At 40.9% G+C, this 1153433-nt stretch overlaps 5 protein-coding genes, 6 long non-coding RNA genes and 2 pseudogenes across 53 annotated transcripts; 6 read left to right on the forward strand and 7 right to left on the reverse strand.

Moving 5' to 3' along the window:
- Window positions 1–14674: 14674 nt before the first annotated feature.
- LOC309660789 (uncharacterized protein) lies at window positions 14675–19133 on the reverse strand (the record flags this gene model as incomplete). Of its 2 annotated transcripts, none has more annotated exons than XM_082461906.1 (3): window positions 14675–16816; window positions 17499–17599; window positions 18812–19133. In XM_082461906.1, 3 exons carry the CDS (start codon window positions 19131–19133, stop codon window positions 16790–16792), a joined length of 450 nt encoding a protein of 149 aa, XP_082318032.1. In that variant the 3' UTR covers window positions 14675–16789. The 2 variants fall into 2 exon arrangements, with proteins under 2 accessions (XP_082318032.1, XP_082318031.1); XM_082461905.1 differs by having other exon boundaries at window positions 14675–16926.
- On the forward strand, window positions 18333–134883 carry FNIP2 (folliculin interacting protein 2). Of its 11 annotated transcripts, XM_082461656.1 has the most exons (20): window positions 44011–44026; window positions 44859–44978; window positions 45595–45716; window positions 75603–75729; window positions 78918–79046; window positions 81713–81813; window positions 82792–82863; window positions 84557–84657; window positions 84825–84914; window positions 86531–86602; window positions 91462–91591; window positions 102725–102926; window positions 103225–103313; window positions 105798–105944; window positions 106063–106232; window positions 110611–111745; window positions 112413–112569; window positions 127647–127847; window positions 131422–131537; window positions 133212–134883. In XM_082461656.1, the coding sequence occupies exons 3-20, from the start codon at window positions 45670–45672 to the stop codon at window positions 133288–133290; spliced, it is 3165 nt and encodes a 1054-aa protein (XP_082317782.1). In that variant the 5' UTR covers window positions 44011–44026; window positions 44859–44978; window positions 45595–45669; the 3' UTR covers window positions 133291–134883. The 11 variants fall into 11 exon arrangements, with proteins under 11 accessions (XP_082317781.1, XP_082317773.1, XP_082317780.1 ...); XM_082461654.1 differs by lacking the exons at window positions 44011–44026; window positions 45595–45716 and adding an exon at window positions 41986–42398; XM_082461651.1 differs by lacking the exons at window positions 44011–44026; window positions 45595–45716 and adding an exon at window positions 44151–44615.
- LOC309660861 lies at window positions 108378–347535 on the reverse strand. Its single transcript, XR_014263689.1, has 2 exons — window positions 347337–347535; window positions 108378–108474 (listed from the first exon to the last, which is right to left on the reverse strand). It is a non-coding gene; the product is annotated as an uncharacterized lncRNA (long non-coding RNA).
- SPMIP2 (sperm microtubule inner protein 2) lies at window positions 127854–298066 on the reverse strand. Of its 13 annotated transcripts, XM_082461903.1 has the most exons (6): window positions 282517–284930; window positions 261243–261331; window positions 181292–181524; window positions 173257–173315; window positions 143461–143650; window positions 127854–129494 (listed from the first exon to the last, which is right to left on the reverse strand). In XM_082461903.1, the coding sequence occupies exons 1-6, from the start codon at window positions 282519–282521 to the stop codon at window positions 129447–129449; spliced, it is 624 nt and encodes a 207-aa protein (XP_082318029.1). In that variant the 5' UTR covers window positions 282522–284930; the 3' UTR covers window positions 127854–129446. The 13 variants fall into 13 exon arrangements, 2 of the variants coding, with proteins under 2 accessions (XP_082318029.1, XP_082318028.1); XM_082461902.1 differs by lacking the exon at window positions 127854–129494 and having other exon boundaries at window positions 142947–143650; XR_014263598.1 differs by lacking the exons at window positions 127854–129494; window positions 143461–143650; window positions 173257–173315; ... (1 more) ...; window positions 261243–261331; window positions 282517–284930 and adding exons at window positions 231914–232291; window positions 294047–294131; window positions 295982–296123; window positions 297969–298066.
- Window positions 147065–170705, forward strand: LOC309660841. Its single transcript, XR_014263669.1, has 2 exons — window positions 147065–148452; window positions 160883–170705. It is a non-coding gene; the product is annotated as an uncharacterized lncRNA (long non-coding RNA).
- On the reverse strand, window positions 189964–201086 carry LOC309660839. Its single transcript, XR_014263667.1, has 3 exons — window positions 194142–201086; window positions 191553–193817; window positions 189964–191515 (listed from the first exon to the last, which is right to left on the reverse strand). It is a non-coding gene; the product is annotated as an uncharacterized lncRNA (long non-coding RNA).
- Window positions 297476–544213, forward strand: RAPGEF2 (Rap guanine nucleotide exchange factor 2). 14 transcript variants are annotated; one of them, XM_082461640.1, is made up of 32 exons: window positions 297500–297606; window positions 307206–307263; window positions 329540–329761; window positions 376115–376185; window positions 383180–383236; window positions 397071–397154; window positions 425643–425718; window positions 427567–427734; window positions 430047–430064; window positions 488667–488798; window positions 498361–498538; window positions 504800–504936; window positions 505562–505720; window positions 511869–512021; window positions 512289–512453; window positions 514794–514901; window positions 514995–515198; window positions 515301–515409; window positions 515893–516139; window positions 520857–521014; window positions 521639–521879; window positions 523732–524115; window positions 526201–526412; window positions 526503–526626; window positions 527228–527251; window positions 528304–528527; window positions 529955–530149; window positions 533498–533650; window positions 535866–536091; window positions 537314–537873; window positions 540190–540462; window positions 542149–544213. In XM_082461640.1, exons 4-32 carry the CDS (start codon window positions 376148–376150, stop codon window positions 542172–542174), a joined length of 4833 nt encoding a protein of 1610 aa, XP_082317766.1. In that variant the 5' UTR covers window positions 297500–297606; window positions 307206–307263; window positions 329540–329761; window positions 376115–376147; the 3' UTR covers window positions 542175–544213. The 14 variants fall into 14 exon arrangements, with proteins under 14 accessions (XP_082317756.1, XP_082317757.1, XP_082317768.1 ...); XM_082461641.1 differs by lacking the exon at window positions 307206–307263 and having other exon boundaries at window positions 297492–297606; XM_082461638.1 differs by lacking the exon at window positions 329540–329761.
- Window positions 342523–348838, forward strand: LOC309660859. Its single transcript, XR_014263687.1, has 2 exons — window positions 342523–347216; window positions 347534–348838. It is a non-coding gene; the product is annotated as an uncharacterized lncRNA (long non-coding RNA).
- On the forward strand, window positions 419544–420796 carry LOC309661114 (S-adenosylmethionine decarboxylase proenzyme pseudogene; annotated as a pseudogene). The gene has a single exon. The product of its transcript is annotated as an S-adenosylmethionine decarboxylase proenzyme pseudogene (transcript).
- Window positions 544123–557617, reverse strand: LOC309660856. The gene is made up of 2 exons (XR_014263684.1): window positions 551678–557617; window positions 544123–551299 (listed from the first exon to the last, which is right to left on the reverse strand). It is a non-coding gene; the product is annotated as an uncharacterized lncRNA (long non-coding RNA).
- A 10575-nt stretch (window positions 557618–568192) lies between these two features.
- LOC309660798 (uncharacterized protein) lies at window positions 568193–904459 on the forward strand. Of its 5 annotated transcripts, XR_014263638.1 has the most exons (12): window positions 568193–568291; window positions 573590–573746; window positions 584244–584439; window positions 604011–604447; window positions 608394–608553; window positions 626952–627075; window positions 641853–644954; window positions 647056–647118; window positions 647716–648190; window positions 648350–649306; window positions 658076–664458; window positions 664777–665429. XR_014263638.1 is itself a non-coding variant. In XM_082461925.1 (11 exons), exons 4-7 carry the CDS (start codon window positions 604439–604441, stop codon window positions 647782–647784), a joined length of 267 nt encoding a protein of 88 aa, XP_082318051.1. In that variant the 5' UTR covers window positions 568193–568291; window positions 573590–573746; window positions 584244–584439; window positions 604011–604438; the 3' UTR covers window positions 647785–648190; window positions 648350–649306; window positions 658076–659199; window positions 869681–869828; window positions 898854–900858. The 5 variants fall into 5 exon arrangements, 3 of the variants coding, with proteins under 3 accessions (XP_082318051.1, XP_082318049.1, XP_082318050.1); XR_014263639.1 differs by lacking the exons at window positions 658076–664458; window positions 664777–665429 and adding an exon at window positions 650518–652087; XM_082461925.1 differs by lacking the exons at window positions 626952–627075; window positions 641853–644954; window positions 664777–665429 and adding exons at window positions 869681–869828; window positions 898854–900858 and having other exon boundaries at window positions 608428–608553; window positions 658076–659199.
- Window positions 633325–634906, reverse strand: LOC309661511 (lathosterol oxidase pseudogene; annotated as a pseudogene). Its single transcript has one exon. The product of its transcript is annotated as a lathosterol oxidase pseudogene (transcript).
- A 43248-nt stretch (window positions 904460–947707) lies between the features above and the next one.
- Window positions 947708–958083, reverse strand: LOC309660862. Its single transcript, XR_014263690.1, has 2 exons — window positions 957869–958083; window positions 947708–957793 (listed from the first exon to the last, which is right to left on the reverse strand). It is a non-coding gene; the product is annotated as an uncharacterized lncRNA (long non-coding RNA).
- Between the last annotated feature and the right edge of the window lie 195350 nt (window positions 958084–1153433).

Consider the following 1153433-nt stretch of genomic DNA (forward strand, 5'->3'; position numbering starts at 1 on the left):
AAAGGAGGGCTATAGCCTGAGAGACAGCATTTCAGAGAGCTCTGAGAAACTGCTCCAAAGAGGCGGCGGGCGGGGGAGAGGCCAGTACATACGTGACTCTAGTGAAGCGGGACGTGCAATCAAGCACACATTTTGGCACAAGGCTGCTGCTAGTCACGAGGAGCAGATGTCACCGTTGATGACTTTAGTGCTTTTCTAGATATGAGAAGATGCAAGAAACGGGGTTCATAAAATTAGCTCCTGAAAATATCTAACTATCTGAAGACCTGTTCTGCCAGTTTTTCCCAGAGCACAGAGGGCCTCCTTCCTGATCTCCAGCCTGAACTCCTTTCAGTGGGGGGTTGAAGGTCAGCAGCTGCCACGCCACATGATTTAATCCTTGTAGAGGTAGATGGCAAGTGCCAGTTTGTAGTTGGCAATTCCAACTATTATCACAGGCAAGTACTCATTTCTGTAATTCAAAAAGAGCTTCTACAAAGTAAATGAGAAGACCAACATCCTTAGAAAAGTGGATGAGGAATCTGAACTTACAGTTTTCAGAAATGGCTCTTTTTTTTTAATGTTGTAGTAGCATTTGTATTTTATTTTTATTTATTTTTAATATCTTTATTGGAGTATAACTGCTTTACAATGTTGTATTAGTTTCAGTTGTACAACAAAGTGAATCAGCTATAGGTATACATATATCCCCATATCTCCTCCCTCTTGCATCTCCCTCCCTCCCACCCTCCCTATCCCACCCCTCTAGGTGGTCACAAAGCACCAAGCTGATCTCCCTGTGCTATGCGGCTGGTTGCCACTATCTATCCATTTTACATTTGGTAGTGTATATATGTCCATGCCACTCTCTCACTTCGTCCCAGCTTCCCAGTCCCCCACTGTGTCCTCAAGTCCGTTCTCTACATGTGTGTCTTTATTCCTGCCCTGCCACTAGCTTCATCAGTACTGTTTTTTTAGATTCCATATATGTGCATTAGCATACAGTATTTGTTTTTCTCTTTCTGACTTACTTAACTCTGTATGACAGACTCTAGGTCCATCCACCTCACTACAAATAACTCAATTTTATTTCTTTTGATGGCTGAGTAATATTCCATTGTATATATGTGCCACATCTTCTTTATCCATTCATCTCTCGATGGACACTTAGGTTGCGTCCATGTCCTGGCAACTGTAAATAGTGCTGCAATGAACATTGTGGTATATGTAGCTTTTCGAATTACGGTTTTCTCAGGGTATATACCCAGTAGTGGGATTGCTGGGTCATATGGTAGTTCTATTTTTGGTTTTTTAAGAAACCTCCATACTGTTCTCCATAGTGGGTGTATCAATTTACATTCCCACCAACAGTGCAAGAGGGTTTCCTTTTCTCCACACCCTCTCCAGCATTTATTGTTTGTAGATTTTTTGATGATGGCCATTCTGACCAGTGTGAGGTGATAGGTACCTCACTGTGGTTTTGATTTGCATTTCTCTAATGATTAGTGATGTTGAGCATCTTTTCATGTGTAAGGCCAGACAGTATAAAACTCTTAGAGGAAAACATAGGCAGAACACTCTTTGACATAAATCACAGCAAGATCTTTTTTGACCCACCTCCTAGAGTAATGGAAATAAAATAAAAAATAAACAAATGGGACCTAATGAAACTTAAATGCTTTTGCATAGCAAAGGAAACCATAAACAAGACGAAAAGACAACCCTCAGAATGGGAGAAAATAATTGCAAATGAAGCAACTGACAAAGGATTAATCTCCAAAATTTACAAGCAGCTCATGTGGCTCAATATCAAAAAATCAACCCAATCCAAAAATGGGCAGAAGACCTAAATAGACATTTCTCCAAAGAAGACATACAGATTGCCAGATATGGCTCTTAAACTGATGTTCAAACTCTCACGTGAGAAAAGAAAGGCAAATTAAACTACACTGTGATAGTCAAGAATTCGAAAGCTGTTAACAGCCTCAGTTGGCCAGGCTCTAGGGGAAACCTGTAGGCTCATGCTGGTGACAGTAATTTGGTCAAATTCAGGATTTATGAAAACTCAAATGCTGATGCTCTTTGACCCACCAATTCCACTTCTCGGGGAACCTAATGTTGAAGAGGGTAGTCAGGAAAGGATTCGATGGAAAGGCAAAGTCTGAGAGAAGTGAGGGAGTGAGCTGAGCTGATGCAGCGTGAAGACCAGCCCAGGCAGAGCACCTAAAGCTGAGATGAGTGGAGCGGGGGGAGGGAGGAGGAAGAGGGACGGGGAGGCAGAGGCAGGCGGGTGGTGGGACAGCAGGAGGGCCAGTGTGGCCAGAGTGGGGAAAGCAAGGGGGAGACCATGCGGGAGACGGCAGAGAAGTTTTGGGGGAGCAGGACAGAAACACACATACACACATACATATACACATCTGAATATATACACATCTATTCTTTTTCAGATTCTTTTCCATTATAGGTTATTGCAAGGTATTGAGCGTAGTTCCCTGTGCTGTAGAGTAGGTCCTTGTTGTTTATTTATTTTATATATAGCGGTGTGTAGCTGTTAATCCTAAATTCCCAGTTTATCCCTCTCCCCCTTCCCCTTTGGTAACCATAAGATTGTTATCTATGTTTGTGGGTCTATTTCTGTTTTGTAAATAAGTTCATTTGTATCGTTTTTTTAGATTCCACATATAAGTGATATCATATGATATTTCTCTTTCTCCGTGTGACTTACTTCACTTAGTATGATAATCTCTAGGTCCATCCATATTGCTGCAAATGATATTATTTCATTCTTTTTTATGGCTGAGTAGTATTCCATTGTATATATGTACCACATCTTTTTTATCCATTCTTCTGTTGATGGACTCTTAGGTTGCTTCTATATCTCGGTGATTGCAAGTAGTGCTGCTGTGAACACTGGGGTACATGTATCATTTTGAATTACAGTTTTGTCCAGATATATGCCCAGGAGTGGGATTGCTGGATCATATGGTAACTCTATTTTTAGTTTTTTAAGGAACCTCCATACTGTTCTCCATAGTGGCTGCACCAATTTACATTCTCACCGGCGGTGCAGGAGGAAGGAGGTTCCCTTTTCTCCACACCCTCTCCTGCATCTACTGTTTGTAGACTTTGTGATGATGGCCATGCTTACCGGAGTGAGGTGGTGACCTGCACTTTTGAAAGCTCACCCTAACTGCTGTGCTAAGAACAGGGAGTGGGGCGGAGCAGTTAGGAGCGATGGGGTGAGGCACGAGATGACAAAGGGTGGCATCAAGATAACAGCAGTAGAGGTGGTGGGAAATATCCAGGCTGTGGGTGTGTTGTGAAAGTAGTCACTCGGATTTATGACAGATTCTATCTGGGGTTGAGAGAAAGAGTCTAGAATGACTCTGAGATTTCTGACCTGAAAAACTGGAAGGGTGACGTTCTATCAACTGTGATGAAGGAGTCTGAGGGGGAGCAGACTGGGAAGGAGCTCAGGTGTCCTGTCACAGACGGGACCATGCTGAGGGGCTCATTAGACACGCAGATGGAAATACCAGCTCAACCGCTGGCTATACGAATTTGGGGCTTGGGGGAGGGACCCGGGCCAAAGCTCTAAAACTAGGAAGTCAGCACATATGAAATGGTCATCAAAGCCTGAGAACTGGATGGATGAGGGCATCAAGTCAGTGCACGTAGAGAAGGGAAATGAAAGAGAATCCTCCAGTGCACCAACATGTAGAGGCAGAAGTGGTCACAGGAGCCGCAGAACAGGCTGAGAAGGAGCAACAAGAGAGGTTGAGAGCAGAACCCAAGGGTGGGGTCCTGTGAGCCAGACAAAGGGGGTCACCAAGGAGGCACCGTGAGAAGTCCCCACGCTGCCGGAGGAGCGGGAAGAGGGGCCTGAGAAGGGGCCATTCCGTCCGTCGTAGCGACGTGGGTCGTCAAGGAGCCTGACCACACACAGTCTTAGATGGTAGCAGGGTGAACGTGAGACCGAGGTGGGGTCCAGAAAGCAGAGAATCAAGCCTCAAGGTGTTACTACCGCTCAGCCAGAAAAAAGAATGAAATAATGCCATTTGCAGCAACATGGATGGACCTGGAGATGATCATACTAAGTGAAGTCAGCCAGACAGAGAAAGATAAATACCATGTGATATCACTTATATGTGAAATCTAGAATATGACACAAATGAGCTTATCTACGAAACAGAAACAGACTCAGAAACATAGAGAACAGACTTGTGGTTACCAAAGGGGAAAGGGGGGGAGGGATAAATTAGGAGTTTGGGATTAACAGATACACACTACTATATGTGAAACAGACAATCAACAAGGACCTACAGTATAGCACAGGGAACTATATTCAATATCCTGTAATAAACCATAATGGAAATGAATATGAAAAATATATATATGTATTCTATATGTATATAACTGAATCACTTCTCTGTACACCTGAAACTAACACATTGTAAATCAACTTCGATTTTTAAAAATGGAAAAAAAATAGCTATTACTATCAATTTACAGGAAATATAGGAGAGAAAGGAACATGCTGGACAAAGTCATGAGGATGCAGTAAGCCGAATCCAGAACGTGGGGACTTCCACGGGGAAAATGAGCTTTGTATAAAAAACCAGAAAACATAAATGGCATGAAAAGAGGGGAGGGGAGAAATTGTTAGAGTCGAAAAACCGCCTCTAAATACAATATGTTGAGTGCCTGAGTTGAGCCAATCTATTATAAAGCAAAGATGTTTTTGAGACAAACTAGGAAATTTAAACCCTGATCATGTATTTATTGTAGATTTGTTGTATGATATTGGTATTGTGATTGGCATTTTTTAGAGTCATTATCTGTTAGAGATGTACAGTGGATGATTTACAAGTGAATGATACGACATCTGGGATTTGGTTTAAGATACTCCAGATTTAGGGAAGGCGGGTGCATGAAATAAGATTGACAAAATGTTTACAGTCTTTGAAACTGGGTAATGATGTATGTCTTTCTACCTTTGTGTATGCTTGAATTTTTTCAAAATAATTTAAAATAAAAAGACAAAAGCTAAATTCAAGACATATAAAAAAGCAGCAGCAGAGAGCTGAAGGGATAGCCAGAAGGAAAGGGTGCTTGAAAGGCTTTTTAGATTTTTTTCAAGGTGGGAGAAATAAAGGAACATTTGTATGCTATGGGGAAGGTGAAGCAGAGAGAGAAAATGCGATGGTGCCGGAGAGAAGGGAGAATGTCTAGGGCAAAGTCTCTGCCTAGAGAAGAAGTTTTGAGATCTGGTGCAGACGTGGAAGAACGGACCAGTCACCCACAGGAACAGGAGGTGGGCACGGGCGCGAGAGGCTCGGGACATAGGAGACAGGCGCGCCTTGAAATCCTGGAGCTCTCAGTTCCCTCAGGGAAATAGAACGCAGGGTCACCAGCCGAGCGTGAGGCTGGGGATGCCCTGTGGGAGGTCTGGGCAAGGAGGATGGTTTGTCCCGGAGGGTGGGCGAGGAGGAGGGATGGTGTGATTACCAGGCAGCGTTCAAAGCCTACTGGGAGTTCAGTGGCCAGAAATTAAAGTGAGCCGGGTCAGCAAGAGTTTTTCTGTGGCCGGATACCGTGGATGAGCGCAGGGGAGGGAGAGGTGGAGTTTCAACCAGGCTTGTGGTCCTGCCAGGGGAGTATTCAGACGAGAGAGAACCAAGGGCGTTGAGAGCTGTATTCCTTAGAGTCAAGCTAGGCTGCTGTAACGAAGCAATGCAACGTTAATTCTGAGACTTAAAGCAGATTTTAGGTCTATTTCAAGCCACAGGCCGAAGGGACCGTTCCAGGTCACTGGGTCCCAGCTCCAGATGATCCTTTACGGGGCAGAGGGAGGGGCCTTCCCTCGTTTGTCTTCCGTGGTAGGGCTTTGTTCCCATCTGAGTCGTGGGTACTGGGAAGCAGGCACTCCTTTACCCGTTATCAGGAGGGGAAAGAACGCATGAGGAGAAAGCACTGCCCTTGCTTTAAGGGCCTAGCCTGCAGGGGTCGCACATCACTTAGGCTCATATTCCGTTGGTAGAAGGTTAGTCCTACGGCCACATTTAAGTCAAGGAAGCCCAGGAAATGTAGTGTATATGGCCAGCTGTGTGCTCAGCTATAATTCTAGCATTTTGGAAGGAAGGAGGATGGATAGGGCAGGTGGATAATTAGAACTCTGCAAGGGGGTGAAATAGTGATTGACCAAGGACAGTGTCCTAGGTAAGGAGGAGAGAGGGGTCCGGGGGGCTGAGGCATGACCGGGAGGTGGTGGGTCGAGGGACTGCAGACCTCAGCACAGGGAGAGGGTGGCAGGGGCCAGAGGCGGCAGGGGTGGCAGTGGTGGTACCAGAGGATGCTGGCCATTGAGAGTACGAGGTCAAGCTCTAGGGTGTGATCTCACAGTGCATGACTGACCCAGGCAAAAGCCTAGGAAGAAAGGAAGTCAAGGGGCTGAGGGCTGGAAAGCTGAAGCCTGAGCCAAACGGATATTGAAATGGCTTAGAATCATGACAGGACTTTTCCTGGAGACAAGGACCCGGAGCCAGCTGCTAAAATCTCTGAGAAATAAGGGCAAAGGGCAGTGAGGCACAGGGGGTGGTGTATCTGATGACCTGAGATTCAAAGCTGGGGTTGGGGGGAGGGGAGGAGTTTGAAACGGGCCTCGAGGAGGAAGGAGACCCCAACTCCACGCCACGCGGCTTACGGGACCTCAGCTCGCCGACCAGGGGTTGAACCCAGGGCCACGGCAGTGAAAGCACCGAATCCTCACCACTAGGCCCCCAAGGAACTCCCCAGACATCCTTCTTAAAAGAAAATTTTAAATGATCCTTAATGTTCAGTGAAAATAATGTTTCAGGAACCCTCTCAGGTGGAAAAACTTTAGCATTTTTCTCAAAGCCTTAGGAAATCAGAAGCAAATATTTATCTCCTCTGGATCTCTGAGTGAATCCACACTGGGAGAATTTGTCTAATATCCAGGTCATTTTGTCTCTTTAGTTACAAAAAAATATCAAACAGCTTGTCAAATCTGCCATGTGGTATAATCAAGCCGCACTATCATCCAGTTTTAAGGAACTATAATTCTTTTGAATCCTTTCCAAGAATCTCTCCCAGATTATTCCTGTCGCGTTTCTAGTTTATGAATCAGGACTTTCATTCATTTATTTCTTCAACAAGTATTTCTTTCCTTAGCAACCGTTCCAGCACAGCTTTGTCCTAGGCACTTAGGAGGTTATGAGGCAGTCCATTTCCAATCCTGCAAGGGTTTGCAATCTATTTGGGATGGCAAGAGGAAAAACAGAAAAAGGAAGGAAGGAAGGGAGGGAGGGAGAGATGGAGGAAGGAAGGAAGGAAGGAAGAATGCCTTTAAAGTGGTCAAAATACATGTATCTTAAATTCAGAAAAAAATATGCGAAACCCATGAAACAAAAACTATGAAACTTCATTGTGGGACAAGAAACAAGGCTTGCAGAGGTGGAGAGACTTGCTGAGTTCCTGAATGGGAAGACTCAGTATTGGAACAATATCAAATATGCCCAAATTCATCAAAAATGCAGTGCACTTCAGTAAACATCCCAACCCAGATTTTTACAAAATTGACAAATTGATCATAAAAATGATTGGGAAAGGTAAATCAGAGCCAAAAATTTCTTTTTATGAGAATGAGAGTAAGTGAGGGACTTAGCCCTTGACAGAAATCAAAATATCCTCTAAATCTATAATAATGAGAGTCTCACAATTGACTGGAAAGGAAAAAACAAATACGTAGAAGAGAATAGAAAGTCCATTAAAAACAGTTGGACGTTAATGCTAACTTCTAACAGTGAGTTTTTCATATGTTGGACACCAGTCTAATTTTTAATGTTTAGAACACAGTGGTTTTTTTAAAATTTGACTTGGAAAAAATTATAATGCTGTAACAAAATTCCTTCCATTCTCATCTACTTATTTATGTAAATACAGTTTCTCAGCGTTTACATCTATAACAACAAAGGAAAAGTATGAATTAATGTTGAACCTGTCTGATTCTTGCAATGAGTAATATTTATCCATAAGAGTGAATAAGGTGAATCTTAGCTTTATCTGTCATTGAGAAATGCATTTATAGAACAATTTTATTTTTTATGTTTAAGAATTATAAATTTTTGTTATATTGATAAATTTTGAACTAGAATGATAGACTATTTTTAGAGCTTCATTAGCCCAGAAAATTAAATTTATATACATATTTTGTTACAGAGTACAATTGAATAATCAAAGATTTTGAAGTATACTAATTGTTTTACATTAAGATAAAATTATGTGGGAGAAGTGAAATAGAAATATTAGTTCAAGGATATCAAAGAATGATGCAAAATCTTTGCCTGTTAAACAAGAGGTATCATGCAGATTTCATTTGATATTTTATTGTACAGTATATTGATATAATTGCTTATGTGATTGTTTTTCTGTACTAGTTTGTCTTGTGAGAGTAGTTAAAAGGATAAGATTCTAGTGCCAGACTGATGGTTTCTAATCATTGCTTGGCTGTTCATTAGCTGTGCACAGCTACTTAACTGCGTGTATCAGTTTTCTCATCTGTAAAATGGGAGTGGTAATACTACTTCCCTCATAGGGTTGTTGCCAGGGTTAAATGAACTAACAACAAGAAAATGCTTAGGACAAGGTCTTGGGACACAGTAAGTGTTACGGATGGGCTTGCTATTATTTTTAAGAAATAGTGTGCTACACCTAAGAATATCAGAGATGACTGATCTATTAATAAGAAACATTTGATATGCAAATTGGCATACAATCTGCTTAAATAACTAACAATTGCCATGCTATATGTTGTTATTCATTCAACAAATACTAGGGGCTTCCCTGGTGGCGCAGTAGTTGAGAATCTGCCTGCCCGTGCAGGGGACACGGGTTCGAGCCCTGGTCTGGGAAGATCCCACATGCCGCGGAGCAACTGGGCCCGTGAGCCACAACTACTGAGCCTGCGCGTCTGGAGCCTGTGCTCCGCAACAAGAGAGGCCGCGATAGTGAGAGGCCCGCACACCGCGATGAAGAGTGGCCCCCACTTGCCGCAACTGGAGAAAGCCCTCGCACAGAAACGAAGACCCAACACAGCCATAAACAAATAAATAAATAAAAATTAAAAAAAAAATACTAACTTGGCTACTGGTTTGTGCTGGTCTATGTGATGTATCTTTTAAAAATATTTTATACTTTTTATAGTCACTAAAATAAAAAAGTAACTGCTCTAACTTCTTAATGTATAGCAAGGTTTAAAGAAAACGTATGAATCCAAATTTAATTCCTTCCAGCAATTAATCTAAAATCATATTTTGCTGTCTAGTTTAATCCAAATCACAAATCATGAACTCCTCTCATGTTTTATAAAGACAAAAACGATTTTTAAAAGGTTGAAAGGTTGGGGCTTCCCTGGTGACGCAGTGGTTAAGAATCCACCTGCCAATGCAGGGGACATGGGTTCAAGCCCTGGTCCGGGAAGATCCCACATGCCACGGAGCAATTAAGCCTGTGCGCCACAAGTACTGAGCCTGCGCTCTAGAGCCCTCGAGCCACAACTACTGAGCCCGTGCGCCTAGAGCCCGTGCTCTGCAACGGGAGAAGCCACGGCAATGAGAAGCCCACGCACCGCAACGAAGAGTAGCCTCCACTCACTGCAACTAGAGGAAGCCCGCACACAGCAACAAAGACCCAACGCAGCCAAAAATAAATAAATAAATTAAAAAAAAAAAAACAGGTTGATAGGTTAAATAAATTTGAGAAAGGCTGGCTTACACCATAAAGTTACTAAAATGTTGAATAAAAGTACAAGGTTGTCAAAATACCTGCATTAACTTTTCTAGTTGGACTCCAGCACTATTTATGTGGCATTATTAGATAAAGATACTGAATGACGACATATGCACGTTTCTTTCAACTGAATAAGATTTAACTGTAGGCTTGGTCATCGTCACTGGTAGGTGCCAATGGGTCCACATTAACTTTTTCAAGCCACTAGAGTTTTTTTTTAATTGAAGTATAGTTGATTTACACTTGTGTTAGTGTATCAAGCCACTCGATTTATATTCAATGCACTGCAGTACTAATGCACTGCTATTCTCCTTGGTAATGTGCTAAGCAATGGGCTGAAAATTCAGCCAGTGCTTTCCAGTCTATAACATTAATGAGTTTTACAAAGTGTTTAACTCACTACAACAATAATTAGCTGTGCTTTTGACCTTAATTAATGAATGGAATCTCAATTATTCTTGGAAGGAAGGCAGACACAGAACAGCAATGTTTAAACTTTTTTGGGTTTGGGGCCATCAAAGAGAATCTTAAAAGTATGGTCTCTCTCCAAAAAACTGCACATTCTTGCAAGACCTTGTGTAGAATTCTAGGGGATCTGAGTGATGTTTCTCAAAGTATTGTCCACAAACCATCTGCATCCAATTTTCTTTTTTTTTAAATTAATTAATTAATTTATTTTTGGATGCGTTGGGTCTTCGTTGCTGCGCACGGGCTTTCTCTCTAGTTGCGGTGAGCAGGGGCTGCTCTTCGTTGTGGTGCGCGGGCTTCTCATTGCGGTGGCCTCTCTTGTTGCAGAGCACGGACTCTAGGCGTGTGGGCTTCAGTAGCTGTGGCATGTGGGCTCAGTAGTTGTGGCGCGCGAGCTTAGTTGCTCCGCAGCATGTGGGATCTTCCTGGACCAGGGCTCAAACCCATATCGCCTGCACTGGCAGGTGGATTCCTAACCACTGCACCACCGGAAAGTCCCTGCATTCGAATTTCTTGAGGTTCTATGTAAATTTCATTTCCTGAGTCCCACTCTCACTAGATTGGAATCTCACAGGATCGGGCCCAGAAATACGACTTGAACAATGTCCACAAGTGAGACTGTTTAAAAACAAACTTTACTTTTTATCAAAGGAAAACACACACACACAAGCACATACATATCTATCATTTAAAAAGTCAAATAGTCTCCAAAGAAGACATACAGATTGCCAACAATCACATGCAAGGATGCTCAACATCACTAATCATTAGAGAAATGCAAATCAAAACCACAATGAGGTATCACCTCACACGGTCAGAATGGCCATCATCAAAAAATCTACAAACAACAAATGCTGGAGAGGATGTGGAGAAAAGGGAGCCCTCTTGCACTGTTGGTGGGAATGTAAATTGATACAGCCACTATGGAGAACAGTATGGAGGTTCCTTAAAAAACTAAAAATAGAACTACCATATGACCCGGCAATCCCACTACTGGGCATATACCCTGAGAAAACCATAATTCAAAAAGCTACATATACCACAATGTTCATTGCAGCTCTATTTACAATAGCCAGGACCTGGAAGCAACCCAAGTGTCCATCGACAGATGAATGGATAAAGAAGATGTGGCACATACATACAATGGAATATTACTCAGCCATAAAAAGGAACAAAATTGAGTTATTTGTAGTGAGGTGGATGGAGTTAGAGTCTGTCATACAGAGTGAAGTAAGTCAGAAAGAGAAAAGCAAATACCATATGCTAACACATATATATGGAATCTAAAAAAACAAAAATGGTTCTGACGAACCTAGGGGCAGGACAGGAATAAAGACGCAGACGTAGAGAATGGACTTGAGGACATGGGGAGGGGGAAGGGTAAGCTGGGACGAAGTGAGAGAGTGGCATGGCCATATATACACTCCCAAATGTAAAATAGCTAGCTAGTGGGAAGCAGCCGCATAGCACAGGGAGATCAGCTCGGTGCTTTGTGACCACCTAGAGGGGTGGGATGGGGGGGTGGGATAGGGAGGGTGGGAGGGAGACGCAAGAGAGAGGGGATATGGGGATATATGTATATGTACAGTTGATTCATTTTGTTATACAGCAGAAAACAACACACCACTGTAAAGCAATTATACTCCAATAAAGATGTTTTAAAAATTAAATAAAATAAAAAGTCAAACAGTACTAAAAGGCTTTATAATAAAACTCAGCGATCTCCAGCTCCACCCTTCCCCACAGCCAGTCCCAGCCCTACAGGTTACCACCTTCAACTTTTCTAGCTAGCTTCACTGATATCTTCCTTCATATCTTTAAAAAATTATATGCTTCTGTCATTGTTTCTTGATTTGCCAATTTAAGTCCTTGTCTCTTGACTTCCCACGATTGTGAAAAAATACTAGACTATCCCTCCCTTACCCCGACCCCACTTTTCTTCTTCCCTCCCTCAGCACAGTTATGTATAATCTTTGTTAAATCAACAGCTGACGTTACATTAGTGAGACTATATAAATATCGGTCACTCAGTGACCAAGAGCCAAGTAATGCATTGCAACCACACTTTTTCTTTTCCTGCACACGCTTTTTTTCTGAAGTTAATAATTGCCTCATTTTATCATTTGTTTGGTTTTCCAGCTACCTATTGTTAATTTTTCCCCAATGCTCCAGCATCTCTGCCATATACTTATTAAGAATATACTTCTTACACTCCAATACTTACGTTCTGTTTTTCTTAGCTACCTCTGGAGCCCCTTCCCTTCTCCTGTCCCTAGCCTGTTGTTTTCTAGAGGTCCTGGGTCACCTTTCCTGCCACCTAGCTGCTTTTTTTTCCTAGTATCTTCTTGCCTGTATCTTCCCTTTTCTTGTTTTAATCCTCTATTTTGCTAATGTACATCTTCCAGCTGCCTGCAAAAGAATGGAAGTACAATGTTTGAGAACTCGTGTATCTAAAAGTGTGTGTATTCTACACTACTGATTTATGGTTTAGTTTAGTCAAGGATCCTAGGATGAAAACAGTCTTCCCTCTGAACGTTTAAGGTGGCGCTCTGTTGTCTGTCAGCATCAGGAGCGGCTAGAAACGGCTCTCATGCTGTTCTGAGTCCTATTCCAGTTTTTGATTAGCTTTTCTCCTTGAAAGGTTTTACAGTTTTTTTCCCTTATCCAAGATGTTCTGAAATTTAATGATGAAATGTCTTGAAGTTCAAGGACATGTCTTGCTCTGGGCAGGCCCTATCCATATGGGGACACCTTCCCTTCAGCTATGGGAAAATTTCTTTTATTATTTCTTTGGTGATTTGTTCCCCACTGTTTTCTCTGATCTCCTTTCTGAAGCTCCTATTAGTAAGTCTCTGGATGGATTCACCAACATTCTCATCTTTCCTCTTCTATTTTCCACCTTTCCCAACTTTACCCTTCAGTTCTTTTCATTGACTATTTTATTTACATCGTATATTTAATTTTCAAGAGAGCTTTCTTGTTGAGTGTTCTTCTTTCATCGCTTCCTGTTTTTGTGTTACAGGCATATCTTACTTTGTCCCTTTGATGCTATTAATCAATTACAGCTTTGAAGTCCCGTTCTCCTTGCACTGTCTGTTTGCTCCAGATCCCTTTCACTTCTGTGTGTATTTTCCTTACCATGTTGCAGGTGTTCATCACATGGTTACTGATTCCTGGACTGCCCTTCATACTGAAGAGTGAGATTCTAAACATTTTAGAAGAAATTCTCCGTGTGGAGTACTGATTTGTGAAATCCACAAGCAGGTGCTCTAGCAGAGAACCAGCCTTCCACTGGCTCCTGCCACGGCAGATGCCTGGAGAGCTTTTGTCTGCCGCCATCCTGTCTCTCTGGCCAGGCACTCACCTGATGCCCCTCTTTGGCCCACGGATGGATAGACAGTGCCTGGTAGTGCAGGGTGAGGACAGAAGGGCCCTGGGGTCTAACTAGTTCACGTGTAGACCTTCACCCGTCCTTCAGGGACCCTCACCTCCCAAGTGCGGAGGCTTCAGTGCCTCGGGGGGGCTGGCCCCCGTCTTCATTCTTGGGCTTGAACTCCTCCTCTCTGACCAACTAGTTGCTCCTCCTTCATCCACTTTCCACCTGCAAACACTTGTCCTTGGTCGAACGTTTGTGGAAACCTCTCCTGCCCTTTGTCCTCGTTCCTTGCAGGCCGACACTTTCTTATTCCTTTGCTGTCGTTTTAGTGGGCTTTGAGGAAGGGGAGGTGGGGCAGAATGCGGGTGGGCAAGTCCCAGTTTGAAGCAGAATTCCAAAGTAATTTTTGTGCAACAAACAGGGAAGGGCCAGTGGCTAGGGCGCAGGTGGCATTGGCACACCAGATGACCACTGGTTAAATACGAGAACTGGATGAATTCAGGTAGAATTCACGATTGAAGAGCAATGAAGTGTGATGTCTGTTGAACTACTGACTTAAGCTAAGCGGTCATCAGACCCCCAAATAAAATCCCTGTCAAATGAACAAGTGAACAAAAAAGAAAAAAAAGAAAGAAAAAGGAAGGAAGGAAGGAAGGTCACACACGTTATGCGTAGCTATTTCTACTTACCCAGCTTGCAGATGGACACATGACCATATCCATCTTTGTACCTCCCTGCATTCTCTAAATGTTACGCACTGTGTTTGTGTGTGAATGAGTGTGTGCGAGAGGGTTTCTGTATCGTTCCCAAGACCTCACCTATGGAGGTGAAATAAAGTCCACAGAATCTGAAATATGTGCATGAATTTAAGTGCCTGGACCAAAGTTACACACCTTAGAGGCATTAATAAATAGGTAAATATTACCTGAAAAGAAACTATTTTTTTTAAAGTTTGGAAGAAGGAAGTGTCTTGTGGGCAGTTTTTTAAACTGAGAAGTAACAGTATCAGATCAACATTTTTACATTTAATTTCTTCAAAAATCCCCACATCCCCGCTACCGGTTACCTCACAGAATCCACGTACGGAGCTGGAGATGCAAAAATCCATAATCCTCGGTCCTGTCAACAGTTGTATTCATGGCCAGTTAGGGTAATGCGCCTTCAAAGGCAGGAAAATATGCAATAAAAAATTGAGTTTGCTATGTTTAAATTCTTAATAAAATTTAAAAATTATTTTTCACACAACTATGTATAAAATAGACAACTAACGAGAACCTACTGTACAGCACAGGGAACTCTACTCAGTGCTCTGTGGTGACCTAAACGGGAGGGAAATCCGAAAAAGAGAGGATATATGTGTACGTGTGGCTGATTCACTTTGCTGTACGGCAGAAACTAACACAACATTGTAAAGCAACTATACTCCAATAAAAATTAATTCAAAAATTATTTTCACCGTTCCTTTATTCTTGCCTCTTATAAATGATTTGCAAAATGACATCAAAATATGAAAACAAGAGAGGAGGTCCACTGGTGATGACTGTTCCCCTGGTACACTGAGAGTTAAGCAGGTAGGGTTTATTTGCCTCGAATAACAAGCAGTTGAGGACAGAAAACAGGACCCTCTCTTATACACTGCTTTTGGCTTCAGATACTAGCAAATTATCTCACTGAATGGGGAAGGTCAGCCGGGGTACAGGGACCGTGGCTCAATAACGTTATCGAGGGACACTCCTCGCTGCTCTGGCTGGTTTCATGCTCAGGCTGCACCAAAAGAGCTATAGCGTTACATGTAGACATACAACCTCCAAAGGAAGGGAAAACCCCACCTCCCTCCTTATAGCTCTCTATGAAGAGTGCAGAAACTTCCAGAACGCCTCCTTCCCCTCCGGCTCCTTTCCCTCTTGCCTCCTGTTCCCCATTAGCTCATTCCTGAGCTACCACCTTGCAAAAGCAACGGAATTTCCCCGTAGATCTTTCAGACTCAGGCTGGGGACAGTGTCGGTCTGCCCTGAGGCACACAGGCCTGGGGGAGGAACGGACACCTGAACAAAACTGGGCTTCTGTTGGGAAGAAGGGGGTAAGAGGTATTGGGTAGGTTACAGGCTCCAGGACATACTAATTGTGGAAGCAAAACACCTAAAGCAATTTACAGAACTCACACTCAGGTCGGAGGGAACGCTCACCGGGACTCAGAATGGAATAGGACCAGGAAGTCAGCCTTCCCATCTGAGACCTATTCTGCATCTCCAGACCCTCAGGGTATTGCCTGAGTTCCTCCTCCTCCCCACGGCTGCCTGCAGGAGCAGCCAGCGGATTATTTTCCAAGACAGAGGTTGAGGTGGATGAGACTATGGAAGGACCAGTGCTGGAGTCCCGGACGACGCCAAGCCTCAGGCGTGAAGCAGTGACCAACGGATGCCAGGGGACACAAGGGGTTTCTGAAGAGGCCCGGAACAGCCAGGAGGAGAAACAATGAAGCTGGGGTGCAAGGGCTGTCTGGAGCTGTCTCCCAGAACTCGGCTGGTTAGGATTTTTGTAACACTTAAAATCCAAAGCAAGAGAGGTGAGGCCAGAACCAGGATGAGGAACAACGTGGAGTTGAGAGGAAGCAAAGTGGGAGAAGGGCACCATTTCAGTTCCTTTTTTCTCCCCTAACTGAAGTGTTGTCTTTAGTTGTAAATGCACACTTTTCCTTTAGAGTTGCCCAGTCAGGTCCAAAATTGAGAAAGACGGCGGGGCAGGCTGAATTTTTAATTGTCTCTTGTAGATGATCCCACAGACTTGGACAGGGGTGGGACAGAAACAGCCCTTGGAGGTGAGGAACAAAGGACACCACATCAAATTCCTCTTTGGTACGCTGTTGCAAGAGCTGCTAGGCACACCACGAGTATGCAGATTTTAGTTTTAAGAATAAAAGACATTTTCTGACCAAGGATGGGGTAAGGAACGGCGGTGTGTGGCCGGCCGTAATATGACCCGGGACCTTGTCTTAATAAAATCACAGCAGATGAGACCAATACCTGAAATACAAGATACTGACCAATACTGGCAGTCCTGTGAGGTAGATGCTTTCAATAAACAGAGAGAAACACCAGAGCTGCAAATCAGGGTTCTGTGCACACGCCATCGTGGGAAAGGATGAACCAGCATGAACATTTAATCCACCACTTTAATGGTAAAAATCTGAAGGAAAAAAAAAATGACTGCGTTTCAATTTCTACCACCTTTCCCATACTTTTGTGAAATTTCAGCACATCTTCACTCACAGCTAGTTTCCCACCAAGGCCAGAAACCTACGCAATAAAAAATGATAATGCAAATTAAATTGGGCCCAGAAGAGATATGTTGGATTATATTTCTATTCATGGAAATACATTTGCCTTTTTGAGTCTCCAGGAGTCCTCCTTCCAACAAGTCTAAGAGAATCCAGGTGAAGCGCTCAGTGACCGCGGCTCATGGTGTGGGTCGGGATCTCACCACCGTGGAAAAGCTGGGCAGCCAGCGCTGGAAGGCTGGTCCCTCACACCGCAGCCGGGAGTTCTCACAGACCCAGGGAGGGGCTGGCAGGTGAGTGAACTCAGGTACCACGGTAAGTCCTCCCTTCCCCACACCAAACACCGTCTGCCTGGTATCAGGTTAGGATGTGCTCTGTTACATGTGTATTAGGAAAGTAGTCCCTTGTTCTAAAATAGCTTAAGTTTCTAAATCTACGTAGTGAATTCCACGTGCAACTTTTTACGTAACTATGGGATGGTGGCCCAAGATGCCAAACAGCAAATTACTCGACCAAATATTTAAAAACCCCAAAACCTCACAAAAGCAAACTCGGAGAACTCTCACGTGGATCCGGCACAAGCGCCAGTACCTTGGGTGTCGCGAGATTCCGTCCAATCAGCCTCTGAGCGGCGACCTCGTGCAGGAAGCCCGCTCCCCGAGCGCACGCCTCCCGCGAACGAGCCCGCGCACCTGCACAGGCGACGGCTCAGGTTCAGCGGCTTTGTCTCAACGCGACAAAGACCCGCCCTGCAGCTCTCCGGGGCTCTGAGGGACGCAGCGCCCCGGGGACCCCCGCCGCCTTCGGAGCCGCGCCCCCCCGCCCCCTCCCACGGGTCCCGGCCCCAGTCCCAGCGCCGCCCCAGCCCCGCCCCAAGGGACCCCGGCCCCAGTCCCAGCGCCCCCCGCGCCCCGCCCCCCACGGGACCCCGCCCAGCGCCCCCCGCGCCCCGCCCCCCCAACGGGACCCCGCCCAGCGCCCCCCGCCCCGCCCCACGGGACCCCGGCCCCAGTTCCAGCACCACCCCCCGGCCCGCCCCACCAAGAGACCCCGCCCCGCGTCCTAGCGCCCTCCCGCCCCCCCGCCCCAACACCACCGGGCCCCGGCCCCCCGTCCCACCACCTCCACCCCCAACTCCAGCCCCCAGCCCTACCCCCCGGGTCCCCACCCCCTGCCCACCAGGGCCCCCACCCAGCTGGCCCCGCCCACAGCCCTCGGGGCCCCCGCTTTAAGCGCCGCCCCCCTCCGCCCCCCTCCGCCCCCCGCTCCCGCCCCCTTTAAGCGCCCTGCCCCCATCCACGAGGCCCCACCCCCGCCCCCCTTTAAGTGCCCAGCCCCCGTCTCCCCAGGCCCCCTTTAAGCGCCTCGCCCCGCCCCCTGCCCCCCGCCTCCTGCCCCCCGCGGCCCCCGCCCCCCGGATGCGGGGCCGGGCGGGGTCCCGGGGCCAATGGCGGCCGCGCTCCTCCCGCGCCGGCGGCGGCTCCTCCCGCAGGGAGAACTGTCAGCGCGCGGCGGCGGCGGCGGGCCAGCCCCGTCATATGACCGGCCGGCGGCCCCGGCGCCGAGCACAGCTGCCCGCGCCGCGATGGCCCCGCCGCCGCCCCCGGCCGCGCGCTGAGCCGGGCCGAGGCCGCGGAGCCGCAGCCGCAGCCGAGCCGCAGCGCCATGGCCCCGACCCTGCTGCAGAGGCTCTTCAACAGGAAGGGCGGCGGCGGCTCCGCGGCGGCGGCGGCGGCGGCGGCGGCCCCGGACCGGGCGCCCCGGGAGGGGCCGGCCTTCAGGTGAGGGGCCGCGGGACGGAGGGGCTCGGAGCGGGAAGGGACGAGGGGAGGGGTCCTCCCGGCACGCCGCCGCCGCCCCGGCACCGTGGGCCCCAGTCAGGTGCCGCGCGGCGCCCCCCCCACCCCGCTTGGAGGTGCCGGGGCTCCCGGGGTGCCCGCCGCGGGCCCGGGGGTCGCGGGTCGCGGGGGGCCTGGGGCGCCGCTGCAGCCTATTGTGTGGGAGACGCCGCGGCGCGAGCGCGGCACCGCCTCCTCCCTCGCCGTGGGACCGGCTCTCGGACGCGTGCCTGGCAGCGAGTCGCTTCCCCGCCGCGGGGCGCCGGCTGCGCGGGGCGTGTGCGGGGCCCGAGGTGCCCGCGCGGCGAAGCTGGTGCGTGTGCGCACGGACTGACCCCCGGTACGCGCCTCCGGAGACGCGCCGCGCGCGCGGGCGGCGCGCTGGCATCCTGGGTGCCTTCGGTTGCTTTCTCCCGCTTGCTCGCCCGGTAGCCTTGGGCGCCGGGTGTGATCCGATCCCCCTTTCACGGCCGAGGGAACGTGAAGTCGCAGAGAGCGCGACCCGCAGGTGGGGGCGGCAGACCCTGCATTTGACCTGCGCGCTTTGAGCGCACAGTCCGGCCTGAACGCTCTAGGCCCGTCCGCCCTCCCGGGCTAACTTTTACACGGGGCCTTGAAACGGCCTGTACTGCCTTTTCGGCACGCTTGTGTTGAGAAGTTCATTTACTTCCCTGTAACCGTTTTTTCCCAGCAGGTGTTTTACTGAGCATCTACTTCCAACTCGGACACTCTCCTGGGTGCTTTTTGGCTAAAATGTCTTGCAGAGGAGTTTATAATTGAAGTCTAGACCCAGGGTACTTAACCTTTCAAAAGTTTCAAGCGAAACTTTGACTGCGTTTTGGGCCAAGTTTTGTGTTCTAGATTTTGCTCCGCTTAAATCCCATTCGCTCGCTGAAAGCACCCAAAGCCCCTCACGGCAGTTACGTGAACGTTACCAGTCTTTTGTGACCGTGGGGTGTGTGTGGGTGTGTGTTGTTATTTGGAAGGTAGGTTGTGAAGACTTGACACACCTTCGTTAAATTCCCGGGTGTTCTGTAGGTGAACTGAATCCTTACAATTCAAGCAGGGAATTCTACTCCTTTCACTGCCTTGGGTACTAGTGATGCTGTGTTGCTTCTCAGAACTCGGTAGAATTACTTCTGGCCCAGGGTGTGTAATTTCTCCTCTTCCCTGCCGGTAACCCAGACTCGGTGGAGGGAACAAAGCCTGGAGAGGACAGGGCATGTGTTCCAGGTGTCTTTGCTTGGGCAGCCCTTGTCAAGGACACAGAGCCCTCTGAATGCACGGTCGTGGTTTCCTGTGCTCTATTGCTCACTTGCCCACCACCGTTTCCTCCATCTACAACTGTAAGGGAGTGTCTTTTGAACAAAAAAACTGTGGCTATATTTAGGGCCTGGCCATATTAGGGAAACTGATTCTAACTTTGTGGGAACATTCTCAGGGTAGTGTTCTGACTTCCTGTTGGTGTCTAGTGAAGAACACAAAACTGGGCCAGGGAGTGGTTTTGGAGGTTTGTTTTTGTTGACCTCATTAGGATTCTCTGCAAGTTTGGGAGGTAAATGCCCAGGAGAAAATTGGAGATCTCAGGGCCCTTCAGCAATGTGTCCCTGCTAAGGGTTCCCCTTGGAAAAAGAAATGCAGTAAAGACTCAGGAAGATGAGGGCCAAATCAACCATGACACACCACGTCGACCAGGGGCACCCGGGCGAGTCTTTCTTCCTGCTCTCCTCACCTGGCTGAACTCTCAGATGCTGTGCAGCCTTCCTGGGAGAGCCTCCTGGAAAATTTCCCTCTCTCGCCCTACAGAATGATGACCTCGCACTCCATTTCTATCCAGATTTAACCAAATAGGAGCTGGCACGTGCTTTGGGGGGAAGGGGGTACCTCAGACAGGCAATGAGCTGCCCTTGGGGGCCCACTTTGTAGTTGAACAGATTTTCAGAAGTTAAGGTGCAACCCTTAGGTTGAACCTCTAGCACGCCTAACGCGAATTTGTATTCTTTTAAATTGTGTCTGTGAAATTTGTCTTCTTTTTCCCCCCTTTGGCCACGCCACACGGCACGTGGGATCTTAGTTCCCTGACCAGGGATGGAACCTGTGGAAGTGCGGAGTCTTAACCACTGGACCGCCTGGGAAGTCCCTGATTTTGTATTCTTTAGTGCCTTTAAATACAGGCAGTAACTTGTAGGTCTAGAGAATGAAAGGAAGATTCGGGCTGGCTTTTGGGGCGGTTTTGTAGCATAGATTGCCATACATTTTGGGGAAAAGCCTAAGTAAAAATAAGATCTGGTTTGTATATACATCTTTTTGTTTAGAGCTCTTCTCTCTCTTTCCTCTCAGTGGTGGACTTCCACTAGTCATTTTAAGCCCTTCCCCACTTCTCTGCTGTCTCGCCCTGGACGGTGCTCTGCTCACCCTGTGCCCGGCCGTGTCACCTCCCCAACTTCCCCACCGTCCTCTCGCCCCTCCAGTTCGCACTCGCTGGACTTGATTAGAGAGGAACTTTGAGGTCTGGTGGAAGTAGCTTACCTCACAGGTCATTTTCAGATCTTCGTGCTTCCCAGCGTTCCACCTGCAAAGAGTCATCACAGTTGGGGTTCCTTCTTAAGTGTATTTTTTCAGGATTTCGACAAGAAGCCCTTTTCATAGCTTTGAGGAAAGAGCTTGCTAGGAAAACAGAAAAAGAATCAGAAGAGATTGAATTTACAAGTTTGGGAGAAGGAGTTGGGACACTCTGCGATTATGGTATTTGTGATGTGTAAGCTCTAAAGTTATAAAGTTAAATCGTGGTCTTGAAATTTGAGAGAATTCTCTATTTGCTGGTCTTTACAGTGCTTTCACTTCTAACTAATTGATGTATACCTACACATACACACACACATATATGTGTGTGTGATGTAACTCTTTTTTCCAGAAGGATAAATGAGAACAAAATGAGGCTATTTGTCTGGCGGCTCAAACAAGTAGAATTGGGTTCTTGGTTCCCTTGCATCTCAGGGCAGCATGTTCACTTAGGAACTTTTAAAAGCCAAGGTGTGCCCACTGACTTCTTGAACTGCATGTCTGGGTCAAGTTTGAAGTTTTATCTTAAGGTGTTTTTTTTAATGTCTCTGGTAAATTAGTGGACCAGTTTCCACCTCAAATGTGTATGCAAGAAGGAGGCAGAAGAGGTCACCAGTTAGGCAGTGTCTTATTTGGGACCAGTTAGACGAAGCAAGTAAGCATGCGTGTCGCTTGGGATGTGAGGAGTAAAGGAGAGCATCTCAGCCACTTGGTAGGTGTGGGAAGGAGAGACCTCACCCCTGCGCCTCTCCAGTCCTGAATATCTGAGGCCACATGGCCTAGTTAGTGCTAATCCACATGGTTCTGTTAGAACGACGTTAAGTCACCCGTTCCAGGGTTAGTGTTATATACGTATGATTTAATCCACTTACATTGTTATCCAGTAGCGTCTGATGCTCGTCTCCGGGGCTTGTGGGTTTGCACTCCACCCGTACAGACCGAGGTAGGACAGTCTGAGGACAGCAGGTCCTACGCCGAGATGCATGAACAGCAGAGAACACACTGGAAACTATAACAGGAAGGTATTTCAGACGCGGATGAGGAGTTCACCCCTGCGTTAAGTACCACATGCACGTTAAGATGCGCCGTTGTCACCCTTGCTGTGACCGAGGGTTTACTCTCCCTCCAGGAGGAGGGCTCCCTCTCCCCCCAGCCTCCACTGCCAGCTCCCACGACGCTAGCATTTCTACTGAGGTCGTCCTGGGGTCGGGGGGATATTCTGGAAGAAACACAGATTAGCCCCACTACGCTCGCGTTTTTACTGACTGTAACATAAGACACGTGACAGAAATTACAGGTTTGATTTCTTTTTTTGGCTTTGCTGTGGGGATGTGTGGTGAGAGCTCGTTTATTTAGTTGCAGTACACGTGATAACACAAAAGGTGGTCTGAATTGAATCTGGATTCGTGCCTGAGTTTTCCTTCCCTAGACAGTGAGAACGTGAGGAAAGGGATCATGGCTTACTATCTTAATTAATTTAATTTTTATTTTATACGGGACTACAGTTGATTTACAGTGTTGTGTTAGTTTCAGGTGTACAGCACAGTGACTCAGTTATCCATCTGTATATACATCTTCTTTTTCATGTTCTTTTCCATTATACGTTATTACAAGACACGGAATGTAGTTCCCTGTGCTGTGCGGAGGGCCCCTGTTGCTTTCTTTTTACTACTTCCTAAGTCTTCCTGCAGGCTTCCTTGCGCGCTGCTCTGGATCCGTGAGCACACCCACCCGCTCACGTCTCCTGGTCCTGACCCGTGCCCTGGGGCCCAGGGCGTATTAGGGGTTTCGGGCCGGTCCAGCTCACGTCGTGGCTTCTGTTCATCGCGGAGGCTGTCGATTTCGTCCCGTCTCGTGCACCATGTTGACATGGGACCCACATGTCTCTCCATTTCTCTGGGCCTCAGTTTTGGCGTTTGTAACACACCCGTCCTGTGTAATAAGGTTGTGGTGAGGAGGTAATATATTTGAAAATCTCGTGAAAAGAATAAAATGCGGTACAGAACGATTTTAAGTATTACGGAGAGCCTCTTAAGTCCTGGAATTCAGTATCATTCATATTGAGGCTTTATGGAAATTGAACTGTTTTCTCTTTCTATAGATGGGAGACTTGAGACAGAGCAGAAGCCACGTGATTTTACTTTTTTTTTTTTTTTTTCACCTGGATGGTGTCGGTAATGAAACAGACTGAGTTTTCAGGGGAGTGTTAAGGCCGGTCACTGAGACCTGGGTGGAGGGGCCTGGGTGGTCAGGGATAGTTTTAGGAGTACGGTGTATTTTTCAGAATTATTTGCAAGTTTTTCTTACCAAGAATAAAATCTTATTTAAGCAGCGGGGGGAAATGTGTTAAGTGAAGTGACACAGCTGCACAATGGCTGATACTCTGCAGCCACCAAATCTTTATTTTATGTCTGTTTATATATATATATTTATATATCACACGTACATGTGTATTTATGTATATACACACATGCATATACACATGCACACACGTGTACATGTGTGCCTGTGTATGTGCACGTGGAAAGGTGTTCTCTAGAAAAAGTAAAAACAAGATGTACGCTTGTGAGTGATGTTGAGGATAGGCGTGTGGGGTTGATTGTGTGCGTGTGTAAGAAGGTGAGCGGCCCTGCACACCAGCATTTTAACAGGGGTGGTCAACCGGCGGGCGAAGCTTTCATTCGACTCTTCTGTGTTTTATATTTTGTTGGTATTTTGGATTTTGCTCTAACAAATTCGTGCTGCCTCTGTGATTTAAGTTATTTTAAATGTTAAGTAGTCTTTGGAGTATTTTGCATCGTGAGGGAGGGACTGAGTGTAAGGTTGGCGGAGAGACCTGATTTGAGTAACAACTCTCTAGAGACTTCCTCCTCTTTGTGAAAATAAGTGGTAGTCCCTGTTACGGAGAGCGCTATGCTGTGAACTTTAAAGTACTTAACACCGAAGTCCATGATGACCCTCAGGAGGCCAGTGTAGCGGGGAGGCTGGTGAGCGTAGGCCGTATCTGTGGGCACAGTTCTCATCGGCGGGGCAGGGGCCCGGCCCTCCTCCAGCCTCAGGCAGCCTGGTCTCCAGCAGGGCTCAGGAGCTGCCCCCAGCTCTCCAGTCGGTGGTCGAGAGAGACCTCGGTAAGATGTATTTGAAATATACAGAAAAAGGTGACACGACCTTTGAGATTTGGGGTACCTTGGGTACGCTGAGGGGCTTGGACTGGATGCTTTGAAAACTGAGACAGGCGTTTTAATGTTCAGTTCTGAAATCCGAGTCGGTCATGTTCCACGTTGTCATTTGACTGAGTAGGTGGTCTTGAGAGATGGGCCGGCCCGTGGTCTTTCGATGCGCAGAGTGTAGATGTAGAGAGGTCGCTGGTTTCTGTCGCTGTGGCTTTGGGTTGTGTTTCTCGTGGTCTGCCTGTGAGGCCAGCCTAAGGAAGGCCCTGCAGTTGTGTTTCCTCGGCCAAGGGGGTTGTAAAAGGTCGCCCTCGCGCTCGTGAATTGCTCTGGCTGCCAGTGTGAGCTCCTGGCGGGCGAGTCTGATTCGGGACCTGGAACCGCGCCGATCTCCCCAGCCACTGCTTGTCTTGGTGTGGACGCAAAGGAGCAAAGGTTTCATCGAGTCCCTCGCGGGCGTGAACGGTTAGGCCCTCAGGGTGAGATCGTGTCCTTGGCTGTAAAAGTCAGTCTTTCCCCTTGCGGGTAAGAGTGCTGAAATATTTAGTGAGTTCCTACTTACCAAGCGTTCTTTTTATCTCTGGTCTGTGAGAAATGATTACTCTGGAGAAGAGGAAAAACAGGATGGGCTTTTCCAGCTTACTGGGCATGGAATGGTGATTTCCCTCAACCCCACCCCGTCTGTAAACGGAACATCCATGACTCATGGCTCAAACCACACAGGCACTCTTGTGAGGCATGCTCGGGGGGAGGCCGCGGGGGGGCGGGGATGGGAGCGGGTGGGCGGCCGACCCTCTGTGTTCAGCCAGAAGCTGTCCAGCTGCCTCTGCGATGGACTTCTGGAAAGGACAGTGCGCCTTCTCACACGTCACGTACACACTTTTTTCTTACTGCACACTTTCTGTTTGTGCCAAAATAGTATAATCTATTAAGCGCAATAAACGCAGCCATGAAATGCAGCCATTGATACTCTAATGTCGTGGGTACGTGTTGTATGGCAGGTGCTTTCTGTTACATAAGATTTCAGTATTAGCACGAGGCTGGGTCCCCGGCTGTCACGTTCCTCTCTCTTTAGCCATGTGCTTCTCATTCATGTGTACATTTGGAATATTTTTCTTGTTATTTGTCCCTGAATCTTGCTTAATTTGTACATCGCGCTCTAGAACTTGTGCCCAGTGTAGTGTTTTAAAGAGATAAGTGTCTGCTTTACGAAGATGATTTTATCACCACGCCTGAGACCTTTTAATCATAAATAAGAGCATTTCTGTGTTTGAAGTAACACATCTTTAAATCAGTGACCACTGGTGTCTGATTATTCACAGATGTCTACTTGAAAATGACCACCAGTTCATGCAGGGCGGTCACTGGGGCAGTAGAAATTAATCCCTCAAAGCCGACGGGGGCGGATGGGAAACCTGCATATCTGATGGGGACCTCACTCTAGTTTCCAGTGAGGATAATGTTGGACGTTAATAATGTAATCATGCAGCATGTGTGGACAACCTAAATATACTGTGTGTTTATGATAGAAGGATTTTTCTAGGAAAATTGATAGTCTGTTTATTTGAAAATACCCTAGGTGACATTGTGTAATGGATATCAGTAGAAATGAAACATGTGCCTGAATTTACCTGGCAATTTAACACCACCTAAGAAAGGTACTAACTTTAGAAGTATCTGGTTTTCCTTGATTTAAGTATGCTCGAGACCCTGTCATGTGAAAGGCCACATTGCCAAGATTGACTTGTCAAACAGTCATTGTTCAATTTTATTTATTTGTGGCTTACTCTGACAAAAAGGAGTGTGTGTTTTTAAACATTTTATCCATGAAACTTTTCACAGAACACATTATCATTTATTCTGATAATTTAACAAACAGAAAACTAGCCTTTGCTTACAAGTACACATATACCAGTTAAATGGAATTGAGTGGAATTTTGCATTTCATTGGTAAATTCTGCTCACTAAACTTTTCGTTCAGTTGTCATGGCAACTCTGTTCCTTCACAAGTTGGAGACAGGTTAGACGTTAACCTGCTTGTTCCTCCAGAGATGAAACAGGTGTTGATTTAGGATGTGTTAGGAAGAAGCAGCAGTCTAATACGTTCTGCCTTTAACACCTTATAAATACTTCAGATTGCCAACTGTGGTTCCCTGGTGTACCCAGAAAATTGGACATTTTCTTTTTTCTAACTTACAGTTGAAATCTTTGGGGTGATGGGGAACAAATGTAGTGTATTTGATTTCATTTAGCTCTTAATTAACTATTCTTATTTACTCAATTCTCTTATAAAACATGATTGAGAAATAGTAACAAGAATATCATTTAACTTTGCCGCTTTAAGCATACATTTGAGTAACTGAATGAAACAAGAAAATGTCTGTGTTATGGTTAGATATGGGAATTCTTCTAATCCTAGCCCTCTTCTCGTGGCTTAGTGCTTAGTGCAGGGCTTGGCAAGAGGTTGCACTTAATAAATACTTGTTCGATGAATGAATGAATGAATGAATGAATGAATACGTTTAAGAGTTTTGCAAACAGATGATCCTTAAAGATTCTCTGGTATTCCAGAATCTGACCTCTTGTTATATTATTCTTTTTCTTGATGTTTCTGGCATGCATATTGTCATTTTTCAAAGGAATCTTGTTATAGACAACACAGTTTCCTTCTTTCCATTAATATGAATGAATTGTTTTTTTGGTATCAAAATCATAAGGTAAATACTCTAAAGGGACTTGCCCTCTCCTCATAATAAAAAAAACAAACCTAAAAAAGACACTTAAGTAATATATCTGAGACTCAGTTATAAACTCCCACAGCTGCTGAAAGCAAGCAACCTATAGAAAAATATTTTATTTAAATAATCTCTGTGAACCTCTGAAATTACCAGCTGTGTGTTGATAACTGTAAAACTGCGTTCTATACCTTTTAGATGCCTTGAATTTTTGTGTGGCTTGTTGAACTGAAATACTTGATGGAATGAAATTAGCTAAGCGGTTGTTTCAAATAGAAGATGCAGCTCATTTAGTTCTGAAAACGATGTTGGTACTGCGAATCTCGCAGAGACGGCGTTTGCACGCTACCTGAAGTAAGCGCTTTAGAAAAAGGATGGAATTGTCGCTGCTTTGCAGCTGAGAAACTCACTTAAAGATGGGTTTGTAAATCTGACATGTTCTTTAGGAAGAGATGGCCCAGACCACATGTCATTGGTGATGGCCTCGGAGGCGAGGAGGGGAGCCACGGGCAAACATCTCCCTGGCGTATCAGCCGGTGACTGTTTGCTTTAGGTTGGCGCATTGAGTAAGGGAGTTGCCAGGGCCACAGCAGTGAGCAAAAGGCCAAGAAGGGCACTTGGTCCCTTCCGCGCATGCAGGGCTCCGTGGAGACCCTGAGAGCACGGGCACTGGCTAGTGCCACGTGGTCTTGAGAAACGGCTCACAAATTAAATTATGATTTTGTTCAAGATTATTAACTTTTCAGTGCACCTGATTAAAAATCAAACAGTATAAAATGATATACATTGAAATATAAGCCCCTCATTTCACACCCCTAATCTCTCTTCCCAAGGGCCACCCTTATTATACCAGTTTCTTTTAGTGTATCCTTCCAGCAATATTTGATGCACATACAAGAAAGAACATTCTCTTTCATTCACAGCAATGGTAGTTGCTGTACACATCGTCCAGCGTGTTGCTGATAGTTGCCTGGCTTCCACTGAGTGAATGTGTGTGGAAGACTAGCTCAGTGGCTGTCAGGTCTGGCTGGACATTGCAGGGACCCAGCAAGGTTTAAATGCCCAGACCATTCTCTGAGATCCTCATCTCATTGATCCGGGCTGCCTACAGGTCTGTCGTTACGAACACCTCCCTGCCACCCCCCAGGTAATTTTAGTGGGCAGACAACTACACGAAGTTTAACCGGTCCCCTGTTGACGGATGTTTAGATTGTTTTCAGGCTTTTTTGTTAGAGATGGTGAACTTCCTGGTCAGAAGATGCTTATTCAGAAGCTCAAGTATATTTCTAGGGTCAGGACCCAGGGTGGCATTGCTGCCTAATCGCTCTTCAGAGACGCTGTACCTCCTTACACGCCTGGCAGCATCGCGTGAGTGGCTGTTTAGTGGAGGTGACTTAAAGTGCCTGGAGGAAGCCGTGCTGGTGGGTGGTGGCGAAACCCGGACCCTGCCCCTCGCTTGGTAGCTGCTGACCCCTTGTCTAGCTTGTTCTAGATTTAAAAGGAAAAAGTTCTCTGCATGAAGATGTTAAAAAAAAAGCAAAAAAACTTTCATGCATGGAGATGTTCTTTAGACATTATTGTTATAATGATAAATATCTAAAAGGAATTATGATAGTTGTCTAACAGCAGGAAAGTAGCTAAACTGCGATGTTCGCTTCATAGGATACTGTATGATGGCTAAATGATTATGAAGACTGTATTAATATAGTCTCATTGTGTTTTAATATAATTTATAAAATATATTCATGTATGTTTAATATGTCAACAAGTACATTAAATACTGTATATTAAAATATATGTTAATTATAACATATATTATATAATATACATATATAATGTAATACATATATACTATGTTATAATTAATATATTCACATTTAATATAACATAATATAATCAAATGTTTGATATGGTAAATAAAAAACCCCAAATCAATTGGTACCTACAAGATGAGTATGTTAGTAAAATATATAAATGTATGACCAAGGACTAGAAAGGAAAACAGAAAAATACAAGAGTTGATTCGATGGGGTAATGAACTTGTGGATAAATATCCTTTAAAAAAAATTGTTTACTGTTATAAAATAGCGTGGGCAAAAAATAAAAAATGAGAAAAAATTCTTTTGTAATGCAAGTAGCCATTTGTGACTTTAAAGATGTATTTTCATGTTGTAAAGCTCATTAACTGGTGGACGTATTCTGGGCTGTGTAGGTAAACAGCGTCTCTGCAGTCTTTTAAGACGCCTGTAAGTAGCTGCTTCTCCGGAGTGTTTACAGATCCCCCCGCAGTGTTGGTGGAGGAGGGACCCGCACCGCGTGGCATTTGCTTACATCATCTCGAAGTTACCCTTTGAGGGTGGGTGTTTCATTAGCTAATTTATAGATATAAAGTTGTAATAATTTACAGATGAAAACTGAGGCTTGCTGGAGACCACTGTGTGGGTAACTAGTGGTGCCGGGAATTCTAACCCACGTCGGTCCGTGGTCTGTATTCCCTCTCTGCAGGTGAACATCTGAAGTTCCTAAGAGGCTGATGGTCTGTGGGGTTTACAAGGAAGTATGAAATCTAACTATTATTTCTCGGGGGCTTCCATTTTAACTGTGCAAACGATAGGTATTAAGTTTAAAAAACTAACCGACACTGCAAAGCAGTAAGGAGTTCAGGACCAAGTCTCTACGGCCCTGTTGAGATGTCAGGCAGGAGTGAGGGCTCTTTGGTCCGGCTGCTTCAGGGCAGGCTCTACCCAGGAGCTGGGATCTGATGGGTAGGACTGGGGTGGAGAGGATGAAGACGACGCTTACCTTGGAGGTGTTCCTGGGTCAGGGAATGGGCCGGATTCTTTGAAATAAGAGCGCTCCTGGGAGGCAGGGCCCACGGGGGCCGGACTGTGCAGGGCCTCGCAGGCATTATTCCTGCTCAGTTTTAAACTGAGGTGGCCCCGAAGAGTAGGTGAGCGTCCTCGGTCTACACTTTGAGGGTTAATAGAAAGAGTAGAGACTCCGGGAGGGTCTGTATTCTTGAGTCAAAGCCGGCTCTCCCACTTACCACGTAGGGCGCGTCGTCCCTGAGGGTTCTGTTCCGTAAGATGGGTGTAAGGCGGCTTTCCTTGCACGGTCCTGAGGGCTGGAGCTTACACACGTCAGTTACGCCTGGCGCACAGCGCTCGGCGCCCGCTGGGCCTGGGGTCCGCGGCAGCGCTCGTCACTCTCAGAGGCCAGCGTGGCGTGTCTCTGCCCGCAGGTGGCTTGTCCTCCTCAGGAGGTGGCGGTGCCTCTCGGCGGGCACGGGGGGCCCCGCAGGTGGCTTGTCCTCCTCAGGAGGTGGCGGTGCCTCTCGGCGGGCACGGGGGGCCCCCGCAGGTGTGAGCGCGGGCGGCTGTAGCAGCAGCGCAGCACAAATGCCTTCCCTTAACTAGGGGGCTGGGACCCAAGTTAGTGCAGTTTTACTGTGTGTGATATTCCTTAGTCTCCCCTCATCCGCAATCCCAGGACTCTCTTATCTCCAAAGGGAAGAGACCAAAACGGACACGAGCCAGCAGTGTCGCCTGTGGTTCCCCTCCCAGCCCGCGGCGGAATCCACACTTGGTAAGCCTAGCACACGCAGGGAGCGCGCTCTCTCTCTTTGTAAATAAAGACTTTCTTGAGGGCAGTTTCAGGCGTCCAGCAGGACTGAGAGGACGGCCCCGAGGTTTCCCCCGCACCCCGTGCCCCGCGCATGCGCAACCTCTCCGGCGATCGGCGTCACTCACCAGCGCGGTCCGTTTCTTAACCAATGACCGACTGCGTCCACGCACCGTAATCACACAAAGCCCCTAGCTTACCGCGGGGCTCCCTCTTGGTTCACTCTTGTTCTGTGAGTTTGGACGAATGTGTAATGACACGTGTCCATCATGATAACGTCATACGCAGAATTGTCATGGTCCTGAAAACCCTCTGTGCTCTGCCTCCTCATCTCTCCCCAACCCCCCGATATCTCTCTCTCTAGCTCAGGAGCTCCTTTTTTCCCCCAAAGCAGTTTCCCGGTAGTTCTGCTTCCTGTATTGATGAACGGTTTCCTAAAATGCAGGCCTGCGCCAAGGAGAGGAGATTGCGCTTGAACACGAGTCAGATTTTTACAAGCAGGAAGGGGGAGCAAGGGGAAAAGAGAGAGAGGCGTTTGTCTCAGAAGCTAGACGAGGGGAAACCTTGCAGTTGCCCCGTAATCTCATTGAACTGAAGCGCTAAGCCCTGGTCCTCACTGTAGCGGGCTTGGGGGCTTGCATTTCGGAAAGCCCGCGCCCTCCGCCTCCTCCCGCTGACGCTGTCAAAGGCCGCCTGGCTCCTGCAGATGCAGCCGCGTCCGCATTTCACAGTGCGTTCAGCATCGCGTCTTCCTTCCTCCAAGCCGCCTCCCTTCAGGCCAGGCGGCGCTGGACTTTGCTCTCGCGGCCGATGCCTGCCTGCTGCTCAGATCCCTGCATCGAGGCTGGAGTTTTACAGCCTGGACCATAAACGTCGGTATTGTGTTTCACACGGTGGTGGCCACGTGAGTTGCCCTGAGCTTGCCTTGACTGCTAGGACGTTCAGTAGCTGTTTAACAGGAAGGTTCTTTTCAGAATTACGTCAAAACGAGCACTTGATTGCTGTGGTCCAATCAGCAGACCGTAGTAGGTGACGTCCTGGGGGTGACAGTCTTGCTGTCCATCGTATGTTAGGCCCGAGCTCTCTCCCCGTGTTTTAGAAGCCTTTGTGCGCAGGGCCCGGGGCTTCCAGGACCCCAGAGACGTCGTTGGGGGGTGGAGACACGGTTATCCTCGAGGATAAAGTAACAGGATCGCTGCTCTCCTTCAGAACAAATCCCAAAGTATCGTTAAACTGTCAGGTATCACCTCTCTGCTCAGAAGACTGGCCTTTCCTTCCCATCCGAGAAGTATTCGGGCTGCAGGACTTTGACCACCTCTGCCCTGAGCATTGGGGCAGGCAGGCTTCACAGTTCTTTTTTTTGCCAGCTCACATTCTCAGGGAGGGTCCTTCCTCACCATCAGGTTAATTCCCTGTGGCCTTTAGGGGGGCAGAGGAAGAGGTCTTTGACCTACACTGGTTAGGCTCTGAGATCCTCACGGCTGGAATTCTCCATCCGTTCCGAGCCCGCTGCAGTCCAGCGTTCCAGGATGTAAGGCTGAGACCGGGAGTCAGAGCTCAGCAAGTGATTCTGGGTTTGTCTGTCCTCCCCTGCGTTCTCTGTAGGTAGCTTCCCCGGGGGACCTAACTGGCACGCATGGGGGACTGTGCGTCAGGCGTGTGTCAGAGGAAAAAGGGACGGAAAGTGGGACAGGGGATCGTAAACAAAAGGAGTAAAGAATTCTCAAAAAGGAGCGACATAATATATAAAGTAACTTCCAGGGTTACTCTTTCCAGCCAGAGTAACCTGGGCGAACGGTAGCATGGTTAATGCAAGTAGGGCAGTTATAAGGAGAAATGACTTGAAAAAAGGAATGCGTACGTTTGTTTCTGCGTGTGAATTTGAGGTGCAGCTGGACATCCCAGTAATGACGTTCAGGGGACAGCTTAGGCCAGTATTTGCCAGAGGGCCTAGGAAATCCACATCTCTCTCTTAAGACTGTTCTTCTTCTTTCCTTTTTTTTTTTTTTTGTAATTAAAAAAAATTGAGGGACTTCCCTGGTGGTCCAGTGGGTAAGACTCTGCACTTCCTATGCGTGGGGCGTGGGTTCTATCCCTGGTCAGGGAACTAAGATCCCGCAAGCCCCGCGGCCAAAAAATAAAAAATAAAAAAGATAAAATTGTGGGGAAAAAATTGAAGTATAATTGGTATGTAACATTATATTAGTTTCAGGTGTACAACATGATTCTCTATTGATATATATTGTGAAACAGTCACAGTAAGTCTAGTTACCATCCGTCACCTCATGTAGTTATAAAAAATTTTTTGTCACGAGAACTTTTAAGACCTGTTTTCTTAGCAACTTTCAAATATGCAATACAAGGTTAACTGTAGTCACCATGCTGTACATTACAAGACTTTTCTTTTTCTGTTCCCTCCCTCAGAGTTACTTTTGTCCAAATTCTGTTTGCTCTTCCCGACCCAGTTCGGATGCCCCCCAACTGTCTTGAGCCCTGAGAGGGCTCACCCTCCCAGCTCCTGCACTTCCTGTTTCTTTGTTTTGTCTTTATGGCACCGACAGCATTCTACCAGCTGGTGTTCTAATTATCCAAACACAACCAGATTCTACGGTAAGTGCAGGGAACAGAATATTATCGATATACGTCCCTGTAGTGCACTGCATAGCATTGAGAACACTGATTGGAGCTCAGTCATGTTTAAATATATATATTTGAGCCTGTTTTTTTTTTTTTTCTCTCAGCTAGTATCACTACTTAGAGGAATATAAATTGATTAGCCATTATATAAAGTTCCTTTTTGTGCATAAACTTACCTCTTTAAAGCTTTAAGGACGTCTCCCCGCGCTTACATTGCAGAATTTAACCAGTAAGTGTGTTTATACCGTCGTGCCTCTGACTGTGTTCACCCCCTTTTTCTTCTTTCTTTTCAGTTACAGGGTTACGTAATTTTTCTTCAACCTTAGAGACTCTTCTCTATAGACCGTTTTATCTTTTTCTATACTAGTTCCAGTTTAGATTTCTGAGGTTCACTGCCAAGAAACGTATGATGTATTCTCTTAAGGATATACTTTTTTGAGAGCCTGGGTTTGTCATAAGCATAGCTTGAATGCCATCATTCTCTAAACTGACCAGACCTTTGCTCAAACTAAAACTCGTGTACCATTTACTTATCTGTTTGTTTGTCCAAAGAACCTGAAAGGGCTTACTGTGTGTTCCCCTTTAGTTGGGCATTTTCCTGCTGGAAACGTTTAGTGCCGTAGATGCACGTGGCTCTACCCCTGGCCAGCCTCTCCCTCAGACCAGCCATGAAAATGTTGAGTTCGCTCTTTGCGCATCACTGAAAAGACCACTCTGTTTATACTGCTCCTTCCAGAGAAATGTTTGTTTACGCCTACTTCTGTTTTCTGGTCCTAATCCAGATCTCTGTCCGAGATAAATATCTTACTGGCTTCACACTGTTTTATCCTCGTAAAAACAAGTGACCAGATACCTGTGGTTCGTAGAGTGAAAATGTTAATGGCAGGTGAGTCTCGGATGAATAAAGGAACGCTTGTTCTGGATTCTCATGGCCACAGTTTAAAAACACAAGCCACCGAAGTTTACTAGTGCATGAATTATATACGCTTACAGCTTCAGGAACAGACGTCTGTTCCTCCCATTTGAATTTTGTGGATGTCAGTTTTGAAATGAGTGGGCCAACTAGGACTTGAGAGCATTTATTCTTTTTATTTTTGATTTTTAAAAAATATTTATTTAATTAATTAATTTTCCTTATTTTTTTGGCTGCGTCGGGTCTTAGTTGCGGCACACGGGATCTTCGCTGAGGCATGGGGATCTTTCATTGCAGCGCTCGGGCTTCTCGCTAGTTGTGGTGTGCGGGTTTTCTCTTCTCTAGTTGTGGCGTGCCAGCTGCAGGGCGCGTGGGCTCTAGTTGAGGTGCGTGAGCTCAGTAGTCGTGGCACGTGGGCTTAGTTGCCCTGTGGCATGTGGGATCTTAGTTCCCTGACCAGGGATTGCACTCGCGTCCCCTGCATTAGAAGGCAGATTCTTAACCACTGGACCACCAGGGAAGTCCTGAGAGCGTTTATTTCACCCATAAATTGTGGCTGTCTTCACACAGTGGTGAGAGTTGACAGTGATTTTTACTTCCCAGAGAACACAGCTTTGTTTGGGAAGAAGCTCCGATAGTCACCCTCTGTAGCCTTTATTCCTTGAGAGTCTTGTTCCATCTCCTAAAAAAGTAGTGACAAGTTCCCTGGTGTCAGAGGTATTGCAGGGTTTTTTTTTTAATTTATTTTTTATTTATTTATTTTTGGCTGCGTTGGGTCTTCGTTGCTGCACGTGGGCTTTCTCTAGTTGCAGCGAGCGGGGGCTGCTCTTCGTTGCGGTGCGCGGGCTTCTCATTGCGGTGGCTTCTCTTGTTGCGGAGCACGGGCTCTAGGCGTGCAGGCTTCAGTAGTTGTGGCTCGCGGGCTCCGTAGTTGTGGCTCGCGGGCTTAGTTGCTCCGCGGCATGTGGGATCTTCCCGGACCAGGGCTCGAACCCGTATCCCCTGCATTGGCAGGCAGATTCTTAACCCCTGCGCCACCAGGGAAGCCCCTGGTATTGCAGTTTTGATCTCTGGGGCTTTCCGTCTCCTTTTGACTTTTTGTGGTTTCCTCTTCATGATGCTATACCCTTAATTTGCCATGTTATCAACTCAGATGAGGTAACTTCTCAGTGGGGTGTGGGCACAGGAGACACGGGGGGGAGAGTTGATTTTCTTAGCACTGCTTCTCAAGGCCCGAAGGTTTCTTTTAATCCCCAAGTCTGTGATTTAACCTTTAGATCTGACACAGGAGCACCTGTGGCTCCAGAAACCTGGAGGTGGGGAGACCGTCGGGCATTGGAGCATCTTGTACTTCGACGTTGCTGAGAAAGCCCCACCCCGAGTGCAGCTGGCCCGAGGTCCTCTTACTCGAATCATTTCTTTTCCTTGGCAAAGACAAAGACAGGGCTTATTTAGCCCTGGAAATGTAGTGGTGATGGTTTCAGAGTAGAAACAAGCCGTGCTGGAGGTTTAGAGTGCTGCAGTTAGGAATCACATTGCCATGTAAACTGATTTCCCCCATGGGTTTCTTTTCTAAAAATTGGGGTGAGAGAGAGGTGTGTATTGGTTACGTGTGCTGCTGGGCGTTAAAGACCAGTGTTTCAGAGAGAGTACATTGATGAGACTGAATTAACTGTAATAGTTCACATTACGTGGATTTTGTTTTCCAAAGTGGTTACATTTATTTCACACAGCAGGTCACGGGCCCCCTGACCAGGGTGCTGGGTGCCCGTGCAGGGAGAGCCGGGTCGGGAACACAGACCTCTGGGCTCCTGCATTGCACTGTGGCCAGTTTCCGTCCCTACAGATTTGGCTGGTTCCCTTTTTTTTTTTTTTTTAATTTTTATTTTATAGTGGAGTATAGTTGATTTACAATGTTGTGTTAGTTTCAGGTGTACAGCAAAGTGATTCAGTTATACATATACACATGTCCATTCTTTTTCAGATTCTTTTCCCTTATAGGTTATTACAGAATATTGAGCAGAATTCCCTGTGCTCTACAGCAGGTCCTTGTTCATTATCTATTTAACACATAGTAGTGTGTACATGTTAATCCCAAACTCCTAATTTATCTCTCCCCCCCTTTCCCCTTTGGTAACCATAGTTTGTTTTCTATGTCTGTGAATCTGTTTCTGTTTTGTAAATAAGTTCATTTGTATCATTTTTTTAGATTCCACATATAAATGATATCATATAATATTTGTCTGTTTCTGATTTACTTCACTTTGTATGATAATCTCTAGGTCCATCCATGTTGCTGTAAATGGCATTATTTCATTCTATTTTATGGCTGAGTAGTATTCCATTGTATATATGTACCACATCGTCTTTATCCATTCCTCTGTCGATGGGCATTTAGGTTGCTTCCATGACCTGGCTATTGTAAACAGTGCTGCAGTGAACATTGGGGTGCATGTGTCTTTTCAAATTATGGTTTTCTTTGGATATATAAGCCCCGGAGTGGGATTGCTGGATCATGTGGTAGCTCTATTTTTAGTGGTTTAAGGACCCTCCATACTGCTCTCCACAGTGGCTGCACCAGTTTACCTTCCACCTACAGTGCAGGAGGGCTCCCTTTTCTCCACACCCTCTCCGGCGTGTATTGTTTCTAGCAGTTCCCGTGTTTTGCACTTGTTAAAAATTGTTATGAGTTTGTAACTAAAATGCATTTTATAGTTTTTAATCATCGTAAATATGCATGCTTTTGTGCGTCATTGAACGTGAGGTCTGTGCTCTTGTCCGGCGCTGAGGTGCTCAGTGCTGTAACCTGTGACCCTCAGGAGTCAGGCCTGGACTCCTCCACGTGGCTGGGCCGGTCTCGCTTCTCCGTGCTCTTCCCCCTCCTTCTTACCTGAGTCAGAGGGACCTGTCTCGGTTCCTCCAGCACTTCCAGGTGTTCCCTTGTGAAGCGCTCCTTGCCTGGGCCTGCCTCGTCCTCCTCCTCTAACCCACCGGCTCCTACGCAGTACGGGGCCGGAGCGGGCGTGGGCTCCACAGCCAGACCTCGGCTTTGCAGTCCTGCTGCCGTCACCGTCACGCAGCCTGCGTGCGATCCTGCGCGCGTTCCTGAGCCCCTCTGTGCTGGGCTGCTGCTTTCTCGTCGGTATAGTGGGAAGCATAGCGAGCGCTTGGTGACGCGGCCATGAGGTTGACGTGGGCTTGCCCCTGCAGAGTGAGAGCAGCGCCCGGCCCTTGGTAAGTGCTCCGGGGCTGGGGCACCCGCTCCCCAGGGGACAGGATAGCCCCGGCTGCCTTGTGCTCTTCACTGCGCTCCGCACCCCATCCTGCTGGGTCATCGTTGCCTGTGCCTGACTCTGCCACGGCCCCGCAGGGTCAGGGGGGACGTGCCGCGTCCGTGTGTCCATGGGGGGATACGGCGCACGGCACATATGTAGGCACATTTGAATAAATGAATAAGCGACGGCCCTGTAAGCAGAATGCCTTCGACTCAGCTTTTCTTCCCTTCTGTGAAGGGCTTCTTAGCTTTCGTTGGGGGCTTTGGATGAGGAGAGACATGATAGAAAAGACCGCCTCCTGGTTGGGCCTGGGGTTCTTTTGGGAGCTTCTGGGGTTGGGACTTTGCTGCTTTGGGCACTTCATCCCTGGGGAAGAGGTGGTGCATACGGACAGGCCCCTGGGAGAGGTGCCGTGTCCTCGGAGCCAGGGTTAAAGTGGGCTCCACTCACTGGGCTGGAGCAGGCTGGACTCGAGGGGAGCGCCAGGGCCGCGCTGGCCGGGTCTGGCATCCCCTCGTTGTGGTCACGGCCGTCCCACCCGGCTCTAAACACGTGCTCGGGGGGTTCTGTCGGCCGTCCGGCACGCTCTGGGCACCGTGTAGCCTGGAAGCCACTTGGCCTTAGTCAGGAATGAAGACAATGGAGAAGGAAAAGCTGACGCAAGAGGAGAAGAGTTTCTGGCCGTAAGTGGTGAGAGAGAAGCGTTTTCTGCTCCGGGGGCGGAGAAGGGGCTTCGCCCTGGCAGCCAGCCCGTGGTGGGGTGTTCTCGGTGAAAGTAATGCCTTTCTTAGGGGCAAGGGGGCGAGGAAGGGGCTCGCTGGGCCGCCGTGATCCCTTTGTTCAAAGCCCTTGGAGGTTCGGCCCACCAGGAAGAGTGATACCGGCGATCAATTGCTGTGAGATCTCTCGGATCTCAGGGGCGGTGGTGGAAAGCGAAGACCGGCTGCAGGCTGGGCTTTCCGGGCAGAGCCACCGGTAGGACAGGGTCCGCTTCTGAGTGTGTCCAGCCTTCCTCCACCTCCCCCGCCCTGGTGGTGACGGGCCGCGCACGCCCACTGCTCTGAGCACTGTCCGTGTGGCCCGCCGGGTGCGATGACGAGCGTGTGCGCGCGTGTGTGCCTGTGTGCCTGTGTGTGCGTGCGTGTGCGCACGCGCATGCGCGCCTGTCCCACCTCTTCTCATCCGCTGTGTGACTGTGGGTGGGTTGCTTTCTGTCTCTGCGTATCTGCAGGTGGAGATAGAATCCCTGCTGATGAGACGGTGGGAGCGCGGTACCGTGCCAGGCCGGGTTAGCGCAGCGAGCGGTCCCCACGTGCGGTGCTGCCCCCCGCTGGGCGTGACCCTCGGCTGGGACTGATGTCCCGGGAGGTGGCCGGAACCCCCCAGAGCCCCTGCCGGGAAGCTCATGAGGGGCGTTTACCTGCGCCTCTGCCAGTAGGGGCCGCGAGCGCTGTCCCTCTGCCTTCCCAAGCCCCTGGCCACCTTGTCACTGCTCCTGCGTCTCTGTGTGTGTCTCTCACACCTCGCTGAGCTGCCCCCAGAGCTCGAGGGACCGGACGCGCTCACGGCAGCCCAGCTGCGTTCATGCCTCTTCTGTAAGCCGCGCCGCCTTCCACAGGTGCTCCCAGCCCCGGGGTCTGAGAGTCTCTGCCACCCTGCCCGGCCCTCAGCCTCCAGAAGGGCAGGACTGGGGTGGGTGAGAGAGAGACGCAGCAGGCTCTTACCACGTGGACGTGACTTTCACATAGTTAAGATGGTAAAGATGCTGTTCTGTTACGGAGAGCAGCTAGTTCATGCGTTTTTAGAATAATGGGTATGTCACAGGGGGTTTGGCAGGATGGCCAGTACTCTGACTACCTCTTATAATGATGCCTCTGGCGTGCGTTCTGAGCTCTGAACATCATGGGTGAACTTACAGGACCCTGCACAGTAAATCTGCATTCAGAAGCATCTGTTGGACGTCTTCCATATTCCAGGTACAGCGACCTCTTCAGACACAGGGGTGAATGAGGCACAGCACTGCCCTGAGCAGTTCAGGCCACGAAGGTTCACTCCATACGGTTCCGTTGTAACAGGTGTAACAGGAGTTAACGGTGTGCCATGCGGCAGAGGCCGCGGGCCTTACAGAAGCGCCCAATAAATGTCTCTTATGTGACCAAGGTCTCTAAGCTTGGTAGACGCGTTCATTTTTGAGGGTTTTTTTTTTCCCCCAGCACTTTCTTAGATTTTTTTTTTTTTATCTTTCCGTTGGGAGAGTTAGATACTAAATATATGTATATAAGTCGTTTTGATATTTGAGCTCATAGTTTTTAAATCCTTGTTGTCCTTCCATCTCATCTGCAGATGATTTACTAAAAGTGAAAGCCAAGTTTGCGTGACTCAGATGTGTCCGCTAGCTCCCTGCAGACCTGACTCGGGGAGCTGGACAGTGTGGGGGGAGTGTTAGGTGGGAGGCAGTGGCAGTGGATGGGACGTGGCCTTTCCTGCAGGACTTGGCGGTTCCTCCCCAGACCCTCAGGCTGAGTTGCTTCCACTCCCCTCTCTGACCTCGCTTTCTGTTCGGGGTCCCCAGATACTCCAGGCTTCAGACGTTTCTTCTGCAGCGAGAGCCCGTAGGGAGTTCTGGTTGTTGGTGCGTTTGCAATACTAGGCGTTTTGCCAGTTGTTACCAGCCACGGTTCAGATGCAGGAAATGCTTTTGGAAAGTCACCGCCTCCCGTCGGCTCACAGGGCGCAGGGCCTCCCAGCCCTGCCCGTCACGCCAACCTCGGTGGTGACACTTTGTGCTCCGGCTCCGCATCCCACGCTCCCCCTGCGTTGTGTGGGGTGAACCGTGAGGGCCGCGCCCGTCTGCCATCTTCTGTGCTCCGCGGGCCTTACACGGAAGTGTTGCACGTGGGTGACAGGTGTGTGTGTGGGCATCTGTTGGGGCCTGAGCAGGTCACAGACACTGAGACCCAGGTAGCAGGGGCTGCTGGTCCGTCTCCTTCGCCAGAGGAGGCGCAGGGGACTGTAGGCAGGGCTCTGGTTAACTGGCACTCGCCCCGCACCTGGAGGGGAGGGTCTCTGGGACCCCCGGAGGACAGAGACACGAGCTGCGTCGCCGGAGCTTGCGGAGGGCAGAGGGAGTGGTCCTGGAAGCCGGCCCGGGTGCCAGGCGGTCGTCCCCCGTCACTCGTGGATTCCGTGTGCGCAAGCTCGCCTACTCCCTGAAGTTGGTTTGTGACCCTCAGATCAGCGCTCGGGCCGCTTTTATGGTGGGTCAGGGCCGCGGGCAGGCTGGCAGAATCCTGCCGCCGCCCGACGTGCACCTCCCAGCCGAGGGCAGGGGTAGCGCTTGCCTTCGCTGCAGACACACGCCCTCTTGGCAGTCTGTTTCCTGTCGAGGTGGGTTTCTCTTTGCATCGTTGTGCTCTTCGCTGGTGACGTGGCTGTGGAAACGGCCCCAAGCATGGTGCCGGCGCGCTGTCCAGTGGGCCCAGGCAGCACGGCCCGGCGGAGAAGGCGTGCGGATGCGCTGCGAGCCGGCCTGCGCTCTGGCGCTGTGGGCTGCGAGCTCAGTGTGAAGGAAGCAACGGCGCCTGTGCAGTGACAGCACCGCACGTGAAACAAGCCTAAGTGCTCATGGGCCGCTGAAAGGCCTGTGGCCAGAGCCTGTATTTCCCCCGAAGCAGCGGTTCCCGCTGGCGAAGTCCGTCCTCCTGGGGCGTGTAGAGCGCGCGTGCACCGCGGAGGACGCCGGCCGGCGCCGGGAGGCGGAGGGTGGGCCGCGGCTCCTGGAGGGAGCCGTGGGGTTGTTCCGGCTGAAGGACTGACGAGGTGGCGTCAGAGCCAAGCCTGGTAGGGCTTGGAGGCAAAGAAGCGAAGCCCGGAGGGACCGGCACGGGAGACCGCGGCGGATGCTGTCGACGGAGGGTGGGCCTGGACGGCTGCGGGGCAGACGGGGAGGCAGCGCCCGCGGCACAGCACGCCCGGCCCCGCCGGCTGCCCGCGGGTGCGGGGGCGATGCCAGGGCCCCCGCGTGCGGCCGTGGGCGCCTTCCCACAGGTTCCCCGCGCCCCGAGGCGAGATCGGGAACCGGGGAAGTCGCGGCGTAGACGCGGCTGCGCAGAGGCCGCTGCAGGCGTCGGAGGAGGGGCGGGGTCTCGCTGCACAGACGCGCGTGCTGCTCCGGCGTACGAGCCCCGCCCCCTCTGCCGGGGACCCAGCGTCAGCCAGGTGTGCGGGTTAGGCTGGGGGGGCGGGGCGGGGCGGGGCGGGGCTGAGGACCGGTCTTGAGATGCTCCGCCTTCCGCGGAGCGCGGGGAGCTCTCGCTTGCAGCTCCCTCGTCCTCTGCCGGCGCCCACGGCCCCTCCGTTCCCCGTTCCCCGGTCCTGCGGCTGCTGCTGGCCCGGCCCGAGGCTGGCGGCAGGCACCCTGTGGTTCGGTACGGAGGGAGCAGCCCCCCTGGGTTCTCCTGCGAGGGGTGGGGCTGAGCAGCTTCCTCTGATGCTCTGAGAGGTTCCTGCGCGAGCCCGGCCTTCCTCGCGTCCCCCCTGCCCTGCGCCGGGTTTCCTGCCAAACTTTGCCCCGGGCTGGAGGTGGAGGAGCCGCCGGTGGGACGCTTCCACGCCGCTGGCATTCTCCTTCGGGGATGTCTGGAGCCGCGGCCACCGGCCGCCTGGGGCCAGCGCGAACGGAGCTGTGCTCCGAGGGTGAAATTCACGTTTGGTCCATTTCGTCTTTGTGCTTTTTCAAATGTGAGTATTAGAAAATTTTAAATTGTACGTGTGGCTCCCCGTAAATTTCTGCGGGACAGTGTTTCATTGCCCCCTTTGAACTTCTAGGAATAATTTGAAAACGCAGTTCCATGGTACTACTTCTAAAGACCAAATTCTTAGGTCCGCTTGTGTTTGTAATTCCGTGGAAGTTGCCAGTGTACCCGAATGTAGCTCTTGTAAACAAAAGGAGTACTGTCGTGAAGACGAAAAATCTCTCTGCGGAGAAACAATTCTCCCTAAGAAGTTTGCTCTTTTCTTGTGGAAATTCTTGTGTAATTCGGTGTCACAGTCAACATTCACTTGTACTTGGGGGGACCGCAACTGAAATAAATGTTAGCGTTAGCTCATGTTTTGGACTAAGTCCAGTGGGATTTTTAAATGCGTAATTATTTTTCACAGGAGCATTTGACTCTATGCCGCCTTGAGCCATAATGAGGTTTCCTTGTCCCTGAGAGAGAGAGACTGTTTTCGGAACCCGGGGGAACAGCTGTGTGTGAGGCAGCCTTAGGGAGTATGACTGAAGAGGGGTTATTTCTAACTTCAGAACCGCTTCCCGAGTGCCTTCTCTCTGCTGGGCGTTAGCTTTTAGCCGCACAAGCGAAACACAAAAGAAATGAAAGCCGTGGTGCTCACGTCCTCAAGAAGCTCATCATCTGGTTCAGAAGCTCGTAGCGGACGTTCTAACATCCTGCTGGGGAGAGATTAATACCTGACGTGTAGCAGCTAAAGCACTGCAGTCTGACAGCTGTTTATTACCAGGTGCAGATTCAGGGTCACTCTGAGTAAGCACCACTTTCGCGTGCGTTCTCTCACGGGGGTTGTGCGTGGCCAGCAGCGGGACCATCGCCCCGTGTGAGACGCAGGGGCCGTGGCTCAAGGTGCGGCCGAGGGGAGGTTACAGCAAGGTCGTCGGAGGGATTCTGAGCTTCTGGAAACAGACAGCCTCCTTCGGGGCCTCTGTGTGTCTGTGAGTCCTGTCTTCCCGTTGTAGATGTTGGAGCATCTTCAGGAGAAGGATCCTTGTGGGGAGCGTTTACAGGATAGATGGCCCTGGGTTTGGGTCCTGGAAAAACCCGGAGGCTTTGACTCGGAGGGTTAGGCACACAGGGTGTTTTAGGGGGGGCAGTCGGAGTGGTGGAAGGGACCCAGGAGCTGGAAAAGGAACTGATCCGTGGAAGAAAGAGTGCCTTACGTTCGCTCGAAAGCTAATGATTTCATAGATTTCACTTCCCAGCTGTTGCACTAATTTGTTCTAGAGCTTATCGTTCCCGAGGGGCTCTGCAGTGAGTTTGCTTTGGAAGGCTTAATCGCCTGCAGCTTCCAGAGACTTGGCCCTGTTTGAGGAGGCGGGTGGGAGGCGACTGACTGTCTCGGATAAAATTATGATTTGCCAGATGTCATTGTGGCCGAAGTTATTTGTCTTGGCTTCGTGTTGTATAAATGCAGTGCAGTCCTCCGTGAGCTTAGCCGCTCAGACAGGACAGCGAGTGCTTTTGGACGGGTGTGCAGAACATAGGACGCACCACCTCTGCCTGAGCGGTACGGCTTCTCAGGGGGCTTTCGCACGCTCACAGCGAGCGGCCTTAGCCACCTTCCTGGCGGGCACGGTGAGTTTCATCATCACCATTTATTTCCCTTTGAGGAGACTGAGGCTCAGAGTCACACGGCCCCTGAGCGGTGGGGCCGGAGCCGGACACAGCCCCCTGCCGCACAGGCCGCGGTCCTTCCCCCCGTGTGACACCCACCGGCCGCGACGGGTGCTGGGCCTCCGGGTCCCCAGGCTCGTCGTGAGGAGCTGACTCAGAGGAGGGGCGCGTCTGCTGACTCAGAGCTCGTACCCTTTCCCAGCTCTCCCTGTCCGTAACTGACTGCTGTCGACTCCCAAGCAGCCCTCTCAGCCTCTGTGGCTGGGAGAGCTCTCAGAGCGCTTGGGGACCCTGGTGCGTTTAATTTGCCAGTGATGAACTTCACATGAGAAGCTTTTCATTTTAGCTCTGTTACGGTGGTATTGCTGTTGGGTCTCTGTTAAACCAGACCGAAGCAGAACAGGCGAGAAGCACCTTCTGTCACTAACTTTACTCTTAACCTAACCTCTGGTAGGGTTCCTTGAATTACTCTCATTACCTTTACTCTGCTGGGTACGTCGACTATGCCATTGACTGGATTTGTAGCTGGCCAAGAATGGGAGGGATGCCAGTAAGGAAGCTGTTGGAATAGTCCTGGCGGACCCGGGGCTTGGATGAGGTGTAGCCGGGGAGGTGACGCAGCTGCCCTGTTTTCATGGTTGGGGGGTGAGGGGGGAGCGTCAGGAGGGGGCCAGGAGCGCCATGTGCGGCTCCCTCCCTCCCTAGCTTCCGTATCACCAGTGGGGAGGGGAGAGCGGGCCTGGGTACTCCGGGTACTTCTAGGAAGACCCTCCCTCCCCCTCCCACCCCCCAGGACACGGACGGCCCCGTCACACCATCGCACACCTGCTTCGAGACTGTTCCCACACTCATTCCACTTTCCTCTGCGTCATCAGCATCCTGAACGGGGCCTGGCGCGTCCGCGTCTGGAAGGGTGAATGAATGGAGCCCTCGTCTTTAGATAGCATGTTTCCAAGGCAAGGTCACAAATTATTCTGCAAAACCAATGAGATTATCTTTATAAATTGTAGAAGAGCGTCAATTGCTTTTTATTTTTTTTAATCTCATTTGGTGGTTCATTTCATTACAGCACGGTTTAGTAATTCCAGAATTATCCCAATGGCTATAATAGTTAGAATAATAATAGTTGTTGGTGGTGTGATACCATCAACAGTAATTTGATTGAATTCTTTATTCCTCTGTGAGATAAATAGCTGTATCCCCATGTTATAAATGTTTAAAAAAATTATAAATGCTTCAAAGCGTTTTTAAAAATGTTATAAATGTAAGAGAGAGTGGGCGGGGGGAAAGTCCTCTTCACCACAGAATTCTTCTCCAGGGAGATCAGAGACCAGTCCAGTGTAGGACACAGGCGTGTAGTTTACCTGAATGGAACAAGGCCTGGGAGGAGCTCCAGAACGATGGGAGGGCTTACAGCAGGGGGTCTGTGTGCTCAGCCAAGGGGGCTGGAGCTTCGGCTGTGGCTTGGGGGTGTGAGCTGCCGTGTCTCAATACGGACAGCACCTTAGGACGTGCCTTTGCCCGTACAGCTCTGCGTTGTACCCTGAGCAATCCAGCATCTGTTTCAAAGCATCAATGGAAAAGTTTAACGATGTTATAGCTGTATGTTCAGCGGAAGAGAGACGGAGACAGACGGGGAGCCCCTTCCTAGGTATTTCCCGAAACTTACTTCTCGTGAGTTACACAGTTTGGGTGAGAATTAAGGCAGTTTTGAATGGAGAGATGGGACCCCTGAAAACTGGCCGTCCCGCAGAGCTGCTTGAGGTCTAATAAGTCGAGTGAGGCACTGTGCTGGACAGGAATTTCTGCAGCTGCTCTTCAGGGCGGTGTCACCGTGTGCCGCGGTGTCACCGTGTGCCCCAGTCACATGCTTTGCAGAGAGTGATTCCCGGGCCGACGCCCCAGCCCTGGAGCTCAGCCCCGAACCTGTTCCCCGACCCGGACCGCTGACACTTTGCTCAGGTCCACACGTTAGTGGCAGCCTGGCCCGAAGTCAGAGTTAAACTTTAAAAGTTGTGTAATCTGGTGTCGCCAGTATGTTTCTAACTTCTGGAAGTCTTAAAAGTAATCCTGTGTGTGGGTGTCGTGGTTGTCATTAATTTCTGAGAAACGGGGTGGCGGGGGGCGGGCCGGGCTGTAAAAGTCATAGGGAGGGAGGGTTGTAGATTGAGGTCTGATACTGGGCCTAAAAAAAGTGATGAAAGCGTTTATCTAAATTGCCGGTTATCTGGCTGACTCCAGAAAGAGTGAATCACTTCACTGGGATGGCAAAACAAGCAATGCTCCTTCTTGCGGGTGGATAGTATTACCCCAAAGAGCTTTCTGACCTGGCATTAGCGAGCCTGGCTGCCTTCTCTCTTCCTGTTAAAGTTTAGATACGAAGCAGTTAGAGCCGCAGTTTTACTGTGATCCCCTCCTCAGAGCCGCCTTTTCACTTAACAAGGTTGGGGATCTCCTGGAGTCTCACCTTTCCTTTCCTCGTGTGCAGCTTAAAAATCCTCTCATTGTTAATGCACGTTGTACTGCTGCTAGGTACTAAGCTGAGTCTCCAAATAAAGGGAAATTGGGGAGTTTTGTTTTTAGTTAGGTGTTTTAAAAGAGTCTATAGCTGCAGCTCTTTACTTTTGCTGGCTTATGTAAATATTAGCGGTAGCAGTCACACAGAAGGAAAAGCTGTGTGAGTAGTATAGCAGTCTCATGGTGCACGTGCTTTGCTTTTCCTTCCAGCCATCTGAAATTGTTTTGACTCTGACAATTTCCTTACAATAAAGCCTGCAGAATTGTTGTAGAACAGAGAAGTGAAGTGATCATTACTGGTTTGGCAGCAAGAGTTTAAAAACGTGAAGTCGTTTTCCCCATGGTTTGTGAATAATGCGTAGCTGTTGTTGAAAAATGGAAAATGGAGAATGGTAACAGGAAAAGCATTCTGAGTCTCGCTACGCACAGGCGTTCTGATGTTTCTTTTTAGTTCCTTCTTCTGCATTTGGTTTTCTGAACTCACGCTAGTTGCCAAAGTGCCTCCACCGTTTTGTGCTGTATCCTGTTCTTTTTATTCGGCTTTGTAAGATAAGAATTTTTCTGTGTTTCACAGATTTCATGAAGGCGTGACACATGCCTTCATTCTTTCCGTGGCTGAGAGCCTTTTCCATGCTGCGTGCTGCGTGCTCTGTCCTCAGAGTCCGGGGATGCGGGAGTGGGAATGATCCGGATCATGATCGGGACGGCACAGAACTGTGGACTTTCAAGTAACTTTTATCTGAATCCGAAAGCTCAGTTCTCTCTCAGCTGCTGCCTCATGTTAAATCAGAGCAGCCATATTGGTTGATTTTATTGCCCATTCCATCTAACTTGGTATGGACCAAAGTCCCCCTGTTCAGGAGTCCGAGCCCCAGCTCGTAGGTGGGGAGAGGAGGGCAGAGCAGTGCCCGGGAGGGGGGCTCCTGCGCGGGGGCTGCTCTGGGGCAGGGTTCATGGCCAGCAAGGCGTCCCACGAGAGACCTGGTGGCCGCAGCACACGGACCCGGACTGAGTCAGTGAGAATCCGGACGTGTCGGGGCCGGGGTCAGAGCTGGAGGAGAGACACTCGGACGTGACTGTCGAGCCGGGGACATCCAGCCCCCTCCTGGATGGAGGAGGGGGCGTCCGCCCCGGAGGACCGAGGACCGAGGCGGGGTGGGGGGAGGCATGGCACCCCCGTCACTGGCGAGGGTGCCCCGAGTCCCGGCTGGCCCGTCTGCTGCGGAAATCAGTGCCGCTCACTCCCTGTGACCGGAGACACGCGAGCCGGCGGGTTGTCGCTGCCCACGTGGCTGGCGGCGCGCCGCGGGCTGCCCGAGCGCGAGCTTGTCCGGTGGGCGTCCGCAGGCCCGGGGGGCGCCGCACCCCGACTGCCGTCCTGAGGGTGGCCCGAGGCTCAGGCAGCCAGGTCCTGGCGGACGTGGTCTTCGTGCCGCATCTGTCTGCGAGCCCGGTCCCCGGAAGCGTGCTGCCTCCCCCGGCCTGAGTCCGTAGCTCTAGCCCGGCAGGAGGCCTTCTTTTTTCCCATTTGATACTTTTATTTAATTTAATTAACTTACTGTTTCATTGAAGTGTCGGTGATTTACAGTGTTGTGTTAGTCTCAGGTGTACAGCAAAGTGATTCACTTGTACATACATATATGTATTCATTTTTAGATTCTTTTCCCTTTTAGGTCATTAGAAAATATTGACTGTAGTTCCCTCTGCTCTTCAGTAGGTCCTCATTGTTTATTTTATATGTAATAATGTGTATCTATTAATCCCAAACTCTTAATTTATCCCTCCCCCACCCTTTCTCCCTTGGCAACCACCAGTCTGTTCTCTATGTCTGTGAGTCTGTTTCTGTTTTGTAGACAAGTTCGTTTGTGTCATATTTTAGATTCCACATATAAGTGATATCGTATAATGTTTGTCTTTGTCTGATTTACTTCACTTTGTATGATCATCTCTAGGTCCATCCATGTCCCTGCAAATGGCATTATTTCATTCTTTTTTATGGCTGAGTAATATTCCATTGTATATATGTGCCACATCTTCTTTATCCATTCATCTGTCGATGGACACTTAGGTGGCTTCCATGTCCTGGCTCTTGTAAACAGTGCTGCAACGAACGTTGGGGCGCATGTATCTTTTCGAATTACGGGTTTCTCCGGATATATAAGCCCAGGAGTGGGATTGCTGGATCATATGGTAGTTCTATTTTTAGTTTTTTAAGGAACCTCCATACTGTTCTCCGTAGTGGCTGCACCTGTGTACAGTCCCACCAGCAGTGCAAGAGGGTTCCCTTTTCTCCACACCCTCTCCAGCATTTCTTGTTTGTAGACTTTCTGATGATGCCCGTTCTGACCGGTGCAAGGCGGTACCTCATGGTGGTTTTGATTTGCATCTCTCTGATGATTAGTGATGCTGAGCGTCCTTTCATGTGTTTGTTGGAGGCATGTTTTTAACTTCATACTGAACGAGAATATACAGACAGGAAATGTACGTATTCTGCTGGCTGCATGTTCACAGCAGCAGTGCCCAGATCAAGAAAGAGTTGACCAGCATCCTGTAATTTTCTTGGTGTCTCCTGCTGGGGACCGCGCTTCGAGAGCCACTGGTAGGAGGGCTTGCTGTCAGTCGTTCCTGGGTGTGGGAAAGGCATTAGGGAGGGAGGGGATGAGCCCATCAGAGGGTCCGCTGCCCCGGCTGTGGGTCCTGAACCCTGCCCGCCACCCCTCCTCTCCGTTTATTCTTCCCTTCTTTTCACCAAGGTAGTGTGAAGAGGCAGAGGGAGAGTCATTCGATAAGACTGATGAGACTGGACTTTTGGGGGCACTGTGTTAGGTCTTCATTTCTTCTCTCTGCAAACCCACGTCTCAGCTGTGGTTTCTGAGTTGATTTTTCTGTGGTTTCTGAGTTGATTTTTCTTTACACACAGTGATCACTTTTTTGTCACCTGAAAGGTGAAACTTTAATTCTCCCAACTCTAAGTCAGGGATGGGGGTGGAGTCGTCCTTATCCGCCACGTCTTGGGGACTGGAGGTGGCCCCGAAGCGCCGCGCTGGAAGGACTGGAGAGAGATCCTGGCTTGGACCAGGATCTTGAGTGCCAGGAACCTGCCTCGCGTGGTCTGAACGGCGCTTCTGCTCTTCTCCAGGACCATTCGGTCCAGTCCTGGGCTGTGAGGTTGGAAGCGGGGCAGATGGGCAGATGCAGCTCACAGACCTGAACCAGGAGCCTGCCTTCTGCACACCTGGCCCGTGGGTTCACACTGCCACGCTGCTCCATCCTCCCTTCCAGCCTGCGGCACCGCTCGCCCATCGTGGGGGGGTGTCCGTGAGGACGGCAGCTGCTCCAGCCAGCGTGCAGAGCTGCAGGTGGGCTGCCGGGGGCCAGCGGGTGACCGGGGACCCTTCTCCCAGCATGTGAGCCCGGCTGAGCCGCGTGGGGAGATGGAGAGCTTGACCATGAGGAGGGGCCGCGATAAATGGTCGCGTGCGTGTTACCCTCTGTTGACAAACAGGGGATCCAGCGTGGTAACGAGTGATGGAGCCCGTAGGAGAGGAGGATTCCGTTTCGGGAAAGAGAAGAAGGAGGTCACGGGAGGCGGGGTCAAGGTTGACCAGGACGTTACCTTTCTCTCACCTACTCCGTGCACTGCTCTCGTGTCTCAGAACAGTCGATGTGACAGTATCATTATTACTTGTTTCTTCATTTACTGAAGAAGTTTTAAAGCTCATTTAAATGTAAAGAAGTTTAGAGCCACATTGTGGCATCCCCTTTGAGTACAGTGGTAGTGGTTTTGATGTACATCTCTACTTTATTCCATACAATCAGGTTTTGGACTGTGGAATTAGGGTTCTTAAGGGGGAACATTAAACGGAAACTTTAAATGGTAAAATAGCACGCGCCATGTTGATTGGAGTGAACGCAAGATGTTAAAGCTTCTAAAGGAACTTTTGCTGCACTAAGTAAGAGAGAGACGGAGAGTTTGAGCGCAGGCGGCGCCCTCTGGTCAGAATACACTGTCAAGAGGCAGGCAGCTTTTTGTGGCTCGATTCATGCCCTAGTTTTAATGTAAATACTCAGTGGTGCTGACCCAATTAAAAGGTCACGTGTGAGACCTGCACAGAGGGAACGTCAAGAGTCAGTTTTTATCCTCAAAGAATGTATGATCTGGGTAGATCATAAGATGCATACACTTCTCTACTGCCAAGCAGTTATGTGTTAAGTGTTAGAAGTGTGTTTTTAGAAGGTCACGGCAGAATTCAAGCCCAGGACGTCTTCACGGAGAAGCTGGGATGTTCAGTGGGGAAGTGGTTCTTCAGCAGGTGCTTCCCAGGCCAGGAGCGGCAGCTCCTTGGAACTAGTTAGAATCACGTTCTCAGATTCCACCCGGGATCTGCTGAACTGGAAACCGGGGGTGGGGTTGGCCCAGCACTGGGCACTTAGAAACCTGTGAAGTTTGAGCACCACCTACGAGGGAAATGGAGGCGAAAGCTGTGCTGGCTGAAGTTAGGGAGAAACACTGATGAAGAAAGGAGAAGCACCGGTCACTAAAACACCGCTTAAGTCTCGACACAAAGACTCCAGGGGACCGTCCTGATTCCTTCCCTTGCTCATCCTTGCATGTTAGTTAAAGGCTGAGTTTGGGCTAGAGTTTCCCACGCCACTCAGCTCAGTTTCTCTTTAAGGGGATTCTTTCCCAATGCAGTTCCATCCTTATTTCATCCAAATGTCCTTTGTAACCACGTTGTCGTTTTCTTATTATTCTTGTCGTTTAAAAGTGTTCGCATCGTCTGGATAGGGGATACAATTGCGTTTTTATAACAGTGTTTGAAGCCTTGGGAAGATGTAAAACGTTGGAATGATTGAACAGCTTTGCGGCTAACTGCTAGGAAGGTGTATGTCCAGAGTACATATTTAGAAAGGGTTTATGTCCTTTCATCAGGGCCTGGATAAATAACTTTTAGAGACTGAAGTTTTAAAAGTGAATTTGTTTTTTTACACATAGAAAGTGGGATGTGTTCCCTCAGTGTTTCCTCTACAGATTTTATAGAATCTAGCTACTTGGGCATTTTTAAAGGCCCTGCCCCATCAGCGTGGAACGATGCTTTCATTTCTGCCGTGATTTTAGACAAGGCAAGCCGGGCCCTGGTGAGTGGGAGGCATCCGCCTGGGGCCTTGCTTGGGCCGCCTGTCAGGTGGGCGTGATGGTGCGGGGACTTCCTTCTGGCCTCTGCTTGCTGGGCTGCCTGGGCCGAGGTGGGCAGGTTAGAGCTGCTTAGGTGCTCTCTGGTGTGAAAAGGCGAAAGTGGTTTTCCAGACAGTTCAGAGGAAAGAAAGAGGAACCCGTGAGCTCACCGTGGCCGCTGAACTTAAACCTTGAGCTCCAAATGTGTTCCCTCCCTGGAGAAACGGATTCACTTTCTCCTAACCTGGTCCTGTCTGTCATTTGAGCCTGTGCCGCAGAGGAGCTGGTCACCATCATAGGTGCGTTGCAGTCTTTCTCTCTCCGAGGAGGGTGTAGTTAAGATCTTCTGTGGGTTTGTTACAGAGGAACTTCAGGGTCACATGTACAATAAAGTCTTCAGGTAACTGCGGCTTCTGCCACAAGGCCGTTAGACCTCGTCACACTTGCAGAGTGAAATATATGCGGCTGCCGTGTGTCGATGCACTTAAAAGCCCTCTGAAGCCTGTCGATGAAAAATTAATCAATAGTCGATCTAAGAAAGAAATAGAAAATTGTATTCAAGCCAACCTGAGGATTATAAGCTGGGAGACGGTCTCTCAGAAAGCTGTGAGGACCGCCCCGCCCGTTAGAGGTCACGGCACAGTTAGATACAGTTGTGAGACAAAGGGTTACACGTCAGATGAGGTATAGACAGTTTACACAACCCAGACCCGCACGCAGAGTTAGTAGTGCCTCATCCAGACCCCGCACAGGATTATGAAGGAATGTAGCCTCCTAAGGAGGTGTGGTCAGTGCAGACACACGGCGCACGCTGGCGGGGAGCAAGGAGCCCCACACGGGCAGAGGAACATTGGATGTTTAAATTCTTCTTGTCTTGCCATGAAGTATGGATTTTATTTCCTCAAACTAAAGACCCAGCCGAGGGTTCATCAGATTTTAGGGCTCTGTTAATATTTTCTTCGGCCAGATTCCAGGATGACAAGAGGAAAGCAAGTTGGGACAGTCCCTTGTAGTTTTTTGTATCAAGACTTGGCCTGTGTTTTAAGGACCAGTGCTTTTTATTTCTTCTAAAAGAAAAATTATTTTTTCCGTGAATTCACAATACTATGGAAAAATCATATTGGTATGTATGATATATCAATATGTGTCATATAAAATGTGTAAAATATAAGTGTATATCATATAAAATAGCATATATATCACAAAATATAACAAAAATGTAAAATATGTATGTATCATATAAAAATCATATGGAAATATGTAATATATCATAAATTCATAAAATATAAGTATATATCATATAAAATATATTTCTTAAAATATAACAAAAATGTAAAATATGTATCATATAAAATATTGAAGTATGTGATATATATCACAGATATATCATATTGATATATAATACCATAGTATTATTCTCATTTTACAGATGAAGTATATTCATGTCAGAAGTCAAAACTGAACTGCTTTTGTTCTTGGGTTTTGCTAGTTCAGGGCTCTCTCAGCTTGAATATGCTTAGGAATTAAGAATCCGGCGCAAGAGTTGTGAGGGTTTATGGCTTCTCAGCTTATTATTACTCTTCTTGCATAAATAAATTAAATTCTATACTGGTATTAAAGCCAGGATGCGTCCCTGCCCGCCCGCCCCCATGTCACCCCCTGTGCCTTAAGCCCTACATCCGTCTGCTGAGGGTAACCATCTCTGTCCCTTGCTCTGGGTCATTCTGCAAGGTTGCAGAGTAGGACCTGTCAGCTGACACTTGGTCACAGGAGAGCCATTCACAGGGTGGTGGCCAGTGTCAGAACAACCTTGCAGCTGAAGGCGAGTCACTGCATTTCGCTTACAGCCCTGTGAGCCATATTCAGAGGTCTTGTGATGAATTAATTGGCTACTACGTCATCCCCAGCAGGGCCACAGATGGAGTGAGTCAGTCCGAGCCGCTCAGCCGGTTGAGTGTTTTTGTCTTTTGTAACCGGAGCACAAACCCAGGAACAGAAGTAGGAAGTGGGACTTGGACTTGTCAGATTGTAATGGCTTTGCTGGGAGCGTGTTTTACAGTGTGAGGGATGCGTCTGACTTCCCAGATCGTCGGAGGGCTTAATTTACGTTACAAGCGAATGTTCCTGTTTTGTTTTTGTTTTTGTTTTTTTAACTCCTGGAAGAGGAAATTAGTAGGCTGCAGCCGAGGAGCTCGTGTCACCTCCCGCATCTGTACGGGGAGCGCAGGGATCATTTAGCACAGCTGGTCACCGAGGAGATCCTCCAGCAACGGGACCTTCCAGGTCCACGCGGAGAGTCAGGGCCACCCAGAAGAGGGCTGGCCTGCGGGGAGATGTGCGGCTGCTCGGCCAGGAGCACAGCCCGGCCGGGGGGCCGGCGGGACGCGGCCGGGGGTGTGAGCGATGGGCAGACGCACGGGGCACTTGCGCGCTCGAGGATTTGGAAGTGTGCCAGGGTGGGAAGGGACACCGATCCCCCGGAACGCGACCACAGGTTTGAAACTTCAGTTCTATCTCAGAATCTCAGAGAAGTTCTTCTGTAATTCACTGGGCACCCGGGAGATAAAAGCGTGCGGATGGGAAACTGGCGTTTGCAGACAGGCCCGGGGTGGCTGGTAGGTGTGCAGACACGTCCTCTCCTTTGTGGAAGAAGTGGAGGATGGGCACTTCCTAGCGGCTGTTTGGATTCTGCCGCCCCTGTGCTTCCTCCTGAGCCTTCCTCCGCCCCTCCCTGCTGGAGCCACCTGCAAGCAGTGGTGCCGCCCGCCCCGCGTGGAAGCTTGAGCGGCGCTCTCTCGGGGGCTGTCAGGAGAAGGAGATGCAGCCCCGCAGGGTCAGCGCGCTGGCAGATGGGGCGCGGGGCCAGGGGCCTCGCTTCTCAGTCTGGGCGGTGCGCGGAGGGCTGCGCGTCTCCAGCTGGAGGTGGGTGGTGACGGAGAGCCCGGGCTTCCTCTTCTGGAAAACCCTTTCCACGGGAAGGGAGGAAGGCGCTGGGATGAACCGGGGCTCCTGATGCAGCCCATCAAAGGAATAGCATTGTACCTGCTGTATTCTTTTTTTTTTTCTGATGTGCAAATAGTGGTTTATTCCAAACTCCTGCTAATTCTGTGGTACATATCTCTCAATTACTTCACTGTAAATTTAATAATACCTTCTTGGGGAAGAAAAACACGTTGTTTTTCATCGTTGGTAATTAATAATTGCATACTTTTTTTTTTTTGCCCATATAACTTATTTATTTAGTTTGGTTTTCATTCTGTACTTTTGTTGATTTTTTTTATTATTATTTTATACAGCAGGTTCTTATTAGTCATCCATTTTATACATATTTGTGTATACATGTCAATCCCAATCTCCCAGTTCATCCCACCACCACCACCCCCCGCCTCTTCCCCCTCTTGGTGTCCATACGTTTGTTCTCTACATCTGTGTCTCACTTTCTGCCCTGCAAACTCGTTCATCTGTACCATTTTTCTAGGTTCCACATATGTGAGTTAATTTACGATATTTGTTTTTCTCCTTCTGACTTACTTCACTCTGTGTGACAGTCTCTAGGTCCATCTACGTCTCTACAAATGACCCAATTTTGTTCCTTTTTTATGGCTGAGTAATATTCCATTGTGCATATCTACCACATCTTTATCCATTTGTCTGTCAATGGGCATTTAGGTTGCTTCCATGACTTGCTGTATTCTTTTAGGTTGATTATTTCATCCATTTTGGAAGAATTCATTCATTTTATTAGTAGTAGCTCTTAATTGAAACACTGCTTGTAAAGAATTTTAGTGCATATCAGTGAAACAGAAAAATCCTTTGGGAAGTGCATTTCATTCCAAAGTTTTAGTTAGATAGACAGTGAGGAGGGGCAAAGAGTAAGCTCTGATTCTCGTGATTAGTGTAAAAGTAAGTTTCTAAATTTGCTTAAATGTTTCTACTTTTTTCCTGGTAGAAGTTTTCTCAAAATTATTATGACTCATAAACTGTTTATCCCATAAAGGTAGTTCTTGGTTGACAGATAATCAGGATATGATTTCTGTCAGGTAAAAATTGTTGTGTTTCTTCAATGGAAACTTAGTAAAATGGTATATAGTCCCCTGCAGGGTAAGCGCTCATAGATTGAAAATCTCGTGCTGTCTGCTCAGTTGCAGTGATTCATGTGAGTGTTCAGATACGAGTTTCACTTTTATACTCTCTGCGTCTGTTTCTTATCTAGAAAGGACGGCTGAGTGGCAGGAGGAGCCGGTGGTGGGTTGACACTCAGTCATCTCGAGTCTTGATCTGGATCCAATCCTGATTCCAGCTCTGCTGCCCGGGAGCCATGTGACTGTGGCACGTCCCCTTCTTTCCTGGGTCTCACTCTCAACTGTTCCGCTGTGTAGCTTGTTCAGACTACTTTTGAAATTCTCTCCTTCTCTGAGATTGTACAGGGTAACATCAGGACCTTCTGAATTTCCTATTTCTGCTATTCAGGCAATTCTAGATTCCCCAAGTAGGTATTTGGGATGCCAGGGGTGGCACCCACATGAGCAGATGACATGCAGGGCCACACCGGTTCTTACAAAACTTCTAAAGTTTTCGGTATGAACTTCTGCTTCTCACTTTCAGTGAATTTGCTCTTTGGGGCAGGATTTTAATCATCTTTATTTAAACAGTACTTTAAACTTAACAAAAAGTTTCCACATCCATTAGCACCTTTCCTTAGTTTAATTTCCTTTAGATCTACTTCTCAGGAGCTGAGACGTTTGTAGACTTCTGTACAGTGGTGACGTGTGTGTCATTTAGTTGGAATTCATCTCTCGTCGGACCAGTTGTCTTGGTCCCTTTCCCACTTTCTCTTCCGCTTCATGCAGTCTTGAAAAGGTGTGTGTTGTGTGCAGTACTCTGGTTGGTTTCTGAGTTTCTCTAGGACTCGGGTCGGTCTCAGGGTGGAGTGAATTATCGTTCGGAGCTTGTGCCCTAAGGATCTGGCTCCAAGTGCTCACGAGTTGTCCGTGTGTCCAGGTCAGGTGGCAGCCAGCCAGGTGTGACTCCCAGCGCCTGCTCTGCTCTTGGGTTACCTTAAATCCACAGTTTCAGGTGGTCGTCTTAGCACACTGATAAGCAGTTTTTTCTTTTTGCTGTTTCTTTGTCTCCTCATGATTTTCCAGTTAGGCAAAGGTGAAGAGAAAGATTCCACAAACACAGTGGAGAGGTTCCAGGTACCTAACAGTGGCACGGTGTAGACCTGGCGCAGTGCAGGGCAGAGAGAGAAATGTTCGACCTTCCCACTGTGGTTCTTGTGGAATGAAACATTTCAGACCTCGGAACTCTGAACTATGATGCTAGGCTTCGAATGTAATTGCTTCCAATCTGCTTTCTTAAAGCTGCTAATAACTTGATTTTCCCAGCTTTCCCAGCAAGTTAGATACACCCATAGGGCTGCTTATATGCGGACTCTGGGAGGACTTGCCAAGTTTATCCGTGAACTGCTGCTTCTCTGATGGCAGGAGAAAATTCGACACAACTTGGCCCTGAAAAGTGTACCCCACACATGCCGAAGAGGAACTGAAACGGCCCTTCAGAGTCAGTGGTGCCTGGAGTTTCACATCTTGACATTTAGATTCGGAAGAGATCCGTTGTACCGCTTTACAGTCACCAGGACGGAGGGGGCAGAGGTAATGAGTGTAGATCTCTGATTTATCTACGATTTGGATGAACTGATTTTATTGAAAAAGGTAGAGCCTTCGCTTGTTTGTGGAAGGAGCTTAAGGAGAAGACAAGTACAGAAACCAGGGTGTGTTTTCCCCAGTGCACGCCTCACGGAGATAAGCTGGCCGTGATTGCACAGCCGTCTTGGTTTAGGGTACTTGGGGTTCTGAAGATTTTAGTAAAAGGCTGCTAAAGGGAGGGTCAGGCAGGCTGGAGTGGGGAGGGGCGGGAAGTGTTCATTGTGCTTTCAACCTGGAAACACCGTGAGAACCTTCCTGCTTAGGAGCTGGAGCTGCCGGACTGGTTGCCTGAGCCCCGCCCGGGCCAGCTGGCAGCCCCGTGCTGGTGACCTGCTCCACAGGGGGCTGCAGATGCAGGGGGGGGACTCTCCTAGATGCCTGGGCATTGCCCCACAAGTCCCCTGCCCTCCCTGCCTGCCTTCCCTTTTCGCCGACTTCCTGTGCCACGGGGAGTTTTCTCTGACTCGTTAAGAGAGTCTGTTTCCGCTGGTCGATGGATGGGATTTCGAGATGTCATCTGGGGATGAGTGAATGGTTGCAGGAATGCAGTATAACTTGGTGTTGCTGCGGAGTCCTGCTGCTTTAGGTTCAGAGAACATTCATCTTTTCCCTGAGGCCGCATCTCTCGGGGGTGAATCAGAGCAGCCTCGGTACGGGGGCTGCTGCGTCGAAGCGGCCAACTGGCTGCCACCCTGTCTGGCTCTTATTCTGATAAGTATGGACGACACGCAGGGTGAAGCCCTTGTTACTCGTCACCACAGAGAACTGTGTGAGGGTGACAGTGCCCCAGGCAGAAGGCAGGTCCCTGCAGCTCTGGGGGCCACAGCCAGGCGCTGGGCGGCAGCCGGAGGCTTCTCCCCAAGCTCCGCGCGGCCACGTGAACTGGCCACGGCTCCTGGGTCTCCGGGTGAGCGCTGTTGTGAGTCAGGCTGGGGCTCAGCCTTATCGCTTCCCTGTTACGGTAACAGAAGCTGAACAACCGCTGAACAAGGGGAAGCAGGCCTCGTGGGAGTTGGTGAGAGCGATAACCCGTGACCCGCCTGAGGTTGTAATTAGCCTCCCAGCCAGAGCTCACCAAGGGGGACCCGGCCGAGGGATTCCCGGCAGAGCTCCTCCCCTTTGTGGGGTCCCGGGTTTCTGTGGAATGTTGCGCATCAGGTGTACATCCATCCATCAGACGTTTACGTCTTGAAGGGTTTGCTCCTCCTCTTACTCTCTGACCTTTCTTAGTTTAGGAAGGTTTAAAAAAAAAACCCACTACTGTCAGGTCTTTACAGAACAGATGTGAATTGAAATGCGGTCTTTTTTTTTTTTTTTTCTCTCACTCTGACATTTTCTTTCACTTTCATGCCTCCCCCTCCCCAAAGGCAAACAAAAGAAAAAAATAAGAAACCAAAACCTTGGTAGAGCTAAGCTAGTTTCTCCACTTAGTGATTTTTTAAAAAAAAAGTCACCCCTAACACGGGAGAACGTAGAAGGTGGCACCAGATTTAGGGAAAGCTCCTCTGATGGGGGATCTTCTCTGCCTTGATCTCGTCTCCCCCTGGAGCTCGCTGTGTCTTCGGGGGGGGTCACCTCATCTCTCTGTATTTCTGTTTTCTCGTCTAAAATAAATTAAAGTGGTAGACCGGGTGGGTGATCCCCAAAGATGTGTTCTTAAAAATATAGATTCCTGAAGCCTCACTTCAGATCCACTGGACCAGATTTCTGGAAGGGGAGCCCGGGAAGCTTTGTTCATTACAAACACACACACAGAGCCTCTGGGGTTAGGCCTAGTGAAGAGTCAGGTCTGGGACCACCAGATGGGGTGTCTGAGCCCCTCCAGCTCCAACATGCCGACTGTCTGTCAGGAACCGACGGGGCCCAGGGATGTCAGACAGACGTGAGGACCTTGGCAACCGAGGGAGTCATCAGTGTCTCGTCTGGAGAGCAAGCCACGTGGGTGTTTGAGGAAGCATGTTCTCAGGAGAGGGCGGAGCGAGTGCAGAGCTCCTAAGGCAGGAACACGCTTGGCGTGCACCCTAAAAAGTGATGCCCGAGGGCCGCAGACAGTGAACGGTCCTCCGTGGGGCCGTGAATGGGCGGTCGGGCCCGCAGCTGTGCGCTGTGGCGTGAGCGGAAGGTGCAGGTTGCCGGGCCCCCCAGCCTCTCGCCCACTGGCCTTTGCTTGATAACAGACGTTCCCGCCGTTGAGCCTCTTTTCTTTGTACCTAACCCTTGTTCTCTCCAGGCGGCGACTACCGCCTCAGCGTGAACTGCTTTTACGAGAGCTGATGCAGGACCACCGGGAGGCTCTGCGCAACCCGGTGCGAGGCCCCCCTCCTCCCAGGTGGGCGCACGGGCCCCGGGGGAGGTGGCCTGCCCTTCTGCTGGACAGGGGCAGAGGCCTTTGGTGGCCGCATCCAAGCTCAAGTAACGTGTCCTTGGTTCTCGTCCTCACAGGGAATTCTCTAGCAGTCTAAACGACCTTCAGAGAACAATCCTATTGCAAACTTAAAACCAGTGCTTATTACTCAGAGTTCCTATATTTTAAAAGTCCCCTTGACCACTGAATTTTTTTAAAAAATAGACTCTTATGTTTTAGAGCAGTTTTAGGTGCCCTGAAAAGTTAAGCAGAAAGGACAGAGCCCCTGTCTCCTGCCTGCCCCTCACTCACCCCTCCCCTACTCTCAGCATGTGCTACAGCTGACGAACCTGCAATTGACACATCATCATCACCCCAAACCCTGGCTTACGTTTGAGGTTCACTCTTGGTGGTATTCATTCTCTGGGTCTGGACAAACGTGTAATGAAACGAACCCATCAATAGAGTGTCATACAGAGTAGTTTCACGGCCCTAAAAATGCTCAGTGTTCTGCCTGTTCGTGCGTCCCCTAACGCCCCGGCAGCCCTGATCTTTTCAACTGTCTCGATAGTTTCTGCCTTTCCTAGAATGTCATTTGGTTGGAATCATGCAGTACGTAGCCTTTTCACATTGGCTTCCCTCACTCAGTCACATGCGTTAAAGTCTTCTCCGTGTCTTTTCATGGCTCGATAGCTCACTTCTTTTCAGCACCGAATAATGTTCCATCATCTGGATGTACCAGTTTATTTATCCAGTCATCTACTGAAGGACGCCTTGGTTGCTTCCACATTTTGGCAGTTGTGACGAAAGCTGCTGTAAACATCCACGTGCAGGGTTTTGTGTGGACGTAAGTTTTATTCCTGTGGGTAGATATCAAGGAGTATGGCTCCTGAGTAGATATCAAGGAGTATGGCTCCTGAGTTGTAAGGTAAGAGCTTGTTTAGTTTCGTGAGAAACCACCGAACTTCAGGAGTGGCTGCACCATGTTGCATTCCCATTGGCAGTGAGCGAGTTCTTGTTGCTCCGCATCCTCTTAGCATTTGCTGTTGTCAGCGTTCTGGAGTTTGGCCACTCTAATGGGTATGTGGTAGTATCTCGTTGTTTTGGTGTGTATTTCTCTAATGACATACGATGTGGAGCACCTTTTTCATGTGCTTATTTGCCATCTGTATATATTTTGTGAGCTGTCCAGGTCTTTTGCCCATTTTTAAATTCGGTTGTTTGTTTTCTTATTGTTGAGTTTTACGAGTTTTTTGTATATTATGGATACCAGTCCTTCATCGGAATTGTCTTTTGCAAATATTTTCTCCCAGTCTGAGGCTTGTCGTCTTCTTCTCTTGATGTTGTCTTTCACGGACCAGAGTTTTTAATTGTAATGCGGTCCAGCATATCAGCTGTTTCTTTCATGGCACGTGCTTTTGTGTGGTCAGCACCATGCCCAAGGTCATCTACATTTTCTCCTAGGTTATTCGAGGAGTTTTATAGTTTTGCATTTGGGGTCTGTGATCTATTTTGAGTTAAAATTTTGTAAAGGATTTAAGGTCTGTGTCGAGATTCTTTGTTTTGAGTGTGGATGTCCACTTGTTTCAGCACTGCTTGTTGAAAGACTGTCTTTTCTACAACGTGTTGCCTTTGCTCCTTTGTCAAAGGTCAGCTGAGTGCGTGTAACTCTGGGTCTGCGTCCTCTACTTCTCTTTGTTGATCTATTTGTCTGTTCTTTCACCAGGACCACACTGTCTTGTTTACTGTAACTGTAGTAAGTCCTGAAGTTGGGTAGTGTCATGCCTCTGACTTTGTTCTTCTCCTTCAATGTCCCGTTGGCTGTTCTGGGTCCTGTGCCTCCTCTCCATGTGAACTTTAGAACCAGTTTGTCGATATCCACAAAATAGCTTGTTGGGATTTTGATTGGGATTTCATTGAATCTTTAGACCAACTTGGGAAGAACTGACGCCTTGAGTCTTCCACCCATGAACATGGAATATCTCTCCATTTATTTAGTTCTCCTTTGATTTTCTTTATCAGAGTTTTGTAGTTTTCTTCATATAGATCTCGTACATATTGTGTTAGATTTATACCTAACTATTTCTTTTTTGGGGGGGATGCTAGTGTAAGTAGTATTGTGTTTTTAATTTTAAACTCCACTTGTTAATTGCCAGTATATGAAATATTTTAAAAATATTTTAACAGGTATATTTTTCAGAGCATGGCTGCATTCATGTCAGGCTAGTTGCATTCTCCTTTTTAAATGCCTCCATCTTTTTCTATATAAAATTGTTACTAAACTTATTTTTAATATTTTTCTTAAATATTTTTTCTGATTATCAAAATGGTACAATTTTGTTACAAAGCATTTGGAAAATGCAAGCAAATATAAAAATGAAAACCTAAATTACTAGCAGTGCTATCACACAAATTTTGACTCCTATTAATACTTTGATTTATTTCCTTGCAGTCCTTTTTGGTACATGGATGTAAGCTGCACTGTATTAACTAAACCATATATTGATATATATGTATTTTACATGTATATATGTATTATATATATATAATACATATATATATATATATATATATATAAAATCTGCTTTCTCACTCACTATTATACCACGACATTTTCCCCATGTCATTAAAACGTTTTTAAGACAATTTTTAATGACTTTGTAGTATCTGAAATTGATGGCCTCAAAAATCTTGGGTATGTTCTGAATGGATATTAAGGTTTCCAGTTTTTGACGTTACAACCCTATTTGTGTTCAAACATCTGATGGTCTCCTTGGGAGGGCATTTTCCTTGGAGATTTTCCTTGGAGGAAATCTGAAGGAGACCCATTTTCCTTCCCCAACAGAATTTGAAAATTGAGACACAGAAATTGGTCAGGCAGGTGGGAAACAGGCAGCGCGTGTTGCAAGGGGCCGTGGCCTGTCGATGCTCAGAGTCAGCACCGCTTGCTTACCTGGCCCTCAGCATCCTCGGACGCCCCGGCCTTGCCACGCGGGACGCGCCCCGCACACCTGAGGCCACGAGTTGAGGACCAGGTCAGCATGTGTGCGCTCCGCAGGCAGGTAGATGCCGAAGAGTGAAGGAAAGTTGTCCATCAGAATTGATTCCTCTTCCCCGGGAGGCCAGTGGCCGGGCAGAGCAGTCAGGAGCCTGCCGCTCGTCAGAACTGGCCTCTACTGGGAACCTGGAGGCAAAGATAAGCAGGCCTCCAGCCCTAACATCTTCTGTAGGTTAAGTCACTTCTTAAAGGGTACGAACGTGAGGGGTTTTCCTTAACGTTTTGAGGAGCGTTTTATCTCTGTGTCTTCAGAGATAATACATTCACTTGGTTCAACAAAAAAAAATATACACCTGAATCTTGTTGTTCCTACCTCTTTTTTCTTCCCTATCCCATTCAGGTAATCAGTTTTATTAGTTTGCTATAAATTCTTTTTTTTTTTCTCATTTTAAAAGCCATGTAACGCTTTCATTTTATTATGAAATATTTGTCATACCGAAAGTGCAGACTATGCTATATTAACCATATGTGTAACCACAACCCAGTTTTCTTAAATCTTAACATTTTGCCACTTTTGCTTCACATGTATGATTTTTTAAAAAAAGAACTAAAACATTAGGGAAGTAGATGATGCTTCCTGTATCATCCTTCCTGGGCCCCATCTCCCTCCCTTCCTTCCAGAGGTAACCACGGTCTGAATACGGTACTTCGCATTCCTTTGCATATCTGTCATTTACTGGCTGGGATGTATCCATAAATCATACTGGGTTACACGTATTTAACATTTTAAAGTGGACATCATACTGTACGTATTATTTTGACGCTTACTTTTTTATACAGCTGTATGTTTTTGAGATTCGTTTGTATAACTCCATGTAGCTCTAGTGTGTCAATTCCAAATTCAGTATAGCATTCCATTGTGTGAATATGCTACAAATTATGTATCTGTTAGTCTATTAATGAACATTTCATTTTTTTTTTTTTTATAAATTTTACTATTATAAACAATGTTGCAGTGAATAGTAGTATCACATGTGTCCCTGTCTGCACATCTGCATGGATTTCATAGGGTGAAAGAAATGGAGTTTAAGTTTTAGGAAATGTGACCTTTGGCTTTACTCAATATTCTCCGAAGTGAGTGCCCGACTCCTTTCCCACCAGCAGTGCGTGGTCGCCCTCACTGCACACCACCCTTGGCACGGGGTCGGGGAAAGGGGAATGTAAGTGGAATCTTGTTTTCTTCTAAGGCAGCTTTATCGAGATGTCATTCATGCACCGTACAATCCACCCATTTGAAGTCTATCCACACTTAAGTGGATTTGCTCTGTCCTCAGGGTCATACACTCATCACCACATCAACTTCGGGACATTTTCATGACCCTTGAAAGAAACCGCCTCCCACAAAAGTTGGCTGTCATTCCCCAGTCTCCTCTCAGCTCTAGGCAGCCACTAATTTACTGTCTGTCTCTGTAGATTTGCCTGTTTCTGGACATTTCCTGTAAGCAGCAGCATACAGTTCATCATATCATATGTTCTTTCGTGGTTGACTTCTTACATTTACCATCATGTTTTCAAGGTTCACCCGTGTTCTGTGCATGTAACGGCACTTCATTCCTTTTTAGTGCTGAATCATATTCGATTGAATGGTTAGGCCGGATTTTATTTATCCAGTGAGGGACGTGTGGTTTTTCCCACGTTTTGGGTCTCGTGAACAGTGCTGTTATAAAGATTCCTGGACAAATTTTATATGGACTTTTTCTTTTGGATGAAGAGATGATAGTTTGGATGCCGGGAACAGCAGACATAGGTCCCAGGCGTCCCCCTGGTGCAGGCGGGCGGGTGGGTGAGAAGCGGCAGGGGGCCATTTCTCCAGCCCCCTTGGCCAGCGTGGCTCGGGGCCTCCCCACCGACGTCGTGGAGTCACGGAGACCTCGTGGCGGCCCGCGTGGAGCACAAGCCCTTCCTCCCCCTCCACCCGCCAGGCCTTTCCGCGGCGGTCACGCATGTTCCGGCCTCAGGTGCCACTGCTGGTCTCTGGAGGACGGTGACCTAGTGCTGTCTTTTGCAAGGCCTGTCTTCTCCACCCAGCCAGGGCGGGTATTTCCAGGCCAGCTCATCCACCGTCTTGGCCGTTTAGTTAAAAAGCCAAGCTTAGGAGGTGTGGGACCAGCTCGTGGCCTTGTTTTGTTGGCTTCATCCCACTCCTGGCCGTGGCTGGCCGTGGACCACAAGGTCTGGAACTCCCTCTCAGAACCAATGGAGCAAAAACCCACTCCTGATAAACTAAGGTCGCTTCTTACCTGGGGGGGCCGAATATTCTTGTGAGTTTTGCAATCAGAGGTCAGAACTCTTCTTCCTCTTCCTACTTTTTAAAAACTCAATTTGCTTAAACTGAATCTTTTTACATTTCTTTGGTGCGGAAGTAAGCGAATACAAATATGTATCCTTCCTTCTTCCACAGGAGGAGGAGAGCATGCCCCAGGGTCTGCTCCCGCTGTGTGGACCTGGCTGTGGGACCGGCTCTCCCCCCCCGGGTGTCCTGCTGGGTGCATCGAGCAGGAGGGATTGAATTTGCCCCGCCCGTGTTCTCTCCAGTTGTTTCTAGTTCTCTGCTTTTAGCACACATGCTACAGTCACACATTTGCGTCTGTTTAGTTCCAGAAGCGGGATCGGAGTTCCAAGGTTAGCGACACTGGTGACTCTAAGAGCTGTGACCGGTCACCCTCCGTCTGAACTTGCACCGATTTGCGCCTCTGCCTGCATTTCTCTCGTGTGGGCGGTCTTACCTTTTGGATCTTTGCCAGTCTGATAGGGGCATGACTTTAATTTGCTTTTCTCTTTGCAAGACTGAGAGCATCTTTTCCTGTGTTTAAAGACCATCTTATTTTTGTTTTTCTGTGAACTATCTGTATCCATTGCCCACCTTTCCATTGGTTTGCAAACCTTTATTGATTTCTGGTTGTTCTTTATCTATGAGGGAGATTAATCCTCTGTCTGTGATACGAGTTGCTGAGGTTTCTGTGAACTTTTCAAAAAGCGCTTGATCACATTTTTTCTACACAATTGAGGTCATACTGTGTACATAATCCCGTGTTCTGTTTCTCAGTCTTAACACTGTATCATCAGCATTTTTCTTTTTCAAATGTAGCGTTTCTTTAAACCCTGAGACGGAAACGCAGAGGGAGGTCTTGGGATGCAGAGCGTGTAACGCTGAGTGGTTTGCTCGTGATGATGGCCCAGCAGCGCGGGGAGAGCAGAGTTTGGGGTCAGGAGACATTGGTTCAAGTCCCGCCTTTGCCACTTACTGGTTCCAACCTTATTAAGGTCTCCTAACTTCTGCACAAAATAGGTGGTGTAGTGCCAGCTCTCACAGGGCATCTGTGGACGCCAGCTCAGGTACATTCTGGAAAGGAGTTAGGTGGGTATTTCTTGGGCGCCCTGTGGCTCTCACCACCAGCCTCCCTGCCTGCACCCGGACAGCAGGCCTTCTGGAACTAGTGTCTCTAGTCTCTGAGATGATGCACTAAAAATGGACAGTTATTTAATACGGTGGAAATCAATTCAGTACAGTCCTGGAATGGTAATCACAAACTGAAAGCTGTAAATAGGTTGGATAAATGAGAAAGGGCGTCACTTTCTTAGAAACTTTGTCCTGTCTTTGGGGGAAGCAAGGGGGTGAAAAGGGCAGGAGAATGTGGTGTATGGACGCTGAGAAGGAAGCTCAGAAAATGTCATAGTCTAAGGCCGAACTACGGGTTTGTAACCGAATCTGAAGGCCTTGAATTCATTAAGGTCGTTTCCCTGAGGGAGTTCACCCACTGCCTCAGGCTTCAGCTTCAGAAGCTTCTTGGAGCAAACTGTCATTGAGGTTGTTTGTCTTAAGACAATAGATAGCTAGTGGGAAGCAGTGGCTTAGCACAGGGAGATCAGCTCGGTGCTTTGTGACCACCTAGAGGGGTGGGATAGGGAGGGTGGGAGGGAGGGAGACGCAAGAGGGAGGAGATATAGGGATATATGTATAACTGATTCACTTTGTTATACAGCAGAAACTAACACACCATTGTGGAGCAATTATGCTCCAATAAAGATGTTAAAAAAAAATAAAAATAAATTTTAAAAAAAAGACAATACTTGAGTCTGATGGATTTAAAGAAAGAGTGTTCCTGCTGTATACCTCAGTTTCATTATTTATTTTTACTTTTTTGAGAGAGAGTACAGTCATATGGTTAAATATTCAAAAGCCACAGTGTCTTTTTTATTTTTAACTTTTTAATTTTTATTTTTTGGCTGTGCCGAGGGTAGGCGGGATCTTAGTTCCCCGACTAGGGATCGAACCCGCAGCCCCTGCAGTGGAAGCTCAGAGTCTTAACCACTGCACCGCCAGGGAAGCCCCCAAAGCCGCAGAGTCTCAGTGAATACCTGCAGCTCGCTCACCGGCTTCCTGGCTCTGCGATAAGCACTTTGCAGTTAACCCTCAAGTCAGCGCGCATGAGGAGGGTCCCACTGTCATCCCCATTCTGCAGGTGGGGATGCCGAGGAACACAGAGCGGGGTGCTTGCCAGGCCACACGGCTGGGAAGAGGCAGGGCTGGGGCGCCAACGCAGGCTGCCCGGCCCCGAGCCTGCAGCTCCCTTGCTCTGCGGCCCTGGCAGACGGGCATCAGGTGGTGTCAGGAAGCCCTCTCCCTGTGCCCTGGAACGAGGGGCCCACTTGCTTCTCTCTCCCAGCAACCCAGCCTCCTGCTCCAGATGCCCCCCGTCTTACAGCTGTGTGTCTTTCTAGACATACTCTGTGCAAATACAGTAACATCCAGAGTTTTTTCCTTGTGTCTCCTTTTCAAAAATACATATGGTAGCTTTCTATACACAGTGTTTTATACTTCTTTTTCCCAGTTAAAGTGATGTCCTAGCGCGAATTCTGTCATCACATGAGGAGAGCTCCCCATTCGGGGCTGTATCCTTGTAGCACCCCGTTGTAGGGACGTACCATCCCATGCTGACGCTTAGCTCCAGTCCTTTGCTGCTCCAGACGGTGCTGCAGGGGATGCCTTTTTGTGCGTAATCAACTTGGACCGATGTAAGTTGATCTGTCGGATTAATTCCTAAAGTGGAATTGCTGGGTCGAGGAGTATGTGAGTGTGTGTGTTTGTACCCATCTCTCTCTCTCTCTTTCCCACGCTCTTTTTTCCGTATTTTGGCCCCTGCCCTGCAGCACTGCGCTCCCACTCCTCCCCCACCCACTCGCCTGTACCCATCTCTTCTAGGGATAATATTTTACGACCAAAGACAGGTACAGCTTCTACTTATTTTGACGTTCCCGTTTAGCAAACAAAAGATCTTATGGAGAGAATCATGCTTTTAACCTCTGCAAACCTCTAGAAAAACTGACCTCTAGAAACCTCTAGGGAAAAAGAATTATTACCTTATCTGTGTGCAAGTTAAATGGATCTAGAATTAACTCATGTATAAGGCTATGTCTTGAATATTTACTTCGAAGTTCATTCACTTACCTGTTATGAGTAAGACAGTTTCCCTGGCTGGAGGGGAGGATGGGAAACCTTCCCTTCAGGAAAAGCTGTGGAATCATGTTGATGCAAGTTAACTTTGAGCAGGGGTGAAAATTACATCTCAGCCATCCTGGGATACAGGGATGCACGTTGGTGGTTTGGGTTATGCTGACAAGAGTGTGAAAGAATTAGCTCAGGGAATTAATGCATGCGTGGCGGTGGATCGCAAAGCTGCTGTTTAAAAAAGTAGTTTCTAGCTTCTAGATACAAGAAAAGAATTAGTAGTGCTCTTTTAAGAACTAAAGGAACCCTTTTGGAAAATATGAGCCGCATTTAGAAATTCTGTAAGTTTTTAAAGAGGAGAAAGGGAAGAACCTGTTGATAACTGTAACGGAACCTGGGAAGCCCGCGGGGGCGGCAGCCTGCCTGGTGCACTGCCCCCCAGGGACACCTGCCCACTCAGCGTCACCCTTGCCTCGAGAGAACTGGCGCTTTTCCCCTTCAGACTTCGCCAGCAGTCTCTGAACGCTCTGTCGATTCGAGGTGTGTTTGTGCTGCTTCTGTATCGCAGTGCAGACTCCCTCTAGGAAGGCGAGGGGTACCATTCAGGGATGGAAGTCAGTCCGCGAAGGTGGCTGTCCTCTTCGTACCTGGCTGGGGTCACCTGTTCTGAGTTGTTCTCTGCACACCTAGTAGATGGTTTGTGTCAGACTCGGAAGGCTGAGGCCTTGGAGGTCATTGTGGCCGCAGTCCGTCACTTACGGAGGAGGGGGCACTGGGGCCAGATGCTCGTCCAGGCAGGGGGCCGGGCGTCTGGCACGCGGCCTGGCCCCGGCCAGGGGCTGTGGGTACCGGGAGCGCCACACAGTCTCCACCTGCTTCCGAGTCCTACCCGACGTCACCCCGAGCTCAGGAAGGATGGACGGGACTTGCCTTTCCTCTTCGGTGTTTCACAGTTCCCTGTTCGTAGCTCCCAAACCTCAGGCCGGGTGGTGACTCATGCTGTTCTGTCTTTGCTGTGTGCACATATTACGTGAAGGCTGTGTGGTTTGAGCTTGTGACCGGCGTGGCCATTCATAGCGCTGTCTCGGCGGGAACCGCGCTCCCAGCCGCCGGCGGCCCCCCTACGCGTCTGCCTCCACCGCCAGCTCGTTAGGACCGCTCACATCTGGGGTGATGTGGACGGGACTTCTGGCCTTCCCTCAGACGTAGCAAGCAGGACACTGGGCAGGGCAGCAACCTCTTACCCTACAGTCCCCACATCCTAAAGCCTCTGGAAAAAGAGTTGAAACTGACCTGAACTATTTATAAGACTATTTATAGTCTCTTGATAATCGTTTAGCATAAATATTCATCACTTGGGCGGGTGAGATTCTAATTTGTTCGATGTTGGGGTTTGATTACACCTCAGGCCCTAAAGGAGCTGTTATATAATATGTGGTATAAGCTTCTTTCTAAAATTAAAAAAAAAAAAAAAATCTGAATTCTGAAACATTCGGACCCAGGGATCTCAGTTAAGGGACCACGTATCTGAGCTCACCCTTGCGGTCTGCGTTACAGTTACGAAAGTACTTTCATCCTTATTCTCTGTCTTTCCCAGCAGCCTGGTGAGGCAGGTAAGGGCTGCATTTGGGGAAAGCTGGGCTTTGGAGTCGGTGCCTTCCCAGAGTCACCTGGGGTGAAAGTGGCCACGCTGGAGTTGGGAGCTCAGTCTACCCGAGAGGGTCACCCGTTTTCCGGGTGTCACATCGTCTGTGACTTCGCCCCACGCTTCACCCCTGCTAGGCGGACTTGATCTCTCCTTCCTTCTGTAGATGTTTATCTCCATCCCCGTGACGGTGGCATTTACTGATTGGTCTGTGCGTTGGCCCTTCCGTGTCGGGTTGTAAGCATTTTGAGGTAGGCACCGATCTCGTTGATGTCGCTTCCTGGTGTCTTTCATGGCACCTGGTCAGGCCGGATGCAGGCGCGGTCACTGGGGCTCCGGTTACAGCGCTCTTGCCAAGCCAGGCTGCCAACAGTGGGGATTGATTCTTTCAGTCCACATTGCTTTTACAAAAGCAATAAAGCATTTACCTTTATTTATCACCTGCTTTCTTAAAGACAAAAAAAGTTGTAGCCAATATCCAATATAAATTTCTTCAGGGAAAATGATAGCGGGGTACGTTTAATTGGAATCGTTTAAAAACTGTACCTTTAGGTTCGTATTATGTATTAAAGCTCCTGATGAGAATCTGAACCTTTAAGTACCTTTTCACTATGCTCTTGACCCCAGGACAGCAATTCAGAGGTGAATTTTTATGTAGCTCTTCTGAAACTAAAAACCGGGCAATCTGGGGAGCTGAAGTTGTACCAGTGCAAAATAGAGGAAGAAAGACAAATCAGCTAATTTGCAAATTACTTTTCCTGTTAGTCGTCTTCCTGAGCTACTAACCTAGCAAAAAAGAAACAAAGAATTCCAAATATGTTACTGCCCTGTACTTACATAATTTTTTTTCTTGCAATAAATAGCTTGCTACTGGGCGGGAAGTAGCGCACGTTTGTGCTGGCACGTTTGTGCCGACGGGGTGAGCTCTGATCGCCATCTCAAGCACAACCTCCCTTTTTCCTCTACCCCGCTGATGCTTTATTTTCATGGCGGGAAAACGTCGCCATGAGCGCAGTGAGTTCACGGGAGCAGGGGCCGTGGTTTGCTCACGGCCGTACCCAGGGCCTGGAGCTGCTGGGCGGATGGGTGGTGTTTGCCAGTCTTTGCTGTGATCATTGTTGGTTTTGTTGATTCTGTGGTGTTCCATATTCCTTTTTTTTGGACCATTTAAAGTTCCCTATCATACCTGACTCTTTAAACATTCACATTCTCAGATCACAAGACCGTCTTTCAACTCCGCCCGTGAGCTTGACTTTGACGATTTTTGTTTCCTTGCATGAGAGCCAGAGGAAGAAAAATTTTGAGGTCTTCTTCTCTCATAGACCGTGGTTCCACCGGACGTACTGAGCCCACTTCCAGCCTGTTACCTGCAGATATTCAGGGGAGGAATCAGACGCCCACCCTGCAGGTCCCGGGGGACAAATCAGTGCAGCAAACCTGACACCTCCCGGCCTGGTCCTTGCCAGCTTGAGGCCTGGAGACCCTGGGTGCGCAGGTCAGGGCCCCTCTCCATTTCCCAGAAGATGGTTTCTCAGGCAGCTTCAGTCCTCTCCTAGCACAGGTCTGATGGCGTCAGTCGCTCCCTCAGGAGGCTGGAATGGCACACACCCCGTTGCTTGTGGAGCGGACACACGTTCCTTGACGTAGCAGTCAGGGTCCTGCTCCGGAAGTCCTGAACTTCCCAGTTCTGTGCGGTCCTGCTGCAAGAGCCCTAGCCTAGCCGCCCCAGCCCTGGGTGCCGTGCCACTCGGCCGTGGGCCTGTGCCCTGCCCTCGGCCTGCAGCGACTTCCCGCTCGCCAGCACGCCCGAGCCTGGCCACCCTTCACTCCTTCCAGCCCAGACGCTGCTTCTCCCGGGGACGTCTCCTGTTTCCTCTCCTGCTTGCTGCGCTCTGCCTTGTCCTCTTGTTTCCTCTGGTTACCCACGTGCCTGCCTCTTGAAGTTCCTTAGGAATAAGGACATTTCTTATTTGTAGTATCCACCGCCTACCCCCCGAGGGCCAGCATTCCTTGGCTTTCCTGGGCTTGTAGCCCACAGCTCTGATCTCTGCCCCTGACATCACACAGCCATCTTCCAGATGTGTCTGTGTCTGTGTCCAGATTTCCCTCCTCTTAGGAAGACACCAGTCCTTGGATCAGGGCCCAGCCTGATCTAGGATGGCCTCGCCTTGATGACATCTGCAGAGGCCCTGTTTCCAAACAAGGTCATATTCACAGGTACCAGGAATCAGGAACTGGACATCTCGCCTGGGGGGACACAATTCAGCCGCAACACATGGTTATATCTACCTTAAAGACAATTCTGTTTTCTCTACTTAAAATCATTTGAACTCTTATTGCTTGTCACCTTTCAGGTAAGTGATTGAGACTTTGGTCCCTCGCTTCCCGCTCTTGATGACCAGTTCCAGAAGTAAGATCTGGTTTAGTTCCAGCCGGGCAAATCTTCACATCATGGAATTTTAAAACTGGAAAGGGTCTATCTAAGTACTTCTGTTTAAATTTTACAGTAGGGAAAGGTAGACACACCATCTTCTTTTCCTGTGCCTCAGGTCGTACAGCTGTGACCATAAAGTAGACAAATAATGCCGTGTCCCCCGATGCCAGGGGCAGTGTTCTTCCCTCTCTTTCAACAAAAGCCAAGACACAGGGTGTTTCTGATGAGAGTAAGTGTCTTTACAGCTGTAGCGGGATATTTTACGGCAAAGGCCCCAGGCTTGTTCTTCAGCCTCTTGCAATCCTGCAGAGAATCGCCCTCAGCAGAGCTCCGGGAACCGTGGCTGGGGGTTGGGGTGAGCGTGGGCACGAAGGGAATGTGTATGGCTGTGGTCACGGGGGACTCGAGGGTGGCACGGAGGAGCCCGCAGCGTGCTGGGCGTCCGCACCTGAGCGCCTGTCGTCCTCGTGACGCGCGGCGGGACCAGAGCCCAGGTGGGGCCCAAGCTTGCTTACTGCAGAAGCATCGTTTAACCGCCTGCATGTCCTGTCCCGGGTGACTGACTGTGACTTCCTCTACTAAGGTCAGAGACGGGGGACGCCAGAATTACAGTTAGGTGTTAAGTCAGTGACGCTATTCATGTGCAAGAAGGGGAATAGAGTTTTCCTCGTATTTTAGAAAATGCTTTTTAAAGTATTCGGGTCAAAAAGTTGGACCATCTGACATACGTGGTTTTCCTTTCCCATGTCTTTTTTTTCATATTTTTAAATTGAAAAATAACATGAAATGTTTTATAGGCTGTTGTGATCATTATTAAATTTTAGCTCTTCCGGAGGGGCTGTCCTCAGTTTGACCGGCATTGAGTCACCGTTAGCCCTCAGAAGTAAGGACTGAGCAGGTGCTTTGTAAATGATAATGCTGTTTTGACAAAATGTCATCGTTGGGGCAAAACAGATCGAGCATGAAAACAAAAAGCCATTAAATCTTTGTCGATTTTTCGCTGTCAATGACTTCGACCTGTGTACTGTGTTTTAGTCATTGCAGAGGGTGTTTTTAATGACCTGGTGTAAAATGTCATGGTTCCGGGCACAGGCTTCGGGACTTGTCGGGTTGGGGTGGCAGAGAGCTGGCTCCGGGGCTGTGCTCCCCGGGAACGGCTGGCTGACGGCTCCCCTCGACTTCCTCTGGTGACCCGGTCCTCAGGTCAGCTCTCAGCTCGTGCTGGCAAAAAACAGGCCCCGGCTGCGCAGCCCAGGTGGGGTTAGGGGGACGTGTCCGACCGGACCGAGAGCAGGAGACAAAGAATTTCTGAAACAAACTTGCCGAGTTGTATCGAAACTAGCACCAAGGGTGCTGGGCCTGGCAGCTTAGAGCACAGGCTGTTGAGAAGGTGCAACCAGAACTTGATGTTTTGGGGGCTAGGATTTAAGACAACAGATCTGCTCCCCGAAAAGCATGTGTTCAGTGTTAACTACCACGGCCTGAAAAGGAAAGGACCAGTGATGTGCAATTCGTGGCTGGGGACCAGATGCTGTAGCGATGTTTCTAAAAAATCGTTAACAGGAACAGTTCTTTAGCTAATTATTAGCATTTTGGAGCACTTACCTGTGTCAACCGCTGTGTAAAGCACTTTCATTTAATTCCTGCGGCAGCTTTGTGAGCTTGGTGTTAATATTTCTGTCGCGCTGATGGAGAAACGGGATCTCAGAGGATCTGGGTCTGTATCCACATGTGTCTGACTTCACTCTGTTACACCATCTCTTAGTTGTACAGTGTGATGTTGTCTGTCCTCTGACTCTCCATCTGTCGCCACCTTCCTCTTCTGTGCTCGCAGCGCCTGGCACCCGCTGGCCTCCATCCGCACTGGACCTGCCGCCGGCACCTGCCCCCTCTCCTCCCCCTCGGTTGCTGTCACTCTAGCCTTGGTTTGAAGGGCCCAAACTCTTAAGAGTAAATTCTACTTGGCCTTCCCGCTCTAGTCTTAATCCGCCCCAGCCCTGTTTTCCTTAGAGCTGCAAATTGACCTCTGGAAAGCGCAGGCTGAGTTTACCCACCTGCTCGGCTGCCCTCAGGGATGAGCTGGCCCCGGCTGCCACCTGCCCACCGCCCTCTGCAGCTCCCCGTCTCCCTCTGCCCGTCTCTTCGAGCATCTCCCCCGTCCCTCCCTCTTCCTGCTGTGTTCTTCATTCCCACACTTTACCTCTCCTTAACTCCTGCTTCTTCAAGTCATGCTTAAATGTCGCTTCCTTAAATCCTAGGGACTTCCCTGCCCCTCCCCGCCACCGCTTAAACCTGAAAATATGAGTCTTACCACATCCTTTTCTTTCTTGCACTTGGACATCTGTAGTTACCCACGACGACTCGCCCAGTGTTCCGCACTGAACTGTGTCCTCCCTGAGGGCAGGGACCAAGTCTGCTTAGTTAAACAGCTGCTCAGTCTCTAGCTTCGAGCACAGTGACTGTTACACAGCAGGCGCTCAGATCTGTGCTGACCGGTTAACAGACACATAACTGAAGATGCCCAAAGCAGTGCATGTTGACGGTTGCCCTTTCTTAGTCCTCGCGTCCTGATTTCACTTGGTGCTCGAGAACGAACCTGTGTTCGGAGCAGTTTTGTCCCAGTGGCTTTGGGTTGGCTTTATTGCTGATGGTCATTGTCAGCAATTCAGACGCTGTACCGTGATGCACTTGGTTTTCCAAACTTCCGTGTCAGACCAACCATGATACAAGAAAAGACTAAGTTTCAGGAGATGTGATCCCCCTCTGTTTGTCCTGAGCCTGGGTGGGTGGGAGAGGAAAAGCGAGGGCTCTCCTGACTGGCTGCAGATTCCTGGCCCGATGGCGCAGAGACGTGAACGCTCCAGGGCCTCCGACCTCAGCTGTGACGCCCCCAGAACCCAGGCGCCGGGTTCAGCTCCCTGCACAGCCCTGGCCGCTCCTGCCTGACGTCTCTGCCCAAAGTTGCTTTGGAAGGAGGAGCTTTCTATCCAGTGGTTTATCATCTCAGGAGCCTTCCCAGCCTTGGTCATGGGCACTGGCCCATCGGAGTCCACGGACAGGGCCATGTGCCCAGGCCTGTGGGGATCGCGCCTTCCGCACACTGGGGCTTCCGTGTGCAGACGCACGCCGGCTGGGAGACTTGTCTCTCCACGACCATCCCGAGCGTCGCCGCTAACACGACTTCTTTCTCTCTTGTGAATCCACAGTTGGTCCTGTTCGGAGTTGGACCTGAACGAGATTCGCCTGATAGTTTACCAGGACTGTGAAAGGAGAGGCAGACAAGTCTTGTTTGATTCTAAAGCTGTTCACAAGATTGAGGAGGTGGCAACTCAGGTAGGAAACATGGATTTGCTTTCCTCCTTTGTGTTTGTTAGCGCATTGCCCGCTCTTTGGGCTGAATCGCATGGTGCCGTTAGTGGTTCAGAGGAACCACGGGCAGAGGTCCCTCCGCCCGCCCCATTTGCGTTCTTACTAATATACACAGGTGAGACTGTTAGCAAGTCATCGTGCACATGCTAAGCATCGTACTTTAGATGTCACCAGAAGCGAATGTGCTGGTAAGTTGCAATCCGGGAGGATTCTGACGCCAAGTGTGTGCCGTTAATGGGAAAACTGAGAATGCTGAGATTCATGAAGCGTTCGCCTGAAGGGAAGGTCTGGTATTACCCATAGGTAGTGAGAGGTGATACATATAGCACTGGGTTAGACAAAAGTGGAGAGCTTTCCTTGCCACGGGGCTGCAGGGTGCTAACATGCACTGTCGTCTGCAGAAGGGCCTGCAACCCAAGCCTGTTTGACCAGGGAAGTTTTATTTCCTTTTTATAGTGGAGGGTGGTGTGGGGGTAGTAGTGGTGGTGATGGTGGAGGTGATGATGATGGAAGTGATGGTGGTGGTGATGGTGATGGAGGTGGCGATGGTGATGGAGGTGATGGTGATGGAGGTGATGGTGATGGAGGTGATGGTGGCGGTGACAGAGGTGATGGTGGTGGTGATGGAGGTGATGGTGATGGAGGTGATGGTGGCGGTGACGGAGGTGATGGTGATGGAGGTGATGGTGATGGAGGTGATGGTGGCAGTGACGGAGGTGATGATGGAGGTGATGGTGATGGAGGTGATGGTGGCGGTGACGGTGATGGTGGTGATGGAGGTGATGGTGATGAAAGTGATGGTGGTGGTGATGGTGATGGACGTGATGGTGATGGAGGTGATGGTGGCAGTGGCGGAGGTGATGGTGGTGGTGACGGAGGTGATGGAGGTGGTGATGGAGGTGGTGATGGTGATGGAGGTGATGGAGGTGGTGATGGTGACGGAGGTGATGGTGGTGGTCGTAGTGCTGGTGGTGGTGGTATGGGGCGTGGGGGTCTGAGGGTGGGTAAAGTGGGGACAGAGCAGCTCTCGATCCCTCGGAGCCAGAATGGGAAAGGTAGAGTGATGTGTCCAGGCAGGAGCAGGGTCTGGTTGTCCCTGTGAGTCTTCAGGATGGCCATCGGGTGTACTTCTGACTTGTCGCCTTTCAACGGTTATTCAGATGTCTACGAATTAAATAAATCCCTTTGTGTTCCTTCTTTTCATGTTCAGTAACCCGATACCTGTACTGACCGAATCCTGGCAGTTTAGAGACTGTGCAGCTAAGTAGCTGAATGCTTTATGATAGGGTCTCCGTCTCGTCAGGGCTGAGATCTCGTCCTGCTTCTGATAAGGTTGTTTCTGCAGGAAGGAAGTGTGTGGTTAACGGCGGTTTAGCTGGGCGGATCCCGTGGTGCTTTCACGTGGAAGCTGGCCGGGTAGCTAATCATTACAGCCGTTGCTGGGCTTGTTAGGTGGGTGGCTGGAGCAGGGGGGATGAGAAGTCTCTCGGTGATCCCCGAAGGCTTCCACGGTAGATTGGTATTAGTTCAGGTGAGCCAGCACCCGGCCCTTTGTTTGGTGGACAGCACGCGGCTTCCCCCTGTTTTCCCACATCACTTCCTGTCTCCCCGAGGCCTTGCACATATGGTGTAGTTGCACACCCACGCTCCGTCTCTAGGGTTCCTGATGGTGATAGCAGGTGGAGGGAAAAAATTGTCACCGGTTTGCAAAAATAACCGGAATCCTGTCTGTAGGAGCAATGGTGACCCCGGAGTCTGGGACAGAAGCTTCCTGGGACGCACTCATTTCCTCACAGAGGCAGCGGGGCCCGGGGAGGCTTGGAAACTGCCCGAGGCTGCAGAGGGAGTGCAGCGGGGGCTCTGCTCACTGTACCGGGGGCTGTCGCCAGTCGTGGACGGCGCGGCGTGGGCCCAGCGGTGTGGGGCAGGTGTGGACCGCGTGTCACTCCAGGCCCTGCAGGGCCGTGGATCGCCATGCCACCCCGCGACCGCTGGGGACAGGCTTCCTGTTCCCCTTCTGTTCTTCCCCCATCTTCAGCCCCCCACCCCCCGGGCAGGCATGAAATGTCAGGAGTCAGCAGCAGGCACGTGACCGCAGGCATTTGCATTCGACCACCAGTGTGACTGTCACACTGGAGATTAGATAAGCTGCACTTGCATTCATGTTTTTCCAAGCAAAGCTGCACACAGAAAAAAAAAGCAAAGAAGACTCAGGATAGAAACAACCTATCACGGAGGGTACAGGCTGCTTCTGTAGGGAGTAGTGTATCTCGGCCTAGGAGGAAGGGAAACGTTAGTGAAGGTGTATCGTTATGCTTCTGTGTCACTGTCATAAAAATCTGCCGTGAACTCCATGGAGGGAACGTGTAGTAGCTAATCCTCTACGAGCCATGACCTCTGAAGGCCGTGTTGCCTCACATGTTGTGTAGTCACAGGAACCCCTGTTCCAGCATTTTGCCCTCATCTTTCACAAGCTTGACCTCGTGACTTTCCCTAAAGCCCTGCAGGGGGAGGTGTGTCATTAAAGCACATGCTGGTCTTTCCAAATGAATAAATACTTCTGCCTTCTCAATTCTGTTTGCTTGGGGAAAATTTACATTTGAGGCAATGTCTGTACCCTCATCAATTTTATAGATTATGACTCTACATAGTACTAGAAAACCCTCTAATAACCAAAACAGAGATCAGATCTCATCAATGATTTTAACATATGAACTGAAACGTCAATAATTGTTGAATTATTTAAAGAGAGTGTTCCTGGGGACTTCCCTGGCGGTCCAGTGGTTAGGACTCCGCACTTCCACTTCAGGGCGCCTGGTTTCAATTCCTGGTCAGGGAACTAAGATCCTGCAAGCCGTGCAGCCAAAAAATAATAATAATAATAATAATAAAATAAAGGGAATAGTCTTAATACATAACCCACCGCCTCTATCACCCTTCTCAGCATCTGCCTCTTCCAAATGTTATAGACGCTCAGGAACCACTCTTTTGTCCTCAATAAAAAGAAAAAAGCAACACTCCAGTGTTTCTGTGCAGCTGAGGCTCAACAGAACAGAACGATGGAAGAAAGGCGCCCCCAGTGAGCGTGTGCTGGGGAGCCTGGTACGCTCAGCGGTGGTAGTTTGTTTACCCGCCTCTCCCTCTTCACCCAGAAAACGGAGGACGTCCCCGCGAAAACGCCAGCCAGGTGCTGTCAAGGAGGTGGCAGCGGCAGCCTCTCTTCCCACGGCTCTTCCGGGGGATCTTTACCGCATGCCAAGGAGCAGCTTCCAAAGTACCAGGTACAACCACCCTTGCGTGCGGAATACCCCGTAGGCCGAAGCCACTTACTGTCATTTCTCCTCGGGGATAATGGCTGCTCGAGGGCCCCGTCCCTGGGATAGGAGACTAAGTGTCCAGAACCCTTCTCAGTGCTCTGTGATGGCCTCTATGGGAAAAGAATCTAAAAAAAGAGGGGATATGTGTATATGTGTAGCTGATTCACTTTGCCGTACAGCAGAAACTAACACAACATTGTGCCTCAACTCTACTCCAATAAAAATAAAACAAACAAACAAACAAAAACCCCCCAAAAATGTGCTCTTAGGCGTTTCAGGCCAGGGCTGTGCTGACACTTTGGCTTTGTCTCTTGATAAAAACTACAGTGGGGCAGCGGTGACCCAGTGTAACACACACCAAGTGAAGGGAAATCCTGCGAAGGGGGTAAATCCTCCTGTTTTGCTTCCTTGGTGGTCAGGACCAGAACCAGATTAACGCACGTGTGTTTTCCAGTTTTTTCTAAGAGCTCTGAGGGTTCTGGGGATGAATACCGTCATCCTGAGAAAATAGCACTTGCCAGTAGAAGGAAGGAAGCCTCGTATAGGAGCAGGTGGAAAGGCAAGACCTGACTTGAGTGTGAAGTGTGAAGGGCTGGTATATTGAGAAATATTGGCCAGCTGGGCACGAGGAAAGAGGTTTCATAAATATCGGATAGCAGAAGGGTACTACTTGATGGAGGATATACCAGTGTTTGTTTTTATTTTTGGAGCTATGAGGAATTTTGTCTACCGTGTTGCTGGCGCAGCAAAGCCAGGGAGGTTACCAGCAGCCACAGGTGTATAGCACGTTGTTCGTTGCACGGGATCTCTGCTGTGCGTCTGCCCTTATTCCACGGAGCTGCCGGCTCTCAAAGCAGTATGCGGTTACAACAGCATAGAGTGAAATCTTCAGCGAGCTGAGAATCACAGTTGGCACGTGGACCTTGTACCCCAAGAAAAAGCAGCTTCAGAAATGGAGGTGGTAGGTGGAAGTTATTCATAACGAACGTGAAAGCCTGTGAGTTTCTGTCTGCAGGAAGCGAGAAGAGGTTGGTGGGAGGCTCGCTAAATCAGGAGGATAGATGTCTGTTCCTCTTTCCCCCTTTGCAAGCAGGTGTAAGTAGGTGTGCATATGTGTGTCTGTGTGCGTGGATATATACGTGTATGTGTGTGGATTTGGAGTTGCAAGGCTGATTGCCATGGTTTTGCTTGGGTAGAAAGCGAGGCAGCAGAGAGTCTGCCTGGTGGCCTGGGTCACAGGAGATGGGGGTATGGTTTCGGTCAGGCCGTGTGGGTGTCGTGCGCACTGGTTTGGTTGACGCTCACATCCATCCTCAGCATGTGTCACCACCGCTTACAGTGGGAGCTGAGCATCCTGTATCCAAACGCACGCACCTGTGTGTCATCATGTGTTCATAATACGCACAGTGTTACGTCATGTGAGTGAGGGCGTTTGGCTTCCAGCCGCCTGAGCTCCAGGGGAGTCCGGGCCCCGAGATGAAGGTACGGGGGTTCCCGTCGGGAACAACCGGAATCACAGCAGCGGTTGAGAACGCAGACAGTGATAGGAGGGCCCTCTGAGGAACAACCCTGTCCAAGGGATGACTTGGGGAGGTAGAGATTTAAAAGGGAGAGCAGGATGTGAGGGCGATCTGGCTGCGACATCTGTCACCCCATTGATCGCCAGGGTTGATTCGGCCGATCGGGCTGGCTAGGCGGGTGTCCCCTTCCTCCCTCACCATTCCAGGTGCGTCCCTGCGCGCTCGGTCGGAGAGGATGTCCTTCCCCGATAGAGGAGGACCGTTCTTCGGTCAAGGGTATACGAGTAGCTGCGCTCCCCTGCTAGAAACTCCAGACAAGCTCTCAAGGTCCATTTGTAGGAGAACGTAGGGTAGTCGAGCTTCCAAGACTCCAGACACATCCAAAGGAGGCGCTGCACGTGGCAGTCTGCCTTTCTAAAAAAAGTAAAAAGTAATTTAAAAAATATAAAAAGGAGAGCAATTACGTGCATCAGATACTGTGAGACGTTTAATAAAGCAAACTGGGAAGCACCCATTGGCTGTGACAGGAGCCGTTTGAATAGAGGGGGATGGGGGAAGGTGCCGTCCCCCCTCTGCGGTGACAAAGGGGACGCCGAAGACTGGTCAGAAGCTAAGGGGTCAAAAAATTTTTAAATGTTTCAAACTTTGGGGTGACCAGACTGTCCGTTATCTTTTGGACCCACGAAACCCTGCCCACACCGATGGGCATTTTTGTTCCACACTGTTGATTTTGGTTGGATAACCCTGAGCTATATTTCATTTCAGGATGTGTTCTTAGTATCAAGAGGAGTTACTCTGCCTCTTCCATCACTTGATCTTTCTATTTAGACTTTGTAAATGGAGACGATGAAAGTCGTTGTTTCTCATAACCAGATTAAAAATGAACCCTGGTGAAGCGCTTGCATCCTGTACGAGGATATAGCGTATAAAGAAGAAATCGTGAACATCAGTGATAATTCGGGGAAAAAAGTAGGCAGTCACCATTGTAGATTAAGATTGTAAAATGCTCAGTTGCTGCTTTGAGAACTGGTTCTAATTACCAACAAAATTGCACATTGTTTTCTATCGTGTTGTACTCGACACGATTTTGGTTTCTTGCACGTCTGGTAGTACACGCGACCCGCCTCTGATGTCAACATGCTTGGGGAGATGATGTTCGGCTCGGTCGCCATGAGCTACAAAGGCTCCACCCTGAAGATTCACTACATACGGTGAGTTCGGGCCACTGCTTGTGAGACGTGGCTTGGGGAAGATGACTCCATTCAAACACGCGCAAAAAAATTACGCAGTAAAATAATAATCTAAGCTTTGTCATCTCATATTTGCTAGCACATAATATCTTTTATATATCTTTAACAGTTAAAATAGTCTGACATTTTCTACATCACTCTGACCTTGAATCAACTTAGCAGGACAAAATCCTAAGCTTTAACTAAGTACTGTAAGTGAAAAATGCATACCAAAGCATTTTGAATATCTGCTAGCTTAGTAATAGCAATACTTTTAATCAGAGTTATTCAGATATTTTAAGTTTAAAGTTTCAAAATTTCACAGATTTTCCATTTTCAGATTAAAATTTGTCATGATTTTTTTCCTTGTATTGAGATACATATTTTTTCTTATTTTTTTAAATCATTGACCGCCTGCCGAGTTTTATTTTTGTTTCTAGGGAATGGTGTCTAGAATGAAAGTTTCTGCAAAAAGCAGAATGTGACGACATTAAAGAACACGTTCCTTATCTGCATGTCAGAATAGAATTTAACTCGCTGGAGGCACAGGCTATACGATGTGTGAAAGGAAGCCTTTTCCCCATCCTGCGCTTATAACCTTCTATCTGTTCATCTGTGCCACGTGGCAGGTGAAAAATGTAACCTGAGAAAAAAACGAACTTCTGCTTTGCAATATTTCTGCTAAGCCAAGTTTGTTCATCTGAAATATTTCCTCCCAAGGAAAATGGCCCCGGCAATGTCTCCATAGCTCTCTCTCAGGGTTTTAACATTCTTGGGATTTTAAAATGATAAAATTAGAAAAAAATCTAGCCACCCCACTGATACAGTGATTTGGAAAATGCACGTCTCATTTTCTGTAAAATAAGATATAGAAACGAATAAAAGCTTCAGAAAAAGTTAAAAAAAAAAACAAAACCCCATGCATCGCTCCCTCTTCTGTCCCTTTGTTTTTTTCTCCAGTTCTCCGCCACAGCTGATGGTTAGTAAAGTCTTCTCCGCCAGAATGGGCAGCTTCTGTGGGAGCACCAATAAGTAAGTGCGGGGTTTTCCCCTCCCCTCCCCATCCCCCCAATTTTCCACGTGGTTGTTTCTGGATAGAGTCGTTCTTCGAGGGCCATAAGGCTTTTCGAGGTGAGAAGCAGGGTGAGTCCACGTTAACAAAGGGGTTTTCAAGGTGGCCTTTGTCCAATACATAGTGAGTATGAAAAGGCCTTGGACCTTATCAGGTGGCCTTAAAGACGAGGGATGGTCTACATACATATATTGGGGGTCTTCACCTGTTAACCCACTCTGTTCCTACTGCCCGTCACCTCGTTCTCATTCCCTGGAAAATGAAAAGTGAAGGGGAAAAGGATAGTATTTCATCTTATAAAAAAAAAAAATCTCGGGAATCCCCTGGCGGTCCGATGGTTGGGACTCCACGCTTCCACTGCCGAGGCCCGGGTTCGATCCCTGGTCGGGGAACTAAGATCCCACACGTGGCACGGCCAAAACCAAAACAAAACTAAACCAAAAAATCTCACCTGTCAGCCTGCTCGTTTATTTATTTCTGAAGGGATGAGGCACAGGGTGAGTTTCCCAAGCTGAGAGGCACCTGAATGGCAGGAGGGATCGTCTGTCTGAGCCATCCGTGTAACCCCTGTGGTCCGTGGGGACTCAGGCTAGGCAATATTTTGATTTTCACTCCCGAGTTTTTTTCCCCCTCTTAATTTTACACTTCTGTGTAGACTGAGAATACTTAAATGTCTAACTTAACTCTTACTCTGGCACAATTGCTCATATATTTTGAAATTTTCAAGCAGAAATATTTCATATACTTCTTTTTTGAATAAAACAACAGAACATTTATTACACTTGGGTAAGTTTGGAAGAAATGTTTATTGTAAATTAAAGGGGTATTCTTAGGGGTCAAATGAAGGCTGTTATTTTTTACAATCCTAGGAAATTAAAAGTACGTTCCTCTGCAAATTTGGGTACCTTTGAGTAAGTCTGCTTACTTTTCAACAGAATAATGAATTTACTTTTTTGAGCATTTAACGCTGGATTGTCATGACTTAAGCCAGTATAGGAATTGATATTTATTTCTTTGTGAGGTATTATTTTTCTGACCCTTGGTATTACCTGAACATTTATTAGACTAACTCTCTGTAATAAAATATCAAGCTCAGATTTAAGTAAAAATTATTTTGGCTTCATTATGCTATATTATCCTCGAAATCTTTATTTCATTTGTTAACACATACAATAAATTATTAAAAGCTGCTTCTCTCACGTGTGTTTATGAGTAATTCTAACGTTTAAGAAGTTGTGAAATCAAACTCCTGTAAGAATCATAATTTCTGTTATATGCTCCTCCTGAAAAAGGTTGCTGAATTGCTCATGAATGTTAACTAGGAGTTAAAATGAATTGCATTTTGAGGGTTTATGTAAAATTACCCTTGAAATGAATAACCATAGCCTAGGTGTCAGTCACCAGAGGAAGATTTCAGAATTCGGTGTCCCTCATTACATAATATTGTGAAATTGTTTGGAATGTGTCATTTAGTTTTCTAGGTTGAACTACCTCCCAAAGCCTCTCTTGTCTTTTCCCGCAACAAATTCCCCTAAAGTTTAAGTCTCTTCGGTAGATGTGAGACTTTATTAAAAGTTGTCTGTTAGCAAACAGCTTTGTTCGTCCCTTGATGTTTTTATCCTCTCTCTCCCTTCCTTCCCTCTCTGGACTTAGCTTGCAAGACAGCTTCGAATACATCAACCAAGATCCTAACCTGGGGAAACTGAACACAAGTCAGAATAACCTGGGTCCCTGTCGCACTGGAAGTAACCTAGGTAAACTCCGCCACGTAAGCGGGCTCTTGCTTTCCGGGTCCCGCCGTCCTGGGCGTGCGTTTTGCTTTCTTTGAGTTTGTGGTGTTGTTTTGTTTGGGCATTATCTTTAATCTGTGTTTATTTCTGTGTGTGTACTTTGTCCGCCCCTGTGTGTGTCTCCGCCCCAGGTGTGCTGCAGGGATGCGGCAGCAAACTGCCCCCGGGGGCGGCCGAAGGAGGACCGCTCCGGCTCAGCCGCAGTGCCTCTTTCTTTGCAGGTTTGTGTGGAATGCTGAGCACGGTGCGACCCCCACACATTAGTAAATCGCAGGCAGGTTCTTAGAAACAAATCTGTTGGGCGCCTCTCTAGAAATCCAAGGGGCTCGTGAGATGTTTCGTTCCAAATGCTGCCGAGCGCTTGGCGTTCTGAAACCTCCAGCCCAGAACCCCTGTTGGAAACGTCTTTGCTCATAGCCCCGCGGCGTAAGCCAATTTGGATCTGAAATGAGCCCTTCGTGTTTCTAAGAGGATAACATCTTCCGATTTTCCTCAGCCTCTTCCGCTGCCGTGAACTGTTTCTCTTTGCTGTGGTATCTTTGATCCATTTTTCACCTGCACCCTTACCTGCACTGTGTCTTCAAAAGTCACCCTAACAAGAGCATGGAAGACCGGCCTCTCCCTCTCTCTGTCCGTAGCATTTAAGTAGTTCAAATGTACTTTCCAGCTTCTTTACAGGTGTAGGCACCTCCATCTCTGGGTAGGTACATTCTGAGACCGGCCCGGCCTTCTAGCCCAGGCTGTCGAATGTCTGCCGCAGGCTGGCGTGATTAACTAGCGTGGGAGCCTTCATTGCGAACATTAGGGGTTGTGTTTACCGCAGACGGTGTTCTGCATTCTGTTTTTCACCGTAGCCGAAATATGCTAGGCACCCTAGTTAACTGACTGACGCCCTCCTGCCTACTTCCGGGTGAGGATAACATGTTTATATACTCTCCTTAAAATTGTGAAAATTAACACGCTTCACAAAATAGCAGGCAAGTGTAATAATCAGGCAGAGCAGCGGGCTTCTCGTGCACCGTAAAGCTTACGGTAGCGACGCGTGAGCTACCGTGTAGCTCAACAAGCACACAGTTGAGACCAACGTGAAGTCTGCAGTCCTTTACAGTTTTTCTTAGCAGCTCTACAGTAGCATTGTGTACGGGTGTGTATGGAAAAGAGGCGGAGGAAGAGATATTTGAAAGTGAATATAAGTGTTTCTATCTGCCAAGAGAGGGGTTATAAAACACAGAAGGGTTTTTTAAATTCCTGAAACGGTTTTCAAGCCTTTCTCTTCTCGAGGTTGCCTGTAGTTACTACTGAAACTGATTATAAAGCATTGTGAAAGCACTTAATATTTTGCAGTATTTCAGTGCATTGAAACCACTGAAAATACTTGAATGCTATTTAACCGCTACTCACGAGGGAAACGGCTGAAAGTCCTGAAAACACTTGAATGCTATTTAACCGCTACTCACGAGGGAAACGGCTGAAAGTCCTGAAAACACTTGAATGCTATTTAACCGCTACTCACGAGGGAAACGGCTGAAAGTATCTGCGCGAGGACGCCGGCTTGTCCGTCGCACGAAGTGTCCTCAGAGCTGCAGGCGCGGCTTCTTTTAGAGGCGAGCGTCCCTCGGAAGAGCCTCTGCAGAGCTGCCGGGGGCCAGGCACGGGCAGGGCGCCGCTGGCCTCTGCCCGCGCCTTCGCCCGTCTCTCCTGAACCGCATTCTGCTTTCCCAGCCCTCCCTGTGCGCGCTGGTGCGGTCACCGCAGCCGTCGCAAAGCGGGTGCAGGCGGTCGGAGCGGCCCGCCTCTGCGAGCCCCGTGCGTGACCCGGTCTCCTTGCTTCCTGCAGTGCACAGCACGCCGGTGGACATGCCAAGCAGAGGGCAGAGCGAAGACAGGGACAGCGGCATCGCCCGCTCAGGTACGTGCTTCCCTCTGGCCGGCGGCGCCCGTGGGGCGAGCCCTCGGAGGTGTGGGTGGGACGCGCACCGGGCCGGCTCCCGCGAGCCGAGCGTACGTCGAGCAGCGCCCCGCTGGAAAGAGGGGAGCCTCCCTGAGCCAGTGGCCCCGGGACCGGCTGAGTCCTGAGCATCCAACCCGGGGAAGGATAGTGTCCCCGGGAACCCCTCTGGCTGTGACCACGGGGGCTGCCCCGCCGACCTGCTCGCTCTTTCTTCTGTCCTGGAGTCGTGATGCGCCAGATTTTGTCTCCTGTACCCCTCCTCTCCTCATGTCAGGTTGTGACTGACCGAGGTTCTGGGCCTCTGTGATCAATAGAAATTGACTAGGGGCCAGACAAGAAATTGAGGCAAGGCTGTACTGGGACCCCTGCTGCAGCACGAGGGAAGGAGAACAAAGGACAGTCTCCCTTGCCGGCTCGCTCCCTGAGGCGGGTCGAGCTGGTCCCTTATAAGGGGTGAGGGCAGGGGTGTGTCCAGGGGTCCGGCTGGAGGGGTGGCTTAGGTGGTCTGCCCGCCCCTTAGGTGGTGCTGAGTGCAGGCGGCGTGTGCAGCTCCCTGCTTTTGCTCCTGAACCCCTGCTTTTGCTCCCGGCTCCTCAGAAGTGGCGGTTGGGTTTTTTGGTCTCTTTGTATCTTTTGTCCATAATGTGCCCCAACTGCGCCTGCACCCAGTTATTTTTAGTTCCTTATAGTTTCTTTGTATCTGTGGGTGGAGGAGAGGTGGGTCCAGGTGCAAGCCCTGCAGCAGAGGGTCCCAGGTCCCAGCCTGTTCATTCCAATTCTGAATTGCTCCCAAGACGAGTGTCCCTCGCCCTTTGAGAAGCGGGACAGTTGAGGGCCGCGTTTGCACTGAAGTGAAAGGTCAGTAGCAGCCGGATCTGAACGCCTTCTCGGGAGGAGGGTGCAGACGTGAACCTGATGCAGATGTGAGCTCTGGCTTCGTCGGCAGCCGGGCCCCTGAACCCGCCATCTCTCCTTGGAGGCTCCCGCCCCCCTGTTGGGGGTCCGGGCAGATGGGGGGCTGCTGCTCCCCTTCCGTCCTGCGAGCTGCTCTGAAATCCCCGCGGCAGCCCTGGGAGGGTCGCCCTCCACCAGAGGCCGCTCGTGCCGCCCCCGGGGTCGCTTCCTCCGGCCTGCGCTCCTCACGTCGCCCGCACTGTGTGGCCCAGGGTCCTCGTCCCGGAGCAGGGCAGCGACTCCGGCTGTTTGACCTGCATTAGCAGCGGAAGATGGAGAGAACTTACAGGCGTTGTTTATTCCTGTTTTCTGTAATTTGTAACTTCCCGTCTGAAGAGTTGAGAGCTGGGGAAATGTCTTGAATAGATTTATCTTTCAGAACAGTTGCAGGTTTGCAGAGCAGTCGACGCGGCAGTAGGGAACTCCGGTGTAGCCTCCCTGTTGCTAACAGCTCAGCCCGTAAGGCGGGGCGGTTAGTTGTCACGTCCGTTTGGCTCTGCTCGGCTCTGGTAGTTCCTCAGGCTTTGTGCGTTTTGTGATGACCTTGACGGTCTCCAGAAGTAGCAGCCGGGTACTGCATAGAATGCCAGCTGTTGGCATTTGTGTGATGCTTCGCCCGTGAGTGGACCGGGTTTTGGAAGAGAGGTCACGGAGGTTCGGTGACATTTTCATCGCCCCCAACCAAGGGCATGTGCTGTCAGCGTAAGTTATGACCGCTGGTGGCGGCCTTGGTCACCTGGCTGGCACAGGGTCTGTCTGGCTCTCCCCGTCTCCTGCGGGCAGGGCCCTGCGTCAGCTACTCGGAGCTCTGCTGCGTGGCCGGCTGTTCTCCTTCCTCATGCGTCCTGTCAGTCAGTCGTTCATATCAATATGGACTCAGAATGCTTACTTTACACTTCAGGTCACCCCACTACTGCTTTATTTTGTCACTCACATGGCTCCAGCTTTGGCCATGGAAGCCGTGGAGTGCTTTCCATTGGCTCCTGTGTTTGTTTAACCTGTCCCACTCTGTGTGTGTGTGTGTGTGTGTGTGTGTGTGTGTGTGTAGCGCTTCCTCACTTTCTGGCACTACAGGATGCTCTAGACGTGCCCCGTATATGTCCTGCCCCATCCCTAGAATCAGTTGTGTCTCCATGTTGCCCTGTCCTTTCACTGGAGACGGAATTAGATCCCAGGGTCTGGACACTAGATATGCTTGTTGCACCTGGAGGGCCGTTTCTCAACGGCCCTCTCGGCCAACAAGCAGGAGTGTGGGTTTGTGCCGGCTGTGTGTCTGCGTGTCTCTGTGCGTACTGCTGTCGGCAACGCCTGCACCTGCATTCAGTGATGCGTGATTTCTCCGTTGCCCGCTATCTGTGAGCCCGTGGACCGTCCCACCCTCCCGCCCGGCTTATCTGCAAACCACCTCCGATGGCGAGACACCGGCTCCCGGCCTGCCGTGCATTTAGTTAATGGCTTCATTGCAGGGCACACACGGCAGCGCCAGGGTGCTTATTACCCCAGTGCTCCTGTGGGAAACGCCTTTTTTAAACAGGAGTGCAGTGCTTGTGTGCAGTTCCTCTGACCTTCCGTCCCCCACACGTCACTCGTTGCCAAGGTTACCTAGGCCGGCACCTTTGGAGATGGGGAATGTTTGCAGCTGTCAGTACCAGGCCAGCAGAAGCTCTGAAGTCACAGCTGACTCCAGTTCATCTTCATGATGAACTGGCCGCATGACGGCTGCCCCCAAACTCTGAACACACAAGTCACATCTGAAGGGTGACTTTAAGTGTCTTTTTTTCCCCAGTAGTTCAGTAAAGAAGTAACTTTAGAAAAGCTTCTTTGTTTGTTTGGTTTTTGCTTTTTAAATCATCCTCTACAGAGAGGAGCTTGATCCGGATGAGAAGTCTGAGAGCACACAGTACGGTTCCCCGGCAGAGAGACAAGACACCGAGGGTCTCTGTCGCCCTCCGCCAGCCCCTTCCCCGCACCTGTCTTCCGCCCGCGTCAGGGAGGAACGTCGTGGGTGCTGACTGCGTGCCCCTCGTGCGCCGTGTGCCCCGGGGGTGCCACGCGCTGTCTTTGTTGGCACTCCCGAGGGCCCTCTGTCGTAGGAGAGCTCAGTTACCGTGGTGGCTTCCACAGTTGGGCCAGTTTGCTACAGTCGAGGTGAAGGGAAGGAGTCGGCCGGGTAGCCCTGAGTCAGTCTGTGAAGCCACATTTATTATATTTATTGAATAACAATCTTGTACCCCCGAGGCTGGCCAAGAAGAAGCTGATGTGCCCAGCATAAGAACTGGGCGAGAAACAGGGGACCCTGAAGATTTGGGACTAGGGAGTGAGGACCTTCTGGTCTTATAAGGGATTTTGAAAACTTGGGGGTGAGGCAGACATGTCTAATTAGGATTTTTTTTATTAAGTAGTATTGTGTGACTTTGAGGAAAAACTCTCTTCTATCTCCCTTCAAAATTCTCAGTAAAATTACCTACTCGCTGATATTTGAAATGGGGATTTGATTTTGGAGGTTTTAAGTCCAGCCTCAAGGCTGAAACCAAGCCAGCCTCACCTGGTAACACTTCGGTGCAGAAATGCCGTACGCTCAGCCAACATTTATTAATTGTCCGTTGTGTCTCAGGCGCTGTCCTGGGTACAAGGAATCACAGGTGAATAAGGGCTCCTGGACACGTTTCCTGTGCGTGTTGACGGGCTCAGAAGAAAAGCATCTTGTGGACGCTCGCAGCACCTCTGCGGCGGACAGAAGGAAGCCTGAGTTGTTAGCGTCTCACCTTGTGGCTGGGCGTTCCCTGGTCTCACAGCCGTTCAGCTGTGTGGCATCCCTGTGCGCTGCACAGCGCCTGGCACGTTGTAGACACTTGACTCGCAGCCAGGCAAGTCGAGGACTTCAGGCCTCATGTCGGGGACTCAGCTTATTTCCATCTGCCTGTGAAAGTGTGAATAAAAGCACGACGGTTCACGTGGAGAAGCTGCCGTCCGAGGGGTGCCCATGAGCATGGTATACTGCACTTCCTGAAGTCAGCCCGGTGCCCTGTGATCCGCCTGTGCAAGCGTCAGCCAGCCGACGGGCACATTCCACTCCCTTCTGCCCACGACTGAGTAACATTTCCGTGTCCTGATTCCTCAGCCCTGGGGGGTAAAGGGGAAAACATCTGTCTTCTCCCTCTGTTCTTCCAAACCCGTAGAGCTCCTCCAAGCAGCCGGGGTTTGAAAGAAGCCCTTTGCCTGCCTGACGGGGACCGGTGGGGCTGTGCGTCGGCCACACGCAGGGACGCGCCGTGACGGGGCAGGAGGCAGCAGAGAGGCTGAGGGCAGCCGAGTCACCCGGGCAGAAAACACGTCTAGGACCAGATGTGCCACCTGCAGAGCCGAGGGGGTGGCGAGGGGCGGGAGCGGGAAGTGCCGTGTATCTGGAGGTGGCGGCGGGAGAGGGTGCTTTGCGGGGCAAGTCCCCCTCTGGCTGGATTTCACCTCGAAACACGGGGGGGACGAAGCAGTCACGGGGGGACACGCGCGCGAGTCGGCTCCGTGTGCGGCACCGGTTCCCGGGCAGCAGTTAGCAGTACTTCCGTGGACTCTTCCTTGTATCCGAGGTCTGCAGGCTGCCCTCTGATTGGATGAGTAATGTTTGTTACGTTTGGAACGTGGGGCTGGTGCCTGGTCACCGATGCCCTTGCCGTGTGGGCGACCCCTGTTCGTTTTAAAGGGTGTTTTCTTGGCTGTACCGCAGCCTTCGAGCGGCTCCCCCTGCTGGCTGTGGCCGGTAGAGCCTGAACGGTTAGGTCCCTGGGCTTGTATGGATGTTTTTCACGTCGGTGCCCGTGGGCTCCTGGAGCCCAGCTCTCAACTTCCCAATCTTCTTCCCGCAGCCTCCCTGAGCAGCCTTCTCATCACACCCTTCCCGTCTCCAAGCTCCTCTACGTCCTCCTCCAGCAGTTACCAGCGCCGCTGGCTTCGGAGCCAGACCACGAGCTTGGAAAACGGCATCATTCCCAGGAGGTGAGCTGGGTTCCCCCGGCTGTGCAGGGCGCTGGGGCGGGCGGCCCGGGGATGCTGGCGGACAGCGCGCTCACCTGCTGTCGGCACAGACGGGCCAGAGCTTTCCGCTCGGCTTCAGCTCAGCCTGGAAGTTCACAGGTGAGAGGTTCCGGGAGAGACACTGGGACTACCTGGGTAGATTTGGCATTGATTTAAAGTGAGTGTGTGCTCTCTTTGCACTGGCTCCCTTCCAGGTGTAGCGTTTGTAAGTTAGAAGGCTGGAATAAATCTTTCCTTGGCTACGGTGACACCAGTGTGGTCTTTGAAAATATATGAACTCAAGGATGGTTTGTTTTTGGTGAAACAAATTCTTAAACAGTCAGCAGTCTGATTATGAATAGAGACAGCATCGAGATATTCTCTGCCTTCGTTTCAGTTGGTTTTCAGATCTAAAGTTTAGTTATGTTGCAAAACGCACATTTTTGGCTTATGATGATGTTACATCAGTACCTTCCTACCTCTTCTTCCTACAACCCAAAAACTTAAAAGGGAATTAAGATAGGTTGTAACTATTAAAAACCCACATGACAGTTGGTTGCCTCAGTAAGTGAATAGAGATCGGCATGTGTCAGCTCTGTGAAGGGGTAAAGAGTCGGCTGCAGGCCTGCACTTCAGGAGCTCGCAGAGACAATGCTCACATAAGCAGTGGTGTGAAGGAGCTAAGTTCTAAACGCTCAGAGAGGCTGGGGGTGTGCAGCTCGGGGGAGGGACGCAGCCTTGCGGGAGGTCTTGGGGTTTGGGCAGCCTTCGTGAAGGGGGGGTCCTGAAAGCACAGGCTGAGAAACTGGGGGGGCCAAGGGGTGTGCAGGGCATCAGGCTGCTGGCCCCCTTCCCCCAAAATTAACATCACGTGTTAGTTTTGTTCGTTTTTTAAAGAAACATTATGTTCCAGGGCTTCAGGCATTTTCGGAGTAATCTATAAAATGAATGTAAGGCTTTTCCATTAAAAATATTTTACTTACAAAATATAATAGAAATAATAGTGATACGTGACTATTATCACAAAGTTATAAATCACTAAAATGTTTTGGTGTAATAGTTTTATATAATATAATCAATAGTAATACTTCACGCACTATCTTCATTCATCATAAGGTTTTCCTGGCTCACTTTTCTGCACATTCATTTGTTTAGGTCATCAAAATGTGTACATCATTCGGCATCATTGAAAGCAGCATTAGTCACCCCTGGCAAATGCAAGATGACAAATAATTTTTCATAACTTTTTTATTTTGGGAAAGCTCTTTGTGTACATTGCAGCTGTTACTGGAGCTTTATAGGTTATAACGACATTGAGATAAATTTGTAATAAACCTTAAAAATATAAATTTCAGGTTGTTTGGCCTGAGGTGATCCAGCACTGGAGGCTACAGGCTCTTTCTTGGGGCTAATGGCGGACTCTGGGAGGGCTCACGCCGAGGAGTACTTCCCAGAACTTCTGCTGCCAGTGTCCTTGTCCCCACGGTGAGCCACAGCCACCCCCTGCCTCTGCAGGAGGCCCCCCAACACTAGCAGCCGTGGGGCTGACAGGGTCTCAGTGCTCTGGCCAAGTGTCAGGCCTGAGCCTCTGAGGTGGGAGAGCCGAGTTCAGGACATTGGTCCACAAGAGACCTCCCAGCCCCACGTAATATCAGTGGGTGAGAGCTCTCCCAGAGACCTCCATCTCAACGCTAAGACACAGCTCTACGAAACGACCAGCAAGCTCCAGTGCTGGACGCCCCATGCCAAACAACTAGCAAGACAGGAACACAGCCCCATCCATTAGCAGAGAGGTTGCCTAAAATCATAATAGGGCCACAGACACCCCAAAACACACCACCGGACACAGCCCTGCCCACCAGAAAGACAAGATCCAGCCTCATCCACCAGAACACAGGCACTAGTTCCCTCCACCAGGAAGCCTACACAACCCACTGAAACAACCTTAGCCACTGGGGGCAGACACCAAAAACTACAGGAACTGTGAACCTGCAGCCTGCGAAAAGGAGACCCCAAACACAGTAAGTTAAGCAAAATGAGAAGACAGAGAAACACACAGCAAATGAAGGAGCAAAGTAAAAACCCACCAGACCAAACAAATGAAGAGGAAATAGGCAGTCTACCTAAAAAAGAATTCAGAGTAATGATAGTAAAGATGATCTAAAATCTTGGAAATAGAATGGAGAAAATGCAAGAAACGTTTAACAACGTTAAGGACCTAGAATAACTAAAGAGCAAACAAACAGTGATGAACAACACAATAAATGAAATTAAAAATTCTCTAGAAGGAATCAATAGCAGAATAACTGAGGCAGAAGAACGGATAAGGGACCTGGAAGGTAAAATAGTGGAAATAACTACCACAGAGCAGAAAAAAGAAAAAAGAATGAGAAGAATTGAGGACAGTCTCAGAAACCTCTGCAGCAACATTAAACACCCCAACATTCGAATTATAGGGGTCCCAGAAGAGGAAGAGAAAAAGAAAGGGACTTAGAAAATGTTTGAAGAAATTATAGTTGAAAACTTCCCTAATATGGGAAAGGAAATAGTCAATCAAGTCCAGGAAGCACACAGAGTCCCATACAGAATAAATCCAAGGAGAAACATGCCAAGACACATATTAATCAAACTGTCAAAAATTAAGTACAAAGAAAAAATATTAAAAGCAGCAAGGGAAAAACAACAAATAACACACAAGGGAATCCCCATAAGGATAACGGCTGATCTTTTCAGCAGAAACTCTGCAAGCCAGAAGGGAGTGGCAGGACGTACTTAAAGTGATAAAAGGGAAAAACCTACAACCAAGATTGCTCTACCCAGCAAGGATCTCATTCAGATTTGACGGAGAAATTAAAACCCTTACAGACAAGCAAAAGCTAAGAGAATTCAGCACCACCAAACCAGCTTTACAACAAATGCTAAAGGAACTTCTCAAGGCAGGAAACACAAGAGAAGGAAAAGACCTACAATAACAAACCCAAAACAATTAAGAAAATGGTAATAGGAACATACATATCGATAACTACCTTAAACGTAAACGGATTAAATGCTCCAACCAAAACACATAGACAGGCTGAATGGATACAAAAACAAGACCTGTATACATGCTGTCTATGAGAGACCCACTTCAGACCTAGGGACACATGCAGACTGAAAGTGAGGGGATGGAAAAAGATATTCCATGCAAACGGAAATCAAAAGAAAGCTGGAGTAGCAATTCTCATATCAGACAAAGTAGACTTTAAAACAAAGAGTATTACAAGAGACAAAGAAGGGCACTACATAGTGATCAAGGGGTCAATCCAAGAAGAAGATATAACAATTGTAAATATGCGCCCAACATAGGAGCACCTCAGTACATAAGGCAAAGGCTAACAGCCATAAAAGGGGAAATCGACAGTAACACAATCATAGTAGGGGACATTAACACCCCACTTTCACCAATGGACTGATCATCCAAAATGAAAAATAAGGAAACACAACCTTTAAATGATACATTAAACAAGATGGACTTAATTGATATTTATAGGACATTCCATCCAAAAACAACAGAATACACTTTCTTCTCAAGTGCTCATGGAACATTCTCCAGGATAGATCATATCTTGGGTCACAAATCAAGCCTTCATAAACTTAAGAAAATCAAAATCGTATCAAGCATCTTTTCCAACCACAATGCTATGAGACTAGATACCAGTTTCAGGAAGAAAACTGTAAAAGAAAAACAAACACATGGAGCCTAAACAATGTGCTGCTAAATAACCAAGAGATCACTGAAGAAATCCAAGAGGAAATCAAAAAATACCTAGAAACAAATGACAATGAAAACACGACGACCCAAAACCTATGGGATGCAGGAGAAGCAGTTCTAAGAGGGAAGTTTATAGCAATACAGTCCTACCTCAAGAAACAAGAAAAATCTCAAATAAACAATCTAACATTACACCTAAAGCAATTAGAGAAAGAAGAACAAAACCCCTAAAGTTACCAGAAGGAAAGACGTCATAAAGATCAGATCAGAAATAAATGAAAAAGAAATGAAGGAAATGATATCAAAGATCAATAAAACTAAAAGCTGGTTCTTTGAGAAGGTAAACACAATTGATAAACCACTAGCCAGACTCATCACGAAAAAAAGGGAGAAGACTGAAATAGAATTAGAAATGAAATTAGAAATGAAAAAGGAGAAGTAACAACTGACACTGCAGAAATACAAAGGATCATGAGAGATTAATTACTACAAGCAACTATATGCCAATAAAATGGACAACCTGGAAGAAATGGACAAATTCTTAGAAAAGTACATCTTTCCAGACTGAACCAGGAAGAAATAAAAAATATAAACAGACCAATCACAAGCACTGAAATTGAAATTGTGATTAAAAATCTTCCAACAAACAAAAGCCCAGGACCAGATGGCTTCACAGGCGAATTCTATCAAACATTTACAGAAGAGCTAACACCTATCCCTCTCAAACTCTTCCAAAATATAGCAGAGGGAGGAACACTCCCAAACTCATTCTATGAGGCCACCATCACCCTGATGCCAAAACCAGAGAAAGATACTACAAAAAAAGAAAATTACACACCAATATCACTGATGAACATAGATGCAAAAAGCCTCAACAAAATACTAGCAAACAGAATCCACCACCACATTAAAAGGATCATACACCATGATCAAGTGGGGTTTATTCCAGGAATGCAAGGATTCTTCAATATACGCAAATCAATCAACATGATACACCATATTAACAAATTGAAGGAGAAAAACCATATGATCATCTCAATAGATGCAGAGAAAGCTTTCAACAAAATTCAACACCCATTTATGATAAAAGCCCTGCAGGAAGTAGGCACAGAGGGAACTTTCCTCAACATAATAAAGGCCATATATGACAAACCCACAGCCAACATTGTCCTCAATGGTGAAAAACTGAAACCATTTCCACTAAGATCAGGAACAAGACAAGGTTGCCCACTCTCACCACTATTATTCAACATAGTTTTGGAAGTTTTAGCCACAGCAATCACAGAAGAAAAGAAATAAAAGGAATCCAAATCAGAAAAGAAGAAGTAAAGCTGTCACTGTTTGCAGATGACATGATACTATACATAGAGAATCCTAAAGATGCTACCAGAAAACTACTGCAGCTAATCAATGAATTTGGTAAAGTAGCAGGATACAAAATTAGTGCACAGAAATCTCTTGCATTCCTATACACTAATGATGAAAAATCTGAAAGAGAAATTAAGGAAACACTCCCATTTACCACTGCAACAAAGAGAATAAAATACCTAGGAATAAACCTACCTAAGGAGACAAAAGACCTGTATGCAGGAAACTATAAGACACTGATGAAAGAAATTAGAGATGATACAAACAGATGGAGAGATATACCATGCTCTTGGATTGGAAGAATCAACATTGTGAAAATGACTCTACTACCCAAAGCAATCTACAGATTCAATGCAATCCGTATTAAACTACCAATGGCATTTTTCACAGAACTAGAGCAAAAAATTTCACAATATGTATGGAAAGACAAAAGACCCCAAAGAGCCAAAGCAATCTTGAGGAAGAAAAACGGAGCTGGAGGTTTCAGGCTCCCTGACTTCAGACACTACTACAAAGCTATAGTAATCAATACAGTATGGTACTGGCACAAAAACAGAAATATAGATCAATGGAACAGAATAGAAAGCCCAGAGATAAACCCACGCACATATGGTCACCTTATCTTTGATAAAGGGGGCAAGAATATACAATGGAAAAAGACAGCCTCTTCAATAAGTGGTGCTGGGAAAACTGGACAGCTACATGTAAAATAATGAAATTAGAACACTCCCTAACACCGTACACAAAAATAAACTCAATATGGATTAAAGACCTAAATGTAAGACCAGACACTATAAAACTCTTAGAGGAAAACATAAGCAGAACGCTATATGACATAAATCACAGCAAGATCCTTTTTGATCCACCTCCTAGAGAAATGGAAATAAAAAGAAAAATAAACAAGTGGGACCTAATGAAACTTAAAAGCTTTTGCACAGCAAAGGAAACCATAAACAAGACGAAAAGACAACCCTCAGAATGGGAGAAAATATTTGCAAACGAAGCAACTGACAAAGGATTAATCGTCAACATATACAAGCAGCTCATGCAGCTCAATATCAAAAAAACAAACAACCCAATCCAAAAATGGGCAGAAGACCTAAACAGACATTTCTCCAAAGAAGATACACAGATTGCCAACAAACACATGAAAGGATGCTCAACATCACTAATCATTAGAGAAATGCAAATCAAAACTACAATGAGGTATCACCTCACACCAGTCAGAATGGCCATCATCAAAAAATCTACAAACAATAAATGCTGGAGAGGGTGTGGAGAAAAGGGAACCCTCTTGCACTGTTGGTGGGAATGTAAATTGATACAGCCACTGTGGGGAACAGTATGGAGGTTCCTCAAAAAACTAAAAATAGAACTACCATATGACCTAGCAATCCCACTACTGGGCATATACCCGGAGAAAACCATAATTCAAAAACAGTCATGTACCACAATGTTCACTGCAGCTCTATTTACAATATCTAGGACATGGAAGCAACCTAAGTGTCCATCGACAGATGAATGGATAAAGAAGATGTGGCACATGTATACAATGGAATATTACTCAGCCATAAAAAGAAACGAAATTGAGTTATTTGTAGTGAGGTGGATGGACCTAGAGTCTGTCATACAGAGTGAAGTAAGTCAGAAAGAGAAAAACAAACACCGTATGCTAACACATATGTATGGAATCTTAAAAAAAAAAAAAAAGGTTCTGAAGAACCTGGGGGCAGGACAGGAATAAATACGCAGACGTAGAGAATGGACTTGAGGACACGGGGAGGGGGAAGGGTAAGCTGGGACGAAGTGGGAGAGTGGCATGGACATATATACACTACCAAATGTAAAATGGATAGCTAGTGGGAAGCAGCCGCATAGCACAGGGAGATCAGCTCATTGCTGTGTGACCACCTAGAGGGGTGGGATAGGGGAGGGTGGGAGGGAGACGCAAGAGGGAGGGGATATGGGGATATGTGTATACATACAGCTGATTCACTTTGTTATACAGCAGCATTGTAAAGCAATTAGACTGCAATAAAGATGTTTAAAAAAAAAGAACAAAAAAAACATAAATTTCAGTACATCTGGATCAGACGATTCTTATGGAACAGTTTTGCTAAAGATTCAGGTCTTCACACATCCATTTTAAGTCTGAATGGAATTTTAAATGTATCTTTATACACAGTTATTTTAATGTTTCCTCTGCCATTTCCTGTGACTTACGGAGTTCTTACAAGAAACTGGAAGTGTCTTCGTGGGCTGCATATAATTCAGAATGCCTGTTTACGCATTGTGTCACTACATCGTCAATTATACGGAAAGTTAATTTTAAAATGGGCTGCATTATTAATAATTTCTTCTTCTGAAGCTTCATATGAAAGTTGTGGGTATTTTCTATCCAATGCAGCAATCTCTACATTCAATTTCTGTTTCTGTGCCTGTGGATATTTGCTTTGCAATGTTGCTGCAGTTTTCAAAACGAGATATTAACAAACTCTGTAAAGAATTCTAATAAGTCCCTGATGCACTGTATTGCGTTGTGCACTGTCGGCTCTTACTCTGTGATAATTTACTGCCCTGGGCTCAGGACGAAGAGCTAAGTGTTGTGCGGCCTCCACAGGGGCGGGCTCTGATGATGGGCAGACGGGCTGCCTCCCCCTCGGCCCGGGCCTTGCCCCAGCCCTTCCCCCCTCCCATGGCCGTGCCCTTTGCCGCCGCCCATCTGGGCCCAGGTACCCGCCTTGGGGCCTTGTGGCACCCCCTTGGTTCTGGACTCGTGGGCGTGTGCCTGACCCCCCGACGTGCGCCCGGCCGCCTGGCGTCTGCACTGCCCACGCCCGTGCGTCATCACCCCATCAGACTTCACTTACAGAGCGCAAGTTAAAGGTGACACGGTTAAGAATCAAGGTAGCACCCGGAGAACGTCGCCGCGAGCCTGGGCCCTCCTGAGAGCAGCCCCGCAAGGCGGGGGGCGCAGGCTGTGAGCCGGTCCTGGACTCGCGCTTGCCTGACGCCCAGGACGGAAGAGCCGCGGGCGCTCAGCTTCGGTCACTGTGCCCGTGAAGACCCTTCAGCTACCGGGGTCGCCGCCCGTCTCCCTCGTGGCAGGTGCGTGGGCGGGGAGTAGTTTCTGACGCTGGACCGGAGAACGCTGGGTACCAGGGATGCGATTGCCTCCGGCTTTGAAGTCACAGCACTCGGAGACCTCGCTCCTGAGAGAGTGCAGGGTGGCCAGGGAGGCTCTTCACAGTCTTACGGTTGGTTGCTCGCTGACCCCCGTGCCACGTGGGGAGCGTTGGCGACCGGCGGGTGCGGGGAGTCGGCGGGGGCAGTTCACCCGCTGGCGCAGAGGTGCTGCCCGTGGAGGAGAGAAGCTGCGGATTCCCCCCTCAGTGGGGCTGGTGAAACCGTAAAGAAGCAGGTAGGACGTCCCAGAAAGGCTTCGGCCCGGAATTGTGAAACGAATAACCAGACAGAGTCGCTGACGAGATGTCCCTTGACCTGCAGACACGGTGATTTCATACGTTCCAACGTGACCCATAGATTCCGCCTAAATTCAGAGCTGACATAGCCAGTCAGACTGAGCAGTCCTGAGGCTAATTACAGGTCCCTGAGATGTACTTAAAGAGTCCCAATTTTTGCTTTATTTAGGATCTTGAAGTATTTACAATGTACGTAAATGCTCATTCACGTGTCAACAAAATTCTATTTGAAAAATCCAGTGTGTAGCGTGGTCTTCCCGTGACTTGAAGGCCTGTCGGCTGGTGTGGTCGCTCCCGGCCCGTCCCCCCAGTGGATGGGTCAGACGTGACGCCAGAGCCCCTGGTCATTCCCAGTGTCCGAGCAACGAGCCGGCGCTGGCAGACAGAACCCCTGGGCTCTGACTCCGGCGTGGTCACTGAAAAGCTTTCTGTTCTGAAGCAAGTTGGTTAGTCGCTCTGCCCCGGTTTTCACATTTGCAGAATGGTCTGTGTGTCTTACCTGTTGCCTTGAGGGGAAAGCTAGGATGAAGTATTTGTGCTCATACTTAAATTTTTTAAGACATTCTGAAACAGGCTTTCATTGTAGATTGATCTTAAAAGTATATTTACAAATACCGCATGACCTAATTTATTCCAGTTTGCCTGGTTGATCGAAGACGACAGATTGAATGAAGCTCAGTTGCTTTAGAATTCAGCAGAGAGACATAGGGAAGCGAGTAAGAGCCATGCACGCTATTAAAGCTGCGGGTGTTTTTCAGAAATTCAGCAGCCGGCACCGTCCGCTGTGCTAGGTGCAGTTGGTTACTGTTTCTAGGGTGGAGCTGAAGCTGACACACATCTGCAGAGGGCTCAGTGGTCACTGCAATCTGATCATTAAGGACCACACTGGCCAAAGATGAGTGGACTGATGTAGTCATTTTACTTTTGCCAAAGGGGGGAAATAGGAGATAACGAAGAAGAAAGGGTTGTAAGAAAGAATTACTGTAACATAAGCTCAGAATTTCCTCTACAGAATAGGAGTAAACTGGTGCAGAAAAACAAAGTTATAGGACGAGTACGCTTGAAAAGAAGAGGGAGCATTGTTTGAAATTAAGTAAAATGGTAAGAGCGCCTCGAGAATTTCTTTCTGACGAGCAGATGATTAGTATCTAGGGATTTCTCAGAGAAAGCAATTGCTGGTTTATTTTAATGGGCAGCATTTACAAGAGCATCTGGAAACCGTGTCCTTCCCGCGCCATGTCTGTCGGCGAGGACTTTTACTGATTTACCAGCCACACCTAAGTCTCCAGGATCTTTGCTTAAAGTCGAGCAAAACAATGACATCCCTCTGAGGTTAGAGCAAGGTGTCTTCTCCTTTCCTTTAAAAATAAGATAGCTTTCCTGACCATAAAACTTCTGATGTGTGTATGTTTTGAAAATGTGGGTATGTTGGAAATCACGGGAACATTACAGGCTGTGAGCAGAGCACAACAGAACAAGTTAAAGACCAAGAAGGAGGCTGGCTGCCTCAAGCCCCGTGAGCAGATGTGACCGTTAGGGTGTTGTTTGTAGTAAAGGAGGTGGAAGAGGTGGTGTCCCAAGCTTGGTGACAGACAAGGCTGAACGATGGAGCCCGTGAGAAAAAGAAGGCTCCCTGCATGCCCACCATGTGCCAGGCTAGGCGCTTTCATTTGCAGTGTGATGTCCTTTGCTTTGGTGTCTTTGTAGAAGAAAACCAAACTAATTAAAAAAATTTTTTTCACTCTTGCGGTTAGCAGCTATGTGGTCACATGCTGGTTTTTCAGACTAGTTAAAGTAGAGACATGGATTGGCCGTATTTGTGAGGCTTACCCCTTATGACAAATTGAATACATATTCAGAGTTTATTGCCTTCTCTTGTCCTAGAAGCAGTCTCTGCAGAGAATCTTAAGTTGGTCGAGGATCTGACTGTAGCAAAAGAGAGGTGGGTCTTTCTGCCCGGGGGGTTTCCCAGAGAGTGTCCTCAGTCGCATGGTTTAATCTCAGCATTTATAGGAGTAACTTCATCTAATGGTTTTAATAACCTTGGGAAAGTAAGCCTCAGCTACCAGTAAATGTCCACACGTGATGTCCGGGTCACACAGAATACCACAGAGGACCATCTCTCCTCAGGTGTTCTTATCCATCGGTATCTGTCAGCCAAAACAAAGGGCCTGTGTTTTGAGCCAGCGGATGCTTCACACCCCTTCCTAAACGCGGCCAACCTGCTGTAACATAGTCCAAGGGAAAAGGACTAAGAGTCTTACAAGAGGGCCTTTGAAATTACTTTCAGTTCTCACTTAAGGTTCTTTTTGTGTTAAGGCAACACTGAGCGTCAAGCGGAGGTTTTCATTTTCACGGCGGAGTCCGATGCGGGAGGACGGCCTGGCGGTAGACACGCTCTGAGTTAGGACCGTGTGCCCGGGTCGGCCGTCAGGGTGTCGCCCCGGCGTTACGGTCCGTCCTCGGTGTGGTTCACTGACGCAGGGTGTCTCCTCAAACCCCTCCTCCTTCCAGGTCAACGGATGAGACGTTCAGCTTGGCCGAAGAAACCTGCAGTTCGAACCCGGCCATGGTGCGGAGGAAGAAGATTGCCATAAGCCTCGTCTTTTCCCTGTGCGAGAAGGAGGAGGCCCAGGGGGACTTCCAGGACTTCTTTTTTTCTCATTTCCCCCTGTTTGAGTCTCACATGAACAGGCTGAAGAGTGCAATTGAAAAGGTACTGAGAATGCAGTCCGTTGTCACATGGGGCTGTAAGGATGGAGGGGTCTCTGTACCGGATCACTTTCCCAGGGCATGTAGATCGGCTGCAGCAGTGGTAGGAAGTTCCCTAGGCACACGGATGTCAGGTACCGCATCCTGATTGCTTTGGCAAAGGGAATTACTGCCCCCGACGACTTCGGTCATGACTAGCTCGAGTGTGGGCTATAACATCGTCTCTTATTAATGAAGCCCAGTAGATGGTTACGAAGGAATTTCTTCTCCGCATAATGTGGCTTGTTTTCTTCCCACCAAAGGCCATGATCTCCTGCAGGAAGATAGCGGAGTCAAGTCTCCGTGTCCAGTTTTATGTCAGCCGTCTGATGGAAGCTCTGGGGGAGTTCAGGTAAACTGGCAAGGTTTGGCAAACCCAACAGGGGAAGTTGGTGAGTAGCGGTAGCAGCGGCCGTGGATCTCGGGATGCGTGGCGACCACAGCTCGGGAATGTTGGCGGCTGGCAGTTATTAGTCATTTTAGCAGCTCCTTCCTTTGAAGCTAAGGCCCAGTGGACCAAAAAGTTTAAGCCACCAGCACTGAGTAATCCTCACGACTGCCAGATCTATGGTCCCTGATGTGATTGTTCCTAACAGAGTGAATGGAGAAAACTAATATTCATACATCTCATACCACCTCCCCAAAGCCCTAAGAGTAAGCACTCTTAGCCCATTTTACAGATGTGGAAACTGGAGGTTGAGATGCTTGTCCACAGCATAAGTGGGGAGAGTATGCACGTCAGGGAGGTTACACTCCAGTTTGCCAGGACAGTCCTGTGTACACCCGGTGTCCCCCCGTGGGTGTCCTGGTCAGGACATTAAACTGTATGGTCACCCTAGCGTGTCCTCCCTGTCAGTTCCTAACTGTTGATCTTTGTACCCCGGAGACCGGTTTTCTGGAGGTCTTGCCCCTCATGTCTGGGCTGTAGCTGGGATCCACGGTCACCATGCTGAGCGGGGCTGTTGCAGTGCTTCTTAGGGCCAGTTTCTGGGTGCGGAATGGAATCGCACTTCAAAGCTGTCACGAGCTAATTAAGAGTCCAACCGTTCCTCTCTAGCCCAGGGATAAAAATGTTTACGATTCTTAGAATGTTAGAACGTTTTTGTGATGCTTAAGGTAGAGGCTGGTGAACTCTACTGCCGCTTGGAGCCAAATCCCCAGCCAGCCTTAGTTGAACCCTGGGTTATGTGGAAAGTACTCAAGTAGCACGTTAGTCCTTATCTGGGGATCGTTCAGACCCAAGTCGCACATTTGAGAAATGGTGTGAAGCTGTGTGTTTCGATGGCAGTGTGGTGACTAGCGAACCTTCTGTGGTTTGTGTGGGCAGCGCCGGGCGGCCTGTGGTCAGGCTCGAAGCTGGCGTGTGCTGGGGGGTCTGGACACTCATTTAATAGAAGGTCCGGAATCTGAAAGGACAGGACCTGAGGCCTCACTCTGGATAGACAGGTCTCATCCTCACCTCAGCGACCTGCCGCTCCAGAAACAGCGACAGGATCACGTGTTAGCGTTTGGAAACCTTGGCGTCAGTAAGCGAAGCCCAGGTCCACGTAGCTGTCACTCGTCACTGCCGGCTGCTCAGCAGGTGCTCTGCCTTGTGCCAGGGCAGGATCCTGTGTGTCCCGGCTCTTTGATGCACACGGCCGGAAACTCAGGTCAGAACATGCCTCGTGTACCTCCATCCGGGAGGAGGCGGTGTCTCCTAGACGCAGAGGTGCCAGTGGAGACCCTAGGCTCGTTGGTGCGCTGCCTGGAAGGACCGCCGCGAGCCACGTGGCCTGGAGCAGAGTCCCCGGCACCAGGCGCGCTCACCCGGACCTTGTCATTCAGTGCGTGTGCGTCTCCCGCAAGGAACTCCTTTACGCCTCCGGTTTCCTAATCCGTAAAGTGACACGGCCAGACTCGTCACTTTCCCTGACAGCTTACAGTTCTAAGAATTTGATTCTATTAGCCCGTGTAACAATCTAGTATGTAATATGGTGAAGAAGAGCCATTTATGTTCTTCTTTCATCTAAAATGAATAGGGCGCTTTGGTTCAAAGAACGAAAGGACTAACCAGAAGTTGGGAGACTTGAGTTGCCTCTGGTCACATTTTCAGTCTAGCATGTTCATTCTTTCTTCCTTTATTTTTTTCCTATGAAAATTGGCATAAATTCTGACACAAGGCATCGTGCAAATAAGTTTTTTTAAGGATGACTATTTTATGTCAGTGGTTAGTATACCTTTCCTGTAAAGGGTCTCCGCCCCACGGCTGCTCAGCTTTGCTGTCGTGCAAACGCAGCGACAGATAACAGGGAGATGATTGAGCATGGCTGTGTGCCGATAAAACTTTATTTATAAAAAAAAAGGTCAGATTTGGCCTGTGCATCGTGTCCTAGTTTACCACCCCTGTTTTGTTTTGTTTTTTTTAATTTTTATTTATTTATTTATTTATTTATGGCTGTGTCGGGTCTTCGTTTCTGTGCTAGGTCTCTCTCCAGTTGTGGCGAGCGGGGGCCACTCTTCATCGCGGTGCGCGGGCCTCTCACTATCGCGGCCTCTCTTGTTGCGGAGCACAGGCTCCAGACGCGCAGGCTCAGTAGTTGTGGCTCACGGGCCCAGTCGCTCCGCGGCATGCGGGATCCTCCCAGACCAGGGCCCGAACCCATGTCCCCCGCATTAGCAGGCAGACTCTCAACCACTGTGCCACCAGGGAAGCCCCACCACCCCTGTTTTATATTCTGCTTTGGATGCCTTAGGGGCTACCTAGATCCAGATGACTGTTTTCTTCTGGATTCCTTTACACAAAGATCATCCGCCGTGACATCTGTGAGAGTTCCGTGTACCTTCTCTTCTGTAGAGGGACCATCTGGAGCTTGTACTCCGTCCCGAGGATAGCGGAGCCCGTGTGGCTGGCCATGATGTCCAGCACCTTGGAGAAGACGCAGCTGTGCCAGCGCTTCCTCAAGGAGTTTACGCTCCTGATAGAGCAGATCAACAAGAACCAGTAAGCAGCGGCGCTCTGGAGCCTTGAATGCCACTTCCGAGGCTGGTGTACGCGCCGTAGGCGACAGGCCTCTTCCTGCATTGACTCACCCCGTTGTGTCTTCTCCCGTTTCTCCAAGGTTTTTTGCTGCCTTGCTGACCGCAGTCTTAACCTACCACCTGGCCTGGGTGCCCACCGTCATGCCCGTTGACCACCCTCCCATCAGAGCCTTCTCCGAGAAACGCACCTCTCAGCTGGTCAACACGCTGGCCAAGACGCACCCGTACAACCCTCTCTGGGCGCAGCTGGGTCAGTACCGCGCGTGACCGTTCAGAGGCCATGTGGGACAGAATAGGAAAGACGGGGGCCTCTTCAGTTGCTATCCGCCATCCAGCCCGGCGATCCCCGGTTGTCCCTGGGCTGCAGGGAGCGGGGGACCGGCCCACGGATTCTGCCTGTAAAGCAGCCCCTGCCCTCCCCTCCCCCCGCCAGAGCCTTGCTCTGCTCTTGAAAGCCGTGTCGGTCCGCAGCTGCTCCTCCAGTGGGGCTCCTTGACTTCGGCACCGTTGGCCTCGGGGCCGGAAGACTCTTTGTTGGGTAGCGGGGAAGAGGGCCGTCCTGTGCCTGGTCGGATATTCAGCCGCGCCACTGGCCTCTGTTCACCAGCTGCCGGTGAAAACCCCTCTTCCAAAGCTGTGCGGATGACACATGCCTCCAGGCGATGCGGCATGTCCCCAGCGGGACAGGAGAGCCCCTGGCCGAGGACCACTGCCCTAGAGGGTGGACCGGATAGGAGGGAAGTCAGAGAGAAAAGGAGAGTAGCATACTCTAGGATTTGGCCGCCTTTTAAGGTTGAGCTGAGGTCAGAGCCCTTGTCTTTCTCTCCGTTGCCCCCTCAGCTGCTTCGTCCGAGCTTTGTGCTCAGGCCCGGCGCAGGGACCTGACGCGCCGCGTGGCAGCTCGTGCAGCGTGCGCTTGCGAGCCCGGGGCTCGGGGATGGGAGAGGCGCGCTCCAGGGCCTCTCACTTGGCCGAGTCTGCAGTGACCCGTCAGGCCTGCACGTCCGCTCTGTCCCAGGCCCCGTCCCTCTGCGGGACCCAGGGCCCGGGTGACACGCAGCTCAGCCTTGGGCAGCCTGCTGTCCGGTGGGGGAGAAGGGCCGTGTTCAGAACGCCCCGATCACTCCCTCGCTGGGGTGAGAAGCCCACGAGGGACGCAGTGCAGTGCAGAGGGTGAGGACGTGCGCAGGCGGCTGGACCAGACCCCAGCCTCCGGGGCAAGCGCCCTGACCCTCTGTGCCTCCGTTTCTCCATCTGTGAGACGGGTGGTGATGGCTCATGGCTGCCGTGGGAGTTCCACCGCTTGTACGTGAAGCCCCCTGTTACCGACACTGCTGTTGCAGATGTTGATACGGGGGAGGCACCAGGAGGGGGGGCATGGGGGGAGGGGGCCTTCAAGGAAGACACACTTGAGGAATCAGTAGAAGGGCAGCATTTTCCAGAAAATGACGGCAGACCGGGGAAAAGCACGGCAATCTCGGGAAACAGCGTGTTGTAACAGTAGTGAAAGCTGCCACCGTGAGCCAAGCACTGTTCTGGGCGCTTTCTGCACGTGTTAATTAATTAGACTCTCATTCTAACCCTGGTACTGCGTCCTCACCGTATCAGAGATTATAAAGCTGTCTTTCCCTGTGCCCGGGGTCATGAGATACGGGAGATTACGTGGTTAAAAAAAAGCCACAGACCCTAACATTTATCACCTCAGCCATTTCTAAGTGTGCAGTTCAGAGCGTTAGGTCTGTTCACATCATCGTGCAAGCTCGTCTTCATTTTGTAAAATTATACCCGTGCAAAACAAAGGCATCCACTCTAACATTAGTAGCTTCATCAGTCCTGGACTCCAAGGTTGCCTTCAAGGTCAAGGTCCAGTAAGTCTGTTACCTTAGTGATGCGTCCTGTGGAGTTCGGCTCTGAGGCAGCAGCGCCGCTTCCATACACAGCTCTCCACTTCGTACAGGTTAAACTGTTGTCAACTGTGTTTTAATAGCCTTCTTTGTTTTTACTTTTTCCCATTTATGACTTAGTTATTATAATGCACAACACCAAAAGTTAAATGCATTGCTAAAAACTGTCATTCTGAGTGGACTTTCCAAAGTGGTTTTTTTTGCCAGATTTTGGGTATGTAAATCTCTTCTTCTTGATTAACACTGGGGTTGATTTAACACGAGTGTGTCATGAATTCCTGATGTGACCGTGACACCCCACAGCCATGGTCAGATGTGATCACGGGAAGTAACAGTAACGCTCTTAGTCGAGAAAGTTTTCTCAAACAGAAGTGCTTGTGCTGACATCACACTACAGTTCTAAGTCGTTTTTCTGAACTCTCACATGGTTTCTCAGTCAGTTGCAAAAGTCTCAGAGATAAAGTTCTACTAGGCCTTTGCCTAGCCCCTTTTTTTTTTTTAATTAATTAATTTATTTATTTATTTATGGCTGTGTTGGGTCTTCGTTTCTGTGTGAGGGTTTTCTCTAGTTGTGGCGAGCGGGGGCCACTCTTCATCGCGGTGCACGGGCCTCTCATTGTCACGGCCTCTCTTGTTGCGGAGCACAGGCTCCAGACGCACAGGCTCAGTAGTTGTGGTTCACGGGCCCAGTTGCCCCGCGTCATGTGGGATCTTCCCAGACCAGGGCTCGAACCCGTGTCCCCTGCATTGGCAGGCAGATTCTCAACCACTGCGCCACCAGGGAAGCCCCACCTAGTCCTTTTATAGAGAGGATTGTGTGATATCACTCCTGTCGTGCCCTTCACCTGTTCTCAGGAGTCTTACCCTGGAAACCCTCTCCAGAGGGGGCACCTGTGATGCGTGCTGTCCCTTTTCCCTCGGTCTTAAACCGTAACAGTGTGATTAGTCCTATCTAACAAATGCCTCTCCTCCTCCCGCCGGATGGAGTCCAACTTCCTGAGTTCTTATTTATAGCTGCTAACCATGCCTCTCCTCTCCTTTATTTAGGACCTTTTCACATTTTGATGTATTCCAACATCCTGATTATTCCTGCAATGCTTTCTGACTTAGGGTTGCTTATACAGATATGTAAATGAGACAGATCCATGCAAAACACTCAGCACTGTGCTTGCACAGTCAGTCAGTGTTGGCTTTTTGTTGTAACTGTCAATAATACTATTAGCAACACATGGAAGGTGCGACTTACCCAGTGTCGCCGTCAGGTTTTATCACACGCGATAACTTTCATAGGCACTGGGCAGACCCTTGTGATGAGGAGGCTGACACGTCTGCCTTTCTGCTTCCACCTGTAAGCCAGATGCTCGTGCTGCATTCGCCGGCTTTTAATCAGCGTGTCAGGATATAAGTTATGGGGCATTTTTCTCCAGTAGGGTTTTCATGTGAAGTAATAGAAAAAAAATGAGATTCATTATTCATGAGCAAGTGATTTTCTTCTTGTTAATCAAATTGATTCTTCTTGGTGCCTGTGTGTATTGAGCGGACCATTTCATTAAGCGTTTTGAATTGATTCGCTTGCACTTTCTGTTCAGAGATCTCGGAATTTCACCCCAGGGCCTTTTGTCCTGGGATTCTTCAAAAAGATCTCACCATTCTAGTTTCCAAGATAAATTATTTGGTTTGGTCGCATATTCAGGGCTCTGGCTTTAGCCTTACCTTGGGAAGATGGGATCAGCCAGCCCACTGAGCTGCCTGGAAAGGCCCAGCAAGCACCTCGAGGGACTGTGTACACAGCACTGCACCCTCTGTGCGCTGGCACCGCACTGCCCCCAGTATACACCAGCACTGCACCCTCAGTACACTGGCACTGCACTGCCCCCAGTATACACCAGCACTGCACCCTCCGTACACTGGCACTGCACTGCCCCCAGTATACACCAGCACTGCACCCTCCGTACACTGGCACCGCACTGCCCCCAGTATACACCAGCACTGCACCCTCTGTACACTGGCACCGCACTGCCCCCAATATATACCCACACTGCACCCAGTATACACCAGCACTGCCCCCTCTGTGCACTGGCACCGCACTGCCCCCAGTATACGCCAGCACTGCACCCTCCGTACACTGGCACCGCACTGCCCCCAGTATACGCCAGCACTGCACCCTCCGTACACTGGCACCGCACTGCCCCCAGTATACACCAGCACTGCACCCTCCGTACACTGGCACCGCACTGCCCCCAGTATACGCCAGCACTGCACCCTCCGTACACTGGCACCGCACTGCCCCCAGTATACGCCAGCACTGCACCCTCAGTACACTGGCACTGCACTGCCCCCAGTATACACCAGCACTGCACCCTCCGTACACTGGCACTGCACTGCCCCCAGTATACACCAGCACTGCACCCTCCGTACACTGGCACCGCACTGCCCCCAGTATACGCCAGCACTGCCCCCTCTGTGCACTGCACCTGATACACAGGGGCACTGCATCTGAGCACCCAGAACAGGGCTGATCCTGGCAGGCCTTCCAGGCAGACGTTACGTTGCAGAGGAAAGCTGAAAGATGGTCCTTCTAGGAATTACCTTTGTGCCTTAGCCAGGCGTGTGAAGAAGCAATGCTGGCCTGGGAATAGGTCACCTGTATCCCTCCTGTTCGGGCTGACACAGCCTTGGCACGCTCACCCAGACGACTTGTCTCTCTGTCCACTTTGCCTCTAGGTGACCTTTACGGGGCCATCGGCTCTCCGGTGCGACTGACGCGCACGGTGGTGCTGGGGAAGCAGAAGGATCTGGTGCAGCGCATACTCTACGTGCTGACCTACTTCCTGCGGTGCTCGGAGCTGCAGGAGAACCAGCTGACGTGGGGCGGGAGCTGGGGGCCGGGCGAGCGGGCGCTGCCCGGCGGCAGCATCACCACCGCCCTGGAGAGGGGCGAGGTGGAGGAGTCCGAGTACGTGGTGGTCACGGTGAGGAGCGAGCCCGCCCTCCTGCCGCCCAGCCTGCCCGCGACGGCGGCCGAGGGGCCGCACGCTGACACCGGAGACCTCTGTCCCCAACTCGCCAGACAAGGAGGCCGGGGCCCGGAGCAGAGCGCCGCGGCCCACAGCATCCGGAGACCTCGGGGCGCGTCGTGCGGGGACGACGAGAGTACGAAGGAGGCGCCCCGCGGCGGCCCCGCCAGACTCCCCAGCGGCGCAGGTGCGTGCGTGGGGCCGGCCGGCGGGGAGGAGCCGGGAGGAGAGATGCCCAAGAAGCGGCCCGAGCGCTCGGCGGCCAGGCCGTGCCCTGAGGGGCGTCCCTGGGGCAGGCCACCCTGGGAGAAGGTCACCTTCCACATCGGGAGCTCCGTGTCTCCGGACTCGGACTTTGAAAGTCGCACCAAAGCGATGGAGGAGCGGCTGCGGGCCTGCAGGTGTGCGGAGCCAGCGCGCCGACCCCCGGCCGGGCCCGAGGCGACCCGGGAGGCCCGGGACCGGCGGGCTCCGAGGTGCTCCCGGGGCCCCGAGGCATCTGCGGGGGCCCGCGGCGTCAGGACCGGGGCCTCCCAGGAGGCTGCGCAGTCGCCCGGCGCACCTGCCGCCCGGTGCGCACCTGCCGACCCCGCGCGCGCGCCAGGGAAGCCGTGGGGTCGGGGCGGGGAGCACGCGGACGGGCCTGCGCGGAGCGGGTGCGCGGCCGCCGGCTTCAGGGCGGAAGGAGGCCTCCCCCGGAACGAGAGCTCGGACAGCGCCCTCGGCGACAGTGACGACGACGCGTGTGCGCCGGCCTCGCCGGACCTGGGCCCCGGCAGCGACGGTGACAGTGAGGCTGACCGGCCCGAAGGGGCGCCGGAGGTGGAGCTGCCGCTGCCCAGGTAAGGCCGGCGTGGCGGGGAGGGGACAGGCCGGGGAGGTGCTGTCGGTCCAGCCGGCACCCACCGGCACCGCTGCTGTGGGCTGCCGCGGGGCAGGGTTCTTCTCTCCGAGCGTTAGGGCCCCCAGACCGGCCTGCCCTTCCTCAGCGCAGCTCTGAGCCAGGAGCTGGCGGTGGCTTTGCAGTCCCGGGGACACGGGGACGCTGAGGGGCGCGGTGGCGGTGGGAGCGGGGGTGTCATCTTCCGTCGTCCCCGCGGCAGATCTGTGGCCGCGGACACGCAGCCTGCGAGGTGGTGGGTGACATCCTGCGGGTCTCTCCCGCCTGCCGGTCAGAGCAGCTTGACGCGCTCAGGACAAGCCCCTCTTCCTGAGGCTCCGTCCGTGGATGCTTGGTCCGTGAAGCAGTACCTAGAGATTCCTTCTGTCCTTCCGCTGTCCTGGCTGCGCTCTGAGCAGGTGTGCTGAGTTCCTCAAGCCAGGCTCCGCCAAGACCCCCTCACCACGCACACGGACTTCCCCTTTCCCGCAATCCACCTCCTGGAGGATTTGTGATTCGAACCGCCCCGAATCCGTTCTTCTCACCTGGGTCCCCGGGGCTTTGTTCCAGCGGCAGTGCCAGAAGGCAGCGCGTTTTCGCGTGGGTTCTGACGGCCGGTGTCACCTTAGGTCTCAGAGCATCAGCAGCCCGAACGTGAGAAACTTCGGCCGCTCCCTCCTGGCGGGTTACTGCCCCACGTACATGCCGGACCTGGTGCTTCACGGGACCAGCAGCGATGAGAAGCTGAAGCAGTGCCTGGCGGCCGACCTGGCCCACACAGTGCAGGCGAGTGATGCCAGCCGGCGCCTCGGGCTGCTGCCCGGGCCGGGGGGCGGCCAGGGGTGTGCTTGGCCACGGGTGCGATCGAGGGATTGTCGCTGGAGCTGCCGGCAGGGTTGCAGGGACCCGCGGGGCTGGTGAGCCAGCCGGGGCTTAGCGGCAGCTGGAGGCTGTGAGCGCACCGGACGGGCAGCAGTGGGGGAGGAACGGGGTTGCCTGGCTGCAGGAGCACGGCAGGGCCGGGGACCCCACCTCTCTCTCCTGCAGCCTCTGAGCTCTCGTGGTGGCCCCGCTGGCTGAGCCCAGCCGGAAGCCACAGAGCAAGGTCGCGGCTGATGCAGACGTGGTCCCAGGGCCCACGGAGGTCACCTCCCGAGCCCCCTGAGCAAAGGGTGGATCTGGGGGCGGGTGGGTGGGGCAGACAGAACAGTCAGCACAGATGGTGACAATGGTGTGCCTTCGCGGGGAGGACCAAAAAGATGTCACATATGGTTTGCCTTTAGGCCGCTCCTTGCAAGATCCTAGAAGTAATTTATTTTAACTGATTTGTCATTAAGTTCGCTTTGATGGCTGCATGAGAATGACTGTACAGAGATTAACAAGTCTTCCTGGAAGACTGCCTTGTGTCTGCTGCTAAGCGCTTCTCCGCTCTCTGCAGCGTGACAGGAGCTGAGCAGCGATGGAAATGATGTCGATCTGACAGGCCTGTTTTCAATTGAGCTGCTCTTGGACAGATGTGCAAAAATAGCTGTTTTGCGTTGGAAACATACTGTATCTTGGGCAATAGGGAAAGTCCTCATCGCATTAGGAAAATTGGAACTTGGCTAGTTACCTGTCTCTTCGCCCAACAAATCCTTTTGGAGGCTGGACAGAAGGCAGTGGGTACTGCCTTTGACCTTGAGCTTCTCCTCTGCGAAGACCAAACGTCCGGCAGGCACAGGCCAAGCAGGCTGGAGGTGTTGGTGTGAAATGGGAGGAAAAGCCCGGTGGTGAAGCAGATGCGCTCACCCCCCTGAACGGGGAGGGAGGGAGATGGGGAGAGGGCGGCCTGAGGCTGGGGGGGCGTTGGTACCACGATCCTGACCCGCCCTGCTTTGTGCTTGGCCGCCACCCTCCCCAGGCTGGTGCTGGAAGGAAGCAGTGCCGTTAATATTCTGTCTTCATAGTTGTCATGAGCACTGTGTCCTTGCCTGTCACCTCAGAGGCCCGCACGTCGGTGACCTCGGAGAAAGGAGATGCCCTCCTTGGACGACGCTCTTTCGGGGTTGGCTGAACCACATGTGGAGGCTCAGTGGTTCTAGGGCCATGCATGTGTTTAGTGCCCGCCCCGCTGTGGACACGCATCTATCGACTGGTAGCCCGTCTTGCCCTTATTATCTGCAAAACCATACGCGACGCTTTTTATGTCTTCCATAGGCTGACAAGTTCAGAGGTTTGTGTATTAGGTTTTCATGGTGACCATCTAGCTCTCTAATTCTCATATTTAGGAAAACAAAACCATGTTTCCTCTGTTTGTACTGTTAAAGACGTGTCGTCTCTCATTTTCTCTTCCTTGCAGAAGTAGTGTTTTCACACTGCAGCTGTTCTCACCTGTGTAGACTATGCAGTCAGCCTGAGAGATGGAAAGTTGCTGACCATAAAAACCTGTGTGGTGTCAGATTGTGGGGACACGCCCCGTGCAGCCGGCCTGGGTGTTAAGAGGAAACTGTGAAGGGGCATAAACGATGTTCAGAAGTGTACTGCATTCAGGATGTGTCTGATTAGCATTAGCGGAGTTCTTGGGTCACTTTGGCACGTTCTTCTGAATGGATTTGGCTTTTGAAGTAAGCGTTCCATTTAAACTGCTTCTCAGACGGGGGCCCTGCTCTGTGGCAGAGTTTAAATAAAAATTGCCATTGACGAATATTTGTGGAAAAAAAATTAGGAGGTTTGGGGGGGGGTGTGTTATATTGAATTTACTGCTCCTTAAAGCCTAGTCATTATTTAAATTCTTGAGTGTGTCATCAGAGGAAGACGCAAAGGCCCAAGAACAAGTACATGAGCAGAGTTAGGGCTGAAATAACAGCTTGCTGAGGAAGAGGGGCTTGGGATACATTGCTTTACCATAATTTGCTTCTGAAAACCTGTTTTTCGGACGTTAATAATTTCTAGTGTTCATGCCAGACTTCATCCAGCTTTGAGATTCATAATTGTTTGTAGAGAAGGATTTTTAGTAACTGTTTAAAAGCAATTGATTTACATTATTGATCTGTTCTCTAGGCCTGCGCACGATTGGATTGTAAAATCTGTCTTACGTAAATGCGTACTTTTGTAATCTTGGTGGACCAGCTTGTGGAGTGTCTTCTCTCACTGAGGCATTGCATCCGGAGCTTCCAATACTAAGAATTTCTTTTTGTGCATTTCCTTACCCTAGTCTCTTATGAAAGAAAGATGTATCGACTTTATTTCACTCATTTTGATTTTTATTACTGGCTTCCACGTGGTAAAATTCTGATGGTCTTCAAATATTTAAACACGTGTTCTTGTTTAATCCACATACCACCTCTGTTCTGTCATTGGAACTGTCTCTTTGCCTTCTAACATGTAGATTATACAGCTGCCTTCAATTAGGCTGAAGTCATATTTAGTTTCATTCTTTTCCTGCTGCATCTAAATGCGAATTCTTTCTTCTGTTTTCCTTTTGGCTTTAAATGGTGAGGTGGGAGAGAGAGGGTGAGAGAGCCAGCTTCACTCTGCACCTGTGACTGTCAAGGAGCTTTTTCTCTCTTCTTTTCTCATGTGTCTTGTCCGCCTGTGGGTACTGCTGACGGGGGCCGGGGCAGACATTAAGTTACGGGGCAGTGGAGGTGGTAGAGGAGACCGACTTGACACTGATGCCTTCGTGCTGCCACTTGTTCGCTGGTCGTCAGGTAAATCCATTGGCTTCGCTAAGCCTCAGAAAAATGTGTTTAGAGGAACAGATAAAACGTAACCCAGCAGTTAAGGAGTTTGGCTTCTAAAGGCAGACAAACCTGAGATTGACCCGTGGCTCACCCCTCGTGGCTTCGTGGCCTGGCGCAGGATTCTTTAATCGTCTAAGCATCAGTTTCGTTTTCTAGAAAATGACGGCAGTTAGAGGTCTGCTTGAAGACCGTGAGATAATGCACATCCAGTGCAGAACACAGCGTGCGGCACGTTACCGAACGCCCGACAGACGGTAGCTGTTACAGTGACACCCGTGCACGCGCTTTGTAAATGAGTTTCCCAAGACGCTCCCGCTGGGGGTGGTGGGACAGCAGCGGGACCCATTCACTGAGCGCTCACGGCGGCCGCTTTCCCTCCGCTGGTGGCTTCACGAGGCGTGGCCAGGCCGCTCCAGCCTCTGTAGGGTCGGGTCATCGAGACCAAAATTAACATCAGGTGTTAGTGTTTCTTTTAACAAAAACTGTGTTCCAGGCCTTCGGGCATCTTCAGAATACTCTGTGAAACGAGGTACCGGTTGGATATGGCAGCCTCTTCCGTTTCGTTTTAAGAGTAGCAACAGACTGACTGCAGACGTACGCGGAAATCCGCAGCGCAGCGCAGCAGCTTCGCCGGCGGCTTGGCTGGGACGCGCGCCGCGAGCGCCCGATTGCCCGTGCGGCACCGTCAGCCAGGGAGCCGACGCAACGACAGCGAGTCACAGCGACCGACGGGCATCGCTTTAGCGACGCGGGCAGCACGGGGGTGGCCCGGAGTCAGCAGCGGCCTGAGGTCCGTAGTGCTGAGGAGCAGACAGGCGCCCGTGCCGGGCAGACCTGCTGCTGGCGAGACGGAACCCGTCCCGGTGCGGGGGGGCGTGCGCAGCGGGGCGCGGGCCTTCGGCACCGTCTGGCTCTTGGGGGCTGTGCGTGTGGCTGCGCCTGTACCAGCGTGCACCCTGGGTTACGGCGTTAAAAGGCGTTTCTTACTGCAGATGGGGGTTTTAAAAATATCTGAAAAAACTACCCATCTCTGGGTATCGCCGACCCCAGTCTGAGATCTCGGTGACCCCTCCCCTCCTACGCTGCCCTCCGCCTTGCAGCCTTGCACACATGGCCACGGAGGGCTCCTTCTCAAACGTGGAGTCTGTCCGTTCCTCTTCTGCTCTCACAGGGGCCTGTCTCTTTGCAGAGTGAAATCTAGGCTCCTTGGCTGGAACTGCCCCCCGTATGTGTTTCAGATACACATGCACACACGCAGCCCTGCCCTCCCGTGCGGCTCGGTCACACCGTGTGCCAGCCTCTAACGGCCCGCCCTCTCTCTCACCTCCTTGCCACGTGCGTCGCTCCCTCTGCCTCAGGCGCTGTGGAAGCAGCCCCAGTGCCTTTTGCAGGCCCCGTCCCAACGTTGCCGCTTCTCTGAAACCGCCCCAGGCCCTTTGCACGCGGTGTTTGGATATGCCTCCAGTGTCTTCCTTCCACCAGGCCTGCGGGCGTCTCTCCGTCCAGCGCCTGGCCTGGTGCCCGGGGACGCTGCACGGTCCCCCTGCGCTGGGCGGAGGAGCGTGTGTTCCTGCAGGTGCAGCTGTGCCCCGAGTGTGACCCTCCTTCTAAAGGAGAGAGGCGTGGCAGAGAGTCTGCCTTGAAGGCATAAAGGGGAAGAGTTCTGTGTCGGGACATGCCGCCTGGGGCCCTTTGTGTTCTTTTTCTTCACCTAAAGGAGAATAAAATGCTTATTATACGTCTCAAAGGCATCATTGCTCTTGCATCTTGTAAATATCAGGCGCATGGCTAATTTTGATGTTTTCCCCAGTGTTTTTCATTACATGCAAAATATTTGGACGTCTGTGCCATTCTCTGCAGAAAAATCTGTGTACCAGCCTTCTTATGTTGTATTTTGGCGTCATGCACATCCTCCCATCACTTTGTTCTGATGACCCTTTTTGACCTTGAGCACCTCTCCTCGACTTTAAACTCTTTCCTTCCTCAGCACGTGGCCGTCCCGACATTTAAGGCGTCCCTGAGGCTGCGCCCTGTGTCCACAAGTCCGCAGGCACAGACACACAGAAGGTCAGGTGTTTCCTCTGGACCCCGCCCCCCAGCCGACCCTCCCCGCTCCCGCTGCCCCAGGTCCCGACGCCCTCACGATGCCTGTAGACTTCCCCAAGCCCTCACCTCCCAGGACCCCTCAACAGCGCCCGTGGTCCAGAATGATCGATTCGCTCTCCTCCACCTTATCACAACTCCGAAGTCTTTAGCGACTGACGTGGAGCCTGTTTCCGACAGACGCATAGAGCACATAAAACAAAACGACTCCAACACGGTGGGCTCGTGGTCAGGGTGAGGGAGAGTGGGCAGTACAGGCAGGGACGTTAGCCCTCCTCAGTCTAGAGCAACTGTTGGGTGGTACGTTTAAAATGCTTACGGTGATAAAAGAAGGAATTGGAATCTTTAAAAAGACTGACTGTTATGATACACGACTATTTAGATTTGTAAAAGAACCGAAGAGAGATGCTGAAATGGAAAAATGCAGTCATGGAAATTAAAACTCGGGGGTAGGTGAAAGAGCAGAGCAGATTACATACAGCCAGAGAGGATGAGAGTTTGTGAAAGTGACCAGATGCAGAACTACCGCTTTGACTGCAGCTCAGAGACAGAGGTACCTGGAAAAATACGGAAGAGCAAGTAAGAGACCTGGAGGCTTGAGTGAGGAGGTTCTATTGCGCCTACAGAAGGGGGGAAAGAGAAACAGCATTTGAAGGAAGAATGGCTGCGATCTTTCAGATGAAGTGAGCCCACTGACTCCCGAGTAGGGTAGATATAAACAAACCCGCGCTGAGCGGCAGGACATCAAAGACAAAGGATACTTGTCAGCAGCCAGAGAGGAGGCATGGCCCCTGTCCTTCAGGAGGTTGAACTCCAACAGGTGATTAAAGACATAAGCAGTGAAAGCAGAGCCCACAGCGGGGGGGAGGGGGGCAGGGAGGCACGGGACAGCCTGGGGGCTTCCTGGAGGAGGTGACGTCTGCAGTGGGCATGAGCGGAGAGAGGGCGAGGGGGCTGGGCTCCCCCAGGGGCTGCAGAGCAACCACAGGCAGAGCCGGCTGTGCCGCCACGGGAGCTTCTGTCTGTCTGTCTCTGTGACTGCTGTCAGTTGAGCCCGGGTGCTGAGCATTTAGTGTTTAGTATCCTGGATGACTTTGTAGGCTGAGGAAGTGTTGGAGGACGGCGAGTGGTAATCAGGTTCCTGTTCTCTGCGTGGATGTGAGACTGAAGGTTTTCAATAAAAACTGGCCAGCCATCCACATATGTCCGCGTCCTGAAGGCGCCCTCGGCCATCCAGAAGTGGGTGGACTGGCTCAGGTTGCTTAAATCCTCGGTTCCGAGGACGTGGAGGGGGCTTGGCTCCTAAGGAGGTAGAAGAATAAAAACGGGGTCCAAGGACATTTAATCCAGAGCAGGTGCTGAGACTGTGGCCCTCAGGGCACTGATCGTCCATTTTCTCTCTGTGACCAATTCAGGGATTTACTTGAAGCCATGTAAGGGCTGCTATTGTTAAGTCGTGGGGCTATAACATAACGGTGGGGGGGGGATTTCTTTGAAAGGTGTTTTGTCATGTCACATTCTCTGACTCAAGTTCAGTTTAATAAAGTTACAGAACTTGACAGAAATATATCTTCTTGGAAATGATGAAGAAATTGACACTCAGATAATACCCAAGAATCTTATGTTTTATAATTCAGAATGTTTCAGAGAAAAATAAAAGAAACAGAGAGGTTCTTCCCATTACCTGAGTCATACATCACCTGCTCCCTTTGTGTGTGAAAGAGGCCACCCAGTGGCTCGTCCTGGTCACTGAATCTGCACTGTTGTAATCAGTGAGCAGATTCTAGAGCTGGTTGTGAGTACCAGCGTCCGTCTGCACACCTGTTGCCTGCGATCCACATGTGGGCTGGCATCTTTGAGGATTCACGAAGGATCGGTTTATTTTTTTTAATTAATTTATTTTTATTTTTGGCTGTGTTGGGTCTTCGTTGTTGCGCGTGGGCTTTCTCTAGTTGCGGCAAGCGGGGGCTACTTCTCATTGCAGTGCACGGGCTTCTCATTGGGGTGGCTTCTCTTGTTGCGGAGCATGGGCTCTAGGCGCGCATGCGGGCTCAGTAGTTGTGGCACGTGGGCTCAGTAGTTGTGGCTCGTGGGCTCTAGAGCACAGGCTCAGTAGTTGTGGCGCACGGGCTTCGTTGCTCTTTGGCACGTGGGATCTTCCCGGACCAGGGATCAAACCCTTGTCCCCTGCATTGGCAGGTGGATTCTTAACCACTGCGCCACCAGGGAAGTCCCGAAGGGACTTTTAGAGTATGTATTGGGCAATACCAGCAGCTAAATATGGGAAGTTTCTTAGCAAAGTCATAATAGAGGTGACCGTGTTTTCTCCTCTTGTCATTATGTTGCAAGTGTCATTCCCACTTGTTGCAATCTTGTCTTCCGAGGGATTTCCACTCTGACAAGGTCCTAGGGTTTCAAAGTAGAGGGCTTGGCAGGCTCATTGAGCTATGAGTCAGAAGCACTTGAATGAGTTCCTAGATCCTCTTTCTGACGTGCCGGGATACTTCATGAGCTCTTGCACTTCTTGTCCTCGTGTTCCTCTCTGTAGAGCGGGACTGCATCCTGTGTACCCACGGCAAGAATGGCTTGATGAACTCATCAGTAGTTGAAGGAAGCATACATGGGAGCTGGTACTTTCCTACTCTTGAGTTAGAAATAGGTAACCACCACCCAGTCAAAAAATGGGCAGAAGACCTAAATAGACATCTCTTCAAAGAAGACATACGGATGGCCGAGAAGCACATGAAAAGATGCTCAACATCGCTAATTATTAGAGAAAGGCAAATCAAAATTACAATGAGGTATCACCTCACACTGGTCAGAATGGCCATCATCAAAAAGTCTACAAATAATAAATGCTGGAGAGGGTGTGGAGAAAAGGGAATCCTCCTACACTGGTGGTGGGAATGTAAATTGATGCAGCCACTATGCAGAACAGTATGGAGGTTCCTTAAAAAACTAAAAATAGAACTACCATATGATCCAGCAATCCCACTCCTGGGAATATATCCGGAGAAAAACATAATTTGAAAAGATACATGCACCCCAATGTTCACTGCAGCACCATTTACAATAGGCAAGACATAGAGCAACCTAAATGTCCATCAACAGAGGAATGGACAAAGAAGATGTGGTACATGTATACAGTGGAATATTACTCAGCCATAAAAAGGAATGAATTAGTGCCATTTGCAGCAACGTGGACGGACCTAGAGATTATCATACTAAGTGAAGTAAGTCAGACAGAGAAGGACAAATACCATATGATATCATATATGTGGAATCTAAAAAAATGATACAGATGAACTTATTTACAAAATAGAAATAGACTCACAGACATAAAAAACAAACTTATGGTTACCAAAGGGGAGGGGAGAGGGATAAGTTAGGAGTTTGGGGTTAAAATATACACACTACCGTATATAAAATAGATAGGCAACAGGGACCTACTGTATAGCACAGGGAACTATATTCAAGATCTTGTAATAACCTATAATGGGAGAGAAGGAAAAAATATATATATATATATGTATAAATGGGTCAATTTACTGTATACCTGACACTAGTACAACATTGTAAATCAACTATATTTCAATAAAAATTTTTAGAAAGGAAAAAGGTAACCATGTGAAATGTTAGTCATTTAAGTGCAATACATGGAAAAGAAGTATGTTAATAGTTGTGTGGATGACTTAATAGGAACTGGATTGAATCTAAAAATAAAGAAATAGAGAATTGTTCAACAGAGCCGGCACGCGTTAGACATTTAGCACATGCCTTGCCTTTTGTTATGCTCATTTCCGAGACTACGGAAGAAAAACGTGATTTCTCTCCTTGAGTTACTTATGAAATCACTGAGTAGACAAACAGATGTGAAATCCAGAGCAAGTTGAGGCAGTGTGATTCAATGCCAGACAGTGGACGCGGGGAGTCCTGTTGAGGGCTGCAGGGGCGTGGGGACCCAGGCTGGGCCCCTGAAGAACTGGAAGACATTCTGGGCCCAGCCCGAGTGACAGGTGGGCCACCTCCCTGCCCAGAGCAGGGAGTTCTCCTGAGGGCGCCCCGGAGGGGAGCGTGTGCACGTGACGGTGGGCCCCGACGGGAGCTTCCAGGGTGGAAGGAGACAAGTTTGAGCCTAAGCGTTGGGGTGTCCGTGCTGGAGTGGGATTCCGGGTTGGGGAGGGAAGTGGTGCTGCGAGGGTTTGGGGGACGTGGTCACGTGGAGGTGGTGGTGTAGGGAAGCAGCCGAAGGCCCCCGACAAGCGGTGGGTGCTGCACTTCGTGTTCCACGCTCATTTTTCTCACAGAAACTCTCAACCAAGTACGATCACACTTGGCAGACGTAGACCCTGAGGCCCAGGTGAACGGTCGCTGAGGCCCCAGGGCTAGTAAGTGATGGAGGTGACAGTTAAGCCCAGTCGCACCCAGCTTCGGAGCCCTGGCTCCTTGGTGAAATATCAGATCCAAGCCCTAAGGACGGAGCTGGAGGGATTGGGCTTCTAGTAGGTGTTTGGATCATTCAGTCTTAACGTTTTACAGCATTTGTTAAAGTACTTAATTCCTCAGAAGCACTGCACCATGTATGTTGTTGCTGATAAGCGTCTGTATTTGTGTGTACCCTGGTGTGTACGTGAAGTTGATAAAATCGTGAACTTAAGAGACCCCCCCGCCTGACAGATTTCACTATTAATTACTTCTACAGTTAAGATATGGCTCATAAGGAAAAGTAATAAGAAGAAGCATCATATAATTCAGTGTTTCCTTTGTTTATTGTGGTTCTCTGTATGCCTTGAAGAGCCTTTGGGCTTCCCTGGTGGCACAGTGGTTGAGAATCTGCCTGCCAATGCAGGGGACACGGGTTCGAGCCCTGGTCTGGGAAGATCCCACATGCCACGGAGCAACTAAGCCCGTGCGCCACAACTACTGAGCCTGCGCTCTAGAGCCCACGAGCCACAACTACTGAGCCCATGAGCCACAACTACTGAGCCCATGCGCCACAGCTACTGAGCCTGCGCTCTAGAGCCCACAGGCCACAACTACTGAGCCCACGTGCCACAACTACTGAAGCCCGTGCGCCTAGAGCCCGTGCTCCACAACAAGAGGAGCCACCACAATGAGTAGTCCGCGGACCACAACAAAGAGTAGCCCCCGCTCACCGCAACTAGAGAAAGCCTGTGTGCAGCAACAAAGACCCAATGCAGCCAAAAGTAAAAATAAAATAAAATAAATAAATTTTTAAAAAAAAAAAAAGTAGAGCCTTTTCTAAGAGGAATTTTCCATTGAATACCAGGCAGGGCGGAGGGCGTGTGTGGGTGAGTGTTCCTGTGATAATCCAGGCGTGGTCTTCTGGATCATGGAGTTCTTTAAATTCTAAAAGCTTAGACATTGACTAATAAGCCACACCATGATACGGTTAAACTGCCCTGTCTTTAGTGGGGTTGGGTTTCTTTGGGGAAGATATGTATCAGAAATCTCCAGAATCACCAGAACTTAAGCTTCAGTTCTCTGACCTTAGAGAAGTTTAAACCAGATCAGAGCTGGGCAGCCAGTCACCCTGGTGCCCCTTAGATTATAACTTAATCTAAGTTATAGACATTTTTTATCTCTCTCCAGGATTCATTTCTTTTTCTTGACTGTTTACATTTCCCTCTATTTCCATCTTCCTTTTAAAAGTGTTTATTCTTCAGGAAATAAGTGAGTAACTGCTAGATGGTGTACTTAGAGGCAGTTGGGTGTGTTCAGGGAATTACGTGTTAGATATTTAGGAGTCCGAGGATGTGTAATTCTTGTTTTTTCATTTCATTGAAGTAGAGTTGATTTACGGTGTTGTGTTCATTTCTTCTGTGCAGCACAGTGACCCAGCTGCACATGTATGTTCTTTTTCGTGCTCTTGTCCACTGTGGTTTGTCACAGGATGCTGAGTGTCGTGCCCTGTGTGATTCCTTTTTAAGGTGCTCCCCTGACAGCTCTCCGTGGTTCTCTGTGTCCCTGGATCCTGCACACGTGGTGGCACCGTGCTGTGTTGGGGCTGCACGTGCTTGCCTGCCCTGTCACCGCTGTGCTTGACCTGGGCCCCTTTCTCGAGGGCCCGGTCCTGGGCTAGGAGCTGAGAGTCCAGGGAGAGAAGAGTCGGCCCCTCCTTCAGGGGACGGGCTCTCGACCTCCTGTCCGTTTGTCCCAACCCTCGGACCTAGCCTTCTTCAGTCTGTGCTCAGGTTTCCGCCAGTGATTTAAAAATGGCTCACGCGCACTTTCTTTCTTTCACAGTTCTCTGACCCATTTCGTTCTTCCTCGTAAGATACCCGAGCCAACTCCTCCGTCGCTCCTCTGCTGTTACTGCCCCTGGGTCTGCAGCCTCCTGGGGTCACTGGGACCTGGGCAGCCTTCCATCCATCGCTTCCCCAGTGAGCCTCGCCGCCCTGGTGCCTGCGGCTCACGTGCGAAGGCGGAGCTCAGTGTGTGGTTATGGGGCCCCGTAACCTGCTGTCTGTGTGCCTTCCTCGGGCCCACACGCTGCTCCCTTCCCTGTCACGATGCTGGGGAAATCATTTCGGAAATTGAGCTGAGTTGGAAACTAGGGCCCACATTATCTACTGCAAACAATTAATCCAACAAAAGCTAGATTTTTACCCCAACCCTTCTCAGCCTCCTGGGCCCCTGCTCACAGGGAAATCTCAGGGGAGGAGCATCTGATTGGCCTGGCTTGGGTCCTGTTACCACACCTTGCTAGAGGGAGGTGATTGAAATCCAGGTGAAAGGGAACTGGCATGCATTCCACTCACTGTACGTACGTTGGCCTCTGGTCTTTAATGATTATATATATACTTTTGGAACATAAGTCCCTTGAAGAAAAGGTCTCAGTATAGATCTGTTTTGTGCTATACCCAGCAAACTGTGAATTTCTGATAAATGCAAAGCATTGAAGGAACTTGAGCTCAAAATACAAATCTTTTCAATTTCCAAATTTCCATTTCCTTTGCTCACAAGGACCAGGTACACTGATGGCAAGTCATCGTCCTCTTGCTGCGAGTTTATGACACACGGATTGAGCAAGAACTTGCAGGAACTTGTAAAGGGAAGTCATTGCAGCCCTGTCTTTACTTTCTGTTTTGGAGAGTGTGTGAGGAGGGTAGGACTGAGGGGTCACAAAAACCTGCAGGTGAGAGTGGGAATTTAGTCATTGTGTGTGTGAGCATTTCGACTGTTTGGTGAGCAAGTCTTAAAAAATGAGAGCCATCCTTGGGAAACTGGGCTTCATTAATTCAAGAATCTGCTTTGCCATGTTCTTTATTTCTCACGTTTAACCTGTGCTTAAATAAATGTTGGGCCGCTAGACTTAGCCTGATTTGCTATTCTTTTCAATGGGGAAAATATTCTAAAACGTGAAAGTTTCCGTCCTGGATACAGTTGAGGAAAAAAGTTCTCATTCAGCCCGCCAGTCACTTCCCCATCTGTGGGAAAGAGTGCAAATATTGAGTGGAAAAGCCACAAATGAGGGAGCCAGACCACCTGCTGAAAGTACAGCGTGACAGCAGACATTTGGGTTTCCATCATGGCCTTCCCACTACTAGTGTTAAGTCGTAAAAAGCTCAGGTCTCGGTCACCCGAGACAAGGTCGTGTACCTGTGTGGGTTCTTTGCTGCAAGTGGCAGAAACTGACTCTTGTTAATTTAACCGGAAGGGACTTTATTGGAGGGATATTAGGGATCCTTAGAAATGGTAAGGAGACCGAAGAACTAGGCTTGGGGTCGGCAGGAAACAAGGCCCCTGTGGAAGTGCAGGAACCAAGCATCGCTGTGGGTATTCGTGGTGGCTTTTGTCGAGCAGGAGCGCGGTGACCCCAGCGGCTCCTGGCCTCCTGGCTGCGTGCTCCGGGAAAGTGGCCAGGAGGGAGAGTCTGATTGGCCCAGCTTGGGCCCTGTTCCCACCCTGTGACGGAGGGAGGGGCCTCCAGGATTTACCCGGGAAAAGTCCTTCTCCAAAGGGGAATCAGGACGAACCTAGCGCGAGGGGCCACCACAGGGCAGCGGAAGGAACCGCGTGACAGGAGGAGGCCAGGCCCGCTTTGCCTTCAGTGACTGAGGGTCACAAAGGTGTGCTCGAGGACGCCGGCTTCGAGGTGCGTTCCGTCTGTCTCCGTCTCACTGCGTACCTGACCACCCGCTTCTCTCTCCTAGTTTGGGGCTGGAGGGCAGTCCTGTTGTGCCCTGATTTGCACGCCTGTGGGATCCTGAACACGTGTGTCAGAGCAGCTGGTGGTGAAGCAGTTATACTGTGATCAGTTTTGAGAAATTCAATTTTTTAGGCCGTTTTCCTTTTTTTAATTAATTTTTTGGGAGTATAGTTGATTTACAAAGTTGTGTTAGTTTCTGCTGTGCAGCAAAGTGAATCAGTTATACGTATACATAGATCCACTCCTTTTTAGATTCTTTTCCCATACAGGTCATTACAGAGCATTGAATAGAGTTCCCTATGCTGTACAGTAGGTACTTATTAGTTACCTATTTTATATATAGCAGTGTGTATATGTATCCCGATCTCCCAATGTATCCCTCCCCCTTTTTCCCCCCCAGTAGCCATAAGTTTGTTTTCTACATCTGTGACTCTATTTCTGTTTTGTAAATAAGTTCATTTGTACCATTTTTCTAGATTCCACATATATGCGTTAATATATGATATTTGTTTTTCTCTTTCTGACTTACTTCACTCTGTATGACAGTCTCTAGGTCCATCCACAGCTCTACAAATGACCCAATTTCATTCCTTTTTATGGCTGAGTAATATTCCATTGTATATATGTACCACAACTTCTTTATCCATTCCTCTGTCGATGGACACTTAGGTTGCTTCCATGTCCTGGCTATTGTAAATAGTGCTGCAGTGAACATTGGGTTGCATGCATCCTTTCGAATTATGGTTTTCTCTGGATATATGCCCAAGAGTGGGATTGCTGGGTCATATGGTAGCTCTGTTTTTAGTTTTTTAAGGAACCTCCACACTGTTCTCCATAGTGGTTGTACTAGTTTACATTCCCACCAACAGTGCAGCGGGGTTCCCTTTCCTCCACAGCTTCTCCAGTGTTTATCGTTTGTAGACTTTTTGATGATGGCCATTCTGACCAGTGCGAGGTGATACCTCATTGTAATCTTGATTTGCATTCTCTAATGATGAGTGATGTTGAGCGTCTTTTCACGTGCCTCTCATGGGCCGTGTTCCTGGACGGCGTCAGTGTTCACCCCGTTGGCCCCGTGGCACAGTTTCCTAGTTAACCTGCTCCGTCCATCACTGCCCAGTTACCGAGGATTTGGTATTTTAAGTACGTTCATCAGTAGCCGCACTTGTGCCTTTTGGCCTCATCTCGATACACAGCTCCCTGGCCAGTCTGAGTTTAGTTGTCCTGGAGTTGATTTATGCGTGTAGCACATGGTTTCTGAATAAATACTGCCTCGTGATTAAAGCCATACCTTTCAGGGGCTGTTGTTAAGTTACCCTGCCAAACCTTGTGATGGGAAAATGGCAGTAGACTCCTACACCTTATTCTGACCGTCTCCATTTTAAAAGGAGGGTGCAGAGACTTCCCTGGCGGCCCAGTGGTTAAGACTCCACGCTTCCATTGCAGGGGGCCCGGGTTCGATCCCAGTTCAGGGAACTAGGATCCCACAAGACTCGTGGGAAAAAAATAAATAAATGAAAATAAAAAGCATAAAAGGAGAGTGCAGTCTTCCAGAAGGAAACAGGCTTTAATGTCCTGGGATGGAGGGAGACCACAGGCCTTTTTGCTTACCTCTGAATGTTTGGTGACGTTTATAGTGTGCCCCCTGGGTGCAAGAAGGAAATAATGACGGGGTGCAGTTTTGTCAAGTTAACATTTAAATGACTATGGGATGACACCCCAGTTCGGGTCCCTGTAGGGCTCGGGGCTCCCGGGGCTCCCGCCACCACCTCTGCCCCTGAGTCTGACGCTGCACAGAAACTTCTGGACGTGCCGATGTCACCGGAAGCATGGTGAAGAGTTGACCCCGTGTGTCTGTCCCGCAGCACCCCGTGCTCGACGAGCCCATCGCCGAGGCCGTGTGCATCATTGCAGACACGGACAAGTGGAGCGTCCAGGTGGCCACGAGTCAGAGGAAGGCGGTGGACGGCACGAAACTCGGCCAGGACGTCCTGGTCTCAAGCCAGGTGTCCAGTTTACTTCAGTCCATCCTGCAGCTTTATAGGCTTCACCTCCCCGCCGACTTCGTAAGTATCGTTCTCAGACCATCAGAGAAGTGAGCTAAGAAAGCATTTTCCGCAGCATTGTGGTTATAAAGTCACGCATTCCCGTGTATTGATTTTAGTCTAACTGGATGTTAGCATCAGTGAAAACAGAGCATGTGACACAAAACCAGCACACGGGCTGGATTCAGTGACAGTAGTCCTTCTGGAGACAGCACAGAGTGACACAATCTTTTTGAACAAGTTACGTGGAGAAACAGGGAAGGTATGGGGGCAGGGATCGAGCATAAAGGGAAGTTTAACATCCTCCTTTGGGGGACTCATCGGTTTTCCCGTCATCGGGTCAAATGCAAGCCAGCCAGCTTCCGAAGGGACGAGTGCCATCAGTTCAGGGACCATCCTCCCAAAGTTGTTATGGATACATAGAATATTGTTCGTGTAAACGCTTAAAATGTTGAAGCACCATAGCCATAGGGGATGGTATCAATTGTTACTTTTCGAATGGGATTTTAAAATCACTTTGATAACGTTACATTATTAAATACGAACAGCAGACAGACCCCCTGAACTCCGAGAAAATGATCAGCAGCTCTCCCTGAGTCCCTGGAATAACATGCAAAACAAATTCCTGTGTGTCTGTGTGCAGAGAGATCAAGAGAAAATACATTTAGCCAGGAAGGGAGCAAGGTTTCCAGAGCACAAGCGCAGCTGAAGGGCACGTACAGGGCAGAGCCCCGCGAGCTGGCGGGGCTGCACCTGGGAGGAGCTCACCAGCCTTCTGGACTCCTCCTCCCTCAGCCCCAAACCAAACAGCGTCTCCCTTCCAGCCTCCGGCCTCCGCAAAAGATGCAGAGCTATTGACAAGCAAGTAGGAGGCTGAATGTGAGTCACCTCCCCGGTTGCTCGCGGCGGGTGTTCCCCTGACCTCTCGTGGCCGGGTCTGCAGGCGCACCGCACCCCTCGGAAGGTCGGGACTCCTCTGTCCTTGGAGGAGGTGCTTTGAAACACTGGCTGTCACCTCAGGTGGCAGCACAGCATCACGGGGCACCCCTGGACGTCACGGGGGCCACGCCCAGGCTTTGCCGTTGCTTCGTCGGGCATCTCAGGGCCGCAGCTTTCTCCTCTGCAAAGTGAAGACGGTACCTAGGCAGCAAGCGTGTGTGAGAGTCCTCCAAGGGGCTGCTTTCTACCTGTCCGAGCTCAGGCGAGATGAGATGCCCTGGCAGCCAGTGGACAGTAGTGGCCAGTCCGTGGGCTTTCAGTGGCCTGGACTGAGACCCAGGCGCCTGTGCTTCCGAGTCGGGTGCCTTGTCGAAGCTGGGGCACAGCAGCACCTGTCCTGTCTGGTGGTAAAAATTAAGTGAGATGATTCGGGTAGAGCACTAGAAGTCGTGCTGGATGTTACACACACTCAGGAAACAGCTACTATCAGTGTAACTGTTAGTAAGAACCAGTTGCGTGAAACAGTGTTCATGGCTTTGAAGACTGACACCACCTTCTCACTGAAACCTTTATTTGGGCTTTAAACTGTAGGACCCCTGTTCTCAGGGGTAACACAGAAGGCCCCACCTGTGGCGTATTACAACCTGATTCCTGTTCTACATTTGTAGGCAGTTTTTCCTTCTAGTAGCAACTCACATCATGCTGATTTAGAGGCCGAAGTCTACTTTTCTGTAAGGGAAGAGAGATATATTTGATTTTACAGTTTTTTACTGTTATATTTACCAAACTTTTATATTTTATTCTATAATCCATATCTCTTGCTACGTTTGAAATCTTAGTTATCCCAGCAGTAAATTACCACAGTTAATTCTTTTTACTTCATTGAGACATAAGTTACATATTACCACTTAATAATATGAATGACTTGACAAAATCAGGATCAAAGAACATTTCATCTGCAGTTTAAAATTCTCCTTAAAAGTCACTCGAATGAAACACGTGATTAAAGGCCTGTTAGTACCTTCAGTGTGAAAAGAGAAAGTAGCTATTTTAAATTTCAGAAGTTAAAGTTGAAGAAATCCATCTCAGAAAGGAGGGAGGGGAATCCTGAAACAGTTCGATTTCATAATCAGGCTTTTAAAAAAATTTCTAAGTGCTTTGATTGCAAGTTCCGTGCACATTCCATATGAACCAATGTTCTGTTTATTTCCGCACTGCAACACACAGTTTTCCTGGGGACCATGAAAACACAGTAAATTCACTATTTCAAAACATAAAGGATTCAACGTAATGTGAATGTTCTTTTTAATATTTTACAACACTCTTACTAAAACTTTGTATTTGCTCCACAAGGAACTGACACTGAACAGGAGACCTTTCCGCACTTAACTCTGTTTTCCTGGGGGAACATTCTCCCCCAAGAGAATTGGCGAAATCCTCCTTGCTTTGATTATTACTCTTACTCACTTACCAGTTGTGTTTCGTCCACACAATACGATGCACTTAAGGTTTTAAGCCAATGAAAAATGGAAAAGATTGCATCTCGAATGGATACTTTTTCCATGTCACTGATCAGCCCAGGTGGTCAGGATCAAAGTTTTCAAGTGCATCTGTTAATCTTTTTACCTTGAAAATACCAGGCCTAATGGTCTAGAAGAAAATCACGTCTGATGGAGTGACCCTTGCCAGAGCCATCAGGTGACTTACTGAGCTGCCTGGATTGGTCTCCCTGCCAAATGCAAAAGCATTTGCCTCTGGTGCAAGACACAGGTGACTGCTGCTCTCCAAAAACGAAGCTGGACACAGTTCCAAGGGTAGAGATGTTCTGAACAAAACTGCCCTTTCTTCATCGTTACTAGAGACCTAGTTAAAATACACTCTTGAGAGCAAAAAAAAAAAAAGGTTCAGAATAACCTTGTTCCAGTCATTCTTCTGGGAATGAATTGCACCAAAATAATCTGAGATACAGGAAAACAACAAGAAAGGTGCTCTTTACAAAATTATGTACAATAACAAAAATGCAGATGGCTATGTGATTTTAGTCATGGTAAATTCACATTCTGAAAAATCAGTCATAAAAATTATATTGATAAAGAATTTTTAATAACATGGGAAAAGGATTATTAGAAAGTTTTTTGAAAGCAGGAAATAAGTGTACTTATAGAATGATTTTAACTATGTAGAAACAAATGCTTTTTTAGAAAGACCAGAAAATATATATGAAGATCTTAACAGTCACTGGAAAAATTAAACTTTATTGTTTTACAAAAACCTATTCTTTTTTATTTTTTTATTTTTTTAAATTTTATACTGGAGTACAGTTGATTTACAATGTTGTGTTAATTTCAGGTGTACAGCAAAGTGATTCGGTTGTACACACACGTATCTATTCTTTTTCAGATTCTTTTCCATATAGGTTATCGCAGAGTAATGAGTAGAGTTCCCTGTGCTTTTCAGTAGGTCCTTGTTGATGACAAAAACCTATTCTTATCCCTGCTCATGGTAGGGTTTGAGCTGGGTTGTAATTCTTGAAGTATATTTTAAAGAGATGAGATTACAGTAGCATACTTAGAAATGGATTGAGGGAATTGCGGCTCTTAGACGTTGGCAGAGATCTGAGTTCTTGCCCTCATCGTGAGTGTGATTGGCTTTGCAGTGCATCATGCACCTGGAAGACAGACTACAGGAGATGTACCTGAAGAGTAAGATGCTGTCTGAGTATCTTCGTGGACACACGCGCGTGCATGTGAAAGAATTAAGTGTCGTTTTGGGGTGAGTTCTGGGGAGTGCTGGCGTCCCCCTGTGGGGGGCTGTCCCCTGCGCTCTATCCACTGACCTGTCCAGCCTCTGGGGCTCCCCAGTGAACGGCATGTTTCTTGTATCTGATACTGGAGTTTCACGCCCGGAAACACATGCAGACCTTGAAGCTAGTGGTACCTTGTTAGTCTTGCCCCTGGATTATTTTATCCTTGAAAGTGAAGAGTGTAATCCCCCTCCATCTGCCCATTTCTAGTCATTTCAGTAAGATGTGCGAGTCACAAGCTGTCACACACGCGGCAGCAGCTGTGCTTTCCGTGCTTTTTCTGGAGGAGGTGGGGAAGGCCATTCCCCTGGACTTGGGGGCCCGTCTGCACGTCCCGGGGTGACCGTACTCTCTTCCCTTTTATTATGAGCCCATCAGAAGAGGAGGCGTGCATGCTATCGATAACGTGTATCATTTTCCAGAGGCTCTTTGCCCTGACTTCTCTGGGGGAAGACTTGTGTTTTACTGACTTGTGTTTTACTCTCTGCTTAATTTTCCACAGAGAAGTAACAAAAAAACCTTGTGTAGATGAGGCATTGTCTCCCTTACCTGTGATGATGACCTCCCCCCCCCCGCCCCAGTTTGGGGCAAGGAAATACTGTGTATCAAACGTCAACCCTGAAATTCTCTGTTAAGCCTGCCAATCAAAGTATTATTTCAAGGCTCAGGCCTCTGCATTCTTGTCGGACTTTCCATCTTTCACACCCAGGATATGACTTATACTCTATTGTTTGGCTTTTAGCGTTTCCTGTCACTTTTTTTTTTTTTACATCATTTAAAAAATATTCTCCCCGTTTGAGGCATTTGCTTTTGCACTTTTTACTTAGATCTCTTCACCAGCCTCACTGTAGTCCTGCCCCATCCTGTTTCCGATGCAGAACGTGCAGCTTTTATTTCCAGGACGCTTGCCTGGCCCCTGACAGGTGCCCACCATCAGCACCCTCAGAAGGATGGGGAGGGTGGATTTACCTCCTCGTCGCCAGGCCCCTCAGCGCCTTGTTAGTGGGGGTCCCTCCAGCCCCTCAGCCCCTCCCACGCTCAGGCCAGCAGCACTAAGGTGCTGGGAGCTCCCCGTCTGCCCCGAAATGAGATCCGGAGGGAGCATTACTGGAGAAGGCGTGGAAAACTCCACGAGCTCATGCCAGCTGCCTTTTTAGGTTCTATTTTTAATTTTTGGTTTTGGGAATCAAGGGAGAGCATTAGGACGTATTTCAAGGACCGAGACCGGCCTGACTTTTCCAGGACGCGCGGCCTTCTGCCCATGCGCACCTGTGAGTGTCGGGCACGTGCTCAGTGGGGGTCTCGGTCACGTGCTCAGTGGGGGGGGTCTCGGTCGTGTCAGCCTTGAAGGAATCTCCGGGGTTCTGGAGACGCTGCCACCGTCATGCGTTCCCGGAGACGAGCGTGAAGCCGGTGCAGACCCGGGGTGCAGGCCGGGAGGGCTGGCCGGAGGGGGAGTCGCACAGAGGCCGCGCGGGGATGCGGGGAACGTGGGGTCCCAAGGACAGGCTCCCGTGTCCCCGCCTCGTTCACTCCGGCATCGGTTCTGGGCACTGACCGGGCAGCCCGGGGGTCCGGCGCCGGGGCCCCTCCCGTAAGTCCTGCAGCTTTAAAGCAACGTCCCCTCCTCTGTCCGCCCTCAGGATCGAGTCCAACGACCTGCCCCTGCTGACGGCCGTCGCCAGCACTCACTCTCCGTACGTCGCTCAGATACTCCTGTAAGCCGACGCTCCGGACAGCTGCCCCGTGGAAGGAGGGAGGACGGACGGCCGCTCCCCAGGACCGCGAGGCCCGAGCAGGGCAGACGGAGCCGGTGCTGCCGCGCTGGGCCCGGCCGGGCGGGGCCGGGCGCACGTCGGGGCGCAGCAGCGGGGCTCGGACGTCTCCGAGTTCCAGCGCGAGCTCCCCAAGCCGGGGAGAGGGGTCCCGCCGTCCTGACCCCGGCTCAGCGGCCGAGGGAAGCCCGCGCGTGCCGCCCTCCGCTCCGGCGTCACCGTCACCGTCACCGTCACCGTCCGGCGCACGGCGCGGGGGGCCGGGAGCTCCGGGGACCCGCTGCTCCCCGTCTTGTCCCAGTTTACCGCGTTCGAGGTGCAGCCGCGGGTGGGTCCGGGACGGGTCGCTGGTGCGATCACGGCAGGAGTCGGTGCGGCGTCCTCAGCCCGTCCCCGCGTGCTTCCGTGGCAGCGGCGACCTCGGCCCGAGCCCGCCCGGCTTCCCCGGACGCTTCGCAGCTCTCGGCAGCCTCTTAAGCGGGGCCGTTCACCAAAGTTGGTTCCGTAAGCCGGCGAGTGGTTCTGTGGCTGAACTCCTCCCGCGGAAGCCACCTTCTTCCTATCCTAGTTAATACCAAGGACTGTTCCTACTTTGAAAGGCCCAGCTGTCCTGGTGGGAAATGAACGCTGCAAGAGTGCAGGGTGACTCATGAATTAGTGTGAACGTTTATAAACAGTCCCGATAGGAGCTGAATTTTTACACTATCATCTCTGTGCCTTCCAATCCCTAGGTCCTTTTCAAAACAGCTTCCCAGAAATTCACTGCCCCGTAGTATAAAACCTGCCAAAATGAAGCATTGTTTATTTATGAGCATAGTTTGCTTTTTAAAAACCCTGAATTTTCTGTGGACGTTCACTTTAGTTTACTGACCGTGAAACAGACGATGTGCTGACATCCAGGGTAAAGGAAAAGCCTCTTGGGTAAGTGGATGGTTACAAGGCGGGGGGCTAACCCAGTACAGCAGAACTGTTCGTTCCTGCAGATCTTGAGGTCGGTTCGTTATAACCAGGCTCTGATTTCCTTCTCGTTTATGAATTGATGCCGGTCCTTTCCATGTAGCCTTTGCACCTGAGAATATGAAACGACTTCCCTTTCAGGAGTTAAAGTGACTTCATATTTTCTACTTGATAAAATCCTGATCCCAAACCCCAAGTTACGTACATCTGTGTCTTTACTGTTTGACAAATGCACGCGAGTTATTTGTTTGAAAGAGGAGAGCGGCAGGACCAATGGAGAAAAACAGGTGTGTGTTGTTTCTTTCTTAGGAATAGGTCAGGACTGCAGCCTTCCCCTCTCTTTTTTCATAAATCATCTTTCTTTCTTTTGGCTGCTCCAGGCGGCCTGCAGCATCTTCGTTCCCCGACCGGGGACTGAACTCGGGCCCTCCGCAGTGAGAGCGCCGAGCCCTAACCCCTGGACCCCAGGGAATTCCGCCCCCCCCTTTTTTTTACGATGTGAAATGCAGAGAGGCGTGTTGAGGCTCTTAATCTTGGATTTGTATTGTGTGTCTTTCTCTCATAAAAGTGACGTTGTCCATTCCTTCTACGTTTTCCGTTTCCTCTTGCCTGATGCCTGGCACGAGACGGGTGTCCCGAGTCCTCGGCGCCGTGGCATCGTGGCGGCTGTCGTGGACCTCGCCCGTGGCCACCCTCTCCCCGCCCGTGCGGAGTGAGGTCCCAGCGTCCCCTCTGCACCGGCTTCGAGCACCCGCCGTCTCGGTTTCCTTCTCCTCGTTGACACGTTCTGGGCGCTTCCCCTCCCTCCTCCCCGACCCCCGACCCTCCAGGGCTCACAGACCGTAACTAGAAACAAAATCAGTGCATGAAGCGGCCCGGGGGACGCTGAGCTTTAAACGGCCGATGCTGAACTCCACGCAGTACAGATGCGGCCCAGCCCCTGGAAGCTGAGGAAACTGGCTTTGCCTCCGCATCTCCTGCCCCCCGCCTCCCCCGGGAGAAGGTGACGGAGGGACAGCGCTCAGGACCCTGGGCGGCCCCGACCCTCAGGGCTGCCGCCCGCACAGCAGACCAGGGCTGTTGCTGCTCGTTCACAAACCCTCCCCTGGAGAACGTCCACCTGTGCTGTCTCCTAAACTCACCCTCCTCCCAAAAGCAGAAAAGAAGAGAATCTCATGGAACTGTGTTGACACACACAGCGGACCCCACCTGGTGGCTTGGGTCTGTCTTAGCCCAAGAGGGCAAGGAAGGGACCCGCCCTCGCCCAGGCCCACCTCAAGAAAAGAAACAAAAGTTAAAAAAAAAAAAAAAAAATGTACAAATAGAGAAAACTACCTCAGTTGACAGGATTCCACCTTTAGGGTTTCTTCAACTTTGACGTCTTACCTGTTGAGTGCACCTTTTGTAGCATCTTGCTTTTCCACGCAAGCTGGGAGGCAGGACAGAGCGGGTGTGCGCCCGCGTGACCGTGATGGGCCTCTCTCTAGCATGTCGCGGTTTCATTTTTCATAGACTGACGGGTGATATGAATGTAAAGATCATTGTGTACGTTTAAACATGACAATGAAAACTTAAAATGTAGCTTCCATACTTGTGCATAATTCCAAAGTATTTTATTTTTATCAGTGTTAAATAGCTTTTTGTACAGGCTTCAATCCGTTTTTCTGAAGTGTGCTGTTTTTTAATGAAAGTTAACTCCAAACTTTTCACATCCCATGGAACTGCCGTTTACACATCGCAACTTTTTAAACTTTCCATATTTTTCAAAGTTAACTTTTTTCGAGGGAGGAAAATCCCTGCCTGCTAAATGATACTAAACTGTTGTTCAGGCCCTTCTAATTAGGTCCTGAGATTTTATAAAATTCAGCCTGTAGCTTTTTAGCTTCCTCACTAGAGTTGGTTGTACATAAAAATAAAGAATACAGAGTGACCCCACGGTTCTTTTAAATATCTGGATTTTTCCACTAACAACACATACTTTTGAAAGTATTTTGTTCATGCATACTTTCACCAATAAACTGAAAAAGTCTTTAGCTTCTCGGTAAATGTGAACCATTTGTTTTCTCTCGTGCTTTGGGGGAGGGGACCTTTTAATATACTGTTTGCCTAAATCAAGCAGCCCCCTCTGAATGTTAATTTTTAAATGTCCATCTTTGGTGAACCGTATATCTTGAAAGCAAGATTGCAATGTGCTTAAATTTAAGTGGTGTTTGTTTAAAAAGGAGAAAATTCTGGGATTGATTTGTTACTACTGAAGTTCCATTAAGACAAATTGGTAGGACTTTATGTTTTTGATCAGTTAAATAGATATCAATGTCAACGTATGGAAATTTTTTTCTTCAAACTTGTTCACATATCATTTTGATCCATTTTTATGTGGCATTTGGTGCAATAAACCTTCTGAATTTATCTTGAACATTTTCCTGGTACTGCCTATGATTTGTTTGTTGCGTTTAATCAGACTTAGACGTCTCATTTCCAGTAATTCATGCTGAAACAAGCCCACTGTATATGTCAGTGACTCTCAGCAAGGCTGTTTGGGAAACGTAGGGCCTCTTCGGTGAGCAAGGTGATGGGCGAGGGCTCCTGGCACAGGATGGGCAGGGGCGGAGGGTGAGAGGAGAACATCTTGTCACGTGCAGGACACCCCGGAATGAGGAAGTTATCCCACCTCCCGTGTGACTCACAAATATCCTGCTGACGTTCAGGTGGGTGAAAGCCTTAGTTTATAATGATCTAAGCTGAGAATTTAATTTTGCGTTACTTACAAGCACAACGCATTTCTCTCACGAGCTTACTATACGCTGAATTTTCCAGGAATGCCACTGTTGTATATAAGCTGAGGCGAGGTTTAACTTTGCAAGGTTTAGGGTTTCAGCAAGAACTGACACACATTTGGAAAACCCTGTTACCAGTGGCCGTGCTCTTCATGAAGTCTGTCAGTCATCAGCGCGGTGTTCTCTATCATCTCTGCTTGTAGCTGTTGCCTTCGTGGAGATTCCATTCAGGAGCAAGTATCTGCTTCGTTCATTATATTTTCTAATCTACTAGTGCCCCCAATGTCTGTGTATTAAAGTATATATTACTGTAAGTTGTAAAATAGTACAACGAGGGCATTATAGTGGTTGGTTATGAGTTATGTGTGTAAGGTTATTCTGTGGATGAATCTTATGAATTTTATTTTAGGAAAAATAAAGGGCATTACAAAATATTTGCTATGAAATGTGTCCCTGATACACACGGCCTCAGGAAACATATGCTATGAAGTGTAATTTTCGTAGCTACGTAAGACCATATTGAATCCTGTTGTTTTCAGAGTACAGGAAGGAGTCATATTAGGTATTGCTAAATCCTTTTTGGATTAGAGGTAAATTTCAAGTGTTTTTCCTGTTCCCTTTAAAATCACGCCATTGAGAAAGCCCTGACACACACGTACACACCACGTTGCTTCTTGGTTCTGTCGGGTGCCTGATGCATGTCACCTCATTTGATTCTCACACCTGGATGAGGTGGGTACTGTGACAGCTAATCTTATGTGTCACCTTGGTTAGGCCACGGTACCCAGATACCTGGTCTAACACCGTGCGATGTTGCTGTGAAGGCTTTTGAGACGACAGCAGCACAGATGAGGCGGCTTTGAGTAAAGCAGGTCACCCTCCATACGGTGGGGCGTCTCCCCGGTCAGGTGAAGGACTTCAGAGAAAACAGACTGAGATCCCCTGAAGAAGAGGGAATTCGGCCTCCCCACGGCCTTCACACTCGTGCCTGGGTCTCCAGCCTGCTGGCCTGTGTGCAGATTTGGGATCTGCCAGCCTCCACAATCATGTGAGCCAATTCCTTAATTCCTTAAGAGAAAGCTATCTATCTGTCTGTCTCTGTGCATCTGTCCATCCATCCATCCACCACCCATCCATCCGTGCATTTGTCCCTTCATCCATTCATGTCTATCTCTCCATCCATCCACCCACCCATCCATCCATCCACCCACCCAGCCATCCATCCACCCACCCATTTGTCCCTTTATCCATTTCATCTATCTCTCCATCCATCCATCCATCCATCCACCACCCATCCATCCATGCATTTGTCCCTTCATCCATTCATGTCTATCTCTCCATCCATCCACCCACCCATCCATCCATCCATCTGTCCCTTTACCCATCCATTTGTCCCTTTATCCATTTCATCTATCTCTCCATCCATCCATCCATCCATCCACCACCCATCCATCCATGCATTTGTCCCTTCATCCATTCATGTCTATCTCTCCATCCATCCACCCACCCATCCATCCATCCATCTGTCCCTTTACCCATCCATTTGTCCCTTTATCCATTTCATCTATCTCTCCATCCATCCATCCATCTGTCCCTTTACCCATCCGTCTATCTATCTGTCTGTCTCTCCATCCTTCCATCCATCCATCCATCCATCCTGTTGGTTCTGTCTCCCTGGAAAACCCTGACTAACATAGGTACTTAAGATATCGGTCCAGTGACGCCCATGAGGACCCAGCAAACCCGCTGGGAGTCAGGACACTGTCACACCGGGTTACTGGAGGTTGACTTTGAAGCAAACATCTTCAACATAGTGAAGAGTACAGACTTCAGAGTTTCCCCTTAGATAAGTCACACAGTCTCTGAACATGGGATGCAAAGCGCGTGCTGGAGAACAGGAAGAGCCTAAATTAGGACAACCTCTGGGACAGCAGAGGAGGAGGCACCAGCTCATTCATGGTGGGAGAGAGGAGATCAATCCCCACGGCTGTGCCTCGCCCGCTGTGTTCCTGGGGACCTCAGGCCAGCAGTCGTCTTCCCTTTCTCTCACCTTCAAGCACTCAGTGTACCGACCTTTCTCCTAGGCCCCTGACTCCACCCCTCACCTCACAAGGTCAGGTCCGTCAGCCTCCACTGGCTCCTCCCGTGGTTACTGAGGTCTTTCCCCACGTCCAGTCAGTGCCCAGAGCTGCTGAACTTGCACTCTTTGGGTGCCAAGTGCATCACCTTTTCTCCTTGTTCTTTACCTTCTTTCAGTCCCTCCTCGTTCTCAGCCGAGTTACCAAAATGCCCTCCAAACTCACCTCCCTTTTGTAGCAACACTTCTCACCAATCTTCCTCCAGGCTGATGTCTAACTAACCTTTCCAAAATGAAAGTTTAATCCTGTCACTTTTGTTTAAAAGTTGGCCCAGGAAAATCCAAGCTCCTCAGCACCTGCGCCCCCTCCTCTGGCCTCACCACCAGACACCCACCTCTGCAGGCGGCTGGTTATCCAGCCATGTTAGACCACACTCCCTCACCTAAAGGCGCTAGCTGATCACTGCCTGTGCCCTGTCAATCCTTCGTCCCGGTTTCCCACTCCCGTTTGCTCCATCAAGGCCCCCCTGTTCTGGCTCAAAATGCAGCTCGGGGCGAATCCTCCAGCGCCTTGCTACTCAGCATCCCTGGATCAACCACAGCTGCCTCACCCGGGAGCTCGACGGACGTGCAGAATCTCAAGCCCTGTCCCAGACCGACGGAACCAGGATCTGCACCTTACTACGATCCCCAGATGACACATATGCACATTAAAATCTTGAGAATCGCTACTCCCACACCCAGTGTGAGTGAGTGGGTGAGGGAAAGAACGTATCAATTACTGAGATTATGTCCATGTTTTGGAAGCAAGGGGGGCAATGAAGATATTTGCAAGCAAAGAAATGAAACAGAAATGGATCACGATGTTGAAACTGTCTCACATACACATAAATTTCACAACACTTAAGTAGCTATTATTTACTTGGAGAAAAAAAGGTCAACCAAAATAAGGGAAAACAAATGTAATAGAAGATAGAACTTGAGAGACATTTTGTGACTTAAAAGAAGAAATTTGGGGAAATGTAGAAAAACAGTTTAGAAATTTGCCCAATTGATTTCCAAAAATATTTCTAAGAGCATTTTGGGTAATGTATACAAGAATGATACATACTGTTAAATACCATAAATTGCACTTCTAGAAAGTTTTAGAAACTTTTAGAAATTAATCTCTAAACTTAGGTTTATAAGAATAAATCCAAACTCAACAGCGTGAATATAAAATATCCCCATTTTCAACTATCTATCTTGATGAGAAAGCATTGTGATATTGTGGGTTGGTTTATGTGTTTAAAATTTTCCCCAAACCCCCCAATACCACTGGCAAAGTTTTGTTTTTCCAAGGCTGTTTCCAGTGCATGGTCCTGATTCTCGCAGCATGAGGATGGCAGATGGGCTGCATCTCAGGTGAGCACAGTAACAGGAGCCACGCGTAGCTGGCTGGCGTGAGGCTTATGCTGGAAGCTTGAATTTATCATTTGCTCCAAGTTATCTTCCCCGGAGAGAATTTATGTGAAGTGGGGGGGAGGGCTTGAGTACTTGGTGAAGTGTCAGCCCCAAGAACCCTGTGGGATGATCCAAAGGATGGATGGACTTGGGGAACAAGTTCCTAAGGTATCTCTGGAATTAAGAAGAAAGCCTGAGCTGATAAAAAAGATTATTTTGAATGATACAGTATTTTGTTTATCTCTGAAAGGGAAGAGGTGTAACCAAGTGATCAGTTACCCTCACCAATGATGAGTTAAACTCACGTCAAGTGCCTCTTTGATGTGATACCCTGAGGACGACACGGCATCACTCACCTTGGGATTCCTGCCCAAAACACATCACCCGAGGAAAGAGCAGGTAGACCTGAATTAAGAGGTATTCTACAGAACTGGTCTGAATTGTTCAAGAATGTCAGTGTCACGAAAGACCAAGACTGAGGAGCCATTCCTAATTGAAGGAGACTAGTGAGGTTTAGGACTAAACGTAATACCTGGTCCTGGATAGGATCCTGGATCAGGGAAAGTGACAAAGGACATCGTTGGGTCAATTAATAAAATTTGCTTATAAACTATAGATTAGGTAATATTGTATCAGTGCTAAATTTCCTGAATCTTATCATTGTACCATGGTTATGTGCGAGAACGTCCTTGTTCTTAGGAAATGCACCCTGAATACTTAGGGGTAAAGCAAAACCACGTCTGCAACTTACCTTCAAACGGTTCAGTAAATACCAATGTGTGGGCTTCCCTGGTGGCACAGTGGTTGGGAGTCTGCCTGCCAACGCAGGGGACACGGGTTCGAGCCCTGGTCTGGGAAGATCCCACATGCCGTGGAGCAACTAGGCCCATGAGCCACAATTACTGAGCCTGCGCATCTGGAGCCTGTGCTCTGCAACAAGACAGGCCGCGATGGTGAGAGGCCCGCGCACCGCGATGAAGAGTGGCCCCCGCTTGCCACAACTAGAGAAAGCCCGCGCACAGAAACGAAGACCCAACACAGCCATAAATAAATAAATAAATAAATAAAAATTAAAAAAAAAACCAATGTGTGTGTGTGTGCATGCACACGCACGTGTGTGTGTGTAGAAAGAACGCATTAGAACAAATAAAATGAACAACTGATGATCCTGAGTGAGGAGAGTATCAGTTCACCTAGTACTGTTCTTGTGCTCCTGTAAATTTGAAATCATTTCAAAATCAGCCTTTTAACAGATTCTTTTAATGCACAAAGACATCTCAATTGTATTTAGTGAATGATAGGTAGTAGGAGGAATTTGGGACGGTTTAATCCATGATCTCTCTAATCCTACACAAAATTAGTTCAATGGTAGAAAATAACTAATCCAAGACTCCTTCACACACACTGCAAAAATCTCACGTGGACCCAGCTCAAAATTCAGACCACATAGGAATGTCAGCAGCTGAACGCCACCTTCTTCAATACAGAGCATCCCTGGGGCAGGACCTACCAAGGAGGACTTCCACGGCTCCTCGCAGAGTGTCTCAGATGGATATACAATTAACTGTCAAACAGACATCTCCTGATGAACAGATCTCTGGTGACAGAGGGTAAGCAGTATTCTAGGGCAGTGGCAAGATTCTCCAGCGGAGCAAGGGGCCTCTCTCCATGTAGGGAACAGGCGTCTCTGAGTGTATTCCCTTTTCTGTCATGGAAGCTTGTTGTCACACTCAATATTGAAACGCTGGATGACTGCAGAGTGGATTCGCTGTGGTATTGTGCAGAAGGACCTCAGGAAATAGTTGTTCATTTGAATACATGCTTACACACTCTTTACTTGATTCTCATGATAACTCTACAAAATATTCAGGACACATACTAACATCCGCATTTTACTAATGAAAAAACCCACATCGGGAAATTATGCAACTTGTTCAAGATTCCATAGATAGTAATGGGGAAGAAAACCTTGAATTTGAACTGGTATATTCTTACTCTGTTAGGCAGTATGTGGGGTATTTTTTTTAATAAATTTATTTACTTATTTATTTATATTTTTGGCTGTGTTGGGTCTTCATTGTGGTGTGTGGGCTTTCTCTAGTTGCAGCGAGCGGGGGCTGCTCTTTGTTGAGGTGCGTGGGCTTCTCATTGCAGTGGCTTCTCTTATTGCAGAGCACGGGCTCTAGGTGCGTGGGCTTCAGTAGTTGTGGCTCATGGGCTCTAGAGTGCAGGCTCAGTAGTTGTGGCGCACAGGCTCAGTAGTTGTGGCTCGCGGGCTCTAGAATGCAGGCTCAGTAGCTGTGGCACGCGGGCTTCAGTAGTTGTGGCACGCAGGCTCAGTAGTTGTGGCTCACGGGCTCTAGAGCGCAGGCTCAATAGTTGTGGCTCACGGGCTTAGTTGCTCCGCAGCATGTGGGATCTTACCAGACCAGGGCTCGAACCCCTGTCCCCTGCATTGGCGGGCAGATTCTTAACCACTGCGCCACCAGGGAAGCCCAGTCTGTGGGGTTTTAGGAAGGGTTATAGATTTACCTCCATCTCACAGACTGACAGTTTTCTCAGGTTTTGGAAACTGAGCAGATGTCTGTGCTCTCCAGGTTAAACCATGTGATAAATACGTGGTTCTGAGGACTGATCCCCACACCTCCTGTTTTCTGCAGCTATAAAATGGGAATAGTACCCACCCAGTCACTATATGGACATCACTGTGGAAATCCAATATGAATTACAAAACGTTCTGATAGGTTGAAAGGAGCTATTAAACAGATTATTCATAGTATTGCTATTAAATAGCATTCTCTAATTCACACGTTAAAACAGGTTGACTTTTTCTATGATGATGCCGAAAAGCAAATGATTGTACCTCCTGCTCTTTTGGTAGCTTTGGCAGCTTAGGTGGTCTGGAAACTCTTGGCAATGCTGCCTGGCTCTGCCGAAGGAGGATGGCCCGTTTGGAGTTTCTTTGATTGGTGTCCTCATAATCACCCATATGCCAGGCAATAAAACCACGACTGAAGCTTCCTTCTGCGTCCGTAATAGAAGGATTTGGTTGCCTGAAATAGGAACAAATTGGTTGGTTCTCAAATTGGAAAATTGTTAGAAATAAGGCCACCAGTTTTCAGATAGTTGAGATTTGTCTGCGTCTGTTGTGATTGTGATGATTTCTAGCCATGGAGCTTGGGAAAACTAAGGCCCTGAGCCCTCAGCCAGTGTCCTGAGAAGCTTCCGGACTCTGCCCCTCCACTTCCCTGGACATCCAGCTGCTGGAGATGCAGGGAACTACCTGCGCAGGTGGACACTTATCCAAGAAGCTTGTTGATGACGTCACCCTGGTACCACGACTGCTCCTGGAATCCTTCAGAGCCGAGTAGGCAAGATGCTGGGAATTTGAGGGCAGGCCGAGGCCTTGAGTTCTCCTGCAGGACACACCTGTCAGGTTTGAGACTTCGGGGGATTCAGGGAAAAGCCAGCTTGGCAATGACAGACTCTGACTTTGGACAATGCATGGGAGGAAAGATCCAGGCTTCACTCTCTTTCCCCAGTAAAATCACGGTCTCCGTTCCAACGCCCCTTAATTAGAGTATTATCTGAGGACTGCTTCCCCATTGTAAAGGGCCAGGTCTGGGGGAAAGGACAAGAAGGACCGTAGGATGAGGGTGTGCCATCTCTTCTGGACGCTGCTGTCACCCGAGAGAGCTCGTGGGGCTCCTTACCTTCTTACCTACATGTAAGAAGCAGACCTTCATTCTGTTTTATGGCCAAGTAATATTCCATTTTGTTTATCTATTCACCAGTGGATGGATATTTGGGTTGTTTCCACCTTTTTTTCTACCTAGGACTAGAGTTGTGGGGTTGTATGGTAATTCTATGCTTAGCTTTTTGAGAAACCACTAAACTGTTTTCCATAACGGCTTCACCACTTTACACTAACACCAGCAACGGATGAGGGTTCTAATTTCTCCACATCCTCATCAACACTTGTTATTGCCTGTCTCTTTTTTTTTTTTTTAAGGAATTCCTTTATTTTTATTTTATTTATTTATTTTTGGCTGTGTTGGGTCTTCGTTTCTGTGCAAGGGCTTTCTCCAGTTGCGGCAAGTGGGGGCCACTCTTCATCGTGGTGTGCGGGCCTCTCACTATTGTGGCCTCTCTTGTTGTGGAGCACAGGCTCCAGACGTGCAGGCTCAGTAGTTGTGGCTCACGGGCCTAGTTGCTCCACAGCATGTGGGATCTTCCCGGACCAGGGCTCGAACCTGTGTCCCCTGCATTGGCAGGCAGATTCTCAACCACTGTGCCACCAGGGAAGCCCTTGCCTGTCTTTTTTATTTTACCATCCAAGTGTGAAGTAGTATTTCATGTGGTTTTTATGTGAAGTAGTATTTCATGTGGTTTTTATTTGCATTTCTCTAATAACTAATTATGTTAAACATCTTTTCATGGGTTTATTGATCACTTGTACATCTTCTTTGGAAAGCTGTCTGTTCATATCTTGTGCCCATATTTAATTGGGCCATTTGTCTTTTATTGTTAGAGTTGTTAGTGTTCTTTATGTATTCTGCAAACAAGTTCCTTATAAAATATACGATTTGAAAATATTTTCTCCCATTTAGTCAGCTGTCTCTTCACTTTCTTGATGGTATCCTTTGAAACATAAAAATGCTTTAATTTCAATTAAGTCTCATTTGTCTATTTTTTTCTTTTGACACTTGTTCTTTTGGTGTCATATCTAACAAACCATGGCCTATTCCAAAGTCATGAAGACTTACTCCTGTTTTTCTTCTAAGAGTTTTATAGTTTTAGCTCCTACACTTAGGTCTATGATCATATTGAGTTAGTTTTTATATATGGTATGAAGAAGGGGTCCAACTTCAATCTTTTGCATGTGGATATCCCAACACCAATTTTTGAAAAAACTATTTTTCCATATTGAATTGTCTCGGCACCCTTGTTAAAATCAGATTACCATAAATGTAAGGGTTTATTTCTGGACTTTCAGTTGATCTATATGTCTGTCTTTATACCTGTACCACACTGTCTTGATTACCCTAGCTTTGTAGTGTTTTGAAATTGAAAAGTGTGAGTCCTCCAACTTTATTCTTTTTCAAGATTGTTTTAGCTATTCTCAGTCCCTTGCATTTCCATATAGATTGTAGAATCAGCTTGTCAATTGTACCAAGACAGCTGATATCTTGATAGGGATTGCATGAATCTGTAGATCTATTTAGAAGGTATCGCCATTTTAACAGTATTAAGTCTTCCAATCCATGAACACGGTGTCTCTCCATTTATTTGGGTCTTCTTTTCTTTCTTTCAATGATGTTTTATAGTTTTCAGTTTATAAGTCTTACACGTCTTTTATTAAATTTATTCCTAAGTATTTTATTCTTTTTGATGCTATTGTGAGTGCAATTGTTTCTTAATTTCAGATTATTCATTGCTAGTATAGAGAAATACAATTGAGTTTTGTATATTTATCTTTTAGCTTGCAGTTTTACTGAATTCATTTGTTAGTTCTAATAGATTTTATGTAGATTCCTTAGAATTGTCCATATACAAGATCATGTCATCTATGCAGTTTTACTTCTTCTTTTCTAATCTGGATGTCTTTTATTCCTTTTCCTTACCTGAGTGCCCTGGCTAGAATCTCTACTATAATGTTGAATAGACATAGTGTGAGCAGATGTCTTTGTCTTGTTCCTCATCATGAAGCAAAAATCAACTAGTCTTTCACTATTAAAAACAATGTTAGCTGTGGGGGGTTTTTGTAGATGCCGTTTATTGGGTTAAAACTATTTTTTTCTATTCTTAATTTGTTGAGTGTTTTTATCATGAAATAGCGTTGGATTTTTAATCAAATGCCTTTCTGCATCTATTGAGATGATCATGTAGTTTTTAGCCTTCATTCTATAAATACAGTGCATTACATTGATAGATTTTCATATGTTGAACCAACCTTGCATTCCTGAGATAAATTCCACTTAGCCGTAGTGTATAATCCTTTTTATATGTTGCTGGATATAATTTGCTAGTATTTTGTTGAGGATTTTTGCATCTGAATTCATAACAGATATTGGTCTGTAGTCTGGATCATTCATTTGCTAATCTCTACCTTTTGATTGGAGTGGCTAGTCCATTTACACTTAATGTAATTACTGATAAGATAGGATTTATATCTGTTATTCTGTTATTTGCTTTCTATATGTCTAATGGTTTTTTTGTTCCTGTTTCTCCATTACTGTCTTCTTTTGAGGTGAATAGATATTTTCTAGTGTACTTTTTAAATTCCCTTGTTATGCCTTTTATTGTATGTTTCTGAGGGGTTTTTTAGTGGTTGGCATGGGGATTACAATTAATATCTTAATTTAAAATAATCTAATTTGGATTAATACCAACCTAATTTCAATCATATACAAGAACTTTGTTTCAATATAACTCCATTCTCTTCCTCGTTTGTGTTCTTATTGTCATAAAAATTACATATTTCTAAATTATAAGCCCATCAGTACAGTTTTATAATTATATAATTATATAATTTTATGCAGTTGTCTTTTAAATCATATAGGAAAAAAAGAGTTAAAAAGCAAAATACATTAATGCTGACTTTTAAATTTACCTATGCAGTTACCTTTACCACTGGCTTGTTAATTATTTTGTGTATTTGAGTTACTGTTTATTATCCTTTCGTTTCAACCTGAAGGACTCCCTTTAGCATTTAGTGTAGGGCAGGTCTGCTAGGGACAAAAATCTCTCAGTTTTTATCTGTAATGTCTTAATTTCTCCTTCATTTTTGAAGGATAGTTTTGCTGGATATAGAATTTTTTGGCTAACTTGTTTTTCTTTCAGCACATTGAATATATCATTCCACTGCTTTCTGGCTTTCATTATTTCTGCTGACAATTTAGCTGTTAATCTTGAAGATCCCTTGTATACAATGACTCATTTTTCTTCTGCTACTTTCAAGAGTCTCTCTTTGTCTTTGCCATTTGACAGTTTGATTATGATGTGTCTAAGTGTGGGTCTCTGGGTTTATCTTACTTGGAGTTTGTTGAGCTTCTTGAATGTGTCAGTTACTGTTTTTCATCAAATTTGGGATGCTTCTGGCCATTATTTCTTCAAATATTCCTTCTGCCCCTTCCTCTCTTCCTCTTTTCCTTCTGGGATTACCATTATGCTATGTTGGTACACAGTCTCAGAGCTCTGTTCCTTGTGCATTTTTTAAAAATTCTTTTTTCTTTCCATTTCTCGGAATGTATAATCTCAGTTGATCTATATTTAAGTACACTGATTCTTTTCTGATAGCTCAAACCTGCTATTAAGCTCCCATTGTGAATTTTTTATTTCAGTTATTGTACTTTTCAACTCCAGAATTTCTATTTTTTTATATGTATGATTTCTATCTCTTTATTGATATTCTGTTTGTCAAGACCTTGTTCTGATATTTCCTTTAATTTTTTAGACATGGTTTCAGTGAGGGGAGGGTCCAAGTTCAGTCCATCCCTTCCCTTCTGTTCCCAAGAAACTCTCTGTGCTCAGTACAGGACATGCTGGCAAGCTCACAAGTCGCACTGCATGAAAAGAGCTCAGAGCACAGTCAGTCCGTACCTGTTCCCTTTATCTTGAGCATGTGTAAGCTTTCTCAGAACTGCTTAGCTATGCATGCGTAAATGGCCCACAGGTACATCCCCAACTTTGTGTATTTCAGACTCTAAGGGGTAAGAGTTGGGGTCCTTCTACTATGGCACAAAGTGAGGTGAATGCAGCCACGCTGCCCACTGCAGCTGCCAAATGGACCCACGAGCCATGGGGGTCTGCCACACTGCAAGGAGATGGATCTTGTGTACTCTCTCCTCTTGAGGTAGGTAAACAATGTGCCATTTGAGCCTGGATGCCTGTTGTCTGCTCTCAGTGACCTTGAGTCATGCACTGGTCTCTTCCCTGGCTGGCACTTACCTGCCTGTTAACTTTGGCCACACTCATGTTCTATTCTATCCTCTGGCACAGCCTAACCACCTACGGAAGCAGTTTCCCTTAGTATTTTGAGCATATTTGAAATAGCTGACTTAAAGTCTCTGTCAGCTAAATATATCTGTGCTTCCTTGGAGACAGTTTCTACTGACTGCTTTCTTTCCCTGTGTATCAGCCATACTTTCCTGTTCCTTTGTTTGTCTCATAATTTTTCTGTTGATAAATTGACATTTGAAATAATATACTGTGCCAATTCTGGAAATGAGATTTTCTCCCTCTCCCCAGGGCTTGTTGTTGCTGCTTGTTTTTTTTTGTTGTTGTTGTTTTTTTGTTGCTTTTTGTTTGTTTGTTTTTGGTGGTGGTGGTGATGTTGCTGTTGTTTACTTTCCTGGACTAATTGTTTAAAGTCTGCCATGTGTGCCCCCTGAATTTTCTGCTTGGTTAGCTTAGTGGTCAGCTAATGATTGGATAGAAATTTCCTTAAATGCCTCAAATCCATGTGTTTTCTGGTCTTTGTTTGTGTCTAGGCATACCTTCAATGCCCCAGCAGACAGTTTACAACTCTGCCTTAGCCTTTGTTTCCTGCTTTCATGGAGCTTCAAGGTCAGCCAAAGGTCAGAGATCAGGACCTTTTGGGGCCTTGCCTGGGCATGTGCAGAGCACTGCACGTGTGCACAGCCTTCTATATTTCTAGGCATCTGTTAGAGCTTTTTGAAATCCTCTAGAGACATGTCATTTCCCAGTTTTTTCCTTAAAGATTTTTGGTCAGCTTCTTGTTTGCCCCTATTTGTATTGCCCTCCTCCCCCCAGGCAACTGTGATATTAAATGATTATTGTTTTTGACGGGTGCTTGTGAGATAGAGATGTTCACACAGAGTCAGGTCAAATAAAGCCCTGAGAATGGAGCTTTTCCAGGGGTTTTCAAGACAGACTGAATAATGAAACAAAACAAAAAGATAATCTACTGAATGGGAGAAAATATCTGCATATGATATGACCAATAAGGGATTAAAATCCATCATATATAAACAGCTCATACAACTCAACATCAAAAAACAAACAACCTGATTAAAAAATAGGCAGAAGACCTGAATAGACATTTTTCTAAAGAGGAAATGCAGATGGTCAAAGGGTATATGAAAAGATGGTCAACATCCCTAATCATCAGGGAAATGCAAATCAAAACCACAATGAAATATCACCTCACACCTGTCAGAATGGCCATGATTAAAAAGAACACACTAATAAAGATGTTAAAAAAAAAAAAAGAACACAAATAACAAATGTTGGCAAGGATGTGGAGCAAAGGGAACACTGGTACACTGTTGGTGGGAATGCAAATTGGTGCAGCCACTATGCAAAACACTACGGAGGTTCCTCAAAAAACTAAAAATGGAGCTACCATATGACTCAGCAATTCCACTCCTGGGCATATATCTGGAGAAAACTATGATTCAAAAAGATACAGGCACCCCAATGTTCACAGCAGCACTGTTTACAATAGTCAAGGTATGGAAGCAACCTAAGTGTCCACTGATAGATGAACGGATTAAGATGTGGTGTATATATACAATGGAATATTACTCAGCCATAAAAAAGAATGAAATTTTGCCATTTGTGACAACATGGATGGACTTGGAGGGCATTATGCTCAGTGAAATAAGTCAGACAAAGACAAATACTATCTGATATCACTTATATGTGGAATCTAAAAAAATACAAGAAATTAGTGAATCTAACAAAAAAGAAGGAGACTCACAGATATAGAGAAGAAACTAGTGGTTACCAGTGGGGAGAAAGGGAAGAGGCAATACAGGGGTGGGTGGGAGTGGGAGGTACAAACTATTAGGTGTAAGGTGGGCTCAAGGGTGTATGTACGATGCGGAGAATATGGCCAATATTTTGTAATAACTGTAAATGGAAATTAACTTTTTAAATTGTATAAAAAATTTTAAAATTAAAGTTAAAAATATAAAGAGCTTGAGTTGGGATTTGAACCCAGCCAGTTACACATACACAAGCACAAAATCAAATATAACATTTCTCTGAGTAGGAAGCTTTTCAAGGCGCTTCAAACTCGTGTTTCCCCTTCAGTGACTGGTCGGCTGCTAGTTTTCACAGCTACCATGGTTGTGAGGCTATTGGTTTTTTCAAGGCTACCTTGAAGCTGGAAAGAGAGGATGGGAATAGAGCAATTTCAATTTCAATTTAAAATGTCACAAAGATCGTGTTTCTTTCTAAGATTTAGCCATTTTTCTTCAATACATGCTCCATGGATTATTGAAAGCATTTGTTCATTCATTTCCAATGTTTTGAAAAAGGTGATTTTGACAATTTTTGCCACCGTTCTTATTTCTTTTATGGAGGAAATATATTTTTGGAGGTCCTTACTGCACCATTCCTGAAGTGGTTTCCAAACCGAATTATTTTAAAATGAAACAAAGACTCACTATTTAAGGAAAAATCGTCTGTGCCTTCTGTTTCCACTGCATTTGCCCTGCTCCAAATGCTGCTGGGTGTTGCTGTTACTTCATCGTGATGGTTCTGACCCCAGCCGACAGCAGAATAATCTTTTATTCTTTTGGCTCCTTTATCACTGGTATTCCCCAGGATTCCATCCTTGATTCTCATCTCCCAATATACAACCACCCATCTCCAAATCAGGAAATAGCCTTTATATCTGATGATCCAACCAACATCAATATACTGATGTGTAAATTTTTTACTTTCAGCTCTAAAAATCTAAGTACAAATTCCCAGCTTCTCACTGAACATAGTACCAGGAATCTCCTTACTAATAATGATAACTGTTTCTAGCATTGAGATACATGAGGTTCCAGACACTATGCTAGTTGCTTGATATGTATTACCTCTCTCTAATCTTTATTATAGTCCAACGTGATAGCGTCGTTTCCTGCTTTTTTACCTCTGAAGTTAGACTGACTAAGTAATTTATCCAAGATCAAACAGTTAAAAAGCAGTAGAGCTGGTATTTGCACTCAGAGTTGTCTGATTCTAAACGTATATAATTACCTCATCTGTAAAATGGGGATCATATTATAATACCTACTCTTTATAAGGACTAAATGAGTCAATACCTAGAAAGCACTTAGTATCTGGCCCATAGTAACAATTCAATAAAATGTTGGCCATTTGTATTTTTATTATAGGATGCTGCCTCTCCACTCATCTTCCCATCTCCCTGTTTTCTTTCTTCCCCCAAATAGACCCTCTTCTTCCTGCATTCCCTTTTTCGTTCAATGCCATAGCCGTTTCCCCAGCCACCCCAAGAGAGGCACATCAGAATTGCCTTGGACTTTCACATCTCCTCCATCCACCCACATTTGGTTGGTTGCCAAGCCTCGTGGAACCTTTCTCTAAACTACCTCACCATCCCCGTCTCTCACTCAGGCTCCCATCGGTGTGATTATTCCAATTTTACTTAACTTCCCTTTTTTCTTCGGGCTCTCCTTTCTCTGCTCTGCCCGCTCAGCGAACAGTTTTCAACAGCTATTACGTGCCATGTATTCTTTCTATCACAGAGATTTAATTATATCGCTTCCTTACTTAAAAATTTAAAACAACGCTTCGTCGCCTACAGAGCTAAGCACAAAACCTTCGTCGGGAATTCGAAACACGGCGCCATCCGGCCCCTGTACTGCACCCCAGTCTCAACTGTCACACCCCAAACCAGCGCCCTGTGCTCCAGCCACGCGACGGTCTTCCCTCTGCACACCAGAAAGGCTCACTCCTCCGGGCCTTTTTTTTTTTTTTATGGTATGATTGCTTTTATGTAAAGAATAAAAGATCCATGCATATAATAGGTTGGTATACTCATATTTTTTCACAAGTAGGATACATACAAAACTTAAAGGAAAGAAATTGATGGGGGTGGGGTGAAGAGAGATTCAGCTGTTCATTTTACTCCTTTGTGTACTGTCTGAATTTTCCTACCAAACACATCTATTAGTTCCATTTATATTTTTTTAACAGCTTTATTGGAGTGTAATTGTTTTACAATGGTGTGTTAGTTTCTGCTGTATAACAAAGTGAATCAGCTATATGTATACATACATCCCCATATCCCCTCCCACTTGTGCCTCCCTCCCACCCTCCCTGTCCCACCCCTCTAGGTGGTCACAAAGCACCGAGCTGATCTCCCTGTGCTATGCGGCTGCTTCCCACTAGCTATCTATTTTACATTTGGTAGTGTATATATGTCCATGCCACTCTCTCACTTTGTTCCAGCTTACCCTTCCCCCTCCCCATGTCCTCAGGTCCATTCTCTATGTCTGCATCTCTATTCCTGTCCTGCCCCTAGGTTCTTCAGAACCTTTTTTTGTTTGTTTTTTGATTCCATATGTATGTGTTAGCATGCGGTATTTGTTTCTTTCTTTCTGACTGACTTCACTCTGTAGGACAGACTCTTCCTGATGGATGGGATTCCTTCCCTGGCTCCACCTCCAGGTTCATCTTTTGATTTCCCACCCAGCCTTAAAAATGCAGCTCAGGCAACGCCTCCTACAGAACATTCCTGATTGGCTATCTGACCTTCAACACTGTTCACACATTGTTCACTCCTACTTTACTTGGCGTCTTCTGAAAGGGAAGGAATCCTGTCGTACTTTTTTGGGTCTTCAGTGTCTAGCAGAGTTCCTGACATAGAACACGTTTCCAGTCGAGTTTGCTTGCTTCTCTCAAGGTACCCAAAGATGGTCTGTTGTTACTTCAAGGCAGAGAGCCTGTGACTGCATGGGATGGAGGGTTTGCAGAGAGGTGGGATTGAGTTCAAGGTCACACTCTCTTTTGCTAGTTGAATTTTTTAAACTGTGAGCATGTAATTTTTTTTTTTTTTTATAATAAAAGATGTCTAAATGTTCCTTTAAAACTGTTGGTTGTTTGGAAAATGATCAAAATTTTCCTAGCAGGCTGGACAACACAGAAATAGGGTCAGAAGATAAAATAGACTCCAGCACCAAGTTAGGAAATGACTGGCTGGGACTTGCTTATACAACTGTCTAAAACCGATGGGACAAACTGAACGTTGATGTTGACACTTGTGCCAGAAAACACACTCTGGGTGTCTGAAGAGCAGCCCTTTGAGGGCAGTGCTCTGCTTGGTCTTCTGCTTCCCACCTTTTTGTGTGAGCTGGGCCCGCAGCAGACTCCACGGCCAGCCACCTGGATTTATGACCCGACCATTCAATGAACTCTCAGTCTGTTGGCGAAATAACCGGCTTGAATTAATATGTTTACTTAAATTGATCAGAGCAGCTGGTTCTTCTGAAGATTGACCTCCCGACAACAGTCTTGTCCAGAAGCAAAGCTTTTTCTACTGTTTGGACATCTGAGTTCCCTCTGGTTGAGTGAAAATTGTTCTAATAAGTGGTAAAATTACTGTCTTTTGGATTCCAAAGTTAAGGAAACAAATCACTAACTGTTTAAGCCCCAGTGAGTCAGTCTGGTTGCCTTACGCATACCTGGTGACAGTTATTCACGAGAATAGATTTAGTGAGATTTATCTAGTGAGATAAACTCACTAGAGTTTCAATAGAGAAAGATGTGGAAACTTCCCCGCTGGGCTCAGCATTTTCCTTGCAGCATCGTAAAGTGATGCAACCCTGTGCATTTCTAGCCTGTGAAGAGGCCTGGGGCTGTATCTGTATAGAGGCTTAAAAGCACCACTACTTATTTCCCCAGCAAGCCAGTTCCCCTAAATGTTTGCTTTCTTGCAGGGTCATTGATTTCTGCTCTTTCCATTTCCAGAAGTACTCAAAAGCCATTGATGGCACAATGGAAACTTTTGAGAAACACATTCCGAAACCATTTGGCAGGATCCCTGCTTTCTTGGAGAACAGGCCTTTTATAGAACATGTGCAGGAAAATAAGACCCCAGTTTTTTAAAGATCTCTGCATTTACAGTATAGTCTACGCCTAAAGTCAGAATCTGCCAAGAACACAGTTAGGGCTTTAATGATGTTTAAAATTGTGTTTTTCTCTTCTGAACTGGCCTGTTTTGGCACGGGACCAAAACATCAGTGCATGAATACACAATTGTTTATTTACCTCTGTACCTGTCAACAGCTACTAAGAAGTTATTGGATTGCAATAAACTTCCAACGTTAATCATTCATGATGAAATGCAGAAGAACATTTTTATGCCTGTTTGAATCTTTTACTCTTGTTTAGTAGTTCTCTCCTTACCCAAATAACAAAAATGCCTACGATCAGTTTTACATCATTAACAATTCGAAAACAAACTTATTAAATGGGTCTGCATATCTACGGGCACAAACTATTTTGCAAAGTAGATAGAATTATTTATATTTATAAACAAAACTGTGTGATTCACATTAGCATGAAACATACCACCTCAAGGATGAAAAGGAAATTGCTTCCCAAAGAAATGTTGGGGAAAACACAAGAGACGCATCCCCAAATTGCCAGTGTAACTATTTCAGACATGAGAACATTGCTTGAATGCTATTTTAAAAAGACAGAAAGAGATAACTAAATGGAAGAATATTTATTTTTCCTTTAAGTAGAAAAATGCCCACTCTCTTGGGCTCTCTTCAAGAAGGAGAGCATCTAAGGCTTGTGCAGTTCTGTAAAATTACACACACCATATGCTTCAGACCTCGAATTGTGATTATTTTGATTTGATTTATTGCTTTTATTCCATAGGAAACACAACCACTTTATCTGAAAGACTTGTTAAATATTCTACCAGTCGGCTGGAGTAAAGAATTTATTGGAACAAGAGAGGTCTTGCATGACCCTCAGTGGACAAACACTTCTTCATTGCTTTGCCAGACTGTCTTCTCCGAGCTCCAGAATGTGCAGCTCACGGCTGGTTGCCCTTACGGACGCCAGCTGGGCTTCCAGTCACCCGGGTCATGCCATCGAAATCAAACACGTTGTCTTCCTGTGCCTAATAACACACTCCACAAGGTTCTTGTCGCCAAGAGTTGGTCCACAACATGGACATACACAGAGGAGTTTACTGATTTTCGTTCAGTATTTTAAATGGTTTACATGAAGTGACTATCACTTGTGCTCACTCAGAGGCAGCTGTCCAAAAGCTTCCAGCAATGCAGCATGTTAGACTGTCTGGGGTCACCTGTGAGGAACGCTGAATGGAATTCCGGATGTTGCTGGAGATATGGGCAATTTTTTGTAGGACATCCAGGAAGTCCTGCCAGTTTCAGCAGCATGGGGCATCTCTCCATGCTGGTGCTTCCTGGGTGACACTTGCTTTTTTTGCATCTAGATCAGAAAACCACAAGGGGAAGAAAGGGCAGCAACATGTATTTCAGCTGTGTGGCAGCAATCCTGGGGAAGGCTGGTAGGGAGAATATAACAGTATTGACTCATTTTAGTTTTGGACATGCTCATCTATCCAGATGGTGAAGCCTGACCTTCATTAACTAAGGATAAAGTTGATACAATTTTGTCTTAGTTCTGGAATCTAAGGATATAGAAAATTAGACAAAATGGTTCAAAGAGCCTCAAGGACCCATCACCATCTTCAAACGCTATCAACTTATAGCCAGTCTTATTGAATCTCTATCTTACTTACTAATCCTCCCTCCGCCAAGACATCGACTCTCAAAGATGTAAAAACTCTTTTTGCTAACATCATCACAATGCCATTATTTCTCCTAAGATTTTAATACTTTCACCAAATATTCAGCAATCAAGATTCTGGCCAGCTCATCAATGTTACGACTTTTTTATCAGCCTGTTAGAAACAGAATCCATGTGAGCCTCACACCTGTAATTGCTTAAGGCTTTCAAGCTTCCTTTAATTCATAGGTTCTCTTCCTCTCTATTCTCCTCTACCTCCCCCTCCTCCTCTTCCTCCTCGTCCTTCTCCTTCTCACTATTTGTTGAAGAAACACAATTTCTATAAAAATGTTGTTTCCATTTGTCCTATGAAATTTCCCACATCTGACATCTCCAAGTCGTCATTTAACATTTTCTGCCGTCATCTTATTTCCTATACAGTGTTGGTTGGATTTAGAGGCTTGATCTAAGTGAGGCTGGGTTTTGGGGGCAAGACCACCACGTTAGTTTGCTAGGGTTGCCATCACACAGTGCTGCAGACAGGCGGCTGAAGAGCAGAAATGTACCGTCCACCATTACAGAGGCTGGAAGTCCGAGTTCTAGGAGTCGGCAGGGCTGGTTTCTCCAGAGGCCGCTCTCCTTGGTGTGTAGACGGCCGTCTTCTCCCTGTGTCTTCACATGGTCTTTTCTCTGTGTGTGTCTGTGTCCAAACCTCCTCTTCTTATAAAGACACCAGTCAGATTGGATTAGGGCCAACCTAATGACCTCATTTTAATTTAATCACCTCTTTGAAGACACTTTCTCCAAATGCAGTCACATTCTGAGGTACTGGGGTGTTAGGACTTCAACACAGGAATTTTGGGAGTGAACAAGTCAGTCCATAATAACTTTCCAGGTAGTTGTGTGCCCTTCCATCAAGACGTCTACAATATCGGATCGTTTGTCTTTCTGTGGGTTTGGCAGCCGCTCATGATCAATGTCTAGATTCATTCATTTGAGTTTGCAAAGTGGTGATATCCTAATTCTGTTGTTACTTCTTTATGTATTAGCTAGATTCCTTTTTTTTTTTCTTTTTTTTAAGTTGATTCATCTTCTCTTTGGTTTGCAGTGATACAGTTTGTATTAGAAAGGTGGAATTAATATTTGATTCTTTTCATTTATTTACTCGTTTTCAAAATAATAGGTTGGTTCATTGGAATCCTCCAATGTGATCAGTTTGTTGAGGCTTTTTAACTGACACTGTGAACTCATGGATGTTCACGTCTGTGTATATGAAGGTGTGATGTATGTTAATCCACTGCAGTTATTACCTTTCCCTCAAGTTGTCCTATGTTTGGCCAGTGGGAGTCTCTGCAAGCTTGGCTTCCAGGTCCCTCAGACAGGACTGCAGTGGTCTTGGAGAGCTTCCTTATCTGGGATGCATGGTGTGCCAGGCTCCTGTTTTCCATTTCCTCTCCAGATCCAAGAAGCTCCAGTTCCTTTTAGTGGAAAAGGTGTTTGAAGAGCAGAACCTGAGCACTAGGGGAGCTCACAGCTACTGAGCTGATTTCTACATCCAGGCCTTTATAGTGAGTAGAACTATGAACCAGATGTATGTAAACATCCACCATCATACATATATGTACATGCATTTATAATTCCAATCAAATTCAGGGTTTGTTTTATCTTAACATCTGTCTTTCCTCTTTCCCACTCCAAGAACCCTGGTCTCAACCACAGCAGGAATGATTAAATAAGAACCCCACGTTGCTGCCCATTTGCTTTCAGACACGACACATGCACAACAAAGTCAGACTCACACAGCTAACACGCCCACCAAGCTTTTTGCAGCTCTTTTTGTCCTTAGCTTTGTACTCAAATTACTGTGCTTTAAAATCCCTGGGAATATTTCCTCTCTGTGGGTTAAACCATCAACTGGGTACATATTTAGGGTTTTTTTTCATTTTATATTTAAATAACTTTATTTTATAAATAAGAACTAAGATATAAGGAACATGTCTTATATGTCTTACATAAGGTAAGACACGCACATGGTTTCAAAGCCAAACCAAGTGTGGCGCCAGCAGTACTTTCCTGTTTTTCTCGTCGCCCTATGTGTCTAAGCCAGAGAAAGGGTTGGGTTTGTGTGGTGGCGGATTTGGAGGAGGAGGTGATGCCTGAATCATGTCTTACTGAACAGCTGCAAAGAGTGACTCTGATTCTGGGAGAATCTGTCTCGAAGGCCTTAGGGAAGAAAACATTTGTTCTGCCACCCACCATGTAATTCTTCTTTGAATTTTAATGAGTTAGCCTTTAGGCTGCTAGACAGAAAACAGCCGCTGTGTTCTGTTTAAACTCTGCCATCTTTCTACTTTGTTGTAGAGGCTAGAAATGAGAAGTTTTTGTCAAATATATGGTTATGTGCTCCAAAGTACTTCGTCTGTATCTGTGAAGTTCCATCTCATGATAACATCTTGGAATCTAAATATAGCAGTATTATCTAAAATAGATAAGCAACAAGGATGTATTGTACAGCACAGGGAAATTCAGCCATTATCTTGTAATAACTTTAAATGGAGTATAATCAATAAAATTTTGAATTACTTTGCTATACACCTGAAACTAATGTAATACTGTATATCAACTATACTTCAATGAAACAATAAAGCATAGTGTAAAAAAAGAAAGATAAGCATATTTTTTAAAATAAAACAAATACAGGAGTTTTAATGGAAACAAAATTAATTAATTAATATAACTGTTCTAGAAGCCAACTGCCACCCATCCTTCAAGCTCAGGGGACCTTATGGAGCCTTCCTGATGTCTCCTCAAAGTTTAGATTCCCCGACATCTGTTTCCATGACACCCGCTAAAATACTCCTATTGTAATAGGCATCGCACTTAGTTGTTAACACTTTAAGTATCTAAAACACCAAGCATGGTGCCAGGCACAAACAGGTCATCCACAAATATTGGTTTATTTAATATTTCTATCACTGTATCCAAATATACTGTAGTATAATTATTCATTTAGGTGTCTCTTTCCCCCAACTATTCGATAAACTTTTTGAGGGCAGGAACTGTGTCTTCCTTCCTCGGTGCCACACTTGTCCATAGTTTGGATGGAATAAAGAACAGAAGTGATACTATTGAACATAGAATTAGAATACTAGAGGATAAACCCAGTATCCTCTTGAGGATCATATTATAAGGATGAGGCCACCTTTGAAAGTGATGAATAGCATCCTCATAAACTCTCAACTGCTGCTGAATGCTACAGTCTGACCTCTGTACCCTCAGACCATAAAACATAATGTGAACGCTTCACTATATTCTATACATATTTTATCTATCTATTTTTCTCTTTTGGCTGCATTGGGTATTAGTTGCAGCACGTGGGATCATCGTTGAGGCATGCGGGATCTGTCGTTGCAGCACGTGGGCTTCTCTCTAGGTGTGGCATGCAGGTTTTCTCTTCTCTAGTTGTGGCGCACGGGCTCCAGAGCGTGTGGGCTCTGTAGTTTGCGGCATGTGGGCTCTCTCATTGAGGTGTGTGAGCTCAGTAGTCGTGGCGCACGGGCTTAGTTGCTGTGTGGCATGTGGGATCTTAGTTCCCCGACCAGGGATCGAACCCGCGTCCCCTGCATTGGAAGGCAGATTCTTTACCACTGGACCACCAGGGAAGTCCCATATTCTATCCATATTTTATTATTTCACTTTTAAAGCAGTTAATTGTTTAGTCTACCTGGAATTTATTTTATTGTATGTTATGAGAAATAGATGTAATTTTACTTTTTTCTAACAAGTTAGCCAGTTGCCCCAAATCCAATTTTTCTGATCCAGGCAAATAACTCTTCTACGGAATGACCGGATAACCTTGCTGATATGAACATGTGGTTTCCAGCCCCAAGAGGGTCTTCTGTACTCAGAACAGCGATCTTCTCACATATCCTTGTGCACGTCCTTCTAACCCCTCCAGCAGCTACCCTACACCTTCCTTGCTTCCTCAAGACCTACTCACGTCTCACTCCCATAACTTTCATTTGTCCTCCTAGGACACAGCCTTGTACAATACTTCATGGACCACTGAATGGTACATTTAAAAGTGATTAAAATAGTCATTTTAATGTTACATATATTTTACCATCATAGAGAAAAACCCACAGAGAAAGACTTCCTGGAGAACACTGAGGCTGTCAGGCCTAAGCTCCTTCACTCACCACCACCAACGCAGACCACACACTTAGGTACAAGCACATCCCCAGCTGTGTAGACAAGGAAGTCCATCTCCTTCCTCCTGGCCTCTGGGAGTGAGGGAGTCTTCCTCCTCCTCCAGGGCCTCCCTCAGGCCCACTGCTGCATCAGCACTTACCTGAGGCCAGGGCCCCACAGCCCTCAGCCCTTCTCTGGATAATGTTTCTCACATCCTAAAAAAGCCTACCCTTGGCCCCTCATGCCACTAGTTACTATTCACATTTTCTTCATTTCTTAATCAAAAATTTTCAGAACTGAAACCGTGTACAAGCTCCTGTGTCCCCATCCTTTGAAGTAAAAGGCTTTTGCTTTAGTCTCCCAGGTCTCCCCTGAGTCTCTAAAGGCTGCTCCAGAGTTAATGATTAGGAATGTGAAGATGTAGAAACAAAGAATAGCTGTTGGGCCGGGGAACTAGCAAAAATTTAGACTGTAAATCCACCACATGGCAGAATCACCGAACTCCCAGTTCCTTGAAAGATACAGATAAAAGCCTGACACACAGTCCTCAGTTGTTTCTACAGGAAGCAGACCCACCAGATGAAAAGTGCTGACCGCAAGCACATAGACCCTAAGCCGTTTGAAACCAGAAGGTTGATGATACTTGAAACTTCACCTTGATGCCAACCAATCCGAGAACTGTGCGTGAACTGGCCACACACCCTGCAGGCCCCTCCCTTACACTGCCTTTAAAAACCCTCCCTGAAAGCCATTGGGGAGTTGGGGTCTTTTGAGCATGAGCTGCCCGTTCTCCTTGCTTGGTGCCCTGCAATAAATGCTGCACTTTCCTTCACCACAACCCGGTGTCAGTAGATTGGCTTTACTGCATGTGGGCGAGTGGACCCAAGTTTGGTTCTGTGACAAAACGATGGCTTGTACTTGTGACTCCACTCCCCCACCCACCCAATCACACCCCACCTGCCATATCTGAGCTTCTATCCCTCGTTTCCTTCTCCATCTCACAAATCGTTCTCATTGTCCTATTCTCACCTAGATCTCTGATGACTCCCGTCTACTCTCTTTGTGGATGTTTTTCAGGTCACATCTCCTTTCACTCAGCATGGTGCTCCTGGCTCTCCGCTGCTTCTGCCCGTCTTCTTTCACAGCCCTTCTCCTTCCTTCTAACAGTCAGAGTCCCAACGCCCTACAATTCTGCTCTTATTTCTCTGGTCTTCTCCCTTCTCATCCACACCTGTATTTTTGAATACAACCCAACTATGATGACAAACTCCCAGCACACATTTCACATGTTTGTCTCTCTGCTTGTTACTGTCCCATGGGGACTTCAGATCCACCTGAGCTCATCACCACATCACTGTTAAAGGGACATCTTGCTCATGTGTGGTCTCAGTCGGTCCACTATCCATCCAGTTATGCATGCAAACTGGAGATTGGGAATTTCCACTGCTTCCATCCTTAGGTTCATCCCCCACACCCAGTACCTAAGTCCTGCCAAATTTACACTCCTTGATAATTCTGTAACCTGTTTCCCCTGTCCATCATGCCTCCCATTCCCCGAGATCACCAACATTCTCCTCTAATAGACATCTGCCTGTCCCCCTGTCTCCACTGATCTCCCCGCTCATGCCCACCCTCTACCCAAAATGTAAACCCGACTTCATCACTTTGGGTACTGTGTAGAAGGGTGGGTGAGTAAACTGTAAGTCCCTTCTTGGGGCTCCCATACTCTGGAGGTCAGAACTCAAGAGTGAACTCTTCCTGGTCTGGCTCCTGATGACTACTCTGGTCTCACCTGTCCTTGGACCATCCACTACACTTTTGGATCCAGCAGCACTGCAACATTTACTGCATCAATCACAGCTATTTATCACTTCTGGACTTTGGTACTGATGCCTGCTCTTATTAAAACACTCCTTCCCTCCTCATCCTTTGTTACCTAACCTCACCTTTTCAGACCCCTCTACAGAGAGCCTCCCTGCCTCTTCTCCTCACCCCTGTGCTTGGTTATATGCATAATACCCGGCATGGCTCTATCATTCCTCTGTCCATGTGTCAGAATTATCGATGTGTCTGTTTTCCCCACTACACTAGGGGCTGCTTGATGGAAAAGGACAGCACTCCAAAAGGATTTATTGATTTACTGACTCAATAAACGAGTGGCCCAATTAAAGGCTATAAACCTAAGTGGTCAGAAAAGGGTATTTCCTCTTCTTAGAATATCAATGGGACTATTTAATCTGGAATAAAATGAATTTCAAGAAAAATGCCAATGCTGAAGAAAAACTTTCCTTCTGACTATTAATAATTTCAAAACACACATGCTACAGGGACTCCTGGATTTTTTTTTTTTCATAGTCTTCAAATATCTCACCTGAGCAGTGCACCTCTCTGCCCCATCTCCGTGCTCCATGAACGTTTGGGGAAATGCCCCAATCATGAAACTAATGGTAACACTGATGAGAAATGATGTGCCAGATGATAAATCCACCACCACTAAAAGCTAAAGTCTTTCCAAACTCAAATTGTTTGAAGTGGTTTGACCCTTACCAGGAAAACAGAAGGGAAAAAAGTTTTTAAATGATCATTTTTCTAAAGCAGAAAGCAAATAATATATCTCCAAAGAGTCCAGTGCCCTTAGACAGAATTTTATGGAAAAGGATAGAATTAGAAGTAATCTATTTTGAGGTGATAGTGTTAAAGAAGGAATAGAAAGCCTTAAGAAAGTGGCGAATCCTACGATCATTTTGAGACTTTCTTAAAATGGGGAAAGAAGCTACCCTCCTGTGTGTCAGATCCATGCTGGATGCCTTATACACTACACTCACACTTCATCCTCAAGACAGCCCCATGAGACAGGTGTTACTATTTCCCCTTTTACCGCGAACTGAGGTCCGAGAGCATCTATGTTTCACAAGATGGAGGAATTTTGCCCAACTCTGTCAGCTGCAGAAAACCTGGCATTATAAGCAGGCTTAAAAGAACAAATGAAAGAAATAGTGAAAAGCAGAGAGAATGGTAAATAGTGCACGTCAAATGGACTGTGTGATTATTGTTCTCTTGCTTCATCTGGTCATGTAGACAGATGGAAGCCACATGATGTCATTGATCTTTTGTAAACCACTTCCATAGATGTTGGTAATGAGGTAAGAGATACAGGGGCCTCGGGTTAACCTGCTGCAGCCAGTTTCATGCTGACCCTTTGAGATAAAACTATCAACAGGAACGACACGCCCTGATTGGGTGAAAGACAAAGCAGCCCACCGCAGCCTCCTCATTCTTGTGGTCGAGAGGACTTCCCAGCCTGACACATGCGCAAAGGGGGTCCCAAGTCATCCTCTAGTAATCTGGGCTGCGTTGTGATATCATTATAATACCACTAGCATTGCGGTTTTGACCCCCTCCCCACATGGGTTTCGCTTGGACGCTCACGGGAAAGATTCAAAATGGTGCCTTGTGGAAGCCCAAATAAGGAATTGCAGATGATGTGATCATAGGGGAGGGAAAGCGGCCATCCTCATCTAAACCCCATATTAACAACCTAAGCTGCCCCTATAAGGTGCACCTCACTCTGCAAGTCTGCCCCTGTGCTCTCCCACACGTACTGTGCTTCTAATAAATGCTGGGCCTGCTTTGCAATCTTTGTGTCTTTGTTGAACTCTTTCTTCAGAGAAGACAAGGACCGAGTTTCACCAAAAACAGTAATATAAGCATGTTTGAAATGACCACAGTTGGGGCATGTTTATGGCTTTGAAAAATTCAATCTAAAATAGCGAAATAAAACATTCCAAACACCTGTAACACACCTTGTCCTTGTTTTTCTGCAGTCTTTTCAGCACATAAACTGCCTTTGCCTGGGCCTAACATCTGTATTGGATTGCAGGCCGTGCTTGGATTTCAAGACCATAACCTATTCCTTTAGGACCAGCAGCTGTTCTTTCGGAGACCCTGTCTCCTGAAACAGGCCCTAAGAGCTACCGTTCTGACATCTGAAATGCTGAGAAAGGGAAGATCACAGGCCAGTGAATTGCGAATGCCTCTTTCTTACACACTTCAGGCTTCAGTAGTGTTCAGAAGTTCCATGGAGGGTACTTTGTCGCGAAGGGCCCCATTCTGACATGAACTGAATTTTCCCCACCTGGACATCAAGTGATCAACCAGGAAGTTTTCTTCTTAAAAATAACAGCACTGACTCTTTTTCCCCTGGCTTTCCTTTCAATAACAGCTGTATCGTATCCCTCTGCTATAAACGCTCCATCCTGGGATGAGGAGTATCTACTCAATCAACAAGAAACATTGACGCACAGCCTGTGTTTCTCCATATGGCACCTCCTACAATGAAATGATCAGTCAGACATTAGGCTGTTTCTGTCCTGTCTCTCCTGATGGAATATGAGGAAGGCAGGAATTATCTGTCTTGTTCACTCCTGAATCCCCAGGCCTAGCACGGTGCCTGGTATGGAGTTGGCAGTTGGATATTTACTGAAAGAATAAATGGGCCTCCGCTATCTGTGTGGCACCACAACAGTGACCAGCACAGGAGCTCTGCACTGACCCTACTGCACCTGAGCTTCCCGAGAGCCCTCCCCTGACACTAGAATGATGGAGAGGCGGCTGGGGAAGGAGGCTGGGGTTGGGTGGGTCCAGGGAAGGAAGTACAAAGGCAGTTTTTAGGTAACTAGCCAAAAGGAGGAACAGGTTCTGATGATCTCAAAAAATACAATGGAATACTACTCAGCCATTAAAAAGAGTGAAATAATGCCATTTGCAGCAATTATGCCAATTGCAGAAAGAGATTATCATACTAAGTGAAGTAAGTCAGACAGAGAAAGACAAATACCATATAATATCACTTATATGTGGAATCTAAAATATGACACAAACGAACTTATCTATGAAACATAAACAGACTCACAGACATAGAAAATGGACTTCTGTTTGCCAAGAGGGAGGTAGGTAGGGGAGGGATGGCCTGGGAGTTTGGGTTTAGCAGTTGTAAACTATTGTATAGAGAATGGATAAACAACAAGGTCCTACTCTACAGCACAGGGAACTATATTCAATACCCTGTGATAAAACATAATAGAAAAGGATATGAAAAAGAATGTATATATGTGTATAACTGAATCACTTTGCTGTACAGAAGAAACTACCACAACATTCTAAATCAACTATACTTCAATAAAATAAATTTCTGAAAAAATTGTAGCATTTTGCTCCTTAATGTTCACTGGAATCCCTCCAATGTGCCAGTCACCGACAGCCTTAAAAATAGAAAGTTGTCAAGATTTATGGATGTTTTGAGGAAAACAACTCCAAGAAAAAAGCAAGCATTTATGTACCAATATATTTTTAAATAGTGGCTGTCATTAAGTCTGTGCTAGTTCAACAACTGGCTTTGGCAGTATTTCATTATGAAATAAAACAGGCAATTTTCTACACAACCCTTAACTAATACCAAATACAGGCACACCTTCTACCTTTCTGAATAAACAGAAAGCCCAGTTTATTCAGGTCTGTGCATATTTCTTTAGTACTGAAAGTCCTAGTGTTAGAAATTTTTTAAACTTAGGACCCTAACTACTAAAACTCTAGTTGACTGAGTTTCTATTTCTCCCACTTTATAATTAATTTTCATTTTTATCAAGATAAAGTGCTTGTACATTTCACATAATGTAGTGCTAATTTTTTTCCATTTTAATGCAATCATTTAGGTACATGTACATAATACATATAAATAGTACTAAAGTGAATATTGTGAAGAGTACTCTATATAAGTACACCTGTAACTTATATAATATTGTACAGCAACTATACTTCAACAAAATATATAAATAATAAATAAATAAATAAATAGTACTAAAATGCTTATAATTAAAAATACTCCCTGTCTCTCCCTGCTCCCTGTCCCAATATTCTCTTCTCCAAAAGTACCCACTTTTAGCTCATTTGCTTCTTCTGGAACTTTACCCAATATCTGTACACAGTACATGCCCCCTGGAGAGATCCCACTTGCCCTTTTCCTCCTCTGGGCCCCTGTACAGCCACATTCCTGGTTCTCTCCATTACCATTTTGGGAATGCCCTTTTCCTGTCACCTTTGTTAGGTCTCTTGTTTCTTGGATCATATTCCTTTCTCTTTCCTGGATTTCCCCCTATTGTCTTGCTAGATAATATTCTCCAGTTGCTTCTTAGGGAAAAATGCATTTTTTTGAGTACATACATACATACATGAAAATGTCTCTTTTCAACCTTCCCACATGATAATTGGGCTGGGTATAGAATTCCGGGTTGAAAGTCACTTTCTTGCAGACAGGGAGGTCATTGACCAGTGTCTTCCAGAGCCCAGTATTGCTGTCAAGAAGTGTGATGCCTTATTGATTCTGGATCCTTTATATATGTCCTAGTTTTCCTCTGGAGGGCTTGACAGTAGTCTTCATCCCAGCAGTGAAGTTTCACAGTGACATGCCTTAACACAGTTGTTTTGTTGTTGTCATTTTGCTTTGGTGGAGACTTCCAATCTGGAAATTCATGTTATTCCCTTCTGAGAAATTTTCTTATTGATTTTCTTTTTTCTGTTTTCTCTGATCTCTTTTGAGGTCTCCTATTAGTCAGATATTTGACTAATTTAATTTTAATTGATTTCTTACTTTACTATTTTTCACTTTCTTCTTTTCTGTCTCTTGGACTTTTTGTTCTACTTTTGTGAGATTAACTCAACTATATAGCATGAAATTTCTCTCCTATACTGAATCTCTATACTGATTTTTTTTGCTAACAATATAATAGGAATTGTAATAAATGCATTTTGTTACATTATTTCAATGTACTTCATTTATTTAACTAATTGATAACATTTATTAACAGAGTGACCTGATTTGTTCAGGATACCTTCAGGTTAGTCTCTTGTCCAAGTGATAAGTTCCATTAGCTTCCTGTTTCACTCTCAAAAGTGTTCTATTCTGGGTGATAAAATATATGGTCACACTATTTACTGAGCACTTAGTATGTACCAAGTGCTGTTCTAAGTGCTGTATGTGTAACAACACATCTGTACAACAACCAGCGGAGTAGATTCTAATCATTTTACAGATTGGGAACCTGAGGCATAAATAGTTTAAGTAACTCATCCAAGGTGTCACAGCTACCAGGTGGTAAAGCGGGGACTTGAATGTGGGAAGTCTGCTTCAGAGCCTTGCACTTTTTTTCTTTATCAACTATATTTGTTTGTTTGTTTAATATTTGTATTTATTTATTATTGAGGTATAGTTGATTTATAATATCATGTTAGTTTCAGGTGTATAGCACAGTTTTATACATATATGTATGTATACATATATATTTATATTCTTTTCCAGATTCTTTTCCCTTATAGGTTATTACAAAATATTGAGTATAGTTCCCTGTGCTGTAGAGTCGGTTCTTGTTGGTTTTCTATTTTATATATAGTAGTGTGTATCTGTTAATCTTAACCTACTAATATATCCCTCCTCCACTTTCCCCTTTGGTAACCATAAGTTTGTTTTCTATGTTTGTGAGTCTATTTCTGTTTTGTATATAAGTTCGTTTGTATCATTTTTTTAATATTCCACATATAAGTGATATCATATGATATTTGTCTTTGTCTGGCTTACTTCACTTAGTATAATAATCTCTAGGTCCACCCATGTTGCTGCAAATGGCATTATTTCATTCTTTTTTTATGGCTGAGTTATATTCTATTGTATATATGTACCACATCTCTTAACCACTATAGATCCCACTTCATCACTGCTTACAATCCCTTATCTGGGGGATATTAGGTTATTTCTGAATTTGCATTACTGCAAACACTGTTGGACTCCTTTCTAGCTAAACCTTTCTGTACCTCCTTCATTATTTTCCTGGAGGATAAATTCCTAGTGAAACCAGCTGTCTTGATTCTCAATTCACACTCTTCAGACCATGCCATGCTGTGCACCTCCTGAGGATAGGAACTGGCTAACAAACCCCTTGATTGTGAAAAGGCAGAAAACAAGAAAGCAGACTAGGAGAGCCAACACTCAGAAAAGAGCTGTGATCCTCAAGTAAATGAAAAGTCAGGGGAGGTTGTAGTTCATTCTGATTTTTAAAACTCGTGGTGCTCTTCTCTGCATGGCTGACACCTAGTCTGATCACTCTCACCTTAGAATCTGCAGCCTCCTTGACTCCCACACCCTGACCCCCACTGTCTACTGACAATGGTTGTCCATGGGAACCTGAACCAGTCCTTGAGACATTAGTCCTAAGACAAATCTATACATCAGCAAATGAGTGGCAAAGAGGCAACTTTGTAGTGACATTAGGGCAGAGTCATATCAGCAGCTCCTTTCTGGAAGGAGGTTTGCCTGTGAATGATTGTTGATTTTATAATCTCAGCAAGACTTTCATTTGCATGGATAACAAGTTTACCCAGGTAGGCAGCCATAGATTTTCCTAAAATGCTCCTTCTAAAACCAGCTTAAATTTCATCTCTCTCAGGAAGTCCTCACGACTTGAAGTTCTCCAGCTTTTCCAGCCTGAGCTCTACCAATTTGTGCCATTCGGAGTACAAGAAGAACTAGAATTTGTCTTTTACACCGATTCAGCAAATATGTATTGAGTACCCATGTATGCCAAGCTCTGTGTTAAATGTAAGGAAGAGAAAAAGAAAGCAAGATATTTCCATACCCCACAATTTTCAATAATGTGTAGCTTCTACAGATTTCACTTACTCCTTAAACAAAACAAAAAGCCCTGCCCATTCACTATTTGCAGTGCCTTCTCTTATAATTTGACTCTTTTAATTCGACTGTAAACTGTTCTCCCATTTCCTATCTGTGCTTTTTATTCTTCTTATTGAAATTAAACATACTGTTTGTATATATTGGAAAACACCCAACTGCAAACAGAAGAGACCACATAAAAATGAGTTAATCATCAGGTCACATGTCTCGAGAAACTTCTGTATTTAAAGCAAGAGAATGTTTCCTTTAATTCAGAAGAAAAAAAATAGAGTCAACCCATACCCAGTTACTGCAATCGTTCTCCATCAATGGATATTGTATTGAAATCTGTTTACATCTATCTGTCTTGAGAGTCTGTCAGCTACTTGAGAGCAAGGACCCTGTTTATTAATTAAGGTCTTCATCTCAAGTCTGTTGAAGTATATCTTTACTGGTCTTTAAGATGCAATAAACAGGATAACACACCACTGATTTAATAACAGCTTTACATGGGAAGAGAAAAAGAGGCCCTACCTCTATAAACAATTATTATAAAACACATCCTGATTTCAAGAAAGTTAAATTTTAAAAGTATGCCCCAGAATGGAGGAAATCCTGTCATTGTCCTCGACTGGACTTCTGGTCTCGAAAACAAGGTGGACTCTTGCCTCGATTAAGTCAGTGGACAAAAATTCTTCAGTGTTGGTTGTATTGACTCAACTCATCCTCCTCTTCCTCCAGTGCTTTTTCTGAGACCGCTGATAACTTCCAAATATTTGTCTGTTATTGTTTTCTGGGATTTCCATTTCCTCATATGGAACCCTCCTCTTTGAATTCTTCACTGGCTCTTACAGCCTCCTACCATCCTCAGGGTCCTGCCTCTGAGGCTCTGTGGTCCCTCACTCACCTTGTCCTCTGTGTGGGCGCCCCGGCCCCCCAGGCTCTTCCCCTTCCTCTCTCAGTCCTCACGAGTGGCGCTCAGCCCTGGATGATCATCAGAATCGCTTGGAGAGCCCTTGGGAAAGGTCCAAGCCCAGATCCCCACCCAGATCCACAGCATCAGTCACCCTGGACTGATACATCAGCTCTGTGCCCTTGTGCATGTACCTTAGCCTCCAAAGCTCAATTCCTTCACCTGTAAAATTAAGATAATGCTGAAATCTGCTGCATCCCATCGCTGAGTACATTCTCGCCCCCCTTGGTCACAGCAAACATCATCTCCTCTTCTCTTTATTTAAAGCCTGCATGTCTTTGAAAGCTCAGCTCAAATCCTTCCCTTCTCACAGACTCCATCATCACAATTTATTTTGGATTGTTTACAGAGCACAGTGAAAACTCAAGAGGGACCTGTTGAAAATGAAACTGTCTCCTGGCTGAGCTTCCTACAACTGTCTTGTCACTTTTCAATTTTTTTCTCCACACAGCACTCCAACATTCCAGAGGGATCTTCAAAAAAAATTGGATTACGTTGCTTTCTATTTTAAATCTTCCAGTGAATTCTCTTTGTTCTTAGGTTAAAATTCAAATCTTCTAACCTGGCCACAAGGTTCTACAAAATCTGACCTTCATCTTGCTCCCCTCCCATTGCCACCCTGGTCCTAACTAGATACATTCTTTCCATCCTCTGAGCCCTGTTCAGGCCGTTCCCTGGGCCAGGAATGATCTTATACTCACCTTTCCAAGCCAACTTAATAATTACTTTTTGGGTGAGCACTTCTCTGACCTTCAGTCCAGGTCGATGTCCCTGGTAAAACCTTCTCTTTCCATCCCATAAGCACCCTTTGTAATGAAATGTTTTATCATGAACTGGACAGAATAGGGCAGGATATTAACTTTTCTTTAATATACCACTATATCATTTGATTTGTTGCCATAAGCATGCATTATATTTGTCATTAAAAAAAATTATTTAAAAGCATGAAAGACAGTATGACATAGTTGTTCAAATTCCAAGAATACAATGTTATTCCAAGAATACAAATTCCAAGAAGGGCATATACTGGGCTTGTCTTGTTCAGCACTGTGGCTGCAGGATCTAGCAGTGCTTTGAACACAGGAGGTGCTAGATTTATAGAGTGAATGCAGTTGACTGAGAGGACAGAACATGAAAACGGTCAGGGAGGCTAAGCACGAAACTTGCCCAGTATGGAGATGGCCCTTGGTCCAGCTGAGGGAATGCAAGCAGGTGGGCACACCTGGGCCTGTCAGAGTCAGCATTCTCTTCAAGAGCCTCTCCCCAGCCTGAAGGTGGGGCCTGGAAGTCTTTTAAGCAGCAGTTGTGCTTAGTCTCGAGAGGGCAGCGTTCAGGTTACTGGCACCTGACTAGTTAGAAACAGGACCTGAGCCAGAGGCTGCGGGCAAATCTAATTTTTAACTTTATATTTAAATTTTTTATATTTAAAAAATTTTAACTTTTCTAGTTATACTTTTCTAATTGTATTTAATTTTTTAAACTTTTCTACTTATAATTTTCTAATTACATTTAAATTTTTTAACTTTTCTAGTTATAATTTTCTAATTATAATTATCTTCATTAGGAATTTAGTACTCACCATATGCATCTTGGTTTCATAATTTTGATATATATATTTATCTACAATTTCCCAACTGAATCCACAATTCCCTAGGTACAAGGTCTTTCTCATAAACATATTGCATCCTCATGACTTGGTACAATCTATGTCATATCCCCTACAAGTAAATGTAGCCTACATTCTTTCATCCAAGGAAAATGCTCAAAGTGTCAATATTTCTCAGATTATTTCCAACAAGTTTTTTATGTTTAAATAAGTCGAGCAGATGTTCACACTTGTATCACCAATGCTTGCTGAAGTTACTGTGATTTTCAATGGCCTTTCATTATTTTTGTTGTTTTTGCTTAGAAATATTTGATAGGGTATTTGTAGATAGGTGCTTACAATGTTATTTGAACAAATGAAATGGAATATTTAAATGAGAACATGTGCTTTGCATGCAATAATTGTAACTATTTCTCCATGGCTTTAAACATAGGACATGCTTTGTAAGTTGTAGGAATTGTGCAATGATATCTTTTGTTGTCCTGGATCGTATTGTAGTAACTAATAGACATTTGACATGGGGTTTATGGTCTTGTCTCTTTTTGGTGCAGCTTATGCTGTGGTGATATAGCAGAAACAGACTAAAATCCACTAATTTTGTACACGCTAATAACGGGAATCTTCAATGTTTAAAAAGGAGGTGAAGTCGGCTCCAGAAACACTGACCTCCAAAAGTCTGAGGAGAACAAAGACATTATTGAATCTGCAGTCTTTAAGAGCAATGCTGATTGATCCCTTTCCCTCTTAGAAATCTGAATTATATGTTCCATCTAGATGACACGCCTAGGTTTTGCTTTTCCCGTAATTGAACATACCTTGCACTAGACATGTTTAATTTAGGTTACCAGCTGCCTTAAGAGAGTGTCAATTCAAGCCATGGTGTGACTTCAGTAGGACTATGTTTATTAACCAACATGACCCGTTATGATGGTTTCTAGGCCAACAGCATGAAATGAGGGTTTTTAAATTTTTATTTTTTTATTTACTTTTTAAATTATTTTTATTTATTTATTTTTGGCTGCATTGGGTCTTTGTTGCTGCACGTGGGCTTTCTTTAATTGTGGCGAGCGGGGGCTACTCTTCGTTGTGGCGCGTGGGCTTCTCATTGAGGTGGCTTCTCTTGTTGTGGAGCATGGGCTCTAGGTGCTCAGGTTTCAGTAGTTGTGGTACGTGGGCTCAGTAGTTATGGTACACGGGCTTAGTTGCTCCGTGGCATGTGGGATCTTCCCAGACCAGGGCTCGAACCCATGTCCCCTGCATTGGCAGGTGGATTCTTAACCACTGTGCCACCAGGGAAGTCCCATAAGGGTTCTTTTTAGCCAAAAAAACTATATTCTTGTTCTTCCACAAAAAGAATTATTTATACAGTTAAAGCTACCGGACCGGACCCGTCCAGTGGCTGTTCTTAACAGGCTGGTTCCTTTTTCTCCACTGTGCTCTCACCATGCTTGCCCCACCTCTTTCCTCCCTTTAATGAAAACCTAGTAGATAGTGAATATTTTGTTTATGAGGAATAAAAATTCATAATTATACAAAGAAACCTATAGGACATAAAAAGTTTTAAAATATTAACCCTGTTCCTAATTTAGAAAGGAAACACATTAATTAATTGATGTAAAATGTATTAGTATGTGCTTACCATGGGTTCTGGTATCTGTGGCTTAGTTTCTCAACAGCAGCTTGACTGAACTCTTCATACTGTAAAAGGAAGAACATGAATCAAGTCCAAGGTCACTGGGCACAAACACGTCTGAGAGTCTGGGTTCCTGGTCAAAAAGGAGGTCAGGTTGAGCAATTAAACAGGAAATGCTAAATTCAGTTGAAAGAAGATGGTCTTTTGATTTTTGAACTGAGAGGAAAAGGCATAAGAGGTAAAATAACTCTGAGCCTCTGTGCTTTCCCTTCCCTCTCTGTCAAAGGACAGGTGTTGGGTCCCAAGAAGAGTGTCATCCACAATCTCTAAGCTCCTATTTGGACAGTCATGCTCACTTTGCTATTAAATCTAATGAAATTCAGAATCAAAAAAATCTTTTTTTTTTTACTGGTCAGTTATTCATAAGAGTAAAGCAAAGACTGATTCAAAAACTAATTCAACATCTTCACAGAAACAGATAACAACTGATTAGTATATTCTCTATCTTAAGGAAGTCAGTGAGAATCTTTACAGTTATTTTGCATGTTTTCAACTAGCGAAAATAATCATAACTTGAAATTGGATATTCCCTATTAAGCAACCTTTAAATAAGTCTAGGTATTAATTTAAAAGGATATGTCTGGTAATTACATTCAGGTACTGTGAATTAGACACAATTTCTGAAATGAGCTGTTAAATTTGAGTTAAATTAATCACAGACATCGGGGCCCATTCTAGTTAACAATGAAAATCATTGCTTAAAAATTTCATTTTTAATCCCAAACCACCTCTAGTCTAGAACTGCCATCACTGAGGAATCCTCTTGCTTTCTTGCTATACTTAGCTCAGGATGTTTTTCCTATTAAATCCAATTTTGACTTTCCTTACTAGAAAGGACCGTTTTCCATCGCTGTAACTATGAGGTCTTTCTCGCCAGCAGAATGAGTACAATGGCAATGCGTTTCAAGAATGTGTGGACACTAGAGTTTCTCTTCATCATCCTCCTCCTTCTTAACGTGGAGCTCTTAGTACCAAACATTGGAGTGGAAAATCCCCTAAGGCTACCTTTTCTTATGCTAATGTAATTTTTTCTTCACTTGCTTCCATTTGCAAAATATTACTGTTAACCACTTAGGTGTCTTTCTTCCCACAGCCAGTGAGAAGCATTCTCATTGCTGGTGCTGGGTCACCAAATTGCATAATGCTGCCTATTCTAGACTGGAACTATTGAAGCGAGAAAGGGGGGCTTCAAGCCTTTGTGTACATGGAGCATTTGAAGCATTCATTTTATATTCAGAGCAGGAGTAGAAACAAAACAATTCTCTCTGAAAAATGTCAGTGTTCAAGGCATGGATTCCGTGATGCCTTTTTCTCACTAAAAAACAAAAATTGAACAATGCAGAGGCTCAAACTTCATTTTATGCCACATTATATGTGAGCTTGAGTTGAGTACCAACATGAATTATATCCTGGTCTCCCTTTTTTGTTTTTTTTACTGCACTGTTTATTTAATTTGAATTAGTACATCAACTTTCAGCAAACAGACTAAACATTAAGTTTCATGAGTTCCTTGACTCTGGCCCCAGTATGTGTTTTCTGTGGAGTATCCAAATAATGAGAAACATATTCCATTATGTTTCTCATGTGCTTATCATAATATAATTTAAAAATCCAGGACTTCCGTGGTGGCACAGTGGTTAAGAATCCGCCTGCCAATGTAGGGGACATGGGTTCAATCCCTGGTCCGGGAAGATCCCACATTCCGAGGAGCAACCAAGCCCATGCACCACAACTGCTGAGCCTGGGCTCTAGAGCTTGTGAGCCACAACTACTGAGCCCGCATGCTGCAACTACTGAAGCCCACGTGCCCAGAGCCTGTGCCCCGCAACAAGAGAAGCCACCAATGAGAAGCCTACGCACTGCAGTGAAGAGTCCGCCCACTCACTGCAGCTAGAGAGAAAGCCCGTGTGCAGCAATGAAGACCCAACACAGCCAAAAAATAAAAAAACAATAAAGTGAGCTAAGAAAAAATCCATGTAGGCAAGAAAATACAGTATATAGAGACATTAATAATACTAGATCCCATTTCTTGAGACTGTACTAGAGTCTGTACTAGATACTATGCTAAGTGCTTTACATACATCTCACCTAATCCATTTAACAACACTCTAAGTTATTGTTATTATCCCTGTGGAAGACAGAGTTCTAAAGACCCCCAAGATTCTCACTCCTTGGTATATACACCTTCTCCAGATATTCAACCAAATACTAGGTACTGCTGTGAAGGGATTTTGCAGATGTAATTAAGATCCCAAATCAGTTGACTGTAAGAAAGGGAGATTACCCTCAGTGGCCCAAACTTCATCAGGTGAGCTCTTGAAAGGATCTGAGCTCTTCCAGGCAAAGGGGATTTGAAGCGTGAGAGGGATTTGGACATGAGGGAGAGCGTCTGTTGCTGGCTTTAAAGATGGAGGGCACCACGGCTATGGTATGTGGGCAGCTTCTCGAGGCTGAGACTGGTCCCTGGCTGACAGCCAGCAGAGAAATGGGACCTCAGTCCTACAACCACAAGGAACTGAAAGCTGCCACAACCCCATGAACTCGGAAGAGCCTCCAAGCCTCAGGTGAGATCACAGCCACAGCCAACACCTTGCATCCAGCCTAGTGAGTGCAGAGCAGAGAACCCAGCCAGGCCTTCCCGGGACTTCTGACCTATAGAACTGTGAGCAAATAAATGGTGTTGCTTTAAGATGTTATGTGGTATGAGGTTATGCTCAATAGAAAACTAATGCAACGCCCGTTTTATAGGTGCAAAAACTGAGACGTTATAAAGAATAGTAAGCAGACTAGCATGCAAAGAGAGAAAGGGGGGAAAATGAAAATATCTTCAGCTGGCTACTTGTGCATATTCGGTTTTTCATTAAGGCATAGATTTGCCCTGAAAAGCACTATGAATCCTCGCTGCCTCGTTTACTCTCAGAGAGAAGGCACATTTCTATTATTTTTTCTGCACTTCCCCAGAGAGATTAATGTTTTCCTTATTCACGTGATAATTCAAGATACACTAGAATTTTATTTTAAAGCAAGACTAGAACTTATTCTGTTGGGAATTGTTAGGATTTGTGATGAGTAACCAATCATTCTGCTACCAGCCCTTTATCCAGAGTTAGCAGAAGGTCCCTACCAGGGTCTGAAATACGAGTGGATTCAACTATTCAACCTACAGAAAAGTGACATGGGAGCTTCCCGAGTCTCTGCTTGTGCCCAGTACACAGTTTCTGAAATATAATCAAGTGCCTGGTTGGTGACCGTTCTTACCCTTGGAGTTTCCTAATGTGTTGGCACTGTTGTCAGTTCAAAGGTTAGGAAGAGTGTTCCAAGTTAACTGTCCAATTAGCTCTACAACACAGAATTACACTGGGGGTGGTAGCTCAGGCATTGTGAACATAACAGTATAACTAAGTTTCAGTAAAAAAAAATATAGGCTAAGTAGTTCTCAAATGACTATTGAATAAGCTAGGAGGAAAATAATTCTCAATCTCACACACGCTTAAAGGCTCATCTCCCCCCTTCTGCAACTTGGTCTCTTAACAAAGACTCTGAATGAGAAAAGAATGGGATTTCAGTCTCCGTCTCCCATCATTTCTTGACGATCACGTACGCTGTGCTAAGCACTGCACGGAGGGCTGCGGATGCTGTCAGTACAAAGCCAGATAAGACACAGCTCTCAGACCTCAAGGTGCTTACAGCCGTTTGGGATGTGGTTGGCACTGTGGAGACCAACTGTCTCAACAAAAACTTCAACAACCATCACAGCACAAAGAAACTTCCTACGAATTCCTCCCCAGCTGCAGGAGTCCACAAGGCTTCCAAAGCACTTATTTTCAATGCCATTTTCTTTGTGCCCAGAGACAGTGGGACCACATACCAGGGGCCCCTCTATTGAATGGGTTGTTTTCAATTTGCTCAGTTAAGATTTCTTGGATCCTAGGTTCAGTCCTGGGAAGAGAATAGAGATCTCCCGATTGCTATGCATTCTATGCATTTTTGTCAAAGCGGAAGTACCCCGGAAGTGTTGTATATGAATAGTAGGGAAAAGTATAATCCTAAATTTATAATGATATTAGAATTTCTTCCAAAGATCTTAAAAAGCCAAGATTTAGAAAACATATGTCCAGGTATTTTAGCCACCTGTGCTTGGGATATTAGATCACGCAAAAGTTTCCAAATTCTTGGGCTTCCCTGGTGGTGCAGTGGTTGAGAATCTGCCTGCCAATGCAGGGGACACGGGTTCGAGCCCTGGTCTGGGAAGATCCCACATGCCGCAGAGCAACTGGGCCCGTGAGCCACAATTGCTGAGCCTGCGCGTCTGGAGCCTGTGCTCTGCAACAAGAGAGGCCGCTACAGTCAGAGGCCCGCGCACCGCGATGAAGAGTGGCCCCCACTTGCCACAACTGGAGAAAGCCCTCGCACAGAAACGAAGACCCAACACAGCCATAAATAAATAAATAAATAAATAAAATTAAAAAAAAAAAAAAGTTTCCAAATTCTTGACAGTAAATTTAAAGGACCCTGGCTGTGGAGCCAACGTCAGGTTTACTAGAATCCATTCTAATTTATACAACTTTTTCTTAGCTTTCTATCTCCCTATCATCATCAAATACTATTCGTTGAAAACCTATGGCATATGCTTAATACTAACTTTAAGAAGTGTAATTTTTTTAAGAAGGTGATGTTTACATTGAGATGCATACTCAAGATGAATGTCAAAACTTACAAAAGCTAGTAACCACCATGGTGTATTTTTAGCCTTCCTTAATTAAGAATAAAATCACCTGCTGGTCTTACTGGAACCTAGAACAGGAAATTAGGAAGAGCAGCTATTCTGGCTATAAAAATCCACTAGGTGAAGGTTTGTGCTTAAAATCAAAGTTCTGAGTTATCTCGGTGGGAGCCACCGAGGAATCTCTGCGGTTAGACAGAAACAAAGTGCCACCTTGGTGGGACTCTTACAGACACAGACGTCAGGGGGATGGGATCGAGGGTTACCAAGGACAAGGAGCCAGAGAGAGAACAGGACGCGGATGGAGACGTTGCCCTGGGTTACATCGCACTCAGGAATGGACCAGCTCCCTATCGAGGAGGCGTGAATTCATGGCACAGATGCTCACGTGTTATTTGTGATTAGGGGCTTGTTTCTAGGCATGGAGTGTCTGTGTATCTATCAGCTCAAATGTCACTTCCAGCCAAGTCTCATTGATTGGAAGGGGCTGCCTGGAGCTCTGCGTTGATAAGGTATCCAAGTCTGGGGCTTGACTCAGAAGCTGACCTTGGGGGGCAGGGGATGGAAGCAGGTCCTGGGTGCGGGGTTGGGGGAGGTTAGCAGTCTTGGTGACAAATCCTAGGCCTTAGCTGGGGGGTAAATCATATGTGGTTCTTGACCTGTATCTACAGTCATTCTCAGTGCATCTTTTTGTTCTCATGATAAAGTTCTAGGTCCAAGGAATCCTTTAAGACTTGTTTAAGATCGTTACCTGAGATAAGTACATCTTCGAAAACAATTACTGTCAAAATGCTGGGGCCAAGAGAATGCACGGATGACAAGTCCTCACAGCCTATGCCAAACAAGACCAGCTTCTGTGTGAGCCACGGGGTTGGGCGGCGGGGTGGAGATCTCTGTATGGCTCACACTCAGTCCCACCAGGGTTAAGAGGACCGTGCTATCACACAGAGCGGGGATTTAGAGCCGTCTGTGAAATTCCATCAAAAGAAACCGAATAAATCCCTTCCTGGAAGGCTAAGTCGAGGCTGACGTGAATCTTGCATTCACAGCTACACACACTCAAGATGGGCAACAGATCAAGGGCTGTGCACAAAAGCCAGGCGTCACTGGAGAGAAGCAACAAGGCAACAGATGTTCTGGACTCTGTTCAAACTGGCTGCCTTGCTTTGCGTTTGTCCTCTTCTCGCTGGTGGCCGCTTTTGATATCGAATCAAGTTTCTGATCTTCATCTTTATTGCCTGAGTGGAGTAAGACCCAGTTGAGGAACCTGAGCCCTCATTCTGTGTCACTGGCCCTGAGTGACATTAAGTACAAAACCACAGTCCCAGTCATTGAAATCGGGGTGTCAACCGCGTGCCGGGCACCGTGCAGAGCGCATTCCTCATGCCCTCGTATTTAGAAGTCGCGACATAACAAGAATCATACTAAGACACAGTCTTTTTTTTTTCAGAAAAAAAAATTGTGATTTTTATTGTAATTGCATGGGAATTATTTTTATCAATCTGATAGATTTGACATCTTTATGATATTGAATCTTCCAAGTCATAAACATGATATATCTTTCCATTTATTTAGATCTTGTTTCAATAGTTTTATCATTTTTCTCCATGTGTTGAACATCTTTTTTTTTTATTGAGGTATAGTTGATTTACAATGTTGTGCCAGAATATCCTTTTTTAAGATCTATTCCTACATACTTTGTATCTGTTGATGACACTGTAAGTAGTATCCTGTTTTATTGCATTTTCTGTCTGTTTCTCATATATAAAAATAAAATTGATTTTCGTACCTGGATTGTGTATCCTGTTGACTACCAAATTCTCTTATACTTTGAGGTATTCTATGTGGACAAGCATATTATAAGCAAATAATGATAGCTTTGCTTCTTCCATTTCAATCCTTACACATTTTATACTTTTTTTCCCCCTTATTGCCATGGTTAAGACCTCCAGTACAAAGTTGAATGAAAAAATCATGATTTTGGGGAATCTGTGTCTTGTTCCTGATCTTAAAGAGAAATGCTTTCAATGTTTTATCATTAAGTATTGCTATTGTTATAGGTTGTTTTTTGGGTTTTTTTTTTTTTTTTGTAGATTGTCAGATTAGGGAAGTTCTCTTTTATTCCTAACCTAACCTAAAAGGGTTTTCCCTTTTTGGGTTTTGTATGTAAGTAGGAAAACCTTATGCTGGGAAGCTAAGAAACATATATGACATAGAGCCTTGATGTGTTCCAGGCATGGTGCCCAGCACTTTACAAATGTTTCTTTACGACAGCCCGACAAAGCAAATGCTCAGAGTCATGATGAAGAGGCACAGAGATCAAGGAACTGGCCAAGGCCACTCATAGCTAGCAGGTGGCAGGAGTGGGATAGGAATTCAGGTGGTCTTAGGAAGTGGGCACTCTAACACTGCCACGGGGCAGAGGAGGCATGGAGACCCAGGGAGGTGAACTCAAGCCCAGGGTCGCAGAGTTGGACCTGACTCAGAGGCAGGAGTGGAACCCACGTTCCTGACCTCAAAGACTGAGCTCCCAGCTGCTCTCCTGTACTGGCCGAGGGTTGGCCAGAAAAAGGCTTTTTCCTTTGTTAACCTTTACTATATGAGGCTGTACTATATTGCCTTAAGAAATCCAGTTACTGTGTCGTTGATACATATTTTCAGGCAAAGTCTCGCCTGGGAAAAAAGTCTGAATTCTCAGATTTTGCTTCTAAAATCACCCGTGCTCTCTCCTGTTTCAGAGGAGAACATTTGGGGTCATGCCCGCATCCACATCGCCAAGCGGAGATAGACAAGTTTTCTGAGAGCCCTCTGACTACGTGCCCTGGACGGTCTGATCTAAAGGCATGATCCACACAGTGGGTTTTAAAGCTCTGGGGCTGGTTTCGAGGTTGGTGGATGAAGTCCAGCACAGGCTGCTGCTTTAACACCACCCACTCACCAAGCCTTGCAAGGACGGGGGAACGTGTGTGAATGTCACAGCATAGATGGGAATCTGGATGCATTCCAAAGCCAAGTGCAAATGCTCTCGGATTGCCCTCGGCTTCATTCCCTTCACACCTCTCCTTGCCGGTACTAAGGGACGAACGGAGTGATAGCAGCAAGTACATTTATTCACACACTCATTTTTCTGCAAAAACTCCAATGCCATTGCTTCTCAAGGACAGGTCGAGAACATGACGTTTCCTACGGAAGCAAACTCAGAAAGCATTCAAACCAGGAAACAATGTGCAAGGAGGAGCATAAATTTAAGAAAAATACCTTAACGTGAAAGCCAGTCTGAAGCCTTGTTTTGTTGATAAAATCATACGCTGGTATTCCCCAACCAATTTCACCAACATACTCAGGTTTATATTTGGCCGGCAAGCTTCTCTTTGAGGCAGGCCTCCATAAATATCTGAGATCTCCAGTTTTTTCTAATGCAGGACGCTTTTCTCCTATATAGGAAGTATGCTGAGCAACTTCAGGGAGATGATCCTTTACATAATCTGGGCCTTAAAACAGAAAGAAAAAAAACACTTTAAAAAAATCTCCACACTTTATTCTAAGATGCTTTATTCTAAATGGTGGAAATAATAATAGCTAATGCTTGTATGTCATTGACTATATTCTAGGTGCTCTCATAAGCCTTTTAGATATGTTAATTCAATTACTCCTTGTAATAACCAAATGAAGTTGGGAGTATTATTTCCCCCAGTTTATAGGTGGGGAAAACGAGGCCCAGGAGGATTGGTTACTTGTCCAGAGTCACAGCTAATGAGCCGACAGGCTGTCTCACGGTTTTCTTTATAACCAACTTAATACAGACACGTTCTTTTTTTAAAGTTTATTTTATTGAAGTATAGTTGATTTACAATGTTGTGTTAATTTCTGCAGTACAGCAAAATGATTCAGTTATACATACACATACATATATATATGCATTCTTTTTCAGATTCTTTTCCATTATGGTTTATCACAGGATATTGAATATAGTTCCCTGTGCTATACAGTCAGACTTGGTTGTTTATCCATTCTCTATATAATAGTTTGCACCTGCTAATCCCAAACTCCCAATCCATCCCCCCAACCCCTCCCCCTTGGCAACCACAAGTCTGTTCTCTATGTCTGTGAGTCTGTTTCTGTTTCGTAGATAAGTTCATTTGTGTCATACTTTAGATTCCACGTATAAGTGATATCATATGGTATTTGTCTTTCTCTGTCTGACTTACTTCACTTCGTATGATAATCTCTAAGTTCATCCATGTTGCTGCAAGTGGCATTATTTTGTTCTTTTTTATAGCTGAGTACTATTCCATTGTATATATGTACCACATCTTCTTTATGCATTCATTTGTCAATGGACATTTAGGTTGTTTCCATGTCTTGGCTGTTGAATAGCACACACAGTCTTTAAAACTCCTAATACCACATTTGCAGGATGTTGGTCTTTAGACATTGAGATGTTTTATCTAGAGAGATAAAATCCGGAAATGAGGATTAGAAAATCCCCCAAATGTATTAGAAGCCACGGGAAGATGGAGAAAATTGTCAGATGAGGAAGACAGCTCATAACAGATGATGCCCAAAGGCAGGGGCATCTAATAAACATTCGTATTTTAAATGTAAGACAATGAACAAAGGAATCAATGAATTGTGGAAGTGCGTGAAGCAAAATCAAGAGGAGGTCTGGGAAAAGGTGGCTTACATACACTTGGTGTTGAAAGTTGATGATGTGAACATGTAAAGAGGAGCCAGAATGGTCCTGATTAGAACAGACAATGATCTGCTAGCCCAGGAAGAGTTTCAGAAGTCCCGGAACCAAAGCGGCTGCAGGATTGTCTGGGCAGATTGGGGAACACAAAGAAGAAACGTCACTCCTCTTACCCAAGGTGAACCCCAGACCTCGGAAGCGGAGGCTGTGCTGTGGTCACGGTGTCACCTGGCCCTTCCTGACCCCGTGGCCCCTCTCGTTTTGTCTTGGGTCGTGGAGCTCAGGGTTTGCAGGGAGCACAGGTGGGCGGGCTTTGACCACATGCTCCGATGCAGTGGTCAGTGTGGTTACAAGTCTGTGCCTGGAAACACCATCCAAGCTTTCCAAGGGAGTTGAAAATGTGAGAAATCGCTCCCCAGACACAGGCTTTGGGCAGCTTTGGGCCCCAGCTTCCCAATCACCGCGGCTCCCGCAACGCCTGCGTGTTCACTGTGCCTCATTTCCCGTGATGGACCCATCGTGGCCCCAGGCTCTCACTCAGGTAACGTATAGGATGGCCCAAGCGTGAAAACCTGTTTTCTCTCCCAATTTGACGGGTGTGGAGGGCTCACCTACAAAACTCCTGCCATAAGGAAAAGTTTGCAATCTCCTGCAAACAGGATGAAAGTACAGCTCTATTAGTCTTGCTGGAATTTCAGGGCATTTTGAGGCTGGTGTTTTCCCAGATGTTCCCCTAATGCTGCTCCCGTGAGTGACCATGACAAAGCCTGGGCGTGAAGTGGGGTTCTCTATTGTCAAATACACTTGAGAACACTATCCGTTTGCCGTTGAGAGGGTCCCAGCATATGAAAGCGTGTTCATATGCAGGGGACAATGCAGGGGACACGGGTTCGAGCCCTGGTCCGAGAAGATCCCACATGCCGCAGAGCAGCTGGGCCCGTGCGCCACAACTACTGAGCCTATGTTGTAGAGCCCACGAGCCACAACTACTGAGCCCGTGCACCACAACTACTGAGTCCGCATGCCACAACTACTGAGCCCGCGTACCACAACTACTGAGCCCATGTGTCACAACTACCGTGCGCCTCGAACCCGTGCTCTGAAACAAAGAGAAGCCACGGCAATGAGAAGCCCATGCACCGCAACGAAGAGTAGCCTCCACTTGCCACAACTAGAGAAAGCCTGCACGCAGCACTGAAGACCTAACACAGCCAAAAATAAATAGATAAATTTATTAAAAAAAATAAGTTCTGAGAAATCCTGCGGTGAATTAACCTGTTTGCAATTATGTAACGGAGCGTTTCCCAAACTTATCTAAACGTGGATCCTTTTCCTCGTTGGGTCACCTGTGTGCGTCCTGCAGACACCAGCAGATCTGGGAAAATATTGATCCTCCATGTAATTTTCGGTTGTTGCTAAAATTTTGTCATCACCTCACAATATTGCAAAAGTGAGAGCAGATGTATATCTATAGTTTTTCCTTGTCACTCTGCAGACCACAATACATTTTTTAGAAGAGCAATTACTTGACAGCTGAGTCTAAACACTTCGTTTTAGACAGAATCGTACAAAGTGAGTGTGCTTTACAAGCCAAGTGTGGGGAGAGGAGCTTCCCAGAGAATCGAGCTTCTCTGTGGCATTTCAGTTGAGTCACTGGACTTTCCTGAAACCCCATGTCCTCATGTGTGCTTTAGAAATAGCGTGATGCAGCGTGAATGGCACAGGAAGTTCTGGGACATCCCTCCCTGGCTGCATAGCTGACGCAGGCACCCGCCTATACAGCAGAGGCAGCTGGGCGTCACCGTCCGCGGTGGGCCACGTTCACAGCCGTCCCCTGGAGCTGGCCCGATGCTCACCTAACCAAAAAATCCACTCTCACCACCAGCCAGCAACGCAGACATGGGGTTTCCCTGATGGGCAGTTCCACGGGTGTTTGGCTTTAAATGACCCATATTTTCCTCCCCTAACCCTCATCCTCCAGAGCCGAGACTCTCTGCTGGATCCGATTCCCTGCTTCAAGGTCAAACTTCCAACTCCTGTCCAATCCACGGTCGCTTTATTTTTCCTTTAACAGCTATCATCTCTGTTCGACAACTGTTGCTACGTCCCTTAGGGTGTTCCTAGTTGCTTTTCATCCTATGGCAAGTTTTCTTGGATCGTTCATTGTTTTCCCCAAAACCCCGGCCCTCATTTGCCAGCCATGAAGTTGACAGCTCCTGGGTTAATAAAAGTCTCATGTGCCCATCTGCTTTGGAGTTCTTGTCGACACCTGAAGACCAGCTCCAGGGGGACAACCCGCAGCTGTAATCCTGAAACAGAGCTGCCCAGCATTGGTCTACTGCCAGGAGAGCCACGTCATGGTGGGGGAAGGAGAGGTACTTCCATTTACACCTGTGCCAGGCTTCATGGGTCCACATTTCTGCATCTTCCTGCCCTGGAGAAACTGTGATCTCAAGGTCAGTGGGTAGATCCTGTCTCCCCTGTATGTGCCCAACGTGACTTGTTCATCAGTGTCTGAAATTCTCAAGTTACAGTCGAAGATGTGTTTTTGAAGCTAAACTACCGCAGGGTCAAATCCTGGCTTTGTCTTGTGCTTTGTGACCCAGGGAACATCATTCGGCCTCTGAGTTTAGGCTCCTCATCTCTAAAATGGAAAAAGATACACGCACCCCAGTGTTCACTGCAGCACTATTGACAATAGCCAGGACATGGAAGCAACCTAAATGTCCATCAACAGAGGAATGGATAAAGAAGATGTATTATATACATACAATGGAATGTTACTCAGCCATAAGGAAAACAAAATAATGACATTTGCTGCAACATGGACAGACCTAGAGATTATCATACTAAGTGAAGTAACTCAGACAGAGAAAGACAAATACCATATGATATCACTTATATGTGGAATCTTAAAAAATGGTACAAATGAACTTATTTACAAAACAGAAATAGACTCACAGACATAGAAAACAAACTTATGGTTACCAAATGGGAAAGGGGAGAGGGATAAATTAAGAGTATAGGATTGGGCTACCCTGGTGGCGCAGTGGTTGAGAGTCTGCCTGCCAATGCAGGGGACACGGGTTCGAGCCCTGGTCTGGGAAGATCCCACGTGCCGCGGAGCAGCTGGGCCCGTGAGCCACAATTACTGAGCCTGCGCGTCTGGAGCCTGTGCTCCGCAAGGAGAGGCCGCGATAGTGAGAGGCCTGCGCACCGCGATGAAGAGTGGTCCCCGCTTGCCACAACTAGAGAAAGCCCTCACACAGAAATGAAGACCCAACACAGCCATAAATAAATAAAAAAACAAATACTTAAAAAAAAAAGTAAAAGTCTATTAAAAAAAAAAAAAAGAGTATAGGATTAACAGATACACACCACTATATATAAAATAGATAACCAAAAATGACCTACTGTAGAGCACAGGGAACTACATTCAATATTTTGTAATAACCTATAATGGAAAAGAATCTGACAAAGAATATATATATGTGTGTGTGTATATGTATAACTGAATCACTTTGCTGTACACCTGAAAGTAATACAACATTGTAAATTACCTATACTTCAATTTTTTTAAATGGTTAAAAAAAAAAAGAATAGTGATGCCTGTCTGGTAGCCTTGCTGGAAGGAGAGGAAATAATTTTATTGAAAGAAGTGGTTATCTGAGGATATGGCACATAAGATACAGCAGTATTATTATTCGTGTCTCTTCCTCTTTCTTGTCTGTTCGCTTCTTGTTTTAATTTGATGCTTTGTCTTACCTGTTACATTTTAAAAAATATATTTTAGGAACTTTCACTGATAAGCAATTTCTTTTTTTAAAATATTTATTATTTATTTATTTATTTATTTATGGCTGTGTTGGGTCTTTGTTTCTGTGCTAGGGCTTTCTCTAGTTGTGGCAAGCGTGGGCCACTCTTCATCGCGGTGCGCGGGCCTCTCACTATCGCGGCCTCTCTTGTTGCGGAGCACAGGCTCCAGACACGCAGGCTCAGTAGTTGTGGCTCACGGGCCTAGTTGCTCCGCGGCATGTGGGATCTTCCCAGACCAGGGCTCGAACCCGTGTCCCCTGCATTAGCAGGCAGATTCTTAACCACTGCGCCACCAGGGAAGCCCCCGATTTATTTCTTATTGTGAATAAAATTCGAAGCCTTTCCTGAGAGCTCTTCTAGATCAGGGGTTGGCAAACTTTTCCTGTAAAAGACCAGAGAGGAAATATTTGTGGCTTTGCATGCAGGGCATACAGCCTCTGTCTCAACTACTCAGCTCTGCCCTTTAGGGCAAAAGCAGTCATGGACACTATGTAAACAAATGGGCGTGGCTGGGTTCCAATAAAAGTTTATTTATAGACATTGAAATTTTAATTTCATGTAATTTTCACATGTTACAAACCATTATCCTTCTTTTGCTTTTCCCCCCAACCATTTGAAAAAGTAAAAACCATTCTTTGCTCACAGGGGGCGGGACAAATTTGATCCAGGAGCCATAGTTTGCCAACCTCTGATGATGGTGGACAGAAAGGCAGCAGCAGATGCCACGGAGGCTGGGAAGAGCCCAGACCGGCGAATCCTGGCGGCTTTCCAACAAGCATCACCTGCTGCCAACACTCGCAAAGGCCCGGCCATGGCATGTGTCAATAGAGGAAGAAAGTTCCATCCTGAGGCAGATGTCTCTTTCTGACTTCTCTCCTCTGCATTTGCAGTGTTTCAATTAATTAATGAACTCATTCCTTTATTCTCTCACTGATTCATTCATTCCTTCAACAAACATTTATTGAACTGTACGCCAGGCACCGTTCCAAGTGCTGGGCATAGAGTAGCGAACAAAGCCAAGACCCTGCCTTCAAGGAGCTTCTCTTGTGTTTGAGGGGCAGGTGATACTTGTAAACAGTCCTTCAGCATCTTTCATCTGGCTTATCACAGTAACCTCCTAACTACTCTTGGCTCTAGCTTCTCTCCTATCCAATCCATCCTCCACACAGCTGCCAGGAGGAATCTAAAACGGAGGTAAAATAACGTATCTCTTCGCCTAAAAAATATGAAATGGTTTTCTATAATGGTGCCTATAATTTTTTTCATCCAGATTTCCTAGGATTTCTGACTCGTGTCTTCATAAACTGAGCCAAGCCTACTGATGGAGTCTTACCTTCCTTCACCTTTTCTCATTATCAAAACTCATCTTTCAAAGCTTATTGTGAGTGCTGCCTCTTCTGGAAAACATCCCTAATCTCACCAAGTCAAAATTAGACACTCAGCATGCTGCGTTCACAGGAGTTTCTTTATTTCATCTTTAAAAATATCATACCTATTGGATCTACTCCATTTGTAACCTCCTAGAGGGTAAAGGGTATATTTTATTTATCTCTGTGAACACTTAAAACATTTTTTTAATTGAAATAGATTTGACATATAACATTGTGTACATTTAAGGTATACAACATGTTGATTTGATACACTTATATATTCTAATATGATCGCCATTGTAGTGATAATTAGCACATCTATCATTTCTTTTTAGTGGTTGGACAAATTAAAACTAGTCTCTTAGCAAGTTTGATGATAATAATACCATACTGTTGTCCATACTCACTCTGTGGTGCATTAGATCTCTAGGCTTATTTGCTACTCTTTGCAAGTCTGTACCTTTAAACAACATTTGTCCTATCCCACCAATTCCCAGCCCCTGGTAACCACCATTCCACACTTTAAGTGTGTGGCTTTTTTAGATTCTACATATAACTGATATCATACAGTATTTGTCTTTCTCTGTCTGACTTATTTCACTAAGCATAATGTCCTCAAGGTCCATCCGTGTGGTCACAAATGGCAGATGTCCTCTTCCTCATGGTTGAATTATATATATATATATGATATATATATAATATATACACATATAATCTCTGTAAAGTCTTAATTGCCAGCACAGTGCTTGGAACATAGTAGGTCCTCAAGAAGCATGTGTTGAATGCTGAAGAGAATTGTTTGTTGAATAAGTGAATTACAGAATTCCATCATGGGGCTTCCCTGGTGGCGCAGTGGTTGAGAATCTGCCTGCCAATGCAGGGGACACGGGTGCGAGCCCTGGTCTGGGAAGATCCCACATGCTGCGGAGCAACTAGGCCCGTGAGCCACGGCTACTGAGCCTGCGTGTCTGGAGCCTGTGCTCCGCAACAACAGAGGCTGCGATAGTGAGAGGCCCACGCACCATGATGAAGAGTGGCCCCTGCTTGCCGCAACTAGAGAAAGCACAAAAACGAAGACCCAACATAGCAATCAATCAGTCAATCAATAAATCTTTAAAAAAAAAAAAAAAAAAGAATTCCATCATAAGATGGGAAGTATATAAAGTCATGCTGAGGGAGAAACAAGCAGTTCTTTAACTATCTATAAGCAATCTAATTTCCAGAACTGCCTTAGACCCTCCTAGTCTGGACTTCATGATTGGACAGTTCAGGGTAAGGTCAGAGAAAGAACTGCTTTTCACAACATTGATTGTGAATAGTTGGAGACACAGAGAAGGATGAATGCTCACAGCAATATCACTTCGTCCCCTAATATGGCCTCATGAGGCCAATTCTCCACTTCAGTGACCAAAATGAAACACACCAAGGAAATAAATCGAAAGGCATTGAGTGGAACACGGAAGTGAGTGTTTTAACACGTATATTTGAAAATATGTTGACAATACGGGTATAAATTGGCCATTACAGATGTGCCATGCAGAACAGCAGGGTTTGTCGGGGGAAGCAAGCCAAGGCAAAGGTCAGAGGGAGGGATGTGAAATATGAAACAAACTCTACGGGACACATCTGACATATGCACGTGGGGAAAGGAGAGGAGATGATAATTGTTATAACTGCTGATGTGCACAGGACTCTCCTTTTCTAACAACCGGCACACAGTGCGCTCATGGCCAGGAACAGTTTTAAACTCTGTATTTCAATGCAGTTCGTGCAAGTATTCAATAGGTCTAACCATCGGATGACCTGGAAGACTCAGTTTGTCGATATGCGTTTGGAAGATGGCGGATCAGGAAGGCCCTGATCTCATTCCCTTCCCCCCCCCACCGGCACGCCAAAATCACCACTATTTACAGAGCAACTATGGATGCAAAAGACCAGAAGACCAGCTGAAAAGATCGTCTACGACTAAAGATATAAAGAAGGACTCTCAATCAGACGGATAGGAAGGAAGGAGACACAGCATCCCCCGGAAGGAGACACATCTCATGCCCATAGATGAGAGGGCGATCCCAAATGGACAGGCACACCATACAGTCTAAAGAGACCTCGTTCTCCTCCTTCAGCAGCACTGTCTGCTCTCAGCACAGACATTATTATTCCCTGAAGCGGTAAAGTACAGCTTGGTCCGTGTTTCATGTGTGAGGTCAGGGTCCCCAGCTATTTTAGGAGCGTGTCTTGTCTCTCTGCTTGTCAAGCAGCCCCGGGTTAGTTCCCTTAGAGACTCAAACTGTCTTCTATTTGCTTCAAACTTCCAAAGCATCCTGGGCGGTGCAGTGCGCTAAGCAAATGCTTGGTAATATTTGTTGAAGGATTGACTACTTTAACATTAAGTTGCTGATGTAATCCAAAAGTATAAAATTCCGTACTTTTCCATGTGAGCACAGAAAAAAGGCAGGATCAAGAGTTCTGTAAACATCTCTGGACTCTTACTTGAAAAATAAAGCTGACAGACTCATCTTGACAAAACTGCAACCAAGTGATTCTCTACACGTTTATCTCCCTGAAGACAAAATCTAAGTAGATAATAATAAATAGGTTTCAGACTTCCCTGGTGGCGCAGAGGTTAAGAATCCACCTGCCAGGGCAGAAGTTGAGACACAGATGTAGAGAACGAACGTATGGACACCAAGGGGGGAAAACCGCGGTGGGGTGGGGATGCTGGTGTGCTGAATTGGGCGATTGGGATTGACATGTATACACTGATGTGTATAAAATTGATGACTAATAAGAACCTGCTGTATGAAAGAAACAAACAAACAAACAAAAACAACTAATACTAAACTTTCTTTGGGTTATTTGTATAGAAAAATGTTAATATAAATGTTTCAGACATTACATGAAATTTCTAAAAAAAAAAAAAAGAATGTGCCTGCCAATGCAGGGGACATAGGTTCAAGCCCTGGTCCGGAAAGATCCCACATGCCGCAGAGCAACTAAGCCCATGTGCCACAACTACTGAGCCTGCGCTCTAGAGCCCGCGAGCCACAACTACCGAGCCCGCATGCCACAACTACTGAAGCCCACATGCCTAGAGCCCATGCTCCGCAGCAAAAGAAGCCACCGCAATGAGAAGCCCGTGCACCGCAACAAAGAGTAGCCCCTGCTCACCACAACTAGAGAAAGCCCGCGCGCAGCAACAAGGACCCAATGCAGCCAAAAATAAATAAATAAATAAATTTACAAAAAAATAATAACAAATAGGTTTCATTGTTTTGGTTTGGTTTTGACTTGGAATTTTCCCGTATAAATGTGTGTAAAATAGTCAATTTATTATAAGGAACTCTTTACCATTCATGGAGACAGTCCTCAGACGTTCCCATGAAAAAAGATACTAAGATGTACGTATGTAAAACTAATAAAAACCCACCAGAGCACTGCAAGTAACAGGAAGTCATCACAAATGAATTAAATAATAAGAGAAATCAATGTGTCATATTGTAAGATCTGAGGTCTGAGGAATCTGGGCTTGCTTAATGCCCAGCGATGTCCTCAGAACAATACACTCTTCCCAGGTCTGTGCTTTGCATCCTCTGGGTACCAGGCTGCCTTCAGGTGTTCTGCATCCTCAGGGTACCAGGTTTACCTTCAGGTGTTCTGCATCCTCAGGGTACCAGGTCGCCTTCAGGCAAGCTCCCCTTGAGGCTCCAAGGAGGCTGTCACAGCTCCAGATATCATATGCAGGTACCATATGGTACCTGCATAATGTTATGCAGGTACCATAATGCCCCAGAAGGGGTGTGTGTGTTTCATCAGTGGAGAAGCCCTTCCTCGAAAACAGCAGGTGAATTCCTCTCTCATTTTATTGGTCAGAACTGAGTCATTTATCTCCTCCTAAAACCAAGCACTGGAAGAGGACTGGGGTTTCAGGGCCTGGCATGCATGAATCAGGGTTTAACCCTGAGTCATATGAGGCCAAATTATGCAATCAAACAAAACGGTGGAAAGAAGGAGGACGTGAGGCCCGTGACCTGTCTGCTACAGAGCACATAGGGGAACTCCTCACAGAAGAAAAGGAAAGCACACACCCAATGCGACTTTTTTTTCTACTGCTTTACAATCTACTTTTAATACCACATACAATGATTTGAACTCACTACCATCTGGTTCTCGATCACATGCTGAATTATAATTCATTTGGTGTTTATGCTCTCATGCATGAGGATATGACTTTACACGGAAACAGAGAAATGGAGGCCAGCCAGGGGCCCCGTCAGAACTCACCTTCACGAAATGCGGGGGAGAGAGGGCCGTGTCCCTCTCAAACCCTCTGAGCTAGAGCAGATGTGGGCAAACTGTGCTATGAAGGGCCAGCGAGTAAATGTTTCAGACTCTGGGGCCTTAGCATGCCTGTTACCACAACTCAGCTCTGTCTTTGCAGCACAAAAACGAGCCATAGGGACTTCCCTGGCGGTCCAGTGGTTAGGACTCTGCACTTCCACTGCAGGGGGCACGGGTTCGATCCCTGGTCGGGGAACTAAGACCCCGCAGGCCACAGGGCAGAGTTGACTATCCTCTGATCTGGAGTGTGTCTCATATTTGCCTTTTATTTGACACTTTCTCCATGCGTGTTTTAGACAGAAAGCTTCTCCATTTGTTAGAGTCAAATAGCTGAGTACATCACTGCAAAAATAAGTATTTCATTGAAATGCACTATTTTGCATCAAAGAGGCTACCTTTTACTTGTACAAAAGGTCCCAGAGAAAGTGTTGCTTTATTCTACTCTGCTGGTGTTAATTTGGCCCATCTCATTTCTGACTCTGTGATCATTGATTCTCTCATTATTAGAGTTGTGTAAGTGACCAGTGAGGAGATGCAAATATAGTTAACATGCCAGTGCAGATAAAAAATAGAAAAGTGGGTGAGATGATAAATGATACAGATACACCGGAAATAATAACACGAGGTAAGAATGGCACTGGTTTACCGCTAAACAGGTATGCGTTGCTCTGTTTGTGCTCTGAGTAATGATGGTAATTACCACCTAATCCAGAGAGAAGAGCTTAACTAACTCTGGGCTGGGTGGAAACAGCTGCTATGGATTATAAAATGTACCATCGACTTAATACTAGGTTTGCTTCAGAAAGAGAAAACAAAAGAAACTTACTACTTTAAATGTAGGCATTGATAGCAAGGCACATCACAATTACAGACAAGTTAAAATGTAATGTATGAAAATAACACTTCTTAGCCTTCATGAAATATGGCCATTTCCTGCTCTATCCCCTGGATAAACAGGACATCAGGAAAGGATTGTTTATTTCTAGATGGCAGTAAGTGACTTCAGTTTAGACCAGGGCAATTTAGACTAGTAAGTGCTGTTTCTCCACCTTGTAAATTATATAATAAATGAGTAAAAATGGCTTTAAAATGGCTGAAAGTGGGTTGTAAGAAAAACATGGGAACTCGCTATTGGGATTATTGAGAAATGTTTAATTGTAGAAAAGCAGGTAAGCAGTAATCAACAGATAGGTACTCTTTACACTTTTGTATCTTTTAAAAAAATTTGTATTGAAGTACAGTTGATTTACATGTGTTAATTTCTGCTGTACAGCAAAGCGACTCAGTTATACATATAAATAGATTCTTTTTTATATTCTTTTCCATATGGTTTTTCCCAGGATATTGAATATAATTCCCTGTGCTATACAGTAGGGCCTTGTTAATTACCCATTCTATACATTTTTGTATCTTTTTAATTATACCTTTACCCTTTTCTACTCAGCCAGCCAGGGAACTGGCTGTGATCCCAGATACTAGTTAAGGGGATTGAAATGAAACAAGTCCTCATTTATTCCAAGAACAGACTCACGACATCGTGGCACTTTGCTTTTAAAATGGGTCTGTGGGGCTTCCCTGGTGGCGCAGTGGTTGAGAATCTGCCTGCCAATGCAGGGGACACGGGTTCGAGCCCTGGTCTGGGAAGATCCCACATGCCACGGAGCAACTGGGCCCGTGAGCCACAATTACTGAGCCTGCGCGTCTGGAGCCTGTGCTCCGCAACAAGAGAGGCCGCGATGGTGAGAGGCCCGCGCACCACGATGAAGAGTGGTCCCCACTTGCCACAACTAGAGAAAGCCCTCGCACAGAAACGAAGACCCAACACAGTCATAAATAAATAAATAAATAAATAAAAGAACGTGAATTTCTTTAAAAAAAAAATGGGTCTGTGAACAGGTGAAATATTAGACTCACAAAGCCACGTGAGAGCAGAGATTATACATTAAAAACTAAGTTAAGTTTCCTTATCAGTCCATATCTGCATGTCCTTACTTTGGGGATCTACTCTCCCCTCCCTGTGAGCAAACGTTTTCTTCTCGAATCAACTTGGTGCAGCAGGAAGAGCCCTTGGGCAGGAGAAGAACGACATTGGGACTTTGGTCTTGGCATGGCTGCCACGCTGAGAGGAACTGGGAAAATCCTCACATCTTCCTTGGTTAATACAATTTCTTCTTCTTCTTTTAACAACTTTATTGAAGTGTAACTGACATGCAATAAACTGCATGTATTTAAAGTGTGCAATTTAGGTCTTACAAACATGTACACATATGAGCAGGGTGCCACATAAATACAGAACACCCAGTTAAGTTTGAATTTCAGATAAACACTAAGTATTTTTTTTTAGTATAAGTATGTTCCAAACATTGCATGGTACATACTTACACTAAAAATATTCTTTATCTGAAATTCAAATTTAGTTGGCGCCTTATATTTTCACTTGCTAAATCTGGCAACCCTATCCATGAAACATCACCACAGTCAAAATAAAAAGCAGATCCATCACCCCCAAATTTTCTCACCCGCCTTTGGAAATTCTACCTTTTCCCACTCCCTGCCCTTTCCTACACCCAGGCAGCCACTTATCTGTGTTCAGTTCCTATAAATTAACTTGGATTTTCTACAATTTTATATAAATGGCATCATATAGCATGCACTCTCTTTTTTAAAATTTTTTTAATTGAAATATAGTTGATTTACAACATTGTGCCAATCTCTGCTGTACAGCAAAGTGACTCAGTTATACACATATATACATTCTTTTTTTATATTCTTTTCCATTATGGTTTATCACAGGATATTGAATATAGGTCTCTGTGCTATACGGCAGGTCCTCGTTGTTTATCCATTCTATATGTAATAGTTTGCATATGCTAATCCCAAACTCCCAGTCATACCCTCCCCTGCCCTTGGTAACCACAAGTCTGTTCTCTATGTCTGAGTCTGTTTCTGTTTTGTACAATAGATAAGTCCATTTGTGCCATATTTTAGATTTCACATATAAGTGATATCATATGGTATTTATCTTTCTCTGTCTGACTTACTTCACTTAGTATGATTACCTCTAGTTGCAACCATGTTGCTGCAAATGGCATTATTTCATTCTTTTTTATGGCTGAGTAATATTCCATTGTATATATGTACCACATTTTCTTTATCCATTCCTCTGTTGATGGACGCTTAGGTTGTTTCCATGTCTTGGCTATTGTGAACAGTGCAGCTATGAACATAGGGGTGCATGTATCTTTTTGAATTATAGTTTTGTCTGAGTATATTCCCAGGAGTGGGATTGCTGGGTCATATGGTAATTCTATTTTTAGTTTTTTAAGGAACCTCCACACTGTTCTCCATAGTGGCTGCACCAACTTACATTCCCACCAACAGTGCAGGAGGGTTCTCTTTTCTCCACACCCTCTCCAGCATTTGTTATTTGTAGACTTTTTAGTGATGGCCATTCTGACCAGTGTGAGGTGGTACCTCATTGTAGTTTTGATTTGCATTTCTCTAATAATTAGTGATGTTAAGCATCTTTTCATGTGCCTACTGGCCATCTGTATGTCTTCTTTGGAGAAATGTCTATTAAGGTCTTCTGCCCATTTTTCTATTGGGTTCTTTTGTTGTTGTTGTTGAATTGTATGAACTGTTTGTATATTTTGGAGATTAATCCTTTGTCAGTTGCTTGGTTTGCAAATATTTTCTCCCATTCTATAGGTGGTCTTTTCGTTTTGTTTATGGTTTCCTTTGCTGTGCAAAAGTTTGTAAGTTTGATTAGGTCCCATTTGTTTATTTTCATTTTTATTTCTATTGCCTTGGGAGACGGACCTAAGAGAACATTGGTACGATTTATGTCAGAGAATGTTCTGCCTAACAGCATGCACTCTCTTTTGTCTGGCTACTGACGCTAAGCATAATTATTTTGAGATCATCCATATTATTATAACATGTACCAATAGTTTATTCTTTTTTACTGCTGAATAGTATCTTCTTGTATGGATATGTAGTAGTTAGTTTATTCATTTTCCTGGTGATGGACTTTTGGGTTGTTTTCAGTTTGGGGTGGTTACAAATAAAGCTGCTATAAACATCTGTGTGCAGATCTTTGTGTGGACATATGCTTTCACTTCTCTTAGGTAAATACCTAGGAGTGGAACAGCTGGATCACACAGTAGGTGTGTTAACCTAAGAAACTGCCAGACTGCTCCCCAAAGTGGTCATATCATTTTACATTCCCACCAGCAGTGTTCTACCGAGAGCTTTCTCCACACCCATGCCAAAACTTGATAGAGCTGGTCTTAATTTTTGCCCTTCTAATAAGTGGGTGGTGGTTATCGCATTGCAATTTTAATCTGCACTTCTCTTATGACTAATAATGTTGAGCATCTTGTGCTGATTTGCCATCTGTATATCTTCTCTGATGAAGGGTCCAACTCTTTTGCCCATTTTTTAATTGGGTTGTTTTCTTATGGAGAGTTTTGAGAGTTATTTACATATTCTGGATATAAGTCTTTTATCAATATGTACTTTGCAAATATTTTCTTCTAGTCTGTCATTGTATATTTATCCTCCTAACAATGTCATATGATATCACTTATATGTGGAATCTAAAAAAAAATGATACAAATGAACTTATTTACAAAACAGAAACAGACTCAGACATAGAAAACAAACTTATGGTTACCAAAGGGGAAAGGTGAGCAGGAGGGATAAATTGGGAGTTTGGGATTAACAGATACACACTACTATATATAAAATAGATAAACAACAAGGACCTACTGTATAGCACAGGGAACTCTGCTCAATGTTCTGTAATAACCTAAATAGGAAAAGAATTTGAAAAAGAATAGATACATGTATATGTATAACTGAACCACTTTGCTGTACACCTGAAACTAACACAACATTGTAAATCAACCATAGTCCAATATAAAATAAAAATTTTTTTTTAATATTTGAAATGGGGGACTTCCCTGGTGGTCCAGAGGTCAAGAATCTGCCTTCCGATGCAGGGGACGCAGGTTCCATCCTTGGTCGGGGAATTAAGATCCCACATGCTGCGGGGCAACTAAGCCCGCACACCACAACTACTGAGCTCGTGCTCCTCAACGAGAGAAACTGCGTGCCTCAAACTACAGAGCCTACATGCTCTGGACCCCGCACGCCACAACTAGAGAGAAGCCCGGCGCCTCAACGAAGACCCAGTGTGCCGCAACTAAGACCCGACGCAGCCAATAAAGTTAATTAAATAAATATTTTTAAAAAGAATGTAAAAACTTATTTTAAAAAAACAAAAAAACTTTAAAAAAATATTTGAAATGAAAAAATAAATAAAGACTGTCCTTTCTCCACTGAATTCCCTTTGCACCTGTGTTTTAGTGGTACACACACACACACACACACACACACACACACACACACACACAGTGTTAGTTAACTGGGTCCCTATGTAAAATATATTTCTTACTCTGGGCTGCAGTCAGAAAACTTTGAATGCCACTGATGTAATGATCACCCGAATTACTTTTTTCTCTCTGCTTTGGTCTCTTAATCATACTTCTCACTTGTACACATTCAGTCCTTCCTACTTCTTCCATTTTCACTGTTCCTCTGAAACTTCACTTTCTGTGGAAGCGTATTTGTCATCACCTCAGGACACCATTGCTTTCACTGCCTCTTCAATTGTTCCCTCGTCTCTGTCATTCAGGAAAGTGATGAAATGCTTTATTTCTCCCCACCAAGTTTATATCACGCTCTGTGTAATTCACACTCTGCCCTTTCATTCAATACGTCTTACGGTTTGCAGTTGGTTTACAGCAAACCATTTCCTTTTTCATTTGTTTTGCTTTATTGGGAGGCATCATGGTGTGGGGAAAAGAGAACGGGCCATACTTCATCTGAATTCTATTTCAGACTAGGTTTGTCACTTTCTTCAAAAGACTGTTTCTCAGGCTCAGTTTCTTTATCTGAAAAATGAAACTACATCTGACGACTTCGTGCAGTTGTTGTAAGAATTCGGAGCTATTGTACGTAGGCTATGTAAGCCGAGTCTATACATGAACCTGGCACATAGCAGATGTCTGGCGGTGGCTATTATCATATTATCCACCTTCTACCTATTTCTGCTATTTCCATCACCTTCTGCCCTGCCCTATCTTCCTCTCTGCTAACGCTAATATACAATATTAGGCCTGAGATAACTAAATGCGATGCCCTGAACTATTACAGTGAGAAATGTTTAATGATATTACACAGGAAGTATCATGGTGCCAAACAGATGGACATCAGATTTAATCTTACTCTAAAAAAGAAAAAAAACTCTTCTTCCACAAAGGAGACCTTACAATCTTCCTCCCATTGTCAAGGTGGACAGAAAAATACTCCTCTCTAAAGGGAACATGGGGGGAGGGAAAAATTAGGAGTTTGGGATCAACATATACACACTACTATATATAAAATAGATAATCAACAAGGACCTACTGTACAGCACAGGGGACTATACTCAATACTCTGTAATAACCTATACGGGAAAAGAACCTGAAAAAGAATATAACTATCTATCTGTATAGATAGATAGATAGATAGATCTGAATCACTTTGCTGTACACCTGAAACTAATACAACATTGTAAATCAACTATACTCCAATATAAAATAAAAATTAAATTAAAAAAATAAAGAGAATACAACTACTAGAAATGCTAACCATTCAGCTAAGAAAGCTGAAGCTATAGCTTAAACGACCATTCCCCAGAACCTAAAATCTCAAGAGCACTCTGTGATGGCTGATGGGGGCAAGAATATTCTAACTTATTCCGGATAAGAAAATGTGGACATGGAAAAGAGATTCAGACTGGACACTGTTTAAGAGCCATCACCCTTTCAGTCCTTTGTGAAGAGGAACAGGAAACCGGGAACCTACTCTCTATGTGTTACGTTTTCTGCATTAACTATAAAAATAATCAAGGAGCCACACCATGAATTTCTAGGTTCCTAGCCTCGGCAGACCCTACCTGATTATCAATAACTGAATTTCTGGCAGCCAGTATGGTGGTTCTATTTTTGCACTCTATCACCACTTTAATAAATTTATTCCTTTTCATTTATACACAGTAAGCGTCTAGCTGTTCTTCACCATAATTAATTTATTATTATTCATCCTAATTACAAATGGTGACCTGGTATAGAAGCTACAGGGCAAAAGTGTTTAGTCAATACCTCCTTGCAGAAACTTAGTTAAAAACCCATCAACTGGGTATTTGGATATTTGGATGTTCCAAGAACATATTCATCTGAGTTTCAGCAAATGTGGCGCGGCACTTTTCAGTAGTAACCACTAGCCCAAGTGGCTTTGGGAGCTTGTTAACGGTCCAGTCCAAAGTGAGACAGGCTGCGAGTTACAGACACATCTCAGATTTCAAAGACTTAGTACCAAAGAAAGAATGTAAAACATTCCATTCATAACTTCTGACATTGATTTCATATTGAAATGATAACCATGTGGATTGACTGGATTAAATAAAATTTGTTATTAAATTGATTTTGCCTGTTTTAACTTCTAAAACATGGCTGCTAGGGGAAACTATACTCAATATCTTGGAATAACCTATAAGGGAAAAGAATCTGAAAAAGAATAGATATATATGTGTGTGTAGAACTGAATCATGTTGCTGTACACCTGAAACTAACACAACATTGTGAATCAACTACACTCCAATTAAAAAAAACAAAAACAAAATTGTGGTTACTGGGACATTTTGAATTACATATGTGGTTTGCATTTGATTCCTATTGAACAGTGCTGGTGTGGCGTTTGGAAACCTGTGAAATTCTATGGTATGTAAGCTGGTGGATCATTATAAGCGTGGCTCGTGACGACTGGGGAAACTGTTGCAATGTTTGTTAGGGAGGGCGAGGTCTTCAGGGCACATAACTGGCTGAAGAGTCAGACGGACGTGGTCCAGAAGGGTCTATTCAGACGACCAAAAGGAAACTGCAGTGAGCAACCGTGTTTCTGCAGGGGAAGAGCTAGTGGCTTGGCTGCGCGGCTATGTGACCACGCCCTGTCCCTGCAACTACTGTTAAACTTGTTGCTCATCCCTCAAACCTGTCGCCCGGGTTTCTGTGTCTGACTGCTCACAGCTGGATCCTTTTAAAGCGGGATTACACTCCCGACAGGACATGTTGTACATGCTCACGGCCTGAGAGCATCTACGTTTTCACTCCATGTAATACTCATGTTAGGTCACATGATGCCTCTGAACGAAGCAGTGAGCACGACAGACGGATTGTAGGCAATCTAGGTGGTGACAAGCAGAAATCCCCAGGATCTGCAGTCGTTGGGATCAAACAGACACAAAAGGATCTTAAAGACAGAAGGTTTTGAAGTCAGACTGATATGGTAACATCAGTCTATTATCATAGGCTGATAATAACCTAAGAATGATGTAGAAATAAAAAATGTGTCAGGCATAGCAGGTCAACCTCCTGGAAGCACAGAGATACAGGAGTCAGAGTGGCAAACTTTGATGCTGCCCACGTGTCAGAGAAGAGGGCTGAGGGCTCTCCTCTTGGGAGGTACAGCTCTTAGGGGAGACGTAGGATGGTCAGGCTATTATGGCTTAATGCCATTTAGCCCACGTTTACATTGTTTTCCCTGGAATGCCAGGGTTCTAGGAGTGTGTTGTGGAAGCGTTGATGCTAGCAGTGATTTCTTCTAAAATGTATTAAAAATATATTTAAGAACATAGTGATTGGATGATAATAATATAGTTGTTGCCAGTAAACTGTATTTGATAGACTCACAGACATAGAGAACAGACCTGTGGTTGCCAAGGGGGAGGGGGGTGAGGAAGGGATGGATTAGGAGTTTGGGGTTAGCAGAGGCAAACTATTACGTATAGGATGGATGAACACCAAGGTCCTACTGCATAGCACAGGGAACTATATTCAATATCCTGTGATAAACCATCACGGAAAAGAATATGAAAAAGAGTATATATACATATACATATATATTATATATATATAACTGAATCACTTTGCCATACAGCAGAAATTAACACAACATTGTAAATCAACTATACCTCAATAAAATAAATTTTTAAAAATTTCATTAAGTCACACACACACACACAAAAGAAATGCTGTATTTGAGATTTCCAGGACTTTCCATGTGAGATCACCTGACACACGACTGCCTGATGCGCCACACACACTGGTACATAAGTATCATGGGCCCGTTGCTGTGACTCGGGTTTTCCTCTGTACAGCGGGTTTAACAGTATCTACATGACAGATTTTTATAAGAATTAAATGAATTAAATGAGATCATTGTAAACTTAGAGCAGTTTATGAGTCTGAGTCAGTAAGTGTTAGATGGTGATGATAATGGTGAATCGATATGTACATTTATTTAAGAATCACTAGTCTATGTTCACTTTCACTTATAATTTTAATACACATTTATGAAATGGATCAAATGTTGACTTTTTCTTACAGCAAGTAATTAATATATGAAACCATATTTCATTGTTTTAATCCAAGAGTACGCTTTATTCCATGAACTCCATTCTTGGTAAATCCTTTCAACACATTATAATTGAAACAATACTGCTTAAAAAAAATATTGCTCTGGTTACGTAGCCAGGGCTCAGGGAACCTTCATTAAATCCATGAATGAAGTGAATTGAGCGGTGTTGCGTTAGACATTCGATCATCCTATAATTTTTGTCTGCTCTGAGTCTACAGGGATGGTTTACTGGTAAATGTTGAACTACTGGCTCTCAGAATTTATACCAATTCCCGCGGTGTAAATGTTGCCACTATGGCCAATTTCAAGCTACCAATCTGATGTCACTGAATGCAGAGTTGGAAAGAATAGCAGCATCACCTGTGGACTTATTAAAAATGCAAAATCTCAGACCCCGCCTCACACGGTCTGAAACAGAAACTCCGAAGGTGGTACCAAGCTCTCCGTGTCCTAGCAACCCCTCCAAGCCCGTCTGACGCCTGCTGGGGTCTGAGAACCACTGCCTTACACCAGGCTGTTGTTTCTGAAGGGGCAGAGGAGCTCAGTAACTTCTAACATATATTAGCTAGTGTGCTGACACAAACGATGTTGGTGATTTGATTCTTTTTTTTTTTAATTTTAATTTTATTGGAGTGTAGCTGATTTACAATGTTGTGTTAGTTTCAGGTGTACAGCAAAGTGATTCAGTTATACATACGCATATATTCATTCTTTTTTTAAGAGTCTTTTCTCATATAGGCTATCACAGAATATTGAGTAGAGTTCCTTGTGCTATATAGTAGGCCCTTGTTGATTAATTATCTTATATATAGTAGTGTGTGTATGTTCATCCCAAGCTCCTGATTTATCCCTCCCCTCCAAGTTTCCCCTTTGGTAACCATAGGTTTGTTTTTGATATCTGTAAGTCTGTTTCTGTTTTGTAAATAAGTTCATTTGTATCGTTTTTTAAGATTAGATTCCACATACGAGTGATATCATATGATATTTGTCTTTCTCTGTCTGACTTACTTAGTATGATCATCTCTAGGTCCATTCACTTTGTTATAAAGCAGAAACTAACAATAACAACAACAAAAAGATGTGGTACATACATACAATGGAATATTACTCAGCCATAAAATAGAATGAAATGATGCCATTGCAGCAACATGGTGTTTTGATTCTTAGGGGCATCTAAGAGGCTTTGAGCTTGTAACGTGTATTCCTGGAATCAAGAAAGGACCCCAAGCTACTGCTCCCATGGGAAGATGGGAAAGGTAACCCATCTTCCAATATTTCCATGTTTCAGCTGCTGTTCAGAGGCTCTGAGAATGAATCGTTAAGTGCTCCTGTTTGTGATTTCTGGTGGCTTCTGCCGTGGAGACCAGGGCAAAATTCCCGTGTAAAATAAAGAGATGTCCTGTTGCACTAGTGCATATATCAATCCACTTGGGTTGCCCGTAGCTTTGGCAGTTCCATTACTACAGCCCTGAAGCCAGCTACTGCATCCACAGTACTGGCCGAGAGGCACACATTTCCAGAGAGTTCTGGGGCTTGGGACTGGTCAGCAGGTATATAACCTTGTACCCTTAGGTAGGGCTCCCTCCCACTGCTGGTGTTCATCCAAATGCCAGAATAGTCCCAGCAACAGAAGCACATTCTATTTTTGGACAGGTCTAATTATTCTTTCTTCTGTTGAGCTGAAATCTGCCTTTCTGTAACAGTCCCACATTGGTCTGAAATCTGAATCTCAGTTACGAATCCCTCTCTCAGGGGACCGACCATCTGTCAGACACGGGAAAAGGCTCATACCAGGTTCGTTTGCAAATCGGGCTCCCCAGTTCCTTCCGGTGTTGTTCGCGTGACACGATGCTCAGATGCCTCCCCACCCGTTCATTAACGTCTCCCTTAAGACGTGGTCCTCGTCACTGAAAACGATGCTGAGTGTGACCCCCTTGTCTGTGGAACAGAGCCCTCCGTGATTACGCCAGCTTTGTCGGCAACAAGGCTCACCTCTGGGCTCACCCTGAGTTTACAGTCAGCTACGAACTCCGCACCAACCAATCACACCACGATTTACCGAGTCTTTACCTGTGTTACTGAAGTTTTAACCCGAAGCGCAAGGTTCATATTTCTTCCTGTCAAATTACAGTCTTGTTCATTTCAGCCCTAATTCTAAAATATTATCGTTTACAACCCAAACTGTCATCTGATTTTCACTCTCTCTCTCTCTCCCCAGGTTGATGCCTTCTGCAAACCTAACAGTGTGCTTTTCCTCTATTCAAATCACTCAGAAGACTGTTGAACAGAGTGAGCTAACCCCTGCCCCCCTCCCTCAATCAATTATTAAACATCACAGCTTGAAACTAGAATAAAATGTCCAAGTGAAGAGCCAGTTAAATATTCACTCTCGCTCGCCAGTTTTACCTCAATGTGTTTCAGCTGAAGCAGCCTGAGAAATAAAGATGCTGCAGTCACTGTAAATAATTCCTAGGGAACATTCAGAATCCCTAGCAGCTATTAAATATTTGAAATACATATCCACATTCTTCAGTGTGTGCAGAAAAAGACAGTTTAGGAACAGCATAGAATACTTAAAAGCTTTAATCATGATCCCAGATTCATTGAAGGATTTACTGGGTATTGATACTATACTGGAAAACATGACTACAAAATTTTGGTTTTTTCAATTTCCTTCGAGTTGATTACTTTTGTGTTTGTGAAAATTACTCCTCAAGTGGCCCCTTAGATCTATGAAAATTGAAAATTATAAAGAAAGATTTGATAAAGACATTCTACTTAGCATAGAGTTTACAGGTTATATGAAGAAACATATTCCTAAATTCTATTTATGAGCTACATAATCATGTGAAATGTGAAGCTGAAAGCAAATAATATCAGGATCACAAATACCATCATTCAGTTCGGGGGATGGTTTCTGAAATGATATCTGATCTTTTTTTTTTTTTTGGCCACGCCATGCGGGATCTTAGTTCCCCCACCAGGGACTGAACCCACGCCCCCTCCAGTGGAAGTGCGGAGTCCTAACCACTGGACCGCCAGGGAAGTCCCAGATGGTATCTGATCTGATACCTTTAGACCACCCGGAGAGGAAAGATTAGAAAATAGGTTTCTGTTGACATGGGTGAAGCCACTGCTGGGGAAGGGGTGTGTGTGTGTGTGAATATTTCATTTCTAACATGAATGACCCTGGTGAATCTAGCACCGCAGAATTTTACAATAATTGTTGATGAAGCAGTGCTGACGTAACATGGCACCAAATGTCCCTGTTTATTTTGAACCCTCCCTCGAAAGTAATATTGTGTACTGTTGCATTACTTCTTCTAGGAAAGCAAATTAACTGACACATTTGAATAGGTGGTGAGTAGTCCCAAGTCTATGATTATTACTGAGTGGTCACAGGTTCTTCCCAGTAACCAAAATATCATACTTAAATGTTTTAAAAATGAGAGATATAGAGAAATTGGAACACCGTGTATTGCTAGTGGGAATGTAAAATGGTGAAGCTGCTGTAGGTAACAGTATGATGATTCTTCAAAAAATTCAACATAGGGCTTCCCTGGTGGCGCAGTGGTTAAGAATCTGCCTGCCAATGCAGGGGACACGGGTTCGAGCCCTGGTCTGGGAAGATCCCACATGCCGCGGAGCAACTAGGCCCGTGAGCCACAACTACTGAGCCTGCGCGTCTGGAGCCTGTGCTCCGCAACAGGAGAGGCCGCGATAGTGAGAGGCCCACGCACCGCAATGAAGAGTGGCCCACGCTCGCCGCAACTAGAGAAAGCCCTCGCACAGAAATGAAGACCCAACACAGCCAAAGATAAATAAATTAATTAACTAATTAAAAAAAAAATTCAACATAGCGATTCCACTTCTGGGTGTATACCAGAAGTGAAAGGAGGGACCATAACAGGTGTTTGTACACCCGTGTTCATAACAGCATTATTCACAACAGCCAAAAGGTAATGTAGCTTAAGTGTCCATCAGCGGCTGGACAGATGGACAAAATGTGGTGTGTATATGTGTGTGTGTGTGTGTGTGTGTGTGTGTGTGTGTGTGTGTGTTAGTCTGCCAGGGCTACCATAACAAAATACCACAGGCTAGGTGGCTTAACCAACAGAAGTGTGTTTTCTCACAGCTGTGGAGGCTGGAAGTCCAAGGTCAAGGTACCTTCAGGGTGGGTTTCTGGTGAGACCTCCCTCCTTGGTTTGCAAGGCCCCTTTCTCTGTGTGTCCTCACGTGGTCTTTCTTCTGCACACACACAGAGAGCTCTGGTGTCCCTCTTCTTATAAGGACACCACTTCTATGGGATTAGGGTCCCACCCTACAACTTCATTTAACCTTAGTTACCTTCATAAAGGACCTGTCTCCAAAGAAGGCTCATTGGGGATTGGGGCTTCAACAAATGAATTTGGTGGCGGAACAGTTCAGTCTATAATGACACACGAAAGATTATTATTCAGCCTTTTAAAAAGGGGAAATCCTGACGGAACCTACTATATGGATGAACCTTGAAGACATTATGCAAAGTGAAATAAGCCAGTCAGAAAAAGACAGATACTATCTCATTCCAGTTACATGCGATTACTAAAGTGGTCAAATTCATTGAAATAGAAAGTAGAATGGCAGTTGCCAGGGGCTGGGGAGGGGGAAACAGAGCGAGTGTTCCTTGGGTACAGAGTTTCAATTTTGCAAGATGAAAACAGTCTGAAAATGGATGAGGGTGACCATTGCACAACAGTGTAAATGTACTTACTGCTGCAGAACTGTACATTTAAAATATTTACCTTTTTTTTTTTAATTTTAAGGGTACCATTTTACGTTATGGTCATTTTATCACAATTTTTTAAAAATAAAAAAATGAGAAAAGTACTCAAACATTCATGCTTTAGCGTGTGACCCCAAATGGCAGTCACTCTTGGTGGGTCTCTTTGTCCTGAAACACACTGAAACACACACACTTACTATGTTGCCATGATGTGCCTTCAGTCTATCAGCTAGTGGTCTAATTATTTGTTTACGCTTTTTTTCCACATTGTCTTTTCAAATGTAGAGGACGGGCATTTCATCTCTATGTCGACCTCTCCATAAAATCTCTATATTTTTAGTATGAATTGTGACTTAGTTTTTCTCAAGTGTTGGCATCACAATGATGGTAATAAAATGATATATTTACTGAATTATGGGAAAATCAGTTTGGGGACTTCCAAGCCCTACAAGAATGTAAATAATTTAACAATATTCTTTGATGTTAGTTGACTGTAAACTAGAAGAATTGGAAAGTCCCAGGCTTGTTTTGCACTTGGTCTCTTTCCCTTCCTCAACCAATATACAAATGCAGAGAATGCCTGGTTCCTGACATACAGTAAATATTTGTGGGCTAAATGAATAGTGTGTGATATGCAGGTTACAGAAAGAATTCCCTTACTGAAGGAAGGGAGAAATCCAATGTCTCTTGCAAACCAGTGAGGTGCGGACTCCAGAGCAACACGTTTTGAAATAGTATCACACTCTTGCTGCAATAATGCAATTTTTATTGTAAAGTACAGCTGATAATTTTCCATTTAGAAAGAATTTTTTTTTCAAGTGTAGCAAAGCCTTTAGAAATGAAATTTAGTTCAGTATCACTTAGTCCCTTTCATAAAGCCAAAGCCAAGAACACTGGTGCCACTTCTGGGTATGTGTCTTAGAGTCTTTGCAGATACTGTAATACAAAATTTCCAAGTTTTGCTAGACTAAGGGAAGAGAAATAATCTATTAGAAAGAAAAGAATTGGAACAAAGAAACTTAGCTTTTTATAATGCTTTGCATTGTAATTTACATATAAATATGAATAATGTATATTAGAATGCTGACAAAAGGTAAAAACCTACAATTTTGTGTGATGAGACTGATTAATGTTTAAAAATTATATTGAGTGCTTACTACGTGTGCAATGTTATGTTGTCTGATGAGGAGAAGGCAAAAGGCTAAGGCTCAGCCCAGCCCTCAGAGAGCTTATAATCTAAGAAAGGAGTGGTACCCACTCAACAACCAGAGCGAAGCTGGGTGATACTGCCTTGCAGTGAAAGAGAAATTCAGAGACGGGCAGGAGCAGTGAGAAGTAGTCATGATAGGGATAAAGCAGGATAATTAGTTAGTTTAGAAATCCCTCTAAGGGATTAAAGACAGAAAGGGAATTTTAAGGGAGTTTGGGAGACTATTGTAAGCTAATGACCGCTCAAGGAAAGAATCCAGTAACCTAGCAACTCTACCTTGAAGGAAGACCAGGTGCATTCAAGTGCCAGGCACACTCAAGCCACAAACCCTGATAGTTAAAACACAAGACAATAGACATGGGGTCTGAATCTTGTTACATGAAGTCAGGAAGTTAACGGTCCTTGAAGAGTAGCATTTCTGCATGTAGCCAAGACAGGAATACAGGTGAAAGGGAAAAGAAACCAGGTGAAAGTGACATTACACCGAAACCTGAGGTGAATCACCATATTTTAGTCTATGTCACCATCCTTCTGCTAATATACATATGATTTAAACAGTGCCATGACAGTCCCAGTTAAACCATATAGGGCCAACGGAGGAACTAATGATGTAAGCCTTGACATCTACCCAAGAATGAGGAAGAAGGTGGTCTTCACCCCTCCCCACTTTTTCTTTGATTATGAAAATGTAGCCCCCTTTGTTCTCAGGGCTGCGATCTCTTGCCTGTCTGCTTGTATCTTTCACAAGCATCCTATGCTAATAAACTCACTCTTTACCTATCACTTTGCCTCACGCTGAATTCTTTCTGCATCGAGACAAAAGAATCTGAGCTTCAGTAAGTCCTGACACCAGGTGAGCGGTTTCAGTGAAAAGATACTGGGTTCGAGTCCCCTCCTAAGTCAGGGATCATGGGTTCAAGCCCCAATCTGAGTTTTGGTTGGGTTCAAGTCCCATCCAAGAAGGAGTGCGGTTTCAGTCAGGGGGAAATGTGGGTCTTGAGCAGGACTTGGACAGGTTGATAAAGTCGACATAAAAGTTTGAAAAGTTAGAATTTGTAACTTTTAAAAATATATGTATACAATCAAATACATGATGAATGTGGGGATGGGAATTCGTTCAATGTTCCTGCTGCCTGTGTAAGAGAAATGGGATAGAACGCAGATTTCCAGCATCACTGCCAATCACCTCCATTAACCAGACCACTACAGCATGAACAGGTTCATATAGAAGCACCTCGGAGTTTTCCACCCTCGGCAAACGCTGGCTGTTCCCCCAGCAGATGAAAAAATTACATCGATAGCCATGGACCAGTTAGCTGAACTCTCTTTAGCCCATGTGTTACTGCAGTGTTCAAATTACAAAATAACATTACTTTTGCACCATCAGGTGTTACTTTTTCATGTTAATTATTATTGGGGGAAATGCAATAATTTAAAAATGACAGCTCTTTTTGCTAGTTTCCAATTTTCTAGTTAACAGAAGAGGGGAGGGGATTCATTCTGTTATTCTTTCTTTTTTTTCTTTTCCTTTTTGTTTAGGGAGGCTTTCTAGATTGCCATCTTTTCTGGTTTATTTTCCTACCTTTTCTTTAGGAACCCCTTGCGGTTGCAGCCTAGCTACTTCATGCTTGTTTGTCCGTTTAAAAAGCTAAAGTAGGGAGTCCTGCTGGGCTCCCACTTTCTCACTTTTGTAACAGCCCGTTCCCCACAAGGAGACACTGGGTGAGAAGCAGCTGGGCCACTGGTAAGAAGAGGGGCTTAAACGTGTTTGCTGCCTTTGAAGTTGTGTGATTTCTTCCCGTTATGGCCACCGTGCATCTGCAGTACCTTAACTTCTCCATTTCCACTAAAAAGCCAATCTCTCTCTCCAAAGGCGCATGAACAGAAGTAACCACCACCCTGGAAAAGGTCTGGGGGTGGAGGTGATGGGTGACCAGCGTGTACGTTGACGGGAGCAGGTGGAAACTCTTTGTCTGAAATCTGATGTTGGTCTCAGCAGTGCTTGATTAGGGACCAAATCATATAAATCACGGAGGAAGGAGAGTTAGAGACACTCTGGATGAGAGACGTAGGAGATGCCGCGGAGGACTCCTGTGCTTTCTACAAACACACGTCTACTCCAGGCAGAGAAGGGAGCACAGAGAGGAGACAGCGACGTGTTCCCTCTGCTTCGTCCTTTAATGCTGACATCATTGTTGACCCCGGTTAGGGATTAAAAAGACATTCAGAATGACTCTCTAGATAGGAGAACGATTGGTCAAATGTGTAAGTTAGTGCCTGGGAATAATCTGATAAAGGAAAATGCCAGACTGTAAACTTCTCAAGGATCTGTCAGTTCATCGGTTCATTCACGCCTTCCTTCTAGAAGCTTTTCTGACAGCATACTCTGCACTGGGCTGCCCTTGGTGCTAAGACAATGTCCTGTCTGCTTATCCTCTGAAGCCAGAACCAGAAAGAAGGTGAGTCCCGGAAGTCCTGGTCCCCCAGCTCCACAAGAAAAAAATTCTGTGTGTGACCCACCCACAGTGGAGGGTCGGGAAAGTGATTCAGACGCTGGGAGACAAGCAGTAGATCAGAGGCTGTGGTCAAGCCAGTGTGGCTTTGGAAACGGTAACGAGGGAGTCTTGGGGCCAGAAGACACACCGGGAGGCCAGGCAGAGCGGGCCGCCGGGCACACACAGGAATGAGTCATGCAGATCCAGGATGCCGGCCGCCGTGTCCAGGGGCGCTTCGGGAATGCTCCCGACCGCTCAGAGTGGCCTTTCCTGTTGCAGGATAAACCGGAACCTGACAGAGCTGGCTGGACCCCCGCGGGTCTCTCACCTGGCCCAGGTCTACCTCACCTGGTCTACGTTATATCATCACACAAAAATGGCTGGAAAAACTCCCACCCACATTTGGAGATAATGTTTAAAGATAGACTTAAAATAAAGCCTGGTTGCTGTGTATGAATATCCGAGTCTTCCAAAGCCAACTTCCAAGGCCACTAAGACAAGAGTGTAACAAGAGGCATGTGACTCTCCGTTGAAGAAAGCCATACGAAGATGCTCAGACCCGAAATCACAAAGGCAGAGCCTGTCAATCTCCCGCATCCATTGTGGACGAGCTGCGTCCTCAGAGCCCTCTGGGTGGGGAGCAGCAGGAACTACTTATTTAACAATGATTAGGGCTTCCCTGGTGGCGCAGTGGTTAGGAATCCGCCTGCCAATGCAGGGGACACGGGTTCGAGCCCTGGTCCGGGAAGATCCCACATGCCGCGGAGCAACTAAGCCCGTGCGCCACAACTACTGAGCCTGTGTTCTAGAGCCCGCGAGCCACAACTACTGAAGCCCACGTGCCACAACTACTGAGCCTGCGCTCTAGAGCCCGCGAGCCACAACTACTGAGCCCACATGCAGCAACGAGGACCCAACGCAGCCAAAATATATATATATATATATATATAAATAAATAAATAAATTTATAAAAAATATTCTTAAAAAAAAAACAATGATTAGTGGGGTTCTTGACCAATATATAGACTAGTGTAAATAACTTCCTACTTTATAATTCTTACACCAGAAATCCATACAATCAGACGGTATTTCCATAGCACTTCTCCAACAGAGTTGGGGATTTACCGCAAACTATCATTTCAATCTTTTCTTCTGAGTAATTATATGCCAAGGTCAATGATAAGCTACCATTTTGGGGGGAGGGGGGCATTTCAAGGAAATCTAAGACATCGGAATTGAGAAAAGAAAAGAAGAAAGAAATCACTGTGATCTGGGACTGGTAACTTTTGTTTAATCCCTGCAGATAAGAGGGGCTGACACTCCTCGGGTGATGTCTGCTGAGAATGTGTGTGTGGCAGTCGGTGTGCACCCAGCCCCCACATGTTCCAGAGGAGGTGATGGGGGGGGGTGTGGTCCAGCAGTGCAGCCCACGTCCTAAGTGGCTGCACAATCCCCAGGAAAGGAAATGAACGAGATCTACCACGTCAGTTCCTAGGATTGCAGAATCAAAGGCGTGTGCTTTTTAACATCTTTATTTAGCCCACGTGACTGGCACGCCTACTTCATTCTGCTTCCACATTGTGAAAAGAGGGTGGCTACTCAGCTTTTGAATTGAAGTTTGAAAGAGTCTGGATATCTCTAAAAGGAAGAGACATGGGAGGTATTGTTTCCTTGCTGTGAACAAAGAATTCATCCAACCCGATTGCCATCAGCATTTATTCACTAATCTTGACCTCGGATAGCTTTGTTTGCATAAATTTTGACTACTCAGATTCCTAATTATCCTGTCAACAGTGCCATAATCCACTGGGCTGAAAGACATATTTTGTTTTATATGATCATTTACAGAATGATATAACACACACTAATTTGAATTATACAAATGTTCCCAACCTTTTTAAAAAAAATTACGAGCCTTTAAACTACATTTAAAAACTTTTAGATTACATTGTAAAAACATATATCTGAGAGTAGATATATGTATATGTGACTGAATCACTCTGCTGCTGTACACCTGAGACTAACACAACACTGTAAATCAACTAACTATACTCCAATAAAACAAGAAACAAAAAACAAAAAAACACAACAATGGGGCTTCTCTGGTGGCGCAGTGGTTGAGAGTCTGCCTGCTAGTGCAGGGGACACGGGTTCGAGCCCTGGTCCAGGAAGATCCCACATGCCGCGGAGCAACTGGGCCCGTGAGCCACAACTACTGAGCCTGCGCGTCTGGAGCCTGTGCTCCGCAACAAGAGAGGCCGCGATAGTGAGAGGCCCGCGCACCGCGATGAAGAGGGGCCCCCGCTTGCTGCAACTAGAGAAAGCCCTTGCACAGAAACAAAGACCCAACACAGCCATAAATAAATAATAAAATAAATAAAATAAATAAATAACTAACAAGTTTAAAGAAAAAACACAGCAATGTTCGTGAGCTGAGTCTTCTGTTCTGACTAGAGTCCAGTTAGACCTTCCAGCCTTGGAGGACCTGTGACCTTCCCGGGGTAGGACAGGAACAGTGCCTGCTGCCCAAGGGTCTACGTGTTTCCCACAAAGTGTCACGTGGACCACCTGCGTCATAGTCTCTCCACGTGCTTCTTTAAGTGCAAGTGCCAAGGCCCCAGAAAAACGATCTCAGAATTTGGGGCATTCCGCATCCTTAAACGTCTCCGTAAGCGGTTCTTCTGCACGTTACATTTTGAGAATCGGTGCCCTAGATTTGGGAATGGTTAGTTCACAGTCCTCAGCAGGGAGGTCTTTGTACTGCTGGCAGAGGGCGGATTTGCTTCCTATTTCCAGGCACACTGTTTCTCCCCGTTCCTCAGCAGCCCACTCCCTCCCCCAGTTACGGGCTGGTGAGTTTTGATCGTTGTTTAGTAAACCTGGGAGGTGCTGCACTCACTCCAGCCACTCAGGGTTCCCCACCTCCATCCTCAGTGCAGTTCCCTTGATTGACAAGAATAAGACTTGGAAATAAACCAGAGCTCGCCTTTCCTCCACCAGAAGCTTTCCTCAGGCTGCTCTAGGTCCTTGTCTGGGAAGGTCAGTCCTGCTCAGCCCCTGCTTGGAAGTGGGGTGCTGGGGCTCCTTGCCAGGTCTGTCGAGTTCAACCCCAGATACAGAACTTCCTCTTCTCAAATGACTGCCTCGCCTGCAATTCTGTAGCTTCCAGAAATTATTTCCTTTATTTTAGAAAGTGCTGCCCCAAAGAAATGATTTGCCCACATAAGCGTTTTGAGGTTTCTTTCAGTGCTATTATTCTTAAAAGCGTGGATAATCTTCACTCTGTCTCAGACTCCTCCCCTGGAGTGTACTTTTCTCAAAGATGGTATCCGTGGTCAGCAGGGCCGTTTAGTAGGTTTCACCGTTTCTGAGATAACTGCTGGCAGCTGGGGTCAGCTAGACAGCAGGCACTTTACCCTTTCTCACTGGCTGTGAGTGAAATCAACTAGGATCACACAGGGCAGGCGCCTCGAAGGTGCTTTTGCCTCTCCCGCAGCAGACAGGAAAGGGGAGGGGGACGGACACAAGGGAGACACACAAAGGTTAAGACTTCCCACCCAGGTCCCCGAAGGGGACCTTTCTATCCTTCCTGACGACAGGATGCTGGGTTGTTTTCCGAACCAAGATCTCGTGAATTCATGCGGTTTCAGGTAGTATTCCAAAATCTGCCATTCTATATTACACAGCATTGTAAATCAACTATGCTTCAGTAAAATTAATTAACTCATTCATTTTTTTAAAACCTGCCATTCTATCACAACATCGTTTTAATGGAACTTGTTTTCCTTGGTATTATTTAGATCAGGTTTATAGGAAAATCCAAAAGGCCAATAGATGGCAGCTTAAAAAATATATTTTGTGTTCTGGGCCCATAGCCAGCAGTTTACCAGTTTATATTGCTAATGATCTACGTCACATGATAATAGTTCATGCGGATATGGAGCATACCACGTGCCAGACACTGGTCTAAGTACTCTACGTGCACTGACTCACTTAAAACTCCCAGCAACCCTATGACCTAGATACGAATACTGCCATTTTACAGACTGTGTAAATGGTGCACAGAGTCCAAGGTCCTAGCCCAACACCTAGTCCAAAGTCACAACAGAAAGAGCCAGAAGAGCTCAGACCCTCACCTCTCAAGGTATGGTTCCCAGACCAGCAGCACAGGCATCACCTGAGAGCTTGGGAGAAGTGCAGACTCTCAGGCCCACCCAGATCTTTGGACTCGGAATCTGCATTTTAACAAGACTCCCCACGTGATTCGCATGCACATTGAAGTTTAGAAACCATGGGCTTAGACAGTCTTAGATTATTTCTCTCTGTGCCCATTAAAAACCCACCTATGGGGCTTCCCTGGTGGCGCAGTGGTTGAGAATCTGCCTGCCAATGCAGGGGACACGGGTTCGAGCCCTGGTCTGGGAAGCTCCCACATGCCACGGAGCAACTAAGCCCGTGGGCCACAACTACTGAGCCTGCGCGTCTGGAGCCTGTGCTCCGCAACAAGAGAGGCCACGATAGTGAGAGGCCCGCGCACCACGTGAAGAGTGGCCCCCGCTTGCCACAACTAGAGAAAGCCCTCGCACAGAAACGAAGACCCAACACAGCCAAAAATAAATAATAAATTAAAAAAAAAAAACAAAACCCACCCATGGCTTAAGACTTTAGGAGATAATGTGTCCTTGGCTGGTTTGTTATGAAAAAAACAGGATTCTAAGATGATTGCTGTGTCCTCCCCCTTCAGATAATCAGCTTCTCAAGAAAACAAATAGGATGAATTATTTTTTTAAAAACTTCAAAAAAGTTACTGAATTCTTATTATATGCGGGCACTTTCATTTCATTAAATCATCATAGAATATGCTGTGAAATAGGTACTACTAGCCTCAAGTTACAGATAAGAGGACCGCGGTCAGAAGGGTTAAGAGGAGAACACAACGCATGGACTGGGAGAAAGTTTTTGCAAACTATGCGACCAACAATACACAAAACAGCTCAGAAGAGTCAATATCAAAAAAAAAAAGAAAAAAAAGAAAAAAATGGGCAGAAGACCTAAATAGACATTTCTCCAAAGAAGAAATACAGATGGCCAACAAGCACATGAAAAGATGCTCAACATCACTAATTATTAGAGAAATGCAAATCAAAACTGCAATGAGGTATCACCTCACACCTGTCAGGACGGCCATCATCAGAAAGTCTACAGGGACTTCCCTGGTGGCGCAGTGCTTAAGAATCACCTGCCAATGCAGGGGACACGGGTTCGAGCCCTGCTCCGGGAAGATCCCACAGGCTGCGGAACAACTAAGCCCGTGCACCACAACTACTGAGCCTGCGCTCTAGAGCCCGCAAGCCACAACTACTGAGCCCATGTGCTGCAACTACTGAAGCCTGTGCACCTAGAGCCCGTGCTCTGCAACAAGAGAAGCCAATGCAATAAGCTCTAGCTCCGCAACAAAGAGTAGCCCCTGCTCGCTGCCAGTAGAGAAAGCCCACGCACAGCAACGAAAACCCAACACAGCCAAAAAAAAAAAAAAAAAGTCTACAAACATTAAATGCTGGAGAAGGTGTGGAGAAAAGGGAACCCTCCTACGCTGTTGGTGGGAATGTAAATTGGTGCAGCCACTATGGAGAACAGTATGGAGGTTCCTTAAAAAACTAAAAATAGAGTTACCATATGATCCATCAATCCTACTCTTGGGCATATATCTGGAAAAGACGAAACATCTAATTCAAAAAGATACATGCACCCCAATGTTCACTGCAGCACTATTTAGAATAGCCAAGATATGAAAGCCACCTAAATGTCCATCGACAGATGAATGGATAAAGAAGACGTGGTACATATATATGGTGGAATATTACTCAGCCATAAAAAAGAACGACATAATGCCATTTGCAGCAACATGGATGGACCTAGAGATTATCATACTAAGTGAAGTAAGTCAGACATAGAAAGACAAATATCATATGATAACACTTACATGTGGAGCCTAAAAATATGGTACAAATGAGCTTATTTACAAAACAGAAACAAGTTCACAGGCATAGAAAACAAACTTATGGTTACAAAAGGGAAAGTAGGGGGAGGAAAAATTTAGATACACACTACTATATATAAAATAGATAACCAACAAGGACCTACTGTATAGCACAGGGAACTCTACTCAATATCTTGTAATGACCTATATGGGAAAAGAATCTGAAAAGGAATATATATGTATGTATAACTGAATGACTTTGCTGTACAATTGAAACTAACACACCATTGTAAATCAACTACACTCCAATAAAAACAAAGAAAGAAAAAAGGTTAGGAGAAGCAGCTGAGATGACAGCTAACCTGACAGCCCTGCTTGCTTGCTTGCTTGCTTGCTTGCTTGCTTGCTTATTTATTTATTTATTTATTTATTTATTTATTTATTTATTTATTTATTTATTTATTTATTGCTGTGTTGGGTCTTCGTTTCTGTGCGAGGGCTTTCTCCAGTTGCGGCGAGCGGGGGCCACTCTTCATCGCGGTGCGCGGGCCTCTCACTATTGCGGCCTCTCTTGTTGTGGAGCACAGGCTCCAGACGCGCAGGCTCAGTAGTTGTGGCTCACGGGCCCAGTTGCTCCGCGGCATGTGGGATCTTCCCAGACCAGGGCTCGAACCCGTGTCCCCTGCATTGGCAGGCAGACTCTCAACCACTGCGCCACCAGGGAAGCCCCAGCCCTGCTTCTTGAAGCGGCTCCTCATGTTGATTTCCTCACAGGTGGCACATTAGCACACAGAACTATCCACTAATCTTCGACAAAATAATTTTTTCAAGCCCTGTCTCAGAAACAAAAAACATTTTTTGTTTAATCCTGAGCATTTCTTCCTGATTTAAGGAAGCGATACTAATGTAACCTACAAAGTGTCAACTTTGGAAAATCAAATCAAAGCCCAGAAAGGCTAATCAATTCTTCTCCTTTCCCTTAGTTCATGCAATAAAGGTGTATATTGTCTTAAAAAAAAAACAAAAAAAAACCCAAAAAACCGAAAACATAGAGTATGAGACAAGGCTTGTCCTTAGATGTCCTCTTCTAACGGCTTGGTTTAGATGCTTTTCAAAGTGATGCCAGCAACTAATGTCTTTTTCCTGCGAGTCACATTGGTGATGATTCACAACATCAGTAATTTAAGGTAGGATTGATTTGAAACTGCTTCACGCGTAGATAAACTTTGATTCAGGCAAATCACACACTATGACTACAGAGTAAAACGCAGATTAGCCAAATGTGTCAGGCCCATTAAAATGTGTAAGCTTTTGTCATGAATTAGTTTTTTAAAATGGGACATATTTGCTTCCTGAATTACAGTGATGAGACTTAAGCTGAATTCGCAGGAGGACTATTTAGTTCTTTCTTCAAATAGGAAACCACTGGCATTTCTGTGTGAAGTCATTTTCTATTTTTAAAATAACTGAATTTGAGACATGACTATGAGTGTGGCAGTTTCACAAGGCAAAAACCACGATGAATAAATGGGTCTGAAACCCAGGCTGTTCATAATCACATACATGTTTATGTACTTCTCCCATCACTAAAGCTTCATTCATCATACTGGTTTTTGGCCATTTCCTAGATAGTATTTCCAATTCTAATATATTTTTAACAGAAGTCCCATGGTGTGATCGCTCCTTCATAAGGTGGAATTCTGCAATATTCCTGGTTTACACATTCAGATATCCAGTAATCTGGATATAACACACATAATTACATCATATAAACAAGAAGCAGGCAGAGGCTTCCATCCTTCTGATCAAGGCTGTGTGACCTTGACATTAAAGCTGTGTGACCTTGAGCAGGTCACTTACCCCTCTGAACATCAGTATATTCTCATCTGAAAAATGATAGGTTAAATTAGATTATCTGTTATGGTGCCATTTTTTTAAACACCTTTATTGGAGTATAATTGCTTTACAATGGTGTGTTAGTTTCTGCTGTATAACAAAGTGAACCAGCTATACATATTACATATATCCCCATATCCCCTCCCTCTTGCGCCTCCCTCCCACACTCCCTATCCCACCCCTCTAGGAACGTGCCTTTTTAATTTAACATCCCATAGTAATTATCCCATCAATCTCTCAATTTGGACCAAGTGGGAATTCATTTAAAAATCTGAATGAAAAAATGTATGTTTTAAATGTAATTTTGTAACTTTAAAGCAGCATGGGGGGGCTTTCCTGGTGGCACAGTGGTTGAGAATCTGCCTGCCAATGCAGGGGACACGGGTTCGAGCCCTGGTCTGGGAAGATTCCACATGCCGCGGAGCGACTAGGCCTGTGAGCCACAACTACTGAGCCTGCGCGTCTGGAGCCTGTGCTCCGCAACAAGAGAGGCCGCGATAGTGAGAGACCCGCGCACCGCGATGAAGAGTGGCCCCTGCCTGCCGCAACTAGAGAAAGCCCTCGCCCAGAAACGAAGACCCAACACAGCCATAAATAAATAAATAAATAAATAGATAGATAGATAGATAAATAAATAAATAAATAAATGCAGCATGGGACCTGGAATTGGGTAAGCAGTATCATTTGTTTGCAAACAGATGTTGTAAAAATACATAACCATGCTCTAAAATACTTTAAAATCTCTTCAGAATTTTGTTTATGATATTAGTTTGCATAGTAAGACCTTTGTAATGCCAAAATAACATTATCTATAAAATCTCTTCACTATGTAGTAAAACTTAGCAAAGTGATAATAAAACTTACATGAAAGAATAAGCCAGCAAATAAAATGTTTTAAAAATACAGACAATAATTTACCTTATCAGATTAAACTCATAGTTACCAAAAACATATGGACTATAAAAACAAAAACAGTGTTTGACTTTGGTGGGATTGGCTGGGAAGTGACATAAAGGAACATTTTAGGATGATGAAAATATTCACGATCTTGATCTAAAAAGTAAATGCATCAGTGTGTTCACTTTGTAAAATATTATCCAGCTGAACACTAGACGAATATACTTACTAGAGTATATGTTACATATCAACTTTTTAAAAAGTTTTCAAAGTTGGACCCACTGACATTTGAATCTCTATCCCTTTATTAGTTGCAAAATAAATAAAATCTAAGATCCATCCATCATGCAGGAGACAATTTGTGCTCTAATTATGACAGTCAAAAGAAATGAGTAGGAGACAAAACAAAACAAAGCACAGGGCGTAGTTTGTGGAGTGTCCAATGAGGTAATGGGCCTCCATCCCCACTTCTCCTACTTGACTCCTCAAGGCCTTTGGAATTGGGTTTGTGTTTCCTTTCAATGTCACACTACACTCTGGGGACACCTGTGATGGATATTTAGATTAAATAAGATAACAGGATAACCTATAATGCTCTACATGCTTCTAGAAGACAGAAAACATCTTATTCCTGTTCATTTTTGTATCCTCCAAATCTCGTGGCCAACTTTTTAGTATTCAATAGGGATTCAATTTCTATTTGTTACACTGGATTTCAAATCTCTATGATAAAAATTTAGAATCAAATTTTTTTCTAAAATATGTTTTAAAGGGAAAAATATTAAAATGGGGTAGAAAAATAAAACTTGATGAGTGGTCAAATTAATTCGGTAGTCACAGTACACTAAGTAAATACACACTGTGAATGATCTCAGGGAATAATGGAATCTCACTAGAAATGAAAGAACTTGAAATTAAAACAATTATAGCTACCAATGATAAGTATGAGGAGTGTTACACTTATGGCAAAAAAGGGAAAATTTGATTTTAAAATTAAATTAGACATTAATAAAAACACTATAAAACTCTTTAAAGTGCTCTGAAATCATCCTCAAAGTTGCTGCAAAATTTCTCAGCTATTTTCTCATCCTCTTATAATCTGGTTAGTTTTTCCTTACGTATCAGCATTTGAGATAATTGCTTAAACGATTTCTCATGATATTTTATTGTTTTTACATTAGTTATTAATAGTGACAAAATATTTTCTATGTTTTTATTGCAACTATGAAATATTTGACGTAAAGTATGCAGCAAATCAACTTTTCATTTGCCTAACCAGGGTACATACCCACTTTTGCCAACACTTTTATAAGAACATGGACTTTCCATTGAGATCAGTTCCAAACTTGGAGGGAAAAGAGCTAAGTTCCAATAACTTAGAAAGGTCCTAAGTGATGGACCTTAGAGAAACTGACGTTGTAACGTCTGATCTGCGTAAAAGTTAACGTGTGATGTGTTGACCGCAGCAGCATTCAAGAAACAAGCTTCCCTAAAGAGTTGAACCTACTAAAATCAAGACTCAACAGCCAAATTCAATTTTCAGAAAATACAGAGGATAGAGGAACACATTAAATGACATGACAATAGCCAAATCCAGAATGTTGGGTATTTCTACTGGATGACTGACACAATTTCTGCAACAAGAAAAAAAAGAAGTCTATACCAGCTTACAAGACACCAAAAGAGACAACACAACCAAATGCAATGAATGTGTGGACCAAGCTCTAATCTGTATTTTCACGATCAATCATAAAAATGAATTTTAGAGGCAATGAGGGAAATTTTGCCATGGACTAGTTATTACATGATGTCAGAGGATAGCTGTTAATTTTGTTAGGTGTGATAATATCAATGTGGCTATGTAAGAATATGTTCTTTTTTTTTTTTAAGAGATGCACAGTGAAACATATAGGAGTGAGATAATATCAATAGAATATCTGGAATTCACTTCAAAATATTTCAGCAAATGAAAAAGAAAAAAGCTATGTGATCAAATGTGGAAACATTTTGATAAATTGTTGAATATAAGTAACAGGTAAGTGGGATATATTTTAAAATAGTCATAACAAACTTTTTAAAAGTTGAATCAAAAAAAGATTGATATATACCTCTCCATTATCAGAACAAAATAAAAATGGGTAACTTCCTTGGTGGTCCAGTGGTTAAGAATCCACCTTCCAATGCAGGAGACACGGGTTCGATCCCTGGTCGGGAAACTAAGATCCCACATGCTGCAACTAAGCCCGCGCGTCACAACTACTGATCCCACGCGCTCTGGAGCCTGCATGCCACAATTAGAGAGAAGCCCGCACACTGCAACTAAGACCCAATGCAGCCAAATAAATAAATATTTTAAAAATAAATAAATAAACAAAAGTGATTTTAAAAACTATTTGCAGGCTTTAAATACAAATACATTGTTCATAGTATTTTATACAATCCTCTGAAGTTCGTGGCCTCAATAAGAGTCTGTACCTTTCACCACCTAATTCCACTCTTTGTAAATATACCACAAGAAAATAACAGAAAGGGAAAAATAATTTACCCAAAAGTTTTCATGTAACTTTACTGTAACAGAGAAAATTTGGAGATTAAATATAAAATACAGGAGAATATGAAGTTAATTATTTTGTATCAATATAATGAAAAACCTTAAACCTATCAAAGGTGACAAGAATTTGAGCTACGTAAATACATGAAACTAAGTACACACTGACATAGATTAAAAGAAATTTCAAGTATCAATTAAGACTCTTTCACAGTTGGAAGTGACAGAAAAGCCAACCCAAACCAGCTTAAAGCAAAAAGGAAATCAATTGGCTGGCGGAAATGAAAAGTTTAAAAGACAAAGGTGACTTCCTTGGTGGCACAGTAGATAAAACTCCACACTCCCAATGCAGGGGGCCCAGGTTCGATCCCTGGTCAGGGAACTAGATCCCACATGCATGCCGCAACTAAGAGTTCGCATGCTATGACTCAGGAGCCCGCAAGCTGCAACTAAGGAGCCCACCTGCTCAAATAAGACCCAGAGCAACCAAATAAATAAATAAATAGTAAAAAAACAAAATAAAAGACACAAAAATCACCTTGATGGATCATAGATATAATGAAAACACAAAACAGTAGAAACTTTTAGAAGAAAACAAGGAGAAAAATCTAGGGGACCCTGGAATTGGTGATGAACTTTTTAGATACAACATCAAAAGCACAATCCATGAAAGAAAAAATTGATTACTTGTGCTTTATTAAGACTAAAAACTTGTGCTCTATCAAAGACTATGTTAAGAAAATGAAACAACAAGCAACAAACCAGGAGAAAATATTTGCAAAACACTTATCTGATAAAGGACTTGTATCTAAAATATATACAGAGGAGAGGAGGAGAAGTCGGCGTAAGAGTAAGACGCGGAGTTCACCTTCCTCGCCACAAATACATCAGAAATACATCTACACGTGGAACTGCTCCTACAGAACACCCACTGATCGCTGGCAGAAGACCTCAGACCTCCCAAAAGGCAAGAAACTCCCCACGTACCTGGGGAGGGCAAAAGAAAAAAGAAATAACAGAGACAAAGAATAGGGACGGGACCTGCACCAGCGGGAGGGAGCCGTGAAGGAGGAAAGGTGTCCACACACTAGGAGCCCCTTCGCGGGCGGAGACTGCGGGTGGCGGAGGGGGAAGCTTCGGAGCCGCGGAGGAGAGCGCAGCCACAGGGGTGCGGAGGGCAAAGCGGAGAGATTCCTGCACGGAGGCTCGGCGCCGAGCAGCACTCACCAGCCCGAGAGGCTTGTCTGCTCCCCCGCCGGGGCGGGCGGGGCTGGGAGCTGAGGCTCGGGCTGCGGTCGGATCGCAGGGAGAGGACTGGGGTTGGCGGCGTGAACACAGCCTGAAGGGGCTAGTGCGCCACGGCTAGCCGGGAGGGAGTCCGGGAAAAGTCTGGAGCTGCCGAAGAGGCAAGAGACTTTTTCTTACCTCTTTGTTTCCTGGTGCGCGAGGAGAGGGGATTCAGAGCGCCGCCTAAACGAGCTCCAGAGACGGGCGCGAGCCGCGGATGTCAGCACGGACCCCAGAGATGGGCATGAGACGCTAAGGCTGCTGCTGCCGCCACCAAGAAGCCTGTGTGCGAGCCCAGGTCACTGTCCACATCGCCCCTCCCGGGAGCCGGTGCAGCCCGCCACGGCCAGGCTCCCGTGATCCAGGGACAACTTCCCCGGGAGAACGCAGGCGCGTCTCACGTTACTGCAACGCCACGACGCCTCTGACGCCGCAGGCTCGCCCCGCCTCCTCCGTACCGCTCCCTCCCCCCGCCTGAGTGAGCCAGAGCCCGCGAAGCAGCTGCTCCTTTAACCCCGTCCTGTCTGAGCGAAGAACAAACGCCCTCAGGCGACCTACACGCAGAGGCGGGTCCAAATCCAAAGCTGAACCCCGGGAGCTGTGCGAACAAAGAAGAGAAAGGGAAATGTCTCCCAGCAGCCTCAGGAGCAGCGGATTAAATCTCCACAAATCAACCTGATGTACCTGCATATGTGGAATACCTGAATAGACAATGAATCCTCCCAAATTGAGGAGGTGGACTTTGGGAGCAGGATATATTAATTTTTCCCCTTTTTCTCTTTTTGTGAGTGTGTATGTGTAGGCTTCTGTGTGAGATTTTGTCTGTATAGCTTTGCTTTTACCATTTGTCCTAGGGTTCGGTCCATCCGGGGTTTTTTTGTTTTTTTCTTTTTTTTTTTACTTAAAAAATTTTTTTCCTAATAAATTTTTTCCTAATAATTTTTTTCTTATTTTTTATTTTAAAAAATTAAAAAAATTTTTCTTAATAATTTTTTATTTTTTTATTTTAAAAAATTTATTTTAAAAATTAAAAAAAAATTTTTCTTAAGAACTTTTTTCTTATTTTTATTTTAATAGCTTTATTTTATTTTATTTTTATTTTATCCTCTTTCTTTCTTTCTTTCTATTTTTTCCTCCCTTTTATTCTGAGCCGTGTGGATGACAGGCTCTTGGTGCTCCAGCCAGGCGTCAGGGCTGTGCCTCTGAGGTGGGAGAGCCAACTTCAGGACACTGGTCCACAAGAGACCTCCCAGCTCCACGTAACACAAAACGGCAAAAATCTCTCAGAGATCTCCATCTCAACATCAAGACCCAGCTTCACTCAACGACCAGCAAGCTACAGTGCTGGACACCCTATGCCAAACAACTAGCAAGACAGGAACACAGCCCCATCCATTAACAGAGAGGATGCCTGAAATCATAATAAGGCCACAAACACCCCAAAACACACCACCAGATGTGGACGTGCCCACCAGAAAGACATGATCCAGCCTTATCCACCAGAACACAGACACTAGTCCCCTCCACCAGGAAGTCTACACAACCCACTGAACCAACCTTAGACACTGGGGACAGATACCAAAAACAACGGGAACTACGAACCTGCAGCCTGTGAAAAGGAGACCCCAAATACAGTAAGATAAGCAAAATGAGACGACAGAAAAACACACAACAGATGAAGGAGCAGGGTCAAAACACACCAGACCTAACAAATGAAGAGGAAATAGGCAGTCTACCTGAAAAAGAATTCAGAGTAATGATAGTAAAGATGATCCAAAATCTTGGAAATAGAATGAGGAAATACAAGAAATGTTTAACAAGGACCTAGAAGAACTAAAGAGCAAACAAACAGTGATGAACAACGCAATAAATGAAATTAAAAATTCTCTAGAACGGATCAATAGCAGAATAACTGAGGCAGAAGAACAGAGAGGTGACCTGGAAGATAAAACAGTGGAAATAACTACTGCAGAGCAGAATAAAGAAAAAAGAATGAAAAGAACTGAGGACAGTCTCAGAGACCTCTGGGACAACATTAAACGCACCAACATTCGAATTATAGGGGTCCCAGAAGAAGAAAAGAAAAAGAAAGGGACTGAGAAAATATTTGAAGAGATTATAGTTGAAAACTTCCCTAATATGGGAAAGGAAGTAGTCAATCAAGTCCTGGAAGCACAGAGAGTCCCATACAGGATAAACCCAAGGAGAAACACGCCAAGACACATATTAATCAAACTATCAAAAATTAAATATAAAGAAAACATATTAAAAGCAGCAAGGGAAAGACAACAAATAACACACAAGGGAATCCCCATAAGGTTAACATCTGATCTTTCAGCAGAAACTCTGCAAGCCAGAAGGGAGTGGCAGGATATACTTAAAGTGATGAAGGAGAAAAACCTACAACCAAGATTACTCTACCCAGCAAGGATCTCATTCAGATTTGATGGAGAAATTAAAACCTTTACAGACAAGCAAAAGCTGAGAGAGTTCAGCACCACCAAATCAGCTTTACAACAAATGCTAAAGGAACTTCTCTAAGCAAGAAACACAAGACAAGGAAAACACCTACAATAACAAACACAAAACATTTAAGAAAATGGGAATAGGGACATACATATCGATAATTACCTTAAATGTAAATGGATTAAATGCTCCCACGAAAAGACACAGACTGGCTGAATGGATACAAAAACAAGACCTGTATATATGCTGTCTACAAGAGACCCACTTCAGACCTAGGGACACATACAGACTGAAAGTGAGGGGATGGAAAAAGATATTCCTTGTAAATGGAAATCAAAAGAAAGCTGGAGTAGCAATACTCATATCAGATAAAATAGACTTTAAAATAAAGAATGTTACAGGAGACAAGGAAGGACACTACGTAATGATCAAGGGATCAATCCAAGAAGATGATATAACAATTATAAATATATATGCACCCAACATACGAGCACCTCAATACATAAGGCAACTGCTAACAGCTCTAAAAGAGGAAATCGACAGCAACACAATCATAGTAGGGGACTTTAACACCCCACTTTCACCAATGGACAGATCATCCAAAATGAAAATAAATAAGGAAACACAAGCTTTAAATGATACATTAAACAAGATGGACTTAATTGATATTTATAGGACATTCCACCCCAAAACAACAGAATACACATTTTTCTCAAGTGCTCATGGAACATTCTCCAGGATAGATCATATCTTGGGTCACAAATCAAGCCTTGGTAAATTTAAGAAAATTGAAATCGTATCAAGTATCTTTTCCGACCACAACGCTATGAGACTAGATATCAATTACAGGAAAAGATCTGTAAAAAATACAAACACATGGAGGCTAAACAATACACTACTTAATTACGAAGTGATCACTGAAGAAATCAAAGGGGAAATCAAAAAATACCTAGAAACAAATGACAATGGAGACACGACGACCCAAAACCTATGGGATGCAGCAAAAAGCAGTCCTAAGAGGGAAGTTTATAGCAATACAAGCCTACCTCAAGAAACAGGAAACATCTCAAATAAACAAGCTAACCTTGCACCTAAAGCAATCAGAGAAAGAAGAACAAAGCAACCCCAAAGTTAGCAGAAGGAAAGAAATCATAAAGATCAGATCAGAAATAAATGAAAAAGAAATGAAAGAAATAATGATAGCTAAATTCAATAAAACTAAAAGCTGGTTCTTGGAGAAGATAAACAAAATTGATAAACCATTAGCCAGACTCATCAAGAAAAAAAGGGAGAAGACTCAAATCAATAGAATTAGAAATGAAAAAGGAGAAGTAACAACTGACACTGAAGAAATACAAAGGATCATGAGAGATTACTACAAGCAACTGAAGGCCAATAAAATGGACAACCTGGAAGAAATGGACAAATTCTTAGAAATGCACAGCCTGCCGAGACTGAACCAGGAAGAAATAGAAAATATGAACAGACCAATCACAAGCACTGAAATTGAAACTGTGATTAAAAATATTCCAACAAACAAAAGCCCAGGACCAGATGGCTTCACAGGCAAATTCTATCAAACATTTAGAGAAGAGCTAACACCTGTCCTTCGCAAACTCTTCCAAAATATTGCAGAGGGAGGAACACTCCCCAACTCATTCTACGAGGCCACCATCACCCTGATACCAAAACCAGACAAAGATGTCACAAAGAAAGAAAACTACAGGCCAATTTCACTGATGAACATAGATGCAAAAATCCTCAACAAATACTAGCAAACAGAATCCAACAGCACATTAAAAGGATCATACACCATGATCAAGTGGGGTTTATTCCAGGAATGCAAGGATTCTTCAATATATGCAAATCAATCAATGTGATACACCATATTAACAAATTGAAGGAGAAAAACCATATGATCATCTCAATAGATGCAGAGAAAGCTTTCGACAAAATTCAACACCCATTTATGATAAAAGCCTTCAGAAAGTAGGCATAGAGGGAACTTTCCTCAACATAATAAAGGCCATATATGACAAACCCACAGCCAACATTGTCCTCAATGGTGATAAACTGAAACCATTTCCACTAAGATCAGGAACAAGACAAGGTTGCCCACTCTCACCACTATTATTCAACATAGTTTTGGAAGTTTTAGCCACAGCAATCAGAGAAGAAAAAGAAATAAAAGGAATCCAAATCCGAAAAGAAGAAGTAAAGCTGTCACTGTTTGCAGATGACATGATACTATACATAGAGAATCCTAAAGATGCTACCAGAAAACTACTGCAGCTAATCAATGAATTTGGTAAAGTAGCAGGATACAAAATTAATGCACAGAAATCTCTTGCATTCCTATACACTAATAATGAAAAATCTGAAAGTGAAATTAAGGAAACACTCCCATTTACCACTGCAACAAAAAGAATAAAATATCTAGGAATAAACCTACCTAAGGGGACAAAAGACCTGTATGCAGAAAATTATAAGACAGTGATGAAAGAAATTAAAGATGATACAAATAGATGGAGAGATATACCATGTTCTTGGATTGGAAGAATCAACATTGTGAAAATGACTGTACTACCCAAAGCAATCTACAGATTCAATGCAATCCCTATCAAACTACCACTGGCATTTTTCACAGAACTAGAACAAAAAATTTCACAATTTGTATGGAAACACAAAAAACCCCGAATAGCCAAAGCAATCTTGAGAACGAAAAATGGAGCCAGAGGAATCAGGCTCCCTGACTTCAGACTATACTACAAAGCTACAGTCATCAAGACAGTTTGGTACTGGCACAAAAACAGAAACATAGATCAATGGAACAGGATAGAAAGCTCAGAGATAAACCCACGCACATATGGTCACCTTATCTTTGATAAAGGAGGCAAGCATATACAGTGGAGAAAAGACAGCCTCTTCAATAAGTGGTGCTGGGAAAACTGGACAGCTACATGTAAAAGTATGAAATTAGAACACTCCCTAACACCATACACAAAAATAAACTCAAAATGGATTAAAGACCTAAATGTAAGGCCAGACACTATCAAACTCTTAGAGGAAAACATAGGCAGAACACTCTATGACATAAATCACAGCAAGATCCTTTTTGACCCAGCTCCTAGAGAAATGGAAATAAAAACAAATATAAACAAATGGGACATAATGAAACTGAAAAGCTTTTGCACAGCAAAGGAAACCATAAACAAGACCAAAGACAACCCTCAGAATGGGAGAAAATATTTGCAAATGAAGCAACTGACAAAGGATTAGTCTCCAAAATTTACAAGCAGCTCATGAAGCTCAATACCAAAAAAACAAACAACCCAATCCAAAAATGGGCAGAAGACCTAAATAGACATTTCTCCAAAGAAGATATACAGATTGCCAACAGACACATGAAAGAATGCTCAACATCATTAATCATTAGAGAAATGCAAATCAAAACTACAATGAGATATCATCTCACACCGGTCAGAATGGCCATCATCAAAAAATCTACAAACAATAAATGCTGGAGAGGGTGTGGAGAAAAGGGAACACTCTTGCACTGTTGGTGGGAATGTAAATTGATACAGCCACTATGGAGAACAGTATGGAGTTTCCTTAAAAAACTACAAATAGAACTACCATACGACCCAGCAATCCCACTACTGGGCATATACCCTGAGAAAACCATAATTCAAAAAGAGTCATGTACCAAAATGTTCATCACAGCTCTATTTAAAATAGCGAGGACATGGAAGCAACCTAAGTGTCCATCATCGGATCAATGGATAAAGAAGACGTGGCACATATATACAATGGAATATTACTCAGCCATAAAAAGAAATGAAATGGAGGTATTTGTAATGAGGTGGATGGAGTTAGAGTCTGTCATACAGAGTGAAGTAAGTCAGAAAGAGAAAAACAAATACAGTATGCTAACACATATATATGAAATCTAAGGGAAAAAAAAAAAAGGTCATGAAGAACCTAGTGGCAAGATGGGAATAAAGATACAGACCTACTAGAGAATGGACTTGAGGATATGGGGAGGGGGAGGGGTGAGATGTGACAGGGTGAGAGAGTGTCATGGACATATATACACTACCAAATGTAAACTAGATAGCTAGTGGGAAGCAGCCGCATAGCACAGGGAGATCAGCTCGGTGCTTCGTGACCACCTAGAGGGGTGGGATAGGGAGGGTGAGAGGGAGGGAGATGCAAGAGGGAAGAGATATGGGAACATATGTATATGTATAACTGATTCACTTTGTTATAAAGCAGAAACTAACACACCATTGTAAAGCAATTATACTCCAATAAAGATGTTAAAAAAATAAATAAATTTTTAAAATGTAATCTAAAAACTGAAAAAAAATAAATAAAATATATACAGAACTGTTAAAATGCAATAATAAGAAAAAAAATTATAAAATAGGCAAACACTACAAACAGACATCTCATCAAGGAAGATATACAGATGGCACATAAGAATATGATCATTCGTCATTAGGGAATTAAAACAACAGTGAGATGTAATTACATCCAGTTAGACTGGCTACAGGTAAAAAATAAAAAACACCAAATGCTGACAAGGGTGCAAAGCAACAGGGATTCTCGCTCACTGCTTGCTGGTGGGAACGCAAAATGGTACAGCTGCATTGGAAGACAATTTGGCAGTTTCTTACAAAGCTAAACATAGTCTTACCATATGATCCAGCAATCACATTGCTAAGTAAGTGTTTACCAAATTGAGTTGAAAACATATCCATGCAAAAGCCTCATAGAAGTTTTGTTTTCAGAATTGCCAAAAACTGCAAGACACTAAGATGATTAGGTAAACAATTATGGTACAACCATACAATGGAAAGGCTATTCAGTGATAAAATAAATGAGAACTCCAAGCCATGAAACGACATGGAGGAACCCTCAGTGCCTACTGACAAGTTAAAGAAGCCAGTCTGCAAAGGCAACACACTGTGTGGTTCCAGCTCTAGGACATTCAGGAAAAGGCACAACTATGGAGACAGTAAGAGATCAGTGGTGCCAGGGTCTCAGGGAGAGAGAAGTGGGGAGTGTGTAGGTGAAGCACGGGGACATTTAGAGGGGTGAACCTGTTCTGTATGATACTGGCATGTGGGTACACGGCCTTACCAAGTTGTCGAAGCCTGGAGACGTCACAGCACAAAGAGCAAGCCTTGATGTATACAATTTAAAAAAATCATTTAGGGAACTTATCTAGGAAACGGAAACAGACTCACAGACGTAGAGAACAGACTCGTGGCTGCCAAGGGGGTGGAGGGATGGGGGAGGGAAGGACTGGCAGTGTGGGGTTAGCAGGTGCAAACTATTACATACAGCATGGGTAAACGACAAGGACCTGCCGTACCGCACAGGGAGCTATATTCACTATCCTGTGATGAACCATCATGAAAAAGAATATAAAAAAGAATATATACGCATATGTGTAACTGAATCACTTTGCTGTAAAGCAAAAATCAACGCAACATTGTAGATCAACTATACTTCAATAAAATAAATTTTAAAAAAATCATTTAGGAGTTTAGGGAATTCCAGGACAATTCAGACAGTAACAGGAGAATCTAACTGCATTACAGATGTATGAAACAGCCTCACTGGAGGGGCTGGGGAAAGGTCCTGACCCAAGTAACTTTGGAAATGAGCACAGCCTCTAAGCCCAAGGGCAAAAGAACGTCAAGGAAGCACCCTACTCTAGTTGATAAGGTTTTTTCCCCTGGAGAACTGGTGAACAATTCTGATACGTGTATATACATATACTGAAAATTAAACAATTAAGTAAACGGGTGCAAAGAGTGGGAGCCAGGCTTCTCATGACTGGGGGGGGGAATTTACAGATAAGCAAGCGATGTGCTTAAAAATAGGCTTGTGATTTTAAAATATAAAGGAAATAAGATAAAATGTGGTTTATTTCTTACAGACATCACAATTAGTCATATTCTATTTAACTACATTGTTTTAACTGAAGTATAGTTGATTTACAATGTCGTGTTAGTTTCAGGTATACAGTAAAGTGATTCAGTTATGCACATACATAATTGCACACACACACACCACCCAAATCACTTAAAGCAAGCTGAAGGAACAAAACGCCAGCCAACAGTTTTACTAAGCTTACTACACGTCTTGCTCAAATTTTTATCAACCAAATATGTCAAGTTTATAAAAATACAAGAAACTTAACTCAGTAATAATGAAAATTTGATCACAAGTATACTTTTTATCAACATCGAAGCAGCCCCCATTACACAGAACATAAACTTTATGATATAAAAATATTCCTTTGTGGAAGTTAGCTCAGATGTCGTGAGGACGGGGACGTCACAGAGCTGTTCACGGCAGCTTGGTGTCAATGCCCAGACTGAGTGCGTAAGAGTAGCAGAACCGTGTAAAATAAACCTGTGTTGTTCTTTCGTTCTCATGTCCATTGTCACGTGAGCATCATATAGGCGAGGGGTAAAGAAAGCTTAGCTCTCCTTGTGAAAGATACTCAAAAGCCCTTTACCTGTAAAAACCATCCGCTTCCCCACCGTGGTCGATACTGGCTCTCGAAAGGATACACACGCCATGGTTGTAGCTGTTGCTACTGGATTTTCTGTCTCAGCTTCCTCACACCAGTTTATCTGCACCAGAAAGAGCCAAAGACTCTGCTGTCTCTCCTCTCCCCGTCTGTGACCCGACCTAGGTGGTTGCTAGGGACTCTTTATGACAGGAAGGCAGGGTGTTGCTTCTAACAGTTCAGTGTTCCGGCCTCCAGGAACAGACCAGACACAGCTGCAGCATCCCCAGGAACGGCAACCAGTCTTTTCCTCACCTGTCAACATCAAGTCCAGAACAGACCTGTTCAGGTACTAGATCTAGAGCAGCCTTACGTCCCCGAAGACCTGGCAGCACCAGTCAACACTGTCTTCCAACATAGCCCAAGGAATGTTCTGCAGAGGGCTGTTACTGCACAAACCAAACAAACAGAAATCACAAACCATGGTTAGAGGCATTTGAGAAGCCCTGGCTAGATAACATACAATTAGAAATTATATTTTAAATGAATAAGATAATTGTTTATGTATTTTTCCCAGCCCCGTATTTCAATACTTCCTTAAACACAATCTGTGCCTTGGTCATATCAATCTATCTGTGGTTCCCATCACATGTGATGTTCTTTCATTCCTCTGAGCCGCTACCCATTCTTTTGCTCTTGCGATAATGTTCTTAGGTGAATATTTCTGTCCTCTGACAGTCAGAGCCCATGCCTCCTCTCCCAGGAGGATGCCTGCAGACCCAGCTGACCACTGGCTCCTTCCTGCCCCTTTAACTTCTGTGGCATCTTGTTTATACCTATCTGTTAAACTCCTACCACTCTGTTTCAGTTGTCTATTTTGTCCGCCTCCCTACTAGAATCCAACTCCCAGTTCAGGGGAAAAGCATCTTTATTCATATTTCAATTTCCAGAGACTGTCATGCAATAGATACTTAAGAAATGTTTGTGAGATGAATAAATGAACAAACAGCTAATTCCAGCCTGCCCAGAAACATAATATTGACCACCTGATAATCCATGGAATATAAATGCTAACAGCAATTTTGAATTCAACCTTAAATATATGGAGTTCTTTACTGAAAATGTAATGCCTTTTGTTTGTTGAGAGAAATGACAGTAAAAACACTCTACATTAACTGTGGAGAGGATTGCTAGCCTGGTGGCAAAGGGATACAACCCCCAAGTCCCCCTTCAAGGAAAGGCTTGTACCCCAGCTGCAGGAGATACCATCAGTAGACAGCCTGCAGCTGTCAGCTCCTTCCGGGGCTGCTTTAGCTGCAGCGGGCTGTGTCCCTCTCGTGGTGTCTGTCTCCGAGGAAAGCCCTCTCGGGGCAGCATGGTCAGAAGACTCAGTAAGGTGAGGGGATAAAGTCCAGATGTTTCCACCTGCCATGGGACCATTTTTCACCCGGTGAGCCGAGGCTTTGTTGAGCCCTCACCACAGTTCAGCGTCTTCCCCTGCCCAATCCTGCTTCAGCCTCTTTCTGTTCACAGGTATAGATCCCAAATAACCATCTTGCCCCCCACCAACTTCTGGAGGGCATGACTTGTGGCGACTAGACAGCACAGATGTGCAACAGGGAAGAACAAACCTGCTTCCGTATCACATCTATCCCTGTAGCTCTAAGCCTCGTGCGTTGTTGCCTGTGCTAAGTCCAGCTGGCTCTGCACCTTGTGAAATGTTGCCTCTAGCCTGAAATATACAGGAGAGCCTATTCTCAAGGCTCTGACCTTTAAGGGTAAAACACTTTTCCATTCATACAGAGATAAAATGTTGCAGAACAGAGAATAATATTTATGAACAAAGGATTCCCGGCACCAAGAAGTTTCCAACAACCGCCACGCCCACTCCCATTTTGGTATAAAAGCAGCCTGACTGCTAACTTGGGGCAGGTGGTTCTTGGGGACACTAGTACCCCATCTTCTCCCGTTTCCTGAACAAAATCTCTATTCCTTGCCCCAACACCTTGTGTCTCGATTTCTTGGCCTGTTGTGTGGCGAGCAGTACAAGCTTGGACTGGGTACCTGATGTACAGGCACAAACGTGTTATACTGGAAGGCTTCGTGTTTTAACTCCTCAACCTTGTAACCAGAAGCTGATTCTATTTCCCCAGCGTGGGCAAGTCTACTGGTCTTCTTTGATCTGCCCTGCATGGCCCTCTTCTTTACCTCTGCAGTGTCAGAAGCTTTCCTGCCCTTTCTGAGGTTAACCAGTTCTTGTTACTATGGTCGAGGGCTCTGCAGCCCCAGCCTTAGGCTTCTCTCTGAAAATTCCCTATTTGTGTCCTCAGAACTACCACTTTCCAAGTCAGCCAAGTTTGAAACCTCCTAGTGGAAGTCAGGAGCCCGCCCATTTGGTTTCTCACTGCAGGTTTTGTGATGCTGAGAGAGAAGGAAGGAGGAACCTGAGTGACAAAAATAAATTCTTTAGTAAAATAAGCAGGAAATAAAGGAGATCTCGCTTTTGGCCGAGGACCTCCCCTTAACCCATCCTGAGGAACGCAGGCTTCCACTTTGCCTCAGAGACTGTTACAAATTTTTCAATCTGTTGTGGGCTTAGGGTCAGTGATTCTGATGGCAAAAGGCTGGAGGGAAGGGAAAATAGAGGAGAAATAATCAGAGTTAGTTCTTTGTGAGATCTTTCCACCGACTCAGTACATATTTAGGTTCATTTGTTTAGTTTTTTTTCATTTTTTAGGGATTAAAAAATTCTTGTGTAATTAAGTAAAATATTTACATGGTTTCAAAGTAAAATTCTTAAAATAAGGGATATTTAGAGAAGTCTAGCTTTTATCTTTGTCATCTACATCTTGTTACTTCTTTTTCCTTATAGGAAAACTTGTAAAAACTAAAAGAAAAATATATTTATAATCACATCCTCCCCTTTCTCAGAAAAAGAGTAGCAAACTAAACACGTGTTTTTCCACCTCCCCTTTATTCAACGAGACCTCTATTAATGGTTATATGGGCTGTTTCCAATCTTTTGCTCTTATAAAATGTGCTATAAAATATAGGTTTCTGCAAACATGTTCTCATTTATTTTGCAGTACCTCTTTGGGATAGATTCCTAGAAGTGTCATTCCTGGACCAGAGGGTAAGGCATATATAAGTTAGCTTGATATTGCCAAGTTCCCCCCGCCATAGGGCTGTACCATTTTGTTTTCCAACCAGCAATGTCAGAGAATGCCTATTTCCACATGACCCCACCCACAGAGTATGTTGTCAAACTTCTGGATGTATGACAGGTAAGAATTGGTCAAAGAGTAATTGACATTCCTCTTCTATCAGCAAGACTGAACATCTTTTCGTATGTTTAGGAGCTATTTGCATGATTTTCTAAGACCCTTCTGGTCATCCCTCTTGTGTAATTTACTATCAGGCACTGAGCTTTTTCTACTTTTACAAGAATGAGCTAACATTCCAAAGAAGGACAACAGACACACCAACAGAGAATCACAGTAAAGTGTCAGAAGGGCAGTGATGGTTACGGGAATACATTTAACACCTAGTTTGTTCCTGGAGACATGGGGACAGAGGGGAGGGTCACCTGCCGTTCCTAGGACAGCGGGCAAGGCTCTCATCTGAACGTGTCTCAAAGAATGACGAGGAGCCAGGCAAGGGATGGGAGGCTGGGGGATGGCAGGGGCGGAAAGGGCATTTTGGACAAAGGGGACAGCTTGAGCAAACGCCCCAGAGGGGAGACGCAGCCCACAGAACTGTACCTGGCAGAAAGACAAGTTCAGCATTGCTGAAGGTCATGGCTAAGAGGGGAGAGGGGAGAGGAGGCCCGAGGGGCTCTGCCAGGCATGCCAGGAGCAGGGACTCTATTCTGTAGGCATCGGGGACCCCTGAAGGTTCAAACAGGCAGAGACTGGTCAGTCTTGGGTTTAAGTGGAAGATGCTTGGCTGGGTGGAGACCGAATTGAGGAGAAGAGCCTGGGGACGGGGGCCCAGCAGGCAGGGCCATAAGTGGTCCAGGCAAGTACATGTGAGGCTAAGGCAGAGGTGATGGGAGCGGAGAAGAGGTGCATTCGGGAAACGTGCTGAATCTAGGTGGTGAGGAATCAGGAGGACCCCGGTTATCTAGCCTGGGTGACCGTGAGTAGTAGGGTCACAAAATAAAACACTGAAAACAAGAGAAAGAGAAAAAACCAAAGCCAGTAGGTAAAGCGATGGTGTTAACTCGATGTGGACCCGACAGGCTAACCAAGCAGTTAAAATGAAGTCCACATTGTCATCAAAAGTTGCGACAAACACACCATTGTAAAGCAATTATACTCCAATAAAGATGTTAAAAAAAAAAAAGTTGCAACAGCTTCTGAACTCATTAGAGGGGATTAAAGACCATCTCCTGTGGCCACCAGATGCTCTTCTATTAGAGAAAATCCCTATTGTTTACGAATCAGCCGCAAACTCCTCTGACGAAGCTCAGGGTTTACTGCTCGGCACAAATGAAATGTTGGCTATTGTCTTGCTTTGCTAATGTAACAGTTACTTGAGAGTTGAAAACTGCTTCACGGTACAGCTGTGGAGGCCAGTGCCCGGTGCTGAGGCCCTGCAAAAACGCCTGTTCCAGTGTTTGGGAACGCATCCAGCTATACAGTTAATGATGGAAAGTGATACAAACTAGAAACTCCCAGCAATGGAACCTATCTCCAGGTGAATATAGGTCAGTACTTGCTAAAATTAATGCTCAAATACCCTATTACTAAGCACACTTTGCAAACTGGGGAGCTTTGCCACCCCTATACTGGTAAATCTTTCTTTATACTTTTAAGCGCCAAATAATTTTAGGTCCTTTCCCTACATTCCTGTTTTTAGGCAACGATCTGGAAAACTCACGGAATAGAGATACAGACCTGGCTTCAAATCCCAACAGTCTTCTGTGTAACACTGGCAAGTTGATTTTCCGTAAAATGAGAATAATTGTGCCTCCCTCCCTATAGGGCAAAGGGGATAATGTATATAAAATGCTTGTCACAATACCTGACACACTATGTAGTATGTATGCAGTAAATATTCGCTGTAATATTAGTCTCATCACCTCCCCCTTACCTTGGCCTCTCCCCTTTCTTCCCTTAGAAAATACATGTGACTAATATACATTTAAAGTGTGACCATCATGGACCTCAAGATTATCACATTAAGTGAAATAAGTCAGACAGAAAGACAAATATCATGTGATATCACTTATATGCAGAATCTTAAAAGATGATAAAATGAACTTATTTACAAAACAGAAAAAGACTCACAGACATAGAAAACAAACAAAAGGGGATAGTAGGGGTGGGGGGAAGGGAGGAGGGATAAATTAGCAGTTTGGAATTAACAGATACAAACTACTATATATAAAATAGGTAAACAATAAGGACCTATTGTATAGCACAGGGAACTCTACTCAATATCATGTAATAACCTATAATGGAAAAGAATCTGAAAAAGAATATTATATATATAAATGCATAACTCAATCACTTTGCTGTACACTTGAAACTAACACAACATTGTAGATGTATGTATATGTACAGCTGATTCACTTTGTTATACAGCAGAAAGTAACACACCATTGTAAAGCAATTATACTCCAATAAAGATGTTAAAAAAAAAAACTATACTTCAATAAAATAAATAAATAAATAATGAAAATAAGTAAATAAAACAATAAAGTGTGACCATCATAACCTTTCTTTTTATATTTGGGTTTTCAAGGCCAGCTCACGTAAGTGTCTGTATTCTTCGTCTTATTCATGTAGCTAGAATTCGGGTAAGTTGGCACCAGCGATGCTATTCCCTGCCCGTCTAATCAACCTGACCTCCCACGGTTGTAGTTAATATAATTAGGGATTATAGTATACATGCTTTTTCTATAAAAACACCGTTTAGAAAATTAAAACCACAGAACATTAGAATTGCCATCCCCTAATTGCTATACTCTACATGGAGAAACAATAAATAATTAAAGCAAGTGCTTTAGCAACCATAGGGTGATATCTTACAAATGTGTGAATTGTTATTGTGATAAGGGACCTTAGCTACTCCTGAGACAGAGCCCCTCGGCTTCCGCTCGAGCAATCTGATCGTGGGAGAGGTCAGCTGAGGAGATAACCCAAGGCACAGGGGAGCCGGAAGGAGAGCCAGGACAAATCCACCCTCCGGGGCCTCAGGTCAGGGTCCCTGTTCTCTCTTGTACAAGAATCTGTCGTCCCTTTTTCTCATGCGTGGTACTGTGGATGTCAAAAGCCCTTGGCGTTCTGCTCTAATGGTTTACGTGGTCTTCATTCTGCCACTAGTTGAACTTTCTGCTGAAGACTTTTTCACTGAGCAATGAACAAATATCACTGGACACTTACTACGTGCCAGATACTGTGCAAAACACTTTCTCCAAAGTTTTTTCACTGTCTGCACAACAGTGCTATGACACAAAATTAGTATCCCTGGTTTATTGTTGAGGTCGGTGTGTTCCAGAGAGTTTAGGGTCAAAGTCTGGTCTCATTGTGCATAACAGAGAATGTGGAGTTCCAAATCTGGTTAATTATTTCTGAGTTGTAGAAATGAAATCTAATTTTGATCTTCAATAGACATATTTGTCTCCCGTGATAAACCATAATGGAAAAGAATATGAAAAAGAATGTATATATAGGTACCACTGAATCACTTTGCTGTACAGCAGAAATTAACACAACATTGTAAATCACCTATACTTCAATAAAATAAATTTTTTTAAAAAGCACAATATAAGGATTTCAAATAAAAAATAAATAAACATATCAAAATTATGAATATGATTACTTTGAACTTTGAATATAAGTGAAATTCTCCCATCTGGGTGCTATTGCAGCTTCTCAGCCTGTCATAGTAGCATTACCTCCTAAATGTTCCTGGCAAATACCCTTCCCATCTTTGCCTTTAAGAAAATCAATCCCCTTCCAAATTTCTCTTCTTCCCCTTCCACCAGCACATATCTCCAGAGGTCTTCAAATGCCCACACTTCCTTCTCTGTGCTCCTACAGGCTTCACGTTTTACCTTGGCTGTTATGCAGATCATCTTAGTGTAAGCAGGCGTGCCTCTCCCTAGTATTTGCCAATCATTTGCCATGACATTTGCCATAAAAAAGAATGAAATAATGCCATTTGCAGCAACTTGGATGGACCTAGATATTATCATACTGAGTGAAGTAAGCCAGACAAAGACAAATATCCTATGATATCACTTATATGTGGAATCTAAAAAAAAAAAAAAAGATTCAATTGAACTTATTTACAAAACAGAAACAGACTCACAGACAAAGAAAACAAACTCATGGTTACCAAAGGGGAACCATGGGCGAAGTGATAAATTAGGAGATTGGGATTAACAGATACATGCTACTATATACAAAACAGATAAACAACAAGGACCTACAGTATAGCACAGAGAACGATATTTAATATCCTGTAATAAACCATAATGGAAAAGAATATAAAAAAGAACATATATATGTATAACTCAATCACTTTGCTGTACACTTGAAACATTGTATAAATCAACTATACTTCAATGAAAACGTTTTTTAATAAGAAAAATAGCTGTTATCTCTCACTTGAAATGGATTATACACTGGTTTATAGTACGAGTGTTTGGTATAGTCTTAAGAAAAAACCCTACTTCTCTGAAAAATTTCATTTTTTAGCAAATCCCAGTTAGATGTCAATGGGAAAATAACTTTTCTTCTTATATATTTTATTAGGATTTTTAGCTTAATCTTTTTATTAAACTCTAATGTAACATTTTAAAATGTTGTTTAAAATGTCTAGGAACAGTTTGAGCGGAGAAGGATGACAACATCTAGGGAAGGACACGTGGTGGGTCTGGGAACTCCTTGTGGTAGAAGCTGAACCCACCCCCAAACCCACCCCCACACAACCTAGATGGGAGAAGCTGAAACACAACCAAGCTAAAATGCCCTGTGTCAAGGAAAATTAAAGTTGTGGTGAGGAATGGGTCTGGGGGCTCTTGGGCTAGAGGAAAGAATAGCAAGCTGGAAGAGGAGGCTTTTTAGTCTGGGAGGCCAGTGAGGGCGGGGCGCACGGGCCCAGAAGGGCCCTGGTGATGCTTCCATACGCTTGGTTGTCCGAGAAACTGGCGAAGTCTGATTTCAGCAAATGACTCTTTTAATTTTAAGTTGTTTATTATCTTGTGCTTTGCCGTAGTTCCATTTGGCAGCCTGTGTTGGTGGCCTTTGGGGGAAGTTGAAGAAAGCAGGACAGGGCCCTTTGTAGAGCAAAACTCAGCAGGAAATGCACCTCCGGCTGCAGAGGAGGGGTAATTCCAGAGAGACGAGACAAATGGGAAAGTTAACCTTCAGGGTGTCCTCTGAAATCTTGAGAGAAGGATGTCCACAACCTGAGGGAAAGGGGTTTTATTGGGGCATTTTATTTAAATAAAGGCATTTTATTTTATTTAAATTTTTTATTGTATCAATTTAATTTATTTAATTTGTACTTTATAATTTTAATAAATTAATTTTAATACAAACTTATAACTTACGATAAATAACATTAATTTAATTTATTTAAATAAAGGTCTTTTATTTTATGTATTTAAAGACATTTTATTGGGGGTACCGAAGTAGCCGCTGAGCCCAGAAGGCTGACAAGCCTGAGGATTTTGGGTGCAGACGCCCCATAGTAACAGTAGCAATAACCCAAATCAAATGGCAGGCCAAAAATAACTAAAATATTTTAAAATAATTTGTTTTATTACTGTAAAAAGTTTAAGTAATCAGGGAATTGATTATTTAATCATCAGCTGTTTTAATCTCAACTTTATAAAATGTACCAAAGCGAGAGCATTTTTAAGTTGATGAAATCACAGATACATTATTTATTTTGCATGATTCACAGTTTCTTAATATAAGCTGAAATCAATTATACTTCAATAAAAAAATAAAGTAAAATAAAAATTTTTTTAAATGCATAAGCTGGGGACTTCCCTGGTGGTCCAGCGGTTAAAATTCTGTGCTTCCACCGCAGAGGGCGTGGGTTCGATCCCTGGTCACAGAACTAAGATCCTGCATGCCGTGTGGCATGGCCAAAAAAATTAATAAATAAGTAAATAATTTAAAAATTAAAAAAAAATACATAAGCTGAAAACTGTGCTTATAGCAGCCTGCACTAGAGTTTCTCGTACTTTATAATTTTGGGGCCATTTCAGGAGAGGAAGGGGAAGTCCTGAGGGTGAGGCCTGAAGGGGTCTGTGAAGCTGAGATGGTTTAAACTGTCCCACGGAAGAAGTAAAGAAATGTGTGAGGGGAGCCCAAAAAGGGACAGGGCGGGAGGTGGGGGGAGAGACGTGGGCTAGAGAAGGTGGAAGCTGGATAGGGACACACAGGCTATTAGCTCTGATGCTGTGTAACGAGCGACCCCAAAACTTAATGGCTTAAAGCAACAACTATTTAGCATCTTGCGGTTTCTGTGGTCAGGAACCTGGGAGCTGCCTGGCTGGGTGCCTCAGGTTCAAGGTCTCCCAGGAGGCTGCCATGAAGGTGTCAGCTGAGGCTGAGGTCTCAGGTGAAGACTTGGTGTTAAGAGTACGGTTGAGGGCAGGATTTGGTTCCTCAAGGGCTCCTGGGCCGTGTTTGTTGCCTCTTCACGTGGCAGGTGGCTCTTTCCAGATGGACCACAAGAGAGAGGGAGCAGGCAAGACAGGGACCACAGCCACTGTGCCACCTACTCTTATAGGTGACATCCCATCCCTCTGCCACATTCTATCTGCTAGAAACGGGTCACGAAGCCCAGCCACCCTGAAGGGTAGGGCACTCCACAAGGGCGCGAATACCATGACGCAGGGATCGCTGGGGCCATCGAGAAGCTGTCTGTGACAGGCAGCCAGTGAGAACCCCGCAGTGGTGATGTGGCTAAGGGTATTTTCAGAGCAAGGATGCTCACTATCAAACTTTCAGCTGCTTACAGAGCTGCTTCAGCCTCTTAGACATCAAAACCGACCCTTGCACCATCCATCAAGGGCTGGGAGACTGACTCACCACTGAAGAGGTGGGGTGAGGCGGGTGTGGGAGGGCAGGGGTTGGTGGGTAGAGAGTTGAAAGTTATCCAGACTTGGATATTTGCTTGTCTCACTCTTTCATTCCTGTATTTTCTGGGGCCTTTTGGAGCCTTCCACTTTTAGTGACCGGGATCCTATCAGTCCTGTCAGACCACTAGTATTCTGGAACCTGCCATTTAGAAACGCTAGCAATATCACTCATGTTTTTCTAAAGCAAGCATCAATTCTTGTACATTTTAAAGTAATTTAAAATTTTTTAATTTTATTGGAGTATAGTTGATTTACAACGTTGTGTTAGTTTCAGGTGTACAGCTAAAGTAATTTTTTAAGAGCTATAAAAAGTAGGTTGTTACTATTGACCAACTAAGTAATCAACTCCTAAATAACTCTAAATATACACTAAAAGTTATTTAATTCTAACAAGAAAGGAAAGCCCCCCAATACATAGATACATACATGCATGTATTTATGTCTAAAACCATTTGCTCATCTACTTAAGCAATATTTTTCTTCCTTAACTGTATATTTAAAAAATTCCTTCTGATCTTCTCCAATTTTGTTAAAAGCAAAATTTACACTAGACTTTAACATTGAAAAGCATTCTTCTGATTCCTGCCTTGTTCCAGGACTTGACTGACGGCATTTTTATCTGCCAAAGTTTATCATCCATTCCTAGAAAACGGCAGCCTCCATCAGCGGTCTATCTCGGTCTCTTTAACTGTCACGTCACAGAGTCACATTACGACAGACTCTCGGTAACCTGAAAAATACCAAGATGCTCCTAGATAACTAAAAATCCTGGTGAGTGAAAGTCGCTGCATCCACCAGACAAGCCCTGCAGGAAAAACCAGGATGGAGCCCACGTGGACAGGACAGGTGTTTAAAGCACAGCGTGCTCGCCCTGCTACGGGATGCTCTGTGATTTTTGTCCTCCTTTTTTTGCGGTTTTGCATGACCCGAAATAACTTAAAACGTACAAGAGAAGGTTTCACACATGAGAACCGTGACATGACAGCACGTCATAGAGAAGGGAACCAAGAGGAAAAGTAAAAGTGCCCCAACTCCCAACACGTGGGCAAGATGCTGCTTACCTGTTGATGTGCTCACCTTGCGGCACAGACGCTCGCTCTTCTTAAACTCATGTTTGCGGTCCAGAGAGGAACCGCTTTGCCTTCCCTACCACTCCCCCCCGCCCCCACCCCGACCCCGAACTGGCTCAGGTCACCCTCGGGCATCCTCCCCCATCCGCCAGAGCGTGGTGTTGGAGCACAGACCCGGCCTCTGTCTCAGATGGGAGAGATGCCCGTCCCATCTAAGCCCGAAGGGGCGGGAGGGACGCTCCCCGGTGAGCGCGGGGGGCAGGGGCGCGGGCGCCAGCAGATGCCCAAGTGCAAGGTCAGGGCGGCGCGTCCTTGCGCGGTCCTCCGGAGCGGGCTTCCCACGCAGGGCATCCCAAACGCCCCGTTCCCTGGAGAGGGTCCTCAAGGAGCTCCATCCGCAGTGTTGGGCTTTGTCTTCTCGTCTTTAACCACGCTCAGAGCCGGCTCCCCATCCGCAGGCATTTCTGAGGCACGTTCAGGTGGACAAGGGGAGGGGGCGCCCCCAACCTCCCCCCGCATTCAACCTGCAGAAGGACCCTCACTGAGAATGCCTTAGGTTTGCTTATGAGGATACTGTCAAAGAAGTTTGTTTTCAATGATAACTAATAGTTTTAGGAACTGAGACAATCCCACCCGAAACTAACACAACATTGTAAATCAACTATACTTCAATTAAAAAAAGGACTGAGGGGCTTCCCTGGGGGCGCAGTGGTTGAGAATCCACCTGCCAATGCAGGGGACACGGGTTCGATCCCTGGTCCGGGAAGATCCCACATGCCATGGAGCAACTATGCCCGTGCGCCACAACTACTGAGCCTGCGCTCTAGAGCCCGTGAGCCACAACTACTGAGCCCACGTGCCACAACTACTGAAGCCCACGCGCCTAGAGCCCTGTGCTCCACAACAAGAGAAGCCACCTCAACGAGAAGCCCGCTCACTGCAACAAAGAGTAGTCCCCGCTCGCCGCAACTAGAGAAAGCCTGCATGCAGCAACGAAGACCCAACACAACCAAAAATAAATAAATTAATTTTAAAAAAAAAGGACTGAGATAATTTACCAGATGATAAAGAGTTCAGGAAATTAACATCAGAATATAAAACACAAGCTTTTAGGTTGAAATACGAGATTCGAATTCCTTAAAATATAGATGTCAAAAGTTTACTTCTCATTATACTTATAAAAAATTATCCATCACTGATTTTCACAGAAAGAAAATACAAGAGTTTTCTAATGTAGCTTTTTTTTTTAAATGATAGGGATTTCTGAAAAAAATCACTGTCAAGAAAGATAAAGTAACATCAGTTTGTCATATCTCAATGGAGTCTACATTCAACACAGATTAGCTTTAGAAAAACAAAAAACAAAAAACAAGAAGGCACAGCTGGACCTGTTAAGCTTTTTGTTTCTGTGTTTTCTTTCACTACACACAAAAGTCTCAGGCATTTTTGATTTCCTGAAAGCACCACAATAAATAGTTTTGAAAATCGTTGAGATGATGTAAGAAAGAAGCTTGAAAATGTATAGATAATATCGAGATTCAGAGAGATTGATTAAAGAATGGAATGCAGACCATGTGATTTTAAACAGTCACTAAATTTGATCCCAACTTAGGATTTTCAGTCAACTTTCCTTGAAGGTATTTATTCTTTAGAATGTTTTGAATTTTTATGATTCTTTTGGAATATTGGTCACCTGTTCTCAATTTTTTATATTAGGTCAGGATCTACTTAAAAATGAGTTAAAAGCCACATGAATTTTGTGTCTGTCTGGAAAATAGGGTCTGACTTCCACAGATGCCCTAGAGATCGCAAATATATACTGCATTACAGCCCTGTTATTTTAGCTGTCACAGAAGAGACAAAAGTAGATTTAACGTTGGAGAAATCTTGGTAGGAAATGTGCACTGGGGTATAGGCTACTTTTGACTCCTAGGATTAAAGCTTCTTGGTGAAAGAAGACAGTCTTTTGATAACACATCAATTAACGTAGACATTATTTTAAAAATTGTGCCTTGCTGAAAGATGTCCCTTGGTATCAGCACATTAGCTTTTTTTGACCCAGCTGGGAAGGCAGTGAAAATAAAGTTAACAGTGGTGTTAATCGAGCCTCTCTATTTTTTTTTAAACCTCTCTTAATTTTGACAGCATCTGGATTTCATTCTTCTTACTGGGTAGCGCTACCATTGTTCTGTTTTATGTTTTGACCGTCTGTGCTTACTGGTAACCCCGGCAGGCTTGAGAAGTGGCAGACAGGTGTGACTACCTAACTTAAGTGTTGGCCTGGTGAGTGGGAGAGAGAAGTGATCGCATTTTTAATAGATAGAATATGTTTGCAATTCATGGTAGTGTGAGTACAATAATCAGAACAAAGACAGGTGGTGAAAAGAGACATGTGAGCTAGGAGCAAGGGGCATTGTGTATAAGTCATTGAAACCTCCAGCCTAGACTCAGCCTTAAGATCAGATAAGGATAAATTTACTGTTTAAAATCTTAAAGAGGCTTCCAAGAAAATGCTCTTCTTTGAATTTTCTTGCAGAAACATAAAAACAACTGGCTGTATAACAGGGTAACAGAGTTTTAGTAAATGTAGCTTGAAATATGTTCAGATGAATGCAAAGTGCTATGTTTTCTGGAAGAGGCTTTTTTTTTTTTTTTTTTGCTTGAAACTGTTAGATTTGAGATGGGCTTTTGGGGGGGAGCTTTGTCCTTGCACATCTAATACCACTAGACTATAAGCTGCTCAAAAAAAAAAAGATTACCTCTACCATTTCCCTGCTTCCCCCCCAGGGTACACAATAGGAGCTAAGAAATATTGTTGCCTGAATGACTAAAGTGTCACATTCAAAAGCACTTTCATTACCAAATGCAGAGCAGAGACCATTTACACCGTGGCTATTTCCAAAATCTATTGCTGCTAATTAATGAAATCTTATCTTCCATGAGATGTAACATCGATTTAGAATGACGGAAAGAGAATATCTTTCTTTTATTGTCATTTTTATTCCACCGTTTGTTTGTTTCCATAACAGCAAGAACATTGGCCTCGGATTCATTACTCAGGTTTCTCTCCCAGCCGAGCAAAGCCGCAGGCAGTGTCGGCAGAGGTGTGTGAAGCCCTAGCCCCCAGCTGTGTGCCAGAAGACGGCAGACCACCGAGCGCTCCTCGCCGCGTCTCTGTGGCCTGTTCCTCGCTATTTCACTGCTGTTTAGTATTTCCTGAGTGTGGCGGCGGCTCCATCCTTTCGTTTCCTGTCTTCAGGGGCAGCGCCTGGCCCGCAGCTTCCTCACCCTTCCCGCTCCTCCTGCCCTGCGCCACCCCCTCTAACCACCTGCCACGCAGCTCGCCCCCCAGTCAGGATGTTAAAGCCTCCCTGGCCACCACCTGACTTCCCAGCGTCCCCCCAAAGACTGGAAATGACTCAGGTGGAGGGAGACAGGCAAAAGAGAGGAGGAAGCCGGGGCAAACCTCCTGACTAGGTGAGTACACTGGAGAGAAAGGCGTACGCGGGGGGCGCAGACTCGGGCACCACCTTTACCCCCTTTGCCAGGAGGAACTCCGCGAGGGGCCAGGGACACAGACTGAAGGCAGACGCCTCCCAGGGGAGGCCGGGGTGCTCCGTTCGTACAGTGTTTTGGTCTCTCTTCCTTTTCAAATGCACCGACATTAAAATATCAGACTTGGTGGACAAATATAAGTGTTCAGCTTCTCTTGAAAAATCGTAAGACTTGGGCCCACATTCCTTCAGGGTAATAATCAGCTAGCGCTGAGCAGAGCTTCCCACGTGCCGTGACTTAGCATCGATCCCCAACCTTTTTGGCACCAGGGACCGGATTCATGGAAGACAATTTTTCCACGGGGGGCTGGGGGGCGAGGAGGGATGGTCGAGGCGGTAATGAGAGCCATGGGGAGCTACGCGGAGCGGCAGGTGAAGCTTTGCTCACTTGCCCCCAACTCACCTCCTGCTGTGCAGCCCGGTTCCTAACAGGCCATGGTCTAGTACCGGTCCTCGGCCCCGGGGGTTGGGGACCCCTGACTTAGGAAGACCCTGAACACACGTGTGTACATACACACACACATGCACACAAATACAGACACAGACATACACACATGTACACACATACACATACGCATACATACGTAAACACACGTGTACATACACATACGTATGCACACATACACAGGCATACACATACACACATGTACACGCATACGCACACACATGCACATACATACGTGCACACATGCAAACACATACAGGCACATATACAGACAAACATACACACACGCACACAAATACATTCACAGACATAACATATGCATACATGCATGCACACATAAACACACACATACACATACATATGCATGCAATACACATACATATGCACACACATGCAAACACATACAGGCACATATACAGACAAACATACATGCACACAAATACATTCACATACACATATGCATACATGCATGCACACATAAACACACACATACACATACATATGCACACAATACACATACATACGCACACACATGCAAACACATACAGGCACATATACAGACAAACATACACACACGCACACAAATACATTCACAGACATAACATATGCATACATGCATGCACACATAAACACACACATACACATACATATGCATGCAATACACACACATACGCACACACATGCAAACACATACAGGCACATATACAAACATACATACACATGCACACAAATACATTCACAGACATAACATATGCATACATGCATGCACACATAAACACACACATACACATACATGTGCACACATACACAGACATACACATGTACGCTCATGTACACACATGCACGCACATACACATACATACACACACATGCAAACACATACAGGCACACGTGCAGGCATAAACATACACACACACGTACACATATGCATACATATACGCACATAAACACACACACATAAACATACGCACACATGCATACACGCATGCACGCACACATGGGCACACATATACATGCACACACGTTTTGCACATAATAAAGGATCTATCTACCCAGTGGCACAGACTGTAACTACCCATTTGTGTGGGTAAAGCAGACTGAAAATGGTGAGAAGTTTGGGCCTTAGGACTGGGCTCTTCCACTTTCTAAACCTGTAACCTTGCCGATGTAAGCCTCGACCCTCCTTTGGTGTGGGTTGGGTGATGTTGCCGTCCGTCCCCACAGGGTTGCCATGAGGATCATTTGTTTTTTAACGATTGGAGTGAAGGTACCGAGTACACGTGGAACGGCAGAACTGCGCGGCTGCCCAAACGTTTTGTTGGTCATTCTGTGGCATTAAGTGTTATCTGCTGTATGTTCCCTCTTTTAAAAATACAAACAGACATGGATGGATCATTAATATATTGATTTCCGAGTTCGTAACAACACCTAGAAGAACATAAGGGTGGCCAGGACCCGGGACCCAGCACTTCGCATCCTTGGGTTCACCTGGCCACACCTCCTCCTTCAGGTCTCCTCCAGGGATCTAGCATGGTTCCCGAAAGCTCCAGGTGTGTTTTGTTTCTGAGTTCCTCTCCACTCCCCATCGCTTAGAGCCATTTCTGGGAGACCTGGACAGGCTCTCCCTGCCCCGGGATCGTTCTCAACAGACTAAAGCCGTGCATGGTACAGGAGAAAGCCAGCAGAGGTTTCCCTCCCTCCCTCCCTTCCTCCCTCCCTCCCTCCCTTCCTTCGCTCCTTCCTCTTTTCTTTCTTTTCTTTAATTTGAAACAGATTCATACTGTAGCCATTCTTATTCCAGCTTATCACCATGTCCGCTCAACTCTCTAAAATTCGTACAATAATGATCTTCCCTCTCACTCCCATCCCTCCCCCGTCTCACAGGGATGCAGAAATGCAGCCCTAACTGTGAACGATTCCGAGGCCCCAGGGATCCTGTTTCCAGGCTCCACAAGCCCGTCCGGCTGGCACTGTCCCCTCGCTCAGGACCACAAGCAGCCCGTTCCTCTTCTGCAGACACCCCTCCCACTGCCCCACACACAGACGCCTGCTTCCCTAACCTGCCTGCACGCACTGAGAACAGAAAGCAGCGTGTCTGACATCCTTTCCTGAAAGGCAGGCAGTTACCTAGGGACCCTACACACATCGGGGGAAACCACCTGAGACCTGGGTTCCGTAAACCTGGTATGTGGAGCACAGAGGCCGCCCACTTCTCAGCGCTGTGCCCGCCCACCTCTGTCCTTGTCCAGCTGAGTTGCTGAATCCCCAGACCCTCCTGCCTTCTCGCTGGAGGCCCTGGCATTTTTCCTGGTCTGGTTCCCTGGCCCCTCCCACCCTGCCCTCATCATTCCTCCAGAAAACGCTTCACGTCATAATAATCCCTAAAGCAACTGCTCTGCCAGCAATAGAGTCAGCATTTTTAATCATTCGAGAGGATACTGAACACCCTGGGCTGAGGCATCGCGACTTAACTTCTTCCCCAGGTCCAAGGCTTCCACGAGAAAATCTGCAGGACTGAAAAGGCCTATCGAAGCCTCTCCCACCCCTTAGAGTTTGAGTTTGCCGGATGGCCACATTTAAAGCCATCAGAAGCGTGGGGCTCTGGGGTCAAAGCGTCTGAATGCTTTCTTACTTCAGGAGCAATCCCCTTCGACCTCCTTAAGGAAGGGCGCATCACCAGGAGTTCGTGAAGGATTCAGGTGGGAGAAAAGCATTAAAGTCCCAAGGCACATGTGCTGGCAGGAGGAATGACAAGACGTGGGGTGTCTGTGATCCTTGCTGGCACCACCTGACCCCTTCCCTTCTTCCTTCTGAGGACTTCCAAATGCCACGGGAAACGGAACCACATGAAGAAAGCTCGGCATCCAGAAGCTTTCGTACTTGTAGTTTCTGTTGCCACAAGGAATAAAAAAAAAATTCTTGAAGGGTAAGGTTTATATGGTAAGCATCAGTATCAATTATGTTCTGACCAGATTCTGAAGTGCAGGTGGATACCCAGGAAGGAGGGTTCTCTCCCTTCCTGAGCACCGTGCATTTTTCAAGCCAAGGATAAAGAAAGCTTCCTCTGCAGAGGCTAGCTTCCAGCTCCCAATGTGAATTTATGCCACTGACCATGACCAATATACTGCTCACACCTGTGTCAGACAGGGAGGGCCCGCTCATGTCAGCTTAGATCTCTCCAGCTCACAAAGATAACCCATGTTCCAGCGCCTCCCCCTCCCCCTTCCTCATTTCCTTTTTCCCTCCCAGAGGTATGTTTTATTTCATTGTAAAGCACTTAGAGACTGCAGCAATATGCACCATATAAATAATAAATGGAACGCGATGGGACTGGAACAGTTGAGTTTCCACGGTGATCTGATGTCTGGCTTTTCTAGGGAATCCAATCAACAAGATTGAAGACTGGCTACAGGATTGTGGGGAATATAGTGATGAAATCTGAAGTAGAACATCGCCAGCACTCCAGAAGCTCCTTCTGTCCCCTTCCGTTCACTGCCCTGTTTCCAAGGGCAATCAATACCCTGACTTGTAGCATCAAAGATAAATTTTGGACCAGTCCCTCCCATCAGGAAACTTCCACAAGCCTCTTAGACAGCCTCATCCACCAGAGGGCAGACAGCAGAAGCAAGAAGAACTACAATCCTGCAACCTGTGGAACAAAAACCACATTCACAGAAAGATAGACAAGATGAAAGGCAGAGGGCTATGTACCAGATGAAGGAACAAGATAAAACCCCAGAAAAACAACTAAATGAAGTGGAGATAGGCAACCTTCCAGAAAAAGAATTCAGAATAATGACAGTGAAGATGATCCAGGACCTCGGAATAAGAATGGAGGCAAAAATCGAGAAGATGCAAGAAATGTTTAACAAAGACCTAGAAGAACTAAAGAACAAACACCTAGAAGAATTAAAGAACGAACAAACAGAGATGAACAATGCAATAACTGAAATGAAAAATACACTAGAAGGAATCAATAGCAGAATAACTGAGGCAGAAGAACGGATAAGTGACCTAGAAGACAAAATGGTGGAATTCACTGCTGCAGAACAGATAAAGAAAACAGAATGAAAAGAAATGAAGACAGCCTAAGAGACCTCTGGGACAGCATTAAATGCAACAACATTCGCATTGTAGGGGTCCCAGAAGGAGAAGAGAGAAAGGACCCGAGAAAATATTTGAAGAGATTAGAGTCAAAAACTTCCCTAACATGGGAAAGGAAATAGCCACCCAAGTCCAGGAAGCGCAGCAAGTCCCATACAGGATAAACCCAAGGAGAAACATGCCGAGACACATAGGAATCAAATTGGCAAAAATTAAAGACAAAGAAAAGTGATTGAAAGCAGCAAGGGAAAAACGACAAATAACATACATGGGAACTCCCATAAGGTGAACAGCTGATTTCTCAGAAGAAATTCTACAAGCCACAAGGGAGTGGCATGATATACTTAAAGTGATGAAAGGGAAGAACCTACAACCAAGATTACTCTACCCAGCAAAGATCTCATTCAGATTCGATGGAGAAATCAAAAGCTTTACAGGGCTTCCCTGAGGGCGCAGTGGTTGAGAATCTGCCTGCCAATGCAGGGGACATGGGTTCGAATCCTGGTCTGGGAAGTTCCCACATGCCGCGGAGCAACTAGGCCCGTGAGCCACAACTACTGAGCCTGCACATCTGGAGCCTGTGCTCTGCAAAAAGAGAGGCCGTGATAGTGAGAGGCCCATGCACCGCGATGAAGAGTGGCCCCTGCTTGCCGCAACTAGAGAAAGCCCTCGCACAGAAACAAAGACTGAACACAGCCAAAAATAAACAAATTAAAAAAAAAAAAAGAAGCTTTACAGACAAGCAAAAGCTAAGAGAATTTAGCACCACCAAACCAGCTCTACAACAAATGCTAAAGGCACTTCTCTAAGTGGGAAACACAAGAGAAGAAAAGGACCTACAAAAACAAACCCAAAACAATTAAGAAAATGGTCATAGGAACATACATATCGATAATTACCTTAAACGTGAATGGATTAAATGCTCCAACCAAAAGACACAGGCTTGCTGAATGGATACAAAAACAAGACCCATATATATGCTGTCTACAAGAGACCCACTTCAGACCTAGGGACACATACAGACTGAAAGTGAGGGGATGGAAAAAGATATTCCATGCAAATGGAAATCAAAAGAAAGCTGGAGTAGCAATACTCATATCAGATAAAATAGACTTTAAGATAAAGAATATTACAAGAGACAAGGAAGGACACTACGTAATGATCAAGGGATCAATCCAAGAAGAAGATATAACAATTATAAATATATATGCACCCAACATATGAGCACCTCAATACATAAGGCAACTGCTAACAGCTCTAAAAGAGGAAATCGACAGTAACACAATAATAGTGGGGGACTTTAACACCTCACTTACACCCATGGACAGATCATCCAAACAGAAAACTAATAAGGAAACACAAGCTTTAAATGACACAATAGACCTGATAGATTTAATTGATATTTATAGGACATTCCAACCAAAAACAGCATGTTACACTTTCTTCTCAAGTGCACACGGAACATTCTCCAGGATAGATCACATCTTGGGTCACAAATCAAGCCTCAGTAAATTTGAGAAAACTGAAATCATATCAAGCATCTTTTCTGACCACAACGCTATGAGATTAGAAATCAATTACAGGGGAAAAAAACGTAAAAATCACAAACACATGGAGGCTAAACAATACGTTACTAAATAACCAAGAGATCACTGAAGAAATCAAAGAGGAAATCAAAAAATACTTAGAGACAAACGACAATGAAAACATGACAATCCAAAAACCTATGGGATGCAGCAAAAGCAGTTCTAAGAGGGAAGTTTATAGCTATACAAGCCTACGTCAAGAAACAAGAAAAATCTCAAATAAACAATCTAACCTTACACCTAAAGGAACTAGAGAAAGAAGAACAAACAAAACCCAAAGTTAGCAGAAGGAAAGAAATCATAAAGATCAGAGCAGAAATAAATGAAATAGAAACAAAGAAAATAATAGCAAAGATCAATAAAACTAAAAGCTGGTTCTTTGAGAAGGTAAACAAAATTGATAAACCATTAGCCAGACTCATCAAGAAAAAGAGGGAGAGGACTCAAATCAATAAAATTAGAAATGAAAAAGAGAAGTTACAACAGACACTGCAGAAATACAAAGGATCATGGGAGATTACTACAAGCAACTGAAGGCCAATAAAATGGACAACCTGGAAGAAATGGACAGATTCTTAGAAATGCACAACCTTCTGAGACTGAACCAGGAAGAAATAGAAATTATGAATAGACCAATCACAAGTAATGAAGTTGAAACTGTGATTAAAAATCTTCCAACAAACAAAAGTCCAGGACCAGATGGCTTCACAGGTGAATACTATCAAACATTTAGAGAAGAGCTAACACCCATCCTTCTCAAACTCTTCCAAAAAATTGCAGAGGAAGGAAAACTCCCAAACTCATTCTACGAGGCCACCATCACCCTGATACCAAAACCAAACAAAGATACTGCAAAAAAGAAAACTACAGACCAATATCACTGATGAATATAGAGGCAAAAATTCTCAACAAAATACTAGCAAACAGAATCCAACAACACATTAAAAGGATCATACACCATGATCAACTGGGATTTATCCCAGAGATGCAAGGATTCTTCAATATACGCAAATCAATCAATGTGATACACCATATTAACAAATTGAAGAATAAAAACCATATGATCATCTCAACAGATGCAGAAAAAGCTTTAGACAAAATTCAACACCCATTTATGATAAAAACTCTCCAGAAAGTGGGCATAGAGGGAACTTATTTCAACATAATAAAGGCCATATACGACAAACCCACAGCAAACATCATTCTCAATGGTGAAAAACTGAAAGCATTTCCTCTAAGATCAGGAACAAGACAAGGTTGCCCACTCTCACCACTATTATTCAACATAGTTTTGGAAGTCCTAGCCACGGCAATCAAAGAAGAAAAAGAAATAAAAGGAATACAAATTGCAAAAGAAGAAGTAAAACTGTCACTGTTTGCAGATGACGTGATACTATACATAGAGAATCCTAAAGATGCTACCAGAAAACTACTAGAGCTAATCAAAGAATCTGGTAAAGTTGCAGGATACAAAATGAATGCACAGAAATCTCTTGCATTCCTATACACTAATGATGAAAAATCTGAAAGAGAAATTAAGGAAACACTCCCATTTACCACTGCAACAAAAAGAATAAAATACCTAGGAATAAACCTACTTAGGGAGACAAAAGACCTGTATGCAGAAAACTATAAGACACTGATGAAAGAAATTAAAGATGATACAAACAGATGGAGAGATATACCATGTTCTTGGATTGGAAGAATCAACATTGTGAAAATGACTATACTACCCAAAGCAGTCTACAGATTCAATGCAATCCCTATCATATTACCAATGGCATTTTTTACAGAACTAGAACAAAAAATCTTAAAATTTGTATGGAGACACAAAAGACCCCAAATAGCCAAAGAAGTCTTGAGGGAAAAAAACGGAGCTAGAGGAATCAGACTCCCTGACTTCAGACTATACTACAAAGCTACAGTAATCAAGACAATATGGTACTGGCACAAAAACAGAAATATAGATGAACGCAACAGGATAGAAAGCCCAGGTCAACTAATCTATGACAAAGGAGGAAAGGATATACAATGGAGAAAAGACAGTCTCTTCAATAAGTGGTGCTGGGAAAACTGGACAGCTACATGTAAAAGAATGAAATTAGAACACTCCCTAACACCATACACAAAAATAAACTCAAAATGGGTTAAAGACCTAAATGTAAGAAAGACCAGACACTATCAAACTCTTAGAGGAAAACATAGGAAGAACACTCTTTGACATAAATCACAGCAAGATCTTTTTTGATCCACCTCCTAGAGTAATGGAAATAAAAACAAAAATAAACAAATGGGACCTAATGAAACTTCAAAGCTTTTGCATAGCAAAGGAAACCACAAACAAGATGAAAAGACAACCCTCAGAATGGGAGAAAATATTTGCAAATGAATCATCAAAGGATTAATCTCCAAAATATATAAACAGCTCATGCAGCTCAATATTAAAATAACAAACAACCCAATCCAAAAATGGGCAGAAGACTAAACAGACATTTCTCCAAAGAAGACATACAGATGGCCAAGAAGCAATGAAAAGCTGCTCAACATCATTAATTATTAGAGAAATGCAAATCAAAACTACAATGAGGTATCACCTCACACCGGTTAGAATGGGCATCATCAGAAAATCTACAAACAACAAATGCTGGAGAGGGTGTGGAGAAAAGGGAACCCTCTTGCACTGTTGGTGGGAATGTAGATTGATACAGCCACTATGGAGAACAGTATGGAGGTTCGTTAAAGAACTAAAAATAGAATTACCATATGACCCAGCAATCCCACTCCTGGGCATATACCCAGAGAAAACCATAATTCAAAAAGACACATGCCCCCCAATGTTCATTGCGGTGCTATTTACAATAGCCAGGTCATGGAAGCAACCTAAATGCCCATCGACAGACAAATGGATAAAGAAGAAGTGGTACATATATACAATGGAATATTACTCAGCCATAAAAAGGAATGTAATTGGGTCATTTGTAGAGCCGTGGATGCATATAGAGACTGTCATACAGAGTGAAGTAAGTCAGAAAGAGAAAAACAAATATCGTATATTAACACATATATGTGGAACCTAGAAAATGTTACAGATGAACCGGTTTGCAGAGCAGAAATAGACACACAGATGTAGAGAACAAATGTGTGGAAACCAAGGGGGGAAAGCGGGGTGGGGATGGTGGTGGTGGGATGAACTGGGCGATTGGGATTGACATGGATACACTGGTGCGTATAAAATGGATGACTAATAAGAAATTAAATAAATAAATAAATAAAAAAGAAGTGGAACCGTCTTGGACACCCTGAGTTTGGCTCCCATCCCAAAGCAAGACAGGTTTAGGCGTGCAAAAGCTGCTTCTTTGACAAGGCTAGTATTTTTTCCCCCTCCCTTTCTTGAATCCGTCATTTCATTTGCTTATTGGGATGAATGTCCCTGCATGTGAAATATACGGAATAAAGGCAGAGACGGGAGGGCAGGGGAAAAAGGCATGGAGTATAACAGGATAGAAGTAAATAAAGCCAACAGTAAACAGGCACCTATTTACGAGGCATTGTGCAAGGTGATGAAGGGATACACAAGTATCGAGGTTTGAGACACAGGCTCCATTTCCAAGGGGCATGTGTAGCCCTGTATACAGTCATCACACAGCAACTTGATAAACGCTAGGAGGTAGATGCTGTTACAGGAGAGAAGTCCATTTCGGTTGGGGAGACAAGCCTGGAAAGACTTCCTACCTGGGTCTTAAGCAGGATTGTAGAGATCTGAGGAACAAGTATTGGATGGAGAAACTATGAGGAAAAGCAGACGTATAGAAACAGAAAGGGAACAGGTGAGCTCGGGGATCCACGGTGGGTGGGGTAAAGGCGGCTGAGCCCAGACTGGAGAGGAAAGAAAGAAAGGAATTCACGTCCGTCCAGGAGGCCCTTCATTCCAGGTCCTTCAAATGAATTCTCATCTAATCTTCTACAGAGCCTTGTAACTGTGCAGATGAGTAAATTGCAAAGTTAAGTGTTAGCACAGGGGTGGGACTTGGATCTGGGTCCTCTGAGTCTGTGATCTGTGCTCCTTTGGGGATTCCACGGTCCCGGTGTCCTTTCTGTTGCCTCAGAACCAGGTCTCAGGATTTGGAGTTTACCTGTGGACAGTTGGAGCCATTGAAGGTTTTTCCAACAAGGGAGAAATACAATAATCAGAAAAGAGAGAACACCCTTTAGGATGTCCAGTTCTTACGTTTATCAAAGGGCCTCCAGAGAAAAGGTTTCAGACGGGGCCGTTAGCAGGCAAGGAGTAGTGTTCTCCTTGCTTAACTGCCCTTTACCACATCTGATAACTGATAATCTCATAGAAGATTTTACATCATTCTCTAATAATCTGAAATTCATCTGAGTTTTAAAATAATCTGATGTGTACAGCAGCTGAGGTGACATCTTCCTCCCTCTTATTTGGTTTCCAAAAGATTAATCACATCAGAGACACCTATTCCAAACTTAGTGCAAATGAAAATCACTGAAACATTCAGTGCTGGAGCACTTGTGCTTGGCTGAGGGTAGAGAAACTAGGAGAATCATTTAGAAAAGCAATTTGAAATTACAGACCTAGTCCCGAAAATGTTCATTTTTGGAAACTCAGATTAAGATGCTACTTCAGGGACTTCCCTTGTGGTCCAGTGGTAAAGAATCTGCCTTCCAATGCAGGGGACGTGGGTTCGATCCCTGGTAAGGGAATGAAGATCCCGCATGCCGAGGGGCAACTCAACCCGTGCGCTGCAACTTAGAGAGAAGTCCACGCACCTCAACTAGAGAAGCCCACAACAAAGGGCCCACACACCACAAGGAAGACCTAGCACAGCCAAAATAATAATAAAACAGAAATAAATAAATAATAAATTTTAAAAAGATGCTACTTCAGTTGAAGCAAACTGTGTGTTAATATTAAAATGAAAGATACCAGTGCCATGTCAGAATATGGAAATATTTATGATGTAATGTTATATGGAAAAAGCTGAGTATATCATTATAATTTTTAAGATATCTGTATATCAATTAGTAACTATAGGAGACTAATATGGAAAGGGTCATTGTATTGCCTTGGGCTTTTTTTCTTTATAACTCTTGTTTTGTTGTTTTGCACATCTTCTAATGGTATTATTTTCTAAATGCCATGGTTGTAGGCACAGGCAACTAGGGTGAAAGGGGACAGAAAACCAGACTAGTTGCTAAGAGTGTCGTCAAACCACAATCAGCACTTCTTATGCTAAGAACAAGCAAAAGAAATACAGTTTCTGTCTGTTTTGTTTTGCCTTTGATCCTTGTTTATATTCTTAAACCAGAAATACCTGGTATTGAATGAAGGGAAGGTATAGAACTTCTTTTTATTTATTTTTATTTTTTATTTTTTAGAACTTCTTTTTAAAAATGTATGCCTCATATTTATAAGCAGGAAAACATGTACTTTACATTTTTTTTCAACGGTGTATATCTTCTTCTTTCTGAATAGGTTTAAGGGCAGCTCTGCCTAAACTTAGAGAAAAGGGTAAGAACTTTAAACTCTCTTTTAGGCATGTGATTCTGTGACTATCATTGCAGAACCAGAGCTATTGCAGGATAAAGAAAACAAACAGCTATAAAGAAAATACTGAAAACATGGCTAAGAGTGGCTTATTTCTGGTTAAAAGCATAATTATAACATAGAGGATAGTATACTTTTTCACTTTAACTGGCACATTTATGAAAAAACAATGGTATAGGAATGACTGAATAACTTGAACAGTATTTTACAAAGCACGCTCCTACCCATTATCTTTATAGTTTTATGTAAAGTAAAATACTGACCCACAAATGGCTAATAATACCTTTAATTGGCCTTCCCAATTTGATTTTAGGATAGTGATTATAATGAATATACAGTAGTTTAAAAAAATCTAAGTGTAAATGTCATTGTGATGGATACTCTATAGCTTAATACATCTTTTTAAAATTTATTTTATTGGAGTCTAGTTGATTTACAATGTTGTGTTAATTTCTTCCACACAGCAAAGTGATTCAATCATGTGTGTGTGTGTGTGTGTGTGTGTGTGTGTGTGTGTGTATACATACGTTCTTCTTCATATTCTTTCCATTATGGTTTATCACAGGATACTGAACATAGTTCCCTGTGCTCTACAGTAGGACCTTGTTGTTTATCCATTCTATATGTAATAGTTTGCATCTGCTAATCCCAGACTCCACTCCATCCCTCCCCCACCCTCCTCCCCCTTGGCAACCACAAGTCTGTTCTCTATGTCTGTGAGTCTGTTTCTGTTTTGTAGATAAGTTCATTTGTGTCATATTTTAGATTCCACATGTAAGTGATATCATATGGTATTTGTCTTTCTCTGTCTGACTTACTTCACTTACTATGATCATCTCTAGGTCTATCCATGTTGCTGCAAATGTATAGCCTAATACATCTGGAACATAGACCTAATCTGAGAGAGTTTATGATCTGAAAGGGGGTAACATGAATGTAGACATAGATCGTCGGACAGCTCAGAACAAGGAGAACAAAGAGAAAAGACAATGGCAGGGGTAGGAGAGCTGCCAGTAGATACACATACGAGTCTGCACAATACACAATACAGGGTGACACTTCCCTGGGCACTGGAATCCTCTAAGAGCCTGAGGGCCAAGTCTATTCTTTGCCACAGACCCCAGACAGCAAGCTTTCCTGAGGCTCCATATCCTAAAGAATGACTGTGAATCTAGGCGTGATAAAACATGGGGTCAAATCAAACGGTGAAGGTTGATAAGAGTTGATTTTAAAAGGCAGATGAGTTTTGTGAAGGCGTCCGTGGGGAGATAACGTCTGAGCTGGGAGGGGCAGCCGTCGCAGGGTTCACTGAGGAGACAGAGCTGACGGCCTGCAGAAGACGGGGTGGCGACCGGAGGGGCCGCGTCCCTCCCCACGGGAGGTGCGCAGGTGCCTGACCGTAGGGGCCGACCTCAGCCTCTGGCACGAGAGGCAGCACAGGGGCCCAGCGAGAGCATCCTCTGCAGTCGTTTCGAGGCCTGTGCAGAACTAAGGCGGGGTTCAGGGGCCCCCCAGGCGTGCAGGGCACGGCACAGTGAACCCTGCCAGGCCTGACTGTTGCACAGGGCGCCAGGCCCCAGGCGGGCCAGGCTAATTTCCAGGAGGAATCGAGTATGTTCCGAAGTTGCCATCAGAGGGATTGACACAGATTTCCAACGTTGCCAGCCAGGTCAGATAGGGAAATGGACTTGGGCTGGACCTTTAGGGAGAAGTCCAATGTCAGGGCGGGACAGAGAGGGACAGAGCCAGAACCAAAAGCCCAGGGTTTAGAGCCAGGCCCCAAACAGGGAAGGGATTATGCCCCAGACATTGGGGGAAAACAATGAACAACAATGGCAGCTTGAACAAGGAATAGCGGCTAAGAAAACATAGACCAGGAAGACAAGCATTTTCTGAATAGTTGTGTCTGGACGGGGCAGTTAACAGTTCCAAACCTGAGGGACTTTGGGGCGGCCAGAGAGCTGCAGGTTATCCTGCGGTTAAATCCCGCGCAAAGCAAACCAACTAACATAAGCCTTAGCTGTGAGATGCCTTGACCGGATGTCAATCCCGCTCCCAAAGTTCCTCTCGTGGAGTAGTATTAAGTACATGTAACGCATGAAATTTCTAAAAATCTTATATGTTCTGGTATAATGTTATAAGTAATAATCCTAGTTATTACTTTAAAATGTATATCTCAGAAATAACTAATTTTCTTGTCAACTGCATTACTGTGGTCATTTTTAAGTCTTTTGTCATTTACAGACAGTTCTGGGTGTATTCTCATGATTTTGCAAATATGTTCCTATAAAAGGGTTTCATCTTCAAGAAATTCATGGAAAAGACTCTGACAAGTACAGGTTTCTGGTAACTGACTGTACTGCTGAACTGAATGAATAAGCATTTTCAGAACTCTAATGAAAAACTGATGAACTCATAAAAGTGCTAACAAAAGATCAAGATGAAAAAAAACAATTAATTACATGGGACTGAGTGAACTGATGAGGATGAGTATAATTTTTGTGACTTTCTGTCTGAATTTAAAAAAAAAAAAAAATCCCACAAGGACTCAGAGGCAAAGAATATACAAATCAATTTTCACTGCAAAGTAAAGGAGCTGTTACAGTGGAGGATTACTGGACTGAATGTCAATATTATGACATAGTATGAGTGTGTTTCATGTTTGGTAATTGCAATCATTGTTGCTTTTGTTGTGGTCATCCATGTACAATGCTTGGTGTCAGTCTATTTATCTCTTGTAAAAATAAAATACAGTGTGTGTGTGTGAAAAAAAAAAAAAGTACATGTAACGCATCTGAGCACTGACAACACAGGACAAGCTGGGGGGAAAGGCATACCGCTGGAAAACCGCAGACCGAAGGCAGGGCCAGGGAGTTTGGCCTCTGCTGGGCGGATCCCACCACCGCCCAAGCCCCAGGGGCTCTGCCCCTTCCCCTCCAGACCCTCGGGCCCGACTTGCCTCACCCTGACACCGGGGACACGACTGGCCCGAGGCTGGATCCCGAGACGCTCGTTCGTGGTGGGCAGGGAGAGATGTGGGTCCTCCATGAATCCTTTGAACAGGATGACAGGCTTGTAAGAGAACTGAACGCTTAAAAGACTGAGCCCAAACACCAGGAGCCCCATGGAAACGGAGGCCTTCCCTCTGGGAAACGCTGGCTGTCTTATGACTGATGGGGGGAGCATGGCAGCACGGAGAGCAGGGGACCCATGCGGTGGGTCAGCAGACATGCGGTGGCACAGAGGCTGGCATGACCAGAGAGCCCAGCAACAGTGGGGACGTACAGCACCCATCAGCAGGGGCACCGGGGCGGCACCCACACAGGTGTATGTGCAGAGAGCAGGACCACAGCTGCCTGCCAAGGAGAGACGGGGCCACCCAGCGGTCCTGCCAGAGCAGAGAAACAGGCGCGGTGACCGCAATGCGAGGAGCGGCAAACAGGATGCTATTTTATTACCCTTTAAGTAGTTATCCCTTGATCGTCCCCTGCCAGGCTGCTCTGGCCTAGAAAGCATGGGTTACATGGATTTGAAACTAAGATAACTGGCTTTAGCTGCAAAAGCAATTTAAATTGTTATATTTTTTCTTATTAATAATATGTCACTGTTTTTTTAAAAATTGAAGTATAGTTGATTCACAATATTGTGTTAGTTTCAGGTGTACAGCAAAGTGATTCAGTTATACATACATATATATTTTTCTGATTCTTTTCCATTATAGGCTAAGATATTGAATACAGTTCCCTGTGCTACACAGTAGGTCCTTGTTAGTTATCTATTTTATACATTGCAGTGTGTATATGTTAATCCCAAACGTCTGTGAGTCTATTTCTATTTTGTAAATAAGTTCATTTGTATTTTTTTTTTTTAGATTCCACATATAAGTGATATCATATGATATTTGTCTTTGTCTGGCTTACTTCACTTAGTATGATAGTCTCCAGCTCCATCCATGTTGCCGCAAATGGCATTATTTCATTCTTTTTTATGTCTGAGTAATATTCCATCATGTGTATACATATCTATATACCATATCTTCTTTATCCATTCATCTGCCGATTGCTTCCATGTCCTGGCTATTGTAAATAGTGCTGCTATGACCATTGGGGTGCACGTATCTTTTCCAGTTAGAATTTTCCTCTCTTCTGGATGTATGTCCAGGAGTGGGATTGCTGGATCATATGGTAGCTCTATTTTTAATTTTTTAAGGAAACCCCATACTGTTTTCCATAGCGCATTAGCCACTATTTTAAAACACCTATTCCATGCTAGTCATTATGATACACAGGGTACTTATACACGCATAAAAGATTTAACTATCCCCCTTTTTAGGCAAGGAAATCGACATTCAGATGAACTGAGACTCAAACTCAGGTCTGGTGCCTTTTTCCCGAACCCCTTTCCCCCACTACCCTCTCCTTTAACTTCTCCCCGGTGAACTCTGGTACCTCAGGTCACTGTCTTGACTAGTCTTGAAAACTGATTCACCATCTGTAATTGATCCATTTATGTTCAGTTCATTCAGACCGACTGCATTTTAAATAGTCTGTTCCCCCAAAAGTTGATAAAAATGTAGGAAGAATTACCATTTGGTTTAAGTTTACCTATTTATGACTCAACCCCACAAAGATAATTGCAGCATAAGATGTGAGGGTAGCTTTGCAAAGCCAAGTTTCAATGCTTTTGTTTTAAAGATCAACGAAAGGGAAAGTACTGAGAAAAAATAAGAAGTTTACAGCCTGAAAGCTGGGCTGACTCAGTAGCTATTCAGCTTCATTGTACTCTAAAAATAAATAAACTTGTCTTTAGGAGGGTGGCATTTTCCTTGCCTTTTTTCATTGAAGTTGATTCCTTAAGCTTTAGCTATTATGTGTTTACTTAGGTGCTTACAGGGATAATGTCAAAAGACAGCCCTAAGAGTGTTAACTTGGATATTTGTCATTTATGACTGTGTATTATTAATAAGAGTTGGTGAATAAATAAGGAATACCAAGATGAACAATGAATATTTTCAAACCAACACAATTGGTTTGAGAAATGGTTAGAAGAGAGTGACTGATGCATAAGGTGTCAGGGGTTCGCATCCTTCAAATTTTGCCAAGGCAAAAAGACAATGTGGAAACAGAAAAATGTATTAGAACATTATAAAACATTTCAAGTAAATTGTCTCTAAAACTTCAAAAACAGAAACTCCTATGGACACAAAAGTAGCTTCACTGCTATTCTGTCTCAACGCTCATTTAGTGTTTAAAAGAAATTCCTCCATTACCTCTTCTATTTTAATCAGAAAAATGACAAAAGTAAGCTAGAAAATAATTACTAAGGAAAATTCTACTTCTGGTGTCAGCGATCTTCTTGAAATTCTTCACTGTTTCTTGTTTGAAACACAGATGAATAGATTCCCTCTTATCTTACTCAAAAATGGTTACTGGCAGGATTGTTTTAAAAACAACGTTAACCTTTTCTCTAACATTTATAATGTTTAGGGATTCCTCCCCCAAATTCTGTTATTTTAGTCATATTGAAAAAATTAAACTACCCCCAAGTTTATGAAGACTACATTAAATGTTTAGACATGTATATTGCTTTAAAGCTCTTTTCATTAAAATGTCTTAGTCTAATTCCATTGAGATAACTCTCTTTCATCTGTGAAGTTGTATAGATTTTTCAAATCAAGTTCTACACATGGAAGGGATACACATCTGTACCGAGGGTATAAAAGGAAGCATTGATTACCTCTCAAATAACATTAATGTAACACAACATGGTGTTTCCTATTTGGTTCTATATCTTTGCATTAATAATGCATGCAGTTATTTGCAATAAGAACTTTACCTTCTCGGGAAGGTGTATTTGGTCAGGGGCCCTTTGAGAGTGTTTCAGTTTACACCTGCTTACGTAAACGGAGGCCACCCCTGCACTTACCTGCTCTCCAGTACAGAGCGCTGAGCCATTTGACAAAGGTGTCTTGCTGCTTCCTCACTAAGCAGATTTTCTTTTAGAACTCTGTCTTAATCTTTTCAGGTCATTATAACAAAACACCATAGACTGCATGGCTTATCAACAATAGACACTTATTACTCACCATTCTGGAGGCCGGGAAGTCCAAGATCAGTTGGCAGATTGAGTTTCTGAGGAGGGCCTGCTTCCTGGTTCATAGATGGTCATCTTCTCTTATAAGGGTGCTAATCCCATTCTTGAGGGCTCCACCCTCAAGACCTAATCACCTCCCAAAGGCTCCTCCTCCTAACACTCTCGAATTGGGGGTTGGGTTTCAACATATGAATTGCGGTGAGGGTGCACAAGCATTCAGTCTGTAGCAAACAGAGCTGATTTTGAGTGTCTGACATTGAGTACAGACCCAGCTGCAGCACCTGTTTTAAAGAGGTGGGTGGCGTGGGTGGAATCTACTCTCTACCTCTGAGTAGATGTCTTGGATGTTTCTGGATAAGTTCATCATAACCTACATTTCCTACCATGAGGAAGAATATCTTTTCATAGTAAATAAAATTGATATTCTTAATGAATTTATTCATGTAGTCCATTTCTTGAAAGGCATTTTTCTCTACAGAACAAAAGCTTCATAATGATTGAGGGTACTTGTATTTTATAGACAAAGTATTCAAGCACTATATTGCCTTCCTGTTTCTCCTGGCATGGTTGGAAGTGAAATTATACCATGTTAATTATGTGTTTAGAAATGACAAAATATATAACCAAAGGGGATTTGTATCCTTGTATTCATTATAATTGAATAGGTCCTAACTGAAAACAAGTCTAAGGTTTAAAAAATAAAGCTATTGATTGATTAAATTACTGCAAGATAGAGAAAACTCATTTGGGAAAATGATTTGTGTTGTCTTCTGTGAGCTGCATCAGACCACGAAAAATCGTATCAGAAAAGATTGCCTGAAAACAAAGATGATCTAAAGATTTTATTGGAGAAATGAGTCACTGCTTTCTTTAGTGAGAGAAAAATGCTACATCTGGATAAATAAGATGCAAACAAGGCGTGCACACTGGCTCTACACCCCTCTTATGATCAGAATAGCACTGAACTGCATTGTGCACATGACAAAGGGTCTCCTCTTCTCCCTCCCCCCCATGCTGCTCCTTCTAGGCTAGACCACACTTCCCAACCACCACAGTCTGAACCAACACCCTGCCTTCCTTTCTCAAGCCCTAACATCTCCTCTGTCCTTACCCTGTATTTTCTGGCTAATTTTCCCCTTCCCGTTGCCTACCTAATGAGTAGACTCAGACAGATTACTTATACCAGTCTGAGACCCTTCTAAGACAGTTGCATAGGCATGATTAAAAAATGAGGCCAGGGACTTCCCTGGTGGCACAGTGGTTAAGAATCCACCTGCCAATGCAGGGGACACGGGTTCGAGCCCTGGTCCGGGAAGATCCCACATGCCGCGGAGCAACAAAGCCCGTGTGCCACAACTACTGAGCCTGTGCTCTAGGGCTTGCGAACCACAACTACTGAGCCCACGAGCCACAACTACTGAAGCCTGTGCGCCTAGAGCCCGTGCTCCACAACAAGAGAAACCACCGCAATGAGAAGCCCGTATGCTGCAACAAAGAGTAGCCCCCGCTCGCTGCAACTAGAGAAAGCCCATGCGCAGCAACGAAGATCCAACACAGCCAAAAATAAATAATTAAGTTTTAAAAAATGAGGCCAGATTGCTAAACAATTGGAAACTACTAAATAGCTTTCCAAGGGAAAGAATTGATAACTATAAGTTTTTATTACCACATGTTTGAGATAATGCCTTCCCTCAGAGCCCTGAGAATTATGAAGCTCACCCCAAATAAGTGACTATAAATCTTCGATAGCATTTTTATGTATTTTGCCCCTCTTCTCAGAGTAAGGTAGTTGCCATGGAAATGACAGTGGCTAAATTCAGCTCGAAATACTTGCTGTTATATATGCCACATGGTTCTTCCTTTCCTTTGAAGCCGGAGAGGGGTATTCTGAAGAGTGACTAATATTCTAAAGACTTTGTAATGCACTCACATAAATTGCAAGGGTCATAAATTGATATTTTGCTATATGTTAGACTTTATTATCCTGATTTTACAGTTAAAGAAAGTGAGGTTATGAGAAGTTAAATAATTTTTCTAAGGGTTACGTGGGTAGGATTCAAATTGGGGCAAGTCTGATATCAGGGTCCCCTCTGCCATGTGGCCTCCAATCATTGAGGCAAAGTGCATACCTCATTGCTCACTTCTTTCTCACTTTTCCTAAATGGCTTTCACCTTTATGATTCCATATAAATAGTTTTATTCAATATTCTACATTTTTTAGTAAAGTTTTAAATTTTTCAGTCCTCCAAGATTCCAGTTACATTTTACACAACTTTTATTTCTCAGAAATATGACCTGTTATATAACTTGAGAAATATCTTGCTATAAAACACCCATAACTGCTGAAAAAAAAAACCTAATACAGAGCTGAGCTATAAGTAATATCTGCAGGAGTCAAAGCTGAGCAGTTAGGATAGGAGTTGTGAGTGGAGCAGTGCTGTGGAGGGGTGTTGGTGTGGCAGAAAAATGTGCTGTCCCGGATCTAGGAATTTGGATTTAAATGTCCTCAGGATATGAGGCCTTAGGCTCTAGACTCATGCAAGATAGAGAGTTAGAATCAATAAATCTGCATGAGTTCAGGACCTTAAAAAGCTATGTTCTTAGTGAAAGTATGGACTGTAAAAACAAAAACAAAGGCAACCTCCCAGCTAGCACATGGAGTGAACAAAGAAACTCGTCAGCTTGGACTCTAAGTGGAAAAAATTAGTCTCTCCCCTGAGACTCTGTAACCTTCTACCTGCTCTCACTCTGGTTTAGGATATGAATTTATACCAGAGGTTGACAAACATTCTCTGTACAGGGCCAGATAGTAAATTATCAACTTGTGGGCCACACAGTCTCTGCTGCAGCTCTTCAACTCTGCCCTTGGAGAAGAAAAGCTGCTGTTGACAATATGTCAACAAATGGGCATGTGTGCATTTCAATAAAACTTTATTTACAAAAAGAGATGGTAGTTTGTTGAATGCCAATATACCATCTGCCTGGGTCGAGTATCTGTAAGTTGAAAAATTGATGTAAAAATTGGTCCTGTCCAGTGATAGGCTCCACTGGACAGGGCCACCTAAGGCTCCTGGAAGAAACAAACATAAAGCTGTTCGGAAGGGACAGCTTGTTCGCTCGGGATGTGAGGGATTCCCCTGCTGAAGGTGAACACAGGTTCCTGAATACAGTGCACACAAGGAAACAGCTCACCAAGTTTGAGAGTCAGCAGACACAACAAGTAGAAGGATTCAGTTTCCTAAGACCATCAGCTAACACAGAACTATTAAATAGGACAAAAAATAGACATAATGTGATTAAGAGCATAAAAGAAAGACTCTAAAAGAGGAGAAAATAATAAGAGTCTATGAAAATCCAACATATAGAAATAATTAAATACAGCCTCTATAAATATGAAAAACAAAAGGAATTGAAATGAAATACCAATGGGAAAGTTAAAAGAGCAGAACTGAGACTTGGTAAACTCTAAGTTAGGTCTGAGGAAATGACCCCCATTCTAATGTGCAGAGATGGAGAGACAGAAAGTGGGATGAAGAGGAAAATAATAAGGCCTAACTCACAACCACCCTTAGAAAACATTTGCATCTCTTAAAAGAGAGAATCAAGAGAATGGGAGACATGTAATATTTAAAGAGATAATATCTGAAAAACTTTTAGAATTGCTAAAGACATAATCCTCAGATTCACAATTCACAGTGAGTCCTAAGCAGTATAAGTAAAAATATATTTTAGTGAAGTTTCAGAATAAAAACAAAGAGAATAGTTTAAAAGAAGTCACTGAAAAAGACAAATTACCCACAAAGAAATAATGGATAGAATGACACAGGACTTCTTAACAGTAACAATGGAAGACAAAGACAGTGGAATAACTTCAAAGTACTAAGAGACCATCTGTCAGAATTCTATATTCCGGAGACAACCATTTTAGGGTGAGAAAAAAATTACTGTTTCAGATGAGCCTTTCATACCACTGATCGTCTTACCCTACTTAGAGCTCTTGCTCCCACTTTCCTTCCATCTCCCTGATTATCCATTTCCTCTCAGTTATGATAACTCAGTCCTTTCCCATGAACACTCCAAGGAAACTTGTCCTCGGCTCTCTGCTCTTCCTGGTCATTTACTCTCAAGCCTTCAAATCTCTGTGACTTGCAGATTCATGTTTCTTTTGCTCCATATCTCACTGAAAACTCAGTCCTGGGTCCTAAGGCAACAGGAAATGTCCAGCTGCTTATGTGACTAAAAGTGTTTAAAGTAACATTCGCCAGAAAAAGACAAATACTGCATGATCTCACTGATATGTGGAATCTAAAAAACGCAACAAGAAAACAACTGACTCACAGAAAAAGAGATGAGAAGTGTGGTTACCAGAGGTGGAGGGGAGAGGGAGGGGGAATTAGATGAAGGTGTCAAAAGGGACAAACTTCCCGTTATGAGATACATAAGTCCTGGGGATGTAACGTACAGCATGATTGCTGTAATTAACACTGCTGTGTGTTACATATGAAAGTTTTTAGGAGTAGATGCGAAGAGTTCCCATCACAGGGAAAGAACTTTTTTTTTTCTTTTTTCTTTTGTATCTATATGAGATGATGGATGTTAAGTAAAGTTATCGTGGGAATCACTTTACAATCTATGTAAATCAAGTCGTTATGCTGTATACCTTAAACTTATACAGTGCTGTATATCAATTACATCTCAACAAAAGTGGGAAAAAAAAGTAATTAGAAAGGAAGGTAACATCTCTCCATGCTGCCACCACTGACCAAATTAGGTGTCTCTTCCAGTGTCCTGTATCTTTCAACACCATCACCAGTTTACAGATACCTAACATTCAAACTTGGGAATCATTGCCCAAGAGGAAACCTCAATTCTCATATCCAATCTGTCCCTGCAGCATATTACATTTATTCAAAATTATTAATTTATTCTTATGATAACATCACTTAATTCAGGTATTTTTGTCTCTCTGTTCCTGAAGGAGTCAACAGCCCCCTCATTGACCTCTCTAATCCCAGTTTCCACCTCTTCTGACCCAGTCTCCACCCCTTCTGACCCAGTCTCCACCTCTTTTGATCCAGTCTCCGCCTCTTCTGATACAGTCTGAAGGTGACTGCCAGGTTATGAACACTCTCTTCTTGGTAATCGCCTCCTTTGCCTTTTCACCCTTCATAAGCCAAAGTCCAGCTTTATCACATTGGCACTGAAACGCCCCTGTATACTGGACCTGTAGTTTGAACTCACTTTATCAATCTCATAACTCCCCCTGGCGACTTCCCACATCTTATTCTGGACCATTCTGGTTTTCCTTCTTTACCTATATTTTTGTTTCACGTCTTGTGTCTCATTTCCTGAGAACCTTGTTTGGCATTATACCAAGACTGAGATGTTTGGAACTGTATGAGCCCCTGTAAGTAACATATTTATATTGTAAGAGGGGCTTTATAGGGATTCAGTGTGTGCGCGTGTGTGTGTGTTCCACATCTTTTCCTACATAGAAAGCCTGAGTAGGAACGATGGCTCTAACGGAGGACTTCAGAAAAATGGGCAGACTAAGGGAAGGGGATTTCTGGGAAAGAGAAAGGGAGCCTTGCGGTCCAGCAAAGCACATCACTAGGGGCTGAGACGGCTGTCCTGGGTTTCACGTCTGTTTCCCAACTTGTTTAAAGTTCCTTGACGACTAAACACAAAAGCAACAACATCCTCCATCCCTTTTGCATCTTCTTCCCCCTTCTCTATATCCAGTCCTGGTTGGATAAATGCTGGGTGAATTAGGAAACGGGCAGCGTTTCTGAGAATTTGTACCACAACTCAGTACTCTTCCGCTCGAACTGCAGTGGGAGCCACCTGTGCAGGGCTACTGATGCACCACCTCTGAGCAGACCTTTCTTTTCCTTGGTTCCCTCCCACATTGGTCCCTCCCGGAGTGCACTTCCTTCCACTAAAAATTAAATCCTGGCTCTGGCCCTTTTCTCTTTCTCTTCAGATGCTTTTGAAATTAAGCAACAACAGAGGTCTTTAGGAAACGTGGATTTGTGTTTTTAACTTAACTTCTACCAAACCTTGATATACCATGCTGCATTTCATATCAGCATTTTTCATCCTCTTTAGGAGCTCGTTTGTGTCAATGTGAACATGATATGTATATTACTTTCTTCAGTTGTTTTTTATTCCCTATGAGGCAGACACCCAAAATGCTTAATACAAAGTGGAACATTCTTGAGTAACGATTTCAATTTTGTCTCCATCTTGTTATTTTCTGATGTTACCAAGAGTGGTTTCCACCCGTCTCTCGTCTCTCTCAATCTACTGGAAGCCTTGGGAACCACGATAGCAGAGACTGGGTGTTTAAGGCCACAGGGAACAAAGCATGTCATATTTTAAGCTCCATTACTCTAAAGAGAGGCAGTGGCTGCAGCCTCTTGCAAAACTCCAGCAAAGAGGTGGTACTTTTTTTCGGTAACAACAATTAATCATGACAGAAGGACTCAGATGGGGGAGAAGGACAGATGGTTCTTGTTACAACCTGCCTCAAACCTGAATTACCATGCCCAACCATAAACAGAACATTTGTACCAAAACTGTGAGAGAGGAAGAAAATCAGAGATAAAAATCTACAGTGTGTTGCGCTATCGAACGGTTTAAAACCACAATGTAATGGTGACTACACTTATAATACAGTGAATATAGAGGAGTCAGGAAAACTTTGGGCATAATGAACATCGATAGTCATCAAGTATTTAACTGATTCTACAATAATATAGACACTGGCAAATGATAAAATGTAAATATGTCTTAAGTTATTTTTTTGAGATTCACTCTAATAGCCCCATCATATTGTCTGGTACAGTCTTGACAATTCCACCCTAAACTTATGTTTAAAAAAGCTTTAATAGTTCACTAAGCTTTGATCTATATGGAATAAACTTTTCTGAATGGGGATTACGTTTTAACGCCTGGACATGATTATTATCAACCAAACGACAGATGTGTGAGCATTTTGCTAACTCTGTAGACATTTCTTAGCTTCTTCACACGTAAGTCCGGTGAGATGGTCCTCAGTATGGCTGTATGTAATGCCGTACAGTGCACAGGGAAGGGCGCGCCATCATTTAAACGTGTCCACACCCATGTCATCAGGGTTTCCCGTATCCTGAGAGAGAAGGGCGATCCCTCTGTGTGTCAGAGAGCCCACGTTTACGTGGCCACGCTCCTGTTTATGGGCGTTCCGCAAGGGAGGGTCGCCAAGTGAGGACCCATGTCCGAACCACCGTGAATGATGAACCACAGCCATTCTCCGTGGACCGAGGCCACGCCTCCGTGGTCAGCGCTGGTCATGAGTACGCCTGGCCGGAAAGAACCACCAGAGCAGACCTCATCTGTTGCCCTGTGGGTCGGTTCCAGGGACCATTTTTGTCTCTGGATGAACAAAGCATGGCCTGGTAGGCTGAGAATGTAATAATGGGTATAATTAGCCAATAATTTTGCAGGGAAAAAGCTATTAGTGACTACTAGCTAACTCATTTGCATGCTAATGTTTTGAGGGGAAAAAGAGAAAAGCTTTTGAGGCTTCCTTTTTTTTTTGTTTAGCGTATGTCCGAGCTATTTCTGACTTCGGTTGTTGTTGGAATACTGTAAAGGAGGTTATTGTGCTAGGCTGTGTCATCAGAGAATCTTGTGAGGTGGCTGGTAGGACCTTTCTGTGGTTCCTGGCACCTCAGTTCAAGTGGTCCAGGGTGACCTTCCCCTTGAGGCTCTGCGGAGGACAGAGGGCGGGGCGGACGGGTAGCCTGGGATTTATAGATGCTATTATGTGCCCACCCCTCACGATCAACAAGCAACGCAGCTATTTCCATAAACTCAACCAAACATAGGGCAGCAATGACACGCTTATTGTAAAAGAAAATGAAGCAAGTCCCTGGTGTGGGCCTTTCCCAAGCCCTGAAAACAAACTTTGAACATCCCTAAAATGTCAGTCACTACCCCTTCCTGTTAACATTGGCTGCCTGAGAATTCTTTCTTCTTTTGTCATCATGAGGGAAAGAATTCTTTTTTTTAAAAAATGTGGTCACACCACGTGGCATGCAGGAGCTTAGTTCCCCGACCAGGGATCAAACCCGGGCCCCTGTAGTGAAAGCATCAAGTCCTAACCACTGGACCAACAGGCAATTTCCAAGACTTCTTCTTCTTTGTTGGCCCAGTAGGAGAGGAGACTGGAGGAAACTACTTTGGGGGGGTTATGGGGTTGGCAGCTTGGGAGATATTCCAGCATCCTGGTAGCAGGTTGGAATGTCACTATTTAGCCCTCAGCAACAGCAGGGAAGTAGTGTTCTTTGGTGCAGCTACATGGGGTTAGTGGTTTCACAAGGCCTGCTAGAGACCTAACCACCATTTTTAACGGTGGTTCCCTAGGAATATTTTCTTGTAAATTCCAAGTGAATTCACAAGTATCCATTTCAAGAGTAAAAACAGCAGATGGTAGATTGAGGACAACTTGGATTTGGATGTCTCCCTTGCCCATCCTCGCCTTGGGGAATATTTTCCCAATGTTCCCCAACCCTCCTTTGTAGTTATTTCTTGATCTTGTCTTTTCTGTTATGGTGTTTTAATGATGCTCATTGTTAATCTTATAAACTCCGTGTCCCAAGTTCTCCAGAGAACCACTTCATCAATAATGATATAAATGCTCTAAAACTACACTTAGAATTTTAGTGAAAAGTGGTCCTTTGATAATTGCAATGAAAAGTGGTGAGTTGTGTTGGCTTACTACTTCTAAATGGAGGAAGATAAACTGTTATTAATAGCTACACACCATTTCCTATCTTTTCAAGGGCTTTGTTAGTTAGCCTCACAAGGGTGCTGCCAGGGAAATACTATTAACACAGAGCAAAGGGGGCGGCGGGTGGGACGCACTTATGATGGAGCGAATGCCCCTTTTGTCTCTTGTGCTGCCTCTGTACTTTTCTGGAAGCCACACAATGTCACACCTGCAGAGGGACGGTACTATGTTTAGGAAAAATAAATTTTCTTCTATTATTCTACTTAACATTCGTTCAGGCTCTCTCAACCAAAAAATTAAATACGTGAAGTTCCACAGTGAGCATTAAAACCAAAACATCACTATTAGTCATTGATACCTAACCACACTTGCTAATTTAAAAATGAGAAGAAAGGAAAGCTCTCCCCTCTTTGCACACCCCATTGCCATACCCTGTCTCCCAATCCAATCATTTTCCCCTCCGGGAAATAATCTGGACTAAGAACTTGTCCAAAACACGTCCTAGGGCATATTGAATTTCAATAGAGGCTTTTCTGATGATGAAAAGTTCCATCGATTTTGACACATATATGGATGGATCGGGACTTTTCTAGTGCATTTCTTGCCAGCATCACTGAATTCTTCAAAACAACTGGATTCAAATGTTAGAAACATATCAGTTTGCCAAGCTTTGCCATTGTTTTAATCAGTACTTTATAAAAAAAATTGCATGTAATAGGAACTCCAACTAGTTCAAGCAAAATGAAAATACAATATGTTAGTTCACATAACGATGAAGGCAATTGTAGAGAGCGCTGCAGGGACCAGGGGCTCAGGGTTTGGAAGCGGACACAGTGACCCCAGGAGCCTCTGTGGAGAGTCATCTGTCTCTGATCCCTAGTTGTCTTTGCCGAGCCCCATCCTACAGCAGGCTCTACCTGAGGCTAGCGAAGATGGCCACAGAGAGCCCCGAGGTTACAGTCATCAGTTCTTGGTTCAAGAAGAGGGAAACCATGACCCTTAATGTGGGAAGTTCTGGTTGAAGAATCCCTATGGTCTGGCTTAGGGGCAGGGTAGTCATACAGCTGGCACCGTGGTCCTGGGGTGGTGGGTGCAGTGAGATAGTGTGGAAAAGGCATATATGCCAACAGAAAGAGGACGTTGACCTGAAGAAGGAGGATCTTCAAGCTGGGAGGCAGGTGACAAGATTAACTGCACAGTCCATTCCGTCATTTCTATTAAGGATCTGCATCAAGCGGAGAGTCAGGCGAGTAACACGAGACACTCATAGCGGGTAATTTGAAGAGACCTTAATAAGGCACTATTTACAGAGGTGTGAGGCGGATGCAGGGAAACACAGCAGTGCAGTTCCTAGGGGTGGTAAGAGCAAAGGCCTCACCAGTCCTCAGCCTGGTCGAGGCGTGTGGCCCCGCTGCCTCGCAAAGTGATCACGCCGGCGAGGGATACGGGGGACAGATACTTCACACTCCTGCTGTCCCCTCCCTCCCACCTCTTGCTGGTACACCCTACTGGCTGAACCTATTGAGAAGCCAGTGGCCAACCGGTCCACTGACGTTTTCCTTACAGGTCAGCCTACCGTGCAGAGACCAGAGTGGAAAAGGTGATGATCTGGAGGGACCGACAAAGTTTTCAACAGCCTTACATACATACACACACACACACACACACACACACACACACACACACACACACACAAACTTTTTAAAAAAATTTTATTTTATATGGGAGTAGAGTTGATTTACAATATTGTGTTAGTTTCAGGTGTACAGCATGGTGATTCACTTATACATATATATGTATCCACTCTTTTTTGGATTCTTTTCCCACATAGGTTATTACAGAATATTGAGTAGAGTTCCCTGTGCTCTACAGCAGGTCCTTGTTGATTACATACACACACAGTTAATATAATAGAAACAACCATGCGATTGAATATCCAGTAAATATTATTCTACATTACATACTACGTATATTGCCTAGAAGAAATTCAAAGGGACAGTGCGGCACAATGAAAGCTTTTGGAGGCAGGATAACTTGGATGTGAATCCCATGCTCTAATCTCAGTCACTCCCCTGTGCACATGCTTACCATGAGTAGGTCAAAGCAATTATATTTGCAGACTGGATGAATCACAGACCAATATTCTGCAACTTCCACTATATGTAAAACACGAACATTTGAATGAGTAGATCCAATTAAAATAGTGACATCATGACTATCAGCAGAATATAATTTAACTCATTTTTTTTTTAAAGTTCTGAAAGCTCTTTGGTATTTTGTAGTGAGTGCTTTGGGTTTGCAGTTATGAACATTCATGAGCACTGGATAATGTCAAAGATCTGCTTAACTGTTGATAGCAGGAAAAAATCTCTGGTGAGTGGGACTAATTTTTTTTTCCTGTAGTCAAGGAATTTCTGTCACTAACTAGGCCTTTAAGCCAACAGTTGGCTTCTAGTTTCTTTAATGGCAGCACATGACGATGATGGTGATGTTAACATCTGTGGGACACTATGTACTATGTGCTTCACACATATTAAGTCTAGAACTATGACTTAGGTACTATTGCCCCCATTTTACAGGTGAACAACCTGCAGCTCAGAGAGGATTATTAAAACAAGGTCACACTTCTAATAAGTGTTTAAGCCCATTTTCAAATTCCGGTCTGTCTGCTTCCTAACTTTGTCCTGATGGTTATAGGATATTGACTCCCAATAGATTGCTCTTCTGACCTACTGTTTTAATTCTGGATGAATATGCTTATGTTATTATTATACAGCTTACAGCAAGCTGTAATTGATTTCACAGTTATTTTGGATTATTTTTGTAATTGTTCTTATTTCTATTAGTTGAAATACGCATGTAATGTGTCATTGCTAGAATATTAATGGAACAACCATTATATTAAGAAAAAAGTTCCCTTTAAAATAAACAGTATTGGGCTTCCCTGGTGGCGCAGTGGTTAAGAATCTGCCTGCCAATGCAGGGGACACGGGTTCGAGCCCTGGTCTGGGAAGATCCCACATGCCGCGGAGCAACTGGGTCCGTGAGCCACAATTACTGAGCCTGCGCGTCTGGAGCCTATGCTCTGCAACAAAAGAGGCCGCGACAGTGAGAGGCCAGCGCACCGCGATGAAGAGTGGCCCCTGCTCGCCGCAACTGGAGAAAGCCTGCACACAGAAACGAAGACCTAACACAGCCAAAAATAAATTAATTGATTAATTAATTTAAAAAAAAAAAAAAAAAAAAAAAAACAGTATTGACCTTCCCTGGTGACACAGTGGTTAAGAATCCGCTTGCCAATTCAGGGGACACGGGTTTGAGCCCTGGTCCGGGAAGATCCCACATGTCACGGAGCAACTAAGCTCAGCACCACAACTACTGAGCCTGTGCTCCAGAGCCCGCGAGCTACAACTACTGAAGCCCGCGTGCCTAGAGCCCGTGCTCCACAACAAGAGAAGCCACAGCAATGAGAAGCGCGTGCGCCGCAACGAAGAGTAGCCCCCGCTCGCCGCAACTAGAGAAAGCCCACGCGCAGCAACGAAGACCCAACACAGCCAAATAAATAAATTAAATACATAAATAAATAAATTTTAAAAATAAAAATAAAATAAACATTATTTTCATCCACAAATTGAATACACTTCACTATTTAAAACAAAAAAATTGGGGTGAAATCCAGATGTTCTTTTTTTTTAGAAGATAACATATAAACGATAATAAATAAACAGTTTTCCTTTAATGAGTTTTTCTCTTAGGAGAGTGTTTCTAGGGGGATTCTTCTTTGTTTTTTAACCCGAACTTTGAGGTCTGTAATAGTTTTTATAAATTATTCTCATTACTTAATAAGCTTATATTCTATTTTAAGTGGCTATATTAGGAATGCATAATTGAACTTTTATTTTACAGTTTTAAAATTTATCAAAAAAATAATTTCCTTCATTAAAACTGACCTCATTAAACTCAAAAGACCCAAGTTCACTGCATGACTCATTTAGGACTTTATATTCAACCATGATGTGAAGAGATCTTTAATTACCTAGACAAAACCTCTTAAGTAACAGAGTGGTGGTTATTAACATCTGGGAGAAAGAAAAAAAAAAAAAACCCAGAGGCTCCAATTTAATGGAACAAAGCACCATCCTCTCAAATGCACGACTGAAACCGAGATATGCAAATGGTCTATTGTGGTGGCAAGCCGGTGGCACTTTCGTTTTCTTGTTCATTTTACAGAGGGGATGTGATCTGGAGTCTCAAGTCCACAGGTAAATGACAAGGCACAAAAGTATGTGAACGAAAGCAGAAGCCTGGTGAGATGGACCTTTCCAAGTTAAATCTAACCTTTGTTTTTAATTTTTGCTTCAAAAAATTAGAGAAAAAAAAAAAACTAGAATGAACAGCATATGAATCACTTCTGTTAAATGAAGTCTTCAGTGTCTTACGTGTTTTATTTCATGATTCCTGTGCAGGAATCGTGAGGACCAGAGGATGCCCTGAAATCCCAGAACGGTGTCTGGCCTGGAGTGGGTCCCCAGTACATATTCTTTAGACAAATGAACTCCTGAGCAATCAGCCAGTGTCCGGAATAGAACACGATGATCCTGGACCTACATGAACTTTGTGATTTTCAGGGTGATGGGGCGGGGCGTTCACACTGGCCCTCCAATAGCCCCGCCCCAAATGCAAATAGTGTCCCAGTGGAGAAACTTTGGGGGATTCAGGGCTCTTCCCCTACTAAATGCCAATACCTGCAGTGAAGGTACTTAAGCTGGTCAGCACTTTACCTTAGGCTGAATGAATTTTCGAGAACCTTTCCAAGCCTGGCAATTTTTAGCAGAGGATGGATGGGGATGAGGTGAAGAAAGTGTGAGGGATCCATGGGTAGGACACCACGGGAGAGGCTGGCGGTAAAAAGACAAACCCTTCACTTTCCCTGCGGGGACAGAGCCGGTCACAACACAACTCAAACAGGACCTTGTTACTAGATCAATATTTCCAATTGATAAACCAATTTGTCATCTAAAAGCCAAATGGATGCATTAAACATTGATTTTTCGTCAAGAAGACTTGGGATTTTTGTGGTTGCCCTTTGGTTGGTAAATTGGTTGGTTTTACCAGCCAGGGCTCTACCGTACATTTAAAGAACAAATTTGGGAATACTGAATTTCATTTTAGGCTCTGCTCTAATTTGATGTTCTATATAAGGAAGTGCCTGAAAATTGCCCCTGTTTCTATTTCTATGTCTCTATCTATCTATCCCTTTTTAAAAATTGGGAGATCATTGTAAATTTAGGTTTGGAGCCTACTTTTTTATTCTCGCTAAATACAATGTGAGCATATACTCATGTTAATAAACAACCTTGAAAATTTGATTTTAATAGCTGCATAGTATTCTATTGTATTGCTTTGGCATAATTTATTTAATAAGCCCTTTATTGCTGAATACTTAGATTGTTATCACTCTTTTTTTTTTTGGCCGTGCTGCACTACTTGTGGCATCTTAGTTCCCAGACCAGGAATTGAACCTGGGCACTCCACCTCCCCTTCCCCCACAGTGAGAGCCCGAATCCTAACCACTGGACCACCAGGGAATTCCCTGTTATCACTTTGGTATTACTATTGTAAACAGTGCTGCAAATAACTCTTGATTATTTCTTTTTTTTTGAATTTTTGAATTTTATTTTATTTATTTTTTTATACAGCAGGTCCTTATTAGTCATCCATTTTATACACATCAGTGTATACATGTCAATCCCAATCGCCGAATTCATCATGATTACTTCCTAATAATCAATTTGGAAATGAAATGATGAGTCAAGAAGAGCCTGAGATTCTAAGTGTATAGCATGCTAGAATCTTGATTTTCCCCATCTCCTCCCGTCCTGTCCCCATTGAGACACGACACAGACAAGTAATGCACCTGGCTTACACAAGCACACTTGAAAAATTGTTCTTCTACTCTAATTGAGGAGAAAAAACCCTAAAGAAAAAAATCGAGTAGAAGGAAGGAGAATGTAAATCTGACAATTCACCTTTCCTCTGTGTGTGTGTGTGTGTGTGTGTGTGTGTGTGTGTGTGTGTGTGTGTTGTTTTGTATTTGGACCTTATGGGGGGAGGGATGACCAAATACGAGTTCGGAAAAGATGAAGGGTCTCAAGACCGGGAGTGGGAAGTTAAGAACGGTATTTGAAAAAAATAATATATATATAAAGTATCAGGGAGGGTGTGCATAGGTTTTATGCAAATACCACACCCTTTTATATAAGGAACTTGAGCATCCTCGGATTCTAGTATCTGCAGCAAGACAGGGCAAATTTGGAAGGACGAACTAGATATGCTGTTGGTTGAAAATTTTTACAATTATTTTTAAGCTCTATGTGCTTTCTCCTCTTTGAATTATCTGTGCAATTACTTTCCAATTTATTTTATTTAATAATACATTTATATAATTCATGTATATTAATAAATAAAACAATTAACAGGTTAAAAAAAAAGAATGGTATTTGGTGAAGTGCTGAAATATTATCTTCAAATAAAATACATACAATTTTAGTAAAAAAAATTTCAACTACATTTTCATAAATGAAATTAATCTGCTCGTAAGGAAAACTAGGTTTCAGGAACAATTCTGGCTGTGAATTGGCAGGTAAATAACTGATGCAGTTTCAAAGTTGAAGCGCTTACCAGCTATGAAATGAAACTTGTGCATCTCCGTGACCCCACCCGCTTCCTGAAAGCATCATCAGAGCTGAATTTCTTGGCTCCTGGTATTTTAAGTTATATTCATATTTCTATTTAAATGTAGTCTTTTGATGCTTTTTAATCATCTGGGAGATGGATTCAAAATGGTACAATTTTCTCCTTTAAATTGTGTGCTTAACTCCTGTCAATGTTAATACATATTGTGTGTGCACATCAAAGTAAAACTATGAATAGGCCACGCCTTGGGAGATGAAATGCTACAGATTTCACAGATACTGTCAGAAATTGCCTTCTTTCTTTCATATTTCATTAATTCAGCGGAGACCCTCATGTATGCTAAGTATAAATGATGGTGTCATTTTTTTGAGGTAAAAATGCGATGTTCCCAGAGAAATCATCTTTTCTGAAGATTCATTAGACTTTGTTTAAAAGCATAGCTTTGAGAAGCAGTCATATTTTGAAAACATGTCAGTTTCCCATACTCATCATTCTTTTCAATTCTGGAAAAACGAATACTAGGACAAGTTGATTTTAATTAATATTCTCATCAATCTCTCCAGAGTGCATTGTAATTTCCATTACTTTTAAAGTGCTTCTGGAACCACAGGGGACAACATTCCCCAGTTTAACTACACAGTTACATACAAGTAAGTGCAGTATATGTTACTATGGTATTTTGATTCTTTTTAATTTTTTATTTTTTTGGCCACACCATGTGGGATCTTACTTTCCTGACCAGGGATTGAACTTGCACCCCCTGCAGTGGAAGGGCAGAGTCTTAACCACTGGACTGCAAGGGAAATCTGGTATTTTGATTTAAGGAACTCGTTGAAGTTACTCAGAGCTGCTTGGTCAAAAAACTAAGGATTAGGTCCTGTCAATATGCTGTGTTTTATGAACTAGCTAGCTATCTACAAATTTAAGAAAACAAGTGAGGATGAATTATCTTTTGGTGTGGAATGAAGAGGTATGCTTAGAGGAGAGGTTCGATTACAAAAGTTTGTGCACTTTTTTTTTTTAGAAGGTTATCTCCCTTTTTAATTTATTTTTTATTAATTAATTTATTTTTGGCTGTGTTGGGTCTTCGTTGCTGTGTGAGGGCTTTCTCTAGTTGCGGCGAGCGGGGGCTACTCTTCGTTGCGGTGCATGGGCTTCTCAGTGTGGTGGCTTCTCCCGTCGCGGAGCATGGGCTCTAGGAGCACAGGCTCAGTAGTTGCGGCACGTGAGCTCAGTAGTTGTGGCTTGCGGGCTCTAGAGCGCAGGCTCAGTAGTTGTGGCACACGGGCTTAGTTGCTCCGCGGCATGTGGGATCTTCCCGGACCAGGGCTCGAACCCATGTCCCCTGCACTGGCAGGCAGATTCTTAACCACTGCATCACCAGGGAAGCCCTGTGCACTATTTCTATAGGGGGGTGGAGCAATCTTATAGTTTGGATATATGCAGGGCAAAGCTATCAAATGGATTTTGTGTTACAAAACTTCCTCATAGAAACCAGAACAATGCTTGACACCTGAGGTTAAACAGGGTTGAACTCACCCTGCATCTACCTTAAGACAACCCACCACTCATCCTGTCGTATAAGAAATTATATTTAGTTTTTTTAAAAGCATATATTTGAACTTAGATACTTTTTTGGCTGATATCACCTTCCCATTGTGGTCACCACACATCATTGTTCCTGGTTAGGTCAGGTGCCCCCAGATCATGCTGGGCTGTCTTTTCACAGACCCCGGTCACAGACCCTTAGAAATCCTAAACACCAGGAATGGATAAACAAGATGTGGTATATATACACAATGGAATATTACTCAGCCATAAAAAAGAATGAAATAATGCCATTTGCAGCAACATGGATGGACCTAGAGATTATCATAGTAAATGAAGTAAGCCAGACAGAGAAAGACAAATATCATATGATATCACTTACATGCAGAATCTAAAAAGATGACACAAATGAACTTATTTACAAAACAGAAACAGACTCACAGACAGAGAAAACAAACTTATGATTACCAAAGGGGAAAGGTCGGGGGGAGGGATAAATTAGGAGTTTGGGATTAACAGATACACACTACTGTATATAAAATAGATAATCTTGTACAGCACAGGGGACTATATTCAATATCTTGTAATAACCCATAAGGGAAAAATCTGAAAAAGAATAGATATATGCACATGTATAACTGAATCACTTTGCTGTACACTTGAAACTAACACAATGTTGAAAATCAACTATACCCCAATAGCAAATAAAAATTAAATTAAAAAAAAAAAGAAATCCTAAACACTGAAAAAAACCCAGTGCCTCATCCCCATATGCGATTCTAAACAACAGTAACAATAAAAAAACACTAATTTATAGGATAGAGTCCAACAAATTCTGATTTTCCTTCTGACACTTCTTCCATTTTTGTTTCTTCTCTCCTGTCTCCCTCCCTCCCTTCCTTTTTTTTTCCCCTTTCTTTCTCTTGAATTCTTTCAAAATATATATTTTAAAATGTCCCTGCTATGCTGGTGCCCTAAATATGTACTTGTTTAGTCTGTCTATTCCATTACTCAACACTCCCTACTAATGGACACACCTCTAAATGTCCTCAGTTTGCTGGAGCCCCTACAAACCATCTCTAGTGTAAATACCAGTAACATGTCTAAATGTCTCTGCTCACTCACATCATGAAGATGAGTCCACTGCTGGCTCCTTTAGTCTCCCTTCAAAAGGAAAAGAAACCAAATGAAATGCACGACCCTGGTTGGAATCATTGGCAACAATAAAAAGGTATTTTAGGGGCAATCGAAAGACTTTGAATACAGACCAAATTTTAGATATAATCAAATTAAATTTCTTAGGAATTATACTGGTATTGTGATTGCATAGGAAATGTTCTCATCAATAGGAAGTGTATGCTGAAATATTTAGGGGTTTACTGTCATGATGTTTGTAACTTGCAAATTGTTCAGCAAAAAAAAAATGTGTGTGTTACGTGTGTGTATATATATATATATATAGAGAGAGAGAGAGAGAGAGAGACAGAGGAAGAGAAAGACAAAGACAGAGATAGAGATAGAGAGAAAATTCAAAATGTGACAAAAATGTGGTAAAATATGTACTGTTTTTTCAACTTTTCCGTACGGGAGAAACCACATAATCACTAAAACTAGAATGCCAAGAATCTAAAGAAACACAGTTGATATTATACGGAGCTAGTATTTGGGGTTTTTCCATAGTCTGTAAGATAGCTGGAGGACTATAGCTTTGATTCATTAGATTCATCAAAGAAATCTAAGCTTTAAAGATCATTTCAGTCATTTTAAGTCATTTAGAGAAACGGATTCAGGCACACACACACATAAAGACCTGAGTTCAGTCAGCCCTAGAAGTCACTGGCCAAATGCCCATTGCTTTCTGAGGAAGTCCAGCCCTTTAAAAGCCAGCTAACTGGTTTCTTTTGATGAATTTCTTCTACAACATCAGCTTTCTAGGAGCTCAGAAACTGCTAGGAATCAATAAAGCAATATTTCTTATTCTCTCCCAATCAATAAAATATAGTTTCTTCCTTTATTCATCCAATTACTAAAAATTTAGTGACGGCCCGCTCTGAGCCAGGGCCAGTGTTGTGCTCAGAACACACACAAAACACATGGAGTCTGTCCTCAAGGAGTTCAGGGTCACCCGCAGAGGCAGTTGTACAACACATGATTATAGAACAATGTAGGAAGTATCGTAAGTATGGTGCATACAAGCTGCTTTGGGAGCACAGAGTGAGAAGCCCTACACTACCTGCTGTGTGTGGGGAGGAGCGGTGAGGAATCAGGGGATACTGATACGATAATCAACAATGATGGTAACGGCAACAAGAACAATAATAGCGGTCCTAGACCAGGAGAGTCCTAACTGTAACAGCTATACTTAAGCAGGGGTAAAGGAGGGTGGGCTCGGCAGAAGTCAAACAAATTACCAGTAGGAAAGGTGCCTGGACATAGCAATACAAATCTCGGAGAAAATACTTTAACAGGTCTGCCCGGCTGAAACATTTTGCCAGTGGCCATAAACTCCCTTCCCCGGTGCTTCGCCCCTGTTATCTAGCTAATATTGTCTCCATTTAAATAGGCCCTGAAGCTCATGGGAGGCATGTGAGTTGCCTCTGGGCAAGCAGCTGGTATGTAGCGAGACAGAATCTAGGTTAGGACGCACGCGTCTTGGACACTTGTTTCATCTTGCTATGTAACATCACCTGCCTGCAGATCTGTGCTTAGGAAGGCCTTGAAGAGGAGTAAGAATTTTGCGGGTGAACCTTGAAGGGAAGAGACTTCTGGGCAAGAGGTGAATACACAAGGCATTGAGGAATTAAGAGAGTTTGGCAAATCCTTGTAGACCCTATTGTTAGGAACGATTGGAATAGAAGTTATGTGGGTGGAAAGTGGTGGAGGAGAAAACTTGACAGGGCTCTGGAGTAAGAAACAAGGGGCTTATATCTTATGGAGTAAGTGTTAGAAAGCCACTGAAGGAAGGGTTTTCAGCTTTGGGATTATACGATCGATTTGCCTTTTTCAAAGATCCTTCTGTGCAAAGGCCCAGGCAGTTTCTAACAGGAGGGGAGCCAGCCAGGGGGAAGAGCCAGGCACTGGCTAGGTACCCACCGAAAGATGGGGCCTGCACTTTGGAGGCAGCTGCAGGGTAAAGAGGTCCTACCCTTGCCTGCCTTCTCTATACAACTTATGGTCCTTCTTTCAACATGACTAATTGTAATGTCTTTTCATCATTCTCATAAATAGCATCACGGCAACATGTTCTTTTAAAAAATGTTGAACAGGTATCACTTTTGCAAATGGTGCTAGGGAAGCAATAGTTTCCTCTGCTAATTGCATGGGAATACTCTGAAATTCCCATGCTGCTCCTTCAGAGGCATTGTGTGTGCGTGTGTGTGTGTGTGTGTGTGTGTGTGTGTGTGTGTGTGCACGTGTGGGGGGAGGGATCGGAGACAGGAGATAAGGTTCGGGGGAAAGAGTGCCCAGACTAGGTCAATGGCAGTAGAGGGGTAGGGGGGATTGCACTGCGTTGCGATTCAACATAATTTAACGAGTGAGTCGACATTTTTTTTGGCTGCACCATGCGGCTTGTGGGATCTTAGTTCCCCGACCAGGGATAGAACCCACTGCTTAGCGGTGAAAGCATGGAGTCCTAACCACTGGACTGCCAGGGAATTCCCTGATTCAACATAATTTTAAGGATTGAACTCAGGGACTGAAAGTGAGAAAGTGAATCAAAGATGATGCCTGGTTTTGCCTGAGCAACTAGGTGTATGGTTATGTCATTCTCCAAGATATGGATACATCTGGAGAGAGATTTCAGAGGAAAGATACTGAGTTCGAATTTGAACGTGTCAATTTTGCACATGGATGCTCAGTTTGTTGAAAAGGCCCCTTTCTCCACGGAATTACCTTTGCCCCTTTGTCAAAAATCAGTTGATTATATTTTTGCAGGTCTATTTCTGGTTTTTCTATTGTGTTCCATTGGTCTATGTGTCTATCCTTTGCCTTGGTGAATGTTGCTTTGTAGTTAAGTCTTAAAATTGGGTAATGTGAGTCCTTCAACTTTGGTCTTTTTTTATCAGAAGTGTTTTGCTTTTCCATATGAATTTTGGAATCAGATTGTCAATAACTACAAAAAAGCTTGCTGAGATTTTGACTGGCATTGCACGGATTCAATAAAGTAAGTGGGGAAACACTGACATCTTAATATTGAGTCTTCTGATTTATGAACATGGTATTCCTCTCTATTTTACTTAGACATTTTCGATTTCTTGTATCAGAGTTTTTGCAGTTTTCTGCATACAGCTCTGGTATGTAGCCCTAAGTACTTCATTTGTTTTTATTGGCCATGCCTATACAAAAAGGTATCTGTGTACATCTTTATGCAGATGTCCTGTGGGCAAGCCTGGAGGTCTGGGGCATTGTCGGGGTTGGAATTCAGGTTTGGTATCATCACATTTGTCATGAATGTCACATTTCCCAGGGACAGAAGAAAATAGGGCTGAGGATTAAAAGCCATCTTAGTTACCATCAAATGGTTAATTCTGGTTCTTGTTCTAAGTTTAAGAAGTAAATCAGGGAAGATCTGAGAACCCCACAATGAGGGCTGAACACGTGTGCTTCGGCACCGGAGAGCGTGTGTTTAGCTCCTGGCTCTGGGACCTCAAGTCTCAGCTCCCACTAATTGTAAAGCATGTATGGTAACAGTGCCCACCTCATTGGGTCACTGGAAAATTGATTACGACGGTGCATCTGGAGGACACAGAACAGTGCTTGGCATGGCGAGCACTGAATACCTGTCAGCCACTGTTATTAGTTACATACGTGAATTGCCAGGAGCCCATCTGGGGAAATGCCTTGGAAAAAACGTAATGGTCTTTGAGAGTCCTGGCATTGTTAGGTAATGACTATTGATCTTCACAAGAAAAGATGGGATTCACTGCTTGTGTTAATTTTTCTTGCACAGTATACGCCCAGGACTCAGTGCCCCCCTCCCGACGGTGAACTGCACATGAGAAAGAATATATAGCATCTGAAATTTCCTGCTGAAAGCTCTTTGTTTAGAAACCAGGGCTGCCAGTGCCTTTTGATTTGTGTTTCCAACATTTCCCAAATTAAGTATGAGAGTTGTGACTGGATATTGCCATGGACTCACAATTTCTTTCTGAAAGAAAACAAGGAAAGTGGTCAGAACTCACATCCTGCTTCCTGTCCCTCCCTACCACCAGTGGTTGCCTAGCCTTGTTCACAGAGGTTACTGACCTGGTTTAGTCAGTCTCCAGATTTGCATGAGTTGGCCCAACCTTGGACCCAGAGTCCTTCAAAAGAATCCCACTTCTGGGCAAGGACAGAAATCATGTAGTGACAACTGGATGGTCTGGACATTGTTTGGCACTTTGTTTGACCAGGGGTAGGGGTGGGGAGAAAGAATTGAAACCCTTTCAGAAAGTCTTTATTTTCTCCAATTCCCATTTCATTGTGTTTAAAAGAAAGGTCAAAGGAATATCTTGGCCAGCGAAAGGAAGGCACTCTAATATTGACAGGTCCCAGGAAAGAGACCCACAGCTAAATTTGCATCTGACATAGTAGCATAGACTGCAGATGCTTTAATCACACAAAGAGCTAAACAGGTGCTCTGCTGAGATCTCTTGTAGTATTATTGTCGGGAGAAAAGCAATTGGCCTAGGACCCAGGGCCAGTGCTGCTGCTACTATTTGTTCTAAAAATTCTGCAGTGGTTTTGTGTTCACAAATTGCCATAGATCTTTTTTTTATTTTTTATTTTTTTTTAATGGCTAAGGGTTCCAAGCAGGGAGAGACCACATCAGGTTGAGTGAGGGAGTATTTATTACTATTATTATTATTTTTAAATTAATTAATTAATTTATTTTTGGCTGTGTTGGATCTTTGTTTCTGTGCGAGGGCTTCCTCTAGTTGCGGCAGGCGGGGGCCACTCTTCATCGCGGTGCGCGGGCCTCTCACTATCGTGGCCTGTCTTGTTGCGGAGCACAGGCTCCAGACGCGCAGGCTCAGTAGTTGCGGCTCACGGGCCCAGCTGCTCCACGGCATGTGGGATCTTCCCAGACCAGGGCTCGAACCCGTGTCCCCTGCATTGGCAGGTGGATTCTCAACCACTGCGCCACCAGGGAAGCCCTGCCGTAGATCTTGATGGAAGTTGTCTTAAACTGCAGAAAGCATGTCTTGAATGTGTGTGTGTGTGTTTAAAATCACCATAAAGATAAATGGGTGGAAGAAATGCTTCAAGTTAAGTTTGCACAGATTCTACTCGGTTACCAGCTTGTAACCCTGCCACTAACCTTGGGCGGAGACCATGGAGAGCTCCTGGAGCATCGTTCTTTGGCCCATGATGGGCCAGGTAAGGCACAGATTGATTTGATCTGAAAATTTGTTAAAAATATGCGAATTGCAACTGTCACAAACATACCACTTGGGAATGTAAATTGGTGGAGCCACTATGGAAAACAGTATGGAGGTTCCTTAAAAAACTAATAATAGGGGCTTCCCTGGTGGTGCAGTGGTTAAGAATCCGTCTGCCAATGCAGGGGACATGGGTTCAAGCCCTGGTCCGGGAAGATCCCACATGCTGCGGAGCGACTAAGCCCGTGTGCCACAACTACAGAGCCTGTGCTCTAGAGCCCGCGAGCCACAACTACTGAGCCCGCATGCCGCAACTACTGAAGCCCACGTGCCTAAAGCCCGTGCTCTGCAACAAGAGAAGACACCACAATGAGAAGCCCGCACACCGCAACGAAGAGTAGCCCCCACTCGCTGCAACTAGAGAAAGCCCGTGCACAGCAACGAAGACCCAACATAGCCAAAAATAAATAAATAAAATAAATAAATTTATATATTAAAAAAACTAATAATAGAGTTACCATATGATACTGCAATCCTACTCCTGGGAATATATCAGGAGAAAACTATAATTCAAAAAGAAACATGCACCCCAATGCTTATAGCCGCACTATTCACAATAGCCAAGAAATGGAAGCAACCTAAATGTCCTTCAACAGATGAATGCACAAAGAAGATGTGGTACATACATACAATGGGATATTTCTCAGCCACAAAAAGAATGAAATAATGCCATTTGCAGCAAGATGGACGGACCTAGAGATTATCATACTAAGTGAAGTAAGTCAGACAAAGACAAATACCATATGGTATCACTTATACGTGGAACCTAAAATAAGGCACAAATGAACTTATCTATGAAACAGACTCACAGACGTAGAGAACAGACTTGTGGTTGCCAAGGGGGAGGGGCTGGGGGACTTGGAGTTTGGGATTAGCAGATGCAAACTATTATATATAGAATGGATAAACAACAAGGTCCTACTGTATAGCACAGGGAACTATATTCAATATCCGGTGATAAACCATAGTGGAAAAGAATATGAAAAAGAATATGTATATGTATAACTGAATCACTTTGCTGTACAGCAGAAATTAACACATTGTAAATCAACTACACTTCAATAAAATACATTAAAAAAAAAATACCACTGTGAATTTTAGTCTGTAATTAAACTGGATCTCTGGTTCATTTGATTTGTTTATACATATTGTTTAGATTTAGTCGTTGGAGTGCTAGGTGCAGATTTACACATGTTCATATTTGGAATCAATAATTCTGACACAAAAAATGGGACAATAAAAAAATGGGACAATAACACACGGATTAGTAGATGGCAATCGTCCCTTGCTTTTTGAAATGGACATAAACCTGGCAATAGAGTCAATATGTGTAAGAGTCAATTCTGGTTTTTCATTTATTTGATAAAAGCAGAGATGCCATCAGACTTGGGTTTGATGCACCTGACAAGCAGCTCCTATTCTGCCCTGTGGAACACGGAAGGCTTTCTTTCTGGAGACAGCAGCCCTGCCTAGCTCTGCCAGCACTCTTAGCCTTGTGAAAATGCTGATCATCCCCAGCTAGGAACCACTGCCCCAGATAAAACATTATTTACCTTTGAGGCTCTGGGCTACTTGCTATAAGTAATTAAAGTTTATTTACTAAAATAGACTAAATAAAAGAACTATCTCTAAGTTCAAAATTCTGTATGTAAAGTCAATTAGGCCACTATATTTTTAACCTAAAATCTTTCTTTCCTAGAAATTTGAAGGGCCATATAAATATTCTTTGACTAAAGCTATTCCTTTAAGGGGAAGGGAGAGATGAGAAAGAGTATTTACTTTTTAAAGTAAAAAAAAATTTTTTTTGGCTGCACCGCACAGCTTGTACGTGGGGTCTCAGTTCCCCGACCGGGGATTGAACCCGGGCCCTCGGCAGTGAGAGCACAGAGTCCTAACCACTGGGCCGCTAGGGAATTCCTGAATATTTACTTTCATAAATCCTGTTTTGAGTCATTGTCATAGTAATCTAGCCAGGAAGATATTTTTAAACTACATTTTACAAAGGTAGAAACTAATGTTCAGAGAGGTTAAGCTCTTTCCTTAAGGTCACAGAGCTCATGTCTGTCAGCAAAGGCTTTCAAATTCAAGGTTGTGTGATAGTAGATTCTAAGGTTTTACCACTATATCATATATTCCACTCTGCCCTTATAAAGCTGCATTTTATTGACTCCACTGGGAAAAAGATGACATTTTTTCCCCCTGCAGCAATGTGATAAAGTTCTGTTAGTCCAATCACTTCTATGCTATCTTCTGTGTCAACAGCCCTGTCTCTGAGGCACCCAACGAGGTTTGGGTGGAGTACTGTGAGTTTACTCCGGTCTTTACCCTGATTTAATTACCTTTGGATTCCTACAGACAGCTATGATGCCACAAGCTCATTCCTCGTAGGTGAGGTAAGCATGAGACGGAACCAAACTCAGTTTTAAATGCCTTACCAGCACTTATCACTGGTCATACTTATGTGATAAGTAAAATGTTCATATAAGAAGAACACTGAGGATGGCCAGGACCATCGTGATGTGCCTCTCCAGGGCTTGGAAGGTTCTCTTCTGAGCTATATCTCACCTATTATCTTTACTGCTTCTTGTATCAGATCCCAGCCAATGGTCAGAGTTTTTTTGTTTTTAGTTTTGTCTTGTTTTTTGCCATTTACTGCTGCTTTCCTCTTTCAGGTCTCTAACTTGATATATCTTCATATTGAAGGTTTCCTCCTTCAACCCCCATAAAGGCAATGTGCTCCCGGCTCCCCCCCTCCCCACCCCGGACTTCCCTCCTTTAAATTTTTGTGTTGCGAAATAATGCACCTTCTGATAGTTAAAACTAACATACAATGCAACAAAATAGCCTCCTTTTCCAAACCGGCCCTTAGTGCATGTTTCCCACGCCCTTGTTTGCCCTTCACTTCCTTTGCCTAATTTAGATTTGCAAGCTCAACGCACAGACTCTCTGTCTTTGTTTATGTACATATGGTGTCTAGCACTAGTCTTGGGTTTAACAAATATTAAATAATCATGACTTCAGAATGATTGTTAGTATTGGTGTTTAAAAAAATCACAGCTGGTCAAGAATACTGCTTTTTTTTTTTCCCCCTCACATACCTTGTCTGATTTTTTAGCTCTTATAGCAGACAGCTGTATTACAGCACACTTGCTTTCCCCTTGAATACCACTTGGAGACCAGAGCTGGTGATAATTGTAGCTGCTTTTCTTCATTGGAACACATTTACAAATTCTGCACTGCATACCAGTGTGCTTGTGGATGTAATTTCAGTTGTATGTAACCACTTTAACATAACTGGAGAAACCCAGATACAATTTTATACAATGTTCCATTGTGCATGTTTGAAATGGAAGGTTTTTTTTCTCTCTGCATAATTAATTTAAGCATTCATGATATCCAGTATGGGCTTTTAAAATCTATGCATTAAACACTCATTGACTGTGTGGTGGCAATTACATTGTTAGGTTTTGAACTGAAGTCCTTAATTTTACCTATTTTCAGGCTTAAAACAAACAAACAAAACAAAAAAACCCCCCTGAATCTGCATACTTTACCTAAACCCTTTTAGAGGTCTCCTTAAAATTGGCAGACTGATTTTGCACTACACTTCCACAGGGTGATTCATAAAAATAAATGCCAAACACTAGGCAACAATAGAAGGAATTGACAGTGGATCAAAAGTTTAACAACGCATTTCCTTTAAGAAATGTCAGCATCAGCTTTCTCACAATCAGGAAATAAAGAAGGCTGTGCTTTCCCACTGGTCCAATAGTTCAAACGCAAACACATCAGCAGAAGAAAGTGGTTATGTCAGGGTGCGGGATGCAATCGCGTAACCGGATGAAACAGTTTTATTTGTTAGCTCGAATATATATTTCTGATTTATATTTTTATTTAATTTTGTGGCCAAGGCAGAACCAAGGTCATAATATTGATAAATTAGGAAAAAATGGTTTCTTCTTTTAAAATCAAGTCCAAAATATCTACACGTCGAGCTGACATCTACATTAGCATCGTTCTTACTCATGTGACAGCATCCTCAGCTCTGAATTTATTAGGATTCCTATAAAATCAAACCTAAGAGTCTGAGTCTAATTGTGTATTGGATACACTTCATCTAACTTGTTTCATGAGCTCTCTGCTATGTACACACTGTCTCTCCCTGGGCTCTGTAACTGTATTCTCCACCAGGGACTCTGGAATGCTATTTGCAGGTAGATACAGTATTTCCTACTGGAGTGTGCTCTGTTGAAAGCGATACAGTGTCTAAACTATAGCCTTCCACTCTCCTGAGGTTCAAGTAACTGCAAAACAATGTGAATAAAAATGGTCTGGGAGGAGTGGGATTCATGGGAGGAACACCTTTACTAGAATTCAACCCCTCTCAGCTCTAAACCTTGCTTTCAGACAGTTGTAACAGCTGGACTAGATGGTAACGAGAGGGAACTCTTGTCTTGGAACAGTGCAGCTTCCTGGATCCTAGCGCCCTGGCCATTCTCCTAGATGAGGTGAGTAAATTAGGCAAGTGCCTGGCACACAGAGTCAGCTCCCACGAGGCCAGGAAACGGAGCTCGCTTGTCTCATCCACCATTGGTACTCCAAACATAGAGATCAGTACCCAGTACGCAGCATGCAATAAATATCAATATTTATCGACTGAACAGTGAACGTTCAGGGTGGTTTTTTGAACAAAATGACTATAGATACATAGATGGAGATGTATCAATATTACTCTTATGTTGTAGCTGGACCCATAGGAATTTAAAAAAAATATCTACTCACTTTAAAAGATGACAGTAAACACCTAACCTATATAATATATTTAGAGATGTATTAATATGAGGTTTTACTGTTGGAATCATCAAGGCTTTTTGAAGTTACAAGTCGAATGGTATTAAGGCCAGAACTTGAAATGCATTTCTAGACTTAAAACCCAGTGTTCTGTCTCTCTATCCCCTAATGACTTTCTAGATAAAATGACGGCTGTAGAAACAGAACAAAGAAACTCTCATCTTTATACGTGCCATTATGAAGCAGCATAGTAAATGGCTTACTTTATGGTTATTGGAGCAGTTTGGTTTAGGCTAATTGGCAAACTGGCAGGTCTGTGTCTAATTCTGTCACCCATGGTGTACACAGCATACTGTTGGTGCTCAAATGTTTTTTTTTTTTAACATCTTTATTGGAGTATAATTGCTTTACAATGGTGTGTTAGTTTCTGCTTTATAACAAAGTGAATCAGTTATACATATACATATGTTCCCATATCTCTTCCCTCTTCAAATGTTAATAAAAAAATAAAAAATTTAAAAAAAAATCTACTCACTTTACAAGATGACTGTAAACACCTAACCTATATAATGTATTTTATTATATAAAATATATTATATAAAATATATAAAACAAAGCAATGCATGCCAAGTATCAGGTGTCCTAGATGCCGAATGGCATTATTAACGTACTTACATAAGTAGATTATAAATAGTGGGAAAATTAACTGAATTATTAATTGAAATTAAATGATAGCTTAGAGGTTGACAGCGAGTTAGTCGTTTTGTTGGTGGATATGACATACTATTAGGCCTCACCTGAGGTCACTGGGGCAATTCAGTATCACAGCAGAGCACTCAGAAGAAAAAGAGCTGGGTTTGCATCTGTAATTCACAGCTTTCCAGCTGTGCGGCCTGGGTGAGTTGAGTTCCTGCCCACTGCCTAGGCTTTGAGGGGCCCTGCTCCGGCTTCACCCTCCCCATGGGACAAGGAATTCCATGCTTTCTGAACACCTTGGGCCCTGGAACTGACTGCCCTGCCACTTCCAGGCCTGACTGTCCAAGGCTGGACTAACGCTGGAGGAATCACCAGGGGGTAGCTTTTGTGAGGGGTATGGTGTGCAGGCTAGGGTGTCCTCGCGTGGATAAGCCTTTTTGTAATACGTGATGGAGCAGAGATGGGAAGAAAATGGGCTGTGAGTTTCAGGCCAGAAGCCAGTAGTCACTGCCACACTGTGTTCCAGTTAATTTACAGCTTTAGGAATTTACTATGGGGTCTACATTAGCTGGCCCTGGGCGCTTCCAAACTTCCAGGCAGGCCTGGAACTAAGGCAAGTCACATAACCTATTTTAGTCTTAGTTGCCTCATCTGTAAACAGGATGATAGTAACTGTTCCACTGACCTCAAAGGGTTGGGATGATGAGGATGATCTTAAAAATAACTACCGTTTGTTGAGCACATACCGTGGTTCAAGCACTTTACAAGTCACTGTCACGTTGCATGGATTCTATTGGAGCCTCGAAAATCTTCAGGGTATGCCATTTTTATCTGCTTTTAAAAGAAGAGAAAACAGGCTCAGAGAGGTTCAGTTTCTCTCCTAGCCTCCCCTTCCCCATCAGAGATAATGTATGTATCAGTTTCATACACATACAAGGTAACACTATAGTTATTCATTCATTTACATCACTTTGGGGGATGCAGCAGTGAACAAAAGGAACAAAAAAATCACTGACGTCAGAAGCTTACATTATGGTGGAAGGAAACAATAAATAAATCAAGTAAGTAAAATCCGTCGTATCTCAGATGGTGGTAAGCAAAGCAAGGAAGAGGGCTAGCGCGTGTGGAGATACAGGGAAAGTGACACTTGAATAAAGATATGAAGGAGGGGAGGGAACACCATTCTAGGTTTGGTTTGGTTTTGTTTTCTGGTGGCCTAGGGGAGTGGGTCACTAATTCAGGTGGCAGCGGAACAGCGGAGGCAAAGGCCATGAGACTGTGGCTTGCTTCCTGTGTTCCAGAAGCAACACGGAGGCCAGTGTGGCTGGGAAACGAGCAGGGGCTAGAATAGTAGGAGATGAGGTCAGAGAGATAAAGGGGGCGGGGGTGGGGAGGGAAGGAGAACCAGGTCTATAGGTCATTTAGGCCATGATAAATAAGGACCTTGGCTTTCACCTTAAAAGTGATGGGGAGCTAATGGACTTTTTGTTGTTGTTGTTAGCAGAGGAATGACATGAGCTGGAGTGAAAAGACTCACCCCGACTCCCTCGGTGCTGGAGGCAAGGGCAGAAAGACGGTGCTGGAGGCAAGGGCAGAAAGACGGAGGCCAGGTAAGTGGTTACTGCAAAGCTCAGGCGAAAGATGCTGCTGGCGTGGACCAAGGTCATGGCCGTTGAGGTGGTGGGTAGAGGTTAGATTCCAGATATGGTACTCTGAAGCTTGAGCTGACAGGTTTACTGAAACCCGGGGCAGGGGGGTGCGGTAAGAGAAAGGAAAGAGTCAAGAAAGACGCCAAGGCTCTTCACCTGGGCAAGGGGTGACAGAGGTAGATGCCATTAGCAGGAATGTGGAAGTCTGTGGGTGGGACATGTCTGGGGCAGGAGATCTGGAGCCTGGTTTGCGCAGGTGAATTCTGAGATGTCTACTGGGCACCAGATGGAGATGTCAGGTATGTTTTTTCACTTCATTGGATCTGACTTTTCTTCTCCTCTCTCTTCACAGAGCTGTAATGGCACTTATTCAAGGTGGTGGTAGTCTAGGTCATAAAGAATTGGATGCTGGGTTTCAACTAAGGGGTTCGAGAGAAATATGGGGAAGCAGTTGGAGCACAGGGTAACATCAAGGGTCTAGAGAGATAATTTGTAACTCAGATTGTTTCAGGAGGTTCGGCCAGGACGGTCCCTTCTCTTGGAAGCCACACAATCTGTTTAATGCCACGCAGGTGACTTCAGGACCCTAAAACGTTCGTTCATAACCTATTCCAAGTGTTTACAATAAACTAGATGTCGAAAAAGTTATGTTTGAAAATTTGAAAAGTGTTCAACGTGGTAGGTCCTGAAAGTAGCAATCCTCCTGTGAGTGCGGCCTCCATAGAGACAGCAAAGCACGAACTTGACGCGGGTGGGGAAGGGGAGCCAGATGAAAATCAAACTCTAGGACCAGGACTCCAGAGCTGTTCCCGCTGCTTGGCTGGCCTTACACACCTCGACCTGTCTCGGGGGTGGGCGTGTGAGGGGGGAGGACGCAGCAGGACTGGTGACATCTTAAAGGGCTCTGTCCTGGTGCCTCTGCACCAAGTGAGTCCGGGTCGGACCCGGGGTCTGGACGTTTACCCGGCTCGTGCCAAGCCACATGTGCCAGTGTTTCTGCTTATGTCACAGAACTTGCTGTCCGGGTCTCACCTTTAAATCTGGAGTGTTCGCCCGTCTGGGGGTGGTGTTTGGCCTAGGGTGGAACTGGCACGTTTCCAGCTCCCTCGTTTCGTGGTCACTTAAGTGTCTGAAGGTGCCCGGTGAGCACGGGAGGCAGGAGAGGAACGCTGTCCTGCAGCAAATTAAGGATAAGCCAAATAAATCCCTAGAGGACTGATCGCCTCTGGAGCGACTCGGAGCCAACGCCTGGGTTCAAAACGACTGCCCAGGGCGGCCCGAGCTGCGGGCCGGGCTTCTGTTCCGGGTCGACGTGCCGCCCCGGCGGCCGAGGCCTGGCGCCAGGGCCGGTCTGGAGGGGCGACGCGACGCGGCAGGCCCCCCGGGACGCGCGTGGGGTGTGGGCAGGCGGCGCGGCGTGAGCCGCCGGAGGGGAGGCTGCGCCCTCGGCCCGGCCGCCGGGGCGCGCCGCCTCCCCGGGGCCAGGTGGTGCGGGGCCCCTCCAGCCCGGCCCGGGCGCGGCGGTCCCCGGCGACCCGGCGCGTAGCTCACCTGGGCCGCCGAAGGTGCCGCTCCGGAGCGAGGGCGCGGCCGGCGGGAGGACGGGCGGCGCGGGGGCGGGACCCGGCGCCGGACGCCCCGCCCCCGCCGACGCGGCGCGCTCCCAGTGGCCGCCGGCCCGTCACTCGCTCTTCACCATGGTTGCAGCACAAAGCGCCCGGCCCCGGAGGCCGCTTCCTCCCTGAGCGCGGCGGGGCGGCGCGGGGGCGCAGGAGGAGGAAGAGGCGGGGAAGAGGAGGGGAGTCGCCGCTTCCCAAACACTCTCCAGGGGGCTGTGCGCGACGCCCGCCGCCAGGAGTCCGGACCCGGTGCCCGCGGCCCCTTCCCTCAGCGCCCGCAGCCCGGGAACAAAGTTGCCGAGAGCCAGTGGGCCGAGCGCGCAGCCGGGGGCGCTCTGGCCGCTCCGCGCGCGCAGATGGGGGGCGGCGGCGGAGCGCACGGCGGCGGCGGGGCGGCCCGAGGGGATGCAGCAGCCGTCGGGGGGCTCGGCCGAGCGCAGTAGACGGAGCCCCGGCGCGGCGGCGGGGACGGCGGCCGAGGCGACCCGGCTTCGCAGCGCCCGGACCTGAGCCCGTCCTCGGACGGCGGCCGCGGCGCCCCCGAGTGCTTCCCGGAGCCCCCGAGAGGAGGGGGCGGCCCTGCGCGCGGAGGAGCGCGAGGCCCGTGCGCCCCAGCCAACCCCTCCCCGCCGCTCGAACTCCCTAAAAATAACTCAGGCCGGCGGGGGCCGGGAGGAGCCGCCGCCGTCCCCGAGAGGAACCGGGGAGGCGTGTCGAGCCCGGGCCCGTGGGGAGCCTTCCCAGCCGCGCGGCGCGGGGGAGGCGGAGGAAGCGGGAGCTCCCGGCAGCCGGGCGCCGCGGGGACCCTCGGGCCTCGCGCGCCCCCCGCCCCGCCGCCGCCGCGGTTTGGCTGGTTGGCCCGAGGCGGGCGGAGCGCGCAGGGCGGAGGCGGCGGCGGCGGCGGCGGCGCTGGGCCGGGAGGCGGCGGCCGAGGGCGCGGAGCGGCCCCGGCCCGGGCTGCGGGGGGAGATGGCGTCCTACGTGGATAACAGCTTCCGCCAGGCGGTGATGAAGAACCCGGCCGAGAGGACCCCCCAGGTGAGCCCCGCGTCGGCTGCGCGCTCCCTGCCCACGCCTTTCGCCCCGCGCGCCCGCGCTTCGCGTTGGGCCCCCAGCTTCCAGGGGCTTCGCGTCTCCGCGTCTCCCCTGGACGTCCTGGCGTTGTTTCCTCCTCCCCTGGATCTTCTCCTTTTCGCCGCCCTCCCCGTACCGACCTGCTCCTGCGATTGCCCCGCGGGGCAGGGAGGTCTCTCCCGAGCGTCCCCTCTTCCCAGCCGCGCGCCGGGCCCGGGAGCCTCTCGGGGCGGGGGCCGGGGGGCAGTCACCTCCCCTCGGCCGGCCCCTCCTGCCCCCCCACGGCCGCAGGCGCCCTTCCTCCCCGTGCTTGTGGCCCCTCGTACCTTCAGAGTTCTTCGGCGTTTGCAGAGGTGTAGGAGGAAACTTGCAGGGCTCTGCGGAACGCGAACCCGTGGTGGCCTTCTAAAGTAAAACGTTGAGATGTTTGTATGTTTACTATTTTCTTTTCTTTTCTTTTTTTTTTTTTTGGAAAAGTGATGCCGCTTTGCAAGGAAGGGGTTGCGGTGGGGGGGGGGGAGTTGAATAGCTAGGTTAGTGCTTTTAGTTTCAACTGCAGACAGAACTGCAGAGCAGGCATATTCAGATAGAGCCCCGGGAAGGGCACCCCGCGGTTTCTTTTGGTGTTGCACAACCTTGTCAAAATTAGATAAGTTTGTTAACCTTTATACGTTAGTTTACCTTTAGACTTATTTTTCTCTGGCTTTAAGTGGAGGAATTGCTGATGGTGGTGGATCTGGTCGTCTCAAGTTGGACTAGAGAGGGGGAAATTTTATAAAAATGTGGTGGTTTGATTTTTTTTGCTTTTCGCTGCTGACTGGGTAATGACGCATGCTCCTAAGCGTTGGGATGGTGACTACAGGGGATCCTGCTGCCAGCCGTCTTAAGACAAATAAGCCCTCCTGATCCTTGGGCCCATCAGACGTTTAGGATCTAATGCTTGAAGGAGTTGCTTCGCTTGTTAGGTGTTGGATGCCATCTGTGCAGAGCCAAAGGCTCTCCTCCTCTGCTGTTGATTGTCATTATTTAATGCGGGGAAAAGAGAATAAAATAGATTCTTCCATTGGCTGCCTTTGGACAAGGCCCAGGAATGGCACCTGGTACGGTTTTTGATTTCTCATTTTTTTCTGATGGAGCCGTCACATCTGGGGTTCGTAGGTAGATTGCACTCGTTTACCAGACTGTGGAAGATGGGTGGTAGTTTTGCAAGGCAAATTCATTTCACAGTGTCTCCAGAAAGTTCCTATTCCAAAGGATTACTTTATTGAAAACAAGTGAGGTCGTGCTCTTTGCTCTTGTTGCACTGCTTCTCAGGTGCTTTCTGCATCTCCAGCCGGTTGTAAGTTGTCAGTCACTAGTCTTCTGCAGCTGAAAATGCACGTTCCCAGTCAGTGTGATGGAAAAGCCCATTTCAGTGAAATGTTTCAATGCCTTTCAGTTTGAAGTGCCAAGTGAAATCACACATGCTGAGAATATTAGAACCTAGCGAGGCAGGTCAGAAAATGATGTCAGAGGCCTTTAGTGGAAATTAGAGAGCGGGGAAGTGGAATCTCCGGTTGGTTGATTAGAATAGCAATGACTCGAAACCTACTAAAAGGTGGGTGGAGGGGGGTGTGTCCCCCAACAAAACTGGAAGAGACAGAACCTCCACTGTGACCGCGTTCGGACTGTGCCAGAGAAATGAGCTGTTAAACTTCCCTGTTTACGCACGGGTTGTGGAGAACAGAGTGAAAACTGACCAGCACAGAACTTGGCCCGAGTCAGAAGTGGGCCAGTTGCTACTGACACCACAACGTGAACGCTTCGCTGACCGTCTGAAAGCAGCACGTTTCCCCCACCAAACCTTCATAGAACAAGTCACCTTAGAGAAGCCTACCAAACATTTTGAACATTCCTAAGTGTCCCCCCTATTAACATTGATGCTCCCTTGGTTATTACCAATGCGGACCTACATGTTTATTTGTTATTTTAAAGAGAAAGTAGATGGAAATGTGAATGTTTCCCACCTTCACCTGGCTTGTCAAAAATAATTACTTTTCTGAAAGTTTGAAATTTACTCAGAAGTAAAAAAAAAAAAAAATGTTTTGGTAGCAGGTGCCTTTTCTGTTGAGTGCTTTGTGAATGCAAGGGCTGGAAGTTTTTCCGCCTTGTCTTTTCTCTTGAGTGCTCGAGGGTTAGAAGTTTGTAATATAAAAGCAGAGTTATTAAATAAACTTGATATGGACAGACGGATATGAATTAAGAAAGTTTTGCTGTCATGCTTCCTTCTGTTTCTCAGGATACATTTGGTGAAGGAGTTTGTACGATTCTTATGGCAGGCAAAAGAAAGGTGCCTTAAAAGAAAAGAGGAAAATATATAAATATTTTTTGTTAAATTCATTTTCTTCCTTTTTTCTTTTTTTTAACCCTGCCAACCCAGTTTGTCTCCCAAACCCTGTGAAGACGTGGTTTTGTACGAGGTCACTCAGTTGCCTACAAGTAATCGTGCTGTCACTCGTGTGACCTAAGAAGTTAGCTCGAAGAGAATCTGGGGGTCGGGAGAGCCTCAGTGCAAACACAGGAACTTTGAAGAGTGTTATGAAATTAGGAAGCTTTTCATGCCCACCTGGAAAATGGAAACCCATTTTCCCATTTATTTAGGCACGTCACTAGAGGGGGAATGGCAAGGAGAAACAAAATTGTCACTCGAATTTTTAGCTAAATCTCACATATTCATATTTAAGGGGCTGTCACTATTTCACCTGATACTCTGAGAGGACAAGAAAAGCCATCTTTAATCCAATGTGTGTCCCATATTGTGTGTCTGGAAAGTGGCTAAGTTCTAGTCATCGGGGCACTGTATTCTCAGTAACAAACCTCCTTGAAAATAAGGGGCACTAAATGTTCTATTAATGTTTTTCAGTGCACCTCTGTTGAGAAACAGGACTCTTAAGTAACTGCTCTATCAAACTGTTTGGGTTTATGTCTTTAATCACTTACATGGGAAGCTTGGTCACCTAAGCAATTAAGTGAAGTGAAAGATGTAAATAAATTACAAACAGCTTTCCCCCCAAGTCTTTAAACAATAAAATGATTTTTCCAAACCATATTATTAACTTACTGGATTCAGACCCTTTCAGATTGCTTAGGTAGAGTGTTTAAATGCCTGTTTTTAGTTTTTCAGGTGAAACATCTATTGCAGAATATTCTTCTACTTTAAAGATTTAATATGATGTGTTTTTAGCTAGTTGTAAAAGTTACTTTTTAAAATGGTTTGTGTAAAACAGCTCCTGCCTCATCCCTTCCTAGTTAATAATATTACTTTGTTCTTCACTACTGAAATTTTTTTTTTTTGGCTATTACACCTTTTGATTTAGTTGCTAATTCATGAATTTGTCCTTGGAGAGCTCTTAACAGTACGAGACTTAATTCTTTGCAAAAGCCACTCAGTAGAATATGTCTTGAGTCATAATGAGAGGGCTGAAAAAGTGCCTTTAGCCCAGAGAACTTTAAATTATGAGAATCTGCACAAAAGAGTATCTCTGGTGAATATTTAACTTTCAAATCTAGTGGAAGAATTGTGTCTCTGACAGATAAATTTTCCATCTCTTTTTTGTCATTGTTTATGAGCAGTCTTATATTTTCATCTGACAACTTACCCTTTGATTATATTTTGGCTCACTTTGGGGCTCTAGGAATAAATAATTTGTTCCTTAAGTAGTTTTTGTTCGTAAAACACAACTAAATGGTCTGGGTGCACTTTTTTTTTTTTTTTTTTTTTTTGGGTGCACTTTTGAAAAGCATGTCTCACGAAGTAATGACTGGCCACAAGTATTTAGCTTTCATAACAATGATATTTGAATTTGGAGGTTAAAAAAATACACATTTATTACTGAAAAACCAATTTCAAACTGTATTAGCATGTGGCTCTGAACAAGTGAGGACTTGAATTTATGGTAAAAATTATTAACATTCTTTTGCAATATTGGTGGAAACTTAGTCACCTTCAAATAACCTTTTAAACATTTAGTAATTAGCAGTTCCATAATTAGCTTTGCATATCTTGGCTGAGGTTCAAAATGAGTCTCTCCAGCTGCAGTGCTGTGTGGTTAACACAGTCCTGCCCAGACCCCCCCCCCGGCTTTCACAGACACTCGAAAACAAAAAAACCAAAATTAAAAAAAAAACATTAAGAGGACTTCCTGGTTGCCAACTTGTTGCAGTTTTCTTCCTCTCGAAAAAGGATGTAAAATAAAAACAAAACCAGCTATAACCTCCTAGCGCTATCATTTTAGCTTATTTATGAAGACTCACCGTGCTTCTTTTCTTTTTAAATTGAAGTATAGTTGATTTACAATGTTGTGTTAACGTCTGCTGTACAGCAAAGTGATTCAGTTAAGCATATATATAAATTCTTTTTTAAAAATTCTTTTCCATTATGATTTATCATAGGATGTTGAATACAGTTCCCTGTGCTATAGAGTAGGACCTTGTTGTTTATCCATTCTCTGTGGTTTGCATCTGCTAACCCCAAATGCCCAATCCATCCCTCCCCTACCCCCGCTCCACCTTGAAACAACAAGTCTGTTCTTTTTTTAAAAAATTTACTGTTGCCCTGAAAAAACTTTATCCAGGTGGATTTTGCGGGGAGTTAAATGAACACAATAAGGTCTGCCTTGGGTGATGTTTGAAATTCAAGTGTCTTATGACGTCATATTATGTAAAGTAATAGTGGCATACGTTTCCAACCTAAATGAGCTATTTGAAATAAAGATACAGTAACCTTTTCAAAACACAGAAAGACTATGCCTTCTTGACTCATTTGAAAGCTTTTTTTTTAGCTTTGTTACGTATTTTGTAAGTTTTATACATAGTGGAAAGGAATTGTGATTACCTCGAAGCACTTTGATCTAGACTAGTGTAGAGTTATGGACATGTGGACGCTGGTGCTAGTTCCTTGGTATCTGTATTATATGGGCCGTTCCCTCTCCTCACCCCATTTTTGGTAACAGTTTCCTCATCTGTAAAATGTGGATAATAGCTTCTCGAAGTTGTCTTGTGGATGAAGTGGAAGAACGTACCTTTACTGTTGAGTGCAATGCCTAATAATAGTTCTTGTTGGTATCACATTTTAATGAAATAGTTATTATTTACCAGGCCTTGGGGATTCATTGAGACGTCTGTCCCTCAAGCAGCTCACCAGTCTGTCATGTCACAAGTAGGAAGTGATTCATCAGTGCTGTGACAGCTGTCCTAGGCCAGCACTGCTGAGGTTGGGGACTTCCTAGATGGGTGTGTATTGAGTCTGGGGACTTCCTAGGTGGGTGTGTATTAAGTCTTAGGGGAGTAGAAATTCACCCACCAGTAGACCAGGAGGCTGTGATGGATTTTCCAGGCGAGCCCAAGGTCATAGAAGCTGCGCAGGTGGTTGTAAGGAAATAAGTGTGGACCTTTGTTCGGTGCGCCTGGAGCCAAGGGATTGAGTGGTGGATGGGAAGTGACGGTACATGTCCCGTGGAAGCTTGTGATGTGTGGAGAGTGGGAGGAGACTGGAGTTCTGTTAAGGCAGAGGTCTGACCTCCAGGGTGGAGGTGGTCAAGAGCCCGAGCTACACAGCGGAGATGGCCCCTCTGCTGGGCAGGCCGGCTGCACGTGTGCACGTTCGTATCAGCTGCTCATCGTGTCGTGCCGTGCACACGTTTACGCCAGGGCAGCCTAATCACGGCAGACGGCGGAGATGGCCATTTCTTAGTTCACAGGAGAAAAGTCCAAGTTGTTGAACATAATTTTCTGTGTAAATTTATTTATTTATTTATTTATATTCGGCTGTGTTGGGTCTTTGTTTGCTGCGCATGCGCTTTCTGTAGTTGCGGCGAGCAGGGGCTGCTCTTCCTTGCGGTGCGCGGGCTTCTCTTGTTTCGGAGCACGGGCTTCAGTAGTTGTGGCTCGCGGGCTCTAGAGCGCAGGCTCAGTAGTTGTGGCGCACGGGCTTAGTTGCTCTGCGGCATGTGGGATCTTCCCAGACCAGGACTCGAACCCGTGTCCCCTGCATTGGCAGGTGGATTCTTAACCGCCGTGCCACCAGGGAAGTCCGCATGATTTTCTTGATTTTCAGGATTTTTTCAACTTACACTATTTTTCCTTACACTTTGATGTCTTTTCCATGTGCATTCTGGAATCTAATATGAAATAACTAATTTCTCATATCATTATGCTAAGTATATTAGTATTTCTTAATCTGTGATGATAATGGGATTGCCAGGCATTCCATCCTTTGCAAGAGTTGAGGAACATCTGAATTTAAGCTCACAGTTGACTTGTGGTGGCACGAGGTAACGATTGTAGCGAGTCTGTGAGGGCAGTTCCTTATTCCTCTACATCATTTTTTGTTTACATAAATTAATGTTGAAATGAGGAAGGAGAAGCAATTTGTAGTACATATAATTGGTCTTTTGTAGCTTTGTCAGAGCTGGAATATACATAGTAAAAACTTGTTCAGTGGTTATAATGTCAGCCTTCATGGGAAAGTAAGCTGATTGGCACATTATTATTATTATTTTTTTGCTTTACGTGCAAAGTTTATTGCATAGAGCACACATTTATATGAAAGTGTAACAGTGTTTCAACATGAGATTTGTACAGAAAAATATCAGAAACACATCTGTTAGGACGACTGTCTCTGCCTTTTATATAAAAGAGCTAGTGTATAAAAAGTTTTAAAATCTAAGGCACCAAGGCATTCTACAACAGAGATACAGTACTCTAAATACTGCAAAGAACTAGGGAATCAGAAAGAATACCTACTTCCTTTTACTAATCAAAGACTAGTGGCTACAAAGGAACACAGGCCTGCTTCAAACTATTTGTGATTCACCAGAAATCTCATCAGCATTAGGACAACTAATTTGAATTCAAGTTTTAGTCAATGGTTTAAGCAGGATTCAATGGATTTCAGGAAACATATATCCTGTGTACACGTGTGTGCGTGTACACACGTGTGGCACGTTATTTTGACTGTTAGAATTTTTATCTTTTCAGGAAAAAACCGCCTCTGGTCTCACTTGCTAACTAACTAGGACTTACTGCACTGGTACGAAGTATGTGTTTCCTGCTGTATTCAGGTGTTTTCTTCTTCGGTCAGTTGGGGTGGTCGGTGGTGGCCGGGTTAGTTTTTGTAGAGCAGAACGTTTAGTCCTTGTGTTTTAGATTCTCTTGGTGCCGCCATGTTTGTGCTTTCATCTCCATTAGGCAGTAAAAAGTGTTTTGGAGGGGTTGGTGTGACTTGAAAAAGGACCTTGTCTTGTTGTTGGAACTAAAACCCTCTTCCCGCAGTTCTCATTGCTTGCCTCCTACACATTGAACATGATCTAGAACTTCTCAGATCTTTAATATGAGCTAAATGAATTGAAATCAGATTTTACATGTTGACCCTGTGAACTGCTGGTAGTTCAGCTGACAAACCAACAGTTACTGGCCCTTGGCAATTTTGTGTTCTTCTCTAGCTGGTGGTATTTGTCCCTCCCAACATAAAAGCTAATCGGAAAAGAAGAGACCCTGAAGAAGAGTTAGCTGTTGGCGGGTTATTCTAGGGAGGCCTGGTAGTAACTTTCCTAGAAGCCAGCTAGCAATCGGTGGATCTGAAGGGTTGGGGCACGATGGTGATTATCTTATCTCTCCTGAGTATTCATGCTAGAGTTGAAACGCATTATCTTTTTAAAAAATCTTTTTTTAGTTTGAGATAATTGTAGATTCACATGCAACTGTAAGAAATAATGCAGAGATCCTGTGAACCTTTTACCCAGTTTTTTCCATTACAAATATCTTGCAAAACTGTAGCGTAATATCACAGTGAGGATGTTGACATTGATAAAGTCTAGATGCAGAAGAATTCCATCACCACAAGAATTCCTCTTGTTGCCTTTTTATAGACACAATTACTCCCCAACTCTACCTCTGGGGAGGACTAATCTCTTCTCCATTGCTGCAGTTTTGTTATTTCAAGAATGTTATGTAAATGGAATCGTACACTATTTGATCTTTTGGATTGGCTTTTTTCACTCGGCATAATTATGGCTTCTTACCTTTTGGGTAAAATGAATGTAGCTACTATTGTCTCTGAGCGGTTTGGGCTGTGTTCTTGAAATACCAAAATTATTTGGGGATGGGGGCGGCACAAGGTTAGGTGGATTTAAACAGTGACAATGATGAGAAAATTCGATAATAATATGTGTAAAATAAAGACCGAAGAGCATTAGGTCTTGGATGAGCAAGAGTTGTGAGAGTATAGCACATTGGGGATATTTCAGTATATATAGTTTTCTTCCATAAATTTTGTTGTTTTTGTTCATGATGTAAGTGGTAAAGGTTGTCTTACCATCTGTCGTCCCTCATTCAAAGAAGTTACCTGATCTTCCCCAACTGAAGTGGCGTTTTACAATTCAGAAGGAAGTCTAGTGAATGTATATACAAAGGAGTCCCAGTGGGACAATTTGAACAACAAAATAAAGAAGGATTATAGCGTCTAGGGGAAAAAATACCCATGAGCTCATGCCAATATAAGTAAATTATCCAATAAATAAATAGGGGAGAAGAGACAGCTCTTTGTTATGGTAGAATTCCAATAAAAAATGTAGAAGGTATGATGGAAATGGAAAATCACCAGTAGGCAAACCTCACAGTGATAATTGTTGCAAACAAGAATCAGTAGGTGCCAGAATTAGTGGGTGAGAGTATGATGAGAAATGTATATATCAGATATCAGAATATTTGCATAGTCTCAGAATGTCTCCCCCACCAGATTAAGTAATTAATTACAAAGGGGGGAATCAGTACTTTTAAAGTGAAGAAAACTAGCAGACACCAAATTAACTAGATGATCAAAGTTATGTCACAAGACATACCAACATCATGATGCACTGAGAAGGGCGCATCTCAGGTGGTATTCTCACTAAAAAAGCCCTTCAACTTAAGTATCAGAAAACGCTAGACAAACTTAATTTTAGGACACTCTACAAAATGGCTAGTAGTCAGAAGTGCTCACCTTATGAAAGGATGAAGTGCTGAAAGAGTCACAGATTGGAGGAGACTAAGGAAGCATGATAACCAAATGAGCTGTGAGATTCTGGATTAGGTCCTGGACCAGAAAATAAACGTTGGGACAGCTGGTGAATTTGAATAGTTTTACTGCGGTTATTTTGGACGATGAATTGTGGCAGGCTGGATGAAGAGTCTGTGGGATCTCTGAACTACTTTTTTTTTTTTTTTTAATAACTTCTTTTAGTTTAAAGTTATTTCAAAATTAAAAGTAAAAAAAAAAAAAACCCAGCTTTTGGAATTTTACTGTGACTCTAACAAGGGGCCACCAAATTAAGATATTTTTGAAAATAATCTTTTTCCTGATTTAATCTTAATGAAGAGCTCATTACCTTTCAGCTAAATATTTTGCATCCTTTGGACCATTAGTGACATGGCTGAAGCAATATATTAGAGGAAACTTACATACATACACACAAGCTTATAAATAAATGGACAAGAAGAGCTAAAATAATGTTTAACTCACCTTTATTTCTACCTGAATCTTGTAGATATTCACACAAGAATGCAGTGTATTTTACCAGGTGTGAAGGTTTCATGATCCTGAATGTCAGTAAAATTGGAATATTTGGTATAAGAAAAAAATGTGTAGGAGATAAAAGGAAGCACAGTAGAAAAGAAATTGTGGTAGTAGTTTAAGGAAGTCAGTCTCGGTGCAATCAAGTTTGTAGGATCTCCTTTTCCTTTCCTGTGAACTTAACAAGTCTTTCAATTGTTACTTTTGGTAGGAGTGACGGGGTGGAAGGGAGGGAAGGGGATGGCAGGGTGTGTTGAAGGAGGCTGGTCGGAGGCCTTATTACAGCTGCAGATGGGGAGACCTAAGCTGTGTGTGCAGCATTTCATTAAAAGCAGTTCAAGGGACTTCCCTGGCGGTCCAGTGGTTAAGACTCTGTGCTCCCAATGCAGGGGGCCCGGGTTCAGTCCCTGGTTAGGGAACTGGATCCCACATGCATGCCGCAACTGAGAGTTTGCATGCCACAACTAAGGAGCCTGCCTGCCGCAGCTAAGACCCGGTGCAACCAAATAAATAAAAAATAAATATTTAAAAAAAAAGCAGTTCAATATAGAAACATCTCTACAAACCTTTTTTCCATATATATATATATATAAATGGAGAAGTGAAATGCAAAGGCATTTACATATATATATATATATATATATGTAAATGCCTTTGCATTTCAATTATAAAGCCCACTCCCTGCCCTACTCCTCCCATAGCCACCTACCGTTCTTTTTTTGTGTGTGGTAAATTCTGAAGAATGCATGCTGTTTCTACATAGTGTGTATTTTTTTCCCCTGTAACTGAAATTGGTACTGGAAGATTGGATTAAAAAATGTGGGCCCTAACATTTGAGATAACAACAAATAAAATGTAAGCTGTGAGGTATTTACTATTTTCAATTATAAAGATAAAAACCATTTGTTTTCTGTATTTTAATGTATTTTTTTTTCTGTTTGATGTTTTCAGTAATAAATTACATTTGCGGGCACAAGTGGAAAAGAAAAGAGCTGGCCAGGCTTTGAAGTAACTAAAATCTTATAAAATAAAAAAAGTGAAAATGTGTAGGTGTCAATTAACACTTTAACATCTGTCCAGTTGTTCTGTATATAAGTAACTATTTGAAGTCTTCAAGACAATACATTTCTGATTTCTTCTGTAAGCTACATTATGCAGTCTTGCAAACTCCATTTTCTTTTAAGCACACTCAAATGTTTTAGAAAATTCTTGGTCAAATTGTTGGAAATATTTGGCTAAGTTACACTATTTAGTTATGGTATTAAGAAACTGCTTGATGAAATGTATGCGTTTGCAAACAACTAGAGATGAGTTTTGAAAACTCATGAGTTAAAGAAATTGAAATACAGTAGCATGAAATGCCAAGAATTGAAGTGAAGAAGAATTTGACCGCATTTCAGTTTTTTCTAGTCTTCATTCATGTCGGCTCCCCTTACTTTTGTAAGAGCTGGAATAAACCAAGGGGCGAGCTAGCTTTAGGGGCAGATGTTATCACGCGCTGCCCTGCGCCTTCAATTTGGGAAAACACAAGACTTCTTTTAGAGGCAGGCAGTGTATGCAGAGACCCACAGTTCTTTTTTTTTTTTTTTTTTAATTTATTTTGGTTGCGTTGGATCTTCGTTGCTGCGCGCGGGCTTTCTCTAGTTGCGGCGAGCGGGGGCTACTCTTCGTTGTGGTGCACGGGCTTCTCACTGCGGTGGCTTCTCTTGTTGCGGAGCACGGGCTCTAGGGGCACAGGCTTCAGTAGTTGTGGCGCACAGGCTCAGTAGTTGTGGCGCGCGGGCTCAGTAGTTGTGGTTTGCGGGCTCTAGAGCGCAAGCTCAGTAGTTGTGGCTCACGGGCTTAGCTGCTCTGCGGCATGTGAGATCTTCCCGGACCAGGGCTTAAACCCGTGTCCCCTGCATTGGCAGGCGGATTCTTAACCACTGCACCACCAGGGAAGTCCCGACCCACAAGTTCTTTATCCCCAAGTATGAATCTCCAAACCTAACGTCATCTGAGACGTAAGTTGGAATGGGTGAGATTTCCTATCTTGATTCCGTTTTCTCTGGTGTGGTTTAAATCTCCATCAGTTAGAGGAAGCTCTGTGTCTTTGGGGGGGGAGGGGCAGCATGGTAAAATCATTTCACTTTAAAAGTCCTTGTTCCCACTTGATATATTATGGGATGGCTGTTTTCCTCTGTAGTTACACATTTGTATCTTTAAGTCTGAGTTTACTTAGTGTATTTCTTTTATCTAACCTGGTGGTTATGACCCTGGACTTTGGTGTCCAGACCACAGACTGCTTTGTGCTCCTGGGCAGGTTACTTAACTTCAGTGAGTCTCAGGCTTTTGGATTTCAGGGACTTTTAAAAATCATAAAACTCTGGGGTCCTGATACTGATTTGTCACTTATTTATTTTGCCAAGTCAGCATCTTAAAATGAATGTAATGTAACGTAAATGTAAAATGAATGTAAACTCTTCACTATTCTCATTTCATGAAAGACAGGACATTTTAATATCATAAAAATAGGTCACAATCTCAGAATAAATAAATTTAGCTCTGTTTCACCATATTGTTGTGTTTTTGTCAAGGATTCTTAAAATTTTACCGTGGGTGACTATGCTAATATTACCAACCTCACATGGTTGTAAAGGTTAAATACGTTCTTGTACATTTAAGTTCTTTAACAGTCTCTGGCTGGAGTGTTTAATATTTGTTATTAAATGATTATTTTTCAGTAGTTGGTATTCATTTATCCCTTAGGTAATATTTCATCATTCGTATATCTTATAATGAATTCACCAAAGTGGTTTATAATATAAGTATTTGATGGACTTGATTGTGTTGGGGTTGCATTAGTCTGCAGGTTGTCAAAAACTGCACACATGGAGGCTTGACGGTGGGCTTATTTTTCTCACCTAATAAGAAATCTGAAGTTAGGCAGTGCAGGCTTGATACCGAGGTTCAAGGATGTCATTTAGGAAACTAGCTCATTCTCCTTAGCAAGTGATTTTGGTTCTCACAGTCCCAAGACGATGGCTGCACCCCAAGCAGGAGAGAAGGGAGGAGGCCGGGAGTGCTTTTCTCGGTAAAAGTTTGTTTTTTTTGGAGGAAAGCCCTCTCCAGGTACTTGTCCTTGGCCAGAGCTCGGTCCCCTGGCTACTCCTAGTTGCAAAAGAGGCTGGAAATTTGAGGATTTTGCTTGTAAGCCTCGATATTGCAGAAAGGCAGGGAAGAAGGAGATGAAGATGAATAAGTGCTGTGAGCCCATAGTATTTGTCCAACTTACTTTGCATAGCGAACAGATGATTGTAATAAGTTTATGTGGTGCTTCTCAGGAGACCTCTTTGAAAGTCTTGCTTTCAGAGGTCTTGCAGTAATGCATAGAGCTACGTTACTGTAGCCACAGCTTTGGAGTCATACAGATATATTCAACTTCTTAGTTCACTTATTAGATGTATGACTATTAATTTTCTGAAGCACAGTCTCATTTGAAAATAGAGGTAAAAATAGCACTGCATGAACATTATATATAAATATAACAGTGTAACTTTTAAATATAAATATTTCTAAATGGTAACTATTGATTTAAAATAAAACATAGGTTTATATTTTATAAATTCTTTTTGCTTCAGTTTTACTCTATTTTAAAATTTCATTTCATTTCTTATGTGCTCCAGTTTTGTGTTCTGATATTTCTGTGTGCAGTAATACTTTGTCATTTTTCTGGGACTTTTAGGTTTTCAATTTGTCATTCCTCCCACAGGCTGAATCATCATCATTTTATAAGTAAATATACTTTTGTATATAAAATATTTGTGAATGGTAGCTGTTTGGAGTTTTCTGTAATTAGTTGAATTCATATTTGTATCATAAACTTATGTCTTTGAGAAAAGTGGTTTCATATTGAATGTTATACAAGGCCAGCTTTGATGTTAAAACTTTAAGTATGCCCTGTGTCCTGCCTTAGAGCATTCATTATGTTTAATTATGGGCTTTTTATGATAGCATTCAAGATTTACATAGATAAACTGCTCTTATGTGTAGTGGGGTCAGTTAAACGATTTACTGTCAGAAACTAATGGCTAGAAATGTTACTGGAAAGAGTCGGGGTATTTGTCATTTTAAAACATTCTGTGTTTTTTTGTAGGTTGTTTTTTTTTGGGGGGGGGCGCTGGGGGCTAAAATATGCCTGAATTTGGAGTCTTAAGTTAGGACCTCAATTTCATTTAAAATGGATTAACTTGCGAGGTGTCTGTCTGCCTCACTAGAGAGCTTACTGGGCTGGGACTTGCTATTCATCTTTAAAGCTCATGACTTGGCACACAGCATAGCACAGAACTGGAGCTAATAAATGTTGGTTAATGACGAGATCTTTTTTTTTTTTTTTCCTGAGAATTTGAGATACAGCAGAAAAAGTAATTATATACTTCCACATTAATAGCGAATTGGATACAAGCTGAAAGGAGCAGTAATTTTTGGTTCAGTTTGTGTCACACTGAAGTCCTTCTTTATGGAAACGTGTAACTTTGTGGAACAAAGTTACTTTTCTTGAGTATCAGGCAGTTACCTCCCCATAAGTTTAATCACTTTGGTGCTGGTATTTTGAACTGTCATTTACACGATATTTCACTGTCATTTAACAGAGTGTTAAATTCTTCCTCTGAGCTCCTGTGACACCTTTGTTCTACTACGCAGTACCTTTTTAAAAAAAAATTTTTTTTTTAAATTTATTTATCTACCTATTTATGGCTGTGTCAGGTCTTAGTTGTGATGCACAGGCTCTTATAGTTGCAGCACACGGGCTTCTCTCTAGTTGTGGCACATGGGCTTAGTTGCTCCGCGGCATGTGGGATCTCAGTTCCCCGACCAGGGCTCAAACCCGCATCCCCTGCATTGGAAGGTGGATTCTTAACCGCTGGACCACCAGGGAAGTCCCTGCAGTACCTTTTTTTTTTTTTTTTAATTACTTTGAGATTTTCGACTATGGTGAGGGACAGCAGGTTAAATTAATGACAGACTTAAATTATAAAATTAAATTGAATTCTAGTATTTAGAACTAATTTTCTGATTAACTGTTACTAAGTAGAGATCTTAGCCTTGATGCATTTTAATAGACATGACTATATCGATTGTAGAATGATTTATATGCAAATATAGTAACTTCTTGAGGGGTGGTTTCTGAAACAGGTTAAATATGCTCCACTGAAATCTTACGTATTGATTATATATAAAACTTTAGAAAAAAGTAAGCTGTAATAAAACTCATTCTGGGTAAAATTTTTACAGATTTGTAGCAAAAGACATCTTAATTAAATACATGTATAGAGTAGAATCTAACTTCATTTTCTGCTTTTCACCAGTACTTTAATTTTGTCATGTAACGTTCTTCTTTATGGAAGGGAATAGTGTGATTTGTGGAGCATCTGAAAGGCCTGTAATTCTTAGACTGCTTCCGTCACCTGATGATGCCTGAAGGGAGAGACCTTGAGGAAAACAGGTTGGTCAGTATTGGTTCTTGGTGCCGAGTGGAACCGTAGAATCAGGTGACCGGTGGTTTTGTCGTTGTCTCACAGACCTGGAGGCTTCTCAGGGGCCTTTGGGGAGTCCTGGAAATCTAGCCTAGCCTCCACCGTTAATTTTTATTAGAAAAAGGAGATTTACCACTAAAAAAAATGTTGAACATTCCTGATCTAGTTTGAGACCCCTGAGTAGAGGAAATAAATACCAAGAGTAGTTGGTGAATTTGCCCATGCAGCAAGGACAGAGCCAGCAAACTGTTGAAAATTTAATCCCCTAGATCAGAGGTGAGCAAACTGTAGCCCCTGGGCCAAATCCAGCCCATAGCCAGGTTTTATATATAAAGTTTTATTGGGACACAGCCAAGCTCATTCATTACGAGTTGTCTGTGGCTGCTTTCATGCTACAGAGGCTGAGTGTGGCCTGCGGAGCCTAAAACATTTGCTATCTGGGTCTTTACAGCAAGTTTGTCCTTTGCCTTAGACTCATTTCTGAGCGCTTCCAACTGATTTCAGGGCTCAAGGATTTAATCCGTCTTTTATAATTGCAGGTCTGTGATCATTTTACTGAGGAGGTATCTTTACACAGAAAGGAATGAAGTGGAGGGGGCTCACCTCAGCCTAGTTTCACTGTTATTTAAATGCTGCAAAAACAAAGCTATTTTGTCAATTTCAATTATTTTTTCTTTCTAGGTGTAGCCAAAGGAGGACTGGGACTTGTAGTCATTCTAATAAAGTATCTCCTGGTGCTCTTTACAAATACACTCTGAAAGGAGAATTCCACAATTGCATTAACATATAACTATTCATAAAAAGTCTTAAAGGCACTGCATATAATATGTATTCTTTATTATTGTTCATCTGTTAATGTTCATCCAGTATGGTTTTTCTGAGTCACACAACTTTGCTCCCAGGAAGGACATATTTTTATATAGGTTGTTGTCATCAGTTTTCCAGCCTGACTTTATTGAAACTGTGTCTGTGATCTTTTTCTAGGTTTTCAGGAAATCTGGAGTTAGATGAGAAGTTTTAAGAAAAATCCTCTTCCTGAATTAGGCTTTCGTTTTTAAAGCAGAACAAAACTGGATTATTTAAGCCCATCAGATACACCAGGTCCCAGTCCCTGGCACGTGCTGCTCTGCTTAATTAATCAGCTTCGCACTGCTCAGAGATACCCTCATTTTCATTGAGTTTGCAATCAAGAATGATTTTACTGCTACTTTACTTTTAAAAAATGATTGTAGGCATATTATCTAAACCTTTAAATTGGATTCAGAGATAAAACTCCTTACTTTTTATGGTGTTGTTTACCTTTCTCTATCTTGCCTCCGAACAGAAACTTTCATGAGTTGATAATCTTTTTCCTCTTTGCAGTGTGCTGCAGAGTTGTTCTCAGTAGCTGTTACTTCTTGGCAATCACAAAAATAGCTTAATTAGTTAACAGATGATAACTTGTACATCTTTGGTAATTAATTATATCAATGTGAGTAAAGAAAAGAGACTATTCCAGTGAGACTTTTGGGGTTGGAAGTGAAATTACTTAGTTGAGAGGATGTGCTTTCATCATAGTTTGAGAAACACTGACTACTCCAAAATTGCAACAGTCTTGCCAGTGTTCAGCAAAACTTTGTAGGAAATGCTAATGAAAACATTATTACAGTGTATCAGTATACACAGTATCAGAACTCCTCACTCCCAAATAGAAATGTTCCTAGTGTTTACTCTCCTTCCTTCCTTATCCTTAGAAGATCATCGATTTTCCTACTGTCAGATGTCACCGCAGTTGTCTATGAAAACAGTTAGTTAATGTGGTCTTCTGGAAAGGACTGAAAACTAATTTAAAACTTTAGGCATATTGTACAGTATTTTGAATATTTCTTTTTGTGATTTTTTTTTTTAAGGAAGAGAGTAGATGTTAAACATATTGAATCAATTTTTAGGAAAACAATACTTACCTTCAAATCGGTTGCAAGAAAATACAAAATAGCATGGGGGAAAGAGAAAAGAAACTAGCATCTCCTACGTATCTTTGAAAGTCTGGTAGAAAGCAAGCCATACTTCTCATCAAGCTGGGTGAAATTTTTTAGAAGTAAGAAGAAAGAGCTCACCCATAACTTAAAATCTGGCCTTTTGTATATATCTTACAGTTTTCTTTATATTTTCAATAGGTTAAATGACTTTTTAAAAAAATATTTATTTATTTATTTGGTTGGTTGGGCCGGGTCTTAGTTGAGGCAGGCAGGCTCCTTAGTTGTGGCTCCTGGGCTCCTTAGTTGTGGCTCTCAAGCTCCTTAGTTGCAGCACGTGGGCTCCTTAGTTGTGGCACGCAAACTCTTAGTTGCAGCATGCGTGTGGGATCTAGTTCCCTGACCAGGGATTGAACCTGGGCCCCCTGCATTGGGAGCTCGGAGTCTTATCCACTGCGCCACCAGGGGAGTCCCGGTTAAATGACTTTTATTGTAAAATGTCATTTACTCTCTCTTGTCCAAGGATTTAAAAAAAAAGTGGCTACTCTCTCTGTCATCTCTTTCAGAAGATTATAAGAATTTCTCAGAATTTTCTTAATTTATTAGACAAACACGCCCCTCTGCTGATTGTGAAAATGAGCACATTAAAACATGTTTATAGGAACCCATGCTTATCCTTACCCTCTGCTTTTGCGCTAGGTCCTAATTTACATTTCCCTTCATTTTTACTTTTCTCAGTTGATTATAAGATCAAGAGTACAGGAAAAGAAATGCTGCTGTGGACCTATTTATTTAGGGGTGGTATGTCAGAGGAAAAAAACCTAAGGCCTCATTTCTCATCGTCAAGTAGAACCCATTCATGTGGATGGTAATTTCCAAGAGTGATACTTGTAACCACAAAGAACAATAATCTTGCATTATCTTCTGGGTAAACTGCTCCTATGTTTGAATTAATTTTGTAAAAAGCTAACCATGGAGTTTGGGAAAGAAAACATTCGTTTATTTTTCTTTGTAGTTCTTCTTTTCTTTTTTCTTTTTTTTTTTAAATTTATTTATTTATTTATGGCTGTGTTGGGTCTTCGTTTCTGTGTGAGGGCTTTCTCTAGTTGCGGCAAGCGGGGGCCACTCTTCATCGCGGTGCACGGGCCTCTCACTATTGCGGCCTCTCTTGTTGCGGAGCACAGGCTCCAGACGCGCAGGCTCAGTAATCGTGGCTCACGGGCCCAGTTGCTCCGCGGCATGTGGGATCTTCCCGGACCAGGGCTCGAACCCGTGTCCCCTGCATTGGCAGGCAGATTCTCAACCACTGCGCCACCAAGGAAGCCCCTAGTCTATTTTTAGTTAATTTTTGTGTGTGGTGAAAGATAATGGTCTTGTTTCATTCTTTTGCGTGTGGTTGTCCAGCTTTCCCAGCACCATTTATTGAAGAGACTATCTTTTCTTCATTGTATGTTCTTGGCTCCTTTGGTGTAAGTTAATTGTCCATGTATGTGTGGTTTTATTTTTGTGATCTTATACTGTTCCATTGATCTGTGTGTCTGTTTTTATAACAATGCCATATTGTTTTGATGACTGTAGCATTGTAATATAGTTTGAAATCAGAGAATGTGATACTTTCAGCTTTGTTCTTCTTTCTCAAGATTGCTTTGGCTAGTTGGGCTCTTTTGTGGTTCCATACAAATTTTAGAATTATTTGTACTAGTTCTGTGAAAAATGTCATTGGAATTTTGATAGGGATTGCATTGAGTCTGTGGATTGCTTTGGACAGTATGGTCATTTTAACAGCATTAATTCTTCCAATCCATGAGTGTGGAATATCTTGCCATTTTATTTGTGTCTTCAATTTCTTTCATCAGTGTTTCAGTGTACCTTGTCCCCTATTTAAAAATTTTTTTTTAAATGCATTTTAAGTTTATTTATTTATTTATTTATGGCTGTGTTGGGTCTTCGTTTCTGTGCGAGGGCTTTCTCTAGTTGCGGCAAGCGGGGGCCACTCTTCATCGCAGTGCGCGGGCCTCTCACTATCGCGGCCTCTCTTGCTGCAGAGCACAGGCTCCAGACGCGCAGGCTCAGTAGTTGTGGCTCACGGGCCCAGTTGCTCCACGGCATGTGGGATCTTCCCAGACCAGGGCTCGAACCCGTGTCCCCTGCATTGGCAGGCAGATTCCCAACCACTGCGCCACCAGGGAAGCCCTGTCCCCTATTTTAAACTGCAGAATTCCTTGAAGGTGAAACTGTCTTATTGGCATTTGTGTTTCCATGGTGTTTTATACCTTAACATTCCATAAATAGTTAAATATATGAAGTGTGTGTCAGACGTTCTTATTATAATTCAATAAGCAGTACTGATGGGGCACAACCCAATTTGGTACAGTTTTAAAATTTAGCTCCTAGGAAGTTATTTTTTACTGTTTGAGCATAACGTAATTTAGGATTGTGATTATTTTACGACAGAGCCACAGTTGATTCTTAGAATTGCTTGGTTAGGTAATAGTGATTCAAATTTTACTTAGTTATGATGACTTTGGTCATTCACAGAAGCAAGTCAAAAGTAAAAACCTGAATTCTAAGCATGACGTTATTAATTCGTAAGCCTCGGACTTCTATTTGTCGCCTTGGATTTTATTGGAGTATGTATGCATTTGCTGTTGCTAGATTCTGAACTTTTTGTAACTTGGTAACTTTCTTAAGTCAGATCCAACAGTATTTTAACTTGTATATTTAATCTGTTGTAAGATCCAAGAGGGGAAAAAACAAAGAAAAAAACCCAAAAAAACCTTGAGACTAGTAATGCGTTAACTTCTTTTGCGTTGATGTTGCTCTAATGATGTCTCTCGTTTTGGGGTCCATAATTCTAATGAGGAAGAGTAGCTGGGAGAGAGGGCTGGTGTGATACCCTTTATTCTGTGAGTGACCTTGGCAACTTTCATTGGGCCTCATTTTTCTGGTCTGTAAAACAGAGCACGCTATTTTGCCTTACCTCTTTTCCAGGGTGTCTGTTAAGGGTTAAATGAGCATAACATATGAGGAAAGTGCCTCTCAAATGGAGAAGTCTACACTAATGTGTAAGACATTACAATCATTGACGCAACAAAAGTATTAGTGCCAGTAGAAATTGTGAGTCATCTTTAAAGATAATAGACTAAGATCCTTTTACTATTTGGCTAGTAGTATTTATAGCAGTATGCCTCTTTTTGGTGTGAGTGAGGCAGTAAAACCGTGTTTTCAAATTATTTCTTTATTTGGTTGTCCAGGTTAATAGTTATCTGGATCATTTTAGAAGCATAGCCTTCATGTTGAGTTTTCTAAAGAGCTTTTCTTTGTTAAACCGTTTTCAGACTTCAAAGAACCATTGTGTAAGAACTCATCTACACCAGTGTATCTCAAGTAGTTCTGATTATTTTATGTTGAGTAAAAAAGCTGAACTGAAAATTTTTCACTTTCAAAAGTACTCAAATGTGGCAAAATCTTTCCATATGTGGAACATGTATATATATTCTCTTCTAAGAGTGTTTATCAGAATACATATTTTTGGAATAAAAGCTTTATAATTATGTGCTATGAATGGATACGATTTTCTTTTCTTTTCTGATTACTGAAATCTGTCATCATTATGTATTTAAATTTGAATGCTCTGTGAACTTAGACATATAGCCAGAAACTTGCATAAGAGTGTTAACAAGTATAAGAATGTGGGATAGAAATATCATGACTGTTTTTGAAGAATTCGAAGAGGAATTGGAATTACTTTCATAATATAAATGTTCCCCATTGAAAGGTGCAACAGTAAATGGATCTTTACACTTCTAGTTATCCTTAATTAAGAGTTACTTTTGTAATGCAGCCCCTTTGAGAGTCCCATATTAGTGACTTCAAGTTGTCGTCAGTGTAGTAATACATAATACTTTGAGGTGTGTTGTTTGCTCTTCATTTATATTTAGGGAGAATGTAACTCAGAAAGAACAACTGAGGGAAGATATGTAAAAGCAATTGACATTTATTAAGTCTTTATTATGTGCCAGAAAGTCAGCTAGGTTTTCTCTCATTTTTTTAGTTAGTTTTTACATCAGCCCAGTTAAGCAGGAGATTCTGTCCTCAACTTACCAGTGAAGAAGCAGCTGAGATACAGAGAGGTTAAGTCATTTGCTTAAGGACACATAACTGTCTGATCTCAAAGTCCATACTTTTCCACTCTACCAGACTCCTGCAGTAAGATTGGGTGTCAGTGTCTGTCCTGTCGTCAGTAAGGACTGTTACGAAGTGAAGTTCCGATTTGCTTAAGGTCTTTCTCTTTATTCAAAATGCTTGAATTGGTTAGTTGTACTTCAGATTTGAGCTTCAGGTCTAAAATCTAATTTTATTAAAACTTTGGGACTTCCCTGGTGGTCCAGCGGTTAAGACTCCACACTTCCACTGCAGGGGGCACGTGTTCGATCCCTGGTTGGGGAACTGAGAACCCGCAAGCTGTGTGGTGCAGCCAAAAAAAAAAAAATAGATAATTTTAATTTTTAAAATAATTGGAATTAGTAGGGTGGGGCTGGAAGGTCTACTTTTAACTCAGATCCAGGTACTTGGCAAATAGATAAGTCTCAGTAAATGTTAGCTATTGTTATGTTAACTCTTTCTTTTAAGTAGCTTGTCTTAATCGCCAGGGTCATCTGAAAATAATACAGAATTTCATATGATGGTTTTAATAGCATCCAATATATATTGACAGTTTTGTCACTGGACACTGTGTTAAGGATGTAAATGTATTATCTTTTTTCTTCCTTTTCAGTACTCCATCCAGTTCATATAACATGTGACATAATAACATGATAAATGTATTATCTTGATATCTTCTTCTGATTAGTTGCTGTTGGTTTTTGGTTCTTAGTTTCTTTGGTCTGTTTTTTTGTTTTGTTTTTAATAATCAGCTACATTATTTAGGATTTTTGCCAGTTGATGAGGAATGCTTTGGTACGGGCTAGCTTGATGCCTTTCAAGTTGTTCTGTACTGGGGTGGGGAAGGGAGGAGAAACCAGTTTTTCTCAGCGGTAGCACAGCCAGGCGTCTACTGGCTTGTCAGAGATACAGACTTGACATACCTCTTATTTCCATTGCTCATGAAGTTTCCACACGGAATTACGTTAATACATAACCTTTCTATCTGGGAGTGTAGCTGGGAGCCTTGGTTTTCAGTGCTGGCTGGCAAAGGTAGGGGAAAGGTTTGGGCGCTTGCTACCAGGGACAGGATTTGAATGGGTTACAGTCTTCAGAACTAGCAAGTTGGAGGTTAAAACATTCCTGTTACGTCTGCTTCTCTAACTTGCCGTGAGGATGTCTTAGCTCATAAGTGAATTTTGTTGTCTGGCTACACTATTTCAGAAAGGGGCTAATCAAACTGGAATTTGATCGGAATTGAGAAACATTCAGAAATTATCCAGATATGCTAAGAACTAATTCATAAGCCTGTGTCTTGCACAGAGATACTATTTACCTTCTCTGACATCTAACACCATTTTATGATTGTACTTCATGGTTTCGACTACATAATGAAAGACAGATTGATAGATTTTGGAATGTGAGATCTTAAGGAGTCTTAAGTGCTTCTGAAATGCTAAAATCCAGATGCTCTGGTGGTGCTGGGCGTGTATCCGTGTTAAAATATGTCTTGGAGTCATTCAGTTGCAGAGACGGGTCACTTTGTGTCTGTGGCAGTGAGCCCCGCTTGTTCCCCTTTGTTCTTACAAGATGTAGGAAATAGCCTTACTTTAAGGATGGAATAGCACAGCACTCTAGGGCAGAAAGGTGGGAGGTTTTCAAAGGTATAACAAGTTCTTGGTGGTTTTTTTAAATCTGAGTTTTCTCATTTACAGCTCCTTTAAAAAAAAAAATCATATCTTTTCCTTCCAAAACATCCTTTACTGTTTCTTAGACTCCTTATTTTCTTCTATTTTTGAGAGGTACTGGGGTCAGAAAGAAAGGTTAAGTGCACAGTCTCCTAGTGGATTGTTCATTTTCTTCTGGTGATTGAAAGTTAACTTGCATTGTAAGTGGACGTGTAACATGTTCTGTCTCTGGGATGTTTTCAGCATTCTGGAAGTGTTCATAATTTGTACTTAAATTATATATTTAAAAACTAGTGTTTTAAATATTATTTACTTAGTTTTTTGCTTAGTTCACACATCAAATATTATAAAAAGGCATACAGTGGAGAGTCTTAACTCCCTCCTCTGTTCCACATCTGCCTAATTCCTAATCCCTAATGATAGTGAGTGATTTTAGTTGTTTGTTTATTCTTCCAAAGGTTTCTTTTTAGAGATCCATATACAGACCCATACAAAATATATTCCTCCAACCCCCAAATTATACCTACACACCGTCCCTTGCCTATTTACTTAACGTATGATATAATTTGGGGATCTTTCTAGAACAGTACATGAAGAGCTCCCTTTGGGGTGAGTATGTGTGTCTGTGTGTGTGTTTACCGGTACAGAGTATTCCCAATGCTATGACGAATATCCCTTACATATGTGACGTGGTAAATTTCTGCTGAGCCAAAGGGTTACTGTGTTTCTAATTTTGACAATTATTGTAGTAGCAGTTTACACTCCTGCAGTTTACATTCCTGGACATTTCGTATGAATGGAATAATATGTAATTTTTTGTGCCTGGCTTCTTTATTTGGTAGGCTTTTCTTTTTTTTTTTTTAATTTATTTTATTTATTTAGTTTTGGCTGCGTTGGGTCTTTGTTGCTGCCCTTGGGCTTCCTCTAGTTGGCGGCAAGCAGGGGCTACCCTTTGTTGCGGTGCGTGGGCTTCTCATTGTGGTGGCTTCTCTTGTTGCGGAGCACAGGCTCTAAGCTCGCGGGCTCAGTAGTTGTGGCATGTGGGCTCAGTAGTTATAGCTCGTGGGCTCTAGAGCGCAGGCTCAGTAGTCGTGGTGCACGGGCTTAGTTGCTCCACGTTTGTACCTGGCTTCTTTAATTTAGCGTGATGTTTTCAAGGTGAATCCATGTTGTATGTATCCAGCATTCCATTCCTTTTTTTGCCCAAATCACATTGCATCTTACTACCTTTTGTTAATCCATTCATCAGGTGATGGACATTTGGGTTGTTTCTACCTTGAGTACTGCTGCTATAAACATTCATGTACAAGCTTGCATTTCCTTAGTGACTAATGATGAGAATCTTTTCATTTACTTATTTGCCATCCACATCTCTTTGGTAAAAGTCTTTGCAAATATTTTGCCCACCCCATTTTGACTTTTTATTTTGAAATAATTTTAGATTTACATAAAAGTTACCGAAATAGTAGAGAGTTCCTGTATACCTGTCACTCAGGTTCTACTGTTTACACCTTTTAGAACCACGGTATATTTGTCAAAACTAAGAAATTAATACTGAAAAAACACTGTTCACTAAACTATGGACTTTATTTTGCACTTTACCAGTTTTTCCACTAATGTCTTTTTTCTGTTCAGGATCTGATCTAGGATACCATATTGCATTTATCGTTTTGAAAAATTAGGTGTTTTTCTTGGAGTTGAGAGTTCTATATTCTGGATACAAGTTCTTTATCAGATTGTATGCCACTCTGTACCTTTGCAAAGTTCTCCAAAATGATTTTTATTTGTAGCAGAATCATTACTTGTTTTAATGTTTTGGCTAAATGCAAATCTGTATGTTTTTAAATGCTGATTTAATTTATATAACGTTAGAGGGCTGTAGTTTCCCCATTTATATAACAAATGGATATGTTCTAAAAAGTGTGAGAAGATTGTATTTTCCCTGGATTCCACTATAGTTTTGCAGGTATGTTCTCAGAAAAATATTTTCTTACTGCTGAGATGCTCCCTGTGTGATGTGATTTTCCTGGCAAACGTAGGGAAAGGCCCTTTGCAACACCAGGATGTGGCAACACAGAAAGCCTGGAAAGGTCGGGAGGGCTGGCCCAGGAACCTTTCTCATTGAGGCAGGTTTTTTTAAATTTTAGTTTTTTCCTTTTACAGTGAACCCACTGCAGAAATACTTTTACCTTAACAGATATCAGTAAACATCCACTGCTCCTATGAGTCCTTGTGATAGAAATGAGTTAACTCAGCACATGTCTGTCAGGGCTCCGCTGTGTGCCACTCGCTGTCTCAGGCATCGAGGAGGCTGTTGGGAACAGCAGAGCCTGTCTGCTCGGTACACGGAGCTCGCGTGCCGGTGAGGGGAGGCTCGCGAAGCAGAGACTGTACAGTAGGTCCGGTGTTGCTAAGTGTCACAGAGAAAAGTTAGGGTGAGTGCGGCCGCGTGTGGAAGGCTTCACTGATAACAAAGTGGTGTTGAAGAGGAGGGCCTGAGTGACGGGACGGAGTCGGCCCTGTGGGGAAGAGAGGGGAGACGTCAGAGGCTTTCTAGGGGGCATCTCGCGGGCGAGGGTGGAGACCTCGGGGCTGGAGCTGTGAGGCAGTGACACGCGGGAGGTGTTGACATCAGGTTGGCGAGGAGGCCGGCTTGTGCAGGAACTCTGGGCTCGTTCTGAGCGTGTTGGGGCTGTGGGAGGGCGTTGGGTAGAGGTGTGGTGGGGTCGATCTGGGCCCCGGGCCGGGGGAGGCCAGCGGAGGGGAGGCAGTGGGCACAGAGAGGCCAGTCTGGGGCTGGCACCGTGGGCCGCAGGTGGTAGGAGGGAGACGTGGTCTTGCGGCCAGGGTGTACGACGGAAGTAGAGCCGACGAGGGGTGCTAGATTGGGATGGAGAGAGCGGAACTCACACCTGACTTCAGAGCTCCTGGAAGGATGGGGATGATGGTTACTGGAGGAGGGGACTTGGGGAAGATCAGGTTGATTGAGAAGACGGTGATCAGAGCTCGGTTTTAGCGCGAGTGGAGTTTGGGATGCGTGTTTGTGATCCAGAGAGTTGTCGCCAGGGAAGTAGTTCGGAGCTCACAGGGCTGGAGATGGAAGGCTCTGATGTTGTGTGACTCACACCTGACATCTCTTTACCATTAGAAGTCTCCGTCCTTTCTTAGTGACGTGAGTGCCTAGCACACGTTGGGTCATGTGTTTCATAAATACCTGGCGAATAGACTTGAGGTGCAGATCTCAATACTGCTTTCTCTAGTGATAGGTTTGACTGTGATAGTAGTTTCTCGGGTCTGAAGTGTACATTATTTTCTTTCAAATGAACTTTAGTATAATAGTGTAACTTTCCCAAGCCATGAGGAAGTTTGATAACCCTTCCTATGCGGTGGTTTCTGGGACTGAGTAGCGTTAAAGGGGAGAGCGTGCAGCTGAGCCAAGGGTGTCCATTGCCGCCTCTCACGACCTCAGCTCCTGCCCGGCATCCAGAGGGCTGACCTCAGCTCCAGCTTCTGGTCCCTGATGGCCACTGGTTTCTAATCTTAGACGGTGCAAGAAGCTAACTGTATGTGCATCATAGGTCATTCGCAATCGGAAAAAGTGAGGGTGTTGGTAGTAACTGTATTTTGGCTCTGTTCTGTTCGAATATATTATTTTTCTCATGTGCTTTTGAAACTTACTGTGGCTTGACTTTGCTGGATTTAAGAAACTTACTGTATTAGTCAGCTCAGGCTGCCACACCAAGATAACATAGACTGAGTGGCTCAAACGACAGGAATTTGTTTTCTCACGGTTCTGGAGGCTGAAGGTTTAAGATCAAGGGCCCGGCTGATTGGGTTTCTGGTGAGGGCTGCCCTCCTGCTGTGTCCTCCCATGGACTTTCCTCAGTGTGGATGCAGGCTGGGAGTGGGCATGGGGGCGGGGAAGAGAGAGAGAGAGAAAGAGAAAGCTCTGGTGTCTCTCCCTCACCAATAAGGACACCTGTCCCATTGGACCAAGGCTCCACCCTCATGACCTCATCTCACTCTAATTACCCCCTGAAGACCGCATCTTCAGATACCATCACAGTGGGGTTAGGGCTTCATCATATGGATTTGGGGGGAACACAGTTCAGTTCATGACATTTACCATGGTTGCCTCTCTAAATACTGGGGTTACACTGCATTTCCCTTGTGTGTGGAAAAAACAAAAAACACACCTTTTAAAGGTGTTTGTACCTGAGGCATCATTCTAGAAAAGGAGAATGAATTTGTGAAAAACAAATGCAGAGATCTAAGTTTACTGGGCAGAGTAGTTTAAATTTCTGAAGTGCTTATATTCTAGAGTATTTAAATACAGGCAACTCGTTACCTCTAAGCACAGAGAGTAACAGTAATACTTTGAAAAATGCTTTTTTATCCTGATGGAATTGATTTAGTGAATTAAGTAATTGTTCATTTGTAATTTGCATTCAACCTAATGTACTAGGGTTCTTAAATTCTTAAGTAGGGTAAACGTGCCCACGTACAGAATCAACTGCAATACTATTTTGCTTAGCGTTTTCATGGTATAATCGACTTTAGCACAGACTGAGTTGCTAATTAGTGGAACCTTAGTGAATATGGTTTAATTTTACCACATAATGGGGCCTGATACATCAACCACAAACTTTTTCTAGGGAGGTATTGGAATGGGAGGGATCTCCATGGAAACTTTACCTGTTTGGAACCTGCTTGGTACCTGTTTCATCCCACCTTGGCACTGCTGAAAGGACCTGTGATCCGGGATAGATGGAAATATATACACACATACATATACAGAATGGGTCTGTATACACAGAACACCTAAACATTGATACAGACTACTCCCTTTTTTCTGATAAAAAGTTGGGGAGTACAAAATTCATATTTTCATGTCTGCATGTTATCCAGCTTAAGTTAGAAAGACTGTAATACAAATAGTTTGGTTATAGTTTTTACTGCTACATTAAAAAAAAAAAATTATTTATTTATTTAGGCTGGGCCGGGTCTTAGTTGCGGCACGCGGACTCTTAGCTGTGGCATGCCTGCAGGATCTGGTTCCCCGACCAGGGTTGGAACCCGGGCCCCCTGCATTGGGAGCAAGGAGTCTTACCCACTGGACCACGGGGAAGTCCCTTTACTGCTGCATGGAATAAGATTTTGTCTCTTCTCAGCTTTAGAAGTATAGGCAGGTATGGGGGAGAAGTAAGAGTAAGTTCCTACCTTAAGATGTAGCCAAATTTTGTTGTTAAAATTCCACTCTGTTCAAATCTGGAGTTGAATAAAGAGTCCAGGATGCCAGTGAGAGTAAAGTGACTCACTCCCCTTGTGGTGGGTTAGTTAACTTAACATGTGGGAAGTGGAAAGATGCACGTGAAGGAATAGAATTTCCGTTTTGGGGGAAAATTTCCTCTCAGCTTTATATGTTTTTTAAATGATGAAGATAAGAGGATTTTGAATTTATATTTTGACTTGGTTGATTGAGAGGGTTGGGAAAAGCAGTGTAATAATCTCAAGCTGTATCTTCATTCCTTTGTTACTGTTCTCTGAGACCAGGGTACCGGTCATCTGGTCCTACATTAGTTAGTCCATATATTTTACGTTTCAAGGACACCCAACGTAACTCCCACCCGAAGGGGATTTCCAGACAAGCATGAGCTGAATTAGGTGTGGCCGAGGAGCGCTGTCAGCTTCCAGGGCATTGAGTCTCAAGCGGTCTGGTGCACCTGGCTGAGCAGCATTTTTGGTGCATGTATCACGAGTCATAACCGTGAAGTTCTGCGAGGCGCACACTTGTGCATTCCAGGCACCCCGTCACGTGCCAGGTGTAGAGCACGCCTCTGTGTGTGGCACTGTGCCGCTAGGCGCGTCGGGATACACAGATGCACAAGACGTAGTGCGGGGCGCTCACGGCCCAAGGAGGGCAGTTGCCCATAGGAGGAGAATTCGTGCAACAGGCTGGAGGTCTGGTGATGACGTGGCGTGGAAAAGAGAGGAGGAACTTCAACGTGCAGGTGTCCCATCACAGACTCCAGAGTTACTTCTATCGAAAGGATTCTTCTGAAAGTGGCCTCTTGTATACGTTTACTACAATCTTGTTTCAGAGTTAATCCTGTAGTATTTAGGGCTTTGAGAAGAGCATCTTACCCAGTGTAAAGTGTACATACATTTAGAGCAGAGAATGACGAAAGAAGATACTAAGGCATTTTGAGCAATGTTTCCTGTACTGTCATATATGCCCAAAATATACAGAGCACTTGTAATTTTTTCCTTACAGGCTATTCAGGTAATTTAAAATTCCGAATTATAATATTGGAGGGATATTAAGCTCAAAATTATTCTCAAATTATCTTTTGTTAAATGAGATTTGTTGAAAGATTTTCCTTTGTTCAGTATTAGCACGTGGGTAGTGAACAAAGCAGGCAGATTTTTGTCAGGCATAAACAGCTTTGCATCCTGTTGATTACATAGAAAATACCTAAGTGAATGTCTGTGCTAAAAATAGATTCCTTCAGGTTTTGGGTTTTGTCACACCACGGGTGGGGGGCAGTCATTAAACAGGAAGAATGAAATCCAGTAAACAGGAATTGCATGCTGAGAGGCAGCTTTTTTGAAAGGGAAACGGAGGCCCATGGTCTGCAGATTTCAACGGGGTATTTCACCATTACGAGGATCTTTTTGAGAACGCTGGATCTGACAGAGTGTCAGGTGGTCTTTTCTTCCTCACCACTATGATGATAAATCTTTGCTAGGATTGCATGTTGCAGATCAAAGGTTTGAAAGTTAATTCAGTTGGATTTTCGCTGATGAAATCCATTGGGGTGTTCAGCCATGTTTTCAACACGTTATGCTGCAAGGAGATTTTTTCATTTTAGGTAGAGATTGTTCTGGTATAATTTAGAACGGTTAGTATACTTTCATAGAGTCAAGTACACCAGATGTTTTTATATTTATATATATGTATATTCAAGAAAGTTGGGAAAATGCCAGCTATCATATTTAAAAAGGGCTCCCCCCTCCTGGAACTCCAGCAGGTAAACAGCACGCAAACCTGAATTTACCTTTCTCTTTTAAGACACTTGTTTTTGGAAGCTACATATTAATTGCAGTAATATTGCTATTTCTTAAAATATTTGGGGGATGTTTCTTTTGTAATTGCTAAATGTTACGTTGTACAGTGACAGCTTTAAGTGTGAACAATATCAGAGGATTCAGGATTGGCTGTGGGCTGGGACAGTGGAGAACTGGATGACCAGGGAGTGCTGTGGAGGACTCGTCTCATTGCGGGGCGGGCGCGTGTGCGCGTGTGTGTGCGTGTGCGCGTGTGTGTGCGTGTGCGTGCGCGCGTGTGTGTGCGTGTGTGCGTGTGCGTGTGTGTGCGCGCGCGCGTGTGCGCGTGTGTGTGTGCGTGTGTGCGCGCGTGCGTGTGCGTGCGCGTGCGCGTGTGTGCGTGTGCGTGTGCGTGTGTGTGCGCGTGTGTGCGCGCGCGTGTGCGTGCGTGTGCGTGCGTGTGCATGTGCGTGCGCGTGTGCATGTGCGCGTGCGCGTGCGTGTGTGCGTGTGCGTGCGTGTGTGTGTGTGTGTGTGTGTGTCGATGTGAGGATGGGCTCTGTGTTGATTCTGTAGCAGGTAAGGAGAAAACGAAATCAAGACCAGCGTGGTACGTAGCAGATGGGGGCTAGGAGGAGAAAATATAACCTCGATAATGCCAATGTAACATCTAATGGAAGATCTTGTAAGCAGTGATGCAGGATAAATTTTGTACCTCAGATATTTCTCTCTGGAAGTATTTTTGTTTAATTAAAAAAAGATGCAAACACCCTAGACCCTAATTTAAAACAATATAAGTAAAATTGTCTCCCTCCTGGATACCACCATCCCAGAGTCTCTAATAAGTTTTTATGTACTTGGAAAAAAAGCTTTATGATCCCACAGCGTATTCTGATTTAAAAGATTTAATTTAAGCAAGTGGAGTCGTCTGTACACACAGTTCTTGCCTTTTCTTTTAAATAGTGTTTCTTCCTCAGGGGATGCACAGATGCCCCCTGTGCATCCTCAGTTATGTCCTAGTTCCCCCAGGTTGGACGTTCACGGTGTTTCCAGTTTCCATGTCCCCTTACAAATAGTGCTGTGACGAACATCACTATGTCTGTGTGTATATGTGTTTGTGGATACTTTTTTGAGTCGATACATTAGATTCCTGGTAGTGGTTTACTGAGTCCAAGTATATGTTAACATTTTGATAGATATTGCCAAATGGCTCATTGAAAAAGCTGCACCAATTTATATTTCCACTACAGTGTTTGAAAATCCATGCCAGCAATGGAGTTCCATTAAACGTTTCCAGTTTTGCCAATCTGAGAAGTGAAAAATTGTATCGCAGTGTTTAGACAACATTTCTTTAATCCTGTGAAGTTGAACTTTCTTGTGTGTGTTTACTGGCTAGTGCTGAAAGTAATTTTAATCATTTTTACCTGTATGTCAATAAGAAATGCTTACTGCTAAGCGAGACAGTCTCAATAAACTATGGGATCCTGAAAGCCTAGCCAGCACCTCGTAGGAGAAATGCTAACATAACAATATAACATAGCATATAAATGTAACGTAAGAGAAGTGCTTGTGTCAGTGTTCTTTGGGGCATATGTGCAGAATGGAAGACAGAAAGAATTTCCTGTAAACTTCTGAATATACGTGATCAAACATTTTTCCACATTGTGTACATCTAAGATTATAGGAATAGCAATTGCATTCTTATTTTAAAGCAAAAAACATTATCTAGAACAATTGAAATATATGACTTAATTTGGATATTTATTTTTCTCTTTGAAAAGCAAAAAGAGATGCCTTAACGCCATTCAGAACATTAAAAATCATGGTAATATCTTGTATTCTTTCCTTTTTGTTATAATCAGAAGTTTAATGGATTTACAGTTTTTACAAAATGAGGAACATTTTTTCTCATACGTAATGAATGATTTCTAACAAAACCAATATGCAATTTATTTGCAGTATTTGAAGATAAGTTGTAGCATGGAAAAATCCTCCTGGTACATTGGCAAGTGGATGGACCCAGATGATCAGATATTTCATTTTTGTGCCTGCATTTCATGAGTCGGTTTCACACAACAGCTGTTGTGGAGGAAGGGTTGATTTATCAGAATACTTCATGGTTTATACCAAAAAAAAGAAAAGAAAAGAAAAAGAATATGAAATTCATGTGGCCATAAAAGGGTAAACCAAGCGAGCTTATTGCTAATAAATAAAAAAGATCACTTAAAATGTAGATTCTTAAAAAGAGCCCCCGTTTTTGGTTTTCAGTGTCTCAGTATTTTAAATTACAGAAAACAATGGTTAATTCTAAAAAGTCTTGTAGCTTAGAAGTAGTAATAACTAATAGCAAACATTTATTGAATTCTTCCTGTGTAAAACATGTCACCTACATTATGTAAAGGACACATTATGGGAAGAGGCTTTGGAAGTGCAGTGACTTGTCAGGGCTGTGTAGACTGTAGGTGATGGGGCTGGTGTTGGAATCCAGGGTCTCTGGTTCTAGAACTTACACTCTCCAGCACCGTGTTAGACTGTATCCAAGTTAGTCATCATGGGGAGTATATGTAATTTGTGAATTTAAAATAAATACCTGTTTATTTTAAAATGTTAAACAATTTTCCTTGAGTGCTTTTCAAGGATTAAGAGGACATTTGTTCTTTCTGCAGTAAATACCCATTTCTTCTCATTTTGTTGGTGAAAAGTGTTGTTATTTGTGCTCCTCTTGGTTCAGATCTTAATTTTCCCTTGTTTGGGCCCCAAAGATTATGTGAGGGTTTCCACACTAAATGGAAACCCATAAAAGTGAGAGAGACTTAAAAAATATATGTTTGGAATGTCTCTTTTTTCCATCTTACAGTGTACTCATGGAGTATATACTTTCTGGCACAAAATACTCCACTGGGCCTATAACTAGTTGATTAATAAAAGGGGGATTTGTAAGAACCATATGATATAGTGGTTTATCTTGACTCAGGGCTCAGATCTAATTTTATAAATTTTTTACAGCTGCAGGGGTATACATATCATGCATTAGAGCTCCATCAAATCTTACATGATTGCTTTAAAGTTGGTATTTGATGGGGGGTGAGTTACATGGAGCTGGTGTTTCTGGCTTTTTGTTTTTTTTTTTGGATGGGCAGGGTGCTTTTGGGGGAAAGTATTTTCTCTGACTCTGAACAAATGCCTCCTTTTTTGACAGACCGTGTTGTTGCCATGGAGACCTTTAGACACTATAAATGCAGCCTCCAGTTCTAGCTGAGAATATGGCCTTGGGTTGTGTGCGGGGGCTGTGGGAGCAGAGGACGGTCCAGATGTGTAGAGTCTATTCAAGGAAACTGTTTTACAGTAGTCAGAAGCCCGTGGGCCTCTTTTGCAGCCTTCTTTCCTTTGAATTCTTTTTTCCTGTATATGTGTGTGTGTGTGTGTGTGTGTGTGTGTCTGACATGTATAGAAACAGTGGAAGAGTGTAGGGAAACACCCTATTTTCCTTCTCTGGTCTCATATTCCTTTCTCTCAGAAGAGGACCCAACACTGCTGAGAATTTGGGAGGTGTCCTTGAGCCCACGTTTTTCTTCTTTTACTCCATTTGTATCTCTACAAGCTGTGATTTGGTGTTTTTTCCACATACCCTTTTGCCACTTGCCTTTTTCTCAGCCATATTTTTTGCGGTCTCTTCATGTTGATGTGTATCTGGTTCATTTATTTTAGTTGGTGTCTAGAGTTTCATTGTAGCATAGTTAATCTAGTTCCTTAGCAATGGATGTTTAGCGTGTTCTTATGTTTTATTTCTCTGTAACTCTTCACTTGCCACGTTGCTGAGTAGAGGAACTCAATAAATACTTGCTTGATTTAATTTCGATTTGGCTAAAGCCAGGTCTCATGCTGTTATTAATGTGTTCTCTGGTTCTCTCTAAGAGACTCAGTTCATCTTATTATTAAATTAAAATTTTAAAAAAAATTGTTTTAGTTACCCTCCGGTCATTTCTTTCTTCAGCTATTCAACCTAGTGAAACTGACCTGTGATACATATTACCCAGCTGCTTGTAACTTGGCCAGATTCCAGGATGTTCTTGATGATCTTTTCAGAAGATTATCAGTAACAGCATGGCTATTGCAAGAAACTGCTTGTAACATCTTGGTGGGTCTAGGATTTATAGAGAAAGCAAAACTGTAACCTTTTAAATACTTTTGTTCAAGTTTCACTGGTGGTTTTACTTAGTAAACAACTTGTTTTCTTATTTATTTATTTATTTATTTATTTATTTTCTTATTAGTCATCCATTTTATACATATTTGTGTATACATGTCAATCCCAATCTCCCAGTTCATCCCACCACCACCCACCCGCTGCTTTCCCCCCTTGGTGTCCATACATTTGTTCTCTACATCTGTGTGTCTATTTCTGCCCTGCAAACCGGTTCATCTGTACCATTTTCTAGGTTTCACATATGTGCGTTAATATACGATATTTGTTTTTCTCTTTCTGACTTACTTCACTCTGTATGACAGTCTCTAGATCCATCCACGTCTCAGCAAATGACCCAATTTCGTTCCTTTTTATGGCTGAGTAATATTCCATTGTATATATGTACCACATCTTCTTTATCCATTCATCTGTCGATGGGCATTTAGGTTGCTTCCATGACCTGGCTATTGTAAATAGTGCTGCAATGGACATTGGGGTGCATGTGTCTTTTTGAATTATGGTTTTCTCTGGGTATATGCCCAGGAGTGGGATTGCTGGGTCATATGGTAATTCTATTTTTAGTTCTTTAAGGAACCTCCATACTGTTCTCCATAGTGGCTGTATCAATTTACATTCCCACCAACAGTGCAAGAGGGTTCCCTTTTCTCTACACCCTCTCCAGCATTTGTTGTTTGTAGATTTTCTGATGATGCCCATTCTAACTGGTGTGAGGTGATACCTCGTTGTAGTTTTGATTTGCATTTCTCTAATAATTAGTGATAACAACTTGTTTTCTCATTTTTTATTTCCTTATTATTGTAATACTGTTCAGAAAGTACTGCTGAGGACTCAGTGTTTGCCTAATACAGTTGTCAAAATACAGTCTATATATAGATCAGTGCTGTCTGATAGATAAGCCACACATGTAGTTTTAAATTTTCTAGTAGCCACATTAAAAAATTCAAAACAGAATAGGTGCCATAAATTTGATTTAATCAGTATATCCAAAAATATTGTCATTCTCAGCATGTAAGCAATGTAAAAATCGAGATATTTTACTTCTTGTTTTCATGGCAACTCTTAGAAATCCAGTGTGCGTTTTACACTGACAATGTATTTCCACTGGGACTGGCTACATCGCAAGCATTCTGTAGCCACATGTGGCCAGTGGCTACCATATTGCATAACGCAAGTATAGAAAATACAAGTTTAAGAAGTATTAGTCAGCAAAGAAGATACACAGACGGCAAATAAGCCTGTGGAAAGATGCTCCACATCAGATGTCATCAGGATAATGTAAATTAAAACAGCAGTGAGATACCACTGTACACCTGTTAGAGTGGCCAAAATGCAGAGCACTGACAACATCCGGTGCTGACAAGGATGTGGAGCAACGGGAACTCTCATTTATTGCTGGTGGGAAAGCAAAACGGCACAAACTGTTTGGAAGGCAGTTTGGTGTTTTCTCACAAAACTAATATACTCCTACCATGCGATCCAGCAGTTGTACTCCTTGGTATTTGTCTAACGGAGTTGAAAACTTAGGTCCACACAAAAACCCGCACATGGATGTTTATAGCAGCTTTTCCAAAAACTGCAAAAACTGTTCCAAAGTAAAGTATTTTTGGTTTTTGGTTTTAAAGACTCACCATTTACAACATTAATCTGAATTTTTTTCTTTTTTCTTTTCCACATTACTGGTCTGTTAACCAGACTCTTTATATCTGAAACTAAAGATTAGTGCGTAAGCATCATTGGGGAAAATTATTTGCAAGATTAAGGATACTGTCCTTAAAGAACTCAATGAGAAAGGCAGACCTGTCAATAGTGAATGAAAGAAAAGGAAAAATACCAAAAGAAGAAATAAGGATGGCCTAAAATATATGAAAAAATGATTTTCACTAGAAATTAAAGATGCAATTTGCATGAAATAGCATTTTTTTTTGTTCATGAAATTGGGAAAAAGTTGGAAAAAGAAGGATAATACCCAGTTTTCTTGGGGGATTTAAGGAATAGATACTTTATATAGGGATGGTTGGCTTGTCAATTTTATAATGTTTTTGGAGGGTCCTTGGTTAATATGCACTAAAAGCCTTAAACATATACAGGCCTTTGACTCAGGAATTTTTTCTTTCTGGAAATTTATCGTAAGATAGCAATTAAGGATATTTGAACAAGCAGCCATTTAGGGGTTAATTTATATACCAGCTACTGCTTTAAATTTACTTAATTTTCATAGCACCCTTTAGAGGCTCAGAAAGGTCAGCTAATTTGCTCCTGGTCACATGTTACCAAGTGGCAGATGAATATTGCAGAATTGCTTAAAGTCAAGAAGACAGCAGGTGCTTCAATAACTGAAATGAGTGGCTTGATGGAAGGAATAGAGAGTTTGGAGTGAAAGATTGTCTTGTGGTCTTTTATCTCCTGAGATATTTATAGTAGATGTCAGTGATGAAAGCTGATTTCAAAACAGAAGGTGTATTGTACTCGAATTTTTGTTGAAAAATACACTACTCACACACTCATGTGTACATGGGAGTAGAAATCACCTCGGCAGACTTGTGTTCAAGTTTTTGGTTTGCCCCTCACTGGGTGTGTCACTTTAGTCAAGACATCTAACCTCTTCCTGCCTCAGTTTTGTTTACAGACATTCCGTTACCAATTTACAGGTAGTTGGATGATTGACTTAGATGAAAAGCAGAGAGTTCTTTGCAGTGCCTGGCGTATGTACCTGATAAATGCCCCTCAAAAGTCTTTAAAAAATCTTACTACTGGATGAAGGGATTGCAGATAATTTAAACTTTTTAATTTTTTCCTATCCTTATATACATTTTTCTACAAGAGACGTGTTTTGTGAATTTAAAAAAAAAGGTTAGAAATGCTTAATTTACAAAATTTTAAAGACAGTAAAGATAGACGTTAGATGAGATGTATATCAGAAAATGTTATATTGCTTACCGAATTGGAAAATTTAGAGAATCACTCATTTAGTGTTGAAAAACAGCCACTAAACCACATTTACATTTAATAGTATTTATAAAAATAGTAGATTTTATTGAATCCTAGAGCTTATTCTTTAATTTTAGAGAAGGTGGTTAGGTGAGGTTCAATAAAGAAAGAATAGATGTTAAAAACTGTAGGGGCTTCCCTGGTGGCACAGTGGTTGAGAATCTGCCTGCCACTGCAGGAGACACAGGTTTGAGCCCTGGTCTGGGAAGATCCCACATGCTGCGGAGCGACTAGGCCCGTGAGCCACAACTACTGAGCCTGCGCGTCTGGAGCCTGTGCTCCGCAACAAGAGAGGCCACGATAGTGAGAGGCCCACGCACCACGATGAAGAGTGGCCCCCACTTGCCGCAACTGGAGAAAGCCCTCGCACAGAAATGAAGACCCAACACAGCCAAAAATAAATAAATAAATAAAATTTAAAAAAACAAAAAACAACAAAAAACTGTAAATGCTAGTTTCTTATATTTACATTCAGGGAAGTTTTTAGTTTTAATCATCCTTATATTTTAATAAAGAGAAAGTCAAACTATCAGATGATTTACTAATTTTGGGGGTTACTTATAATGAATGCTGCTTCCAATTATTTTTCCTGATTTTATTTCCATTTTGCCTTTAAATACTTTGAAGCAACTAATAAACATATGGGGGTCCATGTTTAATAACTACCTATTGAATGCCCACTCTTTCCAGTTAAAATGGAATTTCACTGTAGTTGTTCATGGTTCTCTTGTAAACCGTTCCTGGGTTTGATGGTACTTGGGCATTGGGTACAGGAATGAACCTGGCTTCCACGTTCGATTTTCTCGGTGGTGGAATGAGCATCTTTCTGTTTACTGGTTATATTCTGTCGGACTGTCAAGAACAAGCCCAGAAGAAACAAAAGTAAACCTAATTCAAAGAACATACTGTTTTATTTTACGTAATTTTCCCCTATAGTCTATTTTATCAAATGTTGACATTTTAAGACGTTTGTTACTATGTTTCTTAAAAAGAGAGTGTTGTGATCCAATTATTTTTTGGATCCGAATTAAACTAGGATTAAACAAACTTATTTCCTGCAGCATTTTTGGAGCCCTTGATTTTCAAGTCTGTATCCTGCCTCGCTACCGTGGGAGAGGGTAGAGTATGTGTTCCCTAAACTTACGTGACTAGGAACCCCTTTGCAAAGCATTGTGGAACACATTCTGGGAAATAGTGTTTTCAATACAAATATGGAGAGCGGAGGAGGGAAAAAAGAGCTGGAATACCTACCCATTGAATAAGAAGTAAAATTGGCTCTTAAAACTGTATTGTGGACATTTAAAAAATAGCAGATATAGTTAAAATTTCAGCTGTAGTTTTTCTTCTTCCCCCTACCATCTGTCCCTCTTCTCTCTCATTTTTTTTAAAAAATAAGAGACTGTTTTATGCAAATTATGAAAAAGAACTAGAGGATTATATTTTTCCCCGAAACAGGTCATTGCTATGTGTGCTCAAAAATTGCTTTAAGTATAAGTGTTAGACTGTCTAGTTTTGTGGAAACACTTAATAGAACAGAATTGTTTAGGATCTGGTAGGTTTGCCCCTTTTTGTTTTAGAGCCGTAACAGTCAGAAGTTCACAGGAGAATTGTTACCGCAAAGAGGTGTCACTTAGAACATAACTTTAAAACTTTATAAAACGAATGCTATTCTAAAAGCAGTTGGGGAGGTGTTATTTGGATCTAGAAAATTGCCCCTGTAATCCTAGTCCTTTTACTTAAAATCTTTTATTTGTTTTTGCCCCGGATTTTGCAAATCCTAGGAGCAGGTTCATCAGGTAGCACTGATTCTTTGTTGTCGTTTGGCTTTACTGTTACTGGTTATATTGTTACTGTTATTGGTAGTATTAATGTATCTGGTGTTCACGGGAGCTAGACTCTGTAGAGAACACTGACTTGGCCAGTACTGAACTGCTGCTTCCGGGGTAGATACACAGCTAGCTTCTTGCAAGCCTCTGGTCCCCTTTTCGTCAACTGATCAGTGTTTGACCTTTTTCGTGTGTGCTTCTGTTTAAAGACTCCTCACTCGATATAAATTTGTTGCTTCATGAACAGTGAACTCCAGACACCCATACCTGAGCGAAACTCAGCTAACACATATATTTTCTCCCTGAGACATGTCACAGCTCTCTTGCACTTGGGATCACCAGATGGCCCTTCAGCATCCTGCTTGGGGGCCCGTAAACTGTGAAATCACCAATAGGAAGGGCACAAGAATTGGAAAACCATGACAGAAGACATACCTCGTCAAGGACTCAGGTGTACAGCACAGGAGCTGCCGCAAGAAGGCGGAGAGCATCGCCTTCTTCCCTCCCTGCACAGAGGATGACTCGCGTTTCTCACTGCCCTGCTCGTGTCCCTGGATGACCGCGAAGGGGCCTCGAGGATTGAATTCGGGGTTACAGATAAAGTTCAGCAGTTAGGCGACTCTACACGCGTGGACTCCCCGGTAATGAAGGTCAAGGGTGTGCGGGTTGCTTTGGAATCTGCTGCTGGCCCCGGAGCTCAGGGCCAGGTCTGCTGGGCTGCTGTCCAGCTGACCGCCCATCCCGTCCTTTACTCCTTTGGTGCTGTGGTCCTTGGCCCAGCCTCGCTGTCAGGTATGTGCTGGTAGGCAAGAAAAACAGGGTGTGATCATCAGGTAATAAAATCTGAGCAGTCAGTGGAACTACAGCTCGGCTTTGCTCCTGATTTTGCGAACAGTTGGAGGATAAATCAGAGATCTGTCCCGTGCTCTCCCATTCCCTGTACTTGGGTGTGAGTGTCTTTATGATGGAGCCATCAATACTGCTTCCAAAGGTCGACCACACCGTGACAGCTGTAGAGCGCTCTCAGTTCTACCATGCGGCTGTTCGGCTTCTTTTTCTCCCTGTGGCCCTACAGTTGCTCACAGCTGCAGTTGGAGATACCGGCTTACCTACAGCGTCTCGTTCAGTTTGGTGCTGGCCATCTGATTTGATATGAAGTTGAAAAGATGATTTGAATGCGGTCTGAACAGAGCATGTGTTAACTGATTGTTGAGAAGTTTTTTTTTTTTTGGTTGAGATTTTCAAACTGATTTAATGTGGAAACTTGTTTTTTTAAGAAAATTAAAGGACGTTTTAGGTACCTGTTATCCGTTAAAGTTCAGGGCTAGATGGTGGAGGATGAATTTGAATAAATAAGAACTGCTCTTTCCTGTTTTTTGGGGAGCTCACAATCCCATGCAGGATGAAAAGTATTGAAAAAACAAAGAAAACAACCCCCAAAGTATTGTGGGATTTGGGAAACAAATTATTTTGGCTAGAGAGTAAGGTGCTTGGGGAAGGTGTGAGGTAGGTAAAGATCAGTTATTACTCTGTGCTGTTACTGTGTGTGTGTGTGGGGGGGTGTCTGTTTAAAGTAGGGTGTTATCAGAGGTTTTCAGGTTTTCTGTTTCAGAGATATAACAGTTGTGTGAAATTGACAGCATGGGAAAAGACTGACTTAGGAAACAAATTTCTGCCCCTAAAGGCACGGAAGAGGCGGTGTTGAGGGTGAGGAATCACCAGGTCTTGATCCCTGATGTGGTTAAGATGAAAGGAGAGGGTCCGTGGTTTAACCTTTTAGCTCTCTGAAATGATGACTGTTTCTTTCTAGTCTGTAAATCGTTTCCGAACTAGAATCCAGAATCAAAGAACTAGAATCCAGAATCAAAGATTCAGAGGCCAGGTGTCCATGGCCTGAACCTACGAAGTCCTTTTGCGTTGTTGTATCTCTTTAGCTGTGACATGAAGTAGTTTTTGGATCGATCTGTCCACATGGATACAGTTGTTTCAGAAGTAACCTTTTCATTCTGGAATAACTTTGGTTTACAGAAGAGTTGCAGAGATGGTGCAGCAAGCCCTTGTGTATGCCTCACTGGGTTTCTTCTTTTGTCACCTCTTGGTTACCGTGATTCATTTGTGAAAACGAAGCACCGGCACTGGGGCATTACCGTTAACTCTCCACTTTATTCGCGTTCTGCTGGTTTCCCACGAACGCCCCTCCTGTTCCAGGACCAGCCAGGACGTCAGACTGCACTCAGTACCCACTCCGGGTTCAGCCCCTTCTGACCTGGGTTTCTCGCTCTTTCCTGGTTCCTCATGCCTTTGATCCTTTCGAGGACTAATGGTCAGTTGTTTGGTAGAATGCCCCTCAGTTGGGTCTGTCTGATGTTTTCCTCGTGACTGGACTGTGGATGTCGAGTTTCTGGGAGGAAGACCACGGAGGAAAAGCGCTGTTTCTTCACGTGATATCCAGAGTACGTCCTGTCCACGTGACCTGTCACAGTTGGTGCTGACCTTGATAACCTGGCTGGGGTGATGCTTCTCAGATTTCTCTGCTGTTAACTGTTCCCCCCCTTCCCCCCCCACACCATGGAGGAAGCATCTATGTAAATAATTTGGAATTCTTCTCTAAGGAAGATTACCTCTTCTCCCTCGTTTATATTTCTTTTTTTTTCTTTTTCTTTTTCTTTTTTACAGTTTTCTATCTTGCTTTTTTGACATTAGTTTATGAATATTTTTCCATATCTTTATGCAATTTTTATTTTCCTCTTATATTTAATCGATTATTTATGTCATGTCAGTATGGATTCGGGGATATTTATTTTATACTTTGGGTTATGATTTCATAGTATATTATTTTCGTGCTCGGCGTTGACGCGCCTGTGCCCATTTTCCATGTGCTCATCTTTTTTTTTTTCTTGAGCGCTTTCTTACTTTCTGGTACTTGTGAACGCTCCGGGTTCATCCTGCGTTTTCCGCGCCGTCTTAGAATCAGCCATTTCTCGGAGGGCCCTTGGTTCCTTTTATCGGAGAAACTAAGATCTGGATGCTGGGTGTGCTCTTTGCTTCTGGGGTGTTTTTCCTCTAGGTCCTCTCACTGGACAGAGCTGGGGTAGAAATACCTGCGCATGCATACTGATGCACATAGGTGTAGCTTTGTGTTGTATCAAAAGATGTAATGTTCTTGTGTGTGAAGCTTCAAATTTTGAAATTAAAGGTATGCTCCTCAGGCAAATCGGTGTCTATCTTAGGCGCAGACGTGAGTGTCTGTAAATCGTGTAAGTAGATTAGGCAAGGTGTATGCCCCAAAGTCTCCTCTTTCTTACACACATATAAAGTTATTATGTTTATTACTGTTAACTCTTCTGGTATGAAAATTTAGGCCCACCTTTTTGCTGCCTTAAAGAATAGTTATTTTTTTTCATGCATGAAGAGATGTTTGAATATCTGTCATTTGGGGTTTAATAAGTTACAAGCTAGGGTAATTTTCTTTTGCTCTTTAGTTTATTATGAAAAGGGAGTTCACATGCATGGATTTCCACATTGGCCTTTGCACTCACAATATTAATAATTTTTCAGAAGAAGAGATATTTAAACTGAACAGTTAATCATCACTTCTGGACCATAAGATACCCTGTTAATGTTTTTCTAAATAAAAATAGAGAACTTTAATTTCTAGCGTAAGGCAGTTTTCTAACAATGTGATAGTATCTGATGTAAGTTTTCAAAAAACTAGTTTTGAAAGTTATTTACTGTGTTATTAGAATTACTTTGATTATCTTATTGTCATAGATGAGGGAAACCGCAAACAAGCTCAGTGTGAACTGCGATGAAGGACCTTGTAGGTTTTTTTCCTTTAAATAAAATTACTATTAGTGTAAGTATTATTATTTATATGATGTTTTTATAATAAAAATAGGGAAATGATCCCAAGATTATTTCTGTCTTTCTGTTTCTCGTCTTAATTACCAGGTGGTCCTAAACCCAAGCAGTAAACACCATCTCTGGGACCTGTGGATTTAATAGAAATATTTTCAGCCCTGTGACAAGAAATAGCAAAGGTAGAATGCAACAGGGGAGTTATTTAGCTTCTGTTCCTCAAGGTGACCATTTAAGTAAAATTGCCCAGGCTTTCTAACATAGTTTATATACATTGCTTAAATTTTATGTGTGACAAAGGAGCTAAGAAGTTGTATTATTCTATTTAATTTTTCAGGTAAGAAAATTTAGCTCAATGTAAGTTAAGTGTCCTGTCCATGTTCCCCAGAATAGTTAGGATAGGATCAGCACCACGAACCATCTAGATAGCCTGGCTTTTATTCTAGTTCTTCACACACACACACACACACACACACACACACACACACACACACACACACTATTATAGTGCAGTCATCTGGTTTATTTTATTTTTTAAATTTACTCATTTAATAAATTATTTTATTTCATTTTAAAATAATTCAGTTACTGAACATAATGTGTCTTCTTTTGCAAAAGCAGGTATTAATGCTTATGATTAGTAAGCATTACGATAGAGTACATTTTATATTTTTTCTGACCTAGTCTAGCTCAAGAAAAGATCAACCAGGATAAAACATGTAAACCATACATCATAGTTTTAATTTTCTTGTTGCTGTTTTTATTCCTTTTTGGGGGATATGGGGGACAAATTACAGGGTAACATGAATTAACAATGAAAGCCCATAAAGAAGATGAGAAAAGTTAAGCCCAACCCTAGGGCTTTTGTATAACTTTTATGTTTGTAAGGAGGTACAGAATTTCATCTTTAAGACTTTTATTTTCAACATCAACTATGGTAAGAGATTATTGAGAGAAAGATTCTTTGGTCTGTCTTTTTAAGGTCTTATGACAGTATTTATTGATTAGGGAAACTTAGGGAAATTAAGAAATTACCATCGGACTCATGTATTTATAATCAGTTTTTATAAGTGTTATATATCTTAAATGTGTTCTTGTCTCAAATTGTCTTCTATTTTCACTTTCTAATTTTAGGTTTTGCTATCTGGGTGGTTAGTGAATATTTGAATGCTTGTTATATGCCATTCACTTTGATTGTTTACACTTTTATGTTGGTGAATTACTATGGCTTGTCAGTAATCTTTTATCTGTCTTTAACAGATGATTTAATTACGGCAACTAGCCTTTACTGGCATTAGAATTATCAGAGTTGACTTAGATGTAGAATTTCGGAGCTAGATTGACCCTAGCTATCATCTGGTTCTTTTGACTGTACATTGGAAACATCTGGGGGAGATTTTAAAAACTACTGGAAGTCCCACCCCAGAGATTCTGATTTAACTGATTTGGAGTGTGGCCTCGGCGCCGGATTTTTTTTTTTTTTTATCATCGTGGCTAATGTTTATTACAGCAAAGGACACAGTGGAGGGAGAACAGGAGAGGTATCCGTAGGCAAGGGCTAGAGAGGTGGGGTTCAGGCTTCCAAGTTACCCCTCCTTGCATGAGTCCCATGAACGTGCATTTCTCTCCAGCTGCAAACTACAGAGACATGTGTCAAATGTCTCCACCCAGGGAAGCCCGCTGGAGTTTAGAGTCAAGAGTTCTAAAGAGGGTCGATCAAGCAGCTACAAACCAGGCACCAGGTGCCCATCACAAATCTTCCTGCTGACATGGAAGAATAGTGACAACACGGTCCATCCTGACCCACTGCCTTAGGTTGGCACTGGATTTGTAAAAGTTTCCCCAGGTGATTCTAATGTGTAGTCAAGTTGGAGAACTATTACAGTTTCTCATTCTGTGAACAAGATACAGTAAGACCCAGACTTACCAGGTGATTTCTGCTTTGAGGATCCAAAATCATGAATGAAATTGGTGCATTTAGCATGAGTTTCTTTTTTAATATATTTATTTTTTATTTATTTTTGGCTGTGTTGGGTCTTCGTTGCTGCGCACGGCCTTTCTCTGGTTGCGGTGAGCAGGGGCTACTCTTCATTGCGGTGCGCAGGCTTCTCATTGTGGTGGCTTCTCTTGTTGCGGAGCACGGGCTCTAGGCACATGGCCTTCAGTAGTTGTGGCACGTGGGCTCTAGGGCGCAGGCTCAGTGGTTGTGGCTCACAGGCCTAGTTGCTCTGCAGCATGTGGGATCTTCCTGGACCAGGGATCGAACCCGTGTCCCCTGCATTGGCAGGTGGATTCCCAACCACTGTGCCACCAGGGAAGTCCCGGCATGAGTCTTAAAGTAGATGTCCATGTTGGTGGCTTTAATAATTTAGAAGTGTAGCAAAAATAGGGGGTCTCATTTCTTCTTTCAGCTGAATTCACAGTTTTCTACGGTGAGGGCTTCCAATATCAGCACAGGAGTGGCTAGATTTTCTCTGGCATGTGTAGCATTTCGTTCTCTGCCCTTGCATTTTTTTTTCCTTTAAACTTACCGAAATCGGATCTTTGCTGTTTTTTGAGAAAATGTCCATTCCATGGAAATTATTTATATAATTCTCGTAGGCTGTTCAAGGAGGGGTACTGTGCAAATTTGTAATGGATGTTTTAAATGAAACTGTGAATTAGTTAACCTTAGATTGGAAAGAAACACATAAATCTCAGTGCTTGGCATGGTATACAGTAGATGCTCAATTTGTATGTGTGTGTTTTAATTTTTAAACATGTTTCTACGAACTCTGAGTCCATAATACTGTAGCCAGTAAGGATATTTGCCTTGATTGGCCGGCTTGGTAAGGAATCCGTGTTCAGTAAGTTGATTAATGTCTTTAAGCTTTAGTTTGCTTATCAGATGAGGAGTTGGATAGATTCTAGTATCTTATGATTCTGTAACCATGAACACATGGTGCTGTAATTGTAAGTAAGTGGCAGTTCGTCTCCTGGAAGCCCAGAGGAGAGTTTGTCTTAGCGGCTGGTTAGCGGGTTGCCTTCTAGAGTTAGCACGAGAAATGCCAGTGGGCTTCAGTACCCTGGTGCAAAGGCAGCAGTGGGGTCTGGAAAGGGCAGCAGTAGAGGCCCGTTCTCTCTCTCCCTACCTGACCCCTGAGTACTCCTCACAGGTAAAGAAGGCACCTTATAGTATTGCCTAACCAGTACTGTCCTGTCTGCGTTTCCATCTTTTGAAATCCTTTCACTCATAGAGTGGTCTTCGTGCTTTGGAGAATGCAGTGTCCTCGTGTCCCTGAACTCAGGTTACCATCACGTTCTTATGTAATCGCTCATTCCACTCGCGTTACCTTCGTTTCTTGTTTTTCCTTTGTTTCTAATTCATATTGCCTCAGATAGTGGTGACAGCATGTGGCATTTAAGAAAGATCCAGTGATTGATGTTTGGCTATGTTAATGTACTTGATAATTTGTACAATATGCTTTCTGGAGATGGGTAGGAGGCTGAGTTAGTGATTGACTAAGGAGAGTTTAGAATTTAGAGATGCTTGGTTTAACCATTTTTGAAAGACACGTTTGGAATCGGAGACCCAGAGGGAATTGAAGACTTGCTCAGGATCTCAGATTTGATTCTGGATCTCAGTCAGATTCTTTTCCAAGTCACCACACTGCTTCACAAGAATTCTACGTTAGACCAAGGAGGTGGAGACAGGTGTTCAGTTTTGATAGTAGTATGTGAGGATAATCCACATGCCGTCGTTACAATTCTGCTTGCCTAGAGAGCCAACCACTTGTATAATCTATTATAAGTATATGGTACACACTGCTTTCCAGTAGCCTACATATTTATTTAAAGCAATAATTTTTAAGGGTGAAATACTCAGCGTTATTAAAAAAAATTGATATTTAGAATTCCAATAATCCTATAACTTCCATAACATAAACCGCAGAAATTAACACGGGAAAACTGTGGCTACAGAGATTCTCAAATTGGAAATAGGGGACAATCTTAAACTATATAGTAGGGGAGTCAGCGAGATTTTTAAGTTTTCCAAAAGTGTAGATGAGTGGGGAAAAGTTGAGAAACTTGGCACTTAAAGCCAATATGGAATTCCAGCTGAGCAGTTTTAATTTTCCATTTTGACTGACAGTCAACCTCTTGCACCTTTTTTATTTCCTCTTCCTTGTTTTGACAAGATCTAAGAGGACTAGAAAATTAAATGTTAAGGCATTTCTTCTTCCCTTTGGCCTTGAACAAGGGTAGGAGTGTTCAATAATATAATTCTATCTTGAGAAGAAGTGTATTTAATGGAAAAAAGATAATGGGCTTCTTTGTGAGATGTTTCCAGGTAGCAGAACACGGGTGATGTTATCTGTTTCTCTAGTAGGGCTCTTACTGGGCATTATTTTATTGTTCCCCACCTGAATTGACTCTCTTTAGAACAGCAGAAACTCCTGGAATTAGTTTGAGCAGTATTGCAGAAGATGTGACAATTCTCAAGTATGTCTTTTGATTCCTTCTCAAGAAATAAAAGAACACTGTTCTGTGTCTTGGCAGACCTGACATTCAATTAGTAAAGGCATCCTTATACTTCAAGGTTGATTCATTTTTAAAAGTAAGAGCAATATGATTGATATTGAAAAACAATAAATATTTTCCTTGTCATGTATCTTGTTACAAAGTGTAGATGAGCTAAATAGTTACTTTGAAAATGGTCACTTTCTAACTTCCTCACTCTGAAACCTTTGAGAAAGGTCTACGTAATTAAAATATTCGCATTTTTTTCAGGCAATCGAAAATTTATATTATCAAGTTGAATTTTTTTGTTTATAATTTCCCCTTTGCAGGTCTACTCAACTCTTCCCAAGATTCTATAGCCTACAGTGAAGCCATCATCCAAATTCATTTTTTGGATTCAATAGCATCAAACTCACCTGTTGAGAATTGCTGGCATCTAAAGCACTGTAAACATGCAGAAGTAGGCAGAGTAATTGTGCTTGCTCTTAGGTTATTACTACTATCTTTATATAACATTAGTGGAGTGTCGTCCAGCCGAAATGGTGATTATGTTAATTAAAAATATAAATTATAATTATTAATAATAAAGGGTAGGTAAACACAGGCAGAAAGCATCCTAAGCTTGAAATTTAGGCTTACATAGACTTAAAAAGAGACACCAGGGTATCCTTGCTCATCCAGCTGGGGAGGGTAAATGGCTTAAGGAGACAATTCCATTTAATGTTCCGGGGAAGGAATATGTGTAAACTTAACTGGAATCATGAGATCTGTTTTTACCACCCAGGATCCTGAATTAGGAGGCTGGGAGAAAGGACTAAAATCTATTCTGAGTGCTGTATGCTGGAGAGATTTAATTTATCATAGTGGTTAAGGATGCTAGATTACAAGCTGTGTGATCTCGAGCAAGTTACTTAACCTGTCTGAACTTCCTTATTTGTAAAATAGGGGATAATGAAAGAACCTACCTCCTAAGACTGCTCTGAAGATTGAAAATGATCCTTTTCAAACAGGTGGCTTTTATGATTTTTGACAGTGTTGAATGCGATATTGAGTTCGGATGATGGCTGCATTTTATCTTGCGAAGAGCTGGGTAGAGCTGAGGAGAAATTATAAACAAATAATTCAAGTTAATGATACACATTTTTGATTGATTAAAACAGTAGTTGGAATAGCTTAGAATAGTGTCTAGTACAAGGTAAGTGCTCAAATATGTTAGTCATTTTTTATTAATGGTACACCTTTCTTACTTAATTGTAACGGTAAAACTCTGAAATCATTATTACCCCTTTTTATAAATGAGACTCAGAGATGTTTGGTAATTTGCTTCTTTGTAGGAAAGCTGAGATTGAAATCCCGGCTTTCAAATTCTCAAGTCAGGCTACTGTTACCATGCTCTAAAATGCTGTATATCTGTTCTCCTGAAGGACTAACAAATACATACATTTATTCCAAAAGTTTAGGTAGGAGCTCGCTATAACCCTTAAGATGTTTTACGCTAACTTTATCTGTTTAACTGGTTTATGGCATCTTTGGTTATTTATGTTGCTATATTATAGATATTAAACTAACTTACCATAAACAAAAACCATGATTTTTATACCCTGTGTGGAAAATGAAAACTCTGCCCTCACAATGCCATCCAACATCGTAAGATTATCAAGGACAGTGATAATTAGGGTGCTTTTGACAAGGAACCCAGTTGCACATAATAGGAAGCCAGTGATGCTTCAGGTGTTCCCTTACTTCTGTTTTTCCCAAACTCGTCTGATTACAGGAATTCCTTGACGGGGTGGCTGGGGGAGACAGATTCTGCTCGTGAAAAGTATATAGATCCCTAGTTCTCCAGAGCTGGAGAGGGGCTCAGGCATGGGTATGTATTATTTAAGAAGCTCACCGTGATTGATGGTCAGTTAATTTAGGAACCATTTTTCCCACCTGGCATGTAGCTTGGTTCATTGGCTGTTCACCTTATTTGGCCGGTTAAGATTCTTGCGTTGTCCATTCAAGGTGAGGGAAAGACATCTTCGTGAGGAACTTCGTGATCTGTAAACGTTGGCGAGCTCTGCAGACTCCACGAACCACGAGGTTGGGACTGCAGCTTCCCCGTTGTTGTCGGGCCCTCTGATGGTTGTAGCTGAGCGAGCCTGGATGAAACCAGGATGCAGTGGCAAGAAGAACGCTGGCCTGGAGGGTGTACCAGTGCAGGGGTGGTGACCGAGCGCCTGGGGGAGAGAGGGCGTTTGTGTTTCCTTCTGTGGTTGCTGATGCTCCTTTTTTTTTTTTTTTTTTAAATTAATTAATTAATTAATTTTTGGCTGTGTTGGGTCTTCGTTTCTGTGCGAGGGCTTTCTCTCTAGTTGCGGCGAGCGGGGGCCACTCTTCATCGCGGTGCGCGGGCCTCTCACCATCGCGGCCTCTCTTGTTGCGGAGCACAGGCTCCAGACCCGCAGGCTCAGTAATTGTGGCTCACGGGCCCAGTTGCTCCGTGGCATGTGGGATCTTCCCAGACCAGGGCTCGAACCCGTGTCCCCTGCATTGGCAGGCAGATTCTCAACCACTGCGCCACCAGGGAAGCCCGCTGGTGCTCCTTTTATTGCTGAATTATGTGTTTATTGTATTTTTTACTTTCCAGTTTGGGAATCGCAAGCCGATGGCGCTTTAAAGTGGTTTCTAGGGTTTCAGAGTCATGCCTGTGACTTAACGGGACTGTACCTGTTAGCCAAGACGAACGAATGGCGTTTTGGAAGAACAGGTTTTACAAGACTACCGGTTTTGTTGCACTTGGTGTCTGTAATCTACTTGTGAAAAGGAATTTTTCGCCCAGTCCATTTTTTAGGATGGAGGGGAAACTTAAGAAATAATTTTAATTTCTGTATTGCAGTGGCTTTCCCCGTCCATTCAAATGTCAACTTTTCCATCTGGAATTTTAAAAAGACCGTCCCACATATGTCTGCTGCTAGAGCTGCATTCTCTAAGAAAGGAATCCTTTCTTACGACAATCCCTTAAGCAGTTGAAGCCCTTTCACCCCCTTTTTCCTTTCCTCCTGTGTCAGTGGCAGTGGTGAGAAGGGTGGGGTAGGGAACCTGGGGTTTGGAGGAGTTGGGGTGTGGAACGAGGCAGGGGCAGTGACAGCAGAGCATAATGAAATTCTGTAGTAAAAATAGCAAAGGGTACGTGTAGTCGTTCCGTGTAAAAAGTTGATTCTCCCAAGTGATTGTTCGCCCAGTTTGTTTATCCAGCGTTTCAGAGTTATACTGAAAGTGCATAATGTTTTCTTCTTAAATGAGATACATGTAAAACAGAAAGTCTTTATAATTTTTATTCTTAGGAGTGTCTGTGTTGCATTTTTGCCAGAAGTAGGTAAAGTTCCCGTTTATCCTCTGCTCCCTTCACTCCCCACCCAACAGAACTTTCTAGGAGCTGCAATTCAGTGCTCTCTTCTCTCTCATTGTTCTCCTTATCTGGGAAAACATTATTACTTAGGGGTAAATATAGACACAGATACAGAGTATATTTGGACAAGGAGCAAAGGGAAGCATGTAACTGTCCTTTGGTTCTCTTTCTTGTGCCCTGAGGCTGCAAGTCGTGAAGACTATCTAGTGGGGATTGCCCTGGTGGTCCAGTGGTTAACGCTCCGCGCCTCCAAGGCAGGGGGCCCGGATTCGATCCCTGGTCAGGGAACTAGATCCTGTGTGCCGCAACTAAGACCTGGTGCAGCCAAATAAATAAATAAATAAATATTAAAAAAAAAAAAAAAGACTATCTAGTGAATCTCCACTCTTCCATGAGGGCAGTACCTAAACCATCTTTACCTTTTACCTTTTACCTTTACCTTTTATGTCAATAAAATGACATCTTTACCTTGTCATTTGCTTTTTTAAGAAAGCACTTAAAAAGTTGTCAGTGGTATCCAACAGTTTCCTACCTAAATCTCTCTACTTTTAAGTACAGGACACCTGTCGTTTACACAGTTCCTTATTGGACACTTTGTGCAAATGTTCTCTTCTTTGTGGAGAGGGAATGGTAAGTAAGTACTGATGGTAACCCTTGGTAGTTGCAAAAAAAAAAAAGCAGAGATTACTGGCCATTCAGGTGAGCATCCAAAGTATCTTGAAAAGCACACAAAACTTAGTCTTTTCAGTTTGCTCATTTTGTACAATTTTAATCTTATTGAGAAGGATGCAAAGAATCTGTGTGGGGAAAATTCTTTTCTTAAAAATTTAGTTTTTTATTTTTGGCTGCATTGGGTCATTGTTGCGGCGAGCGGGGTCTACTCTTCGTTGCGGTGCGTGGGCTTCTCATTGCAGTGGCTTCTCTTGTTGCGGAGCACGGGCTCTAGGCGTGTGGGCTTCAGTAGTTGTGGCGCACAGGCTCAGTAGTTGTGGCTCACAGGCTCTAGAGCTCAGGCTCAGTAGTTGTGGCTCACAGGCTCTAGAGCACAGGCTCAGTATTGGTGGCACACAGGCTTAGTTGCTCCACAGCATGTGGGATCTTCCCAGACCAGGGCTCGAACCCGTGTCCGCTGCATTGGCAGGTGGATTCTTAACCACTGCGCCACCGGGGAAGTCCGAGAAGGATGAAATTTTATTAGCAGTATTTGCTAAATTGGACCTGGTATCTTGAAGGAACCAGAAATTGTCATTGGCCATCTTGCTGGAAGGTTTCAGTCTTATTTGGCATTGTGGAATCTGGCTAATTCTTTTTTCCCTTAAATTTGAAACAGTGGCAAAAGCTATAAGATAGCCACCGTGTAAGTGCTTTATATAACTTATTTCATCTTCACGGTAGCACTGTAAAGTGGGTATTATCTTCAGTTTACAGAAACTTCAGCTTAGAGTTGTTGAGTAACTCTGCCAGCGTCTCCGGGACAGCAGCTGGGTTCTGATGCCAAGGTACTTCCTCTTAATCGTTACCCTCTGCCACCTCTGTCATTTGCAGTGTCTCCTTCAGCCTTTTTCCTTCTGGGTCACGTAGCTGTTTCCATTCTGCACCGTCCTCCTTCTGTTTGACAAACAAGAATTCGTAAATTCAGATTCCACTGTATGGCAGAAGTGGCATGGCGTCATTATTATTCTCTTGGGGAAAACGTGTTGCCTGAATCTGTGCGGGGAAAATTCTTGTCTTCTGATTTCAGGACTCGTAATGGGGTCCACCTGACGGAGATTTCCAAGAGAACACACAATGTTGTTCTTGTTGTGCCAGGGTCTGTCAAAAACGATATTCCGGGATCAGGTTTGACCACTGCAAGATTCTTCATGTATGTGATATGACAAATTAAATTCGAGGCATTACATGTTCCAGTCTTAGAATTTTTAATGACCTGCTATTTAAAAAGGATCTGTAGGTTGGCTGGGCCGTGGTGGAACAACCCATGTATTTATCAACCCTTCACTGCTTTCTGTGGTTTACTTTGCTCTGTTGTTAGGTACTTTCTCGTGGCTTAAACAGTTTTGCTCCTTTTTAAGAAAATTAGCAGAATATCAAAATTCTGCAACGTGAACTCTTCATTAGCAGCGTGGGGGTAATTGTAGTTGATGGCGTGAACAATGCTGTTTGGAACCTGTATAGCAGCTTCCTCGCCCCGGATGGAAGCAGCTGCATCCTTCTTTTTTTTTTTCCTTTTTCTTAATTTAGGAGGGATGAACCCCATTGTTTTCAGATCCCCAGGTGAATGCTCCTGTGGAAATTGTGAGACAAGGATAACACAGGTTGTATTGATCTCCCTGTGGTCAAACTTTTATCCATCTGCAAAGAAGGAGAATCCCCCCTCCGTTTTTTTTTTTTTTTTTTACTTTTTATGTTATATTGGAGTAGAGTTGATTAACAATGTTGTGTTAGTTTCAGGTGTACAGCAAAGTGATTCAGTTACACATATGCATGTATCTATTCTTTTTCAAATTCTTTTCCCAATTAGGTTGTTACAGAATATTGAGCCGAGTTCTCTGTGCTATACAGTAGGTCCTCGTTGGTCATCTGTTGTACATATAACAGTGTGTACATGTCAATTCCAAACTCCCTAACTATCCCTTTCCCCCATCCTTCCCATATCGATAAGTTCATTCTCTAAGTCTGTGAATCAGTTTCAGTTTTGTAAATAAGTTCATTTGTATCATTTTTTTTTTTTTAGATTCCACATATAAGTGATATCATACAATATTTTTCTTTCTCTGTCTGACGTACTTCACCCAGTAGGACAATCTCTGGGTCCATCCATGTTGCTGCAAATGGCATTATTTCATTCTTTTTAACAGCTGAGCAATATTCCATTGTATATAGGGTGTTTGGACATTATCTTCTTTTTTTTAAGGAGAATTCCTTTTAACTCTAATACCTAAGTATGAAATGTGGCTTTGGATTCGTAATAATTGTACACTTACATTATTTTTTAGTTTAGAAGGATTTTTCCAGGAAGAAACTGTCAACATTATTTTAGTATTCTAGTTGGGCAGACTTTGAAGAGTCTTTTTGTGTGTGTGTGTCAGGTAAACTGTAGATGACACGTCTGTGTATCCTCATTTTAAAATGTTATTTATTTTATGACATGTACCTTTTACTGACTGATTCTTCCTTGTTATTTCGCATCAATTTCTGATAGTCATGGCTCTGTGAAATGTTCGCAATAGCTAATATTTAGGCAGATTTAATCCTCTTTCAAACCGAATGAAGAACATACCTATTATCCTTATTTTACAGATGAGGAAAGTTGAGGAATTTACCCAAGGTCACACAGCTAGTAATGGTAGAACCAAGCCTCAAACCCATGTCATGAAAGCCCCATTCATGACACAGGCATATCCCTGTAGTGCTGGGCCTATGGCTGGAAGGTGTTCATTGCATTTATTCTAACAGCGCACACGTGAAGAAAGTCTGCTTCAAATGACTGCAGTGCAGCCCACAGAGCTTAGACTAGAGGCAGGTGCATATCCTTAATATGTGTGTAATTTATCTGTTTCTATAGGTAGCAAGCTGTATGGGTGAACATCTGCTATTTTGTGCTTTAAAGCAGTGACTCCAAAAGGAAGTGGACTTGGTTAAGTGAAGTTGGAATGCAAGCTCTACCTACATAATCCTGTAAATCATCCTTTTCTCTTTTACAATGGAACTTTTTGAGTACAAGGCAGGAATTCATATTCAAGTTGGTTTTACTTTTCCATATTGAGGTTTAAAAGGTTAAAATAGTGCAACAGTTCCTTCTATAGTTTGTCCTATGCTATATTTTTAGTCTTCTGCTAATTTCTTGTGATCACATATTTGGGACTCGTTGGAAATTAAAGTTCTTTAAAGCTATAGGTTTTGAATGCATAAACGCTTTATTTTTTTCAAAGATAACATATAAATTATGTGGGGAGAAAGGAAATGAAAGGAAAAAAGGATAGCCATTTGTGTGAAGACATTCTTTTATGTATGTGGCTTAAACACATCTTGGGGGTAAACTTAAGAAATGGATTGTTGTGTAGCACTTTAAACATTTTGAGATAGATTTTTTTTTCAATTGTTTTCAGGGATTGACTACTTAATATGAATTAAAGATTGTGTTAGAAAAATTGAATTTTGTAATGAATTTCTTCTGCGATATTGCGTTCAGAAAGCAAGTGGTTAGAAGAGATCTTAGCTGTATTTGAAGGTAGTTTTCTTTTAACATAGTTAAATTATGTTTTCAGATCATACAGAATTTGTAGTTCCCTGGCAGTTTTTCTTTCTGTGAAAGTGTTCTTTGATTGAAAGAAATAATTTAGGTGTGATGGCAGTTGTGGTAGTTCGTTAATCATAGCCCTGCATAATAGCTTATCTCGTACATATTAAATTTGATCCCTGGTGTGTGGTTAGGTTTGATGAATAAATCAGGATGGTGGTGATGCGTTTCAGGAATCTAATCGTTGCTTAATAGAGGCAGTTAAGACTTGTTTTTTGAGAGCTATGGTAATTCAGATTATCTCCCAGATATGTTCTAAACTTTCCTCATCTTTTTAGAGCAAGTGTTATAAAATTCTGGAGACAAAAACCCTCAGAACTCAGCATGCAAACAACTGTAAGCCTTTCATTCTGCTCACTTTTATGCTGTCTCAACAAATTTTTAAGTGTTTATGAAAAATCTGGGTCTCCTTATGCATATTGCAAAAAATTCCTCTATGATAACTGTCATAATTATTATTAGAAAATAATTTTCAGCCTCCAGGGAGGCGTACTCCTAAGTCTTTGCCCTTAAAGTTCGGGCTGGTTGTATACAGGAGTGAACCTGGACCAGCGCCGGCGTACATCCCGTCCACATCTGTACGCTGTACTCCCAGCCATGGACACAGCGCCTAAGGGTTTTGCTGGCACCCTCTCATTTAATCCTCACAGAACTCCTGTGGGTTGAGTACGTATTAGTTTTCTCACCATGTTTTCAAATGGAACTCTTTCTCAGCTTAAGTAACTTGTCCACAGTTAAAATCACGTGCAGGGGCAGAGCTGTGGCTTGCACTCACTCTGGCACCAGGGCCGTCTCTCACCCACTGTGCCAGCCTGCAAGGCACACTCAAGTGCACATTCCTGCAGACGCTTCTGGTAGCCTTGTAATATTTTTGTCTCATCACGTGACTCAGGGAGAGGAGAAATTGTTGACATGTCAGCGTGTAGGCGGCGGGCTGGAACGCTAATCTTTTTTGTTCCCTGCTGCCCTCTTACTCCCCGAGACCCCCGCAAACAGGAAGCATTTCTGGTGATTTGTGCGCCACTCGCTGAGCTGTGTAAAGTAGTTAAGTTCTTTTTAATTTAAAACATTTTGTACCATATTATTTCAGAAAAGATGGTTAATTACTAGAAGATGTGAGTGCTTGAAATAAGTGGTTCAGTAATTTTTTATTTACAGCAAAACTGTTTCTTCTACTCAAATACTTTTGTGTGTTATCACGGTACCTATTTTACACATTTATAAAACTGTAGTGGAATTTCTCTCTCCCTCCCCCAAAACCCCAGTAACACCCTGTTAGTCCCTCATTTAATGAGAGTTAATCATGGAGATGTTATTTTATTGTGAAGTGTAAATACTGAATATTGAATAAGCGCTTTATCTTGATGGTTCTTTTTGCTTGTGGATGCTTACTTTATTTTTGGGCGGTAAAATTGGTTGTTTATATTGATAGAATAATGCAAATAAAGAAAGATTGTTAGAAGTTCAATAAAAATGTGAAAGAGCATTCAAAATATAGGTCGTTATTTTTTTTCTAGAATTCACTTTTTTATCTTAAAAAATTTTTTTAAACAAATGGTGGTGATTAACATACACATTGTATGTTAATTGAAATGGTGGTGATTAACATGCACATTGTATGTTAATTGAAATGGTGGTGATTAACATGCACATTGTGAAAAGATTCCCCCCAATAAGGTAATTATCATGTCCATCATCTCACATCTGTATCTTTTTTGTTGTTTTTGAGACTATGTAAGTTCTACTCTTAACACGTTTCAGTTACGCCATACAGTCGGCCCTCTATATCTGTGGGTTCTGCAGATAAGGGTAGAAAATATTCAGAAGAAGGATAGCAGAAAGTTCTAAACAGCAACAGTTGAGTTTGCCTAGTGGTGGCAACTATTTACATAGCATTTATATCGTATTAGGTATTAGAGTAATCTAGAGATGGCTTAGTCTTAGGTTGTATGCAAATACAGTTGACCCTTGAAGGATGAGGGGTTTAGGGGTGCCCACCCTCCATCGGTGACCCCCGCACCTGTGGCTCCGCAAACTCGGGCTCCACCAGCCTCAGAGCCTGTGGTCCTGTAGTACGGATTTAGTGAACCAAATCCAAGTGTAAGTGCACCTGTGCAGCTAAAGCGCATGTTGTTCAAGGGTCAGCTGGGCTGCACCATTTTATATAAGAGACTTGAGCATCTCTGGATTTGGTACCTGCGGGGGTCCTGGAGCCACTGCCACGCCCTGCCAACCCCCCACGGAGCATGACTGTGCAGTGTTGTCAACCATAGTCACCGTGGTATGACCGTGTTATGGTTGTCAGCCATTATCCACCGTGTTGGATGCTCAGACCTTATCCATCTTACAACTGCAAGTTTGGACCTTTACCATCCTCTCCCTATTTCTCCCACCCCGTAGCCCCCGGCAGCCACTTTTCCACTTTCTGTTTCTACATGTCAGTGATAGTGTGCCGTGCAGTATTTGCCTTTCTCTGTCTGGCTCCTTTCAGTTAGCACGATGCCCTCCAGGTTCATCCATCTTGTTGCACATGACAGGATTTCCTTCTTTTTAAAGGCTGAATAATATTCCATTACACATAGATAAATAAAATCTCACATTATATATATGTATGTGTATGTGAGAGAGATATATAGATATATATATATACACATAATGTGATTATATATACACACCTATATATATCTATTTCATATTTTCTTGATCTGTTCATTCATCCACAGACACTTAGATTGTTTCCATACCTTGGCTATTGTGAATCATGCTGCATTAAGTCCATATCTTTTACATTATACGTTGCAGAAAACAGTTTAGTCTTACATGCAAAAATGAAATATCTGATTAAAAAATGACGTTCATTCTTCTTAAAATCCATGCGTTGAATCAATCTAGTGGGACTGTCAAAGGCAATCCAAGGAAATTTGGTATTAAAATTAATTTATTTAAATTATTTAGTGGGCATGAAAATGAGAATTACCTTCTTCAGTGCACTGGAAGAAACATTCTGTTCAGTGACTCAACACATTTTAATTGAGGGCGTATTATATGCTAAATGCTGTATAGTTTAAAAAGATGTAGAGATGGATGTGCTGAACGGTCAAAGAGGACCTGGAAAGAGTGGACATAGAACCGTGGAGGCCATTGCAGGCGTCCGGGTGAGTGTGAAGCAGCAGTAGGACACGTAAGGTGACCAAAGCTTGAATCTTAGGCCCTGGAGGGGGCCACTTGCTTTGAGTATAATTAATATTACTTTGCTTTGTGTCAAGATATGTAGTAGTTTAAAAGTGACAAACTTTTTTTTAAAAGTGATCTGTTGTGATTGGACTTGTATTTCTAAATACCAAATGCTACAAGCATGCACTTAATTTTAGCTTTCTGGAAGGTTATATCATAGTTTGAAACGACACTAGGACTAATGGTAAGTTTTCATTAAAGTACGTACTCCTTTAGTTTTAAGTTTGCTGGTTAGGTAACCATACCATGTGTCACTCCCAGTAATTTTCTTTCTTTCTATTTTTTTCTTTCTTAAAGGGGAAAGAAAGGGAGAGGGAGGGGGGAGAGAATATGAATGAATCTGGGAATATGATAATGAATTTGAATGAGAGGCATGAGTATGGGAATATCTGGGATTTGAAAATTCTGCTGTAGCAGATACGTAATCATCTCGCTTATTGTGGAGTTTGACTTTGTGTGTGTGTGTGTGAGGTGGGGTTAGCAGTTTGCAAACTGTCTTTGATTTCTTTCCCTTTGGTAATTGTTAGATATAAAGTATCTGCATGTGGGATTGTTACAGAAATTAGAGATGATAGATGTAGACCGTACAGTACAATGCCTGGCATATCATAGGTAGTTGTTATTGTTCATAAGTAATAAGTTACCCTTCATATAACATGGTGGTACAGTCAAATGATTTAAATAATGCCTTGAAACAATAGGTTTGAAACCAGTATTCTTGGTAATTTATATTACTAAGCTGTGGAGACATGGCATCTCTACAAAAATAATAGAGCCCAGTATCCAAACAGTAAATTGAATGCTAGATCATAAAAATACAGATGCCCATTGTGTTTTGTGACCTAGGCTGGTTTGCTGTTTTTGTATTAGTCTTAAGGAAAACAAGGCTCCAAAGCTCTGAAATATTGCAAACACACAGAATGGTACAAAAAACAAGTGTACCCTGCTGAAAATCTTTAATATTATGTACTCCTGCTGAAAATCTTTAATACTAGAATATATTCTGCAAACTTAAAAAAAAATCTAACACAAAGAGCCTTCTATGTTCCTTGAAGGAATTTGTTTGCCTTTTGGGGGAGGGGAGAAGGTCTGTGGGATAAGTTTATTTAATATGACATCAGTTGAATAAAGCCAGCTGTGAGTAATTATATCTGATATTTGATTTCCAGCTATTTTGTTGAACTGTTATTGGCTCTCAAGGTATTTGGATATTAATTAAATGATGACTTATTGTGAAGGAGTCTTGTTTAAAGTAACGTTGCCTCAAATAGAACATTTAAAGTGGGCCACCTGGTGCAAAGTTTTAATTCTTTCCGCCGTAGCTGTTATTTTAAAGTCAGTATATTTTTAACTCATAGGAAAACGTACAGCTCAGATCTGTTTCAGCAGTGATTTTCTCTATATTATATATGTATACAGGAATAGAATTAAATGTATCCGCTCTCTGTCTAAAGATTTTCAAACTCAGGTTATCATCAGTGAAGAATTCATGTCAGGTTGAGTATAGAAGCAGGTATTTCGCTTTTGTTTTTTAGCATGTTGGCCATTGTACCGTCAAACTGCGTAAGCAGTGGATATTGTGGGAGATTTGAAAAGAAAAAAAAAATCACAGGGGATAAGAGAAAGCAGTCACAAACAAAAGAATGGAAGAAAGCGAGGTAAGAAATTGGGAGTAGGAGCTGGACAGTTGTGGGTTGGTCCTCCAGGGATGTCGGGAAAAGAGCAGAGGCCTAAACTGGAGGCCTTAGCAGCTCTGGCAGGAGGCCCGTGGAGGTGGGTGTGTGCACAGGTCCAGGGTGCCCCCGGAGGAGAGGCGCGTGCGTTGTGCAGGTAGCCGTGACCAGACGCGCCTTTGCCTCTCCTTCTGCGTCGGGACCTCGGTGCCTCACGCTGTGAAGTGATCTGAGCCTCAGGACCAGCCTCAACACAGCTGCCGCTGGCCACGGGGCCTTTTGCTGCTCGGCTTCCAGAATCCAGCACTTCTAGGCATTTCCTAGGGTCGATGGCGGGTAGAAGGAGGTACGAGATAGGGTCCCTCCCTGGGAGCATACGGGCTTACCCGGTATTGCTCCTATTGCCCTGTTCCTGCAGGTATTTCATGTGTATGTTGAAAAATACCAACGGTACAAGCGTGCAGCAGAGTGGCCTGAAAAGGCCTCCCGGAGGGTGTGAGTGGAGGTGCCCATCAGGATGGGCGGGCAGGAGGCTGGGAGACAGAGCAGCCTCCAGTGGAGGCTGGGGCAGAGGAAGTGGGAGGAGACTGGGGTGGGACCTCGGGTGCACCGAACCTGCTTGTGTGACAAGATGCAGATCGGCGATCCAGGAAAGTGCTCCCCTGGTGGAGGTGACAGCCTGTAAAGCTGTCCAGGGCCCCTTATTTTGTTTGTGTTATGCATGATAAAAGGGAAGAAAGCCCTGAAACTGCCCATGCCACTGGAAATAGAATGGAACAGAGAGTGACAGGAAGCCTCACGGGACTGAAAAAACTAATTAAATGTGTGAAAAAAGAGCAAAGAGCTGCTACAGGGAGCGACCACAAGTTGGGAGATAGCTTCTCGGGTTTTCACTGGAAGAGCTGGGCCCCTTGAACCTGTGGCAGGAGGGGAGAGATCAGAAGATGCAGCTAGTCTTTGGGGGTGAATATGATGTGGTTTCAGCTCCCATTTGAAGTGATGCTGCAACAGCTTCGTAAGGTAACCGATCAGGGGCCGGGGGGGCTGGTGGTTTGTAAGAACAGTCAGGGCCCAGGCGTTACTTGTAAAGGTGGGCCGAGAGCAGACACGGTTTCTAGGTGAAAGGAGCCTTATACAGAAGAGTGAGAATCGAGGACCAGCCCAGGACTGGCGCTGGGGAGACCCGTGCAGCCTGCAGAGCCCCTTGGGGGGCCCGGGAGACCCGGGGGAGGGCTGGGCGGTGCCGCCCCGCCCCTGACGTCTCATGCTCTCCGCCCTTTGCTGTCTTTCCCTCTGACTGCTCGTCACTGCCTAACACTTTCGATACTTTGCTTAGTCAGCCTCTTTGCTCCCACTGGACCCGCGTGTCCACAGGTCAGGGGGTTTCGTCTGGTTTGTACACTGGTGAATCCCTAGCATCTAGAACAGTGCTAGGCACGGGGGGCACAGGCAATGCTAATTTGCTTGAAAGAGGTCCTTGGTGATCTCTGAGAAAGGGATTTCAGCAAACTGAAGGGCAAAGATCAGATTCTAAAAGGTTGTGAAATAACTGGACAGTTGAGAAAAGGGGTAAGAGGGATGAACCTCTCCCTCCAGAACCTTGGCAGGGAGACAGAGCCGCTGCTCTGCGGGCTTCGGAAGGTCAGGTGAGGGAGGGTCAGTGGGAAGCCTCTGCGTTTCTAAGGAGAGAGTTGGAGGGGGTGGGGAGAGCCCCGTGTCGGGAGCTGAGAAATCCGGGGGTGTGGTTGTTGCTTGTGTGATTCTGTACGTACGCTTGATCGGCTCACTCACTGCAGAAAAGACACAGAGGGTGGTGAAGAAGAAAAGGTATTCACTCCGTGTTTGTTCTTTTTTTCCCTTGTTCTTTCAAAATGTGTAAACATTTCATTTTCTCTCTGGGTGCTAATACTATCGGCAGGATGGACATGAGTGTTTGGGGGTGTGAGGAGGTGCTGCAGGGCTGCCGCACTGTTTTCTGCATTTCAGGGTTTTGCACTGAGTGTTCCACTCACAAGGTAATTGGCCCCCTTGGGCAAGACCTGTGTGCGTGGTTGGTGGTATCCCCACCGGCATTGTGAAGTAAGGGGTTTCAGAGGTTACACGTGCGTCCCTTCAGTGACATCTAATGATTACCTTCCCGAATAAGACAATGCCTTGCGTCCAGAAGAATGAGAAATGTAACAGGAAGTCTTTACCTGCCATATAGTTCAGGGTTAAGGAGGGGTAAATGATACACAGGAACAAGCAGTCTAATGTAGTAGATTTAGTTCCATAATTATCTAATGTTTGATTTTGAGTGACTGACGTTTTCCACTCAAAATGAGGATTAGCTGTAATGAAGTGAGATTTTAAAAAAGGCAGGGATTAATATATCTAAATAATATCCTTAACATTTGTCACATTTCCAAGTGACACAGTTCTTATGAAAACCCAGCGCTGTTGCTGAGAACATTTTTAGACCCTATCATGGTGGTGGTGTTAGAGTTGCTTAGTGAACCCCACAGGGAAGTTACCTCTTTACTTCATGTAATTGTATTTTATTTTTGATCCCGCTGGAGCTTACATGACCAACTCTTTCCCTAGGCTTAGTTCTGGGTGAATGTTGGATGTTCTCAAAAGCCAAAGCTCCCAGAAATAACTGCTAGTGATAATATGCAAAAAGAATGTGTTTTCAGATATTCTGGTTTTAAAAAATTTTATTGAAGTATAGTTGATTTACAGTGTGTTAACTTCTGCTGTCCAGCAAAGTGATTCAGTTATACACACACATATATATATATATATATATACACATTCTTTTTCAAATTGTTTTCCATGATGGTTTATCACACGATATTGAATGTAGTTCCCTGTGCTCTACAGTAGGACCTTGTTGTTTATCCATCCTGTATGTAATAGTTTGCATCTGCTAATCCCAAACTCCCAATCCATCCCTCCCCTTGGCAACCGCAAGTCTGTTCTCTGTGTCTGTGAGTCTGTTTCTGTTTTGTAGATAGGTTCATTTGTGTCATATTTTAGATTCCACATGTAAGTGATATCACATGGTATTTGTCTCTGTCTGACTTACTTCACTTAGTGTGATCATCTCTAGGTCCATCCATGTTGCTGCAAATGGCCTTATTCTGCTCTTTTTTGTGGCTGAGTAATATTCCATTGTGTGTGTGTGTGTGTGTGTGTGTGTGTGTGTGTGTGTGTGTGTATATATATATATATATATGGCACATCTTCTTTATCCATTCTTCTGTTGGTGGACAGTTAGGTTGTTTCCATGTCTTGGCTATTGTGAATACTGTTGCTGTGCACATTGGGGTGCGTGTATCTTTTTGAACTATAGTTTTCTCAGGGTATATGCCCAGGAGTGGGATTGCTGGGTCGTATGGTAGTTCTATTCTTAGTTTTCTAAGGAACCTCTGTACTGCTCTCCATAGTGACTGTATCAATTTACATTCCCACCGACAGTGCAAGAGGGTTCCCTTTTCTCCACACCCTCTCCAGCATTTGTTGTTTGTAGACTTTTTGATGATGGCCATTCTGACCCGTGTGAGGTGATACCTCACTGTAGTTCTGATTTGCATTTCTCTCATGATTAGTGATGTTGAGCATCTTTTCATGTGCCTGTTGGCCACGCGGATGTTCTTCAAGCACGTGTAGCCTCTGCGGACGGTCAGCTGCTGGGAGTGACTGAGGATGGTGGTGCACGGCCTGTGACCAGAGCGGGAGTGGCTAGGCCCCCGCCTCCCCTTCTCCCCTGCCTGGCTCTGTCCCAGTTCTTCCTGTCGTTGGCGCTTGGCTCTGACAGTAGACTGGGTGCAGGGCAGTGGGGGGCTCCGGCCCCCCGAGTTCGGCCTAGCCGGTGGTTCTGTCAAGTGGGGTTTCATCCCCAGAGGCACGCAAATTTATTTGACTTTTTGTCAGAGGGCATTGCTGTATAATTTATTATTGAGCTGTAATAAATTTAAATACCTCAGTAAAGATATACTTTGGGAATGACACTGCTTTTTCTAGCGGTCAGAGGACTTGAAGCTGAATACAGGGTCTAATCACATTTTCCTGTGCATGGTAGGTACTCAGTGGCAAGTTGTGAGGGTGAGGTTATAGATATTTGTGATTTCTGGTGTCATTAGTTCACTGTGTTTGTGGGAGGGTCCCGGGCCCCCAGGAGAATGTGTGTGATGTGATTTAGATAAACCGTCTGATGAACAGCTGGCAGTGGTGATGGAGCGGTGGAGAGCATTTGTTGAGTGTGGGAGTTAGAAAACTTGTTTTCTGATGCCTGTGACTTACAGCTGACTTTCGGTCTCGCATTGTAGTCATCTCTGAGGGGCTTCATGGCTTCTCACAGATGGAGTGTCTTTCTTCTTTTTCCTTCTTGTTCCTAATTCTTTGTTGATTATTTAAAAAAAATTTTTTTTTTAATTTTTGGAGTATAGTTGATTTACCATGTTGTATGATTACCTTCAGGTATACAGCAAAGTGAATCAGTTATACAGATACATGTATCTATTCTTTTTCATATTCTTTTCCGTTATGGTTTATCACAGAACATTGATATACCACAGTATGTAGATACTGGTTTATCGCAGTAGAGTTCCCTGTGCTGTACACTAGGTCCTGATGAGTTATCTGTTTTACGTAGAGTAGTGTGTCTTTGAGGACCAGGGTTTGGTTGAACCGTCTCTAGGACGGCGCCCGGCGCGGGGCTGTGTGCGCAGCGAGTCTTCCGTGCCTGGGCTTTCCCTGTGAGCCAGGGGAAGGGTAACGTCTAAACAAACAGATTTTGGGATCTTCTCTCCCCACATTCTCTGTTGAAATTTGGGACTCAATAGAAGTTGTCATTGGTATTAGGAAAAATATGAGCTGTGTTTAGGATTCTTTATTTTCGAGTCCAGCTGTTCGCTGCTACGTGCAGCATTGTGTTTTACTTTAAAACCAGAAATCACCCAAGAAGACACAAAGGAAGAACTACAGTGCTATTCCGAGTATGTCGCCCGGACGTCTCTGCAGCGTGGCCGCAGAATTCCTGATGCCTCCTTCGCGCTGTGGCACCCGACCGCCTTAGATTTCCATCGTTGTTGTTAAAAGCGGAGTGATAAAAACGTTAGCTGGTGCTCAGAAGGTGCCGGCTCTTGGCCAAGGCTCTGTCCTCGGCACTTTGCAAATCTTCCTTTAGATACCATCATCCTCTCCAGTTTGCAGGTGAGCAAACAGGCACAGAGAGGCTGAGTGGCTGCCGGGAGCGCAGAGCCAAGACCGGGGAGCAGAGGGTCCAGGGAGAGGTGCCCACAGGGTGCACCCCCATCGCCTGCCCTGCCCAGAGCATCTTGCCACATTTTCTGCAAATTTCCCATTCTATTCCAAGGCCCGGCATTCCACCAGAAGATTATAATGTTTAGAGATTTCTTTAATAAAAATTATTGAAAAAAATCTCCTTTTGGGGGGAGGGTCAAAATACCTAGTGTGCTTTTCTCCAGAAAGTTTTGAGAATGAGAGCTGGAAGTAAGAGGTGAATAATTTGGGGAATTTGCGGTCACCCCTCATCCCCGCGTTAGCGGCAGGCTCACCTAAGCGGGTGCCCCAGGTTCTTAGGTTTCATTGAGTGAGACCCTTGACCCTCCTGACCACCACTCAGAAATTGAGGTGCCAACATAATGTGGGCAATTACAACAGATTTCTTCTCCTAATGATATTAGAACAACGAATTACTGTCATCTAGTGTCAATATGGTTTCCAAGGATGACATTATAAAAGCAAAAGGAAACACGTGAAAGTGGCGATGATCCCCAAAGGTGAGCTCTTTAAGTTGAGCCCCTCCGTCTCGTCAAGAACCTCCTACAGCACCCTTGTTTTTTCACTTTGCCACATGCTAGTGAAGGCCTTCGTATGGACCTACGTTTGGAACCCCTTCACGAGGCTTCTTTGGAATTTGTCCTTCACCAGGAAAAGGAAATTTCACAGCTTCCTTTTCCGTCTTCCTATGTGGATCCTCTAGTTCTGGGATGAAGTAGCTGATCAGCAAATCCACCTCCCCTTTATCGCACTGGCCCTGAAGTGCCAGGCGTTCTGAGTTCTGGATGTAGTTTAGGAAACGTGGGGCTGGGGGCCGCCTTCCCACCTTCCTTCTCATTCCCCGTCCGGCTGTGATGGCTCCTGCACCGTGACCGACTTCACCGAGGGCTCTTTGTCTCCTCCTGATTTCGGGAGGGTCTTGGTAATGATACTCGAGGTCTCCAGGGGTGTGTGTGTGTGTGTGTGTGTGTGTGTGTGTGAGCATTGCTGTTTTGGTGGCCAAAGGGCTCTTGATTTATGATATTTATTTATGAATGTGATGGAGTCCAGTGTATAGGTAAATATACACATCCACAAATTTAAGGTGTCAGGCGTGCGTGGTACATCCTGTATAGTCGGGGGCAGCAGGACAGCTATAAAGTAATGATGTTAGATGTTAGCTTCCAAGGAGAGTTTGAAACATGACTGAAAGGTAGGATGCTTCAGAAACGACGACCTGCTGTACTTTCTAGTGGAGCACTTGATTAGAATTATTTATATATGGACATCTGAAAGAGATCAATTTTGAACAGTATCTAAAATGTCTTCAGTGTTTAGTTCATTTCTGATGAACATAGTTGGAAGGCTTTAATTGCTTAGGTAGAATATTCTCATGTGCTTCTCCTGTCCGCTTGAGAAATAAAAAAAGTTAGAGAATCAGTAATACTCTTGGTGGTTGACTCCTCGGTAAAACATTCAAGATGGGAAAAACATATGTCAGATTATTTTTGTCTTTTGTCCTAGAAAAATAGCAGCAATGACGTTTTCTATATTTAAAACTTGCTTTCATACGGGAGTGCTTCCTCTCTGCCAAGAGGCTGTGGAGAGCTCGTGTCCTCAGTGACCCGCTGTGCTTTGCTTTTGTTCCGCCAGGGCTGTGCGAACCCGCTCCTGTAGGGACGCTCAGGCTGGCACAGTGAGTGGTTCCCATGCACACCTTTCGAGGAGCCTCTGCAGTTAGGTGGTCTTTGGAACTGGGGGCGTCCTCAAGGTAGTTCTGCAGCCCTGGGCCCTTGTTGCCCAGGTTTTCGGGGGGCTCTGCCCCCTTCCACCCACCCGCACCAGCTCGGTTCCTGCAGGGCTTAACCCGAGCCAGACCGTCCCTGGGGAAGCAGTGCCACACTGGGGCCAAGGTTGTAACTGTGTCCTTAGAGGGGAACTGGGTGGAGGGGGCATGTTTGGCTGCTTTTTTTTTTTTTTTTAATTGAAAGGGAAGAGGGTCCAAGGAATCATTTTATCCTAGTCGGGGGTGGGGGAGTGTGTGTGTGTGTGTGTGTGTGTGTGTGTGTGTGTGTGCGTGTATGTATGTATACAGCTGATTGACCTTTCCGGTTGTACTTTATCAAATGTTTAAATGTGAACTTAAAATGTGCTTGTTCACTGCCTGCTCACTTATCCACGGAGAGCAAAAACCAGGCTGGCATTCGGTTCACGGCAAATCATTCTCTAGTGCGTGAATCTGTGTCTGTGCAATTAAAATTTGACTACGCATTTTGCAGTCTGAGGGATTAAAATAAAGTAGATACTTCACCATGAAGCTCTGTTGAGATGTTTGTTCCCGCTGCCAGAGAGATGTGAATTCGGGGGAGGTGTCAGCTTGGTCGTGTGCATTGTTCTGAAGTGGAAATACACATGCTGACCCTTGAGCACAGGAATCGTGGGCTGATTTAGACACTTGATATTTTTCTTATTTGTCCGCAAGATGAGTTTTTAGTTACAATGAAATTGTTGATTTTTTTCTAATGAGAAAATTTTAACCTTCACAGACCAAACCTACTTGCTCTTTTCCCCTCGGACACGGCGGTGAACGCAGGGGCGTAACGTGTGTCTCAGTTGCTAAACACGCCGCTGCCCATTGAGGGGCATAAGAACTGCCACAGGACGGCTGCTGTTGCTGAATCACTAACTCTCACATTTTCTTCAGTAAGAGGTAGACTTTGAGGATGGGGATTACGTGCGATGCGCCCTCCGCTCCCGAGAATTCAGGAGGTTCTCCTCTGCCTCCTTCAGCTCATCTCCCCTGCACTGTCTCCTGGGCTCCCTGCCACCAGCTAGAGACAGAGGAGGCGTGGCCGGGTGGGCTCTGCTTAACCCCCGAGGTCCGTTTTGTAATTTTCATGGCTAACTCAAGAGGTACTTACCTTACAATTATCCCTGTCTCAAGTTTAGGAACTGTTCAAAAACTCTCTTATATATAAGAACATCTGAGGACACTTTGGACACACAGAATAGCCTGAACCTGTATGTTTTACTTCTGGAATTCCTCATCCACACGTCTTGTAAAGATGCAGCACTCAAGAGCCTGGGGCTGAAGGGAATGTATCCCGGCTGAGTCTAGATGACCAGTCATATAATCACAAGGTTTTCCTGCGGTTTTTTTTTTTTTTTTTTTTTTTTTTTTTTTAGCATTTTTATTTTCCTGCATTTTGATACGTGCATTTGAATGAAATCAAAGCTCTGGGGGACTGTCTTCCTTTCGGGTATAAATTAGTAAGCTCAGAAACAGCCTTCATATGATTTAGGGTTGAAATTGCTGTTTAAGAACAAACTTAAGAGTTCTACTGAATCACTTTGCTGTACAGCAGAAACTAACACAACATTGTAAATCAACTATACGCCAATAAAAGCTTACTTAAGAAAAAAACTTTATTTTTAGGACAGTTTTAGATTTACAGAAAAACTGAGAGGATAGTACAGAGAGTTCTCGTATGTCCTCCGCACAGTTTTTCCTATTATTCATATTTTACAACGATGGTACACTTGTCACAATTCATAAACTGATACTGACACGCCAAAAAAAAAAAAAGTTTTGCGGAAAATCATGCACTCCACCATGGATTTTTCCTTACATTTCCCTGAAGTATGTGATGATGTAACTTCCTGGGGTATGAGGCAAGAGGGCCCAAGACACCTCAGCGGTGTAGTGATTGGACATTTTTTAAACGCTCTGGTTCTTTACCAGGGTGTGTGGGGTTGAGGGCGGTGCCCGGGTTAAGATAAGATTTCTCCCTGCTTGGGATGGTAGAAATGAAGTGACTTTAATGGGAGTGTTAATGGGCCTGTTTCCTGCCCCCCGTCCCCTTTCATTAGGAGCAGAGGAGAAAGGGCGGTCGTGGTCTCTGAGCCACCGTCAGGGATGTTGTAAAGATCCAGTCTCCTACTTACATGTGCATGCACAGTGGGTGCGCCTTGTGAGACCCAGGCCTAGAGGGACCGCCGGTCCGCTCTGCCGCCCGGTGGCCACGTGCAGGTGGCCACGTGCACGCTTGCCCCAGTCTGTCCGGGTACCGGGGCTCAGAACACCTCTCCCTGCCTTCCCTTCGTCCCGTTACTCCCAGGGCTAGCGTTCGCCCTAGGGTCTTACACACCACCAGCCCTTCTCTTTCCTGGCAACGCAGCCGGTTGCTAGATGCCGAGAGGAGAAAGAGGTGTAAAAGAAAGCAGTGACTTTGGGGTGTCTGTTCTCTGACCGAGGAGATAACAGGTGCCCCCCGGAAGGCAAAACGGCTGCACAGAGCACACGTGGGGTGCCCGTGCGGGTGTGCAGCCCGGGAGGCTATGCCGGCTCGGGGGGGGGGCCCTGGGGGCAGGGGGCTTGAGGGGCTTTGTGTTGGGCTGCACCCCGCGCTGCCGGCCGCGTGCGTGGAAGGGGTGCGAGGGTCGGTGGCGGGAGGCTCTCCTGGGAAGGCAGCCTGGGGAGTCCCGGAGGCAGGCGGCAACAGGCTTCGAAGTGCGAGCAGGTCTCGCGCTCTGCGGGCGGCTGGCCCCCTCCTCCGGTCCCACCGGATGTAAAAGCTGGCTTGAGACGGCAGGCCGTCCAGGGGCCCTTTACATGTTTCATGAATAATTCACTTGACTTTTTTTTTTTTTTTTTGGATAGAGATACATATGAAAAGGATGCAGTGATTTATACAAAATCTGATGTATATAAATTTCAGGGATATTTAAAATTTTGTAATTCTTGGCGTTACTGTGTGCCTGTCTGCAGATCTCACAGGTAAGGAAATCAGCTACCCCACTTCTCAAGGGTCTGTGTGTGCCGTGCGTCGTTATGAAACTCTATGTCCTTTTGGTGACACAGCCCAGCCAAGTAGGTGGAGTCGTGCTGGTGTGCAGACGGTCTCGGTAGCACGTGCAGGGCCTCGCGTCTTGGCAGCAGTGGGGAGGAGGGCCCGGGCTCTGCTCCACTGGACACCAGCGCTCGTGTTCTTTCCACTGTCTTTCCGAGGATGGCTTTTACATGCTTCAGCGTAAAGAAACGTGGCCTCTCCCAGGTAAAACTTTTCAGCTTACCCCCGCGTCGGTAGACACAGCAAAGCGTGCAGACTTCTCCCCCTTCTGGGCCTCCCCCGTGCGCTGTGGCCTTGAGCGTGAGCCTCGGATAGTCTAGCTGTCAGCCTCCTTGTTAATACCGTTCAGAACGTAACTCTAATTCCTGGCTAGCGGTCTCTGGCCAGGAGGGCTGCGTTACCTTCTTGTCTTGGTGAGGGAGAGCCGTTGTCTCAGTAGCGTGCTTCCTGGTCCCGGCAGGGCAGGCAGGGCACCCAGGCCACTCACCACGTGGGCCTCCATAGGCCGCAGGCTCTAGCGCGGTCTTGGCCTTAGCTTCTTTGATGTGACTGAGATACAGTCTTTTTAAAGGAATCAGCCGTACTTCTTTTTTGTTTTGAAAAATTGGTAACTGGAAGGTTGTACCTTTGACCACCTCGCTTCTGATTTTAGTTCAAATATGTAGCTTCATAATGTGAAACAAAACTCACTTTAGAGGGAAAGGGTATATTCTTTCTCATAGTACAGTGCAAAATATGCGTCTGTGGAGGGGAGGGGGGAGGTGGCGGATGGGTCTCCTCTTTCAGCGCTTCAAAGATCGTGTTAAAATAGACTGTAAGTTGTTAGCCAATCCCCGTGCTGCTAAGCAAGGGAAATTAAAACCTGGTTTTCGGTGAATTAGAAGTCTGCTCTGAAGCCGATTATATCCTGAGTGAGCCTCTAAGGAGGTACTAGAGAACGTGCCCAAGATGTGGGAGCTCTCCCTGACTTCTTCCCGCTGAGCCTGGTTGTGTTTACACACTCTGAGCAGCAAGAGGACCCTTTAGGTTGTGAACAGTCCTTCTCCCAGATGACTTAGAGGATGCTTACATTGTTTACATTTGGGATTTAAAAAAAAAAGTCTTTTTCATGGAAAACTGCATTCCAGTCGGCTGGTCAGTGTTCTTGTCTGCTGGGCCGCAGTGGTTTTATGACTTTTCTCTGCCTTCAAATAACATCTATTTTTAAAAAAGGATGTCCTTTCTAGAAAAGGCCTATTGTTCTGAAAAATGCTGCTTCCTGGTTAAAGCAATTTGTTCCTGTTTGTATCCAGGACTAGAGAACCTGGAGGGTGGGAAATAGCTTATATTTTTTGAGGGCCCTTTAAAATAGTAATAGTCAAGTGGGTTTTATTTGTCCTGGGAGGTGCGGTGGGGAGGTTTGCAAGTTGTTTGCAGATCATGGTTTCTGGACAGAAATGACACAATCTGATGCTTCAGGTGCTGTAGTGCTGCAGCATATTTTTTTTTTTTCCTATAGTCAAGTTTGTTGAAACATAACTTCACTCTGAATGTCTCGTTTGTGTAGAGAGAGAGAGAAAAAAAAAAAAAAAAGAACCCAAGAGTGTAAGTCCCCGAAGGGCACACATTTCCCTGTTCCTCTTACGAGGAAGCTTGCTCTGAGGTGCTGCCCGCGGGGCAGGTGTCGGGTTGGTCTGAGCAGCAAGACTCCTCAGCAGCCACCCTTGTGCCTTCCTGTTTCCTTGCTGGGTGAAGGCCGTTCCTTACCAGCTCCCGGGTTATTTTAACAAAGGCCAACCATGAAGGGGAGATGAGGGTTGAAACCTCCACGTGGAAAGTGGAGGGAGCGTGAGGGGCGAGCTCGGAGGGGTGAGGCAGCTCCTGGCAGAGCCTCTGTCTCCGGGTCTCCTTCCTCGTGGCCCCCGGTGTATTTCATTTCTGAAATCTCCTACCACCTAGAGGTTTGTTTGGACTGTGGAAATGCAGATGCCGACCAACGGGTCCCCGGGGAAGATGCAGCAAAGCCCCACTGATCACTCACTCACGTGTGTGTTCACATCATCTCCCTTCAGCTTCTAGACCAGGGCAGGGAGCCCAGAGTGACGGTGGGCATGATGCGAGGTCGCTGGACACCTGGGGAGAGGGTAGCAGAAAATTGATAAGAAGATTCGGAAGGCCACATTTGCCTATTTCAGAATACCGCGCAGTCCGCGTTGCCCCTAGGAAAGGAGAAGAAAACGTGTGTTCCTTTTTGCCTTTCAGTGTCGTTCACGTCACCTGCAGTCCCTCATCGCTGGTAAACCTGCTCTTTGGCCACCGGGCTCTGTGTTGCAGGGAAGGGTGGCTACAGGGCTGGCCTTCCTTTAGTTTGCAGTCTCCCCGGCTCATCTCTGCTCAGTTGTCTTTCATCCCTTGGAGTCCGAGAGCAGAGATTTCCCGATGCCTTTTCCCTAAGCTTTCCTACTCACCCAAACCTGTGCTGGTCCCAAGTGAAACATTACATGGACTTGTTTGTTGCCTGCCGTCTAGATGTCAGTTTCTTACTGTTCCTTCTGTTAGTTACAAAGAAGAGACCTCAGGTTGAGGTGGAATTTATTTGTAAAGTCGTCTCATTCCAGCTAGATGAACCAGCCTTCCGTGTGAAGGCTTCGTGTTAGAATAATGACATCTGCTCTTCGAGTTTCCAAGCTCCTCTTGGCATAGACCAGGTAAAAGTTTCTTTTGAGATGACTTTTTCTAAGAATAATAGAGAAACTCTGGACGTAATTGTTGAGTTCATTGAAGAAGCTCATGGTTTGGCCACACATCTAAAATACACGACACAGTTGCACCAGATTCTTTGGTTCTGTATTGCTTGACTGACACATGTTTAAACTTAGTCTGCCCCCAAACATCAGGATTATGTGAGGTCGTATTGAATCTGCAGGTTTTAGTTATGCATATTGTCTTAAGATGAAGAAATAATGGTAGTAGTATTGTTCATAGATAGATTCTGTGTAATCATGCAGGTTATACATTCCTACTCAGAGTTGCTAAGTTTGTGGATGCAATGCTGACACTCGTAATGGGTGTGACATCGTAACTTATCCAGGAAGGTGCCCCCTGTCCAACTAGGAAACCCCATAATGTTGAAGAGCGACAGATGAATAAAGTGCCGCGGCATCGAGGAACGTGCTTTTTTACTTGGCTTCTGCTTTGCTGGTTTGAAGGAGAAGACACTCCGTTATTTCCAGGCCTGTTGTCTTTGAAGGGTTAGGGCTATTCTTTTCCTCCACTCTGATTCGAATCTTCCAAATTCTTGTTCCTTCAGGTTTCTTTCAGACTTCTCCCTTCTCCAGCTTTTGAAAAACGCTATTTCTTTCTACTCCTTTCCTAAATAGACATTTTTGGTTAGTGTAAATATTCTATTTGCCTGATGAAGGTTAATAAACATAAATAGTCTTGTCTGTTTGCTTAGATAGAAGTACTGTGGGCCTTGGGCAGCTTATAAGGGGCTGATCGGTATTTCAGTGAAAAAAGGGTAAGACTTTCGTGTTAGATTCAGATTATAAGCTCTTCAGAAATGGGAGGGTGGCCTTCTGTACTATGTAACGACTGCAAGTAGCACATATCTGTAATACCTAAAATAGAATGTGAACCTTAGCATTATTCAGAAGGACTTTCTATTATAAGTATTAAAGAAAACTCATCAATTAGGACATTTTTATTGGCTTTCCCTACCTGCAAATAGAATATTAAGATTGGGGTATGACTGCTTCTAAAGAAGGGATTTATTAGCTTTCGGAATGCACACTCTTAACTGGATGGTGGGGAAGGTTTTGTTTTAGTTTTCTTATTTGTATTGCACTTTTAGGTCTAGACTTAGATTTCAATCTATAAATAGCTTTTAAAAGACTTATGGGAAATAACAAAGCTACAGATGAATAAAATTAAAGCCCATCAGTTTATTTGAAAGTTGACTATTAGAGGGGGATACTTTAAATTTCTAGTATTAATACATTTTAAATTGGGACAATTGAGAATTATAAATGAGGTATTTTTTTCCTCTTAACACATCATAATATTGTTTTAAGGTGTACAATAATATATTCTAGGCTGAAAACCTTCTTGGAATCCTCTTAGAAAGGTTTGGAATTCCTTACCTAGTTATTCTGTGACTCACTGTCGCTTCCCTGTGCCCTTGATACATGAAATCTAAGTGCACAGATAGTTCGGATTGTTCTCAAAGGTATCCCTAAGGTTGCAGAAATGTTTTTCTTAATCAAAAGAGAAGATTAAATTTAACCAAAGTAGTGCAAGATTTGTACACTGAGAAGTAGAGAACATAGTTGAAAGAAATTAAGGAACACCTAATTCAGTGGAAAAACATCCCTTGTCACAGATTGGGAGACTTAATACCGTGATGATGGCTCTACTACCTGAACTGATCGTCAGATTCAGTGCAAAATCCTTATCAAAACCCCAGCTGGCGTTTCTGCAGAGATGTACAAGCTGATTCTAAAATTCACATGTGCACACAAGGCACCCAGAGAAGTAGAATAAGGTTGGAACACTCACAGTTTCTGATTTCACACTTGCTCCAAAGCTGCATAAATGAGACAGTGGTCGTGGAATGAGGACGGACATACAGACCAATGGAATAGATCTGAGTCCAGGAATGAACACTGACATTTACGGTCAATTGATTTTTAGCAAGGGCACCAGTACAAGTCACTGGGGAAACAATAGTATTTTTAACAAAGGGTGATGGGACAACTGGATATCTGCATGCAAAAGAATGAACTTTGGACCCTTACGTTACTGAATATGAAAGTAATTAAAAATGGGTTGTAGACTTAAACGTAAGAGCTAAAGCTGTGGAAGAAGAAGCTCTTAGAAGCAAATATATTAACGAATTGTTGTGACCTTGGATTAGATCATGGTTTCTTAAATGTGACTCTAAAAGCATGCGCAACAAAAGAAAAAATAGGTAAACTGGACTTCATCAAAATTAAAAACTTTGTGCTTCAGACGGCACCATCCAAGAAAGTGAAATGACTGGCCACGGAAAGGGAGAAAATATTTACTGATAATGTACCTGATAAGGGTCTTCTATCCAGAATACATAAAGAATTCTTAAAATGCAATAATAAAGACACATAACCCAATTAAAAAGTGAACAGCAACTGACAAAGGATTAATCTCCAAAATTTACAAGCAGCTCATGCAGCTCAATATCAAAAAAACAAACAACCCAATCCAAAAATGGGCAGAAGACCTAAACATACGTTTCTCCAAAGAAGATATACAGATGGCCAACAGACACATGAAAAAATGCTCAACATCACTAATCATTAGAGAAATGCAAATCAAAACTACAGTGAGGTATCACCTCACACCGGTCAGAATGGCCATCATTCAAAAGTCTACAAACAATAACTGCTGGAGAGGGTGTGGAGAAAAGGGAACCCTCTTGCACTATTGGTGGGAATGTAAATTGATACAGCCACTATGGAGAACAGTATGGAGGTTCCTTAAAAAACTAAAAATAGGACTACCATATGGCCCAGCAATCCCACTACTGGGCATATGCCCTGAGAAAACCATAATTCAAAAAGGGACATGTACCACAGTGTTCATTGCAGCACTATTTACAATAGCCAGGTCATGGAAGCAACCTAAGTGTCCATCGATGGATGAATGGATAGAGAAGATGTGGTACATATATACAATGGAATATTACTCAGCCATAAAAGGAAACGAAATTGAGTTATTTGTAGTGAGGTGGATGGATCTAGAGTCTGTCATACAGAGTGCGGTAAGTCAGAAAGAGAAAAACAAATACCCTTTGCTAACACATATATATGGAATCTAAAAAAAAAAAGGTTCTGAAGAACCTAGGGGCAGGACAGGAATAAAGATGCAGACGTAGAGAATGGACTTGAGGACACGGGGAGGGGGAAGGGTAAGCTGGGACAAAGTGAGAGAGTGGCACTGACATATATACACTACCAAATGTAAAATAGATAGCTAGTGGGAAGCAGCCACATAGCACAGGGAGATCAGCTCGGTGCTTTGTGACCACCTAGAGGGGTGGGATAGGGTGGGAGGGAGACGCAAGAGGGAAGGGATATGGGGATATATGTATACATATAGCTGATTCACTTTGTTATAAAGCAGAAACTAACACAACATTGTAAAGCAATTATACTCCAATAAAGATGTTAAAAAAAGAAAGAATAAATAACCCCTGGGGGAAAAATAAAGTGAACGAAGAATTGAATAGGTATTTACCCAAAGATGTACAAATGGCCAATAAGCACATGAAAAATGGTCAGCACCCTTGGTCATTAGTGAAATGCAAATCAACACCTTCAAACACACCTGGGAAGGCTAAAATAAAAAGGACAGACGTTAGTGTTGACAAGGATGTATGTGGAGAAATTGGAGTCCTTAGACCTTGCCGATAGGATTATAAATGATGTAGCCACTTAGGTAAACAATTTGGCAGTTCCTTGAAAAGCTAAACACAGAGTTACCATATGAATGAGCAATTCTACTCGCAGGTATATATATATACCCATGAGAACTGAAGACGGGTGTGCAAACAAAAACGTATGCATGAGAATTCACGACAGCATTATTCATACCGGCCATAAAGTAGGAAGAACCCAAATGTCCGTCAGTTGATTAGTGGATAAACAAACTGTGGCATCTCTCTATAATGGAGTACTATTTGGTGATACAAAGGAAAGTATTGTTACCTGCTGCAGCCTAGGTGAACCCTGAAGCTATTAGGCCAAGAGAAGGAAGGCAGTCACAAAAGGTCGTGTATTTCCGTTGTGAGATTCCATTTACACGAAATGTCCAGAATAGGCAAATCCATAGACACAAAGCAGATTAACAGTTGCCAGGAGCTGGGGGAAGGGAGGATGGGGAGTGAATGCTAAAGGGTGTGGGGTTGTCTTTTGGGTGGTAAAAATATTCAGGAATTATGATGGTGATTGGCCAACACAAACCACAGAATTATTCACAGGTGATAAATCTTGAGTTGTAGCGAGTCCGGCAGCCCTGGGCCCACTCACAGTGGCTCATCTCTAGGAGGAGGGGGCAGCCCGGGTGGAGCCAAGGGCCAGGGAGGGTCGTGCCCACCACCTGGATTGGGTCATGTGCGCAGTGCTGCTGTGGCCCCCTGCAAGAAAAAAGAGAAAAGAAAATGATGTGTGAATTATAGCTCAGTAGAGCTATTATTTTAAAAGAGGGTAATTTTACAAATTTCTTGAAATACATTTGTTTTATTTACATTTGGGCTAAGATTTGCGGGAGGAGTAAATGTAGATTTGTATTCTTGAGATTAGAAACTGCTAGATACTCACTGGAGTCTTTTTTTTTTTTTTAAGTTTGCTTTTTAAATTTTTGGCTGTGTTGGGTCTTTGTTGCTGCGCGCGGGCTTTCTCTAATTGCGTTGAGCAGGGGCTACTCTTCGTTGCGGTGCGCGGGCTTCTCATTCCGTTGGCTTCTCTTGTTTCAGAACACAGGCTCTAGGCGTGTGAGCTACAGTAGTTGTGGCACGTGGGCTCAGTAGTTGTGGCTTGTGGGCTCAGTAGTTGTGGCTCGTGGGCTCTAGAGCGCAGGCTCAGTAGTTGTGGTGCACGGGCTTAGCTGCTCCGCGGCATGTGGGATCTTCCTGGACCAGGGCTTGAACCCGTGTCCCCTGCATTGGCAGGCGGATTCTTAACCACTGCGCCACCCGGGACGTCCCCTCATTGGAGTCTTAAAATACTAACTTCTGTACACCCAAAACTTGTATAATATTGTACATCAACTATACCTCAATTAAAAAAAATACTAATTACTTGCTGGCTTGTCATATAAATGAATATTAACAGGATTTTGAATTTTTACCTGTTCTAAATGTTCATGAATAACTATGAATCTTTTTTCTATGTATTGTAATATGATTTGGAAAAGCAAGGCATGTCTGTTTTTCTAAAAGAGAATATTTAAATTTAAATATTTCTGTATATAAGAAATGTCATTTGGTAAGAATAGAAAAAATTTGAATTCATGCTCATTTTTAAGTGTAGGCATGAAATAACATGCATTAATGTTATATTGACTAAGAAAATCATTTAATGATGGAATTGGTAAATATTTATACTTTAAAATTAAAACTTTACATTTGATATTTTGATGTAAAAGCTGGGAAATAGGTGATAACAACTTATGAGGAATTTATTTTTGTAAGTTTGAGCCAATTTGGTTTATATTTTGATGGCCTTTCTATGTATCCCAGAGGCAGTTGTGATGCGTGACCTTTGTGCAGTCCAGCATTTCTCTTAATAATGTGATTTTTGATGTCTAAAAAACTTGTATTTTAAAAAAAAAGCTATTTTAAATTTGGTCTGTAAATATAATGACTTATTTTAGAAGCCTCTTTTCCCGACAAGTTGAATAATTTCTGTCCTTTTTTTCAAACAGGATCTGGAAATAGTGTATTCCTATTTGCATGGTATGGAAGCCTTATCCAACCTGAGGGAGCATCAGCTTAGGTAAGTCATTTTAATATGAATAATAATAGGATGCTTGGGTTTTATGTGATTATTTATTATTGTTTAGAAGCAGGATTAAAGATAACTTACTTGTGAAAACTCGGCCTCCTCTGGCCTTGTAAGTTTTACGTCCATATGATAATTTCTGACACTTCTGCCGTAGTGGTCACCTCTCTGCCTCCTGTCCCTCTCCCTGCCCTCCCCACCTGAAGCAATAAACACCACTTGGTGAACACACCAAAGGAGCATTATTTGCCATCCTGGCAAATAAAAATCTCCTTCCTAGCACTCAGCTACATAAGAAACCAGAATGTGTTTAGCTATTCCAAGAATGATTCAGTTCACTGTTTTAGTATGTTTTAGGTCTTTATATATAACATATTTATTGCATTAAGTTGACTGCCCTTTTCTGGGAAATTCAGTTTATACCATAGTTGTTGTTTATATAGTCCATTCATATAAAAATCTTACCACTTCTCTTGTACAGTGATACAGCAACCTTATTTATGGTTATCTGGGCTTACATTAAAAGATCAGAAACATCTTGTATAATCCAGTGATTAACTGGAATAGAAAATAAAGGACCTTAGGAAGATGGATTACATATAAACACCAACTAGGATGTTATGGGAAAGTTTTGTTGTCTCCAGCTCCAGCTACTTTTGATACCAGCAGTTTTTAATTATGAAAGGAATACTTTTTCTATGTATTTCCCCTTTACTCTTTAAACACTAGTTAATTTGTGAGCATGTCAATTTCATATTTAGTTGTTAATTGAAAAAAGTGTCAAGAGGATTGAATACTTCCCAAATTAAATTTGTAATGAAAATGATGTAAAGTTTTATTAGAAAGGGCAAAACCATTGGGAATTTGGAAGATGGCTCAAATTAAAGCAAGGATAATTTCTAAAGTATGTAACTTTCATTTTATGTTTCTTGATGACAGCTATCCTAGGAAAAAATTATATCGCCAATTGTCTGTTTAATTGAATGCAGTTAACCTGCAAATGCAAATGAATTAATTAATATGAAAATATAAATGTCACATTGACATATGTATATAAGACTACACATGGAAAATATTTCGATAATATTCAGATATATCGATTATATAATGTGTGTCTATAGTACATGTAGTTATAAAATTACTTAGGTAATAGTAATTTGGTGCAATAGAAAAAGGAAATTTTTAGTACATCTTATGAAAATTTTCAGGATTACAAAAATAGAAGTAATACAATAAAGCCCCATACACCCACTAACCATTTTCTGCTGTTTCAAAAGTAAATTTTGTTTAGAAATAACTGATTACTTCAACAGTATAGTTTAGCATACTTACACCTTAAAAAGTCTATTTTGGAGACTATTCAGCTTTGTTGGCATGAACTTACAAGGAGTCACCTTTAAGATATGTATCTTGTTCTGCTTGTGTCAAAAAGTCGTTTGTTTCTCATATTTATGCAAGACATCAGCTGCAACTAAAGTCCTTTTTTAGAACAAGTTCAGGATAGCAAAATGAATAATAGCAAGAAAAGAGGTACAGATAAACTAAATGACTTGGATAAACTGCTTTATATTAACTACCCTTTCTGGGAAAAGAACGTCTTATTTAGATAAGTTATTTCCTTTGAATTTTATAAATAAAATTTTACCCCTGGGATTAATAGAGAAGAGTTAAGACTTCCACATAATACAGTTTTCCAATTTTAGCAAAAAAACAAAAAAAGCTCTTAATCAAGGTTTTCCAGGTCTGTTTGTTCAGTGCTGGGCAGTGGGACACTGGTCTCCTAGGAAGGCGGGGAGGCTTTCCTCTGTGGGAGCCTCACTTTGTGCGCTGTGGGGCTGTCCGTCTGCAAGCAGTGCGTTGATCCGGAGCAGCTGGTGACGTGCAGTTAATTGGCTGTGTTGCTGTAAGGTCACACACTGTGTGCAATGCAGAGGTTTTCAGGTCCTCACTGACGTGCTGTACGTCGTTTCCACACGGCATTATTTTTCTAAGCTTTACTGCCTGCACCCAGGTGGATCAGAGGCAGCATATTTGCCAGAGGGGAGGAGAAGGCTCCAGTGGGAGTGGAGGCCAAAGATGTGTAACGAGCGGAGTGACTGGGACCGTGCAGTGCTGGAAGCGAGAGCCTGCTGAACTGTGTGTGTGTGTGTGTATATGTGTATATACACATGACATATATATAGTATAACATATATATACGGTTATGTGTGTGTATACGAGCGGAGTGACTGGGGCTGTGCAGTGCTGGAAGCGAGAGCCTGCTGAACTGTGTATGTGTGTGTGTGTGTGTGTATACATGTATACCCACGACATATATATAGTATGACATATATATACGGTTATGTGTGTGTATACGAGCGGAGTGACTGGGGCCATGTAGTGCTGGAAGCGAGAGCCTGCTGAACTGTGTGTGTGTGTGTGTGTGTGTGTGTGGGTATACATGTATAACCACGACATACATATATTATGACATATATATACGGTTATGTGTGTGTATACGAGCGGAGTGACTGGGGCCGTGCAGTGCTGGAAGCGAGAGCCTGCTGAACTATGTGTGTGTGTGTATACATGTATACCCACGGCATATATATAGTATAACATATATATACGGTTATGTGTGTGTATACGAGCGGAGTGACTGGGGCCGTGCAGTGCTGGAAGCGAGAGCCTGCTGAACTATGTGTGTGTGTGTGTGTGTGTGTGTGTGTGTATACATGTATACCCACGACATATATATAGTATGACATATATATACGGTTATGTGTGTGTATACGAGCGGAGTGACTGGGGCCGTGCAGTGCTGGAAGCGAGAGCCTGCTGAACTATGTGTGTGTGTGTATATACATGTATAACCATGACATATATATAGTATGACATATATATATATGGTTATGTGTGTGTATACGAGTGGAGTGACTGGGGCCGTGCAGTGCTGGAAGCGAGAGCCTGCTGAACTGTGTGTGTGTGTGTGTGTGTGTGTGTGTGTATACGTGTATATACACATGACATATATATAGTATATACATATGGTTATGTGTGTGTATACATGTATGTACACATGACATATATATAGTATGACATATATACGGTTATGTGTGTGTATACGAGCGGAGTGACTGGGGCCGTGCAGTGCTGGAAGCGAGAGCCTGCTGAACTATGTGTGTGTGTGTGTATACATGTATACCCATGACATATATAGTATGACATATATATATGGTTATGTGTGTGTGTGTGTATACATGTATATACACATGACATATATATAGTATGACATATATACGGTTATGTGTGTGTATACGAGTGGAGTGACTGGGGCCGTGCAGTGCTGGAAGCGAGAGCCTGCTGAACTGTGTGTGTGTGTGTGTGTGTGTGTATACGTGTATATACACATGACATATATATAGTATAACATATATATATGGTTATGTGTGTGTATACGAGCGGAGTGACTGGGGCCATGCAGTGCTGGAAGCGAGAGCCTGCTGAACTATGTGTGTGTGTGTGTGTATACATGTATACACATGGCATATATATAGTATAACATATATATATGGTCATATAGTATAACATATATATGGTTATATGTGTGTATATATATACACACTACATACATATAGTATAACATATGTGCGTGTGTGTATATATACACACTACATACATATAGTATAACATATATGGTTATGTGTGTGTACACATATATACACACTACATATATATAGTATTACATACATATGGTTATATGTGTACATATATACATACTACATATATATAGTATAACATATATATGGTTGTATGTGAGTGTGATTCATATATATACACACTACATATATACAGTATAACATATATATGGTTATATGTATGTGTGTGTGTATACATGTGTGTATATATACACACACACACTATATATAGAATAACATATATGGTTATATGTATGTGAGAGTGTGTGTGTATATATATACATACATACTGCATATATAGTATAACATATATATGGTTATATGTATGTGAGTTTGTATACATGTATATTCTTTAGCATTATGGATGAGCGTAATTATTATTATGCAGGTGGTTTTAGACATTAAGGAACAACTAAAATCTGGCTAGTATATTCTTTAGGAATTCAGGGAAAATCAGTATGCTTTTGATAAAACATTCCTTAACAATGTTTAAAGAAAAAAAAAGCATTTTGGTACTGTTTCCATTTATTTAGAACACTGTCCTATAGATGATTTTATCTTTATTTTCTCATGGCGCTAGGTTAGTTGATTTATGCAGTCAGCAGTTATCCACTGCAGTCCTACTACGTGCTAGACATCCAGGCAGGCCATGAAGAAACAGCAGTGAAGTGGACCAAGCCCTTGCCGTTCCTGGTGGGGCAGACAGGATTTAGATGTTAGCATGTCGGGCATGGTAAGAGTGGATGCTGGGCCGCTTTGACTTTGTGGCTGAAAGGAGGGAACACCTGGGTTGGCTCAGCTGTGCGGAGACCCCTGCCGTGCCGACGGGCCCCCGATGCCCCACGGTGGGAACAGGCAGGGGCCGTGGGAGGGTAAGCATAGGATGCTAGTGTAGTCAGCAGTGCAGGGCTGCGTATTCCAGGATAGGAGTTGGGATTTTCACGTGAAGGCAGTGGAGATTAAGAGCAGGTGTGAGGTAGAAGCCCGCGCCCCGCAAGGAAGAAAGATCCCGCGTGCCGCGACTAAGACCCTGTGCGGCCTACATACATACATGCATACACACATACATACATAAATACATAAGCAAGCGAGCAGGTGCGAGGTGATGTGACGTCATGTCTGGAGAATGGACAGCAGGTGTGCAGAACAGACGCGGACTCTACCCGTGTGGTCCTGGTAGGAGATGGCAGTGGGAAGGTGGCTCAGACTGCGTTTTCACGGGCAGGTGGTGAACGTGGGCTGCCTGGGAGGGTGGGTTTTGGAAACGGGACGTGGCGGAAAGATGGGATTTGAAGGAGAGGGAGGAGAGTCAAGGATGGTGACTCCCAAGGATTGTGGCCTAAACGATTGGGTTCTGACTGTGGGAAAGCAGATTTTGGGGGAAGGAATTTAAGATCTGTTGGACGATTTGAACATGGAGTGGCTATTCCGCCGAGTAGGCATGTAGATGCGTGGGTGTCACGGTGAGAAGTTAGGTGTGGGGCATGGCTTTGGAGCCGTCAGCTTGCGGATTACGTTAAAAATCACAGACTGGATGAGGTTACATGGTGCAGTGGAGAAGAGGGCGGACAGCCCCTGGAGGTGATGCATTTCGAGTCAGGTAGAGGAGTGGGAGGGGCAGAGGGTCCAAAGGAGACTGAAAAAATGACGAGTAAGAGGAAAACCAGGAGACTTAGAGCAGAAAACGCTGTAAGGAAGAGGGAGTCATCACGTGTTGCTGAGAAGTGGCATTAATACAAGGTCAGAAAAGATTTAGGTAACACAGAGGAAGCTGACACCTTTCAGAGTTGTTTTTGTTTTTTGGCCGCAGGGCTTGTGGGTTCTCAGTTCCCCAACCAGGGATTGAACTCGGGCCCTGTCAGTGGAAGCACGGAGTCCTACCCACTAGGCTGCCAGCAGCTCCCCCCAGCCCCCCTTTTTTCTGAGTTTCAGGGACCCAGTGATGGAGGGGAGGGAGGAGGGCGAGAGAATGGAGACAGTGTATTCACGTAGACAACTCTAAAAGGAGAATTTCTGTTGCGGGAAAAGCGGAATGTGGATAGTAGCTAGAGGGGGATATGGGGTCAAGCATGTCTCCTTCCCCACACAGTGGGCGATCCCCATAAGGTGTGTTTGTGTATCGAGGAAGCGATTTAGGAGAGAGGGAGAAACGGATGATGGTGTGGGAGGGGCGAGCCCGCAGGAGTACAGGGTCCACCGTAGAAGGACCGAGATCCAGTGAAAAGGGTGTAACAGGAAACAGGGCAGAGCCGGTTACATAATTTAAAGACCTGGTATTTTTAGACCCATTGCTTGTGTCCCTCATCCTTTCCTAGGAAGAACTGGTATGATGCAGTCTATTAAAAATTATGTATAACGATGTGTATTCAAGGTTCGATGCTACCTTCTGGGGTTAAGTGAAAGTTTTGGGTAAGGGATTGAGAGGCTGAGGGGTCCTCTGAAGCAGGGTGCTGGCTGTGGGACGATCAAGGCAAAAGAGAACCCGGGAGGGTCGTTTTCAAGTGAAAAATCAAGAGCATGCCAACAGCGGAAAGATGGATGTGTGTAGATCCCCGTGTTTCACAGACGGGGCTGGTAGCCCCACTGACCAAAATGGCACTGCTGTTGAAACAGTCACTTTTACAGCCAGCCTTTTCTGTTTCCTAGTTCCTTCTTAAGAAGAAGTAGTCCTTTTCTCTTTTGCATTTCTGTAACTTCTGGGAAATTTTACATGGTAATTTTGAGGTAATTTTGAATATTTAAACATTTATTCATGTTTTCTATAATTTTCATAGTTTATTTTCCTCAGGGATGAATCATTTGAAGTAAATAAATCTTTAAGTTGTAAAGCGTTCATTTAGTCCTTAGTCATAAAAATACGCACTCTAATAAAAGCCTACTTTTGTCTGAAATTCCATACTGTTAAGTAACATTAATGTTAAACTGTGAATTATGTTGTCACTTTTTAAGTTAATAGGTTTTCCTTTCTGATTTTCAGGTTCTTTCTCATTTTCTGTTTACCTTGGAGAACATTAATTTGTCCGCATGTCATTTACAAAGTATAAAACACATACAGTTTTGTTCCCTATGAAATAAACTGAGTGAAGCTGACATCTAACAAAATGTTTCTTTTCTAGCATCTCTTTACCACATTTCATTTTATTTTGTTAACCTAGGCACCACAAATATTTATCTTGAGGCCAATAAATGATTGTGACAATTCATAAAAGTAATGTTAATTTTCTACATAATGTCTCATTTACGTTTTTAAACTATTAGTATGTTTTTTCATGACAAACGATGAACTCATGTCTTTATTTTTTGTTTTACAGGTTAATGTGTGAAACTGTGAGATATGAAAGACATGAAGCCAATGAAGTTTTATACTAGTAGGTGTTTCCTCTGTCTTTGCACAATGTGTAATGCAGCAGCTAGATGATGGCCTTAAAGTATCAAAGAAGTACTAGGGGCACCTTGCCAAATCAGCACTGCCTTAATTTTGCATTAACTTTTATTGCATAATTTAGAAATGTGAAGCATTTCAACTATTTCAGTCCTTTGCTGATAAGTTCACATCAGCATCTATATGTTTCTCACTTGTGGTTAGAGATAGTATTTCACATTACAGAGTATTTTGACTTTTATGAAATGAGAAATAGTGTAGAGTCTTTCCAAAGGAAAGTTTCTTCTTTAAATCATATTGATGTTCCTTTTAAGATCTGTAACGTACTGCTTGAAAAAATGGCAACTAATTTTTTAAGCAATGTGGTAAACATTCAGTAGATAAATATTGGTGTGTTACGGATACGTAAGCTCTGATTTACTAGACAGATTGTTTTGTTAATGTTTGCTGTGAATGACGGTTGTTCTGTTGACTTTCCTCCCTGTTTTTCAAGGCACTTACTAAGTAATTACTACTTTCCATGCATATTATAGGGAATCTTTATTGAAATAAATAAAATACAGCTTCTGCCCTGAGGGAGGCTATAATCTTTTGAGGGAGGTAGAAATAGAAAAAAGGAAAGCAACAACAATAAAAACTAACCCACCAGAGTAGCTGAGACGATAGGTTTGTACAGAAGGGGCGCAGGGGAGGGTCTTGGAGAAGGGGCCCTTTGCCCTGGGTCTCCTGGCGTGTCTGGTGGTCTCGAGGGACTTTCTTGGCAGGAGGCACTGTGTGTACAGGGGCAGAGGGGGAGGGGCCTGGCGTCCCGTGTTGAACAGTGCGGCCAGTTTAGTGCGCATGGCCTGGGGTGTGTGGAGTCAGGAGAAGGGGCAGGCCACAGTCACGCTTGCGTGTGACTGTGTTGTTGAAAAAGTCATCCTCGATTCTTTAGGCGACTGGAAATGAGTGCTTTTCCTCCTCAATTACATTTTATTCTGGAAAATTACAGATGTTCACAGTATTAGCGACAGTAGTAAAACAGGCCCCTGTGGACTCACCATGCCACGTTGTCGACTGATAAGCAGTGATGTTTCATCTCTTACTCCACCTCCAGTGGATTATTTTGAAGTAAATCCAGACATATCAATTCAGCCATCATTGTTTTGATATGTGTTTTTATCTTTAAAAGATAGACTTAAAAAAAAACGTAACCACAATATTATCATCAAACCTTAAAAAATAATTCTTTCATATCATGAAAATAATCAAATTTCTTTGTCTCAAATTTTTTTTGGTACAGGTTGTTTATTGGTTATCTTTCTAAGTCTCTTTTAGTCTGTAGGTAGGCGGCCAGTTTTCAAGCAGCAAAATGATGTGACCAGACGCCTCCCAGCCCCACACATCCCCTGAGATAATATCCGTGTCTGCCTGGAAACACAAAGGGTGGATTAGATTGAGTGGACGGGCAGGGAAATCTGTTAGAGAATTGCAGTCATCTGAGGTGACAGTGCTTGAACTTGCGCAGATAAAGGAATGGGGCCGTCACGGATGGATTTCAGAAGATATGGGTGGATCTGATGCAGGATGGTTCTTGGCTGTCAATATCCATCTAGGGCTTCAGAGAACATACATGCAATGGAGAAGAGTAGTAAATAACCCAGGCGTAATTGGTAATGAGAAAACTCACACCAGGGGCAAATGCCCTTAACATATTTATCTTTGAAGGAATCATGATGTAAATAACTTAAGACTATTTGTTCTCTTTCAGGAGCAATTAAAAGCTATCCGTTTAATGGGTGTACACCTGTCAGGGTTGGCAATCTCTGATGAATATTATTGACGTGTGTTTTAGCAGTGCAGCGGCAGTCAGCGTCAGCTTTCTATTACTTTGTCCTTTCCCCCTGAAACATGGTTTGGGCCGTGTCGATGATGAGGCAATAGCAAACGTGTAACAAGCCCTTCGTCCGTCCCACGCACTCGAATCCGTGCTCTCTGTGCATTGATATAATTCCTCCTTGCAGCCGTCTTGCAGGTAGATCTTTCATCACCCCCGTTTTACATGTGAGGGTGCTGAGGCTTGTGTCACTGCTCAACTCAGGATCTGGACTTGGGCCCAGACCTGGTGACTCTGCAGCCCTAGCTGCCCCCCACACAGCGGCATTTCCCAGCCTTCTTCACGCCTCTGTGGAAAATGGTGCTGTGTGCGTGCAGGCGCGAGGACTGCATCTCTCCCTGGGGTGGCCTCCCCACGGGGTGATGGCGGCCCCTGAAACCCGCCAGCACTTCTGCCCACGTTGTGCCGGCTTCCTGACAATTATTATTCATTTTTCTTTTAAATGGAAGGTAGATTGCAGTGTTTTAAATATATTTGCTTTTTCTTTTTGAAGTCAGTTTAGGCAGTGAATGTGAGCCCTGCCGATCATGCGAAGCCCTGACTTGGATAATCCTAAATTGAATGCATTTAGGAGTTTGCAGCAAGAGTGGACTGTAGTAATTGTTTGTTTTGGACTAATTAGAATGAGGTGGCAGCGTTAGTAAGCAGTGAAGAATCTGTGGGTATTTGGTAGATCATGATTTCCTACGACCCAAAATTCAGAGACTAAGTGTAGATACCCTCACTCAGATTCCTAGTATTTGGCCAAGCTTGTGTTGAAGGGTAGTGGGAGGATGTTCCTCTGTGATCCTTGAACAGACTTGTGTCTGCTCTGAGCAGTTGGTGTAAGCACGGTTTTGAAAATTAAAGAATGCTTGTATTTGGGGTGTATATAAGTCTGCGATAACTTAATAATACCACCCCTCTTTTTTGGGACCTGTTGTCATTACCTCTTGGGGGGAATGACTTGTCTGTGCTTGAGCCTGGAGAACAGCAGTGCAGCAGGAATATCAAAGACTTTCAGAATTTTGTTTTATGACCAAGAGATGAGTATTCATTTTCCTTATTATGTTTGCGTGCTGGTGACGTCCGAGTCTATGATTCTCCTAATTTCACCAGGTAAATATAGGACTCTTTTGATCCACCTCTGTGCCTCCGTTTTCTTACCTGTAAAGTGGGGACAGTGATGGCAGGGTTCAGTGTCTCCGGCTGGCGTGAGGCTGAGATGCAGGGCTCCGTGTGAAGGAAGCAGAGCAGGGCGCACGTGGTCGGTGCTCGGAAATGTCAGCCGCGGGCGGCGTTCTCACTCCGTTCCCTGTTTTGGTCATTTACATTTTGTCCTCCCAATGTTTTAGCTGCTTTAAACTTTCTTTAGGAAGGAATTATGACAGCAGTGTTCTAATTCCCCTGGTGTTACTGTTTTAACAGTTTTAAGTATGTTTAACAGTTTTAAGTATGGCAAACAGTATGCCCTTTTAAATTATATTGTGATTCAGGAGAGAGTTGTGGTTCTGATAAAGTGGAATTTTTAAAGTGTAGACTTGCCCATTTAATTAGGTACGATTAGTTGAGCTGTACACACTGGACAGGAACATCAGGTACTTTCTGCCTTTCTTTCATTTGTTATCTGTTAGATGCTGGGTATTTTGCTAGCTTGGAAATACTAAGTGAGATAATATTCATTTCACCTGAGGGACTTATTTTAGAGAATTTAAGAAAGGAGATAAACAAGTGCGTCCGTTCTCTTTACTTTTTCTTTAATGGCCAGCCATCCTCACCATTTCAGTTTAAGACATAGTTACGTGTAAAGTGCTAAAACCCTTTGGATCAGAAATGCAACCATTAAAATATTTTTTTTTTAAGCGTACACACACAGCCGCTATAAACACGGGTATCGCTGAACCGCGGGCCCGATTCCCACGCACGGGTCGGACTGAATGCTTTGGTTTCCAGAAGAGTTTTCAGAGCACTTTGTTAAGGGGTTTGTCTCCCCTTATTGCAGGAGAGGAAACTGTTCCTTTCTCAGAAGAAGCTGCATTGAGGCTAGTGGAGTCTTTTCATTGAAATCTGTAACCTCCGAACCTCAGGCCCAGCTGCCCCTCTGCCTACACTTACCCGTCTCTTCAGGCCGCGGCTGGGTTTCCCGTTTCCACGGCAGCTGCCCCAGGTGCCCCCTCGCCCTGTCCCCTCTGCGTCCCCCTCCCCCTCCTCCAGTGGCCCACCTGGGCTCAGAGCTGCCTGTGCTCCTGTCCCCTCCCCTCCTGGAGGCAGAGCTGCTCCTCCTCCCCCCGGGTCCCACCCTGTTTCCCACACCGGGTGAGTTGCCATGTCTCCGTCCTTAGGAAGCTCTCCTGGGCTCTGGCCTATATTCAGTTACTGTACTGCTTTCTCCTTTCGGATGTGGCCAAGCTTTTATTTATTTTTACATCGTAGTCTTTTTATTTTAATTTTTTAAATTTTTAAAATTTTTATTATTTTTAATTTATTTCTTTAATTTATTTATTTTTGGCTGAGTTGGGTCTTTGTTGCTGCGCGCGGGCGCTTTCTAGTTGCGGCAAGTGAGGGCTACTCTTCGTTGTGGTGCGTGGGCTTCTCATTGCGGTGGCTTCTCTTGTTGTGGAGCATGGGCTCTAGGCGCCTGGGCTCAGTAGTTGTGGCACGTGGGCTCAGTAGTTGTGGCACACGGGCTCAGTAGTTGTGGTGCACGGGCTTAGTTGCTCCGCAGCATGTGGGATCTTCCCGGACCAGGGCTTGAACCCGTGTCCCCTGCATTGGCAGGTGGATTCTTAACCACTGTGCCACAAGGGAAGCCCTATATCGTAGTCTTTTAAAAAAATTTTTACAAAAGCACTATCTACTACCTAGGTTGCTTTGCTTTTTTTGTTTATTTTCCCTCAGGAGACAAAATACTTCAAATCTGCCTTCCTTTCTTCCCCAGCAATATGTAACCACTATTTGGAGTGTCCACGTGTCCATAAGTTTACTGTGCTTGTGTGTGTGTGTAAGGAAAAGGTGAAGCCTGAGGTTTTCGTTGACTTGAAGGCATGACACCTCTGAAGACTTAGCCTTTGCACAGACTTGTGGGATAAAGATGCTCAGCCCTGAGCTTGGCGTGTTGTGACGTACACGTGTGCTCTGTGTAAGTATGACAGTTCAAATAGGCACGCGTGGATACACGCATACCCACAAATAGACTTAAGATTGTTTTACGTACGTATGGCGATACTTTAAGCTTTCTTGCCAGTAATGATATTTTTATATTTACTGTCAGTCTTTGAATGAAAATGTTTTACTTTTGTGGTGAGTCAAAGAGTAGTAAAATAAAAACATTAACAAATGTATTTAGTCTGTAAACTCCATCAGGGCAGGGACTGTGTTTGGTTCAGATTTACATGTGCCATGCCCAGCACAGACATTTGCATCTTGTCTGCTCTCTGTTGTTATTTTTTGCATTTATTTCAAGGGATATATTCCTTTGCTAGATCAGCAGGAAAAGACCTTCTTTATGGCCTAACTTCTGGGTAAAACAGCCGACTGCAGGTTAGGTGTTCGGTTCTTTGTATCAATTCTCTGTGAAACTACTTAGTGAATAAAAACCTCTGAACTCCTCTTAACTATAGGTGTTCACAGTAACATGTAGCTCTCTCCCTATGCTTTCTGGTCATTGCGGGTCATGGTGCTTGTGAGCTGGTCGTGCCTTTCCCATCACCCGGGACCTTGGCAGTTGGTGGGCGGATTTGGTGTGAGTTTGGTCAGTCTCTGGATGTCTGAGTTCTGTTTAGCAGTTCGGGTGCCAGTTTTCTGTAGAAGAGGGACAGGTTTGTCGTGCAAATGAAACTGCAGTGTGTAACTGAAAGATGCAGATTTGTGAATTAATTTCCTGACCCATTGGTAGTTTTCAGAAGAGTGAATTTTGGCTGCTCTCTTAAATTTGAGAAATTGTCGAGCCCTTGGGTGTAGCCCTCTGCCCTCAGTCTAGCTGAATCATTGATTGATGGATTGCCATAAGTATGTAATCTGCAGTGACTTTTTTTCTTTCATTCAAAAATAAGTTGATTGAGTAACTTCATGACTCCCAAGACATCACCCCCTCATTTCATTTTTAAAATGGATTTTATAAATTTAAGAATGACTGCACAGTGAAGTCTGTAGAATCTTTGGCTTTACTAATTCTTTAGTATTGTTCTTTATATTGTTCCTTCTGCTTGTTAAGTGAATCATCACAGGTAAAAAAATTATGTCCACTTATCCCCCATATTTTCAAAGTATATATTTTTCAAAACAAAAATATTTTCAAAATACTTTAATATATTCAAAATAAAATATTTTCAAAATAAAGCTGAAATAGCCTCAGTATTTCCATCAGTTTTCAGAGTTTTTATTGATGTTACTGATTTATCCTGTTTGTTGGTCTAAGCCCCTATAATTTATTGAGAGAAGGCTAAGAATTTTCTGAAAAACTTAATGTTAAAATGATGCTTTTTTCCTTCAGAGTTTTAAGTGATAAAAGTGAAGTAACTTCCTTACAATTTAGAACTTTCAGGAAATGGAACAAAAAGTTACCCTCTACTTTTAAAATGTGTTGTTTTCATAAGTGTGGGAATTTGTGATTAAATATTATGAAGCGTATAATTTTATAGTACAGTATTGCTATTCTGTACGTCAGAAATGTACATTTTAACTCTCCGTAGAACTCTTTCTATCATACGTTCTACACTTTATGCCTGAGTACATCCCGCTGGTGTGTGCACTTCACCTTTCTTTTGACCGTGACCTGGTGTTGTCAGGGCCCACACTGGCCATGTTGCATTAACTTTTCTTGTGAGCTTACTTTGTGCCGTTGGCCGTACAAAAGTACATAAGACATGTTCTGTCTTTGAGCTTAAAGCTTAGAGCCCCATCAGAGGAGCAAGAAAAAAAATGATTAAACTTTTTGATAAATCCAATAGCAGAAGTGATGTAATGTATTTGTGAAAAAGAGTACAGTTATTGTGTATCTGAAAAGCCATCTGCATCTTGGAAGGTGGCCATTGTTAGGACTTCTGTTTTAAGCCCTGGAACACTTCGTTCATAGGAAATCCGGCTCGGATCCACTGCAGTAGCCGTGAGGGTGGGAAGAGGGCTGGACAGGCTTCTGTCCCAAGGGGCTCGCCACGTCCTACTGAATCAACTGCTGGATTCCCAGGAGAGGGGTAGAGGGTAATTTATTGTCAACAGGTAAAATTATTCCTGCTTTGGTTATCGGCATACCTGTACATTTGAGAGAACACGTCTGTGCCGGTCAGAGGGGTCTAGTAACAGGGTAGGGGGCCAAGAGCGAGGCCGCGAACTTCAGCAGAGGCTTCGGGGCGGAGCCCGCAGAATGGTACGGGGGGTTGTGCAGAGGGAGAAATTTAGGAGGACTTTCTGTTTTCTGGCTTTATCCTTCCGTTGGATGACGTTGCTGGGACAGCAGATACAGGGAAAGAGACGGGTGCTTTGCTAGCCGTGGTCACGGGTGCCTGGCCCTCTGGGCTCCTTGCGAGCGGTCTCCACTTACTTCGTGGAACTTTGGATGGTCCTCGTTTTATTGCCCATCTGGTTTCTTAGCTCAAGATGTGGAGCCGGTAGGCCCAGGTGGTAGGAATCCCGTTCCCACCTCTCCCAGGTGCCGCCGGCTTCGTTGTTTGGACGTGGCGTGGCGTGGCATCTGGGTCGTACGTATCATAGAAGGCAGCCTCCCTTTCTAAACGGCCCCGAGCCCTGACGCGTGTCGGCCCGCGCGGCCGCGTGCGCCCCCCTCTCCCCGAGCGGGCGTCCTCTCCACCGTTTCTGGACGTTTCCGCGCGGTTGCCGCCTCGTGCGTCTCCGGGCCCCGCTGCCGCCGTAGGTGCGGCCCGCGTGCAGCGCGGCAGGGTGCGCTCCGCCCCAGGCCCTTGTGCCCGAGCCGGCGCGGTGCTGCCCCTCCCCGTACCCGCGGCACCCTCCTTGGGCACTGACTTCTGGTCCCGGGCTGTTCGTTGTGCTGCGTGGGGACCATTCCTTCAGCTTCTGTTGGTCGACTCACCCGCGCCCCTGCAGACACACACGCAGAGACGTGGGTTAGGTGTCGGTCTGTGGCCGGCAGGAGTGGGTGTGAGCCCCGCGTGCACTCGGGCACGGGTGCCCTTGCCCAGCGCCCCTCCCCCGTCCCTCCCCGCCCCACCCCCGTCTCCCCCAGCCCCTTTGCAGCCTTTTGGCCAACTGGGCTCCACCTAAGTTTTCGCGTTGTATTAACAACTGAATAAAGTAGCTTTTCCCCAAGTTGCTTTTTTGCCCTCTCATAGCCGCCTTTGCTGACCTAATTCGTGTTCTTGGGGTGTGTGAGCTTGTTATCCTTTCAGCCCCCTTGTCAGCGTGGCCTTGGCCCCTCGTGTTCCTTCTCCCCCGTCCGGCTCCGTGGACGGGACGCGCGGCTGCGCCCGCAGCCCTTCCGTGGGGCGACACTGCCACCTCGCGCGCCGCCGGGGTACTGCGGAGGGCGTCCTCCCGGCCTCGCCGCGCTTCTCCGGCCCCCGGTGAGCTGAAGCTCGCGTCCTGGACTTTCAGGCGTTTTAGCACCAAATCTGAGCTGGTGTCTATCCAGCTGTTAATGCACTGCTTAATAAATTGTCTGAGTGCCAGTCGAGCCGTATCCAGTGTGTCTGCTGGGGGCACTGAGTTGCTAGAGCGGTTTAAGAGCTGATGGGAGAAGGCTTCCGAGGTAGATGACGATGGCGCCCTGCTTCGTGTGGGCAAGTCCAGAGCGTCTGGGAACCCAGGAGGGAGGGACCCACTTTATTTGGAAGATACGAGAACGTTTTTCAGAGGGATGTGTGGTCGTTAACCTGGAATTCAGAGGGCGAGGGATGAGTTTCCTAGGCAGGAGGTTCCCTTTAGGAGCGGGAACAGCAGGTTTGTTCGAAGGCCTCGAGGCACAGGCGGAGGAAAAGGTGGAGGACGGCTGAGCGGGGCGCAGTCTGAAGCCCAGGGTCTGCTGGGGTTCGAAGCAGAGAGGACAGGTGTACGCTGACCCTTTCAGGGTGGGCTGTGAGGGAGGGAAAGAGAGGAAGAGAAGCAGTGTTTTCTGTCCCTGCTCTGCAAGGCGCTTGTGTCATTAAATCAGAGTGACGTTGTGAAGAGGGACTGATTAGCTAGATGTACCTCTTTAACCTTTAGGCTTCTCTCCTCTCCCTGTTACTGGTGATATAAGACTAAAGTTACTTGGAAATGGTCAGTTAGAGTTACTCCAAGATTCAGCTTTTACCATGTCAACAACCCTTGATGGAACTCCTTAGCTCGTAGTTTTAAAACATAAAACAACTATTTGAGAAAAATTAAAATGACATTAGCGAATGAAACTAGTTGTATCGACAGTTGTCAGAGTTGTAGTTTTTTGTTTTTTTTTTCCCCTGCCATTTGTTCCAGTTGGGGCTTGATTTCTAGGCAGTTTTTCTCATGGTTTTTCAACTTGACAAGCCCCCACGCATAAGAATCACCTGGGATGTTTGTTTAGACGGCATCGTGATGGCTCTCCCACCCTTGATCAGGTACTGGGGTGTTGGTGGGATGGGTAGAGCCTGGGAACATACGAATAATAATAATTATTATTATACTAATCAGTCTTCTGTTAGCCAGCTTCATTGCCAGTGTGTCTGCAAGCAAGATCTCGGATTCATTTTGCTTCCCCTCTAAGCGTAGACAAGTTCGATGCTGTTACTGCTAGGTGATTTCTTTTTCATCTTTTCTTTTAAAAAACAAACAGTCATCGCTTGGCACCTATAGAGCCCCTCAGGTGACAGGTGCCCTGTGAGAAGGGGCGTATTTGCAGACCTTGAAGGGAAGGGTCGTGCCTGGTGCTGAAACACTGCCTGCCTGACATGTAATTATACATGAGAGGGGGACAGGGTAGCACAGTGGTTTCAGCTGAGGTCAGGAGACCTTTCTGGCCGATTAAGACTGAGTAAAACAGATTTTACGGTGGCATCTCACAGCGAGGAATTTTCAGAACAGAAACCAGACCTGAGTCCTGTGGGGCGTGGGTGTGAAAGGTGAGGGGGTGTGTTTTTCTAGCTTACAGCTGTTTCCAGAGCGTCTTTAAAATGAGACTCATTGTTTTTGTATTCTTAGTTCTAATTAGTTTGCTTTTGTAAGACATGAATCTTTAAAAGAGACAGCTTACTAATAAAGACATCATGACTGTCTTATTTGGCATGGCAGGTTGTAAATGCTCACCAGATCCAGTCAGCGTTCGAATGGTCATTCTCTGCAGATGCCTCCACCAGCAAACACAGCTCTTGCGAGTTAAGATTTGAATTTTTTGGAAAAGGGAGAGAAACAGGCAAATGAAATTATAATAAGTGCCAGAGATTGGGGACCAGTTTTTTCTCTTCACTTCCTTAAATCTTTGCCAAGGCTTTCCTGATACGAAGAGTCAGCCCTAAGTGTAGGGTAATCGGTGGGTATTCAGGGGGCCAGAATGTTTGCTGTCACAAGTGTCTTATCTGTTTTGGACATGGGTTGCCTTTTGCTTCACGCGTGTTTTATGATCAGCTCCAGGAAAGCTGAGTTTACAAACATTGTGTTAATTTTGTCCATAGTAATTTTACTTTCAGAAAGGACAGATGTGGAGTAACTAAAAAGCCAGGGAATGTTTGTTACGTTCTCTGTGTCACAGTTCATCTGGACCGTGGTGGCATTTATTGTGCTTCTTACCATGGTAACAACTACGGGATGGTCGTTATTTGTGTTTACTGAGCCTCTGCACAGCTCTGATCACATGCCTAGTTAGTGGTGATCAACCTTGATTTCCTACTAGATTTCATTTCCATCGACCAATCTTTTGGTGATAAGGGTAACATGGTAAGTGCAAGAGCAGATTAAAAGTTTACAAAATAATTCCTTTTTTCTTCTTTTTATTTCAGTGTTTTATTAGTTGTTAAAAAAAATTAAACTATTTTTGCATCTGACAGAACATATTTTTACTCGACAGAAATCAGAATTAATAATAATGCTGTCACCTTATGTTAAGGAAGACAAGTACGTTTTTTCCCCTAAGCTAGATGAATGCTTGTTTTAAATTTATTTATTTATTTTTGGCTGCGGTGGATCTTTGTTTCTGTGCGCTGGCTTCCTCTAGTTGCGGCGAGCGGGGGCCACTCTTCGTGGCGGTGCGCGGGCTTCTCATTGAGGTGGCTTCTCTCGTTGTGGAGCACGGGCTCTAGGCGCGTGGACTTCAGTAGTTGTGGCTCACGGGCTCTAGGCACGTGGACTTCAGTAGTTGTGGCACACGGGCTTAGTTGCTCCGTGGCATGTGGGATCTTCCCGGACTAGGGCTCGAACCCGTGTCCCCTGCATTGGCAGGTGGATTCTTAACCACTGCGCCACCAGGGAAGTCCTAGGTGAGTGGCTGTTGATTGCAAAAGCTCATGACTAAACACTAGAGAGAAAGGGGTATAAATTATTTTTTGAAGTACTTTGCATTTTCATTTGAGAAATCATTTTACTTTGATGGTTTCATTGGAACTAAAGTCTATTTGACAATATTTTCCTTCATGTTTTCTTGAGGCTTTGCTATTGAGGACTAAGCAGTTGTGAAATTGGTAAAGAATGGGCTTGGGAGGAAACAGTGACTTGCTGCTGATTTGCTCTGGAAGCAGATAGCAATGAAAGTGATTAGGTGATATTGATTAGTGTGTTAAATAACTTAATTATTCAGAATTTTAAATAGAACTTGGTGGTCTTTGGAAACTTCTGGAATCCATGTGCCAAAAGGAAAAAAAGAGTAAAAAGGTTTGGCAGAGGTTGCGGAAGACTGCCTTGCAACCCACGTGTGGTTTGCTGGGCTGCAGCTTCCAGGCTGTCCTTGTGGAAGAGATGGGGTAGGCTGTGTGCCTCCTTCTGGTGGTTAGAATGTGGACAGGTGTGGGTTGGGAGCTGCCCCTTAGAGTCTGAGATGGAGGCCACGGGCCGGGGTGAGCGAGCCACACAGGGGGAGAGCCTGGGTCCCCGACACCAGGCTGTCACTACACGTGTGAGAGAAATGGGCTCCTCCATTGTTCGGCCACTGCTGTGTCGGGCTTTCTGCTTTGTTTTCATAGTAGCTGAGCCTGTATCCTGACTAATAAATTTGATAAACTTGCCTCTATAAAATAAAACAACCTAAGGCATGGCAAAATCACAATAAAGTTCAAACAGAAGCAGCAAACTGGGGAAAAGGTTGTCACAGCTCATGGCTTCAAAATGCTAATTTGTATAAAGTGCTTCTAGATAAGAAAAAGTCTCATGATTTATAGAAAATTGGCTAAAAGTTATGAACTGATTTCACAGAAAAAGAAATAGGTAGGCCTTATGCACATAAGAAAAAAGATGCTTTTACAATAAAGAAGAAAAATAAAAGTACACTAAGAGGGCTTCCCTGGTGGCACAGTGGTTAAGAATCCACCTGCCAATGCAGGGGACACGGGTCCGAGCCCTGGTCCGGGAAGATCCCACATGCCACGGAGCAACTAAGCCCGTGCGCCACGACTACTGAGCCCGCAAGCCACAACTACTGAAGCCTGCATGCCTAGAGCCCGTGCTCCGCGACAAGAGAAGCCACCGCAATGAGAAGCCCGTGCACCGCAACTAGCGAAAGCCCAGGTGTAGCAAAGAAGACCCAACACAGCCAAAAAAAGTACACTAAAATACAGTTTTCATCGAGCAGATTGGCAAAAACCCCGAAGTGTGATAGACAGCCTCAGGGAAGGAGTACCCCTCAGCCCTCGCTTCAGCTGCACCCCTGGCCTCCCTGCCCAGCTGCCTGGCCTGTGGCCTCCGCACGCATCTCCCTTCCCTTGGCCGAGAATTCTCGTCCCTCGGGAGCCATTGTCTGCTCACTTCCTTTGTTCACATCTGCTTTTCTCAACGAGACTTGTCCACCATATGTTTAAAATTATAACACCCCACCCCTATTTTCCTTACCCTGTGGTAACTTATTCCCAGAGAATGGATTTATAATTTACTAATCTATTATATTTATTGTTTACTATGTGTACTGTCCCATCAGAGTACAAGTTCCATGAGGGTAAGGATCTTTGTTGTTGTTTCCTGAAGTAGCCTAAGCACCTAGAACAGCCTTCATCCTGAAATTGTTAAACATTGGTTAAAGAAATAGACAGACTCTCCTTGCAAGGCGGTGGGAAGGTGGTGAGCACATAAGGTACTAACTAACCACCGCGACCATGTTGATCAGAGTCACAGTGTCTGTGCGTTTTGGCTCAGCAGCTGCAGCTCTGGTTTTCTGGTCAAGGTTACTCCTGTAGATACAAGATTACTCATCACAGTTTTCATTTTCTTTTAAAATAACTGCATACACGAGAAACCACTGAAATGACCAGCAGTAGGGGCTTGCTTAAGTCAAATAAGGCACATCCAACAAGACAGCTGTCCCCTGATGGAAAGACCTCTGCGTTAGCACAGAGGAAAGAGCTCTGTAGTGTGTGCCATCTTCTCTGTAAAAAGAAGAGGGTGGAGGGGTAAGAAGGTATGTCCATCCTCGTGTGTGCATGAGGAAGTTCTGAAAGATGCCAGCGAGTGTGGTGGAGAAATGTCGGGGCTTGGGAGACGGGGGAAAGGGTGGGAAAACTCAGGTCCGTTGTTTACCTCTTTGTATTTTTGTTTCATGAAACAAGGGAAAGTATTTTCAGCTCAAAAAAATTAAACCCAAAACTTGGAATGGTAGGTGCCATAGGTCTAAGGAACGTTTAAAACATTTAAGTATACTGATAAATATCTTTAGCTTATTTAGGTGTGAAAAATAATTTTTAATTCCAATAGTTGAAGAATGGTATTTTAGGTGTGTGTTTTATGACATTTCATTGTTCTTCAGGATTCTACGAGTAACGTGGATACTGTGTGCTTTGTATGTTGCTATTTTAATTTTTTTTGTTGGAGATAATCATCTGATTTTATTATCTTCTCTTTTCAGTCCGGATGATATTGGGACCTGCTGGTACATCCTCCTCTCTGGTTCCGTGTTCATCAAGGAATCCATGTTTCTGCCACGAAGCAGGTATTGGATAGACGTTCTGGAGTAGAGTTTCCGTGGAGCTTGAAATCCTTTCGCAGAATGAGTTCTTTTCCCGAATTCCTCTCTCGTCGGATTTCCTGTTCTACTGACACAAAGCAAGGCAGTACCTTGGGGTGTTGGTATATAAATCTTAAGAAAGGACTCTTCTATGTTGTAAACACTGATTCAGCCTCTTTAACAAAGGGCAAGGACAAAGGACATGCTGGTGACGTGTTACGTGGACGTACCCGGCTAGTTGAGGGCTCGTGTGTTCAGAGGGAATGAAAACTGCCTCCGTAACGGGGTCGCATACACGTCTAAAGAGAGGCCGAGAGGGTTCCCTGGGCCCACGTGGGACGAGAAACAAACCAGGGACTAGGTCACCCCTGGGGACGTTCTCCCTGGGACTTTGGCTCCTGAGTGCTGACTGTTGGTTTATGGCCTGTGTCCCTAAAGCTTGCACCATTTGACGGCCGTGCCCATGTCTTTTCTTCGGATCTTCAGGCCACAGTCTGGGGGGCCGGGCCGGGGCAGCGGTTACCTAGTTCCAAGCAGCTGTGGCCAGAGAGGGTCAAGGCTCTCCTGCCACTAATGCGCTGCCCCTGTGCGGGTTCCTGAGGGTCCCTGGAACCACTGAGTTTCGGGAGTGATTTTTTTCCCCTCATTGTGTGTGTTTCACAATTAAGTATGTTTATTTTGACTAAAGATTTAAAGATTTTAACTGATTAAGTATCTTTATTTAAAATTACTGAATAAATAAATTGACTAAATTTATTAAAGCATAGCAATCTACGCCCCTCCACTCCCCACCTCCTATAACCTAACTCTCTCATAAAAATATTAAGATACATTTCAGAATGGGTCAGAGACATGTGAAGAATGTGTTTTAGAAATGTTTGTAAGAAGAGTAAGCGAGACGGGGAGAGGTCATTTGTATCGGCCTGGTGAGGTGCAGGAGGTGCCCGGATGGGCCCAGGGTGGCAGGAAGGAGGCCCGAGGTGCCATCTGCGATGGGAGAAGCCTCCGGCGCGGTTCCCAGGCCTCCCCACCCTCCTGCTCCTCCCAGATCAGCTCGGCAGGCATTGTTCTGCTTGGAAAATGGCCCCGTGAGGGAGGGAAGAGCCAATGCCTGTTTGTTTGTTGCTCTTGCAGTAGCACTAGTTACGGGATGGTGGTAGCCCTGGTCGTAGTCGTAAACAGAAGTCGTAGTTGTAGTGGTACTAAAATGATGAGAACAGTAGCTAAGGCTTTGGTAGGTAGTGCTTTCTGTCTGCCAGGTATCATTTGAAAAGCTTTATTTATATATAAATCATTTAATTTCATGACTGTCGTTTGAAGTAGGTATGGTCGTTACCTGCATTTTTTTTTTAACTTTTAATTTTGAACTAATTTTAGACCTACAGAAAAATTGCAAAAAAATAGTAGAGTTCCCATATACCCGCCTCATCCAGCTTCTCCTAAAATTATAACGTCTTGTGTGATCATAATACAATGAATAAAACCAGGAGATTCACTTTGGTGCAGTACTATTAACTAATCTACAGATCTTTGAATTTCACCGACTTTCCACTAGGCATTCTTTTCTGTTCCAAGATCCTATACAGGATCCCGCCTTGCATTTATTTTTTATTGCTCCCTAGTCTTCTCCAGTCACTGGCAGTTCTTCAGTTTTTCCTTATCTTTCAGGACTTTGATATTTTCGAAGAGTCAGGTGTTTTGTATGATGTTCCTCAATTTGGTTTTGTCTGATGTACTCACATGATTAGAATGAGGTTTTGCATTTTTGGCAAGATGTTACCTGCATTTTATGACCGAGGAAACTCTGGCAGTGTAGGCTGGTGAGTGGTTGTCCGTCCTCGAAATCTGCCCGGGAGGCTTGGTGTGACCCTGTGCATGAGTCCCGTCATTCAGGGACTCTGTTTCCCAGAGGAGTTGAATAGAACACTCTTCCTTCAAACACAGGACCTACTATTTGCTCTCTTTCTGGAGGCTCTGACTCTATTTCCAAACTTGGAGGTGGGTAGAGGCAAGTAATATCTAAGCATAGGCATGTTTTAAAAATTACATATAATTTTAATGTAAAAAGTAATGATAATTACTATATAAATGCTCAAAGGTAAAGGTAAGGAAAAATATCCTCCGAAGTCTGTCATCCAAGATAATCATCCTTTAATATTCTAGTCTTTTCCCATCTAGCCTTACATGTATGTGTTCTACATACTTAAGAGCATACTTTATAAACAATTTAATGTCTTGCTAATTTCAATGAAAGGGTATGTATTCGCTTTACTCATTAATGTCAGAAACTCTTTGTAAAGGCTTACTCATTATGCATTAGGTTGTCTGTTTAATGTTCAGTTATTTGAACTTTCCACAGTTTGGTTAATAATTGTACAGAGTAAGTTTTTGATACTTTTTATTATAAATAGTGGTATAAGGAATGTGATCTGAAGTTTATGCATCTTAGAGAGAACCCAGGTTGGCGACGCCGTGATACAAGGTCTGTTGTACAAATGAAATCTATAGACCGAGTCCCCAGAACGGCACAGGAGCCTGTGGCCATCTTTCCTGACTACCAGCCATCATCACCTTCAAGTGACAGCTTGTCCTAACTTGTGGAATGGGAACCCAGTGTTCAGAAGACCGCTGTTCTACAAGAAAGAGGACTTGCAGTTCAGGCCTGTTTGGTGAATACATTGGCTTCCACGTCTAATTATTTTCAAAGATGACATGCGTTACTCTTTCTCTGGCTGTCTGTCAAATGCTGGCGAGTCAGGGCTGTAAGGGGGTGAAGAAGGGACGGTGTTTCTGACTGAATGACAAGCCAGCGCTATTTATAGGTTATTTCTTCACGTTGCGCCTGGTGACCTTTGCTGCGTCTGAGTTATTTGTTTCCTTTGGAGATGTTGCCTTAGGGACAGTCCTGAGATTGTTTTCGTAAGAAGGGCCCTCTGCTGGTCCTACCTTAAAGGTTAACATTAGTGAGTCATAGGTATTTTCCTCTCCAGGAAACACTGAGATTTGATTAAAGCGTCATGTGGATGAGGTGTTAGTAGCAGTCTGGTTTTATAAAACAACTAGTTGACAGATGACTGTCTCCATTTACCATGTTTTTCTCATGTTAGCCTGGAAATTGGTTATCCGTATATATATAATAAGTAACCTGACCATTCTCTTGAAAGTTTCAACTCATTTTGACGGGTAATTCACCCCGAACAGTTAGTTTTGGATCAAAGCACTTTGGACAAAATTTTCACATTTTTGACTTAATTCTCATGAAATTGCCTTGACATGTGATATCATCCAGTAGGAAGGGTGGTGTACACTGCAGAAAATCTGCCCTTTGGCTTCCAGATTTCATGAGCTTTATTGAATTCCTCAGTTGACATTTAGGCCAGCATTTTATGTTTTTGTTTTTATTTTTAGACAGATAAAGGTGGTTCTGTATTTTGGTTATTCAAGCATGAATATTATTCCTTGATGAGATTTTTAACATCTGTGGAGCTTATGAATCCCTTTGTGACTGTCAGTGACAACCTATTCACTCTGCCCCACTCCACGCCGTGTCAGTGATAAGATGTTGTTTTATGAGTTTTGTTGTAAACCTATTAGAAGTTTACCGAGTTGTGAAACATGGATATTTGCACAGGTGGCGGTCACGTCACTTATAATGTTGCGTGTAATGCCGTTGATAAAATTCAGTGTCTTTGTATGAGCAGAAAGAGGGTGAGCAAAGGCAAGGTAGCAGTACAGCAGAGGTTATTCTCATCCGCATTTAGGAAAAGGCCAGAGTGGACACTTGCCATAGATGGACATAGAAATGGTGTAGACGGTACATGTTTTTCCAAGCCTGTAAGCAAAGCGGTTAGCAGCTGTGGTCCAGGCTGTGTCCTGACGTCTGTGTCCACAGTCGTGGTATGTAGATTGGTGTATTAAGACAGTGACGGGCAGAAGGTAGCAAAGTATCTTGAAGAAGGCGTCTTCCCCCCAAAGTTTTTCAAAGGCATCATTTGCAGCAGCGTTGGGGCTGGGAATCGATAGAGGAAAATTATCTTAGCTGAAGGTGCAGGTTTAGAAATCGTTTTTAAAAGAACATTTGGTTTTCTGTACACAGTGGGCAGGAAAATATTAATAATGTTTATTGTCCTAATGTGCTCTAAATCAGTGTATTTAAGGAACTGTAATAGAAATTATTATATTCTTAAATCTTCTCACTTTCAAGAGTACCCCCACTCTACAGCGCTGAAGCCTATTTATAGCAAAGTCACAGAATAGTAACTTGGATTAATGTTATTTTTTGGCTGCTGACTTCTTTGAAAGGCTGATAATTCTATGCAATAATTTAGGTAGTAACGATAGGCCCAGACCGTGTTTCTAAACTTTCAACTTGCTGTTTGGGTTGTTTATTAGAGAAGGAAATAGCTTCCCTAATTGGTTTTTTTTTTTTTTTGGCTGTACCACACAGCTTGCGGGATCTTAGCTCCCTGACCAGGGATTGAACCCAGGCCCTCGGCAGTGAAAGCGCAGGGTCTTAACCACTGGACCGCCAGGGAATTCCCTTACCTAGGTTGCATGTTAACTCATAGAATTGGAATCTTTTTCTACCAATATAGCAATCATTTTTATACTTATTTGAAAAAAAACTGGTACACTAGATGTTTTAGATGTGAAGCATTATTGTTAGACAGACTCTTCTCGAATTTATGTTAGTCACAATCTTGAAAAAAAAAACACTCCTACTGAAACATTGAATCTGATTGTCTCTGTAGAATCAATTTTATCATAGAGGCCTCCAAGGAAGGCCTTTTAATAGAAATGATCGTGCACACCATATTTAATCATAAATAGATAATATTTTTATTGCTCTGACAGTCAAAAACTGTCTCTGTTTTTCACATTCAGAGCAATCAGTATGCAGTCTCTTCCCCTTCACATCAATGCAGTACCAGGGTAGGGCCTGTAAGGCTGAAGGAAAAGATAGGCCCAGACTAGCCGTAAGCGTCGGAACTTGGAAGATGCCAAGAAAAGGTACATAATTAAAGCCAGGAGCCAGAGGGAATGTGGACAAAGGCCTCTACAGAGGGGTGAAGCTTCCAATGCACGGGCCTTAGGGTCTAGGTACCAGGTGTTGTCAGGCGGCAGACCTAGTAGGCAAAGCAGTCTGTACGCTACACGTGGCGTGAGAGATCAGTTCTGTAACTGGCCAAGTGCTGTCCGTGGGAATGGCTGAACATGGAAGTGCCATCAAAATGTAGGGTTGTTTCACGGGCCCTTTTCGCGTTTATGGGTTATTCTATCTCATTCTGAAGTAGGTTTGGTAGAGTTCCAATTTTGAGGCATATTTCCGTGTTATTTCCAACTTTGGTTGAAACTTGCGGGAAGCCCTGCTCTTTGGTCTCTGAGTTCTGGTGTCTGCGTGGAAGCAAGGTGATCTCCTCCCTGCGGGCAGGTCATTTAATACCTGGCTGGGGACACGAGGCCGTCGTATGTGCAACATGAAAAAATCGCCCAGGGGTCATTAAACGGTACGGTGTGAATCGGTGTAGCAACGGCCACGGCGAAGGCAAAATCCCCTCAAGGACGGGGTGTTTTAATGTATGTGGATGGTAGTCGAGGGTGGCTCTTGAGGAAGTGAATTTTGAGTTGGGTTGACGGTTGAGACTGTGGGGCAGTGGTTGGAAAGGAAATCTGCACACAGGAAAGTGACAGCACAGAAATAGGAGTCAAGGACGCCGGTGCAGAGATGGGCAGGAGCTCAGGTAGGGCCACGAGAGGAGGACCGTTTGTCTGGAATAGACGTGCGCTTCCGGGCGTGGAGTAGTTAGTTGCCAGGCATCAGTGATGGTGCCGTTCACGAGAGTCCAGTTTACAAACTCGCATCGCGTGGCTGGAAGGCCCAGGGCCGCTGGTCCCTCAGGTCTCCGATAACGCTGGCACAGGTCGGAGAAGGGCGTGCAGCCTCGATTTGCACCGCGGTAGCTGTGTCCACCTACGGTTAGTGCTTCTCTGCCGCTGATACCAAATACACCCACAATTTAAAAATTAAAATTATGCCATGGTACTCTCAATAATCACATTTTAAATTAGAGCTGGCAGCTACGATGAGGATAAGTGGGGAAACAAGACATTTAACGAATCAGTTCTGAGAGGCTGAAATACTATTCTCATTTTGACTCACATGACAAACAATGAGCTACTTGAGATGAAAAATCGCAGGCCTCCTTTCTGCTTGCCAGTGCTACATGGTAGGTTAATTGATTGCTCTGAGAACTTGCTAGTTGTTTTCAGTAGTGAAAGAAGGTGAAACAATGGGAGAATGATTCTGTGTCTCTGTGGTAGGGACTGAAGGCACTTTAAATATTCCTTATTCCACGTAAAGGGCTGTATAGGATTAGAATATCATATTCTTGGAAAGGGCACAAGTTTGTTACGTCATGTGATGCCTTATTGGAGATGGATGATGGCATTTTAAAAACAACTCGCAGGTGAATTATGTCATGGAAGGGCGCCCTTATTGGGCATGTATCTGAAAGGTGTGAAGAGAAGCGGGGATCAGAGTTCTGGAAATTGTCCATTACAGGTGAGGTTTACCTCCAGGTGTTGGCACAATCCCAACAATGGTGGCACAGATTAAGCTCAGAGGGAAAGCGTGGTTATGGAAGACGGGATGGGAAAAATAGAAAGACAAAAGAAAAACTGAATCATCTGAAAACTGCCTCATTGAGTTTTAATGAGGAGATAAAAAAGATAAAAGATACCTTCTCACATGGGGAGATATCAGTAACTTATAACAGGATTAAATGAGGTGATAATAAGCTTTTCTAGTTTTCTTTATATTTCTTTTCTGTTAGAAGTTTCTCGTATTTCTTGAAAGCATCCTCTCTCCCTCCTTCTCTCCCGTACTTCCAAGAGAAACCATAAGACTTTGTTCAGTGGTTATTTGGAGTGACATAAAGCGAGTGGGTTAACAGCAGAGTAAGGGCTAAGAAGAACCACTTATCTCAGCCGTTGTTTTGTGTAGCCCATTATCACATTGTTTTGCAGAAGCAGGTGATTGGACCTGTGATTGACCAGTTAATGAAATAGTTGGTTAGGCATGGAGTCATAGAAATGCACTTCTGTTTTAACTTTTAACTTAAAAATGTTCAATTTGATCTGCACATGGAAACATATGTATAGCTGAATGTATAATTGCATTAAAATATACACCTGCATGCGTGTGTGTGTGTGTGTGTGTGTGTGTGAGTGTGAGAGAGAGAGTGTGAGAGCTGGTCCTCTGGGACTTGACTGTTTTCCCTCAATCTTCTACAGTTATTTCCTCCATATCCAGCCCAGCAGCAGTTAAGCTGACATACCTGTATCCGATCACCAAAGCATTCTACTTCCTAGGTTAAGTAACTACTAAGTTAAACAGAGAGTTATCAAGAGTAAATGGTGGCTGTATTGTTCTTCTAAATATTCGTCTGTTACGCCTCATCCCTAGGAGGGATAGTGTCCTAACACCTTCATGTCTTAGGGGAATGTTTACCACAAGGGCGATCAGTAGTGGTGAGCAAAGTGACCGGAGCTGATTTCCAGGATCAGACCTCACCCTCGGCTACACCCTCGGCTACTCGTTGTGTCTCTTTGAGGGCGCTTGATGCTTAGTTAGTACCAATGCGCCCTTCTGTCCTGACCTCTGTCCTGAGTGGCTCCCCTGCTGGTGTTTATGTGCGTCTCCTTCTGTGTTACTCGGCCGCCCTGCGAGTGTAACCGAGCCTCCACGTGCCTGCCTGGACGGTGGTGCTGACACACGGAGGTGCTGCTGTGTGCCCCCAGAGCCAGGGGATGGTGGTGTTGTGGGCAGAAGGGCGGGGGCGGTCTGCTTGTGTCTGCTGCTTCTCGGAGCTCGCGGAGCATCGGTAGGGTGAGACTGGAGACGTGACCTTGGGCTTAACAACCTGCAGGTCACAGGTGGCCCGAGTGAGCCCGTCTCAGTCAAGTGGTGGAGCTCGTTGTGGAGATGAGCACTGGAGAAAGAGAAGTTTCATCATTTCCAGAAATTTCACCGTAAAGAGGGGCGGGGAAGCGGGGTGGAGGGCGGTGGCTGGAGGTCCAGGGGGACTTGTCTCTTCAGAAGAGGCCAGAGCGTGTTTGTGGGTGGATGGGAGTGACCCAGCAGAGAGGGCTTTGTACAGGAAGGAGGGGGGTTGCTGCGGAAGTGGATGAAGCCCACGATGGGGCAGGTGTTGGCTTTGGAAAGAGTGCGAGCGCTGCACCCTTTTATGTGCTCTCGATCAGAGCCACAGATCCATGGGTGGGTGTGGGAGCCCCGTGGTGGGTGCCGAGGGGTTTTGACAGACAGGGAGGAGGTGACACAGAGGGAGTGTTGAGTGCCCACTTACTACCAGTGGTCACTGGCATGTGGTCATCTATGCCCCGCCCACTCCCCGGCAGGTGTTTGGGGGCAGGCGTGGAGCGGGAGGTGTGGGCACTGCTGGCTTTGTGCTTTGCCAGGGACGCAGTAACGGGGCCAGGGGAGCAGGGCTTACGGGCGCGCCCAGGCCCTGGGACTGAGGATACGTGTCTGGAGTGCTGCTTCTGTCTCTGATGGCTTCATCGATAGCTTGTCACCTACTCTAGAAATTTCTTTGAGTCTCAGTTCTGACCTCTCTTTTCTCTCCTGACAATTGCTTTTCGTTTTTTTGTTTTCTTTTAGCAAGTAACCCTTCAGAGTTAGGAATGACCGTACCTGTCAAGTCACCTGCCTCGGTCACCACTGCCAGGGCCTTTGTTAAGTTGTCACCTGCTCTGTCAGAGCACCTCCCCACCTGCCCTCAGGACTGCTTCCGTATGAAGCTATGTCATCGTTTAAAAGCTCAGACTTTGCTTGTTGATCCCTTGCTTAAGGAGCTTAAGTGACATTCAGCCACCAAACAGATAAAACCCAGCCTCTGCAGCGAGGTGTGCAGGGCCCACGTTGCCATGCCGCTCCCTCTGCTGGGACGGCCACCTCACCCCTCCTCCCCTGTGAAAAGCACATGCTTTCTCAGCTGTGAGAGTCTTTAAAGGCCTGGGCTGTATTGTCCATCTTTGCTTCCCCGGTGCCTAGCACAGAGCAGGCATTCCGTAAGTATTCGTTGAATCGTACTGGTTCAGGATTATATTTTTAACGTGCCCTTTAAAAAATCACTTTAAAAAGGAGCTTAGCAATACTATGCCAAGCTAATTAATCCCTTTTAGAAATCACTTGTAATAAGCTATGGTTTATTGGAAGTCAGGTTAGTATAGAGGAGAAGAGTTGGGAGGGAACGGGGCTGCAGTGTGTCGGAAGAACGGGTCCAGGGAGCCCGGGGGGGAGGCACCGCGTCATCTGTGCAGGGCATGGGAGAGGGGAAAGGGCAGACGGCATCTTACTGGGTATCGTTCGTTCGCCGTCTGTGTTAATTACAGTGAAATTATTAATATTGGTTGCATAAAACAATTGCATAAGCATAGCAGGAGCTACTTTTTCTCTCCCGTAAGAGAACCCTGAAGGTCCACGGCCAGGACAGCCCTAGGTCCCCATCCTTCTTCTCGGCTCATAGCTTCCACTCAGCGTCCACTCAGGGCACAGGCTGGCTGCCAAGCTCCAGCCATCACGTCTGCAGTGGGAGCTAGAAGCAGGGGAAAGGCAGACGAGCAAAAAAGTTAATTTCCATCCTTGAAACATTTCTTTTCACATCTCATTGTCCAGATGTGGTCATATGGCCGCTTCCGGACACCCAGGAGACTGAGGCATGTAGTCTTTTATTCTGAGATGAATTATGCCTCTGAAAATAATAACATAAAAATATCCTTCTAAGGAGAGACAGGAGAATGGATATTGGAACAGGCAGCCAGCAGCCCCTTTAGTTTCCCTCACGCTCTCTTATTTTGTCAATTACCTTTCTTTACTAGACCTGTCTGTTCCTCAGCCCTTTGCCTTGCTCCTTCAGCTGTTACATCATCTATAACTTCCACTTGTTCTACCTGAGGTTGACTCAAGTCCAAGTATTCCCAGGACACACACACACACATAAGGTAAACATATATATTAAAGATTTTAAGGAAGCGCTGGGAAGGAGCTCCAAATAAGGCAAATACACCTTGGAACAAATGTGAGCTTGGTTTGACTAGAGTTGATGCTATCGAAGGGAGAGTTTAGTTGCACTTGATGTAAATACATGCTGTGTTAAATTTGCGATAAGGTAGATCTATAAATTAAAGGAATAGGGTAACATATGTTAAAAGATACAGTGGGATATACTAAAACGTTCCCCCTTTGGGTATCAGCTATGCTTTCTGCCCCGGTACACAGCGTCTTCACCTTGGAAAGCTAACATGACTTTAGCATCATTTAGACCATACTCCGATGTGATACCCCATCCTCAGAGCGGTACTGTTCTCCAGAGAGGGAGCTCGGTGGCTGGGTCCAGTTGGGAATTTGGTTGCTATAACTACAGCTTCGCAGGTGAGCGGTACATGTAAGTCAGACCTCCGTGGTCCTTGGACTGCTGGTGTTGGTGGTGTCCTAACAAAGTAAGTAGCCTTCAAAGGAAGATCTCTGATGTGTTTGTGTGTAGGGATGGTGTGGTATCACAGGTCACCTAATGCTTGAAGTCTTCAGTCAGGAAGTTAGTCATCTATGGTCCTCGTATAACTGAGTGTGTGATTTCATCCTAGAAGTCCGTATTTGCAGTGATGTTTGGATTTCTCTTGCAAAAGTAAATATTACATTTCATAAAGGTTTTCAAGTCTGACATGCATGCGTCAGTGAAATACAGTATTGTTTTTCTCTGTAAAATGTTGGAATTGTTTGCCTTCTGCTAAGCGTAAAGGAACTCCCAACCCTTGTGTGTGCACACTTATTTTGGGGAAGGGTTGGTTTGGAGGGGTGTGTGAATTACTGTTTCACCTGTATGAATTCAACGTGTCTTAAAATACATAGCAACTAAATTGGGTTTTGTTTAAAGAGATATACTTTCAGTATTGGGGACACTGACAGAAAATGACGAGAGTAAGGCTGTCGCTAAGAGAGAAATTCATAGAAGAAGCAAATTATACTTGGTAAAACTGGAATGTCTATTAAAATAAAATTTCCAATTAACCGTAGTTCAGGGACCCTCTATTTTATTTTACATTGACTGTAAAATTACATATATAATATATAGGTACATGTTATATATAATAGACACCACCAGTCATATATGTGAATGTTAAAGAAAATGAATTTATTCTGTACTATGAACCCCACTTTATTTTTTAGATGTACTAAAAATTCTTTAAAAGTACTTCAAGAATTAAGAAATAGTTTAAATAAAGTGAAATAATAGCTTAGACATGTATATCACTGCCTTTTTTATGTTAGAATTTAATTAAATATAATGTGGGTTTAAAAGCTGCCAGCTTAATGTTTATTACTGATTAGAATATTGAACTGTAAGTTCAAAATATTAAAAAAATTTATTTCCTTAGATATTTCTTATTTTTGCCACACATTTATGGCTTTATAGGTGTTGGATATTTTTGCAGTTAAATATAAAACACAATTTCTGGTATTGAATGTTCATGTGTTATATAGATCTACATAAACATCAAATAACTGGATTTTTTTAGTTCTGCTTTTAAAAGTTTTTTTTGAGTCAGACATTTAAGGATAATTTTTACATTATCTTTTACTGATGACTCACTTTACATTTTATAGCTGTAAACTACTTAGTGTGTCAGTTTCATTAAGATAACTTTGTTATTTCTTAAACATTTTCAAATAATTTTTTAAATTAGGGCAATGGCCAAAATCTGTCCAACACTTTCCTGTATTTTATTTTTATTATTATTTTTTGGTTCATTAGGGTGCAGTTAGAAAACCACCATTAAGTGTTCATACTTAATTCAGTTTTACAAATAGGAAAACTATCTTCTTTCATCAGTCTAAATCATATCCAGAATGTATATAAGTATGTATGTATGTATATCAGAGGTTTTCTGCTGCCATGGTAGTTTATATAGTCTATAATAAAAATAATTCTTATTCAGAATTTTGAGACCATTTCAGTTTACCACTTTGTCACCTCATCTTGGATTTTAACTAATACATAATTTTGGAAACAGAGAATGAATAGGGTCTTCAAGGTTTTATAATCATTATCCTATTTAAGTGAACTTTAAAAAGAATTGAGGTAATATTGACATATATTAAGTAAACTTTTGTATGTTAATTTTGTATATAGTTAATTTATATAGTTATATGTAGTTTATAGTATATATAGTTATATTTTATATGTAAATATATATATATAGTTAATTTTGTGTATGGAAGCATCCTTGTGGCTAAAGCAGAGATTATTTTTTTTGGTTATTTATGTCAGAGTACAGAGTAATTATTGTCCTTCAAATAAATGGAGAAGAGCTGCCTGATAGCCTCTCAAGCCTGAGAACTATGTTTTAACTTTTCTAAGAATGTGCTTGTGGAACAAAAAGTAGAAAAAACCTTGTTTTGAGTCCTTGCATTTGGCAATAAAGATGGTTAGGAGTTAACATGAAAGGTTTGACCGAACTGGGCCTGTTACTGGATTCACCTGGCTTAGAATGGGTACAGCACTGAGGTCCAGGCTCTGGAGGTTTTCAGTCACTACAATCTGGGCTGGACTTTATACTCCTGTTTTCAAAGCTTACAAGTAGTTGGTCAGTCTGATCTGAACTGAGCAGCTGGGCTAATGACCGTGGAACCAATGTGTAAGCCCTGGAGTTTTAAGATGAGTGAATGAGGGGACCCTGGAAGATGCCGTAAAGCTGGGACTAGAGATAGGAACCCCACCTCTGTGGCCTTGGTTGGCCAAGGTCAAGGGCCTGACCAGTGTTTTCATGGAAATAGAATTCGATGTGAGAGTAGTTTAGGAGGACTGACGATGGAATTTAGTGACTGAAATTATAGATAAGGGAGAGGATGAACTAAAAGATGTTTAGAACTTGCGTGTCTGGCAGTGTGATGCATTTGACAGCTACAGCCTAATCCAGAGGGGTTGAGGTGGGTGGATATTAGAGGTGAAATGAGTATTTTTGATTTTAGGGCAGGTTATGGTTCGTGCTTTGACAGACGGGGGAGCTGCAGGGAGTATGAAGACATGATCTGGGCATTGAGTCACCTGAAAAGCTTTGGGGGAAGGGGAGGGCAGGGGAGGGGAGGGTAGAGGGGCAGGTAAATAGGGGGAATACAGAGGCAAAAAAGAGATGCTTATCGTGTCAGAAGGCTATAGGGACAGACTTCGACAACTAAACTTTGGCTTTACTGCCCATTCCAGTCCTATTTTGAAGCAAGTCATGCAATATATTGCCAATTCTTATGTAAAGGGGATGCCAGATATTATAAATCCTATTGAATTTTGTAAGTGAGGTAGTATTAATTTTTACAAAACATAGTTTGAAAATGATGGTTTGGGTTGCTTCCAGTTTGTGGCTTCTGTTTGTGTGGACATATGTTTTCATGACTTCTTGAATATATACCTAGGAGTGGAATTGCTGGGTTATGTGGTAAATGTATGTTTAACTTTATAAGGAGCTGTCACACTGTTTTGCGTAGTGGCTGGAACATTTTGCCCTTCCCACTAGCAGTTTTTGAGAGTTCTGGTTGCTCCACATCTTCTCCAGCACTTGGTATTGTCCATCTTTTTAATTTTAGCCACTCTAGCGTATATGTGACGGTCATCTCACTGTGATTTTATTACGTGTTTCTCTGAAGACTAGTGTTGTTGAGAATTTTTTTATGTGTTTATTGGCCATTCACATATCCTCTTGGAAGCGTTAGTTTACCCATTTCAAACAGTTTTTTTAAAAAATTGCCCATTAAAAAAATATTGAATTGACTGTCTTATTTTTGGGTATGTTCTTTATGTATTCTGGGTACAATTCCTTCTTTAGATATATTTAGCAAAAATTTTCTTCCAATCTGTGGCTTGCCTTTTTCTTAACTGTGTCTTTTAAAAGCAAAAACTTTCTACCTTAATGAAGTCCATTTATGTCAGTGTTTTCTTTTATAGTTTGTACTTTTGGTGTCTTGTTTTAAGAAATCTCTTCTTCACTTGATGTCAGAAAGGTTTTCTCATGTTTTTCTTCTAGAAATTTAATAGTTTTAGCTCTTCCATTTAGGCCTGAGATCCATTTTGATTTAATTTGTGTGTGTGGTGTAAGTAAGGGTTGAGGTTTGGCTTATGCTTCTCGATACAGATATTCATCTGTTCCAGAACTATTTATTGAAAAGAACATTTTTTATGCATTAAGTTGCCTTGGCACATTTATTAAAAATCAATAGACCAAATTTGTTTCAGGTCTGTTTCTGGGCTCTTTCTTTTCTTCTGTTGATCTATTGATACATGTCAATTCTTATACCAATACCACATTATCTTTATTTGTGTAGCTTTATAGTAAAAATCCTGCAGTATAAATCCCTCACTTTTGTTCTTTATCAAAATTATTTAGCTCTTCTGTGTCTTTGCTTTTCCATATAAATTCTGAAATCAGCTTGTCAGTGTTAGGGTTTGACTGGAATTGTATTGAATCTGTAGATCAGTTTGGGAAGGTTTACCATCTTAATATTGAGCCTTCCAAACCATAAATGTGGTATAGCTCATAATTTATTTAGATCTTCTATTATTTTCCTTTGTAGGGTTACATCCCCTTTTGTAGTTTTTACTGTACAGGTCATACACAGCCTTCATTAAATATATTCCTAAATATTTTTTGATGATACCTACTAGGTTTTTAACTACCTCAATCTATAAGAACAGATCTGAAACAGGTTAAACAATATTGCCAGGGTTACTGTTGGTAGAATTAGAAGGAACAGTTATTTACAAAACAAGGGAAAACAAGATAAGTATGGTTTGTGAAAAATGTCCACATTCCATGCAGATGAATTCAATAAGTTGACATTTTATTACTTGATATCTTTGTAAGAAATCACACATATGTGTGAATTTATGCTTTTCCTTTCTTGGAAATGAGTTCTTTTAACTTCCAAGAAGTTTATGAAGGCAGTATTATTCAAGTGACCTGAATTATTGTTTAGGTCCTATTTTATGAAGACATGGTTGCTATTTCAGCTTCTTTTATGACATATACCAGACTTGGGGGAGACTGGTGGCTGGGTTTCGGTGCCATTCGTGTAAGCCTTTAAAGAATATCAGATGTTTCTGTTGCCATTATTTGAATGTTTGATTCTTGAGATCAATTCAGGTTTTTACTGGTTAGGACGAATCTGAACTATTCATTTGAATTCATCTACCATTTTTCTCACTAACAAGTTACATAGGTCTGTTCAGTTATTTCTTCATGTAATTGTTTATTTTACCTCTAATGAATTTTACAAAAGTCAAGTTACTTTCTTTTATTGTATTTTTATTTTTTACATAAATTTATTTATTTATTTATTTTTGGCTGCGTTGGGTCTTTGTTGCTGCACACGGGCTTTCTCTAGTTGCGGCGAGCGGGGGCTGCTCTTCATTGCAGTGCACGGGCTTCTCACTGCGGTGGCTTCTCTTGTTGCGGAGCACGGGCTCCAGGTGCACGGGCTTCAGTAGTTGTGGCACGCGGGCTCAGTAGTGTGGCACGCGGGCTCAGTAGTTGTGGCTCGCGGGCTGTAGAGCGCAGGCTCAGTAGTTATGGCTCGCGGGCTCTAGAGCGCAGGCTCAGTAGTTGTGGCGCACGGGCTTAGTTGCTCCGCGGCATGTGGGATCTTCCCAGACCAGGGCTCGAACCCGTGTCGCCTGCATTGGCAGGCAGATTCTTAACCACTGCGCCACCAGGGAAGTCCCAAAATCAGGTTGTTTTAAAATAAGACCTCAGAGCTGAGCTTCCTCGCCTCTTCGACTCATCCACAGTGTGGTTTGCACAATGAAACGGGGAAGATTCAACAGAGGCATTTTGGGTAAGGCATGTGTCCACAAGCTGATGGGAAAGCTGTTATGGACCATAACTTTTATACAGACTGATGAGCTGCCATCTGTGTACAGAACACCGTGATCAGCAGAGGCCTGTTTGTGCCGCTGAGCAGACCGATAGCGGCACATCAGTTTGGCTCAGCTGTTCCCCAGCAGCTGGTCACGAGGACGTGGACACCACCGAAGTGCAGTCAGCGTCCCACTGCTGTCCTTTGCTGCTTAGGTTGTGGCAAGAGACAAAAACCGCCTGCTCCCTTCACCCCCGTACAGCTGAGGTAAGAGCCGCCTTTCTTCTCTAGAAGGGAAAAATAACGGCAAAAGCAGCCTCCTTCAACTTTTCCCGTGTTGTTTTGATACAAATTTATGCTCGTCTTCTCCGTGACAGTCATTCCAGCCAGGTGCACAATTCAACATCCCTCTGGTGGCGGGAGAGCAGTGTGTGTAGTAGAGCTCGGGTACCTTTTAATAACAAAATTGCATTGCCGAGCCCACCTAAGCGTTTGACCTTGAAGGCTCAGAGGAGAGCAGACATGGCAGATTCCCCGACGTGCCCTTGACTTAGGAGAGTGGATAGTGAATAGAAATTGATAAAGAGTGTCTGTCCGGCTGCCGCTGAGGTCATGAGGCTGGTATGCGGAAACAGTGCCCTGCACGACACGACACGCATAACTCAGAACTGCAGCCCGGAGGGTGGGTGGGTCACCGAAGCAGGAAATTGGCCGTCAGGAAGAATGCGGGCTCCGAGCGCAGGCTGCAGCCGCGTGGACTCAGCCGGAGAAGACACGGGGGCCATGGGGCGGGCTCGAGGCTGCAGACACCCAGCTCCTCTACCGCGAGGAAGCACTGTTGCCGCTGCTTCAAAGATACCGAAGCCAGCGCAGGTTAGATTTGTTCTAAGGGATTGAAATGTTAACAGCATAAGTATCAGATGGCTAGTACTTCTGTAGTTACTTAGATCACAGGCTACTGAGGAATGAACAGAGCGGGGGGAAACATAGCTCTGAGGCTTCGCTTGTCATTTTTTTTTTTCCTGTGCTCTGTTTTTATAAGCGAGGGTGAAAATGTGGAGGTTCGCTGTGCAGAGGAGCAAACCTCTCTTCGTCTGTGCAGGGTGATGACTGTTAGAATACTTCTAAATGAGCCTTGAGAGAAACCGTCTCTTTAGTTCTCCCAGATAGTTCTGAAATAGCCTGTTCACACACACAGCTTCTATGTGTACTTGATGTGTGTATGTTTTTGTTTTAAATAGCTGTTACTTTTTTTTTGCTTGTTAAACTAATGAGTGAGGACAAAATATTTTTAAAAGATTAAATGCATTTTTATGATGTCTTTAAAGCCACTGTCCTCTTCTGTTAAATGTATTCCTGTAGAGTCTACTGATTTTTGAGAATGGAATTGATTGCATCAGCAGTTACTTGTTAGATTTTTTTTTTTTTCTTAATGTGTATTGCTATTCTGCTATCTGAAGACAGTGTCGTGTGAGTATTTTTTGTAAGTCCTAAATAAATAAATTGGTTTTGGTTTAGGAGCATCAGGCCAGACATTTTTTTAGGTTTTAGTAACTGCTTATCATTTCCTAGAAATGAAGATATGAAAAATTGATATCTCGGAGAATCACATTTTCAATCATTTTGTAAATTAGGATTGCCTACCAGTGTAGTCACGGTTTGATTGCTGTGTATCCCCTCTCTGGATGTAGCCTGACATGAAAAAGTTTACATTCCAATACTGAGGAGTTGCATTCCACTGGGCAGTTCTGAAGTACCACAGGAATGCGGAGGCCCATACAAAGGGCAAGCTTAGGGCCACTGACGGAAGAGGCTTCCGTGCTCAGCGACTGCCTTTCGTGGAAACTCACACTCACAGCAAGTGCTCATGACTGAACTTGGATGGGGAAAATGTGGTCACAGGAACGCAGGACAGGATGGCCTTCCCTCAGAAGGAGCCTGCAAAACCCTGTCCGGTGAATCACAGCCTGTGGGTGTTTATGAAAACTAGGTAAGGTTTTATATTTGCAGGCATTGGTGCTTTCTTGTTGTGAGCCTTGAACTTGAAAGAAAGTTTAATCAGGCTGGTAACGTTTTTCTCTATTTTACATTATGTAGAAGACTAATTACTTTCAGTAAATTTTTTGTCTGCATATTTTGGGTACTATCAAGTCATTCCATTTTGCACCTGTAAAAATGTTAAACTTAGTTTATTTCACTTTCAGGAACAATTTGTAATTCTTAATTTTTAATTTGTTCCGTTAAAATAGCTCAATGGGAGTGAAAATCTGGATTGTTAAACTGTCTTTGGAGCAGCCATTCATCAATTAGTTTTACTGAGGGGATATGAGCCTTTAGGAATACTCTGCTTGTTATGCTGCAGGTGGTCTTTTCATTAATCATTTGCTGTGAGTTTAGCCTTTTTTTTTTTTTTTTAAATAGCGCAGAGAACCAATAGGTTGATGCAAAGTGAGTCTGCATCACTTTTAGTTGTCACCTTTGGTGGTTTAGTGTAAGATTATCAGGGCATTCTGAAACTACATTGAGGTTAATAGTTGAAAGCCAAGCTATACACCGTACTTCTACAGAACAATTTAGAAGGATTTAAAGACTATAGTCATTTACATGTTCACACCTTGTAGAATCAGAAACCTATCAGCATTCTTAAAACACACATACCATACTTCTCCATTTCTCCCTATCTCTTTGTCACTCTCTGGCCTTTTGTGAAAGGCTGGCGTCAAGTACAGAAAGGGCTAACAGGTTTTTAAGTATTCAGACCTAGTCTCATTGATAACTGTTACCTACATCTTTTTTTGAAAGACAGTTATTATATATGTATTTTAATATTTGTATCTTATATGTAAATGCCCGTGTACATAGAAAGACTGAAATTACCAGAAGACAGGGATAATTTTTTTTTAAAGTTTAAATTCAAAGTTAAAAAAAAAAGCTGCGTCCCTTTAAAAATTGAGTTTAAATTTTAAAAATATCTTTGTTTATCTTGGTACGTCATATTATGAGTGCCATTTCAAAGGAGCAGATGTGCTAGTAGTTGAATTTCTGGCAGCAGCTGCCTGAATAGGCTTGGTTTTTATAGATTTGACATTCAAATCTTTGAGTCTCCCAGGGTAACCCTCAAGCCCTTGATGGTCATTTGTAGTTTTGCTGAATTCGAGTTGCCTTCTGAATTACAACAGCTGACTTGTCTTTTTCACTCAGCTAGCCCATGAGTGAGTAAGCCTCTGAGAATCCACCTTTCCACGAAGCTCTGTTCCCCACTTGTCGTTAGGTTTATGCTTTACTGGTATAAGAGATGCACCATAGCAATATTCCTGAGGAGGTCTGGGAATTTATTCCTTGCACATGGCAAGCTTACCAAAGACCAGAGTTCTTATATTATTGAGTGTGGAAAAGGGCTATAGCAGAAAGTGAGAGGAAGGGTCAGGTCAGTGTGGGATCCCAGAACCCTGGGTGATGGAGTCTGATGGTAATGTTGGGCATCTCTTTTAACCTACCCTTAGGTAGGTTGGCTTAGTTCCTCCACTTATGCAATGAAAATTGAACTGGAGGGACAGTTCTCATGGGAAGAGGAGGATGGCGGGTCATACGTATTATAAGCACTTGGGGGCCTTTTCCTAAATAGAAATACTTGAGGGCCTTTGATGTAGCACATTGGACTCTGACATACTTTCAGGTGGGAAGCTGGAGAAAAAAATGCCAAGAGACCCTGTACTATATGATTTTCAAGTTTTTTTCTCAGCTCTGACATTCAAGAAATGCATTTGGTTTTTGAGATGCATTGTAGGCAGCAAATATGACATTCTTTCTTACTAAACTCATGGCGCTCGCTGTTCTGCCTCTTATCACAACTTTCTGTGCAGTCATCTTCCACGGAATACAAACTATTTACGAATAGGGGCTATATTTAGTGAGTTTCTTGTAAGCTCTGTATTGATTACAGAGTTCATATTGATTCTGTAGTACGTGTCCAGTGAGTATTTGGAAGAGGAATAGGAAGCAAAATTGTATGTGTGTGTGCATCTCTCTCTCTTTCTCCCTCTCTCTCCGTATATATGTGGACACGGGGTGGGGAGACCCCCTAATTTATCACCAGGGATAAAATAAAAAATGGGATAATGCTGGGTGAGAGGAAAATGTAGGTATAATTGACTCTTCAAAACTGATTTCAGGTTACCAGGGGGGAAGGGTGGGTGGGAGGGACAGACTGGGAGTTTGTGATTGACACATTCCCACTGCTATATATGAAATAGATAACCGACAAGGACCTACTGTATAGCACAGGGAACTCTGGTCAATATTCTGTAATAACCTAAATGGGAAAAGAATTTGAAAAAGAATAGATACATGTATATGTATGACTGAATCATTTGGCTGTACACCTGAAACTAACACAACATTGTAAATCAACTATACTCCAATGTAAAATAAAAATTTAAAAAAACTGATTTCAGATATTTCATTAACATTTGTTTACCATCTCTTTGTATCTTCCTAGTTCTTTCACCCATGACCTCTATCACTTCATTGCTAAATTAGTGTAGAAAAAGATTGGTTCCAAGTTAATCAGTGGTATATAGCTCAGTCATCAAACTTAACTCTTCCTTTGCCCCTAAGGTTGGTTCTTGTTTGGTCAAAGTGGAGTTACTACTTTTTCTTATTCAAGTCCTGAATTTTGCCAAAATACTCAAAACCACTAAAACAAACAAACACACAAATCTTCTTGATAAATTTCTCTTATATACTTAAAAAAAAAGTTGTGGATATGCGCATGTGTGTGTATAACGTAAAATATGCCATTTTAACCATTTAAAGTGTAGGATTCAATGGCATTAATTGCAATCACACTGTTGTGCAACCATCATCACTACCTATTTCCACAACTTACGTTTCATAGCTCCAAACAGAAACTTTGTAACTTTTCATTTCCCTAACCACTGGAAACCTCAGGTCTACTTTCTGTCTTTATGAATTTACCTACTCTAGATATCTCATATAAGTGGAATCTTACAATATTTGTCATTTTGTGACTGGCTATTGCACTTAGCATAATGCTTTCAAGGCATGTTATAACATATATGAGAACTTCAGAACTTCCTTTTTATTGCTGGATAATATTCCATTGTATATATCAGATTTTGTTTATCCACTCATCAGTTTTCACTTGTGTTGTTTTCACCTTTTGGCTATTGCAAATAATGCTGCAATGAAATATCTGTTTGGGTCCATGTTTTTGAATCTTTTGGGTATTTTTCTAGGAGTAGAATTGCTGGGTCTTATATTAATTCTGTGTTCAAGTTTTTGAGGACGTGCCAAACTCTTTTCCACAGTGACGGCACCATTTTACATTCCCAACAGCAAAATTCAAGAGTTCCAGCTTCTCTAGATCCTCTTCAACATTTTTTGCATTCTTTGCTTTTTTTTTAATTTTTTAATTATAGCCATCCTAATATCTCATTCACATCTAGTATCAGGTGTGATATGGTATCTGGTTGTGTTTTTTGTTGTCTTTTTGTTTGTTTGTTTTTATTTTGAGAAAGCACAGCAAGGATTTATTAAGCACTCTTGAGGGGAGAGTGGGCAACTTGGGTGAGTAGCTTCGTTGTGGTTTTGGTTTACTTTTCCCTAATAACTAAGGATGTTGATACACATATCTTCTTTGGAGAAAGGTCTATTCCAGTCCTTTGCCTATTTTTTAATTGGGTTGTCTTTTTGTTGTTGAGCTGTAGGAGTTCTTCATGTATTCTGGATATTAAACCCTTCTCAGATATATGATTTGCAAATATTTTCTCCTGTTCTGTAGATTATCTTTTCAGTTTCTTGATGATGTCCTTCAATGCACCAGAGTTTTCAGTTTTGATGAAGTTCAGTTTATTTATTTTTCCTTTTGCTGCTGGTGCTTTTGGTGTCATCTCTGAGTCCATTGTCAAATCCAAGGTAATGGTGATTTATCCCTTTTTTTCCCCCCTAAGAGTTGTATGGTTTTTGGCTCTTTTATTTAATCAGTGATCCGTTCTCAGTCAATTTTTGTATGTCATGAGAGGTAGGGGTCCAACTTCATTCTTTTTCATGTGGAAATACAGTTGTCTCAGCACATTTGTTAAAGAGACTGTTCTTCCCCCATTGAATGAACTTGACACCTTTGTCAAAATTAGCCATAGATATGGGTTTATTTCTGGGTTCTCAGTTTTATTTCGTTGGTCCATATGTGTCTATCCTTATGCCAGTACCACACTGGTTTGATTACTGCAGCTTTGTAGTAAGTTTTGAAATTAAAAGTGTGAGTTCAGGGCTTCCCTGGTGGCGCAGTGGTTGAGAATCTGCCTGCCAATGCAGGGGACATGGGTTCGAGCCCTGGTCTGGGAAGATCCCACATGCCGCAGAGCAGCTGGGCCCGTGAGCCACAGTTACTGAGCCTGCGCGTCTGGAGCCTGTGCTCCGCAACAAGAGAGGCCGCTATAGAGGCCCGCGCACCGCGATGAAGAGTTGCCCCCACTTGCCACAACTAGAGAAAGCCCTCGCATAGAAGCGAACACCCAACACAGCCAAAAAAAAAAAAAAAAAGCAATTATTTATCTTTAAAAAAAAAAAAAAGGCTCCCACAGTATGGCTGGCGACATTAGCTAGCGCTCGCTCTACTCTCTCTAACGGCGGAACAGCGGACTACAAGAGACTGAGCTGTATCTGCCTCTATTTCCAACAGACTCACGTTCAACTTTCGCTCACCAAAAAAAAAAAAAAAAAAAAAAGCCGGGAAAATTTTATTAACCCTTTTTTAAAAAAAGTTAATATAAAATTATAGCAAAAAAGGAACCTGAACTTTAACACAGCTGGAACAATCTGCAGCGGCGGCGGCAGCGGCGGGAGAAGAGATTTAATTTAGTTGATTTGCTGTGGTTGTTGGTTGCTCGCTAGTCTCACGGTGATGGAAGCTGCACATTTTTTCGAAGGGGCCGAGAGGCTGCTGGAGGTGTGGTTCTCCAGGCAGCAACCCGACGCAAACCAAGGATCTGGGGATCTTTGCACCATCCCAAGATCCGAGTGGGACATACTTTTGAAGGATGTGCAATGTTCAATCATAAGTGTGACAAAAACTGACAAGCAGGAAGCTTATGTACTCAGTGAGAGTAGCATGTTTGTCTCCAAGAGACGTTTCATTTTGAAGACATGTGGTACCACCCTCTTGCTGAAAGCACTGGTTCCCCTGTTGAAACTTGCTAGGGATTACAGTGGGTTTGACTCAATTCAAAGCTTCTTTTATTCTCGTAAGAATTTCATGAAGCCTTCTCACCAAGGGTACCCACACCGGAATTTCCAGGAAAAAATAGAGTTTCTTAATGCAATTTTCCCAAATGGAGCAGCATATTGTATGGGACGCATGAATTCTGATTGTTGGTACTTGTATACTTTGGATTTCCCAGAGAGTCAGATAATCAATCAGCCAGATCAAACCCTGGAAATTCTGATGAGTGAGCTTGACCCAACAGTTATGGACCAGTTCTACATGAAAGATGGTGTTACTGCAAAGGATGTCACTCGTGAGAGTGGAATTCGTGACCTGATACCAGGTTCTGTCATTGATGCCACACTGTTCAATCCTTGTGGGTATTCAACAAATGGAATGAAATCGGATGGAACTTATTGGACTATTCACATCACTCCAGAACCAGAATTTTCTTTTTTTATAACTTTTTTTTTTTAAATTAATTAATTAATTAATTTATTTTTGGCTCTGTTGGGTCTTCGTTTCTGTGCGAGGGCTTTCTCTAGTTGCGGCAAGCAGGGGCCACTCTTCATCGCGGTGCGCGGGCCTCTCACTATCGTGGCCTCTCTTGTCGCGGAGCACAGGCTCCAGACGCGCAGGCTCAGTAGTTGTGGCTCACAGGCCCAGTTGCTTCGCGGCATGTGGGATCTTCCCAGACCAGGGCTCGAACCCGCATCTCCTGCATTGGCAGGCAGATTCTCAACCACTGCGCCACCAGGGAAGCCCCCAGAATTTTCTTATGTTAGCTTTGAAACAAACTTAAGTGAGACCTCCTATGATGACCTGATCAGGAAAGTTGTGGAAGTCTTCAAGCCAGGAAAGTTTGTGACCACGCTGTTTGTAAATCAGAGTTCTAAATGTCTCACAGTGCTTTCTTCACCCCAGAAGATTGAAGGTTTTAAACGTCTTGATTGCCAGAGCGCTATGTTCAATGATTACAATTTTGTTTTTACCAGTTTTGCTAAGCAGCAGCAACAACAGCAGAGTTGATTAAGAAAAATGAAGAAAAAACTTAAAAAGAGAACACACATAGAAGAAGGTGGTGGTTGCTTTTTAGATATTGATACCAAGGGCCATGCTTTCCATAACCACCACCTTGTAGTTGCAGAAAGCCCTAGATGTAATGATAGTGTAATCATTTTGAATTGTATGCATTATTATATCAAGGAGTTAGATATCTTGCATGAATGCTCTCTTCTGTGTTTAGGTATCCTATGCCACTCTTGCTGTGAAATTGAAGGGCATGTAGAAAAAACCTTTTACTATATGAAACTTTAAAAAAAAAAAAAAGTGTGAGTTCACTAACTTCGTTGTTTTTCAAGATTATTTTGGCTAATTAGGGCCCCTTGCAATTTCATGTGAATGTGAAGATTGGTTTTTCCATTTCTGCAAAAAATATTTTTGGGGGGATTTTGATGAGAATTGCATCGAATTTGTAGACCACTTTGTGTAGTCTCTTATAAGACTTAATAGTAAAAAAAGAATGCATTTGATAGGACTAACTGTTCATTTCTGACAGTGGCACCGAGGAACATTTGGAGGAGAATTTAGGCAAATGGCTTTGGAACAATCTTTATCTATTTCTGACTTTTCTTAAAACCCTCAAGGATTGTAGGTGTACTTTTTAAGTTAACCAACTTCTTATTTAATCTGTATCATTTCTACATTTCCTTAAGTCATGATTTTAGAAATTTAAATGATACCAACTTTCAGCTGCTATTAATAAGACTGAATGAAGTGTTCTTTTAATTTGTGCCTCTGGTTTTACAGAAAGCCCTTTGGATACCCTTAATTTTTTTGTTGGAAACTTTTTAGCTCTGTGTTTTTCCCCTTAGAAACTTTTCTAGGGCAGTGCTCTATTGTAGATTTACGTGGTTTTCTATAAGGGTATGTATAGTAATTTTCATTTTTCATTTCTCCTAGTGTGTCCATCCTTTTGAGGTGTATCTCTGTTTATTATTTGTTATTTATTATGTTAGCAGTTTACTGTGCTAATGCCTTGAAAGACTTCTAGTTTTCATTTGACTTTTAATTGAAACATGAGAACTCTTTGCTGTTTAATCTTATCTTACATACTTTGTGCATTTGATCACTTTTCACATAGAATATTTCCTTGTGCAGGTTGGGTCCTTACTGCTTTTTTATACGCACATAAAACTTTATAAAAATGGCTTGTACTTTATTCTTACTGGCTTTGTTTTGTGCTTTACTATCTAAACGTCTCTGTGTCATTTGTAAACCTGAGGATTCCTCTCCATTTCTTCCTACTAAATCATCTAAAATATTTTAAAAATTTGATCTTAATATCATCTGTGGGAGATCTTACCCGCTGTACGTCTCTATCCGGTTACCTTTTTTATCTCTAAAATTTTCCAGGACTGTATTTTAAAAAAATTTTTATGTATTTATTTATTTTTGTTTTTATTGGAGTATACTTGCTGTACAGTGTTGTGTCAGTTTCTACTATACAGCAAAGTGAATCAGCTATATGTATATATATGGCCCCTCTTTTTTGGATTTCCTTCCCATTTAGGTCACCACAGAGCATTGAGTCCGGGACTGTATTTTTAAAACAGTTTATTTATATAGAACTTGGTCAAAGATTTTTTAAAACTTAGTAAATAATGGTGTTTACTTACTTTTGTTTCTATATTTATTGTTTCAAAGAATCAGAGAGTAGAAGCAGAAGTATTTTGTGGGCTGAATGTGTTTCTAGGTGACGTTTTTCATTCCTCCCTGACCATTCCTACCTTACAGCTTCTGGTTTGTAAGCTAAGAGTAACTCCTCTCTGCCATAGAGCCAAGGGACCTTGTCATTAGGCCCCAGCGAGTGCATTCATGACTTGCGCTTTAGCTCTTTTGAGGCCACTCTTTCCTTCTGGGTTCTTGGCTGTGTTCGAAACAATGGATTTTTGGATAAATGAAATAATTTATTCTCTCTTGCTGGAGTGGGTTCTCTGTGCATTTGCCTTTCCCCCCTCAATGTATTCAAAGAATTAACCTGACAAGAGTCTATTATTTCTCCCATGGTTCACATCTTTGTGATGGTCAGTAGAACCTGAGTCTTTTGGGGCTTCAAAGAGAGTTTTGTTAGATTTTAGTGCAGCTCACTTTGCAAAAGGCATAGAGATATTTTTTGTAGCACATCTTAGGGGATGCACACTTTTCATCCCTAAAGTAATAGTGTTAGTGCAACTAAATACGTGAATATCTTCTCAGCCATAAAGTTCTGTTGAACTAATGGCTGATTGGTAAGAGGTTTTACAGCCTTAATTCTGGAGTAGGGAGTGGTTGGTACTAGAATTAAGCATAAAATAAATAAATACCACATAGTTTAATTCTAGCAGTTTTTATTTTTATTAAGTTGTCATCTGAACATTGTATGCATTATAGACATTTGATTTTTTTTTTTTTTACTACATGAAATTTTCAAAAAGGAAAACCACTCGATCATTATGATTATGAAGCTTGTCTGGTTCTGTAATTTAATAAAATACAAAAAAAACTTAGAGTCACATGATTTTCTTTAGATCTTAATGCTATTTTATTCAGTGATAAAACTTAAACATACAATATGTGTTTTTACCTAGTCCTATAACAGGGTTCAATGGGCAATGATGGCATGAAACCTGCTACATATTTTACTAACACACTGAGATTATTTCTTAGTTTGTAGTGCATCATTAAATTATAAGCTTCATTGTAAAAAAATAAATTGCAAGTAGGTAGTTTCAAAAACCAGAAGCAAATTTTTGTGTGTGTTGAGAATTTTCTGTAATTTTAGTGGTCTTTAATTGTAAACTAAGAGGAGAATATGTAAAAATTTAGGTCATTTTAATTGCATGTGAAATAACATGACAAAGAAGATAAGATTATTATATTTTTCTTGGCAGATTTTTTTCCACTTAAAAAAAGCACTTCAATATGTATGGTTGTGAGAATATGTATGTATGAATATTTTTTGAAGGATTTTTCAGATATGCTAAGTATGGTTCTTTTTGATTTTCATAGAAACAATTTTGGAGCAGGAAATGACTTCAGTGATGGCCTGGGCTCGCCCGATAACCTTAAAAATGAGTACAGTTTAGACTATGAGGATGGTCAAGTTGGTTTGCTAGAGGTCACAAGCTCATAGAGTGAGAACGCTGACTTTCTTGTTCTCTTCATCTTACATGACTTTTTTCTTTTCCTAATCCAAGTTGGGTTCTAACATGTGAAACATTGTATACTACCATGACATAAAGAGAATTATAAAAGGAATGAGAATGTCCATAGGAGCTGCTCAAATGTCTAATTGATTTGGGAAAAAAATCTCGATAAAATAGCTCTTTGGAAGCGTTTTTTCCTCATATTTTTCTCAAAAGTAGGTTATTAAAAACGGTTACTGGGACTTCCCTGGCAGCCCAGTGGTTAAGACTCCGTACCTCTGCGTTTCCACTGCGGGGGCCGCGGGTTCGATCCCTGGTTGGGAAAATAAGATCCCCCATGCTGCACGGTGCGGCCAGAAAAAAAATGGTTACTAAGATGTTGACTGGCGGGAAGGGAGGCCTTTTGGAGTAGTGAATGAGCAGGGGTAGGTGGTACGTTAGCAGGACAAGTCATGACTACTTAGAACTCTTCGTGGCTCTAGTTGGCATAAAGCTATGCCAGAGAGAATAAATCTGCTCTAGTGTTAGGTGGGTATTTCCACAGATGGGGCAGAGGTGCCATGTCTGAAGTCGGCGGTGCAGTTTTCACGCGGAAAGGGGCTTTGGGAATGCATGTCCACTTAAGTCACTGTGTAGCTGAAAACCCTGAGTTGAATACCTTTTCCTTAAACTGATTTTGAATAAGTTGATTTGAAAATTTAGAAAAATAACTACATTTTTAAGTGAAAGAAATGTTTAACCTAAGCAAGTTAAGTTATAGAAGAGAATTATATGCATTTTATATCTTGGATATTTTTATAGTTTGCCATTGATCCAATTCCCACCCCTGTTAGAATATTCTAAATCTTCACCTAACTGGGAGTGGTTTCAAACAGCCTAACACAAAACACATTCATAATGATTCTTCATTACTTACATTATGAATTCAAAAACATTATATTGGAATTTTCCAGAAAAATATATCTGAGATTTAAAAACTTGAATGGTTCCTTCTCATTCTGTGTAAATAATGGTTTGAGATAGTTCTCTTTCTTCAATGTATATTTTTTGTAGTTGTTTTCTTCCTTGTTTTTATTCATCTGAATGGTTAGCTTAAATTCACAATTTGTATTTCTTAAATCTTTTTTTCTTTCTAGTTTTGGCAAGCGTTCTGCAGGAAGCTTTAGGCGTGGCTGTGAATGCATTGTGTTAGAGCCTTCTGAAATGATTGTGGTAAGAATACTTCTGTGAAGACTTTTTTCCCTTAAAAAAAGTTATGAAATAAAAGTATTTTCACAAACTACTTATAACTGTATTATATATTTTATAACTCTAGGTATATTTATTTCATAACTTTTTGAGTTTTAGTTCATTATAATTATTTACGGGAGTCAAATAATGAAAAAGAAAGTTTAAAAGGGTCACGTACCTAAATGTTTGGTGTTTGAACTTTATAAATCAGTCTATGAAAATGCCATTTAATTTAAACTTGGGGAGAATCTTGGAATTGCAGGATTTTAGCTCTCCAAATATTGGTTGGAATGAGTGAGGTACTTTAAATGAGACACAGTGATATGTATTCAGGCAACAATTGACAAAGGAAATCACTTCCTTTATCTAATTGAAAGAAATTTGGAGGACTTCTATGCTGGTTAAATACTCTGTTGAGATTTTTATCTCTTTAATTGAATAATGTGATTTAAAAAATATATTGAGGTAAGACACATGCAAAAAACATAACGTTAGAAGAGATATTAGCAACATAATTATTTTTACTGATGCTTTAAGGAAAGCCTGTCACATTCTTCCTTACTGTATAAAAATGATTTTAAGATGGGACACTATGTACCCCTTAAAAAAATCAGCAACAAAAATAAGATTGGAAGGAGTGCCCAGTAGAGACACTCAGTTGGCTGATGTGCATAATATTTCCCATCCAGCATCTATCTGGGCAGGGAAACTTTTTGAATAAATAATGGCCTAAAACAGATGATGGTGGAGGCTTTTTATTCATATTTAATAAAATATTTGGTAGATGCCTATAAGTCTATTTTCAGAGGAGATGTAGGTTTTTTTCCCTATGATGGAGGAGAGGAATTTGTCAGAAATGGGAACTTCCTCATCATAGCTAGTGAAAACTTTTGGTAAAATTTCCCCAAATTTACTGTTAAGTGAGAAAGTGGCATGGTGGTGAGTAAAGATTTAGGAGTGGAAAAATGTAGGCAGATACGTCGGGCTTCCCAGCCACAGGTCTTGAAAAGCATTTCAGATATTTCCTTGAGATTTTGGTCTCTGTTACTGCTATTTTGTGTTGATCTGAAGGATTTTTGACCTTCAGAATTCCTTGAGGACTTTGTCCTTGTCCATACGAGGCAGACTAGTAGGTTTGTCAGTGTGAGAACCATCTTAGGATCTAAATATGCTTTTGTGAGCAATCCCATTTTCATTATGTAAGTGCGGTGAGGATTAACCGAACGTAACTTTTCTTCTGTTAGTCCATTCATCACTTTCTAAATGTTCAAAATGAGGAAATTATTTTTTGAGAACAGTGCGATTTATAATAAAAGAAAACTGAATCTGCAGAATGAAAGTAGGAAGAGAAGCCCTTAAGTAATCTACCGAAGTCATTCTGCCAGTAGTCGTGTCTGGGTCATTTGGGATTTGGGTTTTTTTTTTTTTAAAACAGATATACTTCATGAGAGTTTTTGTGCTTTAGTTAAGACAATGGGGCAGTTGCTTTCATAATGCATGGTGATGTATCCTGTGAGATCTTTCATTAATAAATCAGGACAAAGACTACTGAAAATATCCTTCCCTTTGAGACTGCAGGAAATTCAAGAGTTACCCATATTGTCCTAAGTGGAACTGAAAATGCCTCTTTTCTTTTATAAAGAAAAGTTACTCAGAACCACTTAGTTCCAGAGAAGTTCAAAAACATTTGAAGTCTGTCGAGATAGTTTGTCTGCGAATGTCTTTTTGCACAGTGAATGAATGTGGACTACCCGTAAGTTTTCTTCTGCATCTAATCTTATATGGAACATGGTGTTGGAAGAAATGAAATCTTGGGGGATTTTATTTCAGGTAGACTATATGGATGAAAATGAAGAATATTTTCAGCGTCAAGCTTCTCATCGACAGTCTCGAAGGAGATTTAGAAAAATCAACCAGAAGGGGGAAAGACAAACGATTATTGATACTGTGGACCCTTATCCTGTGGGCAAACCACCTTTGCCTAGAGGCTATCATACGGTAAGTTATACAAGTTTAATAATTATATTTATCTTTATAGCTTTTTGTTGGGAGTTTTGTGAAAAGACATACATTTTCTATTTTTGATGAATAATTCCTTTCTGTGGTAATACTTATTCAAAGTGCAGATTTTTCTGGAAACACATAATGTGAATAGTTTAAGGAGCATTGAAATAAGATATCAAAAGACATTGTTTAGCCTTTTTATTTCTTAACGTGGTCTCTTTGGACCAGCTTTGTGATCAGCATGTACAGTTGTAACTGGGATATCTTTAGGTTCTTATCTTGATCTAAAATTTTGCCCTTTCCCTCACCGTCGCCAGTGACGGGTATCATACCTGCTTTTTATTCAAAAGTTAGATATATAAAAATTACCTGTTATTTTCATACCATTGTGAGAATATTGTCTTGAGAATTTTTGGTTTTTAATATGGTGAAGTGAGAGCATAATTTGAAATGATGCTTCTGTAAATCCCAGTGTAAAGATGGTCTGAAGCATTTCTAATAGGTTCAGAGGTCCTCTTTAATGCTTTCACCACTTGATTGTCATTTATTTCGTAAATATTAGGTAAAGAAACTGCTTTTTATGTTTGAGGAAACCGAGGCACAGATAATGAGTGATTTGTACAAGACCCCAGCGTAGTCAGTTTGGGAGCCTTATTTTTCTCACTCATTTCTCTCTGCTCAGCTATGCTGTGTCCATGTCCCCTGGTGGCCCACCCAGAATAGTGGCAAATATATTTGAGGATTTCTGTATTCAAGAACAAAGTAACTTGAATTCTTACATATGTCATAATAAGGTCAAACATGGTTTATCTATACTTATAAAACCATTAAATGAGCACTCATTTGTGAAATTAATTTTAAAATAAAAATATGAAAAAATAAAAATACATAAAAGACAACTATTTTACATTTCTTATTTGTTTGTCTTCCGTATCCTCTTCTTTCTTTTTGCAAGTAAGTATAAATGCAAACTGCATGGAAAAATGTATATAGACTTAAAACTATGTACTTAATTTTCTGGTAACTTGAAGTGATGCATTTTATACCCGCACTTCATGTGTTCTATTTCTGAGAGCCCTTTGTATTTGAATATTTAAGCAGTTTTGACCACCAGCTCTCTGCCTACTCGTCTCACTGCCCATGCACAATTTTAATTTAACATGAATTTCATAGTTGAATCATTTCATTGAGCTCATTTGGAAAGGGTTGCTTTTTGCTCATCATAAAGTCAGCTTTGTTTGCCTGCTGGAGAGCCTTGGTATTTTTTTGAAAAAACCTATGAAAGGTTTTTTGTTACCATTGTCTGTAAAAGAAGGTAGTATTTTTAGTGTCAGTGTAGCATCATGGAAGAAGGAAATATGGATTAAAAATAGTTGTACACATTAATAGTACAATCTACTAATATTGTTAATACTCTTTCTGCTTTGGAATTATTTTTCCAAATCAGATTCTATACCAAGATATTTAGCAGCAGTGTGGGTTACTAAAAATTTAGTGTTAAAGCTGATTGGTTTGATTTTATAGTTATATTTGTCCCATTTACGTTGGGGGGTGTCATTTTATAATTATTTCTGTCTGCTATCCCCATGTTTTCCCCCTTTATGGAGTACTTCACCCACCTCCCCTACATGACTCCCCCTTTTTAATCTGATTTTTTTTTTAAATGTGTAGTTTTAAAAAATTATTCAAGATTATTTTTTTTTTTAGTGGTTTTAAAAAATGCCTTACCTGGTCAACAGGTACTTTTATGAGGGAAAATTCAGTACTAGGGTGAAAAATTTAACTTGCTTACTGATGGATCAGGTACCAGTTTGCTAATATGTGACATGGTGGTATTAATTTTTCTAAACGAGTTCAGATGGGCAACAAGAGTCATAATTCTAAATATTGAATCCCGTCTTTTCATGCAAATTGTGTTTTAACTTTATTTATATAATTATTATTTTGCCTAAGTACATGATTTTAACATATGAAAACAACAAAATTAGCCCTAAGTCACATTTACTTATTCTGAGCAGAAATACTCCTTTTTGAAAGAACCCTAGTAAGGTGGGAGCCAGGGTGAAAAGTTTGTTGACAAGGTGCATGGTCCTACTTCACAGGCGACCTAAATGGTTGCAGGTGCATTTCAAGTTCAAGTGCATGGCTAAGGAACATAAAGGGCATCAGACATGGAGCCAGTGCTGTATGGTCATTCTTAACCTAATTTAACATGATCTTCATTTTGGCAGATGTACTGTAGCATGTCTGATAATGTCATCTTTTCCTTTCCTCCTCTATGGCACTCATTTCATTTTGGCTCAAAGGAATGCACTAAATCTCAGGTATTGTAATTTGTGTGTGGTCTCCTAGTACTAACCTCAGTTCATTTGTGAATTTGCATTGTAACTAATGAGTTTATAATATTGATGTGTTTTGCTTGGTCTTGTTCTTTTGTATTTTGCCCTGATTTAGTAAAAATCCCTTACAACTTTGAAACTGTCAGTGGTTTGGGTGAAGTCACAGGCTGCTTTATTTGTGCAGACCTAGGGATAAATTGCTCACTTTCTTTGAAGAACGAATAAAAGTGCAGACTACGTATTTTTAAGAATGAGTGGAGCACAGTTCTTAACTAACCTGCCTTGCGCATGAAGAAACGAAGAGAGAAAGACAGGCAGAGGGACATCCTGGATGTTTAACTGCTTTTTGTGTGAAAGTTTTATGGGAAATCCATTAGACGTTTACATTTTAAAGGCTAGAGGTGAAAGCTTTACATTTCAGGAATCCCAGTGTGAGAGCATTTTGGGAGACCACTGGTAAAGTTTTAGTCAGAATAAAGGCTTTGTCAAAAAGGAAATAAGAATTTAAAATTCGCTTGCATTTTCTTATTTGAGCTTGATTTTTAACCAGATTTCATGCTTTTATTTCATTCTGTATTTTAATTGAGGCCTATAATAATATCTTTGCTCATTTGTTTCATGCCAGTATATGACTAATTTACGGTTTCAGCATTACTCGTTTGAAATTTTGGGTCAAATTTGGGGTTATCAGGGAATTTGGAGTCAGGGAAGAAAAACTCATTTATCTCTGGAAACTAATTGGTTAAGTAGCTAGTGAAATGTTATGGTTGTGTTTTCTTATTGCCCAGGAAAAAGATCATGAATAATTTAATTCACATTAGAGGAAGGCTACTGTCAATGTAATATCTTTGGCTATTACAGTAACCTCGCCTGAAAACATGAAATATTTGTATAACTTTTCAGATTAAAATAAGGCCATTACTTTACGTTCTATACAACATAATGCACATTAAAATGTCACAGGTGACATAATTGCTGTATTTTATTTTAGAAGCACTGCTGATTTTTCAGTGATGTGGTAAATCTAAAAAATGTTGATAGTTTTTAAATTTGATAAGATTCTGATAAAATTGTATAAAAAATTTTTTATATTGCGCCAGTGTTTTGAGCTTTTATCTAGTACATGTATACTTAAAACATATATAACTTAAATATTTTAAAAGGTACACCAGTATGTAATTAGTCCTCCTCTTTTTCAGTATGAGAAATTACCGGTTAGTCTAATTACCATTTAGAAGTAGGAACTGAATTTAAAATGTGCACTGGGTTATGATGTATACCTTTATGTGCACTTTTAAAAATTAGACATGTTGCAACAGTTTAAGACAGATGATAATAATTTTCTTCAGAAACACGAATACTCACATAGTCCATGTAGAGTGTTTTCAGGTCACTTTTTCAAGGCAAGTGTGTGAGGTTTGCAGAGAGTAAGCATTTTAAAATGCAGTGAGAAGGCAAGATTGGAGATGGCTTTCATTAGCATTTTCTTACATTTTGATGAGTTGGGTTGAGGCTGTGTTTAAGACTGCCAGAAAACAGGATGCGGCACGAATTTTCAGTCTTTGAGTGGGAAGAGGCAGGTGGCAGAGTCAGGTCGTGGATAAGGTTCCCGGCAGAGGCTGGGAAGTTTGGGGTCATTTCTAGACTGACTTGGGACTTTGGACGGGTTTACCTTGTCGACAGGCTCAGAATAGGGTAGGGGGGGAAACCTGTTTATTTTACCTCTAATTACAGGCTCCCTCTGCATTGATGGGTAATTTATTCTCGAAGTTTGGGTGGGTAGGGAAATGTGAGTTCCATAATAAGAATGGAGAGGAGAGGGAGAGGACTTAAAAGGGAAGAAGGGCCTTCTTACTTTCACCTGGATGCAGGGATGGGGAAGCTGGCACATACCTGTTCTGTCACCTTTTATTCCTGTTTTTTTCTTTTAATGGGAAAAAGAAAAAAACAGCTCTGCTCTCCTCCTCGTTTAGAAAGTGTGAAAATTGTACAGAGATATTAGACTGAAGACTAAGGAAAAGTTGTCCCGTCTAAACTGTGGAGGTGATGTGTACCGACTGACGTTTCCTACCTTTGCAGCCTTCCAGGGCTGGTTGCATAATTAAAATGCTGTCCACACTTTGAGGTTCCGATTGACTTTCCACCTCCACTCCTACTTACCCCCCAAAGTGTGACTTTACTTTATACAAATTTGAATTAGGAGGATTCAAACATAATATAACATAAAACTTATTTATAAAGTTTCAATCAATGTGAACTTTTGGAAATAAGGAGAATCCGTCGGTCATAGAAAAAGGTATTTCCCACACATTCTGTTAGTACTCCTTTTCTACAATGGGAATATACACTTCAGGGCACCGTTTAATAATTATGTATTGAATTTTTCAGTAGGTCAGGCTTAGTTTAAAGTTCTTAGTGCAGGTGTACTAAAGAAATAAAAATACTGCATAAAATTAAGTTAATATAATCTAAGTTGAATACAATGTAATATTACAAAAACATCATGGAATTAATTTTTTTATTATAGCCAGCGATAATACAATATCTTTAACGTAGCACCAATGTAATAAGATTGATTCTTATATGAGGCATATGAAAATGAGTCCTATTTTTAATAAGGTTATTCTTCATAATAATATAAGACAAGTACTATTTCTTCTAATGGTTATATAATCATTCTAGGTTATATATATCTTATATATTTCTGAATATAATCTATCACTTTTTTTTAAGTGATGGATTTGATTTAAGTTGGTTTCATCTTCAGTTAAGGACTTCTTGGTAGGTTAATTTCAAAAAGAATTTAAATATTGAGACATGAAAAAATTATAGTGTGTGATTATGCACATTTATTTGACATTAGACTTTTTTGACATGAGCTGTTGTTCTTGCACTAGAAATAGGCAATATTTTCCCTCATGTCACGGCTTTGCTTTGTCACTTATTCTTTACTTTTTTACTGAGGTCTTCCTACTTTAATCCAATATATGCTACTTGACAGTAAGAGCATGTGTTGTGTATCAGTGTCTTGTGTGTCTACTAAATTTCCTAGAATATTAAGGTCTTAAGATTTTAACTTACGACAGTTCGTATCCCACTTGACTAATTTATTCAATGATGATATTTAAAATCTGTTTATATGCATATACAGAAATTATTCAAGTGTGGGGAAATTTCTTAATTATTTGAATATTTTTATTCTTCATCTTTCATCAGGCATTTGTTTGCTTAATTAAATCTAAAGCCTTTGTCTTCAGTATGGTCGTCAGTCCCTCTGTGTGAATTATAATAGGATGGAGTTTCAGAAAATTTGTGTATTCTGTTTCTTGTATCATAGAGAGGAAAGCTCAATATTTTCACTTATATGTTTTTACTATTTTAATGACTATTATTGAGCACCCACCTTGTTTCAGGGCTGTGCCAGACTCCATGGCTGTAAAGGTCTACAGGACAGACAGAATCTGCCCTCATTGACTTTATGGCCTCACACAAAATACAGATAAATGGATGGGCAGTTAAGATAGAGGGAAATCCAGGTACTGTGGAGGCTCAAAAACCAGGCATCTTGAGGAATCAGGCATGGCTTCCTGAATGGCCTTATTATCTTTGCTCAAAGGAAAATCTTCTTTAATCCAAGAAAGCCCAATAGAAATGTGAAAAAGGAAATGAATTGGGAAGTAAAGAATGGAAAGAGGGGATGTGGATAGACTGTTGATAGGAGTGATAGATACAAACCTGCCCTCCCCACATTTTGGTAGATAACTGTTGTATGCATGCCCCGATGTTTTCATATCTGCATCAGAGAGTCTTTTAAAGAGAAGTGTCAAAAGTATCCTTTGCTTTTCATGCTTATTCTCAGCAGGTTTACTAGCCCCTCCTCACCTAGACCATGTTGCATTTTAAAATCCTGCAGAAAGCTTCCTGCGGAAAGGTCTTTGAACAATAGGTGGACATAACAGCGTTGCATTCCTGGCAAAATGCAGCCTGTTAAAGCTGCTGCGGTGGTCTCTGTCTCCTTGCTTTGGGGGGACCGTTTCTCTTTCTTGCAGTTATAATCAGGTATTTATGTTGATTTAATTTATACAGATTGAGAAATTACACCATGGAGTCTGTTTAGAAATTGAAATGTAAATCAGGAAATAGTGTAAAACATGAAATGATTAATCTCGTGCTATTAACAGCATGCATTGCAAATTCATGCAAGGCAGTTGAGAATAGTGTGCAGTGTGCTGTTTACACAAGTTTCAGCTTCTGTTAGAGGATGTCTATTTTTATATATGACATCATCGCTGCTGCAGAACTCCCGTGGCCACTGGGATTTACTGTTCTTTCATTCCATTCTGAAAGAAAGCTTGTATTGATGTCATAATTGGACCCATCTTTTGGTTGCACTTGGAAATTGAAAGTAATCAGGGTGTTGTGTAGCATGTCATGCAATATTTCAAGCAATTTATTTGTCAGAAAGATCACTGCCACTTTGTCCTGCCTCTGATTGTGAACACTCGTGGCTCTCTCTGTGCCTGTTCATGTTTTAAATATACTTGGCTAAAATTTAACTTTTAGTCTTAACAGCAACAATCCTTTCATCTTCAGCCATTTCATTTCTTATGTGATTTTTCCTTTTCTTTTTTTTTTTTTTTTTTGTCCTGAGATTTTGCAGTGCTACACGCTGATTTGAAAAATGTCTCTTTTCTTTGGAAAAATCTACTTTGATATTCAGACCTATTTCCTACCAGTGCTGAACTGACCTTTTTACAATTAAGGGATCCGTTCTAAGTTGTCTGTTTTCACTATTTGAAACATTGGGTGACTAGAAATGTTCTCTTTTGATTTCTAATCCTGTGTTAAAACATTATTAACTTTGAAATACCTTTCTGTTAGCTGGAAGATATTGTGGACCAACCTCTGGAAGAAACTCTAGCATGCGATTCGACGTACGGGTGTTAGGTTGGCATCACTCGTGAAAGGAAAATTTTAATGATTCATATTAAAATTATTTTTAAATGTCTACTAGATTTTGTACATATTTTTGTGTATAAATTTTCCTCATCCTCTCAAAATATTAGTCATTATCCGTATCTCAGTAGGAAAGTTTTTTTTCCCCTTCTTTTACAGAAACTAATTAAGAACAAACTACAGATTAAAAAAATAACAGTTTTATTGAGTTACAACTCACATGCCATACAGTTCACCTATTTAAAGTGCATAATTCAACGCTTTTTCTTTCCTTTTATAAAAAACATATAACACTGAGACTTCCCTGGTGGCGCAGTGGTTAAGAATCCGCCTGCCAATGCAGAGGACACGGGTTCAAGCCCTGGTCCGGGAAGATCCCACATGCCGCGGAGCAACTAAGCCCGTGCGCCACAACTACCGAGCCTGCGCTCTAGAGCCCACGAGCCACAACTACTGAGCCTGCGTGCCACAACTACTGAAGCCCGCGCACCTAGAGCCCGTGCTCCGCAACAAGAGAAGCCACCGCAATGAGAAGCCCGCGCACCACAACGAAGAGTAGCCCCCGCTCGCCGCAACTAGAGAAAGCCGTCACAGAGCAACGAAGACCCAATGCAGCCAAAAAAAATAATAGTAATAAATAAATAAATTTATTTCTTAAAAAAAGTAACACTAAATGTACCATCTTAACCATTTTTAAGTATACAGTTCAGAAGTGTTAAGAATATCAGTAGTAATGACTGACTTGAACATACCCAGTTCACAGGTGTACCTCACAGCCTTTGTGATAGTTTAAATTACACATAGGCTGAAAAATAACTTTTAAGATATTTAGGAAAAAAAAATTATAGAATCTATTGAAAAAAAATAAAAGGCTTACTGAACAATTGTATTAGAGCAATTTCTTATGAACTTAGTATGGGGTCAGTAGCCTTTTATTTTTTCCTATGTCTTCCTTTCTCGCTTTCAAGTGGAATATTGGTGGTGGTTGGATGTGATGCAGAGTTTAGAACTGCTAGCCTAGAGGAGAAATGATGTGACCACAGAGTGGGCCGGATCTGAGAAATGAATCGCTAATTGGAATAAATGGCGGAGGAATTCCGAAGGGAAAGGTTTGAAGATGAAAAAGAAAGTATTCAGGCTGTCTTGACTTTTACTCAGATGTCTGTGAGGATAGCAGTGATAATTGGTCACCTGTGGTTTTGGTACAATCCAGAAGGCATTTAGGAGTGTTAGAAAGTAAGGTTAAACTCTCAAAGTAAGTTGTAGCGTTTCCCTCTCACTGATTTTTCGTGTACGTCTACTTTTTGTCCACTTCTTTATACAAAATTTTAAACCGAACCTTCAAAAACCTGTTTGAATCATCAGGAATTTCGGAATACTCAGGAACGTTTTCAAGAAAAAGATCATTTTGCCATTTGTTACTTTATGAATATGCACATCCCAACCAAGTGTGATAAAGAGAATATTTGGGCCCCGGCAATAGTCTTGATGCCCTTGATAGTAATGGGCATTCTTAACAAGCACTGCAGTCTTTTTATTCCTCCTCGGCACGAAAGTTTGCCTAACTTTTGGTACTAACTTTAGTTAGGTGGGGAGGGTGTGAGCAGCTAGCCTTCCTGCAAGTGGATGTGTTGTTCGAAGGTTCAGCCGAGGTAGGATCTTACAGGGTTTTATCTTAAAGGAATCTAAGGACAGCCGACAACTGGGTTTTTAAAAAGAGCCAAGAGGCTGATTATTTTCTGGTTCATCTCAGAGCAGCAGCTGTCAAACTTGTCCATCTCAGGACTTCTTTACACTCCTAAAACTTTTTGAGAGGGACTTCCCTGGTGGTGCAGTGGTTAAGAATCCGCCTGCCAATGCTGGGGACACCGATTTGATCCCTGGTCCGGGAGGATCCCACATGCCGCGGAGCAACTAAGCCCGTGCGCCAGAACTACTGAGCCTGCGCTCCAGAGGCCATGCTCCACAACAAGAGAAGCCACCGCAATGAGAAGCCCGCACACCGCAACGAAGAGTAGCCCCCGCTCGCCGCAACTAGAGAAAGCCCGCGTGCTGCAACGAAGACCCAACGCAGCCAAAAGTAAATAAATAAATACACTTATTAAGGAAAAAAAACTTTTTGAGGGCTCCAGCAGCCTTTGTTTATATAAATTACCTACATCATTACTTGGCATATTAAAAATTGAAACTGAGAAACTTAAAAATATGTATTCATTGGTTAATTAGACATAATAAACCCATTATATGTTAACATAAGGGTTTTTTTTAGTGAGAGATAACTATATTTTCAAAACAAAAACTGAGAAGAAGGGTGGTTGTGTTTTATAGTTCTACAAATATGTTGAATGTTTGGCCTAGTAGAAGACAGCTGGATTCTCATATCTGCTTCTGTATTCAGTCTTTTGTGATATATATATCACAAAATATATATAGTATGAAATATATAAAGTATGGCCTCACACAGATAGGTAGTTGGAAAAGGGAGGAAAGTTTTAACAGCTCCTTCAAATAATCTTCCTGATACACTACACCAAAATTTGACAAACGATAGTTCCTTAAAGTTGCCGTTGCAATGAGGAACATAACACTCTGTCAGTTAGCTTTTAAAAATTTTCCTTTATTAAAACCCATTCATCTTACTTACACACTGAATGGGTCTTTTTGTTCATGTGTGATTTTAGAACATCATGCATTGGTCATTGAATTTAGGTCTTCCAAATTTTGGCATGTTACACAATAAAAAAAAAAATCACTTTTTTTAGTATCACTACCAGTCTTATGTAAAAAGGCCTTAATTATTGGGAAGCTGTCAAGCTTATGGGATTGGACATGTTTTCCTAATGTCTAATTTTTACTTGAAAGCTAAAATTTTATCCTTGGGAAAGTGCTATCAGCTGTTTTCCTTGAAGTGACAAGCTCAGTTTGTCCATTTTCAAGAAAAGTATCGGCCAAGCACCCTAGTCTTGGTAACCACAATTTGTCCATTGTTTGTTCTTTCCCACAGAAATAGCTTTCCATGAAAAAACCAAGTGCGGGACCCTTCTGAGAGCAGGGCCCTGTAGACGGCTGAGCTTGCACGCCTATGAGGCTGCCCCGACCTTGTTTCCTGTGTGATTCTTCCCCTTACTTCCTTTTCCTTTTTGCTGCTTAATCTCCTCATAGATACAAGGAGAAAATGGAAAGCCCTCAAGCTAACTTGGGATGGAATCAGAAGAATTTAAAAATGCTTTATATTAAATAATGGTTTTAAATATATTAATTAATTGGTTTTGATGGTCACCAGCAGTCCTTTTTGTAGTTACTGTAGTAATCTTTCAAGGTACATATTTTTACTTAATTTATTTAGCATTTCTCATTTAGAGAGTGTTTCTCTTTAGGAATTTTATCTTTGGAGCCCCTTTTCCCTCCAGAAAGTTCTCTGCCTCCTCTTCCCTGTTAAGATAATTATGAGCCATTATGTGGAATTATAAACTATTTAAATTTTTTACGCAAACATTTGTGTGGTATGAAAGTATGACCTAATCATAACTGTAAAGAGTCTGTTAGACAACCTTTAAAACTGAGTTTTTGGTCTTAACGCTAATAGCGATAAGACTAGTTTTTTGGTATCCTCACCCACTCCCATACCCTCAAAAAAAGATCCTCACCAGGAGTAATTTCAGCAGCCTCCTGTGGGTGATTAATCCTTTAGATTCAGGATAATCTAATGTATTACAGATTGTTTCAGTTTGATAGTGCGAAATAAACAGTACCTAGCAATGTGTTTAAAACTTCTTCTAACCTTCTTACTGTTTTTCTCGAATTATATCTTTGTTATCCTCTAGTTTGAGTATCTTTTTTTCTTTTCTTTACTGGCTCCCTTTTTCCTTTTTGGTCTAAATAAATATGCTGCCTTCACTCTTTCCACTTGTCCTGCTTATGTTAAGACGCCAGTGGTTGGTTTCCTTTGTAACCACGTGTGGTTTACTTCTCATGATGGTGCCCTGAGATTCGGTGTGCTTCAGTAATCAGCCACTGCAGCAGAATATCTGAAAGGGTAGCGCTGCCTTGAGGAAGGGACTGGAAGTTTTCCTGCTCCCAACTTTGAGATGGTAAGTTTGCCCTGATAAGAGCTGAAATGTCCACTTGTATATTCTGTGAGGTCAGTGGTCACTAGATTCCTGCATCCCTTCTCGCTTAGAGAAGTTCCCCCTTTAGGTGATTGTCTCACTTTCTTCCGTACTGCATTTTTATCTTTATTGTAAATACCATGCTTTCTAGTAGTGTGTATGATATTTTTTTAAATTTATTTTTTATTGAAGTATAGTTGAATTACAATGTTGTATTAATTACTGCTGTACAGCAAAGTGATTCAGTTATATGTATGTATATATATTCTCTTTCATATTCTTTTCCATCATGGTTTATCACAGGATACTGAATATAGTTCCCTGTGCTATGCAATAGGACTTTGGCGTTACCTATTCTATATATATTAGTTTGCATCTGCTAACTCCAAACTCCTAATCCATCCCTCTCCCACCCTCCTCCCCCTTGGCAACCACCAGTCTGTTCTCTGTGTCCCTGATTCTGTTTCTGTTTCGTAGATAGGTTCATTTGTGGCATATTTTAGATTCCACATATAAGAGATATCATATGGTATTTGTCTTTCTCTTTCTGACTTAATTCACTTAGTATGATAATCTCTAGTTGCATCCATGTTGCTGCAAATGGCATTATTTCGTTCTTTTTTACGGCTGAGTGTATAATACTAATATCTTAGTAGCTTTGGTTTTTGTTTTTAAGAAGTCCACTGAATTGAATGGTATGTTGTAAAATTTTGGCCCAACAGATTTTTTTTTTTTTTTTTTTTGGCTTCACCTCCTTGAAAAAGCATTACCTATAAAATACAAGCCATCAAGAAAAATAGGTTTTGTTATACATTTGCTCCAAGGCAGCCTTTTAGTAACCATTTCATACGATGCACAGTACATTTTGCTTATGTCCATCACACTGTTGAACTAAGCAGGATGATTTCTGAAGGGCATACCTGATTTCTTGTTTCCTGTCCTGTCCCACTTTGTCTTGGGGGTTAAGTGTAGAATGAATGAGTGGATGCGACTTATTCTGTTTAGTGTTTCGTTATAGATTTACGGTTATGTGTTAATACAGTGAACTGCTACTTTATGGCACAATCAGGTGATATAATCTTCCATGAATGTGATTCATCTGGCCAGTTGTGAGCAATTCTAACAATTATAGTTGTCTGATACATACAGTTAAATATTCTAGTCTTGTCCTTTAAAAATACCAGCGTGGTAGTAATTGAAAATTTCAAAGCGCAACTAAAATATGAATAGGGTAAAATACTCTGTTTGCCTTTTTAGAGCTTTTAAGGAGAGGGAGAAATTAGATGTGTAGTTTGGGCTTTGTTTGTTTATTCCTTTATTTATGAGAAGGAAGATTGAATATTGTCATCTTAAACTCATGTGGTCATGGTGGGAGGCTGGCTTCTTTTTCAAGGGAACATTTAAAAACTTTCTGTGGCATCTAAAATATTTTCTATATTGAGACAGTCTCTTCTATATTTAATTATTTTCCAGGCAAATTTACTTGGAAGCATTTCCTGTCTGGAGTATATTTAATTACATCAGATGGGCAGGCACAATTCTATTCCTGGTCGTGAAGTCCACTGATGAATACTGCTGCTTATAAATACTGTTATTTTCATTCAGAGTGAAGATTATTGAACCATTATGAGAATTTATACATACTGATATTTATTTGAAAACCTCAGATTTAAAAAATGAAAATATGTTTGTTAAAATTAAATTCCAGAAGAGTCAGGAGAGTCTTTGGAAGCAGATAGTATTTCGTGTGCCTTTGTATACCTTTTGCACAGTGTATATACGCTGTCACGGTAGGTCCTCAGCAGTGCCCTGGTTCCATGCTGGTGTCGGTCAAACTCCCAGAATTAGCATTTAGTTAACATTTCTAGGAGAGGCATCATAGATCCACCTGCATTAACACATCTGTACAACATTAATTAATGGGTTGCCCAAACCTTGAGTGCAGCTGAATTTTTAGAATATCTTGGAAGGAATAAAATCAACCCTTATTGAATGCTTATGACATATACCGGTCGGCAGGGTGCTTTTTCATGTATTTCGTCAATCAAACTTTTCTGCAGCATTGAATGTTTGGTGATGGCATCTCCACCGTTAGGATATAAGCATCCTAAGGTCAAAGGTGTCAAGTAATGTGTTCGATGTTCATGGTCACAGAGTCAAATAAAGACATAGGTCTTTTCTGTCCCTGATACAGAGCATTCTTTATTTTTTAAAATGAATTAAACATATATTGCTTTTATGTTACTTAAACTTTAAATTTGATCTAAAAGAAATAAATGTCATATAATTCAACCACTTTAAATGCCTACAATTTAAGTACCTTTAAAGGAAACAGGCTAGAGCACAGAATGTCCACTCTGGTAGGCTTTGGTTGATTCATCAATCTTTTTTGTCGCAATTGGGTGTTTTCCCCTCTCGAACCATGCATCTCTCATCAATAAAGCACAGCATTTCCCCCCCAAATTTAAATAACCTTTCTAGCTTCATTCCAATACAGAAATGGGTTTTCACTGGCAATTAGTACCATTTCATAACAGAGCATGACTATGTAATTAATTAGTGTATTTTAAAAGTTAGGTCCACTAATAGTATAAGTAACACGTCAAATCTTGCTAAAAGATCTTTTGTAAGTATGACTTTTTAACGAACTAAAACAACTTACAGTTGTCTAAAGGTAGTCATCGTTTTTAGAGATAAAAACACACTGCCACAAAATTACTGACTTCTGTACCAGAAAATATTGGAAGTGTTCTGGTAGTATTTAAGAATATTGAAAATGTATATCAAATAATTTCAGGGGGTTTAAAAACCTTCTATAAAACTGATGATGTAGTTATGTATGACTTTTAATAATTCAAATTATTGCTACCATTAAGAAAAACACCTTTTACTTACCTTTTTCTAAGTTTGACAGCATTTAATTTGCAGAGTAAGGGATGTTAAAAAGAAAACCTCTATAAACTATTGTCCAATTATCACTATAATTTTTAAAAAGTAAGGGCATTTTAATATTCCCTCTCTGGCTGCCAAAGTAGGAAGACAAAGATCTCAGAATAAAGGATGGTTACCACCAGGAAATCTTATCCCAAGATAGACCACCTGAATGGAAATATTACCCCTCTACCCCCATCTTGCTACTAGCTAATGTTTGGGACCAGCCATATAGATAAGATAACTTTAAGAACATAAAAGGATTTTAGGAATCTGCCAGTCAAACCACTTAATACAATTTATTTTTTTCTATGTAATCACTGACATTCATCCTCTGCTTTAAGATTTTTAGTTACACTTAGCCCTGATATTTGTGAGATAGTCCATACGTAAAGTGTGTCAAAATTGTACCCTACGGCCTGGTACAAAGAAAGGGTTTTGTAAATCATAGCAGTTATTGTTGCTTGTAGGAAAGGCCTAATTATTAAGAAACTTCCCTTATGTTTAGTGCAATCTGCCTCTCTATATCTTAGTTTGTGGTTCTAGATATCTCTTAAAGCAGCGCAAATGAATATTCATGTTCCATTTTCATGTAACTGTGCTTCAGATATTTAATGAGACCCTGCTCTGTTCAGCCTCTTCTCTAGGTTAAACATTCCTAACTTCTTATAACTTTTCTGAACACCTTATCATCTTGCTTTTCTGCTGTTTGAACATTACAGTTACTCATTACCTGTCCTAAGTCGTGATGTCTAGAATGGGTTGCTGTAAACCACGTGCAGGCTATAGCGGAGCTCCCTGTCTCCCTCCCTCTGGGCCTCATGTGTCTGATAATGTAGCCTGAGCTTTTATTAGGGTTTTCAGTCATCGTGGAGCTTTCGGCCAGCTCCCTTTTACAGGTAGCCCTTCCCACCTCCCACCCCGCTACGAACTGTTCCTCCGGCCTGATCTTCCCTCTCCGGTACTTGTAAGAGTGACACTTTGATGGTACACATGGTACACTGTTAAATTTAGATTTGCTGGTTTTCGTCTACTCTTTTCACCTGTCAAGTTATTTAAAACACCCAATTTTGTCAGTAAGCAAATTGGACATCTTTTATGGTTGCAGAACTATCCTATGTCTGTTTCCTCATCTTAAAGCTGGGGTAGTACTACTTCACAGGTGACTTTTGAAAATGTATAAATGGAATTACTTATGCGTTTATTCTTTGAGCAATTACTGTGTGTTAAGTACTAGAGATAAAACATTTTATCATTGACAATATCAGATAAATAAAATGTTGTATGGTCCCTGCCTTCAGCTAATTTACATTCCAGTTTGTGGTCAATATTTCTCTTTTTGTTAAAAAAAATAAGAGTGATAATTAACTACTGTGTTCGTGCAAACATGTTAATCATAAGGGAATAGGTTACATGCCAAATTAGTAATAAAGATAGTAGTTGCTATTTATATTTGGATTGGTGCTCTATGAAATACTGAAGTCAGGAGCCCACTTTCAGGCCTCGTCCTTAGACAAAGCAGTGAAATGATTTGCAACCAGTGTACAAGCACTTCCCCTCTGAGCTTGAGCATTTTGAGGTGAAGTCTGGTCTTCTTAAAACAGTTCTCGGGAATGAGGTAAACTTTGTGAAATCAGCTGTTAAAGTCTGTGCGTTTTGAAAAGCCCCGTTCTGTATGTTGGAATTTCTTACTCGCTTACAGCCTTCTTTATTTTTATTTGTTTTTCTGCATGTCTCCATTTCATGCCATCTTTTTGGGGGGGGGGACGTGACCAAGGATTGAACCCGGGCCATGATGGTGAAAGCGCCAAGTCCTAACCGCTGGGCCGCCAGGGAACTCCACATTTCATGCCATCGTTTAATCGTTCTCTTCTAACGTGGCCCGTGTAAATAGTGAGCATATTTATTATAGACCAGTTACATTAGTTCTCCAGTTACGAGTCAGGTGCAACATAAGCAGTTTGTTGTCAGACAGTTTTTTTTATTAAAGACACAGCCTCAAGATTTCTTTGAATATATCTTTAGAGTATATCTGGGTGATCTTTTTTGGACTCACAGTTCGATCTTTCTAAGTGCTAATTCAAGTAATGGTTCCTAGTATTTCTAAAGCCTTCATTTAAATTAAACTCAGATGTGTATTCAACAGTTATTATGTATCAGGCATAGTGTTGGTGTCTCTCATTTTATTTCATAATTAAATTATTTTAAATAAATAACCTGAAGTACCTTTTTATTGGTCAAAGTAGAAAAAATAAGAATTCTAGCCCCGATTTCCTCTGTGAGGAGGGTGTGTGGGGGGACCTGTCTGAAGTTCACCCGGGGATGAAACAGATTATGTGAAATGTAGGGATGAATTACGGTGTGAAGAATTTGTCAGATAATCAACTTTTTTTTTTTTTTTTTTTAGAAAGGAATCGTAATACTAATGGGATGTTTGGGGTTTAGGAAAAGAGACATAAAACTTCTGACCGTACCTTGCACAGTTTTGCATTGGCTTGGTGCTCAATGGGTTTGGTGTGGTCGTGTAGAAAATAGCGCTTTAAAATGTCATTTCTTTGATGAACAATAAAACATTAGGGTTCAAATTTGTAAAATTTTACGTTTCCAGATATTGAAGAATAAATTCTTCCTGCCTCTCCAACAGATTTTCTCCAACCTCTGTAGTTTTTCCTCTGGGGAAGGGAGAAGAGGGAAAAAAATCAACATACGTATAGTGGATAAAGTAAATTATATTAGAAACCTGGAGTTCTATTTTGTGTTCTTCCAAACTACTAACTCTATATAATCGCATACACTTTATTTTTCTGGGAGAGACGAATACATTATTTTATTGCTTCCTTGGGTTTTGACCAAGCTTAATTAAATGTTTGTAAAGCACTTGGAGATCTATGGATAAACACTATAGATATTATACGTAAATAAACACATATTAATCCTAAATGTGGTTAATAATTACTGAGAACAGACCATTTTTCTCAATTTCATAGTAATTAAAAAGGGCATACTTTAGGTGGAAAAAAGTATAAATGAATACGATGGTTTTAAATTTAGCATGGAAAAGCTTAAGTAATTTCTTGAATTGTGTTATGTAATCACTATCTTTTGGGTCATTGTTGCTGATAATTTAGAAGTCATTAGAAGTTCTTAACACAGGCAGAAAGCTGTTATGGGGTCCTTTTTCTAGCTGGATCTATTTAATGCTGTTTGCTAAATCTAGATGGTTAAGGAATAGGGTAAATAGAACCAAATTCAGCCGAAGGGTGATTTTTTTCTTCTTTGTGTAAAATCTGTAATATGGGATTCTCTTAAATCGTCAGTTCGTATTTTATGTTTGGCATATTATAACCTGGTATAATTGTATTTCATTGTACAAGGTAGCAGGGATAGTAAAATTTCAGTACTGCAATCATGAGTTTTCAAATGTGTAGGCTGTAGGCGTGGAGCCAGGTTGGGAGAGAAATCTCACCAGTCTCAGCCCAGAAAAGCGTCAGTGCCTGAGGATGTGTGACTCTGACTTCATCTCTCAGGGTCCCGGATGAGGTTAGTTTCCTCCTCCAGAGAAGTGACAGGTTTTTCTGCGAAGACAAGCAACGCGAAATCTTCCCCTAAAAGGTCGGCCGCCATCAGCATGGAGGTGATTTGACTTCACCTTGGAGACAGGTTTCTGTCACGTGGGCCTGTGGGGCATGGGCTGGATGGGCGAAAGTTGTGCAGCTTCATCATTTAGTTCTTGAGTTGCCATTGGCTTTATTTGCGTGTGTAGTAAAATACACATAACATTTAAATTTATCATTTTAACCATTTTTAAGTGTCCAGTTCAGTGGCATTAAGTACATTCACCTCATTATGCAACCATCACCACCATCCATTTCCAGAACATTTTCATCTTCCCAGAAGAAGCTCCATACCCATTAAACATGACTCCTCATTCCTCCCAGCCCCTGGCCGCCTCCATTGTCCTTTCTGTCTGTGAAGTTGATTATTCTAGGTACTTCATACAAGTGTAGTCAGTCATACAGTGTTTGTCTTTCCGTGACTGAATCATTTCACTTTAGCACAGTGTCTTCAAGGCGTGTCCTTGTTGTAGCTCGTTAGAGAATCTTGTTCCTTTTTAAGACCGAATATTCCATTGTACTGATACGTATATACCACATTTTGTTTATGCATTCATTCATAGATGGACGCTTGGGTTGCTTCTAGCTTTTACCTTTTTTTTTTTTTTTCCCAAGGTTTTATGTTTTAGAGCAGTTTCAGGTTTACAGCAGAATTGAGAAAAAGGTACAGAGATTTCCCATATATCTCCGCCCCCATGCATAGCCTCACTCACCAGGATAGTACTTTTTTTTTTTTTTTTTTTTTTTTAACCAAGGATGATCCTACATGGACACATCATATTCGTGCAAAGTCCATAGTTTACCTTAGGGTTCACTCTTGGTGTAGTACAGATGGGTTTGGACAAATGTATAATGACGTGTATCCATCATTATAACATCATACGGAGTATTTTCTCTGTGCTCTGCCTGTTCATTCCCAGTGCACCTACCCTCCCTCCACAACTGCTGATCTTTTACTGTCTCTATAGTTTTGTCTTTTCCAGAATGTCGTGTAGTTGGAATCATACAGTATGTAGCCTTTGGAGATTGGCTTCATTCACTTAGTAATATGCACTTAAGGTTTCTCTATGTCTTTTCATGGCTTGATAGCTGGTTGCTTTTTTAGCGCTGGATAATATTTCACTGTCTTGACATACCACAGTTTATTTATACATTCACCTACTCAAGGACCTCTTGGTGTGGTTTCCAAGTTTTGTCAGTTATGAATAAAATAGCTATAAATATTCATGTGCAGGTTTTTGTGTGGACATAAGTTTTCAGTTGCTTTGGGTATATATCAGGGAGTGGGATTGCTGGATCATCAGGTAGAAGTATGTTTAGCTTTGTAAGAAACCACCACACGGCCTTCCAACGTGGCCACACCATTTTGCATTCCCATCAGCAATGAGTGAGAGTTCCTGTGGCTCCACATCCTCGCCAGCATCTGGTGATGTCAGTGTCTGGGGGTTTGACCATCCTAATAGGTGAACAGTGGCACCTCGTTATTGTTTTGATTTGCATTGCCCTGATGACGTATGGTGTGGAGCGTCTTTTCATGTCCTTATTTGCCATGTGTGTATCTTCTTTAGTGAGGTTTCTAGTAAGGTCTTCAGCCCATTTTTAACTCAAGTTTTATCTTATTGTTGAGTTTTAAGAGCTCTTTGTATATGTTGGATAAGAGTCCTTTATCAGATGTCTTTTGCAAATATTTTTTCCCAGTCTGTGGCTTGTCTTCTAGTTCCCTTAATATTGTCTTTCACAGAGCAGAAGTTTTTATTTTAGTGAATCCAGCTTATCCATTATTTCTTTCATGCATCATGTTTGGTGTTGTATCTAAAAAGGCATCACCGTACTCAAGGTCGTCTACGTTTCCTCTTATTATCTTGTAGGAGTTCTATAGTATTGCGTTTTACATTTAGGTCTGTGATCCACTTTGAGTTAATTTTTGTGGGTGGCGTAAGGCCTGTTTCTAGATGATGATGATGATTTTTGCGTATGGATGTCCGTTTGTTCCAGCACCATTTGTTGAAGAGACTCTCTTTGCTCTATTATATTGCCTTTTCCCTTTGTCAAAGAACAGCACTGTTCACTTTTAAATAATTCATTTGTCTGTTATAGAAAAATGTTTGGGATTTTTTTTGTTAGGGACTGGTTTACAAGATCAAATATGGTCTTGCTAATGTCCATTCCCAGTCACTGGGGATTTCATTCATTCAAAAAGTGTTGATTGTATACAACACGTAGCGTGCTATGCACTGCAAGTCCAGTGGCACGCAGGCAAGCATGGTGCCAGCCATGAAGGAGAGGGGTGTGTAGCAGGGGAAAAGCAAACACTAACTGCACATAATTTCGTGATTAAGCATGAACTCACGGCATGACAGGAAAAGTGATATACAACATGATGGTAGTTTTGAGGGCATTTCACCAGTGTGTTTTGAGGGGTGGAGTAGGAGTCGGTCAGGAAAGGGAGGGTGAGGAAGAGTTCAAGGCAGAGGAAATAACATGTGAAAAGGTCCTCTTGCCCCTTCAAGGAAGCAAGAGCAGCTGAGGTGACCTGAGGGTCTGAGTGTGGGGTGAGTCTTGAAGACATGCAGGTCTTGCAGATACTACAAGAGTTTTAGTCTGTGCGCTGAGATCAGTGGGAAGCCATGCATGTGTCTGGGTTTGAAAAGGGGGCTCAATGGATTCAGATGAAATGACCAGAGTTTAGTTTTTTAAAGATCTCAGAGGCAGTCTGTTAAATGGGTTGAGTGGACGAGGTTAGAACTGAGTTCTATAAGGAGACTTTTTGCAGTTTTCGCAGCAAAAAATAATGATTGGAGTGGGATGGTAGCAGCGGAGATGGAGAGAAATCTGAATTGTAGAGAAGGTAGAGACGTCATTAGTGGGATACTGTGACGGATCAGATGTGGAGAAGGGTGTTAAGGGTGACTTGTCGATGTCTCAGGCATTATAACAGGACCGTGGTGGTCCTTCATTTGAGAGGGTGGTGCGGTGAGGGAGTGATAGAGCCAAAGTAGGTGGTTCCTCAGAGGTTTGGGTGTGAAGTGGGGAAGAGGTCAGACAGTAGCCACAGGAGAAGGTAGGATCTCGGCAAGGTTTCTGGTTTTGGTTTTGTTTCTGAGATGGGAGAGACCTAACATATTTAAAAGTGGAGAACCTCTAGTTGTGGGCGAGAGGTTGAGTGGATGATATAAGAGGTCTATGGACGGGGCATGCTGGGGGGAGAAGGATCCCAAACAGAGATGTGGAGGGTCTGGCTGCCTTCAGATGTGAGGGGAGAGGAAAGAGAATAAGTGGTGTGGGAGCCGGCTTAGGGGGCAGCAGGCACGGGCAGCTCCAAAGTCAGTTACTCAAGTGCCTAGATTTTCCATATCTATTTTCGATTGTGGATACCATTTATAGATAGATGCGACCATGAGAAACGGACCAGGGCTTCCAAGCTAAAATGTCAACAGTAGTGCTGTCTTTTCAAATAACCTACTAACCCGGGTGGAGTTCAGTGTCTGTGGTAGAATTACACAACCTTATTAAATTTCAACTTTCTACCTCTAAAAGAAGTTTGATTTGGTTTTTTAAAAAAATCCTGAGTGGGTTTATTTTGATATTATTTGCAAGGTGCTGTGTGTGTGTGCCCGCGTGTGTGTATGGGTGGTTGTGAAAAAATCACATCTTCTAAATTTATACAAAGCTTGCATTTTGTGAATTTTTGGTGGGTACTTGTTTCCTATAGCACGGTGATATTCGAGGGTGGGGAAGAGGTCACAGCCCTCCTTGTTTCTTCCCCTTGGTGAAAAATCATATTTTAGTTCAAAGCTGTTCAAGTGAGTCCTTGCTCTGCTTTCCCACCCTGTCTTCAGAGATATGATTTGGAGTCAGCAATCAATGAATTCCATCCCTCTGAGACTTGCTTAACCTACAGCCGCTGATAAAATACAGGCAAGAGCTCGTTCCTTTATCTGAATCGTCCATTGCTACCTTAATGAGTGAAATGGTTAAGTAGAGGAGGGGGGCGAGCCTTAAGGAATGTGTGTACCGTTTGAGCTGAATATTTCAGTGTATATAGGGAGAGGGAGGGCGAGAGAGAAATCCACTTACATCACTAGAACTGCATTGAGTGTGAGCCTTGCAGGTTAAGAGACTCCAGTGTCTTGCTTTCTGCAGGAAGCAGCAATGCCGCCTGTTTCCTAAGAGGAATTTTTTTATTTAGAAAAGGAAGCTTTCTCTCTACCCAGGAAATGGCTTTCCTTGTGCGTTGCTATGCCAACTGCCTGCAGCCATGGTCCTCCAAAGTAAGCACAATAATGTAATTATATTGGTGTATTGCCTTCAGACTCATGCTTCCAAAGACTGTGTGTGTGCATGTGCCGTGTTTCTGTGAGTGACTCTTCTGCTGGCAGTCATGCTTGTGTTGAGTGTAAGGGACAGGCATCATTAGATCAAATGTCCGTCAGTGTCGTGCCGCTGAGATTAATTGTGCGGACTTGGTTAGTGGGGTGGGACAGAGATCACCGGTCACCGCTCCGTCAGCATCACTGGCAGCCAGGGAAGAGGTCCCGATTCACACGCTCTGCCCTGGCTCTTCCTTTCTTTCTCTTTCTCCTTTCTTCCGTGGTCGAAGGGGTCCGTATGTGTGATTGCAAATGAGACAAGAGTATTAACAATGCTTGGCTGAGTGCTGAAGACTGGTCCGTCCACCACCCTGACTAAGATCATTCTGTGGGAAGCCTTTTGGAGGGGGGTCTGTGCAGTCAGCCATTTTAGCTTTTTTTTTTTCTTCTTCCCCCTTTTCTTTTGCCTCTCGTTCTCCAGTCTCAGAAATGATCTTGTTCTCGGGGAGGACTGAGAGCTGGGTAAGGTTTCCTCAGTCTCGTCGTAGCCGGAGGTGGCTAGAGTTTCAGTGTTATAAAAATGGAGACCGGCAGGGTCTTGCGGATGCCTTTTCTGGTCCACAAGTGTGAGGGTTTTCAGCTCACCGGTAGTGAGACTTGAAGCGGCAGCTGGCTCCCCTCCTCCTCTTTTTTTCTTTCTTTCTTTCTTCATTTTTCTTTTAATTCGGTGCTGTCATTGGGGTGGCTTGGCATCCATGAGAGACCGGTGCATGATGTGTAAGTTCAGTCCAGCATATGTTTCTTCATTATGAAACCACTAGCAGTCCCAGCTAAGCATGGAGTTATGGGCCAGCAGGAGAAACATTCAGTAAGTACCTCAAACGCCGCTGTGCCGTGCTTCCACCTCGCGTCATAGAGAACGGCTTTAAAATGGGGATGATCGCTGTGTCTCTTCAGGGGAGGCATGTTTTTTAGAGGGTCTGAGAGTCTGCTTGGAGGAGGGAGGGTGACTTACAGCTGGCTTGTTCTTCCAATTTTGCTGTGATTTAACCAGTTTTTTCCAACAAGACCAGCAGTCCATTTAAAGCAAGATCACAAACGTTGTGAAACACTGGACGGCTGATTTTTATAATCAGAAATTAAAACTTGGCAATTCAGCTTTAACTTAGCACTTGAATAGTTTCTTAAAAATATTTGTACCGTTGAATTTAATGAGAGATCATGAAAAGGTTACTGGGAACAGGCGTCTGTAGTACGGAATTCACATGTAGGCTTGAAGGAGGGAGGAGAGCTTTGGTTATTGATTTGCTAATAAAACCATCAGTGGGACTCATCTGACTTCTTAACGTGAATTAACAGGTGATGAGAACACAGAATTTTTTTCTTTTTTTAATGCCACAAGTATCGCTTCTTTATAATTGATCCCATGAGTCAGCTCTGCATTTGTCACGCTGAAATCCCACAGGCAGCTCCTGCTGTTTGTGAGAAACACTTTTCTATGGTTAATACCAAGTCCGAGCCTCCTGTTCCAGGAATGTGAGTTCTCACTTTGCTGCCTTTATATCACCATGTTGGAAGTTTGCTGCCATCACACTAATTCATATGTGTGTGTCATATATATATATATATTTAAATGTCCCAGATGAAAATGCATATATTTAAGCAGCTTATATAGTAGTTAGTCTAAGTATTTTTAAAATGCCTATTTTTATATTCTGGCATCTAGCAAGTACTCTATTAGGGTATAGGAATTATCTTTTATGTATACTAAAAAGATTGAGATGTTCGACTCTGAAAATGGAGATAAATCGCTGAGGCTTTGAAAATTTATAGACAGAAGACCATGAATTAGAATATTTAGATGCCTAGGTTTATGGATCTAATTTGGTTTTGTTCACCATCACGAACAGAACTGTTAACTAAATCCGAGAGGTTTTTCTTAGATGAAGCTACCCATCAGGCATCGCCCTGCACGCCCAGAGAGTGGTGGGATGTTCCCGGGCAGTGGCTGTGTTGCAGGCGTGTTGTGATGCAGGGCTTGGCGCCCAGCCCCCTCGTAATGAGATCCTTGTGGTACCTCGCTAATTAAATCTCTCCGGATCAGATCCCAAAAAAGACCAGCCTTATACTTAATTTCACTAATAAGAAAGGTTGTCGTAGAGAAGTTCTACTCGGGTTAGATTTTAGTAACGGGGCCCCTGACGTGAAGGTCCTCCGCACTCGGGATTTTTCCCAGGGACCAGTAAGGTGTGTTACTTAAACTGCACTTGAGGAACCTCAGAAGCAAAGTTCAGGTCACAGGCTCTTTGTTTACCTTTTTCACATGTCCTTTCTCAGAATGGGGGGAGGGGCTTACTGAAATGAGTAATAATATAATTTTAATGAACAAAGAAAATAGTTTACTGGCGGGGGAGGAAAAAGTAGGACTAGATTTATGAAAAGGAGCAGTTGGGGCAGGTAATACCAAACAGTGTGTAGACGCCTATTCCATAAAGCGTATTTATTTCCTAACAAGTGCTTTACGTTTTAGTGAATTCCAGGGTAATGCTTTGACAAAAGTAACCCTAGCCATAAAATAGCTTTGAGTCAAGTGATATCTAGAAAGCGTGTCAGTGGTATCTCCCACCGTATTTCTGTTACAAATTGAAGTCCTGGAGTTCGCCGCCCACATCATCCTCTGGGGCAGGGTTGTCAGTTGGTGCCCTCAGGATCTTGCTACATGCTCCTTGTTGCTGAGACCTTTGGTTATGTAGACTTTGCTGGTTAATGAGCAGACCTTTAAGGCTTTAATTTTATGCAGGAGGTGAAAAGGAGAGCAGTGTCCCAGCTCTCACGTAGTAGGTGACTCAGTAAATAGCTGTTGAGCGGACATGAGTGGGACACCCCTCTTTTGACCTATGAGGCTTTCTGAGGATAATGTCAGAGCTCATTTTAAATGCGTGAAGTTTGGTAACGTCACAAATAACTTCCATTTTCGCCTCTTGGAAAAGTTTGTGGCTTTTTAAGTGGCTTTGCTTCTTCTTCTTTTTTTTCCCCTAAAATTTTATTTATTTATTTATTTATTTATTTATTTATTTTAACATCTTTATTGGAGTATAATTGCTTTACAGTGGTGTGTTAGTTTCTGCTTTATAACAAAGTGAATCAGTTATACATATACATATGTTCCCATATCTTTTCCCTTGTACATCTCCCTCCCTCCCACCCTCCCTATCCCACCCCTCTAGGTGGTCACAAAGCACCAAGCTGATCTCCCTGTGCTATGCGGCTGCTTCCCACTAGCTGTCTGTTTTACATTTGGTAGTGTATATATGTCCATGCCACTCTCTCACCCTGTCACATCTTACCCTTCCCCCTCCCCATATCCCCAAGTCCATTCTCTAGTAGGTCTGTGTCTTTATTCCCGTCTTGCCACTAGGTTCTTCATGCCCTTTTTTTTTTCTTCCTTAGATTCCATATATATGTGTTAGCATACTGTATTTGTTTTTCTCTTTCTGACTTACTTCACTCTGTATGACAGACTCTAGGTCCATCCACCTCACTACAAGTAACTCAATTTCGTTCCTTTTAATGGCTGAGTAATATTCCATTGTATATATGTGCCACATCTTCTTTATGCATTCATCTGTCGATGGACACTTAGGTTGCTTCCATGTCCTGGCTATTGTAAATAGAGCTGCAATGAACACTGTGGTACATGACTCTTTTTGAATCATGGTTTTCTCAGGGTATATGCCCAGCAGTGGGATTGCTGCTCAACATCACTAATCATTAGAGAAATGCAAATCAAAACTACAATGAGGTATCATCTCACACCGGTCAGAATGGCCATCATCAAAAAATCTAGAAACAATAAATGCTGGAGAGGGTGTGGAGAAAAGGGAACCCTCTTGCACTGTTGGTGGGAATGTAAATTGATACGACCACTATGGAGAACAGTATGGAGGTTCCTTAAAAAACTAAAAATAGGCTTTGCTTCTTTGACTATGGAAGTGAGTGAGATACTAAAAGGAACAACATTGAATCGGGGGCTTTTTTTGAAGCTGTGGTTGAGCAGGGGTAAACTCAGTTTTTCTACTTTGTGAGAACCTTTCAGATCTTACGGGCTTTTATTCTTTCCCTGTTGTGTGCCGTGCCTTCTCTCAGCTACTGGCGCTTAATAGGTGCACAGTAAACACTGCTGACTTTCTCATCTGAATGAATTTGGGTTCGTGAAGCCCCATGTACCCTTTACACTAGTGCCTTGTGTACGTTTTGTCACCTCTTCTCCCTGTCCTGGTCCCACCTGGCCAGGTGTGAACACCTGTGCGTCGCCGAGACGGCCCCCAGCACCGGGCTCTGTTCTCACCGCCACCTGGCACTCAGTCCGTCTCCAGGGGAGCCTTGTGATTTGGGGGCTTTTGACAATAAAAGGGGATTATTAACATTAAAAAAATGTATGCTAAAACTACATTTCAAAAAGACTGCTCTGGAACACTAGTGGCACAGACTGTTCATAGATGTTACACAAGAAAAGCTGCACAGGCTTAGGAAGTTGGGGGAAACCTGGGGGTGACAGGAAAGGGCCATTGCTCCATTTATCGGCTGTTCCATGTTCTACCCGCCCCCCCCCCCCGCCTTTTTGCACACCTCAGATGAGCTGGCGGGAGGAGGGTGCCTTCAGCGTGCTTCTGAAAGTTGTGCGATACACGATGACTTAGAAACTTCATAAATGTTTTACATGAATCACTTAAAATAAATCAACTTGGTATTATCAAACTGATCATCTAGTTGTCCTTTGCACATTTTATAGAAATTATTGATATATGTAGTGCGTTGTACTTGCAATAAAGGAGACTTCAGTCACGATGAAATGATGATTTTTAAAAAGTGGTTTATGTAAGAAAATGCCTACTTAAATGCAGGGAATAAACAGCAATAGCTATCATTTATTGAGTGCTTATTGTATGACAGGCACTATACTACATATTATCTGAATTATCACAACAACCCTTTAAAGAAAGATTTATTATCACCTTTTTAGAGATGATGAAAATGAGGCTTAGCGAGATTAAGAAATACCTTTTTCCCAGGCCTGTAGGTGGTGGAACCATCCCTGGAGCCCGGGTGTGTCTGATTTCACAGCCCTGCTTTAACCACCACCCTGTACTGCTTCTCCTTCTGTGGCCAAATTTAGTCTAAATCAGGTGTTTGGATTGTATACATATCAGAGCTGATGTTAATTATTGGAATACACGACTTGAAAAAAATGCATTTCTTCGGCTGCTCTTGTTTTTCCTGGTATGTGTGACATTCCAAGTTCATATAAAAGGGCAACACGGGCTTCCCTGGTGGCGCGGTGGTTGAGAATCTGCCTGCCAGTGCAGGGGACAAAGGTTCGAGCCCTCGTCTGGGAAGATCCCACGTGCCGCGGAGCAACTAGGCCCGTAGGCCACAACTACTGAGCCTGCGCGTCTGGAGCCTGTGCTCTGCAACAAGAGAGGCCGCGACAGTGAGAGGTCCGCGCACCATGATGAAGAGTGGCCCCCGCTTGCCGCAACTAGAGAAAGCCCTCGCACAGAGACGAAGACCCAACATAGCCAAAAATAAATAAATAAATAAATAAAATTAAAAAGAAATCTATTTATTAAAAAACAAAAAAAAGGGCAACAATATCATGATCAAAATTATTTTACAAACTTAAAAAATATAGTTTTATAGAACAATTTGATAGATGCAGTCAGTAAGCTTCTGTCCTTTTTGATGTGCTCTTGAGGCTTGAGTCGGGATGATAGGAATAGATGCCATTTAGCCCAGTTCCTTCTTCCTCCGGCTCTTCTGTGTCTGGCCCTGGCGTGTACCTTCTCATGTTTAATTGCTGCTTAACTCTTTAAGCATAAACTTGATGCCCGTACTTCCTCTGCGCCCTTTGTAACTTCAGACGGCCTGACCGTGGCCACCTGTGCTCCGCGGGCAGCCCTGAGCCTGACGGTTCCACGTCCCCGTTTCTGCCTCGGTAGAGTCTGCATCTGCCACGGAGCCCGACTTCTGCTCACGACCACCTCTCTGAAGTCCACGCTGGCCGTGGCTCGTCTGTAGCCACAGGTCATCGTTTCATGAGTCTGAGTTCCTACTGGTCACCGAAGACCTCTGTAATCTACATTCTCTCTCTTAGGAGCATATTTTTTTCCCAGCTGTGCTCTTTTCGCTTAGGACAAGGTGCTCTGATTACAGATGCTAAGGGCTCCTTTTCTTTTCCGATTTCTCAGCCTGCAGTGTTCTGTGCTTGACTTTCATTTGCTCCTTGTTTCTGTTCATATTTCTCTCTGCGTCCTCTGAATAATGATTTCGTGCCACTTAATATGTAAGTCTTCATTTTATTAATTGTTGTAATTGCTTTGGTCTCTGCGGTGAGTTGAGACATCGTATCTGGAGTGAATTCTCCCCCTTCCTCATACCAGGTGTGAAGAATATGGTTGGAATTCAGAACTGTTTATCAACTGTTAAGAGGACAGAATAGAGAAGGCTTTTCTAGGATGGAAGAATAGCAAGTGAGGGTCCACGGAGATGAGGAATTAGAAGGTTATGAGAAAAACAATGAGATCATCGCTATTGGAATGGATTATGTCAGCGAGAGTAGGTCAATACAGGTGACAGAGAGGAAGGCGTTAGGACACTTGACAAATTAATGGCTATAATATGAAGATCCAGTGAAGGAGTGTCACCGCCTCCCCCCCCACCCCCCTCCTGTCTTTAACTAGAAAAGAGTCAAGGAAACTCAATTTTGAAAAAATTGCTTTCATCCTACCATGACAATCTGACCTTGTCTGTAAACATTGGGTAGAGTGTCTTTTTAATATAATTTGATTGATGCATTTTCCTTAGCAGGGTAGAAAATAGCACCAAGATTAATCGTAGGTGTTAAGTTACTCCTCTTTTGGGTTAAGACTCTACCTCTTCTTTATCTGATCTTTATTTTGTCTATTATGACAGATATATTTCCCGAGATGAAATAAACTATCTCTTGGGGAGGTTTTCCACTGTGCTAGCTAACAGAGGCCTGAGAGGAAGCAATATCCTATTGTTTTATTCAAGGACAAGGTCATCTTGCCTTGGATTTGGGCCAAGAAACCCTGGCAACAAATAATAGATCTTTTTACCCTGTTAGAAGTAAAGAAATATGTTTTAAGAACTTGCCCACGCATTGCATACACAACTTGTATGTATAAGATTGAAAAAAGCTCTATCTCATTGTAGGACATATTAAAGAAGAATCCTTACTTTTAGTCAAAAGAAGAAGCATACTTTCCATCCTTGCTTTTAAACATTGTTTGGTAATGATCGATTTAAATATAGACTACATAAAAATAAAATCAATTAAGATTAGTTGGAAAAGAGAATGATCAATTAAAAAAAGAATACTCAAAATGCATCTTATTAGAATGTCAAGTATTTCTTCTTTAACTATTTAATCATAGTAAGAATAAAGTTACAGTTTTAATTCTCATTTAAAATATCATACTTTATATGTTTGAAATACTGATATTAAATTTAAACCAAAATAAATACTCTGTAAATTTGGTCATGTAGATATAATTATCCCTGAAATTTCTTTAGTCCATTTCCTTGATTTTAGGCCTGACCATACTCTTAAATATTTTATTCAGGTAATCTGTTTAAGAATCCTTTCAAGAGTGATGGTTGAGTTTCCTTCTTTTTTCCTGTGCTTAATAATCATGTAAAAATTATTTTTATTTAATTTAAATCCTTAATGAAGTACCTTTTAGTGCTTACTTTATGTACCTAGTGAAAAAAAAGGCAACTTAACTACTGTCAGGTCTGTAGCAATCTTCTCTAAACTTTTGAAAACTTTTCCTACTTAGATCAAATGACCATTTTATCTTTATCCATATATTTTGTTTGGATTATGATTTAGTTATGAGCTTTTAAAGTTTTTTTTAAAACAAAAGAAAATGAGTGTCGTTATATACATAGAGGTATACTCGTGAGGGAGAGTGGGGTGCAAGTGTGTGTGTGTGTGTGTGTGTGTGTGTGATTTAAATGAAAGTTAGTAAATGTCCTCAAGGTCTCTGTTAATTTCCTTGTCCTAAGATCTTTGCTTTCTCTGACGTCCTTATTTCTCTTCATCATTAAGAAATGGTCTTTATTTTCGGAGGTCTGACCGACACATGCTTGTGATTGTTTCCATGTACGGTATTAAAATGCCAGGGCTATTAGTACCATCTTAGGTGTTACACAGAACGAGTTAAATAAAAGTGTCTATTTTTGGGAACATAGATAAGAAGCTTGTTCAAAAACATACAAGAGACCATAAATGCACATTTACACGCTAAAGCACGTAAAGAAATGATGCAAGAGAACACTTGCACCAAAGCATCACATCGAGTGTAGCACACACGCTGGCCTCTCGGACCCTTGGTCCCTGCCCCTCCCTTTCCTGCTGGTCTAGAAACACCCTGGCCACGCAGAACTGGTCACTTGTCAACCTCTGCCATTTCTTCTTGTTGACCAAACCTGGGCCTTTTGTGTTAGTTATGCTGTGTTTCATTCTCTCTCTCTCTCTCTCTCTCTCTATATATACGTGGCGTGTGTGTATATTATACATAATGATCTTATTTACTTGTACAGTCTGTGATAATGTCATATCCGCATAATGTATCGGTCAGCCCCCAATCAGTGTTTCTTCTGTCAAGTCATTATACACATATTCCCCACGTGCTTCAAATCTCCTCACTTCATTTCAGTATACCAGATCCTCTTTATCACTTACACTACCTGCTCATTATAAAGGCTGTTCTCAGAGACATCATAGGCATGGACTCACTTTACAGTTTTTGATCAATAAAGTGACAATCTGAAAAACACTTTTGAGTTAGTAAGGTACATATTCTTCTTTAGTGAACTCCGAAGAAGTACATTACTGGTTTATAATGTTGACTTGGTTTCATTATAAAATAAAACATACCCCCCCTTATGTATGCATGTATTTCATGCATGTGTGTGTGTTTGTGTAAACATGATTAATCCAGAATCTCATCTCTAATTTAGGTATGTAGAAAAAGCTAGAATTCTGTAATGTATTGATAGACGGTAATTTTCAGGGATATCTGAAAACATGTGTAATCTCCTCTGATAACCATTTTATTTTCTTACAGCTCTAATTTAAAGATCTTAAAAATACAGATTATGATGGGGGCACCTTATTATGGGTTATCTCCGATAGGTGAACATTTCACTAATTTTAAGTTCTAGCGCACAACTTCACACCTTTCATAATAAAAGACAGTGAAACACGGCTGTAAAAAAGGCGTAGAATTGTAACCTTTGGTTGTCTCTATTCTGCTAGAAAAAAAAGAATGGGTTCAACCTGACATTTTTACTCTAAGTTTTAATAGTGAAAGCGCTCTCTTTTTTTACTTTTCTCAGTAATTAAGAAAAATTTGGAGTTAAGTGGGAGTGTCGTGGCATGTAGTTTTTCTGAGTTTTCTGAAACCGAGAAGTTCATAGGTACCTTTAGTATTGGTGAAAAAGATTGCTTCAAGTTGTCAGTACGGATCTGGAAGGCTTCTGTAGTTACCGGGCCTACAGTGTCTGGGTTGCTGGGGACGGAGCGAGGTTGGCAGAAGTTGAATGGTGAGCACAATTTACATGTCAGGTTTCCAGTAATTGAGAATGTGAAGGATGAAATTAACTTTTTCTTTATGGCTAATTAATCTTAGACTTACTTGTTGTCTTAAAAGTATACTTTTCTTATTTTAAATGGCAATTTAAAAATATAAATATAATACTTTCATATTAACGTATAAGGTCTCCTATTTGTTATTGAAATTCATTCCACTTGTGGAAACAATCAAATGTCAAAATCATACTACTTTAGGGATAATATTTACCTAAATATAAAACTGTTTTATTTACAAGAGTTACCCTTTGAATAGCAAAGCTAAATTTCAGTGCTTGTTTTGTGTTATGGCTATTTAGGTGTCAGTTTGGTCTGTGGTTTGTCCATTATTAATTTTGTTCATTATTTATAATTTTAAAAAATACATAGCTATACATGTGTTTATTAAAGAAAAAATAGAAAACAGATGAAGACAAGGACAGAAAAAGAATCACAATTTTACTACCCAGATAACCATTGGTAACATTTTGATACATAGCCTCTTATTGTAGAAATGTTTTGTTTTGTTTTGTTTTGAATTTATTTTATTTATTTATTTTTGGCTGTGTTGGGTCTTCGTTGTGGTGCGTGGGCTTCTCACTGCAGCGGCCTCTCTCGTTGTGGAGCACGGGCTCTAGGCACGTGGGCTTCAGCAGTTGTGGCACACAGGCTCAGTAGTTGTGGCTCGTGGGCTCTAGAGCACAGGCTCGGTAGTTGTGGCACACGGGCTCAGCTGCTCCGCGGCATGTGGGATCCTCCTGAACCAGGGCTCGAACCCGTGTCCCCTGTATTGGCAGGCGGACTCCCAACCCCTGGACCACCAGGGAAGTCCCAGAAATGTTGTTTATATTATACCATAGCATAAAATCTGGCACTGATATTTGTTCTAGACTTCTCCCAACCCCCAAATATATGTAGAAGGTATATTTAAGGACAACTTATTTAAGAGACACGTTGTAACTATTATGAAGCTTCTATCATGAACTGCTTTGTCTACTTTGTAGTTTTAAAGTTTGCCATATAATATACATTAATATGTAACATGATATATGTATTATATATAATGTAGTATATATAATATATACATAAAATTGAGGGAAAAGTTACTTACTTAAAACCTTCTTTAGTTACTGTTAGAATTCCATTCCAATATGGGAAAGGAAGAATCCAGTGTGATTTTAATAAAGTTTACTGTACTCATACCATTGTGCCTTTCTTGAAGTGGATGCAAAATTTTAAGATAAAAAGTCAATATTAAAGTGTCAAAAGAAAAAGAAGTGAACTTTCAACTAGCTTAGCTAAAGAAAATATTGATATAAACACCTGTGACAACATTCCTTTCCTCTTCCCATTCCACTGGATAGCATGTCTTTTACCACTGAAATCCTTTGTGTTCCTTTTAGTTGGGCATATTTCCAGACTTCTTTCCCCTTCATTATCCTGTTTTCGTTTTGCCCCCCGAAAAAAATTAACAGACTGATATAAGTAAGATTTAAAGAATGTCTTTGAAGAAGCAAACATCACAGAAGTTGATAGTAGTGATATTAAATGAAAAGTTCATTTTGCTCTAGAAAAAGAGCTATGGGTAACCTAAATGCCTTTCAGTTTTTTCTCAGAGCAAGAAACTACTTAAGGTCTGTCTTTGAATAGAAGAGGAGAAGAGAGGTTGTAGTTCTCATTTAACAAAAGTGTCTTCAATATTAGTGGAATAAAATGTCAAAATAAACTGAGTACTTTTTAAATTAGTAGCTGGTAAGAAGTAAGTCTGTATTGATGTGAAAAGTATCTGGATTAAAAGAAATACATTAAAATTAATGTAAAATTAATTAAAAATTACAGAAAGTTATTAACATTACTCTTGTCCTTTTTTAATCGAAGTTTAATTTTGTCCATTTTGAAATTATATGTTCTACCTATTGCCTTTTGAAAAGAGAAAATTAATAATGAAACAATATATTTTGAATGTTTTCTTGTGGGTTTTATCCAGATTTCTATAAAAGTGATTTAAAAATATGGTTTGAAAATTTTGCCTCTGGTTGGAAGTAACATATATTTAAATGCTGGGTGAGCAGTAGGGCCAACAAAATACATAGGAGGCCCCCGGCAGGAATGTCACTTGTGACTCAAGTAGATGAAGAAGGAAATAAGACTTGAGCTGTGCCACAAATAGGGGTGGGAGACAAGCGAGGTGTAAAGAGAAAAGAAAACGGGGCTATTAGCAAGGCAAGAGGAATGAGCTGAAGCAGTGAATCGAAAGTGTCTGTGTACAATTAAGGAACAGTGAGTGGGACTTCCCTGGAGGTGCAGTGGTTAAGAATCCGCCTGCCAGTGCAGGGGGCACGGGTTCGAGCCCTGGTCCGGGAAGATCCCACATGCCGCAGAGCAACTAAGCTCGTGTGCCACAACTACTGAGCCTGCGTTCTAGAGCCCGTGAGCCACAACTACTGAGCCCATGAGCCACAGCTACTGAGCCCGCGTGCCACAGCTACTGAAGCCCGCACGCCTAGAGCCCGTGCTCCGCAACAAGAGAAGCCACTGCAATGAGAAGCCCGCGCACCACAGTGAAGAGTAGCCCTCGCTCGCCGCAGCTAGAGAAAGCCCGCGTGCAGCAACGAAGACCCAACGCAGCCAAAAATAAATAAATAAATAAAATTTTTTTTTTTTAAGAAAAGGAACAGTGAGTGGATCAGTGTGGCTGGCGTGGCCGGCATGGAGGGGCAGCTGGGGGATGCAGGTTGATGAAGGAGGGGGCTTTGAATGTCAAGTCGGAGAGCTTTGGCCTCGTGCTGTCGATTTATGTAGTAATTAGAAAGCCATCAACGGTAAAATACAAGGAGATAAAAGTGTGATGTGGGATAACCGTGTTCCCGATTTTGGTTTCTGAAGTCTGGGCTTTGTGTTAGGGCTTCCTTTAGGGCGGCTGGTAGTCACACTATCTGTGTTAATCTGCACGTAGTTGGCTAACCTAAGGCACTGGGGGTTGGTTCACTTGACTTTCAAGGACCCAGGATTTTCTTTTCATTGACTGTAAGGCGGATCCCGGTTTCAAAGATGTTAAAATTAAAAAGGAAACTGTGCACCTTAGAATCTGTGAAATGTACTACTAGCCACATTAGTATAATGGTGTGCCTAATGTAGCAATATATGTATGTTACAAGAAGAGCAGTGGGCTTATAGTTGTGGAACTAGATGTGCCAGATGACTTGTTTGAGGGAAATGTGTTCTGTGTTTGGTCTCGGGTATTTGAGTGTGAGGAAGTCTTGGCTCCTGTCTTAGACCTGCTCACAGACTAGGAGCAGAGAGAGACGCGCTGACACGTGCCCGGAGTCTTGTGGATGAGGGGGCAGGGAACGTGCCGGCAGCTGGAGCCCACCAGGTGCATGAGGTTGGACGTGGGGGGCAAGGGCGTTTCAGGCAGATGGACTTGGAGGTTTTCAGTAGAGCCTCAGAGTCATCGTGATGGAAGAGGAGAAGCCCAAGGCGAAGCGGGGTTGGAGCTGCCCTGCTCTCATATTCAGTGCCAGACTCTCGTCGTTGATAGGGTGCTGTTGTTCCTACCCCACAGGAGCCTGAATCCTGAAACACACTGAAATGTTGGGGCTGGCCAGAAAGTTCGTTCGGGCTTTCCCAGCCGTTATGGGGGGACCCGAACGAACTTTTTGGCCAACCCGATAACGACCCAGGGATCTGCAGGAGCTCCCAGGACTTATCAGGGGCTGGGTGGGGGGATCTCAGTGAGAAAACGATGCTGCTCCCGGTGACCCATCTGTAAACACCACCCAGTGCGGGAAATAGTTTGTACCCGTGGTCATGAAGGCTGTCATCTGAGCAGCTGTAACCCTTGTGAAGGAAGTTACACGAAGGGGAGGGATTAATAAGAACTGTAGCCTCGTGAGCAGAGCAGGGCTGCAGAGCCAGGAGCCCGGATCTACGTTCTGGCTTCACCACTCGCTGTGTGATGCTGGCTAAGTGTTTAGCTCTTCTATCACATGGAATCCTCCTTTGTCAAATGGAGATAAATGGCTGTGTGGCGACTAGAGGTAAAACCTATGGAGTGCTTAGAGCGATGCATGGCCCGTCACAAGCACAGTTCTTAGGTTTTTTAAAGATGTTGTTTATCCAGAAGGTAAGGAAAATTAAATCTGTCGCGCAGGTGGGTCAGAGACCGTGTGTTAGGTTTTCCCTTGGCTTAGATGACGTGTCCTTGAGTTGATTCGCTTTGTTTTCTCTGCAGTTCCATACTCAGCAAGCAACCTTCTGTTGATTATTCAATATTAGAGTAAAAAAATAATAGCAATAATGTCATTAGCTAAAGTGGAAGGCTTTCTGTGTTCTTAGGCAATGTTCTACAATAGAAGTATATCCCCTTTTTATACATGAAGAAATTAAGGCATAGAGCAGTAAAGTAACTTTCCCAAAGTAATACAGCTAACACATGGTGGAGCCAATGGCAGTCTCTCCTTGTACATGCAGACACACACACCCACACACGTGTGCACATGCAGATCTATTTGTGGAAGCTACATGAAATACCTAAATATGCTTCTCCTACATTGTTGCCAAGGATGGACCAATTCCTTGTTTTCTGTGTGTCCCGTGGATTATAATTCTCATCAGACAGTTTGAGAACAGGTTATTCCTCCCCCTACATTCTGAGTTGATTTTCTTTAGTGTAAGTTTCAAAGGGATTTCTTATGTGTGATGTAGTAACTGCCATTCTTACCATAAAATATAGAGTGCTTTGATGTTGAAGGAAATAAACCCTTCAAGTTTGGCCAGAATGGCAAGAATACAATTTTGTATTGAAGAATAACTCTTTACATGAAAGTTTTCTCTTGTTAATGCAACTTTTTACAGGAAGGTCACCATGCTTATCTGAGATTTCCCATCTGTATGGTTCTCCGGAGGTCTTTTACAATCACTCTGTTTTTAGACTTGACTATAGAAAAGAATCCTGTTTCCGACTTACTGTTTGGATGATATGATTGCTCTCTTCATTTGTTTCCAGTTAGATAAGTAATTTATAAGGAGCTAATTTTAACATATAGCCAGATGAAAGAGTTTTCTCAGCCAGACAGACTTAGCAACACTGTCTTGGCCATTTAAAATACAGATGTGAATAATAATTAGGTCCATCTTTATTACAATCTTGACATCTCTTTAGCCTTTATCGCTGTAACGCATATTCTTGGGACTGTGGAACATAACGGTAACTTGTAGGGGCTGTACTCTCACGTGGCCATCATGAAGTGACCTGGTATCCAGTGATGATGGTTCTCCTTGCATTAAGAACAGTCTTGTCTTGCAAATAAGTTCATTTGTATCATTCTTTTTTTAGATTATGCATATAGGTGATATCATATGATATTTGTCTTTGTCTGACTTACTTATTTGGGATTAACTTATTTGGGATTGCTATATCTAAAATAGATAACCAACAAGGACCTACTGTATAGCACAGGGGATGCTACTCAATATTTTGTGCTGGCCTATATGGGAAAAGAATCTGAAAAAGAATAGATACGTGTATATGTGTAACTGAATCACTTTGCTGTACACCTGAAGCTAGCACAACATTGTTAATCAACTATGCTCCAATATAAAATAAAAATTAAAAAAAAAAAGAGCAGTTTGTCTTGGCTCTGCTACTGGCCCTGGATTCAGTATCCATCCTTTGTAAGGAGGAGGGTGGGCGGGGCCTCCTCATCCTAGGCAGGGTTAGAGAGCATCCTTCAAGGCATATGTATCAAGTACTGGCTGTGTTAGCCATGGATATATTCATTACTACGTATTATTTCTTCCCTCTATTTTGTTCCCTCCTTCAAGTGTTATCCAAAGATACTGTGGAAAAAAGATTTTGCCGTCAATTGCTTTATAGTAAAGTTAACGGGTGTCTTTGAAGCGTTAGCCTGAGCCTGAGAGCAAAAGGGATGCACATGAAAGTGTCGCGTGCAGCAAAACTCACTTATCACCGCTGCCCAGTGCCTGACACTGTCAGGCGTGCTGATGAGGACATTTAAAGCAAAATCCCCTTCATTTCAACTGTGAGCCTTTCCCCATAGTACTAGGAAGGAAGGAACGACTTCAGCTAGGTTTTTTATTTTTACAATAAAATATGTACCGAGACCTTGCTTTGAGTCCTTGTTCTGATGTTGACTAGCTGTGCAGAGCTACTAGGCAAGTCGTTTTTTTTTAAATTTATTTATGTATGTATGTATGTATGTATGTATTTATTTTTGGCTGCATCGGGTCTTCGTTGCTGCACGTGGGCTTTCTCTAGTTTGCAGCGAGCGGGGGCTACTCTTCGCTGCGGTGCACGGACTTCTCATTGCAGTGGCTTCTCTTGTTGCGGAGCACGGGCTCTAGGCGTGTGGGCTCAGTAGTTGTGGCTCGTGGGCTCAGTAGTTGTGGCACGCGGGCTCAGTAGTTGCGGCATGTGGGCTCAGTAGTTGTGTGCGGGCTTCTCATTGCAGTGGCTTCTCTTGTTGTGGAGCACGGGCTCTAGGCACGTGGGCTCAGTGGTTGTGGCTTGCGGGCTCAGTAGTTGTGGCATGCGGGCTCAGTAGTTGTGGCGCACGGGCTCAGTAGTTGTGGCATGCGGGCTCAGTAGTTGTGGTGCACAGGCTTAGTTGCTCCGCGGCATGAGGCAAGTCATCTGACGTCTTCAAGTTCCTGTTTTCTCAGTTCACAGCGGAGATCATGATTACGATACCAGTCTCCCCACAGCATGAGTTTGAAGATTATGAATGATTATGGTAATAGCTACATTATTTTACTAAGTGCTTTACATATATTATTTTCTTCAATCATCAAAATGATACTAGGAGCCAAGTGAGATTCTCCCAGTCTTACAGATGAAAAACTTGAGGTTTAAAGGAGGAAAACATAAAAAGAGTTAATGTTTTCAGAGTCTTTTTGCAAACTCTAAAGCCTATGTGAGTGTCAGTTATCAACATTAGATTATAGTACTCCAGGGTCAGTCCCTTGTGGGTTGGAGACCTACCTCTTCTGTGTAGCTGTGTGGCATTGAGCAGATGACTTGAATGTTCTGAACCATTTTTCCTAGTCTTTAAAGTGCTGTTCATGATGCTTACCTCATAGGTTGCTTCTGGGGGGTTCCATATATGGCACAGGATCTTGCACACAGTGGCATCCATGAACTAGATTCCCACTTTTCCAGCCAGAAGATTTCCCTTTTTTGGTTTTTAAATAGAATGTTGACAGTGATTCAGACATGTATTTTCCCTTATCTAATTTTAAGTTCATAGAACATGATTCTCTGTTGGACATCTTTAGATCAATTATGATTTGCTTTAAGGTCCATCATTAACTACTTTTTACAAATCGGTACTGGTTTTCAGAATAGCTCATAAAAGATCATAGTTGCTAAGAAAAATTCCTGTTCAATTTTTCACAAGTACTTAAAAAATTTTCCCCACTTATTAAGTGATTTTGTGCAAGCAGAGCTGCTTAGTAAGACCTGTCTGTCTTTGTAGTCATTTCGCGCGCGCGCGCGTGTGTGTGTGTGTTTGCAAGGAGGTATTTTTAGATAGTTTAGCTGAACAGCAATCTGACGTCTTTAGAGGAGACATCAGTTCATTATGTGGATACAAATTCTATGCTTTCAGCTTTTATACACCAAGTCTTAATTTAAATCTGTTCTTCTTGCCGTTTCTAACGAAAGAGACTATATCATGGTATGTATTCTGTTTCTTCCTAAGGCTGGCCTTTCTAGTTAACCTCTGCTTAGAGAAACGATCAAGGTAGAAATGCCTGTATTTGCTCACAACTTAATATAGATTATAGAAGCGTGGAATTTTGGGTCATATTTAAATATGCCATTATACATCATGCTACACAGTGTTTTTCTATTGCGATGTGATTCAGGGGATTTAAAATAGTCATTATGGGCTCATAAATGCTGCTTTCTTATAAGAAGAACAATTTAAAGGCCAGGATGTGGGAGTTCTATACCTCTAACTGTACATATTGCTTTATCAGTTCAAAAAATGCCTTTTGCTTCGTGAAAGATAATTTAATGCTGAGTATGTAAGAGGAACATGGTTATTTGCTCTTGTTGATCTAAACAGTGTTATGTATTAAGTTACGATATCTTCTTTCATCTGTTCTGTTTTTTCATCTTTTTAAAAATTCTGGGAAAAGAAGCTCTTGCAGCTTAAGCAAATTAATGTTAGTTGTTTGTGATACTTATTCTCACAAAAGGATGCCTTTGGTTAATAATAAGCATAGAACTGATATGTTTGTTTTTCTGATTCTACTATAGCTAATTTTGGGAAGATATTCATATAGAAGTTCAAAAGATTTTTTAAATTAATTTTCAAAAATTTCCTTTATTCATTTTCCAAAATTTAAAATCTATTTCTACTTCATGTCAGAATGTCACAGCTTGAGTGAAAACTTTTGTTATTCATTCAGATGTGTTATGTGTGTGTTGTGAAGCTTCCAGGATTTGAGGCGTGGTTTATAATTTTTAATTCAGTTATTTGATAATGTGTGAACCAACTGGGATCTCAGTGATGTTTTAATTATTGCAATGGAATTCTTCATATTTTACCTGATTTTGTAAACATGAAGTATTATCATAGAGAGATGAGTTACTTAACCTACAGAAAGTCGTGAGCTTGGAGAGTCAGGTTAATAATGGGTTGTATCTGAAGATGCAGAAAGCTTTCATTCGTCAAGAAAAAAGCAATAAGCAATATCTACATATATGGAAGGGTCAGACAGGACATTTTTGTAGTATGAAAAACAGAGGAAATCCTAAAGCCCTGACATTTAAAAAAAAAAGCCCTTTCTTGTTCTTAAAAATTAGTGGTGTTATGTAACCATTTAAGAATTTAGCTGAAGCCTGATATTAAGTGACTCAGATTCCTAGCTTCTTAATGATGCTTCTTTACAGTGAAATCCAAGCAGTTGCCAGATTCTTGAGCCATGAGTTCATTCTCCCTCTCCCCAAAATTCGCATGCCATCAAAATTGAGACTCAGTGCCAGAGGAGGTGTGAGCGCCGCAATTCTTATACGCTAAGTGTGATACACTGCACGTCACGCTGTTCCTCAGTGGAATCATTGATATTTCAATTTTAGAGAAGTGAGCAACTTCAGGCTAAAGTTTCTTTACTGGGAAGTGGCATAAAATCTCCTGAACCTGGCTTCATTGGCCCCTTTTCTTACTCCCCACAGCATCTGCACCAGAATAGCCATTGTTCTTTCAGAACCGTTCTCCCCAGATCAACCGAGAAAGGGCCCTGCCCTTCTTCTGACACGGGAGTGTATTAACCATATCAGCTAAACACGCTGTCCTCACGTCACCAGTGTTTTCCGGTCTCACCCCTGACTTCGAGGAAGACACTTACATAAGCTGCTTCTTACACACATCACCCCAAGGAGCCTTCAGGAACTGTGAAATAGAACACTTCAAGACTTTTTCCTAAGGTACCTGGTGGGTCTCACCACCCTAAGGAGGAGGATTCAGGTTGGAAATATTAAGGATGTAGTTCATTGTCACCCCATTCCCCATCCCTGCCACACACACACACACACACACACACAGACACAGAGCCAGTCACTGGCACTGAGATGAGTGAAGCAGTGTCCTGTGGGGATGTGTCGTACCTGACTTCTCAGGTGTTCACTCAAATCGACACCCCATTCCCCCTCCCCTGAGTTAAAGGTGATTCAATCTTATTGTTTTGTTCCATTCGTTTCAAAATGCCTTATAGATCTGAACCATCATTAACTGGAATATATAGAATTCTTGGCCGTTGTGTCATGCGTCACCTTTCCCTTCCTCTCGCCTTGTCAGTTATTCACTTTGGAATTAAAGATGTCTTAATTCACTCTTTCTGCATTGACTAGAGATGATTTTTCACCTCCACGTTTCCGTAATTGGAATATATTTGGTTTATTCTCCACGTTTCCATAATTGGAATATATTTCTCATTCCCCGGTTTCCCATCGTTGGTAGAATACATTAGAATAAGCCTTGTTCATTCATATGTTAAGATATGCAGATATCTACTTTGATAGGAAGGTATCTAGCTTATATGCATCAGAGAGTAACAGAGAAGACCATGGCCTGCAAGGCAAGAGGCCACACAAGAGAAATTAGGGTTTATCTGGTTTGCTTGATAGGTTTTGTTATTGGTGTCTTGGTTACTACTTCGTGTTTCTTGACTCTGATCTTCAAGTGAGTTCTCTGAATTGATCCAAGAGAGGAAGTAGCTTTCTATCTCAGGAGGTTTGTTAATCCTGTTGATAAAACCGAAAGCATTAAGGAGCCGACTTCATTTACGAAGGCACATTAAGTGAGATGGCAAACATCTAGCCAAGTTCATATCTCAGCTGAACTTTTATTAGGTTTATACATTTGGAGGAGGCCACTAGGTATTTCTCAAGTTCTTTAAAAGAGTCTATGAGCAAAATCCTAGATGTTGAAGCTAACTTTACTTTAAAATATAATTGAATTCTTGTTTTACATTCCTGTGGGGCTATTTTGTCATGTTTTTGCTAGTATGTATCTAACACCTTTACCTTAATGGCTTAGCTCAAAAGGGACAGAAAACTTGAGACCTTCTACCTCTTATTACCCCATCTGATTGCTGATTTCAAGAATCATTAGCTCACCACAGGATGGATCAAAATATCCTCTTCCTCCTTAGCATAATCATCTTGATCATCATTTATTATTATTTTTGTATGTACTAATATTAACCTGGAAGCACTTAACGAGCAGGTGAAAAACTTTTACAAAGCTTTTCCCCCCCAAACCAGACATCCGCTGGTTGATTATAATCAAAATTCAAGACTGTATATTCCATTGCCCACGAGATACTGTGAGGTTGTCACCTCGGATTTTTTTTTTTTTTTTTTTTACTTTTTACTGGAGTCGAGTTGATTGACAATATTGTGTTAGTTTCAGGGGTACAGCAGAGTGAATCAGTTATACATATAATACATATATCCACTCTTTTTTTTTTTTTTAAGATTCTTTTCCCATATAGGCCACTACAGAGTACTGAGTAGAGTTGTCACCTCGGACTTGGCACAGCCGAAATATAACTTCTGGGTGTTCTCCCAACCACCAGCCCAAGAAGTAAACCCAACCAGCCAAGCAGGCAGCAAACGCTCATGGTTCTCCAGGCTTCCTCCCCTCACCGTCCTTAGTGTTACCATTTACTGAGAGATGAAAACCGCAGACCTGCGCATTATCTTTGGCCCTTTGGGTGGCCCGGACTCCGTGCTCCTCCGCAGGGCTTGTTTATCCCTCCCTCCCACTGGCGGCTCTTCCTCCGTCGTTAGCATCCGGGGCCAAGCTCTCAGCATCTTCTCGCTTGGACGCTTCCTGCTGACTCCTGACGTCCCCCTGACTTCTAATCTTGCCCTTCTCTGTGCCATTCTTCACAGAGCAACCCACCTTATCTTTAAAAAGCAGAACCAGACCATGTCATTTCTTTTAAAATTCTCCAGTGCTTAGAATAAAATCTGCACTCCCTGCAAAGCTGTGCATGAACTGGCCTCATCTTGGTCTCCTCTCTCAGCCACTTCCCCCAGCTCCTCAACCTTCCTTTTGTTCATAGAACGGACCAAGCCACGGAGTCTTTCCACAAGTTGTTCTTTTTTGCCCGAATTCAGTCTCCTGTGGCCTTCACCTGGCTGGCTCCTAGATACTCCGATCCCAGGTGCAGGAGGGTCTCCTGCCAGGCCAGTCTGGGGTAGCCACGCAGGCATTTCTGTTACAGCACGTTTTTAAAAGTATCTGCCAAGCATTTATTATTATGTTTGTGTTGTTCTTGCTGCTGTTTATGTTTTTACTACTTATTTATTAAGTGTCTCTCCGTTGAAACGTAAGCCTCATGAAGGCAGGGACTTCATCTGTGAGATTCAGCACTTAATCTGGAGTGTCTAGGATATGTTTACCATGAAAAAGCCATTTAATCCATATTTACTGAATGTGTGAGAGATGAATTACTAAAAAGTACAATAAGGCAGATATGGGCAAACATCAGAATGAGTAGATAATTGTTTCCCCTTGAGAAGATATTTTCCCCCCTATGGCTACATAAACTTAGATGAAACTGAATAGGGTCTAAAGACCGAAGGCAATATTTACATTAGCAATCCTAATGATAAATTAGGATTAACATTGCTAACTATCAGCATTTTGTTATAATAAGTCATGTAGTTCTTCAACATTTACATAAAATATGGAAATAAATATTATTCACCTAAGCAGCTAAAACTTTCTGGGATAAGCTGTTTAGGAATTTTGGCTGATATGAAGTTTTAGGCATTTGGACATTCTATCTAGAAGGAATATTAATATGGATTATATGAAAGATCAAACTATCTTTGAAGGCCTTCAATATAATTCAGTGCCAAAACCAGGTCAAGGTACTTTCTTGTGTTTTTACATGGTGGGACCTCGACTGTCTAACATTATGAAAGTTACGTGCTTTTCTAAGAGCATTTGTATAATATACATAAATCATGGAATTGAGGTTAAAATTAATTTTGGTTTATGCAACATAATAGATCATTAGTAATGAACTCCAAGTTACTTTTCCCTTTTAGTATTTTTTTTCAGAATACTTGTTTAAAAATAATAATGCTACAATTTACATTGTAGAAAATTTGGAAAATATTCAAATTAATTTTTTTATTATATGAAAGTAAGATCTGGATTCAAGTTTTAACAGTGCCATAACTAGTTCATTTTTCTTGACATCAATTCCCACAACTGAGAAATGAGGAGATTATGCTAAATAAATCCCTAAAAATCCTTCCAGGTCTATAATTGTACTATACAAAAACTTGCATTTGCATAATGCTTTATATTACTAGAGTTCTTTCACGTTGGTCGTCTTGTTCTTAGAGCTGCCTTGTGAGGCAGGCAGGATAGACCTTGTTATGTCTACTACACACTGGTGAGAAAATTAAGCTACAAGGAATTAAAATGATTTCTTGGGTCACACAAACTGCTTGGATTTAGCCATGTATTGTTTCTACAATTTCGTATTATAATTTATGACCTCCTAATGCTAATCGCTGGTTAGGAACTTGGTCAAAATAAGTATTCATTTTGTTAGTATATTTAATAAATTACCACTCTGTAATAAGTTGAATATTTTTATAATCTGACCCCTTGTACCTGGGAAATTTGGTCAGGTACCCACATAACTTAGAGGAGGCCAGAACTAATTACTAAAGTGTTGTAGCAATCAGTGACACATAGGTGATCGCCCTGATGGAACTTTACGTAGATGGGATTTTATCTTTTGAGAAAGTTAAGCAGTTGATTGCAGAGGCCCCTCTACGCATCACCGGGTTAGGTTTTGAAAGCTGTTAAGTTTGTTTGCTGTGGTCCCAAAGGCACAACCCACTCCATCCTGACTCTCTCCCCGTTTCTATTCTCCCCCCCACCACCCCCACCACCACCTGGACATAATGATTTACCTTTCTTTAGAAATTTATTTTATTGAAGTACAGTTGATTTACAACGTTGTACCCATCTCTGCTGTACAGCACAGTGACTCAGTCATACACAGATATACATTCTTATTCTTTTCCATTATGCTTTGTCACAGGATATTGAGGATAGTTCCCTGTGCTATAAGTAGGACCTTGTTGTTTATCCTATATATATATATATAATAGCTTGCATCTGCTAATCCCAAACTCCCATTCCTTCCCTCCCCCAGCCAGCCTCTCCCTTGGCAACCACAAGTCTGCTCTCTGTGTGTCTGTTTCTGTTTCGTAGATAAGTTCATTTGTGCCATATTTTAGATTCCACATATAAGTGATATCATACGGTATTTGTCTTTCTCCGTCTACTTACTTCACTTAGTATGACGGTCTCTAGGTCCATCCATGTTGCTGCAAATGGCATTATTCCGTTCTTTTTGATGGCTGAGTTATGTTCCGTTGTATATACGTACCACATCTTCTTTATCCGTTCACCGGCCAGAATGATTTAGAAAACGTTACTGGATCCTGTTAGTTTCCTGTTTGAAAGCCCAGTGGCTTCCCATTGCCCTTAACAAGCCTCCTTGGTAGTAGGATTGGTTCCTACTACTCTGAGCTTGTTTTTACCCCTCTGCCCTCCAGTAACCTTGAACTTGGTTCCGTTTCCTGAGCACCCCCAGGTTCTTCCTCCCTCGGGGCCTTTGCCCTCCGTATTCCTTCCATCTGTTGGGCTCTCCCCCAGATCCCGTTTGGTTGGATCCTTTGTGTTTATTCACCTCTCATCTCAGATACCACTTTCTCAGAGCAGCCGTCCCAGTGCCCCGTCTACAGTAGTCTCCCCAGTCCCAGCTATCACGGTGCATTGCATCACTCCCCCCCCCCTTTAGTATTCTCTATACAGTACTGATGATATCTACATTTATTTTATTTGTTTACCATTACTTATCCCTTCTTTCACCTTCCACCCTGACGCCTCCTGCCTCCAGAAGGAAGAATTCCAGGGAGCAGGGCTTCGCCAGTGCCCGTCGTTGCCGGATAACAAGCTCCTATAACTGCCTGGCTCACTGCAGTCAGTCCGTGAATACTTGTTTAATAATTGAGTAGATGAATGAATCTTACAATTCTGAGTAGAGTTCAGACACTCTCCATGTGCCAGGCTCCTCTGTTGGAATCTATACAGACAGGAACTCAAAAAAGTTTTGAGTCCAGGAGTTTTGTCCTGACTTGCAGGAAATCCAAACTAAATACATTGCTTAACTATGCTTACTGTTAGCCTAGGTTTAGTATAATCTCATCCTTCTTCTATTGCTTGTCATTTTGCTTTATTACGGCAATCTTACCTGTAATTGCTGGCAGAAAGGAGTGACTGTTGAATTGGGACAGGAGAGGCCATCCTAATTCATTTTCTCTCGGCCTCAGTATCCTCAGCTCTAAACTCGGGTTAATCGTTCAGTGATTTGTGTGTCTTTTCAGCACAGACTGTATGTCAGGCCCTTTGAGGCAATGGAAAGGGTGAAGGAAAGGCAGCCGTGCTCCCTGTTGGACTTACTCCGGGAAGGCTGGGATGGTTAGAGCAGCAGCTGCTGTAAGGGGCCGCTGAGCTCCGGGTGACACAGGAACCTCTGACGACAAGGTGTCACCCCCAGGAGGGGAGCTCAGGAATTAGGCAGCCCAGGGGCGCCCTGCTAGGAGGAAGTAATAGCAGAGGCAGAGGAGAGAGAGAGACAGGGTGTGGCATGAGAATGAGGAACTGAGAGGGGTGTGCAGGGATCACAAGGAGAAGAGGTGCGTGCAGTGGTCGGAGGTGTGAACCTGCCCCTGCGGCAAAGAGGGCCCCTGACAGGCTCCTGGCCGGGGATTGGCGTGATCAGGTGCGAGTTTTTCTGTCCTCTTCTAGAAGTTCACTGAGCTGCAACGTGGAGAAGAAATAAAAGGGAAACGAGATTGTTGCAGGAAGCAAGACAGGACGATGGTGGTGCAGTGGCATTAGATGAAGTAGGAGAATGTATGTAAATCCCCATCAGAGGGTCTCGCGCACAGTGGGCACGTGGCTAATTTTCTAAGTTCTTGTTTCTGCTGAAGGTGAATCGAGGCTTTGTAAATTCTAGGCTGCAGAAGTTAAACTGTTTATTGTAGAGGACATTTTCAGGTTGTTAACATGTGTGTGTGCACACACGCACATGCATGCACTGATGACACCACAGGTTATGTGAAACCCGTTACAAGATTCCCTAAGTGTATCTTGATTAATGTGATTCTGTTTCCCTGATTTAAACTTGGGATTAATAAATTAATATGCATACACATACGTGCTTAAAAGTCCAGAGAAAGCAGTTGAAGTTTAAGGAAAGTAAAAGCTTCTTACAATACTAGATGTTGGTCTTTGTTTAGGAGGAATGTGCTTCCTAAGACAGTTGCTCCATTGATTATGTAAATAAATCCTTGGAGATGACGAGAAGGTCACGAGAAGTGCTGGCACATTGACAGAAGTGAGGGTATTAAAAAGGAGTCGCCTTAGGAGGTCACACACGCTCAACTGTGTCCTGGTCATTTAGACTCTTCACCAGGTGATTTGGTGTCTGAGGTTTACCAGTCTAAACAAACAAGCAAGCAAGCAAAAAAGGAAAGACGGAGGAAAAGAAAAATCTATTAGCCTCTATGCAGTTTATGCGGGATATATTTTTGATGGCCCTGGGCAATGAGTAACGCACCACAAATGTTCAGTTAATTCTCCCCCAGTGCCCTCTAGACAGAGCTAAAGCAATGAAATTATCTGGTGTGCCCGAGTTGACACACAAAGCCCTTGAAAATAGATGTTAAATTAGATGTCTTATCACTGAAGTCCTTGGAAATAAATGCCAAAATGAATATGTTTATCACTGAAGTAAAAGGAAAAGCTGATATTCTAGACACATAAAATTAATGCCCACTGTTTTGTGTGAGTAACTGAAGAGGGATAACGTATAATTATTTTTTGATTTAAAGATTATTGTCTAGCTAAGTTGTAATACTCATCACTGGAAAAGCGGCAGTTGTGGTTGTGTTTGAGTGAAATCTAGAAATGGAACCATTAGCGGTAGAATCTGAGGTGTCATTTGAAATCTAGGTAGTCTCGTGTGTGTGTGTGTGTGTGTGTGTGTGTGTGTCTCTCACACAGATATAAGAGGAACGGGGTGGGATTTTTCAGTAAATAAAGTTGTATAGCCAGTGTACCCAGAAACCATGACTTAGAACAGACATGGCTTCACAGTTGAGTCACTGCCCATGGGACATCAAGTGAGATGGGCTACGAGGTCCTTGTTTGTCAGTGGCCTCTTGGTACAAGTTGTAATAAACATCTTTTATTTAAGTTGTGTGGAATTATTATTGAATATTTCTCTAAAAGGTAATATATATCTGCATTAACCATTTTAGGAAAATGTTTTAAATTCGTGACGAATGTATTGTGGGTGCTAAGAACCCGCGATCTTTCCATCCCGCTCAGGATGAGATCCAACATCGGTCCCACAGCTTTCCCACGTGATTTCACCGTGGAGTCTCTCTCTGCTCTAATTCCCTCTGGTCTTCTCAGGGCTGATGCTGACTTCCTAGCTGTTCCTAAAACACGCCAAGGCCACCGTGCCTTTGGCTTGTGCCCTTGATGGCCTTGTACGCGGGACACCTGTTTCCCCGTGCGTATCTGCAGGGTGCAGGCTTTCACTCCACTGAGGTCTTTGCTCAGAGGACACCTTAGCAGTGAGACCTCCTACCCTCTGTATCCCGTGTCCCGCTTTATTAATTTTCCAATTACTTATCTCCGTGTGACATGTTCTTCTGCTTGATGGTCTTCCCTCCCAACCCCCAACTTCCTACACCTGCACGCAAATGCTGGGAATTAAAGGATTCTCTGGAATCAGGGATTTTGAGTACATCGAAATTTCTTCCTAGGGAAATAAAAGTTTCTTGAATTCCTGTTTTTCAAAAGAGTATAGCTTACATTTCAATAGAAGTGTTTTTTTCCTGAGCAATCAGTCTAGTCAATAAATTTTTGAGTACTGTACTCAAAATCAATTGACAGAGTAGGTGGCTTCTAGACTTAATTTACCCTTGAACCTATTAAGCGGTACTTTTGGAGGACAAATAATTATTTTGGAAGCCTTATATTCCCATTGTGTAATATTTTGCATCTTGAAATTTGACTAAGTGCTCTCCGACTCATAGGGCAGTGAAAAAATCCAAATCTATTTTATACTGTCTTTGATTCCTAGGGTACTATGATACTTAGTTGATTTTGTTTTGAAGTTGCATAAAGAGCCCAATAATTTTTCATAAAATGTTTAGTAATTGGATTCCTTTGGCTTAGGGATATACTAGACTTCTCTCAATTTTACACAAAGACAAATATAAACATAACATATACTTTATAAATATATGAAATATAAGTATGTGTTAATAGATAAAGTATGTATGTATATATACTTGTATGTATGTCTGTGTGTATAAGATATAGATCTATAAGGTGTATGTGTGCGTGTATATATATATATACCTAGTAAAATGGTATATATGTCTAATAAAGTGGTATGATTAGAACTATCCCTTTAGGAAATAACTGAGAATATAAAAACCAGTTTTCTCATCACATTGTCACATCTTCAGTCTTTCTTGGCTATCCCTTTTTTTATTTTTAAAGATTTATTTATTATTTATTTTATTGATTTTTGGCTGCATTGGATCTTAGCTGCAGCACACGGGATCTTTGTTGAGGCGTGTGGGATCTTTCGTTGTGGTGCGCGGGCTTCTCTCTAGTTGTGGCGCGCAGGTTTTCTCTCCCTAGTTATGGGCACAGGCTCCAGGGCGCGTGGGCTCTGTAGATGTGGCACGCGGATTCCAGAGTGCGTGGGCTCTGTAGTTTGCAGCATGTGGGCTCTAGTGGAGGCACTCGAGCTCAGTAGTTGTGGCACGCGGGCTTAGTTGCCCCGCGGCATGTGGGATCTTAGTTCCCTGACCAGGGATCGAACCCGTGTCCCCTGCATTCTAAGGCGGATTCTTTGCCCCTGGACCACCAGGGAAGTCCCCTCAGTCACCCTTCTGTCACATCAGTCTCTTTTAATCTTTGCTGAATGCAGCACTTATCACTATTTGACAGTTTTCTTCGTTAATCTTTTATTATTTATCTTGCCCGCTAGTTGTAAGATCCATGAGAGCAGGGAGTTTATCTTACTTGCTGCTGTCTTAGAAAACTGGGAGCAGCGCCTGGCATACTGGCATAAAGTGGGTTTTTAATAAACGTGTTTGACTGACTAAAGGAGCTCTAATGTTGATTTTATCCAAATTGCACACAGCACTATGAGGTCAGGGTGTCATCAGAGCCCTACCTACTTCTCCTTAAGGAACTGAGAATTTCACTGTGGAAGATTTTTTGCAGACAGGTCACAAAAAAGTATCATCATATTTGTATTTGTATGAGTTAAGATAATGCTAGCCATTGTATCAAACCAAGCAAAATACAATGGTTCAAATACAATAGAAGTTTATTCTCTTTTGCATAAGATCTGAAACAAGTACTCTGGATCACTTAGTGGACAGTTTTCCTCTAAGCAGGGATCCAGGCCCCTCCACTTTATGGCTCAGTTGTCTAACCTTCGGCGCAAAGCTTCTATTGTCTTCCGACAGAGACTCTTGATGCAAGGGGAAGGTCTCGGCGGGTCTGTAGAAGATGCATATAAGGAGGGTGTGGGCACAGCATCCATCACTTCTGTTTGTTCATACCCTGAAGGCGTGAAGTCAGTTGTATGGGCACCTATGTGACTGTAAGGGAAGTTGGGAAATGCAATCCAGCTGTACTCCCTGTAAGAGGAGGACATTGGTGAATAGCTCGCCAGTCTCAGCCATTTTTTGGCATTTTATTGTAGAGAGACCTAAGTGCACTTGCATTTGGATGTCACGTGGCTTTTATAACTTCTTTTTAAAGAGTTAAGTGTTACTTGTGGGGTAATGTCTTTAATTCTGAGCGAGGCTTTCTTGCCAAACCAACTATTTATTTTTGTTCAAAAAAAAGGCAGCTTAGGCTCATCCATGGATCCCACAGGAATCTTTTCTCCTTGGCTTTAAACGCTCGTTTCCCTGACTCCACGCTCCCTTGAGCGTTTTTACATCCGGGATAACTGCCCACAGTCCCTCTGGAGCTCATCAGGGTTGTTGTCTAATTGGTCCTAGAAACTGCCTTCTCGTATCGCGAGCGGCTCCCCTCCATCTCCAGGGGTCTCCACTTCCAGAGCACCGATCCCACGTGGTCCTGGAAAAACACGAGAACTCAAGTTTTAGTAACTGTAGAATATGATCAGTATTGCTATATGGATAATCACCAGTTTTGCTAAAAAATGTATTTATTGGGTTGGTTTTTGTATTAGACAATGAAGCTATGGTGATATTAAAGTTTCTTAGGATATTTCCTGTTTAAATAAGGGAGAAGATGGGTGTCACAGTTGGGTTAGAATATGGCCCCAAATAACAAGTTTCTAGAGTCCAGATGCAGAGGGAAATGGGTGTAGATTTTGGAGCCGTGTACCTGGGAGCTTTGGACAGGCCGCTTGAGCTGCTTGAGCTTCTGTTTCTTCGTCCATTAAGTGCAGTATCTGGGCTCTTATAAGTATTAGAACAAACAGGCGACAAGTATTCACGTTGCTCATTAGGTAGCACATGTGCCCCAGATAATGGGGGAATTATTCCTAACATGAGGAGAATATGCACATAGGGTTAGGATTTCTGTAGGTGAAGTGCTACCAAGAAGGTGACTTTTCAGTTACCTGACTCAGTGCCAAACTTTGCCGTGTATTTTATTGAAAATATCTTGGACTAAGTGATCTAGACATTTTTTTTGAAATTCCTCAGAGAAAGGTGTGCTTTTTCAGATCACTGGTTATTGATAGCTGCAAATAAACTGTAAAGGAAAAGGGATTATATGGGTGTGTGTGTGTGTGTGTGTGTGTGTGTGTGTGGAGTGAGAATGGAGTGGCTGTCACTTGAAAACCATCATAAAACTGTGTTTTTTAACAGACAACAGGACATTTCCTTTGGTGATATATACATGTTAATTAACTACCTCGGTATTTCTGTGGAGAATTATATAGTTTGTTTTATTTTAGGTCCCAGATAAACATTTTCATTTTGAAAAACTACAGCTGTCTTTCAGAGGACAAACTTTTAGTGGTTCTGATATTTAGTATAGAACTATTCTCACTGTGCCAGGTGTCTTTCTTTAAGGTGATGAAATTAGTTGACTAGCTTATTTGTGTGTGTGCCTGCACCCACATACTTTTTCTCTGATTTCAGATGTTAGGGGTATTGTATAATATATCAGGCAAGATTTCATTCTGCAGGAGTTAACTACCAGAGAAGGAGTTGCTTTTGTCTCTTACATTATGAGGTTCTCTCTCAATTCATTTTACCTTTTTTTTTTTTAAACAAAAAAGTACTCTTCAGTAAGGAACATAAGGCAGTAATGACCTCAAACAATGTTAGCTTGGAATGTTGTAAGGGTCATATGGTGGAACATGGGATAAGGGAGTTAAAGAAGTTTTCTGTTTTACACAGATTTAATAATGATTCTTGGATATGTGATCTCAGAATTGCAAATACTGGTTATTACCATAACATTTTAAAGGTTAGCTTATAAATAGTAAATGATTTTGTAAAGAACCTACAAGACAAATGAAAAATCAACCTCACTAATGTTGCACAGTATATCACAAAGAGATGCAAAAAGTGGTGTATCTCAAACAATTTAGAAGGAATGAAAACTCTATTGGATGACTCAAAAAGTGGCAGTGTGATGTCAAAATCGTTGATATTGGAGATGCAGATGTAAAGTTTTAATAAATTTGTTTTATGAAAGAGTGAGAAATTGTTTTAAATGACTGTTTTTCTATATGATTTTGAAATCTGTACAAGAAACTACATTAATAAATTGATATAAGCAGACATTTCAGAGTTTCATCAGTATTCATGAGCGTTTTCAAGTCAACCAATAAGTCAATAAATACAGTAAAGTTCAATGCTTAAGTGTATTCAGTAGAGGGCCAGGCAGCCGGGAATCTCTCTCTGCCACCTTTTCACTGTGTAATCTTGGTGCAAATCGCTTAACTTTTCTGTGTCTTAGTTCCTCTTATCTAAAATAGTCATAATAATAACCTACTTCATGAGATTCTTGTAAGAACAGGACTGGTGCACAGGTGATCTTACTGTTGCCTTCTCATAGAAACTGGTGCACAGGTGATAATTACTGTTGCCTTGCACAGCCTTACATTTTGGAATAGATGGTACTTAGATCATACACTTTCTCCTCATACTAAAGGATTCCACTTTTCTGTTTTGAAGTGAAGTTCACACGAGTTTCCTATTCAGTGCTTGCTATGAATGTCCGATAGAAAAGGCTTCTTAAAAGTATTTGCTTGAAAACATCAATCATGTGACTGACAGCCTTTCAGTCAGTTTACTAGTTTTGCTTATTTATTTTCCTCAACAGGGGTCCGAGTTGTTCTGTTTGTGTTCCGTTTATCCTTATTTCATAAACGTAGGGATTAAATTTTAGATTGTAATTCATGCAACTGTAGCCAAGGAAGTTTATGATTCATTCATAGGTTACCAACCCTAAAAAACACGTGGGTAGCCTTTCTGCCCTGGGGAGAGGGCTGGGTCACCACCACATTTCAGGAGCTATTTCTAACATATAAAGGTTTATGTTTGGACAGAAAGGTGAAATTTTAATGTATACAAACTATATCTTAACATCCAATCCTCTCTGTTACGCCTCGCTCCAAAACATTATTTTAAGGTAGGAAAGTAGCAAGGAACTTTCGGAACAAAGCATGACCACACTTGCAGCACTCCCTCCCCTCCCCGCAAGAGGTGTTTGTTCAAACGGCCCTCTAGGATGGCAAGAATCACGCAGCTTGTGTCCTGGCCAAATACATGCACGACTATTGTGGAGGCTTTTACAGTCAAACGTAACGAGGCTATTCACACAAAAGCACAAATTCCCCAAGGCGCTACCACTTTGCGAGAATTCTCAGCTATGAAAATTTGAATGTTTATAAAAGACGGCAATTGGACCGTAAGCCTACCATGACAATGAGGTTATTTATTTTGCAAACTTTGGTATAGTAGTCTAAGCAGTGAGCTCTTCCATATAAATATATGATTTATTTAAAATGTAAGCGGTAGGGACTTGCCTGCCTGTCCAGTGGTTGAGGCTTCCCCTTCCAGGGCAGGGGGTGAGGGTTCCATCCCTGGTCGGGGAGCTAAGATGCCACATGCCTTGGGGCCGAAAAACCCAAACCTGAAACGGAAGCAGTATTGTAACAAATTCAGTAAAGACTTTAAGAATGGTCCACATCAAAAAATCTTTAAAAAATAAAATATAATATGTAGACTTTTGGGGGAAATATATATAAGTAAAGTACTGTAATGGTGGTGTTAGGTATGACAGTGTCAAAAATAAGTTAGTTTTTTTTTTCCCCATTGAATTTGGAAACTATCTTACCTAAGACGGAAAAAATGGCAGAGGGAATGGAAAGGCAGAGAGACAGCTGCAGGTGGATTCTACAAGTGATTTCATTTAGTCACTGGACAATGTTATATTCATTTTACAGAGGAAACTAAGGTGCGCAGAAGTTAATCAACTTGCTCAGGGTTGCTTGACTTAGCAGGAAGTTGAACAGAAGATAACTTGATATGTAAAATGAGACATGTCTTTTGAGCCTGCCAGGAAGCTGGGAGAATATTAAGTTTGTACAAATTGCTAATCTTTTGGCAGGTCTCTCCAGTAAATATAAAGCAAATTTTTGTTGAACTGTTCCTTTAAAGCATAGTCATACCAACATTTAAAAATGTCTACATGTATTTTGTTGAGAAATATTATTAAATCTATCAGTTTATTAAATTATTATCTCATGACCCTTTGGGGAAAGCTTTGTTTCTTGCCTTTATGTACATTTACAAACAAAAGAAATTGTATACTGTGCAGAAATCTTTCTCTTTGCTTTGTGGAATACTGATGGATGAAGTGTTATTTCAAGGATGAGTTCTGGGTCTTGAGCATGTCTTCATGGGATATGAGAGAAGTAAAAATGATTTCTGATGAATTATATCCAGGAGTCCAAATGCTTACTTTTTCTGGTGTTCCTAAAGAAATATTATGGGGTAGAGAAATAAAAGTTGACCCTAGTATAAAGTGATCTTTAAAGTGAGCTACCAAATAATATTCCTGCCTATGCAAGCTGTATGTAGAAATAGGTCAGAGCGTGTCGGAACTCGTTGTAGTAGGAAAGATCAGTTTTAGTAAAAGAAAAGCTGTGTGTGTGTGTGTGTGTGTACACAGAGAGAAAATATGACTTGTTTTAAAGTACAGCCTTAGTCCTGCTGTGGGTGAAGGAACAGTGTTTGGAGCTGGGTGATGACTGGCCCCCAAGGCCCCTTCTGAGAGCGGCTCAGTCCCTGCTGGCATCCAGGCTAGACTCCAGCTGCAGGAGTCCAGAGCTTGGGGGACCCTGTGTCCTCCTCGAGTCTGCACGTGGTAGTTTACGGCCGACACCCTTCTGTCTGGTTCTGGGTGCCAGGCTCTCCTCTGAGTGCTTTATACCCAATCATTCACTCAGTCCTCACAACACAGGTTTTCAGTAAATGATGAATGAATGGAAAATGTAGGAGACTGTATTTTCACTGACGCCTCAGGAAAAAATGGGAAATGTGTCCAGGGATATATCAGCTCCTGCCCTCAGAGCCTGAAAATATGAGCGTGGAAAGCGCTCAGAGAACTCCAGGGGTGATCTGGGGAAAACAGCACTCGTTTGGGTCAATTCTTAGTGTTGCATCCTAGCATGAAGCCGGTGTTCAGTCACTAAGCGTGATACTTAATTTACCTTAGGACTGTTGTTACTCAAGGTGAACTGCCAGGGACGATTGGATAGATTGTAACCATTACCCCAAACCTTGTGTGTTCTGTTGTAGCTATTTCTTGAAATAAAAGTGATTCTGGGGTTAGTTGGGAAATTTTTAGTGAGATAAATTTCAACTGAGGGTGGCAGTGTTTTTTTGTTCTGTTTAGTTTTGAACTGTTGGATTTCTCAGCAGCCCTACGACGCTAGTGCATCATGGAACATACAGCTCTACTATGTTTCCATTACGTAACCAGTGATACCCCAGCCCTTTCTTGTAGAGCTGGAAAACATAAACTTGAGAAGTTTTTTGGGGGAGAGAAGGAAGGGGAAGAAAGGAAATGCCCTAGTCTCTACTATGTCAGCACCACTTTGAGGAATTTTACCAGTTCAGCAAAGTATTTATTTAGCGGTGTCAGAGGTTTCAAGGCATCCTTACTCACTGAATTTATGTTCAAAACAGAGTTCATTTATTAGCTGGTACTTTTATAAATGCCAATCATTAGATTAATTAATAAACCAAAGGCTATCAAGTGCCTGTTCATATATGAGCCTTAAGTCTTCTCTAGTACTTCTTACTTAAAGCTAACTGTTAGAGCACCTGTTTCTCCCAAAACAGAAAACAAAACAAGCTATCATTTAATTGATACCCAGATTTTACAAAACTGTGATTAATATTGTTTGTGCTTACTTTACGCATTTAAGAATCTGATTTAACTACGTATTACCATTGTTGTTTCTTATGTAATTAATAGTGTTTCTGGTGAAACTATGATTCAGTCATTTGCCTGACACTAGTTTAATACAATTGTGGTTCACAAGTGCCCTATTTGTAGGAATATAGATTGCTTGATCCAGGAAAAATGTGAGCGGTAATATATTCATACAATCAAATATGAAAATAAAAGCATTTAAATGACAAAAAGAAAAATATAAGAGATTTCCTTGAATTGTGTTTGTAATGAATTGCTGTTAAATATTGAATATATTGGCGTTAAGATCAAAATGTATAAAATATATTAATTTCCCCTTTAATTTATTTAATTATTATTTAATTTTATTCAGGTAACTACTGCGTATAGCCCCAGCTTCAAAAAATTTTCTTATTGTTGAGCAGAATTTCTGTTATCAGTGGTGGCTAGAGCCGCAAGATAATTCCCAGCTCCATTTAATCTGAAATCTGATTAAACAGCATAGTGATAGTAATTTAAAAGGGTCCTGGATCAAGCGTAGAAATGCTGGGACAAGTGAGTCTTTTGTCCTTGGCGTGTGGCCCCCCGCTTTGGTATGTTTTGCTCAGACAGTGAGTTGCTGGCTCCCAGCGTTCCGCGTTACCCTTTTGCCCTGAGGTTGAACGCGGTGCCTGTGCCTGTGTTTGCACCCTGACTCCCAGTTCCCGGCTGGTTCCTTTCCCTCTGAAAGAGCCGCTTCCCTTAGGCCTGGGCTCAGGTCTCCAGTCTGTAGAGTGTGAGGCTGGGCCGTACCCGTGCGTTTCAGGCTGTCTTCTCTCGCGGCAGACAAGCTCCACACCCCTCCCGTTCCATGACCGTGGCCGACGTGGCCTGTTGATAGCGTTTAATCATGGGATTCTCATCCCCATCTATGGGGAAAAATGCGGAGCTTTCTCAAGCATGGCGTCTGTTCTCATACAAAGAGCTATTTAGCTAATACTGAATTTTATATGCATTAACTTTAACATCATTTCATTGTCTGCAAAGAACACAAGTGGTGGTGGGGAGATAAAAAGCCATGTTTAAAAAACTATGTTTGAGGGAGTTCCCTGGCGGTCCAGTGGTTAGGACTCCACGCTTCCACTGCAGGGGACCGGGGTTCGATCCCTGGTCCGGGAGCTTAAGATCCTGCAAGCTGTGCAGCGTGGCCAAAAACAAACAAACAGACAAACAATGTTTGACTTATTTTTCTATTGTGCATGACACCTAGTACAATGACTTTTTGGGTAGTAGAATTTACATTTGGAATTGGGGGTGTCTTATTCACCTTGATATTTCCTGTCCCTGACAGAGTGTCTGACATAGCAGATACTTAATAAGTATTTATAAAGTAGAATTGAATTCTTACGAATGAAAGTGTTTCTTCTTTTCGCTTTACACACAGACTTTCTGGTTCTTAGCCTGACAAAGCCACATAATTCCGCTCTTTGTGGGTCTAAGTGAGCGTAGATGAATGAATAGATTGTGCAGTGTCTGTTCACACTACACAATCTGTTTAGAGCTTTAGAGCTCGAAGGCTCCTGTGCTTTCCCCACAGTGCGTTTAGTCAGGAAAGACGACCAGCTGATGGACAGTGTCCTGCGAGACTTGAGTAAATAACTGTCTGGTGAGTAAACATTCATCAGATGGATACATCTTCATTTGACATTTTCAAGTTAATTTTTAAAAATCACACTATGTGGCACATGTCGACGTGAGTCATCTCTAGAAAAGACAATCAATAGAAATCAGTTTATTGTTCTGTAGTTGCATGTATCGACTGATGCCTTTTAAAGTCGCTGAGCTTCCAAGTCTTGGTTCTTCAGTTGCCTTTTGTGGGGAGTGACTGCATTAAACGAAACGTAGCCAAGATGAGGAAGGGTGTTTATCCTGGCTTTGAGCACATTGTTTTAATATCTGACGTGTATCACTCAGCTACAAGTAAAATACAGCTTGGCAAACTTTTGTCTTCAAACTGTTCCTGAGGAAATCCTGCAAATACTTCGCTCTTCTACATTGTGAATCAGATATATAAATTCTCAAATTTGGGGGTTTTCGCCTATCTATTCCTTGCAGGGAAATTGTTATTTTCCCAGTTTTATCTATTTCAGAACATCTTCAGTTATCAGTTAAAAAAACATTCCTAGTGAGATAGACATCGTTCTTGCAATGATTTCACACATTTGAATAAACATCTCACTTCTCTGAGCTTGTCCAACATATGTCTTTTTATCTGTTTATTTAGCATCTGTTTATATGCCCCCTAATAAATTTATGTTTAAATCTTTTCTTTGTAGTGTCTCCCATCATGTTAAAAATATTATTTCTATGCAGACTATATTAAATGGTTTTTTTTTCTGAAGGGGTATAATTTTACTTTTTAAATTTTTTTAATTTAATTTTTTTAAATTTTTTATGCAATTTAAAGGTTGCTTTCCATTTACAGTTATTACAAAATACAGGCTATATTCCCCACATTGTACAATACATCCTTGAGCCTATCCCATACCCAGTAGTTTGTACCTCCCTCTCCTCTACCCCCCACTGGTAACCACTAGTTTACTAGTTGTTCTCTCTGTCTGTGTGTCTGCTTCTTTTTTGTTGTATTCACTAGTTTGTTATACTTTTTTAGATTCCACATGTAGGGGATGTCATACTGCATTTGTCCTTCTCTGTCTGACTTACTTCACTTAGCACAATGCCTTCCAAGTCCATCCGTGTGTTAAGTACTATTAAGTGTCATAATCTGTTTATTGAGTCAGGTCTGAATGGTTGTGGGTGTCAGGAGCCTGCATCAGCTCCCCTGTGGGACTTATTCTAAACTGTGAAGTGGCATCTTGGTTTTGGAAGGGGAGGAGGGATGAGGGTCACAGGAGAGAAGGGAATATTGCCAAGGCAAGGTCTTACTTAAGTTTGATTTTAACAGTTAGTCTTTATTCTTTATTCTTCAACAGCCAAATAGGATCAATGTGCCAGCAGGAAAGAAAGATATTATCAGCGTGCAGGGTGTCAGTTAGCATATATTTTGAAATGTCAGGTTTATTATTGGCCAGTAGTGTCTAAGTGTGATGCTACAGATACGTAGTGCCCTTTTAGAATTCAAAAGAATTGCTAATAACTTACGAGTGTAAGATTTTAAGGGCAGCGTTTTCCTAGCACCTCATTCACTAACTAGCACACAGTAAGAGGAAGAGGGCTCAGTAAATATTTGTTGACTGGGTGAATGTTTCCTTTTTCAGTGCATTTTCTCTGCTGTATGGGGGACGATAGGAGCACTTGCTGAGGGAATCTGTTCAATAGACGCAATTTTTATTTGGAGTTTAAACGTGACCAAGTAGTACCTATGTGTCTGTGATAGGTAAATGCTGTTCATAACGTTCTCGACTCTGCGTCCTCCGAGAGCACACTTTCCTGTTTTCTCCGTAGTGCCTGTGTAGTTACTTGTATAACAGTACACTTTGTCTGTTCTAAGATGCTCATCTTTTTAACCTTTAAACATCATTTGGGCATACATGAACCTCAAATCTGTTTTCTTATTTGAGCTGTCTCTCGCCACAAAGTTGCATTTTGCTGGCTAACAAATAGTAGGAGACTAATTTGCTCCTTGGTGTATAATTTGAAAGTTGTAGCTCATTGGATTCAGTGCTCACCAGGTTAACCTTAACCGCCAAACCCACCTATTTAAGCATTGAATTTAGTATGATTTAAGGCTCATTGAATGCCCATAAACTTTACAAATTTATTTTGTGATTTTTGGTAAATAGGACAGTATTTAGTCATGGTGAATTTAAAAAATGAAGGACCTTTCCTGGCGTGGAGTAGAGTGTACCACAATTTGTAGATGCCTTCTTGGAGTTGTTGGTTCCAGTTGTAACTTAGTTTCTTCTGATCCTTCCCCAGCTTCCTGCAGATTTCACAAAGCTACACCTCACTGACAGTCTCCACCCACAGGTGACTCACGTCTCCTCCAGCCACTCAGGATGTAGCATCACCAGTGATTCTGGAAGCAGCAGTCTTTCTGATATCTACCAGGTAGGAAGGTGTTTTCCTTGTCATTTGCTTCATTTTCATATATTCTGAGGAGTTCTGTGATTGTTCATTGATAGAATCTTAAAGGTAAATATATGTGTGTATATTATATGTGCACACATGAACATAAAATGTTAATGTTTATGCTTCACACAGACATGTAATATGTTGTATGTTTGTTTTAGGAAGTTGAACTACAGTCTAAATGCATTTGCCTCTGCTGTTACCAGTTACCAGAATTTTAAATGGAGTGGTTACAATGGAAATGTTTCCCCGAACTGTAAATAGTTTATTAATTTGACCGTAGGTGTACTAGGTTGATGACCCTTTCTTCAATAAAATTGTAGGGGAAAACTTCAGAATTATGCTTCCATACTAAGCTTTTCTTAATAAAGTCTTGGGTGTGACAAAAGGAAGAGATTATTAAGAGTTGATCACTGAATTATTTTTCTTGCATTATTTTTATTACCTATAGACTTACTTATATGTTTCAAGTAAATTCTTATGATAAAGATGATAGAAAAGAAACTAGAATTATGGAATTTCAAAAATGTTTTAAAAGCAAAATAATTTTAATTGTTAAGAAATAGTTCATTGGCTTAGAAAATTCAAATTTAGGAGAAGTGACTAAAATATGCAAAAAAGGTCCTTTTTTTGTTACAGCTAATATGGGATTTCGGATGGTTTCAAACAAAAAGAATGTAATACTCACTTTACAAAGTATAATTCTTGGCTCCTTAGGAATTGTGATATGAGATGGCCATAAAAGAACCTTTCTCTAACAATATTACAGTGTTTTAGGATCATTGATATATTCAGGCAGTGCTCAGTTTCTATTTTTTAAAAAAATTACTAAAAGTAACTAAACAGAATACCATCAGGGCAAAACATGTCTGTTTAAGTCCTAAATTTAGTAGATCTTAGAAAGTTAATTTTCTTTTCAGGAGGCATTGGGTACCCACTTTTCTATAATTCAGAGGTGTTGTGGAGAGGTCACTGGCTAATAAGTGATAGTCACAAATGCAATTATTTGCAGATTCTTAGCTGACTAAGAACTTTTTTTATTATTTTGCAAAAAGAAACATAATGATCTGGCTCTTTAAAGTAACTTTTCAAGTTTCTACTTTGAGGCATTAAATGTTAACTTGTAATTAAATCTTTAGGAAGTAGTCCCATTTTCAAATGTTAGAGGAGGAAAAGGTGGTGGATCAGGGTAAAATTATACCCCCCCCTTGCATAATGCCTATTTTTAGAAGTCTATTTTTTTGAACATTTATTCAAGAGTATCCCTTATAATAGAACAATGAACAGTAGAAGTAAAAGTTGTGCTTTAGCTTATGTTAATTGAAACATCATGATAGAGCCTTTGTCTTCTACACTTTGAGATGATCACATGCTTTAAAGATCTGTAGTAGGAACACAGCTTGAGGTTGTAGCAGTTACCCCTGCTGTTCTTCGGGTGTAATTCCAGGCTGAACGGAGCCTCCTAGAAGGTAAATTTATAATAAGAATGAAGTGAGTCGTTTGTATACTTTGTGGAGGCGTATTCTGAGGGGGACTTCAGCTTTATGTGGTATTACCTTGGGTAGGTTGGGGAAGGGTGTGAGGAGATTCTGGATGGTACTTTGGCTGCCCCCAGCCCCCATCAGGGTGTCTGAGGGTCCAGACCGTGGTGAGAACTGCACCTGCTTCTCTGGGGGTTGGAGTTTGCAGCCTGCAGTCTGGCTTTATCTTGGGGTGTAGTTGGAAAAGAGGACCCCTGCGTATTTTGATTCATTTTAGTTGAGTTTCACAGCTGCTCATTTCAAACTTGATGACAGGCATGTGGCCTGGTAGGTTTGTATCCTTCCTAAGGAAAAATCCGTAGATGTAACTGGGGATTTGGTTACTGACTGTAGACTATAACACTGACTAGAGATCCCCTATTGTCTTTAAATCAGAAATTCTATAAAGGTGAGAAGAAACCTGCCAGATGCGCCCGGTTTGGCGACCAGTCTCGTGTTTGAATCCTCTACTCGCTTCCTGTCGGTCAGGTTGATTCTTGAGCGGCTCCAGTGATGGGCAGCCGTCTCCCATGGCGACCCCTTTCTTGTGCCTCCAGTTCTGACTTGGGAGGAAGCTGTCACGTTGGATCGAGTATAAATGCTCAGGAGATGGATACAGAGAGGTCGGCACGGGATGCCATGTGCCGGAGAGAAAAAGTTAGAATAATTTTTCTGAGAGGGTTGGAGGAGAGGAGTTCAGGAGCAACGTGGAATCACTGGCTTATTTAAGAAAGGAGACCTCCTCTCTTTTAACAGGGGCATATGATGGTGGATTGGGAGTGGGGAGTTTGGGAGTTGAGGGAGTTTCTGCCTGGTGTCTCTGAATTCCTTCTTTCAGAGTGAGAGTGTTGGCAGGTGGAGAGTCTCAAGGAGAGACACATTTTGAAATCATAGTTTCGGGCAGCAGGGGAGCAAGTTGACCAGAGCATCGGAGGCTCAGCTGGGTAGGTGCCCTCAAATACAGAGTGATTTCCCTCTGCCCTGGTAAGTAGTCTTCTCCGCAGTGAGCACAAAGAAAGCAAAGATTTGGCTTCCCCCGGGACGGACTCTTCATTCAAGGAGCGCAGTGGAAAGACAGACAGAGCAGCACAGCACGCCAGGCTCCTTGTAACGCGGGGCTTTGTTTTTGCAGGCCTTCTGTCCAGAACGTTCTCTCCTACCTAGATCCTTTTCGGCCTTCATTTTTAAGGACCACTTTCTCAGAGAGTTCTTCCCTTCTTACCCTTTGAAACGCAGGTCCTTCATGTTGGTCCCTTCCCTGGCTGGTTTTTTAGACTTTAATTGAAGTGATTGTCACTTTCTAAGTTATGTCTGTCCCCCAGCATGACTGCTTCAAGAGGCAGGGACTTCTCTGTCTTGTCTTGGTCTTCTCTCTAGAGCCTGGAATAGGGCCAGGAAATCGTAGGCCTTCAGGAAAGACGTGTGGAAGGAATGGGATTGTAGCGTTAGTCTAGGGGGCAGAAGCTGGCTTGTGAGAGCCAGGCACGAAGCTCAGAGAGCCTGGGAGACTGCGGATCACGCTGGTTTTGAAAAAGGGCTGCCTTGGAAGGCAGTGAAAGCACGCTGAAAAGTAGGAGGTTACTGGTGACAGAAAGCAGAATGCCTAAGTTGGTGACATGAGACAATGCAGTTTCCAGTCACGGTAAGGTCCTGGTTAAATGGTGTGATTATCAGAGCAGTGACTTAGGTGGACTGAAAATAACTGTAGGAAAATAGGCAGATTGATGGGACAGAGAGTTCAAGCAAAACGGAATTCACGTGTAAGGATGTAATACGTAATAGAGGAAACCTCAGATCAGTGAAGTGATGGATTATTCAATAAATGGTCTTTGGGGGAGGGGGGCCCACTTTAATGACCATACTTTATATCATAATTAACATTAAATTCCAGGTAAGTTAAGAGTTAGCAAACTCTTTTTTTTTTCTTTTTTGAAAAGTACTTATTTGTTTATTTACTTACTTACTTACTTAACTTACTTACTTACTTACGGCTGCTCTGCAGGGCATGTGGGATCTTAGTTCCCCAACCAGGGATCGAACCTGAGCCCACAGCGGTGAAAGTGCTGAGTGCTAACCACTGGACCACCAGGGGATTCCCAAGAGTTAGCAAACTCTTAATGGTATAATGAATGACCAAAACTTTTAATAAATTAAAAGAGCAATTGAGACAAAGATTTAAAGTCAGACTTTTAACTCACTTACGCAAATTAATAAGAAAAATACTTCACTCATAGCATAACAATATTCAAAGGACAAGAGTAGGTAATTTGCAGAAGAGAACATGCACGTGTCTATACCTTAAATAAATATTTAAGACATAAGTAATTAACTATATGAGGATTTAAATATGAAACTATTTTTCCTATCAAATTAGCACAGACTTTCTTACTTATAATAAATATTTATAGATAGACGTTCTTACACCTGTTAGGATTGTAACTTTTGGAAAGAAACCTAACAGTTTACATTAAAAGCTTTAAAGAATTGTTCTTCTCTTTTAGGTAAATCCTATATTGAACTAAAAAAAAAATTCCTGGTGTAAAATTAAGAACAGCATAAGTTATGATACACAAACTGGACTTAATGCAAGCATTATACTTATTTCCAAATATATTTTCATACTTTCTGCATATATATGGCTTTGTCTGCAGTGCCTACTCACTTTGTTGTCCCAGTTAAATTAGCATCAGCATTAGCCTTCAACATAAATTTCTAGCCTAAATTTATATCAGGGTCTGACTCAGGTGCTATTTGGGTTACATACGTATGTTTGAAATTCTGCACAAAGTTCGTTTCAAGATTACTTATTAAGCAACCCTCCTAAACATGGGGATATGTGTGGGTGTGGGATATTTAATAAGCAAAAAGTTTTTTCATAAATGATTTTAAAGTACTTAATGATAAACGTGTAGTTAGTTACATTGTTTTTTTTTTAAATTAACACTTCACTAGCGCTTTATGGCATTTAATATTTCCTCAGTTTCTTCATTTACTTGATATCCTTAAAAATGCCAAATAAACTGGTTTTAAGAACTGTATTCATAATAACAAACTATATTGAGTCCCTTTTTATTTAAATAAATCATAGAGCTTTCAGCATTGATCTGAGAATATTAATAGTTTTTTTGAGAATATTACTATTTAGCAGTAATGTTCACCTAAATTTATGTTATGTTACATATGTGGAAGGTAAATTAATTTAGGACAGGAGTTATTTGCCTAAATGACATTTTTCTATACCTTTTATTTATTTGTTTTTTATTGAAGTACAGTTAACTTACAATATTGTGTTAGTTTCAAGTGTACAGCAAAGTGATTCAGTTATATATGTATATTCTTTTTCAGGTTCTTTTCCATTATAGGTTATTACAAAATACTGAGTATAGTTCCCTGTGCTATACAGTAGGTCCTTGTTATCTATTTTATATATAATAATGTGTGTATGTTAATCCCTAATTACCCACATACCTTTTAAATATAAAGTGTGTGCATATCTTTATTTAGAATGAAAAGGTTTAAAGACTAGCATTATCTCAGTAATATTGTACTTTGGAGGAAGCTAGAAAATAGCAAGTGTTTTATGTTTATATACAAATGTAAATTTTATGTTTTATGACTTAGCAAAGCAAAACACATTTTATTACTTTATTATATTTTAACTATTTTCTTTATGAAGACAGTCTGTTTGGAAAACTGGGTGAAGTATTATAGTGCAAAGTATTTAGTAGTTTGTGTTGGTTGGACCTGATTTTGAGTCCTGGCACAATTACTAGGTTTTGTTTTGTTTTGAACAATTTATTTAGTTTCCCTTCGTGTTTTCTCATCTGGAAAATAGTGGTAATAATCCTAATTTGCTGAATTGATGTGAAGATTATTATGTACTAAAAGCATCAAATGTAGTGCTAGATACACAGTAGTCATTCAATATAAGATCACTGTTTTTATAATTATCGTGTGAGCCATTTAGCCAGAACTTAATGGGTGAAGTTAGCCTGAGGGAAATTTTTACAGTGTGTAAGAGGTTGGGATATTTAACAGAGTGTTGGGGGTTTTTTGGCAAATTCTGCCAGTGTAAATTGCGTACAAGGCTCATTGCTGGGGTAAAGGGGTGCCGGCACAGAGGTGGAAACGTGTTCCCTTGAGGAAGGGACTTTGATGTAGCCTGTAACTGGCTTTCTTTTCCCTTATTCGATCCAAGAACAATCCTGTGAATGGCGAGGTGTAACTCCAGCTTACTGGTGACAAAACTGGGTCTATAGAGGATCAGCGACTTTGTTAAAGTCACATGATGAATGCTAGAGCCGAGATTTGAACCACTAACCTCTGCTTTGTCTGTTCATTCAGCGATGTGAACCCAGCGAGTCCCAGGTTCCGGGCACTCAAGTTTAGCCCTCTCCCCACCCGCCACAGACCAGTCAGTGCTCACTAAACCTTTAACTCCACTCAGGCTCCAAGGGTCTCATTGTTCATGCAATTAGTAGATTCCCAAAAACTTGTTCATTGAGTTCTATTTAAGATGTATTATTAAAAGGAATTCTGTAGTATTTTAAAATAAAAATGGGTATTTTATTTTATTTTGAATTTTATTTTATTTTTTTAATGCAGCAGGTTCTTATTAGTTATCTGTTTTATACATATTCGTGTATATATGTCAATCCCAATCTCCCAGTTCATTCCCACTACCACCACCCCCCTGCTTTCCCCCCTTGGTGTCCATATGTTTGTTCTCTACATTTGTGTCTCTAAAACATGGGTATTTATTTTAAATAAAAATAGTCTTCTAAGTTACTGGTTTCATAAATGTTATTTTATGAATAGTTTCTTAAGCAATGGAATACACATAACAGGAATAGAAAACAACTAATGATTGTTTACACAGATGGGGTGGTGGGTTCAGTTTTGGAGAGATTAATCCAACTCACACTGGAAAAATCTTTTTGTTCTATTTAAGACTTAAATATCATTCATTTAAATGATAGGAATGATTTCTTTGGGATGGTGTAAAATATATCTTTCATCTCTTACCATATGTTAGATGTTTAAAAGTTAAGAAAAACCTTAAGTTATATAGCTATATTACTTAAAAGTGTTTTGTTCTTATTTTTATCTTCAGTAGTGCCTCTTCACTCTAGGCTAATATTAAAGAATGTGGATATAGAGGACTGATTGCATCTTTGAAAATATAAGGTGATGAATAATAATCTTTGATATTAAGATGAGACTGAGGTGAAAATGTACTCATAGCAACCATTAGCAAATTGTCACATTTGTAGGCTTTAGAAACAAGGTGGTGATAACAACAATATTGGCCTAGTTTCTCTGCTCACAGGCTTGGCATACCATATCACATCCAGTGCTGTTTCAGTGTCATTCTGGAATCTAGAGACGATTTAAGTTAGCGATATGAGCAGATACACACTGCTGTGTATAAAGTAGATAACAACAAGGTCCTACTGTAGAGCACAGGGAACTATACTCAACATCCTGTAATAAACCATCATGGAAAAGACTATGAAAAAGAATATGCATGTATATGTATAACTGAATCACTGTGCTGTCCACCAGAAACTAACACAACATTGTAAATCAACTATACTTCAGTTTTTAAAAAAATCATAAATTAGAGGTGCGCTGCTGAGGGTGCCACAATTAATTAATTCTCTGGCCTTGGCTGCAAGGCCTTGTTGCCGTCCCACCTGGAGCATCTCTGCTTACCGTGGTCCTACCCAAGCAGCAGTATTCACTAAGGCCACTGCTGAAAGAGCTTTTGTAGAGGTTAGACTTTGCATTTTCACTCATTCTGTCTTCATTAGATAGTCTGTCTTCAATTATTTTCCCCTTAGGTTTTTCTTATAATGTGTGATAATTCTTATAATGTATGGTATAATGTATGTTCAGGAAATCATATGTAAGGAACTGAAATGTGATTAAAATTCTTTTTGTTAAACTTCAGAAAATATTAACACATACTTGTATTGCTTCCAAATGTGGAATTAAATATTCTATGATATAAACCAAGACTTCAGAAGGCTGAAACTTTGTTGATAAGAAAATAATATGGGACTTCCCTGGTGGTCCAGTGGGTAAGGCTCCATGCTCCCATTGCAGGGGGCCCAGGTTCAATCCGTGGTCAGGCAACTAGATCCTGCATGCATGCCGCAACTAGGAGTTTGCATGCTGCACCTAAGAAGTCCACATGCTGCAACGAAGATCCCGCATGCCGCCGCTAAGACCCGGAGCAGCCAAAACAAACAAATAAATACATGTGTTCTTAAAAAAAAAAAAAAGAAAATAATACAATTTATTCTTTAAACATTGATTCAAACTAAATGATAGAAAAAGTATAGATCCTTCTATAAGCCGCACTCATGTTAAGTATCTCTTACAAAGAGGCAGATTAGGTTGTAGTTATGACTCTGGAGCTGGAATTCCTGGCTCTGTTCTTGATTCCACAATTACCAGCAACATGATCTTGGAGAAATAATTTCTTTTTACCTATATGTTTGGAGAATAATAAAAGTCGGTGATGGCACTTACTTCATAGGATTGTTGAAGGATTAAACAAGTTAATACATGTGAAGCACTTAGAGCAGAGTTCCTGGCACATTGTCAGTATTTGGTGTTGGCTTTCTATTATTAGGTTCAACATTTTATATTTTCATCTTTATTTATTTTAATCTGTATTTGCCTATTCTTAAAAATAAGATGTCTTTATTGTCTTTGAAAATCATGTGGACTGAATTATTTGAAGTTGGTAAACTTTGTGTCTTCTACAAAATTAATAGTTTTATAATAAAGCATTTCTAAGCATTTACTATTTTATCTGGAAAACCACGTTTATGATGTTCAAAGTGGATATAGTTGATATTTAATTGTACTCATTCTTACTATGCTTAAGCAGTTAGTGAATTCTGGGTACCTACGTCAGATGAGGCCAGTATGATACATAGGTACGTGATGGTTGAGATGATCATCGCAAAAGCATATAGAATAACCTAGAGAGGGTAACGCATCTATACTTGAGATAGCTCAACAGGAGAGACCATTTTGAAATTTGTGACTCTTGATTCAGACTAAATATTTGTTTTTAATCACAGAACCATAAGAGGCCTTGGAGTCTCTTTCCAGAATTAAAAACAAATTCTAAAAAATTTAAGAGATTGGGTCATTGCATTTATTTAACGTTTTTTCAGCACTAGAGAGTAGCTACAGATTTGCAGCTATGAATAAAGACAGTAGCATACTTAGACTTCCTTCCTTTCTCTTCGTTCCTATTATACCTGGTTCCTTCAGACATTCCTGAGCTAATTTTACTTTTGCCTCATTCTTTCTTGATCTTGATTACTTGAAATTTGGTTTGTGCTGCAGTCAACGGTGTTGAGGAATGGGAAGAAAGACTGTGTCACCTACAGGCACGTAGGGTCTTTCACACCTTTGGTGATTTATAGTTGGAAAGTGGACACTGGGGTAATCAAAGTAATTATTAATGTTTTGTTTGCGTATTTATCAGGTTACCTTTGATTTGGGATTCACTTTTTCACAAAGACTGTCTAATGAGAGAGAAGTGGTTCAGTCTTCTTGGCATTAATAAATCCACACCTATTCTTTGGGGGAAGGAATTGTTCAGAATTAATTGTCACCCTTAAGCTCTTAGCTTAAGCCATTCTCTTTGAAAAATGGAGTGAAAACAGATACTGTCTTTTTCTTATTCTACTATGTTTCAAATGCCATCTGACAGGTAATCAAAGTTATTGACAGTCATTAATCCTAACTAAAAATTCCAACAGTGATAAAAATCACTCATATTTTGTTGAAGTAATTCTTTTCTGTAGTGCCTCGTGCATGACTGTTTGTTAATATTGAATACGTGTAACTTAGTTATGGAAAGTTGATATGAGAAAAAATTTAATATTTCGAACTAGACTTGTTTTTATTTCTTTTGGGCCCAAAAGATTTACTTAAGAACGTTTTTCTGTCTGTCTGTCTGCCCATCTATCTGTTTATTTGGGGTCTGTTTTAAGGCCACGGAAAGTGAGGCTGGTGAGATGGACCTGAGTGGGTTACCGGAGACGGCAGTGGACTCGGAGGACGACGAGGACGAAGAGGACATCGAGCGCGCCTCGGACCCCCTCATGAGCAGGGACGTCGTGCGGGACTGCCTGGAGAAGGACCCCATTGACAGGACGGACGACGACATCGGTGAGTCTGGGCCAGAAAACGAATCTCATAGCAATTTAAAGAACTTAGCGGTAAGACTGTGGAATACAGTGGAGCCCAAGAATGGTAGGCTCTAAAAGGTCATGAACGTATCACTGTCCCTTGGCATTTGTTGTTGAAAACATCTTTGAAACAACTAATCTTACTCAGGCCGTAGCTTCAGGAGACTACAACTAATAAAAGTTCCTAATGAAACCCTTCCACGTGAGCCGTTTCTTAGCTTACTCTCGGACAAAAAAATAAATGTAGTCCTCCAAACATTATTACTTCTATTAATCTTCTTGCGCGCACTATTTCTAGTAAGCTCGAGTTTTTTTGTGTGTGAACACCAGTCGGGTGGTAGTTGGTAGAACTGTCGTGTAAATGACTTTTCTTCTTCTCTGGTTCCGTAGGAAGTGAGGCTCAGGGGAAGAAGAGAGCAGAATGTCAAGTGAGCCCCGCGTGAACCTGGGGGTTGAGGCTTTAAGTGCGCCCTAAGGTTAAGAGTCGAAGTGGCTTTGTGTCCGCTTTCTCCTTCCTCGGGGTCGCCTTTACCCAGCTTTGCCCTCGGAGCAGGAGTTGATTGTGTAATGGTGCTGTAGCGTTCATGCATGCCTTCTGGGCCCTGCTTCTTCCTTAGATGCTGGGGGGGAGTGAGGTCAGCTTCCTCTGAGAGCATCTCTGTCCCGTAGGTCTGGACTCTGTAACCACCGGTGCCTGAGCCTGATTATCTGCTCTTCCACACCCCCAGCTCTTTTGGGGCCAATATGTATTTGCAAGAAGTTCAAGGAACTGGGTCTAGTGGGATTAGATACAGGACAGTATGGGGATCATCATATGTGAGTGGCTCGTTGCTTGTGTTTTGAGGGAGCCAACATTATGTATGAGGAGAACCTTGTACCGTTTAAGCTCTGCACATATGATAGGGAATTAAAGATGGAAAACCAGAACCTTGGATTAGGTATCTAAAATATAACTAAAGCCATTGATAGGAATTGCTAGCTATTTAGAGATGACTGCTACGTGGAGTGAGCCTTCGGTCATCGGGGGATGTGACTGAGGCCTTGTATGGACTGAGGGTTTCCTAGGTCCTGGCAGACCAGTGGGAGCAAAACAGGGAGCCCTGGTGCTGCTGGGGTCTGAGGAATAAAGTGGGGGAGATACTTCGGGGAGTGCACCAAACAGGGGGCTGTTTCGGGAAGGAAGGACTGTCAACGCCCTTTTAGAAGTTCAGACCTGAAGGAGGTGGTGGGAAGCCAGCCGTGCCTGCACCGCCAGCACAGAAGTGCCTCTGCCGTCACCCTTCCGGGGTCAGTAACCTCTAGATTTCTGGTGGAGGAAAGGACGTAGCTGCTTCTCACATGCCCATCCCTGTTCCTCCTTAGGTTAGCCCACTCCCGCCTCCACCTGGTACACTCCCCGGTCCTAAGGTACTCGTAGTCACAGGTCTTCCGAGGCTTCTGCAGCATGCGGTGAAGTGGTCCTGTTTCATCCCTGAAGACATAGGGTTTAGCTTCCTCGAGACTGACACCACACGTTCATCTGATTTCCATTGTCCAAAATTTATTCCACTCTTACTCTCTTTGTCCTTGCCCGCTGCTTTTTATTTATTTATTTATTTATTTTTTAACTTTTTGGGTTTATTTATTTATGGCTGTGTTGGGTCTTCGTTTCTGTGCGAGGGCTTTCTCCAGTTGTGGCAAGCGGGGGCCACTCTTCATCGCGGTGTGCGGGTCTCTCACTATCGCGGCCTCTCTTGCTGCGGAGCACGGGCTCCAGATGCGCAGGCTCAGCAATTGTGGCTCACGGGCCCAGCTGCTCCGCGGCACGTGGGATCTTCCCAGACCAGGGCTCGAACCCGTGTCCCCTGCATTGGCAGGCAGATTCTCAACCACTGCGCCACCAGGGAAGCCCCTTCTTTTTCTTTTTTAAAAAAATTTTTATTGGAGTATAGTTGACTTACGCAACGTTGTGTTAGTTTCAGGTGTACAGCAAAGTGAATCAGTTACACATATACATATGTTCATTCTTTTTCAGATTCTTTTCCCATATAGGCCATCACAGAGTACTGAATAGAGTTCTCTGTGCTATACAGCAGGGCCTTATTAGTTATCTATTTTATATACAGTAGTGTGTGTGTGTCAATCCCAATCTCCCAATTTATCCCTCCCTCCCACGTTTCCCCTTCGGTAACCATACGTTTGATTTCAAGATCCTACTTCTTTTTCAAAATCTCTTTATTGTAGTTTTAAAGAGAGAATGAAATTGGAAGTGTGTTCGGTTTGCCATCTTAAGAATCCTTGCTCATAGGGTTTTTAAAAAATTAGATTGAACATTGCTTATGAACAGATTGACATGGAGGTTATCCTTTTTTGAATATGCTCATGTTAGTATAGTTATGGAAGAAAATTATGATTATTCAAATACATGTAGCATGTTATTCTTGGAAATTTAAGACTTTCACTTCATATCTGAGAAGTTTTCTCTCTCAGAATTTCTAGAAAGCAAGAGCTATGCTGATTCCTACAAATGAACACCACACTTTTTTTTTTTTTAATGTGCTTGTTGATATAATCTCTGGATGAATTACTTGTAGTTGAATACCAATACACTTGTAAACAGTGATAACTCAGACGCTTGCTCCTATCAAATATATTTTTATTTAAAATAGTAAATCATTATCATTAAAGATAAGGCCTAGGGCTTCCCTGGTGGCGCAGTGGTTAAGAATCTGCCTGCCAATGCAGGGTTCGAGCCCTGGTCCAGGAAGATCCCACATGCCACGGAGCAACTAAGCCCGTGCGCCACAACTACTGAGCCCGCACTGTAGAGCCCCCGAGCCACAACTACTGAGCCTGCATGCCACAACTACGGAAGGCCACGCGCCTAGAGCCCGTGCTCCGCAACAAGAGAAGCCACCACAATGAGAAGCCCGTGCACCGCAATGAAGAGTAGACCCCGCTCGCTGCAACTAGAGGAAGCCTGTGTGCAGCAACGAAGACCCAATGCAGCCAAAAATAAATAAATTAATTTTTAAAAATTGCTAATATTTAATCATATTTTTAAAACTGCAGGAATTAAAAAATTTCCCCTTGGGTTCCCACAGATTTTTGGGTATACCTTTGTTTCAGTACTTTGGAGAAAGGGATATTATTGATTTTTGCTCTTCAACTCATAACTCTATAGGTACTCAATTATTGAATGGTTCCAAATTTAATATTTTTGGTTTTGAGGCCTTGACACATTAAGGTAGAGAACTACTTTGATCCCTTTCAAAGAATTCCTTTTTTCTTCCCCACTTGGTATACCACACACACATACAAATCCACAGGTTTTTAAAAAAAATCTTAATATTAATTATTTCTTATATAAAATTAAACCAAAGCAATAAGATAAGAATTTTCTGAATTGACTAAAGCTTCTGGTGTCTGTAAGTTGATTATTTAGCTTTTCTTTGTGTTACATTGGCTAGAAAAAAGTTTTTTTGAATGTCTAATATTTTTCGTAAACAGGAACATTTCTTTCCTAACAAAGTAAGATAGATCACATTAATGTATCATTCAGACAGATTCTTCCAAGCCGTGTAGAATAAAGCTGTCCTGTTTCTCCCTTCCATGCTGCTTCTCTCCATACGTCCTGGGAACTATCTCAATATTCATTCCACGCTCTGAATTCTTGGCTAACATAATCCCTGTAACTCTGTATGCTTCCTGGGGCATCATCAGGGTTTATGTTGAGCTCCTGTAGTCAAATGCTTCCATTTTATATTTATTATTTTTTAAAGATTGGTGATATAAATTCTTTATTTTTTTAATTGCTGTAGTCCTCCAGTGTAATACATGATAGAATAGAAGCTATCACAAAACCAGTGATACCATTATTGAGTCTTTGAGAGTTTTAAAAATACTTGGATGTTGTCTGGTTAAGTGTTTATTTATTTTTAATTTTTCAACTGAGCCTGGAGAATTATATACATTTACTATTATTATATCTTCTCTGTCTCCTTTATTATTTATCCTTGTATGTGATAACACAGATATTTTCTATTCTGCTGTATCTTTTAATGTTAATCACTACTCATATATCACAAATTGATTTCATGACCCACTAATGGAGTAGTAAACTGCCAGAAAGCAAGACAAATGTCCATGCAAGCACTTCAAATCATTGCTGCAAGTATTAGTGAATACGTTTTATACTTCATATTCATATGCTTCGTATTCTCCTATCATGTGTGGTGGTAATTTGACTTTTATTACTGTCTAAACATGTTAAATTTAGAACATTTCTGACAGTTAATTTCTGGTCTCATATTTTTCTTAAGAGCATGCATCTCTGCTTGTCCAAGGAAATTTAGCTCTTACTAGGAGAGGAAAAAAATGAAATGTGTGTTCTAATACCTATAGCTAGTATTTTAATACCTTACAGTGAGGGGTGGGGTGTGATAGCTGAAGAAAACAGAGGCAGGTAACAGCAGAACTAACGAGGACGTGCTAGCCAGAGGACCACGGTTTGTTCATTTGCCTTTATGTTTCATGTCAAAAAGCCAGTGCATTTGTAAAACAATGAGTCCCACCTCCCGCAGATAGTAGGTATGGGTCACCTCTTGCAGTGCTATTCAGAATCGCCTTATAGCTGCCCTCAGGTACAAACATATTTTATGACAGGACACGAACACATCTACTCATTCCAGAAATGACAGTTTCACTCAACAGAACTTATTCTTTCTGTAACTGATGTACTTTGATACTCTCGCTCCTTCTTTTTTAAAAATGCTGGTTGCAACAGTAAATTGATGTCCTGACACATCAGTCTGGGTCAAGTTGAAGAACGCTGTCTTGTTGGACAGAATCCCTGGGTACCACGTATCACGGTTATTCTTTCTGATTACCAGAGCCACCCCCGTAATGAAAAGTCTTGTACGGGGGGATGACGTAGGGTCTAAGCAGAGCAGACGTTACCAAGCTGGACCAGAAAACACCACCTAGTCTGACCTTGTGGAAAAGTAATGTTTTCACAGAATATATCTTTATATTATACATTGTTTTTGCAATTAACAAACTATATCCAACAACATAAAACTTGTCACTAAATCCTAATAGACGGAAGGAATGAGCATAGGGACAGTATCATTATGTGCGGACAAGAAAAATGTAGTAGAATTTTTACTTAGCCAAAAGTTTGAACGATACCACGAATATAATAATAATTACAATAACAGCAGTTCTCATGTATTGCGTATCTACTCTCTGCTAAGGACTTTAACATCTTCATTCCTTTTGATCCTCAGAACTGTCCAGTGAAGGTGGGTATTATCTTATTCTTTTCCAAATGAGACAAACAGCCTTAAGGAAATGAATCAACTTCCCCAAAGTAATTCAGCTAGTAACTGTTCACGTGCTGACACATGCCCTGTGGTCTTTATCACCACCTGTGATGTCCAGCCTGAGCATGGAGACACACAGTCCTGAATCGTGTCACTGCCACTTCCTAATTATATGCCTTTGAGCCGCGCGGTTTCCTCCTTGTGAAATGAAAAAGAAACCATGCATCTCATACAGCCATGGTGAGGAGTGAGGAAAGAACTTAGTAAGGAGTTCTCACCAAGAAGAAGCTGTTTGTCCACAGCATTGCCAATAGGAAGAGTGAGCAAACTTTGTGTTCGTTGATCTGTGGGATCAGAAATAATATATCCATTTTCATTCGCCTTTATCATATAATGTTGTAAACTTTGGTCAATGGATTACTTTTTATGGATTTGTCTGACCCACAGAAAATATTCCCTGGTTTCTAAATCCTGGAGTATCTTTAGAGTGAAGGTGGTTATTTCTGCTGTGTGTTTTGGGCATCTGCTCGCCCCAGAGGCACCGGAATGGACCTGCTGACTTTCTGGAGAATTCTCAGAGCTCTGTTTCATTTCAGCTTATCATTTCATCCCTTAATAAGCCTTAGTAAGATCACAGCTCATTTTCAATAGAAGTTCCCCATTTGAAGTTTATTAATTTCTTCGTTCCCACTGGAATTTGAATTGCACTGTGTCCTGTTGCTCCTGAATCAACAAGGAAATGTCACCATTTCCACAGTGACAGAATTCTTCGTATACCTGCAAGAAATTCAACGTGTGCTGAAGATAATTTAAAGTCTTTGTACTGTTCCACAGGCAGAATTGTAGGGCATTTAAAAAGAAAGAGCCGTAGAGCATTCTTTCTGAATCCTTGTTTTGGGAAATAGTTGTCATTTTTTCACACGCCCTCTGCTTTTCAGAACAACTCCTTGAATTCATGCACCAGCTGCCGGCTTTTGCCAACATGACGATGTCGGTGAGGCGGGAGCTCTGTGCTGTGATGGTGTTTGCAGTGGTGGAAAGAGCCGGGACCATCGTGTTAAACAACGGTGAAGAGGTTAGGAAATATTTCTGCCACTTACAACGTCTCTATGTGAGCCTTGCTCGATGCAGCAAACGAACAAAAACCCCATTCTCCTTCCTTCCTCCTTACAAACCATGGGCAACAATAAGTTTGAATCATTCGGGAATTATGATGCACTCGTTGTGTCAGAGTCTTCCAAGTTCATTATTTTATTTTCTATTATTTGCAGTATTCCAGGTGATACTGGTAGAAACATTTTTGACATTTTAACTTTTCAGATTTTGCAACTTAAACATTCATAATATTATGTCTCTTGTCAGAACAAAATGCTATTCTTATCAAGGCTGTGGTGATCATTTTATCTTGTTTACATGTGTTTTGGGGAACAGAAGACATTTTTTCCCCAGTGTCGTTTAAGAGAGGAATAGCCAGAGTCATTAGGAGAGCGGAGTGCCATGCAGGCATCTGGAAACCCGCGGGTCCATGGCTGTGCTTTAGTTCTTGTTCTGTGAACTTGGTGAACGGTCAGCCGTACTTGGGTTATTTGTTCCCTCTTTAAAAAGTAAAAGATCTAAATCATTTTTAGGGACCGTTCCAGCACTTACAGCTTCACGATCATGATGTTATTTTCTGCTTTGTCTTCATTTTTTGGAACTAGCTGGACTCCTGGTCAGTGATTCTGAATGGTTCTGTGGAAGTGACTTACCCAGATGGAAAAGCGGAAATACTATGTATGGGAAATAGTTTCGGTGTCTCTCCTACTATGGACAAGGAATACATGAAAGGAGTGATGAGGACAAAAGTGGATGACTGCCAGGTATAAACTGTCATTATTCCATGCTTAGTACAAAGAGCACTTACGTATGCGGCTGAGGTAAGATTTTTCAGCCCGTATAAACAGGTCATCTTTTAGATTTATAAAGAAGATTTTAAAGTAGAACTATGACTTTTAGTGTTGTCACACTGCAGGAAATTAAAAACAAATCTCCCGTCAAGTTACTTGGACTCCACAGAGCTAGGCATTCTGTAAATGTGTTCTATTAAAAAACAAGTGTTCTATAAATATGGTATTTTTAAATTTCCATCAATAATAATTGATAATCCAGTCAACAAAAAATATGGAAGTAAAATGCCCATCATGAAGAGAAATTATATGTAGGTTAGTAAAGATGCTGTGATACAGTTACACAGTATTTTTATTTAAATACATGGCAAGATATGGAATTGATTTTAGAAGTCATGAAAATTAATCATGGTATGAATCAGTAGAAACACTTGATAGTAAAGAAATGATTGCTAATAAAAAGAACAATGTCAGTATTGATATTATGTTAATATCCATTATTTAAAAGCATTTAATAAAAGTCTAGAGAGAATGTTGAGACCAAATGTGAAATTTAATTAGATCGATCTAACCGGCAACCTCTATATTAGTGTAAAAAAAAATTTAAGATGATTTTATCATTATTAAGTATTTATAATTTATGTCTTAAAAAATTGTCCTTGAAAGATAAAATATTTTCATATAAATAAACCAAAAGAGTTGACTTAGACTAATTAATGTTAAGTGCTCCTTGTATTTATTAGTCTACAGTCTAAAATACATCTGAATGTAGTTTATGCTAAAAGAACATCATTGAATTTTTATAATGTCTGATAAATATAAAATAGTGCTCACTTAAATTTTCATTTCAAGCGTTTTACTTACTAAAAAGAAAAATGACCATGGCTATAAATAAAATCATCTTACTTAGAGAATAATTTTGCTAAATAATTCCTCCAGTGAGCACTGTAGAGAGAAAAAAAAAAAGTCTATAAATTCAGTTTTTGAATATGTAATGCCAGAAGAGCTTTCTTAATATAGTCAGCTCTCAATTATTTGGCAAAATAGAGGAAAACAGAATGGTACATAAATCTCAAAGTCTATATTTGGCCTCAAAATGTGTATTTAAAAGGGGTCATATGTGATATTTCAGCTTTAGAATTATATTCCCAAAAAAATAAAGCCAAACTGAGTCAAAACGAACTGGAAAATTGTTCAAGGTTTCTCTGTCCTGTTATTGCTTCTCGGTCTCTCCCTGGGCCCTTCTGCAAGTCAGGATCACTAGAGCATCTGGGTCCGTCTCTGTCCTTAAAGGGCGAGTAAAAGCTATTTTATTTCTGAGAATTCAGCTACTACATTAGCACCTCATAATTGGCCAACCCCTTTTGTTAGAAATGTTGTAATCTTGGGACTGAAGTGATATAGGAGGCATAGAAATGTTTCAGAATAATTGATAAAAATATTATGACTTAATATTCCAAGAGTGCTGAAGTAATGTCAGATGTAGCAGGTAACATTAAATATTTACCCGGGAGTCCTGGGAAAGGAAGAGGAGGTAGATGTAAGGAAGAGAGTTCATCTCTCTACTGGATGAGGAATCAGCGGGAAATCCAGAGTGATAGTCATCAAGGTAGACGCCGAGAGAAAACTCTAATTGAAAACGAAAACTCTGATTGAGGTAGTATTAGGCTCCTATAGTTCCTGATACGAGACTCCCGGATGTACGAAGAGGGTCAAGGGCGCAGTGTCTGCCAGACAAAGTCTTTCTCACTCTGCAGGCCTCTCCACACGCTGTAAAAGGAACGTGAAATCGGGTTCAAGAATCACCCTTGTGACTCCCACCCATCTCAGGCCCTGCGGAAGTTCCCTCCCTCCATATTAGAACAGGCATGGAGAATGAATTTAGATATTTTAATGCAAATGCTTATTTGCATTAAATTATAGCATTTTAGCGTATTTCTGTTAAAATGTCATTTATTTGTCAACGTGCCTGTGCCACGTCCTCCTCTTGTTGGGAGAACTAAACAGTGAGAATCACATTTTTGTCCATAAAGTGGTCTCCACGAGGGTGTCATTGTACCGAGCACATTGTAGGCAATCAAAGGCTACTGAATGAAGTGAACGCAAGTGGTGTTCCCTTTACCAAGAGGAAGCAACCTTGGCTAGGTTCGGCCCTCATTTCCTTACAGTTCAGTGGGTTCCCAAAATACATCTTGGGTTAGTGTGGTATAGAGTGGAGCCCAAGTTCAGCCTGAGGACGCAGCATGAGTGGATTCTGTTTGACATTTATTTCTGTCTGCTTGGGTCCCGTGATGTGCTCAATGCTCAGCGCCGTGCTTTGCCCTGCTCCCTTCTGTGTGCCTCTCTTCCCATTCTCTTTTTCTTTTTCTTTTTCTCTTTTTTTTTTTTTTTTTTTTGGGCACACCACTCGGCATGTGGGATCTTAGTTCCCCAACCAGGGATTGAACCTGCGCCCCCTGCAGTGGAAGCACGGAGTCTTAATCACTGGACCACCAGGGAAGTCCCCTCCTCTTCCCATTCTTGTCCCCTGTTGGGTTTGAAGGACAAAGGCAGGGCCAGGCATAGATGTCCTTTGGTACCAGGTGATTGGTCATGGTTTTCCATTCCCCATCCATGCCTTTTCCTTTTCTTTTTCCCTCTTCCTGCCCCTCTTTTCCTTTCCCACTCTTCTACTTCTGTCTCCCCTTCCTCTCTCCACCACCTACATCTAGGGCCTGCCAGTGACACCCAGGCATGGCCTCGCCCTGCCCTGCACCCTTCAGCGGGGAGGGAACACTTGGATGCCTGTGTGAACAATTAGGTGTGAACTCCCTTGCAGATGCAAAGTACCAGTTTAAACAGATCTAACCTCTTAAGGTAAATCTGTTAGACTCGTGTTTTCTTGAGACTTTGAGAGCTAGTGATGCTTTGAATTTTAGCAGTAGTTTTGGAGGAGAAAGCAATTGCATGGATATAGTGAAAGCTGACTGTTTTATATGTTGATAAAAGTTTAACTTTACTTCATTCTTTTATCATTTTTAATATTTCTACTAAATAAAAGTTGTGAGGTCATGTGCCCCAAAGAAAATTATCCTGTGACGTAATAAATGAAATGAAATGAAATCATTGCCCTTTTATAGATGAAATCTTGCTTGAATTTTTATTTCATATCAGAGTGCCAAGATCATACAGGACTTTCACCTGTGAACACCTGTCTGAAAGTATAAAACCTCACTAAAACAATTATGTGTATAACTCACAAATTTTCAACTGGCTTCATCATACCAATTAAAAATTATATTTTTCCTATAAATTTCATGTTATACCTAAAAACTTCTTAAAGCAAAAATAAATTTGCTAATAAAAAATAAATGTTCTCTTGTAAAATTTATTTCTCTTGAGATACCAGTTCTGTATGGCCATATTAGAAATTCAGTTTGGGAGTCCTTTTTTTTTTCCCTTTTTCGATGGTATTTCAGTTTGCTGCAGAAGAAATGCCAAAGATGTCTGTCTAGACACTAAGAATTTCAAATCAAACTTATTCTAATTTCTTTAAGTCCTTAGTCAAGAAGATTAATTTTAGTACATTTCTCTTCAGAAAGCATTTTCATTTTATCTCTCTACTTACTTGTTTTAACTCAGGGATATATTTCTTTTTTAGGAGATAAATGATATAATTATGTTCTCTAAAAATGAGTATAAGAAAGAACACCTAAAATTATTTGGAGACCTGGGGAACAATTTTGCTACCCTGTAAAAAGAAAAAAATTAAAAATATTTTTGAGGCAAGAAACTAAGGACCACAGATTTTAAACATACACACACCTGTGGTCAGTGTTAAGGATATGAGTCTGTAGGGGTTTTTTTGGCATTTAAAAAAATTTATTAAACTGTCCATAATTGCTTACAACAAAAGCCTGTGCTTTTTGAATTTTAACTTTTGGATTCTAAACTCTTAATAGAAAAATTAGTGAGATGATATCAATCAACTTGATGGAAGAAACTTAATATCATAGAATGCTCTTTCTTGAGTGTGAACTGCTGCTGCTACTTCTGTAAAAAAGCTTTACTGATTATGCAGAAAGTATGGAAAATATAGAAAAGTATATTAAACAATGAAAGTCACTTGTAAATTGCATTGCTCATAAATAATAATTATTAGCCTTTTGTTATGCCAAGATTTCGATATGCATGTATAATTTTTTTAAATTAGCAAGCATGTACTTATGAGACATCGGTTACATTAGCACCCTGAAGGCACAGCTGTTTCCTCATCTGTACAGTGAGGATAATAGTAGTACCTTCCTCATGGGCTGGTTGGGAGGATAAAGTGAGAAAGTTCCTGTAAAGCTACTGCAGTATCATGATGATAATAATAATGTCATCATTGTCATTAAAATCATTATTGCAATATTTGGTTTTAAGTTTTTTTAAAAAAATTAATGTATTATCATGAATATTGAGCCAGAAGTCTAAACGTCCTATGAAAATATGATTTTAGATGCCTGTAGCATCTTTTATCTTACGTACATTATAACTTAACCATTCCCTCTTTTCATCTTTTCACCTTAAAGGAGAAAAAGAAATGCCCATCCTTTCTTCATTCCTAACAGATTTTTAAAATAAGAATAAATTATTCAAAATTCAGAGAAGACAGTAATTTTTATTTACGAATCTACTGTTGCCTCCTCACTGGCCTCTGGCTGATTTGTGTAATAAGTGATTTCTAGAATTCATTCTTAACTTTCTTTAAAACTACTTAAGAAATGTAATTAAATGGTTTGCCCTGAGCCCTGAAATTTTTTATCTTTGGGGTCGTGGAGGAGTAATTGCTTGATGTGTATATTTTTGTTAACTTTTTCTTTAAAAGAGCAAGGATTAACCTTCATCCCAGTTATGAGGAATAATGATTTGAGCTTAACAAATATGTGGCTTGTTTTGTGGACCTTTTTTGAACAGACTTTCTAAAATGATTTCTTTTATCAATATAATTAGCAAATTTGTTATATCTGCTGCTTGGGTATCTTTGAATTTTGATATCTTTTATTAAGATCATCTTTATTTTTAAATTGCTGCTCCCAAAATCTTTTCAAATTTTTAAAACCCACTAAATGATAATTATGTTTTAATATCTATTTTTTAAATAATAAATAAAATTTATTGAGCACGTACTGTGTATCTCGCACAGTTCAGGAGTTTTACCTGGACTATCTCACTCAGCCTCCACAAGGATCCTGTGAGTCTGGTGCTCTTCGGGTCGTCTCCCCTTTTCAGAGGGTAAAATGAGGCCCACCGAGTGGTTGTCCCAGGATCCCACAGTGAGAGGTAGTAAAGCTGGGGCTTGAATCAGTTCACCTGAGCCTAGAAGCCACAGGGAGGAAGGGTTGGGGCAGGTAAGAGAATTTCTTCTGAAAAGCAATTTTATGGTGATTTTATTAGCACGCTAGGATTTCCTAAGCACCAGGGAGTCCCAGGTTTGTACCTGCCCACTGATAGTAGAGCAAAAAATCACAATCTAAAAAAAGTCGTGGTCACTTAGCTCAGTCCCCTGGATTCAGGTTGCACATTACAATTCTTAAACTAGAAAGACCACCCAGCAGCTACCCTGATGGAGTGGATTAAAATCCATTATTACATCATTCTATTCTGAATTCTTTTCATATTCTTCCTTTCTGTTAGGGCCATAATTCTAACAGATACTTAAACGACCACGTATAGACTCTTCAAAGCTATTTTGCTGCTCTGCCCACAGTTGTGTGTGCTCTTTTTTTTTTTTTCTTTTTAATATCTATCCTGAGAGTCCACTCTCCTCTCCCGGTGTTTTCTAGGTGTCACAGGTTGGGGGGTGGGAGTGGTGAGAAAGAACTATTCTAATTTTATCCTCTGATATTTTTCATTGTTAGGATTTTTAATATAAACTACATATAAATATTCTAAAAATGAAACTTTTCTTGACCAAGGAGGAAATACATTAAAAAGTAGAGAAGTCCGATTAAGGTTCATTACTGCTCTCATTTAGAAAGTATGGGAGAGACATGGGAAAATGTCAGTGTTAAATAATTAAAACACTGAATCATTAGCACTGCTACTCGGTCTCTCGCAGGCACTTTATCATTAGCATGTGACTTACATTTTATTCCAGTTTGTCTGCATAGCCCAGCAAGATTACTGCCGTATCCTCAACCAAGTAGAAAAGAACATGCAAAAAGTTGAAGAGGAAGGAGAGATCGTCATGGTGAAGGAACACCGAGAGCTCGATCGAACGGGAACAAGGAAGGGACACATCGTCATCAAGGTGAGACAAACACGCCTCTGCCCCGTGGCAGGAGGGTTTAGGTAGTAGCCGTTAGCACGGTGTAAGATGCCCCCACTCCATTTTTAGGCGTAACTTCTCTTAAATGTTATCAATTGTAAAAAATCTTCATGTTTCCTGAAGAACAGCAGTCTTCTTCATTATTGCGTATGTTACTGCCCAGTTCATCTTAGGCTGAAGGTTTGAAATCAAGGTACCATGTAGGTGCCTTTCATGCGGGATGCGGATGACGCCTTTGATTTGTTGCAGGGCACCTCAGAGAGATTAACGATGCATTTGGTGGAAGAGCATTCGGTGGTGGATCCGACGTTCATAGAGGACTTCCTGTTGACCTATAGGACTTTCCTCTGCAGCCCGATGGAAGTGGGCAAAAAGTTGTTGGAGTGGTTTAATGACCCGAGCCTCAGGGATAAGGTTGGAAGTTGCGTTTTAGTTTCCTTTCAACTATGAAACATTCAGATACAAAGTTAAAGAGACTTTAATGTGTACTTGTCATGCCACTTATGTTCAAAATATTTTGATGGAGTAAGAGAATGTACTTCTTAAGCCAAAAAAAAAAAGGTGATACACATACTAGTTCTTGTTATAGATTTCTAAGTTCAGCCCTAGAATTTTTTTTTGTTTTAAAGCCTTGCCTCTTGGGCTTGCAATTTATTTATTTGTTTGTTTATTTATTTATTGGGCCACGCCATGTGGCATGTGGGATCTCAGTTCCCTGACCAGGGATCAGACCCATGCCCCCTGCATTGGAAGTGCGGAGTCTTAACCACTGGACCGCCAGGGAAGTCCCTAGAAATTTTTTTCTTTTTAACGCAAAGGCCAGTACATAGGCCAGCAAATGTTTCAGCAGGTATTCTGTGAGAATCGTTCCCTATGTGGATGTATTTTTGATGTATTTGTGGGAGGAGGTGAGTTCCATGTCCTTCTCCTCCGCCATCTGGATTCCCTTCCCCCCAGCAAATGTTTAAACTTTAGTTCTGTTGCAAATTCTGTTAAAACACAGCCCCCAGTCACCTGGGTTCCATGGGAATCTGCATCCTCTGGTTCAGTGGATGGCCAGTGTACACCACATAAGAGTTACAGTTTTTCACTTGGTACCCGAGCGGCATCCCCTCAGAACCATCGCGGGCAGGTAGGCCCCAGTCATGTAATTCTGAACAAACCCTCCTCAGCAGCTCTTGAGTCAAGCTCTTTCTCAAGGCCAGAGTGGGTGATAAAGTACCTAGTCTTGTGAGGTTTGAGAGCTACTCGTGGCCTGTACTCATTTCTCCTTCCACGTGGCGGCCTGGTTTCCATGAGGCCGAATTGGGAGAGGCAGGGCGTACAAATCCAGAACTGGGGGCTAGCAGCAAAAGGCCTCCAGCTCCAGCGCTGGCCCTGCCGCTGACTCGCCCGTGGCCCTAGAGCACTCGTTGGGACAGTAATGCTCTTCATTTCATAATCTGAGGGTCACAGGCATAGAAGACCTCAGCCGAGGTCCTTAGCCTTAGTATTGCCTCTGCATTTACATTCTCTGTCATCTCATCCTCTTGCTACTCATCTCTTTACTTGTAAAACAGTAGTCAGCCTCCTTTTGGGGTTGCTGTGAAGATGAATAACTGTGTAGTGCCTGGCTCTCAGCAGTCTCTTAGCGCATCTTAAAGGTATTGTGGTGGTAGTCGGTAGTATTCAGTTTATGATTTATGAATCTCGTTTTTCTAACCTGGAATATGGCTAGTAGACTTTTAAGTGGGCTTCTCAGCTACAAAATTTTAATTTTATGAAAAGGTCAGGTGTTAAGGATATAGTTTCAGGGGAGATGATCATCTGGGTTTCCTAAACTTGAAAAATGGGCATTAGTGGAAATAAATGACAAAAAATTAATATAAATATCAAGAGTTGACTCCTGAGTGATTAGTCAGGTTATATACTATAATTTGTCACAGCGTACTGACTATAAACAGTATTTTAACTGCAGTTTGAAGATTAACTGTGTACCGTCTACTCTGTTTCTTTACTGCTAGAATAGCATGCTTAATTTTCACACTTTAAGAGGTTAGTTAATGCTTGAAAACAATGCTATGGAAAATTTCTTTGATCTTGTTATTCAAGGTTTAGAACATTAAACTCATGTAAAATAAAACAGGTACTTTTATATTTAAAGTTGCAGTTGTACTCACTTCATATAGTAAAATTTTACTGAGAATTAGATGTTGTTATAAATATTAAGGATGCCCTTAGAACATAACAGATAAAGTTGTCGTCCTCATGGAACTTATAGTCTAACGAAGGTCACACAGTTCTTGCTGGTACAAAGCTAATATTCCATAGCTGTGAGTGTGTGTATTGTTCTGTATAAAGCTCAGTGAAAACGTGTGTGCAGGGTAAGAAAAGGCTACTCATTTTTCCTGCAGAATTGTAGATGTTAAAAGTTTCTGTCTTCTTTTGTATTAGTTTATTTTGATTTTATTATAGTTTTTGTTGTGACCTATTTCAAATATATTTTGAGACGAAGCAAGATAAAACTTAGTTACCATCCTTCACAGATTCAAAACCCTTCTCGGCCAAACAGCGTAAAGTCCACATTCAAAGTGTTAATATATATTTTCAGAAGGTCATCCTCTTATGAATGAAATCTGAGAGTTTTGTTGTTTACTTTTCTTGTTCATTGTTATTAGGTAAATTGTTTGTTGGATAACTTTTCTGAAATGACTTTAATCGTAAATTTTTAGCGCTAGAAAGAAGAAAACCTATTAAAAATGATTGATTTTGCAGGTTACACGGGTAGTATTATTGTGGGTGAATAATCACTTCAATGACTTTGAAGGGGATCCTGCGATGACTCGATTTCTAGAAGAATTTGAAAATAATCTGGAAAGAGAGGTAATACTTGTGACTTTTTAAAAAATAAACCATCAGCTTTAAGTTCATTTTACTCAGCCCATCTTTGAAACCACTCTTCTTGAACTCTTGTAGAAAATGGGTGGACATCTAAGGCTGTTAAATATTGCTTGTGCTGCTAAAGCAAAAAGAAGATTGATGACACTCACAAAACCATCCCGAGAAGCTCCCTTGCCTTTCATCTTACTTGGAGGCTCAGAGAAAGGATTTGGAATCTTTGTTGACAGTGTAGATTCAGGTAGCAAAGCAACCGAGGCAGGCTTGAAACGAGGGGACCAGGTATGGTATTTCTAAATGCAAACATATGAGGGTAAATACTGGTGTCTTTTTCTCCTTTAGTCAACTGGGAAACTGAAATTAATTTTATAACTTTATTTTTAGATATTAGAAGTAAATGGTCAAAACTTTGAAAATATTCAGCTGTCAAAAGCCATGGAAATTCTTAGAAATAACACACACTTATCTATCACTGTGAAAACCAATTTATTTGGTAAGTGTTTCACATTTTTGCATACTTGCATTTTTCTCCTTTTTTTTGGTCTTTTTTTTTTATCATTTGGTCTTAATCATGAAAAAAGTCATGTTTATAATTCAAACATCATAAGAAATGAAAATTTATAGTAAAATGCATAGATAGAGAATTAATTATGTAAGTGTATAATTAGATCTGAATCAAAATCTACTCACTTGAGGACCATAACGTTATTTTTATCGATGTTTTTATTGATAAATATTTTAAATATCTATACATTTAAAGAGTGTACTATTTTAACTTAATCTGAGTAGAAGTGACAGAAAACATACAAAAACAGATTCTTGGTGTCATTTGTTCATTGGAGTATTGTTTTTCTACGAGATTACCGTTTTGATAGCCGAAGTCTGTACTTATTATCTATTTCCAAGTTCTACAATTGCCTTTGAATTGTTCAGATTTCTTATAATGGGCGTTTTGCGGTGTTTGTTTCCTTTTTAGTATTTAAAGAACTTCTAACAAGATTGTCAGAAGAGAAGAGAAATGGTGCTCCTCACCTCCCTAAAATTGGAGACATCAAAAAGGCCAGTCGCTACTCCATTCCAGATCTTGCTGTAGACGTAGAACAGGTGATAGGACTTGAAAAAGTAAATAAGAAAAGTAAAGCCAACACTGTTGGGGGAAGGAACAAGCTAAAAAAGATACTGGACAAGACTCGGATTAGTATCTTGCCACAGAAACCATATAAGTAAGTGTCTGTATAAGTTTTCTGTGCATTATGTTATTGTGTTAAAATGACATGCAAAGGTAGTGATGTAACTAGTGTTTGCACATGAGTGTAAAAAATGTTTTCAAGCTTTTATGGCTGAGCTCTCTTAGAAGCAATATTGAACAATTAAGTTTGTTTTAATCCCATTTTTGCCACTTACTTGCCCACTCCGATCTCCATTGAAATATTTTGTTTCTCATTTGGACTTTTAAAAGGCAACAATGTGTGTTTGCTCCTATCTCTCCCATGGTGTGGCGTCACTTCTGCTCCTGCTTCTTTGTTTCTGGGTGTCTTCTCCACCATCAGCATCTGCTGTTTGCCAACCAAGTCATTGCTGCTCCCAGTTGCTTCCGTTCACGCTTGCCATTCTCTTGTTTCCTCTCTGTCCTGTTTTCAGTTATTTAACTGTTGCCAAGACATCACCAACCAAGCACAGAACTCCTTTCCTTCCTCCCAGTGGGCTCTGCAGTCAGAATGTCAGGTGTATTCTTGAATCTCTTCTTAGCTGTTTACTTACTCCAGGAGCTCAAACCAGACAAAGTTGCAGGTGTCGCACTTTTTTAGCTTTGCTTGTCTGCTTGCTTTTGTCTTCATTTTAGCTCCTTCTGGGTCTGTGGGTGTTCTATAAAACCCAGTTACCATCAGCCAAAATTCTTTAAAGTATTAAATTACACGGGTGCCCCAAATTCATTTATTATTGATTCCTCAAACTACAGAGGTGTAAGAGATAACTTGAAAACATAAAGGTTATTTTCTTTCTTTGATAATCTAATGGGTCCTACAGAGGAGCAGTACATATAAGCATTCAGGAGTGTATTGGGCATTTCTTTTTTTTAATTCCACTTCAGATAAAATTTTCATCCAAAGATTAGAGAGATATGGTCTAGGATATGCTGTTAATGGGTCGAGTGTCAAACTTGTGTTTTCCCCATTAAACTATAATGATTGGTGGTTTCATATCAGCTAGAAAAGACTGCTACAGCAGAGTCCTGAGGATAAGCAGTGAGTAAAATGGCTATATTTATAGACTCGAGAGTATGTTTATACCAAGTAAGTTTCTAAGAGACAGTGGATTAGGCCTGCTGGCGTTATAGAAAATAGGAATCGATTTCTTAAGTGACCCTTCTTGATGAAAAACACATTTTTAAGTAGATAAGAAAAGTTACTTCAGTTACTTCAATGTAGAATTATTAGCAGGACAATAACAAAAAAAAAATCTTAGACTCAGTTGACCATGAGTTAAATATGAACCTTTAAAACAATCTAACACAAGTCAGCATGACCCTGCCGAGTATTAATAGAAACGTGACATGTAAGAGCTGGGACGTAATCGATCCCCAGTACAGGGTGCTGGCGAAGGACACAGGATGAGGATACTATGTATAATGTTATTCTGTGCATTTAGAAAGATATTCACAAGCTAGAAAAGGGAGAAGAAAAAAGGATAATAATTAGACGTGATGATTTTTAAAGCACTGAGGAAACATCTTAAATAATTTGCATTGAAGAACATATATGACTCATTTAAATCTTTTTATGAAATATTTATGAAATATTAAATATTATGAAAATTATTTGAAATAATCCATGTATGTAATATAATTGAAATGAAATGAAAAGATAGTTATATTTAAAAGAAGGCTCAGTAAACTGTAGGATCTATTATATTGGTATGATAGACTTTATTTAATACTAGTTACTACTAAAACTTTTCTCTCCTAGAAATAAGCATATGTTTAGAAGTATTTTTTTTTTGACAAAGCTACCAAAGTAGTCAGGCAGATAAATCTTCTAGTACTTTATATTTTTTAATTTTTAAATTTGTTTATTTTTTGGCTGCGCTGGTCTTCATTGCGGCATGTAGGCTCTTCGTTGCGGGCTTCTCTTTAGTTGTGGCACGTGGGCTCAGTAGTTGTGGTGCACGGGCTCAGTAGTTGTGGCACGCAGGCTCAGTAGTTGCGGTGCGCAGGCTCTAGAACACGCAGGCTCAGTAGTTGTGGCACATGGGCTTCTCTCTAGTTGTGGCGTGCAGGTTTAGTTACCCCAAGGCACGTGGGATCTTAGTTCCCCGACCAGGGATCGAACCCACATCCCCTGCATTGGAAGGTAGATGCTTAATCACTGGACCATCAGGAAAGTCCCAGATCAATCTTCCAGATATAGTTTTTTTTTTTTTCTCTCTCAAACATTATCAGTATCACAGAAGCTAAGATGTTGTATGGTGGCAGCCTGACAAGGATAGGCCCGGTAGAGTGATGTGAGTATGGGGTGGGTGGGCAGGAGGCTGGTAAAGCTCAGGTCTGTTTGTCGGGTAAGTGGAGAAAGACTGCAGAACCCTGAGGAAAGAGAGAATAAACCAACAGACTGCGTATAAAGTTAACCAAGGTCAAAAAATCTCAGTAGCAATGAGAGAGTTCTAGAGGTCCAGCAACAAGAGAATGTGCTCAGAGGTGGACCTTTCTGAACTAAACCTTTAATACAAAGTGGTTTCAGTCCAAGAGTAACCCTGCATCTGTGGACGGCAGAGATACAGTTGATAGTAGAGCGTTAGGTCATCACGCTTGGTATTGAAACGTTGCAGAGAAACAGCTCTGAAGAAGGCTGCTCATTGGGGGATGCCTGGAGTGTACCAGGATTGATAGCGTCTGTACCAGCAAAGGCCCAGTTGGCTCTGTCTTTGGTCTGAGTCCAGAGCAGTTGTCTCATGTACGTATGACATGTAATATTTCTGGCAGTAAAGCCTAGTTTATATGGTTGAAAAATAAAATTCCACTAATAATGTGAAGGTTTTAATGTTGCATAGAACATGAATCCTTTTGGTCTGTATATACATGCCTCTATGCACTTCAGTGGAAATTTAATTTTGTTGTGGACTTACCTTAGAATCTTTTTTTTAACTTTTATCGCAATAGAGTCGATTTACAATGTTGTGTTACTTTCAGGTGTACAGCAAAGTGACTCAGTTTTATATATACATACTTTGTAGATTCTTTTCCCATATAGGTTATTACGAGATATTGAGTATAGTTCCCCAGGCTAAGCAGCCTTGTTGGTTATCTATTTTATATATAGTAGTGTGTGTATGTTAATCCCAAACTCCTAATGTGTATCCCTCCCCACCTTCCCCTTTGGTAACCGTAAGTTTGTTTTCTATGTCTGTGAGTCTATTTCTGTTTTGTAAATAAGTTCATTTGTACCATTTTTTAATATTCCACATGTAAGCGATATCATAGATATTTGTTGTTCTCTGTCTGACTTACTTCACTTAGTATGGTAATCTCTAGGTCCATCCATGTTGATGCAAATGGCATTATTTCATTCCTTTTTATAGCTGAGTAGTATTCCATTGTATATATATATACCACATCTTCTTTATCCATTCATCTGTCTATGGACACTTAGGTTGCTTCCACATCTGGCTATTGTAAATAGTGCTGCTATGAACACTGGGGTGTGTGTATCTTTTCAAATTAGTGTTTTCTCCAGATATATGCCCAGGAGTGGGATCGCTGGATCATATTTACCTATGAAGTTTGAAGAATTTACACTAAAATCATCTTTGGTCTTGTACTTGCTTATTTGCCTCTGTAATTTCCATTTCCCTCCCAAATAAAGAGGAAGAACGTTGCTAGGTTTTTTTTTTTCTTTGCACAGCCATTAAAAATGGTAGTTATTTTGATCAAGCTGTCATGTCTGAAAGCCTGATTGATGCTAAGTGTCTTAATTTTATGGCACCTTGGTTTGTATCCCAACCTTAGTACGATCTTCTTTCTCCTTGTTTCAAGGTATTTATAGAAATTGGTCAGAGCTATAACCATTTGCTTGTGTTCTACTTATTTTGTGCTTGTTTGTGCTTATTGTTTTATTCTGATGTTTTGTTTTGGAAACAGTTGGCCCTTCAAATCTAGAAATAATGTTACGTATTATTAAATCATGTTTCAAGAGATGTCCCCAGGCTTTTATAAATGGAAATGAGTTTGTAGCTATCCATAGTAAGTAGCATTTCTCTGGGAGCTTAAACGTAGAACTAGAAATGTTGAGCAGAGAGTTCAAAGTGAAAGTGAGTCATTGGATTTCCATTGCCTCTTTTTTGGTGCCAAGAAATGTCACCACGCACCACTGCTTTTTTATGCTCTGTATAATTAGGAAATAATGTCTGTGTCAAGCTTTCTTTACATTTGACTCCATTGTGATCTCATTTATTTCTCTGAAACACTGGAGAATGAAGTTGGGACAGTTTGGATTTTTTTTTCTCTATTCATTTTTTACTCAATTTCTTCATTTCTTTAAGATTATAAAACAACTTACCGTTCTGAGGCAAAAGTCATCATTTGAGTGACTAAATGCTTTTTTAAAAATGTGCTTTTTCTTAACTCTATTTCCATGACTAACTAGGGCTTATCTTTTCTTGAATATATGTCTGTACTGAGAAACTACTAATATTTGTTATGATTTGTCTTAAGCTAAAAAGGCAAAGGTTTTAGAGAAACATGCTATGCACTTAAGAACATGAGTTGGATACACTTAAGCAGGAGTTGCTTTTGCAATTTCCAACCGAATTTATTAATGATAGTTGTACGTTAACGGCGGGTTTTCTGAAATATGGTTTATTTATTGTCTGTGCGCACTATCTGTTGATGAGTCATAACTTTCTAACTTGCCGATCGTCTGTTTTCTACCTTTCCTGTTGGTTCAGCGACATCGGGATTGGTCAGTCTCAGGATGACAGCATAGTTGGATTAAGGCAGACCAAGCATATCCCGACCGCGCTGCCCGTCAGTGGAACTTTGTCATCCAGTAATCCTGACTTGCTGCAGTCCCATCATCGCATTTTAGACTTCAGTGCTACTCCTGGTAAGCATGGCCCACACTGCTTTTGTTTTCTCGTCTTTTCTTCCCCTGACGTAACGGTAATGCTGTGTGTGTCTCTCTTGGCATGGCATGGACTCTATCAGATGCTAGAAGTCAGGATAAAATGTAAATTTCAAACAGCTGGAACCGGTTCATTTTTATTCTTCAGACCAATTTGATGTGCCCATGTGCAAATGAATCTCTCTGAACTTGCATTCTCTTTCCTACAGTGAAGTTAACACGCACCGTGCGGGTGTCACCAGGTCATGTTAAATAAAGAGTAAGAGCCATATTTTCAGTCAGCTTCCTGGGCTCTTCAGTGTAATAAAGATGGACTTTAGTTTTAAATTTTTCATTTTCTGCTGCCAACCTGACAACCATCATGCTGCTGTGTGACCTGGTCTGTTTGCCTTTATCTGTGGGTAATGTGGTTATCTTTAGGGCAGATGTGTTCGTGCAGCATGCCTGTATATTGACTGAGTGAATCTTTGCAGGAGGCTTGAAGTAAGGGAGAGATGACAGTTTAGCATTATCTTCTCTAAGGAGACGTTTTCAGGTTGCATCCCGTAATTGTGTTGCCAGGTACTGAAATCCTTTCTGCTGACGGATGGCTCTTCTTTCCCCCAGACTTGCCAGATCAAGTGCTAAGGGTTTTCAAGGCTGACCAGCAAAGCCGATACATCATGATCAGTAAGGACACCACGGCGAAGGAGGTGGTCATTCAGGCCATCCGGGAGTTTGCTGTGACCGCCACCCCGGACCAGTACGCACTCTGTGAGGTCTCTGTCACGCCAGAGGGAGTGATCAAACAAAGGAGACTTCCGGATCAGCTTTCCAAACTTGCCGACAGAATACAGCTGAGTGGAAGGTAGACGTCGTCTATCCTGTTGGATTTCTTTACCCCACCCTTAAACCCACATCAGAGTCTGGTGAACGCTTTCTGAGGGTTTTTAAAATAAGTTGCAGATTAAAAGCAAGATTTTCCCCATTCACCAAGCATTGCCGTATCAAAGGAAATGCACACAGTAGACTGTTGACCCCTTGCAAAGGATCTCTTAGGAGCTTGTGCAAAACAGGGGCACTGTGACCTGACCATTGTTCCTGCCGGCCAGCGCTCACGCTCCCGTAAGGACACGCTCCCTTCTCCTGGGAGACGCACCTTCACAAACACATCTTCCACTAGTATCCTCTGTCACCCACTCCTGCCTACCGGACTTTTCCAGGAGCTTCGTTTGTTTATGCGGAGATGTCTGTGACAGTGTGGCTGGCTAAAACTGCCTGTTATTGTTCATGACACTATGAAAAACCCTTCTTAACTCTGGAACCAAACCTCCTTTGCCTCAGAGTGTGGTCTTCTGCTGCTTGGTCTTCAGAGCGCTTATATCACACAGTACTCGTAGGAGAATATTGTATGGGATCTTGTTAGCCTCTTGCGTGGTGTTTCCATTGATAAAATGTAATTGATAGCCTCAAATCACAAATAAGGGAAAGTTGAAAAAGTAGTTCAGTTTTGGCTCTCGTATAATGACTAGATTCTGCGCTTAATGAAAATTGTTTTCATAAATCACGTTTTTTCTTTTTTTCTCGCCGTATGGAGTGTTTCACTGTATTCTTGACTTCTTCGTGTTATGCATCTAAACCCGGTTTAATTCATTCAGAGCTTCTGCTTTCTTGCCGTCAGCTATAACTTCCTTTGTCTTCTTCACTTTCACTTTATTTCCAGCCCTGACACTAGCGGGCAGGGTTGTTTTAGGAGGCCCATTGTCTCGTTAGCATTTGAATGTGCACTGACCTATCTGTAATCATGGTGGAGTTCTCCAAATCTCACTGAGGTGCAGAGTCATGATTCACAGTCAGTATTCAAGAAAATTACAAGTGGATTCACATCGCGGGCTTCATGAGTAATCAAAATTGAGAACGTGAAATCTGTGAGTGTCAAGGCCCCGAGGTCTGTGTCTTCGGTGATATATGCAGAAGGCCAGTTTAGCAGGACCACCCTGCTCATTCTGTTTCTTCCTTTATGGAATCTGCCTTAAGGAGAGCATCTTTGTATAAAATCGGGAAAGAAAAAAAAAATCACAGGGCGAACATCTGGATTCTGTTTTCACCAAGTCACTTAACGGAGAGAAAGGAGAGCTCACCCTGAGTTTTCTCTCTACGGCGGGCGTCCATCTTTGCGAGCTTCCATTTCCTCATCTGACAAATGGGAATAATACCTGCCCCACTTACTTGGAGGGTTTTCATGAAAATCAGATATTTGAAAGTTAAAATCCATTTTAGGATCGTTCTCCTTATAGGATCAAACAGAGGGAAATAGCTTATAGGTTTCTTTGGTATTTGAATAAATAGGTAAACTTGGATTGATCAATCTTTCCTGCTTCCTTCCGTAGAGCTTTTTTCATTATTTAGACTGATAATTTTTAACATTTAGCTATTTTCTGTCCTTTTTAGCAAAAAAAAAAAGGTAATCTAGAAGGCAGGGAAGGACAAGACAAGGTGGATCGCACCTGGTCCAGATGCAATTCCATGTGATGCGGTAGTCTCTGTCGGTGGCGTCTGGGCCGGGTTCTGTGATCTGGTGACCGAGGAGCCGCTGCCTTCTCCGTCTGTCCTTCCGTCATTCAGTGGAGCGCTCTCACCACCGCTGAGTAGACAGCACTGTTCGTTCAGGGAGTATCGCGGGACTGCTGCTTAGGCTCTGAATTCTGTGTCTGTCACAGGTATTACTTGAAAAACAACATGGAGACAGAGACGCTTTGTTCGGACGAAGACGCTCAGGAGTTGCTGAGGGAGAGCCAGATCTCCCTGCTGCAGCTCAGCACCGTAGAGGCGGCCACGCAGCTCTCCATGCGGAACTTCGAGCTCTTCCGCAACATCGAGCCCACTGAGTATATAGATGATTTATTCAAGCTCAGATCGAAAACCAGCTGCGCCAACCTGAAGAAATTCGAGGAAGTCATTAACCAGGAGACGTTCTGGGTAGCCTCTGAGATTCTGCGGGAGACGAACCAGCTGAAGAGGATGAAGATCATCAAGCATTTCATCAAGATAGCTCTGCACTGCAGGGAGTGCAAGAATTTTAACTCCATGTTTGCGATCATCAGGTAAGAGCATATTTGTCGTAAGGTTCGATTCAGTTTGCAGGTTTAAAAAATGTATCGATCCCTGAAAACCATGTGCTCTGTGTGAGTGTAGTAGTTTTTAATTGCATCATATGGAACAATTCTTTTTCTCTTAATCCTTAATTTAAAATCTCTTGTAATGGATGGACCTAGAGATGATCATACTAAGTGAAGTAAGCCAGACAAAGACGAATATCATATGATATCGCTTATACGTGGAATCTTAAAAAATATATATATATAAATGAACCTATTTACAAAACAGAAACAGACTCACAGACGTGCAAAACAAATGGATAGTTAGCAAAGGGGGAAGAGGTGGGGGAGAGATAAATCAGGGAGTTTGGGATTAACATGTACACACTACTATGTATAAAATAGATAACCTGGGGCTTCCCTGGTGGCGCAGTGGTTGAGGGTCTGCCTGCCGATGCAGGGGACACGGGTTCGAGCCCTGGTCTGGGAAGATCCCACATGCCGCGGAGCGACTAGGCCTGTGAGCCACAACTACTGAGCCTGCGCGTCTGGAGCTTGTGCTCCGCGACAAGAGAGGCCGCGACAGTGAGAGGCCCGCGCATCGCGATGAGGAGTGGCCCCCGCTCGCCGCAACTAGAGAGGGCCCTCGCACAGAAATGAAGACCTAACACAGCCAAAAATAAAAATAAATAAATAATAATTAAAATAGATAACCAACAAGGACGTGCTGTATGGCACAGGGAACTCTCCTCAGTATTTTGTAATAGTCTATAAGGGAAAAGAATCTGTAAACGAATAGATATTCTTTTTATATATAGATAGAATAGATATATATAGATATATGTGTGTGTGTGTGTGTGTGTGTGTATATGTATATATGATGAATCACTCTGCTGTGTACACCTGAAACTAACACAACATTGTAAATCAGCTATACTTCAAAAAAAATTCTCTTTTATGCTGATTTAAAGCCCAGAAAATCTATATTCACCACTTTTTTAGCTCTGTGACTTTGGGCAAATTATTTGAACTTCTCTGAAAGTCGGTTTATTTCTCTATAAAGTAACAGTGACCCAAAGAGTTATCAAGTAGACTAAATGCCATAATGTATGTGGGGTTTCAGCCAGCACAAGGCAGGGGGATGCCTAGTAAGTGTTACTTTTCTTCCCTTTTAAGTGCTTAGACTGAGGCTGGAAGAAAGTGCAGACTGAAACAATGAGCAATATTGATGTTGCTGGTGATGATTCAGTTAGTCATTTTTTCTGTCTAGGAGTTTGATCATTCTCTTATTGGTTTTTTTTTTTTTACTTTTTATTGGCGTATAGTTGCTTTACAATGTTGTGATAGTTTCTGCTGTACAGCAAAGTGAATCATTGATACGTATACATATATCCCCTCTTTTTTGGATTTCCTTCCCATTTGTGTCAGCACAGAGCATTGAGTAGAGTTCCCTGTGCTCTACTGTATGTTCCCATCAGTTGTCTATTGTATACGTAATATCAATAGCGTATGTATGTCAATCCCAATCTCCCGGTTCCTCCCTCCCCCTCCCCCCTGCTTTCCCCCTTGGTATCCATACATTTGTTCTCTACGTCTGTGTCTCTATTTCTGCTTTGTAGATAAGACGGTCTATACCAGTTTTTTCAGATTCCACATATATGCGTTAACATACGATATCTGTTACTCTTCCTGTTCTTACGGCTTTTGTTTCATGTTGCTACTCCAGGATATTTGTCTAGTCTGTTTTATCAGACGGCTGCTTGGCACCAAGCACTTTATGTATGGAGGTGAAGCAACGAAACACAGCCCTGCCCTCAGGACACCTGACATTCCAGTTGTTCTGTTCACAGTAAACAGACCAGGAGGGTGTAAAGGGAAGAAGAGTAAAACCCCTCGGCCCTGTCCCTGGGTCCAGCTTCAATTCTCCTTACCCAGAATTACTAACGCTCTTATGAATCCTGTACTTTGCTGTGTATTCACAGCATTCACACAGAGCTGTTACATGTTAAGAAATAAACAACATGCTCTTTTACTTACTTCGTAAGGATGAGTCGTTTAATTTTATACCGCTTTTCTTTCTTCCCCCCTCAGCGGCCTAAACCTGGCACCAGTGGCAAGACTGCGAACCACCTGGGAAAAACTTCCCAATAAATACGAAAAGCTGTTTCAAGATCTCCAAGACCTGTTTGATCCTTCCAGAAACATGGCAAAATACCGCAATGTCCTCAACAGCCAAAACCTACAGCCTCCCATCATCCCCCTGTTCCCGGTGATCAAGAAGGACCTCACGTTCCTTCACGAGGGTAAGTATAAGTTGGAAGATTTCTGTCTCCACTTGTGGGGGCATAGGGTAAATGCCACGTGATTCCCTTTTCCTTCTTTGCCAATTACAGGGAACGACTCCAAAGTCGACGGGCTGGTCAATTTTGAGAAGCTAAGAATGATTGCAAAAGAAATTCGTCACGTTGGCCGAATGGCCTCTGTGAACATGGACCCTGCCCTCATGTTCAGGACTCGGTGAGTGTGTCTCCCTCAGCAGTGCTCGCGGGGTTAGGGAAGGTTGAGCTTAGAGCCTCCTAGTAAATGAGAAGATTCTGAATGGGCCCGCCTGTAGCATGGTGAAATGTACCAGGGTGTGTGGGGAATCTCCGTCGAGCTCTGACTTGGAATGACTGTCTGATTCCACATCCAGTGTGCACTGTGGGCTGTCAGTGAAAACGGTTGGTCCCTCAGACATTGTTCATTGAACATGAGGCGCAGCTATTTTTATTTTTCAGAACGCTGACTTGCAGAGCTACAAGGTGTCATTGATAGCATGAGCTAAAATGTATAAACAACCCGAACAGTATTGTCTCACCGTCCACACAAGGGATTTAGCTGTCAGTGTAGCCAAAAATGATGAATCCAGTGAAGGAGAGAACAAAAGTCTTTAGAACCAAATATTTACGTATGCTTGTCTTTTGAGCCAGAAAACTGTTGCTGGTCAAGTTGTGTGTGTGAGAAGGTTTGTGGGCTTCTAGTACTGCTTATCCAGAAGTCTAGTCCTTTCTTTCTGAGCTTGTGATCTCTCTGTCTCTCTCTACACCCATGCTTCAACCTCCACGGCTCTCACTTACAGGAAGAAGAAGTGGAGGAGTCTGGGGTAAGTGGCGAGGACACTGCACCCCCACACTGTTCTCGTCCCGCTCGTGGCATTGTTTTCTTACCCGCTGTGTTTTCTGATGCTTTGCATTTTTGCATTTTTTTCTTAACCCTCTTGCTCTAGCAGAATTTCAGTTGGCAAACTGACTTCAAGTTTAATCTACTGGGGCTTTTGCTTTTGAGGTCATGACCCAAGAGAGCTGTGAAATGATTGATGATTGTTCTGGGGAACAGCGGGCCAGGCCTAGTCCTGAGCTTTCAGAAAGACTTTATTTTAATATAATTCGTGTGTTTTGAAATGAGAAAAATCTAACCTGGGGTGAGGGGAGAAAGGATGTCAGAAGGAAAAATTGTGCAGTTTAAATACTATTGCACAGATTTTTGAGAAGTAAATATATGTAATACAAAAGGGGCCCCTCGGTGTTAAAACTAAATTTTTTACAGCTCAACTAACTACTGTTTTCATCCTATAAATCAATTCTTTTCAAAAATAATTCTTAACAACTCATGTGCTAGTTTCCATACATGTGTTTTCACATTTGCATGACCATTTTATTAACAGATTGACCATAGTACTTGACAAACTCACTACATTTAACCCAAGCAATAAGAAAACAATCGTGAACATTGTAATTTCTTTAAATTTATGTAAGACATCCTCCTTAGGAGAAAAGAAATTAATGTCACTCTTAATGATTGCAACTGTGTGTTTATTCTTGCATGAGCTTTTACATATAATCATTATTACTTGCTGGCTTCTACAAGAGAGCTGCCTTGAATGCTCTATAGAGGCGAAAAGTAGAATTTTCTAGTTGAAACAGAACAAGTGCCAAACATATATGTGTATGTAGAGTGTATGTAGGATTCTCTTTAAACTTGAAAAAAAATTTTTTTTGATCTGTATGATTCTATATTCCTTTGTAAAGTTTACTTACCAGAATGAGGCATGTGGCCTTTTGAACGTAGACTATTTGTAGGAGTCTCGGCACGTTTCCAGTAGATGAAGTGATCCCATGCTGGAGCGAGCTGCAGCTCTACCTTTTCGTCTTCCAGGTCTCTCAGCCAGGGTAGTACAAACGCAACAGTGCTAGACGTTGCTCAGACAGGTGGTCACAAAAAGCGGGTGCGTCGTAGCTCCTTTCTCAATGCCAAAAAGCTTTACGAGGACGCCCAAATGGCTCGAAAAGTGAAGCAGTACCTGTCCAATTTGGAGCTGGAGATGGACGAGGAGAGCCTTCAGACGTTATCCCTGCAGTGCGAGCCGGCCACCAACACACGTGAGTTTCTCCTTAAGGCGGCTGCCGGGTCCGGCTGGAGTGCAGATTGGTTTCCTGGCTGGGCGCAGGGGGACCTAGCATCCTGAGACAAGCTCGCCTTTCCCTTGAAGGCGGCTCTGGGGACCACGTGGCGCTGTCCCGGGCTGAGCCCCGTGCCCAACGGGGTTCGCGTGGGGACCACGACACCGTAGGCTTCTTCGGGGTGACTGGCTTTGGTTTCATCCCGACGCAGCCAGAGTGCCGCCAGGGAACACAGGGGCAGGTGCAGCTCCCCTTTGCATCCCTTGTTTTCTCACAAAGATACTTGCCAAGGGATGGGCAGCCTGGAAGGGGCACAGAGCTAGGTGTGCTGGCCGCCTCTGACCCCCTCAGCCCGGCCGGCACTTGGCAATGAGCTCAGCTACCGTGTAAGGCAGGAATTCTCCACAGGGAACCACAGCTCAGCCTAATGTGTAGCTCCCCGGCCTTTGAAAGTCCGGCCAGGCCAGAAATGGGGGCTACTTTCTCTTTCATGGCATCCATATTTGTAAGACAGAGGCATTTTCCATTTAGGACACTTTGGGGTCTTTTATGGGCAAGTTTGAAGATACTTTCTATAGGGCTTAAATGTTAGATAATTTGAGAAAGATTCAGGTTATCAGACTTACCCAGGACACTCTTAAAAGCGCTGTGTGTCGTGGTGAAGAGTTTGTCCTCAAGGGGCTGATTGGTCTGAGTTCAGATCCTGTTTGTTCCTCTTACTAACAGTGTCACCTTAGGCCGGTTACTTGAGCTCCGTTACGTGTAAGATGGAGGAAGGAAGTCACTGAGTTGTCTTGAATATTAACACACTTAAAATACAGCATTTAATTGCCCTGTTAAATTGGCTTGCTTTCCATCTGCCGTGGAATTATACACTCAGTACGGTACTCAAGGAGTATTGGCTGCTATTAGCAACATAGATAATTCTACCCCATTGGAGAGAGAACTTGATAGTGAAAAGACTGCAGCTAGTATCATCTACTAACTTAAAACTAAGCTCATATATGTCAAGACATTTTGGGTGCCATTTTAGAAAAATAATTCCTAATGGTCTTCCCGTTGTCGCTTGTATAATAGATTTGTGTTTTTCGTAGACATACGTACAGCGTACTGAGCTATCCACATTTTTCGTTTCTTTTTAAATGTGGTACCTGAAACAGTATCGTCTCTCGAGACGGCTTGTTTCATAAAGTGAATCTTGGTTCCGGCGTGCCTTCTTTCTGTGACGGAGGTTCTCCCCCCGCCCGCCCCTGTTTCTCTCCTTTGTCTATGGGCCACAGGGGAAAAAAGATACATGTTTCAGTGTTCTAACTGTGGGAGATGCTCATGCGGTTCTAAAAGTATCCCTTGTGTGGCCACTAACCTCTTAAACGTCTCGTTCTGTTTTCACGCCGAACAATTACCAGTGCCTAAGAATCCCGGTGACAGAAAGCCTGTCAAGGCCGACACCTCCCCGGTGGCCCCGAGGGCAGGGCTGCAGCCGAAGCCGCCGCCGCCGGCTCCGCAGCCGTCACAGAGGCCCGGCCCGGGGCTGCAGCTGCCCGCCGTGCCCCTCTATCCTTCGCGGAAGAAAGTGCCCCTGCGGGATCTCCCGCCTTTCGGTAGGTGACTAAGTTCGCACACACTTTTTTTTTTCCCCCCCCTCTTAATTTATTTTTTATTGAAGTAGAGTTGAATTACACTGTTGTGTGAATCACTACAGTCAGTTAATCTTTGACAAAGGAGGCGGGAACATGCGGTGGGGAAGCGACAGCCTCTTAGGCGAGTGCTGCTGGGAAAGCTGGACGGCCGCGTGCAAATCAGTGACGTCGGGACACACGCCCTCGCGGCTGGTGCAAAAGCATAAACTCACAATGGCTCACAGACTTCAACGGAAGACAGGACACCATGCAACTCCTGGAAGAGAACACAGGCAAAACATTCTCCAACGTAAATCGTAGCAGTGTTTTCTTAGGTCAGTTTCCCAAGGCAATGGAAATAAAAGCAAAAAATAAACAGGTGGGAACTAATGAAGCTTACAAGCTTTTGCTCAGCAAAGGAAACCGTAAACAAAACGAAAAGACAGCCTGTGGGCACTTCCCTGGTGGCGCAGCGGTTAAGACCCCGCGCTCCCAATGCAGGGTGCCCAGGTTCGATCCCTGGTCCGGGAACTACATCCCACATTGCATGCTGCAACTGAGAGTTCGCATGCTGCAACTAAGGGGCCCCCGAGCCGCAACCAGGGAACCCGCCTGCCACAACTAAGACCAACACAACCAAATAAATAAATATTTTTAAAAAAAGAAGAGGCAACCTGCGGTCTGGGAGAACATATTTGCAAACAATGTGACCGACAAGGACTTAATTTCCAAAATATACAGACGGCTCGTATAACTCGACAACAAAAAAACAAACAACCCACAACCCTCTTTTGGCGCTATTCATTCACTGCCTGCTTCTCAGACTAGGAAACGATACTTATCACGGGTAACTTCATCTGGTATACTTGAGTGTCCCTCTGGTTGTTCCCTCTTTATGAGACATTAATGTTCACAAAGTTAAACTTTACTTTTACCAGTGGGAAGGACTGTTTTCATAGAGCATCTCATTTAATCATGCTCGTTTGTCATAGCGGTGGGAGCAGAGGCATGCCATGGGGAAATTATGCTATTACTCATTTAATTTGTAACAAGTACAGAGGCTGTTTTGTCCATATACCTTGTTTAAACTAGCTTTGCCTTACCATCAATGAGTTGCTGGAATTTAGGTGGAATATTTTTAAGTGAAATGATTTGTGTGGAGGCAAACTCTCATTTGTTGAATCACTGATTCTGTAACTTGGGAGGAAAATACAGTCAGTTCAGTTAAAGGAGCCAAAGCAGGGACTTCCCTGGTGGTCCAGTGGTGAAGAATCCGCCTTCCAGTGCAGGGGATGGGGGGTTCAATCCCTGGTCGGGGAATTAAGATCCCACGTGCTGCAGGGCAACTAAGCCCATGAGCCACAACTGCTGAGCCCGCGAGCCACAACTACTGAAGCCCGCACACCTAGAGCCCGTGCTCCGCAACAAGAGCAATGAGAAGCCCGTACACCGCAACGAAGAGTAGCCCCCACTCGCCGCAACTAGAGAAAGCCCGCGCACAGCAACGAAGACCCAACACAGCCAAAAATAAAAAGAAAGAAAGAAATATTTGCATTGTTCCCCCTATCACAAATGAACTGAATTAGTGTTCCTTTGTCCACTGTTTTGTTTTCGTTTTTTTATTATTATTATTTATTTATTTTTTGGCCGCACTGCGCGGCATGCGGGATCTTAGTTCCCCGACCAGGGATTGAACCCGTGCCCCCTGCAGTGGAAGCGTGGAGTCTTAACCACTGGACCGCCAGGGAAGTCTCGCCACTGTGCTGTTAGTATTCTTATATTCCCAAGTCCCCTGCAAGCCGACCTCTATTGCCTCTTTTCTGTCGAGCTTCTGACATGGACACAGCCTGTTAACCCCCATGTAGGTGCACCTGATGGAAAGCCATTCCCGCCCCCCTTCCCCAGAGAGACTCTCTCTCCAATATTTTTAGGCCTATTTGAATTTATGACCTTTAGAGATGCGGATGGGATAGTCATGTGTCTTCTTAGGATAGTTTCTCATTTAAAGTCACAGATGCTGAGCCCACCCCCATTCATGAGATAAATGTTGTCTGAATACTTCCTGCATGTTTTACTTCAGTGTCTTCCTCATCCCTAGAACTACTTCTGAAGTGGAACAGATTTTTCTAAGGCATAGCATCCTCACATCCATCTTCACTGTTTGAAGGCAGCACTTTCTGAATCTGTGTACGATGCCGGCTTGGAAATCTTTTCCAAATCAAAGCTATTCATTCGTGTAGCTTTAGTGTAGCTGGTATTTTCATGTACCCTGTATATATCAGTATCTGCACATGTAATTAAAAGATTGCTTGAAAAGCGTTTCTTAAAAGATTGTATTAAAGTAGTATCGAACACTTACAGGTGTTGAGGTGAAATGAAGAATTAAATCTTTGTTAAATTTCATTGCCTCCTTTTTAATGGATTCCGTTAAGTCTGAGAACATAAAAACTAACATTCACGGAGGTGGTGTCAACCTATAATGCCTTCCCTCAGGTCTCTTTGTTGTTCAGAATGAGGTAATCGAGAGTGCCTCGTAATAAGGCTTAGTAAACATCTCTTAATGTGACTCCCTCATTCCTAAAAGTAAAATTTTAGGGGAAAAATCACCTGATATTGGCACATGGAATCCTTTTTCTTCCCCCCTACGTCATCCGACTTGATCCTGCACTTGGCACTGCACTGGATGGCTCCCCCCTCCGCTCCCCTTTACCCCACTCCCGGGAACCTTCCCTGGTGGCTTCCGGGACCCTTCTGGGACCCGGCACTCTCTGGGTCCCCTCCTACCTTCTCTGTCATCCGCTTACTGATCAAATATGAGCCTGATTTCTTAGCGCTCCTTCAGTCTCTTTTCTCGCTACTTCCTTTTGGCTCTTGGCTCTTGACTTTCCTTCCATCACTCCCACGTCCCATGAGCTAACTTTTCCAACACCACCAGAATACCTGTTTCCAACCCAAACTTGAGTTCTGATAAATATTGTGAGCTGCGCCGCTCTCATCCTAACTCAAAGTATTTCCAGATCGTCTCTTTGTTTCTTTATCGCTGTCTGATGTATTGTTGAAGAGGGTGGTGGTCAAGGTTTGGAACCCAGAGTGGAATAACAGCAGCAGCCTTTCTAGTCCTCGGCAGGTGTCAGCAGACATACGGCGGGCACCTTGTGCCCCCTGTGAGCTCATTGTTTACACGGGCAGAGTACAGAGACCACCGAGCCTGGAAACAACCTGCAACGACATGTGACATGCAACCTTAACACAAAAAAATTGTTTTTGTTCTTCACGGTAGTCTTTTCAGTCTTGGAAATGCATATTGAAATCATTTTCTTTCTCTTACAGGTATAAACTCTCCACAAGCTTTAAAGAAGATCCTTGCTTTGTCTGAAGAAGGGAGCCTGGAGCGTCACAAGAGGCCAGCAGAAGACACGATATCGAACGCGTCTTCCCAGCTCTCCTCCCCACCGACCTCCCCGCAGAGCTCGCCAAGGAAAGGTGACTGGCTGACTCCTCTTCTCCTTCGTGGGGACCTGTGCTTTCAGCTGTGATAAATTCTAGTTAGAGATTACATCACTTCTGACATTAGAGTCGTTTTAAATGACCTTGGGAATTCGCTGGCGGTCCAGTGGTTAGGACTCCACGCTTTCACTGCCAAGGGCGTGGGTTCGATCCCTGGTCGGGGAACTGAGATCCTGCAAGCTGTACTGTGTGCCCCCCACCCCCAAAAAAAAGACCTGATGTGTAACACCCAATGGATTTTTTTTCCCCCTCAGTTTATAAATTTGGAAGAACTTTGGTACTTTTTAATATTATAGTTATAAATAAATAGCATTAAGCTTATATAACTATATAAGCCCTTTCAAAAATTCATTTTTTTACTGATTGTAAGTGTGGAAATAATTTTTTTTATACTAACAGTTGTTCTAACTAAATATGATTACGTGGCATTCATCACAGAGTAGAGGCCTATAAAAACATAAGAAAAACTAATATCTTCCTGATTTACCTATCATTGTGTTAACATGAGTCTTGATTATCTTTTTGGTTGCTATCTTGTTTTATTTTTAAGGAGATTAAATTTTAGGCACTCAGACTCTCCTTCTGATATTAATGCTTTCTTATCTTAAAATACTAGATAATTTTCTGCTGCATAACCTCGGGGTTACTTTCTTCCCTACCCCATAATTGAATGGGCGTAAGTAAGCCGGTAATAAACGGCCAGGACAGTTTTCACTAGACGAGGCCAAAGAGATTAATCCACTGTTAGATTTCACCGGCACAACAAATACCTTTCCTGCTTTACTTTTTAGCTGTCTCAGACATGTGTGCGTTCTATGTGGGTATCGGTCTCTAGTCCTTGTTCAGTGGGTGCGTCTGAATTCTTCTCTCGTCCGTCGTTGGGTGGCAGTGGCGGTCAGCTGAGATTGTTTGGCTGTGGGTAGTTGGACTAAACCAGCTCCCCGTCTTCTCGTGGAAGTGAGAGCAGTAACAAGAATTAACAGTGCCCCACGGACCTACGGGATAGGTGGGCCAGCGGGAAAGAGAGGGGTCGCCTCATCAGTTGAGGAAAATGGGGCGATTCCTCCCCATGCCACGTGCTCCACCTGAGGGATTCTTTTTCTAGAGATTTTTTTTTGGGGGGTAGACTGTTCAGGGAGGGTTTGAAATCTTGTCTGTCAGAACTTGCAGCGTGGTTTAAAAGAAGACATTTCATGGATGAACACGTGAAATCTTATCAAGACCTGTGCAACCTTTTAAAAAAAATAAATCAGGAATTCATAATTTACTGAAAGGATGGGGAAGTACTCTTCAGAGAGTAAATTAGCAACATTTAGGTGCTCTAGATGGCATTTTTTTTATTAGGTTTTCATTGTGTACATATAATCATATAAAATCAGTATTTTAAGTAACATGAGATTCTTAATAATGTAAAAAATAAATGAATACTGAGAAAGGAGATTTGGATTTTTTTGTTAAAAATGTCAAGACAGGCCTCTCTTCCTTTGTGACTTTCAGAATTATTTTTAGCAACAAAGAGTTAAGGGTCCTTCAGGCCAAAAAATGGACATCTGTTTAGACATAGTGATGGTCCAGGGAGAAAATGGAGATTTTGTACATTATGTCCTTCAAAACAGTTGGCTTTCATGTGATTTATCCAATATATTATTAATGTTAAAAAATTAAATGGCAAAAATCCAAAGATATCTTCTTCAGGTCTTATTTCTTATTCATACATGTTCATTTAAAGTTACAATGCAGATCTTTCCAGTGGAGTTATTCTATGCTGTAAAGTTCTAAAAGTGAAAACTCCATTGAAAACAAAATTACTACTGACTTTGCAGTTTGGGAAAAAAAACCATACTTTTAAATATCATCCTAGTCATTCTTCAGTTTCGTTTACATAGACTAATGTAGTATAATTTATAGTTAAGAGAGCAGCGTCGCGTCGTGCCGTGATCCAGTCTGCAGCAATTCCTGGGTCATACAACGGTGACCCAGGAATTGGGTTTAGTGTGTTTAAACTGTCATTAAACACACTAAACTGCATTTGGGTAAAACTTTACTGTAGCTCAGTCCCCAAGTAGAGTGTTTTCTCCCCAGTTCCGTGGTGGCACCTGTGGCCTGCATTCTGGTTTTGCTTCTACTGGGGAGGCGTCAGCGGGACGCCGTGCACCCTCGGTGTCTAAGGAGTGATGTGTTTCCCACGCAGGCTACACTTTGGCTCCGAGCGGCACCGTGGATAACTTCTCAGATTCCGGCCACAGCGAAATCTCCTCACGGTCCAGTATCGTCAGCAACTCCTCCTTCGACTCGCTGCCCGTCTCGCTGCCCGACGAACGGCGCCAGAGGCCATCGGTCGGCACGGTGGAGACCAGCCTGGCCGCAGGCCGGCTGGAGAGGCGGCCGGCGGGGGAGCCCGACCAGTGCAGCCTGGGGTAGGGGCTCGTCCGCGGGCTCGCTCCCCTCGCCCACGTGTGCGGGCAGGCTACAGGACGCCCAGGGATGCTCTCCCGTCCCGGTTCTGAAGTTCACCATTTCCCGGTTACGAAGCACCGTGCAGACTGCTTTTCCAGTGCCGTCTGTCCTCCACTGGGACGCGTTTGCTCTGCGCTGAGGGCAGGGGTGACTCAGTGCAGTGAGCTGCTTTCCCGAAATAGTCAGATCGTAGTGAGCACTGTAAGTGCTCCTTTGCTGTGAGCAGCTGATGGCTCTTTTCCCCCGTGTTGATATTGTGGGGACGTCACAGGGGAGGAAACGGGACGGGGCCGAGTGGCCGCTGTCGCTCAGTCTGGTGGAGCCTAATCCTCTTCCTGGAAGGAAAGGAAGCCGCCTTTCCAGGAAAAAGTGGTTGGGTTTTAGCACAGTTATTAGTTAACGAGCTTGCCCTTTCCCCTCCCCTCCCCCTCCCCTCCCCTCTTTCCTGGCCCCCCCTCCTCTCTCTTCTCCCCTCCCCTCCCCTCTCCTCCCCTCTCCTCTCCCCTCCCCTCTTCCCCACCTCCCTTCCCCCTCCCCTCCCCTCCTCCTCTCCTCTCCTCTCCTCCCCCCTCCCCTCCCCTCCCCTCCTCTCCTCTCTTCTCCCCTCCCCTCCCCTCTCCTCCCCTCTCCTCCCCTCTCCTCCCCTCTCCTCTCCTCTCCTCCCCCTCCCCTCCTCTCCTCTCCTCTCTTCTCCCCTGCCCTCCCCTCCCCTCTTCCCCACCTCCCTTCCCCCTCCCCTCCCCTCCTCCTCTCCTCTCCTCTCCTCCCCCCTCCCCTCCCCTCCTCTCCTCTCCTCTCCCCTCCCCTCCCCTCCTCTCCTCTCCTCCCCTCCCCTCTCCTTCCCTCCCCTCTCCTTCCCTCTCCTCTCCTCCCCCCTCCCCTCCCCTCCTCTCCTCCCCCCTCCCCTCCCCTCCCCTCCTCTCCTCTCCTCTCCTCTCTTCTCCCCTCCCCTCCCCTCCCCTCTCCTCTCCCCTCCTCTCCTCCCCCTCCCCTCCCCTCCTCTCCTCTCTTCTCCCCTCCCCTCCCCTCCCCTCCCCTCTCCTCCCCTCTCCTCTCTTCCCCCCCTCCCCTCCCCTCCCCTTCCCTCCCCTCTCCTCTCCTCCCCTCCCCCTCCCCTCCCCCTCCCCTCCCCTCCTCTTCTCTTTATTATTTTTTTCTCTTTGTTTCCCATTGGCCGCCTAGGTCCTGCGCACCGCTGTCCGAGAGCCGGGGCCTGTACGCTGCAGCTACGGTGATCTCTTCTCCCAGCACAGAGGAGCTTTCCCAAGACCAGGGGGACCGAGCCTCGCTTGACGCTGCTGACAGTGGCCGAGGGAGCTGGACGTCGTGCTCCAGCGGCTCCCACGATAGCATCCAGACCATTCAGCACCAGAGGAGCTGGGAGACGCTCCCCTTCGGGCACGCTCACTTTGACCATTCAGGGGACGCCGCAGGGTTATGGGCCTCGAGCAGCCACGTGGACCAGATCATGTTTTCCGACCATAGCACAAAGTATAGCAGGCAGAGTCAAAGCCGAGAGAGTCTCGAGCAAGCCCAGTCCCGGGCAAGCTGGGCCTCCTCCACGGGGTACTGGGGAGAAGACTCGGAGGGGGACACGGGCACAATCAAGCGAAGGGGGGGGAAGGACGTTTCCCTCGAAGCTGAAAGCAGCAGCATGATGCCTGCGACCGCCGAAGAAGCCAAGCCCGTCGCCATGGCTGCCCACGTGGCCGTGCCGCCCAGCGCCACCAAGGGGCTTATTGGTAAGCTGACTGCGGGCTCTGTCGTGTCTGGGTCGTGGCTGCACCCTGACTTATTTCCAAAGTAAAAGCATGTGTTTGCGGTTCTTCTCCTCATTCTGCCCTACCCATTGCCGTGTAGGCCTTCCAAGTTAGCAGTGCACTCAGGATTTTGAAATGAATGGTGGTTAAGGGCCCAGGTTCTGTGGTCAGGTGCTTATAAATACCCTGCAGCAGTCAACCTTCCATGCACCGTAGCTGTCGGGGTCAGTAGGTTGTCCTCATGGGTGTTACCTGCTCCAACGTTGATCTTCTCAGCTGAAAATTATCAGGAAGGATGGCCATTCTCTCTAGAGGAAGAATATTTTTTTGTTTAATTGGAACTGTTTTTAATGTTTTACTTTTGTATTTTGTTCCCTTGAATTGTATGTAGAACTTTACCCTTTGCATATTTAAAAATCTTCTGTTGCCGTTTGTTATGCAGGTAAATGTTTCTGTGCTAGACAAACTCCCTCTGCACAGGATAGAACAAGGAGGGGGTGCGAGAGGTAAGGTAGTGAGTCAGGCAGGCTGCGGATTTGAATCCCTGCTTTGCCACTTTCCCAGCTTTGTGACACTGGGCAAGGCACTAAACGGTGTCTGTTTCCTCATCTGTAAAATGAATTTAATAATTTCTACCAGTGCGGTTGCTATGAGGTTTAAACGAAATCTCTGCAGAACCCTGGTGCCTGGTTAGCAGTTCATAAGTACACGAAAGACACTATCACTTCGCTGCTGCTGTTTCTGTTGTGAAGTCTCTTATGCTCCTCTAATGCTATCGGGATATATTCTCTATGTCATGTTCAACGTCTGTATAGTCAAAGTGTAGGGATACATCATAGGATACAGAGTGAGAAATTCTGGAATATAGTCTTCACAGACATCACTTTTATTAGTAGGGAAATTGTACTTATTTTATCACGTAGTCATGGGTGGATGTCGAATTTAATATCTTTTCAAGATGAATGAGGAGAAAACAGTTAACACCTATTCTTAGGTTGCAATTTTTAAAGCACTTTTTTTTTTTTTAATTGAAGTATAGTTGATTTACAATATTGTGTTAGTTTCAGGTATACAACAAAGTGATTCAATTATATATATATTTTTCATATTATTTTCCATAATAGGTTATTACAAGATATTGAATATAGTTCCCTGTGCTATACAGTAAATCCTTGTTGTTTACCTATTTTTATGTAAAGTAGTGTGTATCTGTTAATCCCAAACTCCTAATTTATCCCTCCCCTCTTTTCTTCCCTTTGTAACCATAAATCTGAGTCTTGTTTCTGTTTTGTGTATAAATTCATTTGTATTATATTTTAGATTCCACGTATAAGTGATATCATAAGATATCTGTCTTTGTCTGGCTTACTTCACTTAGTATGATAATCTCTAGGTCCATCCATGTTGCTGCAAATGGCAATGTTTCATTCTTTTTTATGGCTGAGTAATATTTCATTGTATATATGTACCACATCTTCTGTATCCATTCATCTGTTGATGGGCACATGGGTTGCTTCCACATCTTGGCAATTGCAAATAGAAAAGCACTTTCTTTAACAAACTAATACACAGAATTTTTATTGCAAAGGAAAGAAGAATGATTTAAGTTCCTAACAGCTGAGTCTAGAAAGTTGAAGATAAGAAAACTTTGCTTTTACTTGCCTTTACAGATTCATGTTTTAAGTCATGAAATTAAGATAAAAGGACTTCAAGAAAAATATATACCTCACATACACATGGTTTTAAGTTTTGAAATTTGCATCATTTTTTTGTACTATTCTTCCAAATTTATTGTGATTCCCTATTTTCCGAAGTGAGGCCCAAGACTTGAAAGTAATCTGGGATTGATTCTCTGCCTGCTGAGGGTAGATGGCCCAGCAAAGAGGGACAGCCCGCCTGGCCCCCGGGGCAGGGAGAGGGGAGGGAACCGCTGGCAGGCACCACTCCCGTGTTGCAGGCTCTGTTCCCTTTGCTCCGTGTTTCTAGTAAACCCCAGGGTTGGGCGTTAGCCTGGTTACTGCGTGACAGGTAGAGTCGCTCTGCGGCGCCCCGGTGAGAGTTACAGGTGCTTAGATCGCTTAGTCTTGCCTGTACCGCCGGAGATGACCCGGTGCGTGGCGGGCTTGGTGCGCGCCCCACCACCCCCGCCGGCACCCCGCCCTGCGCGCAGCCCCACGTGCCTTTCCCCGCGGGCGCAGCGCTCTTCGTCTCGGTCCTCCTCCTGCCCGAGGAGCGCACGTGGCCTGGGCCGCGCGCCCCGCGATGCTCACCGCGGCGCCTTGTCTCTCCCTCCCGCAGCGAGGAAGGAGGGCCGCTACCGGGAGCCGCCGCCCACCCCGCCGGGATACGTGGGCATCCCCATCACCGACTTCCCCGACGCGCACCCGCACCCCGCCCGGAAGCCGCCGGACTACACCGTGGCGCTGCAGCGCTCCAGGATGCTGGCCCGGCCGGCCGACACCCCCGCCCCGGGCGGCGCCAGGCCCGCCCCGCGGCCGCAGTGGCACCGGCCCGGCGACGACCCGCGCCCCGGCCCCTGCGCGCCCCCGGGCCTCGCCGCCGAGGAGGACGGTACATGCGCTCCCCCCAGAGGCCCTGCTTCCCGCCCGGGGTTCCGCGCCCGCCCCCGGCCTCGGTGCCAGCCGTTGGGCTGCGTTTTGCTTTTTCCGAAGTGGCTGGAGAAATAACTAAAGATTGCGGAGGGGTCCCCTGTAGTACCGTGTGAGCCTGGGTGCATTTCCCTCCTAATCCTCGGTTTTCTGGGGAAATGCTCTGAGTCCCAGATGAAAGTCTGGTGGAAAAGCCCACTTCTCTAGAGCTTTCTTGTCGTCTCTGTATGAGTCGAGCTGGCCGTGCTGGGGTGAGGTTGAAGGGGGACACCATGCCCCCCCCCGCCGCCCGCTCCTGTTTTTAAGATTTGAAGTTAACATGTTTTATTCTGGAAATAATCATTATAGGAAAAAGCAAAACACAATTCATGAAAACTACTTACAATCCTGCCACTTGCAGATAACTTCCATTAGCATTTTGTCATATAGCCTTCTAGACTTTTTTTTTTTTAAAGGAGACATACTTTAATAGCCTTTTCAGATAATTGTGGTTATTTTTTGATATTGTATGGAAATTCAACAAGTAGTCATTTCTTTTTTTTTTTTTTTTTATGGCTGTGTTGGGTCTTCGTTTCTGTGCGAGGGCTTTCTCTAGTTGTGGCAAGCGGGGGCCACTCTTCATCGCGGTGCGCGGGCCTCTCACTATCGCGGCCTCTCTTGTTGCGGAGCACAGGCTCCAGACGCGCAGGCTCAGTAATTGTGGCTCACGGGCCTAACTGCTCCGCGGCATGTGGGATCTTCCCAGACCAGGGCTCGAACCCGTGTCCCCTGCATTGGCAGGCAGATTCTCAACCACTGCGCCACCAGGGAAGCCCTCAACATTTTTATATGTATATGCGTGTATATTATTTAAGAAGTCATATGTTATTTTATAACTTTTTTCAATGAATTTATCATTCATGAGTTTCCAGTCAGTAAATATACAATGTATTTTTATAGTGGGTATGTATATTTAAAGATGTGCATCCCATATACTTTATTTTAAACTTTTCTTTATTTTATAAATTTATTTTATTTATTTATTTTTGGCTGTGTTGGGTCTTCATTGCTGCGTGCAGGCTTTCTCTAGTTGCGGCGAGCGGGGGCTACTCTTCGTTGCAGTGCGTGGGCTTCTCATTGCGGTGGCTTCTCTTGTTGCGGAGCACGGGCTCTAGGCGCGTGGGCTTCAGTAGTTGTGGCTCGCGGGCTCAGTAGTTGTGGCTCGCGGGCTCAGTAGTTGTGGCACACGGGCTCAGTAGTCGTGGCTTGTGGGCTCTAGAGCGCAGGCTCAGTAGTTGTGGTGCACAGGCTCAGTAGTTGTGGCTCGTGGGCTCTAGAGCTCAGGCTCAGTAGTTGTGGCACATGGGCTTAATTGCTCTTTGGTATGTGGGATCTTCCCGGACCAGGGCTCGAACCCGTGTCCCCTGCATTGGCAGGTGGATTCTTAACCACTGCGCCACCAGGGAAGCCCCTTAAACTTTTTTATTATTATTAATCATTAGGTAGAAAAAAAGTTGAGGATCTTAGGTGACCTATACTAAGAGAACACAGCTGTGGTATTTTTATTTAGCATGTCGGTGAACATGTTCTCTCTAAGCACAAGAAAACGACTTGCTTGCTTACTGATTTTTCTTTTGTTTCTTCCTTTCTTTCGTGGTTGTGTCGGCAGAAGATGAACAAGTGTCTGCGGTTTGAGGCACGGGCTTGTCTGCGCCCGTGTCGGCCACCCACAGGAGAGCACAGAAGACGTCCCCTAGCGTCAGAGCCTTGGGACTCACACTCTGAGGATGGTGGACCAGTTTGCCTCCTTCCCTGCCTTAAAAGCAGCGTGGGGCTCCTTCCCCCCTTCTTCCTGTCCCCTTTGCATGTGAAATACTGTGAAGAAACCGCCCTGGCACTTTTCCGCCTTGTTGCTTGAATGCACAGCGCAGCGTCTCCAAGCTCCTGTGGCTGCCTGCCACGTCACACAGCATCATTCCAGACTCCAAGGTCATCACCACCCATGAGTCACTCTGGCTGCACTTCTCCACGCCTGGAAGGAGTTTTTTAAAAATCTTCCTTTTAGATTTCGATCCAGTCCTAGCACTTGGTTTCATTGGAATCGTGAGAACAGCCAGCCGTGGAACTACTTGGGGTCTTTAACCCACCGAGGAAGACAAAGGAAAACAATGAAATCCTTGAGTGCAGTGCTCGTCCGCTTGTTTACAGGGCCCTCCTCCGTTTTCTGGGTTTTTTTTCTTTTCTTTTAAATGAGTTTAAAGATTGTGTTCAGAGAGTAAATATTATATCCATTTAATGATTTTACAGTATTATGTTGAACCTTTAAGTAGGGTTGCCAGCCGGGGTTTCTCAAAAACCAAATATGCCGGACAGGGTGTGGTCACACCAGGGAGAGGGAAGGCTGGCCCACGGCCCCGCTTCCTGTGTCCCGGCCGCGCCCGGGAAGTGCCCGATCCTGGAAGCGTGAGGTGTTCGCCAATTACCTAGATCCCAGGGCCCCCGGCCCCTCCTTCCCCAGGGGCTGGGGCTCTTCTTTACAACTGTTTGCACATGGCCGGGGAGGGAACTGGGACTCTTGCGTCCTGTGTCTGAGCGTGTGGAGCGCAGGGCAGTGTCACCCGAGGGCGTGTCCTGCTCCATCGAGACAGACGGCAAACCCCGTGTTTTTTTTTTAAATTATGTTTCTTTGGTTTCTGTTTATTTAGTTTTAGGGATTCTCTTGCTTGTTTTCAAAGAGAAACGTTCATAACTGGAGAGCATTGCAGTGAAAGCAGCTCGGGGTGTTGGCGCTAATGCCAGCTGTTCATACTGCTCTTTCAAGACAGCCTCCCCGTATCGATCGGTCGCCATGAGGGAATAAACAAGCCTTTAGCGTGAAGATGATCAAAAGATCCAAAACCCAGTGCGATCCGCCAGCCTTTGTTTGCAAGGCGGGTCGGTCGCCGAAGACCGACCCGTAAGTGGCTTTACGGACGCCGAGACGGAGAAGGCCTGAGTGTAGCAACCACGTGTTCACAGCTGCTATTAACCCCAGAAGGACTGAGATGACCCCTCCGGTCTATTTTTGTGTTGTTTTTGCACAGACTCCGGAAAAGTGAAGGCTGCCAATCCGAGTAGTACTCAGATGTGAGGAACTGCTGGTCTTGGATTTTTTTTCCATTAAATTCAGCTGATCATATTGATCAGTAGATAAACGTAAATAGCTTCCAATTTTAAAAGTCAAATTGCAGTGTTTTTTCACTGTATCAAAGCAATGTCAGTGCTTTATTTAATAATTCTCTCCTGTATCATGGCATTTGTCTACTTGCTTATATATTACATTATCAATGATGCATTTGTAATTTTACATGTAAGATGCATTATTTGCCAGTTTTCTTCTCTAGGCTGTGGACCTCATGTGCATCTAGAAAGACAGAACTCTTGCTCTACACAAGTTGCACAAATGTTACCTAAGCATTAAGTCACCGTAGAACATAGTAGGAGTGTAACCTCAGTTCGCTCTGTGATGTCAAGTGCAGAATGTACAATTAACTGGTGATTTCCTCATCCTTTTGATACTACTTGTACCTGTATGTCTTTTAGAAAGACATTGGCGGAGTCTGTATCCCTTTTGTATTTTTAATACAATAATTGTACATATTGGTTATATTTTTGTTGAAAATGGTAGAAATGTACTATGTTTATGCCTCTACGTCCAGTTTGTACAAGCTGGAAAATAAATAAATATAACATAATGCCTTGCCTATATTCTTAACGACTCGTGCATGCTTTTTCTTACTGAAGCGTAAGAAAGCCCTTGGATCTCACTGCAGGAGCGAGTCCACAGGGCACTGAGGGTAGACCGACGATGTCGCCTAAAACTGCCCAAATAGCCTATTCTTTTAGGTAGCTTTCTGTTGATTCAGAGAAAAGAAATTGATACCATTCATGTTAACAGAAATTAATATCATTCATGTGTCCAGAATTCATAGTGTTTGAGATTCAGTGAAAAATTATGATATCACTATGTATCTATTGAATACATAGCATTTGTCTCTGCCCAATTCCTTTCCAATAAAAATCTCTATGGGACATAATATTTTTGATTCCCAATATACATTCAAGATCCTGGCCACTAAGTTAAGAGTACAATCTAGCAAGTGATTTGGAACTTCTACATCAAATATCATTGTTCTGTCTACGAGTCCTAATGCGTGGTAGGTCTGAATAATATTTTGGTCTATGAGAAGGGCACTTATATTTAAAAAGGTGAGAATCAGTTAAGCAGCAACCCTTTCGAGCACATTTTGAAATCAAGGATTATTTCTTATCCTCAAGCAGGCGTTAATAAAAGTCCCGTCCATCACCCACCCGGAAACCACAGAAGGCGGAGTGGCAAGGATGTGGAAACGTGAGCACGAAATGTGAGGAAATGTGAAGGCGTCTAGAAAGATGGCAGGAGTTCAGTCCTGATGCTAAAGGGAAAATGGCCAAACTTAAAACTCTTCCTGAGGCATTTGTGCTATCTTGGTGAGTAAATTTTGAAAATCTGGCCACCAAAACAGTTTGGAGAATGAAAACCATTCCTGTATCTTCAGCTGTACCTGTTCAGAACGCAGGTGCCCCGTGTGGACACATGTGTTCCCACGTGTCTGCCTCTATCATCTGTTCACTGTGAAACCCTTCCCTCAGGGAAGCCCTATCACAACAGCAACCCGTGCTCTCCTTAAATTTCTGTCATTGAAAAAGCTTTTCTCTAATGTGTTTTGTTTTGTTTTGTTTTTTTATTTATTTTTGGCTGTGTTGGATCATCGTTGCCACGCACGGGCTTTCTCTGGTTGCGGCGAGCGGGGGCTACTCTTCGTTGCGGTGCGCGGGCTTCTTATTGCGGTGGCTTCTCGTTGCAGAGCACGGGCTCTAGGTGCGCGGGCTTCAGTAGTTGTGGCTCGCGGGCTCTAGAGCGCAGGCTCAGTAGTTGTGGCGCACGGGCTTAGTTGCTCTGTGGCATGTGGGATCCTCCCGGACCAGGGCTCGAACCCGTGTCCCCTGCATTGGCAGGCAGATTCTCAACCACTGCGCCAGCAGGGAAGCCCCCCTTATTTTATTCTTAAAAAGCGTTAGTGATGAAGACAAGCCCAAGTGTCCCCGGGAGCAAGAGCACACCTGGCACGGTCACCTGCCACACGGAGCTACCCATGTCCCTTGGCCAGGATGACACTCGAGCAGGGAGTCCAGCGGGCGCCTGAAGCAGACACAGGCCCACGTTTCCTGGTGTGCGGGTTGGGCTCCCGGTGGCTTGGGGGCTGGCAGGGGAAGAGGGCTGGGGTTAGAGGGCAAGGGCCCCCTGGGCTTATCCCGGATTGCTCTCTTGCCTTTATGCTCCCAGAATTGGTGCACTAGGGCTGCTGTAACAAAATACCACAGAAAGGTATTTTCTCATAGTTCTGGGGGCTGAAGTCCAAGGTCAAGTTGCTGGCAGGTGTGGCTCTCCAGAGGCCTCTTCCTGGGCTGCAGACGGCCGCCTTCTCACTGTGAGCGCACCCCTGGTGTCTTTTCTCTTCCTCTAAGGACCTCAGTCCTATCTATTATTTAGGGCCTCACTCTTATGCCCTCATTTAAGCCCAGTGACGCCTTTAAAGGCCCCATCTCCAAATATAGTCACATTGGGGATTGGGGGGTCCAACATACAGATTTGGGGGGACACCATTCGTAGCAGGGGCCACTGAGCCACCAGAGCGAGATCTCAGGTTCCTGATGGCAGGAGCCCCCAGGAGGCTCTAAGGAATGTTCATGAGACACTCTTCACCAGTGATGGCCCTCCAGGTGCCATTTCCCTCTGCTTGTGATAGGTGAGATCCTTAAAAACTGACCTGTGGTCCTTCGGGTCTCTCATAATGACCCCAGTACTTGTCTCTCCCCAGGAAACACTCTGCTGAGTCCAGGGTCTCCTTTGTAGCTGGTTTTTAGTATCACAGAGCCTTTCCTAAGTAGCAAACTTTTGGTGTACTTTTTGAAGAATTTTTTTTTTTACTGAAGTATAGTTGATTTACAATGTTGTATTAGTTTCAGGTGTACAGCAAAGTGATTCAACTACATATATATATATATATATATATATATATATATATATATTCTTTTTCAGACTCTTTTCCATTATAGCTTATTACAAGATACTGAGTATAGTTCTCTGTGCTATACAGTAGGTCCTTGTTGTTTATCTATTTATATACAGTAGTGTGTATATGTTAATCCCAAATTCCTAATTTCACCCCATTTTCCCCTTCGGTAACCATAAGTTTGTTTTCTATGTCTGTGAGTCTTTCTATTTTGTAAATAAGTTCATGTGTATCATATTTTAGATTCCACATATGAGTGATACCATATGATATTTGTCTTTCTCTGTCTGACTTACTTCACTTAGTATGATAATCTCTAGGTCCATCCATGTTGCCTTTGATGGCATTATTTCATTCTATTTTATGGCTGAGTAATATTCCATTGTATATAGGTACCACATCTTTATCCATTCATGTGTCGATGGGCATTTATGTTGCTTCCATGTCCTGGCTATTGTAAATAGTGCTGCAGTGAACATTGGGGTGCATGTACCTTTTCAAAATAGAGTTTTCACTGGATATATGCCCAGCAGTGGGGTTACTGGATCATATGGCAACTCTATTTTCAGTTTTTTAAGGAGCCTCCATACTGTTCTTCAGAGTGGCTGTACCAATTTACATTCCCACCAATAGTGCAGGAGGGCTCCCTTTTCTCCACACCCTCTCCAGCATTTATTTGTAGACATATTTCGTAAAAGGTGGAGAGAGGTTTGCAAGTGCACAAACACACTGTAACAGTGTGAATGAGCAAGTGGTGGCTAAGGAGGCTGCATTATCGTCACCTCATGGCCCCAAACCAGAGGCGTGATTGGAACCCACAGCCTGTGCTGTGGGACCCAAGGCCAGTGCAGAGCAGAGCCCTTGTGAAGGTCCAGGGGGGACAAGAAAAGTGGCTGCTTCAGCCAGCTCCCTGATGCTTGGACTGGGCATGAGGCCAGCTGGCACGGTCTGCCTGGCGTGGGATGTGGTAGGGGTACTGTCAGGGCAGGGGTGGGGTCGTGAGCCCAGGCCAAGGGCTCCGGCTATAGGAATAGGAAAATGTCTCAGAAGTCCTCAAAAACTCAAGTGAAAGTTTTTCAATGATCAGAGTCTAATGATTATCACAATTTGAAAGCCATTTTTCTCAAGACACTTTCACGTTCTTCACGGTCAGAAGTTTCATAAGCTTTGTTATTATGGAAATAATAATACTAACGCATCATTTGCTCTTTTCTCTGCATTGACATTGCACTAATGGTACAAAAGCAAGGGTGGTACCTTAGCAAGGATTAAAGCAGCGGCACCAAAGCGAACCAGCAGTCACTGTGTTTTTCACCATCGTGTACTTGCAGTAAAACAAACAAACCAGCAAACAAAACCACACCAGTCTTTGATGAGACAGTAAAGTGTTTAAAATTGCACGAAATCCTACCTCTTGAGTACTTGTCTTTTCTACATTCTGGATGAAGAAATGGAAATACAAACAAAGCGCTTCTGCTGCATACCAAAGTATTGATACAATGATTGAAAAAGCACTTTTCTGTTTGTGTGTCAATCATACCTCAGTAAAGTGGTTTTTTAAAAAAGAAAACGCACTCTGGATTGTTGGAGCATAAGATTTGGATAGGTGATGTTATTAACTGAATGTTGTGTCCCCAAGATTCATATGTTGAAATGAATACTCCGCCATGTGATGATATTAAGAGGAGGAACCTGTGAGAGGTCATCAGGATTAGGTGAGGTCATGAGGGTGGAGCCCTCGTGAACGGGTTTAGTGCCCTTATAAGGGTCAGGAGAGAGCTTGCTGCCTCTCTCTGCTTTCCACCTGTGAGGATACAACGAGAATTCAGCAGTCTGCATGGAGACCTCTCTCCAGAATTCATCCAGGCTATTGCCCTGATCTCAGACTTCCAGCCTCCAGAACTGTGGGGAATAAATTTCTGTTGTGTATGCGCACCCAATCTATGATAATTTGTTATAGCAGCCCACACTGAGACATATAATGAAATGTGTCAACAAAAAAAGGTTGAAAACCACTTCCTTAAAATTTAGGTTGGGCTCCTATTACCCAGACCATTTTGATCCTTCCTTACTAAAAACAAGTAGACATAAGTCACACATGAAAATTATGAGTTTCTACTTGAAAATGACGAACAACTAAGCTGTTAGGGTGAATTTGAAGGAGTGTGGACATCCAGGGTCACTTGAGGACAAGGTAAAACTCATTTATCTGTGGAAAGTATAGATATGAGACTCTTAAGAAATGTTAGTTCCATTTTTCTTGTTGTTTCATTAGAAGAGGAAGATCTAGAACCTTAACAATCCACATTCCATCTTGGTTTGACTATATTATAAATAGAATAGTTTCTGGCGTCACATAGATCTTGGTCTAAAACCCAAATCTTCCTGCTTCCAATTATGTGACTTGGAGAAATTTACATCTCTGAGTCTCCAAAACAGCCCTCCGTGATCTCTGTTTCCTGGTTTTTATACCCTTGTGTCCCCTTCTATGATAGATGTTGGTCCGTCTGACTCATAGAATATGGTAGAAGTGAAGGCACGTAACTTCCAAGGTTAGGTTATAAAAGACGGCAACGTCTGTCTTGAGTTCTTGCTTTTCTTTTGGAGCACACACAGCTCTTGGGGAGAGCCAGCTGCCAGGCCCTGAGGCCACTCAGGCAGCCCCGGCAGAGGCCCTGGTGGTGAAGGACTGGCCAACAGGCACGCCAGTGAGCTTGGAAGAACGTTTCAGCTCCACGGAAGCCTTGAGGTGCCTGGTGCCCTGGTGGACAACTTGCCTGCAACAGCATGAGAGCCTGCGAGGCAACCAAACAGCTAAGCTGCTCCCAGATTCCTGACCACAGAAACTATTTGTTGTTTTACGTTACTGTGTTTTAGGCGTAATTTATTGGGCAGCAGTAAGTATTAATTTTCGACAGTTTGCTAAAATGTTACTTTCATTCTTTGAAATGTGTCCTGAATCTTCCAGAAATGTTTTTCCCTAGAAATCTGGTAAATGTTGACTTAGTTGTCTGAATCTAAACTAGAAATGTCAGAACCACGAAAGCAAACAATCCTTTGCTTGAAATAGGCAGAAGTTTGTGGTCTGGCGCAAAATTATAGAGGTTTTCCTGGAAGGTAGGAGCCAGGCTCACAATCTTAGCTATATTTCACCACCTTTATGATACTGTTTCTCTGGTCATTTTGGTTGTTTGAAGTTAGTTCTCTAGAAGGTTCATTAGGAAAGATTCATGGGGAAAGTTCTTGCTTTAGTTTGACTGAATCTAAAATCCCTAGCTCCCTTCTTTTCTTGAGCATCTTAAAGAGTATGCCATTATCTTCTTGCATAAAGTAGTACTAACTCAAAATCTGATGATAAACTGAGTTTCTTGTCCTTTTAAGTACAGTTGTCCCTTGGAATCCACGGGGGATTGATTCCAGGACCCCCCTTGGATACCAGAATCCACAGATGCTCAAATTCCTAATATAAAATGGTATGGTATTTGCATCTAACTTAAGCACATCCTCCTATATACTTTAAATTCTCTAGATTACTTATAATACCTAATACAGTGTAAATGCTTTGTAAATAGTTGTAAATACAATGTAAATGCTATGTAAACAGTTGCCAGTGTGTGACAAATTCAAGTTTTGCTTTTTGGAACTTTCTGGAATTTTTTTCCGAACATTTTTGATCCGAAGTTGGTTGCATCTGCGGATGTGAAACCCCTGGGCATGGAGGGCTGATTATACTGTGGTCTTTTTGCATTGATGCCTAAAATACATTTTTTCCCCCCTGAAAAGTTATAGTTTTGTTAGAAAAAATCTTGTACTGTGAGTTGTTGGCTACTATTTCATACAAGCAGGGAGCACATTCAGTAGTTTCACATCCTCCCTAAAGAAAGTTCTGTTGAATTTTAGATTTCAGCATTTGTTCTTTTGAATTATTTGGTTTTCCTCTTCAGAGGCCCCCTATAATACACATTAGATCTTCTTTTGCTGTTTTCTATAGCTACCACTTTCTGTCAAATCCTTTTTGTCTCTTTCTTCATTTCCTTTTGATATTTAAAAATAACCTCCTTTGCTATCTTCTACTTCCCTTAAAGCATTTTGTGTTGTATTTGTTATTGTGTTTCATTTGGTTTATCTTTGTTTCTCAAATGATTTTTTCCTAAATAATTTCTGGGTTCTTTCACTTTTCATTTAACACTTTCTTTTTTTCTACTCTTATTTATGCAATTTAAAAATTCTGATTTTTGATGTTTTTATCAAAGCTTATAATAGTTTTCCTTATATTATTTTAAGATATTTTGAAATAGTTGAAGTTCTTATTCATTGCGTGAGCTTGAATTTCTGGCATTATTTCACAGTAAGTAAGGATTTAATATACTCCCAGTTCTCTTTTTCTAATAATAACAACTTTGTTTGAGATTTAATAAATCCTTTTCTGCAGCTCATTTTTAAGTGACAGGAGTATTTCTGTCTTTTTACGAGGGATGAATGAGCCAGGATAGGTTTTCTGACTTCATGACTCTAGATCTCTCTGTTTTGTTGTTTTCAGAAAGTGAACTTCCTGGGATTTTCCTCTTCGGCCCCTCTCCCCTGATCTTATCTGTGATCTCAGGTGGCCTCCGCCTGCAGCGGCTTGAATCAGGATTTTGGTTCCCGACCAGATATTGAAGTCAGGCTACGGCAGTAAGAGAGCTGAATCCTAACAACTAGACCACGAAGGCCAGTGGTCCTGGCCTGTCGACTTTTTTTTTTTTTTTTTTTTTTTCTCTGCAGGAGTTTATTTCTTTTTTTTTTTTTCACACACACACACTGTATTTTATTTTTACAAGAGATAAATAGACTGACACCAAGCATTGTACATGGATGACCACAACAAAAGCAACAATGATTGCCATTACCAAACATGAAACACACTCATACTATGTCATAATATTGACATTCAGTCCAGTAATCCTCCACTGTAACAGCTCCTTTACTTTGCCGTGAAAATTGATTTGTATATTCTTTGCCTCTGAGTCCTTGTGGGATTTTTTTTCTTTTTTAATTCAGACAGAAAGTCACAAAAATTATACTCATCCCCATCAGTTCACTCAGTCCCATGTAATTAATGGCCTGTCGGCTTTATAGAAATGAATTTCCACAAAGAGACCGAAAGTAGTGAAACAAGTACAGTGTTTATTAGGAGGAAAAGAGTACCTGTGAATAGGCTCACGCGGCTGGACTCAAGACAGAAAGTCGCGCCCTCGTGGTAGGTTGAATCTTTTATGGGGCAGTTCTTCTGGGTTTCCTCTAGCCAATCATCTTGCTTTGTCTGGCTCTGAGTCTGTATTTGGTTTATCTCAGGGTCTTCCCCTGGGTGAGCACATCTCTTAGTCAAGACGGATTCTAGCAAAGAGGCCTGTGGGTAGGTTGACATCACTTACTATGGGGTGGCGCCCCTCCCTTTTGACCCCTGAGGAGACTTTCTGCACGTGTGCAGTTGGGAAGGTCTCCTTGACCTTGAGAACGAGGAATATGCGGTCTCTTTATGTTTTCCACGAGCAGGACTCGGTTCCTCTCTGCCCCTGCCGTGACTGTTACCTTTAAGTGTCCACAGGAGGCACACTCCAGCTACTTGCCCTGCTCCTGTTGTTATTTTATCCGGAAGTGTGAACAGGAGGCAGGCTGTAAGTGTCTAACCTGGAGCCCATCTATGTCCTCCCTCATCTGGATGCTCCCCTTTCCTCCTCCCCTGCTGTCCCTGTGCTACTCACTGAGGGCTCTGCTCTCGGCATCTGTGCCTCGGTGCAGGGCTTTGCCATGGAGAGCTGGTCTGGTTAGTCACCGTCAGGGATTCATAGGCAGCAGCTCCCGGATGGACCCAGAATCCTCAGCCTTCCGGCAGCCCTGCTGGAACCTTCTGCACCACGAGGCCTGCAAAGTGCCCTCCATTTCTGCCGCTGTTCTCCCAATAGTCTACCATGCTTTTCAGGGAGCCATCGATAGTAATTTAGTAGATCTCTGTCTTTGGTTTTGCTTCTTGGTTGCCCTGATTGTTTTTAATGGGAAATTCAGAGAGATTAAAACACTGAACTGCCATTACTGCCTAATTCCCAGAATGGTATTTTCTTGCTTTTTTATTTTTAAAGTTAATTAATTATTTTTTGGCTGCATTGGGTCTTCGTTGCTGTGCACAGGCTTTCCCTAGTTGCGGCGAGCGGGGGCTACTCTTCGTTGTGGTGCGCAGGCTTCTCGTTGCGGTGGCTTCTCTTGTTGCAGAGCACGGGCTCTAGGGTGCGCGGGCTTCAGTAGTTGTAGCACGTGGGCTCAGTAGTTGTGGCTTGCGGGCTCTAGAGCACAGGCTCAGTAGTTGTGGTGCACGGGCTTAGTTGCTCCGTGGCATGTGGGATCTTCCCGGACAAGGGCTTGAACCCGTGTCCCCTTCATTGGCAGGTGGATTCTTAACCACTGCACCACCAGGGAAGTTCTCTCTTGCTTTTTTTTTGCAACAAAATTTCCTCAGAAGATTTTAAGAAACTTGTGCATCTATTTACTTTGTTTTTCAGTTAGTTTAAAATAAATATTCATTATGTACCTTTTAAAACATGCACAGAGGTGGAGAGGATGGTACACTGCCACTCTTCCACAGGATCATTTTCAACAATTATTAACAGATAAGTAATCTTATTTCATTTTTAACCCCATATACTCCTGCTCCCTTGATGGATTATTTTGAAGAAAACTCAGGACATCATGTCATTTCAACACAAAATGCTTTCATTTTTCAATTATTTTTGAATGCTGAATTTTGTCTATCCTATAGATAACATCAGGCTGAGGTGATTTACAACTTCACATAAGCACAAGTGCATAGCGGAGCCTTGGTTTCACACATTTTAGGAGAACTGTGACATCAAAATTATTCTTAGAGGTTTATGAGAAGACAACACTAAACAACAACGACAACACCTAAAACCCTCCATCCAGTTTTTACGTCAGTAAATCTGAGAGTTATCCTCAGTTGCCTTTTCTCTCCTAAACAGAACCGGCATCCAGAGTTCTCTCTACCCAACATCCCCAGTATCTCTGTTCCCACCCTTACTGCCTTAGCTCAGGACTCCACATTTCCTTCCTGGACTCTGGTGATGGGCTTCCAATGCATCTCGGGACCTCCAGTCGCACCACTGTCAGCTGCCCCTCCAAGAACCATTAGCAAGATCTTTCTGAACCGTAAATCGATTCATTTGTCTCTTCTGCTTAGAAGCACTTCGTGGCCTCCTGTCTTTAAAGCATAAAGAAAACACTGCTTTTGAAATAAACTAGGCTGCTCAGGACCTGGATCATGTTTCTTCAATCTCTCCTCTTACTCTGTACAAACACTGCCTGTGTTTCCTTCAGTGCTTTAAATTAGACTTCGGTGCTTTTTTATATGTTGTTCTATTTTTCCCCAAAGTCCTCCCCCACACTGCCAGCCAACTCTGACAAGCTTCAGCAATGTCTCTTTCAGCTTTGAAAAAAAATAGCTTACAGAGTACCATGACTACAGTTTGTTCACAGAGAAAACGTGAATATTATTTTGGACTTTCCATATCCTCCTTGCATTTCTTATCTCATTCCTTCCTCCAGACCCTCCGTGAAGTAGGTGAGACAGGTGTTGGCTTCTGTGGATAAGTAACAGGTAGCAGTCAGCAGGAAGTAGGGGGAGAAGACACTGGAAAACTCCAGCAGGTGCATTCTGGAGCTTCCTGAGCATAAAGCACATCTGCTTTTGTTTCACGTGTATCATTTTCAGTAAACGCCGGGGGTGTCTTTCATTATGCAGCTTTTTGACTTTGCTTTTTCCTAAGCTGTCAAGACTGACCACTAATTCTAAGTAATAGGCAACTGAAAAGTTTTCTATTGGAAGAAGGTCAGTTTTTCCCTCACCTTCTTCACTCACAAAAGCACCCAGGTCAAAAGTTTAGGGAAGCTTGGTTTAAAATGGCATCCATGTTTTGTTATTGTAATTTTTGATTTCTAAATACGGAAGAGATTTAATAGTAAAATCCCGCTGGTCCAGGTAGAGGTCATGGGAATGCCTCTATCTGAAGGTGAAGAATTGGTTTTAAATTTTTAGATGGCCAAAGGCTGATAAAGAACAGGGCTAGAGAAGCAGTTTATGACCTTTACCTACATTTGAACTGGAATGATAATCTGCATTTCCAAAGGCATGAAGAGTTGCCATTTGAATTTCTGCGGTGGCACTTGGAAAGATTGATCACTCTATTCTGAAAGAAGATGAAAGAATGTGGGTGAGAGGTTACGAGCAGACAACACTGACAATGGGAGCTGACAATCAATGGGAAAAGCTCCAAGAATTCTGTTTTTCTAGATGCAATATTTAGCTCATTTTTTGGTTTACATCTGGTAAACAAAAATTTAGAAATTCAAGTGTTATAACATCTGCTGTCCCACTCCAGCTGACAAGATTTGCTAAAATGGGAAAGGTTTTAGTGTGTGTGTATGAACTGCCTTTCTTCAAGTTGTGGGAATAATTTAGGTTTTCAATGAATGTTTTTTGATGAAAGATACATAAATAATAGAACTAATTTCAAAATTCTGAAACCTTATTTTAAGTTTTACTTTGTAGTTTCAGATAGTAATGTCTTTGCAGGCAGTGATGTGTTTCCTTCAAGGATTTTAATGAACATAACATGTCAAAGATAAACTGATTAATGTGGATGAATAATAATAATAATACCACAGTTTACTCAGGCCTATAACCTCTTCCACTGAATAATGTAATCTTGAGAAAATAATTAGATAAAGCTGATTTTTTTTCAAGATGAAATTTAAGAAAATTTGGATATTTAAGAACTGAAAATAAATCAAAACACCAATTTAGTCCTTCAGAATTATGTTTGAGAATGCTGAAAATTGGCCTTCCTTCAATTAAAAAAAAATTTTTTTATATGTATGTTAGAAGAGACCTCTAGTGTTTATAGTAGCTTACTGCAGTTTCATTTTTTTAAAAGTCTTACCTCTGGGAAGATGGAATAAATGTGTTTTCCTTACTCCTTCCACCAAGTAAAACTAAAAACCCTGACATTATATATAAAACCAACAGATGATTGGTTCTTCTCAGGACCAGATTGGTTTGAGACCTCAGGACCAGAGGTGATGTGCTCCTGCTGTTTTCTTTTTGCCTCACATATCCCAGACTTGGAGCTAAAGAAGCCAGCAACCCAGAATTGCCAGTGAATGCAGACCAAACAAAACAAGCCTGCTCTGTAGCCAAAGAACCAAGAAATGGGCAACTAGCAAGACAGAAAACTGTTAGACAGTAACTGCACTGCTCCAGTGAAACACTGCAGAAAAAATTGGAGCCCCGCCTTACCCATGCCAGCAAAGGCTGAGGTGGGAAGCCTAGTTTCCACTATTCTCAGGCTGTAATGGCAGCGGCACCAACCTCCCCTTAAAACCCCCACTGGTCTAGTGCCAGAAAAAACTGAGCAGGAGCTGGGACTTTCCTCCCTCCCAGGCAGTGTCAGTGGGGACCACGTACATTTCTGCACCTACTTGGCAGTATGAACAGTAATGAGATGCCCTGTCCCTCCTTGCTGGGGTGCTTTCAGAGGAGGCTGGCTGGAGAGTTGGGACTTTTATCTCCACCCAGTAGTAGTGAGGCCATGAGGTCAGTGGAGGCCATGAGGGGAGCAGTAACAAGGCCCCTTGACCCCTCTCACAGGGAGGTAGCAGTGGAGGCTGAGTGTAGGAAAGGGACTCCAGCAGTCATGAGGGGCCCCTCCCCTCAGGTGCCAATGAAGATCAAGTGGGAACCTGAAATTCCACCCCATCTCCAGAAGGAGGCAGTGCAACCTCCACTTCTGTTTGCCCTTCTACAAGAAATTACCTAGACCAGAAATTTAAATAAAGTCCAAATCCCATTATATAATGTCTAGGTTTTAATAGAAAATCACTCATACCGAGAACCAGGAAGATCTCAAACTGAATGAAAAAAAGTCAGTGAATAGATGCCAACATTAAGATGATAAAAATGTTTGAGTTATCTGATAGACATTTTAGAGGATTCATCATAAAAATGCTTCAATAAGCATTACCAATGTGCTTGAAACAAACAAATGTAGACTGTATCACCAAGGAAATAGAAGACATAAAAAGAGAAATGAAACCTTTAGAACTGAAAAATACAGTAACCAAAATAAAAAACTCAATTAATGCGCTCAACGGCAGAATAGAGGGGAGAGAGGAAAGAATCAGTGAACTTGAAGACAGGGCAAAAGAAATTACCCAATCTGAAAAAGAGAAAAATAGATTGAAAAAGGGTAAAGAGACCTTCAGGGACCTCTGGGACTATAACAAAATATTTAACATTCTTGTCATCTGAGTCCTTAGAAGAAGCAGGCAAAGAGGACAGAACTGAAAAAGCACTTAAAGAAATAATAGCTGAAAAGTGAAAGGGAAATGGCATCCTAACTATGTAAGAAAAACCATCTGAATAACAGATTTATCATGGGAAACCATGGAAGCCATAAGGAAGTGACTCAACATTTTTGAAGTGATGAAAGAAAAGAACTGTCAACACAAAATCTATACTCAGCTAGATACCCATCACAAATGAAGAGGAAAGAAGGCATTCTCAGACAAAGAAAAACTAATAAGATTTCTCACCAATAGACCTACCCTAAAAGAACAGCTAAAAGAAGTTCTCAAAACAGAAAAGAAATGATGAAAGAAGGAAATTTGCAACATCTGAAAGGAAGAAAGAACAATGGAAAGAGTAAATATGATGTAAATATAAAACATTTTTTTTTCTTATTTTGGGTTTCCTAAATTATGTTTGAGAGTTGAAGCAAAAGTCATAATACTGCTAGATGTGGTTCTGAATGAATACAGAAAAATATTTAAGCCATTTATAAATGGGGGAGAGTAAAATGACATAAAGATAAGGTTTCTATACTTCTCTCAAATTGGTAAAATAATGATACCAGGAGATGGTTACAAGTTATGAATATATAATGTAATACCTAGCAATCACTAAAAAACTATATAAGAAGATACATTCAAAAACACTGGATGAACCAAAATGGAATACTAAAATATGTTCAGGTAACATGCAGTCAGGAAGGAAAAAGAAAACCAAGAAATGGCAAATAGATCAAACAGATTTGGCAGATTTAAAGTCTACCATACCAATAATTTAAATGCAAATTGCTAAATACACCAATTAAAAAATAAAGATTGGCAGAGTGCATTAAAAACCTGATCCACCTATCTGCTGTTCACAAAAAACTCACTTCAAACATAACAATATAGACAGGTTGAAAGAAAAAGATGGGAAAATTTACATCATGCTATGCAAACATTAATCAAAAGAAAGCAAGATTAACTATATTTATGTTGGATAAGTAGGCTTCAGAGCAAATAAAATTGCCAGAGACAGAGAAAGATATTATATAATGATAAAAGAGTCAATCCACCAAGAAGACATAGCAATCATGAACAGGTGTCTACCACACAACAGACCTTCAAAATACATGAAGAAAAAACTGATAGAACTGAAAGGAAAAATAGACAAATCCACAATTACAGTTGGAGACTTCAATACCCCTCTTTCAACAATTGATAGAACAATTAGGCTGAAATTCAGCAAGGATGTAAAAGAACTGAACACCCTCAACCAACAGGATCTAATCAACATTTATAGAGCAGTCCACCCAACAGCAATGAATAGAAATTATTTTCAAGTACCCATGGAACATATACCAAAATAGACCATATCTTTAGTCATAAAGCAAACTTTACCATATTATCAGACAAAATAAAAAATCACATGATCATATCAATTAATGCAGAAAAAGCATTTGACAAAATTCAACACACTTTCATGATAAAAACTCTCAGAAAAATAGAAATAGACAGGAATACCCTCACCTTGGTAAGAAAGTAGGAAATGCATATGTTTTCGAAACTGGATCAAACCTTAGATAAGAAAACAATGATTTCAAAACCTGGACTGACCTACCCACAATTGGTGATAGAATGGAACCTATACGAGACTCTTATGTTAACCATTTCTCAATGAAATTAAGAATACTAATTCATCATATTATGTGTTACTTTCTATTGGAGATAAGAGATAAGTGTGAGGCTGTTATCTGGGATGGAAGGCTTGGAGCAGAGGGAAAAAGCGAAGTCCAAATTTGGAGCAGAAAACAAGCAAAGAGACTACAGATGCTTCCAAGAGCAATAAAAGCATTAAAGTCCAAAATCATGGCCACTTTCAGAACCAGCAAGTTGGAGTTAACCAAATGCCTCTGAAGCTGTGGTAACATTGAATGAGGCTCTAAACCTGGTAATGTCAAGCAGTCTAAGGAGGCAACCTGAGCCAGCAGGACCATGACCAGATGACCATAGAGCCTGAGTCTTGACCCAACACAGCTCTGGGGTCAAGACTGGAATTCCAGACTGGAACGTAAGCACCAAATCCCATGTTTCCAGAGCCTGGAACTGCAACAGCTTCAGATTTGGGAAAAGTAGACCACTGGCCAACTATGTGTCTGTCGGATGGTAAATTCAATCCAAAATTTACCCTGGGTATTTATGGACACAACATCTACGCACATTAGCCTTTCTCTTAGGAGAGGCAATCTTTTGCTGGCAGGAGGCTCTTAGCGTCACAATGATTTTCTAGTCTAAGTAAATACTTTTTTGTGAACCTAGGAATGCACAGCATTATGTGTATTAGAGCCTATAGAAATCTTTCTACACTGTGAATATACTAAAAGTAGACAATATCCTAATGTCCAAAAGCACTGTGTCTATGTAGCCTCCGCGAGAGTGGACATGAATGGTAATAACCAAGGTTCACTGAGCTTTTCCTATGTGCTAGGCGCTTGGGTAAGCAGGTCACATTTAGGACAAGTTGATCTGTCACAAGCCTGTAAGACAGATAATATTATTCTCACCACTTATCAGATGAAGACCCTGAGGCACAGAAAAGAAGGCATCTTGCTGAAGTTGCAGATAGACTGCTTAGAACTAGAAGGTGAACCCAGCCAGGCTAGCTCCAGATTCTGTGCTCTGGCTCCTTGCTCTGTGAATGATTAAACAGTAAATGTTTGAATTGCTACGTCCAAAAAGGTTGCACAAATGGCTTTCCTTGAAATTGCCTTCGCACACATGATTTTTGGTCAATGGGGAAGACTCTTTACTTCAGAGTCAGTTTGGAAGTTATTTTTTTCTTCACAAAAAGCAGATGGCTGTAAAACCCCTTCTAATTCTGTCTTATTTGAAGTCTCACAGGCTTGAACAAGAAACAAAAGCAGAAAGTGCTGCAACACCAGGGTCGAAAGTTGTAGAAACATGACAGACAAGCCTCAGTGCTGTGTAATATTCCTTGTTCCCTTCTCCCACTTACCTCTCTCTGGCTTCAGAAAATTTTGTTTTTCTCTGCAAAGAATCTACTATTCCTTGCCCTTTGGGGATTGTTTTAACTCGGCTGCTGAGTTTCCTAGTCTTTAGTCTCTTTCAGTATTATTCAATATATGAAAGAAAATATTGGATTCCCTTTAAAAATTATCTTGCTTCCTGGTTGAGTGTCTATGAATGCAACTCTGAGCAGAAGCCTGCTACAACAAGGGCCCCCTTGTTTTACTAGGGTTTCCCATAGTGTGACAGAGAAGGACCACTCCCAGTGACAGACAGGTCATTGCAGGGATTTTACACAATGTTTTGAAGGGAAAAAAATTAACATATACACACTACTATATATAAAATAGATAATCAACAAGAACCTACTGCATAGCACAGGGAACTCTGCTCAATATTCTGTAATAACCTATATGGGAAAAGAATCTGAAAAAGAATGGATATGTGTATATGTATAACTGAATCACTTTGCTGTACACTTGAAACTAACACAACATTGTAAATCAACTATACTCCAATATAAAATTAAAATTTAAAAAATTATTTAGATAGAGAATAAATACCTCATATTTAAAATTCCAAGTTGATGCAACTGTAAGCTAAAAAATGCAGACTTCTTTTAAAATTAGAAAGAAACAGAAGAACCCCAAAACAAGAAAGAGAAAATATTCAATCAGAAAAGAGTAAAATACTTTTAACTGTGTCACAGGTTGACCAGCTCCTGAGAAGAGCTGGAATATCAAAATCTCAGAGTTTATTATTTCTTGTTCATCCTATGTGCTTGAGTTAATTACAATTATATATAATTCTCATTTTGTAATACAGGTTTAGTTATTTTTGTTAACTTTTCAGTTGTTATATACGATACGCTTATTACAAAACTCCTTTTGTTATTCTCATAGTTATTCCCACTGGGCAAGTTAGATCCCCACTAAAAATTGCAATAAAATTCTGTCACTCAAAACAGGAAAATGAGGGAAGCAGCACTCCACCAGGCTGGCCCCATAATTCAGCAGACACTTGATGGTAACTGATTATATACTACACGTTACGATCATTTAACAAAGAAATGGTTAGAAACCAAGACTATAATTTTACAATAGAAATAACAAATATCAACATGAAAAATGTGTCGACTGTGATTTTGCAGATTCCTTTATCCATGTAATAATTTTTTCCTATTATTTCCCTAGGTCATCTTTTCTGAATAAGAGAAAAATTTAAATCAAACTAAGAAGATATATCTACTCTTGGATGAAAAGAGAATACCTTATCTAGAAATAGATTTTTGACTTCAAGAGTCTAAGGATTAGTTTGTGAAGATCAACTGTAAGGGCCTTTAAAGGCTATGAGATAGAAAGCTTTATTGGTCCCTTTTTACTTCATTTAGTAAGGAGAGTTTTGAAAATCAAGAGACTTTGGTTCAATTACTCTTACCGTTCTGTCTTATAGGAAATGAGAGTATTGTGCTCTAAGCATCATGTTTTCATTGTTGTTATTTAATCTTTTGGACAACTGAATTACTTATTTTCTTTTAAATATCCCCAGGGTTTACAGATCTGACTATGGGCTCAGATTTTTGTGATGTGGTTTGGCAATCCTAGAGTATTTGGTCATTTTAGTAAAAAAATAGTCCTTTCATGATTCAGCCCTAGGCACGGGAAAAGATCATTTCTCTCCTCACTCCAGTGTTATCTGAGACTCCACAAACAACGGATTGACACTGTAGCTCAAAGACAGAGGTAAGGATCTGGATTTAGGAAGCAATGGTTAGGGTTATATTATTTACAAATATTTTGTCCCATTCCATAGGTTGTCTTTTCATTTTGTAGATGGTTCTCTTTATGTGCCAAAGCTTTTTTTTTTTTAACATCTTTATTGAAGTATAATTGCTTTACAATGGTGTGTTAGTTTCTGCTTTATAAAAAAGTGAATCAGTTATACATATACATATGTTCCCATATCTCTTGCATCTCCCTCCCTCCCACCCTCCCCATCCCACCCCTCTAGGTGGTCACAAAGCACCAAGCTGATCTCCCTGTGCTATGCGGCTGCTTCCCACTAGCTATCTATTTTACATTTGGTAGTGTATATATGTCCATGACACTCTCTCACCCTGTCACATCTCACCCCTCCCCCTCCCCATATCCTCAAGTCCATTCTCTAGTAGGTCTGTGTCTTTATTCCCGTCTTGCCACTAGGTTCTTCATGGTCTTTTTTTTTTTTTTTCCTTAGATTCCATATATATGTGTTAGCATACTGTATTTATTTTTCTCTTTCTGACTTACTTCACTCTGTATGACAGACTCTAACTCCATCCATCTCATTACAAATACCTCCATTTCATTTCTTTTTATGGCTGAGTAATAGTCCATTGTATATAGAAGATGCCACATCTTCTTTATCCATTCATCTGTCGATGGACACTTAGGTTGCTTCCATGTCCTGGCTATTGTAAATAGAGCTGCAATGAACATTTTGGTACATGACTCTTTTTGAGCTATGGTCTTCTCAGGGTATATGCCCAGTAGTGGGATTGCTGGGTTGTATGGTAGTTCTATTTGTAGTTTTTTAAGGAACCTCCATACTGTTCTCCATAGTGGCTGTATCAATTTACATTCCCACCAACAGTGCAAGAGGGTTCCCTTTCCTCCACACTCTCTCCAGCATTTATTGTTTCTAGATTTTTTGATGATGGCCATTCTGACCGGTGTGAGATGATATCTCATTGTAGTTTTGATTTGCATTTCTCTAATGATTAATGACGTTGAGCATTCTTTCATGTGTCTGTTGGCAATCTGTATATCTTCTTTGGAGAAATGTCTGTTTAGGTCTTCTGCCCATTTTTGGATTGGGTTGTTCATTTTTTTGTTATTGAGCTGCATGAGCTGCTTGTAAATCTTGGAGATTAATCCTTTGTCAGTTGCTTCATTTGCAAATATTTTCTCCCATTCTGAGGGTTGCCTTTTGGTCTTGTTTATGGATTCCTTTGCTGTGCAAAAGCTTTTAAGTTTCATTAGGTCCCATTTGTTTATTTGTGTTTTTATTTCCATTTCTCTAGGAGCTGGGTCAAACAGAATCTTGCTGTGATTTATGTCATAGAGTGTTCTGCCTATGTTTTCCTCTAAGAGTCTGATAGTGTCTGGCCTTACACTTAGGTCTTTAATCCATTTTGAGTTTATTTTTGTGCATGGTGTCAGGGAGAGTTCTAATTTCATACTTTTACATGTATCTGTCCAATTTTCCCAGCACCACTTACTGAAGAGGCTGTCTTTTCTCCACTGTATATGTTTGCCTCCTTTATCAAAGATAAGGTGACCATATGTGCGTGAGTTTATCTCTGGGCTTTCTATCCTGTTGCATTGATCTATATTTCTGTTTTTGTGCCAGTACCAAACTGTCTTGATTACTGTAGCTTTGTAATATAGTCTGAAGTCAGGGAGCCTGATTCCCCCAGCTCCATTTTTCGTTCTCAAGATTGCTTTGGCTATTCGGGGTCTTTTGTGCTTCCATACAAATTGTGAAATTTTTTGTTCTAGTTCTGTGAAAAATGCCAGTGGCAGTTTGATAGGGATTGCATTGAATCTGTAGATTGCTTTGGGTAGTAGAGTCATTTTCACAATGTTGATTCTTCCAATCCAAGAGCATGGTATATCTCTCCATCTGTTTGTATCATCTCTAATTTCTTTCATCAGTGTCTCATAGTTTCCTGCATACAGGTCTTTTGTCTCCTTAGGTAGGTTTATTCCTAGGTATTTTATTCTCTTTGTTGCAGTGGTAAATGGGAGTGTTTCCTTAATTTCTCTTTCAGATTTTTCATCATTAGTGTATAGGAATGCAAGAGATTTCTGTGCATTAATTTTGTATCCTGCTACTTTACCAAATTCATTGATTAGCTCCAGTAGTTTTCTGGTAGCATCTTTAGGATTCTCTATGTATAGTATCATGTCATCTGCAAACAGTGACAGCTTTACTTCTTCTGTTCTGATTTGGATTCCTTTTATTTCTTTTTCTTCTCTGATTGCTGTGGCTAAAACTTCCAAAACTGTTGAATAATAGTGGTGAGAGTGGGCAACCTTGTCTTGTTCCTGATCTTAGTGGAAATGGTTTCAGTTTTTCACCATTGAGGACAATGTTGGCTGTGGGTTTGTCATATATGGCCTTTATTATGTTGAGGAAAGTTCCCTCTATGCCTAGTTTCTGCAGGGCTTTTATCATAAATGGGTGTTGAATTTTGTCGAAAGCTTTCTCTGCATCTATTGAGATGATCATATGGTTTTTCTCCTTCAATTTGTTAATATGGTGTATCATGTTGATTGATTTGCGTATATTGAAGAATCCTTGCATTCCTGGGAGAAACCCCACTTGATCATGGTGTATGATCCTTTTAATGTGCTGTTGGATTCTGTTTGCTAGTGTTTTGTTGAGGATTTTTGCATCTATGTTCATCAGTGATATTGGCCTGTAGTTTTCTTTCTTTGTGACATCTTTGTCTGGATTTGGTATCAGGGTGATGGTGGCCTTGTAGAATGAGTTTGGGAGTGTTCCTCCCTCTGCAATATTTTGGAAGAGTTTGAGAAGGATAGGTGTTAGCTCTTCTCTAAATGTTTGATAGAATTCACCTGTGAAGCCATCTGGTCCTGGGCTTTTGTTGGTTGGAAGGTTTTTAATCACAGTTTCAATTTCAGTGCTTGTGATTGGTCTGTTCATATTTTCTATTTCTTCCTGGTTCAGTCTTGGCAGGTTGTGCATTTCTAAGAATCTGTCCATTTCTTCCAGGTTGTCCATTTTATTGGCATAGAGTTGCTTGTAGTAATCTCTCATGATCTTTTGTATTTCTGCAGTGTCAGTGGTTACTTCTCCTTTTTCATTTCTAATTCTATTGATCTGAGTCTTCTCCCTTTTTCTCTTGATGAGTCTGGCTAATGGTTTACCAATTTTGTTTATCTTCTCAAAGAACCAGCTTTTAGTTTCATTGATTTTTGCTATTGTTTCCTTCATTTCTTTTTCATTTATTTCTGATCTGAACTTTATGATATCTTTCCTTCTGCTAGCTTTGGGTTTTTTTTGTTCTTCTTTCTCTAATTGCTTCAGGTGCAAGGTTAGGTTGTTTATTCGAGATGTTTGCTGTTTCTTGAGGTAGGCTTGTATTGCTATAAACTTCCCTCTTAGCACTGCTTTTGCTGCGTCCCATAGGTTTTGGGTCGTCGTGTCTCCATTGTCATTTGTTTCTAGGTATTTTTTGATTTCCCCTTTGATTTCTTCAGTGATCACTTCGTTATTAAGTAGTGTATTGTGTAGCCTCCATGTGTTTGTATTTTTTACAGATCTTTTCCTGTAATTGATATCTAGTCTCATAGCGTTGTGGTTGGAAGAGATACTTGATACGATTTCAATTTTCTTAAATTTACCAAGGCTTGATTTGTGACCCAAGATATGATCTATCCTGGAGAAGGTTCCATGAGCACTTGAGAAAAATGTGTATTCTGTTGTTTTGGGGTGGAATGCCCTATAAATGTCAATTAAGTCCATCTTGTTTAATGTATCATTTAAAGCTTGTGTTTCCTTATTTATTTTCATTTTGGATGATCTGTCCATTGGTGAAAGTGGGGTGTTAAAGTCCGCTACTATGATTGTGTTGCTGTCGATTTCCCCTTTTATGGCTGTTAGTATTTGCCTTATGTATTGAGGTGCTCCTATGTTGGGTGCATAAATATTTACAATTGTTATACCTTCCTCTTGGCTCGATCCCTTGATCATTATATAGTGTCCTTCTTTGTCTCTTGTAATAGTCTTTATTTTAAAGTCTATTTTGTCTGATATGAGAATTGCTACTCCAGCTTTCTTTTGATTTCCATTTGCATGGAATATCTTTTTCCATCCCCTCACTTTCAGTCTGTATGTGTCTCTAGGTCTGAAGTGGGTCTCTTGTAGACAGCATATATATAGGTCTTGTTTTTGTATCCATTCAGCCAGTCTGTGTCTTTTGGTGGGAGCATTTAATCCATTTACATTTAAGGTAATTATCAATATGTATGTTCCTATTCCCATTTTCTTAAATGTTTTGGGTTTGTTATTGTAGGTGTTTTCCTTCTGTTGTGTTTCTTGCCTAGGGAAGTTCTTTAGCATTTGTTTTAAAGCTGGTTTGGTGGTGCTGAACTCTCTCAGCTTTTGCTTGTCTGTAAAGGTTTTAATTTCTCCATCAAATCTGAATGAGATCCTTGCTGGGTAGACTAATCTTGGTTTTAGGTTTTTCTCCTTCATCACTTTAAGTATATCCTGCCACTCCCTTCTGGCTTGCAGAGTTTCTGCTGAAAGATCAGCTGTTAACCTTATGGGGATTCCCTTGTGTGTTATTTGTTGTCTTTCCCTTGCTGCTTTTAATATGTTTTCTATATATTTAATTTTTGACAGTTTGATTAATATGTGTCTTGGCGTGTTTCTCCTTGGATTTATCCTGTATGGGACTCTCTGTGCTTCCAGGACTTGATTAACTATTTCCTTTCCCATATTAGGGAAGTTTTCAACTATAATCTCTTCAAATATTTTCTCAGTCCCTTTCTTTTTCTCTTCTTCTTCTGGGACCCCTATAATTCGAATGTTGGTGCGTTTAATGTTGTCCCAGAGGTCTCTGAGACTGTCCTCAGTTCTTTTCATTCTTTTTTCTTTATCCTGCTCTGCAGTAGTTATTTCTACCATTTTATCTTCCAGGTCACTTATCCTTTCTTCTGCCTCAATTATTCTGCTATTGATCCCATCTAGAGTATTTTTAACTTCATTTATTGTGTTTTTCATCGTTGCTTGGTTCCTCTTTAGTTCTTCTACGTCCTTGTTAAATGTATCATGCATTTTGTCTATTCTATTTCCAAGATTTTGGATCATCCTTACTATCATTATTCTGAATTCTTTTTCAGGTAGACTACCTGTTTCCTCTTCATTTGTTAGGTCTGGAGCGTTTTGACCCTGCTCCTTCACCTGCTGTGTGTTTTTCTGTCGTCTCATTTTGCTTATCTTACTGTGTTTGGGGTCTCCTTTTCACAGGCTGCAGGTTTGTAGTTCCTGTTGTTTTTGGTATCTGTCCCCAGTGGCTAAGGTTGGTTCAGTGGGTTGTGTAGGCTTCCTGGTGGAGGGAACTAGTGCCTGAGTTCTGGTGCATGAGGCTGGATCTTGTCTTTCTGGTGGGCACGTCCACGTCTGGTGGTGTGTTTTGGGGTGTTTGTGGCCTTATTATGATTTTAGGCAGCCTCTGTGCTAATGGATGGGGCTGTGTTCCTGTCTTGCTAGTTGTTTGGCATAGGGTGTCCAGCACTGTAGCTTTCTGGTCATTGAGTGAAGCTGGGTCTTGATGTGGAGATGGAGATCTCTGAGAGATTTTTGCCCTTTGGTATTACGTGGAGCTGGGAGGTCTCTTGTGGACCAATGTCCTGAAGTTGGCTCTCCCACCTCAGAGGCACGGCCCTGATGCCTGGCTGGAGCACCAAGGGCCTTTCTTGCACACGGCTCAGAGTAAAAGGGAGAAAAAATAGAAAGCAAGCAAGAAAGAAGATATAATATAGTGAAGTAAAATAAAGCTATTATAAAGCAAAGCTATACAGACAGAATCTCACCCAGAAGCATATACATATACACTCACAAAAAAAGGAAAAGGGGAAAAATTAATATATCCTGCTCCCAAAGTCCACCTCCTGAATTTGGGATGATTCGTTGTCTATTCAGGTATTCCACAGGTGCAGGCACATCAAGTTGTTTGTGGAGCTTTAATCTGCTGCTCCTGAGGCTGCTGGGAGAGGTTTCCCTTTCTCTTCTCTGTTCGCACAGTTCCCGGGGTTCCGTTTGGATCTGGCCCCGCCTCTGCGTGTAGGTCGCCTGAGGGCGTCTGTTCTTTGCCCAGACAGGACGGGGTTAAAGGAGCAGCTGCTTCGGGGGCTCTGGCTCACTCAGGCGGGGGGAGGGAGCGGTACGGAGGAGGCGGGGCGAGCCTGCGGCGTCAGAGGCGTCGTGACGTTGCAGCAGCCCGAGGCGCGCCGTGCGTTGTCCCGGAGAAGTTGTCCCCGGATCACGGGAGCCTGGCCGTGGCGGGCTGCACAGGCTCCCGGGAGGGGCGGTGTGGAGAGTGACCTGGGCTCGCACACAGGCTTCTTGGTGGCGGCAGCAGCAGCCTTAGCGTCTCAGGCCCGTCTCTGGGGTCCGTGCTGACAGCTGCGGCTTGCACCCGCCTCTGGGGTCCGTGCTAATGGCTGCGGCTCATGCCCGTCTCTGGAGCTCGTTTAGGTGGCGCTCTGAATCCCCTCTCCTCGCGCACCAGGAAACAAAGAGGTAAGAAAAAGTCTCTTGCCTCTTCGGCAGCTGCAGACCTTTTCCCGGGCTCCCTCCCGGCTAGCCGTGGCGCACTAACCCCTTCAGGCTGTGTTCACGCCGCCAACCCCAGTCCTCTCCCTGCGATCCGACCGAAGCCCGAGCCTCAGCTCCCAGCCCCGCCCGCCCCGGCGGGGGAGCAGACGAGCCTCTTGGGCTGGTGAGTGCTGCTCGGCGCCGAGCCTCCGTGCGGGAATCTCTCCGCTTTGCCCTCCGCACCCCTGTGGCTGCGCTCTCCTCCGCGGCTCCGAAGCTCCCCCTCCTCCGCCACCCGCAGTCTCTGCCCGCGAAGGGGCTCCTAGTGTGTGGACACCTTTCCTCCTTCACGGCTCCCTCCCACTGGTGCAGGTCCCGTCCCTATTCTTTTGTCTCTGTTATTTCTTTTTTCTTTTGCCCTCCCCAGGTACGTGGGGAGTTTCTTGCCTTTTGGGAGGTCTGAGGTCTTCTGCCAGCGTTCAGTGGGTGTTCTGTAGGAGCAGTTCCACGTGTAGATGTATTTCTACTGTATCTGTGGGAAGGAAGGTGATCTCCGCGTCTTACTCTTCCACCATCTTCTCTCCCTCTCTCCTGTGCCAAAGCTTTTAAGTTTAAATAAGTCTCATTTGCTTATTTTTACCTTTTTTTCTTTTGCATTATGAGACAGATACAAAAAAAAAAAACCATTGCTGCAATTTATGTCAAAGAGTATTCTGCCTATGTTCTCTTCTAGGAGTTTTATGGTTTCAGGTCTTACATTTAAGTCTTTAATCCATTTTGAGTTTATTTTTGTATATTGTGTGAGGGAATGTTCTAATTTCATTGTTTTACACGTGGCTGTCCACTTATTGAAGAGACTGTCTTTTCTCCATTGCATATTTTTGCTTCCTTTGTCATAGATTAATTGACCATAGGTGCATGAGTTTTTTTTCTGGGCTCTCTATTCTCTTCCATTGATCTAGGTATTTGTGATTGTGTCAGTACCATGTTGTTTTGATTACTCTAGCTTTGCCCATGAAGACTGGGCACTTTATACCTCCAGCTTTGTTCTTTTTTTCCAAGATTGCTTTGGTGATTTGGGGTCTTTTGTAGTTCATATGAATTTTAAGATTGTATGTTCAAGTTCTGTGAAAAATGTCAGGGGAATTATCATAGGGATCACATTAAATCTGTTTATTGCTTTGGGTAGTATGGTCATTTTAACAATATTAATTCTTCCAGTCCAAGAGCATGGGATATCATTACATTTCTTCGTATCATCTTTGATTTCCTTCAACAATATTTTATAGTTTTCATAATATAGGTCTGTCACCTCCTCGGTTATATTTATTCCTAGATATTTTATTCTTTTTGATGTGATTTTAAATGGGATTGTTTTTTATTTTCTCTTTCTGATAGTTAATTATTAGTGTATAGAAATGCAACAGATTTCTGTATATTGCTCTTGGATCCTACAACTTTGCTGAGTTCATGTATTAGTTCTAATAATTTTGGGGTGGAGAGTTTAGGGTTTTCTACATAAAAATCATTTCATCTGCCTAAGGGATTAATAACCAAAATATATAAACATCTCACACAGCTCAATATCAAAAAAAAAAAAAAACAAAACAGCCCAATCAAAAATGTGCAGAAGACTTAAATAGACATTTTTCCAAAGAAAACATACAGATGGCTAACAGGCACATGAAAAGATGCTCAACATCACTAATTACTAGAGAAACACAAATTAAAACACCAGTGAGGTATCGCCTCACACCTGTCAGAATGGCTATTATCAAAACATCTACAAATAACAATTTTTGGAGAGGATGTAGAGAAAAGGGGACAATTGTACTCTGTTGGTGGAAATGTAATTTTGTGCAGCCACTATGGAGTACAATATGGAGGTTCCTAAGAAAACTAAAAATAGAACTACCATATGATCCATCATTTCCACTTCTTGGTATTTATCTGGAAAAAAATGAAAACACTAATTTGAAAAGATACATGCACCCCCGTGTTCATAGCAGCACTATTTACAATACCTAAGATATGGAAGCAACCCATAGATATGGAATACCCAAAATATGGAAGCATGACAAGGAATGAATTATTGTTATGAGGTCTTGGGGTCCTCAGAGTGACTGAGGAAAATCAGAGTAAAGGACAGAATTTCAGATTAGCTATTAAAATAGTGCAGGCTGCCCGCCAAATAGCGAAAACTAGGTTTCATCAATTGACCCATGCTGTAATGTGTGAAACAAGACATTGTTTAAAAAAAATAGTGCAGGCTGGTCCACCTTGTTCAAAAGGAATGAAAGCCATATGTCTGAGGCTGAATAATAGCCTCCCAATGTTATCTGCTTTTTAATTCTCAGGACCTGTGTATGTTCCTTTATATGGCAAAGGGACTTTACTGAGTGATTAAGGTAAGAATCTGGAAATGGGGAAATATACTGGATTATCTGGGTGAGCTCTAAATGTAATCACAAGGGCACTTATCAGAGGGATGTAAGAAGTCAAAGGAGGATTAAGGTGATGAGAAGACAGACACAGAGTTTGGAGTGCTGTGACTCTGAAGCAGGGGATGGCAAGGCAGCCTCTGGAAAAGGCAAGGAGCAAATTCTCCCCTGGACCCTTCAGAAGGAACCAACCTTTCATTGTAAGATGAATTTCAGACTTTTGATCTCCAGAATCACAATAGAATAAACTCATGCTGTTTAAGCCACTACATTTGCAGTGATTTGTTATAGCAGGACTAGGAAACTAATACCCATGTTGAATTAAATGGATCTTTTTGAGATGGACCAAATATTGAAAAATATTTTGCCACTTGAACTACTAGCAGCTATTTGGGGAAAACGATCTCCAAGTATACCTGGACCTTATTCTCTGAGCTAATCAAAACAACATTTCTAATTAGGGGTAAAGGTGGGGGTTTCCCAGTGGTTGGATGACTTAAAAGGATCCTCAGGTTCAGATTATATCATGGTGTTCATGATTTTATCATCTAATTACCCAAGAGAAGCATGTTAGGAGGCCTTCTAAGGATGGTGGGATGATTCTTCAGCCGACTTGAAATGTGGAGAGACGAGAAGTTAAAATTCCTCTCAGGAGACAGTGTGTCAGTCAGGAAACTATTTCCTGTCCGTTGAAATATCTTTTTATAGCTGGGAAAATCCACTTGTGAGCCATGGAGAAAGGTTTCTTTTATTTATTGACTTTGGCTTTGGGAAGTTCATGTTCTTGGACGTGAGCAGATGTTGGACTCTGGGGAGAACAAGCTTGAGGACAGTTACACGACAGATGTAGGTCTGCGGCACGCTGGCGTTGCCCATCGCTGCCCGTGAGCGGGAGAGCGATAAGGGCCTAAACTTCCCAGAAAGAGGCAAAGTGTGTTTCACCTCAGCTGTAACTTAGATGCCATGTCCTACCTTGGTGAAGTACCATTTTGTTTAAAAGAACACATCGTGAGCATAGACAGCTGGAGACCCAGAAGAGACACACCCTTCATGCCGGCTCTTCTCTGCTGTAAGCGTTTCTGGAGAGACAAGGCCTGGCTGAGTTGATCCTTAGATTAGCCTCAGCACAATAACTCTTGGGCAAATCTAGGGACCAGAATCTCTCCTTAAACCCTCCTACACTGTGGGTGGCAATGTAAATTGGTGCAACCACTATGGAGAACAGTATGGAGGTTCCTTAAAAAACTAGGGCTTCCCTGGTGGCGCAGTGGTTGAGAGTCTGCTTGCTAATGCGGGGGACACGGGTTCGAGCCCTGGTCTGGGAAGATCCCACGTGCCGTGGAGCAACTGGGCCCATGAGCCACAACTACTGAGCCTGCGGGTCTGGAGCCTGTGCTCCGCAACAAGAGAGGCCGCGATAGTGAGAGGCCCGCGCACTGCGATGAAGAGTGGCCCCGGCTTGCCGCAACTAGAGAAAGCCCTTGCACAGAAACGAAGACCCAACACAGCTAAAAATAAATAAATAAATAAATAAATAATAAAAATAAAGGAATTTCTTTAAAAAAAAAAACAAAAAACTAAAAATAGAACTACCATATGACCCAGCAATACCACTCCTGGGCTTATATCCGGAAAACACGAAAACTCTAATTTGAAAAGATACATGCACCCCAATGTTCATTGCAGCACTATTTACAATAGCCAGGACATGGAAGCAACCTAAATGTCCATCGACAGATGATTGGATCAAGAAGATGTGGTACATATATACAATGGACTATTACTCAGCCATAAAAAAGAATGAAATAATGCCATCTACAGCAACATGGATGGACCTAGAGATTATCATACTAAGTGAAGTAAGTCAGACAGAGAAAGACAAGTATCATATGATATCACATGGATGTGGAATCTAAAAAAAGGATACAAATAAACCTATTTAGAAAATAGAAATAGACTCACAGACATAGAAAACAAACTTATGGTGACCAAAGGGGAGGGGGAGGAGAGGGATAGACAAGGAGTTTGGGATTGACATATACACACGACTATGTATAAAATAGATAACCAACATGGACCTACTGTATAGCACAGGGAAGTCTACTCAAGACTCTGTAATGACCTATATGGGAAAAGAATCTAAAAAAGAGTAGATATATGTATATGTATAACTGATTCACTTTGCTGAAATTAACACAACCTTGTAAATAAACTATAGTCCATTAAAAATTAAAGAAAAAAAAAAAGAATAGATAATGATGTCTCCAAGCCAAAGGGAGTCTGCGGACGGAGCTGTCTCACGTCCATGGGCTTGTACTCCCTTGAGTGGAAGGTGGAGGCAGTGGGTGACTCAGCCCTGGTTTGGGTGCGGGGGGCGGGGGGGCCGTCCTGCCGGCTCCGGTGCTGTGTAGGGGGTGTGGAGGTGGGAATGACGCTCAGGACAGACGCTAACAGCCTGTCTCTGCCTGAGACGGGGTTGTCTGACTTCCCGGCATAATGTGATTCTGTTTGCAGTCAAACTAACTTGAATTCACTTAGCAAGTGTCCACTGTTTCCCTCTGGACTGTGTCAAATGCTCTTCTAAAATTAGACTAACACGTGAAACCCTTTCGCAGGCTTGGTTTTTTTTTTTTCCCTTTAACAAAATCTAGATCCTGTTTCAGGCAAAGATGCCACTGGATGAGGCAGCCGTTTTTCATCACAGGGAAATTTCCCCCGAGGATTTTGATGCCTTTCCCAACGCGCGGGGACCTGTGGGGGGGGGGGGGGATGTGTGCCCTGGGGGTGTTTCCTGTGAGCGCGGCTGTGCCCCCAACTCACCCCCTCGCCCTCTCCCCTCCAGGAGGGGCTGCGGACCCTGGTATGGCCTGTCTCGTTGAGAACAGCTGCTGCGTACTGTGCCACACTTGTAACTGCTGAGAAATGGCTCGGGATGACGTGAGGACTTTGGAGATGTCACCGTTACTGTCTGGAGCCTTGGGTGTGGGCCGGCGAGGCAGGCAAGTCGCCGCTTAGAAGGTGGCTTCGTGGGGAAGGGCTGCAGGGCCTGGGGAGACGCCCCGCTCCTGCGAAGCAACGTGGATGGGGAGGCCGAGGCTGGGGAGGGATCGAGCTCAGGGGCCATACGTAAGTCACCTGTGCACATCGCTCCGCGGGTGAGCGAGGGAGACCCCGCGGGAGCCGGCCGCCTGACGGGCGAGCAGGAGGAGGGTCCTCAGGTCCCGGTGGGCCCCGGGCAGGCAGAGCGCGGGGGCACCGCTCAGCGCTTAGGCGACCGTCACTGTGATCGGGCTATGGGCGGGGGCCGCCGGACCACAGAGCCGGCCTTTCTCGGGTCCCTGGGAGCAAGGGGTCCAGTGAGCAGGGGGCCTTCGTGTCCCTCCCCCACCCCTTTCCCGCCCCACCCTCTCTTCTTTCTGTCCTCGCCTTCTCCCCACGCCCCCTGCTGCCTGCTCTGCTGGTTTTGCTATGCTGCCCATATCCTTGAGTTAAGGGGACATCGATTTCACTATTCTGTATATCTTTCTCTAGTAAAATCCTGTTCTGTTCAAAGTAACAGATCCTGCCAGCCGCCCACGCTCTCCCCCAGCCCCATTTCCTCTGTTTCCGCTCTTCACAGCTGGCAGCGTGGGGAGGGTGGGAGTGTGGAGGGCCTCTGACCCCCTCCTGGCCTGAGCCATAAGGATCCAGGGGTTCTGATAACATCCCCCAACCCTTGTCTTCACCGCAAGTCACCTAAGAGACCGCCCCCCAAAGGAGGGGCAGTGAGAACTGACGCCCACAGGAGACCCCAGGACAGATCCCTCCGGACTTCTGCCCTGCTTGCTTCGGTCACCTCCAAGGTCAGAAGCCCAAGTCCTCAAGGTCATCCTTTTTACTCTGACTCTTATTCCCATAAAGTTCAGGACATTCTCATCTGACTCAGCACCCCCCTTCCTGCCCCCCTGAAACAGGAGGCAAGGGGGCAGGGCACGACCTTTAAAAGAATGATATAGCCATAGGACGTAACAAAAACGGGTTAGAACCAACTAGGTCCAAGATGGCGGAAGATTTAACTTCCAGTGGACCTTGAGCCTCATTATACGCTCACTGTGATACATCAGCTAAATGACACACCCACCGGCGCTGTGACAGTTCTGAGGCTGACCATAAAAGGTCAGAAAGTGGGCGGTGGCCCCGTTCCTGGAAATCTCGGCCCTTTCCCCAAAATAGTTGGAATAACCCTCCCACTCATTAGCCTATGAAATTACCCAGCCCATAAAAACTAGCCACGCCATATTTCAAGGCCTCTCCCCTTCTGAGATGGCCCACACTCTGTCTGTGGAGTGTTTCTCTCTAAATAAATCCACTTCTTACCTATCACTTCATCTCTCACTGAATTCTTCCTGCGACGTGACGTCAAGAACCTCAGATTCACTGGGAACACCCGCAGCCTCCCCCCACTGGAGCTCTGGAACTCAGGGCCTGTCATCCCGAAAGGTCCTGTCCTCAGTCCCATCTGTGACTATTTCTCTCACCTTCTGGTTCTAACTCTGAGTGTCCCATATAGTAGCTGTTACCCACACGTGGCTGCTGAGTACTTGAAGTAAGGATCAGCTGAGAAGTGCTGTCAGTGTAAAATACAGACCAGATTTCGATGACTTCGTATGTAAAAAAGAATGACGATCTCTTGAAGGATATTTGGGTGGTTGGAGGACTTTGTGTTGACAGCTCTTTTCTTCTAGCACTTCAAAAATGTTGGCTCACTTCCTTCTGGCTCCTGTGGTGTCTCGTGATAGTATTTTGACAATATTGGGTTAAATAAAATAGATGATTAAGTTTACCCATTTCTTCTTACCTTTTAAAAAAATGAGGCTAGTAGGAAATGTGAATTACACATGAGGCTCACCTTGTCTGGCCTGTGGAAGGTGCTGCTCTGCCGGAGACCTGGCTGCCCCTGGGTCTTCAGAGCCCCCTCTGGGGTGCCCTCTGCCCAGTCTGGGCCCAGAGATGCAGCAGGTTGTTCCTGGCTCCCCATTGCTCTTTCCCAACCACTGTGCAGCCTGTGTCCTAGAACGCTCCAGATCTGTGAAGCCCACCTGATTGGATTAGAGGTACATCTGCCCCTGCACATGCAATTCTACCATTCTCCTGGTTACCCCTTCCCCACCGTTGAAGACCTCAGTGTCTGGTTCACTGTCATTCTCTCTATTATGACTCTGGTCATCCTTCTGGTCATCGGTACCCTCCTAGGGCGTCCGGCCACTCCCCGACTTCCATTCCTTGACCTCCTCACTTAGAATGAGTCACCCTCCCTCCCACCTCAGCCACCTACTTGAATGGCCAGATCTTTGTCACCGCCCATAGTTTTCAGTCTCCAAGATCTTAATTTCAAGCATCCCCTCCTTTGAATGCTATCCCTTATATTCACAGCTCCTTTCCTTCAGCTCCCCATTTCAGTAATTCTTTGACTCCACTGGGACGTCCCATTAGGTGACTCTGTCACCTGCCCACTTACCCAGCTGAGAGTCTAGGACTCAGCGTTGTAGCTACTCCCTTGCACTGACTTGTAAGTCCCTTACATCTCTCCATCATCCTTGTGCTTTCTGGCAAACCTCTGAACCTGGTGAAGTCCAGCTCTCTCCTTATGTCTACAGCCAGGACAAGCCAGCCAGTTTCTCTCTAAATTGTGGCATCAAACCTCAGGTGGCAGCCAGCGCCGCCTGTTGGTCTTGGAACACAGCCCACCATTCCCCTCTCTCCCTGTCCTCAGACGCCGTCACTGAAATGATTTTCCAGCTGAGACCTTGCTTTCCACTGCAACTGAGAAAATATATGGAAGCAAACAGAAAAATCCTCCTCTTCGTCCCATCACCAAATCAATCCACCTTCTATGCACCTGTTCACATTCTCTGCTTTCTTTTACACATGTTGGGGAATTACCCCCGCTAATTATTTATTTGTTTGTTTGTTTGTTTTTGTCTGTGTTGGGTCTTTGTTGCTGCGCGCGGACTTTCTCTAGTTGTGGCGAGCGGGGGCTACTCTACGTTGTGATGTGCAGGCTTCTCATTGTGGTGGCTTTTGTTGTGGAGCACAGGCTCTAGGTGTGCGGGCTTCAGTAGTTGTGGCACGCGGGCTCAACAGTTGTGGTTCACGGGCTCTAGAGCACAGGCTCAGTAGTTGTGGCGCATGGGCTTAGTTGCTCCGCGGCATGTGGGATCTTCCCGGACCAGGGCTCGAACCCGTGTCCCCTGCATTGGCAGGCGGATTCTTAACCACTGTGCCACCAGGGAATTCCCCTTTGCTTTTTTTTTAATTAAAAAAAATTTTTAATTGGAGTATAGTTGATTTACAATGTTGTGTTAGTCTCAGGTGTACAGCACAGTGATTCAGTTATACCTGCATACATACATATATATATATATATTTATATATATTCTTTTTTAGATTCTCTTCCATTATAGGTTATTACAAGATATTGAGTAGAGTTCCCTGTGCTATTTAGTAGGTCCTTGTTGTTTATCTATTTTATACATAGTAGTGTGTATATGTTAATCCCAAACTCATAACTTATCCCTCCCCACCCCCTTGGTAGCCATAAGTTTGTTTTCTATGTCTCTGAATGGCATTATTTCATTTTTTTATGGCTGCGTAGTATTCCATTGTATATATGTACCACACCTTCTTTATGCCCCTGCTTTTCTCTAAAGCCAATTTCTTTACCATATCCCATCCTCTCACCTACATAAGGACTAAATTCCTGCAATTCTCCTTTTTTATTTTTTCCTCCTCACTATTGGATCTTTCTCATCAGCATATAAATGTGATATACTACCTCTCATCTTAAAATAAACAGCAACAACAGCAACACACTTTTTTTTTTCTGGATAAAGATTTCTATTTTTTTTTTATAGAGAGAAATCATTTTTTTAAAAATTATTAGCACCTTTAATTATTATTTATTTATTTATTTATTTGGCTGTGTTGGGTCTTCGTTTCTGTGCGAGGGCTTCCTCTAGTTGGCGGCAAGCGGGGGCCACTCTTCATCGCGGTGCGCGGGCCTCTCACTATCGCGGCCTCTCTTGTTGCGGAGCACAGGCTCCAGACGTGCAGGCTCAGTAGTTGTGGCGCACGGGCCTAGTTGCTCCGCGGCATGTGGGATCTTCCCAGACCAGGGCTCGAACCCGTGTCCCCTGCATTAGCAGGCAGATTCTCAACCACTGCGCCACCAGGGAAGCCCTCTATTTTTTTTTTTTAATTTTAATTTTTGAATTTTTAAATACAATTGTAAAGATTACACTCCATTTACTTACTGTAAAATACTGGCTATACTCCCTGTGACATACAATACACCCTTGAGCCTATCTTACACCCAACTGTTTGTGCCTCTAATCCCCTATTCCTATATTGCACACACACACACACACACACACACCCCACTGGTAACCACTAGTTTGTTCTCTGTATATGTGAGTCTGCTTCTGCACAGAAAGCCTTTCTCGACTTCACGTTGCCTTCTAATTACTGCTTGCATCTTCTGCGCCCCTGAAAGCAGATCTCCTGGAAAGAGGTGCCCACACTCTCTGCATCTCCTCTGCTGCAAAGTCTCTCCTGAACCAATCCCAGCAGACATTCAAGCCGCGGGGCAGAGCTGCTGTCGACGTTGGCATCAATGTCACGTGGCCTCTTCCGTGTTCGTGGCTCAGGCATCCTGCCTGAATGTTTAGCGGCCTTTGGTCTGGTGACCCGTTCCCTCTTGGGCTGCATTTCCTGCTTTTCTTTCTCCTCCCTTGTTGTTCCCCCTCAGCCTCCTTTGCTGACTCTTGCTGCCCTTCCTCTCCTCTGAATGTCGGAGTGCCACAGGCTCTGTCCTTGCACTCTTCTTTCTTTCCCATACTTATTCTCTCCTAGACAACTGCATATACAGTTCTGGGGTTTAAAAGACCTCTACATTCACTGAGAACGCCCAAGGGTACCTTCCCAGCCCGGAATATTTCTGAATCTCTAAACTCCTAAATCCAACTGCCCATTCCGTATCTCCACTTGATTTCTAGTGGGAATCTTGATTATCACATATCTAGCACCAAACTCTTCGTTCAGTATACCACCGGCTCTCCCGGTCCTCAGGCCCCCGGATTTGGACAGGCACTTTAGCACCAGTCCGCCTGGGGCTCCAGCTTGGCAACTGAAGACCTGGGGACTTGTCAGTCCCATAATCACATGAGCCTTTTCCTTCTATCCCTCTCTCTCTATGTATATGTAGACACATGGATGTATGCATATTATCTCCTGTTGGTTCTGTTCCTCTGGAGAGCCGTGACTAGCACGCTTATAATGAAATGAAATTCCACCCTGTGGGTTGAGAGGCTGTCATGACCAGGCCTCTGCTTTTTTTCTTCTTCTTAGCACTTATCCCTCCCTTACATGATGTTTTTTTGTTTTTTTGTTTTTAATTTTTATTTATTTATTGATTGATTGATTGATTGATTTTTGGCTGTGTTGGGTCTTTGCTTCTGTGTGAGGGCTTTCTCTAGCTGCGGCAAGCGGGGGCCATTCTTCATCGCGGTGCGCGGGCCTCTCACTGTCGCGGCCTCTCTTGTTGCAGAGCACAGGCTCCAGACGCGCAGGCTCAGTAGTTGTGGCTCACGGGCCTAGTTGCTCCGCGGCATGTGGGATCCTCCCAGACCAGGGCTCGTACCCGTGTCCCCTGCATTGGCAGGCAGACTCTCAACCACTGCGCCACCAGGGAAGCCCTACATGATGTTTTTAAACAAGATTTGTTTCTTTCTTTATTTCGCACTAGCATGTAATTCCCACTGAGGAAAAACTTAGTCTCCTTGCTTTCCTTGACCAAAATGACAACTTTCTGAGGAGCTTTGAGCAATTTCTCCACAACTTATTTCTTAGCTACAGATGTTGCCCATGAAAGTTCCAGAAGGAACAAATCACTTCTCCTTATTTCAAATTACTTTTACAGTGAATCTAATTCAAGCATTTTAAAGACAATAATTGCTTCCTAGCAACACATATTTAAAAAGCTAATTAAACGTTGTTAGATGTTATATAATTTCCTAGTGTTTACTACGCCCACCCCATCTCCCTTTTAATTTACTAAACTGACTACAGTCAGTTTTTGAACAACTTCCTTAATATGCAATTTAATCGATTACCTGAAAGCAAATTCCTTATAATTACCAGGCCAACTGCCAAAGAGGCATGTAAAAAAGGTTACCATCCCTAGAATATAACTGCTCAAAGAAGACTTCCTAGTGTTTTCCTCATGACAATTTCTTCATTTATTTTTACTTTGAACCTTGGATTATCCACTTCATATTGTGGAAAAACCAGAGGCTCCCCGTTAGTGTCTATGACCTAGCTGCCCTTCAAATGCCATGTGACCTTGGCCAGGTACTAAACATCTCTGACCGTCAATGTCCTTATCTCTGAAAATGAAATAATAATAGCTACATCACAAAGAGGTTAGGATGACTGCTTGACATCACGTGTAGGGAAAGTTGAGAAAGTTTGTTGTTACTAATGTGTCTGGGACGTGGTGGGCACTCAGGGTGTTTTCTTTTTTTTTTTTTTTAATTTATTTATTTATTTTTGGCTGTGTTGGGTCTTCGTTTCTGTGCGAGGGCTTTCTCCAGTTGCGGCAAGTGGGGGCCACTCTTCATCGCGGTGCGCAGGCCTCTCACTATCGCGGCCTCTCTTGTTGCGGAGCACAGGCTCCAGACGCGCAGGCTCAGTAGTTGTGGCTCACGGGCCCAGTTGCTCCGCGGCATGTGGGATCTTCCCAGACCAGGGCTCGAACCCGTGTCCCCTGCACTGGCAGGCGGATTCTCAACCACTGCACCACCAGGGAAGCCCCTCAGGGTGTTTTCTTAATGATGAACGCCTGGAGTCATATTCGTTTTGTTCCCCTTGAGGACTTGCTGATTTAAGGCAGGATTAACCAAAGACAGATACTGGGATATTTTACTGAAGGCCTTTTATCCTCTGTTTTCATTGCTCTTCAATCCCACAGTACCATTTTATTTCATTTCATTTCATTTCATTTCATTTTTAATTGGGGTATAATTGATTTACAATGCTGTGTTAGTTCACAGTACCATTTTTAATTACCCAGAGCTAAACCTGAAGTGAGGGCAAATACTGATTTTGCAGAAGACCTGTAAATTATCTAGGTAACAAAGAAAGAGCAAAATGAGATTTTTGTATATATTATGTATATAATATTATGTATTTATATAGATACACACATATACATTCACGCTTGTTCGCATATTACTCAATTTTTTGTCTGTTTTCTTTGATTCAAAATATAACTACATTAAATCAATCTATCATCTATCTATCTACCTACCTACCTGTCATCTTAAACTATGGATAGTTTCACAAAGACGATAATTGGAAAAGCAAAATAGGAAAAAGAACAAAAAGTTAAGTTGACCAAAATGGACAGTTCCTAATGTTTTTGTGCTGGAACTTCAACTTCACTTCAGGGGTAAAGAAATGGACTTTATCACTGTACTCAGCTTGCTTTCCCTGTCAGGGGAGGTCCGGGGCTCCTCGCTGCTTTTCCTCCCCCTTCATTGTTTGTTTTACGGCTCTTTCCCTTTGACTTGCTGCTGTTTTGTAAGCTTGCTGTTGTCGGTGACTCTAACACAGGGCGTCAGCCATCATTTGTTAAACATCTGTTCAAGTCATTTTGACCAATGTCAGCCCCTTCCCCCGAACTTCCTTAAACACACACACTCACTTCCCCCAAACACCTCAAGTATATATTTGGTTTAAAGCAGCTAGGACCCCAAATCACCGTCCCCTCCTTTGCGATTCGCTCAGTAGCAGATGTAGAACTGCCTTCAAATGTCACCCGCGAGGCACAGCCGTTCCCAGCATCCCTGAAAAGAAAGCCAGAGCTGAAGGTGGACGAGCCCCAGACAGAGAGGCACAGACCACCTGAAGGCCCACGGGGTCTGCACAGCCTCGACACCAGTAACACCCAGAGGCCAGACAGGGCCCGTCTGGCCGTGCAAACCAGTGACCAGTTCATCGCTACATGCAGACAGACACGGTGAAATACTGAGATCAGTTCTGTCCCCAATCTTGCAATGGACCTGAAAAACGATGGACTCCTTTGCAAGATGGTGGGGATTCTGAGCGGACCCGTAGTTAGGGTTTGAGCGGCTTTTTCCAAAAGAGCTTGAGCGCATTCGCGGATGAGATACACGCTACTCGCGCCCACGCTTGGTGGGTGAGCGCATTCGCGGATGAGATACACGCTACTCACGCCCACGCTTGGTGGGCGAGCTTGCCCTGGAAACCAGCCGTGGCTTCGCCTCACTCACGCCCCCCTTGGCACCGTGTGTCAAGTGGGAAAATCCAGCCTGCCCCTGTGACTCTAGTCTGTAACCGGGGCAGGGTCTGAAGCTGCCTTTCTTGGTGGCCTGGGGAACCCGGGGTGGAGAGATGAATCTTTTTTTTTTTTTTTTTTTGGGCTACGCCATGCGGCATGCGGGATCTTAGTTCCCTGACCAGGGATCGAACCCAGGCACCCTGCAGTGGAAGTGAAAAGTCCTAACCACTGGACCGCCAGGGAAGTCCCAAGAGAGATGTATCTTTAACTGCGTGTCATCACTGAAGTTTTCTGGGAATAACCTAAAACACCACTGGGAAATTTGGGGGATTTTCTCTGCTTCAGAAGTCTCCCAATTATACAGATGTTCATCAAATTAGACTGTGCATGCTCCAAAATATATAAACTGAAAGAAGGCCTTCCCTGCAGAGTTACGAAGAACTCTTATCATACACTGCCACGCCCCCATTGTCGTGCTGTCCTCCTTGGGAGGCAAGTGTTACAGAGGAGGAGGCTCTCTGGTCCCTGTGATCATGGCAGATCCGAGTACTGAGCAAACAGAGAAGTTGTGTTTCTAAACCACAAAGGAAAGAACATGGTCTTTCTTCCTCTTGATTAGAAAGATTTCTGCTTGCTTTGAAGTAAAAAGCGCTGAATACACAAGGGCTGATAGTTTAAGACATGATTTATTCATCAAATCCACAGATACTCACTGAATATCTGCCTTGTGCCAGGGCGCTAGACTCAGGGGACAAGCAGAGGACTTTCCTGCTCCCAGAAAGCTTACAAAATATTACTTCACCTCAGAGTTATCAAGGTGATAGATGTCCTTGATTCCTTACTATTATTAGCCTTTCAAAGGTAATACAAATTTAGAGGTCATGGCATGGGCTGCTGGTTAGTTACATTGTTAAATCTGAATACCTAGGTGGCTATTGGATACAAATGTTTACTTGAAAGCAACTGTTACCCAGTTCACTAATTTGTGGAATTTCTAATGGAGTAGAAGTTTATGGCTGTTGATGATTTTAAAAAAGCATAACTTCAGTGAATCATTATTACAGGGTATATAGCTATTAATATAATTTATTAATTATCGTTAGTTAAACTAAAGCTTATAATGTTTAATTTTCTTGTAGAAAATTCACTTGTGGTTAAAAGTCTTTAAAAAAAATGACACAGGTGACAAGGACCTACTGTATAGCACAGGGAACTATATTCAATATCTTGTAATAACCTATAATGGAAAAGAATCTGAAAAAAGTATATCTATATCTATCTACCTACCTATCTATCTATCTATCTATCTATCTATCTATCTATCTATCTATCGAGTCACTTTGCCATACGTCTGAACCTAACACAACATTGTAAATCAACTACACTTCAATTAAAAAATTTTTTTAAATAAAAAATAAAAAATAATTTTAAAATGACATAGGGTACAAATTAGTAGGTAAAAATAACATGAATGCATTTGCCCCTTCTGTTCCATTTCTCCTATTTTTTAGTCTGCTGGGTCTCTGGATTTCTAAGGTGATTTCTGTCTCATTCATTCTTTTTTTATTATTATTAATTTATTTATTTTTGGCTGCATTGGGTCTTCGTTGTGGTGCGTGGGCTTCTCATTGTGGTGGCTTCTCTTGTTGCAGAACACGGGCTCTAGGCGTGCGGGCTTCAGTAATTGTGGCTCGTGGGCTCAGTTGTTGTGGCTTGCAGGCTCTACAGCGCAGGCTCAGTAGTTGTGGCACACGGGCTTAGTTGCTCTATGGCATGTGGTATCTTCCCAGACCAGGGATCAAACCTGTGTCCCCTGCATTGGCAGGCGGATTCTTAACCACTGTACAACCAGGGAAGCCCCTCATTCATTCTTTACAACAAAATTTTGTAATTGTTTTGCCAATTACATATTCACATTCGATCTTCTGAGCTACATGAGTCTTCTCTTGCTTACTCAGTCTCCAGAGCTGAACCTGTGCAGGTGGTTGGGAAGAAGTAGCTCAGCTGGTTCACAGAATTCGATGCTGAGGGGACTGTGGGTGTCTGACGTCTGCATGGCCAGAAAGATTTTCAAAAGGACATAATTAGTTATCACTAGTTTGACAGAAATTAAGAAAATGGGTTCAGAATTTAAAATAAGACTTTGTCATTTTTGCAGGCCACCTCAATGTTCACTGCAGCACTATTTACAATAGCCAGGTCATGGAAGCAACCTAAATGCCCATTGACAGACAAATGGATAAAGAAGATGTGGCACATATATACAGTGGAATATTATACAGCTACAAAAAAGGAACGAAACTGGGTCATTTGTAGAGACGTGGATGGACCTAGAGACTGTCATACAGAGTGAAGTAAGTCAGAAAGAGAAAAACAAATATTGTATGTTAATGCATATATGTGGAATCTAGAAAAATGGTACAGATGAACCGGTTTGCAAGGCAGAAATAGAGACACAGATGTAGAGAACAAACGTATGGACACCAAGGGGGGGAAGTGGGGGTGAGGTGGTGGTGGGATGAACTGGGAGATTGAGATTGACATATATACACTTATATGTATAAAATAGGTAACTAATAAGAACCTGCTGTATAAAAAATAAATAAATAAAACAAAATTAAAACAAGCAAAAAAAGAACTGCATTGCAGGGAAGAAAGAAAGAACAACTCAGTAGCCAGTAACCGGGCAAATATCACATCCCAGTTCCTTCACACGTCAGAATGAGAGGCTTTCCTGAGGAGTCAGAGCCAAAAAAATATTGCTAAGACCTATGTCATCAACATATATGAAGAACTCATACACTCAGTATCATAAACTCAAACAACCTGATTAAAAAATGGGCAGAGGACCAGAGTAGGCATTTTCCCAAAGAAGACATGCAGATGGCCAAGAGGCACATGAAAAGATGCTCCACATTGCTAACCATCAGGAAGATGCAAATCAAAACCACAATGAGACATCACCTTACACCTGTCAGAATGGCCATCATCCAAAAGATAACAAATATATATATCGTCTGATATCACTCATATGTGGAATCTAAAAAATACAACAAACTGTGAATATAACAAAAAACAAAGAGACTCACAGTTATAGAGAACAAACTAGTGGTTACCAGTGGGGACAGGGAAAAGGAGAGGGGCAATATACGGGTAGGTTATTAAGAGGTACAAACTATTATGTTTAAAATAAGCTACAAGGATACATTTTACAACACAGGTAATACAGCCAATATTTTATAATAACTATACATGGAGTATAACCTTTAAAAATTGTGAATCACTATACTGTACACTTGTAACTTATATAATTTTGTACATCAACTATAATTCAATAAAAAAGAATAATCACACATAAAAAAAAAAAAGACAACAAATAACAGTTGTTGGTGAGAATGTGGAGAAAACAAAACCCTCCTACACTGTTGGAAGGACTGTTAACTGGTGCAGCCACTATCGAAAACAGTATAAAATTTAATTTTTCCTCAAAAATTAAAAATAGAGCTACCATATGACCCTGCAATTCCACTCCTGGGCATATATCTGAAGAAAATGAAAACACCAATTTGAAAAGATACATGCACCCCAATGTTCATAGCAACACTATTTACAATAGCCAAGATATAGAAGCAACCTAAGTGTCCATCAATAGATGAATGGATAAAGAAGATGTGGTATATATATATAATGGAATATTACCTGGCCATAAAAAAGAATGAAATAATGCCATTTTCAGCAATATGGTTGGACCTAGAGATTGTCATACTGAGTGAAATAAGTCAAACAGAGGAAAACAAATAGGGTATATTTTCACTTATATGTGGAATCTAAAAAATAAGACAAATGAACAAATATAACAAAACAGAAACAGACTTACAGATATAGAGAAAAAACTAGTAGTTACTGTAGTAACTACTACAGTAGTGGGGAGAGGAGGGGAGGGAAGGAGCCAGATAGGGGAAGGGGATTAAGAGGTATAAGCTACTAGGTATAAAATAAATAAGATAAAAGGAACATAGCCAATATTTTATAATAACTTTATATGGAGTGCAATCTATAAAAATATCAAATCACTATGTTGTACACCTGAAACTAATATAATATTATAAATCAACTATACTTCAATTAAAAAATGAGAGACTTTCCTTTAGGTACAGATACAACCAAGACCCTTTCTAAGAACTGCCTTGTCACCAACAGGAGAGAAATGGCCTCATATGCCCAGGTAGAATAGGAAAATCTTAGTGATACTCACACAGCAGGAGAAAGTGGATTATAAACCTGTTAAGCAGTTTCAAAAATGCTATTTGTGAGAGGTATTGATAAGGCTTATTTGAAAGAGATTACAGCTTTTATTTAAAAATAACAAAACTGTAATAATATATCACCGTGTTGAGATTTCAACTTTCTCTGACTATTACATGTAGTGTCTTGTTATGAAGGGCTTCATTCCTTCATTACAAGACTTTTGGGGAAAAAAAAAATCATCCAGTTGTGCTTGATATTTGTTATAACCCAAATATCAGTCCCCCGTGTGTCTCCCATCCTCCAAGCTTCTGTGAATGACCTTTTCCTGTAGTAGAAAGATCTTCACAGAAAGACAAATAACAGATGATAACACTTATATGTGGAATCTAAAAAAAGGATACAAATGAACTTAGTTACAAAAGAGAAGTAGAGTCACAGACTTAGAGAATGAACTTATGGTGCCCAGGGGGTAAGAGGGGGAGGGATACATTGGGAGATTGGGATTGACATATACACACAACTGTATATAAAATAGATAATCAACAAGGACCTACTGTATAACACAGGGAGCCCTACTCAATACTCTGTAATGACTATATGGGAAAAGAATCTAAAAAAGAATGAATATATGTATATGCATAACTGATTCACTTTGCTGTACATCTGAAACTAACACAACAACATTGTAAATCTACTCTACTCCAAAAAAAAAAGACCTCGAGGCTTCCCTTAGAAACAAAGGCCACATCTGAGCTTGATAGAAGACAAACAGCCAAGAAGCATCCCCACTTCAGCTGGCGGAGCAACATGGCGAGACTCAAGGACTCAGGGGCAGTAGCAGGAGTGCATCTCCGTCACTGCACGTTGTATTCTAGGCTAGTGCAAAGAGACCCAGCACCACGGCATGGGAGAGAGACCTCAACATCTGGACTCAGACTTGTTAAGATGCATGGTTAGGGAAGCACCAGCCCGTCCCCTGTGTGGTCAGGGCACGCAGAATCCGGGGTCAGCCCCATCCTGAGAGTTCAGTGTTTACAACTGGGGAAGTACTAGACTCTTCCCCAGTATGGTCAGGAGCCTGGCGTTCAGGACCTGTAATTACAGCTGTGTCATGTGACTAGATTGGCTTCTGCAGTTGGAGAAAGCCCTTCTCCCTGCTGGCATGGTTGAGGGGCAGGGGTCCCAGCGTGTCATTGATGAGAATTGATGGCCTTCCACACAGGCCATAGCTGGAGTCCATGGAATTTTGCAGGCAGCCAACTCCCTCTCTGAGAGGCCAGCTGCAGGGATCAGTTTGGACAACCCCTATCTTAGAAGGAGGAAAAGTTTGGTCTGCAACTTAGGGAAAAGCAATGTGCACTGAATGAGAATTTTCCATTTGTTCAATATCTCTTGCTACATTCATGTATGACAAAAAACCCTTGGAAGAGGACTAAGGTTTTGTCAACGGAATATGAGGGGAAGTGGTGTTTGACACTCGCTGGGATTCAGTGTAGGACACCGGGCTTGTTCCTTCCCTGTCACATTGGGTTATGGAACCAGATTATGGCCCTGATGCAGCTTTGATCAAACAGGTGATGACAAAGCCCTGAGGTCCATGAGTAGCCATCTAGAGGAGGGGCCCTGCTTAACTGGAGCTATTACCTGACAGGGAAATAAAATTCACTGCTCTTCAACCCACTGTGGTTTCGGGTCTCTGTCAAAGCAACTTAGCCTTCATGCCAATTAATTATAAATTGTTTGACAACGGTGAGGCACCAGGTAGTGTGGGCTGGAAACGTGCTATTTGTTTATATCATGGCAAAGTATTTTCTACCACTTTTACCTGGAAGACACACTGCCTATTCTAAGGGAAGTGGTTGGAAAGAACAGAATATGTTTTGGGTCCTCTTGGAAAGTTTTAGCAAGGACTTCAACAAAGAGCTCAGGAAGAATTAGCCAGTTTGAAATTAGAGATGGAAAGGAAAGAGTCCATATATCTGGAGCCTCATAAGGTTAGAAGTGTTACCTACTTGGGAACTCCTCAAAAGTTTTTCTCAAAGACCCATTCATATTTTTCTGCAGAACAAAGGGAGACTGGTCTGTGGCAAAGACGAGGTTGGGGTGTGGCTTTCCTACCCTCGCCTATGATTTCACGTGGCCTCAAGGTAGCCTTCATTAAGATGAAGAAGGGAAGGCAAGATTGACTTCAGAGGATAAGACATAAAGCAGGTTCAAGAAATATGGCTGGAAAAGAATGTTGGGTGTGGTCACAGCACATGGAAAAGACTATAAAAAATATACCCAGAAGCATATGAAGATTTTGAAGGAATTGTGCTGCCAAAGAAATGATAAGCCTCACTTGTGAAAGCTTGTTAGCATTCAAACCCCAAGCCAGTTTTTACCTAGGGCATACTTTCTAATACCCACTTTGGATTTGGCTCTGGTAGTACTGGAAGGGAAAGAACCTCCGAAAAGGCAAAATTGAGTCCATAGGGACTTCCCTGGTGGCGCAGTGGTTAAGAATCTGCCTGCCAATGCAGGGGACATGGGTTCAATCCCTGGTCCGGGAAGATCCCACATGCCACAGAGCAACTAAGCCCGTAAGCCACAACTACTGAGCCTGTGCTCTAGAGCCCACGAGCCACAACTACTGAGCCCACGTGCCACAACTACTGAAGCCCGCACGCCTAGAGCCTGTGCTCCGCAACAAGAGAAGCCACTGCAATGAGAAGCCCGTGCACTGCAATGAAGAGCAGCCCCCACCCGCCGCAACTAGAGAAAGCCCGCACGCAGCCATGAAGACCCAACACAGCCAAAAACAACAAAACAAAACAAAACAAAACCAAATTGAGTCCATAGAAGACATGAGAGTTATTTCCAGAGAGCAAGTTGGGCTAACCAGACAACTTCTTTCACTGCCAGGGTAATGTTTTATAATTTTCTGCCTGAGATTTGATCATTCCTATGCACTGGTGACTTCTGCGGGTTTCCTATTCTTCCCTTTCTCAAGTGGGAGTTTATTATGATTATCGTGTTTCTGCCCCATCATTACATGCTGGGTGTGGGACTGGGTGGAGTGGGGAGATGGGGCAGATTAAAAAAATCTTTTAGTTTATAGGTACCTGAACTACCAAGGTCCCATACGAGCATGGCCTATAGTTTCCGGATTGTGAGCTGATTCAGTCCCCGGATGGGACTCCGGGTTTCTCCTTCGAGGGAAGTGTGTGATCTCCTGGTGGGAAGTAAGATGCACATGTGTTCCTGGTGAAAGTAAGGTTCTTGTCTCATTGCAGAAAGAAAGCAACGAGGCAGGGAGAGCAAGAAGGTAAAGTGAGGATTTTTTTTAAGCAAGAATATGCTGTCAGAGGGAGAGTGGGCAGACAGGTGAGGGGCTGCCCTGGGTTTTTTCGTCCAGCTCCATCTTCCCGAGGGGAGGAGGGATTTTGTCCTTATTTAGACTTGATCAGAGGTGTCATGGCGTCAGTGCATCAGGGGGACTTCTTATCTGCAAGGCTAATTTCATCGCAATGGGAACGTAATGAGCAACAGGTTACATTCGGGTGCTGGAGATTCCCGCCTTTTCCCACCTTTCTTTGTGTGTCTCCAGGACACTTATCATCCCAAAATGTGTGGTTTCCTGTCAGTCTGGAGGTTCCTGCTTTCCTTTGTCTGCCCAAGGACCCCCACTGTTTACAAGATGCGCGGTTTCCTGCCATCTGGCGCCTGCCCCCCCCTTTCTCTGCTCACATCTAGCTACCTTCCTGCTGTAACACATAGACATGTGGACGTCCAGAGAGCTGGGCTCTGGCAGAGACTACCAGCCACCTGCCAACATCCATTATCCATTTCTCCATATTCACACAGGTATGATACACTCACGGCTGGCCTGTTAGATCACATTTCCCGGCCTTCCTTGAAGTTCACAATGACTGTTAACATGTAACTGTTCTAGCCAAAGGAATGTGAGCCATTTTTGGTCAGGGCCTCTCCTACGTTCCGCTTCTCCTTCCCATTTGATGGAATCTAGTCTGAAGGTAGATTCATCTTTGATTGTGCAGAGGTTGACAATGGTGTAAGGGGTGATGGAGCAGTGAGACTGAAGAAAACCGAACTATTCTCCCCAAACTGGCTGCTCATAGAACTATTACATGAGGACAAAATCAGCTTAGTCACTCTTTAAGCCAAGGTACTCTTGGAATCTTTGTTACAGCAGCTTTGCCCTCACCCTAGCAAATACAATCTGTGAAATAAAATTCATATTTAGTGGCAAGACAAGAAAAATGTAAACATAAAACAATCCTTCTCTGCCCTTTGGCCTCCTCTCTCCCCCCACTGTGCATTGTGTATCTGCCTTTTGCTTCGACCAGACCTCCCCCATCAGCAGGAATACCTGCTCAGCCATAAAGAACAACATTCTCCTTGAATCAACAAGACAGCTCCTTAAAGATAAGATTCCTTCTTGATCTTATAAGGGGCCACAGGACCCACCACGATGATGCTTAGATCTGGGTCATGTAAACTGTCAATAAATACATCATTTGATGTGCAGTCCTCTGTGTCAAAAGACTTACATAACTGTGCCTTGACTTCTAACAGGTGGAACAGTTCTTAGAGCTTTCTGAGATGCTCTTCCTGGGTTGTAATCCTCAAATTTGGCTTGAATAAAATTCTCCATTTCTTTCTTAGATCGACTGATTAATTTTTCATTGACAAGACCTTTATTACATTTCCCCTGAAGGGTAGCAGAATATGCCACCCCAAAGCACACCACTTTGACATTAGGACTCTTTTGCGTTGAAGGCAATTCAGAAGCAGATATAAGAAAAACTCTCTGCCTTCCCCTTATTTGCCTAATAGTGGGACATAAATTTGTAAAGGTGCCCTCCCACCCCACTAGGAAGGACAGAGGTTTTAATCACTGGAGACAATTCTAGACCCTCATCAGCTCAGAGATGGCATCAGAGGAATCTACATAACAAACTTGGCTAAAACAAGCCCTTATCTTTCATTAGTTTCCACATGTACTTACCTTCCACAACCTGCCATCCTAGACACTCAGAGTCCTTTTCTTTGTCTCGTCGCTTCTCTAAACGTTTACTGTTCTTTTGTTAAGATGCTAGATAAGCCCAGATTCTATCCATCCATTGCTGAGTGTTCCCACGTGTATGCGCGATACACATGTTCATACACTTCTGTTTGTTTCTTTCTTGTTAATCTGTTTTTTGTCCATCTAATTTATAGAGCCCCAGCTGGAGGACCTCTGAGGGTAGAGAGAAAAATATTTTTTTCCTTTTCTACACCCCCATGTGCTCGTACAAGGAACTTGTGTTTATTAGCATTTTGCTGAAGAAGATACGCGAAGGATGGCAAGAGTTTAACATTATAGTGAAGGATCAGCATAGCTTAGAGCTTTAAACAGAACGTTAGATTTGTATTTTTTCTAATGCCCCTTGCTTAGGACTCTCATGGGGACTTCTCATTGGCACACTTTACTTGGTCCCCGGCCTCCTAATTTCCAGGTCCAATACCTCAGCACTCATATTCGATGCTTCATCATGGTGTCTGACCCGCCTAACTACACTTTCCTTCCTGAATTGTTCACTCCTCCGCTCGTGCTATTTTGCCCTCATGACAAGACTACATGGCAATCTCCTTGCTGGCCTTTCGCCCCAACCCTTTAATGAAAATATTTCTCAAGGGTGAGTTCTTGACTCTCTTTTCATTCTGCACTGTCCCTAGGGAATCGTGGTCATTTTCCTTCTTTAGAGGTCAGTTCCGTGGGGATTATCCCCAAACCTACTTCTCTGGCTCTGACTTCTCTCTTGGGCCCCATCTCGCATTTTGGACTGCCTAGTATCTCTGACATATAGGTGTTTTACCAGATCAAACACACGTATTTATACATTTGACGGATGTTTTAGACATCTATTAAATACTGTGCTGGGCATTAAGAGTACAGTGACAAGTGAAATGGATAAGATTCCTGCCTATTGAAGCTTGTAGTCTATTGAGTAAGGAAGAACTGGATGGTGTGGATTTAGAGAACGTTCTGGGCAGAAGGTATAAATAAACCTGAATACAGGCCCTGTGGTAGAAGGGACGGAAATGTCGAGGAGCTTAAACATCAGGGTGGTTCTAGCAGAAGGGAGAAAGTAAAGCAAGGTTCCAGAAGCATAGGACAGGCCATACAGGGCTTGCAAACCACATCAAGAGTTTGCTTTTTATATTGAGAGGTACTGAAAGCTGTTTGAGATGTTTTATACAGACTTGATCATATTTTCATTGAAAAGATCCCTCTGGCTCTGGGGAATGGATCAGGTGTTTGAAGAGGAGCAGTGGTAGATTAAAAACTAAAGGCTACAAGGGGTATTTAGTAGGTAAGATAGGATTTGGTGAGAAGTTGAATATGGCGGGGGGAGGGGAGAAAGGAAGATATTATGGATAATTGCTAGGTTTCTGGGCTTGGATAATTGAACAGATGGTGGTGCATTCACATAGACAGGAGATGTTGGAAGAGGACCAGGTTTGAAAGGGAATATAGGTGTTAAATAGGCAGTTGATATAAGGGTTTTTATTTCTTACAGTAGAGATGTGGGCTGGAGATGTGAATTTGTGATTTTTATATAGTAATTAGACTGAGGATGTGGATGAGATTTCCCAGGAAAAGAGTATATAGTGAGAGGAAGAGCGGCCAAGAGAGGAACTCCAAAATTTAATGGCTCCATAGAGGAGACTGAGCCAGGAAATACGGCTGAGAAGGGGTGGTCAGGGCAGTTGGAGGAAAATCAGGAGTGGAAAACAATGTTTCAAGAAACAGGGTAGGGCTTCCCTGGTGGCGCAGTGGTTAAGAACCTGCCTGACAATGCAGGGGACATGGGTTCGAGCCCTGATCTGGGAAGATCCCACATGCCACAGAGCAACTAAGCCCGTGTGCCACAGCTACTGAGCCTGCGCTCTAGAGCCTGTGAGCCACAACTACTGAGCCCACGTGCCACAACTACTGAAGCCCGCATGCCTGGAGCCCGTGCTCTGCAATAAGAGAAGCCACCGCAATGAGAAGCCCACGCACCGCAACAAAGAGTAGCCCCCGCTCGCTGCAACTGGAGAAAGCCCGCGTGCAGCAACGAAGACCCAACACAGCCAAAAATAAACAAATAAATAAATTAAAAAAAAGAAACAGGGTATTATGGACTGAATGTTTGTGTCCCCCCAAAATTCATATATTAAAATCCTATTAAAATCCTAACACCCAACGTGATGGGCCTAGGAGGTGGAGCCTTTGGGGGGTAATGAGGTCATGAAGGGGGAGCCCTCGTGAATAAGATTACTGTCCTTAAAAGAGAGACCCCAGAGAGCTCTCTTGGCCTCTTAGATGGCCATCTCCAAACCAGGAAATGGGCCTTCACCAGACGCCGGTTCTGTAGGTGTCTCCGTCCTGGACTTCCAGCCTCCAGAACTGTGAGAAACAGATGTCTGTGGTGTAACCCACCCCGTCTACGGTACTTTGTTGTAACAGCCTGAACGGACTAAGAGGGAATGCTCAACATTGTTGCATGCGGCTCAAGGTATCATGTAGCAGGTCCAGAACATCCACTGGATCTAGTGGAGTAGAGGTCTCTTGTGATGTTAGTGAGAATCCTTCCAAAGGTTAAGTTAGGGAGATTGGGATTGAGTGCACGCTGCTATATTTAAAAATAGATAACCAACAAGGACCTACTCTGCTCAAAATTCTGTAAAAACCTAATTGGGAAAAGAATTTGAAAAAGAATAGACACATGTATATGTATAACTGAATCACTCTGCTGTACACCTGAAACTAACACAACATTGTTAACTATAATCCGATATAAAATAAAAAGTTTTTAAAAAAAAGGAATAATGGGGTGAGAGCCAGATTAGAGATGTCGGGAAAGTGAGTGAGAAGATAGAAGGGAGATGGTTCTGGGAAGGAAGAGACAGGGCAGAGGCTGGAATGTAGGGTGTGGGAAGGTGTGCGCATTAGTTTTGATGAGAACTAGTTGGACGTGTTTAAATAGGAATGGGAAGGATTCAATTGGGAGGGAAAGATTGAATTCAAGATAAAGTAAGTCTGAATCCCCATCCTCCACTCTTCCCCTGTAGGCCGCTCAGATTACCTTAGAGAAGAGCTTTCCAGCTCGAATAGAAGGATAGCTAGAGCTGTAGGTAACGTGGTATGTTTGGTAGAAGTAGACAGAGGGTTCTAGTTTGAGGTTTTTATTTTTATGGAAAATAGGAAATAAGGTTATTTCCTGAGAGTGAGAAAAGTAGTTCTGTGACTGTGTGTGTGTGTGTGTGTGTGTGTGTGTGTGTGTGTGTGAGACTGTGTGTGTGTGTGACTGTGTGACTGTGTGTGTGACTGTGTGTGTGTGACTGTGTGTGACCGTGTGTGTGTGACCGTGTGTGTGCGTGTGACCGTGTGTGTGCGTGTGACTGTGTGTGTGTGACTGTGTGTGACCGTGTGTGTGCGTGTGACCGTGTGTGTGCGTGTGACCGTGTGTGTGTGTGACTGTGTGTGTGTGTGTGTGCGCGTGTGTGTGCGTGTAGGGTGGTGTTAGTAGGAGGATTCAGAGGACTAGAGAAGTATAGGGAGGTTTCCAGTTTTCTATCACTGCATAACAAACCACCTCAAAATGCAGTGGTTTAATCATTTAATTGTGCTCACGGACTCCATGACTCAGGGATCTGTACAGAGCACGTGGGGATAGTTCGCCTCTACCCCATGATGTCTGGGGCCTCAGTCAGAAAGATGTGAAGGATGGGGGTAACCTGATGGCTGGGGCTGTTATCTTACGGAAGACTCTTCATTTACGTGTCTGGCAGTTGATCCTGCCCCTTTGCTGAGAGCTCAGCTAGGTCTGTAAACTGGACATAGACGTGTGCCCATCCCGCGGGTCTGGTCTTCCCCACAGTACAGTGGCGGGGTCCTAAGAGTGAGAGCCTGAAGAGACTGCAGGAGGAAGCTACCAGTTTCTAAGGCCTGGCCTCTCCGCCTGGATGGGAGCCTTAGTTCCTGCCGAAGAACTCAAAGATATTGTTCTGTGTGTGCCTTGAGGATCCGGAACCAGGACCTTGCCCCAGGGCTGCACTATTGTTTCCTGACGGCCCCTCCCTTGTCTCTGCAGCCCCTCCCTTCCCTGATTAGCGACTCTTTGAACCTGCCCTTCGGAACTCAGGGAAGGTCGCGGAGGCTGAATGAAGCCTATTTCCTACAAACAAGAAATGGGGGACACGGAAAGGATATGTACCCAGGAGCCGCACAAGATCCTGCTTGGTTTCACAAGGACTGACAAATGGACAGTCTGGAATTGGACATTTTATCAGTTGCAATCCTGGCTAATCACTAAACGATTGGATACTGATCTCAATGCGGTGGTTAAAAATAGCTGATTCACTAGGGTGATAGCTGGGGATCCTAAGTCTGTGTGTTACACGTGGGAAGCAGTTTTCTCCTCCATCCGTGGGTTACACAGCTCACAGTTGTAGCCACCGTCCTCCCCCTCCCCCCGCTTAAGTCTTTGTCTGCAGCTCCTTTATAATGCCAGGCACTTGGGCTAAAAATAGCCGTTCCATTTTCTTGTGGCTCCACCCAGGTTCATGTGCCTGCTTTCCCTGCGTCCCAGGAGGCCATATCCACAGCAAGGGTTTTTTAGCAAGCCTTTGTATTTCTTCCCCTCCAGCTACAGACGACCCACCCCGCCCTTCCTCTGCAGGGCTGCGGGCAGCTTTCCTAAATAGCGCCTTGGAGTGAATGCCCAGCGGCGTTGGCGCCCTGACCCGGACTCTTGGAGGGAGTGGACACCGGAGGAAACATTCAAGAGGAAAAAGGTCCCTGCCTAGGGAAGCAGTCTCTTTGAATCTTTGTAGAAGGTTGAGAGACCTTGCTAGAGAGATCAGGGGTGATGCCACGTGAAAGGGAAGCCCAAACAATGGGAGGTCACCAGACAAAGAAACAGGAAGAGGCTTGTAAGGAATTCGTCGTCCTGATTCTAAGATGTACATTTTTTTTTTTTTTCATATTTCAGTGTTGCACATGTTCAGACATAGCGTACAATGGCTGGGTACGCTTCACATCGTGGTGGTGTTTCTTCTCTCCCCTGCTAGCCTTCCAGCCCCGCTCCACCCCAGAGACAAAGGCATTTTTAAAGTGCAGGCAGTGCCTCTTCCAATGGATGGTGAACAGATTTGATGAAACAATATATTCACCGAGGTAAATTCAGCACGGTCCAGGGTTTACCTGCAGCCTTGTGAACTAAGAATCTTAATTTGCAAGCACACGAAAGGACTTTTTCTAAGAAAAAATCTACTACTTACTTGGCTTACAAAGATGGAAGTTTAAATTTAGACTGTCCATTGAACAGACCTAACAGACACACTGGGAGGGGTAGAGGAATGTTCAGGTCAGACCAACAATTTCCCTCCTACAGTCGGCCCCGGACGCAGAAGCCTCTTTTTCATCAGAGGGCTGAGTGGGTCTCACAGGACAGAGAGCCTTGCCCACAGGCATACGATACTCCTCGGCCTCTGTGACTTTCCCCTCCTAACCTCCTTTGAGGCACCTCCACTAGCCCTTTCTGACGACTCTGGTTTTTTCTCTCTATTTTTTCTTGGGAATCCAGGCAGGTAGTATTAAAAAACAAAAAATAACTTTTTTAAAAGAAGAGTTTTAAAAATCTCTGGGTAGAACTATTCTACCCTTAGGTGTTAATCCTTTGAAAGCACACACCCTTTTTTTTTCCTTTTGAAAACACACCCTCTTAAATAGGAGTGTATGATCTGTATCCATATATGATCTATATCTATATATCTATGTCTATATCCATACAGGAAAATATTTTGCTTTAGCTACACTCAGAAATACAGCCTTGAGAGATACTCTGTTTCTTTACGGCATCCATTATATTACATCATTGATTCTCAACCTGGGCTTCAGATGACCTGCCCACCATACCCCCCGACCCCTTTTATTCAGGTGAAGAGTTATTTTTGTACATTATGTGACACGGACCATATAGTATTACTCTTTCATGCCTGGTTTCTTTCACTCAATATAATGTTTGTACGAACATCAGTGTTGTTGCATGTAGTTGTAGGTTGTCAGATGTCGTGAGTGTGTAGGGTTTCATTATACGAATACACCAGTTTATTTATCCTCTCAACTGTTGATGGGCATTTGGGTAGTTTCCAGTTTTTGGCTATTTTGAATGCTGCTATGAACATTCTAGCACATGCCTTTTGGAGATCATATGTACACATTTCTGTTAGGTTTATACCTAGGAGTGAAACAGAAACGGTGTACCTCAGATTGGGACTAGAACCCACAGGGCCAAGACTCGAACCCGGCCAAAACCCACAGTCTCCCAACTGAGATCACACTCCTGGTTTCAGGACTTAATGAAGCTCAGGTTCTTGATGTCTCATCGCAGAAAGAATTCAGTGAGAGACAAAGTGATAGGTAAGAAGTGGATTTATTTAGAGAGAAACACACTCCACAGACAGAGTGTGGGCCATCTCAGCAGGTAAAAAAGGCCTGGGGAGAAACACGTTCCACAGACAGAGTGTGGGCCATCTCAGAAGGTAAAAAAGGCCTGGGGAGAAACACGTTCCACAGACAGAGTGTGGGCCATCTCAGAAGGTGAGAAAGGCACCAGGGTATGTATGGGGTTGTCAGTTTTTATAGGAGTGGGTAATTTCACAGGCTAATAAGTGGGAGAAGTATTCCAGCTATTTAGGAAGGGCAGGGATTTCCAGGAACTGGGCCACCACCCACTTTTTGATGTCTTGGAACTGGCATGGCACCTGTGGGTGTGTCATTTAGCTTGCTTATGTGTTACAATGAGTGTATACTGAGGCTCAAGGTCTAGTGGAAGTTGACTCATCCGCCATCTTGGACCCATTTGGTTCTAATCAGTTTATGTCATGTCCTCGGGCTATGTCATTCTTTCAAAAGTTGTGCCCTGCCTCCTTCCCTCCTATTTCAAAACTGATGAATTAAAAGTTTTGCCTATATTCAAGCTAAGTATATATAGAATATTTTCTTTAAATGAACATCAGGCCATGTGACTCACCTTTTGAAACCCTCACTGACTCGCTTTTTTTAAAAAATTTATTTGTTTATTTATTTATTTTTGGCTGTGTTGGGTCTTCGTTTCTGTGCAAGGGCTTTCTCTAGTTGCAGCAAGCGGGGGCCACTCTTCACCGCGGTGCGCGGGCCTTTCACTATCGCGGCCTCTCTTGTTGCGGAGCACAGGCTCCAGACGCGCAGGCTCAGTAGTTGTGGCTCACGGGCCTAGTTGCTCCGTGGCATGTGGGATCTTCCCAGACCAGGGCTCGAACCCGTGTCCCCTGCACTAGCAGGCAGATTCTCAACCACTGCGCCACCAGGGAAGCCCACTGAGCCACTTTTATAGTTTTTTGAAAGTGAAAACATTATAACATGCTTTTCCAAACCAAATATTAAAGTTAATATTTAATTTTCAACATAGTCTTAAATTCTACATGCATAATCCTGAATATCTAAACCATGTGTTAAACAGCTGAATACATTCTACTGACACTTCAGATCTTCAGACACCAACAATCTATTAATATAGCTATTACTCCAGGACACATTTGGATAGAGGTCTTAGATCATTTTTAAGCTCACTTGAAGAGCACCAATCATTAACAATCATTTCTGCATTTTATTCATAGACACTGATACAATTTATGTTAAATATTTTCTTTAAAAATGAATGTGTGTTAAAGTAGTTTCAGCATTAGAGTAAGCTTTATTCCAATCTCTTTGTTAAAAAACACATTATTTTCACAATATCAAAATCTACTTTTCAGTGATCCGTGCCATCATTGCTACAGATACTTTTTTGAGTTATCAGAATTATTTTTTAAAAAAGAGAAATGATCCAGTTCCAGTCCGTACATCTTATACCCACTTTATATCTAACGCACACAGCCCTACGGCTCATGCGATAGGCAATGTCTGGCCAAAGGGCACTGGAGGACCAGACTGTGTCTAATTCCTTCTCTCAGTCATGTTTTCTCCTGTTATTTGGCTGGATGCTTTTCCCTCTGTTTTGAATTTTCTTATTGTCCGATCCCCTGTCCTACACACCCACAGTCCGCACAGCTCAGCTCCGACTGGGGAACCTCTTCTCATCCTGCAAATGTCACCTTTTTGGGATCATGGTTATCTAAGCAAGCACCTCCATTTTATTTTTGCTACTTCTGTCAAATTTCTTCATAGCACTTGTGACAAATTTGAAAGTCTGTACTAATTTTTCTTTTTTGCTCATCTGTGTCTTCTTCTAGCCTTGGGGGACTTTAAAAAAATACCTATGTGTATGCCCCACTCCCAGATATCCTGATATAATTCATTTGGTGAGGATCCTGGCCTTTTTAAAGGAAAAAAAAAAACAAAACCTCCCAAGCTAATTAAAATGCCACATACACATCATTATAAATAAATACTGGAGGTGTGATATAAACAATTTTTATTATTATTATTATTTTTTAATGTTACTTTAAATTTATTTATTTATTTTTGGCTGTGTTGGGTCTTCGTTTCTGTGCGAAGGCTTTCTCTAGTTGTGGCAAGCAGGGGCCACTCTTCATCGCGGTGCGCGGGCCTCTCACTATTGTGGTCTCTCTTGTTGCGGAGCACAGGCTCCAGACGCGCAGTCTCAGTAGTTGTGGCTCGCGGGCTCTAGAGCGCAGGCTCAGTAGTTGTGGCTCACGGGCCTAGTTGCTCCGCGGCACGTGGGATCTTCCCAGACCAGGGCTTGAACCCGTGTCCCCTGCATTGGCAGGCAGATTCTCAACCACTGTGCCACCAGGGAAGCCCAAACAATTTTTATTGATGGATGTATACAATTCAAAATATTTGGAGACCACTGGAACAGCCCATACAGCACCTCATTTGGCATCTTAGGGAACCATGTTACAGAGAATCTCTGAATTAGGTTCACTGTTATACAGCTGGTTACTGCTATAGCCGGGACTACTCCAGTTTCCAGTCTCATTGCTTTTCCACTGCAATGCAAGCTCTGGGTGTTTCATATTCTAATTATTTGTGCATGTCTGTATCCCTCACTGAACTGTAGCAGCTGGGACTGCGTCCTTTTCATAATCTCACTCTCCATAGAACAGCTACATGTAATTCTCTGCTCACAGTAGACTGTCAGTAAATATGTTGAGAGCAAATAATATAACCATTCAGATCACTTACATGACGTCTATATAATATGCTTCACTGAGCTGGTTTTGACATTTTATACCTTGAGCACTGATATTTCATTATTTCAGAATCTTCTTCTTTGCACAATAAAGAGTTGAATCAATTTTAGAGCCTTGAAGCCAAAGAGGTTTGAGGATGCTTGACATTACAGTACTGTGTCTGGAGTATTAAGTATCAGTAACAACAGGGATTATATTGGTCTATGGTTGGACTATTTTTAGCCGTAATATTGGGAAGTATCCGAATATAAAGAGTCTCCTAAATCAGACTGGTCATTTCAGTAACTACACAGTGCTATGAATTTAGGGGCAGCGCTTGACTTACAGTATTTGACTCAAAAGGAAAAAGAATCGTTGTACAGTTAAGTATTTTCTGATGTTTCGTATTTTGTAAAAAAGAAAAAACAATAGTCAAACATTCAAGCTATTGTCTTAAATTAATGAGGTAGTTCTGGCTCTAAGGATTTTTGATCTGGGCTCTTTGCAAATCGAGTGAAAATATAATTGTCAATAAAATCCAAGAAACTTTGTGGTTGGAAATATACGGTAAGATACCTTCTCTTAGCTGGTATGGAGGTTGGGTTTCTAGGAAATAGAGTACCTGGTAATTTTTTATTTGGCAAGATTAAATTCCATTAGAAAACAGAGGGTTAGGGGAAAACAGCTAAAATAGCATTAAAAGAATTTAATGTCAAGCATATAACAATAAAAACTTTAAAAAATTAATAAATAAAAAGCACAAAAGGAGCCTGTTTCATCAGTATGAGTCTGTTCCAGAATAATCCTCTTTAATTGAGGAAACATTGCTCTTGGCTTGATGATCTGCTGAAACCATAGGTTTTGCTTTATATGAAATGTGCTTCATTGACAATTTTCCAAGCTGGCCTTTGCTGGCTTGAGCGGTAAAGTCTTGCGCTCTTGCATTCTTGTTCTTGCAAGTCTTGGCAAAATGCTAAGCTCCTCACACGTTATTGTGGTGCCCAAGGGCATGCTTTCCAGGCTTGATCTTCTGGCCATTTATGGAGAGAGTTAAGTAGAGACAAATCTCCCAGCACTTTGCTCAGCCTCGCCCTCCTGAGAAGCAGGGATGGGGGGCGGGGGTCAGTGTGTGCCGACTAGGAACTTTAAATCTGTGAATAACAATAAAAACCCGACTGGGCAAAACCACTGCTGGAAAGGCTTATGATACTTGCATGTCACCCTTTCTACCCTTAAGGTCCTTGGGAGCAGTGTTTTCCCATCTCTACATCTCTAGCTCTTGTTAGAATGTCAAGTGACTGTCGCTGCTTACTATGCAGTTGTTGAATGAATTATGCATGTGACGTTGTGGGGTTATTGTATGAGAATAGCCCCTTAGTTGTCTCTTGCCCCTTAACAAATCACCTTTTCTCTGTAATTTTTGCAGCCTTCTTGGGGGGGGGAGGGTCAAATCGGAAAGCAAATTAATGTTTGTTGCTCATTGTCAGTGGGAATTTACTCAGTGGAAATTTACTCAGTGGAAGTAGTTTATCCACCGAATGAGATGTAGGGCACTTCCCATACCTTCTCCCCTCACACTCAGGGAATAAAATGTTGGTTGGTCAGTAATTAATTAATTAATTAATTAATTATTTAAAAAATAAATACATTAATTTATTTTTGGCTGCGTTGGGTCTTCGTTATTGCACGCGGGCTTTCTCTAGTTGTGGTGCGCGGGCTTCTCATTGCGGTGGCTTCTCTTGTTGTGGAGCACGGGCTCTAGGCGCACGGGCTTCAGTAGTTGTGGCACGTGGGCTCAATAGTTGTGGCTCGCAGGCTCTAGAGCACAGGCTCAGTAGTTGTGGCTCTCGGGCCCAGTTGCTCCGCGGCATGTGGGATCATCCCGGACCAGGGCTCGAACCCATGTCCCCTGCATTGGCAGGTGGGTTCTTAACCATTGCACCACCAGGGAAGCCCTGGTCAGTAACTAAAATGCCCCGTTGCATTAATAGTAAAACTTCAATTCTACTTACACTAAATGAGTTCTTCCTGCTTAAGGAAAGGGGGTGTGGTCAGGAGACGGGGAGAGAGGAAGGGTCTGGATTCTGATCAGATGCTGGTTTCCTCTGGGCTTGGCCCAAGTTCAAAGCTTGTTCTTTTCCTCGTGGTCCCTCCTGGACTCCATCTCTTGGGATTTCTCACCAGCAGCTCCCTTGACCCAGGCTAATGCCTCTTTGCTCCTGCCAGGCACTTTATGGTAAATAAATTCATGTTCTCTGCCCCAGTGTCTTCCTGTAGGGCATGCAAAGCAGCCACTCCTCATTCGATGAATCTCTACTCTGCATTTTCCAAGGCAGATACTGAATCACCAAGGATCCTACGTGACATCAATCTTCTTTTGAATCCCTCTTGGCTTGTGATGCAAGGAGGGGTTTACTTGGGATTGTCCTGCTTATAGCATGGACACTCCTGATTCCCTGGAGCCCCTCCCTGGGATGCAATAGTCCTGGTTTTCCGCAGTGGGTATGGCAGGTTGGGAGAAAAGTGCAAAACCCGCCCCCAAATAGGGACTGAAGACAACATAATTTCAGTGCTGAACAGATAGGGCACAGATTATCCATCTCCCATAATTGCTGTCACAGTCATGATTTGTGGGACACCAAGTGGCGACAGAGACTCTCTCCTTGACCAAACTAATCGGGCTCCTCTGAGCCCTCTTCTTGACCAGGCCTCAACTTTGGCCCATGAGGATTGCAGGCTCTCAGCACTGCACTGTGACTTCATCCATTCCCCACACTAAGCGATGTGAACAAACACGAGTCTCGTTTCTAACAGCTCAAGGTCACGTCCCTAAGACGATGACTGCAGCTGCCTTAAGAATCTGCCTGTGAAAGCCCAGCACTGTCAAAAGGATTTACTGTCTGTTCCAGCCAGTACCTCCCTATAGGCCCTTGACCTCCCTTTTCTTAGAAGCATTTCCCTTAAAAAACAACAACAACAAAAACCTTGCAATTATAAATCCTTTCTCTATCCTTTTGCAATACATCTTTTACAACCCAGAGATGTCTTTCTCAAGAACCCGGGGTCATCCCTTTGAAATGGAAGCTTTGGGAGCCTCTGTGGAGGGCAGGAGCCTAAATTTGGTAAGGACACAGGTGGCTAATCACATCGACTTCCCCCTTTTGAACCCTCAAAGCTTTTCCTTTAGCTCATCCCAGCACTTCAGAAGCCTCCTGCCTTTTGTTTTGGCAGAGTTGAGCTGAGTTTAGACTGAGTTCTCTCCCCCATTGTAGAATTACTGAATAAAATCTGCCCTACACTACTTTAAGTGGTGCCCAGCTTTGTTTCCTTCTGACAGCGTGCAACGTAACTGTGTGTAATCGCGAGTGTTAACTGTCCGTCTTTGATTTCGGGTTGACTATGCTTTGTACTGAGACAGAGCTAGCTTAATTTTTTAAATGGTGAATACTGTGGCTGTGTTTTCTAGGCATTCAGTTCACGAAAACGAGAACCATGACAATGGCCAGTGCCAGCATACCCAGACATCACTGAAAAAGAATAACTGTGTCATGTTGATGACAGACAGAAGAATACGTAAAACCAAAGGAAGGAGGTAAAAAACCAAAACAGAGCATACTGCACGATATTCGGAAAAGAATTTAGGACTGGGCATGGTGGAGAAGGGGACGTGAAAGCTGTCGACGAAAATTCAATTAATGATCAAGTTAAGAAGAAAAAAAGGGAATTTTATATGAGCCAAACTGAGAATTACAACCTGGGAGACAGACTCTCAGAAGCTCTGAGAACTTGTTCCGCCTGTTAGAAGTCAAAGGCATAGTCATATACATTTTTGAGACAAAGGGTGGTACATCAAAATGACGTACTGATATTTTACATAAAGTTCACCAAGGATACATGGTCCAGGTAAGCAGCTACAAAGTGAACGGCAAGGGCCGTGACCCCCTACACAGCTGGGAAAGAAGGCTGTTCTTTTAAGAAGTTACATTGCTAGCATCAAAGAAAGGGAAAAAATATTGACCTTTAAGGTCAGCTGGCACTCCTACCTTTGAGGAGCTGTGGGAAATGCGTAATGCAGAGGTACCCTGCACATGGGGAGGGAGGGGCCCCAAACAAACACAGAGAGAGAATTTTATGTTTAATTTTTTCTTGTCCTGCCTTAAAATATAAATTTTATTTCATCAAACCCCATATGGAGCTTGATTCTCACACGTCTGGGATAAGCTGTGCAAGTACTTCTAAATCAATGAAAAGTTTTATTAACTCCCCCAAAGGCACCAACGCTCATTAGAAAATATTTGCCGTTGAATTAGCTTGGGCATTCTACAGGAACGAGCCTTACGGCTATTGTTCCGTTGATTGTGCTATGAAGCCCAGTGAAATCACATTTCCAGAGTAGAGGCTGCAACTTAAAATGTCTAATGGTTGAACAAAAAGGGAAATTTTGATAACATATTTTGACCCCTTACAGGGTAGAGCTGATTCTGTCAGATTGCAACAACAATCATGCTTTCCTCAGTGTATCAAGTGATGTGTTGAACCACGGCAACAGAAAATGTTCCTGCTAGCACTTAGGTACTTTGATTCAAAAAATGGAGTTTCAAATCTTCTTAAACTCTTTAAAGATTTTTTTTTAATTATTTTTTTTGGAGTATAGTTGCTTTGCAATGTTGTGTTAGTTTCTGCTGTACAGCAAAGTGAATCAGCTACACATATACATATATCCCTTTTTTTTGGATTTCCTTCCCATTTAGGTCACCACAGTGCACTAAGTACAGTTCCCTGTTTCCAGTATGTTCTCATTAGTCGTCTATTTTATACATAGTATCAATAGTGTATATGTGTCAATCCCAATCTCCCAATTCACCCCACCCTCCCCCTTTCCCCTTTGGTATCCAAACATCTGTTCTCCACGTCTGTATCTCTATTTCTGCTTTGCACATAAGATCACCTTAATGAAACCACAGAAAATATTGAATAAAAGATTCTTGATATCTTGCCTAAAAACAGACTAGACTTTGCTCATTCATCTGCATATTCCACAGCGCAAATGTAAATGCTGGCAAATTCTGTTCAATCCATAAACTTCTTACCTGCTAAATGTCCAGCACACCTTGTATATAACACTGATAAGATGGGTATACTTTGCTTTCCTGTGACAATGGGGCCTTTGCAATGAAAGGTTTTGGTCACTCTTCAGTTTCTCAAAATGCACAGAAGCGATTCATGAGACTTTGTGCAGAAACGGAAGGAACTAGCCCCTCAGGCATGTGCCCACAAGCTGGTGTCAGTGTTGTTGGCCACAGAGAAAATGTAAAAATATCGGTCTGCTGTAAAACCAGCACATTTTCCACTTCAGTTTTTTAGAGTTTGGGTCAAGAAGAGTGTCTTCCTCTAATGTGGAAATACACTGAGGGTAAAGAAAGGAGAAAGGATTACAAACAGAAATGTATGTGCTGTTTTTCCAGAACTGCTTGGTGATCTTTGGAAGCACACCAGACGCTTTAATAAGGATGAGCTGGACTGCACCTGGGTGCCCAGTGCTGTGTGGGTGCAACCAAAACTCATATAGAAAAAAAACCCCAAAAGGCTGATTTCTTTGGAAAAAATACTGCTTCAAAACTCAAAATGAAGTCTCCAGAAGGAAACAGCCAAGTTAAGCAGAACCTTCTTGATTTATTTACTAACACTGTGACTTACTTGGAACGCAACTTTGCTCTCCGAAGTTCAAGTGACCTCTGTGCTTCAAAGCCATTTTTCCTGAGAAACAGAAGTTTAACTTATGGTGACATCTGATGTGCATATGTGTTTACAGTGAAAGGCATTTTAGACCTGGAAGAGCCTGTATGACAAATTAGTAGATGCAGAGGACCCAGCTGACAAACTCCTGGGCTACCTACACGACCCTGTAGATGCAAAGACCCAGCTGACAAACTCCTGGGCTACCTACACGACCCTGTAGATACAAAGTGGGTGGACGGTTTTGGAGATTTGGAGGCACATTCCTACAGCTAAAACCCTGCTACTGCTAGTAGACAAAATCCCAAGCTTTCTCTGCTCAAATGTGTTTGTCAAGAGGCTATTCAGCTCGATGTCCTCACATTAGACTCATACGAGGAATCAGTGGAAGGTGGGCTTCGTAAGAGCAGAGAAGCAAGTCAAAGTGGATTGTGCATTTGACCCTATTTTCTTTCTTTTTTTTACATCTTTATTGGAGTATAATTTGACCCTATTTTCATCACTACCTAAAAGAGAAAGAAGAATGTCCCAAAGGCCACGGGCAGCTCAGAAAAGTATTATTGGAAAAGGAAACAGAAAGAGTAAAAATCCTGTGGTATCGTGGGACAGAAAGAAACATGTCATTGCTGTTTTTTATTAAATATAGGAAACTGCCCTATTGTATTTATTACCTCCTTTTTAAAAGCTGTACATGTGGGGATTCCCTGGCAGTCCCATGGTTAGGACTCTGCGTTGTCACTGCTGAGGGCCCAGGTTCAATCCCTGGTTGGGGACCTAAAATCCCACAAGCCTTGCAGCCAATAAAAAAAAAAAAGAAAAAAAGATGGTAAACAAAGTCGTACATGCGTGTATCTTAAAACCACACAGTAATTTACCTACAAAATTTAAATACCTAAAAAAAGAGAATTGCTGTAGCAGAGGACAAAAAGAAACACAAAATCATTGTCATGTTTTTCTCATGCATATTATTTCTTTCATTAGCCCTACTCTTAATTTCTACTAATCGCCACTATTAACTAATCCTATTGTTGTTTTCTTTCAATAATTTATAATTTAACATTTACATAAATGTAGAAAAGTAAATACTATAGAATCAAATTAATTTTAAAGACACCTATTTTCATATTTTATGTTAAAGTAATAACATGTATATAATTCCTTATTATGTGCTATATTATTATGTGGGGTTCTAGGTCTTGTATGGCTGTGCCATGATTGCTGTCTTAAACAGCTGATCATCCTAAGTGCTAGCAACCTCTCTCCATTGGAATAGAATTATAGTTTGCCAACAGGTCTCTTTCTAAAAATATCTCCCTTTCACACACACACAAACACACACACATACACACACACACACACACACACAGAGCAAGCCTCCCAGGCCTGTCATTATCATACCCTTGATTTGGGTGAACACTGAAACATTAGGTGAGCACTTCCATGGAAAAACCTGCATTAAGGTCTTGACCTTCACCTTGGTGCCTCAGGCTCTGTTTTCTGCATTTAACTAACATCTTTTGATTTATTTTCTAAATTTCGAATAAGCTTTCTCTCACTCTCTACTGCCCTGTGGATGGTCCTCTCCCTGAACACCGATTCAGTAAAGCTTTGTGAATTCCCTGTCTTTGTATGATCAGGAACAGACAAACTTGGACCTCACCTTAGGGCACAGACTACCAGGGTGGTGGTTCGTGCTGTTCACAAGGGAAATGCCTCCGATGTTGGACCAGTCAGATCCAGGATGTGCTCATCTGCTTCAGCAGATCCAAGAGAACTTTAATTATTCACGGTGACTGGTGTTTGAAAAGCTGCCCATGTCCTTGTGCATTTTAATGCATAATTTGCTTAGAGTTTTTCAATATTTAATGTGTAGAAGAAAAACCTATTAGATTCATTAACAGAGGCTTTGTATGGTTAACTGCTCATGGACTGCGTTGTTTTGGGGGCTCTGGCCTCTCTAGGTGTGTGGTTTTCTTCTCCAGGGGACCAGTCAACAAAAGCATATTGCTTTCCAAGTTTGTTTATATATTCATAGGTAATACCTTCACATGATTCCAAAATCTAGAGTGTATAAAAAAGCCTGTAGTAAAAGTTCTTCATTCCTCTCTTGCAGAAATGACACCCTTTCCCCATCCGCTTCCTTGGAGACAACCAATGATATCAGTTTCTTGCAAGCCTTCCACAGATATTTTATGTACAGTAAGTCCCCTGCATACGAACCTTCAAGTTGCGAACTTTCAGAGATGAGAATGTGTGTTCCCACGTCCAATCATGTAAGTTAGTTCACGTGTCTGGTGTACATTGTCACGTGTGTGTATCTTCTACAAGTGGTTGTGCTTTTGTGTACTTTACTGTACAGTACTGTATAGAGTAGTACAGTATCTTTATTTCAAGCCCAGGATGTTTGAAGCAAGCAGTGGTGATGTAGCTGGTACTACTGTACTTTTCAAGGTGCTGTACTGTAAGATTAAAAGTGTTTTCTTTCTTTTTTGTGTTTGTTTTTATGTATTATTTGTGTGAAAAGTATTATAAACCTATACAGTACAGTACTACATAGCTGATTGTGTTAGTTGGGTGTCTAGGCTAACTTTGATGGACTTACGAACAAATTGGACTTATAAACGCGCTCTCAGAACAACTCTTTTGTTTGTAGGAGACTTACTGTAATATGTAAGCAAATATATTCTCCCCTCTCCTTTTCGTCCTCCACAGAAATGGTAGCTTATTATTTTACACCCTGTATTGAACATGGCTTTTTTTCTCTTTCGAAATACATCTTGAATATTTTCAATATCTAAACTTAAATAATTTTTCCTTCTTTCTAATGGCTTCAGGGTATCCATTTTGTGGATGTACCCAAAATTATCTAACCAGGTGCTTGTTGAGAAACACATAGGTGATTCTAATCTCTTGTTGCTACAAACAAGCGCTGCAGTAAAGACGCTTGTATCTTGACCTTTTCCCACGTTTGTGGATGTATTCCATAATAAATTACAAGCAAACTCGATGGATGAGAGGGATGTGTTTTTAAATCTTGCTAGAGGGGCTTCCCTGGTGGCACAGTGGTTGGGAATCCACCTGCCAGTGCAGGGGACACAGGTTCGAGCCCTGGTCTGGGAAGATCCCACATGCTGTGGACAACTAAGCCCGTGCACCACAACTACTGAGCCTGCGCTCTAGAGCCTGCGAGCCACAACTACTGAGCCCACGTGCAGAACCTGTGCAGATAAGAGGGTGGGAGGAAAAGCAGAACCTCCAAATACAGAATCCCCAAGTCCCCAAGGGAGACCAAAATGTTATCCTTCTGTTTTTTCCTAGAAGCAATAACCTCCCCCCCAACCGAGAGAAATGAGAGTGACCTCAATCTGAACAAAACTTCCCAGTCCAGTCTCATGCGTTGGCCAAGTTTAGCTTCTGACACTCCAACCTCACTATCTTCCATGGGTCCTACTGGATGCTGCCTGTTCTGGAAATGGAAATGCCTGTGTCCCACGGGCTGCACAGAGGTGGATGAAGTCATGGTTAAGAAAGCACGGTGCTCATGAGATGTGGATTTGTACAACTACTACTACAGTCAAGGGCCGGCTTGGGAATTTGCACAAATATTTCACTTCAGCAGATAATGAGATTTTACAACGAAATCATACAACTGGGGAAGGCTCCTCTCTGACTATGCTTCTTTCCTTTTCAAATTATCCCTGGAGTTCCCCAGTGCTTACCGAGTCAAGCTACAAATCCACGAGCCCATTGAAACCAAACTCTAACAATACTTGTCAGTGGGGCTTCCCTGGTGGCGCAGTGGTTGAGAATCTGCCTGCCAATGCAGGGGACACGGGTTCGAGCCCTGGTCTGGGAAGATCCCACATGCCACGGAGCGACTAGGCCCGTGAGCCACAACTACTGAGCATGTGCGTCTGGAGCCTGTGCTCCGCAACGAGAGGCCGCGATAGTGAGAGGCCTGTGCACCGCGATGAGGAGTGACCCCCGCTTGCCACAACTAGAGAAAGCCCTCGCACAGAAACGAAGACCCAACACAGCCATAAATAAATAAATAAATAAAATTAAAAAAAAACCAAACTTGTCAGTGACTGCCATCTCCTAGAGATGCCTGTGCAACCGGGAAATGGTGGTGGAATTCACATCCTGGGGGTGGACCTTTGACCAAGGGGAGATCAGAATCCCCTTTCCACTTCCGCAAGATAACGCTAGTGACCTCAGATGCATTTTGCCCCACAGATGCAGCAAGGAGCTGCACACAGCAGTGGCCAGCTCAACAACACCATCGCACTGGCTCCCCTCCCTTCCCTGTTTCCTCCTCCTGCCTCTCATTTCTGCTCCCTGATACAGCAGTAATAGTGCACAAGGACTTTCCTGCCTCAGGCTCTGCTTTCTGGAGAACCCACTTAAGACATCCTCATTTCCACCTATCAAAACCCTCACCACTAATTCAGCCATCTTATTTTGAGACCATCGTTTGTTTGAGGCCACGTAAGATTATTGAGAAAGAAAAGGGTTCAGAGTCCACACTGGTTTTGAATCCTGGTCCCACCACTTACTGGCTGTGTAACCTTGAGAAGGTTGCTTTGGTGGATACTGCAGACCAGCTTGTTCAAACGTTATTCTCACTCCTTCTAGTGGAAGTGAAATGTGTATTCTCTAAACAGCGATGCAGCTAACATTCTGAATGTGAGTTAGATGTGTGAGATTTGAAAGGCAGAATTGAATCAGAGACCATCTTTTTCCTCCTTCTTGGCTTCTACTGGTGAGCAAGGCTGTGACAGTGTTCCTATGATGACACTCCCTTATTCTGGGAGTTGAGCGGAAGCCAAGGTGACAGAACGGTCTGAATGTTTGCACTGCATACCCCTTGTCAGAACGAAGTGAATAGTGAGCTATTTTCAGTCTGCGAAAGACTATCGGTTAAATATCCAATGAATCTGAAGGTAGAACTTTCAGAACAGCTTTCAAGGAACAACATCGGAATTGGCCCTAAGACTGGAGTAACTTCAAAAGTCAATATGAGCAGCAACTCTTCTCAGCAACTTTTCTCTTTTGGAAAAAATGCTTCCCCTTCCTGGAGGACTTCCTTAGAGACTAATCTTAATTCTGCCGTCTGTCACGATGTGACTGTCACTGCACTAAACTCTTTACGCCCTATCTCATTTGATTCTCTAAACAAATCTATGAGGTGGGTACTATTATTATACCCATTTTAAAGATGAGAAAGCTGAGGCCTAGTAAAGCTAAATAACCTGCCCAAGGGCACACAGTTGAGAGGCAGTGAAGTCAGCTTTTGAATTCACGCTGTCCAAATTCAAAACATTATTCATAATAATTACAGGGCATTTCATGGTCATCTGCATCCATTTTTGCAGAAGACATGAAAGTCAGAGGCAGGGCGCTTGCTAACAATTTGACATAAGATAAATGGAATGAAAATATTGATGCTTTAAGAAAATGTTAAATTTTCAGCAAAGGTGCAAAGTCCATTCAGTGGGGAAAGTACAGTCGCATCAACAAATGATGCTGAGGCAATTGCAAAATGATTTCCGACCTGGGAGTCCCTGTCCTAGCAAACCATTCATCAAGTGTGAGGCTGGAGTACAAACATTTTCAGACATGCAAACATTTTACTTCCTGTGGATGCTTTCTCAGGAAACCACTGGAGGATGTGTTCCCATCAAAACTGTGGGAAAAAATAAGAAAAAGGACAACACAACACCCAGGAAATGGGGTTTTACTACAGGAGATCAATAAATGAAAAATTCTGGCTGACTGCTGGACAAGAAGTCTGGAAACACGAATCCATATTAGAGTAAAAAGACTGACGATTTTAGGAAGGAGGTCTTCAAGGCAAAAAAAAAAAAAAAATGCAAATGATATTTTGATGATTTAGATCATGGAATAAATAGGTCTGAGAGAAAATAGTTCTAGGAAATGGAGTAAATGAAAAAAAGTGAGGAAATAATTGACACCAGGAAAAACAAAATATTGTACACAAAGTAAGCACAAATGGATTCCACTACTTCACGCAACACCGCTGACAGAGACAGGGTCGGGTAGAAAGCACCAGCTCTCAGATATAACCAGAGGCAGCTCAGGTAAGACAACCCCACACTTGTGCTATAGCACCACCTACTGGAAAATAGAAGAAAGGCCTCTAATTTCTAATCTTAAATCCTTAGAACCAAGCAGAAAGATGCTCCCAAATTCAAATGGCAGACGAATACTACTCATCAAGCACCGTGAAGAACCACAGTAAAACTGTACCACAAAAATAAAATGGCAATCCTCCAGAAACCAAGCTTAAAGGCATGGGATAGTGCACTCCAACAGAGTTCAAAATAACTGCTGTGATGAAAGCTCAGAAAGGCAGTTCAGTGAGCTCAGGAATAAAATTAATGAACAGAAGGAAGACTTTACCAAAGAGACTGAAACTCTAAAAAAGAACCCAACAGAAATTCTGTAGTGAATAACTCAATAAATGATATGAAGAATGCATTAGAAAGCATTGGGAATAGAGCAGGCCATATGGAAGAGAAACCTTGAAATAATACAAGTGGAAGAGGAAAGAGAAATAAGATATAAAATATAAGGAAATTCTACAAGAGCTATTTGACCCTTTTAGGAAGGGCAACATTAAGGTAATGGGTATCCCAGAAAAAGAAGACAGGGAGAAGCGAGCAGTCTGTACAAAATTAAAAAATAAATAAATAAATAAAATAATAGCTGAGAACTTCCCAAGCTTGGGGAAGGAACCAGATATGCAAGTCTATGAAGCTAAGACAACACCTAATTACATTAATGCAAAAAGATCTTCTCCAAGACATGTTATATTAAAATTGTCAAAAGTCAATGAGAAAGAGTTTTAAAGGCAGCCAAGGAAAAATGATGGTAACCTACAAAGGAACAAACCTCATTAGGCAATCAGCAGATTTCTCAGCAGAAATCCTACAGTCCAGGAGGGAGTAGAATCACCTTCTCAAAATACTGAAAGATAAATACTGGCAGCCATGAATACTCTACCCAGAAAAGTTATCATTCAGATATGAAGGAGAAATAAAGACTTTCCCAAACAAACAAAAGCTGAGGAAGTTCATCTCCACTAGACAAGCCTTACAAGAAATGTTGAAAGGAGCTCTTCTACCTGAAACAAAAATGCAGAAGTACACAAAACTTTGACTAAGGTGATAAATAGACAGAATCAAAAAATTTTCAAATCTCATCAGAATAGGTTTCGAAACATTTTATTATAAAAGTTAAAGGGGGGAAAAAGCCGAAAAAAATAACTATCACTACTTCAATCTGGTAACACACCACATGAAAAGGGGTAATTTGAGACAACATAACACAAAAGAGGAAGAGGAAAGGGGTAAACTTAAATAGATAAATGAGGATAAGATGCTATCAGCAGAAAAGGACTATTTTATCTTCGAGATGTTTCACAAAAATCTTATGGTAACCACAAAATATAAATCTTGAGCAGAGACATGAAATATAAAAAAAAGAAGAAACTGAGAAAATCATCATGGAAACCACCAGACCAACCAGACCAAAACAGAAGGAAAAAGAAACAGTGGAGGTATTGAGCAACGAGAAACAAACGATAAAATGGCAATAACTCCTCATTTCCCAATAGTCACTCTAAATGTAAATGGATTGAATTCACCGATCAAAAGACACAGAGTGGCTGGATGGATTAAAAATGAAGACCCAATTGTATTTTACCTCCAGAAGACTCACCTCAGCTCTAAAGACAAACATAGGCTAAAAGTGAAGGGATGGCAGATGGTACTCCAAGCAAATGGCAGTGTAAAGAAAGAATATTTAGCCATTCTCATATCAGACAAAATAGGCTTCAAGGCAAAAATGGACAGTATATAGTGATAAAGGAGACAGTTTATCAAGAAGTCATAGCAGTTATTAATATATATGTGCTTAACATAAGAGTACCAAAATATATAAAACAATTATTAATAGACCTAAAAGGAGAAATGGACAGCAACATAATACTAGTAGGGGATTTTAACATCCTACTTACATCAATGGATAGATCATCCAGAAAGAAGGTCAACAAGGAAATAGTGGCTTTAAATGAAACATTAGAACAGATGGGTTTGATAGATTTGTACAGAACATTCCATCCAAAATCAGAATATACATTCTTTTCAAGTGCATGTGGAACTTTCTCAAGAATAGACCATATGTTGGAACACAAAAAAGTCAAAAATTTTAAGAAGATTGAAATCGTATCAAACATCTTTTCTAATTACAATGGTATGAAATTAGAAATCAACTACAAGAAGAAAGCTGGAAAAATTGCAAATATGTGGATTCTGAACAATATGCTAGTGAACAACTATTGGGTCAAAAAAGAAATCAAAGGAGAAATAAAAAAATACCTGAAGACAAATGAAAATAAAAATATGACATACCCAAATCTATGGGATGTGGCAAAAGTGGTACTGAGAAGAAAGTTTATAGCAATACAGGATTACCTCAAGAAACAAGAAAAATCTCAAGTAAATGATCTAAACTTACATCTAAAGAAGAAAAAAAGTAGAATAAATGAAGCCCAATGTCAGTAGAAGAAAGGAAATAGTAAAGATCAGAGTGGAAATAAATGAAATAGAGACTAAAATAATAGGAAAGAGCAATGAAACTGAGCCAGTTCTTTAAAAAGGTACACAAAATTGCCAAAACTTTAACTAGAAACACTAAGAAAAAAAAAGAAGGCTCTGATAAATAAAATCAGAAATACAATGGATTATAAGAGAACATTATGAACAGCTATACACCAACAAACTGCGCAACCTGGAAGAAATGGACAAATTCTTAGAATCATACAACCTTCCAAGACTGGATCATGAATAAACAGAAAATCTGAATAGATTGATTTTCTAGTACAGTGATTGAAAAAGTAATGAAAAAGCTCCTGAAAAACAAAACTCCAGGACCAGATGGCTTCACAGGTGAATTCTAATAAACATTCAAAGAAGATTTAATAACCGTAATTCTCTATAATGGAATACTACTCAGGCATAAAAAAAGAACAAAAAATTTGACATTTGCAGCAAGGTGGATGGACTTGGAGGGCATTATGTTAAGTGAAACAAGTCAAAGACAAAGACAAATGCTGTATGATATCACTTATATGTGGAATCTAAAAGATACAACAAACTAGTGAATATAACAAAAAAGAAGCAGACTCACAGATACAGAGAACAAACTAGTGGTTACCAGTGGGAGGTACAAACTATTGGGTGTGAGATAGGCTACAAGGATCTATTATACAACATGGGGAATATAGCCAGTATTTTGTAATAACTATAAATGAAGTGTAACCTTTAAAAGTTGTATACAAAATAAAAAAATAAAGTGTAGATACTTTGATGACAAAAAAATCCATTCTTCTCAAACTATTACAAAAAATTACAAAGGAGAGAATACTTCTTAACTCATTTTTTTAAACATCTTTATTTATATTTTTAACATCTTTATTGGAGTATAATTGCTTTACAATGGTGTGTTAGTTTCTGCTTTATAACAAAGTGAATCAGCTATACATATACATATGTCCCCATATCTCTTCCCTCTTGCGTCTCCCTCCCTCCCACCCTCCATATCCCACCCCTCTAGGTGGTCACAAAGCATCGAGCTGATCTCCCTGTGCTATGCGGCTGCTTCCCACTAGCTATCTATTTTACGTTTGGTAGTGTATATATGTCCATGCCACTCTCTCACTTTGTCCCAGCTTACCCTTCCCCCTCCCTGTATCCTCAAGTCCATTCTCTAGTAGGTCTGTGTCTTTATTTCCGTCTTGCCCCTAGGTTCTTCATGACCATTTTTTTTTTTTTTAGATTCCATATATATATGTTAGCATACGGTATTTGTTTTTCTCTTTCTGACTTACTTCACTCTGTATGATAGACTCTAGGTCCATCCACCTCAATACAACTTAACTCATTTTAAGAGGCCAACATCACCCTGTTAACAAAACCAGACAAAGACAACATATAAAAAGAAAATTACAGGCCAGTATCACTGATAAAGATAGATGCAAAAGTCCTCAACAAAATATTAGCAAACCAAATACAACAGTACTTTAAAAGGATTATACACCATGATTAAGTGGAATTTATTCCAGGAACGCAAGGATGGTTTAACATTTTCGAGTCAATCAGTGTGATACACTACATTAACAAAACAGAGGATAAAAGCCATGTGATGATCTCAGTAGATGCAGAAAAAGCATTTGACAAAATTCAATACCCACTTATGATAAAAAACCTCTCAATAAAATAGGTATAAAAGGAATTTACCTCAACATAATAAAGGCCATATATGACAAACCAATACATGGTTCAACATTATACTCAATGGTGAAAAATTAAAAGCTACCCCTCTAAAATCAGGAATAAGACAAGAATGCCCACTTTGGATACTCTTATTTAACACAGTATTGGAAGACCTAGCCAAAGCAGTTAGGCAAGAGAAAGAAGCAAAAGACATCCAAATTGGAAAGGAAGAAGTAAAACTTGCTATTCTTGGATGACATGATCTTATATATAGAAAACTGTAAAGATTCCACCAAAAAAAAAAACCTATTAGAAATAGTAAACAAATATAGTAAACTTGCAGGATACAAAATCAACATACAGAAATCTCCTGTGCTTCTATACGTTAACAATGAGCTAGTTGAAAGAAAATTAATAAAACAATCCCATTTACAATCACAGCAGAGAGATAAAATACCTAGGAATAAATTCTGCTGAAGAAGTTAAACTGAAAACTGTGACATTGTTGAAAGAAATTGAAGAAGACACAAACAAATGGAAAGATACTCCATGGTCATGGATTAGAAGAATTAACATTGTTAAAATATCCATGTTACCTAAAGCAATTTACAGATTTGGTGCAATTCCTATCAAAATCCCAAGGACATTTTTCATAGAAATAGAGCAAAAGATTCTAAAATTTAAATGGAACCACAAAAGACCTCAAATAGCTTAAGCAATCCTGAGAAGAAAGAATGAAGCTGGAAGCATCACACATCCTGATTTTGCACTATAGTACAAAGCCATAGTAATCAAAACAGCATGGCATTGGCAGAAAAACAGACACACAGATCAATGGAACAGAAATGAGAGCCCAGAAATAAACCCATGTATATACGGACAATTAGTTATGACAAAGGAGCAGAGAACATATTATACAATGGAGAAAGAATAGTTTCTTCAATAAATGGTGTTGGGAAAACTGAACAGCCACATGCAAAAAATGAAACTAGACCACTATCTCACAGCACCACAAAAATCAACTCAAAATGGATTAAAGACTTGAATGTAAGACCTGAAACCATTAAACTCTTAGAAAAACAAAAGCAGGCAATACTCTCTTTGACATCAGTCTTAGCAATATCTTTCTAGATATGCCTCCTCAGGTAAGGGAAAGAAAAGCAAAAATAAACAAATGAGATTACATCAAACTAAAGAGCTTCTGCACAGCAGAGGAAACCATCAATAAAACGAAAAGATAACCTACAAAATGGGAGAAGTTACTTGCAAATGATATATACAATAAGGGATTAATATCCAAAATATATAAAGGACTCATACAACTCAACATCAAAAAAGTACCCAATTAAAAAATGGTCAGGGGACCTGAACACACATTTCTCCAAAGAAGACATACAGATGGCCAACAGACAAGTGAAAAGATGTTGAATATCACTAATTATTAGAGAAATGCAAATCAAAACTACAATGAGATATAACCTCATGTCTGTTAAAATGGCTATTATAAAAAAAGGAAAGAAATAACAGGCACTGGCAAGGATGTGGAGAGAAGGGAACCCTTATGCACTGTTGGTGGGAATGTAAATTGGTATAGTCACTATGAAAACAGTATGGCACTTTCTTAAAAAAGACTAGAACTACCATATGATCCAGCTACCTCACTTCTGGGTATTTACCCAAAGAATACAAAAACACTAATTCAAAAAGTTATGTGCACCTCTATGTTCATGCAGCACTATTCACAACAGCCAAGATATGGAAGCAACCTAAGTGCCCATCAATGAATGAATGGATAAAGAAGATGGCGTATATATATATATATATATATATATACACAATGGAATATTACTCTGTCATAAAAAAGGCAAAATCTTGCCATTTGTAACAATGTGGATGGATGCTAAGTGAAATAATTCAGACAGAGAAAGACAAATATCCTATGATTTCACTCATATGTGGAATATAAAAAACAAACAAAAACACAAAAACAAATAAATGAAAAATAACCAAAGCAAACAAAAACAAACACATAGATACAGGGAACAGAGTAGTGGTTACCAGAGGGGCAGGAGGGGAGCAGAGGGAAATGGGTAACAGGGATCCAGTGTATAGTGATGGGTGGAAACTGAATCTTTGGTGATGAGCATTGTGTAGGGTATACAGAAGTAGAAACATAATGTTGTACAGATGGAACTTATATGATGTTATAAACCAATGGTACCTCAGTAAAAAAGTAAATTAGAAAAAAAGGAAAAGAATTACCCAGGTTAAGAAAAGTGTGAAGGGAATTCCAGGCAGATATATCATCATGAGCAAAGACATGCAAGCACTGAACAACATGAGGGGTCATGGGAAACTGCGAGGCTTTCTCTATTACTAGAGTAAAAAGTGCAGAGCAGGGCATAGTCGTGGTAGAAGCTGATGAGACAGGGAGAGGGCACCTAGCAGAGGGCTTGTGTATGGTGTTAAGAAGCACAGACTTTCCTTAGTAGACAACAGAGGCACTGAAAGACTTGGGGAATGTCACGGACATTTGTGTTTTAGGTAGACTGCTCTGGGAGTAATGAGAGGAAAGAATGGACAAGGGGAAAAGCTGGAGGGATGGAGACTGGCTAGGAGGCCCTGCACAGTTTAGGTGAGACATTGAGGGCCTGAATTACCACAAGAGAAACAGATCTGAGAAATATTTAGCACATAAGGCTGACATAACTCGGCGACCAGTTATGGGGAGAATGAAAGGGGAAGAATGTAGGTTGGCTCTGATGTTTCTTTCTTGGGTTGCTGAGGGTTGCAAGTTGATATGGGTCATACAAGAAGAAGGGTGGGCTGATTGGTAGTATAGGAAGATAGTGGGCTAAGTTTTGAAGATGTTACAGTACTAGTTAGTTGGGTTTTGAAGATGTTAGTTTACTAGTGGGAAATCTCTGTCAGGATGTTTAGCAAGCGATTGGGTTACTAAGTATGATGCTCAGAAGGGTAGTCAGAGCTGAAGTAACAAACAACGTAAGTGCATAACTCAGCTAAGAAAACCAGAGAGAGAAGAACATGGATAGAACTCTGGGTTGGGAAATAATCTGCGGTTCAGAAACAGCAATATACTTTTTGGAGTAAGATAGCTTATTAGCAAGTACAACTCTACACAAGATGTAAACCCAGGTCTTACCAAAAAATTAGAAATCCCGAATACATACATACATACATACAAGTGTATATATATAGTTGACATAGTACATCCATTTGATAGAATATCAGAAACGTTAAAAATGATGTTTACGAAGAGTTTACAGTAATGTAGAAATGTTTAGGTAAAATGTCAAATATCCCCCTATAGTTTTAAATGAAACTATATACTATTTAAACATTGTACAAATTTACAGAGCAAAGTCTATAAAGAAATACATCTACAGCTTCACAGTCATTGTTTGAAGTTGAGGGTTAGAGTTATGAGATTCTTCCATTTACTTTTCTGTATCTTCCAAATTCCCTATATAACATTTTTGTAATAGGAAAGCGATAAAAGAAAAATATTTCTTTCTACCTCTAGTGATGACAGATGTAGCTAAAGTTCCTATGAGTACAGCACCTGACGAATAGATGCCTCCCGATGAATGCACAAACCTGAGTGTTTGAAGGGATTTCCTGCCCTCCCATAGGAGCCTGAGGCCCAGTCCTGTCTCCTGCAGGGCCTCCTGCCAATCTGTGGGGTTTGCAGGGCATGAGGCAGGAGGGGGCGTCATCGCTGATGCCGCTGCTGCACCCTGATAGGCCTTTCCCTGGGGTTACAGCAAACCATTCTTCCTGGCCTCACTTCTGGGCACCAAAATCTGTGCAGCTGTTGTCAGCTCCTTTGAATGAAATTTAGAGTGGGACTGTGGGCGCCATCCAATTTGTAGACATTGGTCCTGTAGAGAGAATCTGAGATGCCAATCCTGCAATTTAGTAGATTGTCTGGCATCTTGAGGTCTCGCTGTGTTACTGACCCATCTCGGTACTTCCAAGACCCTGGGGCTTTCTCAGGGGGCATTGGACGAGACCATTCAGTAGGGCCAATGATGCCTGTAATGAGAACCTGATGAGCCCTTAACTCTAGCACTGTGCTCATGCCAATCATACTAGAGAAGCACGAACGTATCTCCTGCAATAGGTGAGGTATGGGATTTCGGTCAGATGACTTGCCCAATGCCAGTCAGCCAGTACATGATGCATCTTCAATGAACAGTGGTCAGTATTTTCACCTTTGTTATTATTACACCACACGAGTCCCTGGAGAGAAGAGTCACATCCTCAGCCTGCCGGCACCTTCAGGACCCGCAGGGACCACTGACGTTTCTGGGTGCTGGGAGGTTCCAAGGCCAACTCTGGGCCAGAGCAGCCGCCAGGAGCACAAGACTTGCCAGCCGACAAGGAACAGCTACAAGATTCCTCCGACGCTCAGAAAGCTCCACTGTGAGCTGAGATCTCTGACTCGGGAGCAACGGAGACAGAATTGAGGGTCGGGAGTGAAGCCGGGGGAGGATGCCCTCAGGTCCATCCCTGGAGGTGGTCCTGCTCCAGAGCACGCCAGGTGGGCCCTGTGTCCCAAGTGTCCCTTCCTTTGCTCATCCATCCCCCAAAGGTTTATAAATCACCTACTAGTTGCTAAGCCGAGATGCCAGGGACAGAGCAGTGAACGCAGTAGACCAGATGGCTTTCTTCAAAAAGGATATGGTAAACCCAGAGTCACAGCAGTGTGGAAAGAGTAATGGGGGAAGTAAGGACGGCTATCCCCTTTTGGCAGGGTTCAAGAAGATCTCCTGGAGGTACAGCTAGTCCTTTAAAACCAGAAGTAGAAAAGGAGGGGTGAGATGCAAGTGTTTTGGAATATTTGGTAGTGGAAACTTCCCACGTGATGGTTTCTAGTTTGTGTTTGGAGAGGAGGGTCTAACACATCTGCTGAGGCTGTGGGGGCAGAAGTTTGAGCAAAGCAGAGAAGGCTTACAATAATTTTGAGGAGGATGGGAGAAAGGTGTCCTGACATTAGGTATGGGTGGAGGGCTTGATGTGATCTCACTTCAGGAAGCCCCTCTCCCACTGCATCACATGTCAGTAGAACTTGTTGGAGCACAAAGCACAACTTCAGGAAGTAAATGTTGCCTCCTGGACATCATAGTACTAAGAGGTCTGGGTGTGGGCACAAAGCATTGGAAAAGTTTTCTAGAGAAATAGCTCATTTCCCCCTACCATTGTGCAGCTAATGAGCTTGCTGATTTGGGGGCACTCCCACATTCCTGTATGGGCAGAAGAGCAAGTAAAATTTTCACTATTGTTGGCTGAAGGGGAAACAAAGTTAGACCTTGAGTTCTAGAAGCAAAATGAGAGTGGAGGGTTCCCTCCTAGGATGGACCCTCATCTCATTATTTTTTTTTGGACAGCTCATTTAGTAGCCCCTTGGATGTATACACGCCGATTGCCTCATTCCCTCTTTTTCTGGAAATAAGCACAGATTTGGGAGGCAAGTATGACATGCTATGTGACCCCAAGCAAGTCGCTCAGTCCTTTGAAGCCACCATCCCTCCCTGTTCACAAAGGCTTTGGGATATAGGTACTTGGAAAAGATCACTGGATTAGGAATCACATCCCCTGAATTCTAGTCCTGGCTTTTGGGTGACTCAAGTATCTCTGAAAATTCAAGTTTTGAAAATCAAATAGAATGATGGAAAAATATTATTAAATATAAGAACAGAAATTAATCTTCCCAGACTATAGCCTTTCCTTATTCTGGAGGCCTAGCTATCTCTGTAGGAGCTAAAGTGGTTTGCTAGGGCCTCCGAAAAGTCCCACTTTTCCTGGTTATTCTCTATGATGCTGGATGAGAGGGGATGAAAATTCTATTTGCTATTCACCCCATCTGAGGGAAATAGGGAGGCCTCTGCAGGCCCATGACCAGTCTTTGACAGGGAGGCTTCTCAGAGCTCTGGTAGGGGCCAAATTTTATGTGATCACCTTGTCTCCCACCTGCAGGAGGGTCCCCCCCCCGAAGAAGTTGACAGCCTCACTGTGGTGTCAGCCCCTGAAACGTGCATGGCTGTGGAGAAAAAGGCAGATGAGCGCAGAAGCCATAATTAGACTTCTCTCAGCTTTACTCAGTTTTATGGATTCAAGGATCCTGAGGCGTCGGCCCTAACTCTTCTGCACTCAAAGTTGAATGAGTTTCTAGCACATGGTGAGGTTCTGGATTAGGGAAGAGGCACTCTGGAGAGGGGCTCAGGTGATATTTCTGAACCAACAAAGATACCAAATTACTGGTGTCCCAAGGCACACTGGGTTTCCCAAGAAGACACAATGAATTCTTGGGAGAAAGTCATGAATGTGGCATCCAATCCTGACAGACGTGCTCCTTCTTCTTGCCCCACGTGTACCATTATTTTTTTTTCAGTTGCTTCTGGTCCAGTTTCCTTTGAGTGTCTTGATAAGTAACTCCCCAAATAATTTTCTGGGTGGCGTCCCACCGCTCAGCAAGTGATGTTATGGCTTTCTCAGAAGAATTTTCCTGAAAGCCCGACCTCAGTCGTTTTGGAATTCATCCCTTTTTTCTTTCTCACAAATCTGAAAATCCTGTCTATTTGTGATGCTACATCCAGAACTACCTGGACATCAGGACGGAGGGAAGCGAGGCTACCAGCTTCCACATGCCTGGCTGCAGACCCTCCCCAGAGACAGCCCTCTGATGGGCGGAGAGTATGAAACTTTTGTTGGCGTTCACAGTGTGAGCAGGTGGGGAGGAACAAATCCTTGGCAGACGCCTGCTGTCAGTGGAAAGCTGAAATGCACAGGCTTGACCAGTCAATGCCTGGAATTGTTGGGACAGAAGAGGTCAATCAACAGGGGTTATCTGAACACAACCTCTGAGGGGACAGTGTTCAGTAAGGCTGGAATTAAGTCACACTGAGTCAGAGTTAAAGTGGAGTCTGGTGGAGGTGGAAGAGAGATCTTGATGGGGGGTGACTGGGAAATGCATCAGTGAGACCCACAGAGTGTGTCAAGTTTGTTGAGAAATGGATGTGTCTTTTTTAAATTAATTTTTATTGGAGTGTATTTGCTTTACAATGTTTTGTTAGTTTCTACTGTACAGCAAAATCTTTTTTGGATTTCCTTCCCATTTGTGTCACCACAGTGCATTAAGTAGAGTTCCCTGTGCTATACAGTATGTTCTCATTAGTTATCTATTTTATACATAGTATCAATGGTGTATATGTGTCAGTCCCAATCTCCCAAGTCCTCCCCCCCACTTTTCCCCTTGGTATCATATATTTGTTCTCTACGTCTGTGTCTCTATTTCTGCTTTGCAAATAAGATCATCTATACTATTTTTCTAGATTCCACATATATGCATTAATATATGATATTTGTTTTTCTCTTTCTGACTTACTTCACTCTGTATAACACTCTCTAGGTCCACCCACATCTCTACAGATGACCCACTTTCATTCTTTTTTGGTTGAGTAATATTCCATTGTATATAGAAATGGATGTCTTGAGATTGGGTGGCATCAGGGCAGCAGGTAGGGTCTAGAGACAAAGTAAGGTCTGCCTGGACAAAATGATCCAGTGTCTGCGTGTGGTCTGGGGAAGATGGGAAAAGGAAAGTGGTGGGCATGAAAGATGGCTTATTAGGGATGTGGGATACGGTGGTAAAAAGGGCTCTGGTGACAGAGAAGCCCAGTGTTGATGGTGAAAGTGGCGGAAAGCAATGGTGAGGGGGCACAGTTGAGAAAACCACTGGTGGGGGGAGAGAAGGGTAAGTTAAAGTTTGGAAGGGCCAAGGGGCAAGGAGGGATCTGAGGACATAAGTGGTAACAACCGTCAGAAGGACTGGAAATGGTCTTTCTTTTTTTTTTTAAATAATAAAGACCAAGGATTTTATTAATTTTGTTTGTTTTTTATAAATCTACTTATTTATTTATTTTTGGCTGCGTTGTGTCTTCGTTGCTGTGTGCGGGCTATCTCTAGTTGTGGCGAGTGGGGGCTACTCTTCGTTGCGGTGCGTGGGCTTCTCATTGCGGTGGCTTCTCTTGTTGCGGAGCACGGGCTCTAGGCGCACGGGCTTCAGTAGTTGTGGCTCGCTGGCTCAGTAGTTGTGGCTTGTGGGCTCAGAAGTTGTGGCTCATGGGCTCTAGAGCGCAGGCTCAGTAGTTGTGGCGCACGGGCTTAGTTGTTCCACGGCATGTGGGATCTTCTTGGACCAGGGCTCGAACCCGTGTCCCCTGCATTGGCAGGCGGATTCTTAACCACTGCGCCACCAGGGAAGTCCCCGTGTACTGGTATTAAAAGTATAAAAAAGACACGGAAGAGAAATACCCAGCTTGGTCTTTATCCCTGGGGTGGAAGGAGACTGATGTGAGCTCTGAAAAAGAGGCAGGAGAGTTAATAAATATAATAATCAAATCAAATAAAAACAAAACAACAGGAAAAGAATGCCCGGGGGTATTGTGCCAAACTGTTGGTTATGTCTCTTTCCACCTGCTCTTTTAATAAGGAAGGGGTTTTCCGGGGCTCAGCCCCTTCTTTAATGGCTCACACCCTCTCTCTGGTGGTAGTTTCCTGCAACCGCAGATTATTTCCTCGTGATGGATGGAAATGCTGCGTCTAAGCCCTAATGTATTGAATTAACTTCGCCATGTAAACTCCACGACCTGCTGTTCTCAAAGTAGAATGATAAATACATCCCCCAAATATACCAGAAGTTCCACTTTCCTGAGGAACTGAACAATTAAAGTGGCTTTGCTTGGTTACAAACGAGGGTGTGGAGAGGGGGAGCATGCAGTACAGTCTAGTTTGATTTTGGACAATGAGAATTTAAGAGGAGAGGGATTTGGAGAAGTATGTGAAAGCGCATGTAAAGCACTGTGTACCTGTGTGCTTATCTGCATTAAAGTTAGCCTGACAGTCAATGTAGTTTGCTTGTTAACTTTTTTCTAATCATACTTGAGCCTGTGTCTCTCTCATTTTTCTTCCCTGATAATAGACAACAAATGTCCATCACTATTTGCGCATTGTTCTTTCACATGCTGATATTTCTTATTAAATTTTTCCTGTTTCTTACATCTCTGAACTAAACAGTTCTTACTAGGTATACTGGGCATAGAATCGATTTCCAATGCCTTTATTTCATTCATTCACCACACGTGCCTTAACTCTTTTCCAGGTATGTTAACATTTTTTATGAAGCAAAGGCTATATACTCAACCATTTATTACACAAAGATATTTTAAATTTCTCTTTCTTTTCCAAACAAATCACCACAATATAATACTCATCGCATTTTAAAACTTAAACTCTACTCTTCTGAATACAATTTGGGCTGTTAATATTATATGTCTGTCTTAAGGACAGTTTATTCCACAAGAAACTGATCTGTCCCAGATGTCTGGTTTCTGGTCTACTCTGTTGCTTGCCGGTAATCTTGCTGCCAGTCTAAGTAGATCTTTTATCGGTTCTGAATCTGTTGTGAGGAAAACACTGGGCTGATAACAGAACTTTTTTCCCTTGAATTGTGGTGGCTGGTCTCCCTTTCTGAAAATAAGTGATATTGTATATACATCTTGGGAATATGCACAATGGCAATCTTTTACATTTGAAATGTGATGTGAAAAGTCATTTGTAAAAAAAAAAAAAATCAGGTCTGAGTAAACAGTAAAAAAATTGAAAAAGAAATGCACAATGTGTCAACAGGAAAGAGGGTTGTAGAAATAGGATTGAATGTCAGGGAAAGGGTATGGAAAAGGAAGACTTCTGATACCTACATTGTATCATATTTAAACACTGTACAAATACTTTGGTTCATTTTTTCTTTTGGCTTTTAAAAAATTGGAATACAGTTGATTTACAATGTGGTGTTAGTTTCAGGTGTACCACAAAGTGATTCAGTTATATGTATACATATATACACTCTTTTTTTTTTGGAGATTCTTTTACTTTTGGTGTTTTTTACTTTTTAATGATTTTCAAAATGATGTTTAAGAAAAGGAATGAATGAAAACAATATTCCAAGATCCAGGGAACTTCCATGTTAACACTGGGGGGAGGAGGGAAGGAGTTTTGTGGGGACCATCGGATCTAGAAGAAGTCAGGGGTGCAGTCCCACTTGTTGGTGCGTCGGCGATGGCATTCCCTCTACCGACCCTCCCGCGGGGGTTGCAGGTGATTGCAGGGGGCTTAGGGCAGCTGAACTGCACAGCACCTCCCCACGCAGCCGAGGTTGGAAGCAACCTTGTGCGCGGCACGCTCGCCATCAGTCCTCACCAGATTCTGACAACGAGAGGGGAGACGCGCTCCCCTCCTCTCCCAGCCCTTCTCCCTAACTTTGGTCGAGCAGACTCCTTCTCATCCTTCAGGTCTCAGCCTAAACCTCTCTCTCTCATGCAAGATGTGCCAACGTCTACCTCCCAACCTAAATCAGATCCGCTGACCGCTCATCATCGTGGTGTCTTTTCATGGTGCTGCTGGCAGCTTGAATAGGTATGTTTATTTGCCTCTCCCATATTGTAAGCTCCACAATGGAAAAGCCCCTATCCGTCTGATTTAGCACCGGATTCCTCACCCAGCACTACGTCTGTCCCAAAGCCACGCTCAATCATATGTTGAATAAATGAAGAGTCGCCGTATCTCTGAGATTGTTGAATGGTTCATGAGTGTAGGTACAATTCCCTGCCTTTAAGTACCGCTTTTGAAATTCTCATCTGAATCCGTTTTGCAATCACATCATTATCCTTTCTACAAGAGAAGCATCTTGCCTATCCTCAGCACTGATAGATGCTTCATGGTCAGTGTATCTCAAAGGCTTCCCTAAGAATATAAAATATGACACGGAAGGCATTGTGCCGAGAGTGTTATCAACACACTAATTCCTACAATAGGTATTTGCTGACAGCCTCATATTGTCAAACCATCCCTTTCACCTCATTGTTTCCCTGCTCAAGAACATACAATGGCTTGCCCTTGGGCAATCATATTAAATCGTAAGATGCAAAGCAGGAGGCCAGGTAAACGTCCCAGCTGCCTCACTTCTCTCTTTTGATAAACGAAGGGGTTCTGGATCCAGGGAGGTGCAGTGGTTCATCTGGATAGTGGAGGGGCTGCTCTTAGCCTGTCTCCTCTGTTTGCCTTCTCAGGCTGCCCCTATTCCTGTCCTTCTCATCTGCCTGATCTTATTTGCCATCACACCTCCTACGCACTGGGCAGTCTGGTTCCTTGACTGAAATATTTACTTCCTCACCCAGGTGACTGAGCCCGGGTTAGGTCTTTGTTATTTCTGCGGCGACCTCCTGTTTGGGCTCCCTCGCCAGTCTTTTCTTGTTCCCATATAAACTTTTCTAGAAGCAGAGCTCTGGCAGTCCCTTCCCTGCTGGAAAATGTGGACATTGCCTAACGCCCAGACTCCTTAGCCTCACGATCTGATCTCACAACTTTTCTCTTATAGTTTTCTCGTATTCCCTTTCCAGCACTCTTTGCTCTTAGCCTAGCCAAGCAAAAATGATTCTGTGTTTGTCATGCATGTCCTGTGACACATTATTCTAAAATATGATTCCCTTTCTTATGAATTCACTATGTCAGGAATTCTTAGCCCCACCCTCTCTAGCCTTTTATGTGTCCTTTGCATGTCCAAATCCTACCATTTTTTAAAGTCAAGTTATTTATCTTTTTGCTTTTTAGTTGTACGAGTTCATAAGTTTTGGCGATTAACTCCTTATCAGATATATGGTTTGCACATATGTTCTCTCATTCTGTATGTTGCCTTTTATATTGTTGCTGATTTTTTTCTTTTTTTTTTTTGCTGTGTAGAAGCTTTTTCATTTGACATCATCCTACTTGTTGATTTTTGCTTTTGTTGCTTGTGCTTTTGGTGTCATATCTAAGAAATCATTGCCCAGACCAATGTCAAGAAGATTCTCCCTATGTTTTCTTCTAGTAGTTTTACATTTTCAGGTCCTACATTTGGATCTTTAATTCATTTTGAGTTGATATTTGTGTCTGGTGTAAGATAAGTGTCTACTTTCATCCCTCTGCACGTAGATATCCACTTTTCCAAGCACCATCTGTGGAAGAGACTATTGTTTTTCCATTGTGCATCCTTGGCACCCTTGTTAATTATCAATTGACCATATATGTACGGGTTCATTTCTGGGCTCTCTATCTTGTTCCATTGGCCTATATGTCTGTTTTTATGCCATACCATACTGTTTGGATTATTGTAGCTTTGTAATATATTTTGAAACAAAAGCGTGTGATGCCTCCAGCTTTGTTCTTTTTGCTTAAAATTGCTTTGGCTATTCAGAGTCTTTCATGGTGTGATTTTTAGGATTGCTTTTTCTATTTCTGTAAAGAATGTCATTGGAATTTTAATACAGATGGCATTGAATTTGTAGATTGCTTTGGATGATATGGAAATTTTAACAATATTTAGTCTTTCAATCCATGAACACATGATATCTTTCCATTTATTTATGTCTTCTTTAATTTCTTTCATCCATGTTTTATAGTTTTCAGTATACAAATCTTTTACCTCCATGGTTAAGTTTGTTCCTAAGTATTTTATTCTTTTTTGATGCTATTGTAAATGGAATTGTTTTCTTAATTTCTCTTTTGGATAATTTGTTGTTAGTGAAAAGAAATGCAGCTGATTTTTTTCTGTTGATCTTGTATCCCAAAACTTAGTTGAATTCACTTATTAGTTTTAATAGTCTTTTTGTGTGTGGCTTTTTTAGGGTTATCTACATATAAGATCATGTCCTCTGTAGAGATAATTTTACTTCTTCCTTTCTTATTTAGATGCCTTTTATTCCCGTTTCTTGCTTAATTGCACTGGCCAGTACTATATTGAATAGAAATGGTGAGAATAGGCATTCTTGTCTTGTTCTGAACTTAGAGGAAAAGTACTATAGACTGAATGTTTGTGTCCCCAAACTCATATGTTGAAGCCCTAATCCCCAGTGTGATGCTACTTGGAAGTAAGGATTTTGGGAGAAATTTGGCCATGAAATTTCCAAATGTGGAATCCTCATGTATGGGATTTGGTCTTTCTAAGAATAGTCATAAAAGAGTTAACCTCTCTCTCCACCATGTGAGGATACATGAAGGGAGCTGCCTGCAAACCAGGAAGAAGGCTCTTACCAGGGACTGAATCAGCTGGCATTTTGATTTTAGACTTCCCAGTCTCTAAAGTGTGAGAAATAAATTTCTGTTGTTTAGGTAATATGGTATTTGGTATAGCATAAAGCATTTTGTTGCTAAGACAAAAAGCTTTCAGTTTTTCACCACTGAGTGTGATGTTAGCTGTGTGCATTCATATACATATATGGCCTTTTAATTATTTTTTATTTTTAATTTTTTTTGGAAACCAAATTGTTTATTTTCAGCTGTTTAGCTCTGAATGATTTATTGAGAGAAAGACCCCTAGAATGACATCATTGATAAACCTCCAGAAATTTGGGAAACTCTAGAGTACAAGATGATATAAATGTACTATATAAATAAATCTGCATTTACTTATAGAATAACATAAATTGGAATTGTTAAAATACATATATTACATATTTCAAAATTCAAATTATCCAGACAATTTTTTTAAAAGACCAGAATTTTCCTCCAAAGTTTATTTTCTTTTCTTTTTTTAAATTGGGGTATAGTTGTTTTACAATGTTGTGTTATTTTCTACTGTACAGCAAAGTGAAGTAGAGTTCCCTGTGTATATGACCTTTTTATGTTGACCTTCTGTACTTAGTTTGAGAATTTTTATATGAAAGGGTGTTGAATTTTGTCAAATGCTTTTCCTGCATTGTTTGAGATGATTAGTGATTTTTATCCTTTATTTTGTTAATATGGTGAATCACATTAGTTGATTTATATATGTTGAACCATCCTTACATCCCAGAGATGAATCCCAGTTGGTTGTGGTATAATCCTTTTAATGTGTTTCTGGGTTTGGTTTGCTAGTATTTTGTTGAGGATTTTTGCATCTACATTCATCAGGGATATTGGCTTGTAGTTTTTTTTTTTTTTCCTGTGCCATCTTTATCTGGCTTTGGTATCAGGATACTGGCCTCATATAATGAGTTTGGCAGTGTTCCCTCCTCTTCTCTGTTTTGGCAGAGTTTGAGAAGGATTAAAGTTAGTTATTCTTCAAATGGTTGTTGGAATTCACCAGTGAAGCCATCTGTTCCTTGGCTTTTCTTTGTTGGAAGGTTTTTGATTACTGAGTCAATCTTGTTACTTGTTATTTGTCTGTTCAGGTGTTCTGTTCCTTCCTGCCTCAGTCTTGGTAAGTTGTATGTTTCTAATAATTTATGCATTTCTTCTAGATTATGTTCTTTGTTGGCATATAATTGTCATCTCTTATGGTCCTTTGTATTTCTGTGGTGTCAACTGTAATATGTTCTAGGCTTTGTGCCAAATGTTCCTATACAATTATAATTTACCTAAAGATCTTATCTCATTGGTATTATAATATATGACTATTTTCCTTAAGGGGGGAGGTAACATCACACAGCATAACACTGGGCATCAGAAATTCTCAGATCAAGTGAGTGCTTGCTCACTACAAGCCAGCGGCCACCTGGGACCACCTGGGGCAATCCCATGTAGCCTTAAAATTAAATGATTTCTAACGTCTCATACTCAAATGCTTGAGCCACTAATTTACAAGCCAGTTGGGTGACACATTACAGGGCAGCATAATAAGTAGTTAAGAGCCCAAGGCTTAGACTCTCTCTGCCTGGATTGGAATCCTGGCTCCACCAACCATGGCTTCTAACATTTAGTCAGCTACTGTTGTAAAATGGTTTTCCGGAAGCAGACGCTGAGAAGTTTGTTGTTCAGAGCATTTAGGGATCAACACATGTGAAAGGAAGGGGAAGCAGGCAAGATTGGCAGAGGGAGAAATCAGACTGTGATGCAGTCTTGACCAAGGCTCGGCCAAGCCCATGCGGAGCTCTGGAGGGAGCACACATGCTTGTCACAGTTGCCCCATGGTGGGGTCAGGCCTTTAAACCTTTTTGTGACTCATTACTTGGTATGGGCTTCGCTGGAAAGGATGTCTCCTTGGGCAGGATGGGTCTCTGCAATTGGAGGAACAAGAAGGGTCTTGGTGGTTCATCACAGCGACCTGACCCTTTCAGAACTCATTGGCCAAGTGGCAATAATAATAGAATTGACCTCCCAGGGGGTTGTAATAATTAGATGGATTATTGTACAAAACGTGTTTAGAACAGGGGTGGGGGACACAGGGTAAGCTCTTGATATACACTACCGAGGATGAGGATACCAATGACAATGCTTAGAACTTTTGAGCCGACAGGACAGTTGGACTTCACCTAATTCAGTAGTTTCCAATGTTCTGCATGTATCAGAATCACTTGGAGCGCTTGTTCAAACACAGCTTTAGCCTCCAGAGTTTCTGACTCAGTAGATCTTGGCTGGAGCTTGAGAATTTGCATTTCTGATAAGTTCCCAAGTGATGCTGATATTGCTGGGTGTGTCATCCCACCTTGAGGACCACTGGTCTAAACATTTCCTCTTCAATGGAAATCACAAGTTATGATGGGCCAGTGCCCTGTAGTTAGGTTGTAGCAGAGGCAGAATTATATCCAGAATCAATATCCCCAGTCTGCTGGTCTTCCCACTGTTTGTAGCATCTGCAGTTATCACGTCAGCATTGAAATGGCTGCTTCTTCAGAGCTGATACCATCTGCAGAGGATAAAAATATTTTGTTTGTATTAAGATGTTTTGAATGTGGCTAATAGCACGTGTAACATCGGAATCAGCACGTTGGTTCTATGAATTCCTGCAGGTAATTACTTTTATGGAATAATTCCTGGTTGTACATTTCTCTTTTCCAGCACTCCTGGGGATATCTGAAATAAAAGACAAGTAATTTTACTGTAAAGTTTAATTAAGAGAAAATACTATGTAGCGTATATCAGACTTTAATGTGCTCTATGGATGGGAGTCATGAGGGATCCTGGGTCACCTGAGACTGTGGATCATGTCACGTCACCTGCAGTTATTGGAGTGCTGTTCTTTCCCGCACCGTCGTCTGAGACATTGGAGCCTTCTTGCTTCCGTACTTATCTTCCCGACTTTCTCCATCCTCCCGGCAGGTGTGACGTCCATCTCCCCTCCCACCCCCATCACATGCCCAACACCCACTCTGAATAATCTTCCCGGGGACCAGTTGCTCTCCCCTTCTTTCTCTCTTCCTCCACTTGCATGTGGCATGTGCTGAGTCTTAGGAAAAACCAGAACTACACTTGCTAAATTGCTATCTCCTCTCTCTGTTGACAACAGACAAGCCTCTTACTTGTTCGGGCTGCAATCTGGGCTGTCTTCTGAGATATCATGTGGGCCTTGCCATCCCATACCTCCTGGTCATGATTCTGCCAGCAGGAGGGGATCTGGGCCATTTTCTGGGGACATCATCCTGTTTTTGCTTTTACACCTTTCTGAGTGTTGAAGGTCTAGTTTCATTTCCTCCTGGAGAGCCCCCTTCAGTTCTTTCAGTGTCTCTCCCCCACTGGCCTCCCTCTGAGGACCTCTTGCTATGGCATATTTCTCCCCTGCAGCTCCCTTACATAAAGTGGATCTTTCTAGTGAGCGTGAAAAAAGGCATGAGCTTACATTTTACTATTGTTCAGCTTCTTATTTGAAATCAGAGCAGATGATGATTGAGGGGTCAGAGGGAGTAATTTTATTTATTTATTTATTTTTTATTTTCTAAAATTCCAATTTATTTGTTCATCAGTAAAACACAACAGTTGACAATGTCTCCAGAGAATAAGTTTTCTATGTGTAGGAAGACAATAATCTTATAACACCTGCTATTAATCAGGTCACTGAGCTACTAATACATTATATCACGATTTTTTTTCACACTGATTTTTCCACTTCCACAAAGTACAAGTAGATGTTACCATACCAATTCTGAGTACTTAATCATTCCTGAAACAAGGAACCATCTTCATATTAGTACTTCTTTGTTATGGTGTTTAGTCTTGATATCATTAAGCACAATGAATTTTACTTAATGAATATGGATGAATTAAGGCAAAAGGACATAACCTAGTCCCCTCAATAATTTATCCTCTACCTTTTAAAAAACTGTTGTTGAGGCTATACAAATTACAGATCTACTGGCTGGAAAGACACAACGTCTCCCTTAGACCAACATTCAGTATTTTGAGCACGAGGTTAAAGTCATGGTGCTCAAGGCATGTTCCCTTGTTCTACCATTATGGTCGTTCCTCACCTGTACCCATAATACTGATTTTCACTTGCTATGCGTCCTGGCTGTAGATTATTTTCCTTGGTTAAAAATATTTAATAATTGGGCAATAATCTACTCAGCCTTTGTAAAGTCTCCATTGAATAATTTTTCATTGTTACAACCACTTACTGTATGGCTGTTGCGCTTTTCTTCTGTCATCTTCTTCACATAATTAAGTGGTCCGTTCCCTTCAAAGGAGGAGGGATTTTTGAATGAGCCTCCAATTCTATCCCACAATGTGAAATACTGTCCATAGTTATAGTCAAAGAGCATGTGGTGGTCTGTATGATGAGCTGAGCCATTAATAAATGGCCTGAAGATATGGGGAACACGAAAATCACCATCATGAATAGAAATTGTCCAGATATTGACCAGGACGTACAAACCTAAATAAACTACCTTGTGTAATGGGAAGATAAATGGGTATATGTGGTAAGGTAGACCCTGAAGGAAACCATCCAGAGGATGAAAAGCATGACTTGCAAATGGAGTTGGAATCTTCCAGATATGATGAGGTTTGTGTAAGTGCTTATATACAAGTCTATGATGAAGGCCTCTGTGAATCCAGTAGATCAGCATGTCAGTGAAAAAGAGAAAGGACAGTACACTAGCAATTAACCGAAACCAGCCGTATGGAAACTCCTCTATGCTGTCATATAGTTTGCTGTAACCTCTCACCTCTAGCAGGAACACTGAGACCGTGGGGATGCTTATCCATGGCACTGACTGGACAGAATGCATAATCTCTCGATAGACTTGGTTCTTTAAAAATTGTGGGTGTTTCATTAATGAATGATCATAGACAAAATAATAACTCAGCATTGCGAATAAGAAATAAAGGATATAAGCACCGAGATTCGTTATAATCAGGAGACTGACAGCTTGTCGGAAGATGCTGTCCTCTGGCCATGTGGCTGGATATATGTATGGTGTAAAAAAATAATAATCTGCAGCACTGAGTACAAGATCCATCTTAGCCCCTAGAGAGGGTCCGCCGCCGGCTGCCGACTCGATTCCTGCGGGGCCCCGGCTGCTCCCGGGAGTAATTTTAAACTGTGCCGAATGGCCCAGGCTGGGTGAAGGGGACTGGGGATGGAGAGAAGAATCTTGGGGTGCCCACCTCCCTGATCAATCATCAGCTGCTTTGACTTCACCTGACTCTTCTCTTTTCTTGCCTCACGATGTATACAAAGAAGAACTGACGAAAAAACTGGCTAAATAATTTGCAGGGTCCCATGCAAAATGAAAATGCGGAGCCTTTATTCAAAAATCATTAAGGATTTAAGATGGTAACAGCAGAGTGTGACTGAGCGCGGGCCCTTCTGATGGTGCCTTAAGTGACTGCACAGGTTGTATCCCCTTGAAGCCAGCCTTGGGTGACAGTCAGAGCCTGTGACCATGCGTATCACTAGCCAAAGTCCTGGGCCAAAGTCTTCAGGTAAACTTTCCTTTTCCAATTGTGCATGACACCCAGTCAGACCTTTCTGCTGTTCCACCTCGCTTGCCTTGAGCTTGGTCAACTAGAAGGATTTGGGGCTGCTTTGGCCATTGTCCTTAAATTGCAGCCTAAAGGGCCTTCAGGGCTGAATATTCACCTATAACACCATAACTGTTGTCCAAACTTAACAACGTCAGCTGGAAACAGTTCCTCAGGAAGCAACAGTGAAAAAGAGACAATAGTCTCAAGACAAAGATCTGCTCAGACTCTTATTTTCCTAAAGCATGGAAGGGGATTTTTTAAATTAATTTTTATTGGAGTTTAGCTGCTTTACGATGTTGTGTTAGTTTCTGCTGTACAACAAAGTGAATCAACTCTACATATACATATATCCCCTCTTTTTTGGATTTCCTTCCCATTTAGGTCACCACAGAGCACTGAGTAGAGGTCCCTGTGCTATACAGTAGGTTCTCATTAGTTATCTATTTTATGCATAACAGTGTATGTATGTCAAAGGGGATTTTGCACACTGTGTCCTCTGTGAGTCAACAAAGACTGAACAGAATTCTTGTCTCAAAATTTTACAGCAATGAATGCATAGGCTTTTTGTCCTTTCTCTAGCAAAGCACTGCAGAAATGCCCAAAGTCAAGGGAGGAAGGAGAGCCCATGAAGGTGATATGAATGGTGATGGTAACATTCTCTTGCTCTCACAGTGTCCAGGAGAGAGGCTGGACCCTTGTTCTTCTCAGACAGGTCCCTGAAGTTTAGCAGAGACAAAAACAAATACAAAAGCTGCTGGTACATGGGCTGACTCAGTGATTAAGTGCTGCTGGTGCACGGCTCTAGGAGTTTCAGGAGGTGCAGGTGGGAAGCAATCTCTTACGGGGTTTTATAAAATGATAAAATTAATTCCAAAGGGCACCTGGGATCATATATCTTGATTCTGTTGTCCTGCCCACCAGTCATGTTTGTTGTAACTTGTTTTTTTCTGAAGTAAGAAGCAGTCCACGTAAGACATGGATGTTTATTTTCCCTTAATTTTAGAATAATTTCTAAAACAGTTTTACAGAATGAAAACAAGATGTTTGGAGCTGAGTCCATTGTTTTGTGAGCTACAGACAATCAGAACTTTGATTGCATTGTTTGTATAATGGCATAAATTGGAAGGAAGGAATGAAAGGATGGAGGAATATTTAGTTTGGTCAGAAGAAAGGCCAGGGTCCCATCTGAATATTCTCCTGATTCTACTGAATTATTCCAGTATTCCAGGATGAGGAATGTGGAGAGGAAGACCCAAGACCTCCTGGAGGAGATCAGTGGAAAGGCTCAGGATGGAAGGTTCTCTGTAGTCAAAGGCAGCTCTCAGAAACTGAGCCTCTTCAGAGCAAAAAGTGCCTCCACTCTTGTTGTTTTTACCTCTAATAAGGCTTCTTTCCTCAGTGGGGCCTCAGTGCCATTGGGTGAATGAAAGGAGATTCTCTTTAGAGTATTTTAATTGAATTACAATGCACTGTGGTGAAGGCTGGAACACTCCATAACCAGCTACGTTCGCCAACCTTGGCAGTTTATCTGCAGTTTCAATTCACAGGTCAGGTTTTAATCTCTGCAGGTTAGCTACTGTCTCTACCATCTCAGCAAAGTCCACAACCATACGTCACCTGTAGAAACAGCCAAGACAGCAGAGCGAGTAGCCAGGAAGAAGGGGGATGTAAAATGCTGGAGTTTTTCTTAAAAATGGTGTGTGACATTATCATGACCCATAGTTTAGTCTTAAAAGTGTGCAATGGATCCTACTATATCATAGTAATTATTTTATTCTGATACTTCTGGGGTTTATTCTATGTTTTTTTAAAATTAATTTTTATTGGAAATGGATTAAAGACCTAAATGTAAGACTGGATACTATAAAACTCTTAGAGGAAAACACAGACAGAACAGTCTCTGACATAAACTGCAGCAAGATCTTTTTTTGATCCACTTCCTAGAGTAATGAAAATAAAAACAAAAAATAAACAAATGGGACCTAATTAAACTTAAAGGCTTTTGCACAGCAAAGGAAACCATAAACAAAACAAAAAGACAACCCATAGAATGGGAGAAAATATTTACAAATGAAGTGATTGACAAGGGATTAATCTCCAGAATATACAAACAGCTCATGCAGCTCAATATCAAGAAACAGACAACCCAATCAAAAAATAGGCAGAAGATCTAAATAGCCATTTCTCCAAAGAAGACATACAGATGGCCAAGAGGCACATGAAAAGATTCTCAACATCACTAATTATTAGAGAAATGCAGATCAAAACTACAATGATTTATCACCTCACACTGGTCCGAATGGCTATCATAAAAAAATCTACAAAAAATAAATGCTGGAGAAGATGTAGAGAAAAAGGGAACCCTCCTACACTGTTGGTGGGAATGTAAATTGGTACAGCCACTATGGAGATCAGTATGGAGGTTCCTTAAAAAACTAAAGCTAGAAATACCATAAGACCCAGCAATCCCACTCCTGGGCATATACCCAGAGAAAACCATAATTCCGAAAGATACATGCACACAATGTTCATTGCAGCACTATTTACAATAGCCAGGACATGGAAACAACCTAAATGTCCATTGACAGAGGAATGGATAAAGAAGATGTGATACATATATACAATGGAATATTACTCAGCCATAAAAAAGAATGAAATAATGCCATTTGCAGCAACATGGATGGACCTAGAGATTGTCATACTGAGTGAAGTAAGTCAGACAGAGAAAGACAAATATCATATGACATCACTTATATGTGGAATCTCTATACTGTATGTTTTTGAATCTAGATCTAACTGAAATTTTGCTTTAAAGAATGAAATAGGGATCCAGCATTATTTTATAGTAATTGTTTTGTTGTGTTTGCATCATTATGCTTTGTTTGGTTTATAGGATTTAATTGTTTTGACCTTCAAATTATCTGTAATTAATGTCTGGGTCCCCTGGATCTCCTGGTTCATCTGTTTTGATTGCACTAATTGTCAGTTAATCAAGGTAGCTACCTCTTAGTTCCCTGAACCCACTTCTCTATAGGATTTTGTTTCCTCCTTAACCTTACCCTCTTTCTTTTAGTCTCAGAAGATAAGATGCCATTTCTAATGTTTAAGGTCAGTCTGTCCTTTGACACTGTCCTCTCTCTCCTTCTCCAGGAACTTGCTACACTAAGCGTTCTTTCTTTTGTCTATATCTTCAACTTTATCCCCTCTAATGGCGCTTTGCTTTCAAGACTATAAACTTGGTAATGGAGGTGTGTTTTACTACTTTATCCATCAGAAGTCTGGACTTTGTTCTTTACACTTCAACTGGAGTTCAGGAGCAGGGTGGCTTTCTCGTCCTAACAACCAAAAATGAAAAAAACAAACAAAAAATAAAAAACAAAGCAAAAACAGAAAGCAAGCTACAAAAAAACAAAGAAAACATAAAACACGCAAAAACAATCAAAAAACAAAAACAACAAAAACCCACGAAAAAACAAAGAACAAGAACAAGAACAAGAAAAAAACCACAAAACAACAAAAAAGTAAAAATAGAAAATATACTACAGAATTTTAAAAGGAATAAATAAATAAATAATTAAAAAAAATAATAAAAAAATAAAAATAATAAAAGCAACAACAACTGAACAAAATGAAACAAACAAAATAAAGAATAATGGTAATAAGAATCTTTTCCTGAGGCCTCCGCTGCCAGTGTCCTTGCCCTCACAGTGAGCCACGGCCAGCCCCCGCCTCCCCAGGAGGCCCTCCAGTGTCTCAAGGTCGGTGTCTGGAATTGCTATGGGCATGGTGGGGGCCGCTCAGGCTGTGACGTGGCCAGACCCCCACGTGTACTTGCCCCCAGAGTCCACTGCTGCTAAGGCTAGACTTGGTTGTGAGAGCACTCACTGTCCTGTCAGATATTCCACGGATGCAGGCTTTACCAAGCCAATCTCGGGGATTTAACCCACGGCGTGTGCAGCTGCAAGGAGAGATCTCCATCCCTCTTCCTTAGTGGCACCGCCCCAGGGGCTCAGCTTCGGTTTTGACCCCATCTCTGCATGTGCGCCACTCCCAGGCGTCTGTTCCGTGCCCAGGCGAGAGGGAGTACAAGCCGTGGCTGACTAGGGCACACTACGCGCTCAGGTCGGGAAGGGGTACGGCGGCCACAAGGGGTGTGTGTGCGAGCTGCTGCAGTGGCGGGGACTGTCGGGCAGCTGTGACAGACTGGGGCGCACTCGCTCCTGTGGGAGTCCCTCCCAGTGCCCACGGAGGCAGGGGCTGGCATGTGGGGAGGTGGCAGCCCTGCCCCTTGTGCAGCACTCAACGATGGCGCCTCATTTCCTAGGCAGACCACACTTCCCCTAGGGGCATTCCCGGCCCCAGAGCCCCTCCCTCCCGTCCCCTCTGTTGTAACCACGCAGCCAACAGCGGTCCTCTCCCCAGATCCGCTCTCCTAACCCCACACTTTAGCACTCAGCCCCCGCCAGCATCGGTGGCTCCCTGTCTCAGGCAGGGGCACCCGGGGCTGATTCCCAAGGAGGCTTTGGCATGGGTGGCGCTCAGGACCTAGGAGCCTGTGCAGGTGGAAGAAGCCTTGGCTTGAGAGGTGGGTGAGGCTGACTCAGATGGGAGTCCCTCCCAGTGCCCACGGAGGCTGAAGAGGCCAGCGGGTGCGGAAGGGGGTTGTGATGGCGGCCCACCCCTGGCGAGCCACTCAACAATGATGCCTTGCCTCTGTGGTGTCCCAGGCTTCTTCTGCAAACTTTCCTGATTGCGGAGCTCCTTACTCCTGTCCCTTCAGGCTGTCTCTTCACAGCCAGCAGCTGTCCCCTCCCTGGGTCCACACTCCAAACCCCACTTTCCAGCACTCAGTCCCCCTCTGCACCAGGAGACTCATGACTCAGGCTGGGGCGTGCAGGGCTGCGGCACAGACCATGTGCACAGTTCTTACTCTGTCCTGCCTTCCACAGACCATCTGCTGCGCTCCCCTCCAATTCCCCGAAGGTCCCTTTCTGTCCCAGCTGATTCCCCTGCTGTGAGGGGTTTCTCTGAGTGCGGGGACCTCCCCTCACCTTCAGCTCCCCACCAGGGCTGCTGGTCCCTTCCCGATTCCTCTTTTCTTTTTTCTTTCTTTCATCTTACCTAGTGGCGAGGGCACTTTTCTTGTCCTTTTAGGTGTCCGAAGTCTTCCGCTAATGTTCAGCAGGTGCTCTGTGACAACTGTTCCGTTTGTAGATGTGCTCCCGACGTACTTGTGAGGAGAGACGAATTCCGCGTCCTCCTATCCCACCATCTTGACTTCTCCCCCTCGGTACGCTGCAGATATATAACAAATGTTTGTTGAATGAGCAAATGAGCCAAACATCTGATCTGATTACTTTTTCACTGAAATACGTTGTCTGATCTAATTAGATACACTGACTCTTTGACTTTTGTTATTCTGTTAACCCAACTGTGGACTCGGCAAGAGGAAGCAGTGTTTTCTGTTTATCTGCATGATGTTTGTTTGGTGGATTCTTGCTTTACTTAAATGAACATTTCTGAGGATACCTGCTGTTGTTTCCTAGCAGTGAAAATCAATCACCCAGAAGAGAAATATACGTTCAGTTTTGGAACAATAAGATAAACACTCTTAGTTTGTCATTGTTCTTAAGAAACAGATTTCAATTGAGAAGCAAGTCACTTGGGTAAATAAGATTGCTTTAGCTCCTAGTAAAATTATGGAACAAGTGCTTTGTAGAAAAAACAACCTGCTCACTTAAGTGTTGTAAGGGACATGAAATATGAACAAATCAACAGTCTATAATTATGAGAAACTCATTTGATTGCTTTTCCAAAAATAATTCAATTACTGAAGTAGTAGTTGAAAGAAGTAGAACAGATGTTTGATCTAGTGCCTCATAAAATATTTTACTTAGCCACATATGAATGAATTAAAATTGATTTTCATGGATGTCAATTCAGGAGCCACTATGCTGTATAACTGAACCCCCCAATTACTCAGAAGATTTATTTTTCAACAGCACCATGTAACTTGGAATGGGGAAAGTTTATGGAAAATTGGAGAGAGGAATTAGCCGCCAAGGTTTGAAAACCATATACTGCTTATAGGAATATTTAAAATCTAGGAGCTTAAATAGTGTTTTAAAAATATATGCTTAATATTTACTCAATAAAGCATATTACTAAATAGACAGGTTTAATCCTCCTTACCAAAGGTAAAGTCTAATCCCTCCACCCTCCTACTCTGAATATGAATGGACTTAGTGACTCTCTTCTCAACAAGAAAATGTAGCAGAAATTATGGTGAATGGCTTCCAAGGCCAAGTCATAAAAGACAGTGCTTCTGCCTTGCTTATGATTGAGTCACTCACCCAAGGGGAAGCCAGCCACAGTTGCATTAGGACACTCGAGAGACCCTACCGAGAAGTCCTTTTGTGAGGAACTGAAGCCTCCTGCCAACAGTTTGCACAAACTTACCAGCTATATAAGTGAGCCTCAGTCAAATCTAATTTCAGACAAACTCTTAGAGAACTTTAGGTGACTGCAGCTCCAGGTGAAACTTGAATAAAACCTCATGAGAAACCCTGAGCCAGAACAACCCAGGTAAGTTACTCTTGAATTCCTGACCCACAGAAACTGCAAGACAATGAATGTTTACTATTTTAAATGGCTGAATTTTGAAGTAATTTGTTACGCAGCAGTAAGAAGTCACAAAAGTCTAGTTTTCCACTAATTTCCATTTATACTTAGAAATGGCCTGAGAGTTTACCTTACATTATGTTACGTTTAACTAGATTTTTCACTACTTCTTTTTAGGTTTGGAGGCCAGTTTCCTCAAATGAGGGCAGAGATTCTCCCTGTTTCTCTCTGACAGAGACTGTGTGTTTGGGGGTGAGGTGATGGTGGTGGGAAAGAGAGAGAGAGAGAATATGTTAGAGACAAAGAGGGTTTAAATGGAAGAAAAATAATGCCCTTGAGTGGAACGTGGTGAAGGATGAAATGTGTACACGAGGGACAGAGTAGATTTGTTAGCAGTGCGTTCAGGACATAAAATCCAGAGCTGCTCCCCTGAATGGCTACGTCACTGATTAATTTCATATTGCGCTCAGTTGGGTGCTTTGCTTGCGGGGAGCCGAGAGGTGCACTAGATTTAGGAAAACAAAGCTCATTTTAAGGACCTGCATGTACTGGGATGAAGATTAGGAAAGCCAAGGGACCAAGGCCGTTCCAACGGTCAGCGCCGCCTCCCTTGGCTCGCTTCGGTTTCTCTCTGACCCACAGGCCAGACACGGTTTCTCTAGTCCTCAACCTGAAGGGAGCCGGTCCAGCAGGCTTTGCTAATCACCACCCACTGCTGGGCAGAGGGCCTGTGGGCGGGGAGAGTGGGTCGTCCACTCTGCGCCTATCCTGGTGCAAAGAACCTGGGCGCTTTCTTGAGTGAGTGTGGTGTCCACGCTGGGTGAAGGTGGCACCATGATTAAAACTATCACTATCATTTATCACTATTCACTATAAATGATCATCTGAGGGAAAAGAAAATAAAACCCTGAGTCATATTTACAGACAACCCACAACACTTAACACAAAGATCCAAATGTGTAATACAGTGATGGCAAAGAAGGCATTTCATATACACGTCTGAAGAGGAAATTTACTCATGTTACTTCTCTCTGACTCCCCTACACGATTTTATAGATCCCTTTTAACTTGCTCCAGATTTTCCCCAGAACTCTACACCCTACACTGTATGTGCTGGGTGATTTTTCAACTTTTAAACGTGTCCTTTTCTCCTGAAAACAATGGAAGTATCTGCTGTTCTGTGGAGATAAAACACCGGAAGCCTTTTCTGACTCCGTGGGTGGGCATGCACAGATGGATAACGCCACACCTGACATCTACTTCCTTTCATACCCTTCAGGGTCTTTGCCCTGTATTTCTCGGAACCCCTTCAAAATCACTCCAAACCACCTCAGACTCTTTGGGGCCAGTAAATGTTCCCACAGCATAAATAGTTGTTCCTGTCAAATTGCTGTGTTTTAGAGGAAGACAATATTACAGTCTTTTCCCTCATACCTTACAAGCAAAAATTCATTAAGGCAACAGGTAAGTCATAGAAACATCTTTCTCTGGTGTGCTTTGGTTGTTATGCTATTGCAAGTAAATGTCCCTGATGCTGTAGTTGCTGGTATAATGAAAACCTGAGTGGAGGATGGTCTTTAAATCCCAGGTGCTAAGGGCTTCTTAGCCACTCCTCTCCAGGCACTGTGGATTCATTGAGTTTCTGAGTTTTCTTGTATTCTCACCAGTTGATACTAAGGTCATTCTTCTCGGGGTCCCAGTGACCACGGAGCACGGTTTGTGCAAAGCCACTGTGTGACAGGCTCCAGAAGATCTGGACAAGGGCAGACCCTGGATGACAGAGGAGCATGACTTACATCTGTTGTGTGCCTTGCCTCCGGTGTCTGGCGTGATGCCTCACTCCCAAAGGCTCCTGAAAAGCAAAAGGCAGCCACAGGCAAACAGGGGATACAGAACAAATCTGTTCAATGTAAAGGTGTTTACCCTGCATCTCAGCCTTAGAAACGCTCCAGTCCCACTAGGGGGACAGAAGGGGACTTATAGAAACATATTGTGAGTGGAGCAGACAGAGGGTAGTGATTTTCAAAAGTCTGCTGTAACCTTCTGGTTCAGAATTTGTTTCCCTGAGGACAAGGGAGTGAGATTTTATATTTCTCCCTATGTAGGAGTTCACATCTGGATAAAGCATGCCTTGGCTCGATGGGTGAATAATTGAAGAGATTGTTTATGTTTCCAGGGTGAGGATAATTTTGGAAACCAAGATGTGTTGATTGATGAAGGAGAGCTTAGTGATATTGAGGTAGTTTATGCATCAGTTGGAACAGGCTGACATCTTGATGACATGTAACTGACTCTGACATTCGTGAAAGGTAGTGATTAAGAGACCAGGCTTGGGACCCAGACTGCCTGGGTTTCCATCCCTGCTCTGCCACCTACCAGGTATGTGATTGTTACCCAGTCCAAGCTCGTACTGCTTGCTACACAGCAGGCCGATAAAACCAGAAATGAGGTGTTGGGACAAGGAATAGCAACTTTATTCAGAAAGCCAGTAGACCCAGTAGATGGTGGACTAACATCCCAAAGAATCGTCTTGCCTGAGTTAGAATTCAAGCCTCTTTTAAACTAAAAGGAAAGGGAGTAAAATCAAACATTTCCTGGTTCTGGCACGACTCTGGAGAAGATGTGTGAATTTCTTTTTTCCTGCAGCCCTTCACAGGTGGGCCTGGTCAGGATGTTTCCTGTGAGCTAAACCAAGGTAGTTTAGCTTCATGCTCATGACCTGGGAGGCAGGGGTCCCAGAGATGGGCCATTATGTATAATTTAAGCTTATAGGCAACGTCCCTTTAGTGATGAACTTGTAATAGAACATAAAGTTTCTTCCCTATGACATGACCTTGAAAAAGTTATTTAACCTCTTTGCACCTCAGTTTCTTCATCTTTGAAATTGGGTAGATAATAAGAATATCTACTTTGGAAGGCTGCTATAAGGGTTATAAAAGCCAAGATTTGTGAAGAGCTCAGACCGTCTGCTGTCTATGGTGAGTTCTGCATGAACGTCTACTCACACATACATATAAATTCACAAAGACCTGATACTTTTCTAGCTATGTCATTGGCCAACGTTTGTGACCACGGACAATCCCGTAACTTCTTTAGCGACATTTTAGTCCTTATTTATACGGTAAAGGGGTTGGACTAAACTCCATCCTAGCTGTGCAAGTCTGTGATTCTATCTTGGTGTTTGGAACCAGTAGTAGAGACATGAAGAGCGCACCATGGAAATAATTATTGGAGTTCACAATAAATCATCTACAGAAATGGGTTGAGATGATCCAACTGCCTTTCCACTCACCCGATATTTGAAAGCATGGTCTGTAGGTGATCTCAGATTCAGGAGCTTATCTACATAGGCATCTGCCAGATAAAAAGAACAGACAAGTGGCACCAACCATAAGATACTTTTACACTAAAAATGAAAACTTGATGATACAGACTTTGTAAAGCCTGGCTATAGCTAAGATGAAGAAACAGCTATACCTTAGTCAGAAGAAGAAAAAAGCCAAATAATTAAAACAGCAGTGACACTTGGCCACTGTCCAGGCTGAGTCAGGTGTGCCACCAATACAGACTATTCAGCAAACTTCCACTGATGCCCTCAGGTGATACCCTCAGGTGATACTTCAGATGATGTCCTCAGGTGATGCCCTCAAGGCAAAAACTGTAAGATGAAGGAACTGAGCAGGATTTGTTTTCTTTTTTATTAAGATAAATTCCACGATATTTAGAGAATTCTGATCTTGTGAAACTGAACAAAGTTTAAATTCTCAAGTTGGGTGGAAAAAGAGTTACATCCAGAGACCACACCATTTCACTGCAAAAAAGAACGATGTACCTTATAATGTATACCTTAAATCAAGTCAGAGTATCTTTAGGATTCTTAAAATATTTTTCAATTTTTATTCTCCCTTTATTCTTTGGTTGAAATCAGAGGTATGTTTTGAGTATGACCTTAGCTCTTGCTGGTGAATTTGAGCTCCTTGCAAAGAAAAGAACATTGCCGAAAGAGCCATAAATAAACAGGAAGTCAGTGTAGATTTGCAAATATTTCCTCCAAGCTCTAAGGGTCACTGCAGTATTGGAAAATGGAACAAAAGGAAGAGTTAAAAGACAGAGCATCAACAAAAAATGAAAACTTCAAGGGAAAATACACAGAGAAGCAGAAATATTTAGTTAAATTAACGTCGACTGAAAGGGTCAAGATGTTATAAGAACCACATAAAGTAAAGAGATCTTTGAGAGAGAAAAAGGCATGCCAATAAATAAAAAGGAGAGCTGTGATAAGACTCTAAATGAATAAAGCTGTGAATTTACTGTTTTCTAAACAGGCTGATTTTCAAACCCAGGCAAGGTCTTTACTATTAGAAAGTCCCGAAGACTTTTTAAAAAGCCTGGGGTATTGTATTCAGTTTGAGGCATTTCACTGCCAGGATGAAGGCAAACAGAGATGAGAATTCAGAGGAAAGAAAAAATACAACAAAAGTGTTTCCATGTCTGTGGAGGATTGACTTTTCAAGAGAAAGTACTAATAAATAGAATAAATAATAGCTTGGTTTGCAAAGTCTAAAGAGAGGGAGGTGATATGCTACATGTGCCTACAATTTAACAGAGGAAAATCACAAGGTAACAGGCAGTGCCTCATTCAAATCCCATAAATGTATTTAGTTATCAGTGTGATTCTTCCATTCACGTTAGGGTTTGGACATCTATTTATGAGTATTTGTGTATATGGAACATTTGTACACATGCACACACACACATCCATATAGCCAATGAGTATCCAACCTTCTTTTCCTTTCTTCTGCATTTTCATCTTGAGTTGACCTCTGAGACTACTGAAAATGATACTCCTCATATTTCCTCTAAAGAGATTTAAGGAACCTACATCATTGGCTGAGCTAAAGTTTGCCCATCTCAGCTCTGGCTAAAGTGAGCTGCTATTATTTTCCATAAGAGTATACAGTACAATCCTTTTAAAGGTGTAGCTTTGTTTATTGTGAATTATTGGAAGGGGATTGCTAGTCATTACAATATTAAGGTAATTAAGTATATGCTATCGCTTTTTCTCTCACTGTACAACAGATGAGAATCTCAGTAGAAGACACTGACCCTCACGGAAATAAATTATTGAACACATACGAACAGGTAAGAGGCTCAAAATATATAGATTTAATATTGTTGCAGCAAAAAAAAAAAAAAAAAAATTGTTGCAGCTAACCTATGGCTGTATTCTATTTTCCGTTTATTACCCATTCTCTTCCCTGCCCTATTTCAAGCCTTTTACATAGTAGGTGCACTAAACAAAAAATTATTCAATAGACAAATGCCAATGGTTTTACAGATAGAAAGGTCCAGGGAGGCTAGGCTGTTGACTTCTGAAATGCTGGGATGTTTTTAGCCTTATTTATAATCCTTTCTGCTGTGTAAGCCGTAGATTACCTTGCTCTATGGTTGGGTAGCTATGGCTGTTCCGTCAATGGGAGCAACCGGGCGAGGCTTAAGCAAATGTTTTGTGCCGCCAGCTGGGCTTCAAAACGTGTCAGTCCCCGTGTCTGTTGCCGACTAGTATTTTTCAAGAAAATATAAAAATTGTCATCTCCTCTGTCAGCACGAGATCACTGAATCATGAAGATTCACCAGCACAGAGGTGTTTTCCTTTGCTGTGAATTTCACCATTTTATGGGGAGCGGTTTTCAAAATCCCGAGTTTAATGCGATGAAAATGGCATTTATCGCACGACAGGTATTCATAGAAGCTATCACAACTAAACAAAGGCGAACCGAATCCCGGAAAGTGGCAGTTCCAGCCTGATGACTGAATTTAACTCGAAACAAGATGAGGGAAGGCGGCAGCATCTCCCAGTGACCAGCAGGGGTCACTCGACAACCAGAAAACGAATAGAAGGCGCGTGCGTTCCGGCGGCTGAACCGCCGGGGCCAAAGATGCTCCCGAGCGAGGTAGCAGGATGTCCTCCGGGGACGCACAGAACCCACTCAACACCCTAACCCCAAACCGAAAAACAGAAACGCACTTCTCAGAAAAGATGTTTTCCTCTGGATAAAAGGGGCAAACCTGGGGCCCAACTCTGGGGCTCTGCATGGAGTCGCTGGAGCTGGAGTCCACGAGGACGGAAGAGACACAAGGGGAGAAACTCTCTGCTGAGTCGGATGCCACTGATCCGACTTCAGAGACGCAGAACAGAGAGCCCAGCCTCCAGGTAGGGTGCCTTTGCCATGTTCAAGTGCAGAACAGGAAAAGCGATTCCTGACTCCTTGTGTTTCAAAGGTTTGTGTAAAATGCATTTTTAAAACATTAAAAAAAAAAAAAAAAGTCCAGATGGCCGGGATTTTTAACAATGATTCTTCTCTTCTTGCAGCTGCTCTGTTTCAATGTCTGCTGTAAACAAAGGTGTGTCCTCAGTGATGCTTTGTCTTTCGATTCCTGAATCATTCTCTGAGAGGATCTTCAAGAGGATGGATTAGTCGTAAAGGTAGCAGGGAGCTTTCCTGAGAATGTGCTGTATTTGGCTCTGCCCTGAGTGCTCACTGACCCCGTGAATGTCTGATGACCCACAAAGGGGCCCTCCGACGTGGACGTCACTTTAAGGACGATGGTAAAACTGAGCTTCTCAGAGCCCAGGTTTGCTAGATGTATGCTCTCAACACCCGTGCTGTTTGACTATAAATCTCAGGCCAGAGGACATAAAGGAACTTAAAATTCAACTGTTCCTATCACCTGTCTGATGCTCAGGTTCCTTCGATGGCACCTCTATCAGCTGGTGGCCTTGCTGTGGTCGCACGTTACCGTGATGGGGACCCGTGGGTCTCTTTACATCTCCACCTGTAAGAGATGCCGTACGGTTGGCTGGAGAAAACCTCTGTGCCTGGAGGGTCAATAAAGGAAGACTGATTTCTCTTTCCCTGACAGTACTTCCCACATCTGAAGGGCGTTATTCTGAATGTCCCGTGTGTGAGTGTTCTCCAGAGAAACAGACCCATAGGAGATTTCCTATAAGAATTGGCTCACGTGATTACGGAGGCTGAGAAGGTCTATGATCTGCCGTCTGCAAGCTTAGAACCAGGAAAGCTGGTGGTGTGGTTCCGTCTGAGCTGAAGGCCTGAGGCCCTGGGAAGCTGGTGGTGGTGTGAGTTCCGGTCCAAGTCCAAAAGCTCAAGAATCAGGGGCGGACGGTATAGGTCCTGGAGTCTGAAGGCCGATATCTGAGGGCAGGGAAGATGGATGGCTCGGAGAGAGCGAATCAGCCCTTCCTGCCCCTTTGTCTTCCATCCAGGCCCTCGGGAGATTAGATGTCATCTACCCACAACATCTAATGGTGAGGATGATACTCTTTCCTCAGCCTGCTGATTCTAAAGCCAGGCCTGGCCTCGGTACCCCGACACTGATTGAATCTCGGAGACGGAGTTTGGGGTGAAGTAGAAAAGAATAGCTTTATTGCTTTGCCAGGCAAAGGGGGAGACAGTGGGCTAATGCCATCAAAACATTAAACATTAATGTTAGCATTAAACATTAAAACATTGTTGACACACCCAGAAACAATGTTTTACCAACTATCTGGGTATCTCTTAGCCCAGTCAATTTGACACATAAAATTAACCATCACACCCTGAGTCTTCTCTGTTAAATGCATTGCGATCTCTCAGAGGTCTTTATTTTGATTTTTTAAGCATGGTATCATTTTCAATCCTTCCTCCATCTGAATGACCCTCATGGTCTGTGTTCTTCATACATGTGGTCCCCAGAGTGGATCTGAGGTCAGCATACAGCAGGTCTATCATCTCTGTTTTCAAGATACTATGTTTCTATTGATGCCTGTTTTCTAAGAAACCCTTGGATTGCTATTTTTTTTTCTCCTGCTTCTTGTGGATTTTCTCTTTACTTCCCAGAAATGATGCTTTATTTCTGGGTCCTTATAACCAGATAAAGAAAAACACACAACAATATGATGAAAAATAACTTAGTGATGGCATGTAACAAAAGGCAAAAATGTTTTATTTTTTTATTTTTCCAGCCGTGCAGCGTGACATGTGAGATCTCAGTTCCCCCACCAGGGATGGTACTCGTGTCCGCTGCAGTTGAAGCACAGGGTCTTAACCACTGGACCACCAGGGAAGTCCCAAGGCAAAAATGTGTTAGTAAACATTAGGCTCAGTCGTATTCAATGGTAGGATTCAACCTCTGAAACATTCCTTGACTTTTCTTATAACATCTGTGCTAACGGTGCTTTACAAATTATGGTGCACACACTAGGCTTGGTTGAAGTAATAAAGTTTAGGAAATTAACACTAAATTCCTGGCCAGTTACCTCTATGCTTTTATAAAAACTCATATTTAAATAACTTTAGATGTATAGATTATAAAAATAACATGCTAAAGCCATTGCCATCTTAGGAACAATTCACAAGCATAATTTAGAAAAACTATTCCGCTATCCCAAGAGAGTGTTTTGAACAAGTTGGAAAACAGAATTAAACAGCATGTCATGCAAAGTGGTGACTGAGTAAATGTTTCTTTTTTCTTTCTAAGGGACTCTTAGAGCATTATGAATATATGCAAACAATCTGAACTAAGGCCACCTAAGATGTCAATTCAAAGTTACTAGAGTCATTTTTTAGGCATTAAAAAAAACACCTGGCGTTATCTTTTCGTTCACAAATTTCATAAGTGGACAAAATCTATTTGCACATGATTGCACCCAGATGACATTAATTTTTAATGTGGTTAAACTCCATTTGAATGTATGCCAAGATAGAAGCCATGATTAGCTTATTTTGAAAATGACCACTTCATTCTTCCCCATTATCGGATAACCTCTGGTGAAGAGAGAGCTTTCATAAAGTCTTCCTGTCTGAACTCCTGAATGGTCATAAAACTGAAGCTCCGGGCCTGACCTTTAGACCTCATGCTGACCCATGGCGAATTAGACCTTCTTCAGGACTTGAATTGAAAGATATGGAGCCAGTGCTTGAAGGAGTCATTATAGAGCTTAATTCACAGAGCAAAAGAAGATGGAGAATATGATATAAGAAAATTTTCCTGCTGGTAAAGAAAAGGACCTTCCTGACATGAGAAGATCAAAAGAGAAGGATAGAAGGGATAGAAGCAGGTGAGGCCTGAATTTCTCAAAAGGAATCCAGTGCCGTAGCTCTTCGGGTCTCAGACAAGACTGTCTATGTGATGGTCAAAACCTAAGATAAGTTGAGGGGCATCCAAACAAAATAGAGATCTGTGTCCACCTGAAATCCAGAGAAGGGAGAGCCTTACCAAGTGCCTCATACCACATGGGCAGCTTTAGAAGAAGAAGAAAAAAAAGATGTGTGTTCTGAAGTAGTGAAGGTCTCACAAAATTGCACAGTTCCTGAGATGGTGCAGAGGGGCCATTTGTGCTGTTGGCAGGTCTGGGGAGGGGGGGCAGGGGTGTGGGGTAGAGAGGTCTGGGGACCAGGCCAATGGGACATTATCAGACATGGCCTAATCAGAGACCAGGAAAGAACTCGGAGTAGCTCAGAAGTCACAAATGCAGATACTAACAGGGGCTGGTGTGTGGCCAGGATGGGCCACTTGGCTTGCCCTGTCTTCCTCCTTCGCAGCCCTGAGCCTCTCTGGGAAGGAGCATGGGTGAGCCCCCCCGAGGGTGAGACAGCGTATAGAGCAGAGGCAGCCCCAGCCGAGGCCCCTGAGACCAAACTGCCTGTCCACACAAGGCGTGAGAGTGAGGCCATCGTGGACCATCCAGCCTCAGCAGAGCCATCAGCTGACCGCAGAGATTAGCCCCGCTGGCCCAGACTAGAGCAACTGCCCAGCTAACCCAGAGGACGGTGAGAAATAACAAATGACAACACATATATTTAAGTACTGAGAAGCTCCCTTCACTGTCTCATAGACCAGAGCAAGAGTCACCCGTGTTTCAAGTTGTGTTCATTCGCCTGTTAAGACAAGGGCTGAAGATGCACTGACCATGTGTCCACTTTATCTTTCTGGTCTTGACTGTGTCAATTTAATCAAAATGCTCTATCTACAATATTGCCTTTTACTTAATGAAAGGCATTTTAGTGTGGGTTACGTACAGCATCAAATAAAGAATATTGAGCACTTCTCAAGTTTTATAGATGATCTTTAAGATCAGATGCTTTTCTTTTTTAACATCTTTATTGGAGTATAATTGCTTTACAATGGTGTGTTAGTTTCTGCTTTATAACAAAGTGAATCAGTTATACGTATACATATGTTCCCATATCTCTTCCCTCTTGCGTGTCCCTCCCTCCCACCCTCCCTATCCCACCCCTCTAGGTGGTCACAAATCACCGAGCTGAAGATCAGATGCTTTTAAAATTCACTGTGACAAGGTATGTTAGCAAAATTTGCTAAAAAACAAAATAAAACAAAGCAAAAATATAAATAACATGAGAAGTAACAAATGCTTGGTAATTTAACAAAGACCCTTTATTATTATCCTCAAGTTTCATAACTGGAAAAAATCTATTTGCACATTGTTTTAATATAACATTACCCTGATGATATTGATTTAATTAAATTAATTTATTTATATGATTTTTTTATTGAAGTACAGTTGATTTACAATGTTGTGTTAGTTTCAGGTGTACAGCAAAGTGATTCAGTTATACATATATATACATATGATGATATTAATTTTAACATAGCTAAATTCTATTTAAATTTGGGTCAAGATAAAAGCAACAATTTAGTCTTAGAAATGACCACTTTCAGCTTTCACCACATTGGACAGGTTCAAACCTTACAAAAATGAAGTTAATCATATATATTGATGAAGTATTTACTTGCTGAAATTTGAAGGACACTCAGAGCAACCTGATAGTTCAAACTTTTGTTTACCTCTGGTCTGCTCTGGAGTCTAGAATTCCACAGTTTTAGGGATTACTTCCTGAAGGTGAAAACATCTCAGATTTTCCCCACAGTTAAAGAGCTAGAGAAAAGCCGCAGAGATTGTCCAATCTAGAGGGTGCCAGCCGGTCATTCCCAGGCCACTTTTGGCCGACAGATGTGTTTTGTTTGGCCTACACAGAGCTGGCTCACAAATTTTAAAAATTTGAATTAGTTACACTGCCAAATTTTTGGAAATTGGATAATTACATAGAAAATCTGCATATCCAAATTCTCTTGAAAAAATGCAGAGGTGTGTCAACACTAAGTCTGCAGGACAACGGTTTATTGAAGCTGAATACAGGTGGGAACCGGCGAGGTCCCTAAGGAAACCACCTCTCCCTGCTACCTGACACCCGGTTTGCATAACTCATCCGCAGGGCACACTCAGCTGCCATAGGTATGTGAATGTATAACCTCTGATCTACTTCAATGACTTAACTCTTCCGATAAGCAAACGTAGGTTCAGATAAAAGTGACTTCTTCGTCAGCCAGTGATGGACTTAAAAATATGGTGTCAGGATACAGTGCTATCAGCTGTGGGACTGATGTTAGCTCTCCTTCCCACCCAGCAGCTGGCTGAGGGGAGAGTTGCCTTTGAACAGATGTGAGCAGCATGGAAGAGTCGGGGATTGTCCAAGACAGCAAGGCTGGAGAGCAGCTCGGGGACCCCAGCGTCAGTGTCAGACCCTCCGTGGTTAGAGGGTGGGGGGCCGCAGAAGGCAAAGCAAGAGCTAGAAGACGTGGAGGGTGAGGGAAGCAAACACCTCTTGCTTCCTTAGGTTGCTTCCCACCTGCCATGTTGGGCTTGCTATCTTCACTGGGGAAACATTGTGCTACTGATGATGTTGACAGACTTTAGAATTCATGAAAGTCTCTCAAAAACACAAGAGAGACTGTGAGATTCCAGCTAATCTCACTGATGGCCAAGTCTTTTTTTTTTTTTTTTTTAATTTTATTGACATATAGTTGATTTACAATGTTGTGTTAATCTCTGCTGTACAGCAAAGTGATTCAATTATACATATATATATTCTTTTTCATTATGGTTTATCACAGGATATTGAATATAGTTCCCTGTGCTATAGAGTAGGACTTGGTTGTTTATCCATTCTGTATATAATAGCTTGCATCTGCTAACCCCAAACTCCCAGTCCCCCAGCCCGCCCCCCTTGGCAACCACAAGTCTGTTCTCTATGTCTGTGAGTCTGTTTCTGTTCTGTAGGTAAGTTCACTTGTGTCATATTTTAGATTCCACATATAAGCGATATCATATGGTATTTGTCTTTCTCTTTCTGACTTACTTCGTTTAGTATGATCATCTCTAGGTCCAACTGATGACCAAGTCTTGATAAAAAAAATATGCTTCCTGAAAGTTCTTTAAAAAGATGTTTAAATTTCTAAATACTTCCTAGAAATCTGTCTTCCCCAATATCCGGTCATTAGCCAAGTTCCATCTCACAAGCGTCTCTTGAATGTCAGCTTTCTCCAGTTTTATTCCTACTGTTGCTGCCTGAGTTGAGGGCACCCATATTTCACCAGCCTCCCGACTGATCTCCACGTTTGTGATGGGCTCTCGTCAGACCTGCTCTGCTCAGACCCACCCATGATTGTAGAGCAGGAGATGAGTTACCGCCCAGGCCCACAGCTTACTTCAGAGCTACAATGTGATCACAGCTGTTTGATGCCTAATCGCCTGATGGTGATTATGTGATTTGTGGGCATTTTTTCAGGATGTTCAGGTGGCTCTTTCAGGAATTATACTTGGAATGCAGATGCTCAATCCAGCTAACAGACTTTGCTGATGGTTTTTGCAACTGTAAAAGTTAATTCTGCTGGAGTGTAAGGGACTTGTGGTTTTGGTAAACCCCTGCTTGGAACCCCCCAAGGTCTGGCAGGACAGGTAGCTGAGAAGCGTTGCCACCAACCAGGGACATTTTCAATGAAGAGATGGGAGACTCACTGAACATTCCACAGTCTAAGGTCCTCAGATGTCCTTTGCTGAAAATATGTCCTTTGAGCTCATTAGAGCAAAAAGCCACCTGTCTGTGTCAGAGTCCTTAGTCTCACCTGCTCTCAACTTGCTTCCACCCAGCTCCTTCTCTACGTAGCTAACATAATCATTTTTTAACCCTTCAAACCTAATTACGGCATTCCTCCACTTGAAGAATGCAGACCTTTGATCTTAGGATAAATCCCATGTTCCTCACCCCTTTCTTACTGCTTATACCTCTTTCTACTTCCTCCTCCTTCACACGTTAAAATTCAGCTGTACACAGTCACTTTTAATTCCTGGAATGAGCCTTGATCTCTACAACCTCCTGAATTTTGCACATACAGTGTCTTCCCTGCCTGGAATACATATTTCCCAACTGTTATGGACTGAATGTTTGCATTGCCCCAAATTAACATGTTGAAACCCTAAGCCCTGATGCGATGGTATTTGGAGTTGGAGGTTTGGGGAGGTCATTGGGGTTAGATTAGGTCATGAACGTAGGGTCCTCATGAAGAAATTCATGCACTTACAAAAAGAGGACAAGACATGAGATCTCCTCCCTCTGTGCACCCACCAAGGAAGGCCAAGGGAGGCTGTGAGCAGGAAGGGGGTCCCTCAGTGGACCAGGCTGGCTTGCTGACCTTGGACTTGCAGCCTCCAGAGCTGTGGGACATGTTTCTTATTTAAGTCATCTAGTCTATGGTCCTCTGTTATATCCTGAACAGACTCAGACACCAGCCTATCTGCTTCATTTCTCTCCATCTGTCAGGTTTTATCTGATAGGTTGTTTCCCTGAGATGTTTTTATGACTTCCCGAGTCTGGGTTGGTTACTCTTCCTAAGAATCTCCATAACATCTTGTATTCACTTTCGCATGGTTACTTCGCTATATCGTAAAAACTTACTTACTGTTCTGTATCTTCTACTTGACCATGAGCTCTTTCAGGGCAGGGGTTGTGTCTGGCTGGTTCACAGTTTCTCCTTAGCTTTTAGCAGGTGGTAACAAATATGGAAAAATTAATAAATATTGGCTGGATATATGACTAAATTAGGCAGCAGGAAGAAGCAAAGATATTTAAGAAATCAGTCAAGCAAAACAAAAGCAACAAAAGAAACCCTTTTACTTCTGATAGTCTTTATCTTACATCTTTATTTTTAAATTTAATTTGATTTATTTTAATTGGCGTATAGTTGCTTTACACTACTGTGTCAAGTTTCTGCTGTACAGCAAAGCGGATCAGCCATACATATACATAGAGCCCCTCTTTTTTGAATTTCCTTCCCATTTAGGTCACCACAGAGCACCGAGTAGAGCTCCCTGTGCAGAACTAACAGGTCCTCACTAGTTACCTACTTCATACCCAGCGGCGTATATATGTCAATCCCAATCTCCCAATTCATCCCACCACTCCCCCTTCCCCCTTGGTGTCCATATGTTTGCTACTGACATCTTTTTTTTTTTTTTTTAACATCTTTATTGGAGTATAATTGCTTTACAATGGTGTGTTAGTTTCTGCTTTATAACAAAGTGAATCAGCTATACATATACATATGTTCCCATATCTCTTCCCTCTTGCGCTACTTACATCTTTAAAGACAACTTTTACTTGGCTATGGTCAGTGAAGTAATTGGCTGGTGAATTTGTTATGAATTTCCCGTCTATATTTTCTACAACTTTTAAAATCCCACACTTTAAAAACTCAGTAATAGAAGGACTTCATAGACTGTGTCTTCCAACAGTTATATTTCTATATACATTAGGCACTTACCCTTTGCAAGCTTAGGGAGTCTTAGGGCCTGCAATTGATTATGTTAACCTAAACTCTAATCATTTCCTTTGGCATAAAAAGTCCAGCAGTCAGGAAGAGGCCAAAGGCCCTAGCAACTGTTTCAGTACAATTTGGATGGATGCAGATGAAATTGCACTCACATTTTATGTGTTGGATGCCGTCCCAATTATGAGCTTAGTCACATCTGAGAGTTCAGAGGGCTCAGAGCAGGGGTGGGGGGAGGATACATGGTTCCTAGTAATTATTCCGGGGCAGAAAGGGCTTTCCTCTGCTCTGACCACCACGGAGGTGAGCTCTGACCGTCTGATCCTAGGTGGATTAAAAAAACTTCTCCAATCTTCCCAAAACATTATCTTTACGAAGTTTTACGCTTGGGCAGCTGGTTGCTGGGAGGGGGAAAGGGAGAGGTGGGATTGCGGGAACGGCTGATTCAGATGCTGCAATTATTTCGGGACTGGAAACAGAATTGAAATGACCCAGATGGTTGGCCTAATGAAGCTGAATCAAAATCTATGCCAAGAGGAGCCAGAGCCATATTTCGTCTGTCTGTGTGTGTGTGTGTGTGTGTGTGTGTGTGTGTGTGTGTGTGTGAGAGAGAGAGAGAGGGAGGGACCAACGTGCATGCATGGTTGATTTTTGGCTGAAAAGATCTTGCGGTTGTAGGAATGAAAAGTGCAGCATGCCGAGATGGATGTGCTTATGCAGAGAAAAGAAATCACAACCAAACACAGAGCCTTTTCCCGCCCTGGTCTGGCCTTGGACAGGCCTGCTCCCTCTCAGTTGCACCCATATGGAAAATCCACTTTCCTTTGGCTTTTAAAATAGACCATATTTCCTGGGAGAATATGGTGCCTTTTGGAGAAGGTGCTTGAAGTGATTAAGCAGAGCGGGGGACGTCCATGCTGATGACTTGTGCCAGGGCATTCGTCCAAAACTCCGTCGCTGGCGGAAAACACATTGTGCTACATGCTGGAGCGACGGGCCCCGGTCACCTTGTCTGTGGACTCTGGCTTACGACGCCAAGCCCGATACCACTACCGAGCTTGAGTCAAGAGTGAGGACAGGCCTCCAGATCAAGCCCACATCTCCCGGGGTTTTAGAACCATAAAAGGATCCTTTATTTTAACTAAAGTAGTTAATGTACGTCAGTCTTTAGAACACTGCCTGGTACCTAATATATACTAATTACATTTTGATGATGATGATGATTTTAAGCAGCTCTTTGCAGGAAACTGCCCTCAGCTGGAAGCCCCTTTCCTTGTCACTTTAGCAAAGCTACATTGTAACTAACTTTTAAACCAGGTGCCCCCATGCTCTACTCATCTCCAGACCAAACACACTTTTCAAATCTTTTGATCACTCAATGCCTTGCCTAACCTGTTGGTTCTTTCCATAGATCAAAGACGTAGAAATGAAGAATAAGTAATTAACAGATGACCAGATCCCTTCCCCAGCTTCCCTTTCAGTTATCTTGTGAACAAACTGTGTGAACAAGATAGCATCTAAAGAAAAATCACGAGGGGTTGACAAGTCTACACACAATGGGGGATGGTGACTCTGACCCCCTATCTCATGATTAACTGAGAGTACTTCACTTTTTCCCTTTAAAAAGTTTAATGGCCAAGCAGAATCTTTAGAGTTGGCTTTTGGGGACACTGAATCACCTTCCCCCCAGACTGTGGGGCTTTTCTGATTAAAAGCAACTTTCCTTTCTACCAACACTTGCCTCTCAAGCGTTGATTTTCGAGCAGTGAGCAGCTGGGCCTGAGTTTGGCAACATTATTATTATTTATTGTTGATTTAACATCTTAGCTGTGGGCTACAAAGATGCTGAGTACTGCCATCAGTCATCTGGTGGATGGCGGTGTGCCCATCCAGTCCGCTAAATCTCTCTCGAGTGACATGAACACAGGGCCTCAGGACAGGACGTGTTTGCAGACACACTGCTTAAACCACAAAGCAGATCGTGTTAGGGGTCTGGCTCCAAGAAGGGAGTCAAATGGAAAGAGATGAGGCCATAAAAGCATCATTAATGTTGCGTCCTGGGCTCCTGAGCCTGTCATGCACATCCTGCAGTGCTTCAGTGCCTTTCTGTTTAAAAGTTGCTTCCTCAGAGTGCAAATCTTTACTTGCTTTTATCTTTCTAAACAAAACTTTATATTCTCAAGTTGAGTTGCACATTCCCATAAGAAGAATCGTGCTGGATGTGGACAATAAAGATAGGGGATATTTCTGCCCAATCTTCCTGTGTGCTTGGTTCAGACAGAATTGCTCTGCTCTAGGCAGTGATCTTGGAAGTTGCTGGCTACCGTGGGTTCCTAAATGGTTTTGGAAGCTGCTGGAAACCATCGGAATTCGCAGCAGAAGGGAAACAGCTGTGCTTGCTGCAGGGGAATTCAGGATGCGAGCTCCTGGCTCTTCCTCTTTTCAGTCACACGCACAGTGGCTCTGTGCTGATGGTGAAAAATGCCTCTTTCCAGTGGGCTTCTGTTACAGCCATCAATCTTCAACACACAAATGGTGAGCTGGTTTCAACCAAAACAGTTATTCCTTCACTTGACAACACGTATCTAACTTTTAAGATCTAGTTAACTGTTTTCATTGACCAAATGATGTGTAACTAGCTGTTTTAAAATTAGGATGGGGACAGACATTCTTTTGTATTCAAGAAGGGACTCTTTGGTCTGATGTCCAAAGCTGGAGTGTTGCTGCTTCTGGAAATGTCTTTGTCCTGGTTTCTGTGATACCATACTCTCCTGGCTATTTCTCGTCAGTTCTTTTTTTGGCCGGCTTCTACTGGACCTCTAAATGTCGGACTGATTCAGTCAGTTCTTGGTCTTTGACCCTCTTCTCTTTTTGGACCTTCTCTAACTAAATATTGGGAAAGCATTAAATATTGATAACTCTTAAATTTATATCTTGACCCCTGACTTCTGCCTTGATTTTCATTTTCACATATCCAACTCTCTGCCTGAGTCTCCACTTGGATATTGAATTGGAACTTTCTTTTCTTTTTTTAATACTTTTTAATTGAAGTATAGTTGATATTCAGTGTTTTGTTATTTTCTCTGCACAGTGAACTGATTCAGCCAGTTTGAAATTAAATATTACGTCTTAAGTAGTCCCGTAATTCAAGCTGCCCCCTCTCTCCCCCATCTCTGCTCCTCAATTCTTTTTTTTTTAACATCTTTATTGGAGTATAATTGCTTTACAATGGTGTGTTAGTTTCTGCTTTATAACAAAGTGAATCAGTTATACATATACATATGTTCCCATATCTCTTCCCTCTTGCGTCTCCCTCCCTCCCAACCCTCCCTATCCCACCCCTCTAGGTGGTCACAAAGCACAGAGCTAATCTCCCTGTGCTATGCGGTTTTCAATTCTTGCATTAAAGAAATAAAACAAAAAACTCCTCACTGCAAAAGGGAAGAGAATCTTTTTTTCTAATAGCAGAAAAGTCTCTCTGCGACGTGAATTTGAGCTATGGAGATTTGATTTCTATGGAGATAAAGAGGCAGAGAAGTTAGGGCTGTTTGGAAGGGAATGGAAATGTCGTGCTGTGGAGGAACGGGGGTAGGAGGCAGACTTCACGCCTGCCGGCTTACTAGAATGTTCCGTATTTTATCCTGTTTTCACTGAGCAGCAGAAGGTGTGTAGGGAGATTTTTATTTAATTTGGGGGCAATTAGGAAAAGGAAACCCAGCCTGAGTGACTTAAGGCTGCTCATTACCTTCTGGTGGGCAGAAAGAGCGCGCATACTTTAAATGTTAAAATCAGATTGTTTGTAAATTTCACTTTGAAATTCAAGGGCATAGAAGGACCCGTGACTTGATTAACAGAGAAAACAGCCTTGTCCCACAGCTGGTTTCCTCTCTGTAATAGATCAGACTCTGAACAGCAGTCTTTCTTAGTGACTTCCTGGAAATGACAGATTCTGGGGAGCCAAGAACTTTAAAAAAAATATAACAACTTTTAGAAATCCCCCCCCCATGGTGGTGGTGGGATGAATTGAGAGATTGGGATTGACATGTATACACTAATATGTATAAAATAGATAACTAATAAGAACCTGCTGTATATTAAAAAAAAATAATAAAATTCAAAAAAAAAAAAAAGAAACCCCCCAAATCTTTTAACTAATGTTATTATGGGGGGTAGGTGTTCCTAGAAGATCTTGCTTGGCTATACTGTAATGACCATTTTAATTCTGCACTTTTCCTGGGATGAATTACTGACACTCCTAGCTACTTAGCTGGAAGCCTCTGACATCAGTGATTTCAATATCATATGTAACAGGATGCCTTGGATTGCTCTGTACAATGAATGCATCTTGATATAAGCGAATTCATGATCATTTCATTTTCTGGCAATAGTGGCTGAACACCTCCTTGATCAGAGGACACAGGCTGACATGAATTTTCTTTAAAAAAAATATGATTGTCCAGTCCTGAGAATTTGTGTGGTTTTCTTTTTCTTTTATTTTAAGTTTTATATAAAAAAAAATTTTGGCCACTCCATGTGGCATGTGGGATCTCAGTTCCCCAACCAGGGATTGAACCCACGTCTCCTGAGTGAGAAGGTCAGAGTCGTAACCACTGGACCGCCAGGGAAGTCCCTTGTGTGGTTTTCTTTGTGGTTTGTCTGAAGGCCTTATTTATCAAAGGTATTTTAGGTAAATGTAATAAAAATGAACACTACCTGGTTTAAGCAGCAAACTTTGGAGTGTCCGCTGAAAAGAGCAGACCAGCCTCACCCCAGGATGGGAACCAGGGCCCTTTGGGACCTTTAAGCAGGAGCACATGGCCCCTCTCTCTGAGTGCTGGACTTCACCCCTATGTCTATTTCCTGATCCCAAGCCCTCCAGCTTCCATCAGGGGTTCTCTTGAGGCTTTCAGCTGTGGCTGGGGACAGGGACGAGTCACAGAGGACACACATGGCCCCGCCCACCGTCCCCATGTGTGTGGAGGTTCTTACAGAGGATGGGAGCCTCATGAGAAGGGAACCCCCTTAAGAGTTGTCTGTCATACCCAACTACTCTTTGTGTGTAGGAGAAACACTTTGTTTATTTAAAATCCCAGCAGACTGCAGCTGAATTCCTAAGGAAATGGCCAAATTTCTCTTTGGAATAGATGAGCCGTGTAGCTGTGAAAAAAAGATAAGCTTCAGGGAATGGCTTGGAAAGCATAGGAATGAGAGAACTAAACTGCCTTTACACCAGTTTAGTTTAGTTTACCATATATCTGGAGAAAACCATAATTCAAAAAGATACATACACCCCAGTGTTTATTGCAGCACAATTTACAATTGCCAAGACATGGAAGCAACCTAAGTGCCCATTAACAGATGAATGGATAAAGAAGATGTGGTGTATATATACAATGGAATATTACTCAGTCATAAAAAAGAATGAAATAATGCCATTTGCAGAAACATGGATGGACCTAGAGATTCAAACTAAATGAAGTAAGTCAGACAGAGAAAGACAAATATCATGATATCACTTTTATATGGAATCTGGAAAAAAATGATACAAATGAACTTATATACAAAACAGAAATAGACCCACAGACATAGAAAACAAACTTATGGTTACCAAAAGGGAAAGGGTGGGGGAGGGATAAATTAGGAGGTTGAGATGAACATATACACACCACTATATATAAAATAGGTAACCAACACCTACTGTATAGCACAGGGACCTATGCTCAGTATTTTGTAATAACCTATAAGCTAAAAGAACCTGAAAAGAAAAATGAATCACTTTTCTCCTCACCTGAAACTAACACAACGTTGTAAATCAACTATAGTTCAATTTAAAAAATAAGAAAATGTAAAAGAAGTCAACTAGCAAGGGCTAGCTGTCCAGGGTGATGTAATCTTATATCAGTCAGTCTCCCAAAGAAGGAGCAAGACAGAGAAGGACAAAGAAGCAATGAGGAAGGATCTCAGAGGAGGAAGACTCCTTCAATGAAAAATTTCAAATATTAGAATTTATGGACACGGATACCTGGCTTACTCTTCCCTTAGCACTGAAGAAGTTTCATTCAATCTTTTCTTCTCTCTGCTGAGATGCAAGGAAATGAGGCACATTATTTATAAACTTTCTTTGTTTTTCACAGCAACGTGCCTTTAGAAACTGGCTCAGAAAGTAGAATGACCAGAAGTGGATCATTTAGTATTATATGCTAAAAGACACGAACATTTAAAATTTACTTATGTCAAACCCACTCCCAAGGAAGAACCTAGGGCTGCTCTGTACAGGCTGTAGTCACAGCTTCTGTTCCTGGACAGTATTCATGCACGGATGAGGGGAAATGCTGACTCAGGGGAAAGAAGTCAGCTGAAATGGAAAAGAATCTGTCAACGTGATGAAAAATGAACTGTATGGGCTTTTAGACACACTGCATGACCAGATGGGTAAAATTTGAATTTTACCCATTGTAAATTGTTTGAAGAAGCTCCTATAAAGGAAATGTGATTGAATGAAAGTATTTTGTGATATGCAAAATGCAAAAAGTGATGCATATATGTGCATGTGTCTGGGGAGGGGTGTGAGGAGGAGGGAGAGTAGTAATACTGATGGCAACATGCAGAGAAAGTGTAAGAATACGTAACAGCTTTTCATTATCTAGGAGGGTAAGTGACACTCTCAAGAAACCTATGGTGAAAGAATTTCTATATTCATAGAAACTTTCACTGTTTTTTTTTAACTCTTTTTTTTTTTTCATCTTGTAGAACTTCCATCAATATTGCATCAATTCTCCAATTTTCCAGGAAGGCAATAGCAGAATATAGGCAATTACAGGGCTGGATTTGCACACAGGAGAGATAGAGATAGATTCAGATTCTGACCCAAGTTGAGATTTCAACAAAACTTTCTGCTGCTAAGTTCAGTGCTGAAAAAGTAGATCTTGCTGGCTTTCATTGCCCTTAGATTACACTTGCCCTTTTGTTGTAAACACACGTGTCTTTCACATCATCCCAATACAATTTGCCATGGGTGACCCCATTTCAAAGCAATGTTTGTTTAGCAAAGGTAGTTTATCCTGGCAAAGTTTTCTAAATAATTCATAGGTGATTTCTATCAACTGAGAAAGAAATGTTGGTCTCCATATATGAAAAAATAAGTAGTAAATGTCCATCTTTAATCAGACAAAAAGTGCCTTCATCAAAGGGTATAATACGTACCTAAAATGTAGAAATAATGAGTGCAATTTTCATAATGTCATTACCTGTCACATAAGTGAAAACAAATTACCAAAGCCTGCAGAACAACGGGAATTGTTCTACAGCTTGGAACTCTAAGCCTCCTGGTGGGATATTGGGCTCATTTGTATTTATACCATCAGTGAATATTTTAAGTTTGTGAATCTGTCCTTAAAATAATATGCTACCAAATTACTCTTGCTCACCTACAAATTTGAAATAAAAATTAAAAGTGGAATGAGAAAGAAGCAAAAAATACTGGGAATCAGGAGACCTTCCAAGTTTATCCTCTGCCACTAACAGCTTGTATGACTGCTTAGAATTAGTCTCATTTGAAAATTTTGTTGTGATTCTGTGACAACAATGAAACAGAATTAAGCCCCCAACACTTGTCTTAATGAAATGAAGGATTCTTTGACATCACTAAGTGCAGAAACTAATAAGTAATTTAGAACTCTTTATTTACCTTGACTTTAAAAAATTGATTTTAGAAAAAAAGTTCTTAAACAAGTCAAATTATATGGGAATAATTGTGCACGTTATGGCTTTATCCTAATGTGAATATCTTTAGTCGTCTCAACCACTTGCAATTCTTTTTTTTTTTTTTTTTTTTAAATTTATTTATTTATTTATTTTTGGCTGTGTTGGGTCTTCGTTTCTGTGCGAGGGCTTTCTCCAGTTGTGGCAAGTGGGGGCCACTCTTCATCGCAGTGCGCGGGCCTCTCACTATCGTGGCCTCTCCCGTCGCGGAGCACAGGCTCCAGACGCTCAGGCTCAGTAACTGTGGCTCACGGGCCCAGCCGCTCCGCGGCATGTGGGATCTTCCAGGACCAGGGCTCGAACCCGTGTCCCCTGCATTGGCAGGCGGATTCCCAACCACTGCGCCACCAGGGAAGCCCCACTTGCAATTCTTGATAGCTTCATGCTTTTTTTGCTTTTGGGTCTTTGCTTATGCTTTTTTCTCTCCCTGTGTCCTGCCTTCTCTGGGTAAATCATATGCATTCTGAATCCCCTCCCCAAACTGGATTAAGTGATGCTGAATGAACCTCATAATTGTATAGGCAGTATGTCTGTGTCAGGGTGGTAGTAATGAATAATTCCAAAGTTATTAGGAGGGAAGGGAGCGGGGCACAACCTTTAAAAGAATGACATAGCCATAGAACATGACAAAAGCTGGTTAGAACCAACTAGGTCCAAGATGGCAGAAGATTTAACTTCCAGTGGAACTTGAGCCTCATTATACGCTCATTGTAACACATTAGCTAAATGACACACCCACCAGCACCATGATAGTTCTGAGGTAAACAATAAAAGGTCAAAAAGTGGGCAGTAGCCCAATTCCTGGAAATCTCTGCCTTTTCCCCCCAAATAATTAGAATAATCCTCTCACTCTTTAGCCTATGAAATTACTCAGCCCATTAAAACTAACCACACCATACTTCAAGGCTCTCTCGCCTTCTGAGATGGCCCACACTCTGTCTGTGGAGCGTGTTTCTCTCTAAATAAATCCACTTCTTACCTATCACTTTGTCTCTCCCCGAATTCTCTTTGCAATGAGACGTCAAGAACCTCAAATCCACCGGAAACAAAGTCTCAATAGGCTTAATGTAATAAGTCTTTAATTCTCACCTATACGACACAAATGCTGGTTCACAGGAGTTTTCTGCTCATTGTAACTACTCAGGCACCCTCGCAATGGAAGCTTTACTTGGTATACATGTCCATGATCACCTGTCTCCCGAAGTCTCCAGTGGGAATGACACATCACTGCTGCTCATTTATCATTGACCAAAGTGAGCCCGTGTTTCCAGCTTCAATATTTGTTCAACAGCATCAGTGAGCACCAGCTACAGCAGTGGTAAAGGGTAAGACTTTGGTATCCAACCACTTGGCTCAAATTCTATCTCTGATCCTTGCTGGCTGTGATTTTTGACACGTTATTTAAACCTTTTTTTTTTTTGGTCTCAGTTTCTCATCTGTAAAATGGTGCTTATAATAGTACATTCTTATTGGATTTTGAAAACTAAATGAGTTAATACATGTAAAACACGAATAGCACTGCTTAACATTACTTTAGATTGGTATTAGCTATTATTTTATCTTATATGCAGCTTTTAGTGCATCACAATATAACTTTTGTTTACATGATTATCTCTGCTACAGGAATGGTCTCCTTGTTAGTGGGAATATCCTTGTTGAGTGTTGTAACTTCAGAGCTTGTAGAGTAGGAACACAACAGGTATTCTATTCCCTCTGAGTTTTAGGTGTCTGTATTAACTCTTTCAAATCATTAGAATACTACCTATGTGCAGCAAACTGCACTTGAAGACGTACAGAAATTAATTAACTTGTATACTCAACCAACAGCAGAATGTCTTATCCGCTGCAATAATTTGGTGTTAGGAGATTTAAAGAAGCAAACAATTACTTTCTACCTGTTTATCATTTATTTCTGGCACATTGGAGAGACTTGTGAAAGAGGAAAAACACTCCTAACGTTCATGGTTTCATTAAAAACAAAATAGTTCCAAAGTCCTAAAAATGGAAACAATTTTCTTCCTCCATATGTTTTCACTAAACTTTCATGACCATTATATGAATTTCACAGAGTTTAAATGACATGTGGGTAACAAGGACATATCAAACTTCAATACAACTTCACTAACAATTTGATTCGGCAAGGCAAGAAAAATAGGTTACTTAAATGCTGTCCGCATTGCAGTACAGTGTAGTTGACAGCTGTGAATAAAAGTTGAATAACGCTGTGCTGAAAAGGCCAGTGTTTCCTGTTGATACTGGTTGTTGGGATGGGAAGGGCCTCTGGGTTGTCAGTGGTCCCTCCAGGGACACACACTGTGGTGGAAATTTTAGAGGTCAGACTTTCTGAGATGAGGAGCAGGACTTGTTTGCTCACAATAGTTCTGAACTCAGAAAATCGTTCATGAACTCTTTTGAATCACTTTTCCACCAAAGGCTCAAGTAAAGAATGTGGGTTAATAAAACTGGGTAGTAGCAGGAGACATGGGAATCATTATCCTGTGTCTTTTAACTGAGTTTAATATTGTGTTTGGAGAGAAAGTAAAAATACAGGAAAACTACAAAAAAAAAATGTATATGTATGATAAACATATCTGGTTCAAATCTTTTTTTTTTTCTTTATAAACTCCATCATTGTGGATCAGCTTTCTTTAAATACCTTCCACCTTTCTGAGATTCATGGTTTTTGAGGGCGGATCTATATTCCGAATAAAATGATTGGTGGTTGTCAAATAATTTCAGTGTTTGATGTAAAAATTAAATGTTTCTAATATCAAGATAAGGGCCGGTTAATAAGGAAATATATCTTTTGGCCAATGATTCTTTCTGATAAGAGCTGTTCCATGGTACTTTGTGTCCAGGAGTTTAGAATGTTTTGTGAGATGCTTCATTGTAGCATTCCTTTCATTTAATATTAATTCATTTTTATTCATTTAATATCCAGTAGATATGGATATTGACCCTGTAAAACCATATGATAATAAACATTGGGATGAATTAAAAAGTCATCAATATTTTCCATTGAAAAAATACACCTGGAGGTTTTAAGATTGCTGGCATAAATATTTTTTAAAACCTTTATCCGGGTATTGGTATTGTACAGACTTGGATTAGAAAATAATTTCCACGTTGTGGGCCCGTGGCAAATCCTGGCTACTTTGCTTGCTGTTCTGAAACCTGGCTCACTACCGTGGCAGCAGGAAGACTCACCACTGAGTTGTCACCAGCTCTCCTGCAGGTCAGGGGCACACCCTTCCTTACAATTCTCAGAGACATAGAAATTGGCTGCAGCCTACAGGAATGCAATACAAGTTTAATCTGTAGCAATAAACATCTCCTATTTCACAGAACATAGAAGAGTGGTTGCCAGGGGCTGTGTGTGTGTGTGTTGGGGGGGGGAATGGGGAGATGTAGGTCAAAGTGCACAAACTTTCAGTTATAAGTGAAACCAAGGAGGACCCTGTGGGGCTCCTGGGCACAAAAACCTTTCTGGGTCCCCTGTTTCTTCTTTGTAGGAAATAAACTTATTTCAGCCTCCTTGATCTTCCCTGAGTTCCAAAGGGCAGATTCAACAGTTGCTAATTAGGGAAAGCAGGGGATGAAGAAACAAGGGGGTAGCAGTCAAGAAGCAACACTGCAGCCTTGGGGCAGGACCCTGGTTCCTCCTCAAGGAATATATGTAACAATATCTTTGAGTTCTTCTGCAGGAACTAAGCAACTTCAGGCTGAGCACAAAGTTCCTGAAACATGGCCCTGTTATCTCACCACCAACCAGTCAGGAGAAAGTCACACATCCTGCAGCCCTCAGTCAAAATTTTGCCTATAAAAACTTTTCCTTAAAAACCATCAGAGTTTGGGGTTTTTGAACACGAGTCACCCGTTCTCCTTGCCTGGCCCTGCAATAACCCTTCCTCTGCTCAAAACTCTGACTTTTCAGTTTGTTTGGCCTCCTCACTGTGCATTGGGCACACAGACTTGTGTTTTGTAACATAAGGAGAATTAAGTTCTGAGGGTCTTATGCACAGCATGGTGACATAGTTAATAATACAGTGCTGTATACATGGACATGGCTGAGAGTAGGTCTTAAGTTTTCTTACCACACACACAACAAAGAGTTAACTATGTGAGGTGATGGATGTGTTAAGTACCTTGATCTTGGTAATCATTTCATGATGTCTATGGACATCAAGTCATCACCTTGTACACTTTAAATATATGTGACTGTATTTGTCAATTATTCCTCAATAAAGTTGGAAAAAAGAAAATCTGCTGTTTTAGTCTACTGTCTCCCCACCTCACTTTAAGGTTGTTCCCTGTAAAAATGTTTTGACACATTAAATGTTTTTCTTTGATGTTTGGTAGGACGTTTGCAGAAGTGAATATTAAAATCCTATAATTCTTAGCATTTAAATAATGACAAAGTTGAAGTTCACTTTTTAAAAAAATTTATTTATTTTATTTATTTTTTGCTGCATTGGGTCACTGTTGCTGCATGCGGGCTTTCACTAGTTGCAGCGAGCGGGGCCTACTCTTCATTGAGGTACGCGGGCTTCTCATTGTGGTGGCTTCTCTTGTTGAGGGAGCATTGGGCTATAGGTGCATGGCCTTCAGTAGTTGTGGCTCGTGGGCTCAGTAGTTGTGGCTCGAGGGCTCTAAGCGCAGGCTCAGTAGTTGTGGCACACGGGCTTATTTGCTCCACGGCACGTGGGATCTTCCCGGACCAGGGCTCGAACCTGTGTCCCCTGCATTGGCAGGTGGATTCTTAACCACTGCGCCACCAGGGAAGTCCAAAGTTCACTTTTATTTATTTACATCAGGTAACTAATTTGTTGCTCCAGTGGTTTCTTCTCAGAGACTAGATAGGAATATACTATCAATTGGGTTTGAATTACTTAAAAAAAAAAATTATTGTAGCATAGTTGATTTTCAACGTTGTGTTAGTTTCAGGTGCACAGCAAAGTGATTCAGTTATACCTATCTATCTATCGATCTATCTATCTATCTATCTATCTATCTATCTATTCTTTTTCAGATTCTTTACCCATATAGGTTATTACAGAATATTGAGTAGAGCCCCCTGTGCTATACAGTAGGTCCTTGTTGGTTACCTATTTTATGAAGTGAGAATGGGGACGTAGGTCAAGAGTAAGAAAGCAGGATTTAAGTTTCTCTGAATACCAGTGGCCTTCTATCACAGTTGAATTATGGAAAGTCTAAAATGACATTGTAAAATTCTCCTTTGTTATCTAATAAAACATTCAACAATAGTTACAGCAAAGCTTAGATATACACATTAACTGAAACAAATTTGCCTAATCTATTTTGCTAGTTATGAGTTCATAGAATACGTGATATCTGATGCTTTGTATTTCTGAAGTGGAGGAGGGTTATTATAGACCTGAGTGAAAGGGATGAGAATCTGGGTAAAGAGGCTAAACAATTATTTTTCTCAAAATAAAAATTAAAAAAAACCCTAAAATCAAAAATGTGCATTAATCCTGCTTACTTTTTGCAGTCAAATGTCTAATTGCATCTCTCAGCCTTTCCATTTGTAACGTTCCAGGCAGGTGTCATGCTGGCCAATGTTTATCATAATTACACCACATCTTAACACCTGAGTAGAAAACTACTGAAATGCTGCACATAAATGTTTCAATGTAACAAAATCACATATTAGGACATACATCTAAAGGTAGAGAAGATGTGAACAGAGCACTATATATATTACTAACAGCGACTATATAATTTCTTGAAAGATTCAAGAAGTCTTGTTCCCTTTCTCTTACCCTTACTCTCTGGACCAGAGTCCAGCAGATGTTCAAGGTCACTGTCATTCATTTTCCACAGTCCCAGGGACCTTTGAAGGATTCAGCATAACCGAGTGGCCATACAGTTGTAAAAGACATTAACATTCCTATTAAGCTCTTGAGAATTTTGACCTTTCTGAAATGTCAGAAAAGGGATATACTGCAGATAAATTGTGATCGACTAGATGCATAATATACCAAGTGTTTAGGCTCCTCTGTCTACCTCAGACCCGTGGGGGTGATGGATTGAATGAAATGCTCTTTTCTATTATGTGGGAGTACTTGATAATTTTCTTTCTTTTTTTTTTTTTTTAAACATCTTTATTGAAGTATAATTGCTTTACAATGGTGTGTTAGTTTCTGCTTTATAACAAAGTGAATCAGTTATACATATACATATGTTCCCATATCTCTTCCCTCTTCCATCTCCCTCCCTCCCACCCTCCCCATCCCACCCCTCTAGGTGGTCACAAAGCACCGAGCTGATCTCCCTGTGCTATGCGGCTGCTTCCCACTAGCTATCTATTTTATATTTGGTAGTGTATATATGTCCATGACACTCTCTCACCCTGTCACATCTCACCCCTCCCCCTCCCCATATCCTCAAGTCCATTCTCTAGTAGGTCTGTGTCTTTATTCCCGTCTTGTCACTAGGTTCTTCATGGCCTTTTTTTTTTCCCCCTTAGATTCCATATATATGTGTTAGCATACTGTATTTGTTTTTCTCTTTCTGACTTATTTCACTCTTTATGACAGACTCTAACTCCATCCACCTCATTACAAATACCTCCATTTCATTTCTTTTTATGGCTGAGTAATATTCCATTGTATATATGTGCCACATCTTCTTTATCCATTCATCCGATGATGGACACTTAGGTTGCTTCCATGTCCTGGCTATTGTAAATAGAGCTGCAATGAACATTTTGGTACATGATTCTTTTTGAACTATGGTTTTCTCAGGGTATATGCCCAGTAGTGGGATTGCTGGGTTGTATGGTAGTCCTATTTGTAGTTTTTTAAGGAACCTCCATACTGTTCTCCATAGTGGCTGTATCAATTTACATTCCCACCAACAGTGCAAGAGTGTTCCCTTTCCTCCACACCCTCTCCAGCATTTATTGTTTCTAGATTTTTTGATGATGGCCATTCTGACCGGTGTGAGATGATATCTCATTGTAGTTTTGATTTGCATTTCTCTAATGATTAATGATGTTGAGCATTCTTTCATGTGTCTGTTGGCAATCTGTATATCTTCTTTGGAGAAATGTCTATTTAGGTCTTCTGCCCATTTTTGGATTGGGTTGTTCGTTTTTTTGTTATTGAGCTGCATGAGCTGCTTGTAAATCTTGGAGATTAATCCTTTGTCAGTTGCTTCATTTGCAAATATTTTCTCCCATTCTGAGGGTTGCCTTTTGGTCTTGTTTATTGATTCCTTTGCTGTGCAAAAGCTTTTAAGTTTCATTAGGTCCCATTTGTTTATTTGTGTTTTTATTTCCATTTCTCTAGGAGCTGGGTCAAACAGAATCTTGCTGTGATTTATGTCATAGAGTGTTCTGCCTATGTTTTCCTCTAAGAGTCTGATAGTGTCTGGCCTTACACTTAGGTCTTTAATCCATTTTGAGTTTATTTTTGTGCATGGTGTCAGGGAGAGTTCTAATTTCATACTTTTACATGTATCTGTCCAATTTTCCCAGCACCACTTACTGAAGAGGCTGTCTTTTCTCCACTGTATATGTTTGCCTCCTTTATCAAAGATAAGGTGACCATATGTGCGTGAGTTTATCTCTGGGCTTTCTATCCTGTTCCATTGATCTATATTTCTGTTTTTGTGCCAGTACCAAACTGTCTTGATTACTGTAGCTTTGTAATATAGTCTGAAGTCAGGGAGCCTGATTCCCCCAGCTCCATTTTTCGTTCTCAAGATTGCTTTGGCTATTCGGGGTCTTTTGTGTTTCCATACAAATTGTGAAATTTTTTGTTCTAGTTCTGTGAAAAATGCCAGTGGCAGTTTGATAGGGATTGCATTGAATCTGTAGATTGCTTTGGGTAGTAGAGTCATTTTCACAATGTTGATTCTTCCAATCCAAGAACATGGTATATCTCTCCATCTATTTGTATCATCTTTAATTTCTTTCATCAGTGTCTTATAATTTTCTGCATACAGGTCTTTTGTCTCCTTAGGGAGGTTTATTCCTAGATATTTTATTCTTTTGTTGCAATGGTAAACGGGAGTGTTTTCTTAATTTCACTTTCAGATTTTTCGTCATTAGTGTATAGAAATGCAAGAGATTTATGTGCATTAATTTTGTATCCTGCTACTTTACCAAATTCATTGATTAGCTCTAGGAGTTTTCTGGTAGCATCTTTAGGATTCTCTATGTATAGTATCATGTCATCTGCAAACAGTGACAGCTTTACTGCTTCTTTTCCGATTTGGATTCCTTTTATTTCTTTGTCTTCTCTGATTGCTGTGGTTAACACTTCCAAAACTATGTTGAATAATAGTGGTGAGAGTGGGCAACCTTGTCTTGTTCCTGATCTTAGTGGAAATGGTTTCAGTTTTTCACCATTGAGGACAATATTGGCTGCGGGTTTGTCACATATGGCCTTTATTATGTTGCGGAAAGTTCCCTCTATGCCTACTTTCTGCAGGGCTTTTATCATAAATGGGTGTTGAATTTTGTTGAAAGCTTTCTCTGCATCTATTGAGATGATCGTATGGTTTTTCTCCTTCAATTTGTTAATATGGTGTATCACGTTGATTGATTTGCGTATATTGAAGAATCCTTGCATTCCTGGGATAAACCCCACTTGATCATGGTGTATGATCCTTTTAATGTGCTGTTGGATTCTGTTTGCTAGTATTTTGTTGAGGCTTTTTGCATCTATGTTCATCAGTGATATTGGCCTGTAGTTTTATTTCTTTGTGACATCTTTGTCTGGTTTTGGTATCAGGGTGACGGTGGCCTCGTAGAATGAGTTGGGGAGTGTTCCTCCCTCTGCAATATTTTGGAAGAGTTTGAGAAGGATAGGTGTTAGCTCTTCTCTAAATGTTTGATAGAATTCACCTGTGAAGCCATCTGGTCCTGGGCTTTTGTTTGTTGGAAGGTTTTTAATCACAGTTTCAATTTCAGTGCTTGTGATTGGTCTGTTCATATTTTCTATTTCTTCCTGGTTCAGTCTCGCCAGGTTGTGCATTTCTAAGAATCTGTCCATTTCTTCCAGGTTGTCCATTTTATTGGCATAGAATTGGTTTTAGTAATCTCTCATGATCGTTTGTATTTCTGCAGTGTCAGTGGTTACTTCTCCTTTTTCATTTCTAATTCTATTGATTTGAGTCTTCTCCCTTTTTCTCTTGATGTGTCTGGCTAATGGTTTATCAATTTTGTTTATCTTCTCAAAGAACCAGCTTTTAGTTTCATTGATTTTTGCTATTGTTTCCTTCATTTCTTTTTCATTTATTTCTGACCTGATGTTTATAATTTCTTTCCTTCTGCTAGCTTTGGGGTGTTTTTGTTCTTCTTTCTCTAATTGCTTCAGGTGCAAGGTTAGGTTTTTTATTCGAGAGGTTTCCTGTTTCTTGATGTAGGCTTGTATTGCTATAAACTTCCCTCTTAGCACTGCTTTTGCTGCGTCCCATAGGTTTTGGGTCGTCGTGTCTCCATTGTCATTTGTTTCTAGGTATTTTTTGATTTCCCCTTTGATTTCTTCAGTGATCACTTCGTTATTAAGTAGTGTATTGTGTAGCCTCCATGTGTTTGTATTTTTTACAGATCTTTTCCTGTAATTGATATCTAGTCTCATAGCGTTGTGGTCAGAAAAGATACTTGATACGATTTCAATTTTCTTAAATTTACCAAGGCTTGATTTGTGACCCAAGATATGATCTATCCTGGAGAATGTTCCATGAGCACTTGAGAAAAATGTGTATTCTGTTGTTTTTGGGTGGAATGCCCTATAAATATCAATTAAGTCCATCTTGTTTAATGTATCATTTAAAGCTTGTGTTTCCTTATTTATTTTCATTTTGGATGAGCTGTCCATTGGTGAAAGTGGGGTGTTAAAGTCCCCTACTATGATTGTGTTGCTGTCGATTTCCCCTTTTATGGCTGTTAGTATTTGCCTTATGTATTGAGGTGCTCCTATGTTGCGTGCATAAATATTTACAATTGTTATACCTTCCTCTTGGATCGATCCCTTGATCATTATATAGTGTCCTTCTTTGTCTCTTGTAATAGTCTTTATTTTAAAGTCTATTTTGTCTGATATGAGAATTGCTACTCCAGCTTTCTTTTGATTTCCATTTGCATGGAATATCTTTTTCCATCCCCTCACTTTCAGTCTGTATGTGTCTCTAGGTCTGAAGTGGGTCTCTTGTAGACAGCATATATATGGGTCTTGTTTTTGTATGTATTCAGCCAGTCTGTGTCTTTTGGTGGGAGCATTTAATCTATTTACATTTAAGGTAATTATCGATATGTTTGTTCCTATTCCCATTTTCTTAAATGTTTTGGGTTTGTTATTGTAGTTGTTTTCCTTCTCTTGTGTTTCTTGCCTAGAGAAGTTCCTTTAGCATTTGTTGTAAAGCTGGTTTGGTGGTGCTGAACTCTCTCAGCTTTTGCTTGTCTGTAAAGGTTTTAATTTCTCCATCAAATCTGAATGAGATCCTTGCTGGGTAGAGTAACCTTGGCTGTAGGTTTTTCTCCTTCATCACTTTACATATATCTTGCCACTCCCTTCTGGCTTGCAGAGTTTCTGCTGAAAGAGCAGCTGTTAACCTTATGGGGATTCCCTTATGTGTTATTTGTTGTTTTTCCCTTGCTGCTTTTAATATGTTTTCTTTATATTTAATTTTTGATAGTTTGATTAATATGTGTCTTGGCATGTTTCTCCTTGGTTTTATCCTGTATGGGACTCTCTGTGCTTCCAGGACTTGATTAACTATTTCCTTTCCCATATTAGGGAAGTTTTCAACTATAATCTCTTCAAATATTTTCTCAGTCCCTTTCTTTTTCTCTTCTTCTTCTGGGACCCCTATAATTCGAATGGTGGTGCGTTTAATATTGTCCCAGAGGTCTCTGAGACTGTCCTCAGTTCTTTTTATTCTTTTTTCTTTATCCTGCTGTGCAGTAGTTATTTCCACCATTTTATCTTCCAGGTCACTTATCCTTTCTTCTGCCTCAGTTATTCTGCTATTGATCCCATCTAGAGTATTTTTAATTTCATTTATTGTGTTTTTCATCATTGCTTGGTTCCTCTTTAGTTCTTCTACGTCCTTGTTAAATGTTTCTTGCATTTTGTCTATTCTATTTCCAAGATTTTGGATCATCCTTACTATCATTATTCTGAATTCTTTTTCAGGTAGACTACCTATTTCCTCTTCATTTGTTAGGTCTGCTGTGTTTTGACCCTGCTCCTTCATCTGCTGTGTGTTTTTCTGTCGTCTCATTTTGCTTATCTTACTGTGTTTGGGGTCTCCTTTTCCCAGGCTGCAGGTTCATAGTTTCCGTTGTTTTTGGTATCTGTCCCCAGTGGCTAAGGTTGGTTCAGTGGGTTGTGTAGGCTTCCTGGTGGAGGGAACTAGTGACTGAGTTCTGGTGGATGAGGCTGTATCTTGTCTTTCCGGTGGGCACGTTCACGTCTGGTGGTGTATTTTGGGGTGTCTGTGGCCTTATTATGATTTTAGGCAGCCTCTCTGATAATGGATGGGGCTGTGTTCCTGTCTTGCTAGTTGTTTGGCATAGGGTGTCCAGCACTGTAGCTTGCTGGTCGTTGAGTGAAGCTGGGTCTTGATGTTGAGATGGAGATGTCTGAGAGATTTTTGCCATTTGGTATTACGTGGAGCTGGGAGGTCTCTTGTGGACCAGTGTCCTGAAGTTGGCTCTCCCACCTCAGAGGCACAGCCGTGATGCCTGGCTGGAGCACCAAGAGTCTTTCATCTACACGGCTCAGAGTAAAAGGGAAAAAAAATAGAAAGAAAGAAAGAAAGAGGATATAATATAGTGAAGTAAAATAAAGCTATTATAAAGCAAAGCTATACAGACAAAATCTCACCCAGAAGCATACACATATACACTCACAAAAAAAGGAAAAGGGGAACAATTAATATATCCTGTTCCCAAAGTCCACCTCCTGAATTTGGGATGATTCGTTGTCTATTCAGGTATTCTACAGGTGCAGGTGCATCAAGTTGATTGTGGAGATTTAATCCGCTGCTCCTGAGGCTGCTGGGAGAGATTTCCCTTTCTCTTCTTTGTTCGCACAGCTCCCGGGGTTCAGCTTTGGATTTGTACCCGCCTCTGCATGTAGGCCGCCTGAGGGCATCTGTTCCCCGCCCAGACAGGACGGGGTTAAAGGAGCCGCTGCTTCGGGGGCTCTGGCTCACTCAGGCGGGGGGAGGGAGCGGTACGGAGGAGGCGGGGCGAGCCTGCGGCGTCAGAGGCGTCGTGACGTTGCAGCAGCCCGAGGCGCGCCGTGCGTTCTCCCGGAGAAGTTGTCCCCGGATCACGGGAGCCTGGCAGTTGCAGCTGCACAGGCTCCCGGGAGGGGCGGTGTGGAGAGTGACCTGGGCTCGCACACAGGCTTCTTGGTGGCGGCAGCAGCAGCAGCCTTAGCGTCTCAGGCCCGTCTGTGGGGTCCGCGCTGACGGCTGCGGCTCGCGCCCGTCTCTGGAGCTCGTTTAGGCGGCGCTCTGAATCCCCTCTCCTCGCGCACCAGGAAACAAAGAGGTAAGAAAAAGTCTCTTGCCTCTTCGGCAGCTGCAGACTTTTCCCGGACTCCCTCCCGGCTCGCCGTGGCGCACTAACCCCTTCAGGCTGTGTTCACGCTGCCAGCCCCAGTCCTCTCCTTGCGATCCGACCGCAGCCGAGCCTCAGCTCCCAGCCCCGCCCGCCCCGGCGGGGGAGCAGAGAAGCCTCTCGGGCTGGTGAGTGCTGCTCGGCGCCGAGCCTCCGTGCGGGAATCTCTCCGCTTTGCCCTCCGCACCCCTGTGGCTGCGCTCTCCTCCGTGGCGCCGAAGCTCCCCTCTCCTCCACCCGCAGTGTCCGCCCGCGAAGGGGCTCCTAGTGTGTGGACACCTTTCCTCCTTCACGGCTCCCTCCCGCTGGTGCAGGTCCCGTCCCTATTCTTTTGTCTCTGTTTTTTCTTTTTTCTTTTGCCCTCCCCAGGTACGTGGGGAGTTTCTTGCCTTTTGGGAGGTCTGAGGTCTTCTGCCAGCGTTCAGTAGGTGTTCTGTAGGAGCAGTTCCACGTGTAGATGTATTTCTACTGTATCTGTGGGAAGGAAGGTGATCTCCGCGTCTTACTCTTCCGCCATCTTCTCTGACTCCCCCGATAATTTTCTTAGGGGCTCTCTTGGTAGAGAAAATGCTACAAGATCTGACACTGGTGATCATAGAATTGTATTCATCTAAATCAGTCCTTACGTTTTACAAATGAGAAAACTGAGCCTCAGAGAAATGAAATGATTTTCCCCAAATCAGTCAGCCAGTTACCAGCAGAGCTGGCCACAGAATCCAGATCTTCTGACCCCTAGCCTCATATTCTTTCTACTTTATCACCCCGAACTGCACTTTTTCTCCCTTGTTCTTTTTTGTCCTTTTATGCAATTTATTATATACTGAAGTTCCAAGAAGAGGAATTTAATTTTTCATTATAATTTTAATAAGGTGCCACAAAACATGAAATTCACATTTGAATCCCGATTTTCTTTCCTCAGCCGTAAAGAGTTCTGAATAGTAAAGGCAAACCTGACCACATAAATTACCATTGTGTCTGGACTTCCCAATTTTGATGGTTATATACGTGTTACTATAAATCCAAACACATCTCTCACAGTGCCTTTTTAAGGTTTACAAGCCTATATGAGGCTAATTATCAGCCCTGTTAGATCTTTGACTAATTTTGTTTTTCTCTGGTTCAAATACTCCTGGCTTAGGCCCTAGAAATCTCTTTAGAATCCTTGAAGAATAGCAAAACATTTTCCAGGAAGACTGAGAATGTGTGTCTGTGTGTGTGTGCGTGTGTGTGTATATGTGTGCATGCTTATATGTGTATCTTTTCCCCCCACAAAACCCGAGGAATTTACTTTTTCCTCCACAAAACCCGCAAAGTATCACCGCTTTCTAAGTGTTGAGTCTCCTGCACTTAAATTGCTGGCTTCCTACACATACAAGGCTGAGTAGAGTCGTCTTTGGCAGTTGCCTATATGGTTGGCATTCACTGGGGTTAAGGGAAAAATCCATTGCCTAAAAGATGACATTTTAAAAAAGGATGTTCTAATCCAAATAGGAAACTACGTGAAGTCAGATTTATTCTTTCTTAAAATCAGCTGGAATCCCTCTAAACTGCACTTTAATCTCAAAGAACATACTGGTAATGTTATCTCTGAAGCTAATTTTAACATATACATGGCATTTTAGAGTTCTGAGAAAGTGCCTTTATCTGATTTAAATTGATTATACAGAGTGAAATACCGTTGTTTGGACAGTGTGCCAGTTTTCACGTTATCAAGATAAATTTCGCACTGAAATGGCATTCTCTGGCCTTCCCCCTGGCTGGCAGCCTCCCCACTCTTCCTGTCGGCTCTGAAAACCTCTTTGCCTTTTGCCCAAATCCCGTGCTGGGTACAATCATCTCATCAGCTGAGGAACAGCTCTGGTTTTATCTTTTGTTTATGACCAGCCCCCTTTTCTAGGTTCTCGGTAGAGAACCATATATTATTACTGAAATAAGTTGTTAAAACTAAAAAGGCCCTTGCCAATCACTCAGCCCAACCCTTTTATTGATAAGTGAGGACCAGGGAGTGTAAGAGCCTTGCCCAAATTCAGAACTTCTTAGTGGCATCGGTGGACACAGAACCCATGTGTTCCAACTTTAACTTCCTGCCAGCTCTGCTTTCCCTGTTCCCCTCTCTTTGATAGGCTATAAAAATTCTGTCACATTTGTTATGATAAACTCTCGATAGATCGGATGGGTCATTTAAAAGTAACGAGACTTTGTAATCCTCAGAAAGCCCCAAAGTACCCAGGATCTGCAATCTTCAAATATTTCTTTGAATTTGACGAATTGCACATTTTTGTTTTAACGGATTCTGTGACTCATCTGATATCTCCATCTTGTTCCACTAAGGATCTGACCTTCGCACTGTGAGGGGTGCCTGGAGGTCTGCTGGGGGGACCTGCCAGGAGGATGTTCCAGTAAGGGATTAAGGAGCATTTTGCAAATGAAAGGAATCTCTGCTACTGGATGAAGAGGGAATGAAATGTGGAAGCTGGCTCAATAGCCTGGCTCAGTGAGGAATGAATGGGGATGAAAATAGGGGTGAGCCCTGATGAGAACGCCAGGGTTCCCTCAGGAATATGCGTCCTCTAGCCGTGCCGCACGAACCAATGGACACATCCAAGGGAGAGAGGGGCTAAAAAAAAAATCTAAAAAGAAATTAAATCAGAAAAAGCTATTTTAACTAAAATCTCTCTGAGACATTTGGTATGTAAATCAACACATTCTCGGTACTTATGTTAAAACTGGAACACATAGAAAAGCACAAGAAAGCCAGCCTTTAGTTTCCATGAGGAATCCAGCATTGCTTAGATCTCTGGAGGTCCCTTGATGACTCACAGCTCTGGTATCAGTGGGATCTGTTTCTTACTTTTTCCCTGGATCAGACCCCAAACACTAAATGACGTTTTTGTGTGAGAAAGATGACAGACAGCTTGGAAAGTGTAGGGTCTGTTTGGATAAGAGCCTGGAGAACTTTTGGGTGAAGGACTTTTCTGGAAGGTCTGGGCAAAAGCGATGGTGCTTTGAGGTCTTTCTTGGAGAATGTGGCACAAAAGTAAGGTGAAGACATCCCCTCCTCTTTGCCACCCATTGCCCCTCAAGTTTTGTATTTTGAGGGCGCCATGCTGCCAGTGATGGGAATGCCCAGCCTTGCCTGCTGGAAAATGACAGCCATGCCCGGTGGACAGCGTGGGAATTTCAGGGCAGACTAGCAAAGCAAGAGGTGACTTGGGAGCTATTCACAGTGGAGGGGGCGGCGTGCCCAGAGGAGCGAGGGCACTAAGAAGATGTGGTCTTGGTACCCGGGGATGCTCACCAGAGTCTCTGCAAACACTTGTGACACCTTTCAGGGGACTCTCAGAGGCTGCTCGGAGTCTCTGTGATTGGGTGAAGGGAAAGAGGGTGGAAACTTGAGTTATGTTTGCTCTCTACTTCTCAAGTCTCTTGATCCTACTTGTGCTGAGGTTAGAAGCACATCTGTTTACTTGTAATTTCAAATTTATAAATTAAAGAACACTTCTGTGGAACAGATTTGTGGTTGCCAAGGGAGGGGGGTGGGGGAGGGATGGACTGGGAGTTTGGGATTAGAAGATGCAAACTATTATATATAGGATGAATAAACAACAAGGTCCTAACTGTAGAGCACAGGGAACTATATTCAATATGCTGCGATAAACCATAATGGAAAAGAATACGAAAAAAAGAATGTATATATATGTATACCTGAATCACTTTGCTGTACAGCAGAAATTAACACAACACTGTAAATCAACTAGACTTCAATAAAAAAGAACACTCTTATGAATACTAGCATTATCGTGAGTGATTGCAATATATTATTATTATTTTCTTGATTCTCCTAAAATAATATCCTCTGAATGAACAAATCACATGTTAACTGCTCCATACTTCACACTAGAATCTTATACAGTTTACTTATTTTCTCTATTATAACTTTGCACACTTAGAATTTTAAAAGAAAATTTCAGTTTTTGAATTTTCGGACGCCTCTTTGCTGCAATGACAAAACAGCATAAGAATCATGAAAGAAACAGAATAATTTCATCAACAACCTTTTCAGTGTCTGTGTCTAACTTTCCTTAAGATCTCACGTCCTTGGTGAAACCGAGTCTCCAGATGGTACTGTTGTCAGAAAGATCTAGGAAAATAGATGACCCAAATATATTTTTACATTTGTGTTTATATTTGTATTTTTTATATTTATAAATCACTTGTTCTGTTTTTGAAATGTTTTTCAGGTCAAAGCATTTTTAAGATCTCTCTTCAGCAGTTACTTGCCATTCTCACCCTATTCTTCCCATTTTCTGTGTATTACATGATTTTTCAGTCTGGAATTTATAGTTCCCAGTGCAATACAAAGGGTTTTTGAGAATCCACATTTTCTTCCCTGGTAAAGTTTCTTTTAGCAACAACGAAAGTACTTAACTAATTTTGTTTTACAGAATTTTTAATCAACATAAATTACCATTAACAACAAAATCACATGCACCTGTGGACCAACAATCATGTGTCCTTTTTAAAAAAAATTTGTTATAAGAATGTTTAACATGAGATCTACCCTCTTTACAGATTTTTATTTTTTTATTTTAACTAATGAGGTTTTTAAAATTTTTATTGAAGTATAGTAGTTGATGTGCAATGTTGTGTTAGTTTCAGGTATACAGCAAAGTGATTCAGTTATACAAACAATATATAAATCTATTCTTTTTCAGATTCCTTTCCCTTAAAAGTTATTACAAAAGCAGTGAGCGTAGTTCTCTGTGCTATACAGTAGGTCCTTGTTGGTTATCTATTTTATATATGGTAGTCTGTATATGTTAATCCCAAACTCCTAATTTATCCCTCCCCACCTTCTATGGTAACCATAAGTTTGTTTTCTATGTCTGTGGGTCTATTTTTGTTTTGTATATAAGTTCATATGTATCTTTTTTATTTTCTTTTGGATGCATCACACAGCTTATGGGATCTTAGTTCCCTCACCAGGGATCAAACCCAGGTTCCGGCAGTGAAAGCACCAAGTCCTAACCACTGGACCGCAAGGGAATTCCCTATCACTTTGTTTTAGATTCCACATATAAGTGATATCATATGGTATTTGTCTTTCTCTGTCTGACTTACTAAACTTAGTATAATCTCTAGGTCCATCCATGTTGCTGCCAATGGTATTATTTCATTCTTTTTTATGGCTGAGTAATATTCCATTGTATATACATCACATATCACATCTTCTCTATCCATTCCTCTGTCGATGGACATTTAGGTTGCTTCCATGTCCTGGCTATTGTGAATAGTGCTGCTATTGGGGTGTGTGTATTTTTTCGAATTATAATTTTCTCTGGGTTTATGCCCAGGAGTGGGATTGCTGGATCATATGGTAGTTCTATTTTTAGTGTTTTAAGGAACCTCCACACTGTTCTTCATAGTGGCTGCACCAGTTTACATTCCCATCAGCAGTAACCCTTTTCACAGACTTTTTTTTTTTTTTTTTACAGACTTTTAAGTCTACAATACAGATGTGTTAACTACAGGCACAGTCTGTATAGCAGGTTCATAGGACTTAATAGAGTATGTGTGCTTGTATTTGAGAGTATTTCTGAACCCTTCTCCAGGAACCTCCTTTTTATGACATATTCTTTATTTTGCAATAACCTTTGCACACATCAAATATCCAGCTTGTAAGCAGAAGCAGGAGCTTCTGTAAAAGTTAGCCAAACATTGTGTGCTTTCTTTCCATGTAAGTGAAAGGTGAAATGCCTCTGTTCTTGGACTTACTTCTTTGGGTCAGGATAAGCTTTTGTCCATGTGAGGACAAGAGAGCAAATGTTTTCAGATGTGTACTATTTTGCAGAATTTATTCATTCCTGTTTCTTGAAAATAGGATCCCATTAGCATGACAAAGCCCAGTGGAACAGTCTTTGTAGAATAAGTGATTCAGACAGTTGCATTCATAAATGACCTTGGTGTACTGCAGGGTCCTCCCTCCAAACCCCCTACCCTGAGCCTAAACTCATCCTATTTCATCTTGGCCTCCTCTTCAACAATAACTTTTGTCTTAGGCCTGGTGCAAGGTCTCCCGGATGCCCTGTCAAGTGCGTGCTGCAGGGGAGGGACAGGAGACCTGTTTCATTAGCACGTGCTGGCAAGCTGCCATCTTCAGTCACTTTACATCTAGTAACTGAGCTCCTTTTCTGTGCAAGGCTGTGTAGTCAAATGAGGAGAGAGGTGGCTCCCTGAGGGCATGGAGAGTTGTTAATATTTGATGGCCATGAAAGCAAAAAAAAAAAAATCTGAAGCACGGGAAGGTGCTCCAGGGCTCAGAGATACCTAGACAGATTGCTGCAACGAGGCTCACTCATACAGAAGTGGTTATAAGGGGGAGTAGAGGGTGAGTGGAAATAATGTTGAAATGGAGGCAATGGCGTTTTTCTAGAGTCTTTCTATTCATTCAGCAAATAGTTATCAGAACTTTTAGGCTAGAGGACAGTCTGTAAACGTAGGGACATGTAAATGTGTAAGGGCAGATAGTGATAAAGGGAATAGAGAACAAGACAGTGAAGTGAGGGAGATGGGCAGTGCGAGGTGACAAGGGCTGGGGGCGCTGGGGGAGGGGGTAGTTTCTATTTTGTTTAAGGAGAGCGGGTGAGTCTTGATGGAAGTTAGGGACCAAGCCTGCAGCTATGGGAGGGAGCAAGGGGTTCCACTCAGGGGGTAGGAACCACAGGTTCAATGGCCAGAGCCAGGAAACTACTTGGCGTGTTCAAGGAAGAGGAAAGAGGCCAATGTGGCTCAAGGAGAGGATGCTGGGGGACAGTTGAGGAGAGGGGGTTAGAGAGGAAGGAGGGGGGGAGCAGATACAGAGAACCCTGAAAGCGAGTATAAACTTTGGATTTTGCTCTGAACATGCTGGTAATTGATTGGCGTATGTTCGGCAGAGGAATGACATCATAGAACAGATTTTAAAAGGACACACTGGCTGCTGTGTTGAGATTAGACGATATGGGTTCAAGGGCAGAAACAGGAAGATAGAAAGTATTTACAACAATCCAGGAGAGGACTGATGGCTTTGATCTGAATTGTATTGGTGGAAGAAGTGATTAGAGGTCAGATTTGGGATTTGGGGGAGTTCTGTTTGCAAGTAGAATTGGGAGGATTCGCTGTTCCTTGTCTTGGACACTACATGTCAGTGCTCTTCTTCCTTGAGGAGGGAGGTGTGTGGGGCGGGCTCTGAGCAGACAGCAGTCCTGTGCTTCCCTTAGTCAGGACTTAGGAATACCCTGGAGTCATGTGTAAAACATCCAGGACCTGAAACTGCCTTCCCCATTGATTGTAGTCTATCCTCTGGAGAGAGAGTGGCGGATATTGAGAGGCCATAAGCCGTTCTCAAGAGCCCCTTGTTAACAAAAGCAAGATCCATGTTGGCTATAGTGCAAGCTACCGTTTTCCTCTAGTTCCAGGGTGGCTTAGGAATTCAAAGTCATCTGTAATCTTCTGGGAGTTGTGACGGTTAATTTCATCAGTCAACTTGGTTGGGCCACGGGGTGCGCAGATGAAACAGTATGTCTAGGGTGACTGTGAGGACATTTCTGGATGAGATTCGTATTTGAATCGGTGGCTCCGTAAAGCAAATTGCCCTCCTCCTGTTGGTGGACATGATCCAATCTGTGGAGGGCCTGCATAGAACATGAAGTGGAGGGAAGGAGGGTTACTACCCTTCCCACCTGCCGGCTTGAGCTGGGACATCGGTGTTCCCCCGCCTTGGCCTGGGGTTTACTCCACTGGCTCCTGGTTCGTAGGCCTTGAGACTCAGACTGGAATCACATCAGCGGGTTTCCTGGGTCTCCAGTTTGCAGGCACGTCACGGGGCTTCTTGGTTTCCATAGCCTTGTGCTCCAAGTCCTTAAAGTAAACCTCTCTCTCTCTCCCTGAGAACCAATATACTATTGGTTCTATTTCTCCGGAGAACTCTAATACAAGGATCCTTTAAGCTAGAGGAGATTTCTGGTTGAAGGTAGAATCATTTGCAAGTCAAGACGGAGTCTGAAATAAAATCTAAAGGAAGTCAGAATTGCCATTGATCCACCTTCCCATTCAGGGGTTTCTTTTCTCTGTAGGTATCTTTGTCAAGTATATGTCTATCACGTTCACACTTATTTTAGCCCTACCCTAGCTGCACTTCCTAGCCAAAATATTTACTGATAAGTTACTCTATTTAATAGAGTACCTCAGACACCAAAATCTGATTTGACCTGCAGAAAATTTCCAGAAGTGGAGCTTTGTGATTGATGGTGACACAGTCATTTTTTTTGGAGGGGGCAGGTATCTCTACCGAGTGCCCGCAGTTCACACCTTTTCTGCAAGCCTTCATTGCAAGTGAGAGGCACGGTTCTGTTGAGCACAGATGCTAAATCCAAAGGACAATTAGTTTATCAAGAAATGTCTCCTGAGTGCTTCCTGTGTTCCAGGCCCAGTGCTGGGTGTGGAGTCACAGCTGTAGTGACAGAGTCAAGACAAGGATTGCTATCTAGTGATTCATTAAGGAGTATTCCTGGAAAAAAAACTTGTGAGGGAGTGGAAAGGCAGGATGGTGAGGGAGGAGGCCCAGCATGTATAGTATCAGCAACAGTTGCACAGAGGGTAACTTTGGGTCAATTCCACAGGAAAGCTCTGGAGACAGTAGGTCAACTCAGTGTTGGCCTGACCTTGGAGCAAGGAAGCTGCTTCAGGAGGAAGGTAAATTCCAAGGCACTTCCGGCTCTCATGCAGGCAGAGTGAGTTCTAGAGGCCTTAAAAAGGTGCAGGTGCTTGATGTTGGGAATAAACGCACACCTAGATGCCCACGGGCGTGCACAAGGTGAAGGGATCAGAGGGGATACAGCAGGGTCCGACAGCGCTCTCTGCAGATGACCCACGCAGCACACGTTGAACTCACTCTATACACAGAGGCACTGTGGGCCAGAGAGGCAGGCTCATGCCTAGGACCGTGGAGTGGGTCTGACCTAATAAGCTTACCACCAAGTGGCTGCTCGGTCTCCGTCAGGGATGGCTCCCTCCTGAGGGTTCAGTATCCGTCTTGGGGGCTGGCTCATTGGGTTCTCAACAGCATCTGTCACTAGACCGGCCTTGGTGAGTGACAGCCCAGGCAGTTCGGTCCATGGATAGCCCCCATGTCTGCTGTGATGGCAGCTGGGTCCACTGTGCTGGTACTGGGATGGCCAAGGACAGAGGTTGCCTGACATCTGCAGGGTGAGACATCCTACCCACGGGTTGTTTATCTCAGGCTCTGCAGTGGATGCTCTCCAGTGGACTTTTCGACATGCATAACAAACATTCATAGACTCTGTGTCCATTCGCACAGATCTGTCCATATGCTTCTCTCTCAGATTTCCTTAATCTTCCCTATCTTTTCCCCTAATCTTCCAATCTTGCTGTTCTCAGTGCTTTGACCAAGTAGTCAGGCCTTTTGGCACTGCACAGAAGTTCATATATATTTTTACCTCAATCCACTTCTCTTGCCACCAGTGGGGATGAGGGTTTTTCTACAGCAGCTCTATTTTTCAGGGCTCTCCCTGGTAGGAAAGCAGACAGCAGCCTTCCATTTTCAGCTTTAATCAATGCAATGAGGCCTTTCCTCCATGAACCAGGCCTGGGTTTTATCTTCCTTTTCAGCTGGTGTCAAGAATCCCCGTGAGACTAAGGAAAAGGTGTTGGTGCAATAGAGGTGTATGATATGGGGATCTGAGACACCTGTTGGATTACTGTTTGAAGGTCTGGGACGCGGTTTGGGACTGACAGTCTGGACATGCTCAAGGTCAATCCTGGATGTGTGATGAAGTGTTGCTTGCCCGGTGAACCTTATGATTTGGTGGGTGTATCAACATCTTGCTCCTGGTGGGAATCTCTGTTTGCATTTCAGTTAATGTCCTATACCACCTGTTCAGTCTCACCAAGGACCCAGTAGTATGTCAGAGTTTTTTTTCAACTAGAGTATATAGTTCTCTGCTGTGAATGTCATAGCTATGGTCCAGGCCTTAAGGGTCTGTGCCGAGACCCTCCATCTGGGACCTTCCAGAGAATCCAAACAGCACCTTTACTATAGATACCTCCAGCATTATGGGATCTGTTGTTTGTATGGCCCAAGCAACATGGTCATTTACACTGTATCCTAAACCTGATGCAAAGCCCCTCTCTTGATCTGACAGCCATCTGAATCAGATAATAAAAGAGACAAAACAACTTTCCTAAGTGCAAAGCCTGAAGAGGGCTACCAACCTCTGTTCTTTATCTTAGAGGAAGCTGGAGGGCATGCAAGGTGTAATAACTTGTTTATTTTGGAGAGGATCTGTGGCTTGTTCCAAATCACCAACTCCCTAAAAGCATCACTGATATGGCAAGCCCCCGAACCTTGGTAAGTTTTAATTTCCCATCCCACGTAGCACACATGTCTTACCAAGCACCCAGATTACTGCCAAATTACTGCACATTAGGTCCAATCATCAAGATGTCATCCATTCAATGGGCCAGTGTGATATTCTGTGGAATGTCTAGCTAATAAAAGTCTCTCTCGGTTATGTTTTTAAAGGGCAGAATTCTACTCATTCACTTGAATGAAAACTTCTTTTTTTTTTTGATTTAAAAAAATTTTATTTATTTATTTTTTAGGCTGTGCTGTGTGGCATGTGGGATCTTAGTTCCACCAGGGATTGAACCCATGCCCCCTGCACTGGAAGGGCAGAATCTTAACCACTGGACCGCCAGAGAAGTCCCTTGAATGAAAACTTCCGATCCTTCTTAAGTGACGGCTCTTGAAAAGAATGCATTTGTTTTAGAAAAAAATAATCATAAGTGGTACAGCTAACACAATTGGAACTACAACTTAGTTGTAGCCTTCTGCCACAATGAATTGTTTTTTTCCCAGGGGCCAGATGAGTCCAATAAATGGGGATGTGTTGGAAATTACCCACTCTGCATACTTTATATCTTTGAGTAGATCACTAATTTCTTACATTCCACCTGGCTGCGGTAGCGTTTCTGTTTATTATCTTTGAGCACAGGTTCAGGGGCTTGTATTTGGCTTTTTCTGCTAAGATGGCTCTTACTCCATAGGTCAAGGAATCAATGTAATCAATGTCAGCTGCTAAATACCTTATCCTGTGACTGTGTTCAAGGATCATGGAAATGCCGTTGGCTGGATGTGTGGCACCAGGGACACAGTGTGAGAACGACTTGGGTCAGGACCGCATTATCATCTGGCCTCCATGTGCCCCCAGTGTTAAAGGGTGCCATGAGGATGCTTTGGAAACTTCTGGTATCAATGTTAACGTGGACTCTGGGTTTAAAGTGCAAGGCACATGTGGGCATACCCCGTTTCCTAGTGTACAGTTATTTGTGTAAATGTCCGTAATTCTCTTTGGGGAATACTGGGAGAACCAATATTGTATTTCCTTGCTGTGGATTGCAGGATCCTCCTTTAGGTGGACTTGGCCTTCCCTCTAAACAACGGACTCTGTGTCTGAGAAGTGGCTCAAGCCTGGACACTAGGGAAGGGGCAGTGATTTGTCCATTAGTACAGATAACACCAGTCTTCTGTTCAGCTGAATTTCATCTTTTTAAAAAACATTTTTATTACATGTTACCAGGCAATGTCTTTGTTGTCTGCCCATCTATCTTGTCCTAGAAACACCGTGGCTTATTAGAGATCACCACGGGGACTTGGAGCTTTGATGCCTATAATGGTAGCTGTCTTCCTTGCCTGGTGATGAAGTGCTGCTTTCCCAAATCCTTCCCTCCCCGCCAACACAAGGAAGTCAGCCTCCTACCTCCAATCCCAGCCTGTTGAGAATGATCACTAACAAGCTTCTCAAGGACTCCAGTGTCCTCCTTATTGGTGCATCCCCTGACTCTTAGTAGAGGGGTGTCTTCTGGGACTTCCCAGGGAACGTAGTCCGCTGATGGAGTCTTAGATTTTACATAACTACCTTGTCCACTTCTTTGAGCAAGCTGATCACTTTCTCAAACTCTGCCAAAGAAGTTCTGGTATTTCTACCTCAATTAATGGGAGTCGCTGGTTTTGTCAGAGTCCTAGGAACAAAGCAAACAAAATACATCAGGGCTGGCTTCAGGTGCCCTTGCTGGGGTGTTAAAGGCAAGAGCATACCCCCTGGCAACAAACTCTCACCGTGAAACCTTCTGGTCTACCTTTTCCAGACCGTACTTCATTGACCATTTCTAGGCACCTTCTTTCAGCTCCTCCCAGCACCTGTTAGCCAGGCTCTTCATCTCTTTCAGTAAATAATTCCTTTCCTCCTTTAGCAGAGGCAGTACTTTGTCATTAAGCTCATGCTGGTCCAGTAGACAGGAAGGGGGCCCATCTTGAGGGGCAAGTATAACTTTTGCAAAGCGTTGGTCTCAGCTGGGGCTCCTGCACCGTCTGCAGTGAGAGGGAGCTGCTGTCTCCAGCCAGAAGGATGGAGGAACTTTTTCAGGCCCAGAGGTTTATGGGAAGTGGGGGTTCGATGATTCTGGGTGCATCCGTGTATCTCTGTCCCAAGTCCCACGATCCCATCCCTTCTCTATCAGAATCTACCTTTAGCATCAGTAACTTACCAAGGTGCACACCAGCCTCTCTGCAGCTTTGCTGCTCTCACTCTCCAGTCTTGGTTCTGGTCCTCAGCACGTCTTCCCTGCAGCTACAGATGGGGGTGTTCTCTTTAGAGGCTGCCATGGAGAACCTGTGGCTTTGACACGATGCTCTGAATTGGTAATTGGCAGACCTAAATTTGTACTTTTATTTCTCCTGTCCATTCGTCGGACTTCATAATAGCCACGAACCCCACGGCTCTTGTAATTACCCTCACTACCACGTGTCCCAAATGCTAGAGATACTGTCAATCCAGTGTACCACTTTCTCTTGTATCTCATCCCAATTTGCCACACACAGAAGTTTTAGCAGTGGCCTCCGGTTTTTGTCACTTTATCTACCACCAACAATGGGGCTCCTATTGCCATCTAGCCTGTGAGTCAACGAACTCCAGAATCCTATTCTGAGTTTCAGTCTCCAGGATCATTTCTGGTACCAACTGTCTCAGGTTGGGTTTTCCAGGAGCGAATCCCGAGATAAGGATTTTTGTGAAAGTGACCTGTGAGGAAGTGTCCCCAGGAAGGCTGGTGGAAGAGTGGGAAAGTGAGACCAGGAAGGGAAAGATATTGGGCAAGGGTGAGGTGCCAGGCAAAGTGCCATGAAGAGGAACTTGAACTCCTTCCTGCAGGGAAGATCCAGAGACACCTCAGGGCTGTCATGACCAGAAGACAGGGGAACTGAAGTGTTTGTGCCTCTGCAACCCTGGGCCATTGGTGAAGGCGTTGTCACTGCTGGGAAATAAATTCCCAAGCAGGTCCAGTTCTTTGCATGCACAGGCAAAGGGTTCTGGTCTCCTTAGGTCCATTCTTCTGTAAAGAGATGTGGTTCTGGCTGTTGGGAGCGAAACCACTCTGGTGGACATAGCTATTATGGACGAAAATGTAAAGTATTCTAAGAGGATTTGGGAGAAGCACCAAGGCTGTCTTCCAGACCATAAAGAAACAGATAATTGTCAGAGGGAGTGATATCCATTGATAATATTGAACAGGCTAAATAGTACTCCTTTCCCTCTACCTCTGGACATTAGTCTCCAGAGTAGATTTTTTAGCCTCAAAGTTTCCAGATGGTCTGTCTCCCTGTTTAAGTCTCCCTGCTACTTAACCCACTCCTTCTCTTCACCTCCTTTTCATTTTTCTTCTTTACTGTACCCATTAAAAAAATTTAGGCAATGACAAATCACTGACCATTCTGTGAAACTTTTTTGTGTTTTGCCTTCTAATCTTTTTTTTGTTCTTTAATTCTTCTAGTTCTCTGTTAAACATTTCTTGCATCTTCTCAATCTTTGCCTCCATTCTTTCTCTGAGTCCTTAGTCACCTTCACTATCATTATTTGGAGTTCTTTTTCCAGAAGTTTGTGTATGTCCACTTCATTTAGTTGTTTTTCTGGGGTTTTATCTTGTTCCTTCATCTGGTACATAGCCCTCTGCCTTTTCATCTTGTCTATCTTTCTCTGAATGTGGTTTTTGTTCCACAGCCTGAAGGATTGTAGTTCTTTTTGCTTCTGCTGTCTGCCCTCTGGTGGATGAGGCTATCTCAGAAGCTTGTGCAAGTTTCTTGATGGGAGGGACTTGTGGTGTGTAGAGCTGGCTCTTGCTCTGGTGGGCAGAGCTCAGAAAAACTTTAATCTGCTTGTGTGCTGATGGGTGGGGCTGAGTTCCCTCCCTGTTGGTTGTTTGGCCTGAGATGACCCAGCATGGAGCCTACAGGCTCTTTGGTGGGGCTAATGGCGGACTCTGGGAGGGCTCACGCCAAGGAGTACTTCCCAGAACTTCTGCTGCCAGTGTCCTTGTCCCCACAGTGAGCCACAGCCACCCCCCGCCTCTGCAGGAGACCCTCCAACAGTAGCAGGTAGGTCTGGTTCAGTCTCCTATGGGGTCACTGCTCCTTCCCCCTGGGTCCTGATGCACACACTAGTTTGTGTGTGACCTCTAAGAGTGGAGTCTCTGTTTCCCCCAGTCCTGTCGAAGTCCTGCAATCAAATCCCACTTGCCTTCAAAGTCTGATTCTCTGGGAATTCCTCATCCTGTTACCAGACCCCCGGGTTGGAAGCCTGACGTGGGGTTCAGAACATTCACTCCAGTGGGTGGACTTCTGTGGTATAAGTGTTGTCCATTTTGTGAGTCACCCACCCAGCAGTTATGGGATTTGATATTTTTGTAATTGCACCCCTCCTACCATCTCACTGTGGCTTCTCCTTTGTCTTTGGATGTGGGATATCATTTTTGGTGAGTTCCAGTGTCTTCCTGTTGATGATTGTTCAGCAGTTAGTTGTGATTCCTGTGCCAGAGAGAGTGAGTGAATGTCCTTCTACACCGCCATCTTCAACAAATCTCTACAATAGTTTCTTTCAATATGGAAAGTTCCTCAGTTGTTGCTGTTATTTGTTTTTGTTTTGTTTTGTTTTTATCTTTCATTGTACTGGCATTTTGAAGAGTTCAGGTCAGTTGTTTTGTGGAATGTTTCTTAATTTGTGTTTGCCTTTTTTTTCTTAAGGATAAAATTTAGGGTATGTTTTTTGGGCAGAAATATTATTCAGGTGAGTTGGGTACTTCTTTGGTGCATCATTATAGGAGACACATGATGTCAATTTGTCCAACAATTAGTGATAATAACTTGATTAATTAATCAAAGTTCAGCAGTTTTCCCCGCTACAGAGATCTTCTGCATCTATCTATCATTCATTCTACACTTAGTAATTGACATTCTACTATAAGGAGGAGTTTTATTTCTTTGCTTCTTTATTTTTAGTATGAATTCAGAGATTCTTATAATCCATAAGTGACATTACTGTTATTATTCATTTTGATGTCCAAATTTCACCAGATTTGGATAGTGGGAGCAGCTTCAAACTGAATTCTATGTCCTTTTGACATGTCTCCATAATTTTTTTGGTATTTCCTTACTAGCTCACCATAATGATCTAGATTATGTTGACCTTCCTTACCATATTCCTGGAATCAGCAATTTTTTCAAGAAGATGTTGTACATATATACAATGGAATATTACTCAGCCATAGAAAGGAACATAATTGGGTCATTTGTAGAGACGTGGATGGACCTAGAGACTGTCATACAGAGTGAAGTAATCAGAAAGAGAAAAACAAATATTGTATATTAACACATAAATGTGGAATCTAGAAAAATGATACAGATGAACTTATTTGCAAAGCAGAAATAGAGATGCAGATGTAGAGAACAAATGTATAGATACCAAGGGAGGAAAGGGCAGTGGATGAATTGGGAGATTGGGATTGAGATATATACACTACTATGTATAAAATTGATAACTAGTGAGAACCTGCTGTATAGGACAAGGAACTCTACTCCATGCTCTGTGGTGACCTAAATGGGAAGGAAATCCAAAAAAGAGGGGATATATGTGTACATATAGCTGATTCACTTTGCTGTACAGCAGAAACTAACACAACATTATAAAGCAACTATATCCCAATTAAAAAAAAAAAAACTCTTCTTCCTTTTGGTGTGGAAGATCAGGGCATGCTTTATGTTTTTAATTATGTTTCTATATATCTGTCCTAATTTTACAAGTGTATTTTAAGCTCTTTGATGGAGTTTGCCCATTGTCTGATTATATATGTTTATGTCTTCCATAAGATTTAGCACAGCAATTGTCTTTCACATATTAGGATTTACAACTGGAAGTGGCCTTAGATATCCCTTGCTCATATGTTATACATGTTATGTATGAGAAGAATGAGGCTCAGTATAAATAAATGCCTTGACTAAGACCACTCATTGTTGGCAGATTTTATCTTAGAGTTTCATTATTTTGGCTCCCAGTTTACTTATCTTTCTGTCATATGACACACATGCTCAGTAATGAAGGTGTACTAGTTGGCAAAAGTAAAATACCCCATTTAGTAGATTAAAGATGGTCATAATTCTTTGCTGCATTTCCAACTGAGAGGTGGTTTCTTTCTCAAAAAAACTGGCTTTTGTCAATGAGAGTCTTGGCCTTGAAGAGTATGATCTCTCCTATTCTCCTATATGGGATTCAAAAGCATATTTTGGGACTTAAAACTGAAAATTTGACTCTTCCTGGGTAAACCAGTTCTCCTCTGAGAAAAGAACAAAGAGAAAAGAAAGCTTGAAGGAAATTGGTCTCAGTATCTCAAAATTACCCATTCCACAGTCATGAAATACATAAGGTGAAGCCTGATTTCAAAACTAAAAGGAAAAACAAAGAAAAAACTACAAAACTCATGGAAGAATGTCTTTGCAATCATGAAGACACACTATTACTTCCTGAATAACAGAGAAGGGTGGCCCGGGAAAGTGTTACTATCTCAGTTGAGTCATTTAACACTTATTCCTCTGTTTTGGAAGAAGGTGGCTTCTATAACTTGTATTTATGTTGGGTTAAAAAACATTCATATTTGTTGCTTTCCCTCTGTTTTCCATGAGATGCTGATCTTTCCAGGAATATTGCCAATATGTCTGTTTTTCAGTAATGTAAACTTGAAACTCGTTAGGAATTAAATTGTTTGATAAGAAATTTGTCTCAATCACTAGATTATGTTTCTCTAAGGCAGGATCTTATTTTTCTTTACATCCTATTCATCCTTAAATCCACAGGCTCTAGTCCAATGCTTGTGGCAAAAATTGCTTACAAATGTTTTATGAATAAATCTCAAGCCTTTGAATGGTTTTGTTTTAGGCAAATGATATGGGATTGTTTGTGTGTGTGTGTGTGTGTGTGCAGGCATGTATGTGTAAAATGCACATGTGTGTATGTGTTTAAGAGAATTAGAACCTGCTGCTTTAAGTTTGACAGTTCTCACTAGAAAGCACTTAGCTTTATACTCAGTTCTTGCTGGGGTATGAAGACAATAGTAAAATACATAAGCTCTGGGAGATGAACAGACTTTTTCTTCCCAATTACCCAGAGTTGACTTTGAGCAGGGTTGCCTTTGTGAGAATTCAAAAGAAAGCCATCTTACCAATATATTATTGGTTTTAAAAAGTTCAACATTTATTTCAGTACTACTTTTGTTTTTTAGCTCCTTTTAATGGTGCAGTTAAAATCTCATTTTGACTCAATATTTTCAGAAGACAATTTGGTTGACAGTCACAATTTTTCTACTTATTCTTTTTTTTCTTTTTAAACTTCTATGTGTACATGCATGTGGTTCCATCTAACACCTACGGAAAATCACTTATCTATGCAGATCACTTCTCTACAGGCATCCCTGAACACCTCAAGTTATATTCATGATGGTTGTTCAAAGTGATTCATGGCTGCACTTCTTTGAAATATAGAATTACACCCAGCTGCCTTCATGCAGTGCAATCCAAAATAATTACAGTCAAATTCCAGCTTCTACCTTTTAAAGCCCAGAGGGTAGCAGAGAATTCATGAGGGAAATAAATTGTGTGTAACCTTTTTCAAAGCCTCTCTTCCTCTCTCTTTCTAAAGAGCTTGTATAAAAATGTCACTAAGTGACTATTATTTACACATAAAAAAGCTACAGCATTTTTATCTTACACTTGCCCCTATAAAATATTCTGAGATTGAAATGTGTTTCAAGACAACATCTAGAGTTTTCTCAGTAATTCAGAATTATTTGACATTATTTTCTGCCTCTCATAAACATATTTGGGATACGTTTGCTTATATTATTTAACCTAAAAAAGTTTCAAAATACATGACCATGAACTGTGATCATATATTTGCTTCACTGTATGAGTATGTAAAGTAGAGGATTTGGTGCTGAAAATTTTTACATTGATTGCTCATTTGCTGTATGGGAAAAAACTATGATGACAACATCTGCTAATAATATTTGAAACATCATGGCTTTTTAAAGTGGAAAAGAAAAAAGTTTTGAAGAAAATTCAAATAATATTGATACCCTGATGGCATTACACATCCTTAAAAGACACATGAAATATTCTGAAGAGATATATTGAAAATCTTAACTTTTGACTGCCAATTATTTCTAAATAACAGTCGTCAAAACACATTATTTAAATTAAAATTGATTTTGAATATGTAGAAACATGATATTACTTCTCTAAAAGAAAGTTTTTAAGAGTTATAGCAATATGTTAAAATCAGTATTAGATAAGTTGTTTAGATTTTATCAATTTAGATTTATAATAAGAACATAATTAGTCTGAAGTTTAATTTTATATTATGAGGGAAGCAGGATGTGGGGTATGGGAAAGAAAATAAACTGCCTACAATAAATGATACTGCAAAGGGAATCTTTACCATTTTTTGGAGAAAAATGTAAGCTCTTCTAACTACCTTAGAAATACTGACTTATGAACAACATATTGCATATCAACTTGGATAGACCACACTTTGAAAAGCTGATTGAAATTATGTTTTCATCTTTAATATTATTTATAGGAGACTACATTAACCTAATTTTGAATATATTTGGAATACAGAGAAAAGTATAAAGAAAAGGTAATTGTAAGCCTATTGAGAAACCTTGTTAATACTAAGATATTGCCTTTCAGGGTTTTTTTTTTTTTTTGGTGCATATTTACATTTATAATATATATACAGAGATAAACATATTCTACATATTACAAAACTGGAATCAAATTGCTTATGTAGTTTTTTTTTTTTTTTTTAGATTTTATTTTATTGATTGATTGATTGCTATGTTGGGTCTTCGTTTCTGTGCTAGGGCTTTCCCTAGTTGCGGCAAGCGGGGGCCACTCTTCATCGCGGTGCGCGGGCCTCTCACTATCGTGGCCTCTCTTGTTGCGGAGCACAGGCTCCAGACGCGCAGGCTCAGTAGTTGTGGCTCACGGGCCCAGTTGCTCCGCGGCATGTGGGATCTTCCCAGACCAGGGCTCGAACCCATGTCCCCTGCATTAGCAGGCAGATTCTCAACCACTGCGCCACCAGGGAAGCCCGCTTATGTAGTTTTGAATATAAATATTAATGGGTGATTTAAAAAATCTTTGGAAACATCCTTTTTATTGGCTGTATAATATTCCATGGTGTAAATATTTCATAATTTATCTATTTTTCTAATGTTTAGTATATTTCAGACTTTTCTTCCTGTTTTAAAATTATGCTGATATGGGGAATACCCTGGTGGTCCAGTGGTTAGGACTCCGCACTTCCACTGCAGGGGGGCCGAGTTCCATCCCTGGTTGGGGAACTAAGATCCTGCAAGCCATGCAGCATGTCCTTTCCCCTCACCAAAACGCTGATATGAATGACTTTATAAATAAATCTTCATCTACCTCTCAGATTATTTCATTAGGAGAGATTCCTAGAGATGGGTGCACTGTTCAGAGTGTCAAAGTTTTAAAGCTATTACTACATTACAAAAAATTTCCTAAAGAACTTGTAATTTTTTACCTTTCAGCTGACAGTATAGGGGACTGCCAATTTCACCATACTGACTCAACATTGAATGTTACTATTTGAAAATCACTGTTAATTTGATAGGCAATGGTAGCTTATTTTAATTTGCCTTTTTTGGTTTGTTATGAAGTTAAATTTCTCAAAATATTAACTCACAGTTATGACTAAAAGGACCTTTAAACCATGCATAGCTAAAGCACATGAAATGGTTAAAAGACAAGTGTATTTACAGGAATCATGTACCTGGATGTCAGTTTTATCTATATTAGTTGGATGAACTTTTATGTCATTCTGTCTCTTTCTATAGTTTGCACATCTGTCAAGCAGAAATAAGATTTGCTCTCCTAACTGTACTGTAGGAATGTACAAAAGATCAAACAAAATTACGAATGTGTGTTAAACCACAGTGATGTTACTGAATGCAAATTTGCGTGCCTGACACACTGTGAGGCCAAACAAACCAAAACGTTGGAGTTTGGAGCAGAGAAAGATTTATTGCAGGGCCAAGCAAGGAGAACAGGTGGCTCATGTTCAAAAATTTGAATTCCCCAATTGTTTTCAGGGAAAAAATTTTTTTAAAGCTTTAATTTATTTTTTTGGCTGCTTTGGGTCTTTGTTGCTGCACACGGGGTTTACTCTAGTTGCAGCAAGCGGGGGCTACTTTGTTGCGGTGTGCAGGCTTCTTAGTGCAGTGTTTTCTCTTGTTGCAGGGCATGGGCTCTAGGCATGCGGGCTTCATTAGTTGTGGCATGCAGCTCAGTAGTTGTGGTGCATGGGCTTAGTTGCTCTGCCTCATGTGGGATCTTCCCAGACCGGGGATCGAACCCCTGTCCCCTGCATTGGCAGGTGGATTCTTAACCACTGTGTCACCAGGGAAGTCCCCAGGGAAATCCCCAGGGAAAAGTTTTTATAGGCAACACTTGGGGTGAGGGCTGCAGGGTGTGTGACTTTCTTTACATTGGTTGGTGGTGAGGTAACAGGGCAGTGCTCCTGGAATCTTGTGCTCAGCCTGAAGTTACCACCCTCCACCTGGGTGGGGGGCTTAGTTCCTATAGAAGAACTCAAAGATATTGTTCTGTATATCCCTTGATGGTGAAACCAAGACCCTGCTTTATCACTGCACTATTGTTTCTGGACTGCTCCTCCTTAGTTTCTGCATTCCTTCACTTCTCTGATTAGCAACTGTTTGAATCTGCCCTTTGGAGCTCAGGGAAGGTCAAGGAGGCTGAATGAAGCCTATTTCCTGCAAACAAGAAATGGGGGACACAGAAAGGATTTGTATCTGGGAGCCCCACAGGGTCCTGCTCAGTTTCAGTAACTCACTGCACATCTGAATTTGGATTCTAATTCTAACACCTCTAATCTTTGTAATACTCTTAGCCTCAGTTTTCTCTGAATGAAGATGATAATAGTGCCTATCTAAAAATAATTAAGTGAGGTAATATTTATAGTGTTCAGTAGGGGGCTTGACCCTTGTTAATACCTAGTAAGTGTAAGTAATTAGTAGTATTTAAGTATGTGAAAATAAAATATAAAACACTTCATAAGTGTAAGCTTTTATTAATTTATTATTCAGATAATAAGTCAATTATCCATTTTGCTTAGGGGTTTTATTTCTTTCCCTGGAGTTTTGGCATTGCTTTACATAGGAGATATTGGAATGTTTTTACTAATGAAATGTGTTTTGAAAATAATCATGGATATAGAAATCATAGTGAAACCGTGCACCTCAGATTGGGACTTGAACTCAGCCTAAACCCAGATTGGGACTTGGACCCACATGGCTGGGACTCGAATCTGGCCAAAACCCTGACTGGGACTTGAACCCGGCCAAACCCCACAGTCTTCCAACTGAGATCACACACCTGGTTTCAGGACTTAATAAAGCTCAGGTTCTTGATGTCTCATCGCAGAAAGAATTCAGTGAGAGACAAAGTGATGGGTAAGAAGTGGATTTATTTAGAGAGAAACACATTCCACAGACAGAGTGTGGGCCATCTCAGCAGGTGAGAAAGGCCTGGGGAGAAACACGTTCCACAGACAGAGTGTGGGCCATCTCAGAGGCGAGAAAGGCTCCAGGGTACGGTGTTGTCAGTTTTAACAGGGGTGGGTAATTTCATAGGCTAATGGGTGGGAGGTGTATTCCAGCTATTTCAGGAAGGGGTGGGGATTTCCAGGAACTGGACCTCGGCCCACTTTTTGATCTTTATGGTCGGTCTTGGAACTGTCATGGCGCCTGTGGGTGTGTCATTTAGCTTGCTGATGTGTTACAGCAAGGGGATACTGAGGCTCAGGGTCTAGTGGAAGTGACTTGTCCACTATCTTGGACCCATTTGGTTCTAATCAGTTTATGTCATGTCCTCCAGCTATGTCATTCTTTCAAAGGTTGTGCCCTGCCTCCTTCCCTCCTGTTTCAACAGTATCATAAAAAATACATTTGCTTGCAATGCATGTTACCATCAGAGTAATATGTTATATTGAACATGCCTGGTCATATTTTCCATTTCTTTTCTAAAATTATACAGTTAATTTAAAAAAGTGAGTTGATGAAGACTTTCTCTTTTGACCACACATGATTTAGGCTCCTCTAAGTTCTCTTTTTGACTTGCTCATGGGCTCTGTCTTTGGCCCATTTAGTCAGGTTTTAGCAAGAATCCTGCTGGGTCATTTCATCGAAAATCTCCTCACCTTTGATGATCTGATCAAATTCCTAAGTCCCACTCTTGGTATCCTATCATCCTTACCTGCCTTCAGCAAAAATCCTGTCAAGTCGGTTTAGCCAGAATCCCCCTAGCCTTGATGTTTCCTCTTAGTAATTTTCCATTCACTGACCCTCACCCTGCTCCTTGGCTATAAATCTCCACTTGTCCTTGTTGTGTTTTGAGTTGAGGTTAATCTCTCTCCTTTACTACCAGACCCCTCCTTGAATAAAGTCTGCCTTGCCATCTTTAACAAGTGTCTGAATAATTTTTTCTTTAACAGAGTTCAAAATCATGAAGTGAGCACAAAAAAATTGAACTCAAGCAAATTTGAAGTAATTATTCACAGAAATCACTGAACAACAGAGGGGGAAATCTGCATTTTACAAATGGGTTGGGCAGTGGTACTTTCAAAAGAAAAAGTCGGAACAATGACTCTGATTGATCTTTGGTCCTGAAGTTATAAAGGCAGGAACACAAATGGTTGCTATTAACATAGCCTTGGGGAAGAAAGAAGAAAGAAACTAATGTTGAATTTCCAATATTGCTCTGTCTGCACTGATATTCTGGAAAGCAAGAAAAAATGGAGGGGACGGTACAAATCTTCATTTCCTCCTTATAGAATGCCTTTCCTGCTATTTTCATTTGGCCTCAAGGTTTTGGAGAGATCAATACAGATACTTTCCAGGGAAGGAAATAAGACAAGAACATGTGCCCTGTTGGAGGTGCTTAGAATATTGAATAGTTTTTGACATAACTTGATGGAGAGGCAAGGTATTACTCTCCAAGGAGAGAATTGCTACCAGAGTGTGAAGCTCATGGGGGAAAAGAAACTAAATGAAAACTGGAAGGAGAATGAGTGGAGATTTTCACTCTTCCTTACTTCTCAAGTTCGCAAATAGGATGGTGAGTTGAGAATACAGGAGCTCAAAAAGAGCACTTTCCTCTGATGAAAACGGTTTCCCACCCCATCATCACTACAGCAGAGGGCAATGAAAATGCCTCTGCCTTGATCTTAAATCAAAATTCATTCTTTAGGGTAGTATTTGCTTTCTTTCCTGTTTCATTTGATGGTTGCACTGCTGACATGGCTTCACAATGGTTATTAAAATATTCACTGCAAAGAGCTGGTGTGAGCTCATTTACTGCTACTCTTTTACTCATCTGGATTAACCTTTCTCAAGCAATCACAGCCTTGTAAACACCCCTCAGCATTAAATACAAAACAGCAGTGTGCAGGTTTAAACGATTGCTTCAGCATTGTCTCTGGCCCAATGCGTGACTTGTTTTATTTAGCAGTTTCTGCATTCCCCCACTGTTTAACAGTCATGCACAGCTGAAAGCTTTGCCCTCACTTTCTTTCCCTTGTTTAATGAGACCCAAGATAAAATACTCTCTCCTCCCATTTTTCCCTTAAAGGTCAAGACTTGAATCAGAATCAAATTTGGAAGGTCAGTGTTCGAATGTTACTGCTTTAGCCTACATAGTGCCAAGAAAAATCAGAAGTCAGTTGCATAGAGAGTGGCAAAAATTAAGTCAATGTTGATTAAAAAACTTGTATGTATTAATGCAACGTTGTGGCTGAGAATTTAAACTAATAAAAGTCAAGAAAGTCAAAATTATGATCCTCCCAGCTATGGTTATTCATTCCTTGCACACATGATAGTATTTTATGCACTATATTTGCTGTTATATTTATATAGAATATGCCAAGTTATAGTTACTAGAGGAAGCATAACTTTTCATGTCTAACCTGCATTCTAATTCTTCAGCACAATTAGCATTAGTCTTCCTTCACTTTCCCCTCATTTTGTTTCTCAAAGAAAAAAAAATGAGATGACCATGTATCTCCCTGTTTTAACTGTTCACTGACCTTTGGGACATATTCTGTATTTGTTGGTCAGGGTGCAAGTAGTGTAGAAAATTTCCTTTGTTTGGGAGAAGAGCTTTCTGCAGCTTGCAGAAGGTGAGCAGAAACTTGATGGAGCTCTCCAGGGTCCTGATGCTCTATCTTTGTACTCTTCATAGATTTGTATGTGCTGCTTTATGCTTAGTTTGGCAGATAAGGTAAGATTTAAAGGTAAAAACATAGTAAATAGCAGAGTACAGTTCTGTGCAGTTTCAGAGCAAATATTTAAGAGAAAATAACCAGTTTTTACTAGATTGGACATTGTTCTATTTTCAGAAGAGAAAGTGTAACAGGGAAGAACAAAATCTGACTCCATGTTGGATCTGTTTCTTTTACTTTAACCTTTGCTCTCTGTTGCTTTTCGTTACTATAATCACTAAAATGATGTTGTCTACAGCTATTGGCATACATAATGGCCTCTCTTGGGGAACCCTGCTCCTCTGCCTAAATGTTAAACTAAAGTGCCTTTGTTCAGCCCACAGGGAAACATTCTGACCCTTGCCCACCTGGGAATGGCTGCAAGAAAGGAGAAATTAATACATCCGCTTCCCAAGGCTGGCCAAACCAGGAGATGTTTTGCAAGACTTACGCCCTTTTTACTTTACTTCCTCACCTCCTCCCCCTTCTCTGTTCTATAAAAGAAACTAGCATCCGGACCCTGATAAGATGGTACTCTAGGACACTAGTCAGCCATCCTCTCAGACGCCTGGCTTTCTGAATAAAGTTGCTACTCCCTGCCTCAACATCTCATCTCCCGATTTATTGGCCTGTCTTGCAGCAAGCAGAGTGAGCTTGGACTCAGTAACAAAAGTGCTTTGAAATACTTGGTACAGATAATCTAAATCCACCTTAATCAAACTGGGTAATTAATGCGTACTTAGAGACAAGAGGTTTATTCAGAGTCACTTTCAGGCTCTGTTTATTCAGCATCATGTAGCTGGTAGTGGAAGACATTTTGGAGTAGACGGATCTGGATTCAAATCTTGATTCTGATACTTACTGATGGTCCCATTTGGACAAGTGACTTAAAGTTTCTGAGTCCTCATCTCCTAACTTTTTAAACTGGTAACAATGGCACTTTCTCATAGGATTGTGTAAAGATTACACACGTAATTTAAATCATCTGTCAGGTGACTGGTGCTCATAATTGTATAGCAGAGTGATTAGAGGGAAGGTTACCAAAACCAGACTGCCTGGGTTTGTATTCAGGCTGTACCACTCAGCTGTGTGACCCTGGACACACAAATTAGTTGATCTCTTGTTTCACATTTCTTATCTGTAAAATAGGGATAATCATGAAATTCTTGTGAAAATTAAATGAGTTAATTTATGTAATTTTTTTTAGGACAGTGCCTGGCATATGTTAAGCACTCTATCTATGTCAGCTAATAATACCATTTCTCCCTTCTAGATATTTAGTGTCCAATTGATTCACAATCAAAAATAACTTGAGAGATTTACTCCTTACTAAATATTTTGCAACTTTTCAAATGGCCTAATTTGTTTTTCAACATTTAGAATTTCCCTCTCTGATAAATAATTCACTTTCAACTTATTTCTAACATCTGGTAAAACTAATGGATATTTGTTTCTAGTTAAAGTTTGAAACAAAGGCAAACTTTGTGTAGTCAGTATATACAGCCAGGTTAGGTATGATCCCCCTAGTCACCATTATTGCACCTTTTAGAATCATTTTTTTCTTTTTATATAACCTTTCAGAAACTATTATATTGACTAGAGTCAAATTTTGATTTAACTTCCTTAAATCATGACTTTGCATAAATTACTCTTGAAATAAGTGGCCCAAATTTCACATAAATTATGTTGATCTTTCAATTACATTGTTACTTTCCTTATGAACAATATATATGTTCTTTTTTTTTTTTTTTTTTACAATATTACTTCTGTTTTTTTTTTTTTTAAATTAATTAATTTATTTGTCTATTTTTGGCTGTGTTGGGTCTTCGTTTCTGTGCGAGGGCCTTCTCTAGTTGCGGCAAGCGGGGGCCACTCTTCATTGCGGTGCGCGGGCCTCTCACTACCGTGGCCTCTCTTGTTGCAGAGCACAGGCTCCAGACGCGCAGGCTCAGCAGCTGTGGCTCACGGGCCCAGCCGCTCCGCGGCATGTGGGATCCTCCCAGACCAGGGCTCGAACCCGTGCCCCCTGCATTGGCAGGCAGACTCTCAACCACTGCGCCACCAGGGAAGCCCCTATATATGTGTTCTTTATCACATTCATTTCACTGTATAAATATCTCTCCCTTTGTCTTTGGTTTTGCAACTTCAACCAATACTTACTCTTTGTTTTAAGTGCAATTTCTTTACTTTCCAAATGTATCTATCTTAACACTTGCCTTCTTTTAGGTCTCAAACATGCAAATTATTCATTCCTGCATGCTTATGGAACATTTTTATTTCCTTGGACAAAATACACCTGATAGGTAAGAAATTGTTTTCACTTTCATTTGTCATTTTATGTAATAAATACTTACTAAGCACCTATATTATGCCAGGGACTAGGAGTTTTAAAGCATGTGCTAGGCCTTGGGATATAGCAAAGAACAATGATCTTAACCTTTGTTTGATATCATTAAAATGTCCATATCAGTGCTGTCATATGATATATCTATATATATAGATATACAGTATAATATATGCCAAATATATAATTAAAAAAATTTTTTTAGCTATATAAAAAAAGTAAAAAAAGAAAAAGTTGAAATTAATTTTGATAATGTATTTTATTTAGCCCAATACACGCACAATTTTATCATTTCAACATATAATTTATATAAAAATTATTGATGAAATATTTTACATTCTTTTTTGCACACTAAATTTTAAATTTTTTAGGTTTGTTGAGGTATAATTGACAAATAAAATTGTGAAATATTTATGTAATGTGATGATTTGATATACATAAAAATTGTGAAAGAATTCCCCCCATATAATTAATTAAAACACGTCCATCACCTTACATATTTATTTATTTATTTACTTATTTTTCTTTTTGGTGTGAATACACACTAAGTCTTTAAAATCTAATGTGTATTTTACATTTTCAGCACATCCCAATTCTGACTGACCACATTTCTACTGCTCAATACACACATGTAGCTGTTGGCTACAGTACTGAACAGCACAGGCTCCTTTAAGACAGGAGGCTCATATCAAACACTGTAGCATAATGTGGGATTAAATAGCATCTATGCAATAAAAGGATTTCACTCTATCTTTAGTAAAATTGTTTTGGATATTTCCCTTAAATCACTGCATGTTGGTATGCCCAACATAACAATTAGCATTAAAAATAAATTGTTCAGATCAATGATTTTTGGTGAAGATGTTACAGTTAATAAATTATAAAAGCCATTTATAGTTGAGATAGTCTTGGGGACTGATACATTATTACCTCTGATGAATTTTTTTTTTCTGGATTTAAAAAAATAGCTGAACTTTAGATTTTAGGGTAGCATAAATTTAACTAGAAGTAAATTCCTGGAGTATAAATTGTAATGACTTTGTTTTTTCCTTAAAGGAAGTAACATAGAAACACACAAGATCAAAGATAAAGTATACACAGGCAGGAGACATTGGCAGTGAAAGATGTTTCATCTTCGAGACACTCACATTTTCAAGTAATCTAAAGGAGCTCTGAAATTCACCTATATAAGCCCAACAGTAATGGCTTGAGCAGCTCTACAGACAGGAGCCCTGGAGGTGTTTCAGAACGCTGGTTACAATACTATCTTATATTTCAAGGTGCGTCCAATGGAAATCTACAAGTGTGAACTGCAAGTCAGGCATTTTAAAACCATAAAAAGGGGACTAAGAAAAAAAAAAAAAGGAAAATGGAAAGTCTGAAAAAAAAAACCAAACCAGTGATCTCAAGGGAGGCCAAGATAATATACACTGAAACAAAATACACAAACTTTTTTATTAGTTTAAAATGAAATTTTTTCCATTAAGAGAACTTTGTAAAGACTGAAATAAATGGAAGTCTGAAGGTGCAATGTCTGGTGAATACGGCGGGTGAATCAGAACTTCCCAGCCAAGCTGTCACAATTTTTACCTGGTCATCAAAGAAACATGTGGTCTTGTGTTATCCTGATGGAAGATTATGCGCTTTCTGTTTACTTCTGGATGCTTTTTGTCGAGTGCTGCTTTCAGTTGGTCTAATTGGGAGCAGCCCTTGTTTGAATTAATCGTTTGGTTTTCTGGAAGGAGCTTGTAATAGAGGACTCCCTTCCAACCCCACCATATACACAACATCACCTTCTTTGGATGAAGACCGACCTTTGGTTGGTGGTGGTTCATTTCGCTTTCCCCACAATCTCTTCCATTCCACATTGTTGTACAGTATCTGCTTCTCATCACCCATCACAAATTGTTTTAAAAATGGAACGTTTTCATTACATTTCAGTAGAGAATCACATGCGGAAATATGGTCAAGAAGTTTTTTTCACTGAACTTATGTGGAACCCAAACATCAAGGCAATTCACATAACCAAGCTGGTGCAAATGATTTTCAACACTTAATTTGGATATTTTGAGTATGTTGGCTATCTCCCGTGTGGTATAATGTTGATTGTTCTCAATTATTGTTTTGATTTGATCACTGTCAACTTCAACTGATCTACCTAACCGTGGAGCATTGCCCAGAGAGAAATCTCCAGTACGAAACTTCGCAAACCACTTTTGACATGTTTGATCAGTCACAGCACCTTCTTCATATACTGCACAAATCTTTTTGTGCATTTCAGTTGCATTTTTACCTTTCTTGAAATAATAAAGCATAATATGCTGAAAATGTTGCTGTTTTTCTTCCATCTTCAATATTAAAATGGCTACACAAAAATTCACCAATTTTGATGTCTTTTTTAAAACGTAAGCTGATATGACAGCTGTCACATAAAATCTAACAAAATTGTTTCAAATGAAGTTAAAGACAACTATGTGCTAGAGCCATCTTATGGAAAAAACCAAATGAAACTTTTGGCCCACCCAATAAGCCCATCTCTAAGTTGGTTTTGGGAGCAGCAGAATGAAATGAGTAGAAACGTTCATGGATTCCTTCTTTGGACATCAAATGCTCCATTTTCTTCATTGATGATTGTAGCTGTTGTCATGTGGTATAAGTGAAGGACCTTGTCCCTAAAGAGTGTAAGAGGATATCGATACCAGTTTATAATACAGTAAGTCCCTTACATATGAACCTTCAAGTTGTGAACTTTCAAAGATGCGAATGTGCATCTGGTTCCAGCAAGAAACCAGAACCTGTGCCATCAACATCAGGCATGAATGAAATTGCAGCTTGCCCTCCGTCTCCTACTGCTGACCATCCTTCAGCTCTACCATCTCCCACCTCCTCTCCCCCCTCCAGCCAGTAACTCTTCTTTCCTGTTCACTCGATGCCAACCCCTGGAGGCCAGCTGTTGTACTGTACTACTGTACTTTTCAAGGTACTGTACTGTAAGACTAAAAATGTTTATTTTTGTGTTTGTTTTTTATGTATTATTTGTGTGAAAAGTATTATAAACCTATTACAGTACAATACTACATAGTATTGCATTTTTAGGTTGTCTCTAATTGGACAAGTGTAGAAAAGGATTTGTTGAAGGTGATGTTAATGACAACAAACCAAAGCTGGGAGGAAAAAAAAGAAGTGAGAAGGAACATATTATGCCCAGGTTGAGCTTATGAGTAAAAAGATTTTATGCCAGAAGGAAAATTCTTGGTGACCACAAAAATGTAAATATGGAGAATTATCTCTTGGGCTAAGTTTTAATTTTTATCAGTATCTCCTCTCTTGTGTAGTTAAATGTGTTATGTTTCCCTAAATGCACTCCTGGCTTGCCCTGCACTGCTATTGCTGTTGGTATTTAAAAACTACCTACTTTCAATTATGATAACATACATCTTGCAGTCCTGTTGGGCTAGAGATAACTTCAGGTTTCAAAAACAGCCAAGCAATTTAGTGATGATTTTTAAGTAATAATTAGGGTCACATTTTATTTCCCGCCCTCCCAGACACCCTTCGTTTCTGGGCTGTACTCAGAACTGACATAATCTTGCACCTGCCTCATCCACATTTACCTTTGCTGCCAAATCCTGCCTCTTCCCGCCCATCCCATTTCCTCCAGGGCTTAACCTTGGGGAAGAGTCCATGGCTCTTTGAGTTAGGACTGAACATTTTCTTCTGGCAAATAACTAAGAGCCTCCATATTAAAACAAACAAACAAAACACATAGAAATCAACCATAAAGAAAATAGAAAAGAAAACAAAGAATATTTAATTTCACATCAAATTTCTAACCTGACATTAAAAAATTCTTTTGTTTTATGTCCCCGGTTTTCTAAGTGGTCCCATTTAAAATGTTCTATCCCAGTGTCAGACCATATGTTAGACCAGGCCTCCCTATGTGAGGAGAAATACAATAATTGTGCCCCAAGAAGGCCTACAACTTGATATTGAGCAGGCCTGGGCTAATTCCACATAGACCTTGGGCAAAGGCTGTAAGTCCTTATCTGTATTTTCTAGAGAAATTATGTAGTGATGTCTCATTCTGAGGTAAGATGAGGATGGAATGGGGAGAGTGCTGAAAAAGCATTTAAAATTCTGCAGAAAGGACAATTTCCAAAACAGCTCAAACAGAAGGGCATTCCTGTTTTTTTTTTTCTCAAAAAATAATTTTAATTATCTTTGTTCCATTGTGATAAGAGTTAAAGAGACTTTAAAAAAAATTTTTTTTTTAAATAAATTTATTTATTTTAGTCTGCATTGGGTCTTTGCTGCTGTGCGTGGCTTTCTCTAGTTGTGGAGAGTGCGGGCTACTCTTTGTTGCGGTGCGCAGGCTTCTCATTGCGGTGACTTCTCTTGTTGCGGAGCACCGGCTCTAGGCGTGTGGGCTTCAGTAGTTGTGGCACACGGGCTCAGTAGTTGTGGCTCGCGGGCTCAGTAGTTGTGGCTCGCGGGCTCTAGAGCGCAGGCTCAGTTGTTGTGGCGCACGGGCTTAGTTGCTCCGTGGCATGTGGGATCTTCCCAGACCAGGGCCCGAACCCGTGTCCCCTGCATTGGCAGGCAGATTCTCAACCACTGCGCCACCTGGGAAGCCCTAAAGAGACTTTTAATAGATGAAATTCATAGAAAATCTACATTCCTTATTGACTAAAATAATAATTGCTTCCTTCTTTCGATTTTTAAAATTATTTTCTGTAAAGATAGTAATTATATATTTGAAAATATAAGAATAACAAGGATATTCATCACATATATTTCTTCCTACTCCTCTCCCTCAGGTATACAGTTCTCAGTGCAGCAAACTAATATTATCAATTTCTTATGTGTCTTTTATTTATTCTTAGGTATCTTTATTATCTAATATTTTTTCCGTATTTTTTTAAAACAATTATATGCATACTACACATACTGCTCCACACTTAGCTTTTTTTTTTTTTTTAAACCTGATAGTATATCTTGATTGGTCAATTTATTTTAATATACCAAGAGCTTCTTCATTCTTTTTTAAATGACAGCGTAGTATTCTCTTATGTATATTCCTTAATTTAACAAATCCACTGTATGTGAACATTTAGGTGGTTTGCTCATTTTGCTCATAGAAAAGAAATGTTACAATGAATGTCTTTTCCAATGAATGTATTTTCCTAAGTGCATGAGCACATCCATAGGATATAGTCCCAGAAGTGGCATTTCTGGGTGTGTACATTTGTAAATCTGCTGGATATTGACAATTATCCCCATATAAGTTTTGAAAATGTGGACTCATCAGCACTGTATGAGAGTGTCTGTTGCTCTACGTCACCTACGTTATCTTATTAAACCCCTGGATCCCTGCCAGTCTGATAATAAATACTGGTATTTATTTGGTACCATTATATTTCCATTATGAGTGAACTTGGACATTATTTCATTCATTTAAGAGCGATATTTATTTCTTGAACTATGTGCTCATATTTTTTGCCATTTTTCTGATGTGTTATTAGACTTCTGAAACTGATTCATAGAAATTCTATATAGTAAATGGAAGATAAACCTTTATGACATTGCTGTATTTTTCCTCCAGTTTTTCATGTGTTTTCACTTTGCTTGGTGAATCTTGCCATGCAGAAGTGTTTGCTATGTAGGTAGCTAAATTTATCCATTTAACAATCTTAGGACTTCTGAGATTTTAAATCTTGATTAGAAAGGTCTTCCGCCTCTGAGATGATGGTAAATTCTCCAAAGATGGTAAATTCTCCAAGAATTATCCAGAATTCTCCAAATTCTGTAGTCACTCCCTTCCTTTAGAAACACACCCACACACACCAAACAAAACAAAACAAAACAAAACAAAACAAAACAAAAAACACTATGCATCCTAAGGGTGGCTGAGGTACAAATATCCAAAGGAAAAAGGAAACCCTTCTGGCACAGACACAATTGAAACAGACCTTCCCCCTTGGCTCTGAGAGGTTTCTCCTTGAATCTGTTTTCCGAGGTCATCTGGTCCTGCCCCTGCTTTCCTCATCTACTGCTCTTGAAGTGGAAGGTGGCTGAAGTTGACAAAGATGTTATGCGGGTTATAATTTAGGGTAATGTCTCCCTCCTGCCCACTGATGGTACTAAAATAAGAACAGGATATTAGTTTGTGCAGGGCTGTAGAAAGCAATTGGAGGCACATACACTGTGGGATAGATCTGATATCATTAACTTTAAGGTTAAATGCCTTCGCAGTGAGTTACCTGTGCAAGTAAATTAAATCGAACATTTAACGTTAGCTATGTGGGTTACTTCATTTATGAACGTTAAATAGCAGAATTTCAATATAATTTTTTAGCTTCGGGGTGGTGGAGATCTGGAAAGAGTTCCTGTTGTATATACCCTTCTAAATTGCTTAAGGAAAGCATCCATGCATATTAATAACTTATTTTCTCACCTTTTCAATGTAGTAATGAAACGCCTGCAGGGGGCAAGTAATATAAATTAGCTACTTATTTGATTAGTTAAAAAAACACAAAACAAAAAAATGATCATCCTTCTTTGTAACTATGAAAGTAACATAGTTGATAAAGGGAATACTAAATACTGATTGCTTAAAGAATGCCAAAAAGATTAAAAAAAAATTTCCCCCAATTAAAGAGATTTTTCAGAGCTTGGGATATTTTAATTTTCATCACTGTCAAATATTTACATTAAGATTGCATAGCCATTATCAAATATATGATACACTGCTGTCCGAAGTTGCCATTTTTATTATAGCAGAATTACACTTTTCTAACACCACACTCAACCTGATGGGGTCAGGTTGAGGTTCCTTGATTGGTGGTGGAAAGAATGGGAGTGTGGCATTTATGGCTTATTCAACAGACTCGTGCAATCACACAAACCCAGTGTCCAGCAACTGGAAAATAATGATTTATAAACTCCCAGTGAGCATTGTACTGAGGCCAGGAAATCCAAGTACAGTATCAATTATTTATTAACCACTAAGCTAAAGAATTAGCTTTACAGCATGAGATTGGTACTCTGATTTTGACCCATAACCATGGGATCTACATTTTGGAATGATTCACGAATGTCATGGGTTTCAAAGCCCAAGTTTTCTCCAAGGGTTGGAAAGTTGTAGAAGGTGGGACTGGAATAATTGTGCAATATTTCCCGCTGTGGAAATGTCACAGAATGAATATTAATCTGACTTAATATTGCATAGAATCAATTTTTTCCTGTAAAAGCTAAAGTTACCTGTAGGAAAACCTGGTATCATGTATAAAACAGATGTGGTCTTGTCCCCCATATCACCTGTACATGGCATTCAGCCACAGATCTTGAATTTCCTGAGACTTCAGTGTGTAGTTTTCCTTTACAGCTTAGCTTCTTGTAAGTGAGTGAAGCATTAGTTCCCATATTTTGACCTCCTCAAATGAAAAGTCTCTTAAAATGCCAAGTTATAGGGGCTTCCCTGGTGGCGCAGTGGTTAAGAATCTGCCTGCCAATGCAGGGGACACGGGTTCGAGCCCTGGTCTGGGAAGATCCCACATGCCGCGGAGCAACTAAGCCCGTGTGCCACAACTACTGAGCCTGTGCTCTAGAGCCCGCGAGCCACAACTACTGAAGCCCGTGTGCCACAACTACTGAAGCCCGCGCGCCTAGAGCCTGTGCTCTGCAACAAGAGAAGCCACCACAATGAGAAGCCTGTGCCCCGCAACAAAGAGTAGCCCCCACTCACTGCAACTAGAGAAAGCCCGCGTGCAGCAGCGAAGACCCAATGCAGCCAAAAATTAAATAAATGAATAAATAAATAAATTTATTAAAAAAAAAAAAGCCAAGTTATAACCCCTACAAGGTTCAACTCAACAGTCTTTAAAAGTAATAGCCCAAAGCAGTAATTTATTGTTAAGAAAGGAGAAATGAAACAGAGTGAGGTCTCTAAATTGACTGCATTAAAATGGAATCTCTCTTCCCTGGCTCTCTTTTTAGATTTAATGGTTAATCAACTATTAACACTTTCTAGTTATTTTAGGTTATGCCTGTACTTTACTGCCACATGTTTTAGAATTATAAAATAAGCATATAAATAACTTCTAATGTGAGCAAAAACCTTTTATTAGATTAGCTGCTGACAGAAACAAGTTTTCTTAAAAGGGCAAAGGAGTTACGTGAATTTTATGTGACTTAATCAGCCAGATTTCTGGGAGTGATTTTTAAGATGCATTATCATTATTGCAGCTGAATTTAACACCTAATTCTTGCTTGCATGTACAAGACTAATAGCAATAGGCCTCTGTTTGTTATGGAGAGAGAAAAATTCTCTCCATTTCCTCTTTCCAATTTCCTTCCTTAGGAAATTTAAGGCTCATCAGTGGCAAAATCAGTGCTAGATATTTTTCTAGTTGGGTATAGGAACAAAAAATCTTTATATGTGGCATAAAAATATATTAGTTGAGGCCATATATATATATGGTCATGTGTTAACGTTTTGCCTGCTGGCACATCTGAATTTTCATAATTTATGCTGGATCTGCTAGGCTGAGTGCCAGTGTTTTGCAGGCATTCAGTGCTGCAAAGTAGAATGTGCATAGGCAGTGGGACAGCTTGTTTTGGTGGCCTGGGCCATGACCCCTTTCTCAGAGAATCAATCCTTACCTTCCTGCCCATAGATATGGGCCACAACAATCATCTTGATAGCATGTTGTCACTTTTCTTTACAAAAGCAACTCAGAGCAGTAGTGAATAGCAGACCATAGTGGTTAAGTCAGATTTGCTCTTAGAGACAAAAACCAGCATGTAGAAAACAACATGGGGTGGGGGAGAGGTGCTTTGCTTTCTGATCTTTTCCCAGGTCTTAGATCTAGTTCTATGAGGCTTGGTTACATTAAGTCCTTTTACAGAAAATTCCTCCCTGTGACTGAGCTAATTTGAGTGGATTTCTGTGTCTTACAACCAAAAGAAAGTTGACTAAGTCAAAGGGAATAGTGACAGAGTACTTAGCATTGCTTTTCTTGGCATTCCTCCTTTCTTACGAAGTCAAGTCAAACAAAAAACAGTAAGAGAACTGATTGTTGTATCATTTCAAGGTTATTTGAAGAAGTTTTAATACTGACAAAAACTCTCTCCTCTGACTAAGCTTGAGTCAGGATTCTCTGAGCCCTCAACTGACTAGGCCATGAACTTGGGCTCTGTCCTTGGATGGCTTAGTTCAGGTTCATCAAGAATCCTGTTAAATCAGTTCATCAGAAATTCCTCATCCTCTGTATCTGATCAAATTCCTCATCCCCCACCCTGGGCGGTTTATCACTCTGATGTACTTTCAACAAGAACGTTGAGTCAGTCTAGTAAGGATCCCTCTATCCTAGATGTTTCCTCTTAGCAACTTTCCATCCACTGGCCTTACTGCTCCTTGGTGGTAAGTCTTCTCTTTCTCTTGCCTTTGTTCTATTCAGAGTTGAGCTCAATCTCTCCTTGTTAGGGAACCGTTGACTGAAACTGCCCGCCTTGGCCAGGCATGATAATAACTACTTGCATGAGTTGTCTCACAACAGGAAGTCCCCATAAGAAACATGCCACTGCCACCAAAAACTAACTGGGAGAATTCAGGAAGGGCCAAAAGAAAGGAAGAGACAGCCCATAATATGTCCTGTCAACCTCCCAGAAACCCTCACGCTGGAAAACATTTTGACTGAGAGATCCAAGCATCACCAGGGAGGGCCTTGAATCAGACCAAATATGGGCACAGGCAAGATCATTGGCCAGAGGCAACTTGGAAAGCTAACCGCATCACCATAAAACCTGAGACTTGAGCCACGTGGCAGAGCAGCCCTCCTGCGTTCCCTTACACTGCTGCTCTCTGCCCAGGCGTCCCTTCCCAATAAAGTCTCTTGCTTTGTCAGCACGTGTGTCTCCTTGGACAGTTCATTTTCAAGTTTTAGACAAGAGCCCACTCTTGGGTCCTGGAAGGGGTGCCCCTTCTGGTACCATCCCCTATTGTAGGACTCCCATTGCAGGACCCCCCTGAATAAAACCTTCTTTACCATCTTTAACAAGTATCTAAATAATTTGTTCTTTAACTACATACTTACATGGAATTTATCCATCTCAAGCTTCCTCATGAAGAGAGTCTTTTAAAGAAATGAGGTTCCAACAAATCTCTGAGGAGGAGTGCTTGACCCTTTGAGGAAAGTGTTTCATATTCATTTAGTGTTACCTAAGAAGGTAAGACACATTTAGTGTTGAAGAATAGGTGAGATGGCAAGGCAGGAATGAATCAAGAGGAGTGGTTGATGGCAAAAGTTGAGGATTTTATTATCACAACTTGATGAAAACTTGGTAACCTCCAAATTAATTTTTGAACAAAATGAGACTACATCAAAATGCCAACTGAGCATTTAGCACACTGTATCATTAAATCTTTCATGAGACTTTGCTTTCCTGAGTAACCCAAATCAGGATCTGGCAAGCCTATGGCATGTGTCAGACAATTCCATAAGAATTTATGGAATTCTTTTCCTTCCCTTAGACTGTGGTATTAGGATCCAAAGCATTGTCTGGATGATATTTTGTGCCTATTATCCCCCCAAATGATGCTGAAGTGAATTCATTAATTTTTAACCTGAAAACACTTCAATTCAGAATGTGAAAGGTTAGTTTGAAAATAAGGTATGATACAAAGGGGGTGACAGGCGCCCTGGTGTGCAGCAGATTGCCTCTGATCTTTTGCAATCCAACTGAGAGAGGCTGTTGTTCGGTTATGGATGAAAAGGCTCATTATCTCAAAGATAATTGCCCAGATGCCATACGGGTGAGGTCACACTAAACAGGGCTGTGGTTTCTGAACTGAATACTTGAGCTAATAGTTAAAGGTGTAGGGAATCATTTTTAATGTGCTGTAGAGAACAACCAGTAAATACTTCCCTTAGCCAAAAGGTTTAAGCATTCCTGGAGACTGGATGGAACTACATTGTGAATTTGCAATAATTAGGAAGAAAGGAAAAACAACTTTTTCATTCTAGAATGTAGTCACATGTTTTCTCTATTGTTCAAGTTCTGTTGGACTTTTCTCCAAATGTGCAAATACTTCTGTCAACTTTTAAAGAAAGTCATGCATCACATGTGAAATAAAACTCATATTTTATGGCAAGACAAAAAAAAAATTTAAACATAAAAAATTCCTCTCTGCCCTTTGCTCAATCATAAATAGCAGCGTTCTCCTAGCATCAACAAGACGACTCCTTAAGAGACAACATTCTTTCCTGATCTTGTAAGGGGTCACATTACCTACCATGATGACGATTAGATGTGGATTATGTAAACTGCCAGTAACACATCATTTGATGTACAGCACTCTGTCTCCAAAATCTTATATAACTCTGCCTTGACTCTTAATAGGCAGAACTGTTCTCAGAGCTTTCTGAGATGCTCTTCGTGGGTTATAATCCTCAAATTTGGCTCGAATAAAGTTTTCCATTTCTTTCTTAGGCTGATTAATTTTTCATTGACACATAAAAGGTTAAGTAGTAAATATTTTACTATATTTTCATTCTAGTCTACATTCTTAGCTAAGCCTTTATGTTACAAGGTTTGTGAATACATTTGAAATGTTGAAACCCTAGACATTGAAATTTTCTGGAAAATATGTTTATAGAAAACTGCAATACAGTGGGTGAAGGCAGGGCTGAAAAAAATAACAAGTGAGAATCTGACCTCTTAGTTCAGTCTCTGACTCTTCCAAGTAAATGTTATGCTTGCTTGGTTTTGTGAATTGCATCATCTCATAATGACTCGGCAGGTAGTGCTATCTCAATTGAAATTAAATTTTATAGTTAGTCACAGGGTCTTTTTCTGTTAGAAAAACTATTAACGCTTTCAAAACTAAGCAAATTTAATGTGGGTTGTGTGATTTGTACGTGATAAAGATTAAGGCTGACCATTCCATAATTGTATGTATAATTTCGTCCTGTTCCATTTTTGCAATTTGTGGAGTAGACAATTAAGAGCAGCAATATCTATAGTAAAAACCAAGTGTGGACTTTTGAGCATTGGCAGATAAGCACAAGGAGGGAAAATTGGGATAAAGTCTGGTGTGGGATATGGAACCTACTGGAACACAGAATGAGACAAATTAGCATCATAGAACCAACACAGTGAACGAATCTTTTTCTCCAAGCTGAGACTGGCTTAAGGCTTTATCGATTTTTCCTTTGTGACATGACTTAGAACTTCAGTACAGGAATTGTAGAGGATTTTTGTTATTGTAAATAATATTTCAATATGGAGTGTATCTAGACTGCTTGTAATGAAACTCTTCTCTCCTTTTGGGTGACAGACCCCTTCTTCATGACACAGTGACACAGTGAGTCAGTATCATTTTCCTGGCCACAGTGATGGATTCAGTCATGTGACAAGCTAGGTTGTCTTTTGGGTGAAAGTGATGGGGAATTATCCACTTTCTCTCTTTTGTGGGATTGTAAGCTTTTGCTTGCAGAGATGCCTCCAGCAATGTCACCCTTCACAAGGAGAAACCCTGAGAGAGTGAACCTGATGCCCAGGTCCGGGCTAGCCCACGAGTCTTGATACTTTCTAAATTCTTAGCTCTAGTCCTGGAGATCCTCAGGGCTGCCCTGCTTTCCTGGAGCACTTCTCATTCTGTGGCTACCACAGGAGTGATGGGGTTTAGGACACATTACCCTAAAGTATGGCACCTTGGCATGTTGACTATTTCAAGCTAAAAGAGTTTGAGACATGGTAGGTGCAGGAAGGACTTTCTGACTTTCCCCTGAATCAAGTCATGAAACACTCATGTGAGAGGTGCCCTTCCTATGCCCGGAAGAAAGGAACATCCTTATCTCCAAAGAAGAAAAGGACCTCAGGGAGGGACCAAAACCAAGCAGGACACTGTGGGGTCCTCCTGGGCACAAAAACCTGTCTTGTCTGCAGCTTCTGATTTGAAGGATAAAGGCTTCAGCCTTCTAGACTTTCCTGAGTACCAAAGAGCAGATTCCAACAGTTACTAATCAGGGAAGTAAGGGAAGGCAGAAATAAAGGAGGAGCAGTCAAGAAACTATAGTGCAGCTATTAAAGCAGGATCCTGGTTCCTCCTTAAGGGATATACATAACAATATCTTTGAGTTCTTCTGCAGGAACTAAGGCTCCCACCGAGGTAGAGGATGGCAACTTCAGGCTGAGCTCAAGATTCCTGGAGAACTGCCTTGCTACCTTACCACCAACCAATCAAAAGAAATCCACACACCCTGCAGCCCTCACATGAAAGTTTACCTATAAAAACTTTCCCCCAGGGCTTCCCTGGTGGCGCAGTGGTTGAGAATCTGCCTGCCAATGCAGGGCACACGGGTTCGATCCCTGGTCTGGGAAGATCCCACATGCCGCGGAGCAACTAGGCCCGTGACCCACAATTACTGAGCCTGCGCGTCTGGAGCCTGTGCTTCACAACAAGAGAGGCCGCGAAAGTGAGAGGCCCGCGCACCGCGATGAAGAGTGGCCCCCGCTTGCCGCAACTAGAGAAAGCCCTCGCACAGAAACGAAGACCGAACACAGCCAAAAATAAATAAATAAATTAAAAAAAAACTTTACAGAAATCAAAACTACGATGAGATATCATCTCACACTGGTCAGAATGGCCATCATCAAAAAATCTAGAAACAATAAATGCTGGAGAGGGTGTGGAGAAAAGGGAACCCTCTTGCACTTTTGGCAAGAATGTAAATTGATGCAGCCACTATAGAGAACAGTATGTAGGTTCCTTAAAAAACTAAAAATAGAACTACCATACAACAGAGCAATCCCACTACTGGACATATACCCTGAGAAAACCATAATTCAATAAGAGTCATGTACCACAGTGTTCACTGCAGCTCTATTTACAATAGCCAGGACATGGAAGCAATCTAAGTGTCCATTGAGAAATGAATGGATAAAGAAGATGTGGCACATATATACAATGGAATATTACTCAGCCATAAAAAGAAATGAAATTGAGTTATTTGTAGTGAGGTGGATGGACTTAGAGACTGTCATACAGAGTGAAGTCAGTCAGAAAGAGAAAAAGCAATACCATATGCTAACACATATATATGGAATCTAAAAAAAAAAAAAAACAAAGGTTCTGAAGAACCTAGGGGCAGGACATGAATAAAGACACAGACATAGAGAATGGACTTGAGGACAAAGGGAGGGGGAAGGGTAAGGTAAGATGGGTCGAAGTGAGAGAGTGGCATGGACATATATACACTACCAAATGTAAAATAGATAGCTAGTGGGAAGCAGCCGCATAGCACAGGGAGATCAGCTTGGTGCTTTGTGTCCACCCAGAGGGGTGGGATAGGGAGGGTCAGAGGGAGACGCAAGAGGGAGGAGATATGTGGATATATGTTTATGTATAGCTGATTCACTTTGTTATATAGCAGAAAGTAACATACCATTGTAAAGCAATTATACTCCAATAGAGATGTTAAAAAAAATACAGAAGTAAAGAAAAAAAAAAGAAAACTGCAAAATGGGGTAAAGAACAGGAAGCTTTTGTTGAATGAAGAATGAAGAACAAGGAAAAAAAAAAATAGAAAACACCTGATTGGGGTTACATAGTCAATCTTGATTACAGTGAGAAGGTACAGGAATTAAGTATAGAGTCCTGAGTGGCCTAGTGTTTGGGGATTGGTGGGCTGCATATACTGTGTTTCTGGTCAAGTGGACCATTTAGAGGGACACAAAAATTATCTAAGTCTTCGTTTGCTAATGTGGTTCCCTGGGAAGGAGTGGCTCCATCTTGGACCTAAAAAGTTATCCCAATAAAGAAAAGGAACTACTCTTTTATGGACTTTGAAGTTTGTTGACTAAAGATGTGATGTCTAGATCTTCTGAAGTCATTTCGGGGCTTTGAGATAAATAGCCGACATGCTGAGTGTAGCAGAGGGGAAATAGGAAATGAATCACAGACTCTTCCATCCACAGAAACATCCTGCCTCCAATTTCTTGTTACATGAAATATAAAGTTTACTTATGTTTAAAAGGAATTTTAATAGGTCTTCTGTTACTTCAAGTCCAAACTGTTACTCTTAGAGGATTGTTTCTTAATAAGTGATATTTACAGTGATAGAATTATAAATTTATATTTTGTTAGAAAAAGAGTAGTAATTAAAGTCTTAACCAGTTATCAGATACTGATGTGATATTTAGTTACTTTTGATTGGATTGAGAAAAATGTTCCTTGATGCTGATGGGGTGTGGAGAAATTCTGATCACTGTTATAGACGAGATGTATTAGGAAGGATTTTCAATGAGGCAATGCGATTTAAGATAATGCTTTCCCTCCACCTATTCCATTTAGTAATGCAGAACGAATGCCTACTTCAGGAACACTGGATAATTGAAATGGCTGCTGCAATAGCTCTAGAATGGAAATCTATCTAAGGAAGAAATTTTTTTTTTTTTTAAACAATGATGTCTGATTATCATTAGGGAATAAAGAGGTTCTTAGTATTTATGAATCAATAAATATTCTTTCTATTTTCCAACTATATTTTCTCTCTCAGAGATCCATTAAATAGAAAGAAGAAACCTATTTTTTACTGAATTTAAAAACTTTTAGAATTTTTAATTAAAAAAGGCTTTGCCTTACAGAAAAAAACCAACCCTGCAAACAATATCAAAATCCAAACAATGGCAAAATTCTGTACAGAAAGAGTAAGTCTTTCTCCCTACTTAGAACAGAGTGTCACTCCCCACTGGCAGTGATTCATGTTTATTTTTCCACCTCGAATCTCTTATGTATAACTTAGATGGATGAATGAGCAAGATTATGTCATATATTGGACATACAATGAATACTTATTGAGCACTTCCTAAGTGTCAGGCATTATGTTTGGTGGTGCTGGGAATGAAGTTGTGAAAAGGGCCACTAACGAATCTGCCCTCAATGAAAGTAAGTGGGGAAAGAGGGGTAGTGATTAAATAAGCATTTTCCTAAAGGTGAGAAGTGTTAAGGTGAAAATGAGCAGGACCCTGTGGGGCTCCTTGGTACAAATCCCTTCTGGGTCCCCCATTTCTTGTTTGTAGGAAATAGGGTTCATTCAGCTTCCTTGACCTTCCCTGAGTTCCAAAGGGCAGATTCAAACAGTTGTTTATCAAGGAAAGGAGGGAATGTCGAAACTAAGGAGGAACAGCCAAGAAATAATAGTGTAGTCATGGGGCAGTGTCCTGGTTCCCCCTCAAGGAATAGACATAACAACATCTTTGAGTTCTTTGGTAGGAACTAAGACCCTTCACCCAGGTGGAGAGTGGTAACTTCAGGCTGAGCACAAGATTCCTGGAACACCGTCCTGTTACCTCACCACCAACCAATCAGAAGAAAGTCTGCACACAGTGGAAGATAATGAAGACTCTGAGCTCCCTCCACAATGATTAAGTTCGATTAACTTCCTCTTTCTCCCGTTAAAAACGTCCCAGGTCGAGCAGAATCTTCAGAGTTGGTTCTTAGACAGGAGTCCGCCTTCTCCCCAGGGTGCCGGCCTCCTGAATAAAGCAACATTTCCTTTCCAACCAATACTCGCCTCTCAAATATTGGTTTTCAAGGCACGAGCAGCTGAAACTGAGTTCGGTAACAAAGGTAGGGTCAGTACAGGGTGCTGGTGAACATCAGCAGAGGTACCTAACTTCACGTGGAGGGTTGTAAAAGGCCCCCCTAAGGAAATGATAGGAACACTAAAACGGGGGCAGGGAGGCAATAGCTTTAACAGGTGCTTCACCTATTTTATTCATTGTAGGCAGAAAGAATGCTACACTGCCATATCCAGTGTAAGTTGTTCCTGCGTTTTAGCACTTATTTCCGTCAGATATATCTGAGCACATTTAGCATTATTAGACTTTGAAGTGAATTTGTTTCTTATTTAAGGCTTAAGCTTTCAGAAGGGAAAATTCTTAATTTGGGGTTAAAAATAAATTGCTGCCAAAAAGCTAAAATCAAAGTAGATAAATATATGTGTGGCTTCTAAAATATGAGGAAATAGTTTCAAAACAAGGTGAAGTGAATTCTAACTACACCGTGAAAGATTTGGATTGCACATTTCAGGAACTTCCAGGAAGAAGTTCTTAAATCATTTGTTTCATGTTATTGAAGGCCCACCATAGGTTGGGTGTATGTGGGGAATTTAGGATTTCTTGTCCATCTCTCCTTATTCTTCAACAAATGAGAATCTTACCCACCATTAAATTCTTTAACATCTCTCAATGCTGGTTTGACTGAGATTTTTAGAGAGTAAAATCCAGAATTTTTGGATTCAGGAAATCCAAGGACAATCACAAAGTGCTGGATATTTGGTGGAAGAGTAAGATATTTACGATGATGGTGCATAAGGACTTTGTTCTGATGGTGATGTGTACTGGGTTGTAAATTGTAGGAAATCACCCAGGTAAGGACTATCTCTTTGTTGCCAGGGACCTTCCTGTCACCTCCACTGTCACTGTCTTTGTTCAGGCACTTACGTGTTTCTCCCCCTGATTACTACAGTGAATGCCTAACCGGTTTTCCTTCCTTTAACCTTGTCCTCTATAAATATGTATTCCACTCTGGAACCCAAGTGACCTTTGAAAAGGGCAGCTCTGACCAGACCACTCTCGTGCTTAAGAACCCTCAATCCATTGCCCTGAGAATTACAATCAGCTTCACAAACAAGGTGAATCATCATTTGACATTCTTCTTCTCAAGTTTTTTATCTTGCTGCTCTTTTACATTTAACTTTCTACTTAGCCAGATGAGCTATATACTTGTAGTCCCATGAAGAACAGAGGCATCCATAGGTCTGTCTTTTTGGTTTCCCACTTTGCTGACATCATCTCCATATTGTCTACTCTTCCATTAAGAGTTGATTGTAGTGTCACCTTCCAGGCTGAGCTAGGTTGCCTTTCTCCATTTCTGTTCAGTTCTCCATAACACGTTGCTCACAGGTCTAGTAGGGTGCTAGCCTCAAAGGGTTGAAACTGTTGAATCTCTTCTCTCTCTCTCTTAATACACCATGAGTTCTTTGAGGTCGAGGTCTGTGTCTTATTCATCTTTATGGATGCAGAGCTTTACATGATTTCTGGAAAATGGAAGGCATATGACTGGTGCAGCTTATCAGAAACAAGTTTTATTGTTGACACCATTCATCCGGTTAATGTATAGGAAAAACAACCTGCTCTCCTGCCTTTGTTTGCTCCTATTTGAAAGTATACTTTTCCTAATTTTGTTACCAAAGATTCTGAGGTCTGTACTTGAGGATTACATACAGCAGAGTAATAGAGCAGTAGAGGGCAACTGGCACAGTTCATTGGTTAAGAAGATGGTCATTGGAGTCTGAATGCTTGTGTTTGAATCTTGGGTCTTTAATTAGTTAACTGTGCAACTTTGACCAAGATAACTTCTCTACCACCTTGGTTTTCCCAGCTGTAAAATAACAGTGTTTGTCACATAGGTTTGTTGGAGGATCAATTAGGATAATCCTTGTTTGGTACTTAGGGTATTTGGAAGAGAGCAAACATTTTGTTAGGTATCACTATTCTGAGGGCCTAGCTTTTCTGTCCTGGAGGCTATTGGTGGTCTTCAGAACTAGATGGAAACCTAAGTCTTGGTGATAAGTACCAAGAGCAGGGGCATCAAAAGGTGATAAAGGCATGACCTCTTCTCATCGAGTTACAAAGTAAAGATTAGTAGTTCCCATAAGGAAGGGAGCATTATGGGACTACCTTAAGCATTTAAAAGAGGGGGAGATTACTTTAGCTAGAGCAGGGGTTTTCAACATTGACACTGTTGACCTCTTGAGATGGATAATTCTTTGCTATGAGGGCTGGCTTGTCCTTGTAAGAGGTTTAGCAGCATTTCTGGCCTCTAGCAACTAGATGCGAGTAGCTCACCCCCAGTTGTGAGAACCAAATATGTATCCAGACATTGTCAAACACCTTCTGGGGGGCAAAATTGCTCCCATTTGAGAACCACTGAGCTGGGGGAATTTGGAAAAACTTGGCCTGGATATGCTAGGAATTGTGGGGTGAAGTCAGGCCAACTGTGGGGAAGTAATTTTCAAATGAATAGCAAAGATCAGAAGAGGCTTTGAAAATTCGCCTTTGGGAAATCTTAAAAATTCTGATTTATCTTATCCATCTAAAATGAATTAGGTGTTAAGTTTGAGGGAGGAATAGATTCCCAGGGTTAATGATTAACATTTGCCACTCCCAGAAGGTGGTAGATCATCTACGCAGTCTCAATGCATCAAAAGACTGAACACGAATGGTAGGCATGAAAATGCAAAGCATGGTTTTTGACCCTAAGGAGCCTGTTTATTATCAACCCTTTAAAGGCAGAGGTTATATTATATGAGACAAGTTTACAAGACACATTAAAAAGCACTAGGGAGTTAGAGATGACTGTATTTAAATAATATTCAGGATAATAAGAAAGGCAAGTTCATAAGATTAATAACAAACTTTTCTAGGAATTTAAGGAAGGAATCTTTTCAGGCACAGTAGTAGAGGAAGGCTTTATCTAGAGTGACATATCAACAGAGACTTGAAAATGGGTGGAATTTAGATGTAAGATGGCAGGTATTTCAGGCCAGTAAGTCCTGAAAAAGAGGTAGAAAAGAATAGAGAGGGTTAGCAGAGAAAAATCTGGGCTAGAGTTGAGGGTTTGGTGAAAAGTAGGAGATGGGGCTAAAGAGATATTTGAGGTCCGATTGTTGAAGGTCATGTATTTCCATTTACGCAAACTCTAGTAAAATGTTGTTTGGGGCCTTTGGCATGATGTCTTTGATTGTTATCTGCCATAAGCCACCTCAGGGACTTTGGACAGGACTCAAGGGACAGACTAAATGCTGCCTTAATCTTGGACACGTGGCTTTCTCCATGGTGGCCGGTGAATGAGCTTATTCTGGTCCTGTGTTCTCTCCTCTGAAACTGTGGCTTTCAGAGAACCATGTCTCCCATACCTGGGGAAACACTTTCAGTTTCCAAAGTTGTCTCCTTTCTCTGCTTTCTCAGATTCCCATTGCTCTGGTAATGAGGGTTGTAGCAAAATCACCCTCTTTTCTTAGCAGTGTCCAAGGATTCTGGGTCACTTTTGGAATCACAGCAATTAGTAGAAGAGAACAGCTAAAACACGACATCACACAGAGCTAAGTGCCAAGGTTATTCTCATGCTACTTCCCACACTATATAAACGGAGGTACAGAAATCAAATCAGCAAATCAAATCAACAAATAACAAAATAACCCTAAAATTTAACCATATCGTCAGTGGCAACAAAAATCTTCTCTCTTTCTCTCAAATTTAAGTCAAAGTAGTTCTCTTCTACTCCAAAGAGGTGAAGACAATGCCAAATTAAAAAATATAAAAACACATTAAAGGGGATATATTTTAAAAACCTCGCACAGATTTCTGCCCTGTCATCATTTGGACAAAAAGTTCTACACAGCACACTCTTCCAACTCTGAATGTTTCACATTCGATGTTTTCTCATTTGGGAATGCTGAAATTGATTCCTGCAGTCCCATAGAGGTAAACATGGGTCACTCGTGGAATCTGTGGGCATATATGTGTCTGAATGTGCTTGACAAAAACAGAGAGAGACCGAGAGGGAAATATAAAATACATCCATAGTCAGAGAACAACTCATGCTCAGTGGTATGCTGAGATCTCTTAACTGAAAACTGCAATAATTCTACTGATAATTTAGACTTGAAATTTCCAGCCCTGGGATTCAATTTCTAGCAGGTAAAAAAGTGTCACATTTACAGTAATATTTAAAGCTTGATGGTCTGTGCTCCAATTTCCTGAAGAGAAGGAAAACAGTCTTTTCCTCCCAGGAAATCTGCCTCCCTAAACGCTAAAAATAAATCCTCATCTGTGTCATCAAATCATCTCTAATGCTCCATCAACTGAAAATCTGGGTAACATCATTTTCCTGTGGGAGGTGGGACCCTCAGGAAGGGGCAGATTTTCACCTGTTTTCAGAACCAGAGTCTGCAGTGCTGGATTCCATCCCCTCTTCTGCCTGCTGGTCTCTGCGCTCTTTTTCTGCACTGACCGCCTCCACTTGGCAGCCTGTAGGCCACTGCCTGTGCTGCTGTTGTTCTGCTGGGCTGTGAGTCTCCAGGGCAGTTCACACCTGCTCTTGCTGCTGCTGGCTTCCTCCAAGCCACCCACTTTCATCCGCTGGGACTACAGCCCGCTCTGCTGCTTAACGCCCCCGGATTTACTTGCTGTCAGTCTCTGTAGCTCAGAATGTATTGATAATCCTTCAAACAATTGAACTATTGCTGGATAAATAGGAATCCAAAAAGTTTACTTTATTCTTAAGATACTTGTAATCATGGGGCTATAACAGCTCGCCTATTTATCTAAGTTCCTTTCCAGCTCTAGAACTGACGGAATAGTATTGGTAAGTGATGGGATATAGGCAATGGAGGGAAAATGTAGAGATAATGCCCTTAAATCTCTTGACCCAGGGCTGTGTTCATGACAAGCTCTCTGTAATTGTTGGCTGATGATGACAAGAGGGTCTTAACGTCCCCTCAGTGTGACTAAACTTTAGACAGGCTTCCTCCTGACTCTAGGGTCCTGACCTCCTTTTTCTTAGTGCATTTACTTTAGAAATTTGTAGTTGTAATTGTTGTTTGTAATTGTAAATTCTTTCTCTGCTCCCTTGAGATGCGCATCTTTTTAAAAGCCTGTAGCCAGTTTTTCAACCCAGGAGTGTCCTCTCAAGGGCCCTTTGAAATAGCATCCAGTATCTGTCGGATGGTCGGTGCCTGACTTGGCTGAGGGCCTTGCTCCAAGTACATAAGTACCGCCCATCATAAAGAGATGAGAGGGTTATTTTGCCATGGGATAAAGCCAGTTACAAGACACAGCTGACCTATGATTTCTTCCTAATGTCTTCCAGCAACGTGTTTTATATGAGCGCATGCCAGGACTTAAAAACCCTCTCAAACTCTGTTTCAGCAGAGTTGAGTTCAGACTGAGTTCTGGCCTCTCTTTCCTATTGCAATAAAATCTTCCTTTGTTTAACTTTTTTCTAGTGCAATTTCTGCTTTGAGACTGATGATGGTTTTCTCAGGTTTGAAGATTAGGTCAAAGGATAATTGTACAAATGGAAATAAACAGGGGAGAAGGGAGGATTGTTCTTTGGATAGGGGAACTTGTTGAGTTTAGATATTTGAGATGGTGATTGTGATTCAAGGGAAGACATGTCCCTGGAGCTTAGATAGTACATAGACTTGAGACTCAGTCAGCATAGGGGTGATGTTAACGCTCTGGTAATGTGTCATTTTTCTGAAGGAGCAGACATAGAAAGAAAGTGTAGGGGTTATGATGGAAGCTTTGGGGAGGGTGCAGGAGCGCTAGGAGCTGTCAGGAGAGAAAATAAAGGGGTCCCCAGTAAACAACACCAATAAGAATGAAGAAGAACTTGGGTTCGAGCTGAAAGGCCATTGGATAAAGCCGATAAGAGCATTATATCAGTAGAGAGGTGATAGAGGGGATTTTAAAGGATCAGAAATAGTACACAAATCACTTGAGAACTTGGACCCCCCCCAAAAAAGAGTTAAGTAGGAGCTTGGAATAAAATTATTTTTTCTAAAATGGATAAGACTAAAGCATTTATTAAAGGTAGATGTAAAAAAATAACAAGAGAGATTGGTAATCAAGATACTAGATGGTGAGTTATTTTTGGTGGATAATGCTATCCTTTAAGTAAATGATTTGATGTGTGGTGTGTTTAATGTGTAACTCTGTTAGTATGATTTCCTTGATATGAAAATACAGTTTTGTCTTCCAGAAAAGATATCTTATGAAGTTGGTCATTTATCTTCCTTTAAGCAGTAAATTGAAAAAGAAAGATGAAGTAATTTTTTATAACTTCTCTTTTTTAGAGGAATAATTACTCAAAATAGAGGAAAAGACTTCTTCCAAGTCAGTGAGAACCTTCATGTAATTCAGGGGCAAATGTCCGTTAGAGAAAACTAATGGACAAAGTGTTTGTTTTAGAAAGAAAGTGCTTTGCATAATTAAGAAAAGGAAAGAAGGTAAATAACATTGTTCTTGAAGTTTTGACTTTTAAGAAAATAGTAGGAATAAAGACAATATTATTATGGACTCTTTGAAAGCTGTTTTCAGTTGGGCTGTATATGCATATTAGTTTGCACTCACATAATGCTTCCTAAGTGCTAGGCACTTTTAATTCACCTAACACACTGACTCTGTGAGGAAAGTACTATTACTATCCCCAATTACTGATGAGGAACCTGGCAGGTTAGGTAACTGGCCCAGAGTTGCTCACCCCGGCAGTAGAGCCAGGTTGGAATCCAGGTAACCCAGAGCCAAAGTCTGTGTACACTGTGCTTGATGGCCTCTTGTAGTGGAGCCAGAAAACAGATGGTATGAGCTCCCAAATGGGACCCAGCTCTTCAAAATATATCTATGAGCAACACATTTGAGAGGAACTGGGTCAAATTAAGTGTTAAAAATGATTAAAACCAATATTATGCTTATGCTTTGTATATTTCCTTCATCATATATTTTTCCTAAAAAGATGTGAATAGAAATTTTCTTAACAGCTGATACAAGAATATTCTCATTGAGCAAGACTGGCTTCATGGAGAAAATATTATAAATGCTCTACTTTTTCTCATTTTCCTGATGAGCTCCAAAAATTTATTTGGTTGATGGGAATATATAACCTTTTGGGGATGTATCAAAATTGAGTATAACACATACGTGTAATATTGAATTTATTATTAATTACAGGTGTGTGTGTGTGCGCATGTACACACACAGGCTCTCAGGACTAAGGGTCTACGTAGCACTTTGTGGGAATTAGGAAAAGATGTTCTCCCTGCAGGAATGGATCAGAAAAACACACCTAGTTGAGCAATGGGAGCTCAGTGGACCTACACACCCTAAATTCAGGGTGCCTGGGTTCTAATCTGGGCTCTGCCTTATCCTTGTGAAATGACTTTGAGAAACTACTAGCTTCTCTGTACCTCCATTTTCTGATCTGTAAATTAGGGACTTTTTGTGCTTTCTCCACAAGTAATTATGTGTATTACTTGAGGTGTTAAGAGGAGTGTGTGGCCCATATAAAACATTCATTAAATATTAGCTATTTGTCTTTTTAAAAATTGTATACAGTATTAATTAGAAGTAGTGAATTTTCCTACTTACATTTTGTGAAAAAAAAAACTTATTGAGACTTTTCCCACTCATATTTAATATCTGGCTTTATTATCACTAGACACACTTTTGAATCAGTTAAAACAGTTTTTCAGGGCCCAATACCTTGAACCCCAAGTTGGACACAGCACTGTTTTTTTTGTGTTTGATGCTATCATAGAAAATTTTATCCCAAGCCAACAATACAGCTCAAAGAATATAAAGACATGTTTTTTTTCCCATTCTTTTGAGTGTGGGTGAGATCTACAATGTAACTATTTTGTAACTATTGCTTTCTTTCTTTTTAACTAGGAATAGAAAAGAACCTTTTTATTCTTTTTAATGGTATTTACTAAATACACACACACAAGCATAGGTATACAGGTACACACACATATATAGGTATAACATATATATGCAGTTAATTCTCATTAATTATGTTCTAGAAAGCCGATGTATTGCTTTCTAAAGGGCTGTTTAAAATGTTTGTAAACAATGACAGCCAATGTTTCTTGTTGTGAATCCATACCTGAGGAGCAATTATTAAATCTGAGATTTCTCTGCTCTTTGTCTTATGAAGAAGAATCTCTTCTTCTATTTCTTTTCTTTTTATGTCAGATGACTCAGTAAGAATCACAAAGTGGCATTGATTGAGGTCATTTCTGGCTAATGTGTCTTCCTCAAAAGTATTTTATGGTTCAAAACAAAGAAATTTAGAGAGCCCTTCATATTTGATTGTAAGGTCAGAACATTTTTGCAGCTCTATTTTACATTGATAAGATGTTAGGGTGCATAGGGAGACCCTAAAAGCCATGCCCCAGGAAAAAAATAGATGGGTTTAAAATTTTTCTCTCAGGAGTAGGGGTCCTGTTGCTTGAGAGTTGATTGTGATGTGTATGTTTTGGAGCAAAACACTACACCTTACATAGAAAACAAACATATGGTTAACAAAGGGGAAAGGGAGGGGAGGGATAAATTGGGAGTTTGGGATTAGCAGATAGAAAGCATGATGAGGTACAGAAAGCATCTTCTTGAAGTGGGAGAGCAAGAAGGCATCATAATTGCATTCCTGGCTTTGAACAATTACCTATTAATGTGTGTGTCAATGTACTTGTATCCCACATTGAATAAAAAACAGGAAAATAGGTTAATATTGAGGGAGATTAATAATAGTTAAGAACAAATAACTTAAAAAGAGAAAAAAATGTTATTAAAATTTGCATTGTCATAGAAAGTAATACCAAATTCCAAATTGTTTACTATTTATGCTCCACTCTGTGCATAAGTAATTATGATCTTCATTTAAGGAGGGAGGACCCTGGGATCTGGTTTGTAAATAACTAAATGGCAGATTTTCGTGCTCACTCAAATCATTGCCCTGGGGGGTGTAAAATTTTTTTTTTAATGATAAAATAATTTGTCCCTGACTTAATACAAATGATAAAAATAGTTTGGATAAATGAAGGAACAAAATCATGTATGCTCAGATTAAGCTTTATTTGAGCCTCAGAAAAATAGGACTCAATCTCATTTTTGTCATTTTGAAAGTGTGTCTCTCTCCTTTTCTTCCTCTCTTCTTTTATTTCTAAAAAACAGCCAAGAAATGGCTTAAATTTGCTCACTGAAAAGCTGGGTTACAACGTGGAGGTGAACCATTTCGTTGAAATCACTATTTGCAGAAATATACAGCTCCTTAGCTGGGTCAAGATATTCCTGCCATGATGGAAAGCAGGTGTGACACAGCAGGAAGGTGAGGGTTGCCATGGTCACAGCAAAAGACTTCAGACAGCTCGGATGCCTCAGGAGAGTTGGCTTGCCAGGATAGGTGTAGCCCCTGATCCTTCTGTAGCCACGATGGATGTCATTCCCCAGGGAAGTTCCAGTGGTCACTACCATGAGGTGCTTTCACTCCTTCATGGATTCAAATTTGATTTGGCAAAGTAATCCTGCAACATTTGATTTTAACCTTGTGTTTTAAAGTCAAAGCAACTGACATGGGTTAAGAATATTTCTGGTGTTTGGGGCCTTAGAATACATTAGTCACTCTCACTTGTTTTGTTACTGAACCAAACTTGGGTCCAATTGCCTGTGCAGTAAAGCCAGTCTACTGACACCAGGTTGTGGTGAAGGAAAGTGCAGCATTTATTGCAGGTGCCAGGCAAGGAGTCCAGGCAGCTAGTGCTCAAAAAGCCCGAACTCCCTGAAGGCTTTCAGGGAAAGGTTTTTAAAGACAGGGTGAAGGAGGGGGGTTGGGAGATGTGTGATCAGCTCATCAACTTTCTTCCGATTGGTTGGTGGTGAGGTAATCAGGAGTCAACATCATCAACCTTCTGGTTCCAAGTGGTCTGGGGTCTGTGTGCTTGTGGGCAGCATACAGTTAACTTCTTCCTCCTGGTGGGGGTTTCAGTATCTGCAAAACAGCTCAAAGGACATGGCTTAGAATATTATCTACAGCCCTTGAGGAGGAAATAAAAGTTCTTGACAATGTTTAATGGCTAAACTATTATTATTTTGCCTTGCTGGACTGTTTTCCTTTCTTTCTGCATTTTCTCACTTCTCTGGTTAATTTATTCTTTGACTGAAGTTTTTCTACAGACAAAAGTCAGGCAGAGGACATGGGTGGAGGTCTACTCTATACAGGTCCCATAGGGTTCTGCTTGGTTACAGTTTTATCAGAGAGGATGCTATCCAGTGTTTAACTGGGTTCTGGAGTCAGAACACGAGCAGGGCAAGTACAGTTTCAATGTACGCTGTAGTATTTTTTAGCATGTCTGATTCTGAGCAGTCTATTTTACTTTTCTGTGCCTCGTTTTCACTCCCATAAAGTGGAGGGTGATAACAGTCTCTCCTTCATGGAGGGTTTTGATGAGGATTAAATGAGATAGCAGGAAGCATTTGGAATGATGCTGGGCACATACACAGGCTCAGTGAAGGTTTGTTAACGTTTTCTAAAATGAGCAATGAATTGAGCTATTCACATTCAAATGAAGGGACTCTTCTAAAAATGTTTAATTTCTAAGTTTTAGTGATTTTAAAATACATGGAACCCAGCTGAGAGTGTGTGTATATGTATGCATATGTTGGATGCTGGGAGAGGGTAGGCAGTGTAAATCCAGGCATTGTTGTTTACTTCCGTGGTGTTGAAAATAAAGAAAAAGTAGGTCCACAGCTAAGGAATAATAGGTTTCTCCATAATTTGTTTAATTTTTTTTTAAGTTCTGGTTCTAGAGTTAGAGTTATCCTTTAATTATGTTTCCAATGCAGGAGGGGCATGGAATGAGGTTATCCTTTAGGAAGGCACAATTTTGGTGCCATATTTATGCCCTTATATTGTTATCTAGGAAGTTCAGTTCCTTTGACCCATTTCCTCACTAAGATGATGCAGAGAGAAGAACACGAGCAGGGCCAGTACAATATAACTTATTAAGGCCTCAGTTGTTGATCCATGAAAGTGGAGGACACTAGAGCCTCTCCTGAAGTTTGTGGTAGGACTTTGGATTAAGGGCAAGGGTTCTCACTAATAATCTTTCCCCCTTTCTCAAAAAGAGGCTAGTTCTTTATCCTTCAAAACATGTTTCAGCTACACAGACCTGACATGAGTGTAGTCATCAGTAGGCTTAAAAGTGAAATGCTCTTTCTATTTAATCGGGAATGAAGAGGAGGGAACTAGGAACAGATTGGACAGAGTTATTTTTCTTGCAGATTAGAAAGTATTGCTCTTGTTAGTCAGTGTTCTGTTCTTGTCATGTAATCGTCTTGCTTCTCAGGGGGTCCTTTCTTCTACCTCTTTCTCATGTTAGGATACTGTTGGAAGAGGAGATTAGTATGATGTTGGCTGAAATTAAGTTCTTACACATTACTATTACCTTGACCTTAATGAAGCCCTCACAGATACATAATAACCAAGGTTTTGGTATAAATTTGCAAAAAGGTAATATAAAATTTTTGGCTATTTTGAAACTTCATTTTCAGTGGCTACCATAACATTTCTTCATATCCCAAAAGCCATAATGTCAAAATATCATTGAAGATGAAAATATTAGTGATAAAAATGATCGTGGGATTCTTACACTTAGTTTTTATTCTTAGTTTTGTATGCTTTTCTTTATTTGAACTTCATCCATGCCTCATACATTATTTTATTCCTCTGGCCTGTTTCATGGTCCTTTAATTTATTCTACTCTTCTCCGAATTCCAAGAAGAAATCACCTGTTCATTTTGCTGATTTTGGCCATCACACCCTCCTTTTGGCTATTCTTAGGGACCCAATCCTGCCCTTAGCCAGGGAATACTTCAATGAGATAGGCTTGTTTACTTTCTCATTTGAGATTTTTGTTTTTCAGACTGTTCTCTCTTCATGGGGTGGGCATAGGGGGGTGAGATGGGGAAGGTGCCATCTTGTATTCTATTTTAGCACCATTAATGAGTTAGGAACATTTATTCATGACTTTAATAGAGGATCTCCTAACTATATACTGAGTAAAAGGGATCAGGTCTGAGGGTTAAGAAAAATGCCCTTAGCTTCAGATATTCAACTACTTCTCAATTCTGTAGATAACAAAACTGTTTCCAAGAACATTTTATTTGCCCCAAATGTTCAAAGATCAGTGGGACTATGCAAGGTTAAGACAAAATTCAGAGCTGACAGGCCATTTTAGCTCTAAATGTGATCGTTAATTGTTGTGGTCTGAAGTCTTCACTTGGGTAAAAAGTGCCCTGCAGAATGAAATGAGGGGGGAGAACTTTTTGTTGTTAAGATTCTGCTGTCCACTACGTGTACTAGTTCTTGGTAAAATGATTTTATATATTCTTATAACATTTCAGTCCCAGTCAGGAGTAACAAGGGTACTTTCATGGATTTATTGTGGGATAATTGACATAAAATAAACTGTTCATATTAAAAATTATAAAATTTGATGAATTTTGACACCTGTGAAAACATCACCACAACTAAGATATTGACTATATCTGTCATCCTCTCAAGATTGCCTTGTGCCCTTTTTGGTCCCCTCCCCCTCCAAATACTCCGCTATCCCTAAGGCAACCACTGGTTTTTTTTCTGTCAGTATAGATTAGCTTGCACTTTTATTGAGTTTTTATAAAAAGAGTCAAACAGTATGCACTTTGCTTTTTTCACTCAGAGTAGTCATTTTTTGAGGGTCACAGGTGTTGTATACATCAACATCTTTTTATTGCTGAGCAGTATTTCATTGTGTGGATACATACATCTGTCTACTCATTTCCCTTTGGTGGACTTTTGGATTGTTTCTGTTTTGGGGCTGATACAAATAAAAGTTCTAAGGTCAGTTATGTACAAGACTTGGTATTGATAGATGAATGGATAAAGAAGATGTGGTACATATATACAATGGAATACTACTCAGCCATAAAAAAGAACAAAATAATGCCATTTGAAGCAACATGGTTGCAACTAGAGGTGATCATACTAAGTGAAGTCAGTCAGAAAGAGAAAGACAAAGACCATATGATATCACGATATGTGGAATCTAAAATATGGCACAAATGAACCTATCTACAAAACAGAAACAGACTTACAGACATAGAGAACAGACTTGTGTTTGCCAAGGGGGAGGGGTGTGGGAGAGGGATGGACTGGGAGTGTGGGATTAGCAGATGTAAACTATTATATATAGGATGGATAAACAACAAGGTCCTACTGTAGAGCACAGGGAACTATATCCTATATCCTATGATAAACCATAATGGAAAGAATACATTTAAAAAAGAATGTCTCTACATGTGTAACTGAGTCACTTTGCTGTACAGCAGAGATGGGCACAACCTTGTAAATCAACTATACTTCCATAAAAAATAAAATTAAAAGACTTTTTGTATACATATGCTTTCATTTAATTGTGTAAAAGCCTAGGACCAGAATGGCTGGATCCAATGGTAAGGTCATGTTTAACTTTTTAAAGGAACAATGCACAATTTTCCAGAGCAGCTAAATCATTTTACATTATCAAAATGGGCATGAGAGTCCCAGTTTCTCTGCATACTTGCCGACACTTGCTATGCTCAGTCTTTTAAAATTTAGCCCTTCTAGTTGATGTGTAGTGGTATCTCAATGTCATTTCATTTGTTTTCCTTAAAGAATAAAGATGTTGGGCATTATTTCATGTGTAAATAAATATCTGTATATCTTCTTTCGTCAAGTGTCTGTCCAAAATTTTTGCCTATTTTTTTTTAATGATTGTTTGTTTTCTTATTGAGTTGTAGGAACTTATATGTTCTACACACAAGTCCTTTAGTAGATATCTGTTTTGAAAATATTGTCTCCAAATTTGTGACTTGCCCTTTTATTTTCTTCACAATGTCACATAAAGAGTAAAAGTTGAAAAATTTACATCTAATTTATTGATTTTCTTTAATGCCTTTTTGTATACTATTTAAAGCACCATTGCCAAACCTAAGGTTACCAAGATTTTTCTACTATGCTTTCTTCTAGCAATGTGATAGTTTAAGCTTCTGTATTTAAGTCTATGATCAGTTTTTTAATATGATGTCAGGGAATGATTGAAGCTTTTGTTTTTCTAAATAAGGTTATCCTATTGTTCCAGCCCAATTTGTTGAAAGGATTAACATTTCGCCATTGAATTGCCTTGGTATCTCTGTTGAAATCAATTGACCGTATGTGCATGTATCTATTTCTGGACTCTCTATTTGGTTGCTTTGAATTACATGTATATTTTTATGTCAACATCACACTTTCTTGATTAATGGAGTTTTGTAATGTATTTTAAAATTAGATGGTATAAGTCCTCCAACTTTGTTCTTTACTTTTTTTTTTAAACCTTCACTGGCTCTCTATTTCTTTTTTTTTTTTTTAAATTTTTGGCTGCATTGGGTCTTTGTTGCCGTGCACGAGCTTTCTCTAGTTGTGGTCAGTGGGGGCTACTCTTCGTTGTGGTGCGTGGGCTTCTCATTGCGGTGGCTTCTCTTGTTGTGGAGCACGGGTTCTAGGTGCATGGGCTTCAGTAGTTGCAGCACGTGGGCTCAGTAGTTGCGGCACGTGGGCCCTAGAGTGAACAGACTTCAATAGTTGTGGTGCATGGGCTCAGCAGTTGTGGTGCATGGGCACTAGGATGCTCGGGCTTCAGTTGTTGTGGTGCACTGGCTCAGTAGTTATGGCTCGCAGGCTCTAGAGTGCAGGCTCAGTAGTTGTGGCACACGGGCTTAGTTTCTCTGCAGCATCCTGGACCAGGGATTGAACCCGTGTCCCCTGCAATGGCAGGCAGATTCTTAACCACTGTGCCACCAGGGATGTCCTGTTCTTTACTTTTAAAAATCATTTTGGCTTTTTAAAGTCTTATACACTTACATATAACTATTAGAGTCAGATGGTCTGTTCCTATTAAAAACCTGCTGGAATTTATTTGAGATTGCATTAAATCTATACATCAATTCAGGAAGAATGAAATCTTAACAGTAATTGATGTGACCCCTGAAGATTTTATGCCTCTTCTTTTCACATCTTTAAACTTTCTCTCATCAATATTTTATAGTTTTCAGTGTATAGGTATTACACATATTTTGTCAAAATTTATACATATATATTTCAAAATATTTCATGCTATTGTAAATGGTATAGTTTAAAATTTTAAATTTCTGATTGCTTATTACTAGTTTGTAAAACTATAATTGATTTTTGTATTTTGATTTTGTAAACCTTGCTAAACTCTGTTATTAACTCTAGTAGATTTTTGGAAATTCCTTAAGATTTTTTACATAGACGATCATGTCATCTGCAAATTTTCTTTTTTTCTCCAATCTGTATGTTTTTTATTTCCTTCTTTAATGCACTGCCAAGAACTGCAAATACAATGTTAAATAAAATTATCAGGGTGATTTAGTGAAATTTATGTTGTCTGGTTCTGGAATTTTTGTATTCTTTCACATATTTTTTGAAGTTTGTTCTATGATTTATTTAAGTTCTTTGAAAACAGCAGAGTAGCATTTAGCTCAGAGCTAATTTGGCTCCACTGCTGAGATAATCCACTACTGAGATAATACATAAACTGTTGCCTCATGCATTAAGAGATTTCTGCACTCTAGCTGTTGGGAGGATGAATTATTCCCAGCCTGCAATGACCTCTGGAAGTGCTCACCAACCTCGGGTAGTTACCTCATGTGCAAGTGCTGAAAAGTACTCAGCCGAAGACTCAAGAGAAACTCCTTGCATATTTTCAGAATTCTCTCTCTCTCTCTCTGTAGCACTCTCCTGTTTGCTATGTTGACCTACACTCTAGCTTCTTGGGATTCCGTGAATTCTCAGCCGTCTCTTCAATTCAGGAAGACTTCCAGGGTCTGTTTGGTTTCCACCATTCTGCACTGAGGCCTAGGAAATCTGCAGATAGTAGGCTGGAAAAATTTTAGGCCTCACTTCATTTGTTTCCTTTTTCTCAAGAATCACTCTCCTGAGATGACTTCTGTCCAATGCCGAAAGCTGTTTCATACACTTTGTTTACTTTAAGTTCTTTATGGTGACAGAGTAAAACTGGTTTGTGTTAATTCATCTTGGCCAGAAGCAAAAGTCTTAGGTATATTTTGAGTTCATAAAATTTGTCAAATTTATTAGGACTCATTCATTTGACTCATTCAGACTCATTTAGAAACAGAAACCCAACTCGACTTCCTGAAATATCTGGACTATGAAAAAGCTCACCTAAGTGGGAGGTAAAACGTAGATTATAGGATACAGAGGTTTAAAAGTGTGATGAAAACACACTCTCTTTCTTCCTTACATTTGCTTGCTTTCTTGTATCTGCTTGGCTTACTTTTCAGAAAACCTCTTTGCATGGAGTGAAAAGATGACCTGGCAGTTTTAATCTTATGTGAAACTTAGACTGCTGGTCTCCAAAGAAGGGTGAACTTTTTTCCTAATAACCGTGGTAACATTATTTGAGGGGATGCTCATTCCCCCAGTTCAACTTCCATATGCAGCTCTGAAGCAATCACTGTGGTCGAGGTATGGCGTACTCTGCTTTGCTGGGCTGGTCCGGGCCTCCTTGCCAGGGAGGGAGTAAAAATCAGCCATTCCAGGAATGTCATGGATTGTGCAGGATTATTTAGAGAAGGGAGGGAGTGATTGTGCAAAGCAAGGGGTGTTGGGGAAATACAAATTTCATGTCTACTATATTTTATTTATTGATTTTTTATTGGAGTATAGTTGCTTTACAATGTCGTGTTAGTTTCTACTGTATAGCAAAGTGAATCAGCTATATGTATACATATATTCCCTCTTTCTTAGATTTCCTTCCCATTTAGGTCACCAGAGAGCACTGAGTAGAGTTCCCTGTGCTACACAGTAGGTTCTCATTAGTTTTCTATTTTATACATAGTAGTGTATATATGTCAATCCCAATCTCCCAGTTCATCCCACCCCCCCCTTTTCTCCCCTTGGTATCCATAAGTTTGTTCTCTACATCTGTGTCTCTATTCTGCTTTGCAAATAAGGTCATATGTTCCATTATTCTAGATTCTACGTATAAGCAATATTATATGGTATTTGTTTTTCTCTTTCTGACTTACTTCACTCTGTATACATGTCTACTATATTTAACTGATAGTACTATTTAGGGCATGCATTAATTGTTTACCTCTGCATAACAAATTACTCCAAAATTTAGCAGCTTAAGGCAACAAATATTTATTACCTCATAGTTTCTGTGAGTCAGGGATTTGAAAGTCAGAGTCACCTACAGCTGGATAGTTTTGGCTCAGGGTCTGCCTTGAAGTTACAGTGAGTGATTTGCCAGGGCTACTGTCATTTGAAACCTTGACTGGGGATGAGCTAGTGGGATCTACTTCCAAGCCTTCTCACTTGCCTGTTGGCGGACTTCAGTTCTCTGCTGGCTGTTGGCTGGGAATCTCAGTTCCTCACCACATGGGGCTCTCCAAATCTGCCTGAGTGGTCTCATTACATCAGAGCTGAATTCCCTGAGTGAATGACCTAAGAGAGATGTTTTGTAGCTAAGATGGAAGCTACAGCCTCTTCATAACCTAATATCAGAAATGAAATAACATCACTTCTGCCATGCTCCACTCAAGGGGAAAAGAATTAATTTCCATCTCTTGAAGGGAGAAATATTTTTAAAAATTGTGGACATAGTTTTGAAACAACCACAGGACTTTTATAAGTAGAACTTATTGACTTACAAAAATCACAAGGACTTGTATTTTTTTTCAGTTCTTTCTTTATATATAAATTTACCTGAATTGTGGTCTGAAAAAACGAGAAATATCTTACTGTCTCAAAAAGAAAATGATACTGAACTTTGGAAATACCCTTAATATTTTTTTGTAATGATGTTTATACTAGTTGAATATCTGGATTGCTTTAAGAATAGAAAGAAGTCTAAAGATATGCTGATAGACTATAGTTCAAACATTTAAAAATATCTCATACAAATTCAGAAAACCATATAGAATGGAAAAAATAACTGCAAACTTTCGCCTTCAGGGACTTAATGTAAGTTTGTGTCTGTAAGCTTCGATTGAGGTTACTGCCAAGTTCACTACAGTGTGAAGGAGATGAATGATACCTTGTATTCCATTTAAAGTTATGGTCTGTAGACACCCACTCTGATATATTTTACAAACAATTTTCTACCTTGTGTAGACATTCTACAAATGCCATGTGGCTATATCTTTAGAAAGATAATAACATGACAATTAATTAAATTTACTATTTGCTACTTTAGTTGTCTCAAGTTCCTAACAGTGAAATATGTACCTTGACTCTAACCTGCTATCTTTTTCTTAAACTTAATATGTTTACTGTAAGAAAGGGCAGAAAATATTTTAAAATGCTTTCTCTTTCTCAGTTGCCTTAATTCTTATTTTCCTTCATTTTAACATGAAAATTGAATGAAAAAAATACCTACATGAATAATAGCTGTGAACATTTCTTTAGCTTTACGCCTGAAGATTAAAAAAAAAAAATTTACTCTTGTTGAAGACATTAACAGAAAACCAATTCTAATAGTACACAAGGTTATATCAACAGTAAGCTTTGCTTTTATTCTGGGCCCTTCCTGCCTCTGTTCTCTTGCCTAGAAAGAGCAACTCTTACTGATTCCTGTGTACTTTTAGAGGGTAGTGTCTGCCTCCAGAGGGATGCGTATGCGTCTGTGTGTGTGAAAGAATATATGTGTGTGTGTCTATGTGCGTGCACATATGCAGTTTCTCTTTTAATTAAATCAGCGATTCTCTAACTTTAGCATGCTTCACAGTCATCTGAGGGCTTGTTAAAACACAATTTGCATTAACTCATTACCCGCCAGGGTTTCTGATTCACTAGGTTGGAGTTGAGACTAACAAGTTCCCAGGTGGTGCTGATCACACTTTTAGAATCACTGAATTATATTAATGGCAGTAACTGGTTTTGTTCCTTATCTATTGAAGATTTGTTCATGTCAGTTTGTTTGAACCTGCACCATTCTCTTTTGGACATTTGAGCTCTATGGATATATCATAATGTGATTAATGTGTCCCTGTTGATGGATGCTTAGGTTGTTTCTAATGTTTGAAGCTTTAACGAGTGCAGGTAAATTGGTCAATATTCAATTATCCAAAATTGAAAATTTACCTCATATACAGTTCACAAATCAATTCACAAAAAACAAATTAAAGTTCAATTTGTAGAATATCTAATTTGGTGAACTTACCAATTATAGTCCTGTCAGGAATGTTTTGATAGCTTTAACAGCTTTATAAGAATGTTCAATTTTGATTACTGGTGACACATACTTTTCTTAAAATTAATTAAAATAAGATTGATATGTTATTGATGAAATTGGCTAGAGAATCTTAGAACTGCTTACAGACTATTGAAATAGCAATCAGTATATACAGGAATACCTTGGAGATATTGTGGGTTCAGTTCCAAACTGTCGCAGTAAAGTTAATATCTCAATAAAGCAAGTCGCACAAATTTTTGATTTCCCAATGCATACAAAAGTTACATTTACACTATACTGTAAGCTATTAAGTGTGCAATAGCATTATGTCTAAAAAAAATGGACATACCTTAATTTTAAGCTACTTTATTGTTAAACTCTGCTAACCATCATCTGAGCCTTTAGCAAATCTTAATCTTTTTGCTGGTGGAGGGTCTTGTCTTGATGTCCATGGCTGCTGACTGACCAGGGTGGTGGTCGCTGAAGGGTGGGGTGACTGTGGCAGTTTCTTAAAATAAGACAACAGTGAAGTTTGTCTCACTAATTGACTCTTCCTTTCAGGAACAATTTCTCTGTAGCTTGCACTGCTGTTTGATAGTATTTTACCCAGAGTAGAACTTCTTTCAAAATTGGAGCCAATCCTCTCAAACCCTCCTGCTATCAACTGAGTTTATGTAATATTCTAAATCCTTTTTTGCTGTTTCAATAATCTTCACAGCATCTTCACCAGGAGTAGCTTCCATCTCAAGAAACCCCCTTCTTTGCTCATCCATAAGAAGCAATCCCTCATCTGTTAAAATTTTACCATGAGATTGCAGCAATTCAGTCCCATCTTCAGGCTCCGCTTCTAATTCTATTTTTCCTGCTATTTCCACCACATCTGCAGTTACTTCCTCGACTGAAGTCTTGCACCTCCAAAGTCTTCCATGAGGACTGGAATCAAGTTCTTCAAAACTCCTGTTCATGTCGATAGTTTGACCTCTTCCCATTAATCACAAATATTCTTAATGGTGTCTAGAATGTTGAATCCTTTCCAGAAGGTTTTCAATTTACTTTGCCCAGACCTATCAGATGAATCATTGTCTATGGCAACTATAGCCTTGCAAATTGTATTTCTTAAATAATAAGACTTGGAAGTTGAAATTATTCCCTGATCCATAGGCTACAGATGGCATTGTCAATGAGCAGTAATATTTTGAATGTTTTTTTTTTTCCAAGCAGTAGCTCTTAACAGTGGCCTTAAAATATTCAGTAAACCATGTTGTAAATCGATGTGTAGTCATCTAGGCTTTGTTGTTCCACTTATACAGCACAGGCTGAGTAGGTTTAGCACAATTCTCAAGGGCCTTAGGATTTTCAGAACGTTAAATGAGCATTGGCTTCAACTTAAGTCATCAGCTGCATTGGCCCCTAACAAGAGAGTGGGCCTGTCTTTTGAAGCTTTGAAGCCAGCCATTGACTTCTCCTCTAAAGCTATGAAAGTCCTAGGTGGCATCTTCTTCCATCATAAGGCTGCTTTGTCTGCTTGAAAATCTGTTGTTTAGTGTAGTCTCCTTCATTAATGATCTGAGCTAGATCTTCTGGATAATTTGCTGCAGCTTCTACATCAGCGCTTGCGGCTTCACTTTGTACTTTTATGTTATAGAGATGGCTTCTTTCCTTGAATTTCATGAACCAACCTCTGCTAGCTTCAAACTTTTCTTCTGCAGCTTCCTCACCTCTCTTGGCCTTCAGAGAATTGAAGGGAGTTAGGACTTTGTTCTGGATTAGGCTTTGGCTTAAGGAAATGTTGTGGCTGGTTTGATCTTCTATCCAAACTACTAAAACTTTCCCCATATCAACAATAAGGCTGTTTCACTTTCTTATTATTCACGTGTTCACTGGAGTAGCACTTCTAATTTCCTTCAAAAACTTTCCCTTTGCACTCACAACCTGGCTAATTGTTTGGCGCAAGAGGCCTAGCTTTCAGCCTGTTTTGGTTTTTGACCTGCCTTCCCCACTAAGTTTAATCATCCCTAGCTTTTGATTCAAAGGGAGACATATGTGGCTCTTTCTTTCACTTGAACACTGAGAGGCCATTGTAGGTTCATTAATTGGCCTAATTTCAATATTTTTGTGTCTCAGGAAATAGGAAGGCCTAAGGAGAGGAAGAAAGAGGAATTGCTGATCTGTGGATCAGTCAGAACACACATGACGTTTATCAATTTTTTGCTGTCTAATATGGGTACAGTTGGTGGTGCTACCAAAAATTATAATAGTAACATCAGAAGGTCACTGATCATAGATCATAATAACAAATATAATAATAAAGAGGTTTAAATATTGCAAGAATTACCAAAATGTGACACAGAGACACGAAATGAGCAAATGCTGTTAAAAAATAACACTGAGTCAGACATAAACAAGAATAAAATAATGCCATTTGCAGCAACATGGATGGACCTAGAGATTATCATACAAAGTGAAGTAAGTCAGACAGAGAAAGACAAATATCACACGATATCACTTATATATGGAATGTAAATAAATGCTACAAATGAACTTATTTACAAAACAGAAATAGACCCACAAACACAGAAAACAAACTTAGGGTTACCAAAGGGGAAGTGGGAGAAAAGATAAATTAGGAGGATGGAATTAACATATACACATTACTATATATAAAATATTAATAGGTAAAAAACAAGGACCTACTGTATAGCACAGGAATCTATACCCAATATTTTGTAATAACTTATAAGGGAAAAAGAATCTGAGAAAGAATACATATATATGTATATATTCTTTTTCAGAATATATGTATATGAACCACTATGCTGTACACCTGAAACTAACATGACATTGTAAATCAACTATACTTCAATAAAAATAAAAAATAAATAAATGGCACTGATACCCTTGTTAGACTCAGGGTTGCCACAAACCTTCAATTTGTAAAAAATGCAATATCTGCAAAGTATAGTAAAATGAGGTATGCCTGTATTAAAAATCCCCCTTAATTTATCCTATTTTTCTAACCAAAAATCTGCTATTTTGTATATGGTCATAATAAACTGCCAGTGATTTTATTCATATGCCTTTGAATATAATCTTACAGCTTTTAAAACTTTAAAATATTGATTATTCTTTTCTGAATTCCTCAAATGATATAACAGTTTTAATTTTATATGTTTAACAAATAAAACCTCAAAGTTAAGTGTGAATACATTTAAATTTTTATTAAATTTCTCAATTTTAGTTAAATTAAGAACTTAAATTCCAAAACAACTGAAGGAAACAGAAATGATTAAAATAACCTTATTGCACGTAAAATATTGAAATTTTGGTTTTAAAAAACCAGCAGTTGAGATGTGTTGACTTAAGAGAAGTTTGCAGAAAGACTATATTTGAAAGGACAAAATCATTCTGAAAACCAGGAAAACATGAGGTGCTATGGAAGGAATTATGTGATTAGTGACAAATTCAATATATGTTAATTATAAATGGAAAACTTTGAGGCTTTTAATTTTTGCCTAGGATGCAAAAAGTTGAAGAGAGTTTTTCCAACCTAAAAATAAGAAGTCAGATAAATTACAAAGTCATAACTTGAGATCATCAGAGAGCTGATGTCAAAGGGAACCCAACTGTAAATCCAAAGCCAGGCAGTCTGCTTCAAGGAGAAATGAGGTGCAAGCAGTGACTGATGTGGCAGGTCATGGGGGGAGAGATGATGGATGCTGTTCAGCTAAGCTTGTTAATGAATTTCTTAAGGCCAAGTGAGAGTATTGAAACCTTGGGCGTCACAGACACAAGAAAGTCTGCATTCGCAGGTTCTTATTCACAGACCTCCAGGGGGTGCTCATGAGGAAAACTAGGAGCGAGGAGTCAGAGATGGGAGTCTTCCACAGTAACAGTGTCTCTGGGAAAAACATGAAGCTCCTCCTAGAAAGTTCTCTCAAGTGGTACAAAATATTTACAACGATAGGGAAAGGAAAACAAATGTCGTTGTCCCCAAAGAACATACGAAGACCCGTTGCAGCTGGGAAAAGGTGGAAAGGCAGGAAAAATCCTGGGGCTAGGACCCTACACTAACACAATTATGTTCCCCTATCCTCGGTCAGTGAGTGGGAAACTCTCTTGCCAACAAAGCCCACCAAACATTCAAGGCACAGTATGGCTGCAATGGGGAAAAAGAGCATGACTATTAACGAAGCCCCCCACTCCAGAGGCCTAGGGCCAGGGCTTGCCTAAGAATGAAGCTGGACCAAGGCCACAGAGAAACACCTTGTCTCCCCCTGCCCCTGGGTGGTAAGCAATCACAGTGGCTTATGAAAAAAGAGCAAAGAAATAGCTCCTGTGTAGTACAGGTGCACAGGGAAGACCGGAAGTTGAGATGTAGCATAAACAAACAAATCAAAAACCCACTGGAAATGCTGGTCCATCCCTGCCTGAAAGCACATGCTAAAGGAAGTTGAAGCAAGCCGTAGTGAAAGTTACCATAACAATAACAAATCAAATTTAGCTTAACCCCTGACTAGATTGACTCACTCCTCTCATCCTTCCACATTAATAGCCTAGCAGAAGAAGAGGCATGCACATTTCCAAGCATAAATACCATTTACCTGAGTCTCTACTAGTCTACACAAGATGTATGGAATGCAGTGAAAAATTACGAGATGCACAAAAAGCAAAAAACAAAACAAAACAAAAACCCCACAACAATCTGCTGGTCAAGAGACAAAATAATCAATAGAACTAGATGTTGAATGATACAGCCCAGATGTTGAAACTATCAGACAGGGATTTTGACATAACTATGATTCATATGTTAAAATCTCTAGTGAAGGAAGTGGACAATAGGATTTAACACGTGGGGGATTTCAGCAGGGAGATGAGAACTGTAAGAAAGAAATGAATATAAATGCTGGAAATAATTTTTAAAAACAATAACAGAGATAAAGAATAGTTTTGATAGGCTCACCTGTAGACTTGACAGGAATAAGTCTACAGGACTTATTCTTATAGCTGAGGAATAAACTAGTTAACTTAAATATAGGTCAATAGAAACACAAACTGAATCACAAAAGAAAAATAAAAGTGAGAGAAAAATATCAGGCCACCTAAGAGTTGTGGGACAACATCAAACATTTTAACATACATACAACTGGTATCTCAAATGGAGAATAATTTTTGATTTGAGACATTCCTCTTGATAATACAAGCATTTAGTGTTATAAATCTCTCTCTTAGTAGTGCTTTAGCTGACTCTCACAAATTTTCATATGCTGAATTTTTATTCATCAATGTACTTTTTTATTTCCGTTGTGATATCCTCTTTAGCCAACAGATTATTTAGAAGTGTGTTGTTTAATCTTCAAGTGTTTGGAAATTTTCCTGTTATTTTTCTATTATTTATTTCTAGTTTGATTCCATTTTGATCAGAAAATATACCATATATAATTTCTTTTTAATTAGCTGAGAATTTTTTATGGCCCAGGATGTGGTCTCTCTTGGTATATGTCCCATGGACGTTTGAAAAAGTATTCTGCCATTGTTGAGTGAAGTGTTGTGTAAATGTCAATTGGGTCCCGTTGACTGATTGTGTCTTCATTTTATACTCATGATGATTTTCTGTCTGGTGTCCTATCAATTGTTAAAAAAAGGAATGTTAAAGTCTCCAACTGTAATTGTGGATTTGTCCATTTCTTCTTTTAATTCTATAAACTTTGCTTCACATGTTTTTTATCTGTTGTTTGGTGCACACACATTTAGGATACTTGTATCTTCTTGGAGAACTGACCCTTCGATATATAATGTATATCAAAGTATATAATGTCACTCTCTGTCCCTGGTATTTTCTTTGCTCTGAACTCAACTTTATCTGATATTAATATGTTCACAATATATTCTTGCTTTCACCTGACTAAAAATATTTGCATTTCCTATATATTTATCATTTGATGTCTTTACTTTTAATCTATGTGTATCATTATATTTGAAGTGAGTTTCAGGTTTTTAATTCACTAGGCCAATATCTGGTTTTTAATTTGTGTATTTAGACTATTTACATTTAATGAAATTATTGAGGAATTAAAGCTTTAATCTGCCATTTTTATTTTTTGTTTTCTTTTGTACTCAGTAATTTTTTTTTCTCTTGTTTTCTTTTTTCCTGCCTTCTTGTAGGTTACTTAACAGTTTTAGGAATCCATTTTGATTTATCTGTGGGGTTTTTGATGTATATATTTAGCTTTTTTAAAAGTGGTTTCTCTTGGAATTACATTATATATGAATATATATTATAAGTCTACTGGTGTGAACATTTTACCTGTTCAAGTGAAGTATAGAAACTTTGCCATCCTCTACATCTCTTTACCATCCATTTAACAAAATATCAATTTTATTTATTTTTTTATTGGAGTAAAATTGCTTTACAATGTTGTGTTAGTTTCTACTGTACAATGAAGTGAATCAGCTATATGTATACCTATATCCCCTCCCTCTTGGAACTCCCTCCCACTCTCTGATCCCACCCACCTAGGTCATCACAGAGCACTGAGCTGAGCTCCCTGTGCTATGCAGCAGGTTCCCACTAGCTATCTATTTTACACATGGTAGTATATTTATGTCAAACCTAATCTCCCAATTCGTCCCACCCTCCCCCACCTGCCTGTGTCCACATGTCCATTCTCTACGTCTACGTCTCTATTCCTGCCCTACAAATAGGTTCATCTGTAACATTTTTCCACATATATGCATTAATATATGCTACTTGTTTTTCTCTTTCTGGCTTACTTCACTCTGTATGACAGACTCTAGGTCCATCCACAGCTCTACAAATGACCAAATTTCGTTCCTTTTTATGGCTGAGTAATAGTCCATTGTATATATGTACTACATCTTCTTTATCCATTCATCTAACATTGGACATTTAGGTTGTTTCATGTCCTGGCTATTGTAAATAGTGCTGCAATGAACATTGGGGTACATGTGTCCTTTTGAATTATGGTTTTCTTAGGGTATATGCCCAGCAGTGGGATTGCTGGGTCATATGGTAGTTCTATTTTTAGTTTTTTAAGGAACCTACATACTGTTCTCCACAGTGGCTGTATCAATTTACATTCCCACCAACAGTGCAAAAGATTTCCCTTTTCTCCTCACCCTCTCCAGCATTTATTGTTTGTAGATTTTTTGATGATGGCCATTCTGACTGGTGTGAGGTGATACTTCATTGTAGTTTTGATTTGCATTTCTCTAATGATTAGTGATGCTGAGCATCTTTTCATGTGCCTCTTCGTCATCTGTATGTCTTCTTTGGTGAAATGTCTATTTAGGTCTTCTGTCCATTTTTTAATTGGGTTTTTTTTTTTTTTGATATTGAGCTCCATGGGCTGTTTGTATATTTTGGAGATTAATCCTTTGTCAGTTGCTTCATTTGCAAATATTTTCTCCCATTCTGAGGGCTGTCTTTTCATCTTGTTTATGGTTTCCTTTGCTGTGCAAAAGCTTTTAAGTTTAATTAGGTCCCATTTATTTATTTTTGTTTTTATTTCCATTACTCTAGGGGGTGGGTCAAAAAAGATCTTGCTGTGGTTTATATCAAAGAATGTTTTTCTTATGTTTTCCTCTAAGAGTTTTATAGTGTCTGGTCTTACATTTAGGTCTTTGATCCATCTGGAGTTTATTTTTGTGTATGGTGTTAGGGAGTGTTCTAATTTGATTCTTTTACATGTAGCTGTCCAGTTTTCCCAGCACCACTTGTTGAAGAGGCTGTCTTTTCTCCATTGTATGTTTTTGCCTCCTTTGTCATAGATTAGGTGACCATGTGTGTGTGGGTTTACTTCTGGGCTTTCTATCCTGTACCATTGATCTATATTCTGTTTTTTTTGCCAGTACCATACTCTCTTGATTACTGTAGCTTTGTAGTATAGTCTGAAGTCAGGGAGCCTGATTCCTCCAGCTCCGTTTTTCTTTCTCAAGATTGCTTTGGCTATTCAGGGTCTTTTGTGTTTCCATACAAATTGTAAAACTTTTTGTTCTAATTCTGTGAAGAATGCCACTGGTAGTTTGATAGGGATTGCATTGAACCTGTAGATTGCTTTGGGTAGTATAGTCATTTTCACAATATTGATTCTTCCAATCCAAGAATGCAGTATATTTGTCCATCTGTTTATATCATCTTTCATTTCTTTCATCAGTGTTTTATAGTTTTCTGAGTACACGTCTTTTGCCTCCTTAGGTAGGTTCATTCTTAGGTATTTTATTCTTTTTGTTGCAAAGGTAAATGGGATTGTTTCCTTAATTTCTCTTTCTGCCCTTTTGTTGTTAGTGTATAGGAATGCCAGAGATTTCTGTTCATTAATTTTGTATCCTGCAACCTTAACAAATTCATTGATTAGTTCTAATAGTTTTCTGGTGGCATCTTTACGATTTTCTATGTATAGTATCATGTCATCTGCAAACAGTGACAATTTTACTTCTTTTCCAGTTTGTATTCCTTTTATTTATGTTTCTTCCCTGATTGATGTGGCTTGGACTTCAAAAACTATGTTGAATAATAGTGGTGAGAGTGGACACTCTTTTCTTGCTCCTGATTTTAGTGGAAATGCTTTCACTTTTTCACCATTGTGTATGATGTTAGCCGTGGGTTTGCCATATGTGGGCTTTATTACGTTGAGGTAGGTTCCCTGTATGCCCATTTTCTTGAGAGTTTTTATCATAAATTGGTGTTGAATTTTGTCAAAAGCTTTTTCTGCATCTACTGAGATGATCACATGGCTTTTATTCCTTAATTTGTTAATATGGTGTATCACATTGATTGATTTGTGTATATTGAAGAATTCTTTCATTCCTGGGATAAATCCCACTTGATCAAGTTGTATGATCCTTTAAATGTGTTGTTGGATTCTATTTGCTAGTATTTTGTTCAGGATTTTTGCATATATGTTCATCAGTGATATTGGTCTGTAATTTTCTTTCTTTGTGATATCTTTGGTTTTGGTATCAGGGTGATGGTGACTTCATAGAACAAATTTGGGAGTGTTCCTCTCTCTGCAATTTTTTGGAAGACTTTGAGAAAGATGGGTGTTATTTCTTCTCTACATGTTTGATAGAATTCGCCTGTGAAACCATCTGGTCCTGGACTTTCGTTTGTTGGAAAGTTTTTAATTACAGTTTCAACTTCATTACTTGTGATAGCTCTGTTCATATTTTCTAATTCTTCTCTTTCAGTCTTGGAAAATTGTACCTTTCCAAGAATTTGTCCATTTCTTCGTGTTTGTCCCTTTTATTGGCATATAGTTGTTTGTAGTAGTCTCTTATAATCATTTATATTTCTGCAGTGTCAGTTGTGATTTCTCCTTTTTTATTTCTAATTTTACTGATGACTCCTCTCCCTGTTTTTCTTGATGAGTTTGGCTAATGGTTTATCAATTTTGTTTATCTTCTCAAAGAACCAGCTTTTAGTTTTATTGGTCTTTGCTATTGTTTTCTTTGTTTCTATTTCATTTTTTTCTGCTCTGATCTTTATGATTTCTTTCCTTCTGCTAACTTTGGGTTTCGTTTGTTCTTCTTTCGCTAGTTCCTTTAGGTGTAACGTTAGATTGTTTATTTGAGATTTTTCTTGTTTCTTGAGGTAGGCTTGTATAGCTATAAACTTCCCTCTTAGAACTGCTTTTGCTGCATCCCATAGGTTTTGGATCATCGTGTTTTCATTGCCATTTGTCTCTAGGTATTTGTTTATTTCCTCTTTGATTTCTTCAGTGATCTCTTGGTTATTTAGTAACGTATTGTTTAGCCTCCATGTGTTTGTGCTTTTTACGTTTTTTCCCCTGTAATTGATTTCTAATCTCATAGTATTGTGGTCAGAAAAGATGCTTGATATGATTTCAATTTTCTTAAATTTACTGAGGCTTGATTTGTAACCCAAGATGTGATGTATCCTGGAGAATGTTCCGTGCACACTTGAGAAGAAAGTGTAATCTGCGGTTTTTGGATGGAATGTCCTATAAATATCAATTAGATCTATCTGGTCTATTGTGTCATTTAAAGCTTGTGTTTCCTTATTAATTTTCTGTTTGGATGATCTGTCCATTGGTGTAAGTGAGGTGTTAAAGTCCCCCACTATTATTGTGTTACTGTCAATTTCCTCTTTTAGAGCTGTTAGCAGTTGCCTTATGTATTGAGGTGCTCCTATGTTGGGTGCATATATATTTATAATTGCTATATCTTCTTCTTGGATTGATCCCTTGATCATTATGTAGTGTCCTTCCTTGTCTCTTGTAACATTCTTTATTTTAAAGTCTATTTTATCTGCTATGAGTATTGCTACTCCAGCTTTTGATTTCCATTTGCATGGAATATCTTTTTCCATCCTTTCACTTTCAGTCTGTATGTGTTCCTAGGTCTGAAGTGGGTCTCTTGTAGACAGCATATATATGGGTCTTGTTTTTGTATCCATTCAGCCAGCCTATGTCTTTTGTTTGGAGCATTTAATCCATTTACATTCAAGGTTATTATCGATATGTATGTTCCTATTACCATTTTCTTAATTGTTTTGGGTTTGTTTTTGTGGGTCTTTTTCTTCTCTTGTGTTTCCTACCTATAGAAGTTCCTTTAGCTTTTGTTTTAAAGCTGGTTTGGTGGTGCTGAATTCTCTTAGCTTTTGCTTGTGAAAAGCTTTTGATTTCTCCATCGAATCTGAATGAGATCCTTGTTGGGTAGAGTAATCATGGTTGCAGGTTTTTCTCTTTCATCACTTTAAGTTCCTGCCACTCTCTTCTGGTGTGTAGAGTTTCTGCTGAAAATCATCTGATAACCTTATGGGGATTCCTTTGTATGTTATTTTTTGCTTTTCTCTTGCTGCTTTAAAATATTTTCTTTGAATTTAATTTTTGTTAGTTTGATTAGTGTGTGTCTCAGTGTGTTTCTCTTTGGGTTTATCCTGTATGGGACTTTCTGCATTTCCTGGACTTGGGTGACTATTTCTTTTCCCAAGTTAAGGAAGTTTTCCACTATAATCTCTTCAAATATCTTCTCAGACCCTATCTTTTTCTCTTGTTCTTCTGGGACCCCTATAATTCAAATGTTGGTGTGTTTATTGTTGTTCTGTAGGTCTCTACAATTGTCTTCAATTATTTTCATTCTTTTTTCTTTATTTTGCTCCTCAGCAGTTATTTCCACCATTCTGTCTTCCAGCTCAATTATTCATTCTTCTGCCTCAGTTATTCTGTTATTGATTCCTTCTACTGTATTTTTCATTTCAGTTACTGTGTTGTTCATCTCTGTTTGTTTGTTCTTTAGTTTTTCTAGATCTTTGCCTCCATTCTATTTCCAAAATTCTGGATCATCTTTACTATCATAATTCTGAATTCTTTTTTTAGGTAGATTGCCTATTTCCTCTTCATTTATTTGGTCTTGTAGGTTTTTACCTTGCTCTTTCATCTGTGACATATTTTTTGTCACCTCATTTTTTATTTTTATGGGTGAATTTGTGTTCCTGTCGTACTGGTTGTTTGGCCTAAGGCTTCCAGCACTGGAGTTTGTAGTCTTTTGGGTAGAACTCGCTCTTGGTGCCATGATGAGGACCTCTGGGAGACCTCACGCCAATGAATATTCCCTGGGGTCTGAGGTTCTCTGTTACTCCAGTGGTTTGGACTTGAAGGTACCACTGGAGGAGCTCCAGTCCAACCCCTGGTTCATGAACCAAGATCCTGCAAGCCACACGGGGTGGCAAAAAACAAACAAACAAACAACAAAAAAGGAGTTGAACACTAACAAAGAGTAAAAAATAAAATAAAATTAGACTGCTAACAGATATATTAGAAAAGAATAAAGAAATAAAAGTATAGATGAAACAACAACCAGAAGGTAAAACAGAACCACAATAGTAAAAAAGAGGAGGAAAAAAAAGAGAGAGAGCAACAAAAAAAGCCAGAAAAAGCCTTGGCTGTGGGGGGGCGGGGCTTTAGACAGGGGTAGGGCTTAAGCAGTGGGCAGGGCCTATGCTTAGTTCCCACAGGGTCAGAAAAGGCCCTGGGGGAGGTGGAGGTGGGGCTTAGGCTCAACACAGCAGGAGTGGCCCAGTTGTGCCTCTGGCCTTGGAGGTTGGAGGACCTGGTCCAGGACCCCAGCTGGCTCACAGGGCCTGAGTGGGTGGGGGAAACACTAGGTGTGTTCCCCCCGAGCCTCTGATCCCAGAGGGTCCCTCCTCTTTGGCCTCTCTTCTTCTCCCCATCCCTCCTATGTTGCTAAGACCAATGTATCCCAGAGGGGGACCTGGAGGGCAGGGGTTCGGCCCAGGAGCCCTGCAGGCTTCTCAGGGCCGATTTGGCAAGGGAAACACTATGCGTGTTCCCCCCTGATCCTTTGAGCCCCAGATCAAAGGATCCTTTGAGGTCCCTCCAGACATGGGAAACCTTCCTCCCTCCCAGACACCCCTCACGGGCGCTGGTCCTGTCTGGCCTCCACTTCTCCTTTCCCCACACTCTCCCCACATCCTACTCAGTCGCTCAGGGGTTCCTCCTGTCTCCTTGGGTGTTGAGGTCCCCCACCAGTGTCTGGCAGGTGCCCTAGTTGTGGGAGATGTGAACTCCACGTCTTCCCACACTGCCATTTGACTGCAACACCAGTATTATCATTTTTAGATATGACTCTCTATATTTAGAAACACAGTATTATAACTTTTGCATTAACTGTCAAACATGATTCAGAATATTCTAGAGGAGGAAAAAAGGTCTATTGTATTTACTCACATTTCTGCTTGCTGCATTCTTTCTTGATATTGCAATGTTCCTTCCTTTTTTATTTTTCCTTTCTGCTGAGAGAACTTCCTTTAGCCATTCTTTTAGGATAGGTCTGCTGGAAATACAACACATTAGAAAATGGCTTAATTTCTCTTACATTGATGAAAGATATTTTTGCTTGTTATGTGATTCTGTGCTGATAGCTATTTATTTCAGCATTTGAAAAGTATTGTGCCACTTCTTTCAGGCCTCCATGGTTTCTCATGATAAATCCACTATCATTTGAATTGCTTTTTACATAGAGTTGTCATTTCTTTCTCAATGCCTTCAAAAGTTTAATTATGATGTTTGGCATAAAATTTTTTGGCCTTATCCTGTATGAGGTTTGAGCAGACTCTTGAGTTTGTATTTTTATGATTTTTGCCAAATTTGGAACGTTTTCAGCTATTATTTCCTGGAGTATATTTTTAGTCCTACCTTCTTTCTCCTCTCTGTCCCAGGCTCTGATAACACATATCTTAATCTTTTGTTCAGTTCTTGTTTTTAGTCTATTTAATCTTTATTGTTCAGATTGTATTGTTTTATTTTCTAGTTCACTTATTCTTTCCCCATTTTCCTCTATTCTTTTTCTGATCCCATCTACTGAGCTTTTCATTTAGGTTATTGTATTTTTCATTCAAAAATTTCCATTTGATTTTCCTTATCTATATGTTTATTATTATTTTTATTGAGGTAAGTAATGTTGGTTTATGTTTCATGTGCACAACATTATATTTCAACTTCTATTTATACTACAGTGTTCTCACCACCGAAATTTTAGTTGTCATCCCTCACTATGCAGTTGACCTTGTTTCCCCTTTTTGCCCTCCCCCCACCTGTCTTCCCCTCTGGTAACCACCACTGTGTTCTCTGTATCTGTTTGTTTTAGTTTGGTTTGGTTATTTATTTATGTATATTACATATTTGAGTGAAATCATATACGTATGATTTCCCTTGTGGGAATCCCTTGTAGTATGACGATTTTCTTTAGTGGTATGTTTGTGTTCCTTTCTGTCTAGTTGTTATGTATCTATTGTAGGTTTTTTGTTTGTGGTTACCATGGGGTTCACATATGTTGATCTATAACTATCTACTTCTTTTACACTGTTAGTCATTTAAATTCAGACACATTCTGAAAAAACTACTTTTACCTCCTTCCCGCATGTTTTGTGTTTTTGATGTCATATTTTGGATTTTCATATCTATCCCTTAACTGTCTATTGTGGTTATAGTAGTGGTTATACAATTTTTGTCTTTTAATCTTTGTTCTGGCTTATTTTAGTGGTTGGTCCACAACCTTTACTCTATATTTGCCTTTACTAGTGGGATTTCTCCTTTCCTATAAGTTCTTTACTTCCTGTTGTAGCCTTTACTTTTCCACTTAGAGAAGACCCTTTAACACTTCCTTTAGCATCAGCTTAGTATTGATGAACTCTTTTAGCTTTTGTTTGTCTGAGAAGTTCTTTACCTCTCCTTCAACGCTAAGTGATAACCTTGCTGGGTAGAGTACCCAAGGTTTCAGGTTTTTTTCCTTTTCAGAACTTTAAATTTATCATGTCACTTCTTTCTGACCTGCAAAGTTTCTGCTGAAAAATCACCTAATAACCTTATGAGAGTTCCCTTGTATGTGATTCTTTGTTTTTCTCTTGCTGCCTTTATAATTCTCTCTTTCTCTTTAAATCATGTCATTTTAATTATAGTTTGTCTTAGAGTGGGTTTCTTTGGGTTCTACTTGTTTGGGCCTCTCTGTGCTTCCTGGACCTGGAAATCTGTTTTCTTTTTCACCTTCAGGTGGTTTTCAGCCATAAGTTCATCAAATACATTTACTACCCTTTTCTCTCTCTTCCTCTTCTAGGACCCCTATAGTGTGAATGTTAGTACTATGTATGTTAATGTTAGTCCCTTGAACTATCCTTGTTTTAAGAAACTTGTTTTTTTGGTTTTTTTTTTTTTTTTTGCTGTTCTGATTGGATGATTTCCATTATTCTATCTTTCAGATTACTTGTGCATTCTTCTGTGTCACTTACTCTGCTGTTAATTTCTTCTATTGTATTTTTCAATTCAGTTATTTTCTTTTTCAGATCTGACTAGTTCTTTTAAAATATTTTCTAGTTCCTTGGTAAAATCCTCACTGCATTCATCTATTTTTCTCCCCCAAGTTCAGCTAGCATTCTTATTATTAATGCTTTGAACTCTGTGTCTGGTAAATTATTTATCTCTATCTCATTAGGATTTTTTCTTGTTCTTTCATTTGAAACAAATTCCTCTGTCTTCTCATTTTGTTTAGCTTTCTCTGTTTCTATGAAACTCGGTGATACCGTTACCTACCCCAGGCTTGAAGGGGTGTCCTTGTGTGGGAGCATCCCTATGCACTTGTGGTTGTATGTGCCCAGTAGCTTTGGTGGGAGATCTGGATCTAAAGTGAGCATGGATTGCATCTTCTTCCAGTGTGTGTTGGCTGCTATCACCTTGGTGGGAGGAGGGGCTGGAGATGGAGGGGCTAGGGCCAGAGCCAGGTGTGAGCCAGGGCTCTCAACTGCTCAACGGCCATCACTACTCTGTTGGGGTCAGGGTCAGGGCTCAAGGTGAATAGCAGAAGCCCTGGGACTTGGGTCCAAACTAGTTTCTTTCCCTATAAGTGTGCACTTTCCCCTCAGCAAGGGAACTTCTACCCTAGTGGAAAGCAGAGACTTGAAGGGCTCCAGCAGTCACCTGGTGTGGTCTGGGGTACATGATGGGACTGTCCCAGCCAGCCAGTCAGAGCTTCCAATCAGGAAGCTTCTAGGCAGTTCCCAATCCACTGCCTCCTCGTGGTAACGTGGTACCCTGGTGACAGCTGCCTTCATCGTGTCCCGAGGCAGGTGATGTGTGAGCTGGCTCTGCTTCCTCCATGTGTGCAGTCCTTCCCCAGCAGAGGTATCTTTGCCCCAGTGGAAAGCAGTGCTGGAGCGCAAGGGGCTGGTGCAGGCAGCCAGTGTGTGCTGGGGTGCACACTGTGGTGGTTACAGGAAACTGGCCAGAGCCCCAGCCCGTGTCCAACCTGCTTCGCATGCCTGGTTCCCAGGAGTAAGCAAGCGTGTGCGTGTGCTCTTCAAGAGTGGAGCACTGGTTTCTTACAGCCCTCTGGTGGCTCCCACTGGTTTTCAAACCAGCTAAGCAGCTAAGGAGGTTAGACTTCCTGGTGTCAGACGCCACAGCTGGGGTGTCCAGTCAAAGTTTTGTGTACTTCTGTGTTTTTGATTCTGGTAGAAGAGCTCCTTTCAGCATTTCTTGTAAAGCATGTCTAGTGGTGATGAACTCCTTCAGCTTTTGTTTGTTTGGGAAAGCCTTTATTTCTCCTTCATATCAGAATGGTAACTTTGCTGGCTAGAGTATTCATGGCTGCCAGTTTTTCTTTCAGCACTTTGAGAATGTTATTCCACTCCTCCCCGGCCTGTAGTGTTTCTGCTGAGAAATCTGATGATATACAAATGGGGGTTCCTTTGTAGGTTACCATCATTTTTCTCCCCTGGCTGCCTTTAAAATTCTTTCTTTGTCATTGATTTGTGACAATTTTAATATAAGGTGTCTTGGAGAAGGTCTTTTTTCTCTGAGCTAACAAGGTGTCCTCTTAGCTTCATGGACCTCTATATCTGGTTCCTTCCCCAGGCTCTGGAAGTTCTCAGCTATTATTTCTTTAAATAAACTCTCTGCTGCCTTCTCCCTCTGTTCTTCTTCTGGGGAACCATAACTCTAATATTGCCCTTCCTAAAAGAATCAAATAGTTCTCATAGATTTCCTTATTTTAAGAGTATCTTAATTCTTTTTCCTCTTCTATTTGCATCATTTCTAGATTCCGATCTTTGAGATCACTAATTCTCTCTTCCAGAAAGTTTGCTTTATTTTCGGTGTTTTTGAATGTACTCTTCAGCTTGTTTATGAGTTTCAGCTCCAGATTTTCTCTTTAGCTCTTTTTTAAAGTTTCAATTTCTTTGGTAAAGGATTCCTTCTGGTCACTTCTGTCCATTAATTTTTATTCCTGAGCTCACTGAACTGCCTTTCTGAGTTTTTCCATGACAGCAATTTTGAATTCTCTGTAAGTTAGACTGTAATATTCTGTAACTTTAAGTTCGGTTGCTGAAGAATTATCTTTGTGTGTGTGTGTGTGTGTGTGTGTGTGTGTGTGTGTGTGGTGTGGGTCTGTGTGTGTCTGTGCGTGTCTGTGCGTGTGTGTGTGTGTCTGTGTGTGTGCGTGTGTGTGTCTGTGTGTGTGCGTGTGTGTGTCTGTGTGTGTGTGCATGTGTGTGTGTCTGTGTGTGTGTCTGTGCATGTGTGTGCGTGTGTGTGTGTCTGTGTGTGTGTGTGTGTGTGTGTGCAGTACAGTGTTACTGTGGTTCCTCGTGGTGCTTGATCATTTGTTCACGTGCTGGTGCATTTGAAGGGGTGAATTTGAAGGTAAAGATTTTTTTTTTTCTTTTTTAAAATAAGGATTCAGCGGGTTAGACATTACAGTCGCTTATTTCCAGTAGGTGGTGCTATAGCACCAGTTTCTGATTTCTCTTAGCTGAGCTGCCTCTGCTTACACTTGAGAGTCGGCACTTTCCACCTTCCACTGCCTCGTGAGAGGTGTCACCCAGTGCCCCGTGTCCAGTGCTTGTGCCTCCAGCGTTGTTGGTGTCTTGCTGCCGCAAGCGTTGCTGCTTGGGGCACTAGGGTGGTGTTTCTGCTGTGCACCTGCTTTGAAAGCTCTGCAGCTGTTGGGGGAGGGAAGGGGTGCAGGAGGGTCTGGGATCATGCACCTCTGCCATGTCTGGTGGTGTCCGATTCTTGGGCCTCACTGCGGCCGGAATTGCGGGTGCCTTTGAAGCTGGAGGGATGGGGTCCCATGCTCTGCTGCCACTGCTGCCAGGTTGCCTGTGCTATGGGTACAGCTGCTGCCACAAGGCTGGTATGTGAGCCTCCTTCCCTGATGCTACCAGGTTCTCTGGGTCTGTGGGCTTTCGGCTGTTGCGGCTGGGGGCCGAGATTGCAGGCATTGTCCGTTGCTTCCCTGGCTCTGCTTCCTTTGTGTCTTCTAGTACACCCACCTGTAGATGTGCAGATGCGTGGGATTCTCCTGTGTCCTGGTACGCTGGGCAGAGGCGCTTTCTGAGTTGTGGGTGCTTTACTTGTAGAGTGAAGTGGAGAGGAAAAGGGAACATCTCACTCCACTATGATGCCGATGTCACTCCTATATTTTATTTCTTTGCTGAGACTACATTTCTTTGCTGAGATTTTCTATTTTTTCATTTGTTTCTGTAATTCCTTACTGAAGTATTCTAATCATGACTGCTTTAAAATCTTTGTCAGATAATTCTAACAACTTTGTCATATTGGGGTTTGGCATCTATTGACTTCTTTTTAAAATTGTTTTAGATCTTCCTGTTTCTTGGTGTAAGTAGTGTCTTTTGATTTGATACCTGGACATTTTTGTATTATATTGTGAGACATATCTTATTTAAACCTATTGTAGCTGGATTTATGTGATACCACTCTAGCCAGAGAAGATCAGCCTTGCTACTGCCAGTTGGAAATCAAAGTACAAGTTTCTAAAAAAGCGTGCTCTGCTGACACACAGTTGAGAGGGCCTCGTTATTGCTTGGTGGTGTAGGGAGTTTGGGAGTTGCCGTTCTCCATGTGGTCTCCACTGACACTGCGGGGGTAGGCTTGTTACTAGCCGGCAGAGATGAAACACTTGGCTCATTACTTGGCCATCTCTGAAACCATGGCCAAACCACGGAAGGGAGGGGATTGGGGTAACTTATTATAGTCTTACAAGGGTGGAGGTGCAGGACTTTGCTGGCGTGATTGAGGTGGAGCTATGCTTTTTTATTTTCTTTGATGTAGAGGAAAATGGAGTAGAGAAGTTATTTTCTAAAAGTCTTCTGTCTGGCTAAGCTGCCCCTTTCCTGCTTCCTTGGGCTAGAGAGGCTTTTGTTGGAGTTTCTTTTTACGTGCCTGTTGGTGTTTTCAGTTTGCTAGTTTCTTTGGCTACAGGTCTGGGATATACGACAAAAAGATGCTTCAAGGAACTCACCACTGTGTCATTCCCTGGATCTTATGGTCGCTAGACAGTCTTCTTTCTCCTTTCTAATATTCAGAATTTTCCTATGTTTGTTGTATATATAATGTATATAATATCCAGGATTCATATGTGTGTGTGTGTGTATATATATATATATATACAATATTCAGTGTTTTTAGTTGTACTCATTGGGAGGAATAAGAAGTATGTCTACTCTACCTTCCTGGAAACAGAGTCTTCTTATTTTTCCTTTTTGTTTACTTTTTACTTACTAATGTTTTGTCTTTACTATTTTCTTATGTTCTAAATTGTATGATATTTTTACTGATAGACTTCCAAATATAAAATATATTCATTTACGATAAAATTATTTGAGGGAGACGAAATAGAGATGTGAGTTCAAGGAGAAAAAGGACAGATGTTAATTTCTGAATGTTAAAGAAAAGCTTGATTATGTATTTAAAATAAATGGTGGTCGGTAAAAAATGTATTATTATATTTTTATTCCTTAGACACATTTAAAAAGACAGATATAACTGTTTTATTTAATAATGCTATATTTACATTAAATTGGGAATTAACATCCTTTGGAACTACAAGAACTTCTGATTAATGATGGTAGTCATTTTAAAAATGGGCAAGAAAGTTTAGCATTTTCAAAGATATTAAGGACCATGTCAGCAAGAAAGATTGAACCATTGCTTTGGGGTATGTGCCTGAGTTTGAGATTGCTTGACTGTATGTGTGAATAGCTTCAGAGAATGTGAAATCGTTTTCCAAAGGGGTTGTGTCTGCTTACATTCTCATCAGCAGTGCATGCCAGTTCTCAGGGTCTTATGGTCTTGCCGGCACTGATATTTGTCAGATTTTAAAATTTTTGTTACTGTAGTCAGAGTAAAATGTTGTCTCACTTTGGTTCTAATTTGCATTTCCTTGTTTGTTGAGAGGTGAGCACCTTTCAACTGCTTATTTCCATTTTTATTTTCTCTTCATTTAAGTGGCTAGAGTTGCCAATACTTAAATTTCCCCCCCCCAATTTTCTACTGGTTTAATTTCAATTTTCACATTGACTTGAAGGCATTGTCTATGTCTTCACTAATCTTTTGTCAATTATTATGGTACATTTAACTTCTCAAAGCTTGTAGGTTATATAGTCACTCTTGCTATGGTGTTTTTGATAAACATTTAATTTTAATGAAAACATGTATCAATCTTTTCTTTAATGTTTGTAATTCTTTGTCTTGCTTGAAAAATTTCTTCTTAACTGCTAGGTAAGAGAGATATTTTGCTTTTTCTTCTGAAAGATTTTGTAACTTTGACACTCACATTTAAATCTCCAGTTCATCTGGCATTGATTTTGTATGGAAGATGATATAAGATTCTGATTTCATTTTTCTTCTATAAAATTGTTTGCATACATCTATTAATTCCTCTCTCACCCACATACTGTCAATGTCACCTCTATCAGAAAGTTAGTTTCCATGTATTCATGGGCTGGTTCTGGGCTTGGTCCATGGGTCTCTCTGAGAGACTACAATGGGTTTTATTTACTGTAGCTTTAAAACAAATATTGATATAATAACGAATCTTGTAGTTTCGTTGACCTTATTCTTCTCAAACATACTTAAATGACAGTGGCCTTTTTGTCTGATTTTTTTTTGCTTGTCCCTAGGGCTGGCTATTATTATCAATTAATTATTGCTTTTTAATGACTGGAGTTCTTTTCAGTCAGCTACCATAGAATAGATGGTGTAGAAGAGGAACCAAACATTCTGGGCTAGCAGGAAATCTCCCTGGTTCTCAGTGGAGCTCTATCAGATGAAAAAGTGTGTGTGTGTGTGTGCGTATATATATGTGTGTCCTTGACAAAGACTGGGACGGTGGGTGTAGTTATCTACTCATGGCTTCTTCTCTGTCTCCCTATGGTAATTACAAAGAATGTGTCTATTTCTTCAGCTATCTTTTTCTCCCCCTGCCAATTCATTTTCCAACAAGGTAGCAGAAAGCTCTTGTAATGGTTGTTACAAGTTCCCTTCTGCTGTAGGTGGTCCAAACTAGGTTTCTTGGTTTTGATCTTCCTCTCTCTACGTGAACTCTTCAGTGGTGAGCAGCTTGTCTCCTTTTTCCTTTTTCCATCACCTTGGTCCAATGTGCACTCCACTCAGTAGCCCTTCTTTATTTATTTTGAAGTCGGGAGTCAAGGGTATTTATTAGTATCAGTTAAGATGGAATTTCCATTTTGCTTTCTTGATCTCCTTGCTTTTGGTTGATTTCAGAAAGATGTCAGCTCAGAGGTTTTTACACACCCAATCTGAAATCTTAGCTTGATGTTTGAAGTCACTGAAATAATTTATCTACCAGGTTTTATCTTTGATCAATATCAAACTCTGGAGACTATTTGCCTAGCAAAAAAATTTAACATATACACTGTGGAAAAGTTGTAATAGATCAAAATGCAATCAAGAGTTTAAGATAAACTGTTTTTGCAGATTTCAATTGTATTATACAAAGTGTTTTGGCAAAAAGTTTTACTGGCATAATATATTTTTGAAATTCATAAATATGCTAACACATTTATTGAAATATGCATCAGAAGAAAATCTAGTATAATTGGTTATCTCATTTTCCATTTTTGGCATCATGATATAAGCAGAAAGTATTTATTAGTGTATACCATGTCTCGTACTGAGTATAAATTAAGTCAGCAACTGACTTTTTAGCACTAAGAAATAGAATTACTAACTGGCTAACACATATTGAGAATCCAAAAAGAGCTACTAGAGATTATCTTTTAATATTTTGAAATGTTTTAGTTGAAAATAACCATGAGTATGAATCAAACAGTGGACGCAGGTTTGCAAATTCCTTATTTAAAATGCTACTTACTTTAAGGTGATCAATTCCAGAAAAGAGGGAAATTTGAGGTGAATTCTGCCTCACTTGGGTTCCCTTATTTTTATTGGGTCCTAGATTTGAATACTCCTCAATGTCTTGGTCAACTCTTTTTTTTTTTTTTTAACATCTTTATTGGAGTATAATTGCTTTACAATGGTGTGTTAGTTTCTGCTTTATAACAAAGTGAATCAGCCATACGTATACATATATCCCCATATCCCCTCCCTCTTGTGTCTCCCTCCCACCCTCCCTATCCCACCCCTCTAGGTGGTCACAAAGCACCGAACTGATCTCCCTGTGCTATGCGGCTGCTTCCCACTAGCTATCTATTTTACATTTGGTAGTGTATATATGTCCATGCCACTCTCTCACTTCATCCCAGCTTCCCCTTCCCCTTCCTCATGTCCTCAAGTTCATTCTCTATGTCTGCATCTTTATTCCTGTCCTACCCCTAGGTTTGGTCAACTCTTTAGGACTGGCAAATGCCTCTAGAACAAAAGTCCCCCATAATGTAAATTCCCTTTTTCTAGATTTCCTTATTGTCCTGTATCTTGGCTCAGTTAACCCTAAATCCCTTTTTAGTTCTTTAATGCTTTTTTTTTTTTTTCAAATTTTGTCCAACATTTTACTTCTGTGGGGTTGAGAGGCTAATCTGATTGTCTTACTCACCAATACTGGATATGATAGTCTTGCTGTATTTTATAAGATTTAGAATTTTAATGGCTGTCCTAAAGACACTAATGCCCTAATGGTTGTCCTAATGATACTAGGAGGTCAAGATTCCAATCCTATATTATGAAAAACTACATGCAACCATTATTCTTTGCCTAACTTGCAATGGCTAAAAATCATTCAGAAGTATTTTTAAAGATACATTATGAAGACACCTTAGATTTAAGCTCTGTGATATTTATGAATAAAGTTTTATGTTTTATGAATATTCTATGGTTGGGTAATACGATTTTTTTCCTTTTTAGCTACAATTAATAAATCATTTTTTTGCATAAAGGGCTATTATTAAATCAATGGTGTTCATTGCTGTTGATGGTGTCTTTTTTTTTTTTTTAATTTTATTTATTTATTTTTGGCTGTGTTGGGTCTTTGTTTCTGTGCGAGGGCTTTCTCCAGTTGCGGTGAGCGGGGGCCACTCTTCATCGCCGTGCGCTGGCCTCTCACTGTCGCGGCCTCTCTTGTTGCGGAGCACAGGCTCCAGACGCGCAGGCTCAGTAGTTGTGGCTCACGGGCCCAGTTGCTCCGCGGCATGTGGGATCTTCCCGGTCCAGGGCTCGAACCCGTGTCCCCTGCATTGGCAGGCAGACTCTCAACCACTGCGCCACCAGGGAAGCCCGATGGTGTCTTATAATAGAAAAGGTGCTGTATTTTTACATAGCTGGCTATAACATTTCTGAATATTCAACTGAAGCTTCTGGGTAGGTTCTAATTATTGTCATCAGAGACCTATTGATTTCAGTGGTATCTTTGTGATGGGACCTTAAAATTAAACTATTCCTTATGACGAGGTCTCCTGAAAAAGTCCTGAACTAATCTTCTTTCCAGCCAGTAATAGTTTCTTCCAAAAGAAATCATTTACTTTAGAACACTATAAAACAAAATCTCTAAAAGTTATAAAGGTTTAGTGTAAGGGAAAATATTTAACAAATATTTATTGAGTAATTATTATTAAAATGTTACATACTGGGAATTTACAGTAAATAAAACAAATTTTGCCCCAGCTTTTATATATTTTTTTCATTTGGTTTAGAGTCTAATTTCACAGTCCCTAGTAAAACTTTATCAATTTTTGTCAAGTCCAATTAACTCAAGATTCAGGATTTCTCATAAAACTGTAATATGTTTCTCTTTGGACTTAAAAAATAGTATCTGAGAGCCTAATATATTTATGAGAATTAATTAGTTTTATTACTGAAAAACGGGACTGCTTAACTTGGTATGAAGCTCCCTGCTTCAGGTTCTGAAATTCATGATACTGTAATGGTTAGATTCTGAATTTGGATTATCTTGTTAAGGCTGTTCTTACCTTTGTGCAGCTACCAGGAAATGGGTCTTTGTCAATTCATATCTTGCGGACGTAGGGAAGATAGGGGGCAAGAAGCAGATGTATTTAATTAATTAATTAATTAATTTGGCCACACTGTGGCATGTGAGGATCTTCATTCCCCAACCAGGGATCGAACCCATGACCCCTGCAGTGGAAGCACGGAGTCTTAACCCCTGGACTGCCAGAGAAGTCTCCAAGAAGTAGATGTTTTTAAAGAGACAGAATAAAGTAGTGGAAAGAGCATGGATACGGAGTCTGGCAAGGACTGGAATCCTTGCCCTGTCACTTACTGAATGAGTTTCAACAAATTATTTAATCTCTTGAGCCTCAGTGTTTATTTGTGTATAAATTAAGAATTATAATGCTACCTTGGTGGGTTTGGGGAGCAGCAAACAATATAATGTACACAAGTATCTTGCACATGGTAACAGTTATAAATATAATTACAGCCACCACTTCCTTCTCTCTGCCCCCAGCCGCAAAGCGATACCAAATCACAAGATCTGAACCAAACGTGGAGAAAAGTTGTTTTTTCTTTCTCTCATTCTAAAGCCTCTTTTCTGGACTTTACATTCAGGTAGCTGATGAAAGTGTTTGTTGCATTCTCCACTAAGGAAAGTCATTTAGTTGTGAATTAAATGGTATCCAGCTTCACTTTGGGATATGAAACTTGTGGATAGGAGGTCACATTTCTCTTGCTAGGAAAAGAATAATAATAGCTTCTGGCTGTTTAAGTTGAAATGATGCATTTCCTGTGACATTTAATCTGATAATAAAAAGGTGTGGGCAGATCTTATAGGAGTCAGGCAAATGAGGCAGACTAAGAAAACTCTGTTTGATGCCGGCAGTTCAAGCTTGGGTAACTTTATACTGATGTAGCAAGAGCTAGTTCATCAAAACGAAGTCCAATGAATTCAACACAACAAATCGGTAGTCTGTGAATTCAAGATGAATTTGATGTAACTGGTGATTTTACATTTTACATATAATACAGATGGAAAAAAGATTGATACAATGTCACATTTTGCTTTGGAAAATCTGAGTTTGAACAAGCTGGTCTCAATTTGAGTCTTGAAGGTCATGTCGGGTTATCGAATTTCAAGAGAAATTACTGACCCAAATTCATTGGAGGAAATTATTTTCCACACCATGCAATCTTTTCAGACTATCATTCAAATGAACTCCAACATGGTAAATATTTTTCAAAAGAACAGATCAGAGCATTGGAGAGCAAATTAGTAATTCTTCTAGCATCTGTAAGTGAAAATATATTTTTAAACTATGAATTTAACTTCAAAAATAACTTGCTCACACTTACAAATAATAGTCCAATAAAAGAGTTCAACTTAGTTTTTATGAGAGTCGAATAATGGACATTAAAGAGCTGTTAGATATTTTCAACAAGTGTTTGGAGTGAATATTGGCATGAAATTCATGTTGTCTTTTTCTGCCTTTGGTCTGATTCTGCTGATAACCTTTCCCATGACTAAACAAGCCACTTGAATAGATCTTCCTATTACATGTTCTCATGTCAAAATCAGTACATTCCGTATACATTACAGATTTTTAAATCTGATAGCTGTGAGTTTGAATTTAAGGTCCATTATTTACTAGTTGTGTTATCTCAAGTTTATTTTCCAGAGTTCACCACTGTTATTTCAGGTAACTTTTTGTATCAGAGTAATATGTTTAAATATTTTACATAGATATAAACACAAACATATGATAAACATTGACATGAAAATGGTAATTCTACACGTGTAGGTTTTGTATTCTGCTTTTTTGGTATAACAACATTTATAAACATGTGTTTCACTAAATATTTTTGTATAGTATCTTTTTTAATGGCTAATGATGTTTTAACACTGTATGGGCATACCATAATTTACTTGGTGGATTCCTCGTTTTTGGACACGTAGGTAATTTCTTTCTTCCTTTTCCCCCCCTCAGCTTTATTGAGACATAATTGACATATGACATTTGTAAGTTTAAGGTGTACATTAATTGATATGATGTATGTGTATATTGCAAAACAATTACCACAGTAAGTTTAGTTAATCCATCACCTCACATAGATATAATTTTTTGTCTTTGGTAATGAAAACTTAAAATCTACTCTCTCAGTAATTTTCAAATATACAATACTGTATTGTTAACCCTAGTCACCATGCTCTGTATTAAACCCCAGAAATTACTCATCTTATAATCGGAACTGTGTACCCTTTGACCCCCTTTACCCATTTCCCACACTCCCACACCTGGCAACCACCAATTTGTTCTCTGTTTGAGTTCAGTTTTTCAGATTCCACATGTAAGTGAGATCATATAGTATTTCTCTGTCTGACTTATTCCACTTAGCATAAGGCCTTCAAGCTTAATCTATGTTGTTGCAAATGGCAGGATTTCCTTCTTTTTTAAATAGCTGAATAGTATTCCATTGTATATATGTACTGCAACTTCTTTATCCACTCTTCCATCAGTGGACTCTAAGGTTGATTGGCTATTGTAAATCATGCTCCAATGAACATGGGAGTACATATATCTCTTCGAGATAGTGATTTCGTTTCTTTGGATATATACCAAGAAGTGGAATTGTTAGATCATATGGTAGTTCTATTTTTAATTTTTTGAGAAATCTCCATACTATTTTCCATAGTGGCTGCACCAATTTACCTTCTCACCAGCAGTGCATGAAGTTTCCTCTTTCTCCACATCCTCGTCAGCACTTGTTACTTGTCTTTTTGATAATAGCCATTCTGATAGGTGTGAAGTGATATCTCATGGTTTTCATTTGCATGTCCTTGATGGTTAGTGATGTTGAGCACCTTTTCTTCTACCTGTTGGCCATTTGTATGTCTTCTTTAGAAAAATGTCTGTTCAGATCCTTTGCCCATTTTTAAACCGGATTATTTGCTTTTTTCTCTTGAGTTGTATGAATTCTTTTTATATTTTGGATAATATCTCCTTATTATGTATGTGGTTTGCAAATACTTTCTCCCATTGTATAAGTTGCTTTTTCATTTTGTTTATTTTTCTGTTGCTATGCAGAAACTTTTTAGTTTTGATTACTATAGTTCTGTAATACAGTTTGAAATCAGGAAGTGTGATGCCCCCAATTTTGTTCTTCTTTCTGGCACCAGGGTAATGTGTTAATTGTCTCAAGAAATAAAACCACATCAAGTAGGGCAGTTATAATTGGAGTCACCACGTATTTAAGATTATGATCATACATTGTCATTCTCCAAGATCCTAAGGAACCCTAGGGAATGGCCAGATGTGTGATTACATGCTGATTCATGGCCAGTTATCTGGCTGGGTGGTCAGTGGTTTGAAAGGGACATGATTGGAAAATTGGTGATAATGGAATTTGGGGAAAAGGTAGGTGGATAGACCTCTGAATGGGCAACACACGTGAAGATATTAGTGTTTCATGTGAATGTTCCCCAAATGGTGACCTTAGTAGAGGATGATTTTAATAATAAAGTAGCTAGATGGCCCATTCTATAGATACCTGTCAGCCTTTTCCCTCATTCATCCCTGTCATCACCCAATGGGCTCATGAACAAGGTGGCCATCGTGGCAGGGCTGAGGTGATGCGTGGGCTCAGCCACATGGACTTCCACTCAGGAAGGCCTATCTGGCTACAGGCACTGCTGAGTGTGTAATCTATCAGTAGCAGAGACCAACACTGAATCCCCAATATGGCACCATTCCCTGGGGTGATCAGCCAGCTACCTGGTGGCAGACTAATTACATTAGACCCCTTCCACCATGGAAGGGCCAGTGTTTTGTTCTTACTGGAGTAGACCCTCTGGATATCGATTTGCCAACCCTGAACTCAGTGCTTCTGCTAAATTGCCATCTGTGGTCTTATAGAATTTCTTATCCCTCATCATGGCATTCCACACAGCACTGCTTCCAATCATGAAACTCACTTCACAGCCAAGGAAGCACAGCAATGGGCCCATGCTTGTGGAATCCACTGGTCTTATGTTTCCCTCAATTCTGAAGCAACTGGCTTGATAGAACTGTGGAGTGGCCTTTTGAAGACTTAGTTACAGTGTCAGCTAGGTGGCAATATCTTGTAGGTCCGGGCAAGGTTTTCCAGAAGGCTGTGTATGCTCTGAATCAGCATCCAATATATGGTGTTCTTTCTCTTGTAGACAAGATTCCCGGGCTCCAAGAATCAAGGAGTAGAAATGGGAGTGACACCATTCCCTGTTACCCCTTGTCAACCAGTAGGAAAATTTTTGCTTTCCGTGTCCTCAACTTTCTGCTCTGCTGAAGGCTGGCCTAGAAGTCTTAGTTCCAGAGGGAGGAATGCTTCCACCAGGAGACACCAGAAAGATTCTGCTGAACAAGAAGTTAAGAGCGCTACCCAGCCACTTTGGGCTCCTCTTTCCTCTGAATCAACAAGCAAAGAAGGGAGTTACTGTGCTGGCTAGGGTGACTGCTCTTGACTACCAGGGGAAATTGGAGCACTGCTCCACACGCCTGTAAGGAAGAGTACAGTAGATCCCTTAGGGCAGTTCTTAGCAACACCATGCCCTGTGAGTAAGGTCAATAGAAAACTACAACAACCCTGACCCTTCAGGAATGAAGGTTTAGGTCACCTCACCAGTTGTTGAACCATGACCACCTGAGATGCTTTGTGGGAGGCAGAGGGAACATGAAGTGAGTGATGGAAGAAGGTAGTTCCACTACGTATGTTAAAAATACACACGTGTAGCACACAAATGTATTCGCAATATTTTTGCTTTCTTTCCTCCCTTATCCCGTTATCATGTAACATAAGATACACTGATTTTATGTCATAGTGCTTAAGCATTGTTAATTTTACATTTACAATTAAGTTATGAGATATCAAGGAGAAGATTGACTATCTCTTAAGGATTTTACCTCCTCTTCTGGGGAAGGAGTTAGTGTGTTTTTAGTTGTATGCAGGTCGTTGTATCACGTTAGGTGGAATTATGACCTTGTTATTGTTTTTATTTGGAAATTAAGTATGGTTTAAGAATATGTGTATGGGTGTCAAGTTGACAAGGGGTGAACTTGTGTTGGTTAATTTTGTGGGTCAACTTGGCTGGGCCCTGTGGAGCCTGGATAGTTGGTTAAACATTTTTGAGTGTGTCTGTGAGGGTGATTCTACCTGAGATTAGTACTTGAATCTGTAGACTGAGTTAAGCAGATTGAACTCTCCAAGACGGGTGGACCTCATTCAATCAGTTGAGGGCTTAAATAGAATGAAAAGGCTAAGCGAGAGAGAATTCACTTGCTCTCTGTCTGACTGCTTGAGCTGGAATATAGGTGAATATAGGTCTTCTCCTGCTGTTGGACTGGGACTTATGCAAGTTTCTTAGAACTTTGGCCTCTATCTGGAAGTATACCTCTGGCTCTCCTGGATTTCCACTTTGCTGATTATAGATGGTGGGATTTCTCAGCCTCCATAATCATGTGAGCCAACTCCTTATACTAAATCTCTCTCTCTCTCTTTCTCTCTCTCTCTCTCTATATATATATATACACACACATATAATTACATATGTTATTAATAAATATCTAACAATTATATTATTATAGTATTATAATGATAAAATGTATAATTATGTAATAATTATACATAGTATATAATATTCAAGGTAATATATCTTATATAGATAACATATTATAATAAATCTCTCTATGTATATTTATTTATTTGTTTTTCTATATATCATGTTAGTTCTGTTTCTCTGGAGAACCCTGACTAATGCAGTGTGTTTTTGTGGAAGTCTTAGATTACGTTACAAACTATTTTGGAGAGACTTATCTTATATAACTCTTTGCCTCTCCAGTCTTAGCTCAGTCCTTACAATAAATGTGGGCTGAGAGGGTTTGTTGACACTGACCCTGAGTCAGGTTTTTAAATTATTGCATGGAGACCAACCTGGAGTTTTTCTTGATGCTATCTCTAACTGTGTATTTGTTGAGTATGTAGTGTCAATAAATGTTGTATGCTTCCTTAAGTACATGACAAGTAAATATTTACATTCTAGACAACGGATGTGCTAGTGGGAAATCATATCTGTTCAAGAAAGCCAGAAATTTCATTAGGCAATCTTCTATTAGTTTAGTTCTAGATATATTATTCTTTAGAAACAGTCTGCCAATATTAAATATTTTACAAATTCAGAATGCCTTATCTCAGGCCATATTAACAAGTTTTATTGAAAAAGCAGAATGTATATGATCCTCATAGAACCCCTGCTATAAGGATATTTAACTTCTTTTTATCCATATGGAGGTCATGGCCATGCTTTAGGCATTTAACAGGTTGAATTCTTTGTTTCCAAAATGAAAAAAAATGAGGTGCATTGACATTCATAGCTATAATGAGCGAATGAGACAAATGAATTGTGACTTGTCTTATTGTAATGAAATATTTATGCCCTTTGGAAGTCTCAATTATAATGCTGCTCTCCCCACCCTCTTAGTGTTTCAGAAAATGGAAAAAGAAAGAAAAAAGAAAAAAACAGAGTAGGGTGGTTAGAGATTTTATAGTGTAGAACCCAAGCCAAAGGGACCTCAGAGGGCACTTGGATGTTGGGTGATGCTCTCTTCTGCCCCCAGGGGATCCTGTTGCTTCACAGGCTGAGCTGCCTTGGTAGATGCCCCTCTCTTTGCAGAGGTCGACTGCAGTGAAGGAGCAAATTTAGAGATGATTTCCTAGCTACAATGTGGCCAACAGAGAGTTTATAGCAAAAAGGTAGTGCTGTCATGCATAGTTTGGAATATGACAATGGCAATTGTCCTTATGATGATTACAGTCTATTTCTGCTGGATTTGAATGGTCCGGACAACTGGGGAAGTGTTCTCACACTTGGACTCTGTCCACTTTCCTGCTGTGTGTTCACTTTCTTGCTCTCTCTCTGTTCTGTCCTGGCAGCCTATCAGATTGGAGTCATGAAGCCTCGTGGTTTAGTTAATGCCTCCAGTTAAGCTTGGGGAAGAAAGCAGGACGCAGGAGACTGGCCTCCTAGGCAGGTTTAAAGCGGGTAGGAGCACCGTTAGCAGACGGCAGTTTGACTCGTGGAAAAGTCAACTGCTTCCTCTCATTGCCAGCAGGTATTGAGAAGAGCTGGCTGCAGAGTTCGCAGAGCAGCCTGGATAAAACGCCACTGAGCGGAGAAAGAGGGAACAAGGAACTTCTGAGCCACATTAGATCAAAGGATGTTTGAGGCTGGGTTAGCACTCGAGCACTTCAGAAGTGGGACGTGAGCCCCTCTGCCCATCTCCAGCCTCAAATGCTGAGCCAACATTCTGGGATAAGCTTTCATAGGCAAAGCAAACATGAGAACTGGCTTTCCCAGGAAATGCCTCGTTATTTCTTGTCTTTCATTAAGCTGGGACCTGAGAGCACCGAGAGAGGAAAAATATAACGATGAAGTTAAGCGGATTTTTTTGTGGAGCTGAAGATCTTGTTAAAACTCAGATGCTTAAGTGTGGCTAGTGACCGTCTAAAGCGATTATTTCAAATGGTAGCCTTGCTCCTCTCCCTGCTGAACTCATTTACTGATTATCTCACTCTGGATTGGATTTTCTGAATAAAGAAATGAATGATAAAGAAAGAAGAAATGGAGGAGCATATGAATAAAATGCCATTGCTGGAACTTTAATGTTATGAGCTTGCAATGCCATATTGAACAGGCAAAAAGGAAGAAGAAAGCTTTCTATTCAGTGACCGTTTGAAGCTCACCAACGTGTGTTTCCTCACATTGAAAGCATCTGACAATAGAAACGTGATATGCAGTTTCTTTCTTGCTCTCTCTCTTTTTTAAATTGAATGGCTGGGCTATATCATTCTGCTGTATCGTGAGCTTGACTAGAAAACACTTGGAGTATTTTAAAGCCACAACAGATGGAAGGGCTTCAGCTGAACGGAATAAAACTGAGGAGGTTTCTGGTCTCCTGATTCAACTTATTCACAGGAGGAAGGGAAGAGATAACTATAAAAATAAATACAAAATGCATTTGTCTCCATAGAATACAGATAAATGAACAGAGCAGCAACTGTAATATTGTAGTCAAATTACATTTAAAAAATATTAATCGATTGTAGGTATGTACCACATCTTCTTTGTCCATTCATCTGTCGATGGGTATTTAGGTTGCTTCCATGACCTGGTTATTGTAAATAGTGCTGCAGTGAACATTGGGGTGCATGTGTCCTTTTGAATTATGGTTTTCTTAGGGTATATGCACAGTAGTGGGATTGCTGGGTCATATGGTAGCTCTATTTTTAGTTTTTTAAGGAACCTCCATACTGTTCTCCACAGTGGTTGTATCAATTTACATTCCCGCCATATTACTCAGCCATAAAAAGGAATAAAATTGGGTCATTTGCAGAGATGTGGATGGACCTAGAGTCTGTTATACAGAGTGGAGTAAGCCAGAAAGAGAAAAACAAATATCATATATTAACGCATATATGTGGAATCTAGAAGAATGGTATGGATGAACTTATTTGCAGGGCAGGAATAGAGACGTAGACATAGAGAATGGACATGTGGAAACAGGGTAAGGGGAGGGTGGGACAAATTGGGAGATTAGGATTGATATATACACACTACCATCGTAAAATAGATAGCTAGTGGGAACCTGCTGTATAACACAAGAAGCTCAGTCAGTGCTCTGTGATGACCTAGATGGGTGGGATGGGGGGGAGGGAGGTCCAAGAGAGAGGGGATAGAGGTATACGTAGAGCTGATTCACTTCATGGTACAGCAGAAACTAACACAGTATTGTAAAGTAATTATACTCCAATAAAAAATACATAAAAAATAAAAATATTAATCGAGAGTAAGACAAATACAGAGCTAAACCTGTACTCCTTGGATGGGACTCAAACCCAGCCGCACCTCAGATTGGGACTTGAACTCATGATCCCTGACTTAGGAGGGGACTTGAACCCACAGTCTTTTGTTTATTTTATAAATTTATTTGTTTTATTATTTTTAAAATTTATTTTTGGCTGCATTGGGTCTTCACTGCTATGCGTGGGCTTTCTCTAGTTGCGCGAGCAGGGACTACTCTTTGTTGCGGTGCACGGGCTTCTTATTGCAGGGCACGGGCTCTAGGTGCATGGGCTTCAATAGTTGTGGCATGCAGGCTCAGTAGTTGTGGCTCGCAGGCTCTAGAGTGCAGGCTCAGTAGTTGTGGCGCACAGGCTTAGCTGCTCTGTGGCTCGAACCCGTGTCCCCTGCATTGGCAGGTGGAATCTTTTTTTTTTTTTTTAAACATCTTTATTGGAGTATAACTGCTTTACAATGGTGTGTTAGTTTCTGCTTTATAACAAAGTGAATCAGTTATACATATACATATGTTCCCATATCTCTTCCCTCTTGCATCTCCCTCCCTCCCACCCTCCCCATCCCACCCCTCTAGGTGGTCACAAAGCACCGAGCTGATCTCCCTGTACTATGCGGCTGCTTCCCACTAGCTGTCTATTTTACATTTGGTAGTGTATATATGTCCATGACACTCTCTCACCCTGTCACATCTCACCCCTCCCCCTCCCCATATCCTCAAGTCCATTCTCTAGTAGGTCTGTGTCTTTATTCCCGTCTTGCCACTAGGTTCTTCATGACCTTCTTTTTATTCCTTAGATTCCATATATATGTGTTAGCATACTGTATTTGTTTTTATCTATCTGACTTACTTCACTCTGTATGAAAGACTCTAACTCCATCCACCTCATTACAAATACTTCCATTTCATTTCTTTTTATGGCTGAGTAATATTCCATTGTATATATGTGCCACATCTTCTTTATCCATTCATCCGATGATGGACACTTAGGTTGCTTCCATGTCCTGGCTATTGTAAATAGAGCTGCAATGAACATTTTGGTACATGACTCTTTTTGAATTATGGTTTTCTCAGGATATATGCCCAGTAGTGGGATTGCTGGGTCGTATGGTAGTTCTATTTGTAGTTTTTTAAGGAACCTCCATACTGTTCTCCATAGTGGCTGTATCAATTTGCATTCCCACCAACAGTGCAAGAGTGTTCCCTTTCCTCCACACCCTCTCCAGCATTTATTGTTTCTAGATTTTTTGATGATGGCCATTCTGACCGGTGTGAGATGATACCTCATTGTAGTTTTGATTTGCATTTCTCTAATGATTAATGATGTTGAGCATTCTTTCATGTGTCTGTTGGCAATCTGTATATCTTCTTTGGAGAAATGTCTATTTAGGTCTTCTGCCCATTTTTGGATTGGGTTGTTGGTTTTTTAGTTATTGAGCTACATGAGCTACTTGTAAATTTTGGAGATTAATCCTTTGTCAGTTGCTTCATTTGCAAATATTTTCTCCCATTCTGAGGGTTGTCTTTTGGTCTTGTTTATGGTTTCCTTTGCTGTGCAAAAGCTTTTAAGTTTCATTAGGTCCCATTTGTTTATTTGTGTTTTTATTTCCATTTCTCTAGGAGCTGGGTCAAAAAGGATCTTGCTGTGATTTATGTCATAGAGTGTTCTGCCTATGTTTTCCTCTAAGAGTTTGATAGTGTCTGGCCTTACACTTAGGTCTTTAATCCATTTTGAGTTCATTTTTGTGTATGGTGTCAGGGAGTGTTCTAATTTCATACTTTTACATGTACCTGTCCAATTTTCCCAGTACCACTTATTGAAGAGGAGGTTTTTTCTCCACTGTATATGCTTGCCTCCTTTATCAAAGATAAGGTGACCATATGTGCATGGGTTTATCTCTGGGCTTTCTATCCTGTTCCATTGATCTATATTTCTGGTTTTGTGCCAGAACCAAACTGTCTTGACTACTGTAGCTTTGTAATATAGTCTGAAGTCAGGGAGCCTGATTCCTCCAGCTCCATTTTTCGTTCTCAAGATTGCTTTGGCTATTCGGGGTCTTTTGTGTTTCCATACAAATTGTGAAATTTTTTGTTCTAGTTCTGTGAAAAATGCCAGTGGTAGTTTGATAGGGATTGCATTGAATCTGTAGATTGCTTTGGGTAGTAGAGTCATTTTCACAATGTTGATTCTTCCAATCCAAGAACATGGTATATCTCTCCATCTATTTGTATCCTCTTTAATTTCTTTTATCAGTGTCCTATAATTTTCTGCATACAGGTCTTTTGTCTCCTTAGGTAGGTTTATTCCTAGATATTTTATTCTTTTTGTTGCAATGGTAAACGGGAGTGTTTTCTTAATTTCACTTTCAGATTTTTCATCATTAGTATATAGGAATGCAAGCGATTTCTGTGCATTAATTTTGTCTCCTGCTACTTTACCAAATTTATTGATTAGCTCTAGTAGTTTTCTGGTAGCATCTTTAGGATTCTCTATGTATAGTATCATGTCATCTGCAAACAGTGACAGCTTTACTTCTTCTTTTCCCATTTGGATTCCTTTTATTTCTTTTTCTTCTCTGATTGCTGTGGCTAACACTTCCAAAACTATGTTGAATAATAGTGGTCAGAGTGGGCAACCTTGTCTTGTTCCTGATCTTAGTGGAAATGGTTTCAGTTTTTCACCATTGAGAACGATGTTGGCTGTGGGTTTGTCATATATGGCCTTTATTATGTTGAGGAAAGTTCCCTCTATGCCTACTTTCTGCAGGGCTTTTATCATAAATGGGTGTTGAATTTTGTCGAAAGCTTTCTCTGCATCTATTGAGATGATCATATGGTTTTTCTCCTTCAATTTGTTAATATGATGTATCACGTTGATTGATTTGCGTATATTGAAGAATCCTTGCATTCCTGGAACAAACCCCACTTGATCATGGTGTATGATCCTTTTAATGTGCTGTTGGATTCTGTTTGCTAGTATTTTGTTGAGGATTTTTGCATCTATGTTCATCCATGATATTGGTCTGTAGTTTTCTTTCTTTGTGGCATCTTTGTCTGGTTTTGGTATCAGGGTGATTGCTGCCTCATAGAATGAGTTGGGGAGTTTTCCTCCCTCTGCAATATTTTGGAAGAGTTTGAGAAGGATGGGTGTTAGCTCTTCTCTAAATGTTTGATAGAATTTGCCTGTGAAGCCATCTGGTCATGGGCTTTTGTTTGTTGGAAGATTTTTAATCACAGTTTCAATTTCAGTGCTTGTGATTGGTCTGTTCATATTTTCTATTTCTTCCTGGTTCAGTCTCGGCAGATTGTGCATTTCTAAGAATCTGTCCATTTCTTCCAGGTTGTCCATTTTATTGGCATAGAGTTGCTTGTAATAATCTCTCATGATCGTTTGTAATTCTGCAGTGTCAGTGGTTACTTCTCCTTTTTCATTTCTAATTCTGTTGATTTGAGTCTTCTCCCTTTTTCTCTTGATGAGTCTGGCTAATGGTTTATCAATTTTGTTTATCTTCTCAAGGAACCAGCTTTTAGTTTCATTGGTTTTTGCTATTGTTTCCTTCATTTCTTTTTCATTTATTTCTGATCTGATCTTTATGATTTCTTTCCTTCTGCTAGCTTTGGGGTTTTTTTGTTCTTCTTTCTCTAATTGCTTCAGGTGCAAGGTTAGGTTGTTTATTCGAGATGTTTCCTGTTTCTTGAGGTAGGCTTGTATTGCTATAAACTTCCCTCTTAAAACTGCTTTTGCTGCATCCCATAGGTTTTGGGTCGTCGTGTCTCCATTGTCATTTGTTTCTAGGTATTTTTTGATTTCCCCTTTGATTTCTTCAGTGATCACTTCGTTATTAAGTAGTATATTGTGTAGCCTCCATGTGTTTGTATTTTTTACAGATCTTTTCCTGTAATTGATATCTAGTCTCATAGCGTTGTGGTCGGAAAAGATACTTGATACGATTTCAATTTTCTTAAATTTACCAAGGCTTGATTTGTGACCCAAGATATGATCTATCCTGGATAATGTTCCATGAGCACTTGAGAAAAATGTGTATTCTGTTGTTTTTGGGTGGAATGTCCTATAAATATCCATTAAGTCCGTCTTGTTTAATGTATCATTTGAAGCTTGTGTTTCCTTATTTATTTTAATTTTCGATGATCTGTCCATTGGTGAAAGTGGGGTGTTAAAGTCCCCTACTATGATTGTGTTGCTGTCGATTTCCCCTTTTATGGCTCTTAGTATTTGCCTTATGTATTGAGGTGCTCCTATGTTGGGTGCATAAATATTGACAATTGTTATACCTTCCTCTTGGATCGATCCCTTGATCATTATATAGTGTCCTTCTTTGTCTCTTGTAATAGTCTTTATTTTAAAGTCTATTTTGTCTGATATGAGAATTGCTACTCCAACTTTCTTTTGATTTCCATTTGCATGGAATATCTTTTTCCATCCCCTTACTTTCAGTCTGTATGTGTCTCTAGGTCTGAAGTGGGTCTCTTGTAGACAGCATATATATGGATCTTGTTTTTGTATCCATTCAGCCAGTCTGTGTCTTTTGGTGGGAGCATTTAATCCATTTACATTCAAGGTAATTATCGATATGTATGTTCCTATTCCCATTTTCTTAAATGTTTTGGGTTTGTTATTGTAGGTGTTTTCCTTCTCTTGTGTTTCTTGCCTAGAGAAGTTCCTTTAGCATTTGTTGTAAAGCTGGTTTGGTGGTGCTGAACTCTCTCAGCTTTTGCTTGTCTGTAAAGATTTTAATTTCTCCATCAAATCTGAATGAGATCCTTGCTGGGTAGAGTAACCTTGGTTGTAGGTTTTTCTCCTTCATCACTTTAAGTATATCCTGCCACTCCCTTCTGGTTTGCAGAGTTTCTGCTGAAAGATCAGCTGTTAACCTTATGGGGATTCCCTTGTGTGTTATTTGTTGTTTTTCCCTTGCTGCTTTTAATATGTTTTCTTTATATTTAATTTTTGATAGTTTGATTAATATGTGTCTTGGCGTGTTTCTCCTTGGATTTATGCTGTATGGGACTCTCTGTGCTTCCAGGACTTGATTAACTATTTCCTTTCCCATATTAGGGACGTTTTCAACTATTATCTCTTCAAATATTTTCTCAGTCCCTTTCTTTTTCTCTTCTTCTTCTGGGACCCCTATAATTCGAATGTTGGTGCATTTAATATTGTCCCAGAGGTCTCTGAGACTGTCATCAGTTCTTTTCATTCTTTTTTATTTATTCTGCTCTGCAGTAGTTATTTCCACTATTTTATCTTCCAGGTCACTTATCCGTTCTTCAGCCTCAGTTATTCTGCTATTGATCCCATCTAGAGTATTTTTAATTTCATTTTTTGTGTTTTTCATCGTTGCTTGTTTCCTCTTTAGTTCTTCTACGTCCTTGTTAAATGTTTCTTGCATTTTGTCTATTCTATTTCCAAGATCTTGGATCATCTTTACTATCATTATTCTGAATTCTTTTTCAGGTAGACTGCCTATTTCCTCTTCATTTGTAAGGTCTGGTGTGTTTTGACCCTGCTCCTTCATCTGCTGTGTGGTTTTTTGTCTTCTCATTTTGCTTATCTTACTGTGTTTGGGGTCTCCTTTTCACAGGCTGCAGGTTCGTAGTTCCCGTTGTTTTTGGTATCTGTCCCCAGTGGCTAAGGTTGGTTCAGTGGGTTGTGTAGGCTTCCTGGTAGAGGGGACTAGTGCCTGTGTTCTGGTGGATGAGGCTGGATCTTGTCTTTCTGGTGGGCACATCCACGTCTGGTGGTGTGTTTTGGGGGTGTCTGTGGCCTTATTATGATTTTAGGCAGCCTCTCTGCTAATGGATGGGGCTGTGTTCCTGTCTTGCTAGTTGTTTGGCATAGGGTGTCCAGCACTGTAGCTTGCTGGTCGTTGAGTGAAGCTGGGTCTTGATGTGGAGATGGAGATCTCTGAGAGATTTTCGCCGTTTGGTATTACGTGGAGCTGGGAGGTCTCTTGTGTACCAGCGTCCTGAAGTTGGCTCTCCCACCTCAGAGGCACAGCCCTGATGCCTGGCTGGAGCACTAAGAGCCTTTCATCCACACGGCTCAGAGCAAAAGGGAAAAAAAATAGAAAGAAAGAAAGAAAGAGGATATAATATAGTGAAGTAAAATAAAGCTATTATAAAGCAAAGCTATACAGACAAAATCTCACCCAGAAGCATATATATATACACTCACAAAATAAGGAAAAGGGGAAAAATTAATATATCCTGCTCCCAAAGTCCACCTCCTGAATTTGGGATGATTCGTTGTCTATTCAGGTATTAAACAGATGCAGGCACATCAAGTTGTTTGTGGAGATTTAATCCGCTGCTCCTGAGGCTGCTGGGAGACATTTCCCTTTCTCTTCTTTGTTCTCACAGCTCCCGGGGTTCAGCTTTGGATTTGGACCCGCCTCTGCGTGTAGGTCGCCTGAGGGCGTCTGTTCTTCGCTCAGACAGGACGGGGTTAAAGGAGCAGCTGCTTCGGGGGCTCTGGCTCACTCAGGCGGGGGGAGGGCGCGGTACGGAGGAGGCAGGGCGCGCCTGCAGCGTCAGAGGCGTCGTGACGTTGCACCAGCCCGAGGCGTGCCATGCGTTCTCCCGGGGAAGTTGTCTCCGGATCACGGGAGCCTGGCTGCACAGGCTCCAGGGAGGGGCCGTGTGGAGAGTGACCTGGGCTCGCACACAGGCTTCTTGGTGGCGGCAGCAGCAGCTTTAGCGTCTCAGGCCCTTCTCTGGGGTTCGTGCTGATGGCTGCGGCTTGTGCCCGTCTCTGGAGCTCGTTTAGGCGGCGCTCTGAATCCCCTCTCCTCGCGCACCAGGAAACAAAGAGGTAAGAAAAAGTCTCTTGCCTCTTCGGCAGCTGCAGACTTTTCCCAGACTCCCTCCCGGCTCGCTGTGGCGCACTAACCCCTTCAGGCCGTGTTCACGCCGCCAACCCCAGTCCTCTCCCTGCGATCCGACCAAAGCCCGAGCCTCAGCTCCCAGCCCCGCCCGCCCCGGCGGGGGAGCAGACAAGCCTCTCGGGCTGGTGAGTGCTGCTCGGCGCCGAGCCTCCGTGTGGGAATCTCTCCGCTTTGCCCTCCGCACCCCTGTGGCTGCGCTCTCCTCCGTGGCTCCGAAGCTCCCCCCTCCACCATCCGCAGTCTCCACCCGCGAAGGGGCTCCTAGTGTGTGGACACCTTTCCTCCTTCACGGCTCCCTCCCACTGGTGCAGGCCCTGTCCCTATTATTTTGTCTCTGTTTTTTCTTTTTTCTTTTGCCCTCCCCAGGTACGTGGGGATTTTCTTGCCTTTTGGGAGGTCTGAGGTCTTCTGCCAGCGTTCAGTAGGTGTTCTGTAGGAGCAGTTCCACCTGTAGATGTATTTCTACTGTATCTGTGGGAAGGAAGGTGATCTTTGCGTCTTACTTTTCCGCCATCTTGCCCAGACCCCCGGCAGGTGGATTCTTAACCACTTTGCCACCAGGGAAGTCCGATTGAAACTGCTCACCTGGTGTCAGGACTTAATGAAGCTCAGGTTCATTGTCTTGATGCAGAAAGAATTCAGTGTGAGGCAAAGTGATGGGCAAAGAGTGAGTTTATTAACGTAGGATGCTTGTGAGAGGTACAAGCAGGCAGGCAGGGGAGCGCAGCCCTGAGAACAAAGAGGGTTACATTTTTATAATCAAAGAGAAAGTGGGAAGGGAGAAGACCGCCTTCTTCCTCATTTTGGGGTAGACGTCAAGGTTTACATTGTTAGTTTCTCCTTTGACCCTATATGGTCTAACCAGGATTGTCATGGTGGTATTTAAATCATATGTATATTAGCAAAAGGAGGGTGACGTAGACTAAAATATGGTAATTCATCTCATATTTTGGTATAATGTCCCCTTTCACCTGTTTTTCTTCCCCTTTCACCTGTATTCCTGTCTTGGTTACATGAAGAAACACTACTCTTCAAGGACAGTTAACTCCTTGACTTCATTTAACAAGATTCAGACCCCATGTCTACTGTCTTGTGTTTTAACTATCAGGGTTTTTGGCTTGAGTGTGCCTGGTGCTTGAATGCACCTGGTCTTCCTTCAAAGTAGTGTAGATTGTAGCTACGTTACTGGATTCTTTTCTTGAGTGGTCACTAGCTTACAACAGTCTCCCCAAATTCCTTAAAATTCCCTTTCTGTCTTTAATCCACTAGTGGGATTTCTAAACTATTTAATTATCCTACTCTATCCCTATCAGAACTGGTTGCATTAGGTTCTAAGATTTATGTTTCACTCTGAGCTATTGACAAAGTCATTCATAATTCATTTTCACTGAATAACAGGCTGACTCAAAGTTCCTGATGGGACTCACCCATAGTTTTGATGATAAAAGTGTATAGGTGAAGCAAATTCGTAGACCTCATATATCTTGTTCTTCTTGAGGCACCAAAGGTCAGATACATGGCCTGTGGCATGAAACAGCCTGCTGAGACCTTCTGCTGTGATGTTTAAGGTTAGACAACATCTTTGTCCTTCCTAAGTGTCAGAGGGAATACTGGTGAGTCTTTTCCTGGGAAAATGGCCGACAGTATTGCATATCTGGATGGATGATCAGACTTACCTCTCCGAGTCTTTGTTTTCTCATCTATAATGTGGGGATAATAACAGTAAAACTGAGTGGAGTATTGGAGAATTAAATAATCTGTGTAAAGCACTTAGCCTGAGAAATAGCACATGTTCCTTGTCGTGATTGTGTTGCTGTCCTTGCTGTATTTATCTGAGCTTTAACATCCTTGTGGTGACAAATGATGATTTTTAATAATAGTGCTATTTTACCTTTATGCTGAAGAAAGCTGTATATGCAACGTTTTGCTCTTCAAAGTGTTCAATCCTTCAAAGATACTGTTCCATGTGACCACTCTTCTAGGGGATGCTGTGGGATGCGTGAAGGAAGTTGTCTCTGACCAAGAATGCATAGGGAGGTTTCCACGGAGGAGGTAATGTCTCCACTGAGTTCTGGTGAACCAGTAGGAGCTGGAGGAGGCTAGATGAAAAAGCAGGAAAGGTGGTTTGAGGCAGATGGCACGTGTGGACAGACAAGGACCTAAGGACTAGAATTATGGAGTGCAGTGGATAAGTAATTTCCAAGGATGGAGGGGAGGGAGAGGTGAGGGGTAGAAGGTAGTGTCGTACATACACTACAGGCTGGAAGATTATAAAGGACGTCAGTGCAAGGGTAAGCCATGGAGAGCTCTTGAAGTGTTTTCAGAATGTGACAAGACAGCTTGACCATGTCTGTGATTTAGAGTGGGGGTAAGATTGAGAGGGGTGGGCAAGCAGAATCATGGAAATCTGGAAACAATTATTGCAGAGAATTATGTGAGAAATGATGATTTGGGACTAGAATATACACGTGACTATATATAAAATAGATAACCAACAAGGACCTACTGTAGAGCACAGGGAACTCTACTCAATACCTTGTAATAATTTATAGTGGAAAAGAATCTAAAAAGGAATATATATATATATAACTATATATATGTAACTATATATATAACTGTATATATATAAAGAATGTATATGTAACTGTATCACTTCGCTGTACACCTGAAACTAATACGATATTGTAAATAAACTATATTTCAATAACATTTTTAAAAAATGTGAGAAAAAAGAAATGATGAGACACTGACTTAATAATACTCCAGAAGTGGAAGTAAAGAGTCAGGGATCCACAGGAGAGGGGTGAAAGGCAGTGTCCAGGAACTTGTGACTTTTCAATGGTGTGGAATTGTGGAGAGAAAGAGGCTTCTGTGCCCAAAAGATAGTAATACGACTGAGTTGACAAAAAGAGACGTGAAGCAAGTTATGGTAGGAAGTGGTCTATTTTGGATATGCTGCTTTTGAGGTGCCTAAAGGATATTCCCAAATGATTTCTATTAATCACCCTCAGAGCCAAGAGGATATCTAAGGGTGTACATACAAATAAGACTGTTGGTGGGTACACAGGTTTATATAAAAATATATGTACATACTCCAATCACCAAAAGTATTTAATTGAAATAATTTCTAAACTCAGTTGCATAGGTTTATTGTCTTGAGCATTAAAAATATTAAATCTATTAGCAGCCCTACTAACTCACTGACGCCTCTAGAAATCCAGTGACCCAAAATGGAATGGTCTTTTGCTCAAGCAACTAATTCTGACAGAATTGTGCCCAAACCAAACAAAATAGACATTAAAATAGGAAAACAAGCTGGTTCTACATAACTTAGTTGATGAAGTCTAATCATATTGAGCCCATTGCTTTAATATCAAGAATACATAGAATTACAACACAATAATAACTCTCCCTCCCTTAAGAATAATTCTGGGATTCGAATGGAAAGTATAAGTACTCTTTAACCTGGAGGCAAAATTTCTAGCTAAACTATGGGCCAATTTCTGATTCTGGATTTGTTTAGCTAGGCAGTAATCATCTTATTTATTTCTTAAAAAATGTACAGAAGCCACTTTGCACTTAAGATTGATTTATGTTGTATATTTTCATAAGGTACTTTTTGACTACAGGTCAAAATAAAAAGGTATTAATATCTTTTGTGAAATATGATATTCCACTACATTTTACACACTTGTGTTACCTGTTTCCATGCCCTATTCCCACAGTAACCATGGCTCTTTGGCTCATGTTTACCTAAAGGACCTGAACATGTCTGACACACAGAAACGGAGGGACTTTTATGGACCACAGGGTCTCTACCATCCCATGAGAGACAGGCAGTGTCTCAGCCCACACCTCTCTTAGAGAAGAAACTTACAACTTATTTTTACTAACTCAAATATTTTTAAATATCACTCTGCTCCCCCCAACTCTTCCCTCTTCTATAATTATGACGACCCTAGTGACAAAGAAGTAGGAGAGGATTTTGACATTTGTTTTATTCAGGAGCCTTGCTTTTTCCATGTAAGGCCCATAGTTTATAACCTCAACAATTAGGCTATCACAAGAGTTGATGGTATCCCTAGGCTATTCACCATAAATCCTGGAATTACAGAGATTTTTATATTCTTCATGATCCTCTCTCTCTCTCTCTCTCTATATATATATATACACATATAAAGGCTCCCTCACAGGGGCCTATAATTTAACTAATGTAAAGAGTAATAAAATTTGGAGGGAGTAGTCTAGCATGACTAGCTGGAAATCAACAGAAAAATAATTATTGCAATATTGGGTTATGTAAGGGATATTTCTTTTTTTAGGAGACAATGCCAGATTCTTGCTTTAGACATAGAAAAAGTCAGCCTTTTACTTGTTCATTGTAATTTGTTGGAAGATAAGGCTTCCTTAGTATTTAATATTAAGGTCTCTGAAATGTTCACCTGTTTTCTTTAGTAGTTTGGTGTCTTAGCAGTTGATCAATAAATGGCCAGATGTACACAGTATGAAGCGTTTGTTTCTCATGCGTTGAGATCAGACAGGGGTAGAGCAGGCGACTCTTCTGGGTTTTGCTGGGATCTCTCACATGTTCAGGGGCTGAGCTAGGCTGGCTGTAGGGTGACAGTCCTACAACAAGAGCTTCTCAGCCTCCAACAGGCTGGATTGGATGTGTTCTCTGGCAAAGGCAGAAGTGCAAGAGAAGGGACAAGCTATTCACCCAGGGGCAGGCCAAGTGCCGTGTGCACACAACAAGGAGTAAAGCATAAGTAATGGAGGGCTGGGAAGTGCTCTCAGAAGACACATTATTCTTGAGGGAAATTCGGGACCATTGGACATGATTCCTTTTTTTACATTTTATGAAGACTAAATTACATTAGCTATTATGTGTATGTGGAAGTGACTGCTTTTAAAACATATATATAACTGAGAAAATGTTATTATTACCAATTTGCATTTATGATATAATTGATTTGTTAACTCACCACATTTTAATCAGTAAATTTTTTTATTCTCTTTACTTATAGGAGTTTTGAACATGACCTATTATGAAGTAGCAAAAATTACATATATCTATATGTACTAATAAAAATCACATTTTTTGTTATGCTTATTAGAACTCAGGGAAAAAACAAATTTGATACTAGTACTTGTTTAAATCGACAAACTACACTAAATCTGGCTTTAGACTGTTACAGCACTTTTCTGTCATGAAACTGCCTGTTCACTTCTTCTCCCAGAAATCAGTAATCCTGAGTGATAATGTTTCTTGCAAGTCTTTTGATCTTTCTTTCTTTGTGTAAATAATAGGTAGACATTTTTACTTTAAATTATCTTGGATTTTGATTTTTTTTTATAGACACTGCTACTTTAGGGTAACACTTTTCCTTGTCGAAGTGTAATCATCTGACAGCTCAAACAGGGATATTCTAATGAGAAGTCATCACCCTGTATGTAAATGGTTTTCAGTGTTTAAATGGGAGACAGGTGTTTGGATTATCTCCCGCTCAAAGTCTGATCCTGCTTCAAAGATAGCATCAGGGAACACACGTCACCACTACTAAGAGGGACTCAGTGTCTCCAGGACAGAATCACTGTTTCTCTCATTTCCTGTAATCTCAATTTTGCCATAATAATTGATATTGAATATCATAAAGGATTCTGGCAGGAGAATGAAATAACCTTTAACTGAACATCTGATACATGGAGAGAGTGTTTGTTAATATAAATTTTATTATTATTAACACATCAAACATTAGCCAAAGTATTATTTATGCCAATATCAGAGCATTACTATAAGATCTGTTTTAGTCATATGATTCATAGTCTCTTTTGATTTAAATATAAATTGAATTTACATAAAATGGCTTTATGCCAGTTAATCTAAATATAAGGATAAGATTTCCAGAGACTATGGGAATATTGTTAAACATATTAAGCATTCTTTGGGAATCAGGATTACAAGTTACATTTAGGAATGTGCTATAAAGCGGAGAGGATAAATCTAAATGATGGAGAGTAAGTTTAAATTCAGACTTATTAACGTATTTTTCTTTAGTTGAAATATGAAAATGAAGCACAGTGTGAGAACATTTTTTTTTTCCTGGTTGAGGGAAATGTAAGGAAAGTGGGAGTTTTGTGCTCCTTAGACCCTATCCTGGGAAGTCCAACTAAGCCGATTTGAAGGTTGTTAAGGCATATTTGCTGATTAGTATATGGGCTTAGAAAACCAAATTCTTAATTTGCTTTTCTATTGAAAGATGGGCAAAAGAAAACTTCTCAACCGTGTCCTAAGACTTGGGAGAAAGGCACGGGGTGGGGAGGAGCTAAGAGCTACTGGAAACTTTGCTCAAAGGTAGTTGGATTCCTCTATGTGGCACTGTTACATTTTGAAACATGACACTGCCCAATTAGTCTGCTTTTTTAAAAAAAATTATAGTCTACTTAGGTTTTTATTTCCTAGCCAATTAAAAAAAAGATTATCATGCCCTTTCAACTTTTGTTCTTACCAATTTATAATTTCTGCTTTTATTTTTTTGAATGAATTTCATTTCTCCCTTCCTCCCCTCCCCCCTTATATAAAAATAATATACGCAGGGTAGACTATCAAGGGGAAAAAAGGGAAAATAGTGTTGACCCCTGAATACTTCTAACCTGCGATTATCACTGGCTCTTAAGTTGGCATATTTCATCCCATTTTGTTTAACACTGTTGAATCTGTCCTATAAATAGATATTTTTATCATGCTTTTTCTTCATAACATTGTATCAAAAATCTTCTCATGGTATTTTCAATATACCAAACATTATAAATCTGTGTCTATGTCTATATAATATTCTAAGTGTGGATGTGTTTTTACTTTATCTAGGGCAACTCACGTTTGATTTAAAATTCGGGACTCTGTCATTGTTTTATTTTCTTAAGTAGCTAATTGGGTGCTCTTACTTTATGCAATTTTAAGTTATTTAAAATTTGTTAAAGCAAAATTTAAGCTACCCATGCATTCCATCCTGAAGTCCCACTTCTGAAAACGTTCATTTTAGCCAAAAACATATGGCACACATGGCTTTTCTTTAAGAATATTTATCACATATTCTCAAAAAGATTCCCCTTCAAGATGTCTCTATATATGGAGTTAACTTTTGGCTATTTTACACCAATATCTTTTTACTCTCCTTAAAAATAGCCAGCCTGTAGACTGTGCCATGGAAACAAATGATTGGCTGTCATTTATCTTATTCCATTGTTGAGGAAAGATTTGGAATTATGACTGGTCATCAAAAAATATTTGAGAGTCAAAACGCATCCTTATGATAATTTAGGAACTTGGGATCAGCAGATACAAACTACTATACCTACAAAAACAACTTATCCTGGGACTTCCCTAGCGGTCCAGGGGTTAAGAATCTGCTCTTCCACTGCAGGGGGCCTGGGTTTCCTGATGGGGAAACTAAGATCCCACGTGCTGCGTGGTGCAGCCAAAAAATAGAATGAAAATCGAAACAAAACAGAAAAAACAATTCACCTTTATGAAATGCACAAGACTGGTTATTGACCAGCAAACTGACAAACAGTTTGAAAGAGCTATGGGTTGACTTTAAGCAAATGAACTAGTCAGGAAAATGTTCTTTCTTTAATTAAAAAGATGGCCCATATTGCAAAAACACTTCACTAATTCATGGATGTGATATGTGGCACTGTGAAATCTCAAGTCGTTTGTCTAAACCTGTGCCTTGCACCGAACAAAGGCAGGGCCCTGCCTGCAGTTTTTTTTTTTTTTTTTAAACTTTTAGGTTTATTTATTTATTTATTTATTTATGGCTGTGTTGGGTCTTCGTTTCTCTGCGGGGGTTTCTCTAGTTGTGGCAAGCGGGGGCCACTCTTCATCGCGGTGCGCAGGCCTCTCACTATCGCGGCCTCTCTTGTTGCGGAGCACAGGCTCCAGACGCGCAGGCTCAGTAATTGTGGCTCACGGGCCTAGTTGCTCCGCGGCATGTGGGATCTTCCCAGACCAGGGCTCGAACCTGTGTCCCCTGCATTGGCAGGCAGATTCTCAACCACTGCGCCACCAGGGAAGCCCGTGCCTGCAGTTTTAACCTGAAGGTTGATGTGCTCCCATAGGACGATGGCAGTAAAGCCTGGCTCACAGAAGCTGGGGGAACGGGTTCTTTCCAGTTCAGCAATCAATTATTTCCCACTGGTAGTGTGGCTATAGGAACGATCCTCAGAGACCCACTAGGGAACTTGGGACTTTTCTTCTGGTGACTGAGTTCTTCTTCTGCTATTCTGCTGGGTGGGATTTCAAGTAGGGAAGCCTCAGCAACAGGCTAAGCCAGTCCAAGGTCGAGTGCAGAACCTAGGACGTGTAGTATGTCCTAAATGAGTACTTGCTGAGCTAACGCTGATCAACACGTCTTTCAGAATTTCAAAAAGAGATGGCTTTTAGAAAACGAATTTCCTTTTTAAAATAATTAATTAATTAATTAATTAATGGCTGTGTTGGGTCTTCGTTGCGGCGAGCGGGGGCTACTCTTCGTTGCGGTGCGCGAGCTTCTCATTGCGGTGGCTTCTCTTTATTGCTGAGCACGGGCTCTAGGCGCACGGGCTTCAGTAGTTGTGGCACGTGGGCTCGGTAGTTGTGGCTCATGGGCTTAGTTGCTCCGCAGCGTGTGGGACTCTCCCAGACCAGGGCTCGAACCCGTGTCCCCTGCATGGGCAGGCGGGTTCTTAACCACTGCGCCACAAGGGAAGTCCCAGAAAATGAATTTCTTTATTGTTAAAGAGTTATATTCCTTTCCATTTCAGATGTATTCTTTAAAAAACTTGAGAGATAAAGGCAGTTGCCATGTAATCTTTATTAAAGTCAGGGAGATGGGTTTTAAGTGTCTAAACCGATGTGAGATAATAGGCTTTCATCTATTTCCATTTTGTTCTGCAGTGAGACAGACATAGGATGCAGTAAAATTCTCACCCTCCTTCCAGTGGCGACTGATTACACAGAGCTGTGCTACTCAGAGTGAAGTCTGTGGACCTGGGCTGGTCCCCAGTAAGGTAAGTTACCAGTCTGCAGTAAGATAAGTGGGGAGACTGAGAACCAGTGAATTGAAACATTTTAGAGCAATCTGACATTGTCCAAACACCCTAGCATCCGCGTGGACTCATCTCCTTGAACATGATATAGACCAAAAATATCAGTTCACCAATGTCAAAAACGAAGTGAAAATAAAGGCAAACAAAACTGGTCTTCTAGCACAGATGGATTAAGAAACACTGATGCACTTAGATATGTGACCTCAACATGACAGCCTTCTACACTTCTTATACTCTCTGTGCCTGATGGTTAAGGTGATTATTTCTGGAGATCTGAATGGCAGACTTGTTAGTGACAAGTCCAAGGTTTGCCCATATAATGTAGGATCTTGAAGGCTTTTCTTTCTCCTCAATGAGTCCATTGTCTAGTAATTGTTATGTGACTTCAAGAAGAAAGCACCTGGTTGAATTCATTAAAACACTAATTTAATGTCAAACAAGTGAAGAATCTCACAGCTGGTTCACTGGGAAGAAATTTGTACCTGGCCACCTGGTGCCGATCCTTTCTCACCTGTGGGGCAAGTGCCTCAGGAAAAACCAGACCAGTCCACACTCTGAACTTGGACTCCCAGCCTCCAGAACTGGGAGAAAATAAAATTCTAGTAGATAAGCCACACAGTTTGTGATACTTTGTTAAGGCAGCCCCATACTGTAATACCCTCAGTATGCACTAGATGTAGCCATATAGGAAGACTTGTATAATAAACTTGAATTTTGCCATCAGGCATTCTGAGATTAATTCAAACTCTTTCTGTGTTTTATTAAAAGCGTTAGGAGAGAGTAATTAGTAGTACCCTCTCATCTTTATAGTAGTTATATTGATCCTATGTTGGTTTTGCATGGCTAATGTGTCACCATTCAGTTATTTATTCAACTCTTGAAGTATGAGATCAGCATTCAGCTCTAAATCAAAAAGCTGACTTTATTACTTACTTAAGAAAGGGAGAACTATGTTTGTTAGGCACAGTCTCGTCAAATAAGACTGCTGATCTTATATAGGATTGTTGAGAAGCGTGGAATTCAAGTATTGGTGAACTGTCAGTGTCAAGAAGCTTGGTCACTGGGATGGGCATGTCGCTGACAGGCGGAGTTTCAGAAATGTATTCATTGACGTGAGGCTATCCTTGACCGACTGGATGTAAAAGGTGGGAGGATGGCAGTGGTCGGTTGGCTTTCAGAAGCAGGTTTGTTGATGTGAATCATCATTGATTTGAGCAAACAAATTTAATCCAGCTCTGGTTGTTACTTTCTACCATGACTATAAAGCAATTAATCTCTTCCTAGGAGTGTGGAACCTGTGACTTGCAAATAGTAAGTGTCAATAAATATTTGCTGAACTAATTGACAAATGAAAGATAGGCCTTTAAACACACAAGTCTGGGTTTCAAGGGAGAGTCTGGGCCTTCAGGAGTCGCCACTATATGGTTGGGATTTAAAGCCTGATTCTGGATAAGCTCACCTTGGGAGTACATGTAGGAGAAAGAGGGTAAGTCGGAGAAGTGATCCCTGGGGCATTCAGGGTTTTGCACGGCTTTCTTCTCTATAGCATGTTAGTTTACAACCTCAATAGCCTGAAAAGTCAAAAATATTAACAAAGGTATAAAACTAATTAAGCATATGGCTTAATTACTATGGCAATTTCTTGTGTTTGCTTTGAGTTCTTTGTAACCATCCTGCATTCCGGGTTACTGAGCACAAAGAAATGAGAAAAGTGATGGTAGGATTCAGTGACCCCTTTTGAGCCCCGAGATAAAACTGAGTAAGAAACATCCACGTTTGTTCCCACCCTCCTCTCCCCAAGTTGGAGCATAAATAGAAAATTCGTTGGAAGACAGTGTTCTTTCCAGAAAGCAGAGATTACAGAAAAAATAGTGTTAGAGCATGACCCCTCCCATCCACTGGGTGATGAAGGGCAGCTTTCAACTCTTCCTGCTCCAAAGTCTTTCTCAGGAAAACTGGGAGCAATTTAAGCCCAAGGGATGGCACCCACTTCCTGGCCTAGGGGTGTCCCAAAGGTCCGTTCCACGGTGTGGGTGTTCAACGCTGGTCTTTGGGGAGAACGTAGTAGGAGTAGCCTGAGTCCACACCAGCAGGTGGATGAGGGTAGATGGGGTTGCCTGGGAGTAGGCAGTGAGCTTCGGAACTAGAGGAGGCAGGGCGTGCTGTCACCACAGCAGACTGACAAAACGAAAGAAAAATCAGCCTTGGTGGGATGCACGTAGACCAAGAATGAGGCCAAAGGGAAGGCAGTGACCTTGCCCCCATGGCATTACCCATCCCAGAAAGCTGTGCAATCAAATGTTTCATTGGAGAGCCAGTCATAGGCTGCTTTCTTGACTCGTGTACTAGTTTAAGCAAACAAGGGAGTTTGTTGCCTCTACCATCCAAGACAGAGAATGCACAGGGATGGGGATGGGCCTTTGGAATGACTGAAATCCAGGGTTCAAGTGCTGCCATAGCCCTCACTCTGCATCTTTTATTAATGCTTCACTTTAAAGCAGTGTGTGAATTTGCCCAAGCTACTTCTCCCCACGAGGACGTAATCCAGGCTACCAGAAGAAACCATGGCTTATATTTCTCCAGCTTCATCACTGGAGCAAAATGGAACGTGTCTCCTTGATCCCAGTTCAATATAATGTTACGGGGTGGACTCCGCACATGACCAGTTATGGTTTTGGGGGTGGTGATTGGCAGCCCCGTGGACATGAGGGGACGCGGTACCCAGACAGTCGTGATGGTTTTCCTGAAAAAGCAAAACAAACCAAACCCACTCTGCAAACCAAGCCAAGACAAATTAAATACAGGGAGAAAATGGAGTAACACTGTAATGACTAGAAAATTACATCACATTTCGTATAACCTTGTGATACTGGTTCCATTTCTGATGGTTTGTATTGCTGTATTAAAAGTAGGAGGAGGGTATGTTAGATTAGGAATTGAACGAGGTAATAGAACTTTTGTGGTTTAGTGATTTATCTTTATATCTCAAGACTCAGACTGAAATGAGAAGGTATATTTTCTATTTTTTTGTTAGCTTTTTATTTTTATTAATTGAAGTATAGTTGATTTACAATGTTGTGTTAGTTTCAGGTGTACGGCAAAGTGATTCAGTTATCTATCTATCTATATAGATAGATAGATTCTTTTTTTAACATCTTTATTGGAGTATAATTGCTTTACAATGTTGTGTTAGTTTCTGCTGTGTAACAAAGTGAATCAGCTATATGTATACATATATCCCCATATCCCCTCCCTTTTGTGTCTCCCTCCCACCCTCCCTATCCCACCCCTCTAGGTGGTCACAAAGCACCGAGCTGATCTCCCCATGCGATGCAGCTGCTTCCTACTAGCTATCTATTTTATATTTGGTAGTGTATATATGTTAATGCTACTCTCTCACTTCATCCCAGCTTACCCTTCCTCCTCCCCATGTCCTCAAGTCCATTCTCTATGTCTGCGTCTTTGAGTTATTTGTAGTGAGGTGGATGGATCTAGAGTCTGTCATACAGAGTGAAGTAAGTCAGAAAGAGAAAAACAAATACCATATCCTAACACATATATATGGAATCTTAAAAAAAAAAAAATCCTTCTAATGAACCTATGGGCAGGACAGGATAGATATATTCTTTTTCAGATTCTTTTCTGTTATAGGTTACTACAAAATACTGAGGATAGTTCCCTGTGCTATATAGTAGATATATTTTCTATTTTATAAGTTAATATAGATGTTACATATCCAAACATTCAAATTATTTATGCATCATATAAGGAACAAAAAGGCCTATTTGGTTTCATCAGAAATTAACTGCATAAGATAATAACTCAGTTATTTGAAGAATATTTCATAAAACAGCTTATGCAATGAAAACAATTAATCAACCCCCCTATATATTAAGTATCCAATTTATAATCTGTTTATAAAAAATTAAGTTTTAATTTAAGCAATCTAGTCAGTTGGTCTACATAGTAGACAATTCTGACATTTGATGGATCTAATCAAATTGGAGACATAAAAATTGTAACATATCTGTAGGGTCAAAATGCAAAATTATCACCATGAAGGCAGAACACTGGTTGCTGGTTTCCAGGGGATTGTAAGTGGGAGGGAGTGGGGAAGAACTGCTTCATGGCTAAGGGATTTTGCTTTTGGAATGATGGAAAAACTTTGAACTTAGGTACAGGTGGTGGTCACACAACATTGGGAGTGTACCAAATGCCACTGAAATACTTACTTTAAAATGGTTAATTTTATATTTTGTGAATTTCACCTCAATAAATTACTTTTTCTAAAAAAAAATCAATTAACTGCATAATGGGTCCATAATGAAATCAATATCGTTAGTGCCTTTGGGATATTGCTGATACTGTTTTTTAAAAAATTCAAATACGAAACTTCCCTTGACACACAGCAGAATTTTAGGTGAAATTTGTCTGTCATCTATCAGTGTGTACACAAAGAATTCAACGACTTGAAGTGAGTTTACAAAAACTATCCCATACTTCTGCAAACAACAACAACAAAAACTGTTTAGGTTCAAGTAGCAGTGAGAATAAGTTCTAGAATGGCTCCTTTTCATAGTCTTTCAGATTATGCCAAATGTTTCTATAAAACAAGGAGGCAGCAGTTTGAGTGACATATGAAGCCAGTCTTGTGATCGTGTATTCACCCTTCACAATTTTCAGTTGTATTTCTCACTATCACGCCTGTGAGGAAAGACCAACACTGACAGCTGCGGTGGGATTTGTGATCTATTGTAAATTCAGAGCCACAGCCCAGGATCATTATCACATATAAAACTGTCATAATTTTAGTTGAATTCTTTACTTGTTAAAGATGGTTGCCCTGAGGGCAACTCTTACAGTTAGATTTAATTTTACAATGGTCATTAAGTGACCAGATGACTCATTTACAAAGGGCCAGTTTGTAATGCAATTAGGGGAGAAATAAAATCCTAGTATTTTAAAACTTTTCATATTAGATCCAAAGACTAAACTGTAGTTCCTGTGTGAGTGTGTGTGTGTGTGTGTGTGTGTGTGTGTGTGTGTGTGTGTGTTGTGTGTTTTGATAAAGAATAGCTATTCCAGGGTGGTCTAGGAGAATTTCCTTTGCCATTTAGAGAAATGAAGCTGAACTTTATAATTCACATTTGTTTGTTTTTTTCATTAGCTAGACAACAGTTTATGTTTCCTCATCATTGTATAAGACATGGTCAAGAAAGAAAAGTCCTGTCATAGATATCAAGGAAAAAGAATCAGGGAGTCTTCCCACAAGTGGCTTTTTATACCCTCCAACTCATGCATGTCACCCTGGTGACAGCTGTGGATGCAGAATTGAGAAAACAATAACAAAGCTTAATGAGATTTGTAAATTATTATTATAAAAAAACCCTTCAAGCACCAAGCTCAGTTTTGCAGTTGTGTAAAACTCTATTGCAGAAGGGACTTGGTTTAGAATAAATAACATTTTTCTTTCCTGCAAAGAAACAGAAAATTTAACAGATCTTTCTGCATATGAATTGTTAAAAATCTCTTATAGTTGAGTGTCATAAGCTGAATTATGATACCCCTAAAGATTTTCCACATCCTAATCCCTAATCCCTGGAACCTGTAAATATATTACCTCACATGGTACAAAGGACTTTGCAGCTCTGATTAAGTTAAGGATCTAGTAATGGGGAGATTATCCTGGATTATTTGGGTGGACCTGATGTCCCCAGTCACAAGAGTCCTTATAAGAGGGAGCAGGAGAGAGCACCTTGTAAATGTGATGAAGGAAGCAGGAGATGGGAAGGACACCAGGAAGGGGCCACAAGCTAAGAACAAAGCTGGTTTCTAGAAGCTGGAAAAGACAAGGAAAGATACATACACCCCAATGTTCATTGCAGCACTATTTGCAATAGCCAAGACATGGAAGCAACCTAAATGCCCATCGACAGATGAATGGATGAAGAAGATGTGGTACATATATACAATGGGATACTACTCAGCCATAAAAAAGAATAAAATAATGCCATTTGCTGAAACATGGATGGACCTAAATATTATCACACTAAATGAAGTAAGCCAGACAAAGACAAATATCATATGATATCACTTACATGTGGAATCTAAAAAAAACTATACAAATGAACTTATTTACAAAACAGAAATAGATCCATAGGCATAGAAAACAAACTTCTGGTTACCAAAGGGGAAAGGGAGGGAGGGGAGGGATAAATTAGGAGTTTGGGATTAGCAGATACACACTACTATATATAAAATAGATAACCAACAAGGGCCTACTGTATAGCACATGAAACTCTACTCAGTATGTTGTAATAACCTGTAAGGGAAATGAATCTGAAAAAGAATATATATATATATATATAAAACTGAATCACTTTGCGGTACACCTGAAACTAGCACAACATTGTAAATCAACTATACTCCAAGAAAGAAAGAAAGAGAGAGAAAGAAAGGATGGAAGGAAGGAAGGAAGAAAGGAAGAAAGAAAGAAAGAAAGAAAGGGAAAAAGACAAGGAAATGGATTCTCCCCTGGAGGCTTCAAATGAACCAGTCCTGTGGACACGTTGATTTTAGCTCCATAACATTCATTTTTGATTTCTGACCTCCAGAAGTGTAAGAGAATAATTTTGTTATTTTAAGTCACTGTTTGTGGTAATTTGTTACAGTAGCAATAGGAAACTGAGTTAATGCTGTGGCATTTACACAGAAATTTTTGCACCATTTCGTGTGCAAGAGTAAAAACCAAGGAGTAGCACCGATTACTTTTATTTTGATTGCTTGTGTTATCACCTTAAGAATAGGGCTTCCCTTCTGAGAGCTGAATTGATGCTAAGGTGATTGTTTACTTAATTAACTAACTCGTGCATTCAACAAATAGATATTGAATACCTGCTATGTGCTTGGTAAACAAAACAGACGTGACTCATGCTTTCACATGGAATAGTGGGGACCACAGGAAGCCTGAAATGAATGATTTCACATTAATTTGTTATATTTTTATATAGCTTATAGTACCATAAGTGTTCAAAACAGGGAAACTGATTTAGCCTGTGATATTAGGGAATGCTTCCTTGAAGAAATATTGCTTTGTTGAGACATATGAGTAGGAGAGAGAGTCTTTTGGCTATTAAAAAATAATTTTATAACTTTATTTTAAGAGATTTTAGAAGGGGTTCATGGCTTTTAAGAAATACGTGGTTGCAGTGTGCTTTGGAAGGAAAAAGAAATATAGAAATACCAGTGATGAGCTATTTAATCAGCCTAGAAACATGATAATAGTGTATTCTGGTAGAATGGTGTCAGTGGGGATGAAAAAATTAAAGAGAAATTTAGGATACAGAATGAACAGAAAGGGGAGGGGCAGGTAGAATGTGAAGAAACACTCGATACATACATGCCCAAATTAAGCAATAAAGAAACATGTTAGCACCTTGCTTGTTCTGCAACATTTCATATAAATAAAATGAAATATACATATAAATATTTACATATAAATAAAAATGCAAAATTTTAAACCAAATATAGACAGAAACCACCCTTTAGAAAATTCAAGTTTGTTATTACTGGAGTGTTAGGAGGAATTGTGGGGAACAGGATTGGAGACGGAGACAGAGGTCCCTTTGTGAGGCTTTGAGGGTCATGACAAGGAGCGTGGATCCAATCTCACAGCACAGCACGCCATGGAATGGTTTATGAGCAGGAGGACGGACTTGTGCTTTAGATCTCTCATGGCAATGAAAACAGACTAGGGGGCTTCCTGTCAAGAGGGAAGAAGGCCACGTGAGAGGCGCTATGTATGAATGAGTTTGCAGTGCTGCAGGCTTGAGGTACTCTAGGTATGCACCTTCAAGAAATTCTTCAGAGCCCATGTGGAGCTCAGAAGTGGGTCTTTCCAAAGGCTTGGGCTGTGGGAGAAGGCCAAGAAGATTTCAAGTGTTCAAGATGTGTCTGATAGCAGAGGTGGTGGGGGAATTAGATGAGAGTGAGAGAGAACACTACAATGACTTCCAAATGTCCAAGTGTCCATCTTGGGTGGCACCACCAGCTAAGGTAAATAATACAGAAAGGGCAGTCGATGTAGAAGAGAGATCATGAGTGAGAAGGATGAGCTAGCTGTTTATCTCATAATATTTTATTTAAATGGTTCATGAAGGAAATATAACATCATCAGTAATGTCTTTCCATTTGTGGCATATGTCAGAGTGAAGATGTGATACTATATCTTTGGAAATAAAACTTGATTTCAATGTTCATTCCTGGCACCCTAACGTGTTATTTTACCATGAATTCATAGATATATTTTCAATAGCATTTCTATAATTTCTTAGTCATTTTCAGAAACTTGGCTCCAATTTGAGACTTTAAGAGTTATACGGTGATACCTGGAATTAGTTGTGTGTTGGAACTGGCTTGTACCATTTCACAAAGAACGGATTGATTAACTTTCAGGAATTTAGTGAACCATTTGTTAATAACCCAGCCATTATTAAATTATAAATTGTTTAAAATTATAACTAAGTTATATCAAAAACAAAAGTAATAAATATTCAAAACCCATCACTTTCTAATAATTTTATTATATTTTACTATTATTCCAGCTCTGGAGGTTATTTACATCTATTGCATCTGTATGGTGGAAAATTTATATAATCATATGCTACTAACCATGTCTTCCAAACTCCATTGCCAGTGATATAACTCTGATAGCTGGAAACTAGTCATGACAGGAGTATTTACATCATGGAAATCAGCAAATGCTACAAATCAGGGCTTGATTGATTGTTTTGTTCATTGGGTAAAATTAAGAAAACAATAGAGAGAAGGTTAATAATGCACGTTAAACTCTAAGAGTGTGCATGTCTGTAGCCATTGTGCTGCAAAAAGCAACAACAACAAAAAAAGGGGAAATATTCTGCCAGTATTTGAAAATTATTATCCTATTCAGCAAAGAATTTGCTCACATTATAATAGAATGAATGAAACTCCAACACAGATCTTTGTTTCACTTTCGTCCTAATTATTAATGTAAATGAAAATATCAACCAACATTCATCTTAAAATCGTACTTATCACTTGCAACCAAAGTTTGGCTACTGATAAAAACATTTGGCAAAAATCAAAGAAAATATTCTCTGAGAATCGGTTGTCTAAATGGGATTTACATAACAGTAATGCATATTTTATTATTTGTAAGTTGTGTGATATACAGCTTTATTTCAGTAAACTTTGTGATAAACTTATGTACCATGTAAATAGGCAGAATTTTTTTTTCTTCAGAGAGCTTGTTAAACATTTGCCAGCCTGGAAATATATCCACAGAAGATACTGAAAGTACCATTGTGCAGTTTTAAATTGGAACATAGGTCTACTGTAAAAATTCCCAGAGTCTTAATTCTCTTTTCTATTGATTCTAATCCTTATGATAATGGCTTGAGGTTCTCCAGGAAAAGTATGACTTGGACTCATCTATCCTGGATACCATCTCAAGAAGAAAGAAGAGCTTTCTGTTGTGTAACCTTCTCCTTGGACTCAGCCTGGATATGCTGGGAAAAACAGAGGAAGAAGGGCCAGACAGAAACATTGTAATCACCAAGGCCCATGTCCCCTGTAGCTGTGGCCCCTAAGAATGATGGGGTAATGCAAAATATGGCAGAGACCAAAGGCATCGAGCAAGCCCAATGAGCAGCTAGCATAGGGATTTCCTTACGCCCTTTTAGTATTATTGGTTTACTTGGGTTTTTGACTACATCTGGAGTCAGTTTTGGTACTTGAATTATCCCAGAGTAATATCTGTTCTGTCATTGTTTTTAAATTAATTGTTCTAGCTTCTCAAGTTGAATGCTTATTTGTTTTCTACTTTAATTTAATACAAAAATATGTAAAACCATAAATTTTCTTAGGAGCAAATTTTTTACCGTGTTCCCAAATTATTGACATGTTAATTATAATCATTTGTTTTAAAGTTTTTGTCTGTCTCAAAATATTTGTTGCCGCACAGAAATGAAAGTTGCCTGTTGGAATAAACTGTGTAGTAAGTAGGCTGATCATCAACGTAATATTGGTAAGAACACAAATTCTTTCTCGGTGTTCCACCATTTTGTGTCAGTTTCATCTTGAGACTGGCTCTATTCTTTATCACAGCTAGTTGCTTTCTTGGTCACATGCAACAAGACAGATTGAGAGAATTTCTCCTGTAACCATGACATATAAGTCCTTTCCTCCAGATTGGACCACTATGGTCACATGACCAACACCTGAGACAAAAGCAGACACAAAAAGCCAGCTTTTGGTGGGCTCAGACTAATCAGAATCCATCCTAAATTTGGAAATAGATTCAGCCTTCCTCAAAACACAAATTTCTGAAGAGATAGAGGAGATACACAATAATATGGGGTGAAAGAAGAGGGAGAAAGATGCTGGCTAGGAACCCACCTTGGTCTTTTTCATCAGTTTATGCCTTTTATGTTGCTTTATGTGGGTTTTAAATTTGTTATTATTGCTATATGAATGCCTTTTATGTTAAGGATAGATATTGAGCTGAAATATATGCTTATTTTTAATTTATTTAATTTTATTTTTTGATTTTTTAATCCAAAGTTTACAATTTTATACAGCTAGATCTATCAATTAGAACTTCTTCTATTTCATCAATTTGTAGAAGTTTTTTTTCATTGATAGATATTTTCCTTATGGATGGTTCCCATAAAAATTATTTTGGTGTGTTATATGTAATGAAGCTCACGTTTATTTTGTTTTCCAAATTGTTAATCTGTTTTCTGGTTTCATCTACTAAGTAGTCCTTCCTTTAGCCACTGGATTTTTTAAATGAGAAGAGGGAGGTATTTAAAAATTTTTGTATTCAGTGAGGATGTCACAAAATAATTTGTGATCTGTCATGAAAGATAGTTCAGCATATTGGTGTTCAAAGTTGACTTTCCATCTTTATCGGTTAAAAACCAAAAATACGTAGATCACCTAATGTGTGCCCTGTGATTTCTGTATATTATCTTATTTAATATTTACAGCAATTTTGGGGAGCTAGTAATCTTTCTCATCTTATGGGTGAGGAAACCAACAGGTTAAGTAACTTGTCCAGAGTCTTATAGCCAGGAAGTGAGGTGGTACACCTAGGATGTCAACAAAAGATGCCAGGGCTGTCTGCTGGTGACACACTTAAGGGTACTGAGGCTTCCTTACATAAAAGTCAGCTGAGACATTTGTGAGGAGTCTAAATATTAAAGCATCTTATTAAAAATACTCTTGGAAATTTTTCTTCTACCCATTTCTGCCTCATTTTTTTTGTAGCTAAAAAGTTGGTAAACAATTATTATTTTATTGCCATGTCCCTGCACCCTACCCCCTGTAAGGTGAGATATCCATGATAATTTTGGTCTTCAAAATACACTTGAACAGACTGAAGTTTCAATGATTCATTACTTTCCAAATCACTGTTCAATCCAGCAATATACATGAATTTTTCCCTCCTGAAGTGGCTCAAAAGAGTTTACTCTTTATGGAAGAAAAGCATAGCAGAAATGTGATCGTTGTAGGCATAGCTTTCACTTTGCTTCTGGGATAGGTACATCCCATTCTTAGGTGCTTAGGTGGCTCTAAGCATCTATAACGTGATATTCTAAGAAAATAATAAATTCACTTTGATATTTCTCTCTGTCTCTTTCAATGCAAATATCTGGTATATTCAAATGATATAAGAGACCGTTAAACTTTTTTATAAGTCAATTGCCTATTGATTCCAAGACAAGGGTCACTGATAGATGATGCCATTCCTGGAATCCTAAAAGGCAAGCATTCCATGAAATCAATTTTAGGAGTTAACGTAAAGAAAATTTCTCTTTATTAAAGGACTACAATGCTTTTGTCTATCAAATAATAAATAAAACACACAGAATTGACTGCATTACTAATTTTGCTTTGTCTTCAGGGTAAGTTCAGACCTAAATGTCATGTTAGCTCAGAGTTACTGCATTCGATTTCATGGTTACCATGTTTACTTCTACCTATATAAAATGGCTTGGAGTTTTATATGTATACTTTTTAACAGCCTTATAATAAATATACCCTTTCTTATAAGCCAACTCAAATCCAATTTAAGAATCAGGAAAAAAGATGTACGTTAAACATTATCAGATATATTCTTCTTCCAAATGTTGGGATTTACTAGACTACCAAAAAGCCAGCTTTTCAGATTCTGCCTTCTAATTGGTTTGCTTTGCAACAGAATGAAAAACTCTCTGGATGAATGCCATAGAAATTCAATTAGCTAACATCAGTTTCAACAGGATATTGAAGCAGCTCAGACTATTCAAATGTCTGAGTGGAGAATAACTTCAGCCACCTGCTTAGAATGGAGAATAGATCTGTGGTAGAGTTTTAAAACCTTTTTTATCTCATCTCACTTCTACCAAACAAAGAAACTTAAAACTGAAACTAAAGCAAAATCAATTAAGCAAACCACATATGTAGCACCCAGAATCCCATCTTTCTCATCGGGACCTTGCTTGCTGTGGTCCATGGCAGTGAGGTACAGCCCTCCATCCAGACTTTCTTAATTGCTGCAACATTCCAGCCACTTCTCCCTATCTATGTGCCTAAACCACTAAGGGATGCAAAACAAACAAAAACAAAAACAACCACCTAAACTTAAGAATACTAAACTACTTCCCCACCAGGTACTCATGATTCTGACTTAGAACACAGGGCGCCATCACCTAAATGATAATTAACACCTTATCTTGAAAATAGACTCAGCACATAAGGACTTCATAGCCTGATGGAAATTATTGGTATAAATACATTTGGAGATATTTGACACACACAAGCATAACTTTTGATGGATTTGTGACAACAAATGTATCACAACTGTTTTATAATTCATCCCTCAATTGAGGTGTGTCATCTTGGCTTAGAAATGTGTATCTTTGCTTAGGAACAAATAATAATAAAAAAAAACAACCATTTGTTCATGGATCTATAATAGAAACCATTGTGTCTCTTAGCCCTTTAAAAAACATATTATGAGTTTCAAAGCATCTCTTTAAGTAACTGACTTTGAGAGTTTCTAACTGGAGAATTTGATGTCTTGACATACCTTTTCCAGAAACAAGAGGTGCCTTCTTGGTTTTCAGTTTGGAGTTTCTGCAGTCTGTCAGCTACCTTTATGGAGGAGGGAGCTATATTTGGAAAGGAGTCAGCAAACCTCAGATTGTAATTGTTTTCTCTGCCAAAAACACAGAGTTCTGCTGAAGCCTTGACAGCTGTGCCTTGTCATGGAGAAAAATCTTCAACAGGAAAACAAAGAAACATTTATCCCTATCATATATTCTGCTCTAGCAGTGTGCATAATCTGTCCATCAGTTTAAAAACTGTGTACATAATTTTAAATAACTCTACCAAGAAGCAACAATATTAAAGTTTTTTCTTCCTATTTGGCTTTTAAAAAATCATAAAAATGTTTTGGTTGGGGGAAAAGAGAAGATAATTATAGATAGATCATTTTCCAGTATGTCAGGGGGCAGAGTTACAAAAAAGTAGTTTTTCAGTTTTTATGGGAGCTTATTCCTATAGATGACACATGGAATTTAGGCATTTTCATCATTTCTATAGTCAGTTAAAATAAAAACTCTACTGTTATGCTATTACACCTTCAGTTTAAAGTCTAGAATTACTTGCACGATTGTTCATGACTCTTTGCTTCAAAAGCAGGAATTTGTATTTTGGCAAAATGGTTTCCTAAAAAGTCTGACTACAATTCAAACTCTTTCTCTCAAAATGGTGTTAGGGAGAATAAATATGAGCATTTTGGAATATTAGAAATCAGTGGACTCCTGAAATAAAAAGTTGATTTACACAGATTTTTGGAAATGCATCCAGAAATCAGAATGCATGTTAATAATTTTAGGTAAGAAAAGACACTCTCTTTGGACCCAAGTGCTGGAACACCCATCACAGTTTCTCACGTGGACACAGTTTAAGTGCAGCTGGGATGGTTTCCTCCAGAACCTCAGTGTGCCAGTCATAGTACATGATGCTCTTTTTCTAAAACTAAATAAATCTAACTTCAAATGATAGGAAATGCAAGCTCAGTTCTTTCTTTATCTGCAAGCTAATCATGGGACAATTACTAGAGGTCTTACTTAGAGCCCTGCAGAAGAGGAGGTCCCTCTGTGCTTTAGACATGGGTAGTGATGTCCAAGCTGCCATGATTCCTTGAAAGTGAGAGGCCTGCCATGCTGGGGGCTGGGTGGGCACATCTGTCAGGGCTAAGCGTGCGGGAGCCTCTGCCCAGCCTTCTCTGGGTCCCTCAGTTGATCACATGCTATTTCTTTTCTCTCTGAGTACTTGTGTACCTGAGGACCCCAAGTGGGAGCGAAACGATGTTTTTCCCTTCTGGGGAACCCACAGTCTTCTCTCATTTTCCCAGTTGTGAAAAGTCCCTTGCTCTCATCTCTTTTTGCCTTTCTCCTTTCTACCTCAGAACTACTGAGCTAGTAACCTCCTCATTGGGGTTACTCTTTGAAAACAAAAAACAAACCAACAAAACTAAGGAATCCCCCTGCCCTCAACAGGGTTATTCTACTTTTCAACCTATAATATAAGCAAATAGGAAAGGGCACATTAAGGAGAGACAGCTTTTCCAGGAAAATGGGAAGGGGGGAAAACACAAGAGAAAAACAGCAATTCATACCCACAGAATTATCTTTCTAGTTATGTGAGTTTGGGCAAGTTATTTAAACTCTCTGTACCTAGGTTTTCTCATCCATAAAATGGGATAATAAGTATACCTACGATGAAGATGAATGTCTGTAGTACACTCAGAACCATACCTAACACATCACGTAGCTATTATTAATATTCTTGTTCTTATTTTTGAGACAGTATAGCAGAGTGCAGGAGAGAACTGCACTCTGCCTGGGTTAATGCCCGTGAGCCATCTGAATTTGGGCAGATTAACCTGTCAGAATGTCAGTTTCTTTGTCTGTAAAATGATGGGGATGATAAACAAGCCAGCTCATTTTGGGGAGTGGAAAGTGCTTGGGAAGGTGCCTTGTGCAAAGAATTCAAAAAAATCTCTTGATAACAATGTATCTCCTGGCATACCAGTCTTAGACCAAATACGTGTATCATATATCACAATCCAGTGAGTGGGTATGATATAATCTCATGATATTATACATGTTAGTGAACACAGAATAATCAATTTTTTTTAAAGATTATTTTGATGTGGACAATTTTTAAAGTTTTTATTACTTTGTTACAATATTGCTTCCTTTTTATGATTTGGTTTTTTGGCCCTGAAGCATGTGGCATCCTAGCTCCCCAACCAGGGTTCGAACCTGCACCCCCTGCATTGGAAGGAGAATTCTTAACCACTGGACCACCAGGGAATTCCCAATGAATTTGTTTTAAATGTCTTCTGAACTTGATAAAATGAGTTACAGAGCAAAAACTAAAAAAATTTTTTGAATTGTTCTGAGCTTTTGCCCTCTTGCATTGATTAAAAACACCACTAACAGCAGCAATAAATCTAAGGTCTAGGTAGTTCAGAGTTGTGGATATAGTTGAACAAATTCTGGGGATAAATGATCAACTTTTAATAAAGGATGTGTTTAAATTGAGTAAAGTCAGACTTTGAGTGATGTTTTTTCCAGAACAAGTATTGGATTTTATACCACTGAAAATGTTAACTTTTATTGTAGCTATAAAATATATTTTGGAATTTTCATACAGTAGAGAGTTTGAAGGTTTTAAACATAACTTTTAAACATAACAGTTACCAAAGGGGAAAGGAGGGGAGGGATAAGTAAGAATTTGGGATTAACAGACACACACTACTGTATATAAAAGAGGTAAACAACAAGGACCTACTGTAGAGCACAAAGAACTATATTCAGTATCTTGTAAAAACTTATAATGGAAAAGAATCTGAGAAAGCATATATATATGTATAACTGAAACACTTTGCTGTTCACCTGAAACTAACACACACACACACACACACACACATGCACAAAAGGTACCTGACTTTTATACTTTTTAAAGTTATACTTGACATAACTTTTAAATTCAGTGTTGTTTTATACTTTGAGCAATTTTGTACTACTTAATAGGCTGACACACATGGTAAGTTGAAAAAAATGTTCACAATTTAAAAACAATAAAATAAGGCAAGATTTAAAATACTGTTGATAATAATTGCTTTTTAAAAATCAGAGGAATTATACTGCTTTTAATCTTTCAAACAAAATACCTGCTTCTGCTTGATGAGCCATAACCAGAGTCGAAAGATCTTCCAATGGCACGTTTTCACTAGTAAACTCTTTCCACAATGATGGCGCATGCAATGAGAAAACCTCAGTGGTGTACCAGATAAGGCTTTCGTTCGCTCACCAGTTTGTGCATCTGGATCTGCTACAGGTGTTTTGCTCCCTGGGTCAGCGTGGGTCGCTTTGCTGCATGTGTTCTTCATCTTCCTTTGGCCAGCAGGTGGATATCCTGTGCTCTCCTTGTGAAGACAGCAGAGATGCAAAAAGGAGTGCCTCCCTGGACAAGCTCATATCACACTCTTGCTTGTTTGACCAACACAAGTCCCAGGGTCAAGACCAAAGTCAAGGGCTGAGAACAAAACATTTACCCTCCTCTCCCAAAATGAGGCCATCCCAGGGGGTTGGATGTAGAGAAGGGTGAAGTCTTGTGGCCAATTATTCAATCTGCCACATGTAGTTACTGCTACAAAGTTAGAAAAGCTAACTTAGAAGGGCATCATTTATGGAAGAAATTGATGGAGTCAAAGTTTGGATACCGTGGATGGACACTTCCGGTTCTAGGCTATATGACAGACAATGACTATAGTATATCACACCTGGAGCCCTGAATGGCTTTCATCCTGGAAGGTAATAGTAAAGTGCTTTGTAAGCAAAACTAATGGATTTGGCTCTGGAAAGCATTCTTCATGTTCTGTGATGCATTTTGAAGTTACTGAAAAACACGCCTAGAAACTAATTGGTTACTTTCACTAATGAGTAAGTAAATATTTTCTTTATAGTCCAGTCTGCTTAGTATATTCTAGCCTCGAAATTATTAATATTTTCTATTCTGAAGTGACAACTTTTAGGGTATTCAAGGGAATTCATCTTGTGTGTGTGTGTGTGTGTGTGTGTGTGTGTATACACCCTGTTTTATTCCCTCACTCCCCAACCTGTATGCACATCTTTTCTCTTAGTGGCCAGCATACTCTAGCAGGAAAAAGCAGGACCTCATATCATTGTCTATTTTTTATTTTTTATTGGGCAGCCTGAAAATACTTATGCTCAGGGGCACAATCTAATTTCGTTCACATTTTTCACAATTTCCTTTAATGTTGAATCAAGATTAGGAGGCAATGTCAACTGTTCTCTATGATTAATGGAATGTGGTAATTGGCATTAAGGAACAGACTTTTTAATTTGAGTAGCTACACTCTTTACGGCTGCATTCATAGCTGCTACTCTGTTAGTACTGATCACAACATATTTTTTCTTTTTCTAGTCTACATTTTGGTGCACAAAGAAATCATTAACTAAAGTAAAAAATATCTCTTCTACTGTGTCATGAATTTTCAGCAACAGGAAAAAAAAAGCCAGCAAATTTTCTCATAAATTCTTGCTGTGTGTTTGAAGAGATGGTTGAAGCTCTGCCCATCCGTGGCTTTATCCAACTCTAAAGTGGAATCTCTCTGACATGCATTGGAAGTAGTACTTGGTTTTTCAAATTACATGCTCTTGTCGTCTGGTGCCATTCGAGGAAGGAATTCTGCCAATAACTCGCTGATATTTAACTAATATACATTGTTAGCGAAGTACTTATAATTTTTTTCTTGGTAAAACACTTCCCTGACTGTGTGTGCATTTAAAGTGGAAGGAAGGCACATGAAGGTGATGCTACACAGTTTTAATTTATTTATTAATTTAATTGCATTTAAATGATTAACTTAAACACAGCACTTTTAATTTTTATTCATTTATTGGAACTTTTAAAAAAATTGACTGAAGGATTCTTTAAATTCTATAATGCTTTACAATTTTCAAAAGTTTTACACACATGATTTCACATAATCCCATAGTAACCCTTTTTCTCCCTCTACCCCTATATTGCCCCTCCCTCCTTCCCTCTCCTCACTGGTAACCACTAGTTTGTTCTCTACATCTGTGAGTCTGCATATAGCACTTTTTAAATGCCAGGCGGTGTTCTAAGTGCTTTGAAAACATTAACCCATTTAATCTTCACAATACCACGATAAGGTTTATACTTTTATTATTCCTGTTTTTGCAGGTGAAGAGACAGAACCATGGACAGCCCCCCACAAACTTGTTTTTACACAGAGGAGCTGGCATTCAACACAGGCAGTTTGGCTTCGGGTTGTCTATATAAACATATTTCTTTGTTACAATACCATTGTATTCTAAGTCTTTCAATTTCCAGTGTCTTGGTACACTGAATTGTTCTCATGAAGACAAGATGAGAAGAAAAACTATTGCCTAAGAGCAACCAGTTAGAACAAATTGCTGAGGCAGTAGGTGAGCAGAAAGCAGTGAAAGCAGATTGGAAAACAATAAGCCTAAAGTGATATTATTGGACTGCTCTGGAGTTGGACAGTACAACGCTTGACAATTTGGAAAATGGAATAAGAGACTATTTGGTGAATCAATTATCTATTTAAACTTGTTGGTAGTGAAATTTGAAAAGAAAGTTAAATATGTGAATACATGTTTCTTATAATTAAAAGGAAAAGTAGGTAATCACAGTTCAAAAGGCTACTTTGTAAATGAGAGTTTATAACAGCAGGCATATTTTTTTTTTAAATGCAAAGGACACAAGAGGTGACCCTGTAGTTTTATTTTTTATTTTTTTTAAATATTTTATTCTTTTTTTTTTTTTTTTTGTAATTCTTTGTTTTATTTATTTTTATTTTTGGCTGTGTTCGGTCTTCGTTTCTGTGCGAGGGCCTTCTCCAGTTGCGGCAAGCGGGGGCCACTCCTCATCGCGGTGCGCAGGCCTTTCACTATCGCGGCCTCTCCTGTTGCGGAGCACAGGCTCCAGACGCGCAGGCTCAGTAGTTGTGGCTCACGGGCCCAGTTGCTCCGCGGCATGTGGGATCTTCCCAGACCAGGGCTCGAACCCGTGTCCCCTGCCTTGGCAGGCAGACTCTCAACCACTGCGCCACCAGGGAAGCCCCCTGTAGTTTTAATATGTATCTGTAGCTACTTTTTATTTGTTTTTGGATAATTTCATTTAAGGAACTAAATGCTAACTCTCCTTATTCAATATTACATTTCTTTTGTGTGTTTCAACACACACACCAATGAGATCTGACAGGACGCCCTTCAGTTACCTACTAGCTATCATATATAATAACATGATATAATATTTCAGATGAACATAAATAATTTGTTCAAACTGTGTATTTCTATTTCAAACTATGCATTAACATGGCATAGTTAAATACTTAATAAAGTGGGAAATTCTAAAGATATGAGAATGTGTTGGGTATGTGTGTGTGTGTATGTATGTGTGGGTGTGTGATGGCTTGTGAGATCATTCTCACTGTTTCAGTGTAATTTCCTACAAGTGTAGGAAAGTAAGTATAAATTAAGATCCAGTTTACGCTTCTACTGGAAGTTTCATATTTTTGGTTTCATATACATTATCTTAGCTAAAGCCATGTGTGACCCAGAGGAAAGAAAAAAGAAAACTTTGATAATGTACATATTTGTATTTTAGATCAGGAATTCCAAGTCAGCCAACAAAGCTTAGATGCGAAAGCATATGGTCTATCTTAAACTAAAGTAGCATTTCATAAACACTAAAGAGACTAAGAATGATTGGGAATTTCATTTCACTTCTATGGTGACAAAGGTCTCTTGTTCATCACCATGGCCCCAGGGCTAGAAGAATGCCTGGCACACAGTAGAGTTTCCAAAAATGAATGAATGAATGAATGAACGATGACTGCAAGGATACAGGCTAAAAGGGCTTTGCAAATTGATAGGCGTTTTTTATCATCACCCAAACTGTCTGTAAAGTTTGCTTATTATAAACAAACAAAAAATATGTTAAGGATTCTTGGGCTTTATCTTGTCACCCTGCAAAGTAGTTTTTTTTTTTTTTTTCCTCAAGAAAATGTAGCTCTTCTGGTTGAAGACTGCAGCAAACTCCAGGGGCTAAGTAGATTTCCCAATCCCTTAATTCCCTTCACAGAGTTAGGTTTTGCTAAATTAGCTAGTAGTCAAGTGCAAAGAGAAAAGTTCTCAGAAAGATGGAATTCTACAGTCAAGTGCAGTAAAAGAATAAATGGAAATAGAAGTGCATAAGCTGTAGGTTCCTCAGGGGGGTTGAAACTTGCCTACCAGCTCATTATGGGGAACTCAGACAAAGCACGAATAGCTCTGATCAGAAAAGGACACTTGTTTTAGGACACTAAAAAAGTGAAAACAAGTAAATTCTAAGAAAGAATTTAGCAAAGACCTTCATTGAACATATATGCTCTTTCTTATTTTATTTTTTAATCGAAGTATAGTTGACTTACAGTGTTGTGTTAGTTTCAGGTGTTCAGCAAGGTGATTCAGTTATATATATATAATATTTCAGATTCTTTTCCCTTATAGGTTATTACAAAATATTGAGTATAGTTTTCTGTTCTATACAGTAAGCCCTTGTTGATTATCTATTTTAAATATAGTATTGTGTATATGTTAATCCCAAACTCCTAATTTATCCCTCTCCCCTCCCCTTTGGTAACCATAAGTTTGTTTTCTATGTCTGTGGGTCTATTTCAGTTTTGTATATAAGTTCATTTGTATTTTTTTTTTTTAGATACCACATGTAAGTGATATCATATGTTTGTCTTTCTCTGACTTACTTCACTTAATATGATAATCTCTAGGTTGATCCATATTACTACAAATGGCATTATTTCATTCTTTTTTATGGCTGAGTAATATTCCATTGTATATATGTACCACATCTTCTTTATCCATTCATCTGTTGATGGACATTTAGGTTGTTTCCATGTCTTGGCTATGGTGAATAGTGCTGACATGGACACAGAATTGCCTGTATCTTTTTGAATTATAGTTTTGTCTGGATATATGCCCAGGAGTGGCATTGCAGGATCATATAGCAACTCTTCTTTCAGTTTTTTAAGGAACCTCCATACTGTTCTCCATAGTGGCTGCACCAATCTACATTCCCACCAACATATATTCTCCCTAAAACAATGATAAAACAAATTTCATCCACAGGTCCTTGCTGACAAATGCCTACAGAGTTTTCCATCTGTTGGAGGCAGTTGATGCAATCTGGTAATATATGTTATGGATTAATAGACTTTTGGGTTTATCACATTTGTTCATGTGGTCCAGGTGGAAAGAGTCTGTAGTAATGCCTAGAAGGTAATTAAGGTGTCTGCACCTGAATCAATAAGGAGAGATAAAGGAAAGCAGATTAGTTAGTTGGCTCAGAAGATAAATTTGAGAGGTGACAATGTCAGTCTTCAGGCGTATGGTGAATTATCAGGCAGGGTAATTTTTCTCTTTCTAGTACAGTGTAGTAGGAGGTGGAATTGGTCAATCTTTCATCAAATATTCTTTGAGTGCTTATTTTTTGCACAGTGCTGTAGGCAACACAGAGAAATAAAGCTATCCCCAAGTGTGCACTATCAAATACAATTTTAAAAACTTGATGATCTGCCATGTATAAGTTTATGAATGCGTATAACTTCTCCATGGTTTATTTTCAGGGAGAGAGTAGCAGCTATTCTACTTCATATTTTGACAGGAACCAGAAAATATTGTGATCTTTGGTTAAACATATGGCAGCCTAGAACAAACCACATTTGCAGTCTCTTCTGTAGCTTGATGGGGTTATGTCTCTAAGTTCTGATAAACAGACGTGAGCACAAGTGTGCCCAAAGCGGAGAGTGCGTCCTGTCCTCTCCTGTGGGCTGAATTGTAGAGCTGGCTGGAGTATCACAGGACAAGGGTGTCATGGTTCCTTCATTACCCAAGACGGTGCCTTTGTGTGAAAGAGATGACAGGCATACCTCACTGAGGAAATCTGCTTCCATTTGTGTAGACCTGTTAATAGAAATCTACCGTGTCTATGATCTGAATGACACTCTTCAGAATCATGCAGTGCAGAACCTGTACAACCATACTTGGTAGACCTGCTTGATAATTACCACACCATAACTGGTCCTGGACTGCACACACATTTTACAAGTTTGTTTGTTTTCCATTTTTTAAATTCTTTTGGTCATTCAAGGCCAGACCTAATCTTAGTTAAAACACCTTTCTCAAGAATGAAAGCTCCCCTGCAGCAAGAAAATTATCTACTTTTCTCATGGTGTTTTCCAGTGCCTAGAACAGGGCCTGCTATAAAGAAGATGTCAAAATATTTGTTTTGTTTGTTGGATGGTTTACTGAAAAAAAGAAAGGAAGGAAGGAAGAAAAGAAAGAAAAAGAGAGGGGCAAGGAAGAAATATTTTTTTATTTGCTAAGAGTTTGTGGCTCTTTGAGATTATCATATGTAAAACTACTTTCATTAGAATTATATGAAAAATGCAGTTGTAATTGTAGCATTAATATCCACCACACTTTGTGATTAACACTCTCACTTTATTTTTTTAGAGTAATTTCTTACATGTAAGCTAATCATGTGTTTAAAGTAATTTAGAAAAATATTTTGTAAGCCATGGCCTGCCTATTGATGTATGTTGAGAAGTCAGTCATATAAAAATGTAAATTGTGACCAGTTTTTGAATCGTTGATGAAAGAATTAAAGTTCTTTTTGTCAACCATTTAGCATTTACTACACTTCTGTAAGTGTAACGCTGTGTGGGCTCCTTGTAAAGCATGGAGAGAATGTGTGATGTGTGATTGCCAACCTCATTGATTCTTTTTTTAAAAATTTTTATTGGAGTATAATTGATTTACAATGTTGTGTTAGCTGCAGGTGTACAGCACAGTGAATCAGTTATATATATATATATATACTCTTTTTCAGATTCTTTTCTCATATAAGTTATTACAGAATATTGAGTAGAGTTCCCTGTGCTATACAGTAGGTCCTTGTTGTTTACCTATTTTTTATATAGTAGTGTGTATCTGTTAATTCCTAACTCCTAATTTATCACTTCCTATCCCAATGTTCACAGCAGCACTATTTACAGTAGCCAAGACATGGAAGCAACGTAAATGTCCATCAACAGATGAATGGATAAGGAAGATGTGGTATCTATATACAGTGGAATATTACTCAGCCATAAAAAAGAATGAAATAATGTCATTTGCAGCACCATGGATGGACCTAGAAATCATCATACTAAATGAAATAAGTCAGACAGAGAAAGACAAATATCATATGATATCACTTATATGTAGAATCTAATAAAAATGACACAAATGAACTTATTTACAAAACAGAAACAGACTCACAGATCTCAAAGTCATCGATTCTTTCTATAGGTTCTGAACGAATGGAGAAATCTGTGAAGGAGTTAAAAATGCTCATTAAAAATGCTTGTTTCATTGCTGTTAAAGCTGGATTGGAGCATCCAGTCTCCGGAGCTTCCTTACCAGATGCAGCGGGATTAGGAGAAAGTGTGCACGTGGGTTGTTGGCACCTCTCACTCAACTATTTCCCAAAACTACCACGAAGCGTTTCTGATAAGCCCCTGACTCTCCCTGTGTTTGGATGTAGGTTTCTCCAGTGTTTATTTTCATCTGCTGATAACATCCTCCCTTGTTTTTCCAGCACAGTTTTGGACTTGTTTTCAAATATATTTGTCATTTCCCTGAAATCTTGGGACAGGCAAGTAGTCAATGTAAGGGTCAGTTTTTCTTTACATTATTCTATAGATAAGGTCACCAGGATTTGTGTATTTTTTTCCTTTTTACCCCACACTTCTTCTAATGTAATAACCATAAAGAAAACAATCATTTGTTTCCACAGTCTTATATTTTTTTTTCTTTAGTCCTATATATTTTGAAATGTATTTTGTTCTTGCCCTTCTTCAAAACTGTTTCTGACTGTGAACTCCATGCCACCTGGAGATAAGACGAGAGATGGTCAAAGAAAGGTGCTTGAAAGCCGTGTCTGATGTGGATGAGAGGGTGTGTTTAACCAAGTGCTTAAGTAATAAACTCGCATCCCTACGTGCAAAGTTAAAAGCTGGCAAGGCTTTTTTGAGATTCATAGGGAGGCTTTCATTTAATCCCTAGCCAGCCTTGGTAAGATTTACACAAACACATTTTTAATGTTGATGTTAATCTTACCAGGGTGTCATCTCAGATCAGTAAATTGGAGACTGGAAGAGGGCCCTGCTGGACTGAGAACTCTAGGTCATAAGGGAGAGCTTGTCCCTTTCTTTATATGGGTTTGTCCCACTGCAGACACCTCCGCAAAGCACTGATTGATAATATGGCCACTTAAAAAAAAGCTCATGAATGTTGATATATTCTCCAAAAGGTTCTTCAACATGGGAATTTTTTAAGCAGTAGAAAATCTGGTTTATTAACAGAATATATCTAGCCGTTCAACAAGATTAGACAGATTATCCAGGGTTTCTTCTTTATTATCCAGATAGTCAGAGGTCCCCAACACCACCAGGTTCAGTGATTCTAGACTATTCTAGACTATTCTGAGTTACAGGACTCAGGATATACTCAGGGTATGATTTATTAAAACAAAAGGTTACAAAGCAAAGAGGAAGCACACATTATACGCTGAAGCAAACTCTTAATTTTCTTATGAAATATGCAGGAATTGAGTGGAAAAAAAAGTAGCACGATTAGCTGTAACCTGCAGTAAATATATATGTATATGTATTTCTGACATCACTCTCTATTAAATCTTTAAACAATTTACTCATGGGAATTCAAATGGATTCATTTCTTCTACTTTTCCCTATTTGTTGCCTGAAAGTTACTAAAATGGGACATACTATTAATCACGCACACAGTAGGGAGTAAGAGACCTAGTACGCAGTAAAGGCTCAACCCCAGGCCTGAACTGAGACAGCTTTCTATGCTTAGAAATATCTATTTGCAAGGTCGGGCAAAGTCCAGAGGAAACCAGGCCCAAGCTTCCAGGGGTTCTTCCCCAGAGGAGTCACACAGAACATGCTGAATTCCTCCAGCACTGAGTGGTGATAAAATGTTTTCCAGGGAAACTGCATAGAGACTCAGGGCCCAGGACTTTTATCAGTGCTGGTCACAAGGTCACCCTCCGCTGAGCACATACCTGAATTCTAGACTGCCAGGAGAAAAGCAGGTGTCCAGGACAAACCATATTGTTTGTACAAACAGTTTAGGCTCAGCATACCACCTTTATCTCTAGAGGATCATGGGAACACTCTTGAAACCCAAGTTCCCAGATGCCAGCCAAGGGCCGACCTTGCAAACAGACGTTTCTAAGCATAGAGAGCTGTCTCAGCTCAGACCTGGGGTTGAGCCTTTACTGCAGAGGAAGTCTCTTCCTCCCCACTGTGTGGGTGATTAACAGTTTGTCCCACTTTAGTAACTTTCAAGCAACAAATAGGGAAAAGTAGAAGAGATGAATCCTTTCGAATTCCTATGAGTAAATCTTTTAAAGATTTAATAGAGTGTGATTTTGGTTGCCTATAGTCTTGCTACTTTTTTTTCCCACTTGAGTTCTGCACATTTCATAAGAAAATTGAGAGTTTGCTTCAGAATATACTATATTTTTTATTTTATTGAATTATTTATTAGTTGTTTTTATTATTCATTTATTTTCTGATACTTAAAGTTTTTATTTTGAGATAATTGTAGATTCAGATGTGATTGTAAGAAATAATGCAGGGAGATCACATGTACCCTTCACCCAGTTTCCCCCAATGGTAACATCTTGCAAAACAATAGTACAATATCACAACCAGGAAATCGACTGAGTACAACCCACAGAACTGATTCAGATTTCATCCGTCTTACATGTATTTGTGTGTGTGTGTGTGTGTGTGTGTGTGTATGTCTCTTTTGGTTCTATGCAATTTTATCACATGTGTACATTCTCATACTACCACACCTCCATCATCAAGATAGAGAATAGTTTCATCCCTATGATGATTTCTTATGCTGTCCTTTAAAAACCACACCTATATTCCTCCTCACCCACCTCCCCTCCACCTTCCCACTCCCAAAACCCTGGTGACCACTAATCTTTTCTGTATCTCTATAATTGTGTTATTTCAAGAATGTTGCACAATGGAATCATATAGTATGTAAACTTTGGGGTTGGGTTTTTTTCACTCAGTTAATTCCCTTGAGATCTTTCCAAGTTGCATGTACCAATTGTCCATCCTTTTGATTGCTGAGTAGTATTCCATGGTGTGGATGTACCTTAGTTTATTGAACTATTTACACATGGACAGACATTTGGGTAGTTTCCGGTTTAGGGCTATTACAAACAAAGCTGCTATGAACATTTACAAGTTTCTGCAGGAGAATAAATTTTCATTTTTCTGCAGTAAATGCCCAAGAGTGCAGTTGCTGCATTTTATGGTAATTACACGCTTATTTTTATAAGAAACTACCAAACTGTTATCCAGAATCATTGTGCCATTTGACCTTCTCACCAGAAAAGTTTGAGAGATGATACAGTCTTTCCACATCCTCACAAACATTTATTGTTGTTACTTTTTACAAAATTTTAGCCATTCTGATGTGCAGTTTTACTTCATTTTGGTTTTAATTTTAATTTCCCTGAAGTCTAATAACTTTGAACATCTTTTCATGTGTTTATTTGCTATCTCTAAATCATCTTAGGTGAAATGTCTATTGCTTATTTTCTAACTGGATTCTTTTTATTGTTGAGTTTTGAGAATTCCTTACATGTTCTAGATACCAGTTCTTTTTCAGATATTTGCAAATACATTTCCCAGTCTGTAGCTTGCCTTTTGTCTTTTCATCCTCTTAAACAGAATGTTTCACAGAACAAAAGTTTTTAATTTTGGTGTCTAATTTGTCGATGTTTCCTTTTGTGGCAAATCTAAGAATGCTTAGCCCTAGGTCTTAAAGATTTCTTCCTAGTTTTTTTTTTCCCTAAAAGTTTTATATGTTATGTATTTCAACTGACTGCCTAGAGTGATAATTTTTAGCAAAAACACCACCTAGAATGTCTTTGTGAATGGTGACACACTAGACGTGTTTTGTCACTGTATAATTGTCAAGTTTGTGTGAACACGTCCTATTTATTCTGTTCTAGGACACAGGATGCTGTTAATGCTAAGTGAGAAATAGTAAAATGGGAAAGAAATAAACTTCAATTTTTTGTTAAACTATATTTTGAATTAAATTTTATCACATTTTCTCACCTCAGCCTGTTTCTTTATTGATCTGAATAACTGAAACAATGTCAAACAAAACACAGGAAACATAATGAAACATGTGGGTGTTCCTTATTTTTTTTCTGGAAATTTAAAACTAAAAATACAATATTTCAGTAGTAGAAAGATCATTTCATCTTGTAGAATTATACCTTAAAAGCATTTTGAGAGTGCTTACTCATAGATGTCTCAGGAAAAAAAAAATTCTTGTTTTCATTGTAAATAAAATACAGAATAACGCTTGACTATCATCCTGGCTCTTCTCCAGGCTGCACTTTACCTCCCATCTTGTTCAACTTTAACAAGGTCAAGTACATCTACAAACTCAATCCCACAGAAATGTCTAATTCTGGATGTTTTTATTTTGCTTGAATTTTGCTTGACACAGAAAATCATACCATAAAATTTGGCTTTTAGCCTGCAAGAGCTTTCTTTCCATACTCGTCACATATTAGAATATGGTTTCCTTCCTGACATCTACCCAAAGATTTTTAATCTCTCTCAGAAGAAAAAACTCCCCCTTTATATTTTTTAACTTGTTTATTTATGGGTTTATTATTTTCTTTTTTTTTTTAAACATCTTTATTGAAGTATAATTGCTTTACAATGGTGTGTTAGTTTCTGCTTTATAACAAAGTGAATCAGTTATACATATACATATGTTCCCATATCTCTTCCCTCTTGCATCTCCCTCCCTCCCACCCTCCCCATCCCACCCCTCTAGGTGGTCACAAAGCACCCAGCTGATCTCCCTGTGCTATGCGGCTGCTTCCCACTAGCTATCTAATTTACCTTTGGTAGTGTATATATGTCCATGACACTCTCTCACCCTGTCACATCTCACCCCTTCCCCTCCCCATATCCTCAAGTCCATTCTCTAGTAGGTCTGTGTCTTTATTCCCATCTTGCCACTAGGTTCTTCATGGCTTTTTTTTTTTCTCCCTTAGATTCCATATATATGTGTTAGCATACTGTATTTGTTTTTCTCTTTCTGACTTACTTCACTCTGTATGACAGACTCTAACTCCATCCACCTCATTACAAATACCTCCATTTCATTTCTTTTTATGGATGAGTAATATTCCATTGTATATATGTGCCACATCTTCTTTATCCATTCATCCGATGATGGACACTTAGGTTGCTTCCATGTCCTGGCTATTGTAAATAGAGCTGCAATGAACATTTTGGTACATGACTATTTTTGAACTATGGTTTTCTTAGGGTGTATGCCCAGTAGTGGGATTGTTGGGTCGTATGGTAGTTCTATTTGTAGTTTTTTAAGGAACCTCCGTACTGTTCTCCATAGTGGCTGTATCAATTTGCATTCCCACCAACAGTGCAAGAGTGTTCCCTTTCCTCCACACCCTTTCCAGCATTTATTGTTTCTAGGTTTTTTGATGATGGCCATTCTGACCGGTGTGAGATGATATCTCATTGTAATTTTGATTTGCATTTCTCTAATGATTAATGATGTTGAGCATTCTTTCATGTGTCTGTTGGCAATCTGTATATCTTCTTTGGAGAAATGTCTATTTAGGTCTTCTGCCCATTTTTGGATTGGGTTGTTTGTTTTTTTGTTATTGAGCTGCATGAGCTGCTTGTAAATCTTGGAGATTAATCCTTTGTCAGTTGCTTCATTTGCAAATATTTTCTCCCATTCTGATGGTTGTCTTTTGGTCTTGTTTATGGTTTCCTTTGCTGTGCAAAAGCTTTTAAGTTTCATTAGGTCCCATTTGTTTATTTGTGTTTTTATTTCCATTTCTCTAGGAGCTGGGTCAAAAAGGATCTTGCTGTGATTTATGTCATAGAGTGTTCTGCCTATGTTTTCCTCTAAGAGTTTGATAGTGTCTGGCCTTACACTTAGGTCTTTAATCCATTTTGAGTTTATTTTTGTGTATGGTGTCAGGGAGTGTTCTAATTTCATACTTTTACATGTATCTGTCCAATTTTCCCAGCACCACTTATTGAAGAGGCTATCTTTTCTCCACTGTATATGCTTGCCTCCTTTATCAAAGATAAGGTGACCATATATGCGTGGGTTTATCTCTGGGCTTTCTATCCTGTTCCATTGATCTATATTTCTGTTTTTGTGCCAGTACCAAACTGTCTTGATTACTGTAGCTTTGTAATATAGTCTGAAGTCAGGGAGCCTGATTCTTCCAGCTCCATTTTTCGTTCTCAAGATTGCTTTGGCTATTCGGGGTCTTTTGTGTTTCCATACAAATTGTGAAATTTTTTGTTCTAGTTCTGTGAAAAATGCCAGTGGTAGTTTGATAGGGATTGCATTGAATGTGTAGATTGCTTTGGGTAGTAGAGTCATTTTCACAATGTTGATTCTTCCAATCCAAGAACATGGTATATCTCTCCATCTATTTGTATCATCTTTAATTTCTTTCATCAGTGTCTTATAATTTTCTGCATACAGGTCTTTTGTCTCCTTAGGTAGGTTTATTCCTAGATATTTTATTCTTTTTGTTGCAATGGTAAACGGGAGTGTTTTCTTAATTTTACTTTCAGATTTTTCGTCATTAGTGTATAGAAATGCAAGAGATTTCTGTGCATTAATTTTGTATCCTGCTACTTTGCCAAATTCATTGATTAGCTCTAGTAGTTTTCTGCTAGCATCTTTAGGATTCTCTATGTATAGTATCATGTCATCTGCAAACAGTGACAGCTTTACTTCTTCTTTTCCGATTTGGATTCCTTTTATTTCTTTTTCTTGTCTGATTGCTGTGGCTAACACTTCCAAAACTATGTTGAGTAATAGTGGTGAGAGTGGGCAACCTTGTCTTGTTCCTGATCTTAGTGGAAATGGTTTCAGTTTTTTACCATTGAGAATTATGTTGGCTGTGGGTTTGTCATATATGGCCTTTATTATGTTGAGGAAAGTTCCCTCTATGCCTACTTTCTGCAGGGCTTTTATCATAAATGGGTGTTGAATTTTGTTGAAAGCTTTCTCTGCATCTATTGAGATGATCATATGGTTTTTCTCCTTCAATTTGTTAATATGGTGTATCACGTTGATTGATTTGTGTATATTGAAGAATCCTTGCATTCCTGGGATAAACCCCACTTGATCATGGTGTATGATCCTTTTAATGTGATGTTGGATTCTGTTTGCTAGTATTTTGTTGAGGCTTTTTGCATCTGTGTGCATCAGTGATATTGGCCTGTAATTTTCTTTCTTTGTGACATCTTTGTCTGGTTTTGGTATCAGGGTGATGGTGTCCTCATAGAATGAGTTTGGGAGTGTTACTCTCTCTGCAATATTTTGGAAGAGTTTGAGAAGGATAGGTGTTAGCTCTTCTCTAAATGTTTGATAGAATTCACCTGTGAAGCCATCTGGTCCTGGGGTTTTGTTTGTTGGAAGGTTTTTAATCACAGTTTCAATTTCAGTGCTTGTGATTGGTCTGTTCATATTTTCTATTTCTTCCTGGTTCAGTCTCGGCAGGTTGTGCATTTCTAAGAATCTGTCCATTTCTTCCAGGTTGTCCGTTTTATTGGCATAGAGTTGCTTGTAGGAATCTCCCATGATCTTCTGTATTTCTGCAGTGTCAGTGGTTACTTCTCCGTTTTCATTTCTAATTCTATTGATTTGAGTCTTCTCCCTTTTTCTCTTGATGAGTCTGGCTAATGCTTTATCAATTTTGTTTATCTTCTCAAAGAACCAGCTTTTAGTTTCATTGATTTTTGCTATTGTTTCCTTCATTTCTTTTTCATTTATTTCTGATCTGATCTTTATGATTTCTTTCCTTCTGCTAGCTTTGGGGTTTTTTTGTTCTTCTTTCTCTAATTGCTTTAGGTGCAAGGTTAGGTTGTTTATTCGAGATGTTTCCTGTTTCTTGAGGTAGGCTTGTATTGCTATAAACTTCCCTCTTAGCACTGCTTTTGCTGCGTCCCATAGGTTTTGGGTCGTCGTGTCTCCATTGTCATTTGTTTCTAGCTATTTTTTGATTTCCCCTTTGATTTCTTCAGTGATCACTTCGTTATTAAGTAGTGTATTGTGTAGCTTCCATGTGTTTGTATTTTTTACAGATCTTTTCCTGTAATTGGTATCTAGTCTCATAGCATTGTGGTCGGAAAAGATACTTGATATGATTTCAATTTTCTTAAATTTACCAAGGCTTGATATGTGACCCAAGATATGATCTATCATGGAGAATGTTCCATGAGCACTTGAGAAAAATGTGTATTCTGTTGTTTTTGGGTGGAATGTCCTATAAATATCCATTAAGTCCATCTTGTTAAATGTATCATTTAAAGCTTGTGTTTCCTTATTTATTTCCATTTTGGATGATCTGTCCATTGGTGAAAGTGGGGTGTTAAAGTCCCCTACTATGATTGTGTTGCTGTCAATTTCCTGTTTTATGGCTATTAGTATTTGCCTTATGTATTGAGGTGCTCCTATGTTGGGTGCATAAATATTTACAATTGTAAAACCTACCTCTTGGATCGATCCCTTGATCATTATATAGTGTCCTTCTTTGTCTCTTGTAATAGTCTTTATTTTACAGTCTATTTTGTCTGATATGAGAATTGCTACTCCAGCTTTCTTTTGATTTCCATTTGCATGGAATATCTTTTTCCATCCCCTCACTTTCAGTCTGTATGTGTCTCTAGGTCTGAAGTGGGTCTCTTGTAGACAGCATATCTATGCGTCTTGTTTTTGTATCCATTCAGCCAGTTTGTGTCTTTTGGTGGGAGCATTTAATCCATTTACATTTAAGGTAATTATCGATATGTATGTTCCTATTCCCATTTTCTTAAATGTTTTGGGTTTGTTATTGTAGTTGTTTTCCTTCTCTTGTGTTTCTTGCCTAGAGAAGTTCCTTTAGCATTTGTTGTAAAGCTGGTTTGGTGGTGCTGAACTCTCTCAGCTTTTGCTTGTCTGTAAAGATTTTAATTTCTCCATCAAATCTGAATGAGATCCTTGCTGGGTAGATTAATCTTGGCTGTAGGTTTTTCTCCTTCATCACTTTAAGTATATCCTGCCACTCCCTTCTGGCTTGCAGAGTTTCTGCTGAAAGATCAGCTGTTAACCTTATGGGGATTCCCTTGTGTGTTATTTGTTGTTTTTCCCTTGCTGCTTTTAATATGTTTTCTTTATATTTAATTTTTGACAGTTTGATTAATATGTGTCTTGGCATGTTTCTCCTTGGATTTATGCTGTATGGGACTCTCTGTGCTTCCAGGACTTGATTAACTATTTCCTTTCCCATATTAGGGACGTTTTCAACTATTATCTCTTCAAATATTTTCTCAGTCCCTTTCTTTTTCTCTTCTTCTGGGACCCCTATAATTCGAATGTTGGTGCGTTTAATGTTGTCCCAGAGGTCTCTGAGACTGTCCTCAGTTCTTTTCATTCTTTTTTCTTTATCCTGCTCTGTAGTAGTTATTTCCACCATTTTATCTTCCAGGTCACTTATCCGTTCTTCTGCCTCAGTTATTCTGCTATTGATCCCATCTAGAGTATTTTTAATTTCATTTAGTGTGTTTTTCATTGTTGCTTGGTTCCTCTTTAGTTCTTCTACGTCCTTGTTAACTGTTTCTTGCATTTTGTCTATTCTATTTCCAAGATTTTGGATCATCCTTACTATCATTATTCTGAATTCTTTTTCAGGTAGACTGCCTATTTCCTCTTCATTTGTTAGGTCTGGTGTGCTTTGACCCTGCTCCTTCATCTGCTGTGTGTTTTTCTGTCGCCTCATTTTGCTTATCTTACTGTGTTTGGGGTCTCCTTTTCACAGGCTGCAGGTTCGTAGTTCCCTTTGTTTTTGGTATCTGTCCCCAGTGGCTAAGGTTGTTTCAGTGGGTTGTGTAGGCTTCCTGGTGGAGGGAACTAGTGCCTGTGTTCTGGTGGATGAGGCTGGATCTTGTCTTTCTGGTGGGCATGTCCACGTCTGGTGGTGTGTTTTGGGGTGTCTGTGGCCTTGTTATGATTTTAGGCAGCCTCTCTGCTAATGGATGGGGCTGTGTTCCTGTCTTGCTATTTGTTTGGCATGGGGTGTCCAGCACTGTAGCCTGCTGGTCGTTGAGTGAAGCTGGGTCTTGATGTTGAGATGGAGATCTCTGAGAGATTTTCGCCATTTGGTATTACGTGGAGCTGGGAGGTCTCTTGTGGACCAGTGTCCTGAAGTTGGCTCTCCCACCTCAGAGGCACAGCCCTGATGCCTGGCTGGAGCACCAAGAGCCTTTCATCCACACGGCTCAGAGTAAAAGGGAGAAAAAATAGAAAGAAAGAAAGAGGATAAAATATAGTGAAGTAAAATAAAGCTATTATAAAGCAAAGCTATACAGAAAAAATCTCACCCAGAAGCATATACATATATACTCACAAAAAAAGGAAAAGGGGAAAAATTAATATATCCTGCTCCCAAAGTCCACCTCCTGAATTTGGGATGATCGTTGTCTATTCAGGTATTAAACAGATGCAGGCACATCAAGCTGTTTGTGGAGTTTCAATGCGCTGCTCCTGAGGCTGCTGGGAGACATTTCCCTTTCTCTTGTTTGTTCGCACAGCTCCTGGGTTTGAGCTTTGGATTTGGACGCACCTCTGCGTGTAGGTCGCCTGAGGGCGTCTGTTCTGCGCCCAGACAGAACAGGGTTAAAGGAGCAGCTGCTTCGGGGCCTCTGGCTCACTCAGGCGGGGGGAGGGAGCGGTACGGAGGAGGCGGGGCGAGCCTGCTGCGTCAGAGGCGTCGTGACGTTGCAGCAGCCCGAGGCGCGCCGTGCGTTCTCCCGGGGAAGTTGTCCCCGGATCACGGGAGCCTGGCCGTGGCGGGCTGCACAGGCTCCCGGGAGGGGCGGTGTGGAGAGTGACCTGGGCTCGCACACAGGCTTCTTGGTGGTGGCAGCAGCAGCCTTAGCGTCTCCTGCCCGTCTCTGGGGTCCGCGCTGACGGCCGCGGCTCGCGCCTGTCTCTGGAGCTCGTTTAGGCAGCGCTCTGAATCCCTCTCCTCGCGCACCAGGAAACAAAGAGGTAAGAAAAAGTCTCTCGCCTCTTCGGCAGCTGCAGACTTTTCCCGGACTCCCTCCCGGCTCGCCGTAGCGCACTAACCCCTTCAGGCTGTGTTCACGCCCGCCAACCCCAGTCCTCTCCCTGGGGTCTGACCTCCGCAGCCCGAGCCTCCGCTCCCAGCCCCGCCCGCCCCGGTGGGGGAGCAGACAAGCCTCTCGGGCTGGTTAGTGCTGCTCGGCGCCGAGCCTCCGTGCAGGAATCTCTCCGCTTTGCCCTCCGCACCCCTGTGGCTGCGCTCTCCTCCGCGGCTCCGAAGCTTCCCCCCTCTGCCACCCGCAGTCTCCGCCCGCGAAGGGTCTCCTAGTGTGTGGACACCTTTCCTCCTTCACAGCTCCCTCCCACTGGTGCAGGGCCCTTCCCTATTCTTTTGTCTCTGTTATTTCTTTTTTCTTTTGCTCTACCCAGGTACGTGGGGAGTTTCTTGCCTTTTGGGAGGTCTGAGGTCTTCTGCCAGCGTTCAGTGGGTGTTCTGTAGGAGCAGTTCCACGTGTAGATGTATTTCTGATGTATCTGTGGGAAGGAAGGTGATCTCCACGTCTTACTCTTCCGCCATCTTCCCTTATATCTGGGTTTTTTATTTTTATTTTTAAATTTTATTTTATTCAAGTATAGTTGATTTACAATGTTGTGTTCGTTTCTGCTGTACAGCAAAGTGATTAAATTATACATATATATGCATTCTTTTTCAGCTTCTTTTCCATTATGGTTTATCACAGGGTATTGAATATAGTTCCCTGTGCTATATGGTTGGACCTTTTCCAATCTATATATAATTGTTTGCATCTGCTAATCCCAACCCCCATCCCCCGGCCCCAGATTCCCCCTTTTTAAATTATAGAAATTGAATTGCAGGGAAGGTTTTCCATGCCTGTGGGTCTGGAGTCAGGGACTAGCTCCGAATACATCACACTGGTGAAAATGACCTGATTGCCTGTAGATGGCAGACTGCCACTATTTATTCTCAGTTTTAGGACCATCCCTGGTTTTTAGTCACCAGGTAGCACAGGTGCCTGTCCCCAGATGCAAGAACCATTCAATTTTCCGGTTCTTTTTTTCATTGTTTTCTTTTTATTCTGAAGTTGCCTTGGACTTCGGCTACTTTGTTTTGACTCACATTCTTGTCAACACCCCTCGATGTTCAGGCATTCTATGTCAATTGTTTGCAAACATATCACTGTTTCCACCCTAATAAATTTGATATACATGTACACACGCTCTAAAATCATTCACTGGCATTTTTGTGCTGAATCTGCCTAATAGCCTCACTCACATAAATAAAATGTAAGTATATAAATAGAAAACAAGTTTATTTCATGACATTTCTCAACCAAATAGTGTTATATAAGCAAGGTATTAACTTCCTTTCTACCTAAACTGCATTTTTATTCCATATATAATTTTTCTGTAACCTATCATTTATATGAAGGGGATATGAAGTTGAATGTCAAAACCAATGCCAGGAGGGCAATGACAGGACATACATTGACAGTGTATGTCCAATAATCTCCTCATGCGTGAACTCTCTACCAAAAAGGAAAGTGAAAGCGCTCTTTCAACAGAACCACACGAGTTTTAATATTTGCTTTCCAGCCCTTTTAAAAGTCAACTTTATTTCACAATAACATTTGAAGAAAGAGATTAAATTTGACTTATATTTTAAGTGTTACAGGATTTTAAGGTAGAACTTAGAATTTAAATTGATTTTATGACAGTATGCCATTTTGAAATACAATTTTAGCTGATGTAAAATTTCAGGTTGGTTTATTTTTAGTGATTGTAACAAAGTCAGAACACGTTAGCAACAGTAATATTTACATTGTGTCATAAGAAAAAGTTTGGAAATATTACTCTGTCTAGACTTAAGGTATTCTGTGAACCCAGATATAATGGAATCATATCTAGAAAACACATTTCAGTGAAAGAGGCACCTCCTGAGATTATATCACTCACAGGAATGGGATGGAGAAACAAGCTTTCCTAGGTGCTTGATGCTTTTAGTCACTGCGCCACAAAGAGATTAAACTTGAGAATGATGATAAAATGTGGTAGGAATTTTTCAGCTTTAAAATGCTCTTTATCATTGTTTCCAACCCTGAGATTCTATGTGAGTCCCAATGAGTCTCTGTATTTCTCCTCAGAACTTCTGACTATTGATTAGATTGGATGTCTCCTGGAGGAAATAATGTAATTATGTATGTGTCATGTCAACATTCTCCTATTTTTTATTTTTTATAAAATTTATGTGCTTGAGAAAATAATTGTTAACCACATATCTGACAAAGAACTTATAGGGACTTCCCTGGCGGTCCAGGGGTTAAGACTTCGTGCTTCCATTGCAGAGGGCACAGGTTCGATCCCTGGTTGGGAAACTACAGACCCTGCATGCCACACGGTGTGGCCAAAAAAAAAAAAAAAAGAACTTGCACCTAGAATATATAAAGAACTCTGAAAACACAGCAATAAAAATACAAACAGTTCAATCAGAAAATGGGCAACAGACATTTCACTGAAGAAGCTCTACAAATGGCATATCATCACATGAAAAAATGCTGAAAGTCATTAAACATTAGAAAAAAAATTAAAACCACAATGAGATATCATTGTACCCCTATTAGAATGGCTAAAATACAAAGTAATGACAACCCCAATTGCTGATGAGGAGGTAGATGAACTGAATCACCCACGGTTCGCTGGTGAAAATGTAATATGGCACCGTCACTGTGGAAAATATTTTGGTAGTTTCTTATGAAAGTAAACATGCAATTGCTATGTGATGTAACAGTTGCACTCTTGGACATTCACTCTAGAGAAATGAAAACCTATGTTCAAACAAAAACCTGTCCATGGATGTTGTAGCAGTTTTATTTGTAATGGCCAAGCCTCTATCTATGGGTGAAGGGATTAACAAAGTGTGGTACATCCATACCATGGCATATTACTCAGCAATGAAAAAGAACAAACTATTGATACAAGAACAACCTGGTTGACTCAACAGAGAATTAGGCTGAGTAAGAACATAAAAGTTTAGATGCTGCATGACTCCATTTATAGAACATTCTAAAAATAAGAAAATTACAGAGATGGAAAAGAGATTGTTGCTTAGGGAGCTAGGAATCGGGGTGTGGGTGGAATTATAAAGAAGCTGCATGTGAGCCTTGTGGTGATGGACCTGTTCTGTATCTTGGCTGTGGTGGTCGTCCCATGAAACTACACATTTGATAGTACTGCATGAAAACACACACGTGTGCACACAAACGTGTGCGTGCAAGACTGGTGAAATTTGAATAAATTCTATGGATTGTATCAAGGTCAATTTCCTGGTTTTGAAATTTAGTGTGGTTATGCAAGATGCTAAAATTGAAGGAAGCTGGATACAAAGGGTTCATAGGATATTTCTGAACATTTTTGCAACTTCTTATGAATATACAATTATTTCAAAATAAAAAGTTAAAAAAACTGATGTGCCTATTTCTACCTGGAGATCACGCCATGCTAATTAGTTTAATGTCCCAGAAGAGATTAGATTAGATTAATCCCCCTCTATTTAGAGGTTATTGTTATTGTTATGATAATTATATCAAAAGAAACACACTTATTAGATATGAAAGTGTTACATGCAAAAAAGTTTCATGTAAATAATTTTCTTCAGGAATCTGTACTCCTCTTAAGCCTTTTAATGTGTCAAATAGTCTATGACAATTTTCACTTAATAGTTTCTTAGGATTCTGTTTCCATGTCACATATGAGGTGTAGCCTTTAATTTTTTCTTTTCCATTGGATCTAGATTATGTTATTTGGATCCTGCTCCTAAGAATACCTCAAAATAGTACAAATGAAAAATGAAGAAACATGACAACTTGCGTATAGACTGTATGATCCTGGCAGAATTCTTAGTGCATCCTTTGTGGCAAGGTTAACTTTACTTCAGAATAAATTTCTCATGTAATACCATTGGTATTGCTAGAAATTTCCTTAAAAAGTTTCTAACAAAATATAAATGGTTTACCTAAAAAAAATGTCTATTTCCCTAAGACCGACTTTGAATCACAGTATCATGGTGACAGTAAACGTGTGGGTTTGCAAAATGATCATTTATTTTAGAAAGCATTAAACTTTGACATTTTGGCACTTACCTAGAATGAATCTCCTTTGAGACTGGTCTTCCTGAATTAAGGACGGTTGTCTGGGCCAAATTCACCAGTTTGGAAGCAATTAAAAATCTTTGACCTATTTACAGACCTCTCCAGGTTTTCTCAGCTTTCATTTTATTCTTTCTGTCTTTCTTATCTCTCTATCCTGAGAGGCTTTGGGCTGAGCCCAGACTTTCCGACAGATGACTGGTCTGTTAATAGATCAAATCTTCTTCTCCCTGCTCAGAGTAGGAGCTATTGCATGTGTGACCCAGAGGTAAGCAGTCAGAATTAGACCTGAGTGGTGTCTGTTAAACATCCTCCTATAGCGTGTGTAGGAAGCGGGGCTGGGAGAGCTGGGCTGGGGTGTGTGGGTATGGAGAATAAAATGGCTAAAACATATACCAAAATGGACAGACTATTTTTTCCGTGTTGCACATCATACCATAGATTAGGCCAGACACTGAAATTTCTCCATGTTAATTTAGAAGCAAATCTATAGTTTAAAAACTTTAAACACCATGGCAAGATTACTGGGTTTAGAATCAGAAGATCTGGGTTAGAGTACTGACTTTCTAATGTTCCAGCCTTATGACCCTGAACGAGTTAATCCTGTGTTCTTCAATGATCTCTTGTGTAAAGTGAGGCTTGTAATACTGTTCTAAAATGGTTTTCAGAGGATTAATAAGTTAATGTATATGTGAAAGAAGGCTTCAAAATATTAAGGTCTATTTAAATATGTTATTGCTCTTAATGTAGTTAAGGTATGCAAATTTGTGTGTGTGTGTGTAAATTTGCTTCATGAAGGCTGAGAACAGGCTTCCCCCCTTTTAAACCAATATGTATCCATAACACATCATATAGAAGGTACTTATAAATATCTTTAAAGCAATATATATATATGTATATGTATATATATATATGTATATATGCAATATATATGTATACATATATGCAATATATATATGTATATGTATATGTACGTATATGTATTAAAAGAATGGATGAGTACACTTCAAGAAAAAAGAAGGCTCAAATCTAAAGAATTCATTTAATCTAATTTAATTGGTATCAAGATAAGAATAGGCACAGGAACTTTTAGAGCAGGCACTGAATTACAGTATCTCCTAGTGAAATTAAATACTTTTAGAAAAGATGGTAAGTGTTTTTTTTAACAGTTTCATTTTACTAGTGCAAGCACAGAATTCTTCTGCTCATAAACCTTAAATAACTCTTACAGCTCAGAAAATAAAATCCAGTTCTTTAGCCTGGGGCTAACATCTTCAGATTTATTTTCCCATATTACTGTCTGTCTCTTTTGGATATTTCCTATATATCACCCAAATACCCCTTTCCCTCCTCTTTTGTCTCTTTGCCTGTGTCCAGGCTGGATCCTCCGTTTGGAAAACCCTTCAGTTTATTTCCGTAGACTCAGATCCCACCCATCTGTCAAGTTCTGTCTTGAAGGTCACTGTCTCTGAGAAGCCTATGTAGATATCCTCAGTTAAAGGTAACCTCTTTCTGCCTGGATATCCACTTCATGTTTGTCGTCTTGAAACCCTTGTCACTTCCGAGCCTAGATGGTACGTTTTTGACAGCAGATTCTATGTATGATTTGCCTGTGTATTGTCAAGATTGCCTACATTGTAAATACACACCAATTATTTGTTTATTGAACAAATTTAATACATACACATTTTAATGTCTGCTTGTATTGCATTTATAAATGTCTTGTATTTATCAGTAATTGTTATTTACAAAACGGAATATATAGGTGTCCATGATTTTGACTTACTCATCATTATTACAGTTAATTGATTTTGGCAAAAGTGCAAGGTAGTTCTTTTGGGAAATGATAGCCTTGTCTACCAATGATGCTGGAAAAATTGGATACCATATGCAAAGAAAAAGAGAAACAACAACAACGAAAAAGGAAATTTACATTCTTAACTCACCAATAACAAACATTAACATATAATGGATCACATACTTAAATGTAAGCACTATAAGTGTAAAACACATGAGAAAATCTTTGTAATCTTCAGTTATACAAAGAAATTTTAGATATGATAACATCAAAAGCATAATCTGTAAGAGAAAATATGATAAACTGGACTTCATCTAAATTAAAAAGTCAAGTTTTGCTCTTAAAAAGACACTAGTAAGAAAGCAGAAAAGAAAAGCCAGAGAATTCAAGAAAGTATATCTTGAATATATTGATATATCTTGAGTATATCTGGTAAAGAACTTGTATCCACAATATATGAAAAACTCTTACAATTCAATAAGAAGAAAAACAATCCAAGTAAAATATGGACACATGTTTTGAATAGGCATTTCAACATATGGGTAGCAAATAAGCACATGAAAATATGCTCAACATTGTTAGTCATTAGAGAAAAAAAAGCCAAAATGGCATACCTGTTGAACTCTCTAAAATGGCTAAAATTAAAAAGAAAATAGCAAGTAGATGTCAAGAATATGGAGAAATTAGAACCCTGATATATTGTTTGTGGGAAGGTAATATAACAGAGCTACTTTGGAAAGTAGTTGTATCATGTCTTAAAAATGTTAACCATACGCTTGCCATGTTACCTAGCATTTCTACTTCTAGGTATTTACCTAATAAAAATGAAAACTAATATCCACACAAAGACATCCCTATGAATGTTGATAGTAGCATTGCTCAAAATAGCTCTAAACTGAAAACAGACCAAATGTCCATATCCAATTGATGAATAAACAAAATGAAGCATATCCTTACAAGGGAATATTATTGGCAATTAAAAGGAACAAAATATTGTTGCATGTAACAACACCTATAAACCTCAAAAACATCCTAAGTGAAAGAATACACATGAAATGGTTCAGTATAGTATATGAAGTTTCTAGATAAGATAAAACTATAGAGACAGAAAGCAGATCAATGGTGGCCTGGTTCTGGGAATGGAGATTGCTTCCAAATGGACGTACTAGAACTTTTGGGGGAAATGGAAATGTTTCAAAGCCGAATGGGAGTGTTGTTTGTAAAACTACATCTATTTACTAAAATTTATTGACTGGCACACTGATAATGGGAGAATTTTATGGTTTGTAAATCATACTTTAGTAAAGCTGGATGGGGGTGGGATTTTATTTAGGTTTTGATACCAGGAAAAGTACCTATGGGAATAACATTTAAGCTTAGACCTGAAAGATGAAAAGGAATTAAGAAAGGCAAAGAGTATTCTAGGCAGGAAAGAGAAAGGACCTTTTAGGTGACCAATGAAAGGTCACAGTGTCCAGAGTTTGGTGACAGAAAGGATGAGTGATGAGGGAAGACACTGGGGAATTAAATAGAAACAGTCATATAGAGCATTCAGAAAGCACTAAATCATGACTTGTTGAGTGAATGAGTAAATGAGTGAATGATGTAAGGATTGGAAACTTCAGTGATAAGACCACACAATCTCTCAAAACCATTACGATTTGAACTATTACCTTGTTAGAAATACGTGTTCTTCCTTCTGTTGGTTCCAAATCTGCTTTCCTATGGATAACATCCATTCTGCTTCTATAATTCTGGGGCTGTGGTACAGATGTACAGCCCTTCAAATGTGTGTATAAAACTAGCATGCCATTTTATATCTTCTCCAGAGCATAGTCTGTAATTCCCCTGACTGTTTTTCACCTGACTTGTTTTACAGATCCTTTACTGTTGGATTGATGGTAACTTGGATGTGTTCTCTGTCCCTGTGCAAACATGATCCTGAGAACAGAGAGCATTTTGCACGTAGACTTGGAGGTAGCCGTGATAGAGCAGCTCCATCCCCTCCCTCTAGCTACTGCCCGGTATTAATAGGGCCCAGGAGCAGAGTAACTTTTTAATGACTACAAGGTGACGTTGACTGAAATGGTGTTTAGTGTCAAATAAAATATTTTTTCTTCCTAACATATGCTGCTGCAGCTCAATTGCTTTTTCTCTCTCACATTATTCTCATAAAATTAAATGTCAAAACCTTATATTTATTTTTGTTTTTGTTTCCATTACTCTAGGAGGTGGGTCAAAAAGGATCTTGCTGTGATTTATGTCATAGAGTGTTCTGCCTATGTTTTCCTCTAAGAGATTGATACTGTCTGGCTGTACCTTTAGGTCTTTAATCCACTTTGAGTTTATTTTTGTGTATGGTGTTAGGGAGTGTTCTAATTTCATTCTTTTACATGTAGCTGTCCAGTTTTCCCAGCACCACTTATTGAAGAGGCTGTCTTTTCTCCACTGTATATGCTTGCCTCCTTTGTCAAAGATAAGGTGACCATATGTGCGTGGGTTTATCTCCGGGCTTTCTATCCTGTTCCATTGATCTATATTTCTGTTTCTGTGCCAGTACCATACTCTCTTGATGACTGTAGCTTTGTAGTATAGTGTGAAGTCAGGGAGCCTAATTCCTCCAGCTCCATTTTTCTTTCTCAAGATTGCTTTGGCTATTCAGGGTCTTTTGTGTTTCCATACAAATTTTAATGAAACTTAAAAGCTTCTGCACAGCAAAGGAAACCATAAACAAGATGAAAAGGCAACCCTAAGAATGGGAGAAAATATTTTCAAATAAAGCAACTCACAAAGGATTAACCTCCAAAATATACAAGCAGCTCATGCAGCTCAATATCAAGAAAACAAACAACTCAATCCAAAAATGGACAGAAGACCTAAACAGACATTTCTCCAAAGAAGGTGTACATATTGCCAACAAACACATGAAAGAATGCTCAACATCACTAAACATTAGAGAAATGCAAATCAAAACCACAATGAGGTATCACCTCAAACTAGTCAGAATGGCCATCATCAAAAAGTCTACAAACAATAAATGCTGGAGGGAGTGTGGAGAAAAGGGAACCCTCTTGCACTATTGGTGGGAATGTAAACTGGTGCAGCCACTATGGAGAATAGTATAGAGGTTCCTTAAAAAACTAAAAATAGACTTACCATATGACCCAGCAATACCACTACTGGGCATATACCTTGAGAAATCCATATTTCAAAAAGAGTCATGTACCAAAATGTTCATTGCAGCTCTATTTACAATAGCCAGGACATGGAAGCAACCTAAGTGTCCATAGACAGATGAATGGATAAAGAAGATGTGGCACCTATATACAATGGAATATTAGCCATAAAAAGAAATGAAATTGAGTTATTTGTAGTGAGGTGCATGGACCTAGAGTCTGTCATACAGAGTGAAGTAAGTTGGAAAGAGAAAAACAAATAGTGTATGCTAACACATATATAGGGAATCTAAAAAAAATGGTTCTGAAGAGCCTAGGGGCAGGACAGGAATAAAGACGCAGACATAGAGAATGCACTTGAGGACACGGTGAGTGGGAAGGGTAAGCTGGGATGAAGTAATAGAGTAGCATTGACATATATACACTACCAAATGCAAAATAGATAGCTAGTGGGAAACAGTTACATAGCACAGGGAGATCAGCTTGGTGCTTGTGACCACCTAGACGGGTGGGATAGGGAGGATGGGAGGGAGGCACAAGAGGGAGGGGATATGGGGATATATGTATACTTATAGCTGATTCGCTTTGTTATACAGCAGCAACTAACACAACATTGTAAAGCAATTATACTCCAATAAAGATGTAAAACAAAACAAACCTTATGTTTATCTCCATTATTTTAAATTTTTTTACAATTTTAAAAATTGAAGTATATTTGCATACAATGTTATATATAAATTACAGGTGTACAATATAGTGATTCACAATTTTATATGTTATACTCCATGTATATGCATTATAAAATATCGGCTATATTCCCCGTGTTGTACAATATTCTTTAACTTATTTTATACCTAATAATTTGTACCCTTACCCCCTACCCCTATCTTGCTCCTTCTTCCTTCCCTCTCCCCACTGGTAACTACTAATTTGTTCTCGATTTGTGACTCTTCTCTTTGTTATGTTCATTAGTTTGTTGTTGGTGGGAATGTAAATTGGTGCAACCATTGTGGAGAACAGTATGGAGGTTTCTCAAAAAACTAAAAATAGAATTATCATATGACCCAGCAATTCTACTCCTTGTATCTGAAAAAAACAAATACACTAATTCAAAAAGATACATGCACCCCCCATGTTCATAGCAGTACCATTTACATTGCCAAGTATGGAAGCAACCTAAGTGTCCATCAACAGATGAATGGATAAAGAAGATGTGGTGTATATACAATGGAATACCACTCAGCCATAAAAAGAATGAAATTTTGTCACTTGCAGCAACATGAATAGATTTGGAGGGCATTATGCTAAGTGAAATAAGTCAGAGAAAGATAAATACTGTATTATATTATTTATATGTGGAATCCATTACTTTTTTATAAAGACCTGTTTTCTGTATCCAGACTGAAACCGTTTTGGATCCTAATTCATTCACAGAATATTTCTTGAGCGTGGTCAACAAGGAGGTGAGGTGCTGGCTATCAAAGAGCTCCTGTTCTAGCGGCTTTACATTTCTCTAAAATATGATCAGATTATTGTTTTATTTTCTAGCTTTATCCAGGCTTTTAAAAATAAAGAGTTCAAGATTAAGGGTGGCACATTTCTGGAAACTGTTCACAAAACTGACTTTAATAGATTGATAAGTACTATGTCATTCAACTAGCACAATAATTATTCCTGAACTTTCAAATTCAGGCTGAATTCCAGATACACTATGACTTCCGTCTTTCCCTGTGCCATACCTTCAGTCCCATTAAGGAGGAAATGAATTTAACGTATCTTTATGAGATAGAAGATCCAAGTTAGTACATCTTCTTCTAGGACATCTCCCACATCCCCTGGAACCCTAATTGGCTTGAAATAGCAATAGAAGTAGTTGTAGTATGGGTAAAAGTAATGGTTAATATTTACCGATCAGTTGCTAGCTTTCATACTCAGTATCAAATGCTTAAATAAGTTATTTCACTTACTCTTTACAATAGCTAAACGACATAGGTCCTGTGTTATCCTCATTTTATGTATGAGGAAGTAGAATCATTACAGCGTTAAGCAACTCGTCTAAAACCACACAACTAATAAGGGCTGCAGCCATTCTCTGGCACCCTCACCTGTCACCTTATACTGCCCTTCTTGAAAACCAGAACCATTGCATCTCTTGTCTAATGTGATGCCTCAACGACTGCCTGTGGGTTACCTTAGGAAGACAAAACCATTAGTAAGCGAGCCAGGAATGTTCAAAGATGGCTGCGCAGAGAAGAATGAGGGCTCTAAGGTCTATGCTCACCGCTGTACTTTGCCTTTGTGCAAGTTTTGGTCTGTATGGTAACATAGCCTCCTTTTTGTACTTTAGGCTAGAGGACCTGTAGTCTAACCTCACTTTGTGTAAGTGAGATATGAGCTGAGGGCCTCTCTCCATCCAAGAGCCGAGTGAAGTTAATTTCACAGCCCCCCAAGTTTCATGGCCTCATCAAGATATTTATGCATTTCCAGTGGGCTTACACTCTCAGGGTCACCTTGTCCTGACTCTCTTCTACCCATGAGAAATTCAGCTCCCTTTTTGATTTCCCACAGAAAATTGCATGTGTTCAAAGCATTTTGAGTTGAAGAGGTTTACTGAATGTGTTTTGAGACAGTGTTTACATGTTGCAGAGAAAACAACTTGAAATGAAATGATAGATATGATGAGGTATGGATTTCCATGAAATGAGTGAAGTTTTATGGACTCTTACTTGCCCATGTTTCTTTCAAAGATCTGTCCTAATTTGAAATTTGGGGTTCTTTTTTTCTTAATGAAGACCACAAGAATTGTGTAAGCTCATCCCTACAAAACTTAGATCAGCTTCAGGTCATCATTATTAGTTAATTCCTTTCAGCTGTCCTTCTAGTATGGTGTTTTCTCAGCCTTTACTCCCCAATTTTCCCAATCTCTCTCCAACTCTAAGTTCTTTCCTTTCCTCCTACTTTCTTCCTTTTCTCTGTGAACAAAGACATTCTATTTGTTTAACTTGGATGAATTCAGTTCTCTTCTCCAATGTTTTAGTGCTCCAAGTGAACATTGCCCCAAGTAGGCTATTTTTCTCAAGAATAGAGCCCACAAGAAAAGGAATTCTCAAGTCAACTCTTAAGATAGAAAAAATTTCTCTACCTCATTACATAAGATTTTACCTCCATTCTCTTTCAGCATCGATTATAGACTCCAACTTATTTCCATGAAAATATCTGTCTTTGATCCAAACAGGTCTGTTTCTTATGAAAAGGGTATACACATCTATTGCTGTATTCTAATTTTAAGCCACCTTTCTGCCTTCTTAAGTGAAATCTATAACTTTGTATCAATTCTCTTTTTTATAATTCCAAATTCATTTTGATGCTCATGGATGGGTGTTTAGGGTTAAAAGTACTATTTCCATTTCCTCCCTAATTCAGTTCACATATGAATCACTTCTTATGCTGTAAGCTCCCAATCTGTTTTCCTCTAGTCAGTGTTACAGATAATAGACTAGAAAGAGGTCCTTTAATCTTTTTTGGATCCTGTAGATCACTTTTAGAATGTGATGAATTCTGTGGACTATGTCCTTCAATATACACATATATAAATTTTTTCCTACAATATCAGGGGCTTTATCCGCTCTTTGCAGCCCACCCATGAACTCCCAGGCCCATAGATATCAGACTAAGTATCCTTGTAATACAATTACCACAACCCAGGATGTGTAGCAATATGTGCTGAATCACTTTGAAAACTTATTTTTATTTGTTATAATTTCAATTTTCTTTTTCTGTTCTTTGAGATCCTTTTGAGATGTTCTGCATGAAAGCAAGGTGTGGAATTACTATATTCTTATCATTTTGTGGAGTGGACACTATGTAGTTGGTTGAAGTCTCCCATAGGTTTCTTTTTTTATTACTGAACAAAGTGACTCTTGTCTTTTAAAACACATTAAGGGTTGAAAAAGTCATTAGGATGTGAATGTGGATATCTCAGGAGTTGATGTACTACAATTGGAGCTGTTATATTAATGAGAGTGAGATTATCATAGAAATGAATCATATAGTCATAAACATGTAACACACAGTGCGATCCATTAGCATGTCAGTAGAAATGATGTGATGCTATCAAAGAAAATGGGTTTTGTCTTAATGCAGAGCAAATGTGAGCAGAAAGTGTAGGTGAATTTTAGGAAACTCTAAGAGGACTTAAGCCAAAACTACCCCTATATATTAAAAGTCATAAAATAGTCTATTGTCGAAGATGATTATATTGAGATGATGTTATTATTTATTATATGAGCTAAGAAAGGTAGAAATTAGCTACTCTAAGATTGTTACTTTCTACCTATCTTTTAATATGCACAGAATTTCTGCTGATATACAGATGTATCTTTTCTGCCTGCATCTGTCTTGGCAGGCTAAGAATCTGACATAAATTCCTTTCTCTGAAAGCAATTCAAGTCCTCTGTTTAGAAAAGTGGCTTTTGAAATAGATGTTGGGGATAAAATCAAGATATTAAAAATTCACCTTTTATTTGCTGTGATTGCAATTAAAGTGGAATTGTAACGTGCATTCTATATTGAAAATAATGTGAGTAGAATTTGTTTAGAGGAACACATAGTAATTAATTAGTTATCCTCAAAGTGGGAATCCTGCTTGACTAGGTCCAGTGTGAGTGCTGGGACAGAGATGAGGGCTATTGACCCTGATGAGAGAATCTGGAGTCATCGTCTAGTACATTTGTGATTCAAAGATCTCTGAGAAGTCTCACACAGCTAAGTAGTATTTGGAAGCTTATGACTTTACCTTATTATCATCTTATAATTGACTCAGATCCTGAACTGAAGGAAATCTCACATCTCAATTTAGAAATAATATCTTCAGATGATTTCATATTTTCCATTTGTATTCTGGAAAACAAAATAGGTTACATGAAGAAAATATATTTTCAGTGTTTAAACAATCATGGCTGTGCATTGTTGAAAACTAATAAAGTAATATATAATCTGTTCAAAAATTTGGGAACTCATAAACTAAGGCTAATGGCCAAGGGGAAAAATTTCATGGAAATTTTAATGTTTTAAAATAAAATTGTGATGTTTAGAAATAAAAGCTGAATCCTTAATAAGATGACCAATTGATATTCATTAAATTGGTACAATCATGAATAAGGCAAAGGAAGCCTTCTCTGACGCCACAAGACAATTATTTATTTATTTATGGTTATTTAATAATAACTGTAGTTATTATTAAGACAATCATTTAAATAGATATTTTAATTGTGGTGTGATAAGTGCTAAGTGAAGGGAGTATAGCAAGTGATAGAGGTACTCATACCTCGGGCACGGAGTTTAGTCTGGAAATTCTGAGATTGCTACTAGCTTGTAGTATCTCAATACAAATCACAGCACCCTGAACACTGCAGATGTTTAACAACTGTTTATCAAATGAATAAATGAAGATATCATGCCTGCCCTCTAGTAGCTAACAGCTTAGCTGGGGAAACAGATACATAAAGATGTCTTGATTATATACTTGTAATAATAATGATAATGATGATGACATTTTAGTGGGTATTTCCTTTGTGGTAAAAACCGTGGTAGGTGTTTTACATCTATTATTTCTAATCTTTTAAACAATTGTGTAAGATAATAAATATAAACTAGTAGCTGACTTTCATGTGATACATACTAGGTGTTAGTCTTTCTTTCTTCTCCGGTTGAGAGAGGGTGAGTTAAGAGAAGAGAGTAAGGGGTGACCCTTTTTCAGGTGAAGGGTACATTCTGAGCAAAGGCAAAGAGATACATGAGTGAATGGTTTGTTCAGGTATCAAGGTAGTTACTTTATTTCAGTGGTCAAATGACTTGTAAAAGATGTTGGAATTCAGTGTTACCCTGGACCAACTGCCTGTCTGACCTTCATGTGACATGAGTCATATTTTCCATAAAAGGTGAATTTTCTAATGTTAGATCAAACCTTACTCTTTCTCCGTATATGCTGGTATATACCATGGTCTTGGCTTCATTATACCTGGAGGGGAGAAGGTCCTGATTCATTCTCTGTTTTGCCAGAGGAAGTATGAGTGTGGCATCAGTGAGGTTCACAGGGGAAGGAGAAATTATACTACTGAATCTTAAAAATCTTACAAAATGTTTTTTATACTGCTGAAGGCTCAGGCTCCTATAAATTGGTGAAAAGCTGCTGAAATCACTCTCTGTCTCTCTTCCCTGTTTCCCACCACTGCTTTTATGTTAGAATAATGCAAAGACAAAAAACAAGCCTGTGATCTCAGCTGCTCTAAAAAAGTCACTGTCGGTTTCTCTGTTTTAAAAATATGGCGAAAGTGATTTAAGCAAATTATTAGTCACATTAGTGTGAGGATGTGACAAATTATAGATGAAAGTGAGAAACCCCTGCAGGAGAGGTTTATAATAAAATTGTCAACACTCTCTCTAAGGGGCGCAGCTGGAGGCAGCTACAGTCTTCAAGATCAGTATCCCCAGGTTGTCTTTTTTCTCCTTTACTGAAGCACTGACATCAACCACAGGTGGTAAGCAGCAGCCAATTAAGCTCCCACTTTCAAAATTAATAGCATTATGCAGCCTGACGGGCTCATAGCCTTGGCCTATGTGTGTGGACTATCAGGCCATGGTTACTTCTCTTTTTCACCAGAGAATATGTTAAATGCAGCGGCCAGAGCTGACCAGGGAGCGCAGCCGTCTCTCCTTCCTTCCCATAAAGCGCTGCCAGCCCTGTGTGAGCAGCGACCCTCTTCCTGGAACCAACCTCAAGCAGCAGTGCCTGCTTCTGGCTCCCGCCTCGGGCTTCTGGTGAGGATACAGGTGTCCATGGAAATCTAGTGGAAATGTCAAAGGGGACGTGGAGATGTCTTAGGTTTACATGTTTCTTGCTTGAGATTCCTGAGACAGAAAGTATAAATGCAACATCTTTTTTTCTTTAAATTGAAGTAGTTGATTTACAATGTTATGTTAGTTTCAGGTGTACAGCAAAATGATTCAGTTATGTGCGTGTGTGTGTGTATTCTTTTTCAGATTATTTTCCCTTATAGGTTATTACCAAATATCAAATATAACTCCCTGTGCTATACAGTAGGTCCTTGTTGGTTATCTATTTTATACATAGTAGTGTGTATATGTTGATCCCAAACTCCTAATTTATCCCTCCCCCTGTTTCCTCTTTGGTAAGCATAGGTTTGCTTTCTATGTCTGTGAGTCTATTTCTGTTTTGTATATAAGTTCATTCACATCATTTTTTTTAGATTCCACATATAAGTGATATCATATGATATTTGTCTTTGTCTGACTTACTTCACTTAGTGTGATAATCTCTAGGTCCATCCATGTTGCTGCAAATGGCATTATTTTGTTCTTTTTTATGGCTGAGTAGTATTCCATTGTATATATGTACCACATCTTCTTTATCCATTCCTCATTTGAGGGACATTTAGGTTGCTTCCATGTCCTGGCTATTGTAAAGAGTGCTGCTATGGACATTGGGGTGCATGTATCTTTTTGAATTATGTAAATGCAACATCTAATTAGCTGCATTATCTCCTACTACCTGATGCTGTTTTAATTAGTAAGGTTGAGAGATTTATATATAACTTACAATTCCATTAAAATTAGTCTTCATGTTTATCTCATAGCGCTCTTACCCCTGTTTTCTTCAGACTTTATTGTTGTTGTTGTGAGTCACTTTAAGCCATGTCTTCACCAGGGGAAGGTCAGACGACTGCAATAATCTTCTAAACTGTAGCGTTCCCAAGGCACCCCTACCTCCATGGCCAGTTCTATTCTGTCCTGTACATTTGAGACAGATTAACCATTATGTTATACCTTCCGTTTGGAGACTTTAAATTTTTTCACATTTCTACCACATTAAATCTAATGTAATTCAGGGAGTAGCTGGCAGAGTATCAGGAGGCAAAACTCCTCTATTTGGCTTCAATGATCTACTTACTCAGTTTCTTTTCTTCTTTTCTTACGTATCACTGTATCTCCTTCATTTAAACGTATACTTTGACCACTGCCAGACCCAATTCTACCTTTCCTGATAAGTAATTTACAGTATTTTCTGACAAACTGCCCTTATTTTTCCTGGTCCATTACTTCATGTTCTGAGATGATTTCAAAGAACAAGCTTTCATCTGTCATTTAAAAAATGTCCACACGTTTTGAGTTATAATCCATAACATACTTGTGTTCACCTAAAAAAAAATTCAAATCACTTGCCACTCAGTCAAAGTCTAGAATATGCATCGTATTTATTTTGTGGACTTTTGAGGACTCACACGTGTTCCCTCTCATTTTTCACGCAGGACACCATCTTTGGCTGAGAAGTTGGTCTCTTCATTGTTTACTTCTTCTGTGTTATGTGTTGTTTTTGCCTTCTTGCTTATTCAAATCAAGTCAACCTCATCTCTACTTCTTCCCTGAAGCCTTCCTCATGTCCTTTAGGCTTTACAGGTCTTTCCCCCGCTTTTCAGCTCTTAAGAAACAAAACGCTGTACCATGAGTTTATTGGGCGTCAGATTTGAAAAAAGAGAAAACCCGCTTATTTACCATCTTGCACATTTCATTTGTTTTAATCATATTTTCCAGTTAGACTCTAAATTCCTTAAAGGCAGAGGTTGTGTCTTAAGCTGAATGAGTATCACCAATAATACTTCATACGTGGTATGAAGTAGGTACTCAATAAATCCTTTTGGAGTGAATTAATGGTTGATGGTGGAAGGTTTCTCAGTTACTGGTGTGAGAGTTAAAAAGGTGCAAATCATTGATATTTTGTTTTGATAGTTGGACTGTCTTTTTTAAAAAGTCAGTTACTGTTGCTATTCTGAGCAGAAAACTCTTCAGAGGGACCTTTTTGTCAGAAGAGTGATAAAATGTGCTTTCATTTGTATTTTTCTAGTTAGTTTTGTTTACTTTCTTTTTCATGTGTTAAAAGCTGTTACTGATGACAGTCACATAAATAAATCATTAGACTGAGGGGCAAAGTTTAGTGTAAGGATGATCTAATTCATTTCACTCTGACTCCTAATGATTTCTACCTTTTCTGAATCCGTGCTATGCTTGTGGTCTTACCACACCACTTAGTAGTTGGCTACATGCTGGGTTTTTTCCCTCTAATAATTTTTGTACAGAATTAGTCCACCTCATAAAGGCAGAACCTGTTTTTGCAAATACTTGTGCACCCCGCTGTGCTGGGGACCCTAAATACTTGACAGATTGTTGTTCCAACCTGAGCTTTGAGCTGAGAAATAAACAATATACCTAGAGAAGAAAGTGCCAGAAGGCTAATCTCTTATTTCATATTCAATTCGCATTTCATAATAATGCCATGACCTTGTAAGTGTGTATAAACACTTACCTTTTCAAAAGCTTTCAAATTATAATCTTATTTCATCCTTTTTTGTATTGTATTCTACTGGTTCCTCACCTTTTATGATAATAGTGTCTCAGGTTGATTTTATAAACTACACATGACACTTGTAATTCAGTTCTGTTATCCTTTGTGTCAGAGCAGTTTTAAATAATCTTTATATAGAAGCATTTTGCTTTTGAAAAATCAAACCCCATTTTCCTCAATTTTATAGTTTAGAAGGTTTTCTTTAAGCTTTTAAATATTTTTAGCACTCTAAATTTTCTCAGCCTATCCAGTGATGAATTGTAACCCACAAGGTTTATACATCACCATCATTAGAAATCACTCAACCTGTTGTACCAACAATACAAAGTTGCCATCAGAAGAAACACATTTGTCTATTAATCACTTTATCTGCCCACCTATCTACCTATCTCTCATGTTCTATGACTCCCAGGGGCAAGAGGTGGAGTAGATATTATATCTGCTTGTCAGTGTCACATGCATCTCATTTTCCTCCTTCCTCCTTCAAATATCTTAGTTTCTTTGAAGTTTACAACACTCACTAACCACAGCTTCTAACAACCTCCTGATCCCTCGCATTCACTGAAAAATTCAGCTCCCAGCTCTTTGTTATCTTCCTCTTAATGCAGTCATTATTCACAGCCAATTCCACATTCACATGGAGAAGCCATCCAACATCCTGGCCTTCCAAATCATAAATCTTCTCATTTCCAAAGGTCTGTTCTCCATCTACCTTGGTCATCCACTGCCATGGTCATGTATAGCCTAGACGTTGCCATGGGCATACTTACAGCAGTTCCTGTTCTTCAATTCACTTATTCTAGTATACTTCCCAATTCCAAAAATCTTTTAATCCAACCAAAATTTCATATCCACATATCAGTGATATTGTATGGTGTTTGTCTTTCTCTGTCTGACTTACTTCACTTAGTATGACAATCTCTAGGTCCATCCATGTCACTGCAAATGGCATTATTTCATTCTTTTTTATGGCTGAGTAATATTCTATAGTATATATACCACATCTTTGCTTATATGTGGAATCTACAAAAATGGTACAAATGAACTTATTTAAAAAACAGAAATAGAGTCACAGATATAGAAAACTAACCTAAGGTTACCAGGGGGTAAGGGAGGGAGGGGTAAATTGGGAGATTGGAATTGACATATACACAATACTATATATAAAATAGGTAACTAATAAGAACCTAATGTATAGCACAAGGAACTCTGCTCAATACACTGTGCTGACCTATATGGGAAAAGAATCTAAAAAAGAGTGGATATAGGAACATATATAAATGATTCACATTGCTGTATACCTGAAACTAGCACAACATCATAAATCAACTATACTTCAATAAAAATTAATTAAAAAAATAAAATAACCTTTATATCCATTTTTATTTTCCATCCTCCTTCTCTTTTGTTTTTTTTAAACATCTTTACCGAAGTATAATTGCTTTACATTGTTGTGTTAGTTTCTGCTGTATAACAAAGTGAATCAGCTATATGTATACATATATCCCCATATCCTCTCCCTCTTGCATAACCTTTCCACCCTCCCTATCCCACCCCTTTAGGTGGTCACAAAGAACTGAGCTGACCTCCCTGTGCTATGCGGCTGCTTCCCACTAGCTATCTATTTTACATTTGGTACAGTATATATGTCAGTGCCACTCTCTCACTTTGTCCCAGCTTACCCTTCCCCCTCCCCGTGTCCTCACATCCATTCTCTACATCTGTGTCTTTATTCCTGTCCTGCCCCTAGGTTCTTCAGACTATTTTTAAATTTCTTTTTTAGATTCCATATATATGTGTTAGCATACAGTATCTGTTTTTCTCTTTCTGACTTACTTCGCTCTGTATGACAGACTATAGTATATTTTGGAAGAGTTTGAGAAGGATAGGTATTAGCTCTTCTCTAAATGTTTGATAGATTTCGCCTGTGAAGGCATCTGGTCCTGGGCCTTTGTATGTTGGAAGATTTTAAATCACAGTTTCAATTTCACTGCGTGTGATTGGTCTGTTTATATTTTCTATCTCTTCCTGGTTCAGTTGTGGAAAGTTGTGCTTTTCTAAGAATTTGTCCATTTCTTCCAGGTTGTCCATTTTATTGGCATATAGTTGCTTGTAGTAATCTCTCATGATCCTTTGTATTTCTGCAGTGTCAGTTGTTACTTCTCCTTTTTCATTTCTAATTCTGTTGATTTGAGTCTTCTCCCTTTTTTTCTTGATAAGTCTGGCTAATGGTTTATCAATTTTGTTTATCTTCTCAAAAACCAGCTTTTAGTTTTATTGATCTTTGCTATCATTTCCTTCATTTCCTTTTCATTTATTTCTGATCTGAACTTTATGATTTCTTTCCTTCTGCTAACTTTGGAGTATTTTGTTCTTTTTTCTCTAATTTCCTTAGGTGTAAGATTAGGTTGTTTATTTGAGATATTTCTTGTTTCTTGAGGTAGGATTGTATTGCTATAAACTTCCCTCTTAGAACTGCTTTTGCTGCATCCCATAGGTTTTGGGTAGTTGTGTTTTCATTGTCATTTGTTTCTAGGTATTTTTAGATTTCCTCTTTGATTTCTTCAGTGATCTCTTTGTTATTTAGTAGTGTACTGTTTAGCCTCCATGTGTGTGCATTTTTTACAGATTTTTACCTGTATTGATATCTAGTCTCATAGCATTGTGGTTGGAAAAGGTACTTGATATGATTTCAATGTTCTTGAACTTACCAAGCCTTGATTTGTGACCCAAAATATGATCTATCCTGGAGAAGATTCCATGAGCACTTGGAAAGAAAGTGTATTTTGTTGTTTTTGGAGGGAATGTCCTATATATATATCAGTTAAGTTCATCTTGTTTAATGTATCATTTAAAGCTTGTGTTTCCTTATTTGTTTTCATTTTGGATGATCTGTCCATTGGTGAAAGTGGGGTGTTAAAGTCCCCTACTTTGATTGTGTTACTGTCAATTTCCCCTTTTATGGCTGTTAACATTTGCCTTATATATTGAGGTGCTCCTATGTTGGGTACATAAATATTTACAATTGTTCTATATTCTTCTTGGATGATCCCTTGATCATTATGTAGTGTCTTTCTTTGTCTCTTGTAATTGTCTTTGTTTTAAAGTCTATTTTGTCTGATATAAGAAATGCTACTCCAGCTTTCTTTTGATTTCCATTTGCATGGAATCTCTTTTTCCATCTCCTCACTTTCAGTCTGTATCTGTCCCTAGGTCTGAAGTAGGTCTCCTATAGACAGCATATATATGGCACTTGTTTCTGTATACATTCAGCCAGTTTATGTCTTTTGGTTGGAGACATTATTCCATTTACATTTAAGGTAATTATAGATACGTATGTTCCTATTATAATTTCTTAATTGTTTTGGGTTGTTATTGTAGGTCTTTTCCTTGTCTTGTGTTACCTGCCTAGAGAGGTTCCCTTAGCATTTGTTGTAAAGTTGGTTTGGTGGTTCTGAATTCTCTTAGCTTTTGCTTGTCTGTAAAGGTTTTAATTTCTCTGTCAAATCTGAATGAGATCCTTGCTGGGTAGAGTAATCTTGGTTGCAGGTTTTTCCCTTTCATCACTTTAAATATGTCCTGCCACAGCCTTCTGGCTTGCAGAGTTTCTGTTGAAAGTTCAGCTGTTAACTTTATGGGGATTCCCTTGCATGTTATTTGTTGCTTCTAATATTTTTTCTTTGTATTTAACTTTTGATAGTTTGATTAATATGTGTCTTTGTGTGTTTCTCCTTGGATTTATCCTGTAATGGACTCTCTGCGCTTCCTGGACTTGGTTGACTATTTCCTTTCCCATATTAGGGAAGTTTTCAACTATAATCCTTCAAATATTTTCTCAGTCCCTTTCTTTTGCTCTTTTCCTTCTGGGACCCTTATAATTTGAATGGTGGTGCGTTTAATGTTGTCCCAGAGGTCTCTAAGACTGTCCTCAATTCTTTTCATTCTTTTTTCTTTATTCTTTTCTGCGGTAGCTCTTTCTACTATTTTATCTTCCAGGTCACTTATCTGTTCTTTTGCCTCAGTTATTCTGCTATTGATTCCTTCTAGATAATTTTTAATTTCTTTTATTGTGTTGTTCATCATAGTTTGTTTGCTCTTTAGTTCTTCTAGGTCCTTGTTAAACGTTTCTTGTATTTTCTCCATTCTATTTCCAAGATTTTGGATCATCTTTACTATCGTTACTCTGAATTCTTTTTCAGGTAGACTGCCTATTTCCTCTTCATTTGTTTGGTCTGGTGGGTTTTTACCTTGCTCCTTCATCTGCTATGTGTTTCTCTGTCTTCTCATTTTGCTTAACTTACTGTGTTTGGGGTCTCCTTTTCACAGGCTGCAGGTTCATAGTTCCCATTGTTTTTGGTGTCTGCTCCCAGTGGCTAAGGTTGGTTCAGTGGGTTGTGTAGGCTTCCTGGTGGAGTGACTGGGGTCTGTGTTCTGGTGGATGAAGCTAGATCTTGTCTTTCTGGTGGGCAGGACCGCATCCGGTGGTGTGTTTTGCGGTGTCTGCGAACTTAGTTTGATTTTAGGCGGCCTCTCTGCTAATGGGCGGGGTTGTGTTTCTGTCTTGCTAGTTGTTTGGCATGTGGTGTCCAGCACTGTAGCTTGCTGGTTGTTGAGTGGAGCTGGGCCTTGACCTTGAGACAGAGATCTCTTGGAGATTTTCACCGTTTGATATTACATGGAGCTGGGAGGTCTCTGGTGGACCAATGTCCTGAACTCAGCTCTCCCACCTCAGAGGCACAGGCCTGACACCCAGCCGGAGCACCAAGACCCAGACAGCTACATGGCTCAGAAGAAAAGGGGGGAAAAAAAGAAAGAAAAAATAAAACAAAACAAAATAAAATACAATAAAAGTTATTAAAATAAAATTTAAAATAATATTATTAAAATTAAAAAGTAATTAAAAATAAAGAAAAGAGAGCAGCCAAACCAATAAACAAATCCACCAGTGGTAAGAAGTGCTAAAAATTAAACTAAGATAAACATTAAAATCAGAAACTAGTCAGTCACATACAACAAACCCCAAGTCTACAGTTGCTCCCAAAGTCCACCTCCTCAGTTTTGGGCTGACTCATTGTCTATTCAGGTATTCCACAGATGCAGGTACATCAGGTTGATTTGTGGAGCTTTAATCCGCTGCTCCTGAGGCTGCTGGGAGAGATTTCCCCTTCTCTTCTTTGTTCGCACAGCTCCCGGGGTTCAGCTTAGGATTTGGCCCCGCCTCTGCGTGTAGGTCGCCTGAGGGCGTCTGTTCCCCGCCCAGACAGGACGGGGTTAAAGGAGCAGCTGCTTCGGGGAATCTGGCTCACTCAGGCCGGGGGGGGGGGGGGGGGGGGGGGGGGGGGGAGGGAGCGGTACGGAGGAGGCAGGGCGAGTCTGCAGCGTCAGAGGCGTCGTGACGTTGCAGCAGCGTGAGGCGCGCCGTGCGTTCTCCCGGGGAAGTTGTCCCCGGATCACGGGAGCCTGGCCGTGGCGGGCTGCACAGGCTCCCGGGCGGGGCGGTGTGGAGAGTGACCTGTGGTCGCACACAGGCTTCTTGGTGGCGGCAGCAGCAGCCTGAGCGTCTCACGCCCGTCTCTGGGGTCTGTGCTGACAGCCGCGGCTCGCGGGCATCTCTGGAGCTCGTTTAGGCGGCGCTCTGAATCCCCTCTCCTCGCGCACCAGGAAACAAAGAGGTAAGAAAAAGTCTCTTGCCTCTTCGGCAGCTGCAGACCTTTTCCCGGACTCCCTCCGGGCTAGCTGCGGTGCACTAACCCCTTCAGGCTGTGTTCACGCCGCCAGCCCCAGTCCTCTCCCTGCGATCTGACCGCAGCCCGAGCCTCAGCTCCCAGCCCCGCCCGCCCCGGCGGGGGAGCAGACAAGCCTCTCGGGCTGGTGAGCGCTGCTCGGCGCCGAGCCTCCGTGCGGGAATCTCTCTGCTTTGCCCTCCGCACCCCTGTGGCTGCGCTCTCCTCCGTGGCTCCGAAGCTCCCCCCTCCGCCACCTGCAGTCTCCGCCCGCGAAGGGGCTCCTAGTGTGTGGACACCCTTCCTCCTTCACAGCTCCCTCCCCCTGGTGCAGGGCCCGTCCCTATTCTTTGTCTCTGTTTTTTCTTTTTTCTTTTGCCCTCCCCAGGTACGTGGGGAGTTTCTTGCCTTTTGGGAGGTCTGAGGTCTTCTGCCAGCGTTCAGTGGGTGTTCTGTAGGAGCTGTTCCACGTGTAGATGTATTTCTAATGTATCTGTGGGGAGGAAGGTGATCTCCGCGTCTTACGCCTCTGCCATCCTGAAGCGATCCCCCATCCTCCTTATCTTTGCTTCCTTCACATCCATCAGAGAGTCCACAGTATAGTTTTCTGCAACAATCTATACTTCTCTGCCTTGTTCTTCCTTTATTTCCTCAACTGTCAAAATCCCAAACGTGATTGATATCAAATTATTTACCTTCTCTGTGGCTGCCCTGTAAAAGCTGAGTAATTTTTTAAAATAAAAAGCATACAACACTGTATGGTCTTAACAGTAAATGGTATTTTATATTTTTTTATTTGCAAATTGTATGCTGTCATTTTTGTGGGGGTAAAATTTATAATAAGCTTGTGTTTGAGATATATTTGCATAGCTTTTCTATCTGGAGGGTTTAACAAATGTCAAACATTTGTTAGCACACCACCGCTAATATATGGAACATATCTAAAAAAGACCTCTTGATATTCTGTCTTCTCAGCCCTCCCTACACTTCCCTAACCGTCCCCATCCTGGCAAAAGGTATAATCATCCCATCTCTTGGAAAATCCTAAAACCTAGTAGTCATGCTTGGTTACTCCTTTTTCTTGCCTTCTATATCCAAACAATCAAGTATGTCATCCCTACTTAAAATAGAAATTATGCTGCACTTCCAGTGCCGTTATTTTAATCCAGGAAACATTTGTCCTTTGCTTAGACTATTGGAAAATTCTCTAAACTAGACTACACTCTTCCAGTCTTTTCCACCCAGCACAGTGATTTTTTAAAAACTGTGCATCAGATCATGTCAGTTCCTTGCTTAAAGCACTTTGGTGACTTCTCATGCCTGTCGTAAGAACTGAGGCCTTAGTCAGACCCACTTGGGCCACAAGACTTTTTATCTTGTAATAAAATATAGTAGTAATGATATAAAAGTATTTCTTTTGAAGACTACTAACACACAAAGGACACACTGGAAACCATTATTAAGCAATATGGTCTTGCTGATGACTCCCTCTCACAAAGGGTAAGATCCTGCCAAGCCTGAATGAAATAATGGAATTCACAAATGTACTGTTTTCTACTGCTCAGGTTGGTAATTTTCAGTTGCATTCACATATAAAGCTCCCCAGTTTTCTCTTGGCTTAGACTATTTTTGGCTGCCTTGCACAGGGGTGAGATTTTCACCAGAAGTGGTGTTAGAGCACCTTTTATTTGGATTTCTTTGCTGTTTTTGCAGAGATAGAAGCACAGCACTGGCTTTGGAACGTGAAAGTGTGTGTGTGTGTGTGTGTGTGTGTGTGTGTGTGTGTGTGTGTGTGTGTGTGAAAAAGCAAAGGCATGCAAGTCTCTCCTGCACAATGACCGTCACAACCTTGCATGATAAAGACCCTGCTTTCCTTACCTATTTGGCTTCTCACAACACTCTACCTCTCACTTACTATGCTCTCCTCCTTTTAAAACATAGTTTGGGCTCTTTCAAGGGCCTTTCACTTGTTATTATTCATGCTCTTTGTCCAGAGCCGAAGAATGGAACATTCTTTCCTCCACTCTTGTACATCTGGTTCTTTACCTTTCAGATAACAGTTCACATATCACCTCATCAGAGAGGCTTTCCCAGACCACACACCTAAATTAACCTCCCCTCATACCCACCCTGCTATCAACCTATCATCTGGTTTGTTTCCTTTTCATCACTTACTAAATTCTGGTATTATTTTACTTGTTTACCTGTGGGATATCTATTTTCTACACCATAATACAAGCTTTATAAGGGCAACGATTTTGTCAAGACTACTCACCAGAGTGTGCCCAGTGTTTATAACGACACTTACATATGACAGGTAATCAATTGTTGGAGGAGTGAATGAGCGAGGGGATAATAGTGTGCGACATTAAAATCAGAGTCCTTAGGAAAGAGTGCCCATGAAGAAATGAAGTTTGTGAAGGACTCTTCTGAGATAGTGGAGATACCCAGGCTTGGGTTGGATGCTGACTCGTAAGACGCCTGGTTCCAGGGGAGAGGCATGCTGATTACTAACCACTGAGCTACCTTCTCAAGCGCAGCCAGCCGCCACAATTTCCCTTTCTTTCTTGGTTGGGTCCCAGAGCACCTATCTACTCATTTCTCCTCTGGTGGTGTCACTAATTTCTCTATGTATTGTTTTCTGTTTCTCCCAAGGCTACTCTCAGTGTGGAAGACAATATTTTAGCTCCTTATTTCAATTGCCCTTCTAAATACATACTTATAAGTTCTGTCCATTTTAGGGATTTCCTTATTAATTACTCAAGGAACAGAATTGCACAACTAGACAATACAAGAAATTCTGGAAATTAAGGGAGGTCAAAAAGTTGCCTAGTGAAACTCATAAAGCCATCCATCCTGGTTCCCTTGCAAATATGATTTTATCAAGATGAGAATTTTATTATGTTAGTGGGATGACTGTGAATCAGTGAGGATTAGCCACTGTAGGTATTTCAAGCAGAAAGGGATTTAATAGAGTGAATGAAAGCCTTGTAAAACCACTGGAAGGGCCAGAGTAGTGAATGTCAGCGAAGGTGGCATGAACTTTCAGGTATGGTCTGAAAATCAGGAAGTTGATGACTTATTATCTTCAGGAATCATTGGGAAACTCCCTCATCTACTCGTAGTTTCCCATTCACATCCAGGTGGGTTCTGTCAGGTGGGAACTTAAACAGGTGACATCTGAAGGCCATGTAAACCCTCACATCTGCTAAAGTCCATGCATCCCTTCACCACGGCTTCTGGAAGATAAAGGCAATGGATTCTGTTTCTCTTCTTCTCCCACATCTCACATAAAGTTACCTCACTGGCAGAATGTCAATTACATTTAGGCTCTGGAAACAATAAAGTATGAGAAAGATATTTCCTGGGCTTCTAGCCCCTGACATTTAAGGAAGAATGTAGACAGTGGTAGAGATAAATCCTGGTTGCCAAAACAAAGAAGCAATAGCCAAAACTAAATAAATATTTTCCTCCCCCACCTACAGAAGCAAAGCAGATCCCCTACAAATACCATTTTTCTCCTCTAGGGAGTTGCTGATTGAAAGATTCTTGAGCCATGGAATGTCTTATTCGGACACAATCGTTCACATCCATTTTCTCTGTCCTTCTGTCACATAGCAAAAATGATAAGATCATATTATGAGAAAAGGTGAAAGGGTTAAAGGGCCAAATGGAATTTCCATTGATTCTGGACAATGCCTGCCCTTTGAAAATTTGAGAAAGAAGCAAAAATATTATTTCCAACATTACACTACTTGAAAACCTAGCTGAGGAGATGAGATTAAAACACATAGAACAAATGGAGAGCAAATATGCTGTCTGATGATAATACGCTTGATTTTTTAGCTTGTCTTACAAGGAAGAAAAAATTGGTACCTTTAGAATAATGGTAGAAGGATTACTGTTTGAGCCTTAAAGGTCGATAGGACTTGGAGTGTCAGGAGGAAGGGAAAAACATTTGAAGTGTGTGTATAGAGAGGAGAACCGCGTAAGCAAAGGCTGGAACAAGCACACGGAGAACAGTGGGAGATTTACAACAATTTCTTAGAATAATTTCTGTCTCTAAATTTGGCTCTGCAATTCACTCATTCTCCATAACAACTACCAATGGCTCTCAAAATTTTTTCCCCACCTTGACACATGAAGACCATCATTTTTAAGACATGTTCTCAGGGGTTTACCCAGAGTCATGCAAATTTCATGTTAGCTATGAGTCTGCCCTTCTTTTTCCCTACTGGAGAAGCATATCAAAAGGTAAGTGAAAAATGATGACGAATATTAGCAATGACTTCCAACTTGAAATTGGAAAAACGTGTCAGAAAATAAGTGAATTACTGAGAAATAATTGAGAGGATGGTTACTTTGCTCTATTATAATTTTTTAAAGAAAAGGTTTCATAAACGTTCCTACCTTATGAATAATGAATAACCCTCGACATGCCTTCACATTTTGGAGACACATCTGTGAATTGTAACGCTGGAATTGGGGATGGGTATTCTACTCAGACATTAGGGAGATAGACGCAAAGTGCAAATCTGGCTTTGCCACCTTTGTAGAAATCATTCAGTGGTTTCCTCTCATGTCTATGCATCTTAACGTGTCATCAAATCTGGCCCACTGTCTGTCCCTTTGCCTTTATCTTTCGCATGTCCCCCAAATGTGTGTGTGCTCCAGTAACACTGTGTTTGTTGACTGCATGCATTATGCTGTTTTGCATCACACCATCTTAGCTAGTGTTTTTCCTCTATCCAAAAAAGCCCTTCCCAAATCTATTTTTACTTGGTTACTTTTCCCTCATCCTTAGAAATCTGGTTCAAGCATCACCTGCTGTGCAGAACAATTTCCTTAACCTTTTTTGGTGAGTTTAATGTCCCTGCTTTCACAGAAACTTGATTATACTTTTATCACTGCACTTTCCATAGTTTATTGACATTATCTATTTGCAGTTCTGTCTTCATCACTAGAATAGAAACTGTGCAAGAATAGGAACCATGTCATTCTGAATACTGATCATTGTATTCCTTGTACTTAGCAGAATCCTTGACATGTAAATTGAACTTGGAGCTTGAATTCAACTGAATTGCTGCAAAGTTGGGGGAACTATCTGAAAAGCCAGACAGCTAGTTTAGGGGGCTTGGAAATGCCAGGCTCAAGAGTTCAGGTGACAGCCAGTGGAAAGCCAACTTGATTTTCTGGCTTTGTACGAGGCACTTAAAAGGTGCTTTATTCGTACTTAGTTTCTTCAACTATTTTAGGAGGCAGGGATTATTGACATTTTATAGATATAAATAAATGATGCTCAGAGATGATAGGTAACATTCTCAGCATCACAGAGCTGGCAAAAAAGGGACTGGAAATTTAAATGAAAATGCAACTGCCCTTAAGGCCTTCTACATCATGTTGAACAATGTAAGGGAAGCAATTGATGAAAATGGTTATTCTATGTAATCACTCATTCACTGATTCCTCTCTAGAAAGTTTAGGTCATTTTTGAAAGCTTACACGCAGCACAAGTGAGCTCAGATTTCTTCAATTCCATGCTGCCTTTTTGGCCTACTGGAAGCACGCATCCACAGAGGGAAACTGTAGAGCACACAGCCTACCCCACTGGGTGGGATGCCATTCCAAGTGCGGCCGGCAAATACTTCTGCCAAAGGAAATTTTAGTGCAGAAGTGCTGCTGCTGAAGGCCACCATGCTACCTATTTGTAAGAGCTGTCTGAAGGCATTTCTCTTTTCGTTCTGTATCACCAGAGGTGGCCAATCCTTTAGTTCCTGCGTTGTTGTTCTAGCCATGCTTCTCAGAATGGAAGGCTCCCTCACTGTTTGCCTGGGATGTGCCCGGCCAGGCTCTTGCTGGATTGTGTCCTGGTGATGTCAAGTGATAGAGGTTGAAAGAGGTGAAACTGACCTGCTGACTTAGAAGCGAAATCAAGCAGCGTTGGTTTCAGACAGACCGCCCCGTATACCTCCAAGAAACATTGCATAAGCCACAACTATTTCCCAAATTTGGGTGAGAAAAACTGAGTTTAGGGAGGTCCTGCTTTTATATATTCCTGTATTTCTCCATTCACAGCATTTATTATCCTTTTAACTTTTTTATTTATCTCTTTCTTATCTCCTAGATCCTCAACTCTATAAGTACAAAAATCTTACCCGTCTTTCAGTACTTTATTGCCAGCATCTCATATAGTTCATGGCACAGAGTAAGCACTTAAAAGGATAATTATTGAATGGATGAGTAAATTATGAACACTCCATTTTTTGATTATTGTGAAAATTTTCACTGTATCACAAAACCAAACCAAACCTAATCGCCGATGTCCTTTAGAACGGTGATTCTCAAAATTTCATAGATATCTGAATTACCTGAGGATCCTGTCACAGGCAGAGTCAGCTTCAGTAGATCCGGGGAGGTGCCTGGAACTCTGCACCTCTCACAAGCTCCTGGCTGATGCCATGTGCTGACTCCTAGGGACCACATTTCGAGTAGCAGCTGTTAGAACGCCTCAACCACCAACCGCTATATTCATGGTAACATTTCTCCTCCAGGATTTTGTATTTGCTAGCTGGTCTAACTGGGCCTTCCATCAGAAATTCATTAGCCATCTGTGGATGGATAAATCTCGGTGGCAACTCAGCCTGAAGCACTCTACACGGACTCCCTCTGAGAAGCAACTCAATTGCAGGTGATTGCCTTACTGTATCTGTCTGTGACTTTTGATTTAGGGCTCAGATCTGAAATCCCCATTTATTTTCTTAGTGTCACTCTCCTAATACAAATAGTGCATCTCTCCTGCCAGCAGATGCTCAGGTCTGGCTGTTTACCTTATTGTCAGCTGCTTTGAAGGATCTTCCAAAATAAAATTTGTGCGCATGACATAGCCCCTGGCCCTACTAAATGTCCTAAAAATCTATCCAGATATTTTACAGTAATATAAAGACAAAGACCAATAAACAGGCTCAATACATGCAAACTTCACTTTCTTCATGGAGATTCTCCTTCTGTACAATGAGTATGAATAATCGGCTTCAGGGGTGACTGTGGGGAATGAGTGAGATAACGTATGCAAAGCCTCGAGCTCAGCTGTGTAATCAGAGCCCAATCAAGGGAGCCATTAGAATATTTTAATCATGGTTATTGTTTAATTTTATTACTGTTGCCCCCAGGTGTGTCCAGTGCTACATAATATAGGTGATTTATGGATTCCAACTGGGCAAAAGAGCCCTTTTAATATAAACTACTTGAAAGCCGGGAAGTTCTATTCCTAGCCTTAATGCTAACCCAGGCTATTTACTGACTGTCTCTGGTTTATTTATTTATTTTTATTTATTTTTTATTGAAATATAGTTGATTTACAAAGTTGTGCTAGTTTCAAAGTGATTCAGTTATACATATATATGTATATATGTATCTATTCTTTTTCAGATTCTTTTCCATTATAGGTTATTACAAGATATTGAGTATAGTTCCCTGTGTTATACAGTAGACCCTTGTTGGTTATTTTATATATATTAGTGTGTATATGTTGATCCCAAACTCCTAATTTATGTCCCCCCACTTCCCCCTTTGGTGACCATAAGTTTGTTTTCTATGTCTGTGAATCTATTTCTCTTTTGTAAATAAATTCATTTGTATCATTTTTTTAGATTCCACATTTAAGTGATATCATATGATATTTGTCTTTGTCTGACTTACTTCACTTAGTGTGATAATCTCTAGGTCTATCCATATTGCTGCAAATGGCATTACTTCATTCTTTTGTATGACTGAGTAATATTCCATTGTATATATATACCATATCTTCTTTATCCATTCATCTGTTGATGGACATTTAGGTTGCTTCCATGTCTCGGCTATTGTAAATAGAGCTGCAATGAACATTGGGGTGCATGTATCTTTTCGAATTATAGTTTTCTCTGGGATTTTTTGCCCAGGAGTGGGATTGCTAGGTCATATGGTGGTTCTATTTTTAGTTTTTTAAGGAACCTCCATACTGTTTTCCATAGTGGCTGCACCAATTTACATTCCCACCAACAGTGCAGGAGGCTTCCTTTTTCTCCACACCCTCTCCAGCATTCTGATTTATTTTTAATAGAAGAGGAACAACCTCTCCCTTCATTAAATTACAGCCAGGCTATTTTTCTTTCCTTTTTTTAAAATAAATTTATTTATTTATTTATGTATTTTTGGCTGTGTTGGGTCTTCGTTTGTGTGAGGGCTTTCTCCAGTTGCGTCAAGCGGGGCCCCTCTTCATCGCGGTGCGCGGGCCTCTCACTGTCGCGGCCTCTCTTGTTGCGGAGCACAGGTTCCAGACGCGCAGGCTCAGTAGTTGTGGCTCACGGGCCCAGTTGCTCCGCGGCATGTGGGATCCTCCCAGACCACCCGTGTCCCCTGCATCGGCAGGCAGACTCTCAACCACTGTGCCACCAGGGAAGCCCTTTCTTTCCTTTTTAACCTTAAAAAGCATTTAAGAAATGACTTTATTTTCTGAGCTCTGTCAACTCCCTTTGCACACTTGCCTGATGTTTAGGCACTTTTTTTTCTTATCTTTTCTATTTTTGATTTATGCTTTAATTTCATGACTTCTACCCCTTTCTTAACATTTTATCTCATATTTAATATTAGGTTACAGTTTTCTTCTCCACTGCAGCCATATTTTACTGTGGTCTTTTCATTATCTGTTAGCACATCAATCAAGACTTTTTCCTTTTGTTCTCAGGATGTCATTTCATGTGTTTGGGTGGGAATACTCTCTTCTTTTCATGCCTCGTTTTGCTGTATTCTCAGGAGTGGGTTCCTGGGCAGATGTGGGTTTTTGCTTGAGGACTTTCTCATCTGTTGAAAACATGGCCTCTCTGTGCAGATGTGTCCTCAGACCTGAGATCCACCTTCTCGGCCCCCTTCACATCCAGCAATGAACTTGACAATGTTCCTGACCTGTTCAATTTGAATTCTATTCCCTGCAGGTGTTGTCCCTGCAGGGTGGGTTTGTCTTTCTGGAAGGAGATGACACCAGGTGTCTCTGAGGTGCTGAAGGGCTTAGGTGGCTGCAGCATCTTCGGGCCTTCCTGGAGACCCTGATGGGGTCCGTGCAGCCTTTTCTGATTGTGCTCAAGTATGTTTGCTCATTATTCCACTCAGAGTAGAGTCTTTGCTTTTGGGGGGGTATTATTTTTGATATACATGAAATGAAATTTGTGGGCCCTTAAGATCACCAGGATTCCCTGTATCTTCCCTCCACTATTTCTGCAAAGCTGCTAAGTCCATGCACTCATCTGGGTGTTATGGACCCTGGCTATGCTGTCCTCCCTGCTTTGGACGCTCTGTAAATTTTTTTTAAAAACGTTTATTGGAGTGTAGTTGATTTACGATGTTGTGTTAATTTCTGCTGTACAGCCAAGTGATTCAGTTATACATATATGTACATTCTTTTTCATATTCTTTCCCATTAAGGTTTATCCCAGGATACTGAATATAGTTCCCTGTGCTGTACAGTGGGACCTTGTTGTTTATCCATTCTCTATATAATAGTTTACACCTGCTAATCCCACACTCCCACTCCATCCCTCCCCCACCCTCCTCCCCCTTGGCAACCACAAGTCTGTTGTCTATGTTTGTGACTCAGTTTCTGTTTTGTAAATATTGATAAGTTCATTTGTGTCATATTTTAGATTCCATATGTAAGTGATATCCTATGGTATTTGGATGCTTTGTGAGTTTTTAAGAGTGGATTTAGGGAGTGGTCAGTTGAGACCAATCACCTGGGAAGGTTTTTACAATGCTGGTGCCCACCCCCTGCCTCCAAGATTCAGGTGCTCTGAAGTGGGGCCCAAGCACCAGCATTTTTGAAAAGCATCTTCTAGAATACACCATGGCAGGTAACTACTGCTCTCTGTCAATTCCATCTTACTTTCCAATTTAATTGGTGGATGGTTTGCCTAGCTAGCCCACAAGGCAGAATGGAACAGCTGGAAGTGTTTCTTTTGATACAGAAGCAGAATTTCTTTTTCTCATAGAAATGTAACAATTAAATCCTTTCTCCCCAAACATCATTCTGCGGTATCCCCTCTATTTTTCCTCTCTTGGCATCAGAAAATACTTTGAAAAGTTAAAGACTTTTATCTTTATGGATTGTGGGCATAGAAGAATATTTCTCTTCTAGCCAAAAGTTGGTCCAAACAACTATTTTTACTGTTAGATGTTTTCTCCTGCTTTTAACTATATTCAAAGAATTGTGAGGTTTTTAGTTTCTTGGGGCTGAGAAGAGGTTTGCTTAATTTAATACTGTCCTCATAAAAGTACAACGAATGGAATTTGACCATAGGAAGTTGGTACCAATTTTTATATACACAAATAAAAAATCTTTCCCCTATATAACAGTTACATTTCCTTATGTTATGAGATAATATTTAACTTCGTTAACTTAAGCATTTGGAAAATATATGGCATAAAGTAGTGTAGAAATTTGCTGAAGAAATGAAGCGAATAACTAAAGTGTCAAAATTCATTCAATTAATATTTTATTAACATAACAAAGGGCCTCTATTTCACTCCAATTGGTGTGCACCAATTGTGCAAATGAAGTTATTTAGTAGGTATGCTGTTTAAGATCTGAATTTAATAATTTTGTTAGATTCAAACACTACACAATTTTAGAGACAACAGAGAATGTGTGATTAGATTGCTTAGGTTTAGAAAACAACTTCGAGAAAAAACATAGTGTGTCATAGAAGTAAATAAGAAAAAATCCACAGATGTAGACAACAAATGTGTGGACACCAAGGGGGGAAAGTGGGGTGGTGGTGAGATGAACTGGGAGATTGAGATTGACATGTATACACTGATGTGTATAAAATGGATAACTAATAAGAACCTGCTGTGTAAAAATAAATAAGTAAAATAAAATTCAAAAATTCAAAGAAAAGAGAAGTAAATAAGAAAAAATTAAGAGAACAATGTTTAAAAGTAAAGGATATATTTAGAGTGTGTTCTTTAGGAGAGTGACTTAATGTCCAATTCTTAGTGAACGGATCATGCAAATGTGAATCTTTGATTTTCATTTTCTTGTAAATGTTTATCCCTTTGTCTTATCATGTATATTTACACATATATATACATATATAACATATAATATATCCATAAAATATGCATTTCTATAAAAGATGTGTTGTTTGTCCAAGACACAGCACATCCTATCTATACATTCAGGCTTCTTATTTTCAAACCACTGCAGTGTTACAACTATGTGTTCTTACTTTTAATCAAGTGTCTTCTCATATCCTTAGTGAGGTGAAATATGGTCTAAATAAATCGATCAGTCCAGGAAGGGAAAATAAATTTCGAATTTCAAGAAAAGCTTTGTTTGCTTTGAAATATGACAGAACATCTTCGCTTACCAGAGAGCTTTATTAATCTATTTTATGCCTCGTATAAGGATACATTTGAACTTGCTAAAAACTGCTTTTACAATATGAAATAGATTAGCTCAGGGTGTAGGAGGTATGTGTATTACCCAGGAATGAGAATACATTGTTTACGTTAACTTTGTATTCGTTTTGCAAATCATGAGCTTAGATAGTAGTTATCAGTATCTGCAGGTTCTTAATGACATTAAATGTAGCAGAGTCTATTTTATCCTCTTCTCAGACTCCCCAAAGGAGGAACTCAGTATGATTCAGCTTATGGTCCATTACAAACAGAAAAGGTGGCACAGGTGAGGAGTGAAATAGCGGCCCTTTTTTATGTTAATAAAATATAAAGCTGTCTCTCTTCTCCTTTTTCTATCACAAAAGGCAGAGCCATGAGCTTCGTACTGGACAGTGCCATGCTTAAGTAAATGTCAGGAGTGATCTTGATTCAAAATTTAGCGGAAGACACTGTATTAGGATTGATCACCCCAGAGGCTATAAATATAAAACGTCTGACAGAGGCCCTGACACACAAGAAATTTATCAGAAAACAAGCCAATGGCAGAGCACAAGAACAAATCAGCAGCGGTGCTTTGTAGAGCTGTCTTTTTTCTGCTGAGTAGAGATAAGATTGATTGGTGCAACCTTCAGCACTGCTCCCTTAGGCAACAAAAAGAACACAAAAAGCTGTGGTTAGAGGGGAGATGGTGAAACCTACAGCTGGGGGATTTCCAAGGAAATGGGGAAAAATCAGTGAGAAAGCTCTAGGGATAGGGGACCAGCAGATGGCATGCCACACGACTCATCACTTATCACATTGACTGTCATCATCTCTGTGCCTTGCGTCTCATAATTAGACACGGAAAGTGACCTTTGTTCTTCTGCAAAAAGGTTCTTGTTTTTCTAATATAGAATATAAAAATGACTAGATTCTAGTTACTTCATTAACACCCCAAATATTTTACTTCTAGTTCTTTTATATGGGAATCTTCAATGTGGTTACATTAGTAAACTAATCACATGCTGTAAAACAGTAAAGAACCTTTAGAATTAATTCAAATAAAGCAGAAAGGTACATTGTGGTTTTCTGATTAATTGGTAATAGTGAATGCTTGAGAAACAGGAGGCACCTTGAAAATATTTTTAAAATATAATTTTTTTAGAAGTTTAGTTATTCCAGAACATATACCTTATTTTTATTATTCAAAATATAAAAAGGAACCAAATAGGATTTGTGTGTGGCTAAAGGTCTTTGCTTGATTAGATTTCCCCCTCTGGAGGAAGAATAATCTATGCATTCTAAAACTGCAATTCTGTGAAGCAAGATGATCATCAAGGTACACGAATTAAATCAATATTTTAATTTTCAAATACATTATAACAGTCTGGGAAATATGTGTTTAGGGAAATTATTTCTAAGGCATATTTGTAAGGCAGTCTCCAGGATATATATCAGTGTTGTCACATAAATTGTTACATGGAAAATTGATGGTTGAAAGTAGCCCAGCCATTTCTTTCCATTAAATGTGGTAGAAAAGTATCAATCTTCTAAGTATCTTTACTTATGTTACTTAAGGAAAACACTGAGAAGTAGTGTGTCATAGTGGATAAGGGCATGAGTTCTGGAGTCTGAGGGACCTTGAGTCAAATTACACTCAGCCACTTAACGGGGTGAAACTGTGCATGTTTTTTTTAGGTTTGTTGCCTCTATGTTCTGATCTGAAAAATGGGACCAACGAAGAATCCCAGGCTTATGAAGATTAAATGGGTTAATGCATGTAATGGATTTAGCCCTGTGCCTGGCATAGAGTAACACACTGATATGTCGTTCTTCCTGTTTTAGTTTTATTTCTTTGAATTTTAAGATTTAGCAACACTACTTGGAAAAGAAGCCTTGATTCTTAAAAAGCCTGCATAGAAAGAACACAGATTTGATCTAGTTAATTTTTTCCGCTAAAAGACGTCTGACGTTTCGAGGCTGTATGTAAATAACGTTCCATTGAGGAGCTTGCCATTTCAGGCACCATGACTCCTCGGGCTCTGCCCCTATGGCACACCCCCTCCCACACGCCCCCCACCTGCTCGCTCCCTGCAATTCCGTCTTCAAGGAAAAATGGCTCGCCTTGGGTAAACACACGCTCTCTGGTTCCACCACCTTTGCCTTGCTCACATTGCGTCCTTCGCTGAGAATATCCATCTCCAGGTTTTTACAAGTTTAAATATTTACTAATTTTTAAACTCCTCTACAGATCCAATTTTTAAATCACCAGTGATGCCTTTCCCACCTCTGTAGCTGCCATGGTGGGAGAAAAACACCCTCCCTCCTCTGACCTAGAAAATTCCATGTGTTGCTCTTATTTATGGGTCCTGTCTTCTTCCTTCCATCTGCCTGGAAAGAAGTACGCGTCTTAATGTCTGTGTTCTCCCTCTCGGCACAGCCCTTCGTCCCAGGAGACGCTCTGGCAACACTTACTGAATGAATGAATAAATACTGCATTTGTGATGTATTTAAAATCGGTGGCTTTTTGCTAACCCTGACTATAACTACTTATGACATGTTAAAGAAGTTCTTAAGAGGAAATCAAAATTTTATTTTATTAATTATTATTGTAATGTTGTAAAGATTCTAAATGGCCTCAGGTGACCTAACCCTAATTTGGAAATAAAAGCTGAGGTTTTATTTTTACAGATAGGCCTCGAAGTTGAATATTTATCTGTGCAGATTGCAGAGAGCCAATCCTGGCCATTCAAATTCTGAACTTCTTTTTCCTTTTTGCCAAAAATATTAGCTTGCCTGGATTATTTAGATAATTGTCTTAATTTTTCATTGATCATTGTTTATTTCAATTACTGATCTTAGTTTTCTGATCGTCTTCCTTTGGCCGACAACAAATTCTCTCACTTGCGAAACCCTTTCTAGAGTCAGTAATCAGATTGTGATTTCCTGTTCATGAACTGATGACCCTGTTGGAGATCTCTGTCCAATAACAGCTTTCCCAGTGGTCAGTCTAGTCTCCATGTTTACTGTGTACCCAACAGCCTGGTCACTTGTGATGCAGGCTAATAATGAAGAACATGGTGAATGTATCTCAGTGGGTTTTTTTTTTTTTTCCTTTAAGAAAACACTTTCATATTTGGTGTGGTACAGACAAATGAACCGACTGCATTTTTTCACCATCAATGAATACAAAGTACATGAAGAAATGTGAGGGTGGGACAAGTCCTTCAGCACTTTGGCTAAGAAGTGTGCTAAATCATGTCCTCATGAATATACCCATTTATTCAGTGAGCATCTACTTTGTGCCACACACCTTTTTAGATTCAACTATTTGTATAACAGTTTTCTAGTCAATGAGATTCATTAATTTTCTTTTTTTTTTAAACATCTTTATTGGAGTATAACTGCTTTACAGTGGTGTGTTAGTTTCTGCTTTATAACAAAGTGAATCAGTTATACATATACATATGTCCCCATATCTCTTCCCTCTTGCATCTCCCTCCCTCCCACCCTCCCTATCCCACCCCTCTAGGTGGTCACAAAGCACCGAGCTGATCTCCCTGTGCTATGCGGCTGCTTCCCACTAGCTATCTATTTTATGTTTGGTAGTGTATATATGTCCATGCCACTCTCTCACTTCATCCCAGCTTACCCTTCCCCCTCCCCCTGTCCTCAAGTCCATTTCCTATGTCTGCATCTTTATTCCTGTCCTGGCCCTAGGTTCTTCAGAACCATTTTTTCTTTTTAGATTCCATATATATGTGTTAGCATACGCTGTTTGTTTTTCTCTTTCTGACTTACTTCACTCTGTATGACAGACTATAGGTCCATCCACCTCACTACAAGTAACTCAATTTCATTTCTTTTTATGGCTGAATAATATTCTATTGTATATATGTGCCACATCTTCTTTATCCATTTGTCTGTCGATGGGCACTTAGGTTGCTTCCATATCCTGGCTATTGTAAATAGTCCTGCAATGAACATTGGGGTGCATGTGTCTTTTTGAATTACGGTTTTCTCAGGGTATATGCCCAGTAGTAGGATTGCTGGGTCCTACGGTAGTTCTGTTTTTAGTTTTTTAAGGAACCTCCATACTGTTCTCCAGAGTGGCTGTATCAATTTATACTGATGTGTTTTTAATGTTAAATTACTTTTTTCACTCCAGGTTTATTGATATGTAATTGACAAATGACATTGTGTAAGTTTAAGGTGTATTCATGCCAAAATGTAATTAACCTAAATTATATCACCCTGTTTGGATGGATTAGGAAAAAATAATTCCTAGTAATTAATAGATAGTTTTTGCACATCCACTTGGTACAAAGAATGATAACACACTGATGGTCTAAGTGGAAACCAGGTAAAGAAGAATTATAATTGGAGAATTATTCGTAGCTAGGGATGTAGACAACAAATTTGGGGTAAATTTGAAAGAACAAAGGGAAAGTGAGAGAATAGTCAAGTAGTTAGAGGGACAGAAAAGTCCAGGGCAGTTTGTTAGGGGAGGTAGTTTGTACATAATTAAAGACAGAAGAAAGGGAGAGAGAGCAAGAAAGCAGCACAGAGATGAAGACATGGGTTCTAGAAAGAGAAGAAATGAATCCAATTAAAGTAGCTTCTCAAAGTGGAGACAGAGAATAGGCAGCTTATTTGGAGGGATTTTTTTTTTCCTTACAGGGTGGAGTGTTTGTTTTTCATGAGCAATGTGTGAGTTAAATTTTGGGGGAAAAAATAAAGGGACTGAAGCTGTCAGTTTAGTGTTTGGGAGTCAGAACTCAAACTCACTGTGTCAGAAAGGAAGCTCCAAGCAGCACACCTTTGTCCTAAGGGAACCAGCGGGTTGGTGGCGGTTGTTTAGAGATCCTGGCAAACCGTGTAATTCGTTCACTCGGGACATATGCTGGTCACAGTATTGCTTGGAAATCTAATTGAGGACACTTTCAGGACTTCAGAGCGTGAATGAGGGACAATAAAGGGTGTGTGGAGGGTACGTCTTTTAAAAGTGATCTAAAAAACCTTACCGCAGTCTGTCTAAATAAACGTCAGTTGTGTAAATTCTTAAAGGAACCTATTTATTTTAGCACTATCAACGAGGAAGTTTACATAAGACTAAATCCCATTAAAATACTTTCTGAAAGCTAAATCAACATTGTTTACAGTGGATTAGCTCTGTGATGTATTCAAACACAAGGCTTCTGCCAAGTGCTTTTGCCGCCATATGTACACCTATTAATTAACTCCTTGTAAATGTCTTCAGTATTCCCTTGGGTTTGCGGAAGTTTGCTGTTGAAGCATCACTTTCCCCACAGATCTTATTTCTCTCAATTTTAAAAATGGAGATTTGAGAGGACCCACTAAAAGGCACCCCTCTTTTTCATCCAAGTTTGTAACCATCTGAGAGAGAGATATAGAAATTAGGCAAATAGGGATCAACATATCAACTTACAGACACATGAAGCTGCTACTGAAGCGCGTAGCTAATTGTGAGACCAGCTAGGACCTGCTAATACTTCCTTTCTGAGTTAGAGCACCTTCCCCACCCAGGCACAGGCAATGCTGGATCATAGCGGCCACTTCTCCTTGAATGAACATGAAGAAGAAGAAGAGGATATATACTGCCTGCAGTTAGGCAGACCTCAAGAGAGAGAGGCAGGGTAAGGACTTGCCCACTGTGTTATGTAACGTCGTTAAGGCATTTGAGATAGACATCATTCTTGAAATGGGGCTCTCCTTTGATCTTCATGCCACCACTCTCTCTGGGTCTTTTCCTACGTCTCGGGACCTCCAAATTAGTTTCCTTAGGTCCCTCTTTCTTATTATACTTTAAATGTTCCCCAGAGTTCTGTCTTTGGTTCTTGTCTCTTGGGATCTCCAGAGTAGTACATTCAGTTGTACATAAGATACTCTGATCTGTTCAACTCCAAAATTAGCTCGGTCATCATATTCACACTTGCTCAGTGTCTCCCTCTCAATTCCGCTCCCATTCGGCATTTGCTGCTTCGCTGAAAAGCACCACCATCAGTCCCTCCATTTCCCAGGCTGTAACCTGGGGATCATGCTCGGCGTACGTCTTTCTCACAAGCCGTGAGCGGTTGGTCTAGTCCCACCGAACTTGCCTCCTTCGTGACTCCTTCGTCTCCATTCCCCAGCCTGTTCATCTGCCTTTGAGTGGACTTTCTTTTCCTCCAAACCATTCAGCCATGCCAAGTCTACCCAATTGGCAAATTTAGCGAAATAAAAATGGAACCCAAGCCTTTCACAATCCTGCCCCAGTTTCCTCTTCGAGTTACAGTATGTATCACTTTTCTTCCACGCCAGGTGCCATGGACTGAATTGTGTCTCTCCCCAAATCCATATGTTGAAACCCTGACCCCCAATGTGACTGGATGAGGAGGTGGGGTTTTTAAGAGGTAGTTAAGGTTGGGAATTCCCTGGTGGTCCGGTGGTTGGGATCCAGCTCTCACTGCTGAAGGGCCAGGGTTCGATCCCTGGTCAGGGAACTAAAATCCCACAAGCCACGTGGCACGGCCAAAAAAAAAAAAAAAAAACTTAAAAATAAAATAAAGTAGTAGTTAAGGTTAAATGAGGCCATAAGGGTGGGGCACTGATCCCCATACAGCAAAGGCACTGTAAGTGGCTTTTCTCTGCCCTGTGAGGACACAGTGAGAAGGTGTTCGTCTACAAGTCAAAAGAGCTCTCACCAAGAACCCAATTGGCTGGCCCCTTGATTTGTGACTTTTAGCCTCCAGAATTGTGAGAAAACAAATTTCTGTTATTTAAGCCACCCAGTCTACAGTATGTTGTTACGGCAGCTGGAGAAGACTAATGCACCAGGTCCCAAGCAAGCGTCAGTTAAGGTCAAATGTTAATTTCTGACCACTATTATTGCACAATGCCGTGCCTGTGCACCCTCTCTGCCGGCTGTCCAGAATTCCCTCCGCTTTCCTCATGTAGGATTCTCCTCATCTTCCAAGTGCAAGCTCAGCTCTTTCTTCCTTTGTCTTTCCTAAGTGTTCTGACACTCACAGAAGTAGTATTAATGACACTTACTTTTGGAAACTACATACTTGTATTACAGCAATTGTAACATCGTGTTTTCATATTTTTCTGCCTTAAGAGTAACCTTCTTAAGCCAAGAAAAACCTCTGTTTTATTCTTCTCTCTATTTGCAGGGCTAAGCCCTCTGGTTTGATAATTAGAAAATACTGTTGAATGAAGTAATGGATTGATGAATGAATGAGAAAAATAGAGGTTGATGAATTTCCCTAAACTTCTGGTACTAAATTAGCAGATGAACTAATTTAGTTCCCTGGAGTATATTTTCTTTCTGTGCTACCTACCTACTAATTTATTCAACAATTATTTATTAAATAGCTGCTACCTAGTACCATTAGCTTGATTCTCTTCAGGGTGGTGAGGAAGCTGGTGAGTTGAAACAAAGGGGAAAAATTTGCTCCATAAATAGTTAGGTTTTTGCTTTTTTAATAACATGTTTAAATTATCAAGGGAGAAAAGTATAACTATTTATTTTAAATATAAGACCTTCCAATAAGGACTTAATGTGTCACTTCTATGGGTCTCAGAGAATAACAATGAGTTTATGTAAAAACAGTGAAAAGTTTCTTCCTTAATAGCCAAGATCTTCCAGTTATCCTATGGAAAAGACTGCTAATCAGAATCTTAGCTACAATAATAAAAGAAATTTAGAGTTTGAAAAGAGTATTTTCAGTGGCAACAATAATCACCAAAATTATTCTGGCTAAAGACAAAATATAATCTTAATATTAACAGCCTCATAATAATGCAGTCAGTGTAATTTCATGTTTTTAATGGGCTAAAAGGAAATAATGATAATATATCTTAGTATTGTTTCCAAAAGTTTAGCCTGACATAACTTGCCCTCTCATTTTCTAATATAATGTTATGAATAACTTCAGTTATGTCTTCCTGTCTTTGTTCTAATGAAATTTGTGACTCAATAGCAATACCTTCAAAGTTAAGTTCTTTTATTATCAACATTTGCATCAATTTATCAGACCTTACAATTTAAAAAATAGAATTTGAGGAAGTCATAGCAATCATTTAATCTAAGCACGTTATTGATTAGGTGAGGAAACTTCCTGGTAAGTATTTATATACCTGGGGACACATAGATAGTTCATGGCATAGAACAGACTTTACTTCAGTCTTTCAATAATATTGTATAAGAAGGCACTACTAAGACTCAATTATAGTAATTTTTCAAACTGAGTAAGAGCCAAGTGCAATAATGGAATGAATGCAGGATTTGAGTTCAGCATTCGAGGATTTGCGGGGGGTGGGGGGCGGTGTGCCTTTCTTGCTGTCTCAGCCTTGAGTAAATGACTTATTTTAACCTCTGCATCAGCACTTGTAAAGTAATACCAATAATTCCCATTTTACTGTAATGTTCTGAAGTCAACGAGGGCGTTCATTTGTTCACCATTTTATTGCCAGAGCCTAGCATAGAGCCTGGCATATAGGACATATTCAGAAACTATTTGCTGAGTGAATAATAAAGAAAGAATGAAGAAATGTGTGAATTAAGGTAGGAGTTTGGAAGCAGAGGGGTCAGTGATCCACTGTTTATAGTTATATGAGCTGGAAAGCTATTGGTCTGAATCATTATGTAGCAAATCTATTATATTGGTGAATTTATTATTTTGCAATTTAATCCGTTGTAACTAATGTATTAAAGCTATGGATTTGCTCAATCACAGTAGGAAGTATCTTCAGTCTTTCTCACCGTCCTTTATTAAACTCACTCTCTGAAGCAGGGTATATTTTCCCACCTCTGGATTCAGTCTTGGGCTGTTCCCCTAGGCCTTCCCATCACTTTCCACTGATGGTTATAAAAATTCCAGCCCACTCTGGTACCCATCTCCAATCTTCCTCAGATTTACAGCCCCTCCATTGCTCAGATCAGGTTTACTTGAGACAGGGCCACCTGTGATGAGAAGGGATGGTGTTTCTGCTTTTAGGATTTTAAAGTGTTCAGAACTGTACCAGTCCTTTTATGGCATGAGGTGTGCATCTAATTTTTCCATCTGGTCGCATAACCATTGTGCCAACAGTATTTACTGAATAGCCCATCCTTCCTTTGCTGACTTTTAATGCCACCTGTTATACATTGTGTCCATAAATGCACAGGAATCTTTCATTTTCTTCCCTATATATTTTCTTTTAATAACTTTACATACTGAATTTTTTAACACTTAAGTAACTAATCCAAATGGAATTTATTTTTGTTAATAATGTAAGGGTAATAAATTAATTTTCCCCACTAGATAACCAATTGTACTAACATCCTTTGTTATTTTCTTTATACAGCACGTTCTTATTAGTTATCTATTTTATACATATTAGTGTATATATGTCAATCCCAATCTCCCAATTCATCCCACTACCACCACCCCACCACTTTCCCCCTTTAGTGTCCATACGTTTGTTCTCTACATCTGTGTCTCTATTTCTGCCTTGCAAACCGGTTCATCTATACCATTTTTCTAGATTCCACATATATGTGTTAATATACAATATTTGTTTTTCTCTTTCTGACGTACTTCACTCGCACAGGACTCTTTCTGAGCTCTGTATTCTGTGCCATTGATCTTTTTGTTGATCACCTTAGTATCATCACTTGCTATCACAGTTACTGTGACTTCATATTTAGTCTTGACAGCTGGTGGGGCAAATTTTCCAAAACTTCTCAATAAATTGTGTTAGCTGTTCTTGACCCTTATCTACTTGATATAAATTTTAGGATCAACTTCTCAGATTCCACAAAACGTTTCAGTTTATGTTTGTAAGTGTATGAAATTTATAGATAAATTAGGGATAACTGGTATTTTTATGAAGTTTCACATGTGAGGATATATTTTTCCATTTCAACAATCTCTATTTTCTGAAGTTCAGTAATACCCTGAATTTTTTAATAGAGATTTTAAAGGTGTCCTATTAGTTTTTTCCCTTCGTATCTTATAGTTTACAACTTGACAAAATATCAAAGTTCATATGAGGAAAAAGCCAGTATTGGGACACAGATTTCCTGACTCCATGCCAATCTCCTTTCTAGAACACAAAACTCTTTACCACATTTTAAGCCTCCAGGGAAGGTATCATTAAATACTGAGAAGCAGGTAAAGATGATGTGGAGGACATTTTAATTCAAGAAGTATAGAACTGAAGTCATTGATAACATCAGAAAAATAAGAAGTGCTTTCCTTTGGACTATGTGTGCACTGGCCTCCAAGAGACCAAAGGGAAAAAACTTGTGGAGCATTTGTTTACTCTGTGACTCTGTTATGTGCTTTAACTTACCAGCGATGTCTATTCAAAAACTTAAAAAAAAAAAAAAGGATGGCAGTTCATGGACTGCCAGTATCATTCTTTATTAAGCTAGTCTGTAGTTCTGAGAGATATTTCTATATGTAATTTAGGCACAGATCTCTCTTCAGAAAGACAGAATAAACTTTTGTGTTATCGATTCAGTGGCTCATTCAATAAACACTGACTCAGTGTGGTGGTCCAGGCACTGTACCAGGTCCTTGGATGCAAAGATGAATACGACCCAGTCTCCATCCTCAAGGAACTTATAGGGAGACAAAACATGCAAGTCTGCAGTTCAGAGTTACTGAGGCTATGGCAGGCATACGTACAGGGCACAGTGGGCATTACTGGGAAAGGATGATCACTTCTACTCTGGATTTCTTGAGCAGTTGTGAATGGATGTATTTCTCAGAGAGATGGTGGTGGGTGAAATGGAATAGAGAGGGAAGAATTCTGTAGGCAAATGATGCAACATAAACTTGGAAGCATGATGTGGTCTGGAATGTTCAAGAAAATAGAAGTAGTTTCTAGAATATGGAATACAAGATGAGATGGTTTTGGGGAGAATAAAGGTGAAAAGACCAGCCAGATCATGTATGCTTTGTATGTTACTGTATTTTGTTCTAGGCATGTGGATACCATAGGGAGTAGAGAGAAACTGAAGGAGAGAACTGAGGTCAGAGAAAGCTCACCCTGACTAAAATTATGAACTGTGTCGGGAAGTGCAGAAGTTGGAGACATGGAAACCAGACAACTGGAACACTGCAAGTAAGAGGTAATGTAGGACTAAAATAAAGCAATCGGAGCAGAAATAGAGCAAAATGGATGGATTGGAGAGTCATTAGGGTGGCGGAATCAGTAGGACTCAGGGATGAGTTTGTATGGAGGGATGTTTGTTTGTATGGAGGGATGAAAGGTAGGGGCTCAGGGACAGCTCTAAATCTGAGAAAATTCTTATTTTGTTTGGGAAAGTGAACGAATTGTAGCTATTGTAGCTCTTGTCATACAATATTATTGCTTATCCATACAGGTAGATTTGCATTTATGTGATCAGTATAAGTTCCTTACTTATCAAGTGAAATATAAGTTGAGAGTAGGTCTTGTCTTGAGATGTTGTGTTAATATATTATGGGATTAGGAGGTTGGGATTAATATTACATGCTATTATATATAAAATAGCTAATCAACAAGGACCTACTGTATAGCACAGGGAACTCTACTCAATACTGTGTAATAACCTATATGGGAAAAGAATCTGAAAAGGAATAGATACGTGTATATGTATAACTGAATCACTTTGCTGTACACCTGAAACTAACACAACATTGTAAATCTACTCCAATATAAAATAAATATTAAAAAAATATATATATACATTATGGTAGATTAAATTTTAGAATTTCCACTTGAGAAAGTTTTCTTAGAACATCTATGAGTGACAATGAAGTACTACAGCAATTAGTTTGTAACTGTTATGATCTAAGGCATAGATCAATATCAAGAGCTTGATGTCATATCGCCACAGACTGACTCTCCTTAAAATTTGTATTTAACTTTGTAATCTAGATATACACTACTCATCTTGAGTTCTGGGGATTTTCAGGTCTGTAATGAGCCACTGAACTGCTTCCAAATTGCCTGGAGCAACATGTAATCGTTTTTATGTTTTATTTCCTATCAAAAAATTCAATAGGCGATAAGAAAAGACTTTTATGTTTACTTGTCAAGCTGAGAAAAATTAGCGCTTTAGAGTTACAAGTCAACTGAAATCTTAGGAACAATTTCTTGCAAGCACATCTAATGAAAAAAAAGCAATATTTCATATAAATAACCAAGGTGACTCAAACAGTAAACTGCTATGAAAAAAAATCTCAAATATTAAGCTGTAAAAAAACTTTTGATAATTGTTTTAATATGCCATTAGGTATTTGTAAATAATTACATATGGATTAAAATTAGGAAAATAACTCTGACAAATTAAGATTTAAAGTGTGTCTTTATGTTGAAACATTGATTTAATTCTCTATTCATTGTTTCTAAATATATGAGTATTATTTCTACTATTTAGAGAAGAGGTTACTATATATGGTGAGAGGTTACTATAAATGGTAATATTTCTCTATTTAACAACAAATTACTTCAATTAATTTGCTAAGGGAGATTAAGGAAGTACATTTTGAATTTCTTATTTAAATGCATTTTCATCAATGATATAGTCAGATTATTTAGTTCTACGTGTTTTTGTTCTGAGTTTTTATTTTCTGTGGTTATTGAGAAGATTTTAATGTTTAAATATCTTTCAAAATATTTGTGCTATTTAATTTGGGAAGTTTTGAAGGGGTTATATTTTCTTATAATAGGTCTAAACCAAAGGCCCTTCATAAATTATGGGTGGAAAGTCACTTGTCTAGTAAAAGTGGTAGATTTTGATTTGTTAATTTTTTAATATTCAATTTGTAGAGCTTTTGAGGAAGGAGGAGCCATGACATTTTTTATTTTCATGGAGTGGATTATAATTATACTAGGGTTACTTCATGACTCACTGTTATGTTTTCATTGTGCTCAGTCTTAAATTAGTCATGCAATTGAAGCACAATTTGTAAGGATAATAGTTAGAACATATTGAACCTTCTGAATAATTTACTTAAAAAATAGAGTAGACTAAAGGTTTTTTCCCTAACATCACTAGGATGTATGAGTTATAGATAATATTTTCAGGATTGTATGTTACCAAGAGGCTATGTTTGTATATTGGAGAGGAACAAAAAGGTTAAGAAAGCTGAACCATTGGAACCCCTGGAAATTATTATTTTTTTTACTTTTATAAAATGTAGGTATTTTTACCAAATATATTAATTAGGTACTTCCTCACATTTCATTTATTATTAGAACATTTATTAGTATCAGCTAAAAGGAGTTGGACTAAACAAAATTTGAATCTTGGCACAAGATTTTGATTATATTGGTGAAAAAAACAACAATAAAAGGAAGGCCTTCAGAATAGCCCCGGGAATCTAGGGCTCCTCTAAAACATGGGCTTTTAAAGCTCTACTGTCAGGATGTGTCGATCTTTTATATTCTTTTAAAATCCACAATGTGCTTTTAGCAATGAGTTTTGAAATATTTTCTTCTTTATTGCAAACTTCTGAATTTTTATTGCTCCTGCTTTACAATCTGCTACAAAGAGTTTACAATACAAACTCTTTGCTGATTGCTTTGTACCAGAAGGAAACCCATATGTTAAGAGGTTATTAATGTGTTTTTGTCAATATTCTACCAAAGCATCACACTTTGTTCTTTCTGCTAGTGTAATTTTCAAGTCTTTTTGCTGTGATGTTAACTAAATAGTTTCTAACTCCAAGCCTTAAATATTTTCATGTTCTGGATACATCATTCAGCGAAATAGAAAGCTCTCGTTTTAAAATTTGGGTTTTGCATGCTATTTGATATTGTACAGATGTCTATCAAAACATGTAATCTGGGATATAGTTCTTCCTTTTGCGTTCTCACTTTCCAACTTCTCTTGCATTATTCTACTTACTTTACATGTTAAGATATCTGTTCTTAGAAGTTTCATATCAAACATGTATTGTGTATATATATTACATTTATATTTGTACACACACTATATGGAATATATACGTATCTTTAAGAGAGAGATATATATAGTATATACCTGTATATAAAGCATATGTTTCACCGTGAAATGAACTTTTTTTTCCTTTCAGGACAAAAATGTAGTCTCCTATGTGGGTGCACTAAAGCAACTTTCAGCAGATTTTCAGACTCCTGGGCTGATGGAAAAATAACAAAATATATTAGTCGGGGAAGAGGAAAGGTATTTTTTACTCTCTGCTTGAAAAGTGACAGAATAAAAGAATCCTTGAGCAATGTGTCAAATAGATCTTTTTTTCCCCTTGTGGAAGAAAAGAGTCTGAAGCTAAAAAGAGGAAGCAGCCCTTGAGAGTCTTACTTGCAAACTGTGCCAGCCTACCTAAGCTTTTTGTTCATTCTTAACATATTGAACATCTTGAAATATCTAAGAATATTGAGATGGAGAACAGCAGTGCAATCTAAGGTGGAATATCATTCTAATTTTCAGTTCTGAAGTGGAACATTAGTATTTTATTTGAATGCTTAATAAGTGGTTCAAATTTTGAAATACTTCCAGCATTTTTAAAAACTCAAAGAAGATATGCATGTGAAAGCTGGATCAATTAGTTGGACACCGTGAGTCCTGTCTTACAGGCTCAGAAGCTGTGGCAATGCTCTTATACGTTTGTTTCAAATATTCATCACTTCAGTCATCTGAAGAAATTTGAGCTGGCCATATGTTCTTTCTGACACTCAGTAAGAAATGCATAGTTATGGATGGATGGACTTCTACGAGAATGGTATTCCCTCAATATTCTCTTTCCCTAAATCTCCTAAAAAATTAGAAACACATTTCATTGCATAAAACTTGCGACTCTGGTAATCTAATTCAACATATCCTCAAGGTCCTACACAAAGTGAATATTTCTGCTATGATGACAAATTCTGTACATGGTGATGAGTTCTAACAAAGAATGAGAATGTTGAATGGATTCAAATGAATGGAGAATTTTGAATGAACGGTAAGTGTTGCAAATTCACATTTATAAAAAATAGATTTACGTGTTTTTTTTTTTCTAATTTAACCTAATGTTTATTTCGCACACCTATTTCACTGCAGTGGGAAAAACTTAATCTTAGCCAATTCCAGAATCTTCCACTCAGGATAGATATCTAAATTCTTGAAATAAAATGATAGTGGCTTAGCAAAATTCCATGAAATTGGGAGGGTGCTTGCCTGTGCAGAGATCTAGTGAGATGTCAGTTGTCCCATGTGAACCTTGATCTTTGATTCTGAGGCTCATGCTGAGGTGTCCCCGGGGCTCGTCTGCCCAGTCCCGTTAAGTCTTGGCTTCCTTGCTTCTTCTTCTTGGAGACACAGAATCATTCCACTATCCTCAATGTTTTGTTAGTGACATAGGCCCAGTCTAACTGAATATATTTTCCAGTCACACCTGCTTATGAGGACTCTCCCCAGGGAAGCTGCTCTGGCCTTCTTTGCCCGTGGGTCTCAGACCCTAATTTCCAGTGATCCTGTCTTCCTGGAGAGGCAGGTTTCATGAAGTCTTTATCTGGAAACCATATTCATCTGTGCTGTTATGAATTGCTCCTCTCTATCTCTTTCTCTTTCTATCCCTCCCCATTCCTGCTTCCAGCTCACCTGTAGAGTCTTTTAAAAAATATATGGCCCCCAAATGTTTTGTCTTTGCTTTCACATTCCTCTAAGGAGTTTGTTATTTCAAAAACAAAAATTAGGAAAAAATGAGTACTCCCCCTTTCTCTGACCTCTGTTCCTCACATCCTTCATTTGAGGAAATAAGCAGAAAATAGGCTAATGGGAGAGTGGGGAGTAAATTTGGGAGGATGAGAAATGTAAATTGCACAGATTAATGTTTAGAAATACTACTTTGCTACATGAGCAGTGAAACTAAGCATTTGGTAGACTGATGTCATAGGAAGAAAACATCTAGATTACCTGACTGGGAAAGATGGATTATTGAATACATTTATTATCAATAGACTTTATGGATCATGGGTAGAATTAGAAAATACTTTTATGTGATCAGAATCCCTTTTAAGGCAAATCTAAAATTCTTTTTAATACAATAATTACATACTGCTCATATGGGGTCTCTCATCTGGTTCCATCATAAATTCAAATGAATGAGTAGGGCTACTTTAAAAAGCCAAACTAAAATGTTATCAGAAAAAAATTGGTTCTGCTTAGTTTTTATACCAGCCTCTTTTTCGACCTTAGTATGATAAAGAAGGTTCTATGTAACACATTGTTTAAGGGTGGTGCAACTCTCCCTGCAGGATACCCTGAAAGCCTTGGGAAGAAGAGGTCTGGGCTCCTTTTTTAACGGAAGTCTCTCTAGCAGCAAAAAGCTTCCAGGAGCTCCTCTGGAAACAAGCCCCAAAGATAGAACCTTTCAAGATGAACGTTCTCGTCTGTCCTGGGGCTCGCCTTTAAGTGGCAAGGCGCTAGGGGGTGCACGTAAAGAAAAGCAGGGTTTTATTTCTCAGTCCTGCTCTGAGTGAGATGAACAGACAGAACTCTGATGAAGGCTGAGGCCCTGGTGACATATTTCGTCATTATTAGAGTGCTATGACATATTTCGTCATTATTAGAGTGTTAAATGGCTTAGAAAACTTGGCTGTGAATTCATTCTGCTATTCGGCTCATGTCACTTTGAAAAATTTTGAGAAGTATGTGTAAAATCAGCCCTGTGTGTTCCAATACATTTTTATACGAGGCGGATCATTGCTTGGAATTAATTATAAAGGTGTGTCCTTTCGGGTAGGGGCCAGCGCTGCCTCTTCCCCTTCGTGGCCGGCAGGGGGCAGCAGACAACAAAGGTAGGCTTACCATGCACAAGTAAATGGAGTTTGAGCCAACTAATTCTTTAACAAGTGATGGTATTTGCAAAAGAACTGGCGTAAAGACAGGCCATGAGAAAAAAATGGCAGGAGGAGTGGAGCCTGAAGGGCCTTGAATGCCATGCTAAGGATTTTAAGCTTCATTTGAAAAATCACTAGAGGTTTATAAGCAAATGACATGACTGTGAATTGCATAAAGTAAGATTTGCATTTTAGAAGAATCATTTTGAAAACAGCATGAAGGCTTCCCCACTCTGAAGTCAAAAAAGCAAGTGTTTATTTTTTTAATTAGTTAATTAATTAAAAATTTTTATTGGAGTCTAGTTGATTTACGAAAAAGCAAGTATTTATTCTTTCTAGGTACAGTACTAGGTGCTTTACATGCTTACCTACTTTAATAATTTTTACTCTAGGAGGAGAAAAATTAAATCGCTTACCCAGGCCAGTCAAAGAGGAAGTGACAACTTTTCCTACAGTACCATGATGTCTCTTCCTCAAGATTGGGGGGGACCAGGTAGAAGGATCCTTCAGTAATCCAAATCAGAATCCGGGAGATCCTGAACTAAATACAGATTGTTAAAAGGTAGAATTACCTGAACTCCGTGCTTAATTGAGCATAGTAAAGAAATGTCTAAAATTACTCCTAGGGTAGGGAATGGGTGACATGGGCAGGTATCACTGCTGGTGTCTGAGACAAGAACTGTGAATTACGAACACAAATTTGAGTGTGTGTGTGTGTGTGTGTGTGTGTGTGTGTGTGTGTGTTAGGGCAGTGGTCCCCAACTTTTTTGGCACCAGGGATCGGTCTCGTGGAAGACAATTTTTCCACGGGCGAGGGGCCGGAATGGTTTCGGGATGATTCAATCGCATTACATGTGTTGTGCACTTTATTTCTATTACTATTACGTTGTAATAGATAATGAAATAATTACACCACTCACCATAATGCTGACAGGAGGCGGAGCGGTAATGAGAGCGACGAGGAGCGGCTGTAAATACAGATGAAGCTTTGCTCGCCCGCCCGCCGCTCACCTACAGCTGCGCAGCCTGGTTCCCAACAGGTACAGGTCTGTGGCCCGGGGGTTGACCCCTGACCCCTGTGGCCCAGGGGTCCCTGTGGCACAGGGACCCAGGGACCCCTGTGTTAGGGGATTATGATTCCAATGGGACATGTAAGTGCAGGTATCTAGTAGAATGTTGATAAAGTGGACCTGGAGAATATTCTGGGCTGGACAGAGATTTGTGGTTCATACATACTTAAGTGGTAGTTGGAAAAAACCACCTTGCACGCAGCTCTCCTCACCGTGCAGAGAGAGGAAACATGCGGCGCAAGAACTTTCAAGGCACAGATTCTCTCTCCTGGATAAAAATCGCGCTTGGGTAGCATAGGAGAGTACAGCTTTCCAAACTCTATATCCAGGGGTTCTGATTAGCACCCAGCAGAGGCAGGTAACGAAAATGGTAGGAACCAGCAGGGCAGTGTCAGTTCCAGGCGCCAAGGGAGCGTTACCAGCAATGTTGGAAATTTCAGAGACCATTAAACTTTGGGGATAGAGGGTAACTAATTCCCACTGGGTGTTACAGCCTGTTGGTCAGCTTTCTACACTGTGACGCAGACCTATTTCCTTCCAGTGCCACCTGCTTCCCTCCATTCTTCTCATACAAAAAATACTGAAGTGCTTTTTAAAATTTTTTCTTTTACTTTTTTTTAAAATTGAAGTATAGTTGATTTACAGTATCATGTTAGTTTCAGGTGTGCAGCAAAGTGATTCAGTTAGGCATATATCTATCTCTATATCTATATATTCTTTTTTCAGATTCTTTTCCCTTATAGGTTATTACCAAATATTGAGCAGAGTTCCCTGTGCTCTACAGTAGGTCCTTGTTGGTCATGTATTTGATACCTAGTCGTGTGTATATTAATCCCAACCTCCTGATTTATCCCTCCCCCACCCTTTCCCACTGGAGGGCTTTGATTAGGGCTTGCTGCCATCATTCTCTGTTTCTGGACATGAACTTCAACCGAGAAAACAATTCACTTTCAGCAAAAAATCAGTTGGAGTGTTGTCCAAAATAAATACATACATACATGAGGGTGGGCTCACCATTTATATCACCTCCATCAAGTTTTGTCTCTGCAATGTAGGGGCACTTAGTCCAGAAGTAGACTGCTGCAGGAAGATTAGAAACGGCATACGTTTCAGACATCCTTGTATCCTCACATGAAATGCGCTACTTGAATCCAGGAGGTTACTTCTTACTCAAAATATTTGTTTTGGCTTCAAGTGTGAGGGTGCTGAGTTTTGCTGCATGAAATCATCCTCCAATCCACCTCCCTCTCCTACTTCCCAACACACCTCCAGCCTGTAGAAATCACCCACAGAGATCAGAGCACTGACGTGGTCAGCAAGCAAATAGTAAATGCTATTCGTAAATCTCCAAGTCAAGCCTGAAGCAAACTCACACAGAAACACCAGAAAATGAATTTAATTTTAAGTTGAAATAGGGATCAAAAGATATAGCTTGGGATTTGGGGATAATTAAGTGTAGGATTCAGTTAAGAGGTTTCATTTGTCCAAAAAATAGAAGTCAAACAGTCCGATGACTGACCTATAGATCTTTGCTGTATTTGACATAATAAAATGACAGATCTGGTCATGTATTGCTTTAACAGGCGTTGTACGACTTGACTGAAATGTTTAATTCACAGCATAGGCAAGTCAATTTTAGGTTCAGTAACTGAGATTTTTTTTTTGGATGGATTTAAAATTATTTTTGCATAAATTTGTTTTGTAATTCTAATAAGGATTGCCTTTGACTGAAATAATAGAATTGACAAAACTCTGGGGCTTAGAATTCTTTTCAGCTGCTTCTACAACTTTTCCTAATAGAATATAAATGTTGATAAAAGCAGCATATCCAAAAACATCTAGATGTAATTTAAACATTTATTTCTACCATTTATTTTATACTATGTGTAATCACCTGGAGGCAGAAAATTGATAGTGGCCGAAAAATTTATTGTATGCAATCTGTTAAAAATATCTTGAAGGATAAAATTAAAAAAAAACAAAGGAAACGGAAATCTGATCTAGGCTTATGTGAGCGGAGAGAATTCTTGGTTCACAGAGAGAGATGCTTAGTGCCAGCCTTTACTTCCTGGTCATCACCTTCCCATGCCTCCTCCTCCAGTTTCTTCTAAATGTTCATTAGGGCACACATTAATAAATTTTTACTGTCCTTCTTGCCTTTGTACAATTTTTAATAGTTAAAGCCAGTATCTTCCTCTCTTTCAGTGACTTCACATCTTTTACTACATGTCTATTCTTTGGATAAGTGTATATTGCTGAAGTAACCTGTATATAAAATTAAAGATCTTCATGTTTGAATTAAGAAGTGTTCCATATCCGCATCATGCTTTTAGTATGTTAAGGAGAAAAAAACCAAAACAAAACCCAGCAACGTGTAGATCTCTAAGGAGCAGGGAGAGACTAAATAGAACAGCTCCGGCTTACAAAACAGTGCAGTGGCAGCTGCTTCGGACCCATAAATGAGATGTTTGGAAAGGGCATGAATAGGGCAGTAGAAAAAATACTTTGCTTAGCAACACACCTGTTTTGCTTCTGTTATGGATTCTTGTGAGATAGGTTTCTTCAATTAGGACTCGTCTTGGTCTTGCCTCTTTCTCTCCCTCGCATTGAGCTTTCTAACACAAAGCTAAACACCAACATCAAAGGAATGTTGGATTTTGGAGATGTTTTGTATAAAGTCAGCAAGGAGGGCACCTCTGCCAGATGTGTAATTCTTACCCAAAGGGGTGAATGTAACAAAAGGCACACAGTAATTAGACTGATACAGGCCGTTTACCTGTTTTGAAAATTATATACAGTAAAAAATACAAAAGAGTTATGAAGCATAGCTATATAAGCTTTTAAGAACAGGAGGTTTAGGTTTAATTTCTGGATAAAATTGGTTGCTATTCCCCTTTACATATGTCATTAGGGTTATGAATTAGATGAAAAAATTAATGTACTAGCTTTGAAAGTAGTTTTTTTTTTTCCTGAAATAGAAAGTTTAATTTCAAGGTTTCTTCCAAATCTGAGACTCTTAGATGTGAAAGCCCCCTCCTTCAGTGTCAACTCAAGTTCGCTTGTTTGTTTTGAGATTTATCTTTTTTTCACATCTAAGGAAGTAGGTAGCTACAGCCTCTCTGAATCTGAGAAACATTGGCTGGCTAGACGGAATCTAGGTGGCAAACCTTACCTAGGAAAGGTGAAGCAGGTTTGTGGTCAAATGGGAAGATTTGAAGCCGTGACCAGAAAGAGAAGACCCCTGTGTCTTAAAATGTCAATGCAGCAGGCATCACTGCAGTGCTGTACTACAGGGACGTCGGACACCAACCGTGTCAGGAAAGTAAACTTCAGTTTTCAAACTCCAGTGACAATGAGATCCTTTACTTCTCTGTAGGAGAGAAGTTTCTGACAATGCTATTCATAATTAGCTTACTTACTTTCATACCCTTGAGAATAAAACATTATACATCCCTTACACCAAAGGAAGTAAAGAACATTTTGGCACGTTTTTAGTAGGAGTCGCCACGAATCCGCATGTGGAGGGACAGTGTACAAGGTGTATCCAATTCAAAAGCTAATGTGTATCCTAGGCTTTCAGTGAGTTTTTTTTTTTTTTTTTCAATTGTTAAGTGATAGCTTCATACCTCAGAATTAAATTTCCAGGATACACACAAAGAGAGATTTAAAGCTGTGCTTTCCAATCTTTGGGGAGCCATATGTCCTCACAGTAGTGTTTCTGTGCCTTAAATAGAGAATTTATCTATAGAACAGGCTTTTCATAGCACTAGGGAATGTATCAGGCACCTCTGGGTCAGGCGTGCATACAGGTCTTGCTGCTTGCCCTGAGAAGGTTTTTGGTTTACTGTGTGAAACAGAGAAATAAATGAGAAATTAAAATATAGAATAAGTGGTACAACAGTGGTAAACATAAGGATCATGGTAGCATATAAAAGGCTGCAAAGATTCCTGGAGAATATGATTACTTGGCTGAAAGATGAATCCACATGTGCTGGCAAAGAGAGGGAAGGTATTCCAAGTATAAAGAACCGTGTGTAAAAGGCCTGGAGGTAAGAAAGAGTCTGCAGAGCTACAACTAGCTCAGAATGGCAAAAACAAGGAGCAAGGGACTGAGGGGTGAGAGAGCAGACCGAAGAGGAAGCAGGGACCAAACCCAGAAAGAAATCAAAGACATTTCAAATGCAAATGTCCAAACTGAACTCCCATCCTCTCTCCCAAACCCACTATCACAAAGTCTACCACAGCTCACCCCATGGCAAGTCCATCCTTCCATTGACCTACATGTCATCTTTGCCCCTTTCTTCCTCTCACAGTCTACAACCAATGGCTCAGCCTTTGAAATATATCAAGAATCCAACCACTTCTCTCTCTCTTTTTTAAAAAATTTCTTTCTTTTTTTAATTGAAGTATAGTTGATTTACAATGCTGGCCCATCTCTACTGTACAGCAAATTGACTCAGTTTTACACATATATACATTCTTTTTTAATATTCTTTTCCATGATGGTTTATCCCAGGAGATTGGATACAGTTCCCTGTGCTATACAGTAGGAGCTTGTTGTTTATCTATTCTAAATGTAATAGTTTGCATCTGCTAATCCCAAACTCCCAGTCCATCCCTCTCCCTCCCCCCACCCCCTTGTCAACCACAAGTCTGATCAAATACCCCTACAAAACTATAATTCAAAAAGATCCATGCACCCCTATGTTCACAGCAGCACTATTCACAAAAGCCAAAACATGGAAACAACCTAAATGTCCATCCACAGATGAATGGATAAAGAAGATGTGTTCTGTATATACAATGGAATATTACTCAGCCATAAAAAAGAACAAAATAATGCTATCTGCAGCAACATGGATGCAACTAGAGATGATCATACTAAGTGAAGTAAGTCAGAAAGAGAACGACAAATACCATATGATATCACTATATGTGGAATCGAAAATATGGCACAAACGAACCCATCTATGAACCAGAAACAGCCTCACAGACACAGAGACCAACCACTTCTCTTAACCTCCACGAGCTACAGCCCTAAAGCTTTCCTCGACCATCTCTTGTTTAGACACAGCAAAGGACCCCAGGTTCGCTTTTCTGTCATTTCCTCCTGCTGCCACCTTTCTGATCTTGTGTTGCCCAACTCATTTCAATATTTAATTATTTCTTAGCAGTTTCTGAAAGAGGTTTGTTAAAAACTACCACTGTAATTATGGATTTGCCTAGCTTTTTCCTTAGTTCTTTTTTGCTTTATAAGTTTTGAGGACATGTTATGAGGTATATATGTATTTAGAATTGTAATATTTTAGTAGTGCATTACTGTTTATAGAATATCTCTTTATTTCTAGTATGGCTTTTTCATTTAAGTCTACCTCATCTGTTATTATACTGGCTTTCCTATGGTTAGTGTTTTCATGGTACCAATTTAGTTCAAGCAAGAAATTTAATGAGGGGAATTGTTTTTTTTTTTTTTTTTTGCTTTATAGTTTCTTTATCTTATGTCCATGAATAATTAGTACTAACAGGAAAGCATTAATATTTGGCACATATGTTTTAAGTGTGCAAACAGCACATTCCAGGTCTTTTGTGTTAAAACAGAGAGACATTACAAAGATGAATGCAGAAACAGTAAGCTGTATCTTTTTTTCCTAAAAGAAATTTTAGGATGTTTACATAGCTATTCATTTTAAAAAATCGTTGAGTTTTCAAACCTAGTACAAGAGAGCTGCACTTGATCTGTTTGTATTTAGAATATAGTGCGTCCCTTTCCCTCATCATGTGTTGTTACAGAGGAAATGGGTTTCAGTATACATGATTGATTCAGGTTTAGAGAGCTGACGTGCTAAAAGGAATACTGAGGTAACCCAGAGATGATACCAGTAGGAAGCTGCTACTATTCTTAGCCTGGGAAACAAACAAACAAAAAGAGCTGAGGTGAAAGGAAGAGCCCTGTAGAGATGCCGCTAAGATCTTGGGGGGAAGTGGTGCCACTCGGGAAAGGAGGAGCGCCCAGTGGAACTGTTGCTCAGACCCCAGATCCAGCTCTCCCGGCTCCTTCTGTCCGCTGAGGGTCCTGGCGAGGCTGCTTCTGGGAGAGTCCGTGGAAGCTGGCGGCTTTGGCCTGCCACATTGGAACCGTCTAACGCTGATCACTCTTAATGCAAATAGGAATACGGGAAGTCAGCCCTCTTCCCCTTTCTTTGGCCTTGCAAATTCTCTCCAGTGACTCTTACTGGAAAACTAACAGAAATCCATTTGGCAGTCCAGAGATGTAGTTTGCAGGATCCCAGCCCCGGAATCGTAGAGTAGAAGTAGAAGGGGATTTTTTTAAACGTGAGGAGTGATTGATAGGTAACCAGAAAATATGATATATATTTTTTCTACCTTTACTTCAGCCACTCTGCATTCTTATACTTTAAAAGTATCTCTTTTAAGCAGCATGTAGTCGCGTTAAAAAAAAGTGAGTCTGACAGTCTTTGTTTTTAAATGAGAGAATTTGTGGTTTATATTTAATCTAGATTACATGTGATTATTATTGCATTGATTACTAACACATTTGGGTCTAGACCTACCACATTGCTATTTGCTTTTTATCCTTCCTGCTTTGTTTCTTTATCTCTCCTGTACTGACATTTTACCTGAACTATATTTTTAGACTTATTGCATTTTTCTCCTTCAGTCAGCTTGGTAGTTTCACATCCTTTCACTATTCTTTTAGTAGCTGTTCTGTTGATCACAGGATGAAAACTTTACATGCGATTGTCTAATCTAAGCTAGTGCTTCTCCCTCTTCCCCCCCGCCCCTAGGTTGGGCATTTAGCAGCACCCGCCCACCACCAGCCTTCAGCTCTAGTTGTCATCTCCCTAGTCCTCCGCGTCTACTGAAACTCTGCTTAGTCTCTCAGCCTCTCAGAAATCTCTTGCTGAATAGCTATGAACCCCTAAGGGAAAAGTGGTTCCTGATTTTTTTTAATCATGCTCTTCTAGTTCTCAGCAGGAAGATTGTTCTGAATTACCTAATCTATTACAACAGGCTGTAGACCCTTTTACAGTCTGTTCTCCCTAGAGAACAACACAAGTCAGATGGCATCATTGCTCAGCTCACAATCTTGGGATGCATCCTTATTGCAGTCGGAGTAGAGGCGGAGTTCTAGTGACTCCTCCCCCTCCCCCACTTCCCCTCTGACGTCATCTCCTCCTAGGCTCATCACTTCTCAGCTGCACTGGTTTCCATGTGCTTCTCAAACCTGACACACTTGTCCTCAACTCTGACCATTTGTATTTTCTGTTCCTTTTGTCTGGAACTGGATACTTTTCTATCAGATATCTGCTGGTCTTGCTCTTCCCTCCCCTCACGTAATTGCTGAACTTCTGCTTTCTCAGTGAGCTCTTACCCAGCCATCCTAGTGAGAAATTCAACTCGGTAGGCACTATCTTCTTTTGATTCATTTTCCTCCTTAGAAATGATTATCTTCTCATATATTTTATAATTTGCTATTATTATTACTTTTTATCTGATTCCTTTCATTAGAATATAAGTCCCAATAGGGCAACCATTTTTTTTTTTTATTCACCATGTAGTTCCAGCATCTAGAATAGTGCCTGGCACACAGTAGATGCTTAATAAATGTGTTTTGAATGATGGGATGAGTAACATGGTTACCAGCGGGGCAAGAGTTTTGGGTTTAGGTTTGAGAAATACGAAGCAGCCATGGTTAATTGCATCCTGATGACAATGTCAGAGGAGTCTAGGAGGATGATCTTTCCGGCCCAGCAGCAACTTCCTTTCCTCTGAACAATCAGGCTCCTTGTCTACCAAGGGGCATTTACTGTCTTTTTCTTCTCTGGCTCCATTTGACTGCATTGATGTTTCATATCACTGTTTACCCCAAAGGCAATAACTATAATAATGACGCTCTCCAAGACACTGACAATGATGTCAAAGGCCAAAGTATATCCTGTGGGCTATGTTCCCTGTATCTATTGAATTCAGGTAGAATTTCCTAAGTGTCAATTAAATGACCGAAATGATAAGTGCTACTGATATAGAAAGGAAGGAAAGGTTTCTGTGGTTTGAGAGTCTGAGAAAGACCGTAGGAAAGAAGTAATCTTCCGTATGTTCACTAACATTTGGGTAGGATGTGGCTATTTAAAAGATTGGTCTTTCAGGGCAGAGCATGGAATGAACATAAATATGGAAGTAGAAAGGGGGTAAATACAATGGATTTTGGAAAGATGTGGAACAGCTGGAGTGGGGTGTGTAGGATGAGCATATATGTGGAAGTAAAGATCTTTCAATTGTTTCTGAGAAAGACAAATATATCTATTTACGGTGCAGATAATTCACAATCACACAGAATGTTTTGAGAGCACTGGAAGATGAAGCTGGAGAAAAGATAATAGACACATCGTTAATTCAGTTCACTTCAATATCAGGCAGTTTTGCAAAATATAAGATATGCCATTTGATATCATTTTCTCCATTTTCTTATTTTTTATTTTGAAGAGTTTCAACAGAAATTGTATTCTTCACATTAGATTAATATATCATTGGAATAAGAGACGCAGTTTTAGTTCTTTGAGATTGATATTCTCTACAGAGCCCTTCTGTAAGAAAGGAAACCAAATAGGGATCTACATTCTTGAGAAATGTGGGTGTGCAGACCTTGGATCAGAAAAATAGTCTGGTTTGGTAAAAAACAAACAAACAAGCAGAAAGAGAGTGAAAAATAGAAAGCAGACTATGTATAAATGAAAGTCAGTTGAAAAGTAAAAATGTCTCATGAACTATTAAACACCTTTGGAGTATTAATGGAAATTGTTTTGGCTTTCTGTAGAGTTGTACCAATCAGATCAGCTAGAGTCAGTCACCTGGCTCTGGCTAGCGTCTCCGTTTGGGTTTTGGGCTTTGAGCTTTGCCTTCCCCTGAGCTCTCTCAGGTGCTTCCTGTAGCTGGAGACATCTGAGAACTGACTGTGCTTCGTACATGTCTACAATCTTGGGAAAGTCGACTGACCTCTCTAAGCCTTGTTTCCTCTTGTGAAATATCAGTGTTGAAGAAGATGCTCTCTACGCCCTCTTTCAAATCTCGTACTGTCTCCCTCCTGCAGGAGCCTTTCCCTGGAACCCGTCCCTTCTCTGGGCCCTTGGCTGCCTGCATCAGAGGATGCCTGGGACAGACCCAGGACTGTGTTACCACCAGCCCAGTATATATAGGGCGACTTCCTTCCTAAAATAAACAAGTCAGCTTGATGCGTCTGTATTCACTCCTGGGGAGAGCAAGTAAGCTAGGACCTTGATCCTATAAAATGCCATTGCAGGCCCTCTTCAATTGGGTGTTCCCCTTGAGGGAAAAGTGTGTTATTTAAGCAAGTTTGCTGCTACCACATATTTTTCCAGTGCCCAAGGAAAGGTGAAGAGCCTGGCTGGTTCCTGTCTTAGGGGAGAGGGTGGAGATCTGTCTGCCCTGTGGAAACGTGGGTCTGGATTTAGCTCCTGCAATAACTCTGGTATCTGTAAATGCAGACTCTTTGCCTTCAAGCTGTTACAGATTTCACTGCAGACTGTTATTTATATGAGGCAACAGAGACAGACTCAGAAGGACTGAAGCCTTTAATAAATTTATCATTTTATTGAGTGCCTCAGACTATAGTTGTTAGTTATATAACGATGTTCAGTAATGCAATTTTAGGTAATTGGTTTGTATGAGGGTCTATATTGTTTATCAATATAAAGTAAGTAATTTATGTTTATGGGTTTTGTTTGTTTGTTTATCAATATAAAGTAAGTAATTTACATTTATGGGGTTTTTTTGTTTGTATGAAGGAGCCTGGTGAGATGGAAAAAGCGTGGACTTTTGAGATAGACAGGCTTGGCTTCAAATTTTAGCTCCACCATTTTCTAAGTGTATGACCTATAAATAGTTGCAAAGCCACCCCAAGACTTGGTTTCCTATTCAAAAATGGTATAACCAGACCCAACTCAAACTTGCTATGCAGACAAACAATATCATGTAAGTCAAGTTCATAGCATAGTTTCTGAGGCAGAGTAGATTCTAAAAAAGAAGCATTAAATGAGTGAAGTTAGTTCCCTTCTGCTTTTGTTCATTCCTCAATCTCTTTAGTTCCTGAAAGTTGTGAAAAATAATATACGATAGCAGTAGCAGCTATGAATGATTGGTTAAAACAAAATCCTTTCCCTCAGGGAACTCCCACTTGACCAGGGCAAGGTAAACAGAAATGTTTCCCTTGAGCAGATAACAACTGTGTTATCTAAGTGTCTTTTGTTTTTTTATCAGTGTGTATGTACACCTTCCCTTATGTGGTTGCAGGATGAAGCACTTGTGCCAATGCAAATTTAATAGCCTGAGACTGAAAACAAATAGGAGGAAAATCTTTTAACCCAACTGTCTTGATCTAATATCAAAGGCAAAGTAGATACGACAGAACTGAGTCAATAATGTTTAACTACCAAGAGGTTCAAGACCTAAACTAAATGTGTGGGATTTTGTTTTTGATAGGTCATATTCACAAGGAGTATTATCTATTTTAAGAGACTTCTCAGGTTTAAAGTAATGGTTTGCTATTCTTTTTCTCCAAAAAATAAAGGAGTGAAGGATTTGAACTTTATGTCATTAACACTAGTGAGTTGTTGTTAAGGGAAAAGCAACAGACGTTCTTGGATCAGAAAGATGAATCACACGTTATTGAGTGAGGGAGTGGAGGAAGGGAATGGAGAAAATGATAAAAGTAACTAAAATCGCTAAAAGTAAAGTTACAAAAGAGTGAGAGAGACTTTTGTTTAGTGGAATAAGTATTAGGCTATATCTTTAAAAATAATAATGATAGTTACTAATTTAAAAAGGGGGGTCCTTAAAAATTCATTACCCAAATCTATTTCCTCTTCTATTCTGTTTTGATAACATCACCAATGCATTAATTAAACATATCACACCCACACAAAGTGGATGGCCCACCAGTCACAACACAGGTACAACGGTCCATATAATGAGGGTAAGCAGGTGGCACAGCTGGAAGGTCAGAATTTAGAAGGTCAGATTGTCATTTGGTTTGGGACCTCTTTAGCCACGCATCATCTGGTTGAGAAATTAACATGGTCCTGCTTATTCTGAGTAGACAGCCCTGAATGGTAAAAGCAAAAAGCAACCAACCAAACAAAAACAGACTTTGGCTTGAGACAGACCTGGTTTTAGATTCTCGCTCTGCCTCTTCGTAGCTTTGTGATCCTTGGTGAGTGACTACTTATCTCTGAGGCTCGGTTTCATCTTCTGCAAAATGGATCAATAATGTGTGTGTCCAAGTGTGACAAATTAAATGCAGTATCAAGCACGCGGAAAATAAAAGGTGCTCCTTGCATGGTGGTTTCTTATTTTCTCCTTAGGACTAGACACTGACATGTTCCGTAAATATTTCTGGTACTAAATTGAATATTTAACTCTTGGGATGATTATGAGGATATATTTGTTAACAAGTACAAAAGAATAACAACAACAATAACAACAGCTGCACAAAACACAAAGCCTGACACACAAAAAGGATCAATAGCTGTTGGCTTCCTTTTGCCCTCATTTGTAAAATAGCAGCGTTGGATTAAATGGCGTTCAAGGTCTCTCAGTTTTTAATATTCTGCAATTTAGTAGATTCTGATTCTTTTCATAAGAAAGTGTAGCTTCGTGTGCTCTTTTTTATAGAAAAACATCCAGTTTCAATAGGGCACTCTATCTGGCTGTGCATCAAAGTGGAAATACAAATCCTCCATAAAAACTGATTTTTTTGTTAAAAAAACCAACAACAATAAAAATCCTCCTTCCCTTATTTTTCTCATGAAAACAAGGAATAAGGAAAAGTTGAGAGAAAATGAATGCGTACTGAACTATAAAGACATTGAAAATGAGGGAGAAAGAAGATTGAGCAATAATTGCAATAATGGATGGAACCTAAGAAGAAAATGTAGCAAAATCCTGTTTGCAGGTAGAACGGAAGTGCCTAGATGTGGATGAATGACTGAATGTAAGAGGGCAGTGAATTTCAGCACGATAGAAGCGAGGAAAAATGGTTAAAGGAAGGCAGGAAAGCAAGAAAAATATGAGCTGAGTTTTCTGACAGAAAGAACAATTAAAAAAAACTCAATCTAAGTGAAAGGTGAAGGGCAGGTGGGCAATGGATAAATGCTTCTCTACTTGGCCTGCATGTGGTGAATGAGGTTCTATTTTTTTTTTTTTTTTTTTTTTACTGAAGTATAGTTGATATGCAATGTTGTGTTAGTTTCTGCTGTACAGCAAAGTGATTCAGTTATACATATACATTTACATGTATCTATTCTTTTTCAGATTCTTTTCCCTTATAGGTTATTACAAAATATTGAGTAGAGTTTCCTGTGCTATACAGTAAACCCTTGTTGGTTATCTATTTTATATATAGTAGTGTGTATATGTCAAACCCAATCTCCTAATTTATCCCTCCCCCCCTTTCCCCTTTGGTAACCATAAGTTTGTTTTCTATGTCTATGAATCTATTTCTCTTTTGTAAATAAATTCATTTGTATCTTTTTTTTATATTCCACATATAAGTGATATCACATGACATTTGTCTTTCTCTGTCTGACTTAATTCACTAAGTATAATAATCTCTAGTTCCATCCATGTTGCTGCAAATGGCATTATTTCATTCTTTTTTACGGCTGAGTAGTATTCCATTCCATATATGTACCACATCTTCTTTATCCATTCCTCTGTTGATGGACATTTAGGTTGTTTCCAGGTCTTGGCTATTGTAAATAGTGCTGCTATGAACATTGGAGTGTGTGTATCTTTTCGAATTAGAGTTTTCTCCAGATATTTGCCCAAGACTGGGATTGCTGGATCATATAGTGATTCTATTTTTAGCTTTTTAAAGAAATCTCCATACTGTTCTCCATAGTGGCTGCGCCAATTTACATTCCCACCAACAGTGTAGGAGGGTTCCTTTTCTCCACACCCTCTCCAGCATTTATTTGTAAACTTTTAGATGATGGCCTTTCTGACAGGTTTGAGATGATAAATCAATGTTCTATTTATTATTGACGTAGTTTTCCTATGAGTTAACCACTGACAACCTGTTGTTTTCATGAGAACATCATTGTAAGCCTGGTTCACCTCTGACTTGCCTCAGAACAGCTAATGAAGTCACAGAAGCAGTGACTATAAAGATAATGGTAGGAAAAGTATAATTAATAAAACTAAAATGAGGCAGTGAAGATTTTGGTGGGGTTCAAATTAAAGTATAATTTGGTAGAGGTAAATTAAAGCACTGTGATAACACAATCATAGCTTTTAGGCAGGAAAACACTGATTGTATTTGTTTGGAATTTTAGAAGACAAACTCTATTCAAGAACAGATAAGTAGCTTCCTCAAGATAACAATGCCACAATAAAGTTTTATACCACTTGAGAAAAAGTACCAACACCATGCTTACGGGTTCTCTAAAAACAAATTTAAATCCAAACCATATGTTAAATGATAAAATTAAAATCAATTTTCAACTCAAATAATTTTCTAATTTACTGGGCACTTTTCTTTATAAAATAAGGATTGATAGTAATATGCTACTCCTTTTAGTTTGATGAAAAAAAAATTCTTTAAAGTACCTGCATCTCCTGTGCATCTCCGGAATTACAGATTTGTCCCCAGTCCTTAGCGTGATAAGGCTTTCCTATTTCCTTCCAGAGTTGTCCCTCCAGAATTCACTTCCATTTGTTTTGAATCCAGTTATCAGATTCTTCTTAACATGTGTTGTCCTGGACAGAGCACATCATTCTTGGTGGGAGCCTAGAGCGCTAATACCCCTGTTGTACTTTTGGAAGATTAATTTGGCAGCTTTGGGTAGGATGGATAAGTGTCTGCAAATTTTTACAACACTGTGAAAATCTTTAATGTCAAATTTTCATTCCAAGAGTTTGGTTGCTTGTTTCAGGGCCTTTTATTTGGCCTCACTCCTCTTCAGCCTTTAGAAAACAATCTTCATTTAGTTTCAGGCTGTCTTGTTGCCTTGATGATTGCCGTGTTCCTTGGCTAGACTGAGATCTCGGAGGAAAGCATCACTCACTCTCCTGTCGGGCCCGGGTGACAGGTGGCTGTTTTAACACTGATTGTTGAGACTATTCAGTATTCTGGACAGTCCGTGGCATAAGCCTGAGAGAGACAGTGAGGGGGACGAGAAGAAGATAAATATAGGACGAATGACAGAGAAAGGAAGAGAGGATGAGAGAGAGGAGAATATCAATTAACAGGTCAATCACAACTATCATTCATCCATTTATCCAAATGTTTCTATTATTATGTGATTTTCTTACGTAAATGATGGCATTGCCTATAAAAATTCTCTTCATTCTTTAAAGAAAAACTTAAAAACAGATTTTTCTTAACTGTTTAAAGCTTGCATAAAGCTTTTTTAATGTATTTTAAACATTTAAAAAAAGCATGCAAATGAAAAGCATTCCTTTTGATATGGGACCGTTGTGTCCCCCTATTACAACAGCATTTGCTCAATTAATTCTTCTTCCGATTTTCTTTCGGATCTCAGCTCAAGCATCCTTAGAGAAACCTCCCAAGCATCTCGATTAAGATAGATTTCACAGAAACACAAATCTTCCTCTCAGGCTTCTTCACAGGTGTCACCAGACAATTTACAGATGATTTTCATTAATATTCATCTCCTTCACTACACCGTGAACTCCACGATGACAGGGACTCTTTTTTTTAAATCACAATTGTATCTCCAGCACCCAGCAAGAGCCTGGCATACAGTGGGTGCTCAATGACCATTGGATGAAATAAAGACATTTATGATTAGCTTGCCAGACCACTGAAGGACATCAGAGAAAATCGATTTGCTGAATTTCAGCGAAAACTTTCAAAAGACAGGTGAGATGGAAAAATATCATGATTTACTATAATAACGTATTTCTTCCACTTGTAGATTTTGAGTTATTTTTTTCAGCTATGCTTGCTAACAAACCTAGAATGAAAACAAACTGGATTTACAACCAGAATTGCTGAATCGTGAAATGCTAAACCAAATTTTCTAAAAGAATAAAACATTTTCAATCATATTTCTGTCATTGAAAACTGTCATGAATAGTCAATTTATACTGTTAAATAAGATAATTATTTTTAAAACATTGTTTTATAGTCATTCTTATTCCTTTATGTTTTCTCTCTTGTGTATATATATTTTAAAATAAATATAACATATTAAAACACTAGTACATGTGGGTAAGAGTCACATTCATAGAGCAACTTTATTTCCTGCCCACTCTTTCCTTGAATCTGCTCTGTGGGTCACGTCTTTGTCTACTCTGGATGGAATTCCAACCAGATTCTATAGTTTTCTGATAGCTCTTTATGTAATAGAAACTTCTCTGATCAGTTCTAATCTCAACAGATACTGACTTCAGTAATTAAAACATCCAGTTCGATGTCAATAAACACTCTTTCAACTTCTTTTGAACTTAGAGTTTCCCCATCCCCCTTTCAGGGTGGCTTCAGCTGGAAACCTGAGAAGGAGATGGTCCCCTGATGGCCCCTTTATTACACCCCATCTTGCCTTTCTCATCAACCAGCCCTCCTCCAACCCCAAGGAGGCTCCTCTGGATCTTTCAGGATTGGGTGGGAGAAGGGAGCCCAGAGCTGGATGAGGAAAGGAAGGTGGAAATTAGCAAAGATCTTACTTAACTGTGGCTGTTACATTCTGGCATTTATGCTCTCTGGGCTGGTGACTGTTCAAAGCTATTCTTTTCCTCTCTTGTGGAGCTTTTATGGGTTTCACAGAGACTTTTCTATACTACCTGTGATGTGAACATCAGGTCTTGGTCTGATTGCTTATAGTTTCTCCCTCAGGCCCTGGGCATCAGGCTGTCCACCGTTTGTACTGAGGTCCCATAGCCCCAGACTGGCACACTGCGTGGATTCAGAATTTGGCCCTGGGTAAACATGCTCCCTTAAATTACCATTGCTGCCGCTGCTTTCCAGTGATGCCCTGACCACTCTGTTAATTAGGAACCAACTAACCAGCCCCCAATCACTTGCCTTTAAAATTCCCAGATGTGGGTCGCTAAGTCTGGCATTAGTATGTGACTCCACCAACTCCTGGGGACAAGATCAAACTTGCCTTTTGATTTGCTTTAAAAAAAATTTACTGAAGTATAATTGATTTACAATATTATGTTAGTTTCAGTGTACAGCATAGTTATTTGATATTTTTATAGATTATACTCCATTTAAAATTATTATAAAATATTGGCTATATTTCCTGTGCTGTACACTACATCTTTGTAGCTTAATTATTTTATACCTAATAGTTGGTAGCTCTTAATCCCTTTCCCTTATTTTGCCCCTCCCTCTCCCCCTCTCCCCAGTGGTAACCACTAGTTTGCTCTCTGTGTCTGTGAGTCTATTTCTGTTTTGTTATATTCATTTGTTTTATTTTTTAAATTCCATATTTAAGTGAAAACATACAGTATTTGTCTTTCTCTGTGTGACTTATTTCACTCAGCATGATGCCCTCCAGGTCCATCCACATTGCTGTAAATGGCAGAATTTCATTCTTTTTTATTTTCTTACACCATGTACAAAAATAAACTCAAAACGGCTTAAAGACCTAAATATGAAACCTGAAATTGTAAAACTCTTAGAAGAAAACACTCTTTGACATAAGCCTTAGCAATATTTTTTTGGATCTATCTCCTTAGGCAAAGGAAACAGAAGCAAAAATAAACAAATGGGACCTAATCAAACTTAAAAGCTTTTACACAGTGAAGGAAACCATCAACAAATGAAAAGGCAACCTGTTGAATGGAGAAGATATTTTCAAATGATATGACTGATAAGGGGTTAACATCTACAATATATAAAGAGCTCATACAATTTAATATCAAAAAAACCCACCAAACAACCCAACTAAAACATAGGCAGAGGATCTGAATAGACATTTTTCCCAAGAAGACATATAGATGGCCAATAGACACATGAAAAGATGCTCAACATCACTAATCATCAGGGAAATGCAAGTCAAAACCACAATAGGACATCATTGTCTTTTGATTCTCTTGAAGTCTCTTTTAGTCAGCATGTGGTAGGGGTAAAGGTTGGGAGAATGGTTTTTGATCACTTCCTTTAAAATTCTGCCTCTTTGGTCTAAACTTCACCGTGGAATATGGAAGTAATTGACCAGACTGTTTTATGTTTGGTCTTTGGTTCTTCAGTTTGAAACTGAGACAGCATCTCATTTTAACCTCCTGTGACAAATACAATAAATAAATAAGCAAATACATTAAAAAGTATATAAAACATGTTCAAATATTTTTATTGATATGAATATATAATTAAAGTGCTTTGCAGACCACTACTTTACCACATGGTTTCCCAGACTCATTTTTTATAGAACACTGTTGCAGGAGGTGTATAAGTTTGTGTTACAAAACAAACAGACAGACAAAGAGAAAACAATGAAAAAGTCCCTAAAACCTATGGATAGAATTTAAGAATATAAATATTCTTTCTTATACACTGTATCCTATTATTATCTCCTGGAAATCCACATTATCTATTAATAGCATAATAAAAGTTTGAGAACATCTATAATTCTTTTAATTTTGTTTATGACATGTTTTCAGAAAAAAGCCTTTGAGTTTTATGCGATTAAATCTATTAGTTCCTGTTTTCTGTCTCTCTTTTTATGTGCCCAGCTTTTCTTTTCTAGTGTGTTTTATTGTCTCCCTCTCTCTCTATTTTTTTGCCCTCTCCTTAGTCCCTTAATTTCCTCTTACACTCTGTCTGTCTGTTCTGGTTTTCTCCACTCTGATCATTACCCACTGTTTCTATCAAAATTGATTGCTCTCTGGAGAGTCATTCTGCTGAATGGGGTTTTACTTACATCTCATTATTAACACACTTATTAAAATACTTAATATGTGCGAGGCACTCCTGAGTGCTTCAAATGCAGTATTTCATTTCATCTTAATGTCATTTGGGTCACTTGCCCAGGGTCACACAACAAGTGAGTAGCAGAGATTGGATTTGTGTTGCTAGAACTTGAACTATTAGAATCATTCTTCTGGGAGATAATTTGGGTGAGAGCATTTCCAAAGCCACTTAAAAGACAACGCCCAGGCTAACTCGCAGTTTGGTGGTTCTAGCAGCACAGATGCTAAGGGCGCTCTTAACCCTGGAGTTTGAGTTTCCACTCAAAATCTGAAAATCTCTTTTCTAGATGGTTCAGCCACAAAGCATCCATGTCTTTCTATTCATCTTTGATATAATGTAGCAGAATCAACTTTTATTCAGCTGGAAAGCTCTGTACCTCCCTCCAAGTGAAATGTCTTGCTTTTGAGACTTCTCTTATTTATAGGCTACTTCAGGAATTATTGGCACTAATATTGGGGTTGACTAAACATCCTCTTGAGCCTGATGCCCCAGAGCCCTATAGTAGGGTTAACCACTTTCTATCCATGGATTCACTATCTCCTTGTTCCTAAGATCTTAAGGAACTTGTATTATCCTCTATTTGATTCAAATTCGACTCGAATCCCCTATTTGTTCAAGTCTTATAGACCAGAAAGGTGTTGTAAATATATGACTCTCATCACTGTGCTATTTTTCTACCCCAAACAGTGGATTTTGAGCAAAAGGGGTAACACAGCTCAGTATGGAGGCTGTATGCATGACATGTGGACTTCTTAAGTATTTATGTTTCAAAAATCAGGGTAATTCTGGCTTTTCTACTTACTTCATTTTTAAGCTCTTAACATCATTCACATGATTAACCATCAGAATGATGATCCTCCCTTCGAACAGATAAATACACTCCTTATCAATTTTATTTTGTGTGTATTTTTTTGGGGGGTGGGAGGAAATAACAATATTCAGGTTTGATCTCGTGCTATATATATCATTGTGAGAAGAAAACAAAGAACTGAACCAAACAATCATTTCTCTCTGTGATTGCAACATCTGAGAATAGACGGCTTTTAAAAGAGAAACATCTGGGACTTCCCTGGTGGTCCAGTGGTTAAGACTTCGCCTTCCAATGCAGGGGGCGTGGTTAAAATCCCACATGCCTCGCGGCCAAAAAACCAAAACATAAAACAAAAGCAATATTGTAAAAAAATAAATTTTTTTAAATTAAAAAAAATAAAATAGAAGAGAAACATCCATAATAATTGAACTATCATTTTCTTTTTTACAATGGGATAGTAACTCTAAAAGAACCAGGGAAGATCATCTGGAATCACTTGGGACTATAAAATAATAACGTAGTTTGTGGCAATTGGACTAGGGAATTTTCTCATTACTTTAGAGCCTGATCCAGTAATTTCCTTGTCCATCAACAAGGCCATTTGTACACAGTCACAAAGAAAAATAGTGTGTTTAGAAGGCTTCAGAGTGAGAAATCCACTACTTCTTTTTATGAATACTTTTTGTATCAAAGAAATCAGTATCAGGAAGTGTTTCTTTACACTTAATCTGAATTATAAGAAGCAATATACACAACTCTCAGAAGTGTGGTACAAACTCTTGACACATCTTTAACATATTTCATCTTTATTTCTTGGTAGATTCTCTAAAGCTTTGAAAAGGCATGAGATTTAACTCCTATGTACAGTTATTCTAAAGTTATAAAATAAAAACTCTTTCATCTAGGGAGCCCATGATATGTATAGAAATCTCAGATGAGGAGATATAAATTTATTCTTTTTGTTGAATGTACTATTCTTGTTAAAGTTTGAAATTCCCTGAGAAGTCATAATTCCCTCTGCAAAAACAAAATTAAACTCAATTCACTTGCTATTAAACACGGTTGCATTACCTTGAGTCAGAGGAACTTAATCCTTTCCTTTTATTGTTTTGCTCTACTTACTTTTACTAATAAAATTCCTTAGACATAAATACATTGTTCTTATTTGGGAGGTGGTGGAAATTATAAGTACTAAGTTTAATATTTGCAAAAGATTTTAATTTTACAAGAAACATTGACCTTGCTCAAATGCCATATTAAAAATCTTTGCCTACCTAAATAAGGTTGAGTTCATCTTTTGGAAAACATTATTTTTTAAACAATAAGTTATAGAGATTTTCCTTTTCTTAGGTTGACTCTTTAGAGTACATTGGTTAGAGTGGTGTGAGTTTAAGGTAGTTGGAATGGGATGGAAGTGTTGAGATGTATCTATGTTTCCATATACATTACCCCATAAATCTGTAAGAAATGCTTGGGGTATGTTTGTGAATAATGCATTGTGCTTCCAGTGTGATACATTTGTTCCTGTGCATATGCATTTTACAGAGCTCAGATTGAGTCTACTGGATTGCATTTGAAAATGTGTTACCTTTGTACAATAGATTACTGGGTGTACCCATGTGATCGATTCAGGCTTAGTAATATTTTCCAGTCTTCCTTTTGGGGGCCAAAATGCTCATATTTTACTGTACTGGTTGCCATTCATCAAACCATATGAAAGTTGTTGGATCAAACACCAGATTTTCAGTGTCTGGAGATTTTATAATACCTATACAACTCTGAATATTTCAAATTTATAGATTTATTATACTATGGGAAACAGATTTTTATAAACTATTGTAGGCAGCATTGTATATTAAAGAAGTCCTGTGCATGCGATTCTATTCAGTCCTCCAAATCTCAAGAAGGTGGTACATCTTTATACCTTCTTACACCCATGAGGTGGCCTGTGTTTACACTGATGAAAATTGTTAGGAGTGTGATTGTGGCACATCTCTTTAGAAAACTGAAGAATATTTGTGCGGAGTTTCCTTCAAATTCTTATTCTACAAGGTTTGCCTGCAGAATTACATTTATACTAAACTGGGTTTTGGAATGGGATGGGGATGAAATCTTCAAGTTAAAATCACAACTGACCTTTTTACAACTTTTCTAAACCTTATTAACTTTTGTGATTTAAAAAAAAGAACTGCAGACCTTTTTCATGTTTGCTCAAATTTCATTTGAGAAATAAATACCAAATGTGTGCAACCCATTGTATATATTAAACATAAGTTAGATTGGCTCGAAATTTTAATGATGGGTTATTCAACTTTCTGTAAAACACAAGTCAATAATCACTCTCTGTATGCTAATTTTTAATTAAAAAACCAGAAACAGCAGTGGTCGTCTTTTAACTTCATCATTAATAAAGTGACAGCTGCATAAAGTGATGCCTAGAGCCACATATGCTGTCTCCGTAGAAAATCAACTTTTTCACTTTGTAACAAACTAGTAAGTAGGGTTTCTCCATAGATGAATGTGGGGAGCCAAATGGTTCTATCTTCTGTAATGTACAGATTTAAATTTAGGGAGTGTACTAAATATATAACCTGTAATGCTTAAGAAACTTTGGGTGAATTGTAATCAAATTATATGAGAAAAGTAGAATTAGGAGGGCAGCGGATAGGGTTTGATTGGTTTTGTTTGTTTGATATTTGTTCAGCTGGAGTTTAGGTCTGAATTACTTTGAATCAGAGCTTGGGCTGTAGACTGAAATGTGCCTTGGGTTTCTTAATAGCTGCATAACCTTTGGGCAAGCTACATAACCTTTACAAAGTTTTAGTTTCCTCATCTTGTGATATGGAAATAATATATAACAGTACCTATTTCAAAGGATCGTGAGTTGTTTGGGGCAATGTTTCTATTTTCTTTCTTTTACTATTGACTCTTCTTTGGAGATCTCATCAATTTTCAGGGATTTTAATCCCGCCTTTAAGATAATGATGATGTCTCCACAACATACCTCTCTTTTGTGCTTTAGACTTGCATCGCTAATTTTTTAATTTATTTATTTTCACTTGGGTTTCTCACAGATACCTAAAATTTACCATACCTCAAATTTCTCTTTGTTTTTCACCCTGATTCTTCCTGAAACTGAGTCCCCCTAAAACTGAGTTCCCCTGCTGAGTTTATGATTTTTTTAAACTTATTATTTTATATTGGAGTATAGTTGATTAACAATGTTGTGTTCGTTTCAGGTGTACAGCAAAGTGATTCAGTTATACATATGCATGTATCTATTCATTTTCAAATTCTTTTCCCATTTAGGTTGTTACAGAATACTGAGTAGAGTTCCCTGTGCTATACAGTAGGTCCTTGTTGGTTATCCATTTTAAATATAACATATGTGCATGTTTATTTGAAACTTTATTCCCTTTCTTGTCCTGCCCCTGTTCCCCGCAGGATTGAGGACTGTCAAAGAAAAAGCGGGATTGAAACCAAGCAAGACCTTGTGAGGCCCTCCCAGGTACAAAAACCCCTCCATTTCCCCCATTTCTTGTTTGTAGAAAAAGCCTTTAGTCTCCTAGCCTTTCCCTGAGTTCCAAACTCAGTTATTAATTAGGGAAGTGAGAGAATGCAGAAACAAGGCAAGAAATGTAATGAAAATAGTTCAGAGGTAAAACAGAGTCCTAGTTCCTCCTCAAGAGATACACATAGCAATCTGACACACATCTCTGAGTTGTTCTGCAGAAACTAAGACCCACCCCGCCCACGTGGAGGATGGTGACTACATGCTGACCACAAGCATGCAGACTCCAGACTGGTTGGAACCAGAAGGTTGATGATGAAGATTCCTGAAACATCACCCTGTGACCTCACCACCAAGCAACCAAAGGAAAATCATGCACCCTGCAGTCCTCACTCCAAATGTTGCCTTAAAAACTCCTTTGCTGAAAGCCATAGGGGAGTTGGGGTCTTTTGAGCATGAGCTGCCTGTTCTCCTTGCTTGGTGCATGTAATAAATGCTGCACATTCCTTCACCACAACCTGCTGTCAGAGGATTAGTTTTGCTGTGCATTGGGCAAGTGGACACAAGTTCAGTTCGGTAACATTCCCTCCCCTCACACCCTGACACTGAACCATTAACAGTCCTGATTCTATTTCCAAAATATAACTCTACTCTCTCCTTCCACCTCCAACACCAGCTCATTTGTCAAACCACAGTCATCTTCTGCCTAGATTGCCCCCAGCATCTATAGTCTAGCCTGCAAAGGGGGGACACAGTGGGCCCCTGCCTCAAGAACTGTGTCCCAATCGGGAGGATTTAGTGAGGAGTTTTATAACAATGGTTCAAGGGTGGGATTGCTGATAAAATTAGGGGTGTGTAGGGCCTGAATTCCTTTAATCTGGTCTCAGGTGGTCTCTTGATGAGCTTCTCTGGTTCCTTTAATCTGGCCACAGGTGGTCTTCTCTGGAATGAAGAATGCTAGCACCATCCATTTATTGGGGGTTTTAGTTCTGTAATGAGCTCAAGATATCGGTCTGTGTATCCCTTGAGGTGGAACCAGGACCCTGCCCCAAGGCTGCACTGTTGTTCCGTAGCTGCAACTCCCTTGTCTCTGTGGCCTTTCCCTTCCCTGATTAGCAATCTGCCCTTTGTTTGAATCTGCCCTTTGGAACTCAGGGAAGGTCATGGAAGCTGGAGTCTGTTCCCTACAAATAAGAGACAGGGGACATGGAAAGGCTTCTGTGCCCAGGAACTCCACAGGGTCCTGATCAGTTTCACATTCAGTAAAAGTTAGCTAAAAGAACTTGAGTTCCTCTCTCAAATCTTGGTTGTAGGATAAGAGAGTGTAAAGAGTCCTGTTAAAACAACAGCAATTGACCCTGATGCTTTTTTGTTTGTTTGTTTACTCTTTACAGTCTATTATAAAATAGTTGTGTAGGGATAGGAGGGTTGATGGTCTTCAAATACATGAATTGACCACAGTCTTTTGATTTAATAGGTCAATTTTTAACTAATTATAAACATAATCATTCATCCAGTTCAGTTGTAATCATTAAAATGCTTTGTAATCATTAAAAACTCTGAAAGAACTTTGAGGAAATAAAAGAAAAATGGTAGAAATAGTGTTTTAGACCCACTTTTAAAAAAAAAAAACTCTGAATTGATGACCTTTTGTAATCTCTAAGAATGATGAGTAAATAATCTCTGTGGAGAGGTTGTGGCTTCTGTTTCCTAGGGTGGGAGATAGACTGCTGCCTTCTGGGCTTGGGCAGGTAGCTGCCTTCTGCAGAGGGGCATAGATAGTCTTTATTTGTCTGCTTTCCTCATCCAGCTCTCTGTCTACACCTTCTGTGTCCTCTACAATTTGAGCACAGGGGAACAGAAGGAAACATTCTGTACAGAAAGTTGGACTGGCTTTATATTCTCTGGGCATAGTGGGTTTAAAGTGGACTTTTTCTCTCATAGGTGATTTCATGGGTTCGTGGACATGCTCCCCCCCCCCCCACCAGAGGCCCTCCAACTGCCTCTCTCCACCTGGCTGTTCCCCACCAGCTCTTGTCTTCTTCAACTTCTGGATTTTTGGTGGTCACTGCAAAGAGTACCTCTTTGTTGGAATCTCCTTGCCTTCTGGTAGAAAGTTTTGAGGGGAGAACACCCTTTAAATTGAACCAGGGCTGGCATTTAGCTGACTAACAGCTAACAAAGCAGTCTCCCACGCATTATCACACTTAATCTCAAATCAACCACGTGTGGTAAGCAGGGCAGGTATTATTACCTCTAGGTTATAGATAAACATGCAAAACTTAAAAAGATTAAATTAAATGATTTGATTAGAATTACATAAGACTAAGAATAATGCCTTAGATTTTGGATTCTTAGCCCACTCTTTTTAATTCTTTTCCTCCAGCTACTCTATATTATTTCTCTCTCAGTCTTCGAAAATGAGGATTTCAGTAGAAAAAATTTATGCAACAGAGTTGTAGGTTGTTGAATTAGATTCCTGGAATGAATCTTGCTCCTAATTGTTTCCTTTACCAACTGGGCTTTGCAAAATTTCAGGAGAAAGAGATAGCACGAAGGTAACTTACATGGAGATTCAGAAGCAGATTTATAAAATGATAAAAGAGTACACTAAGATACACCTAACCTTGCATTCAAGGATGTGCTCAAGAGTTGAAAATCAAGCAAAAGGAATGAAAATCTACCTATTACAACAGAAGAGTATCTGATATTAAAGCATGAAGTAAAAGCATTTTCATATTATTTGCATGAGACATCTTACTGAGGTTTCTTTGTTGATTAGGGAGTGTTCTTGAGGTCTCATGCATGCTAAAACCCTGCTGACACAAATAAAGAATATGTAATTGTCCCCAAATATTCTGAATGAGGACATAAACAAATGAAGTTATATTTCAAAGGGGAAAGTTATCCCAGGGGACTGATCTCCTCTTGACCTTGCATTTCTTACCTATAAAATGAAAGGCTTGACTAGATGTTTTATAAAGTAATTTCAGTCCCTAATAGTCTTTGATATGGATTCAAGAATTGGGAGGGAGATGCCTTTAAGTAATTGTGAAGTTCTTAATATCAAACACGTAAAGTGGACCGACCTATTTCTCAACCTCATATCATTCTGTTTTTAAAATAGACTCTAACAAACAGATACGGTAAATGTAGGCGAAGTTCTGTTACAGATTTGGACAGTTCCACAAACCAGGTCAGGCCACCTTCAGACTACTAGATCACCAAACATCAGCCCTCAAAGTTTCAGTTCAAATCCACTAAGTACCAGAAATGGGCTGACAGTAAGAGACCCAGTATGGGTCAAAGCTGAGGCAGCTATTGCCAAGAAAAGGCACTACAGTGGACTTCCAAATATACACTGTTCTCTTCAGGAAGTATGGAAATTTGTTTTCCAGGAATGGGTTCCTGAACTCTCACATGGGCAGACATGCTTGATTGGAGAATGGCTGTAGGCACACATGGCAGATTGTGGAGTCTATTTGCTCAGGATTCATATAAGAAAGGACAATGGCATGATGGTTCATCCATTAGGAGCCTGGGCCCTGAAATCACAGGGATCTGAGTTTGAATCCTGGCTCTGGCATTTGCTTTTCTTTGCGGTCTTGGGAAAGTACTATTTTGTCTATGTCTCAGTCTACAAAATTATAGGAATTGCTATTTCTATAAATGAGATGATGCATGTAAATACTTATACCCTAAATGTTACCTTTTCTCATATAGGTTGTTCCTTATTTAGTAAAATTATTTCTATTTCAATACAAATTATTCACACTCCCTGGTCATAGCTAAACTGAGAGGAAAGACCATATTCATGATTTCCTAAGAAATGTTTATTTTAAGCTTTGATTATTTTAACCTGATCTAACAATGGATGATAATGCATTATTTATGATAATAAAGAACTACTTTAATTAGATAATAATCCCCCCTCCCATTTTTGTTTTGTTTTGTTTGTGTAATTTGCTTACTTCGGTCCCATTCCTGTGACTTTACATGGAGTATTTTTCCCACCTGAGCCCAGGCTTTCTGGGGGTTGCTCTTTGTTGCCACATGATTATCTTTGACTGTAAAGCTCCCAGATTGCAAAGCAGCAAAAGCAGTGTGGTGATTGCCCATAATTGTAAATCCACCCACTCTTCTTCCATTTTTGTTCACTGCAAGTAATCACTTCTTGTACTCAGCTGGAGAGCATCATGTACATTAATTGGCACCGAGGTTGCTACTGGGTACCACTTTTATTTTGGAAAAGTATTTAAGGCAAAAACACGTAAATTCTAATGCAAGCACTTCAGTTATTTGAATTCTTTATATGCAGTTCTTTGGAGAAAGCATGCACAGGCCATGGTCTTGATTATCTCGATACAATTAGAAGCTTATGGCAGAGGAAATATCAACAATGTGAGAACTGGCATCTTACATCAGGCACAGTGTGAAGCATCTTGTGAAGAAATGAAGAGAGATGGGAACAGGTATAAACACTTTCTAAGCAAGTCTTAAATTTCAAGCAATATGCAGTGAAAAACAAAGGAAAGTGTGATGGCTCTGTGCATTTTTGGAAATGTTAATTTTATGACCAAGAATTTGACTGGGTAGTTTAGAAAATCTTGATGTGGATGTTTGTAGTTGCAGGCTCGAAATCGGGTAACTAATTTTGGGAGTGACCTATAAGTGTGAAAGGATATGTACCAGAAAGGCTAGAGACTGTTGCTGGTTGCATCGTATGCTAGCATTTAAGGTCCCTCTGGGTATCAGGGTTTCCCTGGTATAAATCATGGAACTCAAGGTCTGGAAATTGCTCAGAAAGTCCAACTGAGTTCTTAAGATTCCCTTTCAAATACAATGTACATGATCCTATTAAAGAATTAGAAGAATTAACACAGGAAAGAACCACTTTCAATGTTGTTTAACCCAGCATTCCCCAAGTTTGGCCATGGAAACTTACTTTTTTGAGTAATAATACCTGTTAAAGTCAAAAACACAAATAAAAGGAACACGAGCTTAAGCACGGGCTGCAGAAGGGAAACTCTTCAGCTGCAAATAGTCACCTGGTCATTAATGCTCAACACCAGCCAAACGTACAGATTTAACGATTAGGAGTATGTCATTATGTTCTTCTGTAACATGTAATAATTAGTCTAAAAACACAAAGCTCTGAAAAATATATGCCTATAGGAGACCTTCAAGATGGCAGAGGAGTAAGACGCGGAGATCACCTTCCTCCCCACAAATACATCAGAAATACATCTACACGTGGAACTGCTCCTACAGAACACCCACTGAACGCTGGCAGAAGACCTCAGACCTCCCAAAATGCAAGAAACTCCCCACATACCAGGGTAGGGCAAAAGAAAAAAGAAATAACAGAGAAAAAAGAATAGGGACGGGACCTGCACCAGTGGGAGGGAGCCGTGAAGGAGGAAAGGTGTCCACACATTAGGAGCCCCTTCGCGGGCGGAGACTGCGGGTGGCGGAGGGGGGAGCTTCGGGGCCACGGAGGAGAGCGCAGCCCCAGGGATGCGGAGGGCAAAGCGGAGAGATTCCCGCACGGAGGCTCTGCGCCGAGCAGCACTCACCAGCCCGAGAGGCTTGTCTGCTCACCCGCCGGGGCGGGCGGGGCTGGGAGCTGAGGCTCGGCTGCGGTCGGATCGCAGGGAGAGGACTGGGGTTGGCGGCGTGAACACAGCCTGAAGGGGTTAGTGCGCCACGGCGAGCCGGGAGGGAGTCCGGGAAAAGTCTGCAGCTGCCGAAGAGGCAAGAGACTTTTTCTTACCTCTTTGTTTCCTGGTGCGCGAGGAGAGGGGATTCAGAGCGCCGCCTAAAGGAGCTCCAGAGACGGGCGTGAGCCGCGGCCATCAGCGCGGACCCCAGAGACGGGCATGAGACGCTAAGGCTGCTGCTGCCGCCACCAAGAAGCCTGTGTGCGAGCCCAGGTCACTCTCCACACCGCCCCTCCTGGGAGCCTGTGCAGCCGCCATGGCCAGGCTCCCGTGATCTGGGGACAACTTCACCAGTAACAACTTCAACAGACTCATCAAGCAAAAAAGGGAGAAGACTCAAATCAACTGAATAAAGATAAAAAGGAGAAGTAACAACTGACACGGCAGAAACAAAGGATCATGAGGGATTACTACAAGCAACTATATGCCAATAAAATTGACTACTTGGAAGAAATGGGCAAGTTCTTAGAAAAGCACAACCTTCTGAGGCTGAACCAGGAAGAAATAGAAAATATAAACAGACAAATCACAAGCACTGAAATTGGAACTGTGATTAAAAACCTTCCAACAAACAAAAGCCCAGGACCAGATGGCTTCACAGGCAAATTCTATCAAACATTTAGAGAAGAGCTAACACCCGTCCTTCTCAAACTCTTCCAAAAGAAAGCAGAGTGAGGAACACTCCCAAACTCATTCTATGAGGCCACCATCACCCTGATACCAAAACCAAAGATGGAACAAAAGAAGATAATTACAGACCAATATCACTGATGAATATAGATGCAAAAATCCTCAACAAAATACTAGCAAACAGAATCCAATAACACATTAAAAGGATCATACACCATGATCAAGTGGGATTTATCTCAGGGATGCAAGGATTCTTCAATATATGCAAATCAATCAATGCGTTACAACATATTAGCAAATTGAAGAATAAAAACCATATGATCATCTGAATAGATGCAGAAAAAGCTTTTTACAAAATTCAACACCCATTTTTGATAAAAATTCTCCAGAAAGTGAGCATAGAGGGAACATATCTCAACATAATAAAGGCCATATATGACAAACCCACAGCAAACATCATTCTCAGTGGTTAAAAACTGAAACATTTCCTCTAAGATCAGGGACAAGACAAGGATGTCCACTATCCTGACTATTATTCAACATAGTTTTGGAAGTCCTTGCCACAGCAATCAGAGAAGATAAAGAAGTAAAATGAATACAAATTGGAAAAGAAAAAATAAAACTCTCACTTTTTGCAGATGACATGATACTATACATAGATTATCCTAAAGATGCCACCAGAAAATTACTAGACCTAATCAGTGAATTTGGTAAAGTTCCAGGATGGAAAATTAATGCATGGAAATCTCTTGCATTCCTATACACTAACAACAAAAGATCAGACAGAGAAATCAAGGAAACAATCCCATTCACCATTGCAAAAAAAAGGAATAAAATACCTAAGAATAAATCTACCTAAGGAGGTAAAAACCCGTACTCAGAAAATTATAAGATACTGCTGAAAAAAATCAAAGATGACACAAACAGATGGAGAGATATACCATGTTCTTGGACTGGAAGAATCAATATTGTGAAAATGACTATTCTACCCAAAGCAATCTACAGATTCAATGCAATCCCTATCAAATTACCAATGGCAATTTTTACAGAACTAGAACAAAAACATCTTTAAATTTGTATGGAGACACAAAAGACCCCCAAACAGCCAAAGCAATCTTGAGGGTAAAATACGGAGTTGGAGGAATCAGATTCCCTGACTTCAGACTATACTACAAAGTTACAGTAATCAAGACAGTATGGTACTGGCACAAAAACAGAAATATAGATCAATGGAACAAGATAGAAAGCCCAGAGATAAACCCACGCACTATGATCAACTAATCTATGACAAAGAATGCAAGGATATACAGTGGAGAAAAGACAGTCTCTTCAATAAGTGGTGCTGGGAAAACTGGACAGCTACATGTAAAAGAATGAAATTAGAACACTCCCTAACACCATACACAAAAATAAACTCAAAATGGATTAAAGACCTAAATGTAAGACTGGACACTATAAAATTCTTAGAGGAAAACTTAGGCAGAACACACCTGGACATAAATTGCAGCAAGATCTTTTTTGACTCACTTCCTAGAGTAATGGAAATAAAAACAAAAATAAACAAATGCGACCTAATGAAACCTAAAAGCTTTTGCACAGCAAAGGAAACTCTAAATAGGACAAACAGACAACCCTCAGAATGGGAGAAAATATTTGCAAACGAATCAACAGACAAAGGATTAGTCTCCACAATATACAGCAGCACATGCAGCTCAATATCAAAAAAAGAAACAACCCAATCAAAAAATGGGCAGAAGAAAACCATAATTCGAAAAGAGTCATGTACCACAATGTTGATTGCAGCACTATTTACCATAGCCAGGATGTAGAAACAACCTAAGTGTCCATTGACAGATGAATGGATAAAGAAGATGTGGCACATATATACAATGAAATATTACTCAGCCATAAAAAGAAACGAAATTAAGTTTTTTGTGGTGAGGTGGATGGACGTAGATTCTGTCATACAGAGTGAGGTAAGTCAGAAAGAGAAAAACAAATACCATATGTTAACACATATATATGGAATGTAAAAAAAAAAAAAGGTTCACACAAACATAGGGGCAGGACAGGAATAAAGGCATAGACATAGAGAATGGACTTGAGGACATGGGGATGGGGAAGGGTAAGCTGGGAAGAAGTGAGAGAGTAGCATTGACATATATACACTACCAAATATAAAATAGACAGCTAGTGGGAAGCAGCTCCATAGCACAGGGAGATCAGCTCGGTGCTTTGTGACCACCTAGAGGGGTGGGATAGGGAGTGTGGGAGGGAGACGCAAGAGGGAGGGGATATTGGGATATATGTATACATATAGCTGATTCACTTTGTTATACAGCAGAAACTAACACACCATTGTAAGGCAATTATACTCCAATAAATAGGTTAAAGAAAAAAAATGGGCAGAAGACCTAAACAGACATTTCTCCAAAGAAGACATACAGATGGCCAAGAGGCACATGTAAAGCTGGTCAACCTCACTAATTATTAGTGAAATGCAAATCAAAACTACAATGAGGTATCACCTCACACCATTTAGAATGGGTATCACCAGAAAATCTACAAACAACAAATGCTGGAGAGGGTGTGGAGAAAAGAGAACCCTCTTGCACTGTTGGTGGGAATATAAATTGATACAGCCACTATGGAGGACAGCATGGAGGTTCCTTAAAAAACTAAAAATAGAATTACCTTATGACCCAGCAATCCCACTACTGGGCGTATACCCTGAGAAAACCGTAATTCAAAAAGACACATGCACCCGAATGTTCATTACAGCACTATTTACAATAGCCAGGTCATGGAAGCAACCTAAATGCCCATTGACAGACAAATGGATAAAGAAGATATGGTACATATATACAATGGAATATTACTCAGCCATAAAAAGGAACAAAATTGCATCATTTGTAGAGACGTGGATGGACCAAGAGACTGTCATACAGAGTGAAGTACGTCAGAAAGAGAAAAACAAGTATCGTATATTAACACATATATGTGGAATCTAGAAAAATTGTACAGATGAACTGGTTTGCAAGGCAGAAATAGAGACACAGGTGTAGAGAACAAAGGTATGGACACCAAGGGAGGACAGTGGGGGGGCAGAGGTGGTGGTGGTGGGATGAACTGGGAGATTGGGATTGACATGTATACACTAATATGTATACAATAGATAAGTAATAAGAACCTGCTGTATAAAAAAATATAAAATAAAATAAAATTCAAAAAAATTTTAAAAATTTGAGCTTCAGGTCAGGTTTACACAAATTACTACTTTTAATAGAATTATTTAAAAATATCATGTGGACTTAGATGTAGATAAATTAAAAACTCATATAAATTTATAACTTAAAAATATGTATTAGATTTCTCTGAGAGATTTAATACATATTTATTGAGAACAATAAATAAGCACCTTAAGGGAATATGTTGGAAAGATATGAAGATCAAGGCTTGGCAATGACATATATCAGGGAGCTCAAAATGGTCTCATAGAAATATTTACAGGAGTTCCATGGGCTTCTCCATCATGGTCAGGCAACCAATCCCAAATTCCCCACGTTACTGAGGGACTCTTGGCTGCTACCTCGTCCTGGTACATCTGCATTCATCTACCTCCCTTAGCAAAAATGCCATTTATTGAATGGATATTAGGGATTCGTCGAATTGGTTGGAGGCTGAAAGCTACATTGGAAGAATAGGCAGGAGCTTGGGAAGTCCTCACTGCAGGATCCACAGGCGCGGTCACCCTGCGGAAACACTCTGTTCCAAGTGCAGACGCTGTGATGAATGTGACCTGCAGCCCCAAGACGTCAGTGTGGTGACTCAAGGTTCAAAGTGTAGGAAGAGAGCTTCTGTTGAACCTGTTCAGTAACTGTGCCAGAGCTGGGAGAGAAAGCTCTTGCTTCCATAGTGGGAGGTGGGAGACACCTCGCAAGACACCACACAAAGATCCCCAAAAGAGAGGGGATGGCACTAACAGGGGAGGGTTTGAGGCTGGTCAGTTAATAAACAACACATGTTTATGACACAGATCTATCTTTTTGTTTCTTGTCCCTGGGATACCTGCAACTGACATATACATCAAAATTTATTTATGTATGTATTTATTTATGTATTGGTGATGAGATAGTGGCTAATGATGATGTCTGTAAATCTTATTATAATGGTTACTTGAAGAGTATGATGTCTCCAAACCAAAATATGTAGTGGTGAAAAAATATATCAATCATCAATCTTCTGAAATATTGGTATTTTTCTCTTCTGATATCTTTTCCTATCTTAACTTCATTCTTTTAAGCTTCACTTATAAATTCCTCATCTGCTTATTTTTCCCCTTACTCCTCTCCTCTGTCATCACCTAAAATTTGTCCCTTTGGGTGCCTTTGAACTAATATAACTGTCTTTCAGTTAGCCTATCCATGAACCAGGCCTGTGTATAAGGATTCGACTTTAAGTAGTTTATTTGGGAGGGGATCCCAGAAAACTTCACCAGGGATTGCAGAAGTATGACAGGGAAGGGAAGGCCTCCAACAAAGAGTGTATAATCAAGTCACCACTATGGGTAACTGGAGTTTGATCCCACTGGGGAAATCTGACAGCCAGGGCAGAACATACATATCAGCACGATTCCAGATGAGGAACATGAGATCTGAGGTATTTGATATTCCAGTTTTCCTCAGTCATTGGTTTAGATTCTCCTGGGCCTCCCTGGTTTGCATACAGGTGGGCAAAATGAGCTCTTGGAAAACAGAGAAAGTCATAAGGCAGTGAAACTACAGGGCTGACAGTTGGAATTCACCCCATGTGAAGTGAAATGGTAGGGATGAGGGCGCACAGGTGGGCCGAGAGCTGCATCCACTACAGTCACAGGACCTCCTCTTTCCCTGCCTCTAGGGATGCACCAGGTCCCTTATTGACCACATTCAGCTGGAATAAAATGAGAGTCCTGAGCAAGCGCTGGAAGGGTCGGCGAGTATTTAGGGACATGCATAAACAGTAAGCCATCAGGACCAAGACTTGTAAAAGTGTGTTTAGATTTAAGAGAAAAGGGCAGTTGAATAGGATATGGTAGTGGCATTAAGTAAACAGAGAGAAAGACACAAAAGCTGGGAACCAGTGGGAAGGTCTGGTAGATGCAAAGATTCCCGGTCCAGTCCCCCCATCAGGGCGGTGCGCCTCATCTCCAGCTGTCCCTCCGCTGAGTCCCACTCTGCCAACTGCCTTTGAAAAAGGAAAGAGAGCTGTCTCGCCTGGTGTTAAATCACGTACCCGGGAGCGGCCACTTCTACTGACGCATTAATATAGGGTTACAAAGTCCCTGATTTCATCTTGGGGCATCTTTGAAGGGCCAAACCTACTTGAGAGCTCTCTGTGAGATTGGCTGAGGCCACTTTTGAGACTGCATCAGAACTCAATGTCTCCTTCTGCCCAATCCTGCTTGCCTCACTTCCTTAAGTCAAGTTTTTATTATTCCCCTGGTAATAATAACTGGTAAACCTCCCATCAGCAAATTTCCTTCTAAAAGTCTGTTTTCTGGGAACCCCAACTAAAACAGAAACAAAGGCGGAGTGGACTGTTGACGGAGGTGGAAATAACGATTCTCATCGGACTCTGCACAGGCGTAGTAGATGGTAATTGCTGTTACTTGTATATGTTTATTCCAAGCGTACACAGAAATGAGTTCTGATGCTTGCTCTTTGCCCATGTATAGCTGTTAGTGTTTACTGATGCATATCCTACCTGTATTCTAATATCGAACACTTGGAGCTTACTTTGAATTCTGTTGTATACAAATACCAAATAAACGTTGAACCATGGGACATATGAAAAAGGAATTATTTTATGGGTTGTCATGAGTATGAGAAATTCAGAAAAGATTCGGAAAGCAAAAGGAAGGTTGTTATCTAGGGAGTTTGGAGTTGTTAAATGTATCACTCATTTGTCAGGTCTTATTTTGTTAGTGTCAATCTATTTTTTTTCTCAAGAATATTGGGAGGAAAATGCTAAGCAGGTTATTGCAATTACTTTTTTCTGTAAAAATAATGACCTGCATTCCTGAGAATCTTATTGTCACCTTGTTATTTTCCTTCCACAGTTTCTGGTTCAAGGCAGTTACAGCCTGTCCCCACCTCGAATAAAAAGAGGACTTTTACTTTCCAGTGATTCTGTCTCACCAAAGCTATGAAATCTCTTCTCTACTGTATGAGCTCAAATATCTTGCTGAAAAGGCTCTCTCATTTTCTCACCGTTAAAAACTCATTTCTTTCCTATTTATCTTAATATATCTTACAATTCCATAGGCAAGGGAATAGGAATGAGGGTGAGAAAAAGTACTGCAATTCTCAAGGCCTTCTTTTCTGAGGACTGAAAAATTAGGTTTGACCTTTTCCCAGCAGACTATCATGGAATACCTGGAACATGTTATGAATTTGAGAAATAAAATATCATGTCAGGAAGACTGGGACAAAAGACCCTTTATATACTCCCGGAGAAGTAAAAGGCTTCCTCTTCTCAGCCATATTAACTTTAGATAAAAGATTTAATTAGAGGAGAAACCTTAATATGATTGTCTGGTGTGTATTTTTACTTTTTGTCAAGAAAGTAAATGAAAGAAGCTTTAGAATTCCACCAAAGTGATCTCATGGAGATAATGAGGTTAACAAGCTAAAATTAGGCTCTTGGGCTTAGAAAAGAATTCACTTATGAAAAGAATTGTTAATTAAATGGAAGTGCCTTCATCCAAATAGCACAATTTGCTTGTCAGAGATGAGAAGTCGAGATAGGCCTGATAAGAGAAGATAATGATAATGTAATGTTGCCTGAGATCAAGAATCGGTGCTCATTTCAGCACTCCTGCACCCATCAGCAGTCTGGAACTGCTGGAGAAAAAGAAATACAACACAGGACTGAGCTTTGAGAAAGGCATAAGCACCATTTTCATCCTGGTATATAACCCACCCTGCAAATCTGTATGCACCTGTATGCATTCATTTCCTAGGGCTACCATAACAAATTACCATAAACTAGGTGGCTTAAAACAACAGAGATTTGTTCTCTTACAGTTCTGGAGGCTAGAAATATGAAATCAAGAGGTTGGCTGGACAATGGTAATCTCTAAGGGTGCTAGGGAAAGAGTTTTCCTTCTGGTGGTTACCAATTGCCTCTTCTTGGCTTGTAGCTGCATCATTGCAATCTCTATCTCCAGTGTCACTTGGCATTCTCTCTCTCTCTCTCTCTCTCTCTCTCTGTGTCTCTCTCTCTCTGTCTCTTATCTCCCCTCTTCTCACTGTGTGTCTGTTTTCTTTTCCTGTAAGGAATCCAATCATTGGATTAGGGCCCACCCTATTCCAGGATGACCTCATCTTAATTCAACTAATTACATTTTCAAAGACTATTTCCAAATAAGGGCACATTCTGAGGTTACTAGTGGATATGAATTTTGAGGGGACAATATACAGCCCAGTACACTATGTAAAAAATATCTCTGAGAGAACTCTTCAAATCAGGGCATTTCTTCAAGGTAAATGATAAGATTTGACTTCTTGCTCTTTCTTCTTAAACACACCTGTTATAATAATTTAAAAAGAATATACTATCTATAACATTTTGTGCATATTTGTGCATATTTGAGTTTCCTTGTTAAAACAAAAGAGACACCTAGGGTAAAACTCTTTAAACCTCTGTTCAAATTATTATTAATAATTCACTCGGAGATGAGAATGAGAATAATTGGTTCCTAGAAAATTGGAGGTATATTCTGTTGAGTTTGAATTTGTGCCTAACTTTTAAGAATACCAATGGGGCAATGAATTTTTTATAACCATTTTTAAAATTGAAGTATAGTTAATTTACAATGTTATGTTAGTTTCAGGTGTACAGCAAAGCGATTCAGATATATATGTATATATATACACACACATATATGTATATATATTATTTTTCAGATTCTTTTCCATTATCGGTTATTACAAGATATTGAATGTAGTTCCCTGTGCTATGTAGAGTAGTTTGTGTCTGCTAATCCCAAACCCCTAATTTATCCCTACCCACTTTACACTTTGGTAACCATAGGTTTGTTTTCTCTCTGTGAGTCTATTTCTGTTTTGTAAATAAGGTCATTTGTATCACTTTTTTAGATTTCACAAATAAGTGATATTATATGATATTTGTCTTTCTCTGTCTGATTTACTTCACTTAGTATGATAATCTCTAGGTCCACCCATGTTGCTGCAAATGGCATTATTTCATTCTTTTTTTATGGCTGCGTAATATTCCATTATATATATCTATATATCTATATCTATATCTATCTATCTATCTATCTATCTATCTATCTATATACACACCATCTTCATCCATTCATCTGTCAATGGACACTTGGTTGCTCCCATGTGTTGGCTATTGTAAATAGTGCTGCTATGAACACTGGGGTGCAAGTATCTTTTCAAATTAGAGTTTTCATCTTTTCTGGATATAAGGGCAATGTATTTTTAAATAATCTTTCTTTATTTTAGGAAAATTTTAGATTTATGGAAAAGTTGCAAAGACAGTATAGAGAGTTCTCTTACATTCTGCCTTTTGTTTCCCTATTGTTAACATCTTAACTTGGTCTGAAACATTTGTCATAATTAGCCTACCAGTATTGATGCATTATTATTAACCTGAGACCATACTTTTAAAACTTCTTTAGTTTTTTTCATTTTCTGTCCCAGGATCCAAACCAAGATACCATGTTAACATTTAGTAGTTATGTTTCCATGGGATACTTTTGGCTGTGAACGTTTCTCAGACTTGCCCTGTTTTCAATGAGAAGTATTGGTAGGATATTTTGTAGAATGCCTTTCAGTTTGGGTTTGTCTTACTTTTCTATTTCCCATGAATAGACTGGGGATATATGTTTTGGGAGAAAGGTCACAGAGATTAAGTGACACTTGCGTCAAATCACACCAAGGGTGCATGTTCTCAACGTGACATCACTTTTGATGCTAAACTTGATCACCGGGGTCAGGCAGTGTTTGCCCACCATAGTTTCCACCATAGTTACCTTTTTTGCCTCCTTTCCCTACTGTATTCTTTGGAAGGAAGTCACTCTGCACAATCCACACTTAAAAACCAGGGAGTGATGTTCCACCACTTGAGGGGGCAGTATCTATATCTACATAAATTATTTGGAATTCTTCTATATAGGCCATTGGTCTATTCTCACCCATTTATTTATTTATTCTTGTTTTAAAAAATTTATCTTATGTTGGAGTAGAGTTGATTTACAATGTTGTGTGAGTTTCAGGAGTACAGCAAAGTGATTTAGTTATACATATACATATATCTATTCAATCATTTATTTACATGAGTATGGATTCATGGTATTTATTTTATGCTTTGAGTCATAATCCAATAATATGTTATTTGTTTTGTTGCTAGAATGGTTCTAGCTTTGGCCATTGGGAGCTTTTTCAGTTGGCTCCTGTTCCCTTGTTACATGCGCCCATCAGTGTGTGTGTGTGTGTGTGTGTGTGCGTTTAATATAGCATTTCCTTACTTTTTGGATTAATGATGCTCTAGGCTCATACTGTGTATTCCATTCCCCAGGCCTAGAATCAGCCATTTCTTCAAGGGGCCGTGGTTCTGTGCTGGGTGTGCTCATTGCATCTAAACACTCCCAGGCAACAGTTTGCTCTAAGTATTCCTGTATCTCTCCATCTTTATTTCTATTAAATTAAACATGAGTTCATACTGACAGCACCAACTCTAATCCATGACCACATGTGTCCTTCTAACCGCTCCCTCACTTCTCTGTAAACTCCCCCTCCAATGACGAGGCTCCTGGTTCCACCAGCCGCCATCTATTTACTTACTGTTCAATTCCAGCATACAGCTACAGTTTTAGGATTGTTAACCTATACCCCTGTAAGAAACAATCTTAGCTACTGGAATACAGTACTTACACACAGTTTCTTTTTTCTCCACTCACTTCCAAAGTTACTTTGGAAGTAACTCGAAAGTAATTGGAAAGTAATTTGGAAGTAATTCGATACATCTCTCCCATTCTCCTCAGTGAAGCTATATCACACGTTTGTAATAGAGCTAGATGCTTTTGCCACAGTTCGTATTCCGTCTTGGGATCCCTGATCTCCTTGATTTTTTATTTGTTTGTGTGTATACATTAAGGTTTACTTCTTGTGGTGAAAAATTCTATGGGTTTTGACAAGTGCATAGTATCATGTGTCTAACAGTATAGTATCGTACAAAATAGTTACAGCACTAAAAATTCGTTTGTGCTTCACCCAATCAAACCCTCCCTCACCTCAAACCTCTGACAACCACTGACTGGTTTTCCTTCTCTATAGTTTTGTCTTTCTCAGAATGTCATATAAATGGACTCATAAAGTATGCTGCCTTTTCAGACTAGCTTCTTTCACTTAGTAATATGTATTTAAAATTCATCCTTTTTTTTTTTTTTTTTGCGGGTGGATAGTTCATCCATTTGTATCACTGAGTAATATTCCATTATATGGCTATACCATATTTTGTTCATTTATTCATCTATTCAAATACATCTTGGTTGTTTCCAGTTTTTGATGATGGTGAATAAAATTGATTCATAATTCATTCATGTGCAGGTTTCTATGTGGATATAAGTTTTCAAATCAGTTGGGTAAACCTGGAGTTGATTTCCAGTAAAGTTATGTTTAGCATTATAAGAAATTGCCAAATATCTCTCAAAGTGGTTATAACATTTTGCATTCCCACCAGCAATAAATGGGAGTTCTTGTTGCTCCATATATTCATTAATAATGGATACTGTCAGATTTTGGATTTTAGCCATTCCAGTAGGTATGCAGTAGTATGTCATTATTGTCTACTTTGCATTTCCTTAATTGTAAATGATGTTGAGGGTGTTTTCATTGCCTACTTACCATCTGTATATTTTCAGTGGTGAGTTGTTTACTATTTTTCCCCATTATGAAATTAAGTTGTTTTCTTATTATTAAGGTCTAAGAGGTTTTATTATTATGTAATTTTGTATATTTTGGATACAACTCATTTATCTGATAAGTGATTTGCAAATTTTTTTAGTCTGTGATATCTCTTTTCATTCTCTTAACAATGTTCTTTGCAGGGCAATTTTTTTAAAACTTAAATAAATTTCAACTTATAAGTTTTTTCTTTCATGGATTGTGCTTTTGGTGTTAAATTGTATCTAAAAACTCATCATTAAACTGCAGGTCATGCAGATTTTATCATATGTCTTCTAGAAGTTTTATAACTTTTCATTTTACATTTAGGTCAATGGTATATTTTTAGTTAATATTTGTGTAAAATGTGAGGTCTATGTCTAGTTTCTTTTTTATTTTTTCTTTCTTTCTTTCAGTCTTAAAAAAATATGGACTGACAATTATTCCAGCACCATTTATGGAAAAGACTATCGTTGTATTATATATATTATATTGTCTTTTTGCTTTTGTCAAAAATCAGTTTTCTTTACCTGTATGAGGTTATCTCTAAGCTCTCTATTTTATTCCATTGAACTACATGTCTGTTCTTTCACCAATTCCATGCTCTCTTGATTACTATAGCATGACAGTAAATATTGAAATTGGGTAGTGTGAGTCTCCTAACTTTGTTCTTCTTTTTCTATATTGTGTTTGCTTTACTAACCTGTAAATGTTGGAATCAGTTTGTTGTTACCATCAAAATTTTGCTGGTATTTTGATGGGTTTGTATTAAATCAATATATCAATTTGGGAAAAAAAAGATGTCTTCTTTGCTGTGTTGAATTTTCCAATCCATGAACACAAAATCTCTTTCCATTTACTTAGATTTTCTTTGATTTTTTTCATTAGTATTTTGTTGTTTTATCTTTTTGGTACAATTGTAAATGGTATTTTAAAATTTAATTTTCCGATTTTTCTTTGCTGACATATAGGAAATCAACTGACTGATATGTAATATGACTGTGGTTAGTGCTACGAAGATAAAAGCAGATTACATGACTGGGACTGACATGATTGTGTGTGTGTGTGTGTGTTAGGCAGGATGTTTAGAATGGGTATTTTGGGGAAGTGATGTTTAAACAAAGACTTGGAGGAAGTGAAGGAATGAGCATTATAAAGCTTGAAGGATAAAGGGTTCTAGGCAGTGGGGAGCCTTAGTAAGAATAAGCACGGCATCTTGGAAGAGCTGCTCCAATGACCCTAGAGCAGAGTAAGGGGTGATGGTGGGAACAGCAGACAGGGAACAGAGCCTGTAGTGCCTTCCAGGCCACGTGGAGTTTAGATGCAACACGGTGAGAGTGTTTTGAACAGGAGAGTGAATGATTACTCCGGCAACTGTGAAGAAAATCACTACTGACAAATTTGCTCAGCTTTGGTAAAAACAAGACACTGATATGTAGCATTTTATTTGGAGTTCAAAATGACTTGAACAGATACTGTATTAAAAATAACAGTGGAGAAGTCCTGCTATTCTTCAGTGGGATGTTTTTTGCAAATTCTATGGTCTGAGCCTCAATGCTCTGTCATTAAAATAATCAAAGAGGCAGAGAGGATTATTGGAGAAAATAACTAATGGTTTTAGTCTTGTCTCAGTTGTTCTGATCACATCAGAGCTAATGTTTGGAATTGGAAATCAGCTGGCATAAGAAGTAATTGTGCTCTTGTGCCTGGAGAGTGAATGCATCTCCAAGAACATGAGGTGACAGGCAGTGACTTGGGACCTAAGACAGTGGGGTTTCCTGAGTCCCGGTTCTGAGACTGAGTAAGATGAGCTCCTTGGACCTCCACCTTGGATTTCTCCTGTACTGTTACATCTTTTAGGTATTGCCTCAGCAGTGTGGAACATGGATGTTGTCCATTCCTGGAAGGATAAATAATCCCATCCCTAAATAATAGAGTATGTACAGGTAGCTGAAGCTTCATAACTGCTTTAAAGTAGGGACACAAAGGTTGGTTTCTGCTAAACTGGGTGCTGCTGTCCTGTTTTTGGGCTCCTATACTGAAGAACTTGAGGGGAACTATGATAGATCATTCACCCAGGCAGATCCTCTCCCTAAAATTCATCAGATTCAATGCTCACTTTCAGGAAAACAGAACAGGGTAAACTAAACATGTAACAAGTAGGCTCTAAAAGAATTCAATTTGGTCCTGTACCTTTTTTCCAGCATGCAATTTGTCTTACTTCTCCTTTAATGTATAAATCTGCTAAGGTTCAGATCATGTTTTGTTTTGTGTTATAAACTGAATTTTTCTACCACCCCTACCACAGTGTTTTTTGTTTTACTTATTTATTTTTATTTTGTTTTTGCACTGTGGGTATTTAATAAATTGTGACTATCTAAAGCAGTTGAACACTAATCTCATATTGTATGAAAATTTGCACAGAGTATTTTTTCTACTTAATAACATCAAAATTAGAGAAATAACTCATTATGGAAAGTGTTGCAGTTCATTAATTTAACTATTCTTTTTTATTCATTCATTTATTTACTGTCTTATGTTTAATAAACACCTGGTATGTATCTGGAAGAACACTAGAGGACACATTTATAAAAGATGAGTAAGATATATCAATAGTTTGCGTTAGCTGAGCTGACATTCTAGTAGGGGTAATTATAGTAGAATTTAATAAATACTTTGTGACATAGGAACAAAATGCAGAAGTAGCATAGATGTGAGAAGCATTTCTTGCTAAGAAGGATAAGGAAAGTATTCTGAAAAGAAGTGACATTGAGGGAGATCTTCAAAGAGAACTAGGATTTGTTCATGTAGAGAATGAAGATGACCCTGAAGAGTACAGAGGCATAAAGACATAAGGTATAATCAGGAGAAAGCACATTTCTCCAGTGGAATTGAACTATGGGATAAAAAGTAGGGAAAGCATGGGGGATGGGACTGGAAAGTTGATTGGGACAATTTAGTAAAGGATCATTATGCCATGCTAAGGAATTTGGATTTTATTTTATAAACCATGAATAGTCAGTATCTTAGTACATTTGGGCTGTTATAACAAAGTACCATAGTGTAGGTGACTTATAAACAGTATAATTTTATTTCTCACAGTTCTGGAGGCTGGGAAGTCCAAGATCAAGGTGCCAACTGATTCAGTGTCTGGTGAGAGCCAGCTTCCTGGTTCAAGATGCTTTCCCTATAACCTCATATGGTGGAAGGGGTGAGGGGACAATCTGGGGCCTCTTTTATAAAGGCACTGATTCCATTCATAAGGACTCTGCCTCAGGACCTAATCACCTCCCCAGAGCCCCACTTCCAAATACCATCAAATTCAGGATTAGGTTTCAACTTATGAATTTTGGTGGGACACAAGCATTGTCAATAGTATTCAATAAAGGTTTGACCACTATTATCGACTAAATTGTGTCCCCTCAATTCATATATTGAAGCCCTAACCTCCAACATGAATGCATTTGGAGATAGGACCTTTACAGGTAAGTAAGAGGTAATTAAAATTAAATGAAGCCATAAGAATGGGGCCTTAATCCGATATAATGTGTGTCTCTATAAGAAGAGGAAGAGACACCAGGATGTGCGTGCACAGGGAAAAGTCCACGTGAGCAATGATGAGAAGGTGGCCGTCTGCAAGCCAGGGAGGGAGCCTGCAAAACCAAACCTGTCAACGCCCAGATCTTGGGCATCCAGCCCAAGAATGAGAAAATTAATAACTGTTGTTTAAGCCACCCAGTCTGTGGTGTTTTGTTATAGCCGTCCTAGAAGATTAGGACAATCATTAAATTAATTCACAGATTTATTCCCTCTCTTTTACTCTGTCTGGTCATCTTCCTGTCCCCTCCTCATTGTTACTTTCCTGTTTTCTTCTTTGGCTCACTTTTCTTCTTGGTCTCCTTAAATGCTCTGTTTTTAAATGTTGGTATTCTCCAGGTGTTTGTTGGTGGTGGTGTTGTGGCTTTAGCCTGTTTTCTTCTCAGTCTACATGCTCTCCCTGATCAATTTTACCCAATTCTGTGACTTAAATACTGCTCATACGCTGATGACTTCAAATGCATGTCTTAAATTCAGACTTTCCTTCTGGGCTCCTGACTGATACAGACAGCTCCCCACTGCACATCTTCACGCCCATATGTCCCACAGGTGGCTCAAACACAGCACATTCCAAAATGAATCATTATGTTCCAGTCCCAATCTGTTTTTATTTGTGTGAACTAATTCAGAAAATATGATCGCCATCTTCCTGGTCACCTAAAACGGAATTATGAGAGTCATTCTACACTCCTCCACTGGTCCACACTACTGTCCACAGGTCCAAGTAATCACCGATATCCAAAGATGCTACCAGTGTTGCATTTCTGCTGTTAGATTTTCCTGTCAATTCCGTGGGTACTGCTTTAGATCGGGCGTGAACTGTTTCTTAGCTACACTGGCCTTTCTAATCAATGGGCATTTCATTCTATGAAAGCCAGTTATTTTCTAATATCTTATAATTTTGAGATAATAACTAGTAGAAGATCTCTGTGATTGGACCATTAAAATTCTGTTTAGTTTTTGATGTTTCATATAATGTAGGGTTTCCTACGCAAGATGGATAATCACTATGAAGTTGACATATATGCCTCCAGGGTTATTTCAGATTAAAAATTTTAGATTGCTTAGTGTGGTATTTAGTAGTTAAGGATCATTAATATTGAAGAGCTTCCTAGAGTAAGAGACATATTTTTCTCTGATGATGTGATCTTTGCCTTATAATTTACATGTGTGACACACTGACATTTGAATAAAGCCTTTTTGGAACTCTTGGTGTACTATCTTCCTTAAGCAAATCTGCAAGATAAACATAACAGCTAGTTGGTCAGAAACGAATCGACACATTCATTCACCTAAACCACTTGGTCAGTCACCATTGCCCAGAATTTTTAACTTATAGAATCTTCTAACTTTTTAGTTCATTCCTTTTTTTTACAAGATAGATTCAAATCTGCTTTATAGTTCCATTCATTTCTTTGTCCTGCTCTATTTTTGTTTTTCTAGGTCATAAATCCAGTAAAAGTTCCAAACGTCTTGGCCTTCACAATTCATGAGTGGTGGTAGTTTAGATCTTTCAGCCTGAGATATAGTTGTGTGTCAACTGAATGTGAAAAGAAAACCATAGACTTTTGAACTAGAGCCAAATGTACACAAATAAAAACCCTCTTATTTATTCTGTAGTTTCATTTCTTACCAAGGAGTTTCTTATATCATTTTCACGAATTTTGTTATGCTTCAGCAACATACTGTGAACTATTCAGTTGGAAAAACATGGGAAGAAAAAGCTACTGAGAAAATGCAAATATCAGTAGGTATCATTTTTTATTAATTATTTTTATTTATAGCTGACTTTTACTTTCTGTCATATTTTTCCATTGGATATGCATGATTTTGTGTTGTTGTTGTTTTTATAGATGGGAAAAATCAATGGATTAATTGGTTGGGAAAATCAATAAGGTAGTGTAGATTGCTTGCCTGTGACAGAAAGAAAAGCTACCTGATTCTGAAAGCACAGCATTTCTGTTACCCATAAAGAAGAATTACTGCTATGCAAATGACAAAGAACCTACTTAGAACGGTTTGCCTCATGCTTGATGCTGCAGTGAAAACTGACTAAAAGGGGAGTGGGCATTTTCCCCCCCTACCACCTTACCCTTCCTCAACCGAATACACTTTAGAACTCAAGAGTAAGCCATGAGCAGGTCTGTGCCTTCAGTCTTGACATAATGAAACTGAACAGCCCCTCTGTCTCCCACTACGAGTTAGCCAGTTGAAGAGAAAACACAAATAAAAACAAGTGACTTCTCAGATTTGGTGCTTGCTTTCAGGGCTGCCATGGCTCTAGGCTGGTGCGAGATGCCACTGCTTTAGAGAATGGTCACTTCTGAATAGCTGGTTGGTTAGAACTGTCCAGTTACTGACAGAAAATACAACTGTGCTGGGCAAAGAAACACTGCCCTTATATTCTTTCTCTTGATACATGTATTCCACACAAAAGAAATCATGGATTATTGGTAGTAAAATCCTTGAGAATGAAAAGAAAAAGGCAGAGCCATCATCCTTTAAGCAAGAAAGACCTAACGTTATCTCCAGTAAGTTACTTTCTGCTCTCTCATGATATGTAACACACCACTGGATAAAGTACTATCAGCCCTCTGTATCTGCAGTTTCCATATTCCACATTTTCAAAAAAAAAAAAAATTTCCAGAAAGTTCCAGAATGCAAAACTTGAATTTGCTGTGCAACAGCAACTATTTACATAACATTTACATTGTATTAGGTATTATAAGTAATATAGAGATGATTTAAAGTATACAGGAGGATGTGTGTAGTTTATATGCCAACACTACACCATCTTGTATAAGAGACTTGAGCATCTGTGGATTTTGGTATGGCAGGTGGTGTTCCTGGAGCCAATCCCTCATGGATACAATGAGATGACTGTATATTATATAGTTAAGATTTTTGGTCTTTGGATTGAGAAATGCTTGGTTTTAAGATCTTTATACTCTTTCTTAATAACTGTGCTTTCCTAAGCAAGTGAGCTAAGTTCTCTAAGCATCAAATTTCTCATATGTATCGTGAGTAAAAATACCTGTTTAATCAGTTTGTTGTAAGGATTAAAGAAGATAATGTATATTAGTGCTTACTGAATATTCAGTAGAGGGCAATGATGAAGAAGGAAAGATGATGACGATCAATAAAACAGAATTTCCTTTAGAGTAAGTTTATAATCCCTTTTTATTAAATGGAACAAAGAAGTCCTGATAAGATGTATTTCCCTGTAAAATGAGATAGTCTTTAACTACATCTTAAAGTCTCACTGTTCTGATTTTCCTAGTATTGCAGCTAGATCTGGACTAGGGGTATTTAAAACAGATCTATTTAAAACAGTATTATAAAAGTTACCATTTATTGGGTATATATTTTGCCCCATATTTTAGTATGTGATTCACAGGCAAGTTAAAAAACTGACTGAAGTCACATAACTTAGAAACTACAAAGATGGTATTCACATCCATATCAAAACTCATGCTCTTAACCAATTTTAATAAAGTTCTCTCTAAGTTGCAGATTTCCCTTTAAGCTCCAGAGTTGCTAGTGCCAGAAATGTAGATGTATCTGGTATCTCAGGTGAGATTTGGTATGAAGCTGGTGGATAAAATTGGGCCAACTTTATGGGAACCATAAACCACTTTGTGTTCCCAAGTTCTTATTTTCAGGATCAAATCAAACTATTCTGATTACTTTGCAATAGTCATTTGAGGGCACCTTGGAAACCAGCTTCTCTGTGACTCAATATAATTTATCTGGTATGGACCCTCACAACTTCAGTTTGCCTTGAACCACTCATTGTCTGAAGCTCATTCAAAAAAAAAAACAAAACACACAATCTCAATGACTTTCTGGAATGCTGATATGAGTGACGGACCACCCTATGCCAACTTGGGCTTTTAGGATGTATCCAACTTACATACTGATTGGAGTGAAATCTTGACCCTGTGCAACCTCGCATGTCTGCTCTCTTTTTAGCAGATAACACTACAAATTATACACTTGGTCCACTTGAAACCATTACCAGCCATAAGTGGTGACGGCCCTTCTGTGAAAGCAAAGTCTTTCTGACTCTGCCTATGAAAGCCATTTTTATGACTGGTAATCGAAGCTGAAATATTAGTTGTTAACATCATATACATTGAGTTCTCGAAAAGGTAGAAAGTGTTATTGGGCCCTGGGTACTTCCCAAAACTCAAAATTCCTTTGTATGAAAAAACTCCAGCAATCTCACACACGCCTCTTCTTCAGTTCCATACTGATGATTTGGTCAGCCTTGATCTTCTGTAAAAAGCTGCAATCTCTCTTGCACAGAAAAACAGATGAGGAGAAAAGCTGGCTTTTTACAAAGCAGAAGGAAAATGGCCTCCCAGGAATGGGCATGAGAGAATGAAACAGATCAAACATATCTTTTGCTTGTATATTATTAACATGACAGATGGAGGATATGATGGAACCTCTCTCTCAACGCAAAGATTAAGGAAGTGAAGTAAGGAGCATATAGTTTGTGTAGAGTAGGTAAGTGTTACAGTTGGGGTTTCTTGCTTTCCTTGTGAGGAAAGAGGGACATGGCTATGGGGAAGGATGTATAAATGTGTTCAGTGTATATATAACATGTATATACAGACTATCATATCATATCATATACATATATAATGTATTTATGTGTGTGGATATGCACATATATGAACACACACACATAAAAAACTAGATGACTGGTTACATACCTGCTTTCCTAGTTTGATCGCATTACTTTTGATAGAGCTTTGTTCCAACTGGTACATAAATAATAATTTGGCATAGACCAGAATAAAAAAAGACACCCAATTCTGAGAAGCTTGGTCCCCAAATTTGAAAATCTATTTACACATTGAGGTCAGTTAGAGGTAGGGTAGAAAAGTTACTGAAGTTGGAAAGTTGGGTAGAAGAGTTTTACTGATTTGATGAAAAAATCATCTGAGTACTTACTATATTCAACATTTATGTTAAACTCTGTCAAGTAGAAATGTGCCACTAAAAGACATTACTTCTCTTGTAATTTGCCCTGAAATATCTGACAGAAAATGAAAAACCATTATGGCTACCTGGTAGCAAGTCCAATTACAAATGACTCCAGAGCCTCTGGAATGTGACCTGACTCTAAATCGTCCTTTAGGATTGCCATCCGGTCTGCCGGCCCTCTGCTTTCTGCCTACTCATGGGTAATTGGGTGATGGAAGGCACTTATCTGTCTTGTTTATGGCACTGTGCTCATTTGATAACATTGCTCCACAAGTGCACAAGAAGGAGAGTATATCTGCTGGAGCTCTAAATTCACTCACTGGAGTTAGTAAATCCTGGGTATTGCAGTTGGACAAACAGACATTAGGCAAAGGGGGTAAGGCTAACAGGACTTCTTTTTTCTTAAAAAGAAAAAAAAAAAGCAATGAAACAAAGCTCTTCCGTCACCCTCTTTTCCTGACTTCTGTTATCTTATTCATGAAAAGTGCAAACGAAAGAAGAAAGAAATAAGAGAATAGCACTGAGGACTTAGGAAAGGCCCAGACATCTGTATTCTTAGCAGAGGGAGACTCTCAACATTAGCAGTAGATTTCAGACTCTTGATCCAGCTACCCTTCAAGGATTCTCCTGCTACCATCTGAGGTTCATTTTTCTTGCTGTTCTGTCACTGCCCCTAAAAATGCTCACTACTTTTTTGCTCTGACAGGCTGGTAGGGAGTCAAGGCTTATTTTGCAATGGAATCCTGCATAGGATCCATTTCTTGTTGGCCTGGTGAACTGCAGCTTTGTGAATATTCACTGCAGGTGCCCGGCCAAGGGATCCGATTTTCACAGACTGCGCAGGCAGTAAAGGAGTCCATTTAGATGTAAGAATTGAATGTAAGGGTTTTAGGTTTCTATACATTTTTTATGAATTATAAAAAATAAATGAACACAAAACCACATCTACAAATAATCAGAGAGATCTAAAACCATGTTTAGAGTTGAAGAGAAGAATTTTCACCTCAGCAAGCATCAAGGAGGGGTTTTGCTAAAGTGCCATCACAGTCATAAAAGCAAGGATTTTACATCTTTTATTAGTACTTCTGATTTAGGAAGCTGAAAAGCACTTTGACTCATACGTGAAAATGAAACTACCCAAACCAAAACCGCTTTCTTTTTGGTAATAAATCTTTGTCTACTTCTGAGGGTTGTCTCATATACCTTTTTGACATATTAGTAGAAAAACTCTTTCTTCCAAACTGAAGCAAATACCTTTACATGTGTCTTTGCAAGAATGCTTTGTTTCTTAAGCAAAAAAGAGGAGTAGTATTCGGTGAATCCATAAGCATGTTGCTTCAATGACTTAAAATTCTTTGAAGAATTCAAATCACTGCTTTCCAGTCAATATAGTATTAAAGCGTCAGAATACTAATAATACAAGTAATAACTGGAAATCATATAACCTTGATAAATCCTTTCCAATTTAATATTACAAGATACCTGATGTTTTCAAGCACTGCTGACATGGGCATTCTGAGTTTCCTTTTACATCTGAAGCTTTGTAACATGGAGGCCCTTGCTCCAAGCCCCAGACAGAGCCAGGGTTGAAATGATTGAGTCCTTACTCTTGGTCTTGCCTTTCTCGTCACTTGATAGCACATCAGCCAGCAAAGGAGCAAATCAATAATAATGAAAACTTCCTCTTTCTCCCTGGAGTATTAAAGAGAACAAGTTCACAGAGCAGTACCTATAGCAGTGCTGGCTGGTCCTTGACCAAGACCTAGCCATTTTGGTGTGGAATTGGCTGGGAGAATGAAAAAGGCAATAAATAATGACAGTGGCAGAGAGTACAGCCCAGTGGGCTAAACACAGGCCATCTGAGCTCTGATACTGACAGGCTGTGTGACTTTGGGCTAATTCCATAACCCCTCTGTGCCTTATCTTGGCCACAAGCAAAATGGGACCTGGAAGCGTAACCATCCTGCTTTCCACAGTTGTGGTATTAAATCTGTCTTTGCCAACTACTTTCAAAACCCAGGTGCCAGCGGTAGTCTTTTCTCCGTTGATCTTCATTTTAAATCAAGTTGGCATTTAAACAATCTTTCTTAGAGGGTTTATTAACGTCTAACTTGTTCTGATAAAGTATGATGGGTTCGAAAACAATAACAAGTGTAAATGAGACCAATATGGAGAGTGCAAAAGTGAATTAAAATTCACTTTTAATGAAATTCACTTCCATTTTTAAATGCTAAAGGGAATTTTAAGTTTTTATGTCTAGGATAGTAGCTGTTTAGATGAAGTTTCAGCCTAGCACAAATTTCCCTAAATGAAACCTGTACATACTCTTTCAGGAACTGCAATACACTGATTCCAATATTTCCATTAGTCACCTCAGGGTCTGTTGCTTATGTTAAATTAGTCCTGGACTCTGGTGCTCTGTCCGCAGCGTCCACTGGTGAAAGGACCACTGAAACGTCCTCCTGGCTGTTGCCATGTTCATCTCTTCGTGGCAACCTAGTCAGGATACTCTCTCCCGGTGTTTCCGGAGGTTGAAATGATCCCAGAGCTAAAATTCTTTCAAAGGTTCCGAAATGTGTCTATTTTACTCACAGAATCCATGGGGAATAAATCCCTCAGTCTGTACCTCAAATTCTTCACTTTGTTGGGACTTGGAAAACATTTCCTACATCGGGGTGGAGGCAGGGTCTGAAATCTTCTGTGCTTTTCTCCCTGTTCAGTGATTTTTGCACAAAATTCCTCCATTTTTTTCCCATGCAAAATGGAAACTTAAATAAAATTTAAAAACAAAGTATTAATAACTCAGCTTATAATAGTTGATGGGATGCTGTAAGAGGACGGGAAAGGGATGAAGTTGAAGGACTGTGGGAGTCAATATCCAACGGCAAAGAAGGGGCCTTACAGGTGTTGCCTAAAAATACATGGTGCTGACGTACATAGAACAGTCTATACAGATTCCCACCACTACCGAGCTATAGCAGAGGGGGGTGGGACCACTCCTTTGCTTTGGAAACAGGTGCACACACCCCCTCAGATTTCACAGGAACACTTTATGATTTCTTAAGCTCTTCAAGACTTCCTGGGATATTGATTTTGGTATCACTTAGACTATGTAAGAATGTCATCGTTGTCAAATGCGCAGCAGCAAGAGAGAGTCCTGCAAGATTGAGATGGAAAACTGTAGCATTGGAACCAAGCAGGACCCTGAGGGGCCTTCTTGGGGACAGACATCCCAGGTCCCCTGCCTCTTCTTTGCAGGAAAGCTTTAGCCTCCTCCTAGGTCTTCCCTGAGTTCCGCAGAGCAAATTGAATCAGAGAAGTGAGAAGATTCAGAAACATAGGAAAAAAGTAAGACGAAATAATAATAGTTTAGCCATAAAACAAGGTCAAAGACCTTTAGCTCCTCCTGAAGGGCTGTAGATAATATCCTGAGCCATATCCTTGAGCTGTTTTGTGGATACTGAAACCCCTACCAGGTGGACGAAGTTAACTGCATGCTGACCACCGGCAAGTAGACCCCAGATAGGTTGGAACCAGAAGGTTAATGACTGAGATTCCTGAAACACCACCCTGTTATCTCACCACCAACCAGAGAATTGAGCACAAGCTGATCACACACCCCATGACCCTCTCTCTAACACTGACTGTAAAACCCCTTCCCTGAAAACCATCAGGGAGTTGGGGGGCTTTTGAGCATGAGCTGCCCATTCTCCTTGCTGGGCCCTGCAATAAACACCATACTTTCCTTCACCACAGCCCAGTGTCAGTAGACTGGCTTTGCTACGTGTCGGGTGGGCAGACCCAAGGTTGGTTTGACAACAGCATTTGTGGTCAGAACTGACGAAGTCATGTCTCAGGACAAAGACAATTTGACATCTGACCTTTTATACATCTGCTATTGAATGTTGGTGGCTAAGGTCTCAGAGCTGCGCACATACAAGGACATTTTAGTTATGTGGAGGGAGGGAGCAAAGTGATTGTAGGTCTACTTCAGGCATGAGTGAGCCAGATGGGAAAGAGGAAATGTGGCACTTTAGTACTTTGAGGACTAACCATGCTCAGTGCATCGTGGTTTCCAGGACTAAAATGCTCAGAAGGATTCTGAGGCTCTGCTGCTTGACCACAAGATCAGTCCTAAAATATTGTCTCCTTTCTTCTTGTGAAAGAAACCTTAAAATATGATTTTCTGAATGGCTTTCTTCAAGAAATTTTTTTGTGTGTAACTCTATTTAGACCTGTCTCAGTCATATCTTTTAAGATTTCCCTCGCAACCTATTTTCTTTTCCGTTACTATTGCCTCTAAATCCTCATTCTATTTTTCTCATTTTTGTGAAGTCCTTTTCCCACAGCCCTCCGTCTCCATTGTCACTGTTTCTGCAATTGTTTGTTACTTGCCCGAGCTGGCCGTGAAGTTAAACCTGCTGGAGAGTGGGCACTGTGGACCTAAAAAGTTGGAGCTGTCAGTTGGTGTAGATTCTGGGATGATTCCAGCAGCCTGTCTGCTCATTTTCAAAAGAAAACACATTATCAGCGGAGTTGAAGCTGGTCTCCTTAGAAAAATAAGCAAATCTCTGAAGGCTCTTATAAAACTCACAGATCTTGTCAGAGTAAGTTTGATGTTGCTGACAGATCATCAGTTAGAGGGTGCACGTGTGAAAACAAATGTGGGAAGTGATTGGTGTGTGGCGTTTTGTAGGGGTGACAATGGCTTTCACCAGATTGGGAGACAAACTCAGCTTTGGCTGAAATGCAGTAGAGCTAGATTTTATTAATTTACTAAACCTCACCACCCCCTCCCTTTAACCCATGTCTATGGATTCCAGAAAAGTGCCATCATAAAATCAGTTAATACTGCACCTTGTCCTTACTTAAGACTGCTATTGTTTATCCTTATGGCTTGTATTAGCTCTGTTATAACAACAGGGCATGATTTAGACTGTGCTACTGAGAAATTAATCAGATTCATGTGTACTATAGAGTAGATGGCTTTGATTCACTAAGGCATGGCTCTAAGGGCTTACTGGTGATTATTTCAAATTCTTTCTTTTTTTATATTTAATCAGAATGACAAACTCTTCTTGTCCCATCTACACTGGAGCATTACTAGGGTGGCCCTTATGCATCAACTCAGTAAGATGCACTGGAAAGAGCATCCTATGGAGGCAGGCTGACTTGTGCTATGCTGCCTAGAAACTGTGTGACTTGGGCAGTTTAGTTATTTTCTTTGAGTTTCAACATCAGTAAAGTGGGGATAATAGTATCTAATTGCAGTGTATTGTTATTAGAGAGGTCAAACAAAACAAACACAGAAAAACATCTTTAGTCCTTGGCACGTAATTAGTACTTAATGGTTGTTACTCTATGTAAGGACCACCAACACGACCACAACAACAAAAATGCACACTACTAAAAATTTACTGAGAATCTGGGCACCAGACTTCCGTGATGAAAGACACTGCATTTAAGAGTTCAGGAATTTACAGCTTTGTAGCACAGGTTTATCTTGAACCATTTTCACAGGTTAAATTACTAGGAGTACCACCAGGATTTCCTCGTAATTCCTGTGTAACACAATCCAGAGGCATGGGCCTCTGAATTTAATCTTAAGGCCATATATAGAGGCATCAATAAAAATAATCTGCCAAAAAGTTTTCACCTCTAGCAAATGAGAGTATCTTTAGAAAGAAATCACTTTATAGATGTTTTGCCTGAGTTTTCACAAAATATTAGTTTCAAAACGACTCTATTCTTCCTTTCTAAAACAGTAATTGAGCAACAGAGTTTTAAAATTGTGTCAGGAAGACAGATTTCAGGCTTTGAAATCTCCAAATCTTCTGCTATCCATTTTCACTCACTGCTTACCTTCTCTTTGTTTCTTTCTACTGAAGAGATGAATGTTTCAAACAATACACAAGACGATGTATAGTTACTCATCAGTAATTTAAAATATAAAAGCTGACTTTTGGTATCCATCAAAGGCTTATGGTTTCAACAGGCTTGTACCTTTACAGGTTTTTAAAGAGTATAAGAGAAAACTGAATATTTGGAGGTACACTTTTCTACTATAGTGATAACATTTGTTAGAAGAAAATAAATGCAATGTGTAGGTTAAAAGTTGAGAAATGTAATTGAATTATATTCTTGCTTTGATCGTTTTTATGAATGAATTTAATTTAGGAAAACATTTTTCTTTGAGACAGGCAAAATTAAGTTTATCCAGGACAGAAAAGTATTAAGGAGGCCTACATAATTACTTAACTTTATATTGGTGGTTATGAAAGCAATTTTAGGACATGTATGTATATAGTCAATAAGTTGCATTATTAGGACCACCTTAACTTGAATATATGTGAAGTCTTTATGCAATATTTCTGGGGTATGATATATTTTTATAACTTCTGTCAATATTACCAAAAAGGCAAAAGAAGACAAGATATTCTAGTTGTTCTACAAGGTTTAATTAAACCCATCACACCGGTAATTGAATATATAAATATTTCATTGAGTGATAAACTTCACACAAGGTACTCTTCTAAGAGTTGGTCATATTGCACTTGGTGACACTGCAGGTTCATCAGAGAGCTAATCTATGTGAATGATTGTGTCTAAGAAAGAACAATGAGTTTAAAATAGAAATAAAAGTGACGTGAAAGATGGCTTGGAGCTTGAATTGGACTCGTTCTTGAACTGCTTCTGATTTATACCTATTTCTTTTTCAGAGTGTAATTGTAATTTTCAGCATCTCTGCATTTAAAAGTGCCAGAAAAAAAATATCAGTATGCTATTGGAGATGCAAATGTCTTTATATGGAAAAAATCTTGGCATCATTGAATTACAACCTAATTTACAGGACTTTCACCTACATATCTGGATATGTGATGTTTCCAGATAGATAACTGATAACTACAAAGACATCTTTATTTTTTACGAACCTAGATCTACATCCTACAACTATCATTCACATGCCTAATGAACTTGATAAATAATCTTCTTTGTATCACAGAACAAAAACCATTAGACTTACCCTACTTTAATAATTCCTTTCTGTACTACCTTTTACTGCATCTTAACACCCAAATCTTGAGTCAGTGATGGTCATAATCCGGAAACCCCTCATACAGTATAATCTTCAGAAATTAGTTTAGCTCCTTTCAATGCTGCAACACATATATCTGCCAAATGGCTTTGTAGGGGAAACAGAGCCAAGGAAGGTGAGTGCTGAAAAGAAGAGACACCTGTTCCCAGCTGCAGAAGGTACTGGAAACTGCAGACTTCCGTTCAGCCTGCTCTGGTTATATTAAATGTGGATGGGGTCACTTTGTGTCTGCCATTCATCCTCTTCCTGTGCCTACGCTTGCACTTTAATGTCATATAAGGCTTTGCATTAAAGTTTCCACATGTAATTCAACAGATAGTACGGAAGCACTAATCTTATTTCCAAACTGATAACATTTGGAATTCCTTCCAATAGTAGCTAAAGCTATAGTCTGCAACCGTCATTGTTTGGGTAGATTTGCCTTGTAGGCTGCCTGATGTCTGTTGAAAACTCATCTGCTTTCAGACAATATAATAATATTTTGTAGCCTTTTGCATCTTGGTTCAAAGTCAAGGATAGAAAGGCAAAAGGTATAAGAAGCAGGAATCATACAAATTCTAACCTGATTTCCACAAGGTCTTGGGGGCCTCGGCTCTAAGCATCAATAGGGGGATATAAATGTGGAGCATCCTTGGGAAAACTCACTCTACAATCAAGCCTTGGTTGCTAGTCTAAAAATAGTACCCACATCTTAGAATTAATGAGTGGTAAAAAGACAATGAATTTAAAGAACATACTAGTTTCAGGTATATACGAATTAGTAAATGTTAGTTATTGTTATAAATATAGTTCGATCATGCAGGAAATTAAGTTCCAATCTTGGCTGTAGTAGAACATGAGTTAAAAAGCCTCGCCTCCTCCCACTGGTCCCCATCCCCGAGCCCCATTTCCAGCAGTTAGTCTGTCTTGTATTTCTTTTAGATTTGCAAGCTGGAATTCGTTTTGCACTTAGAATGCTTGATGAACTGGGAAATATTAATAAAGCAGCATCTTATTCACTTACTCAACATCAAAATGTAACAGACTGATTAAACAGAAAGAAGACATGAATAAAATGACAGAATACACATTAAATTTTAATCACTACAGGTTCACCTAAGACATGTAGCCGACATGCTGTAAAGGAATTATATTTAGGTCATGGAGGTGGCAGTGTTGTTTAAGAAGCTGGTTGAATTCATCCAAGTTAGTGGAAAGGTAGTGGCAGTATTAGGGCACGAAAAATACAAACATCTTTCTGATTTTTAACACAACCACTTAGACTTTTTGAGTCCCAAACAAAGCTGGATGGTGTTTTTGGTGTCAATGTATTTGGAATAAAATTGTGTATGAAGTTTAAAGAAATCTTACTGGGGTCGAATCCTCTGTACCCTGTAAAATTTAACTGAAGAAAAGTCCCCAGAAAGTCTGGGAGGAAAGAGACACCTGAAACAGCCCCTATCTGTCAGAGACAAGCAGTAAGATGAATTTCAAGGGACAAAATGTTTATTACAGAATGCTAGGCTATCGATTAGTGCGAAACTATACATTTTTTTTACCATGTCATTTAATTGATTCCTTCAGAGAAACTGCCATGTTTGTCAGAATGAGGCATAAAGCTATTTTAACTGCCTACCTAAAAGTGTTCAAATTCCTTAGCATAAAATTTAATGGAATCCACAATCTGAACCCAACTTGCCTTACAGCCCACTTCTCTTTTACAATTTCAATACCTCATTTACCCAACAGAGTATCCACTCTCCTCAAACAGTGGGGGAGGGTGAGGGGGAGCTGGGTCGTGCTAGAAAAATCCACCCCTGTTTTTTTTATGATCATAGTGTATGTCGCATTCAAGGCTGAACGCAAATATCTCATTCCAAAATCTTTTCTGCTCTCTTATCATTTTATCTTCCAGGAAAAGAGTAAATAGTCTCTCCTTTCAAGCTTCTGACAATTTATCTATATCTATCATTTGGAGCTTATCACTTTTGCAAACTAAAGTCAGTCGCCATCTGGCTCTACAAGGATTAGGTCATTAACCACTGCAGTTGTTGACCTTTAACACCCCCTGAAAGGAGTTCAGGGCAGAGATCAGTAATAAGGCACTCTGTGCTCTAGGAAAACTGGCAGAACAGGCCTTCAGATAGTTAGATATTTTTGGGAGAAGAGTTTATGAACCCCGTTTCTTGCATCTTCTCATACCTAGAAAAGCACTAAAATCATCAACGGTGACATCTGCTCCTCGTGACCAGCAGCAAACTCCTACTGAGATGTGTGCTTGACTGCATGTATCCCCTTCACCAAGATCATATATAATATGCACTGACTTCCCCTCCTACCTCTTGGGAGCAGTTCCTCAGAGCTCTCTGAGAGGCCATCTCCTGGGCTATAGTCTTCAGTAAGCCCCAAATAAAACTGAACTCACAGCTCTCACATTGTGCATTTTTTTTTCAGTAGACAGTTTTCATCTTTTATAATAAAGATTAATGTATATCCTTACTAATCTCTAAAATAATACGTTGAAGAGCAAAGGACCCTGTCTTTTTATTATTGTATAACACCATAGGCTGCTAAAAGTCATCTATGCATATATTCATTTAATAATTCACTTATTTGCTCTAAAAATGCTTTATGTATCATGAATGTTTGGAGACCCAGAGAGACAGAGACAGAGGGGTCTTGTTCTAAAGAGCTAATGCTCTAGGAAGAGACTATACATGTTACCAAGTCATGATGCTTTAAGTGCAATGATATTTGAGAAAGGAAATGATTCAGCACGATAGGAGCAAAGGATATTCATGAGAGATGGTAACAGAAAGGGGAAGGGTTATGGTGTGGTTGTGAAGCCTTTGTATACTGTGCAATATTTTGATTTTATCCTAAAGTTAATGGGCATTTGCTAAAGAGTTTTAAGGTCCAAAGTTATACTCTCTAATTATGTGAAGGGTGGTTCTTAGGAATTTGACCATTGAAGTAGTGAGTCCAGTTTAAATGTAGTTGAGGTTAAAAACAAAAAAAAAAAACCAAATAATAAATAATAATGCTCAACCTCAGACAGTAGCAAAGGTGATAAAAAGGAGAGAATAGATTTGGGAGCTAATTTTTATAAATGCCTGACAATGTCCAGTCATTGATTTGATATGCTAAGGATGGTGGTGAAAGAATTAAGGATGGCTCTGAAGTTCCGGGCTCAGGCAACTGTGTGGTGATATTAATGGAGAAGAAACACGTGGCAGGAGGGGTAGGTTTGGGAAGAAAGAGAATGAGTTAGTTTTAAACCAGATGAGGGGTGTGTGTGTGTGTGTGTGTGTGTGTGTGTGTGTGTGTGTAATGGAGATTGAAAGTCACTGGAATTAAACAGGTCAAACAACTGTAGGATTAGAATCTGTGGCGGCACAGAATCTGCCACCGCCAAATATGTCTCTGTGGCATATTAATTATTTTAAGCTAGTTTTTTTCTAAGGAACAGAAGACTTGGGAAAAGCTCTGAAAACCAAGTAGGAGTTACACTTTTGTAAGGAACATTTACATTTACAAGGGAAATCTCCATTTGTAAAGGTATCTCCCTTGATGGACCAGGAAGAGGTGGGTGACAAAACCTGTAGAAACTCTTTTCAGTGGAGAAGGCAATGATCAAAACCTGTGTAACAACCATACCCTTGTTTACTGTGCTTTTCCTGGTCGCCTCCCATAACTGGCTCCCCTCTCCCCCCATCATCCTCTTTTGTCTTTAGCTGAGGATGTTATTTAAGGTGAGGGCTTTGGCCATTTTGGTGAGTTACTCAGTTCTCCTGGGTCTCTCCCATGTACACATGGTGTTAAATTTTGATTTCCTCCTGTTAATCTGTCTCATGTCAACTGAATTCGTAGACCAGCCAGAAGAACTTAGAAGGGTAGAGGGAAATTTCTCCCTCCTTGACAGATCCTAAGTGACTGATTCACAGGAATGTTTAAGTTGACTGGTAAGGTAGGAGGTGTTGGGTAAATGGAGAGGACTATTAGCCAATGGCAAAAATTCTTTGGAGAAAGTGTGTAAATTACCAAAGGCAAATCCATGAAAGCAACATAGAAGAATTTCTGAAAGGACTGACCCCTCAAATATATGAGTCATGAAATCTACCATAGTAGCATAAATTACTAGCATTACCATTGCTTGGTTAAGAATTGGGTCCCAATATTTCTATTGTGAAAAATGCAATTACATTACCTTGGAGGGGAAGTGCACCACCAAGTACCACGTTAGCATCAGTGATGGACTGTGATAAAAAAAAAAAAAAAAAGCCAGAGGAGAAAAATAAGGAAACTAACATTCACTGAGCACCTGTTACATTATGTCACTTAAATTGCACAGTCGACTTTGTGGTTTTACTATTTTTTAGAGATGAAAAGATATATTCCAAGTGACTAAAGGACTTGCCCTATGTCATATAAAAGTGACTCAGCTCCTAAAAAAATTCTCTTTCTATCACAACAGCATGATAGTAGTAAGAATGATCACAGTGTTGAAAAACACCATTTTCCAGGTACTACGTACCAAGTATGGTGCTATGTGCCTTATACACCATGTCTTATCTAGTCCTCATAACATTCTTAAGCAGTAGGTACCATCCTGGTTTAAATACAAGAAAACTGAGGCCCAGAGGGATTGAATAACCTGACCATTATCATACAGCTAATGAAAGTGGCGAAACAGATTCAAACCTGGATGGGACTGGCTTCCTAGCCCAAGTCTTTAACCATTATCCACACTGTTTCAGGGCCCTGTGATTCCTAGAGAAAGACCAAGAATGTAACAAGCTGATTTCTTTTAAACCTCATGATTCAATGTTTTGGCAGCATCTTATTGTTTAAATATACAGTTAAGAAATCAGGTATTTTAACAATTGAATCCTTGCCAATGTCAGCTCTCATTACATCCTACTGTCCTTCACTCAAGAAAATTCACATCATATCCAAATAGGATATAATATCTTATAATAGGACCTTGTACTTCACCTGGCAGCTCATCTGAAGCTCATTAGGAATGTCTACTTTAATCAGGTGTCTATCTTGTTGCACCAAGGAAGAACCGTCTTAACTATTTTTTGACTACTCAGAGAAGGTGTAGTTGATTTGCCGTTGCATTTAGCATTGTCATTATGCTCTCCCATTGGAATGACTAATATTTATTCAAAACCAAAGAGTTAAGTGTGCTGCAAAAGCAACACTGGGCCGTGACTTTCCCAGTCAGCAAAAAAATGTAGCTGAGGCAAGTTGTTATGTTAGAATGAAACACAAGAATATGAGAGAATGTGGAATGCTGACATTTATAGACGACATCATGTTAATTATTTGCCAATCAACCCAAAGTGAACTGTATTTAAAGATAGAATGGCCCATTAGACAGTCAATTAATTCCAAATAGATGGAGTCAGACATCATTTGTTCTTTTCTTTCAAGATGGTTAAGAAATAACATAAGCATTTTCATCTCCTAGTGGCCACTAGGGTATTAATGGAATATGTTTAAGAGATTATCATACTTAGTAGCATCTTGGATTTAGGATCAGGAATCAGAAGATTAACAAAAACTAAAGGTAGATAGGAAACCCAGGAATGAACTGAGCAGTCATGGAACAATCTCCTTGCATTCAGAATGTAAGTATTATACACATCATTCTCAAGCTGTAGTGCTTCTGTTTCAACGTGTTCATGCAAAATGTTTCACCTCTGTTGCCAGGGAGTGAGAAAACCACTTAGTGTTTTAAAACCTTAAAAATTAAAGTTTTGCTTAAATGATAAAAGCTGTACTCTCATTATAAGTTCTGCTCTTTTTACAAATGATACTTTAGACTTTAGTTCCATTTAAGTTGGGTTATTTTAGTGGATTCCAAGGAATTTTAAGTGATGCCAGAGGTACTTGATAAACTCATAATTAATCCCATGCAGATTATGGTGGGGTGCATTTAACTGGTATTTATATTTACCACTTAATAATGTTTTCAATTCATAGATCATTGTTCTTCCAATGGTATCAGTGATAGAACTTCATTATTTTGCACTGCACAGACAGTGATTTTCTTATGTTGTGAAGGGAGAGACAACACCTGTCAATTTAAATGCATTATGCATGGTGCATAATAAAGTTTAGACAAATTGAGATTGAAATCAAGAACTATTGAATGAAGACTCCACCTACAGGGCAGGAAAGACTTAATTGGGAGTAAAAATTGCAATGTTATTTAATTGGTCATTAGCTGCACTCATTTTCTATTGCTGCTGTAACAAACAACCACCAACTGAGCAGGTTAAACAAAACCCATTTATTATCTCAGTCTCCACAGGTCAGAATTTGGGCACAGCCCCACTCAGCTGTTTCTTGGCTTGGTCTTGCAAGGCCAGAATCAAGATTTCAGCCAGGCAGCATTCTTTTCTGGAGGCTCTGAAGAAGAATCCTGTCCCACGTTCATTCAGGTTATCAATAGAATTCAGTTCCTTGTGATTGTAGGACTGAGGTTCCCTTGCAGCTGTCAGTGGTGTTTGTTCTCAGTTTGTAGCGGTTTCCTACGTTCCTTACCTCATGGTCCCCTTCATCTTCAAAGCCAGTGATGACGAATCAAGTCCTTCTCACACTTTATCCCTCTGACTCCCTCTGTCTCATCCCTCTGTCCACTTCCTCTCCTGCGGCATTTGTCTGACTTGACCCTTCTGCCTTCCCTTTATGCTCTTAAAGGCACAAGTGATTATACTTAGCCCACCCAGATTAATTTCTCTATTTTTATACTTAGCTGATTAGTAACCTCAATTCCATCTGCAAATTTTCTTCACAGCAGCACCTAAATTAGTTTTGACTGAGTAGCCAGGTGACTGGAGTCTAGGAGGGGGACACCTTTTGAATGTTACCTAAGAAAACAGCTTATTCAGGTGTATTAGGCAACAGAGGGAAGAGTACAAGGAACTCTTTGAAAAGAATCCAATTTTCAGAGAAAAAGAGTTTTATATTTTCTATAACTGTGGGGACTGAAGAAAAAACAAAGCATCTGAAGAATTTAAAATATGTCTCTTCCCCTCTTCCCACCATCCGTCCCACACTAAAATTGATCACACATTTGGTAATATACAAAATTTTTACTATACTTGGCTAACATTTCCATACCTCGTTAAAGAAACAGGTCATTTTGAAGCATGACACATTTAATTATGTGATTCGATCAGCTTAAAATGGTAAGTTAAATTGTTCTCCAAACATTAAAACTTTAAACTGTGTACTGCTCTATATAAAATGTAACTAAATATATATTTTAAAAATTCTGGCGACAGAAAATTAAAAGAAGAAAAAGGGAAAGAAAAAATCAAGGAGCAGATGCCTATCGTGACCTTTAGAGGAGATGCACAGATGCATCTCCAGTGCACTTTGACCTCTCCACAAAATATCACCTTTTTGTTAGACGTAGTGTCTGCACCAGTAGACCAGCAGCCAGTTAATGTTTCCACGTCTTGATGATGCCGTATTTGTATAGCTCCTTGGGGTTTTTTCCATTTAGGAAAAAAAAGTCTGTTTTAGGTATATTCCATAGGATGGAACAGTGCTTGTTTCCTACAGGGGTTCTTTCTATAAGTTGTTACTGATTTTCTCTACTTTACAGAAGTGTTTTTTTTTTTCCCCCTTGAATTCTCACGGCCGACATTCTGCTCTTCTCTTACATGGCACTTTTGGCACAGACTGTCACTTTCTTTCCTGCGGCTGTTTTTAATCTTGGCTGCTATCTCTGCTCCCTGACGCGTCTGCTTTTCACTGTTATGTTTCTCCTCTGCTCAACACCCCTCTTGTCACCTATTTGTTCCCATCGTAGCAGCCATCTCTTCTTTCCTCCAAAGTTCTTGAGAATAAAGGTTACCCTTAACTGTCCATTTTTCTCGTTGACTCAGTTCACAGTGAAGTGCCTAAAATATGCCCCCTCTTCAGGAATACCAATGTCATTTAAGTGCCAAATACGGTGTATATATTTCCATCCTATCTTCCTGGGTCAGTGTGTTACATTGTGGATTCTCCATCCACACTTAAATGTTGGTATTTCCTCAGATTCTCTCTTGCTATTTCTAACTTCTACTCTCACTTCCCACACTTCTTCTCCCCCAGAGGACAGCGTGGATTCTTAGGGTTTTGGTGTCCATGTATGGCAATCCCTCCCAAAAAGATAACTCCATGCCGAGACGTCCCTCCTCAAGGTCCACACTGACATGTCTATTTCTCTGCAGCATGACCCTGCTGTCACAGGTTGTATTCTCCAGAAGCAGATGCAGAAAACTGAATAAGGTATGTAAAATTATCATTAAGCCTCGACACCTCTGAGAGGAGGGGATGGGAGGAAGGCTTGGGCAGAGAGAAATGTTGGACCGCGGTACAGGCTGACAAAATCTCAGCCGACCCGATGGGATGCTCCCTAGCAATTACTGCCCATCAGAGGAGACCTGCAATGTCTCAGAATAAGCAGGTTCTTACACTCCCAATTTGCTCAGTTGCTAGATGTCAGACACATTGGGAAAACTGTGATTCTGGCTGCCCGAGGCTGACCGTGAAGCAGCGAATGGCTGCAAGCTGTCTGCTGAAAGCGTTCCCTGCAGCTGGGGAGCTAGTCTTTCCTTGCGGGAGGATCTGGGTAGCACATCACCATGTCACAATGCCTCCTGAATGCTTCCTAATTAAGTCAACTTCACATTTTCCTGATGTCATCTGAGGTCTTCACTGCCCCTTGGCTGGAATTAATTAGACTCTCCCCAGTGAATTTATTAGTGAATTTATTATTTAGTGAATTTATTATTAGTGAATTTATTATTTATTATTAGTGAATTTATTAGTGAATTTATTATTTAGTGAATTTATTAATTCAACTAAAATTTATCCAATACCTAACTAATGCCAGACCCTGTTCTAGACACTGGGGATTCATTAGTTCACAAAACAAAGTCTTTCCTCATGGAGCTTACATTTTAAACAAGTAATGAATATACAATGTTTTGGGACCTGTAACCTCCTTCCCATTTCCGTATTTCCAGGGGTGAGCTTAAGCCCGTGTGACTTTCCTGGCCTCTCTCCACAGTGGAGACTCGCTCTTTTCCTTGCCCTGCAGCAGAGCACGGTGCAGCAGTCATTGGGGCAGGTAAGCTACACAAAACATGCAAACCAACTGCCTGCTGGGGTGATGAGCAGAGAACCCGCTATTGGCTTTATCAGCACTGAAGTTGATGTCTTGAAATTAATCCTCTTTTTCCTGTGCTTTAATTTTCCATCTGATCTAAACGTGGGAGGATAAGAATTGGGTATTATATTTTGAACTCCCTATATGTCAAGTGGAGAAGAGTGCCAGAAAGAATAATAAGAGCAGGGTGAAAGGACAGAAGTTGAGGGGAATATGTGGTGGCTATTTTGTATACAGTTATAAGGAGATAGATCGCTGAAAGATGACATTTTGAGCAAAAGCCTTCTTGGAGTGACATAAATTCACTGGCCTGTGGAGGCCGACACTCTAGTCCTCAGGTGTGAGTCTATCTTCCCCAGGTTCCTCTGTCTTTGATCTTGACTTTCACGGGCCTGGCTGGCTTTCACTCAGCCGCTTCTCCAGATTCACAAGGACAAAGATCTCACCAGGCGTTGATCAGTGGAGCTTTTACTGGGGCTGGGGAGGTGTTCACAGAGCGGCCACATCCTTCAGCTCTGTAACCTTTAGCTGGCTGTCTGTTCCCCTCACCACCTACACTCTACTCCAAATTCTTATCCCTTTACAAAGGAGAAGAATCTAAACGTTGAAACTTGTAAAGCCCCTAAAGTAGGGGTGTAGCATGGAAAAGGGCTCACCTTCTATCACTCCCTAATACAAAATTATGGCATTTTTTTCTCATAATAAAACAGCTCTTTCTTTATGGATCGTTTTAGTAATAGTTAGTTGGGCAATACTGCTTTCTCCACATTATTTCATAGCAAAAAAAAAAAAGCGTTGCATCCTTATTCAAAACTGTTTCACAAACCACCTCTTAGATCATAGGTGAGGGGGATCCAGGCACAAAGTTGAACTCGGTAACTTACACACCCCTACCCAACCTTCCCGGTTGGCCCAGGGCCGAAGAATTTCCTGGGACATAGGAATTTCAGGGCTAAACCTGGGGAATCTCAGGAAAGCCAGAGTTTTCAGGTCTCCTTTGACTTAATTCCCAAATCTCCTGCTTTGAAAGTGTGGAGAAACTCCGTGAGGGCCCTAGTTAGAGTATAATTTCTTAGCTCAGTTCTAAGGCTCATTCCTGGAAAGAGTTGCTTTCCCACTTGCTCCAAGGGTGAACTTTTCCCATTGGGCCACTTTTCCCATAGGTACCTCAGACAGAGGTCCTGCTGAATGTCCAGAAGTCTCTCGTATGGCTTGTGTGATAGAGATGCAGCATTGAGAGGATTTAAATAAGACCAAAAACAAAAGCAGGAACCAGTGCACATCTTCTGCCATACATTTCTTCTGCCATACATTCTCTGCTCGAGGAAACAGTGCTACTACTGTTCATAATCTGCCAGCACTAGGATAAACTATAAATGGGAAATGCCTGTCCTATTCTTCTCTTCCATATATATATTTCAGATTCTTTTCCCTTATAGGCTAGTAGAAGATTGAATATAGTTCCGTGCTCTACAGTAGGTCCTTGTTCTCTAACTATTTTATATCTAGTAGTGTGTCTATGTTAATCCCACACTCCTATTTTATCCCTCACCCACCTTTCCCCTTTGGTAACCATAGGTTTTTTTCTATTGGACTTATTTCTCTTTTAAAAAGAGGGTTCCACCCCACCCCCTGCCCTAACTTTTTTCCCCAACTTCACTTTCTGGATAACTAGATAGAGATTTATGATGGCTGAATTTCCCAAACTAAAATAGAAAGATATTTGCTTCACAGAGGCCCTTGCACTTTGCTCCCCCAAACAGAAAGGAGCATTTTTGCTAATAGGGTTTAATTTTCATGTGGTCACAGACATTCTGGCTATAACCATCCCACAGTAAAGGAAAGAAAAAAGTGGTGCATGCAGTAACTGACTTGAACCAACTTTAGTAGGGGCAGGAATTTCTCAGGGGATTTGGAAACCCCACCTGTTCACCCTACTCCGTAAGGTCTTGCTTAGCGGGAATAAGACTTCAAAAGTCCTAGTCTCCCCCAATGTCAGGTGTTCACATCTGCACTAGCGCTTCTAGCCCCAGCTCTCTTTGTTTCCTGCCATTAAATGTCAGATCCTTCTCTTCTGCTTCCTTCCAGAAGAACTTTGTTTAACATCGACAAACTAGGAGACCCTTCCATGACTCTTGGGAAATTTTAGCTTTCTAGGAAAGTTTTCGGATGTTTTGTTCCCAGATCACTGCCTTGAATGAGGCCAGATTGTCTACCTACATTCTGTAGCTCCTTGTTATATTGATCCTTTCAAAATACCCATATGCTTAACATTTGTGCAGAAGTCTTTCCACCTTCCCCTTGGAAAAGAGCAACAATTTAGTAGGAGTTCCACCAATTCTCAACATTAGGGGACCAAAATAATATAATAATGATGATGATAATACTAATTATATCTAAACTTCTTTTCGAATGCCTTTTCTATCTTCATCGTAAGAGGTCACTGAAATTGTGATGCTGTTCTAGAATCCATGATGTAAATTTACTGTGTAATTTCACACTATTTGAACAAAGAAACCATTAACTGAATATCTGCCATTGTTTAAAATGAAATCCCATTGTTGGATGATTATAACTGGAGTTTCAGAATGATTAAAAGTTTACACACACAGACACACACACTTACAAAGAACCACTGGCTAAATTAGTGAATAGCCCATCCCTTTGGCTATAATCAACTCAGTTCCAAGAGCCTCTTTTGGTGTTTCAGTTTCTCAATTAAATATCAAATCCTAATTGAAATAATGGCCTTGAGTTTTGGTAGTTTTGGAATTGCATCTGTGTAATGCTGAAAAAGTTTTCTTAGAAGCAGTCTCTTGAGGAGTTGTATGTACGTACCTATGTTATAAATCCCATTTGAGTTGCTTTCCTTTTAAGCTCTAGAAACAGGATTTATAAGGCCCGACGGGCATTTTCTCTTTGTGGACTGAATTTTCTTTTCAACATTTTGAATGAGTGTCATCTGTCTTCAGCCAATTTGGATCCATTCTGGCCTATGTCAGAGTAGATGATGTTTCTCGTTAGTTTCAGGCATCTGTTAATATGCCTTGTTTCCAGGTAGCTGAGCAGACTTTTGCCACCTTCATTTTGCCTAGGACTTACTCTAAAGGTGCCTCAGTGTTTGTTGACTAAAACTACTTTTTATTCAAAATTTCTAAATTAAAACTTACAAAGAAAAAAAATTAACTTCTAAAACCACAACCTGTCAACATGGAATTAAACAAATGTAAGTCTTTTTGGTTTCAAAGTGCTTCAGTTTTAAGATATTAGAAATAATAGCAGTAAGTAGATGTGAAAACACCAGGCAGTCTCTAGAACAAACATGCTATGGTGCTGCATAACACGGAAGCCAGGAAAATGGAAAGGAGATGGAACTGTAGGGAATTCTGCTGTTCTGGGAATCGCCTGTCTCGTAGTTTTACTATTATTTTTCTCACATTCGCTTAACTCTTATCTGTGTATCATATAGTTTAGCACTTACTTTGCTTTTTATTTTATGCTTCTCCTCGGTTAGGTTATAAGCTACTGGAGGGCAGGGACTGTATCTAAAACTTTTATTTTTCTCTCTCAGCGATGCCTTACACCAAGATCAGCACTTAAAAGATGCTTAAAATTCTTGGTTAATTGATCTTTTTTTCCCCCAAACTGACAGTTATTTTCCCCAGCTCAGTGGATTAATTGAAATCCATTTGAGAGCAACTATGCATGTGACTCTGATCCAAGAGAGGAAAGCTTGGGAAGTCTAGGGTGAGTCATTCATCATGATGGAGGACAGAATGGGTTTCTTGTAGTAGGCTAAGGGGGTCTGATTATAGTATATTCTAAGTGGGTGACAAACAGACCAAATGATAAATGGGGTCATTTTACTGTTCCATGGGAAACTTGGATTAGGAACATAGACCCAGAGTCTTTTGTTGCCCTATCGACCCCAGGAAATTGTTCAAAACCATATCAGGTAAGGGCCTCTGGTGAGGAATTGATAGTTACATATTTGGTGCGATAATGAGGCCCTTGTGGTTTGCTGCTTTCTGAGTCGCCTTATTAAGCTTTGATTTTCTATGTCAGGCTGTTCTAAGTGTCTGCCAACCCAGGCTGACATTCCAGAACAGAGTTTAAACCAATTGAAAGTTCAGAAATATTGCTATCAAGAGACATAACTGGGGGCTGAATACCGTGACCTATATTTGTATAGGATTTTTACAGTGTTGGCAACCTGTCAATTTTATTTGATGGTTAACCACCATGAAATGCTGTAGGAAGAAAGTTTCTGAAACTCCATTGTAAGGTTAAGGCTGTATCACCACACTTCCAAATTCCACAAGCCCTCTCTTTCTCTTACTGTTCGAATATTTATACATAAGCTTCCAAGGTAAATTAAACACCAATACACTCAAAGGTTGAGAATCTATTTTATGGGAACATTAATAAATGTGAAGGTGAAAGAAAAATTTAAACATGTTTTGGTAGGGGAACTATTTATTTATATCATTTTGTTTTGCTTAGGCAGAATCAATTTCAGTTTGTTACAGTTTTAATGCCTGGATTATAAGAATAAAATTTATTTCAGAAATAGGAAGCAACAGTCTAAAGCACATATTGCCTTGCTCTTCTTAGTTTATCTCAATCCTATTCACTCTTAAAAATATAATGGCCATATCTTTCATTTCCCTTTTTTCTTCTTAAAGAAAAACATAAAAAGCATCTATTTATTTTTATTTGATAACACTTTTCAGATATAGGTTAATCTAAATCTGGTATCTGTATATTAATTTCAGAATTAAGGAATCATTTTCAGATTCCATCCTCCAAAAGTATGACCATGTTACCAAATGCAAGACAGCACATGGATTTTATTTTAATAAAAATAATTCAACTTTTAAATAAAGAAGCAGTATCTTGAGCTAAGAATCTAAAACTCCTGGTTTATTTTTAATTTGTTGATCCTGCTTTCATTTATTCACACTTATTTGACCCGACTTTTGGAAATACAAAGTAAATAAGGCAAGATCTCTGCCCTCAGGTAGCACATAACACTAAGTATTAAGTGCTGATAGATATAAGTTCAAAGGTTGACAAGACTAAAAATGCCACAAGAGGAAAGCATAGTTTACAGAAAAACTGATGACTGAGAAAGAAGAAAACTGAGCAAATTAAGATGAGTATTATTAAGTTATAGTTATAATTGTTAGAAAAGAAAATTCTGATGAATGTGAGCCAAGTAAGAAGCAAAGACAACTTTGGCATTAGGAGGAATGGTATATAAGCCTAGAACCGGGCCACCCAAGTAAGTCATTGCTGGTTGTTCAGAGTAACTGGCTAATTCTGGAAAGTACAGTTCTGTGTTAAAGTAATGTAAAATGTAAGTAAATCATGGAAACAATTCTTCTCTCACTTAATTTTTTTCTTGAGTCAATTTTATGTCGTTGGTAAGTGGTTAGGTTGATGCCATGACATGCAATGCATACTGAACGTAGTATTTAATGTGTGTATATATACACACATTGTATGCATCGATCTATACATCTATCTATCTATCATCTATTTATCACTACTGGACAGTAAATCTGTTCCATTACTTTATAGATATGTTATAATAATGATTCGCAATTCTTGTCTAGAGCCATTTTCATAGTTAGATGGTCATTCGCTTTAAAGTTGTTGTGAACATAGTATGGGAAGGGGGAAATTTCCCCCTCTACGCTTCTTGAGTTCTTGTGGCTGGAATAATAATAAAATTGACACAAGCCAGATTAATGGGAGAAAAGGAAATAAATTTTAATTCATGCTCATGGAGGTGTTATAAAAATGGAACCTAAGAAGTGGCCAAAGCAAGCAGCTTTTGTACTTTTTAAGCAAAGAAACAGTACATTTGTGAGGAACTGACAGGACAAAGAAACTTAGGCTTTGGGCGCTCAATTAGTGAAGAATTTAAACAGTGTTTGGGTTTGGGGTAGTAAATTTAAAAACAAATATGGTTTGTTTATACAGGCTTCTCCACCCAATTTCCCTGTCTCTGACAGTAAGATGTCCTTCCACCTCTAGACCCAGGGAGATCACCTTTCACAGGGGAGGTTTATTTCCTGCTTTCAGGGAGAAAGAAAAGAGGGTCAGAGTGTCCCTCTTGCATTGGCCATTTCTTAAGTAACCTTAATTCAAAGTAATCAATATGATTTTGTGACATATTTGGAGGAGGCCCACCCTGAACCCCAATAGCTAAAATGAAGAATTATGTGACTATTTGTAAAATTCAAGCTGAAAATTAGATTTTTCTAAATATTCAGATAAGAATGGCGTACGCTTGTCTTTTACTCAGTTATGTGGATAATTCGCATAACCAGTGAACATCTTTCTGTAAATTCCCAGGTCAATTTATAGGTTGTGACTCTCATATGAACTCCGGGCCTTAGTTGGAATATTTAGTTGGCTGTCAAAACGATTAGAAATCATTAGACTAACTTCCACCCAATCATATATTTCTCTCCCAACCTGCTGGTCTGATACTCTCCATCTTTACTAAAGATCCCCAGCACCCCATCGCCTAAGCTGAAATGCTTGGTATTGGCAACTATTTATTCACTCCTTTTTTATCTCCCATATCCAATTGTTGGATTCATTCTTATTGAATTCATTCTATTTATTTATTTATTTATTTATTTATTTATCTATCTATCTTGGCTGCGTTGTGTCTTCGTTGCTGCACGTGCTTTCTCTAGTTGCAGTGAGCGGGGGCTACTCTTCGTTGCAGTGAGTGGGCTTTTCTCATTGCGGTGGCTTCTCTTGTAGCTGAACACGGGCTCTAGGCACATGGGCTTCAGTAGTTGTGGCTCGCGGGCTTTAGGGCGCAGGCTCAGTAGTTGTGGCGCACAGGCTTAGTTGCTCCGCAGGATGTAGGATCTTCCCGGACCAGGGCTCGAACCTGTGTCCCCTGCATTAGCAGGAGGATTCTTAACCATTGCGCCACCAGGGAATTCCTTGAATGCATTCTTGAATTGTTTACCTAAATACTTCTATATACCCTCTTATCCCAATCATGGTTCAGAATTGAATTTGTTTGGATTATTGCAAATGTCTCTCTTTGCTTAACTGTTTTTCTCCACTTCATCATATGCTGCATAATTCCAATTAAGACAAACAAAATCAAAGCAGCCCATGGCATTTCTCATCTTGAAAACTCTTGGTTTGCTATTACCTATAGGATAAAAATTTAATTTCTTAGCAAACCATATTGAAGAGTCTGGTTCCTGACCAGAAAACCTATGTGTGATTTTTCAGTCCACATCTGGCAGGCCTCGGAGAGGAAGCTTGGTTTATAATCAATGCTCTGCAGTTGAGGGCACAGGCCTCCCCTGGCAGGCCACATTCTTACGCTCTCTGCGTTCCTATCCCAGGTGCCTACATTTGGACCTCTCCTTATTGGGGAAACTAGAAGATATTTTCCCCACTCTCACTCAATATTCAGTACTTTTCCACTCCTGCCTTTCTCCCTCCCACTTCCCCTTCTGGGTCCAAAGACATGCAGGAGTCTTTTGTTTAAGGCTCCCTCAACAGGGAGACAACCTGTACTTCTGTGCTGATCCAACTGACCCTTGATTGATGCTCTTTCATGGGAGAAAATGGAGCAGGGGGAGAGTTGGCACCTTCTCTGGTTTTAGCCTCTTACACTATCACAAGGATGAAAGGCTTTACTGATACTTCAGTTTTGGCTCATTGTTTTTGATTGGCTACCCTGACACTGCAAAGCTCAGCTCTTTCCAGATCACCTTGTCCTTCTGATGAATTGACTTTGTGAAGGGATTAAGCATAAGGCCATTCAGGAAGACCAAACAGGCTGACAATCCCAACGGGCACCTTTGTGTGGTGCTAGAGGAGCCCACGGGGCATTCTAGAGGGACGCTTGTGGTTTGTCTGCAAGACTTCGAGGGTTCTGTGGACATTTTGCCAGAGGGTCCTGGGAAGTGCTAGCAGAAGCTGTGGGCCATTCTTGGAGGATGCTAGGGCATTTATACATGTTTTTTTTTGGTGCTGGGGGGAACGTTTGGTCTTCTCTTTAGCCTTGATTCTGGCTAAACGTGCCGAGTGGGTCAGATCAAGCATGCAACAGAAGGGCTCAGAAAAGGCTAAGGAAGCAGTTCCTCATCTAATGCTTGCAGCCTCTTCCAGCGGGGCTGGAGATGGTCAGGGGGTTCCCATGAGCTGAGTAGCCCTAAGCACATCCCTGGCACTGGCGTACCCTCTGCAGTTCAGAAAGTTGTTGGAACTTCATAAGGGAAAACAAGTGTAGAACTCTTTGTGATTGCTTTGCACAGGGGTCCCTAAGAGACCTTAAAGACTTAATTAGATCCCCTCTGGAGATAATTTTGCCAAAGTTCGTGAAGGAGAGGGTCACAGCACGGGACACAGTACTACAGACCCTCTCTCTTCAGAACACCCTGAGAGCAACCACTGCCAAGACAACAGCATGCAAGCACCAGCCACTGCCTTGTGGGCGTCACCCCCACTGGGGAAGCAGGGGCTCCTCTGAACCAACTTGCCCCATGACATCAGACCAAAAAAGCCATCTGCCCCTGGCCAGCCACTCAACCTGGCTCCCTTGCCCACAGAATTGGTGGCCACATCCTGACAGGTGGCCCCTGTAACTGAAATGGGTGTTCTCTCCACCCTTCTCTGGGGGCCTGGGGATAAGTCTGAGGACTTCACTCACTTCTGTCCAGACCTCTTGGCTTTTGAAAATAAACATTAAGCTGATGGCTCTCAGCCCCCAGGAGTGACCAGAGGCCCTATGCCAAGGTTAGAGTTTAGAGGGCAGGCGCGGGAGAACGCATTTCTTGGGCTTACTAGATACCAGAAGACAAGGGACTGTGTGTGGTCCCTGCAACCCCTGCACCAAGATGAGGGGAAAACAGATAATTTTGTCTGGTTTGGGGTCTGAGGCCATCACCACCGGGACCCTTGCCCGAGTCTGACTATGGGTGGGTCCCTTTGGGCCCTTCTGAGCCTCCACTGTTATGGCGCCCATGACTGACTGCGGTGTCACTGGTATCGACGTATTATCTATACACACTCCTGCTTGACTGCGCCCTCATGCTGGGACAGGGGTTGCTGCAGTCGGGGACATTTCGGTGGGCATACGGCAGGCTGTGAGCCTGCTACACTCACGGGCTATGGGTTATGGCCTGGCCATGTGATTGGACCATTGGGCAGCCTCAGAGCGACATTTAAAACAATCCCTCCGTTAGGACAAGACATCTGAGTGAGAACCAGTTCTGCTCTTAAAGTTGTTTTGTTCCCCGTATGTCTGCTCTCCAGACAGGCCAGGAGGACATGACTCTTTTCTTACTTATATGATTCACTACATAATCTCTTTCTAAAGGAATACTCTTCTCCCTTCTCCTCTTTTTTTCCTTCTTCCTCTGACCCTGAACCTGAGGCTCACCAGGCCATTTGTAATTTAGTGTCATTGTACAGACTCTTTCCTCTCTCATTAGTGTTCTTTCTCCCTTAGTAAACTCATGTTTAGCCTAAAAAAACCTAGCTCAAATCTTGTCTTCATGGTCAAGGCCTCCTTATATCCTCACTTAGGACTTCAGCTCTGAAGGATCTGTTGTTTCTATAGCAAGAGCACTGTGATAGCCTTTAGGTGGAGAAACAGGCATTTTTAAATCCAATGTGTGCCATCCCAGTAAGTCTGTGTGTTTCTTTAGGAGAGGCACCGTGTCTCACTCATCTTTGTGTCCCTGGACCTTTGAACACAGGCAGGTAAGTAATAGTAGGTTTGCAACAGTATTTGTCTACTAAATAAAGAAATAACAAATTCCTGAATAGACTGAGGTTCTTTATCTATGTAACTCATAAACTAGAACCATGGCATAAATAATATAGTTCACATGGTCGGACCTGCCTAATGTTCACTATTGATTAACATTGCTGCAGCTATACCAACCAGCTTTCTGTAGAGGCCAGACTATTAGAAGCAGGAAGAAATCTAAGATATCCTCTTGTACAACTCTTTAATCTGAATGATGAGGAAACTATGACCCCCCAAATTAAGTAACCTGACCCATATCTCACAGCTGATTGTTGACAGTATTTGTAATGCTTGTTAAGCACTATACTCGTTTTAATTATGCTACAGTTGATGTTTTGCTGTAAACAGGGAAGAGCCAACTTTTATGTATTATATTTATCACACCTCTCATTTGAGCCCCATCAGGGAAATTAGATTTTTGTTTTTTAATAAACCCTGCATAATATTCAACCCACTAATAGTTTATTATTGCTAGTTTTTCTTTTATCTAATAACATGTTGTGGTAATATTGCTTTATCAATTTTGAATCTATAAAACAGAATTTAATCAACCAATAATAATCCATAGTTCAGATTATTTTATCAGCTTGTTCTAGGCTTGAAAATATCTATTTCATGGCATAAAGTTACAATAGCCATATTTCTGTAAGACTAGAGCAAATTAGACTATTTTCTTTTTCTTGAAGAGATGCCCTTGTAAGTGGTTATTTCAAAATGTATATTCCTGTTTTTTATCTTGATATTCTTTATCGAAATTCAATGTTGTTTAAATACTACTTAAGCAACTATAGTATCTATATATGTTTTTTAAATTTGTGCCTTTGGTGGGGTTTTAACTCTAGCCTTTCAAAAGTCTTCATTTATAGAAGTAAACAAATATGCTCATTTCAGGTAAAATGTAGTTACCAAAGCAGTTTACAGACTCATTACCATTCCATCTTGCAACTATTAGGCTCTGGCTCAGAAGAACAAGAAGAGCATTCATAGAAAGAAAACCTGGGTTGTCATGCAGCCTTCATCTCTAAAGAGCTCTGAGATTTTAGATAGCTCATTTAATTTATCTGTTTTCAATGATCTCATCTATTAAATGGATTTACTATCATTACAAGGCAAAATTAAAAAAAAAAAATCAATGTTACACTAAATTAGTTGTCATCTTTATCTTTCTCACTGAGACAGCGCAGTGTCCTGTTTGAATGCCCTGGAGCCATGCTGCCTGAGTTTGTCATTTATGAGCCATTACCTCGGGCGAGTTACCTAAGTTCCCTGTGCCTATGTACCCTCCTCTATAAAACAGAGGTAACAATAGTATCTATCTCATAGGGTTGTCACGAGGATTATGTGAGTCATTACATGAAAAGCACTTAGAGCAGTGCTATCATGGGGTAATTCCTCTTCCTCTCTTGTACCTACCTGCCTATTATCTATTGCTGTAATGACACAGATTTACTAAGAAACAGCCAGTTCACAGGTTTCTTTTCATAGCTGGAAATAACTTTGAGAGACAGAGAAAAAGAGAACTCCAAGGGGAGAGGGCTCTATCCATGCATACTATTCCCCACTGTCAGAAAGAACATCTGCAGAGGATTAAGTACATGATGGGTCCTTAAGGAGGCAGTTTGGTGCTGTAATGAACAATCACAGAATCAATATACCTGGAGAAGGTAATCCCGACCTCTGCTTTACCCAACCCTGATACTCTGAGCTCTTACCCCAGTTCTCAAATATTGTCTCTTTTTTTCCCTTTAAATCAATAAAGAACTTCAAAGATCTTTTAGAGCTATAGATTGAGGCTGTAAATGTTTCAAAACTTTAAAAGATCATCATAGCATTGAGGCCGTTACGCATTCAGGTTTTAACCGTACCCTTGAAGATTTTTTAAGTACAAATATATAGGTTCTTTCTCTAAATGAAGTGGGTAACTATAACAATAGCAACAAAAGTAATTCACTGTTCCTGAGGACTAACCATGTATCTGGCCCGATACCAAAGGTTTTATAAGTGTCATCTAAATAAATGAACAGAACCATCCTTTTTGGTATTGTTATCTGCACTTTTCAAATGGTGACATTGAAGTTCAGAGATTTAAGTAAAATGTCCAAGAATACAAAGATACCAAGTCAGTAAGTGGTGGAAGCAGGATTCAAAACCCCATTAGTCTGGCTTAAAAGACCATGTTCTCAAACAATACCCTACAGAGACTCATCTGCTAAGAAAAGACAATGTGCCTCATCCATTTACTGATTCAGTCTTCACAGACAAGTCTAAATGGGAAATGGTCACAGCAGTTGCTGTTCTTTGTACGATGAATATAATGATTCTCATTCATGAAATAGGTGCACTAAGAAATAGCTTCCCAGTAGTTGTGAAGTTTGAAGTTTTTTGTATACTGTGCATGACTGGTACCATAGTATTGAGCAAGCTCAGGGATGATTGGCCTGATTTTCTAAATAAACTGTCCTGGGAGAACAGGTTACTAGGAGCTAGGTGACCCATTCAGAAGAAAGTAGCATTGTTCTTGTCAAAGTGATCATTGATTTTTCTCTCAGGTTTCTGTAGGGAGTTGTAGGATAAATTTCTATTTGCTACAAAATGAAAAAAGAAAAGTGTTCTCAGATAGACTTCTGTGTTTTAGAAATACAATTTTGGAAGGGAAAAGAAGTCTAACAGAATAATCAAAGTTTTCTTAAAATTTTTTTTGAGGTTTCTCAAGATAAAATGGCTTTGAAGAAAGGAACTAACCAATTCCAAATTTCTTTTCAGTTGTAGGAGGAAAAAGGATTTGTAACAGCAATTGAATTAGAAGAAAGTCATCTTTTCAGTTAAACTTATGGCTATATCATAATGTAATTTGTTATATACTTGCATTTATTCCTATATTGATAGAAAGCTTTTCAAATTTGATGGGCCAAATAAACCATCAGATCTTTGAAATCAAAGAGGAACACAATTTGTTTCATTCAATAAGAATGTGCCACCCAGGACTTCCCTGGCGGTCCAGTGGTTAAGACTCCGCGCTTCTACTGCAAGGGGCACGGGTTCGATTCCTGGTTGGGGAACTAAGATCCCATGTGCCTTGTGACCTGGCCCCCCCCCAAAAAAAAAGAGGAAAAATAAAAAGAGAGGAAAAAAAAAAAAAAGCGCTACCCATAGCCAAAGGGGCATAATGCCATGATGTGAAGCATTAAACAGAAAAGTAGTTTGCAATTAAATCTTTTTTCTTTCATCCTTGTCTCTTTTAGTGACCTAAAGGACTAGTTAAGTAATAAGCATTTTCCTATAAACATTCAAAGTGGTATCCAGGGGGATTCTCATCAAGCCTATAAGGGTTTTGTTTGGAATATGTTATGAATATAATTCATGAAAATCTTAAACACATTGTGCACTCATGTGTGGAAGCCATAGACCAGGGTAATTTTTAGAAAACCTGCCTATTGCATTTCCCCACTGCGGAGAATCTATACTGCTTATTGCCACAACTGCTTGAGCAGCCTCAGGATCTGTAGGTCAAAGATGCATTTTTAAAAAGAACCAAGAGCCTCACTTACAGTCTTACTTAATAGAAAGTAAGAGCTGGGAAGACATTGTTAATGTCCACTGGGTAATTAAAATGAGTTCTCAAGATAAGCATACCAACTGAAATACATATTCATTTGAGAAATCACAGTGGTTCCCAAAGAGCTCTCAGGGGCTGTCAGGTAAATAGCATCGTAAGTAGAAAAGACGACGTAGTGCAGTGTGTGACAGGTACTGAAGATGTTGGTTTCTTTTTCCATGTCTGATATGCTCCCTTGTGCCACTCATGGTGTTAGCTATACTTTGCTCTCTCTGCCTGTGCATTAACAAGTCCTCCCATCTTTTCACATTATTGTGACATTGAGCATTTTGGGCAAGTTACACTTTAACCCACTGAGGAGAAGGAAGGAAGAGCAGAGTCAGTTAATTGGGCATAGAGTGCTTGGGTCAATAAGCAGAATAGAGCATCTGTAAGCTGCAGAAGGACACTGGCAGAAATGCAAACTTTTACCAATGCAAGAGAGAAAAAAAATTTGACTATGAACTATTGAATATTTCTACCTTTCACTGAACTCATACTTGAAAGGGCCTTTAAGAAGGATTCATTCATTTGATGTTTTGAGTAACTTTACTGAAGAATTGAGGCTCTTCTTACTGTTTATACTGACTATAAAGCCCTCTGCACTATCCCACTCAAAGAGATATTGGCTTAATAAAAACACGATAATTTTTTTAAAACAGTGTATTAATATCTTCCTTCTCTCCACCGACTTCTTCCTTTCCATGGTTGCAACCTTTGCTTTAATGATGAAGATATTCATTTGATATTTTGATTTTGATTTGCCAAGAAAGCTCGGGTCCCATTTCTCTCCTCATAGATCTCTGTAACATGATGAATCACTGTTTGAGCTTAGTGAATTTAAAACTAGACTTATTCTTCCCCCAAGATTCTGATTTGCATTATTCCTATTTATATTAATGATATTAATATTTGCCTCAAAAATTTTTAAGTTAACTTTGAAGTCCTTTTCCTTCACATTTCATATTCAACCTATTACTAAGTTTACCACAAGTACTTAGATTTCCAATTTAAATTTATATGTCAAATTCCTACTCTTGCTTTTGCCATTTGCCTCTGAAATTTCATTTCTGATTCAAGAAAAATAAGAGCCTTCCTAAATTGTGTCACTTTTCTACTGATAAGTTAATAATAAATGAAAACAAAATACAAAAGACTCATTCTAAAATTCAATAATTTAAGTTTATTTAAATTTGGCTGATATATAGAGCCTGAAATATTCACTATGCTTTTAAAAGTACTGCACTCTGATAACTCCACAAAGTGAATTATAATGCATAGTGTGTCTGCCACTAACAAAATAAGGTGTACATGTTAACTTAGTGTTTCATGGTTGGATATATTCATTTATGCAAGAAAATTATCTTGCAACCTTTTTTTTTCAAATATAAGAAACTCATAATTGTAACAGAATATGGAGTAGGGGAAAAATTAGAGAGAAATTTTTCTTTTGGATCAGTAAGAAAGTGTATGTTGAGAGAAAATAACCTATATCAGAGTAGGAAATTTGGACCGCATTAGGCGCTAACAAGGATATGCAAATATAAGATGTCCTCCTTATTTTCAACCTAATTCCTGAGAAAACACATGCATATCAAAAGCAGCCGATTAAAATGTAAGATAGTAAATAATTAAGGACCAATAAGTGGAAGCCCTAGTTCTTGCAGAAATGTTAAGTGCTGGGTGAATCATTAAGCATCCTATACAATGTCCAACAGAGAGATGTATGTCACATGAATCCAATGTAATTCTAGAGCACCAGAAGGATGAAGTTGTAAAACTAGAGTTATCTTTGAAAATATTCTTTTGAAACATATATCAAATCATTACATTGTAGGCTTTAAATATCTTACAATTTCATTTGTTAAGATAGACATCACCTTTGGGTGATAGAGGATTGGATCTTATGAATCTGTGTACAGGTTCACCAGAATTTTCCAGTTTCTCTTTAGGATCGTGGATTGAGAGTGACTGAGAACATGGTGGATTAGGGAGTTTGAAGAGAATAGCAGAGATTTGAGAGAGTTTTGTACAAAATGGAAGACAACATCAAGGAAGAACAAATAATGGAGAAAATGTGCATGTATGAAGTTTGAATTAAAGTTTTTTTCTTTTCTCTCCTCCTGCCCTTATCTTCTTCCTCCTCCCCTCCTCCTCCTCTTTCTTCTTATTTTAGCAATTTTAAGCAGCTCTGATACAGAAGCAAAAAAGGCAGATCCATGAAGGTCAGGGAGTTACTTGCTGAGTGTTACACTAGGACAAGGGGATTGAGGGGATTGACAAAAGGTTAGCTTAAGTGGGAAGAAAGTGAGAACTCAAGGAGTTTTCAGATTAGGAGAAAATGACAAGTTAAAGGACCCTTGAAGGACAGGACAATTATAGGTGACGAGGACTAAAAAAAAAACTGGAATAATAGGGATTATAATTCGAGAGAAAGGTATTATAAGGTAAGATTTCAGAGGTGGAGTGGTTCTGGGTGACGGCAGTCTTGGGCTGACAGCTATGGGTGTGAAGGGAAGTGAAGTGGCATCCGAGAGCTGTGAGAAACAGGCGTCATATATGTTACTTACACAGAATGCAAACCGTGTGCCAACATTCTCTGAGAGACTGAGAAGATGCCCAAACTGGCAGAGGATGAGGAAGAAGAAGGGCTTTTAAGTAAAAGGGGTCGGTGTGAGTGATCTGCAGGAAGCAGTTAAGAGCACACTGCAGACCAGGGCGGGAGAGGGTGTCCTGTCCCTGGGGGAGGGCCAGATTTCAGTCACAGCAAAGAGACTGAAAGAGAACTCTGAAGAAAGGGTGGATGACATAACTGGAGAAGGTGTAAACCCCAGAGATGGGTCTTCAGAGACTGGTTAGACCAGAATGTGAGAGAGAGAATGAAAAGAGATTTTCATTTTGGCTTTCTGGCCTCAAGGCTCCCAGTGGAACTCGGAAGAGAGACGTGTCAGCTCTGGAGCAGATCCTGGTCGGAAGCCTGCAAGGATTCCAGATCGGGAGCTCTGCTCAGGGTTCCACAGAGAATGCTGGTGTTACTTATCATGCTCAGAGGTCTCCATAGACACCGCTTACATCTTGAAAGGAACAAAATGGAGTTTGCCAGTCTTCCTGGAAGAGCCTGATGTCTGTTTTAGCGTTATCATTTGTCAGTTTAACTGTATGCTAAAGCAAGACTGGTTCTCTTAGGTCACTGGGCCCTGTAGCAGCCGCTGTTTGGCCCATATGTCTTCAGCTCTCCTATTGTTTCTGGACCACACGGTCCAAATTCCACATGACAGCACTGGTATCTCTTTGAGCAGTATTTCTGTGCCCAGAACCTGCTGTGCCCTCACGGTCCAAATTCCACATGACAGCACTGGTATCTCTTTGAGCAGCTTTTCTGTGCCCAGAACCTGCTGTGCCCTCACGTATGCCATCCTCTTGGCAAGCGTGAGCATCCTGGTTTCCTAGGTGCTTGGTGGGGGCGGATCTGAGCCTCCTTTCTGCACTAACTCCTGGAGTTGCCCTGCAGGGGAGACGCCAGGTACCCACAGCAGAAACTGGCTTACTGGCTCCCTTTGTTTCTCAGCCTCACTTCTCCACTCCCCACTGGATCACCTCCTAAATTAAACATGCTCTGTGTGCCCTCAGATCCTTGTCACAGGTAAAACCAACTAAGAGAGGTCCCAAGATAAGAGGTGCCACCATCCACATGTTCCAAATGGAAGTTTGCTAGATCACTTAAGAACAACTTGCAAAGGAAGTGGCCAGTTTGTAATCCTTAGTTACCAGACTATAAAAAGGACTAGGAGACCAAGAGTGGACTTGAGTGGAAAGAATTTCTTTGGAGAGAGTGGTGAGTCAGACCCCATCATGGTGAAGGGACAGTTTGTATTGCCTCCTGGCTCAAATCTAGAGATTAGGGTTCCAAAGAGATATCTAAGGAGCTTTGTGTGTTTCCCGTGGAGTCTGTGGGCACAGAGGAGAAACTGTGGCTTGTTAGCTGCTCTGATGGATGAGGAGATGGGTCTGCCTTGAGAATGGACTGTACACACTCCTAGAATTTCTGGAGGCAAAGGCTGTTCATTTTCCATGGCTCACAGGTCACTTGGAAGAGTGAGCTGGCCTGGAGCTATGGTAAGAAACTCTGCCTGAAAGGATAATGGTGAATACAGCAAATTTAAGGAGGCTTCAGGTCACATGGCAGAAGAAGAGGGCAAGGGAGGAATCATAAATTGATGACGAGACAAAAGATTTCCTTGCTTTAAGGGAGCTGCATGTTACAGAGGCCCAAAGATGCAGAGGGGTGGGGAGGAGGAGGAGAGAAAGTGGGGGGCAGGAGTGGTCTTCAAAGTTCCCAAGTTAACTGGAAAGGAAGAATCAGACCTAAATGTGGCAGGGCCAGTAGAAAGTACTGTGAGATTAGATCAGTGCCACTGAGGAGGAGAGGACATTTCTGAACTTTATTCCCTACCTAACCCCCGCTAAAACCCCGGAGGGGCCCAAAATACAGTCAGGCCAGCTCTGCTCCCCGCTTAACACAGCGCCCCCTCCTCCAATGGATTCACAGGTCTAGGCTGAGTAAAGAGAAGCGTTTCAGTTCTGATGATGATTGAAAAATACTGGATATTTCTATTAGACAGTGATGACTCTTCTGTGACTAAGAGTAATCAAAGAAATTTTATTGTCACAGACAGACAAGAGATCACGGGATGAGCCCCAGTTTCACCCAGAGATAGTCTTCTACACAGAGACAGAATGCAGAAATAATTTGTTTGGTTGTTTTCCTGCTTTTAACCTTTAGAGATACACTTTTCAGCATAACTGGTACAGCCTTTTTTGTTACTCATAAATTCACGTTTGTGCCTTGGTAACTAGAGAGTCGAGAGTTTCAATCCATGTTTGACTAACACTCATGGAAATATTCTGGGAGTGTGCATATAGCCAAAATTACTCATGGTTATCAATATTGAAAAGTTAGGGAATGTTTTACATCTTCAAATCCTAAGTAGACTAATCTATGAATATTTTAGCTATCATTTCTAGTTGTCTGCTTAAATCCTGCAAATGATTATGATTCTCAATGTGTGAATCACAAGACTTTTTTACGTATTGATATATACCTGCTTTGCATGAACTAGAAACAACTACTTACTGAACTGCCTAAAGCCACAGTCTGGCTGGCTCCTCCAGCCCTGGTTAGGGGGTTCAGCTCACCGTCAGGGTAGATTTCCTTCATTTCCTGCTGGCCTCTCTCCGCTTTCGCCTGCCCGATGGTGGCCCTTTGTACACCTTGTTGTCATCCATTTTTCTAAACAGGTCCAGCTCAGGAGGACTAAACTGCAGCTAACTGTCAGTGCTGATAGACTGGCTGGCTTCCAGGCCCTTCTTGGTGGTGATCCTGTCGGACCGTTACTCGCTGATTACAGTTTATTGAGGATGCCTGCGAAGCTGCTTACCAGGCCACACGTAGCATCCCCGAGCAGTGGAAGCCTCGCAGCTGGTTAGTACGTGTGCAGCGATTCTGCTTTCTATACGCCGTGGTGCTGTATCAGTGACACAGTGCCCGGTAACTTCCTGAAGGACATGTAGCTCTTGACGGACTTACTTTCTCATCTCTAGATGTTTCGGCCCACATTGCTACCTAAGTAGAAACTCACAGAAACTTTGTGTACTCACTGGTATTTCTTCTTTCTGTAATACAATGTGCTTTTTTTTTTTTTTCAATCTTCCCTGACTACAAACAAGTTTTTGAACAATATTTTCATAGTTGAAAGATGGTATATGAGTAAATTAAAAATTGGAATCCTTGAATATTCAGGCTGTGGTGAGGATGGATATGTGTGAGCTAAGCTTGGACTTATGTCGTCTATTTTATTTGTATCTCAAAACTCTGGAAGGATTATAAACATAAATATTCCAATATGACCAAGATACAGGATTAGTTATAAAGATTCTCTGAAAGTTTATTTCACTTGTAAGACTGAGGCATTGCTAATATTATGTGAAATATCAAGAGCTATTTATATGATTCTATTATCAAACTTTTTACAAGTGCCACTTAAGGTTTATGTAAATACTAGAAATAATTGCAGAACAAGAGGTCAACTCTAAAATAGACAAAGTAACTCCAAAAAAGAGTTTAGTTCTGCAGATGAATGTTTCTGTTATTTTAAGAATTACTAAATGTGCAAGCACTTGCTTAATATTCAACTTCTACTTAACACGCCACGCTTATCTTGTATCTTGTATCCTACTAGCCAGGAACACAGTGATATGTGCCTTCATCCTACGTGTCTTAAGACAAGAGCTTCCGATCTAGGCGATCTGCGCAGTAAATTAGCTCCTGACCACTAGATGGGGCTATGAAACCTCTTGCGTTATTAACAGAGCTCTTGCAAACATTTGCTTTTCTTGAATGGAAAAAAATTTTTCCTTGAAACTTTGTTAGTCTTTTTCCTCTCATGTTTAACCCCACCTCTTACTGATGATTGAAAAATGCTCCAGATTCTTTGTAATAATGACAAAGCAACATTACGATAATGACATGGAAGTGTAATCATTATATTATGTTCCAAGATGGAAATGGATATATTGCCAAGGTCACCTTACAGTTAATTCAGACTCTCCACTAACAGTAATAGGTTCATCATGGTGACATACTAACAATTCTTCCTTTCCTTCTTTCCCTATTTATTGGTCCAACACACAACTCATTAACTTCATCTATTTGGATTGTAGACCACAGAATGCTTCTAGGACTTAGGAGGCTACGAAAAGTGTGATTATATTTGGCGTGGGTATATAAACCACTACCAGTATAAAAAGCACACACAATAATTTTTCTTTCCATCTTATCAGTTCCCCATCAAGATTAACTTTGTGATAATCTGCAGGTCCTCATGATTCTGGAGGCATGAAGATCAACCCTGAAAAATGATTAGCGTTGCCTATGAAAAACTGAGTATAATTCCACTATTGTGCTACTTAATGTTTATCTTTACTTCAAAAGAACGATTTATTTCACTTTAATTTAGAAGCAGTCATTTCACTGTTTTGGCTTTCACCTATTATAACCAGCAAAAGAGAAGAAATTCAATTTTCCCAAATACTTTGTACTCCCTGGCAGAGAATATAATGCATAAAGTAGCCATTCAATAAGAGCTTATTATATAAATGAAAGATTCAAGATACCATGATTACATTTTATGTTATGGAATCAGTGCAATTTCATTTGTTTGTCTTATTAGTGTCCACATTTTAATTTACTGAATCATCATATAACTTCAAGTAACTACTATGTTTTAAATAATATTAGATGTGATATTCCATGTTTAAGACAGATTTAGGGATACTGAAATAATAATTTAAAATCCAAGGGACCACTATGTTCCCCATTGATTCAGGTACTTAAAAAAGATTCATAGACTTAAGTCATTTTAATCGAAGGTCTTTCTTTTGACTCTAAGGTCAGATAGAAACTGGTAAATGGACAGAAGAGCTAAATGTCAGTCAAATATTTTTGATGGAAAATATTTGTGAGGAAAGACATAATCAGAAAGTTTTTTTAAGAAGTTAAATGATTTTGGTAGAGCAGGAACATACAATGGAAGGATACTTCACACAGATTCCTGCTTCTAAAATGAGGCAGTCTTAGAAAACCATAGATAAAAAATCAACCATTAATCTCTACTGGCATTCAAGCCAACCTGATACAAATACAGGAGCTAAAATGAGTCGATTTTACTTCTGAGAGTAAATACAAACTCAGTTTCCTTTCAGCCTATAAAAGGCTTCTAAGAAATGTGATGATATCTGGGCTCACACAAAAGAAACACATTAAAATCTAGGTTTCATTTTCAAAATGAAACTAGCACACTCCCCTGATTTTGACAGCAAGACAAATTCATAACAGAACATTCAGAAAATGCAAAAATCGCAAATGAGAAAATAAGAATGACCCATAATTCCATCACTCAAAGAAAACAACTTTTAGAGTCTTATTTATGTGTTTGTGTATTTGTGGGACCATACTGACTATATTTGTCTAATTTGCCTTTGCTCTTTTTTCATGTAATATATAGAGCGCTTTTTAAAAATCACTAATCTACTTTTAAAACATGATTTTCAAAGCTGCAAAGAATTCTGTTGTATAGATATACAATGATAATTTGACCAGGTATGCATTTTAGATGATTTCTTAATTTTGACTATTGTAATCAGCGCTACAATAATTATTTGTTTGAGTTGATATATGGTGAAAGTCTGTCTCAGAATACCATTTTATAAATTAATTGTTGTATAATGTTTACATGGTAAAAGATTGGTGCATATTACACACTCAACTGTATTTCATTACTGTTTTATAATATGTAAAAAGGGAAACCTCGTACAGCACTCTTATTCTTCCATTGACACAGCATGGTGGAAACAACAGAGGCAGGTAAAGGGTTTGTTCAGTTGTGTTTTTCAAACAGTTGGCAGAAATATATAAAGATTATGTCTATCTATACTTTCTAAGGTATTTGAACTCCTGATTTCTGTGGAGAACCTAAACACAAAATAATCCGCCCAACACAGCTACATTTGTAAGCCATATCAAGGCAGGGTTTATTATAGCAGTGAGTAAAGAGAATTAATGTAAAGGCACAGATGCCACTCCCAGTAGGCCTACTGACAGTAAGCATTTTACTAATTTTCTCTATTTGTCCATAACTTCAGCCAAAATCCCATTTGTAGCAAAGCTCCCATAAACTTAGTTACTTTCTCTAGAAACGCAATGAAATAATGACAAAAGTTGTACTGTGTTCACCAACACAGTATTACCAAGCAACTGTCATTAGCTGATTTCCTTATGAAACTATTTTGTTACTTTCTAAAGGAGAATTTTTAGCTCTGCTTTTTTTTCTAACTTTTTATTTTAAAATAAGTTAAAACTTAGAGGAAAGTTGAAGGATAGGTCAAAGGGTGAATACCCATAACCCAGATTCCACAGTTGATGACATTTAACCACACTTGTTTAATTGAATTCTCTAGGTACCTATTTATACCTATATCTGGCAGGAATACCACCTAAGTGATGCCGTTTTCTTCTTACTATACTTTATTCAATAGGTGGTTATAATATCAATACTCCCATTCTTATTCCTGGTGACTTTAACTCTGGTCACTTGACTAAAGTGATGTCTCCTAGGTGAAGTTACTATTCTCCCTTCGTAATGAATAATTGCTTTGCATTCTGTGGGAAGACACTCTGAGAGTGTGTAAATTTAGTTTTTCTTATCACACTTTTGCCCACTAGTTTTAGCATCCATTGAGGATTCTTGTTTGAAACAGTTGTTACTATGATTTTTGCCAAATGGTGGTTTTCTAATTCCATCATTCTTTACATAAAATGCCAACTAACACTACCATTCTTTATTCTGATGCTCAAATCTGGCCAGTGGAGTAGCTTTAAGCTGGCTTCAGTGTCATTTTTAACATTTTCCTGTCATTCTTAGAGGACTCCCTTGTTTTCTAGCACATCAATATTTTCTAGGTTTATTTGTATTTTTCTTGCTCTGGTCCCTGAATAAGCCATTCCTCTATTGAGCCTAATTTCTGTTAGTGCAGAATGATATTTAGAAACCAAGAAATAATAAGCTAGGTGTGTTTATTGACACTGAGTTCACTATTTCCAGTCCCACTCAGTTGGCTAATTGAATGAACTAGGAAAAAAAATAATGTGTATGTGGTATATGTGTATGTATATGTACATGTATACGTTCAGACACATGTATCAACACATTTATATCCATGTTTCTCTCTCTCACTTTAAATTCACACCAATGCCTAAGTTCACCACAGTACCTCCAATTCCAACCCACATCCACAGTATACATTCCAGCTTTTCTCATGTTTGTAGTTCCCTTTTCTGACAGTAAGAAACCTGACTTCCATTTGCTTGATTTTCAATACCTGTGAAATTAATCCATTTAAATGACCCCTTAGAGCTGCTGCCCCCAACCTCCCCCAGCTGTCATTTTGCAAGGGAGCTAACTCCTGTGGCCGCCTCCAACAAGTACTGGAGAAGGGGTATGACAAAAAGAAGAACGGAAACGAAAGCTCTCGAAAGGCTTCTGGACTAAATTACCCAAAGAATGAAGGAAGAAAGAATGCAAGAGAGGAAAGAAAGAAAGGTTATCTTTATGTAATGGATAAATAATTTTTTGGGAAAAAACCCCCTTACTTTCAGCTTTTCTTTGAGTGGTTTTATTTCAATCAAACTAGATATATGACATTTGAAGAAAAAGAAAAGCCTCCCAAAGAGCAAGATTCAGGTCTTTGATTAATAACGAAGGGCAAGGTCATGTGAAATGATCTGAGAATTCATGCAATTTATCTCCAAGTCATGATTTTTCCCTTTACAATTTGATCAGAGCTGCATAAAACTCCAGGGATAGTTAGCTGGCATACTTAGGATTACCCTTAATTCATTCTGATGTGGTCAATTTTGTTTAAATGTTATTCAAGCATTAATGTTAACAATCAAGAATACAGACTTTTGATTTTTTGAGCTGTATTCACTCAGGAATATGAGTTTCTTTTACAGTACATCAAAGATATCCAGAGCATTATTTGATGATCAACTGATAGAACATAATGAAATAAAAGTTGTCTTCCCTATTGCTTAATAAGTGGTATGAAATGGAATTAAAACTTAATAGCTCAAGTGCTCAACTTTTGACCATTCAGTAGGGTTGCTTACCAAATTCTTCTATGGCACAGAGGAGTTGAAAGCAAAGAAAGAGAAACTGAAACAAAAAAACAGAGTATACCCATCTTGCCACTAGGTTCTTCATGACCTTTTTTTTTTTTTTCCTTAGATTCCATATATATGTATTAGCATACTGTATTTGTTTTTCTCTTTCTGACTTACTTCACTCTGTATGACAGACTAGACACAGACCTACTAGATAACGGACTTGAGGATATGGGGAGGGGGAAGGGTAAGATGTGACAAAGAGAGAGAGTGGCATGGACATATATACACTACCAAACATAAAATAGATAGCTAGTGGGAAGCAGCCGCATAGCACAGGGAGATCAGCTCGGTGCTTTGTGACCACCTAGAGGGGTGGGATAGGGAGGGTGGGAGGGAGGGAGACGCAAGAGGGAAGGGATATGGGAACATATGTGTATGTATAACTGATTCACTTTGTTATAAAGCAGAAACTAACACACCATTGTAAAGAAATTATACTCCAATAAAGATGTTAAAAAAAAACAAAAAAATAAACAGAGTATAAATTGAACACTGTTTTGTAAGAATATTGCACACAGGACTGAGTTACGTCAAGGGAAGAAAACTATTTTGCAATCAAATTCAGTTATTAAGATTATGTTAGAAGGCTACAATGAATGGGATGTAAGCATGCGTACATTGCCTTTTCTAGTCTGTTTACTTGCAAAGATCTGGTTACAAATGATCTTATACCTTCTTGCATTGTTATCAATGTTTCAAGCAAAGAAGTTTGAATGCTATGCAGCAGTACTGTCACACAGTTATGAAACTGATGACATTTATTATTCAAAAAAATTTATTGAATGCCTACTATGTGTTAGGCATTATTCTAGTTCCTTACAATACAGTGCAGTGATAGATAAGATATACAGTATAGTGATAAATAAGTGATAAATACTCTGTGCCCTTATAGATCTTCATTGGGAAAGAGGCAGACAATAAACATACTAAATATACATACACACACATGCACATAAAATACTTCAGATAATGCTAAGTTTTATCAGGAAAAACAAAGGTGGATAAGGAGGTAGAGTGTCAAGTTAAGTGCTAGTCTACTAGAAGCACCAACCACTGCAGAGTAATTATAAAACTTTTACATACTAGAACAGAAAAAAATCAAGACATTGTTTAGTTCAACTCCTTCTTTTTTGCAAATGTTGATTCTGAATTCCACAGAGATTGTGACTTGCTTAAGGTTCTGTAGCTTTCTGGTGTCTTTGCTAGAATTTGAGTTGCCTTGTCTAGTAGAATGTCAGTCACAGATTCTACCTAATAATTTGCTACTTCGCTATAAATTTACATGGAGCCCTAGAGCTTCATCTAGTTTCTTGGGATCAAAACTCTTCCCATGCTTTTTAAAAATTTATTTTCTAAATTTCTCTCATTTTTTTATCAAATTAATATCGTACATAGTTTTAAAAGACAAATAATGCTATATATTAATATAGTATCATATATGTATTTCAATAATATTTATAATAAAAAAAATGAAAATCAACAGTATCTATCCCCATGTCTCCCTGTGCCTGTCTCTTATTCCTAAAGGTAATTCCTTTCCAATTTTCCGTATGTCTCTTATGGAATGTACCTCCATATATCTAAAGAATATGCTCACACTTCTATTTCTTGGTTTTCCAGCTTTTGCACTTAACTAGTCTCATTGAACAAGCACAGTTCCTGGAATGTTACAACAACAGGAATAAAAGATCTCTCCTCTGGCTTCTTTATTTAGTAGAACTAGTATTTTCCTTGATCTTTGTCTCAGTCTGCTTCGGCTTCTATAACAAAATACCAGAGACTAGGTGGCTTATAAACGCTAAACATTTATTTCTGGAGTTCTGGAGGCTGGGCAGTCAAGACCAAGGCACAGCAGATTTAGTGTCTGGTGAGAAACAGCCTCCTGGTACATGGATGGCTGTCTTTTCTTTGTGTCTTCATGTGGGAGAAGGCACAAGGGATCTCTCTGGGGCCTCTCTTATAAGGACACTAATCTTATTCATGAGGGCTTCACCTTCAGAAGCTAGTCACCTCCCAAAGGCCGCACCTCCTACTGCTATCACATTGGGCATTAGGATTTAACATGTGAATTTAGGGGACCACGAACGTTCAGTTTATGGCATCCTACCCCTTGACCACCCAAAATTCATGTCCTTCTCACATGCAAAATATATCCATTTCATCCCAATAGCCCCAAAGTCTTAACTCATTCCAGCATCAATTTAAAGTGTAAAGTCCAATGTCTTATTGAAGCATCATCTACATCAGATATTGGTGAGACTTTAGGTGTGATTTGTCCTGAGGCAAATTTCCCTCCAGCTGTGAACCAGTGAAATCAAATACATTACGTGCTTCCAAAATACAATGCTAGGATAGGCATAGGATGGATATTCATGTTCCAAATGGGAAAAAGAGGAAAGAAGAAAGGAGCAACAGGTCCTGAGCAAGTCCAAAACCCAAGAGCACAAACTCTGTTAGACATTAAGTTTCCATAATAATCCTCTGATTTGATGGTCTGCTCTCCAGGCCCACTGGGGCAAAGGTCCCACCTGCAGGGCACACTGAGGTGTGGGTCCCACCGTCTGGAATGACTGCACAGTAGGCCTATAACATTGCTGAGCAGAGATCGGGCCCCTTAAGGCTCCAGGCTGCCCTGCCCCTATGGCTAGACTGGACCAACCAGCAGCACCCCTCAGCCTGGGCCCTACCCATGCCAGCTGGAGCCCACAGCAGCAACCCACACCTGTGGCTCTGCCGGGCATCCTTTGAGATTCAGGTGAAAGCAGCACACCGCCACAGCTCACGCATTCTGTGCACAGGCAGAAAAGGTGTTTCCTTGATGCCACCAAGATGCCACCTGTGCCCTCCAGATGGGAGGCTGCTATGGCCCTTGCCACTCTCAGGCCAGCTGCACCTGGGTCAGCTGAGGAGCACAGGAGGTGGAGCCCTTGATGGCTGGCAGAGTGGCACAGGTGCTGGTGGTCTCTCCTTTGAAACCCCTCTGATGAACTCTGCATTTTCTTCAGAGTTATTCTCCCACAGTCTTGGAGAATAGCTCCTTGCTTCTTCTGTAGAAACGGCTGAGCCATACCAGCCACACCCTTAGCATTCTGTTTTGATCACACGTTTTCCTTTTTTATAATATGGACGTCCTGAGAATTTTCTGAATCTTTAAGTTCTGCTTCCTTTTTTATTAACCATCTGACGTGAAGTCATTTCTCTCTTCGCACATTTTACCATAAGCAGCTAAGAGGAGCCGAGCTGCTCTTTCAGCACTTTGCTTAGACATAGCTTCAGCTAAATATCTGCTTTCAGCACTTTCAAGCTCTGTCTTCCACAAAACACTAGGACACAGACACAACTTAGCTAAGCTCTTTGCCACTTTGTAACAAGGATGGCCTTTCCTCCAGGGACCAATAACATGTGCCTATTTCCACCTGAGCCTCACTGGGATGGACTTTACCAGCATTCGGTTCGGGACTACTTGCGTGTTCTCTAAGAAGATTGAGGCTTTCTCTATAGCTCTCCTCTTTTCCTTCTGAGTCCTCACCTTAAAGGTCAGTTCTTCGCAATCTGTTCTAGGCTTTCTCTAGCCTTCGGCAGTTCAGTGTCTGGTGAGAGCCCACTTCCTTGTTCATAAATGACCATCCTTTCTCTCTGTCTTTGCACGGTGGAAGGTGGGAGGGATCTCTTTGGGCATCTCCTGTATAAGGGCACTAATCTCTGCAATTTTTCTAGGGATGTGCTATTGCTTTTGATTCACTATTTTCCCAGGTAGGCAGTTCTAAGTTCTTCCACCTGGCCTTTTCCACTATCATAGCCCTGACTCCACAGGTCAGGGAATGAAAATGGGAATTCATACAAGGGCTTCTGAATCTATAAACTGTCTCAAGTCTGGTGATTGACTGATTGGCCCTGACCACTCTGTTTTTTTTAAAATTCAAGTTAGAATTTTTTGTGTTATTTGACCTAGACCTCTTCTACTTATACAGATCAAGTAAGAATTTAATAGGCTTCCTATCCACTTCACCTCTAGGAACATCAGGATTAACTAGTCAGTGCTGTAGATCTGGACAAGTCAGACTATTCTGACTGCTGCTTTGGCTCTGCTGCCCATTACAGTAACCAAGCCACCTTGCCTCTGGCAGTTGTTTCTTCACTCGGCCGCTGTCGCCCCAGGATCCAATTACTCCCATCACATTTAGGCTTTCCAGCTGAGTGGCTATAGCTCCCACTGTAAGATCTGAACTGCAGGGAAGAGCAGTCACAGAGCTCTTCAAGGATGCTGGGGTTTCTCACAAACTTACTTGTCAAAGTAGTGGTGAGGGCTTCCCTGGTGGCGCAGTGGTAAAGAATCTGCCTGCCAATGCAGGGGACATGGGTTCGAGCCCTGGTCCAGGAAGATCCCACATGCCACGGAGCAACTAAGCCCATGTGCCACAACTACTGAGCCTGCACTCTAGAGCCCGCGAGCCACAACTGCTGAAGCTCGCATGCCACAACTACTGAAGCCCGCACACTTAGAGCCCGTGCTCCACAACAAGAGAGGCCACCGCAATAAGAAGACTGCACACCACAACAAAGAGTAGACCCTGCTCGCCGCAACTAGGGAAAGCCTGCACACAGCAATGAAGACCAAACACAGCCAAAGACAGACAGATAAATAAATAAATAAATAAATAAAATTAAAACAAACAAAAAAGTAGTGGCGAAAATTATGTCCTCTGAACCTTCCCAGTATGCGTGAGTAGGTCTTAAGTGAGAAATCCAGTCTAAACTTCCAGTCTCCCTAAGCCTCTGAACCCCTTCCTCTACGTTAACCAAGGGGGGCTGGGCATATCCAGTCTGCATCTTTTAGTCCACGTTTTAGCCGACCAACAAAACAACCTGTTGGAGCCCTTTCTAACTGCGTAAGCTGCAACACAAAATCCAAAATCTCTGCTTAAGGAGCCCGTATCAATAAATTTGTCCTGATCCAACTTTATGTTTTTAGAGAAAATTTAGCACAATTACTATTTAATCAACTTCAGGTTAAAAAAAATCTCTATTCAGAATGGAGAAATGGGTAAAGAAGATGTGGTGTATACAGTGGAACATTATTCAGTCATAGAAAAGATGAAATCTTGCCATTTGTGACAACGTGGATGGACCTTGAGGACGTTATGTTAAGTGAAATGAGTCAGACAGAGAAAGACGAATACCATATGATTTTACTCATATGTGGAGTCTAAAAACAAACCAAAAAACCCCAAAATAAATGAACAAACCCAACGAAACTAAACAAGAACAAACCATAGCTACAGAGAACAGAGTTACCAGAGGGGGCAGGGACAGCGGGGAGGGAGGGCAAGACGGGTAAAGGGGACCCACTCTGTGGTGACGGGTGGAAACTGAATTTTTGGTGGCGAGCACACTGCAGTGTACACAGAAGTAGAAATATAACGTAGTACGCATGAGACATCTAATGTCATAAATGAATGTTACTTCAATAAAAAGTAAATCTAAGATAAAAGTCTACATTCGATAGTTAATAGGCCTATTCTAAATAACAGTGAAACTCCTAAATTTCATTTAACGTTGAGGCACGCGTGCTGTCGTCCCCCCGCTTGGGGTTGTTGTAGGCTGGCAGCTCGTGTAGTTTCACGCCTCCATATGGGGAGGTTTGTTTGGATTCTTTGATCTCTTCCCTTCCCCCTTGGACTTCTAAGTTTTTCTCTCTTATTTGCTAGTAACCCTTGATCTTAGGGTGGGAATGAGAGTAGAAGAGTGAATTAATAATAAATAAAATTTAAAGATAATATAATAATTAATAATAAATAAACATGAACTATAATATAATATAGCAAGGCAATAGTTGCACTGTGAGTTTGGCATAGACTGACCTGTTCTCTTGTGAGGTCATTGAAAGGACTCTTTTGACATCTATCCTGATCAAAGTTCTCCCACCTGCAGATCAGCTCCTGGAAAACCAACAAGTCACCTCCTTCTAGGGGAACCTAGCTTTCCAGGGATCCAGTCCACAGGACACAGGATATCTATCCCTGTGCATGGCCCATGGCTGGTCTGCAATGAAAAGCCATGCATCACATGTCCTGACAAACTCCGGGAGTGCAGTCCCCCGGCTCAGCAGCTTCTCTTGCACAAAGGCTGAAGCTGTTTTCTCTAAGCTGGAGAAGGGGCAAGCCCACTACTTTCTCAAGGTGAGGAGATGGGATTCACAGCCTGTCACTAGACCTCTCAAGAATCCTCGCCTCTGTTTTCTCTTTGTCACATTTCCTTGCCTCTCCAACTTCACTTACAGGCTGCAGTGAGATGTTCAACTGAGTGTTGAAAACATACTTTCGACAACATTTTGGAATATGTCGCATATTATTTGGGGGTCCAAGCCTAAATTAAGAATTAAAAATTACATTTTAAACATTTGATTACAAATATTTTCTACTAATTCCTACTAAAGATAAGACTATAGCTCTTTTCCTCATCTCTTTTCTTCACGTAGTTCTTTTGCCTCCATCCTCCCAAAAAAGTCATATCACGTTTTGGGTTGAATCAATATTTTGTATATACATTATTGTGATTATAAATATTTAAAGCCAAGTCATACTTTACAGCTTTTTTTCATTCTATGGAGTTTTTCTCTGATTGACTTTTTTTTTCTTTTTAAAATTGTTTGTGTACATATCACTAATTAATTCCAAAAAAGTCCAACTAAGCCACAAATATTGCTTTAATAAGTTAAAAAATCAGGAAAATATCCATTTTATTTTGTGGAGAAAACTCCTTATCTTCATGCACCGATCTGGACTGCACTCTCTTTAGCCTGCTCCAGAGTTGTGGCCTGGGATTTCCCTTGATCACCTTCCTTCGGATTCTTACCTTTCTTCTGCATATCTTGGAGCTTGACTTTACTTTTTCTTGGTTTACTCACTGATTTTGTGAGAGTAAAGGGGAGGTTTATAGGTGAGAGCTGAAAATGCCTTTAGTCGACCTTCATGTGTGATTGATAGTAGAACTGTAAAGGCTTTGAGCCACTGTTTTCTGGTTACAGTGGGCTATGATGCATTTGATGACTTTCTAATTCTTGATCCTCTGTGTGTTCCTCCCTCTTTTCTCACTGAACATGGTGACTACTGAGTGGCCCTGCCTTTCTATTCTGGCAGCTCATGTTTTCAGTTCCGGGAAGTTATAACTTCTTGGATAATCCCCCCTCATTTCCTCTTCCCTGTTCCCAATTTCTCTTTCCTTTTCTGGAACACCTAATTTATTACTTGAATATCCTTAACAGGTCCTCTATTTTGTTTTAACAATCTTTTCTCTCCAATTTCCCACCTCTTTGTCTTTTTTTTTTCTAATATCTGGGAAATTTCCTTAACTTTTAAATTCCATTGAATTTGTATTTAATTTATGAGTCCAATATATTCCAAGAACTAGTTTTCTGGTTTTGAATATTCTTACTGAAAACAAACAAACAAAAAAGCAACCAGTGTTTTCATCTTATGTATAACTTATCTTCTCTTATTTGAAAATCTTACTTAGTTACTTTTCTGTCACTTCCTAGATTATTTCTATTTCCTCTGAGTTCCTTTATTTTGTTTTGCTCTCTTTCCAGAATGACAAACCTTTTTTTCCAAATATGTGTTATCCTCTTTTCTGTTGATCTTAAACTTGAAGCACTAAAATGCTTTTTGGAAATTCTGTTTATGAGGTTATTTGTGATTTGTAGTCCTACAGACTTTATTACAACAATAGCAGTAGAGAGTCTGCCAGTTTGATGGAGTAATCCCAGATGTCAGCATCTGTGGATCTTTTCTTTGAGGCAAGTCAGTTTTCCTAGAGAGGATTCACCCAATTTCCTGCCTGTGCAGTTGTAAATGAGGCTCCCAGCATCCTTGGAGCCAACTTATTAAGGTAGACTATGGTGTTCAATGTTCAGGAGGTCAATTTCCACTTAATCCCACACCTCTGAGTACAGCATTCCATCTAACTAACTCCATCTTTCAACTTGTTAAGTCTGTCTACTTCAAGGTCTCTAGAGAGTAAAGCTCTAGTCTTCTGTCATGGTGGTGAAGGATGAGAGCTGCCGGCTGCACTCGAGGGGTGAAGGTTTCTCAGGCATCTAACCACTACCTAGGGAGACTTTCAAACAGTCCTCCAACTCTTTCTTATCAGCATCTAGAAGACTAAGTTCAGAGATATTTAGGGGTCCCCTTTCCTTAGTCAACTATGTCCTTCTCCACTCTTACACCCACTTTTGAGCCTTCAAGTTTTGTTGATATATCTTTTCCACTGTCCTACTTGGACTCTCATCTTCGGTTTTGCTGATTTATATTTCTTTTATTCCTTTACGGTATTATCAGTGCAGTTTTGAGATGCAACAGAAATAAACACATTATTTAATCTATCACGTCCTATGGAAGCCTCAAGTCTCCTCATTTATATTCATTGCACTTTTGAAAAGGGTTAATGTCAAATAAATTAGTGTAATTTAATTTTTTAAACATAAAAATAGGTATAAATAAGGAATAAAAATAATGTTTATTTAGAATTATTATACATGATTGGGAGAGGCATATTATATGAAATTAAAATGATAAGACTCATTTGGCTGTATCCTTGTTCTAGTAAACAGTTAAATCAGTATCTTCAGATGAACACACACTGTGTTGGAATACATACAGTAAGTGACACAAAGTCCATGTTATTGCTATTTTTGAATTGTTAATAACTGCCGTTTGCATTGATATGTATATTTCAGAAATGTATTCATAAAAGATCTACTGAGGATAAGATAGGTACAGAAATGCATATAAAATGATTTTAAGTGAATATTCAATCATGAATTTGTCATGTATCAGCAAAACAAATCCTATTATCTAGTATTCCTTATTGTTATGATGCACAGAAATTTTTATTCAATAATAATAGTATTAAATTCTAAAAGTATTTCCATGAAAAGATGAAAAAAAGATAGTTGTATATGGCTTCTGATCTACACTCAAGCTCTGATCTGCTAACTCTTCTTGATTTAGTTCTCTTTTTTAACTTGATTCTTGTAAGGATTGATGATCTATTAGTGAAATGTTAGTCTTTTATCAAAAATTCCACTTCCTATCCCCTCTGCTTCCCCAAGTTCCCACATCTTCAAGAGCTTGACCTTGTCATGCAGACCTTGGCTATCAGTGGTCTTGGAATAGCTGAGTTCAAGCAGTACAGCCCTGAATATGCCATCTGCTCTCTTGGAGATACACTACATAGTTCATGACTCAGACTATATCTTGTTTTGCTTTGATGGAGTATCGTTTAGTAAAAGAGTGGGTCCAGATGTTTTGTAAATTAATAAAGGTTTATAACTTTTTGCTGCAAGATTATTATTATGAACTGATCAGACCTTTTCCTGCAACACAGAGTAAAGAGTTCTTTATAAATCAAGCTCTTGGCATCCTAAGTTAGGTAGTTAATTACAGATGAGTTAAATTGATGAGTTTTTCATTCTCTAATATGAAGTATGATTTTAATAAAACATAATTCTGGAAAACAGGAAAAAATTAGAAAAGTGAGTGGTGAATATGATGATATAGGACTATAGAAATCTAAGCACCAAAGTGGAAAGTGAAAATAAGAAAAAGAAAAGAAAATTCACAATGTAGGAAAAGGAGAAAGCTAAAATTTTTTGAAAGTGCTTCATCATCATTATTGATAACAGATATTTATGAAGTGCCCAACTAAGATGGAATAAAAGTGAAGGGAGATTTAAAGATAGCTGTGATGACACATTCCATTATGGTTATTTCTCCATCAATAATTTAAGAAATTTAGACTGTACTGGGAATAGTCAATTTAGTATCCAACAAAGTTCCATTGTTACTAAATATTCTGTAGCTTTGGGTAAATCTAATCTTCTAAATAGCCTGAAACCTTTCTGATGTCATATAGTAACTGTTTTCAAGATTAAGAGTAAAAAGAATACAATTGGTCAAAATGAAAAAGGCTATAAGAAATCTAATATTTTTAGAGGAAAACAGCTACCACTTAGCGTGATCAAGGAGTTCATTTACAACAGTTATTTGTCAGAGACAAACAGGAAATCACTATGAGGTACTCAGGTTCTATAAGATATATATTCCAATTGCTTCTAGACTGTATTTGACATTGTTGATGTTCTTTGCTCTTTGGAAGTGAAGGGCTCTATTACATAACAAAAGGCCCTTCTGGTATGGACTATTGCCTCCAGTTTAGGTTATAAATTTCTGCAGATGGCAGCTCAAAGTCAAGACAGTTAACACCATAAACGTTATTACCATCAATGTGTGACTAATTTTAAATGTTGCAGCTGGTTTGTATGATTTAACTTAAAAACACTGTATAGCTGCTGTGTTTAGTAGAAATTTAAAATATTTTTATTATTGATTGGGAATTCAATAGGAGTTTTGGTGTTCTTAAATAGTTTGATAACCATATAGGTAATTATTTTATTATTTTCACAAAGAGGAAAGAAGAACTGGTGGCAAACTCATACTGAAATTTCCCATAAGCATCACAGACCTTCTAGATACTGTAGAATACATACTATCCAAAACTCTCCAGACCTATGTAAATCTGATAAATTGATAATACTTTTAAAATGATAAAAAACTGAAACTGACTTACGCAGAGCCAACAGATAAGAGTTGATTAAAGTGTTCTTGTGTGTTTGAATAGGCAATGACTTGAACTTTCTTCTCTCATTTCCTTTTTTTAAATGTCAGAGGCGTCATACTACTAAGTAGCATTATAATACTCAGTTTATGATATAATTTTATCATTATCATTGCAAGTACTATTTTATTTTTATTTTCCCTTAATCATCTGCTCTCACTTCTTTTCTCCATTCCCCACAGGTTCTCACATTTATGATTTGATTTATTACCTGTGTGTATGTGTGCATGTGTGTGAACTTATAAAATATACTGTAATGTTTGTGTTGTTTCACTGTACTTGAATTTGCACAAATGATATTGTGACATTGTACTTTAATCTACACATGGTTCTCATTCTGGTTTGGGTTTTTTGCTTGTTTGTTTGTTTGCTTACCGCCAGATTACTTTCAAAGTGGCTGCAACAGTTTCCACCATTAGTCTATGAAAGTCCTCCATCCCTTACAGTCAAGTGTGGTATTATATGCAATCCTAATTTCTGCAAAATTCACTCATGTAGAGATAAGGCTTTCTTGTATTAATCTGCTTTCTTTGGTTACAAAGTGTTTATTCCTTATCGATTTCAGATATAGCAAATATCAGTTCTGTCTGTCAGTTAGTCTGTCATCTATCTATTATGTGTGTAGCTGATTAGAAATCTGTTTCATTTTGACATAGTTATATACAGAAAAATATTTGCATTTGTTTTGTATTCATGAAATCTTTATCTTTCCCTAAGTTGCAAACATACGAAATTCTCCTCCAGTTTCTTTTTTAGTCTTATAATTTTACTCTTTATATTTACAGCTATAATACATCTGGAGTTCACATGATTTCGATGGGAGCAATGCAACTTTACTTTTTCAGTATTAGTAAGATATACTGCAATTGCAACTGCGTTTGCTACATAGCTCATCTTTCCCTACTGAGGTGTGTATCATTGTAAAAATCTATTAAGTTTGCTTATAAACAGGGCTGTTTCTTAGAGTTGAACTAGATTTTTTTTTTTTTTTGCTTTGTATCATATTGTATTTATTATACTGATCTTCAGCATAGTTTTAGTATTTGATAGTGCTAATTTATATCTGCATTAATTTTTTAAAGATAACTATTTGTTGAGATTTATTCTAATGTATAAATTTCAATGAATTTGTTTTCAGTTTATTTTTAGTTAGCAGCAGATTTTGTTTAGTTATTTTTAGTTACCTAACAGATTTTTGTTTGTTATAAGTATTTTAGAATTTTATTTGATACCATTTTAAATTCATGGGTCACTTATGTTAGGGTTGGTACATATACTTTTATTTTGGTTTTTGATTTTACTTCCTATTTATTTGTTATTTACATTACTATTGCATTATGATTAAAGAATATAGAATGTTCCTCTTCTGGAACTTACTAAGGCATCTTTTGTAAGCCACTTTTAGTTTCTTTTTAAATAAATGTTATTGATATCAAAATAATCATCATATTTTTGCTTCCAAGCTGCCAAGTTTATGTCAACTGTGGCTTTCAAATATTGTGTATCTTTGTTTATTCTTTATATGCCTCAGATGTCATTTTCTGAGCATAGTGCTAAAATCATCTATTAAATTTGTTGACTCAGTTTTTTCCATAATCCTAAACAATCTTTTTAAAATATATTTTAAATCTATATTGCTAGCTGTATGCATGTTCATAATCACAATATCTTCTGGATCTAGTGTAGCTTTTTACCATGATATAATGCCTTTATTTGTCTCTCAAGGTATTTTTCATTAAGACAGAATTTTCTTGTTTATAAAATTGCAACAGGTTTATTTTTGCTTAATTTTTGCCAGTATATCCTTATTCATCCCTTTACTTTCAGCCCTCTTGCTCTATTTCTTTCAAGAACATCTACTATACACGGTACATTGCTGAGTTTATTTTTATAAATTTAATTTTAGAGTCTGTGCTTTGGACTGGAGAATTTAATTTATAATTTCCATAATTACAATTAAGTTAGAACTATTCTTTGCCACCTTATTTCATATGTTATCTTCACTATTATTTATTTATTAAAAATTTTTTTTATCCAAGTTTCCTCCTATTTCAAAAGTTGTACATTTTCTTTTTTTTTCTGGTGGCAAATTCTAATTATTAAGATCATATTTATGGTAGTAATTTGCTTCCCAATCTTATGTAATCTCTCATGATTTACTTTTCTTTCTTGCTGTCATAAATCTTTCAAGAGTGTACTCACATAGAAAAATTTAGATTTGTCTTTGCAATCACATGTTAGTTTGTTGAGATAAATTATAGATTGAAAATCATGATTTTCAACTATGTAAGTATACCTTTGTTATTTTTATATATCCAGAGATAGTGTGGAAAATTTTTTAAAAATCTTAATATTTTTCCTTTGCTTGTTCTTCTGGAAGCCTGTAGGAATTTCTCAATGTCTTTAATTTTCTTAAACTAAGCATTTTATTTAAGTGTAAGTACAAAAATATCTGTTTAGCCTTCTCTAACTTAATGACATTTCATCTTTCTTTAATTTTCACCACTTATTTTCATCTATTTATTTTTCTTTCTTGATTATATAGTTATATATATATATATATATATATATATAAATGTTGTCATGTTTAATTCTATATTTATATCACTTTGGTATTTAAAAATATATAATTGGCATATTTTTTCAAGGGGAGTTTTTAACCTGATGTTCTAGTTAATTAATTATTTGTCTATATTCATCCTATTATTTAAATCATCAATTTATATCTTTAGGTCAATTATATTTTTCTTACAGAATACAATTGGGCTTATTTTAAATTATTTGTATTTTTGGATACTAGTAGCTAATGGTTACAAATAAAAATTTACAGTATCACCATAAAACACAAAATACTTGGCAATGAATTTAACAAAGGTTGTGTAAGTCCTCTACACTGAAAACTACAAAACATTACTGAGAGAAAAATGAAGAAGACTTAAATAAATGGGTAAATATACCGTATTCATGGATTAGAAAGCCCAATATTTTTAAGAGGTCAGTTTTTCCCACACTGATCTGTAGATTCAAAAGAAGCCCAATCAGAATCTCATTAGGCTTTAAAAATAACTTTGAAATTGACAAGCTGATTCTAAAATGTATATAGAAATGTGGGGACAAAAACAGCCAAGGCAGTCTTAAAAATGTAAGACAAAGTTGAAGACTTACACCCTGTAGTTTCACAACTTATTATAAGGCTATTGTAGTCAAGGAAGGGTGATATTGACATAAGAAAAGACAAATAGAGCAAGGAATCCAGAAATAAACATATACATACACAGTGAATTGATTTTTGACAAATATGTCAAAGTATTCATTGCTGAAAAGAACATCTTTTTACTTATTCTGTTTGGAGTTTGCTGAGCTTTTAGAATCTAAGAGACAATGGTTTTCATAAAATTTACAAAAATTCTCAACCATTATTTCTTTAAAAATTGTTTTTCTGCTATAGTAACTTTCTCCAGTCATTCTGGGAACTAGTTATACATATATGGCTTGATATTTTTCACATGACATTAAGTCTCTGTTCATTCTTATCCATTCTCTTTTCTTTCTGATTTTCAGGTTGGAAAATTTCTAGAAATCTTGTCTTCAAGTTTATCAGCCCTTCCTTCTCTATCTCCAATCTGTTCTTAAGACTACAAAATCAATCTATTACTTCAGCTAAGGTACTTTTCAGCTCTATAATTTCTTTTTGATTCTTTTTGATGGATTACATTTCTCTTCTGAGATTCTTCTTTTATTCAATCATTACAACCATCTTTTACTTTAAATCCTTGAACGTATTTATAAAGCTCTTTTATAGTCCTTGTCTGTTAATTGTGCTGCGTCATCTGTTTCTACTGATTGCTGCTCATTTCCTTGATTACACGTCACACTGCCCTGCTTGTTTACATACCTAGTGATTTTAAATTATATGATGGATATTATGCATGACTTATTGTAATGAGTCTGGATTAAATAGTGGTCCTCTATGTGATGGTTTTTAAAAAAAAATTTTTTTCCTGGAAAGCAGTTAAATTACTGGTGGATCTATTTAATCTTGTCAGTCTTGGCCACTTCTTTTTTTTCTTCTTCTTCCTCTTCTTCGTTATTTGTGTGCCTGCAATTTATTTTTATTTATTTTCAGTTTTGTCTCTAATAACAGGGTATGGCTATTACTTTAGGTTACTCCTAAAGCATGGCCATTTTTGGGGTCTCAACCAAGTGCTTGAGATTCACTGCAAAGTTTCTAAATACCCTGCATTGTATAGTCTCTCTTATGCTATCTCTTATTAGCTATCAGTTCTATAGTATTGTCAAGTCTTGCCATTCAAATAGTCTTTATTTTTTAATGTTTTCCTCAGTTTTATTGAGGTATAATTAGAATATAAAATTGTATAAGTTTAAGGTGTACAACATAATGATTTATATATATATAGTGAAATGATCACCACAATAAATTTAGTTAATATACATCACCTCACATAGTTACATATTAGTCTTGACAAAAAACTTGCACAGCCCAGCCCTTGGTCAAAAACTCTCTGTGAGGAAGACCTCCCAGTCCTGGCCTCTTCTTATTCTAGCCTTTTATTGGCATGCTTCTTTGTGAATTTCAGCCTCCTTAGTTGTCTGAGTACTAATATCTGTCTTTTCAGCTCAGTGAGTTGACTTGCTTTATTTGAGTTCCACTTCTTTGGGCTGTAGAAAGTACCTGTGGCAGAAAGCCCCAGAAAACCGGCCTAACAACCCTAATCTCCTGAATTTCCTTTCTCTCAAGAATAACATTTATGCATTGCTTGGTTTCTAGTGCCAGAAACACCTGTCACATGTATTTTGTCCAGTTTTATTCTTATTGAGAGTGGGAGGGAAAGTTTAATCATGGCTCTCCCAATTTCATTTGTGAGGACTTTCAATATATTTAACTTCATTATATCTGATTGGAGCTTAAGAATTAATGGCATTTTTGTTAATATTTTATTTAATATTCTATTGCTATATAAATTGTTATTAGACTGTAACATCACAACAGGTAAACATAGAATTTAGTGCTAAAAGATTTTCTTCCCTTAGAAATACCTGTAGGTTTATTTATTAATTAATTAATTAACTAATTAATTAATATTTTAGTTAGGATTCAGTCAGGGAAACAAAAGTCACTCTGTATTTAAGCATGAAGGGTTTGAATACAGACTGACTTCTTCTACTCCATTTTTTCCCAAATCTCATGTCTCTTTTTTGATAGGCTCCAACCTGGAACCACATAGAGAAAAAAATTCTGGGGAATGTAACTCCGGGTGTCTCTGGGCTATGTAAAGGGAAACCATATAAAAAAGTAGTTGTGATGCTGAGTTGATAACAAACAGTGAAGCACAGTGTGGTTTGCCTCAAGATCTCACATATATGTAGTTTTCTAAAATGAAAAAAATTTTGAAAATTATTTTTGTTGTCAGAGAATTCTGAATGTATTTTGTTTCTTTCAATTTAATTTAATTTTTATTTTATATTGGAGTATAGTTGTTTTACAATGTTGTGTTAGTTTCAGGTGCACAGCAAAGTGATTCAGTTACACATATACATATATCCATTCTTTTTCAGATTCTTTTCCCATATAGGTTGTTACAGAATATTGAGTAAAGTTCCTTGTACTATACAGCAGGTCCTTGTTGGTTATCTGTTTTATATATAGTAGTGTGTATATGTTAATCCCAAACTCCTAATGTATTTTGGTTCTTTAAACATTTTAAATGCTTAATAAATCTTTCCTGAGTGAACACTGCTGCACAAATATTATTCGGATATGTTTGAGAATGTTTAAGTTATTTTACATATGGAAAAATAATAATATTTTCAATTAATTTTTAGAATAACTATGATAGTCTTAAGATACTAAATATTTAAAATTAAACTCTCCGGGCTTCCCTGGTGGCGCAGTGGTTGAGAATCTGCCTGCTAATGCAGGGGACACGGGTTCGAGCCCTGGTCTGGGAAGATCCCACATGCCGCGGAGCAACTGGGCCCGTGTGCCACAACTACTGAGCCTGCGCGTCTGGAGCCTATGCTCCGCAACAAGAGAGGCCGCGATAGTGAGAGGCCCGCGCACCGCGATGAAGAGTGGCCCCCGCTCGCCGCAACTAGAGAAAGCCCTCGCACAGAAACGAAGACCCAACACAGCCAAAAATAAAAATAAAATAAATAAATTAAAAGTTAAGTACATTGGAAATTGGAAGTAATGTTAATTCTGATTATCTGAGTGGAGTGATTATGGATGAAATTAAAAAAAAAAAAAAAAAAAAATTAAACTCTCCATATATCTATAACTTTAAATATTAATCTAAAATGTTTCTAGACTTACTTATATATGTGAAAATGCCCTGGTTGTATAGCACTTTAAATAAATTTTAAGGAACCAATGAAATAAAAAGCGAGTACTTAAAGGTCACAGAAATATAAATTTTGGTCCCTGATTTGACATATGTCTTCCTTTCAAGACATATGAAAACTCAATCTCCATTAAAATGTAACTCGATATCTCTGTCACCTTGCGGGGAACACTACCTCTAAAATATGAACAAGGAGGACTTCGGGAAAGACCATGCATGCTGTTCTACATGCATTCTAATTGTTATGGCTGTGTGTAAATTATGCCTATTGCAGGTGTGTCAAAGGTAAGAGATGCAAATAGCTCTTTAGTATTTTAAGTCACTGAAGTGTTTGTTTACTATGGGTATTCCTGGAATACAATGGGGAAAAAGAACTTCAGAGCATGGTGGGTAAAAAGAGAGGGAGAGAGGGCAGTTCATGCATGGATCCCTTCTCTGATTGTCTGGGCTTGGCTTTCCATGGGCTGAACTATCCCCAGGATACTATGCTCTTAGCTTCACTTTTTCCATTGTGTCAACTTTCCGTATTACAGTATGTCCCCTACATAAGAACCTTCAAGTTGTGAACTTTCAAAGATGTGAACATGCATTTGCATGTCCAATCACGTAAGTTAGTTCATATGTCTGGCGGACTTTGTCGCATGTGTGCATCCTCGACAAGTAGTTGTGCTTTTGTGTACTTTACTGTGCAGTACTGTATAGAGTACAGTAGTACAGTATCTTTATTTCAAGACCAGGATGTCTGGAAGCAAGCATTAAAGCAGCGGTGATGTAGCTGGTACTACTGTACTTTCCAAGTAAGTACCGTAAGATTAAAAATGTTTTCTTTATTTTTTGTGCTTGTTTGTTTTTTGTGTATTATTTGTGTGAAAAGTGTTATAAACCTATTTCAGTGCAGTACTATACAGCTGATTGGTTAGTTGGGTACCTAGGCTAACTTTGTTGGACTTATGAACAAATTGGACTTACGAACTGGTTCTCGGAATGGAGCTCGTTCATATGTAGGGGACTTACTGTTATTGTTTTCACTTACTGCCCTCAACTCTGTTGGCCCAGGTGGTCTGATGTTGTCATTCCACTTTTCAATTATTATCATAGTATTTCTTTACTTTGGTCGTTCATCTATACAGCAACTATTTATTGAGTGCCTACTATGCTAGGCATGGTTCTAGATTGTGGGTATACAAAGGCGAACAAAATGGTAAAAAAAATCCCTTAATATAGAGGTTCTATTATAGTATCTAGAGTCAGAAAATGAACAAAATAAGTAACTAAAATATACACTATGTTAGATAGTAAGAGCGGCTATAGCAAAAAATAATTCAGGGGACAGGTATTAAAAGTTTTTGTCAGGGAGGCACTTTTGCAATATTAAATAATGTAGTTGGAGAAGGTTTTACTGAAATTCTAACATTTAAGTCACTTGTAGAAGTTGATCACTCTGCCTTACGTTTCTCCATGTTCTACTCATCCCCTGTATTTTCTGCTCTCCATTCCTTCTTTATTTTTTCTCCTTAGTATTTACATTTCCCTAAATATAAATATATATTTATCTTTTTTACTGACTCCATTAAATATAAGCTCCACAAAGACAGTGATTTTTTAATGTTTTGTTCACTGTTATATTCCCAGCTCCTAGAAAGTTCTTATCTCATAAAAAAATGATAAACATAATTAAATGAGAAACTGAATGAGTGAATGAAGAAAAACATTTCAGGTAGAGAGACCAGCAAGTGCAAAGGCAGTGAAGAGAGAGTGTGTCTGGTGAATTAAATGAAAAACTAAGAGGTCAGTGTAGCTAGAGTGCAGTGAGTCTGCAAAACAATAGTAGGAGATGAAAATAGAAAAGTAATGGTGCAGGAGGTGGGTGGCAGCTAATGTAGGGCCTTAGGCCACTGTGATAACTTTGGCTTCTACTCTGAGTCAGATGGAAAGCTATTTGGATGGGTCATATCAGTGGCAAGACCTCACTTTTGTTTTTACAAGATCACACTGACTGATGTGTGGAGAATTGACTGAAGAGCCAAGAAGGAAAGCAGAGAGACCAGTTAGGAGTTTATTGCAATAACAGCCTTCTCAATATTTGCTATTGTCCAATACCTGTAAGTGTAACTACCTTACTGTCCACAGTACTTTTTCTTCCACTCGGTTCAGAGCAGAAAAAATAAGAGCAAATATAAAGTGCCATTATATATAAATTAAGGTGGACAGAGAAAGGCACTGAAAACTATAGGACTTGGCTTAAATCATGTACATGGAAGTAAACCATTTATACCTAATATTAATTCTTCTTAATAATTCAAAAAAGTAAAATTTCAGTGAATGTAAATGTGAATGGAAGGCACACTTTAATACAAAAAGCATCTGGCATAAGAATTTTTTAAATACATATTTTTGTATTTAGGGAAAAGTCCCTTCAATTATGTTTGAATGACAGTAAAATATTTCCTAGTCCTGATACAAAATAAATGTTTTCTGGACAGTTAAACTTAAAAATGAGGCTCTTGGGCTTCCCTGGTGGCGCAGCGGTTGAGAATCTGCCTGCCAATTCAGGGGACACGGGTTCGAGCCCTGGTCTGGGAAGATCCCACATGCCGCGGAGCGACTGGGCCCGTGAGCCACACCTACTGAGCCTGCGCGTCTGGAGCCTGTGCTCCGCAACAAGAGAGGCCGCGATGGTGAGAGGCCCGCGCACCGCGATGAAGAGGGGCCCCCGCTTGCCACAACTAAAGAAAGCCCTCACACAGAAACAAAGACCCAACAAGCCAAAACTAAATAAATTAATTAATTAATTAAAAAAAAAAATGAGGCTCTTACATTCAGTCAACACATTTCTTACACTAAATAATTTAGTCAAAAAAGAACTACTCTAGGAAATTTGTTTACCCCTAATTCTGGCAAATAATTTGATCTTAAATCCCCATTTCAATGAAATAAGTTGCAAGTAGTCATAAACTTGACTGCGACTGCAACGTGACTGCCAAGAGTTCTTTCCTGTGTCAGTAATGTTGGAGAGCCTTAACGCTCTATGACATGACGCACTCTATGTTTGTTATCGAACACTCTACATTTGATAAAACGGCTTTGGTAAAACTTTGTGCATCAGAGACACAATCTTCCTTTCACACACACACACGCAGTAACTTACAATAATTTACCAGCTCCCAGAAATCACTGACAAATATTCTAACAGATAGACAATAATGAACCCTGTTCTTATACCTTGTATTTATATATTGGAAGATATTTTAATTATATGCTTTTGAAATTCCCTTAGTTATTAATGTTAGAGATGAATAACTAACATTTAATCAATACTTATCATGTGCTAAGCAACATGCTACATGCTTTACATATATGCTCTCATTTAAGATTCACTAAAACCCTGTGAGTAATGGGCCATCATAATACTCATTTCAGAGATGAGGAAACAAGGCTAAAGGTTAATTCTCTAGTTCATTCAGACTGTAAGTGACCTGGCAGAGATTCCAACTCTGATTCCATAAAGCAGCTATTACCCAAGGCCATAATTTAAAACTATATAATTAGCTATAGATGTTAAAAATAAAGCATCTGTTAACTTAAATAATAAGTAATTGCTTACTTTAAAAACATGATTTCTCTAAAAATTAACTAGTTTCCAAATTCTACCCTTGGGGCCAGTTAAGAAGATAGATCCTTTCTCCCATCATGAAGGGTCAGAATTCCACAAAGAATACGTGATAAAAATGCTTTGCTTTTAAATTTGAAAATAATAACTGGAATCTGTCTGCAGAAATGGTGCTTAGGCACAGAGTCAATCATAGGCCAATCTTATTGTTCCATTACCTATTTCTGTGTAACAGACAATTCTAAAATATAGGAGCTTAAAGTCAATGACTCAAAACATGGAGTTAAAAAAACTTGAATAACCAAGAGAAATCAGTTTTATAGGAAGCTTCAGCTCATCAAGTCTTGTTTATGTTAAGGTGCAGGGTAGTAGAGGAAAGGCAGAGTAACGTAGATGAAAGAACAGATCTGAAGTCAGACAGACCTGATTTGAATCCTATCCCTGTTGCTTTTTGAGCTTGTGACTTCTGGCAAGGCACTTAAGAAACACAACATTTACATTCTGTTGTTAAACTTAAAAAAGGGTATTGGAGATAATATTCTAACATTGTGAGGAATAATTCTTTCTGTCTATCTGTCTAGTTATCTATCTCTAACAGTTTGCTAAGGTTGCTGTAACAAAGTACCAGAAACCAGGTCGTTTATATAACTGAAATTTATTGTCTCAGAGTTCTGGAAGCCATAAGTCTGAGATCAAGGTGTCAGCAGGGTTGATTCCTTCTGAGCGCTATAAGGAAGAAACTTTTCCACACCTCTCTCTTAGCTTCTAGTGGTTTGCTGGCAATCTCTGGCACTCTTTGGCTTATAAAAGAGTTACCTTGATTCCTGCCTTTATCTTCACATGGCATCTTCCATGTCTGTCTGTCTTTGTGTCCAAATTTCCCCCTTTTATAAAGACACCAGTCATATTGGATTAGGGCCTGCCCTAATGACTTCATTTTAACTTATTACATTTGCAACAATGCTATTTATAAATAAGGTCACATTTTAAGGTACTGGGGAGGGGGGTCAAATATGAATTTGAGAGTATACAATTCAATCCATAATGTATATGTATATACGTACATATATCTGTATTACAGTATATGTATATATCATCTATATCTATATCTATCCCCAAACAGTTCTCAACATAAGGGCTCAATAATAGCAGGTGTTATTAAAATATTTTGTAATTATGAAACTCAGTGTGTTAAAGAAGATAACAAGATACACATCCTTTCCTCTGTCTTTTTTTCATATTTCAGGACTACAGATGCTTCCTTAAGGACGAGTATGGTACAGAAGAATTTCTTGTCTACACCCTACTCATGATACCAGCCGTAGGACACAGCAGTGGTTCTTCATCTTTATTTTTTCCTTTGAGAAACATTTGGAATAACTAGAATTTGTGGTGGTGCACCTGAAGAGATTAACTTGCATCTATGGTTATCACACTACTCACTCAAAAACCTTCTGCACTAAAGATTTTTGAATAGCATTGTTTACTTGCCAAAGTTCTCTTAAGTTCTCTCATTTATTTTATTTTATTTTATTTTGTAAAGCCCAGTGCCTCTTCTTTGGTGGCAGGTTGAATCTCAATTATATCTCTCATCTCTTTGGTCAGTTGTAACCCCTTAACAAACTTTAATGTCCCATATATTCAGCTCACAATTCTTTTCAAGGGGAGGGCATTGCTATAGTAATTTATATCTTTAGTTATAAAAACTATATATTTTACACATTGTTTCATATTGGGAGGTATATCTCTGAAGGGTTTGAGGTATACCACTGAGCACCTACTATAGCACTGGTGGGTGAATGTTTCAGTCTCAGAAAGAAGACTACAAATGCATAGGCACGTATGGAATCCCAAACATTGCACTGGATGCGTCCATCTCCTCCCTCCCTCCCTCCCTTCCTTCCTTCCTTTCTCTCTCTCTTTAGTTTTTGGATTGAAGAACAAAAACTGACCCCACACTCTGAAGGACAGACTGACTGTTCTGGAACTATGGTAACATATATTCATTCATTCATTTGATCAACAGCAATTCTTCTCAGTAAACACACCTCTGAAAGCCAACAAATTTGTGATAGCCCTCTACTTTGGAACACCAGCTGCTCAAGAAGAGACTCACTTCAGTAAACATGCCTCTGATGGCAGCCAATCAACAAGCATCTCAGCTGGGCACCCAGCTTCCACCTAGGTTGTCAGCCCTCTGAAGCCTTGGAAACCACTTCTGCGCTCATGCTTCTTGAAATCCTGTATAAAATCAGCAGTCTGCTCTGCTCAAAGAAGACTGTGACTGACCAGTCTAGCTTTCTCTTGATATACTAATGAGTCTTTGGTCTTTTCGTTTCATATATTACATAATGTTTCAATCGTTTTCTTTAACAGATTGAACCAAATGAATATATTAATAACCTATCACTCAATAAATGGTAGTTAATATCATTGTTGAAATAATGCAAAGGATCAGATTGTTAAGTTGGATTCAACAGAAACCAAAGATTTTACTTGATATTAGCTTTACTAATAATTTCAAGGACATAAGGAATCACAAGGCACAGCTGAAGAAGGGCGAGATACTTGACTGTCAACACAGATTCCTAACTCTTGCCTCTCCTTAAAGACATGTTATGGCTTAGATTACATGCAATGTCTTTAAGTAATGTACATGGTTACAGTAGTTACACAGAAGAGAGCCTTTTCAGTCCTGAAATATCTCCATTTTATGCTCAGATAGTTACAGTACACACAGAACACTTTCCAGGGAACAATTACCCGTAGATTCTAGGTTCACTTACCATAAAATATCCTAGACAAATGAGCATTCCATAGATAAGGATCCTTCCTCCAACAGATAAAATTTACTTTGTGGACATAGCCTCCTATGATCCCACTAATAATGGGAGAGAATATATAGGATCTGTAGCTTAATCTTTTTCTTGACAATTATTAATGAAAATATAATTTACATTTTAGAATAACAATTTAAATGGTAAAATGGAACATTTTTTAAAAAGTGGAGTTTTCTTTTGTAGTTGTTGGTTGGCTTGGATATTTTTAGCTCTTATTATTAGAATTAGTATTTACAGATGAGTGCTTCAAGAAAAAAATTAAAATTACAGCATGAGAAGGCAATGAGACATCCAAAATGGAAATTAAAGTCCATTGATAACATAAAACTAAATGCCTTAAGACTTAACCTAGGTAGTGAATATGACACGTGATTTAAAAAATTGTTCTTTGAAATATCATCTGAAAGAAAAGTCTGCTATCCCTGACTCTTTACCCTTAACCAAGATTTATCACTGCCTGATCGCACAAGGACACCACTGCATGAACATCACACACCTCATCACAAAGTTACCCAGATTCATCTGAATTTGGTCATGCAAGACAAGAGAAGAAAAAATAAATGAATTCTCACATCTCAAATGCCCAGTGTGGTAAATAGTTTTTAGGATGGCTGCCAGCAATTTCTTTCCTCTAGGCACATGCTGCTCCTCACATCAATAGGTGGTGTCTAATTCCTACTTCAACTATGAATCTGGGACGGGACCTCTCTGACCAGGTCACCGGGAGCCTTCTAGCTTCTCCCGGAGCCTCCCGGGACACTTGCTCTTGGGCTGCGCCCTTGAGGAGCCCAGAAACCACGCGACGAGAAGTCCAAGTTTCATGGCTAGTCCACGTGTAGATGTTCCAGGTGACAGCCTGCACTAGTCTGTTCAGGCTACCGTGACAGAATACCATATACTGGGTGTCTTAAACAAAAGAAACTTATTTTCTGACAGTTCTGGAAACTGGAAGTACAAGTTCAAGGTGCCAGCATTGTCAGGTGGTGGCAAAGGCCTCCTTCTCACTGTGTCCTCACAAGGTGGAGAGAGAGAGCTCTCTGCTGTCTCTGCTCATAAGGCACCAAATCTATCAGCCCCACCTTTATGACCTCATCTAACTGTGATTACTTCCCAAAGGGCTCATCTCCCAAGACCATCAGGTTAGGAGTTAGGGCTTGGACATATGAATTTTCGGGGACACAAACATTCAGTTTGTGACTTAGCCCTAAGTTACCTTCCAGCTTATCGCCAGCATTTCTGCACCTCCGGTCATGTGAGTGGGCAATCTTAGACACTGAGCCCGGTCAGACTTCAGAGGACTGCAGCTTCAGTTGCTGTCTTACTACAAGCTCATAAGAAATTCCAAGTTTGAACCACTCAACCAACTGCAGTCAACTCACAGAACCATGAGAAATAATAAATTGTTGCTTTAGGCTACTAAATCTTCTCCTGGCTTGTTATGCTGCAAAAGCTAATCCAAACAGAAATTAGCACCCAAGGTTTAAGTGCTGCCATAACAAAAACTATAACGTTTGGCATTGTTTGGGACGAGGAAGAGAGCAGAGGTTGTGAGTATCTGAAGGAGACTTTTAGCAAAGGATGGAAGACAGTGAGATTTTGTAACTGGACCCTGGAGAAAAGAGGGTCCATATTATATAGTGGCTGAAAGTTTGGCAAAACTGTTGTAATGTTGAAAAAAATATGACATACCTATTAAAATGGTAGATTTGTCTAAAGAAATTACTAGGCAGAATGTTGAAAATGTCAAATGGCTACTTTAGCCATGTATGATAAGATACGGATATAGAGAAATGATCAAAAAGGAAATATTCAAGATTCAAGCAGAATTTAGAAAAATGTAATAGAGTTAGGAGGTGCTGGGTTCAAAAATTAAAATATTTATTATCTCCAAAGAATCCCAACAAAATAGTTGATTAAACTAAGAAATGACCCCATTCTATACTTCCCTTATCCTGTTCAAATTGTATTTCATGTTCCATTTCTTCAATCATTAATTTGCCAGTACTTTAAACTACTATGCACTTCTGCCAAGCAAAGATGGAGAAATTTTTATAATCTCTGACATGTGGTATTTATACTTAGAATCGAAGCTAGATCTTGAAAAAATACTTGGAATTGTAATGAGTGCTCATTTAGAGTAGGAGTTACTTAGGCAGGTCTGGGTTATCCAAACCCTGAACATTCCAAAAAATGTTTTGACCCTTGACCATCTCCTGGTAGATAACCTCTTGGAATTTCCTGCCTGATAAGAGTGTTTCTGTTTACCTGGGTCTTTGGGCCATGCCAGATGGCTTATGCTAACAATGTGATTTACGGTGCAGGCCTTGGGCCATATAGTACTAATTTGTCCACTGGAGGAGCTTAAGACTGAGACATAAAGGTCAGCCATGGGGACTCTCTGGGCCAACATAACCAATGCCCATAAAGTCCCTGGACACCAAGGTTCTGGAGAGCTTCCCTGGATGGTAACATTTCATGAATGTTGTCACACATTGTTGCTGGGAGAATTAAGTGTTGTCCATAAGACACCACTGGGGGAACACAACTGAGGCTGTGGCTGGGCTTTTTTAGGCTCTGCCCTACGTGCTTTCTGTCTCTGCTGATTTTAATCCTTGTTCTTTCACAGTAGTAAACCATAGTAAACCATAACCATGGGTATAACAGCTTTTCTGAATTCTGTGAATTCTTCTAGAGAAACACTGACCTAAAGGTGGTCTTGGGGGTCCCTGACTACAGTTAGGGAGGCCACAGACATGAAATGACTGAGATATGAGTAATGAGTCAGAGTTACCTAAATGAAGATGGGAGAATGCTTATTTATTGAATCTCAGGTAATACGTGCTTTACTTACAGGTTTGAATGAATGAATGAATGAGCATACAAACCAGCTAATCTAAACATGGTGAATCTTAGGAATAGGAAATAAAGTTTAAAAAATGTAAATGGAGAAATTTAAAACAGCATAACCAGCTTATTAATATTGGTATGAAAATGCTCTTGATAAAATCAAAGAATCATTAGGAATGGTTCATTAATATTTCTGACCAGTGAAAATTCATAACTCTAGTGTGCATATGACTAGATTTGGAGTCCGATGACCTAGATTTGAATAACTTAAGAGTCAAATATTGTTTAAAAAAGTCACCAAAATTTTCTGGGCCTTAAGTTTCCTTATTCATGAAATGAAGAGAATGATAATTCTTCTATCTTTGTCATAAAGTCATGAAAGTTAAAATATGATATTAGTAAAAGTACACTGAAAGTTACAGTATATGACTCCATCATGGCTTCCAAATACCTTCTCCTTCTTCTAATTATTTACCCACCATTACAACCCCTATTCTACTATTATTAACCCCTATTATTACTATTAACTATAAAACTTAAAAGGCCTAAGACATTGAGATAGTTGCTTTAGCAAAACCACTTTGAAAAAATAATCTCCAGCTTTTTCCTTCAAAATGATGTTAAGGGAATGATATTCATTGGAGAAGCTAATAGTGTTAGTCATATTTCTTGAACAAAATGTATATACAGCCACCATTTTTTTTTTGAGAAGAAGAAATATCTTCTACTAGGTGGTGTTAAATAGATTCATTTTTTTAATATTACATACAATACTGAAAATATCATGAATATTTGTTTTTGGTCAAATCTGTCTTTCTTCAGGAGGACAGTAAATTTAAAGACAAGCTAATAAGGTGTATTATTGTATGTCTTAGAGAGCTGTGGAAAAAGAGAGAATTGTCATAAAGAATAGGAATTGTTCAAGAAATCATGGAAAATAGGGACTGTCTATAAGAAAAAAACAATTCACCTCATTGCTCCTTACACTTTACTTGGGGATTTTATGCACTGTTAATTTATTCATTGAGTTCTGGTTCCAAATGCTCTGATGGAATCAAGACTACTTCTATCAAGGGGCAGGAAAAATGCCACAGGGTTTTCAAATCAGAATTCATGTCAATCAGTCTAAGAGCAAAGGCTTGTCTGCTGAAACAGGAAGATTAACTCTGCATGTATTTCTGTCCCTCACCTTTCTCTTTTTTCTTTTTTTTTTTTTTCTGGCATTAACAAAAAATGTGCTTTGTTGACTCATGGTGTGCCATATTAGTTAAATTAAACATCAAACATCTGTCTGATTTTAAGATCCCAACATGAGTATGTTGGCAGTCTCAGTAAAACTTGAGCTGTTAAAGGCCCTCAATCAGTCAAAAGGATAGAGCTGCTGTAACAGCAAACTCAGCAAGCAATTACATCAAAGGATTTAAAATCTATTTCGGTAATGCCTTCTGGATAATGACATTGATCTCAGCACTCCCCTTGCAGATTTCCCGGTATTGAAAAGCAGGGTTCTGCACGGTTTCACATTTAGAAAAACACCATTCACCATTTCTTTTTATGTGAACATAGTTCAGTTCTCTTGAATACACCTAGACAGCTATTTCTGACATAACACCTATAAGCTAATAGACTTTTATTTCATAAAGCCAAAATTCATGCTATGTACACAATTTTTTCTTTGTTCTCTCTGTCACACCAATTTTGCCAAAGTAGGAGAAATAACGAGAGGATTTTACTATCTTTTACATTCATGTTTTTCTTCTACTCTAAATCAGGTATTATAAATAAATAGATCAATCAGTCAATCAATCCATATTTCTCTTTGTATTTTAATCTTCACTTAGTTTGCTTATCTTTTGGAGTTGATAGGAATAAATGAAATGATTGCAGGTGAGAATGTTTCAAATTAAAGAAATTTTCATAAACTTTCTTCCTTTCTTCTCTTTCTTCCCTTCCTTCCCCCTCCCTCCTTTCTGTCCTTCCCCTTCTCTCTCTCTCCTTTTTTTTTTTGGTTAGGGGAAAAATTTATTTCGGGACTTTCATGAGCTATCTGTAGATTGTTTAAGTGGGTTTTAATGCTGGCAAGGTCTTTAATTTTATTTTTTAAGTAGTTGCTCTAGTAAAGAAATATCTAGATGTAAATTAATGCTTAAATTTGGGTGCTTTAAAGCAGCTGTCTAGTCAAAAACATGTAGCAACTTTCTACTTTAAAATAAGTAAAAGTAAAAATTGAATTCTACTAGAGAACTACATATTTTTCATGTCATATAAAAAGATAACGCATGTGAGATAATTTAATTATCTGTTATTTATTTACTTGTTCTTTGACTCTAGAATCTACTCTATGCCAGAATCCCCAGTGTACCATTATACAGTAGTGGAATAAACCTTGTATTGCTAAATCTCCTTGTATTATCTTCTAACAGAAAGTGGGGTCTGGCTGCGAGCCACTGAAAAGCCACTAAAGAGGCAACGTTGGTGGAAAGGAAAGTTTGCTTTATTTTGGATGCTGGCAACCGGGGCGGGGGAGGGGGAGGGCAGACGCCTGTCCAAAGGCCGACTCCCCTTTACTGACAACCAGGGGGCAAGAGCTTTTATAGACAGAGGGAGGGGTCTACATGCAGAAACAGCATAGTCAGCTCTGACAGTCATCTTGAAATTGGTCTTACAGCGGTCTTATCAGTGGCCACTTGATTGTTTCAAGTGCAGTTAGTCTTCAGTTCCAGGGTCGGTTTGCTCCCATTTCCTTGAGGCCAGTTCTCAGAATTGCAGCAGCTTATGTCATGGCTACAGTCTGGTCATCATGCAGCTAAGTTCTTCCATCTCGGTGGGGTTTCAGTATCTACAAGACGGCTCACAGGATGTGGCTCAGAATATCATCTATAGCCCTTGAGGAGGAACTAAAGGTCCCTGACTCTGCTTAATGACTAAACTATTCAGTGTTAGAGTTCTTTCCATCTTAAACAAAATAACCACTCTTTTGGCACCGTATCTAATCAGTTGCCTAGCCTGTGTCTCTCACCATTACACTCAGACAGTTTGAAAGTGCTCTCAGAAATGCTGTTTCCATTTCTCACTTTCAAGTCATTACTCTACCTTGACCTCAGTTGCTAGGAGAAAGATGATTAAGGGTGGTTAATCACCCTTAATTAACTACCCTTAATCACCGTGTCTCCCTACCCCCAAGGAAAAATGAAGTCCATCTGCACCTATTTGAGTATACTGGAGCATTTCGGGGATATGAGGGTATTCAATCCTTTATTACTCTGTTATCTAGCACATTAATAAACACGTCACCATTCTGTCCATTTCAATGAAAAGAAAGAATGCCAAGATTCAACAGATGGGATTTGGGCAGGAAGAAAGGGAGAAAAACAGTAAGAAGGGAAGGTAATGTGACCTTGTGGGTGGAGCTCTTTGGGCTGATTCAATGTACTGTTGCTGTACCTGCACCTGAATATACAGTAGGAAATGAAGTGTTATATGCTTGTACTTCCCTGTCCCATAAGAGCCAAAGTGAGTTCTCCCAATTGGGAAGATGTGGATACAGAGAAGTGGGAAGGCCCTCGGCGCTCTCCAGCTCCAATCACTCCTCTGAACCACGAGTCTCTGAGATTGATGATTTTTCTAGTTGGAGGTTGGCAAAGGAAAGTCACCTCCATGTAGAGGTGCCTCTTGGAGTTCTGGACTTGTTGCCTCCCTGACAAAGCTTAGCTATTATCTTGCTTCAAGGATCTTGTTAAAACTGAATGCCTGATCAATGAGGACCTTATAACTCTCTGATCTGATAATACACTGAGGGGAGGCAACTCAATGACTAACAAGGTGGGAAGAGTCTAAAAAGCCTTGGTCGTCAAATGGCAATGACATATTCCAGAGGGCAGCCAGCCTGGCCCTAGACATATCTCTGCTTTACATGAAAAAGTGGCAGCTAACCCTTCAGTGGAAACTTCATCCCCCACTTTGCTTTCTGAAGCAAAGCTGCTGTCTCAGATTCACAGAGGTTCTGCTAACTGGACCTGATTCACTGATGGTTTAGCTAAGATGGAAGTTGAAGGTGTCCTTTGGTTTGGGCAGTATTCAACAATAGCACCAATTGCAAAATTAAAAATGGTCATGGCTACTCCACTTAGTGGGCAGTACTGACAGTAATTCTCATAGTTCTGGCTAATGCTCCCCTTAATAAATGTTGTTACATTTTTACTGACCCTAGCGGTTTTGTCTGCTGCTTGCAAAACTACAGACTAGTGGATAAAAGACACCTGTTTTGGGGCCTTGTACTGAGGAAACAAATAATGATTGCTGATTAACTGAATTACTCATGTAAATGTCCATGGTAAGGGTCTGTTTTCTGATGAAACTGACTGGAATCAACTTGCTGACTAAGGCTGCACCACCCAGAGTGCCACTGATGCTACCTAGATCCATCATATGCTGGACACGGCAATACATCTGCAGCCATAACAGAAAGGGCACATAGAAGACTCCCCATTCCTGATGCAGAGGCTACCACTGAATGCATACCTGTGAGCCTTGCCAGCATGTGACCTGTTTGTCTCTAGCTGAGGGAGGCCATATGGCACAGGGCATTGTCCCTGCCCATCCCTGAGTTTGACTACATGAATCTTTGACCACCCTCTTGGTTATCAGTGGTTCCTCTCCACTGTTTTGATGCTGTTTTTGTTGTTGTTGTTTTGTTTGTTTGTTTTGTTTTGTTTTGGTTTTAGCTTACAGTGTTTCTAGTCTGATCTAGCTGACTCTCGTATCATTGTGGCCCTTAAAACTAATTTGTGTCATGCTTCCAGATTTCTGGACCATCTGCAACCTAGAAAAGGATAACCAAACTATTCAATGGACTTTCAATAATCCTTATCATCTGATACTGTTAAGTGTTGTTAAAAATTGACTCAAAAAGATTTCTAACTCTACTTCCTTCTTAATAAGGCTATTTGGTCACTCAGTGTGACTATCCTCAAAAAGAAATTACCTCCTCTCAGCTACTTCCTGGCAATGATCAGAATAAAAAGGGTAGGGTCATACAGACCTATTTTGAGAGTCTGTGAATTCTCTTTGACCATTCCTGGATATGATACTTCTCTTTTACCCCTAACGGCAACCCCAGGATGGCCTGGTTGGTACAGCTTCGGAGTGGAATCCTGGCCACAAGAGGGTCTAGTGAATTCAATCTTGATTCTGATTCAGCCACAAAGATTCTCCTGTTAGACTGGCATGTCACATATCATATGGGTAATGACCATTTGGTTGAATATATTACTTGTCAATTCCTTCTATAGTGGAACACATGAGCCAACGTGAAGGATATAATGGGTTTCCATATGTTTTCTAAACATGAGCATCTTCTTAAAACTGATATCTAATAAAAAATCTGGGTTTGAGCAAGAGATGATTGGGAAAAAGTTGAATTTATAGCTACCAGAATAGCACACCTGAATTTTGTCACAGCAGTGAGATAACAACAATGTTGGTGCCTGGGGAAGGAAGATCTCAGACCCTCAAAAGTACGGGTGAGGAAAGAACGACTTATTATCTCTTCCAGTGTCACCCCTGGAGCCTTCCTCATGAACGAAAATACCTTGGTGCACTTCTCTTCGACTGTTGCAAACACTATAAATTTAAATCACTGTTGAGTCTGCCATGTCCCTTTCAGACTGTTCTGACTATTCCCATTAACCTCACCAAGAAATCTACTAGCAACAATTTATGATGGAGTTCCTCGACCTTCCATGCAAACATTCGTTAACACTTTTGGATGTCTTCCCCACTCCATCCCCACAGTCACTGCTCAGCCATTCTGTAGGGTAAAATAATGCCATGAGGTAGAAAAACAGCATGTTGGACTGCTGTCCTCAAATAGTCCCTCCAAAAACAAAAACCAGAACCAATTGGTTAGCTGAAATGGGAACCCTATGTCCACACTGGATGCGCTATCAGCCTGACTTCAGTGACTGCAGTAGACCCTTCTTGAGAGGGCCAAGCAACTTTAACAATAGCTTCTTTCCAAGGGCAACATGTGCATCCCTGGGATATACTTGCTCTACGGGATCCAGGCAAGTGCAACTTGCCTTCTCCCTAAAACAGAGTAACCTGCATTAGGAGTGGATCATAAGAGACATTCAAGTGATGAAGGAAATGACTCCGGTAGATCACGTAGCTATCAGATGACCATAGAGATCTCTTCAAAATGAGGCTACCTCTGGTTACTCAGAGGAACTTCCCATAGGGATAAATGACTTGTTCTTCATGTGCATTCTGTGGGTCATTTTCTATTAAATGAGAGCTATCCAACTAGAAAAGTGATATATGCTTGTAAAATAAAAGGAACAAAAAGAATACATGATTTAAGAAATAGAAGAAATAACAGGATTAATAAATAAATGAAAGATTTGGTCGTTAAAAAGCAACAATCTAAATAATATCTGTAAAGCTAATATCTGTAAGGATGGGGTCACAGGGGTAAGAATAAGGGGACATAGTAACTAGAAATTGAGTCTTGGCATAATCACAGGTAACACTGATCAGATACGGAATAATGAAACTATTAGTTTATGGATCCTAAAATATGTCCTGAGCAGAGATAGGGTTTGTTGATCATTTGAAAAAGGGTTGACATCTTGATTACGGAATAGGTTGGATTCTCCCATACCTTGTGAAGATTGGACGATAACATGTGCTATTATTTTGAATAGGACATTGTTTTGGTGGTTTTTTGTTTGTCTTTTTTTTTTTTTTTAACTTTGTAGTGTGACACAAAAGGTTCAACATGTTGGGGAAACTTTATCAATATTGTGATTTACAGTTTTTTATATATAAGCTATTTTGAGGTACAAATAAAAAGAGACTCTGGCAAAGTATGTTTTCCCAAGAAAACATATCTGTTTTGAGTGATCTGAGAAATACCTTTGTCTTTGACTTGTGCAACATTACTTAGGTGACTAGGTATCTCATTGAATAGCATTAAGTTGATCTGTGTTTAATTTTCATTCTTCAAGCAATGACAGAAGAGAAAGCAAGAAAAGCAAAGATTTATGGAAAGCAAGTCTCGCTTTACCTTATATTGAGAGTTATAGTAAATTCAGGACCACTGAGAATTAAATACTCTGTTATCAAAAAAGTAAAAGAAATTAATTTTTAAATTATGTTAAAATAACTTCTTATCCTTAGCTTTAACACACTGCAGACTATTGTAATGATGTCAAATATTGGTAACAGAAAACAAACAAATATCAAAAAGCACAATCTTCCTCTTTTGTCTGCCCTGTGACCCCCCCAAAATAAGAGTAATAGAACTCATAAACCACACTGAACACACAATTAAGAGCTCACAGGAAAAGTATTGATACAAAAGGATTGTGGTAGCTAAAATGAAACCTCTGAAAGTTAAACTAGTTAATAGAATGCTAACTGCTGGCACAGTTTCCATTAGTGTATATTGTAGACTGCATAATGCTATTTCAAGCATGGACTATAAAAAATTAGTGAACTGAAAATAATGAAAGATAATTTGAATTATGGTAACATCATTATTTCCCATCTAATATTTATACCATATTTGCAATTTTATATTCATCCTCATTACTGTCAAATGGCAACAGCAAGAACAGAAACAGGCTTCACTGTTTTCCTGGAATGTATCTTCCCTGCCAGTTGGAAAAAGAAAGTTCCATTTCAGTAATGAAATTAGAACTCCAATCCTTTATTGGAGAGAGAAATACTCATGCTATAACTTAATTTTGTGACTCCCCAAAGAATAGTAGTTGAGTTTCATTCTATTATTCATTTGAATTTTTCTTATAACCACAAGGGAGTAAGGAATGATGCTCCCAAACATAGATAAAAGAACTCATGCTACAAAGAGTCTGTTAACATTGCATTTCCTTTTGTTAATGGATATGGCCAAAAGATAATACTTATTCATATACGAATTATTGACTAAAATGTGATGCCAAAGAAAAATATTTTGGCTCTGAATATCTGCCTATTTTACACTATTGTTTTTGAAAAAAGGCATAAAAGAATAATATGTCATTGAAAATATACACTTATAAGGCTGCAGAATATGTATGGAATGTATACGCCCTGATCATTGCATATGCTCTTATCAATAATTCTAGTTATTCTTCTCTTGCTTTTGCAAATAATTTGCCCTGATAGCTTTTTATTATTATTTTGTAATTATTGTACGTGTGCCTTATCTTCAGGAAAAGAGTTTTTTTTTTTAATTGCCATCACTGTCAGAATGTGTATTACAATATGTAATACATAGCTTGCACTCAAAAAATATAGAAATTATAAAAAGATAAATAAAGTTATTACAAGACACCAATAAAGGGACACCGATACACATATTAAATCATTGCTTAACATAATGCCCTCAAGATGTATCTGTGTTGTTACAAATAGCAGGATTTCCTTTTTTTTCTCATGGCTGAATAATATTCCATTATATATATATATATATATATATATATATATATATATATATATATATATATGCTTTATATGAAAAAATGGCAGCTAATCCTTTAGTGGAAACTTTATCCCCCACTTTGCTTTCTGAAGCAAAGGTGCTGTCTCAGATTCACAGAGGTTCTGCTGACTGTCTGGACCTGATTCACTGATGGTTTAGCTAAGCTGGAAGTTGATGGTGTCCTTTGGATTGGGCAGTATTCAACAATAGCACCAACTGCAAAATTAAAAATGGTCATGGTTACTCCACTTAGTGGGCAGTACTGACAGTAATTCTCATAGTTCTGGCTAATGCTCCCCTTAATAAATATTGTTACATTTTTACTGACCCTACCCGTTTTGTCTGCTGCTTGTAAAACTACAGACTAGTGGATATAAGGCTTTCTGGAGTATTGGAAATAAAAACAAAAATAAATAAATGGGACCTAATGAAACTTAAAAGCTTTTGCAAAGCAAAGGACACTACAAACAAAACGAAAAGACAACCCTCAGAATGAGAGAAAATATTTGCGAACAAATCAACGGACAAAGGATTAATCTCCGAAATACATAAACAGCTCATGCAGCTCAATATTAAAAAAAAAAAAGAACCCAATCAAAAAATGGGCAGAACCTAAATAGACATTGCTCCAAAGAAGACATACAAATGGCCAAGAAGCACATGAAAAGCTGCTCAACATCACTAATTATTAGAGAAATGCAAATCAAAACTACAATGAGGTATCACCTCACACCAGTTAGAATGGGCATCATCAGAAAACCTACAAACAACAAATGCTGGAGAGGGTGTGGAGAAAAGGGAACCCTCTTGCACTGTTGGTGGGAACGTCAATTGATACAGCCAATATGGAGAACAGTATGGAGGTTCCTTAAAAAACTAAAACTAGAACTACCATATCACCCAGCAATCCCACTACTGGGCATATACCCTGAGAAAACCATAATTCAAAAAGACACATGCAGAGACCTTCAAGATGGTGGGAGAGTAAGACGTGGAGATCACCTTCCTCCCCACAAATACATCAGAAATACATCTACATGTGGAACAACCCCTAGAGAACACCTACTGAACGCTGGCAGAAGACCTCAGACTTCCCCAAAGGCAAGAAGTCTGGGCAGAGGGCAAAGTGGAGAGATTCCCGCACGGAGGCTCGGCGCTGAGCAGCACTCACCAGCCCGAGAGGCTTGTCTGCTCCCCCGCCGGGGCGGGCGGGGCTGGGAGCTGAGGCTCGGGCTGCGGTCGGATCGCAGGGAGAGGACTGGGGTTGGCGGCGTGAACATGGCCTGAAGGGGTTAGTGCGCCACGGGGAGCCGGGAGGGAGTCCGGGAAAAGTCTGCAGCTGCCTAAGAGGCAAGAGACTTGTTCTTACCTCTTTGTTTCCTGGTGCGCGAGGAGAGGGATTCAGAGCGCCGCCTAAACGAGCTCCAGAGACAGGTGTGAGCCGCGGCTAACAGCGCGGACCCCAGAGACGGGCGTGAGACGCTAAGGCTGCTGCTGCCGCCACCAAGAAGCCTGTGTGCGACCACAGGTCACTCTCCACACCGCCCCTCCTGGGAGCCGGTGCAGCCCGCCACGGCCAGGCTCCCGTGACCCGGGGACAACTTCCCCAGGAGAACACACGGCGTGCCTCACGCTGCTGCAACGTCACGACGCCTCTGACGCCGCAGGCGCGCCCCGCCTCCTCCGTACCGCTCCCTCCCCCCGCCTGAGTGAGCCAGAGCCCCAGAAGCAGCTGCTCCTTTAACCCCGTCCTGTCTGGGCAGGGAACAGACGCCCTCAGGCGACCTACACGCAGAGGCGGGGCCAGATCCAAACTGAACCCCGGGAACTGTGCGAACAAAGAAGAGAAAGGGAAATGTCTCCCAGCAGCCTCAGAAACAGTGGATTTAATCTCCACAGTCAAGTTGATGGACCTGCATCTGTGGAATACCTGAATAGACAACGAATCATCCCAAAATTGAGGTGGTGAACTTTGGGGGCAACTGTAGACTTGGGGTTTTCTTTCTGCATCTAATTTGTTACTGGTTTTATGTTAGCTTAGTATTCAGAGTTTATTATTATTGGTAGATTTATTAATTTGGTTGCTCTCTTCCTTTTTTTATATATAAATATATATATTTTTCTCCCTTTTCACTTTCTGTATGTATGTGTATGCTTCTTTGTGTGATTTTGTTAGTATAGCATTGCTTTGACCATTTGTCCTAGGGCTCTGTCTGTCCAATTTTTTTTTTTTTTTTTTTTTAGTATAGTTTTTAGCGCATGTTATCATTGGTGGATTTGTTTTTGGCTTGGTTGCTCTCTTCATTCTTTCTTTATCCCTTTTTTTTAATAATTAAAAATTTTTTTATTGTTAATAATTTTTTAAATTTTTTGTTCTAATAATTTATTTTATTTTATTTTTTCTTTCTTTCTTATGTTTTTTCTCCCTTTTCTTCTGAGCTGTGTGGCTGAAAGGGTCTTGGTGTTCCGGCTGGGTGTCAGGCCTGTGCCACTGAGGTGGGAGAGCCAAATTTAGCACATAGGTGCACCAGAGACCTCCCAGCTCCACATTATTATCAAGTGGCGAAGGCTCTCCCAGAGATCACCATCTCAACGTGAAGATCCAGCTCAACTCAATGACCAGCAAGCTATAGTGCTGGGTATGCTATGAAAAACAACTAGCAAGACAGGAACACAACCCCACCCATTAGCAGAGAGGCTGCCTAAAATCATAATAAGGTCACAGACACCCCAAAACACACCACTGGATGCAGTCCTGCCCACCAGAAAGACAAGATCCAGCCTCATCCACTGGAACACAGGCACCAGTCCCCTCCACCAGGAAGCCTACAAAACCCACTGAACCAACCATAGCCACTGGGGGCAGACACCAAACACAATGGGAACTACGAACCTGCAGCCTGTGAAAAGAAAACCCCAAACATGGTAAGTTAAAGAAAATGAGAAGAAACAGAAATGCACAGCAGATAAAGGAGCAAGACAAAAACCAACAAGACCAAACAAATGAAGAGGAAATAGGTAGTTTACCTGAAAAAGAATTCAGAGAAGTAATAGTAAAGATGATCCAAAATCTTGGAAATAGAATGGAGAAAATAAAAGAAACATTTAATGAAGACCTAGAAGAACTAAAGAGCAAACAAACAATGATGAACAACACAATAAATAAAATTAAAAATTCTCTAAAAGGAATCAGTAGCAGAATAACTGAGGCAAAATAATGGTTAAGTGACTTGGAAGGTAAAATAGTGGAAATAACTACTGCAGAGCAGAATATAGAAAAAAGAATGAAAAGAATTGAGGACAGCCTCAGAGACCTCTGGGACAACATTAAACACACCCACAATCGAATTATAGGGGTTGCTGAGGAAGAAGAGAAGAAGAAAGGGACTGAAAAAATATTTGAAGAGATTATAGTTGAAAACTTCCCTAATATGGGAAAGGAAATAGTCAATCAAGTCCAGGAAGCGCAGAGTCCCATACAGGATAAATCCAAGGAGAAACATGCCAAGACACATATTAATCAAACTACCAAAAATTAAATAACAAAGGAAAAATATTAAAAGCAGCAAGGGAAAACAACAAATAACATACAAGGGAAGCCTCATAAGGTTAACAGCTGATCTTTCAGCAGAAACTCTGCAAGCCAGAAGGAAGAGGCAGAACATATTAAAAGTGATGAAAGGGAAAAACCTACAACCAAGATTACTCTACCCAGCAAGGATCTCATTCAGATTCAACGGAGAAATTAAAACTTTTACAGACAAGCAAAAGCCAAGAGAATTCAGCACCACCAAACCATCTTTACAACAAATGCTAAAGGAACTTCTCTAGGCAGGAAACACAAGAGAAGGAAAAGACCTACAATAACAAACCCAAAACATTTAAGAAAATGGGAATAGGAACATACATATCAAGAACTACCTTATGTAAATGGATTAAATGCTACAACAAAAAGACATAGACTGGCTGAATGGATGCAAAAACAAGACCCATATATATGCTGTCTACAAGAGACCCACTTCAGACCTAAGGACACATACAGACTGAAAGTAAGGGATGAAAAAAGATATTCTATGCAAATGGAAATCAAAAGAAAGCTGGAGTAGCAATTCTCATATCAGACAAAATAGACTTCAAAATAAAGACTATTACAAAAGACAAAGAAGGACACTACATAATGATCAAGGGATCAATCCAAGAAGAAGATATAACAATTGTAAATATTTATGCACCCAACATAGGAGCACCTCAATACATAAGGCAAATGCTAACAGCCATAAAAGGGGAAATCGACAGTAACACAATAATAGTAGGGGACTTTAACACCCACTTTCACCAATGGACAGACCATCCAAAATGAAAATAAATAAGGAAACACAAGCTTTAAATGATACATTAAACCAGAAGGATTTAATTGATATTTATAGGACATGCCATCCAAAGACAACAGAATACACTGTCTTCTCAAGTGTTCATGGAACATTCTCCAGGGTAAATCATATCTTAGGTCACAAATCAAGCCTTGGTAAATTTGAGAAAATTGAAATTGTATCAAGTATCTTTTGCGACCACAACTTTGTGAGACTAGATATCAATTACAGGAAAAAATCTGTAAAAAATACAAACACATGGAGGCTAAACAATACACTACTAAATAACCAGGAGATCACTGAAGAAATCAAAGAGGAAATTTAAAAATATCTAGAAAAAAATGACAATGAAAATACGATGATCCAAAACCTATGGGATGCAGCAAAAGTAGTAATAACAGGAAACTTTATAGCAATACAATCCTACCTCAAGAAACAAGAAAAATCTCAAATAAACAACCTAACGTTACAGCTAAAGCAATTAGAGAAAGAAGAACGAAAAAAACCCAAAGTTAACAGAAGGACAGAAATCATAAAGATCAGATCAGAAATAAATGAAAAAGAAATGAAGGAAACAATAGCAAAGATCAATACAAGTAAAAGCTGGTTCTTTGAGAAGATAAACAAATTGATAAACCATTAGCCAGACTCATCAAGAAAAAAAGGGAGAATACTCAAATGAATAGAATTTGAAATGAAAAAGGAGAGATAAAAATTGAAACTGCAGAAGTACAAAGGATCATGAGAGAATACTACAAGCAACTATATGCCAATAAATTGGACAATCTGGAAGAAATGAACAAATTCTCAGAAAAGCACAACCTTCTGAGATTGAACCAGGAAGAAATAGAAAATATAAACAGATGAATCACAAGCACTGAAATTCAGACTGTGACTAAAAATCTTCCAACAAACAAAGCACAGGACCAGATGGCTTCACAGGTGAATTCTATCAAACATTTAGAGAAGAGTTAACACCTATGCTTCTCAAACTCTTCCAAAATGTAGCAGAAGTAACAACACTCCCAAACTCATTCTACGAGGCCATCATCACCCTCATACCAAAACCAGACAAAGATGTCACAAAGAAAGAAAACTACAGGCCAATATCACTGATGAACATAGATGCAAAAATACTCAACAAAATACTAGCAAACAGGATCCATCAACACATTAAAAGGATCATACATCATGATTAAGTGGGGTTTATTCCAGGAATGCAAAGATTCTTCAATATATGCAAATCAATCAATGTGATACACCATATTAACAAATTGAAGGATAAAAACCATATGATAATTTTAATAGATGCAGGAAAAACTTTCAACAAAATTCAACACCCATTTATGATAAAAACCCTCTGGAAAGTAGGCATAGAGGGAACTTTCCTCAACATAATAAAGGCCATATATGACAAACCCACAGCCAATATCATTCTCAAAGGTGAAAAACTGAAACCATTTTCTCCAAGATCAGGAACAAGACAAGGTTGTCCACTCTCACCACTATTATTCAACATAGTTTTGGAAGTTTTAGCCACAGCAATCAGAGAAGAAAAAGAAATAAAAGGAATCCAAATTGGAAAGAAGAAGTAAAGCTGTCACTCTTTGCAGATGACATGATACTATACATAGAGAATCCTAAAGATGCCACCAGAAAAGTACTAGAGCTAATCAATGAATTTGGTAAAGTTACAGGATACAAAATTAATGCACAGAAATCTCTTGCATTCCTATACACTAATGATGAAAAATCTGAAAGAGTAATTAAGGAAAAACTCCCATTTACCACTGCAACAAAAAGAATAAAATACCTAATTATAAACCTACCTAAGGAGACAAAAGACCTGTATGCAGAAAACTATAAGACACTGATGAAAGAAATGAAAGGTGATACAAACAGATGGAGAGATATACCATGTTTTTGAACTGGAAAAGTCAATATTGTGAAAATGACTATACTACCCAAAGCAATCTACAGATTCAATGCAATCCCTATCAAACTACCAATGGCATTTTTCACAGAGCTAGAGCAAAAAATTTCACAACTTGTATGGAAACACAGATGGCTCTGAATAGCCAAAGCATTCTTGAGAATGAAAAACAGAGCTGGAGGAATCAGGCTCGCAGACTTCAGACTATACTACAAAGCTGCAGTAATTAAGAAAGTATGGTACTGGCACAAAAACAGAAATATAGATCAATGGAACAGGATAGAAGGCCCAGAGATAGACCCATGCACATGTGGTCACCTTATCTTTGATAAAGTAGACAAGAACATACAATGGAAAAAAGACAGCCTCTTCAAAAATTGGTGCTGGGAAAACTGGACAGCTACATCTAAAAGAATGAAATTAGAACACTCCCTAACACCATACACAAAAATAAACTCAAAATTGATTAAAGACCTAACTGTAAGGCCAGACACTATAAAACTCTTAGAGGAAAACATAGGCAGAACACTCTATGACATAAATCACAGCAAGATCCTTTTTGACCCACCTCCTAGAGAAATGGAAATAAAAATAAAAACAAACAAATGGGACCAAATGAAACTTAAAAGTTTTTGCAGAACAAAGGAAACCATAAACAAGACGAAAAGATAACCCTCAGAATGGAAGAAAATATTTACAAATGAAGCAACTGACAAAGGATTAATCTCCAAAATTTACAAGCAGCTCATGCAGCTCAATATCAGAAAAACAAACAACCCAATCCAAAAATGGTCACAAGACATAAATAGACATTTCTCCAAAGAACATATACAGATTGCCAACAAATACATGAAAGGATGCTCAACATCACTAATTATTAGAGAAACGCAAATCAAAACTACAATGAGGTATCACCTCACACGGTCAGAATGGCCATCATCAAAAAATCTACAAACAATAAATGCTGGAGAGGGTATGGAGTAAAGGGAACCCTCTTGCACTGTTCATGGGAATGCAAATTGATATAGTCATAATGGAGAACAGTATGGAGGTTCCTTAGAAAACTAAAAGTAGAACTACCATATGACCCAACAATACCACTACTGAGCATATACCCTGAGAAAACCATAATTCAAAAAGTGTCATGTACCACAATGTTCATTTCAGCACTATTTTGCCATAGCCAGGACATTGAAGCAACCTAAGTGTCCATCGAGAGATGAATGGATAAAGAAGTTGTGGCACATATATACAATGGAATATTACTCAGCCATAAAAAGAAATGAAATTGAGTTATTTGTAGTGAGGTGGCTGGACCTAGAGTCTTTCATACAGAGTGAAATAAGTCAGAAAGAGAAAAACGAATACCATATTCTAACACATATGTATGGTATCTTAAAAAAAAAAAAAAGGTTCTGAAGAACCTAGGGGCAGGACAGGGATAAAGACGCAGATGTAGAGAATGGATTGTGGACACGGGGAGGGAGAATTGTAAGGTGGGACGAAGTGAGAGAGTGGCATGGACATACATACACTACCAAATGTAAAACGGATAGATAGTGGGAAGCAGCCGCATAGCACAGGGAGATCAGGTCGGCGCTCTGTGTCCACCTAGAGGGGTGGGATAGGGAGGGTGGGAGGGAGACGCAAGAAGGAGGAGATATGGGGATATATGTATATGTATAGCTGATACACGTTGTTATACAGCAGAAACTAACACAGCAGTGTAAAGTAATTATAGTCCAATAAAGATGTTAAAACAAAAAAACAAACAACCCAAAACTTCTCTGTGGCATAAGTACAATTCCAGAACTGCAGGGTGAATTTCTCCCCCAGCCTTGTCAGCTCTTCACCTGTTGACATCTCTTTTCTGATCAACAAGAAGAAGGATTATTGTTTTCTTTCTAGCTACTTCATTTAGGTTCTTAACCTCCAACATCACTTAAATATTTCTGTGTCTACCGAAGGAACAGTGTGTACAATGAGTGTGCGGGTAATTTGACGGCAGTCTCTTACATCAGACAGGTAACCAGGACTGAATTTCCTGGTGCTGCTGTTGAGGAAGTGGTCCCTTCTCTACTCCCTCATGGACATTGTACTTGAAAACATTCTAATCATGCAGGCTCTCTCTATGCTTCAGTGTGAATCAGTTCTTCCCCCATAACTTTATAGAGTAAAGCCAAGTTCTTTTTAAAGAGAAGAGAGATTTTCTTTTCAAAGATCCTGACTTGTTAGTAAAATTAAATATAATTCAAAATCAGCTAAGGAATACGATTAGTCTTTGCAACTTAGAAATAAAACAAACATGACAAACTCAAAAACTCACTTAATTTTAAAGTGAATCAGCTATACCTATACATATATCCCCATATCCCTTCCCTCTTGCATCTCCTTCCCACCCTCCCTATCCCACCCCTCTAGGTGGACACAAAGCACCGAGCTGATCTCCCTGTGTTATGCGGCTGCCTCCCACTAGCTATGTCTTTTACATTTGGTAGTGTATGTATGTCCATGCAACTATCTCACTTCGTCCCACCTTACAATTCCCCGTCCCTGTGTCCTCAAGTCCATTCTCTACATCTGTGTCTTTATTCTTGTTCTGCCGCTAGGTTCTTCAGAACCAAATTTTTTTTTAGATTCCATATATATGTGTTAAATACTGTATTTGTTTTTCTCTTTCTGACTTACTTCATTCTGTATGGCAGACTCTAGGTCCAACCACCTCACAACAAATAACTCAATTTCGTTTCTTTTTATGGTGGAGCAATATTCCACTGTATATATGTGCCACATTTTCTTTATCCATTCATCTGTCGATGGACACTTAGGTTGCTTCCATGTCCTGGCAATTGTAAATAGTGCTGCAATGGATATCGGGGTACATGACTCTTTTGAATTATGGTTTTCTCAGCGTTTATGCCCAGTAGCGGTATTGTTGGGTCATATGGTAGTTCTATTTTTAGTTTTCTAAGGAACCTCCTTACTGTTCTCTATAGTGGCTGTATCGATTTACATTTCCACCAACAGTGCAAGCGGGTTCCTTTTCTCCATACCCTCTCCAGCATTTGTTGTTTGTAGATTATTTGATGATGGCCATTCTGACCGTGTGAGGTGATACATCATTGTAGTTTTGATTTGCATTTCTCTAATGATTAGTGATTAGTGATTAATTAGTGATGTTGAGCATCCTTTCATGTGTTTGTTGGCAATCTGTATATGTTCTTTGGAGAAATGTCTATTTAGGTCTTCTGACCTTGGATTAGGTTGTTTGTTTTTTTGATATTAAGCTGCATGAGCTGGTTGTAAATTTTGGAGATTAATCCTTTGTCAGTTGCTTCATTTGCAAATATTTTCTCCCTTTCTGAGGGTTGTCTTTTTGTCTTGTTTATGCTTTCCTTTGTTGTGCAAAAGCTTTTAAGTTTCATTAGGTCCCATTTGTTTATTTTTGATTTTATTTCCATTACTCCAGGAGGTGGGTCAAAGGGATGTTGCTGTGATTTCTGTCATAGAGTGTTCTATGTTTTCCTTTAAGAGTTTTATAGTGTCTGGCCTTGTATTTAGGTCTTTAATCCTTTTTTTTTTAACATCTTTATCGGAGTACCTTCAGTTGATTGTGGAGCTTTAATCCGCTGCTTCTGAGGCTGCTGGGAGAAATTTCCCTTTCTCTTCTTTGTTTGCACAGCTCCCGGGGTTCAGCTTTGGATTTGGACCCGCCTCTGCGTGTAGGTCGCCTGAGGGCGTCTGTTCTCCGCTCACACAGGACGGGGTTAAAGGAGCAGCTGCTTCGGGGGCTCTGGCTCACTCAGGCGGGGGGAGGGAGCGGTACGGAGGAGGCGGGGCGAGCCTGCGGCGTCAGAGGCGTCGTCACGTTGCAGCAGCCCGAGGCGCGCCGTGCGTTCTCCCGGGGAAGTTGTCCCCGGATCACGGGAGCCTGGCCGTGGCGGGCTGCACAGGCTCCCAGGAGGGGCGGTGTGGAGAGTGACCTGGGCTCGCACACAGGCTTCTTGGTGGTGGCAGCAGCAGCCTTAGCGTCTCAGGCCCGTCTCTGGGGTCCGCGCTGACGGCCGTGGCTCGCGCCCGTCTCTGGAGCTCGTTTAGGCGGTGTTCTGAATCCCCTCTCCTCGCGCACCAGGAAACAAAGAGGTAAGAAAAAGTCTCTTGCCTCTTGGGCAGCTGCAGACCTTTTCCCGGACTCCCTCCCGGCTCCCCGTGGCACACTAGCCCCTTCAGGCTGTGTTCACGTCGCCAGCCCCAGTCCTCTCCCTGCGATCTGACCGCAGCCCGAGCCTCAGCTCCCAGCCCCGCCCGCCCCGGCGGGGGAGCAGACAAGCCTCTCGGGCTGGTGAGTGCTGCTCGGCGCCGAGCCTCCATGCGGGAATCTCTCCGCTTTGCCCTCCGCACCCCTGTGGCTGCGCTCTCCTCAGTGGCTCCGAAGCTTCCCCCTCTGCCACCTGCAGTCTCCGCCCGCGAAGGGCTCCTAGTGTGTGGACACCTTTCCTCCTTCACGGCTCCCTCCCCCTGGTGCAGGGCCCGTTCCTATTCTTCTGTCTCTGTTTTTTCTTTTTTTTTTTGCCCTACCCAGGTACGTGGGGAGTTTCTTGCCTTTTGGGAGGTCTGAGGTCTTCTGCCAGCGTTCAGTAGGTGCTCTGTAGGAGCAGTTCCACATGTAGATGTATTTCTGGTGTATTTGTGGGGAGGAAGGTGATCTCCGTGTCTTACTCCTCCGCCATCTTGAAGGTCGTCTCCTAACTTCTTATTTAAACTGCAGTTCCAGTGACCTTTAAGATCTGGCTTTCTCTCACACTTTTAAAGAGGTGGATATAAAAACCTATACACGTAAGGGTGAATGTCATTTTTTATCACACTTGCTTTCTGGTTTGGGTCTAGTCTTTCTGGAGACAAACATATGACACTTCAATTTGATCAAATTGAATGCAGTAGCAACTCACTGACTGTTACACATTTTTCTAGCCTTGTATTCAATGCTATGAAATATGCAAGGCTGAGTGAGACTAGCTATATTACATTTGCCCTCATAATCCCACATCATGTTTGCCTTCAAGAACCTTCACTCTCTTTAAGCCTAAATTTAAGTTCGAGGTTAATGTTTATAGGGATAAAGTTTGGATATTTTCCAAACGCCCGCTAACTTTTTGTTCCTGCTTTGATTGTGCCATTTACAGGTCATCAGTACAGTGAACCAAATTAAGGTTATAAATCTGGCTTTCTCTAAACCATATGTTGGCAAATGTTTTCTTTAAAAGGGCAGATAATACATATTTTAGATTCTGTAGCTCCTATGGTTTCAGTCACAACTACTCAGCCTTGATGTAGTGTGAAGGAGCACAGACCATATGTAAACCAATAAGTGTGGCTGTAAGTATAACAAAATAATAGTTTATTTACAAAAATTCGTGGTGGGTCAGATTTGGCCTATGGGTGATAATTTGCTAACTTCTTGCTGTGCACCTGTACTGTTCAGGAAGGTAGCCTTTAGACATGGCTATTTAGATTTAACTTAAGTGTAATTAAGTAACTCTAAGCATTCATTTCCTCGGTCATACTGACCATATTTCAACTCCCCAATAGTCACATATGTCTAATGAGTCCCATATTGGGTGGTGCAGTAGAACATTTCCATCAACACAGAACTTTCTGTTGGACAGCTCTGTGGTCTAGACCAACTTAGTTGAGATCACTGGGCAGGCTTTATGCTATGCACTCAATTCCTAATCTAATCCTGACCGCAGCACAAAACCTTACCCACGGCCTTGGTTGACCATCATGTGGGGCCTTCAATTAAAGTTGCTGCCATTAACTCAGTATTTAGGAAATGAATTCTCAGTATGGCTTTAGAATAATAGTCTTTTTACATCTCTAGCTATGTGCCTGAGTGTTTTCTTTAGTTCTTAAGCCAATATGAAGGTCTTAATGACAATGAAATCATCTCAGTGTGCTTGGTCAGACATTATTTTTAGCTCTTCTAAGTCTTTTTTTTTTTTTTTTTTTCAGAGACTAGACAATATCATACCCCTGATTACTGTTAAAGATCCTGATTCACAATGATATTTGCTTGAATTGGGATGTTACTGCATCCCTGTCTATGGCTCCCATCACTCATCCTCTGAATTGGACTCCTTTTGCCCTGATTTTTGCCAAAACTATGTCAGAGGAATGAAACTTCTTTCTGGTTCCAAAAAACATGTCGGGATTTAGACATCCAAATGAATGTTGTCCATGCCAAAATAGTCAGTTTGGAAGCTTTGCATTTGTTCCAGTAATGCTGTCATTACTTTAAACATTCTGGAATTAGTCTATAAGAATTGCTTTCACAGCTTGAACAACTTAGGATTTAGGAAGTATTTATTTAGCATTTGCCACGTGCACTGCACTAAGATATTGCATAGGATATTCAGACTTAAGAAAGAGCAGTTTCTATCCTTAATGAGCTTGCAGAACAGGGCTGATATGCACATATTACCAAAACTGTCTGCAGTGGAGAAATGCATTTCGGCAATAGTAAAAAAGTAACTAATTCTGTTGAGTAGGAAGATGATAAGCTCTAACATATACTTTGGTGTGTGTTAAAATGTGAATTGTGACTACAGTATGGGTGTTTTAGTGTCTCTAAAAATAATTCCCAAATATTCAGTGGTGTGATAGATGCACCACTGACATACAGCATAGGCATTCCAAATAACCACCTTGAAAGACATGCCTAATTTACAGTATACCTTTTATGTATTTGTTTTAAGATGTTTTATTATTTTGTAATTTTGAATACATGAATACTGGCTCTAAGACATAAAACAGTAAAATTTATCACCTTGTTACTGTCTGAATATTTAGGAATCAGTCAACTGGCAGTATTGTTTTAAAAAATTATCTTCAGTAAGTAACAAGCTAAGTGATTTTTCAAAATATTAAATTATTACTGAAAGGATTGAACAGTATGAGGAAAGACAGTACATACACACACACACACACACACACACACACACACGCACATTGAGAGGGAGACAGGGAGACATAGACAGAGACCAAGAGAATGAATGGCTTCACGGGATTCCCAAAATATTCATTTATTTTCTGTGTCCCAGGTAGATTAAAATTAATCATTTAAAAAATAGCTACATTTGGCTTGGCCTCCATGCATGGTGTTATACAGAATTTGTTTATGTCCTCTAAAAGAACCTGCTTTATAAAATGGTATTTCTAAAAAATAATTTAATCTCCACTACAAAATAAAAACAAGTAACAAGAAAGGCATATGTTGAGGTATGAAGAACAATGCCATGGTTTAGAAAGAAAAAAGCAGGTTATGATGGCCTGCGTTGTCCCACTTGTTTACCCATATTTCATATGTTTAAGGTTTGTTTTGTTTTTGACTATATAACTATGCTAATATTATTCTTTACAAAAGAAAAAATTTGCAGCATGAATGGTTATTAAAGGTCTAATATTTCTGAATATCCTTCTATATTTACAAGAAAAAGGTAAACATTGGAATAAAAAAATGACAAAAGGTGTGCATAAACATGGCAGAAAGAGAAACTTCAAATGGTTAATGCAAAAATAAAATACAGAGGCTTAAGCTAGTAATCATCAAGGAAGGAAAGATGAAAACATGAGGCTGCCATTTTTGTTCATCAGATGTTTGATAACATTCAGTGCTGGCATGTATGTGGTAAAATCAGCACTCACAAACAGATACTGCCCAACAAACTTGCACTTGCTTCAAACTGGGAAACGGAAACACCAATAATCATCTTTATATTTAGACCACCCCTTCTGCCTTTTTCTCCTTCTAAGCATCCAGTCTTGTAATAGCAGTTATGTGAGTGGTAAAGGGCCCCAGATCAACCTTCTAGTTACACGATATTTTCAGGAAACTCACTGTCTGTTGGAGTCTACACAAGTCCTATTTACTGTATTACTTAAATTCTCATGATTTTAGCTCTCCTACCTGTGTGTACAGAATCGTAAATCTCTAGGCAATTCCCTCTACTTTCAAAAGAAAATAATTGGGTAATATTTATTTAAATTTAAAAAATGCATCTGTTTGGACCCACCTAAATATTAAATAGCTAGAAGTGAGAACCATGGGATTATTTGTTTTTCTCTCAGACACTTCTTTACTTAGATTATTATAATATTCATGAATAAGTCATTAAAATAAAGCTGAATAAACAGTGACTCCTAAAAATGATTAATTTAGATTCTATTAATCATAATTTAAATGAGACACCTTCCCTAATTAAGATGGCTCATGATGCAGACGACATAATGCTTCACTTTCTGTTATTGTCACAACTACATAAAGGCAACAGTGAGCATTTGTAATTTTGCTTTGAACTTTAACATTATGGTCAGTATAGGATGTGTGTAATATACTGATATTAATGTATGACGACAATTCAATTATGGGATTTTGCTACCAGGATGTGTAATTAGTAGTAAAGATACCACATTTTCTTTCACCCTTTTCTTTTTTTCCTCAGAAAATAAGTTTTAGAGATTATTAAAAAAACGACCAGTTAGTAGATCTTTGGTTCTTGATATACAGTGCTTCAGATAACTGCCTACTCACTCTCCAAAAATTTTCCTTTTTCAATTTTCTTTCAATTCTTTTGATTAAATTGAGAAGAAAACATCCATAGGTTTATTTATGGCTATAGCTTTGATTGTTAATAGCAGCTTGTTAAATCTGCTCAGTACTGCTTGCAGCTAAAACCCAAAACTCATGAATCCAAATTCCTGAATCAGAATTCCTATAAAGGGTCATGTAAAATTCAGATCAAACATTAAAAAGTGTGCAAATACAATAAGCTCTTCTTCTTTATTTGATTTGAAGTAGTTACTGTTAAGGGGTATAAAAGGAAAAGAGCAAACTTATACATAACAGGCACTTAAATACTTATTTGAAATACAAGTTGACTTCTATCGAATTTTGCTTAGGGATATTGCCAATTTTAAGCAAAAATATTTTTAAGGAGACTTTTCAAACAATATACCATTAACTGCCTAAATCTTATCAAATATTGATAGATTTAGCTTAGAGTGATCCAGTTGGCACACTACTTAATTAAAACATACATATCAATTCTCACAATATTGAGCTTTAATTTTGGCAAACAAACAAGGCAGGAGACAATTCAAGACACATACCAAGCCTGGAGCAGTATTTACAGAGTTTCCTGGGGAAACATAGAGAAAGAAGCAGTAGCTGTTACATGGTTAGCTCATTATCCACAGAGATCTGAAAGGTTCATACATTAAGACTTCAGGAAGTAAACGCAAGTCTTTGTTCTAAGGGTCTATAGGCTACATGACTGGGAAGCCCCAGTCCTTACCCTGGCGTGGCCAGGAATTGAGGTCCAAGCTTGTGGTTGTAGGAGGGACCAGAGGTTTCCAGGGCTGATCCAGCACTTCACCATCTTACCAATATTGATTGTCCAACACAACTATAGCTGGTCTCTGAGTTTTGCAAGAGGACTGACTTCTCTCTAGAAGACCACTTTGCTGAGACTCATTCCTGGAAAAGTGAATACTTCTGTCATGTGTTAACAAGAACTTATTAAGTACCAGCAATAGTTAGAAATAGTGAGAAACTAATTTAACAGTATGGAGGATCTGCTACTATCAGAGCTCTCAGAAAAATTACCAGTGAGTAAATAATACCCTTGATACTTTGCTCTCTCCCTCACCACATCCTTTCACCTCCTTTCACCAGCATCCAATGTTTACATAGATATTCCTGTCCTTAACTTGCCCCACAGTGCAGATGACCTCCACTCAAAACCCACTTCCATTCCTAAATAACATTCCTATTTCTCTGTGTAATTCAAGAAAGAAGGATGTGCCAGGAACTCTGCTAGAAACCAGGGAGACAAAGGTAGATAAGGCATGGACTCTTCCTTCAAATAACTTAAGTTTTGGGGAAGGAACATGCATGGTTACAGGACACCAGTTTTAGACAATCTGATGAGGAGATCTGAATAATTCACATTAAGGTATAAATCAGTCTAGTACAACAGACTTAAGTTATCTAGGGTATTTATAGTTTGAGAAAGTCTGCTAATTCAAATTAATTTTTGTTGAACAAAAAAATAGATGTTAAAATTTTAGAGTGAATTTTTAAATAGTGCAATGTAATTCAGTCACTTTTTCAAAAAGCCATATCTTAATCGTACTAATTGTAAGCCTTGAAGACGAATTTATCACGTACCCTAAAAGCAAATGGGCAAGAGGCAAAGTGTCTTGATTTAAAGGCCAGGAATTCAAACACAATAAAATATCCAGGCCATGGGCAGCCTTATTGCACTGATTACTGATGCTATAATTCTCATTGTAATGTCTTCTTCAGTAGAGATTGTTAGGTAGATTCTCCTACAGACATTGCCTAAATAAGCCTGTCCTTTATTCGAGGCAGAAAAGGGTTCTATGAATCATATTTGTCTTTAGGATTCCCATTCTATATTTTTCTCTCCATCCAAGCATCCAACCTAATAACATGGGCTATACAAGTGGAAAAGTATCCCCACTCATCTTTCTGTTACATGGTACCCTTAAGGAAACTTGATGCTTATTTTGCGGGACTCTGAAACAACCCCATTTAAATTTCAGTGACTAGTGCTTCTATCAGCTTAGGCAGCTCAGACAGGATTAGAACCCCAGTAACTACCAATTTTGGGCAGGAAGTCTTTCCCAATATTTCTGAGAGTCTCTGGGGTCTCACAAAGTGGTCGGCGAGGTCCTTGCAGGATATTGTTTTGCCTGCTGGGCTTCCCATCCCTTCCACAAAACCATTTAGCTTACGTTGGGGGTCTTCAAGTACACCTTTGGGGCAACACCAGTGACACACTAGAGGAGTTCCCACTATGTCAGCATGGTGCTATTTTCTACATTAAAGTAAGGAAAATGTTCACTAACCTCCAGCCTGGCCACAGTTTATCATACAGAGACCAAAGATGAACATTTTTTGAAAGGGGAAGGGGCTATTTGTCACAGGGACCAATAAAACAAGACCATGATTACAAAGGTAATTTCAAGTAGAAATCATAATGCTGCTAGAATCGTGGCTTCTCTGCTGACCTTGAGTATATTGAACAGGCTAGTACGATAAACAGAATGCCTTACCCATCAAGACAAGTTTCAGCCTTTCCAATTCAAAAAGCTTCCTTTGACTTTCATGTTGCATTTTCGAGGTGCAAATTTTTTAAAGAAATAATGAAAAACTACTAAATCTCACAAGGTTAAATGATTTGTACAAAGATACTTAACCAGTGTGCAAAAACTGACTTAGCCAGTGTGTACAAAAATCCAAGTCCTTCATTGGAGTTCTGTGCTCTTTCCACATAGCATAGTCAGAGCATTTATTAACCCTTGGAACTATGTGTTCATTACTGTAATCACAGTTATTATTAAATTCCAGTAGGTATAATTTGTCTCTGGTTCAAAAATGTACAATTTAAGTCATTACTCTTATTTTTATCTAAAATTATTAGAAGATATTTAGTTTTATACGTTTTAATAGTTAATTTGACATAAAAGCATGTTTTACAACTATATGTTTCCCTTGAAAAGGGGTTTATTTTAGACAACTGAACACGGTGTTACCTACGTCTATGTATACAGTTTAATAAATGATTAGTTAATACACTTAACAATGATTTGCAAAGTTTCTTTTTGTTACAACAGAAGCGGTGACTAATTTAGTTTCTGTTACTATAGATTAGCCCCTTCATTTATTCAGTTGTTAAAATTCACTTTTAATTGTTTTTGTTTCCTTAAAAGAAAAGCCCAGTATGGTACTATGAAGTTGATAATGGACTTACTAATAGGATATTGACTACTATTTCCTGAATCCATCTTCTGATGACAAGGTGTTGATTACTGTTCATTGAATAATTCACAGATTACCCCCCATCTACCTAAATTACTTCTGTGATGATCTCATAAAACTTTCATTTTTAATCACCTATAATAATACTCAAGAGAAAATAAAGTATGGTTCTATTTTTAAAAAAATAGACAATGACAACATGCAAAGACATATTTAATATCTGTCAGAGATGCTATTAACTTCAGGGTTGTTCAATAATTTCCATTGTTAGAATATGCTCCCTGGAAATCACAGAATGAAGATTATGTGTATAGGAAATATTAATAAAACCAAATGGAATAAAGTATTTCCTAAATTACAATGATCTGATCTAAATAGTGCCCTAACAAAAGTTTTTTTTTTGTAAACTTGGGGCCATTTGACTTTATCAGGCTACACTCTCCCTCCATATTCAGGGATATATTGATTCCCATGGCTACGGTACCTCTAAATACATCCTTGTATGTCCAAATGCTCTTCCACAAATCCAGCCATCTTGTTGCCTACCCAGGGGGAGCTGCTGAACAGCTTGTAGTTTTCAGTTTCATTTAACTACGTTGTTATGCATTCTCAGAAAAGAAACAAAGCTTATTCTCATTGATAGATTTTTCCCTCTTATTGCTTGTACAGTATTTTGATATAGGCATGGGTATAACATGTAATAACCACAGTCAAAGTCATATAATTATAAAATACTTTTAATTTTGTAAGTTAGTACATTTATCCCATTTGAAATTGAGGGAGGTATCTGTAGTCTAATTAAACTTTAGTGAAATGAAAAAATTTTTTTCATTTATATTTTTATTAGAATATAGATTATAAGCATTTTTCTATTTTATACTGTATTCTATTCTATATCCATACTGATTGCTAAAACTATGGTGTAAGTTTTTGTTTGTTTTTTTAACTTCGGAGGAAGGTTTTTTTTTTTTTTTTAAATTATTTAATTAATTATTTATTTTATTTTTGGCTGTGTTGGGTCTTTGTTTCTGTGCGAGGGCTTTCTCCAGTTGCGGCAGGCGGGGGCCACTCTTCATCGCGGTGCACGGGCCTCTCACTGTCGCGGCCTCTCTTGTTGCGGAGCACAGGCTCCAGACACGCAGGCTCAGTAGTTGTGGCTCACGCGCCCAGTCGCTCCGCGGCATGTGGGATCTTCCCAGACCAGGGCTCGAACCCGTGTCCCCTGCATTGGCAGGCAGACTCTCAACCACCACGCCACCAGGGAAGCCCCCGGAGGGAGGTTTTTAAAAAGTATTTTATCATAACATTTTTTTTTTTAAATAAATTTATTTATTTATTTTTGGCTGTGTTGGGTCTTCGTTTCTGTGTGAGGGCTTTCTCCAGTTGCGGCGAGCGGGGGCCACTTCATCGCGGTGCGCGGGCCTCTCACTGTCGCGGCCTCTCCCGTTGCAGAGCACAGGCTCCAGACGCGCAGGCTCAGTAGTTGTGGCTCACAGGCTTAGTTGTTCCGCGGCATGTGGGATCTTCCCAGACCAGGGCTCGAACCCGTGTTCCCTGCATTGGCAGGCAGATTCTTAACCACTGCGCCACCAGGGAAGCCCTATCATAACATTTTTTACCCCCAATGAAACTTCCTAATTTCAAGCAATTTGAGATTTAGCCTGGAAATTAAGTTCTTCTTGCCAGATTTCACTATTCACTGAAGGAGATTATTGTGATCTTCCTTTGCAGGAATTACCTCCTCCGAAATTGCTCTTAGTTGTGAAATGGAAATCCGGGCTCTACTAATGCAGTTATTAATATTCAAAATAGTAGAAGATGCTTTGGTTCTTAACATATAATAGATTTCAGTTATCCTTTTGGTTGATAAAACTGTGTCTAATTTGAAGAAAAACGTATTTTAGGGATTTCACCATAGTAGACAATTCCTATGGAGAGACATTAGCAAATAATATTATTACATAATATTTTAATCTCTAATCCCTAGAAACATACCTCTGCACTAAGAAGAACTATAACATTTCTAGTACTTCTCTTGATGGAGATTATACAGTTTTATGGTGATACAATTTATCATCAAGAACTTCTTATTTATAGCTGAAATTCAACATGAGATCATTTTCTTTTTAGCAGAAACAGGAAACAGCCAAACATTTTTCAACATGTAGATTGCTTTATATTTTCACTATGGTTAAAAAACGTCTTGTTTAATTTCCAAATACTTGTGAGTCTTCTAGCTATCATTCTGTTACTGTTTCAGTATTTAATTATGTTATGAGCTGAGAAAATACTTTGTATAATTACTGTTCTTTAAAAGTTGTTAATATGCATTTCATCACCCAGAGTGTGGTCTATTTTGGTGAATGTTCTATAAAATTGAGAAGATTGTGTGTTCTACTATTGTTGGATGGAGTATCCAGTAAATGTCAATGAAATCAACTTGATTGCTAGTGCTGTACAGGTCAAGTGTACCTTTACTGATTTTATGCCTGCTTGATTTATTGCTGACAAAGAAATGTTGAAGTCTCCAACTATAACTGTGGGTTTTTCTATTTCTCCTTTCATTTCTATCAGTTTTTGCTTCATGTATTTTAGTGCTCTGTTCTTGTGTATATATGGTTTTAGGATTGTTATGTCTTCTTGGAGAATTAACTACTTCATGCCTATATAATGTCCCTCTTTATCCCTGATAATTTTCCTTGCTCTGATGTTGGTTTTGCCTAATATAACTATAACTACTCCAGGCTTTTTTTAAACTTGTGTTTGCATGATGTATCTTTCTCCATCCCTTTATTTTTAACCTATGTAAGTCTTTACATTTAAAGTTTTCTTATAGACAACATATACTTGCTTCTTTTTTTTAATCTACTCTTACAAACTGAGTCTTTTAATTGGGATAGACCATTCACATTTAAAGTACATTTTTAATGTAGTTTGATTAATAATTACCATGTTTATAACTGTTTTCTGTTTTTTTCATTCGTTCTTTGTTTCCTTCCCTCATTTTCTGCTTTCTTTGGTTTTAACTGAACATTTTACATAATTCAACTTTGTCTCCTCTCTTAGCATATCAATTATACTTCTTTAAAAAAAACTTAGTGATTGACCTAAGCTTTCTAATATACACTTTTAACCTAAGTTCACCTTCAAATAATGCTATACCACTTCAAGAGTAGTACAGGTGTCTTAAAGCAGAATATTCTGAACTCTTCACTCCTTTTCCTTGTGATATTGCTGTCATTAGTTTTACTTAAACATAGGCAATGATCACCCAATACATTGTTACTATTATTACTTTTAAAAGAGTTATTTTTTAAAATTTATTTAATTTATTTATTTTTGGCTGCGTTGGGTCTTCATTGCTGCGTGCAGGCTTTCTCTAGTTGCGGGGAGCAGGGGCTACTCTTCGTTGCAGTGAACGGGCTTCTCATTGCGGTGGCTTCTCTTGTTGCAAAGCATGGGCTCTAGGCGCAGAGGCTTCAGAGCGCAGGCTCAGTAGTTGTGGTGCACGGGCTTCGTTGCTCCGCAGCATGTGGGATCTTCCCAGACCAGGGCTTGAACCTGTGTCCTCTGCATTGGCGGGCAGATTTTTAACAGCTGTGCCACCAGGGAAGCCCTAAAAGAGTTACTTTTTAGATCAATTAAGAATAAAAATAAAATATTTTATTTGTTCTTAATTTATTTCTTCTCTGATGCTCCTTTTTTTTTCCTTTACGTAAATCTAAGTTTCTGACCTATGTTATTTTTCTTTTGCCTGAAATAATTATTTTAACATTTTCTTTAGCATAAGTTCCTGGTGATGAATTTCCTTTGTTTTTGTTTGTCTGAGAAAGTGTTTATTCCTCCTTCACTTTTGAAGAATAATTTTGCTGTGTATACAACTCTAGGTTAGTGTTATTTCTTTATTTCAAACTTTAAATAACACTTTATTGTCTTCTTGCTTGAATGGTTTCTGATGAGAAGCCTCCTGTAATTTTTATCCATGTTCCCCTGTAGACATGGAGTTCTTTCTCTGATTTCTTTAAAGATTTTCTTTTTGTCTTTGATTATCTTAAGTTTGAATATGATATGTTGCTATGTCCAATGCTTTAAAAATTTTTTTCCTTATTGTTATCCTGTTCAGTGTTCTCTGAGATTCCTGAATCTGTGATTTGGCATCTGTCATTCATTTTGAAAATTTCTCAATCATTATTGCATCAAATATTACATCTCTTTTCTTCTCTGGTATTCCAATTAAGTGTATGTTATAGAATTTGAAATTCTCCACACTTCTGTTTAAAAAATTTTTTTTCTTTGCATTATATTTTGCACATTTCTATTGATCTATCTTCAATCTCACTGGTTCTCCTTTTGGCTAAGTCTAATCTTCCTACTGATGAGCCCCTAAATCATTCTTCATTTCTGTTACAGTGCTTTTGATTTCTAGCATTTCCTCTTGATTCTTTCCTAGAGTTTATCTTCTTATATTACCAATCTTTTCTTGCATGTTGCCTACTTTCACCTTTAGAGCCATTAATATGTTAATCACAGTTAATTTAAATTCAATTCTCTGATAATTCTAACACAGTAAGTCCCCTACATATGAACCTTCTTGCTGTGAACTTTTAAAGATGTGAACTTACATATGCATTTCCCATCATGTGAGTTAGTTCACGTGTCTGGCGTACACTGTCACGTGTGTGCATCCTCTATAAGTGTTTGTGCTTTTATGTACTTTACTGTACAGTATTGTATAGAGTACAGTAGTATAGTACTAATAAATAATAGAAGTGTTCATTCCTTTGGTACTAATGCAGAACTTCTCAGAATATACAACCTTAGAGTAAAATATTTCTTTAAAAATTATATTTCAAGCCCATAAAATAATTTAATTCTGAAGAATTTTGAATAGGAATGTACATTAGATATTACAGATATTGGATTGATAGATAAAAATCAGATATTGTCTTTTGAATCCAATAACTTCAAAGTGACCACATTTGTTAAAACTGAGATCAATATTATGTGTGGTCTTTATGATTTCTTTGGATCCCTAATACCTATATTTATTTCAGCAGACATAATAAACTTGTGTGAAAAGCATTATAAACTTATTACAGTACAGTACTATAGAGCCGATTGTGTACGTTGGGTACCTAGGCTAACTTTGTTGGACTTTCAAACAAATTGGACTTATAAACGTGCTCTCCAAATGGAACTCGTTTGTATGTAGAGGTCTTACTGCATTTGTGTCATATCTGAGTCAAATTCTGGCACTTGCTTTTCTCTTTAGACTGTGTTTTTTCTTGTGTTTTGGCACACCCTGTAATGTTCTGTTGAAAGCTAGACATGTATCAGGCAGCAGGAACTGCAGTAAATAGGCCTTTAGCATGAAGATTTAGGTTATTCTAGCTAGGTGTTGTGCTCTGTTTAATGTTTGCTATAGAATGAGACTTTACATCCTGCTAGTATCTTTGTTCATGTCTCCCCTCTTGACTTTGTGTTTTCTTATGTACTACCCTCAGAGATGGTCTCTCTCCTGCAGCTCTTTCAGCTTTAATCCATGTATTATACTGGAGCCCTGTTGATGTGGTCATAGAATATGAAGGACAGAGGAAGTTCTATAATTTTCCAATTGAATCTCAGTGCTTAGTGCACCTGTGTCTTGGAACAAGTTGTGACATTTATAAGGCTTCTCCAGTAGCATAGCTTTTCCCCATTGCTCCCTACTCTCTTCCCTGCCTGCGGTGTTCCCAATGTATTTCACTGAAGTCCTGATCATCTGGACCAAGTTCCTCCTCCTCTTATCTGAGAAGGAAGTCTAGAGGGGACCTGGATGGAGAAGAATGCCCTTCACTCCACAGGGATAAAGCTCTGGCAGAGGCTTTCCCTTGGAATGTGGGCGTTTGTTACGGAGGAGTTTTTGATTGTATTTCGTATTGATTGCTCTTTCCCTCGCTTTGTCAGAGCCATAAAGAGATCTTTCTCAGATTGTCATTGTGAGGACCTGGTGGAACTTCTGGAGTAAAGTCCACAAATGCTGTAGTCCCCAGGAATTTCTCACACTCACGCTTTCAGCAATACTTCAAAATTATTATTTATAATTATTATTTATAATTTTTATAATGTTCTTACCAGTTTATCACTCCAGTGGCTTTTACTCCAATTAAGCAGATCTTGGCTGTGTCTGGATGAGTCTGTGTTTCCAGAGTTTGGGGTGCTTTTCCTTGTGACTTCAGTTCTCTAATGGGTCTAATAAAATAATCGATTTGCAGTTTGTTCAGCTTTTTCTTGTTGTAAAAATGGGCGTGAAGACTTCGGAGCTCTTTACCTGTCAGAGCTGAAATAGGAAGTCTCTTTTTCGATACTTGAAATTTTCATTTTCCTCAGTTTGAATGAGGTTGAGCAACTTTTCACATGTTTAAGAGCATTTTGTGTTTCTTTTTCATGCAATTCTGTTCATATGTTATTTCTCTTCTAGTTCTCTATTTCTCTATAAAAATAACTCCTTAGATTAGTGGCTTAAAACAAGAATGTGTTATCTATCTCATGTTTCTGTGGTTGATGGGGCTCAGCTCAATGGTTCTTGCTAGATATTTCATGCAGTTGCAGAACGATGGCGGTTAGGGAGCTAGAGGTGGAGTCATCTGAAGGCTCAACTGCGCTGGATGTCCAAGACATTCAATGCCTGGTAGCTTGCTTCTAGCTTTGTACTTACATTAGTTTTCTATTGCTTTCTTAGCAAATTACCACAAACCTAGTGGCTTAAACAACACAATTTTGTTAACTTACAGTTCTGCAGGTCAAAATTTGGACACGGCTCTCCTTGGGCTAGAACCAAGTTGTTGGCAGAACTCAGCCCTAGTAAATTTGGAATTTTACTTCTGTTGCAGGACTGAGGTCCTGTCTCCTTGTTGACTGTCAGTGAGGACAATTCCCAGTTTTAGAGGCTGCTTGCATGCCTTGGTCTAGGGTGACTTTCTTCCATCTTCAAAGCCGGCCACAGCAGGTTGGATATGTCTCTTGCTTTAAATATATCCTCTTTTTTACTCTGTTGTGTTTATCTGACTTACTTTTCTGCCTTCCTTTTCCACTGTTAAGGGCCTGTTGATTACATGGGGCCTGCCCAGATAATCCACTATAATCTCCCTATTTAAGATTTGTAACCTGAGATACATCTGCAAAGTCTTTTTCCTCACATAAAGTAACATTTCCATAGGTTCTGAGGATTAGAAATGGACATTTTGGGGGGTCATTATTCTGCCACCATAGAATTCCTTGTCTCCTCTTTCTCTAGATGGCATTGCATTTTCCAGTGCATGGTTTGTCCTTCTCAGGGGATGACTGTCACACTTTTTACGTAGTAGCTTCCTTCCAAGAGGGAATTCCTGAAGAACCAGTGTTCTAAAGAGGCAGGAAATAGCAGCTGCCAGATCACTGAAGGACTATATCAGGAAAGGGCACAGCAAAACATACCTTCTCCTGTATTGTTCAAGGCAGCCGCAGGGCTTATCCATATTTAATCAAAGGAAGACAAAAAAATCAACAAGAACTTTTTTCTTGGTGGAGTCAAATTGCAGCATGTGGGATGAAAACATAACAAGCCACAACTCTCATTTTCTCTTGCTGTATAAAAATTGAGCCTAAAACTTAGTAGCTCCCAAACCAGTCTCATGATTTTATGAGGGCAGGTTGTTCTTTCTTGGGGTCTTTTAGGCATTCATGGTTAGATGGTATATGGGACTTCCGTGCTCTGAGTTCTCAACTAGTCTAGACGTCCAAGTTCACACACTCACATGACTGAGAGTTGATGCTGGTGGTTTGCTGGGAGCTCAGCTTGGACCACTCACACACCTACACTTGGCCAGTCCGTGTGATTTGGGTTCTCATGACATGCCAGCTGGATTCTGAGGAACTTCCTGACAGTGAGTGTTCCAAGAAACCCGCTGAAAACTATGAGGCTGTTTATGACTTTGCCTTAGATGTTCCAGATCATCATTCCATTTGTGTCCCATGTGTTAAGCAAGTCAACTAGGCCAGCTTAGATTTAAGAGGGAGAGAATTACCATACATATTTTTCTCATTTTTCTGTTTTGTTATTGGATTATTCTATTTGCTTCATAGGAGCCCTTTTCATATTTTTCTGGTTATCTATTGTTTCATAAACCTTCCTGGAAGCTCAGTGACAAAACAATAATTTATTATTACCTTTTATGGTTCTGAGGCCATCAAATGGGCGGTTTTTGTTTGGTGCCTCTCCTATGCCGGCAGTCAGACAATAATGGGACTTGAGTCATGTGAATGCTTCTTTATTCACATAACAGCTGTGGACTGGTCAAGCATCTTTCTCTCCATCATCTCTCAATGTGGCCAGCTTGGGCTTCCTCATCACTTTCATGGCCTCAGGGCTCCAGATGATCAAGGCAGAAACTGCTGACGGTTCTAAAGGAAAGGCCTGGGACAGACATAGCATCACTTTTGCTTAACTCTAGGATCAAAGCAGTCACAGGTAGGTTCAGAGCCAAGGAGAGGAGAAATAAACTATATCCCTGGAAGGAAAGAGGGTTAAATGTACAGCCATCTTTAATCTTCCATATACATAAAGGAAATAGTCCTTTCCCTGTTATCCAAGCTGTAAGCGATGTTCCCAGCTTGTTTTTGTCGTGATGCTTCTGTACTCAACAAATTAAAAAAAAACAACAACCTTGTCTTCAGGTCGGATGTATCTTCATAGTTCTTTGTTTTATATTTAGCAATACCTTTCTCATTTAAAATTAGTTTTTAAAATTCTCATGTTTTCTCCTAGTACTATTCTTTTCGTGTGTGGGTTGAAATCACTGCATGTAATTTACTATTTAAAGTTATTTTATGAATCCATTTTTTTTCTTTCTGGCTGCCCTGTTTCTAATACCATTTATTGAAAAGTTTATCTTTACCCCTCTAGTTTTTTACCCTTATTATGTACTCTATTTTCTTACAACTATTCCATTTAGGACATTTTCTTCTGTTCTTTTGATGCGTTTGTCAATGTTCAAGTAAAAAATGGTTTTAATAATTGTGGTTTTATATCATCTTGCTTGTTTACTTTTTTTCCATTAGAACATCAGAATTAGTTTGGTTCAAAAACAATTCTGTTGGGCTTTTTTAGAGGAAATATTTACATTTTTATGATGTTGAGTGTACCTATCAAGAAGACAGTGTGAATTTAAACTATTTTCCTGGCCAGTGACTGTTTTGACCAAAAGAATGAGGTGGAAGGAATGCTACTTTCTTCTTTATTAGTCTTGTAAATTTTCTTTCACATGGGTATTATAATACCCATGCTTTTTTAAAAGATATTCCTAGGAATTCTTTTTATCCTAGTTATTGTAAATGTAAGTATCTTTCTAATCATATCATCTAATTTATCATCATATGTATATTTTCCCAACCATTTTTCTGATTTCTCTATTCATTTATCTATTTCTCAGTTTCTTTTACTTCTTTCAGTAAAAAAATTATGTTAACCAAACTGATAATAATTTTATTTCTGAAAGTATACATTTTAAAAAACAATTTATGACTATTTTCTTAAGTACATTTGTCTACTGAAGTGGAAGCCCACATCATCCTTAAGTGGAAAGTTTCTACATGCACATATAATTAAATAGATACCACATACTACCCAGAACATGAATTTACAACTGGAGTTCCATAAATTTTGTGTTTGAAAGCTAATCGATCTAATTCGACTTGTTTATGTTACAGATGAGAGAATAGAGATTCAGAGAAATGAAATGACTCAAGGGAAATCTACCGCTCAGGTAAGACCCAGAATTAGGATGTCCAAGTCACCCAGGTGAGAATAGCGCTGACATAGTACATTTCTTCCTCCTATTTCCCCCCTTAGTGTACTTTGCGTCCCAATCAAACTAAGCTGCTTGCTTGCCCTGCCTCCACACCTTTGCCTGGTTACTGTCTCTGCATATAACGCTAACCTCACATGTCCACAAGTCCAGTTTCTACCCATCATTTTAAAAACTCATGTCATTTTAAATCGTCCTCCCATGATTCTCGTTCTCCATAAAATGCAACACTATCCTCATAAACCAAGTATTGATGTGTACCTTTCTCACCGCTCATATCATTTGTAAATTACATTCACATGTGTGCATTTATTGCAACCCTTCCTGGGACATATGTTATTTGTGGTACCCAGCCTTGTCCTCCTTCAAGTGCTCAGCACAGAGCATTGAACATAATAGAGAAGTGAAAATATTTCTTGGGTTAATGACTAATATTCATATTTATTGAGCCATTATGTGCACGTGTATAATCCATCTGCACTAGAATTCAAATGTAAATACGCAGGATTATACACACATCTACATACATGTACAGATATAAATTCTGATGGTAGTAACATTCCATGTATTTAATTCATCAATGGAGATGTTCTTATATAATGTCTCTGATGAGAAAGGCATATTAAGTGTTTTGAAGGTCAGAATCTATTGACCTTAGCATGTGAAATGGTAATTAACATGATGTAGATGAATGTTTCTTTTTGTAGATCTATTACTGCAGGGAGAAGCATTCAACTTTTTAGTATCTGTAACTGTTCATCAGACAACGTAAAATTATATAAGGTGAAACAAAATGTTTAGAAAACAGCACATTTTTAATTTATTAATCTATTTTTAGGACAAAGAAGCAGCACTTTGAAATGTCCTAAATGGAATAGTTGTAAGAAAATAGAATACATAATAAGGGTAAAAAACTAGTGGGGTAAAGATAAACCTTTCAGTAAATGGTATTAGAAACAGGGCAGAAGAAGTAACATATCACTTATTGAAGTATCATAGAAATAATATTGCCATATTTTTTCAGGGCTTCTGTCTTTGCTTAAAATAGTTTACTACATTTTAGTTAAAAAAGAAAGAAAGCAAATTGTGTTTATTCGAAACACAGAACTCTATAATTAACTGATAGATATGATAAGAATCCATTAGGGCAGGAGGACTTGAGAAGTGGCATCTCTCACGACAAACATTTGAAGTCTGTTTTATCACAAAAGAATAGATTGGAAAAACCTGACTACATTACCTGTCCAGGTAGGCAATAAATAAGATGAACTTCTTGTACAAAATATCTTTTCTTTCAAAAAAGGTGTGTTTCTACCTGACTTATTTAATTTTCTTTACCGAGTGTGCCGTCTGTTATTCTGACATGTTATATGGTGAAAGGGCCTTCTGAACACTGCTGCAAGTTCCAATAAGCACACGTTCTATTACTCACCAAATCAAAATTTAGAATATATCACCCACACTATTAAAAATGCTTTTCTTGAAAGTCAGTCTTTCGAAGAGTAGTCTCCAGTGAAACGTTCTTGATTTAAAAATAACTGGATGGGAGGGAGACGCAAGAGGGAGGAGATATGGGGATATATGTATATGTGTAGCTGATTCACTTTGTTATAAAGCAGAAACTAACACAGCATTGTAAAGCAATTATACTCCAATAAAGATGTAAAAAAAAAAAAACCTGGCAAATAGTTTATTTATTTGGATAATTTTTTTCACAGATATATTTCATACTTGATATTCAAGATTCTGGAGTTGAGGCTAACCAAGCAAGCTTGCTTGCTTGCTTTTGAAATAAAATTTATTTGTGTTTTATTTTTGACTTTCAAGTGAATTTCTATTTGTCAAAAGCTGACCATAATATCTGTTAGAGCAGATCATATGCATAATCTAAAAACCAAAAACCCAACAGGAATGTGTACAAATAGTCACCAAAAATCATGTAAGATAAAGTTCATCATAGCAGTATTTTTTTTAACATCTTTATTGGAGTATAATTACTTTACAAGGGTGTGTTAGTTTTCTGCTGTATAACAAAGTGAATCAGCTATATGTATACATATATATCCATATCCCCTCCCTCTTGCATCTCCCTCCCACCCTCCCTATCCCACCCCTCTAGGTGGTCACAAAGCACCAAGCTGATCTCCCTGTGCTCTGCGGCTGCTTCCCACTAGCTATCTATTTTATATTTGGTAGTGTATATATGTCCATGCCACTCTCTCACTTTGTCCCAGCTTACCCTTCCCCCTCCCCATGTCCTCAAGTCCGTTCTCTACGTCTGTGTCTTTATTCCTGCCCTGCAACTAGGTTCATCAGAACCATTTTTTTTTTTTTTTTTAGATTCCATATATATGTGTTAGCATACGGTATTTGTTTTTGTCTTTCTGACTGACTTCACTCTGTATGACAGACTCTAGGTCCATCCATCTACTACAAATAACTCAATTCCGTTTCTTTTTATGGCTGAGTAGTATTCCATTGTATATATGTGCCACATCTTCTTTATCTATTCATCTGCCAATGGACACTTAGGTTGCTTCCATGTTCTGACTATTGTAAATTGTGCTGCAATGAACATTGTGGTACATGTCTCTTTTTGAATTATGGTTTTCTCAGCGTATATGCCCAGTAGTGGTATTGCTGGGTCATATGGTAGTTCTACTTCTAGTTTTTTAAGGAATCTCCATACTGTTCTCCATAGTGGTTATATCAATTTACATTTCCACCAACCATGGAAGAGGGTTCGCTTTTCTCCACACCCTCTCCAGCATTTATTGTTTCTAGATTTTTTGATGATGGCCATTCTAACCGGTGTGAGGTGATATCTCATTGTAGTTTTGATTTGCATTTCTCTAATGACTAATGATGTTGAGCATCCTTTCATGTATTTGTTGGCAATCTGTATATCTTCTTTGGAGAAATGTCTATTTATGTCTTCTGCCCATTTTTGGATTGGGTTGTTTGTTTTTTTGATATTGAGCTGCATGAGCTGTTTGTATATTTTGGAGATTAATCCTTTGTCAGTTGCTTCATTGGCAAATATTTTCTCCCATTCTGTGGTTTGTATTTTTGTCTTGTTTATGGTTTCCTTTGTTGTGCAAAAACGTTTAAGTTTCATTAGGTCTCATTTGTTTATTTATGTTCTTATTTCTATTTCTCTAGGAGGTGGGTCAAAAAGGATCTTTCTGTGATTTATGTCATAGAGTGTTCTGCCTTTGTTTTCCTCTAAGAGTTTTATAGTGTCTGGCCTTACCTTTAGGTCTTTAATCCATTCTGAGTTTATTTTTGTGTATGGTGTTAGGGAGTGTTCTAATTTCATTCTTTTACATGTAGCTGTCCAGTTTTCCCAGCACCACTTATTGAAGAGGCTGTCTTTTCTCCATTGTATATTCTTGCCTCCTTTATTAAAGATAAGGTGACCATATGTACGTGGGTTTATCTCTGGGCTTTCTATCCTGTTTCATTGATCTCTATTTCTGTTTTTGTGCCAGTACCATACTCTCTTGATTACTGTAGCTTTGTAGTTTATTCTGAAGTCAGGGAGCTTGATTCTTCCAGCTCTGTTTTTCTTTCTCAAGATTGCTTTGGCTCTTTGGGTCTTTTGTGTTTCCATACAAATTATGAATTTTTTGTTCTAGTTCTCTGAAAAATGCCATTGGTAGTTTGATAGGGATTGCAATGAATCTGTAGATTGCTTTGGGTAGTATAGTCATTTTCACAATGTTGATTCTTCCAATCCAAGAGCATGATATATCTCACACAATGGAATACTGTACAGTGATGAGAATGACCAAACTTCACCGTAATTAATGATACAAATGAATCACACAAACAAACACCCAGTGAAAGGAGTGAGATACAAAACACTGCACACTGTATGAAATCAATCAAATAAAATACGGAACGGGTAAAACTAACCTATGCTGTTAGAAATAAAGATAGAGGCTACCCTTGGCGAGTGGTGACTGGAGGGGACATCAGAGAGAGTTCTGATTTCTGGTAATGTAATCATGCTCAGTAAGGGCATTCATCACATGTGTGTGCTCTGTTATAGAAAATAATTAAGCATATGGACTTGTGTGTGTTGTTCTGTACATATATTTTAATTCCATAAAAGTTCTAACAGTACTGCCGATCAATCAGCTGGAAAATCAGATTTGTACATTTACAATCTAGTTATTGGGGCTACTTTCCTGCGATTGGCATAATTCACTAGTTTCAACACTTAGGAAGTGAATATGCCTTTGTCAACAGTGGAAATAAAAAGGGATCACATTTTCTTGTATAAATCTAGAAAAAAAGAAGTATAATACCAATATACATGTGTGGTATTTTCCAGGTCGTAGAGGGGTTTCAGATACATCATTTTATTTTATCCTCAGTCCTGTACTCTTTAGGCTATATAGAGACTATTCCAATCTTGGGAACAAAAGAACTTTTATTCTAGGAAATCTATGGCACCTGCCTAAAAGTAATATTTGTTTATGAAGCTGCTATTTCCATTGTATAATTTAAAATCATAGAAACATCTTTAACATAAAAATTCTGATAAATTTTATTACAATTGATAGAGGTATTGGTGCTCAAGTTTGTATGATCTTTCCAAGGTTTGCTCTGATAATTATTAGCAGTATTTTTAAGTCCCTTTGAGAGAGGCTAACGTTATTTTTCACTATTTGTAATTGTGAATTTTAAAAAGGTTTCTAGGCCTTAGAGTGAATGAACAGAGCATATCTGGAGAAATCATCTTTATATTTATTCATATGTGCTGATAACATTAACTCAAATTAGGTATTTTCATAAACATTCTGGATATACTCCTATCTAATTAAACTTTAAAAAGCAACCTCTCCTGTTGATATAAAGATGAATCATGTAGTTTTCACCAAGAAATAAAAGCTTGAATTCACATGACTTATGCCTTGATTCTGTCCCACCTCTTTGTCTGCCCCTGCAGTTAAAATGAAGGCATCTGTAGCCGTAATCACTGAGGCAAAAAGACCCAAACTTAAACCACGTGCTTGGTATTACAGTTCCAGCTTTATCTTGCCTCAGTTGCTGAATCTATTAAACCTATCAGCCCTCTTTAAAATTAAGACTCATAGACACTTCTTGTAACTCTCTGTACTTTCCAAATGCAAAACCCTTGTTTTGTTGTTAGGGGCAGTATGTTATTTATTTATTTATTTATTTATTTATTTATTTACTTACTTATTTATTTTTACCACATAGCTTGTGGGACTTTAGTTCACTGTCAAGGCATTGAACCCTTGCACATGCTGTGAAAGTGCAGAGTCCAGACTACTGAAACGCCATGGAATTTTCTTGTTTTGTTGTATGACTAACTAAGATAATGCATGAAAAATAGTACTTACCTCATCTTTACTACTTACTAAATATCAGATGATATTATTATTTTTATTATTATTATTTTCATCAGTGGAAATAGACAAGATAGATAAGATATTAGGTGCTTGATAAATGCATGGTGAATGAAGGAGTCATTATAAATTGCTCTAAAATATTCTCTAGTATTATCTGTAAGGAGCGGGAGATATGGCTGGTCTAGGAAATGTATTCTAAACAATTTTATAGTGATTGCTTCTGTATAAAAATGGATTTTTCCCATTTTTCTGATTTCAGAAACATTTCACATTACTCTTCTAAAAACTACACATTTTATTTACAATAGTTTTAGCTGCAAAGATACCACATATACCTCACACAACCAATTTCCCCTGTTGTTAACATTTAACATGACTCTGATACATGTGTCACAACTAATGAACTAATATTTACTAAGTTATTATTAACTGAAACCTATAGTTTATTCAGATTTCACTAGTTTTGCATTAATCACAGTTTCTGTTTCAGCATCCCATCCAGGTTACCATGTAACATTTATCCATTGTATCTCCTAAGGTGCTTCTTGGCTAAGGTGCTGTCTCAGGATTCCTTGCTTTTAATGACCTTGACAGTTTTGAGGATTACTGATCAAATATTTTATAGACTATCCCTCAAATTGGGTTGTTTGATTTTTTTTTTTCTTGGTTAGATGGAGGTTATGGGTTTTTAGGAAATAGATCACAGAGATAAAGTGCCATTTTCATCACATCACCTCAAGGGTACATACTACCATTGTGAATTTTCACCATTAATGTTAACCATTATTACCTGGTGAAGGTAATGATTACCAGGTTTCTCCACTGCAAAGTTACTTTCCCTCCTCTTTCCATACTGTGTTCTTTGGAAGCAAGTTACTCTGTGGCCCACATTTAAGAAGTGGAGAGTGTACAGCAAAGTAACATGGTTAATCAACCATGCGCCAATATAAAATAAAAATTTAAAAAGGTAATATATTAAAAATTGTATTTTACATCTACGTTGGTGTAAGGAAGAATACAATATTAATATAATAAAATCATTAATGGTTAAAAAGAAAAAGTGGAGAGTATGCCTCACCTCCTTGAAGGAGGAGATACATGTAAGTTATTTGGCATTTTTCTACACAGATTTTTCTCCTCTTCATTTACTTATTTATTCAATCATTTACTTGTGTCAACATGATATTAACTTTATACCTTTATACTCTTAAACATGTACTTTGGAGTAATATATAGTAATATGTTAATTTTTCCTGATCGGATTGTTCTGTCTTTGACCATTTGGAGGCTCTTTATTGGCTCCTACATCCCTTTGACATACCTCCATCCTTTGCTTTTTGACCTCTGTCTTTCTGGCACTACAAGATGCTTGAGGCTTATCTTGTCTTAGTCCTAGAATCAGTCGTTTCTCCAAGGAATGCTGATTTCTTTTATTGGACAATGCCATCAGAACAGTGCCAGATGGATATTTCCATATTTATGGTTAGAAACATAGATGCAAATTTATATTTACCTCACCTTTATTATTTTAAAATATATTTTGTTTTCACTACTTCCCTCTAATTTTTGAGGGAACATTAAAAAAAAAAAAGAAACCAAGATTAGGCACTGGGTTCACAGTGCTTTTTACACTAAAAGATATTTCAGAATATTGATATTAAAACTATATCAATTAACAAATTATTTCCAATAATTAGATTCATCTTAGTTTCATAAGCTTACTAAAATTCTACTATAAATATATTTTACTCAAATTTTGGTTAGATAATAAAACTAAGAGATCTTTTCTGTGAGATAAAATCTTGTTCACTTTGAAAGGATTGTTAACACACCATAAGTGAACTAGGCAGATATGAATCAATATGAATCACTGCAGTTAAAATCCTTAAGAGGATGTGCATTTTTATGATGCATGTCAATATTTTCCTTACTTGAAAAAAAATTTTCAGGTATTTGTTCTATACAACAGAAAATACACTCTTTTCTGAGATTCCATGGCAGTACCTTTGATTACACAAATTAGTAATAAGGTAAAGAAATAAAATGAAGATATGAAATGCAGAAGTTTAGGACAAAAAATCACTCACCCAAAGGGAGAGTGTACGGAACGTTTTCTGCTTTCATGAGATATATATATATATATATATATATATATATATATATATATTTTTTTTTTTTTTTTTTAAGTAGAAAGCTTATTTACAGCTGATTTACAGAATCTATTTGCAAAAGTGCCTTTTTCTTACCTTGGTTGTTTCCTATTGTAAGAGGACAGAGATAAGCGTCACTTATTTACTTTGTCTTGTTTATTTTTTGTCTAATTCAAAGTGCTCCTTAAAGGACTTCCCTGTTGGTGCAGTGGTTAAGAACCCACCTGCCAATGCAGGGGACACAGGTTCGAGCCCTGGTCCGGGAAGATCCCACATGCAGTGGAGCAACCAAGCTCATGCACCACAACTATTGAGCCTGCTCTCTAGAGCCCGCAAACCACAACTACTGAGCCCACGTGCCACGATTACTGAAGCCCGCACGCCTAGAGCCCATGCTCTGCCACAAGAGAAGCCACCGCGATGAGAAGCCTACGCACCGCAACGGTGAGTAGCCCCCACTCACCACAACTAGAAAAGCCCACGTTCAGCAACAAAGACCAAACACAGCCGAAAATAAATAAATAAATAAATAAATTTACCCAAAAAACCCCCAAAACAAAGTGCTCCTTAATGCTCTATAGTTACAACTTTTCTAAAGATGAACAAATGGATATTAGCCCTGCTTTTGAAGCTAAAGAGGTGTCATTTGAATTAAGATATCACTCAATAAGAGTGCCCATTTCCTTTAATTTTATACTCAGAGAAATGGAAATAGAAATTCAAATGTATAACCTTCTCTTCTGTAAAATGAAAATGAATTAGCCATGGGATGACTTTTCAAGTCCCATTCAGTTTTGAAATTTAGTAAGTCTGCAGAGACACTTAAACTTAACGGTCATATGCTTTGCTAAGGTTTCCACAGCCATCATAAAGGTGGAAATTCTCAGAATAAAGAAAAAGCCATTTTTTTTTTTCACTTTAGGCTAGCCATAGGGACATAGGCTATGTCACTATCTCCTTCGCAAAGTTGAAACATGCTTTAGAAATGTGATCTTACTGATTGCTTTCAGAGTTTGAACTTCCTGATTGATTTGTAGACTTGCTCTCTGGTGGCTGAAAATTTGAGAATCAGGAAAATCTCAAGAAGGCAGAACAAACTACTAACTTTTAGAATAAAATAGTAATATGGTTGAGGCAGGAGTAATTTCTCTTGTTACTTTTATTACCATTTTCTCAGGGCTCATTAGTCCTATTCTGAACTGCTTTGGAGTCTATGCATTGTAACCTGTCATTCATTTATGATGGTCCCTCCTGATTTCTTGGTTGGTTTTCTAGTAGATATTTCTAACATAAATGTAGAACTCTGTATCAAAAACCCAAATTCAGCTGATGTTGTGAACATAGGATAGTATCTTAACAGAGACCTGAATTCACCCAATTCTGATGGTCAGTTATTATTTGACAGGAGAGGAAAATATGCATTTGTTTGTTCTGATCACATATTCATTTATTCAGAAGGCATAAGAAGATGCATCAGGAGATGCATATTTTAAATGAATATCAAAATCTGAAATAAGTGAGGGTTGAATGAAAGGTGATAACCATAATATCCTTAGCATTCCATCCAAAATTGGGAGATTCATTTTGAGTTCTCATTTCATGCTGCTCGTCATGCAGGGTCAGGACAAGTTTTGGTTCAATTTTAGCATGGGGGACGGGTTGAGTGGACTGGGAAAGAGAGAAAGCATAGGTTTTGGAGCACCTATGGAATCCTGAAAACGATTGTTTTGCTTTCACAGAAAAGAAAGCAATAAACACAGTTCATAAAATATGTCAATTCCATTTCTGTATCTTATAATCATACTAGTAGATATTGTATAGATTATCATCATCTTCTCTGTGATAGAAACTTCACACGACCCATATTATTGCTTTAATAAGTTGCTTGTAAATGGGTTTGACTTTGCTGTGAATTACTGAAGATGTTTAATACCAGGCTTTTTGGGTAAGGCGACTTTCTGTATTCAAATATCCAATGCCTTCCTGGTGTTTGACCCTTGTTCACTGTGGTCTCAGAGTAGGATGGGCTTTTTCGTTGGAAAATGCTGAATAAACTCTCACTAATCTACTGTTCAGAGCTGCACTGGCATCTCTCCCTGATATACAATAACAGCCTTCATCTTGTGCATGTAAAATAAATCATGTTAGAGTACATATGACAAAGTGACTGACACATATTCCAACGATCTCTTTTCTAACTTAAATGGAAAAGTAGACCTAAGTTTATGTTTCCTTAGTTTCCCTTATCTTTCCACGTTCTGTTGAAAAATCCTTTATTCTTACTCTTTTCTACCTTATTTCACCTTATATTCCTGCAAGAGTATTACTGCTCTTTCAAATTGTGCTCAATATGAGCACTGTATTCGCAAACTGTATATTGATGAAGTAGTAGACAGTCATCTGTTCGTATATGCTTGAATTTCAAGTGGAAAATCATGCTAGGCAAAAATTACTATATAACTCCTTCTACCAAAGCCAGAGGAATCCAAGTGTGATCAGCTCATGGCACTTAGCTTAATGCTGAGATTGAGGTTTCAGGTTTGGTAAGCTCGGCAGTAACAAGCAGTAAGACTTTGCACACATCATTTCTCATCTTTGAGATCCTGATTCCCCAGATGTAAAAGAGGTATGTGAGACTATGATTCTGATTCTTTTCAAATTTAGCATTTTATGGTTTATTATTTCATTAAAAATAATATGGATTTAAAAAGGCTTAGTATATTTAACATAAACACAGACAACTTAGAAGATAAAAGTTATCCACACTTCCTTTGCTTTTTAAAAAAAATCATTGAAATATAGTTGATTTACAACGTTGTATCTGTTTTCTATGCCTGTGGGTCTACTTTTGTTTTGTAAATAAGTTCATTTCTATCTTTTTTTTAGATTCCACTTATCCACACTTACCCCACTGTAATATAGCCATGGAAAGAAATAGAGAGAATGATTCCAAGGCACCTGAGGATTGTAATGCTCATGTGCATGTTCTTATAATGGTGCCTGCATCAAAGTGGTGCTTAATAAATATTTTACTTCCTTTTCTTAAGTTTCACTTCATTGTTACCTATCCTGAACTTCTATTCTCCAGTTATTTATCTTACTACCCAGTCTTTCTTATGTTTGTTTTTAAATCTATGGAGTTTAAACACATTTATTTTTATTAGAATTGTTTTCTCCAAAGATGAACAATAAAATGTGGATTGATTAATGTTTAAATAGAATGTATGGAAAAGAATGCATAGTCTCATTGCCTGGATATACCTGATTTATTCTCTCTGATTTTACCCCACATTTTGACCTTCCTTTATTCTTTACACTGAATTTTTTATCTTTTATAATCTTATTGAAGTGTTTATATTTCTCTAAGCCATTATAAAAACCTTTTGGGATTAAAGTAGAGTGTAAATAAATAATTGATATGTCCCCCCTCAACTCTAACACTCTCTGGACTCTGCAATTTAAGTCATATTTCTAGGTCACTGTGAATGCCATTTTCTAAAATAACTCCAACTGGTGCCATCATTAGAACCCATTTTTTTTTTGTTAAGACTCATCTTCATCCTGAAACAATGGTGTCTGGAGGCCCTCCTAACTGGTTCATCTGACTTAATACCACAAGGTTACTCTTTTGAACACTTCCTGTTTAATCAGGCCACTTTCATTCATAAATTCCTAATTACCAACATAGTAAAGTTAAAAGCTTTAATTTGGCATAAAACTTCCTTAATAAATTTCTTTAGTTCTTAGTAGGTTTATTTCCTGGCATACCCTTCTGTCTACCTTATATATTCCACTCATACAGATCAATTTGCAAGTTTCTTAGGATCTGTGATCTTGAACGCCTCCAGGTAATTTTGAAGTATAAAGGCATTCCAGCACCTCATTTGAGACAGGGAAAGCAGCCTATGAAATCTCTATGTCTTAAAATTCAATTTATATTACCACATGTACAGCTTTCCTTAATTCCCCAGGCAGAATTATTTCATTCCTTTGTATTCACATAGCACCTATTCATACCTTTCTTATGGCATTTATCACAATGTATTTTATTTATGTGTTGCTTTTTCTCACTAAACTGTAAACTCGAGGCTAATGTCTTAAGTAGGCACTCAGTAAATGTTGAATGAAACAATGAATATGGAAATGAATAAATTAATGAAGTAGGAAATAGTTCATTTTAGGTGTCAAGGTAAATGAAAACTTTTAATAGATTAGAAACACAAGATAGCATCTTTGGTTGTTTTGTCTTCATTACGGAGAATGGAGAAACTCAAGCAGAAACAGCCACGCTATGTAAACACAAACCTGTGTTCAGAGAACTTGAAGGAAAATGTAAGATAGAAGATTTTATCTAATCTCAGCTGAATTTAATGAAAGAGAATGGGAAAAGATGGAAAGCTATATATTGTTTCTAGTTAATTGCTAAATTTGGTGAACTTTTGTCAGAATACAGGATCGAAAATGAATGAGACGTGGCTCTGATGCATTTTAGTTAAAATAATCAATGTTTATAAAACCTAAAATATGTAAAATTGATAGCCCATTGGCTACACACACACACACACCACAGCAAACATAAAGACACACAGAGGTATACACATATAAATGGGAATAGACATACACATGAGGGTTTCAAGTTTCTTTGCAGGATAAATGAGTCCGTTAGTAATTCACTTTGCTCTGTTACAGACAATTCAACATTTTTAACATTCAGCTGATACGCTGTGTTAGAATAAGTCTAGTCCAATAAATAGTGCAGTTTGCTTCTTTATGGCTTATTTGTTGCAGGTTTTATTGATCCTTCCTTTTTGACCTCAGTGAAAACAAAAGAAAATATTAAGAAACAAGTCAGAGAAGATGTAAAAGTCAAAAGGCAATATACTTACTATACGTCCTAACCTAGTGAATTATGACTCCAAAAGAAAGTGGAGAGTGTGAGTCAGAGTGAAAAAAACTTAGAGAGAAAATAAAGGTTTGTTCCCCTGCTTTGACACTAGAGAAGGCAGAATGGATAGAAAATAATTTGGACTTTCCAGGAAATAAGAGGAAACTACTTTCACGATCTACAGGTACCTGTGAGCCCCATTTTTCACACTCTGCAGGAAGGAAAGTCAGACAAAGAAGCAACTGACTAGCTTTCCTCTAGCCTCGTTATTTTATATTTGCAATGTTTTCCTAACTGCCAGGACTGTAGAACTGCAGCATTTGTATATTATGTACACGCAAAGTGCAAAGACCACCTCAGCTACTGAAGACCTAATTTTCAGACTACATAGATGCACTTTATAAAAATCTTAACAATGAACTGGTTAACATAGGAGAAATTATTATCTCCATTGACAGTCTCTGAAATAGTTGAATAGATTAATTTAAAGCCCAGAAGCCGGACGTCTCTTTTGGGTATACATTTCAAAGACGGCGAGCCATAAAAGGTGGGGTATTTACATCTTATTGTTCTGCTCCTGAGCCTTCATTTAGTTGATATATTGTAATGATATCCTGGTCTAAACGCAAAAGAAATGACTGATGATGCTGAAGGTTAAAACCGTCACGAATGAAAAGTTAATCGTATCACAGTAGTAATTCTATTTAAAATGTTCCACAGCCCTTTGATGATCACTTGAAATTTTTCTCAGGGAAATATGCTTGTGTTACATCTTAGTAAATATGACTGGAAATATCATAAGTGGCCATAAAGTAATTGGTAATAAAATTCAATGAAATACCACGTATTCTCTGAATGCATCCTAGAACTCCTATTAATGTTAATTGGAATAACTAAGCTAGCACAAATGGGAACAAGATGTTTTAACATCTAACACTTTGGAAACTTAATAGTCATAAGCAAAATCAATAGGACTCGGGCCATATGTTATATGTGAATCCATCCTTGTAAATGGCTGCAATTTGGCATCAACACAGATTCTTCTCTTGGCCTAGCTAAGAATAATTTTCTTTCTGCCTGTGAGCCACAGTGTAGAAGTAATAATATCAAAAAACCTTATGCCATTATTCTTTAAGGAAAATACTATATGACTACAAAATGCTATATATTTTTTAAATCTATTTGTCTTATAAATTAACATTTAGTAATTTCAAATAGTGTCAAGGAATGTGGAAGCCATCATTTATTTTTCTGGCTCAATCATTGACTTGCTTTGGGATTCTAGATAAGATATTCAGCCTTTATATGTGCTTCAGCTTATGAAGCTGTAAAATTTGTACAAAGCAGCCATCATGCTCTGTATTAACCTGATGAGGAAATAAATTTAAAATATAATTAGGTTATCCAAAATGAACACTTTGCTGGAAATATTTCTACTATTCACATATGGGGCACACATTTGAGGTGGCACCATAGATTCCCTTCCAGAACTTGCAACTACAGGATGGTTTGGGGCTTCCTCTTTTACACTGTTGCTTTGGGATAGTCAATCCCCTTTTCACCCTTGCTCCTCCCTACTACTCTTTTTATATAGTATTCAGCTTGATAATCTTTTATCAGCCTAAAATATTCATACTTTACTCAACAACTATATAATAAATGCCTTTCAAGAGTTGGAAATGAATCTTTGTGTTATAGAGTCAACAATCCCTGCCCTCAGTAAGCTGACATTCTGGTGGGTGATCAGAGACAATACATGAGATGAATAAATTGTGTAGTATATCAGAAGAAAAATATTATGAGTAAAATGAGGCAGTGAAAAAGACAGAGAATGCTAATGGGATGTGTTGCAATTTTAAGAAGAATTGTCAGGAATTGTCAGATTTCCTGAAATAGTGATGGCTGAGTAAAGACTCTCTTGAGAAAGAAGTAGGGAAATATCTGGGGGAAGAGAATTCTAGGCAGAGGTTGGAGCAAGGACAATTCCTTGAGTTGGGAGAATACAGCAATGTACTTGTGTAAGAACAGCAATGAGGCCAGTGAAGTGTTGTAGAATGAGTGAGGGGCTGGTAGGAGGGGAAGTGGTCTCATAGGTGGCTGGTGAGAGGGCTTTGGCATTTACTCTGAGTTAGGTGGAAAGGCATGGGGAGGTTTTAAGCTGCGTGTGATATGGTATGAATTACATACATATTGAGATAATCACTCTGCCTGTTGTTCTGAGAACAGATATTGAAGGAACAAAGATGAAAGTAGGGAAACCAGTTTGGAGGCTGTTGCAATAATCTACAGGAGAGATGGTGGCGCCTTTGACTGGAGTGGTAGCAGTAACAATGTGGAGAAATGGTCAGATTCCCGATATGTTTTGCATCTAGAACAAAGATGATTTGCTTTCAGATTGAAATTTTGGTGTGGGAGAGAATACATCTCCAAGGAGTTCGCCTGAGCACCCAGAAGACTGAACTTGACATTCACTGAGATGTAAAAGACTGTAGTGAGAGGGGAAATCAGGAGAGCCATTTTAAGTACATCGGGTTTGAAATATATCTTATCATCGGGACAAAAATGGCAAAAGGAGAGCTGTGTACAGTATTCTAATCTGGAGTTTAGGAGAGGTCCAATCTGGAGATACAGATTTGACAATCGTAAGCAGAGTAATGTTATTTAAAGCCAAGGAACTGGATCAGATCACCAAAGGAGTAAGTGTGGACCAAAAAAAAAAAAAAAAAAAAAAACTAGGACCGAGGATTAAGTCCTGAAGCTGTTCAACAGAAAGAGACCAGGCAGATGAGGAAAAGCCTGTGAGTCTGGAAAGTATTAGCCAGTGAGGCAAAGGGAAATCCACAAGAATGGTTCCCAGAAACAAAGAGAAGAAGGTATTTCAAGAAAGAGGGAGTGATCTATTTTGTTAGAAGTTGCTGACAGGCCAGGTGGGCTGGGTACTGGGAACTGACCTTGGGACATAGAAATGCAGGGTTGTTACTATCTGTGACAATAGCATTTTTGGAGTCGTCATGGGAAAGGAACTTGACTCACGTGGATTCAAGATTGAAAGGGAGGAGAGGAATGGGTGACAGTGAGTGCAGGCAGCTCCTATGAGAAGTTTGGTTCTGTAAAGAGGAGCCAGAAAAGGGGGGAGTAGTTATAAGGAGATGTGGAGTCAAGAGAGTTAATAGAATATTTCTAGGTGCTTGTGTACTTGCTATTCTGCATGTTTCTTAATGAAATAAGAAACAAAGTTACCATCTTACAGTAAATACAGGGAAGGCATGTTGGACGTCTGAGGAGTGGAGAGTTAGAAAGTAAATCAGCTAGGAAAACATATGGACCATCCAGAATGATGCTGAGCATGACGGAAGCTAATGCCCCAGTTATGAGAGGATGCAAGTGGAGGATGGCTTGGAGAACCACCTCCAAATCTCCATGTGCTTTTCCCTTCAGTTTCTCTTTTCTTTTCTTTTCTTTTCCTTTCCTTTCCTTCCCTTTCCTCTTTCCTTTTTTCCCTGCCATTACAAAACAGGTATGACATGTCATTATATCATCCCAGGCTAGCTTGACAGATGCAAAGGATATGTCAGATTATAAAATAACAGTGTTTAAGCAATATTCTGAGTGACTCTATACTCTGACAACCTCCTGACTCTTAAAAAGAATTCAGTGACCACTTCTGGGGACTTTTCTTTTTGTTGTTTATGTAGCTGTATGGCACACGCACACTTTATTTCTGATTATTATTCTGTTTTTAGATGATTCTTTTCTCTAGATCCTCATTGCCTGAATCTTACTTTGTGCCCTCATTATCTTTCACATGGACTATGGTATTTTCTTCGTGCAAATGTTCACTGCTTCTTATTTCTGCATTCTGAAATTCAGTCCACATGCTATGTGTTTTTAATTGAAGTATAGTTGATTTACAATGTTGTGTTAGTTTCAGGGGTACAGCAAAGTGATTCATATATATATACATATATATATATATATATATTCACATTTTTTCCCTTATAGGTTATTACAAAACATTGAGTCAAGTTCACTGTGCTATACAGTAGGTCCTTGTTCGTTATCGATTTTATATATAGTAGTGTGTATCTGTTAATCCCAAACATGCTATTTTAAAACTGTACTAATTATGCTTCTTTCTGGCTTAAAAACATGCAATGGACAGTAGTGCCATTATGATAAATTTTATTTTATTTTATTTTATTTATTTTTAAAAAAATTATATTGAGGTATAGTTGATTTACAATGTTGTGTTAATTTCTGCTGTACAGCAAAGTGAATCAGTTATACATATACATATATCCACTCTTTTTTAGATTCCATTCCCATATAGGTCATTACAGAGTATTGAGCAGAGTTCCCTGTGCTATACAGTAGGTCCTTATTAGTTATCTATTTTATATATAGTAGTGTGTATATGTCAATCCCAATCTCCCAATTTATCCCTCCCCCTTCTCCCCCTTGTTACCATAAGATTGTTTTCTACATCTATAATTCTATTTCTGTTTTGTAGATAAGTTCATTTGTACTCTTTAAATAGATTCCACATATAAGTGCTATCATATAATATTTGTCTTTCTCTGTCTGGTTTACTTCACTTAGTATGATAATCTCTGGTTGCATCCATGTTGCTGCAAGTGGCATTATTTTGTTCTTTTTTATGGCTGAGTAACATTCCATTGTATATATATGTACCACATCTTTTTTTTTTTTAAGTATTTATTTATTTATTTTTGGCTGTGTTGGGTCTTCGTTTCTGTGCAAGGGCTTTCTCCAGTTGCGGCGAGAGGGGTCCACTCTTCATCACGGTGCGTGGGCCTCTCACTATCGCGGCCTCTCTTGCTGCGGGGCACAGGCTCCAGACGCGCAGGCTCAGTAGCTGTGGCTCACGGGCCTAGTTGCTCCGCGGCATGTGGGATCTTCCCAGACCAGGGCTCGAACTCGTGTCCCCTGCATTAGCAGGCAGATTCTCAACCACTGCGCCACCAGGGAAGCCCTGTACCACATCTTTTTTATCCATTCCTCTGTTGATAAATTTTAAATTTCATAATCGTGGCTGACCTTCTTGTTCTCTTTCTTTGATTACATACTTGTTTCCTGTATACCTCACTCATTACAATGCATCTGCTCTTTTCCAAAAGTACCTTGCTTTTTCAGCCTTCCACCATGTGTATACGGATCTCTGTGCCCTTTCCACCTAGAAAAGGATAGGCCAATAGACCTAACTCAAGCATCCTCTCCAGGACGAAGTCTCCCTTCACTTATTTTGTGTGCAGTTACCAGTTCCCTCATTTGTGCTTCCTTCTCCCCACTTGAACTTTGTCTCATTAGGACAGGATTTTTGATTTACTGTTATATCCCTCATGTCTAGAACTGTTCTTAGCTAAATGTAGGTGCAGAAAAACTACCAGATAAATAAAGAGCACCGTAACCCATATGGCAGGATCTGGAACACAGCAAATACTTAAAAGTGGCTACTGAATGCTTCTCACTATTTCTAAATATTTTACTAACTTTAGATGCCTCATTATCATTTCTCATACAGATCCACCACAAAGACTGTAGTTGTGGCGAGATAACTCATATAACTCAAATGTGAGGGTCACAATATCTTGTTCGTGGACAGCCAATACTTTTTATTTGATAACCCAGATGCAGAGTTGACCCTACTTATGTGTTCACCTCTGATAGGCCCTCATTTAATTTTTGGCATGATTGAAGATTTATCCAGAAATAAAGGAGCAACAGTTTATACAAGAACACACAACTTATAAATGGAGTTACAGATGGCCAAAATAGACTAATTATTTATATACTTATTTTATGTTTTATATACAGATTTAGATGGCATGCACAAGGAAGTAATGGACACAAATTTCCCACCTCTGTGGTTTTAGAGTCGATTCTAGAGCATGGCCATCTAAAAAGCTCTGCCTCTTCTCTCTCAAGATGGCCATAGATAGCAACACATATAGTTGAAAGTTAAGTGCCTTTTGATGAGTGAACAAATTCTATTTAGAATATTTTCATTGCCCTAAAAATCTCCTATGTTCAATCTTTTTATCCCTTCCTCTCCCTAAACCTCTGGCAACCACTGATCTTTTTACTGTCTCCATAGTTTTGCCTTTTCCAGAGTGACATGATTTTTTACCAAAGTATGTGATGGAGTTGCTTGAAAATGGACCAAGATCTTTCTTTGCTTGATTTCAAGTAGCAGTTTTTTATGGCAAAATCTGCTTATTCAAAATCAATGGTTTAAATAATCCATTTCTGGTTGGAATATTCAAAGGTGATCTGTGTGTTGCTGCTATCCACCAGCAGTCAACCAGCAACTACCTGTCATCTTACATTGTCAGTTTAGACTTACACAATCCTTTCCCAGCAACATGGTTTAGTCTATCAACCTTAATAGAATAGTACATGCATGCCAATCTTATGGATTTAAGTTTGTTACTGACAAAATTAAGAAACAGCTTAAAAAATTGAATGTAATATCTGTATGTGTAAATAAATTTCACAACTATTTGGGAGACTCTGGTCCCACAAGTTTTAAATTTGATCTGAAATTTAATGCACCTGATTCCAACAATTTTCTGCCAGATTGCCAAGATGTTTTTTTCCTCTTCTTCCATTACTTCTTTCTCCATAACTTCTTTCTTCCTTCCTTCTCCCTTCCTTCCTTCCTGTCTTCTTTCTTTCCTTCTTTCCTTCCTTCATTCTGAATATTTATTAAGAAAGTTCTACATCCTAACTTCCCTCCTTCCTTCCTTCCTTCTTTTCCTACTTGCTATTGTTTTAACAGGTGTTTATTTAGCACCTACCACTATCAAATAAGTTATATGAGTATGGTGATTATTATGGACTGAATGTTTGTGTCCCCCCAGATTTACACATTGAAATCCTACCTAAACCTTAATGGTATTAGGAGGTGGGGCCTTTGGGATGTGACGAAGTCGTAAGAGTGGATCCCTCATGAATGGGATCAGTGTCCTTACAAAAGAGACTCCAGAAATCTCATCATCTCTCTCCGTCATGTGAGGGGATGAGAAAACAGCAATCTGTGAACCAGGAATGAGCACCTATCAGACAGCCTTCGCCTTGGACTTCCCAACTTCCGTAACTGTGAGAAATAAACGTTCATTGTTTTAGCCACCTGGTCTTTTGTACTTTTCTTACGTCAGCCTGAATGCACTAACGCAGAAATCGATACCAAGAAGCGGCGTGCTATGGTAATAATATCTAAAAAGATAGAAGCCGCTTTGGAACTGAGTAATGGACAGAGGCTGGGTGAGTTTTGAGATGTGTGCTAGAAAAAAACCTAAATTGCTGTGGATGGACTTTTAAAGATAGATTCTGGTGAAGGTTCACAAAGAAAAGAGGAGAGCTACAGAGAAATCTTCCGTATTCTTAGAGAACACTTAAGTAATCATGAAGAGAATGTAGATAGAAATATAGTCAGTCAAGGCCATTCTGTGGAGGTCTCAGATGAAAATGAGAAAGATGTTATTGGACAATGGGGAAAAGAAAGGTGATCTTTGTAAACTGACAGAGAGCTTGGTGAATTGCATTTGTGTTCTAGTGTTTTGTGGAAGACAGAACTTGCCAGTGATGGAAGTGGATGTTCGGCTGAGGACATTTGTACGCAGAGTGCTGACGGAGTGGCTTGGATCCTCCTGACAGCTTACAGTAAAATGTGAGAAGAGAGAAATAACTTTGAGATGGAATGGTTAAGCAAAAAGGAACAAGAATTTTAAAATTTGCAATTCTCTCAGCCTATCCATTTTGTAAAAAATGAAAAAGTATGCTCAGGGTATAGCCAAGTGACCATTTGATAAAGACCAAGTGCCTAGCTAGCCATCTCAATAGAGGTCAGGCACTGCTCAAGACAAGGGGAAAATGACTCCTCCAAGGTGATTCTGAGATCATCAGGCTGCCCTCAAGCCAAAGAGGATTCTTCTTGAATCTTAAGGTTTAGTGTTTTTCACCCTGTTAGGTTTTAGGCTCACTTGGGACATATGACCCCTTTATTCTTTTTTTTTATTGGAAGAAAAGATGCTTGTTATTTAATTTTTTAATTTTTTATTTTTAATTTTATTGGAGTATAGTTTATTTACAATGTTGTGTTAGTTTCAGGTGTACAGCAAGGTGATTCAGTTACACATATACATATATTCATTCTTTTTCAGTTTTTTTTATTACAGAATATTGAGTAGAGTTCCCCGTACTATACAGTAGGTCCTTGTTGGTTATTCATTTTATATCTAGTAGTGTGTGTATGTCAATCCCAAGCTACTTTCCTGTTTCTCCTTTTTGAATTAGAAATGTCTGTCCTATGCCTGTCTGACCATTGTACTTTGGAAGCACATGACTTGTTGGTTTCGCAGACTCACAGCTGGAGAGGAATTTTGCCTCAGGATGGATCGTCTTTATGTTAACAGCAGCCCAAACTGACTAAGATTTTCATGATCCCGAAAATCTCTTTCGGTCCTGACTTCCTACTCCAGCTACTCTCAATAATCCCACTGTCACTCTGCTCGTTCAAGTCACCATCGTCTCACACTTGTTTTACAGAAATAGGCTTTAAACTGGCCTCTTCGCAAAACTCTTGCCCTTCTTCAATTTTGTCCACGTGTGGCAGCATCCTTTAAAAGTATAAATTGGACAGTGACACTTCCCATTCCTTAAAACCTTTCAGTTGCTCCCCATCACAATTCGGATAAAACCTTACCACGATGTTCATAATTCTGAGCTTAGTCCCACCTCCTACGCCAGCCACATCTGGCACCATTGTTGTGGGCTTCAGCCATGCAGCCCTTCTTTCAGTGGTTTAAACCATTTTGCTCTTTTTCTCATTCAGGATCTTTATGTGCTGCTCCCCAAGTGTACAAAGCTCTTCCCCTCTCCTTTCCCTACCCCACCCCCCATTTGTGTAACACAATATAGATTTTTCAAATACTAATTCAGTAGTCATTTTCAGGATAAAATAACAGAATAGCTGATGCTCTCTTGTTGCAGAATTTAATGATATCTTGTCTTTATTTTATATGCACATTTTTGTAATTATATATTTATTTGTGATTATTTGATTAAAGTTTTTCTATATTGAAGCATAAATTGCATGCAGACTGGACCTATATTTGTTTGTGAGGTTTGAATTTGAGCTCAAAACCAAACCTAGCAGACTGCTTAGAATAAAGTAGGCAATATATATTTATTGGATGAATGAGGGATGAATGAACAGATAGATCACCATGGTCCTGGGATGAATATTATATCTTTTCTCCATCAGCTAATTCATTATTTCAGTTTTCTGCTAGGTAGTAGAATTCAGTGGTGCTTATAATGAGTATTATTAAAGAGTAGGGAGTGGTTGGTAAGTAACAAATCCACTTTTTTTACTGGTAGGTGAATACTAATGAATGCTATTAGGAGCAATTTCCTAGTCTACCGACTATTCTCATCATAAAAATGCAGTTGTCTTTTACTGGTTGTGCTGAAGCCACCCCCTCCCAATTTCAGAGATTCATAAACGATGTTGGTCTAGTTTCTAAATGCCTTGGTGTTGCAATTAAGAATATACTTTAAGTATCAACACTGTCCAAATGAAATCTTCCAAAACACTGGTGGAAATATGCTCCCATTTTAGACCAAACTCTTATAAACACATCTTCTTCAGCTGAATTGGTGTTTTCATGGTCACTTCGCCCACCCCTCTTTACTTTATGGACCGCTTGAGTACTGCTGTTTTTCTGCTATTCCATTTCTTTTTTAATGTGTTCCAGTAGTTACACTGCAAATTCTACTTTAGTTAAAGGAAACAGAATAAAAACTCAGTTTAGTTCACTCATCTCTGTTTCTTTCTCCTGCTTCCACACCGCTGAAAAGTCCCCTGGGCTCCTCTCCCCTTCCGCAGATCAATACTTCTTGTCTTCGTTTAATGAACACTCCTACATTGATTTCTCTCAGGTGCTGCATTACTTTATGACGAGTTTCTTGGTTACAACTGGCTCTTAGTAAGTCAGTGGGGCACCGTGCCGTTCCCTACACAAAGCAACCTGCAGAAATGGGAACTTTATTCATCACAGGTTAATGTGTGATTTTTTTTCCTTTGGAAAGAAACAAATAGATTTTTTTTTTTCAATTGATTCTTTAACTTCATCTTTTGTTTATATTCCTGGAAGAATTGTAAAAGCAGTTTAAGAACGGTATGAGAAAACAGCAAGCAGAAGCTATGAGTTTTTAAAGGCTTCTGAAACACTTTTCTACAAAACTGAAAGTTACAATAGCCATGTTGGTTATTATATTTGCTTTATGTTTTGTTACCATAGTAACAAGTCATTGAATACTTTCTGTCCCCAGGAAGATAAACCACAGGTACCAGCACCTGACAAGTTACTCCTGTTCCCAAAGCCAGTGCTCGCATCTGAGTTGTCCTGTGCTGGTGGAAGGGAGACATGAAGAGAGTGAGTGAAGGGACAGTAGGCCTGTGGATTGTGCTCTTTTGTAAATTTATTTATTTTATTGGATTACAGTTGATTTCCAATGTTATGTTAGTGGCTGGTGTATAGCAATGTGATTCAGTTGTATCCTTTTTCAGATTCTTTTCCATTATAGGTTATTACAAGATATTCAGTACAGTTCCCTGTGCTATATAGTAGGTCCTTGTTGATTATCTATTTTATATATAGTAGTTGTATATGTTAATCCCAAACCCCTAATTTATCCCTCCCCCCTCAAGTCCCCTTTGGTAACCATAAGTTTGTTTTCTATATCTGTGAATCTGTTTCTGTTTTGTAAATAAGTTCATTTGTATCATATTTTAGATTCTGCATATAAATGATATATGATATTTGTCTTTCTCTGACTTACTTCACTTAGTATGATTATCCCTAGGTCCATCCATGTTGCTGCAAATGTCATTATTTCATTCTTTTTTATGGCTGAGTAGTATTCCATTGTCTATATGTACCACATCTTCTTTATCCATTCATCTGTCGATGGACACTTAGGTTGCTTCCATGTCCTGGCTATTGTAAATAGTGCTGCAGTGAACATTTGAGTGTGTATGTCTTTTTGAATTATGGTTTTCTATGGATATATGCCCAGTAGTGGAATTGTGGCATCATATGGTAGCTCTATTTTTAGTTTCTTAAGGAACCTCCATACTGTTCTCCATAGTGGCTACACCAATTTAGATTCCTACCAACAGTGTAGGAGGGTTCCCTTTTCTCCACACCCTCTTGAGCATTTGTTAGTTGTAGACTTTTTGATGATGGCCATTCTGACTGGTGTGAGGTGATACCTCATTGTAGTTTTGATTTGCATTTCTCTAATAATTAGTGATGTTGAGCATCTTTTCATGTGCTTCTTGGCCACTGTGTATCGTGCTCTTGATTCTCCATAGTGAAAGGCTTTTCATGAGTTCCTTTGTTCTTGTGGCTTTTCTTTCTGCTATTACACTGTGTGTGGTGATTAATGAAGTGACGGCCTGTCCCTAAGACATTCCAGTTCAATTTCGTCTTTTGCTTCCTTTAGCTAGTTCACCTTTCTTTGCCTGGTGTACCTCACAGCTGTGGTCGTGATCTGAAGCAAACTTTTTTCCCTTACTGCTTGCTTAAACTAATTGCTAACTCAGTTGTCTTTAAAAAAACAAAAAAACAAAAATTAAAACAAAAACTGGTTTCTTAGAGGTAGATCACTTTTTGTTATTGTTGTTTTTTCAAAAAATGAACACCAAGTAACCACCTTCTGGGATACTGCCAAAGCCTGACACGCTCAGAACAGGGAGAAGGTTCACCTCGTTGGATTGGCAGCAAAAATAAGAGTCAACTCCAAGTTTCTGATTAAATCCTGATCAGTGCTAGAGAGACACAAAACTCAACATCCACATTGACTACTCATTTTTTTTCCCAGCAAATCCTTTGTATCTCCTTTCAAAAAATACTCAGCATGCTACCGTTTCTCCCAGCTCTCTCCCCATTGCCACTTCTCCAGAAGAGTATACAGTACTCTCAATCTGATTCCACCCTTGCCCTTGAATAGACTAATTTCTGCACTGCATCCAGATGACCCTTTAACACTGAGGTTAGATTATATCACCTTTCCTCAGAGGAGTCTACCACTGCCCCATGTCCCTCACAGTGAAAGTCAGCATCTGTATAAGGGCCAATGGGTACATACATGGGCTAAAGTGTTCCCCTCAGTCTGGATGTGCTACTCAACTACCACACACTGGGTAGTTTATAAACAACAGAGATTTGTTTCTTACGGTCCTGGAGGCTGGAAATCTGAGATCAGGGTGCCGTCATAGTTGGGTGAAGGTCCTCTTCCAGCCTGCAGACTTCTCACTGTGTCCTCACATGGCAGAAAGAGTGAGGGATCCTGGGGGTCTCTTTTGTAAGCAGCCTAATCTCATTCACGAGGGGTCCATCTTCATGACCTAATCCCCTCCCTTGGCGACACCACCTCCCGACACCACCATCTTGGGCACTAGGATTTCACTGTGTGAATGTTGGGGGACACAAATCTTCAGACCGTAGCCCTGCTCTTACTTTTCTGTGACGGTCTCGTCTCTCACCACGTCCTGGGTCATTCTACACAGACAAACTCTCCTCCTTGCTGTTAATCAAATACAGTCAATGCAATTCACATCAAATATGCACATACTGTTTCTCCCGGCTGAAATGCTTTTCCATTAGCTAATCACAGGGCTCAAGCCTCCTTTCTGGTAAGCCTTTATCCAAAGGTCTGCTTATCACTAAGGCCTTCTTCCCTGATGAACCTATTCCAAATTGTACCCATTCATAGCCCTGTTTTGATCTATTCCTAGCCTATTTATTTGGTTTATTTATTGTCTCCTCCAATTGGAATGTAAGCTTCCTGAAGTCAGAGCTTTTGTCTAATTTTTGTTTTTTTTAACTCTATATATCCCAAACCCAGAACAGTGCCCTGAACACGATACTTAATAAATGCTGTCAAATGAATGACATGCCATAATTAACAGTATTTTTTTTTTCCAGTGGGAAAATTCACTTCCTACATCCTAGAGCCCAATCATAACTCTACCCTCTGTTGGGCAAAGAAAGCACAGTTAAAACTCCTGAGGGGGTAGTATGTTGGGGATTGTGAGTACAAGGTCATACACTCTGGGCTGAAGTTTGGGAAAATATAAGAATAAGGATTGAAAGGTACTGGATTTTCCTGCTGAAATCAAACCTTGGAACATATATGACTTGGATCAAATCTCTGCTCACATCTCTTTTGGTCAGTCCTAGCAGCTTCCTTGGTTACTGCATTTTTTTTTTTTTCTGCAATGGACATCTCTTTTCATTACAGTACTGTGAAATGGAATGCTATTTCACAGCTGTTTTACTAAATGTTGAAATCAAGTTGAGTATATGATTTCCACAGAGGATGGGTAGAGGAGGAGGAAAGAAATATTTGCAATAAAGCTGCCAGGTAATCTCTTCCTTACTTTTACCCTGACCTCCAACTAAAGAGAAGCATTAAACTTCTAGTCATATATTTAGTACTTATTTCCCATTTTATTTAATCTGATGATGTCACCAAGGAAACTGGCTTACTTGGAGATCTGGGAATGGCTGCTGTAAAGCACTTTCCAACATGTTAGTTTGCCATGAGCTTTATAACAATTTAATGAGCGAGAAAGAGAGAGACAGAGAGAGAGAACTTAAATCAGTTAGACAATGAGGTAACACGGGATGTGCTCCTACACAGTTCTGCCACATACAAGCTGCACTGATTTTGACTTTGGGAAGATACTACTATCTGCCCAAACCTCACTCTTCTCTTTTGAACATGGGCATAATAACACCTACCTTGCAGGGCTGGCAAGGATTAGCATAAATGGGAAATACAAATGTAATTGTACATGTAAAAATATTTGGCACACAGTTTTGCTAAAAAGCCTTAATTTTCTTTAGAATTCTGATTTGTCCTCATTCATTTATTCAAACATATATTAGCTATGTTCTGTGCTAGGCATTCCAGATGAAAAGATGACTCGGACATAGTCTCGTATGTCTCTGTTTTACCCCTGGGTCGTTCAGATTTAGTCCTCGGTCTGTCTATAGTACCTGAAATCCAAACCCGACACACACACCTTTTTTTAATTAGTAACTTGAAACTCTTTTTTTTTTTTTCTTTGTGACATGTTGTAATGCGATCATCAGACTGTATTCATGTATTCAGATTCAACACAGGAGTCACTTTGGAAAATAGCTAATCTATGTAAAATAACAGATTATTAAAAAATACCTTTCTTTGGTACACTCAAAAATGTCTTTGCTTCTCTTCCAGCTGAATTGAAATACATCTTAGAATTTAGTTTCCTTCTTCACTGCACATCCTGGAGATTTTTTTTCTCCCTGACGATTTGTTACATTGAATGGTACATGAAATATCCCATCTGTCTTTCTAAAGGCACATCAATATTGGCCTACTTTGATTGAACTATCTAGACCAGCAATTCATTCACCTGTGACACACCAGGACTATTGTTTCATTATTGCTGTCTTAATGCTTCTCTGTTATTCAGAGATAACAGGAAGTTTCTCATTTTCTACTTAAATATTTAGCTTCTTAAAATACAATTATTTTCCTCTCTGATTCAAGTGCTAGACCATAACCTCTAGATACAAGGCTACAAATAAGAGCATCTGCCAGTCATTATATAATGCTGAATAAAATAAACCTTTTCACAGACTTTTCCTTTGTGTCTTACTGCATTTTCCTCTGTCTTCCTCTGCATTTTAAATTATTTTCCTTTATTCCAGCTCTCATATTTAATGAGGTTGTGGGTTAAAATGAAAACGAAGAGATTACTTTCATCTTCCTGGTAATCCACTGTCTTTTTATTTTTGATGGTTGAAAGTGACAGTGGAATAAGTCATCATACATCACCTGGTACTGGAGGTAAATGTGCTAGTTGTAACCTCAGCTGATATTCCTAAATGCCGTTCGGTACCCTCTACCACTTTCTTCTTATTGTATATGTCTCCTCTCTTCCTTTCTGCTATATCAGAATTATTCTGATTGTAAATATCAGCTGAGAATCATGCCATTGCTCCTTGAGAGTTGATATTCTAATGGGCAGGAGGAAAAATAAGCAAACAGCTATTATGTCAAGTGATACATTTGATTTCTTCATAGAAGCTATGGCAACATTCCCCGACTGAGCGTAACATGTTGGGTTTGAACTATCTGTGGGATATCCAAGACAAGACGGAAATACATGAAGGGAGTTCAGGGGAGAGGTTTAGAATAGAGATATTAATTTGAATTCAATAGCATGTTGGCTGTAGGTGAAGCTATGTAGCTGGTTTGTCGTTCAAGGAGTATATGTCTAGAAAGAAGAGATCAGGGTCTAAGATAGGTTATGGGGAACAAAAACACATTTAAGAGAATGTGCATAAAGAAAATTTACAAAGTCCCCTGAGGAAGAGTAATCAGACAGAGAGAGACAAGTGACATCTTAAAATCAAAGCAAGAGAGAGTTTCAGAAAGCAACTTGTCAATGATGTTAAATATTTTATATAAATGTTGAGTTACAAATCAAAGGAGTTCTGCTTGATTGACAGAGACAATTATTTGATTATTTGCCTTTAGAAAGGCAGATATGATATAAAAAAAGAAATATACTATTAGCTTCATATCATTTGGTTTTTTTCCCTTCATTCAGAAGGAAAGTGAAAATGTCTCCTGCAACTTTATTATGATTATCTGTGGAGTACTCATTCATATTCTGATGTACTAACCAGTATTGATCTAGAGTGAAGTAAAGATACTTATTGAGAAAAAATACATCAGGTAGTTTATTGCAAATAGAAATAACATAGAGTGCTATCTTGATTGGTAGTTCCTTTGAAAATAAGTATTCTTTTAACCAAATCTATTTGGACAAGGAGAGGGGGTGTTTTATAAGTTCTAGTCATCTCAGGCCTGAGCCGTTGGTAATAGGAAATGGGGAAGAGGTTGTGGTAACACATGATTTTGTGGACCAGGCTCTGGTGTCCCCTAAAAAGTTCAAGAACCCTCTGGGCCTTGGCTGTGTGTGACCCCAAATTCTCGGATCAGAGGCCATCGTCAGAGTGCCATGATCATTACTCACCTTGGCCGAGTTATGTAGGAAGAACTTTGCTTCCTATCTTGGTATAAATTGGGGAAATTATTCACATTTTATGATACACCTCTTTATCTTCTCTATTATATCTATTGCCTCTGATTTTCATTTCTGAATACAACTTTTTAGGAAAGTGGTGACATGGAGACAATAAAATCAAAGGAGAGTGGTCTGGTGTCTTAATTTAGAAGAAACTTTGAGAAAATCCCAATGGTCTTGAAGTGACAAAATAGATAGATAACCAGGGCATCTCGGTACAGTTCAGGGTATTATTCTTTCCATTTATCTGAACAGATGGTTATGTTAAGAAAAATTGTCACTCATCAATTCTCTGAAATCTCTGAGGATGCTGGCCCTTATGCTAAAAATCCTTTTGAGTAAGATTCTCTAAAGCCGCTATCAGCTATGCTGATTTGTAACAGTTTTCGCTTTTTGTCTTGATGCATTTTCCCCAAAATATCTGTTAGCGGTTTAGGAAAATGAAGCATGCTATATGCTGATATGACAGTATAGTCGGACAAGATGTTGTTAATATAATTGCGTGGTATTTCTACTATCTCACACTCACCAGAACCCTTCCTGACCTGCACATTACAGGGAGAGCTGGTGTGTCACAGCAAAAGGACACAGAACTGAACTCAAAGCATTATTTTTTTTCATATTGTGCCTTAGGCACACTAGATAATTTCTCTTAATTAAAAAAAAATTATAGTGTGGATGAAATTATCTATGGTGATCATGTGCATTATATTAGACTATATTAAAATACCTGTCATAGTGTGACACAGAGCAAGACTTTAATGCACACCGTTTACATTCTCTTGTCTCTTTTCTCCCTCGTCTCTTCCTTCCCTCCTTCTCTTCCTTCCTTCCTTCCTCACTCCCTTCCTCCCTCCTTCTCTCCTTCCCTTCCTTCTTTCCATCCTTCCCTCTTTCTCTTTCTTTTTCTACTGAATATTCATGAAGCTCTTACTTTACATCAAAAAGTCCTACAAAGTCCAGTCTCTTTTTTTCCAGTCTTTTCAACCGTGTCGCCCTCTGTTAACGTAAACATTTCATTCTAAGAAGGATAATTTATCTACGGCTCCCAAGCATGGTTTCTCTTTTCTGATCCAACATTTTTGTTGTGTGGTTCCCCATAATAAGAACGTTCTGTCCATTCGAATCTTTTAGAATAAGCTAGTAATCCTTCTAAGGCCAACTTGATGAAACAACCAACCAACCAAAAAGACGTCTGTTCTTTTTGAACTTCTATGATTATATACCCTAAAATTCTAACTTAATCTGACTTGTATCATTATTTGATTCATCAAATGTAATTTATATATAAAATAATTTTATATCACTTTATCTGCTTCAAACTAATCACTGTAGAAATCAAACATGATAGATATTAATGTGCTCACCCTACAGATGATCAAACAAGCTTAAGATAAATGTTTTACCAAAATCATACAGCTTGTAGGGGCAGAGCTGAAACAACAACCAGTTTTCCTGACTTCAAACACAGTGCTTTAAACCATGCAACTGCATTTTATATGTGTTATAAACATAATATTATAAAATCACAAACTAATAAATTATAGAAACCTTAAAGGGTAATATCTATAATTTAATATATGTATTTTTATGTGTATTTCAATCCCATCAACTCATTCATGAATATAGCATATATAAGGACAGTGAAGCAAATTGGGGCCATTCTTATATATTTCAGAAATATGTGGTTTTTTTAGAAGAAATAAAATCATATAACATTGTATGATTTGTTCATTTTTTTCCCTGGAAATAAAAGTTACTGTCGACAAGAAAAAAGGAGAGAACTACCTTTGTAATCATTTCTGAAGTTATCAAGATGCTGATGCAATAGTTAGGTGTGAAATTGATTACTATGGTTGTGGAGGTATGTCTAGAACATGCCTTCAGGTTACAGTAACAGGGCATCTGATTTCAGAGCAGAAGCTGAAATATCTTACAGATGTCCTCATACTGAGAATTAATACCTCATTTTTCACCAAATCTTGATCCTTAAGTGTATTTGCTCATATTCCTCTGAAGTAAATTGTTGCTTATTTCAATAATGCTGAACATTAACCATGTATTTCTACTTCCTTCATTAGCAAATTGATATTCTGAGTTGGTGATAATATTAACCAGTTTATGTGGTTTATATTTTATTAAAATAAAGATGTTTTACTTTATAGGAAAGATAATTTTGTAGAGTATTGAGTTTCTCAGAGGTAGATGATAAACAAATACCAAATACTGCTATTCCAACTGTCATCTTCTATCTTTGTATAGACAAACACATTTAAAGCTTAGACAGGGTTCATAGTCAGGGCAGTCTTCCTTCGTGTGCCCAAGGTATCACTAAAGGTACACACAAATAAGATCAGAGTCAGTAAGACTGAACGCTTCTTATTTATATATGCATAGCTTGGGTCCAGACAGAATATAAAAGAACATTATTTTATTAAAAAAATATTTTCAGTTCCTGGTTGAAGGCTGTTGCATAGCAACTAATTGTTCATGGAGTACTACCTAATAATACCTGACCCCATGTAACATTACATCTATTTTTCAAAATTTCAATTCTATTCCAAAAAATCAAGGTAGACAATTAGAGTGACCTGAATATTTTAAAGAGAAAAGTTCATCCTTTTAAATTGATAATGATGAAGGTTCTCTTCAGGAAATGTATTTTTTCTTAGATGTGCATGTCAGTTTAAAACTGTTTTAATCCAGAATGAGACTAAAAAAATTTGTTTTTCAGCTAAGATGTTTAGGTCAACCAAAGGAATTAAGAATTGATTGAGAGCTCACCAATTGACCAATAACTTGCTAACAAGATTATAAAATGGTAGGCAATGGTGATTTTTCTATTTTGCTCTGCTGATGTTTTGGTGTTTTGAAAAATATTTTCTATTCTATTGCATATTCCAAATTAAAAATCCTGGAATTTATTTGGAATAATTATATGAATCTTCATTCTGGAAAAATCTGGATAGTAACATATTTCAGGTCTTTTTATTCACAGGATTATAGAAATAATAATAAAAATAAAACATCAAAAGGTTTGATTCCCACCTCCAACAATTGTAGATAACTATGTGATTGTTAGGCAAATTGTTGTGTAACCATAGGTTAGTAATTTCATATATGAAGATCACACATACCTAATAGAATGGAGGTCATGGGGATTAAACACGGTAACACATGGAAAAATGCCTCTTATAGTGCCTGACAGATAACATATGATTAGTTCAAGTTGTACATCAATTCTTATGTTTCACTTCAGATATAGTAAGTTTTTTTATTTACAGAACACTTTCCTGTAAGCCATCTTATTTTGTCGTTGGAATTTTGGTAAACTGGGTGGTAACTTTGTATTTTTGACGTGGTTCTGGATTCTTAGATTCCTAATAGAAAACAGTCCATGCTTCTCTTTTCTTCTTATTTTTCCCAAAATTGTTAGAATGAAAGGAGCTAGAACTCAGCTCTATGCTATAAAGAGAGGAAGGAGAGTGTAGCAGTAGCTTATAGCCATGTCCTTCTTCAAAGGTAAAGACCAATCAATGCAGGTAGTTGATCATGTAAAATGAACATTCATTCCGGTATCACAGTTACATAACATAAGGTATGCTTACCAAGTTCCAGAAGGAACAAAATTGATAAGGCTGGTAATTGAAGTCAAATCAACATTTAAAATGGAGAAATGAGACCAATCCAACAATCTAAAATTTTAAAAGAATGAATATAATTTGCTTTAAGGGGCTCCTAAGAATAAATGGCATAAGTACCACATGACTTAGAAGTGCTATGTATGAAGATGATTTAGGAATTATACTAGTTTTCTATCACTGCTATAACAAATTATCATAAACTTGGTAGCTTTAAAAACACAGATTTCTTATCTTACAGCTCAAAGGTTAGAAGCCCCCAAATTTCTCTTACCAAGGATAAAATCAAGGTACCAGCAGAGCTGGTTCTCTGGAGACACTGAGGGAGCATCCCTTCCTGCCCTTTCCAGCTTCCGGGGGCTGCCTACCTCCCTTGGCTGTTGGTTCCCTTCCAGCAATAACATCACCCTGACTTCTGCCCTTGTGGTCACATCTCCTTCTCTGACTCTGATGCTACTGCCTCCCTCTAATAAGGATCCTGTGATTACATTGGGCCCAAGCAGGTAATCCAGGATAATCTCTTCATCCCAAGTCTTAGTCTCATCCCAATGCAGAGTCTCTTTGCCATGTAAAGTAACACATTCACAGGTTCAGGGGATTAGGATGTGGCATCTTTAGGGAAGGGGTGTTGTTCCGCCTACCACAAGGGCTTTGGGGGGATAAGTACAATACAAAACTACCATGTAATTGAGTATAAGTAAAGTCAATATGACATCAGGCTTTCAGTGACAGAAAAACAAATGTTTTTAATGGAAGAAATAATCCAGCTCAGCTCTGCTGATCACAGAGCTTCTTACAGAAGATTGGGACTAGAATGATGAGTGGACCTAAAAAAAAGATATACGGTTGTTCAAATTTGAAAAGGTTTGTGAACAAAAAGAGGATACAATGCCTTTCCTCAAATATTTATAAGGGTGTCTGTCAAATGAAGGAAGGACTATTGTTCTGTTAAGGGCAAAGAGCTAGAAACTACACAGTAAGCAGAAATTGCAGGGTGGCAAATCTTTGAGTCAGCCTGAAAGAAAACATGTTTCCTTCCCTGGAGGCTCTCCTTTTCTACATGTCTTCAAGCTTGGAGCTTACCAAACCCTTTATGGGCATGTGGTAGTGGACATTGAAGCATCAGATAAGAAGTTGGGTTCAACTGCATTAATTTTGAATTTATTACTTCCAAAAATTTGATTTTATTATTTAATATTGCTATCCTCTGACTTATATTTAGGACAGATTCACTCTAGAGTTTATGATTATTAGATTTTTTCCATCTAACAATTTGCTTGATGTAAGTCAATATTGATCTTAAGTAAGAAATCTTCAGTCGGGGGGTGAGTGAATCAGAAATAAAACCAAAGGATCTCTATAAAAACTTATACACTGTATCATAAATGAGAAATTCATATTTAAATGACACAATGTAAGGTAAAGATTCATGCTTTGGAAAGTCCATACAAATAATAGAGCAGGAGAGCTTTAATGTAGTTGTAGCAAAGAAGAAAATCGGAAACAATTCATTTCCAAGTACATAAGAGGACCACACGGTGAATGAGAATTGGATCTGTTCACTTTTGTAAAACTGTTGCAAATACTGTGTATAAAATATGTTATTAATCCACTGAGAGGAGGAAGCACAGATGACATCACCTAAATTTATATACAAAATAATGTATTTATGGATTATTTTCTTTGATGGAAATAAAATAACTGTGTCCCTTCAATGACATCACAGAATTTTGAGAAACAAGTTGAATTCTCTCTCCAAACTACAGAATCTGAGATGCTGAGGGAATTTTCTCTGTCTGTCTGCCTGTCTCTTTCTCATTTTATCTTAATTCTTAAAAGCACAATTTAAAAACTCACTGTAAGCTTCAAACTGTAAATGTAGTAAAAAGGACAGAAAAGGAAGAAAGAAAGAAAGAAAGAAAGAAAGAAAGAAAGGACATAAAGATATGCTTTTTAAGTCTTTTTAATACAAAAATTACTTTGATGAGTAGTAAGGGAAAAGTTAATAACCAAAAAAATATCACTTGGCAATTAGGAAAATAAAGATAAGAAGTTCTGAGTACACTGAAAAAGAAATAAAGAGTGAACAAAACATGATTAAAAATTGCAGAAAGATAATATTTGTTATTTTCTCATAAAACATTTTTTATTTGTGATGAAGAATTGCCTTATGATTCTTTAAAGCTTGAAGAGTTGGAAAGAATTAGGTGTACATACAAGGAAGAAGGAAATTATCCAAAAGGTACAATCAACTAAAAAGAAAATAGAAGTTAAATGGTTAAAATAGTCAAATAGGTAAAGAGCAAAGACAGCATAATTTAAGTATCATATGTTATTTATATCTAAAAGTCATATTTATCTACTAGCAAATTTAAATTTTATCTCAAAGTTTTTTAGAAAAAAGAAAAATTCACAGTGCTTCATAGCAAACAAGAAAGGCCTGGATGACAAAGAGACAGTCCAGCCAGGTTAGGGATACAAAAACATATTTTTCAAGTACCTACATAAAAGTTCAACCTTGACATGATAAAAGGATGCACGCCTACAGTGGAAAAGCATCCAAGGGCTATTTCCAATGGAGAATGAAGAATTAAATTAGCTTCAAAACTACAAGCCGATCATTCTTCTCTTAAAAGCATACAACATCTCTTCTAACATTATACTCTATTTCATCAAGGAAGACGCCAAACTACAAAACCAAGAGAGAAGCCAGATTCCATCCAGGTCCCATATCTGTCAAGCACATTCGTTCTATCCAGTAACTAAGAGAAAAGAGACCAAGACTATCACATGTCAATCTGATTTACTTTTGTTGAAGTTAAGAAAGAATTGACTACTGAACATAACAATGTTTTAACATGTTTCTATATAAAGTCCAAAATCTGATAAGTAAAGATAAAGTAACATGTCTCATGGTTGCGAATACCAAAGTGTCCTAGAAATGATCCCTTTAGTTTAAAAAAAGATGTGTCATAAACCTTCTTCAAAATAATTTATGCAAATCATTTTTAAACTATGAAATAAATCTTGAAAATGCTATAGTGACAAGAATTTAAACCAGCCCTTTGGAAGGATAATATTTTATACCACTTAAAAAAAAGAAGAAGCTTATGGTTGATTGTAAACTTCCTTTGGAGACATAAACAATATTTTTCAAAACAAAATTTCCTTTATCATCACTGATTCAGAAATCAATTCTGCATGTGTAACCTGTTAAACATGAGGTGATGTTTAAACAAAGAGGCTCAAAGTTACTACTGGAGTGGAAAGAGGGGGTTGAACACTTGATACTGTACAAGAAGCAGCGTTAAATTTCTATGTGATGTGCAATCCATTTACCTTTCAAGTCAATCGTGGAGTAATTCTTTCTGCCAGGAATAATTTAACACAGCAAAGAACTCCAGCCTCTAAAACACATGCACAACAAAAAAGTTAGAGATGAAAGAACACTGAACCATTTGGGTAAGGTGTTGTCATTCATTTCTTGGTGAGAGGAAACTGGAGATTTGTATTAGATATCACTTAAGTGGTAACCTGAGTGCTCAGGAAACCTGATGCTCCAGGCCCAGACTCAGAGATTCTGACTCCATATTGTGACAAATGCATAAAAACTATGGAATCTTAACAAGTCTTATGTCTCTGTGGATACTGTTATATTTCACCTAAACTCAAGAACTGAAGTTATTTTCCACAAGCAAAGGACTGACATGGATGTAAATATGTCGTGAAGATATTTTGCAGGTGGAATTTGGAAACACATGTGTTTAACACGTGGCGCAAGCAATTATATATTGCCTCCAAATAGACAGACCTGTGGGTAGGTTATGACAACAGATGGTCTTTTCACCTAAAGACATTAATCTTAAGGAAAAGAAAGCATTCATCAGTTATACTGAGCAGGTGGCACTTTCCTGATATCTCTGCCCCCTAGTTGCCACCTGCAGAGCAAAAACTAATTAAATTTTCCTTAGAATGCTCTTATGAAGGCAAAATGAAAACTGGTCAGCTAAAACCGAACAGTTAAAAAGAATGTAAATTCAACGCATCGCCAATTTACCACATTGAGTTTCCTAGTCCTGATTGGGTTATTTCGGATATTAATTTGAAAATGAACTCATCTTTCTCATCTTTTGTTTTACAGATAAGGATACTGAGACCAGGGATAAAGCTCATAGAGAAAGTTGATAAGAATCCAAGATTTCTAGTATTTTGTCTTAATTTTTAATTTTATGAGGAAATCTATTTTCGAAGGTCCTTTCCTATAAAAATTGAAGGTCATCCTTTTTTGGTGGTCCAAACCACACTGTTTGCCTAATCACTCTTCTCACCAGGTTTGTTGTCAAGATATGGTAGAAAGACCATTGATGTAGAAAAATGTTTAAGTTGTGGGGATCCTAAAGTTTAGTGTGATGGCTGTTTACTATCAACTCCCTGCTCCAGCAGGAGTCTGCACACTAAATTTCAGACTTTTGGCAGGAAGGCAATAGAGAGAAAAGCCTAAGGGACGCACTAGAGGGGAATGAGAAGGTGGGAAGAGGAAAGAAGAGACTACCTATTTTCAGTTTTTAATAGAGTTGTTCCAGAGCATGGGCACTGCTGCTTCACGCTCCACTTTCATTGGGCACTTCCAGCACTTCCAGCTGTGCTGCAGCCCCTCAGAGAGATGAGGACCAAACCATTCCATCACCTTCAGTGGTTCCAAGCTCTCATTTCACGTTCCAACCCCCAGCCCTCCTACCAATCTGTCTAAGCCCCAGCTCTGTAGAGGGGGAGTCTCCAGTCCTGCAGGAAGAAGTTGCCACCTCCTGTAATCACTCTATCTGGGGTATCTCACGTGCAGAAAAGGATTAACTCAGGAGGCCTGGGGTGCTCAAACCCTGCACATTCACAGGAATGTCCCATCTTTGGGACTGGCCCTTGGCTACCTCCAGAGATGGGTTCTGAGCACTTGGAATATTCTGCCTGATAAGATTATTTTCGTATGTCTGAGGTCTTACAGCATGAGATAACTGTTTGATCAGATAGTCTATGCTAACATTGTGATTTGGGGTAAACACTTGTCTTTGTATGTCTGAGGCTATGGGGCTTGAGGTACCAGTTGGATTAGATAGTCTATGCTAACAATGTGATTTATAACAAAATCACCTGTTTTTGCTCTGGAATGCTAAAGCCTGAGCAGCTGGGGTGAGTCACTGCCTGCCTGCTTGCCCACCTGACTCCCTAAAAATCCTTGTACACCAGGTGATGCCGAAAACTCAGCCTCCGTGCACTGGTGCTGAATCAAATCTTGGAGACAGAGTTTTGGGTGAAGTAGAAAAGAATAGCTTTATTGCTTTGCCAGGCAAAGGGGGACACAGTGGGCCTGTGCCCTGAAAAACTGTGTGTCCCAACCCGGGAGGATTTGGTGAGGAGTTTTATAGCAATGGTTCAAGGGTGGGGTTGCTGATAAAGATCAGGGTGTGGGCAGGGTCTGCACTCCTTTAATCTGGTCTCAGGTGGTCTCCTGATGAGCTTCTTGAGGTTATCAAACTGACCTTCTCTGGAATTAAGAATGTTTCATTAAGTAATTAACATCTTCCATTTGTTGGGGGTTTTATTATAGTTCTGTAAAGAGCTCAAAGATATTGTACTGTGTATCCCCTCAGATGGAACCAGGACCCTGCCCCAAGGCTGCACTGTTGTTTCTTGGCTGCTTCTCCCTTGTCTCTGCGTCCCCTCCCTTCCCTGATTAGCAACTGTTCGAATCTGCCCTTTGGAACTCAGGGAAGGTCATGGAGGCTGGAGTCTATTTCCTACAAGCAAGAAACTGGGGACACAGAAAAGCTTCTGCGCCCAGGAGCCCCACAGGGTCCTGCGGGATTTCACAGGGCTTGGTGAGCTTCCTTGCCCATGTTGTCACTTCATTACTGGGAGCATGAAGTGTGTTTGTGTGATCTCACTGGGAGAGGACACATGGAAACGTGTGCCTGGTTTCTCCTGGACTTCACTTCGTCTTTTCCCTTTGCTAATTTTAACCTGTATTCTTCTACTGTTGTAAACTGTAACCATGAGAATAACGGCTTTCCTGAATTCTGTGCATTGTTCTGCTGAGTCATCAGTCCTGAGCGTGGTCTTGGGGACACCTGACACCCTTCAACTTCTTGTTTGCTCTGTCAGCCTTGATAACATCTGTGTGACAAAACTTTGAATTAAATATACACTTTTTTTTTTAATTTTTATTTATTTATTTATTTATTTATTTATTTATTTATTTATTTATTTATTTATTTATGGCTGGCTGTGTTGGGTCTTCGTTTCTGTGCGAGGGCTTTCTCTAGTTGCGGCAAGTGGGGGCCACTCTTCATCGCGGTGCACGGGCCTCTCACTATCGTGGCCTCTCTTGTTGCGGAGCACAGGCTCCAGACGCGCAGGCTCAGTAACTGTGGCTCACGGGCTTAGTTGCTCCGCAGCACGTGGGATCCTCCCAGACCAGGGCTCGAACCCATGTCCCCTGCATTGGCAGGCAGACTCCCAACCACTGCGTCACCAGGGAAGCCCTACACTCTGTTTGAAATACTTTGAATGCTTTCTATTTTCCTTATTGGACATTGACTGATAAACGGCAAATTAGCATCTTCAGTGCATAATTCCTTATAGATGTAGTGAATGACTTATAAGTGATAATCTCTATGAGTCTGTGCCGCCTTCCTCAGAAATAATTTTTTCTCTCTTTCTCACTGTCTAGGGCATGGGCCATTTATGTCTCAAAGAAAAATCACTTTTAATATTTTCTTATTCCATCTTCTAAGAGAGAAGGTTACATTATCTCCTAAACTGATGTAACAGAACCCAGCTCTTCAATCCAAATTTCAGAATTGTTATTTCAGATACCTCCTCTTTTAATTTTTCTCCAACCTTCTTGAGGTATAATTGTATATATTTAAAGTGTACACATGATGATTTGATATAAGTATACTCTGTGAAATGATTACCACAATCAGGTTAATTAACACATCTATCACCTTACATAGTTATCTTTTGCTGCGTGTGTGTGGTATGGACACTTAAGATGCTCCCTCTTAGCAAATTTCAAGCGTACAATACAGTATTATTAATTATAGTCACCATGCTGTATGTTAGACCCCAAGCACTTATTCACTTTATAACTGAAGGCTTCTACTGTATGACCAGCATCTCCTCATTTCCCCCACCCCAGCCTCTGATAGCCACTTTCTACTCTTTGTTTCTATGAGTTTGCTTTTTTTAGATTTCATACGTGAGTGAGGTTATACAGTGTTTTCTTTCTCTGTCTGGCTTATTTCACTTAACACAATGTCCTCCAGGTTCAACCATGTTGTTGCAAAAGGCAGGAATTCCTTCTTTCTCATGGCTAAATATAATAATATTCCATTTTGTGTGGAATCACATCTTCTTTATCCATTCATCCATCAGTAGGTACTTAGGTTGTTTCCATATCTTTGATATTCTGAGTAATATTACATGGGAGTGCAGATATCTCTTTGAGATACTGATTTTGTTTTCTTGGGGTATATGTCTTTTTATTGTGGTGATGGTTTCATTTGCTATTGTTGGGTTGCACCCTGCAGACCTACAAGCCCTGTGCATGCCCAGCTTCAAGAATGAAGAAAGAACCCGGAGTCAGCAACTGAGACATCAGTGGTTTAATGGATGGGGGATCTTACACGTCTGAAGCAAGGTCCTGGAGTGACACCCCACCATGTGCAGTGCATGGTGGGCAGGACATGGTGTCAGTCTTTGCTCTGGGGGAACGGGGAGATTGCCAGTTACAGGGGAATTGATGTCAGGTTGCCTCATCGGTTACCATGGAAACCAGCAGATGGGCATGCCCCTCTCTGCTCCTTTGAGAAGAACAATCATTAACTGGGGCCTGGGGCAGGCACATAGGAAGGTCAGTCATGTGAGTAGGTGTAGGTGAAGCAGGCACTGGTCGGGCAGGGAATGGACAGAGAACAAGAGAACAGCCACCTTGAATGGCCTGACCATACATCTATGCAGAAGCCTTTTAGTTTGATGTAGTCCCACTTGTTTATTTTTGCTTTTGTTGCCCTTGCCAATCTAAGACCTTACCTCCTATGTTTTCTTCCAGGAGTTTTATGGTTTCCATCCTTCTGTTCAGGTCTTTGATCAATTTTGAGTTGATTTTTGTGTGTGGTGTAAGATAAGGGTCCATTTTCATTCTTTGGTGTGTGGATTTTCCCAGCCCTTCACTTTCGGTGTCCTTAAATCTGAATTGAGTTTTTTGTAGGTAACATACAGTTAGGTCTTTTTTTTTTATTCTTTCATCCACTCTAGGTCTTTTGTTTGGAAAATTTAATCTATTTATATTGAAGGTAAGGACTTACTAATGCCAACTTAATAATTTCTTTGTGGCTGTTTTGTAGTCCTTTGCTTCTTTCTTTCTCTCTGTTGTCTTTCTTTGTGAATTAACAATTTTCTAGAATTTTATGTGTTGATTCCCTTCTCCTTATCTTTTGTGTGTCTACTGTAGGTTTTTGTTTTGTGGTTACTGTGAGGCTTACATATAACATCTTACAGTTATAATAGTCTATTTTAAGCTGACAACAACTTAACTTTGATAGAATACAAAATTCTACCATTTTACGTCCCTTCCACACACAAACATTTTATATTTTGTTGTCTCAACTTACATTTTTTTATATTGTGTATTCATCAACAAATTATTGTAGCTGTAGTTATTTTAATGCTTTAGTCCTTTAATCTTCATATTACAAATAAGTGATTAATACACCACCATATTACACTGTTAGAATATTCTGAATTTGACTATGTGCTTACTTTTTTTTTTTTTTTTTTTAATTTTTATTTATTTATTTATTTATGGCTGTGTTGGGTCTTCGTTTCTGTGCAAGGGCTTTCTCTAGTTGCGGCGAGCGGGGGCCACTCTTCATCGCGGTGCGCGGGCCTCTCACTATCGCGGCCTCTCTTGTTGCGGAGCACAGGCTCCAGACGCGCAGGCTCAGTAGTTGTGGCTCACGGGCCCAGTTGCTCCGCGGCATGTGGGATCTTCCCAGACCAGGGCTCGAACCCATGTCCCCTGCATTGGCAGGCAGAGTCCCAACCACTGCGCTACCAGGGAAGCCCTATGTGCTTACTTTTAACAGTGTGTTTTATTTTTTCAGATGTTTTCATGTTATTAGTTAGTGTCCTTTCTTTTCAACGTGAATAACTCCTTTCAGTATTTCTTGTAAGTCAGGTCTAGTGGTGATGAACTTCTTCAGCTTCTGTTTGTCTGGGAAAATCTTTACATCTCTTAAATTTCTGAAGTAAAGTTTTACCAAGTAAAGCATTCTTAGTTGGCATTTTTTTCCTGCAATTGAATATATCATTTCATTCTGTCCTGGCCTGCAAGTTTTCTGCTAACAGTCTTATGGGGATTTCCTTTTACATGAGGAGTGTTTCATTCTTGCTGCTTTAAAAATTATCTCTGTTTTTGATTTTTGAGTATTATTATATTATGTCTTGAAGAAAATTTCCTTGGTCTGAATCTATTTTGGGACCTGTGAGCTTCAAGAACTTGGAAGTCCCAACCCTTCCTCAGATTTGGGAAGTTCTCACACATTATTTTTTTTAAATAAGATTTTTCTCCTTTCTACCTTCCCTCTCCTTTTGGGACTTCAATAATGCGTAAATTATTTTGTTTAATGGTATCCCATACTTCACATAAGCTTTCTTAACTATTTTTTAATTACTTTTTGTTATTCTCCTCTGACTGGATAATTTCAAATGACCTGTTTTTGAGTTCATAGATTGTTCTTTTGTTTGATCAAGTCTGTTGATTCTATTACATTTTTCATTTCATTCATCGTATTCTTCACCTTCAGATTTTCTGTTTGGTTCTTTATATGATTTCTATCTCTCCATTAAACTTTTTGTTTTGTTCATGTATTGTTTTCCTGATTTTGTCAAATTGTCTTTCTGTGTTTTCGTCATAGGTCACAGACCTTCCTTTAAATGATTATTTTTAATTTTTACCAAACAACTCACAGATATCCATTCCTTTGGAGTTGATTACTGGATGATTATTGTGTTCCTTTGGTGGTGTCATATTTCTTTGAGTTATCATGTTTTTGGAAGTCTTGTGTTGCTGTCTTTGCCTTTGAAGAAATCGTCACCTCCTCAAGTCTTTACTCATAGGCTTTGGAAGAGAAAAAACTTCTGTCAGCCTTGCTAGGAATTCTGAGGCTTTCTGTATCTTTCCTATGGTTATGCCTGCGCCATACTCTGTTCCCTTTTCATAGGGTATTGTTAAACTTGCATGCCTTCCTGAGATCCTGTAAAGTCAGGCCAATTACTGAAAGCCTCCCATTTGCTTCCTCCAGAGTGGTGCTAAATTCTCTAGTTTGTGTGCTCTCTCCCAACCCTGCAGCGTGGGGCTGGTTTTATGTGCATACTAACTACCTGTCTGCAAAGGCTCAGAGTCACAGCTCCCAAGGCTGTGCACAGGAAGCTAGCCAGGAGGTGCATGGGTGATCACTTGGGATGTTGGGGGTGCCCTTGGGCCAGTGTTGGGGGATCTCAAGGTGATGCCACCCCAGAGGCTTCTGGGTGAACTCCAAGAAGTACTTAGCCGCATACGCATCTCTCCCATGCTTTCTGAGCGCTCTGGCGGCTGCTACCTTAGCCTTTTCTCACCCCCGTCTCTGCAGCCCATCTCTGCGCTCCAGATGGAGCAGAAAAGAAGTGGGCCCCTTTGGCAGCCTCCTGCATGGCTGTGGAAGCCGGGCACTCAAGCACACGCCCTGACTTTACCACGTGGGCGAAATGGCGGGCTGAGAGGTTCTGTCTTTGCACAAGTTAAGTCAATACGTTTAATCTTTTATATAAAATTCACATTTCTCATTGTTTAATGTGAACTTTTAGAACCCAACAGTGTTAATTTAGAGTTAAGAATAAAATCCTTAATTAGTTTAAGTGGGTAGATGATCTTCTGGGGGCAGAGATGAGGCACAAGCCTGGGACCAGGGTGATGCAAGTACAGTGAAACTGTCCCTCTTTCCCTCTTCAGTGCATACAGTCTGGAATATTTTTGTTCCAGTGGTGTGCTGGAGCTTCTCCACTGGACTCTTAGACTTCCACAAAGGTACTCTGACCCATAGACAATTGTCAAAATTAGTGTTCTTTGAGGGCAAAATGATAGGAAACTCCTGTTCTGCTGTCTTGCTGATTTTTTCACCCTCCAGATACCTCCTGTTTTTAAAATTTTGGTAAAATAGAATGCAAGCATGGTGTTTGGAGTTAGATCTTTCACTTATATTGTGAAATTGAAATATTCATTTACTCCCTGTAGGTTTCAGTTTTCTTGTGTTTAAAACAGTTACTTTGCAGAGTTATTGAGAGATTAAATAAAATAGTACGTGATAAAAGCTTTTTGTAAAATAGATGTTCATAAATTAACTTATGACCATTATTTTAAGAGTGAATATAGCTCAGTTGTTGAGAATACTGGCTATGGAGTTAAATAGATGTGTTTCCAAATTCTGTTGTAAGAATTGAATGACATCTTGATGATAACTTGTCAAGCATTAAAGCCAGGTACAGAGTTGCTGTTCAATAAATGGTGAATTAACATTATTATATTTTTTGACAATTATTCTAGGTTCTGTACCTTCATGTGTAGAATTGTTGTTTCCTATATCCTTTTTCAAGTGAAAATTCAGCTGCCTCAATTCTGCCACTAAAAGATCATATACCCACTTAGATTAACTGAGGATTTCCTTCTTAACCACAATAGTAACACTGTTGAGTCATAAAAGGCTCACACTAAACCATCTAAAATGTTAGTTTTTATATTAAAGATAAAACTTGTCTTAAAATAATTTCCCCCTTAGGTAAACTTCAAAATTCTTGATAATTTGGGAAAAAGGCCATTTTTTTTTTTTTCCTGACAGTGACGGGTTTGCAATTTGTATTTGGGCAGATCAGAAATGTCAAGTTGCTAAGTTTTCCAAGTAAAGTGAAAAGCGACAGTTTTTACTGTTGATTTCATTGATTTTTTTTCATGTATATTTTTAAAATGATTTTCATTTTACAGATGGTACTATTAATGCACAAAGAGCACAAATTGTTTGTCAAAGATTTAGCGGCAGGTTTGTTTATAAGCTATGAAAAATACAGTTGGATGTTTTGTAACATTACCTTTTGTTGGGAAACAAATATGATATAATCTATAGTGAGACAGATGCTGAAGACATAATTTTAGCTTTATTGACATACTTTTTTTTGTTCATGTGAAATCAGTGATATATAAAACTACCATAATGCCTTAGTTCTAATTAAAAGGACCAGTGGTCTACAGTATTAATATTCGTAGTTGTAGTTAATAGTCCAAAAAACTAAGGGCTCAAAGATGAAATCAATGGAGAAAATAGAAAAACAAAAAAGAAGATCTGGATAATAGGTGGGAAAAAGGCACTAACTATATACCAGACATGGTGTTGGGTGTACACGTTAAAAGGCAATTGCAGTCATTTAGATTAGAATAAGAATATGGATGGCTTAGACTAGGATAGTAGCCCTGATGGTCCTGAAAAAGAGTCAGAATCTGAATCTATTTTGAAAAGTGAAATTGAATTGGATGTGGTTTGTCAGAAAAAAGAGGTGACTCTAGTATGACTGCAAGTTTTGTTTTGCATTATAAACTGGAAGGATTGGGTTGCCATTTGCCCAAGAGTAGACAAGACAGGGAGAAGAACAATTTGGGGATGGAGTGGAAATCTCTATTGCAATTTTGAAAACATTAAATAGTTATTGAACTCGTTATTTGGTAAGCCATTAGATATTTGAGTCCAAAACTAAAAGAAGAGCTGTAGGAAGGAGACATAAATTTGAGAGTTATCATACAGATTGCTTTTAAAGTCATGAAACAGGAGAGATTATAGGTTGAGAATGGTCAAATGGAAAAAAAAAGAAGAGATTCAACAACTGAGCTTGAGGGTTACGCAAAGGTTTAGAGTTAAGTAATAAGAGAAATCCAAAAGGAGATGAGAAACAGTAACCACATGTGAAAGGTTACAGAAAGTCCAGGAGAAAGTAACATATAATAAGCCTATGAGAAAATAGCCTAGCTAAAATGATATTCTGTAAAAATTTCTGTACATCTCATTTTCCTACTCTTGTTGCCTAAGATTATATACTCAATCTTAAGGTGACACGTCTATTCATAACAATAACTGATTGAGTTCTTCAAATTTGGATTTGATGAATATGAATAAGAACAGACAGGCGTTTGTTGAGAAAGACTGAATCTATATTATTTATGATAACTGTATACATTATACTTAGATGACCTCAGTAACTGTCACTATACCATGAGGCTTTGTATCAATATTCAGTGCCTTTTTCCTAGTAACTAGTGAAAACTATTCTACATTTTTCTGTAATGAGGTTGATTTTTTTCTTTTTAAGGGCCTCTTCCTCTCACTTAATGAATTCATTAATCTGCATCGAAAAATTTGTATCCCTTAATTGATATAGAGATTTTTCTCCTTCCAATGGGCTCTACTATATACTGGTTGCCTCGTCTAGATTGCAACTGGTAATACCTTGGTTTCTTCCTATTGTAACACAACCGTATAACCTTGTTTCTTGTTATTTCTTTCGTATCTGTTTCTACATTCTGCTGGTCAGTGCCAGGGAGGAATTTTGACCTTCTTTGGCTAAAAAGTAAATGTCTGATTGGAATGTGAGCTAAGTTGTAATTTCCTTCATGGGCAGAAATTTGCTAACATATTTCCTACATGGCAAAGTTAAATTTACTCCCTGTTTGTAAGTTCAGTGAGTTTAGAGTTTTCAAACACATCAATGTTGATATCACAGAGGAAACACCAGAATATCAAACGGGTGAATGCAACACCATAATCCAAGACTTGCCTTATATCAAAGTCCACGTCCTTCCTGCTGCCACGGGATGACTCCAGCATGCCTCTTACCTACCCACAGCTGGGCCAGGAGGCAGTTAGGAGAGAGACAAACAAATCCGCTCAATACGCCCAAGTGGTGGTGATTTCAGTCAAAATTCATCGGCTTACATGGCTACTCTTGTGAAAGCATAAGTGCTCAAAGATGATTTTCCCTGATCCTACGATTATGAGTCTATGCTCCATTTCTTATGCAACTCGTATGGGAAAATACTCAGCTGAGCAATTTCCTTACCATCGCCACTGTCTTGCCAACCTGAGGAGATATAATCATTCCTCAAATACTGCTTATCTTGCTCTTATAATATACAGCACTAGTCAATCTACTAGTCAATATACGGCACTCTCTAAAGGCTAACGATTATAGTACAAGATAAAGTGAGAGAGCTTCTTTCCTAGAAGTAGGGAATGATGAATATTTAATTGCAGAAAAGCCAAAGATCACTGAGTCCAATATCTTAATTTGGCATGTGAGGAAATTTAAATAGAGTCAAGCTACTCACTAAACCCAGGCATTCTGACTCTTGTTTTTACTACATACTTTTAAAAAAATATTTTAATTTTATGGGAGTACAGTTGATTTACAATGTTGTGTTAGTTTCAGGTGTACAGCAAAGTAACTCAGTTATACATATACATATATTCATTCTTTTTTAGATTCTTTTTTCACATAGGTTATCACAGAATATTGGGTAGAGTTCCCTGTGCCCTACAGCAGGTCCTTGTTGGTTATTTATCTTATATAGAGTAGTGTGCGTGTGTTCATCTCAAGCTCCCAATCTATCCTCCCACACCACGTTTCCTCTTTGGTAACCATAAGTTTGTTTTTGATATCTGTAAGTCTGCTTCTGTTTTGTAAATAAGTTCATTTGTATCTTTTTTAAAGTTAGATTCCACATATGAGTGATATCATATAATATTTGTCTTTGTCTGACTTACTTCACTTAGTATGATAATTGCTAGGTCCATCCATGTTGCTGCAAATGGCATTATTTCATTCTTTTTTATGGCTGATTTACTACATACTTTGAGTAGTGTGACAGACAAAAAAGTATGTTCATCTGATTCTATTTCATATGGCTTTTGCTTGGGCACATGGAAAACCACACTTCCTAGTTTGTTAAGCAGATCATATGACTATTTTTGACAAATGAGTCATGAGCATAAGGACATTTGTCACTCCTGGTCTGAAGCAATGGGAACTCACTGTGCGATTATTCAGACACTCCTTTGCAGCAGTGTCTTGAAAGAATCCACTTTCTGAGCTGACAGAGCAACAAGATTGAAGCAATCTGCATTCCTGCTGCTTGAGTGAAGCTTTTTTATGCTTTGGTGAGTGAGAAAAAACTTTGGTTGTATTAAGCCACTGAGATTTGGGGTTGTTTGCTACCTAAGCAAAAGCCTATTCTATCCCAACTAATTCAGGTACTTAAAGATGCAAAGGGAAAGCCATATCTTTGTGACTGCTGGAGTCATGGGGATTTATAAAAATCAAAGCACTGACTTAAAGTCAGATGCAAATAGACAGTCTTGCAAACTGGGGAAAAATTATTATAAATTGAAGGCATGCTCCGTGGGGCCTGGTACCTCTGATTTGACATGAAATACTTTTTATTCCCTTTTAGATTTACTTCATCTTCTCCTGCAACTCCAATGTCACATTTAGGAAAGGAGAAATGCATATTAGTGGCATAAAAATAGAAATCTCTCCTTGAGTAGATACACCTGCTCTATGCGGAGTCTCTCCTTTTCAATTTTAGCAAAGTATATTTGACAAGATTTTTCTGTCTGCGGAACGCTGTCAATGAGAGGAGAGGATCTGCTTTATTCTGGGGAAATGCTATTAGTCATGATAGTCACAGATCAGCAACGGTGTAACAAGGTAATGCAGGATAATCAGATGATGCCTGTGGACTAGCTGAGTGATTAAAGAATCAATCATTGGCTCTTGGAGAATTTTATGGCTCTCCGTAAAATAGTTTAAATGTACAGAGGTATAGATTTTTAGTTTGAAAGTGCTTATATGTATAACAAACTGAGCTATACATACATACAAATAAACATAATTAATAACTTAAGAATAGTTTGATAACACAGAAAACTATTGTCATGTTGTGACCTTGGTTGAAATATATTGGCTTTAATTTGCCTCGGCTGTGGGAACATAGATTATTAAAGGCTGTTTTCCTTGGAATTGTGGCTCTGGCAGAAGATGACTATTGACTACAAAGTTAGACAAACTAAATAACTGAGATTTGCATTTTAAAAAGTATTTCAAAGTTTTATAAGATTGCTAGCTCAATATAACTGAAACCTATTTGTGGTATATTCACAAAATGTTCATGCCTCTTGAATGGATTTGCATGCCAATCATCTCAAGTAACTTTACTTTTAACTGACTTTTTCTCTGGGGAAACAGAATATAATTAAAATGTGGTGCTACCCGTGTTTGAAAAAATAGAGAAGATGACTTGTGAGTATTTTAATTAATGAATATATTTTTATATATTTCTGCAGTGTTACTATACATGTGTGTTATGTAGATAAATGAATGAAAGGACACTTGGAACACTCTGAATGTACTTAAAAAGTGGATACGTATTCTCTAAATTGAGACACATTTGTAAAAATAATTGCTATGGTCTGAATGTTTGTGTTCCCCCAAATCCATATGTTAAAATCCTAAAACCCAAAGAGGATGGTGTTAAGAGGTGGAAACTTTAGGAGATGCTTAGGTCTTGCTGGTGGAACCCTCATGAATGGATCAGTGTTCATCTAAAAGAGACCCCACAGAACTCCCGAATCCCTTCCACCACTGACGACACAGTGAGCAGGTGCCAGCTGTGAGCCGGGAGGAAGATCTTCACCAGAACATGACCGTGCTGATGCCTTGACCTCAGACTTCTCGCCACCAGAGCTGTGAGAAATAAACTTCTGTTGTTTATGAGCTACCCAGTCTATGCTATTTCATTACAGCAGTCCGAATGGACTAAGAAAATAACATTTTACAGAACTCTGTGAACATCTTTCTTCCCAAAACAAGATCTGGACACAGACCTTATGAAAATTAATCTTCTGCCTTTTAATAATGTTCTAGAGATTCCATCTTCATCTTGGAACCGTCTTGGGTTGATGAAATGCGAAAAGGATTTAGAGCTAGACCTACATTCCTCTCCACTAAAAAAGTGCTCACTTCTAAGATGGAAGCACTGTTGTAGAATGAATTATTGGTCTCAATTCTTTACTCCTCCCTGTATCCATGTCCTTTGCTATGTAAATTTGCAGTTGACTCCACAAACAGTAGATTGTATTTCTCTATACTTTGAATTAGGATTCTTCCACGTAACCTGCTTTGGTCAATGGCAAACTAGTGTATGGGACACAAGCAGGGATTTTAAATGTGTCATCGTGAGCGGGGACTTCCTTTTGTGCCTCTTCAATCACTTGGAGAAAAACCATGCCTGTCCTGGGCCGCCGGTCTAAGGAGGGAGAGAGGCATGCAGAACAGATGCAAACTCTCAGATCTGCAGTGCTCAGTGCGCAGCTGTGACGGCTGCACAGAACCAGCCAGTCTACCCAGGAGAATAAGTGTTGCATTGCTTTAAGCCACGGACTGGTAGGGTCGTTTTGTCATGCAGCGTTATTGCAATGATCAATGCTTGATAAATTCAGGGATGCCACAGTTTTTAAGAAATTAGCACTGGACCACTTATCTGGGATAAGTTGGAAATTCCTAGGATGTCAGAGAATTTACTATCATTTCTTAGTACTGTATTTTCATGTATGAACCTAGAGGGCATTATTTTAAAAGGTCATGTTCTTTTTATTATTTTTGCTCATAAGTGCCAACATCTACTTCCTGTTATTTTAGACATGGATTCTTTTCTGCCTTGATACTTGAGACCTGCAAATCTTCTCCAACTTTTTAAAGTGCCTAATAGGACTTTAAAAAACTCCCATAAACTTTTGAAATATCTGGATTTCATTACCTGTCCTTTGACTTAAGATATCCATCTCATTCCTTTAGTCTTATATTACTAGATACTAGCTAAACTTGAATCTAACCATTGCCCTGCTATGACATAAAGGCACCATATAGGTCTAGTACTAGTACTATAATTTCTTACATTCCTTAAAATTGAAACCCTTCAAATTATCAGGTGGATACCTGGCCATATCACCTGGTGATTTTTAAACATCTATATTTCTTTTCATTTTATCCAGATCTCATCATACATACTGCAGTAGATAATCTGTTGCTTATAAGGCATTTCTGGTCTAGGTCTTAGTATACAATCTAAGATGTTATATAGTTCAAATGTTTATAAGTCATAAAGGTGGCTCTAGGATGATTAAAAAATAAAACTGTGAAAATACCCTAATAATTTTAACATTAGAAGAAGTATAGATAAAGTGGATCCAAGAAGAGAAAAAAGGGACTAAAGTGATCAAAGTCAGAAGAGCAATGCTTGCCACCTGCCTTCCCGATTTACTACGGCACACCTTATGACTAACTCGTGGGTTTATGTGGGATTTTATCGTGAGAGTCACTGCAAGATGTATAACGTGAGCAAATGGAAAAGCAGAAGGCCATCCAGACACATGGGAGCTATAGTGCTTTCGTGGAAGCTGGCTTGTCTACAGACTTTTGATTCTCGTCAGGGGAAATCCTGGCAGCAAGAATCCAAAGACACTATAAATTTATTTCACTTTACACAAAGCTTTTCTGTAACAAAACATGATATATAACTATACAACTTTATTTTTCAGTACGACTTTAAATAATTTCAATCAAATATAGGTATATTTCAATAATTCCAGTATATAAACTTTGTGTGTTTGCACATTTTTAATCATCAGAGGCAGTTTCTAAAATCATTATATAGTATATTTAAAAACAGTAAATTGAACATGTGCAGTTACTTTGAGAATGCAGAGAAATGTGGATCACCTTAGGGCCATGCGTGTTATAGAACCAGTCATTACTTTAAGCTCTAACTAAACACAATTATGATTTTGTTTGGGATCTTTTGTTTCTCTAAGAAATTAATGGTTAATATTTAATGAATGTTTATAGAAAAGTAAGATATTACATTCTTTTTAATAATTGTTTTCCTTGGGGGGGGTGGGATGAATTGGGAGATTGTGATTGACATATATACACTAATATGTATAAAATGGATAACTAGTAAGAAACTGCTTTATAAAAAAATAAAATAAAATTCAAAAATTCAAAAAAATTGTTTTCCTACACGTTTTTTTAAAGACAGTTTTTTTAGAACAGTGGTAGGATCACAGCAAAATAAAGTGGAAGGGACAGAGATTTCCCATATATGTACCCCCAACCCTCACACATACACAGCCTCCCCCATTATTGACATCCCTACCATATGCTACATTTGTTACAACTGATGAACCTACATTGACACATCATTATTATCCCAAGGTCAAAGTTTACCTTCAGGTTCGTTCTTGGGGTGGTAGCTTCCTCATTTTTTAATTAGTTACACAATATTTTATTGTATATATGTTCTGTAATTTAAATTATAAAACTAGTTTTTTATTGATGAAATATGGAGATTCTTTTTCATTATAGAAAATGCTTCAACGAATAGCCCTTTACATAAATCATTTTAAATATACTAGTATAATTCTAGGTGAAGTTCCAAGAAAAAAGATTAGATCTAAGATTAATATGTCCTTTTTGATTGTCAAGATCTAATTTTATAATATAAGTAGAAATTAAAAATATTTTGCCTATGAACTTTTACATCTCTATATATATTTATATATTTCATATTTTATGATAGGGAATTCTGGATATTTAGTGTAGTATTTTAATTTATACATTTAAAAAGTTCTGGAAATATGTTACAAATTTTCTGGTTTTTTTGCACTTATTCACAATCTCCAATTGACATTAGGGATAATTCTTTCTTTCTCTCTTATAGCAAGAACATAAGTCAAAAATACATATCAAGTAAAATAAAATGTTATATTAAAATAAAATATTATATTTTCTGTATTAAAATAAAATGTTATATTTTCTGTCAGCACTCTTTGTATGAAAAGCAGTAAGTTGCACTTTAAATTGCACATCAGAATCACCTGTTAGGTTTTTAAATAATATACTTTTTTGAATCTCCACCATCAATGATTCTTGTGGTGGGCTTCATCCATTTTCTTTTTCTGTGTTCCTCAGGTTATTCTAACACATATTCATATTTGAGAACAACTGATTTTAAAAATATAAGACTTTTTGTACTCATTTAAAGTCTGAGTTTCAGTTATTAGGTAATAACTCACCTTTAAATTATCTAACATCTCTCTGCATGATCTGATAAGATCATTGGAGGTCTGGTTGGAATAAATTAGAGCACTTGACAACCATAGAATATATGTCCTGGACCACTATAGCCCTAAGGAACATTGGGCATATTTATCATTATCACAGGCAACATGCCAGGTATAATCCAAAAGTTTGAGTTTCAGAAGTTACATAAACTTTTTTTTTTTTCTGATGAATCATCTCACATCTCTTACATTGTAAATTCAGAGCCCTATTGGTTTGCTAGTGACCAGAATTACTTAATGCTTCTTCCTAAGAGTCTATTTTACATAGAATTAATAAGTCAATATATGGGCTTACTTTATTCACCAAGAAGGACAGATTAGATAGCATAATATGAACAGGGAGTGAGAGATTCCTAAAGTGGGTGTCAAGTTGATAATGGGCAATAAAGCCCCAGAGCAGAGACACAATAATGATTTCTAACAAAGATCAGCAGCAAACCAAAGTTAAGACAATTTACAGTACAAATGTTTATAAAAAAGCTGTTAAACAAAGAAAAAAAGTCATAAATTTCCAGCTAACCTAATGATGCATTAACTAATGACCTGCTTCATGAGAATATACTGTGACTTTGGAAAATAGACTTGTACTTAAATGGTTATTTTATATCATCAATGTATATAAAAAATAGTTTCCAAAGTAGGATTAACACTGATAAAAGCTGTCCTGTATAACATAATAAAATGCTAACACTAGAAAACAAAGAAAGAGCAACTTCCAAAGCTACTTTATCATTCCCTGAAAAGAACTGTTCAGTATCCCACCTCCTTAATCACTAGCTCATATTGCCAAAGGGGTGGACCTAACAGTTTGTTTTGAGTGGTATATCTTACAAGAAGTAAAGACACTAGACCCACCCTCAGTGCCTGTGACAAGAACTTCAACCGTACTTCACAGTGATGGGGGTGATGTTCAGTATACCTTCCTTTATCTCTCTCCTTCATCTTTGTCTCTGTTCCATTCTTCAGTTTATCAATTTGAATGTTGCTAATATGCTAATGTTGCACTTTTAAGGACAGTGTAGTACCAGAAAGAAAAAAAGTGAAGAAAAATTACACTTCTTCAACAAATTTATCCAATGAACAGTTACCCACTAAGTGTTTAAGCATAACTACTATATAAGATAATAATTGAGGTCAAGAAAATGCCTAAGATACTTATTAGCAAAGATAATAATAACAAGGAGCATTCTTAGTCTTTTACAACTTATAAAGTACTTTCCTCTGTATCATTCATTTTGAATTGTTACATATCTTGAAAACTGCATATTCTGTTGTTTTTTTTTTTTTGGCTGGCAACAGGAAAGGCACATGTGCTAGGAGGTGCAGATTTTATTTCCAATCTTGGCTCTGCCACTTGGTGGTGGGATTGGGCAGAGTGTAACTTTTCTATGAGCCTCAATTAATTTGACCCTTAACATAAATTATTTATACATATTATCTATTATATTAATGGATGACCTCCCTCATCCTTTCCAGTATAATGTCTTGAGTTGTTAAAAAGGAATTATATGGTTTTATGATAAAAGTCTATTTATCTCTTGGTGACATCCTTTAGTCATCTAAATTGTTCACTAGAATTTTTACATCTTATAGAGCAAAGGTTGACAAGCTCTTTCTGCAAAGGGCCAGATAGTAAATATTTTCTGCCTTTTGGGCCAGACAGTCTCTCTTGTAACTATCAGCTCCGCTCTTACCCCAGGAAAGCAGACATAGACAATACATAAACAAAGGGGTGTGGTTTTGTGCCAATAAAATGATATTTACAAAAACAGGCAGCAGCTGCAGGTTGCCCGCCATGTTCTGGAGGGTGAAGGTAAAAATAATAGAAGACAATGGTAAAGAAGACTGTTCAGAAGTGAGGTATGAATGAGTGACAGGGGGAATATTCCTGATAAATAAAACCGGACTTCAGATAATATTGTACACTGTCACTAAATTTTGTGGACTTAATAAAATTATTTACTAAAATTTGCAAAGTATAGAGAGAAATGATAGGTTTCCCATTCAAATATTATAAGTTGTGTATTAATTTTTATATTACATATGTTAAAGTTGAGTTAGTGTAGAGAAATTTTAAGGTATATCATTTTTGTCCTTCAAATATTATATGTATAAACATTATATATATATAAACATTGCATATATATAAACATTATGTATATATATATTTATATATACATAGGGAGAGAGAGAGATTAGAGAAAGTGGAGGAATTCCAATATGCATAACTTTGTGCCAATTTTGTACTTCACTTTACAATAAAAATTATTACTTTTACAAATGCACAACTTTCAGGGTTTTTTTTTTGCTTTGTATTTCATTAATAGGTAAAATTGTGTTCATAAGCATAAATAAAATATGATCACCTGAATCAAATTAAAGTAGTAAAGTATTTAAAGATTAAACATATTTATTTTTAAAAACTGTTGATGCACCTTAACATCAACAATTCAAGTTACTTTTTCTTAATTATAAATTGTTTCTCTTTTTATGATTAACTTTTCTTCACCATTTGTTATTAGGCTTTTTATATGCATACTCTTTTCAGTATTTTCCAAATCTGTACAGGTTGCAACTAACAAAACTTTATTAGACTTATTCTTAGTCCATTAAAAAATGGTACTTGTAATATTTGTATAGTTGTATAGTTTTGTACTTGATGCTTGGATATAAAAAGAAAATAAATTTAAAATCTCTTGTATTTTGTGTCCTCCCCTGTTGCAATGTACTGTGTTTTACAGTGGAAAACTTTTGCAGAATACATGGGATAAAGAACAAAGTTCCTCACATGATAATGGAAATTATTTTGGGAGTCTTGATAAAAGCACATTAAATATAAGGGTGTATTTTATCAGACTTTGTGTTTCATTTTACAGGAATCAAGTCAAACTCTGGGCAGCATCAAGAATTGCTGGGAAGAAACCCTAATGCCCTCTGTTTATTAGAAGGTAATTACAATTGTTTTACATTTTTGACAACTGATTTAAAATAATGTTTTATGAAATAAACACATTCAAAACTTGATGACTACTATGTTGTCATTTTCAATAAAAAATTTTCCATAGCTTGAGTTTTCTTTAAATAGACTTTATATTTTAGAGAAGTTTAAGTTCATGGGAAAATTGAACAGGAAGTACAGAGATTTCCCTAACCCCACACATGTATCGAATATATCATTCCAGATTGTCAACCTGCCCCCGCAGAGTGGTACACTTGTTATAACTGATGTACCTAGATTTACACATCATTATCATCCAGAGACCATGGTTTATGTTAGGGTTCACTCTAAGTGTTGTACATTCTATGAGTTTGGACAAATTTTTAATGGCATGTATCCATCATTACAATGTCATAGAGTAGTTTCACCAAACTAAAAGTCCTCTGTGCTTTTCCAGTTCATTTGTCCCTCACCCCATCTACTGTCAACTGGATCCTAACAACTGATTTTTTTTTAACTGTCTCCATAGTTTTACATTTTCTAGAACATTGTATAGTTGGAATCATACAGTATGTAGTTTTTCAGTTGGCTTCTTTCACTTAGCAGTATGTATTGAAGTATCCTCCATGTCTTTTTCATGACTGAACTGTGAAAGATGACATGGGTGGAACTATTTAAAATAGAGCCAGAACAGCTGTTCCAGAGGACCTGCCTTCTGTTTTCTGTGCCTGTGAACTGGTACATTCCAAGAAGTCAGCAAAGAAACAAGAATAATCTGCTGAAAGGTCTGATGAAAGTGAGCTGTTAACTAGGGACCACTTCACCTAATCAATCAATGAAGTACAAATCTAGTTTGCCCTCATCTTTTACCAATGAACACCTCACCTGATTGATTATCTCATCATACACCCATGAATTTTTCTTAAAAACAGCTTAGCTCATCTTCCTCTCTTTTTCCCATAAAAACATTGAACCCCTATCCTGTAATCAGGACACTGTTTAGGTTTCTACCTAAGTCTGTGTACCCCAAATTTCAGTTTGTTGATCCCAAATCAACACTTGAACTAGACTCTTGTTTTTTTGGTTGATGCTCATTTCTTTTTATCACCAAATAATATTCCATTGTCTGGATGTACAACAGTTTCTTTTATCCATTCACCTGCTGAAGGACATCTCGATTGCTTTCAAGTTTTTGAAATTATGGATAAAGCTGCTGTAAACATCCCTGGTCAGGATTTTGTGTGAACATATTTTCAGCTCCTTGGGGTGAATACCAACCAGTGTTATGGTTGGATTGTATGGTAAGAGTTTGTTTAGTTTTGTAACAAACTGCCTAATAGTTTTCCAAAATGTCTGTACGACTTTGCATTCGCACCAACAGTGAATGAGAGTTCCTGTTGCTCCACATCCTCGTCAGCATTTAGTGTTGTCAGTGTTCTGGCTGATGGCCATTCTAATAGGTGTGTAGTCATATCGCATTGTTTTAATTTTTATTTTCCTGACATTAACATCATATGTGTTAATATGGTGTGGAACATATTTTCATATGCTTGCTTGCCATCTGTACAACTTTTTTGATGAGGAGTCTGTGAAGGTCTTTTTCCCATTTTTAAATGTGGTTGTTTATTTTATTATTGAGTTTTAATAGTCCTTTGTATATTTTGGATAACAGTCCTTTATGAGATAAGTCTTTTTTCAAATATTTTCTCCCAGTTTGTGACTTATCTTTTCATTCTCTTATTAGTCTCTTTCACAGAACAGAAATTTTAATGCTACTGGCATCCAGTTTATCCATTCTGTCTTTCATGGATTCTGACTTTGGGTTTGTATCTAAAACGTTATCAACAAGCCCAGTCATCTAGATTTTCTCTTATGGTATCTTGAAGTTTTACAGTTTTATGTTTTACATTTAGGCCTATAATTTATTTTGAGTTAATTTTCAGTGAACTAGGTAAGATTGGTGTCTAGAATTATTTATTTATCTATTTATTTGCATAAATTCCTGCCTTTTATTATGCCTTGTAATTTTTTTCGATAGCTGGAGATGATGTACTGGGTGAAAGAAACTGCTATAAATAGACATTTAGTAGTATGTTGGTGAGGTATGGGGACCTGGGAAACATCCTATGATTAGTCTATGATTAAGTCCTATGATTAGGTCTCAGCCTGGATTATGCATTTCAATTGGGCAGGATGCCTAAAGTGGGCTGGTATTTCCTTCTCCCACGTGGAAGGCTACAATTGGCTAGAGTTGAATATATCCCTTCCCGGGTCAATTAAGCTCTGATAAAACCCCAACAGGTTAAGCTCCAATTAGTTTCTCTGAAGGCAGAGCTTGTTAAGAACAGAATGCTCTAGCACGTTTCAAAATGCCTTTTTACTGTCCTCCTGCAGGAGGCGTGAGGGAACTTTTTTTTTATATTCACTGTGAGAACAAGGTCAAGCTCCTGGAAGAAAAAATGTGTGGGGCCCCCTATGACTAGGTGTCCCTGGAGTTTTGACTCAGTTTTGTCCACACTGAGCCTTCAGCCATTTGTGAATTACAGTTCAGGTTTCCTTACACTGACAATGGGTCCCTCAGCAGTTTCCTTTTGTGGGTTTCTACTCAGCTAAGTTGTGATTCTCATTATTCGCCTCTTGGGCTCTCCAATTTTGCATGGTGTGGTGTTAGAGTCTGAATGTTTGTGCCCCCAAATTCATATGTTGAAAGTCTAACGCCCAGGGTAATGATGTAGAAAGTAGGACTCTGGGAGGTGATTAGGTTATGAGGACCCTCAAGAATGGGATCAATGCCCTTATAAAAGGCTCAAGAGAGATCTCTGTCCCCTTCCACCTTTTAGGACACAGAGAGAAGTCAGCAGTTGTAACTGGGTCCTTCACCAGAACCCAACCACACTGGCACCCTGATCTTGGACTTCCAGGCTCCAGAACGGTGAGGGATAAGCTTCTGTCATTTGTGAGCCATTCAGTCTATGGCATTTGCTATAGCAGTCAGAATGGACTGAGATAAGTACTCTGCCCTGGGACCTTACTTCTACTGTGGACACAAGAACAACTGGTACTTTTTCAGTTCAGTTTTTCACCTGGTGTTGGGACAAAGCGGTGATATCCGGATTTTGTAATTGTTGGGCTGGAAGTTTGACTTGATTTTTTAAACAATAAATTTTTTCCTTAAAAATGTCTTATTGGAATAACCATTAACTATAAGTACATTTAGTCTATACTATTTGCCTTCATTTCACATGCAATCATCTCTATAATCTATAAAACATGCACTAAGTTTCTAGCTAAGGAAATTGCTTTTAATTCTTTCTTAAGGATGTAAGTAATTCTGTGCTTAATACCAAGAGAATTTTTCTACTTATTGCAATCAATTATTTCAGTTTTAGTTAGCACAATGATGAATTAAAATCTCTAATTAGTACAGACTTTTAAAATTTTAATTCCCACGAAGTGCCATTAAATATAAATTGTTCAGACATTTAAACATCAGTCATATAAATCACATTAAAGATGCTACTTAGACCCTGATTTATTTTAAACAGCATTAAATCTTATTAACATTCCAGTTATCTACTCTTAATATTAATTGTTGTGGATATTTGTGAGATACCTTGTCAACTTAAAGTCATTAAGGGATGAATGGCACATGACTGTCTTGCACCAAATATTTCTCTGGTTGTATATATTGCAAGTCTTGTACGGAAAGATAAAATATAGAATTTGACAGCCAGCCACCTAAAATTAATTGAATATTTAGAAGAAAACATTTTATTTAGAATTTAGTATCCAAAGAAAAGTATGGTATGGCTTCAGTGATAATATGGAAAAATGTATCATGTAATTACAGGAACATTTTTACTTCATGGTTTCGAGGATTATCTGTATTACTTATAAGATATATTCAGTATGATTTATTACATGATGGTACAGATTATATTTAACAAGGCAATAAAATCAAACAATTCACCACTAAGGTGACCTTCACATCCACAGGGCTGCTAAATAAGTTCTTTTTGGAAAATGAGTGTTTGGGGACCTTATTTGTACTAATAGAATCATTTATATATGTATAATAAATTTGAAAATGACACAAAATGCTTTTTTCCAATAAACCATAATATATTTAAAAAACTGAAATATTAAAAGTAGGCTATACTCTATTACAACTACATTAGTGGCCATGCTGTTCTTTGAATGATTCCTTGATATTATCACATTGGATAAGCTAAGAGGATTTTTTCTGAATATATCAGTAAAGCTTATTCAATTTTATTTCTTTATATACGGCTTCTCCCCACTTTTTGCTTTTCTATATATTTGTATCAAAAGGAAGAAATGAAATTAAATTGTTTCATTAAAATACAGGCAAAAGCTCAATTATTTTTTCCACTTTATGCATTTGTACCTGATATTCCTCCCTCATGGAATGTCTTTTCCATTCCTCTCTCCCTAATACTAGTTCTCACTTCTTTCACATTGGGTTATCTCTGGCTACTGCAGCAAACATTAGGTTTACTCTGCAGGACTGCAACAAATTTTGTCTGCCTTGTTAACCTTGGCTTTATATTTTTACCCTTTCCAGCACATAGTGAGCTTTCAAATAGGTATTGATGGAATTAATTGAAATATTTCAGAATGTACCGGCTTCTGAATAGATTATAAACCTTGTAAAGATGGGTACAGGTTTAATACTGTTTTTACATCCCTCATAACACTCCTAATTCCTAATTCCACTGCCTACTTTTCTGTTCTCTGCAGTGATCTTTTTACTTTTCTGCAGTATTTGACAATTTAAACAATACTGTAATCTTGAACTTTTTGTCCCCTGGATTTGACCATATCATTGTTTCTCCAGAAATATCTTAGGTTTGGGTACTCTCAATTTTTAAATTTCTGCCTTGCTTTGTTTTCTTTCTCTTTGTTTTTTCCTGGCCAATCTTACTTGCTTCCATTACTTAAATTATTAGCTATTCCCTGACAAGAATAATAATGAGTAACTTTTATTACGTGCTTTCCAGGTTCTAGAAACTTAATTTGCATTCTTTCACCAGATCCAATGACATAGATTCTCATATTGTTCCCATATCACAGATAAGGAAAATGAGAGATTACATCGCATGCTTACGGTGATGCAGTTAATTGTGTCGGAGTCAGGCTACAAATACAGGTTGCAGGCCAGATTCTGAGCGTCTATTACCCTGTATTACATGACTCTCTAATTATTTTAGACTGTATCTTTCCAATGCTCAGATTTCTCCTGACCCACATCCCAACCGTCTATTGAGTATATCTATTTGAAATGCTTTACAGAGAAATCAAGTTCTACTCTTGAACGTGGACATTTCTTACAGTTTCTCTATGTTTCCTGCTCATTTAATGTTGCCTCAACCATTCAGCTGTCGAAGCTAGAAACCTCACAAGTGTCTTTATTGAGCTTTCTCCCCCTCTGCAGGCAGTGGTCCTTGAATCCTTTCAGTTCTACTGCAGAAATATCCTTGACATGACTTCTTATCCCTAATCCAAACCATCACTGTTCCTTTCTTAACTACACTATTGTAATAGTTTTATCTTCAAATTCAATCTCAGTGATGCTGGTAGGGTTATTTCTGTAGAAATATAGATTTGAATTTTTCTTTTATTTAAAACCTTCCTTGCTTCCCTTATGTACATAATAAACTCCAACATTTTAATGGAAATATTCATAGCTCCAGCCTCTCTTTTAGACTTGCTTCTTGTAGCTTTCTCCCCGACTCCACTTCCAAGAACCCTATATTCTAGACCCCAAAGATTTCTAACACTGTAATGAGTTGGTCACGCTCTTTGTTCCTCTGGGCCTTTGCTCATGCGGTTCTCTGTCTGAAATATTATTTCCTTCCTTTCAACCCAGTGGAATTAATTTATCCTTCAAGGCATAGCTCAAATTATATCTTCTCTCTAAGTCCTTTCTGCTACCAACTCCAACTCCTCCACCTTCGACAGAATCCATTACTACTTCCTTAGGGCTCCAAATCTCTTTCTACTCATCCTGACTGTAGAAATTATTACAATATATTTTATTGTTTTTTGTGCTTCGAGGCATGGCTGTATTCTCCCTTGACACTTAAAAAACTGGCTGTAATCAGTTTTCTTTTTTAATCCTTAATATGAATACAAAAAGGTCAATATGAAGTAAGGAACAAAAATGTTTTCTATATATTGCACATAAAAATGTATGAAATATATATGTTTTCCTTTGGATTTTATTTCCTTCTGTTATGCTTATTAAGTTTAGCAAATTTGGAAATATTATTATAATGGTAACAGGACACAAAGAATTAGAATTAAAGTCATATAAACATTTATCTAACTTTATATGTATCTCTGAATGTTTGTAATTGGCCATTTGTTAATAATAACTAAAGACATAAGGTTTAATTTGTTGGAGTTTTCTAACCATATTTATACACATAAAAATGATTTTATGGTTCCCATAGAGTCTGTGATATGAACAATTCTGTGTCTGTTCCCTTTACAATTTTTCTTTGAGTTGTACATATGTCAGTTTGATTAATAATTGTAACTAAAATTTCTTTGCTTTAGATTTAAAATTTATTTACTGACTATTATTAATGGCTTTACTAAGTACAGCTGCAAGAAGAAGTTTGACATAATTTAAGCAATAAGGGCTTTGAGATGAGATAGACCTGGGATATAATTTCAGCTCTACTATTTATTAGTTGTTAGATTAAAGGCATGTATGTAACACCGCTGAATCTCAGTTTTGTCTTCTGTAATATAGGGTAAGAATGACTTTTTGGAAACCTGTTTTGAGTATTAAAAATGGTATACATAAAGGTCCTAAGCTAAGGCAGTAGACTCTCCATAATTGGTAGTTGTTAATATTGTTACTCATATTACTATAGTGAATAGATTCTTCCTGTAGTGTTTCTAAAAAGTTTTTTTTATTATCTTCAATATTATCATGAATTCTCCTGTGTCACGATTTAGGGGAGGGTTGTCTTCAGTATTTGATTGAATGATGTTTGATGTGTCAAAATGGAAGTTACATGATGAATGTGGGTGTGGAAACCTCTGCCACATGGTTGATTTATGTGTGTTCCCTCTGAATCATCAGAGCAGCCTTACTAGCCAACGTGGAGGTTGAGTCACCTCCCTCTTCTGATTCTCAGTTGACAAGAGATTGAACATTGGAATGACAATACCTAACTTCTTTTTCTTTTCCTTTCTAAAAATTTTATTGGAGTATAGTTGACTTACAATGTTGTGTTAGTTTCAGGTGTATAGCAAGGTGATTCAGTTACACATATACATATATTCATTCTTTTTCAGATTTTTTTCCCCATGTAGGTTATTACAGAATATTGAGTAGAGTTCCCTGTGCTATACAGTAGGTCCTTGTTGGTTATCTATTTTATATAAATATCTATATAATTTAGTGGCTATTGCTTAATTCTAGTCCACTACCTTAAAATGGGCTTCAGAATAACCTTAAAACACTTGTGTAAAATACATATTTTTTACATATTACCGAATTTCATCTTAATTACATGTTTTTAGGAAAAAAAAATGTTTGAAATGACTATTCTTTATAAGTTCTCATGCCTGTAAAGGGATTGTGCTTCTGGTTCTTAATGTTTGGGGTAATTGCCTAATAATACGCAAGTGGGTATGGCTATATCCCGTAACACACTAGAACAAAAGGAAATAGTTAAGGTTCCCATTTCATTGTTAAAGTTACATATAAAAAAGTGAAAGATGGAGCTAGAGGGAGTCATTTGAGATGGGATTAGCACTGGAAAAAAGAATCACTGTGGGAGAATTTGGATGTAGTGGTGAGAATAATCCGGTAGGTTTACTCATATTTGGGTTATTGTTTCCTTATGTGCACCTGTCTATTCCAACAGTTCTACTTATATTTTAGAGGCTTAGAGGTTGAGTTGCACTCCAGAGGGCCTTGGTAGTCCACTGATTTTTTTTTTTTCCAGGAGAAATTCATGTCTAGTTTTTCAAGACTTTCCAATGATCTCAGTAATAGAAACGGAGAATGCCTAACCCAAAAGGTTGGTTTTTGCTAATAATCTTTCCTCCTCTCCCTGCCAACCCCATTCCACTCCTGCACGCCCCCTTTCCCCCACATCAGCATGTTAACCTTCCTATTTATTTTATTTAAGCTAATTTCTTTTTTTAAATTGAACTATAGTTGATTTACAATGTTGTGTTGGTATTCCACTGATTTTTAATTATACATAGGAATAACTCAACAAATATTCATCAGACAAATAGCAGATAGTGGCAATATTATGGGGAAAAATATAGCAAAGCAGGAGGATAAAATTCCCTGGTTAGTTTTAATGCAATTTCTAATAGGGTAATCAGAGAAGACTTAATAATAAGGTGGCATTGAAGAAAGGCCTGAGGAAATGAGGGAGAAATCCATGTAGGTACTGGAGGAAGCTCTGTAAGTAGAGAGAAAGCATGTGCAAAGACCCTGAGGTGGTGTGTTCAAGGGAAACCAGGAACTCAGAGTAAGGGGGAGAGAATTAGGAGATAAAGTGAGGCCGGGTCATGAGGTATTTGTGGAAATTAAAAGTATGTTAGAATTTGCTCTGTATGAGCCAGAAAACGTTAGAAGAATTTGAGCAGAGGAATGCCATACCCTCGCGTCTATGTTGAGGGTGTACTGTAGGAGAGGCAAGGACAGACACAGAGACTATGATTAGGTAGAAGTTTTTGCAGTAAGTCAACTGAGAAGTGATAATGAGTTTCTAGTGTCATTGGGGAGGTGAAAAGAGGTAGTTACACACTGGGTATATTTGATGATGCAAGAGAAAGAAGATATAGGTCAGAAATTTCAGGATTCAGGGTACAAGTAGAAAGTTAGCTTACCTATGAGCAAAGACAAGTGATCTCTGGGTAGAGACACAGGTGAGTTGGTGAGTGTGATGCTGAAAGCTTGTGAAAGTTCTCTTCCAACTACTTATATTTCTTTCAGTGAAAAAGGAAAGTGAGACACTGAAAGTGAGAAAGTGGATGGAGATTTTAGAGCCTAGAAGAGAGGAGAAGTTGTAAAATAATCTGGGAGAGGAAATGGAGCATCTGGGAGGATAAAGGGACTTAGGAAAGTAGTACAATTACCAGACAGTAAGTAGGGACCACTTGAGGTTACTGGCTTTGATTTTAAAAATCAGATCTTTTTTGCATAGGTGTGTGTCTTTCTCTATCCATATTCTTCTGAGTAGATGAGGTACAAAATATGAATTGCCTTGGATTTCAGTAGGATTAGAATTTTGTCCTGTGAACAGAACAAGTGTGTATAGCAAAGAGGGCAGGAGACTTGAGGGTCTGTTCAAGGAGTGATTTTAGTGATGGGCCATGTAATACACACTGGATAGGAGGGAACTGAGGACATGAAGATCAGTTGAAGGTTAGTGAAAAGATATCTTAGTGTAATTGAAGCACTTTCGTGTAAGGGTACCATAGAGCATAACATTCAGGGAGTAAGAAGCTTGAAACTGAGATTGTATAAGGTATGGTCATTTGTCACTACAGGTCAGGCATAAGATTGAAGGAAGGAGAAGAGGTTAAAATGAGATAGAAGATCATCGAAAGAGAGGAGATTCAGATAGAAGTAGGTGGATATTGAAATCAATATGCTATATTATTTTGTAATAAAAGAGACTAGTGTAAGAGAGAATTTCATTAATTCATAAACTAAAATCATCGAGAAATGACTTTGGTTTAGACATCTGTAGATTACTGTAACAAGTCTGAGTTGATAACATCTGACCAAATGAAATTTAAAGACAGAGCTCTTAATCTCTCTCTTAGCAACAAACCATTGTATTCTGGCAAAATATAGCACTTTGCTATCTTTATAATATATTATCTTCTACTCCTTTTTTTCCATAGAGAGGACCTTTATGATGCTAATGATTTACTTTTAGCTAGTCTTCTGTTCCCAGAGTGAGGCTGCCCCCTGATGCGACCCCCAGAAGCATTGTGGAAATTCTTGTAGCCACCCCAGTCTTACTTTAATGTTACTTGTGCTCCCTTTTCTGGGATCCACTGGAGCAATATTGTTTCCAGGACATTGATAGTTTTGTATTCAAGTCTTATAACAAAGAGACAAAACTGGGTTATATAATCAAATACACTTGGGGAAACATCAGTAAAATTGGTCTTAACCTCTCAGAGCCTTTAATAAATTGATGGGCTTTGTGAGTCTCTAAGACAGCTCTAATAAACTCTGTTTCTCCAACATTTTGTGTCATCTTGGGGAATCAGTGTTCCTCAGAGCTAATATTTTGGTATATTCTGACCTGAAGCTATGTAAACTTCATTTATACTGTGCCTTAGCTTATGAATGAATGAATAATCGTAATAGCCAACACTTAAAATCACTTTTTTGCAGAAAGTAGACACTCTTTAATGTTCTTATATGTATATTAGCTTATTCAGTCCTCAATACAACCCCAAAATGTGGGTGCTATTATTGATCTCTGTATTTTATTTTAGTATTTTATTTTATTTTATTTCTTAATTGTTTTAATTGCAGTTTCAATGACAGAGTCTTTAATGCAAGTTTCCATCATAAAAAACCCATTTTTATATCCATCATCGCAAAGTCTAGGTCTGCACTGTCCTATATGGTAGCCACTAGCCACTGATCTCTGTAGTTTAGCTGAATAAACTGAGGCACAGGGAAATTAAGTAACTACCCATGCTCACACAGCTGGTAGGTGGTAGAACCAGGATTCTGATCCTGGCAGTTTAGCTTCAGGGTATGTATTCAGCCCATTAATAATAAAAGGAAATTTAGGAAATTTCAACTATTGATGAGGGAGCATACAAAATGATGATCAGAAAACCAAAGATTAGTTATAGCAACAGTATACGTATTTCTTAAGATATGTGAAACAACCATAAAAGAACCAGTATGACAGCAACTTTTGTTTGGACTGATAAAATACAGACAGACCACTTGAAAATCTCTGCCTAATATACTTTGGTATGCAGAGCAAAAAGCCCAAAGACCTGATTGAAAAAGATTTCTATAATGGTTCAATCCCATGTATGTGGAAATAGCCCAGAAATAGTAATGACAATGCAGAGCATTGGGTAAGACTTTGTTTATTTTTTAATGTTAAATTCCATGGAGATTGCAAACTCTATACAGTTAGATGTGAACTTACAGCATGTGTATGTGTGCGTGTACATATATGTGCGTTTGTTATTTTATTGTGTTTTTAATACCTTGTTGGATTATTCTATATTCTTATGTTGGCTGGGTTTGAAAAAACAGCCCTAAGTATTTAATCTTTGGGGGACTGATTGATTTTAATTATATTTGGTCATAGTCAGACAAGCAAAGATGTATTGCTTTAGAACAGGCTCAGAGTAAATCTCAACTAGTAGCTATAAAACTGAAGGTTCATAGACCCCACCACATGCGCTCTAAAGCTAAAAGCAAAGTTATTTGTACATAAATAAATTTGCTAAATTGTTTGCTGATATGGACATTTTTCTATGAAAGATTCTATATCATTCATTAGATAACAGATCCTTTACTCCTCAGGCCTCCTGAGAGAGTCCAATTATTTCTTTCCAAAAGTGCGTGTGTGCATGAATATGTGTGTGTGTGTGTGTACGTGTGTGTGATATCTGGTTTTGACACATCACGGCCACCTAAGATTTGAAATAGGGCATTATGGATGAAAGTAGACATTTAGATTGAGTGTCCCCTTGTCTTTGGACACATTCCGCTGTCTCCAGTTTATCCTGGATGGTGTGATTTGAGGGAGTTTGAAATTGACTTTGCTATGTAAATTACAGGCCATGGCATTTCTGTTGAACTGCTTCAAATATAATGGAAGAGGAACTGGCTACAGTTAGAATCTATCTGCTTACCAACTTCTTATTTGGATCTTAAGTATAAACTTCCTTTTTTTGTTGGTAAGTAATTAAATGGCATAGGGAAAAGAAGTGCTGAAGCTAAAAGTGATCTGAGGAAGCTGAATTCTTCCCACCTTTTATTGGAAAAACACTGTAAAGAAAAAATATGCATTTTATGTTTTTTAATAATACATTATTTAGTTTCAGATCAAACCATGAGAGACAAATGAATGGAACTTGTGTTTAACATTAAGTTTCCCCTGTATAACTGTTAGTATCAATTACACAGCTATTGTGCACACCAGTAATTTTCTTATTTTTCTGCTCAAGTGGGAATTGCATTTAGTATTGATGAAATGCTATCGTCTGAGCTTTTCCCATTGTTTGGATTATAATTTCAGTACTTTTTTGGTATGAAGAAAACAACACTAAAACTACTAAATAACTGCTCTTTTTGAACATGTTAATACCTTTTTATAATTATTTGGCAACTAATTTTAAAAGTATGTTGACTAATGTATTAAAGATCTCAAAGTCTTAGTTTACTCCATATTGCTCACTTGTTTGCAATTCATTTATTTGTAAAATTAAAAATGTACTGCATTATTTATTTTATGTCTTATCATTGATAAGGCTAAAGCAATTCCACTGCAAGTACTTTTTAACAGAATTATTGCACAAGGATTAAGTGTAAGTATTGACTAAATTTGTACCTGTTTTATAGTGGAATGTGCAGAAAATATTTACTGGAATTTTCAGTGCTTATTGGTGCAAGGTCCTTAAGATTTGTTTAGTTTTCTTTTAAAAAGCTTCATAAACCTCATGTTTGCATATTTTATTTCCTTCCACTCTGTATCTCACCTACTACTGGCTTCTTTGTAAGTGTCCTTTGCTATATCCAGTTATAGAAATTTAGGACACTTTTATCCAATTTGCATGGCACTTGTATAAACAATTCTCTTTCCATTTATTTGGTATTTTTGAAAAAAGCCCTTTTTCTTGGTATATATTTAATGTTACTATTCATTTAAAGTTTTGTTCCAGAGGTTTTGTACATTATCACTCAGCCCCTTATTTGATTATTTTAAAATATTGTTGAAATTTAAATTTGTTCAATGGCTCTACATCTGATTTAAAAATGGTCTATTTTGGAGAAGTTAATGTAACGTAGATTTATCTTATATATGTTTGGAAACATACATACATATATGTGTTACATAATCTACATTTTCAGAATAGAATTAGTATAAATGAATAAAAATTTCTTAATTGTCCTTCTAGGTGAACAATGAAATTGCACATGAAATGCAATCAATTATCCAATGATACTGCATGAATGGAGAGTGAATTATAGGAAAAACAAAGCGACTAAAGGGATGAGTAACAGCAGGACCTATTTGATATCATAAAGCTCGGGGGTCTTAACTTGTGTTCTCTGATCCCTAGAAGCCTGTGGATAGAAGTATATTTCAACACAGGGAGATAAGCTCGGTACATTGTGACCACCTAGAGGGGTGGGATAGGGGGGGTGGGAGGGAGATGCAAGAGGGAGGAGATATGGGGATATATGTATACATATAGCTGATTCACTTTGTTATAAAGCAGAAACTAACACACCATTGTAAAGCAATTATACTCCAATAAAGATGTTAGAAAAAAAATTCTGGGAGGGTCTGGCCCAGACATTGTCAATCACAAAAAACAAAAAAAAGAAGTATATTTCAATATAATGATTTCCTTTATAGTATTATTTACTTTTTGGAGTACTTAAAAAAAACATTATTATGACAAACATTTCACTAAACTTCCAAAGGCATCCATGTCACACCAAAGGTGAAAAAGCTTTATTGGATATAATAAAAATAGCTAATATTTTATCATTGCTGACAAAGTGACACCCACTATTTAAAAAATTTTACTTATGTTCATTTATTAAATCCAACAATCCCAGGAGGTAGGTATCATTATTAGACTTCATTTTACAGAAGAGGTAACTGGATCACAGAGAGGTTAAATAACTTACTGAGAGTCACACAGCCATAACTGAAATTCTGGCTACAGAGATTGTATCTTAATATTTTACTGCATCTAGATATAATAGCAGCTTTTAAGATAAAATAAAAAATGTTACTGAATGCAAGTTCATGCGCCCTTCACACAGTGAGGCCAAAACAAACCAGTATGTCGGAGTTTGGAGCAGAGAAAGGTTTATTGCAGGGCCAAGCAAGGAGAACGGGTGGCTCTTGCCCCCCAAAACGCTGAACTCTCTGAAGGGTTTAAGCAAAGCATTTTTAAAAGGCAAGGTGAGGGAGGGGTGTGGTTATTTGCTGCAAACTTCTTGGTGTCGGAATCCTTTGTTCTCGCAGCTGTCCCCGAAGGTCGAAGGTCGGGTCACTATGTTCCTGTAAATCTCCAACAAGACAGATGTTCTTCTTGGTTCTGCAACTTTTCATCTCTATATGAATGGGAAAATGTTATACCCTTAAAGGTCAGAGACTTGAGAATGGGCTATCCTGTATGTTTCAGGCTGTTGGCAACATTCTTAACCTGTAGCATAAGTGATAGAATACAAAGACTAAAGTAAAATATGGAATCAGATTTGTTCTTCCCTATTACAAAAATATAATGGATTTTAAAAGGTGTCAGAACATTTATTATAGATATGTTACTAGTATTTTAATATGATTTCTTAAAATATAAGTTTTTAAAATAACATTTTGTTTACTTATATTTGTACAGCAATATATTTTGATTTGCATTTTTTAATTTATGAGAATTTCTATTCTCAGTTCAAAATCTCGATCAGTTACAACAGATTATCAGTGAATCATGATGTGAGAAGAAGCACACAGGCAAATATCAATTATACATAAATGCATTGTTTGATAGCATTATGCCACATTTCCTTACCTGATTATCTTCCAGCAATCCTCATGAATTGGTTTGCAGTACTTTTACTTAACCCCTAATGAGTCTGATATAATAGTCTGCAAATTGCTGCAGGTTTATATGACTCTTTTAGTTAATGAGGTACCATGGGCTTACTAAATGAATGCATCAATAAAACAACCTCTATTCCTCTATATTTGGCAGAGAAATGATTCACGTACTGTAACTACTGCATTTAGAGAGTAAATTTTAAATCACATAACTTCTAACCATGAGAGAAATCTAGTGCTTTCTGACATGATATATGTTCTCTGTCTAACACAGGTGTATACATTCATCTTTTGAAAAGTCTATCTTGCTAAAGGAATGGTAAACACTTGTATTTCTGCTTTTATTAGATTTTAAAGGAATAAAACGCTGGAGCACTATTGTTGCTTTTCTTTTTTTTCTTCTGATTTAATTCAATGTAGCTGTCATGGCTATAAACCGTCCGTGCTACTGTTGCAGTTTCACTACATAGACCAGCTCTTGATTTATTAGCTTTCAGACTCAGGCTTTGCTGTGCTGTTACATTCTTTGGCTTACACAGCACCTGTGTGGACTTCTGGTGATACAGTTTTATTTATTATTCATGCAACTTTCCAGGACAAATAGGAGACAAACTGGTTTGGAGGTCATCACCATGATTTAAGGTCAAGCTATTTGACATCTGAAGTCTTCAGTAATATCCTTCTGATTTCCTTGTAAATGGGGCAGTCCAACCAGCTAAAATGCAACATAAAATGTCGTGACCTTTGGAAAGTGAATAACCTAAATGAAAAGGAATTTAAGACGTGGCTTTCCTGTTCATTTTAACTCATCATTTTACATGTTGTTATATCTTTTGTAGACTGGGTGGGCATACCGAAGCTGCTGTGTCATCAATCTCCAGGAAGAATACTCTGAAAACAGGGGTTTTGCCTAGTTGAATTTGACCATTTGTTATCATTAGAGGACTGTGAAAAACAAGAATTTTCTTCTTAGCTGACAATGCAGGAACATCAAAGGCCTAAATAATCAAGACTCAAGGAAGAGTTTTAGACTCATTCATCATTCTCAAACACGAACTTCCCTTTCTAACTTGGCAACACACATATTTTTATTTACTTATTTTTTTTAACACCTTTATTGGAGTATAATTGCTTTACAATGGTGTGTTAGTTTCTGCTTTATAACAAAGTGAATCAGCTATACATACATCCCCATATCTCCTCCTTCTTGCATCTCCCTCCCACCCTCCCTATCCCACCCCTCTAGGTGGTCACAAAGCACCGAGCTGATCTCCCTGTGCTATGCGGCTGCTTCCCTCTAGCTATCTATTTTACATTTGGGAGTGTATATATGTCCAACACACATATTTTTAATATCATGCTTCAATCATTATTTACACACCTGCAATCAGAGTGACATTCGATTTGAGTAGAAAACTGCTTTAGAAACAATGAACCAAATTCTTTCATTTTTAGAGATGAGAAATTTGTGGGGACTACCACGAAACAATGAATTGTATTACACTTATGAAGAAATCAACAGTTTAATATACCTCAGAACTCCCTTACATAATTTGCAAATTTACACATTTGGTTTCTTAATATATGCATACATGTCAGTAGTGGCATTTAGAGAATCTCTCTCTGTACAAATATTTTCTTCCCTTTCATATTTTAACAAGTCTTTGAGCAAAATCCTTTATTTTTTCACAGAACACTTACTCCTCTGAAAGCTTCATCTCCATAAATTGTGTAACCATCAGCATGGTTGCTATAGTCAAAAATGGAAGGTTCTTTCAGTCCAACTCTTAACCTCACCTCCACCTCTATCCTCCCATGAATTTGCTAGGTTCTAACTATAAATGTATTGCTAGTTTTCTCCCTGCCTCTGGTGTCACCTCTCGGGTGCAAGCCACTGTGTCCTCTTGTCTGGGCCACGGCAGTCCTAACTGCCTCCCTGATTTCACCCTGGCCTCTGTAGAGTCCATTCCATACCCAGCAGCCAAAATGTAAATCGCATTACAGGCAGACCTCAGAGATACTGCCTGTTCAGTTCCAGACCACCGCAATAAAGTCAGTCACATGAATTTTTTGGTCTTCCAGTGCATATAAAAGTTATGTTTACATTATACTGTAGTCTGTTAAGTGTGCAATAGTCATACTTTAATTAAATATATTTTATTGCTGCAAAATGCTAACCATCATCTGAGCCTTCAGTGAGTTCTAGTAGTAACAACAGAGATCACTGATCACAGATGACCATCACAAATACAGTTATATGAAAAGGTTTGAATTATTGTGAGAAATACTAAAAATATGACACAGAGACAGGAAATGAGCAAATGTTGTTGGAAAAATGGTGCCGATAGGCTTGCTCGATGCAGGGTTGCCACAAAATTCAGTTTGTCAAAATTGTAGAATCTGTAGAGCACAAGAAAGTGAAGCACAGTAAAATGAGGTTTGCCTGTATATCATTTCTGTGCTTAAAGCTATTTTATATCTTCTTATTCCAGTAGTGGGTAATTGCAAACTCTTCCTATGGCCTCCAAGGGCCTGCGTGATCTGCCCCGACTGACACCATGTCCTCTAGCTCCTCCTGCCTCACTTCAAGAGTGATATATATTTGTGTAATAAAGAATCTAACTCCACTTTTTTGATGTTTGAATGCTGATAGCTTCCAAGCCTCACCTCTTCTTCTTCCCCCTTGGCCCATCATCTTGTTACCAAAAGTGGGGTCCAGCTGCCCAGCCCTTGAAAACCAGTACTCAAGAGGCAAGGTTGGCGGAAAGGAAAGTCTGCTTTATTGCAGAGGCCAGCAACTAAAGGAGAGGTGAACTAGTGTCCAAGGGCCTACTCCTCCCAGCGACAATCAGTGGGCAAGAGCTTTTAAAGGGGAGTCTCAGAGGCGTATAGGTGGAAGCAGTGGGCTACATGCAGAAATAGCACAGTCAGCTCTGACCGTCATCTTGAAATTGGTCATGCAGTGATCTGATTAGTGTTAATCTTGATTGTTTTAAATACAGTTAGTCTTCAGTTCCAGGGTCAGTTTGTTCCCATTCCTTTGAGGCCAGTTCTTGGAACTGTGGCAGCTTATGTCATGGCTACAGTCTGGTCATCATGCAGTTAACTTCTTCCTCCTGGCAGGGGTTTCAGTATCGACAAGGCAGCTCACAGGATACGGCTCAGAATATTATCTATAGCCCTTGAGGAGGAACTAAAGGTCCTAGATTTTGTTTAATGACTCAACTATTATTATTTGCCCTATTTGACTGTTTTCCTTTGCTTCTGCATTTACTGACTTCTCTGATTAAACTTATTCTTTGGCTAAAGTTTTTCTACAGACAAAAGGCTGGCGGAGGACGTGGGGGGCAAGGACCATAGGGTCCTGCTCCGCTTCAATCTGAGCAAGCTGATTAAAATGTCAGGGTAATCTCCCTGTAGTGCCAGTGAGAGATTAACACCACTGCTCAGAGGTGGGAATCCTCACCCCTGCGTGCCCCCTAACCTCCATAAAACCCCTAAACCAGTCTCTTTTCCATGTTTTCTTCTTTCTGTTTTTGGACCTGTGGGGGAGCCACTGTATGCCACTCAGAAAGCCACATTATGTGAGTAATAAAGCTCGTCATACACTCTTGGTGAGCATGCGGGGTCATCAGTCTCACCGTAGGAACCAAATCTGGAGCATGGGGGTTGTTTATCCTGGTTCTGTAGAGTGGTGCTATGATTTCTTAATGTTACTTTGGGAAGATCGTTCTCTTACAAGATACATTCTAAAAAGTCAACAGTGATGTGTACAGAGAAATAAAATTCTTCATTCTGTATCTTCAGGAGGAATCTAATAACCAGAGGATCGTTAAAATTCAATTAATTGTTTTGTTTAAATGTAACGTATATTCTCTATTAGTTGAAAAACAAGTTTTTGTATAGCACTACATAAATATATCTGTAATTGTGTAATGAAACCAATCCTGAAACGTTTAAATTTCTTATATAAATTCTTCTTTTATAGATGAGAAAGACCAAAATTATTTTGACTTCTTAAGCATTCTAATATGACTTTTAATCACTTTTCTATCACTATCCTGCAATTTTAATTTTTTTGTTACTTTTCCTCCCGTGAATAACAGTTGACATAAACATAAGTATTTCCATTTTAGAGATAAGAAAATTCATGCATGGCTATTACATGTTGAATTATAGTTATTTAGTGAATACATATTCCACATTTTTGATCTATAGCTATATTATAGAACACATATGAGGTTATACAGTGCAAAATAACATTTTACAAGTTTAACAGAAACCGTACTTTGAGTCCTCAAGCAAATTGCCTATGAAAGGAAATATTGGAACATTGCTGGAAGCTGGTCAATTTCTTTTAAACGCAGCATTTTGTTAAATAGTTACTCTGGATGCTAATCAGGTTGTTATTAGAAAATAAAGTGCATTAATAAAGCTAAAAAAGCTCGAGTTTGATTATTTTAGCACTAGACTTTTAAAGAAGTCTCTATTGCTCAATTATGAGTAGGAAAATCCTTATTTTTTTTTTCTTCCCTAGGTTAGGAATCATCATGCTGGTGCCATGTGATATGAGGGTGTCAGATTGTCTTTTAGAGTTACATTTAATCTGATCCACATGGAAAATTTGTATAAAAAGATAATTTTCCTACTCTGACATAAGGGGCAACTACTAGCTTAATTTGAAGCAAATCTTTGCAGGTGATGAGGTTACATTAGATTCTCAAATTCCTAAAATAATCATCTTCGTGTCAAGTTCTGACTCTTGAATCCAGGAATGGGATCATGGTGTAAGCCAGCAAAAACAGCCTTAAAAGACTGGAAATCTTAGATATAAAGATAAGGTGAATTTGGATGTGGGATATGAAAGAGAGGACATGCTTACTTAGATATTTTACAGTGATTGATAGACTGTAAGGAGAGAGGGTAGAACATTTTGCTGAATATCTTTAGAATTCTCCTGAAATGTCACCTCCGGGAAAGCATCTCCAGATCACCTATTTGCTGCACCCAGCACATCATACACCAATCTCTAAGAGGGCAAGTTGTATTCTTATTAGAGTGTCAGACGATCTACCACACACTAGCTGGGGGAAACAGAGCAAGTTAAGTTACTTAACTTCTTTGTGCCTCAGTTTCCTCTTTTGCAAATTAGAAAATGTTACTGCACATTTCCTAGGTTGATGAGTTTAATTGAGTTTATACATGTAAAATACTTAGTGCCTGCCATATAGCAATCTCTTGATAAAATATTAGTGTAACAGATTTAAAAAAAATAATAGTAGTTTTGATAAATTGTTGGGTGTGTTTGTTTACACTTAGTTGTCTTCTATGAGACTGTAGGCATCTTGACAGTGTGCTTTATAGATAACGGCGCCTGCAGGTTCTACCAGGCAGTCTGTGTATCGTGAATGGTATCTCTATTGTTGGTAATATTCAACACAGATATTTATTAATCACCTTGGCTCTATTCTAAGAATTTAAAAGTAATCAAGAATATAAATTTACCTAAGAGAATACTCTAAGATTTACTAACCTAAGAAACCCCAAGGTAACCAGTTATTCATGACACAAACAGGTGACATTCAGGCCTGGTATGAAGAGGGCAGGAATTGCCTGTCTTTCCAGCCTCTATGAAAATTTTCTCATAAATCCAAATGTGTTTTGTAATGTTTTGTAATGATTCCAGCTGCCATGCTCCTCAGCTACTTTTTGTTCCCTAAGACACTTCATATTTTTCTTTGTATTTTTTTTAAATTAAAAAAAAGTTTTTAACATCTTTATTGGAGTATAATTGCTTTACAATGGTGTGTTAGTTTCTGCTTTACAACCAAGTGAATCAGCTATACATGTACATATATCCCCATATCTCCTCCCTCTTGCGTCCCCTCCCACCCGCCCTATCCCACCCCTCTAGGTGGGAGACTTTATATATATATATATATATATATATATATTTTTTTTTTTAACATCTTTATTGGAGTATAATTGCTTTACAACGGTGTGTTAGTTTCTGCTTTATAACAAAGTGAATCAGCTATACATATACATATATCCCCATATCTCTTCCCTCGATATTTTTCTAACTAGGTTCATATCCTGGATTGACATTGGTCAACGAGAGATCATTAGAGAACCTTGGAGAATGCTCTTATCTGTCCACACCAGGTACAATGCTGAGTTAGAACCAGGTTATGTTAGCCAGTGTCCAAGCCTCCAATGAGTTTATAGATAATCTAGTTCACATTACAATTATTATGTTCATTTACTCAACAAATGACAACCAAGTGACTTATACATCCTGTTTAATACTGAAAGAGTTATGAGGGCAATATCCTCAAAAACTAATAAACCGGAATATACTCAGTTTTTTCCTAGGGAAAGGTTTGGTATTAAAAACTCAACTGTGCTATACTGAAGTTGTCAAGAGAATGGATAACATCCAGACGACCAAACCACTTACGGCAAACTTAAGAGAGATGGGTTTGTGCAGAGCACCTAGATGAAGCTCTTCAAGGACATACAAAAATGTATACCACTGTTGCTCTGCTTTAGGAAAACTACACCAATAACATCACAAAACTTGGAAATAGTTTTTCTGTGACTAACAGAGCTTGGGATTGAGCTACTACTGTATGTGGGTTGACTCAACTTGCAGGTCTGTAATTTGTTTGCAAGGAGTTGAAAAGATAGATTGGAGAGCACAGTAATGTTCTCCTAGAAGAGATGTAGGCGGGTGACAAAAAGCCAGTCCTCTTGGACAAACACTGCAGAAAGGGATGTGTATCGTGGTTTGTTTTGCTGGGTGGATTGAAGCATCAAGGGCATAATCTTTGGACAGGAGCAAGTCCTGCCCCTGATCATCACATTATTCATTCCTGCATCCCTGTAGGGAAACCAGGTCACATCTATTGTTTGAAATTGGTACCCAGACGTACTCCTGCACTACAGGGAAACTGGAAACACTGCATTAAACCAGAATTGCTTAAATACCATTAAACTATTTCACCAATTCAAACGGAAAAGGAGGAGTTAAAAAGATAATAACATAAAAACAAACAGTTTAAAAATGTGTTGAACTCCTGTGGTGATCTACACAGTTTTCCAGAAAATGGTGTTGCACAAGACATCAACAGTGACAAAATGCCTAAGTGGTGATACAAGGAGGTATGCAGTTCAGTCCTCAGGGACTGTCATTGTTGCCATGGTCACACCTTCCGGTTAGGGCTGCTCTTGTGGAGCAGGGTTGGTTGGCAGGCCTGCTTTCCTCTCTCATAGACACCTCATTATTTATCACCCCTTCAGTCCTTTTAATTGCTCTGAGCAAAGATTTCTTTTTCCATTTAGAAATGGGGACTGAACCCATCAATACCCAATTTAAACAAGACATTCATAAAGACAGCAGTGAAATTATTGCTCTGCTGCTTTTCTAAATATCCAGCTAGTTTGGCTAGACATTCATAAATTTAAGCTAGTTTGGCATCTAAAACTAAGCCTTTTCCTTGACTGCTGAATGACTCTTCGGATATACAGTGTTTCTAATTAGTTATATCAAAATCTGGAAAGACACATTTTGCAGTTGGTTTAATGTATTTGTTAAACTGTCATTCACTTTTACTGGTGTATAGCATACAGATAATTTGGGCCCATTTTTTTCAATAATAATTGTAAAAACATGAACAATTATATTGTTTGCTAAATGCTAAATGTGGTTCAATTTTACACAAAATAAACACTGTGTTATTTACTAAAACTTAAATTATACATCAAAAAGTTGGGTTTTTTGATTTATAAATGTTTATTATATATACAAAATAGGATCTAAAAAAGAATCCAATAAATTCAATTAAATATATACATAATATTGGATTTTTAATGTGGTAAATGTCATCATGACTATAATTTTTATGTAATAGTATGCGATATTGAACATTGCATATTTTAATTTCTATGAGTTGTAAAGTTCAAAATCTCAGTTACATTGTTGCAATAGAATAAACTTGAAATAGAGGAACAGCTCAAGAAAGCTGACTACTTCTAATCCACTTGCAAAATGCTTAGGTATAGTTCTTAGAGTTTCCAGCTGAATCTGTTTTTACATCAGGCTCGTACGTTTAGCCACATCTAATTTTCACTGATTTTTAAAAGCTCTGGTAGGCTTGATTTGTACCTGATTAATTCAGTTAATTAATATTTAAGCAACTAATAGCAATAATATAAATTTAGCACATTAAAAATGATACCAGCTACCTTTTATGATGTGCTTTGCCTGTTTCCGGCTCTGTCCTAAGGAATTTAAGTCAGACGTCATGTCACATAACTCACAATAAACCTGAGGTGGGTATTTTTATCATCATTTTAAAGGTGAGAACTAAGACTTAGAGAGTTGAAATGACTTGCCCAAGGACTGCTAGTAAGGACTAAAGAGAAACTCCAAATCCTACATATCTGACTCTGGATTCAAGTTTGTATTCTGGTTGTTTCTTTTTTTTTTAATTAATGACCTTACTTTTTATTTTTTAATTTAAAAAATATTTTTATACAATTTTTAAAGGTTACTTTCCATTTACAGTTATTACAAAATACTGGCTCTATTCCCCATGTTGTACAATACACCCTTGAGCCTATCTCACACCCAATAGCTTGTGCCTCTCACTCATCCACCCCTGTATTCCCCCCTCACCACTGGTAACCACTACTTGTTCTCTATATCTGTGAGTCTGCTTCTTTTTTTGTTATATTCACCAGTTTGTTGTATTTTTTAGATTCCACTTATAAGTGACAGAATTTGTCCATCATGTTGGTTTTTAAACTGCCAAACATAGGACCTCATCCCAGGCCTTACTGACAAAGGTAAGGAGTGGAAAGGGGGGGTATTAGGACAGCTTTGTGAGTAAGAAAATAAAGACAGGCCACGAGGTAGACAAAGAAGAGCCATGATCTTTCCACTCTATATTGTGTCTTATCTCTTGGTGGTTGGAGACAGCAGGGGAAGGGTGAGATGTGAATCGAGCAAAGATCTAGTATCTGCTCAGGGAGTTTGGGATGAGACTGAGTTTTCATAATGAAAGAACACTGCTTGTCTGCTGAGAGCCGAAAGTTCACACTGCTTCAGATAAAGTGTCCATTTGAGAGCTACTGCCCACTCAAGACCCAATGATCAGCCCATATTTAAGAAACACTCTTGAAATACATCATGATAGCCTGGAGAGAGTGAGAAGCTCAAATCCAGAAATCCAGACATACTGATGATTCAAACACACGAAGTAGCTCAGATTTACCACCCAGAAAAAAATGAATAGTTCATCCTATATACAGTAGTCAACCAGAGGAGGTGCTTACTGTTTAATTACCATGGGATTTTCCTGTACATCCCAAATTACTGTGCATGTGTGTGTGAGAGTGTGTGAATGTGAATGTGTGTGAGTGTCTGTGTTCCAGGGGTGTGACATTGGCCTGTGATTCCCTCCAGACTTCAGTTTTCCATTTTCTATCACCCCCACCCGCCTTACTAAACCATAGGTATGTTTCCCCAAGTCTCCTCAGGAGAGAATTTTTGATATTCACTGCATCAATTAATGCATGGGCCTGTAAATTTATGAATATCAACATTGACAGATGACAGACAGGTAACGTCTTTATATAAGAATTGTATGCATGTTTAATAGTTATTTGCTATATTTATAAAAAAATTACCCTAGTATTTCTACAATGTATAATTTTTATTTTTTTTTACAATGTATACTTTTTAACGTATCATTTATTTTGAACTTTATATGAAGCATAAATGTGGTAAAAATTTCATTTTATTAAAATCTGACACAGTGACAGCCTTAGAATCTATTTATAGACACTGAAACTTGTAATTAATAACAAAAAACTAAATGCTCCTCCAGAGCTTAAACATTGGACTTATTAAATGTTGCATCTAAAAAGGAGATGTTGGTCAACTGTGGTTACAATAAATTAATAAATCAAAAAAGAAAAAAGACAGGAGGAAGAAAGAAAGGGAGGGAGGATGGAAGAAGGGTAGAGTAAAGAAGCAGGAGGGAAAAGGAAGAAGAATGAGTATATTTTATAACATTTGAGATCTGCTTAGGTTAGCATGTTTTGCCAGAAGTACACAGTTGATGCTTATTTGCATGTGATACTAGACAACACCAGAAACTGGCATAATTCAGATTGCCTAGAAGTTCATCTTAAACTCGAGTTAAAAGTAAAATTATGAAGATTTGATTCACGGAAATTTCTTCTTCAGGGACCAGGGAGCTTTGGAGAAACAGCTTAGGTTTCCACTGTGGGTAGATAGAATTAAGAAAATATGTTGGAAATGGCAGGTTTAGGATGTTGAACTGTAGATTTTCACTTAAATAAAACACTTAGAATATACTTGTGTTAGAATGCATTTTATTATCCTCACAAAATTTATTTTTTAATGAAAGAACTCCCAATTTAGAGAAGTAATGTTAAGAGTTTAAAAATGCAGACCACATGTTTAAATGATTTTAAGGTTTATTAAAAATAGATGTTCTAAACCACACTCAGCAGTTGTGTGATGAAAATTTCAATATCCTGTAAATAGATTTATATTATCTGTTAGCTCTCATAGAATTGATTTAGAATTATTCTGCCATTTAGAACTTACTGTATTTACAACTTGTGTCTATGTGATTACCTTTGGACTTAGCCATATATTATTTTGAAGCTGTAGTAATCCCAAATCATGCCATTGTTTTATCTTTGGACCACTGGATCACTCTCTCTCTTGGAGTTCAGTAATATATTAATAAAGCAAGAGAATTTATGTGAACATAAAAGCAATATTCCAGATACTTTATAATTTGAAGATAAACAAAAACAATGCAAAATATTTGCTTTTAGAAATTTTTATGGGTAGGATAAACAGCGATCTACCTTGATTGATTTAGATCTAATTTCAAGTCAAGACAGGAAGCTCGATTTTAAAACCTCAGAATTTTCTCATTTCTGTAATTAAAATGACATTAGATATATTTTGAGTTGAATGTTTTCCCTTGAAAAATCTTTTAATTATCGTACAGATGTTATTCAAACTTTCCTTGACTTTGCAATTTTGCAATAATAATTATACAATTTACCTTTCTTTTTCTCCTGAAAAGGAGAATGAAATTCAATCTTTTAGAAAAGTTAATACAGTAAGTATAATTCTATGTTGCTGAATGATTTCCAGAAGTGGTTGTAAAGCACGGTGTACTGGAGTAATCATTTCTTTCCCCAAAACTTTAGTTTGGCCCAGCAGGGCAGATGTCTCAGAGCTACTGAAAACACTCACTTGTGCTAATACCTCACTTAGGGTTATTGGAGCTGAATACTTGTTCCTATACAGAGGTTACTATTTCTTCACATAAAATGTTATAACACATATTAATAAAAACATCCATCCTACACTGAATACAAAAACAAATAACAACCACGAAAACCTATGGCAGTAACTCCGTCACTGTTGTGAAAGATGAATCTCCCTAAGCTACATTGATTTAGACATTTATTGTATCAATCATTCAGTGAATGTTTATTGAGTTTCTAATATTTCTGTAATATAGCCCTTGGCATTTACTTGGGGGGTGGATGTTGAGAAAAGATTCAGCATTCCTCAGTTTTATGGTCTAAAATTTTGGGAAGAAAAAGCTTGTATACGATTTTTTTTTTCCAAGTACTTTCTTCAGGATTCTCAAAAGGAAAAAAAAAAATTATATTTTCAAATGATAATAATTTACTCCCTTTACCTTGACAGAATCAGGTTTAAATCTGGTTTTTAAAATGTGTACATGCTTTCATAACTATATTTTCTAAATATTCTATGTTTAATATTAACAAAATGATCAAGGACTTAGACCCATATGCAGCCTAAGTTTACTTATAGTAAAATATCAAAAGGCCTTGCTGTATCATGAATTAGGTGTTACTACATATCGATCAGGCCTGTTTTGTACATAGTGACAAATGCAGTGGAATAGGTCATTCGCTCTTACTGCCATTCAGACGTCCAATGATGTCGCTGTCCTTGTTTCTCCAAATTAGTTTTTTTTTTTTTAATTGGAGTATAGTTGCTTTACAATGATGTGTTAGTTTCTGCTGTAAAACGAAGTGAATCAGCTTTATGTATACGTATATCCCGTCCCTCCTTGACTTCTTTCCCAATCCCCCCATCCCACCCATCTAGGTCGTCACAGAGCGCCGAGCTGAGCTCCCTGTCCTATACAGCATGTTCACACTAGCTATCGATTTTACACATGGTAGTGTATATATGTCAATCCTAATCTCCCAATTCATCCCCCTCTGTCCACATGTCCATTCTTCATGTCTGCAACTCTATTCCTGCCCTGCAAATAGGTTCATCTGTACCATTTTTCTAAATTCAACATATATGTGTTAATATACAATATTTGTTTTTCTCTTTCTGACTTACTTCACTCTGTATGACAGACTCTAAGTCCATCCACGTCTCTACAAATGACCCAATTTCATTCCTTTTAATTTGTGCGAAAAATGAATGAAAGAAAAAATGAACAGAATGATAACCTGCTAATGACAGTATATTAACTAATTATCGAGAGCTTCCTATGTGTCAGATACTGTTCCAGGTAGTCAAGATGTATCAGTGACTCACACAGACAAATCCCCACCCTGCGCAACTTATCCTAGGGAGACAGGCCATACACAAAGGATGAGGTTGTATGAAAGGAATACATTATTAAAGCGTGTTAAAAGGTGATAAGCCCTTTATGAAAAAAATATAAAGAAATAAGTGGAAAGAATAAAAATATTGGGATTGTTGGGAGAAGGATTATATTTTAAAACCAGCAGTCAGGGTAGAGCTGGGACCTTTAGAGAATGGAGTTTACTACAGAATTAAGCAGTAATGCAGGGGAGGAGTAGAATAGAAGCTGGGTAAGGCTTTGATATGCAGATGGAGGAGAGGGGGCTTTCTAGTTTATATGCAGTAGGGAGTATTGTAAATAAAAGTCACTCTAATTTTTTCCCTTGAAACCACAATAAGTCAGAGATTGTCACAATTTTTTTTTTAAAGTTTTGTATTTTTTTTTTTTTTAAACATCTTTATTGGAGTATAATTGCTTTACAATGGTGTGTTAGTTTCTGCTTTATAACAAAGTGAATCAGTTATACATATACATATGATCACATATCTCTTCCCTCTTGCATCTCCCTCCCTCCCACCCTCCCTATCTCACCCCTCTAGGTGGTCACAAAGCACCGAGCTGATCTCCCTGTGCTATGCGGCTGCTTCCCACTAGCTATCTATTTTACATTTGGTAGTGTATATATATCCATGACACTCTCTCACCCTGTCACATCTCACCCCTCACCCTCCCCATATCCTCAAGTCCATTCTCTAGTAGGTCTGTGTCTTTATTCCCGTCTTGCCACTAGGTTCTTCATGACCTTTTTTTTTTTTTTCCCTTAGAGTCCATATATATGTATTAGCATACTGTATTTGTTTTTCTCTTTCTGACTTACTTCACTCTGTATGACAGACTCTAACTCCATCCACCTCATTACAAATACCTCCATTTCATTTCTTTTTATGGCTGAGTAATATTCCATTGTAAATATGTGCCACTTCTTCTTTATCCATTCATCAGATGATGGACACTTAGGTTGCTTCCATGTCCTGGCTATTGTAAATAGAGCTGCAATGAATATTTTGGTACACGACTCTTTTTGAACTATGGTTTTCTCAGGGTATATGCCCAGTAGTGGGATTGCTGGGTCATATGGTAGTTCTATTTGTAGTTTTTTAAGGAACCTCCATACTGTTCTCCATAGTGGCTGTAGCAATTTACATTCCCACCAACAGTGCAAGAGTGTTCCCTTTCCTCAACACCCTCTCCAGCATTTATTGTTTCTAGATTTTTTGATGCTGGCCATTCTGACCGGTGTGAGATGATATCTCATTGTAGTTTTGATTTGCATTTCTCTAATGATTAATGATGTTGAGCATTCTTTCATTGGTCTGTTGGCAATCTGTATATCTTCTTTGGAGAAATGTCTCTTTAGGTCTTCTGCCCATTTTTGGATTGGGTTGTTCGTTTTTTTGTTATTGAGCTGCATGAGTTGCTTGTAAATCTTGGAGATTAATCCTTTGTCAGTTGCTTCATTTGCAAATATTTTCTCCCATTCTGAGGGTTGTCTTTTGGTCTTGTCTATGGATTACTTTGCTGTGCAAAAGTTTTTAACTCTCATTAGGTCGCATTTGTTTATTTGTGTTTTTATTTCCATTTCTCTAGGAGCTGGGTCAAAAAGAATCTTGCTGTGATGTATGTCATAGAGTGTTCTGCCTATGTTTTCCTCTAAGAGTTTGATAGTGTCTGGCCTTACACTTAGGTCTTTAATCCATTTTGAGTTTATTTTTGTGTATGGTGTCAGGGAGTGTTCTAATTTCATACTTTTACATGTACCTGTCCAATTTTCCCAGCACCACTTATTGAAGAGGCTGTCTTTTCTCCACTGTATATGCTTGCCTCCTTTATCGAAGATAAGTTGACCATATGTGCGTGGGTTTATCTCTGGGCTTTCTATCCTGTTCAATTGATCTATATTTCTGTTTTTGTGCCAGTACCAAACTGTCTTGATTACTGTAGCTTTGTACTATAGTCTGAAGTCAGGGAGCCTGATTCCTCCAGCTCCATTTTTCATTCTCAAGATTGCTTTGGCTATTCGGGGTCTTTTGTGTTTCCATACAAATTGTGAAATTTTTTGTTCTAGTTCTGTGAAACATGCCAGTGGTAGTTTGATAGGGATTGCATTGAATCTGTAGATTGCTTTGGGTAGTAGAGTCATTTTCACAATGTTGATTCTTCCAATCCAAGAACATGGTATATCTCTCCATCCTTTTGTATCATCTTTAATTTCTTTCATCAGTGTCCTATAATTTTCTGCATACAGGTCTTTTGTCTCCTTAGGTAGATTTATTCCTAGATATTTTATTCTTTTTGTTGCAATGGTAAACGGGAGTGTTTTCTTAATTTCACTTTCAGATTTTTCATCATTAGTATATAGGAATGCAAGAGATTTCTGTGCATTAAATTTGTATCCTGCTACTTTACCAAAGTCATTGATTAGCTCTAGTAGTTTTCTGGTAGCATCTTTAGGATTCTCTATGTATAGTATCATGTCATCTGCAAACAGTGACAGCTTTACTTCTTCTTTTCCGATTTGGATTCCTTTTATTTCTTTGTCTTCTCTGATTGCTGTGGCTAACACTTCCAAAACTATGTTGAATAATAGTGGTGAGAGTGGGCAACCTTGTCTTGTTCCTGATGTTAGTGGAAATGGTTTCAGTTTTTCACCATTGAGGACAATGTTGGCTGTGGGTTTGTCATATATGGTCTTTATTATGTTGAGGAAAGTTCCCTCCATGCCTACTTTCTGCAGGGCTTTTATCATAAATGGGTGTTGAATTTTGTTGAAAGCTTTCTCTGCATCTATTGAGGTGATCATATGGTTTTTCTCCTTCAATTTGTTAATATGATGTATCACGTTGATTGATTTGCATGTATTGAAGAATCCTTGCATTCCTGGAATAATCCCCACTTGATCATGGTGTATGATCCTTTTAACGTGCTGTTGGATTCTGTTTGCTAGTATTTTGTTGAGGATTTTTGCATCTATGTTCATCAGTGTTATTGGCCTGTAGTTTTCTTTCTTTGTGACATGTTTGTCTGGTTTTGGTATCAGGCTGATGGTGGCCTCATAGAATGAGTTGGGGAGTGTTCCTCCCTCTGCAATATTTTGGAAGAGTTTAAGAAGGATAGGTGTTAGCTCTTCTCTAAATGTTTGATAGAATTCACCTGTGAAGCCGTCTGGTCCTGGGCTTTTGTTTCTTGGGAGATTTTTAATCACAGTTTCAATTTCAGTGCTTGTGATTGGTCTGTTTATATTTTCTATTTCTTCCTGGTTCAGTCTCGGCAGGTTGTGCATTTCTAAGAATCTGTCCATTTCTTCCAGGTTGTCCATTTTATTGGCATAGAGTTGCTTGTAGTAATCTCTCATGATATTTTGTATTTCTGCAGTGTCAGTGGTTACTTCTCCTTTTTCATTTCTAATTCTATTGATTTGAGTCTTCTCCCTTTTTCTCTTGATGAGTCTGGCTAATGGTTTATCAATTTTGTTTATCTTCTCGAAGAACCAGCTTTTAGTTTCATTGATTTTTGCTATTGTTTCCTTCATTTCTTTTTCATTTATTTCTGATCTGATATTATGATTTCTTTCCTTCTGCTAGCTGTGAGGTTTTTATGTTCTTCTTTCTCTAATTGCTTCAGGTGCAAGGTTAGGTTGTCTATTCGAGATGTTGCCTGTTTCTTGAGGTAGGCTTGTATTGCTATAAACTTCCCTCTTAGCACGGCTTTTGCTGCGTCCCATAGGTTTTGGATCATCGTGTCTCCATTGTCGTTTGTTTCTGGGTATTTTTTGATTTCCCCTTTGATTTCTTCAGTGATCACTTCGTTATTAAGTAGTGTATTGTGTAGCCTCCATGTGTTTGTATTTTTTACAGATCTTTTCCTGTAATTGATATCTAGTCTCATAGCGTTGTGGTCGGAAAAGATACTTGATACGATTTCAATTTTCTTAAATTTACCAAGGCTTGATTTGTGACCCAAGATATGATCTATCCTGGAGAATGTTCCATGAGCATTTGAGAAAAATGTATATTCTGTTGTTTTTGGGTGGAATGTCCTATAAATATCCATTAAGTCCATCTTGTTTAATGTATCATTTAAAGCTTGTGTTTCCTTATTTATTTTCATTTTGGATGATCAGTCCATTGGTGAAAGTGGGGTGTTAAAGTCCCCTACTATGATTGTGTTGCTGTAGATTTCCCCTTTTATGGCTGTTAGTATTTGCCTTAAGTATTGAGGTGCTCCTATGTTGGGTGCATAAATATTGACAATTGTTATACCTTCCTCTTGGATCGCTCCCTTGATCATTATATAGTGTCCTTCTTTGTCTCTTGTAATAGTCTTTATTTTAAAGTCTATTTTGTCTGATATGAGAATTGCTACTCCAGCTTTCTTTTGATTTCCATTTGCATGGAATATCTTTTTCCATCCCCTCACTTTCAGTCTGTATGTGTCTCTAGGTCTGAAGTGGGTCTCTTGTAGACAGCATATATATGGGTCTTGTTTTTGTATCCATTCAGCCAGTCTGTGTCTTTTGGTGGGAGCATTTAATCCATTTACATTCAAGGTAATTATCGATATGTATGTTCCTATTCCCATTTTCTTAAATGTTTTGGGTTTGTTATTGTAGGTGTTTTCCTTCTCTTGTGTTTCTTGCCTAGAGAAGTTCCTTTAGCATTTGTTGTAAAGCTGGTTTGTTGGTGCTGAACTCTCTCAGCTTTTGCTTGTTTGTAAAGGTTTTAATTTCTCCATCAAATGTGAATGAGATCCTTGCTGGGTAGAGTAATCTTGGTTGTAGGTTTTTCTCCTTCATCACTTTAAGTATATCCTGCCACTCCCTTCTGGCTTGCAGAGTTTCTGCTGAAAGATCAGATGTTAACCTTATGGGGATTCCCTTGTGTGTTATTTGTTGTTTTTGCCTTGCTGCTTTCAATATGTTTTCTTTATATTTAATTTTGGATAGTTTGATTAATATGTGTCTTGGCGTGTTTCTCCTTGGATTTATCCTATATGGGACTCTCTGTGCTTCCAGGACTTGATTAACTATTTCCTTTCCTATATTAGGGAAGTTTTCAACTATAATCTCTTCAAATATTTTCTCAGTCCCTTTCTTTTTCTCTTCTTCTTCTGGGACCCCTATAATTCGAATGTTGGTGTGTTTAATGTTGTCCCAGAGGTCTCTGAGACTCTCTTCAGTTCTTTTCATTCTTCTTTCTTTATTCTGCTCTGCAGTAGTTATTTCCACCATTTTATCTTCCAGGTCACTTATCCGTTCTTCTGCCTCAGTTATTCTGCTATTGATCCCATCTAGAGTATTCTTAAATTTCATTTATTGTGTTTTTCATCATTGCTTGGTTCCTCTTTAGTTCTTCTACGTCCTTGTTAAATGTTTCTTGCATTTTGTCTATTCTATTTCCAAGATTTTGGATCATCCTTACTATCATTATTCTGAATTCTTTTTCAGGTAGACTACCTATTTCCTCTTCATTTGTTAAGTCTGGTGAGTTTTGACCCTGCTCCTTCATCTGCTGTGTGTTTTTCTGTCATCTCATTTTGCTTATCTTACTGTGTTTGGGGTCTCCTTTTCACAGGTTGCAGGTTCGTAGTTCCTGTTGTTTTTGGTATCTGTCCCCAGTGGCTAATGTTGGTTCAGTGGGCTGTGTAGGTTTCCTGGTGGAGGGAACTAGTGCCTGAGTTCTGGTGGATAAGGCTGGATCTTGTCTTTCTGGTGGGCACGTCCACGTCTGGTGGTGTATTTTGGGGTGTCTGTGGCCTTATTATGATTTTAGGCAGCCTCTCTGCTAATGGATGGGGCTGTGATCCTGTCTTGCTAGTTGTTTGGCATAGGGTGTCCAGCACTGGAGCTTGCTGGTCGTTGAGTGAAGCTGGGTCTTAATGTTGAGATGGAGATCTCTGAGAGATTTTCGCCCTTTGGTATTACGTGGAGCTGGGAAGTCTCTTGTGGACCATTGTCCTGAAGTTGGCTCTCCTACCTCAGAGGCACAGCCCTGATGCCTGGCTGGAGCACCAAGAGCCTTTCATCCACACGGCTCAGAATAAAAGGGAGAAAAAATAGAAAGAAAGAAAGAAAGAAAGAAAGAAAGAAAGAAAGAAAGAAAGAAAGAAAGAAAGAGGATAAAATACAATGAAATAAAATAAAGCTATTATAAAGCAAAGCTATACAGACAAAATCTCACCCAGAAGCACACACATATACACTCACAAAAAAAGGAAAAGGGGAAAAATTAATATATCCTGTTCCCAAAGTCCACTTCCTGAATTTGGGATGATTCGTTGTCTATTCAGGTATTCAACAGATGCAGGCACATCAAGTTGTTTGTGGAGTTTTAATCCACTGCTTCTGAGGCTGCTGGGAGAGATTTCCCTTTCTCTTCTCTGTTTGCACAGCTCCTGGGGTTCAACTTTGGATTTGGACCCGCCTCTGCGTGTAGGTCGCCTGAGGGCGTCTGTTCTGCGCCCAGACAGGACGGGGTTAAAGGAGCAGCTGCTTCGGGGGCTCTGGCTCACTCAGGCGGGGGGAGGGAGCGGTACAGAGGAGGCGGGGCGAGCCTGAGGCGTCAGAGGCGTCGTGACGTTGCACCAGCCTGAGACGCCATGCGTTCTCCCAGGGAAGCTGTCCCCGGATCACGGGAGCCTGGCCATGGCGAGCTGCACCGGCTCCCGGGAGGGGCGGTGTGGAGAGTAACCTGGGCTCGCACACAGGGTTCTTGGTGGCGGCAGCAGCAGCCTTAGCGTCTCATGCCCGTCTCTGGGGTCCGCGCTGATGGCCGCGGCTTGCGCCCATCTCTGGAGCTCATTTAGGCGGCGCTCTGAATCCCCTCTCCTCGCGCACCAGGAAACAAAGAGGTAAGAAAAAGTCTCCTGCCTCTTCGGCAGCTGCAGACTTTTCCCGGACTCCCTCCCGCCTCGCCGTGGCGCACTAACCCCTTCAGGCTGTGTTCACGCCGCCAACCCCAGTCCTCTCCCTGCGATCCGACCGCAGCCCGAGCCTCAGCTCCCAGCCCCGCCCGCCCCGGCGGGGGAGCAGACAAGCCTCTCGGGCTGGTGAGTGCTGCTCGGCGCCGCTCCTCCGTGCGGGAATCTCTCCGCTGTGCCCTCCGCACCCCTGTGGCTGCGCTCTCCTCCGCGGCTCCGAAGCTTCCCCCCTCTGCCACCCGCAGTCTCCGCCCGCGAAGGGGTTCCTAGTGTGTGGACACCTTTCCTCCTTCACGGCTCCCTCCCACTGGTGCAGGTCCCGTCCCTATTCTTTTGTCTCTGTTATTTCTTTTTTCTTTTGCCCTCCCCAGGTACGCGGGGAGTTTCTTGCCTTTTGGAAGGTCTGAGGTCTTCTGCCAGTGTTCAGTGGGTGTTCTGTAGGAGCAGTTCCACGTGTAGATGTATTTCTACTGTATCTGTGGGAAGGAAGGTGATCTCCGCGTCTTGCTCTTCCGCCATCTTGCCCTATCCCCTGTCACAATTTTTAAAGTTCAGTTAAGTGTAATAGGGCTCATGACTTGTAAACAAGATAAAGCAGAACTGTTAAGATTTATTTAATGCATTTCTTAGGTTATGCCCAGATCAGTCTTATCCCGAGAGCATTAAGGAGGTTCATATATCTCCAGGAAATCATCACAACTGTGCTAGTTCAGGAATGTTGACACTATATAGCCAAACCCCAAGGGTGAAATACTATACATATGACAATATAGCAGCTTACTGAATCCCATTGTTAAATATATGTGCATACATTTAAGTTAAAGCTTAAAATGAAAGGAAGTGTAGATTGTCTTAAGGCATAAGACTGATGTTTCCTTTAAAAGGCTCAGTATTTGGTCTTCTCCCTCCATTGGGCAGTATGTCTTAGCTTTGGCCAAAACCAAAGCTACTCATGTATTTGGAATGAGAACTCACATCTCTTGGATCTAATTTCAGAGACTGTACCTCAAGGTACAGCACTCACTTAATTCATGTATCCACTCAAAAAACATTTATCGAGGGTCTACAATTTGTAAGGCATGTTGGTAGAATCAGGCAATTCAGCAGTGAATCAAGAAGATAGTCCCTGCTTTATTCTAATAGGGGTAGGGGAAGAGGTAGTATCTGAATAATAACTAACTTAATAATTAAATACATACACATTAGGTAATAAGTGCTAAGTAATATGAGGAAACAGAGTAATGGGTAGGTGCTTTTGATTATTTATTTTGTGTCATGACTGTTACGATTGTTTAGTATGTACTATCTCATTTGACCATCGACAAAACCCTAGGTAGAAGATATTATTATAATCCCCATTTTGGATATCAAGACAAAGAGAAACTGAAAGTTAGACAGATGATCATTGGCAGAGCCCGAAGAAACACCAAAGCAAGTAGATTCTAAACCAAACATCCTAAACAACTTGCTATACTGCTTTCAGAGGAGGCCACTTTAGAGCCAAGCTATGACTCACGTAGGGGTCTGCAAACTATTTCCCATAATCCAAATACAGCCAACTGTTCTTGTAAATAGAGTTTTATAGGAACACAACCACACTCAGTCAGTCACGTGTTGTCGCAGCTTTTGGGTTACAGTAGTTGTGACAGAGACCACATGGCCCCCAACCTTAAATATTTACTATCTAGCCCTTTATAGAAAAATAATTTCCAATCCGTGAACTAAAGCAAGGAACCAATCCATGACATATGAATAAAGATTCAGGCAGAGGGAACAGCAGGTGGAAAAGTCCTGAAGTGGGGCTGTGATTGACACACCCAAGGGAGAGCAATAGCCCGCTGGAGCTGAAGCAAAATGGATGAGGAGGTATTACTGAGACACAGTAGTCAGAGCACAAAGGGGTCATCACAGCCCTGCAAAGGACTGTGCACTTGATTCTGAGGAATATCAGAAGTCACCAAAGTGTTTTCAGCATAGAAGTAACATGAGTTGATGTAGTGGGCAATGTACTTCAGGACCAAATTTCTTACTCCTGCAGGGATGAAAACGTTGTCAGCAGAAAGCTCTCAGCCATCAGTGCCCTCCTAGAATTGCCTTCCCTGGAGACACTTGCCTTGACAAGGCCATCCCTCATTCCTGGGGCACACAGCAACAATGACTGGCTGGTGTGAGAATATAAAACCACAGTCTTGCTGCCCAAACCTGGAACCACTACTCAAGGCCCCGGCAATTTCAGGGCTCCTACAGGATTGGCTGAGGTTGTCACTGAGACTGCATTGCAGCTCAGCTTCTCCCTCTGTCCCACCCTGATTCTTCCTCCTGCAGAGACAATGATGCCCAGAGTGCTTTCTGATAAACCTCCTTCAAATTCCCTTCTCTGTAGCTGAGTCTGCGTCACCGGGAACCGGCCCAGCAATATCTGACTTGCTTATGAGGAACATCACTAAATTCAAAGACTATTATAGGTGGGCAAGGGTGGAAGCAGCAAGGATTAATTAAAAAAGTATTATAGTAGTTAATACAAGGTACCATGATGCATAGATCAGAGGATATATCTTTTTTTTTTAAATTAATTAATTAATTTATGGCTGTGTTGGGTCTTCGTTTCTATGCGAGGGCTTTCTCTAGTTGCGGCAAGCAGGGGCCACTCTTCATCGCGGTGCGCGGGCCTCTCACTATCGCGGCCTCTCTTGTTGCGGAGCACAGGCTCCAGACGCGCAGGCTCAGCAGTTGTGGCTCACAGGCCTAGTTGCTCCGCGGCATGTGGGATCTTCCCGGACCAGGGCTCGAACCCGTGTCCCCTGCATTGGCAGGCAGACTCTCAACCACTGCGTCACGGGGGAAGCCCCCAGAGGATATATCTTAATGTTTGTTCTGATAGGAATTGTAGGTAAATTGGAGGTGACATATGAGAGAGAAAGGAGTCCAAGATCGCTACAAGATTTTTAACCTAAGTAACTGATAGATAATCAGAATTCCTTTGTTTTTTGGGTGGATTGGATGAGGAAGTAAATCAGGAATTTGTTTTTTGTATGTGCATTAGACTCTAATGATTAAGGTATTATTGTTAATGCTGTAACACATTTCTCAACAGTATCATGAATTAACACAATAAAAATTTCTTTCTCACTCACATGTAATGCAGTGTAGATGTCCAGGTTGGACAATTCTTTGGACACTTCCCTTAAGAACTGTCTGTATTTCATGGACCTACCATCCTGTGACGTCATGATCACCTTGTTGTCCTTCTCCAGTAGACAGAGTAGTAGATCACGTTTTATACCTACCCCCAGCCTGTCAGGGAACCACAATGCTTCCACCTCCACTTCACCACCCATACTTAGGGACATCCATCCACCTAGACATGAGGTTAGGAGAGGGAAATGCCGTCCCTGACTGAGCTCCTCTTTCTCGTCAGCTCTATACTTTAGGTAAAAGCCAAACCTTTGGCAATCACCAAGTCACCTCTGCTGCACCCTTGTTAAGTCTGAGATTATATACAGAAGTGGAGATGTAAAAACGATTGGATATATATAGGTTTGGAATTCAGGGGAGATGCTTGAGATGAAGAAATAAATTGGTGAGTCTTCAGTGAATCGAGGGCATTTAAAGCCATGAGATGGCATCAAGTTTCCTAGGGGTTGGGTGCAGGTTAAAAGGAGAAACCATTCAAGTCCTGAACCCTGGGTCATTTCAGTGCTTACAAGTTGAGTGGATGAAGTGAAATAGCAAAGAAACTGAAAGGAGATGTCACCGAGAGGGAGGAGAACAAAGAGAGCGTGGCTTCCCTGAGGCTAAGCAGAGAGCCCGTTCTGAGGCTGCATCAGTCAACTGTATCCAATAGTGCTGCTAAGTGGAGTTACAGTGCATCCAGAGAACTGATCATTCAATCTGCAATGTGAACTTTAGAAGGATGGTTTTGTGCAGCAATGCGTCAGACTCCTGTTTAGAGTAGGTTTGGGAGAGCCTGGACAGATGTGAAGTGGAAGCAGAAAATATTGCATATCTTTTGAGGAGCTGTATGTCAGGACACAGCAATCCTTTTACTGAGTAAAGTCCTACAGTCAGTGTCTGAAATACTTAGAAAAGACTATGCTTTGAAATACCTGACATTGCTCCAGCGTGCTAACTCATTAAGATATGGGTGATACATTATTTTAGCAACATCACTATACTGGACTTAAAGACAAAAAAGAGATAAGGTGGAGATCTATATCTTTATTTATTTTTACCTCCTCACCTCCCATTTCTACCTGCTTTAGCATCATCCTTTGAATTTTGGGCATGTTTTTGTGTGTTTGAGCGAGTTTTTGAGCACTCTACTTCTCTAATTCTTTCCAACCCAAATTATCCAGACTTGGAAAAGACAAGACTCATTTCTACACAGTTCAACACTGAAATATTTTGACAAGAATGCTTACTAGGAGAGTAAGAGAACTACAACAGAAAAATACAAGAATATATAGAAACAACTTTATTTCTGGAGTTCAATTCCATAGCGGAAATGTAGTCCAATTCTGATCTAGGTGGCAAAGAGCTTGGTGGAAAAACACTATTATTTTTCTCTTCTCAATCTCATGTGATCTGAACTCAGGGGAAAAGCAACTGGCTCTCCTCCCCTCTCAAAATGCCCACCCAGAATAGCTGTGATCCAAGCTGGGTAACCCAGAGAGATAGAAAAAAGACAAGAAAGAAACATCTGCAGACTGAGAAAAATGCTCATCTCTTTACTGGCAATAAATTTCAGGATACACACGTATATATATAATATATGTGCTGCATATATGTATATATGTATGTTTATATATATATTTATATATATCAGTTTAGATGACTATGTCTGTTGTTTCTTGGAAGGGCAGGGGGTAGTAATGACACAGCTTAATGATTCTCTCTTTATTTGAATTTCTATCAAGTAAACAATGAAAATAACTTAATGGAGAATAATAGGAGTCATCATCTTCAAAATAATGCTTGACTATCTCCCCTAGTATATACACCAGCTTCAGAGCTCTAAAGACATTAGCAAAAAATATAGAAAGAAAAATTGTATGACAGTGATGATTTTTACAAAGTTAGGGAAAAGAAAAAAACATCCGTAAGATATAGCTAGGAAAGTACCATTAATATCAAAATTATAAACTAGATTTGCTCAGTAGCTTCTAGACATTTGAGGGTTCTTTTTTTTTTTTACTAGAAGTTCTTTATTTGTCTCTCATGACAATTTTTTTTTCTCCTCTACCCAGAAAATTTCCGGTAATTTATTTTAAGATCAATGTACATGGCTGCTGTGGGAGAATTCCTTCTAAAGGGCTTGGTCTAAATGAAAATCATCAGATTTTAGAAAGGATAGAGAAAGACACAAATTGACAGTGAAGGGAACATTTTTATTCTCACCTCATTTCATTACAAGTCATGTAGACAATTGAAATCAAGTAGGGAAAAAGATATTTAGGAACAAATAACCCCCTACCCTTGAAAACAGAAGCTGCGGAAGGAGGGCAAGTGTGTTTAGATTGAAAGTGTGCCTGGCGCGGTTTCTCTGATGGGCTGTGACAGTGTGAGCTCTTGGGTAAAAACTATGGCAGAAAAATCCTGGCTCATTAACACTCAGTGTAGATGAAGTGTCAACACGATGATTACTAGAGATTTTTTTCTGAAACAGGGCTTATTTGAACTAGATGAAGAAAGAATTACAACAAATTGAAAGTGGCATAGGTTTTTATGTTGTAAGTCCTTGTGCTTTTCAATTGCTGGAATGGAAAGATGATGGTCTTGTGACACTTCTTTATTGCCCTTTATTCTTTCTTTCATTTGCTAACTTTTCAGGCTACCTTCTCTGCATTCTGAGTGATTAGAACACAGATTTATACTCACTTGCTTCATTTCTTTCCATACTGTTACAAGTGCTTTATGGGTAGAATCATTTACCGTGGAAGATGAAGAGTATGATTAGATCTCCAAAGATACATGACCCTGTGTGTGTTAGCTATACCATCTGTCCTTTTGGCACAAAAATTTTTTAAATGGATAATTTTAAAATTCCTTCCTTGCATGTGATTTTTCTTTTCTTTTCTCCTATTTGGATGACTTCCAAGATCAAGAACAGGAAGGATTGCATTTCAAAGTAGCCTGATAATTCAAAGTGCCAGAGTTGAATTGGGAGTTTTGAATTTTAAAATGACCTTCCTGAGATTTCCTAATTGAAAGCACATTCAGAAGGCAGTTCTGCGAATGGTAACAGCAAGTGCTCTGCTCAGAAGCCTCATTCACATGGCAGTGTCCTGAAGAAAATGGAATTTGTAACTGCAGCTTTTCTGAAATAAAATCACATCCAAACAGCAGGATTTCTAAACAGAAGGTGCCTTATAACTATGGTCTAAAAGTAAACCTCATTTAAACTACATTCATTCTAAATGGAAAATGTACGGTAGTTGTTTTCTACATTAAAGTCAAATTCAAATCATTGTTACCCTAACAGCTAAGTAGCTTAAATAACCTCTGCCATGTATTGAAGATTAGTGTGTACTTCATGTTAGGTTTACAGAGTAATTTTGGGGAAAATGTTTTCCTCCTGCATATGTTTTACATAGACGATGATAGGAAAAATTCATTATTTGAGGAAGATTGCTCATTAGTGAGATGTGATGTTTGTTTCAAATTTCAACCTAGAAGACTAAACAATACGTGAAATATCAATCAACTTACTTTTCAGAGAAAGAAACCATCTCAGGGACTTGCTGTCTTTTAAGTTCTATAGGGAGCTCAGAACACAGAAACAATATTGATGTACATTTTGTGGGGAAAAAGAGACCAAAATGATGGCTTATTAGTGAATTACTCAACAGAATGAGAAGTGAGAAGGAATATTAAAGCTACTGTAGCATTATAACTCTTCCTTTCAGAGATATGAAGCTGATTTTATGAAATTCATCAGCCCAGCCCTCGCTGTAGACCCTAATATGTCCCTTAAGGGGAAATCCAACACTAATTGATTAAGCAGAAATTAAGTCTTTAACTCACTAGTCTGTCCTTACAAATAGTAAAACAAATAATATATTTGAACAGTAATATTAATGTATTACACACACATATGTGTATATATATGTGTATGTATCTATATATATAAAACATTTATTTTTTCAAACACTTTCATATTAGCTCAAAATCCAAATAACCTGTCCTAGTCACCAGCTGCAATTTTCTCTCTTTCAAAGTGCCTTTCATCCAGGTGTCTGAATAAAGAGGATGAAAACGATTTCCCAGTTCTGTGTTTTGTATATTTTGTATGTTTTTTCCTAAAGCTGATGCTACTCAACATGCTCATTCCTGACTGCAAAATGTGTATCGAGGGCTCTGACGACCAGTCGCTCTTTGGCATTTTTCCTAGGTGGACTTCATGCCCTTTGACTTGTTGCTGCAGCTGCTGTGGGCAGCACCTGGTGTGTCTTCAGATGTGGCTGTCTATGCTTGTGTTCTGTCTGAAACGAGCTCGGATAAGAAAAGAAAAGAAAGAAACCAATCATCTTTATCCCCCGAATTCTCTCTATCAGGCTAGCGTGGCCACCGTAATAAATCACCAGAAAACCATAACCAAGCTTAAGTGTAAACCTCTTCAGAGGATGCTTCTGACTCCTTATTTACGACTGTGGCATTTGAAAACGCCAGAGAAGCACTGCTTAGGCATTTTACTGTACGTGATTCAAGTATATTCTTTTTCACTGCAATTGAACAATGTGTGGAGATGAACATTGTTTTGATGTTATTACTAATAGTAAGCAGAATGCTTTTTCCATTAAAATGCCTAAATCAACTGAGGGAAGCTGAAGTGGAAGTTATTTGAAGCACTCGAGTAATATATTTTTAAATATGTGGTCCATATACTTGCATCAGATTTTAGGAAATAAGGTAAAGAAATAATGAATTATTTTTATTTTCAGAAAGGTGAATATAAAACATACACATGGACTTATCAGAAAAATATTTTCTATAGCTAAATTAAAGCTGGATCAAGTAAATAGTAATACAAATGGCAATGAGTTGTAGACTGAAATTTGAGGGAAGAGATTGAAACTGTGTATTTCATTGGACTATATTGTCAGCCATTATGTCCTCGGACCAGGAGGTTACAAGGAATCTCTCCAAAGTCAGCTCAATTTTGTAAATGCTCTATTTGAGTAAATATTTGTGCCATTCTCATTGTCTTCCAGGTTTCATATTGTGGATTAATGGTTCTTTGTTGGCATTATTTAGATACATTTACATAGAAGAATATGTATCAATTTTAAGTGTACAGTTCAATGAGTTTTGTCTAATGTGTATTCCAATGTAGTCACCACTAAAAACAAAATATTTTTCTAGCACTCCTCAGAGTTCCAAGTTAATCCCAATTGCCACACCAGGGAACCACTCACCTAATTTCTATCATTATACCTTAGTTTTGCCGGTTTGGATATTCATGCATATGGAATCTTACAGCACATACTCATTTTGCTTCTAGCTTCTTTCATTAAACATGATTCTGAGATTCGTCCATGTTGTTGCATATGTAAGCAGTGTGTATATTTTATTGCTGAGTAGTGTTACATTACATGAAGAGACCACAATTGATTTCGACTCTTTTCTCATTAATGAACGTTTGTGTTCTATCAAGCTGCTACATGTAATCTTATACAGGTCTCTTTTCTTTTTCTTTCTCTGTTAGATATGATGTTAGCTGTAGTGATTAGTAGGTACTTTATATAGAAACTGTCATTCTTTTTCTAGTTTGCTGTGAATTCTTTATTTTTTTAATCATAAATGCATGCTGAATTTGTCAAATGCTATTTTAGTTCTATTGACTTATTATATTTATTTATCCTTTATTCTTTTAATGTGATGAATTATATTAACATTTTTATCACAGATTTATAATGTAATTCACATATCATATAGTTCACTCATTTCAAGTATATAATTCAGTGGTTTTAGTATGTTCATTATTACTACAATCCATTTTTTAAAAATCAAAAAAAAGTCTATTCATTAACACTCAATCTCCATTTCCTTCCAATCTCCTCAACCCTAATTTTTTTGGCGTCTCAGTATTTTGCCTTTTATGAACATTTCATGTAAATGGAATACATTGGCTTCTTTCACTTAATATGTTTCCAAGGTCCATCCATGTTGTAGAATGTATTGGAACTCCATTTCTTTTTATTGACAAATACTGTTCCACTGCATGGATATACCACATTTATGTATTCATTCATTAGTTGATGGACATTTGAATTCTTTAACTTATTTCCTATTATGAGTAATGTTGCTGTGAACATTTGTGTATTGTGTGAACATATATTTCCATTTCTTTCCATTTCTTTCAGCTGTATATTTAGGAGTAGAATCATTGTGTCATATGTAACTCTGTGTCCAACCATTTGCGGAACTACCAGACTGTTTTCCAAAGCAGATGCATCACCGTACATTCTTTTTTAAATACAGGTTTTATTATTATTTAGGTATGGCAAGTCTGACAGATCAGGAGATGACTGCCCTTGAAAAGACAGTTTGTTACGTCACACATTCCAAGTGGAAGGGGCATGCCGTACCCTGGGGGGGCCACATGGGGAAGCAGCAGGGTTGGTCAGAAGCCAGAGAAGAGTGAGGAGTGAGGAGAAAATGTGTGCAAGAGAAGAAACAGGTGAGGCAGGGTGTGCAGGTTTAGAATTAGCTAATTTTAATGATTTCAGCCTACTCTGGAGGATAGGGGCTGTCCCTGGTTGTCTGGTACTTAGCCCCTGGGTCATTATGGCAAGTGGGTTGTAGCCCACCAGGTAGTGTGAGAGCCAGGTAAAGCAGGTAGTTGGGGTTGTGGGCTCTGGATTGGTTGAATAAGATGAAGTTATTGATAGATTGTTTGCATACATTGATTAAAATGAAGGTTAGAATATTTGCATATGCAAGACACACTCCCAGGCAAGTTATCTGCTACCTCTAGAAATTAGCTAACCCTGGAAAGGGCATTCTCTCCAGGGTCAGCATGGCCCAAGATGTCAAAGCATCAAGATATAGGAAATAAATGGCATGATTAATACAACATTGCCATCAGCAATGAATGAGCGTTTAAATTACTTTACAGGTTCACCCAAAATAGCCTCACTAATGTGTGTGAAATAGTATCTCATTGTGTTTTTATTTCTAACTCTAAGATATCTAATGATTTTGAACATCTTTTTATGTGCATATTGACTATCTGTATGTCTATACAAATATCTATTCAGATCCTCTGCCCACTTCTGATTATTTGTCTTTTTTATTATTGAGTTGGAAGTGTTCTGTATTTATTCTAGAGTCAAATTTCAGATTTAGGATTTGCAAATATTTTCTCGCATTCAATTCAGTTGTCTTTTCCTTTCCTGATGGTACCCTTTAAAACACAGGAGTTTTTACTTTTGATGAATTTCAATTCATTGACTCTCTGATTCCTTGTGTTTTTGGTGTTATAGGTATTCACTATTTCATTAGTCTTCACTCTAACCTTTATTATTTCCATCCTTCTGCTTGCTATGGGTATAGTTTTCTCTTCTTTTTCCAATTTCTTTTTCCTTTTTTTATTTTTTGGCTGTGCCCCTCAGCATGCAGGATCTTATTTCTCTACAAGGATTCAACCCATGCCCCCTGCAGTGGAAGCACAGAGTCTTAACTACTGGACCACCAGGGAATTCACTTCTTTTTCCAATTTCTTAAGGTGAAGGGTAGGTTACCGATTTGAGATATCTCTTCTGATGTTTTTATTTATAAGTGTAAATTTGAGCACTGTTTTAACTGTATTTCACAAGTTTGGGTATGTTGTATTCTTATTATCTTTCATCTCAAAATATTTTCTAATTTTCTTTGTCATTTCTTATTTGACCCATTGATGACTTAAGTGCATTGTTTACACACCACATATTTTTGTTTACTAACATTTTTTCCATTGTTGATTTCTAATTTCACTTCATTACAGCCAGAAAACACAATTTGCATAATACCAATTTTTTTAAATTTATTGAGGCTTATTTTACTGCCTAACACATGGTCAATCCTGGAGAACAGTCCATTGGTCCTTGAGAAGAATGTGCAGCCTGTTGCAGGTAGAGTGTTCTATAAGTGTCTGCTGGGTCTAATTGGTTTATAGTGTTGCTCAGATTTATTTCCTTGTTGATCGTCTTTCTAGTTGTCTTATTCTTTATTGAAATTTGGGCGCTGAAATTTCCACCTATTGTGTTTGAATTGTTTATGTCTCCCTTTGATTTTGCCAGTTTTTGCCTCATGTACATTGGGGCTTTGTTGTTAGATGCATATACATGGATAATTGCTATGTCTTTTTGATACATTGACCCTATTTATCATTATAAAAGGTCCCTTCTTATGATTAGTAACACTTGTTTTAAAAATCTATTTTGTCTGAAGTTTTTAGAGCCTTAGCAGATTTTTTTATGGTTGCTTTTTTTATGATATGTTTTTTTTCTTCCATCCTTTCACTCACAACCTATTTGTATCTTTGAATCTAAAGTGTGTTTCCTGTAGATCACATATTGTATCTTTTCTGTCATTTTAAAACATTCTTTTGATTGCATTGTTTAATTCATTCACATTTAATGTTATCATTAAAATAGTTGGATTTAAGTCTGTCATTTTACCTTTTTCTTAAATGCCTCATATATTTTCCTCTCTATTCCAGTTTTAGTGCTTTCTTTTTCACTAAATGGACATTTTCTATGTAACATTTTGATTTCTTTAATAATTTTTCTACTATATATATATTTATTTATTTTCTTATTGCTTGCTCTAAGACATAATATACACATCTTATGTTACCAGAATCTACTTCAAATTTATTCTTACTTAATTCCAGATATATATAGAAATATTACTCCTACATTGCTCTATTTATCTTAGCTTTTTTTGTGCTGCTATTAGTTATACATATTACATTTATATATAAGTTATAATACATTATTATAATTATTACTGTTTAAAATTTTATGTCATTAAGAAGCTGAGAGAAGAAAGGAAAGCAAGAATATATTCATGGAGTGTGTTACATTAACCTTTTATCTTACCATTTTTGTTTCTCTCTGTTTCTGTGGATTCAAATTACCAGCTGGTGTAATTTCCCTGCTCTGATACCTCATTGCTCCTGTTCCTCTCCTTTGTGCTGTGATTGTACACATATATTACATTTCTATGTTATAGGCCTACTGACCCAGTTATACACTATTGCTTTATGAAATTTCTTTTTATATCAATTAAGAGAAGAATGGAAAAGAAATGTGCATTTATATTCTCTTTTATAAGTACATAATTGCCTCTGCTATTGCTCTTTTTTTCATGTAGATTAAAATTACTGTCTGAAGTCACTTGCTTTCAGACTTAAGAACGTTCTTTAGTATTTCTTGTAGGGCATATTCACTAGCAACAAATACTCTCAGTGTGGTTGTTGTTTTCTTAATCTGAAGATGACTTTATTTCTTTTTGATTTATGAAAGATATTTGTGCTGGATATGAGATTCTTGGTTGACAGTTATATTTTTCTTTCTGCATTTCGAATGTGTCATCCCACTGTCCTCTGTCCTCCTTGGTTTCTGATGAATAGCTAGCTGTTATACTTACTAATGTTTTACTTGTACATAATGAATCATTTTTCTCTTGTGCTTTCAAAATTTTCTTTTTGTCCTTGGCTTTCATTGTATTTACGATGGTATGCCTTGATGTGCATTACTTTGTTTTTATCCTACTCACAGTTGATTGGGTTTCTTGGATAAGTAGATAAATGTTTTCATCAAATTTAGAAAACTTTCCATTACTTATTTTAATATTTTTCTATTCCTTTCTTTTTTCCATCTGGTAACTACGTTATGCATATATTGGTGTACTTAAAGGGGTCTGATTTCTCTCTGAAGCTCTGTTTATTTTTCTTCATTTTTTAAAATCTTTCTTCTTTGAACTGCATACTCTCTAACTTATCTATCTGTGAGTTCATTAATTTTTCTGCTAGTTCAAATCTAATATTGTGTTTCTCTAGCAAACTTTTCATAGCAGTAGTTGTGCTTTTCAACTCCAGAATTTAATTAAGCTTCTTTTTAATAATGTTTTCTCTATATTGGTATTCTCTATTTGATTAAACATTGTCATCAAACCTTCCTTTACTTTTTAATGTAATGTTTCATTTAGTTTTTTGAATTTATTCATAATGGCTACACTGTAGTCTTTGTGACCCCACCATCTGGGCCCATGAGCAGTTTCTGTTATCTGCTTTTTCATCCCTGTGTATGGGTCATATTTCCTCTTTCTTTGCATGTATCACAATATTTCCCACACACTTTTCCAAGTAAATTCAGTTTATTTATGGAGAGAATCAGAGTTCTTTGTTCCTATGGACTTCCTCTTACTCTCAGCAAAACCTCTGAGTAACTGTTCCACAGCTAAGGGCAGGTGGAACACTCCTGTTTTACAAGCAGATGACAGTAGTCTTTGGTCTTCTTTTCTTGCCTCTATTGGTATGGAACCTCTGCTTGACAGCGGGCAAAGGTTATTGAAGCTACAGCATTCTTGCCTGACAAACCAGGGGTTGCCTCCAAGCTATGAGTGGGGGATGGGTGGCAGGGAACCCTCAACCCCTTCATCACCCTTATTAGGAATTTCACCTCTTCAGCATAAAGCTGGAGGAGATAAGAAATGTTTGTCCTTTCCACTGAGATGCCATATCCCTTGACTTGGTCTGAGAGGAGAGGGGGTCTTGTCTTCTCAGCCATGCACTCCCAGAGTGGAGTCCCTGTCATGAGAGACAGGGAGGACTAGATTTGGCTCAAGTGCCAGAGGCTTTGCTGTTATTACTGACATTTAATAGATTTTCTTGAATCAATGTTTCTTAATTGGCTCTGTGATAATTTCTAAACACTAAAAATAATCTTGACTAGTTATAGTTGGTTCTGTAAGGAATGGGTCTGTGGAGCTCCTCACAGGCCTTTCTGGTAAAGGAAGTCCACATTTGCTTATTTTTAAATGTAAAAAGCAAACTTTCATTGATGGGATAAACTAATTTTGGTCATAATGTGGCATAATATATATATATTTCTGTATTCAATTTGCTAAAACAGTATTGCAGATTTTTGTATTTTTTTGTTCAGGAATAATATCAGTCTATGAATTCCTTCCCTTTTAATGGATTTATTGATTTTTATCATTAGGATTAGAAAGCCTCATAAATTGAGAAGGACATTTTCAGAAAAATTTTGTGTAAAATAAAGATTTTTGTGTAAAAAAATTTTTGTGTAGAATAAGGATTCCTAAAAGTCAGGCTAGAATTTATTGTTGAAGCCACATGAGTCTGAGTTTTACTTTTTGACATATTTTTAAATTCATATTTTCAGGTTCATTTTTAGAAAAGATATATAGTTACTTAGATTTTTTTGTATTGGTTATGGTATGTGTTTTCTTCAAATGATTTATCCATTTCATCTAAATTGCCATATTTATTAGCATCAAGGTATTTATAATATCTTCTTTAAATCCTAAAGCACCTCTAGGATCAATAGTGGTGTCACATTTTTCATTACTGATATTGATAATATGTTTTCTCTGTCATATTAGCTATGAGTTTAAAAAATTTATTAATCCACTTAAAAACAGATTTTGGCTTCTTTGATTTTCTTCTCTTATTTATTTTTGTTGTGTTGATCTCTCCATTTGTCTTCTAACATTTCTTTATTCCGCTTACTATATTTTTCTAATTTGCTCTTTATGTAGATTTTTCTGGTTTAAACACAGAGCATTGATTTCAAAAATTTCTTTTTTTTTTATAATAATATATGTATTTCAAGGTATAAAATCTTCTTTAATCTACTTTAGCTGAATCTCACACATTTTGATATGTTGTAATTTCATGATATTTAGTTTAATTTTTAAAAAAATTTCTTTGTAATCTTTTCTTTGATTTAGAAGTGTGTTGTTTAATTTTTAATTACTTGGAAGTTTTTCAGATACTTTATTGCTATTGTTTTTTAATCAAAATTGTGTTTAAAGATCCTGCTGTGTATTTATTTTTATCTTTAAATGTATTAAGACTTGTTTTAATGCCCAAAATATGGTGATTATTCCACATGCACTTGAGAAGGTCTATTCTATATTTGTTTTGTGTAATGTTCTATAAGTGTCAATTAACTCAGGTTGGTTTGTCATCTGTATCCTTATTTCTAAAATTTGTCTTCTTATTCTCACTTACAGCAACCATGTTTACAACTTGGTTGTAAACTTCTAACCAAGATTATAGACTCATCTTTTTTCCCTTTTATTTCTGTCAATTTTTGCTTTATGCATATTTAAGGTTTGTCATTTAGTGTTTACACCATTAAGATTGTTAAGTCTTCCTGAGGAATCAACTATTATCATTATTAAAAAGACACACTTTTTCTCTTATAAGACTCTTGTCTTTCATCCTGTTTTATAACATTTTAATAGTGCTCCACTATCTTTCTTATCCTTAGCATTTTCAATTGCACCTTCTTTCTATCAGTCTGTTTGGATGCATTTAACATATATCTCTTGTGAATACCATCTAGTTGAGTCATGTTTTACATACTGTCTGCTGATGTTTTCCTTTTAATTGGAAAGTTTTGAATGTTTGCTTTTAAATTAATAATTAATATGGTTAGGTTTATTTTCCTTTTTTTCCCTATAAAACAATATAACTCCATTTAGCTCCTGTATATTTTGTGCTATAATTGTCATGTATTTTCCTCTATGTATGTTTTAAATTCCCTATATATTGTTATGATTTTTGACCAGAACAGCAACATGAGCTCTATCTTCTCAATGCCGAGTGGGGACAGGTTCTTCCTGGGATACCCTTGCCTGTGCATGTCCTTGTAAACCTTCTCCACTCAGTAAGCTGAGGCAATCAGAAGCTCATTTCATTTGTTTCCCATCTCCCAGGGATCATGACCCTTCCTTTCCTGGTATAAAATGACTTGATGTTCATTGTGCCATATACTCTATTTTTGAATCATATTTTATCCAGTGTTTCTGATGATTCAGGCAGGAAGATAAATCTAATTTCTGATACTTCATCTTGGTAAGATAGCTGTCTCTTGAAAGATATGTTTGCTGGATATAGAATTCCAGGTTGACAGGTTTTTCTTTTATCATATTTTTCCTTTAAGCACTTTAAACTTGTTCTATTTTCTTCTGTGTCTATTGTTTCTCATTTGAAATATGCTATCTTGCTTATCATTGTTCCACTTTGTGGAATTTTTTTTTTTTTTCTGTATTTAAGACTTTTTTTTTTAACCTCTGGTTTCAGCAGTTTGACTCTGATTTGCTGAGGGATGATATTCCTTACACTTATTCTGCTAGTAGTTTGCTATACTATTTGGATTAGTACGTTGCAATTTTTCATCAAATTTGAAAAAAACTTAATATTTCATCAAATGTTTTTCTGCCCCATTATCTCTTATCTATCTACTATTCCAATTATGTGTTTGACTGTTGGATACTGTTTCAAAAGTCACAGAGACTCTGTTCATTTTATTTCAATTGCTTTTTCTCTGTTCTTCACTTTAAGCCTTTCTATTGGCTGTCTTATGTTGTATTTATTCTGCTGTTAATCCCTTCCTGTGATTTTTTTAAAGTTTCAGATATATTTCTCAATTTCAGAATTTTAAATTTGTTCTCCTTTTAGTTTCCAAATCTCTTCTGAAATTCAGCTCTTAGCTTAATATATCTATTTTTATGTTAATTTAAAGATATATTTCATAGATGTTAAAATTCTTTATTAATGATTATACCATTTGAGTTGTGTGTGGGTTTGTTTATATTGTCTAATTGTGCTTTTATCTAGGGGTCATAGTCTTCTGATTTTTTTTTTTTTTTCCTTTGTTAAGCAACTTAAAAGCCAGGATATGAGGATGATAGTTTGATCCAGCCAGATAATTAGATATTGAGCAGCACTGGAGTGGGTTTATGGTTTTAGTTTTGTTATGGGTTTAGGAACAAGGAGTCTAAGATCTCTGCTTTCAACACATTCTCAAATTTCTGCACTGCCAAAGGGCTTATAATTTCATTAGTAGCAGACATTTATTTGGGCGGTAATTTACTTACAGCTTTGGTGAGACTCAGTTCACCTCTGTTTAAACATAATTTAACTATGAGTTCAGACTTCTCTTTAAAGGAGAAAATACCTTGTACTTTTAGACCTCACACTGCAACACAGGCATGCCTTGGAGAAATTGCAGGTTCAATTCCAGACCTCTGCAACAAAGGGAATATCACAAGAAAGTGAGTCACATGAATTTTTTGGTTTCCCCGTGCATATGAAAGGTATGTTTACACTATACTTCAGTCTATGAAGTGTGCAATGACAATGTCTAAAAAAAGTACATGCCTTAATTAAAAACTACTTTATTGCTAAAAATGTTAACTATCATCCTTCAGCAAGTCATAATTTTTTTGCAATAGTAACATCAAAGATCACTAACCTCAGGTGATCATCATAATAAGTACAATAATAATGAAAAATTTTTAAATATTGCTAGAATTGCCAAAATGTGACACAGGGACACAAAATGAGCAAATGCTGTTGGAAAAATAATGCTGATAGACTTGCTTGACACAAGGTTACCACAAAACTTCAATTTGTATAAAATGCAATATCTGCAAAGTGCAATAAAGCCAAGAGCAATAAAATGAGGTATGCCTGTACTTTGAAGCCTTGGAGCCTCAGAAGGTCTTTTCTTAAGGATGGAGAGACTGAGAAATTAAGAGAACAAGAGACCGTGAATCCATGAGATTTTAAGACTCAGACTTTGAGACTTCAGGCCAAGGCCCCATAGGACCATAGCCATTTGAGATCACCAAACATCAAAACTATGAGACTGTTAGACTACATCATTGTAAAACTGCACGATTGGACAGCCCCACCCCCAGCCTTTTCTTACTTAGTAAAATGCTCCTTGATTCTGGATCTTCTTTGCATTTAAATCTGGCAGGCCAAGCCATAGGGTCATCCAGAGTTTCCCTGGTTTTCCTTGTCTGAGAAACATTCACACTCTTGCATGCCCTATTCCCAACTTCTTTTATACTCTCCATGTAGGAACACTTTCTCCATTGTATGCTCATCGAGAAAGGGAAATTTCATGCAGTGTTTTATTCCTTTGGAATTCTTTATCCACAGTTTTTAGATGGCTTTAAAAAATAGTATAATAGTTTGGTTTATCTGGTAATATCTTGTTTTAACAGATGTAAAAGTCTTTTACATTCTTCTCTATTCTAATCAGAGAAGAATTGTTGGATTAATTCTTGACTACTTTCTCTCTCTTGCTTCTATTCTCCTATGAATACTTGTTTCTTCATTTCTGTGGTATTAGTAATTTCCTTTCCATTGTTTTTACCATGATCTCATTGAGATCCTTACCCTGTCCTCATTTATTTACCCATCATTTCCAGGTTTATTTTCCTAAGTTGGTGATATCTTCATAAGAATCCAATGTTTTATTGCTTTAATGTGCACTTCTTTTACTTTATGTAAAGACTTAACAAAATAAAGACAAGTACATATACAACTTTGCCTATTTGGTTTATATTTGAATCAGTTCCAGTCCTAGTGCCAATTCTGGACCCATTTGTGAATTAAAAAAATGTGAAACACATATATATGGATTTTTTATCATGTTAACTTCTGTTGAAAAATATGAATGTTTCTGTTCTTGACAGAAGTTATATTTGTTAAAAAGGTGTTTGTAGGGATGGAGTTTCAGACACTTTTACATTGAAAATATTGACGCTGGTGACTAAGTATACGAGGGGACAATTAACAACCACACTTTATGATGCTCTGTGATGTTTTTCTGGTCTGAATTCTGTTCTGGGCTTTACAGACATAAAGTTACTATTTTAAACATATAGAAATAACAACACCTCTAAAAGCAAATGTCTTTATATCATGTATAAAAACATACTTTTAGCAGGCAGAGAAAACTAACCACTTCAAAATATTTTGATAAGAGCTACAAGGAAAGTCAGTTGGGTACTTTATTGATATTTGGATAGAAGGGAAAATCAAACAGGTTCAAAATACTGAACCTCTAACTGAGGTTTACATTTATTCATGTGTATTATTCTACTGTGAGTTTGCTTTGACATTGAATCATGAAACAGGTCATAATCTGGAAAAGAAATCCCACAGCGGTGGTATATAAAGACTGTGGCAACAAAATAATAAATAATTGACACTGACAATGAAAATTGTGGTTTTTTTGCAATGCATCTGATAGTTAATGTGTGACTAACTCCCCTTGTATTGTCTGCCTGTCAGTGTGGTACAAGCATTCTATTACAGGGATATAGAAGTTGACAAAAGTGATGTCTTTTAAAAAATTTTTATATAACAATATCAAATAACAGGGAAGACTGAGAAAAGTTATTGATGTCGATGAACAAATATTCAAAAGACAATGTACCTTACATATGAAAGTTCCAATTAAGAGCAAAGAACTGCTAGTTGACATGAGAAAGTATCTTTTCTGTCTGGACATGATAAACTTTTTAGGAAAGTGCTCTAAACTAGAATAATACTATCTGTCTACTTTGTAGGCACTCTCTTAACAGACCACTTTCTCAATGACCCTTTTTTGAACACTTTAGGTTTAGACAGCTGTTTGTCTCTTGGGTTACATTTTTCTGTGATCGTTGTATATTTGCTTTACAATTGCACACAGTTTGGTTTGGTGACAGAATATAGGAAAGATTTACAAAATAGTAGGTATATCCTCGAGAGACTGAACCAAAGCATAGAATTGTGTGAATTCACTTACCATCTAAATGAAAATATTATTATGGACAATGTCAGAATGTTTACTGACTGTACAAATTATTTTCAAAGAAATATCACACAAAGATGATCTCACAATTAGAATGACAGCAAAAAATGTCACAGCAAGAAATTAACTTGATATTTTAATATTATTTTGCATCTGGCCCAGGAAAATGATTTTTGCTAGTCAAAACAAATCTTTAAAAGGCCTGTATTAGCAATATTTAGTCATCTAAATTAGTAAAAATATGTTTTGGACTATTTGTCCATTATTAGATCAAATGAAAACAAATTTTCAATTAATGTAGAAAGCCATGCTCATCTGAAAGTAGAGCTTAAGAAATGCAAATGAAATTCACTTTTGGGCGCAAAAATATAGAAATCCTCTAAAGCCACTAAGAAGAAATAATAATGATTTACATGACTGTCAATCTTTAGAAGCATGCTACATGAATGAGAGTCCGTGAGTAAGATAACCAATAGTGTCAAACATAAACCAAAATAAAAAATCATGAGGTCAAACATTCTGATTTGAAGATATTCATCCATGATCAAACTTCACTTTCACGGGCAACTCTATGCAGGATGCTTTAGAATGAGTACCAATAAGCAGGTGCTTATTTAACATAGCTTAAAACAATTTTCTTAAGCAACAAAAGTAAGAGCGGCCAGTAAATAACTAACATTAAGTCAAAGCAAACAAATCACATATTAACAGTAAGAAGAAATTTTCAATGAGTCGATTAATATAATCCAAACAAAACTTATCTCCGAAAAAAAAGAAGAACAAGTCAGTGTTTGAAATTTTAGTAGGACTTTAAAAGGATGGAGAATCCTAAAGAATGATGTCAGTCAAAACAGACACGGGTATTTTTCTATAGTGACTACAAGACAGGCTTTGCTATCCAGAGAGAAATAACAGAAATCCCACTGCCTTTTGAGCCTATGATGAAAGCTCTAATCAAACTCACATGATGTACAGAACCCAGAAAGTGAATTCAATGCTTTGAAAATGGAAAATAACATACAAAACTGTAGCTTCTGTGAAATGTTTTTCTGTCTTTCTTTGTGGATAGGAAAAATGTACTCTGATAAGAGACCAAGTATGTGAAGATGTGCTGGGTGGCAGGAGGTCTTGTGAGCCAGCGCCAAATAAATAAGCCAGGTAGGTGATGTATATACTAAGTCATAGCTCCAACCTTGTCATTATTCCAAATGACAAATTCTCACAGCACTGTGGGGCTAACTGACTTCAACAGAAACCTAAGGGCTGGGTTCTGTTTAAATATGTTCAATCAGTGGAATGAAAACATCAGAAAACACGAAATTATTCAGCTTTAATAGAAGATGATTTTATGTACATGAGGTATTCTTAAAGAATGTGTAAACCTGTGTGAGTATTTATTTTCCTGGACAAGTATTTCATCCTTTTAAATCATTATTTCCTTTCTCTTCCTTAATCAATGACTTAGCAGCTTTACTGAATCCCTTTAGAGGAAAACTTTGTAAATTTTTTTGATAGATATCAAATAACATTAAATGGGAATGCATATTTAATTGATATGTAAAAATCTCTATAGTATATACTATTTTTAGTGTTATTTAGACTTTGAGAATATTGTCTCTGTTCTAAAAAAATTATAGGTTAGATGTGGTCCAAGTACTTTTTAAATACTAGTTTTTTGTTATATGTGAATAACCAGGTTAATTGTGAAAAAGATTCAGATAAAAAGCAACCAGACTATCAGGCTTTTATTTTACTCTTTTGTTAATTTCACATGCTATACTATTACTAAACTTTGAAATGAAATACAATTTTTTTTGTATTCTTATTTCTTATTTCTAAGACAACTCTCACTATATGTACTTTATTAAATTAAAACCTTGTCCATCTGTTAGTCAATGGACAGGAAAGAAATCTGTATAATTCCAAGTACCTGGAAGATCAAGGAAGATTTTTTTAGCGTGTTAAGACATCAACATACTTTCTACCAGGGCTGGCTTTTCACCATGGCTGACAATGCAGAATAAAAGGCTTTTGTGAGAAGCAAAGGGACCCTGTTCGCAGGTCTCTTGGGCTCATTCCTCTCTCTGCCCCTCCACCCTCTCCTCTGCACACATAGAAAAGGGTCTCAATGACCCAAGGTTGCAATCGAATTGATTCCGAAGTCCATTCTAGTTAAACCAGATGCAGGAACGAGCTTTGATCTACTCAGAAGAGTGGATTGCGCAATTTCAGGCATTTTGAGAGCCCCATGACACAATGTTAGTAGTTTGGAAGATGGATCATTCTGGGAATATTTATAGCACAGAAATCAGCAAACACTGCAAATCAGGCTCTCCTCCCACTCCCTAGTGGGCTGTTCAACATATATGGGGACGTCACTGTGGAAAATGACTTCTTTAAACTCTTTGACGTCAATGAGAGACTTTTTCCTGGCTGTGATTTTCCCTCTCAGATCACTCTTGTGATTGTGTGTCTGAATTCCTACTCTTTTACACTTTTTTTTGTAATTAATTATTAGTTTATTATTTATTTTGTTAGTAATAAAAACAACTATCAGAATATCAATTGATTTATACAAAGATTACTATTTGTAGACAATTTTCTAAGCATTTAACTGATGTTAACTAATGTAATACTCGTCATAAACTTATGGTTTAAAAATTTAAAAAGCTAGGGCTATTAACTCAAAATGTTTAATTAATTGAAACTATCCTTTCTAGGTACCTTAATTCTAATGCTTAGATTTGGTATTAAATCTATTAATAGTAGTTATTGTTTGCTTACACTGACACTGGTATAATATGACCAAAACAAATACATTCTCTGCCCTCTTGCTGTAGGGAGAGTGGTCTAAGTCAAACGTCAGTGAAACTCTTAGATAACAGAAGAAATCCACCACCCACCCTCACCCCAGCTCCGAGGTTCACCTAGGAATAGTTCTGAAGTCACTGGTGTGAAATGAGTTTGTCTTTGAGTCTCTGAAAGGTAAGTGTGAGTGTCAGCAGATGACGTAAAGGGTAACATTATACTCGCCCCATTCAGAGGAATAAATACGATTATTTCATTCAGTACTGTGGATGAAGGTTTGTGCTGATCAAAGATATTTTGAAATTTGGTGAACTGTAGTGAGAGAGAGGAGTCCCTCCCAACAAAGTTGAGAACAGAGCTAAGAGATTTCATAGAGAGGAAAAAGGCACCAATATTTTTGTAGAAAAGAACACTTCAACCTCCAAAATTCTGCACTAAACATTTAAAAGTACATTCTGTTTTCTTTATTCTATTCTGCAGCAGTGATTTCCACCATTCTGTCTTCCAGGTCACTTATCCATTCTTCTGCCTCAGTTATTCTGCTATTGATTCCTTCTAGTGTATTTTTCATTTCAGTTATTCAATTGTTCATCTCTTTTTGTTCTTTAATTCTTCTAGGTCTTTGTTAAACATTTCTTGCATCTTTTCCATCTTTGCCTCCATTCTTTTTCTGATGTCTTGGATCATCTTCACTACCATTATTCTGAATTCTTTTTCTGGAAGGTTGCCTATCTCCACTTCATTTAGTTGTTTTTCTGGGGTTTTATCTTGTCCTTCATCTGTGACATAGCCCTCTGCCTTTTCATTTTGTCTGTCTTTCTGTGAATGTGGTTTTCATTCCACAGACTGCAGGACTGTAGTTCTTTTTGCTTCTGCTGTCAGCCCTCTGGTGGATGAGGCTATCTAAGACGGTTGTGCAAGCTTCCTGATGGGAGAGACTGGTGATGGGTAGAGCTGGGTGTTGCTCTGTTGGGTAGAGCTCAGTAAAACTTTAATCCACTTGTCTGCTGATGGGTGGGGCTGAGTTTCCCTCCCTGTTGGTTGTTTGGCCTGAGGTGAACCAGCACTGGAGACAGCAGGCTCTTTGGTGGGGTTAATGGTGGACCCCAGGAGGGCTTACACCAATAAGTACTTCCCAGAACTTCTGCTGCCAGTGTCCTTGTCCCCGCAGTGAGCCATAGCCATCCCCCGCCTCTTCAGGAGACCCCCCAACACTAGCAGATAGGTGTAGTTCAGTCTCCTATGGGGTCACTGCTCCTTCTCCTGGGTCCCGATGCACACACTACTTTGTGTGTTCCTTCCAAGAGTGGAGTCTCTGTTTCCCTCAGTCCTGTCGAAGTCCTGCAATCAAACACTGCTAGCCTTCAAAGTCTGATTGTCTGGGAATTCCTCCTGCTGTTGCTGGACCCCGGGTTGGAATGCCTGACGTGGGGCTCAGAACCTTCACTCCAGTGGGTGGACTTCTGTGGTATAAGTGTTCTCCAGTTTGTGAGTCACCCACCCAGTGGTTATGGGATTTAATTTTATTGTGGTGGCACCCCACCTACCATCTCATTGCAGCTTCTCCTTTGTCTTTGGAGGTGGGGTATCTTTTTTTGTGAGTTACAGTGTCTTCCTGTTGATGATTGTTCAGCAGTTAGTTGTGATTTTGGTGCTCTTGGAAGAGGGAGTGAGCACACGTATTTCTACTCTGCCATCTTGAAACAATCTCAGTGAGGACAGCCTAAGAGACCTCTGGGACAACATTAAATGCACCAACATTCCCATTCTAGGGGTCCCAGAAGGAGAAGAGATAGAGAAAGGACTTGAGAAAATATTTAAACAGATTATAGTCAAAAAATTCCCTAACATGGGAAAGGAAATAGCCACCGAAATCCAGGAAGCTCAGAGAGTCCCAGGCAGGATAAACCAAAGGAGAAACATGCCAAGACACATAGTAATCAAATTGAAAAGAATTAAAAAGACAAAGAAAAATTATTAAAAGAAACAAGGGAAAAAAGACAAATAACAAACAAGGGAACTCCCATAAGGCTAACAGCTGATTTCTCAGCAGAAACTCTACAAGCCAGAAGGGAGTGGCACAATATATTTAAAGTGATGAAAAGGAAGAAGCCACAACCAAGATTACTCTACCTAGCAAGGATCTCATTCAGATTCAGTGGAGAAATCAATAGCTTTACAGACAAGCAAAAGCTAAGAGACTTCAGCACCACCAAACCAACTCTACAACAAATGCTAAAGGAACTTCTCTAAGTGGGAAACACAAGAGAAGAAAAGGACCCACAAAAGCAAACCCAAAACAATTAAGAAAATGGTAATAAGAACATACATATCAATAATTACCTTAAAAGTGAATGAGTTAAATGCTCCAACCAAAAGACACAGCCTTGCTGAGTGGATACAAAAACAAGACCCATATATATGCTGCCTACAAGAGACCCACTTCAGACTTATGGGCACATACAGACTGAAAGTGTGGGAATGGAAAAAGATATTCCATGCAAATGGAAATCAAAAGAAAGCTGGAGCAACAATACTCATATCAGATAAAATAGACTTTAAAATAAAGAATGTTACAAGAGACAAGGAAGGACACTACATAATGATCAAGGCATCAATCCAAGAAGAAGATATGACAATTATAAATATATATGCACCCAATATAGGAGCACCTCATACATAAGGCAAATGCTAACAGCTATAAAAGAGGAAATCAACGGTAGCACAATAATAGTGGGGGACTTTAACACATCACTTACACCACTGGACAGATCATTCAGACAGAAAATTAGTAAGCAAACACAGCTTTAAATGACACAATAGACCAGATAGATTTAATACATATATATAGGACACTCCATCAGAAAACAGCAGATTGCACTTTCTTTGCAAGTGCACATGGAACATTCTCCAGGAGAGAGCACATCTTGGGTCACAAATCAAGCCTCGGTAAATTTAAGAAAATTGAAATCATACCAAGCATCTTTTCTGACCACACTCTACGAGACTAGAAATCAATTATGGGGAAAAAAAGTAAAAAATACAAAAACATGGAGGCTAAACAATATGTTACTAAATAACCAAGAAATCACTGAAGAAATAAAAGAGGAAATAAAAAAATACCTAGTGACAAATGACAATGAAAACATGACAATCCAAAACTTATGGGATGCAGCAAAAGCAGTTCTAAGAGGGAAGTTTATAGCAATAAAATCCTACCTCAAGAAGCAAGAAACATCTCAAATAAACAATCTAACCTTCCATGTAAAGGAACTAGAGAAAGAAGAACAAACAAAACCCAACGTTAGTAGAAGGAAATATATCATAAACATCAGAGCAGAAATAAATTAAATAGAAACAAAGAAAATAGCAAAGATCAATAAAACTAAAAGCTGGTTCTTTGAGAAGACAGACAAAATTGATAAACCTTTACCCAGACTCACCAAAAAAAAGAGGGAGAGGACTCAATCAATAAAATTAGAGATGAAAAAGGAGAAGTTACAACAGACACTACAGAGAAACAAAGCATAATAAGAGACTATTACAAGCAACTCTATGCCAATAAAATGGACAACCTGGAAGAAATGGGCAAATTCTTAGAAATGCACAACCTGCCGAGACTGAACCAGTAAGAAATAGAAAATATAAACAGACCAATCACAAGTAATGAAATTGAAACTGTGATTAAAAATCTTCCAACAAACAAACATCCAGGACCAGATGGCTTCACAGGTGAATGCTATCAAACATTTAGAGAAGAGCTAACACCCATCCTTCCCAAACTCTTCCAAAAAACTGCAGAGGAAGGAACACTCCCAAACTCATTCTACTAGGCCACCATCACCCTGATAACAAAACCAGACAAAGATGCTACAGAAAAAGAAAATTACAGACCAATAACACTGATGAATATAGATGCAAAAATCCTCAATGAAATACTAGCAATCAGAATTCAACAACACATTAAAAGGATCATACACCATGATCAAGTGAGATTTATCCCAGGGATGCAAGGATTTTTCAATATATGCAAATTAATCAATGTGATACACCACATGAACAAACTGAAGAATAAAAACCATATGACCATCTCAATAGATGCAGAAAATCTTTTGAAAAAATTCAACACCCATTTAAGATAAAAATTCTCTAGAAAGTGAGCATATAGGGAGCCTACATCAACATAATAAAGGCCATATATGACAAACCCACAGCAAACATCATTCTCAATGGTGAAAAACTGAAAGCATTTCTTCTAAGATGAGGAACAAGACAAGGATGTCCACTCTTGCCACTATTATTCAACATAATTTTGGAATTCCTAACCATGGCAACCAGAGAAGGAGAAGAAAAAAAGGAATAGAAATTGAAAAAGAAGAAGTAAAGCTGTCACTGTTTTCAAATGACATGATACTATACATAGATAATCCTAAAGATGCCACCAGAAAACTACTAGAGCTAATCGGTGAATCTGGTAATGTTGCAGGATACAAAATTAATGCACAGAAATCTCTTGCATTCCTATACACTAACAACGAAAGATCAGAAAGAGAAATTAAGGAAATAATCCCATTCACCATTGCAACAAAAAGAATAAAATACCTAGGAATAAACCTACCAAAGGAGGTAAAAGATCTGTGCTCAGAAAACTATAAGACACTGATGAAAGAAATCAAAGAGGACACAGACAGATGGAGAGATATACCATGTTCTTAGATTAGAAGAATCAACATTGTGAAAATGACTATACTACCCAAAGCAATCTATAGATTCAATGCAATCCCTATCAAATTACCAATGGCATTTTTTAGAGAAGTAGAACAAAAAAAATCTTAAAATTTGTATGGAGACACAAAAGGCCCTGAATAGCCAAAGCAACCTTGAGGGAAAAAAACATAGCTGGAGGAATCAGACGCCCTGTCTTCAGAGTACACTTAAAAGCTACAGTAATCAAGACAATATGGTACTGGCACAAAAACAGAAATATAGATCAATGGAACAGGCTAGAAAGCCCAGAGAGAAACCTGCACACCTGCAGTCAACTAATCATGACAAAGGAGGCAAGGATATACAATGGAGAAAAGACAGTCTCTTCAATAAGTGGTGCTGGGAAAACTGGATAACTACATGTAAAAGAATGAAATTAGAACACTCTCTAACACCATACACAAAAATAAACTCAAAATGGATTAAAGACCTAAACTAAGACTGGACAGTATAAAACTCTTAGAGGAAAACATAGGCAGAACACTCTTTGACATAAATCACAGCAAGACCTTTTTTGACCCACCTCCTAGAGTAATGGAAATAAAAACTAAAATAAACAAATGGGACCTAATTAAACTTAAAAGCTTTTGCACAGCAAAAGAAACTATAAACAAGCCAAAAAACAACCCTCACAATGGGAGAAAATATTTACATACAAATCAACGGACAAAGGATTAATCTCCAAAATATATAAACAGCTCATGCAGCTTAATATTATAAAAACAAACAACCCAATGAAAAAATGGTCAGAAGACCTAAAGAGACATTTTTCCAAAGAAGACATACAGATGGCCAAGAGGCACATGAGAAGCTGGTCAACATCACTAATTATTAGAGAAATGCAAATCAAAACTACAGTGAGGTATCACCTCACACCAGTTAGCATGGGCATCATCAGAACATCTACAAACAACAAATGCTGGAGAGGGTGTGGAGAAAAGAGAACCCTCCTTCGCTGTTGGTGGGAATGTAAATTGATACAGCCACTATGGAGAACAGTATGGAGGTTCCTTAAAAAACTAAAAATAGAATTACCATATGACCCAGCAATCTCACTACTGGGTATATACCCAGAGACAACAATAATTCAAAAGGACACATGCACCCCAGTGTTCATTGCAGCAGTATTTACAATAGCCAGGACATTGAAGCAACGTAAATGCCCATTGACAGATGAATGGTTAAAGAAGATGTGGCACATATATAAAATGGAATACTACTCAGTCATAAAATGAAGGAAATTGTGTCATTTGTAGAGACGTGGATGGGCCTAGAGACTGTCATACAGAATGAAGTAAGTCAGAAAGAGGAAAACAAATATTGTATATTAAGGCATATATGTGGAATCTAGAAAAATGGTACTGATGCACTGGCTTGCAAGGCAGAAATAGAGACACAGATGTAGAGAACAAGTGTATGGACACCATGCGGGGAAAGGGGGGGGTGGTGGGATAAACTGGGAAATTGGGATTGACATATATACACTAATATGTGTAAAATAGATAACTAATAAAAAAAATTTAAAAATTAAAAAAAATAAAAGTACACAAACTCTCAAGAGTGGAAGAGGGCTCTTTTTTCTTTTTTTAATTTTTATTTTTGGCCTTGCTTCGAGTCTTGCAGGATACTAGCTCCCCAGCCAGGGATCGAACCGGGGCCCCAGCGTTCTTGATGGTCACTTTATCCCAAAGGCTGTCAGAGCTGGAAGGACTCAGCCAGGCTTCCCTAGTGGGCTTAGGAAAGAGCCACAACCAGGACCTGCAACCTGCCTCCTGCATCCAGGATTTCCCACCCCATGGGCCGTTCCCAGCCTTGACAGTAGTCAAGCTAAGCCACTCTTGTGCTGGGATACAAGTAACTTCCCATCAGGGCTCTTTCTCTCTTGTCTACTGTTCTCCAAAACACGTTCTTATGCGTTGATGATTTTTCATAGCCTAATCAATGCTAAGTCCTAGAGAGGATAACAAAAGACAAATGAGGATATTAACAAATGTATGTGCAATCTAGAAAATTGGTACAGATGAACCTATTTGCAGGGCAGGAATAGAGACACAGATGTAGAGAACTGGACGTTTGGGGGGGGGTGGGAAGGGGGAGTGGGATGAATTGAGATATTAGGATTAACATACATACACGACCATGTATAAAACAGATAGCTAGTGGGAACCTGCTGCATAGCACAGGGAGCTCAGCTCGGTGCTCTGTGATGACCTAGATGGGCAGAATGGGGGGTAGTGGGAGGTCCAAGAGGGAGGGGATATATGCATACGTATAGCTGATTCACTTCATTGTACCGCAGAAACTAACACAGTATTGCAAAGCATCTCTACTCCAATAAAAATAACATTTAAAAAATATGAGGGCGTTTCCTGGCTGGTGGGCATATCACAAAAGCAAATGGAAAGGAACCGCAGAGCAGGGATTCTGGTACCACCCAGAAAATGGGAATCCTGGCAGCTCTGATCAGGAATGGGGAAATTGGTCCCTAGAATGAGGAATGCAGCGGCAGAGGGACCCTGGGAAAGTCTGAGGTGGGGGTCGTGTGTCTCCCTGGCACTTACAGCTGGGTCTGCAAGCCAGGACTGACTTGTGTCCAACAACGTGTGTCAGGCGTGGTTCCACCTGTTACCAGGTATTTGCCAAGGAACTTCACCACTCCAAGTGTTGTCCATCAGTTTTGTGAAACTTACTTTGAAAGTGGTTGTGAAATTTACTTTAAGACACCTAACTCACACTGTGGCTGTGAGTCAGGAAAAGAGTGATTAGACACATTGCTATAAATCGTCTGGGAGTACTGCAGGAAGAGGTTGAAGAAGTAAGGCTCATGTGTGACGAGGTGGCCGAGTGGTTAAGGCGATGGACTGCTAATCCATTGTGCTCTGCACGCATGGGTTCAAATCCCATCCTCGTCGGCTGGCTGAGCTTGTGAAGAGTGAATGCTCCTCCTTTTCGGTGAGTTAATTCTTTACTCATCACTCAGCTGAGTAATTCCTTCTAATTCCCCTTTTCTCTGCTTCCTCAGTAACATTTGTCGTGGCTGTGAACTTAATTTGTTAACTGATATACTTGATTCATGTTTCATTCTCCCACCAATTTTTCATTCCATTATAAGTTTTGCTGAGCAGGGATTCCCCATTGAGGAAATAATTAAAGAATTAATTGAGGACCATAGAAAAACATTGCCTAATAAATTTAGAGGAGCTGATAAAATGATCTATAGAGAAATGTACACAAATTTATGGGTTATTTAAGGCATTAATTATCCTGCTAATTTTTCTCTATGCAGTTTTTATCTCTATTTTCTTTCATAGTAATTTTATTTTTTATTTATTCACTTTTATTAGAGTGTAGTTGCTTTAAAATGTGTTAGTTTCTGCTGCGCAGCCAAGTGAATCAGTTATATGTATACATATATCCACTCTTTTTTAGATTTCCTTCCCATTTAGGTCACCACAGAGCACTGAGTAGAGTTCCCTGTGCTATACAGTAGATTCTCATTAGTTACCTATTTTATAAATAGTCAATCCCAATCTCCCAGTTCATCCCACTCCTCCTTCCCCCTTGGTAAATGCTAGAGAGGGTGTGGAGAAAAGGGAACCCACCTAACTGTTGGTGGGAATGTAAATTGGTGCAGCCACTATGGAGAACGCTATGGAGGTTCCTTAAAAAACTAAAAATAGAGCTACCATATGATCCAGCAATCACACTCCTGGGCATATACATGGAGAAAAGCAGAATTTGAAAGGATGCATGCACCCTGATGTTCATTGCAGTGCTATTTACGGTAGCCAGGACATGGAAGCAGCCTAAGTGTCCATCAACAGAGGAATGGATAAAGAAGATGTGGTACATATGTACAATGGGATATTACTCAGCCAGAAAAAGGAACGAAATAGTGCCATTTACAGAGACATGGATGAACCTAGAGATTGTCATACAGAGTGAAGTAAGTCAGAAAGAGAAAAACAAATATTGTACAATATCACTTACACGTGGAGTCTAGAAAAATGGTGCAGACGAACATATTTGCAAAGCAGAAATAGCCACAGATGTAGAGAACAAACTTATCCTTTATGTTCTTTAAATGTATGCATTCCTCAGGATTTAGTCTAAGCCCTTTCTGTTCTCACTCTGTGGTCTCCATGTGTGAGCTTTGCGCCTGCAATATCTTTAACTAGCTTACAACACTTTCTCAATTTCCAAAATTCTTTGTTCTATTGCTTTCTAGCAACTCCACTTATATGCCCTACAGGGACAGCAGTCTCACCACGAAGAGCAGTGGACCCATCCCCTACTGTCAGTTTGCCCTCCTACGCTCCTGAGCACAGTACCTCCTTGTTCACAGGTCCCCTGCCTCTCCTTTGTGTGAGCGAACTCACCTACAAACTCGTTAGTTTGCTAGACTTGGCCTTGCAGGGAGTGACCTCTCCACATCTTTTCATCCGTACCCCTTCTTCTTAAACCCGAGCTATAGTGGGTTACTTAAACCCCATGCGACTACAACACAGGGGCAGAGATATGCTCTAGGTGCCTCTGAAACCGAAAGAGGACACTTAGGACGATGTTCATCGTCAGAGGAATCATCTGACTTGTTTCGAGAATGCCCTACATGCAGGGGCAGTTTGAAGCCTGTGTCCCTGGAGCAATGTGGAAACACTGACTACAACATTCTCATTTACATTCTTGGGCTTAGGAGCTCGAGGTCTTCCATGGTCTTCAGCAAAGTCTCTTTGCCATGCAAATAACAGGCGTGGACATCATTGGGAGCCATTATTCTGCCAATCACAGGTGCCAAAGTTAGAATTGTGTGGAAAGAAAACCAAGTACCTTCTACACTCCAGCACTCTTGTCTGTTGTTGCCAAGCATCTGTTGGGGAATTCCTACAAAGCCTGCGGTGGGTCTCAGCATCTTGTCACTCCTGCCTGGGATGGTTTCACACGTTTGTTCTCTCCCGTCAACCCACATCCTTGGAGTAAGGTTCTTCCTCTTGAACTGACTACACCGTGGCTGACTTATACCCCATCTCCTTAGATTGCTTACTCCCTGACATAGGCTTATCGTGTTATGCATCCCTAACAGTCAGCCAAGTTCCCTGAGACTTGTTAACTAGCATCTGGCCCCTCAGACTAATAAGGAAGTGCCGACCAATTGTGATTTTAATCAACGTTCACCCACTCTTGTGTCAGCTCTCCTCTGTAACACTTTATACACCTCTCTTTCTTCTCTCCTTCCCTCCCTCCCTCCCTCCCTCTTTCTTTCTTTCTTTCTTCCTTCCTTCCTTCCTTCCTTCCTTCCTTCCTTCCTTCCTTTCTTTCCTTCTTTTCTTTCTTTCTTTCTTTCTTTCTTTCTTTCTTTCTTTCTTTCTTTCTTTCTTTCTTTCTTTCTTTCTTTCTTTCTTCCTTCCTTTCTTTCTTTCCTTCTTTTCTTTCTTTCTTTCTTTCTTTCTTTCTCTCTATTAAGAATGATACAAAGCTAACTGGAATCCGACAAAATAAAAAAAATATTTATCCTAAGCAGTGTCATAATTGAGATATACTCTCTAGAACAGGGGATAGAAACAGTGTTATAGAGCTAGATAAAGAACATACAAGTCATCTAGTGCCAATTCTTACCTGTTCTCAATTTATACACATGTAGTTTTGTTCCTATTTACTTCTGAAAATATTGACCTCTAGAACACCACATAAAATAATGAATTTAACTCTTCATTTTACTGCTTTATAAATTATCTTCCTCTCTTTCTGAAACACCATCCTCTGCTGTTTGTCTTCTCAAAAATATTGTGAGAATCTAACAACTTTCACACCACCTTCGCTGAGACCACCCACAATACCATCATATTCCCTTGGGTTTTTGAGGGTTTTTACTCTACCTCTTGATAGGTATCCCTGCTTCCTGCCTTGATCCAGGGCTCCCCATCCACACTCTAACCTCAGGAAGTCAGAGAGTTGTTTTTCAAATCAAAATCAAATTACAGTCCTATCACTCATGTTTAAAATCTTCCAAAACTTTCCATCTCTCTCAGGGAAAAGGCTACCGTACTTACAGCGATAACAGACGTAAGTGATCTGCTGGACATTCTCAATGTCTACCTTCAGTGGCTGTAAATCTCCCCTCCATCACTCTAGCCCAGCTCTGTGGCTTTGCTTTTCTTTCAATACCCCAGGTATCCTCCTGTCTTACCACTGCTGTTCCCTCTGCCTGGAAAAGTTTTCCTTTTTGTCCAGTTGTCTTGTCTCTCCACCTCCATCAGGTCTCTGCTCTGATGTCACACTGTCACCGAGGACCTTCCTGAGGGCTCTATTTTAAATGAATCTTCCTCCTTGACCCCATATTCCTTGTCCTCACTCATTTTTTTTCTCCAGGTCACTAATCATTTTCTGGCATCCAATTTGCTTTATTTAGATGAGAATAAATATTTTTTTACTTACTTTATTTACTTACCATATAAACTTAATAAACTCCATGAGGGTATAAATTCTATTCCACTCAATATCCCCAGACACCAGAAAAGTGCCTGCCCGTGAGAGGTGCTCCATAAATCTATTTTCAATTAATAAATGAATAAATGAATGAAAAGCTTTCTACCTGTTTGATCCCTTCTCAGCATCACCATCATCCTCGCCCACCAGGACATTCTTCTCTATTTATTTTCTCTGGTCCTTCCCTAGGATTCCAAGCCGTGGCCTTTTTTTCTCACTTCATTCCTTCCCCTCTGTGGTTTCATCTATTCACAGGTGCCAGGGCATCCGAACTGCTCTCTCTTACTTCAGCTTCAGGACCCTGCATTCCTCTTCCACACCACTGACATGGTGCTCTTTCCAAAACAGTGATCTTTTCAGATCATTCTGTTTAAATCACTCTCATTGGTTCCTATTTCCTATATTAAATAATACACATAACTTATTCTCCCCTACAAACCGTCCTTTACAGTGTGGATGCCTCTGAATTTTCTAAACTCATGTAACCCCCCCAGTTTAATCAATAGTATCCTTTACCAACATGGAATTCCAAATTCATATTTTGCTATCACTGACCTCAACATCTCTACAGAATTTGCAGTATTAGAAAATAAACATTTTTGACTATAACAAAACTGGATATTTTTGTAAGAAAAAGAATCTTTACAATTAAGTAAAGAATATCAAGTCTTTTTTTTTTTTTTTCAATTGGGGTATAGTTGCTTTACAATGTTGTGTTAGTTTCTGCTGTACAACGAACTGAATCAGCTATATGTACACATTTATCCCCTCCCTCTTGGACTTTCCTCCCACCCACCAAGGTCACCACAGAGCACAGAGCTGAGCTCCCTGTGCTGTACAGCAGGTTACCATTAGCCATCTATTTTACACATGGTAGTGTATGTATGTCAATCCCAATCTCCCAATTCATCCCTCCCCCACTTCCCTCTCTGTGTCCACATGTCCATTTTCTGTGTCTGTGTCTCTATTCCTGCCCTGCAAATTGGCTCATCTGTATCATTTTTCTAGATTCCACATATATACGTTAATATACAATATTTGTTTTCCTCTTTCTGACTTACTTCACTCTGTATGACAGACTCTAGGTCCATCCACATCTCTACCAATGACCCCATTTCGTTCCTTTATATAGATGAGTAATATCAAGTCTTTTCTTGTAAGTCCTTTTAAAAAATGTCGTGCATCTATACCTTATATTTTGTGGCCATGGTATTTATCACACTATACTGAAGAGTTGGTGTATATGTGTGTGCGTGTTATCAGTTCAAACTGTGAATAAATTCTGCTCAAGGGCCTTTTCTTATGATACATTCTCAGTACTTATCACCGTACATATGAAAGTAACCCTATGAATAAGCAAGTGCTATATAACAATCTATCATAACATGTCCTATTTTGATGTATTTAGAAGCAATGAAATTCAAGAGCTATCAATTAATTACATTATAGCAACATAGACTTGTTATATATTGTGGCACAAGCTAGTGTTTTCATATAGTTACAGTATATTTCCTCTTGAGTACAACTTACTTGTGCTGAATATGTTCATAGCTCTCA

The sequence above is a fragment of the Balaenoptera physalus genome, assembly GCF_965194825.1.
Source record: "Balaenoptera physalus genome assembly, chromosome: 5".
Classification (NCBI taxonomy): domain Eukaryota; kingdom Metazoa; phylum Chordata; class Mammalia; order Artiodactyla; family Balaenopteridae; genus Balaenoptera; species Balaenoptera physalus.

Coding starts and splice junctions, on each gene's coding strand:
- FNIP2 (XM_082461646.1), top strand. CDS start 44,659: ATGAGGTGTAGCCGGGGAGGTGACGCAGCTGCCCTGTTTTCATGGTTG. Junction 102,927..103,224: donor TGAAGAGTGCAATTGAAAAG/GTACTGAGAATG, acceptor TTCCCACCAAAG/GCCATGATCTCCTGCAGGAA. Junction 105,945..106,062: donor GAGCAGATCAACAAGAACCA/GTAAGCAGCGGC, acceptor CGTTTCTCCAAG/GTTTTTTGCTGCCTTGCTGA.
- SPMIP2 (XM_082461902.1), bottom strand. Junction 173,316..181,291: donor AGACTGGCTTTCACGTTAAG/GTATTTTTCTTA, acceptor TTCCTTTTACAG/TATGAAGAGTTCAGTCAAGC. Junction 143,651..173,256: donor CACAGATACCAGAACCCATG/GTAAGCACATAC, acceptor TTCCTATTTCAG/GCAACCAAATCCTTCTATTA.
- RAPGEF2 (XM_082461630.1), top strand. CDS start 297,538: ATGGCGTCCTACGTGGATAACAGCTTCCGCCAGGCGGTGATGAAGAAC. Junction 488,799..498,360: donor GTCTTTCTGATATCTACCAG/GTAGGAAGGTGT, acceptor GTCTGTTTTAAG/GCCACGGAAAGTGAGGCTGG. Junction 540,463..542,148: donor CCTCGCCGCCGAGGAGGACG/GTACATGCGCTC, acceptor TTGTGTCGGCAG/AAGATGAACAAGTGTCTGCG.
- LOC309660798 (XM_082461923.1), top strand. CDS start 838,827: ATGCAGCGGCCAGAGCTGACCAGGGAGCGCAGCCGTCTCTCCTTCCTT. Junction 838,973..898,853: donor GCTCCCGCCTCGGGCTTCTG/GTGAGGATACAG, acceptor TGTTCCCCGCAG/GATTGAGGACTGTCAAAGAA. Junction 898,918..900,864: donor ACCTTGTGAGGCCCTCCCAG/GTACAAAAACCC, acceptor TTTCTCTCATAG/GTGATTTCATGGGTTCGTGG.